Genomic DNA, 1,153,433 nt, shown 5'->3' with positions numbered 1-1,153,433 from the left:
CAGATCAATATCACCGCACCACTACACAGTAAATTGTTCACAGCTATGCTTATATTATATTATAATCCGCTCGGTTTTCCACGCGAAAAAATAATATCAAATACTTTACAGGTATTATAAAAGTATAAAATAATATAATGTATATATACCTGTAGGTACCTATACCGCGATGGATTCTTTTAAACACTTGTTTTATCGAAAAATATTTACGTTTTTAGAATTTTTTTTTCCTTTCACACCGACAATTTGAATTCATTACAAAACGAAATTGATCGGAAAACGTGATGTTAATATATTATAATAGTGGACCGACATTTTGTGCAGCGATACACCACCGTCATTCAATATTCAATTGGCTAATGGCTTACTATAATATCAATTAATATCACGTAAACTAAAAGATAAAAATACATTATAATTACTCGTTATGGAAATATATAGTTTTATGTAAAGAAATTGTCAGAAGAAGACATACCGTTTTGGAATATGAAATGTGTCCATGATTAAAATCACTCTTTCAAAATGTCGTCTTGTATAATAACTTATAATTAATTAAAAACGTTAATATCATCAATATTCATAATTTTCAATTAACGAGTGTTAGGTTATAGGTTATGTCCTATATTTAGGTACGAATCACACCTATATAGTGTTATTGTATAATGTTAGTACCCGCAAAATTGTAACTTGTTAAGTATTTAAGATTTGAGCATTAAAATAATTTTCTTGGTATCAAATATTTTTTTCGGTACTTCAATAGATATACTTTAGGTACTTGAACTTTTCTTTAATTTAAAACTTTCAATGAAATATTATTTAAATACAACTTTACTGTTGAACTGTCTATAAATAGTTTTGAGCTAATTTGTTTCTTATTCCTGACAAAGAATAATATTTTTACAACTATTACCATTGCTTTCTATAAATTACAGACCGTTGTTGTGACGTTGTCAAATGCCAATGTGGTGAAACTGTTTGATTATTACGAACGTTTTGAACACGTCACGTTTATAAAGAATTACCATTACGTTAAAATGTGTAAATTACTACATCGGCTGTAATATTAATATAGTAGACTAACTAAAATATCCTCATATTATTATCGCGAGCCACGGGACATTGTACATAGATATTAATATACAGAAGGTATATATATTTTTTTATTTATCTGAAAGTTGTAAAGCATTGAATTTATATATACTCGTAGGTCAGACGAATTAGCAACTATAATTTCTATGATGGGGGTCCGTTTTGAAACTTACCAAAGTTTTCCACGGTCCAAAACAAATATTTTTATCCATCATTATAATATTATACAAATATTAAATGCAAAATTCAAATATGTATCTACCTAATGTAAAAACCATATTATGCGATCCACCGATTGATTACCCCTGCAGCTATAGGCAATCAAATCATCGTATTTGAAATTTATTCAAATATGTAATTTATATTTTGTTTTTGAGTAGTGTTTAAAATCGCTTCTCTTCCGGTGTATCTGACTTATATTTAGAATGTTTTTTAAAAGTTTAGGTACAGACACTTTACCTTAAACATCCAAACACCGTTATTCTATAACAGTAAGATAAATAAAGGGACTATATAATATTATATAGGTAAGCATAACGCGGGTTATTGAATTGACCTATAATATTTGATTTCTAAACATAAATTTATAACATCACAAGCTTAGGTAATACTGCCGTTGTATTCGTTCGTCTACCAGTCAGTGACCACTTATTAGGTATAGTACATTGTTACGATTGTTGATATTAGGATAAGTAGGTATATTTTATTGATTGTTCGTAGTTACTGTACATGGTTACGATTGTTTGGATTAAAATCTATTTAATAACTACTGTTGATATCACAGAGTAAGAATATATAGAGATATAGAGATATTTTTTTTTAATTGTAAATCAAATATTATAGTTATTACCTAATACCTATGTCCTATATAATAGTAGTGTATTGCGTTTAACACGCTTAGAAACCGGGAATTTAACACCCTCGTGGCCTCGCAGAAATACTAAAAATAGTTTGTTTTAAATAACCCTGGTGATTATATCGATGATTTTCTGTACAATAATTATCAAATACATTTTTTTTTTTAAATAAATATCATACCAAATATCAACGTTTATATAGTATAGGTATATCAATTTTATGGGTTGATGATGATGATTCCTTTATAATGTAATACAATACACTCATTATTTCGGAAAACACAAGTGTTTTTGAAACATATTTCTTATTTCTTAAACACAATGTTATTTTGTTACAAAACAGTGAAACCTTAACATTTTTTATAAAAGCGTAGAATTTTAACTACATAAAATTATCTAAAAAATCAATTAACAAGCATCTTACGTTAAATAGATTACCCGATATATTTTACGGATCCATGTTAATAGCGTAGGTATAGTCCGATAGTGTGAAAATGTATATAGGTAGGTACTGTTCTGTACGAAAATAATTGATAGAATACGGCTTCTAGTTTTTCCAGTATCGTCATTATGAATAATAAATACTTTATTAATTAATATAAAAAAAAAAAAATCATAGATTACAGATACATTTGTAGTTAAAAAGTATAATACTTAGATTTTCAGAAATAAAATTAAACTAATTGAATTACATAGATAGTCAATAATTAAAATAATAATAATGATCATCATATTTTATTAATTTACTCATACAAATATATTGATTAAATTTTAATTAAAGTATTAGAAATTATAAGTATTGCTACAGGGAAATCAAAAAACGTTACATTTTTTTCGTTACACAATTTTATTTTCTCAATCATGAGATATATTAATGTCGAAAAATCAAAGGTCTTTTCTAACCATGTCAAATAGCATATACTCCTGGTTTTTTTTTTATCTCAATCATTCTGAGTTGAATTCCAACTTTTTAAACATCGCAAGAACGTAATTATGATAGTCTATATGTATAAAAAAAATGAAGAGGGTGAGTTTATGTCTCTAATGGTGAAAAAGTTAACTACATGTATTTACCATTAGAGACCTTATTATTCGGCTTCTATACATATATTTTTTAAATGTATACACATAACACACCACCTAATGTTTTTTTCGGCCTTTCGAGTAACTCTGGTATTCTCATAATATCATGTACTCGCCATTGACTATAAACATGTCGCTGTCTTTTTTGTTTTTTTAAAAAAATTGTAACGTTATGTTTTTAATAAAGTTGATTACAATTATAAATAATAAATTAATTAAAAATAATTATACTTTATAGGTACCTAATGGCTAATTGTCCTAATTTAATAAAAATAAAATATGACCGATTTAAAAATATCGCATCTCATATAATTTGTCGCACAATTCATTTACCTCTACGCCTATAGCTATATCATACTTTACATTTCTAAAATCAGATTAAAATCCTAAGAATAAAAATTATATTTATTTTTCTCATTCAAACTCATTAATAATTGCATTAATAATATTGCTACGTACGTTTATTATATAGTGTTTATAATATATATATATTTAGATGATTCAGAGATTGTTAAAGTATAGGTAAGTAATTTTTGGTATAAGTGTCGTGTTTACAGCAAGGTAGGTTGACTAAGGTCATCGTAACTACCAATTTATATTTGACAGGTTTGTTTTTCCTTTTATCGCATGTAAAAAAAATATCTATACAATATATCAAATATAGTTAATGTTTAACCTTTATGGTTAAGATAACATTATACATAGTAAACAACGAAAATTGAAAAATTAGATGAATAATATATTTATATTATGTAATATTTTATCATTTTTTAAAAAAAAATTGTGTAGATGTTTATAATCATAAATAATAAAGGCTAAAGCTACATTTTATGTTTACGATTATTTTTTTAAATATTTAACTTCAGTCTGCTACACATTTTAAATAAACTGTATAATATATTTTAATTAATCAATATTGGATGTTCTCGTGTCATTGTCATACATCACTAAATATAATACTTTCAAATCGCCTCTGTGCGTATAATTTATTATTTTATTTAGCAACTGACCAGCTGACGTATTATGTAAAATCATACCTAATAAGTTAACACCGCCATCATTGCGCTGCTCACTACGAATTAAATGACTCATATATTATTTTCTACTATAACTTATGAGTTGGCACATATATAAAATATAACAAGGAAAACAATATATATTTTACGCATCATAATATTATACGTATAAATTAAAATTCGTTTATACACGCGTGGGTACATGTATATAAATATATAATGACATTATAGAATGACTTTGTAATTATTTAGGTACCAAGTTCCTACAAAAATATTCGTAAATACCATTAGTGGTAAAAATATTTTTTCATGGGTGGGGGTATATGATACTGATTTTCTTAACATACGCTTTGGTCGTTATAAACATAATTTAAAGATACATAGGTAACATTAATTTATTAATTTAAAACATAAGCTTATATTAGTTATATTTAATATTAATAGCAATAGTTATTATAATTCAATTACTACTTTTGAAATAAAGATTATATATGTTATATTATTAAAAATATTGAAAATATCGAAAATACAGTTAGGTCTAGGTTATGTTAGGTGTATATCCCCCCTCTGTTTGACCTCTCGTGCTACATATATTATACGCTTTACAACTTTACAAACTTAATTAGTTATTTATATTTGTTTTACTATACATTGTAATGTGTAGATACTTGATAGTTTATGTTATTTAAAACATCTAAGTTTATAGTTAAAATGTATTAATTTAAATATGTAGGTACTATGAAAAATTAAATAATATTCTATACAAAAGTTAGGTATGTATATTATATATACCAGTGGTTCCCAATCGAGGTATTTCCCCTCCAAGTTCGAATTTAGATACCACAAGGGAGGAATATAGTAATAATGAAATAACGAGGATTTTGTTGTTAAAATAATTATTAGATATGCTATTTTATAATTGGTAACTAATTATTAAATTGATTTATATTTTATTTTTAAAACGATGAAGAAAATAAATAAGTCATTAATTGTATAATATAAAGTTATTTCGTATTATTAAAACAAAAGAAGGTTTTTTAAGATTTCATTTAGGAAGGGGACATGAGATTTTTGAAATTTAAAAGTGGGTGTAGGATAAAAATAAAGGTTGGGAACCACTGATATAATATGTACCATCATTGGAATAAAAAAGTACCTACTTATACATTTATACTTGTACATAATTTTATACTTTATTTTTTTAATAATTTTGAATGTTATTTGAGTTATAGTCGTGTAATAAGAATGTCATGGTCATTGTTTATAATATAATTTGGATATAATATGTCTATATTAAATACTAACCGCTAACCATTTTATTGTTTCGGTAATCATAAAAAACAAGGTGTACGGAAAATTGTTTTAAATTCTACGTAGACAGCGCGAGAACACATAATTACAAGTTTCACCTTCAATTCGTGAGCCATATTATAAATCAATAATCATAAATAGATTCATTCAAATATGCTTATGTGTCTTATTTATTATCTATAGCTTATAGGTAAATAATTGAGATATATATATATATATATATATGTGCACTAAACGGACCTATTACCTTTTACCTATTATTAACCTAGGCCATAGCCTAAATATGTATATGATAATTTTTAAGTAAAAAAGTATATAAAAAAAATTATAAATAGGTAGGTACTACCTAAAAGTAGATTTTGTGATACAACTGTCAACTATAGGTATATCATTTACCTAATATTATTTAATATAATAGGTATATAATCTATGAGTACGAGCCACGAATGCCTGATTTAATAAAATAGAGGTCCTGTGGTCCGTGCAATAATTACTTTGAGGTCCTTTTCAACTAAAATTAAAAACTAATAAATATTTTTGTAGGCTCCGTGCTCGTACACATACAATATAAATCCAAGATATGTGAGTATCTCAGACCTATTTGCTTTTTGTAATTCATATTTTCGTACCTATCCCACCAAAATTAAATATTATTATAACCAAAGACACATTACATATTGCTATACCATATTAATAATTCGACATGTAATTGATGGATATTTAAAATTATTTAATAATTAGCCTGTGAAGTGCAAGTACTAAAAATATCTATAGGTAAATATATTATAGTTGAGTGTAATTTAATTATGGCAACGTCGTGAACGTGGTTATTTCATACCATTATATATTTATATGTAATGTAAATGGCTTATTTTCAGAGAAGATATTTTGTATTATTTTTAAGCATTATACATCATAATATATTTATTATACAGTACAAGAAGTTCACGTGTATAATAATACCTAGATAAAATAATTTTTAATTTATTTTTAAATGATATTATTGTCAAAATCCCTCCATAAAATATATTATACATCTTTAAGACAATTTAAATCCTGATCTGCAGAGTGTGCTGTGGTACCTATACGCTAAAATATATGCACAATAATTGCACATATACATAATGTGTATATGAATTTTCATATAGGTATACGAAAACAATTTCCATAGTACTAAAAATAATTATCTATTCTATACATGTTCATTTGCAGTATTATGTGCATTGGGTTGGAAATGAAAGGCATACATTTTTAACTACTGTGGAGACTGGAGATATAAACTTCTTTTTTCAAATGATGAACAGATAATTTTTTTTAATATTGATGTATAATATTAGTATATAAATCAAAATTTGAAGGAGCATAAAATATTGTAGTTTCTAACGTTTCTACTTATAAACTTAATAGTTAATGTGATTTGGATGTTAGGATAATGGTTCACATCTATTTGATATAAATCCTTTATTAAGGATTATTATTCTTCGCATACAAAATATATTAAAGTGCAATTACAAGGAAACCGTAATTTGAATATTGATTTAGATATATTATTGTTATAAAAAAAAAAACATTTAATTCGTTCTGTAACTTGTAAATTGTAAGTAGTGAATATTAAGTACACATATTTGATAATATAGTATGTATCGAACTGAAAATAAATAAAACAATTGAAAATACATTACGCATCAGGAAATCACTTGCCTTTATTATTCAATATGTATTGTATATATATTGTAAATGTAGTTTAATAACATATTGTTCATAATTTACATAATACACATTCACAATGATGATATATACACGACAGTAAAGCTATTTGTATTGTTAATCCACTCCCATCCTATATATAATATTGTATATGTATAATATACCTTCATAGTATTTTGTATATTTACAATACTCTATATACTGAATAAAAGAAAGTACAGGACGTTATAATAATAATAATGTTAATATTGAAATGCGTGAATGTCGATTTATTGAACGTAAATATACAGAGCGATTATTTTAAAGTAATTTTATCGTTACATTTGCGGTGATACAGGTTACAAGATGATAAATTATGAGCTGATGACCATATTATATTTATACAAAAAAAAAAAGGACAAACAATTTTGTTGTATAAGAGGATTAGGTATTGTCTTAATCTTATAAATGTACGAGATACCGAATTCGATTTTATATGTTGTTAGCTTTAAAATATTATAGAATATATAATGAATTAGTCTATTATCAAACCTAAAACTTTAGGGTAAGAATAATGTAAAATAGAAGTATTAATTATTAAAAGATTTAATTTGATGACTTTATCCAATAACTAACCAAAAACCAATTTATAATGTAATTATTATTGATAATAAATTAATAATGTGTCAAAAACTAAGTCAGAGGTTGGGAAATACAATATTATCTTAAAATACAAATTGATAGTTACGCGCTTACTTTATAACGAACACAAATAATAATATTGTAGAATTCGCTTTTCAGCCAGAAACTATATGTTGTGGTTTAGTTATTAAATTAATTTCCAAACATTTACTATTCAGCATAAACATATAGTTCTGTACAATAATTAATTTTTATCTTTTAATAAACTAACTACAACATGAATATATTTATTATTTTTGAAACCAATAACTGTAAACATTTTCTGGAAGAATTTCGTCTTGCCATAAACTAAAAAATATAATGCTGACTGCAATTTGGATAATTGTTTATTGGATAATCGATAATCAAACACGGACCACAATTAAGACTGTAATGTAACTTTCAATATTAATATGACCGCAATATTCGTCTTTTGCGATCGCAACTAGGACACAACGCTAGCAAAGGTTTTACTATGCTGTGGTTACTTTTTACTCAGAGGATGTATTTACATCAACCAAAAAGAATATTAATATATTAAATTTACTAAATTATTAGAAATAATATTATACATTTTAGATTTTAAGCGGAGCGTCATCGAATGTTTTAATTCTACAATTATGTGTATATTATATGTGTTACTTATTAACGTCTTAAGACAGCTGAATTTTCACTTCCATTTATTATCTGGAGGAGTGTTTCAAAATGGTACTTCGAAGAAGAAAAATTTCTGAGTGTCTACGATTCTCAATAATTAAGGAAAAAAAAATTCAAGAAAAACAGAAATTTTTAATCAAAAACAGTTTTTGACAAAATCGATTTTCATATTTTATAATTTATTGTAATTCAAAAACAAATAACCATTAACCATAATAGGTACTTACACAGATAATTGCAGTATATTTTATCAAATATTTATATTAGTATTTTCCATACATAAAATAGTTTTAAAAATATTTATACTTTTTTAAACTATACGTAAACATTTAACATTTTCGATTTTTTGTTTTTTTTTTCTATTTTATATCGATAAAAAAATGTTCGATTAACTAAAAACTACCTACTAACTTAGATTAAAAATTTAATGAAAGGTTTTTAATATGTTGTAATTGCAATAATTATAAATATTCGAACTTTTGAAGTTCAAATTTTGTCAAAATCACGAAAGTTTGCTAATTATTTTGTAGTTGAAATTAAGGTACAATAATTTCTATTATTATAGTTTAGGCTTAAAAATAAATTACACTTAGATAAAAAAAAACCTTTATTATAAATGGTTCTTACAGAAGCTATGTACCTGTATTATTACAGGATGAGATTCGTCCCATTAAAAGTTTATCAGTACACGATGCTCATTTAAGGAAAAAAACTTTGTTATTGGAAGCGGTGGTTGTCCCTCTATTTTATTATATATAATAAATATAATTTCTAATTAGGTAACTTCTTTTTTGATTCTATTGAATTGTCAATCTTTATAATATTTAACTTGATATTGTACGTTAAGTTATTATTTAGGTTACACAATAATGCAATACTCCAGAAAAAGAACAAATATAACCTTAAAATTGTAAACTATGCTCTAAGATTTAAGAACTCTATAAAATATGGAAATGTGATTAGAATTACCTATAATAAATTATGGTTAGGTTCTTATTTTTAATCATGCTTTCATAAAACATATTTTGCACTTAAATATTTAGCTTTAGTAAGTATACAAAAGAACTTTACCAAACGGTCTAATTGTTTCCCTGAGGAAGTTTCTCTTAGTGGTGCGTCAATAGTTAGGGTACATTTTCGAGTTTTTAAAATTCGTCAATATCAAAATAAAATTATATAGGTATTTGATTATATTAATAAAAAATTGCTTTAGCGTGTGATATATAATATATAAATTATATAGATCATACACCGTTGTGAGAATCTTAAATTATACGTCTATATGCGTATTTGATTACAAAGTGTAATATAAATAGCGAACATAGGTAATATATAAAAAAAAAAATTATTTCAATTTAGAATTTATGTATTTACCGATGTCGTTATTATTATTTTAACATATAATCAACAATAATATTTAAATAAATAAAAATTATTACATACCTAACCCAGTTGGTCAATTATATTTGTCAGTCTTGCCTGTACCTTCTATATAATTATATGCGGGTTGACTGCATTCCATTGAGACGTGCAATTAATTAATTGTTTTCGATACAATGGTCAACGGCCTTGTAGAGTCCGCGGTTATTTCATTTAAAACACGTGATTCATAGTTTTATTTCTATATACCTATACCTTTGGAACACTCGTTTATTTATTATACATATTCTTCCACAAGTAATTTTTTAATTTTAAAGAAATATGTGTAATATGAGGTGAACTCATACTATTTACTTATTGACAATATTGATTATACAAGGTGATAATCGTCAAGCATGCGCATCCCTATTTTTCCTTTAATAATGAGTTTATTGAAATTTTGATTTTTAGAATTCTTAAGTGCTTACTTCATGACCTAATTTATAATACTTAATAAATGTTATACATCTTTTATGTAAATGTCCAATTAAAATATAAGACTTTTTATATAATTTATTGAAAATGTAATCTTTTTTTTATTTAAAGTAGGCAGCTACATTTTTTTTTATTTTGCTTTTTACGCGTCGTATATTAAATAATTTTTTTTTTCAATAGGTATTTATATAATATATAACTAATTGTAATTCTCTGTTTCCACCACAGAACTGATTTAGAAAACTCAACAATGTTTTATTGAATAAAAAAAAATGCTAACTTATTTTCTTCTTTATTTGTTCTTTATTTTTTTGGAAATATTAATATATGTATCATAATTTAAATTTAAAGTTGAACTAGTAGGTTATTAAAATGTATTCAGTAAGGATAATATTTTTTATAAATGGGTCTTACAAAATAAAAAATAAATTTAATATATTTAATCCAGTACCTACATATTAAATATATTGGACCGTTATTATACAAATTTTAAAATCTTCATAGGACATTGATTAATACCAATTATTACAATTTTAATTCATCATTGATAGTCCCATATTATGGTCTTGCAAACCTATTATCATGGACATTTTTTTACTTACTACAAAAGTCAATGAACTAAACATAAAACAACTATACATATTTCTTCAAATTTCGATTTAGATGTATTAATATTTCAAAAAAATAATCTGCTTATCAATTAACAAAATAAATATGGTTTTTATTTGAATAATTATATAATTATACTGCAGGAAACTTCTCTTAAATTAAATAAAAAAAAAATTAGAGTGAACATGCTTAGAAAAATAACCCTATATGGCTGTATGTGTATAATGTAGTTTATATATTAATAATTTTTAATTATTAATTACTTGAAGTCAAAGAAGTATAATATTATAATTGTATGCATAAATGTTATATAAAATATAAATAAGTATGTATATTATATTAAAATGATGTGAATAATATAACAACTTCTAATGCAAAGTATTTCATTTTATTTCTGAAAAGAAACTTAATAGTTTGTAATTTGTAAACACACCATTGAACTATTAAACATTAGTTTTAGTTAAGAATTTATATTTTAAACTCGATTAGATTAATTTATTTTTTTTGAATAGAAATTAATTTATAAAAGTAAAGAATACCCTTAACCACTGATAATACAGGTAGGCATTTAGAACATTATTATTTACACTTATATGTCCTATTTTTATTATGTTATAGCTTCAACCTATACTTATGATATATGCAATTATGATCAAAATTAAAATCTTCTTATTTCCATTTTGATCGTAAGTTGTAATTTATTGTATATTGTAAGTACTCGCGTATAAAATATAATATAGATCTATATGGCTGTATTATTTAATTATTAGGTATGAGTAGCAGCTACCACGTGTTTTGTGACGTCAATTTGCTAAAGGTATTTACATTAAACGCATGTATCGTGTATGTTCACGTTTTGAGCGAGATTAAATTCCAATAAGTGTTTACCAGTATATAACATAATATAGGATGTACTAATCCGTATTGACTGTGTTAGCGTTATATATGATTAAAAAAGAATTTGGCATGCTTTTAACTAAAAATGTTTATTAACATCGCAATATTTGCAGCTTTTAATAAAATCGATATATTATAATATAATATAATGTGTCAGAATACATTTCTATAGAAAACCTTTTGTAATACAATATATCTGTTCTCTAGATATACATATAATATTAAAATCTGGGCGAAATTTCAATGAAAACTGTCCGTGCTGAGGCCATTTTTCAGTTAATATACCAAAGTTGTTGTCATGGATATTGGATTGTACTTATCTGTATGATGAGAAACTTCACCTCCGATACCACTTTCTCATTCAATAATCAGAGATACGTATTTATAACAATCGATTAGAATTTGTATTTAATTGATTTATTAATATAAAATAAGAATTAATTAATCTCAAACGTTACATGACATAAATTATGTGGGTGCAATTTTTTGATTTCAGAAGAAATCCACAAAGGCCCCTCTTATTATATGTTGCGTTTTTATGCAGGTATATTGTATATTACATATATATATATATATATTGTTTATTTGTATATTATACTGGATTTATACTGAGAAAATTCTATTTATTATAAGTAACAGCAGTAAAATGAGTAGGTACATTATGCATAATGTAAAAATGAAAAATAACATAAATTGATTAATATATTTTTTATTTTTTTTTAAAAAGGATAACTATAGCGAGAGGTCATCGAAAATTAAGCTTCGACGCGGGCGTTATATGGAAAAAGTCAAATGTTTTTTTTTGAGAGTATGCACCCCCCCCCCCCCCAACACACACACAAAACATTAGCACCCGGGTGCCAAATTTCTGAATACGTCTCATTATGAGATAATTATTAGTTATTACAATAGAAATAAATTACAATTATTCTTATTAATCCTATTATGGAATATTTTCGTTGAAACATTTTTTATAATTAATAATTACATACAAATACGAAAAGGAAAAATTTGCTTACCTAGGACGTATAGGCTATGTATTCGTAGATATTGTTACAGCCTTGCTGGTATTGGTACATATTATATAGATTCAACAAGTTATAATATACGATATACATTATTTTTATTGTATAGGTAATACACGATACGCCTACATGTTTATACAGGATTCAACGTTGTACTATATACGGTTCGTCAGAATAAATCGATTTGTAGTCTGAAGGTAATAATAAATAATAATAAAATATTATTGGTATGTTATTTTCAGCAAAATATATCATCTATTATTGGTTTTGCGATGTTTTCCTACAATGTTTGTTTTAGTGTTTGCAGTAGCTGGTAGTAGGTACATTTAAATTTAATATTATGTAGGTATACCTACTCACTTGAACGCCTTTACAAAGTGTTCAATAATAATAATAATAATAATAATAATAATTAACAATCCAATACGTTGAATTAACGTTATATCGTATCAAGAGTTAAATGTTATTTTTATATGAATGACCATAAAATTGTACGTCCTGTATTTGTATACTTTAAAAATATTTTATTGTTTTTATTTATCACAATCGTTTTACAGAAAATATAAGCCTAGGTAGGAAAACGTTCCATAATAAAGCCATACATCATATACATAGGTACATTGGTGATATCTGTGAATAGTGAATTGTAGTTTGATTCTGGCCCGTGGAGGACATTTTTACGCATTTTTCCTATAATATTGCTTTCTATCATATGATAGTTCAATACTTTAGGTCTTTAGCTCAAGCGTACTTACAAAGTAAACCTAATATAATAAATTCTACATAGATATAATAATTGATAAATTATTGGCTTATTGTCATAGGTACCTAACTTTTAAGTTAAAAAACACTGACATAATATAAATTATGGTACACCGTACACATCAGTAGGTTTTTTTTTAACATAATATAAAGGTACTCAAGTACATGAATATATTATATAATATGATATACGTATTATGGTTTTATAGGTAATAGAATTGATTATATATTATACATTATTATGTATATAAATGTAGGTATACATCAATGGTAAATGGTAATAGATATGTTATGACTGTTATTTTTAATAATATTTTTATTTTGTTCCAGAAATTCATAAATTATTAGTTTGATACAGATAATATTTTAATCAATTGTATCATACATTTTGTTTTTAGATGTCGTGATCATTGTCCCAATATTTTATATCATAAACTGTTCACCATTTGTTATTTGTTTATTACATATTTATTATACGTGTAAGAGTGTAACAAAGTCATACTTAACAGTTAAGAGTGTATAAGTCATAAGTTGTACTGCAACATCAATTGTATATTAATATATTATTATTATTATATTTTATTTATTGCAATTTATGCATCTGTACATACCTATCTAGCTGCAGGTTACAGAAAACAGGATCGTATACAAAAAAGTACATTAGTAAAAGTGGGATTATAGGTACTATTATTATATATTAGTTTTTAAATATTTTTGCCATAGCTAGGTATAAAAGAGTATCAAACAATTTATCCCATTCTTAAATTAATATAACATATTTATTCATAATAATTTGAGATTAAGTAAATCTGTCGACGATGACGAGGGGTATTGAAACTTTATTTCCCATTTTTCTCATTTTTCATAACTGTATATTATTATGTATATATCAATTTTTAGTATTGTCAGTATTCACAAGTCCACAAATTTACAGTTATCGATCAAAAAGTAAAACAGATATTTCACAGGGTGCAAACTGCAAATATTGCAAATGCATGTTACTGCAATAGTTTTTAGTAATCATACACTACATCAATACGATTTACAGTATAATAATTAATTGTATAATATATTATTTATAGGTGCTCGACTACATGTCGACAAAAAGAAAAACTCGTCCTTATTGTAAACATTATTTTATTCGTTTAAGTATTAATAAGGTACAGGTAATATAATATACATATACAAATATATTATGTATTAATATTATACAGTGTATATACATACACAGATAAGTATAAGTACGACCTTTGAGTATGCGATCACGTGTATATTATAAGGTCTTGTCGGACGGTTAATTTAACGAATGAGTATAAAAATATGATATAATAATCGCCGATTTAAAAAGAAAAAAAAAGACCAGCTAATATTATATATTAATATTAATCATTATTATTGTGTATAGGCCGCGATAATATCACATATAGCCAGGTATCTGTATATAATTTTATTATTACGACACATTCGAACAAGCATCGGGAGCGCGCCCGTCGGCGGTTGGCCGCGTGCACACAACTACGACCACGCTCGTCGTTCGTCGTCGCCGTCGTCTGTCGGTCGGTCAAAATGGGAAAGGAGAAAAAATGAAAAAAAATCGTTAAAATGCATTTGTAGTCGTCGTACGTCCGCCAGAGAGACGCGCGCGCGCCAGATCCATTATATCGAGTTATTTTTCCATGAGCGTCACGTTGGCGGCCTGACGGGTGCGGCCATATTTCCAGAGAGACCATTCGCAAGTCGGCGACGGGAAACGACGTAACGTCCGCTCACAAACCGCATCCACCGCCGCCGTCGCCGCAATCTAACTGCGCGATCCACGAATACGCTACCGCCGTATCTCCGGATTTTTAATAAATTTTATTATTAAATCTCGTAACCGTAATATTTTACCAGTTACGCATAATAATATTTTTTAATAATTGTTCGTTCGTTCATCGTGCTCAACGCAGCGGCAGAGTGATATCGTACACGCGTTATTGTCGTTCGCCGTCGTCGTCCCGCCAACGGTTTCTCGCGCGTCGGCCGCAGTCGAAGCTCTCGAATCGTATCAGACTTCCGGTGCGTGTTCACACGAGTGCTGTTGTCCGACGATAAACCGTCTACGTTCGCCCGTCGCCGCACTAGCAGCTGTGCAGAAATAACTACCACACAACCTTCGCCATGTCCGAAAGAGAAGAAAACGTATACAAGGCGAAACTCGCCGAACAGGCGGAAAGATACGATGGTGAGTGCACACGGATGAGTTTAAACGTGTGACGTCATTACATTTTAATATTTTATTTAATTGTTGTGCCATCGAAATAATCGATTTTTCGTTTACGTTAACGCGAGTTTTTCCGTCGAAATTTCGCCGTTTTTGGCCTCCCCCCCACCGCCAAAGGCCGCCCCGCGTTACTCGTTCGTTACGACCGCCCGACGCCACCGCCGCCGCCTTCTACGCCTTGCGCCCAAATAATCAATACGTATAATAATCGGGCGGACTATATAATATATAATATTTATTATTACTATTATTACCTACTATTATTATATTTTCATTTTCTAGGTTAGTCACATCGCGCACCTATAACGGTACGTGCGTGTGTGGGCACAGTAGTAAAATATTTTATTATTATTAAAATAATACGTGGTGGCGGTTTTTACCGTTAGTCGTACGAGATTTCTATAGCGTTCAAAAATCATGCATCTATTAGTCATCGTCATCGCTCAAATGTGATTGCGATATGATATCGCTCGCGCGCCGTGGTGACGCCGTCCCGGCCGTCCGTTAATCTTCCCACACGGTGGAATTTCACCCGTCGGTTTATCGCTCGTCCGTCCCGACCATCGCGGCCGGACGCCTTCGCTACCCGTTTCCCCTCAACCCCGCCACCCATATCACCAATCATTGAGATTCGTTGACTTTTACGACCGGCGGCATCTCAATGACAATGGTGGTGGTTTTCAGGGGTTTCCAGTAATTTCTACACATGTACTTGCGTTCACGATTTTTTCCCATTTTATATGGTCTCCCTGTGTTGTGGATATCGGTTTTTGGGCTAATAGTATGTATGTGTTCGTCCTAAATAATATCGTTACTTTGTGTCTTTGTTGTCTTCTGTACTGGAAGCATACAATTTTAGCGATTCTTATTAAGTGTAGTAGAAAAAAAAACTAATGATGTATAATTTAGTTAATTGATACATGCACATTTATGGAACCATAATAATATGGTTTAAGTACATTAGGTAGGTATCAATCTAATAAAATTAATAAAAAGATGGTTTTTAATGTTAAAAAAAAATATTGTCTCGAAATATCCTGAACTAAATAAATTGTAACTGATTCATTTTCTTATATTTAATCATTCATTACTTTTAAAAGAATATTTGTTTATTTGATATTAAAACATCTTTAGTAGGTACAACTTTTTTTTTTTGACTACCTATTCTGTATTTATTGGAAATACCTATGTGAACATGTTATTTATAAAAAATAAAATTCACTTATTTAGCATTGATAATAAAATACTTGTACCAATATGCAATGCCATATTAATTTAAATGTACTTACTTATTTTCAAATCTTCATTAGCCAGATTCTTTATTAAGTATTTTACGAGGTATTTTATAATTTGATGTATCTACCTAATAAAATGATTTAATTATACTTACCTGTCTACCTCCTCACATTTTCTCAATCTAAAAATTAAAATGATTTACTGTTTACCTACTAGCCATCATTTGAAAATTAATGATACCTTATTTAATTAAATTTTTTATAGGTTTAAATATTGGTATAATATTTGGCCAAGATATCTAACTATTAGTATGATTAGAAAGTTTCTAGTAAATTAATGTTGTATTAACGATTTTAATGGTCCATAATACCTACCTAATTAAAAACAAATTTATTTTTTGCTTCTTATTTTTATTGTTATGATAGACTTTTTACCATTTAAAATTAGCAAACTTAAGTAGTTAACATAGAATATCTTAAAACCTATAGTAACCTATAAATATTAGGTATGTGCTAATGTAATCTACTAGTAGTGGTTAAAAATATTTTAATTGTATTGCTATATTAAAGTTCTTTTTATAAAATGTATTACTTAGAGATGTTAATAATTGTAACATAGCTGCTAAACATTTATATTTTACGTATAACTAATTATCTATATACCTAATATGATTTTAAATTAAATACCTAGCTATAGAAAAATAATTATTGTTGTGTGAAGAATTGTGTTATACGATAGTTATATATCTGACTAAGACTAGCTAGTGATTATTTAAAATTACAAAAAAATACCATTATTATTTAATTATTGTATTTGAAAAAGATTATATTCATCTATTTAAATAACTTATTTTTACTGTTAGAAGTATTCATAAAAAAATAATAATAATAATAATACCTCATTAAATTTATATTTTAAATGTGTACCTATAACACTAGAGTCCTGAGTGTATGTTGTATTTGTATAACATATCAAATAATTAAATACATAAGTTGTATAAGGAACAGCAATATAATTTTAAAAGTATAGGTACACAATAAAATATTTAGAATTACCTAATTCCATTAAAATAATTGTTCTAGTTTTTTTTTTTTACTATATAGTACATATAACTAGTTGGTTACATATGACTAAATTGTAAAATACATACAAACATGGGTCCCTTTGTATTTACTTATTTAGGTATCAGTATTATTTTATATAATTAGGTTACCTACCTAAGGTAATGCCTTCAGTTTAGTACTAATATTATCAATCTTAATATTTTCTTGCCTTTTACTTAAGAGGATGCTACCCATTCATTTGTTGTCTCCGTCTTACACACGCCCGACATAGCAAAATTTCATTCACTAGTTTCAATACTGTGCTGTTAATTTTGATATTAGAGTGAATTGACCAATTATACAATTTTTAGATAATAACATTATCTGTGCTAAGCGTTGGCTTCTATTCTATAGCTTAATTTTCAAGAGAGATATGAGCATTGTTAATTTGTGATATTTCACTGCATACCTACTTACTGATAGTATGCTTGAAAAATTTGAAAAATCGCCAACATTTAAGTACAGAATAGATAATGTTCTTATTTAAAAGTTTGATTATGGATCAATTTAATCTAATATAAAAATTAACAGCACACTATTGAAACTAGTGAACGAAATTTTGCTATGTTGGGTGTGTGTAAGACGGAGACAACAAATGCATGGGTAGCGTCCCCTTAAAAACTAAATCATATTTGTAAGGTGGTGTACTTATAATAGTGTTTTGTCATTAATAGCTACTTTTATTTCAAAACTTTGATTAATAACCCTTTTCGTATAGATTTAGTTAATAACTAATAAGTATGAGTTCATAGATATTAACCTGAACAAATTATATTTTAAATGCTTCGCATAAAAAATATTTTACTGCGTTTTAAATAATAGGTACTTATTAATTACATTGTTACATTATACTGCTTATACTTTAAGTAAAGTTTTCTTTTTGTCTTTCAACAATTGTTTTCTAAGTATATAGTATACCTACGTAATTATCATTTTTATGTTTTAAAAAACAAGACACAAAAATCAGTGTGCTGTTTTTTTGTATTGTACATACAAAACGTTTCAATATAATGTATCTACTACCTATATTTAGTTAATTTTTTGCTTAATGTTTTCTCACTACTTTTCTTATCTGATTTTAAGATAAGTTTAAAATAAATATTTAAAAAAATGAATAATAAAATTATAATAACATTTTTAATAGTCATGCCTTTTCAAAGTCGCATATGTGGGACATAAATAAACAAGTGTTTTATAATGCTTATTTATAGTATTTAATTTTTTTTATTTACAGATTATACTTTAATAACTTTCTTTATTTAGGTATCAATAATAGAATTTTATTATTTTGAATAAGGTATCTACTTAGGTAAATATTGTTCTACCTATATTATTAATTGTTTTACCACTAATTTAATAGATGTTAAAATATGATAATATTTATACAAAAGGTTGAGTTAGGTAGGTATAATTTGCATCATATTTTACTTTTTATGTTTGAAAATTTAAGTATGTTAAATTTGTAGGCATTGCTTAATTTTTGCTTTAAATAATTTGAATATTATTTTTTCTAACATCAAGATATGAAAATTTATTAAATAATAGGTACTCATAAAATAAACTCATGTGGATAGTTATTATATAATAGTTTTTTACATATTAAATCTTGCTTCTCTTTAAGATAGATTCTCTACATTAAAAATTATTAATTTTGAAATAGGTAAGTATGTTTGTTAATTTTTTTTTTGTTGACAAGGAAGTTCACAAATGAAAAATTAATACTTAAATAATTAAAAGTCATCTCTTTTACTTTTCATTAGGTATGCTTTTTCTATGTAATATTAAAAAAAAAACAATAAATAATGATATTTTGAACAATAATAATACTCTTAATCTCATTCTATTTTAATACTTAAATGAACTTAGTCATTTTGTTTTTAATTTCAAGAGTAAATTCATAGATTATTGATGGTTGGTGCAATTAAGATATTTTTTATTATAAAATAAAATAAATACATAGCTTATAAATAATGATTTATTTATTGGTTGAAAGATATTTTCAAAACTTTCTAATTATTTTACTTTTAAAATTGTGTATTCAATACTGATTTATTCCTTCAAATTTTAAAAAATCTTCTATAAATCATGTGTTACTTTTATGTACATATTTACTAGGTACCTTTAAATAAAATTAATATTTATGTTTGTCTCTATTGAAATCTTATTTTTTATGATTTAGTGTCTACAATTTTGTTATTTATCTAGATTTTAGAGTAAGATTTTATATTATATTTCTATATATGTATACCCCAATCAAAAGAATGTCTTATGAGTGATCAAAATAAGTTTTATTTATTTGAATACCTACTAATCAATATCAATCTTATTTTAGTATATATTATATAACAACAAATAATAAAATTAATCTTAAATTTTTTTTTGATATTTTTAACACATTATCACATATTACATAATTGTAATTCTCTATCCCAGGTAATGAATAAGTATTTACCCTGTATTGGCTGAATATATTTTAGTTTAATGGCTAGTGATTAAAATCTATGTAATATATTAATTTTATTTTTACATAAAAGTAATAGTCGAGGTAATAGTACATCAGCCAGCCCTACATCAATATGAGTTGACCATTTTTAAACCGGACAAATATTTATTTGTGATATTTGATTTTTGTGAATTGTTAATGGTGGTTCTTCAGCATGTAATATATATTTACTCTATTTAAATACATACTATCGTCTTTTGAAAATAATTTTTCTGTCACTAAGCTAATGTATTTAATTTAGCTATTGCGGGCGTGGTAAATAGGAATGATAGGGTAGGGTGTGGCAGGGCCCGTACCAGTCTACAGCGTATAACGTTGCCATGACAACGGCGGTCTCCCCTTCATGTCAACTTTACTAACGTTCCAATGTTCCATACCCAGACGTCGTCGTGTATACCTCATATACGTCCTGATGGTCTATTGATCTGCAAGTTAAACTTTTAGTCCAGACATAGTCGTTGATAACAAAAATTGTAACCACCTACGAAATCATGTGTGTTACACATTACGTAATAAATATATAACAAATCGATTGTTGCGCTGTTGTTTAACCACGATAACTACGGTGGGCGTGTGTGACTAATACTAAGGGTTGAAACACGATAAACCGTGCCCATGGTTCGTTTAAGCTGGTAAAAAACAACTATATCGCCGTTAATATTATGAATTTCTTCATCCCGTTTTCATGATGTATGATCAAACTAAGCCCTTTGAATTTTGGTATTTTTAACTCCATAAATCTCTAAATTGAGTAAAAAGAAAAACTTATATCCCTAATTACCTAATCCGCATGTTTACGTGTTTTTCCACGTAGGCCACTCTGTAGATTACGATTAATATGAATGTGTGATTTGCATATATATGTGTATCAAAGTGTTAAACCTTGCTACATAATATAGTACTTACATATAAAGTAAAGTAGTTTTAGTTTCATTTTCTTGTAGGTAAATGTGAACAATAGATTTCCATAAATAAATTACCGAATTCTATTGTTTTTAGATTTACTTAAAAACTGTCGTATTTTTTTTATACCTTTTTCTTCTGGCATATTTACAGTATTTTAAGTGTTTTTGCCACCATTATTATAGTTCGTCTCATATCTTTATCTTGGACCCCCTCTCTCTAGCTCTTAACTCCTAGGATTTTATATCTTCTACCATGTCAAGTCACCTTTTCCTAAATCTTTTTCCTTATGATTTCCATTCTAATATTATACTCTCTTTTCTTATTATGTAACCTAACCACTGCTATTGTATTTTTTGGTTTTTAATTTTGGTTTCATCGATTATAAGACTCCATAGAATTTTCCTTTATATTTAACTTTTCTAAAGTTTTCAATTTCCGAGAAAATTTCTGTTAGTTTAATTGTCGTCCAAGCTTAGCAACCATATCTGAGAATCTGTCTTTCATTTTTCTAGATATTACTCGAGATATTACTGGATATTAAATATTTAGTCAGTACATAGCACGATTTATTTTCGCTTAATTTATTCAAATACTTATTTCCTTCGACCAGTGATTCTTTCTGTTTAACTTTCCCAAATATTTAAATTCGTTAACTTTTTTTTATAGTTTAAATCTATTTCTTTACTTTCTCGCTTTCAACGAGTTTTATTATCTTTATCGTTTTCTTAGTATTCATTTTGAGACCTATTATCTTCGTTGCTTCTTCTAACACTGGCCGTGTTAGCTGTGTCTACAAGCGATCCGCTTATTATAGTATAAATCGTCAAAAAAACCTATGACTGTATCTTTTGATTGACAAATAAATTATTTTGATTGTCCTGTAGTATCCTAACTATTTTCTCCAAAGCAAGATTAAAAAGTACTGTGGATGTCGTGTCCCTCTGTTTCAGCGTGGTTTCTGCTGTAAAAGTTCATGGTGTTACATTTAGCGTTCTCAATCTATATTACGTGTTTTTATACATATTTTAGTTACCTAGTGTTGTTTTTGTATGAAAGGAAGGGGCAACTCGTATATAATATTGTAAAGCTGAATACTACGAGTATCAAATGCCTTTTTAAAATCTATGAATAGTTGTCACGTTAGTAGTTAATCTAAAATTTAGTTCGATAATACCTATAGGAAAAATAAGTTTTACGATTATTCATTTATTCTTATTCTTACGAGTAAAACTTTCGTATTAAGTTTCAAGTTTTATTTTTTAACTTTTCCTCTAATTTAACTTAACATTATTACCATACATGATAAATTATTATAGATCATTATAATTTTATATTACCTGCAATCTACAATTAGAATAATATTTATACTTATGTATGCATAACATAATTATTAAAAAAAAAGTAAGTCAGCGCATTTCGGTTAAGTGTTAGGTTCTTGTACAGGATAGTGTAATTTTTACTGTAGGTATTCGATTTGAATGCAATGAATTTCATTCGGCAAATAACGATTCTGAGTGGACGAAGGGATCTTTTTTATTTAATTTTATTCGTTTCTATAGTGATAAACAAAGCGTTTTAAGAACAGCTTAAGAACGATTTATATAATTAGGAAATATCTAAAAATTGAAAAAAAAAATAAAATAATAGAAAAAGCTCAACAGTCACTCAAATATTTTGAAAATTTTACCATGTCTAGATAAGGATAATATAAGTAAACAACCCAAATTTCAAGTTTTTACGAATGTTTTTAACCGAATTACAACAAAAAAAAAAACTCCCAAAATTAAAAGTCTATAAATAGCTCAAAAATGGCTAAAATGTTCCGAACTTAAAACCGTATAGAACAAATCCAAAATACAACAAAAAAAGTCTCTTGTCATTTTTCATTTGAAGCATTATTTCTGGTAGAAAACGTCGTCCGTAATTATTTAATATTACAAAATCGTGATATCGTACGTTTTTTCTCCTTTAACCGCTTTTATTTCAAGTACTGTTTCGAATATCCAAAAATGACCTCTCTAAAGTACCAGCTCAAGAACATAACTTTTCACAAAATATGCTACACTTGTACTTTTGAACAAGTTTAGGAGGAGAAAAAGTGTTTACGGAATAAAAAAGAAAAAGAAATAAACATCATTGTAAAACCAATACATTCCTCGCTCAGCTCAGAATCTAAAAATATTAGACTAACAAGAATTCATTTTATTTTTTTTCTAAATACAGTGAATTGTCCTATATACATAAATTAAGATGGATATCCATTAGTTTTTTTTTATAATTTGATTTTGGAGAAAATTTTAATAGATTGTTTCGAAATACAAATATCAAAAAAAACATCATGGTGGATCTCTAGATAATAATATGCTCTTGCCATTAAATTGTATGAATATATAAAGCTGCTATAGGTAGTAAAAAAGTTATATACTTATTAATAGGCTAAAAGTAAAAGTTTTGTTGAGATTATATTCCTTTCAAATTTAATCATAAATAATATGTAATTTTTTTATTTCTTTCATCAATAATATTTCTAATTAAAAATCATTTTTTTAATTTTTAGAAATGGTAGAATCCATGAAAAAAGTAGCATCATTAGATGTTGAATTATCTGTAGAAGAACGAAACCTGTTATCTGTAGCATATAAAAATGTAATTGGAGCTCGACGTGCAAGTTGGCGCATTATTTCAAGTATTGAACAGAAAGAAGAGAACAAAGGTGCTGAAGAAAAGTTAGAGATGATCCGCCAATATAGATCGCAAGTATGTACCACATAAATTACAATTTTAATATTTATCAGTAAATTAAAATGTGATAGTAAAAGTAATTTAAATTTATTTACAGGTTGAGAAAGAATTACGGGATATTTGTTCAGACATTCTAAATGTACTTGATAAACATTTAATAGCATGTGCTGCTTCAGGCGAATCTAAAGTTTTCTATTATAAGATGTAAGTTATCTAGTTGATCTATGTTAAAACTGTATAGTTACTGAACTGTGCTGTTATAGATATTAATGGTTTATAAATAATTTCATAGGAAAGGTGACTACCATAGATATCTGGCTGAATTCGCTACTGGAGATGATAGAAAAGAAGCCGCTGAACATTCTCTGGTTGCCTATAAAGCCGCTAGCGATATTGCTAATCAAGACTTACCTCCTACTCACCCAATAAGGTATTATCCATATGTTCATATTATTAATATTAAAAATTATACACCTGAAAATAATTAAAAAAATTTTTATTTCTAACAGGTTGGGTTTGGCATTGAATTTTTCCGTATTCTACTATGAGATTCTCAACACCCCTGATAGAGCTTGTCATTTAGCTAAAAAAGCTTTTGACGAAGCAATTGCTGAATTGGACACGTTATCCGAAGAGAGCTATAAAGATTCCACACTTATAATGCAGTTGTTAAGGGACAACCTAACCTTGTGGACTTCAGATATGCAAGGAGATGGTATGAAAGAATACAAAATTAATTATATATTTTGTTCTATTTTATTCAACTTAAAATTATTATCTTAGGTACAGAAGCTGAACCTAAAGAACAGCTTCAAGATGTTGAAGATCAAGATGTCTCATAAATGCCTTCTGTGACTGCTCTATAATAAAATAACTATATTGTCATCGAAAAAAACAGTGTCTGTGTACAAATAATATCAAATATGAAAACATAAAAAATATGCATTCAATAGTTACAGCCCTATAAGTAAAGTAAAGCGACTCACTCCAAGACTGTCAAATTTTTTTTTTCGTACACTTTGATTTTACTTTTATCTCATTGGCAGGGGAACATTCAACAGCAATTTTAATTTAATCTTATACAATTCCCAAAAAATAATAACTCAATAAAAAAAAAAAAAACAAATTTTATGTCTTTCTGTTCAGTATTATGTGTTAAAAGTTTTATTTTTGTATTTAAATTATAAGGCTTTTTATTATTTTTTTAATTATTTTTTTGTTTTTTTTTTCTAGTAAAAACGATTATGCAAATCGTAGCTTACCTCAATTCTTTGTGTTGATTACCTAAGAGAGTAACATTTTCTTTCTATTTTATACTAAAGAATATATATATTTATACAAAATCATCACTCAAAAATCTCATTTAGAATTCAGAATTAGTAGGTACATTGGGTGTGCCACCACCAGTCAGTTCCTGTAATTTAACCAGTGTTTTTGTTATTCGTTAATTGCATTTACTTTAATATTAGTAGTCAATACAAAACTAAGCATGACCAATTATTATTTATTACTTTTTGGTTATTATTGCACTTTTAATTTTTCGATGATAACAAAAATTTTTTAAAAAAATGTTTACATATAATATTTATGAAAATTGTACAAAGAAAAATGGAATCAAAGTGTACCGTAGTATTCTTATTTAGTATGAATTTTTATTTTATACACTTATTCACTTTTATTTTGATTTTTGCCAAATTTTCACCTTAACTTAATAAATTAAAATACCATACACATTTATATATACTTGTAATATATATAAATATGTATGCTTTTATGTCAATTAGTTTTTACTTTTATAACAAGTATTTGACTTAGAGCATGAAATATTTCGGGATCATTATATAGTGCTAATTTCATTATAAATTTCTAAAGTCTAACCCCTGCCTTTTATGATACCATTATTTAATCAACTAATTCTTAACGAAATAATAGTCTCTTCAACCATAATTTCAGCAATAATTAATTGTAATACTATTAATGATAGTTAATGATTTTTTAACACCTATAACGCAAAGAAAACAAGTGCAACATTTTGAATGTTTTCGTCATTCCGTTTTCTTAGATTAAAAAAAAAAAAAAAAAAAAAAAAATAATAAAAATGTAGGTTATGTGTTTATTATAGAATTATTATAGGGTTTATTACATTATAATATATGATAATTAACTTTATGAAATTTTTGTTAAACGAAGAAAAAAAAATCGTAATGCTTTCTCATCGAGTTTTTTCCAAAAAGTTTGATTTTTTTTTTTTTGGTTCATATACTATAGATATTGTAACTAATAAGATAAAAAAAAAAAAGAAAACCAATGTCAATAGTATACTGTGCGAATAATAACATTTAAAAAATATTAACAATATATTATATCCATTTGTTACGCTCTACTCTGTTTATTTATCGCACGAGTCTTTATTGATAGCATTTCGAGTTTTTTTTTTTTTTGTGATATTTTTTTTTCTTGCGCTGTAATCATTTAACTACATGTACTGACAATACTTGTGTGTATTTTTTTTATCGTGTGTGTTGATCACAACGAATACGGACCAAAATGTTTACAGTTAAAAACTATTGAAAAAAAAAAAATGAAAAATTTACGTAGTTCTTAGCCACCTATCGATTATTTAGTCTTATTTATTGTGTAGATTTTTTTTCTACTTCTCAGTATACGTGATTATTGAAAAATAATAATAAATATTTGAAGAAACTTATTTGACAGTGTTATAGGAGCGCGTTTCCTTTGCTGCTGCCCCGTCAGCTAACCGGAATTAAAATAATCTTTTAATTATATGTATTCAACACTTGAACAACAATACGACTATAGTTTAACTAGTATGTTTGTGTGTGTGTGTGTGTGTGTATGCGTGTGTGTGATCTCGCTCGTATGTATGTTGGACAGGGAATCTCTGTACTCTATACTCCAACGTCCCACCACCCCCTTCTGCATACGACGACGATGACCCGCCTAACATAACTTTTAGTAGACATGTCAGTAACTTTTTTACGTACAATTTTAAGATGTATATTATTATTTATTTGTCTCTTTAAACGATAATAATATTAATATAATTAATAACATTAAAACTATTATAATATAATATGCGCCATTGCATTAAATTTTTACATCTTTCAAATTTTTGTTATTTTTATTGTTTATTTTTCACGGGAATCGGTAGCCGTGGGTAAATAACTGCCAATCATTCATAGACGGAAAACACATCACGAAATCTAATTATAGTCTGGTCTACGGATGTTTATGACCGTTTCAGCAAAAAGACAAATTTATTATTCTTTTGTATAAAAAGAAAAGTGGTTATGCGTAGATTAATACGTATTATTCCAAGATACAATATCTTGTACTGCTGGGTATTGTAAGTTGCCTAGTATATGAAAAATATTTGAACACGAGGTCATTGCTTAGTTCTGCTTAATATTACCTATTTATATTTTGAAGACGGTATTGATATGCGTTCTCAGATCACATTGAGACGCTGACGCATATATTGGGCGAGTGACTGATTGTGAACAACATAATAGATACTTATATATCGTATACTTATTATAAGTAAACAAGTATCGGAAAATATTAAAAATTGCAATCGATATGTGGTGAGAGTAGAAGGTCAATATTGTAATATGTAAATTGAAGATGAACTTGGGTTTATTCCTTAAAAAGTACACTGATTTTTTTTAACCTTAGACATTGTTGTCAGTACTTTTATGTTAAAATTTCAAAAGTATAACTAGTTTGTATTCATGTATTATAAAATATGCAAAATAGTAATTATTTTCATCCATTTGAAGGGAGATGACTTACTAATTAAACAACGAAGGTTGATCCAGGTTAAAGTGATAGGCCTAATTATGTTTTGACTATAATTAAAACTACAAAACACAATTTAAAAACGTATTCCTAAGTAAACTTCTGGCAAAAAGTAATTCTAGACCTGCAAATGTAAATACATAGGACTTGAGACTTGAGTACTCGTAAGGGTTAATAGAATTGGGTAGCTGTATCTTCCGTAACACGTAATTTTGTTGATATTAATGTATAGCTATAGATAAATATTTTTCTGGACCAAGAACCCATAAGCGTTTGAATACAGAGAACATTAAATAAAATTACCAATGGTTAATTTATTAGTATAATTGAGTAAGTATATATGTATTTTAAATTAAAACTAGAAAAAGTAGGTATAACTACTAATGACCCCTGTTAAAAGTTCTCCTTCCTTGTTCGTTTGAACTCGTACAGAATACGATAATTGTAAAAAACTGTATATAGATGCGTGCGTGTTCTTTTCCACTTCCGCCTACTTACACGTCATTTAAGTACCTACGCTTATTATGTGTAAAGTGATGTCTGCTATGTGCCAGTGTAGTATATAATAAAACAAATAAAAAAATTACGCAGTTGCTGTTTCGGCATGTCAAATTCAATTGCACTCAATAGTCCCAATACAGACCACTTCAATACCTCATCACTCTTATAAGTTAGTAAATTGTAAGTGATTGCGTATTAAGCCATGCTTACTAAAGACTGTCTGTAGACAGTACATTTTTAAGTAAATTTTTAAATTTATATAGTGCATTTTTAATGCAGACTTCATGCTTCCGAAATCAATAAAAGAATTAATAGTTATTACTTATTATATTTATTGGTATTTAAAGTGGTCAGTAGATACTTATGAGCTGTGGTCTATATCTAATAATTATCTGTAGGTACACCCGGATTAAGATTTTCGAGGTTACAATATAAAATTATAAAATTGTTTTATTGGTATTTACTTTTACACACATTTAATAAATAATAATTACGTTTATAATATTATACAGTGCAAAATAAGTAAAATAAGTAGGTAGTAAAAATCTTAAGTCTTATTTCTCGGAATTATACCTATATATGTTCTTATAAATACATTTTTATCAAAGTTACACTATAAAGTCACTATAATGATTTACAATCAGTGGCCCGTTTCAAATCGACAATTAAATTTAATATTTTATGTTATAGCTATTTCCTTGAAACTACACATTTTATATCTATAAATACCTAATACTTTAATGATTAAATTGTATTTTATTTATTACATCTTGGTAAGATGTCATATGAAGAGACACAATTTTTTTTGGAAGAAAAGAGAGAAGACGCGTCCGGGCTCAAAAATGAAATTTGGATTTCTTAACTGTGGTTTTTTTTTTTTTTTGATTTGTTGAAGTATAATGTGTTAAATATGCATAATTTTAATATTAAATTATATAATTAAAAAGTCAACTTATGTTGTATTGTTGTTTCATATTAAGTCTTTTGAAGTAATTTTGAAATTTTTACAGTTTTACGGTTTCATCTTGAAAAAAATGAATTAAAACGTTATATGATAATTCTCTACTTGTAAGAATATTTTTTGACACTTGAGCACTTCAAATGGAAATAATAGACTTGCAGTTCTAATATGTTCTTAAAAACGCATTCTAACAATTAACTTAATTATATTATGCTGAACTTACTATATAATTTTCAAAAATTAAAAATATATAGCTATAAAATATTGTACATTTGGATCTAGCCATCTAGGTACATAGTAGGTGTGAAAATGAAGTTTTTTTATACAAAAAAATGGAAATTCTCGCCATTCAAGCTTAACGGATGACCATCTCAACTATGTGCATATAGAGTGTGAATAAATAAATGATGATGAATTCGAAAAAAAATAGTGAACAATATCCAACAACAAAAATCACATTTAGTGCATTTACCAAGTACCTATTCAAACAGTTTTATTATTATTATTTTCTAATTTATAACTGTTAAATTATAGCATTTTGATATAATAATAAAACATTTTTAATTTTTGTTCTATATGGTCCATAAAACTTTAAATTTTTTAATATGGGGCCAGAATTCAAAAAGTTGCAGACTGCTTTAATAAAGTAAAAACAAAATACCAAATGTTAATAGAAAAAACTGGTAAATTCAGTTGGCGATTTGATAGAACTAATTTTGTTTTAAACTAAATATACGAGTAAGTAGTTATAAATATTTTATTTTTTTAAAGAAAAATGTTTTAATTATACACCTCATATGTTGTCCTCGTGCCTTTGACACCTATTTAATATTATTATGATAAGGCGTTAGAAAAAAAATATATATTTATAATTATTGCGAAATTTTTTCCAAGTATATAATTTATATTTGACAAAATCCTTAATTCTCAAGATAAACTTTTTTGGATATCTTATAAATTTTAGTTTCATTAGTGTCAATATTATAGTATTCTATAGGTATGAGTCTCGTTAACATGATACCAATGAATATTCTTAATAAATCAGATATTCGATATATTATTACTAACATTTAATACATACACTGTAAGTATGTGATTTAAGATAAAAATTTTTAGGTATCAAGTAAATAGGTACCTAATAATTATAACATGTAGGTAGGTACACTGTAGTACTGTACAGCAAATATCGTGCAGAAAATATTTTATTTTACATTGCGCTAAGATTACTTTTTTGATATCAGAATCTTGATATCGTGAAGTTATTATACAAATATTTAAATAGATACATAGGTACATTGATTTTCAGTTATCTTTACAATATTGTATGTTTATTACCTAACGATTGTAAAAAAATGATATAAACTAAATTTCAAATATAGGTATCACATTTGCTATATTATGCTGGGTTGATATAAGAGGATTAATAATAGTTATTAAACTACTTCCTTATTCAAATTCAGATTTAAACGCATAAAAATGTTGAAAATAATTTAGATGCCTAGTAAAAAAAGTAAATTTTATTTGACAAATCATCTTTTATATCCGTACATAACGTATACAGTCGCGCAACGACTGTGAACGTTCAATAATTAGTGTGAAACGTCGTCATTATGTACAATCAATATAGGTACCTACGTCATACATATAGAATATAGATGACCTATCTACTAATAAATAATTTAATAATATTTTTGGTTTGTTTTATTTTAACTATTATTGTTTTTAAATAATATACATTACATATATATTTTAATAGGTAATAATATTATCATTATAATCATTTATATTATACACATGGATAGACCTGATAAAAGGAACTATAATAGGAAGTCTACTGATAGTGAGTGGTGACACTTAATATTTTTATTTTTCAGACTTTGTACTTTTATCACATTTATTATAAATTGTAATTCTTTGAACTTAGCAGTGGGAAATCCATTATTCATTCGAGTATCATTTGCACGACCCATTATCTCAAAAAAAAAAAAAATAAAAATAAGAACTTTTTTGAAAATATTTCTATTATGATAATCCGCGTTCCGTATACGTAGTCTTATAGTCTTACAAAAGTTACGAGTATATTACTACAATAATATAAGTTTGTTTAGCAGTTCCAATTTTGTGTAATAACTTTTAACAATTGAATGAATCGGCCTATTATCAAACTATAAGGTAAAAATAGTATCAGTATTTCATATATTTTTACGATTTTTTTATTGGTTAAGGTTATACTTATTAGTGTTATTACTTACGTCTTACACTAAATTGGAACTGATACACATTAGTAATGTTTGCCAGGTGTGGTGTTATCTTAAAGCAAGTATTGTTTAAAAGATATATTTTTTTAAATAATTTACTCGTTTGTTGTCATCTTCTGCTTCATATTTCAATTATAATGCACAATAAATAAACAATAATGATGACAAAAGTACAAAATATACATGTTATTACTTTATTAGGCAATAAATTATTTTTAATGATATAATTTACATCTTAATAGTTGTTAATAATAACATCATTAATATGTTTCTTAATTTCTTAAAAATATCATGTATCAGACGTTTTAATACATCTTTAAAACCAAATTAATCAACTTTCCCCGTAACTGCTTACCTATTACTTATATATATAACCTAACCTAACCTTCCGTAGAGTGATTACGCCATCTCATAGTTCCAGTAGCTCGTAATTTGTAAATATAATATACCTATTTATATTTAATTATCAAATTAACACGAACTAATACATGTTGATTTACAGTAAAACAATAAAAATCAATCGTTTTTTTCCTTCGGCGATATAATTACTTGGACTGTCTTTCATTCACTTTGTGCGTACATCTGTCCAACAATAATATGACGACTTCTCGAGCAGCAACCGCAAAGTGCTGCCGTAACTCAGACCAAATTACTATAATAATAATTTTTATGTTATGATTTTTAGAGCGCAGCGCCGCGCCGTGGTTACTGTGTCGTAGACGTGTGGAACTACTTTAAAGTACTTTACACTAGTCGACATATCGTTCGAATAACGGCGGTGACGATAATGACGACTACTACGGCAAGAAGTGTCAAGTGTTTAATGACGTCTCTTGTTCACCAAAGTAGGTAGGTAGTACTATTTAACAAAACGAAAATAAAACCAAGGTTACAATGTTCATTGAAGTTAAGATGTGTGGGAATTTTTGTTGACTTCTCGTAACCTGTAATATTACATCACGTGATTTTAAAATTTTTTAATCAAACATTTTTACAAAATACCGGTTTTAGTTTTCAGTTTAAACAGCACTTATTTAAAACAAAATATTGTAACTATTTACTCCATACCAATATATTATTTGTGGTCTAACTATTATTATAACTTGTTAGTATGTGATTATGATTTAACGTTGTCAACTCGATATAATTTTATTAACTTACCCACAATTGGATATTTTTACTTTTTCTAGTTTCTACGCTTGGAGAGACTATTACGTTGCATAATTTTATTGAGTTTTGTATTATTATTTATTCTGTGTGTTTGCGGCAATACTCTACTGATGTCTGATCGTGTAATGTCAAATTAGATCTATTGGACTTCTACTCCATTAATTACACTCACTAGTTAGTCACTACTATGTATAATAAGTATCTAATAAAACTACAATTATCCAATGACTTTGGAACCTTTTAACTGTCTGGAGACACGCGCGGTATCTCGTATTTTTACTTGTTATTACTGTTGTTATGTGAAATATTATACATTTATAGGCTAAATATTTATAATTATTATAACATCTTGATCATTTATTGTATAAGCGTGTTTGTGTGCTATACCTATACACATCATATAATTCAGTAAAAAAAATTTAAACCGTGTTCGTGTATGTTGGCTAACTATTTTTTTTTTTTTTGTCAAAAATGAAATCGTCCGAATTCAAAGTGAGATATCATTATTTCGTTATTAACACGATGACTCTATTTTAATTTAACATCGTTCTTTACTATAATGGTTGATTTTTTTGTTTTAGATTTTTATATTTTACGTATCATTCGTAATATTATTGAGTGTCAAGTCAACCATAATTTTGGATTCAAATGATTGGCCCCAAATCAAGTACAACCACAACAATGATGTCGAGTGAGTAGTAAAAAATATAATATGACTTCACCCATCGTCAAATTTTCAAATTGAAATTTTGTGTTTGTATCTGAATTAAACTTTTAAATATATTCTAAAAATTCGAAAACACTTTAATTATTTGAAAAACGAATTTTTAGAATTAGATAGGTAGGTACTTAATGTCTTAATATAAAACAATACACGATGTCACGATAATTATATTCTATTGGTACAAAATAAGAAATGATGTTATCTAAATACATATGACTAACATTTATTAAATAATATAATAATATATTAGCTTATATTATATATATTTATGTTATTGATTTATAGTTAATATTTATGGTTGCAGATCACGTTTCCTGGAACTCTTAATTAATAATTGATTAATGTGTTAATTTAATTTAAAACAAGCTATTTCCGATCTGAACATAACTATAACACACAGTATAAATGATCAAATTAGATCATAAATTAGGGATTATATTATAATAACAATTACATTAAATACAAAAATAGAAGAAAAGTGTTGTTGTTGTGTGAATTTATGAACTCATGAGTCGTTCTTATTGTTATTGTTATTGTTATCACTAAATTTTCTTTTCTCAATAAACTAAACCAGTGGTTTCCAGTCAAAGAGCCGCGGCTCACCTGTGGGTAGCGAACAGTGCGGAACTGACCGAACTGGGCTGTGGATCGTATAATATTAACATTACTAACGTATATATTTAGAAAATAATATTACTTATATATTTTTATTATGTGCTTAATAATATTTGATCGATAATAAAGTTATATGGGAAATTGGGAACAAACTAAATGTTGAGAGTAATTTAAGAATAATATCAAAAATGTAGGAAAATTGATCTCAAATTAACTTCACTGCTATTCAAATTTATTCTCAGAACTTTTATTGCTTCATTATATCAATTGGTACGTCGAAAAACACTTCTATAATTCCATGTTTGGCGTGTGTGTTGAAAAAAAATTACCGCTTCCAATCCCCTTAAAAGTTAAAACTATCTTCGATTTAGTTATGTACCTATATTGCCTACACTTTACGCCGCACTACAGCATTTATATTCATATAATACATATAAAAAAATTAATACAAAATGAGAAGTTCTATGATTGATTCACCAACCATGATTACTGTCATTTTTTCTTTTAGTAATGGATTTATTTTAATTCAAGTTTTTGAAATTTTTAAGTATACTTAGTTATACTTCGAAATACTGACTTAGTTTAAGGCGTATTATAATGTGCAATTGTGGTACAAGTTTCGTATTTTCAGAAAATTACTCTTATTTATTTATTCTAAATTATCAAATAGATAGTTTTTTCTTGAAAATGTTAATATATCTAAATAAAAATTTCAACAAGTTGTTTCAGAGTTATTAAAATTTTATAAAACTATAATACTTTTTGTTAGTTCAACAGCAGATTTTCTAGACGAATTATTTGTAAACGACGCTTTGGTGACGACGACTCCTCCAGAAAAACAGACTATGATGATCGAAACTTCTTCTGAATGGACGAATGACTTTGAAAATTTTGAAGACTATCCATTGAAAAATTCCAAGATCAAGATGGCAAGCACAAGGACAACTATGACGACAACTACATCGAATACAACGACCATGACATCTACATTATCGCCAACGTTTATGTCTTCGTTAACCACATCTGCGTTGACGATTACGTCTGCTACGACAACAGCCGGCACATGTTAATTTTTCAATATTAACGTTCATTAGGTATCAAATAAGTTTGTCATTAAAATATATTATTCAAAAATTGTTTTGATTTCGGTAGTAATTTCAAAAATAGTAGGTACGTGTGTGTAATATATAATATATAATATGTATTTATTCTTTTTTATCATATATCATTTATGTATGTAATTTATTATATATATCTCTCTCTCTCACACACGACGCACACACTCTAGTTTACTACTTTCTTATGTTTAGACGTATTAACGTGTTAACGCATGTAAGTACATGTATATATATATCTATATATTATATATGAGAATTTAGTTATATGGTAAATTTAATTACCCTAATCGGCCTAATCCTACTGGTAGCTTACCATTTTTTAGCTGAATCAAAGGAGTAACATACTTACAATTTTAATTTAAAAAAAAATGTGGTCAAGTGGGTAACGCTCTGCTGTAGGTACAGTAGATACCGAGTGGACCTCGAACATAAAGTAGGTTACTATAATGGATGTGTTAAATCTGAATGCAATGATGGGTATCATTGAATACGAAAACGATTCTGAACGGAAATGATTTATCAGCCTATCGGATATATTTTTCATTGAGTGGAAAAAAAGGTGGTACATGTTTTAATAACCTGAGTATCTAAAATTAAATCATGAGTGGTAAATGTATACTTAAAAAACTGGTGTATGTTTCAAATTTCTACGACTAGTAATTTTTAACTATAACAAAAATCTAAAACTATTTGATAGTAAATCGTTATTTTACTTGATTATTATTTGATATTTTTGATTTGATAAAACATTTAAACTTTAAATACAATTTTTTAATTGGCCAACTCTCGACTTCTTTTATAATTATTGTAACTTGTAAGCCAACCTTATGGAAAATCGTGTATTAAATTTTCATTTCTTAGCTATACTTATACAAAAATTTTCATACATTTTTAACTACAAAATAATTTGCAGATATTCATGATTTTGAGAAATTTTGTCGATATTTTAACTTCAAACCCCAATAAAAAAAAAAAAAAATGCCATCCTAAGTAAATATTTTTTATTATATTATTTATATTATATTATTTTGATAACCAGTATCGTATAGGTAGTCGTTGTATAAATTATAAATTACATATATATATAGTTTTAAATGAGTGTGAAAAGCTTTGATATTAGTTAATTTTTTCTTGAGAGTGAACTAAGATCATTATTGTATAGGTATTATTTATTCTAAGGAAGAAAACATTTAAAAAAAATATCTTAAATCAAAATATTTTCCATAGCAATGGAACAATTTTTATAAAATTTTAATTTTAATTATGAACAATTACGAAAAACAACCATTTTTCGTGTAGGTAAGCTATTTTTTTTTTTATTACTTACGCGGTAGTACTACAGTATTACATTGCCTTAAAATAGTTCACAAAATAAATATCTTATGGATTCATAATTTAAATAGTTTTTCAGGGTTAAAAATTATAGAACGATCAATATATTTATATTAGTTATAATGACACCTATAGTTTTTACCTCATATCACGTGGTTTATGCGGTTTATTTTCCTTAATTTATACATATCATATTTTATTATTTTATATTAATTTAAGTATTCTATTTGAAATTACAGGATAGAATAAGAAATAAATTCATTTGGAATTGCGTATATAGGTGAAATCAATTTTAGTTGAAATGAGGGAGACATTTTTGAGATGATTCGGTAATTTTAGAAAGATGAAGATGAAAACCAATGAAGAATGGAATGTAGAGTGACATAAACATAGTTTACGTCATTAATCACGACCTAATGAAGTCAGAATTCTATAGTGGTGTAGGGCGTAGGTTGTCGATCCCATGTCGGAGCGAAAGGCAAAACGGAAGGAGAAGAAGAAATATTATTTAGTTAACTAAATAAAATATAATTTGAAATCAAATGCATATACGATATACGTATTCTTTCTAAACACGATAATATTGTGTTTATTGGTTACATATCGTCATATTGAATAATAACGATATTGATGGAACATGGAAGGTCGACCATCTAAGTGTCTCTTGGGATTTGGGAAATTGAGCTCTCCGAGTTTCATACTAATAATTCCAGTAATAAAACAGTGTAATAAAGTGGGATGATCCATTTTTAAGAATTAAAAATATTATATTTGATGAATACAGATAAATTGCTTATACATTTGTGAAAACAATTATATTTTTAACATGCCAATTAGTATTTACACAGCGCAAGATGAATAATATTTAGGTGTGTACTGAATAGAGAAAAATCAAATACTTTAGACAAATATTAGTCTATGTGTATCAATAATATTATTTATATTATAAAAATAGTTTATGTATAAAAACGTTAAAAGTAAAGAATACAAATTAAAAAGTAAAATGAAAAATACGCGTTGAAATTCGATATCCATTTATTTTTCTTTCTTTAATAAGAATCTGATAAAAAAATGTTAAGCGATTTTTATTACATAAAAAAATAAAAATTACCTAAATAAAAAACACGAGTTGATTGTGTTTGCTAGTATGGAAAAAAGTATGAAAAATTGTCTGATTATATATCGTATTATTTACGATATTACGTTATAAATAAGTTTTAATACGTGCTTAGTTCATCTAAAAACATATGACTATCACCTATGTGATTTATTAATGACTAATAAATTAAAATAAAAAATTATTTATTTATTTATTGCACTTTAGTATATAATTTATACAAAATTACATACATGAACACATGAACAATGTTAGTAATTATTGTAGCATAATGATATGCTGTTATAGCATCATTTTATAATTTAAAATTAGTATATTTTTACGCATGGTTTGAAATGTTATTAAAATGGCATGTTACTTTAAATTGATTATTACAGAAATTTTTTATAGATTTAACTTCTTAATGCGCATGATTATTTTTTTCAACCCCTCTTAAAAAAATATAATAAAAACAACTAAAATAAGTACGATAAATCTGAGAGATTTTGTAATTATTTGAAAAAAAATGCATGTTAGATCCGGGTTTAAAAACTTAAACTTTAACCTCAAAAGTATGCATATCAACTTCATATTTTTTTATTTCAACAATTGAATATGGAATTTAACTTTTAAATTTTGGATAAAATAGTAAATGAACGAGTAACGTAATCACTAATCACACTAAATACTTTAAAAATGAATACAATTTTTAAACATTATAATATAAATAATATTATAGTATAGAGTATATAGACATATCAGAAATAATAGTAATTTTTTGTTATAAACCAATGTTAAGAACGTTAGTTTTAAGTTGGTAGTTAATAAACAATATAATACATGTACCTAGGTATTTACTTTTAAAAATTATAATTAATACGAAGAAAATCATTTACCATTAACTCTGTTGAAAAGAAGTCATTTTTTTTTATTATTATTTCTAGTTGGGTCATATATAAAGTGATTGTGCAACTTGATAGTTTTTTTTTTTAATTAATAATTAATTAAACATTTTATAAAAAAATACATTCTATATACTATTCCTATAAAAAGATATTTTTGTATATTACGTATATTATTATTTATTTGTTTATATGTGCCTATTTAATATAATTGGATTATGGGCTATTAATAAAATTATTGTAATAGGTACAAAATAAGTAATGACTAAGCAAAAATATTATTAATTAATTAGATTTAATTACAGTTTAAGACGTATTACTTTTCAAATAATCTGGAAAAGGATAATAGTTGATACTGATAATTTTTTATTTTTTAGTTATTTAGAAAATTCATTCACTATAATTAAATATAAGTTTTGAAAGGAAAATTTAAGTTTTGACTAGTTGAACTCGCCTTTGACATTATTATATGTCAGTGAATAACTCAAAAATGTCAAAAACGCATAATATTATAAAATTACATAAATAACAACAATAGTCAACTAAATACTTACTTTAATATATGTATTAAGTTAAGTTAACGATCTGACGAATATTTTGACTATTATAGTCGACTATTTGAGTATAACTATGTAAATACAAAAAAAAAAAATATATGTCATACTGAACTATAGATACAGCCGTGTACGTTTACTCAAGAAACAAATAAAAAGAAAAGAGTTAACAGGATAATAAAGCGGTAAATCGCATGCTTTAATCCAAGCCATAGGTTTAGCCGTTTAGGTATAATATGCAGGTCATTACCATGCAGCGGTTTTCTGTTTCTTATCCTTAGACGTACATCCGTCGTCCTTACCCAACACATAATAATATTATGTAAATGTAAAGGGAGTGTTTCTTTTAAAGATAAACATTTTTTTTTCAAGCATTATAAACTAATAAATATTTATTTTTATAGGTAGTAAAGTTTTTAAAAAATAAATAGTCGATTACAAAGCAAAATTGTTTTATCATTACAATGTTTAAGTTTTTACTTTTTTTAATGAAAATGTACATTCTTAATTACATTTTTCGATAAACGATATATTTTTTTGAAACTTTCAATATAAGTAAATTAAATAAATTTAATTTCGATGTACATTTTGTAAAACATAGTTTAGTAAATTTAACTTATAACTTATAATAATGCAAAATGAAAAGTTCAATAACAACGTTTTGACTTAAGAATTTTTTTAAAAGTCAATAAATTATTATTAAATATATCATTATATCAATATCAACAGACTCTAAGACCACTATGACTGATAAGTACGTTTTCTGATAAAAGTAACATGTTATTTTATGAAATAATTTCAATAAAAACCTTTTTTTTTTTTACTTATTTTAAATAGCGAACTTTTTTTTAAATTGTATTTTTAAATAATTTTGGACATATTATAATTAAATTATTTAAATAAAAGTAGGTACTATAGGTAAATTGTTTGTTTTAAAGTGGACACTTTATTTTCAAGGAACTTGAAAATGTACTTGTGATATATAGATATCGTATCCAATCTACAAGTGATCCGTGGTTATTTTCGATGTATTATCTAGACCAACATTTCAAGATTTATCTATAATATTATTCAGATAAAATTTTAATGAATTATCCGTTTTCTTAGTTAGGTATTTTTTGAATTATCTTTGTACCTACGATCCTGAATTACGAAATATGTGTTATATGTATTAACGTAGTAACGTGTTAAACATATTATTTAAACAAATATAATATAATCAGATGTTTTTTACTTCTGTTGACCTTATACTGCACATGATCCTATATTGATTGTTTCTTTTTTTTTTACAGCAAGCACGTGGTAAAATAATGTGTGGGGTGAATAAGACTGGAAAAAAATTTTATTTGTTTAATTTATTATTATTATTATGTTTTTTTTTTTTTTGTAGCTTATTTTTTTAAAACCGTAATAGACGGAATATTGTACACAAGAATACGCGTCATTAATCATCATACCGTTCGTTTGTCGATTTGAACGTTATAACGAGGACTAAAGTATATAACAAATTATTCATAGTAATATACTTATATACATTTATATTGGTACCTAGAGTTCAATACACCGGAGCTAAAACGCGTATATTTATTCTATTCTATTCCCCCTATTTTTGAGCGGAACGGTATAACGTATAATAATATTATATTATACAGTAATCAGTATTTTAATATTCGAAGAAATAATATATCCCTATACGTATCGTTATAATGAATTTATTGTTTTTTTTTCGTCTTATGACGCACTGCGGTAATACGATATTATTTGAGATTTATTCTTTTCGCTGTGAATGAACAGAATAAGAAATTTTGTTATAATTTCGTATAAAAACCATGTGATTTATCAAACTCGTTTTTAAGCTGTACTTGATCTACCCGAATACAGTATAATTAATGTAACGTATGTATATCTATTTATTATAACCACTGGTACGAGTATAATTATTGATGAATTCATATGATTTTTTTTTATTAAAAATATAAGTCAATAGCTAGGTCATTAGTCTACAATTTTATAATTCATACGTTATTGTTAATTTTTCCCTTAAATAACTAAAAATGCCATATTCAAGCTTGTAAGAAAATCGTCAAATATTGTATCCATGAATGGACCAATTATATGAACTGATCGCTACCACTCTTTTAGAATCTGAACGGAGTGATGAATATATTGATTTTACAATGATGTGTTTGTTTTGTGTCTGTGTACAACATAATTAGTTGAAATAATGCTTCAATTTCAAACTTTGGGGGTGGTTACCGATGGCAAAGTGAATATCCTTGGTCATGGCCGCTCATTGAAGAGGGCAAGATAAGGAACTTGCCCCTCCCTGGACAAAAAATATTATGAACCTGTAACTCAATAAATATTAGCATAATGTCATTAGTATCTTCATTATCTTACATTTCAAAATTTTTTTATTTTGACCCCCCCCCCCCTAAATTGTTACCTATGGGCGCCCATGTATAGTTTCCATGTATTCCAAATATCCAAACCCATTAAATCATCGATTATTGTCTTATAAACATTAACTAATACAAAATCTTAGAAAATGCTCGTTTTTAATTAACTTAACGAATAAATTACATACATTTTGTCTTCATTTAACGGTTCTGAGAAAAATGTTTTGACTTATCCTGACTTGCAGATTTTTCGAATTCTCAATATTGGTAACAAAACCAGTTATAAATTAAATATCTATGTATAATATAACATATAACTTGAATATACTTCAGCTCTAACTTTACGCGCGATAGAGTGTCATATAATAATATAGACCCCCTAACAAATATAATATGCTTTATAGGTATACTGTGGTGGAATAAATTAATTTGATAAATATTTATTTGATATCACTATACTAATATTAATCTTCAGACTACGACTACCTCGGTATTGACGGCATCATACTATATGACCTAGTACCGACTATTTACAGGTGTATACCTACATAATATTATTTAAAACGCATATTAGGCGGGACACCTGATGCGCGTTTTCACAGGTGGTTTATGTTTTACGGTACCTATATACTATATAGACATATATACCTAGTGTTATGTCGAGTAAGTACACATAAACTTGAAAAAACCATACACGGTACACATGTTATTCAAACAATGCATATTAGTTATGTACAATATTACAATGTAAGTTGTATACTGCTTCTATTATTATATATTATATATAATATATATCTGTCCTACCTGCCACGACGGGTCCCACGTGTTTGCCCACATTTACTTCTGAATATCGTAACAAGGGTCGATAAACCAGAGTTTTTTTTTTTTTTAATTATAACCACCATTATAAGCAAAACAAACTGGAATTATAAATGTCATAGTATAGGTAGGTACATATTTTATTCAAAAATACTAATCAAATTATTGTTTTTTTTTTTAATTCGAAAACTAACGATGTGGTCGATTTTGGAAACATAAAGTATTATATTGTGCAGTATGTGTAAACCATCGGCAAGTGTTTACATCGGAATTTCTATAAATGTAAAAATGTCTAAGTACTCTAAATCAGTTTTATTTCCAAATCATTAGGTACCTACTATTCATTATAGGTAATAGCCAATAGGTGTATATACGTATATTTTTATATAACAAAAAATAGCTCTCTTAATAAAAAGCAGATCGTACAATACATTTACATTTTTAAAAATGACAAAAATATTTACCTTGATGTTAACATATAATAATATATGTATCATATAAGAATAATTGTGTATAATATATTGTCTGATTATTAATAAAAATAAAATTTTTAATATTTTATCGATGCATGCCATTGATTATAATTTATAAACAGAGAACATGCTCACTCCTATTTTGTACATTAATAATGCAATCTCAAATATTTTAAATGTATACAAAAACTATATATTTTCCAATTTTAGAACTATTTTCTACTCTTAACTTAAGGGGTGTTCTATGATAATACTTTTGTTTTGCAAATTAGAAGCCTTCTGTTTTGCTATAAATTACTTAGTGGATAATTATATTTTTAAATGTTGATATGCTTTTCTATAAATTTTACTAAAATGTAGAAGAGTAGTTTTTGAGTAATAACATTTTTATACTAAGAATAATAATCCTTAAAAATGGTTTTACAAAAACATAAAATAGATATTGAATCTAGTATTATGCTTCGATACATTTTAAAAATGATAAAATATATTAATACGTTAACATTAACTCATTATCATAGTCCTGGTTCTTAGTGCACAAAGTTAATTAACTTTCAAAACAATTTTTCATATTTTAATTTTAACACTAAAATTACCGAAAAAAAAATAATTTACAAAAGAAAATTCAAAATGGGAGGTTTGAAAAACAGACTTTTGTACCTCCACAGGATACTTTATAGGTGGTAAAAAAGTATTGATAATTTAAAAATATGATTTTTATATAAAGATATACATTTATATGAATATATTTAAAAATTCAAAAAAAAAAAAAAATAGAATTTAAATAACTGTATTATTGAAGAAAAAAATAAGGAGTGAGCATGCTTAGTTAATCACTCTGTATAGTAACAAGCGCGTATGGGAAGCGATGTTTACGCATATTGCACTTTACATATTTTTAAGTACCTATGTAGGTATCTACAATACTGGAGCATATCGCTGGCCATAACACAATATGTCCTTAAGTCAAATATTTGTCGACACATCATATATTTACGCACATATATTATAAAATGACGTGTCCTCGGCTTTCCTATAACTAAAAAATAAAAATACTATATACATAGGTAGCAGGTTATTTTATTATGCACGAATAAGTTTATACATCATTTTTAAATGTGAAAACATTAAACAATTTTAAATTTATAAAATAGATAATTTATTCTGGGCGTTATTCATTTTTATAACAATCTTTCGAAGTCATAAGTCATATTAAATGTTAAAGGTAATAAATGTAACATAATTTTATATAGAAATTATTTCCAAGGTGATAGAATTCAGTGTCTTTATGAGATTTAAGTTTCATATAATTCCATAATTCAAGGCAAATTTGGAAACTTATGGTTTATATATTTTCACGATCATTAAATTTCCTTTAATAGAATTTAAAATGTTTTTATGTTATTGTTTTCAAATTTAATAGTTTTGATATAAGTAGTTGTCAATTTTTAATATAAATATATATAAAATAAAAAATATTGGAAAATTTTATAGATTTTGTGTATATTTATGTATCTAATCATTACAATCAGACGGTTGGATAAATTAATAAAAATAAGATGTTATAAATAATGGAATAGTCCAAAAAAAACGATTATCAATATTTATTAATGTAAGAGAAATAAATAAATAACTCATATATGTTTAAAAAAATAAAAAAAAGAGGATGGGGGGATTAAGTCTTGATTTATAAACTAATAAAATTATTTGATGTATTTTTTTTTTAAATTAATGAGTTTTTAATACTTTTTATGTACAATGTACATATATGAAAATTTTTACAATTATGATTGTATATAGGTACCAATAAACCTGTTATTTAACCTTTTATTTTAGTTGATAAACTTACAGTCTGCTTATAAATTAATTTACTTATTAATATTATTGTGCGTATAGTATGGTACCTACAGTTACTAATTTATTTATTTAATCTGAAATATTTGCTATTATATTTTTGTGGATAAAACAATGAAATCATAATATCAATTTATAAAAAAAACAATGACGTTAGCCCAAATTGGCCACATTATACCTACATATTTTATTTTTTAAACTTAAATAATATATTAACTGTCTGTATATATTATAGATTAAAATATATTTACAAACTGGTGACAGCTAAATGCGCGTGGTAAATAATAAAGTATATATTCGTTTCATTGTTTCAAATAATTCAAGTGCAATATTAAAATAAATTGTATTGTGAGAGAAAAAACAATTAATATTATTGTTTTCGTAGCAATAATAATAATAATAATATATCGAAAATAATAATAATAGACCACCGTGCGATTACGATCTATACACATTATTCATATTATATGCACATCACGATATACCATCATATCATTATATTTTGTCGACGAAACAATAATAATAACACAATTATCGTATATTTTATATTTTTTATATATATTCGCAGTAATTAAGTGTGAAATACGTGTGTAGCGTATATTATAATAATATAATATATTATGTATGCGTTCGAATGACGACTATATTATAATGTAATAAGTAATATAAGGTTAGGTTTGGTATAATATAAGGTTTACTATTATGAAAATATTATTAGAGTTCACGTGCAAAAAATTATACAAAACGTGCACATATTGATATTTATACATAAAAATACTAAAAATGTGCACAGTATAAACACATTTATTTATGTACACAAAATTTCAAAAATAAGGTACTCTAAGAAAATATTAATTTAATAAATACAATTTATTAATTAGTATTTTTTTTTTTTAAAAAGAGCTCATAGTGCAAAATAGGTGATTCTCTATAACATTTAAATTTATTATTAATGTTTATTTAAAAAAAAGTAAGATTTAATCGATCGATGGTTCCATTTAGATAGATAGTTAAAATTACAAGAAACTAATAAATTTCTATATTATTAAACATATTTGCTTACTTTTTTACAACATGATAAAAAATGATTTTAACCTTGAAATGTATATAGATGTATTATAATAACCAACATAATGAAGTTTTTTAAAATGATGAGTCTTTGAATCTTCAGTGGATGTCACATCACGGTCAGGTATATACGAGATAAATAAATTGTAATATACCTAATAAAATTAGTTACTTTAAGTACTTTTAAAAACTCCTTAAAATTTTAATGAGTTTTGTTAAAATTTTATTTATGGTGTATAATAATATTATGTAACTTTATTACCTATATTATTATGCAACAACACATTTTTTTTGATATTTTAAACATTATAATCTACATGTAAAGAAGTATACAATAGTCAATAATACAAGTCATAACATAATAAGTTATAGGTAATAATAGTATATACATTATATTAAATTATGAAACAAATAGATTTTTTTATAAGAACTTTTCCTTTCAAATAAATTTTAAAAAAAATTAGTTTTCATACATTATATCAATGATGCAAATATAAGTTATGATTTTTTATAGTTACGAGTGCAAAAACTTAAGCAGGATAACTTTTTTATGGTCGATCAGGTCTCTTTTTTTTTCATTGAAATAAGTACGCATATTTTAAAATATTACATTATATAATATATATTTATTATTTGAGTGAATTAAAAAAATTGGAAAGTTGAAAGTTAGACATAAACTTTGTACCTATTGCATACTAATAATAATACCTATACTATATATTATATACATTATGGTTTTCATGATATATTTTAACTTAAATTCACATTGACCCGTTGACATGTTTGTAAAATTTGAAGACAAAAAAAGCAAAACAAAATATTTACCAAAATTACCCACCCATCCTTTAATTAGCGATCCTAGAATTATATAGGAAATGGAATAATTAAAATATATTTATTCCACAGTTCAATTTCTAAAGTTAACACTAGTTAACCGTATATTTTTGTTAACAATGAGTACTCTGTTAAGTAATAAATATGCTTATACTTGTTTTTTACAATATTTTAATCTTTATGAGTTAGCTATGAACATTTTTAAATTCTAAAATTTTGCATAAATATAATAAAATAAAATACTATTAAATACTCATAACTTACATACAAATTAAAATGTCGTAAAAATCAAACAAAAGAAAACATAGATTATGTTTTTAATAGATACATTTTAATATTTAAGTTAATCATATAAAATTAGAACTAAACGTAAATTGTAGTATGGCATGACAGAATCAACACATACAGGTACGACGTTTTCTTAAACAATTATTATACTAAACATGAAATTAATTTTTAAAGTTTTAGTATTATTATATTAAATAGTAATGATATAAATTAATTATTAAACATATCATCTTCATGTATACCTATCCTATTTATATTATTAAACTTATAATAATCTATTAATATACCTATGCTATTTTCAACTATAAGCTTATTATATGTTATTATAACTTGTTGCACGTTTTGTAATTGGATTTTAATTCCTCAATGAGAATTATTATAAATGCCCTTAATAAGTGTCTAGTGCATACAGTGAAAATCACGAGTGCCTATTATATTATGAATGTATCGAATGAAAATTTCAAGTTTTCAGTACTGTTAAATAGTATTAATATAATTACAATGATATACTAAAATTTCAATCTAACTATGATAGGAATATTTCAGAAAAAAATTGTTAAATTTATGGGCAATTAAGTAAATTAAATTTTTTTGGTCTATGTGGTATATTTAGTTTTTACACATAATTGTACCTAGTGTAAACGTATTCAATAATCCATAAACGTTTCAATATTATTTATTATTGTATTCCTAGTATCCAAATAGTCTTAATAATAATAATATGCTACACGTCCACCTGTTGTACTACTGTACTAGTGAAGAAAATATTATTTAACTATAGCTGTCACCAACGTATTCCACCCCCTTTGATAGTTGTTTGCAAATGCCAAATTGTTGGGCTGTTTTTTGTCTTATAGTTATTTTGATAATAAAATGCTATAAAGTGTACCTTATACCTTAATACCCCGCACAAAATAATAATAATTTAAGGTGTTTATAAATTCTCATAAATATATTTATAGATATAAAAATTTCTCACATTAATATCATTATTATTACACCCGAAAAATATATTATACAATAATATTATAATTTATAACGTTAATGAATGAATAACAAATAATGATTATTAAATAACAACATTGAACATGGCATTATGTCGAGGGTTTTCTCATCATTCAGCCAATCAGCGAGCTACTGATTTACTATACTAGGTACTTTTCTATTGGTTATTATTATTATTGGATGCGTTTTTATCTATCTTAACTACTCGAGTCTCAAGATTAAATACGTCAGTCATAGTTGTTAGAATGCAGTGATCTATACTTCAAACCCCACGGGACCGTTCAAAGCCCCGAGCCGTTGTCACATCTCATATACGTCGACAATAATAATTGATTTATCGTCGATTCTATATACACATTCTGAGGTGGGTTGTGGGTGATTGCTTATAACTATAGGTACGCTTTATAAACAATTATTTTAGTATATTATAATACATAATACATGTAGGTCGAAATTCAAATTTTTCTGGAGAGACACAAAACTTATTTTGTGTAATTTATTATGTTTCCCTTTTGAAATAAATGAAATAAAGATACATATAACCACATATGTACTGTTACTATATATAGTAACACGTAGATAAGTTTCGTTTTCATACCCGATAGTGTGTTCAGCTACAAATCTGAAAATGTCGAAATAGTGGACATGTTCCCTAACAATAGTATAAAAGTGATAGGTACTAAAACTTCCGGCAAACTGTTAGGTATAACAGTAAAAGATTACGGTGTGATATTTGTATGCTTGACAAAAAATCGGGACTTTCTTTTTTAGTATATAGATAAGAAATATCGGCGATTGTAAACTGCCCCCAAGGTACAAGTGAACAAAAATCATGCATATAAACTACGCCCAAGTTTTTATTAAGTTTAAAAAGGTGATATCTAAAGTCAATTTCAAGTGGATACTGAGCTTCTTCACTTTTTTTCTAAATAATTCTAAGATAATTTTCTAAATAATTTTTCTTAATAATCCTCAAATCGTGTCACTCTTTTTTCGCCAAGCTCTGATTTCATTGAATTATTTACCAAACGCTCGGTTATACTTTAATCTGGGCTTAAAAATGGTATTACCGTAGCATCCGTAGCATATTGAACTAACCATCTTCTAATATCGTTGTCCTTATCTTTATAATCAATACTCAAACCATTTTGTTGGATACCATATTAATTCTATTTCGTGATTTTGTTAGATGAAAGCGACATCCGTATAACATTATCTTTGGCCAAACAGTTATAAATGCAAAATAAATACAGCTTTGTCGAAATCTATTACATCAGATGGTGACATCGTAATATTGTTTTGAAAACTAATATAGGTATGCATAAATATGCATGTAATTTTTGTATTTAAACTCGTCATTGTGTATAAAATGGATTTTCAGCTTGGTCTGCTACAAATCAAGGGCAAATATGTAACTTTTACAACTTCTGAGCCATATTAATAACTATAAATTGTCGTATTCAAATAATAAATATAAATAGATAGTTAAAAAAATAAAAAATCGTAAAGATTTTGATAAATAAATATAAAAACAAATTTTGCTTTTGTGTCTTTTAACTCAAAAGCTTAAAGTTTTATATTTGTAAACGGGACACAGTTTATATTATACTTGTTTAACATAGTTAGAAATTCGGCCACAGTTTGCGTATGCCTAACGATAAGGTATGAACACAAAAATAATTAAAATGGTTATCACTGGAGTTTATAAAAGGCAAAAAATTTACCCAGTAAAAATAACATCTTTAAAATTTACTAGGTACTAGCGCACATCTAAATATAATATAAATGTATCGTCTGCGCCGCGTTATGTGTACATACAGTACTATAATAATTAGACATACTCGTATAGTTTACAGAGAGGTCGCGATATAATCCGCACATAATTTATGTTTGTATGGACGTATGGTACACATCAGTGGACATGTTAAGTTAGATGTTTGATAGTATTTTTCATAACTTATGTATTTATGACGACAATATGTTCAAATTAGAAATAAGTAAAAAATATTTAAAAAAAAATAAATGAATTGAGGAATTGATTAAAATAGTGTGTGGATAAAAGGTCCTTTAATATCTAGAGTTGTATTAAGCTATTTAAATATTCTCCTTCCTCGTCAAGATATATATCGTCACAGATAGGTTATTGATATATAGGCATATAAGTACGTTAAACTATGTAAAAAATAATACTATAGCTATTACCAATGCAATAGTGTATTATATTTCAACAGTGATTTTTGTGTAATAATAAATTATGGAAGAGTGTATAAAGGAACAAGGACCCTATAAATATTATATTTGTTATTATAATAAGTGCTTGGAAGTTGGTGATCTAAAAAAAAACAATGAATAATGACTAAATAACGTTATACCAACTTAAAAAGTACAAATATTTAATTAGTTTTGAAATTATTAAAATTTGTTAAAAAAATGCAAAATAAAAATAAGTTATTTAGATCCTTTGTTATTGGAATACATTTTCAAAATCCAAGTAAAGCATCGCTTAAGGATAAAAAAAAGAAAAAGAAAAAGTCATCAACGGTTCAAGTCTTAAATTGGTTAGTAATTATACAAAATTTATCACTATTATAACTTTATTTTAACAACCATTATTTAAGCCTGGTTGTCAAGTTTTTATAATATTATATTAATTTATTCTCAGATTGAATATGGAACTTAATCGAGAGTTTGAACAGTATTTTCAAATAGTTCATACACACGATTTTATGACACTATACCTACCTAGGGTTATATAGTAGTTTTAAAATAGGTAATTCTTAATCGGAACTGGGCCAGAGAATAATTGCTCCGCGTTTCTGCTAAATTCGCATTTTAACTAAAATATTTTTATACTAGAATCTAGCAGCTAGAGTAATTACTTAATTTTTAAATGAATTTATATATTGTTGTATGAAATGCATTCACTGTTAACACGATACCTCAGATATCTGTTATACATATAAAATTAACATAAATGTGTCAATATGTATTATAAAACTGATTATAATATGTATCGTCATGTGATTTACACAAATAATTCATACTAATTCAACTTATAGAAAAAAAAAATGAATTAAACTAAATTTTAATAATTCTAAATATTTTTAAAATGTTGATTACCTATATTATTTATACTTCACTAGCGTCCACTTGCTTTTTACGTACAATAACTGCAAGCGATATTAAATATTAAGTATTTTGATGCAATTATAATGTTAAGTATAATGTATATTTGTCAGTAAAAATTGATTTACTTACAATACGATTGAAAGAATTGCATTATATAATGAAAAAAAAAATACTTTACTTTTGATTTTATAAATGAATCTAACATTAGGTATGAATAAATTTAGTTTTAATTTATTGGTCAAATGTTTCTTGTCATAAACCTATCTATATTAATCAGTCATTGTTAATAATATTTAGGAGTGGCTGAATCCTTAAATCACCTTATGTCCTTGGTAGTAGATATCGTATATTTGATATCGCGTAGTTTTATGTGTTTCACATTAGTCCACGAATATACTAAATTATTGAACGTAGTTCATTTTTGACAATATCCTTTTAGGCGTATTCTAAAACCTCGCATCTCTATGCTCATAAGTTACATATCACATGGCGTAATAATCACAGCTGCCGATAGTCATTATATACCGGAATGGTTGTTTTATTTTAACACTAACAGCAATGCAGCATACAAATCCATAATATAATAATAATAATGTTATAATATTACGATTTATAGTGTGTAGTTTATAGTGTTCATACTTTTAAAGATTACAACAAGTATTGCAGTTTTAAAATTTAAACGTTTTGTAAATCATTTTTAAACATTTTTTTTTTTTACTTCCCCTGACTTGAGCATCTTTTTTTAAACGATCAGAGGTGAATAAAAATATTTATAAATAGAATAATACGTTATAATCGATAAATAATATGCTTACAATATATACTAAAAAATAAATTAATATAATATTAATATAGACTAAATATTTAGCCTTAAATCACTTAAACTAAATCCTACGATACGGCTTCAAAGTTTAATATACCTATAATGTTCTGCGAGTTGTTTAACAGTCGGGTTAGTAACTGGTGAGTAATTCTAGTTTTTTCTCATATTTTTTGGTAAGCTTATTGATATCGACTTGGATGAATAAATAAAATAAAAATAAATGATGAATTCAAATATTGATTGATGATATCATTTACATTTCTCAAGGGCAATATTTTAATGGCAATTATACTGTTGAGTTCTATGGCCTAAAGATAATTTTTTTTTTTTTTGACAGTTGAGTCATCGAATAATTCGTATATTTGAACTCAAAACGTGTATATAAAATAGTATAATTTTACAGACTTGGAACTGTCAATTACTACTTTTTTTATTCGAAATAGTAATTATTGGTATTATTCAAAATACGTTGTCTATTATTAATTTAAATGTAAACATTAAGTATGAAATTATTCTTTAATTATTTATTAACAATTAATTTATTGCCAAAAATGTATAAGAAACTCCCTGGAAATATTGATATCGTGTAAATTTATTATTATCATAGTTATATAGTTTTTCTAAAATATAAATCAAAAATTCGTCTACCAATTTGTTTTATAACAAATTAAAAATTAATTCTAACAGAAAACAATTTACAACCATGTCGAAATTTAAAATTGGGAGTACAAAAACCCTTTAAATTACTTTCATAATTTTTATAAAAAATATACGATTACGTTAACTGATTAGATTATACTGTTATAAAAAACGAGCTATTATGTATAGCAAAAATATACCTACTACTACTTAAACATATAGCCTGGCTCATTTCGACTATAGAATTAGAGACTCAACTATACGGGTTTTAGGATGTAGCCATTTTGATAACATTAAATGATTTCGATGATGAATCTACTGAGAAATATCCATAATTGTATGCTAATGTTATTATAATGTCCGAATAAGTTTGATGATAATATTATACATATATTGAAGCAATATTTATTATGGAATATTTTATGACTAGCCATTATAACTTGAACGTTTATATAAATCATTCGTGTTTTTTATCGGAATTTTCAATACTTAAAACCATTTTGTTCAAGGGTATTGACGGCGTTCTGCATTTTCAGAAAAAGAAGCCCGCGCTCGTATCTGCAGTATATAATATTATATGACAGCAACGCACCACTATACTGTATGGATCAAAACTATCTGACATCAAATATACAAATTAAACACATACCATACATATTATATATTTGCTGAGAAGAACTCATAATATTTGATAAGATAAGTAGGTATCTTTTACATTAAAATTAATTAAGGACTAATATACATAAATGTGTTTTATTATCAAGTTTACGTATCTTATATACGATTTTGGAAAATCGAGTTATATTTTATAGGATTTAATGCAAATTTTCCTTAAACTACCCAAATCAGAAGAAATCGGATGACATTTTACTACCATAAAAATAGATTTACACGAATATTAAATACAACGTCGTGGAATTATATAATAGGTACATTTTACATACAACAACGACACATTCTAATTAACGAACTAAATTAAGTAGTTTGAAAAATTCATTGAATATTCGTATTATTGTCTGCAGCTATCTAGTCGTCTATAAATCTATAATAATATATTACATTTTGTATCGTGTGATTCCGATTTCGGCCTTGATATATACATCGTAGCGCAGTCCAAAGCCCCCGCTGGCTAGTTTTTTTTTTAACAAAAATTTATATATTTACTTCGAATGTAAAACATATATTATATATGCATTATACATTTATACATATTGTTATTATTATATACATATAGGTAGGTAGTATAGGTGAATATAATGTATATTGTACGGTATATATATTAAAATTGATATTATGATAAATAAGATAAGTATATATTCAAAACAGACGTGAATAGTACGCATATTATATTGTATACGCATGTAAAGGAGAACGATGACAGCGGGATGTAATATTTTTGATAAATTCACATATGTAGGTACATATAACGCAGAAACCCCCTCCCGGACCACTATACCTCACCAGAAAAAGGTAGAAAAAACGCATACGTATATTATGCATGGGTTTCATATTTGGTAGCTAGCAGCAACCTACCAACATAATATATATGTGATATATAAATATACTGGACGATCCATATTTATGTAAGACACTCATAACTTCAGAAAATGGTAAAATTTTTGAAAATATTTTTTTAGCATATTTTTAAATCATAAAACAACGTTTTTAGAAAAAATGTTCTCTATTTTTATTATTATAATTTTTTAAGGTTTTCACTTTTTAAATTGACTTCATACATTTTAAGAATATTATTTGGAGTTTGTCGGTCTATATAAAAATCAAATGTCGGACAATAGTAGTTTATTAATTATTAATATTTCATAGTATTTAAAATTTAGATGAACTGATGAATAATAGAATAACTTGTATTCGGGTTATTTGACTCATCTAAAATTTAAATAATTATAATTTATAAACATAGAAATTAAAAATGCATGTTTTCGCTGAAATAGTTTTTTTTTTTTTTTGAAAAATATTACTTTTTAATGAGTTAAAATAATATAAGAAAAATATTTTTTAAAACATTAATAGTTTTTGAAATAATGAGTGTGTTACGTTAAATGGATCATCCCATATATTATGTTTATAATATATTAATATATTATGTACGCGTAGAATGTTTCTCCGATAGATATTAAAAAAATATCAGTGTCATTAGACACGTAAAAGGCAATTTAGACTTAGATTTTTATATAGGTGCATATTACGAATGTATATTATATTTTCACCCTCTTATCTAAGTCAAAATTAGTCAAATTTTTTTCTAAAAAAATTTTTTTTATCCATTATTCGAAAAAAATATTATTCAGATAATTTTCATAAGTAATTTTTCATAAAAAAATAAAATAAAAAATAAAAAAAATATTCGAAATATTATTTGAGCAATTGTTTTATTAAAATTATTTGAATATTTTTTTATCACATTAATTATATTTCACCCTATATATTTGAAGTGGTGTCCGGTGTATGCAAATATCACTAAACACAATATATATAATATAAAATGTATATATATTTAAACCATAATCACAATGTAGACTTCCGCGTTGAATAACCTATTATTGTAATACATACATTTCTAATTGAGGAGAAAAAATGCATTTTATTTACTGAAGTTTACTTTATGTTTATAGTTGTCAATTTATTTTACATTATTAGGAAGATAAGTTATCGTAAAAATTATAATAACTTTTCAATATAACACTATTATTGTATAATTGAATAGCGTCATAATGTCATGGACAATTATTTCAAAATACATATTTGATATTATATATTATTAAAGGTGAATATAACAAAGTTGTATAGAATTTTTCAATTAAAATTCTCATATTTTTATGTACATTGTATGGTAAATAAAATTTACTATAACGTAGTATTCAATTAAAATTGACATATCTTTACGATTGAAGACACTTTATATATCATATTATAATATGCTAAATACTAAAAATAGTAATTGAATTTTACAATGATATAGCCCATAATATACAGTACCTATTTTTCATCGGTATATACAAAATGCTTTATATTTCATGTGATAGGTATAAGTAAAATGTCATGTTTATATAAAATAATGTATAATATCCACATAGTAATATATTAAGTTTATGAATAAATATATATAAATTACGTGAAGAGTTTTTAACGATATTTATACTTTTGTTTTACTTGTCAATTTTCGTGTTTTGAAAAATTATATTTATATTTTCAAAATAACTGAGCAGTCTAAGTTACAGAACCTTAAATATTTATTAAGAGAATTTCACTTAAGCTTTTTTTAGAGAATAATGATAATATATATATATATATATGCGTTTCAACTTACTGATTTTACTACGATAATAATTTTGAAAATACATATATTTAAATGTATGTATGTACCTATACGTGTCAAAAAACTCCTAAATTCGGAATTATTTAAAAATATCATAAATCGTAGATCTAAATGCCTACCTATGTAATTGTTACTTATTTGACTAAGACTTAAATCAACTAAATTAATAGACAAAACATATAGGTAGGTATTACCGTGATATGATTCGGTGATTTTTGAGAGAGCATGGATTGTGTTAATAATAACTTTATTGAAATATATACACGTTTGTAATCAAATTCAAATATGCTAAAACTAATAACAGTCAATTAACAGACAAACAAAAATTAAAGTAAATAACAATGAAAATAGTAAAACTAATAATTAATTAAAACTTGAAACTAATTAAAATAATATAGTGGCATAGACGGGCGTCTGGTAATTGGGTCATAATAAATCTTTTATTTGAATTGGATTACTAAATTTTTATGTTTATGAAAAAAAAAAGTCGGCAAGTGGGTACCGCTCTGCTGTACATTAGAGGGTGGGGTTGACCTTGGACTAGGGTAGGTTAAATTTGAATGCAATGATAGGTATCATTGTATACGAAAAACGATTCTGAACGAAGATGATTTGTCAGCCTAGGATATAATTTCCAGTGGTTGGTGAAAAAGGTGATATATGTTTAAATGGCCTGAATACACCAAAATTTAAGTTCTTTTATAATTATTGTAAGCTAAACTTATGAAAAATCTTGTATTAAATTTTCAACTCTTAGCTACTTATACAAACATTTTTATGAATTATATCTACAAAATAATTTGCAAATATTCATAATTTTGACGAATTTTCGTCAAAATTTGAACTTCAAATGCTAATAAAAAAAAATTGTGCCTATGTATTCTAATAATTTTTTAATCACTATAAGAATAACATATGAGGAACTTTGTATAACATTTTCAAGCATTTTGATAGGGCCAAAAAAATTGTATCGACCCTTCAAAAAAAATTTTTCAGAAAAATTGAAAATTTCAGTTGTCTATAAATAGCTCAAAAAAATTCAAAATATTTTGAAAATTAAATCAAGTAAATAAAATGCCAATCTAAATAACTGGTAAAATTTTCAAGTATCTACGACTTATACTTTTTGAATTATAACAAATATCAAAAATCGTTTGAGGCTAAACCGTTATTTAACGCGGTTTTGTAAAAATTTAAATTTCAAACACTCATAAAAATTTTTTAAACTCTTATAAAAAAAAATTGTGACTAACGATTTTTAATTTTTTTTAACTACAATAAAAACAAATCATAAGGAACCTTGTATTAAATTTTCAAAACTTTAAAAAAAATTTCTCAAAAAAATAGAAAATTTTTGAAAATTTAACTATATACAGATAGCACTGACATTAACATTTGGTGAAAATTTCAAGTATTTTCAGTGATTAGTTTTCGAATTACAACCATAAAAAAAATCGATTTGGTCGAAAACTGGTTTTGCGTAAAAATTGCCGTTTTTCCGTCATTTTTTTTTTTTGTTTTTCTCGATTTTTTTGAAAACTGTTGGAAAATGTTAACTTTATACCTTTATAATGCACCAAGGATATTCACTTTTACATCGGAAACCACCCCCATAGTTTGAAATTGGAGCATTATTTCGACTAGTTATGCTGTACACAGACACAAAAACAAAAAAAAAACACACATCATTGTAAAATCAATACATTCATCACTTCGTTCAGAATCTAAAATAGGTATGGAAGGTAGAACCAGTGATCGGGTCAGTATTTTAAATGATTATTTTTATCGAATCCTCAATAGTTGATTAATATATTTTAATACAATTATATATAATTTATAATTTTCTATATCACTACAGCGCATACATATCATTACTTCAATAAATATTGCACGTATAATCAAAAGGTAATAAATTAGCCAATATTCAACGATATAGAATATTATCAGCTTTAACCATGACCACTGGCACAGCTACATGATGGCAAGATACGGTTGTGCTCCGGGACATGACTAGACTTTTAAGAGCCCTCGACATTGTAAATATAATTTCAAATTTGTATTTACAAAAATTAAATTTTTTTTTTAAATTTACGTCATACAAAAGTGCAAAACATCGTATTTCATATAAGGGTATGGGCTGGGTTGAATTTTTATATTAATAGGAAGAAATGTAGATAACGCAAAATGAATCTAAAAGTTACATCAAACTTTATTTTACTAGTATGGGTGTATGACTGTAATGTAAGACATAGTACGTATATATAATATAAAATTTCATAAATTAAATACACCATAGTACCGAATGAAGAAAAGTATTTATTTTTTTTTTGTTAATTGAAAAAGTAAACAATTTTGGTAATATAAATAGATGTATTTTATAATATTTCAAAATAAAGTTTTAGGTTATAATTATTTTGAAAATAAGTTTTTTTTGAAAAATAATATTTCAAAATTAACTTTTTTCGAAAAATAATATTTAAAAATGAGCTTTTTTGAAAAATAATGTTTCAAAATAATGTTTTTTCGAAAAATAATATTTCAAAATGAAGTTTTTTGGAAAAATATATTTCAAAAATGAGTTTTTCGAAAAATAATATTTCAAAATTAACTTTTTTCGAAAAATAATATTTCAAAAAGAAGTTTTTTGGAAATTTAATATTTAAAAATGAGCTTTTTTGAAAAATAATGTTTCAAAATAATGTTTTTTCGAAAAATAATATTTCAAAAAGAAGTTTTTCGAAAAATAATATTTCAAAAAGAATTTTTTTAGAAAAATAATATTTAAAAAAGTTTTTTGAAAAATAATGTTTCAAAATAATTTTTTCGAAAAATTATATTTCAAAATGAAGTTTTTTGGAAAAATATATTTCAAAATGAGTTTTTCGAAAAATAATATTTCAAAAAGAAGTTTTTTGGAAATTTAATAATTAAAAATGAGCTTTTTTGAAAAATAATGTTTCAAAATAATGTTTTTTCGAAAAATAATATTTCAAAATGAAGTTTTTTGGAAAAATAATATTTAAAAATGAGCTTTTTTGAAAAATAATATTTCAAAAAGAAGTTTTTTGGAAATTTAATATTTAAAAATGAGTTTTTCGAAAAATAATATTTCAAAATTAACTTTTTTGAAAAATAATATTTCAAAAAGAAGTTTTTTGAAAATTTAATATTTAAAAATGAGCTTTTTTGAAAAATATGTTTCAAAATAATGTTTTTTCGAAAAATAATATTTCAAAAATGAGTTTTTCGAAAAATATATTTCAAAATTAACTTTTTTGGAAAAATAATATTTAAAAATGAGCTTTTTTGAAAAATAATGTTCAAAAAAATAATATTTTTTCGAAAATAATATTTCAAAAAGAAGTTTTTTTGGAAATTTAATATTTAAAAATGAGCTTTTTTGAAAAATAATGTTTCAAAATAAAGTTTTTTCGAAAAATAATATTTCAAAAAGAAGTTTTTTGGAAAAATATATTTCAAAATAATGTTTTTCGAAATAATAATATTCAAAAATGAGTTTTTCGAAAAATAATATTTCAAAATTAACGTTTTTCGAAAAATAATATTTCAAAAAGAATTTTTTTAGAAAAATAATATTTAAAAATGAGCTTTTTTGAAAAAAATGTTTCAAAAATATTTTTTCGAAAAATTATATTTCAAAATGAAGTTTTTTGGAAAAATATATTTCAAAAATGAGTTTTTCGAAAAATATATTTCAAAAAGAAGTTTTTTGGAAAAATAATATTTCAAAAAGAAGTTTTTTGGAAATTTAATATTTAAAAATGAGTTTTTGAAAAATAATATTTCAAATTAACTTTTTTGGAAAAATATATTTCAAAAATGAGTTTTTCGAAAAATAATATTTCAAAAGAAGTTTTTTGAAAAATAATATTTCAAAAAGAAGTTTTTTCGAAAAATAATATTTCAAAAAGAAGTTTTTTGGAAATTTAATATTTCAAAATGAGCTTTTTTGAAAAATAATATTTCAAAAAGAAGTTTTTGGAAATTTAATATTTCAAAATTAACTTTTTTCGAAAATTAATTATTCAAAAAGAAGTTTTTTGGAAATTTAATATTTAAAAATGAGCTTTTTCGAAAAATAATATTTCAAAATTAACTTTTTTGAAAAATAATATTTCAAAAAGAAGTTTTTTGAAAATTTAATATTTAAAAATGAGCTTTTTTGAAAAATAATGTTTCAAAATAATGTTTTTTCGAAAAATAATATTTCAAAAATGAGTTTTTCGAAAAATAATATTTCAAAATTAACTTTTTTGGAAAAATAATATTTAAAAATGAGCTTTTTTGAAAAATAATGTTTCAAAATAAAGTTTTTTCGAAAAATAATATTTCAAAAAGAAGTTTTTTGGAAAAATATATTCAAAATAATGTTTTTTCGAAAAATAATATTCAAAAATGAGTTTTTCGAAAAATAATATTTCAAAATTAAGTTTTTTCGAAAAAAATATTTCAAAAAGAAGTTTTTCGAAAAATAATATTTCAAAAAGAATTTTTTTAGAAAAATAATATTTAAAAATGAGCTTTTTTGAAAAATAATGTTTCAAAATAATATTTTTTCGAAAAATTATATTTCAAAATGAAGTTTTTTGGAAAAATATATTTCAAAAATGAGTTTTTCGAAAAATAATATTTCAAAAAGAAGTTTTTTGGAAAAATAATATTTAAAAATGAGCTTTTTCGAAAAATAATATTTCAAAAAAAAGTTTTTTGGAAATTTAATATTTAAAATGAGCTTTTTTGAAAAATAATATTTCAAAATTAACTTTTTTCGAAAAAAATATTTCAAAAATGAATTTTTTGGAAATTTAATATTTCAAAATGAGTTTTTCGAAAAATAATATTTCAAAAAGAAGTTTTTTCGAAAAATAATATTTCAAAAAGAAGTTTTTTGGAAAAATAATATTTCAAAAATGAATTTTTTGGAAATTTAATATTTCAAAATTAACTTTTTTCGAAAAATAATATTTCAAAAAGAAGTTTTTTGGAAATTTAATATTTAAAAATGAGCTTTTTTGAAAAATAATGTTTCAAAATAATGTTTTTTCGAAAAATAATATTTCAAAAAGAAGTTTTTTCGAAAAATAATATTTCAAAAAGAATTTTTTTAGAAAAATAATTTAAAAATGAGCTTTTTGAAAAATTATGTTTCAAAATAATATTTTTTCGAAAAATTATATTTCAAAATGAAGTTTTTTGGAAAAATATATTTCAAAAATGAGTTTTTCGAAAAATAATATTTCAAAAAGAAGTTTTTTGGAAATTTAATAATTAAAAATGAGCTTTTTTGAAAAATAATGTTTCAAAATAATGTTTTTTCGAAAAATAATATTTCAAAAAGAAGTTTTTTGAAAATTTAATATTTAAAAATGAGCTTTTTTGAAAAATAATGTTTCAAAATAATGTTTTTTCGAAAAATAATATTTCAAAATGAGTTTTTCGAAAAATAATATTTCAAAATTAACTTTTTTGGAAAAATAATATTTAAAAATGAGCTTTTTTGAAAAATAATGTTTCAAAATAATATTTTTTCGAAAAATAATATTTCAAAAAGAAGTTTTTTGGAAATTTAATATTTAAAAATGAGCTTTTTTGAAAAATAATGTTTCAAAATAAAGTTTTTTCGAAAAATAATATTTCAAAAAGAAGTTTTTTGGAAAAATATATTTCAAAATAATGTTTTTTCGAAAAATAATATTTCAAAAATGAGTTTTTCGAAAAATAATATTTCAAAATTAACGTTTTTCGAAAAATAATATTTCAAAAAGAAGTTTTTCGAAAAATAATATTTCAAAAAGAATTTTTTTAGAAAAATAATATTTAAAAATGAGCTTTTTTGAAAAATAATGTTTCAAAATAATATTTTTTCGAAAAATTATATTTCAAAATGAAGTTTTTTGGAAAAATATATTTCAAAAATGAGTTTTTCGAAAAATAATATTTCAAAAAGAAGTTTTTTGGAAAAATAATATTTCAAAAAGAAGTTTTTTGGAAATTTAATATTTAAAAATGAGCTTTTTGAAAAATAATATTTCAAAATTAACTTTTTGGAAAAAATATTTCCAAAATGAGTTTTTCGAAAAATAATATTTCAAAAAGAAGTTTTTTGGAAAAATAATATTTAAAAATGAGCTTTTTCGAAAAATAATATTTCAAAAAGAAGTTTTTTGGAAATTTAATATTTAAAAATGAGCTTTTTTGAAAAATAATATTTCAAAATTAACTTTTTTCGAAAAAAAATATTTCAAAAATGAATTTTTTGGAAATTTAATATTTCAAAATGAGCTTTTTTGAAAAATAATGTTTCAAAATAATGTTTTTTCGAAAAATAATATTTCAAAATGAAGTTTTTTGGAAAAATATATTTCAAAAATGAGTTTTTCGAAAAATAATATTTCAAAATTAACTTTTTTCGAAAAATAATATTTCAAAAAGAAGTTTTTTGGAAATTTAATATTTAAAAATGAGCTTTTTTGAAAAATAATGTTTCAAAATAATGTTTTTTCGAAAAATAATATTTCAAAAAGAAGTTTTTCGAAAAATAATATTTCAAAAAGAATTTTTTTAGAAAAATAATATTTAAAAATGAGCTTTTTTGAAAAATAATGTTTCAAAATAATATTTTTTCGAAAAATTATATTTCAAAATGAAGTTTTTTGGAAAAATATATTTCAAAAATGAGTTTTTCGAAAAATAATATTTCAAAAAGAAGTTTTTTGGAAATTTAATAATTAAAAATGAGCTTTTTTGAAAAATAATGTTTCAAAATAATGTTTTTTCGAAAAATAATATTTCAAAAAGAAGTTTTTTGAAAATTTAATATTTAAAAATGAGCTTTTTTGAAAAATAATGTTTCAAAATAATGTTTTTTCGAAAAATAATATTTCAAAAATGAGTTTTTCGAAAAATAATATTTCAAAATTAACTTTTTTGGAAAAATAATATTTAAAAATGAGCTTTTTTGAAAAATAATGTTTCAAAATAATATTTTTTCGAAAAATAATATTTCAAAAGAAGTTTTTTGGAAATTAATATTTAAAAATGAGCTTTTTGAAAAATAATGTTTCAAAATAAAGTTTTTTCGAAAATAATATTTCAAAAAGAAGTTTTTTGGAAAAATATATTTCAAAATAATGTTTTTTCGAAAAATAATATTTCAAAAATGAGTTTTTCGAAAAATAATATTTCAAAATTAACGTTTTTCGAAAAATAATATTTCAAAAAGAAGTTTTTGGAAAAATAATATTTCAAAAAGAAGTTTTTTGGAAATTTAATATTTAAAAATGAGCTTTTTTGAAAAATAATATTTCAAAATTAACTTTTTTGGAAAAATATATTTCAAAAATGAGTTTTTCGAAAAATAATATTTCAAAAAGAAGTTTTTTGGAAAAATAATATTTAAAAATGAGCTTTTTCGAAAAATAATATTTCAAAAATGAATTTTTTGGAAATTTAATATTTCAAAATGAGCTTTTTTGAAAAATAATGTTTCAAAATAATGTTTTTTCGAAAAATAATATTTCAAAAAGAAGTTTTTGGAAATTTAATATTTCAAAATTAACTTTTTTGAAAAATAATATTTCAAAAAGAAGTTTTTTGAAAATTTAATATTTAAAAATGAGCTTTTTTGAAAAATAATGTTTCAAAATAATGTTTTTTGGAAAAATAATATTTCAAAAAGAAGTTTTTTGGAAATTTAATATTTAAAAATGAGCTTTTTTGAAAAATAATATTTCAAAATTAACTTTTTTGGAAAAATATATTTCAAAAATGAGTTTTTCGAAAAATAATATTTCAAAAAGAAGTTTTTTGGAAAAATAATATTTAAAAATGAGCTTTTTCGAAAAATAATATTTCAAAAAGAAGTTTTTTGGAAATTTAATATTTAAAAATGAGCTTTTTTGAAAAATAATATTTCAAAATTAACTTTTTTCGAAAAAAATATTTCAAAAATGAATTTTTTGGAAATTAATATTTCAAAATGAGCTTTTTTGAAAAATAATGTTTCAAAATAATGTTTTTTCGAAAAATATTTCAAAATGAAGTTTTTTGGAAAAATATATTTCAAAAATGAGTTTTTTCGAAAAATAATATTTCAAAATAACTTTTTTCGAAAAATAATATTTCAAAAAGAAGTTTTTGGAAATTTAATATTTAAAATGAGCTTTTTTGAAAAATAATGTTTCAAAATAATGTTTTTCGAAAAATAATATTTCAAAAAGAAGTTTTTCGAAAAATAATATTTCAAAAAGAAGTTTTTAGAAAAATAATATTTAAAAATGAGCTTTTTTGAAAAATAATGTTTCAAAATAATATTTTTTCGAAAAATTATATTTCAAAATGAAGTTTTTTGGAAAAATATATTTCAAAAATGAGTTTTTCGAAAAATAATATTTCAAAAAGAAGTTTTTTGGAAATTTAATAATTAAAAATGAGCTTTTTTGAAAAATAATATTTCAAAATTAACTTTTTTGGAAAAATAATATTTAAAAATGAGCTTTTTTGAAAAATAATGTTTCAAAATAATATTTTTTCGAAAAATAATATTTCAAAAAGAAGTTTTTTGGAAATTTAATATTTAAAAATGAGCTTTTTTGAAAAATAATGTTTCAATATAATGTTTTTTCGAAAAATAATATTTCAAAAAGAAGTTTTTTGGAAAAATATATTTCAAAATAATGTTTTTTCGAAAAATAATATTTCAAAAATGAGTTTTTCGAAAAATAATATTTCAAAATTAACTTTTTTCGAAAAATAATATTTCAAAATGAAGTTTTTTGGAAAAATATATTTCAAAAAGAAGTTTTTTGGAAATTTAATATTTAAAAATGAGCTTTTTTGAAAAATAATATTTCAAAATTAACTTTTTGGAAAAATATATTTCAAAAATGAGTTTTTTCGAAAAATAATATTTCAAAAAGAAGTTTTTTGGAAAAATAATATTTAAAAATGAGCTTTTTCGAAAAATAATATTTCAAAAATGAATTTTTTGGAAATTTAATATTTCAAAATGAGCTTTTTTGAAAAATAATGTTTCAAAATAATTTTTTTCGAAAAATAATATTTCAAAAAGAAGTTTTTGGAAATTTAATATTTCAAAATTAACTTTTTTGAAAATAATATTTCAAAAAGAAGTTTTTTGAAAATTTAATATTTAAAAATGAGCTTTTTTGAAAAATAATGTTTCAAAATAAGTTTTTTCGAAAAATAATATTTCAAAAATGAGTTTTTCGAAAAATAATATTTCAAATTAACTTTTTGGAAAAATAATATTTAAAAATGAGCTTTTGTGAAAAATAATGTTTCAAAATAATATTTTTTCGAAAAATAATATTTCAAAAAGAAGTTTTTTGGAAATTTAATATTTAAAAATGAGCTTTTTTGAAAAAATAATTTCAAAATAAAGTTTTTTCGAAAAATAATATTTCAAAAGAAGTTTTTTGGAAAAATATATTTCAAAAATGTTTTTTTCGAAAAATAATATTTCAAAAATGAGTTTTTCGAAAAATAATATTTCAAAATTAAGTTTTTTCGAAAAATAATATTTCAAAAAGAAGTTTTTCGAAAAATAATATTTCAAAAAGAATTTTTTTAGAAAAATAATATTTAAAATGAGCTTTTTTGAAAAATAATGTTCAAAATAATATTTTTTCGAAAAATTATATTTCAAAATGAAGTTTTTTGGAAAAATATATTTCAAAAATGAGTTTTTCGAAAAATAATATTTCAAAAAGAAGTTTTTTGGAAAAATAATATTTCAAAAGAAGTTTTTTGGAAATTAATATTTAAAAATGAGCTTTTTTGAAAAATAATATTTCAAAATTAACTTTTTGGAAAAATTATTTCAAAAATGATTTTTCGAAAAATAATATTTCAAAAAGAAGTTTTTTGGAAAAATAATATTTAAAAATGAGCTTTTTCGAAAAATAATATTTCAAAAAGAAGTTTTTGGAAATTTAATATTTAAAAATGAGCTTTTTGAAAAATAATATTTCAAAATAACTTTTTTCGAAAAAAATATTCAAAAATGAAAAAATTTTTTGGAAATTTAATATTTCAAAATGAGCTTTTTTGAAAAATAATGTTTCAAAATAATGTTTTTTCGAAAAATAATATTTCAAAAAGAAGTTTTTTGGAAATTTAATATTTCAAAATTAACTTTTTTCGAAAATTAATTATTCAAAAAGAAGTTTTTTTGAAAAATAATATTTCAAAAAGAAGTTTTTCGAAAAATAATATTTCAAAATTAACTTTTTTGAAAAATAATATTTCAAAAAGAAGTTTTTTGAAAATTTAATATTTAAAAATGAGCTTTTTTGAAAAATAATGTTTCAAAATAATGTTTTTTCGAAAAATAATATTTCAAAAATGAGTTTTTCGAAAAATAATATTTCAAAATTAACTTTTTTGGAAAAATAATATTTAAAAATGAGCTTTTTTGAAAAATAATGTTTCAAAATAATATTTTTTCGAAAAATAATATTTCAAAAAGAAGTTTTTTTGGAAATTTAATATTTAAAAATGAGCTTTTTTGAAAAATAATGTTTCAAAATAAAGTTTTTTCGAAAAATAATATTTCAAAAAGAAGTTTTTTGGAAAAATATATTTCAAAATAATGTTTTTTCGAAAAATAATATTTCAAAAATGAGTTTTTCGAAAAATAATATTTCAAAATTAACGTTTTTCGAAAAATAATATTTCAAAAGAAGTTTTTCGAAAATAATATTTCAAAAAGAATTTTTTTAGAAAAATAATATTTAAAAATGAGCTTTTTTGAAAAATAATGTTTCAAAAATATTTTTTTTTCGAAAAATTATATTTCAAAATGAAGTTTTTTGGAAAAATATATTTCAAAAATGAGTTTTTCGAAAAATAATATTTCAAAAAGAAGTTTTTTGGAAAAATAATATTTCAAAAAGAAGTTTTTTGGAAATTTAATATTTAAAAATGAGCTTTTTTGAAAAATAATATTTCAAAATTAACTTTTTTGGAAAAATATATTTCAAAAATGAGTTTTTCGAAAAATAATATTTCAAAAAGAAGTTTTTTGGAAAAATAATATTTAAAAATGAGCTTTTTCGAAAAATAATATTTCAAAATAATGTTTTTTCGAAAAATAATATTTCAAAATTAACTTTTTTGGAAAAATATATTTCAAAAATGAGTTTTTCGAAAAATAATATTTCAAAAAGAAGTTTTTTGGAAAATTAATATTTAAAAATGAGCTTTTTTGAAAAATAATGTTTCAAAATAATGTTTTTTCGAAAAATAATATTTCAAAATTAACTTTTTTCGAAAAATAATATTTCAAAATTAACTTTTTTCGAAAATTAATTATTCAAAAAGAAGTTTTTTGGAAAATTAATATTTAAAAATGAGCTTTTTTGAAAAATAATGTTTCAAAATAATGTTTTTTCGAAAAATAATATTTCAAAAAGAAGTTTTTTGGAAAAATATATTTCAAAATAATGTTTTTTCGAAAAATAATATTTCAAAAATGAGTTTTTCGAAAAATAATATTTCAAAATTAACTTTTTTGGAAAAATAATATTTAAAAATGAGCTTTTTTGAAAAATAATGTTTCAAAATAATATTTTTTCGAAAAATAATATTTCAAAATGAAGTTTTTTGGAAAAATATATTTCAAAAAGAAGTTTTTCGAAAAATAATATTTCAAAAAGAAGTTTTTTGGAAATTTAATATTTAAAAATGAGCTTTTTGAAAAATAATGTTTCAATATATGTTTTTTTCGAAAAATAATATTTCAAAAAGAAGTTTTTTGGAAAAATATATTTCAAAATATGTTTTTTCGAAAAATAATATTTCAAAAATGACTTTTTCGAAAAATAATATTTCAAAATGAAGTTTTTTGGAAAAATATATTTCAAAAAGAAGTTTTTCGAAAAATAATATTTCAAAAAGAAGTTTTTTGGAAATTTAATATTTAAAAATGAGCTTTTTTGAAAAATTATGTTTCAAAATAATGTTTTTTCGAAAAATAATATTTCAAAAATGATTATTTTGGAAATTTAATATTTCAAAATTAACTTTTTTCGAAAATTAATTATTCAAAAAGAAGTTTTTTTGAAAAATAATATTTCAAAATTAACTTTTTTGGAAAAATAATATTTCAAAAAGAAGTTTTTTCGAAAAATAATATTTCAAAAAGAAGTTTTTTGGAAATTTAATATTTCAAAATAAAGTTTTAGGTTATAATTATTTTGAAAATAATTTTTTTTTTGAAAAATAATATTTCAAAATTAACTTTTCGAAAAATAATATTTCAAAAAGAAGTTTTTTGGAAATTTAATATTTAAAAATGAGCTTTTTTGAAAAATAATGTTTCAAAAATGAATTTTTTGGAAATTTAATATTTCAAAATTAACTTTTTTCGAAAATTAATTATTCAAAAATAAGTTTTTTGGAAAAATAATATTTAAAAATGAGCTTTTTTGAAAAATAATATTTCAAAAAGAAGTTTTTTGGAAATTTAATATTTCAAAATTAACTTTTTTCGAAAAATAATATTTAAAAATGAATTTTTTGGAAATTTAATATTTCAAAATTAACTTTTTTCGAAAAATAATATTTCAAAAATGAATTTTTTCAAAAAATAATATTTCAAAAATGAATTTTTTGGAAATTTAATATTTCAAAATTAACTTTTTTCGAAAAATAATATTTCAAAAATGAATTTTTTGGAAATTTAATATTTCAAAATTAACTTTTATCGAAAATTAATTATTCAAAAATGAGTTTTTCGAAAAATAATATTTCAAAATTAACTTTTTTCGAAAAATAATATTTAAAAATGAGCTTTTTTGAAAAATAATGTTTCAAAATAATATTTTTTCGAAAAATAATATTTCAAAATGAAGTTTTTTGGAAAAATAATATTTAAAAATAATGTTTTTTCGAAAAATAATATTTAAAAATGAGTTTTTTGGAAAAATAATATTTCAAAATTAACTTTTTTCGAAAAATAATATTTCAAAAATGAATTTTTTGGAAATTTAATATTTCAAAATTAACTTTTTTCGAAAATTAATTATTCAAAAATGAGTTTTTTGGAAAAATAATATTTCAAAAATGAGTTTTTTCGAAAAATAATATTTCAAAAATGAGTTTTTTGGAAAAATAATATTTCAAAATAATGTTATTTCGAAAAATAATATTTAAAAATGAGTTTTTTGGAAAAATAATATTTCAAAATAATGTTTTTTCATAAATAATATTTCAAAAATGAGTTTTTTCAAAAAACTTATTTTTGAAATATTATTTTTGAAAAAAGTTAATTTTGAAATATTATTTTTCGAAAAACTCATTTTTGAAACATTATTTTTCCAAAAAACTCATTTTTAAATATTATTTTTCGAAATAACATTATTTTGAAATATTATTTTTCCAAAAAACTCATTTTTGAAATATTATTTTTCGAAAACTCATTTTTGAAATATTATTTTTCCAAAAAACTCATTTTTGAAATAATATTTTTCCAAAAAACTTCTTTTGGAAATAATTTTACTTTAAAATTCAACTTTAAAATTTATTTCATACAATTTTAACTATAAATTATTGCAACTTAACAATTATTTGAACACTTGACTACCAGAAAAAAAATAATAACAAAGAATATAGTTATAACTTATAACTAGTGTTAGGATGTTCATGACTTTTGCATTTTATTTCCTTTAATTCTATATAATGCTATCTTAGCTAAAAATTTGTTTCATGTTCCCCTGATGCAGAATATTCTAATATTATTTTGCATTATTTTGCATATTTGGGAATTGTTAGCTAAAAATGCATTTTTGGTGTTTTTTAACGTCATTTTTCAACATTTTTAAGTCATTTTTTCATAATTTTGGTCTTTTTTGTAGTTTTTGTACAATGTGGAGTTATTTTTCTCAAATTTTAAATTTTAAAGAAAATTTGTATAACATCAAAAAAAAATAATTTTAATTTTTTTATTGTGGGGTTTTTGGTGTTATATATTGATAAAATAAGACACACGCCGATCATAGATGCTTATCGAACGTTACGCTTATCGAATATTGAGAATATTTTTAATATATTTTTTTTTATTTATTTTATTATATTATATTATTTTACTTTTTAATTTATTTTTAGTAATTTTATGCTTAAAATCTAAATGTACATACTATTGTCTATTGTTTATTTATATTATTTTATTAATATTAGAATTCATATTATTTTAAATTACTATAATTACACCCATATCAATAATAAAAATTATTATTTATAAATACATTTTTTTTACTTATTTTATTAGACTTATTAGATAATTTTTAAGTGTACTTTTTTTTGAAGTTTTTAGTGCACTATTGCATTTTTTTTAGGGCATTTTTGTGTGTTTTTTAGGTCATCAACTCTAGTTATAACACTTAAAATAAAGTTGAAGATGACTTTTATTATGATGGTGTTATTAGAGAAATGAGTATTTAAGTCGAAAATACTAAATTTTGCATACCTATTTTTTAAGAAGTATCCTGTGGTAATATAATTTTTTTTTCTTAAAAATTGTTTTTCAATTAACTTTTTTGAAAATGTGATCAGAATAAAATTCAAATGATTATTTTTCAATTTACTTAATTTAGTGTACTTAAGATCCGTTATAAGAAATTTTGAAGATACACTGGATTGCGGATGGTTATGGTGATTTAGAAATTTTAGTAATCAATATTAATTTATCAACATTAATTTATTGTTTGTAAATATATATATTTGTAAAACTATTTTATGGACTTAAATCTTTAGTGCGAGACGGATATGCCATCGGAAATAACATAAATAATCTTTAATATTCTCGTCTTATTATTTTCATATTTAAGTCGTCACTCATAAAAACCAACGATGGATTATTTTTTTTGTACTCCTTTAATATGTACCTACTTAAATAATTCCACATTTTTTGGTCTGATATAATATATGATATACAATTCGTCCACGATTGAAAACGGATTGTTTTTTTTTAACGAATAAAACAAGAATTATACAGCAGATAAAATGTTGATGTACTCGTATACGGTATACCAATGAACAATAAATAGACATCGCACCCATTAAAAATTAAAAGGCATATATCTATGTATAAGATAATATAAAGAGTAGCTACCTACAACCTACTACAGTACTACCTTTATAATATTTAATATTACAATTTACAGTGATTCGGATACAACTGCAACGAAATACAGTTATGATAGAATAAATAGATTATATTACGTATTATTATAATCCCTCTCGTATTGTCATTAGTGTTTACGGGACTTACAAACGTAATTAATATTGAGTTAAATTTAAATCGGTTGAAACAGAGGGGGAAACTCAAACTAGATCGTTGACGACCTACAATCGGTGCTGATTCCGGTTATATATTTATATTAATAAAGTTGCTTATATATGGTCACAACTATATAGGTATAAAACAATAATATGTTTTAATGTTATTAATTGTGGGGTGTTATATATAGGCCGCGGTTGCACTGATCGTATTACCATTGATTATAAATAGTTCTATTCATACGATCAACGATGAAATTATTCAAAATATTATGTGAACATATTAATATACCTACAGACTACAGAGCAATTAACCAAACATTTACGTTCATCAATTCATCATATTAAGCCCCAATTTTTTCTTTAATAATGAATTCAATCAAATTCTGAATTTTTTAAATTTCTTAGACTATACCTATTCAGTGTCTCAGTACTCAAGGTCCATACTTTTAACCAATTAGATTTTTTATACTATTTAAGTAGTGTACTGTAGCGATTTCTTTTTTCAAACGATAAGTTGATAACTAATATTTCTCACTGTAATAAGTAATCAGATCACTTTTTGAAAATGTTGATGTATCTAAAATGAAATTCAAACACGTAGTTTTTAAGTCACCTAATAAAGAAAAAGGACTCATCATATAATGATGAGTTATGAGTTTAAAATGAGTTATATAGATATAATACATCTACAATTCTAGATATAATACAATTGAGAATATTATAATCAAGAAAACTTAAAAATTCTAAAAACCAGATTTTTAATGAATTTATTATAGGAAAGAAAAAAATTGAGTGAGCGTGCTCGATGAATCATCCTGTATATTTATGTAGATAATGCAAATATAAATTGTACACTTATCGAGAATTATCCGTGAATAATTTGTTTTCAATTTCATAGCAGATTATATATTATTGTCAAATTAGCTGCAGTTGAAGTGTCGACTGAATTCAATTTTTAATTTCTGTAGCTTATACTGTTTTTTTTTTTTTTTATAAAAATGATTTATAGCCAATTAGATACAATTTATTATTATCATTTAACGTGTATATTATTATACAGACAGCTATGCCGACCGATTTGTAAAAAAACTAATGTTTCGTTTGCAATATAGGTACTCGTGTATATTTAGATCAAGTCGCATTGGTTAGCACGCGTCACATGACGTATTCATTTCATAAAACTTTATCGCAAATTTGTAAAAAAAAAATCAAATTTTATATCATTTACGCTTCGAAAAAATAATCAAAATGTACTTGTTTACGCGACAGTGTCATTAAAAATAATGGCCAAGACAATGTAGTCTGAATTTGCACACATGTATTATGTTGATATATTGCGCATAATATTATAATACACCGAAGTCAACAGAAAAATAATAATAATAACCACATATTATTATTATATTACATATTATACGGTTTATGCGGTTGCGGGATTGGCAAAATATTTCCATTGACTCGGCGGCACTGTGTATTAAGGGATTTTTAGTACTATCGACTTCCAGCCAAAGCTTAGCATAATACATATAAACAATTTACATCACCAAGCCCATATACACATTTAGATTTCTTGTATCTTCGGTCATACTTCAAAATTATTCATAATATGACCCCGTGAAAAAAAACATCAATATACATATATATTATATTTTATCCTTTGATTTTTAAACATTTTCTTTCATTTTCAACTTTAATATTTCAATCTAAAAAATAAGAAAGAGGAAAGGAAAATAATTCTGAACGGAGACGGTCTATTAGCCTATACTACTAAATATATTTTATGATAAATTAGAATGGTTTAAGTCAAATACGCCCTTGATATACCATATTATATTATGTTCTCAACTCACTTAGAAATTCTACGATTCAGTGTTTAAATAACGTCATAAATCATAATAATATAACATTTATTATAATTTATAAATAATATTTCCAATTATTTATTATATTATTTCGTAACTATAAAGTAACTATGTAGGTAGGTAGTTAAAGTATAAATGAACTTTAACTTTTTAATTTTTAACCCGTTGATAAGGCGTAATGTTTTGAAAATTGTTGTGGCTAACCGTTAAGACGTACCTGTCGTACCTATTGAATATTAACGAAATGTTAAAATGTCCTCCCATTTATTTTGTGAACCACTTCGACTGAAATTAATATATTATAATATATTGCCATAGGTACACTATAATGGCGACCGCTGCGTGGGTACACATATTTTCGAGAAGCACGCTGTACACATATTATACGCGTTCACTGTGTAAGTCTGCAATAATATGGGTACCTACTCACTATTGTAATTTATAATTAAAACTATTCACATATATCACATATTATAATAGACCCATAAAGTGCTACCCACCTACCTATTATATATCTGAAAGTTGTATTTTTTTTTTTTTTTTTATTCACCACTTACAACCACAAGCACGCGTAATAATATTAATATTATATTATATTATATACATAGGGACTGCATTTACGGTAGAATGACCACCATCGCACGAATTCAAATCCTATATTATAATATTATAAATATATAATATAACCGGCATGTAAAGGTTATTGTTCAGATTCGTATTATATAAGTACACACGTGCGTAAAATTGATATAATAGATATGTACTTCTGGTAATTGTGCCACCTGATTGACTCCGCGCGAGCGTGGTGAATTATATTAATACTAATTACTATAATATTAAAGTTTTTATTAGGTATATATTATATTTTTATACACCCTTATAGTTATAATTATGCATATCTATCTATCATTTTAATTATAGAACGACAGGCACGGCACTAGAATTTTTTTCCAGGGGAGGCAGAGTGGGGCAAATATTTTTTTTACGTGGGCTAAAATTTTTCAACAAATACTGAGGTTATTTTAATGAAATATAAATATTTTCGTATCATATAACATAATATAGCTATTATCTATATAGTACATACGTTTTATATTGTATGCTCTAAGAGTCTAAACAGATAATATATACAAACTTTTGAATAGTTAAAAATGTTTTAAGAATAATGTCAAATATTTTTTTTTGTACCTTATGTATTAAAATGTCTAATCACAGACCTTCAACAACTATATTCATAATGATTACATGATACACAAAAATGATAAGTTCTTTATGACTTTAATACTACATACCTTTGTGAATGAATAATTATGTTTCTTTTACTTACCTACATTTCATAAATATAAATTAAAGTAATTGTGTTTAGTAATGAACAATTTGTTTCAATCATCTTTAATGCAATGATTTGGGATACGTTTATTTGTTCATTTTCATCTAGTAATTAGTACTCAATAAAGGTAATAAAAAATAAATAAAAGATTTTTTCTTATTTTACAAATTTCAAAACACATTTTATTGAAATTGTAGTAAATTTTTTCCTTATTAGACAAATAATAAATTTAATTTATTCCTCAATTTTTTTAGTTGTGACAAATATATTATATAAGCCAAATATTGATATTTTACACAATATCTATCGTACATATTTTTTAGTGGGGGGGCTGGCGAAGGGGCTGATCTGTTTTCTGGGGGGGCTAGAGCCCCACTTTGCCCCCCCTTGGCGCCGTGCCTGTTTTAAACTTAAAATCTGAAGAGATTTGATGTTAAGATATAGAAACAAGAAGTAGAAAGTAGCATAACTTTAATCATTAAATTCTGGGTAAATGTATTGGTGTTTACATACTACAATGTTGCTTTTTTTTATACGTATTTCAGTATTTGCATGTGTCTCATCCCTCTTTATTGTAGTAAAAATGCTACAATCTTCAAATAAGAGAGATCCCTAGTATCAAAATGTATCTATTTGATACTGAAGTCAAAAGTATAAAATTCTCTTCAAAATAACTGTGGATTTAATTTGAGTTTAGAACTTTAACATAAAGTGAATTATTAAAATAAATAATTGAAACAAATTCATAACATTGTTTATAGTTTAAATAAAAAGTACGATAAAAATTATTTGAATTGATTATTTGATATTATCAACTATCATTATTTTAATACCTACTCATTATTATAATGTTGCAGTTGTGAGGCAAAACCCTTACGGCTTATTATGTACATAAGTACATAACTATTTTTTTCATCCCCCTCCAAGGCACCATTGAAATATCCTGAGAACGCCTCTGAACGGTAGTTTGCCTCAGGTCTGAAAATTGTTCAGCACGTTATCGGTGTCAAATTTCAATATAAATTAAAATAGTAAAATGGTATTGTGAGATAAAAAATTGTATTTGTTTCCTTAAGAAATAAAAAAAACACGAAGTACCTACCTTCACCTGCAGCTTCAAAAAAATATCCAATTTAAAAAGACTATAATATTATATCTCAATAATTAAGTATCATGTTCATAGAATATGATTAATATATTATACTGTAACGATTGTTACATAGTTATTTATATTTTATAAACATAATAATATGCACAATAGGTACATATTATATAGTATATATATTATATATCTCATAAACCAAACATAACGCTGAATAGATATTAAGCCCCTCCTGTGATGTCTCATGTTTTATTATTGTAAAGCTACGGCTAAATACGAATATGTAAGAGACAGGCAGTTTCCCGCGATTACCATCACGCGCACACGAACTCCAAGACTGCCCCACAGTTTTGTACACGTTGTTAAAAAATAATTAGCAAATATTCATCACCAATACAACCATAATATAAAAAAATCGACTTTTTTGAAAACTGTTGGAAAATGTTTACTTTTGACCTCTATTATGCATTAAGGATATTATATTCACTTTACCATCGGAAACGACCCCTGAATTTTGTATTGAAGCATTATTTCGACAAGTTATGCTGTACACAGACATAAAAAAAAACACACAAATCATTGTAAAATCAATACATTCATCACTTCGTTCAGAATTTAAAATGATAATATTATATAAAACACCATAATTCATAAAATAAGATTCAATTTTCTGGGTTTTTTTAGGTAACTCATTATTTATTTCCTTCGTGTCAATGTGTAAGTTTTTGTGACAATAAGGCTTAATAATGACAATAATTATTATTGATTAATTATTATGAACTATGAAGATGTAATAAGTCAAGATAGATATAATTTGAGAGCCAAGATAAGGACGTGGTGGATTATATCCGTGATAATAATTTATAAGTGATAACATAATATGGATAATTTTATAAAGTTATATCAAGTATAAGTCATTAAGTCAATGCATTAAACATTTTAAAAAAGGCTCTGGGGGAATCTATCCCCATATCCCCCCTCCCCATAACTACGTCACTGATGGAGACGCCGGGCAAATATTAGTTTCTTATGAATATAAGTTTCCTTAAGAAATAAAAAAAACACGAAATACCTTCACCTGCAGCTTCAAAAAATATCCAATTTAAAAAGACTATAATATTATATTACAATAATTACGTATCATGTTCATATAATATGATTTATATATTATATATAAAAATGTAATAATTCAATGAGTGAAACTGTGAAAGTCAAAATATGTTGATGGAAATAAAAAAAGATATATCTTATATCTATGATTATATTATAACTTTATAAGAATAATTATTAGCATTGATTATAAATACTAGTATATCTTATTATTATCTTATAATACAGGTATTAGGTACCTGTATTATTATTTATTAACTATGGCTGCTGCCTAGTCGAAGTTGATAGAAACAAAATATATTAATATAATATTATCAATTAATTTTATAGAAAATAAAATAACTAGGTACATAATTGCATATCAAATATTGTTACTTAACAGTACGTATTATTATTTATGAGTTGGTTTTTTTTTTTGAACGTCTTAGAGTCTAAGACTTAGACAATGCTTTCTTATCTAAATATTTGTTTCAAAAAACATACGAACCTATAAAATTCATTTTCACTTTTTCACATTTAAAGATGAATTTTTTTCGAAGTATTTTCTCACATTTAAAGAAAAATAAATTACCACCTTTTATATATGAATTATGAATTATTTAAAATGTATTATGATTAAACTCAGTTTTAAAATGATTCATTTAATAAAACAGTTGTATTTTTAATAACAAATAAAATGAATACTACCTACTTTTTCATAAAAATATAATTAATAAAATGGTGTCACTGGACACTTTCTTCGTTCAAGACAACATGTATTTGAAACTACTTATAACTTTTTCATTTTTGCTTATTACGAGTACATTACACAGATTTTAATATTATCTACATTGTTTTGATGAAAAAGTATATACCTACCTACATAAATCGTTTAATAATATTATCATTTTTTATACCATTAGTTTTGTTAAATTTTATTATTTAATGTAAATGTTTGATTTATAAAGTTAAATGTTTTACAATTGATTAAAAAGTATTTTTACATATATTTATGTAAAAAATAAAAATTATATAAATTATTTATATTATAAATTTATACTTATTTATTTTTATATTTTTAATATATTTTTTTTTTTTTGACATTCATTATTTGATTACACATTATGCATAAAATATTTTTACAATAAGTGTAAATGTTGTAGATATTTAATGGCTTTAGTACATTCTTGAATAAAGAGACGTTCAAACGAAGGCACTTGGCACATTGTTTTTTAAAAAAAAAAACTTCTTTCGTCAACTTTCGAGCCTTATCCGTAAGTAGGTAGGTGGGCTCGAGGATTCAGTTTTCGCGGCCGGCGTAGGACGCGCCATCTGCCGACGATTGGGTTTTCGAACGAAGCCCGATGCATAATAATAATATTATGATAACATCGTCATCAAAACGCATGCGCATTCCTGCGACTCCCCCGCACCACCGTCGCGGGCGGCGAAGAGGCCGACACGGACCACGGACGGTGCCGATGGCGAGTCTACCGAGTACCGAGTACCGTCGACCGCTCCACACCTCCCGGCTAGGACTATTACCGCGGTCTTCAACCATTCCGCCGCAGTACCGACTACCACCACCGCTTACCATTCATCGACATCCCCCTGCCCGTTCCCACTCGCCGACTACCAACACCTCCACCACTCGACAGTCACCACTACCGCTGTTCGCTCTAGTTGCGTACGTCCGACTTCGTACGGTACTATACTTATATATCGTTTTACATTTTTTTACATTGTTCCAGCTGCAGTGGTAGTCGTGGTGTCCGCGGCCGCGTTCCAAATTTATCTCCGTACGCACGCACGCACGCACGCCGCTCGGCATCTTGCGCTAGAACAATAACAACAAAAGACCGACCGACCATTTATTCGCTAATCGCTAATTACATATTTTAATTTTAATAACATGCCGCGGAGCCCTCATTGAGTGTATAATATAATATAATAAATTACGATGTCCGGTGTAGTCGGTGGTTCGTGACGCAAATATTTTTCGCCGACCCGCCTGTGGTTTTCGCATTACGATTTGTTCGGTTTCCTCAAAAAATATAAACGAAATAACAAATAAACGGCCCGCTCGCTCGATGACCGGTACGACAACGGTTATTCGGTATTCGGACGACTTCTCCGTCGTCGAGTCTTCGTCGTGACGACAGGTGGACGCGAATACCGAGTGCCGAGTGTCATCGGTCGGATTGTTCAGAGTGACACGGAGCGACGAGAGATTGTGACGGTTCGCATTTGTCTTGCGTGTAGTTTTTTCAAAGTCCGGGTTCGTTCACCGACGCCGAAGACTCGTGACGGGATGGAAATCGATGAGCAGCTGACGCCGACCGACGACGTCTTAGCTTCCGCAAATCACATCGACTATTCCGCGATCATAATTTAGCCCGACCCTAAAACCCTTCGCACGTAAGTGTTTCGCGTTTGATAAATAATCAATTATAAATAGGTAATAACGATTGTAGGTGATGCAATAGTGACGAGATTTAACTAATGGCTATACATTTTCTGGGGATAGCAGAAGTTCCAGTTTAAAAAAAATTTTTTTTTTCACTGTTCACAATAAATTACAATCTTCCGTCCTTTAAGTCTTGACAGTCTACCAGTAGTCGGTGACTCTTCTATCCATAGTTTTTGAAAGTAGTCCACTAGATTTTTACAGGAAATGGTCATCAACCGCTTTGGTACATATTGTATAGGTTCATTTTGTTTTTGAATCCAAAGGCTCAATATAGGTAACTAATGAAATAATCACTGATTATATGTTTATGTTGTCTCCCTTAAGCATGTTTATAAATGTAGATTACGATTTAAGATATCTTAAATTGTGATGTAATTACGAAATATAATACTGAACTACCTACCTACCCAATTATTGTTTTCTGCATGATTGATAAACAAATTGGTCTCTTTCTATTATATTTTTTTACTTACCAATTATGGTTATTCATTCACGGTTATACCATTAAAAAAAAATAATAACAATCATACCCGTGGTGAGATAATTATTCTCTCAATTATTTGTAGTCTACTTCTTAGGATAAAAATTGTAATAGCTACTTACTTATTGGTAATATTTAATTTTAAAAGCTTTTATCGTGTTTTCTCTTTCGGTTATAAAGTGAATTTAAAATTATTGAATTTAAAGATTCATATTACTGAAAATCTATCTGAAAACCCCCAGAAAAAACATTAATTACTTACCTATTTAATTTCCTAACCCATTGGTTTCTTTAAGTAATTTGTTTATTTTTTAGAAATTATTGTTCCCACGGCGTCTCTTCAACTATCAGTTAAATAGAAAAAATATGATAAATAAGTAAAACTTAATTACCTAAGAAATACAATTCATACATAATATCTGTTAGTCGTTAGGTAATATTTCTATAAATTATTTACCTATCTAATTAATTTCAGATATATTATACCTAACCATTTAGATACCTTTATTTTTAAAATTTACCTACATTTATTTAGTTTTATTTTTTTTATTTTAAAGAAGACGGTATACTTGCATCACATCTTTGTCTTAAGAATGTAAAAAATACCAAATTTTCAAAATCAATATTAATATTAGAGCAAATTTGCTATGTTTTATATTCATATGATAAAAAATAACATAACCCCCCTTATGTGGATACAATGTCATCTTAATAGGTATACATTAATTACTCTGAAAACTAATGTTAAAACATAATATTATTAAGAACAATACATCCAATCATTTAAACATTTTACTTTTTAGGTATGCAAAATAAAAATAATAATTGATTAGTTTGCCCTTACCAAGTTAATAAGTTTTTGTATCTATTTATTTTCTAATAAGCTCTATTTATATATACTTTTAAATATTTTGAGATAGTTTATCTTAAATAACTTACCGCTCTCATTTTACTATATCTACAACAGCCTATAAAATCTGAATTAGGTAGTTGCTATCTATTATTGTCAAGCCTCAAACTATTATTTAACCAATCAATTTTTTTTTTAAATGCATTCTTTTCAACTTTTATCAAAATGTACTTTTGTAATTGTTTATCTATAACCTACACAATTATCTGTATTGATTATATGGTTTACAAATTTATTTTTAGTATGTATTTATTTATCTAGTACCTAATACTGCTATTGGTATATTTATTGTTTAGTGTTAGTAATATTGTAAAAATTTAAAATGTTTTTATATATTTGCTTTAGTGTACAAATCACTTTGTAGATTATATTGTTATGCTCTTGATAAATTTTTTATAATGTTAATAATATTAATTTGAACAGTACCTATTAATTAATTAAATAAAAAGGGAAATAATAAAAATCATTATAATTTTCAATCAAAGTGTGCAACAGTAAACAAAAATGACTTATGACAACAACCAGGTTTTTTTTAGTGGCAGTCAATATCTGGTTGTCACCACGGTCTGGTTGACCGTCAACCATATACACACCACTTGTGTGCATTTAGTATGGTTCTTAAGTTCATCAAAGGTACTAAGTTTATTAATGGTTCAAATAAGTAAGATATTTACTGCATAAAATTGTAAATTGCAAGTTTCAGCTATAAGTTCTAACAGGTTTTATAGGTTTAAAATTTGTTTTTTTTTCAACCCATAAAGTACACACAAATAATAATATTGGAATCTTTTAGTTAGAATAAATAAATATTTTTGTAGTAAATTTTTATTGCGATAAACAACCTATCTTGCGATCCATTTTCATGAGTTAAATTATTTATAACTAATTTAGGTATAGGCTACTTATATATTAATTTTATTCATTATTTTATAATATAAGGTAAATAATTATTAAAATTTAAATTTAAAAGAATCTTATATATTTGAATAATAGTTATATTTATTAATACCAATTATAAAAACGAGATAACTTAAAAAAAATAAAAAACATTTAAAAATATATCTACTTTGCATGCCCCTTGGTATACGTTAGTTGTTTAATAAATTTTTCCTAGATAATACATGTTATCTATTTTTATTTGTATTGAAACAATTTCTATTCAACTGTTGTTATGTGAACATTTATCATATTTCTTGATATCGGTTGAAGACTTGTTATATAACGATATTATAACACCAAATAAGAAATAAACTCTATTAAAATTGATTAAATAGGTTTAGAACTAGTGTAAAACTGACACACCTACCTGTCCTACCTAATAAAGTACAATTTATTAGATAATTCTTATTTTAGTTGTAAGTCTATGGTGTATGTATATTTTTAACTATTATTTTAGAGATAGATACTATACAGTATACAGTATACATATTATATTGCAGTTGGTACATGGTACATATGGTTTATATTTCTTAGTTGTTGATAAGTATTAAATTCATAAAAATTAAATAAAATTTGTTTTATAATAATTGAATCTTCTGTGTTAATTTTCACTATGTATTCACTATTCAGTTTGTGTTTATAAATTATAAACGCGTGGGATTTAGAAATTTTATTACAAATAAACATTAATCTATTTAACATGGTTTTAATTTTAAAGTAAGTGCCTACCTGTAGTAAACTATAACTATTAATTAAATCCTTAATTATGATTGTTAATCTTGATTATTATATGGAGTTGCACAAAATTATTATATTTATGTATTCTAATTTTAAGTGAGTTATTTATATTTTGAATACTTGTTCATTTTTAATAAATTAATAACAATGAAGTATTACTTCTATAATAATTTTTTTTTCTATAAACAAATTTGAAAGTACCTACTACCTACTCACTTAAAAAAATGTAAATTTTAAAAATCTTAAAATGTAGCTCATTAAGCTTTCCTCTTTCCATTTTCTATTATCTTATTAACATAATATACAAAAAAGAAAAATAATAAATAAATTTATACCTACCCGTTTAATAATGTATTACGTTAACTATCAAGAAACTAACTATATGGCTTAGATTTTTATTATTAGGCATGACTTAAATATTATATTAACTGTCTTGTTTCTATAGAATAAAAAATTACTTTTTTTTTATTTTATTTAAATTTATTCTATTTGTTAGATTTGTAATTAATTACTCATAAGTTATACATTTTATAAAAACTAAAATTATTAATTTAATCAAAATTAAGGTTATGTAGTATAGTAGGTATATATTTTTTAACAAAAATTATAAAAGGGAAATTTATTTAAAATACATAACCTATATTTGTTCCCAAATTTTAATTCTTAGATGTAAAAACATTACCCACTCCTCTTTTAATACCAATATCTTAATTAGGCTGGTCAAAACAAAAAAATTCTTATTTTATCTACTGAACAAATTATATACATTTTAAACATGATAATGTAAATAATTTAATGTTATTGAATCAGGACTTATTTGTGTGTCACAGACCACAATTTGGAAATGGCTTATTTGTTTTTTTTTTATTATTCATATTTAATTTATAATTATAAAAGTTATGAGTTTATATTTTAAAATTTGTGTTTGTGTTTACAGAAGAAGATTTCACTGCTTATTCCAAAATGTCTTCCCAAGTAGATTACCAATGGTAGGATATATTATTATTTATCATTTTGTCATAAATAAATAAATACCTATTTAATAAAATCAAATTAAACAATTTTTTTCAGGGCATATACAATAATGGATTCATCTCGGGTCTCCACATTTTTGATATCTATTCTGTTAATTGTTTATGGCAGTTTCAGGTTAATACACCTACATTTTCATCCCAATTTTTTTTTACAGTATATTATTATTATTATCATCATTGAATTTTATACATTTTAGATCTTTAAATATGGAACAGGAAGCTAGAGAAAGAGAAAAAGAAAAATCTAAGAGCTCTAATGGAAGCTCTGTGTGCTTAACAGATATTAGTAAGCGAAAACAAGGTTAACATGCTTTAAAATAATTTCATTTCAGTATTTTACAACATTAAGTGTCCATAAAATATACACAAATATTTCATATACTATTGTATCTGTTAAAATAAGAATTAGGTTATATTTTTTTATTTCTTATTTTATCGTTTGAATAAAATAATTTTAATGTCTTATGAATAATTTTCTGGACTCTATGCAAAGAAACTGATGGTATTGTTTTGTAAATTGATTATTACATCATTGTAAAATACTGAAATATACTGATGATTAATAAATATATTTTTTATTTCTTAGATGTTCAAACATTGGATACTATGCAAGCTTTGTGTTTGCCTCTGGGAGCTTCAATATCATTGTTAGTCATGTTTTTCTTCTTTGATTCTATGCAAATGTTATTTGCAATATGCACTGCAAGTAAGCTGATATTTTTTTGCATATTATGTTCAATTTCACTTTTTTAGTGCATTATGTTATATTATATCCCTTATGTAATAACTCGATTTTTCTATATTTTCTAAATTTTAATTATTAATTTATTGTTTAACTTATTTTTAATCATAATAATATATTAAAAATAAAAAAATAGAAAGTATAGAAATCATGTGTTATTTAATGTTATGTCATACATACTCAATTGCAACTGGTACATATCAGGTTTTCTTAGTATTTTTATTTTATCTACCTATTTATTAAGCATTAATTTGCTGTATTGTTTTATCTGATATACACTTACACATAGTATACCATATAATATAGAAAACAAAAAAATATTTATTTCCAATGTTCTAATTTGAAAAATGATATTATGATTAGAATTCTAAAAACCTATTTGAATTTGCTGTGAAGTTGATAGATGATTGCATTTTGACAATGATTTTTCTATTCTTTACTTTTAAGTTTATCTTCATAGTTTGGTATATGATGGCTGTTTTTTATGTTCCAATTATTCTAATTTAGTTTAGTGTAACTTAAAGAAATTTAAATTTTGTATCTATAAAATTGATCACATCATATGATTAAATTTTACCTTAGGAGAAAATAAATCATAAAAATTTTAATTTATATTCTTATTATGCTGATGTTACAAAAATACAACAAATCATCGCTCCCAATCCTCACAACATATTTATTTGTCCTTGGACAATAAAACAAATTATATTTGAACTACAACAAAAAAAAATCAAATTAGTATATAACTAAACACTCTTAAAAAATGTCTTATTATCTCTTATTTTATGTTGTTGTAAAAAAGCATATTTTAAACACATAATTATTATTTTATTTTTGTTCCAGTTATTGCTACCGTTGCATTGGCATTTCTCCTGCTGCCTATGTGTCAGTACATTATTAATCCTTGCTCAGATGGAAATAAGTAAATTTACATTTCAAAACACACTCTTATTTTATTTCATTGTAACTAACATTATTTTTAGGATCTCTTTTGGTATATGTGGTCGTTTTACAACTGCTGAGCTGCTGTCTTTTTCAATGGCATTGTTTATAGTGTGTATCTGGGTATTGACTGGACATTGGCTGTTAATGGATGGTAAGTGCTGAATAATATACAATAATTAATTTAAAACAATTTTTTTTTAGATTTTAATTTCTTCTAACTTTAATGATAATTATTTGAAATAAAAATCAAGAGCATAAATTTGCTTTAATAATGTTAAATGACACTTTTTCTTTTTTAAAATTCTTATTTTTTTATTAATGTACTTGTAAAATCATTTCCAAATGTTAATTCGATATAGTAAGTACTAAATAAATTATTTTTAAATTTTTGTAGCAATGGGAATGGGACTTTGTGTAGCATTTATTGCTTTTGTCCGACTTCCTAGTCTTAAAGTGTCCACTCTTCTGTTGACTGGTCTTTTGATCTATGATGTTTTCTGGGTGTTTTTCTCGTCATACATATTTAACACCAACGTTATGGTCAAAGTGAGCATCACTTATGCAGTTGTTAAAAGTTGTTAAAATACTTATTGTGTTCATTATGTTATATTAAAATAGGTGGCAACACGGTCAGCAGAAAATCCTGTCGGAGTAGTGGCCCGAAAGTTACATATTGGCGGAGTTGCCAAAGAAGCACCAAGGTTATCTCTTCCTGGAAAATTAGTATTTCCCAGTATTCATAACGGTCGGTTTTCAATGCTTGGGCTTGGAGATATAGTGAGTTATTTTTTAATATTTTATTTGTTGTTAAGTATTCTGGTAAATAATTTTTCAATATTGTTTACTATTTCAGGTTATGCCTGGCCTATTACTGTGTTTCGTGATGCGGTATGATGCGTATAAGAAATCTCAGCTTCTACATTTTGGAGAAACTGGTGTTCCACCTCCAAGGCATCTAGGCAGAATAAGGCAAGAAATTATTTTACTATTAAATCCTAATGTTTGTGAAAAACAATAGGATAACATTAATAATTCTTTTTATTCTCCATAGTTATTTCCACTGTTCGCTAATTGGATACTTTCTGGGCCTAGTTACTGCTACTGTGTCTTCAGAGATTTTTAAAGCAGCCCAGCCAGCTCTACTCTATCTAGTTCCATTTACACTTTTACCTCTTTTGACCATGGCCTATTTAAAGGTAATATTTATATTCCATTAAGAGTAAACTGTTTTTGACTAATAACAATAAATTAATTAAAATTGTTTTAATGATCTTTAGGGTGATTTAAGAAGAATGTGGAGTGAACCATTTATAATACAACAGCCTTCCAAACATATGGACGTATAGTCTGCGGTAGCATTTACTATTATAATGTATGTTTATTTTTAGAACCATTTTTGTACAATTTTCTCTTTTAATTATTTTGTGTAATAGATCTGCATACGGTTTGCTCTTTTTACTTAAAGGGATATATGTATAAAAAAAATACTATGATAGGTCTTATGTTTTCTGAAAATCAAGTTATATTTTTACAAGTTATTTCTTCTCCAACAATAATTTGTCTTTTTATCAATTAAAATATTGTGATGTTCATTTAATTCCATTTCAATGAGTTTCCATTTATATTACACATGATATACATAATATAATATTTATAGGTATATTTAAATTTTTTCATACTTTATAAACTTTTCGTTAGGATGGGCTTGTCTTGTTAGTTTTTTTTGATAATAGAGGTGGCCAAGTATCAAAATATTTAAATAAATCACTTATTATTTTAATTCAAAGTATTCAGTACTTAAAATATAAAAATTTACATATTTTGATTTTACAGTTAATGCAGAGATCTATTTATTATATTTCATCATTGAGAATAATACTTAAAAATTCTAACAGATGTTTTTAAGCATAATTTTTTTTATCTAGTTTTATTGTATACTATTTTTTATTGTGAAAAAAAACTGAATTTAATGAATTTTTAATCATAATATTTAATTTAAATTTAAATTGCGTAACCATTTAAGCATTACATTTGCACATTATATGCAGCTATTATCATTTTGAGTTTTCTGGAATCTATGTAAGTAGAAAATCTTTTTAGATTTGAGATTTATTTATATATGAATTCGATTTTTGACAAGTGTTAGTTATCAAACTAAATGATTGACGAGAAGTTTACCTAAGACTGATTTATTTTCTTTTTTCTTTAGTATTATTATTATTTTTTATAATTGAGCAAAATACCCAACTTGTATTATCTGAAATGTGTTTTATAACTACTAATCATTGTATTGTATCATATTTGTTTTAAGGTTTATAGTATAATGTCTCACTAAATATATTTGATTTTAAGAAGTTAAATTCATATATGTAGTTTCTAACAGAATAATATTTACCAATTTTATAATCTCATCATCCCAGAAAACATTATACATATATATATATATATTTGATTTATCTTCTGTTTGTAATTACAGTAAGTATTGTATGTATTATGTATTTTAATCTATCTCTCATCTTTATGACCACCTGGTTTTAAGTTAAATAGTATTTATATTATGTTATTAATTGGCCTACTGTATTAAGTTTAATATACATAAATTACTCATAAATATGAACATATTGTATTCATCATATTATTATTGTTATTATATGAAAACAAAAATTGAACAAAAGCATTTGATTAAAAAAAAATAGGTATTGTAATTATTTTGAAGATAAATTATAGCGCTTTAATAAGTTGTGATGTTTTTAATATCAGAGGAATACCTTTTTATAAAATTTAATCACCTCACTATAATAGGCTCTTGGAATACGTTAAGTAACTTATGCCACAGTTTTATCATGTACCCTTTTTTTTGTGACTGTGAATTGTGATGTTAAAATAATAACAATAACTCACTTTTGAAACAAAAAAACAAAAGTAGTGTACATGTTGACTATTTTTTTTTTCTATAATAATATATTCCTAGTATAATTGTAACATAATATTATTACTAATGTTAATCAACATTTAATAATATTATTGCTCGTCAAACAAAGATACTTAACTTAATACTGGGTTATAATTTTGTGTTATGTTTTTGTATTTGATAATTAATATTATGTTCATCAGACTTAGGCCAAAATAATTAATGATAAATAAGAAAAATACATGTGATAATATTGTTTTATTCTAGAAATAGTTTATAATTTTTTTACCCGTTCATGAGGATTACTAAACGCTCTTGTGACCTGCAATTACTTCGAATTTGTAAGTTATTATAGTAATCTTATTGTTTTTTTTTTTTTTTTTTTGTTACACTGATACATTATATTATATTATATTATATTAATAAAACTTACGTGATGTTTTACTGAAAACAAGTATTTTTTTCCCGTCATTAATGAAATTAACATTAACGACAACCTAGGATAAACCTGATTACATCTAGCTCATATTGATATAATACTTTAAAGGGCATTATAGAAGTGAGAGAGTATTAAATAATGACTAAAAAGTAAAGGTGATGTAGATAGAAATGTTTATACTTTGTAAACATTGGATTTTTTTGGATACCATAAGTCAGGTATGCCCAATCAGCAGCCTGCAGAGTATTCCAACCAGGTCGTGACCATTTTATAAAAATAAGATTTGTATAGCTAAATATAAAAAAAAAATTAATTTAAAAATGTTTTAAGAATTACAAAATATTGTATAATTTATAATTTAAATTATTAAAATTAAATATAGATAAATGTATTGGATTTTAGAATATATATTATATGACCCGCAGTATATACATTTTGAATGTGACCCACAAGTTCAAAAAGGTTGGGCACACCTGCCATGGGTCATAATAGGCTTCAGAAGGGTGTTTTAAAATAGCAATAATTACTATTCAGATAATGTGTGGAATGTTTACTAAGTATAGAAACTCTACAAAATATGTTGTAAAAAGCTCAAGAAACAGTCAATTGTTTTAAAACCTAGTAACGCAATCAAAGTCTGTGATATTCAATTTATTTACAACATTAAATAGTAATCTTTAACAATATTCTTAAAATAATTAATATAATATGATAAATATAATAGGTATATACAAACAATTTCAATATAGGATATCATCATGACGTTATGCATTCATTGAACATGCTGGGGAACCAGTATGAGAATTCACCATCATTTTGACTATCTACCCAGCACAGACCTTCAATCACCATTTGACTGATGACGTTGACGGCCCTCGTTTCTTCCCATTTGAGTTGCTGTTTAAGGGATGAAAGACTGACACAAGGGCTGCCAGAAGATGACAGAAGTTTGAGCACAGCCGTCTGGTCCATGCTTAGTTCTCCAGGCACAGATTGAACCATGTACTGACCTTTGCCAACAGGTATAATGCAAAAACCATTGCCGAATATTTTTAGCTTCTTAGCGGCACTCAGCAGATCATCGACTGTAATATCTTGGTGCTGTATGTTGCGACCCCTGGCTTTTATCTGGAAAACAGACAATACAGGTTAAGGACAAGTCATGTGATTTAGAAAGGTAGGTACTAATAGATGAATTTATGTAGAACGACAACGGAATAAAAATGTAACATAGGTACATAAAATTGCTAAATACTCACCAGACGATCCCTAAGTTCGTCCAACCCAATGATGCCACCGTTCTTGTAACTGGTTGCCATGCACACTTCAACAATTTGAACGGCCAATTCGTAATAAAAATCACCGATGCCCAGAACGGACCAAAAACCCTTGCCCGAAGCCAACGGATCGACACCGATAGATGCGCACATCTCTTGAAACTGTCTCCTGAACTGAGAGTTTTTCTTGATTTCGTTTTTGTACTTGGTGGCGAATTCCTCCAGATTCCCGCGGAACACTTCCATTTGTTTGGTCATCTGTTCAAACTGATTCTCTTGAATCACAGTCCCTTTGTCCTTGTACTTTTCTTGTTCTAATTTTTGTTTTTGAATGGCACCGACGCCGGCTCGCCGCCTCATTTTCAAAAAATAACACCTTAAAAATATGTGTAAAATATCAAACTTTAAAGTTGGACGTTTACGGGTTACTATCGATATGAACTATTTGTACCACTCGTCGCTTGGGTCTGAAACTACGTCTTTAACTCACGACAAGTAGTACGACTGTACTTTTAGTCTTTGGCCGCCCGGACGGCTAGACAGAATACGATATTCCGAAAGTACGAACTTGGACGAAAATACGAGATTTCGATAATAATAATATTATTAAAATCGTCATCGTCATGTCACCGATAACAGATTTTCTGTGTAGTCGTTATCAACGCGGCTGAAAATAATCATTATTATCAAATCGCTTCGCGTCGCTGCCCGCGAGTCGAGCACGGACGACGGACCTTATCACACGACACACACTCGCACAGTCGCACATCGCCGGGCGCCGGCTCATCAAGTGTTTTTCTTGTTCTTTTTCGTTACACAACATTGCATGATCGTCAGTCGTAAAATAATTAATAAATAAACAATGTTCTGCTTTACGGCGGTTCGTGCGTGTAGACCGTGTAGTAGTCTATGGCCGTCAGTCGTTTTACCAGCCGTGATCAGACGTCAAAGCCTGAACACTCGAAGTTCGCCCGCCACAGCCGCGACGCAATCCCAAAGCGGCATTAAAAAACGCGTCCAACGCCGGAAGCTGCCGGTCATCGCTGAAAACGCGGGTCAGCAACATGGCGTGAGTTATTTACCGTTTTATTCGTATCTAGTGGTTGACATGCCCTGCACTTGCAGTCGGTCTTAACTCTTAATGCCAAGTCCCGCAACCCCGGGTTAGGTTGACAAACAAGCAAGTCCAACCGATTCCGAGCTTTACACTCGCCGACTCGGTGCTGTGGTTTACACCTGCAACTAGAATGTATATTAGATAGTAATTTTCTCGCCGAACTCACTTTGGCGTGATCGATGCAGTTTATGGAAAATACGTGATTGTTTTGTTTTGTTTTTTTTTTTTTGAAAGCTAAACCATTCTTGCTTTATGTAAGTAGTGTCCATGAAGTATAAAGAATAGTACATACATAATACATATATATTACTTAAGATGCACTCTTGACAAAACATTTAGCTATTATACAGAGTTGCTTAACCCCCCTCCTTCTCCACTTGGATAATACGGTTATGGATAAATTATAAAAACCGATTTTTAAGTAGGTAAATAATGTCCTATCCCTATAGTTGTACAAACTTCTGTTAATCAAATGAGAACTCCTTTTTCTAGTTGCATTATTTAGCAGATAAGTTTTCTGAAATTTTTGATACATCAAAATCAAAATTGAAACGAGTAGTTTTTAAGTTATTAAACATAAAGTACTTGTTAAAGATATTATGTTAGGAAGATGTATAGGGGTGGGGCAATGGGTATTTAAAAATTGTATTAATTAACATTAATAAATAAATTCATTGTTAAAGTAAAAATGGAGTTGAGAGTGGTTGGGCGTTCTGTGTTAAAATTAAATTAAAATTCATCAATAATCACTTTGTGACCTCTAGCTGGTAGTTATAAAAAATTAACTGACTTGTAACTTGTTTTTAGCCTAGTTGAATTAATAATTTTCTTCATCACGATTCACGACTTTAAATTTTTAGAATTAAATATAACTACTATAACTATTGTTTGTCAAACATCATTGACTTAACTCATCTCTGGTTAATGTTGCTCATTAAATCGTTGCGCTTTTGTGACAATTAATGTAGGTACAATATAATAATATATCATACAATTTACACGTACCTAACGTGTCCGCAGTTTTGGTGCGTATCGGCGTTCTCGACTGCCGAAGAGTTTCGCCTAGAACAACTGTCGGCGGCGTTGTCCAAGACAAACATGTACGAGCCCACGTGCCTGTACAGTGGTTCCGATGACGGCGCAGGTGAGCTAGACCTCGTTTTGAAACAATCATTGACAGCATAATAAATTTGTATTAGTTTTCGATAAAATTTTAACTGCCGTAGCTGGCGTATCTACGTGAAAAATACCATAATTACAATATAACTTATCATATGACTTATAGTTTTCTTAACTTTACCCGTCCAGTTATCATGTATATGCTAATATGCTATTGAAAATACTATAAATATGGTTCTGTGTGGGGAAGATTTTTTTTTAAGATCTTCGATATCAGACAAAATAGTATTAAGTATTATTATTTATTATTTTATTTATTCTAGCGTAGTGATATTATGAATGAACAATGAACCATGCAGTATATACATTATCGCAGTACAAATTATAGTTACATTTACATAGCCACTGTCGTAATAGTATAATTTATAATAATTATTATAATATTGTATAGTTTTGGTAAGAGGCAATTTTATTGTACATTTACAGTCAATGGTTGAGCTATTATTGACTTGTATAGTTATTAGTTGTATGTATAATGTACATACACTACATAGACACATACTGATACTATTGATTTGCTCGCAATAGTGTATTTATTATAATTTATAACTATCGGAGGTTTTTTTTTAAAAAAAAAAAATCTTAAAATCTATATTATTTAAACATAATATACAATAATAGTCATTAGGAAGACTATAGTGACTATATACACTTATAATTGATGAATTACATAACTGAAACACATAATGAGAGAGAAGTTATTCAGTGATCAAACCCTTTAGAACCGCGAATTTGTTCCATGACAGAGCCAAGGCTGGACCTGTACCTAAACAAATATTAAATAATTTCCAACAATAACGGTGTATATAATTTACCTACTCTACCTATTGATCTACCTATTTCTTACTTAATTTTTAGAATCTACACCGGCCGACGTCGTTCACGCCGTGTCCAAATTTCACGTAACCAACGAGCCCAGACATTTGTATTTTTTCCGCGAAGGCTCGGTTGTAGGATGGAACGTGTCAGATCTCGAAGTCAGCAGCCTCATTAATTTCGTCGCCGAACACGAGATCGGGTCCTATGACGAACACATTGTCATGAATGAGAGAGAAAGCATGTATTATGCATACACAAACGACAAGTAATGTGCATTGTTAAATAAGTTATAGAATAATAAGAATATGAAATAAAAATATTAAAATTAAAATTAAAAGAAGAAGCTATTGGTGTCGGATGTCAGAGTCGAAGTATACGCACGAGTAGGTAGTATTTCTATAATAGATTTTATAGATTTAGTATTTATCTATATAATTATAATATAATATACTGTATATCATGTACGTATATTAAATCAAAAGAAAATTCAATTTGAACGTATAATGTGAGTAGGACTCGAATCCTCTAGAAAAATACAAAAACATTATATTTTTCTCTCTTGCCGTAAGTCAAAAGGGTTACTGATAAAATTACAATTATTATTCGTATAGACATAATGTTAAACTATATCCTATCGTTTGCATTTTTCTAGAAAAAGTTCGATTCAAAAAGGTAATGTGTATTTGATCGGCGATGACGTGACGGCATCCGACTTGGACCGGTACACGTTCTCCAACGCAATGGCGCACAGCGTGAAGCTGGGCACATGGGAAGCGCTGCTCGAGGAGTACATAGATTCCGTCGAGGTCGTCACACAAGTGAGTTTTTATGGAAATATCAATTTTTTGTATCAGCTTTTCAAAACGTGGAATATTGGTACAGTCATTAGAAATCGGGTTTCTTAAAAAGTCCTAAAGTAAATATAAGATAACGGACGGCTCTGGTATTTTTAATATTTTTAATAATAGTGCTTGCATATTTTGTATTTTTATAGGCCAATATGCGTTATTATCTCAGATAAACGCATATTAATATAGGACAGATATAAGTTATCTGCCCTATATTCGTAATATTATACCATAATGTGAAGGTTTAAAAACAAATGATCTTTCACATCTAACTCGTTTATATCTTTTGCCGAAAACCAAATCCTCACAAATAACCGCTTGTGATTGAATCTTTTTCGTACAAAATAATAAACCCTGTTTTTACTCATCATATGGGGTTGAAGTGACTTGTGATCTGCCGTCTAAGGGGCAGCGGCGTAGCCAGGGGAGGGACTGCAGCCCTCCCCGAAATTTTAAGAAAATTGAAAATTTATTTTAATGGTCTATGAAACATGTTACAAAAGTCTTAAATTGTATTTACTGATTTTAAATTGTCATAGCTTTTTTTATTTGTTATATATATATATATATTAATAATATTTTGGCATCTGTACCTATTTTACACTTATGGAAGAAACTAGGTAAACCATTGCTGTGAAAAAATTTAGACTCCCCCGAAAGAAAAACCTGGCTACACCACTGCTGAGGGAAATTGTTTTTGCCGCTGACATTTTGATCTCTGTGCCTACGTTAACTTTCAACGTATAATGTTTTTTTTCTTCTTTAGGACCTACAAAATGGACTGCCCATCCGGATCACCAGAAAAGAAGTCATGAAGAAAACCGGTGAACTGTTTGGACTGAGACACAGGATCAATTTAAGTTCTGATCTCCTTGATTTGCCAGATTTTTATTGGGAACGAGAACACTTGGAAACGTTTTATCGTTCAACGTGTAACTATTTCAGCATATCTACGCGGCTCAAGGTAAGTCCGCGATTACAATAATATTCGTTGTTCCTTCTCAGCATAACAATTTATTTTGTCATGTTTTCTAGACAATGAACATGAAAATAAACCATTGCCTAGAACTCGTCGAGCTCCTGTCACACCATTTGAGCGACAAACATCACATTAGACTGGAATGGATGATCATCGTGTTGATCATGGTCGAGGTTGGCTTCGAAATCATTCACTATGCTCAGTTGTTCATCAAATGAGATGCTTTCGTAACGGGTTTCTTCTCAATCTTTAAAAATATTATTATTTTATGCCAAAATTCTACAGACATTTGTCTTAGGTTAAGCACAATATAGAATTAAGTTAAATTAATTATTATGCCTTGTAAAATAAATCGATGAGTAATAAATTGACCATTTGTTTTTCTACAGTGTAAACAAATAAACCTTTTGAAAGAACATAATGATCTCTAATCTGCAGCTGTAATCAACTAGTTGAGCAATATTATCATTAACGGCATTAATAACAGGTTGTATTCCAATTCAGTGTTCATTCAATCAAACACACAACTGTTTATTTTATAAAAATACATTACATAATCTTTTAAAATAAAATAAAAAAAAACAATTACAAAGTAAAAATCACTTAAGACAAAAAGATGTTTACATTTATATTTAAAGAACATACACACATAAAATACATACTCATTATTTCCCAAATAACAAAATTTAAAATGTTTACAATAAATCTTATACATTAATAAAAGTTTAACAATGAAGTTCAAAAAATTAAAACATATTGCACAGAATTAAAATATTTTCTGTTGTTATCAAAATCTTAAATCATTAACTATTCGACTGTGATAAAACAACAAAATAATTCAATTAAAAAAAAAAAACCTATAAATTGTTAATTTTTCTTTTAGAACTATTTAAAAACTAAATGATCGTTATTTTGTCAGTGAAAAATATAAAAATTAAATAAAGCTAAGAAACATTAGTTGCTCAACAAGTCATATAACATTTAAGAGTGAAATCAAAAGTATGGTAAATTTACCAAACTGATTTCTTTCTTCTATGATCCTGAAACAAACAAATAATCATAATTTATTACAATAATTTCTTCAAATATTTTTTTTTTTAGGTAGAATACAAATTATGATTTTTCTTGAAATATTGATATTAAAATTAAAAAAAAAAAAAAAAACAAGCCAAGTAAAACTGTTGTTTCTGTACATTTTTTGAAATAGTAACTTTATTTAAATATTTGAACTTATTTATAGATATTATTACATTATATTTGTTATTGTTTTTATTGGTTCATGATCAATGATTAAAGTACAAACTGACAATTTTATTGTAAAGTTAAATTTATACGAGAAACCACAAAACATAAAAATAAAAATATAATTCATGCCATTCATTTCCTATAATTGTAATAATATTGAAAATATTTATCAAATTATTAATCATTTTAATTACCTACACATAACTATATTCTAAATTAAAAATATATTCATAATATAAACAAGAACTTCAATTAAACAAATTAATCATTTCAAATATTTGGAGTTTTTATATTGATAATTGACATTTTATTAATACTTTTTAAGACAATAAGTTGATTTAATTTCTATAGTATAGGAACTAAAACAATATGTTAAAACTCAATAATTTAATTTCTTTTTTTACTTATGTAAATAATAAATAAAACAGTTTTAAATATCTAATTATCATATAATTAAACTTTTAAAAGTCGAAAATAAAACAAATATTGTATTAAATTAACATGAACTTATGTTAATGATGATGTTTTAAAAATATTTTCTCAAATAATTATGATTCATACAAATAACATTAGACAAAAATTGTAAAAAAAAAAAGTAGTATAACCAACATAATAAATATAATATATTTTATCTTATATAAATTAAATGAGTAACTCATTTATTCATGTATGATGGTAAATCTATAATCTATGTAGGCCAAAATATATAATAATACTTATAACTCACTGTTAATTTGGAATCATCCAACAAATTCATTCGAGCCATTTCTGCCAACAATTTTTGTTCGCGATCCATTACCTTCAAAGCAGTCTTTTCAAATTTTCTATAGTCCGTAGAATCCTGTAAAAGAAAATAAAAAATACAATTTATTGAGATAATATTATAAGCTATTGTCTAACATTGCGATTCTCAAACTATGCACCGCAAGCACTTTCTAATGGTACCGTGTTCTACAGCTCATAATAAATAATTTATAATGACGTATAGAATTTTTTTTTTTTGTACTATCTTTCATGGTAGATACTTATAGCAGGAAACCTTGACTGAATTTGGTTCAAAAAAGTGCACTACAGAATGCAAAGTTTGGAAATCGCTGATCTAACAATTAGACAATTCTTAAAAATGTGTTTACCGATGATTGTATTTCATCATTGTTATTATTGTCACTGCTGCAATAGTCTGGATACTGTTCATAAAACTCAGCTGACTCTGCTTCCAACCGTTTCAATTCGTCATTGCCTTTTTCAATGATACTGATCAACTCTTCTCGTTCACTGATCAAGATACGTTGTTCATCCAAACATTTGTCTATATTTTCTTCCAACTAGTAAAAGAATGATGATGAAGATACATATTATAATATAGTTAACCTTCAGAACATCTCAAAAATTAATAATCTTATCATGACAACCTGAATGTAAGGTAATGCATACATACTTGGGTTTTTATTGCAGAAAATAAGTTATCTATTCCAGTCTTGCGTAACGCATGTTCTCTCCGCCACCGTTCCTCTTGTGACCGCCACATGTTTCGAGCTTCTTCTCTGCAGACAACAACAAACAAAAGAATGAATTTGTAAATGTGTGGTGATAACTTAATGGTATGAAGAACAGCATCCCCCCACATTTTTTTTAATCAATTTTATTTGAGACTATTCTTCCAAATAAATTGGTCAATTTTAGACCTATGCCTTTGCTGTGGACATGATTTTATACATCACACTCACTCAAACATAAAGTCCATCAAGTACAGTCGCTGGCTCTCATCATCTTCGTACTGATTGTACAAATCTTTCAGCTCATTTACCATACCACCTAGATTAATGGACCCTGAGGCGTTCGAGCTGCGCACTGTTGAAACCAAGTCATCTAAAAGCTTACGGTCTTCTCGTAAAAACTCAACCACTTCCTTGGACCTTTGCTTTAGTGTAGTCAGGTATTGGCGAAGCGCTTTTGCCCTGCAAAATATAACATGACATTATTAAAATCAATAAACAACTCTAATATGAGAAAGGAAGGAGTATGATGGTTCTAAAACAACCACACTCCTTGACATTTAACTCTTATTTCATAGTATATTGCTGATTTCCTTTAATTTTATAAATACCTGGATAAACTTTGAATCTTTTTTCGATCCAACTTTTCATTACTACGCTCCACGTCTTCCACCTGGCCTTGCAATGTCAAGTATGCAGACTCCAATCTCTTGAGCTCATCGCATCGGTCTGAACGATTTCTATACACAAATGCAAAAATTATTATCTATAATGTAGTATATTATTATTTATAACGTAGTATGATATATAATGGTACTAAGTATACTAATCCAATACAATTATTTTAACATTTTTCATAGATCATTTTTTTTTATGCATATATATATATATATTTGGTATATATTTAAGCATTTGTATAAATATTTTTTAAAATAAACCATTAAGCTTAAAATGTATTTTTATAATTTAGTAAGTACAAGTCCCGACTACAAGCTTTGTTTAACATAGCACTTGTTGCAGAGTATAAAATAGTAAAGACCATCCTAAAGTAATGGATCAATATCATTTATTTGTTTCCAAACACGCATTGAAATATCAATCAAGACTTAAGACTAGTGGTGGATTTAAGATGGGCGCCCCCCTCACAGTTTTATTTTAATAATGTTATCAATAACAATATGGATATTTGAGGTTAAAATGTATAAAAACATGTTTAAAAGTACTTACAATGGGCGAAAATTATCAAAGAAATAAAATATGTAATACAAAAAGTTAAGAAGATGTTTTGATCAATTTTCTAAACAACAGTTTAGGTGTTTATTCCAAACTTTTTTAGAAAATATATAAATTATAAATGAAATTACACTTATACATTTTTCATATTGGAAAGCTTTCGATTAAAAAAATATGTTGGGCCCTTGCCCCAACCCCATCAAAAAATTTTTAGATCGGCCACTATTCAAAACTATCACAATTTTTATAAGCTATTACTTACTTTAATTCCGCCACACGACCGACAAGTTCGTCTTTTAATTGAGACGATCGAGTCTGTCGTGTCCTATGTTTTTCCTCTTCGGCCAATCTATTGGCTGCAGATTGTTCCTCGTTCAACCGCTGCTCGTGTTCTGATTGTTCTCGCCGTTTTAGATCCGCTGACTTTTTCTCCTTCATCCGGTCGTCCCACGAAGACTCTGACGACCGTTCACGTTCTCGCATTACATACTAGCAAAGTAAATAATAATATACGTAAATTGATTTAAATAATGAGAAATTATGAACTAAATTATACTTATACATTTTTCATGTTAGAAAAATTTTATTAATACTTAATTTGAGGGCGTCACGTAAAATTCTAAGTATTAAGTTTACATAGTTATTAAGAAAAATGTTTGTACTCAAAATATTTTAAAGTTGTTAAGTAGGTACTATAGTTTAGATCTACTTTATCACCTAAAAATGATCAGAGTTTGAATTATAATACCTAATGTATACGTTTAAAATTTTGAGACGTGACTACGTATCTACGTATACATAAACTATGTAACCTGAATGTACGTTGCAAGAAAAGTAACACGAGTATGATAACTTTTATAATATTGACAACCTATTATTTCAGTCGATAATCATTTAAAAAATGTTCAAAACCAATATCTACAAATAACACTGATTATCCATTGATTTGAAAAAGTTAGTTGTTCGAGTGTCCTAAGTAGGTATCTACAAATGTTAAGGTGAAATGTATATAAGATATGTCAGGTATCCACGAAGGTATCCATATAACTTTCAACCGAACGAAAAAACGATACGTATACATTCGCCCAGACGAAATGTGATTTTGGGTCATTCGCCCTAAAGAAAACCACTCGCGAATATTTAAATGTAAAATTATTAAAACTAATATAAACCGTTGCTATAAGAAAAATTGCAGTCATTTACTGTGTATAGTTATATTGTACAGGTTTAAGTAAGGATGAAAATTGTGAAATAGTTATTTTGTATATTATTGATTTAATAATTATAACATTTTAATAACAGATTGCAAAATAATATTTATTATTCAGTTTATTTGGTCTATTTGGTTTAGTTCAAAAATTTGAAAACTGAAAAAATTCGAGAAAATCAAAATACATAAGTAGTTATGGAATTTAATGAAGAACGAAAAAAAATTAAATCATTGTTTGGGTAATAAATCATAAATATAATATATTTTTCGTATTTTCTGTCATCAATATATCGACATTATATAACCTTTTTTAAAAGTAATAGAATTTTTTGTTATTCTGATTCAAGTTTGATAAAATTTGAATAAAAAATTATGAAAATTCAGTTCTGATTTATTATTTGATATCTGCAGGGTTTGTAACATACCTAACCTAACCTTGTAACACATATCTATATGGCTATATTATGTATCTATAATATAAAGAATATTCAATAAGCTTGGAATGGCCATTAGACTAACTGCCAACTGGGGACTGATAAACAATAAAATGACATAATTATTGAGGTTTAAAATATTTAAGATTATAAAAGTACAGCAGTGTTCTATTACTGCCGAATGAAGGTACAGATACAGAAATTTAGAGTTTTCAAAATCATTTAACACCTGGTATATAATACGTATATTATATACGTAACCAAACTGTAATATGTTTTTTAAACCAAGTAATTAATACACTTTTTTGTTGCTGTTTAAATGAATAATGGAATCGTTTCTATTATACAATAGGTGCTCGCTTAAAATATATTATTGTCCATGTCACACCACCGACAGATTACTTATATGCATGCAAAAATACAAGACATCATCATGATGAGAAGAATAGAATAATTACTGTATGGTATATAATTAATGACTAATAAGTAATGTATTCACTTGTTTGGCCTGTTTAGGATCGCACGATTTGGATCGCACGTGAAGTCTCAACTCGATCTCCCTGTCCGTGACGGCGTCGTGTTTGCGTTTTAATTCCATTGCCATTTCTTCGCAAGGTGTTTTTTGTCCGGCTGAATTCGGCCTCGACAGTGGTACGGGTTTTTTTTTCATTTGCCCTTTCTTTGGATGGGTAAAAAGAAAATCGAATTCCAGTTAATATTATAAATTATCAATTATAATGTATTCGATATCGCCAGATAAATTACGTATAGGTATTATAATTTATATAAAAACCTTAAATTCTTCGTCTTCGAGCTGTCTGTCCCGTAATTTTTTGCGCCACTTTTCCAATTCTTCTTGTTCTTCCTCGAGTTTTCGTTGCTCCCGTCTTCGCATTTCCAATTGAAGCTCAGAACTGAACAAAAATAGAAACATAAAATTTATTATCATGGACTCCATAGGTTTCCATAAATAGTTCCTGGTTGCATCTAGATACCTACTAACCTTTTTTTGTAATACTGCGGCGAAGTCCAATTGGTGAACTTATTCGAGTTGTTTTCCCATGTCTTGAAGTACTGCGTCACGCCGGCCCACTGTTCTCTGGCTTCGCACTCGGCCGCACGCTTCTTGTGCAATGCCTCGTACATTTTTGCGGGATTCGACCGACGGTTGTTATTGCAGCTCTTTTGACTCATTGTGTGTTGTTTAATGATTATTTTTTTGGGTTTCGCTTTTACTCGTATCTGCAGTCAATAACGCCACACTGTGTACATGAAAATAGCAAATCTGCAGTTTAAGCAAGGTCAAACGAAACGATTTGTTATCCAATACATTAATTAAGTACATAGGTACGATAATGATTATGGCAATTAAAGTTAGCTATACGCCCTTGCAATACACGACAATAGCGTCATGTATAGTTGTAGAAAAAATAATATTACACAGCTAATACAATTTTACCTAACTACTACCTACAATAATATATACATAAATATAAAGTGGTGCCGTTGCTAAGGTCTAACACCCTTATTAGTAAATAGTATAGGTATATATAATAATATGTCCCAACCAAAAAAAAAAAAAAAAATGTTTTCACCTATCAATAATAGGTATGTATTGATTAAAATAATAATAATAATAATTTAGATTTCTTTCTTTCAGATCAAACATAATTTGATTTCACAGTGGACATTTACACACTAACAATATATTATGAAGGGTGTTAACAAAATGAGCGACAAGTGGTGTGTATTTAATAGTAAATGTCCATTGTTATCCCAAATCCACATTCATAAAATATATAAATTTATATTAATTATCAACTATAATATGTTAAGTGATAACCTAATTTTTCACTTCCTTCCTAGTTTAGGTACTTTTAAAAAACTATGTTTGTTTTCAGTACTGTAATCCGTTTCCATGGTACCTATTCAAAATAAAATGTCTGTTCCTTTACTTGAGTACTTGAACACTATCTATCATTAAACCATTGACTGAACAAATAATACATTTAAAACACTACATCAGTGATCTTAATATTAGTAAACTGGACATACAAACATTTAATAGTTTAATGTCAATATAAAAAAAATAATATTAAATGAATGAGAATTATCTTACTATCAAATTTTTACTTACTAGAATGATCAATATTTATTACAGCTGTACTCAGTAATAATTTTACGAATATATGAATATACCATCTTAATGGTCAACATATAGAAAATTATGATGTTCAAAAATGTTAAATATTTAATTAGCAGGTGTAACTTAACTTAAAAACATTAATACAAAATGCATAATCAAGTTAATAGACCATCTATTAAATAACACAGGAAAACACTAAACACTGGAGAATCTAAATAAATTAATATGGATAAGTTTCAAATTAAAACAGAAAAGTTTATGTAAAAAAAGTCAAAAATTCAAGTTAAATCCGGTAGTTGAGTCGTTAAAAACAACATTATCAACCTTTTGAAAATAACAATAAACTTCTTATCTACAACATAGATAACGCATAGACCTATGAGATAACGTCAAAACAAACCTAACCTACAAAAAATGTTACTCGATATTATAGAATATAGATAATAACAAAATTAATTTAAATAATATTTTAAACCTTAGATCATAATACTATATTTAATATTATTCATATTAATATATTATAATAATTATATAAATACAGCCGTTATAGCCAGTTATAGGTACTTTACTTTATTATATAATTTAAGGTCTATGATTTAAATTTATATTTTAAACTTCATGTTCGTTTACAGTGACTATAGGCAACTTTACTGTGCTACTATACATCTACATACCTATTATAGTGGGCCAGTTTTTTCATATTATTATTACATCATCGGATCATCCAGACAGGTAGATTAGCTACAAAATAATCCAACGAGTATTGTATTGTTAAAATATTTTTTTTTTTTTTACTATATATAATAGACACAATTACTAATTACTAAATATTAATATATTAGTACCCATGGCTAAATATATTTAGCAATGTTAGTACCTAAATTAGAATTAATTTTATATACCTAAGTTTAATTCTCTGCATAGTGCATATTATATACTTGTTAGTCGTTATACCTAATTGGTAAATTCACTATTATTTTAGGTACTTATGTAGGAAATATTATTTAATACTTTAAACACGACAATACTAAAGTACTATATATTATGTGTTTTCGTTAGAACAAACGCTGTGCCAACCCTTCCCCCATATTTTTAGGCCTTTTATTTATAATGATAATAATAATGTTTGTCGACATTATCGTCTGTCGATGATTTATGTAGAATTAAATCCAAGCTTTTTCTTCGATGGTAATAGATATTTTTAATAACTAACTTCAATAAATTTTTTTTCACTCAAAAAAATTGGTACCTATACATTTGGAGGTTGGTTCCAATTTTGTTATAATTATTACCTTATTGTTTTTTATGAATTATATTTTTATTTTTATATTATTTAATTATTAAATAGTTATTTGAAAACTTTTGTTATGAATTATTTCTAGAAGCATAAGTAAAAAGAAAATCTTATACCTTACAATAAATAAATAATGCAGCAATTTAAGAGGAGTTAAACTTAAATGACGCAATAAAAAAATCAAACTACCTACGTATTATTACTTAAATTATAAATTTTAAAATTAAAAATTAAAAAGTAAAATGGTTTTGTATTACGCTAGGTGCGTAGGATATTTTGTACGTAAGAGGCAGTTTTTTTTAAAACAGCGAACTGATTGGGTTTTAGTCCACCTTTGACAGATCCAAGGATCTCTGCAGAGACCTTAAACACGGTATTATGAAACATCACGACATTACCTATTATAATAGTCATAGGTGAATAATAAATAAATAGATAGAAAATTGACATAATATCATTTTATGTTATTGTATGAAAAAACTCTAAAACATCATTATAATATTTGATATTTATATGACCTTAGACCTTAGTATTCAATGTCACATAGGTAGGTATATAAAAATAACTATAATCTTAAACTATCAATAAAATTCAAAATAATTTTCAATAGTATTAATTATTGTAAAGTTTTTGCACTTTGTTATACCTTATACTTATAATTGCATATTTTATTAGCTATCTACCTGATACTTTTACAGTTTATGATATTTATAATATTATGTATTTATGTAAGTAGTTAGTCTGTTTTCTTTGTTATTTTATTAATATTTAATTCTAAATTGTTTTAGATTTATTTCTAAAATGTATAATTATGTAAATTAGCTTTAACTGTAGTCGTCAAACAAAAATGGTACATAAACACTAGACATGTGGAAAGACAGATATAAATCTGTAGGAATTAGATTTAATAATATTTTAATAAGTGTTTAAATGCATTAATTTGAGACGTTTTAAAACTTTTTGGAAAAGACTGATTTTAAAGGAAAATATATTTCTATTGGATAATAAATAATAATTATGATAATTTTCGAGAACACATTATTGTAATATTATTAGAAAATTCAAAACACACATTTAATGTTAACATAGACATCTTCATGTACCTATTAAGTTATATAATATAATCGAAAAAATCTAATCGATGAATATAAAATAACATTTTAATATTATTAATTATTATTTTCATAAAATTATTTACCCAAAAATAGATACGCAGTGGCCAATCCAATTGTGCACGCAGTTCAGACGATTTGTTTATGTGAAAATATGATTTTTCAGTTAGATTTCTTCCAAGTAAATAAATGAATAGAAGAGTTGGTGTTATGAACCGTCAGGCCGCCGAGCACAATCTGCAACGCTCTTCTGTCTGCGAGTCTGCAGAAAAGGCCGACAGACTGTATAGAAGTAGACTGGTTCTTTCTGACCATTTTTAGCGAATCAACTCCTATAAAACGGGTACACGCGGGATAACTTGACTAGCGAGAAAGTGAAGTTAATCAACGACCTATTCCATCGTTTTTTCCCCTCCGGTGGCATAATAATAAAAATTTGTTCGACGTTCGTGTGATTTTACCTATTATTTACAAAAACAAAATACCCATTGGAAATTTTACAATTTTAATGATGCTTTAGAGTTATAGACAATCATAGTGGTGTGCTGGTTTAGATAGAATATTTTACATAACCATAACTTTTCAACCGTTGTTCGACAATGATTTAATAATGTCATATAATATAATATTATTATGATGTTTTATAATAATTATTAGTGTTTTAACATTTTGTTTATGTTTTTTTTGTGTATTTGAATTTAAATCAAGACTTCTTTATTTTGTATAATGTAAAATACCAAGCATGAGTATATTTTCCATTATATAGAGATAGTTACTAGAAAGATATTTGGATTACATGTATCTACAGTAGGTGTAAAATGGGGCTTCTGGAACCTGAGCTCCATTTTACACCTACTATCTACTTCAGACTTTGATTTATATAATCCGCACCCATAAAGTTTTTAGCTAAAATTATTAAATTAATTTTAAATAGTTAACCCCAGTATTACACAGATGTCATGTCGTCATCACTTATTATATATTTATCGTATTTTGTACTTATATATAGGTAATAGGTGGATATAAAAGTAGAAATATTAAATGTGTTTAGCTTATAAATAGATGATTTATTGTTGATTAATATAAATGGAATAAACATAATATTTATTAGGCATCTAAGAAGCTATAGGAAAAAGAGTAGGTATACGATAATAAAATATTGCGTTACAGTGTTCAGTTTAATTTTTTAAATATTATTACTTTATATCAGATCGTAAGTTTCTAATACCATTGATTATAAATAATAATCAATGCTAATACCTACCTACCCAATTCCACTTCCACGTACATGACTATACATATCAATATAAAACTGTCTTAATTTACTATACATATAAGTAAACTATAGTGTCAATCAAATATTTTACGTATATTTAGATCGATATTTCAATCATATAATCTACTTCAATATATTGTTTAATTTTGAATTATATATAAATTATACAAATATTTCGATTGTAATAGTCACAACTGCTGTCTACAATATGTATAGGGTATGAGCCTATATGGCTATAAATAAGTTATATATACATATTATATATATATTATATAGTGGTTATAGTGGTATGTTAATGTGCTATTTTCAAATAGCATTATCCGACGTATGTATATAAACATGTCAACGGTCAACACCACTTTGGTTTCTACTGGCGTGTAAGTGTATCTTAGAAGGGAGGATCTAAGGTCTATCCGAAATTCGCAATATTAAACATATTTTATGAATTATATAGGTAATAGTGCAGGTAATATACGCAAGCGTCTCATACTACACAAATAAGCATCTACTATGATGTGCGAGTTCATTAATAAATATTAGGTAACAGATTTATACGAAAATCCTATTTTTAATCTGATTAAAAATATATAAGTATCTTAAAATTTAGTTAGAACTCTGAAAAGATTATTATAATTAGTCAAAACTTAAAATATATACGTCAGTATTGTATATTTTTGAATAATTACATTATTATATTAAGTAGTAGAATATTTTATGTACCTACCTACATATTTTAGTAGATTATAAAGTTTTTATAAATACAAGACCATATTTCGTATAAAACTATTAACAATTTAATATTTAGATTAAAAATCAATTTTATGATTTCATGTCGTTACTGATTAGTGATTACTCCATTATTTATTCCTAAATTAAAATATTGTTAAATTTTAATTAAAACTATTAGTCTTAAAGTATATAAAATAATTTAAGAAAGAGTTAATTATAAAAATATTGTTTTTATAATCATATCCATTTTTTAAAAGATTATAAAATTAAATACTAAATTATACTTTTTATTAATTAAATTGTAAATCTATAAAATATATTTTTAAATTTATTTTTCATAAACAATAAACATATGTGCAATATACATCACTTATATTATTAAATAATTATGCATATAAACGCAGGTTCTATTAATTACTAACAACTTATACAGTAATACGCGACATTACTCTTAAGTCATAAGTGTTGAAATAACATAATATTGTATAAAAATTACAATACCTACAGTTAGGACAACAAGTATCTGCAGAAGTATTCACATTACTACATTAGTTATTCATTTATATATTATTATTTTGAATACTCCATCAATACACCATATTAATTATAAAATAGTGTAAAATATAGTGTCGGTAGTTTACACAAATAACGTTTATTATTTGATATTATGAGCTCTGTCGACTGTATTATGTAGGTACTTTTTTTTTTACGATTTTCAGTTCTGTACACTTTCCTAAACACAAAAAAATATGTTATTTTCTATGTGCGCATTAAAGAAACTTTTCCATTTTACTAAATTTCGATCAAATGCAATTTTCGTTGAAATTTTTCGTTTGAAATTCGAAACTCGAAAACCACGTTGGCGAAACGAAACTGATATTATGCGATGTTTATAGTATAGGTATAAGCATTATCTTTATTATTTCACGCGTTATAAGGGATAGGGGATGATATATATGTATTTAGTGCTAAATAATAAGCAAAAAGTGGCGTACGTCGGTTTATATATAGCTATACATATACATTAAGTACTAACCATCATATTCGTCAGTCAGCAGCCGTGAGTTTTAATTCCGCAAAAAGCCAACGCGGAATCATAAAAATAAACGTACCGTGAACACCGGCGGCGATGGTGCGCCCTCCGAACGATCCACCGCGCGGACTTTAAATCAAATTATACGGCCCCATGACGTTCGCCAGACTATTAAATGTATTATGCGCACAAGGCTGGGCCGCGGTCGGGTATTGTCATGTTATTCTGCACACTTCTGCTGCAGCCTCGGCGATCTCTATCGTCTCGGTTGTAGCATCGGTTTATCAACCCCGACAACTGCAGCTGTAATGACCATATATTATTAGTATAATATATCAATTTTAAATTTTAAATATTGCCCATCAATTTTAAGGCAATTCTTTCGTTTAAGCCGGGGTGTAAATACAAGAATTTTTCGAAACTATTGTTTAGACTGTTTAGAGTATAAAGGAGTAATAACATACTATTTTGAATGTATATAATATGATTATTTACAATATTTGCTTAAAAAATAATAATTAAAATTCAATAAATTTCCGAGAATAATATCTACCTATATATGTTTGAGATAAAAAAAGACATCTTGTCAAAAACTAAAATAGACATATTTTCGTCCGCTATCACTTACAAGAGTGTTAACAGATAGAATATTATGAATGTATAAGACCGAAATCAAACCTATATGAATTATCAAAACATTCATAAGTGACTGCGCATGATGTGATGACTAATAACGCTGTGAATAACTAAAATCATAATATTATATTATATTATTTCGATTTCAACATTTTTTTAGTATCATAAAAACAATTATCAAATATCAAAAAAAAAAAAAAAACAAAAGAATATTATTTATAAAAAATATTTTTATTACCTATTTAAAATCACATTTACTACCCCAGTCTTCAGCCATTTTAGTATATCATATCATATAGTATATCAGTAATATATATATTATCTATATTTTATATTTATGGTATTAATATATCTTATATAGATGGAGTTAAGGCATGATTTTAAATTATGTATAAATAGAAATGTATATAAAAATTAAAAACTAATAAAAAATACCTGAATACTGTATAATTCGGACATGTTGTGTAGGTATATATGATTAGTGAATACACTATGTAAAAGAACAATGATTATAAAGAATATTATTATTATTAATCATAAATTATAATCGCATGTGTATAACTCATAAATGATAAATTAAAATTGTAGCTTTGGTTAAAATTTTTTGGTTTTTGTTATTAATATTAATTGTGATTTGACAATAAATATATTTGAATAATCCTATTTTATTCATTTATTAAAATTAATTGCTTATTTCGAGTAAAAATTAAATTCAAAATATATACTTATAATTTGTGTTTTTGTCATAAGTACATTTCAAAAAATGCTTAATTAAATAGCTATAAAATGCAGTGATACATATTTTTCTCTAAAATAATATTTATGATGGAAGGGTTCGTGTAATATAACAAATAACAAAGGGTAAAGTGTGTTAGTTAAAAAATTAAAAAATATATTTGGCGATAAACTGACGCTACTACTAATAATTATAAGTTTTTTAATTTGTTTATAAAATTATAAATAAGTACTCGGGCGGCTATTACTTATTTAAAAATTTGATAAAAGATTAAAAATTATAAATTATAAATGTAAAGTTGTGTATTGTAGTCTACCACCTTACACTCCTTACCTACCACCTTACCTTACCTTTAACATGTATAATGATTGTTTTAATTTAAAGTGTTTTAAGAAGAGTAATAAAGATATTGAATTTCTGAAAATACAAATTTATAAGTAATTATTAATACTCTTAAATGCTCTTGTAACAAGTTTTGGTTAAAGTGCGCCTTTAAAAAATATATTTTTAAAAAAAATGTTCAATAAATTCAGTTCCTAGCCGATTTCATTTCTAATATTAAATGACAGTAACTTAAAACTTAAGAAAAATCAAAATCATGATATACTTAAAATGTTAACCTATAAAATATTATCGATGCACTAACCTTACAATATAATCTATTTTTATAGAATAAACTTATCAGCAATGGAATCTAAACCCTATCCTAAAATGCGGAAAAATGATACCATAATTTTACTACTATCTTAAAATATGTATATAGCATAATTACTGTTCCCAAAAATTGTTAAAAAACAGTGGTTACAACAGTGGCGTGTTTACAGGGTAAGCCGACTAAGCTTGGGCTTGCCCAATTTTTGTTTGACTATTTGATTTTTTTTTATCACAAGTAAAAATATTGTTTACTTTATAAATTAATATTACTTTAGATTCTTTGAACAAAGTAATAAATTTATTGATTTTACCGTGATGTGTGTCGGGTGTCTGTACAGCATAACTTGTCGAAATAATGCTTCAATTTCAAACTTCGGGGGGTGGTTTCCGAAGGCAAAGGCTAACCTATCCTTGGTGCAATTATAGAGGTCAAAACTAAAAATGTTCCAGTAGTTTTCAAAAAAATGTGACAGAAAACCAGTTAAAACAACAAAATCGATTTTTTTATATAGTTGTAAAAACTTATCACTGTAAATACTTGAAATTTTCATCAAATGTTTATATTAGTGTTATCTATATACAGTTAAATAAAAAAATAATAAAAATAAACAATTTTCAAAATATTTCGGCTTTTTTTGAGTTATTTATAGACAACTGAAATTTTCAATTTTTCTAATTTCCATTTTTTTTCGAAGTGTCGATAAAAAATTTTGTGTCACCAAAAAAACTTGAAACTTTAATACAAGGTTTCTTATAATTTATTCTTATTGTAGTTAAAACAAATCAAAAATTGTTAGTTACAATTTTTTTTAAAAGCGTTTAAAGTTCAAATTTTTACGAAACATGTCAAAATTGCGAAAATTTACATGTAACTTTGTAGTTGAAAATTCATAAGATTTTTTGTATTTATTATATCTAAGATTAAAAAAATTAATACCAACTTATCCACAAGTTTTCCTTCAAATGGCTATAGTGAAAAATAGAAGCCTCATTATAGGAAAAATGTTATGAGGGTTTGAATTTTAAATTTTTACGAAATCACGTAACGATAACGATTTGTCCTCAAACGACTCAATATTTGTTATTATTCAAAAAGTATAAGTCCTAATAGTTACTACACAATAGAACAAAACGAGCCTACCCAATTATTTTGTGCTGGACACGTCACTGGGTTACAAGAGAGCAGGGTGGCTGCAGGGTGTGACGCCTCTGCGCGCAACTATATATATTATACTATGTCATCTACTCTGTCGTCAATCCCATAGGTTCTAATCAAAGGTCTCGATAATGAACAAATTATAGTGTATACATTTATATAGCATACACGACGTCGACGTGTTTATACAATTTAATAGTGACATAATGATGACGTGTTACGTGTTAAAATAATAATATATTATATTTGCCTTTTGCATCATACATATATATAATACATGCGTATTGCGTACATATTAATTATTATTATATATTAACGACTTAATACGCTTGATTTACTACGTCTATAAGGTAAACAGACTTTGTTTTTTTCCGATTCGAAGGCGACGATCGGAAAAAACATAAATAAATAACGAAAAAATAAAGGCAAACTACCTACCTCCATATAACGCTTCACGTATATACTATACGTATAGCGTATATATTATTGTTATTTGTATTTATATTTTTTTTTACGTCCGACGACGGACATGACGGGGGACTGGTTTCTATCGTTTCGTACTCGACACAAACCAACGAAATATATAATGTACACGACCATTGAAATGTATGATATAATTATTCGTGTATGTGTTTGTACGTGAGTGTTTGCCAACTTTGATATTATATAGTTCCAAAAGACTCGTAAACGGAGTTTTATCGTAATTAGTGTGTGTGTGTGTGAGCGTATATATACATATATATATATATATTATAGAATCGTTTCATATATTATAATAATATGTGTTTATTTACGCGGCCGCGGTCCGTACCGTTTCCACTATATTATAATATAGATCTCATGATCGTTTAAAAGCTGGCTGCCATCATCCGACTAGCGAACGGACATTGACCAGATATTATGATATATTATAATCTAGAAATACGCGTAACGGATGACGACTACGTGTCGTTTTCACAATTATTATTATTTTTTTTTTTGGTATTTTGTTTAATTTTTTGTTTTTGTACGATTATATACGTGTCTATATTGCGTTTGGTTATTGCACGTGAATTCCGCTATACACCGATATTCACCTCTCTTTAACATGCGCTTGGTGATCGTATATTTTTTTATTATTATTATAAACCAAAGTTCCTGTTTACGCCACGCGCGACTTACACGTCCGTCCGTCGGCGTTTGAATTTTTTTATTGTTTTATTATTAATAATAACAAGTAACAACACGCATAGCCCCACGTGCGCGCCGAATCATAATTATCGTGTATTTATATATATATATATATATATATATATATATATATATTAGACGAACACACGTATATACACATAGTATTTATAGTGAATAAGGAACTACTGTTTGTGTATGTGTATATATATTATATATACATATTTATTATTTATACTCAGTCGCCAGTCGGTTCTTTTGAACTATATAACGCGGCCGACTAGCACACGCGCTCGTGGTATCATAGAAAACGCAATAATATAATAATAAAAGTAGTTACTAACAGGATATGGAATATGGCTTGATCGTTATTTTAAATTTGAAAGCTATATTTATAGTAATTTTGTTGCATAGAAAATCGATTTAGAGCTTAAAAATGTGTATAAAAGTTGCCCGTTTTAAATCACAGTGAAATTTAATAAGTATTAAGTACTTATCTATAATATTTTTATATAAAAGCATAAATGTGTATTAGGTATATAATAATTCTCTAGTCGACAAAATACAACTTTTTACTCGTTGAGAATGTAATTTTATAATAAAACGACAAAAATGTAAAAAGTGAGAAAGTACTCTATAGTCTATGGAAAGTATAAGTAACCGTTATGTTTTATTTAGCCATTAAGTAGGTAGGTAGTGTAATGGATGTGTTAAATTTGAATTTAACGATAAATCACTGATAGTCAAAAACTGTCGAATAATTTAATAGGTGTAATTATATGATTTTAGATGTAGGTACGAAATACCGCAGAATAAATGAAAATAAATTAAATTTATTCTGTGGAAATACTTTATTAATAGGGCTCAGATTTCAAAGAAAAATAAACAACGGAAAGCACACGAATGTTTTAAAAAAGCAAAAAAGATGAAACTTTATTTTTTAAAAAAGCAAAAAAAGCATGACAAAAAATTAACATGAACTAGATAGTTATATAAATGAATAAAAAAAAAAATTGAAAAATTAATTTAAATTTTAAATTAAATAAAAGAAATTACCATGTATTTTCCTAGATTTGCAGAAGTAAAACTGACTCTATAGACCGAAAGTATGTTTTTGTAAATGAAAAACGAACGCTCTATGCAGTATGCTCTATATCCACTGTATTGATTGGTATGCATACTTCATACAAGAGGTTTCAAATTACAACACTAAATCTTAAATTTTGAAACGGTCGATATCGATGTTGAAGTTGTACTGAGCAGTGAGCACAGATACCTACAACAGGTTATAAATATATATTTCGATAATCTATATGTTTAATATAATATATAATAATCAAGCCGATAACGAAAACAATAATAATCTAATATTTACATTTAGTAAGTATTCCGGGTTTTTGCATTTTTCATTAATTAAATGTTTTATTATTATTATTATTATTATTATTATTACTACCTATAGTATAATAAACACATAAAAAATCCACAGCTAGAATAACTGAAAAAAGCAATATAGCATTTGCATAAAAAAAGTCACAGTATAAAAATAAATTGGTTTATCACAGTAGTTCTAAACCTTTTTTTATTTATGTCACCTTTAACCACTAGAATCATACGCTGCGTCACCCTAACATCAAAATAAAAAACAATCTTAGCTGTATATCTAAAAATTATTCTATAATTAAAAAAAAAAAAAATACAGAACACAGAAAAAAACGTTAAAAACGTTGATATTAATTTGAATATAATAATATGATTTTTTTCGCAAAAATGTATTTATTTTTATTTTTTCGTTGACTTTTTGTGTCACTCCGGTTGAAAACTACTGGTTTATCAGAATGTCGTGAAACGAATTTATGTATATGTATTAGATTTCTGTCTCATATTTAAAAAAAAGCTTATGCTATAAAATTCGAGCCTTATACTAATTAAGCTTTTAAGAAACTATGATTTTAAATATTTGTATTTCATAGATAATATGTATTATTAGATAATACAATAATATTTTATGTGGATGATACCGTATAGGTAATACAGGTAAAAGGTAATATGACTATTAAACATAGCTAGGTACTGCAGTTGCAACTGCTGTTGCATTTCGTAACGAAATTCTTGATTCTTTAATAAATAACTGCATGTTCGAATAGAAAGCTGTCTTTATATAATTATAGCCGTGATTTATCTTGCCGGTTTTTCAATAAAAGCTAGTAATGGGCGTTACTTGTACTTTTATATTGTATAAAATATATATCCATTGTAATATTATACATATTTCTAGATATATTATGTTATGTTGATTCGAAACTACGATACTATGTATAATATGTACGTAATAAATATCTTATTCTGTTGGTGGACGAGTCAACGTACGTAATGTAGGTACTAGGTACCGACTTAGTAGGTATAACATGCCGATTATAGAAATCGTAAGTGAATCCAGAATTGCACGATTAAAAAATATATGTAAGTAACTATCCATACAATTACTATATATACGTGGGGATTAAGGTATTTACTATTAGTATGAAAAATAAATATTAAAATAAAAAATATATAATCATAATATGTTTGGCACTTATCTAGTTACCTTTGCGCAAATAAAGTTCAGATGTCTTATAATATTATTATCGCTCTTAAAAACGATTTTGATAGAAAGTTAAAATAGTACTTGCGAAAATCCTTAAAAACGCTATTGATGCGATATGTTGTTATTATTAAAGTTTTAAGGTAGGTACCTAGCTTAAAAATAGAACCACAGGAATTGTAAAAAATTATCAATTTAAGGTAAAAACTATACAGCTTACTATGTAATTCTATTGAATTTCAAAAAAACGAGCTAATATAGATAAAACTTGTTGAGAAAATTTTCTCGAGAAAAAAAATAGAAACTATGAAATGTACACTAAAAGTATAAAACTAACAATCTTTTGATTAGATAAATCAAAAGCATTCGAATGTATACAATGTTATTGTTATAACAATAAACAATATTTATTTTATATAAATTTTTTAAATAGAAAAATTACTCTTTATCCGTAAATCAATTTATTCTCCTCTGATATTTTACTTTGTAAAAGCAGGATATTCTCGTCAAGTGATACGAGTGTCCTTGTGATTGCTCCGCTCTGCAGAATCTAAAAATATAAACGAGATTAATATTACATATGTACAACTGATTGTGGGTTGGATGCCATATTTAAACAAACCTAAGTAGGGATAGTGTAAAATATGCAAATTTGAAAATAGTTATGAGATGACACCTCCCCTCCCGCTTTCCTGCAGTATTCACATTCCACATAACCACCCGCACAATACTAGGTATATGAGCGTGATGGCATTGACCGCGAAACGGTTATTGTTTTCGCGACCCAGTGCACTACTCTCAATATTGTACACCGTATTGAATACGCCGCTCCGGCCTCGTGCTGATTTCGATTCGACCGTGTGCCTTTTTCGCGAGTTCTGACCCCGTTTAAACGCACGCGCGGGCGTTCGACTGTGCACCTACTCCAATAATCTCAATTTTTTTGTTAAGTGTTTCAATGGGTTATGCGGTCACGTAACGTTTAAAACCAATGACATCCGCCACTCCGTCGGACTCTGACACTCTGTTTACACTTAATATTAATATAATACATACCTCCGAGTCTAGTATACAAACGATTCAAATATAAAAACGAATTCTCTTAAAAATACAATATAATGAACCTATATTATATATGATTATACGATATAAACATATTAGTTAAATAATATACACTTACACGTGTAATATTAGTAATTCTGTCATAATATTAGTTTATACCGTTATGCATGTTGTGATGTTTTAGTGTTTTACCTTTTTCTTGAAATGCAATTTTAAACAATAAATTATTATTATTACCAATTATAGACCATAGGTAATTAGTTAGGTATATATTTTAGTATTCTACGCAAATGAGTTACTTTTTATTCTCCTCTTTTCTCTCCTTTATACATTTTAATATAAGTCGAGCTCATTAATACTGTTGTTTATTGCTGATTAATGATTATTGTATCTAATATATATTTATTTATAGTTGGATATATTACCTAGAAATTAATAAAGAAATAACTTACTAATAACTAAATAACTATATATTGTAATATTATAATTATACCGTCTAGGCTACATTATGTGATATTAATACGTGATTATGGCGGTTGCATAATATAATACTTTTTTATACAGGAACGGTATATAGTAATATTGTTATAATAAAGTCAACAATTTTCACACGGACCGAAAGCACTCGAAATTCCACGCCTTACTCACCAATTCAGCCACTTGAAAGCGATTTTTAAAATAATAATAATCGACCGCAGTATGTATGTATATATTATAGTATATATTATAATATACATTATATTGTATACGGTTTATTGGTTTATATGATATTAAAACTGCCGTCGCCGCCGTATATAATCGTCTGTAAAAGTCGATCGACGTTGGCAGTCACAATAATATATCGAGACACACTACAAGATTTAATTTACAAAACAAAATATACATTGTATGAACACTACGAATAGTCTTTCATTTATTATAGTGTTAATATTATACAACCCACTTTATTTTAAAATGTATTTATTGAGTATTTTTTTCTATAACTTGTATACAAATATGTATCACTAAACTTAAAAATAAAAGAGCATAATATTATATAATAAAATGAGTTTTGTACTATAAGCACAATGTTAATCCTTTTTCATATTTTATTTAATAAATTATGATAATCAAAATCTTAGTTCATGTTTTAATTAAAGTTTGTTTTTTCATAAAATAAAAATCATGAAATACATATAGTTACATGTAAATAAAATAAAATATTATAAAAAATATAAAGCATATTATCAATAAAGTAAAAATAAAATAATTCATAACATTATAGACACGATACACATACCGTCATCGCAGTATATATAATATCCAATATTTTAGTTTTGTAAAAGATTAAGGTATACTTGTGGGTACTAACCAAGAGTCTTACATGTTATCATATCAGACCTTGCCAATTAAATATAAATCTAACGCACTACATAATATACATGGCACAAATAGCACATTTTGCTATTTTAATGTTAGCGTTTACTTATAATTGTTAACGTTATTTGATTTCCGTCAAATTCATAAGAATTTATTTTACGATTTACGATGACGATAATATGTCATTTAATTGTTTCCGCTTCGGGATTATATATACTGCAATGTATAAAATATGTACCAATGCTTGTTTTTGGGTCTAGATACATACTAATTTTTGTAAAATACATATAATATATTATATTATATACTTTGAGATTACTGAACAGTATTGTAATATATTATGTTGTTGTATTTTTACAGCGGCACTTTGTGTCTTTCGAAACACGTGTTTTGTGGTAATGGGTAAAAAAATTACAGCGGCTCCAAAAAAAACAACAACATAGCTAATAAATCAGGGTTGATTGGAACGATTTCGATACACATATAGTCTCGCGCCACCGTGGTGTACAATATGTATAGATATATAGTACATACGGCGTACGCCATACATCATTAGACTATATTATGTATATATATATTACAATAATTATAATATTATTTACATATGTATATGTGGTAGAGACGTGCAGGCTCACGGGATTCGTGTTTCCCTCGTCTCGACGTTACGTAAATAAAAAAATGATAACGGACACGCCGACAAAGTACACAATTTATACATATTGTATATTGATATAATAGTGTACACGCGATGGGTGCCGACCGGACCCAAATAGGGATCACGCGTACACGTGTGTATATGACTGGAAGAAAGCAAAAAGGGAAAGAAATAATTTAGAAAAAACTCAAGTCTACTTTATGTATCATTTACGATATATACCTACCTAATCTATATGACTATACAGACCGCCGTCTCACGGATTTCTACTGCCTCATGTCAGACGACTGCGATAATTATGAATAATTTCACGTCACATAATTTCTGTCGTTTTTTGTCTTAAAAAATCGTCATCAGAGTTAATATTTAAACCCATTTGTTATATATTATTATAACCATTAACCGCATTTCGTATCTACTATACTATATTAGGTATCTTATACATTAGTTAGTGTATATAATGTGTGTGATGCGTTTATGCAAGTGTGCAGTATATTTACTCGGCGGGATCTTAAAACGAATACAAGTCTCTCGCGCCCGCACCCACACTTGTTAACCTTAAAAAAAACAAATTAAGGGTTTTTCGTTTCTTTTTAAACGCAACACATACGCGCAGCCTGTGACATTGGACGTCTACATGATACCCTGTAATAATAAAATATATTTTTTCATTGAATAGAATCACAACACTATAAACACGATGCTATGTCACTGCTAAATTTTCTCACCGATATCAAATATTTTAACCAACATCTGAATTAAATGATATTATATACAGAGATTATTTTAACTACTACTTAAAAAATATATTCTATTACATAGTTTAAAAACATATCAAAACAATAAAAAAAAAAGTATTGTTAAATATTATTTTCATTTTTTGAAAGACATTCATTTCAAATTTCATATTCTATAGCAATATATTGTACATACCAAATCTTAACCTAACTTTTCAAAAACCAAAAAAAAATATTTTAAATTTTTGATTGTTCGGGAATTGTGCAACCTTTTTTCTAAGAAGCATATGGTAATTGGGCCAATATTTTAAAGAAGTGTAGAAACATTAAAATCGAGGAACTTTAAATCAAAAGAATTTTATTTTTAATGAAATAAAAAAATACACACGAAGTAGAAAAAAAATCAGATTTGAATTTGTGAATAGTATTACTTATTTAAAAAAAATTATTATTATTTAACTAAATTTGTACACCCAGATTGGCTAGATTTATATTGTATATTTATTAAAAAATAAAATGTTAAAATTATATAAATACTAAAATTAATATATTTTATATACTCGTATTTGTGGCCCAATCTCGTGATAATTTAAAATAAAAAAAAAATATTGTTACAAATAAGTAGCGAAATAGATAAAATGTGGCTTAATAACTGACCTATAATGTAGGCTGTTAGGACTAGGTATATACTTATTATGTGGTGTGGAGTAGGTTAGGTATCTACATATAAATGTAATAAAAGATAAATTATTATGAATACAATAGTAGGTAGGTATTATTATATTCATAATAAATGCGTATTAAATATTAATACAGTCAATAGATATATAACATATTATGTATGTGGTATTTGAGATTTTTATAAGTAGCGTTATAAGTAAAACTAATATTTGTATGCACAGATTTATTATTTTTTTTTGGAATATTACTTTACAAGCTAATAGTTTGTAATATTATATACTTTTATATAAAAAACAATTTCACAAATTAGCTCATATATTAACATACGCTGTGATATATTTTTTATTTTTTATATTTGCAAAAGTATTTGGAGTAAACATATTTTAACTGTATATGAACACAAAAAGGCATGTCTTATACAAGAACAAAATGTTTCTCGTGAATGACATTATATCGCTACATATGGTATATAAACTATGTTCTTTAAGTTTGTAAATACGGTATATTATAGTGGTAGTGTTTTTATTAGATAAGTATACCTATTGCCTGTGTATTTTTATATACTACTGCTGCAACGACAAAATTGAAGACCAGAAGGCAAAAGGTGTTATGTGACGTGTTTATTGAAACAAAAATATTTTATTATAGTAATAACTAAATCGTAAAAATAATATTACATATACAAAATTAATACACATGAATATAATCGTAATAACCGTTTTCCGTCAAAAAAAAAAAAAATAAAATACCCCAGTCAATTGCAGTCAACGGGATACATCGAAGCGATTATATGTTTACAACTTAAAATAATAATATATTATAATATAGATACTCGTACCTTTATTGTTTAGTTTATCACGCCTGCAGGCAGTGACATTGACGCTTACGTTGAAAATAAAGATTTTAGAACTTAAAAACTGACAGAAAATGTTGGATAATAAAAATATATTTTACGCACACATACACACAGCTGAGTTCATATTATATACCTGTACAACACTGCAGTCAGTAGTGTGGAAAGTGGAAACCACCATTGGTGTGTGAGAACCGTGGCCGTAAAATTTTGTCACATTTTACCGGGTTTCCCAGAAAAAACAACAAAAATAATAGTGCACATTAAAATATAATATACACAATATACCTACATTCGCGCATATGCATAATATATATTTAAGTCATATGTATACACATAACACATACATACACAGACATCGAGGTTGTCGTGCGTACCTACATATTATTATATATAATATAATATTTAAGACGCCAGTCGTACATTATAATACGATATATTATATGACGTGTATAAATATTATATGCGCCTGTACGAGTTGACATTTCGGCGAGCAACCCCACACAGATGGAAAATATTAAAATCCGAAATTAATCAACACGCTGTTATTGCAGTAGTGCCGCAGAGAGGTTTTCGACACTGCACACCAGCGTGGTATACCTATACACACCTTATATACACTACACGTCTGTATATATATATATTACATAATAGTGGCGCCTGAAATTAGGGTCCGACCCAATTTTTATAATATTTATTCGTTATTTTTTTTTCATATGTTTACACACACGCACATATATTATATATTATACAGTACGAGCATTAAGATTTCTGTGGGTCATCGAGACGTATACTTGTCGTCGTCGACCGTCGTCCTCGTATGTGAGGATTTATATTTTATATGTATAGCGTATATATATAGTATTACGCGAACATATAATTCACAATTCACTAAGTAGGTATACAAGCGGTGTGGTAATACGAAACGGTCAATGATCCTGCGAACAGCCCTTTTGAAGGCCTTCTGAAAAGCAGTAACATTTACTGAGATAGAAGGCACCTTGATTTATCGCGGTAAAACTTAAGTATAATATTGTATACACTCGATGTCAGTCTGCGGGTTCGTTCTCGTAAACGCTTTAACACCCCGCGAATTTACTACGCGGGACTACGTCTATACGAAAACTATTTTATCAGCATATTTTACGTATAGACCTGCTGCAGGATATTTGCCGTTGAGCCGTTCTGTCGTTTTACACGACATATTATTAAATTAAATGTTATTTAATGAATAATATTTTAAGAATGCATAAGATTGCTTATAATTAAATTGTTGTACTACTTCTGAGAGCACTAAATAATAATGTGAAAAAAATTAAACGTAAATACGTGATTGATTGTATACAAAATGTGCAGTATTTGCGTTATACTTAACAAATGTTCGCGCCTCAAACGCTCATTTAATATGTGTGATGGTATTGTGAGTGCCAATTTTAAAAAAACATATGTATACAATATTATGATATGATCATCAAACGAAAACCGCGAGGAAACGTGCAGAATATGTTAAAATGGCATTAGGCATTGCATATATTATAGGAATAATAAACGACATATGGCTTAAATAAAGGATATATATTATAATGGGAATAAATGTGAAAAAAGAAGAACAAACCCGGAGACTAATGGCTGAAAGATGATAAATTAATGGAGTTAGCGAGAGAGCCAGCAGTTGTGTGTGTGTTGTGTATGTATATAATACATATATATATATATATATATATAGAAGTATAGAAAATCATTTGAAGTGAATGCATGTAATATATCATATAAATATAATAGAACGTGCGGGTCTTATCATTTTTAACATTTTAACAATATGTCATCCCTAGGCAGTGTAGAATATTATAAAACATAATATTATTACGTGTACTATGTGTCTGTGTAGAAGCAGGATACAACAGTGACTACTATACTGACTAATGTGAGTAAAACCTCCACTTAAATAGAGATTCGAAAGAGTTGAGACTATTGAGATGATCTTTTTGATGAAACTTTTTAAGAGGTTTTTTACGTAAATTATAATAATGTATAGGTACAGCTACTATGTAAAGAAAAAATCTCTATCTATATGTGACGTGTTCAAAGATTCGTATGATAATGTTTTACATATTTTTTTTAGATGCCACTTTCTTCAGAGTTCATAATATTATAAAATACGTCATGTACTTAGGTGTTAAATTTATGTCAAAAAAAATATGACCATACATCAATTATTATTATACATACCTATTTATAATATATTTAAACGGGTTTCTAATTATTAATAACTAAGTATAATACATTGACTTTTTAATTATGATCGATATCTACCTAAAAATAGATATGGAAATATGACTTGATAGTAATCAAGGTTTATAAGGGAACGTCCAATACTTTGATATTTTCAGATTTTTACAGAAATATGTTATTTGAATCTAAACACACTATTTGGTGTGAAAACGATACACATCTATCTGTTCCTATAATAAAAGTATGAGTGTATCTTTATTTCATTTATTTCGAAAAGGGAACATAATAAGTTACACAAAATACGTTTTGTGTCTCTCCTGTAAAATTTGAATTTCGACGTACCTATAATATGTATTATATATTAAAATAATTGTTTAAAGCGTGCCTATAGTTAAGTAATCGCCAAGGACCCACGTCAGAATGTGTAGGTATATAGAATCGATGATGGATCAATTATAATTGTCGACGGACAACGATGTGATAACGGCTCGGTGCTTTGAACGGTCTTGTGGGGTTTGAAGTATAGATCACTGCATTCTAACTACGACTGTCGTATTTAATACTGAGATTCGAGTAGTTAAGATAGGTTAAAAGTTTAAAACGCATCCAATTAAAATAATAACCAATAAAAAAGTAGTATAATATAGTAAATCAGTAGCGCGCTGATTGACTGTATGATGCGAAAACTCACATAACGCCATGCCCAATGTTGTTGTTTAATAATCATTATTATTTGTTATTCATTTATCAACGTTATAAATTATAATATTATTATAATATAATATATATTTCTCGGCCCCCGGGTGTAAGAATAATGGACACCGGTATTAATGTGAGAAAAAATTGTTTTTATTAACAACTATAAGTAAATTTATGAAAATTTTTAAACACCTTAAATTATTATTATTTTGCGTATGTATCTACGACGACTAGTTAAGATTTTAAACAACCATACAATTTACAAACTATCCATGAGGGTGGAGCGCGCGGGTGTCAGCTAGTACCAATATAATTCTATAATAAATAATTTCCATAAAAATAAGTTTCTCAACAAAAAACGATTTTGAATGAAATGCGCAAATTATTGTTCAGTGTAACATGTTAATTTTATACCTAGTTTCAACTACATAATGTAGTGTTTCCGTTTCCCACATATTATTTTTTATATGAGCGAATTCATTTTAAATTTATTATTATACCTACCTATACTCGTATTTCAAACGAGTTTTGAATTTTAAGTAATTGTATTCGATTCAATAAAAATTCAAATCCAACAGAATATTTTTCAACGAAAATATAGTTTCCAATTAATAGGTTATTTTCAAAATTTTTATGAACTCCCTTAATATTGCAGTGGTACAAGAAAATATGTAAATTGTACTATATAATCCCTTATTGATACTAACAAAAGTCATACTTTACTTATACATATATCTAATTATTCGTTAAGAAATATACTTTTCTATCTATCCTATAATATAGATACATATCTATCTAATATAGTATAGAAATTCTCTCAAGTAGTCTCAACCATTCCAACATCTTATTTTTTCTCAAAAAATCAGTCATCCTAGTTTATTTTAATATAATTGAATTTATAATTTTCAATGAATATACCTTACAACAATCCTTGTAATTATACATAATACAATATCATGCATTATGATAATAATATATAAATAAGGACACACTCATTTTTGATGTAATCATTTATTCAAAAACTTTAAATTTTCTTTTTTCTTTTATTTTTTTTTCATGTATAACTCTTTAAAAAATTACGATCATATTTTTCTCTAATACTCGCCTACCAGATCCGTCCGCTCGTCCGCACATATTATTATATTATAATAATAATAAATATGGCATGCAATACCCGTAATATGTAATAAAGACGTATAATTTCGTATAATAATAATATAATTATGGGTCGGACTCGAGATAATATAAAATATAATCAAATTTGAAATTACATTAATAAAGGAATACGAGAGCGTTCGCTTTAAACAACTGCAAAGTCTTCGTCGTTAATCTAATAATATGAACAATGCTTTAACTAGCGCATGCGTATTTATTTATGCTTGTTATATACTTAAATGTGTGAGAGCAATATAACTTTCATGTAGGCGGAACCCGAACACCCGGGCGGCTGATATGGACGTGCCGGAAACTCGAGGGGAAATGCGTTGCCGGCCAATGGATTTGATCGGAATAATAGCCGCACGATTCTGCGCACAGAACCGGCGCACCGGAAATCATTTTTATACAACCAACGCCCTTACCAATTTTTATAATGTTACTATATTATAATTATTATTTTTTTTTTTTACAAAGTGATTTCTATATTAATATAACTAACTATACTATCGTTTTAGAAAAAATGTTTTTTAAGTATTTAAAGTTAAAATTCGAGAGTAGGTATTTTAACATTTTACGCGAGTAACCGCTATGCCACTGTATTATTCTGTTCATCTAAAATTTAATTCAATAAAAAAAAAAATATATTTGACTGTATATTATATTAGTATATATATATATATAATATTATTTGTTATTAGATATAATGATAATACGCATAAATGTATGTAGGTATACCTAATTTATACAATAATAGATTTATATTATTTTTCTTGAGGGAACTCATCTTTATTTTATGTACTTATTTCATCCATTAATGTAATAAAATTTAGACCCTTGAACACTTGAAATAATAAATACTTCAACTGTTTTGAGAAGAATTATAAAAAAAATGTTGATTTATTTATAATAACTAATAAGGCTTTTATGTCATTACAATTTATTATAATAATAACATAATGTATTTATTGTAATTATAAATATATATATTATATATACATAAAACAATTTATTAACTATAATAATTAATATTAGGTTTCTACTAATATAAGAATATATTATTTATAATATTAATATATTTATTTTAATTATTCATAATTATTCAAAATTCAAAATCAATTCAAAGCTTATCTGAAAAATTACTCGATGTTTTAATTAAAAAAAAAAAAAAAACATTCCTATATCTTTGTATAGTACTATATAGATCTTATTGTACACGCAAAATATGTTTATTGTCAGTTGTCATACAGTAACAGACCTTAATGTAATATATTATATATATATGTATACTGTTGAAGAATTAAAAAAAAAATGATAAAACATAACTACCTATGGTGTTGTTAAATATTATTATAAAAATTATTTTTATATTTCATCTTGCTGCAGTTTAACAATAGTTTTTCTTAGTTATATTATATTTAACAAACTACAATCATCATAATAATATGTATATACCTATTGAACATAAAAATATAAGATCTGAACTTGTTTTTAAACAATCGGCAGAGTATAAATAGTATAACTATCTAGCTTTTTTCCATGTGCATATGCACTCCTAGAATAAGATTGCCACAACTCTAAATTCATTAATTTTGAGTTGTGACTGCTGTTTAATAGAAAAAAATAAGCTCTATAAAATGCAAGAATGGCACATTTAATATCATTTTTCTTTTAGCCACTATATAGAGATGAGTCAGTATTGAATTATTTCAATTTTAGCTAATTTTCAATGCAAAAGAGCTATATATTTACTTTATCACAGTATACTTATTTTAATTTATCCAAATTATCACTGAAATCAAAATCTAAGACTGCCTTATTTCGACTTGTGGCGTTCTTGCACTAAATAAAACTAATTATTGCGTGGAATGTTCAGTGTAAAACAGCAATATTTAAGTTCTGGCAGTATTGCATTTTATAATTTGTGATAGTAAATTTTCATGGCTTAAATTCAATAATGCTATATTTTAATAAGTGGCCAGTGGCCATTGGCCATCTAAAAATCAATTCCTATATGCAATACAGTCACATCTCAAAATATGGCAGTCTTGCATTTATTTAAAAAATTGTAAATGGCCATTCTAAATTTTAGGGTTTAAGAGTAAATTTTATAATACGCGATATTATAGTTGAAAAATTAATATTATAAAGTATGATTTCAAGTATTTAAGTGTTTAATTTCAAACGTATAAGTAAAAAACTCATTAAAATATCTTAGGTCTAAACTTGAAATCAATTTTTCTCAAAACTATACATTTTGAGTTATGACAGCAGTCTTGTTCAAGGGGTGCATTATTATTATGTAATATGTAAGGAATAAGATGGGGTTAATACTGTATAGATAACCTAAAGATACAAAATTAATTTACTATTACGTCCATATACTGCGGTTTTCAAGTATGAAAAACATTTTTTGTATATACGTAGTTACATTTCTTCACTATAATATGTAATACATATAATAATAATATATATATGCATATAAAGCTTATTTTATAAGCTGAAGTATTTTACTGTACATATTAGTGCACTAAAACTATATATTATATAAAATCGTAATTCGTAGCTATATATAGTTATATGATTATAATATTATGATAAAAATTGTGTAATATATATAAATTTATAGTAGTAAACAAAAAAAGTATAATTTTAGTTTTTAAAATGCTGCTACGACGATCATATTTAAAACTAATATTATGAATTACCTATTACTTGTATTATAAGTATAAAATTACACAACCCGACATCGATGATATTTCAATATCATACAGTATATACCAGCGGTTCTCAAACTTTTTTTTTGTGGAGTCCTTGAGATGCTAAAAAAACTTAAAAACTTCACGGAGCCCCAAAAACTTGAAATACCAATTTTACAACTCATAAAAAATTATAGATCAATAAATTGCTATTATACAATATAAGTATAACTTATGTAACTTGTAACGATTTAACGAATAATAATATATGAACTTAATTCAGATGTGGCCGCAGAGCCCCTAGATTAGTTTCGCACAGTTTGAGAATTACTGGTATATACTATATAATAATCAATTACTTTTATTATTTGAAAAATTGTTTGATAGTTGATAGTTAAGATTTTGTTTCTAACCTTATTAGGACACATTCATAAATTTATAAATCGTATATATTATATATATATATAATATAGATACGATATAAACGACGTAATATAGTATATATTATCCAATGTTTAAAATTATCGTTATATAGATAATAGACTTAAGTTTACGAGAATTTCATATGGTATACGTGTCTATAAACATATAAGTTTTATAATAGCATGTGAGTTTACCCATTATATATGGAATATTGCAGCTCATCTAAAACGTATACTCGCGTATATTAATACTATACATATATTTAAGTATATCAGCACGATTAACTTATTTTATTATAGACTTATTTCAGTGATTAATTCTCCGCAGCAGCCAACTAATTTATATAACAAAATGTAAATATTATAAAAATGTGTATTATGCACGTTTATGCACCTATTTGTTTATTATTAAGTAGAATATAATATAAAGATTACATCAATCAAGTGCAGGTTTCCGGCCAATCGGTTAAGATATATTTATATTGTATAATGTACATTCATAGAGTAACATAAGAATCTATATATAGGTATAGGTCACCGTATATAGCCGTATCATATGTAATAATCTATCATACACAGATACACTGTATCTAGGTACTATATAAGTATATTGTACATGTATATATACAGAGTGATTCAAATTAGGTATATGCTTATCACGTTCTTTCATCGTTTAAAATTAATTTTAATTGTAAATATTGTGGAATATTTAAATATAAGTATACTACTTAATAGTTATACTTAAAGAGTATAAAGTAAAGACCTATTTTCATATTCATACATTTTTGTGCTATTTATGAAGTAGCTTCCTTTTAGAAAAACAAAATTCTTATTTTTCGAATGATAGCAATTATTTTTATTTGTACATGTTTATGTATATAGGATATAGGTAGGTACCTATATGGACTTTTTTAATGTTAATGCATTTGAATCAAAAATTGAAATTTTCTAAATTATTAAAAACTTAATGTAGTTATTAAAGATAAAAATCCTGCGTGTAATGGTTATACATAAAATGTAAAATACCTATATTATATCCAGTATTTAATATAGGCATTCTCAAACATTTTTTTACAAATTATAGAATATTGTTATTTTAATAAAATTATAGATTAATACAATTATTATTTATTAGTAGGTACACATAATTTTCAAATCATCATAGGACATAGTCTCATTATTTTGTAATACCTAAATAATCTAAACTATTACCATAGGTCCATAAAGTTTAATAACTCATGAACTATTTGATTATAAATTAAAAAGAATTAAATAAATTTAAAAAAATTATTCTTACTTCTAACAATTTACAGTAAAACATATGGTTATTCTCATTTGAAAAAGAAGTTTTTATCGCACAGTACCTATACTTCTTAAATAGGATTTATATCTACATGATTGAAAATATATAGTGTTTAAATATGCTTAAGTTTCTAAGCATTTGATTAAATTCATAATTAAAGGAAAAAATGGGGAAAAGCATCCTTAGTGAATCACCCTGTATATTGTTATATTTACTGGACTACAGAGTACCCACGAATCGAATATAAAAATATATAGACACACACTTTATATATATAGCCGATGACTCAAAAAGAAGCAAAAAAAACTTGCATAAGAATATTCAGTATACTACAGCATACAGCTATCACTTATTAATTTATTATACATTATATCCTATAATATCTATACATCTCTAGATGCATTAGGCAGTCATAAAATTACTAATTAGTCATCCCTGTCTAATATTTTTCATTATTTTGACACGACGTTTAAGTCAACCATAGTAGACTTGTATTTGTATACTATAATATTATAATGTACGTATAAACGCACGTCTGTATGAGTGTGGCATCATATATATATTATATACATATATAATAAAGATATCGACGAACGCCCCTTGGAAACGGATGGGCGGGACTTGTACGAGCTGAAACAAGTGTCCCGTGTTTAGCCAGGGATCGACTGGATTATTCGTTACAGTTGCAGAAACATTCGGGTACGACTATAAGACGAGTGTACATTACGATCGCAGCAAAAAACTTAAAGTAGTTACACAAAAAACATTTTTTCCCATTTTTTTTTTTTTTTTGAGAATTTTAATGTTATTGACATCCAATGCGGTAGAAAAGTTTTTCGCGTATTTTTTATATTATTAACCCACGTCTTCGTGTAAAAAACAGTACTCATCGTCGCCTATGTGCAATGACGAGCGATATAATCAACTATTCTTCGCGACATAATTATCAGTCGAATTATTCAGGTAAGCAATTACATTTTTTTTTTTTATTATTATTAATTATAAAATGTACGCGCGTTTGAACAAACAAAAAATGCATTAGGTACCTACATTTTTGTCAATTATTTAAAAGTTTATAACTGGAATTAATTTTTAAAAATATATATGTATTATTTTAAAGATTTAATATTTAATAACATACCGTTTTTACTAATTTTAAGATCGTTAATTTTAGCGTAGTTATCAATATTTAAAACAAATGCCTATGCCTAACAGAAATATTATTATATGGTTATGTTATTTAGTAAATTATTAAGTATATTATAGGTTTATAACATTATAATTTTAAATAAATTCAAATAATCAATCCTATATAATCTACAGTAATACAATTTGTTGTATCTTTTAATATTATATAGTAAATTCAATATTGATATATATTTTGTTAAACTTAAATGTAGATACCTATAATTACCTATAATACCTATAATTTTTCATATCATGGTAATTTATTCTAATATAATTATAAAAAAACATTATTTGAACTAACGAATTAGATGACTAAACAATTTGATATATATTAAATTTATAATATATAAATAATATTTGTGTTAAATTTTTAAAATTACTGTTGTAAGTACATATAAACTAAAAACGATTAAAATTATAAGCGTGCACGAGGGGGACCGGATATGCTTGAGCACTACGAAATTTTGTAATTGGGGGGTCTAAAATGTTCTAGAGTATAGGGTCCTGTGATTTTTCTAAAATATGTGGTAAAATATAAACCATAAAATAATTTAAATTTGATTAGAATAACTTATGATTATAACAGCTTTAGATATTATTGACTACTAAATTACAAATATAAATGAACATGACAATATTTGTTTCAAGAGAATATAATATAAATTTGTACTAACAAATATATTATACCACTTATTAATATGTATGTATATGTTTTATTAAGAAAAGTCTCAAAAATATTATAGCCGCCTCCTGAAATTCAGATCTGCGCACTCCTATGATTAAAATAAGTCTTACTTAGAAAATTTAAAGCATCCAAACATTTTTTATATAAATCCAATGTATATGTATGTGTATAATATATTATACAAATTGTAATTAAGTATCACCTCTATACTGGACTCATTTAATTTAATTCGGCCCTATAGAGACGTTGTATATGTCGGGTGTGTATTATTATATACAGGGGCGGTCAAACAGTCAATCGCGGACAAGTTCAAAGTCGATCATGTTAGAATTTATTTTTAGGGTCACGGCGTCATCCGCCCTATATGTTTATTAATAATTATATTTATTCAATAATAAAAAAAAAATTTAAGGAAGTCGATCTTCTAAGACGAAGTATATTTTTAGTAAATCATGTATAAAAAAAGTTTGGCCATCCCTGTTATATATACTATAAAGTTATATTACATTACATTTACATTATTGAGAAGATTCAATAAAAAAATTTAGGCATGTGTTACATGTATCAAATACAATTAAAGCATAATTAAATTCATAGCAAAAAACAACTATAATAATACGAAAAATATTATCTTATATATAATTTAATTCTATATAGCATAATATATTCAATATTGCGGTCACACTTCATAATTAATATCATGGATATACTTAATTATTATGCGTGCATAGTAAAAATTATTATCTAAAACTGGTAATTCAAATGATATAGAGTAGTATTTATAGAAAAATCAAAAATTCAGAGAATATATAACTACCGAATGTAGTGTATATAATATTATCACCACTGTTAATGTCAGGGTTTTGTACCAAGTTATTTATTATGGTTTCGATTTTCATATTCTAAATTTTCAAGTTTCAAAATCAAAAAATTTAAAAAAATTGAGCGTTAATAGTCGTTTAGTTAAGAAAAACCTAAAAAACTAATTAAAAGAGATATAGATGCAGTACATGACGTAAATATAGGTATACCACATTAAATATTAATTAATAATTATCATCATCAAATAAACCTAGCCCGATAAAATGTTAAGCATATTAATTGTTCTTATATGTTATTATAGTGATATTAGAGTTATACTTATTTATTATACATTTGTTTATTTAAAATTATTTCTTTGATAATAAATACAAAACCAATCCCATATTCAAGCGAAATTTACAAAATAAAAATGTATGCGGATTGTGGGTGTTATAAGATTTTTTTTTTAGAGAGATTTTAAGGGCTTGAGTTAATTTTGGTGGAAGTCCCTGATTATTATGATAGTTTATGGTCGGTTCATAATGGTCTCTCTGTAGTCTGTGTAATGAGTACCTAAACGAACTACATACGAACTGAACGCTTATTCCAATCCTTACCGTAAATAAAAAACAATTAAATACACTATAATAGTATGATCCAGTAGTTCATAATTCATCCCATAAAAAATTAAGCTTACAGTAATATAATATTACATGATAATGATGAACGAAACGATATTTTCGCGTTACAGTTAAACAAGAATGCATGACGACCATCAGTGCGGCAGCCGCACCGTCATCGTCGTCAGCAGTGGCCGGCGACGGACGTTACGTCGTCCAGGACCTGTCGCCGTCGGCATCGTCCTACTGGATGCCGGCCGCGGAACAGCAACAGCTAGTGACGTGTGTCGTAGGTCACCCGATCGGTAGCACAGCGTCGTCTTCATCGTCGTTCGTGGACGACGAATCCACGTCGTACGAGGATATTACGTACAACAATTACGGGCCGTCGTCGGTGGCCGCGCTGCAGGCCACCGCCGCCTCCGCGGCCAACTGTGATTACGGTGGCCTTTACGGTCATCATCTGCAGCAGCAACAGCAACAGCAACAGCTGCAGCTGCAACAGCCGTTGCTACAGTACGGTAACGTCGGTTACTACGACGGAGGCAGCGGCGTCGGCGGTGGCGGTTACCATCAGCTCGGTCACTTGCAGGGCTACGACGAAAAGCCGGTGGCGTACGACAACAACAATGCTGCCGACGTTTGCGACATGAATTCCGCCGTAGCGGTCGCCTCAGTGGCCGTCGCTTACGACGACCCTTACGCCGCGCCCGTCGTGCCACAGCTCGATCGACAGCCGCTCACGCCTCAGGTACGCGCCCACACCTAATTTTATATCATCATTATACGCGGGGTTACAATATTCCTTTAATGGTCGCCGAATCTAAAAATTAATATTGAACTTAAGGTATTGAGGATTTCAAATTTTCCTTTTTTTTTCTCTTCTAAAAATACTGGTTAGGTTAGGTTACAAACCAAAAGCAAATATACCTAAATGTACCTATTATAGGTATATAAGCTTTTGGTTCTGACTGTTCTAAGTCCGCGATTCATAAAATATGAATTATTTTATATTTACTCTATAATTAAAATATTAAGAACCACAATAACTATTCTGCTATAGTGCTATAGATTATAATAGTTTTATTTTAAACTTATACATTGCTGCAACCTATACAGCTATATTATATTATACGTGCAAATGTTAATACTATCAATGAAAATTATAATATTTACATTTTATGATTGACTATGATACTATAATATAGTATTGTAACTATATGATATTTTATAACTATCTACTTATTCTACTTATATAATTTATACCGCACTATTTATTTTAATACATATAAATATTTTTTTTATTGCGTAGTATTATTGACTCATTTATTTAAAATACCCTAGTGCGTTATTGTGGAGTTATTTGGGTTACCAGGTTACGCAAATACAATAAATTCTAAATTCTAAATAACAGACTTATAGATATTATAGCTATACGTAAATAAATCAAATATAATTATATCCTTACAAAGAACTTATAAATAATATTTAAATGGTACTATAAGATTTGTGTATCTACCTTAACGTATTATCTTCGAGAAATGGGCGCGGCAAATGTTTTCGTCGGGTCAGAACAGTAGTAAACTTATAAACTTAGAAGTCTTGTTTATAGCTATTGCTATATGTGTACAATTAATTCTCGTCGGAAATTGCCAATCGGTGATGCAAAAACGGTTTTATAGAAATTCACTACTGAAATGTACTGTCGCACTGCACCACTATATAATTCTCTGCACAATAATATATATATATATATGCAAACGTGCTAAAAGAAAATTTAAAACTAAAAAAAAGGTGTGATTGAATATTCAATAGTGTATGGCGATGGTCGTAGAAAAAACGGAAAATTATACCATGGTTGATTTTAGCTACCTATACCTCCGCGAATACAATTAACAACATGGTCGACAAGGTAGTGCAGAGCAACTTACCGTGGTCCAACTAAGTGTCCGTTTTACAATCATAGTTTAAACCTAGGTTACTGATTTTACCGGCCGAATTCGGCGGTTTAACCTTGGTTTAACCAATTGTAATACGCGCACTAAGACCTCGCAAGTTTAGAATCTCACTGGATTTTACGGACTAATTTTTCGATTTTGCTATCACTTTTTGAACTGAAAATATACAAAACAATATTTACGATAATCGGTTTAGTAGAAACACGAATTGAAATCAATTTCACATCTCTTTCATGTGTCGCGTGTCGTGGGTTTGTACGGTATTTTAAGTTTTATAATTTTGTAGAACTATTTATATACTTTTATGTTTAAATACAATAATATAAGGTATCAACTATAAAAATCGTACGATTTTTGCCAAATTAATTTTAACTCAAAGATGAAATATCTCAAGTTTCACGTCACGAGCGTCTAAATATTTGATAATATGATAATTTGATGAATAAATATTAAAATTAAAAACCGTAAAAACACTATATAGGTACAACACAAATCAGTGACAAAACACAAAGATGAGTAAGTTGTGGAGTCGTCATTTTTGAGATTCGACTTATTATATACTATCGTACAATTTTATGTTCAAATCGTTCAACCACGGTAAGCTGGACCAAGGTGCGACTGGTATTAAAATAGCATTCTATATGGCATATACTCGTAAAAAACTGGTAATCGTATCATTTTTCATTGATATCTGTCAGTAGTCATCAGTCGTCGCTGACCGTTTTCTGCTAGTCCATCTCGCCACCGATCTCCGATTCACGACAATTATTGGTCGAACCTTATAACAGTATGTATGGTGATACATCAGCCACAAAATTTGACCTATAAACAATAATTAAGAACTGTGCAACAGTTTCTATTAGGTATATTTGATAATGTTTAGCTAAAAAAAAAACACATAAACAATTATTATTATAAACATCATTTTTCAGTAAAAAAATTTGATTCAAGCTGGTTGCAATTTTTCCAACCGGTCCAAACGCAACTACACTAGTCTTGCCGGTTTATAAATAATATATGGTTATCAGACCCTTTTTACGCTACCGGAACTCTCGTGCAACAAAATAAATCGCGAAATCCTCATACCTATATAATATCCTTATATAATACATATAGGTATATATTATATTATAACGACCCGTTTCAATTTACTGGCCCTTTTTTTTTTACTTTCCGGGTTAGTTAGAGCACTTGGGTCTTTATTAATGGGTTTGGATTTATGGCTACACATTATACCTACTCCAACACGTGTAGTGTATCCTACACCGCTGCAATGTTAAACTATACTATATCTGTGTATAATAATACAATATACATATACATATTATGTAAATGGTACCCGACCCCGAAAAGGTGCAAACCAACTCAGAAAAACGCACTATTTTTGGTTAGTTGTATAGTTTTAATTATTATTTATGCATAAAGGTAATAGTATACTTACTCGCACATGCACTAGATGCATCACGCATGCAGTTTTAATGTCACTAATATTAATTAAAATAGAGGAATGCTCTTTTTGCATCGAAAATTATGAGCAATAATGAATACAATTTTAGAGCTCGTTGTAAGTGGATTACGGATAATTCATTATTTAGTTTTCGTGAAAAAGGTATTTTTTAATATTCACGCTTCTTGAAATGCAATTTTCTGAGGATATAATTGTATGGTTTCTATTTATATTAAACACGCAGACTCACAGTTTATATTCATCTTTTGTCTCATACGTACGTTTTAAAATTTTCATTACAGTTTTAACGATTAATTTAACCAACTCTCAAATTATTGGAAGGGGGCCAATATGAATACCACGTCCTTGAGCCCAGTTGTATCAATCTATATACTTTACAATAATTATTATTTCAATATTGAGAAAACGACATAAAATTATATTAACAGTACATAATAATAAACGTCTTTCAATATTGTTCAATATGAATTATTTTAACATTAACGAAAGCAAAACGGATAAAGTACCTAATTTTTATACGATAAATGTACTTTATAAGACATAAATTATATTGATATTTTATACAGGTAGTCAGTAATAGATTATTGTACTCAAAACCGATATTATAGGCTTAAAAAATTGATCGGCTAAACTTAAATAGCAATTTTTAAACACAAAAATCGATGCGGTTATTAGTACATGAACTGCAAAAATCATAACTTCGACAATTAGGTATATACTATATGCAAAATATACTAAGTATATAAATCGATAAAAAATTAAACTTTAAACAGCCTATCTGTCTTCAGTCGATTGTTGAAATAAAGATAAATTATTAAACAACCCACCAAAAAATGGTGCAAATATCGAAAATAATATTATATTAAACCCGTTTTTTATTTTTGAACAGTATCGTCCTACGCAACCAAACAGCAATAACAACAACCACAACAACAACGCCGCCGCCGCCGCCGCTGTCGCCGACAACGACGATGAAGACGACGACGACGATGCAATAAGCAACGAAGATAGCAATAAACGACGGCAATTGCAACGGCGACAACAGCTGCAACAGCAACATCATATGTTGCAGCAACAGTGCAAATCTTCAGAGTCTACGCCGGCGGCGATGCCCGTGGTGCGCGTTGTTAAACGTAGGAACACGGCCAACAAGAAGGAACGGCGACGGACGCAGAGCATCAACAACGCGTTCTCCGACCTCCGGGATTGCATACCCAACGTACCGTCCGACACCAAACTGTCGAAGATCAAAACGCTTCGGTTGGCCACATCCTACATTGGTTACCTGATGACCGTGCTGGACAGCGACGATCCGGACACGGACGGTTTCAAGGCTGACCTATCCGCGCACACGTCCAAGCGGTCGTTGCAGGCGCCACACGTGCAAGCCGATAAGGCCCAACAACAGCAGGTTTGTACATCACAATAAACGTCATAATAATAAGGGTTAATTTATGGTGCACGAAAATTAATAAAATATAAATATAAATTAATATATTATGTATGTATGTATATTGATAATATACAACGTAACGAAGAATAAATACAATTTTTATCTTGCCCGATAATTGGATAATAAATCCAATAAATAAGGTAAATGTATTAGTCGTCGTGCTCGTTGATGAATTTTCTTTGATGGATTTACTTTGATCGGAAAATGTACCCGTTATAATACATAGGATATAGCAATAAGAAGATATTGAAATGTGTATAATTGTTTTAGTAGGTAAGGTTTTCAAATTACAAATTTTGTTTTGGATTATTAAAATTACAGACAAAAACGTACCTACACCAATAAAATAAAATATTATATTTCCGTGAATTTTCCAGTTTAACGATTTTTTAAAGCATAGTATGACAATCGTATGAAACGAATTTATAACTTCTGTAAATGTATAGTTACCCCTAAATCAATAAAATATATATTATATGTATTTTGAATTTATGTTTAACTAAATTATAAATATCAATGATCATTAATATTTATAGCATTTATTGATTTATCGACATGAATTGGAATAAAAACAAAATGTTAGCTTGAATTAGGTTAACTATATTGATAAGTGATATTAAATTATTGTAGTAGAAATAATTATTATGTAAACAAAAACTAAATATTTCTAACTTCTTTAAATTATTCAAATAGGTACCTATGTCCTATATTATGTGTAAGTTTGAAGTTAGGGTTACTACAGTATTCGCCGTTTTGTACTTTTGTAAGTATATACAATACCGTATTTTTTAGTGTGAAAATAATAATAAAAAAACCATAAATCCTACACAATACTATCAGAAACCATTTATGCATAATATATATAATATATATACGTAAGTGGACAACGGGCATATAAAATCTGTTTGAGGCATAATATTATGTTCAATTTACAGTATGGCTAAAGCATATTTACTCGAAATTTGTGTAACGTTAAACGATCTATGGTTACTTATATAGGTGCATTTAAAACATAATTTATTTTTTAACCTTATTTGTTATAAAAACCTCATTTTAATCCATATGAAATATGTTTTGTCTAGCGGTTCTCATTTTGACACAGGGGAAAAACCTAAAAATCAAATTTAAAACATGGACATTCTTTAAATGACGAAAAAATCTCAAAATAAATCGCCTATTTTGTGCACGAATTTTTATTTTGATATCTACTAAGCTATAATAGATTTTCAACAACGCAGTATCACTAAACACTATATAATAATATAATATATTATATGTACTACCTAGTGACTTCGTTTATACAATAAAAGATAAAATAATAATGAAATACAATATATTAATACACCACTGTTATTATTGGGCTTGTCACATTACAGCCAAATTCGATTGCCATTTGCCATTTTTAATGTAGTCGACCGACGTTTGTTGCGCCCTACCCGGCTGCGGTATAATTAAATAATATAATATTGGCGCGCGCCTGCAATATCGTGGAACCCTAAATTATGATTACCGAGTGATATAAGTATTTATTATGTGATTACCCACGATCAACTATAAACCATAACTGTGTTCAAACGTTAAAATACACTTATAATAATATAATATACCATCATTATATTATAATATAATAGAACCGTCTGGTATGGCATCGTATGATATTGTGTAATGTGTGTATAATATTTACACGTCAGACACGTGATACATTGACACTTTGAAGGCGATATCTATTTATTATTATAATGACGACGGCTATTATATACATTATACGTATTATATATAGTATAATGTGTGCATACTACGGCAGCAAGTTATTAAATAATATATATTAATTCATATAATTTTGAATAAGTATTCATAAAGTAATGTACTATAATGTTACATTGTTATAAACTGGTCGAGGTTACCCAATCGAACTGTATTCTTTGACTTAGGTGTTTAGTTGGAAAATCGAACTGATGAAAAAAAATTTAAACCGAGTTTGTTGACTTATTAATCGTTATTAATACTTAAAAACAATAATAACTATAAAAGAAAGTTATGCATAAGCACAACAATATCAATATTTCTAAATTATTAAAAATGTATTGATATTATATTAGTATGTTACTTACCCACATTGTAATAATATTAAAACATACAATTTATTTTTTGTCACATAGATGATGATCGTCCGAAACCCTCTGAATCCTACCAATGACCACCAACATCAAGAACATCAACATCACCACAAACGGAGCAAAGGCAGGACAGGGTGGCCACAAGATGTTTGGGCATTAGAACTTAAACAAGAACAAGTGTAACAAAGCGCCTGGTACACACCTTTTAGCTACCTTTTTTGTTAAAGAGCGATCAAATCATATAGGAACAGAAAATTAAAATCTTATGCTCACATGTTAAGGATCACCACCGCCGATCCTGAGTATATAAAGTTATAAGTAATATAATATTATCAGTCATATAGGTACTTTGGTATTTACACCATAGTACACTAATTACTAACTATTTGTATAACAATATAACGAAACTATATATAGAGATTACAATGTGAGACATAAGTGTATTATATATTTATTTCTGCAACGATTTGGTGCGTTAAACAAACCATGTTATTAATATGTTATTATTTATACATTATACCTAAGATTACAGTTAAACATATTTTTTCTTTTTTCTTTTTTTGTACAATACATTTAAACCACAGAATTTCCACGAAAATGTCTAGTTTATTGTGTACAGAACAAAATATATAAATATATAGGAGTAGTAAAGAACAAAAAATCGGTGGATCAATTTTCGCGACAGAACATGATATATGAGTATTGTATACATTTTGTAGAACACTGTTGCAACTGAGTCCTGTAAATATTTATCACGCGGATTTCGCTTCCCGTCGTTTCGCTTTAAAATCGAGAGAAATAAGATTGGACATGTTATTATGATAGGTATATTATATTATATATTTATATGTATATTTATTATTTGTTTTTTTTTTTATTTTAATAAATCTTTTGAGTATTTTGTAATTATTTCTATACCATACGATGTCATTATATATTATATTATATTAAATATTTAACGAAATGCATATTATTATTATATTTATATAAAATGTATATAATATATGTATACATTTTATTATACTTCGACGTATATTCGGAAGGTTATATTGCCCTTTATACGTATTATATTATTAAATAAGATAATATACATTTTCTACGCGTTTTACATATTGTAGCGTGTAACAATGTTTTACATTACGATTTGTCGATTTCCAATTTTGTATTTAACATACCTACCTGAAAATGTAAATAGCTGAATGTTGTTTATTAATAACAATAAATGCGCTTTTGTTTTAAACATTTTGAGCATATGTATATATTATAATATCATTAATATCATATAATAATATATTACTATTTTTCCTCGCAGCCGATAATATTGCTCAAAATACGATCACGATCACCCTACATATCATATCTTAATCGGTTCGGTCATTGATGTGTGTAACTCTGAAAATAATTATTCTAGGATTGTTTAGACTTGACATTTTCACCCCTATTTATTAAGATGATTTATACATTATTATAATCTTATAACTACTTTATAATTTTTACTTTAATTAGTGTATGAATTATACTTATAGCAGAAAAATGTAAATAATTACGTTTATTCCGTTCATTTAATGAATCCATTAGAAAGTATTAATTAATAACAAATTAATTCTTATTTAAGTTATCGATGACCGTAAAATATTTATATTCACTATGACTTCTTTAATAAAATAAAATTAACCGATGATCCTTATTAATTATTTATTTGTTTTTTATAAATTACGTGTTTTCTGATAAATATTGTTTCAATTCAAAATGTTCGTCTAACGCTTGTATGTGTAAGGTACATAATTTATGGAAACAATAAATTCTATCCGATGTGACGTATAAATACTATTAATCGCTGCGACCGTCATTATCGTGACTCGCATGGTACCCTTAATATTGAGGGATAGCTAGTTGTACTTATTAAAGACGAGAGATGATAATAATAACGACCATATACACGCGTATACAGAGTGATTTTTTTTACTGATTTTTACATTTTTGAAAAAATAAATGTTTATATAATTATAGTTCAATATTTTAAACCTAATAATTTTAACCTTATAATAGGTATATTAAAGCTCTTCGGAATGAGACTCGATTATGCATTAACCTGTTTCTGGAAACTGATATAAAATATAAAATATATTTTTACACGCCTTTCTCATACACATCATGCAAACATAGAATAATTTTTTTTTTAAATATATTGCATTCTATATACTGTTAATATGTAAACTTATTTTTTATCTTTACTTCTGCATCGTAACTTTATTCCAACCTACTTTCCTATTCCATCTATTATAGTCAATTGTAATTTAATATGAATAAAAATATGGAATTTTTAGTTTGGGGTTGAGTTTTTTAAAACATATATAACTTTACAATATACATGCATACATACTTTAATACTATTAAAGGTATTAAATTACCTATGTATTAATGTGTTATATGCATAATACAATATTATATACTTGTATTACTGATTTACCTATAATTACATAAAAATTATATTATATTAATAAAATTATTTAGAAACATGTTGATGTAAAAAAAATCATCATAGTAAAAGCGACACGTTATTAAAACAATTCATTTTTTAAATTTAATAAAATTAGATAGTAATTAATAAATAATAACATAATGGAAGATGTGAAAAACTGCTTTTAAAATATATGAAGGAATGTCATTCTGCTCTCGTTACTATCAATAATCGCTGTATATAACGGTACTTTTTAGATTCTGAACGGAGTAATGAATGTATTGAATTTACAATGAATTCGTGTTTTTTTTTCAACTTAAAAAGAAAGTTTTTAATAGAAAATTAAATCTAGTAGGTACTTCCAAAATTAGAAATTCTCAGTACTCATAACATAATTAGTGAAAAAAAATAACATTCATTAAAATGTTGGTATTATATTACTCATTGGATATTAAAATATGTGTTATTTTGGTTACCAAAAAGGGCTTTTTTATAATGTTTGACTACTTTTTTTTAAATTTAATATAAGAACATTAAGTCCTGAGCCCTAAATTTATACAACACTAATTATTTGGAAAAATATAGCTTATTTAAAAATTAGTAAAACTTGCAGTGAAATAGACCTCTCTGTATACATAAATATTATGATGCTATTATAATGCTAAATAATATTGTCTTGACGGGTTCTGCACGTACACGGTACTGTATAATATGTATTATACAGACGTAGACCGTTTTGTAAACAACATCTCATTAGAAAATAATATACGGATCACTACTTGCCTAGACAATATTTTATGAGTCTATGTACAATTACATGATAATCTATATATAATACGAGAATATAAAAAACAATGTGTATAATGCTTGGAAGTTGTTGCTTTTGAATTTTTTTTATAGGCTATTAGATTTATTACCGAATGAGATAGAAATTAGTTTTAAGACACTATGAAAAAGTATTAAAAGCTTATATACAGAGCATTTTTTGTGATGTTTCCTAGTATAATTCTTGAATCATTTTTAGCGCATACTTTATGAATTTATGACTATTAATAATATGTTTAAAAAATGTTTGGATTAATATGTATTGTATACAATAATTTTGATGGATTTTATAGTTTTCACTTTAAAATTGTAACGTGTTTTTCATAATTATTTTCTTTATATTATGGTTTTAATTTTTAAATATATTTATAGTCGATTTTCGGTATTTAATTTAACACTTAAACTGTAAGAACGCTTATTTTACTAATGATCGAGTATACAATTAATGATTTATATATTTATATTAAAATAATAATCATACGCTATTACGCTTTAATTATTTTATATCGTTAAAAATAAATGACGATGACGTGTATATAAATAACTGCAGTAAAAAAATCCGATATAAACTATATAGCTATTTTATCGGACTTAATATGTTGGAGTTACAATTCAGAAATTAATATAATTCCAGATCTGAACTGAAAAAAATCTTGAATTTCATTGTACAACTTTCCCTTAATTTGCTTTTTGGAGGCAAGGTTAATGGTATCGTTCATACTAATATATTATATAATAGCTGACTACCTATATGTTGGTGTAATTCATACATTATACGTTATATATTATTATATTCTACTCCTACGTATACCGAACGAGACGGTCAGTAATTCTAAAGTCAAATATAAATCAATTAATGTATTATATATTTATATGAAAAATTAAAAACTTGAGAGTAGTTAGGCGTCACCGACATTTTTGCACTCGTCCTCGCAAATTTTTCTAAGGACAGCCTCAAATTTATTGTAATAAAAATAACTATTAAAACGGATTCAAATTAAAAAAACATCTGTATAATAATAATAATCGTTATCGTTATCGTTTTTATTATAGACTACCAAAAATACCGACTACACTAAATCATAATATTATATTATAATATAACATATATAATGAACGTGTGAACATCGATCTTGTCCCATCGTTCGGTTCAATAAGCACGTTATGAAGCCCGCGGAAGTCGTCTACACTACGGCCTGCCGTCGCGCCGCCGCCGATTCGGTGGCCGCTTGCAGCGACGAGGCCTGCTGCAGCTGTTGCTGTTGCTGTCGCTGTTGTCTGAGCAGCGTCGCGTTCGATTGCTGGTACAACGCGTTTCTGGCGTCCCGCCGGTACAGCAACGTTTCGCGGCCAAGCCGAGGGACCTGAGGCTGGTTCATGATTGCCTGTCGACCGAGACGCGGCGAGAAAGGTGGCGAGTAAGGCGGCGACCTGGCCGTATGCCGCGACCGCGACGCCGCGTCGTCATCATCGTCCTCCTCCGACGATCTACCGTTCCTCGCGTTCTGCTTCATCTGAATCTGATTGTACACTGCCGGGCGATAAAGCGAAAATGTAAGTACATTTATTTTGTTTTTTTTTTTAATAGAAAATAAGAACTTCATCATATCATTTTAGCTCACCAACCCCCCGAGGCGATCCCTGTTATTGTCTTACTACAATTTACACAATCGAAAAATAGCCAAATCTAGTAATCAATGCGTTTGGTGTTGAGTCCACGCTAGAATTGTAATTTTATTATACATATAAATGCATATTTTATTGATAATATGTTTTTTGTTGCTTTTGAGGCAGATTTTTTTTTTTTTTTTTAATGTTTGGTCGTATGTGAACTATTTTGTATGAGTATTTTTATAATCAATAATTATTTTAATCACCTATTTATCTATTATTTAATAACACATATTGTTGGTATATTTACTCAAAACAGAGATGAATATGATATTACAAATATTTTATTGTTCTAACGAATTATTATTATATTTTACAAACGTTTTTCGATATACGTACACAACAGTCTTTAATCTAATAAAAAATATTTAAATTATGTTTTTGCATATGAATACTATTCTATATACTTAAGTATATATTTATATTCATAAACCTATTTAGAATACGTTTTTTTGTTATAATATTTTTGTATTTACATAATTTTTTTGAAAAAATAATGTATTTAATATTTGCGATAGTGAAAGACTGATTTTTCTTTTCTAGTCACCGACATTATAAATAAAGTATAGGAATTTTGAAAACCCCCGATTATAGATTTTTGTAAAGAAATGTAAAATATAATTAAAAACATAAATTATTAATGTATTGATGAACTCATTACATCGTTGTATTTAAAAATTGGTAAAAATGTTCAAGTATGACATATTCTGAACATAGATTATACTTCTTTTAAAATATTCTAATATGACGTACACTTCGAATTCAAATAAACCTTATTCTTTGTGAGACTGACACGCGTAAATAATTTTTCTACTGCCAAACAAGATTTAGTACAAAAACACGCCTCCGATACCAAAAGAAAAAATTACTCGGGTGATTATCACCACATATTATACATAAATAACACTTCGCAGATCTACACTGCGGCTAGTGGTACAGCTGCACAGACGATCATATAACGCGTTATTTACATTTAAGATAACGATTTGTTATTTCTACAGTTTAGGGCGGTGAAACAATTATTATTATTATTATTTTTGCAGAGTTTGGCGCTGTCGCACTTGCCAGACCACGCTTATGGTGCGGTTTCCAGGAGGTTTCCAGCGTCACGCCCCCTCGCAGCGAAATCGGGTCGGCAATTTATCATGACCGTTTTAACGATATTGTGATATAATTACTCTGCAATGCCCAATGTATTATGTCATGTATACGATGTGTGGTCTGCCGAGAGCGATTGTATATCAGTTATTATTCCGTGAAAAAAAAATGTGATAATAACGACGCTGCGACGCAATTCCAGACGAAATATATAGCGGCTGCCAAAGACGTACACAAGGGGGTGTTTTGGATGATCAAACACTACCCGAAATATTTATTTTTTTAATAAAAATTGAATACTAACAAATTAAAAAAATTAATATAATTTGAATACAAATAAAAATACTTAAACAGAATTTATAAATAAAATAAAATAATATTTATTGTATATTGACGTGATGGATACAAAATAATTTGAAAAAAAAATGGTTCAACTTTTCAAAAACTGATTTTTAAAAACAAGTTACCGTTAAAAAAAATTAATTGGGACATATTCGCTGTCCTTTAGATCTCACGTTTTCTATTTGATAATAGATATAAGGTAAAAACACGATGTGTTCGATTCTTCTGAAGTTTGCTAGGTATTATCCAGTGAAATGAATTGGGGTAAAATAATAACCTCATGAATTTTGTTTTCATCGTTTTTCATAGCAGAACGTGTAGATAATAATGAGTAATGACTAATTGAAAACCTAAGCTAACGTCCAGATGGATATTTCCTGGTATTATACTAATGCGAGTATACGATAAACAGAAACACTACGGATACTGTACACTCGTGCGTACCAGGACCATCCTCTTAAGTCGAACAACGATAATATAATTTAGTTACTGGTGGGCGGACAGCCGGTCTTCTTAAGTACACATGTAATAAGTAAATGTGGCACTATATGCTTGTATCATATATAATATGATACAGCGGTAGCCAGAGACTAGAAAGTAGAAAGTCATTATGGGGTGTGTTCATAACGTATATAATAACAAAACATAATATATGATATGTGAGATCAATCAAGCTGGGGTGTGAAACAAAAACAAAGTAAAAAGGCGTAATAAGTATGTTATATTTAGGTCACACTGTCGTTATATTTACCACAAAGACTTATAATTGTACGTCCGCATTATCATTCTATTGGTATATATATATATATAATATATGATCAAAACACATTAAATAAAATATAATATTTAATCAATGACCATATATATATATATATATGTATAATGTATATACATAATGATATTAAAAAACTTAATAGACGATTTAAAAATGTAAATAGATTTGATTATTATTGTCTCTATTATATAATGGTTAAATCAATAATTATGTCAAAATGAGATTCAAATTTTATATAAGATACAACCCGTTATTTAATATTTGATATAGAATTAAAAATAAAACGAACGTTTTACTATTTTCTTACTATCTTTTTACTACTTTCATTGCACATTTCATAGATAAAGTTAATCGAATAATGACAAAAATTAAGCTTTTTTCAAAAATGTATTAGGTACAAAAACAAACGCCAGACAACGCTAATAATATTATAACAATATATACAAATATGCAGATCAACCGAAAGTTGATTTACGCATCACATGCCCTATCACTAAAACCCCACCCATACATGAAACATTTTATAGTTGGATAGTGAATGATTAAAAAAAAGTGTTACATATGATATGGTAGAATACTAGAGTATCCTGTATAATATAACCTATAACATATACACTTCACCTATACATTACAAGACTGAAGACACTTTAACTTTGAGTTTTATAATTTTTATTAAAAAATATTGTTTTATGTCTTGTCGATTTATAGGATCATAATATAATATAATAGCTAACTAACTTCTAAGATCTCTATTGACACTCTGTGCACCACTGCTATCGTCTGTTGATCGGGAAGTATTATTATACACTATACAGTATCATACCGATATAAAAAAAAATTAAAAATTAAGGAAATTATTGGAAAATGTCATCTTGTGGCGCGATGTAAATTTGTCTCCCCCCCCCCCCCCCCAATTATTACCATTATTTTGTATACTTACAGGAATTATCGATGATCGGTACCAGCACCCACGGCACATTGTTGATCAAATTTGAGACAGCGGCCTGTCCTGCCGCCACCGACGTCGAACCCGCGGCCAACGAATCCTGCAGCGACGAAGCGGCCGGCGCGATCGCGTTCCCGTCCACTGACTGCGCGACGCCGCCGCCGCCAAACGGCGATCCACCGCGACGTTTCCTGCGGCCCAACCGCGGCCCAAACCATATGCCGCCGTTGCTCGCTTGGGTAGTGCCGCCCCGCTTGTCGGCCCCAAACAACGCGGCCGTGGCCACACCGGTGGCCGGAGATCCGGTGCCGTAATAGCTGGCGCCGCTTGTTCCGCCGCCGCTTTCTCCCCGCCCGACGCTACCGCCATAATCGTACCACAGCAGGTCGGAGATAGGCCTCTGTTGCGCCGCCGCCGCTGCAGCGTCGGCAACCACTGCCGAATAATCGTAGTCCAACTGTTCCATAAACTTTTGTGCTTCTTGTAAGTCTATATAATAATAATCATGACGTATAAGACTTTATTTGTACAACCACAAACATATTATGCGTAATGAAAAATTGATTTCAGTCATCACTCATTATAGATAATATTACATATAAGCAACAACACTCCCTTAAAACTATCGGCTTGTGTGGGAAGAGTATTTTATTCTAAACAGAATCGTGATTTATGTGTAAATTATACGTAGTTTAAAATGTATACATTGTTTAAATATAGGTACTCTATAATTACTTTTATATCTATTTTATTAATAAAACCAACTCAATAAGTAATTATATTACAAGGATTATAGACACTTTATCAAAATCGGAATTGTATACGGTTAACACGTGAAATAAATAATTACAAGTTATATAAACTTATTATTAATAATAATTTTCTAGGTAGGTACATACAATTTTTTTGGGTCATAGCATCACTTATATATATATATATATGTGTGTGTTAAACTTGAATTCAATGATATATTATTATTATACACTTTGTTCAAGTTAAGAAACGTAATCAAAGCCGACTAAGGCATAACTGTACACGATAAGGTTCTACAGATGGTTAACTCCGTGAGATTATACAAACGGATGTTGTTTGATCATTGCCTTACGAAAATTGGTCGCCGCCAACTAAGTTTTTAATTTGAAATTTAGCAGAGTATAATATAATATGAAAAACGATTCTGAGCGAAGATGGTCTTTCAGACTAATCACTATAAGTATATATTTTCATAATATTAGTTTTTTTTATTTTTAATACCTATTATGGTAGTTAAGTATATTTTCCGAAAATATTGCATTTATTTAATTATTGAAATAATTTGTATTGATGTACCTATTTATTTTATCAACTTATATAACTTAAAATGTAATAACAATTTTTGTAAATGCCGTAAAATAGATAAAATAGATTTATATATCCATAGTATTAATAGATAATATAAAATATATTTTAAAATTTATCATGCATATAAATAATTTTAAAAAGTCAACATTTTTAAAATATTATTTCGTGTTTAGAAATTAAAATATGAACATTTTCTAAAAATTTAAATCATTCATAGTTATATAGTTATGATAATAAAATAAAGAAATCAGTTTGGTCAAAAACTAGTTTAGCGTAAAAATTTTCCATTTCTCCTTAATTCTTTCTATGTTTTTCCTGATTACAAAAAAGGTTATGTCAAATTTTTAATTTTGACCATCAAATCAACATCAAAGTTGAAAATCAAAGCATTTTATTTTCTACTTATCGGGTATATATTATATAACATACATAATTGTAAAACTAATATATTGGAGTATCGCCGAATTTAAAGTGAAGAACCACGAAAAACCATTTTTTTTTTTAAAAAAAAAAAATACATTATGTACAGTACTTGACGAAGGTGTAAGTTTTCACATTCAACATTTCTCATATATGATCGAATGTGACGACTGATATGAATATGCATTCATTAAAACGTAAAAAATGTCAAATTTATTTTTCTATTATTGAGTTATTATAAATGTTAAATATGGTATCTTGACACGCTTTAGTAATGAGAGCAGAGAACAATTCTTATAAATGATGTTATTTATTGGAGTAATTTAAGAAACAATAGCGTGACTTCAATAAAATAAATAGTAAAAAATTATCAATTCATGGTCATTAATTAACGTTGGTTATCAATGGTTTGGATTGGATTAACTGGTTATTGTATTTTGTTATTAACATATTATTAATAAATAATAGCTACTTCTAACTTAAATTTTACTATTAAAAAATGTTGTACCTACATTTTATAAAATGCAGTCTCATATGTAATTCTTAGTTATAATGAAAATATAGTATGTAATGTCTACAAGACTACAATACAAATTGTATTTTATTTAGTGAATTTAGTAAATTCCATAATCGATGGTATCTAATACCATTGAATATATTGCTTATTAATTATTAATTATTATAATATACACAAGGTGGATATATCCACCTTGATTATACATTTATATTGGATTCATTTTTCAATTAGACTAGACAAATAAAATTATTGGGATAAGTAGTTGGTAGCACTGGAACGAGATATAATGATAATAGCCCGGCACGCTATCATTTTATCAATTCCACAATTTATATTTTCAATATTTTTTTATATGTGCTCGCACGTGAATTTATAATTTTTTATTTGACTATAATCTATTGAGAACTTAATCGTAGAATATTTAAACAATAATGGGAGATTTTTTTAATAATAGCAGTGAAAATTTTGACTTGGGTTCTTCGTCAGGTGGTGGTACTGACAAATTTAAAGCCGATGAAATACAAAAAGTTATAATGATGGAACAACAGAAAGCTCAACTAAATGCACAAGTAATATAGCTATTCACACGCTCTGTCCTTTTCATTTCTATTATTAGTTAATTAATTTTTTTAGATTCAAGAGATCAGTGAAATGTGTTGGGAAAAGTGTGTGGATAAACCATCAGCAAAGCTTGGTTCAAAAACCGAAGCGTGCCTTTCAAATTGTGTTAAAAGATTTTTCGATTCTTCAGTTATCATTGCACACAGATTCAATCAGTTGATTCAAAGGTCCAACACTGGTTAACCAAATACCTACATTTTTGTGTCCCATTCTTTATTATAATGTTAATTCTGTAGTAATTGAGCGAGCAACTTTTCAATATAAATCAAGTAATATAAATTGTTTTTAATGGTTCTGTATTGTACATACCTATAGTTTGAGTGGAAATTGCTTGTTATATTATTAATGTTCGATATTGTTCAATATAAAATAAAATATAGTTTATAATATGTTCACTATTTTTTTCTATCTATGTTTTTATTCCCAAAATTTTTTATAAAAAATCTACTAGATATTATTAAAAAAAAGAATTAAAAATAATCATTTAATTGTCTGAATATTTATTTATGATATAAATTTCTAAGCTTGCTTGAAATTTAATTTATTTATCATAGATATATAAATAATAATAATTTCCACTGCCATAACATAATAATAAACTTAAAAATATTCATCTTTAAAATAACACATTATAAAATGTTGACTTTATCTTATGTCGATATTATATAATAATGTATTAGATGGTTTTCAATAGAATACTTAGAGTATTTCTGATTTATAGTATTTAACATGTTACATAATAGTTTGAAACTTTAATTCAAAATCTAAAAATAATGTTTAATGTATTATAACAGTTATAAAATAGTCTTAAAACTAAAATATTTATTTGTATTCTTTTTGATATAACTATAAATGTATATGTACGATATATTATATAAAATAAGTTGTATATATAACTAAATATATACTATACAAATTTTAAAGTTTGACAATCGCTGAACAATACTTATATTACGGTATGCGTTTAAAAAAATATATGTGTATAAATTTAATGCTCAAATTTTGTTTAAGAATGAAAAATGAACTATTAAATTTTATTGAAATGAAAAATAAATTAAAATATTATTAATAAATAACTCATAAGATGAGATAATACTCACATTTTAATCTTTATCTTTTAAATCTATTTAATACTATTGATTTGATTTTATGTATATTGTTATTTATTGAGTATTAACATAACAATATACCAACATAAATATATTGATATCACAAAATCTTTCTTTTTTTTTTAATTCGTTATTTGTCATTACATAAATTTGATTCATGGAATAAAATTTAATGCTATAATTTTAAGTTTACATAATATAGTTTATTTAATTGATTTATGAAATTAGTATCATAAAACAATGTTTATCATTAATATTTTTTACAGTAAATTATAAATTTTTAATAAATTTTTTTTAACATTTTATGTAAATCCATCCATTTTTTCAAGCATATTATATATATATATTTTTAGATTATAAAGTTTTGGTCCCTACTGATAAGTTATAATTTTATAAATAAATTACCTATGGTAAAAAATAATTATACAACTAGAAAGATTAGGAATATAATATTAGTTTATTATTTTCTAACAAGGAAAGCAACATTATATTGGCTGTTTTAAATATTTAAATTTCCTTTAATTATTTGTGTGAAACCCAAAACTAAAACTAATAGTGGACTTATGACATATTATTACTTAAAATTAAAATATAAAATAAAGTTCAAAGTGGCCTTAATAATAAATGTTATCAATAATAACTCATTATTAATTTAAACAAAAAATCAAATATAGGTATTAGTTGTAATAAATTATTTTATATTTTTTTAATATTATTATTTATTATTTATTTATTTATTTTTTTTTTTAATTATATTTATCCAATGAAATACATTTTTAGTTATGAAAGATTATTCTTTTAAAAATAATTTTTTATTTTAAAATACTATTGAATTTGGCTGGCTTATTATAAAAACACTTACCTATTATGTGTAGAAAATGGCTTAGTTTACAGTTGGAGCTGCCTTTAGATTTTAAAACTATGGATAATGATAGAGTAACTCATTGCATTCGAAACTGAACATAGTGCTTATATTAATAAATAATCAATATTATATTAAATTTAAAAGGGTACAATATATGTCCAATACCCAACTGATGATAGTGTAAAATTCTTTTTACTATTGTTACAAACCTCATTCAGTCCAAAATCTAAAATATTATATTATACAATAAATTGTACAAGGAACCTATCTACAACAATAAATATGTAAGTAATAATCCATTATCAAATCAAATGATTTACAAGTGAGATAAAGATTTTTAAATTTTTAACAGAATAAAATCTATACACTTAAATAGGTATCCTATTATTAAAAAAAATGAAATGTAAATAAAGACATTTATATTATGTCATTTTTCAGTAAAAATATTAAAATGTTCAATGTAATAGGTACTCACCATTTAAAATACTGGCATTTGTCATCAGAAGAGAACACGCAATAAACCACAAAAAGCAGACGGTGCACATTGTGTTTACTATGCCTGTAGTTATTTTGAATGCGTTGAGATGAATAAACCGTTGTGGACAGCGACTCAGACTTTTATACAACAGTTCGTGAGTGAATTAAACTGAAGAAATGCGCTTTGGATTCTCAAATCTTTTTATATATATATATATATATAGGTTCGCAAATACGCAAGGTGTATCACATCTCTGGCAAAAAAAACAATCAATTCCAATTTATTCGCGAAAAAAACAACAGTTGAAATACTAGAACACAATAAATTTTTATTTGTTCGGATTATTACTCTTCGGATTGACTTAATTGTATCATTTGTCTGCCGATGTTCATTTTAAAAAATGTCTTTTAGTTTTATTTATCGCACATTTTCGTAATTTGAGTTATAGATCAATTCTAAGTTAATATTTTCAGAAAAATTTCAACGCATTAAAAATTTAAAATATAATAAGGAGGTTCTCCTTTAAAAAAAAAGTTTGTATCTCCACAGGACACTCAGAATCTCAATAATTTTAAAATATTGTCTAAGTATATCTGAAAATCACATTTTGAATAACTGTATTGTTGAAGAAAAATGAGGTTAGCGAATCAGCCTGTATATAAGAATATTAAATGCAGTAGCGTAGCCATTGTCTGAACTTGGGTTTAGGTACCTACATTTTCCTAACTATTTTAAGCTACCGAAGTAGTCTAATCTATTCGAACCATACCCAATAATTATATTCTACTCAAGAGTAATCACCATCATTTCTTTTGGATGTGTTAATTTTTTTTAAATTCCTATTTTTTATTAGTTAAGGTCATTCAATTTCTAGATTTTGGTTTTAGCGTATACGTCACTATTATATAGACCAGTAGTTATCAACCTTTTTTGATTCATGTCACCTTTAACCACTAGAACCAAACACTACGTCACCTTAACATTAAAATAATAAAGAATTTTAGCTTTATATTTAAAAATTATTCTATTCATAAAAAAAAAAAAATATAGTACACAGAAAAAAACGTTCAAAACGTTGATATAAATATGAATTATACCTAATATGAATAATTATTAATATGAATTTTAATAATATGATTTTTTACCGCAATTTTTTTTTCCTTTTCTCGTTGATATTTCATGTCACCCCTAAGCTGGGTCCATATCACCTCTGTTGAGAACTACCTATATAGATAAAATGGCTATACAAATCACGTATTCTGTTATTCGCACCAGTGGCGTACGCATAATTCGTTTATGGGGGGGTTACCATTTATGTATATTCACTATATTGTATATGTATAAAATGTTATTAGTACAATATTCCAAAAAAGAATTATACCTACATGTTTCACTTCTGGAAGGGGTTAAACCCCTAACTTCCCCCCTCCGTCGGTACACCACTGATTCGCATCCATGTTATATTTTGGAAAAATATAAAGCATCGACATTTTAATGATTAATTTTTAAAACTCCTCGCATCTTTGATTAAAATTTGAAAAATTGTTTATCGGTAAATCCTGTTAATCATTTCCTACGCATCTTATTATACCACGATTTTATGTGACATACGATTGAAGTATCGATAACACGATGCGGCGACGAAAAACACGAGAATAATGTCAATAACGCTAGTTTATGAATATATAAAATATATAGGTACCTATATACACGACTATACCTAAATAAATCAAGTTCTCATTTTTCAATCACCGACTGCAGTGGTGCATGTACAGACATAAATCCTAAGACGGAATACGTTCTGTATTATTTTTCATGACAAATAACCGCGTTATTATAAGTTTGAAAACATATATTATTTTTATAAAATATATTTGTGTAAAATAACGACATTGCACATTGGCAATAACAACGCATCAATATAACGACACCATGACCACGTTCTATTATACGATGTTTCGGCTATACATAGTACTACGCACTTCAATGACGAATGTGTTTATAACTATAAGTAAAATAAATTAATAACCTACGCGGTATATATGATGATATGATTGTATGCCTGTTATAATAATACAGTTATGCCAATTATAATATTATATTGACCATAATATAGTAAACAACATAATAATATAGCAATAATACTATATCTTATTATGCATCATCGGAAAAAAAAACGTTTAAGTAAACTGCGTGTACAGTAAATAATATATCCAAGAGGAAATTAAATTAAATTATTATACATTAGTAATAATATAATATTTTATACAAACAGCTGTGAATAAACGCGACTGCCGTGATTTTACAATTAATTTCACATCGTTTACTAGGTGATTAATTTGATGTAAAACATTTATTGTTTTAAAAACTATTGACGATTTTGAAAATCGTAAAATGAATAATAATAAAAAAAACTTTATGATGTAGGTACCTATATTACGATATATTATTACGAAATATCGGTGCGACATTGACGTAGCTAAATTGCCTATCTAACACGCCGTATGGATATGTCCCCATAGGTATATTAATATGACGTACTAAACAATATTATTATCTTATGGTAAAATTGAAAGATTAAATTTTTTCCAAATTAAATGTAAGTAATTATCTTTATGTAAGTGTGCATATGCCACAAATACGTCTTAAAATTATACAATCCTATCCAAACAGCAAATACTAACGTAGTATTCATTTCAAGTGATCCTCTCGGCAATCTACCGCAATGCCAATTTTAAAATAAAATTTCAAACAATTGTCACTTATTATTACTAATTAGTAATTAGTGACTAATTTTCTAGTTTACTGTCTTGAATGAATACAACATAATATAATTGTATTATATTAAATGCCTTTATTTAATGTATTATTATTATTATTGTAATAGTTAAATAGTAATATATAACAAATACCAATGATTATAGAATAATCTATTATACTACATCAACATATGACAAAAATAATAATTACATGAAAGACGCAGCATTTCTAAACTTACATGACTGAATAATATAAAAATAAACACCCCTACAATAACCAGATAACCTCAATTAATAACTTAGGCACATTCTGATAAACAGCAGCCATTGAAAAATAATACGAAATAATATCAAAAAAATACTAAAGTATGATTGTTTAACATCATTGACTAGTATTAATGATGTCAAAAAAACTATCTAAAGTCCCAAAGCTTTCTATTAGCATATAATATATACTATAAAATATTAAGATATAACCAATTATTTAGTCTACATTCGGTACATTCTACGGTGGCGTTTTCAAAGATGTGCTATGGTACATTGGTGTGACGTTAGGCATCCCTCCAATATAGGTGTACCGAAAAACATTATGATTATCAAAATATAATAATATTACATTTTTGGTAAAATGTTGATAGAAAAAATATCTTTAACGATTATCTTATCGGCGATTACCACTTATCTCGTATTATCTAGAATTTTTGATAAATACAGTGAAACAAAAAAATTACCATGAAAGCAATAAGGGAGTATACCTAAATATGTAGTCTATTCGTGGACCTATAGGCAAATTATTAAAAAATATTCAATTACTTATATGTATTTTAATTTAACGATAATTTCATCTGGTAAAAAAAAAAATAAAAAAAAGAGTATTTTAATTATAAGTTGGTGGTAGTGGTATAGGTGTTCTATAGTCCAAACACACACTACTCTAACAAATTGGATTTGCATTGCAAGAAAACTGTGAAAAATAATATTTTTTCAGAGGTATATTATATTTACAAATATGTTTCAAAATATTTATATAATTATGATGGTATTTCTCATATTTCAGCAAAAATGTGCATTGAGTGTTGCAGCAATGTTATTTTTAGAAGCATGAGGTATACTGTAAATTCCAATACGCATTTCGATGTTACATGTAGGTACCAATAAAATAATATTGTTAAAACGTTGGTGCAACATTTTTATTCACTGGCTCACTGCACAGTGGAATAATACTAATTACATTTTAATATTATTATTATTTTAATATTAATATTTGAAAAAAAAAAACAATATTAAACTATTATATATTAAAATTGAAAAATATAAAAATATTTATTTATTGAAATTTTTTTGGGGGTGTATGGCGCATACGGATCTTCTGAAAACGGCCTTAAGTGTTCGTTAGTATTTTTATTTGTACCTATAATATTCTATTATAGGTATCTAGAAACGGCGGCTAGACGAAAATAATGGGTATGTAGTGTGTACATTATTTTAAAACGATATAATAAAACACAATTTGCAAATTTATATTGGCGTCTGGTTGGAAAAATATCACCATCGTGACGCTATACCGTACGTGATTAGTCATGATTAAATCTGGGGACTGTGACACTTTTATTCATCTATTATTATACCTATCGTGTGTTAATATATTTTATACACACACACGTCTGACACATTTAACAGTCATATACATATAGTAGACACACGCGTGTTCCACGGAATTATATATATATATATATATAAGTAAATGCGGTATCACTGTTATATACGTAACCATTAACCTATTAATAATAATATATATCAATATGGCTGTGTCCAAAGGTCTAAAGATAATGACGACGTGAGATCCGATCGTGCGTAAATTGAAATCCTGTGCAGTAGAAGTCATCGTGAATCGCGGAGACAGATAAATCGCTTTAAAATCAAATTGAGATTAATTATGTATATATACTCGGCTGAGTATAAGATACATGATATTCGATACATGGGCGATACAGTACCTAATACATAATATCATATTATCATTATTGACTATTTATAGATAGTACTAAATATTATAATCAATGATAATAATATATTAATACTATGTATATTGTATATGGTATATCGCCATAATACGAATGAGACATTTCTCTTGAATACAACAAAAATTAACTGATGATTTTCATCTGCCATTAAATCATGAAAAATATTGTGTACATGTTATAAATAGTAAAAAAAAATTAACAATTGAAATGTTCATTTATTGTATTTGTTTAGTAAATAAACAAGACATTTACCTAATAAAAATTAATATTATCTGAGCTCCATCATAACCTAGCCATGTCTTTTTGTACGTCTGATTCCAATTCATTTATATTAGTGATTTTTAATATTTGTAACTTTTGAATTTAATAAAAAATATTAAATTAATATCTATAAAAGTTATCTCTAATAAAAACAAGACAAATTTAATTTTTATGCATTTTTTATTCCTATCCCCCATGGAAATTGTAGCTATGCTACTGATAAGAGTGATAAATATTCGGGGAGGAAGCAATGCGAAAGAGGTCCCCTCCCGGTCGTCAATTTAACCCCCCCCCCTCCTCAAAAAAAAAAAAAGAGTGATAAATATTATATATAGAATACATTCAAATTGCACTAAACTAATAAAAAAATTAAAGACTATTATTTATTACAAACATCAATTCTAATTATAAATATAGATGTTTTACGTGTGATAGTTTTTTCGGGATATTCACTTTTACATCGGAAACCACCCCCATAGTTTGAAATTGGAGCATTATTTCGACTAGTTATGCTGTACACAGACACAAAAACAAAAAAAAAAACACATCATTGTAAAATCAATACATTCATCACTTCGTTCAGAATCTAAAAAAATAGTTGAATTATTAGTAGGTGATAACATGAACTTTAACATGCCCCAAAAATCAACTTTTTTAATTCACCTGTTAATTATAAATTTATAAATACCAAATTAATAATTATAAATTACCTATAATCTCTTCAGGTGCCCGGTGAGGATTTGCCCATTGCTATGTATCCTGAAATAATAATGGAGATATCATAATTCCGTATTTTTAATAAGATTCGTAGAGACTATACATGACTACAATTATTTTGTATTTTAATTTAATATAACATTTTTTTTTTAGTTATTTTCAAAAAAAAAATAAAGATAGCCATTTTGTAAAATTTATTTTTCTGACAATTTTGAAGTTTCAATATTTTATTTTCATTTATTTTCATGATTTTTAATATCTTCTCTAGTTTCCAGAAAAATTGTATTAAATTTTCTAGTACCAGTAAAACATCAAAATTAAAAAAATATATACTCTTCAAAATGGCTATCTTTGATTGTTTTGTAAATAATTAAATAAAAAATTATTATTTAAACTTTTTAACATACGAAATAGGTACTTGTAGTTTTTGCTCTGTGAGTTTTACGAAAAAATAATAGAATTATGATATTTCCATTGTATGCATGGCATATATGTGTTTTATTGATAATTTCTTACTATTAATTGATTATTATCTAGTAATTTATATGCAATTAATTATATTCTAATAATGAACTTAATTATTATAATTACAAAAAATTTCAAAAATTTGTTCTATCACTTAAAATAATGATTAGACAAGAAAATACATATTTTATTTCATTATTTTATTGGATTTCATGATCGATTGAAGTATGAAAGTGCCTGCAGAAATTAATTTGAATATATACATTTTTTTTAAGGATACAATCAATTATTGTATTAGTAAACTATTTGTTAAACTTTAAAAAAAGTATACCTAATTTAAATTTTTTTTAATTAACTATAGTTACTTTTAAAAGTTAAAAAAATAAAAATAATTTTTAACTTTAAGCTTAATTTATTGCTGCTCAAACGGTGTTTTATATAGCTGCATCAGGTAGAATAACATTTTCGATCATGTTTCGTTGATTTTCTTCCACGGGTTCATCTGCCCACGGTTGGAGTTTTGCCGAAGCGTATTTGGCATAGAACAATGCCACCGCTAAGTATTTTACCGCCACCAGGATATCATAATCTTTGTTCTAATATATTTATAGCGATTAATTTCGTTTCATAACGTTTAAGAATTTAAAATGTATATTTTATTACTTTACAACCGGATAATGTGACCAAGACAGGGTCCAAAAACTTTAAGGACATGTAATTTACGGTATATATAATTCCAAAAATTACACTGGCATATTTAGGTGCAATATCCAAATGGTTGACATAAAATCCTATAAAAAAATTCATTTTATTACGAATGTCGAATTTATGACACTATAAAAATCGTTTTCAATATTTTATGTTTCTTAAGTGTTTAAACTTACCAAAAAGACTAAAATATTTCATTACTTTAAACGTCATTAACAACAGTTTATTGTTTTCTGTAATTATTATGAACCAAAAACCTCTGAGATAAAAGTGTATGCCGATTAAAACGAAATATGTGCAACTCCAAAACTTTCTGACGTTGGTGGTGGAAAATGATACAGTTATTTCTGGAATTAATTCGGTCAGAAAGGTAAAAAGTATTAACCAAATAATTGTATGTTTCCTTAGAGTCAAATCCAATTCAAACTGTATTGTTAAAAATTTGTTTTAACATCATATATATTAATTTTCTTAAAACAAAAATATAAACACTTCGTAGTGTATTAAAATAAACCACTTACTTTACTATCAATGGAACTATCAATACAGGTAAATGATAAGACAATCGCGATAACGGGCATTGAAGTACAAAATGATTTCCATGGAATTTCCAACACGTTTGGCAGGGTTGGTAAAACACCAGAGATTTCAGTTGAACATCTTGAGTAGTTCACACCTCCAATCGAATTCGAGCCACGATACAGAATCTGAGAACGATTTCCATTATTGGTCACGTACGTCCACAGAAGATACCACGGCAACACGATCACACCTAATAAAACTTTAAATGGTACATAAAATATTGTTACCTATTATCTTAATAGTAAAATATCGCAATATAAGTATTATAGGTATACTTGTAAACAGAAATGATGAACTAGAGACATGTACATGGAAATTTGAAATGTATATTCTTCTGTATTCGTCTATCAAAACGCACAATATTATTGGAACGTGACGTACTGATTGTTTATTCAGTGGAACCCAATATGTCCAAATTCTATGTATTGCCACAAAAACCGTGGCCTAGGACAATAATACATTGATATAGGTACTATTATAACTCTATCCAACGAAAATTTCACAATAAATAATTATATTTTTACCATTGTTGTACCTATACAAAATCCTAAGAAAATTTGTGAGCCAGCGTTTAAGTAACCTATACTCATGATCAAAATTATATGACAAATCGACGATATGATGACGGAAATCCCTAAAATACTAAACACATCATTATGACACCACGCTTTATTATAATAATAACTTTAAAATTAGGTAGGGTTAGGATTTATATACACTAATTTAATATAGTTTGCATAATTGGAATTCAATTGGTGGAGGTTTTAAGAAATAGCATAATACAAATACTAGAGAAATTACAATTTTAGATTCTGAACGAAGTGATGAATGAATTGATTTTACAATAATGTGTATTTTTTTTTGTTTGTGTACAACATAACTTGTCGAAATAATGCTTCAATTTTAAACTTCGGGGGTAGTTTTTAATTGCTAAGTGAATATCCTTGGTGCATTATAGAGGTAAAAAGTTGAAAAGTAAGAATTTTCCAACAGTTTTCAAAAAACAAAAGGTTTTTTATATGGTTGTAACTCAAAAATTAATCACTGTAAATACTTGAAATTTTCACCAAACGTTTGTATTAACATTACCTATACACGGTTAAATTTTTAAAATATTCCGATTTTTTTTAGATATTTATAGACATCTTAAATTTTCAATTTTTCTGAGTATTTTTATTTATGAAGTGTCGATAAAAAAATTTCAGGTGCCCAAAAAAACTTGAAAATGTAGTACAAGATTTCTCATAAGTCGTTCTTATTGTAGTTAAAAAAAATCAAAAATCGTTAGTCGCAATTTTTTTTTATAAGCTTTCAAAGTTCAAATTTTAACAAAGTATGTCAAAATCGTGAAAATTTGGGAGTCATTTTGTAGGTGAAAATTCATAAAATTTTTTGTAATGTATAACTTATAGGTTAAAAAATTCAACATTAAGTTTTTCATAAGTTTTCCTTCAAACAGCTATAGTTAAAACTCGAAGCGTCATTATAGGAAAAATGTTATGAGCGTTTGAATTTTAAATGTTCACAAAATTACATAACAATAACGATTTATCCTCAAACGATTTCAAATATTTGTTACTATTCAAAAATTATAAGTTGTAAATACTTGAAAATTTTACCAGTCATTTAGAAACCCCCTTTTTCATCTTTCACTGGAAATTATATCCTAGGCTGACAAATCATCTCCGTTCAGAATCATTTTTTGTATACAATGATACCTATCATTGGATTCAAATTTAATACATCCATTAAAGTGACCTTCTATACAGCAGAGCGTTACTCACTTGACCACTTTATTTTCATGCTGCCTATATTCTGTAATAATTTTGTTTTAAGACTCAGAAGTAAAATCAAATTTATTTTCATAATTTTTTATTTAAAATTAATATATACAATGTAAATATTTTATTTTGAATATATATTACTATATTAACATATTGGATCAAATTTGAATTCTCATATTATACTTTTTATTGCATATAAATCCTAACCTGGTTAAGCTAACCATATACCTATATTATAATTGTATCATATGAGTATCAGTCAATTACTTGTGAACTGGATAAACCGTGACTAAAACACCACCAGGTATTAAACCGATTTCAAATCCAGATTTATAGTAGTACTCGTAATTATAAATGATAAAATCTATCTGTAATTTTAATAAAATAACATTGTGGATAAATTTAAAATTAAGTATTGTCAGCGATATATTATCAAAAGTAATTACAAAATTCAAAATCAATTATATTTGGTAAAATAGACACTTACTTTATTTTTTTCTTTCATAGACTCAAAAATCTTTAAACAAAATTGCAATTGGTTACCTTGAATAGTAAAACCTATATAAAAGAATCATTGTAAATTAAATTTAGTGTCTTTGTCTCTAAGGTTAAATTCAAAATAGACATACGTATGTGACATACAAAGTAATACTTATTAAATAATCATTATTGAAACGACTATAAAATATAAATACATGGTTATATTTAGGTATTTATAAATAATTATTACAGATAAATATGTGTTTTGTTATTATTATTACAACATATTATTTCAAAATTTGGTTATAAAGCACCATGTTCAGATTTTGTAGGAATTTATTTTTTTTTTAAAACCTTTCCCCCCAAACTAAAGAATCAATTTTTGAATACTTAATAATCATTGAAGACCGCTAAATCATCAGAATATTGTCAAGTATCAAATGTTAAAAATGAAACTACATTTAATGAAATAATTTAATGTAGTTGCATATGAGCCCCATTATTGTTAGTGAAATACATTCTTATTAAAATCGTATTACAATTTACCTATAAATGCGAGCAAAAATATTGCATATCCTCTATTCCAATATATAGTTTTCAAACGACTAAATCGATCAATAAACTTGTACGACGGTGGTCCTCGTGCTTGGATTGGTGGAAGAGAATTCCATCTACTGGTCGCGGTTTGTCCGAGTTCCATCCTCCACTTCTTACAACAAATTTCCAACTGACGAATTTAGCTATGCATTTTTTTTTATTACGATAACTGTTAAATATAAAAATATGCTTTTAAAATCATTACTATTAATAAGTTATTATATTTGCTTATTTTAGATTCTTGGCGAAGCAATGATATATTGGTTTTCAAATAATAATGGTGTTTTTATTTATATATGATTGTGTCTGTAATTATCCATTTAAGCAATAAAAATACTTCAGTTTCAATTTTAGAAAATAGTTTATGAATCAAATTGATCTAGTTAATGTTTTGAAGAGTCAAAACTAACAATTTTCAAACATTTTTCATTCATAATAATTGGAAAAATTAAAGCATAACAAACTTATGGGAAAACGAGACTATTTTTGCATAAATAATCAAATTTCAGGTTTCCTTTACTTTTGTTATTCACAAACGAATAACTGAAACTTGGATTTTTCATCAAATTTTTATTATCACATTTTTCATATAATATGATTATCTTTTATTGCTATTTAAATACATACAATTTTTGACTTTTTTAAGTATAAGTTTATTTTCATTATAATTATATTATGATATCATAATAATTTAAAAATTTAAGAAAAGGTTCCTCATAAATGTATACAATTTATTTTTGTATAGCAGAGGTTCACGAACAAACAATCGAGTGTGAAAACATGAAGTAGCTTATGGTATAAAATAATTTATGTCTCAAAATATTTTAGTATATTTTATTATTGAACATTTTTTTAAGTGTCTAATTAATTTAAGTTATTTCTGATATTGGTACTCGCTCTAACTCTTTTAAATCACTTCTGAAAAAGACTTATCTCGAGCTCTCCTCTATAGGTCCTTTTAGGTTCGAATGGTTCGATAATGCATACCGCGGCGTTTTCATATTTAAACGAGCATGTATCAATATATATAATTTTTAATTCATATTTTTATGAAATTAGATATTTAAATAAGATAATGATTTCAGTTATATTTAATTTCAAACGTATATAGTTTATCTACAAGCGCAACTAAAATCAATTTTTTGGCAGGGAGGGGCTGAAGACTATAGCCCTTATGTTTTCTGTGTAGGAATTTTCTCTATCCCTTCTATACTAAGTTGAAATATTTGCAAATGGCTATTTATTGAAATAAATACAAATTTACATCAATATTTATTCAGTAAGTTAATAATATTAATATAGTAAGTATACCTGTATACCACCCCAATTTTTTTTTCTTTAAAGTATTTATTAAACTATTCTAATAATTTAAAATCTTTAAAACACTTTAAGACCATACTTTCAATTATTTAGATTTACAAGTAGGTACTAAATTAGTTTAATAATTTACAGAAAAAAAAAGTTAGTTCTCATTTGAAAAAAAAAATAAGTTAGTATCGTTGTATCATCTGAAATTAATAATGTTATTATACAATATTATTTACAGTTATAATAATAATAATAATAATAATATTTGTTTTTCAAAAAGATGAATGGGATAACTGGAAATAAAAATAGGCAAAAATAAAAGCTAAAAACCAAGTGTAGATAGGTACACACAGAATATAAAATTATCATATATTACATTCTAAAAAAAAAAAAAAAATATTTTCCATATTAATAAGATTGCGCACATTTTTCATTAGATTTCAATATATCTTATTATAATAAAAATATGCATTTAAATATTAATTTTATAAATCCGTTCTCTAATGACTCAAATTCTGCAAACTGTATTATCTTTCGAGATTTCTATCTATATAATAATACCACATTATACCGTGATAATGTGAAACTTGCATATTATATTTTATCGTTTCCTAAATGGTTTGTAAACACGTTTTAAATGTGGAAACGCCGCTTCGTAATAATAATGTGTATCTTACGGTCACAGTGGTGTAATCGGTTATATTATACGTGTAGTATGTATACACATATACTGAAATCATTTCAATATAACGTGAATAAATCATAGATAATCCATGTTCAGTATGACTAATTTAATTTAATATCATATTGATATATTATGTTCAATGAATCGTTTCAGGTGACGTGCCTATCACATTTAGCAATTATTGTAAAAACGTTTTGGTGCGTGCGAATGTGCGATAGTGGGTATAGCATTATCTAGGTGTAACATAATATTTAATAATGTACATAATATATCATTTACCTAAGGTGGGCAAGTGTATATCGCTGAACCGTGCAATGGTCAAGTAGGTATATAGGTAATAAAGTGTGTCACTATAATTATTATGGATTTATAAAATTTGATTTAAGTGATAAATACATCATTGTATACACAAAAGACAATTCTGACCGGAGACGCTATATCAGATTTTATTATAAAATCACTACGTATATTAATGATGTTATATTTTTTTTACTGCTATTTAAGTATAGGTATTAATTTGATTATTTAACTATTCGTATATTATAATATAGTGGGTTGATAAAATTGTGGTCGAAAACATTTGATTTAAAAATGTCATTGTGTCAATAAAATATAAAAACATAAAAGTTCTATGTCCCCACGAATGTTTTTGAACTATAACAAAATAATTAATATCGTTATTCATTTTTAAATATTCAATTTCATACAAATTATTGAGCATAAAATGATTAAAAAAAAAAAAATTATACTTATATAATTTTTAGATTTTTTGATTTCAATATGAATTATTTATGATGAGAAACTTTATCAATTTTCAAGCTTTATCTATAAAAATTGTACATTTTAAAAATATTTACTACAAGGTACTAATAGTTTGTACGTTTTAACAAATTCTCTAAAAGTTTGAAATTAAAATACATATAAAAAAGTTATGCCTATGCATTTTTAATATATTTATAAAGGTTTAAGAACAACTTAAATCTTAGTATAAAATTTTCAAGAATATTTACCAAAGCGAATAATTTTTTATCATTTAAAAAGAAATTAAATAAAAATAATTTCAAATTTCAAATACTAATAAGTATCTAAACAGTAAAAATATTTAGAAAATTATACTGTATAATTATGTAAAAAATACAAACTTAAATATTTTGTGAACATTTCAAGTTCTACAGTTATTTGATTTTTATCAACAAAATATCAAAAAATATTTAAGATAAATAGTTATTTTACGGAGGAATATGCAATGTTTTAAAAATTTAAACGCTTATAAAAGATTCATTTGACTGTCGAACAGATTTTTTTTTTAATATATTGGTTTTTGAATTTCTAATCACATAATAATATTTAGAAATTTTCGAGATTTTATGAATTTTGTCGAAATTCTAAATTTAAACTCTTATTTAAATATATTGTTGATATCTTTTAATTTATAAACAGACAACTTATAAAGAACCTTATATCATTTTCAAGTTTTGTTATCTAATAAATAAACATTTATTTACATTTATAAAAACAAAATTTTAAAAATGGAAAATTTTAAATATCCATAACTAGCTCAAAAAAAATTAAAATATGTTGAAAATTATGCTTTATACAGGAAATAATCTTAAAATATTGTAAAAATTCAAAGTATCTACGGTAATTCGTTTTTAACTTAAGCCAAAATAACAAAATCGATATTGTCAAAAACTTGATTTATGTAAAAATTCTTTAACTTTTTTATTTTAAAAATACTGGCAATTTTTATTCTTGGCCATATTAAAGTACTAACTACATACAATTTACTCTATGAGCAATAATACTCAAAGTTAAGAATCGATCCAATTTTTTTGACATATAAACACAAAAAAATACACACGCACATCATTGTAAATTAATACATTGATCACTCCGTTAAAAATCTAAAATAAGTAAAATTTAAAAGTAGGTTGTTGATAACATTATTTTCTAACTAACCAAAACATATAAAACACATAAATACATAGGTATTGAAGCGTTGACTTAAATTCTCGAAACAATATACTTACATGGCAGATGTATAAAATGTATAAGAAATAAAACAATTCATCCACTAAGACAACAATTATAAGACTATACACTTGGAATTTGATTATGATTCTCGGCGTAAAAAATTGGGCGTGACGTTTTTCGCAAGTCGCTAAAAAACTAAAAACTACACTATACAGATTAGAAAAAAACGCGCACACTGCAGTGCATTCAAATATTCGATATTATAAGCATCGTCGTCATAAATCCTGATTATATTTATTATTAAGTATGATACCTATAAGAAATAACGTTAAAAATTCAGCACAATTGAAAAAAAATTTAGATAATTGTAAAACAATATTTTTAATTAAAAAGTATATTATTTATAGATTATATAGATACACAAGTAATATTAATAACAAGTAATAACTATATAATAACTAATAAGGTGTATTTAATAATTCTTATATGTACAACCTTAAACTATTTATGTGCAGATCCGAATTGTTAGCACTTCCTTTGCATAGAAAAGTACATTATTTTAGATATTACATTATAATATTGAAAATATTATGAAATTGTACACTGTATATGCAACGTACGAGGCTCAATAATTACATAATATTAAATATAGACAAGGAAAAAATATAAATAATAAATAATATACAGTATTTACTAATACTATATAATATTTAATCAGTTAATCTTCAATCTATGCTAACAGTAACTATACTGTTTTGTGTTTTGCAGTGTACTATTATAAAAATGGCGGTTTTTTAATTATTTTTTTTTCTGAAGGAGATCCTTCAATATTGTCTTATAATATATTAAGAAATTAATATATTTATAGAAATATATAATCACCAGATTTATGTAAAAACGTATATGCGCTTATAAAAATCGTAACAGCTTGTCAAAACTCGAGACCTGTGTATGGGTCCAAACTTCCTTTTCATTCCCCCATAAAACCACCACTAATTTTAAACACACACGGAATACTGTAAAATATTATAAAGATAATTCGTATCTGACTGATAACGAGTAGGTAGTAATGTTTTTCATCGTTCGGTACGCCGACGCTACAGTGTGTTACATTCAACCCAATACATACCTATACACCTCATCTATTTGTATAATAATAAAAAATTATTGACTATTGGAGTAAATAAACCGATTCCAAGGCCGAATTTAAGGGGGCTAAGTGAACCACAGCCAGGGGCCCCGAAAATTTTTTGATCCCAGTTTTGTAATTACAGTAGAAACCACTTATTAAGAATACTTACTGTATTTTCTCGGTCTTACAACCATTGAGTATTTATAATCAATGATAACATTTGTAATGGTAAAATCTGTTCAATTGTTTCATTTTTGAACCGTGTAACAATGTTATTTCCAATGTTCTAAGTTGATTAGAAAAACTGAAATATTTGTTATTTGTTTGTTTCGAAAAATTATTTTATTAATAGTGAGTAATACTACTAATACTAAAACCCGTGACGAGACGGTACTATTACTTTGGCAGTAATATAATAAAATATATTATTTAAAACATAATTTATATACTTAAAATATATCAATCCCTAATAATCTGTACCAAAATTAGCGAAAAGTTTGTATTATTGTCAAACCGATATACGATTCCAATGCTGTAGTAGCTGGAATATGGCCCATGCGTCGGACGGAATATCGTAGTTGTTTGTATAATTGTATGGATATTAAATGGTATAAGTAGTTATTTATAGACCACTGAAATTTTCGATTTTTATAAGAATTTTTTTTTGAAGTGTCGATAAAAAGATTTCGGATAACCAAAAAAACTTGAAAATGTAATACAAAGTTCCTTATGAATTGTTTAATTGTAGCTAAAAAAAATTAAAAATCGTTAGTCACAATTTTTTTTATAGGCGTTTATAGTTCAAATTTTTACGAAATCTGTCGAAAACGCGAAAATTTGTAAGTAATATTATGAAGTTGACAAATCATAAAATTTTTGTATTTTATAAGTATCTAAGAATACAAAATTCAACACTAAGTTTTCCATAAGTTTTCCTTCAAGTAGCTATAGAGAAAACTCGAAGCATCATTATAGCAAAAATTTTAAGTGCATTTGAATTTTACATTTTTACGAAATAGCGTAACGATAACAATTTATCCTCAAACGATTTTAAATATTTGTTATTATTCAAAAAGTATAAGTCATAGATACTTGAAAACTTCACCAGTTATTTAGATTGGCATTTTCTTTACATGATTTAATTTTAAAAATATTTTGACTTTTTTTGAGCTATTTAAAGACAACTGAAATTTTCAATTTTTCTGAAAAAATTTTTTTGAAGTGTTGATAAAATTATTTTGGCCGAGTCAAAATACTTGAAAATGTAATACAAAGTTTCTCATAAGTTATTCTTATAGTGATTAAAAAATTATAAGAATACATAGGCAAATTTTAAGTTCAAATATTGACAAAAATTAGTCAAAATCATGAATATTTGTAAATTATTTTGTAGGTTTAATTCATAAAAAATTTGCATAAGTAGCTAAGAGTTGAAAATTTAACACAAGATTTTTCATAAAGTTTAGCTTACAATAATTATAAAAGAACTTAAATTTTGAAGTATTCAGGCCATTAAAACATAAACCACCTTTTTCACCAACCACTAAAAATTATATCCTAGGCTGATAAATCATCTTCATTCAGAATTGTTTTTTGTATACAATGATACCTAATTGGATTCAAATTTAATTCTCCTATAATATATAATAGTGATCCCGCGGCACCTAATGTACAGCAGAACGGTATACCCACTTACCCACATTTTTTTAATTTTAAATTACTATGAGACTATAACTGATCTAGTTAGTCATAATTTAATTTTAATTTAACTATGTGGAACCTTGTTTTACATTTTCAAGAATTTTGACCCAGCATTTTTAATCAATATTTATATAAAAAAAAAAAAAAACTAAAAACATCTTAATTAGCAAAATATTTTGAATTTTATTTTTGGGCATTTTCTTATAAATAACTTATTATAGGTACATCATTTAATAACCATATTTTTTGTTTATTGATTTATAATTTTTTTCTACGTCTAATTATCTCCATATTTAAACGATCACATGTGTTTGGGACTTAGCTACAAACCGTCCCGTCTACATTTTGCACTAGATTTGGCTACTATGACTTTGGAATTGCGTACCGTTTTGACAATAATGAATATATATTGTTTATTCTAGTGAAAGTCAATAGGGTATAACCTATATTAATTTTTTGTATACCGTTCATAAGTTTTAATCATTCGGTACTTAGATGTAGACAGTCCCGTCCGACGCGTGGGCCATATTCCTGCTATCATGGTATTATGGAACCTTGTCCCGGTTTGACAATAATACATATTTTCCCCTAATTTTGTAACAGATTATTAGTGATTATAATACTTAAGTATTTTATGCATATAATATATAAATAATATTTATTAAAAAATCCTTTCTGTTAAGTGTAAACGCATGGGCATGGGTAACGCTGACGGATAAAATTCCGTTCCGTAGTAACGTGAATAGTCCACTGAATACTGAATGGTACAGAATACAGAATAGATCTATTAGTAGGTATTACAAAATACTATATACGACAAAACAACGGGACAGCTGTAACAACTATGGTCAAAATTGGAGACCAGAACCCAATCAAGACTCACCTAAATAGTAGTTGTGGTTGCCGTTATTTTACCCCTCAGAAAATAGAATTAATAGGTAAATATTATAATATTATGAAAAAATGATGAGGCTATAAGACTTTATTAATAATAAAATAAAAAGTAAGTTCAATAGGTAATTTCTGTAACTTTTTAACTTTTACATTATGTTTAATGTGTTATTTTTTTTAAACTTTTTATCATTTAAATATTTATAGGGTACAGAAGTCACTACTCTTTTTTATAAAACTATTTTTACAGACATTTAAATACCTACTTCTCAATAAATTTATATTCACAGTTTTCACAGATATTTAACATAAATCATTTACAAATAGTGTTGATTAACTTTTTTAGTTCATTTTTAATAGCTGGGAGGAAGTAATGCGAAAGCAATCCCCTCCCGGTCGTCGGTTCCAAACTGCAAAAAAAAAAAAAAGTTCATTTTTAATAATTTTTTTTTTTTGTTGTTTATTTTTAATAGAAGACATTAGTTAATTGAGAACAAACCCATCTCACAGGATGATCATGTTATATATGTGCATAGAATTAATGTATTATAATTTATAATAATTCTACTCTGGGCTCACCATATCCTTACCAATAGAATCACTTAATTAAAATTATTGTTATTTGTTATCTACATATTTGTTAACAATAGACCATCAATGGGTAACATTATTAAAGTAATCGTATACTAATAAAGTTATGCATTGTTACTTACAGATGAAATTTGAAGTTTTACTGTAGTAAATTTGTAATAATAATATAGGTAGTAACTAGTAATTATATTTTTTATTTAGAAATTTAGCATATTATATTCAAAACATTTTAAACAATACTTTCCTGAAACTATGGTATAAACAAATTAATGAGTGATGGAGTAGAAGTAAGCATTACATAAATGACCCACCAGAAAAAAATTTGGCCCAGTATCGCTGCCACTAGGTACTTTAATATCAATTCTTACAAAATAAATGTACCTAGCCACCTTACCTATACTAGTATACTGAGTGCGCCGAAAGAGTGCAAATCGGCTATCAAGTTCTGCGCATCCTCCGGTATCTCCATGCTGTCAAAACTGGTTTCCCTATGGCAGAGTGACGTTTAGGGGTGCGCAGTAAAACCGAATTTGGTCGCCGCTGACTTGCGCTCTCTCAGCGCACTCAGTAAAGATAATTAATAAAAAATATACTTGAATTAACATAATATAATGATACATAATGGTAAAACAATTATCTGTAATGTATGCTTGTGTGTAAGGTTTTATACAATAATTCAATTTTTAGACGAGTTATTAATATTTAAAAATTTGCCCTATTTTACAGATGCAAAACTCGCTTAAAAAGTGAATTATCGTTAACGTTAACTGCTGAACGTTCATTTATTACGTAGGTACTTGTTGTAGCCTTGTAGGACGGAAACAACAAATACTCGTATTACATCCTTTTAATACAATATACATTATAACTTATAAGTATTAAAATATATAACAGTTTTAGGGAAACAAATTGGTTTTGAATAGTGCCTGCGCGATCGCCAATTCCATGAGTGAATTGAATGTCGCAGAGTGCGTAGCATAGACAAATATACTTCTACGCGTAGCGTAGTTCCGCTCTCGAATGTTCGTAACATTTAAAAAATTTTAAAACGGGATTTTTACGTAAAAAAATTACACTTAATAAAAGAAAAAAAATTAATGCATATTATTCAAAAAATATCTGAAAATTTACAAAATTAGGTTCATTTGGTGTTCTGCTAAACGATAGAAAATTAGCAACACTGCTGCTCGTACATCGGGGATCCAGATTCCAGGCTCTGTAAGCCGTAGGTTCTGTGTGTACCGTGTAGGACGTAGGCCACAGGAGACCAGATCACCAGAAGGATTGTGTTAGACATTAAACCTTAGACATCCTTAAGACATTCACCAATCTCCAGCGTTTTAACTGGGCAGCAGGCGATCAATTCGTGGAATAATAGTAATAATACATAATGAAAATGTTTACCCTATTACGTATAATTTACAATATACATCGCATTACATAACTACATAACTGGAGAGGATTCCAAACAACTGTTTTAGATTACCTATCATAAAATGAAGTTAAATAGGTATTAATTATTTGATAACCAGTATTATATTAATATCTATATACTATATATAACCCGATAACAGAGGGAAAGTACAGAGTTTTTGGTAAAACTGATGACTATTTTATTTAAGATACATAAACACAACCGAACAACTTGATCTGACCTATGTGGTTAGGTTAGTATTGCATATTTTCCACTTTTATATTTATATTTTTGTTATTTCATTTGATCTTTATTAATGAGCGATTTAATTCTCTATTTATGTATTAGCACTTTGAACGGAAATTCGGTATCTATGCGGAATGACGTATGTGATATAAAAAGATTTCTACTGATATACGCTAAGGTATATAATTAATGAAGGTAAGTAGGTACATGTTAATGTCAGTTGTACACTTCCACAGTTCCACAATAATATTCAAGAATCAAGTCATTTTAATACAATACCTTTGTCCATCATTACTGATACAGTCTTTTAAAAAGGATACAACAATAATAGGTAAGAAAAATATTTCTTATAGTAAACTCAATAATATTTTATTTATATTTATTTACAATATATCATATTTTTGATTTATTTCTATTGCGATGATCAATGATATACAAAATATGAGAAAACATTCCAATATTTCTTGATCAATCTTTGATCAGCATAATATTTAAAAAGTTTTAATAAATATTGATTTTCAATGCCTGGACGAAAAATTTATTATTATAATTAAGTAAAACAATTTTAAAAATAGATACTTATTAAAAAGAATGTAATCAATAATAAATTAAAAAACCTACTAATTTTTTATGCGGTGTTGATCTAGGTATACATTTGTATTTTTATCTAGGTATTTATTTAATTCTATATAATATTTAAAAGTGTGAAACACAATTTATCAATAAAATTGCATGTACCTACCTTGAAGTACATTATAAGTTGCTTTTATTTTATATAATTTGTAATAATTTATATTATATTATTATACTAAACTATAGGTAGTAATTTCAACCAATACTTTAAACTTGTAACAAATTGAAAATTTCTTAAAAATAAGGTAAGTATTTTACTAATTCTTCTTACTTAAACAGTTATAAAAACTAATCACATATTCTTGAAAAGTATATTCATCCAAAAAAAGAGATGGAAAATTCAACATGGGAATCATATGATCTAAATGCGCAGATGGCACTAGAGACATTTGAGATGGATAAAACTGTAATGGATAAATTAACAAGTGAATCATATGATCAAAAGGACATTATGACATTTAAAAAGTGTGAACAAAAAAGTTATAAAAATAGTTCACACATGGTTGGAGTGTTAGAAGTCCTTCAATCTTTACGCGAGTATGTTCAGAGAAATTTAATTTTTAGCTTCTAACAAATTAAAATTTAACAACAAATTTCTGTTTTCAGAGAAAAAGTTTTATGTGATATTAGAATAGAAACAGATGATGGTACAATAATATTTGGACATAAAGTTGTTTTAATATCAGTTAGTACCTATTTCCGTGAAATTTTCTATGGTTTGAATGAAAGAAATATAGATCATATTAATATAAAAGAATTAGATTCAACAGTTTTACAACTCTTGATAAATTATATTTATACTGGTGAAATCATAATAACTGAAAGCAATGTGAAGGTATAAAATAAATAAATATTTGATTTTAATGATATTTTTATTTTACCTTAAAGATTTATATGCATTATTGTTATTTTCTCAAGGTCTTGTTAGCAGCTGCAAATCTTTTACAGTTGGACTATGTAAAAAATGTTTGTGCTGAATTCTTACAAACACGACTAGATGCTTCAAACTGTCTTGGTATCAAAGAATTTGCTGACTCATATGACTGTATGGAATTGTCGACAAGCTCTCAAACATACATTAAAAATCAGTTTTTGTATGTAAAATAATAATATGATATGATTAAAATTTTTGGTTACATCATTAAATTGTATAAATTAAAAAAAAAATCTATTTCAGAGAAGTGGTTGACAATGATGAGTTTTTATCTTTATCTTCTTTAGAAGTAATTAAATTAATTTCCTGTAACGATCTTTTAGTTTCACAAGAAGAAAAAGTAAGCAAACAAAATTAATAATAATAATATATTAGTATTTTAAACACTTTCTTAAAAAATATGTTAACTATAAATATAATTTGTATGTCTATTGCCAATACAGACCCTTTCCTTTCTATTTCATAACCTGTAACCAAGTATTTATGTATCTTTATATTTTCACTGTTATCACATTATTGTAATCTGTATATTATACTATATGAAATTGGGCTCACGCCCGTATTGTAAGCTAAATAAATAAATAATTTTGTACTATGGTAGTTTGAAAGGTTTATAATGGAATCACACTTACCACAAACAAAAATAATAGCTGTGATGTTGTCCAAGATTTAAAAAGAAGATTTAGCCAAATATATTTTTAATGTATTTAAAAAAATTAAATATACTTGATGACAAATTAACTTAGAACTTAATTTAATATAAATTAATATAATTTTACATACTCATAACTAGCTTAAAAATTAAAAAAAAAAACAGATAATGTTTTTTACCTTTAAGTTTGATAATATATTATTGTATTCTTATATTTAAGCTAAACACACTAAATAAAAATGTGCCATATTGTACATTTGTAAGATGGACACAACACATGCAGATTGCAGATTTCTTCTTAATTACAAAACTATAAACTACATGATGTATAAAATGTTTGTGTTTCTTAAAATCATAATGAACTATGGTCTGATGATAGAATTACAAGAAACAATATTAAATATACTTAAAATACTGATAACAGTTATTTACAATATTTAATACTTAAAAATTGGATTATTTACTTAAATTTTGTTTTTAAAGTTGAGTGACAACTGGAAACCATTGAACAATGTGTCCAAATAAATTTTGAGTGGAAACTTCTTGCCTAGATTTTATAAACCGTTATTTTTAAAGTATACATTGTCCTATTTAAAGCTTAAAAAAATATTTTCAATAACTTTTCACTTAACACTTAATACCTTTGGCTATTTCTATTTATAATATAAGAGACCATGTGATTTATAATGATAATAACTTTGAATTCCTTTAAAAATATTCTTAAACTTAATCTAACCTTTGGTGAGGGGTTTAACAAATTTATGACATGTTAATCTTATATGAGTACATATTGACAATTCATCATATATTTTATTATAATATTAAGCAATATAACATTATATTGATTTGTTGCAGGTATTTGAATGTGTAATTCATTGGGTAAAATATGAATTGGATAGTAGAAAAGATTTTTTGCCTGAATTAATGGAACATGTGCGTTTGCCATTAATCTCAAAACAGTATTTATTAGAAAAAGTAGTTGATGAACCTCTGCTTAAATTTAGTCCTAAATGTATGTTTTGCTTATTTTAAATGTGGCTTTTATTTTAAATTTATGTACGTCATTGTTTATAATAAATTTAGGTTATGGCTATATTATTGAAGCATTGCAATTTCATCTACAGCCCTTCAAAATCTCACAAACGATTCGAAGTACACCTAGAAAGTCTATTAGTTTTCCAAAAGTATGATTCTTTTGTGATTAATTGAATAATTTCTCTTTATACAATTATTTTATTCATTTATTTTTTTAGGTTATTCTTATGTTATATTGGTTTCAAAAAAAGTCTAGTGTTATTTACTGGTATGACAACATTTGGCAGCCTGCCCCAACAATGAGTAGACGCTTTAAAAACGGTTGCCTAACTGTAATCAAAGATCAATTTGTATTAGCCCTGGGTGGTTTTCTTTTTGGATCAGAACGTCAACTTGTTGAAATGCTTGATGTTTCTTCACAATCACCCTGTTGGATGCCTATGATGAACATGTTAGTTAGTCGCAAATATTTTGGAGTTGGTTCATTAGATAATTGTGTATATGCCGTAAGTCACACTAATATATTATATATTTTATCCTATATAATATATAGGTACATATATGTTATAATAATTGATAGATTGGAGGACGTGATGGATCAAATCGATTAAATAGTGTAGAGATGTTTGACACTAATACTAATAGATGGCAAATGGTTTCAAGTATGTCTACTAAGAGGAGTTCTCATGGTGTTGGAGTACTCAATAACCTCTTGTATGTGGTAAGTAAATGTTTTAGATTCTGAACGAAGTGATGAATGTATTGATTTTACAATGATGTGTGTTTTTTTTATTGTGTATCTGCTGTACAGCATAACTAGTCAAAATAATGCTTCAATTTCAAACTTGGGGGGTGGTTTCCAATGGAAAAATGAATATCCTTGGTACATTATAAAGGTCAAAAGTAACCTTTACCAATAGTTTTCAAAAAAATCGAGAAAAACAAAAAAAAAGTGATGGAAAATCGGGAATTTTTACGCAAAACCAGTTTTCGACTAAATCGATTTTTTTATATAGTTATAATTCAAAAACTAATCACTGTAAATAGTGTAAATACTTGAAATTTTCACCAAATATTTATGTTATCTATACACAGTTAAATTTTTGGATGACCAAAAAACCTTAAAAATGTAATGCAAGGTTCCTTACGAGTTGTTCTTATTGTAGCTAAAAAAAATTAAAAATCGTTAGTCGCAGTTTTTTTTTTTATAAGCGTTTATAGTTCAAATTTTTTACGAAATATGTCAAAATCGCGAAAATTTGCAAGTAAATTTGAAGTTGAAAAATCATAAAAAAATTTGCTTATATCTAAAAATAAAAAATTCAACACTAAGTTTTCCTTCAAGTAGCTATAGAGAAAACTCGAAGCATCGTTATAGCAAAAATTTTAAGTGTGTTTGAATTTTAAATTTTTACGAAATAGCATAACGATAACGATTTATCCTAAAACAATTTTAAATATTTGGTATTATTCAAAAAGTATAAGTCATAGATAGTTTAAAACTTCACTAGTTATTTAGATTGGCATTTTCTTTACATGATTTAATTTTAAAAATATTTTGACTTTTTTTGAGCTATTTAAAGACAACTGAAATTTTCAATTTTTCTGAAAAAATTTTTTTGAAGTGTTGATAAAATTAATTTGGCCGAGTCAAAATACTTGAAAATTTAATACAAAGTTTCTCATAAGTTATTCTTATAGTTATTAAAAAATTATAAGAATACATAGGCACAATTTTTTTTTTTATTACCATTTGAAGTTCAAATATTGACAAAAATTCGTTAAAATCATGAATATTTGTAAATTATTTTATAGGTTTAATTCATAAAAATATTTGCATAAGTAGCTAAGAGTTGAAAATTTAATACAAGATTTTTTATAAGTTTAGCTTACAATAATTATAAAAGAACTTAAATTTTGGAGTATTTAGGCCATTAAAACATAAACTACCTTTTTCACCAACCACTGGAAATTGTATCCCACGTTGACAAATTATCTTTTTTTCAGAATCGTTTTTCATATACAATTATACCTATTATTGGATTCAAATTTATCACTTCTATAATATATAATAGTGATCCACATGGCACCTAATGTACAGCAGAGTGTTACCCACTTACCCGCTTTGTTTTTTTTATTTTATATAATATGCAATTAATTAATTTGTATAGGTTGGAGGTTTTGATGGTGAAGAGGTTTTAAAATCTGTCGAATGTTATGATCCCTGCCTTGATACATGGACACTAGTAGCAACTATGTCAGATTATCGCTGTAGGTGTGGTGTAGGAGTCTTGGATGGTATTTTATATGTTATTGGTGGTTATAATATATCAGGATGTCTCAAAAGTGTTGAAACCTATACACCAAGTTCCGGAGTTTGGACTACAATTGCTGACATGCATTTCTACAGAAAGTGTTTTGGTGATTTATTTTTAAAGAAATTTATGATTATAATGTTAAAAAATTATTCTTTTTATTATAGGAGTAGTTGTATTAGATGGTTTATTACATGTTATTGGAGGATGTAACAATGAAGGTGTTGTTTTGAATTCTATTGAGATTTATAATCCCAAAACCAATACCTGGTCATTGAAAACATTGTCAAAAAATGTTGGTCAAATTTATAGTGGAGTTGTTGTTAATAGGCCTCCACATTTTAAAACTTATGATGATTAATTGTTTACCTATCTTTTATATTATATTTGTATTTATGTTTAATTTTTGACAGTGAATAATTTAGTATTTTATACATTTTACATTTCCTGTGTATAAAATTTATGATTAAAATGTTTTCATGAAGTTTAAATATTCTATAGTGAAATTAAATAAACAGGGTTAATAATTAATGAAATTATTTTTGACAATCTGAATTTTAACTTTATATTTTATATCTGACAATTGATAAATTTTGCTGGATTGCTGTTGCTTGATAATGTTATAATTTACATAGTGTTTTATTTATTCATTATTATTATTTTTTTTATTGTAATTTATTTTATTTAGTTGAGTTATAATAATATAAGTAGATTGTATAATATAATTGATTTATTTTTTTTTTAATACCAAAATCATCTAACACAGCTAAAACTAACACTTAGCTGTTTGAAGCTCATATAGCAAATTAAAATATAGAAATGAAACAAATTAGCTTAATTTCTAACAGTACACTCATTCCCTGAGGGTTAAAAGGGCAATAGCCTAAGTACCTGCTAAAAGCTTAATATTAAGAACTTAATTTTGACTGGTTGCAATGCTAACCTTCCTATTCCTATCAAAAATGTCATTGTCAAATTTGCCATAGGACTTATTCATTATACAAAGTGGGTATAATAGATTTATGTATTATTTTAATTAAAAAAAAGATTCATTCCTTCGTGTTTTATTTAATAATAAGTCATTAAAAAATGACAACCTATCTAAAATAAGTTTAATTTAAAAATAGGTTGTAGATTATAATTTTAGTAATTAACTAAGTATATATATATATATTAAACGTATATTATACGTTTAATAACTATTAATCTAATTAAGTTTATACGTTTATTAATCGTAAATGACATAAATCATACGTATGAATTCAAACGAAACATGATGCTCAATACGTTTGCCATATATCTTTTATCATGGCATACTAATCGCGTCATAATTGCTATCCTGAGAGAACGTTATTTTTTGATCTGATCAATTTATTGAATCAATACAAATCAGTTAAATGATTCATTTTTCCAATTCCGTCTGTAGGTATAGGTTCTGTGTGGCCATTACAGACCAAAAGGATTGTGCTAGCACATTCACCGTTTTCTCCAGTCATCACTGGACAGTAGGTAACGGCTATCTCGAAAAATTATACAGGTGCTCACTTAAAAAAACCTAGTACAGAGTACAGACAGACAGTACCCCTACCAATATTTAAAGTTTATTTTAATGTGGTTTTTGATTTTTTTAAAATTGGCTATTTAAAAACTTGATTTTTAAAATGTATATTCACTTCACACATAGATACCTACTGTAATATGTACCTATGACCTATCTAGTGGCATAGACATGATTTCTGAAAATAGGGGATCAAAAATAAAAAACGACATAGCTAAATTGGAAAATCCCCCACCCTTTCAAAACTTTTAACTTAGGTAGTAAAATATTTAACAATAAAAAACAATAAATATAATTTTAATTGATTCAAAATTCACACTGAATACAATAATAAGATAAGCTATAAATTATAAGAAAGTATAAATATTAAATAATCACAGTCGTCATCGACCATTTCGATCAAATAAACATTATTCTGCCATAAATAAACCAAAATAAAATTATAATGGTATTCAGTTTTGACAAAATTGTTAAAATTCAATAGCTCGATTGATAATTCATAATATAACAAAATATTACATTGTAGTGCATAGTGCTAGTGCATACTAAATATTCTAAGCAAAAACAAAAAATAATGATGCCGATGGGGGGGATCTGACCTCCACTTTCCCCCTTGTACCTATACGCCACTGTATGTATCATAATATATATATATATATATATATATATATAATATATATATTATATATGTATACATAATGTATGTAAGTATATGTGAATATCTACACATTTAATTATCCATGGACGGGGTGCTTAAGCAACGTTTTAGATATGACGTGATAGTCGCAACTGTCACTGGACACTAGGCAATCAGATCGAGGAATTGTATATTATAATGAAAATGTTTATATTGCATTACGTATTTACATCATATTTAATTACTTGTGAAGTAAATTGTGTATTGAAGGAGATTCCTATAAAGTGTTTGAACTTTTAGATTATCTATACATATAAAATGTATATACATTATACAGCCAAGGGAAAATACTGATTATTTGGTAAAATAAGTGCTAATACATATTAGGCCTTACAATATAATATTACTATTTTAGGTATTTATTTTATAGATTACCAAACGTCGTATTATCATGGTTAATAATAGGCGGGGATGATACATCCGTGGCTGATGACGACGTCGATCGCGGATTGACGGTGACGAAGCGACGAACCAAAACGGCCGTTTTTTATCCTGTATTAAACTTATTAAAGATTCATAACGAGTAACGACATAACATAGTTCGATCTGACCACGCTGTTTAGGTTAATATTGTAAATTGGATATTTTCTGCTTCTATATATTTAATTTTGTGTTTTAGTTATTTCGTGCGATCTTCACTAGTACACGGAAGACACGACTTCATTTTTTATTTATGCATTAGTATTTAGCTCATTGAATGTAAATGCGAAAATTCGGAATTATATATGTAGTATAACAAGATTTCATGTGGTAAATGTTTATGACACTTATTAGGTAGGTACCTATATATAGAATTATTAATTAGTATACGAACTAACACTGCTAACAGCTAACATATTAAGTTATATTCTTTTAGTTTCTACCATAACATTCACTATTCAGGAATCTGGTCATTTCATTACCTTTGTCCATTATACTGACACAACAACAGGTACAATAATGTAAGAAAAAATTCTTTTATTAAAATCAATAGTATTTTATTTATAATTTATATTATGATTGCATTTCTATTGTGATGGTATGGTACCTATCATACCTACCTACTTAATATGAAAAAACATTGATAACTTTCTTACTCAATCTTTGATCAGCATAATTTTAGTATTAATAAATATCAATTTTAAAATCCTTGGACAAAAAATAATTATAATACCTACCTATTAAGAAAAACAATTTTAAAAATAGATAAATAGGTATTAAAAGGAATGTAATCAACAACACACAAAACAACTAATATTTACCTATTTTTTGAAGTGTTCAGCACTTCAGCTAGTTATATATATTTTATAGTTTTAATCTGTTTATTATCTAATAATTATTTTTCCTATCTTAAACTTGTAAATGTGAAACACAATTTATCAATAACATTACACATACAATGAAGTATATTATAAGATTCATTATATTTAATTTATAAAAATTTTTATTATATTTTACTGTAGTAGTTTCAACCAATATTTATACTTGTAATAACTAATAAATTCAAAATTTCTTAAGTATAAAGTAGGTATTTATAGACTTATAGTAATTATTTTAATAGTTTTACTTACTAAAACTTAACCTTAGGATGTACTAAACAATTATAAAAACTTGTCAGTTGTCACGCATTATTGTAAAGTATTTTCATCCAAAAAAAAGAGATGGATGACATTGTAATGAAAAATTCAACATGTGAATTAAATGATCATGAAGGAGTTATGACATTTAAAAGGTGTGAACAAAAAACATATAAAAATAGCTCACATATGGTTGGAGTATTTGAAGTCCTTCAATCTTTACGCAAGTATGTTGTAAGAAATTTAATTTTTAGCTGCTGACAAAATAACATATAACAACAAATTTCTGTTTTCAGAGATAAAGTTTTATGTGATATTAAAATAGAAACAGATGATGGTACAATAATATTTGGACATAAAATTGTTTTGATATCAGTCAGTAAATATTTTCATGAAATTTTCACTGATTTCAATGAAAGCAATATAGATCATATAAATATAAAAGAATTAGATTCAACTGCTTTACAACTCTTGATAAATTATATTTATACTGGCGAAATTATAATCACTAAAGACAATGTAAAGGTATAAAATAAACAAATATTTGATTTTTATGAACAACCATAATGATTTACATGCATTATTGTTGCTTTCTCAAGGTTTTGTTAGCAGCTGCAAATTTCTTACAGTTGGATTATGTAAAAAGCGTTTGTGCTGAGTTCCTAATAACTCAACTAGATGCTTCAAATTGTCTTGGTATCAAAGCGTTTGCTGACTTATATGGCTGTATGGTATTGTCGACATGTTCTCAAACATATATAAAACATCGGTTTTTGTATGTATATAAATATATACGATCAAATTTTTTAGTTACCTCAATAAACTATAAATTTAAAAAAAATCTATTTCAGAGAAGTGGTTGACAATGATGAGTTTTTATCTTTATCTTCTGTGGAAGTAATTAAGTTAATTTCCTGTAATGACATTTTTGTTCCACTAGAAGAAAAAGTAAGCAAACCTAATAAATAATAATAGTATATTAGTATTTTAAACACTTACATAAAAAATGTGTCAAGTATCAATATATATTTTCATACCATGATAGTTTGAAAGGATTTTTAATTGAATCACATTTACTACAATCATAAATAATTGCTGTGATGTCTTGGATTTGAAAAGGAGATTTAGCCAAATATATTTTTGGTTGTGTTTAAAATAATTATAAATATTCAATGACAAATTAACTTAGAACTTATTTCTTAAGTGTTAAACATTTTTAAATGTAATTTTACGTTCTCATAACTTGCTTAAAAATTAAAATACTATAAAAAATTGAAGAAAAAACACAAATAATGTTCTTACCTTTAAGTTTGAAAATAGATCATTTTACTATAATATTTAAACTTAACACTAAATAAATATTAGTCGAATTGTATATTTGTAAGATGGACACAAGACATGTAGGTGTGGACTGTATGGAGTCTTTTTAATTACAAAACTCTATAAACTCTAGAATAATAATTATATAAAATATTTATGTTTCTTAAGAATCATGATAAACAATGGTCTGATGATAGAATTACAACTAACTAAACTAAGTATAATTAAAATACTGATAACTATTATTTACAACGTTTAACATTTAAAAATTAGATCATTATACTTAAAATTTGTTTTAAAGTAAAGTGACAGCTGGAAGCTCCTGAACATTGTGTTCAAATAAACTTTGAGTGGCAACTACTTGATCAGTTTTTATTCTTTATTCTTAAATTATAAATTGTCCTATTTTAAAGATTAAAAAAATATTTTAAATTATTTTTGACTTAGCACTGAAAATTCTTGACTATTTCTATTTAAAATAGAAGAAATATTCTTAAATTTAATCTAACCTTTGGTGGCTGGTATAACAAGTATACAACTTGAAACTTTATAAAATGCTGATATCATTTCAGAGTATATAGTGACAATTCCTTATATATTATATTATAATAACTAATAAGCAATGATATTTTATTGATTTGCTATAGGTGTTTGAATGTGTAATTCATTGGTTAAAACATGAATTGGAAAGTAGAAAAGATTTTTTGCCTGAACTAATGGAACATGTACGTTTGCCATTAATCTCAAAACAGTATTTATTAGAAAAAGTTGTTAATGAACCTCTTCTTAAAATGAATCCTAAATGTATGTTATTCTGAACATAAATGTAGTCTTTATTTTTAATTCATATTATGTTATTACTGTAATAAATTTAGGTGTTGGTTATATATTTGAAGCATTACAATTTCATCTACTAAAGTATCTACAACCCTTCACAGTCTCACAAACGATTCAGAGTACACCTAGACAGTCTATTAGTTTTCAAAAAGTATGATTCTGTTGTGATTAATTGAATAATTTCTCTTTGTACAATTATTTTATTTATTTATTTCTATCAGGTTATTCTTATGTTATATTGGTATGAAGATAAGTCTAGTGTTATATATTGGTTTGACAATATTTGGTATCCTGCTCCAACAATGAGTAAATGTTATTCAGCAGGTTGCCTAACTGTAATCAAAGATCAATTTGTATTAGCTGTGGGTGGTGTTCAATTTGAATCAAATAGGCAATTTGTTGAAATGCTTGATGTTTCTTCACAATCGCCCTGTTGGCTACCTATGATGGGCTTGTTAGTTAGTAGAGAAAATTTTGGTGTTGGTACATTAGATAATTGTGTATTTGCCGTAAGTCACACTAATACATTACATATTTTATGTTATAAATATATATGTTAAAATAATTGATAGATTGGTGGACATGATGGAAAAAATCGTTTAAATAGTGTAGAATTTTTTGACATCAATACCAATAAATGGCAAATGGCTGCAAGTATGTCTACTAAGAGGAGTCATCATGGTATTGGAGTACTCAATAACCTCTTGTATGCGGTAAGTATATGTTGTATTTTTTAGTTTATATGTGTAGTTTAATTAATTTGTATAGGTACTAGGTAGGAGGTTTTGATGGTCACACATATTTAAACTCTGTTGAATGTTATGATCCCAGCCTTGATACATGGACACCAGTAACAGCTATGTCTGAAGGTCGCCGTGGGTGTGGTATAGGAGTCATGAAAGGTGTTTTATATGCTATTGGTGGTGAAAACAATTCAAATTGTCTCAAAAGTGTTGAAACCTATACACCAAGTTCTGGAGTTTGGATTACAATTGCTGACATGCATTTCTTCAGAAAGTGTTTTGGTGATTTATTTTTAAAGAAATTTATGATTATAATGTTAAAAAATTACTCTTTTTATTATAGGAGTAGTTGTATTAGATGGTTTATTACATGTTATTGGAGGAAGTAACAATGGAAGTGTTGTGAATTCTGTTGAGATTTACAATCCCAAAACCAATAACTGGTCATTGAAAACATTGTCAAAAGATGTTGGTGAAGTTTATAGTGGAGTTGTTGTTAATAAGCCTCCACATTTTAAAATTTATAATGATTAATTTGTGTACCTGTAATATTATATTTCTATTTTTGTTTTTGTTTACTTTGTATTAATACATTTTAGATTTCCTGTATTTATATTAAATTTATTATAAAAATTTTTTCATAAAGTTTAAATATTCTATTGTGAAGTAAAATAAACAAGTTTAAAAATTTATTAAATTATACCTATAGAAACTCCCATAGCAAATTAAAATTATGAATTGATTTTAATAAACTAAAATTCTAACAGAAAACACATTTATCAAAACTTCACTCGCATTCCATACTTTAACTAATAGACTCTGTCATACTCATTCCCACAATGTTAAAAGGACAATAGCCTAGTGATCAGACAACTTTCCCTCAAAAAATGTTTCGATGCGGACATTTTCCCCCTATTTTTTTTTAATTAATATATAAAATTATAATTGGAAATGTAATTTTATATATTTACATAAAATATAATAAATAACTAATTAAAATGGCAAAAACATAATTATACCTAAATCTAATAAAATTTGTATGATAATAAAATGTAAACAAATTTTATGTTAAATAATATGGCAAAGACATATATATATAATACAATATATACATAATATATTAATATAGCATATTGCATATTATACAATATTATAATTTAATAGTTATGTCATATGTGTACACAAGGTTATGTATTTTTGTCGTGTACCGTATACGCCTTTTCGTAGTTAATGATGTGCCACGTTGCTCACAAGTCACAACCACGACTAAAGATATCTTTAATATACCATGCCACCATGGTGATTAGAAAAATCATGAATTTATTATCATCTTCCGGTTTTCGATACTTGTCCACAAATCGCAGTATAAAAATACGTCGTCCAGCTTATTATCATTAATTATTATCACAATCAGTTATCTGCATATTATACATAGTAAGATTATTTTATTATTATGTCTATGGTTATCTGTCTACAATTGTTTCGTAGCGGCTTCCGTTGAACTATAGAACGAAACTGGGTCTCAGATTAATAAAATTAATGAGCTCAGCATCTGCAGTTCGGTTGGTTCAATGGTTTATTAATACTGTACATCGAAAAACATGACGTGTAATGACAATTATTTAAATTAAACAGTGTATTATTGTGCTATCAGTATTTTCAAGATTTATTTTCACTTTTCCAGTTTTCCATCATAAATACAAAAATCAATCATGGTGAGTTAACAATATGTTTAAACTAATAATAATTTTATAATTACCTTAGATGTACTACTTATTAACAATAATATTTTACATGCAATAAACTTTACAAAATTAATTCTATTTAATTTTACTTGTAGAAGGTAATAATATCGAAGTGCATGATGTTTCTCTTAATGTTTTCCATTTGTTCAATGTCTGTGAATGGAGTACCAAACACTAAAGAACCGGTTTTAGAAAAAGTAAGAGTGTGCCATGTTAATTTTTATTTTGTTTCAATAAATGATAAATGCTTAAATTCACAAGTCATAACATTATATTATATTCTATATGTGTAGTTACAAGCGCAACAGCAACATTTTAGGGGTGAAGAACATAATCCAGATTATGACCATGAAGCTTTTCTTGGACAAGAAGCTGAAGAATTTGATAATTTGACGCAAGAAGAAAGTCAGAGGAGGCTTAGGTAATTTTGATTTTTCAATTCTAAAATAAGTTTTCGTTTAAATATTACTATTTATTTATCAGTACCTACTATTTTGATTGTGGTTTATAGTGTAATTGTCGATAAAATTGATAAGAACAATGATGGATACGTAACGCAAGAAGAACTTAAAGATTGGATTAAATTCACTCAAACTCGTTACATAATGAATGATGTCCACAGCCAATGGGATAACCACAAAAACTTGGAAAATGATAAGTTATCGTGGGCAATATATAGAAAAGATACATATGGATTTATGTCTGGTAAGATATATTTGTTATAATTTTATAAATTTTATAATCATCTCCCATTAACTATTAGTTATTACAAGCAGTGCTTGAATTGGAAAAAAATAAAAGGAGGATGCAAAAGTGTAATAAAAATGTGTATATCTGATTGTTTAAATCCTTAATAGTTATTGATTAATATATCACTTAGGATACATTTAAATATTTTTTTTTAAACAAGAGGGACTCTGTCTTCCTTCAATTCATGCACTGGTTATAAGTATATAACCTATTCAGGTCATTTTGAACTTAGTGAAGGTTAGATTTCATGAATTAGTTGCAATATTTTATAACTTAATAAGTTTGTCTTTAAAGATGATGAAGCAAAAGAAGCACATAAATCTGATGATTCCTATACGTATGCCAAAATGATATTAAGAGACAAGAGAAGGTGGGCAGCAGCTGACGTAGATGGTGATGGTCTATTGTCTAAAGAGGAATTTATCTCATTCTTGCATCCTGAAGAAAGTGTTCACATGAAAGATATTGTTGTCTATGAAACTATGGATGATATGGATAAAGATAAAGACAATAAAATATCAATGGATGAATATATTGGTAATTTTTTTTTTTATATATAAATTTACAACAAAATTAAAGTTGGTTCCCATGACTGGTATACTTAACAAATATTTGTCATTTGCCAGTTGCTACACCTTAGAAATGGTCTTAAATTGCACAATCAGTTAATCCTTGGTACATTTAACAAAGATAGTTTATGAATGTATCACAAATCAAGTCACGGTAAATATATTAATGAACAGGATTTATAAGTTCATGTATTTTCATAGGTATCAATTTTATCAAATCATATTAAATAAATTTTCTTCAAGTTGACAGAATTCAATGTACTGTGAAATTTTATTTTGTATGTAATTATTGTAATTGCATATTAAAGCATAATCAATAATCATGCATTTATTTTTACATTTAAAGAACATTCAAAAATTTATTTTTAACATATTATTAATAGTTTTAATGTAAGTTGGTATCTACCAATTTTTTTTATGTCTAATAAAAACAATATTTGTTAATATTTGATTATTATCTAAATTTATAAAATCAAGTATTATAGTAAAATAAAAATAAATGTAAGTGCATATTTGAGCGTTTTTAGGGTCATGGTTACATTCATATTCAAGTGATTTTTATTGCATGAACTTAAGAACCCTATAAATGAATATATTTGTCAAATTTGCCAATTATTGGGACACTTCATACACAAATAACTTGAAAATTTGATTATTGGTGTACTTGTAATTTAAAAGTACGCTGGCCTCAACAACTCGATTTAAAAATAAACTTTACTATTTATCTTTACTAGCTGATTTGTTTCCCGGTGTGGAGCCAAATGAAGAACCAAATTTCATCAAAAGTGAAATAGAACAGTTTAAGACATACAGAGATAAAGATGGTGATGGGTTTTTGGACATTGGAGAGGTTTGGAAGCATTAATTTTATTTCAGCTCATAATTTTGATAATTTATTATAATAGATTTTAATTTTAGATCAAAGATTGGATATTACCTGACAATTTTGATCATGCTGAAGCAGAGAGCAGACATCTTGTTTATGAATCCGATTCAGATGCTGATGGCAAATTAACTAAAGAAGAAATATTAGCAAAATATGATTTGTTTGTTGGATCCCAGGCAACTGATTTTGGAGAGGCCATTATGAAACACGATGAATTATAAAAAAATAAATAAATTTTTGAATATTATTTATAATTTATTTTCATATAATGAGTCAATATATTTAATATTTATATACATTATATTAGTGTAGTAACCTTAAAATATAATTTTTGTTTGTATACGACATTTACTTAAATATTTAATAATTATTATTAAATATTAAAAATTAAGATCTGACTGAATCCTTATGCCAAAACTGTTTTTTCTTATATATGATACTATTTTATTTTTACATATTTATATCTGTTTGATAATTTTAGATTTTTTATACTTTAAAAATATAAAACTGTTATATTCTATTCTTTTTTTGTAGATCATTTAATCATATTTTTTTAAAACAAGTTTGTGTACTTATATCAATGTATTTTGTAGTACTTCAATGTAATATCAGATTTTTTAAATAAGTTTTTCATTATGAATATTATCATCTTTTCATCAATAGTAAATTTCATTTAAAAGCCAGTTGTACTTGTTTTAAACCAAGTATCTATTAGTCAAGTGTATTAATTTTAAAAACTATTTGTCTATACAGTATATTTACTGTAAAACCAATTATTTCTATCTGCATATATATATATTATTATTATATCCATCACATTATTGACTGTTGACAAATAAAAATATTTTTTTTTTAATAATTTACAAAAAGATTTCTGTTTTTATGATGAGCGATTAATCATCTCCAAGCAGTGTACAGTGTATCCGTGCTTGTGGAAATGCTGTTGATTTTAATTACCTTATTAGTTATTTGTTTTAAAAATCTTGGATCTTAATAAAAATTTCAAAAAAAATATTTAATATCTAGGTTGCAATAAGTGTATAAAAATGTATCATCAGTATAATAACAATGTACTTTTATTTACAAATAAATTACAATTTTCTAAAAAAATAAAAACCTTGGTTGAAGGTTAATTATTCCAATGCATCAATATAAAAAAACTTTAACATCCTAATTTTTTTATTAGTTCCTTTTTGTGTAGTATCTAATATTAAAATAAAAACGACATACCTCTCTCTGAAACACCCACGATTCAGTGTATCAACAAACATTTAGAAAAAAAAAAATAGGAAAATTGAGCATGACTATTGCAATAACATGTTAATAAAATATTGTGAAAATCATTGATAGGATAAGAGGTTAACTGGTTAACACATTTTTAAAAATAAAACGTTACCTATTTTTTAGTTATGCTACTTGACTTGAACGCTTGTCGGTGTGATTAAAAAATGAGAGCATAGTCGAATTTAGTACGAGTATTTTCCCTAAAATAAACGCGAAATACATTATTGATATTAGTTAATACAAATCCAAAAATCAACCAGCTCGTTTTCGACAATTTGGCACAGGGCCAACTTGAGTAGAAACATAATGTTTAACATAAAAAAAGAAATAATTGTTGTGACTTATAAGCAGTGAGCTTAAAAAATTATTTTTGTCTATTTTAATATTTTTTCATGCTTACAAGTATAAAGTTGTGAATATGACAAGTGAATATTGGCGGCTAAACGATTAATTTGAATTTTGAATCGGTGTTTTTGTTACTGATAGAGCGATACCCTTATCACTGTTGAAAATTTGAAAACTATTAATATTGTGATACAAATGCTTACAATTTTGGTTTTCGATCGTAATAAATCGCAGAAAATCCACAGACTAGAAATGTCTTCTTTAGTGAAATGAACAATCAAACCGAATAATCATCATGTCAGCATTTAATTCTAGTGGGCCCGCGGAGATATTGAGAGCGGAACAAAAAGACGAGGAACTTTACGAACGAATTAATCAACAGCTATGTGGATTTCTTCTAAAATTCAAAGGTAATTAATTTACTTCGGTCTAGTATATAAGTATGGTGCTACCTAATTGTCGTCATAGACATTAGCTGTTAATAATTCAACGTTTTTAGGACATGTGTTTATAAACAAAAATAAACAGAACATCTTTTGCACGTCTCAATTGCTGTACTACGCACTTACAACATTGTCCAAGCTCCAAACACTGGGCGAAGAATATACAAAAATTGTTCAAGTTGGAAAAACTGGAAAACATGTTCCAGGACTTATGGTAATTATAATGCAAAACATTGTGGGATAGACAATTTGTGTTCACTTATAATGTGGTTGTTTACAGCAAAGCACTGGTATGATATTAGCTCACGTATTTGGTGACAGACTTATCATCCTAGCTTTGGATCGTTTGGTCGATAATGTTCGACATAACAAATCAATAACGAGGCAGGCCAAAGATCAAATCATACAAGTCGCAACAACAGTCAAATCTCTGGTTCCACTGTTACAAAGCCTAAACAGAGTGCTATTTTACTGGAATGGTTCCTTTTATACATGGGCCAAACGTTTTTTCCTCATTAAATATGTAAGCATAGGCTTAAACTTTAAATTTAAACAGCTCAAAATTATAATATTATTATTATTATTTTTTTTTTTTAAGATTTATGCAGTCCCATGGTACCACCCTAAACGGCCTTTACACGTGTTTAAAATTCTTAGTGTTTTGACTGCCATCCATTTGAGTGTGCTCATGATCATGGCTCTGTTTAAAACGCCAAAAGTACAAATAAACGAGGAAGAACATTCCAGTCAGTCGATTCAATTGGACAGTAGCTGTAAATGTTCCCTTTGTTTAGAACAAAGAAAAAACACCTCACTTTCATTTTGTGGACATCTGTTTTGTTGGTATTGTATTCATGAATGGTTACAAACTAATGATTTTTGTCCAATATGCCGCAAAGCATTAAATCCTAGAATGGTGGTGCCTTTACAAAATTTTAATTAAGTAAGCTGCGGGCAAATTTATAGTACAATTGACCGTTTAATTAGGAAAAAGGGAAACATTATTGTGATAATATTTTAGGTGATTAGTAATTTTTATTGTATTTGATAAGATATTTTTTGTATGATCTAAAAAGAGTAACTTATTGTCCAATTATTTTGATTACTCGGTGAATAATTAAATTGTTTTGTTATTGGTATTTTTGTTGATGGTTTAATTTTATAAAAAACAAATTACAACAGATTAATGTGTTAATTTATTTATTTTTATTGTATATGTCATCTACTCATATACTTAAAAATTAAAGGATTTGTTAATCTAAGTTTAAAATAATTATTATTTTTATTACCACTGCCAATTAGTTTTTGTTAAGAAATTTCTTGTTTACTAATTGTAGGAATTATTTGTCAATTACCATTCTTGCATCAGCCTTAATATATTTTATAATTGTCTTAAAATATTAAACTCATTAATTGATTTTTATTAGAAGTATAATAAAAAGATTATATTAATACATTATACGTTCTAATTAGTCTAGATTAAAGAAAATGTACATATAATAATTAATTGTTTAAAGAATTTTAATATTTGACATATAATGCAATTAATTTTATTATGATAACTATTTAATTATATGTTTTACACAAATATTGGTTAACATTTTATGAAACCTAAACTAAAACAATTAAATTATTTATTTAAACACTGAATATTTTAAATAAAACATAAATATAAAGCAAAGGTTAAAATGTAGTATCGTCAAAAAAAAGAAAAAAGGAAATTTTTAATAGGTATTCAATACTCATATAGTCATATGAATAGCCAAATAGTTAAATTAATACATCATAGATGAGTATGAATATTATTTTTACTAAACAGTACCTAATAAAATAGATCGGTTATCAATGTTTTTAGGGGCGGTTGCTTGATTTTTTTATTGATTAATTAAGAAATTTGGGCCAGTGCTTTTTGATACTTAATTACGTTTAGTCACTAAATATATACATACAGTTTAAAAAAAAAAAATGTTACAACATGGTAAAATCAATAAAAATATAATGTATACATGTAAACAATAAATTAAAATGTATACGTATAACTATTAGCTAAATTTAAATATGGATGGATAGGCGAATATTTCTGGAAATAATTTCTCCTTAATATTTAAATACAGATGTATATCCAAATAATTATGCAATTATTTAAATCAACTCACTATATATAAATTATTATGTACCTATTTTATATTTTAATCTTATTATATTGCATTGATTCTCATTCAGTGGTAACATAAGATCGATATAGGATCTGGAAAACATTAAAATTAAAATAATATGTTTTAACATTGATAGTACGTTATTTTTTTCTTATGCAGTTTAATTATTAAACAACTAATAAGTTCATTGTTTGTATTTTTACAATAATAATTCTCCATTACTGATTACTACATTTAAAAATAATAACTAATTTTTATCTATAGGCTAATGCATATTATTACCAATTACTTAATCACTTAATAGTATTATTGTATTAATGTAAAGTATAACTAGTTAAATTTATTAAAGGCCATATAAATTAATATAGCTACTAAACCGATGCTAAAAAAATGTTAAATCACTCTTATTTCCCAAAAATGTCTTTCTGCGTTATTAAAATAAAATGTCTTAATAAATTAAAACGAAAAAAAAATATAAATTAATTGAAAAATCTAATAATAACAGAGGGAACAAAACCCTTCTATAAATCTAAATAAAATATGTTAAGCTCGAAACAGTCGATAAATTTAACGGCACAGTATTTTCTAAGAGCATAAATATAATATTGTATAAATGCATAGTACCTATGTAAAATTTAAATTAATTAATATTTATACATATTATATACCTATTTTATTTATGTACGTACCTATATATATGAACAATACATTTATGTTTATATAAAATATATATAAACGAATGTCTTCAAAAGTGCTCAGTTTACCGTATGTATAATTTATAAAACATTCATCTTTATACAATTTTATTATATTTATAAGTAATATAAATTTCACAATATAGTTATCGCGCAGATACGACGGTTCCAGTTCATAGCATACGACGTGTATATAGGTATAATACATAACAATATTACCACATTAAAATTAATAATGCATTATTATCATGATTTAGCTTTAAACATACTAAAAAATTGAGCACAGTGTTACCTGTTTGAGTTTATACAGAATTTGAAAATATTACTTTCGGTTACCTATATAATTTCAAATACATGATTTGGCAGCTTTCCAATAATTAAAAACCTATATGATGGGTTCAAAAATAATATCTATAGATATCTTACTGTAACTACCTACATAAGAGTAATTTCGAAAAAAAAAATTCGTTTGAGAATTTTAGTGTACCCAACTATGGTTAAATAGATTATTTCGTACACATATAATATAATATTATGGCAGTTATATAAGTAACTATGTCCTATAGTAGTATAGTCTATACCGACAAACGGGATTTTTTTTATTATTCCAATTTAGCGCCCATACGTTTTAACGCTAAAATTGTATTAGACGCCCGAATCCACTGTTTTTTTATTACATATCGTTTCAATTTGGTCTTGCTCAGCGCTTTTCGACGTTCTGCAGTCTTCAACCAATTGTGTTTGAGAGCTTCAGCAGCTGTCATCCTGTTCCTGTACACAGAGATTATATTAAATTGCAAGTAATATTTTTACATTAAAGTGGTAAATATGTATTTTAATACAAAAATGTACTGAGAAGAGACACTGCATAATATAATATGCTGTGTTCAGCTGGTCTTGCACTTTGCGTGAAACAATAATAATTATTGTAGAGACCGTCTGCAAATATTATGTTGGACTCGTAGTTTGACCGTACAAACTTAAATTCTTCTCCGATCAAGCAAAAACAAACGCAAAACGAAATAGAAAAAAAAGCTCATTCATTAGTCAAATAGATAAACGACGACAATGATTTAATTGGTATTATTATATATATGTATGAATTATATGTTATGATGCATGTAAATTATTGCAAAGCTTTAGATGTTTTCGTATTTTTTTTTCGCTTATTAGGTATGGCGTGCGTCGTTCATTTGCGTATACATCCGATAGATAAGTGGTATATAAAAACATTATATTATATAGTGATTTGGAGACTTCGGCTAAATTATATAGAAGACAAGTAAAAACTAAATCAAATACATAGGTATACGGTAAATAACTGATTTCCCGATTCATTACATACTATTATGATATCGGTATAATATGCATGGTACCTACATATCATTATATACGGAATATGATGACGTTATACAATGGAAGAATGAAAAATACCTAATATTTGCGAATACGAACCATTTTTTACACTAAAGTCTAAAATAATAAAAGATATATAATATATATTACAATTTCTTGAAAATACACGTTTTGACAGATATTAAAACAATATATAGGTAAGTTTGTTAAATATACATTTTTAATAGGTACTTAAGTATAGTTATAGAAAATTGTAGGTATACATCAAACGATTAAAACTATTAACAATTTAGGTAATTAATTCTATATTGAGCCAACGTTTATTTTCATAATCATTATTGTGTATAATATTATGAGGTAATTAGTAATCAACACATTTTTTTTTTTATACTACGAACTTTCGAAGTCATTTGTATAACAAAATCTAGGCATGATTAAAAATTAAAACATGATCACTACTTTAGTATAATAATAATGATATATAAATCAAAACGCAACTATAGTAAAAATAAACAACAAAACTGGTGTTTTTACAATAATGTATAGATAAATAATATAAATAATAAAAAACGAGTTTCTTTTAAAAATTGGCGAATCAAAAAATAAAACACATTATAATATACCTATAGTTAAGTGTACATATTGTGTCTCGGCAATAAAAACAACTTTTTGCACAGGTAATTAAATTACAAGTAAGTACTGCAGCAGTCTGTATCACGGAGAGCACCGTATATTATATTATTATACATTAAAAACACGGCATTAAAAAAGAATTGGTAACTATAAATTTTGAGTTAATAACGTGGTGTGAGCGTGTGTGTACCACTGTACCTATTTATGACAAAATCCACCAGTCGAAAGTAGCCAGTGCTTTAAAGTTCAAACGAGAAAGTACGTATATACTTAACATAAAACGTTGAACAGGTATATTATAAAAATATAATTGAACGCGAGTATGTACATTTTGCATATATTTATGTAAAAAATTCATAAAATAAAATATTCCCATGATGGTTGATAACGCGTAGAATCGTTGGTTTTCAGAATTATTTTATAAGGGCTTATAGAGGGTGGTGTTAAGGATGCAGAGCAAGAACTCGTACTTACGCCCTCGGTAATATTATATAGTATAATACATTTCGAAAATTTATCTATAAACATTCATATATTATTAATTTATGCGGTAAAGGTACAAAATAAATTACACGCCCACACACATATTATATAGAATATGTATACAATATATTATACACACATATTTATATAATTTACGTTTAAATGTATATATTATATGGTATATACTTGAGGGAGTGGTGGTACGTATCAAGTGGATAAATTGGGTTCGGCCACAGTGTCGCTACCACCGTAGAACAATTTGAGTAACATTTCTCTGGCTGAGGTCAACTCGTGTTCGGGGGATGCGCGCTTGCTGTGTGGAGCGGACCGGCACGACGAAGATGCCGATGACGACGACGACGCTGCCGCTGCCGCCGCGGTCATATAATACAACAAGTTGCTGACAGGTGGCGGGGATCCAGCCGGCACGTCGCGGTTCATCGACGAGAACTTAAATTTGGGCTTCCGGTCCGCGACTGCTGCAGTCAGGTGCTGCCTATTCAGCAACAGCTTATGCAAACTGCTCCCGGAGCCCCCCGCGCTGTCATTTTGAAGTGATGCTTCGGGCTGGTCTCCCAACATCATTGTCTGCAAGTCTCGTAGCCCCTGTCCCAGAAAATTGGACGACGTCGCCGCCGCCGAAGACGTCCGGAAGTTCGAAAACGTATACGACACGTCCGACGCTCGTCGGTAATTATTACTGCAGTCCGTTATCGTCCGGAAAGTCGTCTGAGACCAGGTAGTCGTTGACGTTCGCTGTCTTTCTACACCGCCTTGCACGATATCCATCGCCGGTGTTATGTCAATGGTCGTTGATGAAGACATTCTAGAAGTCGTGTTAGCCGTGTTTTGTGGTACTTCGGAAGTTGTAGCAGCTGTATTTTGTGATACGCCGGAAGTTGTAACGGCTGTGTGCTGTGGTACGCTGGAGGTGGCTTCCGTGTCCTGCGGTATAGGCGCCGGCACAATAGATTTTCCCGCGGCGATTCCGTTGGTTGTTGACGTGTCACCATCGTTTTCACTCGTCTTTGACGATTTACTGTCCTTTTGTAAGACAAAATCCGGTGACGCGACAGTAATCTCTAACGGAGATTGGCTACGTGACCTGCTGCACAATTCTTTTAAGTTTTCTTTACTCGTGTCCAAAGGCAACAGTAACGAGTCTAGTCCGGTGCATGTTGTAGTTTCTACCATCGCCACCGCCGGTGTCTGTATTGCATTCTCTTCGGTTTGTTTCACCAGTTTTTTACTCGAACTTTTTCGTACCATTTTTTTCGGTTTCTTCTTTTGCATCCATCGGTGCGATAAACACTCGGTGGCAGTCAGACGGCTCCTACAACCAACCAACATACACACACAATAAAAATTCGTAGCGAAAATCAAACATATTTATTTTGAAGGACAGGATATATAGATTATTATACCTATCACTGGAAAATATGTATTAAAATAAAAATGCACACACAAACACATATTATATAATACCGACATAAAATTGTATTCAGATTATTGATACTTTTAGTAGGTAGGTACATAATTATACATATAAAGTATAAATATTATGTATAGGTATCTGTACAATTGTAGTCAAGTCTATAAATTAGAATATATACTTTACAGTAAAATGTAAATAACAACTAAATACATTATAAAGTAATAGGTTTATAACAACGGTTTACTGAAAACATTAATACACCAATATAAAAACAGAAATCTCATTAAGATTTTCATTTCTACATAGGTAGGTAGGTACCATGAAGTTGTACTTATAGGAAAATACACTGCTTTTATTAAAAAGTTAAATAAATACACTAATTTTTAAAATAAGTTTAAAATCAAACAATATCTTGAAAAAATTATAAACTTTTAATTAAATCTAAAAAAACCTAAAAATCCTAGAAACATTTTTCTTTGTATTCAATTAAAATTAATAATAATTGTACTTGAAAACTATTTAACTATGTATACAACTATAAACAGAACGCATCAATCAAACGTATTATTACTATAATTAGGCAGGACGCAGGTAATACCTGCCAGGTATCTATTTTTTTTTTTTTTGAAATAAATATATTGGTTAGAAATTAAAGATAAAAATAACAAAACTTAAAATAAATGTAAATGCATTAGCTAGATAATTAAAAACTAATTAACTTCTACAACATATAGTTAATAGTTAATAACAAAGTAAATAATTTTTAAATACATATCAATTATGATTGAGGATAGACATTTAAATCGTTCAATAAATTAAACTGCAATGCAAAATAAAAATATATTTTTGTTTGCAGAGTACCTATAATATCGCATTACGCAATAAAAAAAATGATACGGTATAGGTACCTACATAAAAATGAATTAAAAATATTTCTATCCAAACTTTTGAAGACTATTAAATCAAATTTGTGATCTAATAAAAGTGATATAAAATACGTTTGTTTATAAATTAAATCATAATTATGTTATAATTAAAAGTTTATGACTCACGAATTGTCCTTATTAATCTTGTATACCTAATGTATAATAGTGTTAGACTACATGGTATGTAAGTATTAAAATAAATATCAAGTGCAATATGTAGAATGTAGATAATATAGATAGTCAAGCCAGCGATAGTGCCTTTTTAAACACATGTAAGTAAGCAATATTTAATTTTCCCACCCCTTTAATAATATCAGTTTACATACACTGAACTGGCCTTGATAAATTCTGTTCTATAGTTAGTAATTAGTACTTAGTAGGTACAGCTGCAGTATAGAGTGATGTATTCTTTGAATTAGAAATAAAATATGATTAAAAAATTGTTAAATATGATATTATGTGAAAAATCGTAAAACAATTATCAGTGAGTATCAATTAGTACAATATTATTCATTACATAATACCACGATTCAATAAAAACTTTACTTGTGATCTTTGACAAGAAGCTTTTTGATAAAATCTTTTGCGTCATTAGAGATGGAATCGAATGCTTCATCATCAAAATCATATTGAGCAATTGTAACGTTAGCCATAGTTTCCACGTCGGTTTCTCCCATAAAAGGCGACAGACCTGATAACCTATATTAAACATACCGATTCAGGATTTAATTTCATAAAGATACCGAATTAAACTTTGTTAAAATAAAAATTGTAAATGTATGACTTACAAAACATAACATATTACTCCAACAGACCACATATCTGTTCCAAATCCGATAGCATCGAAGTTTACTACCTCAGGGGCTACAAATTCTGGTGTACCAAATAATACTTGAAGTTTATTTTCTGGATTGAATTTTCTGGCCAAACCGAAATCAATGATTTTAATACGATTTCCAGTTTTAGTTAAACACAGTATGTTTTCTGGCTAAAATCCGATTAACACAATAATGTTTAGATTTAGGCATAGGGTTATATATACAATATACATATACATTTATAAAATAAACAATTTATGTAAATATGATGCAATGTATAAATACCTTGAGATCAAGATGGAGTATATTTTTCGAATGAATAAACTGCACCCCCTCGCAGATCTGTCGCATAAATATCGTTACAGCTTTTTCGGTCAATACAAAATCATCACCAATTACTCGTTCAAATAATTCACCTCCCTCGACTCTGAAAGAAATAATAATTATTTGTGTATACATATAGGTACACAATTTTAAAAATAGAGTCGTAAGTTTAAATTTACTTAGTGGATTATTATAGAATAATCCACTAAGTAAATTTTTACGTCCTAAAACCGCGCCTGACAAATTCTAGGTATATATTCTTAGTAAACAAAATTGAAAAACTAAAAATTCACTTATTTGAATTTTGGTATCAAAATATTTTAAGAAAAATTATCAATTAAATATTTTACAGTAGAAAAGGAGGGTCTCACTTGAAAAATAGAAGTTTATATTTCCGCAGGATTGGATACTATGTAAATAAAATAAAAAATGCCAAGAATTTTAAAATACGATAATAAATATTATTTAAGATTTTAAAAATTAAATTCAATAATAATCAAATACTCCAATTACAGTTCTAAAATGAAGCACATTGCATTATTTGATTCAAAAGCGTCGTAGAGTTGTATCAATCTGGGATGTTGAAGTTCACACATTATTTCTACTTCTCTTTCCACGTTTCGACGATCTTGTTTGTGAACAATGCCAACGAATTTAGCAGCTAACATAAGACTCGTAGCTTTTTCTCGACATTTGAACACTGTACCAAATTTCCCCCTTTAAAAAAAAAAAAAACAAATGCATATGTTATAATATAAAATAGTTATTATAAATGTATTATATAGGTATTTAGTAGGTACTACATTCTTACTAGTTTTTAGTTACTACCTATATTATATTATCATGATTATTGTTATTTGTTAACAATTAACATCGTTAAGTCTTCTCATTATTATTTGTTTTATAATCGCATATATGAATGTGGTATTATCTAAAAGGCTTGTACCAATAATAGGGTCTATTGAATAGATTATAGTACGACTAGCTAAATATTTACATTAGTTAGGTATATAGGCGCATTATAATTTTATTGTTGGATGCTGAATGACTAATAATAAGCTAGAGCCCTATAAATCGCACTACATACTACATAGCCGTGTGGCGTGTGCCCGTGTTTAAATTTATTTTACGAACAAGAACGTTTGACAGTACAATATTTGAAATAATGTTCGACAACAGTTGGTACCACTGCAATAGTCTCCTCCTCTAATGACGAAAATAATGCCGGAATCGTGAATTGTATATTTTGTTATCAATGTTTTGTTTCGTGAATGGTGATTCGTGATATTATTTCGTATTAATTTAAAGCATTACTGCTCAACAAACCGAGATCAATTTTCATCTTCGAACACTTTCGTGTCAATTTATTGGAATTACAATGTAAGTATTGTGCATTTTTATTTCACTATTATTTAATAACATTAAGTTCGTTTGAAAATATATTTTTAAAGCTGTATCTAAGTAATTCGTGAGCACAAATTATTCGTTCATTATTAGGACACAATGACTCGACAGAAATGTATACTTTTAGTTGTTTTTCTATTGTTTTAAAACTAAAAGTTGAAAATTCGAACATTTTTCTATCAACAAAATTGAAAATTGAACTATTTTGAAAAATAATTATCATTTTTATGCATATTGTAGGAAAATTCATTTTGATAGCATCTATCTATGTATATTAACACATATTCGAGTAGTATATTGTTGACAATGATTTTCAATATATGCAATTTTTATTAAGTTATTTATTTCAAAATATGTCAAACTATATATGAGCATAGTATAAATAATTAGTACTTATAATACTTATAACAGTGTTTTAAGAGAAATGAAAATCATTCAATTATTAATTTAATAATTTTAAATTATAAATCATTATATTTTAAGAAAATGTAGGTATATACTTAGTAGGGATATAATATATTAATTTATTTATTTTACTAAGTAAATAACTCATACTGTTAAAGACATTTTTATAAATAACAATGTACTTAATTACTTTGGATTGATTTTTTATTAAAAAAATTTATTTTATAAAATAAAATAAAACAATTTAAACACAATAGCTATATTTTTTTTTAAATTATAATCTTTAACTATGTTCATCATCATTCAATGCCTATTTACTACCATTAATGTTTATATAAAAAATTAACTACAGATGTAGCCGAGAAGGTAAATATTTCTTCTATCATGAAATAGCCAATAGGTACTATTAATTTACGATTAATTTTCATTCAGAATTTTTTAATTTAACTTTATTAATAACATAACATTGATATTTTTATAATATAAATCTTTTGTAAACAAATTCATTAAAATATTTTCTTACCCAAAAAATGTATTATAAGCTATATAGGTACTATTAAAAGAATATAATTTATTTGGCGATGAACTTTTTAATTGTTATAAACTTAAATCAGAAGTATTAACAAGAATATTTTTAACATATTATATCCAATAAGGCCTTTATATTATATTTAAATTATTTGTATGCTCACAATAAAAATATAATTTATTAATTTGTTTACAATATGGATGTTTATTTATAAACGGCTAATGCCAAAATATTTTTGTTATTATCATACTTTTTAAATGTTTACAATACTTAGCAATGTGTTTGTATTAAAAATGAATACCTAATGTTTAAAATAAACTTGTTTTTAAAAATTTTAAATTTTTTTTAGATAATTTGTTTGATCTACTAAAATTTTTTATAATTCTTAAAGTAATTAAATCCAAAAATATTAGTGCTAAATGTTCGTTTTAAATAAAATTGTTTTTATAATTTTGAATGAAATAATAAGGTATGAAATCAGAAGAAATTATTTTTTGAAAGGATTTTCACAACAGTATTACCATAGAGTTTAAGTTGTTTTTAGACAGTTGGCATTAAAAGCTTTGTATATTTTATAAATAGCTTAAAGCCAGCTAACATGGTCGTGATGGTCATTATCACATAGTTGGAATATTTGGTCAAACTCTGCTAGTGCCAGTAAATAATAATTTACTTTGTGCACAACCTACGGTTTAATAATTTATCTTTTTAGCACTATTTGTATGCATAATTTATAATTAATATTACAGGTATTTATTTGAAATATTAATTATAGTTTTAGATTAAGTTAGAGATTTGGCAGAAGTACTGTATGCATATAATGTACATTAATGTTTCAAGTTTTTATTATTTTTTGAATAAGTTATTATCATAACTATAGTAATGAATTATATGTGACATATTATGCATTATTTTTTAGAGCAAATATTAAAATTAGTATTATTTAATGGTCTGGCTCTTAAATGAAAAAAGTTAATAGTTAAAGTTTTGTGCATAATGTATAGAAATTCTTACCGTCCAATTTCAGATTGTAGTTCATAGTGTTCTTTCATATCTACTCCTCTGCGGATTGTAATATCTTTGTATGGAAAACTAGGTTCTAGTTCTAAAAAAATAATCACAATAATTTAATTCTTATTGACGTATTGTACTTAGAAATAAAAATTATTTAATCTAGGTATAATTTTTTGTTTTAGTACAAACATGGCACAACCTGAAGTTGAAATGTCTGAATTGGAAGAATTACAAACTAAAAAATTATGGCATCAATTGACTTTAAAACTCTTGGCTTATGTTAAGGATACTAACGTTCAAAAAAAAGTTGACCTATTGAGTTTCTATAATACATTTATCCAACCAATAGAAGGCAAAATGAATTCTTTTGCTTTGGTTGAAATTGTTTCATATGTGATTCCATTTATTAAGGATCCAAAGGAAGCAGTTACATTTTTAGAAACTCTGGAACCCAAAGTTAAAGACAAAGTCGAAGCTTTAATTTTTGCTAAAGTTTTAAAAGGTGAAATACTTTTGGATAAATTGAAAAATCAACAAGACTGTTTGATTGTTATTACTGATGTTGATAAATTGTTGAGTGATTTGGATGAAATATCTCCTGTGCACAGCCGATATTATTTATTGGCCAGTCATCTATATCGTATTCAAGGAAAGCACACTGAATACTACCGTACTTGTTTGAAGTATTTGGGTGCAATCGATTTGTCTACTATTAGCCAACCAGATCAAATAAGAAACGCATTTTTATTGGGACTTGCTGCATTACTTAGTGATGATATCTATAATTTGGGTGAACTGCTCATGCATCCCATTTTAGATTCATTAACAAACACAACAAATTATTGGTTAGTTGAACTATTAAATGCGTTCAACACTGGAGACATCACAAAATTCGCCAAAATGAAACCACAGTGGGCTTCTATACCTGATATAGCAGTTCAAGAACATAAACTCAGACAAAAAATATCACTACTTTGTTTAATGGAAATGACATTCAAACGCCAAGCTAAAAACAGGTGTTTATCGTTCCAAGAGATTGCACTTGAGACACAATTATCATTAGAACAGATTGAAATGTTGGTAATGAAAGCATTATCATTAGGCCTAGTAAAGGGTAAAATCGATCAAGTCAGTGAAGGTGTATACTTGGAATGGGTTCAACCTAGAGTGATGAATAAAACACCAATATCAGGTATGATTGGTAGACTGGATACATGGTGTTCAGAAGTCAAGAACATGCAGTACAGGATGCAAGACGAAGCCCAAGATTTTTTGAAAGTTTAAATATAGTGTATTTATTATTATTACGATTTGTTTATAAAATGTTCTTTTCAATAATTACAACGTACCTAACACAAAAATGTATTTAATCTGATGTATTTTATAAGATTTGTTGTAAAACTTACAATAAAATTGTGTGTATTACATATTAACAATTGTGTATTATGTTTTTAATTTTCTCATATCTATTGTTATTTATATTAATTCCTTGTGGAAGTACTGTGAATGATTTTTTTTCTTTTTTTTTTTTAAATAGTATTGAAATACTTTCTTTTAGGCATCTAATTTTTATGGGTACCTACTCATATCTCTAATTAAAGTTCATACTATCATAATGTGCTAAAAGGCCAATTATTTATCTCCCATCAGTATCTATTAAGTTTATGAAACATGTTTACGAGATTTTTTGGTTGTTTCCTCAACGAAGGAGTAAGACGAAATAGTAAAAAAAACTATGCCAGAGAATGGTACGGAAATTCGGTTGGCAAACGTTCAAAAGCTATAGGTATGCACTCGCAACGCACACTTGGTACATTATACGGTGATCGCGGCGTCATTCATTACACACCGTTAAGGCGGTTTAGAGGAGTAATAGAGTCAGTGGCGTGTGCGTAGTTGGTGGACTCGGCTTGCGGGGCTTTTATAAATAGGTGAATTTTTCGTACACTCGGACGGAAAACAAAAAAAAAAAATATGTGGTCATTGTTGCCAAAAAAAAAAAAATTACTTTTATGCCGTGGTACGATGTACGTTTATAATAATATATTTTAATATTATTAATATTATATATATACAAATACACGCGTGTAATAGTAATAATAATAATAATATTACTACGCTAACGCGGTAGCAGAAAAGAAAGACAGCGTCCGGTCAGCGGTCGGAGATACGCGTCGGACTGTCTAATTTTAGCACGGCCGGCGTATTATTATTATGTTATAGACTATTATAGTGTCGCCGCTGCTGATCTCGCAAATACTTTACGCTCACCGGACCGAAGAGCTCGGACAACGGCAGCCGTGTTCTTCATGTATTGTGATGGTTTTTTTCCACCTCGTCACCGCCCACGTACGAGTCTCGCGAAATCCGTACCGCGTATTATAGCTTGCAGTTATATACCATTATATTCATTCTTCTATACGCGCGCGCGCGCGTCCCGAGTAATGTTTAAAAATTTAAAATTTTTTTAGGTAATAACTATTAAATGTACTTTACCGTCTCTACACACTTCGTTTTTGTCTATCAAATGCCCGGTACTGTTATAACTGCTCACTCACTAATAATAATATAAACAGATTTCAAAAGTTTCATACACAAAAGTGGATTTAAGGAGAGGGGTCTGTGTTGGTTTCGTCATGTATATTATTATGTCAAATACTTTTAGTACGAAAATCATGGATAATTTCTATCATTTTGTTGTTATTTAAAACGCTTAGATAAGTATAGATACTCAAATCTACGTGCTTATCGCCCTCAAGGGTCAAGACCCCTCCTAAAATTATGCATAGAATTAAAATCTTATGTTCTGACTTCATCCCTAAACTCACGTTTTATAAAAAACATGACATTTAAATGATTAAAATAATCTATCCTCATTTAGTTATTTATAGGTATAAATTTATTTATTCCCCAACAATCACATTCCAGCCCATGTTTCATAACCTAAATCTCACTAAGAAATATATAAGTAATCTCCTAACCCTTTAAATTGTAAATAATGTTGTAAATGTATGTAGGTATTGTTAATTTGTAATTGTCGAGCTTAATAGTTTATCCTAAAAGCCAGAGGTGTATTTAGGATTTTTCAGCCCTGGGTTAAATTTTTTTTTTTACTATTGTTTAAATCAGTTTAAAAATAAGACCTTCCAGTTAAATTTACTGCCCCCCAAAAAAGTGTTTATGCCCAGTGCTATTGCCCCCCCCCCTAAATATGCCACTGCTAAAAGCTATAAATAAAAAAAATACTCTCGTCACCGACTAGGCCACACGTCCTAACTTCCCTCTCATTCATTTAAAGTCCCATTGAATACCTCCCCCCCCACGCGTATGCCACAACTAATTTGCGATCTTGGATTTGTTCAATTTCTTATCTCATCTCATTTTAAAATGTCCTAAATTATCATTGCATTGGCGCCATCTCATGATTCATTAATAAATCTTACAACATTCAAAATATATTCTCTATACAACAAAATTAATACATTCCTCACACTATCATTTAATTTTAATTTTTATAATATCTATATATTATATAAGTGTGAAATGAAAATCTTTGTCACGCATCACGCATGTTCTCGGAAACCATTCATCCGACTATCTTCATTTTTTTTTTTTTAACGAAAGAGTATATTGTGGAGCAGGTTTTAAGCTTAATTTCAATGATGTAAGTTAATTGAGTTATTATTTATTTATAAATGTTTATTTTTCATTATCATAATACGGCGCAGCGCGGAAAAATAACACATAACCTAATGTTGACCATGTTACATCCCATCGCGATGAAACTTTGGGAAGTTGTACCGACAAATACCGAGATTCAACGATACAAGTTACAACGCTGTATTTTGTAATAATTGATAATTTTTCCCCGGTGAATTTAGATTGTTATATCAGCAATATCAAAAACCACCAGATAGCACATTATTGTATCTAATCCACCGTAGATTGGATCAAGTAAAATAACAAACTTGATATAACTTTGAAACTTAAGAATTAGAAATTATAAACTTACGTACCTCGTAGGGTCCGTAAACCACCTGTGGTGGATTGCTTACCTGATAATCTACTGCTCACATAATAAGCGAGTCTCACGGGCAACGCAAAGCAATAAAATGGCTATAATATACCTAATATAAATATTAAATATTATAATCGAATGTATCCTAACTCACAGACTGATGGACGTAGTCACATAGAGCGCTAGAGCCTGAACAATGATAGCTCGATGCTTGCAATTTTCATGGTACCTTCGTACCACCAAGTTAGTGTGTAATTACAAAGCATTTTACTAAATTTACATTTTAAAGTGCTGCTTACATAAGCTTTTTGAAATTCAAGAAGGTCGATAAATTTTTTTAAGTTTTGAATACCATTACACATTTACACCGAATAGTAAATAATAAATTTAATTCCAAAGTTTAAATAATATTGTATAGTTAACATTTTTGACGGACAACGAAGTGCACGGGGTCAGGACCTATAATTTATATTTTCCAAATTAACATTTTGATTATGTAAATTTAAATCCAATATTTTAACTGACGAAAATATTGATAAACAAAGTAAAACTATTTCTTATAATTTAAATTCATTAAATTGAGTTAGTAACTACTTTAAATTTTAGTACAATTCATACTTTGAAGTGACATTTATTTTATTTTTAACAAAAGTTAATAACAGTAACGGCAATAGCCGTGGCTAGTTATAATAGCTAATTACTTAATTCTAAGCCAATGTTACCTAGTTCAAATTTTTGATAAAGAATAAGACAGCAATAGTTTATTATTTTGATTGTTATAAAATTTATATAATACAATATCCTTATATATATCTAAAAAATAGGGCTTTTTTATGTACCTGCCTTTTTTGTGACGACGCTATTTAACTTTTTTTATTTTTTTTTTCCACAGATTTGTTTCAAATACCTTCATAAGTGTCACCACGTCACCCGATTTTAATTTTAAAGGATTTAAATTATAGTAAAAATAAGTTAAAAAAAAAACTAAAAAAAATAAGCAAGGTTGTTATACCAACAATATAAAAACTACAAGATGACACATCATAGTATCTTATCCACCGTAGTAACAAAAAAAAATTGATATAACTTTGAAACTTAAGGGTTAGAAATTATAAACTTACGTACATATCTCGTGGGGTTTGCAAATCCTCCACAGGTGAATTGCCTACCTGATAATATACTGCTCGCATAATCATAAGAGTCTCACGGGTAACGCCAAGCTTAATGGCGTTAACCTGACTAATTCACTGGCTAATAAACGTAGAGTCTGAACAATAATATAGATCGAAGCTTGCAATTTATACAGTACATTCGTACGATAAGTTTAGTGTGCAATAAGAGAGTATTTTACAAAATTCGCATTTTAAAGTGGTGCTTGCACAAGTTTTTTGAGATTGAAAATAGTTTATGTAAATGTCTAAGTTTTGAAACATATTATAGAATTGGAATTTTTGACGAACAACGAAGTGCACGGGGTCAACTATAGTATAATATATTTAGTGCTTATCCATAAAGGACTTAATCCAAACTTACACATATACAACAGTCATACTAGATACTGAGATACCTATTGCAGGATTTACAGACCAAGAGCATATAATTTGTATAGGACAATGAAATTTAAGGACTCCACAAATAAAACTTTTTTTTACTCTAAGTTTCTAAATCAATTTTACAATAGGACTTAAAAAAATATAAATCGAGATTTAGATATATTTCCTAAATAATGAGGGAATTTAAGACTTATTATTGAGAAACATGGTTCCAAAGATGTCCTCCATATATTGTACTACGACATGTATGTTTTTGTTTTTTGTGTATTATACGAAATACTTAAATTAATGTTACAGTAAATTAGAAGTAAAACGATCGAAAAGAACACTTTTACCTCCTATTGGATCCGATTCGTCCACTTTAATCATGATTGCTTCAGGAGTCTTAGCACCCTAGAGATTGAAGATAACCGTTTGTTGACGTCCTCTAAAAATATAACAAAACACAAACTATATTAATGGAGGAAAACATACGCGCAATAGGTAAATTTTAAATTCACGTTTTGGCGCCATTTCTAAGTCGCCACGTTAAGGATGCTACTATAATATTAAATTGTGCATATAGTTTTATAAGCATACTGCACGAATGCAAACATGATGATTTATGTAAGGAGTTAGTTTTAGGGAAATTAAAAATTGTACCGAGATATTTGAACATTAATCATAGATAATTATATAAACTAAATTTAACCTATCTGAATTGGTATAATGAACAATAATAAACGATCATACGAATTTGATTCCTTTAGGAAAGTTGTAATCTTTCATAAATAGACGATTCATATACCTATAAATGTAAAGTTAAGGAGTGACGAGTGTTGAAATAATATTTCCTTAACTTTGTTTGCGTATATCGTAGGTACATTGATATCTTGGAACTTGGAAGCTTTTCGATTGAGTCTGACGGGGATACAAAAACCGTTATCGAATTAAGATTTTGAGAGAGATCGCGGTTTTCGAAAAATCTCCAGGCGAAGCGATTGGCAATAAAATATTACTTGCTCACATAGTTATAAATAGACAACCATACACTATCATGCATATATAATAAGGCGTGTTCTGTGCATACGATAGAATACAGTATCCATAAACAAAATCAAGACCCCGTCGCAAACTACGTATCTACCTATGACTATGGCTTATAATATTATGTCACATTAATAGGTAGATATATATTTTTGTTTCACGCGAAAAAATTGACAATATAAAATTTATGAATATTATTATCCATAGGGTTTTTGAAAGAAAAAACCGTTTATTTTTATGTTCATTATATTTTAATAATTATTAGGTAGGTATTTACTATTGATTATGAGTTATGACAATAGTAATTATTATATTATAGTCGCAACGACCCAACGAATATCACCCATATCGGCCATATCACAGATTCATCAGAAACGAGCAAACACCTACATAATAATATGTAACCAGCATTTTATATTATAGGCAATAGTTTCTACCCACTACGATAGGTACCATTTTTTAAAATAATATTATAAATCAACTTTTCAAAAATCTCACGGTACTAAATATGACGATAAGTGGATTTAAACGTTATATTTTGAATTTTAATTTACCTATAAGGGACACGCACAAAACACATAATACGCGAATTAAATTATTATATAGAATTTGTGATTGTATTTTATAAATACCTGAGTATAAAAAACCGGGCCGACGAACTGTGTTTTATTTTAAAAACGTTTCTCACTACAGGTAGATTCGATTTTAAAACCCGTAAATCACCAACACCGTCAAACGGATTCGAACTCGTCGATCGGTTAAAAAACAAAAACAAAAAATCAAAAAAAATCTAGCCGACAACGTGAACGGTCGCCACGGACGAAAACTTTAAGACTGTTGCTCGGATCGATCAGAGTGCTGCTATGAGGCGATTGCAGATTATTATTGTTGCAATAATTACATAAATCGCGAATGCAAAAACATAGACTATATGGAACGGACCACCGCGATAAGACCGACGACAAGAGGACGAGAATAACAAGTGTCACGCCGACACGGGACGCGCGCTAACTGCCGTTTCCCTCACTAATGCGGCGGTCGGTAGACGATGAATTATATTTTGTGTTTTCTTTTCGTTATCGAGAATAAGCCGACGGACGACGAGTAGCGACGGCCGTCGACCGGTACGCGTACGACAATAATACAATTGACGTGCGGCATGCGCGCGATTAAACTATAGCGAAATCGAATCAACGGGACCGCAGTAATTATAATATTACTGAAATTTGGCTACCGAGCGGTTTTTGCAATTTATTTTTTTCGAAACCTAGGGAATAATCGTCGTTTCAAAGACGATCGTGCCAAACATAATAAAAACCGTACAAATCATGGTTTTGAAATGATTATGACATTTCGTAAATCCGTATTCCGTATATTGATTGTTTTATTCATTAAATCCATATTAACGTCAATGAATATTTTTTCTCAGTTTTGTACATTGGATGATTTTTCAGAGGATGTTCAAAACTCCGAAATATATCCCTTAATGACCCGATATCTAAATCTCGAATACTTCTTGTAAGTTGTAGATATTCCAGATAAACTGTAAACTTAGCTTAAAAATATTATTACCTCGAAACGTGTCGCCGGATCTATAATAAAATTAATTTTATTTTTGCGGTTTGGATATAAATATATGGTCAACATGAGTAAAATGCTAAGGCGTCGGGTATTTTTTTTTTTTTTTTGTAATCGAGAATTGTCCATGTCTGAATAAAGTGGACAAGGAGGACACTCCTGCGGCTATTTTCAAAATATACGCTACTGGTTAGTGGGTATCCTTTTGAGTAGACACTAGACGCGGGTACCAAACGGGTGTAAACATGCAAGAAAAAAATATATGACGAGTATATTTATTGTACCTATATTATAAGATATACCTAACCATATTTAGTTACATAACTTCTTTAAAAATTGTTTTTTTCGTAAACAATTATTTTAAACAAGTTTTACTCAGTTTTTCATGTTTATAAGTAATAGTTATCAATAATTTATTATTGTAAGTAACACATTAAAATTATATCAATTTCAGTTTTTCTACAATAAGCATTTTCCAATAATTAGTAGAATAATAACAATATACCTAATGATTTTTGTCCTGTACAAAAAGTAAATGACCGCAGACTGCTTGGCACTTGACACATAATATAAACCTAAGCCCCTTCCATTTTAATGCGGGGTTGACAACAACACTCAGCCTCAAACTTATCCTATTTTAGTGGACATGCACGACAACAACAACAAAAACAACAAAAACAATAAACATCTACAAGTATGCTACTGTATATACATCAAGTGACTCTATTTATGCTGTTTATAGCTACAATAATAATATGTACTGCAACAGAGGAGCGACAGGGTAAAAGTTTGAAAAACAAGACCTAGTAAAACAGTCGTGTTAAATTTCGCTCGCAAAAAAAAAATCTCGAGAAAATAGCCAATAGGTAATGTCGATGGCATTGACTCGATGCTATTATTGTATTTTGTATATATGTTTTTAAGAATTAAAAGGTGATCCGTTTAAATGGCACCACACAAATCATTTTCCCGAAAAAAATGTTTATTTTTGAAAAAAAACTTTCTATGTATTATAATTATGAAGTAGTATTATTTTTTTTAAATAATACCATATTTTTAATATCAGCTTTTACATATTTTAACACATAAATACGACCATTTCAATTAATTACAGTATATTGTATATTGTAGTTTTGTAGTGAACCAGGGGCTGAAAATTTTTTAAGAAAAACAATAGGTACATAGACAATCTAATATGATGGACCTTAAGGGATCACGAAACAAAATATTTTGAATTTTTTTTAATGAGGAATAATTTATTGTTTGATTTTTTTATTGTAAAACTATGAAAAATAAACATTTACGAAATACTGTACATGAAATAGATTATTAAGTAAAATTATGAATGATTCGTAACATCACACGAATATAATAATCCACAATCACGACGGCGCGGTGATGGTGACGATGACTCGCGCGATTCATCATCATGGAAAGTTTAGATGTGGTTTATGATTGTGGATTCTGAGCGGCGCGAAGAGCGTATTGGTATTTTAGCATTCGACATAGTATTAATTTTACAAAAATGATTTGATTTTCACTAAAGTAAAAATTTGTACTTTTCCTTGTGAAAAAAAAAATATTTTAAAGAAACAGAAATTGTATGTAAAACTATTTTTCATCATCCTGTATAAAAACGCTTTTGTGGGTACTATCCCTGATTTTCATATCCAACCAAACCCTGTTACATTATTTTTATTTGTAGTACCGGTATCATAATAAAATTATACGAATATATATTATATATCTATATTGAGTTCAAGTAGTTTGGATAATCTGATATTTAAATCAAATCGGAGCTGTTTATAAAAAAATAAATGCGCGCAGTGCATGTTGCATGCGTATAGGAATAAGGAATACCTCTTTTAACTGGGTGTATATTTATATAGGTACATATAAAATTGGAGTAATAGTTTTTTTTTTTTTTGAATAAGCGTGTATACATGATTCTTGCGTGAATGGCACATATTACAAAAAGCTACAAGACATATTATATTTATACATAATAATAAAATTTGCGTCACGTGCACATAACTGTCCGTATATTACCATTTAGTCATGACTTGCAAGTAGGTATACAAGTCGTCCGCAGGATTTAAATTTTAAGTGTATACAATAAAAATTTCATATTTGTTTTTTCAAACGAAATAGTTTATAACAATATAATGTTATGTTAATATTAACATATAATCTAACCTAACTAGTAGTGTATATGATATTTACGGATTGATCCAGTTTGTACTTAAACAATTTTGTCAAAACATAATATATATTCAAGTAATTTTCAATGCCATGTTAATAATTACTATTATAATTTATATGCGAATTGAGTAAGTGATCGGGTGTAACTACAATAGGTGATAATTTCGTTTAAGACACAGTACACACTACACACGTATTTTAATCAAATAATAAATATCCACCCATAATATACAACTCCTGACACACAGCACGTTTAAAGATCGCGATTTATTCAAAGGAAGGTAAGAAAACTAAATTTTACTTAAGAGTTTAGACACTAAATGGGATAGTTTAAATAACATAAATAACTAAATGAGGGAATGGTGTGAGTGCCCACAATCCCTCATCTGGAGAAAGTTTATGAACATTGTCTTATTACAATAACTCTTTTTATTCCTCTACTACAGACGCTAGACAAAACACATTTACGTAAAATCATTTTTTTTAAGTTATCTTATAATAAAATAACGTATTATACAAAAACTATAAAGAATATTTTTGATCGTATTGGTTTTATATTTTATTATTTGACTTTAAAAATACAAAAGAGCATTTTTTATGAATTTAAATAGATATAGTAAATAGCAAATTGCTTTAAATAATACTTGGATACATTTGTCAAACCCTTATAAATACTTTATTATAAGATTAGGTATTCAACAACACGAACAAAATTATACTACATAAACGTATATTGCTTATAGTGTGTGCGGGCTTGAGGAAGATTAAATAATAGACGATACGCAGATATCTTCTATAAGGTAATTAAAATCTAAAGTTCTATTTAAGTATCTCTACAGATATAGCTAGATAGCATTTTATATTACAAAAACAACAAACTACGATTATAATTTAAAAAATAATATGCGGCGTAGATATTAGTAGGTTCTTATAGATAGATATATAAAAATAAAATATAAATGCATGATGTTTTTTATTATGTCCAAGTTCTACTATAATTAGACTTTAAAATAGGTGTAAATACCACGTTGCCGTTATGTTATAGTATTTAAAAGTATACTAGGATTAATATATTAATCCGTGCTGACTGCTTTTAAATAACAGCAGTATTATAATACTAAATCGGTTGTAGATATAATGTATTAAGAGGACGCTGTACCCGCATGTGTTCTCTGTCTTATACACGTGTAACATAGTTAAAAACTGTTTTGCGCGGGAGAACTTTACTCCCTCGATATTTTAATCAAAACAACCAAAATTATAAATCCTATAGGGAAGAATTTTACCTGTGTCGTAGCGTTTTAATTTTTTTGATAACGTGAATACAATTAAAGTTATCGGTTTGAGAACTTTAGGTTTTCTTCATCTAATTATTAAAAATTATTAGTTACCACTACTAAAAAAATTAAAACGCTACAACACAGGTAAAATTCTTCTCAATGCGATTTAAAATTTTGGTAATTTTGATATAAATATCGAGGGAGTAAAGCTGTCCAGCGCAAAACAGTTTTTAATTACCTATGTTACGCGTGTATAAGACAGAGACAACACATGCGGATATAGTGTCCTAACCCCAAAACTTTTCGTCTGAATTGAGTCCGGAAAGTAACAATGGGACTATAATACATAGTATATACTACATATACTTATACTTTATAGCAAATTTAATTAACTTGAACATATTGATTGTGGTTTATAAGTTGAGGTATAGGTTTACCGTTTACAACAGAAATAGTCGTTAGCCGACAAGACAAATAGCGATCATTAAAGGAATTAGAAAAAGATGTGATTGATTGTTGTTTTGCGTAGAGAATACAATATACAACTATGGTAGCGAAGGCGACTATAATTACCATTTTATTTAATTTTGTGTTAGTTACTTTATAACAAAATTATTTATGATTTTATAAAGAAAAAAATTGTTCTATTTTTTAGTTACACGAAACACACATAATGTATGACTACACTCTTTTGGTTGAACTGTACAAAAAAGAAAAAAAATTTCAGAAAGTTTACACTACGTTTCGACCAAACTTAAAAGGTTAGTTATACGATAGACACGAAGTTCTATCAGTAAATCTTTCGCTTTAGCTTTTTTTTAAATATTATTTTATTTAAACCCTAAATCATTTGTGCATATTAAAAAATGCTTCATTTATAGATTGTACAATAAATATTAATTATAAATAAAAAAAAAAAAAAATTAGTTGTTGTGATTATGTAATCAAAGAGTTATGTAGACATTTTTCAATCAGGTTCAGAACAAACCTCTATATAATAACTCTCCTTATTGGAAGTAATTATTATTTGATTTTAGATATACTTAATAAAAGTACTTAACTTTTAACATAAGTTTAAACTCTATACTCTGTTCAGCACACAAAACGCACTTGATGGTTAACTTGAGTGCAGGTATATGACTTAGAAACATAGTAGGATTAGAGAAATATAGTGGTATGGGTGACAAGTGAGAATTTTTTTGACCACATACCGGAAAAAATTGGTCGCTGACGAGTATTTTTTAGGTTGAACAAAAGTCAACAAATAGCAGCCTATGGACAAATATTATCTGGCCAGCAGACAATAAATGTGGTTTTTCTTTTGCATTTACTTTCTTTTAATGGATAAATAATATTATATATGTACATTGAATTTTTAAAAAACCCAATAATTTTTTGAATTTTTTAAGTGGCCCTCCAAAAAAAATTTAATAGTTGACCACTGCTTTAGAACATCATCAAAATATAAGTGTATCATAATGGCTAAACTTGATGAACACAATACGTAATTTATAGCATCACCTGTAACGGGGAAATTTTATGCTTGCCATGAAGCAAATGTCAATCAAGGTGAACCAAATGACCACTACATAAAACTTTTGGCACAAGCTAAATCTTTAGGACCAAAGAACAAATTTCCTTCTCCAAAAACTGAAAATCAAAGGTGAATATTGAATTGTTCATAAAAAATAAAATGTCAATGAAAAATAATAATATATTAAACTAATAAATCTAATATATTAAAAATTTAAAGTAGCATGACACTAAACTTTTTTTTTTGTAGGTATGGGTGGTACGATAAAACTTTAATTCCACGAAAAGAAGATATTTTGATATTCCCACACGTAGAAGCTCCCGAAATTAAATTAGACATTATACTAAAACAGAATTATAAAAATGAAGTGCCATTTAGTGGAATACCTTTTAAATTGTAATAAAAGAAATTATAAAATCATAAAATAAAACTGTATTTTTTTCCGATTTGAATCATTTAGAGTTTAGACAAGACATATTTAGATTTTAGATATATAACAAAACACAATACCTATCAAAAATTATTTTTCAACATTTTTTTTTAAACAACAGAATAAACAATATTAATTTCTTTTAAAAATAAAAAATATTATACTTATAATTAATGTTTTATTAACAATTTATTTCCATTCTTACATTTCAATTTATAATAACGTATAAAATATATTTATAATATTTTTTTTTATTCAATTACTTTCTAATAATTGTCATCAAATGTTTACAACACGACAACACCTTTGATGGTTCCGAATTTGATGCCATCAGTTCAATGTAATCTTTAATTTGTTCCGACAAAGTCGGAGGATATTTTAAACATAATAAGGTACCAATAGCTACAAAACAACGGAACATTGCTTCGGGTTCAGTTAGTTTTGGACATACCATATTTATGGTGTTATTCACGGTTTGCACAGCTATTTCATCATCAGATTGTTTAATCATAACACTGAAATTCAGCATCAATGTGGCTACAGCAATCTATTAAGAATTAATGAACATTAAAATGTAAAAATTCAATTTAAAAATGAAAAGATCAATAAATATAACTCACTTGAAGTTGTTTTTGAGAAAGATTTTGATTAGATAAATTTTGAATAAGTCTTAAGAACTCTTCATAGTATTTCACTACGAGAAGTTCTCCTTTTTCATGATGCATAAGATTGCATAGACATCTAAATGCCAACATTTGATTAGTAGGCTTTTCAATATTATAAATGTGCGGTAATAATTTATCCATGATTAAATTGTTTGAACACAATAAATCATTTACATGCTTATTACGTACAGCCAGTCTTGTAATATCCAATATAGGAAATAAAATATCTTAAATGAAACATTATTTAGTACAACAATATAAACATATGTTATATTATAATGTATAAACTAATTATTTACCATTGGGCCAATCAAGTAAGCTAATTAGTATCTTTATAGTACCATCGTCAGGATCAATATTTTCATCACAAAGTTTCACAAGAGAATTAAGTTGACTTTGGTTGAGCTTATTAAATGAGTCGCCTGCTTTTTTATTAAATTCTTCAATCTTACCTAAAATAGATAACAATTAAATAAATTAAATATTATAAAAAAAAAATATTTTAAATATTTATATCTTTACTTACTTAAAATGGTTGTAGTATTAGCTTGATCGAATTTTAAATAATTAGTTTGAGGGAAAAACTTGTTGTAACCTGAAGATACTTGACCTAACTGTTCAGTAAAATGGTTTTGACCATTCGTTCCAGATGAAGAAGTATCGTTACTTGGCGGTACATACCTAGCAGCTCCAGTATAAGGATCTACATAACCTTGGCTAGCAGGTAGTGGCTGAGGATTAACTTTTGAATTTGAAATTATAAAGTTTGCCACAGTTTCTAAATAAGATTGTGGTAAATTGTGTTTATGTATAAATGCTTGAGCTACCACCCAAGGATCTTCATTTTTGTTAAAAGGTAATTTAAGAGGGGGTTTACCATCTTCTATATCAACGTTCCATACAAAATCATACTCCTATAAATTATAATAAAATTTAAAAACTTAAAATAATTATGAAAAATACATGGTTATTCAAAATGATTTGTACAATTTCAAATGCTTATATTTTTTTTCATTTTTAGGTTTAGAGACTTAGAGTAATATATAATACATAAAATAAAAGAATAATATTTAAAATGGATTTAATGATACCAATAAATGTTTTACATGGTTTCCCTTTGTCACATCAACAACCTCAAGTCAAAACGTTAATTAATTACATACATATTATACATCTGTCAAAATTGACTGTGTTCATTTTTAGCTCCTTTTTGATTGTTGATAATATAAGTACATAATATACAGTATCATTTACATATCTCCAAATATGTAAGATCAGGTGACCCAGGAAGCCAGGTGTAAAGTATCGGATGATTCATTTCCAATAGCACTATATTAATAGTTTAACGTACCTTTCCTTCATGCATGTTTTTATCTGGATCAGATGCACTTAAAACATCTCCAACTTTATCCCATTTACATTCATTTGATAACCACTTATAACAAATAGGTTTTCCATTTTCATTAACCATTATTATTTGGCCATCACTCTTTCCAGGTTTATACAGTATTTCTGGTCCAGGTAAACTATTAAATACATAAATGAAATAAAATTGATTGTTTAATAATTTAATAATACAATTAATATAAAACATACCAATCAACTTTAATACCACCAACTTCTTTTTGTGCCTCTTGGTTAACATTATCAACTTGTTCTTGGAATGCTGCTTGGACTTCATTTGTAGCTTGTCGGTTTGAATCTGCACTGAATATTCTTATTAAACCATCACTAACAAACAAGAAATATAAGACAATATATTTTTAATTTTTTTTATTACAATAATTAAATTATTTAGAACATATTATTACATTTATTGTTTTAAGAAGTTATTTGAACTGAAATATTTTAAATGTACTAATGTGTTTGCTCATCAAAAGAAGAAAATATTTATTAATTATGGAGCAAGACATATTAATTGTTAATATTAACAACACTTTACTATAATTCAATTTAGCTAAATGATAGTTAATTATTTTAAGATGCAACACTAAAAATGTAATTAAAACATATATACCTAGAGCCAATAACAATATCTGTATTTGGAAGAATAGCTACAGCCCATATACTTTGTGCTGGTTGTAGTATAACTTGTTGTTCAGAACTTTGCCAAACATTTAGGTATCTATCTTCTCCACCAGTTACAACTAATGAATTAGTCATATCGGTTCCACAGAAAACACTTAAACTATATAAGAATTTATTAAATATATAAAAACATATATAACAAGAAACAAATTTTAATAACTATTACAAAACACTATTATTAAGATTAAAAAACTTATTATTATGCCACTGTGAAAATATTAGTTTACAGAAATCAAAACTTATTTTCTATCAACATTAACATCTGAATGGATTCAGATTAGTAAGTGCAAAGAAACCATGTTCTTTCAATGTATAAAATATTTACGTCATCTATACTCTATTCCAAATAAGGGTAAAAGAAGTGTGGCGTGCAATTGCAAAAATAACGTGATCTACTGGTACGTTCAGCACTGTGATACAAGCAGAAGAGTGTGATGTTATTCTTAGATCACATGTCAATGATAAAAATTAATATTACTCTAAACTTACACATTAGACAGTGAGCAAAGCTGCTGAATAAATAAGTGATAGTGATAGATTTTTTAAAGTAGGAATACAATACGGTAACCAGTTTTGATAGTTGCAGTTGTCCCTCTTATTGGAATAGAGAATAGTAAGAATAGATAATATGATATTTTAACCACAAATAATAAAATATTTAAGTTTCTAATTATTTACCTATAAATATAGCTAGGATGACCATAAAATGTTTCTAAACATTCACCAGTTACTGCACTCCAACGTTTTACCGTAGCATCATTTGAACATGACAGAAATTCATTATCCAATAAAACTGCTAAATCTCTAACACAGTCAGTATGACCTAAAATAAAATAATATATTCATAATTTACAATTAACAATTAACAAAATCTGAATATATGACAATAATAGTAATATATATTACCAGTTAATTTTTTTATAGCAACAGATGAATTTTCTGGATCACCATTTAAAATATTATGTATAAGTAAAGTTTTATCTGCTGAACAAGTTATGACTTGATTTGTAGGTAGTTGTATTGAAGACCAAACAGCTGCTGTATGTCCTTTAAAAATTGTTAGCAATACTGGCTGATAAGTATGATCAGAATTGACTCTTATTTTCCATAGGCGTGCTTTCATATCCCATGAAGAGGTTATAAATGTATTAGGTAATATACCAGGAATAATTTTACACACTAAAATATACGAAGGAAAACAAATAAGATTTTGTTTAATATATAATTTATACATAAATATTTTAATCAATAACTTCTGTTGATCAGAAATTAAATTTAAAAATTGTTTCATAATCCCACTTTTAGATGGATTTTCATTGGTTAACATAAGAACTAAATTTTAATGTTTGGGATTCTATAAAAATCCTAGTTTGATGTTATGTATATATAATCTGTTCAGAATGAGATCATACCTCGGCAGCAAGCAACCAGTTTTCATCACCGACGATCAGACGTTTCCCCCACCTATAGTGAGACAATAATTCTGATAAAGCTCATGAGTCATGAGGCTAGCGCTGCAGAATGAAGCCACGCCAATGCGCACAAGTTGACCATCGAAATACGATCTCATTCTGAACAGAGTATAAATATTATGTTGACTTTTCCAGTCCTTAAAATCATTGGTATTCTTGTCGTATGAGGTCTACCATGTACAGGAGAGAATCCAGAAATTTATCAAGGGGGGGGGGGGAATACAATACTTAATGGTGAATATAACTAGTATTTCTCACAAGTAACAATGTAATAAATCTGTATATAATAAGCTCAAGGGGCTATTTATTCTATTACCCCCCTTTGGATCCACCACTGATCATGCACTTATATTTAATTAAAATACTCGTATCATTACAGCTAAGTATATAGAATATAATAAATACCTAAAAAAATAATTATCAGAAATTATGTATTATGTATTATGTATTATGTATTTTAATTTATAATATGATTGATATCTCTTAAAAAACATTCAAATTAGCCGTTGCTCATCTTTATCATTTTTCTACCATGGTTTTGCTAAAAAACTTTGAGTACAAATTTAAATAAATCAGATTTCCTTTAAAAACGTATAAAAGTATTTTTATCAGACTGAACAATTAAATTGAAATTTATAACAAATAATTAACATAATTATAAAAACTTTGATTAGGATGAAGTTTAATCGTCACTGGTGTCGACTTGATGGAGATGATTCATATGAGTATATTATACGTAGTAGAAGACAAGTGTATGGTAGACCGCATACAACACAAATAATAAAATATTTTTAATTTGTTCGAAGCAGTATAACTTTTAAAATAATTTTTCTTAATTTCTATTTGGCATTTAAAAATCAGCAACATTACAAAGCTTGAAAAGTTGTTATTACAATTACATTATCTATAATAATTAATTTAATAAAATTAATATTATGATAAATGTCTAATTAAAATATATTTATACATTCATAATACATTCCTCGCTATGCTATACATTTAAAAGATAAGATGCTTCAATTTTTAAATTTATCTCACCAGTATTTGTATGACTAGTATTCAAAAAAACTGGTGCTGATGATTCAGGAAAAAATCCACACATAAATGTGTCGTTACCGCCAGTTAAAATAAGACCATTTGGTAAAATATCAGATTTTTTTAATATTGCGACTGATACTACATAGTTAGTATGGCCTTTGAATGTTTGAACTTCAGTGAATCCAGCATTTTCACTGAAATTAAAAAACACAACACAAATAAATATTATGCATTGAATTTATTTATCTAGATACATCGGATATTTTTATAAAAATAAAATAATACCCTCAATAATCGTGTGTATAGTACATAACCAATATAATATTTAGTTAAAATGTTGCTGATTCCGCAAAACAAGGGTATACAAAAGGTAATATTATTCAGCTTGTATAAAAAAAAAGAAATATACTTTTCTAATGAAGAAAATTCTATTTAGATGAATATATTATAAAAATGTTATGATAAATTTAGAATTGAATAATAAAGAGTAGTTCATATTTAAATAAAAAAAAAAAAACTAAAGTGTATCTACACTACATGCAGATACATTGGTACATGTATATGTCTTGTTTCTACTGAATATAGTTGACATAAGAATGTCAATGTCAATTTGGTATTAGAATAAAAAAAAAAATAGTAAAGATAAAAATAGTTAGATTAAACTAATAATATAATATATTTTTTTTTTTTGTTATTATTTTTTTTATACATTTTTACATAGCAACCGGTTGCTATAAACAATCGCCGTCTCAAATGGTAACATTCTTAGTGTCGGACAAATTAACAGAATGACCCCCTGCCATAAGACATATACATGTCAATAAATGTTTAAAGGTGAATAACTTAAAATATAAATCTATAATTTCAGCTTTATATAATATGTCATATGGTTTAGAAAAATTTCTAACTATAATCTTAATGTTAATTTAGTTTGATTTTGAATTTTTAACAACTATTAACTATACTTACCTATATGCTATTGTTTACCTTCAATAATAATTAAAAATAATAGTAAAATATTCAAGTATAATAAAATGTATTTAATTGTATGGATAAAATTAGATTCATCCACTGTGAATGGAATATAAATACATGAAAAATTACTAAATTGATATAATATTAAATGTAGTGTTTGAATTGGGAAATATTAGAAGAGGTATACAAACATAATATTATAACACATATATATGCATACCCGAATAGGTACTTTTTCTTTTTTGTGTTTGAACCGACAACCGCGTATTACTTCCGCGGACCGGAATAAGTACCAAAATTGTTTAATAATTACTTAGAAATTAGAATATAATTTGAAGAGGCACGTCTAAATACTTATCCATCCTTCTCCAATTAAAAATATAGTACTTATTGTAACAGTTAAGAGAGAATTAATAGCTGATATTCGGCTAATAGCTAAACATCTTACTCAACTTAGGTATACTCTTATCGTAGGTAAGAGACAACCAGAGAAAACAAAGAAATCAAAATAACTGTTAACTAGGCTCATTTAGAAGACGAATCGAATATTTCAAGGGGTATAGAATTCGAACCGGTAAATTATTAACACGACGAGGGGGTGATCCAAAAACTTAAAAAATAGCATTTATTGAAATATTACCTGTTCGGTTTCCAAAGTCTGGCAGTCTTGTCTCTAGATGCGGATACAATGTAACCGTCAGATCCGGTGGCCAGTCCGCGGACATCCAATACGTGTCCATAGAGGACGGAACTAAGTTTGTACGCCATAAAGCCGACAAGAATTCGGAAAACCAACGATATTGATCAACGTCGGGGTTTTGTGAAAAGCCGACGACGACGACGACGATGACGACAATAATAACGATTTTCAAAATGTAATAAATGTTTGATGTGCCCCGGTACCGGTACCGTATCAATAATATTAAAAAAAAATTAATAATATCCCATCTAAGTATTGTATTAAAACAATAATAATAATAATAATAATAATAAATGTGAATCATTTACCGATACAAAGTGAAAAACGTTTGTTTTTGTTATCATTAAACATCGTTCAGGAGTTCTCAAAACGCTACAAATTACATTTTACAGATTTTAAATTGCATCTACAGCATAATCAGCACATTGCACACTGCACAGTGCACTACAACTGCACTATAATCCGCGACATGAAAACTGGCCCCTGTGTACCGCGACCCGTTACTGCTTCCCTACCCGTTAGCCATGGGTTCTCAACCTATAACGCATACTGTTTTGGCTGTCGCAGTGCTGCTCGTAATGTCATATTACGGACCCCTGCGGCGAAACAGCCGCTTGGTTCGTGACGGTCAGGGGCCACTTTTCGTGTCGCCGACTATAGTGCAGTACAAATGCACTATGCACACCACATAATACTTATGTATATATGGCCTATCGCCTATGCATTATGCAAAACAATGAAACCGTCCATTATAAATTGCCGTCAAATGCCCGATGAGCATTTGATAAAGAGTTTCGCTTTTAAGATGGAGATAGTTCAATTCAATTAATGATTGAAGTAACTCTCACTGGTGAACTTGAATGAGCACTAGGCACTATAAATTATAAAAAAAAAACTTTGTCAGTTGCCATTACAAGAGTCGAATATGGTACCTACATCACAGAATATAATAATAATATAAAAATTATAAATGGCGATTGATATTTATAGTTTATAGTCTTTTCAACGGTTACGGTCAGCGACCGATATATTCCATAATCAACGAAATTTATTTAGAGTGCTGCCGCGACCACTTCGAGTTCCGACGTTAATATATTATATACAAATATTACAAATAATATTAGACGTTGAAAAATTTAAAAATAATCCGCTCGAGTAGTGGGATGTGGTATGATATCTAAAATTAGATTAAAAATAAACCGAAAAGTTCCAATCCAATTATTGTATTCAATTTTCATCTTTTATTAATTATTTCTATTTTATTGAACAGGGGAGTGAGGACAGTAAACTAAGTTAACACATGCATTTTTGAATTTGTTGGTGAAATCACAGAAAATTCTGTGGTGAAATAATATTGTAGTAGATAGTGATTACTGATTACATACAGAATAAAAATCGTGTAAATTTATTAGCTGTCGATGATTGTTACCTATTCGATACCAATAAATTTAATATTTATATTCGAAATTTCAAGGTGGATATTATATACCTATTTGGCCACTTATTTTATAGGTATAGAATTGCATAAATCGCATTGCGTTTTTACTATCGTGCTTGATTCACTGATTCTGACGAGTCACGACTCATAAACAGTATTAAATTTAACATTTTAACGTGTTTTATTTAAGATTAATTATTAATAATACTTAAGGTTTAGGTAAGAATTTGAATACTATCTATAGAAGAGATTTAATGACAATTTTTTAAATAATTTCATCTTAATAAATGGCGAAGAAATAAAACTATTATTGGCTTTAGAAAGGAATTTGACTCACACGAAGAAGATTTTAATAATATCAAAATTATTATTATTTATATCTTTTGTTAAATAACAAAAGTAAATAATTTATATTTCCCACAGATATATAAGCATACATATTGTATGTTTATATATCTGTGATATTTCCTATTAAAACCACCATAGAAAATCACGGCTTTAGACATAACCACGGACTAAGATATACTATATAAAGTATATCTTAGTCCGTGGACATAACATAGATATATTATAAATAAATTATATAGCCGTGATTAAAGCTGGTTTCACGGGGGCACGAGGCGGTTTATTTTGTCCATGTTTAATTTTTAATCACGCAGTGACACACATGAATAGATTCAAACATAATATATGTAGGCTCTCTAGATTTCTTTATTGTCAATAAATAAATTGCTAGTTTTTTCATAGAAATAGAAGTAAATACATTTTGAAGGAAGACTTTTCCATTTAACATTGTTACCATTTTTACAATGATTGTTTTTCGGCTTATTATTCAATTAAATTTTCAATAAATTTATTTATCCTAATATTACTTCTCTGAAATTCAATTGTTTTCTATTGCCTTGTCTGCGACTCGACCTCTTTCAATAATTTAGAAAACTGTCAATTGTTTAAGGCACGAGATGTTATGAAATTTATGGTTTTTGTTTCTATAATTTCCATTAATTTTTAAGTTTTATACACACTTCTTGCTTCTTTGTATATAATACAATGGAAGTTGATTATAGAATGCAAAATTTCATTAGAAAAAAATTTAATAACTCCGTTATCATATTTGAAGCCTCATCAGTAGTTATTGAAACAATATTTTGAATATTTATTTTTAAATTTATAAACTTTATGTATCTTATTTATAATATCAAGACCAGTTTTTTTTTTAAACTGTTGAGTGTGTTACTAAAAGAGTGACATATATATCAAAAGTTCACCATCTTTGGATTATAAATTATAATGTTTCAAAAATACATAGTACACACTGTATTGGTAAACAATACAAACACATTTATTGGAAACGGTCATATGCACATCATACACAATAGGTCTACAGTTTTGAATATTTCTTAGTTCTTTAAGTTTATGAAATGTGCTCCAATACCGCAGTGACATAAATATACTCTTGAAGTAACAAAGATTTTCAGACAAAACATTCCTATCATCCATAGCATTCTACGGATTAAGTAGGAATTTAAATAAATCAGTAAAATGATATATTATAATACATATTTTTGGTAGTTAAATAAATAATACAGTAATACAATATTCTTATGAATTTTAAAAACAAAAACTTTAATTACAATTAGGTATTCAAACTATATACAATGGTCAATTTAAAGACTGAGATAGATATTGCTACCTCTCACTACTCTATGGATAAACTTTTCAGACAAAAAAATCAACCTGGATGTTTATTGTTGAAGTAGAGGCAAGAGAAAAATACTATTTTTAAAATTGAACATTTTGTTAGATATCTAAAAATTATATTTTTGCACAATGTTCAAATATTAAAGAATAAAAATTATTTGATTTATTTATTTTAGTAAATAAATAAAAGTAAACTACTGGATATCCCTTGTACTTTACTCAATAATAAACATTTCACACAAAAGGTAAGTGAAAAATGTTCAACCAATGATCATTTATTTATACACAATAATTAGTTAGTATATTAACTATACTGCAATTAATAGTGATTTAAAATTGACCATAAACTTACGTTTTTTTTCACAACTATAAGCACAATCAAATGGGGTGAATTATTACAAATTCAAAACAAAATGATTTAAATAGCAAGGTCAAAAACTGAATAACATTAAAACATTTTAATATATATTAATTAAAGTCAACACTACCGAAAATACCGCGAAAATTCCCGTAATGAACGACATAGCTCTCCATCATTTTCATAACTAAAAGAAGGCATATTTAAATTATTTTTACATTAAGTAAACCTATAAAAAATTATATATTTGTATTTAGTCTTTTATATATTTTGGAATATTTACCTATGAAAAGAGTTTAAAAATTGCAAACACTGTTCATTTGTTGCAGTAACTAAACCAGCAGAGTTTTGTTTTGGTAATTTTTCAACAGCTCCACTTAACCAACTTAATGTTTGCTATATAAATATAATAGGATTTAGAAAAAAATCATCTATTTATAAAGTTCATACAAAAATAAATTCTTACAACTTTATCATAAGCCATCAGTTCAATAATCACATCTATCACATCAGGTAACATGTATGATTGAAGTGAGAAAACACTCGCTTGAATTAAATTGTCAATCAATTGTTCACCAATTGAATTTATTATTGAGGTAACATATTGTCTACATTCTTCATTGTTTACATTGTCCTATAAACATCATATTATTTTTCAAATATCAAATATGCTTCTTAAAAATAATATTAGAAATAAATCATTTACTTTTCTTGATTTTCCACATAATAATAAGTCTAATAGAAATTTCATAACAGATGCATTAGCTTCTTTATGGTCCAATGAAACAGCAGTTATACTGCATCTTATGATCACTTCAAGTACCGGGGATTGAAGAAAAGGCATAGGGAGTTTTTGAATAAATCTAAAAAAAAAGTTATTATTTTTTTAAATATTAAAATCTTGATTTCCTTTTTACCTGCACGCTAATCGAAAGAAATCATCAACGGTATCTGGATAGTTTCTGAGCCCATCTTTTTCACTAAATAATCGGAATGCCGGTTCAATAAACGCATCTATCATTTCTAATAGGAGTGAGTGACATTGTGTCATAACAAGTGGGTTGTCGTATTTGGAACCATATTCGTCAACCAAAATTGAACCGATATAAAGATAACAACTGTGATGATGCTCTTTATATAAATATGCCATCTACATAATATAATAATTGTATAAAAAATAAATATATTTTATTTCCTAATAAAATATACTTACTTGTTGAGCAACTGGTGCTAAAAGTGCAGTTGTTGATCGACTAACCAATCTAATCATAAATCGAAGACACCGACAAAAATGTTCCGTGATACGTGAGTCGGTTTTATATCTAGTGCATATTTTAGACATAGATGGCCACATCTAACCAAAATATTATCATATACCATTAAATAAAATAGGTAATAAAAAGAAAATTTAGAACTTATATTAAAACATACTTCAACAATAGCAACTACACAAGGGTCTTTTTCATTATTTGATTTGGTAGCTAAATGTCTTAAAATTGCTGACAAACGATCCAACCAATATATTGGGTCTGAAGAAGTATTAGTCTCAGGAACAGTTTTTTCTGATGTAGACTATATAGATGTATAAAATGACACAATTAAATAATTATATTATTTAATAAAATATTTATATTAGATAAACAAAAAATTTACCTCAACTAGAGCTAATAATGGACTTAGTTGTCTCCCACAAATTTCTTTAATTGCTTTGTAAACATGTTCTTCAGGCACTTCAGCAACAATCACAGCAACACCTTTAATAGTTAACGAAAATAAAAATTAACCAACAGAAATTATTAATTAATAGATAATTTATTACAGACCTTTTAATAAGCCAATCGCGACATCATTGGGTAAATTCAGCATATCAACCACTTTTAGGATTTCAATTAGTCCGCTGAGATGTTTAACCATGTGATGTCGACAAGTAGTACAAATACTATGTAAAGATTTTGCTGTGACTGCAGCAAGATTAGGTTGGCGTAAACAATACTGTAGATAATTCAATATTGGTTCTGAAAATACAAAATATATTAAAATGATAAAATAATTTAAGTTCAATATTATTTTTTAGATAATGTAATTTATTTATCATTAATTTTTCATTATTAGTTTATAGATAATTTTCTAAATATGTAATTGTTAACTATTAAATACCTAATGTTTCTGAATGTTGTTCATGTGATATCCATTCGCATAATTCTCCTAACAGCATCACTGAAGTGTATCTCATGTTTATGTGAGCAGTTTCTGGCATATTTAGTATAGCCTCAACCACTTTAGGAACAACTTCATTCTCATGACTATATGAGTTATAAACAATAAAAATTACATTGTTTGAAATGAGTAATTAATAGTGACTTACGGCAATATATTCCTAGCAATGGCTTGCATAATAAACAGTGCTGCTTCCATTTGATCCCAAGTAACATTAGACACGGAAGCTGTTTGTAAGAGCATATACATTTGTTGAAATACAGCTGATGAACTGACTATAAATACTACATCTTTAATCAAATCAGAACATTTCATTCTGAAATCTGCAAAGTCTTCTGTGCTCTCATCTAATAGACCTTCCTGAAATGTAATAATTTGCATAGAAGTAACAAATTACCAAATTAAATTAAAATCAATCAAAACTCACATGATCTGTGTCAATCATACAGTGTTTATATAAGGCACCAATTAGTTGCTCAAAATATGGTTTAAACATTTCAGTTAAAACAACATTATTTATTTTATATAATTCTTCGGATAATCTAAACCATAGATTGAATGTTATTAATAAAACCTGAAAAAAGTGATAAATTTAAATGTTTTAAACATGTCATAAAATATAAAATTGATGATTCATCAGATTTAAAACTGAGAAAACTTTTAAAAAAAATAATGTTATTAAAAGTAACTATTAGTAAGAAATATTAATATTTGACTAAAACCATAATTTATAATGAATTTGACCAAGAATAAAATTGATTTAATAGCCAATTATAAGTATAAAACATTTCGTTAATAACACATAATTCTATTAATAGTTACATTTTAAACATTATCCATTTACCTCATAATCATGATGGTTTGCACATAAAATAACCAATTCTAATGCTTTAATAGAGAAATGTGGAAGACCATTAGATCCTAAGCTTTTGTTTACCATAGTCATTACTAGAGATTCTGCTAATTCAGTGAATATTCTACAGTAATTAACAGTTCTGTAATCAAATTAACATGATATTAAATATAAATTTACATTTATCAGATTGATCATGCAAATATGCAATATACCGATCCAAGTCTTCACTAGTAACTGACATCATGTAAGCCTGCTCTAATCTACTAACTGAATTTATAATTTCTATCTGTATTTCATCTTGATTGTTATTATCTTCTAGATTCTGAAGGAATGCAATCACTGCATCTGCAGCTGCTTCTTGAATCATATTACATCCCTATAATGAAAATAAATATATTTACATACTTTTCTTAATCAAAACATTAAATCATTACATCAAAACTACACAACACATTAAACGCATTTGATAGCACATTGCTATGCCACACTTGTGATAATGACACACTTCTGATGTTCAACCATGATGCAAAACACTTGTAAGATCGAATTTTGATGCGATTATTATTTGCTTCAGATGTCAAGCACAGCTCTAATAGTTGATTAACAGCTGGCAAGTTATCACTAAATTCAGCATAAATTTCAGATCTACGATTAGCACCCAAACGCAATGTTCGAGAATTGACTTCTTCTGGTAACACAGTTAACAACTCTAATATGAAACATGTTTTCAGTGAATTATATCGTGAAGCAATATCTACAGCAGCGTTTTTCCACGAACCCATTTGAAGAGCTAAGTGTGCCAATGCAACACACAACTAAAACACAAACAATAAACATGTTTCATTTGAGTACACAAAAATGTTAAGAAATAAATCAAAATATAATACTATGTATTTAAAGCTTAGGAGATACCTGTGTAGCAATTACACCGTCAGTGGTATCATCTAATTTAGACAAATGATTCAATAGGGCATCTCGTAATGATGCATGTGAATCTTGAGGTAGTTCATGGAAGGAATTTTGTAATTTAGAGCGCATAGTTTGTGCCGCTAAATAACACGAGTTCAGGTCCACTTTCCTGGCCAACAGTTCGTCAGCAATTTTCCAAGCGTATACCTGATGCGGTGAATAAAATATGATGAATTATAATTTCAGTCATACTGCAGTATCTGCGAGTATCTGGTCGACGGGTCACATACCGATTTCTGCATTTCGTTAAGCCAGTTCGAAGCTCGCTGCTTTTCGGCGGGGTTGGTGTTTTGGTTGTAGAGCGCGTAAATAGCTTCATACACAGTTTCTATCGAAGGCGAGTCTTCCATTTTCAGCGGGTAAATATTATGGGCGTGAAAGAGTAAGCTGTGTTTTTTTTTTAAATTTATTATTATATTTAAAAATCACATAATAAAATTGAGTGCTAATCTAAATAAAAAGACTATGAATGAACAGTATGAATTTAGTTGCTATTAGTATTAGGTACAAAGTTGTTGTAGTACCTAAGTAAAAAATATAATTCATAACATTTGTTTGATGTTTATAATATCGAAAAATGATAAACCGAAACGTGTGATAGCGGTATTGGCATGGAAGAGACAAAATGCAGGTGCCCCCGGGACGGGACCGCGATCGGTCGAATTCGGTTAACGGACGCCTAGATCCCCTACATTGTAGATCCTCTATTGCCAATTAGATCCCCAATGTCCATTTGATCCCCGTGTCAAATAGATCACAAAATTAAATTAATATTAACACAAAATTATGGCCATCGTTTCTTAGCCCTGCGACCTACCTTAGGTGGTACTGTTGCATAGCAAATCGAAGGATATTTTCGATTTGAATGTCACTCTCGAGCGCAGCGAGCGAGTGGCCACTCTGGCCCTTAATTCCCTTTGAAAATTTTATGTTGGCAATAGATTTTATGCCTATATTATTATCCTTAACATTTTTGGACTACCGATCCCCCGACTACTAAGCATAAAGTAATTACTCTATGCTATACTAGAGTCTAGAATTACCAGATACACTGACAAATGACAATATCTAGATACCCTGGCGTCATTTTGATCACAGGGATCTATGTGATACGTCACCGTCGAATTCGGCCACCTATAATTTAAGAAAAAAATAATAATTAAATGAAATGGTCGACACTGCGCGGAAAAAACCATATACTAAAATTCGTAAAAGTAAAAGTCGACTTATGATTTATTATCTAATATACACAGAGATGCTGTATTTTTTTGTAGTATACTTGCACTTCTTCATAGTGTATACCTATGAACGATCGTCGCGATCCGGTGGATGTCCCGGGGATGACTGCAGCGACTGCGGTTCGAATTCGCAACTCGCTAAGAAAATTAGATGGATCCAAAAACCTGTAGTGTACCCATACTCCATATTTCGGAGAGTGATCAAATGCCCGTCTAGAGGCGTCTAGAAAACGGTCGATTTCACATTTTACCTGCAGCTACACGGCTACACAACTTCAGTCTTCAATAATACACTTAATTAGTGTTTTCATAATTTTAACCGCCCAAGTTAAAGTGTTCCTTAAACTTTTAAATTTTCTTTTAGAATTACTAAAACTATAAGCTATACTTCCAAGCTATAGGATAAATTCTAAAACTCATAAGTAGCTTGCTTGCTGAATACCTGCAGTGGTGTACGCAGAATTCGTTTATGGGGGGTGTTACCATTTATGTATATGTATAGAATGTTATTAATGTAATATTTCAAAAAACAATTATTCCTACATGTTTCAATTCCGGAGAGGGTTAAACCCAATAAACCCCCTTCCTCCGTCGGTACGCCACTGCTGAATACCTATAGTAGTACACTAATATAGTATGACACCGACCATTCAATATAGTCAAATTATCTAAGGGGTTGTATGGGTTGAGCAAATATGTGTGCATTAACTAGTAAGTGATTATTAATCATTAGTCATTATTTATTAGTGTATCAGTGTGTTTGTAAATTAAATAGCGGAGTGTTTTCGCCCACATGTGTTTGCGCAGTAGATATGTCAATAGACAATAACTATAACACACTACATAAATATTAATTATTTTGTGTTTTTATTTTTCATGATCAAAAGTATCAATCTTTTGCTAAACATATAATACATAATATTATACTGTATACCTACTTACCACAATTTAAGATACTACTCGTATCTTAACTATTATACCTACGCCATCAGATATTCAGATATTAATATATTTGTTTATTTTTATATAAAAATTAAGCATTACAATTATTATAAATATTAAATATAACAAATTTCTGATTATAATCAGCATGAAGCAATCACATACAATGTTACAAAAAAATCGAATTCTGGTCACAAAAATAATTAAAGAAGGTTTTGAAATATTATAAATTTTATACCCTATCCTAATAGTTTTCCTCTCACAAAAATATATATGTCATTCATATTCATAGGCGGAGATTTGATTGAATTTTAGGGGGCTTAAATCATTCTTTACAAAATAATCCGTGGGGCCTTTGCCCTCACACCCCCTCACAAATAACAATATTACCTTCAATAGTTATTAACTACTATTAATTACCAATTAAAAAATTAAGCTACTAAACAACAACACATAACTACATAATATACACTTTGAAAAAATAAATTTATAATAATATTTATACATTGTAATAATAAATTATTTATAATGACAATATTTTGGGAAAAACCAATGTTTTGTGAGGTTCCATTATTTTGGCAATTGTTGTAAAATAAGTCGACGTTCGGCCCGCCACGTATCTTTGAAAAATGTTCAATTATTATTTTGAGGGGCTAAGCCCCCCCCCAAGCACCCCCCAATCACAACCTATGTTCCTATTTACTTTTTCACACTCCAAACACTAAAAATACGTAATACAACTAGTAATATATAATTTTTTGTTTTTAAATTTAACATTATAATTGTATAGGTACATTAGTACATACTACATTGTACCTATACACTTATACACTTTTAATAAAGTTTTTAAATTAATAAATATATAATAATTATACTATTTATTAATTTTTGATGTATCTATTTTATATTTTTTTTTCAAACCCCCCAACTCCCGTAATTAAATCCTGTGCACATAATACATAAAATATACACACGTAAATATACATAATAGTGTACTAGTGTTAGTATATATAATATGTATTTAATACATTTAGCGACCATTTCAAACAGCACAATCCAGCCGGCCTCACATTGAAAAACCTATCGGTCTAATTGGTGTAAACAGATCCTGCCATATGTTAAAAAAAAATGAATATAACGGTACAATTTTCAAAATTAGTCCATAGTAGTGTGAAATAGTGTAAAAATGATCTATAAATCAAAAATTACTTTTTTGTTTTTTTACACATAGTAGGTATATCAATTATGTAGGTAATATAATAAAATATAGGTAACTATATGGTAACTAATCCAACCTACCAAAAGTAAGGTTAGGGTCTGCATTTCTTCACCTACCTTCTTCGACATCTACAGTGAAGCAGTGTTAAGACAGGCAATCGAAGAATGGAATGGTGGAGTAGTTATTGATAACTAATTATTATAAAGTTGCCCACACACTGCTGCGGTAGAGGTGGCGGTGGCGGTAGCCTTAAAATGAGTCCGGACACAATTTTACCGCCACCGCTGCAGTGTGTGGGGACCTTAAAAAATTGAATTTTATACTATTCAATCAGAATTTCCATACTTGGTATTATAAAAAACCGCGTTAAAATATATTGATTTCCCATGGAAATATTAAGGGTGATACAGGACTCGTAAATCCCATAGGGCATACTGTATATTTAGATTTACTTATATGTACAAGCTAATGGTGGATCATCAAGAGAGACGCTAAATATCGGTTAGGTATAAAAGTATTATATTATTATATTATTTATTTATAAAGGTATTAATAATACCGTATTATGACTTATGAGTAATTAGGTCAGATTACCTACCTGCCAAAAATAAAATTATTTTGTTAGGAACGGAACTCTGCAGGTGCGTTACTGCGTTATGCCTGGGTAGATAAGTTAGTTATAAATTATAATAGGTACTTATTTAATTATTTAGTTACATAATACGTCAACAATTATTGCATTAATATTGTTATTATAGTTGTAAAACAATAAACATATTATATAGTTATACCAATTTGTGTATAATGAACCTAAAAAAAAACCTTAAACCTTAAAAAAAATATTGTACAACATGATATATAGGTAGCCAGGTAGGTATTAGGGACTAACTAGTAAGTAGGTATACTCGCAACCTACAGATGAATATATTAATTGTTAATGGTAGGCAGACTGATTTCATATTTGTAAACAAATTTTTGAACGGTAATTTGTAATTTGTTTTTCAATTTAGTTACTATCTAAGTACCATTTAATAATAAACACTTATGTAGGTAATACATATGTGTAATTAAATAATATACGACATATTTAACAAAATGAATACAATTATCATAACATATTCAATCTGAGGAAAGAGCACATAATATTATCACAGAATAGAACAATATTATGATATTTTTAATGAAATTATTCAGTATGTAAATATGTAACGTAATATCATATAAACTACGTGGTTATATCCACATATTTTACATATTTAAATGAAAACTAATAATCTGCTAAATTGGCTGAATTTTAAAAATTAAACTAATTCTTTGTTTTTTATTTTTGGTCGTAAATTTGCAGGTTAATGAACTATAATCTAATGGGTACTATTTACTCAGGACTGGATTTAGAATGGGCCTCTCATATAAATCATGAACCATTCATTATCGGTCATTAGATCGAACTGTGTACTTAACTATTTTTTATAATATTTAATACAGTTAACTTAAATGGCTATAACTATATAAGTAGCTACTATAGTTCTATCGCATTACGTCAATTTTAAGTAGCCAATAGGTAGGTAGGTGGGTAGATGGTGTATTTTCGAATATAGTACATGGCTCCCGCCTCCCCCCTCGCACGAGTACATAATTTTTTTAAGGAATTTAAATTAATAATTATAATTTATAGCCTATATATACGATTTGAATAATTTAAAATATGTAATTAAAAAATTGCATTTTTAAGAGCATCCCTAAGCAACATCCTGGCAGAACTGGTCTTGATGGTAGAATGTATAGAGTGCATAATTGGTAAGTGCTCTCTCGTTGGACAGGGAATAGTAGAAAATTAAATTTAACAATTTAACAAAACTAATGACTAAACATCTATTTTTATATACTTAATTATTATTAATAATTATATATTTTTCTATTTTTTTATTTGATTATTATGTGATTTTTTTAAAATTATTAATTTTGAGACAGTGGTTTCCAAAATTTAAAATGTGAAACCGTGGGCGAAAAAAATGCAATTATTTTTAGGCGAAAAGAGGAAACTGTTTTTTCATTTTTGGTCGAAAAGAGGACGTGGGCAAAAAGAGGAAGGTCAATTTTGGGCGAAAGGAGTTCCGCCCGAGATATTATTTTATATTTTTGCACATAAATCATTGAATTTTGTAAATAAAAAAGTAACAAGGTTGATTCATAACACATTTTTATCTTAAAACTTAAATGTAATTTTTTCAAAATCTCAAGTGTAGATAAGGAACGAAGAACCTTCTTTCTTTTAATCGGGCGGAACTCCTTTCGCCCAAAATTGACCCCAAAATGTGTTATGAATCAACCTTGTTACTTTTTTATTTACAAAATTCAATGATTTATGTGCAAAAATATAAAATAATATCTCAATCGACTGTCACTGTTATCGAGAACTGAAACATCAATGTCATGATAATTTGATGTTTATAGTTATGACTTGAATTATGAGTTTATGATTTATGAAATAAAATGTTAGTTTTCAGACATGAAACTCTATAATGGTTATTATCATGGAATTATAATTTATATATTACAGGTAATGGTAATAATCGGTTTATATCTATTTTACAAACATAAAAAAAATTATAAAGTTATTTTTGAAAAAGCTCTCGAATTCTTTTCAGGGTATAAATATATTCAAAGTTCAGTAAAAAATGTATAATTATATTTTAAATATAATACAAGTTAAACATAACAATAATTTTTTTTTTTTTATAACAATTTATCATTATATAAGTCTTATAGAATAATTATTTATTATTTTATCACAGAGGCATATTTATGGAGACATTGCAGGTATGTCAAAGGGTAATGTTTCCTAAGAACAAAAATATAAATATGTTATTAATATTATTATTGTGTATAGAAAAACTTTTGATAACATAACAATGGTATAGCAACACCATACAGGTTTTCTAGTTTTCTTTTTTAAATATGGTACTAAAAATGGTTCTTATACAATTAAATTCATTATGTGGTAACAATATAAATATACAATGTTTATGTAAAAAAATAAAATGATTTTCTTAATGCTTTGTTTTATAAACCATTACACAAGAAATTATAAATTTATAAATAATAATAGATACATAAATACTTAATTTATCACAATAGTTTGGGATCTAATCCTTCATTGACCATTTTTAATTCAACAGCACCTCTAGGTACACCAAATTGGATCATTTTACGATATTTTAATATAGTTGGATCCACAGTAGGCTCATTAGTAGTCTCAATAACAGTTGGTTCTGATATATTTTCTTCAGTTTTACTGTGTTTGTCAGTTGTTTCGGTTTTAATAAGTTCATTGGTTGCCTCAGCTTTATTATGTTCATTGGATACTTCAGTATTAAGTGAATTATCTTTTAATTGACGTCCAGGAGGTTCACTTGTTTGAATTTGAGGTGCCTGGAGTTCTCGAAGTTCAGGAATAGAATTTAACTAAAATACATATTATATTTAAGTTAAATGTGTTGTGTAATATTTAGTTAAGTTATACCTTAGTTTCTAATATACACAGAGATGCTGAAATTTTTTGTAAGCGTTGTTCGGATTTCATCATTTTTGCTTCACAGTGTGTCATGAAATTGTTTAAGAATGTTACAGTAGACGTGATAAAATGATTAATATATGTAACTAATTGACGTTGTTCCATTGGAGGAATCTAAACAACCAGGGCAAATATAGGATGTAATAAGTTGATCAAAAATATTTAATGAGATGCTTACTTTTTTAAGTTCTTCCATTTTTATTTGTTTGAAGAAATACTATTAATGCTAAAGCAAATTTGAAAACTAAGAAAAATGTGTTAAAATATTCTTAAAGACAACCACCTAAATAGTAAATTTAAAGTTTAGAATTATTTAATTTGGATGTGGTCAATGTTCAAACACTTCAAACTCCTAATAATTTATATACTATTTAGTTTTGTGATAAGAGATTTGATTTTAATCACTGATAATAATATGTATCGTTTATCTCAGTGTTTCTCAACCTTTTTAGTGTCGCGGCCCTCAAAATAAATATAAAATATGGTAAATCACTTCTCGACCCCCCTATTTATATTAAGTACAAATTTGAACCACAAAAATATCATGTAATATTATTAACTAAAAGAAATATACCATTTATAAATACCATATTGTGTAATACCTAATTTTTAACTTGTTACAGGTACCTATAAGTATTTTTTTATTCAATAAAAAATTTTAAATAAAAATATTCATTTTGTAAATTAGCGTTTTATTATTTTTAGTCCTTACGGGACACCTAGTTAAAGCGATTGCGACACCCAGGTTGAGAAACGCTGATCTATTTTACACTTTTTTTTTTTAATTTTAAGTATGGGTTAAATTAAAAAGATTATAAAAAGGCTAAAATATAGTATTATGTATTAACTAAATTTACTTACATAATAGTAAAATAATAGAAAAGGATTAACAGTGAACATAATACGAAATTATAAATAGTAGTCAGTATTTATAATTATTTATTTAAATTAATTAGTTTGAATTTGAAATCTTGACTGTATTTTCTCGATTAAGGGCTTCTTGGAGTGATGCTATCTTATAATGTGTACTTTTTAATTTTATTGAAGAAATAGAAAAATATAGTATTATTTATAAATTTATAGTGTATCAACTATCATATTTTGACTGAAAAAGAAAAATTACTAGGTCAGTGTTCATATTCATTATTAATTAATTATCGTTAATAGTTCAATATGTAAAAATTTAATATTATTCTTTCATTTGAATTAAAGAATTTTTCGACAATATAATTTATTGAACATGTAAATTGCTCTGCTAGTAATCTTTGTTTCAAATTAATTAAAATTAATGCATTCTAATAAACAGGATATTAGTATTAATAATCCAGTTTAAATATTTCTATCTTCAGACAATCATAAGTATATTGATTAACAGAGCTCAGATTTTGTAGCACTAAAAATTACTAAAATAAGAACTATAGTAGGCCCTAAAAACACAATAAATAGCAAAAATGAAAATTTATTTTGTGCACAACTTACTACTTGAATTTGTCGACTCATTTAACTATAAAAATTTATAGCTTACTGTATTTTTTTTTCTATATCCAATAAATATTAGCAAATGCTATAAAATCTGAGCCCCGATTATAAATATAAAAATAATAATATTTGTTTTATTACTATTAAAAACATTTAAATAATTGTTTTTAGAATATTGTCAGTTTTTAAAATAAGATATTGTTCTATGATTAAAACAGTGTGTAGGTACTATATAGTGTAAAATATTCACTCATAAAAAAAAAAAAAAAAAATTGTAGACAGTTTCTTAAGTCAAACCATTATATATTGAAAGGGAATGTCACAGGAAAAATAATAGTAAGGAAAATTATAAGAAATATCAACGAAAAATAAAAAAAGCAATTTGCAGTATGCACTTATATATTGGTCTTAAAAGTAACAAAAATTTGTTTAAACTTAAAACTGGATCATTTGTCCCTGAAAAATAAAATTAATAAAATGAATTAATAAGAAACACATATTTATTTTGACAAATGTTCTAACCTTTCGTTTCTTGTCACCTCCCAATTCAAAATGCTTGCAACGTTTCAATGGGATTTGTTTACGGTATTTGCATTCGGAACATTCCATCCTCAATACAATTTTCTTGGTTGTTTTAGCCTAGTAAACATTAATTTATATTTAATTAAGCTAATTGGTTGTTATTTAATCATTATTATATATACCTTCTTTCTGAAAATAGGCTTAGTCTGACCACCAAATCCACTCTGTTTTCGGTCGTAACGACGACGACCTTGGGAAGCTTGACGTTCCTTGGATTTTTTGTACTGTGTTACCTTGTGTACCTTATGTACTTTGCATTTCTTGCAGTAAGTACGTCTCTGTTTAGGTACATTCACCTGGAATCAAACATCATGGTAAAATAAGATATTAAAATACAAATTGTGTTTAAAAAATGATAAATTATACTTTTATTGGTTATTGTCATTAACTGGCAACTATGTTGAAAAATAATTTAATATTTGTAGGTACCTATGTTCCATCTTAAATATATATATCTATTACTAATTTTTAATTCTTAACGGAACTTACTTTCTGGACATATCTCATAGAATAAAATTAGGTTAATAAGGCATTGTTATAATTTAACAGATGAGCGTAAAATAAAATGTCATAATTTGAACTATATCCAACTTTTCTGAATAATTACATTGACATATGAAGCTAAAATCAATTGTTCAGTTTAACTATTAAATATTTTTGTACTTAGAAAGAAAAATTAGAAATTTCCTATAGGGGTATTCGTTAATATGATAGAATATGAGATCAGCGAATACCAAAACGAGACGGGTTTAAAATTCAAATAAAAATGTTTTTTCATATGCGTTAGGTTAAAATTAACTAAGAGTAATAGACTTTTAAAATTCATGGTTGTAGACTAAAGCTTACAGAAAGGCGATTTGAAAATGTCACAAGACGTACCATACACTTAAAAGATTAGAAATATATCGAACTACATAAGTATAAGACGCCATAAATCAAATAAATAGTGCGTTTTAATATTAATATATTAAGATTGAAACGGATAAAATTTTACTTACCATTTTTTCAATTTGTATGTAAACGTTTTAATAACACGACGAATGAACTACAAGAGAATGATGTTCGTCGAGAAGAACAACAAATATCGAATTTATCAGTGATAACGTCAATGTATGGACCAAAGACGTTCTAAAACCTATGAGAGAAAAGGTACATTTTATTTATGGTAGACAAATATTACATTACGGACCGCGGTTATGTTGAGGTTATACCATTGCAGTGATACCGACAAAAATATGTAATGATAAGTGTTGTCAATGTTAGTAATTTATTTTTTGAAATATTCCGGTCTTTTGCATTATTTTAAATATTTTTGAGTTCCATTTAATTTGAGTGAAAAAATGGACCAGAATTTGTTGAATTTTTGGAAAAACTACGAGGACATAATCGATTGGGGTTACCGAGTTTCAGGGGTTCGAGGAACGGATGGCAGTAGATCATCGGCACCAATCAATACTGAAACTTTAGTATGTGTTAATTGATGTTGTCTTAAAATATAATTACATATTATGTCTTACACCTGTCATCTAATTTATTGGATGCCATTCGTTTTACTTGTGTCCAATAATAATGCTCTTTTTAATTCCATGATAACTGATACTCTTATGATTGAGAATTTAAAATTATTTTTGTAATTACATGTATTGTATTTTTTATTTGTTTCATAGGAAATTAATAATTGTAGAAATTTTAACTCTAATGAAAATGAGTATGATGCTTGTGTTTACTCTTCTGATAGCAGCGTTGATATTGACTTAGAATATTTAAAGTTTTCTAAAAAAACATTGGAACATCAAGAAAAAGTTGGTTAGTATAGGTATATCTATTAGTTTACTGATTATTATATTTTAATTAGTAATTTATAACATTATTTTATTATAGATTGAAATGTAATAGATGGATATTGTTCATTGTTTGTAGAGTTTGAAAAGAGAAAAGTTGACAAAGAGTATGGATTGTGCAATTCACCAAGTTTTGAAAATGGTAATTTTTTGTTTTTTTTTTTTTTAATAGTTCCGCAATTAAATGTTAAATTTGTATGGCGATGTAAATAATTATAATATTGGTAAACCTTAAGGTGGATAAAATATTATAAATTTAAATGTATAGTTCTCTATATAAGTATGGATAAGTTACTTGGAATTTGATTGCTATTAATTTGTAAGTTATTTACACTCAAGTTGAAATGCTTTAATAATATCATTAGACCATTAGATAATTTCAAGTATATAAATTATTATGATGACACACATTTTTTTCTTTTTTAACTAGTTTTTTTAGGTATTAAATCTTGTTCCTACCTATAACATAACTATATTAAATTTATATACATTCAATTTGAGTATTTATCATTAAGAGCCTAGGCCTGAGAGCAATAAACTGTTTTTATGCTGCCATCTATGAGACACCTATCTTTTGGTTCAATAACATAGTGATTAAATTATAAACAATTTTATTAGGTAGTTGTAATTTTTTTTTTAGATAAAAATAATCATTCAATAATTTGTTTTTACAGAATATACCAGTACAATTGAGGTAAATGAGATTAATCCAATAGAACTGTATGGCTCAAAGAGAAATGAGATTGAATGTTTAGAAAATAAACTGCAGTCTAAGTTTGATGAATTTTGTTCTATGAAGAAACCAGTATTATGGCCTGGTATGGCATTCAATTGGGATGTACCAGGTTGTTATGATAACTAATTCATTTGATATACCTTTAGTTACCTTCATATTTGTATAGAAATATAATTATATAATAAATTCAAAACAATTATTTACATATTATGAAGGATGTAGCACTCACATTTTTTTCTTACAAGTGTTTAATATAGCAAATTCATTTTTAGTTTCATTAGTCAAAATATTAGAATATATTTGCCTAATATAAAACTTAAGATATCAACATTTTCCATATTTGTTTCATGAGTTATTTTTGTTTTAATATTAAAGTAATTGATGAACATATTTTGACTAACATATTATAACTAACGAAGTTAACTCTAATTTACCATGGTTATGCAGTATTGAAATATAGATAACAAATACAGGCTGAAAGAATTCTTTTTAATACTTAAGTACATTGTACTTTTAATGTATGTTGTACACAGTATAACACTATAAAAACAACTCATTAACTTAACTAAACAACTTTTAAAATCAAGTATACTAATTTTCAAACTATTACTTATTATGAAAATGTATTAGGTTCAATCTTGAAAATTCAGTCATGCATATCTGATATCATTTTTTATGTTCAATAATATTCTTGTTATTCGATAGAAGGGTTGATATTTGTTGTTTTATAGTTTTATGAATTGCAAATAGCTGATAAGGGGTATCAAAGACTTTTTACCCAATTTTTTCAAGTTAAATAAAAGTGTATTAGAACTATTTGTTTCTTATTGTATATATTATATATATATATTTTTGTGATAAATTTAATATCTAATTAACTTTTTCTAAACAACAGCCACTATCTTTGATCATATTATTCAATGGGTTATTATACTTTATTTTTTCCTATTTTATGTTTGTTCTTTTGAATTAATTAACAAAATACAAATTTGTGTTTTCTCTCAAGTTATTGTTTTTCATAATAATGAGTAGTAATAAACTAATATCAAGTAGATTGAATGTTATTATTTTCATATTTATTCTGGTAATAATATGATTTTGATAATTAATATTTATAAAAATTAGTCTATTTGGTTAGATTATTCTAAGAGATTTAAATAAATGTAGATATTTAAAAACTTTACTAAATGAGACCTCACTTCTATATATTTAACTTAAGATCTCATAATAAAACTATTATCACTCAAATGTATTATGTTGAATACGACACAAGTTTCAAATACATTATAGATATTGATTGGTAACTTAATTTGGTATAAGACTTAAACGTGGGTATTTTGCAAACATTTTGTCCACAATTACTTCACCAATTGGTAATGACGATGTAGCTGAAGGTGATGGAGCACTTCGACAATGCATTATTCTATGCTTCACTAAATCTGAAGGATCATTTGATGCAATGTCGAGCACCAAATCCTCTGCCATTGTTCCATCTGCCCACAGTGGTTGAGCACGAACACCCGTGGGACCTCTATTAATTTATGTAACAGTAAACAATCAAATAAATAATATTACATTCATATATATATATATTTTTTTTGATTTTACTTATTAATATCATTTTGTTTGATATCTGGAATGTAATTTTGTATTTCTTTTAGCTGCATGGCAGGAAATAATGACTTGATTGTTTCATTAATACCAAATTTCATATGTTTAGCCATTAGCTTTTGTACTCCATCCAGTTTTAAAAGCCTTATTGTATTGGAAAAACTTACATCGCCCCAACTAAAGACATGAATAATATATTAACATTACATATTATTTAATATTTTTATTTTCTAATAAAAACCTGTATCCTTCTTGTTTTAGAGCCAGAACTGCATTTGGACCCAAAAAAACAGAGCCATCCATTCTTGGAGTAAAATGTACTCCAAGAAATGGTAAACTAGGATCAGGCACCTAAGAAGAAAAAAAAAATTAATAATTAATTTCTGTTATGATATAATATAGTGTATAATAATAATATAGGTATTGAATGTAAGAATAAATTTGCTCTATTTGTATTTAAATTAAAATGATCATTACTGGATAAATATTGCCTTTAACGAGGTGTGCTTTTTCTTTGCCAAGTAAAAGATATTCTCCACGTATTGGTAAAATGTATGGATCAGGTTGACATCCAGTCATCAATGATAATTCATCTGATTGTAGTCCACCACACGTGATGATATAATCTGCTAATATTTCTTTCTGTAATTTTTTTTAAATATTTTTAATATTATGATTGCAATTTGTTTTTTGAAAACTTTATTAACATGGCATGTTGTATTGTTTGAATTTTTAGGCAATCACTCATTCAAAAAAGTGTCAGAAAGGTTGGAATACAAGCCAAGCCATATCCTTTTGTATTTTTATGTATTACTTTATAATAAAAGTACATTTTTTTCAGAAATTATTCTGACTGCTCTGTTATGTTTACATTCTTCAAATGATTTCACTTTAAAATTGTAAGTTATTTGACCTCCTAAATTTATAAAGTCTGCTGCATAATGTTTTGTCACTACTGCCCAATCCACAATTCCTGTGTGTGGTGAATGAATTGCCCGTACACCCTACAAATACACAATAAAAAAAAATTAATCTGTAAGTTCTTTTATGACTTAATATACTGACTTACATTACAATATGGTTCAATGGTCTTAATATCATTTCCGTTTATCAATTTTATGTCAGGAGTACCATTTTCTAATCCTCGCTCATATAAGTCATTTAAACTTTTTATTTGAGACTCGTTAGTGGCAACAATGAGTTTTCCACATTTTTTATGCGGTATATTGTTTTTAGCACAGTATTCATAAGTTTTATATAGACCTTCAATGCACATTTTTGCTCTCATTGTGCCTGGTTTATAATAAATACCTGCATGTATAACTCCGCTGTTGTGTCCACTTTGATGAACTGAAGGCCTATTTTCTTTTTCTACAAGACCTACATGTAAATGTTTATTGCGTGATAATAATGCTCGTGCAGTAGCAAATCCAACAATACCTCCTCCCACAACAAGTACATCATAACTGTTTGTCTTGCATTTACTATATAAACGTTTATTTGAATTTGAAAATAATTTAAAATTTTTCATTTTTATTGTAGTTATTTGGACTGGTTTCATTTTAGTTGAGGTAAACTATGTGTTTCCTAAACAAACAAATAACATAATAATTATTTTAAAATTTGATATTATTGTTAACATTATATGTTAATACCTGATATATTCAAATGATACAATAAACAATAATTGATGATGTAAAATGTTTTAATGATTTTATATTGTCATATACTTTACAAAAACATACAATTAAAATTTTAAATTACAAAATAATCAATAAAAGCAATCAAAAAACATTTTTAATCTTTTATACTTATGCTAAAGATTATTGTTGTGCTTATAATCAATGTTCACACTTAATTTTATTGATTTTTTTTATCTGCATTATTTCATCAATTTAAATAAACACTTCACTACTTCAGCACTTGAAAAAAAAAAAAAAAATAAAATAAAATACTAACAAGTTTTTAAATGTGGAAGTATAACATATTTTAATACCTTCTTTTTTGAAGGGTAAATGAACTATTAAATTGTTTTAATTAAGGTGGATATATAGCTACTATTTTAGTATCTTAGATTGTATTATACAAAATAATAAAATGAAGGCCACCAAATCCACCTCAGTGCTAAATACATAATGTAACAGAAAGATCTGACAAATGGAATAACTTTTGTTCTAATCAATATTTTTTTTCATGTAATTTACACATTTGAGCACAAGTATAAAAATTAATTTTATTTATTTTTTAATAGGTACAGGAAAAAATAAAATAAAATTTGTTCACATATTTTTGGGAAAGATTTAAAATAATCAATTTGTAAATTTCATTTTTAGAATTTTTTTTTTTTTTAACAGTAATAAGTAAAAACATTTTTTCAAGTTAAGTAGTTAATTTTTTAAAACATCAATATATTTTGGAATAAAATAATTTGAAAAATAATAATTAATAACTATACAGAACATTATTTTTGAGAATTTTTAGACAAGTAAATTATAAATTATTTATTATCTATACAATTTTAATTTATGTTTTTTTATACATTTACCTTAATAATCATTTTGAATATATCATAGGTACACCTTATATAATAATAAAACAATTACAGTTTTATCATGACACAATTAAGTCTATTATATCATAAGTTAATTGTCTATGCAATATACTTAATAGGCTTTAGTGTATTAACACAGAATAGATTAAATTGAAAATTATTAGTTACTTGTTTTGTGGTCATACAATTATTTATAAATAAATTTATGCTTTGTTTCTTTTTGCGAATTTTCTGTTGGTTTAATTAGATTCTAAACAAGGGACTAGACACATATACTTTGTGTTTACTTACCAAGTCGTAAAGTTCCAACTTGGCCAACCACTATATATATATTAATTTCAAATACGGCTATAAGCCTATAACTAAAATATATTACGAAACATATTTTTATATTGATATTATTTTATTATCTAATATTATACATGAATTATAACAAACAATAATAATATTAAATAGTAATTGATAAGGATAAAAAAAAATATTCTAATTTATACTATGATTTGTCGGCCGCGAGGCTTATTGTTTATCTCCACGATGTAAAGAAGATATTCTCTAATTCTCTACATCGTTTTATTCTCATAATACAGAATTTAAGTATATTCAATCCACCTTGATTATAATATTATCATGTGACATGTAATAATGTAATATTATATGTATATATTTTATAAATCTTCCAACAGGCTGTTATCTTAAAGTGCTCGGTTATCTTTATATTTTTATCATTGGATGTCCGTGACCCGCATTCCAGCTCAGTGTGACAAACGTTAACCGACCATTAGGCTCCGAGTGAAAACAATTGCCTATTATCATAACAATATGTCAATATAATATTATATACTAAAAACGACTATATATGTACTTAAAAAACACGAAATGTATTTCATTACTGTTTTCTAGTGAATATTATACATTAATATTATTCGAGATCGACCAAGTCGTTCCTACTTCTAAGTTCTAACTCGAACGCCCGACGAGATAGATCCATTTTCTCATACTCGTTTTTGCTTTCGGGTAAAATAATTGCCGAGTTTGCTGGCGACACTGTACTCGGCGACGATATTGTAGTCGCTCGCCGCCAGAGTTCATTAGCGTCGTGTAAACAAACGTCGCGTTTTCCTCCGGCTAACACAACAACAATAATACACCAAGACGTATCAACTAACACAACTGTGACCACTTAGTATTTGTCTAGCGTGTGTTTCGTCGTGTCGTGCGTTTCTGCTCCGTGCCGGGCGTATATATAATTCACACAGAATAATATTGTAAAACGCTGCTGCGGTGTGTCATAGTGTTTGTTTTATTAAATATAGTTGTGTTTTCTCCGATTTTTCTCGCGCGATCGTCTGGCCAGTCGGAGGAATTTTTCCGCGATGTGAACTATTTCGATCGACACCGCGACGACGACGACGACGACGATCATCTAACCGTTCCCGATATCGAATTCGATCGAGACTAGGCCTTTTATCTGTGATTATATAGTTTTGGTGCCGCGATGGAAGACGAACTGCACTGTATCGCTTGTAAGCAGCTGTTCAACAATCCGGTGCTGTTGCCGTGCTACCATGCGTTGTGCCTTAACTGTGCGGTGCACGCACAGCGACCGCTGGAGCCGACCGCACCGCAAGAGAACAGCGGAAACTCGACTACCAGCGGTAGTAGCACAACCGAGTCGCACGCTTCCGACTGCCATCCGGAGTCGGACAAGCTGTCCATACTTAGCGAGACGGACAGCGGCGTGGTGTGCAATAGTCGGCCAAACAGCTACCTGGGCACGTCCAACCACATCGGTGGCGGCATCATCGCTTTCCCGCCGGTCATGGCTGGTTCGTATTCTCTGTCGTGCCCGGCCTGCAGGAAGACCGTGTACTTCGACGACAATGGCGCGCACAACCTGCCAAAGTACAGGACGATGAGAAACATTGTTGACCGTTACGGTGAGCTCAGGCACATTGTGCCCAAGTGTCAGCTTTGCGAATGCGAACCAGCCGCAGATGCTACCGTGCTGTGCGAGCAATGTGAAGTGTTGTACTGTGACTCTTGCCGTGACAACTGTCATCCGGCCAGGGGCCCATTGGCCAAGCACAACCTGCTGGAACCGTCCGCTGGCAAGGTGGCGCTCAGGAACAAGATCAGAAACAGGGACATCATCTGCAACGAACACGAAGAAGAGTGCCTGTCTATGTACTGTATGGTCTGCAAGACACCAGTGTGTGCCGTATGTATGCATGAATCAAGGCATTCGAGTCATGACGTCCAAGCCATCAACACAATGTGCAAAGCTCAAAAGGTAACATTGTTAATGACCATTTTATAATAGAGAGAGGTACCTAGTTACCTAGTTATATAGTAATAACACTTTGTTTATCATTAGTTTTAAATGGAATTTATCATTGATTGTTGATCGTTGACCATAAAGTAATAATCAATAGGTATCTTTTAAAAAAAAGTATCTACTTATACTTAGGTTGATATGATTTATGATATATGTTAGCAATGTAATTTTTCTTGTCTAGTCTGTGCTACAATCAAAACATCCCTCTTCTTTCTAATCACCAATCCGAGATACATTTACAAGCCTTGTAGTTTCTTGTTATATATATCTATCATATTTAAATACACTTTATAAATAATTAAGTCACTTTGTAACAAAAGAATTGAAAACACAAATTAATAAGATAATTATTGTAATTAAAAAGTATAATCTACCTACTAAATTATTCTATTTCATATCATTGAATAGTGAAGACTGTGTTCTTCTAAATCTATATGAATACAAACTGTGATAATAACTACCTAATTAGTTTTGTTACTTAATATGTGACAAGAAATTACATTGTAGTAATCTAACACTCATGTGTTTTGTTGATTCATAATATCTTTTGTAATACCAAGAGTATAATACTATAATGTGATGAGATAATTTGTATTATGTTTACTTACAAAAGACTATTAAACAGAAGGTAAGTATATATGAAATTTGTTGGAAGGAATGGTTAAGTATCAAATGTCTGAAGACTGAATATTTTTTAATTTAATTTTAAAACTCATAAGCCAGTAGTTGAAACCGAAACGATTTATTTTCTTATAGCAGTAACAAACTAATAACTAACTATTATGTATATTATACTATGTATTATATTTTTAAATTTTTTTAGGGCTAAAATCTATCGCCTTTCTTGTATACGTGTACGAAAAATAATGTTTTTTTTTTGCTAAAAGTATAATGCCGACTTTAAAATTGAATAACTATTTATTGATTGACTAAAATATATATTATTATGAAATTGCAACGTAAAATGTTTTAAAGGTAATCGGAAATTCGTAAATATTTTTAAAAATATGTATATATATTTATAATTGGATTTATACGAGAGTGTTTTTATTGATTTAATGGTTACAGTTCTTCGGCTATTCCAATCATTTTATAAGTAAATAAATTTAAAAGTAAAAACATAATTTTTGACAGTTTTTTCCATAAAACCTGTTAAGATGGATTGGAAAATTAGAATTGAGGTTCATTTTACATGATACATCGTGTTAATACATATAACGTGCGTATAACTTGAGGTTCGTCTTAGTTTGAATATTAATTGTATATTTTTTACAATTAATAATATTAAAACAAAAATATAATACTTCATACTTATTAAAAATAATAGATAGTTATTTTTATATTTAAGTATGAAATTGAAGTGTATTATTATATAAAATGTAAGTTTTCATTACTGTTGCCTATATAAAGAAGGTTAGGAATTCGTAAACTAAATTTGTTCACATTTATTATTTAAGTATATGATCTGTATCTACTATGTAGGATAAAAAAACATTATTAGCATTTACATAAAAATACACGTGCGCTATTGCTTTATTATTTAGGGTAATCAGGTCGAGTTAGATTACGATTTAAACATAAGTGTAGATAATTTATACAATGACTGAGTAAATTAAAAACGTAAACAAGAAAGAATCGAAATGCGACCAGATATCTGATACTTTTAAATGTCTTATTTTTAAACTGCCAATAAAACTGGGGATATTGTTTAGACTTTGGTTTTAACAGAAGTTAATATTGTATAATAATAAAATAAATTATAGTATATAAATGAGTCTAATAACTAATAAGTTATAAATCTTATTTACTTTTACGTTTTAAAAACAGTTTTATAAATTGACAGGTGGTAGAATTGGTTTTTAGGGTATTATTTTTGTGATTAAAATTTTTTGTTAAGACTTTAGGTAGTTTCAATAACTAGGTATCGTACTTAATTAAAGTAATTTGAGAAATAAATGTACTTGCACGTTTTTCGTAAATTGCAACAACACTGATAAATCATTTAAATATAGTTATATATATGTAGTAGCTATTAAGGTTTTTAATTGTCATTTACGCTATGCATTTATTATGATGGGGTTAGGATTTCCACAATAATATTTTAAATATTAGTTGAAATTTTAGTACTCCTAAACTGTTGACAAAAGTAAATCATTACTCACAACGTTCACGGATACTACTATTATAGTAGCCAGTAGGTATAAAATATTAACAATTTATGGGTTGTATACGTTAATTGCGTTTAAAATTAAATTATTTTTAAGATTGTATTTGATATAATATATTAGATTTGTATTTTTGTTAACGAAAATTAATGTGCTTATGTATTATTATTAAGATATATTAAGATATGTATCTTGGTATCTATGTATACATATATATGTTGCATGTTGTGCTTGTTCTATGTATAATGTATTTAATTTGTTTTAGAACTATTTATACATATTCTTTAGTTAAAATAAAACTTTCAGAGTTTTAGTTATGGCTTGTCTACTGTTAGGTTCGCCAAAGTTAATTTTAATTTACGTTTTGAACTTTTAAATTCAACATTAATCTTAATATCTATAATATTCTTAATATTTTTAGACAATCAATTGAAAGAGTATATTTAATTTATAATTAAATAATTTTATAAATTATAAAATTCTTAAATTCTTAGCTTATAAAATTAACTAAATAAATGTAATGCATAATAATAAATAATATTGTACGTGTTAGGTTGGATTAAATTAAGTTTCATTTTACAATATTTAAAGTATAAAAACTGAAATGATTACAATATTATATTGTATTTAAACTTTAAAGTTATATTTTATTTCTTTATGGATGTCTCTGTCATATACACATGGAAATCACATACCAATTTTGGCTACTAAAGTAGTTTATTTATAGTTAATATTAGTGCAAATTGAAATATTATCGAATATAGGAGAATAAGTTAATAATCGAGTCGGAGCAGTTGAATTTTCATATTCGTATTTATTTTAAAACGAGTTTCTTATATTCATTTGAAGAAATGAAATATTTAAGTACTTTTATTACCTATTTTAAAATAAAAATACGGACAATAAATTATATGCTTTATATTCTTATCTTAGAATTTTATAATGTTTTGATTTGCTTAGTACAAATAAACTGAAGTAAATATACGGCTCGCAGATTTGCTATGAGTTGAAGCATATGTACAACATTGCAGCGTCCTGTTGAAGTTAATATAGTATAATTAATAGGTAGATACCTAAGTAATTACTATACGTTGAACATTTCGGTTTTGGGATTTATAGTTGTATTAAAAAATAAATATCCATGTTTTTCGAGTGGCTGCGCAATGTCTTCATTATTATTTTACAAGTGTATTTTCGCTCCTAGTGATATCAATTATTCAAGTCAATAACGCAGGGAAAGAAAAATTTACTCCGTCAAACTTAATGGGTTTTGATGGGTATATTTTACGAGTAGCTATACCTACAGTCAACCGGAAGCATGGGGGAGATTGAAGGCTGGCGGAAAAGCAATATTCGCGTAAAGTCTGTGTCCCTTAGGGGATATTTGATTTCATTTTCAATATTATCTCCCGACAAAAGTTAAACACTGTAAAGGCGAACGAAGTCATGTTAGGCGGAAGTCATTTCTCTGACATTTACTTTAAACTTTAAGCATTGTTTATAAGAATTCAGATCGATATTGAAATGCGTTGTATTATTATGACCATGCATAAAACTATAGAAGATATAAAATAAAACTTTTGAGTTTTTTGTTTATTCCAGTTTCTATTGTCTTATTGTGTTTACATAGTTAAAATTATGTTCGTGGTACGTAAAAAATGATAAATCCGTAGAATTAAATATGTATTTTATCAACAAATTTACTGTTATTTCTTTAAATTGTAAAATTTAAAATATCAAAAGTAATGTAATATTTTAACATATAATATGTATACATCTACGTTTATTTTAGATTTATTCGAATTAAAATTAAATATATATATATATATATGTATACTACCTTCAAAAAAGACAAATTAAATTATAGTTTTAAATTTTAATATTTGGTGTTTGGAATAAATCTGCAATTATTTGGCAATTATTGAGCTTTGTTACATACGTGCTCAACATACGCGTTTTTGTGTCTATAATACACTAGTTTGTTGACATCCAAGTTTGAATCTCGAAGAAGTTTTCCATTACAAACTTTTGTAGTGGCATTGGAAACTTATTGTACCTATGTATTATGGTACATTTTGTCATTTTGTAAAAACTTTTTCCCTTGGTTAAAATTTGAAGTTTCATATTGTATTCGTCCTCATATGATGATTAGTGATTTATTTTTAAATTTTATTAAAAGGTTAAAACATATTATTCAAAGTCAGTATTTGTAGTACAATAAAATACGTTTTATCGAAAATATTACTATTAGTAGTTACGTTTTTAGAAAAATAATTATGTTGGATACATTTCTAAATTTCTTGTGTATTTAACTGCAATTGATAAAAAATAATGTATAGTTAATTCAATAATACTATTCTTTTATATTATTTTTTGGAGTCCTATACTATACCGAGTAATTTGTATGTGTTTTACAATTTATTTTAGTTAATTGTTTTCATAATATATACATATATGACATTTATAGAACGTTGAATATATTTTATCTATAGATATGGGCGTTTAAGTGTGAACGAAATGCCGTCTTTTCACGTAGTAAAACAATAGCCAAATCTGCGAGAGACTGAATTAAATTTCATTAATTTGAAAAGGACTTGTACGAGGCTTGTTAAGTTATACAAAGCACTAATTTACGGACCGATGTAGCTTGTACATCGAAGAAGTTAATATTGACGAATAATTAATAAGGATCTATTGACGAGAAAGTTTTCTTCTTCGATTTTGGAAATAGGTCACTGAGCATTGTAATTTAATATTATAGTGTTTGATTGACTATTCAAATAAAATACTTCAACATAATTGGCTTTTGGAGTTTTCTGTATTGGCAATAGTTTATATATTTGGTATAAAATGCTCATATTATTATAATAGGATGCATTTGTTCTTAGTATTTTATTTATTTAAATCGCATATTCGCATATAACACCAGATATATTATAATGTACATTGTTTCACCTCTAATCTAAAATGTAAGTCTTGTGCACGTGCACGCCCCTATACTGTGTATTATATTATTGTGCTAAATAACAATGTTATATAGTAATGATAACAAAGCCTCATTTTAATTTATTCTATGTAGAAATAAATTAAGTTGTATAACTTCGTGTTTATTAAGCCCATATTGTATATTATATTATGTTGTTTTTCTTTTTACATAATATTGTATAAAGAATAGGTTATAAATATTGTTATATAACAAATTGTACAATTGTTTTGATTGATTTGTTGTTCTTCAGAAACTATACTGTATATATTGTTATTTTTATTCTGATAATATTATTCTAATGTATGATGGTTTTTAAGTTTTGTGGATTATTTTAATGAAATTGTATGTGCTTATTTATAACAGTTTTAAAATTTTTTCTTGATATCATTTGAAAGTGTAGTGATAAATACTTTTTGTAGGATCTACAAAATATTTTTTATTCTGCTCTTTATAGTATAAATAATTATGTTATTGTTATTTTAGGAACTTAATTTTTATTTTCTTAATCATACGGCAAAGATATTTTTGACATAAGTAATGGTAGTTAACAAGTAAATGGTTTTTTTTTTTAATTATCTACTATGTATTTTTTTAATCTACCTTAAATTTACATTGAAATGGCTGAAAGCCAAAGTGCAGTTGTTTTACAACTGTAGGTACGAGAAATATCTGAGGATAAATGAATAAACAAACATACATGAAAAATGAAGATCGATGGTTCTATATTTTTTTCTAAGCTGTGAAGCATAATAAAATATTTTTGAAAAGTAGCCTTGAAATAACATTATTTTCTATTCAAATCGTTTCTAATTATATGATTGATATGATTAATATAATTAATGGTATACCGTATGGAGTATAGTTTATTTTTTATTTTAAATATATATATATATATTGGTTTTATATGTTTTACGCAATCAAGGCATTTTCTCGAATTTCTCGAATTTTTTTGTGTTTCAATACTATTATTTTTCATGAATAAAATATTCAGAGCTCAAAGTTGTCTTATAGATAAATAATATAATATAATATAATATTATATACGTGATATACAAATACATTGCTCAGTTATCAATCATGCATAGTTATTACAATATGTCATTTTATTGTTTTATATCATTTACTACCGACCTGTTGTATCTGTTACGGTAATATTATTCAAATTTTAAGGTACATTCAAGTTTGATATTTAATGTATTTTGTAATGGTTGCTGTAGTAGTTTAATGATTTATGTATGTCGTTAGATCATTGTACGAATTCGATTTATTATTGGATATGTAAAGTAGTTTATTTTTCTTCTATATTCATCATAATATAACTTCTAAAATTCTATATATTTATATAAGTTTTGAAATTGCTATTGGCTATGTAACATGATTTAAAAATCAAAAAATGTTGTTTTAGTGTACGTATATAATATAATATAGTTACGATGGAATCGTAACGAGCAGGAAACGATGTATTTTTACAACGGATTTGCTAATATTTGATCAACGATAAGATGAGCGAGGGAAATGTTACGATTTCAACGTTTCGGAAATTAATTGCTCCTCAGAACCTCGCTGGTTAGATGTTTGTACAAAGTGAGTTTGCTCAAGATATTAAAAGAAAACGGGCGCGCCGTAAACCCAATTGCAAAACTGTTGCTATTCTATATATTTCTTGGTGATAGCAGCGCATGGTGTATATTCTTCCAGTACCCCGTTTATATTCTTAAAATGCTCCGATTCGAGGCATCTTGGTTTTAATTTTTCTTCCGTGCAATGCGCGATGTGAGGAAGGGTTAATGGAACATCCAGCGGAATAAAAAACTAAACGTATACTTAGCCCATAGCTGTACTTACAGTCTTTAAAAGTCGTCGTATCTATATTATAGGTATAATATATATATAAACATTACATATTTTGTAAATATATATCTAGATATTAATGGGATACATGTGATCCATTAAATTGGATACACTGATTTTCTATGTCAATTTTTTTGTAAACTTTGAAGTTTAGACCACCGTGGTAAAATGGCGATGGCTATGATTTTGTTATTGATGTATAATATATGTATGATATATTGAATATATTGATGTTTACTATATTTGTAATCATCTATGAAGATTAAAACTTATTAATTATCTATAAATAAAATTATTTGATGAACACCATCGATATTTTAGTAAAGCGTTTCGTTTCTGTTTATAAAATTAATATAATAGTATACGGATTGTATTAAATTTTTTTGTAAAAAACTTAAAAAACCGATGTACAAATAAATTTACATAAATAAATGATAAATACTATTACTTGAAACTGTTTAAAAGTATTAGTTTTCTTTCGAAATCACAATAAATTGACTTTGAAAAAGCATAGTGTCTCGCAGTTATAAACAGATAACCTCATGTATAAGTATCGCACATAAAACATAATATAGAGTAATAGACGGAGATGGAAAACCAGGGGCAGAGATGGTGAGAATAAATCCGACCCGGAGATGAAGGAAAACTCTTACCCTCACTCACACACACACACACATGTATATATATATATATTATATATGTAGATACACACACGTTGTTATACCTACAATTTTCTTTACCCACGTATCCATGCTACACTGTAGTATAAGATATTTGGGAGGGGTGTATGTATAAAAAAGAGATTTACTCTTAGAAGAGGGGTACGTAGAAGGCTACAGCATTGAAGGCGGCCTCAGATTTTGGATTGCTTTTGAGCAATTTCCGCCCTGCGGTTCCATCATCGCGTGGTTAAGTGCTAATACATCGTCCGAACCGACATGGTCGTATATACTGCATCAGTCTCGCGACCGATCGGCTGAAAACATATCGGCGGCCGTTTGCGGAACGTGAAAACGGATTGTTGTGTATTCAACCATATTATGATGCGGCGGCGGGTGTTTCGATCAAAGTGCCGCCGCCGAAGCGGATGACGGATGTGAGCACGATCTCGTGTATGTATATTATGATGTACCATATATATAGGTACTTCCTATATTTATACATGATGTTTGTAATGTGTATGCTTATATACAGAGTGATTTTTCGACTTAAGTATGAAACGTTTAATTTTAAATTGTATAAGTTCTTATATTATAATAAATGCGTTATTCTGAATTCGCTATATTATATGTTATAGCTTAATTTAATCGGAGTCATATTATATTTAAATACCGTTTGTAACTTTTGTTTTTGTGGTGTAGAATTTGTATATATAGTTGGCACTAATTAAAAGAAATGTACAACCTATCTTGAGTAATTTTGAGTAACTGCGAGTCTAGTTAAGACTATATAAATAATATTAGGTATTGTACACTGTACTTATTATGACCCTTTTGGATTAGTATTTTCCTGAACCTAACCATAAGTAGTTCTCTTCAGTAAATATATCAAGTAGGTGGTTCTACTGCGATGATAGAAGTGTATACAGAAATTTGTATTTATTGATTTTTAAAATATAAGTTATTTCCGTAACTCGAAAATCAATTGATATTGAATTCTGTAGATTAAATCTATCACCAACGTATAGGTGATGCTGTAGACTGTAGAAAGGCAATTAGTGTGTAACTAATTACTATACCATTCAAAATAAAGATACAATTTGTTTAACAATTCATTTTTACGAGTTAATGATTTTTATTGAGACGATTATCTTTCTTTTTAAACAATTAGCTTGAATAAAAGTTACAATTCTTAAATATTATTTTTTTAGACTGGTTCAAACGTACTTTAAGTTACCCTTTTAGCATTATGAAAGTGTTTTATAAAATCGTTATAATAATCTTGTATTTAAAATAGATAATATCTAATGTCGGATAAAGTATCGAAATCGACTAATACATTGTTATAATAAACTGCTTGAATGCGCATAGAGCGGGAAGTGTTTCTTTTGTTTTGTTATTAAAATAAAAGTGTTTACTGGCCGTATCTTTTCACTGAGCCATAATATCGAATCGGATTCGGAAATTTTTCTGCCGAAAGCGAAAATCGTGTAATTTGATTTAATCGTATTGCCCTGCTGCCTGCTGTAGAGAATTGCTATAGTCGTATCGACCCCTGCCTCTCGTAAGGTCGTGATTTCCGCGAGATGCTGCTCGTTCAATATTTATATTTTAGTAAAATATAAGAATAGAATACAGATGTACGTTATAATTACTTGGTATCTGTGAATTTTTTAGAAAGTCAAGTTTTAAAATCTGGCCTAGTCGCAAAATAATAATATTTAAGAAAATATCTGTTAGAAATTATTAGAATATAGGTTACACACACACACACTCATATTTAATTAAAACAATAATATTTCAGATTTCCTATAAATTAATTTCTCCAATTTGTATCGTTATAGGATTTTCAACTATTCATTTATAAATATTAACTAATTATCTAATATTATTTGCATCTTATACACAATGGGTATACCAATCTAATGTTTTTTACTACCTTTTTGATATAAACGTTCTTAGGCTTGTATATTATAGCTTTTATTTCAAATTTTTGTTATTGTATTTTTGTAATACATTGATATACCTATATAGTTGTTTTTATTTACTGTATAGTGTATATATTAATAACAAATGATTTATTTTGCTATAGAATATAGACATATCTGTAATATATAAGTTTTCTATTATTTTTTCCATTACTAAAACATACCTACATTTTCTTAAACTATTGTCTTCTAAAATATACTTTTTTCTGCAAGACTTAAGTAATAAAAAAAATAACTGTTATAAAAAACAGACTTTTAATTTTATTAAAACATGCATTCAAATCAATTTATAATGTTATAATGTTGTGTATACCGTATAGGTTGGCGATGTTTTATATATTTCGTTGACGACGAAACATGTGTAATTAATGTATAATATTTATAATATGCACAAATACGTACGCTCGTGCGCTGTTCGTATACACACCTATATAATATATATATTTTAAAAATATAAACTAACAGTAAATCGTTTAAAAAACTTTTTTTCCACTATTGTCGAGCGTTTGCTCTGTATATTATATTTGTTTTATGCGTTCAGGCGTAAATATTATAGTGATTTCGTGCTGTAGTTTCTGTAAAATGGCCTGCAATCATATTGACTCCTGTTGTATATAAGTTTGTTGCAGTACCTGCAGCTTACGTATTAATTTGATAAAATCGTCGTGCTTTCGCACTGTAATAATTACACTTCCAAGGATCGCTACATGTAGAGCAGTTGTATTGGCGGGCAAGCTAGTTTCTCGGAGGTATTTGCTTCTTTAACAAAAATTAATTGCAACGAATAACACTGTTTTTACACCAATAAACAGCGAGTGAATTTATTTTTGTCGCGAAACCCTATTTAAAATGTTTTATATTTTGTTTGTTTCTGCAGTTATATTTCTACTGCAGTGTAGACGATTTTATTCCTCTTTGTTCATATTTATATATATATAATAATAATAATAATAATGATAATACGAAAACCAATAAATTTTTTTTTAATTATACACCTATACATCAGCTTTTGATCACGCTTTGATCTTTTATTGCGGTTAAATTGGAATAAGTTTTATTTAGGTTGCAACGTCGCTTAAAAGAATAAAATAATATTTTTTCTCATGGTAGGTATAGATGCATGGCGGTTAAAGTGAACGTTCATTAATTAGTAAATTATAATCAAAAAACGGGATTCTAAGCAAATATCGTGGAAACCAAGGGAAAAATAATTATCAAAAATGTATTGTTGAATACGGTCTGTGTAGGTATAAACAGCGAATTTTATTTATTTTCAAATATATTTTAACATTCAGTCGAAAAATTATTCAAATACTTTTTAAAATTATATTTAGTGTTGGCAAAGTTTTAAACATTATAAGTTTTCCCTTATTATAATAATAAATGAGAATATAATCTATTATTCTAAGATTAATTGAATTTATGACGAATAAAAAGGCTAGGATTACTTATAAAATATTGAATTAAATGTTCTTCCCACGTCTGTGTTCATGACGTATATTGGTATTATTTTCCATTGTCGTTTCCATTTAAGTATGCTGCAGCAATTTAAACTTTTTTCTTTCCATGTATATATAAAATTAATTCGATGTTTTTATGATATTTTTGTGAATTTATTAAAAACTATCATGCCCGTTGAATATTATATGTAGATATGTAGTAAATTATTATTTGAGTATATTAGTTTAAATTTTTAAATTAATTATACCACTATTTTTTGCAATGGAATGAAAAAATTACATTAATATTGTATATATTATTATGTCAGACGAAAGTACTTTTGTGTTCTAGTCCGTTTATTATTGTACGTTTATAGTTACAGGGTTAGCTCGTTATCTATTTAATATTGATAAGAGAATCTAAATACCTATCTATTTTTATAGACGTCTTTAATTTATAAATGTTTGACAGCTGCTTGATAATTATATACATAGTTTTATTGTGGCCATCACTAATATATAATTCGAAATCGCGTATATTTATAATAATTATCATATTGATAAGTATACAAAATATACCTTCATACAAATAATATTTAACTAATAGTTTTTAATTAATTTACATTTTAACATGTAAAGTTTTTATAGAAAAACCTGTTAATTTTCCTGGCGCTTACAAGCAACCTTTTTATATTTACAGCCAATGTAGGTCTTGCATACATATACGATTGATTAGCATCACTAATTATCTATATAAGCTATATAACCAAATAAATATGAGACTTTGAACGCGTCGTTCTCACGGTCGTCTCCTCTTATATTTTAGTTTGGAAAAACAATACGTTCTAAACGTGTTCGTCATAACATGTACCTTTATAGTACATAATATTTATTATACATACCAATTGTGTGGTTTGGATTTCGTTTAGAAAATCGTCTTTGGTTAGCTGTTGCAGTGCGGCTGTCGATGCATTATATTTATAAAATATAGTCAGGTTACGTAGGTTTTTTCTGTATATTATATGCCCTAAATCCAGTCTAGCGGTCGTTCGGGTCCGATGGACACGACTTAATACCCGTACAAAAATATACCTATACTTCGGGGCGAAATCCGCGCTCGTTTCTGTTCGCGACGATGTGTATAGCTAAACAGGTTATAACGTGTATGATACAATATTATGATAAATAATAATATATAATATCGGTGGACATCGTCGCGTAGGTTGTAGAAAAAAAACGCTTCTCCGATGGGCGCGATAAGAGTCTCATCGTTACGCGGTCCAGTGTTGATGTACGGCGTGTATAGTTTGTGGGGGAGGCGATCCGTCATTCGTGATCGTGCATCATTTTTATTCATTATATAATATTGCATGTAGCATGTGCTTGTCTATCTGAAGACGTGAGTGTCTACTTTGTATATAAATATTAATAGCTAGTCTTGTAAAATAAAATTTTAAGATGAATTTGAATATAATTACTGATACCATTTTTGTTTATATAATCAATGCTTATAAATACTTATATCAATACTTTAAAAAAATAATTATAGGCACTTGACATTTTTTAAAATCGATGGTTTTCGTTATTTTGTAAGGCGTTTTACACCGTTCCATTTAGTGTTTTTTATAAATTATTCATCTGTTTTCTTTGTTAAAATATATACATTTTTGGAATAATGGATTAAAATAATCTTTTAAAAAAATATTTTATTACCTATGTATTATATTCAGTTTTTTTGTTTTTATTCTACATTATTGAATTTAAAATAGAAAATTTATAAATTAAAAACAAAAATCAATGGAAAATCGGTATTAGTACAGGTACTATAATAAAGCCTAACAAATATTTAAAATACGTATTTAAGTACATAACACATTTTTACTCAAGTGTTTTAAAATACTGTATCTGCAGCATAATAATAATATGGGTAAACGGCTGAACGAAAAATGTATTAAAAAATCGTCGAAATAATAATATAGGCGTCCCTATATATAGGTTTTATCGTAGGTACAATATTATTATGATATATATATGTATAATATAGTGTTATATAGCATACAATAATATGTGTTATAATAATATGGACATTGCGTATTCGCCCCTTGGCGGCGGATCTAATATTATACTGGACGTGTCCATAACGGACGAAAAACAATATAACAATAATAACATAATATTATGCGTTGACGACACCCTTTTTTCCGACAGCAAACATTACACCGCATACAGGTGAACATAATATGTAATATACTGCTAAGGTATAATATTATATAGGTAAAGTGTGGTACACATTAATATAAGTACTTACTCGGACGAGCCGGACTGCAGGCCACATTGCACCACACCGCGGTGTACACATGCGTTATTATGCAGACCTAACCGGTTTCACGTGTGGTTTTTTTTTTTTTTTTTTACGAGTTCATCGACAACACTTTTCACGGTTTGTATATGCAACGCACCTCGCGCGTATATGCACCGTTTTATTTATCGTTAACGATAATTTTTTTCCTCCGTTTTTAAACGGTCTTTCTTTGTGCAAACACTTTTAAGATTATTCGTATTAATATATTATATACAGTGCTCGTGCGCGGGGCACCTATATCGTCATACGGGCAGCACAACTTATATTATAATTTACTAAAAAATAATAGACCCGTGAACTGTACACGCGCAGTCGTATAACTTGCACTAATATTGTTTAGTAAAATACTACCTATACATGTAATATTACAAGCTGCAAAAAGGGAATTCTCTTATGACGCGAGGCGAATCGGTCGAGACATTTTTGAACATATTCATAATATCATATTATAGTTTGTATAGTAGAGGTACGGAGCTATTCAACACCGTAGACGTAATATTAATACAATGTGTTCATCCTCTTCACTCGTTATTGTTATTATTATTATTATTATTATTGTAGTGGAGGTGATTTTAACTTCCAATTTTCGAGTGATGATATGGGCTGGTGCCCGAGGCCCTATCTACCTTAGATGATCCTATTATAATATATGTTATCTCCCCTATACTTCAATATCTTATAACAAAAGTAAACATCTTAATCTCTGTAGGTAAATCGAATAGCCCGGCATTGTATGATTGTGAATTGCGCGTATCGACAATTAAAAAAATAGACAGTGTGTTGGCAGTCAAAATTTAAATTATTTCTTTAGGTGGTGGCTAGGAGGATCTAAAAATGAAATAAAGGACTAGGTACAAATAATTGTTTGTACAAGTCATTTAAATATAAATTAAATGCTTATAGTTCTAACTGATAATAACCACAAGGCACAAACGTACATAATGTATATTGTAGGTTGCACTGTTTGCCTGTTGGTGCGTATATAGTCTTGAATATTAATTATTAGTATTATTACCATAGTTTTGTAAATTAACTGATGTAAACGAGTAATAATCTTTAAAATAGTATCTAAGGAAAGGACTTCAACTCCTCACTATTCCGTGTGTAGTTAACTTTTTAGGTAGGTAGTTATTTTAAAATGTTAATTTTTACTTGTTTTAGTAATACGATTAGATCTAATCTAAAGTTATAGGTTATATAAAATATGCTGGTAAAATGTATAATACTATTATTCAAAAAATATTCATTATGCGGTTTAAATGGCTCAATGTTTCTAAAAAGTAAAACCATTATCTACGCCAAAAATATCATTGTGTAAAATACATTTTATAAATATATGTACCTGTAAATGTGACGGTTGCATACTGCACACGTCGCGGATATCACACGACGTGATGAGTCGACTTGTTTACCCGTTTTACCGTACAGCTAAAACGAGAACAAGGTAAAAACAAATAAACAAAATAACAAAATATATCATACCTACTATATTAATATAGTATAAGGTGCTTTGACTGGCTCATAATTATTATTGGTATAAGACGTCTACTGCGTTCGACAGTTTATATGTGTTCATGCGCTCTAGTTTGGCTATATAATCATTTTTATAATAATAAAGTAATAATTATGTAATTATCGCTGTTCTTAGTCGTTTACTGCGCTAATCGTAGCGTAGAGTGGGGCAAGTTGGGCAGTTGATTAATTTGACTTAAAAAATGTTAAAATATCTAAGTGGTAGTTTTCGAAAACATTAAGGAATATACTGATGTTAAGACATAAATTAGGCACATTAATAACTATTATTATGTAATAACACATAATATATTGTACTTATGTTATAGTATGTTTATTTATTGCATCACAATTAAAATGTGAAGGCCGTAAACAATATAAGGCTTACCTATATCGTACGATTCTCCAAAATATTAAGTAAAAAAATATTATACTGTAATATACTAAACAGTTATTTAAAAAAATTTATTTTATTATTTTTAATTATTTATTCTTAGTATATTCGATATTGTAGATTGTATAGAAAAAATTAAGTTGTAGCAGCAAAATGATCTAAATCTTTTAATGGTACTTATAACTTGTTTGCTCCGTTTTCCCGATCATAATTTCGGAAATTCTAATGATTTGCAGCAGTGGGAACTGACGATCCTATATGTGCACCTATCATTGATTATTATTATACGTACGTTTGTATTTATTACAAATTGCAAACCAAACAGAAACGAGTATAATATATTCTGTATTAAGTGCTTGGCAATTGAGGAAGTTTATATTGACTAGTTTGGTTTGCGCAAATATTGTATTCCGATATCTCAAATGTCCACTGTTGGTTTTCTCCTATATACTTGCTTACCACTCGTTCTGTTATCACTATAATCGTGTGAACACGTCGTTTTTTCGTTATTATTATTATTATTATTATTATCGTTATCATCATTGTTGTTGATGTCACGATATTGTTGATAATGTCTTGCAGTGAAAACAAATTTCTCGCATAGTTTTATACTTATACGTATCACAATATACTTTATACATATTTTATAAATTATTATGTGTTCATGTGATGTTAACTTCACTAGAAAGATGAGAATTATATTTTTTGACAACACTATTATATTTGATCAGGAAGTCATGCAATTAAGAAATTATATATATCTGCCTTTTATTTTATTATTATATTTCTTAATCGATTGTCAGGCTCTGATAGTGGTTTTGTCTCATATTTATAAATTGTGAAAAAATAAAATTCATTAAAATATTAAAAATGTCTTGAGTTGTTTTTAAAACGTATAAAAAATTGATTTTAAAATTTTAATGTAAAATATTATACGCTATGCATTCTGTAGAAATACTAAACAAATATATTATATCAATTATCATTACTTAAAAAAAAACATATTATAATTTATTGTGTATAAATAAAACTAGCAAGAACATTACCATTACTTTCCGAAATATGCCTGGGATATTTCATTTCACGCGCGTTTCCATTTCAAACGAAACACAAGATGTTTATGCGGCACTTGGGTGGTAAAAAATTGCTGACATTTCGTATTGTATACTAACATTATATGTATTGTATATACCTTTGGTTGGTTTTCGTTTTGAAGTGGCGTACAAAATAATAATAATAATAATAAACAAAATAAGTAAAAGAAATATTGAGCCAAAAATATTATAAAAAATTATTCTTGGACAAATAATGATCATGCCCATTATGTAATGGAGTTGCACTGCGTTTTTATCGGAACGGTTTTTATTTTGTTGTTTATGTTTTAAAATATTATATACTCACTTAATTGTATATTATATGCACTGTAGGAAGTTTGCTTATGAATATATTATTACGATTTCATTAATAGGTGTTTAAATATTTCGTGGGTTAAGAATGCGTGCTATTGTTTGCGTAGTCTGTATGGTATACAGTATACACCTATTAAATTACTACTATAATGTGCGTGTTTGTCTTCTTCATCTGTCCCGGTGACAACGTCGACGTAGATTATGTACTATTTCGTAGTCGTGATATAAAACGAAATTACAGCTCTGTAAATGTAATAAACAGTACACCGGTGCTGGGTGAGAGGAGAGAGAACAAAACGAGGTGCCAGAAACGTTGTCGTCGGAGTTTGCCAATTTATATTTTACGAATTCTGCCATTCCTATGGATACAAAATGTCAAAACGTGCCAAGTGCCAGCAAGATGATCACTAACGGTGATGGTTTTTCGATCCGGACTGTAATATAACTTTTTACAGTATATACTACTGAAGATACGTCATTTGGAGCCTGAAAATGTTTGTACTTTTATGTATATAATATATACAGAGTGATTCACCAAGTATGCTTACCCCGTTTTTCTTTTATAATGCAGTTATTTAAAATTTTATTTTTGAATCTTTAAGTACATTGGTACTTTACTGAAAAACTATTCGTATGCATTAATTTTGAATTATGTTTATCCATATTAAAAAAAAAAAAAATACATAAATATCCACTCTTGGGTTCTTCTCATTTGAAAAATAGAAGTTAGTATCGCTTTGAGATGCTTATTAAAGTTAGTATAGTTTAAAAATCTTAAAAATATGATTTTTAATTATATTTAAAAATGCCAAAAATCTGAATTTGAATAAATTCATTATTAAAGGCAATAAAAGGAGTGAGTATGCTTGTTAAATATATATTGTGTATTATGCTATAGTAGTCTAGTGTTCTCTTTTAATTACCACCCCGACCCGGGCCGTAATTATTTATTCTGGTAATCAAATCCTCTATAGAGTCCTTGACGCGTATTATAATTCTACGTTTCTAACAAGATTAATTTCGCTGCTTCAAAACCCAAGAATAATGTGCTACGGGCCTACAGCTCAAACTATTATAATATTTATTATATTGTTACCTACCTGCTGTACAGCGTATTGTTTTGGTTTCGATTTTTTTCTGTGTATTATAGTTCTATGTCAGCGTTTTAAAACAGTTTCTTTCGACTCAACATATTTCTTAAAACGTTATCGAGTTCGTTATTGAGTATATTCCATTATTGATCGGACCGTAGTATTAAGTACTAACAATCGAATAACTTAATCTTATATTATAATATGTCACTTATCGGGTTTGTTGTAGTTTAGTGCGTTCGAGTTGCTTTCTGTAATTTGGTTAAACGCGACAACACATTATTGAATTTAATATTCAGTGAATATTATTGTAGCATTAACAACGAGTATACAGAATCGATTGTGTGTCATAAAAGAGGAGAACTCTAAAGTGTTTTCATACGATAACGTGGCCGTGGTCTATGATCGCGATTTTACTGCGTTTTTATATGGGACGCCTAAAAGCTGCAGCTTATCTTTTACGACAAGAGCTCCCCTAGTCGTATATATTCCCGGATCGTGAGTGGCTCGTGTATCTATATAAGACACTGTCCGAACACCGGCGGAGTTGTTAAGAAACTTTTTGAGAACTATAAAAATGGCTAAACGTTTTCCGTCGTCGTGTTTATTATTACGCACGCTATTCAGTTTTATCCATTTTTTTGCCTTTTATTCGAAATCTTGCTGTAACTGCGAGTTCCTCCGAACCGATATTCAAAAAACAAGTGTTCGCGAACCAATCTAGTAATATATAGGATAGTATAACTACGCACTAGAATTGGGCAACTAGGATAATAGCGGTAGGTACTTGAAGTTTATTTAGTAACAACAGATAAAACGCAGACCTTTGGCTAGGGGCTTAACTTTTGGGGCTTCGAAAACAAAATTTCAAGAAGTATATCGCGTACGTCTTCGGGTAAAAGATACAAATGTATAATATATCTATATGAGAGATTGCCCATCACTGGTATACATCTACACGTCTCGTTTTAAATAGAAATTGCGTATACTTTTAATAGAAAACGTGGTACTATGTGACGAGTGAACGATTTTAATTCCGCAGGCACTCTCGTCGAGCTTTTATCGGGCGTGGTGACACGGCCTCGTAAGCTTCCTTTCTTGTATAATATAATATATATTTACATATGTATGTAACTTTTTATCGGACATGATGTGCGAGGCGTCCCTTATGATCCACACGTCATAACATTAGGAGGGGGTCGTCGATTAAAATTTTTTTATCTATATTTATATTATACCAAGTATTAAGTATAAGACAAAGTTAAATTTATAATATTTATAAAATTTCAGAATTCAAACGTTCGAACATAATTTGAATTATCATTTTTTCGTCGAAACGGGAAGTATAGTAGTTATAATGCATTTTTAGTTTCTATAAATAGAATTAAAATAATAGCATTTTTCTTGTTTTGTTTTTTTTATTAAATTGTTTAAGTATTGAAAATTAAAATTCTACCTATTGGTTTTTTATTAAGCTGTACGCTTACAATCCACAAGTGCTTTAAATATAATAGAATTTAATATTATAAAAGATCTTATATTAATATAATAATATATATAAACTATATATTTTGTATTTTTTTATAATATAGGTTATATAATAACTGATACCTGGTTAGGTACTTATATTTGAAGTTATCGTTTTCAAGTTTATATAGAACTACTCCAAATTGTAATTAAAAAGCGTACACACATTGTGTTGGTAAATTTTGTATCATTTCTCGTTTTTGTATAGAATCAGCCCCATCTTAATTATAATATTATTATAAATCAGAGGGAAACGTCGACTTTGAATAATAATAGCGTATAAATGAGATTAACGTTTCGACACAGCGGAATATCTCGCATCGTCGTGATTGTACATCATAATAATATTATAATAAGACATGATTCCTGCATATGTTATTTCCAAGTCTATAAACGCAATACAATTAAGTAAATTTGCGTTAAGTAGAATATATTATATATAGTTAGTTTTAATATTACTTTAGTTAAGAATAATACTATCCGTAGAGATTTTTCGTTTACTTTTTAACAATATTTTAATTTTAAAGTGAGTATTACGATGTTAAATTATCGACGTATGTAAGATATTAAACATAAAAATATAAAAATGTTTATAGATTACTTACTTCAAATTATAAAATAGAAAATAATTGAGAGAAATAACTGACTGCAGTGCCCCGCATGCTCGGATAATATTTTTTAAATTTTATATTAATTGTTAAGTTTATTTACTGTTGTAATATTAAAACTATCACAAAACTCCTCTTAGCTAAACCTAAATTTGTTGCTTTATGTTATGCGTTTGTAAGACGAATATAGGTGTATATATTATATACAAAATTTCTTGAATTATAATCGAATAATGGTTTCGGTCGACGACGTATGTTTCTGACAGCAGCGAGTCGATCTCATGCGTAAGTGCGAGGGCGTGCCGTCATCTTCGCATCACACGCATTTTATTAATATATGTATAATGTAAATAATGTATCTCTATTCTCTTTATTATTTAAAAACAAGTTTTGTATGTTTAAATCTTCCGCACAATTATAATTGTTACAAGAACCAAATAAATAAATAAATAAATAATAATAAAGGTTCCTATTGACGGTCTTAGTATTACAATAATATTTCATTTAGAGTATCAAATAATAGTATCCCCTACATTATAGGCCGGTTGCTCTAGCGTTTGTTTTTTATATTTTTTAGTATACATCCGATCTATCGTCGCTCGTGCGCGTATTTGTGACCAGCCGAATTTGTGTCTCGTCGCGGCTGCCATGGCAGCTGTTTCTCTCTCTCCCTTTGATCCCCCCCCCTCAACACTATCATATCCCTCCGACAATCTTCCCGCGAAAAAAATAAAATACTGAGTTGTATTATATAGAATGTATGAATTTTAAAAACCGAAACAGCCACTCGTCCGCATTTTGCGATTTGCCGTTGAATCTGTGAAATCCAACGAGGGTCGTTTTGTGCGACTCGAAAAATGCATTGTGACACCGGAGCGCTATCGAGTAAAATATTTTGTTATGCGTCGTACACATCATAATGCGGTGTGGGGTGGACCGGTAATGGTGGCGGTGGTTCTGCAGCAGTGCTGTGTACAGTGTACACTGTACACATACGATAAACTCGCTAACCAGCTGTTTTTGGTTTTTTTTTGTCTTTGTTTTTGTGCTTGTGTTTCGAGAGGGAAGCGAAAGAAAAAACCCAGTACCCTAGTGTAATTACGATAATGGTGCTTACGTATATGATGTACATATTAAGGAAAAAAAAGGAAAACTGGCGTCAAGTTTCTTATACACTGTTTAACTCGCATCACTATGCCCGCACGCGGTACACATATATTATAATATTATAAAATATACGTCATATACTATAATATGCGTGTGCAGCCGATACGCGTTAGTGACGACGACCCTTATTGTTGTGTTAATTAGTTGTGTGCTGTGCACGTGTGAAATTATAATATATACATTATAGGGAGAGAGGGAGGCTTATCCACCGAGCCAGTTACCCCGACGATGACTTTTTGAAGTTCTTTTGTAGTTATTAAAAAGTGCAGATATAGTTATGGCAGTTTTGGTTTATTATTACCTGAATTTGGATAAAAACCTATAAATATTTAGGTTTTGAGCTTATATTTTTATGTGTCATGATTATCATTCAAACACGAAGAGTATTATAGGTACATTTTAAAGTTTGTGCAGAAAAGAAAAATATTTATACGATATAATACAGTAATGTAGTCAGGATTTTGTCTTAGGAGGGCTAATAGTTTGTTATAAAGCGAAAACTTAATTAGGATTCGTCGTAGGTTCGGTTTTCTGATGCAGTGGCTATATTTTTAATTTTTGTCTGTACAGTGTACATATACTTTTTGTGGTGGAAACGAGTGACAGTGATACATTATTGCCATGAATGATTCGTAACGGTGCAGCAGCACACTTGATCTAATATTCTGTATCTAATTCTTTTAATATAATATAATAATATAATATAGTATTTTATTAAAAACTTAGAAACTAATAAGATAAAAAAATAGAAATTAAATTAAAATTAGTAAACTAATATATTATTTTAGGCTTTTTTTATTATAGTATAAATTACAACTTTAATAGTATACAATATATCTACATATGTCTTAAATTTTCCCGATTTTTGTGTTTTTTTTTGGGGGGGGGGGAGGAGGGCACTGGTTATTAAGTATAAATAACTGTTGTTTACTGTCTTGTAGTATAACATTTTGTGTGAAGTGTGATAATATATTGTTATAATGTGTATACTTTTATTCTCGTACACGTACGAAACAAAACACATATAGGCGGTGTATATAAATAATAAATACATAATATATTAATATATTTCACAATTTTTGACGCGGTTGGTGAAAAACTCGTATAGAATATTATGATGTTATATGAAATCGATGTCACCCGGAATGGTTGAATGAAAAACACATTATTTCCTACGGTATATTATAATTTCGGAGTGCTCAAATTAAATTTCTCTCGATTTCGTACATTTATTACACATAAAATGTATAAATCAACAAAATCATCGTCACTAGGTCTTTTCGCCAACTGATCAATTCCGTTCGAAAACTCTACTATACTTATATTTTGTTATTATTGTATGTAGGTGCAATATAGATATATTGAAAAATGAATAAACACAAAAATGAGCACGCCGTTTTACATTCGAATCGTCGTTATTCTAGAAGACCATAACGGTGCAGCAAAGAGTATATAATAAATTGTTCGCGCGTGACTTAAACGCCAATTTTACTGTAGCGTTTGAAGAACGAACACTTTTACGAGGGCATGATAAAAACAATATTATATTTACCAAATCTATTAGTCGATTCATCAAGCTTGTTTTCTCCGTTTTTTTTTCGTACTAAATTAAGGATCATATTTTCAAATATTTAGAGTTTTATACCGTTTAAGAAGTGACCTGTGTCGATACAGACGTATCTTTTTAACAAATGAGCATCAACTTTTTTCTATAAAGTAGTTGATTTTTTATGAAAATGTTGATGTAATTTAATCAAAGTTCAAACGAGTAGAGTCTCAGTTATTAAAATGTAGGTAGTGTATTAAATATAATAGTTCTTACAATTGGTTTTACAAAAATATAAAATAGATATATATATATGTTGGATCTAATATTTATTATATTCATATAATATTTATAAATTATAAAATATTAATTAATTACTACATTTTCATACTTTATAGTCGCTATAATATCATCCAAAACTATTATCATGGATCTATTATCTCTAGTTCACAAACTACTCGTTTAAATTTCGTTTTACATCAAGATTTTTTAAAAAATTGTCTATTTAACGATTTAAACGAAACAGGGTGATTTTTTTTCGAAAAAATAAATTTATTGCTATTGGACACTTTTTAAATAGCATAAAAATTTAATTATTTGAAGATATTTTCCATAAATATACTTTACTTGAGTATGTGGCTAGTGGCTAAAAATGCTTACAATGTATTACATTGTTTTATATTTTAATATAATATTTCTTATAGAATTTTTTCGACTGCGTGTTTGTTATTGGAGTATTTACTGTCATGTAATTTAAATTAATGAAAACTGCAGTCTACAATGATGCACATCGAATGGTCGTTAAATCTTAAGTCGTTGTACAAACATAATTTTAATAACAACAATAATTATATTATAAACTGTATCACATGCCGCTCTCATTCTTGCTACAATATTAAATAATTGTTAAAACACATATTGTGCCGGTGTTCGACTAATTATTCAAATTAAATCGTGATACTTCAACACACGAGTGCAATATAATGATATTTAAACTCTGTAACTCATATAATATTATTATTTGTACAATCATTTATGTATTATGTAGGTTCCTACCTACTAATTATAAATTATCTACATTTTCTTTTTGTTTTTCTCTATCGTTAAGATTTCGTCGTGTTTTTTTTTGTTATGTAGTAGTCTATTATTATACAAAAACCAGATATCAATTTATAAAGATTATTTGTTTTTTCTCGAAACGATAATATTTGTCAGAAGGGTTTTTAAAACGTAAAATGTGCCGAGAAAACCTTTTAATTTTTTTAAACGTTAAACAACAATGTATTTTGTCTAATGTATTCCTGATGTAATTATTACTAATTATTTTTTATAAAACATTTTAGATTCTCGATCGACTAAATTACTATTTTATAGTTTTTTTTAAGTGTTAATTAAAGTTGGTATTTGTAATTTTTTACGAATAAATCTTTTAGCCGGCATATTATTTTTAAACTCTAATGTTTTTTACATTATTATTATTTTTTTTCAAAGTGACTAATCGATATTTATTTTTGTTTTAATTTGTTTATTTGATGATAAATATTGTTTATGTTTATGTTCAAGTTAATATTTTGTTCTATCGTTTATAATTTTGGATTGTTCTTATTCACATGCATTTTATGTTTTTATATTATACAGCTGCTTATGTAATCGAACAAACATTAAAGGTTAATCAATTCATAAAGGTAGTTTCAAATCAAATAAATTGGAAAGATTGTGTTAGATGGGTTAGTTTGCTTCCTGTATTTGAGTTATTCTGAGAGTACCCATATACTGCAGGCTATGATTTAATATTAATATCATGATTTAAATTATTGATACCTATATACCTTGAAATTATTGTAATATTGATAACAACCGCGATAATATTCTTGGTTGTTTTATGTAAATAAAAGGGAAATCGAATAAAACTTTTACCACACTGTTAGTTTGAAATCTGTATACATAATAAATAAGAATATTATATTATTTTGAACGTATCAACATTTTGTCAAACATTTTTGAAATGAATCACTTCAAATGTATGGTATTTCCGTACATAAAAAAGTCATCGCTGTTCTAAAGTAATACTCCTATGCTATTCAGAGAACACGTTTCATAAGACTTGGTAATTAGATACGCAGATTTAAATTTAAAAGTTGATGTTTATAATTTACAGATAAATATTAAATAAGCATCTACTGCAGCAGTCATATAGGGACCTGTAATCTGTAGTGTTGTAATGCATAATGTATAGGTCGTTATAATTTAAAAATCTGGAATGACGTTTTTTAAAGTGTTCCGTTAACCGTTTGGTCGTAATATTACACGGCGATGACTGTAGATGACTCGTATTGAGTAATGAGTATGTATAGGTTAGGTTAATAATTTATTAATAAATTCGAAAATTCGAAAATTCTGACGTAGTCTTCATTCGTTTGTTTAATAATATTATAATATACATTATGCTTGTCTGTATTATTTCGTGATGTATATCGTGTTCGATATTTACAATTTATATTTCAATCTACACATAATATTAAATACTATATAGGCGCCATTTTAAATAGGTAGTTAGTAATAAGGCAGTTTAAAATAAATAAAGTTGTAAGATTTATATGGTAATATATTATGTGTGTGAGTGATTAATAAATTTAATTAGTTTGAATAGGTACCTAATATATTATAATGTTTTGATGATATCATTCTATTCAAATTCTGTATAATTATTGTTATAACACGTTTTACGCACATATATATTATAATATACCGTTTTCACGTTACTACCGTATTGAAATCATAGAGAATTATTGAATTTCATGTGATTAAAACGATAAAAGCGTAGGTACAATAATAATACTAAAATATCAATAAAAAATAAATAGTTCAAAGGTCTTTGATCGGTTTATGTCGAATTAATTATGATTTTCACCAGTGCCAGTTCTTAATAACACTACTTCAAATCGATCACGTGGAATAAAATGTACTGCTCTATATAGGTACTTGGTAGTAGGTATACGTACTCAATTATACGTTATTATTTTTTTTTTCTAAACCGTAAAAGCAACAATATTAATAAAATGTTCGATTGTGTATCTGTATAGGTATATATTATATAATTTTTTTTCTTTTGTGAAACCATTAAAATAATAATAAATTACTATATACCCATTTATTTGTAGGTATATTATTCTTATAATGTTATAAAATTAATGGTGAAATGATTTTCAATTAGAAATGGCGTGTACATAACTATTGTATAGTTAAGGGGGGATTGTTAGTTAAAAACACCTAACCATAATGTACGAAAAATAAGTTTTTAAAATTCAAATTCTCTAAAATCCAGGAGTTTTGTCAGTTGGTGACTTTTCTTATCAAGTTTTCCAGACAAACTTTCTTTTATTACTGTCTAAGTTTATTGCACAAAATATGTATAGATTGTTTATTTAAAATAGAGATATTTTTTTTTTAATTGAGTAAAGCTCCGAAGCCTTCGAAATTCAAAGGCTTATAGGTACGATAGTTACGGTTATGTGTGTGCACGATTACGTACATATTTTTTACGATATGGATTGTTGTATTTATCAAAATAACTATACATCTATACACTATAATAATTAATAATAAAAAGTTAAAATGTATCATCTATCCTTGGCTCTTTCCGACAACATAATAAGAAAACACGAGACTTCCATCAACCACCTAAGAAATGAACATACGCGTCTCACTCTAACAATTAATGAAAAGAAAAAGAGGATCTAATATAATATATTAACGTACCAACTGTGACAACCATTTTATAGTTAAAACGCACCTTAAGCGAATGCAGAACATTTAAGTAGGAGATGAAAGCGAATCCGAAAATGTTCAATAACCTTTCAAAAGCGTTGAATCAGGAACCAAGTCGCAATATTTCCGCAGAAACTACTCGAATTTTTATTAACATTAAACTTCATCAATCATCAAATATATCATAAGTGGGAATATATACGTATCTAATTGATATAAGTTATTTATTTATTTTTTTTTTGTAGATAGATACTTTAATAATGTAACTTAATCTGAATCTAAAATCAGTATTACTGCATCCAATGGCCTTAGATGCCTAAAATAGGTTCTAAGAAAAAAAAATAATAAATTAAACATGTTTAACACTATATGTGTGAATTGTGACAGCAACTGTACAATTGCTTTCACAATGATAGTATCTTTAAATTATCTCTATCAGGTGATGGATTTGCATGAAGTAAAAAAAAAAAAATCCATTTTATTTAATACAAACCATGCATTATTATTATTGATTATTAATTATTAATTATTATGTATAGCACAAAAGCCTGAAATATACATAGATAATGTTAAAATGAGCATCAACGATGAAATGAAAAAATAAACAATTTGATAATTTGGTCATGATTTATGTATTTACTTACCAACAATAGTTATTAATGAAATAAAATAAAAGTTTTGTAGTAAATAAAATATATAAAAGAAATAAAATTGCTATAATAATAAGTCCAGCTCATAGAAATGTATATTATCCGGTGTATAAAAGAAGTAACATTACAATATAAGTTCTCTAGTTCTTTGAGAAATATATTATTTGTGGGAGGTTGCTATTACTATGTATCAGTCCGAATGCTTCTATGGTATTATTTTGATTAAAATAAACTCGAATGAAAAAACAAACACTTGCCACTAAAGGACAGTATTTAAATTTTAACTTAGAAGACATGTAATTGTTTATTGTGTGTGCACTGACAACTACTTAAATTGTGTCATTAAAAACTTGATATTGTAATATGTTTTGTTTAAATGTATATACGATGACGACTTATGACTTGAAACTAGTGGTTGTATAAAAATAAATTATATGCCATATGCAATGCAAACCTCTATGCAAAATACATTTCTTGTAGAAAAAGACGATTATGTGTATTTGCATAAAATGTTGATTTCTGAATGTATGTAATGTTGTTATACGCAATGTTTTATTAGCTGTTGCAATTTTTGTAACCAATGCAGTTTACTATAATCGTTTTTAGAGTATGATAAGTTATGCCATTATATTATCAAACTTGTATATTCTCGCTATACATTATTATAATTAACTAAAGTTAAGTTGAATGAACACAATATTGTTAAGTTAAAAGTTTATAGTCAACAAATAATTCAGTTAAATCGTTGAGTTTAATGTTAATATGGGAAAATATATTTATTTGATTTGTTTAAGAAACGTAATATAAAGAAAACTTTTTGCTTATTAATATATAAATATATTAGATTAACAAGAAACATATTAATAGAAATTATAGATTATTTTTTATTTAAAACCATGTATAAAGTCACTTATTAATATATAAAATTATTAAAAAAAATGACAACAATTTTTTGAATTTTCACTTGATAGAATATTTTTAAATCAACTGACAACACTTAGCTATTTAAAAAGTAAAAAAAGAATGAGTTGAGTTCTTTAGAAACTAATAAGAAAACAAATCAAATTTTTACGTTAAAAAGTTTTAAAAAATTATCTCTTAAACTAGTATCTCTGGTTATAACACGTGAAATATAATTGTATATTATATAATAACTATCTACATTGTGTTATGAACTACAATATCATATTTTTAAGATTTTTCTAGAAGTTTATTATATCGTATAATTTTTATAAGAAAAAATACACAAAAATAACGACTACCTACCTTTGTTTTGCATACGCAATACGTTCCCATTTTTGACGCGTCTTCATCTGTGGACTGTGGTACGCGAGTTGTGCCTGTACCTTATAGTCTATACCTATATACCTATTGAGGGAGAAAATAATATTATAATTTAAAACACTGCTACACATTATATAATAATATACACGTTGAAAATTCCGACGTTGCCGCGGCGGAGAGACGATCGAAGTGTGAAGTGTTTCGTCTTTTCATGTTTATTTTCGGAGGGCGTATATTATTATACGAGTTGTCTTGAACAAAATACCTATACCGGCTGTTCTCCTTCGCCCGTGTGATTTGTGCATGAAATTCGATATTGTACACACTACCTATATAAAGACGGTCGTCGAGTCGAGTAAGATGTTAATAATGATAATAATCAGTGCTCGTAATGGAATCGTATGCAGCGGAGGGGTGGGGCTGAAGAGTGAGAAGCAGGTGGACTGAAAACAAACACGAATTTCGTGAAATTGTATTACAAAAGATTTTCGTGACGATCATGAAAATAATATATACGTCTTAATAATTTTTAATAATAACGAGACCAAATTACCAGAATAATATTTTTCGTGTAATTTTTCACTCATCGATATTTATATTATTATATTATCTATATACTATATTTTCTTTAAAATATAATTTACCTGTTTCGAAAATATATGTAATAAGTACATTATTTTAGATGAAACAAAATTATTGTTATGACTGAATTTATGTATTCAATATAAAAAAAAATATTTATTTTAATGTTTTGTTTGAAGTAGGTACATGTAGCATATAATTATATTACCAGCGCGTATTGGAATTATCTGTATTATGACTATATAGGGTGAGCGCATAAAAATTACTTAACATTTTTAACGCAGTTTTTAAACGGTTAGTTGAGTTCCTTTACTTATAATTATTTTTAACTAGAACACTGCGATGGTGATAATAATAATAACAACAATAAAATTATATACGCCGGAGGCGTGGAAGTTATTAAATAAGCAAGTAAGTAATTATAAAAGGAAAGAAGGAGGAAGGAAGGAAGGAAGAAATAAAGGAAGAAAGAAAGGAGAAGGCTCATGAAGAAATTTCGTATCGCTAAAAACGACATAATCGTTGTCTTTTCCCCTTTGTTTCTCCATACGGTTTTGTTTATTTCTGGTACTATTACGCGTTCGGCCAGTTTTATTATAAATTATAATATATAGTAATATACTGATGACTGAACGCGACAATATAATTGAAGGGTTGTTTCATGCGACCGACCGACCGTGTCGTTTTCTGTGGTATACGATTTCTATTTTCGGTTTCGGCTGCAGTATAATAATAATAATCACATGATGATGATGATGGGTGGTATAAGTGGTAACATACGGTGGTGACGAGTCGATCGCATTCGTGTATATAATTATAATATATTATTTGTGTCTACATAACACGACGACAATTGCTTCAACCCCAAATATCTCTCTACTGTTTTTTTCTTCGGGATTTCGAGCCTCGCCTTGAAGCGGAAACCCGGAAACCCGGAAACGGCGGGAGAAAATTGTACAGATAGGTAGATATATCACGCGTTGTATAAGGTGATTGATTATTTCCTCGCAAACTAGGAAACAGTTTATAAGATATTCGTATTTTTTGATTTCATCAAGTGTACCCATTGGTGGCTTATAATGGAAAAAAGTAAAATAGTAGGTGCGTACTCGTATACTATCTATTATAATATGTTGTCGTGTGTTTTAAACAAAAATAATTTTAACGGCAGGGGCGTATAGTCAGGATTTTGTTCTCTGTGTATATGTGCATGGTGTGTAGTGGGGACAAGGTGAGGGTTGATGATTTGCAGTTATACACTTACAATGGATCCTTCGGTCTACAGCACTTTTGGGAATTTATCTTAAAACTCCGACACGTCTAAGCACCGTTTTTTTCTGATACATAACTCGTTTGGCCGCGTGAGTGTTAATTAATCTATAATAAAAATATATGTAGGTTTTAATGTACATAAAGTATATATAACTTACATTAAAAAGTTATATGTATAAGTTAGAAATTATAACTTATGAACATAAATTAAAACTAAAAAGCTGTAAGTGCATCATGCCGACAGCGGGCGCGTAACTCGAAGTTAAACAACGTAAATAGAAAAACGCCGAAAACTTACCATACGTCGCACGTGTGGTTGTGAAAGAAACTTACTGCAATAATAATTATAGTGAACTGCTGTGGTAAAGTGCAGTATCAATAAAGTCCATCCGTAATTTCTAAACATTTTTTAAATTATTATTTTATCAATTATTATATGTATATAATAAACGAATTTAAGTAGAAAACACATTTGTCATGTATTTTATTTATTGTAAATATTATTAGTACTTATTTTATTATTACATAATAGCCAATAGGTATAATATAATTATAATATGACATACATATATTTTGTTTTTACTTCTTTAAAAAACGGTCTTTCGTTTTGTTGAAACGAAAAATACCCAAACATGGTAGGTATCTTTTTAGGGATATAGTGTAAAAACGTTGTGTGAATTTTAAAAACTGAAAAGCTGATGAAAACGCTTAATCGTGCTATACTAGATCACTCATGAATTAATTTGGTCCAATGCAGAACACCCAAAGAGTTTTTAAATAATTTTCCTGTAGAAATTTCGGGGAGGCTGTAGCCTCCTCAGTCCCATTCATTACGCCCTACTAAAAGTTCTAATAAAAGAATTGTCTTGTAATCTTGTGTACTATCATCAAAATAATAATCATGACAACGTCTATTGCGACAACAATATTAGTGTCGTGTTTTCGTTTGGACGGATGCGTCGTCAAGCACGTTTTTCGTGGCGAAACCGGAAAAAGAATATAATAATATTAATTTACGGACGACGAGGACCGCGTACAATACGATTGCATTTTATAAGTATATATATCATGGTAAAAAAAAAAAATAAAAAAAAAAAAACCACGGGCCCAACGAATTGTTTTTCCGGTTTTTCGTTTTATATATTATTATTTTTTTTAACATTATTATTATGCGTTATTATTATAATACGCGTGGCGCTTTCTCTCGGTCACTTATCTCTACTCTGCTGCTGTAGCGCAGACTTTTTGTTTCACCCCCTCTCCGTCATGGGTTCCGATTTCCTATTTTACCTGTAAATAGTGTTGCCCGCCGTATGTACATCGAATATTATATATTTCTCCGGGGAAAACGCGTGAAAAACGATTGCGATCATTGATTTCACCTGCAGTGTACATCACGCACGATCGCAAACCTCCGCATAAATCGTCGTCCGCAGTGCCTCGCCGTCTGCCAAATAGTCGTCCTTATAATATAATATAGTATAACGTATTATGAATTTATGATATATCTTACACATTCGAGTTCGATTTTCATCCGAGAAAGCGTTTCCGTAACGGATCCGCACGTCGATGACGTTGTCTTTGCCGTATCGTTCGTTTGCGATTCGTAGCACATTTACGCTTTATATAATACCTTTATATTATATTATATTGCACTCGTCATGTGAACAGTGACTATAGTAAGTTATTGTGTGGAGGCTATTTACTTTTAATTATAATGAATGGCAAGATGGGCGTAGGTACACGAGTTAAAATGGGATTTAGGATACTTTATCGTAAAGTAAATTCGACGATTTTTAATAAAAAAAAAAAATAGCGATATATTTGTAATATTAGTTGATATCAAGGCCATATCTAGAGGGGAGTTGAGGGGGTTCAAACCCCTATTTATTTTTTTTTGAAAGTTTCAGTAGATCAGTCATAACTTCTAACTTATGTCATAATTAAAGTTTAGACTAGTCGTATGGAATGACAGTACAACCCAAAATTTTGGAGCATCATTTCGATTTTAATGAATCAAAATTAACAGAAAAATATTTTGCTTAGGAATATGAAATGAAACATGTGCGCCGTCATTTGAAAATGTAAAAAAAAACCATTACAAAAACGGTGTATTATTTTGAAATAACGTTACAACACGGTAAAAAATGTATATTTATAAATATTCTTTCCAAAATGTTAATACTTTTTGAATATGTAGGAGGTTTTACCTTTAAATGAACCGTCTTGTTGTTTATTATAAATAATATACATAATGTATAAAATATAATACTTTGGCACTTGGTCGTGTATATAGGAGATACCTTCTAGCTATTATTATTATTATGTATGATGCGCGCGCGTGCAGTGTACGCGACGGAGTGTTTAAAACGGCCCTGAGAATTTTCCCGTGACTGCGTTTTATTGTCGTAAGTTTAGGACGTTTTGTGTGTCTGAGAAGGAGGGTGGCTGGGCCGTGTATATATGTATATACCCCAATACAGTTATAACCGTTCCCGGGGAACGTTCGGACGAGAAAAGATGCGCTTTAATTTCGTAAAGAGCAGTGAGCACGGTATAATAATATTATACAATACATAATAAACGCAGCCGGTTTATATCGTACGATATTATTTATAAAGCCGTGGTTATATCGTCGTTTGTGTTTCGTACTCGGAGGTACCTATATATAACATAATATCATAAATTATTTTGTTGTGCAGTACCTATGCATAAAAAGGAGTGTCCAAAATCGACATTATGTACACGTGTTGTTGATGATACTGTAGAAAAAAGAAATACCTCACATTTTCATGCTTACGATTTACGGTCACTGAACAATATCCAATTCGTAATCGGACATTCGAATTATTCCGTATAGTATACGTGTCGTGATGCGCGCGTAACTGCATTATGCGTTTTTATCAATATTGAATCGTTCAAATATAATATTATATTTCGGCGCCGATATGATACATATAGCGCGTGCACACAACTGCAACTGCACGTGTATTATGTGTGTGTTTGTGTGTGTGTGATGTTATTGGTCGGGAAAACGATTTATTGTGTCGAAAACGCGACTTCGAGCACGTACCTATATATATCTGTGTACGAATTCGACGTCGAGCGCCTATAATATTATTATTGTAATCGAAAGCGGAACTCGCCTGCTAAATTACGTTGTGTAATAAACTATACAAAACACCCGATGTGTGCGACGTCCATAATAACGATTTAATTCACACGTTCGATGTACTAGTATAAAAAGTTTGTTTACGATTCGTATTATAACTACAACGTATAATATTATTATGTACGAATTTAGGAAAAAAAGGCACTGGAAAAAAAAGCCGCTCAGCAAATAATTATTTAGTTAATTAAGCTATGTTATTGTATTATGTAATACAAGTTTAACTGCAATCTGAATAAATACATAAAATTATCATTTAGTTTTTGCATTAAATGCATTACATAATACTTAAAGTTAAAATCTCGAAAAATGCAACAAATATTCCGAAAATCCTTATAAATGTCCAAAAAGTGTCAGTCAATAATGAATCTACCTATATAAGTATGTATAAGTATAGCATATAAATAATAAATAATAATTACTCAAAAAATATAAAATATCTCAAATGTAAAATATTTTACATTATTTTAAAATTTTTTTTTTTTACAAATTAATAGTTCTATCACATACTGTCAGTTGTTATATAGATAAATTTAATTATTATTTAAATAAATTAATAAAAAATCCGTTAAAGGATTATTGGATTATAATTTAATAAATGTGGACAAATTAAAAATAATTCATTATAATTTTTTACCTGAAATAGGGGTTTTTACCATATTTTTATTTCCGTGATTTTTTATGGACTTTTTCCAACTTTCGGGAACAATTATTGTATTTTAATTATTGAATTCGTCATTTTACGGAAATTCAATCAATTGATTGTATTATACAGCTGTCCTACATCATCTCGAATTCTCGACTACTATTTATTATAGAACTATCCCCTTTTTGTACGAGAGAAAAACATTTAACCCAATTCGGCCGAAAAGTGACATTTGTCTTTTTAGACCCAACTCAAGTCACAGATTTATGCGTAACCTGCAGTGGCATGTTTAGGATTTCGTTGCTCTAGGTAAATATTATTTGTTGTTCCTCTCAAAGAGGGATCTATAGTGAAGATAATATCTGTTGTTAGGTGGATGGTTAAGTTAGGGGTGGTATCTGACATTTAATTTTAATGTACGCCATACAAATATATTTGTTTTGTTCAATTTTACAATCTGATTACATCTAAAAATGTATTATTTCCAACATCAACAATTCCCAATTTTATTATGATGCGTTTACTCGATCATTTTATATAGAAAAATATGTGTAATATTTTCATTTTATTTTTCTTTATACATCATCATTATTAACTACACTGCAATTTTTATCGAATGAATGTAATGGATTTTATTATTTTGTTTTTTACTTACGTATTAAATCAATTTGATTACCTGCAGTATTACAATTAAATAATTTGGTTCTAAATTACTTATAACAAAAATAAATAAACAATGCGTGTTATGTATAATTGTGGTGTGTTTTTGTGCACGCGTATAAATGCTCAGCTTTCAAGCAATTTCTAATAAATGTCATCTGCGACAATCCTTCAATAACACGCCTTCTTATAGTTGTTTCTATTACTTCTACTGTAAATTGTAATCTACAGCACTCGATTCGAACTTTTTATCCTAAAGTCAGTTTGATTTGTCGAATTTTACGGTGAAGTAGCGGTATACCATAATGTTTATAACTTTATAAGTATTAATCACATATTGCTGCGTGTACGCCTGAAAGTAGAATCTAATCGTACTCAAGCCATGTTTATGTTAAATCAGTTATCACTTATTATAGTTATTACTTATTATTACTCGGTTCATCAACACAATCATACTGAATTACTTCATCAAGTTAAAGTATTACCATAAATTAATTGTCGGAAATCATTTTTCTCATCATGACACGGGATGGAGTGTAACATTACTATAGCTGCCTTTAGCCGTGTTTGTGTGACAGTGTTTCTGTTCTCGTTGTCCGACACAATTAACGCGCGTAGAAGTATAATTATAGGCTTTTTTCATTTTAAAATTGGTAGTTATCAGACTTCGTTGCCCGTTGTTGTTCTATTATATACATATATACACGCGTGTATCTTCCTATGTACGTTTATTACCGTATAGATCGATGTTGAGCTCAAACTAAACATTCTCGGCACGGAACGGTGAAAAAAGTGAAAAATAAACAGGCGCCACATGTGAACTGAATTCGTTAAAAGTTGATTCAAAGTAAAAAAAAAGTAGAGAACCAATATAGAGAAACGTTTTTGTACCTTCCACATTATATTTATATATACCTATATATGTGTGTGTGTGAGGGTGGGGAGAAAACCTAGGACATAATATCGCGCTACGGTAAATTGCATTTTTTTTTTGGACGCATTTTCGATTTATTTCTGTCTTACAATATATATATGGTATATATTGCTTTATATATCGCGTTTTAATACTATACTTTTATATCTATTGATGTCGCATCCGTTTAGTGAAATCGTTTTTTTTTGTATAATACTATTTTATTTGTACAATTTCAGTATAATATTGCCTGCAGTATACAAAGTGATGATTAATTTAAAAAGTAAACACTCATTATCACGAAGAATATAAATTTTTTTGAAAATAAACTTTATTCACATTATTTTAAATAAAATGTTAAAAGATTTTTATTTTCTTGTATGATAGCATACCTACGTTGATATTCAATGTTTATAAATCGAATTTCGAACGAGTGTTTAATTGGTTATAGGCAAATGTTTAAAGTTTAGCTGAGTGGAGTATAGAATGGACTAAAGTTTTTATGGACACCTACGATGTGTCACTCCACTTCACTCATATGATATTAATGTAAACGTTTACCTAATTATAAACATATTATGATAAATTGTTTGAAATTCGACTTTTAAATATATGTATATTAAAATTCTTTAAATAATATTGTGCTTGGTAATTTTAAATTTAAAAATGTATGTTTTCATTAAAAAAAGTGAAAAACTTGTAAAAAAATATATTTTTGTTTTGTAATTATGTGAAAAAAAATTATTTTCCAAAACGTTAAAACTTTTCTTGAAAATAAGTGTAACATGACTTAATGTATCAGTACTTATCCGTGTTAAGTGTAATGGTATTTTTTTGATAAACTGTTAAGTGTACCTATAATGTACAACGTTCCCACCTACCTATATAATATATAGTCGGCGCGTGTTATACTTATTTTCACGTGACACAGCAACTATATGTAAATCACGAATGTTCATTACGGGGCACTGACTTCCGGTTACTCGCAGTAAATTAAATACGTTCTCGTAGGTACTATTCACGTTTTTCCAAACCACGTTTTAGAGCCTATAAACTTATAAAGTCTGAACGTTTATAGACGCTTCAATATATATATATCATACGTTATAGTGTATAAGATAATATGCGCATCAGAAATCATCGGAAAAACGATTTAAATATTTTCGTATACTGGAATGTGTATACCCTCGATTATCATCATCGACGACCATAACCCACCGTATTTAACGATAATGCCGATTTTTGTATTTATATATTACTACCTATAGGTGAAAGCAGTGGCCTTACCGTTTTTGATTTATATTACTGCGTTTATAGTCAACTGCGTACCGTCAGAGGGTTATTATTGTTATTATAATATTCATGGCGCGCGCCTATACCCATGTTGGCAATGTTGGTATAAACGGTCAAAATCTGAAATTGGATAAATAATAATATATAATAAGAAAAATAATAACAACAATAATTGGTAATAAAATAATATAATGCTTTTGGTTTTTCCACGGGGCTTGCCAACACCTAAATTGATTTTTTTCGTTTAGTTTTCGTATAATAAGTGTGGCACCAAGCGTAGGTCTTATACGCGCTCATCCAATGCGATGACTAAAGAAAACTTGTAATTGGACACGCACTCTCGTTTACTTTTTAACGTGTTTTTGTAGAAGAGCGTAAAAGGAAAACAACTCGGTTAGTTTTATCGCGTGTAATGCAATTCTAAAACAGCGAATTCCATTTTTCGCCTTTCGTTTTTGTAGTGTTCCTATATATTTACGTATATACAAAGGGTCGAGGGTATTATATCATATACATAAGCCTTCCTGGCAATAAAATATATATATTTTACTCTCCGGATAAGTGTGTTGTTGTCGAGTTACATTCGCGCGCGTCAAGGCGACGACGAGAAAGCTATATATATATTATGGAATTTATTCATCCACCGCGCCGGGTGGCGATCCCCTAGTGTGTCTTCCACGCTGCCGAATCGTAAGTCGTTTGAGCATCACAACCAATTTTTACCCAAAAAAAATAATAACATGTTTGTGCAGTGTGCACCGATTTCTTTATCCCTATAGCACCCCAACACACGGGGAATATTTGTGTTAATATTTTAAACTATTCAGTAAATTTGCGAATCTGACGTTCAGAAGTCTACTTTAGATAGGTATCTACCATGCCGACCGCAGTTATCAAAAGCCATATAAACTACTAATTGATATTTATCTAAAAATATTTTGTTTAAACTTGACTTAATATTTTCGGTGCCCAATGTTTGTGTTGTACAAAAGTGTCGAGTATATACTTTTGATCTCGTCGAAGTTTTTTATATAAATAATATTATATTATGATACCTATGTAGTTTAAAAATTAAAAACGACTGATCATCGAGGTTTGTCCGCTTAGCGCGATATCGAAAATGTATACGTCGCGCTCCGGCGGGACACTTTGGTGATGAATTCACAACCACTCCGTATAGCGTGAAAATGTATTTAGTTGTGAGCGCGTGCAAGGCCGTGTACCCGTAAGTCCCATAAGTCCCGTTTACATATTACATTATTAATATATATATATATAATACGCGCACAAGGCGTTGCGTGCGCTGTGCAGTTCTTATCGCGTTGTGCGTCGGTAATTGTCGACCGTCCCCCACACGCGTATTATATAAGCGTATACCGAAAGGGGGTGAATTTTAAGCGCACGTTTTGTATTTTAAAGTCTCTCTCAGCCGACTATCGGGTGGCGGTGCCGCGGAGTTGATGTATAAAAATACTAAATAGATTTCATTCGTATATAATAGGTACGTTTTTTTTCTCCTCCTCTCCGTCCGCGCACACTAATCCTTTTATATATCCCGCGGTTGACTCTCTTGTACACGAACGTCGATGCAAGTTCGTCACTCTTCTTTCGGATGTGTATAGCTTTTTTTTTGTACTGCTGCAGCTGCTGCCTATTCAATCCGTCTTCTTGTACTCAACGTCGCATAATAAAATATAATAATATATATACAATTCGTCGTCGTTGCCGACGGTGCAGTGTTGCATGGCGGGACTATAATGAGTAATGACTAATGATGACGACGCGTGTCCCTACGTATATATATATGTATATTTATGTATATATGTAATATGTATGTATGTATGTATGTATATATATATATATTGTTTGTGAATACAGAATATAATAATAATAATCTTCGTGTCCGAAATGTCGCGGCTGTCGGACTTGTTCACGCGGGCTGTCCCGAAAAACGAAAATCATACTGTCGCGTTGTTTATCGAAGGGCCTTAGAAGAGAGGAAGCTAATAATGTTAAAATTTATATTTTATTACCGAGAATGTTGATTTTATTTGTTTGTTATTGGAAAAATCAAAATTCATATTTTATGACTTATGATGGATTACCATCTCAATACTAGCGTTTTTTGAAATATTATTTAAAATTTTAAAACATATAGGTAGGTAATAAATAAATTTTAGGTCTTAATTGTAATAAGTGCATTTTTCTAGAGAAAAAAATTACGTAATGCTTAGATTTCAATGAAAGAATGGTGTCTTCTATTTAGAATCTATATAGGTTCACGCTAGACTATTACAACGTATAGCCAGCGAGGAGTGATATGTAAATAACACTAAATAAAATTATATTTTGGGAACCATATGTGGTCCACAAGTATAACTCGTTCCTCGGAAACTGTGTATGTATCGTGTCTTGAAAACTTTCAGAGTTTAATCGTGTATAATAATACTTATTATGCGTAATGCTAAGAAGGGCTCTTTATACGACGCTGTAGTTTTTAATGTTATAATATATGCTTTTACCACGACTGGGATACGTATTTTATACTCGTATATTATATGTATGCACGTACGTACTTGTAAGTTGTAAGTAATAATAATGTATTATGATGTTATTACGCCGATGAGACAATCTGCAATCGTACCGTTGCGGCGCTGCGTGCTCGGTTTTTAAATTAAATAATGATTGATAGACTTCTAGTCGATTTCTTATCTGAAATACGTGTGTATACATTGTACAGTGTACACTTATGCCATACGTTTAATAAAACTTATGGCTATACAGAGTGATTTGTCAAACATATTCAACCCCGCTTTTTCCTTTCATAATAATTAATTTATACAAATCCTGATCATTGAAATTGTATAGGTATGCTGTAAATTAGGTGTTGAGTGGATTAATATTGTAGGTAGGTGTGTTAAATTTAAATTAAGTGATAAATCATTGTATATACGAAAAAATCATTCTGCGCGTAGACGGCCGGTTAGAGTATCAGCCCATATCACTAAGTAAATTCTTAATCTATTTTTGATATACTATATTGTTATCTATTTTACTTTTAGTATTACTGTATAGGTTGATATCATTTTTTCTGAAAATATTGAATTTATTATAGTATTATTAGTATTTAATTATATTATAATAATAAATATTATTTAAACCATATACTTACATAACTTAAAATTTAATAATTCCTGTTTTCCTAAATTTTTTTTTTGTTTTTACCGACTATAACGTTTATTAAAAATAAAAACTTTTAACTTTTGACCCCTCTCAATTTTTGGAAGCATTTTTACTGACCCAAAAAGTGTTAACAAACAATAAGTAGGTTGTACGCATTTACAATACAAACAATATCGTTTCCAATAGCTTCGTGCGCGGTCCTTATTAGAGGTACATTCATCATTAAAATATTATAGATGACCTTGGTTTATTATACATTTGACACCTGCTGCAGCAGGATGAATCGGCAGTTATTAAACGTTTTTACGGTCTCCCCGCAGAGATGCCGGAGAAGTCGTTATGTTGTATTATATTAATATTATTATTTATTGGTGTTATTGCGATTAATCGATCATTCGCTGCCGCTGTGTATACGTTCTGAATGTGTTTGGTTCCTACTTCGTTTTAGTATGGTATAATATGATGTACTACGCTATTATATAATAATTCACATCAGAATAGTTTCCGTTGTATATTTGTATGCATTGATTGTGTGTACATTCTAATGAGTTCAAACGATTATTATCTGTGCGGGCATTGTGTTTTTATGTTGTTGAAAAAATCGAAAAATACGCGATTCGCGTGCGCGTAGTAAATAATATGTCGTGTGTTAGTTGCGAACGGTAATATGATTGTATGTTATCGTAAATATTATAATAATATAGTTTACTACCTAAGCGAGGACAAAGTTTTACCGTAAAGTTCGTGTTTGAATTTTCAAACAGTCGTATTCATTATTTACGCATATACCTAATGAATTGATCCGTTTCCATGTCAAGTTTCGACAGAGTATATACGATGTGTGACGGTTGTGACCTCGTTCACAATTTTGGTTCTGTTCCAAAACGTCTGGGAAACATCGTGTACCCGCCTTTGTAGATTTTGTGTTTTTTTTAAAAAAAAATGTATGAGTAATAAATATGCAAGCAGTGTTCCCGACCATTGTAAATAAATCTTATTGTCTTCTATGTCGAACTAGAGAGTTCTAACTGATAGTATTTATCATAATATATATTATTGGTATGTACGACAATATGATAAACTAATAAAATGTAAATAAGAAACAAAAATAAAGTAATATAATTAAAAAAAAACCAAAACAATCATCTATACCAAAAATAAGCGAGGAAAAATTAGTATTTTTAATTTTTTAATTTTACCTAATTTATGTAACCATTTATCGGCTTTGTATCCTCAATCCGAATTCTTTTTTCCGGTCATGCGTATTTTTTAATATACTTAGGTGATTTCGAAAATACATAAAACCATGCCTCGTGCAATGTATACACATAGAAACACGTATTTAAAAAGACGATAAAACGATTGTATGGGGTTATTGCAACGATACGAGTATAATATGTATAATGTAGATTATATACGGAATAATTCAATCATTCCAAAAATCAGAATTTGAATAAATATTCATTATTAAAGGAAAAAATGGGGGTGCGCATGCTCGATAAATCACCTTGTTTAGGTATACATTTATAGGAATGTGAAGAGCATATTATTATAAATAATAATAAAAAATAATACTTAATAATAATGTGCGTATACGGTGTACTCATATATATATTATTCCCTACTGTTAGTAGTAATAATAATAGTGATATTAACGATAAAGTGAGGCGTAAAATATTTTTAATTTCGAATATAGATTTCGAACATTTTTAGTTTTTTTACTATATACTAAGCTTTTTGGAATGCGACCGTTAAGCTTGTAATAATAATAATAATAATAATAATAGTAATACACAACCGCGATGCACATACACGCACATACACAAGCGCGCGCGCATATGTTGTACTCTTTATACGATTATAGTATTATGTATATTATGGTAATGCACACACGAAAATGTCGATATAGAGCTGTTTTACGCGTTGGACGACCGTATAATAATAATAATAATACGAGGGAAGTCTGCGAGTATTTTTACTACAAAAATATGTGGGCTAGCGCTATACTTACTACGGCGATGTCGCTCGGCTGCTATCTGGATGGTTGTCAAACTGTCCAGAACCGAAGAGCTTATACCGCGGGGACTCGCGACGAGAAAAATCTATTTACGACTCGCCAAATCTGTTCGGTATATAATATATTATTATATTATATGAAAATCTATGTCGCACTAGTCTTTCTAAATTTAACGCAAAGTATATACGGGTTGCTGCACTCGCTCATAAGTCCCAGTAGCGCGAAGTGATCTTCATCCCCTATAAGCAGTGACTTTTATTTACGGGAGAGGGGAGGCTGACCGGGGCGATAAATCAGCCCCTAAAGCTTTTTTTAATAATTCTATTAAAATTTGTTTAAAAAAATGTATCTACTTGTATTTATATGTTTTCTAGAACTTGAACGTATATAGTTAGATAAAATAATTTCAATACAGGTTGATGCGTAAATAAAATGAATTTTGATTTTGGAAAGCAAATGTTTTTTTTTACTCATCGATTCGATCATCTTGTTTAATATATGCATCGAAATATATTGTCTGTTAGGTGATTTGCATCCGTGCTGTTTCATATATCTATGAATCATTTTGGTGAATCCAGATGATACCGAGAATGGTACGAGTGGTTTATTATATGCCATTATGGATTATCGTAATATCGATAGAAGCAGTGGTGGGAAGTGTTACAAAAAAAAAAAAAAAATGGTTTATGTGGCTCGTGCGGGAAGGTAATTTCCGTCCTGAACAAAATGCAGCCCTCGTCAGCACCTGCCGCACTGTGCATCATTTGCGGCTGAAATAGCTTATTTCACACCCTCGGTGTAAAATATATACTATTATAGAAATGTATTATTTGTCCACATTGTGTTTATTTGATTTTAGATGCGACAGTTTAGATTTATAGAGAAAATATGCAATTTTAGTCGAATCTTAAATGATACAAAGCAAAGGGAGTTTTTTTGTATTTGTTCATCGTCCGCCCCAAAATCGTATATAAATACACCACTGACACCACCCCTCCTCACTACATGTATACCAACTCGCGCTTTTGACGTCTATCGTGATGTTCCGTATAAATGCATATTATAATGTACAGGGAGGTCCACTGCGTTTTTCGCTCTTTTGCGTTAGCTTTATTCATACGTGCTGATAAACACTGTGTTCCATATACCCTGTAGAACGCTCACGCATCCGTTGTCGTTTTCGAGGCAATAAGCACAGAATAAAAAAAAAAACGGAACCGAGTTTCTTATTCTATATATTTTCCCGTCGTTCGGAGCACTCGTTCCGAATTCGCGTCACGTTGACGAACGAGTGAGTTTTTTCCTTAAGATTTCCCATTTATCGTCGTCGGGTTCAAAGCCACACGCCGCCGTTGACAACCATTGTTCACCGTAAACCTTTATTTGCATGAATAGTATATTATACGATTATATAATATAGGACCGAGAAGGTTTTTTTCGTTTTGACGTGGTCGTCGCGCAATGACTGCTGCGTAGTGTGTGCATGACATATATAATAAGGCGATTCATCAAGTATGTTCATTCCCATTTTTACTTTTAATTATAAAATATGTATTGGAATTTTGAGTTTTTGAATTTTTAAATATACTTAAAGAACATTTTATCAAATTATTGAGATTAGTGTATTTAGATAATTATTTATTTTGATCTATTTTAATAATTTTAAATGTCGATAAAGATAATAGATGATTCATTAATCTCCATAGTTCTCACTTCTTCCAAATTCATTATTATCGTGGACCTTATTAGTACACATAATCATTAGTAAGTTAAATAAAAAAAAATAACTACTAGTTAAAATTTTAATTTTGATGTGTGAAATTGTGAAAATTGTCAGAAACGTTATCCATAATATTAAAAATAGAAGTTATTATCTAATGTAAGCACTTCTTAAATAGTACACAATTTTTTTTATAGAATTTCAAAATGTGTTTTTCGGTATATTATTTAAATTCCAAAAATAAGATTTTGAACAACTGAATGGCTGAAGCAAATGGGCGTAAACAGGTGAACATATTCGATGAATTGTACTATTTATATATGAATATATGACGTATGCTTTCATATATTATAATATATTGTACGCGCGATGACATATGATATTATGTTTTCCCCGTTTGTCATTATATGTTGCGCCCAGTTATGCGATGGTAAATGTATACGAGTACAAAATATCATTGGTGCTTAAATATTTTTTGATGTTTTCCTCCCTCGTGTTCGATAACGATTGATTTTGAATCCTAACGAATATTTTTAAAGAAATGGATTGAATATTATAGTATAAACCCACTTAACCAATTATTTAATACATAACGCAGAAGGTAAATTTCACAACGAAAACCTATATAAAGTTTATAATGTGGATACGCAATACTGTAGAATATTCAACAAGAGAAAATCGAAAATCTGGTAGTTTTAAAAATGTGTAATTGGTCGCAAGAATAGAATAATGGTCCGATCACCATGGCGTACGACATGATGATGTACGACACGAAACTCGGCGATGTATTCATTATATATATATATATAAGGTCGATGATTCCGTAGGGGGGAGACAGAAAGCTGAAAATCCTTACGGTTCTGCCGTTGTAGGGTAGCGCGCGGGATAAAATAACGCGTGTGCCTCGATCACCCCTCCGACGTACAATAAATAATAACGATTGCGATTTGCTTGTAAAGTCAACGGTTGTTCTTTTACGTATATAATACGGTATTATACAGGATGTTTCGACGTGTTTTTCCTGTTGGTACACATCACACATGTAACACACGACAAGATTTTAAAACGAACATATTACTCGTTGTAAATCTTATATTAGTTAATGTGTACTTTTAAAATACATCAGATTTTTAATAATTCCATAGGAGCTTTATAATAGCAATAAGAATTTTCAAAATTGTATTTCAAATATATTTAAGATAGTTATTCATTGCTCGGACAGGTCCATATTTACAGGATCCTAAAGATTATTTGGTTCGAGATGCACAATTTGAAGAACTTCGGGTATCCTTTATCCAACATTGTATTTTTTTTCACTATAAATATGAAATTACTACCGAGCTTTTTATTTTTTTTTTTTACCTTTTACTGTTTAACGTTACAATTTACTATAGTATGAATTAGACCTACGAATATGAATTTCAGTATCAAATTTTCAGATCTTATAATAATTTATAATATTATAGTCCGTGAAAAACCCCATTAAACGCCACTATAACAAAATATCATTGAATTAAATAATCATTAAGATTGTTATTATTTATTTTAAATATATTTTATATTTTAATTAATTTACCAAATTAAGTTATTTTTTAAATTCTTATTAACTGTGCATTTTAAACGAGTGTCTGTTTCAGTAATTGCAAATCGTGTGTGTATGTATTTAATATTTATATACAATATACATATAATAATATACATGAACAATGCTTGTATCTTATAGTAGTATATGAATTAATCACAAACTATTTATTATTTTAAACGCGCTGGTTTCATATTTAATGAGTTTGTCTTGTGAATATATGTACCTATATTATTAAAGAGTCTGTGGTCTCAGGGTTGCTGCGCTGGATTTCGTATATTATTATTATCATCATACCTGGTCCTGCGTGACGGGTACGACACAATCGCGGCGGAGCACCCTGTATATAATAATATATTGCGGGTGTGTATACGCGTGGGCGTGGAGAACGGTAAGAATAGGGGAAAAAAAGGTAATTTCACCCGGTTTTTGGGGGGTTTTTAACGGGCAGCGCGCAGACTTTTCCGATCCGCGGCGGGAGGGCTGTGTCCTGTGCGCTCGGCCGTCATGTCTTTTTCAGCTATATATAATAATATGTACCCAAGCAATTCATCCCGTATCCTCGGCATATGCGTTTTCGGTCACGACGACCGTCATCTGCATTGTTATTCTTATAACATATGTATCGTGTTCGTGTTTTGTGTAATACGCTGTGTCGGTCTGGCACACCAAAGGCCCCTGGAACATTTATTGTAAGTGGCGCTATATCCCCGTATTTACCCTAAATAAGTACTTTTTAAATTAATTTGACATATTGCCTATTAGTTTTTGAACGTCAATGATTAAATATTTTTTTAGATACATTACCATTAATGGATCTTGAAAGTCTTGTAAAAGTTACTTACTACGAGTAAATGCACAAATACAGATACTTATTTTAAAAATTATTTAAAGGACGTATTTGAATACTCAATAAGAAAAGCATTCGAGTACAAATATAGATACACAATCTAGTATTTATAGACACTTGTAAATATTTTCAACAATTTTAAATAACAAGTACTTTTTCCTTAAAAATAAAATAAACCGATATTTTATTAAATTTTTTTTGTTAGTAGAATAGAAATGTGAAAATATATGAACTAAAAAGTACAAAAAAGTGTATGGAAATTATTATTTTATTTTAAATAGGTACAGATACTTTGAGAACGTATTAAAATACTTTTCCCAATTACTTTGTTCAAAAGTATTTAAAACACGTAATTGAGTAGTTACTTGAAAAGTATTTGAATACTTTTACTAAGGTACTTTATATAAGACAATCTTTAGATGACATTGGTGAAACGTTGAACGAAGTTTGTTTTTAGAGATATATTTAATTTTAGAAAATACTCGTCTGCTCGTGGTTTTTATTGACGGCAACAATTGTTATACAAACTTATAAAGAAGAAATAGGTACATGAAAATAAATTTAATTAGTATGAACTTACGCATATAAAGTTTTTATTATATATTTACCCATTCGCGTAAAGAACGGATGATTACAATATTATATTTTATTGTTTTACTGCAACTTGCAATAGTCAACTAAAAAAATTATTATTTACATTTTTTAATCTGTAAATAACTAGTATATAGGTACAAAAGCACTAAAGAAAGTAAATACATGACGATATTTTAAAAAACTCCCAATGACATGGCCACAATAATTATAGGCCTAGGTCGCGTTTTCGATCTACCGGTCATGGCCAGATTAACACTGGAAACACTGCGTGCATTTCGTTTTAATAATATAATTAATATACCTAATTTATTATATTATTACAGCTGGCGCACGTCACTCTTACGGAGATATGAAATCACGAGGTGACAGAATGCTCATTACCATATTTACAAATTATTGAAATTTTTTACACTACTTAAGGAGTGTCCTGTGGTAATTAAAATTTCTGTTTATAAAATGATATCCCCCTTTTTAACTCTTAGTGGATTTTTTTTTTGAAAATATTGATGTGCCCCAAAATTAGAAATTCAAACGATTAGTTTTTTATAGTCTATTTAAAAGTTCTGAAAATCAGATTTTGAGTTATTGGATTATCGAAAAAAGGTGAAACATCCGATTTTTAGCTGGATTATATGTACGTGTATTATTTATGCGTACCTATTGGCTATTATAGTTGGGTTGTAAAATATTTGCTCGAAATTGCGCATTAAAACGCAACCACGAATGTCGGATGCACACTTTATGCGTGTGTACATTGTACATATTATGATAGTGACCGTGTTTAATGTGTGTGTACACATTAATCTATAAATGTCCTTATTATTGTATACTCTAGCCTGTTGTAAATGTATTCGAATCCTCGGCGTGCCGCTTTTAATATACGCATATACGTGGTGTGTACACTCGCGTTCCTCTGAACGCATCGAGTCATGGTTTTCGAACTTTTGTTTTAAAATCGACCATTCGGCTAAAATATGTACTTAGTATATTATGCTCGTATAGATGGTTACAAACAATTATTATTTGATTATGATGTAATATGTTAACGAATAACGAGAACTAGCTTTCGTGTTCGGATTCACGTCATCGCTACTCGTTCATATTTTCTTCGAAAAATTACGCATTGTATAAACGCGCGTATACCTTACCTAATACTCGTATGTATTAAAACAGTAGTAGCGGCTTATTGACATCACTTGGCTCATTTTGGGACTAGATATATTCGAATCCATTAACGGAATAAGTCGCAACACGAACACAAAACGTCCAAAAATAAAACGATAGTATATAATACATACATTTTTCTCTTCAAAGTAGGTATTGTTTCGTTATGATTTCAAATTGTGTAAAAAAAACTTCAATACGTATAAATGTGACGAGTCGAGAACGGAAAATAAATGTAATCAAAATTGGGAAAATTAACTGAAAATTTTGAAAATATGCCCTTAAAAATACACACTGATCATATTGAATTCAACTGGTATAATATACTACTGATATACTCTTGTAAAATTATATATTTTGAACATATTATGCATTGTTTGTATGATGTTTGCCGCACCGCGTGTGTGTTGCAAACCGACTATGTGTGCAATTGTTAACGTTTGCAGCATAATTTATTAAAAAAAAGTCAAAACTCGTCTTTATTTTCTTCTTTATGTTCAAAAATTAAGCGTGTTTATAATAATATTATGTACGCTCATCTATTATATTAATTGCATAGATTTACATGGCGTGCGTATTGTGTGTAGTGTCGCATGCGGCAAAGGAAATGTCGTTCACGCCTCTCTCATAACGACCGTGTTTGAGTGTCATATTTTTGTTAAAAAAAAAAACAACGCTGCAGTATACCGTTGACTTGAGTTTACACGCCGTAGTTCTGTGTAATATGTCCTGCAGCGTATTATGCAAATGTCGCACCGCGCCCCGCATATTATATTTACACTGCGATGGAACGAAGCATACCATATAACACGTTAAAAATCGATATTTTTATTGAAACTTTTTTAATGGACGAGTGTGCTGCATGTATATATATTTGTAAATTTAATTACGTTATGACTTATCAGTGTATAGTTATCATTCGATAAAACCGTATTTCGCTGGACGTGAGGTGACCTGCTGCTTAGCAAGCAGGATTCCCATCGATCCGTGTATTTATTTTAATGCATAGTATGTGCAAGTAGGTACTTGAATATTTTTCAAAATATACACGAGTCGTGAGAGTCTGGCTGTATACTCAATAATCCTGCGCCCAGCGTAAAAAACTAAAACATTCGCAAATTATGAATTAAATTTCATTAGCCATTGCCGCGCACGTTTGCGCCCGTGTGTCTATCCTGCAGGTGATGATGATTATTAGGTACTCAATGTAAATATATACATTTGCAGATCGATAATGTATAAACGCAGTGCCTCGTATGTATAGTGAGGATAATTAGGTTATTGTGAATGAGACATCAAACTTCCGGAGTAAGTATATATATGGTCGTCAGATGCCTCGGGGTCGTTCAAAACGTGTAGTGTAGTGCATATATATTTACCATCGCACTCTATGTGGGGTCTTGCCCGCCGGGGTGTACGCTGTAGTACAGAGGATGTATATAGGTACTATATAATAGACCTCTCCTGGGCGTACGTTCTATGCCTCACGCGTATTATATATGAATGTATGTGAACTTGGGCAGTATATTTGATGAAGTTCTACGCATAGTTTAATAGAACGTATTTTAATAAAAACAAAGGTTTATAAATTATTATATAATAATGGAAGGGTTAGGTGTAACTATAATGGCTATACATATATTATATATATAATATATATTGTATAATTTGTAAATTACACTATGATGCAAAGTCTTCGTTTGAGACATAAACGCTCAGAGTGAGTGTTATTAAGTCGTGTGTACATTTAATTTTGTTTAGACAGCAATTTTAATTGTAATTTTAAATTTTTTCAGACGGAACTATCTCAGAATCTTCAACAATTGTCTGAAAAAGCTCGAACTACTACAGAGTTCATTCAGAGGTTAAAACAAATGTCTGAAAAACTTAATGTAAGTAACCGGTTACTTTATTAATACATATTAGTTAGAAGATTATAATATGACAGAGTATCACGCCATTATAGAAAATTATACAAATTTAATGATAATTGTGCAGCGTTGTACTTCAGTATATTGCAAGTAATTAGATGCGATTGAAGACGATGGGAGTGCATATTTTAATGACGCATGACGTGTTTTCATTGTTTGGCGATTTCGATTTTTGTTCGTGTTTTCTTCGGTTTATTATATTTTAATGAAAGTTAATTGGAATACAAATATAAGTTCGCGGAATCAAGAACAATCAATAATTGCGCTCGTTGTTGATGTCACAATTAATTGTTTTATAACACAATCGATGGGCGCGTATAATATAGTATATGATATGTATGATAAATGCGTATGTACAGTAGTTTGCACACTGATAAACCAACCAAGTATATTAATATATTTTAGCAGTGTAGTTGCGAGTATAAAAATTTCTTTCTTATGTTCTGTACGTTCCGCATTATTCAACGGGTTCAATTGAGGCACATTTGTCAGGATAAAAAAAAAATCGATGTTTAACTTCACATATCATATTATAAAGTCTTCGTTGTGGTGGTAGAGGTCGTAAAATATAAAAATGGAATAAAGCCCAAACTAGATGAATGTGCGCCATGTCGCCCACGTCCCGCTATATATATTATACATGAATAGTGTATACATAGATTAATATATATATTCGGCGGAGTACGCGACTTGGTGTTGCTGGGCACGTATAACAACACTCCTACGCATAAATATATAATAATATAAGTTGGCTCCAGGATACAATTTGCCTGAGAGTCGGCGAGTTGTTCAACCGCGGTATATCTCCTTAGTAAGGTTATTATAATAAAGTAGCATCTTAGTGATGAAATAATGGGAGTGTTGTCGGTGCTTGAGAGAAGACGAAAAAAGCTTATAACGACTGTTGTCGGGTTTGTGTTCATGCTTGTAGGGCGAGTGCGAAGAACTAGAGCGACAAGTGGACGCCAGGTGTGATGCGCTGATCCGGTCCATCGAGAGGCGGAGACAGTGGCTGATCGACGCGGTGCGACAAGACAAGGAGATCAAACAGCGGTCGTTGAAGGACCATGTGACCAGCTGTACGTGCAAGCTGCAGAAAACAACGTCCCTGTTGCAGTTTTGCATCGAAGCCCTCAAAGAAAACGATCCCGTTTCGTTTTTACAAGTAAGCGATCGCGCGTTTTCAATTTTTTTCACGCTCTGTGGGGCTAGACATTTTCAAACTAAACAGACCCGTCAATTTCTAGAACCCGATGCTTTCTTTTCCCCTCCACAGAACTCTAATAACTATACGCAATTCGTTGCAATCATACATAATTTTCGGAGGGCTTGATTTTAGCTTTTGATGGGGGCTTAACTCTTCCTAGTCCCTCAAATTCTGTCATGGTGGATCATGTTACTCCATCAATGTTCTCCATCAAACAATATAATATTATGGGGGTTTTACAAGCCCACACGTTGCACACACTCTGTATAATATAATATAACCTATACTCACGTGTCAGCTGTCGTTTTCCGTGATAACCCGTATGCGTACAATATACCTAAAACATTATATTATAATATAGTATATAAATATTATATATGAAAACTTATCGTGTCGTGTTTTTGTTGTTCTCCTCTCCATTCCGCAGGTCGGGTCCATGTTGATAGCCAGAGTTTCGAACACGGACATGACCTGGCACAAGGACGTGTTGCCGTCTCCTCGTTCGTATCACCAACTGGATTTGACCCTGGACGATAACACTGTGTTGAAAGCTATTGAGCACATGAACTTTATACAAATGAAAAGTATGTATAATACACACTTATCATGTGCGCGTGCGATAACTTAAAATAATAACGATGTTAACTGTTAACTACACGTAATACACATTCACACATTAATAGTATAACAATATCATATATATAATATATTATGCGTCATTTATCGTGTGCGTTGTATTTAAAGCCTCCGAGCTACCTTGTCTTTTAATTTTACTATTAGTGCGTATTTGTATACGCATGCCAAGGATTTATTTTCATCAATAATTTTCAGTTAAAAAAAAAAAAAAAAAAAAAACAAAATAACAAGTACGATAAAACACATTTAAGTTTATGATAATAATCATTATTGTTGTTTCTAGTCTCGTACCTGACTAATTAGTGTTTGAATCATATAATGTTTAGTACCTTAGCCTAATTTAATATATCATGACTTATATGCATCTGGTGTGCACTAAAGGTGACAAACTATTTTTAAACTTAAATTTTCAATTAATTTAAGTGTGTAAAATACATAAAAAAAATATTTATAAATCAATCAATACCGACTCTCGCGAACGGGTTTTTAATTTTTTTTAATTAACGTAAAACCACCGCAAAAACGATGCCGTATTTCACGTTTTATACAGTAAAATCAAACTTAAATTCGAAAAAATAAGTTTATTGAACAAGATTGATTTTTTTAGACCCGCGACATGATGCGTCATATATGTATCCAATACAGTAAACTAATTATTCAACAGCACTTGTACCTATTATATTAAACACATATAATATTATGCAATCTCGTGAAATAATGATAATTCAATAAAATAAATACAGTCATTTAAAAAGTATTTAAGATTTATTCAAATACAGTACTTTAAAAATACCCGAGAATTCAATTAAAAATGTAATTTATTTTTTAATTTTAAAGTTAAATTATTGATTCTATCACTATAAAGTACACACTATTAACTTACGCATGTACCAATTTAAATATTTTATTTTAAAATGTATTAAACATTAGCTTTACGAGATTGTTAATATATTGTATATGTGTGTAGTATTTTACACCGCTATATTATTATAATATATACTAAACAAATTAACCATTGTTTTTTTGCTGCTTGCACTAATCTTGTAAAGCTATCGGGGACGGAGAAGACATGAAGGAAACAGGTATAATCATAATAAATAATATATTTATATATATTAGGCGATCCATTTAACATTCGTAATCTTAGAAAACACTAATGGTCTTGAAAATATTTCTTTTACTTAATTTTAAGTGAATTTGATACCAAACGTTTCTGTTTTTGTCTTTATCTATAACATGTGAAATAAAGACATGTAGACGTGTTTTTGACAATTGTATCGATTAATCTAGTAAAATAATAAGAATTCTGTAAAGAGATTTGAATTTTTAGTTAAATTTTCTTAAGATTAACTTTCTTACATTTTAACTTTTTGATAATGATTTCTTCAAGAATTGTAACATGTCAGTTTTTTAATTTAACTTTTTTAAGATTTAAGGTGATATGATCAAAAATGTAGGAAAATCCAACTCAAATAGATTTAATGATAAATTCAAATATATTTTGAGAATTATAACCGTCTTTCTAGATCAATCGATTTATTTATCAAAGTAAACGTATAAAGTCCTATGGTCCACGCGTGTTAGACAAAAACAAAGAAACCTTTTGTATCAAATCCCTTTAACTGGTATTTCGTAACAAAACAACATTATTAATGATGACTTACTTTTTTAGCTTATAGGTACTTCGAATTAAAATATTATTCAGTTTTTTTTAATCTTTAAAAATCGAGGTTACCTAGTTTTTAATTATATTTATTTAAAAAGTAAGTGAGTAGAATAGTGAACCAACATTTTGCGAGGTATACCTTGTACCACTAAAATTGCTTCGTTCATCTGTACTTTAAATATGTAGGTACCTCATAAATATCTTGTTCAAAATTCGATGTTTATTATCGAAAAAAATATTCTATATGTTATCAGCCAATCAAAAGAACATAAAATTTAAAAATGATAGCGATAAAAAATAGTAAAATTATAATTTATATTAAAAAAAATGTTGTTTAACGATTTGATACCATGTTAAAGAAATATTTTCTGAAATAATAAGTGTATTACGTTAAATGTATCACTCGGTATATAATATCCGTGTCGAAGTAAATATGGTGTTTATAATGGCTAATATACATACCTATAATATACCGTTGTACGATTTTACCGAAAAACATAGTTTTATAGTAAGACTTATAAATGCATGCGACGATTTTTTGTTTTTATAATATATATATATGTATACGTACTCAGCTGCTCTGTAGTTATTTGTAGTGCGATGTTTTCGGCCGTCTTGCCATTAATAATATAATATTAGGTATATTATATACTTATCGTCGGTATACGTGTGTCGTCTGAACAATATACGTTTTTTGTGTTTAGCTCCGAGCGCGGCGCTGATCATCGCCGAAGAGTGCAGCGCAGAGAACAATAGCGTTACGATCGCGTGGCAACCACCAGCTTCTTCGTACGTCGAAGGTTACGTGTTGGAACTGGACGACGGAAACGGCGGAGACTTCAGGGTTTGTACAACAACTATAATAATAATTCTATCCTCTAGGCGTATCGATTTTTCGCGTAAAACTATATTGTACAATCTACCTATCCGATGTACGGAATCATTAGAAAATTGATTACCCCCGCGGCGTCGGCCGACCGATACTCAAGCTTCGCAAATTAAGATTAACGATCGGTCGTCGTCCTCTATGTTATTGCTGTCAGGCGAGATTATTACGATTTTATACACAGTGTGATCCTTTCGCAGGTCTCTAGATTAATGTTCCACAAATAAATTTTTATATACAGCCTGAAGTATTTATTTTTAATACTACATGTACGTAAAATTGTTCTACAATGGTGGTATTCCGCTTTTGATTACAAAATTAAAAATAATATAGGTTCATTAAAAAAGAAAATCAATAACCGCATTAGTGTAAAATATTTTATATTTCTTTGTAAAAGCGAAGTGTTATAAATATTTAAAACTACAAGTATAATCATCTACATCAGATGATTTATTCAACATAAAACATTCAATCTCTTTAAATATATTAACGTTTTTGAAAATATTTTTCGTTTGACATAATTTGTCAAAACTCATATTTTTTACCGTTATCATTTTTTAAATTAAAATTGTTTTTTTATTTTTAGTGAAAACGTGCATTTTTATTCCTTATTCCTTAGTAGAATATTTTTAAAGTATTTGAATTTATAAAAATTTAATGTCGGACGAGTAGTTTATGGTAAATGGAGTGGAGTGACTACCTACCTACCCTAAAAAATGTTGCTTCAATTCTCCACTCATTTTACTTTAAATATTTTTAACTAATATAAAATACTTATTCGAAATTTGATTTTTGTAAACTGCAATAAACCAAAAATTATTTTGTTTTAGAATAAGCAAGCATTAAAAATGTCTTTTAAATATAAAACAATAGTAAGGTATAATTTTTTTTCAACTAAATTTTGTAAAACAATATTTCCAAAGACGTTAGTGTTTTCCGAAACAATAAGTGTTACTTTAAATAAATTGTTTTGTATATTTTGTTAAAACATATTTTTTGAATACATAAAAGACTGACTTAATAAATTAACGTAACCAGTTATAAAACGTACCACCCCGTATATTGTGCTCGCGGAGAAAATAAAGTTTTATTCTTTCGTTGTAAAACAATTATTTTTTCAAAAATGATAGATTGCCGTTGAAAATATAAAACATTGTATACTAAACGACGGTACAAAGTTTCGATTTACGGACTGTGTTTTGCAATAAAAATGAAGTCGTTGACAGAGAAGAGTGGTAGTTGATTTTTCAGCGTTTAATTCCAACTGTACACTGCTGTACAGTGTACATTACGTTTGAAAGCCGTATAGTAGAATGCCTGAAGAAACGTTTATCGTGACGTCTGGACGCAGTAAAGACAGCATTTTTGTAAACAATGTCATTGGTTGTTGATGGATTTTAAATTACAGAACGACATCCAATTTCCAATAACAACACCTCGACTCACAATATGTAAACTATTAGGATTTGTTGTCGTGACATGGAGATTTTTTGTTGTTGTTTCGTATACCAAAATACCATTGGATTTTAATAACATATATATGTATAATATTAATACGTATTTCAGTATTTGGTTCTACGAAATAGCGATAAAAAATTATAATAATACACGCTGAGAAAACAATAGATTTTTTTCATGTCAGTTTTTCTTACAGTGTATACAATATAATTGGTAATACTTCGGGATAGTAATATATTGATTTTTGATTTTCGTAAAATCACAAACAGTATGATATTGCAAAAAAAAAGTAGTTGATTATATATGCGCATAACCTTAACGTGACCGGCAGATCAAATATCTATTATTTCGCTTTTTATGACCCGTTATATACATGCAAGTCAACATAAACTCGATGCCATTAATAAACGTATACTAAAAAAACCAAAATAACTTCAATTTATTTTTATATTTTATCTAAATTTAAATTAATATTATTTGTGACGAAACTATATACTCGCTAAATTACTTTTTATGAAACTATAAATCGTTTTTAAATGTCGATAAAATATTTAAACATGCACAGATATAACGAACGAATTTAAACTGCACAAAATGAAAGCTGTGCTTAAACGAACTATTTATTTGTTTACTATGTTTTTACAGAGTTGTTTTTTCATTGTATAATGTATATACTCGTATTTTAACAATATTCCTACTTTGCATATAGCATATTGGACAACGCACTAAGGCGTAGTCTATTACACCTTAAATTATAATTACACCGAATTTTTAACTATTAGTAAAATAATATTTTATTTTAATAATACTAAACTCTCTAATTTAAAATAATTCTGAGTTTTCACTTTATTTTTTTTTAAAAAAGAAGAAAGAATTATACTTATCTAATTTATATATATATATAATATATATATACACTTGAGAAAAATTAATACTTACCTACTATCGTTAAGAGTTTAAATAAATGTAGAGGATACCTATTAAATTTATTTTATATTTAAGCTTGTAAAACGTAATTCGATATGATTATTATATTATGCAAGTAAATTAACTTAACAAGCTTAGGGAAATAAAGCCGTAAATACGAAATGGACATCTATAGTTATTTATACACGAATACTTGGCATATTTTGGAGTTTGGGGACTGTCCTCCGTTATTAATGATCGCTATAAAATATTTTTCTGAAATAACCACAATCATAACCATTCTATAAAATAAAACTTTTAAACGGCCATAATTTATCATGGAAAGGCACTAATATGTTCCAGGCGATAATAATACCTACTTATATTCTTGCAATGATTTAGAAACGCAATTAAATATTTTATAATTTTTATTTGTCAATTATAATTTACATATTGAGTGTTAATATCTCTTAATAAGTATGTAACCTTTAAAAATACGACCTTTCGTTATAAAAACATTACGTTGGAAAAAGATCAAAGTTCCATTAAATTGGTTTAATTCCATTAAACTTATCTTTGAAGATATAAATAAATACTTGTTTAGTTATTATTGACATAAAAATCTAGTGGAAAAATAGTAATTTTTGTATACTACAGTTTGTTTGTTTGTTTGTTTATTTATTTATTTTTATTGAAATTTTAAGTTATCTCGTAACTACGTACTAGGTATATAACTATCGTTGTACTGCAGTTAATCCCAGCACAAACATATTATATGCTATAATGACGATTGACGAATGAGTATTAATGACTTACTGACTTCGTATATCAGTAATTGATAGTACCTATATAATATATTACATTGTAATATTATATAATTTAAAATTGTATTGTTTTCCTATTTCATGACTCATAAACCATAAAATATTTCTCATAATTTCTACCACCATTTTGCTTTGATTTGTATGTTTATATACTTTTCAAAATAAATAGGAAATTGGTAATAATTTATACTTAAAAGTTTTAACTAATTTAATATTTTACAAAAGAATGTATACTTTCTGTATAAAAATGTACGATTTCTTTTAAATCAATATTTTATTGATTTATTTGAGTATTTTATTCCGACATTTAACTTTTGCATGAAAATTTAAGAAAACTCGTGTGATATTTAATCTATGAACATTTATAATAACCTTAAATGATCTATACATTCATATATATCTCCGCTTAGAATCTAAAAACGGATATTTGCTAAATATTTGCACTGCATAAGTGAACCCGAACCACGTTATTATATCATCTCAATTCCATTTGGCCATTTTACTACCTAATTAAACTCGCTTTAAAAATAGAAATCCTTAAAGAAAATGTTAGTATCTACCTATTTTTTAATTTTATTGTTCCCTATAAAATAATATTACTACCTATGATGAATGTATTACAATAATTTTACGTTGAAACATTAAAGTGATGACCAAAATATCTTAGCATATATATAATATTTAGGTAATGACTAATGGTATTTATAGAAATATAAAAATAGTGTTATAAAGACGATAAAAAGTATAAAGAAATAAGTTTATACAATTATAAGAAACCAAATACCTATTGTAATAATATGTTTTGTAATAAATTAATAATTGTAATACTTCCATCATAAGATTCCGAAGAATAGTAGACTTTCCTAACTTTTTCGTTTTTTAGAGTATATAGATGTTTAGATGTATAAGCGTTCTACTAAAATCTTAATTTAAATTATTTTGTCATAAAAAATATTATTTTTATCATTATAAGATGTTTTCTTACAATAACTATAGGTACACATATAATACCTACTGTAAAAATTAAATTCCTAACTATATGTTTCAATTCAATTCGATTTTGGATAGTTTTAGATAATTTTTTCTTTTAGTTTTTCAAAAGCTATAGATAAATTTTATATTCCTGTTATATTATTTATCATATACCTATATACATTTTTAAAATTTGAAATATTCTATGATGTAATACAGTACAAAAATAAAATATATGTAGATAATACTTAAGGCATACGTGTATAATGTGTATATTTTTTCAATTAAAATTAAATTATTATTCGTCTGAAAAGCTTCCCTTTGTAATATTCTATGTTGTTGAATTAATTCGACCATATATTTGTTTTTGCGCATACAGGAGGTGTATTGCGGCACAGAAACCATCTGCACCGTTGACGGGTTACACTTCAATTGCACGTACAACGCCCGAGTAAAAGCGTTCAACAGCGCGGGCGAAGGCGAATACAGCGAAGTAATAGGATTGCAAACTTCTGAAGGTAATATATATATATGGGTACCTATATAATATATAAGTTACACAATCGATCTACTGTCGAGAATATGTTAATATATATATTATATATAGCTAGTATTGGATTAAAAGGAATTGCGTCTCTAGACAGAATTTTTTTTATAATTCTTAATAAAATAAGAAAAGCGTTATTGGTTGTAGGTATATGCCTGCATTCTGCACAGTAGTAAGAAGATAGGTTGTGTTTAAATTTTAAAGTGACATTGAAGAATCGCATTCAGAAAACGATCTTGATTGGTGTTCAGTTTATTACTAAGGCTATTGAATTAAAGGTGTAAAATATAATATATGTATAGTATATTAGTGATGTTAGAAGTACATTTTATAGTAACAATCTTTTAATGGTCGTTTTTTATTTACATTTAATATTTTGTTACTTTTTGATTAATTAAAGAATAAAGTCAAATTATTGAAGTATATTTCTAAACTTAATTAAAAAATATTTCACTTTTATTATACCAAAGAACAAACTTAAATTGAAGTTATATTTAAAATGAAAAGTACATTTTTAAAATCATATACATTTCAAAAGCGTATTCTTTGATATTTCTCAAATATAAGATTTTTGAAATTTAATATATCTATAATTTATATATTATAATATAATACGATTGAAAGTATGTTGTATTAAATAACGAGTAATGATAAATGAATTTTATTGACTATTCAGATTATTAGAAAGTTATTGGATTATAGATCAGCATAATTCAAATATTAAATTTAGTAACTTACAATGATTAGGCTATGTTTTTGAAGATGATGTGGGTATAGTCGAAGAATGTGATACCGATAATCTTATTCTAACATTTCAAAAGTGTTCATAACTGATAAGTACTTCTAAATTAATTTAATAAAGTTTTTTAATTTTAGTTGAAATAATATATGAATGAGATTATACTTATATTACATCATTTTATTATATATTTTATAATTTTTCAATATATTTTTATGATTTTCTTAAAATATATGGGTGAAAATTTCAAAAACAATCTCTCAGCTTGTACCATCTGCGTTTGATTTTTAATTTAATTTTGCAAAACTTTGGAAGTTCAGAATCCAAAGAACAATCGCAATTAAAACGAGATTAATGTACCGTCACTCGCGGGGCATTCTATTAAGACTTGAAAATACCGTGAAACTTTTTCTAAATTTTACTGACGAACAAAAACGAAATTATAATGTAATCTCCTATACTTTTTCACGGACGAAAGTACTGTATTTATGAGTACAAATGGAAAATGCTCAACTAACATTTAAAAAAAATTAACTAAATTTTGTTGATTTTATGAGTACCTAACTATATTAGTTATAAAAATATTTTTGATTGTTCCACAGTTTTGAAGTTATTAATTTATTCGGTTTTAATACTAAAATATTATAAGTTTAAAAAGATTTTTGAAATGTTGTAAAACCTCTATGGCTCTATCCTACTCCTTTGCTATGAATGTAATTAGTATAATATTTCATTGACGTTTGTAATTGTCATAAATGCCCCGGTAAGAGGGAAAGGGTGAAAATATTTAATACTGTAGATACTTCACTCCTGCATTACTTATATTATGATTAATGACCGTTGAATGTATTTATTTTTTTTTTCAGTGGCTTGGTTCACGTTCGACCCGTGCTTGAGCTCGCCCGAGCTGTGCTTTACACCCGATAACATGACGGTGACTTGTGAGGGATTCGAGCACCGTGTGGCCCTCGGAAGTGTTGGGTTCTCTAGAGGTGTTCATTACTGGGAATTTACGATCGACCGGTACGACGCCGATACTGATCCAAGTTTCGGCGTGGCTAGGCTTGACGTATCCAAAGAGGAAATGCTAGGTAGTTACAAATTATAAGTTGTATTTGAATAACAGCGTACGATTTTCGCCAAATTATTTTGTTTGTTTATCAAATCCAATTGTGCAGCCTCACTAATTGGCCTTATTGCTCAATTTATAATGTTTCATTCTACATATTGTATGTATTATATTGTACAATATAATAATATATAATGTATGTATACATTGCGTATAATACACATCATAACAAAACACAATTGTATATTTTATGATATATCTAATCATAAAAGCAAGGTATAGGATTAGTGTCGGTCTGGCTCATGATCGGGCAAACCTCCTCAAGTAATTATAGTGGCCTCTGACACCATTTAAAAACTTAAAAAAGAAAATTAACTTCCTTTTAATACATTGCAATATAAAATTATTTTATGTATTGTTAAAAATCAATTAATTAGGTACTTAGTTTGTTATTATAATTATATATATATTATATAAAAAAAATTGGAATCATCAATGATTTTATAACTTGTTTTTTACAATAAAATTTATGTATACATAAAATAAAAAAAAAACTAGTATAAATAACATCAATTACCTATATAAATTATAAAATTAGCAGTTTTTTAATTTATCAATGAAAGCTTCTAACATATTAATAATTTCATCTTTGTTCATAAGTTTAATTTTTGAGACAAAACTAAGATAATAAAAGGTCCAAAGATATTATTGGATAATCAAACATTTAAGTTTTATTTAGGAAATTTTAGTTTTAAAATACTTGTTCACACATAACTTGCGTGTACAGAGTATAAGAACTTATTGTATGTTAAATAAGCCAACACTATGTGGGACTTATGCAAATATTGTATTGTTGAATTCTTATGTTGTACAATATTTCAGATAATTACCATATGATTTAAAGTATATTCAAAGAATTTAAGTTGAAAATTTTATTGATAGATTTTTGCATATTTTTTGGGTTCTTATTTTTGTAGCATTTTTGAAGGATTTTTAATAAAATTTTAACTATTAACGTTTAATATTTATAAAACAATACCTTAAATTTTTTAGTTAAAAAGATAAACAATCAATGTATGCATGTACAATATACATGTTTATATACATAATATATACATATTTTTTAGTGGTGGCATGTAGGATAAGGTTTTTGTTTTAATTTTTAAGATTTCTAAAATCTCCTCATAGAACAGTAGGCATTCACTAACTCTAATCCATAGCTCATGGCTGGACTTGGATGTTGTTAATAAAATTTGAATTCAATTTTGTTTCAGGCAAAGATGAATCTGGTTGGAGCATGTACATTGATAAACAGAGGTCTTGGTTTATGCACTGTCGTAGTCATGAGCAGAGGTGTGATGGCGGCATTCAGGTGGGATCTACAGTGGGTGTGCTTCTGGATCTAAACAAACACCAATTGTCATTTTTTGTGAACGATGAACCACAAGTAAGGATTTATGTTGGAAATTTGCTTGATTTTTACTTTTGGATCCTGCACATCAATATCTGGTTCATTACAGTAGTAATTGTTTGTATTTTTTGATTAGGGTCCAGTGGCTTTCAATGGTCTGTATGGTGTTTTCTATCCAGCGGTCAGTGTTAACAGAGGTGTTGCTGTCACGCTACATACAGCTCTCGACGCTCCCAGTGACTTAGAAGACTGTTAAGACTTTTTTACTTCACTATTGTATTTTTCGAGTAAGGTATCCACCGTACTGCATAATATAAAGGTTGTAATGTTATGCAGGTACTAGGTCGATAAGATTTTTTTTTTAATCATAAGAGTATTTTTTATTTTAAATTTCTATCAAAAGTTATACGAGTCCAATATTTTATATTTGTACGTATGTGAATGTATATGTATTATTATTGTGTATTTTTTCTTCAATTTATCATTATCTCAAGAATAAACTTAACTTGAACAGGGTGGGAAATTTGATTTTTAGATCACTACAATATACATGTACACTGCATATTTTTCCCTTCCAATTTGCTTAAAAGAACTAATGTATTTTTTTAGTTACTCAATAATATTATTGTAATTATAATATTATGTTATTATGTACTTATACTGTTCGGCTGTTTAAATATTTATGGTGTGTTTTGGATGCACAAAAATGGGATAATATGCAAATGAAACGATTATGATGATGACACCGTTATTGTGATTATTTGATTTTACTTTTAACTATATTAATTTATGAGTCCTTAATTTAGCTTATATTTATATATTTTAACTAGTAGACATATCAATTAAATATTTTTCTTTTTTTTGCATTCTATATTACCTACTAGTAGTTGTTTAAGTTGTATAATAGTATAACAATGTATTTATGAAGTAAATATTGTATCTATTTTTTGTTTTATTTTAATTATGTAATGTGTACAACAGTTCATTATTCAATAGATCCATTCAAAGTATTGTTCAAAACTTGCTCAGGTACTAAACAAACAAACAAACAAAAAAAAAAAAAAAAAACTCCCAAAGCTATTTGAAGCGTTATTATGTTATTATTTAGAATGTCCTATACATGCTGTAGTAACTTAACTGAAACATGTTAGATTACAATATTAGGTTTAGTTGTTTTTAATTTTATACATCTAGTCAAATAGATTTAGATTTCATATGATTTTTTATCATAAAGACTGATGGATATGCGACAAAAAAAATCTAAAATATGACTCAATGTTATTATTTTCTTTTTTAACGCATCTATAATAGAGGAGAATGAATTCTCATCTATAATAACTATCCAACCAACTATGTTATTATTTTTAAATCTCACATAGTGATCATCAGTGTCCATCACAATTCTTTCAGCTTTTTTTCAATTTTGATCTTTGAAACAAGCAAAATATATTTTAGTGTTTAAGGTTTAAGAACAATAATCAATCTTAGGATTTTATATAATCGTTGGATAAAGCATTTTTTTTTTTTTAACTCTCAGTCCAACATAATGTGTCTTACATTAAATAATATCTTATTGTATACCCAAATTGAAGGTTCTTTTTTTATATATTCAAAAAATTCCAATTAATACTATTGAATAAAAAAGTAGTAGTAAATAAAACGCACATACATGATATTATGTATTGTTGAATTGTGTCAATTAACTTTACTATAGCATCCATTGAATTCCTCTGATTAAATCTTTTTAAAATAGCTAACTTTGCATACATATACTGGAATTTATATTATGTACATTTATATACTATACCATATTATGTTTATATACAATATATTTATATTATACTTGTACACGTTTTATGTCAACAGTATGCATAATTATTAATTGTTATGTAATATGATTTATTTGTAAATTTGTAATACTTAACATTTAAGTTTGGAAGTGGAAATCAATAATAATTAATATTATTATTGTTTTTGATTCTTATACTCTACTATAAATAGTATAAACTGTAAATGACAGAATATATGGTATTTTGAATCATTAAGTTATAATTTTGTGAATATTATCCATTGCTTTCCTTTAATAATACTGTAAAATGTCGTAAATCATTCACAGGGTAAAAAACGTGTAAAACATGTGTTTAACAAATTTAACATATTTCTTTGTAATTTTTGTGTTGAACCAACGACTGGTAGGGCTTTGTTTAACTATTATTATTTCCCATATAATATACACATTATAAATTATAACAGGAAATTGATTTTAAATAAATTAATGTTTTAAATATCTAATAGAAGCTATGTGTTAGGTTTATTGCAACGACAAAAACAACCAATGGTTGTATAACAGTCATTGCTCTATAATATGCTGAGAAAATTATTTATTTATTCTTAAGAAGACGTCTTACCCCCAGGTGATCTCCATCTTACGGATGCATATACCAATATTAAGCAGTTTTAATTTTGAATCTATGCGTTACATATATGATATAGGAATGAATTATTGTCTTTTTACCTATAAAACTTAAAGTTAAGAACATCTAAACATTATGATATGTGTTTTTAGTTAACATTTAGTTATTTTAATTTTTAAGCAAATTATTAGTACTTATGTAAATTATTAAAATGTAATAATGCCTATAACTCGCTTAAAAATATAAATATTGTAAAACTCATGAGATAACTCTGACAAGTTTGATAATCTGTCAATTTACTATAATATTAAAGATAAAAAACACAAAACTGGAATTGTTGAACTTAAATATTGGTATGCAAGTATGTTATGAGTTAATTATTAAAATGTTGTTTAGTTATAACGTCGTATAAAAAGTCTTGTTGATAATATCTTATTTACATTAATTGAATTGACACACGTTTTTTATATAAATATAAGTATGATGTACAATTATCACTACACTATTTTTAAAATTTTATTTGATAGTAAAATCTTTCTTTAATAAAATAATAAGCATTAGATTCTATAACAAAATTATAAAATAAAACTACAAATTTCTTTATTTAATTTTTAAAAATAATATATCTAAACTAAAATACATTGTATCATGATACAATAAAAAATATTTATAAATATTATAATTAATAAAATATTTTAAAAAAATGCATTTATTTAATATTTATATATATTTTATAGAGTTATTTGTGTGAAGGGTAAATATGGTAGATAGATTTACTGGCCTTATGTGCTGACAAGAAAAAATTAGTCTACCTTCCTGCCTGTATCATAAATCCTAGTCCGAATAATGATTATTATGAATAGTAGTATGTTGGATGGTGGTTGCTCCGCAGCACTAGTTTTGGTGTTTTAAGTAATGAGCTTTCACTGACCTCCAGAATTAGGACCGACCCGTCCTATTCTAATGTTTTAAAAAAAGATAGTTTTTTTTTAAATCCATCCTCTCTTTTATGTTCTGTTTCCGTTACTTATTATTTATACAACTTTCCTTCAAAAATGATGTGATATATTATATATACTATAAATACCTCTTAATTATTGTATCATTTGTTCTATTTAAGAGCAGCTCTGTTTTTTCATTATTTTATCTAACTTAATACCTATGCTTATTTAATATTATTCAATGATTTAATTATAATTCTGTAACAGACTTTTAGCTATTGTAATAAGCAGCCAAATAGGTTCAATAGATTTGTTGAAAAAAATATAATTATTTTAATGGTTTTGAGGAAATTGAATACATAATAATAATTATTACCTAGTATGTATAGATGATTTGGCATTTGGTAATGTATGGCTTGGTGTAAGTGGAGCAATTTAACACAAATAATGAAATAAATATAGTATAGGTACCTATACGGCCATATCTAATTCACGAATATTGTTATTATTATTATTATCTGTCGAACATTCGAACTCAAAAGTCAAAAGTAAACTTTTATTAAGATTGTATTATTGTAACAATAATTAATATGTACGAGTACTTATCACTTACTAGGTATACCATACATAACAGTCAACTACAACCATATAAAAATTATAAATAATTTTATTTCTAAACTTATTTTTTTTATGTTGGTACTATGTATGTATCAACTGACAAAATAAGAATTCTAAAAACAAAATAATCACTCTTAAATTTATCCATGATTTCTAAGAAATCTCTGTTGATTTTATTTTTCATTTTTTCAAAATCATTTTAGTAGTAATGTGTAATAACTAATATTTTAATTATATTTGTTCGACCTTTCCTGTACAGAAAAATCGTAATGACGCCTATGAGGTAGGTAGAATATTAAATAAATACATTTTATTTAGCTTATAAGGTATTTTTTAAATAATACAGTTAGCCTGCTTTTGTATATAATAATATATAAAAAAATATGTATCTAATAATTATGTAAAATGGAATCTTATTGAGATCAAAAAAGTGTAATAAAAAAACTAAGTTGAAATTAATTACCTACTGAGCGAAACGATTTAATTTTTTCTGTTAATCGCTACTATGGGCTATTTAGACAAAACTTTTGCCTTCCTCTATTGAAAACTGAAATGTAGGTACCTACTGGCACAATTTATATTCATGTGGTGATTTAACGAGAGAAAAAAAGTAAAAAGATACCTTCAATTTATTTAATATTTATCGATGTTGTATGTGCAAACAAGTTATTAATGAAATTATTAATAATGCTTTACAAATAATAAGTTATTTTGTTATGGAATAATTAATTTTAAAACCAGTAATTAGTAATTACTATATTATTTTTGCTTCTATTATTATTGTATGTATTATTATTTAATAGGTAATCACTAATTGGGATCTGAATTTATCGTATTTACGTGGTGTTTAGTTATCATAAATTATTCTAGGTAAAATAAAAATATGTATGTGAAATGGTGAAATTAAATAGGTTCAAAGTTTGACTTAGCATATTTTTGCACGTTTTTAAGAAAGGTGGATGTTTGAAAATTTGTTAGCATTTTAGTATTATTATAAATGTACTATTGTCGGCCAATAACGTTTTTGGAAAAAAAAATACTTCTTAGATCTTTACTTAAAATTTAAGAAGCCGGTCCATTAATATGCAATATTGTTATCGAAAATCATGTAATATAAAAAATTAATAACATATATTGTACATTCTATATTATACAAAAAATGAAAAAATCAGTACGTTTTTGTACTCGACTATCCGAGTTAAAAGAACAACGAATTACCTACTTATTTGTTTTTCTTACTGCGTCGTTGACCGTTGTATTATTATATTTTGCCTAAAATAACAAATAGTATAGTAATATTAATCAATACGCATCTGAAAGTTAAGTTTAGTTAAGCAATTATTAATTGATAAATTATCAATTAAGTACATAAGCTATTATTTATTTTAAAATTTTTATTATTTCGTTCACTTGAATATTTTTAAATTTATTATGAGTTTTTACAGATAAAAACAATTTTAGTTGCATATTTCATTACTTTAATTGCATATTTTAAATATTTTCAGCGATAATAAGTTTCGAACTCTATTTATTATATCTAAATTACTTGAGATACAGTTATAATATATTATTTGAAAATTTATTCCTTTTAAAAGTGCAACAAAATACAAAATTCGCTATGTTTTGGGTAACACGTCCATTAGATTTTTGGCCGTTTATACGATTGATTTATATTGGGACTTACAAATATTCAATTTTTTGTGCTTATGATAATTTTATAAAGGTTTTTTTAGTGGTTAACCGATATCAATGGATTATACCAAAGATTTGAGAAAAAGCTAATGTCGCGTAACACACATTTTTTCGAAAATTGTTATTTTTTCTGTCAATGAACCATAATGAATTACTTTTAGACTTTTATCAACACGATGTGCACGTGTGACTTTCCGTAGACTAGTACATAGTAGTACTACACTATACAATATACATACCTAATACCTACTATAATACTACCTACTACATGCGGTCTCTAATTTATAGAAATCACAAGTTTCACTCGTTTAGTCGTTTATTGAAAATAAATCAACATACATAATATGTGATAACTTCATAATTCATAAAATACAATATCATAGTATAATATCTTATGGTATCGTATGGTATCGTATGATATAGTACGATTTTATAAATTCTTGCATCTCATCACCAATAATTGAAACATTTCATTAATAGTTTTCAGAACATTGGTAATTGGTATCCATATTTTTTAAATTCTCTTGAAATTAAATAACTTCATTAACAAAATGTTATATTTAAGTCAACAAATGTAAAAAATATTAAAAAAAAAAAAATAATGATATACTTAAAATCTCCATAAATAACTTTTTTATTATTAAATACACAAGTGGTCTATATAATGATATGATTCAACGATTGTAATGCCTATATGTTATGTATATATAAAAAAAATGATATGTAATTTACTATTATGGTCTAGTAAAAATATTTTTCACTGTTTTCTGCTAATGGCAATACTGTGCCCCCCCTTAAGTTTGTATTGATTGGCCATACTTTATATACCTACTTAGTTACCTGTATGCTATACTAAAATATATTCTACACTAAGCACAAACACATACTGCAGTAGGTACTTTAAACACACGATTAATTCATTTATATCTAATACTCGACATTATGTTAACCGTATAATTTTATCACGGTCGAATAGAGGGGTGAAAAAAAAGAATAGATTTTCGTGTATAAAAGCCGTTTAATTATTATTCGCCATTGTCTTCGTGGCGGATGCGCATACACTATACCACTACCTCCTCCAACACCCTAAGCATCATCGCCACGAACACTGTAGCACACGTGACCGCGTTTTTTAATAAAGTCTTTACTCATCCACCCCCTCACACTATATCTGCAACGACCTCGTAGTTCCCCACGATGTTCCGCCCCGGCAGCGAAGTAGTAGACTGCAATACCGCTGACTCGTCGGCAACGGAGAAGAGCACTTAATCTACACGTGAATGACGCATTATTATAATATGTACTATGTACATACATTATACATACTATGTAAAATGTATACACACACATATAAACATAATATAGCACCTATATATGTATGATGCGCACGATCTTTATCCTTTTTCCAAACACCATCGTGTGTCCGGTCAAAAATTCATCTCTGTATGATATATTATTATGTTATATATTATATAATATTCAGCTGATAGCAGTTATTGATATACATATGTTGTAGATGGACAAGCGATTGTATTGAATCGATTATAAAATGACCACTTGTAAAATATTCGGATGAGTACTAAATATTCAAATACTTACGGGATAATCCATTTAATATTTCAATGTATAATTATTTGGGTATTATTTCAGAAATTCTAATGTTTTTGAAAGTATCAGCTATTTCTTTTATACAATTATAATTCGTACAAAACAACATTTTTGTAAAAAAATGATACTTTGTGCTATTTTTTTTTTTCATTATCATTTTTAAATTTTATATTTTTTTGAACGATAATATTATATATTTTTAATTTCATATTATTTCAAAGTAGAATATTATTAGGAGTATTTCGATGTAGCTACGTACTATAAAAATCAAATTTATGAAAAAAAAAACGAAAAAAACGACTTAAATTTTTAAACTATATAATATATTATATTTTATTATTATCATTAATACTATTTATATTATTATTATTGTTTATTATTCCATAAAGTAGTGTTATAGAAACGTCTGTAGTATATTATACTTAACAAAAGCTTTAAAGCATTATGTTTTGTTTTACATTGGCGTTTACAAAAATAAGTTAAACTCAACAAGAATAACTTCGACCATTTTTTACATCACAGCTAACGGAAATAATTGTTCTCAGTCAAAACAGTATTGCACAACGAGTAATTCTTTATTGATCACAATTTCTTTTGTGGGACGCGGCGGTCAATTTATAAAAGTAATCATTGTAATTATTATGATGTTTGTAAAGGTTTGGTATTTTCACCAAGACAAAATTTAAAACAATAGACACTTAGGTTAATTGGACGATGTCGGGTTATAAAGCTTAATGTATTACATTTATGTATAACTAAAGTTCTTTTTTACGAGGAACCAATGAATGATAATATTTACGAGTAGAATGGATGACGAGTGTGGTGTTGTGAATAGGTATCTATATGTAGCATACTAAAAAACGTTTAAAATGAATTTAAAATCTCAAATAAAGTACAAATACTACATTCAGAGCTTTAATATTATATTATACCTACTTATAAAAACCTCGATGGATTATATATACGACCTAGTGGTAGTGACGTTTTTATCTGCATTTCGAATATTTTATCGTTTCTTCTGTCGTTTTTCTCTGCGGACCTTACTCCTCTTCTCCCGTTTCATCGTCATCGTCGAAGGTCCGAATCTCGATTGAACTTTCCGAAGACAGCTTTGAACCAAGGCTCTGACGACTGATGTCGAAAGTTCCCATCGACTCGCTTGACGAAGAGAGTAAGACGTCGAAACTTCGCGAACACTGCAGCTCCTCATACGTGGACTCGAATGGTATTATGGCTGCCATTATGTTCAACGGACCCATCGCGTCCGAGTGTCCTACCGAAGTGCTGCCGTCGCGTTTTTCGTTTTCTGCTTCGTTTTTGCTGGTTTCGATAGACGATTCGTCTGTTGGTGAGTTAGGCTTGGACCAATATGAACACCGTTGGTCGTTGCATGGCTTTACTTCAACCTCGGTTACCGCTGCCGCAGCAGTCGATCGGTCCAAGTGTTGCAAGTATTGGCAGCGCAACATTTCATCGCCGACTTGACAGCGGTCTCCGAAGTAAACGGGAAATGAGTAATCTGCTTTCTTATCACTCATATCGCCACACGTTTGGACGATGGTGCTTATTTTGCTTGAGCAGCGTTTCTAAAAAAGTTCAGATATTATTTTTATTGGGGTTAACTTGATTCATGGCGTTACGGCGTTACATTACATTGTATATTGTACATCGGGTTGCTTTTATATGATCATTATATTGATTTATTTCTTTAATTGTGATATTAATATTGTATTGTAATAATATTATAATTTATTGTAGTATGCAGTAGGTACGCGCGAACATCGATGGTATCATATCAAACCATAAATCTCAAATAAGAAGGTCGCTCCCCCAATCGTATTTTTTAACAAGTTTCCTCAAATTATTTGAGGTATACATAAAAATATTTATAAATTAATGTGGTAAAAATTGAAGAATAGATAAAATAGATAAGATTTATTCAGAAAAATGTTCCCTATAACGATCCAATCGTTTCTCTTCTATGATTCACAAACTAATAAGTCAAACCAACTACATAAGTAATGACGCCATTAAAGTTTAATTTATGATGCCAATCCAAATCTAACCTTTAATTTTTAATTGTTTTTATGTTCTTCATTCGTATTAAAAAATTGTATTTACATTTATTTATGTAGTATGTTTTTCATTGTTAATAATAATTTGTAAAAAAGGGCTCAGTTCGTTTATCTCATAATAAATAAATAATATTTTAATAGTCTTAAAACTATAGTATAATTTAATTCAACTAAACTACTAAAGACTATAATATATTATAAACCCAACACCACACACACGAGTTATTCTCAAGCTTTTACTTTTACTTTTACTTTTACTCTTTACTTTTTAGATTGTACCGTCTGTACCTACTATTATAAGAAATTAAAACGCATGAACGATATTTTTCTACTTACCTACTATAAAAATACGATATCATTTTGATGGTGTAACATATTTAAGTATTTTATAATATTTTTAATGATAATAAATTAATTTTTATACTTACAATATTTACCATCAATAAGAAAGATGATGACGACACTGATAAAGTGAAAATCGCAAATGGTTAACAATAAATGTTAGCTATTTTTTTTTTACCGTTTTTTCGATTTGAGACCATAGAGCCGTAGCCAGTGATGCACGTTATAAGTAAATGCTCAGCAGACATAGCACGTTTATGATGACTATATTTTTTGGTGTGTATATTACCCTGATATTATACGAATATAATGAGTATATATTATTATCTAGTTAATATACGTATAACAACGGTGGTATAATATATACGTTTAAATAGGTTTATTTTAAGTCTATTCATAACTCTTTTGTGATCTTATCATTTATTTTAGACTTTTTGAGTCTTTTTTTATTTTCAATTAATAAGAAGCAATATTTAGGCGATATGCAATCTCGTAACAGGCGTAGGCACGTCATGTCTCAAAAGCATAATATATCATTAAACTAATTTTATGGGGGAGTTAAATCTGTCTAAAAATTGGTTTATTTGCATTTAAGGATTATACTAAGCAACTGTTAAGTGTGCAATTTTAAATCATTATATTTTGTATGAAGAATAGCAAATAAATATTTTATTATAATATACCGTATCAATAACAAATCGCAAACACTTAATGAATGTTACTTTGTTGACACATTTATATTATTTTTATGCTCCAACTATATTAGATATTGTAATTATATTATAATAAATAATTTTTTTAAACCTTAATTTTGAAACATGTAGGTACCTATTCACTTCGAGTAAAATAGTCAAGTGAAAAAAAATGTATTATTACGATATGTTTACATAATTTTCACTTAAAATGTTGAATTTTATTAGTATTTAATTATTATAATAATACACATTTAAACATCTTAAACTATATTATATCAACATATGTAACTCAAAATGTAATAACATCTTTCTCTAAATACTGTAAAATAGCAGGTAGGTTTATTAAATATAGATTTATAATTTGAATAAATAATGTATTGAAATGGATTAAAAATTTAAAAAATAATAGTAATATAATAATATACGTAAAAGTTGTAAGTTTTAACGAATAATGTTTTTAATTTATAACAAAATTGTTATTTATCGTTAAAAATTGATAGATATTTTAAGTTATAACTTATAATAATTTTTTTTTTCTAAAATCATTTATAAACGTTTGAACAGAATCACTTTAGTCACTAATCAATATTATTAAAAACATCATAATATTATACGGTTTGTGCACAAACGTAGTATAAAATTACAACTTGTGATTGCATAACAATTATAATTTATAAATAATCAATAAAACATTTTATTTATTTATTGAATTTAATAAGATCAATTTTTCGTTGTGAAAAATCAATATTATACTTAGGTATATGTAGTTTACAGATATCACAATTTCAAAATGTGGTACATAATATATGATTGTAATAGAAAGATAAAATGTATCTGTTTACATTATTTTATTCATATATATTACGTGGATTGAGGACAATTTATTATTATTTAAAACGAAAATATATTTTATTTTATTCAGAATGATTGTAACTTATTGTGATATACATATTATATAGTATTATTATCTTTACGTACTTCCGGGCAATAATAAATTGTTTCATTTTCGGAAGTGGGCGAGGAGAAGTGTACAAGAGCATCTACATTATACTCTGTATTGATTTTTGTAAAGGATGCCAAGTAAAGTTTTTTTTTTAACCCGGTTACCCCGGCCGTTTAGGGGAGCAGTTCTGCTTCCCCTCATTCATATATAGGTGATACCCTGCGTTTGCAGGTGATTATTTTATCACGAACCTCTCATTATTCTAAAAACTATTAATGTTTTTGAATAAATATTATTTTAACATAATTTTAAATCATTGATAAATGGTATATGCATATCAATAAATAAATATTAGATATCTTTTATTATTTTTTAAAGTTTTTTTTTCATTGTTTTATTATTTCAGAGCAAAATATTTTTTGGAGTCTATAATGAGTGCATAAAATATTCAAAAAATAAAAATCGAATTTTTTACGAGTAATTGATAAATTGTTTTAACTATAAATTATATTATATAGGAAGTAAAATTTTGATAAGCTGAATGAATAGTACACTTGGTGCACTAGGGTATCCCACAAATTATTAGTCAATAATTTCTCCTTTCGTCAAAACTTTAAATTCTTATTGCTAATTATTTACTCATTCGAAGCTTGATTTTTACACATCAAAATACTTCACATAATATCTTGCCATGAAATATGAAATTTAAAAATTTGTTTTACTATAGAAAATATAATTTTTTTAGAAAATGTCTGTATTTTAACAGTTGTAATAATATAAAAAATAAAAATATTTCCCAAATATCGAATAGTGATTAAATAATAAGTGATTCATATAAAAAAATATGATTATTTTTATATTATATACACCCATAACTTCTTAAATCTTTCTTCGTGGTTGACCAGCTTGAGAACTTATAATTTTTCTTTCTATTATACCTACTGCTCTGGACGCTCTGGTATTACTATATTAGATATAAGTTAGTAACTGCTAAAACATCAAAAATGAGTATTTTATGTAATATTGTTAATTCAATTATTTTGCATATTATTGAACTAAAGAAAAATACAGAAAAATGACACTTACTGTCTTTAAATTAAATTATAAAAAATCGTAACTATATAGCACATTTACACAAAATCATATAAAAAAATTATACATTACTATAAATAACAAACAATTAAAATTCAGTGACGTCCATGTAGTGCATAAGTAGTGCATTTGCATTTGTTTTATGCGGGTCTAAGGGCCTCATACATTTGGGGGGCTCACTATGGAGTAAGCACCATAAATACACAACTTTAGCAATCTGAATCTTTAGATAGTTGAATGAAACGTCAAGTGTTGACAATGTCAAATATGTAAACAAACATAATATAATGACTAATATAACTATATGTAAGTGAGTTGGTCGTGTTTGTAGTTTGTATCATGGACCAGAGCTCAAGGACCCTTAATATTTATGTTATTAACTACTGACTGACTTTTGTGACGTGTAGGTATTTAGTCACATTAATTCATTACATACTATTCTATTATTTGGTTGTCTATTTTAGATTGTACATTTATTTTTAAATTTAAGGAAAATATGGAAAACGAGAAGCGTTATAAATTAGATATTAGAGCATTATAATTAGTTATATATTATTTAAATCTAGTGAATATGAATATTATATAGACGACCAAAATACATTTGGGGGTCCTATAATATTATAACTGTATTGGTTCAAGGAAAATCTGTGGGTGCCACAAATATAGTTTGTTATGTTTATCATTTTTTTTCGTAGGCATTTATTAAAAAATTGATTACAGTTTGAATGTGTGGATCATTAGATTAGTGATTGAATAGCGTGTAAAAAGATATCGAATAGCATTAAAAGATAATTACAAAAAATTATTTAGTTTGTAGAAAATGAAAATTATTCCAATTTTATTATATTATTTAAAACTATTAATGAATTCACTACATTTTAGAGGTTCATAAGTAATTAACTAGACAATAATGCATTATCATGATAATTATTTACTATGGTTGATAATTCAACCATCAACATTTTTAGAAACATAAGCTATATCAGGATACATTAAAAATATAGTTGTTATATTTATAAAAATAAAGTAGATTTTGCTGTTCAGAAATCACAAAAAGAAAGTATATTGCCATTTAAAAATAAAAAAATGCCTTTTTTGTTTTTTAAATTTCATATTATCAATGCGTATATAATTATTAAATATCACGTGTACAAACGTCTACATCATTCTTATATAATATTAAATATAACCTAACTATGATACCTCATATTATACAGATTTTTCGGACTTATACGGATTTATTCTTTTATACATACCTACAAATAAATTTCATTCTTAAAATACGTGGCATACCTATCCATTATAATACTCGTATATTTATACATAATATATATATATACGCGCATTACGCATCCTGTATATGTATTTACTACAATCTACGTATATTTCAATTTGCATATTGGTACACTAAATATTATGTGCATATATGTACCTACGATATATACATGTGTAATGTGTCATATTTTGTGGTGTATGTAAATATGTAATATTATGTATGTTATGTAAAACGGCAACGCGTGTCGCTGGTTGAGTATTCTGCAGATCGATGCTTTTTCCATGGAGACGACAACGAATAGGCAATACTATATATAGTTCACAGTTGCACAGACATCGTTTTGCGCAAGCACCATATAGCCTCGGAGATACCAGTTATATGTATATTATACGCCAGTTGTATTATATAATAGTGTATTGTTTATGGTCTACAGGAAATGGATAAGAGATTATTATTATGAATATTATTATAAAAATATTGCATTATTTAATGCATAAATTATAGCAGTATACAAATCTAGGACTCGTGATGTATTTTTAACTAATGCCAGTTTTCTCTTCCGATAGTTGTATTTGTATCAAATTAAAACTTCTAATTAATAATAATAGTTATTTTGTTTAATAACTATTGTTACCCATATATTCCTAGATAGATATACTTATTTTCAAAATATATATCCTATCTAGTATACCTATACCTATAATTATATAATAATTCAATGTGTTATTTTGTATGAGGTAACAATACTAGGTATAGTATATATGTTATAACTTATAAATGATTCATAGGTATATATTTGTTTAAAAATTATCTACACCAATGATTTATAAACTAGTGTATTATTATTACCTATTCGTTTTTGAATGTTTAATACTATCGAAATTATTTAATAGGTAAGCCATATTCTGATTCTGAATGACCTAAGATTGGTTTTAAGTACCTAATTATTATGTATTATTATTATATTATATTATAATTTCGTATTCTAGCAGAAATGAACTGAAAGAGTATAGGGTATTTTTTTAAATAAATTATGTTTTAAAATGTAGAAATGATTTAAAAAAAATGTATCACTCGCTAACCGTATATCACTCATGTTAGTTTATTTTTATGCGTAGATTACAGCGATAATCTACAAATCGATGTGAATTTTTTAAAAATTATTTTTACATTTTATATACTATTTTAATTTTTAAACTTGGTTAGTTTAATATTTTGTTATAAATAAAAAATAAAAAATACAATATATTATTAAATAACTAAAATAACAGGTCAACTAATTCGAATACAATAAATATTATAAATATAACGATTGTAGAGGTATAGTGATGTTTAATTATATGTATTTTTTAATTTTAGTAAATTTATACATGCTATATGGACGTTGTTATGCATAATATATTGTTTAATGTTATAATATAATATAATATGGTATTTAACTCAGCATATTATATTATGTTGTATTTATTTATATGTTGTTTATATCTATATATAATACTAAATTTAACCCATTGGAGTGATAACTGTAGTAGAATTATAATAATAATCGGTTGATGTGTACGTTTATACATATTATAGAGCAATACAATTCTACTGAGTGATTTATTAAATAAGCTCATGTTCGTTTTTTCCTTTTAATAATTAAATTTGTATAAATTCTGATTTTTAGATTTTTTATACACACTAAAAGACCAAAAGACCATATTTTCATATATTTTTGAGATTTTTGGAATATTATAAGGAGTGTCCTGTAGCGATATCAACTTCTGTTCTTCAAATAAAAACCGCTGTTTTTATTGAAAATTATTAAGTTTTATGAATATTTTAATACATCTAATTAAAATCTGAACTATATATTATAGCCTTTTGAGTTATTTGAATGTTTAGGTATACTAAAAGTATATAAATTATCCTTAAAACTGGTTAAAAAAAAAAAATTAATATAGATGTTATGTTTGATCTTAGTAGATATTAATTAATATATCTATAGGCTTGAACTATATTGTTATAAATTGTACATTTTGATGGATTATTGTAAATCGTTAAAATGTTCAAATCATTATGCTTCCATATATTTCAAATTCATTTTTATTACACAAAGTTTAAAACTCGAAAACTATTTATTTGAATAGAAAACAAATTTGTAAGCCAGTCAATCAGTTTATAGCCTGGCCGAGTTTTTTCCTAGTCCTCCACTGCGCGGATAGTTATACACTAAGTACTATTATTGCATTACGTATAACTATTATAATATATTATGTATTATGCCACGAGATGCGATATTTTTAGTGGAATCATTTGAAAAATAAAATTAAATGTATCGGCGGCGGCACGACCCGTAGTTTTCCGCACGAACTACGTTTTTCCTGGCAGCCAGCCCGACCGCCCCCCCGCCGTCCCAGTCCGACGTGTGTAGCCATTTTCCGCGGCGCACCTGCCAGGTGCGTGCGTCGCAACGACCCGGCCGGCGGACGACTCCCGCCGCGGGGGGACCTCCGTGCGTGGGCGAACTTTGGCCCGCGCCATTGGCCGACCACCCGGTCCGCCTGCCAACCGCGAGCGACCCAACCGGCGCCGGCGCAATGCCGAGACCGCCCGTCCGACCCGGCTCATCGGCTTTCCCGGGGATTTTCCGCGTCCGCCCGGTTGTCCGCCGCTCGGCTGACGTTTCACCAATCGAACGGGCATACGCGCGCTTTTCCGCTGCCGCCGCCGCCGTCGTCGTCGTCGTCGCCGTCGCCGTCGTCGCTGCCGGGCCGCAGACATGGTACGTATACATATTATTTTGCAATACATAATTATGTGAACCGAATAATATGATAATATTATTCTGTCAAATTTAGTCTTTTTAATGCATGTATCGCGGTATAATATTTTGCATCCCTCGCGTAACCTAATATATAGAATATAGATAATATAGGTTATGTTTTATTTTATAGAGTTTGTACATTTTCCAAAAAACAAAAAAAGTTCACCACTGAAATCGGTTAAAATTACAAATCGTTGTAAATTATTTATATTAATAGTACAAATATTATTCATTCTATATTCACTATTACGTATCGTGTATAGATAGGTCAGCTAGTTTTGAGCACGTTATTACTTTTGTGAAGTAGTTAATTTACTTTATTCGTTATTATTAAATTATTTTTCTTTTCTCGCTTTAAAAAAAGAAATACACACGGGTTTTTCCAATTTCTTATCAAAAATAAATCGACAATCAATGTTTTTAAAAGTAGAGAATATAGGTATATACTTTGAACAAATTATCAAAAAAAAAAAAAAAAAAATGTAGGTATAAAAATAAATTTAAAGAATAAGATAAAAAAAAAACTTGTATAAAACTTAATATAAAATAGGTGTCTATAATATGTACATGACACGTAAAATATATGCGTTGCCTAAAATATTAAAACTGAATTGATGAATTAAATTTTAAAATAATACTTAGGTATATACCTATATCATATGTCTACCGCTATAAATAGATTATTTTTAATAATATAATTTTTCCCGATGAATTCATTTCTTTTTAATTCTTGATGATTGTACTCAATACGGTAACATGATATCTATATTTTATTTCTTTTTGTAATTGACAAAGGATAATATAATAAAAAAAAAAACAAAATTAGAAATGTGAATTAAAAACGAAAAAAAAAATCAGAATCAAATCAATGTTTAATGTAATTTGAGTTATATGTATGAAAGGTGTTATAAACGTAATAGTCTATGAATGGGATGATTGTGTCCATAAATGTTGCGTGGGTAAGTTCGGTGAATAGCTGGTTTCTGGTATTTTAGCAAGAAACCTGGTAAGAAATTATAGGGGAAAATAGATCAGATGTATATTTATGAAACCATTTTAAAAATAAATTACAAAAATTATTTCCAGTTTAATTTTTTTTTCGAGATTTGTAAAAATTTCTATAATATTATGTAATAATGCATTACTTTTGTTGTGAATAGTAACTTTTGTTATTATACAACACTAGTAAAGGCTCACTATATTTACTTATATTCAAGTTTATTCATAATATTATGTTACATAAATGTTTATGTTCAATTAATTATAAAATAATATTGTACCTATATATTGTATAATAGTATATACACCAGTTAAACGGTCGTAGATGAATGAATATTTTATCTTTATAATATCACATAACTTACATTTTATTTTGTGAAATAAATTACTCAGAGTAATTAAAATTAATTATGATTATTTATTTGAAAGATGGGGTGCTATGCGTCCCCAGTAAACTTCTCCCCGCAAAGTAGGTACACATTATACGTATAACACTTATTAAAATAGTGATTGATTATACAGAATGTTTTAAATATGATCGGTTATAATATATATAACGTAAAGATGCCATGTAAATTCCTTTATAATTTATACGCACCACTTAAACAATTTTCGAAAATATATCCTGTATATTATATACTATATAGTTATATACAAATTATTTATATCATCTAAACTTATTATTGGTTATATTACATTTTTGACATTACAAACATTGACATGATATATAATATTTTTGTAGGTCATGCGCAGTGTATATATAGGTGCATACCTACATATTATATAATATTATATATTATATATTATATAGAATATAATAGTTGATTTTGCATGACGTTGCCTACAGATTTACCTCTTCTTTAACTCGGTTAAACGTACATGGATTTTCAGCACACATATTTGGACGGTTTCGACTAAAATCATATAATTTTTGTAACTATTTTATTTTATGTGATTAATGGCAATACCTTATTATAGATAAGAAAAAACGATTCGTTTTTTGTGAGCTAATAAATCCCTGTGGGAGCTCCTCTTTAAATTGTAAAATTCAAAAATTGGCTTCAAAGTATGTATTATCATTGGGTATAATTGGGTATATAAGTTATTTGTATACCAAATTTAAGAACTAAAAGTGCGATAAACTAGGCTTTTGATCTCTCACACAGTTATACTAACACATAAGCACACAAACATGACTTTAATTTAATATAGATTTTATAATATTGTTGAGGTAATTCTAAAGTTTAAAGTTTGATAAATTATTTTATCTATTTATGTACAATATATTATGTTTATAATGTAGTTTTTATGTTTTAACACAATCATATTACAACTTACTAGAGATAAGTAATAGTGCATTATAAGTTTATACTCTGCCAATCGTCTTAAATATTATGTAGTTTAAAATATAAAATATTTTATTTGATTTGTGCTGTATACTGTATACCTATAGGTATAAGGTATATAAATAGTATATACGATTGTAACTTATAAGTAATTTATAAACACTCATTATACATCACAAGACTTATTACCATGATTCAAAAAATATAATTTGAGAATATTTAATTAGAAATTGAATTTACTTTCAAATATTTAACTAATTTTAAAGCTTTAATTTTTAAACTTTGCAATATTATATTCGTATTAATCATATTATTAACTCGATTATTTGAAGGTTATTATTATTATAATAATCATATTTAGTTAAATTTCAACTCACTATAGACACCAAGTGGGATCATTGGAGTTTTTGCAATATAGATATAGCTGGTATTTAAATAACAACTACCATATTTTGTTTTGTATAAATTTTCTATTTAAATCAAAATATGTTATACTATGTTATACAAATAAATATGGTATACTATAGTAAGTTAACTATAATAAACTATAGTTTATTTGTTTTTTTTACATGAAATTAATACAAAATTTAAAACTATGACTCAAAATCAAAAAAAAAAGACTACTAATGAAGACGTGCGACAGTTTATTAGCTTATAATTTTTTTAGGGGTAAATTTATTCAGTTGAGAACTATTATGTTAAAACGTCTTAAATAAAAATGAGGAAGTCTTGATTTCTTATGTTTGGATGGCAATTTATTCTCTATACAACACAACTTACTATATATTGTTTCAAAATATGGTAGTATTATATTTTTTAACCGAAGTATTAAATTAATAATTAAATTGATATCGATACAAATATATTGTGTAGTGATTAAATTATTTTTACACATTCTTCAATTATAATGGTTATTTTATGGTTTGTATTTGAGTGTGGTCCAATAAATGCCAATCCATTATATTATTTACCCGATGTCGTTCTTTATTTATCCGCTGTTTTTACTTGATAAACAATATAACTATACCATCGGTCAATTGCAGCAAGATGGACTTTGGCGTTATCTTATCTCCAAACCTTATAGTTACCATTTTCAAATTTTTTCAATAAGTTGCAAGGACTATAAGACTGGGATTCATAAAACGAGTGTCGTTTGACTTCAAGCTTACCTCTCCAATACAGGACCTTTATTGCTCGTTAGTTTGATCTCTGTTTGAGTACGGGTTAGTCCTGTGGGGCCCGCACATAGCTCCAGGCTCTGCTAACATAGAGAAGGTCCAAAGGCGTTTTTTATCCTACTTTAGTTATATATTTTATATTCCCCGCTCCTTATACAGCTATTATTCAATCCTCCACGAGCTAGGTTTGTTTACTCTGGCTGATATTAAACAATAAACAGCAACATAAAGTTCCTTCAAAATCTCATTGACAGTTTCGCTGATGTCCTATCGCTCCTTTCCCTTATAAGCTTCCGCAAAAAATAAACGAATAAACTGCTATATTGCTCCAATTTCTATTTTCAAATGCTCTACCTAATTATAGTCCAATTGACTGATTAATACGTCTAGCCAACACCCACTATTTATTTTTGTTGTAATCTAGTCACCTAGTTCCGTCTCACTTCTACTGCAGTATTGCACCCACACTATTAGCAAATACCTATAACTAAACTTTGGGTCAAGTCCGTATTTGGTTAAAATAAATAAAAAATATTATTTTAATTAATGCATCTCATATTTACTCGTATTTATGCATAATATATTAAACATCAACAGTATATCTATAAAATCATTTATGTTTTATTATTTTTTTTATATAATATGAGTAGATAGTAGGTATTCAGAAAATATATAAAAGTTAGTTTGAATTATTTGTTGAAAATAATAAATGATATAAATATTATTTTCTAGTTATAATTTATTTGTTTTTGTTGAAAACAGAATATATATTATATTGTTGTAGTTATTGTTTAGGAATGTATAATATATAATATTATAATCACTTGAATTGAATCTGTGCCAAGTATGGTTAATATCTTAATGGAAGGGCCGAAGAAGTTATTTTTCTTACTTGAGGTTCATACAATTTGTACGTAGAGTGTAGACGATATAGATGGTATATTTCCGTTGTATATAGAATTTTATTTAGTAAAAAAACTTAATATACTTAAACTTTGAGAAACTTGCATAAAATATAAAAATGTGTGTTTTATTTATTTGATGGTGACTTATATTTTTTGCTTACAATACTTGAACAAAATTATAACGAAATACTCAGTTAATTTTGTTTTTATTAGTATATAAAGGCTACAAGGATTTAATATTAACATTCTAATTTGAATAATTACATTCTATAATAGCTATTTTCTAAGAGCATATTATTATAAAGCAAAAAATTTATTTTTTAACATGATATGTTATGTATTATTTTGATTAATAAAAAATATCTATCAGAAAGTTTGATAAACCTATACTGAACATTAATCATTACATTTTTAAAAATTATTTTAATTAAAAATCATTTTTCCATTAAAGTATTTAAATATTGAAAACACATTGTATTAAAGTAAATATTTTAAATAAATAATAACTTGACTAATAAATTAAAATTATAAAATTATAATATTATTCAGTGAAACCTATTTAGGTAATTATTAATAAACTGTAAAATTCAGTTATACAATATAGTATATTATTACTTTGATATCATTATTATTTAGCTAATATTTTTTCCCATGTTTATTTTTATTTAAATTAATACAATAATGTTTTTGCAGATTTAATTTAAAATAATTAAATTACTCTAAAAGTATGATAATATTATAAAAAATAACTATATTAAGTATTAAATTATGTTATAATAATTGGAATATTTTCATAAAATTGTATTGTATAAAATATATAATAGGTACCTACTAAACTAGTGGTTAATTATTTTTTATCTATAAATACTTAAATATTAGAAAAGGAGTAGAGGAACCATTATATTATATTGATGAGAATATTATCATCATGAATTTATGACTTACTTATTTTTGTATTGAATTTAGTTTAAAGAGGTTTAAATATATTTCAAATATATTTTTAGATGAATGCAAATAAAATTATGTGACCATTGTATAAGTATTAATTTTGAACCTTGCATTATTATTTGAAAAATAATGACGGTTAAATAAAAATAATATATATATATATTATATATGTTTAATTTAAAAAATTGTGTCATCCTTAACGTTTATTTTATTGTAGATATATAATTATACATTATTAAAATTATTAAAATTATAGAGCCTATTATACAAAATGATATTTTAAAAATAATTATGTTCTTTTATAATTGTATGTAATGTGTGTATTAAAAAGTGTATAAAAAATGTTTTAATTTTTATGAAAATTTAATTGTTGCAGTATGGATAACATCATAATACCTACACAAGGTATAGCCCAGAAAACATCACTATGGCACCAACGCTGCCAGAGTGGGCTTCCATTGTCAAGAACAAAGTTCTACGATTATTTCAGGAGTAAGTTTATTACTGTTTCAATTTATTAACGAAAAGTTTTCGTGTTAGCAATAAAACGTAGATACAATATATTATAATATAGGTATAAGGAAATTTAATGTAATGAGTATCATATGTGTAAGTTCCTATGAATTGAATTATTTAAGTAGGTATAATAAACTTACAACATAGATCTAGAATAATGTAACGTATTTTTTACAAGTAATAAGGGTAGTTGTCGTATGTCAAAAGTGTTTTCACTTTAAATTTCCTTCAGTTTAAGTATTTTACTCAAGGTGCTTTAGTGATTAAATTATCAGTGACAATGGTAATCTAAAAGTATAGCAAAAATAATAAGAATTTTTTGTATTTTAATTATATGTATAGAGTGAGCTGATGGTAAACTATAATGTTTTAGATTGATATTGGTGATTACTAATTACTATAATACATTAATTACTAGTTTTCTGGAACATTGAAAGTTTTAAAACAGATTATGAAAAATAAAGAGTAGATATTTAAATTGTATTACATTATTGCAGTTTAGTTTATTTATAAATCAGGTAATAATCGAACAGGTTTCTAAATGTTGACTGTTGAGCTTATATAAATGTACTCTAAGTGTTATTTGATTTAGAAATTTGAAACAATTAAACTCTTAAAATTATATTATTTATCGCTATTATATTGAAATTAAAATTTACTTACTAAAAATGATATTAACCTTAAGATATTATCCTAAGGGATATTAGCCCTAGAAAAAGGCTAGATATTTTCAATTGGGTCAATAACTCAAAAAAAGCCATGATATTTTGAAAATTTAATTGTATACAGATAACATTAATACAAACATTTGGTGAAAACTTCAAGTATTTACAGTGATCCGTTTTTGAGTTACAAATATATATATAAAAATAAAAATATTTTTCGTAAAAATTCACGTTTTTCCTTCACATTTTTGTGGTTTTTCTCGATTTTTTTGAAAACTTCTGGAAATTTCTAACTTATGACATCTATAATGCACCAAGGATATTCATTTTGCCACCAGAAACCACCCCTAAAGTTTTAAATTGAAGTATTATTTTAACAAGTTATGGTGTACACAGACACATAAACAAGACACATCATTGTAAAATCAATACATTCCTCATTCTCTTTAGAATTTAAAATTAAAAATATGATAATTGCTATTATCTATTGATAATGAAGACTATATAATATTCTTGTTAGGTATATAAAGCAATAATATTACATTTCGTTATAAAATAATAGAATAAAAATATAATTATGTACATTGTACAAATTAATACAAATTAATATCACTTTAAAAGTTAAAATTAAATTGAAGCATTAAGTTATTATTTAGATAGATAAAATTATATTTATTGTAATCTTAGCGTTTTATTATAATTCATTTAGAATATGATCTCATTAATACTATTTAAGACTAGAAAATAATGTAGAAAATTCAATAAAAAAAATAATTTTAAACGTTTTAATGTTGATGTCATAATAAATGATATTAAAATTAAGAAAATGATATTATGCTTCTAAAATTCTTTATCCATTTATTTATTTAAACGTATTTTGTTTTTGGTATGTTTGTAAATTTTTGGAAATGTTTTTTTATTGTAGAGCCTCTTATTTAACTATATCGTTAATGGTCAATGAACTTTAAATGCAAACTAGCTATTACATTTGTAAAGCAATTCGTAAAAAACAATTTGAATTTTAAAAACTCCCGTTTATTGATTGTATATAAAGTGTAATATTTTATTTCCACTATAATCCACCGGAACAGTAAACCAAGGAAAATTGCATTATCAGCGGAATGCAGCCGTGTTCTCCCCTTAAGGCTTATTGCAATAAAACGAGGATTTCATATACGATTGTCCTGCTCCCAAAAGTCAAGTAGTCATGTTATCAACACGCGCGAATACTGGGTATCGTCCGTGTGATTGATTTTATGGTATAGTTTTTGCAATAAAATAGGTGTTAGTTTAATAGAAATATCTTTAGAATATCGTTTTAAATGGATGGTAACAGACCATTAAATTATTGACCGAATAATTTTTCATTTCAATTTACAAATTTGTAATAGTGTAGGGTATTATATTTTAAAGCATCTATAATATAGCTTATTTATTACATTGTAGGTTAGCTATAATACATACAATATACATTCTTTTTTTTATATTTAAACTATTTTTGACATAATATAAGACAAAACAATTTAGTTTTTGAATCATAAAATGTAGTTATATAATAAATATAATCGACACGCATTTTATAATAGTTAAAATGTATATCGATTTAATAATAATACAGGTTTATAGATGCCTAATAATAATATCTCTATCTACGAATGATATAGTAAAGTATTCTAGAAGGCGACTTATTTGAACAAAAATAATTAAATGAAATTTATAAAAATGAAATGAATGTCATATAAAATAATGCTGTCCCCATAAATATACCATGCACACTTGCACCCCATTTATTACAACCCTAACACACACACTATACAAACCCTATTCTATTATATTATGATGCAATAGGTATATTGAAAATGATTTTTTTTTTTAAAAAATGACTATAAATATTATACAATATTTGGCCTTTTTCAAATTCGTTACTGTTTCACTCTTTTCTGTTGTAAATGCATTTTTAACAGAATAAGTATTTTATTAAAAATATTCAGTATGTTATTTTTATCATATGATTATGTTGTATAATAAATCTTAAAATCAAGAAATCAACAAAATGCAAAATTAATTGTACGTGTCGTTTTCCGCTCTTTCCTATATGAATTGTTTTTAAATCAATCAGTTTTTGACTGGTATCGTTTAATTTTTTAATGAACATAATATGGTGTATTTTGGAACGATTAATTTTATAAATTATTTAATACAATACTTTAGAGTTTTATTATTTAGCGTTGAAAAAAAAATAAGATTTTTTTCACAAGAAAATCGTTTATTATTACTGCTGCGTGGTGTTTATAGAATAACAGTTCTTATTTCATTGTATTAATGAAAGATTCAATAAGACGTATATATTTTCAGAAACTCATATTTATTATACGGACCGTTATATTGTTAAAGCAATGTCCTTTAGCAGTCATTTATATAGCTGTGGCGGTGGAAAAGTCGTCTAGAAAAACGGCCCAATCGTACATATACACATTATTTGGAAAAAAGCTTTTATTTTTATCTTTGTAATCCGAGCCGGTCCCTTTTCTTTTCAAGACAGTATCACTTATTTTTAGACAACGAAAACGGCGACAAAGACGTTATAGTTTAAACACATTAACTTTAATCGGTTTTACTTTAGTCACTTTTATATTCGATGTTCTAAATTCGAATTTAATCAAAAATGAAAACCTCCGTAAAAATATTATATCTTGTCCTGAACGATCTACCTGTATTAATATGTGTACATAATATATATGTAAGTAACTTCAATAGTAGTGTAAATAATGATATATTTGTCTGATAATATAATTAATTTATCATAAATCAGTATTTCAAGAGCTTCTATTTTAAATTTACTTAATAATATAATCATAATATAATATCGGTTTAAAGATAAAAATTAAAATAAATATGCAAATTGATTTGGTACTTTACAATTTTTTATGATGGATATTTTTGATCATTTATCCCGGATGTTGGCAAAAAAATAGATTACAAATTATAATAAGAACGACGAATTTGCAAGTTGCGCTTTGATGATAACTATTCACCGAGTATGCATATCTCCATATTTTCCCTTAAATAATACATTTATTCAAATTCTGTTCTTGATATTTTTAAATGCATTTAAAAATTATACTTTAAAATCCTTGGTATTATTTTGTATATAGCAAAATGAGTATTTTGTGTTGATAAAAACGTCTAATTATCAAACAAAAACCCACTTTTTTACTTTAACTTATCATGTAAATAATTTATTTTGAAAATGTTGATGTAGGTACCTTATTCAAAATTAAAATTAGTAGTTTCTCAGTTATTAAAATGTTTTATTAAATGATCTGGAAACATATTTTAACAAAAATATAAAATAGATGTAATATTGGTTCAAGTAATACTTGAACGATTTTTACAAATTCTCATTTGAGAAGGACAAAAAAGTTTATATCTTCACAGTACACATTTTAAATAGTTTGAAAAATCCATGAATTTAAAAACATGATAGGTACCTAATAAAGTAATTATATTTAAAAACTCCAAAGTCACATTTTGCTTAACAATATGATATTGAAGTATTTGAAGCAAAAAATTGGCGATCATGCTTAATGATTCATTTTGTACATGAATATACATAAATGACATAATACGATAGGTACATAGCTTTGATGAATTCATTATATTGTGTGATGTATAAAAGATTTGTTGTTGTTGTTATTTTAAGCTTTTATTTTATTTTTTTTAAATTGACACGTTTTCACTAAAATAACTGCGCTACACCATAGGACTTATTGTACATTCGCGTGACAACACGCACGATTTAACCACGACACACTCGTAGCGACGATATCCTTCCCCATCGCTACCGCGTAATCATTAATATAATATGAAAAAAAACCCTTTACAATCGTCAATTACGTTTATTGCTTTTCCGTGGATGCTTTTAGCTGACGTCCATTAGTGTCTCAACAAACTTTTCATATCCACGCCATTAATGTCATTCCGTATAACTTTTATGCCATTTGACGTCGACATAAAAATCAAATGATATATTTATAATAATAACTGGAAAACACCGTTTAAGACAATGGAAATCGACTCTAAAGGCGCCACACTAAACACACGATTCGCTTATGTAGTTCTGTCAAAATGGTTACATTCACGCGTAGTTCGGATATGGTATAATAATGCGTTATATGTATGTATATAGTTAGTTTTGAAAATATATAGAGTATATTATGTATTAATAAATACAGAGTGATTATTAACCAAAAATGCGATAACCATTCATTTTATCTTTATTCAACTATACATTTATTAGAATACTTCTAAATATCATATTTTTAATTTTTTCCGTGCCGTTTAAAGAGTGTCAGCTAGTTGTATTGGTAAGCGCGATTACCACAATTTAAAAATGTCTAGCTTAATGAATAAACCGTCGATGGTATTCGCCTATATAAATTTGAAATTTACAAACATCACTACAGTGTGCCGACACTCTTATTGATTGTGATATACGTGTAAGGACGTATTGATACATCGTAAACAAGGCACATTGTATTACAACGTCTATAATTATACGGTCGTCGGTCGCATTAAATAGGAGGTATGTAAAAACGCGCGTCGAACGCTTTATAGTTGAAAACATGAAAAAGTTTCACACCGTCAAACATATTTGAAGGTCTTCTTTTTATACTTGCAGCGTAACAATATATACGTATAGGTATATGTATAATATGGAACGCGCATAATGAAAAATATATACATATATGTATAATACAATTTAACTCGCTTTTGTCGGGCGGCAAACTTCATTTAATTTATATGACGGTAAAAGGAGAAAGAGAATATAAAAAAAGTACAAATCGGTGCGAAAAATAAGCGTAGGTATATTTATATATAGACCTATCACGGGCGGCGGAGACTTTTAATATCGGTCCGTGAAATATAGGGTGTTAACTCATCTAGAAATTCGAGATAACGTCCGTACAAAAGGTACAGTAGTGGGGCGGTGCGCACAGTATTATATGATATTATATTATATTTATAGCAGTTACGGCGCAGTTGTATAGGTAAATACTCTCCCTTTTTGGATGTCTGCATGTTGTACATAATAGTACCATACTATTACACGTATAGGTACACGACCTAATGGCCATGTGTCAACGACGAACGCATATAGGTACTACCTATAGGCTATAGTTCAGTTTGATAATAATTTTTAATAATAAAAAATAATAATAATAGTTACTATATTATTATTTTTGTCATTATTGTAATGATATAATTTGATATCGACTACACTCTATCACTATACAATTATACATAGTTTATTACTATCGCAACACGAATAATATTTTTTGACGCTTTACGCCGTTTAACCAACACATATACACCTTAATCGCTATTATACACCGTATACTATTTCCTATGCACGTGCATGTTGGTCAGCTTTTCCGTTCACGTGATAATTGTAATAATAGTCATATCATCGTCGTCGTTCTAATGGATTTTAAAAATATCGATTTCGTACATGAAACACAAATTGCATAGTATATAATACGTGGTCTGAAAACTACCCTGTAAACTAAATCGGCGCGAGTAAAGTAACATTAATGACAATTGATAATATACAAAGAAAATAAAAGTCACAAAATATATTGTACTCGTACGTGCATGTTTGCGGTGAAAATCTTTAGGTGTATTAAGTTAAACATTACGTATTTACACGTTTTAATTATTAGAAACAACTCTTGACGCTGCATATCACGCAATCAATGTGAATATGATTATTTTAGGAAAATTAAAAAAAGCTATATGTAATAATACATTATAGAATTTTATTAATAATAATAGACTAAAATAAAATTACGATTCACCGGTGTGTGGATTAGGAGTTAGGCTAGAATTGTGAATTTGTGATGTATATCTAGTCAAGCATTTCGGTATAGGTACAATACCGATATATTAGGTAGTAAATATAATAAATATAATCCTATATATATATACATATAGTTTTAAATAAGATTTGTTCGTCACGTTCTACTTTAAACTTTTGAAACATAAATAATAAAATAACGCATTGTATTGCCATAATAAACTGTAGGTGAATCAAAAAAAAAAAAAAAATCTATGATAAAAATTATTTTAGCAAAATTAGATTAATTAAATGACGTTCTATAATCTATTACAGAGAAAACACGACGGTTTGTGCCTTGTATAACGTATATATATATATATATATTATTATTATGAATTCGAATGCGTTGAACATTTTTTGAGAACAACAGCTCGAGATTATCGTAATGATTCGAATACGAAAAAAAAAAACAACTACTGTAGACTCGTTTTATACCTCCGTTGTCGGCACTGTCGAGGTTAATCTCGATAAGTGTGGAGCCCAAGTGCTCGTATTGAAAGTAAAAACAATATAAATCGCCGTTACACGCAAATCCCCGGTATTAGGACCCGTCGTTTGTATGGAGCGTATACTCACGGGGATTCGATCGCCTTTATTGTCATTTATTTTCGCTGTTGCTCCGAGTAATTAAACGTTCCTAAAAGATTCCACCTCTTCTGTCGTCACCGTCGCTATTTCCAAACCCTCTTTCGCGCCATTTAATAATATATACTTATACCACTCAACTTATCGGTACAATCTGTGAAATAGATTTCTGTAGTGTGGACGGATAAAAAGAAAAGGACAGAAGGAAAACCCTTTTAGTTGACACAACCTTTGTCCCGATGCCGCAGACGCAAACCTTTGCCCACTTTTCTTCGCCACCGTTGGTAAAAACTAACAAAAGCCAATAAACTTCCACTAGTTCACAATATAATGTCATAAAGCGAGCAGATATCAAAGATTTGATGACGTAATTATATCGTTATTATTTTAGTACCATTTTCTGATAATAATAATAAAGTTATTGGAAACTTCCAACAATTTACATTTTTTTGTCTGGTTTTGAAAATTAATTTTATGGTTTTTGCAAAATTATTCATATTTTTATTAAGACTGTTGAGTATAATATTAAAACAAGACCTTCAGTTTTTGGTAACTAGTTTAGAATTCAAGTAGTTGTGTAATGAATACAGTACTCAGTTATTCATATGGTGTATTACTTTTAACTTTGTTCAGCGTCCATGCCAATGCCCTAAATATATTATCTTTGAAACATTACTCCGCAGACTAAACGGACTTTAAATCATATTTAACTGTCGTCGCAGTAGGCTAGAACACAATCGACCGAGAAATTACTAAAGTTGAACATCAAAATGAGAGAATATTTCTAGGAAACGTAAAGAAAACTTTCTAAGAAATGTAAACGCATAATTATAATTAAACTACATGTATTCACATTTTGTTTTATCAACGTTTTAATAAAAGTTTAATAATGAATTTTAGTATAGATAGATATATCTATATGAATAATGTATATATAATGGTATTAGTCTGATATGGTTATAACTGTTGTAAATCATCAAAGTAGAATATTTCAAAGATATATAAAATCATTTGTAGGAAACAGGAATATGAAAATAGAAATTGATTGTGTTTTGATCATTATTTGTATTTACTTACTCATACGGTTTGAGTAAATATCGATTATATTATTTACTCGGTTAGAACTGCACGAGGTAGAAATGAAATAGAAACGACAATACGATTTAATATTTTGTTATTGAAACAGTGGTCTTTGCAAATATTTACAATTTTTATCTGATATGCGATATTCACTCTGAAGTGTGTATAATAGTATAGCACTACAAAAAATACGATTGAGCGTCGTGTTCAACAAAAAGAAGAGCTTATATAATATTTAAAACAAATATTGTTGTAGCCTTATTTTAGATACCTTTTGTATGTAAGCGCTTATACCTTTATTGTATAAAATACTATAATATTTTAAGTATGAATTAAATCTATTTCTCAAACTGTCTGATGTTTGCTATAACTATTTTTCATGTTATTATAATTTAAGAAGGTTTCATGATATTTTTGTGTAGTTTATTTGATCGTGTCATCGTCGTAGGTCGAAAAACAATTCGACTCTGTATCGTGATTTAAAAAAATGCTGTGAAATCGTAAGACGCTGCTGGGTGTGTATCGTTTTAATACGTTATTATTATTTTTTTCTGCCCTTCGTTATCCGCAAATATTCTCCGGTTTCGTTTAATATTCAAGTCATCACTGCCGAGGCTATAACTCATTGTCACCGAAGGAGGAGTTTTGATTAAGAGATACAGGCGTTTAATGGACTGCCGCCGTTGTCGCCGTTCCACTGGAACGCACCCTAAAAAAAATATATCCAAAGCACTGATGACGACAATAACATCAACGGGACCCTCTCCGATGCCACATATATACACTATACATATATTAGACGTACTATATTACTTAATATATTACATAAGCCATATAAATAAGGAAATTGCTATATTATATATACACAGCACGCCGAATTATCTGATCTCGGCGCTTAAATTCTTCTATGTAATTAATTATTATTATAAAGTCGACCGAACTAAAATGAAATACGCCGCGTTTGTTGTGTTTCGTCGTAATCCGTTTCTCAACGAAAGACAGTGGTATTAATTAATTATTTTGCAGTTTTTCATCAAACTCGACGTGTAGCCTGCAGTGTTCAAGCATATTCGTGTTCATATAAATTGTATTATCACTTTTTTATTTTGTATCGTGGACATTTTTGACCCATTGTTCAGTAAAAAAAACCGAAATATTCGTCAAGTTAGCACATATCTTTATAGAATTATTTATGCAAAATAGACTTCAAGCTTATCGAGAATATGAGCGATTAATATATGGTAACTTACTAACTCGTATTATAGTACCTATAGTTCGTAATTTTCGTTCGTACCGAGGATTGTACAAGCTGAAGTTGTGTGCTGCAGCAAGTTTTTAGTTGTTGCCTATTAAGTTATACCGATATATGTGTGTACCGCTTATATTGCCGTACTAAACGTACAAACGTTATAAGATTTATATTGCGTGTTATGGTCTCCGGACGAGTTTTCCGGATAACTATATTGTTATTATATCCGTCTCGTCGCAGACCGAGATTCGCGTAACGATCTCGTGGTGGTCGCCAGCGAGGGAACAGCGCGTATAAAGACGTCGACCCGATTTTCGCGTTTTTGTACATAAAAATGCGTTCGCGCAAAGGCGCTGCTTCGAGGATGTAATAATATAGACGCCGTGGTACGGACGAGTGGCAGAGTCAGCGGCAATGACGGCGGCGGCGGCGGACGTTTGGCGCCAGACAGATATTCGGACCGGGCGCCAAGAAAAAGGTCCGTATAAAAGCGGACGACCCTTCTACCCTTCGGTTTCACCACCAATGCCGCTTTTGCACGCATTCGGCATCGAATAAAATATTATATCTATATGTGTTATATACATTTACATTCGAGTCGTAGTGCGCAATATACTCGCTTAATACATATATATATACATACACGTGTGTGTATGTGTGTGTGTGTGCGTGCCACTGTGTCTGTGTATATATGGGAAAATAATATTATGCCCTACAAGAAATATTGTCTGCTGTCGGAGTTTTTTTGTCGGAAGTTATTTATATACATATATACGCGGGGTGAACCATTTAAACTCGGCTACACTAATTTTTCGAGATCGATTTTTCCAGTGTTTTAAAATAAAAATGTTTTTATTGTTTATAACCATTAACCATTATTGTACAATTATTTATAACAAGCTCTTCGTTTTAATTTTTTAAATTATTTTATAATGGAGATATGAATAATATTTTTATTCCATAATTGGAAGGAATAGGTAGGTACTTTTCTAAGCATGTTCATATCATACAAATATTTTCAGTAACAAATATTGATAATAATAAGATAATTTACTTTTTTTTTTTTAATAACAATTTATAGTTTAGATGAGCTATGTTAAATAATTGCAAAAACGTATTTTCCAAAAGAAAAGTATATACTTATTCAATAGCTAGTGTAATAAATGCACAAACACTTTTATTTATTTTATTTTTGATCAAAAATTAAAATAGCTCGGGCAAATGTAGTTATTATTATTTTAAATACATCAACATAAAACATATTATTTTTTTAAAACATTATTGGTTTAGATACTAAGCGTAGCCAGTTAAATGACTTATTATGTGTAATGTGTATAGCGTTTTTACCGTGCCTTACCGTTTGTAGTTATTCTTGCAGATTTATTGATTATAAATACAGGATGTGAATTTGATTTTTTTTTTTTTTTGTTGTTTGGCTTTTATTAATATTTTTTTCATTGACATTTTTATTATTTTGCATACGTAGGCACGTAGCTTTTAATATTTTACACCCTTCTTGTTATGCCTTGTATACCGAATCTATATCGACTAATGGTTTTCTTCGCAATATGTATATACGCTAAGCATTGTGATTTTAAAATATATACTTAAAGTCTATATATTTTAATTCTTGAGATTTCTTGTACTACTTAAAGAGTACTTTATGGTGATATTAGCTTGATACGTTGATAAACTAATATTAATTACTAAGTTAAGCATCACATATATCTATCAAATCTATTTTTTTTTTTGAGTTATTTAACCATTATATATAAAGAAGTAACTCAAAAATTACTCTTTTGAATTTTGATTTTATACATTAGAATTTTTAAAAACATTATACGCTTAATAATTTGTAGTAGAAAAAAGGGTTCTTATTTGAAAACAGAAGGAAAAAAAGTCTTATTATCGTCTTTAAAGATATCTATTTTTAAAAATTCTAAAAATCAGATTTTGATAACTGCATAATTGAAGAAAAATCTCCTTTGCATGCTTGGTGAGTTATGCTGTATATTATTATAATAGTTTTGGATTTAAATCAAAATTTAAAATACTTCTGACAACATTTAGATTGTAATCGATACATAAACATATTCGTTTATCAGTGAAAAATACATTATATTATTATAGTTTAAACTTTCAAAGTTTAGACGAGCATATCGGCCGGAGAATGGCGTTCGCGTATACAATTATCATATCATACTATGAATTTATACAGATTTATTAGTGAAGTTTAATATTTCTGTATAATATTACTTGGAAATGAAATACTTCTACATGATATAAAAAACAAATCTCGTAGTTATAATAACTGCTTTATAAAACGAAATCTGCAGTGTTTTTAAGTCTACAATTTAGGGCTTTCCGTCGGACCATTCTTTATATTATAAACGTAATAACAGAATGTACGCGTGTTCGTTCGCGATAACATAATAATGCGCTCTGCAGTACATATTATATACTATGCTCGCATCCGTTCAATTTTTAAAATTGTTTTAATAATATTTTTGCGATGTATTCCATTTTATAAAAATATAGTTTTTTTTTTGCTCCAAATTGTGTATCTGTGTATATAATGATGACACAGTAATTGTATCCGGATGTCTTTATTAACGTCCGCTTCGATGTCTAACCGTCATCTAATTTTTTTGACAACTGACGATTTTGTGACAGTTACTTTTTCTTATTGTTGCAGTGTAAGCTCTTTTCATCATTCGTTAAAATAAAACATTTTAAACATTTTTTAATAAAAAAAGTTTTTATTTCTTTAATTTAACGTTAATATTATTTTAATAAGGTTTTAACATATTTTAAACTTGTTTTATTAAGTTGATAATCAAAATAAATTGGAATACCTCTATGTACATTGTACACACTATAATATAATAATATATATAACATCGTAACTATAAATGCTATTTTTGGACATACCATTATATCTATATATCAGTTAATAATTATTAACAATAGATTATTCGGGAAGTAAAAATAAATATTTATAAATCTTTTTACAAATATTTATCCACCATGTAGATTTTAGGTGCATTAAATTGTTATTTAATCATCTTAAATCCATTAAGTTTAATAAATAATTTATTTACATTGTACATAGGCTTAAGTGATTTTAAGTAGAATTTATGGTACACAATTTTATACAATAAGCTGAATTTCTTTTTTTTTTTATTAAACAATTTAATCGTTAAATGTGATGAGCGCATAATTTATTATATATATTGTAATATTATGTTTACGAGATAACTTAATTAAATTGTTATTAATTCTTATATGTTTATATTATAGTAATATAATAATGTGCTTAGTCATAAAAATAAGTTTTATAAACATTAATTTATACAACGAGAATATTATAAGTTTAATATTACAAAATAAGTATAGCTGCATGCCACGGCTATATACTATGATGTAATTGGAAACAAGACGACTTTCGTTGCTTTTATTTCTCGTATACGTATTGACGACATCAAAAATCCAATTTAAACTTATGTGAGTACTGTCTATACTATTATACTAAGAATTTTCTCCTTCAAACGTGTGTCAGGATGTGATATAGATCTGTTTGATAATAATAAAATAATGATAAATCAAATTGATATACCTTGATATCTGTTTCAAAATCGGCTTATTTATATTAATAAAGATTCCGTATTCTTATGATTTAAATATTGATTGAAAGCTTGAATATTAAATTCTAATTTTTAATTTTTATTATTGGTATAATATCGCAAAAAATATTCTATGCTAAATCGTGTTGCTAAAATGATATATTATGCTCAATCGTGCAAATTCGTGCTTTACCGATTATTTTAATGTTATATTAGTTTATCATGTATGATTTCCGGTTGGTAAGTTACCACAGAGCCTTGTCATATACTAATATTCAGCTTTTTACGGTCAATAGACGAAAAGAATGTTTATAGAGCACTATTACTCTGATTGAACTTATGATACACGTTCATTTCTATAAGTATGGTTGTATAGATATAACAACAAATAGAAACAACTCACGGATGTATTTAACTAATTATATAATATCAATATAATAGGTAACTGTTAAGTAAAATAACTTTTATTATTTAAATTAAATAATTATTATACTATGATAATTAATAATTAAAAATATGATTTACTAGAGCTAAATTTATTACATATACCTAGTTAGTTAATTTATCGTTAACCTTTATTGTATACAGCTCGACTGAAATCAAAATTTCTAAAGTGAAAAATCTGTGCAAAAAACAATGAACAATATGTTCGATTGGTTTTGGTTTTTTCGAACGTTTTTCGCAGAGCAATAATAATAAAAAAAAAAAACCCACGATGATAATTTAATACGTACCTTCCATACAATATATATATATACGTATGAACATTCGATTCGACCGGCAATAAACGCTTTGCATATACTCGATAAAATAATAGGGACGGTGGTCGTTCAGTACTACCGTCGACGTTAATATATACATGGTCGTGTTATATGAAAACACGTTGAACAGCCACCCAAGTCTTTAGGGATTGCGCATATAATAATATATATAGTAGCGATTTCAATCGGAACTCAAGTGCTTAAGCACTGCTGTTATATACGGCCACCATCATATATAAATGCGTAAATTATAATATATATACACTGTATGTAGATCGCACTACTCTCTCTCTCTCTCTTTCTCTCTCACCCACTCCCCCTATCTCTCTCTCTCTCACTCTCTATGTATATATAATATATATATATATAAAAGGTATTGGCCAATGTTTAATCAACAAGTTGATGGCCGCGGGCCCACCACTCCACCCACGTTGTTTGTTCATGCAAATGTTCGTCTGCACCCGAAATAGATCTCGCTCGATCTCTCTCACCCTTTCACCGAATACGCAAATATATATAATATATATATATAGTGTGGTACCCGTCGTCGTATAACATTAACAAAACACACAACAAAATGTATAATATACACGCGGCGCTTATAATATATGTATATACAGGGTGATTTGCCAAGTATACTTAGCCCCTTATTTTTTTTTCAATAGTACCTACAGTTATTAAAAATCTGATTTTTCGAAATTTTAATAAAGATAATATTTTCGTATTATTGAGATGTTTTTGTACTACTTAGGGATAAACAACCAGGGTTTTCATACGACGATCCTTCTCCATCCACATCTTTTCTACTCTAAAAATGTAGTAATCTATAATAATTAATATTTATAAAAATTAAATGGTCCAAGTATAATAAAAATTACACCGGACATTAAATATTCTATTTAATACTATTGTAAAACCATTTTTAAGGATTATTGTTTTTAATAACTGAAAAGCTACTCGTTTAAATTTTTTATTAGATGTATCAAAATATTTATAAAAGTTAACCATTTACAGTAAATAACGAGGGGTCATTGTTTAAAAACTAGAAGTTTGTTTCATAACAGGACACTATTTATATAGAGCAACAAATATTTAGAATTTTTAAATATGGTCTTTGAGTATGTATAGTAATTTAAAAAATCAGAGTTTGAATAAATTCATTATTAAATGTAAAAATGTAGGAATTTTATTTATGTTTGGTGAATCACCCTGTATGTGCACGTACCTATTTATTTTGTGTACGATTGTTTCTACTCCAGAATATTCACCTCCGGCATTATCGCTTTAATATATACATATTCATTGCCATCTCGATCTCCCTGTTTTAAACGGCCAAATCCCGAATCAGTATTCCAGCGTGTACTGCAGCATGAGCATGTTTATAGATATAGGTACAATATAATTGAGCTTTGACGTGTTTGCACAAGCAAATGAACCCATCGGCCGCCACCACCCAAGACGCGATCGAAAGTGTTTATTTATATACCTAGATATAGATATATAAATACATATAAAAAATATTCTTTTCGGCTCGTTTTTTGGAATTGTTTTTCAAAATATAAAAAGTGGCATGCGTTGAAAAAATTAACCGGATCGTGAGTTTTTTCGACTATCATGATCTATGCGTGGTAACCGACAAAGAAAACATATAACCCACCTATTAGTTACCTCAGTATATATTAATTATGTATGATATAATATTAAATTAATTTTTATTAAACATAAAAACGTTAGTCTAACATCATTGCGTATTTATTTATGTTTAACTGTAAATTATATACATTGATTTGATTATTTGTGTTAATTTTTTTGTTTCTAAAAAAAATTATTTTTAAAAAATATTTGCATAAAATAATTTAGAAATTTCGTGTAGCTCTAGTACTATTTATTGTTTAATCTAATTTGTCATCTAATGAGCGTCGTAGCGATAGAGAATATAAATATTATACTTAGTGGCACACAATATTCAAAATTAATCGTTTATAACTCATATAATAGTATAATAAATACGTGTATATAGTGTATTTATGACGATGCATACAAAAACATTAGATAATTCTATGCGGAGTATACATATTATGCTATATTATAATATCACCGTATAATTTCAACAAAAAATATCCGTTCGAGTCCTTTTGAAGGATTTCAACCTTATCCCCCTTTCCACATTACCATTCCACTTCTTAGTATTTTAATTTCCCCCTTTATTGAGTATGTATATTTAAAGCGTTTACGTCATTACACCACGCTGTCCGGCCGTATTTAGTATATATTACTAAACATATATACTATATAATATATAATAAAGTCGTCATCGTTCAGTTTCTTGCGCAAAGAGGATATGCGCATATTATAATCTGTTGAGCGTGAAATGGGAAAACTGATCGGATCAGATTTTGCGTGTGCACCTGATAAGGACGTCGTCAGTCGATTGCGGGGCGGTGGAGAAGCAGTACAAAAGGGGTATTAGCATTGACTCGTACACGGGCAGCGGCGGCGTATGTAGTCACGCTAATACGGAGCAAATCTCTTTGTAATTGTTTTAAGTCAGCTCTTTTGCTTTCTCTCTCTCTCTCTCTCTCTCTCTCTCTCTCTCAAAGAGCTTTTAGTCCTATTGTCTCAGTTTGTTCGATAGAAGCAGCGGAGAAAATTTAATGACCGTCGGGGACCACCGAACTACTGCCGTTCATTGTATATAATATATATATATATATATATATATATATATATGTATATACATAAAGCCGCCCTTAACCGTTGTATTCTCTCTCACTCACCGGTTCTCGATGTGCATATATATACGTGTGTATTGATCGATCAGTCGCGGCACTTGATTGCGACGTATTGTATTAGACAGGAAATGGAGAAAAGCTGATGGAGAGGAGTATAAAAAAATCTCTTGTTTGATTTTATTCGATTTCTCTTATTTTTGAACGGGAAATTTGTATATACATGTGTGTGTATGTATATTTTCAAACTTTTACTACCCTTTTCAATAGTGATTTATGCACACGTGAAAAGTGTATCTCGACTGGAAGTATGCATTGAGGGGGAACCGTGTTTTTGGGGAAATTTACATAAATACCGTCGAGATCGAAATAATTCGTCTATTTATACTGGTGACATGGTAAAGGCGGATACACCACCCTTGGTTGTACTGCTACCGCATATCTAGAGAAATCGGGGTAAAAAAATAAAGACCTCGGTAATGTTTTTGGCGAATTATTTTATTGGGCAGTGGTTTCCAACAACGGCCGTGACGATATGGCTTTGCGATTTCATGTCTGCAGACTAAATTTATATATTACTATCATTATGGAAAAAAATGTTTCATTACCTAAAACTCGATTTATCTAGTAATTTTATTATTATACATATTACATGCGATTCGAGACTGCAGGTCTCATATAAAACAAAGTGCGCGTATAATAATAATCTGCAGTCGTTAACCCCTCACTCAGTTAAAATTCAAAGTGTACTTGCGATGAATCATGTTTTGGAGTTATCTCTGGTCGATTGAATACAAAATCGTATAAACCTATAATACCACAAACGTGGAGCTGAATTAATTAAAAAACGGTTAACGTACAGTCATAATATATTTAGTCAGATAATTAACGATTATATTTCATTTTATAAGTATAATATATGATTTAAAGTAGGTGTATTCGTACGACGTACATATTATGTATTTCATTTATTACATTAATATAAATATTATCAAATACAATTATGTACGTAATATGATGTAATAGTATGAAATATATAGGTTTAACTGTATTTGAATTCGAATAAGCAAAAAATAATTAAAAATGTTACAATTTTATCATGATCTACATTATATTAATTAAAAGTATATAACAAAAATCTCTTTTTAAAATGAAATATTAGCTTAATATTTCATTTAACAATGTTATATATTTTTTCGTTGTCTATTATATTTCTAAAATATAAAATGTTCAAAGTATTTTTGATACAGTAGGTACTATAATACTAAAATCAAGATTAAAAATAAAAATTTAATTTAAGAAGTTTTTGTAGGTACCATCATTAAAAAGTATGCCAATCCAATCAGAGTATCGTGTTGTTTAATCAATCTTATAAAAAATGGTCACTGTCACCAAAAATGTAAAAAAGTCAATAAAAAAAAAACTATTGAAAAACAATATCACTAAAATACTCAACAAGATTGATGAAAATAATTATCACCTAAAATATATAATGGGAATAATACACTTGTATATACTCTATTATTATTATTATTATACTATTTTATTTAACTACTATTGCAAATTCCAAACTTAATAATCCGATCACTTATAACTTTATATAACTTGTATAGATTGATTATTTTCATTAACTTTCCTTAGAAACATTATTATAAATAAAGAACTACCTACAAATTCGTATCACTTTATGCGATAATTAGTATAGTGCAGTAAAGTATAGAATTATTATTCAACGTTTTGTAATATTATTATGGAATATAACCATATATTATATGGTTAGGTTAATATCATATTAATACGTACTCGTCGTGCAACGATATCGGGTGTTAGACGTGGATGTGGTCGTTGCAATATAATATAATATTATAATAACGGAAAGGCCCAAAAGTCGCTCTCATTAGAGCCCAGCAAACCTCGTGTTCGTCATCGTCGTGGTCCAAAGTTGTCGCAATGTCATCGCCGCGCGCGTGTCATTCGGATTGCTTGCGGCTCTCGCCCTTTTCTCGGGACGCGGTGAATCAGCGTTTAATGTAAAATAATAACACAAATCGACGCTGCTCTCTTGTTTCGACGACGCGTAATTCGACCCGTCGTCACTGCAGCAACGTGTCAAGGTGATGTGGCTCAATTTCTGTTTTGGTTTTTTATTTTTCCCGTCGACATTTTTTTCGGACGTAAATCACATTTTATAATTGGCCGGGCTTATAATAGTATATTATTATACACAATGCGAGTTCCACAATCGTGATAGAGAACCGCAAAACGGCAGGCAATGTTATTTTAGATTTGAGAAGGGTAAAATTGTAATTGGCCCTGAAAAAAATCCAAGTTTTTTATAGGTACTAATGATTTTCTCGACACTGATTTGAAGGGCTAAGAAAGTGTTGTTAGCCAAAATTTTTGCCAGTAAGCAATAAGCTTGTTAGTATAATGTAAAAAAAATACTCTAATAAAAACATATACTATTATATGAATATATTATATATTCGCGTATATGGAATTTGGATTTTTTTAAATAAACTTTTACGATAGATGACGAAGATAAAGTAGGTAGGTATCAGTTGTTGCGAGTTAAAATTGGCGATTGATACGAATATATGAAAATAATATTATTTTCCATATCGACTTATACGTTTATAATTAAGCCCGTCGTCGGTATAGTAGTTTTGATCGTATTTTTGTTATAGCGTTTTGTTTTTTTAAAATCGCCACTCCAGAACCACAAATTAAAATGCAACGAGTTTCGATTACAAAACGCTGTCGGTCGTGCGACATAATATAGTGTGTTTACTTTGATAAAATATCATTGTTGTTTTATCCGGAACCCGATTTTGAGGGTAGCGTTAAAAGCAAATATAATCATATATATTGCAAGTACGTAATCATTGCATATTATTAGTATGTTTATTGTGCATATAATGCAATCGGAATGATTTTAGAAGCTAATAACGGTACATGGCGTAATAGACAGAGGTGGAAAAGTTATTGAGGATAATTAATAGGATACCACATCCATATGTGTTTTCTCCATCTTACATATTATAAACAACATACAAAATTTTCGTTTAGCAGATTTAATACTATGTTTTTCGCTTTAATATTATACCTACTATCAAAATTTAATGTAAAAATAGTATCTAAGTTATCACATAGGCTTATAATTGATATTGTCATTTTAAATTTAAATGTAAAATATAACAACTTTAAATGCTTATAACTCACTTTAAACTTATAATATCAATAAAAGTTTACGGAATGGCCTAGATAATTATATTCTTAACTTTAAGTTTAATAATAGATACATTTACTCTAATATTAAAGCTAGCAAATTAAATGGATTTTATTGAACGCAGTTTTTCTAATATCATTAATTTAGAAACTAATAGTTAAAAAAAACAATAAGTTATAAACTCTCCAAGTTTAAAGTTAATATGGATAAAACGTTAAAAATTTATTAACTTAAATCAGGTTTAAAAAGGTTGATAAAAATTGAAAATTGATACGTGGATCACATAAAGAGTATTTTGTTCCTATTTATGTAGGTAATATAATGCTATTTTATACATAAAACATATTATAAATTATATATTATTGTTATATTATATTATTTTATTTTAACTGTTTAGGAGTATATTATAATCTATAACAAATGTACAATAACATTGAAACTAAAAATTCTAAAATCATTTTTTTTATATGTTAAATATGGGCGTTTTAAAATTTAACGTGATGGATTATTTTTAATTCGATAGAAAAAATCTAAGTTACTTTAATAGAAAACTGAGGTAGTGTATGTTTTCAAGTTAATTAGAAAACTACCAATTAGTTAAAATAAAAAGTTTTACAAAAACCTGTATATTTTTTCGTGTGCATAAAATAATACTGAATTATAATATACCATCCTAACGAAAAAATTCAATCAGAAATTGTCAAAAAAAAATTTGCTTAAAAAAATGTATTATACAGCCTAAAAACATATATATATGTTAAAATTAACTTTTTAACTAGTTAATACCAATATTTAATAATAGTATAGGTACGTTATAAGGGTATAATATTGTGATGAATAAAAAAAGAAAATCGCGCTAGACTATATATATGATCGGACAGTTTTGGTGTATTATATTATACATCACAGAATAACAGAAAATATTTTTTTGCTCTTGAAAAGAATCGGCGTCTGCTCTTCCGGACGTAAATTATAATAGGCGCGTCGTTGTCGTCGTCGTAATAAACACGGCCAGAGTGTACGCGCGCGTATAGGGGAAGTCGCCGTCGCTGTTGAATCGAATTAAACCGGAATTAGATATAATCTGACGGGATGAATGGGATTACGCGTGCATCGCTAATGGTCAGGCCCCGCAGCACCGTGGTAGTGGTATACAATGGTATAGCCTGTATGGTAGTAGTAGTAGTATTACCAGCGAGTATTCGAAAACGTTGTGTATGTGTGTGTGTGTGTAGCGTGGAACCCTTTTCATTTTTATTTTTTTATTTTCACTACGACAAACTATATACACATTTACGCACACGCACACTACAATATAACTACTGACGTTTTTCCCTTTGCTCGGAATTTTTATTTTTACCCTCCCACGTGACAAGACGTCGTACAAGAAACATAAACGACATATTACTGCGTATTCGTGTTTCTATACCACAGTCATTATGGAGTGTATCTATATATATAGTGTTATAAAACTATGTATTTATTACATTTTTATCACTGTAGATCGAAATTATTGTATATATAAACTATCGACATGTATTAAAAACGATGCAAATATCTATGAAAAAATAGAAAGACATACTGGCACAACGATATTCTATTGTAGTTATAATATTATTATTTTTATAAATCCATCAAAGAATTCGATTCATTAACTTAATGCTTACTAATAATTATTGATAGATAATAGTATAAAATAAATATTATACTAGATTAATTGTTGTATTTAATAGTTTCAAGATAAAATGTCGTATATGAAATTAATTTTATTCTAAGTGCTGACAAATTAAACCCTTGGCGTTATGTTATAGGTACTATAACAGACTAAGTCTCTATCAACAAGATGAAAATGTATATTCTTGTCTTTATTACTATAAAGTACCAAAATATGCGGTAAATAGCTATTGAATATTATTTAGATGATAAACTATTTAAGTTAGTTATAAGTAAAGTTATTATAAAATCCAATGAAATGAGAGTGAAGTATTGCAATATATGTGCCTGTTAAAAGTTCATATTGTATTTTGTTGTTATTAAATATTATTTCTTAATATAGTGGTGAAACTTGGTTTTTCTGTGGGGTATTGTCAACCATGTTGCTATTCTTCTTACTGATCTATAATATTTGCGGTTATGTCCTAATATTTTGTTAAATTACTTTCCATTTGTCTGATTAGATCGTAACCTTTTTTATTAGGTGCACCGAATTATTAATAATTATTCAATTAATTCCTTATTAAACTATATTGATATTAATTTAAATTGTGTTATTAATTTGCTATAAACTAATACAATTGTATAAACTTGAGCTAAATGAATACGAGATTGATTGACTGATGCCAGTCTGCAATATGTAGGTAATAACAACAACAATAATATAATGATATATAGTACATACGCCCCCATAAGAAATAAGGCTTATTGAAAAGGGAAACGCGTAGATATAGTTTATTTGTCTAACGGGCGTTTAATTGGAAATCAGAGAAACTTCTAACCTTTAAAACACAAGTAGGTAGTATAACTTCTTTTCAAAAACGTGAGCGTTGTGTGGTATAGGTTATACATGATGTATTAGACTTTTATAACGCAGTAGACCAATCGATCCGCTTCCACAAAGGTTGTGCTGTATACAGTTGTAGAGAAGTCATATATATGTATATATTGTATTATATCCATTGATGATTGTAATCGCGGGAGAAGAAGCTATATAAAATCCGTTCATTGGTGAACTATATATACAATTCCTGGGATGGTATATATATATATATTACTATATAGCAACATGAACTGAAGGATAAAAAGAATGGTAGAGAAAGAAAGAGAGAGAGAGAGAGAGAGAGAGAGAGATTGAAAAAAAGAGTATGTATCATATTATACACGTGGTAGGTATTGCAGCGTCACAGGGCAAGCGCGTGCGCGATGGAACGATATCCCTTTACAGTCGGTCGGTTTATGATGGATTCTGTGTGTTGATCGACAGGACAATTACATAGCCGTCGGGTAGGAGTAGCGGTGGAGTGCCGAGCGGCGTTGGCGTTGGCGGTGCAGATCGGGAGAGGAACACCGCCGCCGTCCTAAGTAGTCCGATATTAAAGATCGGAGAGGCCATGTTTACCCGAAAAAGGGGTATAGATTATTAGGGTAGGAAAATCGTGTTTACACACCGTTTGTCGCCCCACCACACCCCACGCCGACAAACAACTTTTCGACGAACCGATTCGCAGATATTGCTTGTGTGTTTAAAGCATAGCGTGTGTACATATATATATATGGACTTCCTGTGCGGGTTTGTGGATGGGTGGGTGTGTGGGGGTGCGTGGTGTGCAGAACGGTAAATACGGCGTATCGTCACCATCGCATATAGATCGAATTTCTAAACATAATTGCTTTCGTATACGTATTTTATTATATACAATACATCATACTCATTGAGTCCGTTCGAAGCGTATTTTCTATAGAAACCGTCCTTAAAGCAATATAATCATACGAGGTGGTATGTATATATATACCACTAACCATTTTTTTAGATTTCGAGCGAATCAATTGAGTCGCGTATCAGTTTGTAACTATAATAATATATTGCGTTTTGTTTTTGCGAATTACACGTGGTTTAATATGTGATAACTTTTTTTCGGCTCGTAGTCGTGAATGATGATAAAATGATCTGATCATCTCAATTCCTGAACGTTATTTCCAGTACTATAAAAAATTGATGAAAACCCGTATTATACTGAAAACACGATTTGATTTTATAAAACGATATAAAGAGATATAACCTTCTAAGGAAATGAAATATCTTAAAAAGCTATAATATGTTCCAACATGATTATATATACATTATATATATATTGTATATTTTTTTTATCGATTATTTAAATATTTGAATTTACTATAATTGCTAGTATATATTATATATATACCTATGTAACATTGAAATACACTTTATACATTTATTTGTAACAATATATTATAATATGGCGAGTAAGAGCATGTAGGTACATAATTAGGAGATGTCGTTTGATTCTCTCTGTGATAGTTTATCCTAATGATATTATAGTTTGAAAACCATTTGGCATTTTTGATGGCCTTAGGCATGATCTTTTTAAACCATCGAAATTATTTGTATGCTTATAAGCGTCTTTGACCGTGTTTTGCGGATCGGAATGATTTTCTTCATCGATAATTTTTTTCTTTTTACCGTCGTCGTTTATTTTCGAAAACCGCAACGGTATGTTATAAATATAATAGTACATAATATATAGTACGTATATACGATGAATTACTATACTAAAAACGTTTTACTCTTGTCTACTTAATATGATTAATACGATATATAGAAAGTATATAGTATACGCCATAATAATGTTGTATCGTGTCACAGCCCGTGTTTACAGCACGTAATAATAATAATAATAATAATATACGTATATAATAACAATGATATTATATGTCCCGGTTCGGCAGTCGGTCGCCCGGACCGGCCGTGAAACAGTCCGACGCGTCGCATTTAATCCGAAACGATAACGCCGTCAAAACGGGCACCGCACCAGCATCACAGCAGTCGGCGGGCGACCGTGCGCGATTCGTCCGCATCATAAACCCCGTGACAAACACGTAATAATAATAATAATAATAATGCTGTACACTATACTCGTACATTACATCACGACGATATAATATATTATGGTCGGAGACCGAGCTTTATGGCGGGCGACTTTAAAACCGACGGCGGTGCAGGAGGTAGCGGTGACGCGAAGCGCCGAGCGGGTGAAAGTCCCCGTCGCCGTATCCATTTAATCTTGCAAATCGGTTTACAGGGGTGTGAAGTGGATCATGACGACGATTTCCACCGACCACCCTCTTTGTCGCCGACGCCGCCACCGCCTCGGGGTACACGGCGCGTGCATTATACATAATATAATATATTATTATTATTATTATTATTATTATTATCATCATCGTAGTGTAATGGAACTATATCGTTCCGTGCGACGAAACGATTCCGCCGTGGTTCGAAGTACGCGGGATAATAAGTAGTCGTCGTCTCGCGCACGGCGAAAAAACTGTTCACGACCGCTATGCCGAAATGATAACAATAATATAATATAAATGATTAAAAACTTTAAAGGCGAATTTCCATCACGAACAGTCGAAAAACGTTATTTACCGAACGAACGCGACCATCGATTTTCGATTGACGACTGCGTACGATCGTATAGTCGTATATCGTGCGTGCAGTCGTTCGCGTTTGTCCGGGGTGAGCGACGGATGAATAATATTTCGATTTATTTTTCACGGTTTGACGCGCGCGCGACAACGCGCTCCCGCGACATAGTAATATATTTCAAAAATATTATAATAACGTTATGCCGCCGTAAATAAAGTTTATGTTTTGTACGCGAGGATAATCGGCCGAATGCGTGGTTTGTCCGTCATTCATAAACATCATCGTTTTGACGTGTCCTATAATAATAATATTATTTAAAACATTATTTTGTCCTAATGTTATCGAAGACCACATTTTCAAATTGTTGAGATTTTTCGTACTGCCTTTTGGCAATACGAACTTTTTAGATACCTATCAACTGATTTAAAATTGTATTATTATTGTTTAATATAATATGCGTATTATTTATTCTATGCGGTGTACCTACATTTCAATCACTCTGCGGCGTCTGCGCATAGCTAAGCAATTGAAAACTCATCACGCCATTTCAATTCGTAGTATTGATAATATATTATGTATAGCGCCGTTAAAATAATTATGAGGTTTTTATTTTACCGGTTTTTTTTTAATATTTTAATATTATCTACACGTTAATAGTGATATAAGCGATTTTTTAATTTGTCATGCTGTTAATTTTTATTCCAATTATTAGAACTTATTATATTTCATTTGTATAACTATATAATAAGTATACTTAATGTAAAGTGTTTTTAGTCTTCCAGAAGATTTTCAGTTAATAAATACTGCAATAATATAAAGGGATTTATTAATAGATTAATAATTAATTATGGGAAACAATTTACGTATAATATATACATATATATATATATATACACACCAAAAAAAAAAAAAAATAATAAAATACCAATATACATCTCGGTACAGTATACAATATATATATAGTATGTAAATGTGCATGTTAAATTATATACCGTTTGGTTTCCACCCTCGCGCGCGACTGCCGCCGACGACGTGAAAACCATAGACGTCAGCGAAAAACACGATGCAGTGGCGGCGGCAGTGGTTGATGCAAATTGAGTTAAAAATACCGCTTTGTTCAATAAGCAGGCGGCCGCTTAAACAGTGGGCGGCAAACCCGAATGCAAATGAGGTTATGAAACATTTTAAGAGTAGACTAAGGGGGACTGGAAGGGGTGCGGACCCGAATGGGCGGTAATGGAATATATATATACATGTATACAAAAATATACATATTATCATGTGGCACAGATACCTACTACAGCAATATAATTTAATAATACTCTGGTCTCTAATGAAATTGAATGATTGCGTGCGCGTGTATACCATGAATAATATTTTAAATCTCTATATAGTGTGTTTATAAGATATGGCGATTTATATGATTCAGTGGAAATCATGCTGTATATAAGTATACCTGTGTATAATAATATAATGAGTGCATCACCATATAATAATATAACTAAATATTGTATAATTAACGGGATAATTATTTCAAAGATAGACTTTAATACACGATTTAAAGTCACAGCAAACGGTTTTTTCTGTTGGTTTATTGTATTCGAAGTTGTTTTTGATTTTTTTTTTTTGAATGACAGCATATATATATTTCTTAATTCGTCTTGCGGAGCACAATATTTTTCCAAGTATTGCATAACATAAAAATATAAATCTGCATTCGTCATTAAGATCAATGTAATTTACTCCTGCATCGTTTGGGATTGTATAACCAATTATGAAACTTCAATCTCGATATTTTGAATTTTGAGCGGAGCGATGAATGTATTGATTTTACAACAATCTATCTTTTTATTTATTTATTTATGTCTGAAGATATACTTTTTCAAGTAGAGTAAATGTTCCAAGGGAAGTTTCTGGTAGAAAATTAGATCTAATAAGAACTTTTGGGCTGTTAAATTCGATCATTTTCAATATTGATCATGGTGACCAAATAACTATTTTAATAATAATATTGAAATGTTAACATAATTAGATACATTTATAAGCCCCCCTTAATTATTTTAAAAACTGAATTTTCAGTTTTGATCTCTCAAAATTACCAACTATATTAATTTTCTCTCAAAAACCTCTATCAATATTGATAAGCACAGCAGTTTTTTAGTAGAAAAAGTTTCTTTAAGCACATAAATAAAAACAAATATCTTTACTGTGATATCAAAACATTTTTTGCTTCACTCAGAAATCTAAAACGAACATTTATTAACACGTTAAAATTATTATTAAAATAATGGTTTGGTAACCTTAGTAATTACAAATTTGGTACGTATACCAGCAAAAATAGTATAAAAATATTTAAAATGAAAAATGTCTATTTTAACTTTTAAGCGTTATTAATAATGGTTGATGATAATATAGTAAAAAAATATATTTTAATCGAATGTCGATAGGATAGATAATATAATTGTTTTTAAATTATGTAATTCAAACGGTATAATTTTAATGATGATACTTTAGCGTTCATTTAAATTATTATGTACTATATTATAATATTACATTGGCGCATCTGTTAGTTTTAAAATTATTCTCGTTCATGGAGACTGTAATCAAAAAAAACCTTTTCGGTATAATTAAGTGTGTGCGTGAGCTCACGAGTATGTTAACGAACAGATAGACCCTCGCGTGTTATGTGCAACTTTAAAATTAGGAACGACGGATATCCTATAGGACGCAATACCCAAACGCTGCGCATTTGCTGACGCATTAATGGTAAAATCGACTTAACAATAACGCGATTATAAAATGAGGATTATAAGACCGAAGAGCACTAAACGTCACGGTTACTGATTGTCTAAAAATGTTACAAAGTCGTTATTTATAAATAATAATCACTAATCAGAGTATATAGCCTTGGCCATCGCATTCGATTAGTCTCAGAGGCCCATATTCGTCGCGAACTCAATTATAAATCTATTTCACGTGGTTCACAATAATATGATTATAATTAAAGAACAAGTATGTGATGCATGAATACATGATAGGTTATACATTATTTTACTCTATTCTTCAAAGTAAATCGAGAAACATGATCAATGGAATTTTTTTCGTTTAATCGTCAGTTTATTCAAACCATGATTTTCGGAAGTATTGTGTTCACTCAAATATCATATTTAACAATATTTTGATTTTTATATTGCTACTGCAGGACATTCATTGTCTTTAAATTCAGGTCCTCAGAATTTATTCAAATTAGGTAAACACTTAAAAAGTGCGCATGGTTAGTGAACTACTCTACAATATAATGTTATAGCTCATTTTGATTATTATACCACATCCTATCGAGGAGTATTTGCGATCCGAGAATACGTTCCACGGCTTAAACGACTGTGATTTATACTTAAACATGGGTGCCATTAGTAACTTCTTCCGTTTATTTTTTTCGATCGTCGTATAGCAATGCACCGTTTCAAATTCAGCTGCTGGACCCGAAGCCATTCTGTTTCAACGGTTCGGCGAGCACGATGGTCTTATTATATGATATATTTTTTTACCGTAAAGAGAAATACAAAAAATCTTTAGAAGAAAAAACCGGGTGGTGCGTTGGTTCCGGTCTTAAAAATATAAGGGGTTCGATATTATTAATAGCCTTTATTGGGTGGTTCGCGTCCCCTGTGGGAAATAAAAATAAAGGGATAATACTCTATATTCTTGCAGTATCTCTTTGGGCATATTACAATATTTTGTTACCATTATATACCATCATGCGTATATCAATACTCTACCGAGATACAATTTAAAAAATATAATATTTAAATTTATAAAAATGAATACTTAAGTTAGTGTCTAAATGTACAATTATACAATTAACAATTTTCATTTTATTCATTTCAATTTTATAATAATATTATAATATTATATTGTATCTCAATGTATAGTGCTATTTCTAATGAACATAAAAGTTACTGCAATACCCCTTTCAATATTCAGAAGTTTTAATTTTGTAAAACAAAACAAATAAAATTATTTGTTTGGTTGAAAAGAAAAAATGTCTTCAAAGGTCGATACTCACTTACTCATGATGTATTGATTTACTATTAAAAAGTCTATACAACGTTTGGACGTTAGTAGAACTGAGCGCGGTAAATCACGTCAACGAGTACACGAATAAAATATCGTCACCGATGTAAATCGTTTTGTATAGTGTGTGTATCAAGAGTACGGTAGTTCTGCGGGAACACTGTCCCGAGGGAACTGCGCTCCGATTGGCGTTATTTTCATTTCCCGTGCATTAAGCAATCCGGAAACTGTATCGTCCGGACCCACGTTACACTTCTATCGGATGTATGATAAATACAGCCAAATATATTTTGCTATGTGTGTACCGAAGACTCTTAAAACAACACCGACTTTCGATTAAATAGGACACCTCGTGCTAGTCGTCGTTTCGTCGATTTAAAAAATAAACATAATAATATAGACTGCTATTTACCATAACCTAAAAGATAAAATGATATAGCTACATGACTACTATACATCTTGTTAATAGTTGACTAAAAAATAACTGTATTACAATTTACAGTTATACAAAAATATGATCTATAAAATACTAGTGTTGTTCGTAAATATTTTTTTGCAATTAAAAAGTGTTTTTGTACTTTTGAAGCATATATTTTCAGAATTTTCTTCATTTAAAATGTTTAAAAATTAATAGTACCTACCTAAGAGAAAAAAATATCAAAATTATTTACATCTTAAAATTTTTAAATAATTTGTTCGATTTTTAGCTTGAAAAATCCTTAGTTTTTAGCGCAACGCTAATCAATGAAATATATATATTTTTGAATTCTGTTAAACATATACATTCATAACCTAACATTTTTCATTAAAATATTATATATAATATATAGTGCATCATGTTTTAAATATAAAATCACCTGAAATCTAAAAAAATAAAATACCCTAGCCATCTAAAAGTAAATCATTTAATACTAAACTCACGGTTTAAGATATATTATTATAATTTGACTTTATTTATTTTAACATATTTACTTGGTATCTAGAGAATTTAATTCTTTATTTTAAAAAAGTATAAGCATATTTAATATAGTATCAAGATTATAATATTTCGAATATTTTGAGATGATGATAGTTTGAAAACTTATTATCGGAGCCGATCGTGCGAGTCTAAAATGCGTCCTAGGTTTTGACGGTAACTCTGTAAACGGCTTTCGAGTGCAGCCGAGTGGAATGGAAATCGGCCTTTTATAAGATTATACTTTCGCGTGGTAGCTTACCTTTATATAGAAACGCGCGTATGAAGATATAATCACACAGAATTTAAATTGTATCTCAAAATCGATTTTACCACCAAAATTGGCTTCGCGATATTTTTGATTTCCTGCGCTTCACATTCACTATAAGCACAAATTTAAGGCTTACGGTAAATCTTGCTACCATGTGGTGTGGTTCCTTGAAACATCAATAAATTATTTTTATTTTAAACAAAATATTAATGTAGGTAAATCGATGATTATTATAACCGTATAGGTATGTAGATACTAAAACTATGGCACATGATGTTCAGCCTACTTGCCTATATATTGTATTAAATTAAATTATTTCACGTAACACAGTTTATAAGTAAGATCACAGTTTTAGTTTAGTCAAAAATATGAAATTTCTAGATAAGAATGATTCAGCGTAACGCAGCGTCATAACTCGTCACAAACAGATTCCTGTTTATTACTTATTTATTAATTCATCTCGACATATTTCAGTGAATTAATAATATTAATAATAAAAATGTCCAGTGCCTGGTGTCACTGGACAGACCGATACTGTACTCTTATAGACAAACTCTGTGCATAATAACTATTTTCTGCATCATTATACTTTGATGGGTGTGGGTGGAACGTAAGACAGATGGAACACCGAGGGTGGGTTAAGGGCTAACAGGACGTATCGCGATATCGTTTCGGCGTCGTTCAAAAGGCGAATTCCTGCATGTTGTATAATTATCGGACCTCGCCAGTCGTCAACGAGCTATCCGCTGACCACCTACCAGAGACTTTAATCATGCCGCAGTTACCGCGTGGTCATAGCGACTGAACCCACGTGGGTGCTTTGTGCCTTTGATATATACACGTCTTCTCTCACCCCCACGCCAAAAATATCCTTGGCGAGACCACCCGTCGACGTTTTCCGCGCAGCGTCTGCACACGCATCCGACCGCGTAATTAAACCAGCTCGCAACGATATCGAATTGCCGAGAAATATCTCCAGACAGGCTCGCATCACGTTCGTTTTCGCTACTATATAATATCCTATCATCGCATCTAGTCGCTGCCTTGAAACCGTCTCGTATCGCCCCCACCCAACCTAATTAGGTTATCCTAGTCCGTTCGTTTAGACGTCACGGTTAGTGAGCGTAAATTTTTATAATTTTTTTTTTTAATCTTAAAATTGTCGTTTATTTTTACGATATTTTAGTCGTCTCGTAATAATTAATATAGGGTATTACGCTGGTGCCAAATAACATAATCGAATTACGCGTGTGGACAATGATTGATACGCGCCGACGACGACTTGACGACTTTTCCGCGAACGATTTTTATGAATATTAAACGCATTAATCACCGCCACTACCGCCGCCGCGAGTGTACACGGCTATAATTATATATATAGGACGGCAGTGGCGCGGGGCCCGACTGAGTGGCGACGCAATTAGCCTGATGAAAATCGGTCTTGTACGCGACACTGCTATACCAAATATGTATATTATTATTACTATTATAATAATACGAGTGTATATATATATACCTACCGATGTCATAATGAAGAACGATGCCGTACTTGAAATACATAATATAAGTACATAATATTATATATACTTATATTTTGTACAGCTATCTCGCCTTTGCGTGTATATATTTATAATATTATGTACAGCGTATTTACGATACGATTATTATAACGAGCTCGTTTTGTCAACTGCGTCTGCGTCCGCGCGCCACGACTGCTGTGCGATAGTTCACAGCGCGTTTTCTGTCATGGGGACAAGCAGTGGACCACTTTGCCATAAATATTACTATATTATCGACGTCATGTCTTCTGAGACAGGACCAACACGAATAATTGCTCTCAATACATTATTTCAGTTATGAATTGCGCCAAATCGTGTAAAATATTATTTTTATATAATGACGGCCGTTTGGCATTACTCAAACCACACCATCACAATACTATATCAGTCTATATCGCTATATCTTAGTAAAACCTTATTTTTAGCTTAGTTAAAAGTCTTAAGACATTTTTTTTTAAATTAAATAATCTAGATGTACGAGTACATAGGTATTTTGTTTGGTATGTATTTAAAATATAAATTGATAAAATAATTGAAAGTCACTTGGCTTGTGTACAATTTACAGTCACTATATAAGGTTTCCGCCAAAATAATAATTAATATGAAAAAAAAAATAAAATTTTTGATTTTTGTTTCTGCCAAATCTAGTTTTTCATAAATTATCATTTAAAATAACGTATGGTCCACCACAGGTGGCTCTTGTTATCAGCCAAAAATTGTTTTACTTGACTTTATTTATTGATTTTATTTCATCTTATATGTACATCTATATTTGTCTAGTATTAACAGAGTTATTATTAAGATTATAATTTACAATATTTTTTACATTGGTTAATACAGTTTTAAAAATTCTATACTAATTTTATATTTTGTTATTACATTCTACGTATTAATACAATCTGTTTTGAATAATTTATTTTTTAGATTTTTGGATATTTAATTTTAAGTAGTTTATTGTAAATTGTAGTTACAATTTATTAGGTGATTGGATGCGGTTTTTAAAACTGTTCGTTGATATTTGCTTTGAATGATTCATAACACTATTTTGGTTATGCATAATTTATCTTTGAAATTGGATTACATTGTGCTTAAAACCATAATACTTTCTAAAATATAATTTTTAGAATAGATACCATGCATTAATAACTAAATAAAACTGGACACTTTTGGTTCTCACTTTTTCAGATGATATTAACCCAATTCTATTTATTCAGATACGATTCACGACCCCATTTAATATTACAGCCGCGATTAATATTTTTACTAAATACTCAAGACACGATCGACAGACTATTACTATCAGAGATCAAATTAAGCTTGTATAAACCACGAGATAAGATATTCTATTTCCTGATCGGAAGGGAGCAAAAAAAAAAATACAAATTATTGTTATGACATAATACCGTTTTGAAAACGACTTTAATTTTAATAATTTTTATCTAAATAATTCAACGATTTGCAAAACGTTTTCGCCCTCAGCGAAGTTTCGCTGTACAGCGACTGGATCATACACTTGCCGGGCACGTGGTCGACCAAGCAGTCACCTATTTGTTCACATCTCACTACTCCCTTTTCCAGTCGATACCAGTGTTGGTTGTCACACACGATTTGTACCGTGTGCACGAATTTACCTGTGAAAGTATGATAATTAGTCGTTAAGTATTAAATTAGCATTTCATCTTAACTATGCATTTTACAATGCGCATCACAAGAGTACCTATTCTTATTAAAAAACACAGTTCTTCGATCACTCTGCCGTTTTCACCGAATTGATATATATTCAAATCAGTCCAATCGATGTTGGAGTTGGTACCGTCATCGTTGCTGATAAATCCAAAAAACAACCTATTGTAATAAAAATAACTTTTAAATCTATTAACACGTTTTGATCTTGCTATCGTTTATATACAATTTAAATTTTTTACGCTTTAATAAATTGTATTAAATACAGGTAACTTTCTGTAATTTTATATACCAACATATAAATAAAATTTTTTAGTATATGCTATCTAAATATATGTCTTACGTACTCGTATACCGATAAAAAAATTCATTTAGAAGACAATAATAAAAAAACATCAATAATTTGTAAACATATAATACATTTGGCCTATTTAGTATGATTGAATTTAATACTTGTCATTGCATTTGTACTTATTTTAGTTCGAGAAATATGTAGGTGATGAAAATAAGTTTTCGGATATTTTATTTGTTAGTCTATTTCTTATCTTTCATAAATTAATATTTTTTAAGTATTTTGTGTGATAAAATCCAAGCCCTATAATATTAATATATAATACGTGACTCACCGCGAAAACGTCTTTTTATGACAAACCACTGTTATCACCAATGACCGGCCGTTTTCCATGAACATAGTTATGTAATAATATCTGTGTATTGCTGTAAAATCTCGAATTTTACCTGTAAAAAACCTCGTTTGAATGAACTTTATTAATTATTAGAGCTTTACAATATCATAAGCGATTCAAAAAGCGCAAATTGCACGATTTTTTAAAGGATCTAAAATAACTAAATCTTATTTTATTATCTAAAATTATAAAATAATTTATTGTAACATATTATTATTTATTATAAAAATGTTACGTTTTACGTTCGTTTTATTAAATTTTCAAGTAACTTGTACCTACAACTATTTCTTTGTAAAGAATTAAAAAAAAAAAAGTTCATTATAATTAAATTTAATGTATAAATAATGGTTTGTTTAATTCTTATAAAAGTACAATTAACTATTACTTTGATTTTAATAAAATAAAATTAATTTCTATTTTAGTGAAATATTTTATTTGCACTTATTAAAAAGGTAATTACTTATTTATTGCACTTTTAAGGTTGTTTTATGTCTGAGTTTCTGCGGTTAATTCTAGATTATATTCTGAACTTATAGGTGATAGGTTATTATAGATATTAAATATACCGAAGCTCCTGTCCCTGACGGTCGCCGCGTTGCGAATTTCGATCCCGATCCTGTCTATTTCGACGTTTGCATCCACTCGACCGAACTGCTCCCAGTGCACCACGTTGTCTTTGGAACTTTAACGAATAATATGCATACGCGTATTATAATATAGTAGTTTATAATTTTTATTCTGCATGCATTTACCGATCGAAAAAGGCCGAGGAGAACTTGCTCCAATTTTCCAGCGCGAATGAGTCTGCAAACGACTCGCTGCTCAAATCTCGATTTAGTAACCACACGTCATGATGGCTCGTCCATTCGGCCGTAATCTTTACGTGGGCCGAAACTTCTGGTCCGTTTACAAACCTATATATACATTTTCGGGGAAAATTATATCTATAACACGTGGCTACAAGGTCAAATTTACGCATTTTAATACTGAATAAAAACACTTACATCATTTTACCTTCGAAATTTAATTTCCATTTTCGAAGAGGTTCGATCACCGACAAAGTGAATTTGTCTAAAGCAAAACTGTTCAACTGTTTCCCAACGCGTTATCCATGGAATTGGGATACATCGGAGTTGATAGGTGCCCGATCCCTGGAATCTGCAGAAGCCGTACAAATCATAGGTGTGATGGTAGAATTGTTAATTCGTAGAGCCCAATTTTTAAGTGATTGCTATTTGGATTTTGGAATTTGTAAGCTTTTCAGAGCTAAGTTGTAACCGAAGTAAACTTAAAGTAGCGATCAAATTACAATTACTTTCAAACATTAAGCTCTACAACTTACAATTTTTTTGGTGACATTTTGACAACGTGGTTGGGAGGGGTCTAGTGTGAATGTTGCCCTCTCCACGATTAATTTTGGCCATATCTTCGATTTGATGGACTTAGAAATACCGAAAATCGACTTTAATTGGTGTATTTTGGTGTAATGAAAATAAAATTATGGAGAGAGCTGGTTCATACACTTGTATATAAACGTAACTTCACTGTTTAATTCATCATTATATATATATATAATATATCATGTAATTAAATGTTTACCTTTAAACACACATATCCTATGGACATTTTATTATCATTTCGCCTATCGAGCGCGAATATGATCCATTTACCATCAGGCGTGGTACCTCCAATCCAAGTAGCATCATAACCCTGAGAAAATAATGTAACATTTTTTTGAAAATGACAACATTATAAGCAATGCCAACAATATGCTTACAATAATTTCATTGAGTTTGTGTGGCCCGTCGTTGTCCTCCGGTTTACCATGTTTAGTATGGATGTTGAATAAATGCAAAATCGTCTAAAAATTAAAAAATGATGTTCTATTATTATATAATGAAATAAATCACAAAAATTCAGTATCACCTTACATGGATATGGAAAATCAATATATATATATATTTATTATACTATATTATTATTTATAGTTAATTCGGTTTTTTTTACAGTTATTAGAAAGACAATTTTAATCTAATGGCATAAATTTCACTAGTTTTTCTTACACTAAAAATTACAAATAAATTTTTATGCAATTAAGTTTTTTAAATTTTAAAGATAGACATTTTTTATCATATTTTTAAAACATATAGCAACAAATTGTTAAAAAAAATCAACGTTCTAATCAAGATTGATTATAGCATTGCGATTCGTAACGCTAACACATAAACTATTATTCTAACAAAATAAAAAATAGTAATGAATACTTAATTTATTTAAAGTTGGACAATTTTATTTAATTTTAATAAATTATTCAAAACTTTTTCAAAAAGTATAATCAAAAAAATAGCTAACTTGAAAATTAAAAAAACTAAATTGTATAGGTAAACATTTTTTTATTAAGTACTATTATAGTAAAAATTATGAAAGAATTTCATTAAAATGTTCTTATAATATAGTTACTGTAAAAAAAAAATATATTATATCGATATACTTCTCATTTTTACCTTAATCACGGTGAAAACCCAGTAATAAATTGTATATTTGACATTGTACCAAGGTCCCGGTAGTTTATAGTAGTCGAAAAAAGTCCCCGACCGATTAGGCATTTTTGACCAACAAATACGTTACAAAGATTGTACAAATTTCACTCAACTATATTATGATAACAATGATAAATTAATAGTATTATTTTATACGTATTACTACAACTTACTAGCGCGTTTATCGACATAACGTGACCGAACCGTCATAGTTGCCACTCACCACTGTACAAATTCCTCTCTGCGCGGTAAATATAGGTAACATTAAGTATTAAGTATATTTAGTATAATATTATCGCACAACCTTCTCCTCCACCGCACACTTGAGTCGATTATTATAAAATCGCGTTGTCGCTAGATAACAGTTAAAGTGCACAATAGGTATATGATGGATTTAACAGTGATATAAGGAGTAGGGATTTAGATTCTTCATCTGTCCTGTAAATGAGAATATAAACAATAAACACTAGCTGTATTACTTGTATTCACCAAGAAAAAATTTGTTAAATTATGAAAATATATTGCATCACTCGGTGTATTCTAATGTAAGTACTTCATTCACTGGCATGTCAGTGTCGGTGTACTCGCACTTCACTTTATCTGATAAAATCTGACCTAGCGTGAGGTGGACTATCCTACAGCGTTTGGTGTATTTCGGTATGATTACGTCGTGCGAGTTAATCGGTTTATGTGTACTTAAATATATTTTAGTATTATACTATTATTGTTAATATAATATACTTTATATAGTAGCTAGTATATATTATGGCATAAAATCTACAAAAATATAAAAAGAGTTTTTTCAATGCCACCTATCGGATGCGAATGATGCGATTCAAATTAATACTCTCTAAACTTTTCCGGTATCTCTTAAAATAATCATTAATGTTTTCGTCAAAAAATCTGTTGAGTAGTTTTTAAGCCTATCAATCACAAACGCATACGATTTGTTATGTACATTAGAGACGTATAAATAATGTACATGAATTTATGCTTTATCTGTTTACGTTGGTGCTTTTAATATTAATTAATATAATATCAATAAGTCTCGAAGGTTAAGAGCTTTAATATAAATATTACAATTTAAGGTCAAGAGAACAAATCCGCGAGAGTGCGTGTTGAACTGCATTTTATTTTCTCATTAAAGTCCATCGATATAAATAATTGTTTCACTCGAGATTGAAACCTCATGTCCGGCACTGTGACGAATAAATGGCATGTACTTGATATAATATTATATTCTTCAGTAGACATCCGTAAAGTCAATCATTCGGCGTCATCGGCCAACAACAATATTTGTGTTTATATTATATCGTTTGCTGCGCGGCGAGCTGCGTATTTTTTACTTATATATAATATATATATATATATTATTTTTTTTTTTGAGTATACACAATGTGCATAAAAGAAAAACCGATTTCGACAAAACGCGGCGATTTCGAAATAAAGAATGAGAAATAGTATTTTCCGTCCGTGCGTGGCTTAAGTGGCTTATTTCTGAAAAAGAAACGTGATCGCGATGCGCCGGCGAGGATGAAGGCGCGGCAGTATATACTTTTTTTTCCTTCCCAACCTCCTCACGTCACCGCATTCGTTGGTCTAATTCAATATTTTCTTTATTTCCCTACTCCGCCACCGCCACTACCACTTTGTACAAATAAAAACAAAATCGTTTGATAAACAATCGAATGAAACCAGTCTTGCAGTAAATATATTCTTGTCTGTCTTCCACGCAGTCCAATGGGCCGCATTTACATTTTTATACACAGGCGGCAATAAAGTATAATACTCTTTTTCGATAGTTGTGTGTGTATGTTTGCGTACGCATAAACAAATCGATAAGAAGCGTACGGAAAAAATAATTCCTACTAATGAATTATAGTAAGTCGTCATAAAGAAAATTTTTATCCAAAACTCGGAAAAACAAAAACACATATTATGCGCGCATTTAAAGAATGACATGTATGAGGGTCGTCCGAAAAGTAAAGGTTGCAGTTTTTAAAAAAAAATTTAAAAATGCACATTATAATTTTATAAAATTTGCATATATTAATAATAATTTTATTAGTTATTTTTCTACACAATTGACGTGTCAAAAAACTCACATTCCGCATATCTTAGCTATTTTGAAACTATTTCATTCATCATTTCGGCACCAGAAAAAAAATGTTTTCAACTTCAAAACTTTCCAAGCTTAGTGAAAAGATGATTATTTCCCAATGAAAAATTTACAGGATTGTAGTCGTGGGCGGATAGTAGTATATCAGTGATATACTATTACACTCAAAGGAGAGGAGATATAATTAAAAAGTTGTAATCTTACTTTCTGGTTGACTTTCGTACTTTGCCCCACATGTAGTATAAATATATATACAGTGAAAACCGCTTATTGTGAACACTTTTAAAGTGAGATGAAACGTGTCAATAATTAACCGATTTTATTATTAATAATAATGTTGTTTCTAACAAACGACTGATTTAAATTACCTACTTAAAAAAATAAATTATTATTTATAAAAATATCTTCTTTAAAAAAAAAAATGAATTTATTTATATGCTATCTAAAATATGTATTAAAATCAATATTTGGTTTTTTGTATTGAATAACATGCAGATTACTATGCTTTCATGAAAATAATACTAATCAAAGACGAAACACTAACCACCTTAACGTACGCATGCCGAAGTTGAACTTAAATAATAACCTTAAAGAGTATAGTAGGTACTGTTATACTTGTGATAAAAAACAGTAAAAATAAACGAAATTAATTGGACAAGTGTAATTCAGTATCGATTCGTTATAAAAGCGTAGATAAGATTATGTTGTACCAAAGTAGTATGTACTAGTACCTTGGGTCAAATTGTAAAATAATACATATCTAAAATATGTTATAATAGAGTAAAAATGGTAAATTGTTAATCGAAAAATAAAAAACATAACTATTTGTACCTATAATTTAGATATATATAAATAATAATTATCTAGCGGGCCTACTATCAAATTCCAAATGCGGTTAAGTGTAAGGTTAGATTGATCGATGAGAAATAATAATTCACAATAAAATCCGTCGGGAAGACATGATGATAGTTGCCCCTGGTGGTCATTGCGGGCGCCCTTGTATGCAAGAGGTTTATGAGAGGGAACTATATTAAATTTTGTTAAAAAGTCAACCCCCTCATCACTCTCACTTTGACCAGTACGCATTATTATTACATGTACCATGTCTTGCCTTGGTAGTCGGAGTAGGACGCAATTTCTAATCGATAAACGACCATAATATATATGTATATGTGCATGATTGTACGTGTGCGCCTGCAGTCCTCACGCCACCACTGCTACTATGCGTAACGTAAGGAACGACCGGAATTAATCACGCTAATGGGTCCGACGTCATTATATACATACACGCGAATGTGGAACCCTCATCGCAGCCGATGAGTTGGAAAACAATTCCTCGTCACGATGACAATAAAACGGTATGTAGAAGGGTTGTTTCTCGTGGACCTGCTGCTGCTGCTGCTGCTGCTGTGGCGGCGGCGGGGTCCTTGACAATGGTCCACGTGACGTAAAAGTCAAGATTTTCGATTCGGTTTCGAAAGAGTCGATTATAATATATATGTCTGTGTGTGGGTGTATTGGTGTGCGTATAGGTCTGTGTGTACATAGAGACAAGCATATATACTGCATAATAGGAGCAAAAATATTTGAATCGTGGTGTCGTGTATCGCACGCCGTCAAGAGGGTTGTATTTGTATACGGAGTGTGGTTTTTGTTCTAATACCGTGCGCCCGCTGCATCGTTTGTAGGTAAAATATAAATATATTAAACATTTGGGTTTTGAATCTTCTATATAGCGTTTGCACGGTTTTTTATTGTCCAGAGTTTCGTAATATATATTTTTAGATACATTAAAGTAGTTCTAGTTAACTAGAATAAATTTACGCATTGTCTAGTTGTTCAAGGATTTTTTTAGTACACCTCAATAATTAATAATAATAATAATAATAAAATGTTTTCATTAAAATTAAAACACCGAATTTCACCAAACAAAGTGTATAAATACCTATTATATTGTGCTTTCCCCGTAATAGGTAAGAATAAACTTTGCTTTCCTCGGCGACGATGATAATCTATATCTAAATTAGAATATTATCTTATGATCTTGTTTTTAACAAATTAACAGATAACGTTGATATTAATAAGTGATACAATAATTCGAATAAAACAAATAATACAATGTTCAGAAATAAAAAAAATCGTACAATATGCCGCACATTTTATATTAAATAAATTATCATAAATATTATTTTTTCACTGTACCTATATAACTTCAGATTTTTATCCTCCTACCTCCCACACAAATACCATTACGATTGAAAACTTTGGCGTGGAGAATAAATCGAATTTTTCGATACGGACAATACGGTTTATAGATATTCATATACTCATAATAGTCATTTTTCATTTATAAATGAACGTAGCAAAATACATTCAATTCGTGTACCTGTACTCGCCTTTTATACTTATAGTATATTTAAGTTTTATCACCATTTTATTTCTTATTCACGACGACGGCTCACTTCGTTCGTAGCGTTTTACGAAGCAAAACGAAAAACAAATGTATTTATTATCTCGCAAAAAAACGAGTAGGTCCGCGCGGAAAAAAATAAGATAATATAAAATGTATAATATGTTAATTAAATCCGGTCGGAGAACAAAATGTCTTGTGAAGTAATTAACTGCGACGATATATCAAACGGATTTAAATGGAAATGAGAAAAGAACGCGGATAACGACTTTTATATATTATTATTATCTCTTAGCCAACGCTTATACATATATATATAATATTATAACATAGCGCGATTGGAGGTGTAGGGTCGGGCGATTGCGGCGGCGAGCGCAGGGTAGGGGACAAGTTGGCTGCAGAAGCACGAGAAAGTTTTCGCGGATAAATGAGCTGAAATACTACGAAATCAATTATCATCCGCCTCGGTCCCGGGGGAAATCATTGACATACATAATCTTTCGGTGACGAAAAAAAAGAAGGAAAAAAAGGAGCAGAAGGGTATTATTATTACCCTACGCTTGTAATCCCCAAACATTGAAAAGACCGAGCACTGAGCGTCTTGTCAACGCATCGGCACAACAAATAGGATTTCGCGCGTGGTAAAAACTCGGTCCGCGCGATTTCGTCATCGTTCGTTCGTACGTTCACATATATATTTATTATTTTTTTTTTTTGCTCTATCAAACATGTTCAAAGACAAATCTCTTTGAAAATGTATTTATATTATACCTATTATACCTATACGTTTTACGCACGTTTATACCGAGGTAATTTTGCCACCGACTTAGTCCGCATTGAAGTCGCCCTTGTACGACGTCGAAAGAAAATATTATTTATATATAAAAATAGGCGCATAATAATATTATTATATGTATTAAGCTCTGCGTGCGGTGGAGTTTTTCTGGATATAATATCATTTTCAAACTTCCGAGATTACAGCGATGAGATATATTATCGTACAAAAGGGTGGATCGTATTTTATAAACGATAATAATCTCCTGTATAAAGTCGTTCAACCAGCGCGGCGTAGCATTAAAAAAAGTTTAAGGTCGAATAAACATAAAACAATAGCGTTATTAAGATTTATTTCTTCGAATCGTGCAGTAACGATTTCATTTCAATAAGTACACAGAAAGGAACATGCCGAGTCTCGTACGCAGCCGCCGCCGCTGTCCGGCGGTCATAATAATAATAATATAATAATTTATATTTTACGTTTTATTATTTTATATACTTTTCCTACCTCATTACAACTGTTATAATTCAATTACCACAGTAATTTATTCGTATACATAAGTATTATCTGTGCATTAAGCTTGGACTAAGGAAGATCTAACCGAGAAATTGTTAAAAATCTTTCATTTTGATAGTTAATATGAATAATTTTTTATATATTTGTCAAGCACTTTAGCTAGTAACTGATAACAATTCTTAAAGAATAAAATAGTTCTACTATGCGAAAATGTATTTGTATTTTATACTATACCTACCAACAATTTATCAGACGCAAAAAACATATTTGTGATTCTTTCGTTTTTATCACAATGCACAAATATTACAATAATATATGGTTTCGTAGTTATTCATTATATTAATTATAGAATAGATCTAACTAGATAAAAATATTTTGATTAAATGAAACATTTTATTCTTTCGACTTTCAATAACTATTATTGATTAATATTAGTTATTTACTCGTATGTCTAAAAAAACGGTTAGAAACGTTTTTTTATTTATTTTTGTTAATTTTAGATAAATAATTTTAGAATCTTGATATTTAAATAGGATTGAATTAAATATTGTCCTGTACATAGTACACAACACAACTAATGTGTATGTAATTTTATAAAGTCGTTGTGAGTGTTATTGAGAAAATAAATATCATTGTGTGTCTGAAAACCTCTTTCCTGAAAAGTGAGAAAAAGTGTGATGACACTTATTTTATTTTTCGTCCATTACGTGGTTTATAAAAAATAGTTGTTCTCTTAGGTTTTACGGTTTAAATTGTCCGTTCTTTATTGTACTTACTTTTTTCTATTCATCTCCATTTGTAAAATATATTAATCGTAATTTATAATACGTTGGAGTTTTCATGAAAACTTATTATGGAGTGCTCAGATTTTCAAAACAAAATTAATACAGGACAAATATTGACAAATTCTTATACACCAGCCACCAATATACAATATTAAACATATACGTATACACTTATCCCTCTGTCTCAGCAAAATAGTGCATACTAAAAACAAGTATGTGTATGTATAAGTCTTACGAAATTGTGATTTTACAACGGATAACGCGTGCGCCGAGGAGCTAATCAAATAATGGAAAAGCGACCGGAACCGGACGAGCGGGATGAACTACGTCTTTGCGGATGTGATTTTCGAAAGAATGAGACGCCTGCAAGCATTGCGCCTACACACATACACCCACACAATATATATATACAAACCGATGGGCGACTGACAATGGACGATGATGGTCCTTATAGCCGCGGTCGCGGAGGGGTGAATAAAAACCACGCAAAGCCTCCATGGGAACCGTCCTGTGTATACATAGACTTCATAAAAGGATTTGTACATCCACATCTACCGTCTTAGTTCAGCACACACACTCGCACACCCATGAATTTTAGTGACGCTTGTATGTGTACAAACGCTTTTGTACCGATTTTGTAACCGCAGCGAGTACGCGCGTAGTGCTCCGCTACGGCGGTCTTTAGTGGCTAGAAACGTTTGTGCGGAACTGAGTTAAAATAGTTACGGGTTCGAAAGCCTATGTACCACTAATATACTACTAGTAATATAGGTATTGTTACGGTCGTCAGTTGTACAATACGCGTAAATATCTTATTTAGTAGTCTGAGTGATTAAAAGTAAGTTTGCGGGTGGAGTTTTAAAATATCGAGTAAAGGTTTTTGAAAGTAATTGAAAATTTGTTTCGATGATCATTATTACGTTTCGTATTGTACGATCGTGATGTATCTTGTATTATAGTATTAACTAAATATTTTAGAAATATACATATATTATTATACGATGGACCGATAGGCAGTTAATAAAATATGAAGTAAATACCTTTATCGGATTTTTAGTGATGACGTAATATTTTATAATTATTTTCTATTTTTGAATACTACATTAAAAATGTATTGCACTATAAAATATAAATATTACTATATTACCGTAATTTTCAATATCCCTAGTTTATACTGTAGTTTAATATGATATACTATATATATATATATATATGCAGTTTTCGTAAAAATTATCAATTTGTTTTCGAAATATCGAATAATATTGAACAGCAATATCGTGATATTTTCAGTTAGTTCGATATTCATAGCGATTGCGTTCACATTTCACATTTCAGAAATGAATTAAAATATCGGTAAAATTATTAGAAATACCTGCAGAGTCTAAAATGTGTTATTATTTTCAAATGTTACGTGTTAAAAAAAATTCATGAATCTAAAAACTGTTCAATACGACAGCGTTGTACTGTCAGAATTTGCACTGCAAAAGTGTATACATATCTTAATATAAATATAATAAACACAAGTAATAAAATTGGAAAATCGGAGTAAAATACCATCTGTCAATAAACTCTAAAAATTTATCGTATGTATCTGATAGTAAACGCATACATTTATTGTATACATGTTATGCCTATGCAAAAAATATATAATATTATGTCGTCTATTTATTTCAGTATGCGTTTAACATGATATCTTTTCGTTGTCTGGTCGAAAAGTTTCGTCCTATTATATTACGCGTATATATTTTAAGTTACACGCACAGCATTAAAACACTATATCTATGTCTACATATATATATATACACATTATACACTGTTATTATACGTGTATTTGGGGACCCGAAACCAATATAAACCGCACGCAGTCGTCGCAGCCCACGAGTGTATTGCGCGCGGCTTCCTTTTGTGCCGTTTTAATATTCGGCAACATTCTCTGAACGGCGGCTGTTCGCTCGCTCAGTCAATAGACTCGGCAAAGATTTAATAAACTTCACCGCGCGCCGCACTCGGCAAAGGGACACGTCGAGCTTCAATATATAATAAACATATATATATATATATATGCCACACCGTTCAGCGCGTACACCGCCTCCGCACCGTCCTGTATGTATATAATAATATGTATTGCGGGACCGCCGCCGTCATCGCTTCGCGTGTATATTTGCCTTTCACAAATTGCCGGGTAAAATTGATATCGTTTGAAGTGCGAGTTTGCCGCCGCGGATACTGCAAGTGGCGGGTCTACAGTTTTGCTGAGTTGCGGTGGAAGTAGGGTGGAGGTTTATTATGTCGTTTTCATTTTTTTTCCTCTTTCTTTTCGTCGTGATTTATGACGAGGGAAATGATGAGCGCGCGTCCTTCTTAATAAAGGCGATCGCAAAAACGGCGGGTACGTTGATCAGGTATACATAATAATGATAATAATAATATCATACCCCGCGGAAAGTTTGTTGATAAAACAAACCGTCTAGTTCACACAGAAGCATATAACACGAGGTATAAGCATTTATAGTCTTATATTTTTTAATAAATACATAAATTATTATGTTACACGTAATTTAAATACTTCAAAATACTCTCTTCCTGCAAACAAAATTTAGCGGTACCAGTGATCTTACCATTTTTCATATATTATACGGTAATTTCATACTTAAGTTTACAGTATAGAACTAAGTTTTCACCTAATAATACGTGGAAAATATATATGTTTATAGTTTAAAGTGATACCATGTCTAGATTAACCGTTAAAACATTTATTCCAGTTTTCTTTTTTTTTAACATGCCTCATGAATTATAGTTATTCTACGATGATTCAATGAAGTGTCACTCTCTTTAATATTATGAATTATGATATACCCAACGGTAGTCAATGTTAATTACTACGTCTAAACAGTTTTTAGTGGTTTATCTGTAAACAATATGGAATTTTACGTACCTACCTATTTAAAAATAAAAGACCGATTAAATGAAAAAATATGTATTACTTACATAGTTACGTATACTTAGTGATGCGAAAAATATATAATATTAGTTGGAAAAGGACATTATCGGTGCAAATTATCTACTTATACATTAATGACTAATATGAGTGTTTTTGTAAAAAAGTGTAAAGGACACATCCACAATCGCAATAAATGCCACCGTTATCATTTTATGTGCATTGTCGTAAATCAAAATCAATATATTAATTTGTTTTAATTAATTGTTGAACTAGCAACAATCGTTATTTTAAAGTGCACTTGGCTAATAGCTGTGCGATCTAAAGTCTAGCTATAGGATTCAGGGCGCCAAGCACTCTTTAGGACCACTCACGATTTGTGCTTGTGCAGACGTTAAAGCACAATTATAATTTTTTTTTTTTTGTACACATTATATAGGTGATCATGTGCATATATAGGTTAAGAACAATACTTTAATAGTTCTTGTAACGTATAACGTCTCGTTTTACTTAATTTAAATTTATTATAAATTATAATATTATCATATTCAATACTCACTTAATTTAACTAAATAGATTGATGCGATTGTACAGTTATCGTTCAATTTTACAAACAATTTAACTTTAAAATACATAGATTTAGCTTATAATAACTTAATTCTAAATAATATAATACAGTAATTATAGATGTTTTTTCTTTTTTTTTATCTGATATAATATAATATTATACGTTGATGATAGAATATACTCAAATCATCGGAAATCGGCCTGTCGATATGAATTTAGTATGTATAACAAAAGAGTTCACAGCACTATAATAATTGTTTCAAAATTTCATAACGTAAATAATATATTGTATGAATCCGTTAGGATCCGTTTAAGTGTCATCACTTATTATTTAAAATAGCTTAACTTTCTTAAAATATTTTTTTTCGTGTAATTTGATGACATTGCAAAAATACTTTTTGATAAAAATAATATTTAAGTATACAATTTATTTTAATTTTAATTTTTTTTTTTTAATTTAATGTAATTGAAGATATATTCTTCTATGATATACGGAATCACAATGCATATGATTGCCGTTAAAAAAAAATATTTTTTTTTAAATATTATTTTTTAATGACTTTAAAATATATATTTTCAAAAATGTTTGTATCTTTTAAAATGATAATGAGAGTCTTGCGTTAAATGGACCACCCGGTATTATTTTATTATTTATTTATTTATGATGAAAATTCTAACGGTGAAACACATAATATACTGCCGTAGTGTATAAAATATTGATCGATGAAGTAATCATAATAATATATCGAAAATCCTTTGCCGGCGTACACAATAGGCAACGCGTGTACGGCGATGGATATTTGAAGCTTTAACAAACAAAACTGCCCTCGCTGCAGCATATAATATTTTGTATACCACGCCCGAAGATCCTCTTAATCCTATATTATATACTCTCTGCGGCGATATAAAATATTATATAACAAGGACTTCCTACGCGGCAAGTAGACTATAAATGTGTATAATAATATACTATTATAATACACTAACGTCCCGTTTTTTCGCTTATATTGTATACAATATAATATAACAGTGCGTTATTATTGTACTCTTGGTGTGTGTACATAACATTGATGGACCATTTTATTTAACTTTATTATTATTATTTTAATTTTGATCATTCTGTATTATATTTATGATGGCTCAGGAGTCAGGACTGGAATTTATTACTTGTTAATTGTTATTATATTCATATTTCATAGACCGTCGAAAAATGAAATATAGGTGTTTAGGAAATGCCAATAATAGTAGATGATCTATATATTATTATATTATTATAGTATTATCAGAGGTGAACAAGTTAATGAACGTAATTAACTCAAATTAAAGAACTAAGAACGTTAAGTCAGAAGTTAATAGTTATTGATAATATATTTTTAGGAATGTTAATTTTCGTTTAATTAGTAATTATTCTTTATCCATATGTAACAAAAATTGTACTACTATAATAATATCTACTAATGTATTAGCAAATATTACTAGTGTTAGAATTTCTATGTATTAGAGTATTTTTTTTTTATACTTCAAATATATTAGCATGTACAATATTATATCCACGATTTAGTTCATATAATTTTTACTGAAAGGCATATAATTACATACTTATAAAGTTGTTGATTATTATTTTAAAAAAAACTAATGTAAAATCATATTTATCTGCAATGATTATTTCATTTGCCATAAATATATTATTTATAAACTGACAATGTCGATTATCAAATAAAGAATACAATTTTATCTTATTGATAGATATATGAACGCGAATTGATGATCGAGTACGTAGATACAACATTATTTGTTTGTGTGTGACATTTTAATTTAACATTTACATACGAATTTCGAAGAATTCCAAAAATTCAAAGTAATAATGACAATTTGTAACAAATGATTTACAATTGATAATAAAATATTTAATTATATTATTTGCGATAATTTTTATTGCATATAAATTCTAACACTAGTAATTACTATTATTATTGTTAGTGGAAGGTATTAGATCATTTTTATTTAAAACCGTAAAAAAAAATTGTAAAAATATTTTTGATTTTAATTTGAGTGATTGTTTTTAAATCGACCAAAAAACCTAAGTATTTCAGCAATCATTTTAACTAGTAACATAAATAGTATTAAAAAAAAAAACTTTTTAACTACTTAGTTCTTACACTTGACTTGATTATTATTTTATGTATCTGCACGAAACACGCTTTATCATATTAATTATTATTTATTATTATACTGGGTATACTAATAATTCATTGAATATAGTTTAACTGTTGGTGATTTTCGACGGAGTACACGTAATAATATTAATAAATACATAGACACAAACGTCATAGGTATTATATAATATACTACGTATACGTATAATATAATTTCATTCATCTGCTGCAGCGATGTATTCCATCATATATAATAATATAATATACCTACTATATTATGCTGTGGAGTATATTATTATTATTATCGTCGTTAAACATCGAACGATTTACGCTAATTTTGAACGGGACTCGATATTATATTGTATCGGATATCAAATCATGAGTGGCTCGCGTGGCAGGTACTCGAAAGGTAATAAAGAAGCAGTCAGCGTAAGGGGATACTCGCCCCCGAACAATATAATATATATATATACACTTTTAGAGAGATTTTTATACAAATATGTGTGAGTGTGTGGGTGTGTGTGTGTGTAAGTGTGTATACCGTACCCTCAGCTGCGTGTAGAAATTCCCGAGGGTGATTTAGTCGGCCGCCGGGGACAGACGCGTGCTGAAGCCGGACGCCGCACAGATTGTTAGCGGTTATTATTATCTTTATTATTATTTTATTTTTACTCGAAACCTGCGACGAGATGACGCGATGAATTTTTCATGTCTGCACATTTTATACCGTCCGTTTCGTCGTTATTTTCGGCAGTGCCATCCACCATAATACAATACGCTGTATACGACGTAATATAATCAGTAACACGACCTATAACTATACCTACGTCTAATAAATATTATATTATTATACTGTCGTACCGACTTGTTTACGAGATCGTCGTCGAATTATAGTCGAACGTCTGATTTTACGATTTTCTCTCATAACGAACGTATAATATTATAGGTTTGATGAATGTCCAATGTGATAAATTATTACTACACATTTACATGACGTTATGAATCATTAGACACTTTCAATAGATTGATATCGATAGAGACACTCTTCGATTAGACTTCTGAAGTTTATTTGAATGTGACAAATATTTTTATGTAAATTAATTCATAAATTTCCGCAAACATTTACCGAGAATCGTAGGAGAGATTTATCCATCAAGCCAGGTTCATCTTACCAATATTGATCCCTATCCTAACGCTGTCATGGTTCACGGGATAGTAATTGTAACGTTTGGGAAATCACATAGATTTCCTTTTGGTGAAACTTGGTCGTTGGACTAAATAACAAACTAATTTTTTACAACTATAAAGTATTTTTGAATGTGAGTTTCAATTTTTCAAAATTTTACATTTTGTGATCTTATTGTTTCAACAATTTTTTTTTTACAGTAAAGCGAGATTTAACAATAAAATAAAAATATTATTATGTAAATTGTATTTTTTGTTTAAAATGCATCATATTTGGAACTTATGCTATTACTAGGTTTGGTTATCACTCTTGGATTTTGTACTATAATTCATTAGACCATTTGTAGATCTTTAAGTACAGCGCTATTACATATTATAGCTTTTACGTTATAGACTATGTTTGCAACTCGAATACCAACTAATTTATTCGTGTCACTGCAGAAGTGTGTACCTAACTTCCGCAACTTCTATATACATAGAACTCAATTTCAAACCAGAAATTAATTAGTAAGCTAACTTATAAGTATATCGATTAGTGGTTATTGAGGATAGAGGCATTACAGGCAAAACGTTGGTAATCTACTCCAAAAACGTTCGAGAAAATTAGTGTTTACCTCACCGTATGTACATAATACCTCTATATTATACACAATTATATACGTATAATGTATATAATATCACTAAAAAAAAAAAAAAATGTCTCCGCTCTACACCCCATGAATATGATTTATATTATACAGTGCAGTAATGTAAATACACTTAAACACAATCAATATTAATCGCACGTACCGTGGTGTGCTTTAGCGTATGTACGGTACAATGTGCTTTTCTCTAACGAGGCTTTCGGTTCTCGGGGATCCGTGGTCAGGTTAGTCGACTCGTACCGTTCACTGTCGTCGGTAGATTGGGGTAGGGGCTGGTGTGTTGGTGGTAGATTATGTTAAGGACGTGAAGGGGCGTCCCGGAAGAGTGGCACGTTCGCGTATTATACACGTAGGTGTATAACGTATAGGGGTTTGTTTATAAAAGCCATTTACGAGTTGGACGTCGTCGCTCTATCGTGGTGATATATTCGTCGTAATAAACACATCGCCGTCGAGTAGCAAACGGATGGATCGCGAGGTGCCGGCGGGCGTGCTGCAATTTTCGCTCCGTCCAAAACGTCTCGACCATAACCACGGTATATATATATACACACACACACACCACACACACACACATAATGTGTGTGTGTAGGATAACAAAGAGAAATCGGCGACAAGTCGGGGGATTAATAGAGTAGCGTTTGACAGACGTCATCGGTTCTCTCTTTCTCCGAGACGGCGGTGACCGCGGGCGTGAGTTTTTGTTTTGCTTTCTGATGGCGAATCGGACCACGCACGCGATTTATTATATTTATAAGTCCGAAGTCCGTACGGTCGTCATCAATCAAACTGTCGTTATCGCGAACGACTTTGGACAAGGCCGAGAGGGAACAGTATATATATGCTGCTGCAGAGTCGTGTCCCTTCCGGCCGCGGGATTGAATTTCGATTATAGACGACGACGACAACGGTTTATATATAGGTACCTCGTTTATATAATATAACGTTGCACTCTACACTCGGCCTATATAAAATCTTTCGTGCGGCAATGCGTTATCGATATTAAAAGTCATCGTGATTTTTCTCTTTCCCTAAAAAAAAATTACAAGAAAAAACCACTAAATGTAGTACACGGTGAATGATAAATCGAATGAATATTCTGTTTTATTTTCTTTTATTGGGTAAAATAAAACTTTAGAACCATGGATTGTATTTGAAAAAAATTATTTTGTTTTACGTTATGTATAATTAAAACTGGATTCAACATTTTGTAATATACGTTGTTTGTTTTTTCATCACGAAGACACACATCAAATATATTAAATTTATATTAAAACTTTGGAAATATACATAGTTTTTCCTTGTGGATAGTGTGTCGAGGGTAAATTTTCAAATATTTTTTAGAGGAGCGCTTAAACTATTTTATATATTTATTTGTCAAAAAATACTCCCACGTAGGCTCCAGGATATTACATAATATGTAAATATATTCATATATTTGTGTGTTATGGTACATAATAAATACAATTTAAATTTGAAAAAAATTTAATTGACTATATTACAACTAGGGATAAAAAGAAAATTTCAAAGTCCCATATGGATATAGACAAAGGGAAATGTAAACAGGTAAATCACTTTAGAAACGGGCGTTTCATATATTGAATAGATCAATGTCGTTTAATTTGTTGTATTCTCAAAAGATACAATCTATTGTAACCATAATGTGAAGTGTTGTGGGTTTTAATTGGAAATGTATGAAACAAGAACGAGACAAGTATTGAGGGACATAAAATGTATAGGTCTCATTAATTCAGGACAAGAAATCATTTAATTTAAAAGTTTACGTATGAAATAAATGTCTAAGTCTGTGACCATAGTTTTAAAATTTATACTTTTATCTGCGGGTTTTTATATCACTAGTAGAATAATATCATTATAATATCAGTATAGGTATGTTTACAACAATAAAATATTTTGACCTAAGTATTGACGGACAAATTATCATCTCGAATGTCAATGCTCCTACACAGTAGTTCCATATCTATATACAGTAGCGTCACCCTAGAACCGCTTTTTTCGTAGGAAATCTGAACGAAACTACTTAACAATCATTAAGTAATGATTTATTATTAAAATGTTAATGCCTTCTAAAAATTGTTTATATTTTGCACCATACTCTGGCTTATATTCACCGTCGATTATTTATATGTTAATACTTTAATAAGTTAAAAAGTAGTGTATTCCTGTTAGTTGAACGTAGTGTCGGCGCACTAAAGCGCAGAGAGAAACTGCAGAGGAAAAAGTTTCCGGGCAAAGAATGCAAAGCATAAGAATGCAACTACGCGCGTATATATAACACAATAATAATAGTATATATATATATAGTGTAAGTCGGTTTGGCGTTTGCGGAAATTAATTGAATTGCCGTATACCATTGTGCAGCCGCCGACGCGCCCCATTCGGTTTTAATCACTCGTGGTGCGAATACACGGGGGACGCGATTCCGTAACGGCGGCGACGTTCGTATCTGGTCCCGACGTCGAGTGGGCTCTCTTCTCGTACTCTTTCTCCCACTCGTCCCGACGGTAGAATAGCACGTCTTGTAAGTACGTGTAATATTATCGTGACACCTAGTGAAACTGAGTCACACGTGCATTCCACCTAACTATATATTATTATGCACCAAACGGTTATTTTGACCGTAATGCGCTCGTTTTCTTGAAAATTATTATTGTTTTTTAAAAGTATAATATAATATTTACTTTTTTGCGTATTTTATGTTTTCCTGTGATTTTTTTCCTACTTTTTAATTCCTGTATATATATATATATATTATATATATTTTAATCTTTTAATTAATATTTTCCTTAATTTTATATTTCTGGGAATAATTTTCCTATAAATGTTATCCTAAAATATTCATTAATTTTCAATTTGATTATTCTGTGAATTATTTTGCGGATAATATTATCTGCTATTTCCACCATAAAAGCATTCCTGACAAACGTTTTTGGAATATAATAAAATATTTGTGACAGAAAATGTTATTGAAAACTACTCATCACGATATTAGTAATTTTCTGAGATTTTCAATGTACAAAAATTGAATTTAAATAAATTCTTTAGTTACACAACTTATAGTATTAATTAAGAGTGGAATGGTACAGGGGTAAAAATATTAGTTCCTACTTCGCTAATTTATATTGTAGGAATTAAATACTTATAGGTAAGTGATAATTGGTGATAATTAACTATACTCGTTCGAAACTCAATTTTTATGTATATATAATATTATACTATATAAAAATATCATCTTATACACACTTTATTATTTGAATTTCTATAATAATGTAATGTTTTATCAATGATTCAGATTATTTTCAATACCGATGTATCAAACTAATTAAATGTTGAAAAAATTATAGTCCTTTAATCATATTTTTCTAGTAGTACTTTATACATACTTATTTCAATGTCCATTCATTGCATTGAATCTGCTTTCGATTTAATTTATTTTATCTCTCTGCAATCCACTGCACTCTCTTTGTATCTTGAAATTTAATATCTGTTTTTTAAATATTTAAAAGTACATTTTGTGGATTTTAAATGTATAAAAAAATATTAATTTTAAGTAATAGAGAGCTTTAAGTAGTTAATTAACAATTTTTCCATGGAAATTATATTATGTGGATTGTGGATGCTAAAACATACAAAATTGTTTTATATAATAGAGAAAAGTAGCTATATTTAAAATAAAATATGTACGATTAAATTGTATATTAAATAGAATGATTGTCTGATAATGATTTCAATCAAAAGTTTATCGGAACACACGGCCATATTATATTACAAACGGAAATGATTGATTTTTGTTTTTTATTTTATTTTTTTCAGCCCAAATCAACAACAGTACGATGAATTCGAATTTGCAAACAAATCACATTTAGAAAAGTCTTCCATTCCGTAAATATCAATTTATATATTTTATTATTGTTGTATTTGTTATTACTATTATTATTATCAATGTTGCATTATGCTTTCGATAAAATTCATAAAATATTGTAATATGGACAACGATGTTATACTTCTTATAGTTAACATGTTGAATAGAAATGTTATTTGTTTTTAGCTACACTGAAGATTATTCAGGTAGTGGTGAATTCGGTCTACAAAGTCCTACCGAGTCGTTGGCTTCGCCCGTTCGTCCGCCACTTAGACACATCGATAAATACATCAAACCGGAAATACCGAATATCAGCAAAAGATATACAATAGCTATACTAACATGCGTCGGTAAATATTATGCTTTTTTATGTGAAATTTATAATGATATTGATGACACCGTCTGAAAATAGTATGTAATTGTAATATATCATGTAATATTAATATTAATAATAAAATATGATCAATTTAACTGCTTGTATATAATAACTAGAGACAATATATTGATGACCAACAAAACAAAAGTATATCCCCCTCCACTTTTAGTTACCATTAAAACTCTATAAATTTACCGTGAAATCTCAAATTATAATTTTTACATTATAAATATCATTAGTGGACAAAATTAATAAAATAAAATATGTGTAAAAAAATACGTAAAAAATTCAAAATTCCATTACATGTTATTCTTAATTGTACAATTATAACCTATATTAGCCGGTATTAGCTTATAAACTAACCTAGGTCACACCGTAAATCGCGTATATAAAAAAAAACAATTGCAAAAGTCATCAAATTTCTATCTTTAATCGGACGTTTTCCTTTATATAGGTTTCATGATCTCATTTGGAATGCGGTGCAATATGTCAATGGCCAAACTGAAATTTCACATAGGATCCGATGTAAGTAAAACGCTTCAATGATAAAAGTTTTTAATTTTAAGATAATTTATAGTCTAAATGTTCTAAAATTACAAATAAAACAATAATAAATACAAATATTAAAAATATACAGCATCAATATTCATAATTTGGTATATTATGCTCAAATATTATTTAATATTATAATAATAAAAAAAAAAAAAAACATTCAAGTTTTACTATTGCTATAATTATTAATTATTATACTTGAATTATATTATTTAGAAATGCATAGGAACATAATATATATATTTGACATATATTTATGGTATTTTATTTACAAAAATGATTGATTTTCATTACTATTTGTAAAAATTTTCATTTATTATTGTTCCATTATAAGACCATTACATTTGCATTTATTAAATATTTTAGTCTGTAGATATTCGACATTATAATATATTCATATGCATAAAAATGTGTATACACTGTAGAAAGGTAGACTGACAAACAGTACATGAGTACATCGTTTATAAAAACCCATTGGGTCTCAATTATTTACAAAAAAATAAATGCACACGCATATGTGTATATAATACGTTAATAATAAATTAAGATAATAATATATTTGGTAAATGGTGGATAATTTTGAAGTTCGAATGGTAGACGGTTCGTAACCGTAGTTAGTGTAATTGAAGCTCTACTGTATATTCAAGAACTAATTAGAGCTTACGAGTTAAAATAGTTATATAAAAATATCCTTTGATACTCTAAATAAGAGTTTAGGTAAACACTAAATATAATTCATAAAAGAAAAACCAATAGAAAAGGTAGACCCTACTGTTTACAAGTAGAAGTTGTTATTTTTTGGTAGGTAAATTAGGTAATTTTTTGAAAAATTATGGCACCAATAGTGTGTTATCGTTGATTTGATTGTAATTGTGTTTGGCTGAGATAATGTTTTATACTTTAATTGTATTGTTATCATTATTTTTTTTTAATTAGGTACATTTATATATACGTATTTTAATCTTTATTTAAATCAAAAAATAATGAATTCAACTCTTCGACAGTTTAAAATTTGGTATTTCTTTTACATATAACATCATAATTTTATTTTAAGATAATTGTTTTTTATAAAAATAATATAATTTGTACAAAATATATTTTCTATATAGAAGGTTCGTATAAGTAAAAAAAAAAAAAAAAAACTTAATGTAACTATACAACTAATGAACAAATTTAACTATGATTTATTGTTATTATATTATTATTGTCAAATTGTATCTCGTTAAGTTAATAGTTCCCAACAAAAAAAGTATCTCATTCTTTAAGTAACTCAACTTTAACTTTTTTACTTGCCCAATTTTGATTATAATATGATTCGTAGTTATGTGATTATTTTCGTCGCCGATCGAGTTTTCAGTCGATTATCGCCCGAACCGCACCCCGAGGCGAGCTCAGAATTTTCACGGTTGCGCCCTCAGTTGCAACGCGCTTAATGTACCGTAAATCCGGTTGAAACGCGCTGCACATATAACGTTTATATATATATTATATGTGAACAGTTCCCCTAGTTCGGGTTGAGGCTACTGCATCGTTTGACGACGACGCGGAGGCAAAAGCAATCGCATTTCGTTTGTCCGTTGCCGCCATATAATAATATATATCGCAGCCTTTTCTCCAAATACCCGCCAAAAACATTCCTCGCCACAAACTCGTCCTTTGCTCGAATATCGACTTCTGCTGTCATAACGCGGCGGGGTGGCTGCTCACCAAACGGAATTCGTATTGAATATAATATTATATTATTGGCACGACAATCGTGATGATGTATACCATATAATATTCTAATATTATGCATCGCTATCGGGTTATGATGTCATAGAGTATAGTATCGCCGCATGGTCAAGACGACGACGACGATAATAATAGTAATAATAATAATATCCTTACGTTGAGACATTGTGCTTATAGGTATACTAAACTATATAATATTATATTTACGAGTAGGATTGCCGTCGAGAAGATCCTTTGCAGCTCACGCGGTTTCCGAGCCACTTATAGTTGAAAACGTCACGCTAGACTATACCCTCGCTTCAGCGAGACTACACTCTCTAACCAACGATCGGTCTGGATATGACAACATTTTTTTAGAGCGTCTCACCAAATTTCCTTGGACGTCTTAAAGATAGTTACCGAGCTATTTATTATTAATAATGTGCCGTCCAGACTTCATGCACATGATAATAATATAGACCTTTTTTCAACTGTATCCATAAATAACAATATTTGATGGCAATTCTTAAAAGTTTAATCTCTTAAACTTGTTAATGCCGTTTTGTTTTTATTTTTCAAAATTATTTTAACCTAACCTAACCCGGCATATGGCGTATTTATCACAGAGAACTTCACTGGTCGTTTCACTCAGATATTATTGTATTTAAAAAATTTAAAATCTCGTCTAATACTCGTCTATTACTATATAGGGTAATAATCTTATCACTAAACTGAGATTTTCTCAGTAAATTATTTTTTTTGAAAATATTTTTCATGTATAAAGTCGTTAATGGACTCTTTAGTTTGGAGCAGTAACTAGACGTGTACAAAAATTGTATCTAGAATTTAAAATATGTATATAGCATATTTAAATTTAACTTGTTTAAGACGGCGTATAATCCTCCTAAAAACACCCCGTATAATATGGTATGTTCAGTTTGGAGAATGATGTTGATGATGCCATCGCAGTCGGAAACTATACGAAACTTTGTTCTTCGACTCGACTTGAAATGTGTGTCTGTTCTAACAACCGCTGTGTTCGTACATGCGACAACGTGATTTCATATAATTGTTCACAGTTGTACGTTTTTGATAAGAAACTACGATTTAACTTTCCACACTCGTACGGTCGAATCAAAATTGATCGTCAACCCGATATTATGATGTTATGAATCATAATATCATATTATACTATGTTACTTTCGGTAGATTGACGCTCAAACATTTCTAAAGTTAATCGTGTACTATTAATGTATTTACAAAATATCATATTGTAAATGTGATTTTTTAATACTTGATAATATAAGCAAATGTGAATAAGTTGATAAAAATAAATTAATTGAGTTTGGTAAGTCAGCGTTACAATGTTAATCCATAGTCTATAAGTTATTCAGTTATTGATTAACAAAATATATATTTTACTCTTAAAGTTTAAAATAATTAAGGAAAATATTAACTTAACTCACTTAAAGAATAGTTTGTACATTTTTTAAAAATAAATTACCATCTACATGTGACCCCCATAAGTATAAAAGCGATTGTTTAATTTTTTTAAAATAGAATTTACAATCATTTTACCTGCTTAAGCTACGCAAATATATAAATATATTATATATACTTGCTGTACATTTTATCAACAATATTTTTATGTAGATGTATTTTTGTGATAAAATTAATATTTTTAAAGAAAATTAATAAAAAATTGAAAAATTGCTCATAAAATCTAAGATGGCGAACACAGTGGATGGCGACTTTTTTGGTAATCAAGAACCCACAACTAAACTTTTTGCAAAGTCTTTAAACTTTTTGATTTAATTCCGGAATAATTCGTTAAATGACAGAACTATAATAATAATAAATTGCTATTATTATTAATTATTATAATAATATTAAATATACACAGTGAATAAATAAAAAATAAGAATTAAGTAATTAGGTATAGCTGGTAATCGATCATAAAATGCTTAATACGATTTCAATTTAGCGTATTATTTAACTGGAAAAAGTTTATTTGTTATAACGAACACTTATAGTTAAGTTAGAAGATTAAAAAAATGGTTGACTAAGTTAATAGATTTTTTTTAAAAATATGATACATTTTTAAAATTCTTAAATCTTTTGCATAGGACGATAACGATGCTCAGAACAATATCACCACGACTACAGCGCACACGCCTTTGGGTAACACGCCGATTCACGAACGGCCGGTAAGTTAATGTTAACATTTTGAAACGTTATGCACATATTATGTTATAATAAAATTATAAATAACGACGTTGTGCCGCATACTTGCAGTAAATCGACCAATGTCAACGGTGAGCATAAACGATAATCACATTTTTTTTGTAGATCAACTGGTCCCTTGGGTCGTTTGTCGCCATCGAGATGTCATTCTTTTGCGGATATCTGATCACCCAAGTGCCCGGCGGTTTTCTGGCGTCCATGTATCCGGCAAACAGGTATTCAATATTTCAATCATATTATCTTCAGGCGGTTGATGGTCGATAATAATAATTAATAATACTATATAGGCTTATCAAACTACAATATTATATATTGCATTTAAAATTTTTATTTTCGGACTATTTCTTCAATCGTAATAATATCATGACAAGCAGTATTGTGAGTAAACATAATATTATTTTTTAATTATAATTCATTTAATATATTATGTCGTATTCTACGTATTTGAACATTGTAATTAGTAATTATTATTATTATTTATTACAAACCATCATGGCCGTCATAATTTTCAAATATGTGCATTATCCAAAACTAGCCATAAATCTCGAAAATATTTTTAAAATATCAAAAATATCAATTTTTGAAGGTATTTTCTTAGAGGTCATCTACAATAATTCGTTTCTTTTATTAGAAAATATTGTGATTACTTCATTATACTATTTCACGTTATTTACCTATAAGTACAGTGAAACTTTTAAATGCCAGATACTCCCGGTTGCTAAAATATTTTTCCGTTATTCAAAAGTTTTTGACATTTCGAGAGCTCAGTTAGACATAAATTGTAATTTTTTCCAAAAAAAAATGTCAGTTATTTATAGGTAGTCGTAATGAGTGATTTTACATTTTAACATATGAATCTATTTTTCAGAGTGTTCGGGATCGCTATTGCCATGTCGTCCTGTTTGAATCTATTGGTGCCTTCGGCGACGGAGATCGAGAAATCTTTCTACGTAATAGTCATCAGGATGTTTCAAGGACTGGTAGAGGTAATACTAAGAATACATATCGTTGACTTTAATACAAAGATGTATCGGGGCGTTGCTCGAGCAATATTTTAGGACAAGTTTTCATTCGTGGTATTTATTAGTACAATTTAAAATTTTCTGGCACCATTGTCGAAATGATGAACTACTGAAAACTCTAATATTTCCAAATAATGTTTTTAACCACCGTGTCGAAAAAATTTATTGGCAAATCTATGAACACGTCAAATGTAGGAAAAATAATATTTTATCAGTTTGTATTGATAATAACTAATAACTAAAGCTCGGATTTAGTAGAAAATACATTTTTGTAAAGAGTGTGATAAAAAGTAATTCTTAAAAATTGCTTTCTATCATTTTTATTATAATGGAGTAAACTTTATTTTGGTTTTTCCATTTCATTGTACTTTTCCCCGTAAATTTATTTTTTATATAATATTATTGATTATATAAGCCGGGTTACCTTATACTATTTTTTAGTGTTTCACCGTCAAAATTATTTTGTTTGTTATCGTGATTTTATTAATTTATGTCTGATTAAATATTATTATACATTATTGGAGTACAAATTATCACAATTATAATATCAAAGTAACTGTATTGAATTATGAAAAGGGAAAGAATATAATATAATTCTTTTTGTTTATATTTTTCAAACTTGAATACGAATTTATTTTGTTCTCTTAGCAATTATACCTAAATGTTTTTTACTATTTATTTTGCTGCAAGGTCTTAGTCCTAATGACAAAAATGTAAACTTGGGAAATCAGAGTAAATTTTTTCCAGTAATTTTTTTTTTTAATATGAAATCACATTGTTTTTAGTTCAAACGATACTCAGAAACAAAATTGCATAAAAAATAGTAAAAATAGTACATTTAATGGAACAATTTATATAATTTATACCTATAATAATGTATAAAATAAAAATAAAATATATATATGAACAAAAATTTGGGTATTTTCAATAAAAATATCGGTAGATTCAACAAAATCATTATTGATATTTTTAATTATAGCTTTTTTTCTAAAGATTATTAATATTTTATTAAAACCGAATTGGTTTTTCATACAAATAAATATATATTTTTTAAGCTTTCTTTTTTTTAATAAAAGTGTTTCTATACAGAAAATAGAAACTTTTTGTTAGCAAATTATATAATTTACTTTATTGATTTAACCTTATATAATTGTATATGTATAGAAGATTAGATTACCTATTTTGGTAGGTATTTCCCTTTTTTTTCATTGACTCGCCCCCCCCCTTCCCCCACAAATACAAAATGTCCAAATCTTTTAGCTGGTTCACTATGAAATAATTCAATACATTTTGTGTAATGATCGCAGGGTGTTACGTATCCAGCTTGTCACGGGATTTGGAGACATTGGGCGCCGCCGTTGGAAAGATCGCGTCTCGCCACAATAGCCCTTTGCGGTTCGTACGCGGGCGTGGTGGTCGGCATGCCGCTGTCCGGTACTCTAATCGACTGGTTCAGTTGGGAGGCACCGTTTTACGTATACGGTAATCCTATATTTTTATAATAAAAGTTGTAAATTTAATAAGTGAACATAATTAGATTATAGTTGCTTGAAAAGTATTAATAAACAATAAACTTATCTATTCAAGCTATCATAGAATAGTTGATGAGTTTGTGAGATGATAGCTGTTTTGGCGATATTTTTTTTGTATAAAATATTACTATGCACTTCAGGAGTGTTGGGGTTGATATGGTATGTGTTCTGGCTGTGGCTGTGCTTCGAGAAGCCGAGCCTCCACCCCACCATATCGGCCAGAGAGTTGAACTACATCGAATCGTCGTTGGGCGCCGCCAAACAGTCTGCCGCGCCGACAATTCTCAACACGCCTTGGAAAGAATTTTTCACCTCCATGCCTGTGTACGCCATTATAGTCGCTAACTTTTGTCGGTCCTGGAACTTTTACCTCCTCGTGCTGTTCCAAGCGTCGTACCTGCACTCATTCAACTTTGAAGTGTCTGCAGTGAGTTTTGCATATTATTATACACTGAGTGATTCACCAAGCATGCCACTGCCTTATTTTTTTAATAATAAAATATTATTCGAAATCCGAATACATAATTTTTATAATTGCTAAACATTTAGTCCTTGTCTGCTAAAAAATACTTATCGGTAATTTGTTTGACCTATTTCAAACTTTCTCAGCTTATGTACGTATAAATTTACTTCTTTTCAAATGCTTAAGTTATACAGACATATGTTTAAGCATTTTTTTGATTTACGAATTTTCGTTGTTTTTTATTTTTGTGGTATAACGTGTTTTTATGAGTTTTTTTTCTTTAAAACAAAGACACAAGATTGTCATTACGTATTGAACTGTGAGTAGACATTATAACTATAATACGTAACGACGTTGGAGAACATTTTAGAATTTCAATATTAATTATTATTTGGTGTGAATTGTGAAAAAAATATTTATGTATATATAAATACTAACCTTTACTGTATACTGTATATATAATCGCAAATTCATTTTGGGTCATTTTGATTAAAATTAACTAGTATTTTTATTTTATTTTTATTTCTCTCCCACTTAACGTGGTTTTTTCTAAATATACTTTCTTGCTTATTATTAGATTATTTAATAATTGAACTAGATAGTTAAATCAAAAGATGATTACATTTTTGTGTTTCATTCTGAGATACCTAATATCATCAATACATGGTTGTTAATAATTATCTAAATACTGGTTATTACAGTGCTATAATAAAAGTGACTATTATTTACTTTAGGGAGGATTTTTTGTGTTTTATGAATTTTTATCATCATTTTTTAACGATTGTTTTTGCTACAAAACCCGAGACGTAGACTAATACTTTCCGTATAATTACTATCGCAGACTGGTTATATCGGCGCTCTACCTCATCTGCTGATGACCATAGTGGTGCCCCTTGGAGGTCTGCTGGCCGATCACTTACGGAAAAACGGTATTCTGTCCACAACTGCTGTCAGGAAGATTTTCAACTGCGGTGGTTTCGGCATGGAAGCCACGTTTTTCCTGGTGTTGGCGAACGCTCGCACGCCACTTATGGCCACGATTGCCTTGACATGCGGCGTGGCGTTCAGCGGGTTCGCCATTTCCGGTAAGCACGCACAGCCTATCCATTTCTTTCCATTTCCAGAAAACTCAACCCAAACTATAAAAGTAAGCGAGTAAAGCACGATTGGACCAAATTACATTTATATAAGTCCTATTATAAATACGGAAGGACATCTTACATTTTTAGGTATTGGTTCCGGTTCACAATATTTCAAGAGTTATTTCATTATTTTAAAGATTAGTTCAATCCGTTCAATTTTAGACTCAAATTCTTGATTTAATATTAAATTCAACAATTATTTCAAGCCAATTAAAACCAAAAAAAAGCATAGCGTGATTGCTAAAATCTGATCTGTAGGATTTGAGCTTGACATATTACTTTAATTTTTAAAATGGTTTTTGATTCATTAACAAATTCATTACATTTTAACAGAAACTAATTTTAGTTACTCATTTATTAAACAGAAATATAAATTGTATTTTACATTAATTGATATGTTTAGTATAATAAAAACAGTTTTTTGAATGTCAAAAATCAGTTAGATAAAAAAAAATATAAATTTTTCAATGTATAAACATTTGTCAGACAAAATATCAATTGGTTTATTTTTGACTGATTAAGTTTATATATAAATACCACTTTTTTGTTGTTTAATAAGTAATTACTAATAACAAGTACTAGTATTATGAAGTCATTTTTATGATAAATGAACATTCAATATTAACCCATACTAAAAAATGTTTCAATACGATGAAAATCTGGCTAACTACGTTTCACTTATAATGTATATTATTATTATTTTAACGTACAGGGTTCAACGTTAATCATTTGGACATTGCGCCGAGATATGCCAGTATATTGATGGGCATATCGAACGGAATCGGAACGATAGCCGGACTCCTGTGTCCAATTGCGATCAACATCATCATCAGACACAAGGCAAGTATTATATTATACATACTTGTCAGAATTTGAGTTTTGTAGAATTCTTAAAATCATTATCCATACCACCAAACAGTAGCAAAACATAACAGTGATTAACAAATATACACATGAGATTTATAAATGTATATAAATAATAATTATTTTTACAAAATGTAATTTTTCATTCAAATTTCTTAGTGCATATTTTTACGTTATTAATATCATACGTAAATAGTCGTACTTGAATGTTTTGAATTTTTTAGTAATTTAATTACTAAACCTTGATTATATTGGCGCAGTTACCTCGGTAAAATGTTTTTATTTTATGTAATGTATATTATAACATCAATGATTTTCTCACCGCGATTGGTTTTCCAGACAAGGCAGAGCTGGAGTGAGGTCTTCATACTGGCAGCAGTGATTCACTACATTGGAGTGATATTCTATGGCATATTCGCTTCGGGAGAATTGCAACCATGGGCCGAGCCAAAGGTTGAAGAAGATCAACAAATGGATGAGGTAAGTTTGACCTTAGCATATATTTATAATTCATATAATATAATTCAGGTTGGTATCGTCAAAGTCACTTATCCTATAAACATTTAGGTATTATTTTTAAAAATAACAAATAATATTGTTCGCATAATTTTAAGATTCTTGAATTAAAATTTCTGTGAAATAATAGTACGAAACTACAAAGCTATAATATCGTTAAAATAAAATGTTATGATGCAACATGACATTATGTAATTATATCATGGTTAGATTGATATTATCAATGCACTTATATATTAGATATAACTATTTCGTACGTATAGTAAATCAAAATAACGTACACAATTTTTATAGATTTTGATTACTTTGGGTATTAAATAAATAATTTAAATAGATGTTATTGTAAAATAAAATAAATTTTGCCATCTAGTGGACATTTTTTCCTTATAGCCAGTATGATTAATTAAAAATAAATATTATATTATTTTAAAATGTTTTTTAATCTTTAGAAAATCGTATGAAATTAATTCACCCCCCACCCCTTATATTTAACCACTAAAAAAACTAATCAAATTAACCAATTTGACAAATTAACCTTATTTTTTATGTTAACTCTAAAAGTTTAGCCGATGATATTGAAAAAAAAACATTTTAATTGTGTTCAAATTCGATTTTTTATCAAGAAAAAAAATACATGTATTCAAATAATAAGATTTAAAAACCAATAATATGTAACGATGACATAATTAGGACATTGTCATATCTCACGACGAATCAACACTTAGATCAACTAGGTGTGTACATTAGAAATATTATATTAATACGAAAATGCACAACAGGTGAACGTCGACAAGAAGAGTAAGCTATCGTCGTACGGTTCGGTCGAACAGTCGTCGGGCAAGGGGTTCGTGAACGCTGGTCTGAACACCAAGAGCAGCGCCGGCGATGCCGAACCAGCGCCGCCGACCGACAACCCGACAAATCCGTTTCTGGCCAAGCCCGCCGTCGCCGCCACCAATCCGTTCGTTACGTCCGAATGATAACTTAATACCTATAATATTATGTTATATTATTAATTAATAATAATAATTGATGGAACGGATAATTCGAGTTCGGATCGCACTGTAACGACGTCGATTATTCTTATTACACGGATATTATATCATAACAATATTATATCGTATAGGCCGGTACTTCGCGAGCAATAATAGCCGTTAATTGCGTAGTCTCGATTGTGTTTTCTCTCGTGTAGTTGTTTTGTAGGTATTAAAATGATAATTTTTAGGTAGACAATAATATTACAATCGATTTTGTCTCAATCATACGATTTCAGTAATAATTATTAGTAATAATCATAATAGTATTAACGTACGTACTCACTCGTCGTTGCATCTATATTATATTGAATCATAATACAATAGAACCTAGAACATGAATTTCGCGTTTATCGATAAACTGTAGTGCAAGTCGTAATAAATGTGCATTTATCGATGGTCCCTTATTTATTATCCTTATATTATAATATACTGTCAATTTCTTTTTATACAATATCGAATAATAGATACGGTCTTGTAATGGTTGTTATAAATATATTATTATACATATATTTATGATATTTTATAGTTCTGTTGTGCAGATAGGCATTTTAAATTGTATCCGAAATTATGATACTTACGTATAATCCGGTACCAGATTTAACACTAAATTCGAAAAAATTTTATAAAATGTAATATTCAGAGTACGTAAATAAAATATAATAATAATTATGAGCTAAAACTGGCACAATATTATGTCAGTTGAATAATAAAAAATAAAATAAATTTGGTTTTGAAGAAAAAATTGCTACATGCCAATTAAAGTTTAATTAGTAAAAAGGTGCTCTTACACATTATTATGCCAACGGTCATTTGTTTATTTGTTCACAAAATTTTTTTGAAAAATTATTTGTATCCTAGTTAGGTACATCGGTAACATTTGAATGCTCTGAACATTTTACCGGTAGTGTAATTGATAATTAATTGACCACTATAACTGTACGTCAACAAAATATTTCTTAACTTTGGTAATACCTATCCGGCTACATGATCATAAACAAAATTATTGAGTGTAAAGAACTTTAAGCAAATTATCAACTATGTTAATGGTGTACAACATAATTCGTTTTAACATAAAACACTCATTATTAAAAAACTATTTATGTTTTTAAACATAATTTATATAACAACTATTAAAAAATAACATTTTTCTAAAAATAATATATTTTTTAAAACTTTTTTTAATGACACCGTGCATTTTATCATCATTTACTCCAAAACAAAATATCTTTTGGAATACTTCAAAAAAATTATATTTTGAACAAATAAATTATGAATTATACGAATTAGAATTTAAATGAGCGAAGCAGAGTGGTAAAAGGAGGGTACTGTGTGTAAGTACTTATCAAAGTGTTATAGTCTACTATAATACTACTTAAAGTATTTATAACTAATAAATTACTTGCCTGAAATAAGATTTTTATACATTGAAATGATCAATTGAAAAGGTGTATGTTGTCATTCAGAAGAGTAAAAAAAAAAAAAAAAAATAAAAAATATTTAACACCTTTTTAATCTGTAGATAATACGTAAGTATCATAATAAGTCCATAAATTACGATGACGATTATAACATACTATTGTATACTGTCAATTTCTATTTATAGCATATAATAATAGATACTATTCCATAATAAATGTTAAATAATAATAGGTATTATGTGTTAATATTTGAACTCAATAATAATAAGATAGACAAACATAATAAGCTTCGTCGGCTCAAATTCGCTGGACCGCGTTTTATATTTAATAATTTTATAGGTAGGTACTAGGTGTTAGGTTATAGGTTAAGGTTAAGTTAGACTTACTCAAACGGTTGTTGTAATGCACGATTTTTCTTTTAACGCAAAATTGTATTAATATTGTTTATTCTCGGTCAGAATCGAACGCACTTTGAAAATATGTGATCAGTAATAACGATCTAGGTGCACATACATAATACGTGTTAGGTGGGTAATATTTCGAACCGTCATTTTCGATTTATGAGCTGAGATTTTTGTCCACCCACACATCGTGATAATCGTACGGCACGATGTGTAACTGACACTCATCGTGTGATTCGTAATAAATAGTTACATAATATCATTAAAAGATTATGTATAAGTAAAACGGTTGTGTAGGTTATAGAAGACGGCTGAGATACCTAATAATATAACTCCCTCATCTATTGCTGACCAATGGTTAGTGTGGCATTAGATTATAAGTGTTATGTTTTTTTAACGCTTAACTTATTAAACTATTTAAATAAAAACTATTTTAATTTATGGTATTTATAGGTACTATAATATAGTTGTATTATTACGTCCATTGCATATTTCGTATGCGATGAAAGCCTTTTCGAAATTCGTCCTACTGTGATACAATATATTAACATATTGTTATATTATTATGCATGACCCGCGCAATCCATAGATATATAATGGGGAGGGCTAGTGCGCTATATATTTTCGTCGTTTCAATAAAACTGAGATATCAGATTTAGAGAATACGACAATAATATAATACCCCTTTATATACGACGGATAATAGAATTAAAATTTTATGTCCTACTGATCCCTCCCCCAATCGATTCGATAACCCACCATGTCAAGATGAAATCAAACTTCCCAATAATTTCTTTTTTTCAAGTATTAAACGTTATTTTTTTTTTATTTGCTCGCACAATTTCTTTTAGTTCTATTAGTTTGATTTAAAATCCTGTAAATTATAAGATATTTTTATGAAGTTTTTTGTTTATATAATGTCAATTAAAACGTCATACTATAAAATACGATTCTGTTGATTTCTTCGCTGAATATTAATTATTGTATTATTTCATAAACAACATCAATAATATAATATATTTGAATAAAATTCCCTCAAACGAGTGTTTAATTATTAAAAAAAAAAAACAATTTACGTCCGTTATACTCAACACAAATAGGTACATCAATAATTCTCCAGATTTCGTGTTCTCTATTGGTTCAAACTATAAGAAAAACGATCTATCACACAAAACAATACTATAACATAAGTAAATATTATTATTGTTCATTCTCGTACAAAATTCGCACGCCTTGGAAAAATAATTTTCGTAAAAATTAACAAATGTTAAAACTTAAAAAAAAAAAATATAATATTGAAAACGAAATTTTATACACCGAACAGACATTGTAAATTTCAAACGATTTTCTTTTAAATTGCCCATATATGAATACTACAACATTACTATAATACTCTATTATAAATCATGTTTTTGTGCTTGATTAATTCACCAGCATACGTGTATAATGTATATTTTACCGTAATAATATACGTTTAATACTAAACACTTACCGCGTCCATAGTCATGGTGTAATAATATTATATAGAAATAGCTGGTAAAAGAACCGTCAAACATTTCAAACGTCTCTTTGGCCGTTAGCTTTTAAATACATAAAGTTAAAAAAATATAATATCATCAGTTTTGTTCTATAAATACATAATCTTCATTCATATTCCGTATTGTACATTTTTATGCATAATCAATTACGAGTAGTTATAAAGTTCTGAAATACAATTTAATACTTATCTACTAGTGAAAACGTTTAGACGCAGTTGTCACTCGATTTAACCAACTTTTACCATTTATTATTGTAAATTTATCGGTCTTTAATAACTACATTTCACTCTATTGTTATATTTTTAGTTTAAAATATTACCAATATTATTATGCTTGTTATAGGTATGCGTATTAATATTTCTTATTAAATATATTATTGATATGAAATTAATTGTTTATTAAATGAATATTTGTAATTATTTTATGATGTACCTATTAATAATATTATAATATTATGTATTTATAAATTATATAATTATTTAAAACGGTTAAGAATTAATATTAATAATATACGATTAAGACATGAGATAACTATTTCTGTAGTTATCTCAAGGCTGACACGACAATAAATTAGAATTAAGTTAGGTGTTAAGGAATTTGTTTTTGTTTGTTATTTTAATTTTAATGTTTTTAGTTTTTAGACTAGTCAATTTTATTAATTATTATTCTTCGTTAATTGATTAGGTATTGTATTTTATTTTGTTATGCTTTTCGGTTCAAACAGTGTTCGGTTACATATTATATATTTCTCTAATAACTTTAAATACGACGATATGCCTTAATTCTGACAATAATAAGTCGATAATAAAATGATAATAATTAAACGATAAGGACGAATTTAAATAGCACTCGTTATATACACAAAAATGACATCAAAGTCACCCACGAAAGACAGAAAACAATTATTATTATAATACATTACCTCAATAAATATTAATACGCACTAAAAGAAAAACTAATAATATTTTCACACTGCACTAGTTACACGAAAAGCACATACGAATAAGGTACGTGGACAATAACAATGAACGAAAAAAAAATTATTATAATTTGTTATGTAATATAATAATATGATACCTAGACGTATTTTTTTGTTATATATTTAATATAGATACTTATTTAAGTGTAAATAATTTTATATTATGTTTTATGATTTTTAAGTCGATTGTTCTACATTGTATGAAGAACACTATTCGAGTTTAGACAAAAACGTAAGTTAACTTGTAAGTATAATAATATAATAATTATATTTGTATTTTAGGCTAATCACAATAATAATTCTCATTATCGCTTTAAGTAAACTTTGAAGTAGATGATCCATGACATAATTGTTTGTTTTCTTTTAATTGTTTCGCGACAACGGTTTTTACCTAATAGTTGTTACAATTCAAAATATATTGTATTTATTGCATCAATAGTCTCATAATGAAGTATAAAATTATGAGTAACAACTTATTTTTCGTTCTAAGCTAAATGCTAACAAATTATACTAATATTTTAAAACAACGATGTTATTTTAATAATAAATATATATAACAGTACGATAATCTTAGAAGAACTCGTTTTCATAAAATTTCCACAGCAGTTAAACATATTATACATATTATATAATACTAGGTATATTTAGATTTGTTAATCACTGAAATCTTACTCAAATTCGTAGCACAAAATAAGCTTACACTGTAAACCGTTTTTTATTCTCCAACTTCGGAAATAATAATATTTTATATCTTACAGTGGCACTGGGCGATTACACTTCATTGTCCGTCACTCGTTCTGACCCTATTGCAGCAGACTACCATTTTAGATAATAGCATCTCCAGTTGATTACGATTGCAGTTTTTAATTTTCCAAATTTCACCTACTTACTTATCAAATTTTAAATTACATGGTCATTGTCATTGTACAACGGGAATCTTTACTCTCCATACCTCACCCCATCCGAAATTAAATCCCCGAGTATACAAAACGTTATAATATTTATCATCGAACTATATTACGACGAAAAAAATAATATTACTTACCTAATATTACCTAGTTACTTTATGATATTGTGTTCTTATGATTGTAATCCTGCGTTGACGCAATAATTATCACGGATATTGCGATAAAAAAACTGATCGGCAAAATAAGCAAATACATTTTACTATAATCATTAAAGACAATATTATTCATAAATTCGACTCGGATAAGTTTTGTTTTACTTATCGTCCTATTATATATATTATCGTTATCGGTATAAGTATAACATGTTACCCATAGGTAATATAATATAATATCATAATCCGTTCTGTTTCCAGCTGTTTGTAACGGTATGATCATGTTGTTTACGAGTCGAATATATTTGTATACGTTTTAAGATATTAAGACGTTTCATTTTACCATTATATTATTATTGTATTTAAAAAAAAAACAAAAAACAAAAAACAAAAAAAAACAATAATTATTATATTACACACACATATACAAATACAACTATTTAATATGTATGATGTATCTACATAAATGTTTCGTTATATATACTTAGTACCTACCTAAAATATTTTACCATTCTTACCACTTAGCCAAACATTCGTTCAATATAACTTTTAAATGTATTTTAGTGTTTTACGAATATTATGTACTAATTCATTGTTCTTTGATCATAATAATAAAATGTGGTCTCTATATTATATCGTTGTTAACTTCTGTCCCCTTTCGTTTACGACTATTACCTGTTTACACACCATTATATTGTAATAGTTTATTATAGATTCCATTATTATTAGCTATATAAATTATAAAATACTTACAATATTTTATCCAACATAATATTGTACGTGTTATTATTGATTTTATAATTCGATCGATTTATTCTAGTGTTATATTATATACGTTTTCAGTCATATTTATAAAATTTAAAATATATATTTAAGAATTGCCATTAACAATGTATCATTCATTTACATTTTTAGTCATGTGTAACATTTTAAATATTTTGTTCCAACACATAAAACATTAAACAATTTCGATTTTAAATTTTTATGTTTTTTTTTTTTTGTCTCCACGCCAATATAATATTTCAGGTGTCTAAGCACATTAGTCATTATATTTCATCAGTAACGGTTTTTATCAAAAGATTATGCACAGCCAAATCGTCGAGGAGTGCAGCGCCAGTATACCTGATTGCGTGTAGCATACTAAAAAGGGTAAAGTCGCATTGCATACGAGACGGAAAAATTTAATGTTAGAATTACACTCAGGTGTTTTCTTCTTTTTTTAAAAAAAAGGTAATATTTTAATTACATCGTTCCAATCATAACATAAAACCTATTTATTAATAAATACTGATCAACAGTCAGAAGGATAATTTGTATTTTTAATACATAAAGTGTAGGTATGTTGTTTTTATTATAATAATTACACATTATACGATTAGCCTATACATTTTAAAAATGTAATACAAAAACATTTGTTTATTTTTTCAATGTGAATTCGTTCCTTCTTAAGTAATTATTTTATGACACCGATAAACACCAATCTATTTAAATGTATAATTGAAAATGTTTAGTTGACAAATATCTGATTAACAATGGATTGCTATTGATTTTGTAAACTGAGTGATTTTTTTTATACTTATTGCTATTGTTTGTTTGAGTAATAAAAATAAGGTTTGTTACTTACAGAATGAAAAGTTCGCGAATAACTAAACGTCAAAAAATTAACACGTTTATATCATAACACTCAATATATATAAATACATCTAAAACAAAACGTTACAAAATGTATATTAGGTATATTAAGATATCTTAATAAAAAGTTTTCTATGAATAAAATAAAATACAACCGAATTCGAAAAAATAACACAATCGAATTATATCAATAAGAATTTACTATAAAATATTTAAATAACTACAGTGTTGGTAAGTTAGATTATCAAAATCCATTTAGTTCGTATAAACTGTCTAACAGTGAATATAATATGAATATTGTTTTTTAATTTTTTTTTTCATCCGTTGCTCATAGTTCATCATTTGGTCTATGTACTCTTATCCGTACAACTTAAACATGGTTGATAATTATTTTAATAATTACACAGTATTTAATCATCATATTCATTACAAATGCATTTTAGACTTTAAACTGAGAGTGATGAATATATTGATTTAATAATGATATATGTTTTATTTTGTATGTCTGTAAGTACGATTTGGAGTAAAAAAAAAAATACTTTAATCTTTAACCTAAATGATGATTAAGCAAATTTGACCTAATTGATACTTTGTGGTAAAGTCGATGGTAGCAGAGAAGAGGTCAAAAATAGAAAATGTCTAAGAAGGAACATTTTGAAATTATTTAGAAAAACTGAGAAAAAAACAGTGGGAAATTCATAAATTATATTTAAGGTAAATAAAAAGGTGGTAAAGTGAATAAAGCTCTACTGTACAGTAGGTCACTATTATTTATGTGTTGAATTTGAACGCAATGATTATAGGCATTATTGTATCCAAAAAAAACTCTAAACGTAGATGATTTGTCATCCTAGGATATATATTTTTCAGTGAGTGGTGAAAAAGGTGGTTTATATTTTAATCACCTGAATACCTCAAAATTAAACCGTGTACACAAAATGCCAATTTAAACAACTAGAGTATATGTTTCAAGTTTCTATGACTTGTAATTTTTAACCATAAAAAAATCTAAAACAATGTATTTGATAGTAAATCGTTATTTTACGAGTGAATTTTGGATTTTGTAAACTTCAGATATTTTTTTTTAATTGGCCAACACTTAAATTCTTTTATAATTCATGTAAGTCAAACTTATGATGGGAAATCTTGTAATAAAATTTCATTTCTTAGCTACTTATACAATTTTTTTTATAAATTTGAACTACAAATAATTTTAAAATATTCATGACAAATTTCGTAAAAATTTGAACTTTAAATGCTTTTAAAAAAAAATATGACTGTATTTTTATAATTTTTTAATCACCATAAGACATAATGAACGTTGTATTCAATTTTAAAGCAATTTTCAATTTTTAATTTTGACTCAGCCAAAAAATGTAATTATTTAAATTCATATTAATATAAAATAGGTAACACATTGTTATTATTATTTTTATAAATAGTATTATTTATAATATATTTATTGGTCACTTATTAACTGACCTCCACTATTAAATTCTTTTTTAGATTCTGAACGAAGTGATGAATATATTGATTTTACAATGATGTGTGTTTTTTTGTTTTGTTTTTTGTTTTTGTGTCTCTGTCGAAATAATGCTTCGATTTCAAACTTCGGGAGTGGTTTTTGATAGCAAAAAGAATATCCTTGATGCATTATAGAAGTCAAAAGTAAACATTTTCCAACAGTTTTCAAAGAAATCGAGGAAAACAAAAAAAGTCACGGAAAAATATGAATTTTTACTCGAACCCAATTTCGATCAAATCGATTTTTTTATGCGGTTGTAACTCAAAAAATGATCACTGTAAATACTTTAAATTTTCATTAAATGTTATCGTAAATCGTTAGTCGCAATTTTTTTTACTAGCATTTGAAGTTTGAATATTCACAAAAATTTCTTCAAAGTCATGAATATTTTCAAGTTATTTTGTAAGTATAATTCATAAAAATGTTTGTATAAGTAGCTAAAAATTGAAAATTTAATACAAGATTTTCTATAAGTTTGGATTATAATAATTATAAAAGAACTTAAATTTTGTTGTAGGTATTCAGGCCATTTTAAAATATAAGCTACCATTTTCAGTTTTTATATAAACTCATAAATGAAGCATCCTTAGCGTTGGCAGAATTTTTTTGTTTTTATTTAAATTTATTTTTAATACCTCATAATTTGAAATGACTAAATCTTTGAAATGATTATATAATAAAAATTACTGTTTTGGTTTGACTACGAGTGTCATTAATTATTGAAAAAAAAATGGAATGTTCAATAATTCAAAAATAAAATGACTTAAACGAACTCTCTCTATATATATTTATAAATATTTATATGCTTATAAATAAAAAAAATTATTATTAAAATACAGCATTAAATATCTCACTTTTTTGTAGATAAATGTGTTCACTATACGTCGACGTTCACTAACTCGAGTTCACGAAAACAGATCATTGTAATACTGTATACTGTATTGCTGTAATGCGCTACGAAATTTACAGTTTAACAAACAGCTGCCTACATAATAGAATTATATTCATTGAACGCAATACGCTACATCCGAAATAATTAGAGAATGATTCTTATTCTGGCCCACAATACGATCCCGCGACCTAAAAAGAAACAACAATACTGAGATCACTAATTTTGCCAATATTTGAACTCCACCCATTGGCCATCATAGCTCACTTCTTGTGAGCCAGACTAGGTGTATACAATTTCAGTAAATAATATTAATATCCATACGAAGGTATTTTAGTCAATGCATGTGTTACACTTTGGTCATAGATATACATACCGGATTCTATTCTCTACACATTTCGATTAATGTAAGTATCATAAATATTATTACATTGACAGATGATTATATAATTTAATAAAAAGATATTTAGTTAAATATTGTATAAGCTTTAGAGAACAGGTTTATTCTGAAAATGCACATTCAATTATAATAACTAATAAGTTAATTTTATAATTTACATCAATAAAAGCTTATCTTATTAAAACAATGTTCAACAGTAATAGTGTATTTTAAAATAATTTAAACATGTAATTAAATTTTAGATTTATGGTATTCTTATTCCGTTTATACGTATTCTAAAAAACAACAACAGGTAGCTTAAATAAGCACCACCATAATTAAATAATTAGCAATTCTATGTTTATTCTAAAAATAAAAAAAAAAAACATTACTTAAAAAACGACAACACATTTATTTATCACGTATTCTGTTTTAATAAAATGTTTGCACATTTTATTTTTAAAAATGGTTTTATATTGATAAAATTATCTGATTTTATATACCTATGATATAAATCATAAATTATACAAAAAAATTATTAATGAAAAAAAATAAGTAAATTATAGCTTTTTTATAATAATTATTTTAATGGAACATTATTGTGTTTTGGTTTATATAAATACAAATCAGTTAAATTCAGTTCTTTATAGACTTTTATCACAAATTTGAACATTGCTTTATCAAAAAAATTAAATTAAATTAACAGCCAAATTCATCAACCAACCAATTTATCCCAAATAGTGAAAAATGAATATCGGGCAAAACGATACCAATCGATGGGATTTTTCCCCACAATTTCAACAACCATCATACAGACTTCACGACAGGTTTATCCGATTGAAAAGAACATATTGGAACAGACAATATGCAATCATTTTGCTCGCGTATACAGGTAACTTATTATATTTTTTGATAAAAACTTATCCCACAAGTCAAATTAAATATTTAATGAAATATAACCTTTTATTTATCAGCTGTTGATATTCTATTAATGTTCAGCTGTCTTCATCTGCGCATACTAACATTCAAACATTATTAATATTTTAATTTAAATAGGAATGTATCGAAGTTTTGAAAAAGAAAATAAGCAAAATCCCACAAAATATATATTCCAAGTTTTATAAATAAATATTTATGTGTATATACATTCAAGGCATTCAAGCATTCTAATAGTAATAGTATAACGTAATTCTAATAATTAATTTGTTAGAAGATAAATTAGAATTTAAATAATCCCTTTTAAATTTAGTTGAATTTTCGTTGATCAATGATTGTAATTTATTGGGTATGAATGTATGATTCTGATTATTGTATTCTATTTTGAATTAAACTTTTTAAGCAAAAAAACATAATGTAAAATATATGTTTATGATTTATTATACATTATGAGTGTATATTAAAATTGTATATTTTATACAGGTTTAACAATTGTGTTGAATCAATTCACTTTTCATTATATGTTTTTTGAGTTTTTGTCAGATCAAAATAAAGTAAGTGCGAGTGTCATACCAAATAGTAGTTTTCAATGGTTTTATAATACCTAATTTTACATTTACCCATTTAATCAATATTTATTTTATAGTTTCAGATTAACTCTTCCTACGATGATTACATACGTTACTACATATATGGATACATTATGTGTTTTATACCTGGTGGAGTTTTATCCACCATTTATCCAGCTCACAAGTAATTGACCAATACATTAAATAGATATATAAGACTATGATTTATAAAATATATATATTATGCAAATTTAAATTTGATAAAATTGTCTAATATAAGAACAAGTGAAAAGTTATATAATCAACTCTCGTAAAATAATTTTATTTTAAGTGATATAATAAAAATTCACTGTTTTTCTCGAGTTCTGATATACGTACTACACTATTACAGAACATGTATTAATGATGTAAAAATCCTACTAACTATTGATAACTTCTGTATTGACTGTATTACATGATTCCTTTAATTATATACAACTAAATACTATTTTTCATATAAATCCTAGCCATGCCCAATACCTCACTTACAAATGTATTAAGAGTGTAGTTTTATAATATTGTGTTTTTAGTATTTTAGGAATCTCTGTCACCATATCATCGATTCTCTATTTAATTATAGTCATGAGTATACGTTACATAGATGCTCACACTCACTGTTTCTTACAATTTTTCATGGGAATGATATCGGTAAAAATAACATAATTTATTGTAAAGTGTATAGCATACATTTTTAATGATAGTGATGTGTATTTTAATTTTTAATATCCTAGGCCGTAGCGTATTCAGCAATTTTCAGGGTTTGGACATATTGGATTCCACTGAACACACAGTCAATACGTCACGTCCCAATAATACTGTACGAAGTGACACACAAAGGCGGATTTATCTATGAGAATATTATTGCACTCCACCGTTCATATTCATCTTATACGTTAACGCTATCTATTGGTATACTTACATTTAACTCACGATGCTCAACACATTTGAATATAAGGCTAATAGTAGTATACAGTGTAATGTACTTCTTCAGGAGTGATCGGTTTAGCGTGGTACGTTTTATGGTTTTACGTGATCAATGACAATCAATTTCGGAGGCTGAACTGCGATATTATTTTATTTGGAGGTTCAAACAACTCACGATATCCTTTGGAAAAATCTGAAGTGTCGTTCACCCGTTCAATCGTATCGGGCATACCATGGAAATCGTTATTTACTTCGGTGCCTGTCCTTATAATAGTTTTATTATACATCTGTATTGATCGAATATTTTATAAAAGAGTTGAAAGTGATTTCTATATTGATGTATGTTATAGTTTATTTGATACATTTAAAAATCATTATATTTTGCTCTTGACGAAATCATTATTAAACACATTGTTATGTCTACACAGGAAATGCTTGAACGACAAACTAGAACATTTACGATCGTTATATTGATTCTCATCGTCATCCTGGTCGAATTAGCTCCAGAAATCACTATATCCACATCCACTACCAACATTAGAAAATTTTGGAGTTGCTTATACCTAGGTTCTATGAGCATATATTTTATTCTGGAAGCCATTATCGGCAACACGTTAAAAAACAATACATTTTACCATTTTATTCTTCTAGAAGTAGAACATTTTCGTTTTTTTGGTAAATATAAAGTCATGTGAAAAATACAATGTTGAAAACTACAGTTTATAATGTTATAATTCCTAATTACGTCGTTTTCTTATAGGGTACCAATTAAACTATTTAGATATTGCGCCAAATTATGCTAGCTTAATTTATAGTTCTCTGATGACGATTGCATATACTTCCAATAAATTGTTTGAAACAGTTTTAAATAAAATATTCAATTTTGGGGTAATAAAACAAAAGATTTGAAATTTTCTAATGATTATCAAATGAAGTTAACTGTCGGAATTACATTTAAACATAGATACTTAACGATACCGAAACTCATATCTTAATGGCGGTGTTATGCTTAACGATGGGAACGTTATATGCTGTTTTCGGTTCTGCGGAAATACAACCCTGGTCAGCGGACAAACCAGTAGAAGAAATTCAACAAAATCTAGTCGAAAATGAAAATCTGCCGTCCGTGTAAAAGGTTAATTTAATACATTTACTTTTATACACAATACACATTACATTTAAATACTAAATGTACATTATATAGATAATAAAATTAATTATAATGAGTATTTTTATTGTTATTCGATTCTGAACGAAGTGATGAATGTATTGATTTTACAATGATGTGTGTTTTTTTTTTTGTTTGTTTGTTTTTGTGTCTGTGTACAGCATAACTAGTCGAAATAATACCTCAATTTCAAACTTTGGGGGTGGTTTCCGATGGAAAAGTGAATATCCTTGGTGCATTATACAGATCAAAAGTAAACATTTTCCAACAGTTTTCAAAAAAATCGAGAAAAACAAAAAAACGGAAAAACGAGAATTTTTACGCAAAACCAGTTTTCGACTAAATCGATTTTTTTATATAGTTGTAATTCAAAAACTAATCACTGTAAATACTTGAAATTTTCACCAAATGTTAATGTCAGTGTTATCTATATACAGTTAAATTTTCAAAAATTTTCGATTTTTTTGAGTTTTATAGGCCACTCAAATTTTCGATTTTTATGAGTATTTTTTTTTGAAGTGTCGATAAAAAAATGTTGGATGACTAAAAAAACTTGAAAATTTAATACAAGATTCCTTATGAGTTGTTATTATCATAGCTAAAAAAAATAAAAATCGTTAGTCACAATTTTTTTATAAACGTTTATAGTTCAAATTTTTACAAAATCTGTCGAAAACGCGAAAATTTGCAAGTAATTTTGAAGTTGTAAAATCATAAAAATTTTTGTGTTCATAACTAAAGATTAAAAATACAACACTAGGTTTCACATAAGTTTTCCTTCAAGTATCTATAGAGAAAAATCGAAGAATCATTATAGGAAAAATTAAAGTGCGTTTAAATTTTCAATTTTAAGAAATATCATAACGATATCGATTTATCCTCAACGATTTTAAAAATTTGTTATTATTCAAAAAATATAAGTCGTAAATACTTGAAAATTTCACCAGTTATTTAGATTGGCATTTTCTTTACATGATTTAATTTTCAAAATATTTTGACTTTTTTTTAGCTATTTATAGACAACTAAAATTTTCAATTTTTCTGAAAAATTTTTTTTGAAGTGTCGATAAAAATTTTTTGGCCCAATAAAAACACTTGAAAATTTAATACAAAGTTTCTCATAAGTTACTCATATAATGATTTAAAAATTATAAGAATACATAGGTACAATTTTTTTTTATTAGCATTTGAAATTCAAATATTGACATAAATTCGTTAAAATCATGAATATTTGCAAACTATTGTGTAGGTATAATTCATAAAAAATTTTGCATAAGTAGCTAAGAGTTGAAAATTTAATATAAGATTTTTTATAAGTTTAGCTTACAATAATTATTATAAAAGAACTTAAATTTTGGTGTATTCAAGCCATTAAAACATATACCACCTTTTTCACCAACCACAAATTATATCCTTGGCTGACAAATCATCTTCGTTCAGAATCGTTTTTCGTATACAATGATAACTATCATTGGATTCAAAATTAACACTCCTATAATATATAATAGTAATCCACACGGTACCTAATGTACAGCAGAGCGGTACCCACTAACCTGCTTTTTTTGTTATTTATTATTATCTGTATTATGTTAAACGGTTAATGTTATCAGTAATAACCACGGTCGCAAATATTGGAGTTAAAATATTTTTATTATGAATAATATAGTTGTTAAATATAATAAAAAACTACATTTTATATTCTTATATACTATTATAGTATTATAATATTTATTTCTTTATGTGAAGACAAATTCTGTCGGAGTTTTTTATATCTTCAATCATAATCATATATTTTGGTTGACGATAACTACCTCACTTAATTTATCTAACAGAACTGTCCACATTGCGTCCTGTTTATCCCCGAAATATGGTACAGAACTTTCTATAAATACATTAATATCAATATTATTGTTAATGTTATATTTTCCTTTAACTTACATTGGACAACAAGTTATTGATTATCGTGTTCATGGCGCTAGTAACATACGAACATATTCTAAGTTTCTACCGAATTTATGTAAACCTTATTATTATCAAAAATTAATTTTATCTGAAATTCTCCATCTACTAATATATTAATTTTATTATATATTTTAAAGATAATTTCAACATATCAGAATAATTTTAATAAGAAATATTTAAATAATACAATTTGAAAATTATACCACGTGATATTATAATAAAAAATTTGGATACATACTTATATAATATTATTCAAACAATTGATTTTTACATTATCATAATATTTTCAGAATACTAAATTAATATTAGTTCATAATAATAGCTTTGTAATTAAAATTTGACAACAATAAAACATTAACATTGCGAAAATGATATCTGGTTACTATTATTTGTCAAATAGCTATTCAACCACTAAATTATAGACCATATCACATGTCAAAAATAATTATTGATACGTATCTTAGTATAATGACAGAAACCACTAACTGCTTCTGTATATTCTCTAATTTACACTACTTACCAGATATGTTACGGTATACAAATTCATAAAATAATGTTAGAATAAAATTAACTTATATAAAACACTCAATAGTTAATTGAATTTATTGAATTTAATTACAATATCTTAAAGTAGATTCCATTGCCATTTCTAAACAAAATAAAACCACTTCCAGATCGAGTAAAGACTTAACTTAACGTTACAAATTTATAAGCTATCAGAATAATAATAATATTATACTTTAGTTACTAACACCGCTTATCCATATTACCATACGGCATTCAGCGTAAAAATATAATTTTTATAAAATGTAACTGAAAATGTTTATTATGTTTTATACTGATTTTGTAATGTTATTTCTATTGTATATTATTGAGGATAAAACAGGTAATCATTATCATAAAGGCTTCTCTTTAATGTAATACAGATATATTAGTAATTAATATTTTGGTGGAAAATATGAAACAGGACGATAAGTATCTTAATTAATAATTTTCAATCAACTTCATGAAATAAAAATTCCAAATTAACACAATGCATACTATTTCGAAATTTCTGATTTGATGTTTAAATTTTAAATTATTATTATATTATGTTAGACCCACATTGGCCATTTCATTGAGACAAATAATATAATAACATATTAGAAGGACGTTATACCCGTATGTGTTGTCTCCATCTTACACACGTACGACAAAACGCGTTTACGCAGTCTGATTTGAACTTGCAGAATTTTGTTTTTCGAGTAAATATTCCTATTATAAAATTGAATTGTAACAATATAGTAAAACGCTGAGTTTTTCCATTATATCCAATATGACGTTGATTATATCGTTTAGAAATATCAGAAATATCAACGTTTTTAAAATACCTATAAAATTTCAAAATTTTAATTTGAAAAAAAAAACGAAGCGTCTTAGCCTCAGAAATATTGTCACCATTCAATTTTATAATATGTATTTATTTTACTCTTGAAAAATTGAGCGAGTTGTATTATTCGGACTGCGTAAACGTGTTTTGTCTATGGCTTAAGTGTGTATGACGGCGACAACACATGTGGGTATGACGTCGTTTTAACAAATTCAACCAACATAATATGAAATGTATAAGGTAATATTAATATTGTCATATAATACATTATACAATGTAATCATAGAATTAGTTATCTAAACACTGCGCATGGTGCACATGGACTATGTATAATTTGTATACTACACTTTGGTCGTAGATAAAATATACACCGAATCATCTTCTCCAGACATTTTGACTAATGTAAGTATCATATTATATTATTATATTGATAGATGAGACTATGTATAATAAAAAATATTTACCTATATATTGAATAGGTAAACTATAGAGAACAACTTAATTATTTGAATATACATTTAATTATACAAAGTTGAATTTATAACTTACATCAATAATACCCTTCATATTAAAACGATATCAATAATAATTTTATGTTTTTAACAGGTAGGTAACTAAAATTTTTTTTTATTTAATAATTATATGTTGTGTTCATAATTTTTATTTTTGGTATTCTTATTCTGTTCGTAACGTATTCAAAAAAAAAAAAAAAGTAGGTAATTTAAATAAAAAAATAAACAATTTCTAAATTTATGTTAATTGATAAAATACTGAAAAGATTATTTGAAAAGCACAATACAGTACTTTATAATGTTATATTTTAATGTTTGCTTCTTTTATTTTTAACAATATTTTTATATTATACAGATTTTACAGAACAATTACGAGTAGTAATAATAATAAAAAAATTAAATAACAGCTTTTTTATAATAATTTATTTAAAGGAGTACTATAATATATTTTTGTTTTTTAAAAATAAAAATCAGTTCTCTATAGACTGTTATATCAACTTTAAACATTCACTATCGAAAATGAATTTCGAAGAAAACGAGACTAATCGATGGGATTCTACCCCTCACTATCAACAGTCGTCACACAATCTCATCAACAGGCTTATTCGTTTAAAAACCACATATTGGAATAGACAATATGCGATCATTTTGCTCGCGTATATAGGTAAATTTTAGTAATTTTTCGATAATAATTAATAATTTATGTCGCATGTTAAATTTAATAGTTCTTAAATTATTTAATTTCTTTTGTTTATCAGCAGTCGATATTCCGATAATATTCAAATGTCTCAACTCTCTATCATACTAACATTTAAACATTCAAATTTTAATTTACTCAGAAATCTATCATCATTTTTTATGAAAAAAGCAAATTAGTTAAATCCCACAAAATATAAACTCTGTTTTACAACATAACCATTATATATATTCTAATAATACTAGTATAATAATTTATTATAGCTATATTGTCATTGATCATTGGTTGTCATTCCTTGGATTCTGATTATGTTAACCTATATTAAATTAGATCTCTTAAATTAAATGTAAAATACATGTATGATATATTATAATATAATATGTGTGTATGGTAAAATGATATATTTTTATAGGTTTATCAATTGTGTCGTATCAATTTACTTTTCATTATAAGTTTTTTGAGTTTTTGTCAGATCAAAATAAAGTAAGTGAGCGTGTCATACAGAATAGTGGTTACACTAGACCACATATACCACTGGACATGAAAAAAATATTTGATAATACATATTTTTACATTTATCCATTTAGTTAATGTTATATTATATAGTTACAGATAAACTCGTCCCATTATAATTACATTATTTACTATGAATATGGATATATTATAGGTTTTATACCTACAGGAGTTTTGGCCACCATTTATCCAGCTCACAAGTAATCGACCAATACATTTAATATAGATAAATAAGATTAAAATTTATAAATAATTATATTATGCAAATTGAAATTTGATGAAATTATCTTGTATGAGTACAAGCAATAAGCCGCTCAAACAAATATCTAATTTACGTAAAATAATTTTACTTTAAGTTATTAAATAAAAATTCAAAAATTCAATGTTTTTCATGAATTGTGATAATATTATGTAGGTACCTACTGCAGAACATGTATATTAATGTTGTAAAAATATGTAAGATAAAATTAATATACTCTAAGGCCTAAGTCACTAACTAATGATCATTTCTGTATGGACTGCAGTATTACGTGATTTCTATAAAAACATACAACCAAATTCTAATTTGCATAAAAATCTTAGCTTAGCACTACGTCTCGCCTTAAAATTTTTCAGTGTAGTTTCATAATTGTGTTTTTAGTATTTTAGGAATTTCCGTCACAATATCATCGATTGTTTATTTAATTATAGTCATGAGTATACATTACATAGACGCTCACACGCATTTTTTCTTACAATTTTGTATGGGAATTACAATGGTAAAAATGATCGTTGTAAAGTGCGATCTCCTAACATATATTTATAACGATATTAATTTGTGTTATAATATTCTAGGCCGGGGTGTTTGGAGCGATTGACAGGGTTTGGACATATTGGGTTCCACTGAATACGCAGTCAATACGTCACGTTCCAATAATACTGTACGACATGACACACAAAGGCGAATATATCTATGAGAATATTATTGCACTCCACCATACATATTCATCTTATACGTTAACGCTATCTATTGGTATACTTACATTTAACTCACGATGCTCAACACATTTGAATATAAGGCTAATAATCGCTTACGGTAAAATGTATTTCATTAGGAGTGTTCGGGTTGGCGTGGTACGTTTTGTGGTTGTACGTGATCAATGAAAATCAATTTCGGAGGCTGAACCGCGATATTATATTATTTGGAGGTTCGAACAACCCACGATATCCTTTGGAAAAACCCGAATTGTCATTAACCCGTTCAATCGTAACGGACATACCATGGAAATCGTTGTTTACTTCTATGCCTATCCTTGTTATCTTTTTATCATATGTGTTTGATGGTCAATTATATATTAAAAAAGCTGATGGTGATTTAGACATTCAGGTACAAGGTATTTTCTTTAATACATTTCAAAGTAATTATATTTTTCAATTATAGAAATCAATATTAATCACATATATAATGTATGTAAAATAATATTGTTTTGACTACATAGGAAAATTTTAAACAGCAAACGAGAACATTTAATATCATTTTATTGATTATAATTGTCATCCTGGTCGAATTAGCTCCAGAAATCATTGTATCCATTACCACCACCAATATTAGAAAGTTTTGGAATTGGTTATATTTTGGTTTAATGTTCATATATTTTATTCTGGAAGCCATTGTCGACAACACTTTAGAAACCAATCAAATTTACTTTTTTATTCTTATAGAAATAGAATATCTTAGTTATTTCGGTAAATATAAAGTCATATGAAACATACAATATTTAAAACTATTTTTCGTATTGTTTTAAATCAAAATTACGTCGGTTCTTTACAGGATACTTCTTAAACTATTTAGATATTGCACCAAAATACGCTAGCTTAATTTCTAGTCTTCTGATGGTAGTTTATTATACTTCCACTATATTGTGGGATGAGGCCACACGGAACATATTCAATCCTAAGGTTATAGAATAAAAAAAAATTGATATATTCTTAATAGTATTAACTTAACTGTTAAAAGTTAACTGTCGTAATTACGTTTGAATATAGATACTTAACGATGTCGAAACTAACATCTTGAAAGCGGTAATATGTTTATTGATGGGAACGTTATATTCTATTTACGGTTCTGCGGAAATACAACTATGGGCAGCGGACAAACCAGTAGAAGACACTCAACGAAATCTAGTCGAAAATGAAGATTTGCAGTCTGTTTAACAAATCAATTAAATATATTTACTATTGTCTACACATTACACTTAAATACTAAACGTAAATAATATAGATAATACAATTAGTAATTACTAGCTGACATCATGCACTTCGTTGCCCGTTAAAAATGTTAATTCTATAATATGATTCAAACTTTGTTTAATTTGTTATTTAATACTCGATTTAACGGTGTTCAAAACTCAGACATTTTCATTGGCCATTTTGAATCTCAACCTCAAAAAACTTTTGCAAGCAGCACTTTAAAATGCGAATTTTGTAAAATACTTTCTCACTGCACCCTAAATTTATGGTACCAATGAACTATGTAAATTGCAAGCTTCGATCTATCATTGTACATTTATCAGTCAGTGAGTTATTCAGGTTAAATTATAGGTATAAAACTTGGCGTTGCCCGTGAACCCTTTACGGATAATGCGAATAGTATAAGTATTATCAAGTACCTGTAGTGGATTTCGGACCTCACGAGATTTGTATGTAAGTTTGTAAATCTAACCCTTAATTTTCAGTTATATCATTTTTTTTTTTACTACGGTAGATAAGATTCAATAATGCGCCATCTCGTAGTTTTTATGTTGTTGGTATAACAACCTGACTTATTTTATTTTTTTTTTGTATGTAACAATACGGCAAACTTTATACTTCTTATAACTATTTAAGTAATAAACTTTTTGGACTTTTCTCTTTTGATGGCTCATTTGCACACCAAATACTTGTGTAAGAAAAAAAATCATGAAAATCTACTTTACCACTTTTCTCTTATTTGTTTTATTCATACAACAAAATATGTCTCACACACTAAATAATTAAACTATATTATATTTTTAACGATTTATTTAACATGAGTGGGTATTTATATACTTGTTCAAATTAACTACTATGTAATATTAAAAATGTATGTATAAATATATATACTTTATACTAAAGTAGTATTTTTATTTATATTATAATATTATATCGATACTATTTTTAAATCATTATATTAATATTACTGTAATAATAATTACAAATATAACTATTTTTTTTTGTAATATGAGTAATATGATTTTAAAAAAAAAATCGTTTTTAATACTTCTATGACAATAATTTATTGAAAATTTGAAAGTACCTATTATACTACTTACTATATTGCTATAATTTTAATAAAAACTATTTAAATGATGCAAATCGAAACTTATAGGTATACACGTGATATTATAATAAAAAATTTGGATACCTACTAATATAATATTATTTAAATAATTCATTTTTATATAATAATATTTTCAGAATATTAGTTAATAATAATAGCTTTGTAATGAAAATTTGACAACTATCAGGTTATCCGTCATGTGTATCATTTTTGGTACATGGTTGATTTACCATTCGAGCTTACTAAAAAAGTAGTGAACATACCTTATTTGCTTATATATTGCTTAAATTTATAATGGTTCTTTTCCTAAAAAATAAATGTATAAGATTTCAATGGGCTGGTCAAAAATTTGTTTGCCTGGTGGTCTACGAAGTATTTTCCTGTGTTTAAATCGTATTTAGGTGTACCACTGCAGCTACTATAGGTACACATAACACTTTTTGACACAGACTTCCGTGTACCAATAATGGTTCACCGAAGCTTATTGACAAAACAACAAGTGTACCAAAAATGGTACACCTACCACTTTTGGCAATGTACTGAAAAATGACGTTGCAGTTAACCTGCTATAATAAAACATTAACATTGCGAAAATGGTATCTGGTTACTATTATTTGTCAAATAGTTATTCAACCACCAAATAAATTACAGTCCACATCACATGTCAAAAATAATTATTGATACGTATCTTAGTAGTAACAGTAACCACTTACTACTTCTGTGAGTTCTCTGATCTACACTATTAGATGTGTTACAAATTCATAAAATGCTATTAGAATAATTGCACCAACTTATGTAAAACACTCAATAGTTAATTGAATTTATTGAATTTAATTATATACACAATAAAAATAGGTTCTGTTGTCATTCCTGAACAAAATAAAACCGCTTCCAGATCGAGTAAAGACTGCTTAATTTAACATTACAGATTTGTAAGTATTAGAAAAATAATATTACTATAGTTACTAATACCGCTTATCCATATTACCATACCTCGTAAAAATAATTTTTATAAAATTTAACTGAAAATGTTTATTACTTTTTTATAGTAATTTTGTAATGGTATTTCTATTATATAACATTGACGATAAAACAGGTGATCGTGATCATAAAGTCCTCACTTTATTCATTGTTATAATAAAAATATAGTATGAATTAATATTTTTGTGAAAAATATGAAGCAGGACGATAAGTAACTATTTTCAATTTTCATGAAAAAAAATTCCAAATTAATACAATGCATACTTTTTCGAAATTTCAGATTTGATGTTTAAATTTTAAATTATTATTATATTATGTTAGACCCACATTGGCCATTTTATTGCAGACAAATAATATATTAAGAGGACGTTATACTCGCATGTGTTGTCTCCGTCTTACACACGTACCTAAAAGAAAACGCGTTTACGCAGTCTGAATAGAACTCGCTCAAATTTGGTTTAGAGTTAATATACTTATTATAAAATTGAATTGAAACAATATGATTAAGAGCAAAACTCTGCGTTTTTCCATTATTTCTAATACAACTTTCATTATATCGTGTAAATATTGTATAAATATTGTCACATAATATATTATAAAATGTAATCATATATTCAGTTACCTTACTAAATACTGTACATGGAATACGTATAATTTATACACTCAGGCCTGGCTTAAGGAGTAGGCGACAACGTGACATAACCCCACACCCAGAGTGGTATTTAATATTTTTTTATTATAAATTAAAAATAAAAAGGTATTTAATGTAGTATTTACATGTAAGGGGCGGAAAAACTCAAGTTTGCCTATGTGTGTTTTAACACTCGAGCCGTGCCTAATTACACTACACGATTTCAGAACATATCTAACCTTCAGTATTCATTGCATATACTACACTTTGGTCGTTGATACACATTACACATATCGAATTATCTTCTCCACACATTTCAAATAATGTAAGTATCATATTATATAATGTTATTGGTAGATGATTATGTACCTATAATAAAAAATATTTACATATATATGTCGAATAAGCTATAGAAAATAAGTTAATTATTTAAATGTACATTTAATTATACAAAGTTAAGTTTATAATCTACATCAATAAAACCTTTCTTATTAAAATAATATCAATAATAATTTGTATATTTTAAACAAGTAACTAAAACATTTGGAATTGTTATTGTATGATCTGTTTATAATATTTTTATTTTTGGTATTTTTATTCTGTTCATACGTATTCCAAAAAAACACAGATTAAGTAGGTAGTTTAAATAAAAAAAATTAAACTATCAACAAATCTATGTTTATTGATAAAATACTGAAAACATTATTTGAAAAACACAATACAGTACTTTATAAATTATAATGTTATAATTTAATGATATTGCTTCTTTTATTTTTAACAATATTTTTATATTATACAGATTTTTTATAATAATTATTCTAAAAGAGAAATAATTTACTTTTTGTTTTTTAAATAAAAATCAGATCTCTATAGACTATTAATATCAACTTTAAACGTTCATTATCGAAAATGAATTTTGGGGAAAACGAGACCAATCGATGGGATTCTACCCCTCACGTTCACCAATCATCACACAGTCTCATCAACAGGCTTATCCGTTTGAGAACTACATATTGGAATAGACAATATGCGATCATTTTGCTCGCGTATATAGGTAAATTTTAGTATATTTCGATAGTAATTTATCCTGCATGTCAAATTTAATGTATATTTATAAATGGATTTCTGTTTGTCTGCTATACTTTATACATTCCTAAACGGCTGGACCGACGAATCGCGACGAAATTGGCCACAGAGATTTGTATTAGACCAATTGTCTGAAGATAGTCAAAGTTAAAAAGTGATATGCCCAACCCCGGAAAGTGTGTAAACAGAAATTTTGAGATTTACGATGGAAATTTTTGTTTATAGATGGTTGCTATTAGCTTTAATAATAATTTCTGTCTGTTTGTCTGTCCTTTGTTTGTTGCCATGGTGACAACTATGTCATAGCAACCATCTATAAATAAAAATTTTCATCGTAAATCTCAAAATTTCTGTTTGAGAACCTCTCGGGGTTAGGCATATCACTTTTTCATCTTTTGGCACAGGTATGATTTCCTAACCTAACTTATGGACGGTTATAACGGCGTGACGGAGATTGTTTATAGCAACCGGTTGTTATAATTTTGTTATTATGTATACATAGTTACATAATTTCGAATGACAGTAATCGAAATTAAATATAAGTGACCATGAAAGAAACAGTGAAAGTGAAAATGAAAATTCACAGCATCTGGAAAAGAAAACTAAATTTAATTATGGACATATCTTGGTTGTTATAGCAACCGGTTTTTACTATCGCACTGTTGCCAGGTTGGGTGATTTATCACCAATTGTGCTATATTTGAAGCGCTATTTAATATGATGCTCGTTTGTTTTAGTTTCTATCTTACAATATGAATCGACTTTGATGTTTCACATCTCCTGCCCGTTCCGTGATTTACTCGATTTTTCATATTTAACTTAGCCCATAGATCTAATATATCTTAGTATCAAATTTCATCGCAATTGATGCAGCTGTTTAGAAATGCATAAAGGACAATTAGACAGACAGAAATCCATTTCAAAGGTAACAAATTTAACACAGTTTGGGACATATAAGAAGTAGTATTTTTAACAGGCTACGAAGCGCATCGAGGGTTCAGCTAGTATTTTCTAAATTATAGTTTCTTGTTTATCAGCTGATATCCCGGTAATATTCAAATGGCTTCAACTATTTATACTAACATTTAATTATTCATATATTAATTTACCTGAAAATGTATCAACATTCTACATGAAAAAAACAAATTAGCTTAACCCCACATAATAAATAATCAATGTTTTACAACCAAATCATTATGTACGTATATACATTGAAGCATTCTAATTATTATTATAGTACAATAATTTGTAATGACTAATTTCTTTGAAGATAAATTATAGTTATAATAATGCTTTATTTATTTTAGCTAAATTCTCAACGATCAATGATTATCATTGATTGGGTACCGCTATGATAATGATACTCTATATTGAATTTTATCTGTTAAATATAATGTAAAATAAATGCATAAAAAAGTATGATATATAGTATAATACGTGTGTATGTTAAAATGATATATTTGTTATAGGTTATATAATTGTGGCGTATCAATTTAATTTTCATTATGAGTTTTTTGAGTTTTTATCAGATCAAAACAAAGTAAGTGGGTGTGTCATATTGAATAGTAATTTTCAATTTCCCTTCACCACAGATATACATATAACACTAGACATGTAAAAAATACTTGATAATTCCTATTTTTTTATTAATACTTTTAATTAATGTTATATTATTTAGTTACATATTAACTCGTCCCATTATGATTACATACATTACTACCAATATGGACGTGTCATAGGTTTAATACCTACAGGAATTTTGGCCACCATTTATCCAGCTCACAAGTAACCGATCAATACATTTAATACATATATAAGACTAGGATTTATATAATTATTATATTATGCAATTTGGAATTTGATGAATTTTTCTAATATTAGTATATGCAACAAGTTACACAATCAAATCTCTAATTCACGTAAAATAATTTTATTTTAAGCGATGAAATACAAATTCACTGATTTTTTTGAGTTTTGATAAATGTACTGCTGAACATGTATTAATGATGTAAAAATACTACTAACTACTGGTAATTTGAAATTTCTGTATTGATTGCGATTTCTATAATAACGTAGATACAACCAAATTATATTTTTCATATAAATCCTAGCCATGCCCAATACCTCACTTAAAAATGTATAATCATAATGCAATGTTGTTCTATAATTGTTTTTTTAGTATTTTAGGAATCTCTGTCACCATATCATCGATTCTCTATTTAATTATAGTCATGAGTATACGTTACATAGACGCTCACACGCATTCTTTCTTACAATTTTGTATGGGAATTACATTGGTAAAAATAAAATAATTCGTTGGGAAGTGCATTTCCTAACATACATACATTTATAACGATATTAATGTGAATTATGATATCCTAGAGCGGGATGACTGGATCGATTGACAGGGTTTGGACGTATTGGGTACCACTAAATACGCAATCAATACGTCACATTCCAATAATACTATTTGAAATTATATACAATGGCGAATATCTCGATAAAAATATTGCTGCACTCCACCATACATATTCATCTTATACGTTAACGCTATCTTTCGGTATACGTTCAATTAAGTCACGAAGCTCAACACACTTAAATATTAAGAAAATAATTGCTTACAGCATAATGTATTTCATTAGGAGTGATCGGGCTGGCGTGGTACATTTTGTGGTTGTACGTGATCAATGACAATCAATTTCGGAGGCTGAACTGCAATATTATTTTATTTGGAGGTTCGAACGACTCACAATACCCTTTACAAAAATCTGAAAGGTCGTTAATCCATTCAATCGTATCGGACATACCATGGAAATCGTTGTTTACTTCTATGCCTGTCCTTGTGATCTTTTTATTAGCCGTGTGTGATGGTCAATTATATATTGAAAAAGCTGATGCTGATTTTGACATTCATGTATGTGGTCTTTTCTTTAAGACATATAAAAAAAATTATATTTCTAACTTAAAAAATCAATATTAAACTCAAATGTGGTATAATAAATGTAAAACAACATTATTTTGTCTATACAGGTAACGTTTGATCGGCAAACGAGAACATTTAATATCATTTTATTGATTCTTATCGTCATCTTGGTCGAATTAGTTCCAGAAATCATTGTATCCATTTCCACCACCAAAATTAGAAAGTTTTGGAATTGGTTGTATTTTGGTTCACTGATCATACATTATAATCTGGAAGCCATCGTTGACAACACTTTAGAAACCAATCGAATTTACCATTTTATTCTTCAAGAAATAGAATATCTTAATTATTTCGGTAAATATTAAGTCATATGAAACATACAATATTGAAAACTATTTTTCGTATTGTTATAAATCAAAATTACGTCGGTTCTTTACAGGATACTTCTTTAACTATTTAGATATTGCACCAAAATACTCTAGCTTAATTTCTAGTCTTCTGATGGTAGTTTATTATACTTTCAATAAATTGTGTGCAACGGTCCTACAGAACATATTCAATTCTAAGGTTATAGAATAAAAAAACTTGATATATTCTTAATATTATTAATTTAACTGTTAAAAGTTAACTGTCGTAATTACGTTTGAATATAGATACTTAACGATGCCGAAACTAACATCTTGAAGGCGGTAATATGTTTATTGATTGGAACGTTGTATTCTATTTTCGGATCTGCGGAAATACAACCATGGGCAGCGGACAAGCCAGTAAAAGAAATTCAACAAAATCTAGTCGAAAATGAAAATCTGCAGTCTGTATAACAGATTAATTAAATATATTTACTATTGTCTACACATTATACTTAAATACTAAACATACATAATATAGATAATACAATTAGTAATTATTAGCATTCTTTATTTTTTTTTTTTTTGTTTATGATCGCCTATATTATTATGTACGACCAACAATATTATCAGCATTATCCATATGGTCATATTTGGAGTTCAATCAACCGCAATTACAGTTTTTATAGATGATAAGTTTTATTTATGAAACCCAATTCACTGCTGTAATAATGTTTTATGTACACAGTTATATTATGATTACTAGTGACTATACTTTTCAAAACTGTCCCCAAAATATGACACAGAACTTTCCACCGGTATATTAATACCAATAATATTTTTAATTTAATTTTTTCCTTTTACTTACATTAATCAACTGGTTACTGGGTAGTGTAATTGTAGTGCCAAAGATGTTCGAACAAAATTACTATAAATTACCTAGATTTGTGAATATAACATACGTTATATTATATTATTTAGATATACACAGACATATTTGGATATAACTACCTTCTCTAATACATTGTAATATGTACCTATTACAATATTTTATCAATGAAGTTGTGGTAAATAAATAATTTACAATTTACAATTATCTAGTCACTTTATATATCAATTAAATAATTTGTTGAATATTCCACTAAATTTCGTTTTTAAAAATGTCTATAATAGATAAAGTATTTATTAACTGAAATTCCTTTACACAATTTGAATTCCATAACGTTTTACTATAGTTTTTAAAATATTATTAATTATTAAAAAATACATTTTAAAGTTTAATAATTCAAAAATAAAACGAATTAAACGAATTATATATTATATAAATATATAATATATATATCGGCTGAAATATTTTTCGGCTTACGGATCGGTTGATATGTTTTCGGATTTTATACACTTTCCCCTTAATTTTACCAATGTTTGAACTCCGCCCATTGGCCGTCAGCGTTAACTTTTCGTGATACAGTCCATGTAAAATGTTAGTAAATAATATTAATAACTATACAAAGATATTGTAGTCATTAGTCATTACTTGTACTGCACTTTGGCAATAGATACACATACCAGAACATCTTCTCCACACAATTCGATGAATGTAACTATGTAAGTATCATAATACATTATTATACTGATAGATGATTATTTATAATATAAAATATTATCTATATATTATATAAGCAATGGAAAATAGAATCATTATATAAATGCACATTTTTTATAATCAGCAAATTTTGTAATTTACATCTATAAAACCGATCTTATTAAATTGATGTAAATAATAATTGTATGTTTTAAAAATGTAACTAAATAATTGGAATTTAAATTATATAATAATATATTCGTCATTTTTAGTATCCTTCTTCCGTTCATACCTGTATCAAAAATACACACAATAAGCAGATAATTTAATTAAATATTATTGTAGTTTAATAATTAACAACACTATGTTTATTGATAAAATACTGAATACAATTTTTAAAAGGACAATACAGGCCTTTTATCTATCCTCTATTTTTTAAATTTATAAAATTGCACACATTATTTTCAACATTATTTTTATATTATATAAATAACACAAACAAATTATTTATTGAAAAAATAAGTAAGTGATAACTTTTTAATAATAATGATTTTTTAATAAATATTATTGAATATTTGTTGCTTAAAATAAAAAATCAGTTCTCTAAAGACTATTATAATAAATTTTAACATTCACTATCAAAAAATGCATAGTTAAATCCGTCAACCAAACAAATTTATTACAAAAAGTGGAAAATGAAGTTTGGGGATAACGAGACCAATCCATCGGATTCTTCCTATCACTTTCAACAAACATCATACATCGACAGGTTTGTCCGTTTGAAAACCACATATTGGAATAGACAATATGCAATCATTTTTCTCGCGTATACAGGTAAATTTTAGAGCTTTTCGATAAGAATTTATCCCACATGTCAAATTGAATATTTAATAAATTATAGCCTCTTGTTTATCAGCTGTAGATATTCCAGTAATTTTCAGCTGTCTTCAACCTTCTATACTAACATTTAAACGTAAATATTTTAAACTAGATAGAAATGTATCAACGTTCTATATTATGAAAAAAAAGGAAATTAGCATTATCCCTTCAAATATACATTCTATATTTTATAACCAAATCGTTATTGCGTATGCACTATACATATATATATATATATATTTATTTAAGCATTCTAATTATAATAGTATAATCCATTGTAATATCTAATTGTAAGAAAATAAGTTATAATTATAATAATTCTTTATTCATAAAAGCTGAGTAGGTTATCGATGATCAATGATTGTATCTTATTGGGTATCACTTATATAGAGGTATTCTATTTTGAATTAAACTAATCAGGCAAAAAAACATAATGTAAAATATATGTATATGATTTATTATTAGATAAATGTTAATAGTAAAATGATATACTTTTTATAGGTTTCATAATTACGTCATTTCAATATTTGATTCATTTATTTTATTTTGCGATTTAATATTATATAATATATATTATTTAATATAATATTTAATATTTGCGATCAAAATAAAGTTAATACTGTCATACTAAATTACTATTCCGTAAGTATTCAGTTTTAAATTTTTTTATATTCCGCAGATATACCATTGGACGTATTAAAAAGCTTTTATAATACCTATTTTTACATTTATTCATTTCATTTATGTTAAATTATATAGTTACAGATGAATTATTACTTATACAGCTACGAGTATGGATTTTATATCAGTTTAATACCTGCTGGAGTTTTGGCCACCATTTATCCAGCCCACAAGTAATCGACCTGTATATTAAATTGATACATAAGGCTAAGATTTATAAAATATATAATATTAAGTTAACTACTTTCAAAATGTTTAGAATACTTCTGTAATAGCTTTGTGAGTTGATTTTAATACTTACCTAATCATGTCAACCACGCTCTAATCAAATTAATGAGTTTGGTCACAAATGTTTTTGGTTTTATTTTAATAAAAATAGATGTTTATCTTATCATAATATGATTTTTACGATTTTCTGAATCGATTGTGTTTAAAATAGATAGGATTTTTTATGAGAGTTAAATTTGATGCTCATAGCCAATAAGTGTATTTTCACAATATTTTTGTATGCATCATTATATACAAATTACATGAAAATGAAAGTTGCTCCCGCTTTTTATAACCTATGCTCAAAGCACATAATAACAACCACAGTGTGTATCAAATTTAACTCTCAAAGCTAATACAGACGGATTTTAAATTTCTTATCAAACGAAATTGCAAGGTAAGATGAGAGTTAAATAAAACGCTCGAGGCAGTCAATTCGATAACTTATATACCTACCTATATTATGCAAATTTAAATATCATGACTTTTCATAATATAAGTACAAGTCAGAAGTTATGCAATCAAATCCGTATTTCAAGTATGATAATTTTATTTTAAGTGATTAAATAAAAATTAACTGTGTTTTTTTAGCTCCTATATACGTATAGAACATGTATATATGATGCGAAAAAATGCAAAATAAAAATATTATACAACTATTGGTAATCTGTATATGGCAGCAGTATTACATGATTTCTATAATCACAAATAATCAAATTATAATTTACATTTAAATCCTAACCAAGCTCTATGCCACTCCTAAAAATATATAATGATAATGCAGTGTAGTTTTATATTTATATAATTGTGTTTTTAGTATTTTAGGAATTTCCATCGCCCTAACGTTGATTATCTATTTAATTATAGTCCTGAGTATATGTTACATAGATGCTCTCTCTCATATTTTTTTACAATTTTGTATGGGAATTTCAAAGGTAAAAATAAGATAATTCGCTGAGAATTCAATCTCATAATTTACATTTATAACGATAGTGGTGTGTATTAAAATATTCTAAGCCGGAGTGTTAGTGGCGAATTTCAGGGTTTGGACATATTGGGTTCCACTGAATACGCAGTCAATACGTCATGTTCCAATAATACTGAGTTACATGCTACATGAAAACACTTATATTTATGGGGATATTAATACACTCCACCATCTCTCTTCATAGTATACGCTAAGGCTATCTATTGGTATACTTACATTTAACTCACGATGCTCAACACATTTGAATATACAGTGTAATGTACTTCTTTAGGAGTGATCGGTTTGGCGTGGTACGTTTTATGGTTGTACGTGATCAATGACAATCAATTTCAGAGGCTGAACCGCGATATTATTTTATTTGGAGGTTCGAACAACCCACGATATCCTTTGGAAAAATCCAAAGTTTCATTAACCCGTTCAATCGTTTCAGACATACCATGGAAATCTTTCTTACTTCTGTGCCTATCCTAGTGATTGTTTTTTTATTAGTGTGTGATACACGAATACATTATTATAAAAAAGCTGATGGTGAATTCTACACTGATGTATGTGGTCTTTTATTTAATACATTTCAAAATAATTATTTTTTTCTATTAAAAAATCAATATTAAATTTTTAAACACATTATTTTGGCTACACAGGCAATTTTTGTACAGCAAACTAGAACATTTACTATCATTTTATTAATTCTCATCGTCATCCTGGTCGAATTAGCACCAGAAATCATTGTATCCATTTCCACCACCAAAATTAGAAAGTTTTGGAATTGGTTGTATTTTGGTTCACTGATCATACATTATAATCTGGAAGCCATCGTTGACAACACTTTAGAAACCAATCGAATTTACCATTTTATTCTTCAAGAAATAGAATATCTTAATTATTTCGGTAAATATTAAGTCATATGAAACATACAATATTGAAAACTATTTTTCGTATTGTTATAAATCAAAATTACGTCGGTTCTTTACAGGATACTTCTTTAACTATTTAGATATTGCACCAAAATACTCTAGCTTAATTTCTAGTCTTCGGATGGTAGTTTATTATACTTTCAATATATATTATATTATATATTGAATATAATATAATATAATATACTATAATATTATATATATATTATATATTAATATTATATTATATATATTTTTTGGTTCAATGATCATATATTTTATTATAAAAGCCATTATCGGCAACACATTAGAGACCAATAAAATTTACCATTTTATACTTTTAGAATTGCAACATCTTCGTTATTTCGGTAAATATTCAAGTCATGTTATTAATACAATATTAAATACTATAAATCCAAATTACGTCGGTTTTTTATAGGATACTGCTTAAGCTATTTAGATTTCGCGCCAAACTATGCCAGCTTAACTTTTAATTTTCTAAAGTTGATACCGTACTTTTTCAATATATTGTGGGAAACGGTTCTAAGTAAAATATTAATTTTCAGGGTAATAAGCTAATAAAATAAAAATTTGAAAATGTTCTTAATATTATCAAACAAAGTTAACTATCGTAATTACATTTGAACACAGATACTTGATGATACCGAAACTAACATCTTTATGGCGGTAATGTGTTTAACGATGGCAACGGTCTATACTACTTTTGGTTTGGCAGAAATACAACCATGGGCAGCAGACAACCCGGTAGAACTAAATCAACAAAATACAGGTAAAAATAAAGATTTTTCGTCTGTGTAACAGATTAATCAAATACATTTAGCTAGAGAGCCTATATATAATATTATATAGGCTCTCTACATTTAGCATTGTACACTATACACGTTACACTTAAATAGGTAATGTTGATAATATAGATAATACAATTATTTATTATTAGTATTTTTTATTTTTTGTTTATTATCAATTTTCATTTACGAGTATAATATGGAGGACGAACAATATTATCAGCTATAACTGCGTAGATATTTTTAGTTCAATAATTATTTATGAATAGAATAATATCATTATTATTTGTTACTAAATTGTTAAAAACTTAATTTTATATTCTTATATTTTTATGTACTATAAAATAATATAATAATCATTTATTGATGTGATTACGAATTCTGTTGTTATATTTTATATCTACAACCATAATCATACATTTAGTTAACGTTAATTACCTACTTAAGTTACCTATCTAACAGTACCATCAACAATACGTTTTATTTATTCCCGTTATATGCAGACATTTTGGTATGTTAACATTATTAATATTTTTATTTTATATTTAATAAATTACTTTAATTTCTTATTTTTACGGACAACTGGTTACTAGTCAATAAGCTGGTTAGTGTGTTTGTGGCGTTAGTTATGCGTGAACTTAATTACTATATACAATTATTATCTTTTAACAAAATAGAATTAAAATGTCTTAGACTTATGCCGGGTACCTAACTTGAAGAATTGATTGATTTAGTGCTGTAATAGAATTTACTAGATCAATTATTCGCCACTAAATCATAATTAGAGGACATTGGTTCGATATTGATTCATTTAGGTACCAACTTTTCATTCAATCCGGAAATTATGTTATGTAATTTTTATAATTTTTAAAAATTATATTTTAAGTAATACATAAACAAAAATTACTGAGATGTGTAGCTAATAGATACATCATAAATACTACTTTTATATGATCAAAGTAATGCAATACTTGACATAATGATAGAAGGATTCACAGTAGAAATTAGTAAATACCTAAGTTAGTATAATCAATTTGCATCAACTTTTTTTAAAATGCTTTTATTATTTGCATCATATCACATAGTAAATAATAGGAAATGTCATTTGCACTAAAATTAAAATCGATTATTATAAGGTAGGTACTACAGAAAAAATAATCGTACAATTACGATTTTAAAGTATAATATTATATTGAGATATGAAAAGCTTAAAACACAGAATATTCTACTTACAGATTCTAAATATTAATTTCACTTATCAGTTATTATGTATTTACATCTATCAGAATTTAATTAAAATATATACCAAAAAAAAAAAAAAAAACGGAGAAACTAAAGGTTAAGTTAGTAATTATTTGGTCGTTATAAGAAATTGATATAATTGCCTGCATTCAACCCGCTCAACTTCAACACGATTGAGTAGAAAAAAAACAAAAAGCATAGTATTTTATTTCCTGGTTTATTACGTCAATATGCTGTTTAAAATATTTTGTTACGTCATTTCTCATATTTGTCAAGGCCATATCCTTATAAAAATATCATGGACATTTTAATTAACCAGCATTTACCTTTCATACTCTGTAATAGACGGACTATCAAAAGAGTTATTGGTCCTTAGGTTTTTTTCATCTAATACTGACGCCAGTCTGACTGTAATAGAAACCATTGTCGTTAACGTTCTGGCAGACATAATATCAAGCGGAAAAAAAATGAAGTGGTGAATAAATAAAAATGGAAAACAGTTAAATATAATATACATTACACAATAACTGAAATTGAAAATTTAATAAACTCCTAGGATTTTCCTAAAATAAATCTCGTATTTATTGATGGATTACTAGAAATTAATGCTTTGATTGGTTTGTGTTTCGATTAATATTTATCCAGTTGTTTAGGTTTTGATTTTATACTGTAGATTTTATAAAAGATACAATCCCTATAAATAGTTTATGGCCTAACTCAAACGAAATATCACTTGAAAAGAATGTACAGATGTTTTTATAAAATAGAGTTAAATGGAAATTATTCAATCGAACAATTAGATAATTTATTACCTTCAAGTATAAAAAAAAAATTATAGTAATTATATCAAAATGTTATCACAAGATTTTTATTTATTTAATCAATATTTTAAATTAAGTTTAAGATTTTACAATAATATTAATAACGAAATGTTATACTTATACTATTCAATTACACATTTTTCAAGAGGAAGTAAATGATAGAGCTGGTACTGGCGAATCTGAGACATCCATGGAAAATCTTTCTAAGCAAACTTGCCTTACTTCCATAAGTTATGACTTATAATTGAGACACCAATAGCGTTAAGTAGTAAGTAATTTTTTGTATTTTTTGAAAATATGTTTTTAAGACCTCATAATTCGATTTTTTAATTTAGATTTAAATAATTATACACATTAAAAATTACTTTTTTGGTTTGACTACCTGCATGTCATTAATTATTAAAAAAGACATTTTAAAGTTCAATAATTCAAAAATAAAATGAATTAAACGAACTAGGTACATATAAATATATAAATATAATATATGCCCTATGCATATAAATTAAAAAATGTATGATCAAAACACACCATTAAATATCTCACTGTTCACTTAACAAATATGGAGAAACAACTTATACGTGCCCGCTTATATTGTTATAATTTTATAATAATATATAAATTTTATTATATTTTAAAGATAATTTAAACATATCGGAATAATTTTAGTTAGAAATATTTAAATAATACAAATTGAAACTTCTACGTGATATAATAAAAATTTGAATACTTACTACTATAATATTATTTAAACAATTCATTTTTATGTAATAATATTTTCCGATTATTAGTTAATAATAATAGTTTTGTGATAGATATTTGACATATATTATAAAACATTAACATTGTGAAAATTCTATCCGGTTACTATTATTTGTCAAATAGTTATTCGACCACCAAATTATAGTCCGCATCAAATGTCAAAAATAATTATTGATACGTATCGTTATAGTAACAGGAACCACTTATTACTTCTGTGAGTTCTCTGATCTATACTATCATCACTATCATCAGATATGTTACGAATTCATGATATACTGTTAGAATAGTAATAACTTACATAAAATACTCAATAGTTAATTAAATTTATTGAATTTAATTATATAGGTACATAATAAAATTAGGTCCTGTTATCATTCCTGATCGAGTTAAGACTTAATTTAACGTTGCAGATTTAAAAGTATCAGAATAATAATATTACTTCAGTTACTAACACCGCCTATTCCATACACCATAAAAATAATTTTTATAAAATTTAACTGAAAATATTTATTATGTTTTTATATTGATTTTGTAATGTTATTTCTATTGTATAATATTGAGGATAAAACAGGTAATCATTAAAATAAAGTCTTCACTTTATTGAAATACAGGTATATTAGGAATTAATATTTTGGTGAAAAATATGAAACAGGACAATAAGTAACTTAATTTCAATCAAATATATGTAATGAAAATTCTAAATTTATACAGTGTATACTGTATACTTTTACGAAATTCCAGGTACAATATAATAAGATAATTATGTATTAATATACTTAACATTTTTAATTATTACTATAACATTGTGTCAGATCCATATAATTGCAGACAAATGTTATTATAATAACATACTAAAGAATTCAACAAATATTTGAAGTGAAAAAGATAAATATTGTCATTTAATATATTATAAAATGTAATCATAAATTCAGTTATCTAAATACTGCACATGGACATTGTATAATTTATACACTACCCAATTTCAGTATATACAATCAGTAGTCATTGCATATACTACACTTTGGTCGTATCATCTTCTCCACACATTTCGAAAAACGTAAGTTTCATATTATACTATTATACTATTATATTGATAAATGATTATGTATTTACCTATATATCAAATAAGGTATTGAGAACAAGTAAATGCAAAATGTATTATAATAATTAACATCAATAAAAAGTATTTTAATAAAGCAGGATCAACAATAATTAATATGTTTTAATCGTGTTATTATAAAATTTTCGAATATTATTGTATAATCTATTCGTCATTTTTATTTTTGGAATTCATATTCTATTCATACATATCCCAAAAAAGCACCCCTTAAATAGGTAACTTAAATAAATATTACTATAATTAAACAATATTAACAACTACTCTAAGTTTATTAATAAAATACTAAAAATATTATTTGAAAAGGACAATACAGTCCTTTTATTTATCCCCTATATTATGTAAAATTTAAATGTGAACATATATTATTTTTAACAATACTTTTATTATACAGGTTATACAAAAAAAAAAATAAGAATTAATGAAAAAAAAAATGTATATTATAGTGACTTTATAGTAATTTTATTGTATTTTTTTAATTGAAAGTCAGTTCTATGTACACAAATATATAACAATTTTATACATTCACTATCAAAAAATTCATAGTTGAATCCGCTAACCAACCAATTTATTACAAATAGTGGAAATGAATTTCGGGGAAAATGAGACCAATCGATGGAATTCTTCCCCTCATTTTCAACAATCATCATACAGGCTCATCGACAGGTTTATCCGTTTGAAAACTACATATTGGAACAGAGAATATGCAATCATTTTGCTCGCATACACAGGTACCTAAATTGTAGTATTTTTGATAAGAATTTAAATCACATGTCAAATTTAATATTTTATAAAACATAATTTCTGGTTAATTAGGAGTTGATATTCCGGTAATATTGAAATGTCTTCAACTGTTTATACTATCATTTAAACATTCATATTTTAATTTATTTGAAAAGGTATCAACATTCTATAAGAAAAAAAGAAAATGAGCAAAATCCCACCAAATATATATTCTATGTTTTACAACCAAATCTTTATGTATATATATATTTAATCATTTTAATTATAATAGTATAATACTTTTAATAACTATTTTCTTAGGAAGTAAATTAAAATTACAACCTGTTAAATGTAATGTAAAATATATGTATTTTATATTATATAATGTGTGTATGGTAAAATGTAATATTTTTTACAGGTTTATCAATTGTGTCGCATCAATTTATTTTTCATTATAAGTTTTTTGAGTTTTTGTCAGATCAAAATAAAGTAAGTTCGAGTGTCATACCGAATAGTAGTTTTCAATTTTTCTTACCGCAGATTTACTACTGAACACATTAAAACGATTTTATATCACCTATTTTTTCATTAATGTTATATTTTATAGTTACAGATAAACTCGTCCCATTATAATTACATAAGTTACTATGAATATGGATGTATTATAGGTTTTTTACCTACGGGAGTTTTGGCCACCATTTATCCAGCTCACAAGTAATCGACTAGTATATTTAATATATATGGCTAGTGTTCATAAAATAAATATATTATGCAAATTGAAATTTGATGAAATTTTCTAATATTATTAGTACATGCAACCTGCAGTTAAACATTTAAATCTCTAATTCTCTAATATTAATGATGTAGGAATATGCAAGAAAAAAATATACACAAACTATTGGTAATTTCTGTATGGACTGCAGTAATATGCAATTAATATACTCAAATACAACCAAATTCTAATTTGCATATAAACTATAGCTAAGGTCTACATCTCGCCTTAAAATGTATTAACATAATGCAGTGTAGTTTTATAATTGTGTTTTCAGTATTTTAGGAATTATTGTCATCATATCATCTATTCTCTATTTAATTATAGTCATGAGTATATATTATATAGACGGTATCACGCATTCTGTTTTACAATTTTGTATGGGAATGACAATGGTAAGAATAAGATAATTCGTTGGGATGTGAAATATCCTAACATACATACTTTATAGCGATATTAATGTGTATCATGATATCCTAGGGTGGAGCGTACTCGGCGATTTTAAGGGTTTGGACGTATTGGGTTCCACTGAATTCGCAGTCAATACGTCACATTCCAATAATACTGTATGATATGATACACGATGGTGGATATATCTATGAGCATATTATTGCACTCCACCATACATATTCATCTTATACGTTAACGCTATCTATTGGTATACTTACATTTAACTCACGATGCTCAACACATTTGAATATAAGGCTAATAATCGCTTACGGTAAAATGTATTTCATTAGGAGTGTTCGGGTTGGCGTGGTACGTTTTGTGGTTGTACGTGATCAATGACAATCAATTTCGGAGGCTGAACCGCGATATTATATTATTTGGAGGTTCGAACAACCCACGATATCCTTTGGAAAAACCCGAATTGTCATTTACCCGTTCAATCGTAACGGACATACCATGGAAATCGTTGTTTACTTCTATGCCTGTCCTTGTGATATTTTTATTATACGTGTGTGATGGTCAAATATCTTTTAAAAAACCTGATGGTGATTCAGACATTCAGGTACAAGGTATTTTCTTTAATACATTTCAAAATAATTATATTTCTCTATTAATGAAATCAAAATTGATCATACTATTATGACTACACAGGACAATTATTATAAATCGCAAGCCAGAATATTTACAATCATTTTATTGATTATCATTGTCATTCTGGTTGAATTAGCTCCAGAAATCACTGTATCCATTTCTACCACCAACATTAGAAAATTTTGGAATTGCTTTTATTTTGGTTCAATGAGCATATATTTTATTCTGGAAGCCATTGTCGGCAACCCTTTAGAAATCAATCGAATTTACTATATTATACTTATAGAATTAGAATATCTCAGTTATTTCGGTAAATATAAAATCACGTAAAATATACAATATTGAAAACTATTTTTTTGTATTTGTTATAATTATAAGTTACGTCGGTTTTTCTATAGGATACTTCTTAAACTATTTAGATATTGCGCCAAACTACGCTAGCTTAATTTTTAGTTTTCTGATGGTGATATATTATACTTCCAATATATTGTGTGAAGCTATCCTATGGAACATATTCAATTCTAAGGTTATATAATAAAAATTTGAAAATTTTCTTAATATTATCATACAAAGTTGACTGTTGTAATTACATTTGATCATAGATACTTAGTGATGCCGAAACTAACATCTTGAAAGCGGCAATATGTTTAACGTTGGGAAAGTTATATCTTATTTTTGGTTCAGCAGAAATACAACCATGGGCAGCAAACATACCAGGGGAAGAAAATCAACAAAATCTAGTTGAAAATGAAAATCTGCCGTCTGTGTAGCAAATTAGGTATATAAATACATTTATTATTTTACACTATACAGATTACACCTTAGTACGTAATATTGATAATATTATAGATAAGACAATTATTTATTATTAGTTTTTTTTTATGTTATTTTTTTTGTTTATGTACGACCAACAATATTTTTAACTATCTCGATCATTTATGGAGTTCAATCAACCCCATTTTTGTTAATGTTGATAAAATTAATTTGTAAAGGTCAATAACTGCTATAATAAATTTTCGTGTACAGAATAATATTATTATTACTTGTTACTAAATTGTTAAAAACTTAATTTTATATTCTTTTATTTTTATGAACTATAAAATAATATAATAATCATTTATTGGTGTGATAGCGAATTTTGTTGTTATATTTTGTATCTATTCTACAATCATAATCATACACACTAGTTGACGTTAATTAGCTATACTTAAGTTATCTAACAGCACCATCCACATTGCGTTCTATATATTCCCGATACATAGCACAGACATTTTGGAGCATTTATTTTATTTATATTTTTAATTTTATATTTAATTAATTACTTTAATTTTTTACTTTTACGGACAGCTGGTTATTTTTTATTTTTGAACATTACTGTTCAATAAACTAGTTAGTGTGTTTGTGACGTTGGATATTCTCGAACTTAATTATTATACAATTATATTTAAACAAAACAGAACTAAAATATGCTAGACTTATGCCGGATAACTTGAAGAATTGATTGATTAAGTGTTGTTATAAAATTTACTGGATCAATCAAGGGCCACTAAATCATATTTAAAGAGATATTGATTCAATATTGATTCATTTAGATACTAAAATATATAATAGTATATCTTTTTTTTTTTGGCCCAGCATTACTATGTTAAATAAACTTATTAGTTATTAGTTATTAATGTACTTAAGGTTTAAATACAAGTGTAGTATACATTTTTTTTGATAAAAACGTGGTTATATTATGTAGATCTTATTTGGTGAAAATGGATGTTGGTGAAAAAATGAAAGGTACACTTTTGGTGGAAATGGGCATCGTCTTAAGTTACTCCCCTTGTTTTTTTGTTATTGGATAGTTTTTTAACTACATACAACTAATATAAACATTCTAATTTGCATAGTAAAATACCTTGTAATAATAACTAATTTGTTAGAAGGTAAAATATAATCATAATAATCATGTATTTATCATAACTAAACTAACGTTGATCAATAATTATAATGTATTGGTTATCAAAAAATAATGTGAAATACATGTGTATTATTATATATAATATTGTGATGTAAATGTATTATTATTATACAATATGTGTAATAGTAAAATTAAATATTTTTATAAATATAACAATTGTGATGTTTCAAAGTATGTTTCAATATATTATGTTTTTTAAGTTTTTTTGAGATCAAAATAAAGTAAGTAAGCATGTCATACCAAATAATGATTTTTTAATTTTATCATTTACTATTGTCAATACCAGACACACTTCCCGTCACTATAAGAAGTAATTGGTTATAATATTTTAGATCATACTTTTATATTGGATCATTTGGATCAAAATTACTATCTTTACTGTAAATTCTCTTACATTTACGTATATACCTAACTATATTTATGCACGACGTGTACAGTCTAAAGCTATTTACTATCAGCTGAGATCGTGTTTCAGCTGTCTCAGTCTGCGTATTATTTTCGCAGTGTTAACATTTTATAATATTTTTTAAAATAGAAAATTAAATTGTCCATAGAAGTTTGGAAAGGCCGAGTGATTTGTTAGTATCGAACGCATACACATTTCGATGTATCAGACATCGGGTGGATGGATATTTTCTATGGAGGTTCTGTAAAAAACAGTTTATGTCTGCAGTATCAACTGATAATACCATTCTAGAAAATGATAGTGAGTATAACCACTCTGTAGATTCAATTAAATGTAATTTGTTCAATTTTTTTTAAGTATGTACATTTGAGTAAATGCATTTTTATGTGTTTTTAAATATTAAAAATAATTATAAAGTAATTGAGATTTCTAATAAGCGATTTGGTAACGGCACATCCAATATCACAAGTGCAATCCTATGCCTTTGAATAGTCAAAATCATGTTCTTTGTTATTCCAGCACTACGCGCGATCGTATACCCAAAAGGTAAAGCGCGAATTTCAATTTTCGTCATTGTTTATTTTATTTATATTGTCTATTAATATTTATAATATTATAATATGGCTAACTATATGCGTAATGGTCTAATTTCACACTGTTCATAGAAATGTGGTATAGAAACGCTATACACTACTAAACTATCCCGGTGAAATACAATGACTTCAACCAATAATAGTCATGATCAAGTCAATGACTTGATCGATTTGTTAGTTTTAGTGTTGACACTCATAATAATATAAACTAGAACATAAATATAATTTATTTTATTTAAAAAAAAAAAATAGATATTTATTTTTTTGCAGTCAATGTAAATTACAAAATATAATTGTTTTAGAAATAAAAAAACATAATAAGACGTTAATTTATGTTAAATTTAAACATGAAAAATATGAATTTTTAGGACATACTATTGTTAAAAAAAATATGGAGTTTTCGTTGTCTTATTAGAATTTTATACGAAACTTGCGTACGCGATATTCCAATATAATTAACAATTGCATTTTATTTATTTATTTGATATTGATACAGACGCATACATGTACAGATACAGATACAATCCAGCTATAATACTTTTTTTAGAGTTAAACTGCTAAGTTATGATTAGTTAAGTTTTTGGAACCTGGATGACTTCAATGAAGAAACCACTTATGTATACCTAACCCACTTATATTGTTATAATTTTGTAACATATTAATTTTATTATATTTCAAAGATAATTCAAACATATCGAAATAATTTTAGTAAGAAATATTTAAATAATGCGAATTTAAACTTAGGTAGGTATACGTGGTATTATAATCAAATATTTAGACAGCTATTAATATAATATTATTTAAAATATTCATTTTTATATTATAATAATATTTTCAGAATAAAAAAATGAATATAGGTTAATAATAATAGTTTTGTAATTAAATTTTGACATCTATCAAACATTAACATTACGAAAACGCTATCCGGAATTATTCAACCACCAAATTACAGTCTACAGAACATGTCAAAAATAATTATTGATACGTATCGTTGTAGTGACAAAAACCACTTACTACTTATGTGAATTCTCTGAGCTACAATATCAGATGTGTTACGAATTCATAAAATACTGTTAGAATAGCATTAATTTATATAAAATATTAAATAGATAGTTATTTGTGGATTTATTAATATACATAATTACAATATCTAAAAGTAGGTTCCATTGTCATTTCTGAACAAAATAAAACCACCACTTCCAGATCGAGTAAAGAGTTAATTTAACGTTACACGATTTGTAAGTATCAGAATAATAATATTACTATTGTAGTATTAAGGTTCCTAACACCGCTTATCCATAAACAATGCAACATAAAAATAATTTTAAAAAAAAATTAACTGAAAATGTTTATTAAGTTTTATACTGATTTTGTAATATTATTTCTATTGTATAATATTGACGATAAAACAGGTAATTATAGTCAAAAAGGCTTCACTTTATTGTAATACAGGTATATTATGAATTAATATCTTGGCGAAATACAAGACGATAAGTAAATTTATTTTCAATTATAATATAATAACATAAGTATGAATTAACGAATTCAACCAATATATGAAATGTAAAAGATAAATATTGCCACACTATATAATATAAAATATATATTATATTATAAAATGTAATCATACAGTTATTTATCGAAACACTGCACAAGAATTATTTAAAATGTATACACTACACAATTTCAGTACATACTATCAGTATTCATTGACATCACTTTGGTCGTAGATACACATACCGGATCATCTTCTCCACACATTTCGATTAATGTAAGTATCATAAATATTATTATATTTATAGGTGAATAGATGATTATGTATAATATAAAATATTAACCTTTATATTCTGTAAGCTTTAGAGAAAAGGTTCATTATATAAATTTTTATTTCATTATGACAAGATAATTTTATAATTTACATCAATAAAACCATTCATATTAAAACGATGTCAATAATTATTGTCTGTTGTAAACATGTAACTACAATAACTCTTTATTTGTTGTTTTAATATTAAAAACATTATTTGAAAAAGACAATAGAGTCCTTTTTTTTTTCCTCTATTATATTATGTTAAATTTAAATAATTTAATTGTTTACACATTTTATTTTTAACAATATTTATATGTTATACAGGTTATACAAAATATAAAAATAATAATAAATGAAAAAAAATAAGTAAATAATAATGATTTTAAAGTAAATTTAAAGTAAATTTATTGTATGTTTGTTTGTTGCTTAAAAGAAAAAATCTGTTCATTATAGACTTTTCTAGCAAATTCAAACATTCACTATCAAAAATTGTTAAAAACTACATTTTATATTCGTATATACTATTAAATAATATTATAATCATGTATTTATGTGAATACGAATAGTGTTGGCATTTTTTGTGTCCACAATCATAATATTCATACATTTTAGTTGACAATAACTGCCTGCTTTACGTTATTTAACAGCACTATACTCATCGCGTTTTGTTTATCTCCGAAATATGGCACAGAACATTAATTGATACATTAATATGATTAATATTTTTAATTTTATATTTAATTAATTATTTTAATTTTTTACTTACATTTGGCACCCGGTTACTTATCAATAGTGGTTACTGGTTTGGGCGTTTGTGGCACTAACAAAATAAAAAAAATGCTTGACTTATACCAGGTTACATGAATAATTGATTGATTTAATACTATAATAAAATTTACTGGATTAACCACAGGTCACTGAATCATATTAAGGGGTCATTGGTTCAATACTGATTCATTTAGGGTACTAATTTTTCATGCAATCAGAAATTTGTGTTGTACAAAAGTATTTTATTTTTTTTTTTTAACTGTTACATTTATAATATTTTAAGTAATACATTCTACGAATATTACTTACATGTATGAATATAACATAAAATATTAAATACTTCAGCTTTTACGATCAATGTAAACGACGCAAAGCTTGACTTAATGAACAATGATAGAACGGGGAGGGAGGTCACACGAGGAATTTGTACCTAAATGGATGTAGTCAATTTACACCAACATTTTTAAACTGCGTTTTTAATTTGCATCATCTCACCTAGGTTAGGTATTTACTATCGAATGAATAATCGCACAAGCTTCGATAGTAAAGTATAATGTTATATTGAGTTATGAGAAACTAAAGACACAGGATATTTTACTTACAGATCCTTAATGGTTATTTCACATAATATCATTTATTAAGTATATTCACAGTTCTACGGTAAGTCTATCAGTATATTTAATTAAAAGCTATACTGGATAGTAAACGAAAAGACTAAAGCTTAGGTTAGTAATTTAGTATACCTATTATAATATTATACCAGGCCCGGCTCAGGGGGTAGGCGACATAGACCCACGCCTAGGGCGGCATTTAACATTTTTATATTATAGATAAAAAGAAAAAAAAATAGATGTACCTAGTATGTAAAAGGTGACAAAACTTAAGTTTGTCTAGGTGTGTTTAAAAACTTGAACCGCGGTCCTGCTTAGACTCATGTATAAAAATATTAAAACATCAAAAATCGTTACCTAGTCAATATTTTTTTTATTAACGTTTTTTTTTTTTTTATATAAGCGTTTTAGGTACGTCAGAGTCTTTATACCTAAAAATATACCCTAGTATATAGGTTAGGTTATCAGTTAGTGGTATTTTTATTAATGAAAGGCTGAATTTTTTTACTATTTTCAATTTTTGCAAGCGCATTTTTGTGTTTATCTCTTCCGATATGTTGCTGAATATGGAATTTTTTCTCACTTGACACTTTGAAGTCACAAATTTTACAATATAAAATTATTCCATCGGTTGAAAAAATATTTTCATCGAATTCTGAAGCATACTTTTTCAACTTAGAATTGTGATTTTGTTTAACTTTTGGCATAATTAAAAAACAGAATAAAATAAACGCGTGGAAAAATTATTGAACAACAATTATTGCGATCGACAAAATGTGGGCGGACTGACGAACAGTCTTGAATCCACGCATTACGAACATATCTAAGTCTTTAAATAGGTGTACGGGTAATTTTATGGCCATACTAAATACTGGATAAGACGATATCGATAAATATTGCGAAGAATAAAACCCATTTTTAGCGATAATACGTAAGCTGTGTATAAAATTATAAAATCAACTGAAAAATTAAACAAACAAAAAAGGCATTTATAACTTTATAAGTAAAAAGGCAGAAAAAAAAGATCCATCGTCTAAGAAATTAAATGAAACACATTTTTGTATACAAATTATTTTTCTATTATGATTAATAAAAGAAAGTCATTTGCCTTCAAATCCGAACCCTACTTATTAGTATTTATTATTTAATATTGTTATTTTTACACTACCTATGCCCGTATGCCGAGGTATACCTAAACATAATTAATTAAGTTATTTTTATTAAACAATTCTGATTAATGGAACGAGAATTAAATTTAATATAATTTAATTTCCTATTCTACTATTCTAATAAATGTATATACAATATGCATCAGATTTCAATAATAATTTTATTTATAATTTAATTATTTATAAAATAACGTAACTTGGATTTTATTAAAAATAACTCGTTATTTATTAAGTTAATATCAATAAACATCAATTAAGTTAAAAATTAAGTTAATGAAAATTAAATTCAAAAAAGTTAAGTTAAAAAGTTAAAATTAACTTAACTTTAACTTTTTAACTCGTTTATGCCCAGGCTTGGTCTATAGAATCATCTTAAGTGGTCCATAAATTTAAAAATTAGAAGAAATTGAAGAATAAATACCAGAGATTAAATTTTAAATTATATGTATGTACATTTATAGATGATTTGAAGCAGTGGTTCCCAACCTTTTTCATTCTACGCCCCCCTTATAAATTTACTAAAATCTCATCTCCCCCCCCCCCCTTTAAATGTATAGTCGATTTTTTTTTTTTGTGAGGTGTATAAAATATAAATCATATAAAATTACTATATATTATACAAATATACAATATACAACTATTTACTTTTATTATTTTCATAATTTTAAAAATGTATTATAAATCACTTACGAAGTAATAATATTAAGTACCCATAAGAAAAAATTATTGAATATAAAAACAAACATTTTAATATAACATATTATTATACAAAACGACGGTATTAAAATCCTTGCAAAATTTCATATTGATATAATAACAATAAATGCTTTATTAAAAATTATACATAATCATTTATCTATTTATTATAATATAAAATGTATGCACTAACAATAAGCACACATATACTAATTATGTAGTTATAAAATATGGTGACTTATCAACAACTAATCCACAAACAAGTCGGCTGACGTTTTCAGGTAATGTTTCCAAGGACCAGGTATTTGTGTCGGGGTTGTATATTTCAACAGAATCCAAATCCAAACATTGTTCGTTACTTCCGCCCATAACATACAACAAACCATCTAACGTAATTACTACTGTATTAAAAATGTAATTTTAATTCAACACTTCATATTTAAAAAAATTTTCTTTAATAAAAAAAAATCATTATAATTACTAGGATTGTTTCGTGGAAAATGCATGTCGGCAATAAAAGACCAAACTCTGGAACAAGGTCTATAGACCTCTACACTTTTTAAACTTTCCTGTTCATGATCATAATTATCAATATTATGACCACCAACTGCATACATTACACCGTCTAACACTCCTACACCAACACCAGCGCGACATATAGACATTTCAGCAACTGGTGACCATGTATCAAGACTGGGATCATAAGATTCGACAGATTTCAAAACTGTTAAGGTATTCACATTTGTTTCAAAACCTCCTATCTATACAATTGTATTACACCTATAAAATTTATAACTAATCTAAAAGTAATAAAATAATAATTTACTGCATATAAAAGATTATTGAGTACTCCAACACCCAATTCCATTCTCGTAGTATTCATATTAGATATCATCCGCCATTTTTGAATACTTATATCAAAAACTTCTGCACTATTTAAAATATTATAAGATTCGCCGAGTCCGCCAACCTAACATTTAATATAATCTTATTAAAATGTAAAATATTAAATATGTTAAATACTTTAAATGTTGTGTGTGCATATTGATACACAATATTTTATATTTTATTAATAAATTAATGTAAGACCTAGACTAAGACTATAAGTGTATAAAATAAGAAATATTTGGTTAAAGTGTTATTTAGCATTTAGGTATTGTTAATTTTATTATAATAATAGTTAATTTATTTAATTTAATGTTTATCAAATGACTAATAAATAATGGGTTTATTACCTATAACTGTTATAGTATAGACAGTATAGTGTATACAAAACAGAAAAACTTACAGCATATAAACAATCATCTAATACACCAAATCCAGCCCAGGCTCTTGTAGTTAACATTCTAGCCATTGATACCCAACAAGGTGGTTGTAAAAATATATCAAGCATTTTAACAGATTTTGATTCAGATAATGTATTGTTTATAGCAAACACAAAACGTTCTTTTACTAAAGCTAGAACAACAAAAAAACCCCTCATACTTATTACTGGTGAAATCTGCCACAACTTAGTTACTGGGTCATACCAGTGGGATTTTGAATTACTGAACACTAAAATAACCTGATAAGATTTAATCAATAAAATAATTACAAAAATAAATTAATATAAATAGAACAATATTGTTGATACTTTATGTCCAGACTGTCTAGGTGTATTCCGAATGTTTTGCGGAATAGTGATATGCTGTTTTGTCTTGAGAATATTCAATTGAAAAGCTTCAATTATATAGTCTTTACCTAAAATAAATAATAGATAATTAATAATTATTATACATTAATTTAGGTTTATCATAAAAACTTATTTTTAAAAAAAAACATACATTTAGAGTTATTTTTTAGAAGAGGTTCCTGAAATACATTAACTGATATGTACTCTAAGGATAACAGTGGTAAACGTACATGTTCTATTAACTCAGACAAACTTTCATACCTATCGTCTATTTTATGTCTTGCCCAATTAATAACACATTCATATACCTATAAAAAACGAACACAACTAAATTAAAATAACATAAAATATTATTATATGATACTAGCGGCTCAAACTTTTTTTGCCTCCCTTAACATTCCATGACTGCTGTCCGTAACCAACAATATTATTTATAAAGAATTAAGAAAGACTTAAATATAAGTATTATAAGTAATAACATAATATGTAAGTTAATTAATCTTCGCTTAATTAATAATTAATAAATAATATACACTTAAATACATTATAAATACAATAAATACATTTTAATATAGGTACATACTTTTTCTTCAGATGAAATATTAAGTACGTTACTGGAAATTAGCTTAATCATTTCTTTTGAACTTAAAGATAGGAACTCATTATTTTTAATCACGTCTCTAAAAATAATGAACATTAATCTTAATACATTATACGTTTTATACTTTAATAACAAAACTATAAAATTAAATTAATTCATCATACTGAAAATGTTTTTTAATGTATGTTTCAGAACTTGATATTAATTCAGAACAGTGATGCAAATCAGCAAATGCTCTAATACTAAGACAATTTATAGGATCCAGTTGTAATTGTAAAAATTCAACACATGCATCTTTTACAAATTGTAACTGTAAAAAATTTGCAGCCGGTAATAAAACCTTGAAAGATTAGAAATAATGAATTTAAATTATTTTAATAAAAAGTCATTTAAAATCAAATATTATTTTTACCTTTACATTTTGTTCAGTAATTATGATTTTTCCAGTATAAATAAAGTCAACCAAGAGTTTTAAAGCAGTGGAATCTAACTCTTTTAAAGGAAATAGATTTGTCTTTATTTCATTAAATCTGTGGCTGAAATATGGACAAGCAGATACTAATATCAATTTATGTCCAGATACCAGTGTACCATCATCTGTTTGCAACCATATATCACATAAAACATCATCTCTAAAATCAAAATGTAGGTATTGCAATTTTTTATTTTAATAAAATTTACACCTCATATCTATCAACATACCGGCGTAAAGAATGTAGAACTTCAAATACGCTGACCATGTGAGAGCCATTCCTAAATGTCTTAGATTCATATTTGTTACTTGTGAGTGCACTATTTACACTCATGTTTTAACTTATAGAATAGGTACCTTAAATACATTAAACATTTGTAATATTATTGTATTTAATATATGAGAATAAATGGGTGATACATTTTAGTATATAAGTAGTAAAGACTACCACTTAGTTATAATAGTTGAAAGATTCCTATAAATATTAAACTGTAAAGAAATTATTGCATGTAAGTGCTAAATGCTTATATTATAATTGTATATGATAATTGATAAGTATTAATTTATTATTAAAAACTCCTAAATATAAGCTAGATTTGTATCACTAATGTTACGGACCACGTACTGTCCGTATACTGATATTACATATATGGTGTGATGACACATTTTAACATATAATATTTAATACAGGCATTAAATCTAGGAGACTGTTGTACAATACAAAATTATTATAACGCAATAAGTACTATTTTATTTTATCGATAATCTATTTTATGGTTTCTTCCTATCTTTAGTATAGCTAATGACTGGGCGTCAAGTGGGTTACTCAGTTAATCATAATATTATTATATATCAATATTGTACTATTGTATTATACTACAATAAAGGTATATTAATAAAATACTAGTAATAGGTACTTATAACTTATATATTGCTTCACCCGTATGGCCGTATGTGTTATCTCCGTCTTACAAATGTAAGACATAGCAAAAACTGTATAGCGCGGTAAAGAACCGAGAAGGCTACTGTCATAACTAAGATAGAAATATTCACCACTAATAAAGAAGAACTTTGGCTGTGAAATTTAATTTTTATTTTTTCGTTATCGGAACTACAATAAAATTTATTTGAGTTTAAAGATAATCGATTTTGAAACAATAATTACTTTTTTAGTATAAGTAGTAATAATGACTTATAAGTTATTATTAAGAAAAAAACCTTTAGAACGAGCTTAAATTTAATGTGTCAATTAACCGATTGTTTCAAACGAAAAATTGATTTTGATTATTATGAAAAAAAATATATTTACTATGAACAAAAAAATGAATTGTTTTAAATGTTATGTAAAATATGTATTTATCGATGTCTATTTTTTTGCATCGATTAACTTGATTACTATGCTCTCGTGACTCGTAAAAAATAATATTTCTCAAACCTCAAAATTGAAACACTAACTGCCACACCGAAATTGAACTGAAAATATAACAGTAGCGTCTGTAGCGAGCGTAGTAGGTATAGGTACTGCTATACTTATAATAAAAAAACAGTAAAAATAAACAAAATTAGATAGATTAATATAATTCATTGTCGATACGCAACGACAATAAAGATAAAATTATTAAGTACCGTAGTAATATAGTAGTACCATCAACCTTGGCTATAAATATTTTAATAATCCGATTGATTTTCAATGTTTTAAATTTTAATATTATATTATAATATATAATATACAAGTCCATTCCTAGTTATTTTATTTCAATAACGCGATTATATCAATTTTATTATTCGTGTTCCTAATAAGTAACTTCTCTGTACTGATTTAAATGTTAGATTCTGAATGAAATTAATGTGATAAATGTATTGATTTTACAATGATGTGTTTTTTTTTTTTTGCTTTTTTTTGTGTTTGTGTACACCATAACTTGTCAAAATGATACTTCAATCTCAAACTTCGGGGGTGGTTTCCGGTGGCAAAGTGAATATCCTTGGTGCATTATATAAGTTCAAATTAAGAATTTTCCAACAGTTTTAAAAAAAATCTTTTTATATGGTTATAGGTTTTAACTCAAAAACAAATCACTGTAAGTATTTGAAATTTTCATCAAATGTTTGTATAAGTGTTGTCTATTTACTGCTAAATTTTCAAAATATAACCTAACCTAACCCAAACTACTAGGTTTGAATTTTTAAAAGCCAAGAAATATCACCAAATGCTATAAACCTGCAATGGCACTTCCATGTATTTTAACACAATATGTTTAGAGTTTAAATCACTTTTTCCATATCCTATCTTTTTACTTTACTTTTTTTTGTTTTAACTGACTACTTCTTTATCTATACAAATGTTAAAGTTTTATTTTTATACCTACGATTATCATGAATACGATGGCGTAATGCCGTAATGGCATTATTTGTTTTATTCGTCGAGAAAGGGGGCTCAAATTGTTATATAAGTTCGAGATAGATGTATGTAAGATACTATCCTTACCAATTTACCAACTGGTTCTTATTGTTTAGTAAATTAGTTTAAATGTATTGTTCTTATTGTATAATTATTATTTAATTATATATTAATATAATTTACTTACTGATTTCATACAGAGTTGTCTGTGATAAGTTAAATAATGCCAGTAGATTTACTCTGTATCATGAGCGTCCCCATGGGGGAGGCAAGATGAGGCACTTGCCCCACTCCTGGAATAAAGTTATTTCCACAGCAATTGGTAAAATTCTCAATGAAAAATGAGCTAAAAAGTTTATAATAAACATTTGGTTCAATATATATTTTTGACTTAATGTGTACTTAGTTCTTAGTAAATATACACAATATATGAATATTTTGTGTCATACAAGCGCCTGATTTAGGTTAATACCTAACGACGTTTGGCCTCATATTATTTGTTGATTATTCTAAAATTTTTAAAGACCACATTTTGTAAAGATTTTAACACAATTTAAAACATTTTTTAAAGAATTAAAAAATTTTAATTTTAAAGTTTTTGTACAGGGACAAGGATTTTTTCAAAAAGTGTAGTGATTACCTACTTTTAAAATAATTTTATTTCATTTTACGTTACATAGTTACATCTATAGCACACGTTTATCTTAGTCGTTTTTATAGACTAAATTTTAAATACATTGATAATATGTATGCATTTTTTCATAATTATCAATTATTATATTTATTTTACATAGACCCTTTTTTAACAATTTGATTTACATATGTTGTTTGCTGGACCGATTTTGCACGAGTAGAAATTTTTTTTTGATATTTTACAAATCTTTTTCCCCACCGCATTGTTGATCTACACTCCATTGACCGGTAATACTGAAACGCGGCTGTTGTTTTGAATGATTTTGTCTATGATTTCTTTTGTTAATACACTGATTTTCGCGCCCGTATCCACTATAGTAACTGCACAGATTCGTCCTCGATTCTGCATTGTAAGTACGAACTGACCGTTTTACCGTTTACAGGTATGCTATTTACTGCGTGCGTTATTTTATCATTACTACCTTCATTTGTTTCTGCTCGTGTTTCTTCAACTACCTCCACATTGACTTGATTAATTTGTTGGTTGCTTTTTTGTGGTGAGTATTGATTATTCTGTTTATTATTCCATTTATTGTTTTGTGATCAATATTCTATAGTTATGCTACCATTTTGACGGTTATTTTCTTGCATGCAAGTTTTAAAATATAGAAATAACATACATTGGGCAATTTTTTTAAGAATAATTTTGTTATATAATTCTTACGTGTTGTTTCACTCGATGAAAATTTGTCGATGAAGTTCCCAATGAACTCTTGTTTTTATTTTTTAATAATTTAATTTTTTCTACGGGAGCCGTTTAGGAATTAACCTGTTTGTTAGACCTTTTTTAACGAAAGCCGCCGTTTGAGATCCGACGGTTAATGGGCCTCTTTCCTCAATCATGTCACTAGTGTTAATTTTTTATTAATTATTTTCATATTTACTAATTGTTCTTTATACTGTACAGATTAAAGGTAAAGGCAATGATATCAAAGAATTCAAAATATTTATATTATATAATTTGTATATATATTTGTATTTAATTATACAAGTAGATAGGTACCTGCATGGTTAGCCGGTTAGGTATATATATAAACTTATAACAAAATATAATTTTAATATGTATACAATATATATATATGTATGTATATAGTTAGATAATACATATACATGAATCATTATTTATTGTTTATTAGTTTATTACATACTAAGGGCTGGTAAAACTCGATCGTTGGTGTTTGGAAACCGAATCCGGCGTCTTCGAGTTGGCCGAGTAAAAATCCTTTCGCTTAGTTGGTGAGTTTTGGGTGTCTGTAAATCGGTCACTGTAATAATAAAGATACTTAGGTATACAAAACTATGAAATTGGAAATCTATACGACTTGCTTCTAAATTCTAATCTCTATATAACCAAGTAGAAAGAGTCTTGTTTTTCCCAAGGTATCCTTTAAAATATCTCTGTAAATCGTCGTTACAAATTATTTTTGTAAGGTAGGTTAGATACAAATGCAATTTGAAACATCTAAACCAACGTCAGAAGAAATATAGTTAGGAATAATGAATCTTGGAACAAAAATACCTATGATATTCTTGAAATTTAAAAGTTTTGGTTAGTGATTAGTGATTGGTATAAATAGATTGTGGAACAATTGGTTATTGGAATAAAAAAGTGTCGGAACAAATATTGGTATAATTAGAATTTAGCCACCACCTGATTTTTTCTATTTTTTTTTTTTTTTGATACATGTATTTCAACGAGTTAAGAACGATGGTGTAAAAAAAAATATATTTCTCAAAACAAAAATATATGTAGGTATTGTTACGAGCGGACCGTCCGTTTCTAATGTCGAGAAATTTTATTAGATTTGCTTAGGTTAATTCAAGTCAAATGAGTTGTTTATTTTAGTACAACACAGGTTAGTACAATAGTACCTATTTAAAAAGTGCAATAGTGAGACTTGATAGGCTTGAAAGTGTTGTGGGCAGTGGGCCAGTGGCGTAACGGAGGGCCCGCCGACCCCGCGTTGTGACTTGCGGGGAGACCCACGGTAATTAAGGACCTTCGGTTATAGCAAAGAACAAACGTTATAGAGTTATATTTGATATAATAATATACTAGGGGCCCATTTTTAACAATTTTTTATTTTTGCGGGGGAGCCAAATTTTTTTGTTACGCCACTGTTGTGGGCGCTGTGGAAGTGTGGACTATGGTACCTACATATTCTGCAAACGCTATACTGACTACGAACTTCTTCATAATAATTATCGTATACGAGGTAGGTATATCCGTTCCTCTTCTCCTATAGACAATAAGTCCCACGATTTAAACGCGCCGCCGCCATAGTCTCGCAGTTGCGTCTTAAAGGTCAATCCGCTGTGTATTAGTTTATAGTCAATAGGACCTTTTAAAATTGCGAGCTATTGATTTGTGTATGTTGGAGAGGTAGAACCCTGTTAGTAGGTACTTTTATAAATCACACATCATAAAATTATCGATAATGAATAATGATAAAACATTTGAAAAGCCTGTAGTGTTCGAGTACTATAATAGCGCTTATTATTGTAAAATAAAGATATCCTATTGTGCGATTTTTGAAAAATTATTGAGCCTGTTATAATCATAGACCTTGTACTATAATATTATACCGAGTATAAGGTCTATGGTTACAATACATTTTGGTTTTGGATAAATTTGAACAAATTGATTTTGGAACAACTCGACTGTGGAATAAAAGGTAGATTCCTAACCACCATCACTATGTAATATAATCAGTGATCACTCAATCATGTTCTTTAGATCAAAGTGGACTGATGATTTTGATAACGCGTTTAGTGCGTTACGCGTTGCTTTTGATATTTCAATTTTCTTTTTGAGAAAATCGTTGTTAATCTTTTAGTTAAAAAATCGTTCATCATCAACCCATTAATTAACCAGTAAATTTATAACCTCGAGTCACGTCAGTCATCTATACATTATGCCCAAAAATAAAGGTAAGTAATTCGTTCAGGCTTTCAATATTCAATTAATCAATCCAATGTTTTTAGCATACCTATATAATTATTTAACCACCTTATTTCATTTTAATTTTGTTTTTTTTTTTTTGTCTTTAGGAAAGGGAGGTAAAAATCGTAGGCGTGGTAAAAACGAAAATGAAACCGAAAAGCGTGAATTGGTATTCAAAGAAGACGGCCAAGGTAATAATATTTTATCAAATATTCATTATAATATGATGCATGTACTGATTTTAAAATAATTTTTCATTATGAATAATTCAGGGTAAATAGTGTAATAAAAATGTAGGATATAGGTAGTATTTAGACATTTTTTTGTATGTATTTAAAGAAATATAAAAGTACATAAACAGATTGATAAATATTATAACCTTGGAATTGTTTATACACACACATTGAACAATAAGACAAATAACTCAGATTTATGAAATATATTAAATATTAATTAAAAATAAATTATAACTTTACTGAATTAAAGAAATATTTTAAACGCTTTAATATTATATTATATGTATCAATTCAAATTTAAATAGTAGTTTTCCATTTAAATTACAATTAATAATTTTGCATTCACTCTTTTATAGTGAAATAATAGCCCCTCAAATTAAGGAATCATACATTTATATTTAATTTTATAACTGTGGTTACTTATTCAACGAAAATCAAAAGATAATATGTTCTATTACTTTTAATTTATTTAATACTTCTCAATTAATACAATTACTTTTTATTCTATTATTGATGATGTGTACAATAGCTATACTTTTTTTTTTTTTTGTATAGAATATGCTCAAGTTACCAAAATGTTGGGAAATGGTCGTTTAGAAGCCATGTGCTTTGATGGTGTCAAACGACTTTGTCACATACGAGGAAAACTTAGGAAAAAGGTATTTAAATTTAATAACTATTGTAAATATTTATATTGTTTGTATCTAAATGATTAAGTCTCTTTCAATTTATTTTTAAAAGCGCTCATAACTCACAAATTTAAAAATTTAAGAAAAAACTGTCATTCAAACACAGATAATGTTTTTACCTTTTAAATTTATAATTGATGAATTCTCTCTCTAATATTAAAACTAACAGCATACAATTGGTATATTGATTGCAACATGCCAACATTTTCTATTTAATTATTTATAGGATGGAAACAAGATAATTAAATGAAAAACATATACTTAATTTTTTTATTATTATTATTATTATTATTTAATTTTGAAATAAATTTATTTTGTTCAATTTGTTGATTTTAGGTGTGGATTAATCAAGCTGATATAGTATTAATAGGTTTACGTGAATATCAAGACACAAAAGCTGATGTAATTTTGAAGTATACACCAGATGAAGCTCGTAACTTGAAAACATATGGAGAATTTCCTGAAACTGGTAAAAATGATTTCATTACTTTGTTTATAAAGATGTTTAAAATATAATTGACGTACAAATGTATTTTCTTTAGTTCGCATCAATGATACAGTCACATTTGTTGATGATGGATTGGATGAAGATATTGAATTCGGAGATGATATTAGCGATGACGAAGAAGCAGACAATGCTGTTGATAATGTAAGATCAATAAAATTATATTAACATAATTAATTATTCTGGTTAAAAAGAACAATTTTTTAATTTTCAGATTTAAATTTATTTCAAATAGTATGTTAGCTGTACGGTGATGTCATTTGTCTAAGAATCAGATTATAATCAACAACAAATTTAAATAAATATATACTTACATGATGATTAATTTGTGTGTGTCTATACTCTGTATGTGTTTTGATCTTATGATATTATTTCTTCAAAATTTGATACAAATAGAATTTATTTAATTGTACCTAATAATTCTTTAGAAAAAATATTTAATTTATCAGATACAGGTTCCTTTAAATTATAATTATTAATTAATAATTGCTATTTTTTTATACATATATTATATCAGTGTAATAAATAAGATAACAAATTAATATTTTCTTTTATTCAGATATAAATTTAATTGTTAGTGTCAACAAATTATTTGGGGTAAAAACTGGAGTATATTTTATATTACATGTTGCGTGATGTATATTAATATAAAATATTAAAGTAATTAAGAAATACAACAAAAATTTCACAAGAAATTTGTTTTGATAAAAACAGTGAACAAAAATATGATCAGTTGTATTCTAACATTAGTTACTCTGTTGAATTAAAATTATAAAATGTAAACAAATTAGGTTCATTCTGTTCATTGTGAAAATATTTTCATATATATAATAATTTTTCCATTTATTATGTACTCTGTCCTTGGGTGTTTATAATTAAAAAGAAAATTACAATTTAACTTGTGTATAAATGTATAATAGATAATGAAGGCTATTGCTTAATGCTTAGTATACAGTAACCTATTCTTTACTCAATGGTATCAACACATTGTATATTCAAAATCAATGACAATATAGATGATAGTTTTGAAATGCTAAAACACGAATGCCAGTACTATAGCACGCTGCTAAAGTTTAGTACTTAAATAACTAAACCCATAACCATTTTCCTAAACTACAATTTTTTTTTTATCTAGATATTTTTGTAATTAAAAAAAATTAAAAATGTTTCTCTTTCTCATAAATAATGTTTTTGAATATGACATACTGATAAACATTGTACAGCAAAAACTAAATTGATTTTGTTAAAATTATTGAAGTCTGAACTTTGAAACTGAAGGACTAAACTAATGTGGTTTAAAAAACCCACAAAAACAAATTATTCTGTGAGTCTGTGATAGCCTAGAATAATATAATCATGACAAAATAAACTAAAAATAAAAATAAAATAATTTTGTCATGAATATAATAATATAATTATAGTAATAGTGTGATAGTGATAGTGGAATTCAACCAATTTTTAAACATTTTTAGGTTGTAGCAGCCACCACTGTATATCTTTTTTCCTCCATGACTTGCGGTAGTTTTAACCTTAAAAAATAACGGGTGTTGAATACACTTCCCAGTTTTTATATTATTCAATGTGTTGTTTGAAAACCAAAGTCTAACACGTGCGTGTATCATGTCTGTTTTACTAGTTGAGTATCGTGTTTATTGATTCAAATTTTTACTTTAATACAACTTATTTGTTGTGTATGGTTTACAACAGTTGACGGTCCAATTCAACATTAAATATGTTGGTTCTATTCGAAACTTCAGCCGGATACGCTATATTTAAGGTATATTGACGTTTTTATGTGCAGTACTATTCATCACCACGTTTATGTCTTCTAAAACTTCGATTATAATACTTTTCAGTTACTTGACGAAAACAAATTAAAAAATGTCAGCGATCTGTACAGCCACTTCGAGTCACCAGAAGCAACTACAAAAATGTAATTATGTGTTCTTATTTATTTTTTGTTTTCATTTAAATGTTTCTAGACTTGGTATTAGTATATTAAAAAGTTAAAATATTAATATTAATGCTAAAATAAATGTTGTTAACCTGATTAGTTTTAAATCAATTTTTAAGTATACCTATTATGCCTAAATTAGAACTGAAACTAGGAATTGTTTGTTTAGGTAGAAGTTTCAACTGTTTGATTACTTTATGTACCTGTTAACACTAATTATTGGTCAACTATTCACTTTAATTACCAGTTTTAATCCCCAATCTGATCTGTTTGTAAATTTGATAAATTATTTTTGAAGTTAGGTCAACTCTCAAGAACTAGGTAAATGAAACCCACATGTCTCCATCATTCACTTTACTGATGCAATTTTGTACATCAGACATGGAATGTCAATTAATAAAACTTGAAAAATTTGGTGATTGTAAGCAGTGTTGTACATTTAATTTTATTTTGAAGGGAGGAAAGAGATTAAATTATAAATTTAAAAACATGAATATTTTGATAATGGCATGTAGCTTATAAACACTAGTATCCTTCAGGCCACACCACAATGCTTATTTTCTAACATATTTTAGACACTATCTAATAATTAAATAATTTTATAAAAAATGGAAGATTTCAATTATGAATATTATGAACGATAGTTATTTCATCATAGTCAAATACTAAACTTTAAACATGCTAACATTTAAAGTCTAAATGTTAATATTGAAATTTTTTATCAAGAAAATATATACAATACATTATGTCTACTTACTTGAAATACTTGGTACAAGTATTATTTTTAGTTCTTTTTATTAATGTACATTTTTAATCTTAATTATTTATATAATTAAATATTAGAAAATTATTATTTAAATTACAGTATAAAGCTAAAACATTTTCAAAAATTTGATGACACCACAGAAGCTTTAGCGTCAGCTGCTTCCTTAATTGAAGGAAAATTATGCAAATCCCTAAAGAAAGTAAGTCTAAATCAAATTTTAAATCTTAAGATTATTATATATATTGTTTCAATTTTCAGGTTATTAAATCACATGTCAACAGTAGTGATTCATTAATGGTTGCTGACCCAAAACTTGGTGCAGCTATTAAAGAAAAATTTAATATCAGTTGTGTTTCAAGTTCTTCTGCAGCAGATTTATTACGATGCATTCGGTCTCAGTTTGAAAATTTATTGGTTGGTCTTCCTAAAAAAGACTTAACTGCTATGTCCTTAGGTCTTGCTCATAGGTAATATATATATTTTAATAATTTATTTGCATTTCGGTTTAAAAATGTATTTATTTTTTATAGTTTGTCACGATATAAGCTAAAATTTAGCCCAGATAAAATTGATACAATGATTGTTCAAGCAATTGGACTATTGGATGAACTTGATAAAGAAGTAAATAATTACATTATGCGATGTAGAGAATGGTATGGTTGGCATTTCCCAGAGCTTGGAAAGATTCTTACAGACAATTTAGAATATGTTAAAACAATCAAAACACTTGGTAAGCTATGATAAACTGGTATTCTATGATCTACTAAATTCTTTTTTGTACTTTTTTATTAATTACATAATTCAGTCATATATAAATATTTTACTTTGATTAGGTATGAGAGAAAATGCCAAATCAATAGATTTATCTTCAATTTTAAGTCCTGCTTTAGAGGACCAAGTTAAGACTGCTGCAGAAATATCTATGGGAACTGAGATTGCTGAAGATGATATACAGCATATAGTACAAATGTGTGATGAGGTAGTTTTCATTATTCTGCGATACATATCTATTTATTTTATATAAATTATTATAAAAACATTTTTTGTTAAAGAATTTATTTAAAAAAAATTTTTTTAATTTTTGATTTTCTTAAACTAATTAAATGTTTTAGATATTAGATATATCCACTTACCGAGCATCGCTATCTGATTATTTAAAATCTCGAATGATGGCTGTAGCACCCAATGTAACTGTACTTCTTGGTGATCTAGTTGGAGCTAGAATGTTGGCTCAAGGAGGTGATTATTTTTCTTCAATTTTATAATATCCGCATTTATAATTTGTGGTTTTGATTTACAGGATCTTTAGTAAATGTTGCTAAAATGCCTGCATCCACGATTCAACTTTGTGGTGCTGAAAAAGCATTATTTAGAGCTTTGAAAAAGAAACACGATACACCTAAATATGGTCTTATTTATCATTCCAGCTTGGTTGGTCGAGCAACTGCTAAAGTTAAAGGAAGGGTACATATGATTACTAAAAAACAGAAGACAAATTTTAATGTTAGCCCAATAGTATTTATTAATTCTTTTTTTTACATGTTTTATATCTAGATGTCTCGTATGTTAGCAGCAAAAGTGGCTCTTGCTGCACGGTTTGATGCATTTGGCGAATCTGAAACAATTAATTTAGATTTGGGTACTAATCATTTGGCTAATTTAGAATATAAACTTCGTCTTATGGAAGAAGGTTCTATGACAAGAATAAGTGGAACTGCTAAAGCAAAAGCTAAATTTGAAAAATATCAAGTTAAAAGGTAAATGAATTATTGTTGTTTTTTTTTTTTTTTTAATAACTTATTGAATTTATATTCTATTTGTAGAGAAATAGTACAGTATTCGGCTGCAGCTGATTCTACTATTCCTAGTAATAAACGTAAAATAGAAGACGCCGATATAAAAGAAGAATATTCAGAGGCTGCGATTAAAAAAGATATCAAACAAGAACCAGAAGGTAAAGTTTTATAAAACTTAATTTTCTTTTCTTTTTTTTAACAATTTGTATGTAAACTATAGCCCAACAACCTCCAAAAAAGAAGAAGAAGAAAAATAAGGATCAAACTAATGGTGAAGATAAATCCATTAATAATGGTGCGGATATTTCTGTTAAAAGTGAACAAGAATCGATATTAACTGAGGGTATGTACAACAATTTGTAATACTTTTGAAATTATTTTGAATATTGGTTACTTAATAGTCATTAACTAAATCACTTGAGTTATGAGTTATGATAAACTATAAAAATCAATAAATTCATAATTTACTAAATGTAAAATTAATTGTTTATAATTTTATTTTTATTTTTTAAAGAGCAAACACCAAAATCTAAAAAGAAGAAGAAGAAGAGAGAACTTCAAGAAGAGTCGGTAACAGAAGAGAATGTAGTTGGTATGTATGGTTTATTCAATGTTATTAGTTATTACTATAGTCGAGGACACGAAAAGTGGCGTGTGACCGACGCGATCCAAGCGGTTAAATCGTCTAATGAGTTCTTAAATGGCCAAAACCAATTGCTGCGCTTTTTCAAAAATATTTATAATAATAAAAACCAAAACAACAAAGTCGTACTATAAATTTAAAAAATATTATTTAAAAACATCTTAACAACATTATATACACAATTTTCATTTAATTTCGTAATTAGTCACAAAATATGTCTTCATCGTCACTCGAGTCACTATCACCTGGTGATATAGTCAATATAATTGGTTCTAATATGGCATCCCTGTGAACTTCTCTTTCGTAGTCTTGGGATTGAATCGTTTCTGCATGTCGTACACATTTCTCCCAGTCTTGCACAGTCACTGAATCTAACGCTTCATGAGTCAAGGGTTCAATGTCTACCATCTTAAAAGTGTTGTTTTTTTTGGCAACTTTGTTTTTAACTTGAGCCCAAATCAACTCAATAGGGTTGTACTGGCAGTGGTAGGGAGGAAGTCGTATAACCTCATGACCTTTTTCTAATGCTAACTCATCAAGTAGATACGACTTTTCACGTAGTATTATATTTTTTACTTTCATTTTGAGTTCGGCCAATGTTTTTAAATTACTGTAAGGAATATTTTTATCTTTAAGCCATTTTTGTACATACGATTTTCTAGAATTACTCTTAGGATAATTCTCAGCCAAGGTCGAATGATATAATGCGTTATCCATTACAATAATAGAGGGCTCTTCAAGATGATTGAGTAATTGAAGAAACCATTTATTGTACACCTTGGCATTCATTTGGTTATGATTGTCTATAGTATTACCAGTGTTACTACGAAAAACTAATTTAGAATCTTTAATGAAACTGTAGCGGGGGCATCCTGCGTGACATACAATCAGTTGACCACTCTTGCCAAGTGGAACCTTTAACCCTTCTGTACCTTGATTGCTCTGCCAAACAATGTATCATGAGTGATTTTGATTAACCCAAGTCTCATCAACATATACAACAGGGCGACTATCGTTATTTTTACGCAGTGTTTTTCTGAGAAATGTGCATCATAGAGCAACTATGTCTAAACGCTCCATTATAAATTTGCGCCGTCATTACACTTCTTAAATAAAAAATTCAAATTTTTAAGAAATCATCGTATTGACCTAACACTTCCGGTGTAATCATTTTTTTTCACGGTAAGCATTAAGGATTGATAAGGTAGTCGGGTACTCACCTTTATCATAAAAGTCGTAAATAATTCTCCTGACTTATATCTCCATCAAAATAAAATCGTCTAATTCGGTTTGAATTTTCACGCATTTATATGTCTTACGCGGAGATTTAAAAGTATGGAACAACTTGTTGTTCATCTTGGGTATGAGCACATTTAAAAAAGTCAGGCGTCAAATTAGGTTTTTTAGATAGATTTTTTAAAAACATATACATGCTATATATAATTTTTTTAGATTGACTATGTATATCTTTATCATTAAAAGACATTTTATAAAATTATAAAATAGTAGCACAGTAAATAAACCGCTGAAACGCACACGCAAAATACACTAACCACGAATGTAACTACTCGTCAACCACTTTCGAGCTACTAAAGGTACATAGGTTAAGGTATTTCATTGTACATTTTGTATGAATACAACCCCTAGTTCCCCACACCATGCAAGGTATAATAACAGCTGCAACAAACAACCTTAAAGCCGTAGAATCAAAATAAGAAACCGTATTTTGTTTATGATGTGTACAATGCACAAAATGTTATGCTGCTCACGTGAAATACGCCGCATGTTGAGCACCACAGGCCGGGTACGGGTCGGGGTACAATGAAGGTCACACACCACTTTTCGTGTCCCCGACTACAAGTATTTTAATCTACATGATAAATTATGGTTTTAAAAATTTTTGTTATTTTATGATTTTATCCAGTTTAAATTTCAAATTATGTATGTTTTATTGGTTTTTATTTAATATTTATATGAAGTTTATAATTTTTTGGTCTATTACTTAAAGTTTAAGTCCTTTATACGGACACGAAAGATAAATGAAATATTTTATGAAAAAAAATAACCAATGTATATATAATTCTTGACCTGAACAGTTGAGTGCAATATAGCAATATTTTGTATTCAGCCTAGTTAAGCTTGTGGGTAACTTAATAATTATATTTCAAATTTTAAAGCGTAATATGTTTGTTTATTGGTTTTATAAGGTTTTTAAAATACATTTTGTAATTATAACTTAAAATTTGTAGAGATGGAAAGATATTCTAAATCCTAAAAAAATGATGAACAATTACAGATAATGTTCTTAACTAAAAGTTTGATAGTTTGTTAATTCTTTAACCCAAGATTGGTTCTACTGAATGTTTTTGTGTGTAAATTAAAGAGAAAATAAGTGGGGTACTTTCATCATTCTAATATTGGTTATTAATCAATAATCTGTCTTTTCTTTAGAAAATGTACCTAAAAAGAAGAAGAAATCACTTGTCGTTGATACTTCAGTTACTGAAGTAGTTAGTAAGTAACACTGTGCAATTATAATTTGAACTTACATTCATCATTAATTATCATTTTATTTCTAGCTGAATCAGGAAAAAAGAAAAAGAAAAATAAGAGTCAAATAGAAGAAACTGAAGCTATTGGTATGATGAATTACTTGTTTTTTGTTGTTGGTTATTATTAATTAATGTTTTTTTTTTTCATTAGAAAATTCTCCCAAAAAAAAAAAGAAATCCATTGTTGCTGATACTTCAGTCGATGAAGTAGTTAGTAAGTAGATTCAGATTTAAATATTTTTATTTTGTGTTTTTAAATATGACAATTTTTTTTACAGCTGAATCAGGTAAAAAGAAGAAGAAGAAGAAGAAAGATCAATAGTCTATTTAATTTTTACTATTGAATATTATTTTATCGATTCCATCAATATTCATTTTGTACAATTTTTAAAATATTATATTGTGACAAATATATACTTAACAAAATTGATACACAATTTAAATATATATGTTGTTTTTTTTTTTACTGGAACATAAATACATTTGTACTCTATTTGTGAGATCTAATTTTATGGTCTTGTGCCATCTATAGATAAATGAAAATTATTTTAACTTAAATACTGTTATTTTAACTTAAATACTGCAGTATACTGTAATACATTCATGGTGATTGGTCCAAATGTAGTGTGTACAAATAGTTCTAAATTTCTTAAATATATTTTTACATTATTTGATGTCGATACACATACATATTTAATTAATTTAATTTCTTAAGCAAAATATATTTTAGAGTACTTTAATAAGTGAAGTGATGTGAAAACATCATTCACCAATGATAATATTTATGCAATAAATATGATATACCTTGTGATTCAAAATCCTAAAAAAAATGTATGATATAGTTCTATTTCCAATTTATTAGTATGCTGTTGCAGGATAACAACATATTTGTTATCGGACAATTTTTGATATTTTATTATTTTTTTTTTAATTGAAAAACAAATAACCATAGATAACTGAAATTTTCATCAGATATGTATAATATCATTTCCTTTAAATGGTGGGATTTTGAAAATATTTCATCTCTTCGAGTTATAGAGTTATCTAATCGAGATTATCTTTTTTTATTGTTAATTTCTTGTTGGATTATTTCTTCAACAGTAGATATTTTTTGTTTCTCAGATTTACGACTGCTTGATTTGGATATCAAGAGCCGGCTGTACTTAAAACAATTTTAATTGAAGCAACAATTGGTTTTTTAATAATATTAAATTTTAAATTTAAAGACAATTTTTTCATCTTCTTCCCTGATAAGCTCTTTTGTATTTCCATCTACGGGTTGTTTCTCTGTAGATTCTTTTTTTTGGCCTTCTCGAATTTGACGTTGTAAAAAGTCCATTTCACGTTCTTTATCATCTTTTTCTGCTTTTTCTTTTCTTCAAGTTCGATTGTAGCTGGATCACGGTCAATGTATGTTATAAACCATCCTTCATCTGTCTCATCAACCACACACTTACCTAAAAATAAAATTAGAACACAATTAATGTAAGTAAATAATATACCTATTTATATTTTGAATAATTTTGAAAATGGTTTTTAAATCATCAAACTTGGACATCATATAGCAGAGGTGGCAAAACGGTTAATCACGGACAATTTCTTAGTCGATCATGTTAGAATTTAATTTCAGGGCCACGCACCTTTTTATATGTTTCTTAATAATTATAGTTATTCATTAATAAAAATAAATTCCTATAGAAGCCGATCCTCAAAGGTGAAGTATATTTTTAGTAGATCATGACAAAATTAATGACCGGCCAGGACACCGGTACATGCTGTTAAAATAGGGACGAATGGCAATCCTAACTATAATGAACTAAATTCAATAATAATTGCTGATATTTATATAAACAATGATAAATCAAAATTATTTAAAATCATATCTATATGAGACATGTAACTAAGTACTATTTATTTTGTAACATATCAGATCATGAAGTACCTGTTTTCCCAAGCCATTTAACAAATCCAGTTAGAGTTGTCCACTGAGTGGCGTTCATATGCAGATGGTTTCGATCCGAAATGTATTCTTGATAAACTTTATTCGCTTTTACTCTTTTAGTACCAAACTGCCGTTTCAATAGGAATAAAAACCCCTTAGAGAATTCATAACTGAAATCACTCAGGTAACGCCCCGCGTTGTCTGCAAATAATAACAGTTGCCGTTGATGTGATTCAGACATTGTGTGACATTTGAAGCCATTTTCGTCCCGGCACTGTTTGTTGCACATCTGACAAAACCATCTTAGTTTTTGTAATCCTTTAGACTTGATCTTGTTCGCTATGTACTTTGGGGTTCCTGGCTCTGCTCGACCCTTACCCATTGTTTATTAGCAGTAGCTATTAACACGTCCAAAATAAAACAATTAACTACAATACTATAATAACTACTGAAAAGTAATATTTTATTAATAAGTAAAACGATATTGCGAGTGGATGATAACCACGATTTAGACATATATTTTTAATTTTTTTATATTATATCTTTATAATCGTGGTCATAACACAGATTTCTATATGAGATATAATATTCGAAACTTCAGCCGGATACGCTATATTTAAGGTATATTGACGTTTTTATGTGCAGTATTATTCATCACCACGTTTATGTTATCTAAAACTTCGATTATAATACTTTTCAGTTACTTGACGAAAACAAATTAAAAAATGTCAGCGATCTGTACAGCCACTTCGAGTCACCAGAAGCAACTACAAAAATGTAATTATGTGTTCTTATTTATTTTTTGTTTTCATTTAAATGTTTCTAGACTTGGTATTAGTATATTAAAAAGTTAAAATATTAATATTAATGCTAAAATAAATGTTGTTAACCTGATAAGTTTTAAATCAATTTTTAAGTATAGGTACCTATTATGTCTTAATTAGAACTGAAATTATGAATTGTTTGTTTAGGTAGAAGTTTCAACTGTTTGATTACTTTATGCACCTGTTAACACTGATTATTGGTCAACTATTCACTTTAATTACCATTTTTAATCCCCAATCTGATCTGTTTGTAAATTAGATAAATTGTTTTTGAAGTTAGGTCAACTCTCAAGAACTAGGTAAATGAAACCCACATGTCTCCATCATTCACTTAACTGATGCAATTTTGTACATCAGACATGGAATGTCAATTAATAAAACTTGAAAAATTTGGTGATTGTAAGCAGTGTTGTACATTTAATTTTATTTTGAAGGGAGGAAAGAGATTAAATTATAAATTTAAAAACATGAATAGGTATTTTGATGTTGGAATGTAGCTTATAAACACTAGCATCCTTCAGGCCACACCACAATGCTTATTTTCTAACATATTTTAGACACTATCCAATAATTAAATAATTTTACAAAAAAAAGAAGAATTTTCAATTATGAATATTATGAACGATAGTTATTTCATCATAGTCAAATACTAAACTTTAAACATGCTAACATTTAAAGTCTAAATGTTAATATTGAAATTTTTTATCAAGAAAATAGTTAAAAGAGTTATTTATCACGAACATTAGAAATTTTTGAATTTTTTTTACCAATAAGGTATTGTCAATAAATAAATTTTAACTTGATCAAGAAGTTTAAAAATATATCAATACAATGCTTTTTATAAATTGTTATAGCTTTTTTAAAATGGTAAAAATACATATTATATACAATATTGTTTTGTAAACATTTGAAGTTAAAATGTTGAACATTATGAAAATGTACTTAGTTATATATAATATGGCCATGGTAAAATAAGTAACATATCATTTAGCTATTACCTAACAGGCATACGTGCAACTTGACTTCTAAAATACGGAGTGCTAAAACTATTAATGCCTCAAAGAAATTGGTTAACTTTATAATTTTATAGTCATAGTAAGTAATAGTATATTACACATTTTAAATCAAAATAATTTTTCTGGGTTTCATGTAATATTAAGATATTTCGTTAAAGCAATAATAGTTATAACAAAATTAAAGGTGCTAACGACTTGCACCTCCCTAGTTGTGCCACTGTAATGATAGGACGGTAAACAGACTAACGTTTATCAAAATTATTTATTATTAAATTAAAAATGTATTAAGTATTTTGTAGTTAACAATTTGAAAGTTCAATTTTTATAGCTAAGGCTTACAAGTTTAATACAAGGTTTATACTGAAACTAAATAATCTAAAAGTACGCAAACATAATATTTAGATTAAATTTCATAATATCTCGAAGAATAACAGTAATTAATGATGTCAGTTATTTTAAAAAATGTAAAAAATATATATTCAAGACGACATAAGACTTAAGTCCGTAAGTACATATTGTTGTGTAACTATTAAATTTAAAAAAAGTAATAAGTAACAATTTGAAACAACTATTCAAGATATGACGAAATCCTTAAAGATAATAAAACAGTTAAAATACCTAGTGGCTAGTTAGTTACATTTTTAAAGATTATTATTATCGGAGGACAGTCATATCATTGCTGAGACTTTGATTAAGCACATGAGTTGAGTAGAAGCTGAGAGCAATCAATTGAGCTGTTCAGTTGTTAACTAAAGCTACAACTGTTTAAAATCAAAACATTAAAACATCAGAAAACATGAAGAATGACTGGCATAGCCCAGAAAGAGATTGCCTAAATTAAATCTAATATTCCCTAACTTCCAAATATTGTATTTGTTAAAAAAATTTAAAGGCTTGTAGGTGCAATGTTAATACTTTTTAGTTGTAGATGTTGCTAATCAATGTAATTATAACAAATGGTAAAGCATCATCAATAATCACACAGGCATCCAACATTGGCCATTTAGTACATAAAAAATCTATATTTAAGAAACAGAAGATGCAAGATACAAGATCCTAAACCTGAAGAATTCTCAAATGTTAAACAATTATTTGGAACATGTTGCATTTTTTAAAAAAAAACCTAAATTAGATTATTTTTATATTATTTTAGTTAAGTAGGTTATTTATATTTTTTTTTCCTTAAATTAAATATTTATAAATAAAAATCGAGGCTATCTTTTTATATTTTTATTTTATTGAACATTATTTACAAATTTTTTTTAATACTACACTTCAAAAACTACAATTCCGCTATATGTTGTTTACAAATATCTTCAAATGGTAAACGTGTTATGATTTTACCAATAGCTGGTCCACTTTTGATCTTGATATCAACACAAAAATTATCTGAATCAATTTTTATTATTTCTGCTTCTCGTCCAACATGCATACCATTCACTACTATTACTCTGCCACCAACATTTGGTATAACAGTTTCAACATGATTTTGATCTAATTTTAATTTCACTTTTGGATCAAATAATTTTACCATACAACCATATTTGTCTATTACTTTAAGAACAACGCCTTTTTTCCCTAAATATTCAAGACCTAAGGTTTTAGTAGTTACTTTTACTACAATATTTTCTAATAGCCAATAATCTTTTTTCATGTAATTCTTTTTTTTAGTTTCTTGTTGGATTATTTCTTCAAGAGCAGATATTTTTCGTTTCTCAGATTTACGACTGCTTGATTTAGATATCATAGACATACGGTCAGAGCCGGCTGTACTTAAAACATTTTTAATTGGAGCAACAGCTGGTTTTTTAAAAGTATCAATTTTTAAATTTAAAGACAATTTTTCATCTTCTTCCCTGATAAGCTCTTTCGTATTGCCATCTTCGGGTTGTTTCTCTGTAGATTCTTTTTTTTGGCCTTCTCGAATTTGACGTTGTAAAAAGTCCATTTCACGTTCTTTATCATCTTTTTCTGCTTTTTCTTTTCTTCTCATTTTTTCTTCAAGTTCGATTGTAGCTGGATCACGGTCAATGTATGTTATAAACCATCCTTCATCTGTCTCATCAACCACACACTTACCTAAAAATAAAATTAGAACACAATTAATGTAAGTAAATAATATACCTATTTATATTTTGAATAAAAAATTGAAAAATAGGGGTATTGTTTGATAAGTGATAAGTATTATAAGACGGGATCGATGATTAATGATACAATTATTATTACTATTTACTTGTCAACTTTAATATTTTGCTTTTAAAAATGTCAAAAATGAGTGTTATATAAAAAAAAATTGACAAGCAATAAGGTAAGGTAGCTAATTTAATTATTATTTTAATGAAAATTAATACTTAATTTTTATTTTGTATAGATTCACTCATTCATTCTAAAATATTACATTAAACATGATTTGTTTAAACTTTCAGTATGATAAATTAAACTAAAATAGTCATTAGGTATTCACATAGGTAGGTACTATAATTAAGGTTGCCAGATTTTTAAATCATCAAACTTGGACATCATATAGCAGAGGTGGCCAAACGGTTTATCACGGACAATTTCTTAGTCGATCGTGTTAGAATTTAATTTCAGGGCCACGCACCTTATTATATGTTTCTTAATAATTATAGATATTCATTAATAAAAATAAATTCCTATAGAAGCCGATCCTCAAAGGTGAAGTATATTTTTAGTAGATCATGACAAAATTAATGACAGGCTAGGACACCGGTACATGCTGTTAAAATAGGGACGAATAGCAATCCTAACTATAATAAACTACATTCAATAATAATTGCTGATATTCATATAAACAATGATAAATCAAAATTATTTAAAATCATATCTATATGAGACATATAACTAAGTACTATTTATTTTGTAACATATCAGATCATGAAGTACCTGTTTTCCCAAGCCATTTGACAAATCCAGTTAGAGTTGTCCACTGAGTGGCGTTCATATGCAGATGGTTTCGATCTGAAATGTATTCCTGATAAACTTTATTCGCTTTTACTCTTTTAGTACCAAACTGCCGTTTCAATAGGAATAAAAACCCCTTAGAGAATTCATAACTGAAATCACTCAGGTAACGCCCCGCGTTGTCTGCAAATAATAACAGTTGCCGTTGATGTGATTCAGACATTGTGTGACATTTGAAGCCATTTTCGTCCCGGCACTGTTTGTTGCACATCTGACAAAACCATCTTAGTTTTTGTAATCCTTTAGACTTGATCTTGTTCGCTATGTACTTTGGGGTTCCTGGCTCTGCTCGACCCTTACCCATTGTTTATTAGCAGTAGCTATTAACACGTCCAAAATAAAACAATTAACTACAATACTATAATAACTACTGAAAAGTGAAAAATCTATTACCTATATTTTCATGTACTAATACTTAACACTCTTTGATTCGTATTTCGTACTTCCTATTAAATACTAAATAGTAATCGTACTATTAAAAATTATAACACTTAAATCATTTATTTACATATTTTCTATCATAATATTGATAAGTAAAACAATATCGCGAGTGGATGATAACCACGATTTAGACATATATTTTTAATTTTTTTATATTATATCCATGAAGATTAGAGATTATATCTTTATAATCGTGGTGATAACCATAGATTTCTATATTAGTTATATTATTCTATTATTAGTATATCTGTGATATAGAATTAGAATAGAAATCTGTAGAATAAATTATAATTATAACTAATTTTAAGTCTTTAGTAATGATAACTGATAAGTGCTTAACAACATTTCCCGCATAAATTTAAATAATATTATTTTATAATAAAATAAAATAATTATGATAAGATATTGATAAATGCATAAAAATTAATAATGCTTGAATTTTCTTTCTATTTATTCAGTTTTTTTTTTTAATATTAAAACTACATATAACTGTGTCATATAAATAAATATAAAATATACAGAATCTACATATTGCGTGCTTATTTATTGACTTTTATAAGTATCACTAGATCAGTAAACAGTAAGCAATGAACTCATTGAAACTGAAAAGTCTAAATGGCAAATGCTATTTATAATTTTAGCTTAAAAATATTCAATAACATCCATTTATATAATATATCGGTAGACGAAAAAAAGACACTGAAATAAAATCTAAATAATGTTTATATTTTGCTATATTGTATCATATTTCATTAGACATAGCTACATATTACATTTTAAATTTTTAATTATAAATTAAAAATAATATACTTGTACTTAAACTATGTAATTAATAAATAAATAATAGGATATAAATTAAATACAAGTAAAATTGTACAAATCAAAACAATTTAAAACTATTGTATATAACATAAAACATTATATTATATTAATTAAAATGAATTAAATTAGAAAAGAAGCTTACGTGCGATCAAATATAATTTTTTGTTTTTCGGTAAATAATAAATTTACCATCTAGGCACCTAGCAATTGGGTTCTATTAATATAGATGTTTTATTCTTATAACGTTTTCCACCACACCGCACTATTGCACCAAGCCACCAAGGGGGAACTAGTACAGTTCACTGATAATCGTCCTAACACAGGCTGGTGCAAGTGTAGATGAAACATAAAATCTATACTTATTACTAATATATAAAGATAATAAAATATTTAATGGGTATTGTAGTACTTATCATTGCACCGGGTGCAAAAAACTGGTGTAGTACATTTAGGCGAAACATAAAAAAGTCCACTCAGTGCACATTAATCTTACAGATAGAACATAAAAATATGCACTGGTGCAGTCAGTGCAGTGTAGTAGAAAACGCTATTATACATAGTCCATTTTAAAAAATTGAAAATTTGGTTAATTCAATCGAGAAACTAATTTTCTATGAGTATGAAAACATAAAGTTATAGCTAAAAGCTAAATATGTATTTTCAAAATTGAGTGTATTGTTATCATTTGTTTAACGATAAATAGAAACTCTGGCTTTAATATTATGTATTGTTAAATTGGAGGAGACTGGTAACAAGCATACAAATATACAATAGAAAACTATGGAAGGAATTAGTTTTAGCGGCCAAGTGTCTATACGGCTCGTGAAAAGCCCCAAAAAAAAATTGTTAAATTTAATACAGATTAGAAAACTATCACTTTGGTATTTGGCATACTATTGTTTATTTTACATTCGCCATTTCGTCAATATATAAATACATACATACTCGACACTCATAATACAAAATTAAAATAATACTCATGAAAACTATAATACCTAATAGATATCGAAATAAATACAATGACATTAACATCATGGCTAATGTTATTTAGCCATGATTAACATAATTTGTTCATATTCATATAATTTATTTATTTTACAATTATCAGCAGTAGGACGTATTGAATTAAAAATAAATCGTGTAATTTGAAAATTTGAAGTTTGAACACAATAAATAACATAAATATTAAATAGGTAGGTACTCAATAATATTATTATTAACGATATTTTGACTATAGCACCCTAGTGACGTCAATATTTCTTGGCATAAATAACGAATCTGATTGTACTCCATGGATATTCGTAAATGGTCTATCTTTTAAAATCATTCACGTAACTGCAATACTGCAATGCTGTGTGACGCCTGCCCCTGCATACTGCAATACTGCATAGACATTAGACACTATATAGTATATAGACAGTGGCACAGTGGCGGTGCATTATGCAGCTGGCGTCGGTCATGGTGACATTGTGCATTGTTATTTGTGATAGCGGTATAATCACTATGTCTTCTCTACGTCGTGGGTATAACCATTAACGGCATTAACCGCATAAGTGCATAACTCTGTCACCGTGACGATTGTCCACGAAGCGTGTCGCATGACGTGTTGACTTTGTTCTTTGTCAGTAGTTTGGCATTAGCCACAGCACTGGTTGTTTGTTGTTTGTTCTATAGTAACATTTCGATACCACCCTTGACAACTAGACGTTTTTTGAAAACATTATCTAAGACTGATTTCACGTCCACTGGGTCGTGTAGTTACACGTATTTTATTAATCGACTCGTCTGTCGGAAAGTGGACCGCCGCGGAAACCGGAGACACCCGGTTTTACGATACATCGACGCGTATCGGAGTCCTCGGCCTTCGACGAGATCGATCGATCCCCCCCCCCTCCCTCCTAATCGCGACGGACCAATTTTTAGTTTAGACCGGATTAAGTACGAACCCTCCCGTCAATCTTTGGGAAAAACAGTGCAGTAAAAGAGCGCAACGTCGCCGAACTACCCGACTAACGATAATGCGAATGCCCTACGGTCGGCACACGCAACGGAACATCACGGTCGCTCGATCGCTCCTGCCGTAGTGCACAGTGTAGAGTGCCGCCGATGTGCCGTGTGTGTGCGCGCCCGACGCGCTGACGGTGCGTGCGTGTGACGGTGCCAGTGCGCGCCGGCGCGAGTGTGCGTATGTGCGCGTCCGCGTACGAGGTGCGCGCGCGGTGTGTCCATCCGTCCGCACTGTACGATTATATCCACCGACTGTACGTACACGGTGCTCGCCGCCGACCGAGTGTTGTTATATACTTATATCGGTCTGCCCACCGGTTATCGCGTATTACCCGCCGCGCGCAGACGGGTCGACTTTACGCGATCGCCGCCGTCGCACCGAGTAAAAGTTTTGCCGGTCGCGGACGGGCCACCGTGTGTGACATTAGAATGACCGGTTCGTCACCACCCGCCACCACCGCAGCAACCGCCGTAGTAACGTCGCCGTCCCGCCGCTGTTCGCCGTCGCCGTGTCCGCCGTTCTTTGCCGCCGTGGAGATGACGCGCACCGTAGCGTAAAAGCCGCCGCCGCCGCCGCCTCGCCGGTCGCCCCGACATCCGTCGTCGTCGTCGTTGTCGCCGTCGTGTAAATACATAAATGGCATCGTTGCCGCAACCCAAGTTCGAACCAAAAGCCCCCGACAAAAGCTCGTCGGCGGTCGCGTGCGACGTTAACAAGAAAATCCTAGAATCCGCCGACTGTTCGAACGTGAGTAACACAATTTTCGTATACCGCGTCACCGGTAACGTGTACAGCAGACGGTCCTCGGGACCAGCGGTTTGCCGCACACTCTTCGCTTATAAAATAATATATAATAATATTAATAATATTATGTACTCATGCTATCGTCACCATCGTCCGCGCCTCCCCAAGTCCTGATAATAATATTGCACGCAGTAGGGCGCGCACCAGCTCTTGTGATTATTTTTCCGTTTTTCCCCGTTCACTGTAATAATTATCCCCCAGGTAGTATTATTTCTATACGATCGAAGCGATATCGTTTTGGGTATGACATTATTATATTATTAATATTATTATTATTTTATTATCATCGTGTTATAGTTGTAGTCCTATTGTTATTGGTCGTATTCGCGTGTACGGGTCGGTTTGCGTTTGCTTGAGCGTTTTTATTTTTGTGATTTTTTCCTCTGTGTCGTGTTATTTATCGAATGTTCAAAAATAGGTACCTACCCATTACATTTCCAGAATTCCTACCTAACCTATTCCGGATTTTTGCGTCCTACGACGACCATGATAATGACGACGACGACGACGACGACAGCGATGATAATGATAATGATAATAATAATAATGATAATAATAACGCATATTACTGCAAAGCCTCAACACCACCCGACTGATATACTTTAGCTTTATGTTTATATATATATATGCATGTATTTATATATACGAAATAATGAGTAATCAATTTTCTGTATCAAAAGCACAGCAGTGTGTGCGTCGGTGCGTTTATGCGTGTTAGTGCGCGAACGTACAGTGGCGATTGGCGAGGTATGTCCATCGTGTGTTCTCCGGTACGTTTTTGCATTGCCTTTGATTTTTTTTTTCTATATCTTAATTGCCCTTTAAATCGAAAGTAATACTTCAGTATAGTACCTTTGTGTGGACACACATACTAATCATGATGTTACTTAACGGTAGTATACTTATATATATAGATATATATATGTGTATGTGTGTGTATGTGTGTGTGTGTGTATAATTATAATATTATACTCGTTTAATGCCCTTTTTTAAAATTATAAGGTCATGCATTTCTTATCTGCATCTATCCGTCTACGTATAATAATAATAATGCCTTATAATACTGTATTATTGTGTACCTTTATTTGTGAATTGTATCCAATTTATTTGTTTATGTGTGTTATATATCTATATATCTTAGTTTTTTTTTTTTTTTTTTAGAACAACAAGTCCAAATCATTATCGCTGGATTTATCGAATTTGAACACTGCTAGTTTTAAGTCCTTATTAGAAGAAGTGGTCGCATATGATACGGCTAAACAGACTAAAAGCGAATTGTATAATGTATGTATTATTTCACATATCAATTTTGGTAACCTATTGTTTCAATATTATTACTGTTTTGTTAGTACTGTTAATGCATGTGTTTCAATAAAATTTGTTTTTAATAATAAATTTATGATAGGTAGGTATAATATTTTTTTTAAATATTCACGAATGCCTTATTAGTAAAATACTTTAAATTAGCAAATTATAAAATTATTTAATAGTTATACCTAAATAGATTATAAGAAATAAAAAAATACCTTTAATGAGTACCTACTTATAATTGCCTTATATAAACTATCTACCATTTTGTTGTTTAATCTACTGATTTTATAAATAATACCTACCTATCTAAATAATTTTGTTTGAAATTTCCATTTCAATTTTTGTATTTCATAGTTTTGTATTATAAAATATTAAATGAAAGTAGGTATACATTTATGAAAAGGTTATGCAAGTGCGATCATTACACATATAGGTAGGTAGCTTGCCTTAATTTTATTACAATTTAAAAGTTGTAGTTCTATTAATACTTAACAGTTAACAGAAATTAATAATGAAACTTTAAATTTTCTTAGAAAAAAATAAACCCATAAATAGGTTATGTATAATATATTTTTTTTAAAAACACATGAAAAATAAATTTAACTTAGATTTTAAAAAAAATCGTCAATCAATCTTTTACATTGTTCAAATAAACAAGTTATAGGAATAGTTATGGATTTACGGGTATTTAGGTATGCAACTCTATTTATAAAAGTATGTTTTTTTATTCAAATTATTATTTTCTATTAGACACTTAATAAGTGAATTTCTATTACCTAGATAGGTATCTTGTTTCTAAATTACATACGTATTTGTACGTGTAGTTTATATTATCCCTTTATGATGTAAATCATTTTTTTTTTGTAATGATATCTGATTAATTTTAAGTAATTATTACCTACTTATATAAAATTATAGAATAAAGATAAATTAAATATAGGCTATTTATAGGAAATCAATAACTAGTAAGTACTGACTTGTATATGAATTTATTTAAGACTTCGATAAAATTATATTAACTTGATTTTGATAACTATTTTATAAATACCAAATACCGAATCATTTTTACAACTCAATGTTATTTTCAATTATAACTTGAATTTATGTCTTGTAACAACACCATTGTTGAATGTTTATGATTCATCTGTGAATTATATTCCATATCATAAACTAACTCTATATTGTGATCTGTTTTGATTAATTTTAACTTTAAAAAAAATAAACTAGTAGAATTACCTTATATAAACCATTATTTTAATCGTGTTAGGTACTACTTAATGTAATTCACAACAATTAATGCTACTTAAGTTGATAAAAAAAAGTAATTATTTAACAGAGTACCAATAATTTTTTTATAATATTATCATAAATCATGATACGATACTTGATAAATGATAAATGTATGTGGTTTATAATAAAAGTAAATCATCTATTTATAAATTATGACTAATAGTAACGTTTATATATATATATATTTTTCTTTAATTATTTACCTATATTTATATTTTATTATTGAAAAATAAGTTTAGTATTAAGTAAAGTTTAAGTTGGTAAATATTTGTAGGACATTGTGATAACACTTACATGTATATTTAATAACAGTAGATTTATATTTTTTGGTCTTTTTAATTGTATACATTATCATCTTAATAGGACTACAAAATCTTCTTTAAATTGGATTAAATATTGCATAATTTATGTTTCAGAATCTGCTAGAAGATGTGACTCAAAATGGAGAAGATGATGTAAAGCGACCATTACATAATCAACGATTAGTTGATAGCCAGACTGATCTTGATAAGTTATCATCTAAAGACCAACACATTAAGGAAAATTCTTCTCTTGAAGCTTTCGATTTAGCACCTGACTTCAAAAAACGGCTGTCTGGTGTCACTACCAAAGTGAGCGCCCGTCAACTAGAGGGAGGTTCTTTGCCAAGTCATGTCAATCATGCACAAGCTATATCTGTGTTGATAAATAAAAAAAATACCCAAAATACTCGTAAGAGAATTGCAGAGTCATCAAAAATGGCTAAAAATGTAGATAAAGTTGTTGATCTTGGAGATTTTGGGTATGAAGAAATTCAGGTAAAAGATATGTCAAATTATACTAGTCATGCAAGTTTGGAAATCTGTCCTGCTAAAGATGAGACTAAAATAGATGAACGATTTACTACACCATTACTGTGCAAGGTAAATATGTGTTAATAGTAAATGTTAATCTAATATGTACTAATATCACAAAATAGATTTAATTATTCAATAACATGCACAATTTTCACTACATAAGTTAATATTTCAATATGTTATTTAATCATAATATTGAATGCAAGGGTTATAAGTTATGTTTTGTATATAAAAATAAATGTACTCATTAAAAGGCTGCCAGTTTCTTATCTTGGCCAAATATTGTTGAAAAAATAAATTTTAAATAAAATAAAATATTTTGATGGAAAGAAGTATATAAAATATTGGAATAGAAATTAAAGATTTATTAAATTTTATGGTTTTGGTCAATCAAAAATCTTGCAATGAAATTCATCTAATTGAAATTTTTATAAAAAAAAAAATTTTACAATAACACTTTTTTTGAATTTCTGAATTATTGAGTAATATTTATCTTAATGTGTTATATATTTTTAAAATTCATACAATGTTTGAACTTTCAAATATATTTATTATACTTAAATATTGTATATTTAAAATAAATACAAATTGTTATTAAATTTATGATTACTTTTAAACATTGACTGTCTTAACTCGAAATGAGTTGTAGTAGTTATTAATTTAAAGATTAAAATTTGGTGAACATTTAACATTTGACAAACAAGTTTGATTGATAAAATCCAGAGAAATCTCATTAGGATGATTGAGTAGACTATCTATTGCAAAGTCGAGAAATAGTATAATATTATATTCTCTCTAGATAATAGACTAATTTAAATAATTGTTCATTTTCATAGAAGTTATTAAATGCAAACATTAACTGCCCTTAGTTTTTGAGTCTTATTTGGCATTGGAGCCTAACCTAAATATTTTGTATTACACCTAGTTGATGTATTTTTATTATTCATAGTCCCATTAATATAATTTTATATTACAGTAACAAGCATTTATTATACTTTGAATTTTTTTTTCTTATCATTGTTTTATACTATAATATGTTATAAGTATCTTCTATACTCTTTGTCCTAGTGGGTGTTGCTATATAGGTATTAATAAATGAAATCTAAAAACATAATGTTACATTTAAAGTAGGTTTAACAAATTTATATGATGACAAACACAAAAGATTATTATTACTGTACTAAAATTAATTCATAGAATACTTCTACATAATTTATCTTTATTATCGTACACCACAATTTGTTTCAAACCACAATATGCTTGATATTCCAATTTTAAATATTTTAATGCAACCCACATTAAATTCCAGATAGTTATATTAAATTATTTGTTCTAATATCTATTGTCATAACTTAGTAGCAGTTGTAATAGTAACAAATTTAGTTAGGTAATTTATATTTAATAATACATGGAAAAATTTTTTATTTTCAAGTTACTTTTTAATGAAAAAGTGGTATCTTATTAATACTATGCTAATGGTCATACAATATCTGCTAACAGATAATTGTTCATTACACATAAATTTATCTATGTTTTTCATTTATTGAAAATAAAAATAACATTATTTTAGAATTTTAATATGCAATTTACATACCTATTTATATCTAGTAAAAAACATTTTTTATGATTTTAAATTAATTACCTAATAACTAATATATTACCTATATGATGTTATATAGCTAAAAAATAATAATTTATGCTTATATATACATATTTAATTTTAATTAATAATATATGTGGAAAAAGTCTCATAATGATAAACAGGAAAAACTATTATATGTCTGACAGTGTCAAATCACAGTTTGACGAACTCTTTCATACCACAACTTCTTATACACCAGGAAAATGTGAAACAAATTTGTATCTAACTTTTGATGTTCTATGACTTACCAAAAAAGATATGCATTTACTAGAACTTTTGAGCCCTAGATATAACTTAATTAATTTGTATTTGGATGCTTTCCTCTGACAAAAGTTTAACATATATTTTATCAATTTAAAAAAATCTTTATTAGATATATTCAGTAGATACAATTCTCTGAATATTTTCATCAAACATAAAAAAGTATCAGTAAAAATGTATTAGACGTAAGAAATGATGGCCACCATTTTAATTAAATGGATGTGTTTTCATGGGCGCTCATAGATAACATTTTAGGGGGTTAAAATAAAAAAATTCTCAAATGTAAGATAATAAAGATAATAATAATATTATGGTAGTATTTGTTGAGTTACAAGTTCATAATATTTTTTGCCCAGGAGGGGGGCAAGTGCCCTATCTTGCCCTTCCAATGGGCGCCCATGTCTGTTTTATTTTTATTATCTAAAACTTAACATTTTAAAATATCTTTCTATAATAAACTAAGTTAGACTTAGGATGTTATCATTGAATTCATATTTCTAATAATAATCAACCATTATACTGCTCTTAGATAAGCAAAGCAAGACAAGTGTTTGTACCTTGTTTTTCATAAAGTATTATTTGTCAGTCAAGTGTCTTTGATGTATCCCAATACTATCTCCAAGTTGTTATAATTAATATTCCTACCAACTTAATTTAGGTTTAATTTTTCATTAAATTCTATATCTATTTGAAGTTATCAATTATTTTTTAATAAATAATTGTTTTAAAAAAAATATTAACTAAAATGTATTTCTTATATTAATCATAATTGGATTTAAATGTACCACATTAGTTACCTAAATATTATATAATTTCTATAGATACTAACATACTACTAAAAAAAATTCTTTACTTACATTTTTTTTTTTTTTTACCTTCAATAGTAGTTTTAATAATAATAATAATTTTTTTTTTTTTTTGAAGCAACCAAGTCAAAATTATGAAGACCATGATTCATACATGGAAATAGATGCTTCGCCGTACACTAAAGATTCTAAAGACGGAATGACTAAAGGTAATATATTTTTAATTGTTTGAAGGATAAAGTATATACCTTCAAATTTATTTTGCTTTAAAAAGTTCAAGCTGGAAATTATAGTTCCCGCGTTTATGCTTAAGTAGCTTTTTAAAAGTTTTAATAGATTTTCCACAGCAATTATAAAAATATACACATTTTTTGTTCAATATGTAATTAATTGTGCTTTTCTTTTGTGATCTGTGACTAGAAAAATAATATACATTTGTAAATGGTTTTGTAATATATTGTTTTAATAATTAATATTGAGTAGTCAATACATTTTAAAGAAATTTTTATCTTATATATTTATTGTATATTAAATGAAATATTTATTTTATACTTTTTTCTATTCAACTTTCTTTACTTTATAAATCGTACGTGCAATGGTTTTTATAATAAATTTGTATTGAATATTAATTTAATTTATATAAACTGCATGAAATATGTATTTAAATTAATTATTTAGATTTGTTTTCATCTGTTTGGGTAAGTTATTGCCAATTCAATTAGTTTATCGCTTTTTTTCCTGCAACACATTAATATTGAAAAGCCTCGTTTATTCTCTTAATTGAATATAAAATTTGATTTTAAAGTATTACTTCAGCTGTATTATTATACAATAGTATACTTTGACATAGAAATCTAGAATACCTACTTAAAAGCATAAGATATTTTTTTACAGTAGGTATTTTTAATTTTTAGGCTTGCTAAAATAACTACTTTTTGATTAACTTGATTGCTTAAAGTTGAAAAAAGATGTTTTATAACTATATTTTATATTAACAAATAATTTAAATTTTACTTTTATTGAATACCTAGCTATTAAAACTTACAATTGATAATATATTTTTAAAACTTACCAAACTTAACTGTAACCTTTTATTTTAAATACTAAAATAAATTTAATTAACTTCAAAGGCAGAGGCACAATTAATTATAATTAAATTAATCTAAAACTAATGAATTATATATTAATATGAATGGTTGACACTATTATTATTATAAAAAATATTTCTAACAATCAATTCCAATAAAAAAAAAAATAATTGTTTTAAAATTTACTGGAGTGTGTGGTGTTTTTCTTTGTTTAATTATCTAACTTTTTTCAAAAATGCAGAATATTTCTTGTTTTGTTTTTGTTTTTCATTTTTAATTGGCATGCTTTTTATATTCTATTTGGAAGTACTGCCACGGACTTCAGGTGAGGGCGATCAAGACGTGAAAAACTGTTTACATCAGCCAGCTACAGTGGTAACGGATTTTAATAAAGATGCACAAATGATAGACCATCGTTTGTTACACCTATTTGGAGGCCAAATTAATTGCTATCAAAATCCTTATAACGGATTTTCACAACCAATGAGTTTGCATTTTTTAACACCAAATGGTAACTTGTTATTTACTATAATTACATTCATTCTAAGTATACTAATATTGCTAAACTCATTTATTTTTCTGTAAAATTTGTTGTAGGTAGTTGATGATAGGCATACTTTCAAAAAGTTAATTAGAATCAAAACTTATCATAATTATAATTAAAAAACATATTACATTTTTAAATCAAATCACAGTAACACACAATATTATAGACAAAAAACTTAACTTAGGTACATAAAAAGTCAATCTTAAATATTTTTTTTTTTGTTTTTTTTTTTTATGTTTGATGAAAATATCAGAATTATAGATTTTAATAGGTGTTTGTTTCATTTAATTTAACATGAAAATGAAACACAGATTTTATTTTTTTTTTTCCGTGTGGTTCATTTAGATTTCACATTTTAGGCTTCTTATTCTTCTTATGTAAAATAATAAAAATATTGATTTTTAACTTTTAAGAACCCCCTTCTCCTAAGCCATGATGACATGTTATACTTCATTTTAAATTTTAAGCTATTATGATGACATGCTATTCATAACAGCAATTATACAAATTTCAACACACATTTAGTGTTTATATCAATTCTTATTAATATTTAAATTTTAGAAACATTTAATATAAATGTTTTTACTTATGAGTTGTTCTTGAAAATGTCACATTTTAATTGTGTCTGATTATCTTAGATAAAAAAATGTTTCTATTTGTGTTATACATTTATAAGTAAAATAAGAAAATTATAATTTATTAGTACATAGTATTATAATAATATCTTGTATCAATCAATTAGATATGAAATTGATAGTGGTTTTCAAACTTTTCTACTTGTAACACTATTTATAAACTTAAAATCATAAAACAAATATTTGTATACTTATTAAATAGTATTATACTGTATGTTTATAAAAACAAGAAATGCTCTATAAAGACTTACACACTGTTCTAATAATGGTAGAATATTACTGTATAAAAGTTTTCGATAACATTGTTCTGTCTAGACAAACATTTTATCCCAATCATAGCGGTGTGCAGCAGAGCTAAATTCAAAACTTATGCATATTTTCTATTTGCAGAATATGAAACTAGATTACCTACTGATTACTGGATCATCATTTTTTTTTAACTTTGGTATTTAGTATACGCACAATAACACTTAAATTTTTTTAGATGAGAATCTTTATTTTTAATATTACATTCCAAATGCATGTAGTATAATTTAAAAATATGCATAATATACTGAGTTACAAGATTTCTGTTTCCATGGACACACAATACATCAAAATTAAAATTAGACAACATAATATTTACAGAAAAAAAAAACAATAAAATTATATTTTCTTTAGTTGCAATTTAAGTTTACTTTTACTTGAACCAACACTTAATCACAAAGCATACTTTGAAATCTACTGACATGACAGTTAACAAATTCTTACTTACATTAAACAGTATTTAGTGTGCATTGTTAATATATATTGTTTTCGCTTTAATTCTATTGTACAATTTAAAAAAAGCTATCATTTGGTTTATAAAAATCCAAGTAAAAAGTAATAACACTTATTAGTTACAACTTATTTAATTGATTTTGTCGATTGTTAAAAAGTATTAATAAATCATGTAATGTTTTTCGTTATAAAATATACATTTTAGCTGACTTGATGTCAACATTGCTGTGCACATATTTGTAGGATTAACAAATCACATATTCAAAAATTAAAACTATTAATTAATTTTTTTGGCTTTAATTTTTTAATTGCTTAAAGTGGTTTTTGTTGGTTTTTTTTTATAAGATGCAAGCAAGAACTGAAATTATTTATTATTTTATTAATCAATTGTTTTATGCTGTGGTGTATGGTAAGGATTAAAATTAAATAATTTCAATTTATTTTAGAGGAAAACTATATTTTATAAACTTTTAAAATAATGAAATTGTTTCTAATACAATATTTAGATTTCCTATTAATTTAATAAAAATAGATAATATTTTTTTTTACTCCTATTTAATTTTTGATTTTTGTTCAATTTTACAAAGATTTTTTTGTGCCCTCAAATTATTTTTTTTGAAAATTTGATAATTATTTTATTTTATTTTAAATAATACTATGTATTAAATACTTTTTTTGAGTAAAAAATTAAGCAATCGATATAAAAAAAAAAGTTTAAAAAGTGTCTATACTATTTTTGTTAATTTTGAAAATGTTTAAATAACTTAAAAAAATATATATCTAGGATTTTGACATTTGATTTAGGAATATTTTTTTATAATTTGATTTTCCTTTGCTTGTTTCATTTTGTATTTATTATTTTTTTCATATAGTAATATGTATTATTTTACAATGTTTCAGATAACCTAGGATTACAGACTGCATATAATATTAATAATAATAATAATAATAATAGGGTATGTTTAATTTAAAGTACTTAATTTTTTTAGTTTTAGTTTTACATATGTTTTAAATAAATGTTATTGTTCTTCCTTCCAGATAAAATATATGTATTTTAACTTACATTTAAGAAAACAATAATTTTTTTTTATTACTTGATCTTAATAAAAATATAATTGCAAGAACTTTTATAACCTAATTATAATGTTTTAGAATGAGTAATGATTAATAGTTAATTAAACTAATATTTCTGTCAAAATCTAATCCTTTTTGTTGTTTTATTTTTTCTAGAGAAACAATACTGAAGATACTAGTAATACTGCACTTAAAAGAAATAAACAAAAAAAGGAATTAAAGAAGGTTTGCCTAATTACTAATTTTATATTAAAACGTTTTATAACATTTAATTTTTTAATTTTTAGAAAGATGAAGTTGTTCGCTCTGAAGATATTCAAGGGTATCGAGGGGACAAAAATATTGATGAAATCTTAAAATTCATTGGAGATAAAAGTAGTGATAGTAAAAAAAATAAAGGTAGCAAGACTAAAAATAAAATTAAAAGTCGAAATGGAAAAGGTTCTGATGACGATTGTGGTAGGCCAAAAAATGGTAAAATGAAAATGACCAAGTATAATAGTGTTGAAGAAGTATCTACAACAGTCTTTCAACCAATAGATAGTTCAGACGATGAGTCAAAATCAATTAAAAGTAGTAAAAAAAGTAAAAAAAAAGTACCAAAACAAAACCAATCTTCTAAGAAATTTGCATCTACTGAACAGAGACTTGATGTCTTATCATCAGAATCACAAGATACTGATTCTGCTGATTTTTTGTTGGTTACCAATAAACAAAGGAGAAAAAAACAAAAATCACAAAATAAATTAAATGCGACCACTAGTAATTTTCCTCCCCATGACTCATATTTATTGTCACAGTATACACAACCTAAAAGTGTAAAAAATAAAAAAAGAAGAAAATCCACATCTTCAATGCCTCATTCTGATAAATCTGAAGATAACTCTGATCTAGATTCTGTGCATTCTTTGCCTGCCTCATCTACACCTTCTAAACAGCCATCATATAAAGAAGCTCCTAAAACTGATTTGACTAAACCAGCCTGTGTAGTTACCACTTCTGAAGAGTCAATACCAACAGTTACTGTTGCATTACCACAACGAAATGCTGACAGTATAGTGAGTAATGTAAATTACGATAATGAATGTATCAATGGGGATGTACATGTCACCTATATAGTGCATGAATCCCAGAAAGCGGATGTAGAGACCGCTAAAAAGACTGCCGTTTTAAACAAAGTTCCTGCAGCGATCCCCCCACAGAGCGCCTCGCTTACTGTGCGTGTACCGTCAAAGAAAAAACAAAGCCCAATTATGTATAATAAGTATGAGGTGGATACAAGCCTGTCTTTTGGATTTGAAATTGACCAAAATTTACTGTGTGATAGCGGTAATGATTATTCACCCCCAGTATCAATTCCTATGCCTATAGAGTACAACTATAAAGAAGTGATATTGTTCATCAAACAAGGTAATTAAATTGAATAGCATTTTTAATTTATAATTATACATAATTTTTAATAAATAATGCATATTATAGTGTATTACTAGTTGTTTTTTTTAAATAAATAATTAATATAATAACTAAACAATGTCCTGTTTTGATTTCTACGATTAGTTATTATTTTTGTTATTATTATCAAATTTAAAATTGATTTGTTACATATAATATAAATCTTCTTTTTGGACTATTATACAGGTTTTAAAAATGTGTATCATTTTTCTCCTAAAGATTATGTTGAATGGCTTTTATTTAAAAACTATAAATTAAAAGAAAATTACATTTTGTTTAAATGCTTGAATGTTAAATATTTTTTTTTATACCAAATAACAGTTTATAATATTATACAATAATATGATCTAATATTTTTGTTTTATATTATTCAGCTTGGCAAGATGTTGAAAAAGAGAAAATCAATGGTAGATCAAATATTTTGGAATACAAACGAGATAACAGCGGTGTTGTTGGGGACATATGAAATTTTTGCCAAATAATGTTATGATTAAACATAATTTGTGTTTGACAACTTATCATATTTTGTAATAAATGATGAATTTTTTTCATTCCACAGAAAAAAATTCTACAGAATTCGTTAATATTCTTCGATAAATTTTTATATATCATAGTAATTATTTATGTATGTAATTTGTATATATATTTATATTAAGAAACAATGTTAAAATTACTCTTCTCGAAAAAAACAAAACAAAAAACTTTAATTTAAAATGGTGATTATATCACTTGAAATATTTCTTTTTCGGTAAATATTGTGTAAATGATTGTTAATTTAAAAGGTCATTACATTTTTTTCTTTTGTTAAGTTTGTACGTTCAAGTTTGTTTCGCTTATTTAAAAATGATAATTATATTTTGAGGGCAACTAAAAACCTGGCCACAAAGTTAAATTTGTGAGTTATTCAAGTTGGTGGTTAACGCGTCAATATTAACATTTTTTTTTGATGTACTTACAATACTTATTTGTTTCAAAACTTAAAAATTGTATTTGTTTACCTTACAAAATATTTTGTACATCATGTGTTAGGTTTTTGTTTCAGTTATATTTATGTGTAACTCATCTGTAATAAACTGATTTGATAACAGATAATTTCAGGAAACTATATAACTTAAATTGTTTATTTTATTATGTTTACTTCATGTTCATTATGACAAAACAGTTGAAACAAAAATAATATTTTGTATTATTTTGCTAATTTGGTTATAAGAAATTAAAAGGTGAGGTATAATTTACCGATATTATTAAAAAAAAATATATATATTGTTGACTAAAATTTTCAAAAAAGTAAATTTTTTCCAAAATAAATGCTTCATATTTTTGAGTATTTAAATTATAGCGTTTGGTACGCTTGGGTTGGGATTTGTTTTTTTTAACCCACAGGATAACTTTGAAATGTAATATTATAAAAAAAATCGTGTATTAACTAACGTCCCGCTTTATTAATAAGCGGGATTCGGAACACTAGAAAAAAAAAAGGAAAGTTAATGTTCAATGTTAGATGTTCCAAATATTTTGCTCCAAGTGATTGTAAAAAAATCGGGACGTATCCCAACCCTATGGCGTTTTCCGATGGATTCAATAGTATTCCTTGATTTTTATTTAAGCGGCTGTCATAGGAAATGCGGTCTGTTGAGTTTTTATTCCTGAACACATTCAGTTTCAGACACTGGTCGCTTCAATCCGATTGATAATACCTATGAAGCGTATCGGAAAAAGTCGTTTAGTTACTATCACAGAATACAATAATGGTACTATTTAGTGCCAACGTTTGGATATTGACATATTGTCCGTGTAATTTGTTCGGTAAGAGGTAGTAAACGTGTGTGTGGTATGTCTTAATTTTTTGTTCTTAATGTTCAAATTTGTACGAAACGGTAAAGCACGATTCCGTAGTACGATTAAGTACAATTTTCTGGGCGATGTTGACATTTATTACCTATTTATTTCTGTCAATCCATTTAATTTTCTTAAATAATAACATCATAACAAAGTTGATGAACATGAAAAATTCAAAAGTTAAAAATGTATGAAATGATTTGAATAGGTAGGTACTAGGTAGTACAAACTACAAATTGTATAAACATTTTTTTTGCCAACTACAAGCTATTATATAAAATTTAAAAAAAAAAAATATTATTTGATACCATGGTACTTGTTATAAAAACTTAATACCTACAAATATTTTATTCCCTATTTTAATGAATCAAAATCAAGTATTCGTTATATTCGTATGTCTAAATGTTCGATTGAAACGGTCGTAAGATGCTGATCTTATTTTTTTGTTGTGTGCACATGCAATATAATTAAATCAAATAGTCAAATACCTACGTAACCTTATGGAAACACGGCAACATTGCAGTAAAGCCATTTTAGGTACAAAACGTACAAAATTGTGTGCCTTAAAATGTGTTCGTTGCCTTTCGCTGATAAGAATAAATTATGAAATAGTGTTCTACCCGTATGAAGATTGCTGTATCACGTAAGTTTTTGAAGTATATTGTAGTTGAAAATTCATAACACGTTTAGTTTTAATACCTTAAGGCGATATTTATTTATTACCGACCTATAGGTCCAATTACAAAATGAAATGCAGTATTAGATTTACAAAACGCATAATTAAGTGACATTGGTAGCCAAAACTCTGTATAAACGATTCCATTCAAATCTCTTCAACCACCGCAATCCTCTAATTTCAAACTTATCTACTCTCAGCATCCCAGGTGACCCTGGAAGACGTTTAAAACGCAAATGGTGTCGGGACCTCCTGACTGAATAAAACCCATTCACAATTTTAAGAAGTTCCATCGCTGGATGGATTCTTCGCTCAAGTCATCAGTCCCTTTTATTTTATTTTATTCTTATTCTTATTCTATCAACACTTATGCTCATTGTAAAAATAATATATTTACAGATTGTATAATAAAACAAATAAAAAACAAAAAAAAAAAAAAAAAAAGTGACATTGAGACAAGTATGATAAAAAAAATTACAATCTATTGATAGCGTTATTATTACTTAAGTAATATATTAAGATATTTCGAATAATTAATTGTTGGAGAAAAATTAATCGTAAAAAGCGGGTAAGTGGGTACCGCTCTGCTGTATGGATCATTATTATATTATATTATAGGAGTGTTAAATTTGAATCCAATGATAGGTATCATTGTATACGAAAAACGATTCTGAACGAAGATGATTTGTCAGCCTAGGATATAATTTCCAGTGGTAGGTGAAAAAGATGGTTTATGATTTAATGGCCTGAATACACCAAAAATTAAGTTCTTTTATAATTATTGTAAGCTAAACTTATGAAAAATCTCGTATTAAATTTTCAACTCTTAGCTACTTATACAAACATTTTTATGAATTATACCTACAAAATAATTTGCAAATATTCATGGTTTTGAGTTTTTGACGAATTTTCGTCAATATTTGAACTTCAAATGCTAATAAAAAAAAATTGTGCCTATGTATTCTAATAATTTTATAATCACTTTAAGAATAACTTATGAGGAACTATGTATTAAATTTTCAAGTATTTTGATTGGGCCAAAAAAATTTTATCGACACTTCAAAAAAAAATTCTCATAAAAATCGAAAATTTCAGTGGTCTATAAATAACTCAAAAATGTCAAAATTTTTTGAAAATTTAACTGTATATAAATAACACTAACATAAATATTTGGTGAAAATTTCAAGTATTAACATTGATTAGTTTTTGAATTACAACCATATAAAAAATCGATTTGGTTGAAAACTGGTTTTGTGTAAAAATTCCCGTTTTCCGTCACTTTTTTTTTGTTTTTCTCGATTTTTTTGAAAACTGTTTACTTTTGACCTCTATAATGCACCAAGGATATTCACTTTGCCATCGGAAACCACCCCCAAAGTTTGAAATTGAAGTATTATTTTGACTAGTTATGCTGTACACAGACATAAAAAAACACACATTGTAAAATCAATATACATTTAATACTCCGTTCAGAGTCTAAAATCTAGTACTATGAACATTAACTTTTAAAGTTTATTAGATAGGTAGTATAGGTACCTTATTAGGCGAAGGAGTAAGTTTTCAGACTCAAAATTCCACATACATGATTTAATGCGTTGCCAAATTTATATAGGTACCTGGTACATGCATAAAAACGTAAAAGATGTCAAATTTATATTTCTTTTTCGGTCCACAGCCACTTATCAGTTTTTTCTAAAAAACTAGTTTTTCGTATTTTTCGGTGTAAAATTCATGTAATCATTTCAAAAATATACTATACACATTATTCATTAAAGGAACGTCGCAATATCGTATAGAACAATAATATGGAATACCTCCGAATTTAATGTCAAAAAATACGAAATACTGTTTTTTTTTTTTTGAAAAAATCGCATTATGTACAATATTTGGTCAGTGGCGTCACGAGCTTATTTTTTTTCAATTGTCCCAAACATATTGAGTGGATGGGTATTTTTGTTAGATCGTAACAATATTTTTGTATTTAACTATCATTATAATTTACTTATATTTATACCTATATAAATGTCATAAATATTATAATGTGTTATTTTCAATATTTAATATATAGGTATATCGGCAGGGCTTTTATGGGTGTGTGGGTGGGTAACTTCAATGTTTGCCCCTGTGAAGAAAATGTTCGTGATGCCACTGGGTACCTATCATAAATAAGAATCATCTACCTATGTTATTATTCAATAATTAAAAAAAATAACAAATTAAGAATTTCTCATACGAGTTTTAAAAATGTACTTTTGTTATCGTAATCAAAATAATGTGTTGCACATTATTAAATTTAAAATCAATAGATATAATGCAAAAAAAATTGTTTTGGACCACATTGATATAATTGTAAATACTAATAGCATTGGTGTCCTATATTATAATTGTAGTATATTCTAATCAAGACCTGGGTCAATGGAGTTGACAGGATCGAAGAAAAACAATTACTAAAGACCAAACATAGGTAAATAATGCTTTTTTTTATATAGAAATACTTAATAGTTTAGTTTTAAAATATATAATATATATATTGGTATTTACTAGATTTATACAAGTGAGTATAATGTCATTTAGGTTATGGTTAAATAGGTATTAGATTAGTTTATAGAATAAATAATATTTTGATGTTGATTTCTGAATTTCCGATATAAATTAGAAAATTGAATTTAGTTGTTATTTTTGAGTTTTGAGAGGTAAAAAATAAATGTTATAACATTATTTTTCAAAAAATAAGAAAGTAAATTTACACAGTCACAGAGCTTGAAAATTTAATATAAGATACTTAATTTATATGAAATAAAAAGGAAAGAACAATGCACACTTGAGATCTGAGACTTCACTGTAGGTACAGCTAGGTGGTTATCTAGTTTTTATTTTTTTTCCACCAGTGTAGCCGGGTTTAGCTATAATATCTAAGTAATACTTTATCAAAAGTATATACGATGTTTACGAAAAAAATGTGTTCAACATACCATACCAACTTTATATTTTTTATGTGCTATGATAAATCATTGAATTCTTATACATCTATAATTCTCTACAGTAAGGTTGTCCCCAGTTTCCATTTGTAAGGGAGAAGCAGAAACTTAAGATATAAATATAATTTATTTGAGTATTAATATTTAAATTTGTAGTATAGTATTTTTATTTTATATAGCTATTAAGTAGGTACAATTTTAAATTTCTTAGGTGTGCAGCATTTAGTGTTAATTATTTATATTTAGATACAATAAGGAACCCAATTATCTAATACAATATCTTTATCTATTATATTTATAGCCGATCATCTATTTATTATTAATGTTTTTCTCCGATTGATATATTCTTTTTTTTTTTTGTCAAAATCAGTAGAGTATTTTTCAATACCTTTATAAAATTCAACAATACCTTCAGTTTAACTATATTTCATTATTTGTAACCAATGGCAATCCTATTAATTTTACAAATAAAAGAGTATTCAATTTTTGTGAGTCAAAATAGAATTTTTATGTAAGCCATTACCTATAAAGGTTGAAATATGAGTTACCAAGTCTCAAAAAAATCATTGATATAATTTTTATTTAAAATGGTTCAGTATCATTTATAAGTCTATAATGAATAAAAATTAAAAAGAAACATTTATTATTTATATATATCTTAAATAGATAACAATAATACATTAGTATATATATATATATATATATATTATGTATGTATAGAGCCAGCTCGCAAATAGACAATCGTTTAGGGCTTCAAATTTCAAATGAAAATCATGAAGCATGAAATACTAAATATATAATAACTCGTTTGTTGTATCACTGGTGGTACACCGTAATCGTAATATTTTAGTTATCAATAATTTTGTACCAAACGCAGCTGTAACCCTTCGTGTTATTTTAAAAATGACTCAAAGGTGGGCAAGTTAGTGAAAATTATTAACTCAAGTTAAGTTAAGAGAATACAATATTGATAAGTTAAAAGTTAACAAATTTCAAATTTAATTTGATAAGTTAAAAGTTAATATGGAAAAAAATATTAACTTAACTCAGTTTAAAAAAAGTTAATCTATTTTTTTAAATTAGTATGTAAATAACATAAAGAGTGAATGTTATCTAAATTCATAATATTGTCTATAAGTAAAGAACGGAATAATATTATCATGTATGTATTACACACGTCACACAACTATAACTATATAATTTATACATTAGTTTGTGTTATTCTAGTATTGGATATTTTTATTTTTACTAATATAGTAATATTATGTATAAACAAAAAATTTCAAAATGTTTTTAACTTTATGGATTTTTTTAAATCAACTGCGAAAAGCTAAGTTATTTCAACTATAAATTAAACTAGTTAAGTTCATAAGTTTATTAGAAAATTAACCAACTACCTAGTTAAGTTAAAAAGTTAAAAAAAATTAACTTTTTTACTAGTTAATGACCACCTTTACAATGACTGGTATGGTTGCAACAGGCAAACGGAACTTTTCCAAATTAAAAACAATTAAAAGTTATTTGAGGTCTTCTATGACTGATAAGAAAGGTTGAGTGATATTTTTATAATTTAAATTGAAGTAGAAGTGACGTAAAATCTTGAGTTCAAAAGTGAATTGATTGCTTTTGCACACAAAAAGGCTCACAAAATAAATTTAATTTAATATATTTTTCATTTTGTAGTTGTATCTTTTAAATTTATAATTAAATACTTATTTGTTAATGTATGATACTGTTTAATACTGTATAATGACTAGTTCTATTTTAAAAGCATTTATTATTAGGCTCGTATTATTATATTTTGTAAAAAAAACTGGTCACATAAAAAATTTTAAGTTAAAAATAAATTAAAATAAGGGTTAATCCATAATTGTTAAAAACGAATGTGTTTATTTTATATACATAGGTACTCTCGTACTCCCCAAAAAATGAACTACTGAATAGGCGCAACGTAAAATAGATTATGTCAGAGTAGCAAAAAACCTACGGCAGGCCTTGTATATATAATATTATAATATGATAGGTACAGAGAAAATCATTAAAAAAGATCTTAACTCAAGGCGGGAAAACACTTTTATTAGTTTAAACGCGTGGTTGTTTCATTGGTACAGTATTTTATGTAAAAAAATTATTCGGAGCAAACGATATTAAATCTGTTGATCTACTACTCTATAGGGCAGTCTATGTAGCGCTTTGCAAACGTTGCACTTATAATACTGTAGTACTATATACCTATAAACCACAGGATGTACCGCAGACGGTATAGGTACTCGGAAATAAAAGTTCACGCAAGTGCTACCCATTTTTATTATGGGTACAACTATTGATAACAGTTTTAAAATTTCGACCGACTTGAGTAAAGTTTATATCATTTATATCGCTGGAAATATATACCTCTTTCTAATCATATAAATTAGATTACAAATGTTAAATTTGAACAGCACTAAAGAAACAAAAAGCTCGTAGGTATAATTAAATTTTTGAAGCCTGAAATGTGGAGGATCAAATGGGGAATTGTATTTTATTACTGTAATACCAATTTGTTTATGCGATTTGTATAAATCGGTAGCTGTTTTTTCTGTGGGTTATTTTTCCGAAGTGAACTATTTTTGCCGGTTTTTTCGGCGATCAGCCGAGGACAGCTGCTGCGAGTCTATACAGTGTTTCAGCTGTGCGATTATGTAAACTGTATAAATATATACCTACACGTCCTATAGCAGCCGCGGTTAAGTGATGTCTATAATTCGATTTTCCGGGTATCCGGGAAGACGCACACACCGCGATTACCTGACCGCCGCCGCAATCGCGTATTATTATAGTTGCACTTTCCGCCGCACGGCGCCAGGCCAACGCGCCTTGACGTCACGGACGCGCGCCGGCGGGGACGGAGGACGGGCATACGCGAAAGCGGTACCGGCGCGCGCGTCAGCCGGCCACCGCAGAGCACTGCCGGTGATCCGCGCCACAGCGCATTCATAATATCATTACGGTCCCGTCCCGCCGCTGCTGCCGCCGCCGCCGACGCTATATCGGCCGCTCATGCCGGGCGACATTGCCGTGACCGTCGTATAGGATAATATTAATAATATATTATATTGTTACGATATTGTGTATAATATTATAATATAGCGACTGCCGTCATGCGGACCGCGCCGGGCTGTCGCCGTAGCATCGGCGGTAGCAGTAGCGCCGCGTCGTCCGCGTCGCGTATTCCCGCGGCCACCGGACGTTCAATCGCCGTACCCCGCAACAGGGCGGCGTAACTGCTGCACTGCGGATCCACGCCACCGGCCACCGGCTACACGCGACCATGGACTGCAAACCGGACACTATCGGGTTCTATACCATCGACCGGCGCATCGGCAAAGGCAACTTTGCCGAGGTCCGGTTGGCCACGCACCGACTGGTCAGAAGCGAGGCAAGTGGACAATATAAAAGCACATCACTTATATGCACGCGCGTTTGTCCCGTATTCGTGCGATATGTACGCCTACCGTTTAGATACCTAACAGTAATAATAACGATACTTAAATGTCACGATTATATAGGAGTCGATATATGGTATAGGTAGGTACCTAAGGTTTCGACGGTAATCCGTATACCATCGCGATAATATGGGTACATTTTTAAATTTTAAGTTTTTTTTGTTTTGTTTTGAGGGGGGAGAGCTGGGGGTCTTTATGTCGCTCTGTATCATACATATTTAGCTAATTCAAAAATATACATCGTATGATAGCATACTAAAATTCTATACACCATGTCTCTGATATTTTTCAAAACGTTTCACTGTTTACTATACGTCTTAACACCTATAAGAATGAAAAAACGCAGAACTTAAAAGATTAAATATATTTGTATATACGTTTAAACCTTGAGGGATATTATGCGTTATTGATAAAATCCTCCAGTCGTTAACAATAACACAATAATAATTAAGCATATATATTTTTTTTGCCACATGCGTAAAAATGTATAGTACTGTATAAAAAGTATATTAATACTAATTGCATGTTAACAACATGTGTTGTGAATAAAAAGTGCTGGAATTAAGAAAAATGTTATTGAATGCATATAATAATTATATAATATAATTTATATAGAGTGATTCACCAAGCATGTACACCCCCTTTTTCTTCAGTAATATAGTTTTATTCATAAGTCTGATCTTTGAAATATTATGTAGGTACACTTTAAAACTATACTTTCTAGTTTTTAAGTTTTTGTACTATTTAAGCTATTTAAAGAGTATCCAGTGAATTTACAAACTTTGGTTTTTCAAATGAGAACTTCTTTTTTCTATTGTAAATTATTTAGCCGGCATATTTTTTTAAACTTAAACGAGTAGTTTTTGAGTTATTTAAGATTGTACATTAAGATTTAGTTGGACACATCAACATTTTCAAAATATTATCCACTAAATAATGCATAGGTAATAAAATAGGAGAGTTCTCATATGAAAAACAGGAGTTTGTACTGGCATAGGAGTATAGGACACCTAATTATCTACAGTATAAATAATTATAAAATATGGTCCTTAAGTACATTTAAGAATCCAAAAATCAAAATCTGAATAAATATATTATTAAATAAAATAATAGGGGTGAGCCTGCTTGGTAATCATTCAGTATACAAAAAATTATAATTTATACACCTACTAGAATATTTAATAGTCAGGATGATGTAGGAGTAGAGGAGAAACTCACTAGTGAAATTTAAATTGCGCTTATATATCAAGTACATCACCTAATATGTTATGTTACATATATTGCACGTGTGAATGAGCGATGATAGTCCTATTATTGTTTTATTCGATATATAATATATTTTTTACCATCATTAAACGGTTCATTTCCGTCATTATTATCATATGACACGCATATAGGTAGGTTATGTGTACCACCTATTTAGTCTATAGAATATAGTATAGAGTATATTATTATATTCAGTGCTTACGTTTATTGTTCCTATTGTAGGTAGGGATTTAAATGTGTGGGTGGTTACTAAAGGTGCTTTAAAATAAAATCAGAGCATTATGTCGTAGACACTCTGTGTTTATTATGTATATAATATAATATGTCTATTACAGTTCAATTCTAAAATTTTTATTATGCTCTTGTATGTATAATTTAATTACATGCATATATTATGATATATGTTACACTCTTAACAATAATATTTATGAATGAATAATACTATAATAATATAGATAAAATATTATAATAAATAATATCAATAATAGAGTTGTCGTTTTAAAAATAAATATGTTTTATTGGAACTAAACAAATCAATTTAATTTTTTTAATGTGTTTAATCTTAAAAATAAATAAATAAATATCCTATTATTATATTCATACATAATATAGCTACGAGTTATACTACTAAAGACATCTATTTATCGGATTTAAGTGCAACATATTTAAAAGTGTATATAGGTACATATATTATACATAATGAAACAAAAATTGAACAATTGTTTTTTTTTTGTTTTTCACTACTTTTTCTCAAAAAACACTAATAAATTATTTAAAACAGTAGGTATGTGTAGTTACAAATAATTTATAGCTAAAATTTAAATATATTCAAATTTTGCAATACTCTCTGCTACTAATTTATAATAATTACAATAATTAAATTTATTAATTGATCACACATTCACATATAATTACATTTTTTAAACACTATAAAAAAAAGTGCAGTAAAAAAAAACCATATTTTATTGTACAACCAATAATTATATTCGCTATCGCATATAAGTAGTATACAATGTATAATTTGTTTGTTAGTTGTTATTATAGAAGAAAATAAAGATGGATAATATAAACTCAATTATAATAGGTAGGTACTAGGTATACATATGAATTAAATACAACATCCAATACAATTTACATTTAAAAAATAATATTTAGTGAATAATGTACAACTTGTTCTTTAAACTTTGGTATTATTATGTTTTTAACGGTAATATATGTTGGCTTTATGCCTATATTAATATCTACTTGAGAAAATATAATTTAAACCTGCACCAGTTAATTAAAACATATTTTAACTAACTTAACTCTGTACTTTGTGGTTTACGAATTTATATAATATCTATGTATTTTTTATAATAATATAATAATACATGACTTTTATTGTAAAAGTTAATCATTATGATGTTTTTAGTGCATTATTATGGAATTTGTTTTTCATTTAGAATGTATGCAGGTTTTAAAAAGTTAATTATAAAATTAATTTCTTCTCTTTTCTTTTCTTTTAATTTAACAAGAGCCCATATTTCCTTTTCTTTATATGGTTAAAGTAAATTTTTAACTAACCTAATCAATTTCGTAGGTAGGTATAAATATGAATTGGAATGTTTGATACCTACTAAATTTTATAAAATAACATTGGTTGAATTTTATTGACGATACTATTCTATTCTCACGAGTATTCAGTATTTGACCATATTAAAAAATAATTTATTATAACTTATAAGAGTAGGTATATGTAACATACTTTTACGGTCACGTTACAAAATTGTCCCTAGAGGAAAATATTATTCATCACCGTTAATACATATCTACACACCTGTGTAATACTATAATAGTATAAAATAAATGAGTTAAGAGTTAAGATATAAGAGAAGCTGTATGAGGCAGCCACTATAGTGAAGAATGTGAATAATGCTACTTAGAATTTCGCTGTTGTATAAACGATGAAAATTTTTTTTAAAATATCGTGATATACTACAGTAAATACCTACTGTAAATTAAATAAAAAAGAAGAAAGTATTTTGAGAGTAATAAACTAGGGTATGGTAGGTACTTAGTGTATTTTTTTTAATATCTTTTTGTTGCACCCAAAAAAACATTGAACGTATAATTTATTAATTATTTACTTTTAATAATTGAAAATTGTTAAATTTAATTTTCTTTCTTATTAAATGTATTTACCTACATGGTTATATAAATACGTTTAAAACCAATAAAATATATAAAAAATGGGATTATTTATCATGACCCAGGCAATAATGCGATATCATAAAAAATTAAGTCATTTTTAAATTTTAAAAATAAATACTGATAATAAACAATTATTTTAGCTTCTTTATTTTAAGTCTCAATAATTATTCAACATAATAATAATAATATTTTTAAAAAATTATATTTTCCCTAAGATACTAAATACTTGATTTGTGACAAAAAAATCATCCTGTATAATATAGAGTATAATACTTCAGTCTATAGACTATAATAAAACTGTAGTAAATATAATTTTTTCCTAACGTATTTTAGACTTTAGTCTTATACGTTTTATTGCGTTTTATATTGTTATTATTTTTTGTTTAAATGTGGAAATAATATTTTTGCTTACATTTTAAAATTAATATTTACATAGCTACACACAGGTTTGTCTAACTCTAAATTATTTAAGATAAGGGAAAATATCAAAGCATTATTTTGCTTTAAAAGCTCATGACAATTGTTTTTATATTTTATAGTTTCCTCAAAAAATCATTTATGTTAATCTTAAATTTATATTTTGCTTGGAGATTTACAAAATTGTGATAAATGTATTAAGTGAGTGGGCGTGGATTTATGTCACTTCTTAGCAACATAAATATATTTTTTAGTAATATGTAAACATGAGTTCCCCAGTGTTATAACTAAAAGCATAAAAGCATACCTTCGATGTTACTAGTCTAGTCAAACAGTATTAAACAGTAGAGATAAAGCACGGAATTAAAAACGAGTTTTTTCATCTTTTTAAACCAAATATTTTGTTTTAGAATTTTTTTTTTTACGGAACTTATTTATATTATTTACTAACACTTAGGACTTAGAACTTAGGATTTTTATAAATCAAAATATTTGAACATATTCAAAAAAAAATTGTTATTCTCGTTTATCGGACTAAATAGGTCATTATACATTATTTGGATTTATAGAAAGAACTATTTTTTTTTTATATAATACCAGTATTTGAATACATAATATGACATAGGTCATAGACCATACATTGGCGTAAATACGGTTTTTTTTCTGGGGGGAAACCCCTTACACTACCCTCGTAAATAGCCACTGGACCATATAATATAATAATGCATTAAGTAAAAATCGTAATAGGCACCTATATAATGTAAGATCTATAGTCGGGTTTATTACAATTAATTATTTTAATATAGGTATATTGTATAGTAATATCTATTTTTTAGTAATAAGTGGCTTAGTTTTGTAATAACTATAGATATATATTTTAAGATTTATGTATTATGTGGACAATAAATGAAAAATAAATGAAATTTCAATTATTCTCAAGTTTCATTTAACATATTTAGTAAGAAATTTGATATTTTATTTTTAATTCACATCATATAATTTGAATTAATAATTAATGATTTTATTCAATATTTTATTGTAGACACTCTAAAATACTAGTAGAATGTTCAAAATGTGTTGATTACTAGAAATAAAAATAAACAATAGTTATGATAAAAACGTGTATTGTAGATAATAGCACATGCTGGCAAGGGCAGCAGCCAGAAGTCAGAATAGTTTGTTTGGGATAAGGGGTCGGATAAAACAAAAGTCCATAAATTGGGATTACCTATTTTTGTTGTAAATAATAATATTTAATTTAAAAACATCATTTTACTTTGACATTCGGTGGTACAATATTTAATTATCATATTTTAGTGAAATACTGCATTATTTTTTATAATTTATGATAATTTATATTATTTATGGTTGGTAAAACTCACGTGACCAATAAATCGAATCCACGTCATTGGTCGTTTTGAATGTGAGACATTTGATCGAGTGACGTAAAAGCTACGATTTTGTACGTACGAGCGTGTATGCTCGTGGTACGCGTGGCATAAAGACGTTTCTAAATATATAATAACATTATGTAAATCGCCAAATCGCCACTATTTGTTTGTGAATATAGAACTTATGCGTGTGTATCGTTTAAGCTTTCCACATTCCACAGAATATGAGAGTTTTTAGTTAAGGGTTGTGTGCACGAATAATTTTGTTAATGTTTTCGGTTTGTAAATAGGTACCTTTACGCCATCTAATAGAACTTTACATTTACATTTAGATACCTATAAAAGTTTTTTTTTGAGTATTTAACTATAATTACTTTGTAATACCTATTAAGTGATTTAATCGACAAATGTATGAAAGTAATAACTTATAATTTAGAGATGCATCATGCATAACATTTTTTCATTGTAGGGTTAGAATGACATACTATTATTAGGAACCTATATAATTTATTAATTAAACAAAAAAATAATATTTGAGTAAAATTATTTAGTTTTACCGTATTTTAGACAGTTTGGTATCATTATAGCTCAGTGGCTTTCAAAGTTTTTTTTTAAATACTGCATATTGTACTCTTTATAAAAAATATTACGATGCCTGCACACTAATTAATTTTACTACCTTTTTTTCTTATTATTTATTTTTTTGAACAAAATTTCTCGGCATACCTACTACATTGAAACAACTAGTTTGAAAATCATTGCCATAAATATTGAAATTACTCGTAAAAAAGAAAAAATAATAATAATATAGCCAATATAGGTTTATTAGGTACATATTACCTAATATATTCTTTAAGCTTGTTTATAACGTTGTTTAAATTAAATCATAAGATAATTAAATGTTATCTCAAATGTCTTATTTGTGATATAAATAATAAATCGAAAAGATATATGCCTACTACAAGTATATTCTAAATGTATAATTTTAATTGTTTTAACTTAAGTAATAATCATTACAAATGTACAACTATAAATTTATAACTGTAAGCCGTTATAATATTGTAGTTTTAACTGTACAACTGTGGTAGTGTAGTGTATGAATAAATCAAATTTGTTTTTTAATTATAAAAATATAAAATTGAGTGTTGCCAATTTTAAATTTTGGCGATAAATTAATAATTGTATTTTTAGATTTGATTTGTTTTTAAATGTATTGAATATTACTTAAATTACATGTCATTTAAACATCGTGATTTGTACAGTAACATTTTTATTTTTTAAAATTAAAAATATACATATAATTTTTTTTTGTAAGTATTTTATTTTGGTAATGTTGCCAGAGTTTTCTTAACGTAGCATATTTATTTGGAATGTTGACGTACACTAACCGGGACCATAGTGCATTATATATTCATATGTATATAGGTATGTGGGGATATTATTTCAACCCACACTAGGTATTTATTTATGAGGTTTGAACTACATTGAATCTAAAATTATCTATTATTATATTGTTCATATTTGTGTATATAGTGTGACCAGTGGATAGTATACTTGTTAAGATTTTTAAGTAAATTATTAAGTAAATATTCAGTTTAAAACCGAATAAGATTTTTTTAATTTGTTAAAAAATTAAATATGTAGGTATATTTATTTGTTATATATACTAGATTACAATAAATATTAAAATGTATGCTATTTTTCTATGTATGCTATTGTTGTTGCACACGTATTGTCATTTAAAATATATAAAGTATCCAAACAGAATTGAATATCATTTCATTTTTATTTTGTATTATAATATTGTATATTATCATATTCAGTTATAGATAGTTTATATTGATAGAAGCGTAGGTAGGTTACAATGGTATAAAATAATATAAATAACTATGTACATACAAAAAAAAAAATTGAATACATCATAAAGAAAATAAAGTTTAAAATTTAATTAAAGTTTATGATAAAATAATGAGTACATTCTAAATTGGTTTAAATGTATTGTTAGCATTTTAACAATGATAAACTGTAATATATATTTTGAAAAATATAATATAATTAGATATGACTGATATAAGTGTATACTGTATAAGGCACAATAAACAGTATATCAACAAATGTATAACATTATTAAATAGATAGTTAAATTTATTAGAAGTAGAAAAGTAAAAAAAAAAAAAAATATATATATATATATATATATATTTTAATGGTGAGTGATATAAAAAATAATTTGGTATATTCATTGTTTAATTTTAAATACATAGTACTAAATGTCCTTTATTACGTCTTATTTTGTGAACATTAATAAAAAATATCACTTATTTAAAATTAAGATTGGAAATTTTATAAACTATGACACTATGTGCATGATAATTGTTTCGTTTAAAAAATGTTCGGGTATATATAATTCCGATGACTTATTTTATTTGGTTTTTTCAGGTTGCTATAAAAATGATCGATAAAAGGAAATTGGATGCAGTTAATCTGGAAAAGGTTCATCGTGAAGTAGACATTATGAAACAACTGGACCATCCTCACATCATTAAACTATATCAAGTGGGTAAAACAAAATGGAAATATATTTCTTAAAATAATGGGAGTTTTTTAAATAAACGTCCTTGTTTTAGATTTTGTGCTGAGCAATGTATGTATTGATTTTACAATGATGTGTGTTGGGTGTGTGTGTGATTTTTTTGTTTGAGTATACACTATAAGTTGTCGATAAATGTTTATCTTCGATTTTCAACTTTGATAGTGGTTTTGGATATCACATTAGATCTAGTTTGTACTAGAGGTCAAAATTAAAAAATTGAAAGTTTTTTTTATAATCGTGAAAACATACAAAAAAATAAAGAAAAACTTGAAATTTCACGCTATAATATAAAATTATATATTATAATATAATATAAATTTATTTCTATTTTGTTTTAATTCAAAAACAATTAATCATAGAATCTTGAAATTTAAAAAAATATAATCTTTCAAGGCGTATTTATGGATTATAAAAAAAATTAATAACTCGATTTTTCATTAATTTATATAGAATCAAAAATAAGCTTAAAGTCTGTTCCGCGATGTACTCTTTCATTAAAAAAAACCAAGATAATCGGTTGAGTACCTACTTGTGTAGTTTCAGAGAAAATGCAGAAAATGCGTTAAATGATTTCCAATTTTTACATTTATATATGTATATAAATTTTGATATAGATATGTAGAGTCGCGGATTTTTGTACATAGAATGACTGAAGAAAAATATTTTTGAATATTCACCTATAGTCAGCCGCATGTCGATAAATCAACGTATCACAGCCCGCTTGTCTCGGAATTAATTGACAAATATTGATATTTCACATTAAACTAATATAATTAATTACAATTAAATTAAGCATATAGGTATCACTCAGTAATAATGTGATTTTCTATTGTTGAAAGAATTTTCAAAATCGGTTGAGTAGTTTCAGAGTATATCACTGACACATTTGTCGGACTCTAAATGTTTATATATGTATATAAAGATATATTTTATCTCAACCTGTGGATCATTGCAGATTTAATGATGTTCAGATAATCTTAAATAAACACTCACGTAAAAATATATATTTTCATTCTATATTGCATGTCTTCATATACATGTATGGTTTTAGTATTTAAAATCTGCATACGTAGTTAATTTCCAAGAATAAAATAACTGATGATTTTCAACCACATAAAGTGTGTATTAATGATATTTTTCTAAAAAATTAATGTATGCATTGTAGTAATTTAACTATCGTGATAGGTAATATACATTTTAATAAAGCTTTAAGTAGGTAGTGATTAATATTTTAATTTACACTTTCCAGGTAACATATTATATTATAGATACTTATGAAAATCCAGAAAATCATTATAACATATTTTTTAAAATCAAATTGATTAGGTACTAAAATGACTAAAACAGATTATAATTTTACTTCTTTGAACACAGAAAAAACACTATATTATGTACATATAATTATAGGTTAATAATTAAGCTCGTTACGATTGAAAAATGTTTTCAGTGAAAATCACAATAACTGATTTTTTAGTATGAGTAGAATGGATTATTATACGTATTTTTTATTTTTCTTAAATATAATTTAAAATATTAAATATTATTTGGCAAATAAGTTATGAGATCATTAAGTTGTTGAAAATTTAAAATGCATAGTAATTAAAAATTATTATTACATATTACATAATATCATATACATTATTTACAAATTAGAAACTACTATATATACCTAATTATTTTGAAATTACAATGAATCTAACTATAATAGTATAATATAATCATCTATGTAATCATTTAAATGTATTATTTTAAATGTTAGTAGTTAGTAACCCCTATAGTAGTATAGTACCTTTACCTATATAGTATATACAGAGGACTATACATTTACGTAAAAGGAAGTTATATAGGTATAATTAAATAGGCAATCAAGACAGAACTGTAAAGTTTAAACAACTAATTATTATTACTAAGAAAAGTATAAATTGAAATAATTTTTGTTATAAATAGGTTATGGAATCAAAAGATATGATATATATTATTTCGGAATATGCCAGTCAAGGAGAAATATTTGGTAAGTAATTACAATTGACATAATAAGACAGTGTACACAAATATGCTATACATTTCAATGAATAGTTCATTACTATTTATTAATTTAAAAATTTAAGAATAATAGGGATAAATATCTATACATTTTTTAACCGTTTCCTGGAATTCAAGGATTAAAATCAATTGAAGTTACTTAATATTTGTCTAAGCATTTTATAACATACCTATATAAACAATACATTATAATAATATTTACAAATATCTTTGACCTCATAAATAATTTATTTTTAGTTTGATAAAAGTAGGTACTCGTATAGAGATTTTTATTTTTTAGTACTATTTTTCTTTATTAGGTCATACTTTTTATGTTAATGATAATAATAAAAAGGTATGCGTTTACACATTGATAAACAACAGGTGTATTTAACCACCCTGGTCAAATATGGGTATTGTATTTTCTATATGCTATGACTCAAGTATTCATTATAGTGATCCATAATTAGCATACTGTTTTCAAATAACACTAATTCAAATTTATACGAAAAAATAAAGTCTTTATTGTTAATTGGTATTTGAAACACAACCGTGAATGGCGAAAGCTTAAATAAGAACTATAAGTTGTTATTGAACAAAACCTTGAATATGAAAAGTTTATTTTTAATTTCTTATTATTTACTGTACCTACTCTATTACGGCATGTAAATAACGACTATTGTTTGATATTATAATTATGCTATAATTTAATAATTGTTACATTATTTTAGTTTAAATGCAAATCATGTTTAAAATGTAAATTTTATTTTATGGAAATAATGTACTTTCGAATTTTCTTGTATCTATAATGGATAACCCAGCGACGTTGAAAACATATGATTTTCCCTGCGGCATTAATAGTTTCTTGAGCTTAAGATTTCATTTTAAATATACTTCACGTAAAATATATAATATTGTTTTTTAAATTGCTACTCTTTTAACATTTATATGCACTTTATAACTTCCCTGTTTGAAACTTTTGAATTTTAAGTTTAACCTATTGTATGATGTATACATTTGCAGTATTATGCTATTCAGATATGAAACAGTACGTACTAATACCTAATATACATAGTATATAATTAATAATTATGTTTGGGTTTTAAATAAGGTTAAATAACATTTTAGTATACATTTTCAAAACTCTTTTTTTCATACAACAAATAAAAACATAGTTTTTAAATTCTAAATAATTAAATCAAACATTTTTTTTCTTTAAAGAGCAGGTAGATATCTTTACTTACCCATTTATACACTCGATTTTCTATCGCAATTCAAATAATATATTATATAACTTATGACGTTTTTTCATAGACTGAAAAAGTATTAATAGAAAATAAAAAAAACATTGGTACTAATTTTTAAAGGTATTTTATGCATTTAAACTTAATAAAAATGCTATAATCAAATATATAAAATAGTATGTATATTTTTAAATAATGTTACTTAGTAAAAAAATATAAAATGTTTACTATACCATAAAACACGAACCCAATGATTTTGTGGCTTCAATCATATCAACATTTAAAAATAAATTGCTAAAGCTATTGCTGAGAAATTGGTTTATTGTGGTTTCCCGTTGATTCTAATGGAAAAACTATATTATATACACTAAAAAATATGGTATTATTTGGTCTATACTCTATATATTACATAATATTGGAAAAATTCGTTATCGAAAAAACATAAAAGTCAACGGTTTATATCGTGTTGAAATATAGCGTAAACTAAACTGTATATATATATATTTCGACGTCGGGAAAGAAACTAACTCATTTTGCACTATGGATAAAAAAAAACTTATATATATATATATATATTATATTTATATATTCACCGCATCTCTAATAGTAGGTACACATATTGTGCGTATGTTGCATGGTTTAACAGCATACACAGGTTGATCTTTCAAACTACGTTCGTTTTCTCAAAGTATTGTGTTTTAAAACACATTTTTTCTCACGGTTTAGAGTAATCACAAGGTCTCAAATCTATTATTATTATAATTTTTTTATTTTTCGATAATCGCGCTTTTAAATATTATATTTTTTAATTACTGCAGGCATTACAGCCTATAAATATTTATTGTTATGACGGTGAATAATTATATTGACACGTATTGAATATGTGCATGATGCTTATGCGCGAATCACAATTATCGAATTTACATAATAATAAGATCGCGTAGTAATGTTTATAGATGAGCGCGTGTGGTATATATAATAGTGCTCCACCGATTTCGAAGTCCGTAACCGCGCTTCGCGCCTGCACCCTATTTCTTTTGCATAATAATATATCATATTATTATTATTATCGTGGACCTTTTAAACGATTAAGAAACAAAAAAAAGTCTACTGCTCAAACGACTAATAAAATTTAAATAATCGTTCTGCATATAATAATATAATATTATATAGGTAACGTTATTATAATAATATGCATTAGGCGTACATTACAAATTGCATCACGGCGATAGTGTAAAATCGCGCACTCGCCGCGGCGGTGGCAGTGACGCGGCGGTGTATAAGACGGGAGCTTTTGGTGCGGATAACGCTGTGGTGGTCGCGCTAGGCGGTGTGCGGGAGGGTCGGGCAGCGAGCCAGCCGGCGAGCGAGCGATCGAGCGATCTAGCGACAATCGTACACACGCACACGTCACACACGTACAACTTGGTCGCGCAAGCGCCCCGCCCGCCCGCTTATTATTTGTACAATAATGATAATACGAAACAGCGACTAAAGAGAGAGACAGAGACAGAGAGCGAACGCGGCACACAGAGAGCGTACTATAGAGAGCTTATTGATCGAGCGCGAGCGGCGGCGGCGACCGGCTTGAACGCACCGCCGCCGGTCGTTCTGCACGCCCTCGCCACACAATGCGTCGACCCCGAAAGTGTAACGTACAACAGCCGTCGGCGTGTTGCGTTTTTCCCGTCCCGCGCGCAACGTTGGCCGTATACGAAATGCATCGCGGCGATCGTACTATGTATAATAATATGCCTTGTCTGCTGTATGTGTACGCGTGTAGGGCTGTCGGTATTTTAAATTTTGATACCCGATATCCGGTATTTGTTTATTACCTGCAGTATATACTGCCGGCGATAGAGGCGTTACAATATTATAACGTAACATTATATGGGTAGTCATCCTGCACCGGTGAATCTAGAACGGCGTTATTCCAACTTATATACCTACTATGCTTGATAAGTGCATTATTGTTTTAAAAATGTAATGTTTTCGACAATATATTGTTGAAAAAAAAGTAATTACAAAACGTTGTTTTTTAATACCACTGGAGGCGGGTGGGAACTCTTACTAAAATAAAAAGGGGCATTGAATAAAAAGGGTTCTACTACGTATATATAGTTCTATAAACTGTTCTCGATCAGAGTTTCATACCTAACCTTTTTGCAATCACGGCGCAAATAGATACACCATTATTATTGCATTTTATAAAGTAGTATACTATACGCGGACCGTTTATGTCCGTAAGTGGTTTAAACACTACACCAAAAATAGATTTTCCGAATATAATACGGATGCGTACGCTACTTTATATCGATGACAGACTACATGAATTCGTTATTTTCGGCAATTACTTTAGCGTGGCATACCATAAAATATGGTCGGCAACAATGCCAATTACCGAATTACGGTATACCAGTATTCTCAAACATCGAAAATACCGGATACCAATAATACCACCTGTCCTAAATAAATATTTTACGGGTACATATCAAATGAATATTTATATAGAGAAAGTACAACTAAAAAAGTATATTCTGCGTAAAAAAAATTTATTGATCCACGAAAAACAGTACAAAAATACAAAAATTTAAAATATTAAAATCACAATAAATTACTCTTTAATTCTCCTGAAAACCTTGAAAAATATAACCAAGCCGCTTTTGCCATACTACCCTGATATTATACCTTTTATTATTAGTAACGTCTGTTTAAATATACATTATATACTATTATATACTATACTCGATACTCCCGAAGACGTACGAGTTAACAAGTAACGTGATAGCATAATTTAATTACTTTTTGACTTTTGTCCAAACTAACATTAATCACTATTTACACTGCGAGTTATTCGATGCACTATATTATCTAAACAGTTTTTTTAAATACTAATTATATCAAACCTATATAATATAAAAATTATACTCATGCGAGATAAGTTATACCCATCGTTGCTTGCATTATATATGCACCTAATCAGTAATCACATACATCATTAGTATTATATAGGTATGAAGGGGTGGAGAAGAAGATTAATATATATTATGTATAATGTATATACATTTTTCGAATTACTTACGTCTGAATAAGAAATTATTTTTTTATTTTTACACGGTTTATCGATTTTTTTGACTAAGTTCAGCAGGCCAATACAGGAATGTTTTTGGCACTATAATGCAGTAAGTAGGTGACGGAAAATTGTGACACACCGCACCAATTAAATAACTACGCTGTTTAATTGTATGTATGTTATACATATATGCGAGCTTCTAAATATACCTATAAAGATTGTTTTATAATGTTTATCTCCATCAACATTCATTTTTTAAATAGGTACTAACATTTAAAATGCGACTTTGGATAATACTTTTTTTTAATTTTTAATTTTTTGTATACTTTTGATTATTACTCTTTAGTTAGGATAACACAACTTTTAAACTTCACATACAGTAGTTTTTGGTTTACTTAAACTTAAAATAAGAAATTTAAAATATTTGTTTTTTAAAAACCTAAGATAGACAATTTATACAGCTAATTTATGTAAATATTTTAAAAGTTTACTAATTTTCATTAAGTATTCAAATAGTTTCAAGAGTCAAATGACGGATAAATATGAATACCTATATAAAGTTGAACAAACACATGAGACAACCTGCAGTATATAATACTTCCTTGTTTAATTTCATGTATTTTACTTAAAATTTAGTATACCTTCTTTAAACATTTTTGAAAAAAATGATAATTGTCGTCTATGAACAAGAAAACGTCCATCTACGTATAATATATATATATAATTGTCAATAGGTTCACTGTTAAAATTCGTTCACCATATAATAGGTACTTATTACTTTCATGTTTCTTGTTAATTGTTACTAAAACGTGCATTATTAACAGTAAATATATTATATTATGTATTAAGTTATACATTTTTCAACTGAATGACAAACTCGTTAAAACAAGTTTTCTCTGACACTTTCGTAAAAAAAAATATACTCATGCAGCACAACATAATATATTTCTACATACGATAGTTAGTTACCTACTCTAGGTTATTTTGGATCAATGTAGTTGGAAGCAAAAATAAAAATATTATATTATGTTATAAAGTTTTGAACTGTAGAAATGAAATAATATTCAAATTATTATAAATAACCATCGATATTACAATAGTCAATTGTGTTGAAGACTGCATCTTTCTATTTGTTCGTTCATACTTTTTTTTTGTGTGTGTGTAATCGTGAATAAAAAAATAATAATATTTCTATAGCCGTTTTATAGAGTGCAAAAACCGTAACATTTCGTTTTGTAAGATTTTTTATACAATCTATGAGTGAAACGACTGGAACGAGGGATCATCTTGTTTGATATTAATGTACAATTGTACCTACCTATTTATATGAAGTTATTTAAAAAAAAAATATATATATATATATATATTAGGGCAAAACGTGTTACAATTTGTTTTGTTAATTAGGTCGTAGTCATGAGAAATAATTGCATATCAGTATTGCATTTATAATTTGAACTCAACATTTTTTCTTGTGTTGTTGTGTAATTTTGATAAAAAAAAATAATAATAATAATAAAAAAACCACGTTAATTTAACTAAAATAATTTAAAACTACATTTTTATTTTACATATTGATAAATCTCATTTCAACATTGAAAAAATACATTATTATTATTTTTTTTAATTTTAACCTAAATATTTGTATAGTTAATAATTATGATTAGGTATTTTATGTAATTTGGCTTAATTTAATGTTATAATCATATTAATTATTTTTCATAATATTTTAAGTTATAACTATAGTTTATGTATACTATTCAATACATTAATACATTTCGAAAATCTTAACATATAATATCAATTATGTATTTTTATATACAATTATATTTGAAAAGTTCTACAAATAGTTAACTTTGGTATAATGCTAATAATGTGGTAAATCAAATTAGGTTCAAGAGTTAATATATATTTAACGCGATAAGTTATCATTGTTTTTTTTTAATTTATTGCCACAGCACACCAAAAGCGTTTTCAAAAAAAAAAAATTAAAATTAAATATAGAGAGAACAAATAAATTTGTTATCTATTTATTTCTATTGATCGGGAATAGTCTGGCAAAGTTCTAAGCTTAATATTAATGACAAGTAGACGATAAAACTTTTTTATACTTTAGCTGTCAATCTCCTGTGGTTGCTCGTGGCCTCACGCTACACAGCACTATAAACTAAAATAATACATTCACTTTGATAGTCAAATGTAATATTCATATTTATGTGTGTATGTATATAAATATATACACAATACTAAGTATCATATAATCACAATAGATAAATGTATTGTTTGTAAAACAATAGTTACTACATCTAGTGATAAAAGTACTATAAAATATAATACTAAAATTCCATTTTTTTTTATGCGAAAATGTGCTCGACACTTAGTCTCCATAATATCTTTATTGACATAGCTGTTATAACAATGATTTTTTTCATCATAAAATGTAAATAATAAAGAAATAAGCTTATAAGTGAAATTTGTCAGCTGGATTAATAAGTGATCTTTAATTTAAATATACCAGCTTAACTTTTATTACGTGTATAGACATTGTTACTGGAGCCAGTAGGTAGCTTTATCTTAACAATATATAGATAGTAGATACCATTATAAATTCATTGCATTATCGTGGTATACTTAATATCTATACTCATGACTCATGTGTAATATTTTGTGTGAATGTATTTTATAGATAATATAAATAAAATTATTCATCAAACAGCATTCTACAAAGGCACAATAAGCTATACCGAAGTTGTCTTCTTCGCGTGACGCGTGAGATTACTTACCCCATATTGATAAATCAATACAAACATATTATTGTATATATTATAAATAAATATGGTTTTGTAATTATGAAAATACTTTTTTTTATGCTATAAAATGTTTGTATAGGTATTTAGTTTGGTTTAAAAACAACATTTTCTAACTATTTTAATGTATTTTTTCGTAATACTCAGTTAAAAAAACAATTGAATATATTTAGTTATTTCTATTTTCGATTCCCATAGATTTGTACTTATAAAGACTCATAACATAAATTGTAACCTAAAATATAGGTACTATTGATACTAAGAAGTATGGGTCCTATACTATTTTTAGTCATTCGATTATATTACAAATTAAATTAATATGGATATTTAATATTAGATGATTTTTATACTTATTCAAATAGTTTATAGAAATATAAAATGTTGATAGTTTTACTATAAATCAATCTCAAATTAATTCAATTTGTTCTTTAGTACATAATATATTTGTATTTGTATAGATTACATTGCCAAGTACGGTCGAATGACTGAAGCAGCTGCAAGAAAAAAGTTTTGGCAAATACTCTCGGCGGTTGAGTATTGTCATAACAGACACGTTGTACACAGAGATTTAAAAGTACTAAATTATTTGATAAAAAAAATAATAATTTATCGGACAATATTGACTAATACATTTTTGTATAGGCGGAAAATTTGCTACTTGATGCTAATATGAATATAAAAATAGCTGATTTTGGATTTAGTAATTATTTTACACCTGGCGAACAGTTGGCTACTTGGTGTGGATCACCCCCTTATGCTGCTCCTGAAGTTTTCGAAGGAAAAAAATATTATGGTCCCGAGATTGATGTTTGGGTAAATGTTTCGAATTATTTACAATTATAATTTATAATATATTAGACATGAGTAGCAAAAAAATCGTGGTGAATTAAAAATGGATTACAATGCTTTTATTACTGTTAATACTGCAGAATTTTGTATAATAATTAAGCAACTAATTAATTAGATTAAAATAACTTATTAGATTAATAATCGTTAATACCTGTATATTTTTAAAACTATTATTTATTTATTTATTTATTTTTATTATATTTGTAATTTCATTTTTGCTAAACATTATTTTTCAGAGTATGGGAGTAGTTTTGTACGTATTAGTTTGTGGAGCATTACCATTCGATGGAAGCACGTTGCACTCGCTCAGAGATAGAGTTTTGTCTGGACGATTTCGTATACCATACTTTATGAGCACTGGTAAGTTACATACAATTTATCAACGTTATATAATACGTTATGCTTAACATCTTGTAATTTTTTTCCGGAGAAATCTTTGGTTTTTTTTTTATTTTGATTCGTTCAGATTCGTTTATGATTACAATCGTGGCGTGAGTGCGTGACGAAAATTTCAACTGGCACTGTTGAGTTAAACTTGATTTAAAAAATTCACGAGTAAGAAATCAATGGAGCAAATATAATAAATATATCATCAAAATTGAATCATAAAACACTGTACATAACATCTACATAATTTTTCACAGTTCATTTCCAAATAGCTGTATAACGTTGCTTATTTTCACAGTTTGGTATATATTTTTTTTTACCTACCCGTTGAATACAAACTATAGATATTTAAATTATCTACTCATATTTTGTATCATAACTTGTTAGCTATTAACTCTCATTGAGTAATACCTAATAGGCATTGTACGTATTAATGTATGTATTTATTATTTTATATATAATTTGATCTTTATAACCATATAGGAGCAAATAAAATAAATTATTTTAATTTACTATTTAGCTAAAATGTTCATCATAATTTTACCATTAATGATTAATTTTATAAAATGTTTGAGTTTGTCTTTATATAATATAATTAATAATATTTAGACGTAGAATAATCTAAATCAAATTCATAATCTTAAAGAAGTATGCGTACATTGTACTCGCAATTTAAGTTAACATATCACTATACTTAGCCTTAATTTAGAGCAAAAATGCGTCCCGTTTTTAGTTTTTACCTTTTTCATAACCCGAGTGCCCACAGTCTTATCGACAAATTATATTCAAGTGCCCCTGTAATGTTATAGAAAAATTATATTGAATAAACTGAATTCATTTCTGTTCTGCAACTGTAAGTATCAATTTATTAAGAATATTAAAATAAATTAATCAGCTAAACATTTTTAAGATGAAAGTTCAACGATTGAATATGATAGTTCAAATTTAAAACTAAGTATAATATTATAAAAATAATTATTTCAATAAGGACTGTGGTATTGTGGGAAAATTGCATTTTCTTATTTAACGGTCAATAAGTGTAACTGAAGTAGTTTCATTATAGACAATTCGTATTTTTAATTAAAAAATAAATATATTATTGCTAAATAATATATACGGTAAGCAAGATACTAAAATAAATATAACGTTTTTCTAACTAAAAAAAAAATATATGTATAAAAATTAGTACCTAAACACACCTAAAATTTTAAGAATGAATATAAGCCTAAATAACTAAATATATATGCATAATTCGGACTACGGGAAATGTATGATTTTTTTGTGACTCGGTTGATACTTTATCCCATACGCACTCAAGACATTAAAATAAAGAGTCATTTCGGACGCACTCATGGAATAACTCCCTTAATTTTACTATTTTCATAGATAAGGTTATTAAATTTGTTTTTATTTTTTTATTAAATTTGTAGTCCTATGTATTTTATTATCTATATTCTATACATTTATAAAGAATATATGTTTTTTTATTAATAATTAATATTAAATTTGATTGATAATTTTGTTACACATATAAATTTATAAGACAGTATGAAAACTTTTCATATATTTATTATATTCAAGTGTATAAAAAAACGACCATTATGTATATATAATATATATATATATACATACACACAAGTATGCATAACAAAAATCACACTAAGCTTTATATAAATATTTGTTTATTTGCTCTTTTATGTAAGTATTGTATATGTATATTATAATAACAGAGATAATATATCATAAATGCTGTATAGTGTTTACGGAGGATAGTTGAAAGATAAACCCACATTTTTATTTACAGTTCTTGAACGTTTTTTTCTATTCACGAAATTTATCCGAATCAAAATTCTCATCTGTTGAACATATTCATAGGTAGTAAAAGTGATGGATTTTTTTAAAGATTTAAATAATTAAATTATAATGTGAACGACGTGATAAATTGAAGGCGGTGGTCTTATAGGGGAATCCATAAAAGTGGACTGTACGTCAAATTTAACGATTGTAATGACGTAACTGCGCGTTGGTTTGTCGTAAATTTTTAAACATAAGAATCCAGTGGTTCCGCCAGGTTTTATTTTCACTCCGCGCCGGGTCTGCCCGCGTGGTATGACGCACATGCAATGACGTCACTGTCATCAGCGGTAGAGCGATCAATTTTACACTATACTGCTGAACCGCTTGGCCGGAATAAAAACGAACACTAAATATGTCAACACGTGAAATGCGAATATATAGTAATACTATTAAATATTAATATATTTTACAGGTTGTGAATCATTGATACGTAAAATGCTCATATTAGACCCAAATAAAAGGTATACAGTCGAACAGATAAAAAGGCATCCTTGGATGTTAGAAGAAGCGCCGAGACTTCTACCGGGCACGATTGCAGAAATGCCAGCAGAACCTAATGATCAAGTGTTACGGTTCATGAGCAGTTTAGATATAAACACGACGAGAACTAGACAGGTTAGATTCTTTTAGTTACATAACTACCTATTATAAAGAACATATTAAGTTAAGGATATTTTTTTTCATCTATTAAAATATAATATTTATTTATCATGTTTGCTAAAAACCTATAGCATAAAAATGATTTTGAAATAGCAAGGGACATGAAATAAAACAACATAACTTTATTGTATTAAAAGGTTTTCTATAGTATTTGGCAATATTTTTTTCTGTTAAAAATTAACAAGTCTAGCGTTAATGGAAGCATTCAGCTTCATGAATTTTATTATAATATTTCTATGAACTACCTATATATTGATTAAATCACTACCTATTCAACATTTTGGCGATTTCAAGATCAATGGGTTTGGTAGTAACAACAATCGATATTGACACATCGCGATATAAACTTCATAGTACATAATATCTATTTACATATACTTATATTTTCGATGAATATAATAGTAATAATATTTTTTATATCATCGAGTTATAATTTATAGCAAAACAAAAGTATACTTCTACGTCTATTTACGTAATATATTATATTTATATATATGTATTATGTATTCTTTTAGAATATTTCTACAACTATTCAAATGATGACTGACTGACAAAGTGTCAACATATCAAGTGTAATTTATTTATTTTTTACTTGATTAATTTTAGCTGATATGTGTACAATATTTTCCATTTGGCTCAGTGTAGTTGAAAACATTTTTTGAAATTATATAGATAGAAATCATCATAGAAATTTATAATGACAACGACGATAGTTACACGGAATATTATTAAAAACATTTCAGTCGTTGCGGAATCGGACGTACGATCATTACGCGGCCATTTACTATCTGCTGCTGGAGAAACTCAAGCAACAACAGTCGCAAGAGAACAGCGGCCACTATCTGCAGGACCGGCGGCTGTCGGATAAACTGTTCTCGTACGAACAGCCGCAGCTGTTCACCGGACACTCGAGCCCCAACAAGCGGGCGTCGATCGACTGCCCGGCGGCCGGCCACCAGTACATGCAGCCCGACCTGTGGAAACAGCCCAAAACCAGCGCGGCCGTGCACCTGAACAGCGGGCACACGCCGTCCAACCGGCCGCGGTCGTACAGCCAGGGCCGGGCCGTGCAGCATTCCGTCAACCTGGCCGACCTGTGCAAGTCGCCGCAACAACAACACCCGCCGTTCAGAGAGCTGCCCCAGCTGCCCAAGTTCAAGGGCTGCAAACCGGACAACAAGATCGACATGGCGCCGCACGACGACGGCCCGAAAATGTGCTACCACAACCGGTTGGATCACATGACCATGATGGCGCCGCAGTATTCCACGTCGACGGACGAGGGCATCGAGACGGACCTGGAGGACGCTGCCGCGTCGTCCAGCCCCACGCAACTGCACCAGTCGCACCGGGCCGGGGCTTACGGGCCCGTGGCCGGCGTCGGCGGCGGCCCGGTGATCAAGAGCCACAGCCAGAACCTGGCGGATCACCTGCAGTGCGCGGCCAACCTGCAGCAGTACGAGTCGGACCTGCAGGTGTCCAGCCTGCCGTCGTGCGCAAACGAAATGAAGTATGCGGCCGACTGCACGGCCATCTGCTCGGCCGCGGCCGCGGCGGCGGCGGTGGCTGCGGCCAACAGCTGTCCGCCGGCGTCGTGGGACAGACGCGCCTCGTTCTTGGCGCACAACCACAGCTCGGCCGGCGACGGCGTCCGACCGCGCACCGCAGACAACATGTCGCCGGTCAGCTTCCGGGAGGGCAGACGGGCGTCCGACGGGCTGATGAACCAGATCGACACGGCGGTCATGGCCGCGGCCGCCGCGGCCGTCGCGATGGTGGCCAACGCCAACGGGGTGCAGTCGTCGTCGCCCAGGTCGCCTCTGCTGCAGCAGCAGCAGCAGCAGTACAACGGCGGTCGCTTGCCGATCGGCGGTGGCGGCGGCGGCAGCGGCAAACTGTTTCAGCTGCAGCAGGAATGCGGCGGCGGCGTGCAAAAGGAACACGAGACGCTCAAGATGCTGTACCAGAGCTGTCTGCCCAACGACGAACAGGTGGCGTCCAACCGGAAACAGTCGGCCGGCTCCGAGTACCGGTGCGGCAAGGACGTGCCGCCCAGGTCGCCGTCGGCGGCCATGGCCAAGCGGTTCAACTACACGGACGGCTATGCGCTGGACAAGTCCGGGCTCCAGCAACAGCTGTTCCAGCAGCGGTTGCTCCAGCACAAGCGGACCGCGTTGCACAAACAAGGGGCCGCCGCGTCGGCCGCGGCGTTCGGACAGTGCGGCGTGACGGCCGCCGACTTGGCCGCGGCCAACAAACGGCAGCACCACGCGCACCGGCAGCCCTCGCTTCAGTACAACAACAAAACCGTACAACTGTCGTCGCCCCAACACGGCGGCGGCGGCGGCGGCGGTGACGGCCACGGCCACGGCGGCGCGATGCAATTCCAATCGGACGGCAGCTGGCAATCGTTGCCGCACACCATGGCCACGTGCCAGATCAACGACTTCGACGGTCAGGCCAATTGGCTGTCGGTGCCCGATCCGCAACACCACTGGTACTGCACGTCCGGGCAGCAGTACAACTTCTCCAAGAATTATTCACAGGTGACCGCTCATATTATACCTATACTTAGTTTTTTTTATACATCATACGACTATACGATGATATTATATACCCAACATAACGTCATATTATATTATGTGATTATTAAGTCACCCTACAATATTTCGACCTATATCTACCTATAAGGTTGTGACCGGTAACCTGCGCATTAATTGAGATTCGAGTGGCCCGAAAGTTTGCGGGGGACGATTTTTGTAGGAATACACTATAATTATTATAATTTATTATAATATAATATATTGTTACACCTGATTATTTTTCGTCAGATAAGTATAAGATACCTACATAGGTAGTCATCTAACTGTTATTACCGTGCAGACGGTATTATATCCTAAAAAATGTGTATGTATTACTCAGAATTTATTTATACGCCTCCGACTTGTATCTGTATAGATAATATCTATTTTTGGCCTTAAATAATACAAGTAGGTACTTATATATCATATACAAAAAACTTGACCATTTACTTCTGGATTTTTTTTTCTTTATAAAAATTGATGTGATCATTAAATTTAATTGTCCGCGGCCATTCATTTTAATTGTGTATTTGCTGTAGCTAAAGCAGCACGCTTGAACCGTATATAGGTTGTTTGCCATTGACTAATGAGTAATGAGTATAATAATCCTTTAACAAGAATATGATCTGACAAACCGTTTATTTAGTCGTTTTGCATAACATTCGAATGGATTAATTAGGCTTTAAATATTTTAAGCATTCATTTTATTAATATATTATTAGTTTTAAAAAGTTATCTGAAATAAAATCAGGTCATTCTACATTAAACAATATGATAAAATATATTATACATTGACTCTCCAGAGGTCATGACGCGTGTGCAGTGGGATTAATCCTTATATGTTGTCGACAATTTCAGGGAATAGGTACCTATATTATTCACTCATCTTATCCGCTGAGTATGATTTTAGAAAATATTTATTTCTTACTCAATACTTAATGAGGCTGCTAGACTGCGTATCTGACATTTATATTTAAAATTATTGAAGTAGACGCGGAAATGGATAATTTTTTATAACTCTCAATGTTATGCATATATTATAACAATTTGAAATGATTTTATAAAAATTGCGCTATAAATAAATAACACTTCCGTATGTATTATTAATAGACTTATGGTGTACATATTTGGTACCAAGATATAACATTCTATAAACTTATAAAAGATATAGCTATCATTTACATAATAAAAAAGATAAATTTTAATTACTTTTGAAAATATTAAAGCATATTATTTTATAGTAAAATGTTAAAAGCTATGTATTTTGGTTAGTTTTATTTGAAAGCTCCTAATTGTCTAAATAGTAAATTGCATTCCTACATAGATCAAAGTAGTAAATAAACTTACTTATTAGAGTTAGGAGGTTAACGGACTATGTCATGTGAACTCAGATAACGAATCACGTGATTATAACATATATTGATTCGTTTGTTTTTCATTTTATTATATATTACATAAAAAAAAAATAATTAAAGACACTTAAAAATTAAATAATGTTTGTGATAAGTACATAATGATTGACCGATGGTCATTACAATTAAATTATCAACTATTATTAACAGACTAAGATTTTATTAAAATATATTCAGTATTCTAAAAATTGAGTAATATTTTTTTAAATTTGATATTTTTTATTAGCTGTATAAATAATACCTATCTACTTTTTACAAACTTTTAATTATTGAAAAATATATTATACATTTAAATATATTAAATAAAGAAAAAAATGAGGAACCTTGACCGAAATTTTGTTCCGACTGTACCATAATTAGGTATTATTCCAATATATGTGTTGAACCTATCTTTAAATATTAACGGTATTTAAAAAGCTAACATTTATAGCTAATTAACCATTTAATTGTACATTAACACACAATGATACTAATACAAAAATGCTTGATTGTTTACGTTTACAATAATAAATGTTTCAATTTCTAGGTAATGTCTAGAGGTCTAGACATTTAAATTGAAAAAGTGGAATAGTAACTTTTTAACGAGTTAATTAAAATATATCCTTATTGTAAATATTTTTTTTACTAATAAATATTTTAAAATTTCATACACGTGTATTTTTCACTAAATATACACATTACACATTGAACATTGATAGGTGAATATCATTATCCATCCATATCATTTTCAAGATTAGCAAATCAAGAAAACTACTAAAAAATGTTTTTTTTTTTTTAATAGTTGATTTCATGCAAAACATTATAGGTGACCTTTTAATGTTGAAATTGGAAAATTGATCTAACTCATCGCCATGGCTCATGACTCATGACTTATGTTTAATCCAATAATCTAAAACAAAAATGTAGGTATAATTTTAAAAAACAAACAACGCTTTTATAGTGAGATTAAATGTTTAAAATAGATAAGTTTTTACTCGTATATATTTACATTACACAGCTAGGGTTTCGTTTATTTAAAGTGGTGGGGTAAAATTTTGTAGATAATACTTTTATAACTAATAGAATATATTCATGCGAAGGTATTTAAAGTAATTTATTTATTTTTATTTATATTTTAAATTAAACTCTTAGGTGGCAATATATAGTTTGTAAATAATTGTGTTATGACTGTTATGACTAAAAATAATTGTTTTAATTAAATCAACAACCACATAATATTAAACTCTATTTCTTCTCGCAACAATATTAAACAATAATAATTTCAAATTACTGCACTTTTAATAAATTACATTCATGCATGTATTATTATATTTTATATTATCTTTACAAAATATACCTTAAAGACATTAAGCCTTTAGTAATTTAATAGACTAAAATTATAACTCGTTGTATTTATTTATTTTGTATGATTGTATTCATCATCTAAACTTGTAAATTATTAAATACCTAGTACAACTTATACAACTATAAAAGCATAATGACCAAGTAAATTATAAAAATAGGCTTTCCTTGTAATAAATTATTTTATTATTTAAATGTTATAAGACATAAAATAATTTATTACACCCTATTTTTATAATTTACAAGTTTATACGTATTTGTCATTTCTTTATTGGTAGGTAATTACTTACTATTAGGTAAATTAAGTTTTAAAAAAAAGATAAATATTTGAACATTCATATAATTATATTATTTACAATATCTAATAATTATAGACAAATTGCTTGTACAATATTTGTCATTACTGTTTATAATATGATATTTAGGGTCAAAGTATTTAGTATTTGATTTAGTATAAGTGTGTTGGTATTGAGCAAGGTCGTTGAATATTATAGAAAACTGTAGTAATGTAGTATAGGTAATAGGTAGATATGGTCCTGTGGGTTATATTTGAAAACTTATAAGGTTGATTTTTCAACGGATAGATGGAAAAAATCAAAAATAAAGGACGCATCTTAATTACCTATTATTACCTATTCATTATAAAAATAAAAATATAAATAAAGTTAATTAATTTTAGGTACTTGAATAACTTTTGTTGTAGGTATTTACCTATAATTATAATAATAGGTAGTTGTTTTATCCAATTAGGTATTATAATATTGTTACCTAATTTTTGCAGAAATAATGTCCAATACTATAATGCCTAATCTTTAAAGTTGAGAGTTTTAATTTATTTTAGTATAGTATATAATACTATATAAGTAAATACTGTATCAGCAGGTTATATAATATTATTATATAAACATTTAACATTAACATATACATTTTGTTAGCATTTTCCATGCGGAAATCGCTTTTTTACATTACCTATATAGTATATTGGTACGGCAACACACATTCAACTGCAGTTTGGACTCTAATTTGGAAATTAGATTGGACTGTAGGTACTGGTCGTATATGCTGATGCGGCTAAGTTATCTCATTATAGGTAATGGCAATTGCAATGAAAACGACAAAAAACTATTTTCAAATATTACAAAACGAATAAAAAATAAGAACTATGTTACGATTATTCGTAATAATAGAACACGTAATGTTAAAAACTTTTCAACTGCAATTTCATGTTGTAAAATTAAGGTAGTTGGTGATATTATGATATAGTATAGTTAGTAATAATTTAATGATATAAATTTATATTTGTTTCATATGGATATCACTATTGATAAATTAATAATAAATTAAAATTTGGTTTTCTTGTTTTTAATAATATCATTTTTCGTTTATAATCTTCAATATATTTATTATATTTTATCGCAAAATCAAACCATAGACATAACAATTTTATTATTGTGTACATGGATCAAATCAACACTTCTGCATATTATTAATTATGATTTATGAATTATGTGTGCTCGCCATACCGATGACTAGCTACACCTCGCATGCGGTATCTATTATGTTAAATTAAATATTTTGTTAATTATCAACACATTATAATAATAATTCTTTATAATTTAAAATAAACAGTAGTACGTTATTACTAGTAAGTACTAGTAAATAAGTTTAGTCTAGTATAGCTAATTATAATACAAAGCATATAGGTAGGAAGTAGCCTTTTTAGTTGATTGTATATTATTGATCGGACATTGAAGTATGATTTACTTGACGGCTGACACAATGGCAGATTTAGGAATATGGAGACAGTGCGAATGGTCCCATTTTCCATCGCATATATGTATATTTACAAATTTGATTTATATAATATAATTAAAATAATTAATATCCTGTATTAAATCCTGATTACTTTGAAATACAGTTAGGTATTTAATATTTACAAGCTAAATTAATAATATAGTATATGTTTTATAGTAGATACATTATGTACATAAACCTAACTTAAAAAATAACCCATTTTGTGACCTTCTCCCCACCCCGCTATAAATATAGTCCTGTACTCACACACAAGTAGATAATATTATTTTGGACACTGGATGTCACGCGCGACAATAATAATAATCATAATGATAAACAATAATGATTGAGGCGTATACACAAATGCACAATAAAGGCGATAGTAGGTACCTATGACATATATTTTATCACTCGAGTAGGTTTTATTCAGACCGTATAATAAATTATATTATGAATCATGATTATTGCGAATAAACTTTTGACAGTCTAATACCTACGATGCTTTTTCGACGTAGTATACCTACGTTCTTATTCCACGTCATTAAAACAATGATATAAGTTTCAAATTATACATTTATATAATTATATAATATATAACATAATAATCATTGTTTATTTTTTGGCAATTTATTTTAAATTCATACAAATTATTATATTTGTACATAATATACGTACAGTAGGCTATATTTCAGAAGTAAAACGTGATCAAATTTTGATTAGCAAGATTAGTTTTAAAATGAAATTAAAAATTATTGGGAGAAATAATATACCTACCTAGGTAGCTAAATAATATTATTAATTTACAAAAAAAAAATTGTATTTTAATTATTCGGCTATATCAAAATGAAATAATATAATATATATATATGTGTATATTGTATACATATATACATGCAAAGCTGGACAAGTTAACAATTTTTTTTAACTCGTTAAGTTAAGTTATTTTAAAATAATAAAGTTAAGTTAAGTTAAAAGTTACTCATATTTTTTTTCGTTAACTCGTTGAGTTAAACGTTAACTTTGAAAAATAAGTAACTTAATTTAATTTAAAGTTAAAATTTTCTAATTTGCAACATAAAAAATTCCAGACACATAATAATATTTATTACATAGTTTTTCTTTACGCTCAAGAAAATTACTGGAGAAATTTAAAATGATATATCAAAATATTAATTAGCTATCAAAAACACCTACTTTCCTAAAAATATCATTCAAAAATTTGCATTATTCTTTGGACGAAAATTAACTTATTTTAAATATTTTTGAATATAATTAACTTTAAGTTAACACGTTTATATTAAAAAAAAAGTAACTTATTAAGTTAAAAGTTAATTTCAAAAAAAAGTAACTAGTTAATTAGCTTAACGTTTTAACTTAATTTTAACTTTTAATTCGTTAATGCCCAGCCTTGCATAGGTATATGTATATAGGACATAGGTACCTATCATAAAACTTTCATACTTTTATTTTTAATTTTATGAATGATCTACATAGTAGTTTAAATAATACATACTTTGGTAGTGTCAACAAGAAGCATTCACAATGTAATGTATATTACATAAAACCGAATTATCCAATACCGGTGCACATTATATACTATATTACTATATATAATAATGTAATACTAATATATTGTAGAAGTTATGTTATAAGTTTAAATTTGTAATTTCCAATGTGTTTTATAGCTCAGCAGTACGGTAAACGTGCCAATGGGCAGTTCTTTGTTGGCGGCTAACGACGTGATGTGGACATCGCCAAGATTACAATCGCTGTCGGAAAACACTATTTCGGAACTTGGAGAACAAATGGAATCCGGTTAAGTTCACGTTCTGTCAAGTTTGGTAGGTGCGTATAATATGTATTGATACAGGAATTTAATATTTGCTGTTTCTATTCTCTATATACCTACATCGAATTGTAAATACTATGCACTGTGCAGTAGGTACGACTTAAAATCAAAAATTAAATCAATGATTTTTGAGTCTTATTAATATTAGACGACTGACTAGTATTTATATTATTATCTAGCGATTCTATAATATTTTAGTCTTTTTTATAAATTTGTATTTACGATTTATGCAGTGTGTTTGATGACAAAGGAAACACGAAATATTCAAAATGATTAACTCTAAATTTTATTTGGAGTTTTTTTACCGCATTAAGGACTATTAATACTAAAAAAGTTTATTTTTAAAATAAATTCAACGAATGAGTGACATATTTTTTTTTTTATTGCATTTCACATTTTTAAGTTAAAATGTAAATTAGATAACATTTTTAAATAGCTTTTGATTCATTGAGACTTATTTAAGAGTTAAAATGTTGATTTATGCATGATGAATTTATCGTAATTTTTTTTTAACAGTCTAATCTACTATTTTAAATTTTGTGTGATTTCGTATATTTTTTTCACTAAGGCAATGTCGTAATAAATACGAAATCTCATAAGAAACTTTGTAAAATTGTAGAAAAACTGTTATAAAATACGATAAAATAAATGTACAACATGTATAAAATATAAATTGAAACTTCTTCAATAAGTCAACTTTTAAAATAAAAATAAAACTTTAAGTCAAAGTTTTCTAAAAAAATGTATAAGACTCAAACCTGAAGTCATAAAGGGGGGTAAAAATCAATAATTAAATTCAGGGTCATGCATGATCCACTCATGCATTCAAAATTGTTACCTTTATATTATTTAACATGCTGGATATTATTTTGTGTATTATTGTATACCCACTCGCTACTTAATTATGAGTTATGAGTGTTATGAGTTATGACTATTTGCGTATATTGCGGTTTCCTTGCCGTAGTGTTTTAGATATACTGCAGGATATTTATGTATATGTTATATTTTTTTTTCAGATCCCAAATACGTACGCGAACAAAATAATTATCACACAGATATTAAGTTTAAGTATATTTTATACAACACACACTCAAGTACTCAACATTCATTAGACGAGACATCAAGTTTTTATTACTATATTAGACATATTTGTGTTGGTTATTGTTTTTATTTTTTTTTTTATATATAAATATGTTTTTGTTTTAAGTACATTTTAGACTTCACCGACGAGTATATTTGTAATCGAAACAATCCCAAATTTGTGAAATAAATGGTTTTTAATCGTACCTATCAATTTATGACGTTTTAAAGTACCTTGTAAGTCATATAGTTCACTCGGGCATGTGAATCACATACTTAGGTATATTACCTATATTTGATTAGAATATTATATTATTTTTTTAGACATGGGTTTGGGTAACTTAACTACCTACTGTGTAGCGCATTCGATTTGACGAATCATATGGTCAACACCTAGTGAATATTTTCCTATAGGAAATTTGAATTGTGATACACGTACGCATAAATAATACTTAAATTTTAAATTTTAGTGATGGTTTCCGGTGGGAAATTGAATACCCTAAGTGCATTATAGAGGTCCAACGACAAAAATGTCTAGGAGTTTTCAAAAGCATCTGGAAAAATAGACATTTTTACGCAAAACCAATTTTTGACAAAATCGATTTTTTATTTTGTTGTAACTCAAAAACAAATCACTGTAGAAACTTGAAATGTTCACCAAATGTTTAAATTAGTGTTATCTATATATGGTTAAATTTTCAAAATATTCTGGCTTTTTTTGAGATATTTATAGACAACTGAAATTTTTAATTTTTTTTGAAATATCGATAAGAAAATGTTAAAATCTTTAAAATTTAATATAAAGGTTCTTATGAGTTGTTCTTATTGTAGTTAAAAAAAATCAAAAATCGTTAGGTAGTCATAATTTTTTTTATTATCGTTTTAATTTCAAATTGTTATAAAATTTGTCAAAATCGGAAAAATTTACAAATAATTTTTTAGTATTTATATCATTATATCTATAAGGTTAAAAAATTCAACACAATGTTTTCTTTCAAGTAACTATAAAGAAAACTCGAACATCATTATAGGAAAAAATGTTATGGCTTATGAGCATCTAAATTTTAAATTTTTACGAAATCGCAAAACGATAACGATTTTAAATAGGTATTTGTTATTATTCAGAAAGTGTAACTCGTTGATATACTTGAAACTTTCATCGGTTAATTTTAGACTTCCGTTTTCTGTGTATGATTTAATTTTGAAGTTTTCAGGTCATTAAAACAAAAAAACACTTTTTCACCATCAACTGGAAAATATATCCTAGGTTGACAAATAATCTGCGTTCAGAACCGTTTTTCGTATACAATTATGATATATATCATTTTATTAAAATTTAAGACATCTATTATAATGATCTACTCTATGTCTGAGGTCCACTCAATATCTACTGTAAAGCAAATCGTTACCCACTTGACCACCTTTTTTAATTTTTACTGTTTTTGTTTTAAATTAAATTAAATTGTACCTATGCAACTTAAGGTTGGTATAAAAGTACCTACCTATTTACAGTGGCATTCTCAGGACTTTTCAATGGGGAGGAATTTCAAAATTTACTAAAATACAAAAGTGGGGGGCTCTATCCCCCTAATCTTAATGTTTAGTGTAATTAAATATTAGTTATAACAATTATAAATGCCTATAAATAGCATTAAAATAAGCGAAATATTTTGAAAATTAAATCATGTAAAGAAAATGCCAATCTTAATAATTAATGAAATTTTCAAGTATCTACGATTTATACTATTCGGATAATAATAAATATTTAAAATCGTTATCGTTGCACGATTTCGTAAAAATATAAAATTCAAATGTTCATAACATTTTTCCTATAATGATGATTCGAGTTTTCTCTAGTTATTTGAAGGAAACTTATGAAAAACATAGTGTTGAATTTTTTAACCTTAGAAATGAACACGAAAAATTTTATGATTTTTCAACTACAAAATTACTTGCAAATGTTCACAATTATGACATATATCATAACATTTTAAACTATAAGCGCTTATAAAAAAAAATTATGACCAACGATTTTTGATTTTTTTTTATATGATTTACTAGAAATGTAAATACTTATACGGTATACCTAAGACATTTAGAGAACTAGTCAGCAGCCATACTGCACTCGAATAATGGAGAAGAATTATTTAATAAAAGCTATTATAAATAAGCTTCTCGTTATAATATGTGAAGTGATGTGAGTATGTGACCTTAATCATGAACTAAATATACAATTAGTTAATCAATGTCTTAACATAGTCAGAGTTAGTGAGTTTAAAATAGACATAACATATAAAAAAAAATCAATTTGATAATTAATAATATACAATGACTTTATGTTAAGTCAAAATGGTATCATTTTCAATTTTTTAAAAAAAAAAAAAAAAAAAATCATTATAACTATAAAAAAATTAAAATATTTACCAGTTTTTACACAAAACTGAGTATTTCAAAGACATAAGATTCCTTTAAATTTTAGTTTAAGACCAAGTATAATAATCATTGAACATTTTTTAATAAAAACATTTAAATCTACACAAATATTTAAGCGATTTAAACGTTTACGTGTTGAATAAAATAAAGTTTTCTTTTGATAAGTATCCTTCAACCAATGTATTCATACAAAGCAAATTTAAAAACTGTGAGTCAATTCATCGATCAAGATATTTGAAAAAAAATTTAGTTCAACAATTGATCATTATTGGTATATATAGTATAAAACTATATTACAACTAAACTTTTAATAAATAGAAAACAACATGTGTACAAAAATCTACCAATAAACAAAGGATTTTAATTTATCTGCCTTGTGAGAACATATCACTGCCTGTTTGCCTCGCTTTTAGTTTAGCTTGTTCAGGTGTTAATGATTCTTCCTCATTGGGTTCAATGGGGTCAAAGTTTTCTTTCAGCTTATTGTTCTTAAAGTCGTCAACAATCTTTTTGCGATAAACAGCATTGAATAAATCTTTTGCTGTAAATTCAGATTGAGTAATTTCAGGAGCTCTATAGGATACATATGGTTTCAACTGAAATCAAAATCATAACATGTATTATAGTATTATTCTCCATCAACTCTAACCCATGACCATATTCAAATACTTACATTGAAATCATCCAAATCCGGAACAATAATATCTGGAATTTTTTCTTGGATAGTTATAAATTTGCGACCAACTCTGACAGTGGTATCTCGTATTCCATAATCTGATTTTTAGACAACAACATCAGTTACTTAAATTATGGCGAATATAATTCAAACGTATATAAAACAATTAATTTGATTTGATTAAATACCAGTAATTTGAAAATCTTTATTTGGGTTTTCTTCTTGTTGTTTTCTAAACTGATTTGTTCCTCGATTATACAGTATAAAATTTTTGAAATTTCTCTTTCCGTATCGTATATTGCATGTGGAAAATGATCTAAAAAAAGTTTTCGCCGGGAGAGACATTTTGAAAAGTACTTCTGAAAAATGAAAGTTCTATGTTTAATGCCGAATAGTTTTAAATATTTAAGACAATAGTCATAGACAAGAATATTTTAAATATTTTAATTTTTTCTACTTACAACAGTCAAAAATAATAACTAATTGAGTATATTAAAATTTAACACTTACTTAGTTATTATCAATTATCAGTAAACATTATCAGGAACCGGCTTATCTTCATCGGTTTTCAAGGATGTAATATAAATAATATTATATAACCTTTTGTATAGTCCCCGGTAAAAACTAAAAGTACGAATACCGGTAAACCTATGAATTATGATTTACAAATAAATTTTAGATTTTTCCGACTGCAATCTGAGAATGTTTGACATTTTTTAACAATTATGATATATTTTTTCCCTTAACTTCATTCAATAATACACCATATTTTTCAACAATTATGTTAAAAGAGTTTTTCTCACTTTTCGTGCGATATAACACCATTTTAAATAAAGTTCTCAAGTTCTAAAGTGACTTAGTGGTTCATACAGTCTAGAAATGAAAATTACCGTAATAGTGCAGTATACAGAGCGTACCTAATAATTTTAATAATGAAATTCACTACATAACTATAAATAATAATATAAATGTGTGTTTTTAAACTATTAGGTATAGAAGTTAATATTGGGTTGTTCAATGATTTTTTTACCACTCGATTATAAATTTCACGTTTTAATCTCAAAAATGAATATTCAAACCTAAAATCAATTTTTTTTTATTGCTAATTATCCGATTAATCGATTTTTTTTATTATGGATAAATTAATTCGTATGTACTAAAAATAGAATTTCATTCAAACATCCAAAACAACGATTAATCGGCTTGAATACTTGATTATTTGAAAAATTCGATTACTTGATTAATAACTAATAATAATAGAAAATTTGAATATTTCATAAATAAGAAATTCAATTAATATATTAATCGAATTTTATAAAAACTGTAAAATAATTTATGAAAAGTAGGTAATAATAATTGTAATAATCAAACAGTCCTAAGCTAATATACTATAATAATATTTTTTTTTTTGTATACGAGTATGGAGCTGGAGCAAGGGAAAAAATATTACATTATAAATAAAAAATTTCCAATTTTTACCACGCTAGTTATTTATCCTAAGATTTACCAAATTTCGTTTGCAAATGTTTGAGCTACAAAAATTATTTGTGGTTTGATCCAACTATTTTGTGTATCTTAGATTTTACTGGTACCTATTCGTACTTATACCATAACATACATCATAATATACAAATACAATACTAATACAGCCAATATAGGTAACAGATCCGGGATCCCGATAATCCCACATGGCATTGCCCGTGACAAATTAATTAATGTCAGTTGGAGTGTTGAAAACTACACATATTTTTAACAGTCATCTGAGTGGTTTTTACCAAATATAAACTATTATAGAGTATACATTATGCAAAGCTTCAAAAAAGCCTGATCAAGAAATAATATTTTTTTATTTTAATCTCTTTTGAGTTTTGACTATCTTAGGGGTTGAATTAAAAAAAAAATGTTAATAGTGTTCTTTACATTATAAGACGAAACTATTACCTAAATATCATACTTGTAACTTTATAAATATAATTATTAATTATAAAAATTAAAAATGGAAATTACAACTTCAACGGTATGCATACAAAGTTAATAATAAATCATATTAAAATATAATGGTTATTTGTGTTTAAATTTAGTTTAACTTTGCATTTAAAATATATTATCATAATATTATAGTACAATAAATTGTATACCTATTTGAATATTTCTATGCTACTTACTTGAGGTTTTTTTCTTGTTTAATTTGGCATTCTTATATACCAATTACCTTAAAAACTGCAACAAAATAAAAACAATGATTTACCTACATTATCTAGAGAGAGGTGTAAACTATGGCAGTATCTCTAGTTATGTAATTTGATGGACATGATTTTAAAAAATAATTCAGTTAATTATGCATTTGATATTTATTCATTTTAAGGACAAGAGTTTTAACATAAATTTCAGCTTTATATTTATTAAAATATAAATTTATTAATGTTATTCTAAATAGAATAAAATACATAATTGAGTTGTTATGAAACATTAAGCAATTACTTTTGCTTTTATGTATAGTATATCATCATCTACGAGGAGCTTGTTGTATATACTTTAAAAGAATTTCTTTTGTAACAGGTGTTTCAATGCTATGGCAAATAGCTGTAAACAAAATTGGTTAATAATTTTGAGAAATTAATTAATTAATATGTTAATAATTGCATACCTATTGCAGTTTTGAGAGCATTTGGAAACGATTTGTCAGTTCGCTCTCGCATAAATTTCCAATTTCCATTTTCAAATTTGCATTCAATTATTTTACCATCCATGTTTTTAAGTTCTTTATTATATTTTATTCTGGCAAAAGGATCAGATTTACCACCTACATACAAATATCCAACTTTCGATTCTAATATTCTAAAACGTATAAAATCTGTTAGTATATTTTCAATTTATTTTAATATAAATTACAGAAAATATTAATACCCAGTTCCGCCTTCTGTAACAATTTTAAGTTTAAAATCAACAGAATTCAGTTCCAATGGTTTCCATTTCAAAACTTCAGGGCACGTACCAGCTACATAAGGCTGTGTAAAATTAAACATAAGTTATTGGCAATTTATGTATTGCTACCAAATGTGATAAATATAATAGTACGTCAGTTGATGGTTGGAATATGAGACCATCAGGTTCATGAGATAAATTTTTACTAAAATTTCCCAGCAATTTATCAGAAGCATTAATGTCATAGAATTGTTTCAAACGAATACTAAATGGTTCTTGAGTTTTGTCTAAACGACCACACATGATAGCCTGATGTCTAGGTTTAATTATATCAACCTAAAAATAAACAGTATTATTTAATAACTATTTCTTATGAATTAATTCATACTTCTTTAATAATTTTAAAATGGAAGTTGACTAATATTTTATTATACAAAATTGTATAATTATTACTTACTTCAATTAGCATACATCTATTAGGATAAAATGGTTGTTTACCAACGTCAAAACCTTCAAATGCTACTACATCATATACTAAATAGCGAGGTATATTTTGGCCATCAACTTTATCAATAATCATCTCCTAAAACATTAAGATTTTGAGGATATAGATTTAAATCATACAAGTATAATATTAATATTTTGATTAAGATTTATTTACGCCATCTAATAAAGTGTCTTTTAAATGATGATCTAGATTTTTTCGGTGTAAAAATTTCAAGCCCTCCACTTCAAATACACTGTTGTCTCTATCAATAAAATATATCTCATTTTCACCTTGGATAAACATTAAGTACCTATAAAATATAACACATTTCAAACAATTATAAATTATGATACAAGTTATCTTATTTTTTATTATTTAATAAGGTATTAATAAATAAAAAAAAAAAAATTGGATATAATATTACCTAGTACCATCAGCTTTCCATGTAACACGGTAAGGTTTTGTATGTAATAATTTCATATTATGAATATCCATGGACACTGGCTGCGATCCAGGAAATCCAGATCTAAACAATTTTCAAAATAAAACACTGAGTATAACACAACAACATAATTTGATAAAATTACATATATTATAATCAAAAATTTCAATAAAATATAATATTTTATAAATTCAATTATAAAATAAATTGTTGGACATAATATGATTATGCAAGTATTGTGCAAGATATTGGTTAAGTATACATAAACATAAAATAACAGAAATATTTGACATAGTTTTCAATTTCTCAAAAACTCATAAAATAATATTAAAACATGAATTATTTTATTTCAATTATATTTTTTGTTTAAACTTATTAATCACTATACTTGGATTATACAGTACTATTTATTTATGCATAATCAAATATAATAGAAAAATATTCTATTTATATTAAACATTTCTATCTCTTATTAGTATTTAATATTATCATTTGTATGCATTTTTACCTTTTCCATTTACACAAGTCTTGAGTTCTTCTTTGAATGTTGCTTAATCTGGGTTGATCAAAAATAGCAGTAACACCAGATACACCTTCCATAAATACAGGATTACGATTATTCATCTCATTTCTTGACCGTTTACTAGGACTATAAATAAATAAATAAATAAATGAGTATGACTGCTATATATATTAAGATTCTCGAAGCATGTTCACTTTCATCATAACTTCACTAATTTTGTCAAAATCTATGTTTAAAAGCAAAGATGAACAACTTGTATAAGTACAATAAACGATAAAAACAAGATTAATTTAAAATATTCTTTATATTAATGTAGATCATATTTTATTAGGTTATGTTTTTGAAGTCAACATAATTCTCAACAGAAGATTTGTAAAATGATGACTGGCGAAGATAAAGTATGCCTTTATTATATTGCATTGTAATTATTAAAATTATGAATTTTAAAGTATCCTCATTACAGCATGTTTGATAACTCATGAGCAACTAATTATAATTTGTGTTAGAAACAAAGAAGTCTGTATTCTTATAGTATATTTTTTTTTAATTATTAGAAGTATTAAAAGTATGTAAAAATATGATTTTTAAGTAAATTTAAATTTCTAAAAATTAGAATTTGAATGAAGGCAAGTAATTAAAGGGAAAACTGGAGTATGCTTGGTGAATTGTTAATTTTTTATAAATTATTCAAATAAATATTACGGTTCATGTTCTCTTCTATCTTTAGAGTCTTGATCCCTGAATTCACGTTTATTTCGCGAAGATGATTCATGCTTATTTGAATTATAATTATCTTCTTCTGATTCTGAAACAATAAATTATTTCCATAATATATTTACAACTTGAACAAATAAAATTAATAAAGTCAAAATTTTCTATATAATATCAGAAATATGCACCTAAACACCAATCTGGAAGTTCTGGAGCTAGTATAGGTTCTTCATCTGAATATCGTTGAAATAATTCAACTATATAATCTTGTTTGTAAATTCCAGGAGGTCTAAAATAAACATAATTTAAAATTATGAAAAAAAACATTTATGATTATCATCTAACTCTCATTAGGTATTATATTATTTGGGAATAAGAAAAAATTTACTTAAATATAAAATTTTTATATTTAAAAATATAATTATAATATATGTTTAGACTTTATTTTTAAATTATAAAGATGTTTGGTACTATTAAAGGAGTGTCCTGTGGAAATACAAACTTATAATTTCAAATGAGAACCAACCTTTTGATATTATAAAATATTTAGTAGGACATTTTTTTAACAAACAAAAATCTTTATTTGATCAGTTGGTTTTTGAATTATTTATCTTTATATGTATGTATGTTTTTTTTTTATTATTAAGGAAATTTAAAATTTGTAATTAATTACATACAATAAGTAAAATCAATGACAATTCATTATAATATACATAGCATAAAATAATATAAAAAGCACAAGATGAGAGAAGTAATCCAGTAATAGAATCTACCAGAAGTATTTAATTAACAAACCTAATAGAAATTATTGAGTCCAATAATAATCATTAAGTCTAGTATATTAAAAAATGATTGTTACATTTCCAAAAAAAAAATACATAATATATACATTATACGAATAATATTTTTCTATTTCCAGGTATTAATTTTTCTACTGTTCACTATATGTTAATTTAGTAATTTCAGAAATAAGTAGTATAAATTATATTTTACCTAGCTGCTGCAAATTGAGCTAAGGCACTAGTTACATCAAAATCTAATGTTTCTATTAAATAAGTAGCTATCATAAATCCTGTTCGATTAAAACCATGAGTGCAATGAACACCTAAAAATAAATAATGATTATTATAGGTAAAAGAAAAATAATTTAATAAATTACAACTAACCAATGGATAACAATGGATTTTTTGCGATAAATTTTGAACAAATATCTACAAATAATTGTGCTTGCTCTCGTGTAGGTGGTTGTTCATGACCAGCGCATGGAATTTTTACATAAGTACAACCAGAATCTTCAATTTCAGATTTATCATAGAAACGACTAGTTTTTGTCAGATCAATCCATAAACCTATACTCACCTAAAAACAATTTAATAGGTATACTATTATTTATTTATAATACTTATACATAAAATAAGCAATTATAGTAATATAATATATGTTGTAATATTATTGCATTATTGGAAAAATTCAATCATTCTTAAATTCTATATTTTATATTCTTAGCAAATCTAATGGCTATCAATTCAATAGATAATATGTATTATTGTAACATAAAACATAAGAAGGGACAGAAAAGGTTTTTTTAAATTAATATTTAAAAATTAAACAAAAACTTTTCTCCTTTTTAGTATCTCAAAAAATATTTTGAAAAAATTGTACACAAGTTGAGATTTAATCAAAATAGTTTTAGAATTAGAAATTAACTTTTTAATCAATAATAATGATATAATACTTGGTATATTATATTATATTATTAAAAAAATAATAAATAAATTACAGAATCAACTGTTTTTAAATAGTTGAATTACTATTAAAGTTATTACTCATATATAATATACATGGTAATAATAAAATATGTGAGTTAATGAAATAATTCTTATACATATCAATGCTACTTTATAATTTAAGACGTGGTCTGAGTTTCTTATTAATTTTTTTATAAAAATTAAACAATATTAAGCAATACCTTCATATTACTCATTGATGATAACAACATTTCTGTATTGAACCTATTCTGGATGGGTATTTGATCATCATATTTGTTATCCAATGGTGTTTTGAAGGCCACAAATTTATCAGATATAGTTGTGTAAGATTTACGAGGACATTTAAGCCAACGTTCAGGAACAGGGGGACTGTGTGACGAATATGAAGAGCTAGATCCATAACGTTTTGAACCTGCAAATTGTTTGTTTACAATAAATTTGGTTAACAAACAATAATTTTTTGGTGTTAGATATTTTAAGCTATTCTACTAATGTTATATTTTCATATGTATTTACTATATTACCTACCCGACATAATTATTGTTTTTTTCACAAATTCTTAATGGTCAGTTTAATGCAAATTAAATGTGATCCGTCGACATGAATCATAGTATTTGGTTTTATTTAAAATGATAAATTAATAAATAATGCACGAAATCGTTTTATAGTCATTGAGCGTAATAATAACAGAATAGCAATATGATGGTAATTCGTAATAATGATAAAAAACACAAAATAATTTTCACATTTAACAGTAAAGAACGTCAAAGAAGATTCATCACAAAAATGTCGAAAATAGTTGTTTATTCATTGACTCTTAAGAAAGTCTTAAGTCTTTACTCTTTAATCGTTTCGTATATCAAGTATCAATAATGATAAATATTGATAACGTTGGTCGCTGACGTTTGTTTACTTCTTCGAAGATACAAACAGTTTTTTACTGTTCCATGACGTTTCGAGTACCGACTGTTTTTTTCTCATACGGACGTTAATTTTTTCGGTTCTAACTTCTGTACCAACAAACTTGTTAAAATCAAACTTCTTTCCCAATCGGCAAATGGCAATCTACAATTCAGCAAATCGGCTATCCAGTGTCCGGCAACCGGCGTGCGTTTTGACCTGTTAATGATTTATGATTTTTTAACATTTTCTTAGTTTGGAGTGTTTGGACACCGAACTATCAATATGGCCGAGTATCTGGCATCTATATTTGGTACCGAAAAGGATAAGTAAGCAAAACAATACCAACTGGCTTGTTCAGTTGTCGTTACATTTATTGTTGCTATACGATTTAAGAATTAATTTTAAAAATTAGAGCGATTTGTTTTTGTATGCAGTTATTGTGAAATTAAATCATCAAGTTACTCATGGTTATAATTATAACCTTTTTTTCCTTCTAGGGTCAACTGTTCATTTTATTTTAAAATCGGTGCTTGCCGTCATGGTGATCGCTGTTCAAGAATACACAATAAACCTACTTTCAGTCAGGTGAGTTTTCATTTGAATATTTTCTCAACTATATTTAAGATAGAATCTAAATTATTTCAGAATAAAATAAAAGTACTTAGATATTATAATTATCAAGTTCCCATTTAAAAATATAAATATTGCTTTTTAAGTACATAGTTTATACCTAATTGGTATTGAAAATTATTTATTTTATGTGAATTTTATATATTAAAAATTATTTAAACATATTTTTGTTGAAAAATGTTAACCTTGTTGTTATATTAAAAATCCAAATGAAAATTTTCAATTGGATTACATCAACTAAAAGAAGAGTTCCTTCATCAAACATGCCTCTATATGTTTCCATTCATATATTTATCTATTTTATATAATAAGTATGTAAACCTTTGTGTTGACTGCTATGTGTTAAATTAATTCAGCAATATTGTAGATCAGGTCTTTAGTTTTATAAATGCAAATTTAAATCTTAAGCACCTGAAGATGTATTGGTTAGGTCTTTCAAGTAAACATCTTAAAGGGACTTCTAAAAAATTACTTCTAACTCTTAAAAACTAAAATGTTTTAGTGATTTGGTTATAATTATAAGTATCTAACTATTGTTAACATAACTTATGATTTTATTGTTAATACTTTTTAAATGAATATTTGTTTTTTAGACTGTACTATTGCAAAATCTTTACGTTAATCCACAAAATTCTGCAAAGTCTGCTGATGGTTCACATTGTAAGTAATAATTAACTGAAATGCCATAGGTTTATTAAGTGAAATATTAATATATTACTTTTTTAAGTAAATTAATATAGTATAATATTCTTTAAATGATAACATTTTAAAACAATATGTTTTTATAAATTCAGATTGAGTAAATTGATAATATAATTTAGTTATAGTATATATCTTTGAATAATATTAATATATTATCATGTTATTGATTGGTTGTGTTTCAAAAATCAGTTTTGATTTAAAAACATAATTATTTGGGTAGACAAATTAAAAAAAAATTTAAATAGTTTTTCTCTTGAACGAATAATACAAATACATACTTAACTATTAATAATAAGATAATTAACATTTATTTATTTTTAATTTTTAAAAAATATAAAATCAAGTGATGGAAAATGTTTTTGTTATTATTTTAATTATAATTTATAAAGTACCATTATTATAAATAGATAATCCATTTTCAATAAATATTAATTAAATTGTCTAGCTATACTAAATAATTATTAGGTTTAATTTTTTACTTTTATGTTTACAGTCGTTGTCAAATATCTTGAAAGAGTGTACTCTTTGTAGCTTGAAGACTCTGCTCTAGCTTGAAGACTACGACTCGTCAGTGTTTTTAAAATTTAAATTAGTTTTTTAAAAGTCATTTTCGTTCATTATTTATATAAAATAAGAATAGAAAAATTAATGAATTTTACTAAATCAATTCAGGTTGTCTGTTATAGGAGTGAATATGGATGTTTGCATCAATATGGAATTTTGTCCAGTATAAACAAAATATGTTGTTTTACTATTCCTTCAAGATATTTGATAGATGTTATCTTTATTTTTTAAATACCTATGGAGTTATACTATGGTAAATTATTTGTTTCAATTTAGATCTGCCCCAAAATTTGATCACCTTTAACATACCTTAATATTAAAAAAAAAAAAATATATATATTTTTATAATTTTTAAATCTTTTTAATTTTATTACTGAGAATATTAGTTTTTGATAGTTGATCGTTTTATTATATCATTTAACAACTCTTGTTTAATTTTAGATAGTGATTATTAGGGCCCGGATTTATATGTTCTAAAAACTTAAGAAATATGCTCTCAAAAATATGCATTTATGCTCTTATTTTGTAGGAATATGCCCTTTAAAATAAAAAGTATGCAAAAATAAATCGATAAAAAAAGTATTTTATTTACATTATATTTTATATAGGTATTTACATAAAATGATATTTTTTTATATTATATTTTTTGAAGTTTTTTGAACATATTTTAATTTCAATCTGAAAAATTAATATTAAAAATATTTGTATTAAATAAATGATGTGACTAAACATAAATAAATACATACCCAAAGCATTCGCATTACATTGTACTACGAATGTTTTTTTCAGATTTTCGAATGATAAAAGAAAACGACTTCATCAAATTATACAGACTAAAAATATAACTGTAAATCCTACGTTATTTTAACTAAAATTAGCAAAATATTGCATATTATGTATTAAAAACCATATATATGCATTTAAAACCCGTATAAATACAATACAAAATCGTAAGTATGCAATAAAAAATTTTAAAATACAGAAATATGCAGTACATGTTAAAAAATGACGAAATATGCAAAATAAAATTTTACATTTCAGATCTACTGACTTAAATTCAAACTTGTAGCTTACCTAGCAATGTTTTGGACTATTAAAAAAACATGCAAATGCATAAAAATCTGGGCCCTAGTGATTATCCATCACAAATAAAATCTGTTTCATGTATTTTGTAACCATCAACATAAATGATTACAGCCACTGTTTAATTGAGGATTTCTATTAATATAATCATCGAATATCTGGACATTAATAAATGGTAGCTGGTAGGTTTACCATGCGACCAAAATTAAAATGTTTAGAGAATTTAAAATTATCATTACATTTTCAATTTTACTCATCAGTGAGCTTACCAAAGCTTCCTGATTAATAGGGTTAGGTATGAACTTCTGTATCTTGAGCATGATTATTATCCTTCTATAGATTAAAGCAACTTCCATAATTTTTCTTTTTACATAAGTATTTAGTAAAAGTCAATTATATTATCATAATTGTGATAAATGTCTTACCTATACAAATATTAGATTATAATTAAATAAATTCATTTGGCAGCTAAATATTTTATAATGCACTTAAATATTTAAGATGAAGATGGGGTATAATACTTTTAGTATAATTATTAAATTATATTATATTTGCTTTATCAATGAATGAAATACACTATAGTTATAACTTAAATTTAAAAAATAAAATAGATGTTAATATATTAATATTGTCATACTGAATTAATTATCATGTTTTACATGATAATATTAATGATAATTTTGTTTAGAACCGCATTTCTATTTATTCAATTATATGTTTATATTTTTTTAAATCAATTTAAATTAAAAGAAAATTGCCTACAATTAAAAAAGTAATATTTAATTTTATGTTTTCAGCTAATTTATAATAATTTTATAATAAGAGTTTTGAAATTTAAAATGTGTGTAAAATACAGTAGTTACTAGTCGGATATGTAATTTAAATAAGAAAATATCAAAAATCTGGTTTCTTATAACTTGGTGTTTTTACTATAAACCCCTCCTGTAAGCCATATTGAATGTACAATAACATATTTTTAAAATTTTTAAAATATGATTTTATCATGGAAATATTTTGTTTCAATATAATATATTAGTATATAGTTATTGTATATTTATCTATAATAATAATATCTGTTGTAAAAATATTACTATTCACTTAAAATAATACCTATTATTAAAACAATTTTCAATATCTAGTTATGAAGGTTTTATATAAGTAATTTAGTGGGATTTTTAAAGAAATATTTGTTTTGATATTATAAACAAATAAATTATGTAAAAACAATTTAAAATATAGAGAATTGTATATAGATTTCTGCATGCGACATTATATATATTATAACTAGTATTTATTTTTTGTATTTTAGTGGTTTCAAATGTAACTGATGAAGAAATGCAAGAACATTATGATAATTTCTTTGAAGATGTTTTTGTAGAATGTGAAGACAAGGTATAAATATTAGGTTTTAAACTTTTTTAGATTTAAACTCGATATAAGGATAGCTATATCATAGAGTTCAAGTTAAAATTAATATTCTTGTTATTGTTCATATATAGTTTTAGACGTTTTATTTTTTACTTGAAATAACTGTATAATCTCAGACAACGATTTTAAATTATTGTTCCTATTTTATTAATAGGTATGCATTATTATATTAAATTTAATTGTTTGTATATTTAGTATGGTGAAATTGAAGAAATGAATGTTTGTGACAACTTAGGAGATCATCTTGTTGGCAATGTTTATATTAAGGTAAATTATATTTATGTATATACCTATTATACCTATTCATTTTTATTCCTATATCAATTATTTTTTTGATGAAACTATTTTGTTTTTTTTTTTCTAAATTACAAGATTAAACTATGACATAGTTAATAGTTTATCGCATTCATTAATCTTGTATAAAAATATATATATTTTTTTAACAATATTAGTTTCGTCGAGAAGAACATGCAGAAGCAGCTGTTAATGATTTAAATAACCGATGGTTTGGTGGACGTCCGGTTTATGCTGAATTGAGCCCTGTCACAGATTTCAGAGAGGCTTGTTGTCGTCAGTATGAAATGGGGTGAGGATAGATACCATAAATAAAATAGTCTAAGAAGTTCATAATGATAACTGACATTCAAATATAACTTAATACTTTGGAATTCATAAAAACTATTTAGAATTTAATAAAGATAGAGCAGACTTTCAACATTTATTATTTTTAAAAATTAGTTTTAATATTTATTGTACATGTTTGTTTTGTATTAAATTTTAATAAAATATTTTTGATTTTTGATTTCTAGAGAGTGTACACGTAGTGGATTTTGCAATTTCATGCACTTGAAGCCAATATCACGAGAATTGCGTAAATATCTTTATAGTCGTCGGTCACGCAGACATCGTTCACGTAGTCGTTCACGTGATCATGTTGGAACTCGTAGAACCAGATCACCTTCTCCTAGACATGGTCATCATCGTGGAGGTGGAGGTGGTGGTGGTGGTGGTGGTGGTGGTGGAGGAGGCCGTAGAGATCGTAGATATTAATCATTATGTTTTTATTGCAGCAAATTATTTTTTTTTTGACGTTGAATGGTTCACCTTAAAACAATAACTGATATTTTCATATAATTTGTGTTTTAATTTTATAAATAAGGTGAAGTAAAAAATTAAGAACTTAATAACCTAAGTAGTTTATTTTCACCTATTAATTATAATAGCTGATAATAGTGCATTAATTTTTTTCCCTGTTTTTATGTGTTACAATTTAATACAATATATCATACATTATTTATTTTAATTAGTCATAAATGCCTAGTGGTTTATTATTTTTTTTTCTGAAAATAATTAAATGCTATATGAATTGTAATTTTATAATACTGACAATAAGGAAAAATCTATATCATTTCTACATTTTTTAATTACGTTTATATACATGCCAAGTTATTATTTAATATTTGCGTTTAAATAAAAATGCACTTTCAAAATCTTATAATTATGAAAAAAATCATGATTTAAACATTTACGTTTTTGATTTTTTCCTACTTCTCAGTAAGACATGTGGTATTTATGTTAATACAATTTATTCAGCTGTTTTACATATTCTACTTCCTATTATTGGTAATTTAAGTACTAAAAATTAAACTCGGTTTATTTATTTGTAAAAATAATAGTGTTTAATCTATCAACCTACTGTCATATAAATATATGATATAAATCAGTGGTTCTTAACCTTTTGTAGATCACGTACAGACCCCTAATTTTTAGATACCGCGGACCCCCTACCAATTTTTTTCGAATACAAATTACGATGTATTAAGGCTGTCGCGGACCACGGGTTAAGAACTGCTGATATAAACCATTGTTTTGATTATTTAAGTCTTAAATTTTAAAGGATGATATACAGCTTTTAGAATAGCTAGTAAAATATTTGAATTTCAAAGTTTATAATATGATAAACATTCTAGAACATTAACTGTTACCTTCAAAATTATTATACATTTTTAAAGTAGATATTTTTTTTAGTACTTAATCTGACTGCTCTAACCTTTAAGTGTTAGGTCGTTATATTCAATCAGCATTGTGCTGTGAAGTGCAGATTATACTACAACTGTCGTCTAACACCATGTGACGTTATAGGATGGAGATCCATCGTGTTCCAAAAACCTAACGTAATATACTTTTTACTACAGATTATGACCATAGGTTTCGGTACTCAATAAGTCTCGGTAGTTAAAATAAAAAAAGATTATTTTTGACTGACATAAAAAAATTATAATTATGCTAAAATGCAATCTTGATAAGTTTTAGGTATGCATGAGCATACCTTGAAATACTTCAATTGACACCCTACTCTGCTCCAAGTATAATAGGCAATGAATAATAACCTTATTTTTAAGTTATTATCGCGAATTACCCATTATCCTAATTCTTTAGTATACTGTATACACTATACATAAAGTTTAAAAATTATACTCTTTTAATTTTGATTTAGAGATTTTTTTTGAAAAAAATTCGGTCATAACAAAAAAAAATTCCTTTTTGAAATATGATACAATAATAATGTATGTAATATAATACTATTAAAAATGTTCATACTATCATACTTGCTTTATAATATAATTGAAGTATCATAAAAAAGTCAACACTTAATGTTCTTAACTTTAAGTTTTATAATTAGTCAATTCACTGTAATAATAATGCTAGCATAAGATAGATAACATCTTTTTTTTACATATATCATATTGGTACTTGGTAGATATTTGATTATGCCAGGAACTAGAATTTGAATTATATAAAAAGGTGTATAGAATACCTATAGGTAAATAAATCCAACACAATCTTATCATAATCATACATATATATTTTTTTTAACTTAAATAACAATAAAATTTTAATCAACTCTTTTTTTTTCAAATTAATAATATTTATAACAACTTTCCACTTTTTTACCATTTTAGTAGGTATAATTAAATTTTAGGTAAAAAAAAAAAAAAAATATATAGGATGATAACAATTTTATAACCAAATATAGTTATAAGTTTATTTACACAAATAATATTTAGAAATGAAGTATAGGTATTAAATCAATATTACATAGGTACATATTTATTTATAATATTTTTGTGTGAACTGTATACACCTTGAATAAATAAATTATTATTATAAATGAATAGTTTCCTTGAATTTACTGACAAGCATGTCTGTCCGTTCATGTTCTTTCTATTGTATATGTACTATTTAATTGTTATTTTATTTAGTTTCAACCAACTATTTTAATTTTTTATTCACAAAAGAGACAACCAAGATTATTAACATTCAAGTCGACAGCACTTAATGTAAGAAAAAAAAATAAAAAAATGATGAAAAATGTCTCCTAAAGGGCATTTTTAATTGTATTTATATACATATCGAATAATTTTATAAAACTAATGTGAAAATAAAACATACAGTTATAAATAAATAGGTATTAACTTTTTTACCTACCTAAATAACATTAAATTAACTGTATAGATGTTAATAATTTAAGTTTATTCGAACATATTAATTTTCTCAGAACAACTGGAATAAAATAATGTTTTAAATGTATTGTGAATTAAAACGAATTTTGAATATTAAATAGCAATATACATAAATACATAGGGTAAGATTTATACATATTTAATTGAATGTAAATAATATTTACAATGTTTTTACAACCAATTGTGTTCAAAATATTCAATATATTTATAGAATTATAAAAAAAACCTCATGAAAATTTTCAATACGATTATAGTTAAATAGGTATATACCTAATATATAATAATTATGTCGAATCGTTAATATGATTTGTATCATACTCTTATAGTTTATAATATTTTTTGTTTTTTTCAGCGTTTAATATATTATTATACCTAAATGAATATTATGAAATATGGTTATTATTAATGTATTACAATTATAATGACACAATAATACAGGTAGAATATTTATTTTAACATCGAATTATTATAGTGGTAGTGACGGATATTTATTTGATATTTATTAAGTAAACTTTGTTGAAGACAATAAGTATAGATGTCCTTGTTAGAAATTGTTAAATCGTATAAACTATAGAGGATACTGTTACACATTGCAACATATGCTAGATACTTAAGATGGATATTATTAAAAGAGCATTCTGAGTGTATCTAGGTACATCGAACTTAAGTATTTCACCATTAGCCATTAGGATATAATAACGATGGAGTAGATCAATAACAAACATATCAAAATCATGCCCATACTTTCTACCTTTTGATAACTGTTAGCTGCATATTTTTTTGATGTCTATGTAATGATAAAAATATGAGGTAGGAGTGTCATGGTCTTTTCAATTTTGGCCCAAAATGATACGAAAATCGTGAGACAATTATTATTTCGCGGGATGATTTTGTAAGAAATACCGTCAAATATTATTTAATCTTAAAGTTTAGCCGTTGTAAAAGAATAAAAATGTCAAGTACCTACTTGTTTTTTGAGATATAAAAAAGTTTTTAAAATTTTGTTTTCGACCCATACAACTGCAGAGTATGCATTATTTTAATGAAAATAAATATCGATGACAACATTCATGGTAGAAACACCCGAGTTCTATAGTCAAGACTCAAGAATGCTATTTCTTACATGATGATAATCATTAGATGCAAAACAAATTTTAACATCATGTGCTTGAGATTCTTCTAGGAGGTCTACATTCAGGGCCGAATTTAGGACTTCGGGGCCCTAGGATTCATACAAAATAGAGGCCTTTTATTGCAACTTAAGAGTTTTTTAGTTGAATTATGTGCTTGAAAACTTAGATTTTAAAATTATGTTTTACGATGTATATGGTTTTACACTTAAACATAAGTTTTTAAAAATGTATTATTGTACTAACGATAAGCTTGATGGAAGTAACATATCTGCAGGTTTATATAAATCATTGATACAAAAAAGGAAGAAAAAAAATAGATAGCAACAAACAAAATATTGTTTTTAGACACTGGAAAATATTTTTACTGGTAAATAAAAACTATGTTTTTAACGTAGTGACCTAATGATTAAAACAACGCACACTGAATAATACTACTAGTTTTAAAATAAAAAACTATTACGATTTACGACGCATCACCCGACAGTGTTCTCAATCTAATGATTCGTTTACTCACACACTTAAGACGCCACTTGTAAAACTTATAAAAAAATAAAATATATTTTTGGCAAATAATTAGAGAAATTAATAAAAAAAACACAACGAGACCTACTAGTTACTGATAAAGGTATTTTGTGTGGCCTCTTATTAATTGAATCTTTTGGGGTGCCGCGCCTTTTCCCTAAATTAGGCCTTGACTATATACCGTATTATCAGTTACATATATAATATATCGAGTGTATATAGTATATAGCTACGCAAAAACTGAAACTTTGACATATGCGGTGAACTGCACGTGATGAGTAAGTTGTAAGTTGTAAATTTTAGATAAATCGTCGTATTATTACGAATCGAGATAAAATATATCGTTAACGTCGCCTTTTAATGTGTACTATCTAGATAGATGTAGGTAGTACATCAGTAAGTTTTATTATAATGTCGTCGGAAATTTCACGCGTGAAATGTTTTTGGTAACGAGAGAGATTAATATTTTGATAAAACACGATAAGTACTAGATACGACGAATATTATCCTTTAATAATTTATTATTCACATTTTGTAGGTGTCGAAACGTACATCGTTCGATAATTTTATTGGGCCATTGAATATTTTAGTTGTTCAAAGATATTACATTTTGATATCTTTTTTTTTTCGAACACAACACCTACGAACACTCGTTTGGCGTGTAGGTAATCATATTACAGATTATAGAATGACTGCAGGGTTGATATCATGTCATACAAATATAAGTAAAAACAATTGTAATATTATAGTCACCGACGTGTAACGACGTAAAACAAAGTTAATAAATTTACCCCGCAATCCCCCATTTCTATAAGTATATAGTCGTCATCTGATCGCTACATTATTACTCACAAACAGTCATAATATATATATATATATGCAGTACTTATATAATATACCTATCGGCGGGACATTCTTAACATATTATTATTTTTTTTATGTACACAACGATACTAAAATATTTCGAAATTCCGCGTCTTTTAGCGAATTGGCAAAAACGGTCCAGTTGTGCAAGTTGTCAGCATCCCGAACGATTCGTCAAAAAGTCATCATCTATATTATTATGTATTAGGTAATGATGATTGTTGTTCGGCGATCGACGAGCACATTTTTTTATGTACACATATTATCATCATGTTGAGGCGGCGTTGATCGCTTTGCAGTCGTCTTGGACGACGACCCGTCTATTGTACGGTACCGGGGAATCAACTGGACAGCACCAGACAGCAGAGAGTCAGCAGCCACCAGCCGGCTACGCAGCACACCAGAGGACCCGAATTTCCGTCGTGTACAGCCGCCGGTTGTTCACCTGTGAACACGAGAGAAACCGTGAGTAAACGAGTGATTATATATAATATTCATCATTATTGTACATAAGTAATAATATTATTTATTTATGGGCGAGGTCCTTTTTTTATATAATATAATATGATGTGTATTGTGTATATAGGTACACTAAAATTATAAAGGTAATTAAATACACGCATAATCAAATATAATATAATACGACAATTATTAAATAGACGAAAAAACAAATAAAACGTTTTTAAACTAAAAGATTAGGTCTACACTGGCGTTCGCCGTCAACCTTCTCGTCGGTTCGTTAGCTAAATAGTTTGTGGGTGGCACGACCAACGTAAAAAAGAGCGGTAGATCTAGCGAAACCCTGAGGTACCTTAAAGCATATTAGCGAAACGAGATCAGTGGGTTCAACTTTGCCGTTTAACAGACTTTCCATAAATCTAATACCAGCAGTTCGTCTTCGCTCAGCCATCGAGGAAAGCCCAAACAGATTAGTTACTGGTGAGTAGTCATGAGACGGACAGTGAATTTTTAAAACAACTAAAGTACAACGGAACAATTTTATCTGGATTCGTTCGACTTGTCTTACGTCACTAAAGTGGTATGAGGATCCCAAATAATACATCTACACTCAAGAATTTACGTATACATCACTGATCCGCGGGTAACCGTCTATTTATAATGGGTAATATTGCCGTAATATTCCACTGAGAAAGCGGCAGCATCTATGTTATACATAGATAATACGTTAATATTGGAGTTAAAACACTAACATTTGAAGAGAAGAATATATTTTTTGAAATAAAGTCGCATAATATTCTTTTTGTGAAATAATGTTAAGGAAGAACTTATAGTAACGTACTACTTATAATAAAACGTCAAACGCTGTAATTTCTTTGTTAAAAATATTTTATACGAGTTGTAAAAATGTACCTACATTATTTTGAAAATATTTTTTTCTTTAAATTTAGAAATTGGTATGAAACTCTAATATTCTATAATATTATAAATAGACGTTACAATTACGATTTTACGTGGTTTTTATTCCGCTAAATTATTTATTAGATGATTTGATAGACGAACATGGTAAATCGTATAAACACACTGTTCTTTCAAAATAAAATTTAAATAATATTTAAACGCTGCAGCGGCAGATAGATACATATGAAAATATATACGAATACATATTGTTATCAACCACATTCTAGTTGACACAATAAAACAATGTTTATTCTATAAATCACATACGTTATCGGTAGGTACGTGCATGTTTTTTTGAACGGTATAGGTACTTATATTGTCAAAGCTATCTATTTAAAAAAGTTTTGGACTCAAGTCCACACAAAAGTAACTGATGTTATAATAATAAACGACAGTTGCAAATCGGTGTCAACAATAGTAACAAGTTTATGCCAAATAAGTGTCATCATTATTTTTGCTTAATATTAAAATAAGTACATTGTACATATATTGTACTTGAATTTGCCGGTAGATATCTGAATAATCTAAACAAGTAGATGAGTTTATATTTATTATATTAGTATTTAGGTTTATATTTGTATTTATACTTGTATACTTTTTCAGAAAATATAATATTATTAACTGAATTTATCCCAATTAGGGAAATATTAAACGTGTCAGTGTATTATATACATATTACTACATGTGCGTGGTTTTTAATTCGAAATCAATGTATTGCTAAAAATTAATTCTACCTTTATCAGACGGATAAAAAAAATTTAATTTTGTTTTCCAATTAATTTTAGAGAAAAAAGGTTTTACACGCTTGTACGATTAATTTTAAAAACCTGTAAAAAAAAAACCATCAGCTTATATTATATTAATTTTGCATGGTTCAAACGATTAAACTTTTTTCGGATATTTAATGTAAAAAATAATAATGAATTACGATGAATTTTTTTTTCATGGAAATACATATATATGTCAAAGTTTTAAATAAAATTTTTACGTTATAAAATATATCTAATTATTATTGAATATTAATTTACTATTATATAATTTAAATTTGATTTATAGAGGGTATAAATACTTGGTTAGAATTTTAAAAAAGTAATTTTAATTCTTTATTGGTTATTCATTAATTTACTATAAGTCTATATTGCTGTTTAATAATTACTGATTTGATTCAAATAATATATGTGTCTGCTATAACTCAACGGTAAAGTTTTTGGTTTTAGGTTTTACTATAATGTGATATCAAAAAAAAAAAAAACCGAATTTTTGAAGGAATAAAAGTATTATTTATTGGAAATTGAACTTAAGTCGTATGGTTTTATTCGATTATTAGTTATAAATTTAAATATGGATAATACTACGAACAGCATTAAGCTCATAAATATAATAACATTTAGATATGTCATGTGCATGATATACCAATTGCTCACATAATACATACAACGCTAAAAATAAATAAATAAATACGTTAAGCCAACAGTAGATAATAAAATCATCGATTTTGTTATTGCCTAATACTGGATGACATGGAATTGAAATTGTCTGGGTGGCTACATATTTTTTTTATCTATAAAGGGATCATATTATATGATAAGCATATTTATGTTAAGGGACATGGTTGAAATTTAACAAATCTGATCATCAAGACTCGATTAAATATTTAATCTTCAAAATAGTTTAAAATTAATTATCTGAACTCTACAAACGACATAGAAATATATAATTATGTTGAAAAATGCTAGGAATGTATATATTAAAATAATTTTATGAAATAAAACAGATTTAGAATTAATAGATAGATACGTGCTGTGTTTTAACTTTTAATCATGCTTCATACATCTAAGGAGTTTATTTGATTACAAAATGAATCACTGAGTCGGAAGTAAATAATTCTCTCGTGTTCATTAAAACATTAAAAAAAAAAAATAATTTTAAAAATATTAGTTTTCAAAATGAATAATTAATTAAAATCATTTACACATTTAATTGTGTAATTAAATAAAACTCAACTCGCAGGAATATTTTTTTATTTAGTGATTTTATTGTGGTTTTTTTTTATAATTTTCAACTGTTCCTAATTTTTTATGTAGGCATTTTTTTAAAATCATGTACAATCTATACGAATATAAATAACATAATAATTACAATTTTATTTCATAGTTTCTTTTAAAGTAAACCTTATTAGGTACATTATTTTTATGACCTCGATGTATTGACTATTAAGACTGAACATTTGAAAATCGATCACATGAATACATAATACCATTTGGGTATTGGATAATAAATGCACGTAACGGTATGTAGGTGATAGATATATTAACTTTCAACTTCCGTGTTTATTTTCAGATATTTCAAGAAAATATAGTGTGAAGAATGAAAGGTGCTGGTTGGCGGTCGATGCGAGATGATAATGTAGGTGTGGGTACATCCTATATTAAGTGCCAGAAGTTTTTCCAAGAACCGTAGCTGTTAGTTCGCTCGCAGAAATCATAAAGTGATACCTAAATTTATTATAGTTAATAATGTAGCATACTAGTTGTTACTCGAGATGACTTTCTACAAACGAACGTACGGAACGTTTGAATTATATTAAGTTAAAAATATCTTACCTACCTATAACTATAGCCTATGGACGTGTGAACAAAATGTCTATGGTTATAACTTCGAATAATGAACTAATTTAAATGATCTACGTACGACATACACGACAGTTGTAGGTATTACATAGGTAATAGTTTTGCTGAATATGATTTATTTATTCCATGAAATTCACTCGGCTTACATATGCAAATATAATTAATTAATAATTAACAGTAATGAAAAACGATTTTTAAAATATTTTCTCTTGTTATTAATTTTGACAAACCTACAATTTTACATATAAAATAATGTAATACAATATAGTCAAAACCGATTATTAACAGCCAAAATGCATTTGAATATTTTATTAGGTGTTATGCTTTTCTTGACTATAAAAGTACGAAGGTACTAAGTAGTAAGGTACTCAGCTTGAAATAAACAAGTGCACAAGTGTGTTTAAAGTAGTATAATACATTGTTACCTAATCAAAAATTGAAAATGTCATAGTTTCAGCCATTTAAAGTGTAATTAAGTTTATAAAATATCTACAACATTTACCTAAATTAAAGTAATTGTTTTGAATTGTTAGGACTTTAGTTTAATGAATGTAGAAATATGTTTTTAATTGTTGTATGTTGCACTAAAATACTTTTAAGACGTAACTGCGTAAGCCAAAGTTTTCCGTGATCAGTAAAGTACGAAAACCATTTAATATTTTAAATAAAATACCACGTTATTTTGTGACAATAACTGTCAGACCAGTAGGTAGTTAACGTGACCGTGTAAGTAATTAACATACAAATAATACATTGGTATAGTATTTTTTTTTAAGATGAAAAAATATTTAAATAGGTATCAAGTATTGTGTAGTGCAGTTAAGTCTTATAGTAGGTCTTGTGCGTAGAATACTCAATAACTCTGAACTCTTAATGGTTTTTTATTGTCAATAATAGTGAAATTATTCGTATTTATTTTTATTTTCTGTATTCATTTTTTTTTAACTTAAAAAAAAACCATTTGAACGACATTTTTTAACTGAAATTACTTGAGACTATTCAAAGGTATTCGGATGACATTTTGCGTACCGAAAATAAAAGTACTGATATAAAATGAATTCTAAGGAAATATTGTGTTCTTTATACAATATTACATTGTTACGAAAAGTAAAATATAACATCTTATTAATTTTACGACAAAATGGAAAAATATGAACGTGTATAATATCGAGGGAAAATAATATGAAAGTTATATATTGTTAATTGGAAAAAATTACGAAAAAATTATTATTATAAATTATAATACCCTTTTATTGTTGTTTTTATTTCGAAACCATTTACATAGTATATAGTTCCGTCATAAGATTCGATTGGAAACGAAACGCATTTTATTAATCAGCAACGTGAAAAGAACGAACCGATATTATAAAGTTATTATTACATAGAAGTATCGAGAGAGAAATTTCAGTGAGGAACTAAAGGTTTTGTTTTTCACTTTGACCTGGTTTGAAAACAATAATTAGTACACCGATCCACCGGGAATCGCGATGTTCGCATATGTTATAATATTATAATATATACATTATAAAAATAAAATCAATCAGTAAAGAGGTTTTGTTTTAATTTGTTGTCAGTTTTATTGTTTTTCATACAGATAAAAATCCCGTCCAGTTATAATATTATCGTCGCCGTCCGAAGACATGGTAAATAAACTGCAGTGTAAACATTTTATTATTATACATTGACATTTCGCATATATTATTGGTTTAGCCGGGACCGACCGATGGGAACGCGGACAAATAATATTATACTGTAGCAGTGCGGCGACAGGCTTCGTTGTTAAAATATGACGCGCAAACCTCTGCAGCTATTGTATATCATATGCGTATTATATATATAGTATAATTGTGAGTCTAAGGGCGAAAAACAAATGCGGAAAATGTGAAAACAGTTGACGTCCACGTGAATATTATTATTTGAAAAAAAAAAATCAATGATCAGAGCACTGCGGTTCGTAAGATATGATATTATTGTACCGTTGCGATTTTGCCACGTTTGACGTTCGGCGGGCAGCTTTTTATAAATTTTATTTTATTTCCGACTGGTCTGCAAAAACGGTACGATAATAATAATAATAATACCATAGCTAAACAGTCCAACGACTTCCCACTTTTCGGAAGTGTAATAAATTTTATTGTATTTCGACGAAGTAGACAGCAATCCATATAAATATATAATAATATAGTTATCATAATAATATATTTAGTTATCGTCTTGTCGGGAGTCTAGACGTCTCCGCGGTGACAAACGATCTGCTCCCCCGATTTTACTGTTCACACGATAACTCCGATCATTCTTTTAACAATAAACACTTCTCATAAGTTCTAAAAGAATTAATACCTACTTTTAAAAATATTTTTCTTTCAATATAAAACAATATTTTGAAGAAAAAAAAACAATCTAAGTTTTACTATTTCTTTTATTAGAAATCTTTTTTAATTGAGTTTGATTTTGTGCGAAGTGATGTATCACAGCTATTCACGGGTTAAATTGGGTTGTATCACGTAAAATGTTTGACCACTTTTCTATCCATCTATAATCTATACTTACTTTAAATATTTGTAAATAATTAATTAGGTATTCGTTTGAAATTCGAATTTTACACAACAATATTCTTAGAAAAATGCTGTGCAAGACATGATACTAAAAAGTTGTCGTTAAAAAAATTAAAACTTAAAAAATCGTAAACAACGGTTTTAATGTTAAGTAGTAATTAAATAATCAACTATAACAATTAATTGTCTAATCGGTCGTAGCGGTCAGTAAATAATACGATTTATGTAGCGGAAAAGTGGTGCGATGGCGGTGTTGGTGATCCTCCTTCGATAAGGAAAACGAAATGTTTGATACGAAACCTGAGTTAAGAACCGCAGCTATTATAATTTATAATTATTGAAACGTAAAAATTAAACCGAAATGTTGTATAATATTATGTAAATTTAGCTTCTTGGCATTTGTAAACATTAATGATATTTATTTATTTATTATCTACCCATATACTTATGCATATTATTATCTGAGATTGTACGCGGTGCGTAGTAATTAATTAATTTTTTGTACTTCTCAATGACTAAATATACTTTTGGAAAACTAAACCGAACAAAACGATACGACTGGGTTTCAGTTGGTATAGTTGTTTCAAGATTATCTCATATTTTATTGCATGTATATCCACGTCGAAATGGCTTCATGCCAAAATTTCTTAGATCAAATACCAAGCATATCTCAGGGATATTATTCCTATAATATAGAGTGGACAATCGTATCAGGTTTATGCGGATGAACTGCAGTGGTTCATCCTGTACAGTGTACGTCGACTGCTACAATAGCAATGACATCCAATTGGTACACTGATATTATTATAGTAAAATATTTACGCATTAGTCGAAAGTGATAATGTTATACTTTTTCATTTGGCAATCGGCAACTTGTTAATAAAAATATTATATAATAATATAATCGTTATTCATTGCTGTTATTGTTGTGTCTGTTGAGTATCGACGGATAATCGTGGATTTCGTTCTAAATTGGTGTAATATTCGACGGTCGCAAATAGTTTTTACTCTTAAATCGCCATCGGAAAATGTCTCGCGTGCAAAAGCCTACTGGTGGCTTTGCGATGCATTTCGTAGATACTTGGAAAAATTCCAGAGATAATAATTTACTACGAGCCTTTTCGACTGAAAGGATGACGGGGCAAGAGGCGATAGATATATTATTTAGGTCATAATAACATTAGTAGGTAATTAAAAATCGAATGTGTGCGCAAATCGATAAATTAATCATCTGTTACTATTTATTATACCATCTGTGTGTTTTGATCTGTTAAAAGTTGTCAATAATTTAAACCTAACCTAACTAAACATAATTTAATATCGTATCGTTTTATTTTAATATTTAATATTTAATATTTAATTATAATTTATAATTATACGTTTAATAACGACCTCGTAGTTCGTTGAAAAGCTGTAGTACAAAATATACGTCATCTAAAATAACAATTAGGTACGCTACGATGTTGTTTTTGTATCAAACTCGTTTTGAAGTGTATATTTTTTAATTAGAAAAACAAAATATTCTCGGTCTTCGAACGTAAAATCGACGATACCTATTGCTTTCCAACGAAACTCGTAATTAGATTTGAGGAACTCAATTTCCATCCGAACTGCATACGTGATGTACATCACGTTTGAACTATTTAAAACCCGAATGCATAGTGAATACGGTTCCCAAAAGTGTGATCATCAAGTATATTAAGCGAGTCTTATCATTAATAGAATTAATGCTTTCTATATAATTAAAAGTTTGTTATTGTGTTGTTCGTACACACATTCATAACAATGCATAACAATGGTATTGCTCATAATACGGTTTATTATAATTGTACCGACCGATTGTTCAAGTGGTAATAATAAACTTACAGTCGTTTTGCCGAAGACTAATTTTTGTTGCAACATTATATTATTATTATTCATACTGGTACTAATCGTGTATATCGTTACTGAAAACCCATTGCCGTTTATAGTGCACCGCGTTAGTTGTATGGTATTGTACAACATTGTTTCACCATACCGATGGTAGTTAAGCGCATACACGTTTTATGTAATACACGTAATTTTATTGTATTTAGTTTACAAGAAGTTAAACTATTTTTGAAATATTGTTTTGAATATTTAATATTACTTTCTTGTAAGTCTTAACTCATAACTATTTACCCATGTGCGGTTCGGTTCCTGAAAAAATCATACGTGTGCGCTTAACCGCAGGTCTCGATTGTCACTCGTCGGTGCGTACGGGATCAACAAAATTTTCACTTTCGAGTTTGAAATTGGTTTCAATTTTTTTTCTAGTTTTTTCTATCGGGTTTTCAAACGCACCGTTTCTAACTCGATTTTAACATTTAGAAGTCTTTAAGTATACCTTTAATTGGTTAGGAGTTCAAAATCGATCGTAGTAGTGTCGTTTTTTCTGCTTACGACTGCACGCGGTGGTCCGATCTGCACTGCGTGATGTTTAACGATTATAATATAATACTATTATACGTTGTAGTATAACGCATACTATTATTGTCTACGGGTGTTTGTCGGTCGATCGGCTGAGGCTATTATTTGTGACAGGTCGTCGTCGTCGACGTCCCTTCCACAATCCCGTCATCTTTCAATAGTATAATAACGTATTTCTGAGTTGGAGTTGGCGTGTCCGATTAATGGCTGACGTGTGCAATAATAATAATAATAATAATAATAATATTTTCAGTAATCGTGGCGTATCAATTTTCTCTGTTGATGCAGTTGACGTGGAGACTGGAGAGGCGTCGCAGTCGCAACGGATCCAATAATCGGAAATGCACTGGCGTTGTACGAATTTACCACGAAATCCATGATGCACTATGGATCCTGTACAGGATATAGGCATTATTATAGTATAAAATATATTATGCACAATATTGTATGTATAGCGTAACATACATACGTCATACGCACGGTTCTTCCATTAATAACAGTATCGATCGTCGTACAGGTTAGGTTTTATAGAATAAAATATAATAAAATATACACCGGCACCTTGTAATCCGAAAGTTGGCCTACAATAATAACGCAACGGTTTCGTCAACGAGTCTGCAGGTCGCGAAAACGGCTTACGCCGTTTTATAATTAATTTCGTTTTTACCTCTGCGGCTATATATCTCTGGGGAAAAACAATAATGTGTGGGTAAGTTTGCCATGAAACGGAAACGTCGTCTTCGTCTTCGTCGAACTGCAAATATTTAGAATATCTACTTATATAATATTATACATTATATAGTATATACTATACGCGGTAGGTATATAATGAAAATTTTGAAACAACCGGAAACACAGTCATACAAACAATCGTCATACTCTCATATGTACATGATAAATAATATAATATACATCGCTGTGATGTATAATACAATATTATATTATGTTTTATTAACGTGATTTGACGCTCGCTCGTTCACGCGTAAACGTACGACGATAAAAATATTTTTCATTTTTTTTTATAACATCACAAACATACTACGCCGAATTATATGCTGCAGCGTCGTACATAAAATATGTAATTATATGTATAATATGTTATTAATAAATAAAAGTATAAGAAAATAAATATATGTACACAACACGCCTAACCACCGCATTTGAATATCTTTTTCGACGTCCCCGCGACGACATACTTATAATATTATCACGATTTCCCTCACATTGCAATCGCTATATTTATTATTATTCGCATATAGTTCGTCAAAAAATCCGATAGAATTTCACAAAATCGGTTCCGCCGACAGAAATAGTTGGGTATCATACTATAATTATATTATATAAGATATCATCATCAGGCTGCAGCCACGGATTCATTATTCGTATTTTTACCTATATACAGCCACCGGTCCAAATTATAATAATTTTATGTATGAATTAAAATAATAGGCTTCGCGATCCTTTTGTCTCCGGTCCATCTCATTTAATCACGCCCGTTCCTCTCGTTCGTCTCGCGTGAATTCCCATCACAACAATGTACGCCTCTGGCGTACGGCGGTCGCGGTATGTATAATAGGTATATAATATATCATATTATATATATGTCTGCACCTTTCCTTCTCGTTTCATTGTGCACTGCGGTGCGTATATATTGGTACGTTTATTTTCCCAAACGCATACATAGATATAATAATAAAATAAAATTGTACATATAATATACCTATATACACACGTAGTGTAAGTCTCGTTCGCACACCCCACGGCTGTATAGTGGTCCAACACAAATATTTGAGTTGCGCAGCTAAGTCATCGCCGCAGCCTCCGCCGATTATATTATAATATATATAATAAGCAGCCTATCGGTGCTCTGCGAGTGTCGACGAGTTTGGAATTTGGATATATAAAATTATTGCGCATATACATTACAAACAACCCCCGTACGGTGGTGGAGGGCACAAGTGTCTCGGGTAGGTACGCCCCTATATACACGTATATACATAGGTATGACAATATAATATATATCTTTTGTACACGCCCATGAATTTAACAGCGGCAGTGTTAGCGGTGCAGCAGCAGAAGATATCTATGTGACCTAACCTAACACGCGAAAACAAATCAAATCGAACCATCGTTTCACACGTATATAATATTATACATAATATATCATACACGCGGATGCGGCGATGAATAATTTGTCGGCAGCAGAGGCCCAGATCGTGTTTTATTCGCGATAACAATAATAATAGTAATAATAATAATAATACCTATTGTCGGGGAGCGTGCGTATTATCCACCCTCGAAACTTTTCGACTGCTGCAGGTCGCCATGGCGCTGTCCTTACGCCTGGACTTCAAACAACGCAAGCCCCCTCGGGTAACACCGGTCCTTGGCCCACAGTCATTACGTTTGTCGGATTTTACATGTCCGGTCGGGGTTGAGGACCACGATAAGGAGGGGGGCGAAGACGACCAGACGTCTCCGAGACGTTCCGGGGTAATATAATATTATGCTATTATATTGTAGACGCCCGCAAAGTTTACCGCCATCGCCGGGGAGTCTCAACTGCAGCGACCGCTCCGAATTACTATCAAACGCCGTTCAACACGCTATATACTCTGGTTTACGGAAATACTGCGATTTCGTTTTTTTTTCGTTTGTTCTGTAAACAACATTATGTTTGCACGCTACGTCGCTATATACCTGTATTGTTATATCAGATTGTTTAAAACACTCGGAGACTAGGTTTTCTCGACAATTCGGAACGAGTACACAATAAAGCAGACCGCGCGTGTCAATAAAGTATTTTGCACCAAGCGGAAGGATAATAATAATTAATTAATTGTCAAAGCGAATATAATAATCGTAAGTTTTGAGCCAAAAAATAAATAAATAAAAACACAGCTAGGACTATACAGCGATTCTGGATAATAACTGTTTCTCTTTCACTGGTAATTTATTACTACACTAGAATTATAGTATCGAAGCTTGGACGAACCAGACGAGTAAACAAAAAAACATCACGATTACTTCTTATGTTAATACCTCAGTAAGGTATATTGTTATGATTGTTTATATTGATATAGCTATTAATGTACCAATAATTATCAAAACTTAATATTTCCATTAAAAATATAAAAGAAACATTAAACTGTTTTGGTATAGATGAAATACTGTTACATTATACAGTAGACAATGTGAAAGTTAGTGCCATTTAATTATACCGAACCACGGGCACTCGATACGTGAGAGTCACTGTATGTCATATTATTTTTTTAATTTTAAAATAATTTTTTTTTCGAACGAATAGAAATGTATTACGCAGCAGCAGATATAGCTATAAACTGTATACGGTACGACATGATATATATGATATAGCTTTAAAAATAAAATCGGTATTTTTAATAAAATTTCCATTTATACAATTTTACTGTTTTTTTCACATTTAAACGTGAGTAGACGTTGCAGACTAGTTGTCTCCTATGACACTCCGTAGACAGACGTAGGGTCGTTTTCGTTGGAATAACGGTTGTTCTACTTTTTATAAGGGATATTACTCGTTTTGTTTAAATAAAAAAAAATCTAAGGACCGAAAATTCAGTGTGTTGCGTTTTCATCCTGATGCGTAATCGGTTTTGTGATTTTTTTTCTTTCCAACGCTGGAAGATTTATTTGCACGATAATCGAATTTTTACAATTTCAACACGGTATATTCTATACTTACAATATTTCCATTCGATTGCATACTATTATTTTATACTCCAATCCTTGAGATAATTTTATACTACATCTAGAAAGGGTTTTAAAAAAACTACAGGAAATAATAAATCGGTGTATATACATATATAGGTACGTCGTAAGCATAACGTTGCAGTGTAAAGCCGAACTGATCTCTCGACCGACCAGATCTGAATCTAAAACTACTTGTAAATATCAAATCAGATTTTTCCATTGCTTTAGACGATATCGCATCTTGATATTATAACACTATATACAAATAACGCTTAAATAATATATAACGCGCCCGGTTTGATAATCCTTTTGAGCATACATTTACCTACGTTCTGTAATATTATAACGCACAGACGAATATTTATCCACACTTGTGTACGGTCTGTGGACGACTAATACACCCAACGCTCCTCGGCGGCGTAAGACATAGTTCGCAAACTACATTATTATTATTTATATTCTCGGTTACCGATTTAAATAATCCTACTTATTAAGTACTTGGGGACACACGCGGCGGAAACTGAAGTACTCAATTTGCGTGCCGCGCGCGTACAACCCTTTACAAACCGTATTTTCAAATTGTTCAACCGGTGCGGTTGACAGTTACATTGTGTACGCACAATAATTAATCCTCAGCATTTGAGTAGTAAAAGTAATTCTCCGACTATTGTTTAAAACATAACGCACGCGTAGCCATATTATGTATATGTATATGAAAAATAAAAATAAAAATAATGATAAGTTCACAATGGAATACATCTGTTATCTGTATGATGTGTATATATATAATTTATATTATGTACATTATAATAAACATTAATAGTTATATACAAGTATATACAATATGTATACGGTTAAAACGGATGTTTAGTCACGTAACAAAACGATTTTACTTTAAACCAATTTTGGCGCTTAGTGGTAATCATACATTTAATATATAAGCATGTTAGATCAGCAAAGAAACGGGAGTTTTGCTTTTATGATGCGATCGTTATACGCATTATGTTACATTAGTGAAAAGCGTAAGTTTTACGTTCAATAACCCGTACGTAACGATCGGATCGGTAGGTAATCCGGGTATATTCAAATAATATTATACATAATATACAGAATGGCTCGCTTAAAATGATCACCCACCAAAATTTCATCTTTTAGTCATGACGTGTTTGCTTAAATTTTAATATTAGTAATTTTGAAGTATACCTACCTCATATTTATATGATTTAAGAAAACACTTTCAAGTACTTTGCATTATAAGAATAATGCTCTGTCGTTGCGTTTTAATTTTTATTTTCAAAGGAGAATCATCATGATTTTTTATTGTTAATCGACGAGCAGATAATTTAAATAATAAAAAAAAAACAACAAAATTTCAAACGATGAGTAGTTTCTGGGTTATAAAAACGTATGTACCTATGCTAAGAATAATATTTCAATACAATAGCAGCAATGTTCATGTTATCATCATTATTATCTATTGGTTTTTTATAATTCATACGTCTATATGTCATATGTCTAAGAAAATACGTGTTAAATTTACCACTTACCATAGACAAAATCATAAAATCCCATCTGTTGAATCAGTGGTGTAGCCAGAAAAATATTTTTATTTAATTTATTTTTTTTGATGGGCGGGGGGAGTATAAATAATTACGTATTTAATTAGGTACCTTAAATTCACGGTTATACGTTATATCTATACTACTCACATGTTGCTGTTATGCTTCTATATTACTAAATCGGGCGACGTGAAACATATATTAATTATAATTATATTATTAAACTGTTGAATTTTCGCCTATTGTTTTCGGTTTATTGGAATCTTCACCGTTTCACGACCGTCAGTCGTTCATTTTGTACTTATTATTTTTCAGCCAGCGATATACGTACCTATATAGATAATAATTTATGTTGTAGCAATGCGTATATATTTTTCAGGAACTTGTACAGCAATACTAGTCTGCAATTACTTTATATTCCATTTCATCAGTGGAATAACTGTTACTCGAGACCAGGTCGCGACGCAGAGTTTCAAAGTCATAAATAGGGCTTATTAGGACATTATTCATGGGCAAATATACGCTATATAATAAATGTAGCTATGTATATTGTATATGTGTTCGTGAGCCGTATGTGCATGTTTTACACGGAGATTATTAATTTGGGTTTCTTTTTCTCCGAGAGTTTTGTCGATTTTCGCTCTCGTCCCGTCGGATTTGGTTGATTTATAGCATCCGAAGCAGTTCTCCAGTATCTACTGAATATAATAATACGAGTACGTATGTACTCTTCACCCTGTTTATATTAACGAATTCGCAGTTCATCGTCGATTCAAGAATCCAAAAAAAAAAAAGGTTTTTTCTACCCACCATTTATAATAGATATGCTGCACCACTAGTTTATTGGTGTTTTGCACGAGTCTATAGTAAATCGGTTTGAATTGAAGAATAGACATCTTTATATTTTATTGAATTCCTTAATAATAACCAAAAAGCTTATTTTTAAACATTATTAAGTATTTATAAAAAAGTGTTATTATATAAACTGATCAAAATCACATTATATTTAACCTTTTAAATTTCCATTTTTTTTTATATTTATATAACCTAAAATATATTATGCAAATGTTGCTCGGCTTTATGTTTGGAATATTATTAGCATTTATAAATGCATTTTCTACGAGTTGGGGTCATAATTTTGTACTATTATTCACGTGAAAAATAAAAAATAATATTTATAACAAAGTTTTTAAAAACCATTTAACCAATTAAAGAACTATTAAAACAATTTATTCAATGGCAAATATATTTAATTCGACGGAATAAATAAAATTAGCTATTTAGTAAATTAAATTAAATTTTTCATGAATTTATGAATTTAGTTTTATATGGAATTTCAAAATGAATACCTATTGGTAATTTATGTTATAAAAAATGAATAATATATAATACATGATATAATATTAATTTATCAAAATTATTATTATTTATTTATTTTTATAATTATTCTAAATTATAAACTAAAATGGATATAAAATATTGAAAACATTCGATTATACAATATACAGTGCTTTTGATTTTTTTGTAATATCAAAAACATTTAATAACTTTTTTTTTCAAATAAGCTTATGTTTAATAAATAAAATCAATTTCTTCCTATGGCAGAAACAACCCTCCCCACATATGTGAATCACATGGAATAGACAATACAATCAAACATAATATGAAGTGAATGTTTCAATTAGAAGAATCAAGAATCAACCACCATAATATATCTCATCCTCTATAGGAGAAGCCCTTCAACCCGATCTCCAATCCAATATCTATATCATCAACTTCTTAAAAGAAATTGAATTATATAACCTAATATAAGCGTACATTTATCCTAACTTAAATTTAAATGTAAATTAATATCAACTTATAATTATAAATATGGCTTAGTAGCTGATGTAATAATGTTCAATAATATATATATATATATATATATATATTTCCTGTTCTTTAAAGGGTCAGAATTCGTTGTACATAAATGTTATAAGCTATACAGTGGCGTAGACAATATTTCTGAAAGGGGGGGAGATCTAAAATAGAAAACGACATAGCTAAATAGGAGAAGGGAAATTAGAAAGTCTTCCATTCCTCAATCTCAAAACTTTTTACTTAAGTAGTAAAATATTTAACAAGAAGAAATAATAAATATAATTTTAATTGATTCAAAATTCACATCAAATAGGTACAATAAGATAAAATATAAATTATAATAAAGTATAGTTATAATAATCATTGTTGTCATCGACCATTTCGACTAAATAAACATTACTTTGCAATAAATAAACCAAAATAAAATTATAATGGTATTCAGTTTTGACAAAATTGTTAAAATTCAATAGCTCAATTGATCACAATCCATAATATAACAAAATATTACATTATAGTTCATTGCGCATACTAATTATTCTAAGCAAAAATAAAAAATAAAAATGTCAATGAGGGGGGATCTGATTCCCACTTCCCCCTTCTATACGCCACTGAAGCTATATCATAATTTAAAATGACTAAACCGTGCAAATGACATTAGCAATAGTGATAAGAGAATTCGATAATATTATCCTCATACATATTAGATAAAACCATTTGACACGTGAAATATGTTAACAATTCTGTGTGCGATGCCAGACTACATGATCAACTGATGTGTTAAAGAGAAACGGAAAAAACCTCGAAACAAAGTTGTTGTCCTTCTGTTATTACAAAAACTCACTATTCAAATAATGGAAAACGAAGTTCATACTAGTACTGCATGCACTGTACTCGTAGGCCATTTTGATATAATATTTACAGAAATTTTACCTAATCTAACCGTATAGGCAATGGAAAATTCCAAGCTATTAATATGTACAAAATAGAGATCAAAAAAAAAAATACTTATAGATTCCCCAGCAACGAAGACGTATACTACAACAATGTTCAATATAATTGGAAAGTATTTTATATTGAGTTTATATGCATTCGTACGGAAGAATTGCCTTTGAAGTTTGCCGATTTATTCGATTGAATCAAACTGTTTTGGCTAATGCGTTGAAGCAACTGATCCGAATTCTGAAACGGACCGTACCGACGCACTACAGTATACTCGTACCACTTTTATACAGGACGCATAGATGAACTTGTGTCACCGAAATTTAATTTTACTAGTACGTTAATAAGTTTTTCATTGCGACACACTAGCGCTGGTAGTTTTTGTGTAGGTAATCATCGAAAAATAGAATAGAAGCTAAAATGAAATCTCGCAGATAATTAACTTCATCAAAAACCATAAATGAACATAATTATTATTTCAAGATAGAGTTATTATACAGAACATCTACACTTCACCGAGTCTAAAATATTTAAGTGTAATATACCAATATCAAAAATCTGCCAAACATGTTTACCTATTACTATTATACCTATAAACATAATTAATAAATAGTTATGTAAACATATATTATGATATATTGTAATCCAGATGGTTTGAATAATTAATTAAAACAATTTAAAAACTATAATCCGTATTTTTCAATTTTTGTAACTTTATTTTATTTCTTCAACAATATTAATATAGCTGTAGTATCTGTGCTATCTGTACTTCAATATATTACACTTACACGTGAACTTAATATAAATTATACTTCTATATTTAGACTTAAAGTAAGCGAGTATAGTCTTTAAAACCAAAATATTATTCTTTTTCAAAGTTTAAAGCAATATTTTTTTTTAATTTAATTATAATATCGCAAGTAAAAAACTATAATGCATTTATATAGTGTAACGAAAATGGTTTCAAATTAGAGGATTATAATAATAATAATAATAATAATAAATATAATGTCTACCGAAACATTAACATAAAATAAAATAAACGTTTTTGAACTTAAACAACGCGGATGGGTGTACAAATTTGAGTGCAAACACTTTACCGTATTAATTGAGCGCTAAGGTTGGAATGTTATTTGAACGTGGGCAATTTAAGTAAGTACGTATAATTTGAATACGAGTGAAATGAAACGTGATAAAATAATTTTCATCTCTTACATTTATTCTTAATAACTATTTTTTTAACGTTCACCTAATAACTGTGCCATATTATTATTATTTATTCGTTTTAAATAAAGCAATGATCAATGATAATACCATTAACATTGCCGTTTTTAATATCAAAAGCTATTTCTCTATTGAATAACCTTATGATATATAGTTGAATATTTGTTAATGATTAATTTTATTTTTATTTTTATTACGCGTCGGTCAATAAGTACATCTTTAAATGGTACAACTGCAGTAATAATTGCAGTACATATAGAATACAGCTAAAATTTTAATTATTATTTAATCAGTAGAATACGAATAGAAAATTTTCTATTCTTTCAATAAAACTTGAAATTTGAATGTATTTACTACATAGATATATTGGATTATGATATTACAAAGTCTTATAAATTATAATACCTATCATAAAATTAAAATTTAATGTGTTTTTCATTGGCTTGTGGAAATAATAATTTGAACCGAAATTCACGAGCTCGGAGGAAACTAAATAGTGAATAATGTAATAGTAAGTTGGGGGATAAAATGTATCTTGAATAATTCATTGCCGGTATTAACGACTGGACGTCACCACGTGAGAAGGACACCAAATGACGTTTCCAAAGATAGAGGTAAATATTAAAGACTATCTATAAGCTATAGCGGAAAACCGTAATTAAGTGTTAAGTACAAAAGCAGAACTTACATAGTATTTGATATGTTAGATTGGACGGGAACGAAAAAAAAATTACCCAATAATTTAAGTAATTATAAATAATGGATAATTTAAATACATAATTTTAAAACATCAATACTTTGTTGCATTAGAGATAGAAACTGAATGGAAATATTAAAAATGATGTTGTTTTTAAATTATTTTTATTGTTTACGAATTTAATCAAACGTATATTATATACTAGTTATCTATCGAGTGCTCCGCCCCATGAATAGATTTTGAAAATTGTGAGGCTATTTTAAATCTTGTCTAGTCATCTGATAGTTATTTCGAACATCAAATGATTTAAGGTGTTTATAAATTCTCATAAACATGCTTATAAATAATAAAAAAAAATTTTCTAACATTAATATCGATTTTTACACCTGATAAATACATTATATTATAATGAATAATAATAGGTAATAATGATTATTAAGCAACAACATATTGGGCATGGCATTCTGTGGGTTTTCACATCACACAGCCAATCAGCAGGCTACTGACTACTATAATACTACTTTTCTATTGGTTATTGAATGCGTTTTAACCTATCTTAACTACTCAAGTCTCAAGATTAAGTACGCCAGTCGTAGTTAGAACGCAGTGATCTATACTTCAAACCCTGCAGGACTGTTCAAAGCACCGAGTCATTGTCACATCTCATATACCTACGTCGACAATAATAATTGATTCGTTGTCGATTCTATACACATATTCTGAGATAAATCGTGGACGATTGCTTAAGTATACGCTTTAAACAATTATTTGTATGTATTATAAATTATAATGTATAATACATATACATGTACGCCCAAATTCAAACTGTACAGGAGTGACACAAAACTTATTTTGTGTAACTTATTATGTTCCCTTTTCGAAATAAATGAAATAAAGATACACATACTGTTAGTATAGAAAAACGTAGATATGTTTCTTTTTCACACCAAATAGTGTGTTTAGATACAAATAACATATTTTTGTAAAAATCTGAAAATGTCAAAATATTGGATATGTTCCTTAACAAAAGTGGTACTAAAACCTCCAGAAAACTGTCAGGTATAACAGTAAAAAATTGGTAACGATATATGTGAATTTGTATATGTAACTAAAAATTGGGACTTATTTTTATAGTATAGATTGTATGTTTAATAATATTTATAATAAACAGTCATCCAATATGAAATCTGTTATAATTCATTAAAATGTTTGAACATCTCTGAATTTTAATACAACATTTTTTTCAAAATATAATTAGCTTTTTTATACATTTTGTAAACATTTGTTTTAGAAGTGGAAATATAGACATTTTTCTTTTAATTTTACGGATTTATTAGGTAAATATACGAGTGTTATAAAATACGCAAAAAAATTTAGTTATATTAAAATTTTACCACAGTAGATTTAAAAAATGAAAACAACTGAGCTTACGTGTACCTATAAGAATACGTGTAGCGCACACGCAATATGTTAGAAGTCTATAAATTAGATTGTTGTTCAAAAATAAAACTTTGATCTGAGCGTACTGGATTGGAAAAATAACGTGGTCTCGACAACGTAGACAGTACCAAACCTGCAAACTAATTGAAACGAACCGAAAAACGCTTTTAAGGCACTACAAAGAAAATAGCACTAGAAACTTTTTGTAAAAACGTCCAACAATATAATGTATTTTGCCGTATCGCATTTTGTACATGTGTATATAATAATTAGCCAGACGGAAAGACCGCTTCCGGTGTTAATCGTACCGAGAACATTTAATTAAGAATTTTTTACCCCCTGGCGAGGAGTTTATATCTATATACTTTTTTTTCTCCATTTCTGCGTAAAAGAAGTGGCAACAGCGGTTGATTAATAATGCATTATTAATAAACCGCATGCATATTGTATATTATACAGCATGGTAATTTAACATATTCACCATTATTTGTTTAATCTAGCCAAATTTTGTCTTTTTTTAGAACTTGAAGTATTAAATTAAAATATGCTTTAGAAAAAAATAAATTGTTTTCCCTTTAAGACTTTAATAGTTGGAATAGTTTTTAAACCAACTGAATTAGTTGTTATACGTATTTAAACAAATTATAAAATTAAGGTTAAGGTGCGTATTTTTATTTTATTAGAGTAACACTATTTTATCTTATTTTTAAAATTATTTATTTTAATGCTTATTAAATATAAAAAAAGGGTAGACAAGTGGGTAACGTTCTGCTGTAGAGTAGATATCGAGTGCACCTTGGACATAGAATATAGGTTACTATCATGGATGTGCTAAATTTGAATGGAATGGTAGGTATCTTTGTATACGAAAAACGATTCTGAACGAAGATGATTTGTCAGCCTAGGATATATTTTCCGGTGGGTGGTGAAAAAGATGGTTTTTGTTTTAATGACCTGAATATCCCAAATTTAAATTATATACAGAAAATACCAATTTAAATAACTGATGTATGTTTCAAGTTTCTATGATCTAAAATTATTCGATAGTAATAAATGCTTGTTTAAAGCGTGAATTTTTGATTTCATAACAATTTGAACTTTAGATAACATTTTTTTAGTTGGCTAACGCTCAACTTCTTTTAGAATTTCGGTAAACTAAATTTATTGAAAATCTTTTATTCAATTTTAAACTTATAAAATTTTTTTTATTAATTTTTAACTACAAAATAATTTGAAAATATTCATGTTTTTGACGAATTTTGTCAAAAGTTCATAACTTCAAAAGTTAATAAAAAAAATTGTGCCTTTGTATTCTTATAATTTTTGAATCAATATAAGAATAACTAATGGCATAATATTAAATTTTCAAGTATTTTGACTCAGCCAAAAAAAATTGATCGACATTTCTAAAAAACAACTTAACAGAATGAATATTTCAAATCCCTATAAATAGCTTTAAAATATGTTTTTTTTTTTTTAAATTAACTTTAGTAAAGAAAATTCCAATCTTAATAACTGGTGCAATTTTCGAGTATCTACGACTTAAAATTTTGGAATAGTAACAAATATTGAAAATCGTTTGAGGATAAATCGTTATCCGTTGCACGATTTCGTAAATATTTAAAAATCAGATGCTAATACAATTTTTCCTATAATGACGTTTTGAGTTTTTTCTATAGCTATTTGAAGGAGAATTTATGGAAAACTTAGTGTTAAACTTATTAGCCTTAGGTAAAAACACAAACATTTTTGAATTATTGACTACATAATTTTTGCTATTTTGATGTATTTCGTTAGAGTTTGAACTTTAAACGATTATAAAAAAAATTGTGACTAATGATTTTTGATTTTTTTTTTAACTATAATAAGAACTACTTATAACTTTATAAGAACCCTTGTATTAAATTTTAAAGATTTTAAAATTTTTTTATCGACATTTTAAAGAAAAATTGAAAATTTCAGTTGTCTATAAATAGCTCAAAAAAGCCAAAATATTTTAAAAATTAAACCGTATATATATGTATAACTCCAATATAAAAATTTGGTAAAAATTTCAAGTATTTACAGTGATAAGTTTACGAGTTACAACAATATAAAAAAATCAATTTTTTTGAAAACTGTTGGAAAGTTTTTACTTTGGGCCTCTTTAATGCACTATGTATATTCAATTTTCCATCGGAAACCACCCTTGAAATTTTAAATTGAAGCATTATTTCGACAAGTTATGGTGTACATAGACAGACATACAAAAAAAAAAAAAACACATAATTGTAAAATCAATACATTCATCACTTCGTTCAGTATCTAAAATGAAGACATATTTTCAAAAATCCCTATAGGTACTTACTATTATATAATATATAATATTAACTTAAAATTGTACGTATACATATCAATCGTTTTAGTTAATAATATTATGACACATTCATGTGTCATAAAAATATTACCCTATACACGTGCAAAATACCCATATCGCAATAGTGCTTATAGTATAGTTTAAAATAAATATAATGATAGAGATACTTCAATGTTCAATATCTATAATTCTATCGGTGTGTTCACTCATATTTTTATACATGAAAAAATCCCCTGCATTAGTTTTACAACAAATCAGACTTAGTTTGGTTAAGAGAAGGTTCGCGTCTTGTGGGATATTATAATCTATTATAATACTTAGGTATATCTTTTCCACTGTTGGTAAATTCGTTTTGCGATGATGGTGGTTAGTCTGGAGGAAGGGGGAATACACGAGGCTGAGGCTTTTAATTTTTTCAGAGGTTGGTAGGAAATAATTTTGTATATTGTCATATAAAATTACATGTAGATCACGTTTCCAATACGATATCACTATTCGATGGCGCAGTTAAAACAAACCTCTCATTGTTTGTTAAATATAAATTAAAATTACACATCATGATTTTAAAATACGAATTTTATTGTGAAATGTGTTTATCTACCAACTATGTTCCTATAATAGAATGATAAAACTAAAAAAGTATTAATTTTGATTGCATCGGATTATACATTTTTAGATTATTATACTCGTACTATAATATTACATTATATAGGTCATAGATCAATCAAAAGAAACAACATATTATGCATACTACATAGGATAATATAGAAGCTGATGTTAGTTGACTGAATTGAAGAGCCAAAAAAAAAAAAAAAAACACTAAATAAAAAATAGGACCAAACAAAAATTAGAATTTTTTATGCTACCTCAATTTAAACTGAATTATTTAAATTGTATTTTGAAATCGAACTTAACTTTTAAAATTATTCTACAGATTTAATATATATATTATATTATTTAAAAGAAAATCCACTGTCAGTTATTAAAAAATAATAATAATAACAAAATAATTTCTTATCGAATTTCAATAAACTGAGTTAGAATTTCGATTTAATTACTTTGATTTTTGATTTATTAGTATGATATAATATTAATAAAATGTTATACTGTTTTATTATAAAATCAATATTACTTTACAATTTTGGTTTTGAGGTTTTATTTTCAGTTAGCTAATCCTCAGTTTTGCTAAAATCGATAAATTATGTGTTTATTTTAGTTGAAAGTTATTGAAAATAACCAAAATGCTCATTGTAAGAATTGCCAAACATGCGTCTCAAACAATGCATTATCGACCCTCTATTAGTTAGAATCGCTTTTGTGTTTGTGTTTACCGCGTATGTGTATATTATTTTATCGCAGCGACTGTAAATGGAGATGGCGACGACAACATTGCCAAGTGAATAATAATAATAATAATAATAATAATAATAATGTTGTAAATTGTAATAAGCAACAATTCCGACGGAATCGTTGGAATAATTACTGCGTTTTAGTCGCGAAAGCGATTAGTCGCAAAACAACAGGAGTGGAAACTAATATATTATACGACGTAGTTTGAAATAATATTGTGTTGTTTAAAGATTTTTATTTATATATACATTTTTTTCACTAGGTTTTGACTTCTCTTGAGTGGAAAATAAACAAGATTAATCTAGTAAACCGTTTCAAGAGTTTTCGCTTTTGCGATTTTCGTACTTTCATAGTAAAGCAATATGGTCAAAGCGTTCAGGACTATTTTCGTTTATATCCGAACGATATAAATACAAGATACACGGTTTTTCATCATTACAGCAAAATGAAAAACTCAATACATCACAAATTTAATGTGAAGAGTAAATGTACGAGTATAAAGTGAACTATTTCAAACATCAAACACTATTTATGTGTTGATTCAATGAATATGCTCAACTATATTTTTTTTATTTAATAATAAATCTATTCTAATTTCTAATTATTCTGATTTTTAAAATATTTAAATAAACTCAAAGACCGCATTTTTAAATTCTTAAGATATTTGTACTATCTAAGAATCTAGCTTGTATTTTTTTATAAATATTATATAATTGCTATTAATAATAAATTTGATACAAAATATTGAACAAAAAATATTTAATTTGTACTATTAGAGATTTAAATTTCCCGGTCAACGTACACAGTCATAATGCCTGGTATTAGACATCGCCCGTTACATATATTATATATACTCAACTATATAATATATATATTTATGTTTTTGTCGCTACTATACGAAGAATATGTTATAGTCTCTATTATTTATTTTTAGATTTAGTCGTATAATACTATTGCAAAGAATGTAATCAAATTTTATTATCGATGGCTCAACCGAGCGACAGCACGTGATGACTGATGAGCTATATGTAATAATATGTATAGTGTATACATATACACACGCATATACATATTATTATATGCGGATTGTAGGGTGACTCTATCATACGCATTAGAGCCAGAAACCCAAATTTATTTTGTAAAATATTTTTTACTACTGTTTGCGTATACATAATAGGTATATATTATTTGTGTTCGTATATATAGTATTATATTATGTTCAACAATTTACCAGTGAAATGTAAATCGCCACCACGTTAAACAATAGGGAGATATATATTTTCTGGTTTCCGTATATCAGTATTATTTGTTGGGTATGTACGTATCGGTCGATTTCCATACAGTCCTATTTCTATTATTTTTCTCTCGCATTGGTTTAGAAAGTTATGAGTGATTTTCCGTTATTGATTATTTCGTTAAGAAAAATTTAAATCAGACACAGTGGCGGATTTAAAGAGCTAGGGGCAACGTCTCACCCTCAGGTCATTTAACTTCAATTTATTATATAAAATACTAAAATATAGTGGTTTTTAACCTGTTATTAATTATTAGTTGTTATAAATTAAAATAAAACCTTATAAATTAGAATACTCAAAGCTATCGGTAGTATTGTTATTTATTAGTAATTGTTTTAATATTTTTCGAGGCATACTTTTCAACCTATATTTATTATAACGTAGTTTTATTTATTAATATTATGTTAAACAGTATAATGTGTCTTAAAGATAATATTAAGTAATGTAAAATATGTTTAAAATTAAAAATGTTGTTTGTCTATGTCTACGTTTTCAATTACATAATAATATTTTTTTGTCAAGATCCCTATAATATATAAGGCTATAATTCAAATCTAGATCTCTAGATCTGACACCGAACAGAAATAAAGTATTAATAGTGTTCTTTGATATAATTTAAATTTAATCTTACTCAGATACTTGCACGTCTTATTATGTATCATGTGTATACCATAAAAATATAGTTTTTAATTTTTACCTACTATATACCTAATAAATCTTGCACACCAGTTATCAGTATTTTGTATACCGTTAATAGGATACATTATTCGAATTACATAACTGTCAGACATTAAAGTTTACCTAAGTTTATTAGATATTTCGAAATAATGATAATGTTATTTGATTGCCTAGTGGAGGTATAGCAATGTCCATCCAATTATTATGGTTTGATTGGTTTTCGGAAATTTAGTTAATATAATAATAATTCGGTTAATAATTGATTTCAATAATTTCGTTGTAGCTACCAGTGCGCATTCTAAAGTTTCTATAGAAACTTAAATATATTTGTATCAACAAGTTTATCTGTGCGTTATAATATGAATATTACGTTTTGTTCAACTTCTACAGAAGCGATTAATAGAGAGCCTACAATATTATAATATACATAACATGATATAATAATATATTAATATAAACCTATCGATAGTTGAAATTTGAATTGACAGCTTACGACCACCGTATAATAATACTATAGGTAGTTAGTATTATCCATATTGTTATTTTTTGGCTTAAAAAATAGATTTATAGCTGTGATAGATTTTAAGTATTTCATTCTACCTATCTATTATAATGTTATACAAGTATATTATTTTTTGATTTTATTCTATAATATTAACAATTGAATATTCTGTGTGTACAAATCATAAAAATAACATATGTGTCTTGTATTTTAATCGCAAATCGATAAAATAAAATAAAAAAATATTAATAGACAGATAAGTCAGCGTTGATTTTTTTCGTTCTGTTTGACAAATAAATATTATAAAAACATATTTCAAAACAATAGTATTCGTTTTACGTAAGCAATTTAAACCTTTGAAAAACAATACATTATTTTCTCGTAGTTAACATATTATTATTATTATATTATTATGTATGCGATATGCGTACAAGCTTAAAATATAGCTAATAGGTATTTTGGTATGTTCTATATTAAGCTAAAGTAATAATTGTATTAATTAATTAATACAATTGTAGAAGTTGTTAACATACTGAAACATGCTCATGTGAATAATTAAGGTGCGCGTTATAAATATTTACAATAATACAGTTTGTTTCTATGTATTATTAGGTGAATAACATTTCTAAAACTCTGTATATAATTAAACAAAACTTAAATTTTAAAACCAGTAAACAGCTTAATATATTATTTTTAATTCATTACTTTATGTTAGTGTTGACATGGTATTTATCCATATATATATAAATAAATAATATATTCATAATACAGTAACAGTTTAAAAATATCACGTGGTCTGTCGTGTTTGGTGTTTGAACAGCACTTATACCTAAACATTATGAATTATATGCACAAATATCTAAAATATAACACTGAACACTAAAATATGTCACACTTGTAAGACATAAAAAACATTTACTTAATTAAAGGAGACGAATGATAAAATATTACAATATTATCATGTATGGTATGGTTGATGTATTATATAAAATTATCAACTTGACTTAATCTCAGTCTAAAGCTGTAGTGATTAATCTAAAGCTTCTGGCTGTTATCATTCTTTAGAATTTTAAGCTTAACAGATACTGTTCATAATCCATTACACTAAAATACTAAATACGAATATATATTTATAAACGTACGGTTATTATTAAAAAAAAAAAAACAAATTGTAGCATAGAATTTGTATAGATAAAGATCGCCTCATCCAAAATATATCTCCAGAGTCTGTATTGGTACCTATGTAAAAAGTAGTTTTATCCATATTCATTTTTAAACGAAGAAAAATGTAATAGACTGTATACGAAAAAAAAATATATTTTTTTTTATATCCGAACAGGCAACGGTGTCGGAGGTGGTCGGGTTTCCGACGGACTCGGGACTATCGTATAGAAATTGTGCAATGTTGGCTGATCAATTATATCAGAAAGAATGTCATTTAAAGTTTAAGTATAGGTAAACGATTACGCATTTATAAAATTATTCTTTATGAGAATTAATATTTTGTCGTTTATTATATTATCGTGACCACCTTTTTCAATAATTACATATGTGTTGTAGTTTAAGACCTACAAAAATAATAAGGGTGTGTTTGTAATATAAAACTGACTTTGGGGTAGCACATCCTCTAGCAATTATTTGGATCTAAATCGGAAAACGGATACGAAAATGTCACTCACGTACTTATGTATGCTATATCATCATAGCAAATAATTTGATTCCCTGCGTAAAGTAGCAACCGCGTGGCTAAATGGTTCATTTTATTTATAGTATATTAAGGCGCGCTAAATAAACTACAACAATATCCAAAAGGCACACACGATACCTTATACACCGAGCACAGTCGTCATCGTTGTCGTTAATTTGCTATTACCGGCCGGTAATTTTGTTATAAATTGCGTTTTTTGCCTTCGTGGGGTCTCAGGGGGGTGGTTTGAGATAAACGTCGTGTGTATCGCGCGTGTGCGGCAAAATCGTTATACGTAGTGACGGTGGCAGCGGGGGCTATAGTGGCAAACGGGCTAGGGGGATGAAAAATCGTACCGATTTATCAGCCGACTATATGAGCGGTCAAATCGACCGTGCAGATATGGAGCGCGGCAATGGAAGGCCGGAAGTCCGAAAGTCGTTGTTTCGCCGTTTATATCGCATTATATACGGCCGCCGCCGGGCTGAATCGAATGATATAATGACAGTTTTCTATACTATATATATTGGTGTTTATTCGTATATATACATTCCGTGGCGTGTGGATGTGCGTACGCGTCAGTTTATATACGTACTTTTCGCCGCCCCGTACACTATCCCTCGTCCTTGCCGATGACGACTGCTATGTACGTTGTCGGCTACCAAACGTGTTCAGAGTTAAAAAAAAAAATCGAATTCACGCCAATATAACATAAAATTGTGTCAACGCGCATCAAACGGAATAGTATTGCTGTGTACAGTTCAGTTACCTGAACAAATTAATACTATATGGTGTTTGATATTATTATTAATATTGGATTTAGCCCATTCGCATCGTCGAGATCTATGTCGGTTCCGTATACACACGCACACCCATTTTATACCGTTCCCAGAAGTCATTTTAAGGTTATTTCAGACTCAATAAACAATCCTCTGAAAGTATTCTATATATATATATATATATATTATACGACATACGTGTAAGTCTATACACCCACTCAAGTAAACAAATATGTTTTTTTAATGATATTGTTTATGATTTTTTTCCTTATATTTTGCTTATATATATATATATTTATATATATACTGAACAAAAATGCTACGATTTTTCTTTCGCCAAGCGTATATTTTACTAAAGCCATGATTTTTAGAATCTTATTGATCAGTAAGTCTATGCTATAAATACTTAATCACATCGCGAAATGCAATGCAGATATCCTACATTTTTTAAAACATCCGAGTTCAAACAAACAACGATTTTATCTATTTTTTTTCCTTAACCCTATTTTATCTAAAAAAATTGTTCGTAATCCAATAAAGATATAGTGTAGTCCAATCCGTCATCGTTGCGATTTTTCCAAGTATACATCTTTTAAGAAAAAAGAATACATTTTAATTTGAAAGTAATATAGTATAATAAATTATATTAAATTATAATCTGTACAATACGATTAAGGATCACAATGGCAAAAAATTCTGTTAAGTATGAAAAAACGCGTTAAAGATTTTGTGTACTGTTAGTCGTCTACGCGATCGCGTAGTATGTACGTACTATTTTTTGTGTTATTTTATTAATGAATTCGATATAGGTATACTTTTTGATCGTAAATTATGATCAAGTAGTGATATAAAATTTAGTACCTATACCATAAATTAGTAAAAAAATTTGAGTTTTAAAATATCTTGTACGCGACTATAACGTTACTTTACCACTAGTTAAAATGTTCGCTTCAAGGAAACCTACTGTATAGTTATATATAATATTATACACTTATACAGGCAGATTTATTTCTGATCAGAAAATTAACATAAAATTTATCTTCTGTTTGGAAACGATAGAATGGTAGCAATTTCCTCGCATAATACGGGAGACAAAAGAAGTACGCTTACAATTATTATTATTGCATACATAATCCACGCGCCCTCAACCACAGCGCCTAGTTATAATATTATTATTTATTACTATACAATTATTGGATTAAATTATCACCACGCGCTGTCTCGTTAGTTTCTCGACGACAAATGCGACGGTACATAAGACTGGCCAATTAATATTATTATTTTTGTAATTAAATAAAAAAATATACGCTGTAAACTTTTGAGTGTATTTTCAGATATTGTTGTCCACCCGATCTTTGAATCTCTGTACACAACGACGATAATATGAAAAGAAGAAAAGCACTCCAGTGAACGAGGCAATTAAAATTGAATAAAACACGTACTTATTAAAAAAAAAAAAAACAAAATAATATGCTAAATAAAATAATTCAATTTTCACTCGTTAGCGTATAATAATATATAATAACTCATATCATCGAATTATTGAAACTGGTTAAGTGGTTTTTCGTTTCATCTAAATAATTTTTCCACACAACTGTGTGATTGCGTTATATTTTCGAATCGATGATCAAACATACGCATAATTAAATTTAAATATTAATTGATTGTGTATGTAGGAGGTATACACGATATGCATGTTGCATTGTATTATTAGTTATTACGTATCGTTATACAGACTTGATTTCGATGAATTGGTTTATTTTTATTTTCACGAATTTTTAGTTCGCAAAGTAATACATATTTTTCAGTAAAACTATTATTTTATTAGTATTATGATTTCATTTAGTACATGTGTACCTTTCGCGGTAAAATGATTAATTATAATATAATAAAAGTGGATTTGTATTCTTCGTAATTGACGTGTATAAAAATAATATTATGATTATATTATATTGTTTTATAGAAAGTAGTATGCGTCTGCTGTACTGTAAGTTACATGTATTTATTAATATTTTAATAATTCACAATAGTTGAATTTGAAAAAGAAATCAATACATATATACATATTTAAAATGCGATTAAAAGTTATACGCAGGTTTTAGGATTATGTGGTAGAATGTGAAACGCACGACTGCGGGTAGTGAACCAAATAGCCGGACTACAGACCGGTGGTTGTAGCGGAGAGTGTCGAGATGGGGACGAAGGAGACACACACCATATTAAGTTTTTTTCTTTCGTTGTATGTAATATTATGTATATACTATACATATTACATATATTGGTGACTAATAACCATAGCTGTACAACAGATCTCGCTCCTTGTTCCACGTTGACGATACATTTCACGTAAATCTATTTAGGCGGAAGCAACAATAATAATGGTTATTGTTGTAAGTGGAATCAAGAAATTATTACGCTTAACCGGCTGTATAATACGAAATAATAATAACTGTTATATATTTTATACAGTATAAATGTTTGTTAATTTGCGTACAGCATGCGCAGAGTGGCAGCTTTGTAATGCAGGCGTAGGTATATAGGAACTGAACGCGCTGAATAAATTAATCACGATTAATGTTTGAAATTTTAGAAGTAAATTTTAACCTTACGACATATTGTGATCAAGTATCAGTTATTAAACTGTATGTGTTGAAAATTAATCGAAAAACATTAGTGATGGTTAGAAGACATGGGTTTAATATACGAGTATATTGGCGGTGGTTTAAAGTTGATAGCACAACGTGGGAATGCACCGTAAATTTTCCGCCTCAAGAAAAAATCAGGTTTCGCGGTAGGGATTGAGATACAAATTCTAAAATATCTATGCAAATTTTTGCAAACGCAATATTTTAGGTTGAGATGCAATGAAAATTTGATACTTTCTGTATAAAATTGGGTTTTTTTTAGAGAAGTAGAGAGGTATTGAGCATTTTAAAAGTGTTGTTGCAAACTTGCAGTAGAGTTTAAAGTTGAAGTACATTGGAAGTAATGTAAAATCTATATACTTGTACTTTAAAGTGAAGTACGAAATTCATGGCTGTCAAAATAGGAATGTAATTTATGTTTTATTTTAATTTTAATAATATATTATATGTATGTATGCTTTCGATTCGACATTGTAATATGATCGATTACTATAGATTTATTATGTAAGAAAATCGTGTTTGATTTCTTTAACTTAGAAAAATATAAAGTTACCAAATAGTAATTTAATCAATTAATCAATTAAATTAAAATATGATTATAATATTTATAATTGACAACGGTCAACGATACGGGGTTTCATGGAATAAACAAAATTCAGAGATGAAAATAAAATTGAAATTGAATTTAATTTTCATATACCTATTAACGCGAGTAAATGGTTTTTTTTTTTTTTTTAAATAATTTCACAGAATAAATTAAATATAAGTGCAGAAAACCCATTAATGATAAGCTGCAAATCAAAATTGTTAATTTATTAAATCTTTAGAAATAAATAATTAATAAGTACTACTTATTAACTTTTAGTTAGTTAACGTAATTACGAAACGTCAATAAAAACAGAGCAGTTTTGAATTTTGAAATTTAATTTTTATTATATTTAATTATAATACTAGATAAGTCACAATATAATATTACGTCTCAGTTGAATTTTGGTTTTAAAAGTTATAATATCATTTGCTTATCTTAAATATTATGTATTTTAATTTCGAGACGTCAGACGAACGATAGATCATCGTTTCTTGTAATACTTCGCAAGATATTTTTAATTTATTTTTATTAAATAAAGTCATCACCATCGCAGGTAATTAACCTATAGACTATTTAATATATAAAAAAGTAAATAAAAATACAGTTTTTGTAGAGGTTTTTAAAATTTAGGCTATTAGATTTATACCTACTATGTTAGGAATTGTTTATACGATGTATTTTAGTTAAGAATTTGATGATTTTAGTAGCGTTGTTATATAAAGTGAATATTTGATATGCCCGAGTATTTTGCGTGATCTTGAATTATATGTTGAACAGAAAAAGCAGTTTGGTATTATCACATATGGGTGGAGGATTTTTGCTGATGAGAAAAGAGTGAGTTACGAGGAATTTCCGATTCTAGTTCTTGAAATGACTACTTCCTGTCGTCTGCTGCGGTGGTGAGGAAAGAACCATTTTTTTTGTATTTTTCTTAATCGTCTTAAGTTTATTATTGGGAGGAATGCTGTCTCAAAAATGTTAAAATTATTTAATTTTAAAATTTATTTATTTATTATGAATTTATTAAATAAAACAGTTAATGTAATACAATAAGAAAAAAACAGTATAATGTGGAAACGCCACATGAACAGATGGGGTTGACTCTGGACGTCGAACATATTTAAGTATATTTTACATTTTTTTCGACCACGACATATTATTTAACTTGATACATACAAATTAACTGTACATGGTTAATACAACAAAATAATTTATATATATATATATATTAAATAAATGGTTATCCTAATGGAGTTATTGGTTAAGTATCGCGTTTCAATTATTAGGACGTTATGTGAGGCGGAAGTTTAATTCGCGGGAAATGGCCCGGAGTTAAATCCGGACCAAGGTCGACCGGATATGAAAGAAAATCGCGCACACGTCATATACTACAGCAAATACCGTCATATCATCAGCGCTTCAACGAGCTCGCGACGATGTTATCACGAAGAGGCTGTAATCTCCGCTGATAACTTGATAGGATAATATAGTATATACTATACAGGGCGACTGTCTAAGCTTCCAGCTGCTGTAGGTTATTTGTCTTAGTTTTTGTTCACGTATTTTTCCTGTTTTTATTTCGTAGCAGTGATTTTTCATAAAAGCACAATAACTCAAAAGCAAGACGTTTACAGTTAGTGCATCTAATTGATTATCACAATATCGACCATATTTCGTATGTACAAATATTAAATGCATTTACTTTTTTAGAATTACATCAGATTAACGCTTAAAACGAGTGTATTGCTGTGTGTGGTACTAAATAGTTAAAATAAATCATTCGTTCGAATGAGTAGCTATGATATTTTTTCGTCCATAGTATTTAAAAAAAAATAAATATGTTTTCTTTATGTTTTTGTTTTAGACCAGTAGCGACCGTACAACAACGCACATGAGTTATTACGAAAAACAATAGACCATAATATTATACTATAGTAATAACATTGTAAAGCTACAACAGTATTATTATTATTATTTCATATTTTATAGTACCCGGCGATATTGTTATCGCTTCGGTGGCGGTGTGTTTCAGTGTTTGGTAGATGGCTGACAACAAATCGATTCGTGTAGTAAATTTGCCTATGCGTTGGTTGGAAAACTATAAAAATATTACATCGTTCGGAGTTAATATTATATTATTCACCAACCGACAACCACGAAGACTTGTTATCTGACGGTTATGCGCCTGGTGTTAAGTTTATAATAGTAATAATAATACGAAATATTCAAACAAGGTACCTACATGTTAGTATATAAATGCGTAAACGTGTGTCGATTATCGTTTTCATATTATTATATTGATTTTTTTTTAAAAAATTTCAAAGACAGTGTATTCGTTGTGATTGATCCGCCATGTCTCGTGTAACGATATACGCCCATTTTTTTTTATATATGTAATTTCGAGTTCCATCAAAAAAGTCGTTCAACAGGCCTTATATTTAGGACAGACCACGTAAAACATATCAAACGACGAAATGTACAAATTTATTTGAAACATTGCACGTGATACGAATGAAACATTGCAGGATAGGTGTTGTCACTAGGTCTCGTGAATTATTTATTGCCAATTGACGTTTTTCTAAAACTTTGTTCATCTCACAATTTTAGCTTAGCATAAATAAGTTGTAAGAATTTCGAAACTCATATTTATATTCATCAACGTTTATTAAATTTATCAAATATTCGAGATATGATAAGATGTTTAAATCGTTATGTATATGACATCAATAATTGATTTTATTAAACCATGTAGGCTCCATTTTAAATTTTATAGACGATTTTCCTTGTATTTCACGATAAATTTGATGTTTTGATATTAATGGGATTATCGCGGGGGTATTTATCTTAGAATAGTGTAAGAATCAGTACTTAAGATTGAAATTATTAAACTGCTTATTACGCTATACAGCACATTAACCGGTATCTTACTGTGTATATAGTACTTAACATTATGTTTAAAATATTGAAAGCAAAAATAAAACTAAAATACGTTTCTAAGTATATAATGAAATATATTTGAACTATCAATAATTTATTTATGAATACACTTTATTAAAATCTAAAATATATTTAACAGCAATTCTACATAATTATTTCCATTATTATTAAGCTATGCACGTTTGTATTATAAAAACGTTAATTTATCACGAAAGCTTCATTTTTAGTGTAGTATTAATCATATAAATATTGACTAAAATTTTAACCTCATCAATAGCATTATCATATATTATATATATTAACAAATAATAATTATAAGCATATGAGTTTATTGAATCAATCGAAATATTTGGAGACGTTAGCTTATATTACGTCTTTTTTGAAAGTTTACTGTAATATACACTTTCCTTATCTGACAATAACTCGCTTATCTTTATTCTCGTTTTATTATTGTTATACTTCCTGTTCGAAGAAGTTTTTTTTTCATTTTCTTCTCTCAGGTCCCACACCGCACATAAATTTTGGTGGCAAAGTTGGGTCTCTCGCTCGTTCGACTATATGCAGACCAGATAAGTTTTATATTTAAAAGCGTATCCGCTAGTGGTATATAGAAGGGCTCACATTTTTTTTACCACCACTCTTTTTCCTTATAACATTTGGCTATGATCCCAAAAATAAAATACATCAATTTACGTTGTATTCTTCATCTATACACTTTTTAAAACATACCACCGTTACCACTCTATCGTGACATGTCATGTTTTGCACGGTGTTATCATTATAATGTGTATTATTATAATATCGTCGTAGTTATTGCTGTTATTTTGGCGTTTGTATACAAGATATTACATTATTTGGGTTATGATTTATATGGGTATATTATACTATACATAGTTGCAGGACAAAAATATAGGTAAAAAATTACAATATAATTAATATTTCATTAAGTTCTATGTTGTTACAGAATATTTTTGAAAACAGTTTAAAACTTTTGGTAAACAAATTATGATCTAACGAAGGTATTCTTATAATTTTATCTCCTAATTCTATAAATTGATAGTCTGTTGTAAAAAAAATATTATTTTTGAAGTAATTTAATAGTAAAAAATATCATTAATAATCTGTAAATAAGTGGGATCCGATTTGTAAATGTGTATAAATGTATAATATTGTTAATTTGTAAAAATTGATATTAACATTTTTGTTGCATCACAAATAGCATAACAATCACATTTTTAATTAGTTGAATAGTTTACATTTATTTTTGTTTTCAAAATAGATATAAATATTTTTAAGATACTTAGAAGTTGTTGTAAAACAAGATTTTCGAGAAAAAAAATGATAATTTTTCCTTTTTTTTATCGCCGTTATTTTTTAAGTTAAATGGCAGTTCATAGTTTTATTTATATATTTTGAAATAGAATTATAAAATCCTTTTGAAATATTATAAAAATCAAATTTTTGAACCAGTAAATATAAGTTAAGTGGAATTTTATAGTAGACTATTATTTTGTGGGGTACTGGTTAAAGAATTGTACTAATTAATTATTCGTTTGAAATTAATTAATGTAAATATACTTATATTTAAAATTAAAAATACTAAGAAAAATGTAAACACAGTTTAATAATATGCAATTTTAAATTTTAAAAAAGTAAAATGAACAATTTTTTCGAAAAGTATTGTTTTGTAATGGCATCAAATTTTGAAAAATACATATTTTCAATTACAAAATACTTTATTATGTAGGTTTTAATGAAGGCTTGCCATTAAAATGATCAACCCACGTACTTTAGATTAGTTTCAAACTCTTCTGTATGCATTTTGAATTTTTATGTATTAATGTATAGTGAAATATTAGTTTTTATTTTTAATTCAATGTCTAAAGTTTTAAATTTTAATTGGTACTTTCTTTGTCTTTGTCATTATATTATACTAATAAATTAATAAGTCAATAATGCTATTTACAAAATTTTGTAGAATTATTCATTATTTTAATTAGTACTGTACAAATTAATATAAAATATACCACATTGTGGTTGACTTTGAAAATTATTTTAATAAAAATAATATATTCAATTTTTTAAGATCAGAATATCATGTGTTGCATAAACGAGTATACCTATAGCAGAATGCAAAAATGTTTATAAGTAAAAATGACAGGTATTTAAGTTAAGTATATATTATATTAAAGAAATAATCCTAATCTATTTTATTAAAAATTAACATTATTTCAAGGTGGTAATTAAAAAATGCTAATTTTTTTTTTTTTAAAAATGATGAAAAACATATTTTAAGATTTAATAACATTTTTTTTTAATTTGATGTCTTCTATTAAATATTTAAAATGTTTATTTATTTTTGTTGATCGTTGGTATTGTTAAAAACCCAAAATAAATTATGATTCAATAACTTATGAGATATCGAATTCTTCAATTATTATTTTGAGATTAAACATACATACTTTTATTTCATGCAAAACAAAAATAATAATAATAATAACAAAAAAAATACATTTCTGAAGGTTGGGAATTAGTTTTAATTTAATTTTAAAGTAATATCATATTAAATTTGGAACCATCGTATACATTTTGTTTTGTTTGAACTATAAGTACAAATAGAATTTCTTTTGCGATCTAAACTTGATATACATAATAATAATATATCAAAAATATAAAATCTGAAAACCAATTTATACAAAGTGTTTTATGTTTTTTAAAGAACTTATTTTCGTGGTTTACAGTGGTAAGATTTCTAAAAGTATAGTATTTACCTTGTTAATCGTTATTGACTGCACAAATTTTAAATTGAATATGTGTAGAAAAAAAAACATTTTTGCTTATTTTGTTTTAGTATTACACATATTAAAAACAGGTTATTAAATGTTATTATATTTATTTTAAAACTTGAAATTGTCCGTAGCTATAGATTATATAATGTAGAGTATTGTATTATTAAGCATATTTAATTGAAAATTTAATACATTTATACCTAATATTATTAATACTGTAAAATAAGTACTTAATAGAAAACAATGGTTAAAATGCGTATTGTAATTATTTAATTTTAATAATTTTTGTATAATCTGTATTCATTACATTAAAAACAGAGTTACATAATATGTATTATAATCTGGAGATAGGTTTAAGCTATAAAAAGTGTATCACAATGATTTAATACCTACATGTTATTAAAAATTTAGGTAATCAAATTGTCAAATCTTTCTGACAAACCTTGCTTAAAATTATTATAATTTATTATAATGTGTAGTTAAATATTAGTGCCAAATTTTCAATACAATTTTATATAGTGTATAAAATATGACTAATGAATGGACAACAGTGGAAATTTATTTATTTAAACACCTATAAAATGACTTACCGTTAAGTATATGAATATTCACAGCCGCCGACGCTGACGGCGATCCAACCAAGCACGTGTAGTTTCCCGAATGCGTTTTCTGTACATGTTTGATTTTCAGAATGGACACGATTGTCGTATAACTAGAATCATTGCTGGTCCTACGTGGCACATGAAACAAATAAAACATTATACAGGTGTACAATGAAATTGTAAAAAAACAACGCAAAATTAATTTGCTTGTAATAGAATATATATTTTCAAATTGCTTAATACGTGAGCATAATATTAGTATCGTGACCGGATATAATCATATTTATTCTGAATGATAGTGGTTTCTGTATATTATTTAAATAACAAATTACAAATAAAACAGTACCTATATTATGTTTTATTTTTAAGAGGACGTCAAAGCACTGATTGTTTCTCTCCCTCACCTATGCGAAATATAGACAAAACGCATTTATGCAGAATCATTATTTTTATGTTTTTGAGTAATCTTAGAGTAAAATAACCTATAATAAAAATGTTAAAAAATAATATGTTTGAGGGTATGATATGATATCGATTTATTTAAATATTGTCTTTTAAACATCATTTAAATAAAATTTTTTTTTTTGAAAATCGAATCAAAAATTAAATAACAATAAAATATAAAACCAATATGTTTACCCTCAAAAATATTATTCTCTATAGTTCTTTTAATAGAAAATTTTATTCTAAGATTACCTAAAAGCATAAAAAATGTTTTTTGGTGAAAGAGTTTTATCTATGTTGCACGTGGATTTGAGAGAAAAAACAAATATTGGGCTGACATCCTTTTAAGTTATCGGTATTATTTTTAGATATTGTTTTTATAATCTTCAGTTAATCGTTAAGAGTAAGATGTTCTTAAAGCGGATTGTACATAGGAATTTTTTGAAAATTATTATGTTAAAAAATAACAATAATTTTTCAAGATTAAAAAAATTATTCTTTAAGGTGTAGTTGATGTTATTATAAAACAATTTTCAATTTTTATCGTAATGTTATTTTATTATGCAAGTACGCTGAAAACCACATGGACTTTAATAGTAATACATATGTGAATTTTAGCAAACTTGTCTACGATGTATTATGTATTCAGGTATATTAAAGGTTAAAACAAAAGTCAACTGCTTATAGTACTCAATATAGAACATAAGAATATAAAGAGGTGGTACCAAAGAAGAAATAGTCCATTTAGAAAATTGGATTTGCCGGAAGTGGATGGTTTTCTTGTATTATCTTAGTCGTATTATTTTTTTCATTTACATTGCACACAGAGCGAGATAAAGAGTATGTATGTATTATAGAAAAACCGGAAATAACCGTGAGATCTCATACGGGCGTTTTACCGGAAGTCAGCCGTTTGCACAGACTCTTGTCATCCGTAGTAAGCGTTCTTAAAGTATTTGATTAACGCCGTTCCGGCAGTCAACGAGTTTTAGCTTTGTTTTTACTACCACCTAGGACGCCAATTTAAACTCAATAGTTTAGGACTACCACTTAATTAAAGGAACTTTTTTTCTTTTTTTTTTAAATAAGATAGGTAATTATTTATAACTACAAACAATAATTTTAAAGCAATTACGAGTATATGATATAACGATATAACGATATATTTTTAATTTTTAATTATTTGTAAGTGTTGCCAAACCTGTCACAAAGAATTAACACATATTGTATTATATTCCCAACGTCTGCTTCGTATAACAGTTTATAAATTTATTAGTAAATCGTTTATATATTATATATAACTTAATAATTATTTGTTTTTACTAAACACATTTTAGTTTATTTATGTTTATTTTGCTCTTGCTTCGCATAAACAAACAATTTTATTCGGTATAATTAATTGATTTCAAGTCATTCTAAATTATAATTGTTACGTAAATTAATAAAATGTATAGAAAGCGTGTTTATAAGATTGTATAGTGCGCCTGTTAAAGTTTTATAATGTGCGTTTAACCTTATAAATAACTTTGATCACAATTTGAGTGAATCGTTGAATGTGTTATTTATTATGTGAAAATTTCGTAACTCGGATAAATGTCTACGTTTATTATGATTAAATATATTTTATACCACAATACAAATAATGAATTAAAATTCAATTTTGTAAAGATTAATGCTGACTGCTTTTTAACTGCTATTACTTAGGTGTGTACTATACAGTAATAATTTAAATATAAAAATTAATTTTTTGTAAATATACAATACTTAAAACTTTAAAATGTATGCATGTTTTATGTAAATAACAAAAAGTTAAACTTAAAGAATAAAATAAATATATTTATATAAACTTCACAAAGCGGTGGTATAATAAATGTAACTATGCACAAAAATATGAAAAATATAAAATAGTAAAACCTTTAATATCGGTTGTATCAAATAGTATTTTCAAAATATATTTTTTATTATATTTTATTTTACTTTAAGTTCTTATAAGTAAACTTCAATTACACATTAATACCTTAATCAATACCTAACTATCCATGAACACACGAACAGACTACTCGATAACCCACGATGTAAACTAATAAGAAAGTGATGTAAGGGCCTTCTGCTTTAGCATCTCTCTTCAACAATAACCATAGGTACGTGCTTAGTGTTGGCACTGGGTAATTTCCCATTCATATTATTCACCATTTATACTGTATTTACTGCTTTTTAAACCTGATTATTGTACAAAAATGTTGTATAGATTTAATTTAGTTATAATGATGATAATAATAATAATAAAAGTCCAATGAAAATTAGGAATATTTAATTTTAATTATAATAAATATGTTTACCTAATAAGTATAATAAAATGTATATATTGCCTAGTAATAAAAATATCGAATAACTAATACGGAACGGATTTACCTTTCAGTTATACCGGTCAAAATCGTTTGAGGTCCCCTGTACCATGACACTTTGGACCCGTTGTTGCTACCAGCATGAACAACTTTGCACACTATTTCTAGAGTGCTGCCGGTCTTGTAGAAAACGTCAATACCGCCTCTTGTCACATCACCGGTACCAGTTACAGACATACGTACCGTGGGCACTGTGAACAAATATAATAATATTAATGATACAGATAGGTAGATATGATGTATACTGTATAGTCGATAAGGATTTGTAATATTGTTATCAATGGAACTTTCGTAGTGGAATAGTGTGGAAGAGACGCTGAAGTTAGTTGCTAAGACGACAGATGCAATGCGATTCGTTGAAGAATTACCCGTATACAACTTCCGAAATCACAGTTTTTCTTTTTTATACTATTAATATAACCTGTGCGAGGACTCAATCGAGTCGTCAAGCCATTGCAAGTAACCGAGGATAAACTCTATAGTGATACGTATCCTGGTAACTGGAAAATCGTGTTTGCCGAAACGCTTTAAGCGCGTACAGCATATGTTAACCAAAAAGGGTACATATCGGTCCGACAGTATGCATATGTATATACGTATATGGTTTGTAGAGAATAAGCCTTTATTGGATCTCGGTGGAGGCGGCGGCTGACGCCGTTTCCAAACGACTGGTTTGGGAATATCCTAGGAGGTCACTCGTTTCCCGCACAAACGAGACCCTGGGGGAAACGAAAGGACCAAATTTAATACGCGCCTCTGGAATTATGTGTATACATATTATGTACATATATATATTATATTGTTTCAATTGGCGGCACCATAACCTTTTGTCATAACCTTGAAATATGCGACCATCGTTTTAACTATTCCGAGTTTAAAGAAATACGTTTTAATTAAAAAAAAAAGTGAAAACAAATCGTACTTCTTTATGAGGTTTTGAGCTGGTAAATAAAGTACAGTACACCTGCTTATTATAATATTTTATAGAATTCAGCCCTAGTATTTCTGTTAATTTTTTTTTATAATGAATGGATTAATATTTATGACAAAAACGTATTATAATAACGTTTAAACAATTTTTTTCCAATTTTAGGAACTTTTTTTCTATAATCGAAAATATTATTAAATAATAGATTTTGAAATTTAATAAAAATTATATACTATATTTTTCTATATACTTTGGAGTAAAAATATGAATCGTAAAAATTAATTTTGCTAATTATTTTATGATTTTTCTTTAGACAGTTAAAGTTTGGACCGGTAGAGTATGTTAAAAATTATGTTTAATTTACCGTTGAAAAATACTGTTGAATTGAACGTTCTTACTATCACTAAATATTATTTTGAATAAATTCCTTATGTTATTCATTAATAAGGAAATCTCAATTATTCTAAGTATTTTGTATATAAACAATTCTTGATAGTTAAAAGTTAAGGATAGCAGAAAAAATTTCTATTTGTGTGACATGAAGTAAGAAAATAAATCTAGTTTAGAAAGTTAAAACATGTTATTGACATATAAAGACTTAAAATAGTTTAGTCCATTACTCCTTATTTAAAGAAAAAAAATAAATATCAATTAGAATCTCGTGAGTAAAGGGTAATAAAAGATCAAATATATTCATGTTGAAATATTTTCAAAATTATTTGACGTACAAGATTTTAGTTTTTAAAAAAACAATTTTATTTTTAATATGATCAAAAGATATGATAGTTTATATTTAGTTTTATGAATAATTCGTATTATATTAAGTAACCAGCTATATATTATATATCTATATCTGAAGTTTTCAAGATTTAGTAAACGGTAAAAATAATAATAATTTTCTTCATCAGTTAAACTCAGCAGCCACACCTCTTGTATTAATATTTAAACGGTAGCAGCTCGTGAACCACTGGTTTAATAATACGATTTGATATTCAAAAAGTTTTGTATAAAAATATATAATGGTTATTTTTTATCAATAAATAAAATAATTAATTTAAGAAAAAAAAGATCTTTTTCGTAATAATATTTTCTCTTTCCTTATCATAACTTTAAAAGAAAATTAAATATGTTAATATAATTTATAAATAATTTCATGTATATAATATATTGCATTTAATATTAAGTGCTTGACTTTTTTTTGTGCATCACTTTACTATATGAATGTAAGCAGGAAATTAAATATGGTTAAAATACTAACCACGTTGTCGTTTTTAATAATGAAAACCTTAGTCATACTATCCTACAATATTACGCGTTTTTAATTGGTTTTACTTTTATGTATGGAAAATGGTTTTAATTTATTATTATTATGATTTTTTTTTTTTTTGATATTGTTTATTATTAAGTTTATAAAGTTTTTATTCGTTATATAAACGAAACTAAAATACAGTACCATATTTGATAGACTTAAAGGAGAACGAAATCATGAAGTTCGGTATAATAATGCAATTTAGTCAATCAGAGAGTAAAGGCTAAAGTATATATACAGAGTGGTGCAATATGAATAATTCATCATTGAACATTTTGAACAAAATTATAGAAGTTAAATAATACTTGATAAGAAACATTCCATGCAATTTATTTACAGTAAGTTGATTTCTTCCTTTTATCAAGAAATATATTACTGTAGAAGAATTTATTTATTAGTGTAAATAGACCTATCTAAATTTTTGATTTTTGAAGATTATTTATTCCATATTTTTAATGACTTGCTAGTATTTAACGTTTATGAAACAAACAGAAACACTTAACTGTTACAATTATTAAAGGATTAGAATTATTGAAAAATCGAATTATTTATTTTGAAAACATTATTAAACTTGAATATTTGATAAACATTTATTAAGAACTCTTACAAGGATCTTACATAAATTATATAAACACATAATATAGACCACTTCAATGGATATAAAAACAAAATTGTATAAGCATGAATTAAATCATAACTCATAATATACAAACGTGATCATTTATTAAAATATTAATTTCTATATTTAAATTTAGTTTGACATGTACTCACTAGAATCTGATTGTACTATTTGTAGAGACCATTGATTTTGAACTTTTATTAAATGACAATCTCTCAAATTATATATCTACTCAGTTTCTGATAACACTTAAAATTAATGATTTTTAAGTTAACATGCAAAGCTAATTTTATGTATTAGCGACCTTCAACAATTGGTTGTTAGTTTCCTAGGTTGAGAGTTGCTAATATAGATAGAAAAAGTTGGGTCTATAATAAAAGGTAACATATCTACATTTACAATAATATTATAGATATTAATAAACAAAATGTATACAATAATTATTGATAAATACTAATTTATATATTTGCAAATACAACACGATATTTATATAAATCGCTTGCATAGGGTTTTCATATACACATTATTACTGAGAACGACCCACAGTCAAGTAAAAACAGAGTAAAATCGATAAGACGAAATAATACGTCAACATGACAATAGTAGGTAGGTAATACTAATAATCATAACGATAATAAATGCGCAATTGCTAACGTCAAAGAAACAATGAATATAATATGATGGGTCTCGAGTTCCCCTGCACTCTGCCTTGCCTTTGCGTTCATTAGCTTTGTAAATAAACGTCCTGTGAAGAAGAGTACTTTGCAGTGGCAGTGATCGGTAAAGCTGGGTACCGGACACACTACAATATTGTCTGGAGTCTAGACTTCTTTTGTGCGCATACTGGATCAATTATGTAATCCAGTGAAATCAATTTTTTTTCGAGAAAGAGATCAATGAAAGTATAATATAAAATAATAACAAAAATAATATATATAGGTATATTGATTTAGTTAATTTTCAACCTGTAAAATATTTATTACTGCAATGTTCAGGAATTTGTCAATATAATATAGTGACATGAATAATTAAGTACGTCCCAAACAACAAATCACTTAGTAGTAATGACATGTTTTTAGTTTACTAATTTTGTCTTTAGGTATGTTTAAGTTTTAAATCTTCCGTGCACAAGAAAAAAGGTCAATGAAAATGTTTGAATATAGTATAAAAAAAAAAAAAAATAAAAAAATAAATTTTTTTAAAAAACATTTATATTTTCAATTGTCGTTATTTTAATTGTCTTGAATTATGTATAAATTATAACGAAATAAGAAACAGAAGAGCAGTAATACATATTGCTAGTGATTAAAATAATAATAAAATAATGATTATAATAATTGGTTCCTTTTAAACAGTACATAATACATATTGAAATATTAAGTGTGAGAAAGATGGGAAAAATGATTATTTCGCAGAGACTTGTGTGTTACACGCGTAAAAAATATCCACACTTACAACTTATTGTGCATTTATAATAATAATACGTGTTATGATATTGACGTTAGGTGTGTAAAACATTTAGCCGGCGCTCACCAAATGGACTTGCCCACCACATTAATTATCTGAGCGCATATCTTATGCATTGATTGTGCTTTCAAAGGTGTCATTAAAATCTGTGTCTTACGAAGACGACGACGGCGTTACTAAGATTAAAAACCGTTTTCCGGCGGAGTGAAGGACGTTTTGTTTATGGCTGCTAGCAGTGGTCTAGTACGTACGAGAGTTCACATTAATTGTTTTATTGTGGTTTTCGGTCCCCTCGTACTTCGCGATATTATATATATATATATATTATACTAGCTATTACGCCGTCACCGGGACCATATTGAAAAACACGATGCTGCGCGCTTTCGAGTCTACCGAATATACATTTTATATTCCGAAACGATGCGATGGTCGGTTTTTATATCATAGTATTTTATATTTTTATCACATAAACTGAATTCGGAAACGGACGCGTGACCGCTAATAATATTAACACGTAGGTACTTATCATAATATTTAATATAATATTATAATAATATAATAGTATTATCGACGAGACAGGTCGAATCACATCATAACTACAATGAGTCCTATTCAAACGATCTCGAAACGCTATAAATATAAAATATATTTTATAGCTGATAACCGCGTGGCGTTATAATAAATAATAATACGTTTTTATGGTTTATTGTTCTCGTTTTTAGATACATTTAATAACGGTCTGATAATAAAATACGTTTCGACGTTTCGATTTGCCACTGTTGGTATTTTTAATATTAATGAACAAATCGAGTATTAGTTTACGAATTTACGATCAACTTGCTTCCTATTCCTATATATTTATGAACTGTACTATATTATGTCTATGCGTATGGGTGAATTGGAAAATGTTATAAAAACTTAAGAATTATTTTCAAATATAAATAATAACTACATTATAAATAACAACTAAAAATTTAAATCAAGAAAAAAATATTATATTAGTTAGTATACTATCGTTATTTTGTTAGCAGATAAATAAATATTATTATTCTTTAAAACGTGAAATAAATAGAGTTATGAGAATGTGTGTTTTTTAGACAAGGTCATAGATAATAAAGTTCCATAACAATAAGCCAGTTTGTGATTCGGAAATAAAGTAAAATACAATATTTTCCATCTACAATTTTTATATTTAATTATTGTTCTATTATCAAATTTGTATTTACATTATTTTTTAAGATTTTTGTACGAACAATAATCCTAGAAAATAAGTGCTATTATATATAAATATTTTCTTTGTAAAAATGAATAAATATTTAATACAAGGTAAAATTCGTGTATGATAAATTATAATTGACATCCTATTCAATACCAAAATTAATAAAGTAACATAATAGATTATGGCTATTTCTTGGACTGCATTCAAGATGAAATTTTATCAAACTCGTACATGAGTACGCGCTTGGAATTGGGATAAATAATTGCGGAACACAGACTCTGACCTGGAACGATTGAACGCTTTGCACGGACACACTAATGGAAAAATAATATTGGAAATATTTGATTGCTGTCGATAAACTATAGGTACGTACTATGTAAGGTACATGACGGTAATATTTTTTACGATAACTTCGGTGCCGTTATAAAAACCCGTTTCCATGTAATTATTTAACCCGATTGCGTGGTTAAAGGTCAAAAACATTATATAATAATTATATTTCTATTAAAATAAAATAAATATTGTAATAACTATTAATTCATTAGCTCATAGTTTGTATGCAATACAAAACTATCGATGCTTTTGAATACTATTAAATGTGTAAGCACCAATAGTTGTTAGTGAACTCATAATATAAAAATATATTTACCTAACCTACAAACTTATTACTGACTCTCAATACCAACACGAAATCACAAAATTAATAAGTAATGGGAAATTCTCAAAGACTAAATATTTGTTTTCCTTCAAATAAAATATAGATAACCAATCATTTAGTTAAAACAAACACTATACTACATATTTCTAAGCAAACGGTTATCTTTAGTATGATAAAAAAAAAACTTTGCATTCCGAGATAACTTTGAAATATTGTATACTATTTGTATTGAAACATAAAACATGGAAAGATCATTTGTTGTAGATATGCAAAGATTATTAGATTAGATATGTCTAATAGGTGTCATGGTTTTCGTAATATTGAAGTTGATAGTACAATAAAATATTACCCGGAACTTACGGTAGACGATGATTATAATGATTGCGGACTTGGTGAAATCAAGTTTGGGGTTAATTAAGTACGGAGATAATCTATAAAATATATAAAATAATCCTTAAGTAGTAGATAAATCTAAAGTTTTAAAATATGAAAATGAAGTATATAAATTCTAAGACACTAAACTAAAATTCATAATATAACTTTCTACTACGATAAAATAAACGGGGGTTTTTTTTTTTTGAAGCGAGAATGTAAATGACAAAGAAATGTTGTTTAAACAAAAGAATAGTACCTATAGCATAATTTTATTTCCAGTAAAAAGATGTATATATATACATAAACAGATGTCTATATAATTTCTTGTTGGTACACTTGAACGTTATTTTTTTATGAAATGCGCATCACGTTTGACATAATAATAACTGTCAATATAATGTGTCATGCTCGTCGATATGGATTTGCTATGTTTCATTTATAATAATATACTTTATGTATTTGGATATTATGCAATTTACTTATTATTTTTTTTTTTTTTGACAATATTTTTCAATTGTTTATTTGGTATTGTTCACCGAAAATAGTTCACGCGATAATTATTTGCAGAAAAATTATTTGAACACTACCTACAAAAATTGTTAACTCATAAACTGTTCGTAAAAAAATTTTAATTTGAAAATATTAAAATAATAAGACTTTTGATTATTACGATGTATGTAATATACTTTGTAATCTATATTTTGTCTATGTTTTATACGTCAGTGATGATATTATGTGGCTTATTGCAAACACGTTTTAAAATCTTATCAATAACTTATCGTTATCGAACTTGATATGAATTTTCTAATAGACACAAAAATCGCATTTTTAATGGGTTATGTAATAGTATTAATTATAATACTAACATTAGCCTATTACAAAAATTAAAAAAATATATATGTACAGATTTTAATAACAGTATAATATTTGATTATCTTTGTGATCTTGTATATAGTTTTTATTTGACAATTTAAAAACTATGTACCTTCTTATTGACTTATATGACATCCACAAATGTTCTTCATAAAAAGTATACGTGTATAAATATTAATAAAAAAACTAATTTATTAATATTTGAAATTATTTTTAGCTATATTATGTAAACCTATTCACAATTAATATATATTAGGAAATAAAATTATTTTAATGTCATGTGAACCTATTTTGAGCTAATAATATATCGAACTCTAGAATAATTTATGCACGAATAATTGTCGTATTCGAACAATTTTCACGTGTAGGTTAAACGCGTGAATTATTTTTGGCGAATAATTGACGCATATCTGTTTATTTTTGGGTCTTCTACTAAGAAATGTATTTTTTTTTTTTATAAGAAATCGCTTATTTATTACTTTTATAATGAAATAATGTATTGACGATTTTTTACTGTGAAATTGCTCGAACGTATTTTAATTGTATATAATATAGGTAATACTAATATGTATATTATACTTAATAGGTACTTATACTTAAAGAGAATTCAAATTTGAACGCTTAATTGAAAAAAAAATTACTATGAAATACATTTTAATATAATATAAATTATTTCATGAATATAATTTTTAAAGTTTTTATGTATTACATTTTATATTTCAAATATTGTTTCAAAAATATAACATATGTTGTAATAAGGACTGAATTCGAATAGATTATTCAATATGCAGTTAAGTGGACTAAATAAATATTTTATTTAAGTTGTACTACATTTTAATAACCATTAAATTAATTTAAAATATAATATTTGCTATAATATTGATTTTTATTATACTGTTAATATAATTATATTACACGTAGAAGAATCAAACTTAATTTTTTTTTTATGGTCAAAAAATATTTAGTTTTTAGAAATAAATTATCCTTCAATCACGAACTTTGTTTTGATAATATAACATTATTTAAGAAAGGCGATTTAGTTTGAACTCGTTAAATATCCTATAAAAAGATATTAATTTTTTTTATAGGTATTAAAAGAAATAATTATTTAAAAATATGACATTTGAAAGAAAGATAAATATTTTTATCAATTTTATCAAAATAATGTTTAGTCTTAATAGATAATTGTATAAAAAATTAAAATGCCAAGTAATAATATTTATTATGTTTGTTATAACTTATTTCCTTGAAGTTCTAGGTTATGATTAAAATCATTTAAAACAATTAGTTTAATTTGTATTTATATAGTACTGATGTTTATTGTGTACAGTTTTTAGATTTATTTTTCTATCATAATGGATAATAATCATACTCATTTTCGAGATAAAAATTAAAAAATATAAAGTTTTATATATTTTCACCTATATGATGAGTTTAAATTATATAAAATAATAAGTTATTAAGTATAAAAAAATAATTTTTAATTTTGTATAGCAATAAATCACATAAAATAATGATTAGATCAACCCTATTTTAGATAACTTAACAAAGGTGTTTTGATTAACTAAACTATAGCATTTGATAGTGTATCTTGTGAAGTATAATTTTAAAAACGAACATGTTGATATACATTTTTTGGATTTTATTTTAAAAATTATTTTAACAGGAATCTACATTTATATATTAAAATTTAAAAATGACATAAATGCTCTAGTGGAGCTATATCGATAACTTTTTTTGCGTTCCTGTGAAACGCTAATACTTCCGACGGTATTTAATAACGTTTATAAGGCATACGTCGAATAAAAGAGTAAATTGCTTAGGGGAAATAATATGATGAACAATTTGGAAAGACACTTATATTAAATAATACTGTAATGTCTAAAAGTTCTTGGATTTCTTACCAACTTATTTATTGCATATTCCTTAAATTATTTTAATTGTACATTTTTTTCATGATGTAAAAAAATATTTAAAAACTAATTAATTTATTTTATTATAATGTACATACCATCGACTCTAAGGTACGTTTTCATAGTGGTCGGCGGGTGTGTTGATACTTGACACTCGTACACTCCATCGTCTCTGTCTGTTATATAAACGATTTTAAGTCTCCAATTATTAGGATATCTGAAGCTCAACGATATCCTCTGGTCTGAACTATGCACCTGACGGCCCACGGTGAGCAGTTGTATATCGTCTGATTTCCGATGGACCCATGTCACCTATATAAACGCGTAATCAATAACATGAACAAAATTGTAGGATGTATTTTTTTAATAAGAAAAAAATTATACATGGTTGTAAAATCTAAAAAAGTACGTAATTTGTTTCTAATGAAGTTTGAATTTATTTATACTTATACTAAAAAGTTGATGAATTTGGTTTTTTCTTAATACTTGCTAAAGTTACGTATCATAGGTTATTAGATCAAAATACATTTATATTTAATTATATGAATGATTTATATTAAAAATCTAATATTAAATATATTAAGTAGATTCTTGTTATTTAAATGGTTAAATCGAACCTATTCGAAATATTGAAATAAAAATAATAAATAGGGAAAGTTGGTAATCATACTATGCTATTTAGTAGTAATCGATGTATCTCGTAATTAACTAAGTCACTGTAATGTATGTGTTGAATATGATAATGATATAAATTATAAATTGGCAACGCCTCAAAAGTAATCTAATATGATGTATAGAAAATGTTAATATTTAAAAAGAATAAAAATCTTTTTTTAGAAAAAATTGTTTTAATCTGATTTAAATATAACGAATTTGTGCTATACGTTATTCATACGAACTTATAATTAATACTTATAGTAAATGCAAAATTTTATAGTGATAAAAAAATATAAAATAAACTAATATTGATATTTAATTATCATAATATTAATGTTAAGTAAAATTATATTTCTATTAAATTTGATAAATATAAAAAGTTATATTTAGATATATTAGTTAGATAGTTAGTTTTTGTTATGTAATAATTAATCTAAAATTAAATTCTAGAAATATATAATAGTTTATTGAATTAGGTATGTAAATAATTTTACCTCTTAAGTAGCCATTATGTTTCTATACGTATGATTAGTGCTAGGTAATTTTTATTATTTATCTTCTAAATATACACATAAAAAATAATGAACAATTTTCAAAATATTGAATTACCCTTTTAATTATTCTTTTTGGTATATTTCAATTATTTGATATTTTATTTTATTTGTTTTTATAATAATTAATTATTAATTCTTTTTATAAAATTTCAAAATAACACAGTATACTATATAAAAACCACCTACACGCCAATGTACCAAAATTGCCTACACATTGCGCCGGCCAATTGATAAAAAATAGTCAAAGAAGTATAGAATAATATTATAAATACTAACAAATAAAATATTTTCATAACGGTTGCAACTTAATATACTATTAATTTACATAATTGTGTATTGTAGTGCAAATAAGCAACTTTTTTATCTTTCTAGCTTACAATATAAATTAAAATGATTCATTTTATGAAATTATTAGATGTTTGAACTAGTTGAGTTGACATACATAATTTTTTTTCGCAGAATACATAATATTAATTTATTAAAAATATAGATAATATTAGGATTGAATTTTGAATGTTTACTACTAGGTACTAATAAAGTAACCAATAGAATGCAACAATTCATCTAGTTTATATTTTTTATTTATTTTACATAACTCAATTTTTGCTTGTATCCTCAATAACGAATATGATTTAATTTATAACAAACGTTTTTAAGAAAATCAATTAAATCTCTTTTAAATGTATATCAGAAAGTTTTTTACCACTGGTCATTTTTAACGTTTTCAATGTCTCCTATGGGCTTAATTTATCTAATTTTACTTTTTTTTTAGTATCCGGGTTACATCTGACTAAACCGGAATATAAGAAAATTTATCATTTCACAGTTTTTCTGGTTAAGCCATAGACCATAGTTATTATTTTTTCCAGCTTGACATAAAACTGTAATTCTTTGCAATAGTATTCTCAAAATATTTAATTATTTAAAAAAACCTGCACTTAGAATATAGAAAAAAACTTTCAACGGTGCAATATAATGTATAGCAGCGTATACGTTATTGTAAATTTAACAGCAGTAAGGAATTTTCGCACTAGAAAAATGGCAAGACTAAGTATTCCTATGATATTTGTTAAATTTTAATTTGTTTGCAGAATGAATTAATGGACGAGTGTTTAAAAATTTATAAATTCATGTTTTTAAATAATTAAAAGGTATCTACATCCATAATATTATATAAATTCAAAAATTATAACATTTTTATTCACGTGATCATATCATCATAAACACAAATTCATAGTAATAATAAGTATAAAACTATTTATTGAATTTCAATAATTAATTGTAAACACGTATAATCATGATCATAAATGGTTGTTATATGATCTTCATTATATTTCACCAGTATTGAGTAATTAAGAGATAATACAAATTTAACATTAGATAGTGGATATGGTATTGCTTGAAATATATATATATATATATTTGGGCTTTACATGGTGTGAAATCAATAACCTTTAATAATGTAGAGAAGCATAATTACAAAGGTCGTAAATAAAAGCTGCTTGTCTGTAAGGTCGGTCTGTATTTTTGTAACGCTAAAATCTATGTATTACTGTTGACGTTTTAAATATAGGATGATATAAATTACACGAAAAACAGATGTCGAAATAGTTTCGAACACATTTTAGTAAAAATGTACTACACAGATGGTACTATTTATGAGAATAATGATATAATACTATTATAATAGTAATATTAACGGTTTCAGAATTTTAAGGTCATCTGACGTCAAACAAAAATCTTTAATTCATGAAAAATAATTAAGTTTCGTTTTTATAATAGTTTAACTATAATACTGGTATATACTTCTATATCAGCTTTAGTGTAATATAATGATCAGCATTAAGTCAACTACACAACAAGTTTAAGTGTATGCGTAGTGCGTACTACGTACAATGTGCATAATATTTTATATTATAAGGAAGTACATATTTTAGAAACTATATGTCCGTGTCCATGTAAAATAAACTATGTACATTTGATTAACCCTTTCCTAAAATTTTGTTGATATTTTAGTGAAACAGTGTTCGATATATTCTTAGTGAATTTCTGTACAGATAGGTGGTCTGACAAAATATATTCACGGACGGCCAGTCAAAGAGTTAATGGTCGTGATAATATAACACTATCTATTACAGTAAGTTAGATCGAATGATGATCATCAATGGTTCAAGGGGTCGACTTATCGTGAACGACGCAATAAGCGTGCGACGGATTTGAGAACATTTTCGTGGGCGTTGTATCGTTATGGTGGAATTATGGGGGGGGGGGGGGCGAGAATAGTGAATGGCGTAGAAGGAAAATTGAATAAGGCGTGACTCCACGTTTACGGATGAATTTCTCAAATCCATCCCGTTAAGGTGGTTGCAATATTCATAGTATTATAGTAATAGCCTAAAACAATACTAAAATAACCCGAAAAAGGTAGAACGCGTTATCGGCGATGGTTGGAGGTCACGCGGTGGCGAAGTCGTCTCGTCGACAGTGGTCGGTGGTGGCATGCCGGAATCAATGATGAGCGGAGATTGCGGGGAAAGATTGATTTTGGCGTCGTCGTGACGGTTCTCGACAACACTCCCCCGCCGATGACCTTCTCACACACATACACATACTAAAACCCACCGCCCAACACATATTCGATGAATGACTTTTGTGCAGCTTGTGTACGAGAAAGTTTATGTGATTACGGCAGAACTGATCACAACAAATACACGTCAAAATAAAAATAATAATAATATGTAACCTACCTAACCTACAGCAGGATTTCGATACTGACACGCAACGTTTTAGGACATCGGTTTTTGACGTCTACGAAAATCCAGTAAAAATTATATTTTCCTCGCAAGAGTACTCCGATGCGTCATAAATACGTAACCAATAACATAATATATATTTGTTTTTGAAACCGCAAAATTTGACTCTGAAAACGAGTGTCATCCTTACTATATATTATAACAATATATGATACATACATAAATAAAATACAACGCTGTTGCAGCCTCGGCACACGCTGAGCTGTCGGATTGATGAATTGCACTGCCTCGTCAAAACGCCACCGGAGGGAGGGCACACGCACACTGTCTTTGGATGTGGTGTGATGGGGGGGGGAGGGGGGCACCGTTCGCCGATGAATTGATGGCGTTTTCGGAAAATAATCCACGTGACGCACACACATATAATAATATACATAATATGTATATACACATCTGAACGCCTCGCGGCCATGCAACGAGCGAGTGATGTATGCGCGAATCGGCCATAAATCGCGGCGACCGACCGACCGACCCGGCTCACCAATTTTCCAGATTTCGGCCGTTTTTACGGGTAACGCCCCCTCTCTCCCCCTAACATTATCCCGTCACACTGCCGAATGTCGACTGTGAGTGTGTAGGTACTGTGTGAGCGAGGAAGGTTTTCGGACGGCGATTGTAAAAAAAAAAAAAACAAAAAATCGTGTGCTACAAATAATGTGGCATGCACGCACGCGTATCGCGTAAAAGAGAAAAGGACGATTCGTATAATTAAAATAGTAAAAAATAAATGATATCACCAAAAAACGAAAAAATACCATATACGTTGAACACAAAACGGGCGGATGAGACTGCAAGAGGTTTTTAATAGCGTTTTTTTTTTTCATACAATCTCGTATATATTGTATTAATATTGCATGTCATTGTTTCGTTTATCATCTAGAAAATACGTGTATCAATCGACCGAATACCGCGGTGGTCATTATATATTAATATTATACTAATGTATGTATATTATACAATTAGGTACATATAATAAGGCCGCCGACGCGTGACGTTGAGGGTCGGATTGTTCCGGTAAAACCAAATCAAACTTCCCGAAGTTGTCATAGATTTAATATTACCTGCGGACGTACTTCGGGAACTGAATAATTTCAATATTATAGTTATTGTATAAATAATAGTATTTCAACCCACGTGCAGTTTGGAGTTTCGCCGTTTTATTGTTAACGACCATAAACAGTATTATTTTCAATTTTTTTTTTTAACTTATTTTGTTTACATTTTTAAATAGTTTAAATATAATTTTATATCATTTGATAAATTTGATAAACATTTTCAGAACTTGAGGTATCAAGCAAAAGTCTATGGTAATTGACAGATCAATGCTACATTGCTACGACCATAGGAAAATAATATAAAAACTTATTAAATATTATACTTTATGTTATGAAATTAAGAATTTTTTTTCATCAATAATTATAATTTTGTATTATATATAAAAAAAAAACCAAACCACCATATTTTATATTAGGTATGAGATTTTTATATCTTATTTCTACTGCGCAAAATATAAGGAATTTTCATGATAGCAAAAGCAATAGCATTTTTTTTTTTAAATATACTAGTGCGATGTTTGAATATAAAAAAATTGAAATACAACGACAGTATAAAATTTCATCAAACAGTTTTTAAAGGAATACGATTTTCTTATAAAAATTTATACCTGTTTGTATAATATAATAATAAAAAATAATATTAAAATATTAATGTAATCGTACTGAAGTTGTTCAATTAATATTATTTTTATTGGTTTGATTTATGATTCAAAATACTGGGAACAATAATATTGTTCTTATTTATTTATTTTTATTTTCTTAAAAAAAGGAAAGTTGTATCCAAGTTATACGATTTCATAATAATAATATGCTTAATAAGATTGTTCAGAAACAAAATAATTTTATTTTCATATTAGTTTTAGTGTGTCATAAAAATAATTCTTATTTTATAATTTTTAATTTAGCTCTTGGGCATTATTAACTTTAAAATTAAAAAATAAGCAATTCGTAGAAATAATTAGATATTTAATAGATATTTAAAAGACAATTTAAAATATGGACTCAAATATTACAATATAATATTTTTCAATAATAATTAAACTATAAGGAAATACCTAGCTGAATGGTATATTCCAATTTTTTCAAATTATAACGTGTTTATTGTTTATTTCGATATATTTTCTCGTTTGATATATTATATTTTTATTCAAAATTGCAATAACTGTATTGCGTCTTATGTAGATATTTTTAAGTTAATATTCATGAGAGCATATAGTAAAATGTCATGGAAACTTAAATAGAATCGATTAAATTAAATAGAAAATAAAATTTACTGAATTTTCCAAAGCTCAAATTCGCACGATGTTAAGAAAAAAACGATTTAATTCATTTTTATAGTAATCGAAATCATAATTTAATATAAAACTATACGCGTGTACCTATAATTATTATATTTGGGCAATTTACGAACATGGTTTTTCGATAATGTTTACTACGTATAATGAATAAGCTTTTAAAAAATACAATAAATGGTTATTATTCACACATTGTATACGTTAGTACGTACGTTGAAAATGTGGAATGCATTTTTTCGAAAACGTTTGTCTTCTTCCGGCAATCATCATTTAACATATTACACGCATTGTGCAGTTACAACACTTTGAGATGAGCTAACGCGTCTAAGATTTTGGAAATAGTGTTTTTTTTTAATTTTAGTGACGTTTGTACTGGGTGACTAAGTTAGCGTCGTCAATATTATATAGCGCTTTCGCGTAGGTCAGATAGACAACCAGTTGCTTCTAGTCTCGTTGCTCAGTAATTAAGAGAGATTATGTCTCTATCATCGTGCTTAATTTTTCGGTAAGAAATGGTCACCACATTGATGGTTTCGGGGTAATGTATTTGACTCTGAGCACGTCCGTTCGTCAGTATTCTACATCATCCTTCAGAAAGTTTATTGTTGTATAGAAGTGGTGTATTAGTATTAATATTTCTGAAAGGTTCAATGGATGTACCAGTCTTACAGTGTTGTGTTTTGTTTTTAAAATTATTTTTTTGCTCTTAGGAGCCATAATTCAATACGCGTCGGATGTGAACATTTTTGTGACGTTATGCGAATAGTCCGTTTATCAACGAATTAGTATTTAATTTCTGATCTTAATAAAAACTTTCACTAACTATATACGTTATGTACACCGTTGTTGATTATATTATACTATTATTTCCGAGTTTCCGGTGTTCATTTTACAATATTGACAGACGCGTGCGTCATACAGACCGTAAGAGATAGTTGTATAGGTTATGTGTTATTAATGCGTTTACAATTATTATTACGAGCAATAAAACGTTGATATAGTTACTTGTAGTTCAACAGAACTAAATACAATGAAATGCTTCTATAGAAATGCAGTTAGGAACACGATAGTAAACAATAGGGCCATCAGGAAACCGAAAAACCCCACGGGCGTGTTTTTCAAGTAATTTCGAATCGAAAACATTGTTTGTCACTCTCCTCCTCAGTATAGAAAGTGTCCCCTTTGGGTCGTCAAACACTAACGCCGCTCTTTGATCGTAATATTATTAATACCGTATCTAAGATCAAGGATATTCGTAATATTTGTTAAACACACCTTCCACCCACATACCATTAATTAACATTTAACAAGAATCGTGACTGTTTCAGAAAAAAAATGTAATTTTCATTTGACAAAAAAAAATAAAATGTTAAATTATAAAGTGTACCCTTGTCAAAAATAAATAAATACTATTTTCACGCAAAATCAAATAACTAAAACCAATATTATGAATTGACAAAATAATATGATGCTGCGTATATAATGCTCATAATATTATATACTACTTGTTTAGTAAAGTGTTGTTATAACTATAATAATATTCATCAGTTGTAATTTTCTTTTTAACTATTTGAAACCCTTGTAATATTTTTAAGCACAAATTTAATTGATACTATGTCATATTAATTATCAATTGCAAAATGCATAGTAATACTTAATTATTATTTAAATTACATAACAAACTTTGCTTTATTTAAAATTTATTTGTTTTATTTTAATAAGATAATATGCAAAATAAGAAGATTTAACTAATAATATGAAAAAAAATATTAAATGTACGTTGGCGTCAACAATTGATTAAGTTAATGACGAAAAAAATTTGAACGATGAAAGTAAACACACTGAAAACTGAAACAATAGTTACGAAAAATAGTTTCTCAATAATATTTTTTTAAATAATTTTGAACGAAGACTTAAAAACTATATAGATTTGTCAGCCATTAATGTGTTCTTATTTTCTATACAGTTTTAATACTTTTATAAAAGTTAAGGAATAAAAAAAAAAAATAATAATACTTTAAATAAAGAATTATGAAATTATTCAAACAGTAATTTTTAGCCTATGATAGCCTTGCTTCACTTATACTAGCATGAATTTTTTGTATTTTATTGTTTTTAATTTAAATATGTCAATATATTTGAAAATAGCCAAGATATAATCAAAAATAGGCACTTTCTTTAAATTTTATTTGTACAGTTTTTATGATTATATTTTTTGCAATATTCTTCAAAACTACTTTTAAATTCGAAAATATATCTCTTTATGTAAAACTTTGTTACAGTTACTTTCTGATAAAATGCTGCATAACACTTACTGTAATAGTTTTATCCGAAAAATGTCTCGTAAAAAAGCACATTTTTTGTTACATTGGCCGTTAAACCAATAACCGTTTATTAGTTTACTAGAGTAAAAGTAAATTAGTTTATTAGAGCAATACTAAATTAGTTTATGCATGCAAATATACGATTTTATAACGGTTAAAAGCAACCCTATACTTACCAGGTTTTTTTTTATAAGCAAATAATATTCTACCACGAGCAGATAATCATTACTTGAATTAATTAAGTGGGCACAATATCCTATTCCCCTACGTTGTGGACTCTGACTTTTAAATATATACCATAGTGATGTAGCATTTAGTATAACCAATTGTAGGTTTTAGCTTAAATATTTAAGTAAATTAACCTATCATCAAAGTTAAAGGTTATGGCATTATAATAATATGTAAGTACACTAGTTTTTAATGGTGTATCAATTTTTGATTGAGCTATGATCATTTTTATACTATGATTATGTAAGTACATACATACTTTTAACTCATTAAAAATTAAAAATTCATAAAAATCAACTCAAAAATACAAATAAAATATCCTTAACTTTCATTTTGGTTATAATATGTTGATTCACTCTAATAACTAAAAACTCAGTAAAAATTTCTGATAAATTTAAATTTGTAATGTTGCAACATTTTTAAGGGGGAAATAACACATGCAGGTGTCGTGTATTACTTTCACTGATCGATAAAAATATTCTAAGTATGCATTCTGCCTCATATTATTACTGTTAGCTGATTATATTATTGATATATTTATTTATATTTTTTTTATTTATTAGAAATTGTTAATATGTAAAGTATAAAAGTAAATAGAATTCATATGCGTAAGCCGTATAGAAAGTTAAAGATATAGTAGGTAGATATTGCTTCTTTTAAATTGTTATAGTGTAAGAACTTTTAAATCCAAGTGAAGTATATAGTTTAAGACATAAAATGGTTCATTTGAAATCATGCATATTGTAAAGTTTGTATTTTACGTACAATTGGTTAATATTAGATTTCTTTGCAGTATCCACAATCGAAGGTCTAAGATAATATTATTATCTTCATATTGGCTTTATACGAAGAGTTACGTATAGGCAGCAATATGTTATTTTAGTATAAGTTTGGAGAGCTTTCCAAAATTTTGGTAAAAGGACTTACTAAAGAATCATTTTTTGTTAATGTTTTTCATTGCAGTTAGATGTTTATTTAATGTCAAACCTAAGTGTAAAAATTCTTGAGGTTCATTATTATAATTTCGTCACTTAGAGTAATCGGAGAACTATGAATAACACGAACTGATCCAAATACAAAAATACATTTTGTTTCATGACTTTATAAAACGAAAACCTATGTTATATAAATAAATTACCACTTATATTATTTTTATTAATATTATTTTTTGTCAAAATTGCTAATATTGTTTATCCTAGCACATATTAACGTGCTTACTTTGTTTTCAGATGAAGTGAAACCATCTGACAGAATCAAATCATTAAGTGATTGTGGTCATTTCCAAAACGATTGAACAGATTTGTCAATTGGGGTCAAAAACTCGTTATAGCTGCAATTAATATATCTAAATGTCACTCAATGTCATTTACTATAGAGGTCACGTTTCTCTATTCTTTCTTATTCTGTTATATATTTCTTATTTACGCTGATCACAATTTCGACTATTTAATTCCCTTCAATCGAATTTCCTATCGAAGTCAATCTCATAATATATTATTTAATATCGCTAATATTCTTATTAAGTTGTTATGAAGTTAATCAATTAATTACTATTCAAGTATATTTCGACTATACTTTAATTTATTACAACCAATGAGAAGCAATAACCAACTTTGAATATTGGTCAATTTATGTCAATGTTAAGACAATACAACCACTAATGACCTAAACTAAAATATTATAAAAAAAATTAACAAAATGAGTATTATTTTGTACCAACACTGTATTTCAATATTTAAGTCTTACATTCACAAATATTTTGTTGTTGTTTATTATTATAGTTCTATTCATTCATATAAATATTTGAATGTGAAAATAAAATAATAGCTTACTTGCAATATTTAACATACGCAGCTGATTTTAAATAATCTTACGAATACCATTTATTTATACATTTCCTGGAGGGCTAACACAATAAAATATATAATGATGAAGATTTCTAATCTCGTAAACTGTCGAGCACATAGTAGTTAGTCATCAGAAGAATTATCATCGTATTCAATCAATTATGGTAAAAAACTAATGAATTAATAACCAAAGTAACTGGGATTTTTCGAAAGAAAAATCATTCACAATACGATACTTCATATTCATATAAACGTATACACACATCATATTATAATATAGATACACCAAACACATTACGCCGACTGTGTAAATTACATGCGTTTATTTTCTCATAAGTATGTCCATTAACTATATTGCGTTTGCGTTATCGAATTAAATTATCTACAAAATAATATCAGTGGAACGTTTTCCGATAGTTTTCGAACATTTAATCGCAAATGTCACACATGTTAATGTGACGTTTCACGCCCTTTCGTTAATGAAAAATACATTTTATGAATAGGAAGATAATTAATATTTAGTAGTTTTTGACTTTTTTTTTTTACTTTTATCCACACTGGCATTGCAGGGAATCGTAAGAATTATTTTGTTAAATCGTATCAAATTTGAAGTTATTCATGGGCGATCTTCGTAATAAACGGTTTATGCAGATTAAACCGATTGACTAGAAACAATATTAAAGTATTTGGATTTAAATGGAAAACAGTATCACATCTTAAAATGTGTCTAATAATAATCGAATAAAATAATAAAGTTTTTAATAATATTTCTAAATTATTTAACTGAGTATTTTATAGGATTTCAATGACCTGATAAGCTCACTTCATATTATGGCTATATTTTCTTTTCATACTATATAAAGTTTATATTAATGTGATTATTCGTTGAATAAAATTTTTTTCGTAGAACAGTAAAAATGGTTTATTAAACAATTAACATAAAAGATGGACAATTTTACTTAGGATTTTCCCAAATAACGTTCGTTCAGTTTATTAAGAATTTAATATTTTCTCTGCTCTACCCATTTTTACGACATAATGTAAATTATTGTGTATGGTAAAAAATAAAATTTTGTTAAATAAAGTACTATATTAAATGTAAAATGTATTTTATTAATAAAATTTTTAGTAATACATTTGAAATGTTTTAGTAACAATATATCACATGTAAGTTAAACCGAAGTTCGAAAACAAACCACAAAAGTTTTCAAATTAATGAAACTTAGATCGAATATTTCATCATGAGATCATATATTTTAGTTTGCGTGCAAAACGAAAAAATGATGAAAAATAATATTTAAAGATTCAAATTTTCTCAATCCACAGGTATAAACAGTTTTTTGTTTTTATTTACTTCACGTGTTATGATTTATATATTAATATATGTATACTTTCAATATCATTTTAAAATAATATGTAAATGATCAGAAGATAATTTTATAAATTTTTCTTCAATATAAATGGTAAATTCACTTAAGATTTTTAACAGTATTACATCTAAATACAACATAATTGTTTATCAATTGATTCTTTAAAATTGTACTTTCATAATTTCGAAAAGTATATCAACTTAATTTTATAAATAATCTAAAAAATGTGAATAATGAAAAAACACATAAATTGTATAATTTGAGAAATTACTTTTGCTGCATAATATACTCGTATGATACCTTTTTAGTGTACCTATATCACCAGTTATCATTATCAGTATGTATTAAATTTGAATAATTAGTATAATCGGAATTAAAAACAATATGATTGTATGTAAAAAAAAAAAAAATTAATATTTTATGTTGATGAAACGGGTGAATCTAATCTTATTTTAAATGTTAACAATATAATATTAAGAATTTAAAAAAAATATCAAAAAACAAAAATTTCTAAAAGACTTATCGCTATTTAAAATTACAATAAATACAATTTGTCTAAAAAATCTTTTAAAAAATACATATTTACAAATATCTAAACTGCAGACAAATCATTATAACAAACATATAACGAAGATATATTGTGACATTTTCAGGCTTGCTGTAGTAAGTAGAATGGGTAATCATTCTAATACTCCAATAGCTTTTAAACTAACTATCGTGGTTTATGATGTCTATGTATGAAAACTATTCTTAAACTACTAAATTACGTGGAATGTGAAATTATGCATACATTGATATTTATGCACAATGCGGTGCATCGAAAGACATAAATTTTGGTCAGTCTAGTGTGATGAATAGCATGGGAAATTATGTTCGACCTGTGGTTGTGTACCATCAATTGGGCGGGCTAGAAAGTGTCTATGCGTCAATTTAAGTTGAACGACGTGAACCTTAAATATTAGTACATTAATTGTGGAGGAATATTATGCATTATAGATGATAATTTAGAAAAAAAAAATGCTGGGGTCCTTGAAAATTGAAAACAAATGTTTGTTAAGGTAATTCAAATTTAATTAATCTTGAAGTTTCGAATTTAACCTACCTAATGAAACCTTTTTCTAGATGATAATATGACGTATTGTGTTTAAACGTTTTGTAATTTTTAATTTAATAATATTTTCAAATACTCATTTAAGTAACAACTGTATTTAAACTATACAGTACATAAACTACACATATTATTACTTTAAAGAATCAAACATGTATAAAAATAGGGAAATTCCTTTATAATTACTGAGATTTCAATAGATATACTATTTGATTCGAATATATTTTTCAGAATAGGATATAAATGTAGGTTTTTCTAATAAGAGATGAAATTAACTTTGAATTCATTGATAAGTGGGTACTCTATTTTGAACGATGCAAAAGCTAATTTGTTTTCAGGAAGGCCTAATGATAATTTGGCGCACCGTCTCTATTATATTTATTATTGTAAATAATAGAATATTGCTGAACGAACATTCATTATTTTTGTTAATTCAAGAATGTAGAGATAATGTGGTGTATTTAGTACCCAATTTGCTTGGGTTATTAATGTTTCTTCGTCCGTTTTATGCATTTATGGTAATTATTTTAAACATTTCAAATTTCTACGATAAAATTGTGAGTTAAAATTTATTTTGGATAGTTACAAATATGTTATTTACTTAAAATATTATATTCAATTTTTAAATACAACTCGAATATTTAATGTAGTTTTTTGGTTATTTTCAAATATGATAGTAATTAAAACAAATTATAAAGTTTTTAAATAGAGTTTGAGCAAAATTTAACCTGTGATTTAAAATAAATAATAACAATAAAAAAAAACACTGTGCTAAGCTTAATTGCATGTATTTTTAAATATTTTTTAGAAAAATGCACGAAAGGTACTAACCTTTTTAAAATTAAAAGTAATTTATTATTAGTAGATTATACAAATAATGAAACTAAGAACGTTTATTAAGTAGAACGATTTCAAAACAAAATAGTCGTTAGTCGAAATATTTATGTTTTTATAGATTCATTACAATTATGGACTGACCATATAATTGTATTGTTATTTGTTAGCCAATAACATAACAACTAAAAGAAGAACAAGTAGATTATTAATATCGTCTCTTTTTTGATTCTAATACTGCACACATATTAAAACCGTAACAAGTTCACAAAACAATGATGTTTATGTCTTACAATAATATAAATATAATACAACTTATCCACTGTGTGTATTTTATCTATAATATTGAATTGCAAACGATCAATAGTATAAAGTACTAATAATGTTTTTAAAAGTTTGTTTTATCGAATGGATTTATTTTTTGAATTCTTCTTAAGCTTCGATGCGTTCATATAGCAGTGTATTATATAAAATACGATTTATTACCAGTAATACGTTGTTTGAATCAAACATTTTAAATATGAATGTTTTATTATTTTTGATTTCGTTATGTATAGTTTTTTGAGAATATCACAAATATTGTGAAATTATGAATAGTGGTTATTTTATAATACATTTTTATATTATGTATCAGGCTAATAAAACTTTTACTATTGGATAGTAAATGAGAATATTATCGTCATAAACCGGGATATAATCGTTCGTAAAATATGATTTGTTTACAAATAATTTCTTTCTTATAAAATGTAAATACTGAAATTTTTAAAATCAGTGTAATATTATTATTTTAGTTATTATCGCATTAAGTTGATCATTTAAATTTTAAATAATAAATAATACAATAAGAGCATACTTGTTTTTAAATTTTTTGAAAAACATTAAAACACTATTACCAGAAATTTTTAGGAATAACAAATACTTTATTAAGAGCATGGAAATACTTTTCTGTATATTTTTTATACAGTAGTATTTTAATATAAATAAAATTATCACGCATAATTAATAAAACAAAAAAAAAAAAAAAAATCATGACAATTTAAAAACGCTTTAATAAAAATTACAATTGTTATTACTATGGGCATTTTGATGTAATTCAAAGAAAATAATAATATGGCTATTGCTATAATATTACAATGACGTGAGAAACTGTAAATAAATTACATACATTTACAGTAGCAATTGAATAACTATCGGTGCTTGGATTGTTAGACAGAATTACCGGAAGGTTTGACTAACCAATAGCTTTTATGAGCAAACCGCCGAACGAGTATAATTGACATCTGAGAGAATACCGGCAAAGTGGTTTACGTTACAATGAATGGTGAGTCGGCGTTCATTAAAGGTCACTAATGAGAGAACCACTGAATCGGGGTCGGTAACCAATTTTGACGTTCAAACACCGCACAAGAGTGTCATTTATTTCGTTTGGCGAACTAACCTCCCCAACACCGTTTGCGAGTCAAGTGTATTCAAATCTAAACCGCTATAATATAATTATACTGTCAAACTTCCGAAATGATGTTTGTCTAATAACGAAAGATGAATTATTTACAACTGTGTTGTTAAAACAAAAAAAAAAATACCATATCGTTATAATTTCGACTGTATATTTAATAAATTAAAAAAAATACTTACAAAATGAATAAATAATTATTGGGTTAAGACGATAAAAATAATTTTCAATCATTATTTTCATCGTTTTAAATAAATATTATGTTTATTAATTTTACGGAATTAATTTATTCATAAATTAATGGTTTACCAATAATTATAGAAAAAAAATTCTCATACTAAACGATTAAATACATTTGAAACACTTATAAGCACTATGGCCAATTTTATTACTTAAAGATATGTTTATGAGTGTTTTTAAAGTAGGTACAAAATGTGTTTATTTATCAATGATAATAACTTATCTCAAGGTATTAAATAATAAAGTAAAAAAAATATATATGTATTATTGAAACTATAGGCTATTTCTGTAAGCATCTTATTTGTTAATTTATTTTACTTTCAGTTTAATTATTTGTATCCGATACATAATAATATCAGCATAGATAGAAAAACATTGATGATTAATCTAATTAATCCTCTATAACAGCAAAATATGTTACACGTGTATCAAACATCGATATTCAAATGATTTTAATTTTTAAATTACTAATTATTGGAAATAATTTTATAGATGAATTGTAAATTATGCCAATATCTAATGAAAATTCAATATTTGACATAACTTCCTGATTATATATTAACATAATCAAATATCATACAATAGTAGCCTTTTCTGGGTCGAGGTTAAGTTAAACTTATCTTCAAAAAATAATGAAATTGATGTTCTTTCCTTGAGCAATTCTATTGTTCTGAGCTTCACATTTAGTAGCAACCTTGAGTAACTACTAATTCGCATATAAATACAATATGCATTAAAAATCACTAAAAATGTTGTGTTTTATCAAAAAGACGGTCGTTGAATTACATATATCTTCTTTTATCAAGCTATTATAACTCATAACTTATATTGCTCTCTTGTCCTTTTTTTTCTAGAATACAGCACAATTGTTTGAGGTCCATATACTGTGACCTAAAGTACTAAAGTTTTTAGTCCATAAAGTTTCTTAGTTTCGATTAATTTATTCTGATCCTCGCTCAGTCTTTGATCATTTTGTTTCCTAGTTGTCGATCGATCGTAAGAAACAGAGAATTCTGCATTTCCTAAACAATTTAATCAGTGATTCTATAATGACTCACTACTCACTAGCTATACATTTTGAAATAAATATTTATGTCCCATCACGATCAACTAGTTACAATGTCCCTTTTTACAATCCTAAATTCACTATTAACCATATTTGTTACGTTTCTCCTCACCCTTACTACATAATTATGCTATTCGTCAATAAGAAACCATCATATTTTGTATAATTATTATATTATTGAATAGTTTTTACTTTTATTCTAATTGTTTTATGTTTACTATACTATTGAGAATAATTATATTAATTTTATAATATGCATGTTTTTATCATTTTTGGATTAAACTGTGATTAATTAAACAAATAAAATATAATAAGCAACATTTTATGTGTAATTGAGTGAAATAATAGACTAACTATATTATTATTATTTATTAGAATACAACAAGTATCAAAAAATAAAATGCAACTTTTTTACAATTCTTGTGTTATTAGTAATAATAATATGTAATCCACTTACTTTCAAACTTTAGTTTTTTACAAATATTTATTCATGAGCTTTTCATTGATTGATGTTGATTTCAAAAAGTTCAAGAAAAAATTCTGTTATGGTATAAAAGAATAATTATTGCTTAATATAAGAAATAAGGATAATATTGTTAGTATGAGCATCCATAACCAAAAATGTTACGTAAACTTTGATAATGACCATTATTAAAATTTTTAATAATACAAATTGTAAAATGACTTCTAAGTTCTAAGTTTAAATAAATTTTCTTCAACAATATATAAAGTTTATTAGGTTTTCATAATTATTTAATTGAGTTGTTAAATAACTATTTTAGAATTATTAAATGAAAGTATAAAATATGAATAAAAATATACAAATATAAACTCAAAAGTACTTTTGAGTCGATTTTCCTGTTATTAATTAGTTGAAAGTTGCATACTGATAAATTAAAACCTGATACTTAAACGGGTTCTGAATATAATTTAATAAGTTACGTATCTAAAAATAAGCGTATGTAACATTATATTACTGGGAACATTATTTAATTTGAAATTTATTTTAACATTTATGTATTACCAAGAAAAAACAACTTGGTTATAGTTGTTATTCAAATATCTAGTGTAATTCACGTGGATTGGTATTATGGCAGTTTCAGGAAACTGAGATCGTTTGGAAATATAAATTTGTGAGATTTTAATAAGATTTACTCGTCACGTTGCTTTATGACTTTTTTTTGTGATATGAATTTCTCAGGCCGAGCTGAATTAATTTCAAGTATAACAGTAATATTAAACAAAGCTATAATAAAATATTAATAATAATTTTAAATCGTAAAAAATAAAATACATTTTATGGGTCAAAACTGCGTAGATTTATTTTTATGATTTTTACTACCAATGGGCCGCTTATCATAATAAGGTATTATTATCTGCATTTGTTTTACCAGCCAACATATTATTAAACCGTACATAATAATATTAAACACACTATTATGTTTGTATTATACTTTGGTGTTCGGATAACCTAAAATTACACCATAAAAATGTGTGTCATTTTAACGATACCAACAATGTTTTATTTTATCCGAGACGATTTAATATTACGAAAGATGGGCATGTGCTGCAGCTTGTATCAAATACCTAACGTGAATTCGATTAGTTTATATTGTTATCAGGCGTGAACGTTCCCGGGCCGGAAACGGTGAAAGTCACGACTGGCCCCTGCACCGTTATCGCAATCGCCTGACAAATTTTGCGAATTAAAAAGTTTACACAGTTTGTAATTTCACGCAGAAAACCACAATCGACACGTGTATTTGACGTGTATGACTCAGTGGTACAACAAAACGCAAAAGGTTCGATGTTATTTTGTATATGTAGTATTGCGTATTTTGTTATTGTATAGTCAGAGTTTGAAAAGCAAAAAAAAAAAAAAAGAAAAAAAGTAGTAAACTAAAACGAAAAACGTTTACGTGTACCATCGATTCGATTATAATATCATTGTGTATAATAATCTCGTGTGCGCAGATTAAACCGCTCACGCTCGGAGCATACAAAGAAGGCAAGGAAAGTTTCGGCTTAACTTCGAAAGTAGGTATCTATGTGTTTTCGTCCTTCAAGTGGGTTAGGCTGGGTAGAATTGCTATGCAGTACTGATTAAATTGCACTAGGGACCGAAGAGGCGCGTGGGTTCGGCGAATTCCGAGGAATTGCTCAGGACTTTTAAGACAAACTGAACGGTGAGTGTAGTGTCCATAGGATGATTTTTTTTTCACTTATCGGGAAGTTTTTAAGTAAATTAATGTTTTTTTCTTTTGCATAATTGACGATGGTAGGTCTCAGATGAGGAAAGCGAGACACATAGCTTTACATTTATATTATAGAGGAAAGGAAAGAAAAACATACATTTTTAAATTTATTATATTTATCATTTTATAATATATCTATTTTATTTCTTAATTGGATTCACCGAAATTATTGAATCAATGATTGTTACAAAGCGGCAATAATTCTTAATATAATTCTGGTTATGCGTAATTTAGATTTGATTCAGTAGACCCAATCGGCCTGCCTTTTGCCGCACATTTATGATCACCTCACGTATCGTTACTGCGACTAGATAGGAATTTGTTTTCAAACGATTATTTATTCGTCGCGAATCGCTGACTAGGTTTTTAGCTTACCGGACGTGTTTTATTATCGCTCTTTTGAAATTGTGAACAACAAAATGGAAGGTCGAACGGAAACTCATTGTATTTACACATGTTCATTGTTCACATATCCAAGCAAATTCTTATGGTTAATAGATCACTGCACACTTCCACACTCGTATATCACACAAGCAAAAGACCCGACTCACGATTTATCGTCGAGCTCCAAGTCTAGGTCATGCATTTTTATTATGATTTGAATTCTCTTTAATATTGACTCAGTTGTTCATTCAATATAGTGATAATGTTGGAATGATTGAATAACAATCAAAAATAAAATAAAACAAATAACAACAACAACAGTTTATGTATTTAATAATAAAGCGAGTATTGTTATGGTTTTCAATGGTTTGAGTATATTATGATATGTTTAGTGGTGTATTTTTTTCACATTCGATTAGAAGTAAAATTCGATTAAAATTAATAAAATAAATTGAAAACAATATCACAAATAAATAATAATATATTATATTTTAGAATTAGTTCAAACGTTCCAAAAAACAACACCGATTATGATCGCTATTCTGTACTAACCGTGACAATAGGAAAATCAAGGCAAATGAATTTTCGAACCACAAATTTTAAAAAGATAAAATCAATCTTAAAAATGAAAGTAAAACTAGGACTTTAATATTTTTTGGTTCCAACATAGATTATTAAATATTTTGTGTAGTAAAATTAATTATACTGATTTAGATTCCTTTAACAATTACTATTGCTCTTTTGATTAATTCACAAGATCAAGATAAGAATTCTTTTAAAATGTTTTGAAACATATTACTTAACGTTGAAAATTAAATAAAATAACAGATAAGTACATTTGTTATTGTTTACTACAAAATTTACTCCTATATTAGATAATTTAATTAATAATTATTTTGAAAAACTAACTAATTAAATATAATGAAAAGTCGGCAATCCGATCACTTCCAGCATTTAATTTAAAAAAAAAAAAAATTAATTAAAAAGTTTTATTATTCATATTATTTGATTTAAAAATAAATAAACTAATAATTGCATTTGATAATTATAAAGCTTGTTTGAATATATTTAATATTAATGTAATATCGCATGTGTATTATTATGCGTTTTAAATTTATCAAAATCGAATTCCAGAGTCCATATTATAACAATGTAAATATTTAATTTAACAACTGTTATTTATATACTTCTAAAACATAGATAACAGTACAATAAAATAGGAACTTGTCATATATTTATAAAATATTGAGTATAAAACGAAATAAATAATAATTGATTAATTTTTTTAACAAAAACTATATAACTAACTACTTATAACTTGAATTCTCAAACATTTTTATAATTAAGATTTTATTTTATGATAATAGTCAATTATGATAAATTGAAAAATATAAAATTAGTATTGATAACTCCAATGTTATTAGTACTTATTATATTATTAGTTAAATACATTTATCAGAAACGTATGTTACATTCTGTATTTAAGTACATATTTTATTCGCATTATATATACATTAGATTAGTATAAAATTGAAAACGAAAACGGTTGTTTTGCCATTCAAATCGGTATTTACCTTAGAATTCCCCATAGTTTGATTACATTTTCTATTCGTATGCATACCATTATTTATGAATTGACATTGAAGAAATTATAATCCATTTATATATTATATATATACAGGGAAATTCCTTTATCAGATAAAATTGATTATTTCAAAATCTATAAATGTCTATAAATGGTTTAACATAATTTCCAGTAAAAATAAAATAATATTTTATAATTATTTTAAATTTTTTTACTTTGCTGAATAACAACAAACATTTTTTTTTAATTTTATAATTTTAAACAGAATATTTTTCTGAGTATTTAAAGTTTAGGTAAACGGAGTAGTAGATAAACATTTTGCGGGGTATTCCCGTACCTCACCACTCTTATAATAATTTTAAATACTTATAACTCAAAACTTATTTTTCTTAATTTTTATTTTTATTTTTATTAATCGAAATACTTTAAAAAATATTCTGCTTGTAAAAAATAAACGGTAAAAAATGTTTTTTTTTATTTTACTGGAAATTTTGTAAAAAAATACTTTAAAAAAACATTCAAATTGATTTTGAATTAATGAGTGATATTCGATAAATCAATCATCTATTATAGTAAAAGAATATTTTAAGACTTTTACTATCGGAAACTAACTGATAATTAACATTATATAGTAATATGATATCCTATAAATAGATATTAAACATCCTTAATGTAATTCCTGTTTAAATTAATATACTCGCATGTTATCATGTTATCGATCAACAGTAATATATTATAATACATAATATCGTATATCAGCTATGTCTGGTAATATGCATAACGTTAAACACTCATTGTATGAATTATAACCTAACAATATCACGTTGACAAACTCTATAATATCGTCTTATTTAAATATTCAATCGCTAATTTTTTTTCACTTAAAAAACCGAAAAAAATACTTACAACAACAATAAGTCATACGAAAAGCACGATAGAATAACACTGCGTGAGCTATAAAAAGTTATCCTCGTCTAACATTCCAAAGGTGATTATCGGGTCACGCGTAATTTGATACGAGCTTTTATCGTCTGGTGTACGAGGGTCGGGAGAAAAAAATTGGTTCACCAACGAAAATGGTTGAGGCGTGACGTTAAAATAAAAAAATAATGATAATGAAATATATATATATATATATATAAAAAAACGAGGGTAGAGTGCGGAGCGAAAAAAACAACAATTATTCGTCCGGGATGCTTTGTACGGAAACAATAAAGGAAATAAAAGTTAAAAGTTCTAACAGAAAGTTTCTGGCACACTTTCTTTTGTATAATGCTCGAACCAACGGGTAAGAATAGAAGTGGGAATGTTTGGGTGTGCGAAAAAAGTTTTTTTTTTTTAATTTCATCGCGGTCGTTATCACAACCGGGTTGTGTCACCTCAACGGAATCGTTAAGAACCCTTATTCGTCTCTCTTCTCGATATGGCTTGTTTAACAATATCTTATGATATTTATGATATTAATACCGACCATTTTCCATGCCGTAATTGTAAAAATTTTGTCTAAATACAGTTGTAGCTACTAATAATAACTGTATAATAGATACTTATATAATATATATATATATAATTTTTATTTTTAATAAAAAACCTCGGTGACATAGGCCATTTGTTTTTTGAGTTTGATTTGTGGTATCACGTTTTGTTACATTGCTAGTTGAACTTCTGCAGATAAAGGGTAAGCTATTGCATATTTTGCTGTTTTATCAGCCACCTATTTTTTTTTTTATATTATAACGATCTGGTGTTCAATATAACTGAATAATGTTTCATGTTTTTTCTTCTATATTGTAATATATTTTGCACCTGTATGTTTATCCCGTTAGTGTTTTACGGATTTTTGATGATTTTATCAAACTAAAAAAATCTGCGAAGATTATTGCTTTCGAAATATTTGAATTTATAACTTATTATGTACCTTTAGGATTACGTATGATTATGCAGTAAAAATTGAACTTGTAATTGGTAGCTTGTATAAGAGTTTTATATTATTATAGATTATTGAAGGTCCGACTCCCGCTTGGATTTTTGACGCATTACTGTACATTTTTTCTCCAGATAAACTGTATACAATTTAAATATAGAGTAGTTTATAGGTTTTACTGTTAGTGGAATCTTTTTTTAATTAATAGATTCATTATGGTGACTATTGAGTTGATCCAAGAGGGAGTTGTTGGGAAACAAGAAGTGCTGATAACAGTGATCTTCACATTGTAATGATTCAATAGAGAAACTAATTTTTGTAAATTAAGAGTGTAATTTAACATTGGACGTATGATTAGGTATATGACGGTATAATATAACGTAGTAGTGCTTCTAAATCTTTTTATTGAATAGTAACTTATATTATTACATACATTTATAAATTGTTGACCCTCGACATAACTAATAATATTATTTTTAAAAAAACATCGGATAATTCGTTAAAAATAGTTATTTGTGTAGACAAAGTTTATCTGTATTAGAACTTAAATATAACATAAAATACGAGTATATCATAAATATCATATTTATTTATTTTCGTTATATTTATATAAAAGTATTTGTTTTAAATACATGATGTAAAATTCGACGTTAGTCTAGAAATAAATCAACTACATTTCGTGAATGTTACTTTAAAACACAGTTTAATAAATATTGGTACACTATTTTAGTAAATAGTGCAAGGGTCATAGAGAACTACTATATTATACTGATTGAAAAAAATAAACTCCAAACGCTATGTTAGAGTTTCACCGACGATATCCGGATTTGTCGTATTTTTATAACTCGTATGGTATTACCTGTTTGCACGTGTGTATGTATAAGAGTATATTATATATACTATTTCGTACACAGATTACACGGAATTGTAAAAGGAAAATTGTTGATAATGACCAAGAGACATCTGCTGGGTTGTTTAAAATAGAAAGCGGCACGCATGCAGTCTAATAGTGAAACAGTAGAACAAATAAAACCAAATTGATTTCGTAAGAAGAACAAAACGGAACGGCGGCCAAATGGAAATAACCTGTGTGAAACAGTGCAAGTAGGTTTAAACAAATAGAATAAAATAAAAACTAAAAAAAGAGTCATTCACATAATAGTGTATTATGCATATAATATACATATATATGGAGAGATTAAACAAATGAAAATAAAAATTGCTTACTGTTATTATTGTGATCATCACTTTAAGTGCTAAATGAGGTGATATAATATAGTCACACTGAAAATATGCAGTGCAATGAGCGTTTGCCAAGTATAGGTAGTATATGTAGTTAACGAATAATGAAATGATAGCCTTAAAGTTCTAGCCACCAACATTGTGATTGATAAAGTTTTGGTCTTTAGAAAACTTTACTGTTTTTATTTAACTTCAACAACGCTGAGGAAAAACCCTATAGCAACAGCTCGCTATATGTCCAAATCAAACGTCAAGTAGTTTTGCAATAGCATAGCAAAATATTTAATGAGAGTGGGAAAAAAAATATTGAAGTGGTTAAACTGTAGTTTCAACAGTAAAATAAACGTTTATTATTGTAAAATATATGTTTATGAGTTGTTTTTTTTATACATTCCCATGCCAGTACTTTGTTTAATTTCACTAACTTACTGCTTATAAATTACTATCTGGTTATAGAATTTAATTTTGTCATGTTATATTCATACAGTTTTTATATTTCATGCCAATGAAAAACATATAAATGTGGTATCTACCGATTTTGTTATACATTAAACCCTATGCATTTAACAATATTTAATGTATTTCCATTTGTACAATTATCTTATATAATATACAATATATTGTTTACAGTGATTTAGATATTGGTTTTTAGCTATTCATTGAATTGCAAAAAAAAAAAAAATAATTTTACTAAAAAAAAACATCGTAGTTAACCGAGTAAATTAAAAATTTGTATTTTAATTAAAAGTTACATTGTATACACCAATTTAGTAACACTTGAAGTTATGTAAAATCAATTGAGTTAAAAATCCATGCCACCCAAATATGATATACGACTCGAAATGATTTAATAGTTTAAGAGCTTATGCACGATTTTACTATGGGTGTTAAGTGATTTATGCATGGGATTTACATACCGTTTTGTCGTAAAGTAGTTGGATTTTACAGTTTAATTCCACTGTAGACCCGATACGAGCGGTGACGTTGATAGGTCCTGGACCATCCTCAAACAACGGTGACCATTTCGATCCAGCTTCGTGTTGATGATGATTTTCATCGATAAAATTTACGTCTATCGTAGTTTCTGTTGTCGTAATGTTTTCTGCAATTATTCGTGAAAGAAAAATGTTAATTTTTTAGTTTAAAACTATTAACGTGAATACACATACATACAGAATACAACACTAGACTTCTAAAATCATTAATTTTAGCTATTTTATTACAACCATAATGTTATAACTTTTAATATTATGATCTAGGTCAGGATATTCGTTAGTAAAAGCGAATCATATCAGTAAACATTTATTATAACGCATTCACCACGATGAAGTACGTAATAATATTATAACACACCGTATATTATACATGTTATATTTATATTACATTTATAAGTGTCTACTGTGGTTTTGCTCTCCGTTCGCATGGGTGAATGTTGAGTGTTTATGCACGCGTTTCTACAACGGTGCACAGTGATAAACAAAATTCTGAACAATAAAAATGAAAAAAAAAATCCCTAGCTCATAGTAGCATAACAAAAACTAAAAATTAATCGACATATAGCGGGTAAGCATAGACACAAAAAGGGACAGTGTCTAAGATAAACAATTTATAGTCTAACTTCCCTCCCACCTCAAATACACCAAACCACAAGGTGGCTCTATGTATTAGGTACCTACTCTATGTCATAAATTCTGTCAATCATTGTAATATTATAATGATTTATAAAGTATTTTTTTTTTTATTTGTTATGAAATGCATTACAATATTAAATTATTTTAACTAGATAATTTAAGGATATTAAGACATTTGAAATTTTCAGGAACACAACAGGTTTGTAGTAGGTATTATCTATAGTTTTATTTAATTACATTTTTATTTTTTTGAATGTATAGGTGTATAAATATTTTGTAAGAGATGATTATTGTAGTAGTAATAAAGTCATTTTGGCATTTGTTGCAACCGTCTCTACTATAACACGTTCGTGAATTCAACAACGAAGCAACGTCTTTAAAACCTCTACTATTCCTGTTATTTTAAATTATGGAATGGATATTATTATATTTTAGTTTTGGCGTATGTTATTTGCAGTTTCAGTTTCATGTGTGAGAGATTTTGGTTAGACGGATTTGAGTTTTGGAACCACCCGGGAATATAAATATTTACTTTTCCACTACCAGGCTAGTATTTTAGGTAAATAATCCTATACGGGGTGATCTTTTCAATGTAACATGCTCATTATTTCAAAAAATTAATATTTTTGAAAATATCTCTTTTATATAACTTTAAGTCGTTACAAATAGATTATTAACCCTTAAATACATTTGGCGTGTATGGATTTTTTGTTCTAATTATTATTTAGAATACAGATTTTTCTTTATAATATGCTATAAACTAAAATTATGAGAATTTTTACTGACCAAAATAAATAAGTAAAGAATCTTACTGACAGTTTTCTTGATTGGAACTAAAAATATTTGAGATAAATAAACAATACTCAATTATATTACATAAATAAAAATAACGACATATTATGACGTTTTATTTTTATGTCTATTGTTCAATGAAAAAAAAAATCAGTTCTTTTTACCTCAATATGTATCAAAATATTATATGAAATAGTATTACGGACGAATCGTAGAAATTAGTTATAACACTATATACATTCAGTGATTTACACAAATATAAAATGTATAGCCACCACTGTCATGATGTACATTGTACCTAGTATGCAATAATTTTCATTTAGAGTGATTATCAATATTGATTTAGTTAGTTACGTATATTTGGCTTAACAATGGAATTGCAGTTTTAAACAAATATTATGCAGATCTATACGCACAAGCTGTTCACTGGGTAGTTATTCTCTTTAAATAATTATAAGATCGATATGAATCAATAATAAGATACATATCCACGATGATGGAATGTATAATTACAAGTCAACTATTCGATCAAAATTGTGTAAATAATGCAATATAATATTCATGGAAAGTATAAATATTTTAGTATACTTAGAACTTTTTACGGGGGGTGGGGGAGGGGTACGTGGTGATTTTGGTACGAATAGGTAACATGAGTTAAACATTATACGGGCACGCTCAAAAACACAAGGGAAGTCAGTTTGCTGTATTATTGGTAGGTATCAAGTCCACATCGTCATTGAGTAGTTCACTGTAATGGATGTGTTAAATTTAAATTTAACGATAAATTTTCACATTTGAAAAATGATTCCCGAATGGAGACGGTTTCTGCTTGGGCTATATTATTACAAAGTATATTATATTATTAAATATTTATATTGTTGATACTTGACATATTTATTATATATTGTTACTATAAAATATATGTGTTACAGTAAATTTATCATATTTTTATCACCATTGTAATATTATATATTAATTATAATATCATACTATATAATTATTATTGTTATTAACTTTTAAATCACTACAGCTGCTAATTTTTGATTTACAAATAAAAATACATTATTATAATATACAACTAGTTATTCGTAGAAAGTTCCCATTTCTCTATTCTTCTTCTCCCATAATTATTTTCAGAAATTATTAATTGAGTCCCATATAATACCAACTAGATTGATTTGCTTCCAAGACCACCTTTTAAGTTAAGGACCAAAACTTTTTTTTTACCATAAAAAGTATCCATAAGCAAAAAAAAAATACATACGTCTCTCTTTCTCTCTCTCACACACTCACACCGATAAATTTATCGTTTTCTTCAGAATGACAACACCAATAACGTCGGTAAGAAAATAAAATTTAAAATTAAACAATATTATCATAATAATATTATATTATACTTGGTACCATAACGATATTTACATGACATTTATTGATCGTTGAATATATGAATGGCAGGTAGGTTTCGAATAAAATTCGATTGTGCAGGTACGCGTCGTGGCTTTAGAATCGAATCGACGAAAAACTAAATACATTCGCTGCTAGTAAATTATTTTCAGCTGTCAAGTGCACAATTTATAAAAATGTACAATTTTTATATTCCGACCTTCGTGTACCAACTTACAATGTTTCCCAAACGGTGTCATTGATTTATTATATATTTTACTAATTTTTGTCTCGACGACCAAAATCTTATGGAAATGTGTAGAGGGCAATTTGACATATAATTTTATCAGATGTAGTCAAATGACAATAAGATGTATTTTTTGTGGTCGCATAATTCTTAGTGATGGTTTTTATAATCTGAGCACAGCACATTATAGACATTACTATGGATTGGTTAAAGTCAAGGACGATTAAATAGTGTAAATTTCGTATCGGCTTTCAATTTATGAGTATATAATATAATACTTTTCTAATCAAAAATATATTTTAATTATTGTCATATTATAATGTTCACTTTTAATGATTCGTGCTCGGTCGAGTGATATAATTCTTTTAAATATGTGGTCAGTTAAAACAATTTTGATTCTCTGTACAGTTTTAATAACACTAGTCAGCGTACTGGTGACTGCGTTCGGAAAATATATTGTTATGTGTATTCCATGCTATTTTGTCTGTGGATGTCCACCCAATCATAATAAATTATTTGACAGATAAAAAAGAGGTTTAAAACCGAACAATTTGTTGCTTGAATTATACTATAGCTAGTAATTACATTAAAAATCGTACGCGGGAGACGTTCTCTCACCGATATTTCCCGGCGAAACGGTCGATGCTAGTGAATAAACTAAATTACAAGATAAAGTTTAGTTTTCACACACAAACACACGCATCTATCATTAACGCCAAGATAATACGATCCTTTGTACTAGTTTGGTCGGATATTGAATTAAAACCGTTCTCATTCAACGACGACGGTAATGAAAGTGGCGACGAGCTTCACAGCTTAATATATATATATTAATATATTATACTAACCAAAGCTCAGTGTCTCTTTAACTACCGATATTGTAAATTAGTTATCCGTGAGAAAGAAAAAAAAATGATTGATTTTCCATTACAAGGACATGGATAGATTATAGACGAATATTAGCTTACACGTTCCTGACGATCATTCGACTATAAGCTATCACATTGGCCAAATAAAATCCGCAACCACGCGATTAAAATCTAACTGTCAACGATTACACACCAAATTACGTTTAATGTAATGATAATATAATCTCTAGTCAACAAGACTAAGCAAATTATTATCGAACATTTAAGATTACGAATATGATATCTTGTAAATTTAAATTTTTTTTTATCATGTATATATGAAAAAAAATCAAATGTTTAAGAAACTTATAACATAATCATTTCATACTTCGATGCATTGAGAATGACAATAAAAAGACCATTGTGGCCATCATTCACGTAGCGTCTGCTGTACACTGAATCACTTATTTCAACTATACTAAATTGCATTATATTCCTGCAGTGGTTAATTTTTGTTCTATATCGAATCCTTTACTCTGCTATAGTTAGAAGAAAACATCGATTTTAAACAAAACAAAACAAAATCAAATTATTTTTATATTTTTATTAAATTATTATTATTATTATTATTATTATTATGTATTGACCATTTCGCGAGTTATAATAATTTAGGTTCTAAAAAAAAAAAATAAATACCATTTTCTATTGTTCAACTGCAATTACTACTCGTCTTGAACTCAAGTCCTTTTCAAGAGGATTTTGTTATAAATGTATAACATACGTTCAAAAACTTCAAAAATATCTACGTCTTTACTTTTGACTTTCTGACAACTTAATCTCGAAAAAAACAGTTTTTAATAAAAATATTTTTTTATCGACATTTCTAACCGACATAAAAAACCATAATTAAGACAGTACAATACGTTTTGACAAAACTCACCATTATTATAAGTATTGTTTTCTTATTTTTTCGTTACTACAAGTATTATACCATAATGTAGGCTTACAAATATAATTAATAGTGGCTGTTTTATTTAAATTATCCACAAAAAATATGATAAGTTTATTTGTGATGTACGTAAATTACATAATAGTTATTTTGCTAACTGTGAAACTCGACTTGAAATAAAAAACAACGTTTTTCGGCAAAGTTTCGCCGTGGAATTATAATACTTTATAGTATAGTAATTGCCTTAAGGCCCGTGTGCAGGAGACACCTTCATTTGCCGCCCCTACTGTTATTTCGCCACTCGGCTGTGAAAACAAGATTACACGACAAATTTCCGTTGTCTCAGATACACACACACGTGCATTTGTCATCAACACGGAGATAATAAGAGCCTTTAGTAAGTTGGCAATCGAATTAAAAACGGCCTCTGTCGTCTTCTGACAATACGAGACAGTCGGCAATGGATGCAACAACGATAGAGCAGTGTATCCCAACTTTTTTATTCTATATAATAGAGAATGTATTACTTATTACTCTCCTTAAAGTTGTAATTATTTTTACGTAATTAACCTATTGCAAGTATACTTCGTGGTGGTTCATAGACACGTTTTTTTGATCAGCTGTGAATATCATAGTCATGGATTGTATGTTATTACGCATAATAGTGTGATGTTTAATAATCAAAACAGGCAATGTTAAAATCGATTATACAAACGCATTTTATACTTAAAGGTTTTTTTCTTTTTTTGATGTTGATTGGTAATTTTTTTTTTTTTTTGATCAAGTAAAGGTATAATTAATAAAACGCCGTAAGTATTGGTTCTATAATGAGCTTTCTTTTAAATTTTTTTCTAATACATTTTTTTAAACTATATGCATAATTAAAATATTTTTAAGTAAAAAATATAAACATACCTAGTCTAACTTCTATCTAACAAAGTCTCACGGGCAACAAAAAAATAATTTAAATATAAAGAAAATTGTTAAACAAAATATTAAAATTACATATTTTAGATTCTGAACGAAGTGATGAATGTATTGATTTTACAATGATGCGTGTGTGTTTTTTTTTTTAATTATAACGTAAATATATAGGTACGTATAGATGAAAGAACTGTAAAATTTGAAATAGTATCTATATGATGACGACTTGGAGCTTCAGCCCCAAAGCCTCTACCGGTCCTTCCCATCATACTCGCCCGTGAGTAGACGTATAATATGCAACTATAACGACAATAATATTATTAATAATATTATACGTGGTGTACATCCTGTTGATATCGGTAAATTATATCAATATTATAATATCATCGTTGTAGCAAGGACATTTCTATGTACTCAAAATGTACACGATACATATTGCTCACATACTATATAGGAGTTGTGAGAAGTATACGACTTTTGTAGTTTCGCACACAATTGTCAGAAGAAATGATTACGTGTTGTGGGAACGTGGTACGGCGAATATCAAATATGCGCTGGCCTGTGATCTATCCGTATAAGACATTTAAACAAGCTCCAATAATAATATAATATTATATTGTGCAAAAACGTGTAAAATAAAAATAGAACTTTTTTCATCGGGATAATATTATTCCATTTGGACGTAGCAAAAAAAGCATTCTGTTGCATACAAATTTTAGCCCCACGGTGATGACGGGAACACTGAATTATAATTATTTTAGTGCATATACTCGAATGTTACCAGCGTTTATAGAATAAAAGATACCGTAGATTATCTATAAAACTTTAGTTTGTTCTTTACTTCAAACCGGATACCTACACAGTCTATGCCTTAAACCAATGGTTCTCAACCGCCAGTCCGCGGACCGGAATCGGTCCGCGAAAAAACAGTACCGGTCCGTATAATATAATTATATTATATTTTCAGTACAGTAGTTAAACGAACCAAAACCTTAAGTGGTCCGTAGTCCTACTTAAATGTAGATTTTAGATTCTAGGTGGTTCGCGAAACCAAAAAGATTAAGAACCACTGCCTTGTACATCATTCTAAACTACCTAATAATACTTTTTGCTTATTATTTTTAGATTTGTGTTTCTATTGACTATACTACTATAGATAATAACGGCAAGCAAATTTAACGAATTCCATACATAATATAGTCAACGATAAACAGACTATGTCGGCATCAAGCTCTGCGGTAAAAGTTTCAGAACTTTGTGATTTTTTGGGCTCGCTGACAAAACGTTTGTATTCTTCTGCTCCCGATATTATGATGACAACAACATCTAACGACAATACAATCGCGGACCGGGAGAAAATATAGATCCAGATGCCATCTGTGTTAACTGATGATTAGATTTTTGGAGAAAACAACCCTTTTTAGCCGGTCGGCCGTGGCGTTCGATGCCCAACTTGTCAAATTATTACGTCGCGATGAAATTAAACGATGTGCCAAGAATAGAGTGCATCGCCACTCCGACGCAAGTTCCGTACGACTTGTCGGGGATAATGCCCGCTAAACGTCGGTCATTATGGAAACGGACGAAGAGATTCGTCCGTCGAATGTTTTGTTGTGGTTTGTAATATGATCAGATTCTGTTTTTTAGAGATAATATTATACTATTATAGTAGTTTACAATTTCCGTGACTGCTTTCGAAATATATTTAATTAATAATATAAGTAAGTACCTGATTTTTTCTTTTTCTCTAAATTTAGTTTAATTTGTGCAGTTGCAACGACGAGTGCTTATACTTGGACAGATACCGAAAATCGTATTTGTTTGCATAAAATATTTTTCATGTTTTTGTTATGTTATTTAATAAATTGGTTTTTGGTTATGATATATTATATTTATTAATGAACGGCAACACGTAATAATCGTACAATTAATCCGTGTGCGGCTTGTGAAAATTGTGACTTTATTGTATATAGATACTTCCGTTTTACGAATTAATTGTGTCAATATAAAGGTTAGGGAGAAATTAATTTTGCTATAATATACAGAACAGAATAATGAGGACGTAGTATGACCATGACGTATGTTTGGCCACAGCAACTGATTAGTACTATTGTTATGCAGTCAGTCGTTGCTATAGTTCTCAAATGGCCACTGACTTATACTTAGAATAGCCCGTAAAATGATGTGCGGCATAAAACTGGACTAACCAGGTATCCAGTTGTACAGGTTGGGACCTTAAATTCGGATTCAATAAAGTATCTTTGGAGCTCTAAAGTATTTTAAAGAGAGCGCTTAAAAAATGATTTTTATACGACGTGAAGGACGAGAAAGTATTTTAAACATATTATACGACATAGGGCGTATTCGCAATAAGACACGTCATCATGTTCTATTGATTTAGGTCCAGAAATAATTGCATACACTTTTAATTCATTCAAGTAGGTATAATTTATTTTGTCTAGTAAATTATATAAAATAAAAAAATAATAAAACGTAAAATTATACAAATTATAATTATCTCATAAAGATTGCTTACATATTATTGTTATATTTTAATAGTATTACTTACGATCGTATAAACGAAAACGACGATGACGTTTTTTTATTATATACATTTCTCTTCAATTGTATACTCTATACCTTTTAATCGGGTTAATATTAACGTATATATAGTGTTTACGAACCAAATAGCGAATATATATTTTATATTATATTATGACCATATAACTATAAAAATATTAAATTATTTTCCGTATGCTGTGTACGTGTACGTTAATGCGTAATAATTTAATGATATTGTATTACATTTTGAGCAACATCGATCAAAGACAGCAAAAATAATTTTTTACAGGTAATACCTGCGTATATAAAAATGTTAATATTTACCCAAATTAACATAGGTATATAAGTACCAGCTTTTTATTTATCCGTTTTCGTTTTTATTTTAAGCTATAATACAATAAGTAATATTATAAAATAATTATATAATATATTATAATTGATTAAATATGATCATAATTGTATTATAACTTCATTAATTACTCAATGCATATTACAATAGTGAACCAGAAAATCGTCATTTTAACCTAGTCAAACACCACTGTCTTACAATATATTTCGTGTTTTTATTATTGTTATTTTTTTTTTTCTATATTAACATAATATACAATTTTATATTTAACCGTAAAAATTAGTGTTTGCAGTCTAGGCGAATACTAACGCTTATTCTTAAGCAAATCTCTAATATGCATGTGTGTTACAATATTATACTTACATAGTTATTGATTATTAAATAAAAATACATTAAATACATTTAATTTCCATGTATTACAGTCCTTTTCTGGAACATTAGCACTCTTGCCACAAATAACTTTAAACGTCATGTTATGTCTTAATTTCAATTTATATAAATACCTACACAAAAATATACAAAATCAAGTTTCTGAGCAAAATAAACTGCTATTTTTTTTATAAACGTATCTGATATTGACAGATTATTATTTTGTATACAAGTTATCCATTTTAAGAACAGCACTTTGTCAACTTTTTCATAAATACACACTTTTATTCGTTTTCTTTCGAATATTTACTTCAATGTGTTTTCACGATTTTTCAATATGGCTGAAGGAAATTATTCAAAAATATCTTTTTTTTTAACACCTTTATTGATTAAATTTAAAATTTAAAATGTATCGACAATTGATAAACATTTACTTACGTTTTGATAATTTTGTACATATAGAAAAAAAGACAAAAACAATTGAGAGTACAAGTATGTTTACTTCAATATTGAAACTACAGCACATAGCACTGCAGTAAAAAAATAACCAGCTTGCCTACCAATATCTTATTTTAATCGGTTAAAATAAAATTAAAATTATTTTAGAACTATATTTTATATTTATTTTGTTAGCGACAACACATACAAAAACAGTTTTGCTATCAAATAGTTTATTAGTTATAGAAATAATAAATTCGTCATACAAGAGATAAATTTATGCAGATTAACAATGAAATTCATGGTTCTCAAAAATAATACGTTAAACAGAAAATGTCGTTAATGGAAGTTTTACTGTACATCGTCAAGTCTAGTAAGAATAAATCATGATCAACCAGAGTGTTATTGGTTTATGTTTATAATATAATACTACATGTCCTCATGATAGCATATGATGAGAAATTATCTTTTTAATCACTGATTTTTGTATTACATTTTATTTAAGATTTTATCTTCATATTCTGTACACTTTTATAATTCTTTTTGGCTTCAAGAAAATTATTAAACTATCATAATATCTGAAAATGTTGTCAATAATACATTAGTATATACATTTTAAATCGAAATAATTGACCTTAATTTATATTCAAAAACAAGTACTCAACTTTGGTTGCTATTTGGAAAATTATTATGGTAACTAACTTTTGAAAAGTCTCCAAATGAGTCCATTAAAGATTCTCATGAACGCAACTTTTATCAAGATTTATGTTAAATATCTCAACGATTTATTATTTCTCATAAATTTCCAATGATATATACTTTGATTGTATTCGATAGTGTTACAGTTCTTGTTGCAAAAATAATACTATCAACGATTTATTTTTAATTTATAATATTTTGAAATATTATAAAAATGTATTAAAGATTAGCCAACAAGTAAATTTATCTCATTATAGAAGTTTTAAAAAAAATTAACGTTAAAACGCATACTTAATGTACTGGACCAAAACTATCTGTATTATATATTTTTATCACGCCGTTTATATCAAATATGATTATACATTAATATGTTAAATCATGAACTTAAGTTTATTTATCACAATAAATTACGAGACAGATATTTTAAAAAAATATTGAGGAAAAATAAATTTTGTTTATGCTATTTTAATTTTATTATAGATACGATTATAAAAAATACAATAATCCATACGATTAAATATTATATTGTTGATTTAAAACATATAATTATAATACTGAGATTTCAAAATGATAGATTTACCTATCATAAAGATTGATGAAATTAGAATATTCAAATATTTGTTCATTCAGTAGATACTTTGCCATAAATTATCTAATATTTTAGTTGTAATTCGTAAGACGCGTTCATATACGAAAATAGTATAATATAATAAATCATCCAAATAATCAAAAAATGGTTTAGCAATTGTATGTTAACGTTAGTATTATAATACGTATTCATTCAAATAGATAATTAAAAACAGAATAATACCATAGTATATGGCACAACATATCACGTGAAACATACACACTCCACTTATAAACGTATCGGATGATAGTTTAACCGAATATCACTAATATGGGCGTATATTGTGGCGTATGAAGCAAAACCGACGACGACAAACACCACTAAAGTTTGCACACCAGCTAATTTATAATTTGTGTTGATTGTTCCGAACTTGTTGAGCACACAACAGCTAAACCTTGGCCATTTACGATAAAGTCTATGCCAGTTATTTCCACATGCAATGAGAGTCACGGGCTTCGTCTGACCTTTTTATATGTATTACACCTATTATAACTACAACTATACCTGTGTCACTGCATAATACTAATCGGAAATTTATGATATAAATATAGTAACTCACCCGTCGACAAATTTAAACACCTGATATAAAGCTCAGTTTGAGCAGGGTCTCCATATTTTTTTATTATTTATAAAATATAAAAAATGGATTAACCCTGAAAAAAACTCTGAAAGTTATTTAATAATTTTTATACTTAAATAACATTTTTGAAATGTCCTGTAATCTAGACAAAGTATATTTTTGGAATAGATAATAGCTGATACGGGCTCATAATTAAATTATGCGTCTTTTGCTTATTACTGACAAATTATTGTTCGTAGCATTTAATAACGAAAACTGTTGTTTTTATAAATATGATTTTAGTATAAAACTGTAAAAATGTATTGTTTAGTTAGTTTCGTGTATTGTTTTTTTTTACTTTTGCGCACACATAATAATAGTAATAGCAATAATACAAGATCGATTTATAAAAATCATATAAATAGCATCCAATTAGAAGCATGCCGAGGAAGTGGGACAAGAGACAATTTCGTTTTAAACAAGACGTATGGTCACCCTAAGTTAAAGGGTATTGGAAGGAGTTCTTACTTTTCTTCCTTAGTTTTGACATGTAAGTATAGATGTATTCCCTAGAGTCACCAAATCGTTTTTCATAAAAATGTATATACAAGACACGGATACATATCGATGTTGATTTTATAAAATATGAGACAATTACTTTTGCTTTGTTGAAAAGTTTTAACATTTAGTATAATCATCATTTTTAATGTTTTTACTGTTGAGAACAACAGGATACATTTTTAATTTCTTATTTTGAAGTAAAACATTTATCTATTTACAAATTTCAATTTATAAATTTAAAAAATAGATTTTCAAATTAGTGGTTAATTAAATAATATAGTAGAATATTTAAATTTTTTGAATTTTAGTTTCAACGAATAGAATAACATTTTCTTGGCTACTTTTTATGTCATTTCACTCATTTAAATTTTAATAACTTGTATCAAATTAACTATTAGATAGAAATAAGATTTTTATCTATTAGGTATAATTGTTTGATATATAATCTATTTAGAAATATTTTATTATAAATTTACAATAATTACAATAATTACTATAAGGAAACATTATTTTTTCAAAAATTGTATTTTTTAGTAATTTCAAACTATCAAATAAAAAAATATTTCCATAACCGTTAAGCCTCTCCTTAGAGTAAATATATATAAGTGGTTGCTTCTACAAGAATAATCTTTTATAACAATGTTTAACGATTAACAATATTATATAAGTAATATGAGATTTTAGTTTATATCATCGGTTCAACAATATCCAATAATGATAACGTAAATAAAAGTTACATAGAGGTTAAAAATATTAATAAATTAAAATTTATTTAATAGTGTAATAATCAGTACACTCAATATAAAGTTTGTCATGGTGATTTGAGGTTGTTAATAATGTTTAAAAAAATAAAAAATATTGTTGTTTGCTTCATTTAATGTAGAACAATTTTCATTTAAGATAACACTTATGTTTTGGAAAATATTTCTGTTTCATAATTTTCAAAAAAACAAAATTTTTTTTGAAAAAAAATATATTTCTCCTATTTAAAAAAAAATATTTTACTCATTTTTTACACAACGAACATTTTTAATTATATATTCTAATGCAATATATTATTTGGAGGACTTTGATTTATACAAATCAAATTTCATAAGAGTAGTTTATTTAACAATTATAAGTACCTATTTAAAGTTTAGATGAGCAGAATAATCGTTCGACATTTTGAGTGGTACGTCTGTCCCATCTACTTCTCTCATCTTATACTTATAACTCGGGAACTACTTGTCCAACATTAAATTTTTATATAACGAAGTGCTCCATAAAATATTCTACTTGGGAACAAGGATTTAAATGTTGTCATTAAAAAAAATATATAACAATACAAATAGTTAAATACATATTATATATATATATATATATATATCTTGTTACAACTTCAAACTATGTAAAAAAAATATTTTTAAAAATGATAATAGTTTTGAAATAATAAGCACCTTATGTCAAATGGATCATTTAGTATATAGTATCATTTATTATACACAATGAATATATAATTTTTTATTAGTAGTTATGTATACCAGTGTTGGTTAAAAATATTTTATGAATATCCAATGATTATATTTTATAAATATAATGTCTATAACTTATAATTTTTATGTAAGTATTCATAAATTATATATATGATATATGTTATATATTTATTATTTATATTCACTAAAAGATTAAAACTTATATAAAACTAGCGTATTATTAATGTTAAAAAAAATAATAACATTTTATCATAAATACAATTGTAATTTAAATTTACGAATTTAAAATCATAATACTATATTCATTGTCTATCGATTATTCGAAGTTAATTTTTCCCGGTAAACTTCAAGATGGTATACAAACATAATATATTATCTCACAGTCTCGCAGAAATTCAACGTTATCGATTTGTGTTTTAAAATAAACTTTTCGGAATAAATAATATATTAATATAATAATTATATTAAAATGTCGATATGGTTTTAAATCTTTGTCTGTTGAATGTAATATATTTTTATTCGACAAAACACATTGCGGTAAATTATTATTTCTAATTGACGTGTACTTGTTATATTGTCAAAGTCTCGTTTTAAAAATATACCAGATTACGGTCTGTCCATTTCGATGACTGTGCTTCTAACTATCAACTTTATTACCGTGTTTATTTAAAACAAAGTGATAAATTTGACTTGTCGCAGTGTTATCTGTCGGTGGATGAAAGGTTTAGATGGGAGAAGGTCGAAAAGACAAGTGTCTCATCCCTCTCAAGATCTCATAAATCTAAAGAGTGTCTTGAGATTTTAGTGGCTTACTATAAAAATGATATACTGCAGTCATTATTATTATTATATACGTGGGCGATTTTTGTGAGTCCGTTATGACGTCATTTCGGGAAAACGGACCGAAATCTCGATTTTGCATTCATGCGTGTTAGTGATTTTTTTTTTGTTTTCTTGGCGATTCAAAACGTATTTTTTCTCTGTTAACTGACAAAAATAAAGTGATGTGTTAATAAAAACATGTTAATAAAAGCAATGCGAACTACTTCATTATCATAATTTATATTAACAAAGTAAACGTCTAGTATTCATTTTTCTTTTTAAAGTGTTATGTTTATAAAGTATACATTACCTATATAGATTTAGTGGAATGTTCATTAGATATTCTGTGATTTTTGATTTTGAATGTGTCACGAATCACCGAAATATATCAAACTTTAAACTGCATTGCGTTCTTACGCATTATTATTGCCCCCAAGAGTTCTATTTGTACAAACCGTGTTAAATATTCCCCGCGAGATCTGAGAAGAAATTTCTGAATATTTTTCATTTTTTTTCCATCTCAAGATATTTTAATTCTCACGTATACTCCAAATAATAAAAATATATGTCAAAGTACTCGTATCGTGTTCGTAAACCGTTTTTGAATCACGTCCGAGTCGTTTGTACACGCACTGTGTACGCACTTTGGTCGCAGTCATCCGGGAAAGTTTTCACTCGACGACGTCGGATTATTCGCGCAATGGTGAATATATTTCAATACGTCGAAGATGTAATTCTTTTAAAAAGCACAGACTCACATTTTCTAAATTTCAGAGACGATAAAAATGGAATTTTTTTTGATTTCACGTGGTTTCTCATATAATATTATACAGTTGCGTACATTACCATTTGGTGTATTTCTGGCGAATACTGAGTTTTATTTTTATCGATGACATGAAATCATAGAAATCGTTATATAAAGATAATGACACTCAATAGGAAAAAAAGCATTCGATATGGAAGAAAAATTAACTCTCCCTATTGATGCGTTACAGTTGATATTGGTTTTTAGTTGTACTATGCATATAAGACGATGCATTTGTTTGATGGAATGTATTAGATAACAAAGTAATTTAGTGTAATTTGCAAATTTGTGCCATGTAAAGTTAAGAGTTAAACTTAAGAGTTCTTTTTACATTATGACGATCAAAAAGTAAAATAAAATGTAAGCTAAATTTGCTTTTTGTTCTTTAATATTTAGATATCAAACAACAGTAATGTTGTGGTAGTAGGTAATCGTTTTACGACTCGGAATATATTCAATAAAGATAAAACAAACTCTCCATATGAAAAACTATTTAAAGTATTCATCAAGCACTTAAATATAAGTAATGAAGTTCTCTTGTCAATATAAACATTATTAAACTGTTCAATATCAATTAACTTTCCTATGTGATAAACAAAAACGAATACATAACTAGTAAAACGAAAATTAGTTCCAACCAAAAAGATAAAACGTTCAATCTGCGCCTTCGTTGTCTTCATAAAAAGGTCATTTTGTGCTTGAAATATAAGTAAAAAATAAAACAAGCTAACAAATAAACAAATAAAACACAGCACGAACGTGGTAGTTTTAACTCGTTCTTTTCTTCGAACACCGTCTGTTATGATTAGAATATTAAATCGTAGACAACCGTCTTTTTACCGTTTAATTAACATAACACGTTGTTCCACACATCACGTATAAAATGGTTTTCTACCCGAAACGATGACGATAAAGATTATTATTATCGTCGTCAGCATAATTATTATCGTTATTATTGTATCTGTTGTGCAACGACGCGTGCGGTCATCAAACGAACGGAATATCAACCCTAAAGGAGAGTTACCAGAAAGCTATCGCGTATGTAGTAATAATACATTCTACAGATCCTTTGACTTTTTCAAACGTTTGAGTCGTAGGCACTTGACTATTCAAACAAGTCTTTCACCGCCCCTAAGAACATCGAACGGAATGCGTTCGTAGACTACCTACGAAAACGTTAAACCGAATTGCGCATACATTGTTATCTTTATGTTATACGTTTCGAATTTGATGATGTTATCAAAATTATCTGTTAGTTGATCTTACTACTGAGTAATGACGCACTTGTTTTAAGCAATTACATTACGATCAAAGCTAGAGGGTTAAAAAAAGTATATTTTTTTTATATATTCATAAGCACTTATATATATATATTTTTTTTTTTTTTGAGGGGAGAGTCTAATATTTCTGTTATTAATTACGTATTTAAATATGTGATATATTATATGTTTACAATATATGTATATATATATATACAAAACATTAGTGAAATAAGTCTGTTAAATTAAATTTTATGATAACCAAACAAAGTAAATGTATTTTAAAAATGTATTAAAACCTAGAAGAACAGTACGCTTGGTTAATGGACTTTTTTTACACTGTTTTTTTGTTGCTTATATTAACATATTATTACACTATTTTTATTACACAAATTATGTTTTTTTATCGTTTTTATGTTTATGTTAGGAATAAATATTTAGCTCTAATATATGTACAGGCAAGTCATTAAAATAATGCCAAATGATTGATTCCCCCGAAATATTTTTATTTTTGTTCTGTTTGTGCGTAAGTTAGCACAGGGAAATAATTAATATATCATACAATTAAATACAAGCTAAAGGTTAAATTAATTCAAATACTACACTCTACAATATTCTAGGTACTCACGATGTGAATAGACATAAAAATTTAACCGTATACCGACAACAAAAACAACAAAGGAAAATCGTGAATAGTTAATATGTTAAGAGAGAAAGGGAGAGGAGCGTGCTTTGAAAATGAAATTTCGAGTACCTATCTATGTATATTATTATAACAAATAATTTATTTATTTTATAAAATTATAATCAAATAATTTATTGGTTTTTAAAAATATTAATTTATGCGACATTTAATTGATAAATCACCATTATTTATGAATATAAAAACGATTTTAGTGTTTTACTCGTACAATAATAATATAGTATTTACGAGCTTCAGTTATTTGTACCTGAATCAGGTTAATATAGATTAATATTCATACGTATCTCGTACTTAATATAATATATGGAAAAAGTATGAGGGATCAAAAGTAAAAAGTTTATGATTTGTTCAAGTTATAAATCATCAGCAGATAAAGTATAAAATTAATTCAATCATTGTAATTAAAAATGTTAACATTATATTTTGTAAAATTATTCTTAAACTATAGTTAGGATTGTAGTTATATTTCATTTTATAAGCATTAACTGTTTATAATACCTTAAGTCTTATTGAATTTGATTATGAACAAACGTGTTTTATAATAAAACCATAGTGTTGTACCTTGTTATTTCAAATTCCAATATAAAAATAAAATTTAGACGTTCCATTAAGTTGTTTTTTGAGTGAGTTTTATATTTATTCTCCAAACTTTCTTGGATATGAATACCTTTACTGTTTCCAACCAAATCGAGTATAGTATGAACATTGAACATTAGTCAAGTTTAATCACCAAAAGGCATAATACCTACTCTACAATATCCACTAAATAATTTCGATAGTAATTATACACATTTAACGACATTAATTATATAAATTTACGCATAACATACGTAACATGTTTACATTATAGATGTTTCCGAGGGTTATTGAATTGTGTGTAATATATCAAATTCATTGTCATTGTCCATTGTATCCTTTCACGGTTATTGGCCGATAACTGTGCCAACAGAGGATCCTCCGTCCGTTTAAAAGGATTAGGAATACAGGATACATGAACCGATATTAAATTTCGATGTATTATTCGTGGAATCTACAGTATAAACATATCGATACATCATATACATTTAAATTTACTGTTTTAAATTCCGTACAGTCAATGTGTTTTTTTTTTCAGTTTTAGTGTAGGTATAGTAAACGGTAATGCATTGAAAACCTCTAAATGCATTTTATTTTATTATTATTATTATTATTATTTTTTTTTTTTTTGATACCAAATATTTCAATGGAAAATTATCAGTTAACAAAAACAATAAAACAATTAAGAACTAAGTTGTCTTGACAATACTATGCGATCCCTCACTTTTAACAAACTTATAAGTGTTACGGAATAATATGTGTACCTACATATAAATTTATAATGTGCGAGTATATTATTTGTAAATACTTAAATTCAAAACTGTTATTGTTGTGTGATTCTACTGGGTCGAGTCCAAATATCTAAAACTTTTTGATTGTGATCGGTGTATCGAGTACTTGAATTTGGATTGGTTTTTGGTTTTATTAGAAACGTAAAGATGTGGTACGTGAAAACTTCTTTGGTGGTGGGCCAAATTGAACATTTTTAACTTTGTTGTACACCGGGAATCGGTTGAAAGGAAGACAATTAAAACGATTACGGCTCTAAGTATATTATATTACTTTGCCTTAAACATTTGATCTTTGAATAAGAACAAAAAGCCCGCCAGCGTTCTACTTACGGATACATATTAGATTAATATAATATTTATGTATTCATATACTGATAAATATAATAAATAAGTCATATATTATTATTTAATTAATTTTTAATTTTTTTTTAATACTATTATCAAAATTATAGGTTTAATGATATAACGTTATATGGTTTGTTAATATTATGAATAAAAATATAATGAAGTTATCCTGAATATTATTTTATTTATCTTATTTGAATTACAATTAAATAATAAAATATGCGTATTGTATCGTTTAACTGTTCGTTGATATATTTTTGGTACTTTTAATAACTAAAACCATAAATTACTCATTTAGACGTGTAAATTATTTAGTTAATACTATGGTAATGTACTTTTTAAACTTTATTTTCTAGACATTGTTTGAGATAAATCTTCGCCGTGATCGTATACCTCCTTATAAAAGCTATCCATAAATTATTATCATTCATTATATTAGCTAAGTTTCTATAGTTTATATCGATATTTTACATCCGATTATTTGTATGTATAGCACAATAAAATACAAAAAATACAATAAAATAGTGGTTTTTCGTGTATGATGAGAATATCGATTAAATTTAGGATCGACAAAACAGTGTATTATATGATATTATAACAATTTAATTCATATATTATATTCAAAGTTAATAATTATTGTCCTATCAAAAAGATTTGAAAAGTCAAGTAAAAACTTGAAGATACAGAAATAAAAATTATTGATAATTAATTATTAATTTTTCTAATGATGATTTTTTTTACATAATGTGTTGGTTATATTAATTGTAAAAAAGTTAAACATATAGGTAGTTACAATATATAATAGTAAATTAAGGCATTTATTTGTGTCATAAAATATCAACATTATAATATGTATATCATGTCTTTTAAATATAAATCGCGATATTTTTAACTATCATAGGTAATTTAAACGATTTCAATTATTAAAAACTTTTCATACATCATATGTATTTACATAATTATAGATTACAAAATAGGTATTTTGAAGTTATTATTATTTAATTTAATTTTCTTAGAATATTTCAACATATTTTATTATATGTACATAAAATATGTACAATGTATACATATTTATTTTATAATATATTATGAACTTAATGCATAAAATTGCATTTGAAATAATATATTTTTAAGGATCTTAATAGGAATAGAAAAGAGAAAATAATTAAAATTTCTGTTATTTAAAAATAAGAAAAATATTTAGGATGTATTTTTTCATTATTTACGTAGAACAAAGGTGTTTAAGTAAAGTGAAATTTCAATTCACTTTCAGTACCTATAGAGTTGACGCTCAGATTTTCTACGAAGAAGGATTGGATTTCCAATTTCAAAGGAAACTTTAGTTTAATTAGATTTTGTTTTCTTCGGTAGTTTACTACCTACTCATTTACCGTACTATAGAAGTGAGCAGTTTATATGTGTTATAGGTCAAATATAATATATAATTATCCAGATGGCCTCTCTCCCAAAAAAAATAATGTATTTGGTTCAAAGTGTTAATATATTAATATAAAATGTGTAACAGCATGTTTATGATGTGAGTTTTAAAATTTTTAATTGTTGATCTATTTGTGACTGAAGCAACAATGGTAAATCTATGTTGTTTGTAGATAAAATGTTTTGCATCAGGCTGAAATTCAATAATATTGATTGTTATTTAAAAACAGTATGTTTTCAGCTATTTCACCACAAATAAATGGATAAAAAGAACGATATAAATGTAAAAATTTAGGACAACACGTATATTAAATTTTCCGAATAGAAAAATTTCGAATGATGTAAACGCTAGATGTTAAAAAGATCAATCGATTTAACACAAATATATGGTGGTTTTATTGGACAAACGGGGACGTATGTACACTACTTTTAGGTGGTAATCTCTGTCGTAAATCTGTAGTGGACACCGGAAGGATGTGAAATTACTTGGTCAGTGGGGAATGCACGTCCGGACAGGAACACAATCGCGTTCTCGTGACTACGCTATTCGAACAGCCACCGCTTACACCACCTCCGGCAACGACAATATTTGAGTACACCTACTCGCAGCTCTCTCTCACTTAACATCACGAAGCCACTATAGTCTATTGAACATCCCATAAAAAGTCATAACAACAATAATAATACCTAGTGATCCTGGTTGTTAAGATATATTAAAAATTCAAATATATTTATATATAATAAATAAGACGAATACCTGGAGATAGACTTCATCACAGAGACGATTCAATCACCAGAATTCCTGGATGTTAAGGTCCATAATCTTATCTGCGTGATTCGTACAGTATAACGCTATAATACCACTGTTGATGAGTGTGTTTTATACGGTAACGTTCAACCGAAAAACAACATTTCAATTTAAAGAATATTATCTTTGTCTGTTAACCATGTTATTACATAAATAATAATATGTATTTACCTAATTATGCATACTTTTTATTTTATTTTTATCAAGACAAACGAACACTACTTGTTTATATAAATCTAGACAACGGTTTTACAATATTAACGAACGTATCGGCAGGCTACGGGAGAGCAGCGTGTTGCCAGGTGCGTGTTTCCCGTTGTATCTCTGAACATTAGAATCTAATCACTTAAATTAGAAACAACATATACTGTGCGTGGAAAACATTCAAAGCCTACAACAGTTCTAAGCCATCGAACGTTTTCTCCGGTGAGATACAGCTACTCAGTGTTTAAAGTTTATGAAGATCGTGACAATATTCTCGTGCGACCGAACGCGAACGTGTTGATGTAGTGTTTAATACAAAATAAATGTGCAGTACCCGAGAAGATACATGATATAAGACTCGGTGTCATAATAATACGCTTTTCGGTTCATCGGGCAAATAAACATTGTGCTTGATGTGTAGGTAGGTACTCATAATCGAAAATAGTTTTGCAGTTAACTCATGCGCAAAAATGCATCGTCGCGGTCGATGGATTTAAGTATAAATAAATTTCGATGCGACGTTTGAAAAATAAGTATTTTATCTGACTGTGACGATTCTGTTGAAATTTTGGTGGATAGGTGTCATTTTATTGGCTTGAGTATTTTATACACTTCTTAACCACAGAATAATAATTATAATTTGTAAATGTTCTTGAACTCGCTGAATTTCATCAACATTTTAATATAAAACACTTGAAAAAAAATCATGTGTTTAAAGTTTTTTTTTAAATAGCTATATTCTTCATCGAAAATACATATTATAAAATTTTATATGAACCCTTTTTTTTTGAGGCTAAAAATTTGAAAAAAAAAAAAAACTTGAAAAAAGTTCAAAATTTCAAATCTTTATAAGTATTTTTTATTGAGTACAAATATTTTGAAAATTTCATTGAGCATAGATAATAATGATTTAAAAAATAGTAGTATGACTCTAATTTATATGATTTATAATTTTTGAATTAATCGAGAATCTAATATTATATAAAACTAAAATATTTTACTCTTGAATATTTAATTTTGTTAAAATTTAATTTCATACGCTTATATAAAATATTTTTGAAGTAAATTACATATATGAATAATTGATTACAATAACAACTACTTAAGGGAAATTTCGTATCATATTTTCAAGCATAGTGAATATAATTATATCAACATAAAAAAAAATGTGAATGATCATAAAAAATTCAAAAAAATGTTAAGATATTTAAAAAAAATAAGCTATAATATGTTATGATGCATGATGTATATAAAATTTAAATATGCTACTATAAACACTCGATGAAAATATTTCAATAATAATAATTTTTGAATTACAGCAAAATAAGAAAATCGATATTGTTCAAAACTCGTTCAAAATGCTTGTTTTTCTCCAGTTTTTTTTCTTATTTTTAACCTTGCCAAACACCAAGTACATTAATTTTTGTCCAGAAAAGATATTTAACTTGGAAATTAAAGTCTTATTTCTTTTATAAAAAGTGTTTCTAGACACACACACACACCACCATAAAATCAATACATGCATCGTTCTGATCAAAATATTTAAATTGTGGAAAACCTCTATTATAGAAAAGGGTAAATTATGGGTCTCTACAGTACAAAACGATTAACAAATGTATAAAAAAAAAGGTAATGGCAAAATGAAGAATTTGCATTTTGACCATTATAAAATATTACCTATGTTATATAAGTGGTCGATAGGAATCGAAATATAAGAGTGTAAGTGACTATTTGATAACTAGACGTAGGAGAAAAAATGATGAAATAATTTAAAACATAAATAATGTAAACGAAATTTGATTTAATGTCAAAAAAATATTGGACATATTAATATTATTTCATTAACGATGCACTTGCAAAACTAATACCTGTGAATAGCTTTATAAAGTATGAATAGTATGATTATAAATTTATAAATAGGTAATATTATATTCAACTCTAGTTCATAGTAGGTAGGGATCATGTATAATTACGATACCGGAGAACTAAGTACATTTTATTCCAATGGTTATTAACAACGTATTAAATTATATTAATTGGTTTACAAGTATTGCTTGATGATAAAAAAAAAAAAAAATAAATAAATATATATAACAGCTGAAAATATTATATTAGACTAAAATAAACTGAATAATAGTAACTTGTTCTTTATACACAAACGAAAAAACCAGAAAAATACCGTTTAAAGTTTATCACAATTAGTTATATTTGGATAAACTCGAAATTATGCATTTTCAAATAAATTTCAAAAAAAAAAAAAAAAATTGTATGTACAGTCGAGGTATTTACCTTATTATAGCATTATGCTTGTATGGATGTAAACATAAAGCATAATATTAGAATGATATTATTTCCAATTCAATTACTGGTTGGGATTTGGATCAGCTGATCAGAGTACTAGGTATCTACGGAATTTGAATTTAACGTCAAAATCACTGATATGTTGCAACCAGGTCATTAAATAACCTCAAACAATTTATAGATATTAATACATATTATTATAAAAACTAAGCATAGCAAGAACTGTAATAATAATTTATAATTCACAGTATATTATTCCAGTATGTTTTAAATTATTCATTCCCTTATTCAACCATAGATTTTCACTATACAGGTTCAAATATTTATTGTTCTGTTGAATTTTAGAAAAGAAAAACTGTAATCTTCAATTGATTTAAAACACTAACTATAAGAGATCAAATGAGTTATCATAATAATTTAACCTAACCTGATTATAGCTACTATTAAAGTGTATGTTTTTAATGCATTTTTTTCATTAAAAATAAAAATAAAACATAAATCTAAAAGAAACATCATATGGGACGTTCTACACTTCTAATGATTGATGAGTTTTGAAACTCACACTTTAAATTTATGTTTACTGAGAAATATTTTTGGTACGTAATTTATTAAACGAGAAGTTTGGAAACCATTTTCGCTCAAGTCTAATTGATTGGTTTGATTAATCAGATAGGTATAAACACTTTGAACGATATTTAACATGATGATGCATTTCTCTCGATAATTATTTAAATATATCGTAAGGTATGATTATCAAAAAATATGGTATTTATGTACTCAATCAATCAATATAATTACGATTGCAAATGGAAAATTGAATATTTAGAGTAGGACTTACTAGTTGAATAGCATTAAAAGTAGCCACATTTACCATTAACCTCTTTTTCTCCCATCTTAACTTCGAAAATATCCCATGTATTTCTCCAAGGAAGCTAAATAAATAGTCAACGTATAAAAGAAAAAAACATGTCAATTTTTACATTTTTACTGTATTACTTTTATTTTACGAACCCTATGATATATATTATATATATATAATTATATAAATAAAATGATATAACACAAACATATCAAATGGTGTGACAACACGTTTTTATCAGATAATTAATAATACAGGCATTTTACTGGACGAACAGCGTGAACATAGTATTATTTTAATTTAACTATTAAAGTATAGTCACGTGCGTCCCTTCTTGGAAAAGTCGAAAGTCGATGTCCCACGGATAAGGATACGAGTCGACAAGCATACTAAATCCCGTCACGAGACCCTTTGTGATAGTAGAATCGCCACCACTATGACCAATACTCTTTATGATTTGATATATAAGAGAGACCGATGTTAGAGCTCGGTAGGCGGTTAGGGATATTTGAGTCATTCGGAGGTAGGTCTAACATCAGCACACCTTTCACGGTCTTGTTTATCATTATTAAAAGTCAAGTTGTAATACCGCTCATCATCTTATATCTTATATATTATTATATTTTTTTAATCTAAGTTAACGTTAAATAAAAGGTTTTTTACGCTCAATAAGTAACAGTTAGATAAACCTTTATTACTTTAAATTCATCAAAATTAACTTATATTTGAATACAAAATATACATACCTAATGTTAAAATGATGTGCGGTCAAAATATTATGTTTAGAGTTAGGTATATTTAAAACTTGAGTCATACTGTAAAAAAATAATGGAATATGGAAATAACTAATGACTGTAACGAATAATAAAAAAAGGTGAAGTTCAGAGTATATGCATAGTAGCAGTAGGTACAGTGACTCACAACAATACGAGCGTTATTTACTCACTAAAATCCACTAATATAATATCAAAAAAAAAAAAACAAACAATAATTATAAACAATTTAACTACATTTAATATACAAATTTGAATAAAATCATCTTCATATTAAGTGATTTAAATACTTTGTAAAGGTATATTCCTGACAAAAAAGATGAAAAATTATAGGTAAATATGAGAACCACTGCAGACGTTGATCTTAATATAACGACAATTATAATATTTTTACTATAAAGTACTACTTCAGGGTTGTTCTATAACGCGTTATGATAATAATATGTGTTCGGTTACTCATACACCGACCCTGCTTTAAAAAATGATCGAGGTTAGCACTACAAATTCTAAGTAATCCAAACAATGTACTAAACATGGATATAACTTAAGTCATGAAACGGCCTCATACGACTATTACAACTATGGTTTTTTTTGTGATATAAATACCATTTAGGTAAAATTTTTAAATAAAAACTCAAACTATCGAGGCGTTAATTGTACTGGGCAGCGTCCCTCCACCAAATCACGTTTATTAAACATTGAATACTAAGATTTTGTAATTATTTTAATTATTAACCACAATCGCTGTGTGTGGCTTTAGATAATTATTATTTATTAAATTATATTAAACCTAGTATCTATATCATATTATTTACTACCTTAAATAGTGATATTAACATATTAATATGTTATCATATTTTATACTATGTAATCTTAACTTATACGAACTTGTTAAGTGGGGCCCATTATCTTCTTGAAGGATAAATAAAAAAAATTAAAAACTCCTATTATTTATTGGCATCACATATTTTCAACACATATTTGTTATTCACAGATTATGCATTTTAAATTAACTTTCGAACTTAAAAAAATATATTATCAATTATACATATGATTTATTGAATTTATATATGTATATAATAAAGTAAAAATTGTTGAATAAGATAATTTATAATTTATAAAAGCCATAAGGCCCCTTTTTTTATCACAGACATTGACCCCCCCCCCCTCTCAGAATTTGTAAATCAGGCTCTGGATGCATACCACTTATGTTTTCAACCTCTTAAAAAGTTGATTTATATTCGTAACAACTGACACATAAATAATATTAATCGTGAGCATAGAGTTTCCGAAAAACAGACATTTATGTTGATTAAACCTAATAATATTTTAATTATCGGTTTGGTGTATTATAAGTTAAGTTCACACACGTCAACTACGTAAACACTTTAACATTATGAATATTTTGGACATAATAAAAATATAAGTACGACATAAATTGTACACGAGAATGACGTTAATAGTTTTAGAGGATTATAGTACCTATGTTCACTTATTTATTTTAAGACTTAATCTGGTAAATTTAAGGCACAAAAGCACCACGTGTATAAAAATTGCAATAACTTTATCGAAACACGTGAGAGCTGTCAGACGCAAAATTTTTAAACAATATATATGTGGTTTTTTTATTTTACATTTTCGAGAAACTGTCCGTGGACGTTTCCATATCGCTACACGATAGAGAAGTGTATTATACAGCCTGTATACTTTCGTGTAAACTTCTGAGAAGTCCTAAAACTTTTTTTTTATTCGCAATTGGGACACTGCTCGCATAATGGGGGTCTAATGAGTTTTGAATTATTCGTTTATTATGAAAATGATTTTCCCTAAACTATCCTTTTGAACTCGTTTTGTTTGCACATGAAAAATTACGAATTTATAATAGATTATTGTACATAATCCACTATAAAAATATATATTATATAATATATGCGTAACTACTACAAAAGTCTTCCCGCATGAGATGATTGACGAAAAAATAAAGTCAGTTCAAAGCAGCGTGAAGAATTAAAAACGTGTTCCGGAACGAAGCGTTTTAAAATTATTATTATAATAATATTGTAAAATAATTTTTTGTTCTAAAGAACATCATAGGTAGCTAAAGATCATACACGACTTTAAATTGATGAAAACGTATGCATATTACATTATTACGTGAGGTTTTTTAATAATAACAATGTATATAATATCATAATTTATTAAACATATAAAATAAATCGTTAACCAATTTCTTCGTATACTCGTTATCCACTCATATCTGTAAGTCACCATTTGACCAAGTATGATTTAATAAATATAAAGCTTTTCTTATTTGAACAATTTATGGAATAGATTAAAATTGATTTTTGTAGTACATTTTCCAGTATTCTAATCAAAACAACAAATCAAAACGTTTCACAGTGAAATGATAACGGCTCACAAAATAAAACAGATTGCATCAATAAATTACTATACTTAAAAAATACTTATGAACACATTAAAATAAAATGCAATCTTCTGGACCACATATTTTTAGCTCTAAACTGTTACAAAATTCAATTAATTTCATCATCACCTCTAAACTCAGACGGACATTAAACAGCTAGCTGTAGTGTGCCTATAACATGCAATCGTATTATTTTATTTATCAATCAACTTAACTGTTTACTTTTATTAATTAATTAACTAATTATTATAAACACTACTATAATAGAACACTTGTTGATATATTTTTTTATTTTATTTTATTGTTTCGCATAATATTACCGCGCCAATTACAATGCATGGCGTAATTAATTCGAAACTTGTGACATTTTCTAACAAACCGATCCCTTTGACGGGCACTACACTTTTGTGCAAATACCCACCCTATACTTAAATGGTATTGGTACTACACAATACAAAATCATTTCGTTATTAATTAATTAAATACTGGAACGAGGCGTATTATAATGTAATCCGTTGCCGTCGTTGTACTTAATATGTCTTGATATTGTACAGGGTGATTTACTAAGAATACTTATATATAATTACTCTTTAATATTATCTATGCATTTATTTAATATACTGTTTTTTTTTTTTAAATCGTAATTATATATTTATAAAGACCATATTTTATATTTTTTTTAATATGTTTAAGCTGCTTAAGGAGTATAGTATGTATTATAAAATCTTGTTTTTCGAACGATAAAAAGTATCAATTTTATTTTAGATAATATAATATATTTTATATATATGTATATATAATATAATAATTAATTGTTAATTATTATATACTTTGCATATATAAATTCAAACAAAAAAGAGAGATATTGAACACAATTTTTAACGATAATTGGTTTAAAAAATATTGGCAGCTATGATGATTTGAACTTTTGAAGACAATTATTATCAGATATCACTAATTAATAATATGTAATTGTGTTTGGTTTTTTGCTAGTATAATAGCAACTACCATTGAAGGTTTTTTTTTTTTTTTAATATTTTGTTATTATCTCATATTATCATAGATTGTAGCCACTACGTCTTCTAAACTTATTAGCATGTACTATTATTTCTAGTTCATTATATATAATAACTAAAAACATTATTGTTAAAAATTAAATTTAAATACATTAATAACTTCAAAGAAATCATAATTTAATGAAGAGGTAGATATAATATTATCTTTCATAGATATAATATTCATGAGTTTGAAAATGTGGTTTTTTAAGAATAAAAAAAAAAAAAATGGTGATCATAGTTGATGAATCGCTCTGTATAATGAATACGACTTTGTAGAACCAGGCTCGCATATTACAGCGAGAGTCATTTTCATGGATATATATAATAATAGTAATAATTCGTTTGAGTGGAAAATATGTTTACCCTTGTTGTATATACTTTATCTACACCGATAGCGTATTATAATAAGCCGTTAATAGTGCCTATTATATAGTCCATAATCTTTTTTACGCAAAACTTTCAAAACTCGTTTAATTTTTTCACGTTTTACCAATTAACTAAAAAGTTTTTATTTTAATAAAGAGGTAATCTTCATCAACTTAAAAAAAGACTTGAAACTTAGCCACAGGTACAAACAAATACAATTTATATGTACGCAAATATGTATCGTTTGATTATTATTAATAATAATGGTTTAATAACTAAAAATTATTCTTGCAAAACAAAAAAAAAAAAAAAAATAAGAAAAGTTTCAGTTAATTAATAGTTAAAAAATTTGTTTGACTTTGCAATGATATTTAACGATATAATATTTATAGTAGTTAAAAATAAAAGCATCACGTGCTTGACATAAATCATAAGTTATGTATATTTTGAGGGTTTTTCCATATCACACTATCACAGGATTAAAAGTGAATAGCAATCTAATTAAAATGTTATCCTTCATTACTATGGCTCTAAACGTTAAAAGAAAATTACTATACACAAATACGCATTATTTTCTTCGTATAATTGGTGAAAAAAATTGTAGTGTATATAGTGTCAGATATTGTCTTTATGTTAATTTATATTTATCTTAATATTGATAATTTATTTTATTATTGTTATTTTTTTATTTCAATAAAAATATCTTTAAAAATGCATCTTAATTTATAATTTGCAAGTATTAGGTGTTTAAATTGGAAATTTTATGAATTTTCAACTACAAAATAATTTGCTAAGTTCTACGATTTAAAATACCTACCTATTAAAAAATAAAAGGACATTTTTTTAGATTTCTTATGACACAACTAGAATAGTGTTAGAGAATTGATAGAGAATTGATTAGATCTTTGTTTTTGCATTTTAAGCTATTGGCTCAATTATTCTTTTTTCTTGTTCTTCATTCAATAATCGTATCAATTTTCCGATCATGGTGAACAAAACAACAATAATATATAGGTACGTAATGTAATCTCGATAATGACAATTATTACGGTCGAAACAAATCGAGCGTAAAACGTTTAACTACCATCGAAAAGGATTTTTCATTTTTTATCCTTAAACTATATAGAATATCGATATCACGAGCACGATAATAGTATATCTACCGATTTTTGGAAATCATTCTCACATCGGTCAGGCGAATAATGACAACAAGCCGGCTAACACGTCGTTGGCATGGATTCAGATAAGTGTCGGACAAACGATTTTTCAACAGCGGACTTTGCAGTGCCGCTTATTCTTTCCATTAGCTATATGAGGCTGCAGTAGCACTCTGGTCATTAATTTATTACGCCGGGCCTTGCTCCCTTTATCGGTCAACTCGGACGCTCTTAGATATTATATACGTAGCTTCTTCCCGGCCACAGCTTCTGTGTACATGTCGGGATAGCTTTTCTTGTCCGTTACCACAATTAGTCCCCGAAACGTCTGCGTGGGAATATAATAGATCATTCAGGGTAATAGAACACTGCCTTAGAGGTACCTATGGCGTTTTTGGCAAACCGCACACACCCATTGGGCACTTCTTATCTTCGAGTCCTCGAAAAGGTCGACCGGAGGTATAATATAATATTATCATTATTGTACATAATACTTACACGCTGACCGTAAGTCACCGTTGTATGCATTTCGAGACAGATTGATACTAATATTACCAAGATAGGAAATGTGAATGTCGATCGACTTGAAATTTCGACACCAAAATATTATTATTTAACAGGCTCATTTCATCATACGTTTAGGACCTAACCAATTTAATAACACATTTATAATGTTATTAAGTATACAATGATGTTTTGTGTACACAATATAATCGTTTGCCAGATTACTTTGAAATCTAAGGTGATGTTAAATATTAGCTCAACGAAAAAAAAGGCCATGAATATAAAGAAGACAAGTTGAATGCTTGTAGGTACAATAAATAAAGAGTTTGGAGATATTACAGTACACATAATATATTAATATTCTTTATTACCTATTAATTTTAATTATTACTGTCAATATATTTTTATGTACTGTATAAATCGAAAATAAACAATATACCTATAGTATACACATATATATATATATAATGTAGTTACAATAGAAGTAATGATTAAAAATATTTTGTTTTTATTTGAACTTCAATTATAATGTGTATCAATACAGTTTTAAGGCTTATTATAGTGGACACAAACTATATACATTTTGCGAAATAAAATCAATTAATTAACACTAATTGTGAATTTTTTTTTTTTTAATTTACACCACCAAGAATTGTTTTTTAAAATTTAAACCACCCGAAAGATTTTTTTCGTGATAATCAATGATCTTTAATAATACTTCACTAAGATTTAATTGATATTATTACAGTAAATTAGTCGCTGTTTGAAAGTCTCCATTAGTTTAAAATATTGCTGTGTTATAAAAAAAAACGTGGCTTTCATTGAATAGTTGTTATTGGTTGGAATATCAGCTGTGTAGAGTAAGTATACAAAGTAGGTTTAAGGACAGTACTTAATGGCATTTCAGCTGATAAGTTTTTCCTGAGCTTTAAATCCAACAGGTAGGGTTTAAAAAGTATACACCAAGTGTGCATATCGGTCTGTATAAAGTTAATTTTTCGGGTGGTTAACCTAACTTAAACTTCACGATAACTTGAGCTCATTGCCATTGTTTTGGAATGTATTCTGTACTTAGTATAGCATTATAGGTTTGAGTTAGATGAATCATAACCTTTTAGGTAATTCTTACAATATTTTTTGATTAATTTGATCTGAGCCTACATATGCTTTTCTTTTTGGTTTATGTTCGTATCGATTGCTTTTGCAATTTTATTTGGAATAAAGTATATACTTTTTTTGTGTATTTCATTTAATGGTTGACACAGTACTATATCAAGTTCAAAAGCTTGTTGTTGATGCTGGTCGGCTAGAAAACAAGTTCCAGATGACATATATACGTTTTAGCTTAATCCTGGTTACAGCACACCCATAATACATTTTCCTCATGAATTGGTGAGGCGCATGGAATCTAGGCCTTTTCATTCGTCTCATAGGCTTCTATAACGAATGATCGGTGTCATTTGTTGCAGAAAGACCCTTCAAATAAAACCGCCTAGATAAGGTAACATTTTGTGAAGTGGCCATCGGGAATGAACGTAATATTTCCATTATTTTTATTTATTCAATGCGTACTGTATTACATAGTTACATCTTAATATTAGCAAAACATTTTATTTTACACACGCAGAAGATGCTAAAAATTAAATAGATTTAAATTGTATTGAAAATTTAAATTACACTATGTGAGTTTAATGCGTGTGCTTATTAATAATAATAATAAAATATTGCTCAGGTGAGTTATTTTGTTTTTAAACTTAGACTTTTCAGCCATTTTTAAATTTTATATTACATTTATATTATTCTATATACATATACGAGTATATGATGTATTTCGAGAAAAAAAAATGCGAAATAAATTTTAATAAAACAGTTTAATAACTGTAATGATATGCTCGATTCTACATATCATGATTTTTGTAAAGTCGTTATTTTCATTTAATAAAATATATAACGGTCGAGTTGTCGCACGCATGTAATAAAATCTAAAATAACCCCAATAAATCAAGTCACTGGTGATTGGAACGATTCCTATTATCTAGTCTCGTACAGGACACTGTACGGGATTATAACGGTACAGCGCAACACATGCAACTTCTTTCATGTGCCGCCGGAGACGGGGGATGGTCCGGTCAGGGTCGCTTTCACCAGGGAAAAAGACAATTTTCTTTGGGGACACCGACACCTTTGATCGGGCCGCCGATGACTCTGGCGGACCTGGCCTAAATCGTCTCCTCTCATCAGTGCATGAGCACCCTCCATAGCGAGAAGTGCATGAGCACCACCCAGACAGACAAGTGCAGGAGCACAGCTGAATTTCTCACAACCACTCAAAGGACATTGCCTGCGATAACTTTGCTGTTTCTTTTTCATATAACGAAATTTGTCAAAGTGTTAATTATTTCTTTCTTGAGTGATAAAAAAATTAATAAACTACATCCTTGTCACGTCGACTACAATCAGAGACAGCTGCGGACAAGGTAAGGTGCATGCGCACCCACATTTAAATAATAATAGCATTGTAGAGTTTACTTGATCGTTCTCGAAGCTCGACCTCGAGAACCCTCCGACCATCAGGAGGAAGGTAATTCCACAAATTTAGAGTAATAAAATATAGGCTAAAATAATCAATAGACTTCTAACAACTTACAAATATATTTGAGGCAATCATTCAAGGCTTGTGTCCCTTGTGGTTGCCGATACAATTTATTCTAATTACTTCAATTAAAACAAAACTATTACTTTCATAAAAATAAAAATATTAATTAACATATTAATATTTTTACTTTTACTAATATAAGTATTTTTAATTACTATATTTTTAGTTACTTTATTTTTGCGTTATTACAAAGTGGCGCCCAACAGAAGTTCAGTTCATTTTTTCAAATAAACTGAGAATTGATCAAGTACACTTTACTAAAATACTTAGTTATCTTATATATCATATTACTAACATAAGTAAAAAAAAAAAAAAAAGTATATATAAATATATAACTAATTAAAAACGGGATATAATCAAATTAAATTTTAAGAAAATCTTATTTCTTTTTATTTTAACCCGTAAATATCATAACAAAAAAAAATAATATATATACTTGTAAATCTTAGAGAATTTACAAGCATTTAATACAAAAAAAAACAGCTATATTTATATATACTTGTGTGCATGAGCGCATGTTATAATTATAATATATATTTGAATGATCATTATATATTATAAGATTAATAGACAATATTTCTAGTATTTAAGTAAAACATTTTATGTTAACCCGTAAATATCATAACAAAAAAAAAATAATATATATACTTGTAAGTCTTAGAGAATTTACAAGCATTTAATACAAAAAAAAAACCGCTTTATTTATATATACTTGTGTGCTTGAGCGCATCTTATAATTATAATATATATTTGAATGGTCATTATATATTATAAAATTAACAGACAATATTTCTAGTATTTATGTAAAACATTTTAATTTAACTATTCTGTTTGCTTTTAATACTTATGAATAATATATTATATATATATATATTTACACAATAAGTTATTTATGCTTATTGTATAATAAATAAACTATACAATCTTAAATGCTTTATAAAAACATTATACTAACACAATAATTAACAACATAAAAATATAAATCAAATATAAAATTAGAAATGGGTGACAATAGAAAACCTTTCTTTAACCTGGAAAATTTTCAGGCAATATATCTGAAAGCATTGATTCTTTCTTAAAAAATTATAAAAGAGCAGCAATAATTAACGATTGGTCGGAAAACGAAAAATTTCAATATATTTCTATATTTTTAGAAGGCACTGCTCTCACGTTCTATGACAATATTTTGGATACTTTTGAAAATATTCAATGGTCTGATTTTGAAAAAAAGTTTAGATTAGAATTTGAACCTATTTTCCAAATTGATATGCTTAGATTAATACTCGAAAAACGTAAACAACTTCCTGATGAACAAAGCGTCTCTTACATTAATGAAGTAGAATCACTGTGTAGGCGAATCGACAAACATATGTCACAGGGAGAAATAGTAAGAAATATTTTTAAAGGTTTAAAGCCCGATATATTAAGATGTATAGGAATATTAGAAAATAAAACACTAGATGAATTAAAAAGAAATATTCGTAAATATGAACTCATAGAATTCATGACCATAGGAAGAATAAATAAAAGCCCATTTGAAATTGAATCAGAAATAATACAAAATAAAACACAAAAAATAAATACAATTGACATAATAAAAGATAATGAAATCAACAAATTACGTGACGAAATCGAAAATTTAAAAACAACTGTAGAGAATTAATCTCATATCAGATAAACAATAACAAACAACAAGAAATTTTTTTTAATAATATACATGAATTCACAAAAAATAATTCAACCCTTAGATATAATAATGATAACGATACCAACAATGATTATAACATTAACTATAAAAATAATAATTCAGCACATATAACATGTCAATTATGCAACAAATTTGGACATTCTGCAATAAATTGTCGCTCAACTAATAATGAGTATAAAACACCAAATGCAGAATTAAATACAACTGATAATTATTCCCCGTTAATTACAACGTCTCAAAAACAAATAATAAATAAAATCAACTTTATACCCAATGCTCCTAACACTAAAACTCGATTTCATTACCAACCTTATAATTACAGTAACTTCATAACCCAAAAAAGGCAATGTTCAATTTGCTTAAAAAACAATCATTCTGAAGATAAATGTTATTTCAAAGATAAACCACGCCTTGTATGCCAAATTTGTAATAAATTCGGACATTTGGCTAATAATTGTAGTTTATACGTAAATAAAACAAAAAAAGTAAAAGATCAGTTAAATCCAGTTGTTAGTATTAAAAACTTTACGGCAGGAGACATAATTCAAAAAGCAAATAAAATAGATAGTATATCAAATACATTGCACATAAATGCCATATTTAATGATAAATTAACACCAATAACAATTGACACGGGAGCAAACATATGCTGTATTAGACAAGAATTACTAACAAACGAATATACAATAATGCCTAGTGCAATGCAGCTATTAGGAGCGGATAATAAACCAATAAGCGCGATCGGTATAACCAAAATAAAAATCAATATTAACAATAAAAACTTCGATGTAGATATCCATGTAGTAAAAAATTTATCCAGTTTAATTATACTTGGAAATGATTTCTTGATCAAAAACAATGCTTTAATTGATTTCAAAAACAATAATATTATCTTAAATAATAATATAAATACTCAATTGAAAATTAATAACACTAATACATTATATTGCACAAATAATACCAATAATATCAAAGAATTAAAAGGTAGCATATTTAACTGCCCAGATAACTTTGCGATAGCTCACTGTATATCTGCAGACCTTAAAATGAATAAGGGAATAACAAATTTAATATGCAAAGTATATGGTGATACTAGTCCACAACTTGCATTACAAGAATTAAATGTAGGAAACACCATACCCATAAACAATAATAATAAAACTATATTTCATTTAATAACAAAAAAATTATATTATCACAAGCCTAAATATGAAGATCTAAAAACTTCAGTTCATAACTTAAAACTTGAAGCTATAAGACTAAATATTTTAAAAATAGCAATACCCACCCTAATTTCAGGACCACACGAATTTAGCTGGTCCATAATAAAACAATTAATATATTCAGAATTTGAAAATACTAACATTGAAATATATATATATATCACAAAGATGAAGAAAATATAACACAAAATTGGAAATCAAAAGAACACACTGAAATAATTAATAACATTCATACTTTTTTTAAAAATAGTAATAATAAAAATAAAATAAAAACAAACGACATGCAGCCTAAAAATAAAGTTTATAACATATTTTCTATGCATAAAACAAAAAAATTTTCTCAGTGATGGAAACTGTCTAACAAATAACTTAAATACCAAAGATACGAAAAACAATGGTAATATTATAAATAATATCAAACCAAAACCATATATAAAAAAAAAATAATAATAATAAAAAATTGACAGAATCCGCTAATACATTATTATATACAAAAAATCACCAGATTCCATTAATTAAATTAGTTTAAGTTATTATAGTTATATAATAAATATTTACAAAAAAAAAACATAATAGCATAGTTCAAAACTAGTATAAGTAAAATTAAAATTAGTAAGTCACAATTGTTTGTACATCAATACAAACAATTGTAAAAAAAAAAAAATAACTTAAGTTAAGTTAAAACATTAAGTCATAATTGTTTGTACCCACATCAAAAAAACAAAAATGTAAAAAAATGTAACATTAACTATTTATAAGTATAAGCTAAACCATGAGTGTTATTGCAATATATAAAAAAAAAAAAAAATGTAAAAAAAAAATATAACATAATCTAAGTTAGTAAAAGAATTAAGTTGATTGTTGTTACATTATTAAAAAAAAAAAAAAAATGTAAAAAATTTTTAACCCCAACTAATCAGTAGTTTAAGTTAAACCACATTTGTTTATACCCAAATCAAGAAAAAAAAAAATGTAAAAAAACATTAACCCTAACTAACCAATAGTATAAGTTAAACCACAATTGTCATTGCAATTAATAAAAAAAAATGTAAAGAACAAACAACCTAATATCAGTTATAAACTAACCTTAGTTAAGTTAATATAAGTATAGAAAGACCATTCCTAAAACAGATATAAATAATACTAAAACAGAAATAAAAATAAATAAACAACAAAGAAACTATAATAAAATACAAAAATTCAAATTAGACAAATTATTATTAAGACACAATCAAGATTTATCATATAAAAAATAAACTTAGATAGAATATAGATAAAAAATAAATATAGGGCCATTTACCATCATTAGACATAAGCTCTAGTTAATAAGTTAAAATACAAAATTAGAAATTAAGCAATAACAAGATAATGTACAATTTTTAATATCATGTCAAACTACAATAAAATTGTAAAGCAATCATTATAATCCACCAGTTAGGAAATTCAAATTCAGAAATAAAAAAATTTTTTTTTCTTCTTTAAAATAAACACAATTAGAGCAATATTGGAATAGGAGTGGAAGAAAACTCAAGCCTAAAAATTGCACTCACACTATTCCGATATTACATGTACAAGCTCTAATCATATCATCATTAACCCTTTAATTTTGTATAAAACAAAAACATGACCCGTTTGCTTTATATTCCAACTTTTAAACTTTTAACTTTTGAATTTTAATTTTTTCTCTTTCTCTAAAAACTCAATTATTGTATCACGCTGACACTCTACTACGAGTGGTGTTGTGAGGGCACAACACAAAAAAGCGTAGGGTGGATGTAATGATATGCTCGATTCTACATATCATGATTTTTGTAAAGTCGTTATTTTCATTTAATAAAATATATAACGGTCGAGTTGTCGCACGCATGTAATAAAATCTAAAATAACCCCAATAAATCAAGTCACTGGTGATTGGAACGATTCCTATTATCTAGTCTCGTACAGGACACTGTACGGGATTATAACGGTACAGCGCAACACATGCAACTTCTTTCATGTGCCGCCGGAGACGGGGGATGGTCCGGTCAGGGTCGCTTTCACCAGGGAAAAAGACAATTTTCTTTGGGGACACCGACACCTTTGATCGGGCCGCCGATGACTCTGGCGGACCTGGCCTAAATCGTCTCCTCTCATCAGTGCATGAGCACCCTCCATAGCGAGAAGTGCATGAGCACCACCCAGACAGACAAGTGCAGGAGCACAGCTGAATTTCTCACAACCACTCAAAGGACATTGCCTGCGATAACTTTGCTGTTTCTTTTTCATATAACGAAATTTGTCAAAGTGTTAAATTATTTCTTTCTTGAGTGATAAAAAAATTAATAAACTACATCCTTGTCACGTCGACTACAATCAGAGACAGCTGCGGACAAGGTAAGGTGCATGCGCACCCACATTTAAATAATAATAGCATTGTAGAGTTTACTTGATCGTTCTCGAAGCTCGACCTCGAGAACCCTCCGACCATCAGGAGGAAGGTAATTCCACAAATTTAGAGTAATAAAATATAGGCTAAAATAATCAATAGACTTCTAACAACTTACAAATATATTTGAGGCAATCATTCAAGGCTTGTGTCCCTTGTGGTTGCCGATACAATTTATTCTAATTACTTCAATTAAAACAAAACTATTACTTTCATAAAAATAAAAATATTAATTAACATATTAATATTTTTACTTTTACTAATATAAGTATTTTTAATTACTATATTTTTAGTTACTTTATTTTTGCGTTATTACATAACTTTTATGTTGTATTGCTTCAACCGTGCAGTAAACGCTCGTAATTGATAGCTTCATATAATATGTTGACAATTCGAGTTAATAATAAATAATAATATATGAACAATTTTTTAAATTCTACAAAATCATATATTGTTGCTATATTTAGAATAGAATATTATTAAAAAATAATATATGTAGGTGCGCAGTATGCATGTCAAAACTTTCAATAATTTTTAAAATGTCTTATTTAAACTATTATGTCGTCATTTAGCTTTGGCACAATGTGATTCCATCATAACTCTATAGTCTATATTAAATAATTTTATAAGAAATACGATGAATGTGATGTTGGTTTCGCGTGTAAAATAGAAATTGAGTAAGTTTTCACACAATTATGTGTGAAATGATAAAGACGCAATATTATTAACTACCGTGTCAGGATAATAATTCATGTATTTTTTGAGTAGGTACATACAGTAATGGATATAAAGTATGGCAAACGATAAGATCTTTATGATAAGTAATTACTATAAAATCGATATTATTAATGAGTTGTATCAATCCCTAAGTATAAAAGAATATGTTTTCTTTTCTTTTGTCTAATAACAATATTTGATAATTTCCTGATGGCATGTGTTGATGAAATATTAATATTTAAAAATAGAATGGATTATTAAAAATTCAATTTCTTCATGACACTTTTTTTTTCATATTTCAAAAATATGAAAATTTAAAATACTGTTCATTATGTACTCATATTTTATTTAATAATAACTACGTAAATTATAAAAATGTGTTTTAAAACGAAAAATTCGAAATTATAGATCTACAAAAAATATATTTATTACTATTTAATGAATAGATTTTTATGCGTGAACCAGGTGGGTATTGTCCATTTTGAAAGTTAATTTCGTTTCTAGTGGGTCATATTTTATTTTAAAGAAATTACATTTTTAGAATCCAACGTAATAAAAATCTTGAAATCTATAGCCTACTATTATAAGACGTTTCTATAATATTTTAGTCAATAATCTTCTTAATAACTTTATGCAATATATAAATATTAGGTATATGTATACACTATAAATAATATGATTCGAGTTTTAATAATAAATACACATGTACATTTTTTTACGTAGGTACATAAAGATTATACCTGTTTGAGTTTATTTTTTTGCATAAGTTTAAACTTGCGCTGAATATGCATTATTGATAATTTCAATGTGTTTAAGTTTTTATTAATTGAGCGAAGAGATTGTTAAAAACAAAATGTATTATAATCAATAAAAATAATATAATATTGTATAATACAGAGGTTCTCAAACTTTTCAGGCCAGGCCCCCCCTTTTAGTTAACCCCAGACCTGAGCCCCCCCCCCCCTCATAAAAATAATTTTAATAGTCATGTTTAGAGTAAAAAAATGTTAAAAACAAACAACAAATATTTATATTAATATTAATATTACAAATTTATTTTAAAATAAAATGTATTTTTTATAAAATATTTTAATTAATAGGCCAATTTTAATGTGATGGGTGGGCTTGTTTTTTTTCATCACAAAGTTTGGTGAAACGAGGATTTTTGGGTCTTGCGCCCCCCCTATAAAGCTTTTGTGCCCCCTTGGAGGGTCGCGCCCCACACTTTGAGAACCTCTGGTATAATATATTAGATTTCCTAACACTTTATTTTAATATAAGTGCTTAGATGTCTATTTTTTAAACGTCTTAAATAGACGTTCAATAAATTATTACAGTTAAAAAATGTTATATTTTTTTAACTTAAAATTTTAAATAATACTCCTATTGAATTATTTACTTACATCTAAAACCATTGTACAAAATTTTCAAAATATCACCGAAACCCATAAATTGAATGCATTATTCATAATTCAATATAAAATCTGATTGGTTTTCTGTTGGTCAATTTATAATAATTCGACATATCAATGTTGCTGGATTACAAGCGTGTAGATCGAAATTCATAGTATTAAATGAAAATAACTAATACTAATAATTTGTTTTAAACAAACATTTCAATAAAATACAACATAAAAGTAAATGCTTAAAAAATAAACAAAATAAAGAGCTTTGTCATTACGAATTGTTTTTAGTAACAACTTGGACATAATAATTAATAAAAAGAAAAAAAAATAATAATAAATAAATACCCATTAAACGTTAAAAATTAAATCTCGTTAGTGATATAATTAAAAACAAATACATGTTTAAAAAGCACCTTCAATTGATTTTAAATGAATGAATTTGATTCAATTGATTCAATTTGCTTTGCTAATAGAATAATAATGAACGTATCTATACCTAATAACTATACCAGTATAATGCGTTTGATAATTTTTGTTATGATTTAATTTGGTAATACTTTTATATACTTATAACGTTCAGCTAAAATTGAATAGCTTATATTGAATACTCATATTATAATAATATATAATATAATTCAATTTTATACTTAAATTTAATATCTTTTTTTCATACAATTAATTATTTACAAAATTATGATGTTAAATGGGAAGTAAAAATAGTTATCAGTTGTAAATGAACAACACCAATATAGTATTATGATACATTGAGCGTAAAATATATAGGTCATATATTTATTTTGAAAATGTTTTAACCAAGTGGGCAAAACCTTTTAATATAATAATCTTCTAAATAAGCTGTACCACGTGATGTTATTTAGTTTTGGTTACAGTTTTATGTAAAATAGATATTTACTATTCAGTGAACTCATTGAAGTTTTGTGAAGACGTTGATAGTATTCTGGTTACGACCACTCTTTAGAAAGTTTGTCGGATTGTGCATCGCATGGATTGTTGTTGAGACACGTCATATTTATTCAGAACATGTCTTAGCTGAGTACGGTTTAAACGAAATTAGGTATTACCGGAACTCAAATTTAAAACTTAAAAAGGCGGAAACAAATATTATTTATTTTTTCCAACGTATAGGTGACGTTGACGTACTTCCGAGTTGAGATGATGTTTTTATTTTTTTTTCACACTAATCAGTAGTTATTGATTAATGGTATTTCGATTTTCTTGCAATCGTCAAAAATAAATTATTTCGATTTAAGATGGCCCTATGCATTGTTAATAGACATCGGCACATTTTCTATACCTAATAATAATTGTACACATATAAATAGTAATAGTAGTTGAGTATAACATACGACATTTCGATAATAAATCATTACTGCGTTATTTATGATTAATTGCGTACATGTGTTTTTAGTCAAATTTAATATATTCATACGTTTTACTTACATACAGTATCATATTATGTATAGAACATAATGTAAAATCGTATGGTTTCTGCTAACAACATCGCTGTCAAGACTTACGTTGATAGTCTATTTGATAAATTATTTATATCTCGAGGGTATAGAAAACTGAATGGTAACAAAAAAAAAAGGCAAACGTGTTAATCAAAATACTTAAATTATTTAGTAAAAATATTCAGAAAGCGTTTTAATATTAATTTAAAATATGTATTATGTATATTTACAATATTTTAGCACATACAATTGAATACTAATACAACTGTATAACGTAATATAATTTTTTAGATAATTTAATGTAAGAATATATTTTATATAGTTCTTAGTCAAAACTAAGGATTTGATGTCGACCTTATTTAAAGGGTTTAATGTTAACAGTTATCCATAGTGTATGTGTGTGTTTTTCTTTAATAATGTAAAAGAGTTTGTAGACTACAACCGCATGCGTATGCATCATAAATTTGTAGTTAAAGAGTGATGTTTTTCTCTAAAATTCATGTACAACTTGTACAACAACCATGTCACCGTAAAGTGACTAAACTATAGTAATTCGATAAGCAATCTGAAAATATATTTAAATTTTCTTTAAATCTTACTTTAAAAGTTTAAACAGTTCATCAAAATGTTTTATTTTTTTTTTAATTCTGGTTAGTTATGTACTGTTTTAAACTTTAAAATTTAAGTTTTAGAAGATAATTTTGGTCTCAAATTGAAATAAAAGAATGATATTTTCGAGTACATTGTATAAATTAACGAATCCAAACGTGTTTTCAGATCTTTATTTATAGATATAATATTATATTATTATAATATATTATATTGTTTTATTGGTACAATGGACAAAATATGAATTCGTTTTCGTCAATAATGTGGTAAGCATCGATGTGAATAATGCAACGATTAAGTATAAAAACGTTTTGTTTGAATATTGATTATTGATGTACACTGTTCCTGCACCGAATGTAGGTAAGCGTATTGTATCGGTCGTATAGAACATAATGTTTTAAAATCTGCGACGCGTAGACTGTGATGGAACATGGATTTCATTTTAAGACACAGGAAAATAATAAATTATTATTATAAAATTTAATATCATAAATAATTTCTTATGCAAAATATTATGAATTATTACTCTATATTAATATTCTATGTTAAACTTTTTACAAATGCATTAATAGATTTAAGATTAGAATCTTATTTTTAACACGTTCTTTATCAGATTTTTTTCTCTGAAATATTATATTATTTTTACTTAAAACATATTTTGAATAAAATATTTAATTTTATACTTCTAAAAATGACAACGAATATCACAGTAATACGTTATTATACAATCATATAGGTACATTTTTCTTTATCAAATGTACGTACATTTCATTTAAATAAATTTTCTATATAACTATATAGATAAACTAAATCTATACGGAACCTTAAATTCATAGAATTAAAATATTTAAAAAAATATTTTATGTCTAGAAAGCTCTATTATGAATATTCAAATGAAATGTCAAGTGTCTACTGTTATTCATTTAAAATTACAGCGAAAAACAAAATACATTTTTCCAAAACCCGTGTTACATTTATAGCTATCATTATTATCTATTTACTTAGAGTGGCTCTCATGTGTATTTTAGGATTATAATTAAAGTTCTTGTATGCATATATACCTATATATATTATATATTTATGTTCATAAAATCCCCCTACATTATATTTGAATATGTACTTGAATGTGCAGTATCCGAGTAGAATATTATTTAAATAGGAATGTATATCGAGACAATTATATTATAAATAAAATATTATTCAGATAATGCTCTTCTCCAGATACAATACAGTAAGTATATTGATGTTATTTTTATTCAAAAAAATATAATAATATACAGTTGTTATAACAAATACCTAGCTTGTTTTCCTTTATTCTTTTGTCATGTATATAATATGAACATATTAACATAAATATTATCTAAACATTTTTGGTTTTCAGATCCGGTAAGGATGAATGCGCGATGTCTTCATACTATTGTATTATCTGCTTGTAAGGGAAATCAATATATATTTTCATGCTGCTAAATTTATCTTTTATTAATAATTTATTGAAAAATATGTTTGTAATAATAAAATGTTCACAGAATATAAATAATATGAATTTTACAAATATTTTTTATTTCGTGCGCACCAGGTTTGTGTTTGTTTTCAGGTTTGGTTGTCTGACGATTCAGATTTTTTTTTTGTCATAACATTTTTTTTTTGTATAGTGGAAAAAGTACATACAGTAACACACATACTTAAGCATGATCAATATACTTTAAAATAAGTAATTACTAATTAAACTGCATAATACGTCAATATTCACCTCTAAATTCAATACATTAAACTCAAGATTTTTGAACAAAAATTTGGTTTTAGATACTTTGTTTTATACCTATGTGTATTTGTTTTAGAATAAATCAATTTAAACAATAATTTAACGTAATTAAAATTGTTAAAATATAAGTTACTTCAATAGTATCTCATTGGCTAGGTATTATAGTTATATAACTAATAAGTCTACAATGAGACAAATGACGATGATAAATCGATGTCAAAAATCTAAATAGGATTATATATACACCATTGTCTGCGTTCAACGATAATATGGTTTTTTATTTTATATTTTAGTTAAAAATTCGAATATAATTCACAATTATATTATACTCTAAAGCCTAAATTATGATCTTATTAAACTTCTTGATGTTTATCAATACGATTAATTTTATGATTCCTTCTATCAGAAATGAAATAAATTTTAACATGTTTGAATAAATTATTAATGTTGTTTGTTAAGTAAAAATAAATGTATCTTAGTTTTGTACATTCATTATGGTTTCTTGACACAAACAAAAATAATATACAACTATTCAAGATGCTATCATTGATTATTGATTTTATTACTATAAATAGTATTATATTATGACTATATTATATACATAACATCATATATTTTTTTTTTCATTACTTTATATAACCAGTGGTGATGTGTACAATATTAATGTATTTAAATTAAATATCTAAAATGTATTTATGATACTGTTCATCCTATATGCAGTTTTTATACATAGTTAATATCAAATTACCAATATTGTTTCAATGTAAATAACAATAAACCACGACGTGAATTATCAAAAAAATTAAAAAAAAACGTGTGAAACGAGTTTGGTATAAAATCATTTTTTGAATTATGTCATTAAATGAACACAATATAATAAAACATAAATATTGAAAACAGACTTATGCCTCTTCTCTTTTCAATGCTAAATTTAAAACTAGACAACAACCACTTATAAATTCAACGAATACAATTTAAATATAAATAACATATAATTCAATAGTTCAAAATATACATTTGAAAAAAACAAATTGTATAAACCCAAAAACTTTAATAGTTTATTGAAAATGTCATGATTATAATAAAATTTGTTAATTTGGTATTGACAGTTTATCATATAAAGACGGAACTAAATGAAAGTAAATTTCCTTAGAAATGTTAAATATCTCAGTATGGTGAAGTTGGTGAAATGAACTTATGCTTAATGTATTTTTATATATTATATAAATGATTACTTATACGAGTATATTACTCCCTAACACATAATTATATTTGTTTTTGTTTGCTATAACATATCGTAGAGTTACGATAACTGATGGTCTTCTGTTTCGCACGGTTAAGATAGTAAGATCGATTATTATCATAACGAGTCTCAGAGAGACTGAACGGAAAAGTTAAGTAATTTGTTACTATTTTAGATGGTATACAATACGTGGTTTGACTTTTCAAGGTATCGATAAAGCCTTATTGTACCTACGTTTTTCAACAGAGGATAATAATTAACATATCATTATATAAAAAAAAAGTTATAATTTTAGAGTTTCAATGAAGAAATAATTATATTTCTAGTAAAATCCTCTGGAAATAATAACTTTAAAAAAAAAACTTATTTATTTATAAAATATAATAATTATATAGTTTAATATTTTGCTCTTGAAATTTAAGAATTAGGTAAATAAAAAAATTAAAGAACATTTTTAAATTAAAGTATTTGATAATGATCAACGATTTTGTTATGATCGATCTGATTTTGTTATATTATATTTATAGGTACACGATTTAAATCATCTGTTTTCCAGAGTTAAAGTTTGTTACACAAAACACGGATGTTTTTGCCATTACGGAACTTTTAAAAAACGAAAACCTAATTAATATTATTTTTAGAAACACAAGTTATGGCTGTAAAAAAAAATTAAAAAAAAAACGGTGAAAAAAAATACAATTAAAATATTTTTTCTTCGTCTTGGTCATAAAACATTTTAAATTTTAGAATGCATAATTAGATTTAGGCTTTTATATTTTATTTTTGTAAAACGTGAATTTTGTGACTATATTTATTACAGGGAAATTAAAATAAAAGTGTTAAAATACAACGAATAAATAATATGAATGATATTTTCTATTATTAAAACTTTGTTTGAGAAAAAACTAAGAATACGTCATGTTTTGTATAATATGTTTACATGAATAAAATGTATGTAAAAATAAAGTTTGTTAAGTACAATTATATGAAACATATAAATTAATTAATTTTAATAAAATTATAAATAAAATGAAAGATTTAATAGTAGATTTATTAAAAAAAAAATGTTCCATATTTTTTAATTATTTAAAAATTAAAAGTTGAATGAAAATAGTCCAATTGTTTTATAGAGATTTTCTGTAATCTGGAATTCATTTCTGGTGTAGCTATTATTAGGAGAGTGGACAAAAATGTGCTCAATTGTATTTTATAATTTGTTTGTTAACACAATGGAAGCTTAGTCTTGGTCGTCATTCAATGGATATCCATGTACCACGTAAGATCCTCGTGTGCCTAATTCTGAGCTTATATTTTTTTTTGTGAGAACCAAAAAGTGTTTTATTTATCATAATTTGTTTACCATAACCTTATGTCATATGTGTTCATTTACATTTCTGTAATGTCAACAAATGATAAAAAAAAAATGGCAGTTAATTGGATAACTCTCTGCTGTACAGTTGTTGGTATGAGTGGACCTAAGATATAGAGTACCTCACTATAATAAGTGTGTTAAATTTGAATGCAATGATAGGTCTCATTGACCATTGTATACGAAAAACGATTCTGAATGGAGACGATTTGCTAGCCTAGTATATATTTTCCACTGGATGGTGAAAAAAGTGGTGTATAGTTCAATGACTGGAATACCTCAAAATTAAATCTTGTACAGAAAATGGAAATTTAAACAATTGGCGTATGTTTCAAGTTTCTACGACTAGTGATAGTTTTTAACTATAACAAAATTCTAAAATTATTTAACTGTAAGTAATCGTTGTTTTACACGTGAATATTTGATATCGTAAAAATTTAAAATTAGTAACATTTGTTTCTATAATGACGCTTCGTGTTTTCTCTATAGCTATTCGAAGGAAAATTTATAGTAAAATTGGTGTTGAATTTTTTAGGTTTAAATGTATTTACAAACAGTTTTATGAATTGTAAAATTACAAAATTACTTGCAAATGTTCGTGACTTTGACATATTTCGTAAAAATGTGATTATTAAAATCTTATAAAAAAAAAAACTGTGACTATTTTTAACTACAAAAAGAAAACAACTTAAAAAAACCTTGTACCTATTCAATTTTCAAGTTTTTTTTGGGTACAACATTTTTATATCAACATTTAAAAAGTTACTTTGTTACTTTGAAATATTAAAAAATTTAGTTGTCTGTAAATAACCAAAAAAAAACCATAGCTACTATTTTGAAAATTTAATTGTGAATTAAAAATAACACTTATACAAAAGTATGGTAAAAAATATAAAGTATTTACTGTAATTCATTTTTGAGTTACAACTGTAAAAAAAATCAATTTTGTCAAAAACTAGTTTTGCGCAAAATTTCCCATTTTCCGTTACTTTTTTTTTGTGGTTTTTCCTGACTAATTAAATTAAATTAAAATTTTAAACTACTGCAAACTTTTTACTTTTTACCTTTATAATGTACCAAGGATATTTACTTTGCCATCTGAAACCACCTCTAAAATTTTAAATTGAAGCATTATTTCGATAAGTTATGGTGTATACAGAAAAAAAATAGGTACACATCATTGTAAAATCAATACATTCATCACTTCGTTCAGAATCTAAAAGATAATATTCACTATTTGTGTTGTTTATTTGGTTATTGAGCTGTTTTGTCAGGCGTATCGTTACATTTTATATTGCAATAAGTAATAACAAAGGTTCATATAAAACTACATCAATATAGGATTTATAGATAAGGTCTTTGTGGTGTGGTGTGACCAGTGGTTAGGTTAAAAATCAAAGGATCTGTTTATATATTATTCTTAAAATCAGATATGGCACTATAAGTGAGTTGAAACATGCATATTTTTGTTTTATCTATCTTAAGGGATCTTGTAATTATTTTAACGAACAAGATGCTATTGCCTCTGAATATTTCATTAAAACTAGTTGAATCTTCTCATTACTTAAAAATAATTAATTTCTATAACTAAAGAAAATTAATCAAACCAAATCTCTTTTAGGTATTATGAACAGCATTTTTTTTTTTTGATAATATTACAATTCTTGTTCTCACTTTTATTATAATAGTTGTTTTGGTGTCATCATATAGTACACAGTGAAAATCAATCATTGATAGTAAATATATTATATATATGCATAATTATTAAAATATTTATAAAATATATTTTAAATAGAATTTATACTTTACTAGGAATATATGAAATAGATGCAATTAATTAATACATTTAAACAATATGTCAAATACTTATTAATAAGTACTTGTCTAAGATAACTTAGATAACTATATTAAATAATAATTAATTAATTTATAAAATTAAAAAAATTCATTTAAAATGTATAAAATTAATATATAGTATTTATAACATATAATTAAAATAAATATATGAGTGTGATATAAACTAGAAAAATAATAAAACGAGGATATAACAGATATGAAATAACTAGCAATAGAATTCATAAATAATAATACTACGACAAATTTAAATTTAAGGTAAAAATTTCGCGAGTGTGACGAATTAAAATTAAAATAATAATCAAATGCTAGTTCGTATATTCCATTACTTAAATTATTATCTATAATATATTATGCTTAAATCTCGATATCATATTATTATCTTATCATTGTAAAGTGGACGTGATTGTATTATGGTATATATGTTTTTACTGCAAGTTGAGAAATATTGCACCGTACTCTTAAAAATATTTGGAAGTAACTTAATTTGTGGATTGAATATTGTTTAAAAATATGTATGATCCATGAATAGCGATGTAATTTAACTTTAGTTCATATTATTACCGTATATATTTGATAAAAATATATACATACACGTCGTACGTACATTGTATTATACGAATGTGAAAATTCATCAAACGTGAAAAAGATGTGATTTATTATTTCATTGATGGAAATTTAGCATAGATACATCAACAGATTCCAAAATCGATAGTTTTATTTATATCGATAAAAAATCATAAAATATTAACTAGGTATGAAATATAAAACTATATCGAAATCAAACATTTTTATGATAATATTCAACATTCATTTTGAAATTTAAAACAATTTAAATCAATAATTTATATCAAACCAATAAAGATTGTATTATTCTTAATATAAAAATTGAATAAAAAAAAAAAAATGATAAATTGAAACTTAGAATTCAATACTATTGCTTATCGATCTTAACCTAACCTAGCTGCACTTAACTTATATCTACGTATATATAGAACTCGCCAACGATAAACGATCATTGTAAATATGTAGCTCGTAAGATAGACTTCAAACTTATAATTATAAAAATGTAAAAATTAATTAATTGAACTGAAAAAAAATCTAATTGTAAATCAGAAAATGATAAAATTGATAAAATGGAACTATAAAATTATCGCAACATTTAAAAACCAATAAACATTATTTCAAACTGATATCGATTATCGAAATAGAAATTAAAATAGACAATATTTCATTCCGATTTCAAGTCCTGATTTACGGGTTTGGATGTAAAATAAAAATGATAAAGACGTACCTGCAACGAACGACAAACTGCAAACGACGTGGAAACACAAGATCCATAGCGCCTGACGGTGCACCGTGCAGTGCGCTCTTTCCATCCCTCAATTTCAGTTTTGTTTCGGCACCGTCATTGTTCTGAAACAAAACAATTCACCCCGTCAAACAAATCGTAGAATGATTGCATTGTATTGCATTATAGTTGGCGCCGTCGCCACGGTGGTCGTAGAAAAACAACATCATTGTTGTGGATAAAATGTTATATTACTATTTGTGTGAGTGTCACGTGTTGTGTATACTTAACTGTCGTTTTATTGTATAAATTTTAGCGCTAACAAAGGTACCGATGGCTAAGCATACACACATTATAAGAGTCAAAAATATTAAATTATAATTACGAAAAACACCAAAAAAGGTTTTTCTTTGATTTTATAAATTCAATAGGTTTCTTATTGTATCAATCGAAATTTGGACACATCAAATTTGATTTAGTTAGAAAATCAATTACGTGCACAATGAATCATCGATAAATCATTGATATTATAATATTAAAATAATTAAAAACTGACTCCATTATACTATGATGATAAACAGTATTTTGTTTTATATATAACAAAAAAAGTATCGTAATATAAGTATAGTATTTTAAATTATATACATAAAACAATTTTAAATAAATTGGAAAAAAAAACATATCATCGTTACACTGCTATAATGCTTGTATAATATTAGATTAAATATTATATAGAGTACTGTGTCAGTAAAAATGATACAATGTTTACCATGATGTGAAAATATTAGTATTGAGCTCTTTTTGATTGTTAAATTTTAATAATACTCAAGTCTGCTCAAAAACCGAACGAAATTGTTATGTGGTACATATTTCAGCGGATTTCGATCGTAAACAGAAATGCTTTAAAACGCGATAGGGAAAAATGAACAACATTTTGAAATAAAAATAAAAAATTTTATGTTTATCATTTTTTTTTTCAGAGTAAGTGACTGTTTTCATTTTTTAGTGTATCATAATTTTTTGTTTAAAATTATCGCACTTTCATTTTTGTTATCAATTTATGTACGGACACGATTTCCTGGGTTTTTATATTTTCAACAAATCGATAACATATATTTTTTCAGAGCATGACACATAGTATTTAATATCTAAATTTTTTAGATAATATAATATAATAGTAACATTATTTTATTTGTTTGACTTCGCAACAAAAGAAATATGAGAAGAATACGATCCCAACGCATATCGTACGATATGACATGTCAGATCTGCCGATTCAGTTATGATGATTACATCTATGTATTACATTACACAGATGTGTTCATCGCCATCAACAAAATAGTATAAATTGTTATTTGTTTTTAAACTGCACTAAATAAAATAAACGGTAGTCATATCTAACCCGAGTAACACGACACACTGTGAAATAAGTAAAATCATAATTGTTTGTATCGAAAACATAGTTTATCATTAATAGAACTCAAAACTCATTCATCTTGGAAACATAGTTTTTTGCCATAAAATTTAAATATGAATTGAAAATAAAGAAGTTGCTTAGCTTTTTTATGCAGTAATTTATTTATATATATTATTTTTATAAATTATAATCACATATATTATAAACCATTAGAAAAATAAATATTTCGAATAAAGCTACGCTTTATTTTATTAGAAGATGTCAAGATTATTTTGTGAAAAATATGGCGTTCCTACGAACAAAGTAACCCGAGTATCTACTTTTGGAAGAAGAAAGCATAATTTTACGGTTGGATTTTAGATATTGTAACGGCCTCTTAAAGATCATTAAAACGAAAAAAAATACTTGTGTAATCAAAAACTCACTTTTAGTACTTGTAGGTATACTTTTTGTTATGAACTCATGGTCCATTCTGTAATTATAATAGTTATTATTGTACAGCAGTGGCTAAATAAACACGATTCTCTAGTTTCAAACGTGATCGCGGTTTATTATAAAGGAACGCTAATTTGATTTGTAAAAATACGATAATTGCAGAACACGCGAATTTAAATTAGGTAACTTTAATATAATTAAAACTATATACCACGAAACATTACACCAGTGGTGTGTGTTTGAGAATCACGATTTTAGCTATCAATATGTTAGTAACACCTGGAAAAAGGTTTATCCAGAAATTCAATAACTTGAAATCGCCAGAAATTCAGGACGAACGGTTTGACCACGTACTCACAATGATACAATAATATTAATTATTATACTTTATGATTCTTTCAATTGAAGGCTATCAATTTTAAACTTAATCAAATAGTTTTTGAAATAATTTTGTAGTTAAACCTAAATTCAAAAAAAAATAGTTATGACTTGTGAGTCATTATACTTTACAATCAATAATTATAATAATAGTTTTCAACTAAAATAATCTAAGTATATGCACATTGAACATGAAAATAAATATGTACAAAAATAGTATGTACACTCATAAAAATTTCACAAAATTAAAATTTTAATGAATTAATTTTATTATTAAAGATAAAAAGTAGAGTTGAGTATGTTTGTTAAACTAACCTGTAGAACGTAGATCAAAAGTCGTAACATTATCGAAACTTTGTACTGATCTATATACAAAGGCAAGGTTCACAACCTATGTTGTAACATTTTTAAAAAAATTTATAAATCGATTTTAAAGATTTCAAAACTAAAAAAACTTAAAATATATTAATTCTATAACCCACATTACTATATTTGAATACCAGTATGTATAATAATCATGATGAAGTCTTGTGATCATGTTATCAAGTTATGCATATATTGGATTAACCACCGTTGTTTGGCGTAGTTATTTACCCAATAGGTATTATTAAAAGATATTAAAATTTTTATGTGTTTGTGTATTTATATTGTTTTACTAAAATTATTATAACAGGATCGACAAATATATTTCGTTATTACAACAAAAAGTTCAGATCCATATGCAATATTTATGTGATATTATAATTTATAAATACGTATTATTTAAATAGTTTAATATTTGTTTTCAATTCTAAACCTTCGAATAAGACTAATTTTAATAATACCCGTAATTTATTGTTTCAAGATTTTAATATCGTAACCTAATACGGGTTGAATCTAAATACAACCACAATCGCATACGTAAAATGTTTCGAGAAGTTTATACCCAAAAGTTGAGCACTAAAAGTAGTCTTGCGAGTAGAGAAATGTAAACCGATTAAAACTGGTAGGTATAAGTACTTACAAATTTTACCTCTGTCAGTTTATGATAAAATTGGAAATTGGAATTTGACTTCAATATCAAAGGCTATTAAACAAATTAAAAAAAATGTTTTTTTAATATGCTTTATTTTTTGTAACAAGAAGTCTTTAATAGAAATGTGCACTCAAATGAATTAAAAGTCTCTTATATTAACATAATATATTCTGTGTAAAACCTAAGATATTTTGTAACCATTTTTAATAGTCATATTTCAATAACAATGATTTACAACTAATAACGTAAGGCAAAATGTTGAAAAAAAATGAAACTATAATCCAAGTTATGTTTAAGCTATTATAATACATAAACAAAATGTATAAAAACTAAATTATTCAAGAAATACTTATATGAATAATAATTGGATACACACATTTTTACACATTAAACAAATATTATTATTATTTTATAACAGCAAAAATTTAACATTTTTAAGTACAACGGAAATCGTGATTTTAATTTTAAAAAAATCTAGGAATTTCCTTTACAGTGAACGTTATTTTTATATCATCATTAATAAGTAATTGTAATGGATGTGTATTATATATTATTGCAATTCAATAATAAATCATTGCATACCTATAGCTTATACATTTTTTCCACTAAACAATGTTGTCAAAATGAAAATATAATTGCTTGTGTCAAAACAAATTGTGATTACGAATTTCCAACACAAATTTTTATAAGAACAATTTATTTGGGAAGATCTTGTATTAAAGTTTCTAGGTCAATAATTACAGTTCTAAAAATTATTTACTAAACATTTTTGGATGTGGAATAAACAAAAATGTAATAATATTATAGTTTTAAAGATATATTTTAAATTTGAAATAGGTATGACATAATCAAATTTAAAGTTAGGAGGAGTTATGTTATCGTATATAATAAGAGAGGAGGTTATAGCAGAGAAGGGAATTCATCAATTTTTTGGAGCTTAGAATTTAGAATTTTCTATTTTATGTTAGTGTTTTAAATTGTTTTTAAACTTTGAAACATAAATTTATTTTTAAGTCCAGCTGCTTCAGATTTGAGAATTACTAAAATAACACCATATTAGTGCTTGTTAAACAAACAATGTATTAGGTACAATAATATGTACAGCAAATATAAGGAAATATATTATTATCCATATTATTACGACAGTATGTAATTAATTTTCAGATGTTAGGTAGGTATACGTAATGTCGTACTCCACTAACTTACGCTTTCACTACATTATTTATCAGTCCTTTGATTGTAGTTGTGTCACAACAACTGTATAGGTTTGTAAAGATACATGGTGATTTTGAACCATTTTCGAATACACATAAATTACCAGGAAATATTGGAGAAAATTTATATGAATCTCAGACGAAGAGTTTAAGGTTCCACATGAGCTCTCGGGAAAAACACGATAAAGCCAATCGTCAGTGCTTTATGGAATCAACATAAAAACTTATCTCCTGCTATCAAAAAATATACATTTATGTCAATTCCACTATAAAACCTAAAAAATATATTTTTTATCACATAAAATATAATTTTTTTTATAAATAAATATTTATACGGTTTCGTTTTAACACATTTTTGGTTGAATCTTGTGTAAATATAATCTAGTTATTGGAAGATCCAAATAGTTATAAACATTTTTGAAAAGTACTTTTAAGCTTCAAACGTCTTACCTATGTTTTATTAAAATATAATTCTAGGTAAAAATTAACTTATTTGTTTTATGTACATAATTTATCAGTTTATTCGTCTTAATTTATTGTAATTATTTTTTGTTTTAAACGTTTTAAATGTTATAAAATAGATTTCGGCTCTATTTAATATTATAGACCAAGCTTTAAACTTATATAAATATATATATATATATATATATATTGGGATCCACCTTCAGATTATAGCCGACAACACAGTAAGCTCGAGTATATTGAATCATTCGAATACTAGTCAGTTTTTCACATCATCGTAATCGATATGGATGTAAGGTTATATCATATATGTTTATAGAATGGTATTTTTAATACAAAAGTGTCATCAAAAGATTCACAAAAGATTATAAATCCAATCACTCACCTCAAAATCAGGCATATTATACCAGATCATTTTCAACTCGACTTATTCCTAATTATTCAAAACTTCTTCTACGATAATTTGTCACAGGCAGTCTATCCCATTTACCACTCGTCATAATATAAATATAGGCCTGTACACAAACAATGGTATGCACATCTTACGGAACCATCGCTTTTGCCCGTGTTAACCTTGTGTTGGATAATGAACCATTGTGATAAACAATGGTTTTTGTTAGAAGTTTCGACTGTAAATAAAACGACAATTATCATCTCATTCCCGGGTAGGTATATTGATAAACTTTCAATCGGTAGGAACATCAAAACGATACATTGCTTATGTACCATGACAAGAAATCAATTATTTAGTTTATACCGGGTGATCTTTTTACAGTAAGACACATATTATTAAAAAAAAAAAAAAACTAAAATTGTTGAATACGAGTATATTAAATTGGTTTAAACAATTTTAAATCGGTCAAAAAGCAATTGTTTATAAAAATTAAAAACATAAATATATTTTTAACTTTTTAAATTAATTTTAATTCAATATTTTAAATCAGAATATTATTTGAGGTATGTATACAAAAATCAAACTTAGGACGAGTTGTTGATGGTAATAGTTAATAACTTATAATTAGTTATAAGTATTTAAATTTTGTATAATTTATTTATCACGATTTAAAATATGTATAAGTAATAATAAACTAATTTTCTGAAATTTGTTTTTTTTTTCAAATTAAAATACATCGAATTATATACAAAAGTGAAAAGAATAAAAACTTAAAAACTTAAACCCATATATTTTTTTCAAAAACATTGTTTATTAACGACTAATATGTTGTAAAAGAAGTATTTTCAAAAATGTCAATTGTTTTAGAAATAATATGTGTCTTACGTTAAATGAATCACCCCATATAAACGTTATTAGATTACATTTCTAGACCACGCGAGCACCGACAATCAAAATTAATTTAATTGTTACGTCAAACAAAAGATAAATTACAAATGTTTCTATTGTTATACGTTATTTTTCTCTGAAACTGGGTTATCGTAAAAGAATCTCGAATTTTTTTAAAAAAAAACTATATCGACTGTTAATTAGTATCACAATTCATTTAGACATATCAATCATTAAATCTATGAATTTATTCTTTGTCGAACAACTAAGCGATTCATCTTAAACATAAAAAAATATACATACATAATATGTAGGTACATTATATAGGTACATTTTATTCTTCTGCACAATTAATATTTTGCATAATTTTTTTAAACAAATAATCTAATTTCATCTCCCTTAACTAAAGTTTTTAAACGCCTTGCAATCTGTAGGGCCACCTGTTTTCCGTTGGCTTTTTAACGTAACCTCGTATTTACGTAATCATTGCGAACAGCATTCTTTTTTTAAGTCAATTACAATGTAGATAGGATGTGAATTTAGGATTCGCTCAAAATTTGTATACACGAGTTTTAATATTATACGTACAGTCAAACGTTTAATAATAACTTAACCAATAGGTATATATTATTACACAAAGATATTTATGATGTCCTTATGTGAAGACTAACATTTAAACAACGGGATAAACATCACGGGAGACATCTGCTGGGCGTGAGTGGCGTAGAGGTGGTTTTTAGTTGTAGAGGGTTAAGTATGAAGTCGTGTTTTGTGTCTACTGCAGTAAACCACCCAAACGGAAATTGAAAAATAAAATAAAATAATACACGCCCACAAACATTAAATCGCGACGACGATTCAATACATTTACGTGAAATATATAAACGTGCGTACGACAATAATGTACTGGTCTATTATTGGTAGGTTATGTGGTGAGGCGTGATTCATCTAATTTTTTTTCTTAATAGTTTTGTTGATTAATCGTGTGCGTCTCTTGAATCGTGGTAGTACGTTTATGAGCTGAAACGTTCTACGAATCGACATAATTGGTTTTGGAATGGCCGTCACGATAATTGTTTTTCAAAATCGATTGTAATAATTGAAAACGTTACCTGGATTTAGCTATATCACTACAAATTGCGTTTTTAATGGGTATAAAAGATGCATGAATTGTTCTTACGTCCTTTCGGTTTTTTTGTTGTCGATAATTTAGTTAGAATAGAAAAAAATGTGAAGGACCCAGGCGAAACTGCGACAACGATGTATTGTCTTTGTAACGATGGCCGAGGACTTTTCTTAAACCACAACGACAATGCGCGACATCTTCAATATTATTGTAATAACATTATTGCAGTGCATACCTACTGCCTAAACAAATGCTAGTGTTAAATCGTTTTTCCCAAAAGAGACGTTCCACCATTGCGTCAGTGATCGACGACGATATTGTTGACGGGTCCGATTGTTGAGTCTCTTATGGTTTTCGGTCACTGCTATAGTGAGTGTACGTAAAATATCTTAAGGCTATATATATTCCTTACAGTGAAAGCTATTTTTTAAGATGTATTGTAATCATGCTACCGAAAATCAATAAAAAACTTGAACATCGCGTGAATTCGTGAAAATATAGTAAATGAAAAATACTATTTTTTTTATTTTTTTTTTGTTCAATAACTTTATAATAATGGATTGATAACACAAACGGTAACCACCTTCACCAGGAAGTAATCCCAACAACAAATATGTAATATCTAATAACAACAAATTAATCAAAAACATTTTTTGTCAAATTAATTTACATTACAAATAAAAATATATTTTGCACTCAATTATGAATACTTTTGTTTTTTAATTGCACCAAAATTAAATTAAATTTATACAGTCATAAAAAAATAGATATTTACTTTAAAATCATAGACGTTAAGAATGTTTTCATACAAGTATAGAGAGCTATTTTTTTTTATCAAATGACTCTCGTTATTTTGAAATATATTAAAAATATATAATATATAATTATAATACATGATTTTCAATCAAAATTATAATTTTTAATTTTTTACTTTTTCGGATGACAACATACATTTTTAATTTCATATTCTGAAGCAGAATAGTTTTTGGAGTATTTAAAAACGTATAAATCGAAATATGTACGAGTAGTTAATGAGTTATAAGTATTTGAAGTCTAGGGGAACAGGGAATAACAATCGTATCCTACTATTCTATTATACATAATGATAAAAAATATTAAAACATATTAATATATATATTTTATGTTTTTTATTTTACCAGACTACGCCTACTCAGAAGCCCTACAGAATATGAAACGTATTAATATGAATATTACATAACACGCCGGACTTGAAAAAATATAATATATGATATTATCATAACAACACCAGCGCCGGCACACTCGCGAACTGTGACACACGCACAAGCGCTTCAGAAACATGACACAAGTGTGATGAATATCAGGTTACAAATCAAGATGATTAAAGTGTGAATACACATTTAAAATATTTGCGACAAAGGTTCGTAAAACGAGAGCGGAGACCAAAATGCGGTGAAGATCATGTATTAGACATTCAAAAGTTGTGGCCAGAGCAGAAAACTCTGAAAAAGTAACCTGCGGCGAAACAGCTGCAACGGCCGGGGGAAAGAAAACGATAGATAAGTCTGCAAGGCCATATCCCCGTTTTGTTATAGTGATGACCGGTCGTTAACTTGGAAAGCGTAAAACAGTGTTCGTGTTCGAATAACATAATATATAATGTGGACACTAGATTTGGAATTTCATAACAAATAAAAAGTAAGAATTATTTTTCTACCAACAGTGTTTTTTACGATTTATGGATTGAATCCAATCGATTTCATCAATATATTTTTTTGAGAATTGTATTTTTTGACAAAATTTCCGGATATCAGCTGGCATAGATGACATGTAATGTAATGTTATTTAAATAAATGATCATTATTATATTTTTGAGTAAACATAGACATTAGATCACTTATCGTATTTTAATCTTGTTTTAGGAGTTGAGAGGTTTCCAGATTTTAAGCAGAAACCATACTAATTTGACGAGAGATTCTAGAATTAATTCTTCCGTCCATTAATCGTAAACAAATGGTACACCAGTAAACGAACGTCTTGCTCCATGGACAGAGTAGAGAGACTAATAAGACTACACAAGCTAAACTATATACGACAGAAAGATAAGACCCCGTTAATCGTAGTCGTTTTATAGCGTAACTTTAATTCGTAATACGAGTTTGAAGTTTTCCGATTTTAAAATTTACCACGACCGTGACAGATTCCAAACCAATGAGCAGGGTGTCAAAATTGAACGAAAAAAAGAGTGCAATATATAGCATCACCAGACAAGTCTTATCAAATTGTGAGATCACTGATGGTTTCCATCCAAGTATAGAATTTACTATATTTATGAACTCAAAATACAGGATCTAAAGTTTAGACATTTAAATATTAATACATATAAATGCATATGTCTTGTATACATTTTGTAATGATAGATTTCTAAACTGGATAATCGTTAAGGTTATGTATAATATATTCTATCTTCTATAGTTATTCTTGATATCGTGAAAGCAAAAAATGTGTTGACTTGAACACTATACAATGAATTCAATGTGAGATCGAGTTGTAAAAAGTTAAAAGTTATAACTAAAACATAATATTTTATATCTTAATTAGGAATCACAAGTTTCATAATTTTATTTATTACTCTGTTCAAACAAAAAAAAAAATAATGTTGAATTTTCGAAAAGTAAAATAATAGTCGAATCTTTGAGTTGGTTATGACGTATATTACTTAAATCTCAAAACCCATACGTATTTTTGTTATTATAAAATTGTACCTCACTTATCATCTAAAATTTTAATTTTTGAAATCATAGACACAATGATATTATATTCGTATACAAATCAAAACTTATGTAAATTATAAAGAATATTTTAACTAACGAATTTTTAATTTTTTAACAAACACTTAATTATTTATCACAAACAATTTGAAGTTCACTGGAGATAAGTGAGCTGGAATAAACATTTTCACTTTGGTTTATAACCTTAAACTTTGAAATGGTTATGAATAATAAGTTTCCGTTTGAATGATATTATATTTTGTGTATGTACCACAAAGTATTTTAAATTTGAATATAATATATACCAGTGGCTGCATCTACTATATTATATATTTTTTCTTTAAAAATCTAAAATCAATATCTATACAATTTTGGTGTACACAAGTGGAAATACATTTTGGAATATCTATCAAAAGAAGGTAGATATATTAATATTTATTGATAAGCAATAACGGAGAAACTTATTATGTTTTGAAATAACTTGTTCATTGATGTTTTGTGCATTCAGACAACCTGGTATGTCAACATGAATACGAAGAAAAGTTGATTTCATTACAATAAAATCTATTTTAATTATATTGTTTTAAATTAAATAACTTTAATTTTGTAGTTGCAATTTTAATATATTGACGGGATCTTATAATTAAAATCAATTTTCTTCGTCCCGTTCTGATTTTAATCAACAATATTATGATTTACCGATGGAATATTTTTAAAAATGTAAGTATTTTTACATTTTGTGCTATTTAATTTTCTGCATTAAAAGTTAAATACAATAAGAAAAATAAAATATAGGTATAGGTAAAATAAGTAGTTGATGTAAATAATAATTAAATTGAAATATTCATAAAGATTTTTAATTTTTTTTACTATTAATACTGAGAAATTGTAGTTATTTTTAAGCAATTAAGTTTACATATTAATTTAAAAATAGTAAATATTATATGTATAACAAAACAAATTGGAATATTTATTATTATTATTTTTTTTTAATTAGGAAAAACAAACATTTTATCAATATTAAATCTAAGCATTATATTATGTAGATGCAAAAAAGATGAAAGGTGAATTTTTTAATTTTTTTTTATATAATTAATAATAAAAAATTTAATTAATATTAATTTTAAATAATTATAAATATTAGTTGTAAAATACATTTTAAAATTAATATTACAACTAAGTATCATTTTTTTTTTTCATTGAATTCTAAAGAAAGTTCAAATATTACTAATTTTTTTATTAGTGTTTATTAGTATTTTTATTTTTTGACCATAGTAAAATATAAACATATATATTGTATGGGATCATGAATTTATGATAATACTAATATTATTATAACTATTTGACAAATAAAAGTATATCAAATTCACAATAGTTTTGATTTAACAGAAATCAGCATTTATATAATATTATCCAAAATATTTACATGATTTTTAATGTATTCTATTATTATTATATTACTCGTGGACATTATTATAATAAGGCTGAGTATATAATTTGACAATATTATATCATAATATATTACTGTAGTATACAGTGATTTATTTAAATAATTAAACACTTATTTTATCAAAAACTAAAAATGATTATTTGGTTTTTTTTTTGGATAATTTGAAGTCATAGCAAAATCAATCTTTTTCTAATTTTTATTTTGTCCTTTATATCATTTATTTGAAAACATTTTGTTTCATAATAACATCAAATTATTCAATTAAAATATATTCCTAAAAACATAAATAGCTTTCTAGAAAATGTTTAAATACTTAGAAATTAATTTTATACGTTATATTACACTGTGCGGACTGCAGGGAAGGATTTTTTTTAGTAGTTTGCAATTTTCGTTCTAAGAACGAATTGTACAACTACGGTTTATTGTCTCGTCGTGTTTCTTTAGCCCCAGAATTCGTTTCCGGAGGCGTTTCGAGTTTGAGTACATATATATATATATTATATATATTTATTTTTTTCACCAGAAGACGGTTTGCGTGGGCCAAGCTGGTTTTATTGCAGGCCAACGTTTCCTGTCCTGATAGTTCGGATCGTCAGGAATTATGGGGTTCGCGTGTGGCACTGCCGTTTGCGAGTTACTTAATTTTTTGCAGTCTTCTTCCATCGTATACTTCCGTACAACTAAACAATTTCTTATAAAATCCAAAAAAACTATTCGATTTTGGAGTTCACTCCTCTTCCTCTTCCTCCCATAAACCATTGTCAATCGTTGACTCCCCTCGATCGCCGCGTTCAATCGACTTAATCCAAATTGAATAATTATGCTGAACGTCTCACGAAAGTATGTACATTGAAGTTATTATATATTATATTATATCGTTATTATTCACTACTATTATGCTAGCATATTATTATTCACACTTTTTTCCGTATACCGTATGTATCTCATTGAAATACACTTTTACAACGTTTCGTTGTATAGACTAAAACGTATGTAATATTAAAAAATACTACATGTGTTTTTCGCATCGTCGAACATCGTATTTATCGGTGTACAGTCGTAACGTTGCAGTGCAGAAACTACTGTAAAGTTTTTCAAGGATTATAAGCAGTGCATAAACTCTGTTGTATAGTTAAAAAAAAAAAAAAATGGCAATGTGTTGTAAATTTTAAATTAAATTTCCTACCGGTTGCTTAATGCAATTATGCTGCGTATAATAATATTAAAATGCAATTAGTTTTTCGATAGACACGGTCGCGATAAAACTTAAACGCGATTACCGTCGATTGATCAGCGTATAGGATAGCTGCCACGCGCCGTTTTCGGAAGAAATTTAGACTGCACAAATACTTAAAGATATTATGATATAATATATCAACTGGGATTTCGACGGGAATCCGCAGAAGACTTAGTTGTGGTTCGTCTTGATTTTCAGACGTACAAATTACCATATCGTTTTATCGAAACGTCGACGGTTAGTTCAATTTAATATAATGTAGGTATTTTAATAATCTGTTAAAATCATACCCAATTCAATATATCGCACAGGCCTGCTTGTAAACTCTACCTTTAAAGTTTTATAAGTTTTAAAACATCATTACGATTAGCAGCTTCAACTTTAGTGATGTCACACCCATGGTACGTGCATGATATATATTATATACCTCAAACCGCTTGTTTCCTCGTCGATGATGTTGTTTCCATGAAATATTTTTCTTACGCAGTTTTGAGATACGCGTAGACGTATACAGCCTTGGACAGAATTTTCCATTACCCGCTCAATCCTCGTAGAAAAATAAATAAATCCGTTTGCGCGCGCCCATAGTAAACATTAGTCTCTCGAAGCCAGCCACCGCGCCGCCAATTCTCGGTTTCTGGCGCCACGGACGCTGCGGAACTACACATAAACGGAAAATCTACGACGGCCAGGCAGTATTTATTTACTCGTTAAGATTAAATTTTAGTACCGAACGTATAGTAGTAACATTACACAGTGTTGTTATTACATCACTATATCGTGAAATACGTGTATTATAATATTATATACTTAATCGCGAGCTCCACAATATATCCCAAGAATATACAATATGTGATTTTCGCGACACACGAATGTGTTTTGATAAAAATAATGATATTATTAATTCAATCAGTGTTTGCTTAATGTTATTTATTTTACAATAATTAAATTACGACCATTAAAATCTTTAAAAAAACAATTGACCAGGCATGCGTTATTATTGTATACCTTTAATAACTATATGAGTATAGTGTCAGAAACGCACGAATTGATATGCAATTTATGTTGAGTCGTTATAAAAATCTAATTATAATGTTTGGATTTCAGTTTTTATAATCCATATTGTTTTGTATATTCATTATTATGTTGTATATAGTTTAAATATTTATTTTATAACCCATTTACTCGTTTTAATAGTACATTGAACATTTATGAATCTCTAGCAGATTACTACCGATTGTAATAAAAACAAGTTATATAATATCATAGGACTAATTTTTTGTTTCAAATTCTATAGTATCCATTAATCATAAACAAGTTCGTTTATTTTTTAAGTACAAAATAAATTATTTTTATAATTTTAAAAGAGAGTAATATACGGAGTAAATTTAAGTACATTGCATGTTATGTGGATACGTATGTTAAAACGAAAATTATTTTGTTTAAATTAAAATATTGTGACATTTATGCCTCGAAAAGACCTCAAATATATATACAGTGCATATATATAAAAAAATAAATGATTTACGACGGATGTTAACGGGTCAAGAGGCATCACGTTTCACAAAAATTATGGCTTCAACATTACCCTGTACATTAGATACAATAACGTTTGTAATTTATGCACGCCAGTAACAAATTTTCAAACGAGTCTAAAACATAATTATTCTGGGTATAATCAATACGAACGTTCAGTCCAAGCCTTTACACAATAGAGGTTTAAAAAAAACATTATGGAATTATTTATTATATTTTATTATGATTATTGTTTACCCATGATGCTCGTATATAAAAAACACACACAACACATGCATATTAAATGCGTGTATATGTTACGAGTTCAACTTCGTCAACAGTTAAGTAGAAAGATGTGTATACTAGTTGGGGAAATGTTATTTTCTACGGGACATTTAATTTCAGTAAAATGTGTAATTGTGCACATACCTTAAATGTATACTTGATTATGTAACTACTAACTGACCATTCAAAGATAATGATTATTGCATATTTTACACACATTTTATGGTTCAATTTATGAACTGTCATTGATTCAGGACAAATTACAATAGTACACTAATGGTATAATAATATTATGTTAATCAATCACATTTGCTGCCAAATTAAACTTAAATCATGGGTTATAAAATATTATCGATGGAATTTTAAAAATGAATTAAAAGGTTTTCTGTGTTTGAATACTAAACTGTATACTCATGTGTATTAATAAAGGAACGTAAGACAATGTTCAATGATAATAATATAGCCATAGTAATGTATTAATGATATAATTCTAATTTAGCGTTTATATTTTACTTGAATTATCATGATTTTTATTATCCTTAAATATATAAATATATAATATGGTGTATATGTTATGAACAATTTTAAAAATAAATTCAAGATACAAAAAGTTTTCACAGATAGAATAGTTAATAGTTATAATAATATTAATAAAAACATTATTGGAAATCCAATGTTTTTTGCCCTCTGATGTTAAAAATAGATATTTATATATTATATACTATATAGATACTATTTTTTTGTAAGACTATTAAAAATAAATATTTTTTTGTATTACCAGTAAAACGGAATTAAAAAAAAAATAATAATATATCATAATTAAGTATTGCCTTGTTCTAATATATACATAACTGTGTCATAATCGTAAAAAAAGATACTTCCCAATTCTTGGAATCAAACAATAAATATTGTCTGTTAGTTATTATACAGATAATTTTCATTTTGAATTCAGGAGTGTAAGTAACTTTAGGGACCACATTACCATTCGAGTTGAGAACTAAAAGTATGAACATAAATCGTATTTGGCATTGTATTACATAAAACCCGCGGTTACTGGTAAAGCTCATTTTATCCAATATACTTAAGACGTCAAATTTCTCATTTATGAGTAGGTATCCGCCAGTAGCCTCAACATATTTTTGAATAGAATCCATTTGATATTTTCCGCGTATAGGATAATATTATAAAACGAATAACATAATAATTGTCGCGTGTCGTTGACTCGAAGAAAGTGAATAGAGACGAAAAAAAAACTCCCGTATGTAAAATGTATTCATACTCTTATTGAACGTGGCGTATGCATAAGTATTATATTAAATAGTATTTCACGACAACGAAATAAAAAATGATATTAACTTGGCGAATATAATAATAATAATAATAATACAGTTAGTATACCTACGTATATATACGAGGCGAGGAAAACCGCCAATAGACGTTAGCGTCGTAAAATAAACATAAACGCGTACACCTATATAGCATAATAAAACCTCGTGAAATTAACATTACGTTTAACGAGTGATTTTACATTATTCTCGTTGTCGTCGATACAGGTATGGAGGTGGCTGTGTGCATGAACAAACTTTGTCTCGCATTGTAATAATAATACGTCGAATGTCGAATAGCATTCGTAATAATAGTAATAGTATATCGTATTATTGGAATTTCCGACACGAACGGTAAACCCAAGCTGCAGTCGCGCAGTCGTATGAACGTAGATAGGTATAATATTATTATTATAGTTATTAATATTTGCGTTGCAGGACGGCGCATCGTGTAGGCAATTTCGCTACGTCAGCGCGTGTAGAGACCGACGTTCATCGCTCGGGATTAAAACACAATCAATTGCGATAATATTATAATATTATTTTGCAGTTAATACTTCGATCGCGACGGCGGCAGTCGCCCAACCACGCACATAATAATAATATAATAACACCGTCGATATATTAATTAAACAACGACTGAAGAGGCGGACGCTTAGGCTCGGGCGTGGGGGACGCGTTGTCGTTTGAATCCGAATGTGCGCGATGTGTGATTTGACGTTTTTCAGCCGTCACGTCCGTAAACTACATTATTATTGTGTTCTTAATTAGCTCTCGTACTCGCGATAACGTTCGAAAATTGATGGGTGGGCTACGGATATTATAACATTTTAGCGATCGTAAACTGCAGACCACAAAACGAAATCATCAGTGGCTGTTGAGTCATGTGTTGATCGCGTACATCTAATATTGTTATTATTATTATAAAACACGAAGTCTGCTTGAAACGTATTTCCAAACGTATTATTTTACAGTAAAACGTAATTTTATTATCAATATCGGTTTACACACACACACACACATATATATATATATTAATAATTTCAATTCGTAAACACATTGTTTTTGTAAAAAATACGTTTTTTTTTAATATTCTTATTTTTATAATTTTATGTTGTTTACGTTTCTGAATGATAGCATACATTTTTTATTTCATTTTATAAAGTGTAATAATACATTTCTCGGATTTTCAATTTATTAAAGCACACAGACAATAACAAGACATATTTACGTGAAGGGTTAATAGATCGTTATTTCGTAATAATGAGTACCTATTTAAAGAAATAAAAACACTGTTTGTATTTTTTTAATTTTAAAGTAGACAACAGACATTATGGTGACAAATACTTGAAGGAATAACGCTGTAAAATCGTAATAAAAAATAACAGTGAAAATTAAATTTACATTTCATTTTTTTTTTTTTTTAATTGTATATTTAGTGTTTATAATAAGTACGCGATAGGGCACAATTATAAATGAATATTGTTTTACTTTTAAATTAAAAAAAAAAAAAAAACAAATTTAGTAACGAAGTATACATTCAAGACGTAATTATATAATTACAGTAGTGATTATTAATGTTTACTTTTTGAATGTCTGACGCATCACGCAACGACGTAATAATTGGTAATGATATTAATTTATGTACCTACACCATGTTTAATTAATAACACGATGTGTGTTTACTATTGGATAAGGGTTGTAATATACCTACGTTAAATAAAATACATACTATGAAATATTTGATTTTTTTTTTTTTTAAATGTAGAAAGCATACGTACCTAGGTCACGCGATACCCTCGGAAAGTGAAGGAAAAAATAAATAAATATCAAATTGCGTTCGTTAAAAAAAAAAAAAATATGTTAATATACTTTTGAAATTGAAGTTTGGACGATACAAGGAGTTTTGAAGTCCTTTTATGGTTTATATATCACGATAACGTTACACTGGGAATTGCTCCACTGGGATAATACATCAAATCAAGATTCGAATTTAAAGTATGAATTCGAGGCAGATATAGCGTAAAAACATAATGGAATTTATAATTTCCGTTTATATAGCTATATTATTATATGCACAACCTATGTGCCGAGCTCAATATTTTTTTTTTTTTAAAACGCATCATGTTGCGAATTCATATACGTATATACATATATATTGTAAATAGGTGTGTATTTGCTTTGGTTGATAAGATATCAGATCGATTTCGGATGCAACGTAGAATCGTGAGTGCCGAAAAGGTTTTGTTTTGATACTCACACGTTGATAATATATTAAAATGAAAATGAATTATGACTTTTAATACTCACACGGTTTGATTAATGCTTCCTCTTATATTATTGTATTTTTCAATTATTACGGTTACGACCCATGTATGTATTAAAACTTTTATTCTGACAATACCACCACGTACGGTTTATACAATTTATTAGAGACGCGGTATAAAATAAAAACAAAAAATACCTAAACGTATATGTAGTTATATTATACGTATATATTATTATTGTATTTTATCGTCTCATCGTTTTCATTTTATGGCGTAGTGGTTTAACATAATATTTCCCCGGTCGTTGGTGTAAATAACATTGGTTGTTTTGGCATTAAAATATTTTCGGAAACTGAATTTTATAAACATTTATGTCCCGGCATTAAATATCGGTCTGTACGAGGTATTTTAAAAATTTAAAATACTTTAGTACCTAAGTAATGGTTTTCAATTAGTTGAGTTAATAACACTTTGATAATATAAGAATACATTTAAATTGTTGTTTTTTTTTTTTATTATTCACTGTGTAGTTAAATTAAGCATTTAAATGAAATTCAGTATACTACATATAGATACCAATTACGATAAGAAAAAATATTTAAATTAACGATAAGTGAATTTTTCTTATACCAGTATAATATGTATAAATGTAAGTACATCTAGATTTTCAATGCAATATCAATCATTTTATTATAAGTTAAACAAGATTTATAAGTATTGCTTAAAACGTGTTTATACGTTTTTGATTAATTAAATACCTTATTTTGTTGGTGTTTTTTTAACGTTCTAAGAAAATAAAACATGTTCAGTTTTCGTTTATTTTATATTTATTGAGTTAAAGCAATTTAAATAAAAAACAACATATACATTATACAGTAAACACTGTTTATTCATTTATATTGTTCTTAACTATATCTTGTAATGATTACAATTTTATAATTAAGTTTTTTGATTTGAATTTATATTCAAATCTATGTTAATTGTTTGAGTTCGACTTCGATATTTATTATACTTTAACACATTTGAAATAAACAGTTTATGACTTATATATTTATAAGATACTCTCCATATACTAGATAATAAGACGATACGTAACTGTAGCATAATTATTAGTTTTCATGTTCTACAACTATCATAGAATATAATGACCAAATTTTAATTATAAAACTTTAATGACACGTTTAATAAATTATAAATTATAATACTTGCATTATTAATTTACAAAAGCAATAATGCTTTCAAATTTATATTTAATTTGAATATTATTTACAGGCAAGAATAGAAAAAAATTAATATTTCCAAGTATCTAGTAAATTTATTTTAACAGTTCTTCAAATATAAAAATAAAACTTAATATGAACCAAACATTTAGCTTTTAATTGTCTTTTACACACCAATTAAAACAAAAATGTATATGTGTTATATATCCGGTTATATTTTAATTATCTACCTTGTATTATTTTTTTTTTTTGAAACCATTACCTACAGTTTTAAAAAAGGCTCATATATTTCATAATTAATAAATATTTTCATTTTATAATATTCATTGTGTAATATAGGTACAATAATAATTTAATATTTATATTACATTTTTGATCATGACTATTTTATGCATGGTTTAAGTTTCTAAAATAAATAAAAAAGGTAAATATTATATGTAATATGTATACTATTATGTATCAATCTATTATTTAATATTGTATTTTTATAGTATATATAAACAATGTTTTATCATGGTAATGCATTACATATTGAAATATTTTGTCATTTGGACATACATATCATTAATTAATAACATTTTACTATAAAAAAAATATATTTAAAATTATGCTGAATAATTATAATACTGATAGTTAATTATTTTTCGTGGTTAGTGTATTATGTTTGAGTATACCAAAATAACATAGTATAAATTATATAAAAAAAATAGTTTACGATTTTAAATAAAATGCATAGTTTATATTATTATGATTTTAAATCTTAATTATATTAGTATTTATTTATTTTTGCTGTTATGTTACTGTCTGTGTTATATGATCAGGAATAATTTTCGAAAATTAATATTATTTTTGTTATGTGTAAATTGTACTAAATTGGTTATTTTATTAATCGTTTATTCGACTATAAAATTATGCATTGTACATTTATTCTTAGTTATTCATTAATAATGTTAAACTTTCTACACTGTGTAAACCTTACATAGAAATAATAACTAACCTAATCTTAATTTTGTTTAAAATTTACTACAAATCTAACTATTTCCAATAACAAAAAATTAAAAGTTGGTCATGCATTCTTGTACAGAGTAATGAGCTTGGGTTCATTGGGACTTGTTAAATATATTTTTAATAAATAAAAACACTCAAGGTCTTGCCAAATATTGTATTACAAATAATACGAACCTAACAAGCTTCGATCAATATACATATATAATAGAAAGCCTCAACTATAATGGCACGTGTACGAACTATGACTATTCACGCTGGTTGACAATAAAAACTTTCAAAGACCGCAACAGCAAGACCGTGGCTGATTTATGGACCTCAGGTATAGGATCGTATGATCAGTGTTGCAACATATAAGGAAGCACTCAGCACAGCATATTCAAATGTGCCAGAGCTGTTGACTACATAGCACCTTACACTTTTGTACACTTTATAAAATCAACTTGTTTTAATTAAATAAACAAACTATTTCCAATTACAATATTGACTAAAACAAACATTTCGAACCCACAAGCTGAAAATACGGGAAGTAGATACGCTACAACAATTCGAAGATAAGAAAACAATCATTATAACATATTAAAAGTAATCTATAAATAGCCAATATGGAGTCAATATTTTATAGAAAAATTAAGAATTTATGAATAAGAACTCTATTTTGAAATAACACGTCACACTACTTAAAATTTCATAAATTTTGATTAGAAATGTATTAAATGTATTCTAACTGAAAGTTATAGGAAATAGCTTTTTCGATATCTATATAATACTTTAATATTAAAACTGTGGACAAAGTAAATAAACCAATTAAAACCAAGTTGCATGCAAAACATTTAAAAGTGAATTGTATTTAAATTTATTATATTATATCTATAAGAATTTTCAAATATACAAATAATAATTTAAATATTATTTTATTTGTATATATTTTGAGTAGTTTTGTTGGACTATATTATATTAAATATAATTATATACTCAATGAAATATTTGTAACTGGAAAAGTACATAAGTCAAATTAATTTTTACCTTTCTTGAAATTTGAATTATCGAAACTCGACTGTAATACAAATTTTGTATTACATACATCTAAGCATACATATTTAAATGTGCGTAAACAATTTATTGTGAACACTATATTATATAATATTATTAAATAAATACGCATTCGTAAATATAAAATTAGTTGTATATTACTAGTATTTAACTAAGCGGTTTACCCGTTTAACCAACTAAACGGAACGACAATATTCATAAAAATAAAAAATTGTATCGTACTAAAATCAGATACATCATAATATAATGCGACGCTGTTATAACATTAAATTATTAAAAATCTCACAGAATTTATAAAATATAATATATTGGATTATAATGGTTCTTAATAATGAATTGGTTTTTATTAATGGTAATAATTATTATTTTTAATCGTTATTTTAAATATTTCCTTAGATATTTAATAAATTGATTAACTGATAAATAAATTTAAACTATTAAAACATTGATTACAATATTTAATTAAATATTATATACATTGTATACTATTAATGAAGGTTGTGTCATTTAGGGTTAAGTGACTTTCCGTTGCTCTCTAATTCTCGTCAAATGTGAAAATTTAAAAATTACTGGGTCATTTAAGACAACACACTGTATACGGAATCGTGTTGGAATCTTTCGACAAATAAAATTATCAAATAACAACTATTGATATATTTTTAATTTTTGATGACAAACTTAAATATAATTCAACAATAATAATCAATTTCTTGTAACGTTACACTATTCTTATCTAAATAGAGTTCAATTAGGGAGAAATAACTAACGATTTTTCCTCAAATTTTCAAATGTTTTTACAATCAAGACTTCTAGCCATATCGATTAACACAGATGGTACATAAACAAAATCTAAGTAAAATAACTATGTACAGTGTACTCTAGATTTTCCATAGAACAATTATCCGTAGTCTTTCGAGGAATCATCAACATTATATTTATACATGTACAAAAGTTATAAAATTTAAAATATTTTCATAATATTATATAAATGTCTAAACAAAAATAAAACATACTATAATTTTATTTTTCTTAAATACTATTTAAAATTACATGGTTTAATTTTGCTAATAATACATCTATGTAATTATATAACATTTTCGTTCGAGTTTTAATTTTGCATATTATCCGTGGATTTTAAGCCACCTTATTCCGCGGATAATCGAGAGTAAACTGTAGCTTTATTATAACATATAATATAGGTATATAATAATATGATGATTAACGTCGAGTTTTTTTTTAACTAGTTTACGTAGCAAGGTTTATTATCTTGTTATCATTATTTCTGCAAAAATTAAATGACATTTTGAAAAAAAAACTGGTTTAAAGAATTGTTCAGTTTCCAATATGCACCAAGTTGCCACATAAAAAATAATTTTGAGTAGGTATCTTATTTTAATATTAAAAATTATACATGTATAATACAAAAACACAATACAAAAACACGCTATAATAAATATCAATAACTCATACAATTTTTTAAGTAGCAAATGGAGTCATGTACTTCTTTTCATTTTAAACGATTACCTTACCAGGCTTACTGTACAATTTATTATTCGTTCGATACTTGCTGATCTGTTATAACAAATAAATATTTTAGTTTTATACATTTTATTGCGGCCCTCAACTCGGGAGATTTTTATATTGTTTTATTGTATAATATTATAAATACTCAAAAGAGAGAGTGTAGAAGGGATAGCGATGGTATGCACGAGAGGATAAAAAAAATAACGAATCAAATTCTTGTATCTTTTTTGGAAAATAAGTGGAAAATCATAACATTTATTTTAAGTATCGTATATTTTTTAAATATTTAAGCTATCTAATAATATATAAACCAACTACGAGACACGTTTTTAACAATCTTTTACTAATCAATACACTATACAGTCATATAGATTCATGTATAAATAACTATAAAAAAACTTTTATAAAGCGCATCATGTGAAAAATGTGCAAATAATAATCATTAATGACTTTTCAATACTAACTTATTACATATATTCTAATTAATTACAATGAACCAATGAAATACATAATATCCAAATGACTACAGATACGAGTCAAACACTATGACTATTATATTATTATTATTATTTAGGTATCTTTTTAAAACGTACAAAGACTATAAAAGATAATTACGAAGGTAAAGTATCTTATTAAATAATCGCCATAAAAACACTTATCGTCAGAGATATGTTTAAGATTGTGAAAAGTAATTTTTCTGTTTATTTATTATAGTTCTTTATTGCACCTCTCTAACTCAGCGACAAAATTCCACTTCGACTACAACACTCTACTTTGTTTCTATCTCTCTCTCCATCTCTCTTTTTGATCCCATCACCTTCTCACCACAACGAATCTCCCGTTCGCAACGTAAAGCACAAGCAGAAGCACATTGCAATGACGACGATATGGTGCATATTTTAGTCATGTATAGTACTTATATATATAATACATATAAAGCGAACAGCACATCAGTTGTTTTTGTGTTGGGACTTTTGTATTCCGTTCCTGTACGTTATGTATACACCCTGATATTATATCACGCATGCATATATATACACACACACATATATATATATATATATATGCATGTATAGAGAGAGGGAGAGAGAGAGACATGTTTATATTTTCGACGAATTCCAGTGCAGCGGTCTTTATTTTATTTTCCGAACCATTAAGTCACGGGGCGGTTTTAGCGACGATGACAACGACGACGATGACTATACTGTACTTGCACCCCGCATGTCTCAGCCGTTTTTCGACCAGGCCCCGAAAAAACAAAAGACGGAAAACCGTTTTCCTTCGCATTATGTTTTTGCTGAAAACATCTTGAACCGGCGATAATATTCATAAGCGACTGCCGGGCGCTTTGTCTTTGTGATTTGAATTACGAGCCTTCAACGTTGCTTCCTCCGCCACCTCCGCTCCCGGTGGATAACAACATTTATATTATATATTTTATTATATTTACTATTATTGTTATTATAATAATATGCGTGAGCCGGTGGTTGTTCGTGGACTGACGCAAGATGCGCGCACTGTCTACGCGTATACGCCGTGACCGTCGCTGTAAGACCAAACAATATTTTAATGACACTATGGCAGTACAATAAATAATTTGAGATGTAACAGTGACAGAAAGTACCCACTCTGAGTGGTCGTGTGAAAATATTGTGTATACGATATGAAATACTAAATTTAAAATATGTTATATAGATATAATATAATATTTGACTTGGAAATTTTACAAATAATAGGGGGTTGCTACAAAATGCTCAAAATAAAATTAGAAATTGGAAATTGTTGACAAACAGAATGTTTGCTTTTGAGTATAAATATATACATTATACCACATATAGTTGCGTTCAAGTACCTACTTATTTTTCTAAGAACATTATTCACGCGCAAAGCAAATAAAATGCAAATTTATTGGTCACAGAAAATATAAATAATGTTTTATTTTTTTTGAAACTTCTTCAATTTATAATGGTTGACATCATATATGTAAATAACTTATAAGTACCTTAATAAAAAAATATACAAAATATGTATTATAAAGTGGTATTTAATTTTTTTTCATATGTGAACGAAAAAAAACTTGAATTTAAAATAAATTATAGTAGGAATGCATAATACATAATAACATCGCTCGTGATATAAATTAATATATTATCACCTAAAACATATTATCTTTTATATAATAGTGGTTAGGATCTCAAAAATCTTTACGTGACTAAGCCACAGCCCTAAATATTTACCTTTATACCATGGGGTAGCGATTGCGTGTTTCGTGTGGTCATCTACTTACACAATGGGTTTATTTTTGTTTTTATAACTTAATAATAATATTATTGTATCTATACAGTAATGTTAAGTCATGGTTTGTTAAACATTTTTTATTGTGTTCAACAATACTATATAATTATATATTTTTTTCTTTTACTAATGGTTGTTATAATTTTTAAGAATATTATTCGAATAATATATACATTTCATACTATATTATATTGTAGTAAGTTAACAAAATCATCAAGTCAAAAATGGCCGCTTATTTTATGCATGTGAAAGTTACTTGCTTCACACGATAAATTTATTCTAACACTGTACAATATTATATTGTTTACGTTTTGTAATGTGTATTGCGTAATGTGATTTTAATTTTGTGCTAAAGAAATTAGTCGATTCAACTAGAATTATATTACAGAATTAAGATTTATGTGTAATTTTCATTTATTATATGTTAGCAATAATAATACATCGTGACGCATATTTGACGTCAATTTTTCTCTAAAAAAAAAACTAAAAGTAAAATTAATTAATAAAATATGTGGCTATAAAAAAATAATAACTTCAAAAATGTTTTCATCTGAACTGCAATGCACCTATATCGTTGTTTTCTCAAGTGTGTGAACAGCAGACTTTATCAAAACAACTATATAGATAATTATATATTCTAATAATGAATTCATAGTTAAATTTAAAAGTCAAAAACATCAATATAACATAATTGATTTTAAGTTCTGTTTTTTATAATAGTTAGACCAGCTGCAGTTAAGATTACGAATCATTGCAACACTTCTATGCAGAATCGAAATGCAGATAATATTATATATTTACAATAAATGTATATATATATATGCATCAATATCTCACACTTCAATATTAGTAATTTCAAAATACGTTTTGTCGTTTTAGAGTCTATCAAAATGTATTCAAGCCAACTATAATATTATGCGTACATTACAGTAAGTTATCTTGTAGTTGTCGTGTAGATAATATAGTTTCTTGTCTTAATTTGCATGCATATGAATGACTAATGGATTTTTAATGTTTTATTCAATATGTTAAGACGTTTATTGTCGAAAGAAATGTGTATGATACCGGATGATCGTTTAGCTAGTACCTATAAAGGCGTCGGTTGAACTAATAACTACTAATGATGTCCCACAAAAAAAAAAAAATTATATCTACATATTATGTATATATCGGTTTATCAGTGTCGTACTATTACACAGAAGGCATATAACTATATAACTTTCATAGTTAAATATTTTGTACTTAAGCCACTCGACAGCAAAGTAAAAGACAACTGAATAGGAAGACCCACAAAAAATATAGTTTGTATTGAATCTACTTAAGAATTATTATTTTACTTCTTTAATATACCTACGTATTGTAATTTATCATCGATTATTTGTTTCAATATGTGCTTATTATTAGTTACTTAATTTATGTTTATTAATTACACCGTTAAAAACGACTTCTCTGCTAGCAATATAACCATTATAATAATGAAAATCATACAAAGATTTTGTATAATAGAGCTTAAAAATGATTTGTTATATTCTAAAAACATTAAATACCATGAACTAGGGTTATACAATTATTCTCGGGCGTAAAGAACAGCTTTGAACAGTCACTTGTAAAAACTAAAACTATAACCATTAACAAAAAAAAAAAAAATAATATATTTTTAAATAAACTGTTTGAATTATATAAAACAATAATTTTAAACAGATAAAAAATTACAAGTTTATATTTACTTTCGTAGATTTAGTTGTCATTGTTTTATATCATTAAATAAAAAGAAAGTTATCTTTAATTTTTACGAAAAAAAAGTAAATTAGTACACATTACATTTTATTCATCGCTAAATAATGTTACGACTAACGTATTGTTTCATTATAAATTCATTAACTACATTTTAAAGCTAGAACAAATGTTTTCATCATGATGTACTGAATAAATGTTTAAATGAGCTTATACAAATATTATCATAATTTATTATGTCTGTTACACGTTTTTATTATAACTGTCTTGTGATTATTTTTCTAATTTATCTAACATCATAAATATTTTTTATAAAGATTCTCCATTTTTATAGAGTTATACAAAAATTATATACTTATAAAATAAGCACAATAAGAATATTATATACCACTATCCTTTTAAAGTATTATTGCAAATAGAATAAATATTAGTTATATAAAATAAACATATACATAAGGTAATGTTAGGTTTATTTATTTAATTTTAATTTTATAGTACAACTGTAATAGAAATATTTATTCAACAATTCACTGATGTAGTCCTGTTGAAAAATATACATGTAATTGAAAGTACACCGCACTTTAAGAAGAAAAATAATTAAATCGTAGAAAACATGAAAAATCAAGAACAAAAGATAGTTTTGATATTGATTAGTATAATTTTTCCGTATATTTTCTGCAGTCCTTTAAAATTATTATAAGAGCTTACTTTTACCGCTATATCGTCAGAGGTTCAAAGGCAAATATATACAATACACCTCGATAGAGAAATGACAAATATTTATATATTTAATATAATGAATATGTGAAAGTAATATTAGGTATTTAGTCAAGCGCGTAAGTAAGTGAATGGTTATTTAATAAGGTATGTCAGTATGTCCAACCAGATGGAAACATAAATTAAATTAGAAAATTTGTACCATGCAATGTTACATTGGTTTTTACATATCCTTTGAGATAACTCTTGTTTATAATATTAATTATTTTGTACTTGAATAATTCAAATCAACTGCAGTGATTAGTATAAGTATTAAGTATTTTATTTTTTAACAATCATCTCACAAATATATCATCCAGTAGGTATTTACGGTAAGATTATTGTATGGTTATTTTGATTTATTGTAGTAGGAAGTACCTACTTGTCCTGACTAAAGTCGTTATTATTTTTGTTTATTTGTATTAATATATTTTTAAGTTACTGTTCGAAAACAATCCTCAATGCTATCAGCAAAAAATTACCTAGGTCACACTAACTAAAATCTTTTTTGTTATGATGATAGACACTTTATATTAACAATACGACGTATGATTACAAGACGAATGTCTATATATTGTGGTCAATAATGTTATTTGGTTTTGTTTTTTGTAAGACTTATAAACACGAGTCTTATAAGTCATGTAATATACCACAGATAAATTAAGATGCAATAAATGTTATAATTAAATATTTACTATTATCCTAAATGCATTAGATTTAGTTAAGTTAGATAAAATCAATAGTTGTTTTTGTGTGCATACCATGTTTAGTTTCTAATGACAATAATAGTAACTTTCAAAGTAGGCACATGACTTTTCATTCCATGTTATTTCTAAAAATAGAGAGTATATTCTATTTAATATATATAATGTTTATATATATTTAATTTAAATCGATATACATTTTTAATTCAATGAAGATTTAAAAATTTAAACACAAACACAATTAGATTATAATAGGTGACCAAATTACCAAATATGAAATATTGACTTAAAATGAATAGTAATCACAATGAGCAGAGAGGTTATCGTACTGAGATGACACAATTTTTTTAATTCCTTATTTGGTAAATCAGTAATTCATGTGAAATTAGAATTTTGAAGTTTTCTGCGGTTTTGTATTTGTATTTTATGTTCATATAGAAACCTAAGACCTTATAATTAAATTTAGCTATTTTTTAAATGATAGGTATAATTTGTTTCATTTATGGTAATAGTTATAATATTTGTAAAACAAATACGCATTTTTTTTTTTTTTTTTTGAAATTAATGAATTAAATAATAAAAATATAATTTAGCACGAAAAACCTTTTTAATGTGGCCATAAAATGTTTGTCATAATATACATGTTGTACACACATTATGGAAAATAATATTATATTCTACAGTGTTAGATTAGGTCATGAAGCGCGCGTCAGACTTTGCGTAATTTATATCTTTTCTACTATACACGCTCGTCACATGATATATATATATATAGAATATAGAATATATATTTTAAACCGACCACAGTACAGAGAGTAAAAAAAAAAAATAAAATAAAACACGATATTAATAATATGTACACGTTTTTGGCACAACATTGCGGTATCGTATTCGGTGACAAAAAATATTATTGGACAATGAGTATTAAATAATAATAATTCAATCTTATCTCGACAACCGAGGTTCGAGTTTATATAATGCATTATTACTCTACACGATGCGATCGTAATAATATTTAGGAAAAAATAGCATGACATAAATATTGAGGGTTTATGCGGTCAAAACGTCAGTGCGTGCGAGCGCCGTTACTGTTATTGTTATTTTTGTCTAACGCGCTATCATAATGATACGTTTAACGTATTTCATTTATAATTGGTTTTAAAACGATACTCGAAATGTTCCCGCCTCAGCAACCCTCCGGACAGGGGTGAAATGTAGATTAGAGGCGAACCGCAGTGATTTCAATCGACGTGAATAATGCTCCGGGAAAACCCGCTCGCGCGTCGCCCCCTCCCCAATCCCATTCCCATACCCGTCAACCGTTCGCCGTGTTTCTACTATACGCGGGTCCGGACAGCAGCAACAACAACAACAACAACGCAAAGCGCTGTTTGATTGATAACAAACTCGCGCGCCGCCACTGCCGGTCGATCCCCGCCGCCACTAACGCCACTGCCGACTCCGCCGCCGCCCCTACACCACCGCCGACACCTTCGGGAGTACATCACATGACGTTTTCGGTCAGACGTTATTAATCATCTAGGAGCCGCCAACAACGCCGCGCCGCCGTCAGCTACCTCTCGCACCTCCCGAACCGTCTGCGTTGGTTTATGCTTTTACGGTCTTACAATTACCGCGTGACGGGTCCTTTGACGACGACGACGACGACGACCTCCGCGCAACCATCTGATAATAATATAATGACTCGCGGCAAACGGACTTGCCGCACACGTCACTGTATACGTCACGTATAGTAAACTCGTGAGTGAGTAAATGCTAAGTATATGTGAGGAGCATTTGCGCGAGAAGAAAAAGCCGAGTAACCCGCACGCGAATGACGGGGGAGGGGGCAATATATTTTTTTCGCGAGCAACTACGTCTCTTGGTAGATTTGCGTGGGAACTAACCAAATGTCGCAATGTCCCAGTGCGTTGTATAAACTTTCAGGTTAATTACTGTACGAATTATTATTTCGCAGTGCCATCATCGATTACACAAGACGTGCCGCCGCGCATAAAGTAGGCATTCGCAGCTATGTACCGTAGGTATATCACGGTGTATAGGCACGTGATAAGAGAATATTATATTTAATTGTTTTTTATGGCGATACAATTATTGTTATTGGAAAAAATATTTCTAGATTTCACATACTATTATTAGTAGCTGCTGAATAGTATATTTAGTTAAAAAAAAAATCGTATTTTTCAATCCTTTATTTTCTCAACGTCAAAAAACTACAGTTACAATAAAAAATTATGTTGGTGAAAACCCTTTACATAGTTTTTTCTTTCTTTTTTAAATCGATAAAGCAGTTGAAATTTGATTATTAATATGTTTCATGTAGAATTGCAATTGAAAAACAATACCGGAAATTATATAAAGATCAGGTGTTAGGTTCTTGACTCTCTTTACACAATTCTGCGCATATGCTTATGTTACTGAAATTTATTGTGTTTTGATATTGAATATTTGAATACAACCGTTACGGTCAGCAATAAATCAAATAGCATAAGAAATACGTATTTGATTCGTAACGGTGCTTGGTAGAAATTACAGTTGTTGGCGTTACTTAAAAGTGTTTGTACGGATGTCTGTAGTGTTTCCTTATACTTAAACAGGAAATCAGAATATAAACTGCTCAAAATATGTATAGTATAAGACAACTACTATTCCGATATATCTTGTTGATACGTGTAAATTTTTGTAAACTTTTTAAAGATGAACAATATTATTAATAAAAACATTAAATTTAAACATATTATAGTTGAGTATTATTGTATTGAAAACACTTAGACCTAGTTTATTGTATATTTGTACAAACGTTTATAGTTACTGACCAAATCAAGATACGGATATCAGATTTTCGTAAACAGAATAACTCTATATTTTTATTACTACTCGTATATTGCTCATATTTTAGTCTCAAAAGGCTTGAGAGTTAAGTCTTAGGCCATCTATGGCATAAGAAAAAAAACGATACTCGTTTATTTGTTTTATATTTTAATATGTTGTTTTATATAGTAGAACAATTTTTAAAAATAGTTGATGTATTATGTCACTTATACTAATGTTTGAGTATTTTTTATCTTTCATCTTCAAAACTATCGATAAAAACTTATCCTATCGACCATTATACATACATATATATATAAATTTAAATATATAAACCCAGAAAACACTTAATATTAATAAATTGTTCTATTAAAAAGTCAATAATTTATTATATTTGATACGCTTATAAACAATAAACATAAAATATAGTATTAAATACTACAGATATTTAAATCACATCCGTTACTCAACGATTATATTTGTTATAAAATACAAGTAGTGTATTTACATTACTAATATATATTAAAAATAATTATTTACATACAATAATACTATCCATACGAATTTTTGTTTGTTTAGTAATAAAAAATCTAGATAGAATTATTATTAGATTTTAAATCATTCAATTTTGTGTTAAGTATAATAATATTATTTCAAACAAAAATACAATTAATCTTAAACAATAAAAGTTTTAATTCTTAATAATAATAATAGGCTAATTTAACATATTATATAAATATTCTTAAGTAATTGAAACATTATATTAGAAATAACTAATCGAATATTAAAGTGCGTTATATTCTTGATTACACTTTCCATACATATGATGGTGTTTTGAAAATGCAATTAATATTAATTAGCTACACTATTGTAAATATATATCAAGTTTGAGCTATGTTACATAAATCAAATACAATTTGTGTAATCAACCAGCATTAATAATTGCAGGAAAATGAACATTCACTAATCAGATATGTGTTTAGATATTTGATTTCCTATTACAACGTTTTGATTTATGTAGGTATCAGTAATTTATGTGTTTAAACGTCTCTTATGGTTTACTAGAACATGACTAATTTGATATATTTTATTGAACTAATTCAATTGTTTTTTAAAAACATATTATGTGAACAACGATTTATATAACTAATATAATATATACAGAGCTATAATTTTAGAAACAATATCCCATTAAACTAATGATTAAGGTAAAATCTCAACGAGAGTAATACAAAAAGATTATATAAGCGATTTGTTGGGTTTTCCAGATTTTTTTAAGGGGTTAAATAGTTTTTATTTTCTCAAAATAAAGTTTGATTAATTATATTAAATTTGATTAACGAACATAAAATATTATGGTAGAGGTAGGTGTTCATAACTAGTCATCTATAGAACCTAGTGGTCTGAAGAGTGTCCCTTGATAGGTCAGGTTTGGTCTCTCGGGCATCTACAAGTTGCTTTATTTTTATTCAAATAACCCAAAAGCATTTTTTTTTTAATAATTATAATTATTGATCAATCCCTGAATAAAGTATAAATTGTTGTAATTAAATCTAACTTTTTAATGTAATTATACCTAGCAAATAGAATTTTTTTATTTAAAATGTACATATTAAAATGCAAAAATATAGATGCGCGCATATCCTTTTTCTATTGACTTCAATACATAAATTAATGATTTAAACCTCATTAAAGATGATTTAAAATCAAAATAAATAGTAAATCAAAATTTTCAATCAAAAAATATTATTAATTTTGTATGTACATTAACAATAATAATATCTAAAATGCAATTATTGTTTGATATTATACAAGTATCTTTACCAGTCTGTAATTTCTACATATTCATTATGCCAATAATTACTAAGTTTATTAAAATATTTTAATCAAAATAATTTTTTTATGTAAAAGGAGTTTGTTGATATACTTTATGACTTGAAGGCTCATGTTTTAGAATGGACTAAAAACTCCCGATAGGATAACAAACGTTTGCGTATATTTTAGAAATATTTGCAGAAAATTTGATAAATCAGCTTATGTACGATATGCCACTTGTACGCGTAACTATATGGTTAAATACAACAAATCTTTTGTATGTTTACATAAAAAAGTATTTTTCAAAACATCAGTGGATAATATATTATTTTCAAGACGCATAATATATATATATTTGATTTGTTGATCGTTTCTGAGAATAATATGACAATGGTCAGATCAGCTGCACTGAGAACCAAACGGGTGAGGTATACTATATAGTATACATTTGTACATATTTCAGTAATAATACGAAAGTAACATAATACCTAATCGATAATAATACTTAAGATAGTATTTATTATTTATATGTTATATCCATTATAAAATTAAAAACCAGGATACAGAACGCGTTACTCAAATATATTATCAAAGCTGTTCCTCGCATATTCCAAACCTATACCCGTATTAAAAAATAAAAATACAATAAATTCTAATTTATAAATAAAGGCCGTAAAGGCGTATGAAAGTTTTTATTTATTCAAAGAACTTGTAAATAATATAGTTGACGTTGTGCATCCATTTAACAACTGACAATCCTCTGAAAACATTGGTAACCTATGGTCGAGGATCACTCGACTTTTCGATTACGTCTATCCGTGACTTTTACAATAAGATTCTATACGCCTACAGAGATGTGATTCTTCAGATCTCTGTAAGCTAGCAACCATGGTTCGTTAGTCAACACCAAGTGTTATACGTCAAAGATCGTCGCTGATGTATTTTTTTTCACTTTCCTATCGTAAACTTCCGGTTCGCGACGATTTTCGATCAAAACGATTTCGTATCGATGTCTCGAATGCGTGTCGCAGTTATGAGTAGTGTAAAAAGGTTTCGGTAAAACGATTATAAGCGAGCCTCCACATGACAAGCAGCTAGAATAGCTAGATGAAAAGCTACGTTAATTTAACTATTGTACTGGGTGACACATAAGAACAACATGAATTTATTACTCACCTTTATGATTTATAAGTCACTAGTAGAAGTAGTAAACACTGTATATTTATATATATGTATATATAAAGAAATATTAAAACACGATTCTAATTTAGAATTTATTGTATTTACATGAGTTAATATTGTAGGTTTAGAAAATCTGAATAAAATGGTCATTTAAATATTAAGAACATTTTATTATGTTAGACTTAAAAGTAAGTCTAAAGTTATAACGGAACATGCACGTTGATATTATAGTGATTAGGAAAGTATGCAGATCGATATGCATGTATTATCAATGGTTATTTTCATTAGTAAACATATTATATGATACAATAATATTCAAAGTTTGCGTTTTACATTGATTCATAAAATACAAATAATTATTTTATAAAAATTATAATTTCTCTGCATAAACAATTAGCCCAAACGTGTTACAACTTTGAAGTATGATTTTTTTTCCAACTGGTCCATATTTGCTTTGATCAGATTTTAACATATTGTGTAAAACCATGCAATGATATTTTTAAAATTTATATGTACCAACGAAAGATTTCTTATTTCAGACAAGATAATATCGAATATGTGCACAAATGGTTAACTTATTAGTCAATATGTCATCAATCATTATTATTGGTGTAGGTATATTAAATTAAATTACGCTTTCAACTGTAAATAATTATCTTCGCTATACTATACGCCTTTACATTATATGAAAGTTCAATGAAAATGAATTCCAAGGATATTATTATTATTATATTTTTAAAAATATACTTCATAATAATATGCGTTACAACGTATAACTTATTATTATGGTCCGCTTATTGTACGACATGATATTAAATCAGAGCTAAGCGTTTATTGCACTAAAAAAATAAGAAAGTTGAAAATATGTGAAGTTTAATATAGGTAATAAATAATATACTCGTAAAATCAATTCCATTGTTATGAATTACATTTACTAGTTATAATATTAAATAATATAAGTTATTATCAACTGTATCTTAAGACTTAAAGTGTGATATGGAAATTCTGATATTTTTTTTTGTCACAATTTTTCATTATAATATAAAAATATATTGTTATCACATACGTAAAAAAAATATATATTAGCGAACAAATTGATAATAATTAATTAATTTCTAAAACAAGCCCTGCTTTCTTGCTCTTGCAATTCATATCAATAGTATTATATTGTTATTTCATTTTCAAATATATAGAGTATGTTTCATTTTTTGGATCTTGATCTTTTTTGTATTAAAAGTACAAATAAAATATTACATTGTAGGTATCTAATATATGTATGCCACAACATTTGACCTACCTAGTAATTGGGATTAGCTAAAATTATTATAAATATCGTTATGGAAATATAATTTTACGAAGAAATTATGCAAATTAGTTACAGAGAAACTTCGTAATAATATATAATAGTAATAACCATGTATTATAATATTACTATGAAATAGGAACATATTGTTATATTAAAATATACTATAATGCAAAAATGTATTCATAAAATAGTAAGTTTTAAGTCTATACGTGTACATAAAAAATGAATAGTAACAATATCTTTAAATATCCAACATAATGCATGTAGTAGAATTGTTATATAAATATAAAGTATAATTTAACGTTGGGTGAGGAAACAATAATATACATTTTATCAATAAATTCTTCAAGACTCGGTGAAGGTTTGTAGTTGCGTATTCCAACATGTATATGTCACCATAAGGTGTCTCACACATGAAGTTTTTTTCAGATCACAAAAATCTATTATATATATTGAAGGATTGCCATTGGTTGTAGATAATAGTATTTTTTATATTGTATTATTATTTTTTTTAAATTTTTTTTAGGCTAATATATTATCTATAAAAAATAATAAAAGTAAAGTTGTGTTTTAAATAACAACTATTAACGTATATTAGAGTGAAAATCGATGGTTGAGGTTTGTATAATAAAATAGGTTCCGATTTTACTAAACGATAAAACGACGCATATGTAAACACACCATAGTTCGACCAATTGGCAACAAATTTCGCACGAATTTTATTTAGAAAACGGATGATAAGATTATTAAAATATAAGCAACGGGTAACGGCTATTATATTTATAAGGCAAAGAGTTTAGCTAAAGTTTATTGAATCAAAAATTGTTCGATAGAGTTTGGTTGTTCAAGGTAGGTTTACGCAGATAACTGATTAAACAATAGTTAACTAAGGTTAGCTTATTACCTGTTGGAATATTATTGAAACCATAAACTCGTATTCGTTTATTTCTGCTTAAACAAGTAAGAAAAAAAAGTTACTCATTTATTATTACCATTCATTGTAAGTGGATTTTCATTTTGGTTATCCAATTCCTTTAACCCAGGACAACGCCGGGCAATACAGCTAGTTTATTACAAAAAAAAAAAAAAAAAACGTGACAGACTCTACAGGTATTATACGCCTACCTCGTACGAACTGGACGTTTTAACCACGGGTCACTGACTGGCAGGGAGGGTATGACATATCCTAACGGATGTGTATAGACAGCGGCGCGGCGTAGATGATAGTTTTTATCTGTCTGCGACAGCAGCTCATTACGGATTCGAATGCTTTTCGGTGCGGTGGAGTATAACGTGAAAAAGCAGACGAGAGAGAGGCAAGTATTTCTGGATACGGTGATCACATAATATTATACTTTCGGTTCCGCGTATCGGTCGCTAGCAGAGTGTTTATAATCCCAAAACTTTGGAGATTTCTGTTCCGGAGAGACGACAGCGTGGTATGGGTGAAAGTGTAGGGAAAACCACCGTCTCTTGCCACCACCGTAGGGGAAAGGATTCAAATCGCTAAATACATGTATGCATATAATATATTATTATATAACGATATATGTATTATATATACACATCATAACACTAATAAGTAATAACACATATTATTATACATAATATAATAACGCGTAAAGCGCCGTACGTGTATATTAATCGTATTACCATAACACTAGGTACATAATACTATATTATATTATATGTATATATTTTGAACTCATACACCAATGGAGTGTTACTGATGGGTCATAATATTATTATTATTTTGTACCACTACCGGGGTTACAGTTATCGCGCGGGTCGTTGCAGGACTTGTAATTTGCCGTGCATAATGGCCCGGTCGCATATATCATATATATGTATGTATTTGTGTGTGTGGGTAATTCCGCGGGGCGTCCTTTTCGAAACGCTCGCACGGAATACCAGCCCCGGTCGAACTCACTATACAATATAAGCCTTTATATGTGTACGTAGGTACTTTACCCCTCTGCAAAAGACCCGAATACGGTGGCAGTAGCAACGTAGGTCCAGGCCGCTTATACTTTATAATAATAATATATAAACACACATATACATACCCACACCAATATAATATATGAATTTAGGATCGGCGTTCGCGGGGCCCCGCCAATATTAATTACACACTCGCCGCGACGACAATTATTATTCTATTAATGTAAATATATTATTATTATTATTATTATTATTATTTCTATTATGTGTGCAGCACTCGCGTATTGTTGTCTGGTTAAAGTATTATGGTCCGAGTGTAATTGTTTTTGTTACCATTGCGTTGCAAAACTTATATATACTATATAACTTTCTCATTCTCTCTCTCTCTCTCTCTCTCTCTGTTTCTGTCTCCACAATATTTGCAGCTGGGTCCGAGAGCATTCATTAGGACTCGGAGCATTTCCGTGATGTTCTCTCTCTTGCACACCGACACACTCAGTCTTCTGTATCACTCTCTCTCACTCTATCTCCTTCACACACACACATTTTCTCGACGACATAGACAGCGACGAAAATATCAGTCGAATTGCCAAGTCGACCAACCGTTGTTTTACGCAATGCTCAGAAAGTTCTTTCTTTTGAAAAATCCATTTGTTCACGTTCACGTTCTGTGAGTTTAAAAAGTATATTTTACTGTTCGTGTTCATCACTCGAGGAATATGAAACTATTGTCTATACATATAATGTACGTTTTCTCAACCATTATTATTATGATTATTATTTTTATATTATTATGTTTTTACAAATAAAAACAACTGATTTTTATTTTTTAAATCACAAACGACAAAAATAACATTACAAAATATTTTAGTTTCATTTTTTTTTGTTTTCTTGAACAATATAATTATTTCATCATTACTTTGTTATTATTTCAAAATTGAAAATGTGCTTAGGATAAACTAAAATCTTTTCATTTAAAAGTACAAATGTATCTTAAAATTGTTATGATTAAATAAATGTCAATAAATTTAAAAAAAAACCGTAGGTAATATTAATGCATAAAAATAGATACAATAAATTTGTGCTCATAATATGAATGTTGCAGGAATAACATAACGAATTTATATTTATATAGTTTTTTGACTAAAAATTTTATCAATTTATTCTAAAATAATTTAATTCAATTAAAATAATAAATTTGAAATTTACTAATATAGTACAACGGTACTTTGATAATAATAATTGCTGGTTTACTTTTTTACAAAGATTTTTATCGTATACATTATTTTGGGAATCAACGCGTTCTTTTCTGCAGTTCTCTTGAGACTGCGTCGAAAATATCAGTCGGAACGCCAATTATTCTGCTACTCGATAGTTATTCCGCACATTCATCGCGTAACGTTTTGATAAATCACACGCGTTCGGGATTTTACCACCTGCTGTCACATGGGTAATCTAACGCCGATCACGCAACAGTGATTTTACATGGTTGATTTTATACATATATAAACATAAAGCATATATTTATATTATTTTACGCGGTGGAAACAACTACACTATTCGATTATATTTTTTCGTTGTATTCTTTTCAAAATGTTTAATTGTACTGTTCGACGGTAGGTACAATATTCACTGTGAAGAACACAACGATATAACAATATAGTCATATGCATTTATATAATAGTATAGAACAACCACGTAAATTGGTAAATTGAAAATGTGTGTTAAACGAAGGTAAAATGCGTAAACATTAATCGACTTATTAAATCATCTGCGTGGATCGTTTTAAGTAAACGTACGGCGTACAGGTAGACTGCAGAGTACACAATAGTTATATTTTAAATCCCCCAGACTAGAGAAATTTAATAATATAGTAATATTGTTGTAGCTGGTTAAAATAATAAACTGTATACAGCATCTCGACGTGTACTCGGGGATGTACGTGGTTGTTCGTAGCCAGTTCCCCTTCATCCATGGTCCCGTTTAAAATGTATATATTGTGAAATCGTCTGATATGTTATTTTCTAATCGGATTAATGCAATTTATGGTCGATATTATGTTAGTAAATGCGTAATTGCGTTTTCTCAAAACAAAATTATTCTAATTTGCAACTAATAATATTACGTATTTTGAATTTCGTTTATTCGATTTTATAATGAAGTAATATTCGATAAAAGATGTTTAAAACTTCATGAAAATTTGGTTAAATTAAGTAATCAAAAATAATGATATTATACATAAATATGTATATATATATATATATATATTATATATATACAATATATATATAAAATTTTGTATGATTTAGAATATCGATGCTGTCGATAAGGTTGAGATTATTTGAAACATAGCGATGTTCGTCGTACATTGGTAAGTCCTATAATAAGCACTGCTCTCATTTTAGATTAATCGTAGTTTCCATTTGTGTAAAATTGTCATCTATACAACCTATACACTTACAAATGTCTTGGTAGTGAACTAATAAATATAGAAAGGAAAAAATTATCTTGTATTTAGGCACGTGTAACTCATGTAATTTCAATTATTAAGTTTTAAATATTGTTTTGTTTTATTTTTTACGTGCACGTTTAGTGGTAAGCTTAATTTGTCATTAATAATATCATTATCACGTATTAAGTTAAACTAATGGTTGATCTAATCAAAAATTAGAATGATGTATATTGATTTATATTTGAATACAATAAATCATACAAAAATATAATATAAAATACAATATTATTTTTGCCGTTTGTAAAATATTTCATAATAATATTTCGAAGACACTGGTTATATTGTAACAATACATAATATATAATAATATAAAATTATATTTTATAGTTATATAATAATAAATTTAATTTTAAAGAGAATCAATGCTTCAAAATTACTTAAATTAGTGAACGGATTTACCGTGAATATGATCATATTATAGTTATATTTTCAATAATTATAATGATAATAATAATAACATTTTCCATAGTCCACTGGATAACAACGGTTTTAGTTGGACAGATATTTCATTAAAATGAAAAATTCACGTCAGAAAAGCGAGTTATAAATCTTGCATGTTATGTTCCATGCAATTCTAAATTATGTTATCTTATTCAAAATGTATTGGGTTTGTTATATTAAAAAAAAAAAATTTAAAAAAAACAGGATGAATCACAATAGTTGATTAGGGGAATTTCCATTTTATTGTGGCATATACAATAGCAAATACCACTTCACTTTGTTGTATTATTGTTTAAACAAAATTAATTCGAGTACAACTACTTTACTATCCAGCAAACGGACAAAATGAAACATGATTTGAAAAATGTGAATTATCAAGTATCGTAATCATGTTTATTGTGTGTGTTATATTAAGTGGTTAGCTATATTATTATTTAATTTAAATTTAACCATATATTTCTATTTACTATAAATGTATAATAGGTATTTATTTTTTAGGAGAAAATATTTCACTTTTCTACAGAGACAAATTAGTTACAATATGTTAGAAAACAATGAACATCAAATTGTCCCAATTCCAAATCAATACACGTATAACATAGCAGTGGCGTGACGAACTGGATATTTTCCAGAGATGAAGAAAATATACCAAGGACCAGTTCATCACTATTATAGATGAAAAAAATAGGTTGGAAGGAGGTTAACACAAATTGATAAAATTAATATTTATTAATATAAAAAAAAAAAATAATTATATTTTAGATCAGTATTGATTACCTATTGAGTATAAATACATTTAAAATTTAGAAACCTAATGACTATCACCATTCACCAACTCCATATTACAAAATTTAGAGGTGATTAAATGTTATAATAAATTATTATAGCGTAATATTGTATTAATAAACTTAATTACATCAATATTATTCATGAGCTTTCTTTATATCAATGACGATATAAATACGAAAATATGTATGTCAAATATTAATATTAAAATATATCTATGTCCAAATGTTCAATATTAAAGTAATGTAAATACTATAATCACGTGAGTTTGAATAAAACCAAAAATTATTATGCTTTTTTCATAAAAAATGGGGAGTAGTATAATATATAATATATTATAATATAACAAATAGATTACTATAATTTATAATAATATAAACATTATATGTATTCATAAATTGGATATATATATATTTTAACATATATAGATTAGAAAAATAGATTAAGTAATTGGCTCAGACAAACGCAATGAGACTCTATTGAAATGTATAGGATGTATCAGAAAATGTATTTTCTGCTTTTCAGTACTAGTGGATTACTATTGAGAAATTGGTTGTAGGATTTAGTGGGTATTGCAAGACTCGTTTTTTTATTTTTTTTCTGTTTAGTTGCTCAATAGTATTATTTTTTGTCAAAAGTATTTTTTTTTTCAGAAAAATATCGAATCGTTTTTCAAAAGAAAGTAAAAATTCTTTACAACATAAATCCAGTTAGAGTAAATAATTAAGTTTTCCTTCGATTACTTCGTGTATTTTGATTGAGTCAGAAAAATATAATTTCATGTAAGCAATAGAAAGGTAATATATCATAAACAAAAAATATAATAATAATAAAGTATTCATTTCAGACATCAGGAAAAAAAAAATTGAACTATTGTGTATTGCAGAATTCAGCTCTTAGTCTATAATTTAAAATATTGATAAATAATTTGCTAAATTTTTGAAACTGAACATCGGAAAGTTTTAACAAAATGTTCGATCAATACATTTATTAGCTAAAGAGGGTAGTTATTAGTTTTTAAACACATAATAATCTATATGTATTGTATATACTTATACAAGTATATATAGTATATACATAAAAAGATTACAATTGTATATATTATATTATATTAAATTATTTTAGAGTAAACTAATTTATTTCATATTAATTATCATCATATTCATATGCATACTTAAATTGTGATTGTGATAATTTTCTCAATAGGATTGATAAATAAAAATATAGGTTTTTTCAAATTTGTAAAATTTGTTTGAAACCTTTGATTGGTATTTTTCAAGAATATATTAAAACTTTTTATGTTTATTTATGACCTTTGATCTCTCTGAAATGAATCAAAATCCAATTCAATATATTTCTGTAGTTTATTAAACTTAATAGTAATAATAAAATATAAAAATAATTTTTTAATTTGTTTACATAAATAAATAAGTATATTTTATATTTTATTTATTTTTCTATTGCTTATAATATTGTATGTTGAAAACATGATGTTCCCCAAAAAGACAAACAATATTTACGGTTGTTTATTTACAAAACTGAATACACGCAGAAAAAATATGTGCCGATAAGAGAGCTACTATTTTATTTCCGGAGTATGTTTATGACGGGGATAATAAATATATTTTTTTCCAAAAAAGTGATTTACTCATTTGATAATAATTTATATGCTTCGGAACTAGGAAACAAAATGGAAGCTCAAAGAGAGGCAACATTTCGCTTATATTATACAAACAATACACAATTCATACGTATTCGGTTAATCGGTTTAGTTATATAGGGTATAAATTTAAAAAAAAAAATTCAAATGTTCAATAACAATAAATATAAGATATAGTCGTAACCCATGGGCCCGAGGATTTAAATGAGTATGGAAAAATAACTAGCTTTCAAAATTGGTGATAAAAAGAAGACTGAGCTTACTCATATATTATGAGGAATGGAGTCATAATGCATCGAGTCCGGATTTTCTGCGATCAGAATGGTTATAACAATAAAATTGTCCATTTGATGGACTGGCGAGAGTAGTCAGAAAGACGGTTATATCCTTGGATTGCACGTAATACAAGAATTGACGCTACCTCCTTTACGTAGGATGGCAAAGTAAAGGGTCCCACCGGGCCGATCCGTACTTTGAGACCACATGGACAAAAGGACAGAAGAAGCTTTTTAATGGTTTTCGCAGCTTAAACTCTTGGGATACCCTTTGAACGAAGCAATATATATGGCCCCGAAGGTCTTACAAAAAATCTACCTGATGTGTGACCCTAGACATATCATCGGTATGAGTAAATACAGAAATCACGAACATAATATCACTGCTTTATCGTGGCTGTGGATACATGAAAATGGTTCAAATTATGCGGTTGAAATATGTCATAATACATATACGTCGCAACTATAATATCATCGAGACCAGAAAAATGTTGAGGAAAAGTCAGTTCAGTTTTTGTCTAAAACTGTATTTTAAGAAAAACAATAAAAAAAATTTGTATATAATATATTTTAGTAAATTGTTAACAGTATAATATGGCAGACAAATGAATATCATTGTATATAATTCGAAATATTGGCAAGTGTTATCATGATCTGATGGAATGATGAGTTTTTTTTTAATCAGTGCAAATAAAAATTTGCATATGACGCGAGATTTAAGTATAATAATATGATAATGATAAAATCATTCAATCCTTTCAAAACAATATTTAAGTATTATGTCAGTTGACAAACACGTGGGTTTGGACATGATGGATTTTGATTATTTTGATAATTGAAAGCAATAGTATGTTATGCTTTTACTTATGTAAATTTTCATTATTGTATTTTTGTTTTAAATATAATATAAAAAAAAAAAAAAGTAAACATAGTATTTTTATTCAGATATTTTATTATAATTAACATCCCGAACAGTTTTTGAAGTATTAAAAACTCTTCAATCATAAACTAATGCACACACTAATGAATCAAAGCTCATTGTAATATGTATAATAGTACATGTCTAAAAATGACATTGTTTTATCAGGCAATCAGGTGTATATACTATTTTTCGTTCAATGATGAAAGTGTTGTTTAAATGGGTATCGGTATCAAGGGAATTCGATAACGACTCGTTTTTAAAAAGTTCAGTTCAGGTAATTTTCTAAATTTGTACTTGCATGGAGTAATTACGTGTACGTAGTAAGTCATTATTAATTTGTGTAAGTGTGTAACTATATAGTATAAAAGAGATTGAGAATTGTTCTCTACTCGCAAGCAAACATTACCAATCTATGGTCAACGAATTATATCTGGCATATATATTAGTCTATTGTACAAACAAAAGGAATAATTTAATAAAAAATCAATAACCTATTTAAACTCATAATGATGTAGTTAACTTGAACTGAATCATTCAACTTTTTCTTTGTTTGTTAAATTTCTTATTATCACTTTGTCACTTGAAACAATTGTCAACGTTTACATTTTAAAATAAAATTTAAGATTAAGATGAGAGTCAACATTTGAAAAAACTCAGATAATCGATCTCAAGTAACATTATAAATAGGAATAGGATTTATATAAAAAAAATTAGGATTTTTAATAAACAATTTGAAAAGATGCATTTGGATTTTGGATTATTAAAAACATGCAAAAATATGCAATCCACCAAAAATATGAAATAATTAAAAAAATAAACATGTTTTAAAATTAATAATAGATTATTCTTAACTATTAACACTATTCAAATATATTACACAAAACAATTAAATGCTGTGTTAAATTTTCAAAACTGAACTATCTTCTGTTAAACCTTATTATTTTCTTATATTTGCTAAATTCCGTTCAACATCACTTGATGTACAAACATCTAATAACTTAAACCTTACCTTACGTTTGTATAGTCAAAATATGCAATAATATAGATTTTTTTTCCAAAATATTTAAAATATAAACACCACCATTTACATTATTATGATGTGATTCGTGGATATTACTGTCAAAAACAATAATAAATTAAAGTAGGAAAAAGAAAACGCATTGTTGTATATAGATATTAGCTCTAATTATAACAAAATAAAATAATAGTTCAGATTTTGTTACCTCATAACTATATAATATAGTTGTATCCATTATGTAACGGACAAAAGATTGCTATAATTTCGACAACAATTTGTTTTATCGAATCCCCTAAGTATTATTATAATTGCATCTGTTGTTTTATCATTGTTATGTCATAAAATTACTACACGTTTTTCGAAACGAATATTATAATATTAACACGATCACAGAAAGCACGCCAATCGTATTTTTAGTGATAAATAATATTATTGTTTTGTCGTACTGTATAATATCTATACCCACACAAGTAAATACACACAATTTTGGAGTAATCGTGTGAACACCGCGGTGCAGTTCTTTACAACAAAATATATCGGTAAGACACCGTAAAGTCTCATATTGTTACTATATGTGCATTATAATAATATGGTATATAGTGTTTTTCAGCATACGTTTGATGAACGATGAATGATTGAATTCGCGCTGTCACACATCACGCACGAACCCGGCAGGATGTACTATAACCCGAGGTCGGGTTTACCGCGGGTGGTGTTCGCAGCCGGCCTCGCGTAACAAGCATTTCCACTCACACTTTTACGGATAACAGACCAGGAGGGTCGATCATAGTAAAATAATAGTAATAATAATATAATATGAGGGGGCTGATGGGGCGGTGGTGGTTATAGGTTCGACTCCATTACGCGCGCACCGCCTTGTCCTCCGATCGGCCACGCGAAGAGTATATACGTCTTAAACGAGATTCGTGTGTGGTTATTGTTTACGGTCCATTTGTTTTTCATATAATGTGATCTATTATTTTTCTTTTATTACACGTGAAATTAGGTGAGCTACACGTGAGCTTTCATCGAAAGTGCACTTTTGAATTCTGTGGTTGGAGATACAGTAAGTAGGTAGGTAGTATGGGTTACTGGCATGACGACCACAAACGAACAGATAGTGGGAAAAACGGGGGTCAGGTGCAAGTGGGCAGGGTGTTATACCTTTTAAAAGAAATCGACCGAAGCCGCAAAACTTTAAAGGCGGCAACTCGTCCGCTGTAATGATGGATCTTCAGACGACTCGTTTGTCGGGAATAATATTACCTATACAAAAACGTGATTACCGCAGCAATACGAACTATTGAAACATCCAAAAGCCGCTGTTCGATGTAATATTATATAATCACTGGAAATATTAGTCAGATAATGAATGGCTTTTGTTTTTCACTAAACAGTCAATAAGTAGGTATATTAAAAACGTACTAAATGTGTGTGTACCAGTCTCGTTCGAACTCGATTTCTAAAAGCCTTAGTCCATTCTTGGTCATCGCTGTAAGTCGTTCGCCCGCAATGATAGGAGTGGTTTTTTTCCAACAGTCACAACAGTTGCAATTTTTGTTTTTGTCATCTCGCGTGTGTTAGATGGTCTAAGCTACCGAAGTATAACAACCAACATAGTTATATAATATATGTGTGGTACTATTTTAATAAATAAATGACACATATATATATAATTTATATAATAAATGTGTTTGTATACGTGTATACGAGTGTGGCACATAATAATAATGCTAATTAATTATTTTTTAATCGATCCCCGCGCACCCCCAGCCAAGGATGTCTGGGTCCGGAGTCTCACACTCGAGCCAAAAATGATTTATCATGCATCTCCCGGGTGTAATTAATAAAATAACGCCACCACTGCCGCAGGACCGTGCAGAACATTTTTAACGTCCAACCGCGAGCTTTGCTGAAAATATTGTCAACGAATAATTTATACGTGCACGCCCGTTATTAAACTTTTGGACACGCTGTTCTATTATTATTACTATCATCGTCATCCGGACGAAATATTAATAAGTTATTAAATTAAAAATAAGTATCCTGGACCTACGCGCACAACAGAATACTGCACAATATAACAACGTACTTCACGTGAGAGATAAACCGAAACCGTCAGCTGCGTAGGCGAAACAATGACCGTAGTACAATTTCGCTAAACTGTAGGTACTCTTATAAGAGCCATAATATCCATGGAAATTTACAAATCGTATTTCTCGCTATAATTTTATTTTCATTCATTTATTCAAATTCTAATTTTTGGAATTTTTAACTATAATATAAGTAAACTTGTAAACTTGTGTTTGACTTTATTTTTTCAGATGATAATCACACTTTTACTATAAATTTGGTATTTATTATTTTTAAATTGATTAAAATCTACGTACAAATTCTTTTGAATATTTTTTGAGTTATTTAGCTTTATATAGTAAGGATAATTAGTCAGATATACTAGGTTTAGAACATATAGACAATAGTAATTTGAAAATAATACTGATCAATATAAATCTATCAACATTTTATAATTTTTAAAGATTATCTGAAAAAATAAGTACTTTCCAGTTGACTCAAAAGTCGGGAAAATTATCTTTAATCAAAAATGATTATAAATGAAATATCCCCGATAAAAATTATTTAAAAAAAATCGGAATTGCTTTGCACTATACTGTACATAATATATTATAACATAAAACTATACAATATTATATAAGTTTACATATTAGTTATAATACATTAAATCAGTGACAGAAATAATCTTAAAATGAATTATTTACTGTGGTAGGTGACGTTTGGTTATTAATTGGGTTCTCGTCGGAATTCAATATTTATAGTCTTGTTGACTATGAATATTTTTTTATTCTTATTAAATTTATAAAATAGTAATATTGATAATACAGAACAATAATTGTATTTGTCCTATATTATATTTCGTTATTTGTGCATTAATAGTAACAGTTTTTTTTCTAAGTAACATATTATAATAATTTAATGACTAATGTTATTTATATCATTATATCTAATTTTATTTTAAACTGTCTAAAATATATAAATATTTTTGATAAGATATATATTTTATAATACATATTTTTTTTCCTGGAGGCGCACGAAGGTATTTTTGATAACTAATATTGTTATCCAGAAATATGTTTTCTTGGAATATTTTTACTGAAGTATTTCGACCAAATAAATTGTCTTCAGGGATATTTTTACCTATCAATATTACGCATTATATTTTATTTTGATGTTAACAGTTTGTTTTCACTATGATAATTCTTAGAACAATATTTTATGCATTTTGTTTTTATCATAAACGATGATAACACCCGTAGGACAAATAGTATAGATAATAGAATAGCAAAAATGCACAGTAAAAATAACTTAGTAATAAAATGATTGTATAAATTAAACGGTAATAATATAAGAAAGTTTTAAGTATGTGTATAATATACACACTATATTACTATAGTGTAGATTTAAAAAATCTGAATTAATGTTTATTGTTTACAAAACTTTGAGTCAATAGGTACATAATAATTGTTGACTCTAATAATTTTTCAAATACTTTAGGTACTATGCTTAATCTCAATATTGGCTTATAATTACGGATATTTAATCTAGACCCCAATGAATACACTGAATTAAAATAAATACCTGATGATAATGATAACGAAAATTAAAATTAATTTGGCACCTAAAAAAGTAACAACAGTTCCTAAAAAAATCTCAGGGACTATATCAAGACCAGTTGTAGTATTTACACGTTCCTTCAAAGGCCATCAAAAACTTCAAATCTCTTGAGGGTACACTTACTTAGATCGATATTTTCTGATACTATGTTATTTAAGGACCCATTTGTAGTATTATCAGAAGATAAATAAACTGATCCAAAATATTGACGAAAGATATTTATTATATGTCTATATCATTCATATTACCAGACTGAAAATTATCTAAATATAATATTAAAATATTTATTCCCACTGAAGTTGAAGTACTGTCGCTGGATGACTTCTTCAAAATTCAATCATTAGGTGTCCATCATGTAAAATAATATTAGAGACATGTATTATATAAGTAAAAACGATTTGTGAATACTTATATTTAATTGTTACTGATATAGTGATACTATTGTTTTTTTATCACTATCTTACTTATGCATATTGTATCATACGTACACAGAGTGTATAATTTTAAATATTAAAAAAAATATGTGTATTATATATAGTAGTTAAATAATTTAGCTTTTTACAATTTTTTATAAATTACCAAAAGTATTTAGGATTATATAATATAATATTAGACTATTTTGTACATTTTATAAATAATTAGACTAACAATATTTTGTTAAGGCTTTATACACAAAACTCACGTTTCTGTAAATGTATTTTAAAGAATAAGTGATATTCTTTTAACAAACAATATAGGAATGACGATTTTAGTAAAATAACTATTTAAATATCCTTATCTTATAACTAAATAAATACATTTCATAAACAAGAAACTACTGGTTGGTTCTAATTTTAATTCAAATACATTGATATTTTCAGAAAATAATTCTCTGTTTAATAACTTATAATAAGAAAGAATAGTTTTTGTTTGAATAATGAAGTACTTTTACTGTTCAGAAATATAATGACAGACATACAAATTCAATTAAAACGAAGAAACATAGTTTTAAAATCAATACGTTCGTAGTTCTACTTATAATTTAAAAATTATACACTCAAAACGTATGTAACGTAGGTATAGATTTTTGGAAAGCAATGATGGCAATAGAAGTTTTTTTAAAAAAAAATCTGCTTCCGTATTGTAAAAATATGTTTTTATTTAATGGTTTACGACGATATTATTCCAACACGTATCGATAGATTACATACCTGTTAAATTATATAAATGATTGAGACTAGGAGTTTTTATGATTTACAAAGGTTAGCTAACGTATCTTTTTAACATTTATATGTCAAATTTTACGAGTTAATGCGGTTGAAACTTTTCATATGAAATGTTATAGATATGCAATCGACTGAAAACTGGATGTGCTGTATTAAAAATATAACATATAATAGGTATGTAATATGAATGGCACTTCTGATTCATCAAAGTCGGAACATTCTGGATACGCTTTGAAAAAAACCTCAAAAAAAAAAAAATAATAATAAATGTATGATAAAATTATTATACGGACGAAGTTCATATAATATTTCGATTTCCAATAAAATATTATGTTTTATAAATCAAAAGCTGATCAAAACCTTGAAATGTATGTGGAGAATATTATTATTATTTACATTCACGGAAAGTTTTGCAGGTAATTTTATATTACATTACTTCCTCATAAATATTTTTGTTTTTATTTATGAATAACAAAATATGCTGATAGACTGTCTTTGCTCAGAATCGTTTTTCGTACTCAATGATATATCATTGAATTCAAATTCAACACATACTTTACATCGACTTAATGACTAAGTACAATCGAAACCTACAATACTGCAGAACGGTTATTCCCCGCTTATTATTATTATTTTTTTTAATTGATATTTTCAATCGTTTTCAATGGTTGTCGAATTCAATTTATTTATGCTAAGTATTGATTTTGAGAGCCAGACTTGTAAGCTATAATAACCCTTTTAACATAATAATTTATTCATTAGTTCGTTCATTTTTTTGTGAATAAATTGAATTTAAAATTCTAAGCTACATCTCTACAAACCATAAAAGTATATACTACAAATTAGCTTCATTAATATTTATTCTTAAATTTTAAAAATCTGCTTATTTATGGTTACTTATTGGATAGTATGATGATTGGATTTTGTTAATGTGTATTAAGTGTATAACACTCACTCAAATAAACATTTATGAAATATTATATGTTTGAACAAATTAGCTTATAAATGTTATGTGTATTTTTTGGTAATAGAGAATTAGTAATATAGTTATGTCTTATTTAATATTCATTCTTAATCAGTTAATACAAAATTCGTTAAATAAATTTTCAGTTCCACATCATGATACAGATTTCAACGTATTTTTAACACAGTTAATATTCATCTTTTTTATTTTGTAACATTTACAATATATTATATATAATGGCATTAATATCATAATTATTATTAGATATATTATAATATAAAATGATTTAAAATAATAATATTAGCTACCTTTATTATTTTGATCAGATGTTGAGAAAATATTACAAAGTAACTTGCTATTTTAGAGTTTTCTCGTACGCAAAACAAACGAACGGGTGTGTATATAAGAATTTTTGAATAAATTATAATTTGTTTAGAAAATAAGCTATACAATAATATGTATGTATATTATACATTGTATAGTGCCTTTATAAATGTTTATAAGTGAGGTGCCTTATCTATACGGTTACTTTAAATAGATAATTTTTCGATCTCATCAATATCTATTATTTTATGACACGGGTCATAATATTATTATCATTTTAAATATACAATGGGCATTTAAATCAATATAGTCTACTATTAATACAAAGACATTAGACTTAAATTGTGAGCCAAAATCAGTTCAGAATCTTCTTCTAAGGACAATCGCAAACAAAGAAATTTACTATATTGAATTAAAATATGTATAAAAATATTTACTAATTATTATAATCACCGTATCATACCATTTTAAATCGTGTGCGAAATGTTTTTATATTTACAAATCCAATTTTTGTTGCGTGTAAAATCCAACTATGAAGAGAAAAAAATCTAAAACCATGCGTTAAATTATATTTAAAAATCATATACGCAATGTTTATACAATTTGAAATTGAATTTATTATGTTATAATTTTGTTTATTGTCGACACGTAATAATTAATTTATAAGTTATTTTACAGCCATAATCGCTGTTACTGCATATTTTTTTAGATTTCTAAGCTACACTTTTTCGTTGTATATGATTAAGTAATAATATTAACTCAGTGAATGTTAGTGTAATAAATATTACAACTATATCTTTTAATTTCATTTTTATGATACGATATTCATGATTATTATTAGATTTTATTTAATTTATTTAATTTGGAATTTCTCTCAAAAAATAAATATAAATATTTAAATATTTATATGAATGGGTAGTTACAAAAAAAAAAAAAAATTCAGTAACCAAATTAAGTTGAGTAATATTATTTGTAATATGTGACCTTTTGTGATTTATTTTTAGGATTAATTCTGTTCTGCGTGTATCATTGTAATTATTATATATTTTTGTCGTGAAAAATATTCATAATAATATACCATTGGAAAAAATATGTACATATTAAATATATTATATTAATTATACAGACTATTTTATTTTATCTGAAGAAAGTTTAAAAAGTTTGCCTATCTTTCATGAATCAAGTCTTGCTGTAGAGTATTGTCTCCGTGATTATAACCTACCTTTATTATATCTGAGAGTGTGGGTAATTTAATTTTGTCTTTTAATGTGTGGAAATCTTCTCGTTGAAAATCTCATACACTAATCTCGTTTATAGAGTTTATAATATTTTCATCATGAATTAATGCAATATAATTAATTAATATTACTTTATGTATAGAAAGTTTAAATTATGCAATATATTATATAATAGACATGTGCTCATAACAGTCATAACAATATCGTAATATTATAAATATTTATATAAAGATATCAAGTATTTAAGGTTCACTGTTTAATTTGTGAAGTTAATTAAATAAAGATTATTAAACTATTGATTTAGCAACAAAATTAATTTGAACAACTATTTTATAAATTGCAAACTCTTTAAGAGTTATTATTAGGTAATTTATTTTAAATTGTGTAGAGATAAATAATAAACAGCAATTAAATATCGTGGTATTAGAAATAATATATTCTACACATCAAATAAGGGTGAATTTAGTAATGAAAAAAGTGGATGGGTGGACACAAAGTATGATTCACTTATAAAAGTATTATAAATATAAGTTAAATAATCGTAGCTTTAAAAAGTGATAAGCCATAAACTTAAAATACATTGTTGGTACTTTTAAATACCTACCATAAAGTGTTGAATATTTTTATAAATTAAATTAATATAAACGAGCAAAAATCTTTAAAATAATATTTGAGAAGAGGGATTTAGGCTCCATAGCTTCTCCTTATTGTATCTACCACTGAAACCAACTAACTATAAAAGAGAAATGACTCTAATCAATAATAATATTATGTTCGATTCTTGCAGCATTTTATGATCGCATCCTTTCTGCCTTTCGTTGTATTGTCGTTATAGAGATCACCTAAGAACGTCTCTCAAACTCAATCTCTAACCGTTCTATACATTATTATTCTTATTATGTAATAAAATTAAAATAAATGCAAAAACAAAATAACTGTCTACGATGACCAATAATCGCATTCAAATGGTTATATTGATTGATTTTCTTAAAATTAACACTATTATTGTGTAATTAAGAGTATAAACGTTTTTAAAAATAGTTTAATAATATACTTTAAATTTTTTACAAAAGATAAATATTAAAATAAAAATGACATAACAATTATTGATAACAAAAACTTTTAATTTATGCATAATTCTAAGCAATCTAAATAAAAAACGTCAAAGTTTCGATGAAGAAAAATCTTATTTAAAATTAAGTATATAGGGTAGTGTGGTGCAATAGTCACACAGTTGGCCGTGATATTAGTTCGAAACTCGTTGCAGTGCAAAAAAATTCCACTTTGAAAATCTTACTGTTTTTTAGTTCTACCCTAACGTCTTCAGGTCCACTCCCCTGAGTTTATCACACCTAGTGGAGTCCAAACACGTAAAAATCATCTTCTTAGAGAAAGGAGTAATAGTAAGTCAAACATTTCTAAAAATTTTACCTCTCGTAAGTGATAAGACATTGTTACGTTGATAAAAATCGATGAATTAGTTTAAATAAAAAATAAATTAAGTATTTAAAGTATAAACGAGCAGAAAAATGGAAAAAATATTTGAAGGTACTTTTGATTTGTGATACATTCTTTTTTGTTTATTTAAATTAAAAATACTTATTAAAATATTTATCGTTAAAACAATCATTTTTGTATTGAGATATTCAATATCGATATGATAAATTAAAATTAATCACATTCTTCAATGATATAACGCGTATAGATAATAATACATGAACTTTGTAAAATTACTAGGTCAATTTCACGGATAAAGTACAACGTATATATATCATAACAGGTATTGTTTGTTTCTTACTGTTATTTCGAGTCATTTTAAATGATCCTACTATTGAATTCACGTTTATAAGGAATAAGGATACAGATGTATAATTTTAGCCTATACAACTATTATATGGTACGCAATAAAGGATATTATACACCCAAATTTGACGATTTTTTGAATTTTGAGTACATCAATTAACGAACGCGTTTAAAAGAAAAGTTCCACATATCTAATTACTTGGAGGTGTATATCGCATAATATAGCAGGTAGAATAATATATCATTGTATTGCATACATTGCGTCCAGCTAAAAATCTGGATGAAATATAGTCGCGGAGAAAATAAATTAAAACAACCAAAGTTCGTTGGCCAAAACGAGCGGAAACGATATATTATTATACACGTATACACGACAATTTCGGCACAAACCGTTCGTCGATCCAACGAAACGGAAAATCCCGAGCTCGGGGCCTGGGATGTTTCACTTGTCCTCTAAATGCGCTCACGCAAACACGCACACACACGGGGCGGGCATTTTACTTTCATCGACCGACAAAAAGCTCTCATACACAAGGACGCGCGCATACACACACACACACACAGGCATACAATGTATAACAGATACATTTACACGCACACACTCACGTGTCTTAAATAATAATATGTATTATTACCGCGGTTGCTCACTGGTCACCTAACCGTAACACTCGTGTCTTGTACGGATATTGTAAAATGCTATTCCGATTATTATCGTTTTTATGTGGATTGACGACGATCAAAATCTGATTGACCATAAAATATTATTGTTATTGCGTACGCGTATATTATACAACGGCTTGAAAAGTTTGAAGGTAATAGTATCTTATTAATTTTACATTCTGATAGCATGTGTGTTCGTCTCCGGATTTTTTTTCAGATCGATAAATACTTTTGGTACGGTCGAAAGTTGGGTCGACAATTTTACTGCATTCGTGATTAGATCAATCAATGACTGACATTGCTTAAATCCGTTGAACTGAAAAGTCGGAAACGGCATTCACTGCATTACTGCGAAGACGACTCATTTGTGCAGCAAAAAAACACAACTTGTATTGACTCAGATGATTTGGTACCAAACGTTGCAAGTATGATCATTAGTGTAATGTGAATTGTACAATATGTCACCAAATCTGTGGTCAACGAATAATATAATAACACTCCGTTTCTAAGAAGCGTTATATTATACTGTATCCAACAAAAGCTAGAAATGTCACTACATTTTTTATGATTACTTTATAAAGTTAACTAATGACCAAATAACTCGGTTTAGAAAATAATTTTAAGTAGGTATAAAAGAATTTAAGTAATTGATATACTTAATTTTAGTTTTATTATTGAAATTTAAATTTACTCTTCAATACAAAACTACGAAAAATAAGTAAATTTTCGTTAAAATAATCATTGACATAAAATACCTTTCGTAAAAAATCAAAAAAAATCAGTATACTGTATTATAGAATAAATATTACAGTTATGGTAATTTTAGATAAATAATATTTAAAAATACTAATTTAATTATCATTAGGAAATACAATTTTCATTTAGAGAGATGTGATAAAACATCAAAAGCTTACTCTTAAATAAATAATAAAACAAATAATATAATTTACTTATTTATTTATTTGTAATTTATTCTATTTATTTATTATTTATTTATTTATTGACAAAAGAAACTATTTTACCACTTGTTTATGTCCTACTTCCGGCTAAAAATGGGAAGTGATTAATTTATACTTCAGACACATTTAATAGCTTCTGTGAATTTGAAACGAGTAGTATCTATCTATGGATTTAAAAATTTTCCAATTGGTCACTTTATCAACACGAATGGCTCGCTGAACTTGATGCTTTAGAGCGTAATTCCGATAAAATTCAAAATCCACCAGTATGAAATTTTATATGTATAAATATAAAACCACAAAACTAAAGGATATACGTAGCAATCATATAATACGGGTATATTATACTTATACAGTATACACTTGCTGTTAACGAAAAAATAATTGAATATAACTGTCGCAATAGACTAGCCTTAGTTTACTAAAGTAGGCTATACGTCTTATCCCTTGGTCAACAAAGCTTTTTTTGTGAATCAAAAAAAAAAAAAAAATCAATATAAAAAGTTACACAAATAAAAAAAATATATTTAACTATTATACGACACGGTGTAAAATGATTTTATTAATATTATATCATATTATATAATAATAATAATAAAATCTATTAAGTAAATGTTACTTAAATAAATTATAATATTTTATTATAATATCTTTGTCGTAAATCATACGGTGTGGCGGTTCTAGTGGTAAGCGAGTGAAATGAGACACAATATTTCATATTAAATAGTTATTAATATACTATAAGTCTCTATTTTTAATGGTTAATCATAATATTATTTTATTGTAACATGGGTAAAACATGTGCATACTCATTTATACTCAATTATCATTAAAGAGTAAAACAAATTATATTTATACACAATTTAGCATGAAAAGTTATATACAGAGTCAATAAGCAATAAGTGACTTACAAGACTCATCTGGTGCGGATCGGTGAATTCTGTATTACGGTGACTACTTTTCTACAGTTGTACAGGGATCGATGCGTAAAGTATCAAATCGATATTGGTTCCCTAAGACTGTAGATTAGGTAAGAATACATAATAATATTAATCGGTTGGCGGTAAGCGTTTGATAACGAATGCCTAAAAACCGGAACCACCTTCTCCATAACCTATGTATTTTAATTGTTATATATTGAAACCCAAGAAACTCAACAAAAATTTATTTCAATGTGCGGTTCAAATAAAAAAAAAGGTTTCATACATTTTCAGTAGAGGATATTAAATTGAACACGTGCCCTCGAGCGATCAAAAATATTTGTTTGTCGACTTTAATTCAAAAAAAAAATAATAATAATAATGAAATATGTTTTCGTAGGTCCGATTCGAATTCAACGCTAAAATAAAAGTCTTGACCGATTGCGTTCTAGAACCGACTAGTATACGCACCATAATTCAATTAGATGGACGACTTGAAAAATACGTGCGCTGAATAATGAAATCACATGTCGCCCGACTTCAGGTGTTTTTTCGTCGTGTAATAATAAATATTTCGGTAGCGAAAAAAAATGAAATACATAACACGAAAAAATACTTAAAATATATCCACATTCATATAGTTTATACTTCCTAATCACCTGATAAACGCATGCAACGCATAACGAGTACATTATTATTTTACAATACTGAATCATTAATTGTGATATTATACTAATTAAGCTTAGTGGACGTTCTTGCTGAATCACTTATCTGTCCAACGGACAGATGTATTATAAATTATTAGCAATCGATATTATAGTTTAGTGATAGTAGTGCAATACTACTATCACGTACATCGTATGCAGAATGAATCACAAAATCCCTAATAATGCACTATATTAAGTATACAATATACATATATTTAAATTCTAATGTTTTAAGGAATTTTTTAAGTATCTTAACACTAAGATCATATTTTCAAATACCCAAACATGTTATGGAATTCAAAGAATGACATTAAAGGTACAAACGCATTTTTTAAAAAGAAAATCTAACATGCTACTAGGTAGCTTTAAAATGTATTGATATATACATACATTTTGTTTGAACATCACATTCTTACGTGGTGCTCTTTTGGTGGTATAACTCTCTTCGTGTTGGTGAATTTTAATTTTACGTATAAACTCTATTAGTGTACGATCAAAACCCAAATGAAAACACTATAAAATAATATCTTTGGCATTTTGCATAACGTTATTTTTTTAATCCTACTGAAATGTATTAATACAAAATAATATTATTGAGCAAAAAGTTACAAACAACATGAAATATATAACAGCTTTTTCTTGATTCTCGGAAACTAAAACAACGATAAATGCACATTAAATTCCCATCAGAAATTAACAGAGAAAAAATAATTATTTGGTTATTACAAAAAATATGCATTATTATAAAATTTGATTAATTCATACCCAAAAATATAAGAAAACTTTGTTTTGCTTTTAATTATATAATATGATTATTTTATATTTCCTTTTTTTCCTACTGGAAGAATTTCCACAGTTTCAAAGACTCCCTTGGTAAAATGGCATTGCAAATGAGTGATTTACTGTCCCAGTGAAATCGTAATTTGTAATACTTGAAACACTGTGGCCTAAAACCGATTATTGAATGACCAAAATGAATTAACATCAAAGCTATCCTAAATTTATTTTTGGAACTTTTTACTTCAGTTTGTAAAGATATATCGTAAAAACAAAAAAACAGGAAAATAATAATAATATTCTTGTCAAATTCAAAAATCCCAGTAGTGCTTATTATTGTATGCCCATGGGATTCAAAGTTCTGCATTGAAATGTTTCTCCATCTTTCTACAAAATGTTGATGGTTCCCAAATCATGAGTAAAATATATATATATATATATCATTTATAATTTATATATACAAGTAAATTTATTAATTTTTTTTTTAATGATTTAAGAAAGTATAATATAAAGTATCAGACTACAAACGTAGTTATTCTTCCTGGATAAACACGCATGATGCATCTTGAAAAAGGCGATGCTTAGTTTAAATATCTCTTGATGAAGCATCGAGGCCCATTAATATTATTTAATCAATAAAGTGTATTTTATTTTATTATTATGTTTATATTTTTTTATATAAAAAATAGATTTTAAATTATTGTAATGACTATGGGAAAATCAATCATTGTTTTTAAAATACATTTTTTGTGATGAATAAAAAAGTTTTACACAACAATTGAGTTTAATTTTTAGTTTTACTTACAGAATTTTAATAAAAATGGAAATTGTACATTTGACTCGTTGTAAGTTACCGTTGAATTTGCATTTTTGGGTTTCACATCATACACCACAATACTTAAAATATATTTATTTTCTCGGAAATGTACAAACAAATATGTTATACAATTCCATAATATATTACCATTGGATATTAAATGTTATTAGCTATTACATAATAGTATACTTCAAACTATTATAATGTCCAATAATTGTAACTTACGTATATATTTGATATTTTAGATTCTAACCGGAGCAATAAATATATTGATTTTACAATGTAGCGTGCTTTTTTGTGTCTTTCACCGCCTCTCAGAGTATTAAAAATACTATTGATAATGAATATGATTATCAAATGTCTTACAGTAATTATTAAAAAGTCTGAAAAATACTTAGACACAATTTTTTTTTTATAAGCTTTTAAAGTTCAAATATTTAGGATAAAATCACTAAAATATTTAAATAATTTTGAAGTCAAAATAGATCCAGTACATCGTCGTTTGTCGTTTAGTACATACCGTAGTAGTCTAGTGCACGTCCAACCTCTGTAATTTTACCCACTTCGTCATATTATTTGATCTAGTTTTAGCTACACTGGTTTTATTTCACCAAAATGGTTTTTAGATATTTCTGTGGAGATTTCCCATGAGGTTATCTCTGTTTGAGCGTACAAAATACGTCTTATTCGTCCGGCGTGTTTAAGGTTCAGGTTTTCTAAGCCGAAATTCATATTAACACATTCGCTGGACATTAAATATAAAGGTAACACATACTTTAAAAAATAAGCTGTTAAATATATATAATTGGGTTTATTTTTGTATTTTTGTGTAAACATCGAAGGTTTTTAATACTTGTTTTACCTTTTACCTTAGTCATTCACGTGATATTCAAACGATCAAATGAGTAATTTAATATAATAAGACATCTAAAAACAACAACAAAAAAAAAAAAAACACATTGAACTTATTTAGTTTGTCAAAGGTGATTTAAAAATATTTTTAAAGTATGAAACCATATTTTTAAGCATTTATCAGATTTTTTTTTAAATGACATTTAAGTAGTGTTCTGTTTTAAGAATACATTTTTAAATAAGAGAAAATTGTCACTGATACAGCAATAACTCCTATTTCATATTATGAAGGTTTACAGGAACACCAAAATACATGTTTCTAATGATTTATACAAATCAAAAATAAAATCCTTATAATTATTTGAGCCGTTACTTCTTAAAAATGTATATTTTGTACATCTTATTTGTATTAATTACTTTTAAAGGTAATTAAATAAAAAGTATATAATATGAGATATATTTATTTCCAATTTGATATGGATGAGATAGGTGGTTTTGTTAGGTAATTAACATTTCATCGCTGATACATATACAAATATATAATATTATAAATATAATAAAATATTTCCGTACGGTTTTTATTCACCAATATCTACAAAAACCTAATTTTGTCAAATTTTGAGATAGATTGTGTTGCAGTATCAGCGACGAACAATTAGTTTTACTTTATATACTGTTTAAAGATGAATGATTTTGATGTTTATGAGTATAAATTAGAATTCTGTAAAGTCTATATTTGATCCTAAATTTTCAATATATTATATTATTTATTACTGTAACATTTATAATTTAATTTATCTCGTACCTAGTTGTAAAACAAAACGATACTTTTTTACCACTATAATATTATATCATTTTAAAAATGACATTATTCACTTGAAAATATTACTATTTAGCAATAATATATACAAAGTGATACGATGTCTGTACGTCATATATTTTGACAAATATATAAATTGAATTTTCTAAGTAAAAAAAAAAAAATCGTGTTTGACTCATGGAACTTTTTAGTAAATTTTTACCATAGCAAAACACCAAATGTATTGTCAACATAATACAAAATCAAATCTTAAACCGCTACAAACAAAATATATAATAATAGTACCTTATTAGTTATACATTTATATATAACGTTTTGGTGTTTTCAAAAGATACGCAGTAGACGATCAAGACACCATAATCAACCGATAAAATGACTGAACGCAGATGTTGTACACATTGAGGTTAATGACAACGTGGCAAGTCCCTTAGCGCCTTGTCACGTAAAACGGAGGGGAGGATTATGCTCGTTAAGAGTGTAGCACTTGCTTCCAACAATTCGGATAGGATAAACTCTTTAAACCAGAGGACAGTCCACATCCCTACAAACATCCTACATATATAACCTTTGTTGCAATGGTAAGTCCGATAATCACTATGTAAACCACATTCGACAACAAGTAAAATAAAGCAATTGATATACTTAACTAACTAACAATGCATTTAACAAGCTTATGTTAAGCATTTAAAATGGCAGTTCCTACCGCATTGAACAACTAACGTAACCCGTAACGGTTTGATGGGAAGTCCTTTGAGATTTATCGTATTCCATTTATTTTTACTGAAACAATTCACAATGTTTCCAGCAGCTTTAATACTAGGTTATGATATACAACGTAACATTATATTATGTTTTTCCTTATTTTTCTTATCGCGATCCCACTGGATTTCTCGGTTAAATAATATTTTTCATTTGTCATTTTACCTGTGTCAAATAATTTTTGTTATCGTTAAAGGGTACGTTTTTAATAGGATCCTATATAGTATCCTATATATGTTTATTAAGTTGGAAATGTCACGTCCAATCAGTTATTGGTTACAAAAGCTATTAATTTAATATTAAAATGAAATAATAATACATTTTGTATACTTTTGAGAATATATTAAAATCATATTTTATTATTACATTCGAAAAATCTTATTATAATGTTAACTGAAAAATATATATTTTTAATAATATAGATATATACACAGTGTAAATTTATTTACAAGTTGTTCATATTTTTAGGAGCATTAAGGTAAAATATTCATTTTTTATTTAAAAAAATATTTTATTTTTTAGACGACGTGTTTAGTTGTTGTTAATAACCCTCTGAAAAAAAAAGTTTAATAATAATATTTATTTTTTCAGTTAATACAGGATTTCAACGGATAACATTAAATGTATGTACAGACGTGGTAGTACGCAGTTATATTACATGGTCAATAATTAAGTATTAAGTTTGATTAATCTGAAACACAATTTTATGGAACATTTGCTGTTTTGAGGTAGATAATAGTAGTAATAAAATGGGCCTAATTAAAAATACGTGTTATTTTAATTATTACACAACAAAATTATCTTACTAAAAAAGATAATAACAACTATTATTACTGGATACTTAAATAATAACTTAGAAAGAATTATATTTTTAATATATTTGTATATTATAGTTGTTTACTATCGGTTGATCGATAATAATGTGGTAATACAACATATACCATCTTCAAATCAAATCTTTGATTAAAAATAAGCGAGTATTTTAAAATTATAACATATTGAAAAATATATAAAAAAAAAAAAAAACCTTTTATCATATAATGAACAATTTCAAAAATCTAATTATATTTTCTATTATTATTTTTAACAAAGTGAAGTTAGACACATTAGTGCTCAATGCATTATGACTTTATGAGTAATCATAACAATAAATTATAAGGATATAGGACGTAGCTATACGTCGTACGTGCGTTGAAGGGTTTTTATTCACAGTATAGAAACTCTGCTAAAACTAATAATTAATTTAGCACGCGTAGATTTGAGTAGGTATATGTCATATAAAATGATATCATGTAATAATAAAATCTATACTATTATACCACTCAAATAAACTTTAAAATTATATTTGCTGTAAGTTTAATTTCGTTTTTGTTGTTCTTGTTCTTGCATGAGATATTGTATAATATGGCCATATTGTGTTTTGTCAAGACGGCAAAAAACGATTTTCCTATCTCGCTACAGTATGGTTTGCAAAACAATCGTAAAACATAAACAGCGAGCCATTTAAGTATTATAATGCGTACAATATATAATATTGCATAACACCTACATAGGAAATCATCAGAAAGATAATGTTTAATTTGTCACGGACGACGGGTTATCGGTACCTGCGAATAGCACTCAAAGTCCAAAAGTTTCGCGTACTCGCGAGCCACAGCGCGTCCGTATTGTCTACGTTCGTACACGTTTGTTTGATTTTAAACCCGTCCCGCACCCCATGATGAATGCGCAAAGCGTGCCATACAGCGTTATACCTTGGCCGAAATTCAATCCGCTCTTCTAGTCGGCGAGCACGTGTAATAATAATAATAATAATAATATAAAGCAGCAGTCGTTTTTACGACCGTCGTAAATCGCGTCATTTATTGTCTGAAACATCGCGAACTTCACTAAAACGCACACGTGGGCCGGACATATAACTGCGTTGCCACACATACACAGGGCATCATCCCAGTACATTTGTATGCCGGCCGGATACGGATATCCGATATAGGTATTGTACGTCATGTATAATAATATTATGTGGGTATGGGATCGCCCAACGTTACCGGACTTAACCTCCGCACAATAAACGCAGAATTTAGTGAGTTTTTCGTCTAAGATGTAAACAATGTTTACGAAAATCCACCTCGTGCCACCGATATAACGCGGTAAGTTTTTTTGTAGCTTTTCGAATGTTTTTTATGATATAAGTTAACACAACGATAATATAATATAATATTGTATAGGCATAATATATAAATACAGGGTTATTCGCATTAAGAATGATCGCCTTCTTTTTTCTTCAATGATTCAATAATTAAAAAAATCTGATATTTGAAATTTTTAACACGTATGTCTAAAAAGACAATATCTGCAAATTATCTTGTATATAGATCCTTAACACTTATATTTATAATTAATATAATAATAATTAGTTCATACTTGTACGTATCATTTAATAAAATAATAATAATAAGTATATTTGAAAATCATAAAAATTGAATAACTATACTTTGAACAACCGCATCATTTAATAAAAAAAAATAAAAAAATGAGTGAAGCTAACTGGTGAATCGTCCTAAATAACATATATCTCACATAAATACTTTATTCTGCTATTTTTTACCTAGTGAATGAGCTTATGTTTAAATTTTTCTCGCCACCGGTCTACACACGAGCCTGTCGACTCGACTGTCCTCTTTTGCTTTTTTTTTTTAATATTCTAGGCATGTCCTCTCGAAGTATCGTTCGTGCCCTATAACCTCCGTGTGCTGAAGCAGTGGATATATATATATATATATTTAAGAATACGTGTGTGTGTACACGTATATAAAACATATAAAAGCCACAACGTCGAAAAACAAAAATAAAAACAGGAGAGACCGACAACAATTTGTTATGCTGATAAAATATATACACCCCCGTCCCGTGTCGACTGCTATATTATATGATTTGTATAGTTGGCGTTGTGCTCTTATTTGCCATTTTTCCTTTTTACATAATATCATGTACATACACTTACCTATATCTGAGGAAAAGAACAACAAAAACGAACGCGTAACGTTTCCCACATTTATTCGAATTCGGTCGCTCGTGACCTAGATCAAAATGTTGATACTTCACCACTTTCACACGTCATAATGCCGTCAGATGAATAATATGTCTTGGTTATCGCCAAGTCACAAGTTCCGCCGCTCCTTGATTTGCCGGGAATGGAATAAAAGTGCCAAAAATATTGAAAAATCAGTGATACGTTGCGCGACATGACACGTGATAACAGTATTATTACCTATGTAATTTTGATGCATCGCGACGACCCATTGCATCCGTCAGCTGTGGTTAACAATTTTTTTTAGAGATACACAAATAGAATATAATATAACACCGACATACACACATTATTATTTATTTATTTTTCTGTATAATAATAGATGTGGCTTAAGTATTTTCTTCAACAGTTTAAAGTCGCTTATGATAGGTAATACTATAAATGTATTTTAAGTTTCCCAAAACCAACACAAATGCGTGTTTGAAAAATTCCAGATTGATACTAAAACGTTGTTCACAAGAGAACACAACAAGAGTTGAGGATAATATGCATATGGTAGGTAAGTAAATATAAATTATACAAAAAAATGTGTGTCAAAACATTACTATATTAAAATGAATAACAATAAATTAAACACTTAAGTGTTAAAATGTCATAAAATAAAATGCATTGAAATAATAAACAAGAGCGTTTTGCATTTAAAATAAAAACAATTCAATTTATTTGACAGTATTATCAATTGTTTTGATATCTTAACATAAAAATAACAATAAATAATTGCATATATTTTGCGAGTAGACGATAGATTGAATTATTTTTTTATTATTTATTTTTTTTTTTTTTGATAGCTATTTTATTTTTTTTAATATGGAATTAAATTTACCATTAAATATATATAAAGAATAAATAAAAAAAAAATTAAGTTCGGTTAATCAGTTGTTAAAGCCATTAAAATACAAGACTGAGACATTAACTTTTTACCTCGAAGAGTTAATATATTTTTTTGATTTTATAAACTTGACTTAATTATCATGTATATAAATGACTCATAAGTTAAACATTCTAACGACTTGTTTCAAACAAAATATATTGCTAATAAATTTTTTTAAACGTTCGACTTTATTGTGAGCTATATTCATATAGGTACATTATACATGGACTTTCCCAGTATTAATAAACTTCATGACATGGAACGGAAAATGAGGGAGGGAATAAAAATATTCTGCGCTTTGCATTTTATTGATTTTATGGATCTGTGCCAATGAGCCTACGCCCGCCCTGACCACGGACTAATTAAATCACTCAAACCGTAACTTGCCTCGCCACGGTCGTATCTGATTGTAAAATCGTATTAAATCCACCGCTCCCGCAAATGTAACCACAGAGCCCCGGAAACGTAGTTATTTTGATTTACTGCAAGCTTCGTGTTATACAGTGGTGAATACGACTGGTAAGTAGAAGAACTATAAGAAGACTTTTCAAAAACGAAACTCGCGAAAAGATATTGTCACGATTTTTAATGAACAAACTTTGTCTAGAAAGAAAAAAATGTATCATTTGTGTTATGTATTGAACGACTTAAGAATAATATTGTAATAAATTATAAAATTTCTGTGATTAATGAGAGTTTATATCAAATTACGTTGCATTATAACAACACTGCTGCCGATAACTCCAGAAAGTTAACATACTTTTTAAAATACTGCATTTCATAGTTAATATAATACTATAGCGTGTATGATCTGATATGACATTTTCAAATAGCCGATAAACTATTAGGTTTAGGAAGTCGATACTATTATCCAATATTTAAAAATCCCACGTTATCTAGTAATATACAAAACTGACCGTATGACTTATATTGTTATATAATATTATAAAAATTACATTATCTTAGATTTTAAATTTAACAACTTTAGCGTCATAGTGAGTTATTGCTTATTTTTTTCATATTATGAGCTATAACTGTGGATAATGTCCACTGGACATATATATTTGAAATGTATGTATTAATGTATTGAACATCTAAATAATAATTAAGTTAGCAAAAAAAAATGAAGAAAAAAAAGGTTTTAATAATAAATTATAACATTTTTAAATTATTGATATCAATTAACATAACTAACATTTTTAGTTCGATGAATCATGAATGCATGTACCTACAAAAAATTATTAAAGAAAAAATATTTTTAAATTCTAAACGGTTGGAATTTCAATCAGTCGTTATTTGAAATAATGTGAAAAAATTATAATCGAATTGACACTCGCCATTTCGCTTACCTTTAAAATTATACAAGTATTATTCTTAACAAAAATAAAACGTATAATAACGTTAAGGATCGTTTGTTTCTGCTTTGATTTCCCTTGCGTAAATACCAAAAAAAAAAAAAAATAATAATATTACGGTGGTAGAATGATACATTTTATACATAGGTAGTGAAAAACCAAATAAATAAATAGGAACCTTCAAGTTCTTAATACTATTTAAATTAAAAATATTATAATTTTTTAACTATAAAATCTTACGCAATTTTGACGATGTTTTCGAAATTATAATTGTAAATCTTATAAATTAAATATTGATTTACATTACTTTATTAATAAAATATATTAAATCATTTAATAGTTTTACTCAATAATTGTCTTAATTGTTTTTTATTAGAGTATTAAAATCTTAAGAAATATTAAATGTGTATGATGATAAAATATGTTTCGTTAGTAAAATATCTTATATTTTTTTTTAGCACTATGTATTTTATTTTTCGAAATAAAACGATTTTAGAATTTTCATAACTACCTCAATAATATTGTCGAATTGATTTACAGTACAATATTTCAATAGTGGATCGTTAATTTAATCACCACGTTCAGATGTGTAAAGCCATTCTTATTATCAAAGGAAAAATATGGACACAGGAGGTCCTGAACGATGATTTTTGATTGGTGATATTTACGTGAAATCTTTACAAAACACTCATCACCGCAGTAGTTTGTACTTCAGGTATTTTCAAGTAATCATATTTACATTTACCGAATCTGATTAAGTATCACCTAGAATTATAGATAATTAAATATTATTAACTCATTGGGTGATAAGTCTCCACCGGTTGTCCTCTCGAATACTTCTCTACTTATTATTTTGGAAATAATAAGCCTTATAATAATCTAACCTAACCTAACCTAACTTAGTCTAACGCCGAAAAAATCATCATAACATTTTTTTTATAATATTTAAATATTCGATAAAAATGTTACATTTAATTAATCAGCGTGAAAAATCATATAAAAATAAATACAGAAATAATAGTAAAAAATGCGATACCAGATACAAAAATGGGTTGGAAAATAGTTGCTCGACGAAGAGCAAAGAAGGGGTGACTTCATATTATCGTATATATTACAAGAGAATAATATACAATACATATTTTATAGTTACGGGTAGTGCGTTCATAATATATGCATTTCTTTTTAAAGTAAAAAAGTGTGTTACACACCGTACACGCTTGACGACGTCCGACGACAACTGTTTCGAGCTCTATTCGATTATAACTTGACACGGGCGTGGAACGATATACATATGTACTTATTGTACTTATATATAATATAAACCTACGACGTTTTTTTTTTTTTTTGTTGCAAAAAAGCAAAATAGGTAGTATTTTACTTGTAATAATAATGCACATAAAAATGTGTAATAATAATAATAGTAATAATCTTATATTCGTCTTGACTTGCCGTTATATATAAACTTGGTTTGAAAGTACATTTGAATAATAAATTATGATAATATAATATTATTATCGTGTCACCAATGCATAACAATTGGGTCAATTATGTTTTAGGTATATAATATATAAAACCAGCTTTTATTTTTAAAAACAATTTCGTATTGCACACATTTGCTGTAGGTATATATTAGTCAAACACTATAATACTATAGTGTTAGCGAAGGCTAAGTTCTAAAAGCTTTTTTGGAAATTTGAGTTCAACGTTTATAATATAAGCTAAGTACACGCGTTTTTTTTTAAAATTCATAATACATACCAACGTAATAATATAGAGGCTGTTTCCTTTACGAATGATTTATAGCAATATAATGCGTGTTATTTATTATATATAATATATTGTTCGGTGTAAAGCCGATCTAGAAGAGTGGATGGTTTTATCTGATAAGGCTTTTGGTCTTTGCCGGACTAGCAAAACAAACGAAAGGGACTCTGCTTTTGGAACAAAGAACCGTTTTTAATAGGGGATCTGGAGTTCCGGTCGGGAAACGTATACAATAGACAACTACGAGAATATGACATGCAGAGTGCGGGGAAATTCGTAAATAGACCATTCTTTGGAACAAATATAAGAAAAGGCCATCCTCCACACTAAACCAGAATTTTATGTTGACATTTAATTATTATAGTTTTAATGATGCGAATGACTTTCACACAATGACTATACATAATAACTACGTACAAAGGTCATCGGAGAGATCGTGGTAACTTGACTCAACAAGTAAAACAATAACTTTAAGACTCAAAATACAAATTATATTATTATTATCAAAACATATTATACCAGTATGTACCCCATGATGTTCGAAAAATGCTTTTAAGTACGTAAACAATTGTAAATTGTATTTATTTTTTTTTTATTTACACTTTAAGTACGTATATATACTTTAATGTTTTATTAAAAATTATTTTTTGTTTTACCTATATAATGAATTTGAAACTTTTGTAGGTTTCATCTTCCAAGGTTTTAAAGTATGAAAATTTGGCCTTTTAATTTTTTTGTATATCAGAAATATAAGATTCTGAGAAAAACTCTAATGGTGTTTTCTTTTGTTTAAAAAAAAATAAATAAATACTTTTTGAGCATTGGAAGTTATATCCATTGAACATTAAGTTTATATTTATAATTTCCCAGTGGCTTATTGGTAGTATTTATGGGGAGAAAAAATAACTACCGAAAAACAACTACCTTATAATATACACTCTGTGTTAATTTTCTACTGAGGATCAGAATTTTTGATTTTTTTTTTTTTAGACTACGAGTAAGCCATTCTTAAAAATACAAATAGTTATTTTGTTTTTGAAAGAATTAAAAAAAAAAGTGTAGAAAACTAATAAAATTTTTTATAATAATGACATTTCAGATGAAATTAAATCTAGTTATTTCATATTATTATAGTAATTTAGTTACTTATACAATATTTATATTTCAATTTTTCAAATTGATTTGTTTTTTTAGATTTAAGACTAGACTGATGAATAAAATTATGTTTTCAGTGTTCTCACTTTATATTTTCGTTTTGATTAACAAATATGTATGCCTGATTATTGGAATTCATCGATTTGGAATACTCTTCTGCTCTAATCAATCATTAAACAGTTAAATTTTCATCAGAAGCCGGTATACTAATCAAAAAGTCCTCAGCAGTTGTTTAGAAACGATAACGATGAATGGGTCATTATTTTCGGATTGGAGGTACCCATAGTACGGTTCAAATAGGAATTTCCAAAGGCATAAAATAACTGCGGAAAATTAATATTACGTTGTAATGCAATTACAATTATTCGCCATAAACGAACCATAAACATACGTAAATGGTCGATTTCACTTCCATGAAAATAAATTAAATCAATAATAGAATATATCCATTATCCATATCCTCCCATTAATGTAGTTCGGTTGGTAGTGGTCGATAACTGTTATTTGAGTGAGGGTGAAATCCATTACGACTGGACATTTATATTATTATTAACATAATAATATAATATTTAAAATACAATTATGATAAAAATAGATTAATATTATGTGAAACTTAATTACGTTAAAATTATGATAAATATATGTCCATTTTAAATGAATTTCGTCCTAAAGACATATTTGCAACTAGCATATTATGAAATATATCAGAAAATCAAATATGATTCCAAAACTTATACATTGTGATATTTCTCAAAAGTCAAAATTACATTATTTAAAGAAGTGACAAAAATCCTAATAAGGGCTGAAGCAGTAGGAATACCGTAAATTATCAAAACTTGATATTTCTAAATTTAGTTATATAATAGTTACCTACGAACAGTAAATTACGAAGAAATGGTTTTCAAACCGAACAAAATTCAAATACAATTAAAATAACCTAAAATTTAAGTTAACACCAAAATGTTTTTCTCTAGAAACACATTTGAATTTAAAATAATTCAAAATACCGATACTTTCCTGCACTAAAGTTAGGTTGAAGAAAAGTGTCAAATAAATGTGGTTAAAGGCTATTTTTATTTTACGTTTTTATATTTTATGAGCATATTATGAAATTAAATATTTAAAACAATCGTAAGAATAATATAAACATTTTATATATATATAAAGTCTTAGTCAAATATTTAAAAAGCCACTACATTTAAAGGGACTTATATATAATAATTAAAAATTATTTTCGGAATGAGTAGTACATATTATAATTATATGTGATTATAATGACAAAATAAGAAAAATTCAAAAATTCAAAATTGAATATAACTTTTTCTTATATATCCAATAAATATTTACTAAAAAATTAATTGCAAAGAAAAATCTGATCTTCGTGAAGATTATGTTTAAAATAGTCCATAGCCAGATGTCATAAGAGTTTGATGTGTTATGTAATTTACAAAACCATGAATATTATAAAGATCTGATAAATAATCGAGAATATCTATAACTATATCTATAACTTTTATATAAAATATTATGTTATAATAATATTATATAGTTTTTTAGTGATACTAAATAGTATAAGTCATTAGCGAATTTGCATCAAATGATAGTATAGTAACAATTATTCAAACAATTAATTAAACATGGACTTTTTTTTTTGGATGATGATTTTTAGAGACATTGTTCCCAACCATTATATCTTATCCGTCTTTATTTTTATTTTGCGTTTGCCATATACTAACACACACAGATACGTTATTATATATATATTATGATATGGCAGCACTACTAAACAAAGATTACGTTGACGGAAAGGAAGGTAAGTCTGGTTACTAAAAATCCCATGCGATCGTCTACCCAAAATGAAGCAACATTTGGCGAGGATTTACTTGTCAGTGGTGAAGTAGAATAAGTTGACCACATTGCTATGTTTTTTTTTTCTAAGTATACAACTGAGAGAATTCCAAAGGTCTCTTAGGACAAAAATACTTTAAAAACTGCATTCAAAAAGCCCGGAAAATATTTTCGAAAGCTTTAAAGGTAGTTTTAATAGAAAGTATTCAGTCCCGTATAACTCCTTAAGTCTCTAGTGCTTATAGATGATATTTTGATCACTTTTGCTTATATGTTTAATTAAATATAAAATTAATTTAATTAAAAAATGAATACATACATTTTCAGTACACACTTTTCTTATAATTTTTAATCATCATTATAATATCAATATAAGTAGTGAGTATTTACTATTTACTATTTAATTATGTCAATTTAGGTATTAAGGTACCATAAATTTATATCAGTAAAGTGAATTTTTTGAAAAATAATTTTTCATATTGAAATATACTTTGCAAATATGATTTTCTTAATCTTTGGTTTTATTATTAATAATTATATTAGCCAATCTTGGAATATGATTTCAAAAATAATAAAATCATCACGCTTATGAATAATCTGTGATATCTGCTAATAATTGAGATTTTCTAAAATAATTAGGAATCATTAATACAGTGATTAAGGTCGTCTTTATATTATACCTAAGTATTGTCCGTTGTTAGTCAATCCAACAAACATTGATATAGATTATTTTTTTCAAACTATCTAGATATATAACCTAAATTTTTACCAATACCATTTATTTTCATTATTTTTGCAAAAAAAGTCACCCTGATTAGTAAGTAAATAATGTATTTTTGTCATATTTTGTATACATTTATTTCCATTATGTATAAAATATATAATTTTAATTCGTAAAATGTACAAACGTTAATGAATTTAATATTTTAAAATTGTTTTGATTGCAGTTATTTTTGTTTATTGCTTACAGCTTACAATACGTTTAATATGTTCACACATTTATAAATTACACAAAAAATAATCTTTTGAAAATGAAAACTCTATTTTAAAATTCAACGAAAGAAAAAAAAAAGTCTTGGGAGGTGATGAATTTATCCACGAAATAGGAAAATATTTTGTTGTTCTTAAACCATTTGTCATCGTCACTTTTGAATGTTATAGTACCGACTGAAATTAAATTTAACTAAAAAATAAAGAACGAATACGAAACATCTTAAACTGGTGATAGAATGACGTATACGAAATTAGTAATGACTATGAACCAACAACCCAACAAATCTTTTCTAAGGAATAATAATAATTATTAAGCCAAAATAAAACGACAAATTTAAATTAGTCATTTTCAATTGTTGTCAAACTCATGCATGAATATAGGAACGTGTTTTCATTGAAACGTACTGATTAAACCAGCAAATTGATCAGAATTAAAAAAAAAAAAACTAATAGAAAATGACTTTTCAATTTTTTTGATTTTATCTTTCTTAAAAATAAAAATATTTGAATTCATAAATAAGAAATTGGACATTCCCAAAAGTGCCATATTTCAATTTTTAGAAAGGAAAAATCAAAAATTTGAGGTAATTTATCCAAAACATAATTTGTAAAGCGTTTTAATTAGTTTTCAGAATTTTTACTACTCTACTAAATCAATGTATTCAAATGTTGGAATGAAAACACATATAAATTCCTATATAACGGGTGGGTTAAATAAATACGACAAACTAACAAACACATCTTTTTCATTTAATTTTGTCTGTATTATTATTATTTTTAAATTATCCATATGCATTTCAGTTCTTAAATGTCCGAAAAAATCGTTTTTATTTTAAAATACAAAGTATATTTATATAATATATTTATATGCTTGGAAGCCAGTACACAAATTAGCATATTATCTCTATTTTATGTTTTAAAATTGTACGTAAATAAAATGATTTAAATATTAATCATGTTATTCTGTTTCTATGATTGAATTTTGTTTAATATCATTTATATCTACGTTATTAATAGTTTAACTTTCAAATACTATAATATTATTACTAATATTCTACATATTTTCGAGTGACAACTGATATTAAAAAAAAAAAATGAATTGGTAATCGCAACGAAATCTGAGTGTAAAATATTGATGGAATAAATGTTAAAAATAAACTATAAATTACAACGACTGCATAAAGTTATTTATAAAAATAAAATTAAACATTTTATGTCACTCGGCAAAACTTAATATTATTTTTGTAAATAAGAATTTAAATTAACTTTTTGAATTTTTGGAGAATAGTTTGAAAAAAAGAGAAGATTTTCAGAAGAATTACTATTTTAACAAAGTTATTGGTCATAAATTATGTTGCAGAAATATGTGTCAAATTAATACACGAGAAAAAAATAATGGTACTAACGAAAAGGGAAATTTAAATACTATTTTTATTATGAGATGTGAAGGATTATAAAACAAATTATCCAAATAGCTGTAAGGTAAGTTATCAATCAATTAATAAAATACAATTTATTGCTTTTATTTATTTGAATTACTAAATTTGTATAATAAGATACTTAGTAAAATATAACAATATTGTAATAGGTAGTTAATATAATATTATTTATTATTAAAATAATATTACAACTAAAAATATGCGTGAGTTAACTTAAATTTAAAATTGGATTTATTTTTTTTTTTGTATACCTAGTTAAATAGTTACGTTTAAATCTGAATAAGTAAATAGTTCTCGCAAATTATTTTTATTTATTTGTTAATTGTTACAATATTATATTATTTCATATAATAGAATCCAAAATAATAACCAAATTTATTTTACACAAAATACCGAATGACATACTATTATATGAGATTTTCATTAATCTTTTTTAACAGAAAAATGCTATTCTAACGATGTTCTATTTCAGTGTTAGTGTTGTAAAATATTCACGTTTAATACATTTGAAATATCTATTATAATTTATAGAACATTATGTATTTTTATTTTAAAAACTAGATTTTTTCTATAGTTTATTTAAGAAGTACCAACAGCAATTTACCATTCAATATTTTAAATTGATATACATACATAATATATATTATTATACAAGCACTAATGTAACTTTTAGGAGTAAATAAAATCAAAATAATTGACAATCAGCAAATTATACATATGTAAATGTATTTTTCAAATGGCAACGCTCAAATACACAATACATAAGTAAAATAATATGTAATTTAAAGTTTGAGCTTTGTAAATGTATTATAAAAAAAAATATAAATGCAACGTTGATTTGATATTTTATTATAATTTACTTAAAACAATTATCAGTATTGTAAAATAACTGTATAATAAATACATATTATATCATACTATATCAATGTGCAAATAATCTGAATTGTAATATAAATCAAATTTAAAGTAAAATGATTTAACTAATTTGTATCAACAAATAAATATAAATAGATCATTACTGAAAAATATGATTTATTTTCAATAAGTAAATACCTACTTGCAGAAATGATTGTTTTTTTTTTATAATATTTAAAATCATAATATAATAATAAAAGTAGAAGATTTAAAGTATTTAAATTGATTTTTTGAATATAAAAACTAAGTAGATACATTTTCAATTGCTATAATTCAGAGGCAGATTAAATTATATTTTTATTTAATTCAAATTATAATATTGTACATTTGTACAATGAATTAAATGTTTAAACACTTTAAACCATACAATTTATTATAAATTTATAAAATTCAGAATAAATTTGTATAAATACAGCGTATTAATATTCATAAAAAACATTCTAATAAATTATAAAAATGATCAAAAAAAAAAAAAAAATTCTTGAGAAAATGTTTACGTTTTACGGTTTATTTTTATAATACACTATTCATAATGATTTAAGTATACTATCATTCATTTGGATTAAAATTAGATCATCTTTTTTTTTAAAAAAAAAAGATTTTTATACAATGGTATTTAGAATCTTATGTCAAAATAGCAAATATAACAGCATTACTTATTATTATACCTTATCTCAAACTATTTGATAGTAAATGGCATGGAAGTTTTCAATTGTTTTCCATCAATATCTACACTCCTCAGTATATTTTCATAACTGTATTTCGTTTAACAAGAATTTGAAAAAAATCATATTTAAAAAAATATTATATTAACATTGGAACCCCATTTTTTCACAAATTTGATGTATTTCTCGGAGCGTATTGATGACATATTATAATCGAGCCATTGATTATATTAAGAATAATTTAATATATTTTTAAAGGCTGGATGTATTTTATTTTTATAAGTTAATTTATTATTTCATTCCTTTTAATAATTGTAGCAATTCATCCAACTTTTACTGGCATAGTTAATAAATTAATAAATGACTGAATTAAATTAAATTTATTACAATATTTAAATACATTGAAAATATTTTTAGACGGTAAATTTTGGATAATAGTTCTAGACAAGATACTTACATAATATTATACATCACATGAAAGTTATCTCAATCATAACTCTCTAAAATTATTATAGCATTCATCGTATAAACATATTTTGACATAACGTAAAAATGGATTCTCAGTGTTTAAAAATGTTTTGTTTTACAATAAATTCACAAATACAACTAATAAAATAAAAACTGAATGACGTATATAACATTATCTTTGTATTGTACAAAGTGAACTGAATTAGTATCTGTATAGCTACTATTGTGTAGTTTTCGACTGACAGAAATAAAAAAAATATTGTTTCTACTCTAAAACGGATGCAATTTTATTCAATTGATAATATTTTTTTGGAGTCTGTTTATGTATTAACAATTAAATTATGGTTCGTGTATTGTAATTTAGAAATGGGAATATATCAACATTTTTATTTGAAACAAGAACTTATGTTACAAAAGTGCATACAATTGAATTTTAATTCAGAAAATATAAACAATTAAAATTAAAATAAAATAAACATATACAAATCAAAATCATTTTATTTAGACGGATACCAATAAATAAATTATTGTAATGAATTAATTATAACTTAAAACCATGAAATCTTGAAAAAAAAAATGAAACGATTGATTTTACGAATTCAACTAATAGAATTACTAAAAATAAATTAATTATTAAGTAAAAATATTTTTAATTTAGAGATGATTTTTTAACGAGCATCATTTCTACTCTCCAATGATTTTAAAATGTTTCAATTTTATTTGATTCATAATTAATAAGAAACCTAAAATCAGTGATGTTGAAATAAACTAAAACCATCATAGTATAGAGGATTGTATTATAAACATAATATGCATGATATAATATAATGTGAATTTTACATAAGGAAAAAAAATAGATTAAAATATTTTTTTATACCAAGTGTATTATGAAAATATCCCTAACCGTACTATTAAAAAAATATAAAATAAAAACAATACTTAAACAATGTAGGTAGATAGGAAGGTAGGTAGTTAGGTATACTTAATAAATGTTTAATATTTTTATTACGGTATTTTAGTCGGTTATCTGAAAACATATTAACGAGCATATACGTTATAATTACATTCATAAATCCTTAAAATAACCCAATTTTTCTGTTCGGTCAATTAATCATATTATTTATATACAAAAAAAAAAATAATAATAATAAAACATAAAAAACCAATTAGTTCCTTCAAAACTATGTTGATTTTTGTGATTCTAATTCCTATAGATATGTTGTAGTTTAATGTTTTTTGCTGTTGATTTATTAGCTAGAGTAATATTTAAAAGACTATTAAAGAAGACTTTACACTTTTATTTAGTCTTTTTCTTACAAATAGATAAAATAGTAAATTTTTGTTCAGCATTTATAATTATAATAACTAAGTTGTTAGCATTAGTCATTTAACCAAAAATTAAATATGAATGAAAAAAACATTATGTGTATAACTTCGTCAGCATTTTTAAAATCTTTTAATTTTCAATTATGTTATGAAGATATTTAAACTGAAATATTTTACATACATACTTTTTACTTGCTTAAAAAATAAAATATTTTAAAACCCCTATGAGAGAAAATGGATTTGTTATTCTTACCTTAAAGTTTCATAACAAGTCAATACACTCTGATGCTAAAACTAACAACACTATATTGGGATTGCTATACAAGTATTTTGATACGTTATACATACGTTAGGACATAGACTACACATATAGGTATGATATTATTATCCTTTTCTAAATATATACCTAACCTACCATAGTATACCATCCTAACGGATGTAGATGTGAATTTATTGGTATAAATCACGAGAAAGTACATATTATGATTAAAATAAACGAATTTTAAATAATTTCAAAATAATATCTATGTCATTTTAAGTCTCATCGACGAAAAACAACTATTATAACAATAAATAAAACGTTTATTAATAATTAAGTTTCTAAAATTATAATTTAATAAAATAAAATTATTATAATAAGTTTGATTATCTTTCGTAAATTGTAAAAACGTATATCATATAATAATACATTCAAACCAATATATCTCCTAACACGTTTAGCAATATACAGTATAAAATTTAGAGCTGTTAAGTTATATAAATAAGTAAAAAGTTATGATGTGTCTAACTGTCGAAGTAGGTACTTAAATATTTTACCGAAATAGGTTTTGATATAAGCTAAAAGCATAAAGGAGAGATGACGAGTATTGTGTATTGTATTCTGTAGTGCATTCCTAAACGTAATTTTAATGTAAAAATCCAAAGTGTACCAACCATATAATCATAAATAGAAGAAAACTCTTATTGTTTTTATAATGTGAATACTTAACCATGATAGTATTATATATTATTAAAATATGTCTTTAAACTTTAAACAACGAATATGTTGATTTCTTATATTTTCTTCTGAATGCATAAGTACAATTATATAAGTAAAAATCGATACAAGCAAATTAGAAAAAAATAAAATACTCCTATAAAATGAATAGCTTTCTTACACAAAATTAGCATTAAAAATATATTGTACAATTTAAATAGTAATCGACGATTTGATAGTTTGAGTAAATTAGTTTTTTTAAATAATATGTATTATTTTAAGTACAATATATTTTAATTGTTCATAAAATATTGTTAAAATTGTATTGTAAAACTTTTTAAAAATTGTATTCATGAAGGAGAGAATTGGTTAAGCAAATGATTTTTAAAAATAATTTAACTAAATGTTGCTTTTATGAAACGTATTTGACTTTTATGGCTTACCTTTTTATTTTTTTCTTATAGCAGTATGACTCACTCAGTACTAAATGGGATTACCTATAGAAACAACTTCTTTCTAAGGCTTTTTAGGCTTTAATTGGACAAAATCCATTTGCTATTTTATCGAATAACCAAATTTAATTTAAAAAAATAGAATTTCCTCCAAGTATACCAGAGCATATAGCGTAGATAGTTATAGTTTTATAAGAAAACATACACTAGTTTTAAGACGACATTTAAGCTTGTGTCACATGTGACATATACCTATAAGAGCATAACTGAGAGCTTTTAACCCCTCCCCTCTCCGCTATCTGGTGGAAATTATGTCAAGGGCCCATCTGTTAAATATTGCCATTTTGGGTAGGTACATTAATAATAGTTATTAACATTAAGTCGTATCCGAGAACGAGTATTAATATTATGTAAGCATAATAAGCATTTCGAGGTAGCACCGTCAAACGCCAAACGATCTTCTTTTTTACCTTTTTAGTGATACAAATTGTAAACGATATTCTATTATAAATATGACTAATTTTTTAACCATTAGATATAGGTAAACATATACGTTTTAAGTTACCTTTACTATAATGCGTCTGTATTGTTCAAATTACTTTTGTATTTTTAGATATTTTCCAGTAGCACCCTTATTATTAATATTATTAATTATTAAATGACTCACTTTTATTAACTTTTAATATTTTACCCTATAAAATATAATCAGGCGGATATTATCAAAACAAAAAAAAAAAAAAACAAATATAACATAAATCGAATACCATTTTAATATTAGGATTATTAAATAACTAATTAAGCAACCATTGAAAAAAGTCTTTAGGTGCAAGAAAAAACAGCTTAGTTCATCAAATATTTTGTAATATAGGTAATTTTTTAATTTTATTATTATATTATAACAGCATTGTGTACAGTATACGATCATCGATTCACGACAAAATCCGTTTTCCATAATATTATGTGTTTACAAAATTACATTTAAAAAAAATAATAAATAATAATAATAATTTGCTCAAGGGTATGCAATAGCGTCAGTTTCTAAGGAATTAACTAAATGCAATTTCCTAAAAGCGAACGAAAGTTTCATATAAATGTGTGCGTAGTAAGTGAACCTTAGTGCATGTGACTGTAGTTGTAGTGTAAAAAGAGATAGAGTAGAATTCCCGTGCGCGCACGGTCATGTCAGCAATTTGTACATAGCCAACAAGATATGTTTTCAGTTTTTTTATCACACTACTAAGTACTAGTTACGTTAAACGTACTACATTTACTTTTTTTAAAAAAAAAAGTTATCTTAAAGGTCATAATATACGAAACCGCGAATTTTTGAAACCACGACCACGACAAGGAAAGTAATCAGTACGGTTTTAAGTGCGCTCCTGGATCAGCGACGTGTTTCTATTAGTGTGTAATTAAAAAAAAAAAAAACATGAGGTGTAGTTTTAACGATAATACGTATTATATCACAAAAGTTCAAACTCTGAGACGATGGGCCAAACCCATCTGTTAATGCGTGTCCAACGTCCGTGCACATTAATTATCGTTAAACCGTTGTCGAGGACGGATCGCTTAAATTTACGATAACACCGAACTGAGAGATGAATGAACGATGAGAATGGCTAAATAAAAAATCACTTCACCTCGGGAAAGTCAAAAATTTCGAAGAAATTCCCAGAATGCAACAATGAGACTACGCCTCCGCGATCGTACATAATAACTCTTAAACGGATGTTTATCATTTATACAATAAACAAATAAATAAATAAACACCATTTTTGAAACTGCAAATGTATTTTTACGACGTTTGGAGCTGTGAAGAAATTATGAATATATTATTTTTTACTTTTGACGCACTTTAAAAAATAAACAACAAAACTACAATTTCAGGTGAGATTACAAACACATTCATAATATTTTTCATATTTACGCAGTGAACCAACAAATATTAGCTTCATATTATATTATGCTTTGCAAGTGCAATTTACCTACAAACTATTGGTAATTAATCGAATCAAAACAGTTTTTGTTGTTATTTCAAAAATATTTTTACTAACTTAAACTAGTATTTATAAATATTAGTAAAAAATATAAGTGTTTAATGTTTTTACTATTAAAACAATCTGGTAGATGTTTTAAAATATATATATGTAATATGTATTAATGTTTAGATGAATAGCTTAAATATTACATAATTTAATGGAAAAACTATTAAATTTCAAAAGTGAAATTACTTCATTAATTAGTATCTATATTAGTTATTAAGCATTCATTAGGAATACTTTATAGACGATACATATTATACGAGTATTATGGCATACAAGATTTTTGATTATTTGAAATCTGATTATTAATAGTTTTGACTTTTGTCTCATTGGACATTTGTGTTTGTAATTTATTATTTCCGTAGGTCTTGTAGGATATAATATTATTTCCAAACATGTTTGTAGTTTTGTTTGTTGAGATAGAATATCTGATTTTCTAGTATTCTAGTGTTCTAGACATATCTACATAAATAAACTCGTCTTCTATTATTGTAATTGTTACAATATAATATTAAAGAAAAAAAAATTAATTAAAAGTTGTAGGTATCTTTAATAAAAATAACTCTGTTTCAGTTGTCGATGTCTTACTTAACACATTGTAACACATTCAAACATAGACACATAATGTATGTTCAAAATTACATCAAAAATTATGTTGAAAAATACTACGTCCTCGAATTTCAGCGAAAAAACATTTGTAAATTTATTGTAATCATAAATTGTTCAATGATTAGTGAAATGTTTCCAAAAAAAAACAACACGTTGACTAGTAGCAGAGAATTTTAGATGTCAAGTATTTATTCCACCAATCCTTCTACGAAATAATTGTACGGGTAATGTAATATTATAAATTTATATAATGTATAATGTACAATATATATATAATATCTGTCGAGGGTTTTTGTTTGTTTCTGAATACAAAAATGAATTATTATAACAAATGAGTTAAAGCGAGGTATTTTATGTAATCTAGTTTTGGACCTTAATGTTCGCAAATGTGCTAATGTGTACAGTGACTTCGTATTTTTTCCTGCTAAATGTTTCAACAAATCAACAAAATAAAATACAGACATAAAGTACACGACTATTTTGAAATAACCATATTTCACAAACAATTTTCGTTTTCTTTTGTTTTGTTTTTAAACAAACGTGAGTATGATACTTCATTAAACACTCGAAAAAATAACAAATTCGTGACGATATTTTTAAATTAGATTATTATTTTTTTTTTTTTTGGAACTTGTCTCAAATAATTGGATTTTCCCCTTTAAATGGTCGTATTTTTTCTACTTCGTCAAACGATACGTGCTTGAATTTAAAATCGTTTATGAAATAAAAAGTATTGGTTTTTACTCTTGTCATAAATCATAATATATGAATGATCACAAAACAAATGGCTAACTTGCCGGATCATAATTTTATGCATTAATTTAATACAAATGTGTTTCTATATCGTGCAGTATATTTCATAAATTTAGTTAGTTCACAGAGTTGGGAAAAATGGATAATTGCACATTTTAAACATATACTTATAACATTTTGTGTTTTGTATTATTTGTGTATTTTGAAATGATGTTTCTTATTTAAATTAATAATCTACTATAATTAATTGAGAATATTCAGTAGTAGAACATTTAAAATTTTATAATTTATAGTTATTTATAGAACTTTATTTACTTTTTAAATATTCAATACTGATATGAACTATAATAAATAGCCAATATAGTAACATTGAATATTAAATTATTAACTATTATAATTATTATTAATTTTAATTATTTATATATTTTAGATTATATATTTATGTAAGACTTACTTTTTTTATATCTATAAATAAAATACTGATCAAAATCACTGATAAGAAAAGAAACCTTAGTATTATATTTCAATGAAATAAATGGGTAATATAAACAATTTTAATAATAATTTCTAAATCAATATTAGGTACCTACCAATAAATTTTTAGATTATTTTACGACAATATAGTATATCTTGTTAATAGATTTGTAGGTAAACGGTACATGGATTTTTCAAGCACAGAAAATACTGGTTTTTAAAGAAAAAATTCTATTGCCAGCTGCACCTTACATAACAATTTAATATTTACCTGCTTAGTATTTTCTTTTGATGAATGAATATTTTAAAACATCTTACCTGAAAAAAAAAACAGTACAATCAATTATTTAAATTTTATTAAAATATTTCAACTTTTATTAAGTTTGTATACACAAATATTTGAAGTTAATTGTGTATGAAATAATCTACAAAACATTGTGTTATGTCATGTCATTGATGTTTATGTATAATATAACAAATTTTAAATTGTTATCGGATGTATAGTGTATCTATATTCTATATACATATATAAGTAATAGCTTTATCAAATGTATAAGAACTTTCTATATTTCAATAATACATCGATTAATATTCAATACTAAATCAATCTCATTATTTTGCATATTTTAAATGACAACGTACCAATGATACATTTAAAATACAATATTATAATCATCGTATAATTATTAATTATATTTTTTCCCAAGTTATAAAACAATCACAGAGTATTAAATTATTTCATTTTAATTTGTGTAAATTAATTATTTACAAATAACTAAACTATACGAGTTTCACATTGTATATCGTAACTTAGATTTAAAATAATATTTTTATTAAATGTATTAATTCAGAATTTTTAAAGCAACTATAGTGCAATAAAATAAATATAAGATTATCTGTAGTTTTACAAATCCATCGTCATACATTTATGATGAATAAAAAAACTAATTAAAAATATATACATATACATATAAAACTGCATAAAATTCTTCTTCTTTTTAAAACAAACCAGGTAATGTGTTAATAGACAATATTGTCTTGCTTTACTATATAAAAATTTAATTATTTAATGACTTGAACAAATGTTATAGATTAATTATTGGACCATTGCCTCACTATTGATTCATTAAAATATATAAGTGATTGTTTATGCAACTGGAAATTAATTTAGTATGATAAAATAAACTATTTTTTTTCTTGTTTGTTGGGAATGATTTATACTAGCAAATACTTTAACGATTAATATTATTTTTTCTCTAAATTCTGAATAAATTATATTATGAAAAATGTTTCATTTTATTTGAGATCCTTCGAAATGATTACAAAATAAAACAATATTAGATTTAATAATATTTATGTCTTTATAGTAATCAATATTCAGCACTTTTGTGATATTCTCCTACTTTCTTCTTCTTTTTTTTACCTTCAAGGTTAATTCTTCTTTAACCCCTATGTAATATGTGTTTCCCATGAGTATAAAAAAATCTAAGTGTTAATCTACATAGAGGGTATAAAAAGTTTCGGGATTGATCGCTCAAAAAAAAAAGTAATTGGTTATGGGTCGAAACTTTCTCTCAACGTATCGTTCAACATTATATCCCTGCATAGTGACCTATCACGATTTTTTCAACTATTTTATTTTGAAAAAAACCGGTCATATTTTTTTTTACCATAATACTGTAACGTTTTAACGAATTGTAATTTAATGATTTCTTGAGTCAGATTTTTTATAAAATGTATTGTGTATATCTCCGTTATTGAAAGATTGAAATAAAGAAAAATGAGTACATAAATAAAATATCGATTTTGATAGTACTGTTGTCTATTATATATTGAATAAATCATATAGTTAGATAATTGGAGAAGTAGCTTGTTCCAAATTTGTTCCCAAGCCCAAAACCCAAATATTGCATACTGAATTGGTTTTCGTTTAAAAAAAAACTTGAGCCGAATTGGTTCCCGTTTAATATGCATATTTATCTTCTCAATTTCACATAATTTATACATAAAATAATATATACGTTCAATCCATTACCCATACAGAAATATCTTAATGTATCAAGGTATCAGCAATAATTGTGGAACTGTTCAACAATCTATTGCAATACAACAATTATAACTATAGAGTGTACGCATATTTATACTTATATTAATTATAAATATTTTATACTTCATATTAGGTATCTAATTTATATTTATTCCTCAACTTTGTACAAATTATTAAAAATAAAAATTGTAACTATCTGACCTGAACTCTAACGAGAACCAGTTCGGCTCAACCTAATAAAATACCTTTTTAGAATGGGACCTAATTTGGTTACTCTCGGTATAGTAACTATTAGATCACATGATCTGAGTGTTACCATTGCAATACTCTACTCCCCTAATAATATTATAATATAGTCAAAACTTTTAAAACTCTTTTGATATTAAATATATACATAAAATAATAAAATATAAAAAAATGCTTTACAATCCAATATAAATATATGCATAATAACTAAATATATGTTGTAATTCAAAAAAGTAAAATATAACGTTGTTTTTTTTAAAATTGTTTTTAATACTTAAATTATTTTTCGGATACTAAGTATGTAAAATAATACAAATATTAATTTTATAATATAATTAGTAGCATAATACATAATAAGTATTATCTAATTGATAATGTTATATAATATTTTATATCAATTAGAGACAACTATATCACAACTTCATCGAAAAAAAAAATCACTATAGAAAAAACACTGACATTATTGAGTAGTAAGACACAATTTTAGATAATCATTATATATATATATATATATTATACAAGTATTACATTTGTTCTTGATTAGTTTCAATCATGTTCAATAAACCCAAGGGATTTTAAGGAACAATATTTCTCAAAATATAACAGCAATATAATTTATTGTGTCAAATTATTTTTGTTGAATCGAGTTTTATATGTGTTTTACGCTTGTTTAACCCAATAAAATAAGCAGACATTTAGCTTAAAAATACGATGTTATTTTTTCATATATAATAATATAATATATAGGTACCGATGTTTATGCATTTTAGATTTTGAGGGGAGAAATTATTTTATTGATTCTACAAAAGTGTGTTGTTTTTTTGTGTGTGTAGGTACACGATAAGTGTTCAAATAGAGTTAGGTTATGCTTTTATTTTTATCTTTTCCACTTTGAGTGTAGTTTTGAATAGCGAATTGTATCTAGTTTTTACACTAGAGAGATCATAATTAAAAATGTCTTTCATTTTTTTTATAACCAGAAAAACAAACAAAACGGAAAAGAAGGCATATTTTAGCAAATTCAATAGGTATTAATATTAAAATAATTATTTTGAAACCATGGTTACCTTAAACTGTACGTACATTATTAATTACCTATTATTATTATTATACATAGATTAATTTTAAGATATTATCTATCTATTAAGATACATCATGAACCTATTCACACTGGTATACAGTAATATGGTATTGAAACAAAATAACAATATGTGGTTTATATTTTAATATAATAATTAAATGGGTTTTATGTAATTTTTTTCGCAACAATAAAATCAATTTAGTATAATAATACTATTGATGAAATTAATTACTTTATTTACTTTCAAAAATTGTACTAAGTCAATAATCAAAGACTTAAATAGCTGCATTAAAACAACATATATAATGAAATATATACTAAGTGATATAGGCTGACAGAATTTTTCAACCCATGATGTATCAATAAATTCAAATTTAACACACCTATAATAGTAACCCACTCGACATTTAATTTACAACAGAATGGTACTCACTTTACTACCTTTTTAAATTACCAAATCAAGTCTATAGTGATTACATTAAAACAGAAAGGTAACAGAAGTAAAATATTTTAAAGACTCTTTTGGGTTAAAGTCGACCTTATGAATTTATAAGATACTGAAATATTTTTTTCTTCGTAAATATTATGGATAATTATTCATTTAGATTGTGTTTTAGTATATCTATATGACTGCAAAAGTTTTTAATAAATAATTTTATTATTTAAGTAAACAAACACAATTAAATATAAGAAACTACAACTGGATTTGATTTCCTAAGTCCTAATACTAATTTTAAAATAGGTTTCATTGCAACCCAATACATTATATAATAGTTTAACATACATTATGGTGTTTCATTATTGACTTAATTAAAAAATATTAAGAAAAATTGAAAATTTCTGTTGTCTATAAATAACTAAAATAAATCAGAATATTTTAAAAACTTCATTGTGGATAGATAACGTTAATATAAACATTTTGTGAAAATGTCGAATATTTTCAGTGATTTGTTTTTAGGTAACAACAATGTAAAAAAATCGATTTGGTCAAAAACTGGTTTTGCATAAAATTCCAGTGTGTCCGTCAATTTTTTTTCGTTTTTGGATAATATTACTATTTACCTCTATAAAAACAATATTTATTCAATTTGTCACTGAAAACCATCCATGAAGTTTTAAATTGAAACATTTTTTTGATAAATTGTGGTGTATACAGACACAAAAACCAAAACACATCATTGTAGAATCACTAGAATCTATACATTCATCACTCCGTTCAGAATATAAAGAATTTAAATGTATAAAAATACAGAAAAGTGAATGATAATAATTTTAATAAACGATATTATAATATAATTTTGCTTTTAAAAATAGCACATTGATGGACTGCAACCAACCATATAATTGTAAAATTCCTGAAAATTTTGAATTTATAAAATAATATGTTTTCTAGTAATAATATTGTAGAAACTAATTAGTTTTCTACGAAAGAATAATACCCAGAACTAACATAATGTTCTAACTGTACATCAAACTATAAATCTCCATTACTCTCATTGTACTGTCGTACTGATAATATTAAGGCAATATTAATAATGATGGAACTATATTATTTAAAATACAAAATGTTGTTGATTTAATTTGTTTAATGTTTGACCTAATTATTATATGACTATTAACCATTAAAACTAAATTATTTTTCTGAATCGTAGAAAAGAGGAAAAACAATGATTGATTATATATCACTGAAATAACAAATAATACATGTTAATTAAAATATATTTATCATCATTTTTATGAAATTCCCAAATAGATAGAAGTAATAAATTAGAAATTGTTCATTTTTAATTGTCCTTCATCAAGAGGAATATTATGATAGTTATTGTCATTTAGTATCGACCCAACCCATTCGAACTTCTATAAATGTTTTCCGAAACTTAAACTTGGTTTATCCATATCTTCGAACAGTAGAAATATTTGAACTGTCAACAAGTTTTCTCGTAAATCACTATTCAACGTAGTTTATGTTTGAACGCAAAACATTGTTTTTACCTCGTGGTGGTAGTTAGTTGCGATGGCATATAATTAAAACTGTGTTAATAAAAATACAATATCGACGAGTATTGTGTCATTGAATGACATACTAATAGAAATTATTGCAAATTATTGAACGTTTTGTATTATTATAATATTGCATAATATAAAGATCTTATCACCGTTTCTAAATTTTACGCCTGGTATTATATGCGGAAAAATATTAAATATTAAATACAATTGAAAAGGCTGAGAAATAAAATTGAAGTTACGACTGAAAATCAAAAGTTGTTTTTGAATTTTAGATCAGTAAAATGCAAGATCGTGAATCAAGCCTTAAAGAAAATGTAGAATTGAAGTACTTTAAAAACTTCTGAAAACGTTATAAAATCTCTAGATATTATAAAAAAATATTATATAATGGTTCCCTTAGAAATAATTCAATAAAATATCAGTTCGTATTATCCCTATAAAAGCTTGTGTCTATTTTAACACAATATTTAATATAATTATTATAATATACCTACCAATTATTATTTTAATAAAAATTAAATTAGTTGAAATAAAAGTGTAGATACTGCTACGAGTACGTATCAATAATGATGATGTTAAATTAAAAAGATTTGTACTTTATAAATATGATTTGTATTCTAAGTTTAAAATACATTTTAATAAGACAATAGTTCAAAAAGTTAATTCACGTGAAGGTGCGTATATCCCATGACGTATTACTGGGTATTAGTAGAGCTTAGTGAAGAAATTTCCTCGAGTACTAAATGCTGAATCCCATAAAGGGTTGCTTCAATTTCAAAGTACCTTATACCAATGATCTATTTTTATTTTTACTGTGTATTAATTTAACTGTTTTTAAATTCAATATAATATATTAAAAACAAATCCTGAAATGAAAATAAAATATACAAAGCAAGTTTCTAAAGTAAAATTTGACTTTGTATAAGTTACATCTAATAAATAATTACTCAAAAAATCTAATCCAATACCAACTTCAGATTTTTGCGTTATATTAGGTATTAAAAATATAAATCACAAATTAATTAAAAATCATAATCTTATAACTTTCTGTTTCGATTTTTTATAAATATGTTGGCCATAAATAACAATTTATAATATTATAAACATATCATTATAAATGTAATCAACTGAACATTGTTGTTGTTGTTTTTTTTTTGAAAACATTATATTAAGTATAGAAATCTTATATGAACTATATGAACGTTTATGTATTGATTTATAGCTTAAGACTCTTAAAAGTATTACTTTTTTATTTTGTTAAAATACCATTTTATTATGTAAACAACAACAATACATTTATAGAAAAAACTTATCATCATAAATTGATGCTGACATGTATAAATAAATCCACCGGTGTGTTTTAAATGTATGTAAGCTATCAGGAAAGATTACAAACCTGTGAACATTTAATATATGTCATGACACACGATTTATTTTTAAAGTAATAATTTTAGTAATACTTTAATATGTTTGTTAAAGTATTTATATTGGTAGTCATCGTTATAATATTTTATTTCTTACATAAAATGTGATTTATATGATACTACCTATCCTATAATTATTCCTTTGTAGTTTTTAAAATATTTTATTTATTTATAGACTAGTGTATAATAGGTAGGTATGTTGCATTATATAAGTAGGTACTTGCATATATTTAAACATTTAATTGGACAATTAAATAATTTTAATTACCAATCATTTCCCATATAAATGTAGAAAACGTGTAAATTGATATGATAAATAGTAGCTATTAATATTGTACTACATTATTTAATAGGTCAATGTAGGTAATGGATGTATTAAATTTAAATTAATAATATAAAATAATATAATTATATTTAAAATACGATTCTGACTGCAACGGACAAAGGTACTATTAAGTCACATGCAAATAAACCGTTCGATTCTCTGAAGTACTTTCACGTTTTTTTATTCATAAATTAAAATACGGTAGGTAAGTATCAACTTGATAGTTATAGATCTTATAGATTTTAAGCGAAACGAAATATTATGTATTGATTTTACAAAGATATCTATGTTTGAACTATTTTAATAAATTAATTAATAAAATTCAATTTATCACTAGGAAAAGTATAATGGATTTTTTTTACGTTTAACCCCCAAAGTTCAAACTAGATTCACTATTTTACTAGAAAAAATATTGAAGTTGAAAATCACTTTAACTGCTTTAAAATGTGGTGGTAGACAACAAAACACAAAAAATACACATATCATTGTAAAATCAATATATTCATCCTTTTTTTCAGAATCTAAAATGTGTTTATGCCAATTTATCATTTTTTGGATTTTTTCTTAAAAGTACAATATTTGCATACTATTTATCGACGTTATATATTTTTTAAGTCGTAACACATTTAGATAATATTGAAAACTTAGCAAATATGTTAAAGTAAACAAAACAAAAAAGTTTATCATTGTAAAAATGATATTCATTTTTGCTTGGGTGAATATTTACTTATTTAAAATATAAAAAGTTACATAAAAGAACTATTAAATATTTGTTTTTATTTATATTGAACATAAAAAAAATAATAAATAGCTTTGTAAAACTCATATGTTATATAATATTATCGTAGACGTACATAGTTTAAGTATTTAATGTCAATACATAATTAATGATAAATAAATGTAAATATAAATATTATATAAAAAAGAGATATTTAATCAAAATAATATCTTCATATTAGTTGAAAATATTTCATTGTTTATATAATATTATAAATAAAATATTCAAAATTGTTTGAGAAAAGTAAGTTATTTTTAATTTAGTGAATTTCGTGTAGTAGTTTTACAAGTGTTCCACTATTTATTTAGTTACTTGAAAATTAAATTATTGTTTGTTTGCTATGCAAAAGTGTTCGCTTATATGTAGCTTTTATGATCTGGAATGCAATTAGATTAATTCGAATCAATAAAATAACATCGTAATATTTTTCCAAATTTCATTGTACCTTTGATCTAACTAATATCCTAAATGTTCAAAAACCAAAATCTATCAAATATGTAGTTATAACATATGTATACGCCGATTTAGGTATTTGGTGTACAATGAATATACAAATTAAATTTATATTTAAGAAACTTACTGAATTTAAACTAATACAAGAAATACCCACCTAGTACGTTGGGTATAACTCTTTACAACAAAGAAAATAATAATATGGCAATAACTAATGATATTATATACAACGTAGATCTAGTCGCATAGATACGATATTTGGATATTAATCATAAATAAATTTAAATTAAAACTAAACATTGTTTTGTATAAGGTGTTCTAATATTCATTTAAAATTGTTTAATTCTCAGAAAAGGTAAATCACCTGAAACACGAATTGAAAAAGATAGAAAAACAACGGTTAAATCTATTGTGTTACAAATCACAAAACAGACCTCTTTGACTAGATATTTTTTTTTTTTTTAATTTGATAACTTTTGATGATTGGTAACAAAAACGTAATAAACTTTCTATGATAAGTGTTCTCACTTTACATTAGGTACCTATATTCAAACATAATATGTACCATGTATGATTCAATGAATATGCGGTTCTAATTATTAAGCATCCGATGCTAGTCACAGCGACGCAATAATTATCATTAGTTTAATTAGCACTTTAGTAATAAGTACTTTGTAGACTCCAATAATTTCAAAAAGCATTAACTACTATAATATATTAATATTTTTAAAATGATTAATTTTATGTAGGTAGTAGTTTATAAACAATAATTTTATATTTATTATGACTTTCACACTATCATATTATTAATCAATATCTTATCACGAGAATTTTAAAAAATAAATTTTTGATAAATTAAATATTTATTTCTCATATACCACATTTATATTCATCGACATTTAAAAAACCAAACAATTTTCTTAATAATTTAAAATATAAAGTAAAAAAATTAAAAAGTGGGCAAGTGAGTACCGCTCTGCTGTACATTAGGTACCGTATGGATCATTATTATATATTATAGGAGTGTTAAATTTGAATCCAATGATAGTTATTATTGTATACGAAAAACGATTCTGAACGAAGATGATTTGTCAGCCTAGGATATAATTTCTAGTGGTTGGTGAAAAAGGTGGTTTAAAAAAACCAGCTTATATTAAAAAATATTTTGAAAATTAAATCACGTAAATAAAACGCGAATCTTAATAACTGGTAAAATTTTCAAGTATCTACGACTTATACTTTTTGAATAATAACAAATATTTAAAATCGTTTGAAGATAAATCGTTATCGTTACGCTATTTCGTTAAAATTTAAAATTCAAACGCACTTAAAATTTTTCCTATAGTGATGCTTCGAGTTTTCTCTATAGATACTTGAAGGTAAACTTATGGAAAACTTAGTGTTGTATTTTTAATCCTTAGTTATAAACACAAAAAATTTTATGATTTTTCAACCTCAAATATTTCGCAAATATTCATAATTTTGACGAATTTTCGTCAAAATTTGAACTTCAAATGCTAATAAAAAAAAATTGTGCCTATGTATTCTTATAATTTTTTAATCACTATAAGAATAACATATGAGGAACTTTGTATTAAATTTTCAAGTATTTTGATAGGGCCAAAAAAATTTTATCGACACTTCAAAAATATTTTTTTAGAAAAATTGAAAATTTCAGTTGTCTATAAATAGCTCAAAAAAAGTCAAAATATTTTGAAATTTAAATCACGTAAAGAAAACGCGAATCTTAATAACTGGTAAAATTTTCAAGTATCTACGACTTATACTTTTTGAATAATAACAAATATCAAAAATCGTTTGAGGCTAAACCGTTATTTAACGCGGTTTTTGTAAAAATTTAAATTTCAAACACTCATACAATTTTTTTGTCTGAATCCGGTAGAGTTTTTTTTACAGATATTTGAAGAAAAATGTATGGAGAACCTTGTACCAAATTTTCAAAACTTAGTTATAAAAGAAAAAAATTTTATGATTTTTCAACTTCAAAATTACTTGCAAATTTTCGCGTTTTCGACAGATTTCGTAAAAATTTGAACTAAAAACGCTTATAAAAAAAAATTGTGACTAACGATTTTTAATTTTTTTTAGCTACATTAAAAACAACTCATAAGGAACCTTGTATTAAATTTTCAAAACTTTTTGGTCATCCAAAAATTTTTTTATCGACACTTTAAAAAAAATTTCTCAAAAAAATCGAAAATTTCAGTGGTCTATAAATAACTCAAAAAAAGTCAAAATTTTTTGAAAATTTAACTATATACGGATACTACTGACATTAACATTTGGTGAAAATTTCAAGTATTTTCAGTGATTAGTTTTTGAATTACAACCATAAAAAAAATCGATTTGGTCGAAAACTGGTTTTGCGTAAAAATTGCCGTTTTTCCGTCATTTTTTTTTTGTTTTTCTCGATTTTTTTGAAAACTATTGGAAATTTTTTACTTTTGACCCCCCAAAGTACAAACTACATTCACTTTCCTATCCGAAACAGGGTCCACTTTTTAAAATCGGAGCACTTTTACTGCTCCAAAACGTGGTGACAGACACAAAAAAAAAAAAAAAAAAAAAAAAAAAAAAAAAAAAAAAAAAAACACACACATCATTGTAAAATCAATACATTCATCACTTCGTTCAGAATCTAAAATCTAAAAGCATTTTAATATATTTAAAATTTAAAAATCATATTATATTTAAATTAAAATGTATAAATATTATTCACATACTAATAATCAGAGTACAAAAATAGAAAGACATAAAATTACATTACTCATATTTTTACCTTTAACAATTGAATAACTTTAAAAATAAAGATATAGTGCGTCTCATGTGAAGTATAAACAATACAACTGAACTCGTGTGTCTTCAGTAAAGTGTAATATTGTAATAATTAGTATATTGTTATTAGTTATTATGTATTATCTATATAGATATCAGTATTATGAAATTATTTAATTCAAGTACAGAACCCTAATAACGATTTTAAGAGCACCAAAGTCTTACCGAAACGATTTTCGCTCATTTACAGTGATGATATAAATTTTTATCGTGGTGGATTTAGTATTAATATGTGTTCTGTGCACTCGGTTTTCATTAAAACTAGTCTATTTCAGACCTTCATGTGGTCTATCATATTTTCTACAAACGTACAATATGCGTAAGATAGCAATCAATTCTACGTGTACGTATTTCGAAAATCTATACTCTAATTGGTTGATTACGTAGAAATTCAGTGCAAGTCCGATAAAAAATAAACCACTCATGTACTTAAATGAAATTTATAAAATCATTTACTTGACCCAATCTCCTAATATTGTGCTTATTTAACATTAGTACAATCTACGTTTGAGTATAATAGAATTTGCTCATACACCTGTAAGTTGTCAGTTTAACATGGTATTTCGGCCAAATATTGATTATTATTATTGAAATATTTTACTAAGTGGGGTGGATATTGCTAAAAAACAGAAATTGATAAATCTATAGAAACATGTACTACTTTAATAACTAGAAAGTAACTTAATTTTTGTAAATCTTGATTATATATACATAAAATAAACTCAATATAAAAAATAATTAGCTTCAAATTATTTAATACCCTATACATACCTATACACCTACGCGTTTTAAATGAAATCACTTCGTGAGGACATTTTTTAATTTATTATAGTGACTTATTTACAATATAAAAGATTTTTATTTTGAGTTTTTGCATCAATAATAACCTTCCCTGTTCATCACATCCTTTAAAAATAAAGGATACCAAAGACCTCTTATTGTATGACATCGAAAACTTAACTTTTGAAATTTTGGCAATGAATGGTTTATAATGGCTATGTATGAACATGGTATAGATGATCAATCACGGTAACCATAATTTTAAATTTGTCTAAAAAAATAATAACTATACATCCGAACCATGAAGTTTAAGATTACTATTATAATATTATATTATTATTATTTATAATAATATAGCATTTATATTTCAGCTAGTGAAACACTAGTGGTATGTTCTGTTACTCAAGCATGCACTTGGTGGAAAAATTGAAGTTTTTCGATTAAATGGTTGTTGATAATAATATATTAGGTATATACAAATAAACGTTCTTAGTAAATAGTAGAAACTGATTTGAAGAACGCCCAATCTAGACTGACGGTTATAGTTGTGTTTTACAACAATAATACTGTTTACACCCAATGTGTAATATAACAACAGCCTTGTGCTGTCACAAGTTGGGAAATATACATTTTTTCAAACCTATAGGTTACTTTAGGTTACTAAATTATAATTTTGTAAAATCTTATAATACATAATATTATAGTTGTAATTTATTATTTTGTACCTATATTTAATAAAAGCAAAATTAACAACACAGTACTAACAGCAATTAAAAGTTATTAAATCTTAAAATTAATTAGATCAACTGAAACTCTGTTTGAGAACCACATCACATTTCAAATCTGAAAACTGGTTTATATTTTACAAACTTTTATGAGAAAAGTAGAGTAAGTTTAAACACATTTAAGAAGTTTTGACTTGAAGTGTATACAAAAAAAAAGACACGTTAACTCAAAACAAGTTATTTTAATTAAAAACAATGATAGAATGAAAATTGGATTGTTCGTATATTTATGCAAAATATCAAATAAACAACTATATTTTTATTTTTATTTATGAAAAATACATAAATTAATAAATTGCGCACTTTAATACACAATCAATGAATAAAATGATAATATTTACAAGTCAATGGTATAAACAATTCCATTAATTGGATGCTATTACTTTTATTAAAAATATAGTTAAAAAACGACTCACCAATTGCATATAATTTTATAAATTAAAATTTTAATTAAACCAATTGTGTGTATACCTTAAATTATGTACTGTGTATACTATTTATTATTACCGGAAAAAAAAAATGCATTTCCTCACGTATATGATCTTAAAAATCAAATTATTCATTATTGTTTTTTTCACTTAGCAAACCAATAGCTCATGATTTTTTTGTTCATTTCATCAATTTTGTTGTTATTTAAAATGGTAAGAGTTCAAATATTTAATTCTTATTGTTGAAACAAAATTATGTCCCATATTCAAGGATAACTATGAAAAACAAGGAGAATATCGTTCGTATTTGACTGTTTAATATGTATGGGATTATACAGTCTATACCAAAAATACCAACATATTTATGGCGATCAAAATATAAACGTTCCAAATCCCGATCAGTATAATATTTAAATAACTTGGCTGCCGAGTACCTAAATCATTACACAGATGATGAATAATTGTGTAATAATACAATTTAAAACAAAAGTACTTCAACAAATAATAAATTTTAATTTTAAGTTATTAAATTATTGATTGAAGTTTGTAACGAACATAGTTTGCTAATACTGAGGGAAGGTCTTTAATACTGATGTAGACTTCAGTTTAAAATTAAAATAATTATTTATAGCTTAAAGAGAAAAAATATTATAGATAAATTAAAATTAATAGTTCTTACCTGATCAGTAGTTGTAAATTATTTAATATTAATTCTAAGATATATTAACAGAATTTTATTCCAAAATGTAGTAATTACTATATTATTAATCACAAAATACTTATCTAACATAATATTACATTCTATATTAATTATTAGGTACATTTTTTCTTAAAACAAACAATACTTATCTATAAATTCATAAATTATATTATTAAATACACATGTATTATTAAAACACTAGGCAATACAGTTAAACGAACCAACGTTAATGCGATTCTAGAATCATCGATGTACATGATTTGCGGAATAATTACACATAATGTTTTCTATTGATAAAACATGTTCAGTGCAGAACATTTTGGAAGTCTGACCTAATTACATTTCTTATATTTTAAATAAATTAGATAGTTACACAGTTCGATTTTGATTATACAAACCTATAATCTTCATGCCTATAATAATATTATGGCTGTATTATATTTTATATTACTTTGACTAGTGTCGTATTTTTATAAAAACCTAAGGAAAAAAATAATTTATTCATCAAAATATTAGTATACAAGTCTTGTGTTTTAATAAACAAATTATAGGTAGCTGATATTGTTAAAAACTATTAAGTTCATCATTTATTAATAAAAGATACTGTTTATAATTTATATTTATAAAATAATTTGTCATATAAACATGAGATCGTTGCCATTTAAGTAATTGGATGTATAAGAAAGCTTTAATCTTGTATTTTAGTATTCAAATTAATTACTCAATGTTATATTTTATATATAAATTGTGCATAGGAACATGCGCGCAACTAGGGTCAAATTTTTGGTGGGAGGAAGGCTAGAATTATATAAGTTACACAGACTTAACATTGATATTATATTTATAAATTATTGATATCGAACTAGAAAAATTAATTATAATTATAATCAAGACAATTTATTAATGAATTCATAAATCATAATAATACTGAGTAGGTAGTTTGGCGTATTGAATATTTACATACTTGGATTACAAAAACTATATCGACCCTTTCTCCTTTTGTGTCTACTCTCTACAGTTCGAGTAGTTTCTACGATAGAGCCTGTATTATTTTTTACTAACAATATATTTTACTTATATGACATCCCAAGACATATCAAATGACGCGAACGGGATACAATCGTATCTGGATCATAAAGGCAATAACATTTTATCGACTTATTCTTTGTAACAATATAAGTGTCATGATCTATAGTTTTGTATATTATACTTAGTATATATGCTTCGGGGGTAAACTTCACACAGATAGTTTGTATCCGCCATTAAAGGTCGTTTGGCCTAATGTATAGACCACGATAATTTATTGTCGATAAATTTAAGGTTTTCTTTAAAGCTCGTTGTACAAACACAAAATAATTTAAATCCTAGTGTGATTTAAATTGATTAAATTATCGTAACTATTCAAGTCAGAAACTATTGAAATGGTAAATATATCATCGATCGTACTGACGATGAAAAAATAATAATTGAAGCATAAATATTAAGTACTTATGGTGGGTAATAATTTTCACCATTATAGCAATGACGGCATAAAACAGAAAAAAAGTTAATCATAAAATATAATAGCTTATGCATTCTCGCCTTGGTCAAAGAAGCGGGTGGAGAAACTTTTGGGTGACGACGTCACCGGGTAAAACAGATAGGCATACCGAAAACGATATCGGAACAGTCATGATAAATACTCCAACCTATTCCGTGACTTATTATAAAACCTCGTTTAATATCGGAGAAACTTCAGGGCGTTAGTAAAGTGTTATTAATATAATAATGTCGGTGTGGACTAAGACTTGGCGACAATGAAGGGAGTGAGATGGTTAAGACTTAAGTAGGGTGGAATAGTGAGATGCAAAAATAATGGAAAGAAGTGACGGTCAGGTTTGAATTGCGAATAGGAAAAAAAGAACACGTCTCGTAGAAGGAGACCCGTAGCAGAAAATGCTTTTAGACTCGATGACATGAATTTTTTTCCAACCACATCCCTTAGGCTCGGGTTATAATTTCGGATGGTGCTTCGAGTTCCTAGCTGTTTGAAAAAATCTCTCCTTATCCTACCTTACCATCACCAAGGGAGGCGTGAGTAACTTTATTAAAAAAAAACAGACTGACGGCAGAACGTTTTTTTTCATACTGTAGCGTTAGGGTCGTGACCAGGCGAGGAGACTATATCTGAATATATAATATATACGTATTATTTTACAGGTAAAATAAACTCAAAGAAAATTAAATAATTTGTCCGATATTCAATTTCCATGGAGCATGAGGGGATCGTGGTAAAAGTTGAAAAACTACTGTGGTACGCGGGGAAAAACAATAATATAATAACGAGAAAATGACGAGTAAATTTATTATTACCATTATTATTATTGCGACATCCCTGCAGTGCGGTTGAATTATGATTGTGTTTGTATTAATTAAATATAACGCCACTATACCTGCTGCAGGAGTTTTTTACGGTAAAAATTTGAACGACAAAATAAAAATAATATTTTTTATCGAATTATGTACGGTGTGGTAGTGTGGTATAGGTAGTTGATCAAACCAGCAGTATTATAAACCGGATAAAAAATATATATAAAATAAAGATAAATTACTTTTTTTTATTATGTTAATTTATTGTTTTAAAATTATAACAAAATATAATAAAATGTCAATATTTCAAATAAATTTATGGACACATATCTGAACTTATTTAATAAATTTAAATAAATCTGTCAGTAAAATTGAACATTGTCACGGTTATATTATTATTTTAAATATCTTTGAAGATAATAATTATTCACAAATCCAATATTTTTATAACTAAACACTATAAAAACAATAATGAATAATTTTATTGATGATAAAAATCATTGTTAATAGTAATATGTGATCTATAACAAAAAAACAGCATTTTATTTTCAAAAAGAGCATAATAAGACGTAATGAACATTCATTACTATTTAATAATATTTTATTTGAGAATAAAACCTTAAGTAGGTATACAAAATTATGTTTAATCTAATAAATCGTAAAACAATAATAAAATTATTAAACAAATGATAGTTAGAGGGTAACTTAGATAGATTATATCTTATAATTTAAATAACAAATTGGTTTTGTCGTACAGTAGTGAACATAGAATGGTATTATTAAAGATAAAAATATTATAAGGAGAGCTGTGAATTTTATGCAATAATAGTGACAACATATTAGGTATATACCCAAATAAACCAAATAATAAAAATAAATAGGTTCATAATTATTTATACAACATGAAAGATACCAAAAAAATATTTTGTGAAAAGTATTAAAACTGTATACAAAAAAAAAAAAAAAAACGTATAACATTGAACAAAAAATTACTTATTAGGTATATTATTAAAATAATTTCATATTTTAATAAAAAAATACTACGAATATAAGAAATACAAATTGCAATATCCATATTTTCCTCTCAAACATGCAATAAACATATGAAAATACAGTTTTACTCAATTATATTATGCACTAATGACTAAACTATAAAAAAATATTAAATATAAAATGTTATATTTAGAATGCTTATAATATACGTAAAACTGTGTATTTAATTTATTTTTGAATTTGGAACGAAATTTATCAATGTGAAATTCACAGTGCTGACTAGATTATAATCATAATATTTATGGTATTATTATTAAAACGTAACTGTTTAAAAATCGAGGCGCAAGTGTGCATAGACATTTTTAAGAAATTTTCTATATTTTATCATTAACAATGAATATAATATATAATAATACAATGTATAATATGCATTGTATAAATCTATTATAACAGTATTAACAGTATTCGTTAAAAGGTGGGTTTATGAGAGTGAACCTTGAATTTGTCATAGTTTAACGCTTATGACGCAGCACCTTAATAACCGTCGTACAACATGAATTTTGATAGACAATTCGGATCAATCGGCGAACAAAAATAAAGTGAATATTTACTCGGATTGAATAAACCGCACCGTCGGGTCGTTGGTTAATCTGAACCTAACCTAACGCGAATTTGTCCAACCAGAGACGTGACGCGATCTCGGTCTAAATCGGGATCCCCGACGCCCAGACTCGGGTTAAATAATGAACAAACCATTTAGCAGACCACTGACCCCGAAATAAAGGTCCTGCCGCCACCGTGGCTTTTCGGCGCATCGACGACGACAGCACCGACCGGAGTGAGCGAGACGGTTGTTTCATATACGTACCTACTTTACTTAATAATGCAATGGCGCGGAGGCGGCCTTTGGACGGGCAGTCTGTAATATACATCATTATAGCGGACACGCTTCAGCGGACAATGTCATCTCGTCCATCACGAACGACTCATACATTCTATATAACGTTATGTAAAGATATTGTTTTTATCTCAGTCGCACTCCACGCAACCATGATGACGATGGTTGACAACGATAATATATTGTTATTATTATTATTATATAGTAATAATATTATGTTAATGCGCTTGAACGGAAATTAAGCTTAAGCAATAATTTATTATTCACCTATCTAGTGTCCATTTACTGCGTGACTATGACGCGATATATTGGCCAATGTGGTGACTAAAGCGTTGTCTGTAAAAATAATACAATATAATATATCGCGTATGTACGATATACGTGTTAAATGTAACTATATGCTACTTAAAAATAAAGTTCTAAAATCATAGAAAAGTACAAAATTATTTTTCAAAACGTCCTATAATTGTGTGTTATTCTTTCAGCTTAATAAATATCAACTGCTAATATTAAGCAGGCTATAGTTAGAAAAAATTTTAAAATTATAGATTTACCTATATAGTTTGTTGTTTTCATTCAAACATTTAAAAAAAAAAAACATTGTGTACCACAAAGTATGATACAAAAAATTATAAATTGCAATTACGTATTTATGTATCTTATTATTAAAAAGTAATATAATATAATATAATAAAATAATAATAAATAATAATAAAAAAAAAGTAATATAATATAATACCAAAAATAATTTTACAATCATTTTTAGTCTTTCAAACAGATTATAAATTATAAATCAAATTAAGAAAAAAGTTATGAAAATCAAATTATTTAACATAAAAGCAAAACATATTAATTAAACTAGCTGAAAATCAAAATGTAATATTGTTTATTCTACTCAGGAGCGAATTAATAATTTCCCGAGAGGTATGTCTACGTGATACATAACTTTATTTTATACCTTTTTATTATTAATTTATTACGATGATTAAAATTTACATTAATACCGATTAAATTTATCACTTGATTTGAATACTCAAACTCAGTTCATTGGAATGATGAAGGTTCGAACTCAGAAGGTCCAGTCCAAATCAGCTCCATAAATTTTGCACCGTCGGAATAGTTGTAGCTTTGTATTACATCAGTAGAAAAATAGGTGAATACTTAAAAAATCTGACGTTTAATGAACTTATAATCCCTTGATAGTTTAATAAAAAAATATATTCTAAATAAATAAAAATACTTTGTATATAGTAATTATTATATTATGTTTGAACATATCACAATGTAGTAACATAAAATGAATTGAATGGTAACTACTCATAACTTTATGATAGAACATACCAGTAACAAAAACACGTGATAAATTTTAATTAAAAATATTTATTAAATCAAAACTTTGAAAATGGTTAATTTGTATGGAAGTAAAATAATTTAAAGCATTGACATAATAGTCAAACGAGTAATCATCGAGTTCAATTATTCTGAAATCGATTTAAACGAATTTCTAAGTAACTTGTTTCCTGGGATTTTTTTTTTTGTTTTTGTTAAATGTATGGTGTTTATTTTAATTTAAAAACTTTTGTGATTTTTATTTTAAATTTTTGATAATTTTCAAGATATTCAAGTAGTTTTATAATGATTTACTTAATCGAAAATCGTAGTAAATAAACAGAAAATAAGTGTACATTATGACTGTACTCCACTCGACGCAGGTAAGACATTTAGAGTTATAAAATAATAAAATATACTCATAAATGGTATTGTTGTTAAATGGAATTTACTTAAGGTGATTGAGTATATACGAAATTACTTCGGTTGTAAATTCTACATAATATGTAATAAAATGCCATGTAAACGAAAAATTTAAATATAGGTTTTTTTAAAAAAATATTCAAATGATAAATTTTATATGATTAAGAACAGAAAAATAAGCCAATAATTAATAGAATATAATGATAATGGTACTTAATGACTTTAAGGGATGTATTATTTTTTGGAGCCATGATTTGTCATTTCTAATAGGTATCTGTACATATTAACACAAAACGTGAGATACATAGTGCCAATTATTCCTTTTAGTTTAAGTTTAAACTTATTATATCCAGGTTTTAAAATATAATTAAAAAAATAATAATTTTCTAACCATTAAAATAATATTTTGCTATACATATACAATAAGAAAATTAAAGTAAACTTATATAATAAATAAACGGGAATTCAAATTGACTATTCAAGAAAACTTTGTCGACAGAAAGAAAAAAAACCGTTTGAGACAACACGCTTGTTATTATGTGTAGGTGCACAGTACACTAGTTCGGACCACAAACATATAAGAACGAATGTGATTGTTGCGATGTGATTACTTTGTTAAACTTAGGATTTCCTAAGAAATTCGAAAAAGTTTTATCTCAAAACCGAGACAATATTATCGAAGTGTGTGCGCGTGCTGGTAACCGGAAGTTATTTTTAGCCAATCGAGGGCTGACCTGTAATTATGACAAGTTCGAGATTCTATCCAAAATACGTGTGAGTATATTTTCCTTCATATATTTCTTACTCCGGTGCACTTCCGGTGTTATTAGACAATTATATGGCGTATTACTATTATATGTATTATATATTAGCCAATAGAGCGGTGGCAGACGATATTTTTGTTGTATTACCTACTATTGTTGTCCAGTGAACAATGCCCATTGTATCTTGGTCATACGATCGATGCGTTTATTAGAGATTTACGGATAATAAAAAAAAAAAAAATCGCAATTTACGCCCGATATGTACTCTGTGCACTCTCCCGCGTATATTATACTTATCAATAAAATATTTCACCATAGATCATATACGTCGATAAATAACTATATTCTTTTATATTTAGAATTTGACCCGACCAGAAGAGCCAATGCTTAAAAAACCATCCATGGGCCATGACGTTTATTTAAAATATATCTATTAAAAAAATCACAATACAAACTCCACTCTCCGAATAGTACCTACGCATAATATTTTAAACTATACGAGAGATATGTAGTCTCATTATGTATTTTTAATAGTATATATTTAAGAAATATTTTGCAATTAACTCTTACTTTCTCGGGACCCAATGGGGCTAAATTGACACCACCATCCACCAAGTGGTGTATCTACATAAAACTTGATTAAAAATGCAGATGAGAATGAATACTAATGTCAATAGTGAGGTCTTCTATTAGGCATTCTGTATTGTTTTTTACAACAATAATAGTATTAATTTATTACTTTATTAAACACCGTTAATTTAACAACTTTTCCTATGTTATAAGCACATAGAAATACCAAGTCACCAACCCTAGATATTAGCATATCGATTCGAATATGCAAATACATATATTCCTCAAAACGTCTATATATTATAAAACAGTATTGATTGTTTAATTTTCCAAAATCTTTGTTTTACCTTATGCATTGTTTGTGAGCTTTAAATGGATAACAATATAAAATATACATATTTCGGGGTTTTTTTGTTGTGAATAATATTAAACGATTTTGTTAAACTTTAGTGTAAATTAAATATCATAAACACAAGATTATATATAAAGAGACCAACGTTAAAGCATTTTAACCAAGCTGTTTCGAAAAATTATGAAAATTATTCTCCTCTCGTTTTAATTTTTTTCCTCGGGCTTTCAAAGCTACGGTTTTTATTTACTGTAATTAACTACTATATTAAGAAACAAACTAACTAAATTATGATAATATCAACCTGCATTGCTCGTATAATAATTTCTTGTTTTTACATCAAGTTTTATAATTATATTATATTGAAAATAATATTTTATATATTTAAGCATCGTGAATGGTGTTGATATTAGTAAGCAGTAAATTATTAATAATTTATTATACAAGTGAGCAACTACAAAAGTAAACAGAACTAATCAACAAAACAATTATTTCCAAGTATGTAATGTAAAAATAAAATAAATATGAATGTTTCTTATATTTTTATTTTATAAGTCATTTTATCGAACCCATACAACCTCACAAAAACTGGCAAGACTTCATAAAAATATTTAAAATATTAACTTTATGTTTATGTTATTAATTCCAGGATAACACGTGTTTGCGTTGGTCTTATCTTGTTCCAACAGTGGCATAATCTCGAAAGATATTTCGTAACATTTTTTCGAGAGAATACAATAATTTTAATATTTGATATTTCATGTTCAGAATGTTATTAATCTTTAACCTACAGATATGAAAAAAATTAAATAGGCTTTTGTATTTTTCAAAGTACCTGAAGTACATTTTTTTTTTTTTGTTCTTTATTGAACAATGATATTATAATATAAACATAAAATATTAACTAGCTATGTCGTTTTTAATTTAATTTGATAATTCAAAAGACACAAAAACTAAAGATATAAGACTATTAGGTAGGTACGTCATATTAAATATTTTAACTTTAATGTCGATGTAATTTCAATAAATACATTTAATTGTTACAAATAACTGTAAATTCATTTTAGCTAAATGACAAAATACATTTGATAAGATTGCTGATAGTTTTTTCATAGGTAACATCAGTAACTTAAAATTGTTGCACATTAAATTATTATTTGTTTTAAATATCTAACGTTATAAAATGAATTAATTTATATATAAAAAAAAAAAAAAAATTAAGAATGGACAATACATTACAATTTATAGAGATCACAGTTTCTGAGAACATCTATCTTTGTATTAAAAAAAAAAAAAAAAAATATGTTATCCATCAGCACTTTTGATACTAATTATATTCATCCCGAGGCAATAACGAAACATTTAATTTGCATAACGTCTAGTGTAACAATTATTCTAAAACATGTTTTGATAGATAAGTGAAGGTATAAAGATAAAAAGTCATGAGATACATTTAGTAAATTACATTTTATTTGTTTGATTATGCACAGTCATTAATATATGTGTAATAAAATTACGCAGTCGAGCTCCCAATAATAATAATGATGGTGTGTACCGTTTAATACGCACAAGTTAAAAACGTTAAAACGCGTGGCACTGTTTTAACAATGGATTTTATTTTTTTAAGTCGTCCTTTAAGTTTTCGGGTGTGTAATGAATTCAGAAATTAATAAAGATTAAAAACGTGTAATATTTTATCCAAACATTCACTGAATCTCCTGACCTTTTGTTCCAGCGTCCACACGGGCATTGAATGTCTGTGCGGCTGCACTGGCAGGATCGTCGGCGTTATACCGACGTACTCGGCACCGTTATTATCTGCCGACTTAACTAGATTACGCCGCGAGAACCGTCTGTTTTTACGCATTCCCGACATCCCTTTTAACTCGATTGCTCGTTACCCACTACCGGATAACCTACTCAGAACGATATCCGACTGTTTTATCAAATAAAGCGGCAATGAACCTACCATACAATAATACAGGGCCGATACAATCCTCCGTGGTATAACCTATATTATATTAAAATTGAATTCCATCCAAGTAAACACGATAGATGGGACCTCCAGATTCAGGTATCTGGTATACATCTTTTGGAGTTTAGTGGTACAATAACATATAATACGCGTAGATACAATAACTAATTGTTGGCGACTGTCTGATATCCGAGTAAACCGAAAAAACGTAAAAAAAATTAAGCTAACTACACTAACGATATCTAATGTGTGCTTACCAGATTCAAAATCAATATTGATCATTTATAACACTGCAAGGATAGGGATCAAAGTTGTTTCTTTTTCACTTAAAAGTCTTACGGTTCTGTCATAAAAAAGTTCCATTCGGATAATGTCTGAACGATGATCAGTCATTGTTGTATTACAACTAAAAGTGTGGAAAAATAAATGTGCCAAACGTTGTTTATAAATAATAGAAACTTGATATTGCTTAAGATATAAAAACATACAATATCAAGCTGTCATAATTAATATCAGCTCACACTAAAAAGAAATAATATACCCTAACCTGTAATAGTTGTAATAAATAATAATATTATCATAAGTTTCATTTAAAAATTAACATAAATAATTTTAATTTACAACTTTCGTTTTTCTGAAACTATTGTTTCATTGACTCTGTTTTAGAAATTAAATTAATTTCAGAACGCTTTTTATTTTAACACATAACAATAATACAAATTGTAGGTCGTTTATTGCAACAAAAATAAATAAATAAATATATAATTGACATTTTTTTTTAAACTAAATGTTTTCTATTGTTTGGTTTTCAGAGTCTTATAAAAACCATAAATTAAATTGAATCTGATTTCAAAATATATAGTACAATGTTTTACATGACACGTTTTTTAATATTGGCAACTGTAAGCTCCAAAAGCATTTCAAATATGTATGCTAAAAAGGATTTACTGGTTAATATTTTTATACAGTGAATTCTACCGTGAGAACTCGTCCGCCTGTTGTAACAATGACAATTATTATTCGTATTAGAATTCGCGAATTCACGGGTATTTGGTCATCAAAGATACTTATCAAACTTAGTTCAAATTATATAACAAAAAAAAAAAAAAAAAAATCGCTGATAGGTTTTTTTGTTCTTGATACGAAGCTTAAAAATCATCAAGTCATGATGGATTCACGCCTAAATATAATCTCGATCTCACGTCGAATAAGGATAATTAATAACATTAATATCGATAGGTAAAAATATAAAAAGAAAATTTCTTTTAAAAGTTATGTATGACCTCACACAGATTATTTTAAAATGATTATATTAAACAACAAATGCAGAAATAATATGTAATAATAGCTCAGTTTAATTATTTCATTTAAATTATAGTTATTGTTTTTGTTATTACAAATGTGTAGATAATTATTCTACTATAAGTCTACGAAAGTTTGGAAATTATTTAAGAATACGACATATTATAATATTCACTGAACGAGTTTGATGTACCACCACAAAAGATAAACGCGAATATTCGGTTGACTGAATATTTGCAGTGTGTAGTTTGAGTTTTTTGTTTTAAACCCATACCACGATATGGGAATAAAATATGTTAATATTCGCCATTCTTTACTATGGTTAGTTTCTAAGAGAGATGTTTCAGTGGTTTTATTTTGATGGTTATTGGTTACAAAATATAACCAAAATTAACCTCATTTCAAATTTAAAACAATGGTATCGTCCAAGTAAGAAAAAAATATGTATATAATATAATCTTAATAAGATTGAACTGTTATTTAAAATAAAAAAGTCATAAAACATATTAACATAATATACACTTATTGAATTGTATGTAAATGTTAAGGATTGTATACTTAAAAAAGTAATTTTAAAATAACTTTATAGATTTATGAATTTATCACACGATAATGATATAAATAAGATTTATGTTTGTGAAAGGTAAATAAAATATTAAAATAATTACTATTCGGTGTGTGGATTGTTAAAAAAAATCTTAAATTTAAATTTGAATTCTTAATTGTTACCCAGTCCAATCAATATTATTATTACTTTATTATATTACTTAGTGTACAAGTATTCAATTCATTGAGATAAATTTTAATTTTATATTTAAAGTGATCGTATATTAATTTATTTTAATCAACAAATTAATTTTTCAACAATCGGATATGCAGCTAACGATAATATTTATAACATGTATCAAATTTTAACCATTGAGTGTATATTTAAATTTTTTTATCTCTACTACATTTAGAAATTTATTTACAGTTTAATTTTAATTTTCAGTGAAATGTCAACGGTTAGTTCAATCGAAAAGTATTTATTAACACATTCGGTCTGGTTCAAATCATAAAACAACATGTAAGTATTAAGTACGCTAGCTAAGATATAATTAAACAAGCTGTATATATTTTATTGTTTAAATCTAATATATTATTTTGCTAGAAAAATAAACTAATAAATAAAAATATAGATGAATAAAAATAAATATTTTCCCATTTATTGTAGTCCATAGTCCTCTAAAATAAAAAATAAAAAATATGTTATTTTCTATTAATTAATCCTTGTATAGTTTTATAAAACTAATATATCTATAATAATTTCACCGTAATTATTAGAACATTAATTAAAATTTCGGCAAAATTTGTTTTATTTCTAATTTTTATTTTACATTCTTATTAAACAAAAGGTTATAATAATTTATGGCTGAATAACAAGATATATTTTATTTATAAATCAAATTACTAATTAGAAATAACACATTCGACTATAGAAAATGTCAATATATATATTATATATTTCACTATATTTTTAAAATTAAATATCAACCTTTGGAAAAATCCCGAACTTAAGAGAAAAGAAGAAACTATAATCAAACGACTCCAATTTGGACACACTCAACTAACTCACAGGTGTCTTTATGAGTCAAGACGAACCTCTATTATGCGCCACAATGACATTCTATTCACTGTCAACCATACCATCACCAAATGACAAAAATCCCAACATTTTTTCAACCAATTCTACATTTCTAAAATCTGCTAATCTCTAGGACTGAACCATAAGATAAAAGAAACATAATTTCATTTTAAAATAATCAGAACTGTATAATTTAGATATAAATTATTTTGTTTAAACTCATTTTAATATTGAAAAAATATCATTAGATGTCACTGATAATCATGAATTTCTTTCGTAATCCATGTTTATTTTATCTAGTAAGAGTAAACAAATGTGAGATTAATTGATAACGATTTTATACCAGCCAATAAGTGTTTGTATCTATAAATGTTTAAATGAAAAGTTGTAAGTGTTTAAAATAAAAGTAAGGTTAATGAAAAAATTAATAAGTTACCAAAATATATTATTATATTATCAGCTTTACAACATTTTTTTCGAATATTTATGTACAATATGTTGTATTTTATGTTTTGTGTACCTATACAAACATATTGTTTAATTGTTTTAAAAATGTTTATGTAGATTATACATTTTGTATGTGTATGTATTATTATTTTTTATTTTTTTTTGTGTGTGCTTATAGAAATTGAATAATATTTATTTAATAAAAGTGACCCGTCATAGTATGGCACATTTTTTTTTAGATGTTTGTTTTTTTTTTTTTTTTGAACGAGTAACATCCGCAATAATTAAGCTAATTTGTTGTTGTCTTTGAATATGTTTACTTTTTTGTTCGAGATGACACCTTATAAAAATAATGTATATTTTTGTAACTTAAATGCACACAAATATTTTATTTAAAAGCCAACAATACTGACATTAATATTGTAAACTATAATGCAAATTACAAAGCGTAGTTTCGTAGAAATGTAATAGGCAAAAATACCAGGAAACTCTGTATATTCGTATAATGTGTAAGTTGAAAACTAAACCAAAATTCATGTACCGGACACGTGACATAACATAAAATTAACTTATGCAAACACAAAAAATAAAAATTATATTGTTATAAATTTCGATAATTATAAAGATATAGTATTTCTGTTTTTAGATAATTAAAAATAGATTTGTGGCATAGTTTTAAATTTAGGAAGGTTTACTTCTGGTGCATGTCCTTAGCCTTCATCGAATATTATATTTTACCTAACTCACCCGTGTGAATGAATATTATTTATTATTAATTTGGATGAAATACTGTGGTAAACGATCTGGACAGGTCAGGTTAACCTTTTTGAACGTTATCATACATTTATTCAAATTATGCTTTCAGGAATTCTTTGCATACCTACTGATAAAAATATATTAAAATACTTAGAATTTTCACTTCATAATATTATAAGAACTGTCATATTGTGACAATAGAAATGTTAATTTTTCAAATTATGACCTCAATTTTTAATCAAAAATGAGTAAGCTGATAATTTTTTTGAAAATATTGATGTTTATAAATTGAAATTAATACAAATGCACATAATTTATACCAACCAAGGATAATTTTTTTTTTTAATTTAGTCTCCTGAATATTTAAATACAATAATTAGGTTTAGGTGTAAAATATTATTATAATATCGATACATAAGTATAATATATAACACTCATATTATCAATAGTTACTTATAACTTAATATTTGTATGATACTGTGTCCTTATGTCCTAATAATTCAAAAATGTTTATATTATTTTATAAACCTCTTGTAAATTTCAAATTATTCAAAGTTCATCACATGTTATATCACATAATTTCTGATTTATTTAATCCAGTATATTATTATTAGCTCATAAAATTAAATAACTTTTATAGAACTAAAAAATACAATTTCAATACATCAGAGTTTCTAAAAAAATCCTCGGCTTAACGATTCGCCATAAAATAAAAGTCTGTATTGCCACAAATCAGTGTTCAAATATCGTAAAAATTACAAGTATTTGAAAACATGTGGTATTTCAATAAAATTTCAAAAATCATAATTTGAACAACTGCAGCATCATTTGAGCACAAAAAATAGGGCGAGTGTTGTCATAAAAACACAATGTTTGTCTGATTCAACTTTCTCGGACTTGCTTATATACATAGGTATATTTTGTCAAAATAACATTTGAACATTTCTATTTCGGCCTTTGTCAGTTTTCACAACGTACCACATCATCTATTTGATGTAATATACTCATAACCTATATTAACTCTAGCTTCTCGCATAGTAATTAAAATCATCTGTATGCGCACAGCTTGATGTACATGTCAACTTTGGACTCTTGTCATAAACTTTAACAGCTATCATAACATGACTCGGTTGTCAGGCATGTATGGTGTATATGTGGACATACAGTGCACTTATTGTTAAGTTGTTAAAGTTGGTCTCCATGAATCAAATGCAACTTCACAGACGGAAAATCGAACCGCAGACGACATCTAAAATCAATAGATGTGTATTGTCGTGCCTAGTTCGCTTGGCCGTTCGAAAGCAGACTGAAATTTGAAAGATATCCAAACGTGCAAAATTGTGATCATTGAATAACGGTTTATATAATAATATAATATGCACTTAAACTCGAGTGTCTTATACACTTCGAAACTCGACACATTTAATCCGATTCTATACCGAGCCGCGACATTAAGGTAAACTTACTTTGTTGTTGTTAAATAATCTTATTCTCCTAAAAGTCTTAATAACGACTTACAAACAATGAAATATACTTTCCTTAATTCCATCAATAACTATTTAATTTCATTATACCACATCTCTACAGTGTTATCACTTCAGTCATTAATTCACAGAAAAAATGAACATGCTTTCTTTGATAACAACGAGATATTTTGTATTGATTTTTTTAACTGTTACAATTTTTTTTTTTTTTTTAAAAGCTGTTATTAGTAATGTTTTATTCTTACCAATCCTGACCTTCAAAATTTTATAAAAATAATATGGCATTAGTTACACGTAAAAACGGTAGTCTGCTATATTCCTTAAATACTGTTTAAAATTGTTTTGTTTGTTAAACTAAAAAAAAATTAAATAATTAGTTAATATTTTTCGAATTCCGTTTTAGTAAACATCAATTTCACGTTTCATTTAAGTTTGGAAAATTTACTAAAACTTTAAAAGGAGGTCGGTGATTAATGAACATGAATTTAGCGGTGTTTGAAATTACACTGAGTGGTAGAAATGGTCGTAAAGTAACTTTGTTATTTGTTGTTAGTGTGTATGTGTATTTTTTTCGAGTTGAAAATGTATACTCGTTGACTACAAGCCTCGCGGGGCATTAAAGGTGAGTTTTTGTTTGCGATCATGTCGATCTCACTTGTGTGTCTTCATTTGAAATGTTAAGATTACACAGATCAACCTTTACACTAAATTTAATGCTACAACGTAGGCACTTTTTTCGAACGACGACAGCTCAAAGTATAAAAGTACAAAAATGTAATGAGTTTATTTATTTATTTTTTTGTTTTTTATTAAATGTACATTACCTCATTAAAAATATAAGAACCTGTAAGTCCATGGTCGTCGACACGAAAGGGGTATGTGGGATGGATCTCCCCGTGGTATTTTTTATATAATTTATAGTATATACTTTATACATCATACCGATAATAGGAAAAATAAAATAATAATTTTTACGAAAATTAGTTAGTTTTTTGGGGCATATATATCGCTTTCCCCCAATGAAAATTCTTCTCTACGTCATTCAGTAAACCGTTATAGTAAATTACGATTATTTTTTAACTCTATTGAAGTACACATTTTGAGTGAGGTTATAGTTTATTAGACGATTAAAACGATGAAAAATGTGATTCATAAACGGAGAAGAATAAGACATAACAAGTAACAACGAGAACAAATGAACGTTCTTGTTTAAACTTTTTCTGTCAAGTTTTATTTAATATTATCACATTGAACGAATTGATTTTGATTATATTATCTGATAAATTCGATAGAAAACACACACACACACACTTTTTTTATAAATTATTATATAATTAGTAACAATACATTTCACATTAAATTTACGGCTTACAAGGCATGTAAATATGTAATTGGTCAGTTTTTGCGAAATCAGTGTCGAGTCATTTTTCGGTAATTTTGATACTATTATACATACGTTGAATACAGTACCACTGTTTTTGATACATAATGTAATCACGTAATGATGATCCATTATAATAGTTTAATCTACTCGTATGTGCTGTGACTGTCGAATCGAAAACACAAAATTATACTTATTTTAATTCTTAGAAAAGTAATCAAATTAGGTTTTATCATAAATAATTAATAATATTGATTACTATTTACTATAATACATATTACTATGCACAAATTTGTATAGTTAAAAAGTTTGTTGCTATATTTTTATATTCAATTAATCACAGATTTTAATTTTCACAAATAATAATACCCAATGACAAGAATTAAACAGTTATTGATTCATTGAATATGGAAAATGTAGATAGTAAGTTTTTTTATGATATATAATAAAAATATTAATTAGTACCTATTAAGTTTGGCGGATTAGTAATTTTTTCTTTATAATCTATTAAAGCAAAATTGCAATGTTTAAATCCATCTGTTCACCAATTTGTTTAAAATGATTATGAAAACAATAATTATTTAAAAACATTTTTAAAGTTTTATATAAAACTATATAAAAATAAAAGGATTTATTTTACAAATTTTAAAATAGTATAGATAATATGGATTAATTAATGTGCAACAGTCAGCATTTATAAAATATAATAAATATTAAGTTATTGTTGTTTTAATTTGTTATATTTTATAGAATAACTGAAAAAATTAAAAATTCTTGTATGAATATTATAATATTATGATAAAGTAAACTAAAAATGTATCATGTAAACGAATGTTAAGTTTTTTTGGTTTTTTAGATTATTCAGAGTTTTTTTTTAAAATTTAGTATTCATCAGCTAATTAAAATAACCTATAGACCGTTTTCTTAAATACATATAATTTTAAAAAGCTAAGTGTCAATAAGATATTTTTTTATAAGTACAGATGACTAAAAAAAAAAAAAAAAAAAAATATGATCTCAACGCCATGATAATATACAATACCTAAACATAGTATAGGTATAGTTAATTTAAGTCATAATAATAATAATAAACTTATAAGAAAAATTGTAGCAAACGGGCAACATTAAAATATATTGTCAATGTATGTACGATTATTATTTATTATTGTATTCAATGACATATTCATGATGGGGGAGCAAAACTCGAAACTAACTATATACACCAGAGTAACTTCCCGTTATTTTTCATTATTGTTATTGTGATTTAAAATGTTTCAGTTCACAATATTCACATAGGTACTATGATAAAATAAGTAGTCTATGCGTATTCTATATAATATGCATACATCATAACGTGAAACAGAGCTATTTGAAAACAGCTACGCTTAAGCGAAACAATTGTTTATTAAACTTTATTTGGAGAATACGGTACATAACATTAACCTCGTATTTCATATTTAAGTGGTCGATCGGTACACATAAACGTTGAAAAAAAAACCAATACTCATTCGAGTTTACTTAATTTATCGTTCACTCGTTGTTGCAGTATTTGAGTTTAAAAACGTGGTTAAGATATTTCAAGGAGAAGGCAAATAACTAAAAATAAAAATAAAACAAAAACAAATAAGCAAATAAAAACCTTTTCTTCCGGTGAACAATCTTTTACCAACGGCTAACCTATACATACGCGTATACAACATGACGGTATATTGTTGGCTGTTATACCTAGGTCTCTCTGCCTCAAAGTAGCGTCGTTGTAAAGTTTAGTGTGTTTATCTTCGTACACGCCTGCCCATAAATTTATAGTGAAGACTTCCATGCATTTTCGTATATTTTTTTGTTCGATTTATTCTATTATATGTAAATAAAAATACAACTTAACATTTTTAGGACGTGTTAGAAATATATTTTAATATGTTTTGTTTTGCTTTTTTTAATTTTTAGAGAACATTTTTGATTTTAAAGACATGCTATGATGTTATAGTACACATTTTGATAAATATAATATATTATAAATTATAATAAATTATTATCTGTTAGTGTGAACAAAATCTAATGTCTGGTTAAAATTCATTTAATTGACCTACCTACATCGAAAAGTCCTGTTTGTACGTCATTCATTAATATGACTAAAAGTATGTACTCATAATGGTTTTAAATTTGGTGAAGTTATAATATGGAGTCTGTTTGTTTTAGGTAAAATATTTAATAAATTAATACCTAATGTAAATACATTTTCGACAAGTTCAGTTGCAACGTGTTATTATAATGATATAAGTTGTGTTGGTATCTAGAGTATTATATATATTAGGTATACATAATATCATTGTTTAGTGTATTTTATTTTTGAAACTAAGTATGATGAAAGTAAAATATTTTCACATTTCATAATGTTAATATTATAAATAATGCAATACGTAAACCAAGGTCACGAGACAAAATTCAATGTTATCTATACGATTTTAATGGTTAATAATGCGTTAGGTTATTACCAATAAATAACTCACAAGAAAAAAAATGTTCAAACTTATATTATTTTATAAATTATTATGAATAACTTTTAATACAATTATTTTTATTTTTAATTATTATTGTACATATCTACATATTTTTTTTAAACATGCAACTATTAAAATTGAACATGTAGTTACTATATATTCAATATGCTCATTAAACTTTGTATTTTTTACTCATTTAACATTGATTAGAATGACATAATTTGACAAGATGACTTATATGATATGTTTTGTATGCCATTATAAACTTTATTAAATGTTTTCACATATTTAGATTGTGTAGACATTTTCCGTGACTGTCGGTATTCATCATACCTAAGTTATGTATTCAAAGTAATGTAGTAATAATATTATACTTATAAACTCAATTTTTTTTCAACCTATATTGGGTTGGTTTACAATATTTTTAACTTCGTTCTCCATTTATCACGATCTTCGGCAAGTTTTTTTAATCCGGCGTAAATATTAATCCCTGCGTCATTTTTCAGTTGAGATATGTACGAGTTTCTTGGTCTTCCTGATAGTTTCCGTCCTTCAATTGCACCTTCTATTATGGTATGATGCAATTCTTCGCCATGACGTAAAAAGTGTCCCATCATGTCCCATCGTCGTCGCTTTATGGCTTTAATTATGGATCTTGTTTCTTCAACTTGGGTCAGTACATCTTCATTTGTTACTCTCTCTGTCCAGTTTATTATTTAACTGGAAACTCAAAATAATCTTTATTTATTTATCCAATGATACTGATAATTTAAATATATAATGGTGATATATTTAATTATCTCCAAAGCCACGATAGGGCCTAAAGTGTACGGTATTTTAAAAAAATGATATTATGTTTGTTGTTTCACTCATCCACGACGTTGTTTTAGGTTAAAAATTCTTATGAATAAAAAATTGAAAGCTTTTTCAAAAATTGAGTTTTTTGTTTGACTTTAGTTGTATAATATTTTTCTTCTAACAATATTACCGCTGAACCGTTCTATCTATCTTACATCAGTCCATTTTTTATATTATTTCCTTTACCTCAATGACCTGTTATAGCTATTATTCATAAAGTATTTTATTTTTATGTGTGATGCGTATTATAATACGATATCATCAAGCAAATAGAACCATATGTTGGCCTAAAATTATAAGCATAATACGTTATACTTACCGTATTAAAATGTATCCCAAGTGTTGTGTTTAATTTACTATTGGAATTTTGTGAATAATCGTGGATATGCACCTAAGAGTTAAGTACAACTTTACTGTGTAGAGTTTTTTAGTTGTACATTAACTACTGTTATCGTTACAATAAATAAATATATATATATATTTATTTATATATATTTCATTATTTATATTATTATTTTATTTATATTTATATAGTTTATATTTGAAAAAAAAATTTAAACAGTAAATTAATGAATAAGGTACACTATTACAAATATGCGTATTTACAATTTGTGAACATTTGTCGTTTATTTTTATTTAAAAAATTCAAACACCTCAGTAAGTTATGCTCATCGGTATTTTATAGCGTGGGAACAAAAACGTATAGCCAAACACGTCGAAGATGTCGTTGATGTAATGCATTAATATAATATCACATTTTAGGGTATTCTTTGAGTGATATACTGATCGATACACATTCTTAAGAATATGAGTTACTGGTAGAAATGTTACATGGCGAATGCGTTCAGTTTTGTACATTAGTTACTAATATTTTCATTTTATATTTTTATTTTTTCATTCAATTTTCCGATCATGAAAAACAGTTTTCGTCCGTATACGTCCAAACAATAGAGTCGTTATCGCATACAATACTACGCATTGGCGTCGTATTACATTGACGTTTCCGACGTATTATATCATTTTCAATTTACCGTTCATTTGTTTTTATTTTTCAACCAAAAAATCGACTGAGTAATGACAGGTCGTTTGTACCACACACGTTTGTATCGAGAATTTGAGGAACTTGCTGAAACTACATAAACAATGTATACAAATAGAAAAATAAATACAATCTAAAGACGTCACGATCCATTTCATTTTCATTTTACAACTTCAATCTAAAATTAAAAAAGAAATATTATAAACATGAGTTACCGAATCACAAATCATTTAGATTTTTCAAATGTATGAACGACTATACTTGACAATTTCTAAGAAATTTGTTTATCGATATCGATATTTATTCTCAGTAATATTATATATGAGATACCTAATATTATTCTGACGTATAATTAGGTATGTGAAAATTGTGCTAGATTTGGATCTCAACAAAAAATAACATTAACTGTAACGCCGGCAATTGGGATTCACCATTTTTACGCTTACTTCGTCGATATTAAAAATAAAAAAAAAATAAAAACTTAGGGATATTATATACCGAATAGATACCAAACATGTTCAATGCTCATTTTATTTTATCCTTAAATAATTAATTAATTTTTATTAAGTTTTTAAAGCGTTAACAATACTCTAAGAACATATTTACAAGTGTTTAGATTTATTTATTTTAAATTTTCAACAGAGTAATAAATATACTTATTTTGTAGTGATGACTTATGGGTGTTTAAGTGCGTCTGGAGAAATTTATTGGAACAGTAGATTTTCAACTTCAATATATTTTGTGGTAAGAAAATAATTCTAGTTGATACTTTGAGTAGTCAAGATATAAAGGATTCCTAGTGCCCTTTTTAATAACTAGGAAAAACACAATATTGTTTTTTATGCAAAACCCGTATAGTTAAAAAAAAAAAAAAAAAACATTTTCTTATTTTATTGTAATTAAAAACAGTCGATAGTAGATATTTAAAATGTTTACTAAATGTCACATATTGTATATCCTTCTGAGACATGAAACATAATATTATAACTGCAAAATAAATTATCTACAGTTCTATTCATATTCTACAGTATATTTTTCTATTTCATAAACATATCACGTTTATATCGTTACCTGTCGTTGTAATATCATTGTCAATCGTGTGAAATTAGTAAAATCATCTCAAATTATATTATTATTTATAACAATGATGGTTTGTATATTGTGCGAGTAAGTTTTGTTATATTATTGGTTTGACAATATTCGGAATTCAATAGCATTAATAACAATATTATATACTGAGGAAACAATTTAGGTATAGATTGAGTTTACCTGCACTTGTCTATTAGTGAAATAATTATAATATATGCATTATAATATTATAATTTAATTGTGATCCACACGATCGCCTTTAGATGCATTAGGAGGTATATGAAATTGGATTTAACCATATCGCATGCTATTGTATGAAAATAATATGAGATTAACATAACGATTGTCAACATAATAATAATATTATTATTATTAAAGTTAATACATCATAAAAGTATACATTTTGATCAAAATAAATCCATATCCTCAAATATTAATATAAATACTGGAAAATCCCAAGATATGTCAAAAAATTGTTACTTGGTTTGTTATATTAAAAAAGTTTTCAAATGTGGTATAAGAAAATGTTTAAAGTTCATCAACTTCATATGTTTTTCTGTAATTTTTTTTCGAGGTTTTAACTTTTACCATTCAACTTGGAATCCAATGAACAGTATTGAGAAGTCCAAGAAAATATAAGACAGAACTTCTATAAGTCCAAACGCTGTCCTTGTCGGATTTTATTTCAAAAGTTATTTTGAAATAACAACTGGAGATTATATAAATCGGATTGAGTGTTAAAACGAAAATTGTATTAATTCTTTAAGATTTTTAAAGTAGCAAATGAATTAAAACACTATTTTTTAATAACATAACGCATTTATAGACATATATTATATAATTTAACGTACAAGTAACAAATATAATGCAATATAATATTAGGTCTCAAACTTTATTGCGTATGTATGGTGTTTTTCTCATAAGATTTATTGTTATGAAAGTAATAACAACTCTCCAGATTGAACTGCATGATTGGAGATCTTTCTTAATAATTCATGGACGAGTTTCTTGATATTTTTGATTTGTAAAGGCATAATGCATATTTAATAATCATGCGTGTTTCACTGGTAATTTAATAATATTTGCGTATTAAAAATATTGTTGGTTTAAAATTATGACATTGTGAAATCATAGCTAAGGGAAATTATTATACTTCAAAGTATTATTATTTTATCACTGTTACTATAAATACATATTAAATGTAAATACAAGTAGATGATCATACTAATGATAACCATTGACTACAGCTGTACGTCAATATTTCTCGTACGAAGGCGAAATCAATGGGACGCGGGGAAATTCGGAAAGAAATTGTATTGAACTAAACGGGGCTCACATTAGGGGCTTACGGATCTACATGCGATTTCGGTTGAAGGGCTTATGTATATGGGGGAGTTATTAGATCTGAACGCTCTGCTATCAGATTTTTGCGCGTATCAAATTTTGTTTTCATCGTCGGTAGATTATCGTTCCGATATTTTCCCCCAGGTAATATCCCATGGATTTATTGGATTTCAAATACACTAACATAAATGTATAAGCATGATAGGCACTGAGGTCTGAATAATAAAAGTGAAACAGCCACTTAAATGTTTTTGTCTGTATACAGTAACCAATGGCATTTATTTTGTCATTAGTAAATTACATTATGCCGTTATGGTGCGTTGTGGGTATTATTATTTTATTTTAAAGCAAAACGACGTATCGTAAAAATGTATAATATACTTTTATCTGAGTCAGATATGTCAACAAATGATTCTTGAATCTAACGTGATTCTTCATTCTAAATTGTTTTATACTATTCTTAATATTAGTAGTCGTACATTATAATACCTATAACATCGAAATATGTGAATGATTTATAAAGTCATGTATTTTTTTTTTTTTATTTATTAAATATTACAAATGCACAAACTATTATACGGTAAACCTATATTTACTCCAACAAACAATTGTACAATCACCACCCTTAATCTTTCAACACTCATAATTGCACTGGTGCTTGAAACGCTTGAATCATAATAGCTGTTTATTAACGAGCCCTTGGAGACTCGGCTCAGTAATTTAATGTCTTTATTAATCGAACTGTTAACCTTAAAAATATAATTCATTAAGTTATACCTACCTTTATATATTACGTATTTATTTTGAACGCCTTTTTTTATAAACTTAAACTTTATAAAATTAATATTGTCACACTATGTGTTTCGATTTATTCTTCCTGCACTGTCAAGTGCAGGTTTACCAATCATATTTATTCTACTTTTGCAAAATTCAGGTATTCCCGATGACTATAGGTGTATAACCGATTTGATATACATTTTACTCAGATTCCGAGACTAGTTAAGTTTTATAAACCCTATACTATTACAGAAAATTCACCATGGTAAATATTATAATATTTATTTATAGTATTGACCATAATAGTGAAAACCTATGAAACTTTGCTAGTTATTAAATTTTATCAATTAGTTACGATTTTGTCCCAAATTCATTACATTTTAGGAATATGCGATAAATTTTCTATAATTGAAACTAGTGGACAAATCCCTATGTTGTCATATTAATATCTATCTACTACAGCTATTACATGTTTTTTTATATTATACATACAAAAATACACACGAACACACGCGCTTCACAGCAAATATACATTATAAATCGTTACTCATAATGTTCGTAAAGCCGTAAGCCGTTATATTATAAGTATATGAAACGTAACTGTCGTAACTCAATATTCGTTTATTGTAGTCCTTAAACAAGCACATTAAATTACATACAGTTCTTTAAAGTATTTTTATTTACACTGTATTAATACCCTTTTAACCTGATTTTCTTTGACAGTAAAGGAGATAGTTAGATTATATTTTAATTTTTTGATAACAAAATCGATACGGTAATTATTTTGTTCTCATAATAGTATATTGTATAATATAGTATATAGTATATACAATATACATAATCGACTCTACCTGGTTGTTGTATAAATTGCACTGATTTTTGAATAGTGTAGGGTTTTAGAGTAGGATTATAAGAAAGGTTTTAACTCGGTGGTATGAAAATTTGACCCGTTCAACATCATCAACACCACCAAGCCACCTACATCATATTGTTCTTATCTAGTAATATGCTTTCCTTAACATTCCAAATTGTTTTAGGTTTATCATTATTAGATTATATTGCAGTTGTTTTGCAACATGTTTTGATGAAAATGTCCAAACTGACGTTAGAGCAAGCAAATCGGATCTAATAGTTAGAAATAACTGAATTATTTTTGATCAGTGATATATGAAATATAAATTTTAAATATCACATTGTATTATAAGCATTGTGAAAAAATATATTGAATAATAATTGGTCAAAAATAATCTATAGATGATATAACGTCCAATTTATATTTTTAGTTATACCAACATTATTAAAAGTATGTACCAGCCATTAAATATCATACGATTTTGGATTAAACAAATATATCTGAACCGATAGAATTTATTAATCGTATACAATAAACAAAAAACTGAAATATTTAACACTTTGTGTATATTTTTTTCATTGATATAACTACCATCGTGGAATTTAAACGTAAAACGACGTGCTGGCAAGTTGCGGAATTAACACAGAATATTGATTATTATTTTTTTTTTTTTGATTGTTATATTTTTCTATTTCAACTTCAAATAATTGCATTACTTTTTTTTTTATTTCGTGCGCGTTTTTGAAGATGTGATCAGACCTATTGGTCTGCAACTCATCGCTGTCACCGCTCGAGGCTCTTGTAAATCTATTGCATGGTCCGTACAAAATGTATTCCACAAAGCGTCGAAAGCATCACGTAGAGATGGAATTTATTTGCTTGCAATACCAAAAATGGTTAAGTTGTTTGATAAAAATTATAAAATACAACAACGTTGAAAAAAATATAAATGAATTGAAATTTTCAATCGTATTACTAAGAACTTCATTTTCTATTGTATTTTACTAACTTCTATTACGTGAATTTTTAAATAAACATATTTTAGTTCATGAAATGTGTAAATACGATATGTGTATAATATGCTAAACATGATCACGTTATCTGATTATTCACGCTCAGCGTCAAGATTTATTCAACTTCCGTAAATTTGAAATAAACCGATTCTCCAACATAAAATACTTCAAAATTTAATATAGAAAACTCAACTTGATTTTATCATAAATAAATAACAGAGCTATAATATTATGAGTTATTTTTAACGCTATTTTACAAACTATACTACTAACTACTAACTATTACTTTAGAATTTGCCTTACCGTAACTGTCTCTTATATAATACCTTCAATTCAGTTATGTTTAAAAACCTTGTCAAATAAAGCTTTAATGGATTATAATTTTTATAAATCAAATTTAATAAATTTAATTAAATACCTACATATACCAACTACGAATACCTTTATCAAATTGGTTTTTATCTTTATGAGCGGATATAATATATTAGTAAGTTAAAATAATGTATAACTAATAAAAATAAATTTAAACAAAATAATAAAATTAATCAAAAATAATTATCGAATTATTACCTACTTGTTAATCGTGGATTATAATTAATATCTTACAATATTGTTTTTATAGTATTGTGCAATTCGTATCATTTTGAGATCTATACAATATCATCTCTTGATACTTAATAACGTTATAATTTTACAATTTTAATCTATACAATTAAATTATTTGTTATTTATATTTTTTTCTGATACTAAACGACCTATAGTACTATAACTATAAATTATACCCCTCTACTGTTTATATTGAAAAAATCTTGTATACTTAAATATCTATAATTGATGTGTGGATAATAGTAATCTATTGAAATCTGATATTACCAATACGAATCTGTAGTTGAAAACAAAATTTAGAAACTCTACCGTAGTAATCAAAACAATAATAACTTTTCTATAATACCCCATTCGTGTCACAACGTGACATGCATGCATATCATAAATCCCATGTTAATTAAATTCCATCTTTACACCATAATTTAGTATAAACTAAAGCTCTTTCTTGATAATAGACTAATGCATATAATAAATTATAAATATTATTTTCTATTTGATTAAAATATACAGAATATATCCATCAAATACATCATGTAAGTACATGGTAATATATAAATTTTTTTCAATATTTAGTGTTATAAAATTTATATTATATGTGTGGAAAACAATTATCAAATTATTTAAACTTTCTGGTATTGTATACGATTATGGTAAAAGAGATACGATAAAATCTTAAAACATACAATCAGACTTTTGGAAATGTACTTATTTGTATCATTAATGAACACCGAAACAAAAAAATAAAATAAATGTTAACTTTCTTAAGTTATTGACATCCTTGGAAATTAAACTGAATTAGAGCTCAAATAAAAGTTGTTTAGTGTTTCTTTAAGATTAAAATCAATTAAAAACAAACGACGAAAAAATATAAGCTAATCAATTTCAAAGATCAAAAATAAGTGATATACTATAAGTATATAGTATATAATTTTTATATAACATATAATTATTTAAAATGGAATACATTTTAGATAAATTGAATTTTTTTTTTCCACTGTGTAATTGGAACAAACTTAATACAAAATATGTCTAATTTGTAAATATTAGTTTAAATAAACAACAACAAAAACTACTATGAACAATTATATTATAATATAACATCTTAGGTTTACATTAATTGTATCCAGGTGAAATTAAATATAATACAAATTTACCATTTTGAAATTATCATAAATCAAAACTTTGAGAAAATTATTATTTAACAGCAAAAAATAAATTTCCTAATACCATACTTATAGTATTCGAGGTTTATAGTATAAATTATTATATAATATTTTATAAAATAGTTTTGAGTTTAATAATCTTCTATTTCATAATATAAAAAGAGGCTTATTTTGTTATTATATTATACACACAAGAGGTAGCATAAAGTAAAATGTATAATCTTAGATTCAACTTTGTACATAAGTCAAAAAGAAATATGTCTGTAGACATAAAATAAATACCTAGCTATAATGAATGAAATTAGTTAAGCATTGTATTCAAAATTGTAGGAAAAACTGTCTTAGCGTATTTCTCTCTCTTTTATTGAAATTTAAAATAATTCAATTATTATTAATTTTGATTTTTTTCATATGTATATAAAATGTGTAGGTATAAAAACCAACACCTAGTTATATTATGCGATCGGTTTCAAACTGTTTTTTTTTTTTATTTAATATGTTGATCGTCTGCAATTCTTATTTTTAATTATTATAATTACTTTTATATGGAGTAATCGAAACACATACTGTATTCTATTACACTTAATTTCAAATCTTAAACTGTTCTCTCAAATAAAGATAAATTCAATCACTCCAATGGCTTATGTTGGTGGTTGAGTAATATACTAAGAAATAATGTTTCGAAAGCTTTCAAATTTCATTTGATCAACAGATAGACATAGATTGCAACTATTCATTTGCAATTAAAATGTATTTTACAGGTAATAAGTAAATCAAATTAATATATATTATATATTGCTTTAAATATTGATTTTCATAAAACGATAATATACATTAAACTAACAATACTAACAATAGCTCAAGAATAGTTTTAGGATAGAGGATTGTTTTAGGAAATATATTTATTTTTCATATAACTATTATTAATTATTTTTTATTATTAATTCGTAATAATTACAATTAATGGAAACTTAGGATTGAAATTTATTTATTTACTTAATAAAATATACTATAATTATAAGTAAACTGTTCTTTATGATTTTTTTTGTAGGGTAAATAAAAATACGTCAAAGTGTTTTTGGAATCAAAATATTATATAATTCATATAAATTCTAGTTAATAGATATAATTTATTAATTTTTCTTCGTATAAAAAATCAAATTAAAGTACACAAGAATTAATTAAAAAGCAGAAAAAATACTTTTAATATAAAAATTGTAATACCTATCCCTTGTAAAATAAGAAAAACGTCTAAATATTATTTTTTTAAAAGCTCTTTTGCAATGAAATTCATATAAATAAGTGTCACTGGATTAACATATATACAACTTTGTAACCTGCGTTATAATTACAATTGTATACTTCAATATTTATTGTATTTTACATTACTTAAATTATATTATAAAGAAAAATATTAAAGAAAAACAACAATGTTTAGTGAGCAACAGATTTTAAGCTTTTTGACTCATATAATACTTGACACATATCTTATAATATTATGTACAAAAGACATTTAATATTCACAGTCGGTATACTACTGTTAAATTATCCGAATAACTTTATGATGAGAATATATGTAATATTTTGTACAAAATATAAGAGTAACAAACCATTCGTCTTTAGGCTGGACAAAAAAAAACTTAATACTTGTGTGATAAACATAGAAATTTAAACCTCGTGTAATGAATATTTATATAGTCTGATTAATGTGACGTTATTACGAATATCGACAAACATATAGATGCAACTGTCATTATACAAAGAAGAGTCCACACACGGACCTCGGTTAAAATTATACACATCCAAAACACTTGTGAATCATTTATAGTTAAACCAGAGTGAATATAATCGTTCAGAAATGTGATTTTAAGCATAAAATAAGTAAAAGTGTAAATTCAAAAAAATATTAAATTCAATGGTATTAATTTATCACCATGTATATTATGCACATAATCTTATGACTTATGAGTAATAACTTTGTCATATGAGCTTAAATTTATTAATTTCTACAAAGAACACATGTTTAACGATTAGTATTGAGCTAATTTAGTTTCTTTTTAATACGTGTTGGTTGTATTATTATTTTTGAGTGGCGTTATTAAACACGTAATCTTAAGATGATGTTGTAGACTACTTGAATATGAATTTAAAGGTCCTTATTTATTGTTTGGAAAACTATTATCAATTGCATGCATTTATAAATTAAAATTTGTAATACATGTTTAACGATCACAGAAATTGACAAATGAGTAGCGTGATTTGATTATTATTTAATATTCTATATTTATCTATGAACGTTTATGACTTGGAAGTTATTAAGAGATCGGTTTTTGACATTTCTCAACCCAAAAACACAATAAATTAAGACAAGTACGGACGTGAAGTTTAATAAATATTGTTTTTAACATAAATTCTAATGTTTGAGTCTGACTTGTACATTGTAAATGTATTGTATATTCCATTTGTAACATGAATTTGGTGTGCTTGTGGGAGAACCAACCAGCTTTACTACAAAAAGTAAACTCGATATGTTTAGCCTAGGACGTAAAAAAAATTTATTTTTACCCTACGAGCTAACACTGTTGCTTTGATTTCTTTTTTTTTGGAATCGTCGTAAGTGTTTTTGAGTCATAGAATTAAGTCAGAGTGCTCGAAAAAATGCTGAGTATCTATATTATACACGCATTTAAGGCTAGTGTTTAATAAATTAAACGCAATTATAAAATGTTGAAATATTTTAAAAAAACCGTTTTCATAAAATAGTTCAATTTAATATTTTTTGTTGAAAAAGGTATTAATTTAGTTACTAAGGAAGCTTATATGGTTCTTTTAGTAGATTACAAGAAACCTTTTTAGATACAACTATATATTATACATTTTCCGATTGACCTTCTCGTTGTGATAGTAGAAAATATTATCATTAATGAGTATATTACACTCATATATATATATATGCCAATAATAATATATTCTGTGACTAAAAACACTATTTTTTTTTCTCTCAAATATTTTGCATTTAAGTAAAATAGTAAATATAATGATTATACAACGATGTGTTTATTTTTTCTACTTATCATCACTTTTTGAAGCAGTAAAAATACTTAAATTTTTAACTTCAATATATTTCATTGGCAGGTAAATAAATATTGATTTAAAAGTAAAACGTTCTTAGTACTTTTTAAATAAAATAGAAAAAAAAACGACGGATGACAGTTATTTTCTCGCAAAACTAATGATTTTCTGATTAGTTAAAAATCAAAAACAGATTAATTCACCAAATATTTATTAAAATTTTGTATAATAGTTTTCAGAATATAATGATTTTTTTTTTTGAGCTATACCTATATTATAAAGTATAGACATTTGAAATTTTCGATTATTTTTAATTTTGTTACTAAATTACAATGAATTCTAATAATAACTGTACCATACTTCAAAGCGGTTACCTAATTTCCTTTTTTTTTTACTTAGTAATTATTTAGTGATTAATATTATAATATTAAGTACAAAATGTTGTTCATGGTATTTTACTATTCTTTTTTCTGACATGTCAATTGTTCTTAGCTATCAGTTATTCCAAAACACCAATTTATTTAAAATTAAAAAAACAAATCCATGTTTACGATAACATTTTGAAATAATCACAACCTAAAGAAATATTACATACAGGCTTCAAACTCTAATATTGTTACGTAATCGGTTAAGAGAACTAAAATTACATGCCTTACGTGTCTCGCTGATTACTGTATTATTTTGTCCGGACTTCAGTTCAGACTTTATAATTTATATTGACACATGTTCCCCTACGAACAAGAAGACGAAAATGTTTAGCTTTCTGGAGAGTCGTTAAAAGGACGAAAGAGTTTATCGGTAATATCTTTAAGAAATTCAATTCATTAGTTGACAGACAAAAAAAAAAAAAAAAACTAAGTGATTTTCTTTATCTATATCACCACCTCGTCATGTTATATCATCGCCTTTTCAACTAATTTACGGTCAATGGACTTGACAATAGATCACCAACGTTGTAAATTTACCTCGGAATTATTACAACTACACGATATAATATTATCATACCTACTACAGTTATTTGTATTACTATTTTATATAAAGTTATCTGCCAAACTATATTGTTACAGCTTAAAAATCACAAATATTATGTAGCTACGATATCGGAGTAGGTAGATAATAAAATAACAATAATAATAATAATAATAAAGATATATCTACTTAACAAGTAATAATATAATGACAAATGGCTTAGAAGAGTGCAATCAAAACGAATGAAAACATTCAAGATGTTATTAATTTATTATGATAATATTACGGCACAGCCATAGTTGATTGTAAAGGTTTTCTAAGAAAGATTTTAATACGATTATTAATGGATAATGGATTTATGATATTGCTTTAAGTTTAAAATGAAAAACTGAAATGTTATTACTTAGGGCTTTATAAATATTTAATGTTAAACAGTTATTATTATTACATATTATAAGATTTGTTACGATAAAATAAAATATACACTCAGTATCACCTTCGAAAACTCGAGAAATTGGAATACAAATTAATTATTTAGTGAAAGCATTAACATTTTTTTTTTTAACATTTTTTATTGCGTCAGTGTCGAATCTAATACAAACAAAAATCAAGTAATAGAATTAATGTTTAAAAATATACACTATTACAACATTCTTATTTTTAACTCCATTCATAATACTGTAAAAAAAAAAACTATTAAATTGCACAAAACATACAAAAAATTTAATCGTTTAACTGGATTTTTGTTAGAATGAAAAAAAATATATGCTTAAGTTGATCGTTGGTATAATGAAACGCGTCTGTAGCTAATTTATAGCAATAAATCCAAAGAAACGGAACGATAATAGTTAACCTTTTAGATTCCCTGTCTGACTTAATCGTGTTGTTATGCCCAAAATGCTCATTTAATACTTAGATATGATAGAATATGTATCATAAAAGGTTATTATTTTTATTTTCTCTGTCATTCACTATTACGTGTACGCTTTTAAATCGATATGGATTCAGTTATTATTAAACACACCATTATAGCAGTATGATTCAAGAGGATGAAAGACTATCACCTCCTACCTAAAAACGTTTATACATTTTATCAATGTTACAATAATAAGTATGTTTTTGAATTATACCTAACAATTTTGAAATGATAGTGAACTCTGATACTTTGCAGCATAAAACTATTATAGTGTATCTAATTGATAGTAATCGTATTCATCATAATCGTAAGCCTATATATAATATATATATTATTTCCAAAAAAGCTCATATACCACTTATAAGTTGTCGATCACTCACAGTACTTAAGGCACACCACTCAGTGTGTAAACAAATAGGATGGTATAATTTACACCGTTCATATAATACAGGCCCCGTAACGGATCAATTCTAAATATTAAAAATGACAGTTATTAAACATAACAACTATATTTTTGCTATTTTTCTTATACACACCAGATATTATTTTTTTATAATTTATGAAGTAGGTAACATTCATGATTACAATTCAATGGATAATCGACGTCTAAAATTATATTGCTTATTTTAAATTAATTCAAGCATAAATTACAGTTATTTTAAATAAATATTGAAATATCAGTTCCTTCATCTTATTAAATGAATAATAAAAGAATATCGTGAAGATAAAATCGTGCATATTTGCAAATGATTTCGTTGATCGATATTTTCTGGGTAGTTTGAAAACTTACGGCCTTCATTTTTTAGTATTACTGCTGCTAAGATTTAACAAAATATGACGAAAGTTCTCATACATATAATATAATTTATTTTATAAATGTTAGTGCATTATTCATTCCACCGTATGACATAACTTACGTGTCTTATTACATAAAATATAAACATTATAAATTCAAAGATTTTTTCAGGATAGGGGAACAGTTAGGTAGGTCAAGAGAGTGAAAATGTCATCTTTGTCCTGTCGCTGACAATATGGTCCTGGAATAATACCAAGCTTTCGTCACATCTGGTACAATTGTTATGAGTATCGTTAAGTAAAAGACAGTCCATCTTCAGTTTTTGAACATATTGTATAGGTAATGTTTTTCATAGTGGATAATGCGCTTTGTATTCCAGTCCATTTATCTTTTAACAATTTGTTTAAATCTAATTAATGTCACTCAAAAACAAATAGTATAAATAAAACTAATTATTTTAGAATAATACAGTTTAATAAGTGCATTATCATAATAAAATCAAAGTGACCAGAAAGCATTGATGCATCACCTTGTACCTATATAACGATGTATTGCAGTTAACGTTGTTTCACGGTCTATAGGATTCAATTATATTGAATGAAATGTGTCTAAACAGAGAGTATACGTTGATATGCAATTGTTTTTGTTTTGTAAACGAAAAACCGATGAATTGTCGTCAAGTTGTAAACAAAATTTATTCTGATAACAATTTATACTATTATGTCTGTTTAAGGAGTTAATAGCGTTTACTGAGTAGTGAGTTGGGTGAAATGTCGACCTATATCATTCCAAAATAAACATTGTTTGAAAAATTATCCTAATAGTCTCAGTCATACATCACTGATCATGACATATGGAACGTGACTCCAGGGATAACTGATTTAATTAGATTCGTTTGAATTGATATTCATATTGCGCATAGCAATAATACTTAATACAGGTTAGTTTAATAGCTACTAAGGATACGATACTAGTTACATCATATTATGAAATTTTGACTTAAATTGACTTTATCTTGATATTGTGTTTCTGAATTTTAAAATGCTAATAATTTGTTTTAAAATAAAAATATATGTATTCAACCTTTCATAGTGCCTTAGAAAATATTATATTTAGCTTTAAATTTGATAATGGTTAAATGTATTTTAATATTAAAAATAACAGAGTGAAACAAATCTTTCTAAACATAGACTGATATTCCATGTTAAAAGTTCGATGGATACAAAAATACATGTAGGTATACTGCCTTTTAAAGAACTACAAATGCATGTTTAAAGAAAAAATCAAAAGTAAAAATACGCTCATAGATATAACATGTTATTTAGCTACCGAGTGAAATCGTTGACCCACTAAATGATAGAAATTCATATGATATGATATGATATGATAATTTCAATACATTGGTATTTCTTTGATGAATTAAGAACTTTGGGAAGAAGGAGAGATTATCAAAATTACTACTTAAAACAATGGGTTTATCTATGTATATTACAATATATTATGTAATTTTAAACAACAAAGAACTTCGGGTTCTTTGGTGAAATATATATATGACTTAAGACATGTTATTTAAATGAAATTCAAGTTCAAAAATTAACTCACTGTTAACAAGAATATTATCATTTATAATTCGGTTTAAATAAGTTGTTAAACAAATTAAATTATTAATGAGATATTGTATTATTTTTTTCAATAATACTGTAACAGAATTTTCAATTCAAAGAATGACTAGTGGGTAACACTATGTTGTCAAGTAGGTATCGAGTAGACATCAAACATCGAATGGATCATTAAAATTGATGTTAAATTTGAATGAAATGATCGATATCATTGTATACGAAAAACGACTTTAAACGGAGATGATTTGTCAAGATTTGCAAATATTTACGATAAAAAAAATTTTGCCTTTGTATTTTTATAATTTTTGTATCATTACAAAACTAGCTTATGAGAATGTTTGTAATATATTTTCAAGTATTTTAAAAAAATGTATCTACATTTATGCAAATACTAGTAAAAACTAAAAGAAAACTAATATATAAAATGTCTAAAATAAGTAAATAAATAAATAAAATTAATTAATTAATAAATAAGCTTTAAAATAAGTTAAATATCATGAAAATTAAATTATGTAAATAAAATTCCAACCTAAATAACCAGAAAGAGTTGCATGTATTTAGGACTTCTACTTTTTGAACAATAACAAATATTTAAAATTGTTATCATTACGCAATTTCGTAAAAATTTCAAATTCAGACGCTCATAACATTTTTTTCTATAATGATAGTCGAGTTTTCTTTATATCTATTTGAAGGAAAAAAAAATGGAAAACTTTGTGTTGAATTTTTTATTCTTAGCAATAAATACTAAAAAATATTCAACTACAAAATGTCTTTAAATTTTCGCTATTTTGACATTCTTCGTAAAAATTTAACTTTTAACTCTTGTGAAAAAATTGTGACTAACAATTTTTGAATTTTTTTTACAACTTATAAGAAAATTTGTTTTAAATTTACAATTTGTTTTGGCTATTTAACATTTGTTTTATAGACATTAAAAAAAAAATACTTAGAAAAATCAAAAATTTCAGTTGTCTATAAATATAGCTCAAAAAAGCCAGAGTATTTTGAAATTTTAATTATATATAAACGTATATAGAAATTCCCGTTTTTCGTAATTTTTTTGCTGTTTTCCTCGATATTTTTTAAAACTAATGGAAAATTCTTGCTTTTAACCTCAATAACGCACTAAGAATATTTAATTTAATTTTCCACCGGAAACCAAACCTGAACTTTTGAATTGAAGCATTATTTCAACAAGTTATACACAGGCACAAAACCAAAAAAAAACACACGTCATCACTCATCATTGTAGAATCAATTTATTCTTCATTTCATTCAGAATCTAAAATCTTAACTCACTGATTAAAATTAATAATGCATGTGATATTAGTACAACACGTCTTATTCTATATCATATTATACGTTTATTATAGTTATACCTTATGAAAATACACAGACTTTCAAAATATGACCCTGTCGCGATCTCATCATAAAGCTATAGTTAATTTCTAATCGTATTGTTTATGATGCAACGCGTGCATTGGAACACGATCCAAAATCTAATCTTTATCGAAAAATGTAACCCCTGATAACTATTTATATACATATACATTTTATAAACGTTTAGATGTCCGTATTAAGTTTACCAAAATTACTTTTATTTCAGGTCGGGCTTGAAGCCAACTTGGGCTGTTAGAAAACCTACACTATTTGTGAGTGTTGTATTTTTTTCCGCTTTTCATTTTTACGGCTCATAAGAGATTAGTTGAGTTTACTTTCCGAAATATAAGGAACACGGTTTTTTCCACATCGTTTTTCTAACGACGATTTAAGAGTCTACACAGTCTCCAATTTTCCCGTACTCATATATATGTGTATAGTACACCAACGAAACCAATCATTAAGTGTATTTAGAGTCGCGTACAAGTTCCACAAATATATTTTCCTATTTTTTTTTTTTCAATCTATATTCAGTCCACATTCCAAGTGCAGCAATCGCAATGCAGATCGTGTGTAGTACGTTAGCAAATCTTGTCTAAAATACTATCGATTGTACCAGATAGTATCATAAAGCTACAAAAAACTTATTTTCACAAGTGTTGTTTTATTTTTATGAAATCACCCATACGTGCACACGTACTATTCTGGGTTTGTATTTAAATACCTCAATTCATTATACAGACACTGCACAAATGTAAGTGTTTTATAATTGATAAAAAAAAAAAATCATTAATTTATTACAATTCCTGATGAAGAGAACTTGAGTTTTCTATCCAAAGTGGTCAGGAGGTAAGACAAGTTAAACGAAATGTAGACTAAATAAGAAAAAAAAGAAGAAAATATTATAACTACATAATTTTGTTGAAAACTATCAAAAATTCGATAAAACTGTCGAAGCCGTAAAAATTATAGATATATCTATTTAAACATAAAAAAAAAATCAATTATCGAAAATATTTCCAAGTGTAAATCGTTTGTTATTTATTAATCATAAATCATAATATTATATTTTAATATAATTACCAAAACATAAATCAATCTTTGGTAAATGTATGTGTTTCTCATTTTTTTTTTTTTAATTTTTTTTATGTTATTACATTCAATGTATTTTTGAAAATCAGTTTAAGGTTTTAAAAAATGTTTATTATAAAAAACAAACAAAATGTTAATATTTTATACCTGTGATCGATGAATCTACATATCAAGATTCGATGAGTAGACGAAAATTAAATTTTAAAACAAATAATTAAGGAAACAATAGTCCATGGTTTACACAATATTTATAAGAATGATAAAAACAACTCAAACCACTTGATATCTAAGTGATAATATGAATAATAATTACATCAAACTATAAAACATACTTCAAAATCATTCATAATTAATTATCTTAATGTTTTCCAAGTCGTTCGGATACCACCTACATTTTTATGTACCAAATTGCCTATTCAACGCGCCGATCAACGGATATACACACAGAAGCGATTGCATAGTAAAACCTTCTACGATATACATAATATTATATACTTACTATTATGTCGTTTGACGTTTATATCGTTTATGACTCTATATAATATAAGTTTCAAGCATATATTGTAAAGTTTTACTATGATTTAAGTGATATAATATTATCATAAAATGTATTTAATTTGTTATATAGATGGGCAGACCATTTTTTAACATTAAAGATTTCAAGGCGCTTGTAGTGTTTAAATTGTTTCATATGAGTTTATTTCACATTATATATTTTCTTATTAAAGTGTTATCTATTTAATTATTTTATAGTTTATAATATATTAAAGAACATTATTCATATACTGGCACACTTTCAATAACACTTAAAAACAAAATACTTTCTTTTCAATAGTATATTATTACATTAATGTTCACATTTAAAATATATTTTAATATTTTATACTCAATTTTATACATAGAAATTTATGCATATTCTATCAAAAATGAATTAATGAATATTGTATCTTGCGCTCGTAAATTTAAAATGGTTTACTATGTAGTATGTTGACATTTCTATAAATTAAAAATACACATTTGGTACCTCCTCCAAATTTTAGACGAAACGCCTCTCTTATGAATCAGAAAATGGCATCAAATAAATTCAAGTTTGATAGTAGTTATACTTCCTTTCCTCCATTTCTTTAGATAAAAGTTTTAATATTGCACCTCACATAAGTTTCCGTGTAGCTTATGTATGATTATCATTATTACGAAAATACTTATCATTTATATAGGTACATAATTTATACAATCTTGAGGCATTTACAAAGCTTTAACCTAAAGATATGATCAATATCAAATGTTTTTAAGGAGTTCAATATAAGCCACTTCCTTTAATGAGCGAGAGCGTGTATCATGTACACGTGTGTGAAATATGATGCACAAGTAATTAATTCACAAAAACAAAACATTTGTCGATCATATTAACAAAACAAGTTATGCGGTATAAATCTTAAATATAAGTAAAAACGTAATGAAGTTTGTAGTATATCTATATCACTGTTATTATTGTTTTTAATGATGTATAATCACTTTGGGTAATACATAAGTTATTACATTCTAAAATGAAATTAAATGAAATTGTATGAAGTGAAATTTGAAAGAGTATAGTGGTCAACCTCATGTTAACTTAATAAACATAACAAATATTTTTTCAAATTTCTTATCATCCTTATTTTATTAGTACAATGAACAAAGTATGATAAATGGACATTTTATACTACATATTGTTTGATTTGTATAATGACACTTTGTACTATGCAAATAAACCAGGAAATATTATATTTTCCAAGATGAGAAAAAATTTAATTGTTCAAATTTAATCCAAAAAAAAAAAAAAAATTCATGTTATACGAAGGTGCTCTAATATAGTAATATATCTATCAATGAATATTTATTTAAATCTAGAAAAATTTTTTTTAAGAAATTAATATATTTCATTTTTTATTATTAAGTATTTAGCAATATTTCTCATAAAACACTAATACTTATTAAAATATATTGGGATAGTTATTAATCACCTTCGTTTTTAATCATACTTAACTAATCTGAAACAACAATTGAGAATATAAATAAACTAAGTGATAAAATTATCATCACCTCAGGGGTTCCCTAAGGAACAGTTTTATCATCCATTTTATATTGAATTTATGTAGCTTCATTCAGAATCCTTAAATTATATGGTAAACTTTTTTATACAGACAATACTACCATACTAATAACTTTAACCAATTGAAAGAAGTCCATCAAAATGTCGTAACAGATCCGTGTTAATTTAAATGATTTTTAAAATACAATTTTAAAAATATTTATGTTAAATCAAAATGTTTAACCTTAACGAAGAATAAAATAATTCAACCTAATTTTAATAAAATACGATTTATTTTTTATTGTAATAATAAAACAGAATATAGTATGAAATATTTAAGAATAATTATTGACCAAAGCTTAAAATGGGACTCACACATACGTACCATAATCATTAAATTACGAAAATTACTAAATATACAAACACTTCGATATGATATATTTTGCTATGACCTAGTAGATTTTTCAATATAGTATAACTGCATAGAACGGATTAGGTACTGTGGTACTGTTGCAAGCACTAAAATATTTAAAGCATAAAAAACTATATTAAAAATAATACTAAGCCAACATAAAACAAAACTTTTTACATAATTATTTGAAGAATTCTATGTACTCTCTATACAAGCATTATTTCAAAGAAACGTTCATTATTTCTTATATAAACTGAATCTAATCAAATTAAAACAAAAATACTACAATACACGACAGGACAATAATATAAAAATCCCTACTATCCAAACGCTCAAATCAATACTATATTTTTTCCATGTATATATTAAGCTATTAAATAAAATCCCATCTTATGTCTTAAATATTGCAAATCTTCTATACGTAATACAAAAATTTTGTTAAAATATGGTCAAACCATATAACCTAAATATTCAAGAGCACTGTGTACATGATGTGAACATAATCAAATTGAATTTGATTTTTACTTAAGCTATAATAATAACAATCTTTTTGATTATTTTTATTTTTTTTATCTTCAATTTTTTAAATTTATTTTTGTGTTTATATTACCTATTGTCTTAATTTTTATTATTATTATTAGTTCTACAATTTTACTAATAAGAGGTTATCCTCAGTGTTGAGTCGGACTATTATCCTTGTTATTAATTCATTGTAACTATACTTAAATAGATAAATACAAATTCCCAATAAAAAAATGTTATTATTATTTAAGTATACATAAAATAAAAATAAATAGAAAAATTACAAGCTAAAAAAAAATAAAATTGATTTCATTTTTTTAGTTTATACTTTATATTATAAATATATTACTCATAATTGTAAAAACTAATAATTTTAAGTATTTATAAAAATATATATTAATATGGCATCCATGGTTAAGTTTTTATTTCTGTTAGAAATGTATAATACAATTATAGAATTACTTATACCTATCTATTTCAATTTGTAATTTTAAATAAGTATATACAATGTATACATTTTTTTTCTATTTGAAATAATACAAACTGTCTACCATATTTACTATAATTGTTACTATTATATATTTATAATAGTACCAATTTTCCATGGATCTTATTTATTCTACGTAATTGTTCAATGTATTCTATTATTACTACAAGGAACAGGTATGATCTCGTTAAAAAAAAAAAAAATTGTCAATAGGTATCGAGTTAAGTGTTTTTGATGCATTTTTTTTTTTAATAATCATCCGTTATTACCTATCATTGTCAACAAAGTATTTTATATATGCGGTTATTTTCTTACTTATATGGATAAAATTGATCTAATTTAAGTTGTGTAATGATTCATTGGTTTGTAGGTTTAACACACAACAAATAATCGATCATGTTATTATTAAGTAGTTACTCAAACAATATATGTAGCTTAGGTAGATATTATAATCTAAGGCATGTGGAAACTTTTAGATCACCAAATATAATGCACAAGAGTAATGTCTTAATACAGCAAATATATATTGTGTATGTTATTATGTAGTTTACAGACACTCCCAATGGAATAACATGAGATAATCACAACTCGATGTTCGATAATATATATTTGAATTAGGTGCATTAACTACACATAACGAATCACTCGGTATAGTAAGAACTTGAGTTTTTTTTTTATCATTTTTTTCACATTTCATGGCATGAATATATTATTATAAAACTTATTTTTTTTTATTATAGTTTTACGTATTTATTTAGCATATTTGACATTGTTATGTACGCTATTTCAATGTCCAATTTAGCACTTAAATTTTATTTTTTTCAAAATTATGTTCATACAATTGTGAAACAAGCAAAATAGTATGTTGTCCTATCATAATTCGATTTTATTATGTGCAAAAATAACTCACAAAACGCATCATAGATTTTCGAGATTTTCTTAAGAGTTCAGTATTATTTTTAATCTTAGTTTTAACTTTAATCCAACTCTTTAAATATTTTATTCATATCGGATTCAATATTGTTCAAGAACATAATAATATAATCATAATCAATATTTATATCGATTGCATAAACCGTATTGTTGAACCGTAGCAACTTGCAGTCAATCATTTCGAATATAGTCATATCACTATTTTCATTTTCATTTATTATTCGATATATTTTTGAAATTAACATTATTTTGTTACATAATATGAATTTTGCATTTAGGAATTGAGTAATATAAATTATGTATGTACTTATTTATATATTTTATCAGATTTACATTAACCCCTATCTTGTTCCCTTGAGCTCCGATTACCACAAGTAGCTCAAGATGCATTTTTTTACCCCTAACGCTGTATATAGTTGTATGTCAACTCATACATCCCTTAATCCTACATGACTGTGCAACGTGTGTGCCCCACCCGCCACTTATTTAAATCTCGTAAATACAAAGACTTTTGCGTATCACAGTGAGTGAGCAAATATGACGTTTTAAAAATCTTGAAAAAGTTATAAATGAACAAAAAAAAAAAAATCACAAAACTATGTCTTGTGAATATGTATTCTATGCGTCCAGCACCGGTTGACATACTTTTTCTTTGTGATGATGAATACTTATTTACGAGATAAAAAGAATCCAATAAATTGAGTTTTAGTTATAACTTTTAACTATCAACTATACAATATTACTTAAAATGTATAAATATATTTCGTAATATCGGGAAAATCATATAATTTAAAGTATTTTACCAACATACGTTTATTTTATTTTTATGATTAGCTATAACTATTTGTTTATTGTATATTATAATTTTTGATTATTCTAATTATTGTTTTTTTTATGTTTATAATACCAATTGTGATGTGTTTCTTATAATTCAAGTTTTCTTATTAAATTTGATTCTTCAGATAATCGTCAATAATTTATATTCATTAGTCAATTATTATACGATTTAAAAATTATTTCTATTCCATAAAAAATACTATTAGACACATCAGCCAAGTCAATATAAAAAACGAGTATTTTTCTAAACGTGTTCAGTAAAAAGTTAATTTTCTAATCAAATAGATAATATTGTTTATAATAATAAATAATATTTGGTCGGAGATTTTAGTAGTTGAAATTTGATAATTTTCAAGCTTTTTCTAGGTGTTTGGAAAGAGTTTTTGAATTTTTATAATTTATTTCCAATTTTAAAACCTAAAATAAATAAGCGCGGTTATCCGTTAATTTTAAATTATAATTATAGTGTTCATTTGTACTTTAATGTATTAAAAGGTACACATCATTCCATTGTTATTTAAGTTCCTGTGCATTTTTATCCAAAATGTTTAATACTTAATATAAGGTTTTAAAACTTTCAATGTATTACGTTAGAATGCAAATAAAAATAATTTATTTCTCTTTTTTAATTAATTTAACATAGTGAATACATGTTTTAACATTTACTAGTCATATACCGTTGACACCACCGAATTAAAAAATAGGTTTTAATATTTAAATTTAAAATATATTTAAAGAATTTTAAAAATATTATATTCTTCTAATGGTTTTTATTGAAAAAAAAATAATAATAAATTAATCTATTTCATCCACACAAAACAAAATATATACAAAAAGCTGTATAAATCAAAAATATTTGTATGATAGTGCCTACTAAACAAATATTTTAAAACAAACACCGTTACATTTGTTATACAACAGCAGCCACCCAATTCATTCAAAATTATAAATAATAATAATAATAATAATTTAAAAGTATCTATTTTTGGAGATTTGAGTTTGAGAGGCTGAAATATCGCGACAATGACAAGGAAAAAGTAACCAGGCTAATTTTCTAGTTTATTTGATACCATTTACAAAAAAATAATTATAAAAAAGTATTTGCATGGATAACTGTTAGGGTAGTTTAGGGTGTTTAGTATTGCCGACAGTCACGGCGAGCAAGTATTATTTTTAAACCAAAATTGCTTACCACTTACAATAATAATAATCGTTATTGTTAAGTGGTCGGCCGGTATACATTTATTATTATCACTCCTACGTTTTAAATCTATGACTTAACATCTGGTTAAATATCAGATTAACAAATCACTCTTGAATACAATAAGCAATTTATAATTGTAATATTTTTATTTTCTATAGTAAATATTATACAAATATATTCAACATGAATCTACCAGCCGAGGATACTATGGGATAATTTAGCTAACTAGTTTATAAGTCAGTTTGTTATCTGACGGATCATTATTATTGAATTGTTTATATTACTTTTGCAATAAATATCATTAAGTATTATTCATTATAATAAGCTTTTATCTAACAATTTAATCAAAAATAAATAAATAATATTTACTTTAAGTTTTAATGTTATATTATGTATCTAGAATATCTGCTGTGATTAAATTAAAAAAAAAAATTCCATTGTTTTTATTAATAAGAATGAATAATAGACTTTATTTTTAACAGTTGGGAATTGAAATAAGCAATTGAAAAAATTGAAAGTTTCACAATTATTACTAAGGTGTTCGTTAAAATTATTTATTAACTTGTATTAATTGCAATCACTAAGTTTTTGTCTCCAGTCAGTTATTAATTATAATTTAGGACTTTGAAAGCTAAATATATTGTTAATTGAAACAACTTAATTAGTTCAAAATATTTTTTTTTTTTTTTCTAAACTTAGCCATTTTAGTCGGTTATATAATCAACTAGTGGACCATAAATCGTCAATTAATTTATTCAGTTAGTTTATAATTTTATAAATTAAGAATTGTGTGAATGATATCAATTTAAAATTATAGTTAATTAGACTATATTATACAATATTGAAGAATCTTGACTTCTTTGATTATAAGTGATATTTTGTTTAATACATATAGTTTTCTATATTTTAAAAATATTAATTCAATTTTTTTTTCTATTAAATTAATATTTTACAGTTAACTATATTAAAATATATCTGTAGTAATTTGGAACGCAAATAGTTCATTTTTTTTTTTTTTTGTATTAAATCGTTATAACAGTTATAATAGCTGTTTTCTTCAAAAAATATTTATACATTTAGTATGTACAGCGCGGATTACTTTTTGGATCAATAAATAGTTACGAATATGTACTTAGCTCTACGGATTTGTTTTTTTTTTTTTTTTTGTTGCATAAATTCAATCCACTGAATCGCTATTTTTATTTCTTAGGTAAGTATACGAATTAATAAATATAGTACTACGCACGTGCTCCGATAAGTACAACAAAAATTCTAAATATAATGTCAGAATTTCATTCGAACGACAAAAAAGAAAAATATAACAAATATCTTTGATCAATGGTTTAAAATTGTACGTTTTAAAATAAATTTGAATAAACAGTAGTTTGAATAAAATATCAATATTTTTTTCCTTATTAATATTTTTCAATTATAATTCTGAAAAATATTATAGATTCTCAAAATATATTGTATTTTATGGTTTGCTGGTAATCAGAATATTTATGTACTCTACATAGTAGATGTTATTATTTCAATTAAGTATTGAAACAGTTGTATAAAATTTAGATTTGAGGTATGCACTAAATGAGGCATGGACATGGTAGATGTTACTCCTACCATTTAACCATTAATAATGCATTAGTTTAAATTCTGCTTTCGAGAATTTTTATGTATACTATAGTATAATATTTTTAAATACTTACCATACAAACTTTTTTCGAAGGCAAAAAACCCTTTTTTTACTATAAGTAAATTATTGAACATTATTTTTGCTATTGAAAAATTATACACTTTAATTATAACTCGAATAAGTATTTCTTAAATTATAATAATCTAATATGTATTATTGATAAAATGTAAAATAAATTTATTAATTAGTCTATTATTAATGAATAATTATTACACTCTGGAAAACTTTAAAAAATTATTTTTTAAATACCAGAATATTTAAATGTAATTAATTCTAATATTTTTGAAATAATCAAATACCTCATATTTTATTTCTAAATTTTAATCATAGAACTATAGTAATATCTTCATGCGGTGGGTATGAAAAAGTATTTGTACAAATTTCGATTTCAATGTAATATGGTGAGTGTTCGATGAACCTAACCGAGGATTTTAATTGGAAAATTAAGCTAAATATTATTATGAAAATCAGAAAATCTAAATATTTCAAAATACGAACTTAAAACTTAAAAGTAACAGATACTCCCTTAAAATAAAAATGTAAGACTTAAATAAATCCATTATTATGGAAAAAAAATGTGGCATGGCGTGTTTGTTGCATATAATTCTGTTATTCTGTATATTATAATACAACAATAATGCTATACACCTGCTATATCCACACGAGTAGTAGAAACGCAATAGTTAGACACCACGTGTACCGCATATAGGTATTATGGTTATTATGGTAAACAAAATTTGTTCGACCTCGACCGGGTGGACTTATAACGCAGAGATTATACTAATATATAAGTACTTTATACATGGGTTCAATCCCACCTGTATAATAATATCTGTATAGATCGGACTGACGACTCTTGCACGCAATAACACCTACGCGCACGCTCTGGAGGTCGCTATAGTCATATCCTCATCGCCCAAGAGCCTGAATATAATATATATAAAAATATCGTTTTCTACAATAGCTTATCCATATGGTATTTAATGTACAATTTTTTTTTTTTTAGAGCTAACAACGATTTGATATGTTGAAACCAGACAGTGCCACACATCGCAGACGTCTTGTGTCACTCGTATAGATTACGATAAAAGAGCTTTCAGCTGGACTATAGTAGACTTACACGACAATCCCAGTTAAGATTTTAAGTGCAATCTAAAAATTTGTAACTTACAATTTGTCTGTGAATTGGGTGGATAAACTGCCTCCTTAAATCTAATTCCATAAATAACTTCAAAATAGTAAACTTAAAAAAAAAAAATAGAGACGAACTTACAATTTCTTAAACATAAAGAAATACAACTTGCGATTTGCTTAGGACAATTATTCATGGGACAGAGAAAAATTTACACTTAACATCATGTAAGTTAAAATTATATATATTATATGCAAGGAAGACTGAAGAGTGTATATTTATTTGTTAATTACTTCTTAGTAAATTCATAATACCACGAACCTATAACTACTATCGAAATCGAGTACTAGAAGAGCGACAAAGGACGTTTCACCAAGACCATATAATAGGATTTTAATTATTTAAGTATTTTCATCAATTTATTTTTATTGCTACTATGTATCATCATTGTTATGTAGATAAAAAAATAGATCTCTATTTGAAATTCACGTGAGTCTATGAAATTATTTTACGAGAATTTTTTTTTTATTAATATCTAAACTCATTTAATATTACACGTGGAACATTATTTCCAATAAATATATTATACTGGTATTCTAATGGTATCTAGTTTTTACATAGCGGTGATCGTCAATATGCAGTTTTTTTGTTTTAAATACGAACAATTCGCTTCATTCATCCTGTTTTTTAACGATAACACTGCTTATAAAAGATTTTTTTTTTTTACAGTATAGGTACAAATATTTTTAGTTTTTTTAAATCGATTATTAACATAGGTATATGCATTTTTTAATTTAATACGTTTAATAAATATTATGTTTTAAACACTCGTAAAATAAATATCTATGATTTATTCATTTATTACGAGTGAACAGAACAACACGTGATTACGTGAATCTTAATTCACGTTCAAATCCAACATCTTTAATAAAAACAACCTATCGTATTACTGTATTAAATCTCGTTATAATACTTTTTATTTAATATATATGTAATATAAATACGACGGGAAATGTAAAGGTTTTTTTTTTTTACTTTGTCTTAGAGAATTTCCATACACCCTCGTCCCTCATGACTTTTATCCGTTTTTGAAGCATTTATATTGCAGACTGTCAATTAACGTAGGAACTCACTTAGCACAAAGTTTCAAAATGGAATTTGCAGAGCCAAATTGATTTTCCCACTTTAATTGTTTTTAGTTATTTTCGAAATTTCATTCCATTCTGTGTATTCCCACACTTAAACTACGTTAAAATATATCCGTTAAAAATTACTTATAAAATGAGCCATCAAGGTGTCTAAATATGTATTATAATAATTTAAAATCCTGCTTTATGATAAAGTAAATTTATAATGTTATAAAACTCAAATTGTTTTTCTAAACAAATATTATGTACTGTCTAAAAGTTTTATTTTATTTTGTATGTGCGAACTATTATTTAATTGAATTTTATTGCATAATTTAACTGATAGGTAATTCTAAACAACAAAATAATTAGGTAATATAAATCAAAAAATAGTTAAACAATTATTATTAGGTATGTTATGTTTTAATGAAATTACATATTTCTATTACCATTTTTACCGTTAATGGTAAATTATCTTTTTCGTCTTCTCGGAAGTTTATGCATTATATTTATTATGATCGTTGTGACAACGCTAAACGGTTAATCGTCGATCATCGATCTCTGCAGCGGAAAATGAACACAGGAACACCATGATACGATTCAATTACAAGTATCTAGAAATGTTTGCAATAACTATGTTATACGGTAAAACCTTTTACATTATTACAATTTTACTCGGCGTAATTTTGTCTTATGAAAACACGAGAGCGCAGTTTATCAGTGTGATTGAACAAATATTGTAAAATTACAAAATAAATATTTAGGTTAGACTATACAGTAAATTAAATCTAAATCCAATCACACATCGGCACAGGGTAAATTGGTGCGGGTACAAAAATAAATGTATAATAAGCTTATACTTATTACAGTGTACTCCGATTTATCGGGACACATAGGTCGTGCTTGTTAGTTTGGGCCAATTAAGCGGCTGTCCTAATAATTAACCTGTTTCTTTTGTTTAAAATGTGCACGCACAGTTTTATATTTGTTTTATAAAACTGTATAACATTGTTTATAATTGTATATAGCCGTATATCAACAAACATATAAATAATATAAAATTCTCTTATAAATCAAAACAAAAATATAAGGAAAGCACTTTCTACAATCTATAATACTTTTTTTAAATATTAACGATTGCTATTCTAATTTTTGTATTCCTTTACAAAAATATAGTGATTGAATTTTTGACTACAAAAGATGGAAAGTTATTGAAAACAACTAGCATTAGTTTTTTTTTAAGTTATGTCAACAGTATAAACTGTTAATTATTTGTTTGGTAGTATTTATGTAGGAAAGTAGATTACGCAATCTTAATCTACATAAATATTGTTCAATCCCCTTAAAAATAATATGTCTAAGTTAGTTTTAATTATGCGTATAATTATTAATATTTGTTATAACAAAATATTAATATTTATAAAATAAATGTTGTAATTGTTAATCTTGTACTCGGAACTATGGATATATTAGAAGCATATTACTGTATATATTATTTATTTACTAATAAAACCATTCATTAAATAACTATCAAAGAAAATCAGAAAAGAAAATTTATTGATAAAATAATAACCTTTTCACCAACAAAATTAATATTTTAATATATAATAACTATAATGTTATGTTAAAAATATTTGTCTTGATTTTTTTTCTGTGCCCCCCCCCCCACACATACACACACCTAATCGAGGTTATTTGATGGTATCTATGATATTTAACTTAACTGTATCAAGCTAAAGATAACAAATGTGACTATTATATATTGAACATTAACAAATTGAGTTAAAAATTAAAGAATTTAAATAATTGCATTTTGTGTAATTATATGGTGTATTAGTTATGTTTGCTTTTATCAACAACAGTTAGTTTTAATTTACCTATAAAATATATTATTATGTGCAACTAAACACGTTACACTATACGCTTTGAAGATTTTAAATATCTATTTCGTCTAAAAGTATCCAGTTCAAGGAAACATCAAACCTGTATTGTGTTTCCAAGTCGTGAACACGTGGTGTCTTCCGGAAACCAGAACTTAAAAATGGATTTCATAATATCACAATATTATACAGATAGTGTTCCCGAACTCGGAACAACAAATATCTATTTCAGTAAAATATTGATTTTGCCAGACGAAAGGTTAAAAACGTCGCAGCCACGCATGAATCGAATTCCGTGGTGTGAGTGAAGTTTTTCAGCAGTTTGTAAAGTATATTTTAAATTTCCAGGCAGTGCCAATAGAAGGGTGGTAGAGAAATAAATTGAACAATAGCTTCGGGTAGTTGGTGAATTTTTTCGAATTGTTTTTTTCCAGTAGGGAGTGCTTTCTTATGTTGTACCCAAGTTTTAAAAAACTGTAAGATTTATAAATAAAAACAGTATTTAGTTTTCAAATTTATTTATTTTATTTTTAAAGAAAAATGAATATTAAAAATAAATTATTATTAATATTAATTTTTTCAGCTTTTAACTATGACTGGCATATTTAAATAAATTGGTATCCTATCCCTAATGAAAATTTTTTGTATTATCGATAACAGGGGATGCAACGTGTTCGAAGTTATCTTCTCCTTAACTAAAATTATATGTATCTTCTAAAACAACTTCTAAAAATAATTTATTTCACTCTGTTCAAGTGCCAATCGATTTTTTGATATTTTACCATCATCGAAAAGTCCAAGTCTGCAATCTTGTCAATGGATCTTAGGATTTCTGTTTATTACTTGGTCACGTTAAAGAAATTATGTGATGAGAAGAAAACGCATAGTTAATGTAAATAAATAGGTACTTTTAAAATAATATAAAATATTATATAAATTATAGCTTATAAGACGTTATGTTACAGTTGGTAAATATCAATAAACTATAATTATAAACATTAGGTAGTTGTCGCAATAATTGTTTTTATAATATCTATAAAATGTAGTCTGTGGCGTGAATACTATTTCTATTTCTATATAAATAAATTAACGTAGCCTTTTGATGGTTCCATATGCTACATAGGAAACTTTTTCTCGATATTTAGTTACATAAGTTGCTATTAAATGAATATTCGATGATATTGGTCGTTAGTTTTTTCCATTAATTAATAGTTTGCAGGTGTGTACGGTGATTTTTCAACCATATTGTGAAGAAACTTGCATCTTCTATTTTAATTGTGCTTATATATTACCGACTATATGAATTGACAACTACTTGTCTTTCAGACAAACATTTTCTCAGTAACAATAGAAACAATGGCAATAAGATCCGAACTGACACTAATTGTTATTTTGACGAATACAGATCATAATTTGAATAAAATTATTTTATTTTCAAAATGCGTCCATGGTCAAGTTAATCCATGCTAGATTATTACACAGTACGCCTAAAATTATATGGAATTAATTATTTCTTGGAAAATGCATCTTACGACATCACGATAATATATTAAACAGTGAAGTACGTTTGAACCACTTTACCACAAGTCCTATAACGGCAAACTGCCGAGAGGACAAATTATGAATACAGCATAGCACTATTATTTTCTTCGAGACTCTCAAAGAATTTCCCATGTGAACAGAAAATTTTAAAAGACTTCTGGGAATATGTTATTAATTTTATTCTAGCGGCGCACACCGGTACAACATTAATGTATTATATAGTACACGCCACCTTTACTCGCACAATACGTGCAAATGAAATTTCACGAATTCACATACGGCACACATAATATAATCGCAAAGCGTGTTAGACTATAATATCATTATCACAAAGAATAACCAGCGGAAACAAAATTACAATTTATTTTTAGGTCATCGTCATATCATTATTTTTTCAAAGACCCGTCTTTAAACTCGGATACAAATAAGTTGAAAAATTATACTTTTACACGTTTTACATGGTCTTTTATACGATTTCACACTTGAAGAAAATTATTTAACTAACACTTTGGAATTGTTTAAAATTAAGCAAAATACCGCATAATATTATGCTTAAAGTAAATATCGTTTGGTTATAATTGTAAGTCATTCTATACCTACACTTTGTGGGATCATTTAATACCAAATTATAAAACAAAATATGTTGTTTCAAGAGTTTATAACATATTTTTTCATAGATGAATCAAATTATTATTATTATTTTTTATTTATTTTTAAGTCAACCACTTTTATTATTGATTTAAATTAAATTACAAAAAAAAAAACTAAGCTCTTAACCGATTTGAAAAATTCCCGAAGTGAAAAATCCAACAATTTTATGACAGTCATTTTATGTTGAACCTATGGGATGCTGATTTTTAACATTTTTAGGGGGGAGGGATAGGGGTTTTGAAAATAAAATGTATTTAAAAAGCATTGTGTTTAAAAAAAAATGTGTTTAGTTTTAAACAAATGATTTCAGTATATTTAAATTGTATAACATTGTATAAGCATCTGGGAGACTTCATAGACTCTACCCCTCCATAAATCCGCCATTAAATAATATATTTAACACTTGTCCAACTTCATTTTTTATTTCTTGAATAACTTATTTCAACTAGTCTTGTAGTGTCCACTGCAATATTAAGACTGCATACCCACCTATATTTTTTTAATACGACGTCATTCCAGATAAATGTTCTTAGCAATCTTATATAATTATGTTATCTCATATTGTCGTAATAAAACATAATCTAATATGCTGGACGTCTGTCGACTCTGTTCTATGATTTTCTGCAGAGTCCTTAGATAAAACCGATCCTACACACATCATACATCATGCATCTTAACTATAACGGACTTGAAGGCGTTCTACTCGACTACGCAACCTATCTGATACCACCGAACAAGACTTTTGAAAACTGCTGCTGGTAACTATTTCGAATCTTTAATTGATTTATACACACATCACATCCTGTCTTAAGACGTGACTGAGCATCCACCATATTATTGTTTATGCCTGACACGTATTGTATGTCGGCATGTGAGGAGTAAAATAGGTTTGTTGTTTGCTTCTATTGAACTAACCACCTTCTATCACACAAGTCGGAGTGAGTGAATTTATATTATAATTAAAACTAGAGGCTATAATATAATATAACAGACGCATATCGTACAGCGATAACTGTGATGAGGAGAACTGAACATTATTTTCGGGACCTTCTTTATTCGATGTATGGGTAGGTACAATAAATTTTTAACATTTTGGGACGCGATCGAAAGCTGAACCCTGAGATATCATGACGAATAATACCGGCTATATGCGTGACACGCCACGAACACTCGAACAACGAGTAGTAATATTATTATATAATCATAAATTTGGGAAAATTGTATTAACGAATATAAACGTAGAGGTATACATATACCTAATGAATTGATCAGCACGGTACATGGCGTCCATTACTGCTAATAACACAATACCATCTAAATTATAGCAACTGTATTTACGAAATTATAATTGTGGTGGTTTGAGTTCGGCAGCATTGAATTTATATCATTAAATCTTGAGGTAAACCTACAATACTGTTAAAAACGTCATCGTGAAAATAAAATAATATGTAGTCGGTGGTGCACTTTTACCCACTATGGTTCGAGTTACAGTTTCGTTTTTTAAAAAAAACATACCATATAGTATTTACTTATCCATAATAATAATTTATTGAAGGTCATTTGACTTTCGTGTTTTATATGAATAATATAGTTTGCATGTTTTGTTGAAGAAAATAATTAGACAATTCATATTGTTATAGTACAAATGCATTATGAATGCATCATAATATATTTTTAACGATGATTTACATAAAGAAAGAAATAATAGTTAACCTAAACCTTTTTAAAAATGAATTTATTCATTACGTATTATCATATTACCTTAAATGCCATAATAAAACAAACCTAAATATCCTAGTTTCAAGTAGGTATACTAAATGGCATTCAGATATTAAAATAATATTTAATTTTTCACCACGGCAATAGATAATTTATTAAATTTGTAAAAATATTAAGAATTTTAATTAATGTATTATTTTTAATATTTATGAGAAAAATACTAAATTTCTTCATTAATATGAGTCACTATAGTTCCTAAAGTTGTTAAGATTATGAGAAACAATTAATGCATTCATATTATAGATGCAGAGATGTTACGGTACGTAGATATTCGCCGAAATTCAAAATGACTTTTCGATATAATAAGTATTTAAAATACTGTAAGGAACTAGTAATTATTATTATTATTATTATTATCATTATTATTATTGTTGTTGTTGTTGTTGTTGTTATTTTAATGGGACAACCGTAGGGTTCTGCAAACTAAAAACAAGCATACTGGCTGCTATGTTTGCAGGTTGTGGTACTGGTGGTGGCATAACTCCAAAGGCCGGTTCTCCGGGGAAACGGCCGCGCATAGCATCTAACGGTCGTGCTAGGGCGAGCAAGTCTCGATATTATAATATATATACACAGTATAATGATCAATACGTTGACAGGGGCAGTGCATTCGATGACTTTGGCTATATATTATGTAATAACATAATCGAAGGACATCGAAATCATGAGCCTAAAAACGAACACACGCGGCGACTTATCAAATGTACGTACATATGTCGTACATAATATTATCATTGATTATTGAACAGAGTCTATTCCATAATATACAATAACACGAATATTCCACACGCTTTGCTAATCGTATAGATGGAAATTAAACAATAAATTAAACTATTCTACGACATGTTAAATGCACTTTATTAGGTACAGTTCCGTGTATGCATTAATTGAAGTCAAATACATTTTCAGTTACTGTGGTGCTTAGGTACTTAACATGTTATATACTACTACAATATAAATACATAGCAAAGTAAAATTTTAGCTTCAATCAGTTTCGGAATTATACAACGAATATAATAATGAATAAATATAAATATTATAATATTATCATTTCTTTTTTTGTTCCCGAAATTCATATTCTACTAAACTTTGAAGACACGCAATCCTGTGAACGATTTCATTCGGAAGACGTTATGCTAATATATTGATGTACATTACTCCGAGACAAACATATTTTTGTTTCAATAATATTGTTATTTAACAGCGAATGTCAAAAAATATTTACCTTTTATTCAGCCGTTAAAAGATTTTATACTGGTTTTTTTGCTCAATCATTCATTCTGTAACACATAAAAACATAATATATTATAAGCATACAATGATCTAGTTTTAATCAGATAATGATCATAATATTATTATTGTGACTAGTAGGTAATATAATACGACTGCATCAAATCACAGCTAAAGAGTTAAAAAAAAACAAAGACAGATGGCAATGGACAATGACACTGAGTTAAAAAGCATATTATCCTGCAAACTTACTCATACATACACACTCGGGGAACAAATTAACTGTAAATTAAAGTTGACGTTTTTTGTATTTTTTTCAGAAATGTAATGCTTTTATTCACTCAATTTTATTAAAACGAACTCTTTTTTTTTGTCCACAGAAAACAATAAACATTGTATTATATATATATACTTATACGTTTGTTTACGTTTGGATTTTTGAACTGCATTCAACCTTTTAACGTCAAGTAAATTCTAATGTATATTGTTGATAATCTATAATAAATGGCACGATGGAATCATTATAATAGTCGAAACAAAAATTAATGTATTTCACATCATGTACATAAGATTTTCATCCTCGAGATTACGGTTTCGGCTCATTTAAAAATAATATAATACAATATAATAACGATTAAAAATTGAAAATTATTTTATTTATTAATAAACGTTTTTAAACTAACGAAAACTTTTCAAAATTTTTAAAATGTATCGACAAATTATTTAAAAATGAACCTCTTTTATAGTAATTGTAATTAGAGCATAAAAGCGTGCACGGTTAAATTATATTATAGTGTGTAATATGTATGTATAATTTCGAGCCCGATTAATTACTACATTGCATTATTATTATCTCGTTCATAAAATGCAATAGACCGGAGTATGAATTGGCATGTACATTTAGCTGTTATTGTAATATATACGGTCCATGCGTAATAATCGACTAGTCAAATCTTGACCTTTATGCAATTCGCATATTGTACGATTATAAGCCTTTGTCGACCGGTATCAGACAAAACGATCCATTATAGTATTGTTAAAACATCACATATACGTGATGAATAATATATAGGTAATATGCACTGCCGACGTTCGATCAATAATAACAAAAGATGAACTCGATTCACTTTAGTAATCTACGTAATGAGTATTGTTATTGTAATTTTGTATTTTGTGTTTTGTGTTCTCTACTTTTTTTTTTTTTTGTTAAACAAAATGAAACTAATATTGAACCAAATGCGTTTCGTATTTCAATTTACTTTATATTGTTCAATTAGCCTGCGTTTGGATGAGTGCACGCGACAATAATAATAAAAAAGAATATAGATATTATACTTATACAAACATTACGAACGTTAAATGAACACGAAACAGAATCGAGTATCAAATTTTATATGGGAGAACAAATAACGATAAAATATGCATCTCAAAGACAGAAACCGGTACAATATTATCGGGTAGCTGCGGTTAACAGCTTTATTGAACCTATATATAATAATATATAAATAAAATATATCTGTATACATTATTTATTTATAATAATTATTATATATGATATATTTCCAAAGTACCACCAATTTATAGCTTCTTCATTCAAAATCTATCTAACAGCCAACACCAATGCATATATCACTTACTCTTATTGTAAAAAAAAAAAATAATTATCTCATAGATTGTTTTAAAAATATTAATATCGAAAAAAAAATTTAAAATTATATACTTTAAACTCAAGGAAAATGCATTTTTTTTTTGACTCGCCAATGTTTTAGGGAAAAAATAAGAGAATTCAAAATGTATTCACGTATTATAATTTTTAATTAGTATATAATATAGTAAAATAATACATATAATTATATTACAGTTTGTATTGTTTTTGTTTTAAACTCTTACCAAAAATTACTATAAAAAATTTCAATTAAATAATTAATAATTTTTACATTCAATAAGTACCTACACTAGTAACCGATCGATCGCAACTGACAATAATCTAAAATATTATATAGTGACGATAATCGAATGAAAATACGATAATAAACACAATAGACATTAAACATACTTAAGTTTAATTATCGGAACACACGAACAGATTAAGTAAATGCCAAATTGTTCTACAATTATCCATCAATAACCATATATATTTTGAACACAGAGTTTTCAAGTTATCTATAATTTTTCTTTTGAGAAATTGAGGGTTTTTGCTTGGAAGCAACATTTTTTTTTTGACTCAATATCAAGGTTCCACTGTACATATATTATCATTATTTAATCTATGTTCGATCGTAATAATTAATTATGTGGATATTAATTATAAGTGTGAATTAAACTGTAGAAAAAATTGTTATATTTAACTATTTAAGATAAATAGTTAACTTAAATGTTAGAATAACCAACAAAACAATACGTGCATACTACTGAATATATAATTTTGCTACTTGTTATGACGTGCGCTTATCATACGTAGTCATCGATTAATGCGAGGTGTACTATAATTAAAAAAAAAAAACTGTTTAAATGTTCCATGAAAAAATAAATGATAATTCTTAGTTTCTTTACTATAATCACGTTAATCGTTAATATAATATTATATCCTTGCTTGATGTAAACATTAACGCTACAACCGAGATAAGACCACTCTCAGTGAGATAAAAACAATTATGCTATATCAGCTACATCTGGTATTATTTCATGGAATAATATTATGCAAATTATAAAAATGAAAAATAGACGTTCCTACCTACCTGCACAGGAAAAGGAAATCTCACTAAAATAACAACAATAATAACAATAATAATAATAACAACAATAATTTATAATACTATTATACAAATACGATTAAGACGAATACACAGATTGAATGTTATACGTTTCCACGAATGGCAATTGGTTGTCATTTAGTTGGGTACGGTACTACGGTATCTTAGCTTCCTAAAATAATTCGCTATAGCAACAAAATATTATAAACAATAAAACCCCATACTGTTAGAGCTATTTTTATTATTTTAATCATCATGAAATTGGATTGTATTTATGTATACCTTTGGGGTCGACGGTTAGAAAAAAGTATAGAAAGGAAAGAAAAAAAAATTAAAAATGAATAGATTTTTATTTTTTGCTATCAACTTAGTTGAACCTCTGGTTAGGTAAGATGATTAATACCATTATATACTTTAAAATATCGTAAAATCACTGCAACTCAAAAAGGTCCAAAAAATGAAAGTGCTTAATATTTTATTTTATTTATAGCTTTTAAAAATAAATTTAAAAGACAAGCCATTTGTATCGTTAAAATTTATTTCAAAAGTGAGTCGAATTCGATGCAGTCCAATAATTTTACTCTTCTGCTATCTAATTCACTATTATCTCTCAATTTAGAACAATAATCGTCACTCGAAAATTTCAAAGTTTTTCTCGAACTTTTAACTTTTCGAAAAACATAGTGACATTTAAAACGGTCAACCACAATTGTATCCTAATAGTTAACAATTCGATTAGGTACATAAAAGAGGTATTAGGTGTTTCAAAATATCGTTTTGTCCCAAGACACTAAAACAGTGATTACAAAAACTCCCAAGGATTGATAGTATAGTGATTTTATTGGTTTTAGTTGATCGTAATATAAAATATAACCAACGTTGCACAGTTTTAAATTTGATCAATTAGTATCAAATTATCAACTGAAATCCCGATTAATTTAGATCTTGTAGTCGATTCAAAATTTGATTTTAAAACTCAATAAGAATCGTTAATAATATTCTAAGAAATCAAAAGTAAAATCATAATTGAAATAATTGTTTTTATTTATAGTTTAAATAATATATACTGAAATCAAAATAAATTATAATCGACAATTTATAATACAATGATAATTGTAATATTAGGTATAATATTTAGAATAATAATAATAAAGAAAATATGAATTTGAAACGCAACAATAATTAAAAGGTCAAAAGTAGTTCATTGTTAAGTAATAACACTTCTACCTAATGTTCAATGTCCTTACTCTACTATATATCGTACGGATAATGGTTTAAGTTTTTTTTTTTTTTTGTAATTATTATTTAAATTAAACAATTTAATTTTGATTTCAAACTCTGAACTAAACAATTTAAAGACTTGTAAAATATTACATTACATAGTAAATAATAATGCCAGTAAAACGGTGACGTGATAGATACCTACGTATAATAAAATATTATAAAATCAATTATGCTAAGTTACGCTTTCAAAGAACTAGATGTATTCAAAAAATAATAATAATAATAATAATTTATTGAAACTTAACAGTCATTAACCCATTCACCGATGTCGACGTGTTTATTACATTATTATTTATTTATATTATAAAATTATTGGTGTCGTGTAATGTTCGGAGTTCAGACGACAGTATCACACAAAAAGATAATAATATTATCATTGCTGGAGTAACTCATTTTCTTTAAAGTTTCGCCATCGCCGGAGGAAACACAATAAAACTGCTATTATTGTGCACATGTTAATTTATTAGACCGTTAACGTCAGTTTTATAGCGTTTAATAATAGGTTAGTGAATTTCTACTGAAACAAAAACAATGAAGCGTGTTTTGTATTTGTTTGTGATTATTCAATTGCTTACATTAGATCTATATGATTTGTACAAATCGAGATATTTTCTGAATTATTTATGACTCAGAACAAACGGCACATTAAAATGTAGAGACATCGCGATTGGCGCGTGAGTGTAAAATCAAATAGCTATAGGTTTTATACCTATAATAGTCATTTAAACTCGTTGAGATTGAGTAATTTATTATTATTAAATTATTACCATTAGGTACCTGCCCATTCGTTTATGTGACACGAAAATAAATGAGTGATGATAAATATTAATAATATGCGTTTTAGTGAATAAAGTATTTTTGTCGGTTGTTATACATTTCGTGTACTGCGATCATTTACGTTTTTATCAACTATACTATTGATAATATTAGGTTGGTGTATAAAAATCGTCGGGGTAATAGATCAAATTTAACTGAACAAGTTATATTTATTATTTACATATCTAAAACGATTTTTATACTTTATGACCCTATTCAATAAATTATTGAAAAGAGAAACAACCAATGACGACTATCAATATCGTTATTATATTTTCATACGTTGAATAAACATATTACAACTACGAATATATTATTACAATGAGTCACAATGTGTAAAATTAATTTCGTAAAAAACAAAATTGTGCCTTTATGATATGTAATATTTTAAAATTGATTCAATAACAACATAGTGCACAGTTTATATTTTTTTCCAATAATCTACAGAATTTTATCCAACCCTAATTTTTACTCTAACACATCCCATATCGTTGTAAATAAATAACTTATAATAATATGTACAGTTTTCGAAAAATTCAGATCATTATAATAAATGAGTGTACATCACATTTGTAAAATTAATGAAAAACATCCAAACTTAGATAAAAACCACGTCTCGAGATATAATATAATATTATCTTTTTAGAAAAATTAAGTAAGTAACAAAGAAGATAATATTTCCCTTTATGTGTAATGTTTTTATTGTAACATTGTAAAAACATTGATTATTAAACGTATGTATATGTTGAGTGTTTACAAAATTATAGAAATAATAATAAAAAGTCAATAATGAAATTATCAATTTTATCTCTTCATGACTAATTAAAAATACTAAAAAAATAATGTTTTTTTCTTAAAGCAATTTTCCATTATTCATGCAAAAAAAATATTGGCTCCTAAGAATAGTGATATATAAATAAATGAAAACGGTTTGGAATGTCACCAAAACGATTATTATGGATGCACGCTATATTATGCGTGCTTCGATTTTCGGTTTAAATTTTAAATTGATAAACTTTCGTTAAAAAGAGAGGTTAAAAAAATAGTGCGCTTGTTTAAAAAAACAAATGGTGTTGGATTATTTACTGTACTTTTCGGTAGTATCTTTCTCATAGTTAATTTTTTTCTCCAAATATAGGTAATATTAAGCCCCAACCACTTCTCGTAACTTTACAGGATAAATAATTTACTACCACACAAATGTATAACAAAAGCTACATTGAAATTATTGTTATAGTGAATTTGTTTTGTGTGAAATTAACTATAAATGCATAGTTATTACGTTTCATCTGTTATGTATAAAGCGTAAGTATTCAAAAACGATTATTAAAATAATCTGACCATCATAAGCAAAAATGTATGTCAACAATAACCTTCTTTTTGGTTCACAATTAATTATAAATTATAATTAACATAATATAAAGATTATAAAAATAAAATATGTAAATATAATATGTTGTTATCATTGTGATTCGATGTTTTTGATTTTTTTCTTAAAAAATCATCAGTTTAACATTATTTTTGTCGATTCCAAAATTTAATGTCCATTCTCGGTGAAATATCTTGACAAGGTAATCCAAATGGGAATTAATTTTAGGGATTTCAAGATTTTGTCAATGACGTTTTGATATTTGTAAATAACGAGTATGCACTATGAGAATATAAAAATCAAATTCAGTTTTGAAACATGTGATTATTGTAATATTATGATAATAACTTTTCATAACCATTACGTTTATAAAGGTTTTCTATAAGTGTTAATTCTAATATTATAGGCTCAATAATATTTTCATTCAAAAACATTTTTCGAAACCTCATAAGATAAAATAAATGTTTTGATTTAAGTTGAATTTACGACCAACTTTTTATTGTTCAAATAGTTTATACATATAGTCAATTTCTATTTTAAATTATCTTTAAATCTCCACTTTATATATAAATAAAAAAATAACAACATAACTTGTCAAAAAACAGTTGAGCTGATAGTTTGAAACTTTATGAGCATTATAAAGAAAACCAAGATTTATCTAAGTGCTGTATCTTACCAAAAAAATACACATTAATCCGATGAAGATGGAAAAAAAAATTAAGAATATAAATTGAATTGCATTATTTTATATTCATCTTAACTAAAACACTTTTTAACTCTTTGTGTTCGCGCCACACGTCGACGTATTCTCCGATTATTATTATGTTTTGTCCACAAATAAAAAGGTATATTTTCTGTTAACATTTATCTTATTTGTACGGGGCCGTTGGCCAAATACGTTGCACAACAGCATGAGATTCGGTATACAGTCGGTCGGCACACTGTGGTCGATCGTCTCGAATAAACGCTGCAACGGGCACGTTTGACGTCGGGAGGCGTACAGGTGAGCTACTAACCTCCCGCCGACTGTAAAGGGCCGAATCTATGTACTGTGTCATAAATGTTCATTACACCAGTAACGGCATAAGGGCTCATGGGCGAGCAAGGACAAAGCGTTCGGCGACCCGCGCGCTCTGCGCCGGAGGAGCCCGGGTCTGCACGCTGGCTACGATGCCACACGTTACAAAACGGCCGGTCCCGCGTTCTATGATAGAACGGGGACGCGCCCACGCGCTTTAACCAATCACAAGCCAGAATACGCGTATCTCACGCGCTTTAGCCAATCACAGACCAGAGTACGCATATCTCACGCGCTTTAGCCAATCACAGGCCAGGGATTGCGTATCTTCAGACGTCAACGAATCACAGGCCACGGAGACCGTAGTTACGACCACAATCGAAGACAAGCTCGGGTGGCTTCGGCAGTTTCAGCGATTACACAGCGCCGCCGTCTATAAATACCAGTGCGGAGCACAAAATCAGTCAGTATTCAGACTACCTCAACCGTAGCAAGACCTACCCAGGCAGACTTGCGCGGTTTTGGGAACTCTGAACGTCCACGGCACCTGGCTGTAGCAAGACCCACCCGGGCAGACTTGCGCAGCTAAGGGACCATTGCCTACGTGACGACTGCAGTAAGACCCACCAAGGGCAGACTTGCGCAGTCGGACCGTAGGCAATAACACAGCCAAACCAACAAGAACGAACGCACGGCAACCAATCGGATACAGTCCACTCAACGAAGGCACGGTACACAACACTTTGAAAAACATCGGTAAATAAAATAAAACAAACCAATCAAATTATAAAAGTTAGTTATCTGTTCCACTCATCCCGCCGCTTTATGTACACGCCATATAATAAATATATAAACATATACAATATACATTTTAAAGAGCATATAATAATATAACCCTCATAATATTACTGTGATGTTTCAAAAAAATAAATACAATATTTACAATTTATTTTTCTTCTTATTTGCACTTGATCCTAATTCTCCTAATGAATTTTATATCTTAAAACTGCAACGTTAAATTGACCACATGTAAACATAATAACATGATAAAATTTAAAAAATAATCCAACTTTCTCAGTTTTGATATATTTCATAGAGATTTAATATATTTAATATATCGTTACATTTCACTATTTTAAAACAATACATTATTGCTTCTTTATTGTCATAATCATAAATATTCCTTTATTATACCTAATTTGGTTTAACATATGATGATAATCTTTTTGTGTAGCCTTTAAAATAAATTAGCCAACTCTTTAATGAACCAATATCGCTATTAGAAATCACATCAGTATTCTAAATATTAAAAAGGCGAATGTAATCAAATTGTTATAAGCTCTGAGATTTTGTCTAAAATTTGTATTTATTTAATTACAGCTGTACGATGAATCTTTCCATTTTTGTGAGTTGAGGATAAGCATCATGTTCAGTGAGATACAATTTTCAGCGACTACAACATGTGTTTACAGATCTCTTTTTTTATCATTAAAAACAAAATATTACATTATTGACAATTTTCTTTCATATCAGCAATATCTAAAAATGCAGGTTCATCTCTTTATTCTTGTTCTAATTTTTTGTTTTTTTTTTTATTTCTTATCATTATACTTTTTATAATTTCGTTTACTCTTCTCATTGATATTTTCTATGTATATATATTTTATAAATTTTTTTCTTTTGTACAGCGTGTGCTCTTCTTATGATAATCTGAAGCTTCTTTCTATCCATCTTAAAATATATAGAAATAATAATATTGGTTGCCATGGTAATTATTCAATCAAAATATTTTTAAATCTTTTTTGTATAATAGAGAAATATTTGCTTTTTTATTTAATTTGTCAACTAAATATTATTACTCAGAAATTTCAGATGGTGTGTTAGGTGAAGTTATAGCTATAAGATTATTATAAATACAGGAATAAACACTACCAATATGTGTTACTGGCCTCTTATGTTTTATAAATTATTTATATACCTTATAATATATTATTTTCTTGTAAAATATGTTTAAAATATTAACATAAACATTTAATTGACATTTTTGATTTATGCTGGTAAAATAAAAATTAAAAAAAAATTCCATATCTGTGCTATATAGGTCGCGCGTCTATATGAAGATAACAACAAGTCCCCGTATTGGTGTATCGTAGGGATGTACGATGTTTACATATAACGCAGAACTTTAGCTCTTGCTAAAATATTTTGAAACGTTGCGGCGGTCGTACACGCACCCTTCCCGAGTCAGTCATCCGATTATGAAATCGGACTTTTGGCTGCGGAAACCGCGTGCACGCGATGCCCCCTGGCGCACGTCCAAAATCCCGAACATCCCCCACTTTTCAACCATCACCACTGACCTCCCTCACGAGTGAAGGTATTCATAGAAGTCTTCTTTAATACATTTAAGTTTTTGAACCGCACCCCAACCTAATCCCCCCTACCGATCTTTTCCAACGAAATAAGTATAAAATATATACACGAGCCTATAAACCTAGGTATACTAGATCGAGATCTAGACTTCCAAAAGTATTGCGGTGCGTACGAATAGTTTGTTATCAGCATGGTGTGGTAACTACATATATCTATATAAAATGTATGTATATATATATATATATCTGTGTGTGTGTATACGTGCTGATTTTATTATACGCGGACGGGTGGGTGAGGCAAAGACGTGATCCGCGGCGACGAGCTATATATACGCGCGGGGAGAGATGAAACACGCCGATTTTATCGGACTACCGCAACCGTTATACCGCACCTATACACAAGTCACTGTATATTATAGGCATATATACGTCTACGCGTACCTATATAAAGACCGTGCAAAAATATATATGTGGTTTGCCGTCGCTCGGACGACATTCGTTCGATTTATGGTCAACTCTCACTGTCTCTCATTTTCTCTCTATCTCTCTTGTTCTCTTCCTCTCTCCTTGTATCTATGTCTCTCTCGTCTCTGATGCAGCAGTCGTTTGCTCGTTATTTTTAGAGTTTTTTCTCCCCTGTCTTCTTTTCACCAGCTCCTTTTATTATGCGTTCGTGAAGTCTCGTTTTTATTTACGTCCTCGGTGCCGTCGCCAAATAACCATCGAGACTTTGTACGTTCTTCGTCAGCTGCTCTAAAGTTGCCTCTTTGTGCGCGCGAGAAATATGTAATATCAAACGAACAGAGGTCTTGTATCTCTCGATTTATATTCTAAAAAAAAAAACCCGTTATTATGACACTAACGACGTAAAACTCAAATTTTAAATTGTGAAAACCAGTGTTGGACAAAACAGCTTGCCGATAATTAAAATTTACAAGAAATACACCAGCCATAATTTCGAATTTATATGTTTCATATATATTTTATTATAGATTTATTAGTATTACCTATAGATTTATATATTTTAATAACTATATAAATTTATTAAATATTACATGAAATTAAAAATAAAATGTAGTATATTTAAAAAAAAAAAAAAAAATTATTAATGTATAATACTAAATGTAATTAATCACATTTTACCAACATTTCTATGATATACTAACATATTAGTTATAATATTTTTAGTATTTTCTAAGTATTTAGGTGCTATATTTTACACTCAATCTACCTAAACAGGTAAAATTTATTTACATTCACTGTTTATAATATGGTAAATGAATTTAAATTTAATTTTAAGAGTCATTAAAAAAAATATATATTGTATTCTGTGTGTCTGAAATAACTTAAGGGGCCTTAATATAGATAGAATTATATTTTAAAACGATTTTTTATTCATTATCAAGCTTTTATATTTTTACTGAATTAATTTTTTATATTCAAAATATGTTCATGTTCAAAAAAAAAAAAAAATAAGAAAAACCATAAAGATTTATGATTTGTACGATAATTTATATCTTATTTGAAAAAAAACAATAATGATTGAAATACAATGAACTTGATAGTGAATCAAAAATCTCACGTGTGTCAGCCAAAATCATACTTTTATATTGTAGCAAATGGGTCAAAAATAGTCAGTTACCATAACTCATTCTAGATATTATTAAATTACCGTCACATTTATTTCTGTATATTCTTCTTTCTGTGATGTCGCTTACTTTAATAATCTTAACTAGGTCATACATATATATATATATATTTATGATATTTTTTACAATATCAATTTAATAATATAATTAAAATCGATTTTAAATAATAATTATTCAGTACGCCACATTATTAAGTATACTATAATAATTAATAATTATAATTACGTTCGTTTTTTCTGAATATTTTGAGAAAAACTTTAAATTAATATTAGAAATATATGAGTAGGTATGCAATCACATCAGTGTTTTGTATGCTTGTACTCAGAAATTGGAAACCAAGATAAGACAGCACTTGTGTGAAAAGCCATCGCGACCGTCGAAATGACGGAAAACAGCGACTTTCGTTGAAAGTGGGACATCATAATATAATACGGACACACTCACAAGCACGTTCCCGGAGGGGATCTGAGAAATTTTCCCGAAATGTTTCGTCTTTGAATACCTAACTCCATACGACCAGGCGCCATCTTTTTCCGGATTACTATGGTTGGCCATTATCGGCATTAACTTATTTCGGTCGACTGAATGACTACAAAAGTGACGTATCCACGAAGGGCTACTATAAATACCTATACTATTACTGTGCTAGCCGCGGAATGATCCAATTTCGGTGCGCCGAAAGTTCGAAGACAAAATCCGATAAACTCAGCGCATATATATATATATATTGTATGGCAGCGCATAATAGCTGCCGAACTATTACGATATCGTGTTTTGGCGGCGTAAGAAAAACCGATCAAGTACCTAGGCCGGAGATCATTCGGATCACATAAGATTAGAGTATACAAATAAATACATAATATAATGATCCATGATAACATATTGTGTAAATACGTCGTCTGCTGCTGATTACTTTTACGGTTGTTTTTTTTCCACTTCTCCGTAGATCGAATAACATATTATACTTACCATAACAATAAAAATGATCGCATTTAATGGGCCATAATATAAAACACAAACGTTTATAAAATAAAAACAATAACGATTTCAAGACCGGCTTTGCACGGATATCGTCAGAAATCGTGCAAAAACGTTGCGGCCATTTCCCAGCACTACCTATTATATAATGTATATTATCACTTCAATAGTTCAGACCACCGCATGCTATCCAAAGTACTCCTAAGTAAATCCAAAAAATGCCTCTTTGAAGTACATACGTAAGTGTTTGATTTTCAATCTTCCGGAGAAGTACGGTGGGGAAACTTTTGAGTTTTTTTTTACGTCAACCGAATAACGCGTTTTCCCATGATACGACTAGTAAAATAGACAATAAATATACCCAAGAAAATAAATGAGTACTACAGAGGTTTTGTTATATCATATTTTTCCTCAAATATTAAACATGCTTTTAATTAACGCAGCAAACTGATAGTTCTCATTAAACATACATATCATTATTATTTATTTATGGTTTCATAGAAATATTGTGTTAATCGATATAATCGCATTTTTTTATTGCACATAATTGAGTTTTAAAGTGATGTTAAGTGATTTCCATCAAGTTATTGTTATTATATTATGTATAATCGTTGTTTCGAGAAATCAAAAAGGTGAATATTAAGGGTGTACAGTAACTATATATTCGTATATAGATTTATTTTATAGTAAAATTAAAAATAAAAATCAGTTGTGTTTAGTCATACCTAAGTATTATGTTATTTAAACTGTTTTCTTTAAAGTTTATCAGTATAAGTTATCAAATAATATGACACATATCGTGCTACTTTTAAACTTTTTTTACGGTCGTATTTAATCAAAGTATAAAATGTAGTGTAGGTAACGCAAAATAAATTGAAAAAAAATGTGTGTTTGTAATATTATGCATAAAGGTAGTAACATGTATGAGAATAGTTACCGAAATTCTCAATAAAAGTATTCGAAACTTTATTATTATTATTATAGTTCCCGTAGTATAGTGTATGCACCAGAGTGGAAAACGAAACCTTAAAAAATATGATTTTGAACGAAGAGAACGTTTTGATTTAAAAACTTTATATGTGTACAGCATAAACAGCTGCATGCGAATCGAGGAGGTATTATTTAGGCACGAGTATGCATAAATCGTAATAATATGTATGTATTACTTTATGTCGACAAACATGGTTTTTTTTATCTTAGATACCAAACCAAACCTGTACTCGAGTATAAATTTGTTTTTATAAATGTTTTTTTAAGGAATCAGCTAAAAAAATATACAAATTAACGAAAATATTTAAATTCTGGATCTAAGAACTACATTTTATATCATATTATGCTTCATTTTTATTTATTAATATCGAAATAATACAAACTTTATAAAATCACTTAATAATATTATCTAGACATAGATAAAGTTGACGGTCATTCAAAAGATTTACTTTTTTATTATTATTAAAAATATTTATTTGTAACATAAAAATATTATATAATACACATACATATATAGCCATATTAATATAGTATGTTCGGGTAATTAGCTCAAGCTCAATAAATATAATATAAAATATCACATTTTAATATTTTTGGAATAAAATAGTTATATATAACTAAACTGTTATTAATATTGTGGATTTTAAACCATAAAATTAGTCATTTATCTGACTACCTCAAAGTAAGTTAGACTGAGGGAATTAGGTACATTAAAAAAAAAAAAAAAAAAAAAATGAATAATAAAGGTACTTTTATGTACACACACGTATGTTCTTTACCTACATTTTATTTAATATAAAATAAACTGATAAAAAATAGTTTAAAAACAAAATTTTATTTTGTATTTTTTTTTAGAACTGATGCTAATATAGATTAAAAAGAAAAACTAAAATGAAATATGCTTTAGTGTTGCACAGTAATGGCTGTATTATGATGATTGATATGTAAAGTTTATTATGAGGAGAAATTATAAATTATAGGTAGTGAAATAAATATACATAGTTGCATTAAATTATTACACTACCTATAATATAACTGATAATTATATCACTAAAAATTGAACTTAGGTAGTTAAGTAACTATATAGATATAACAAGTTGGAATTTTTAATATAATTAATTTTAAACCGTAAATAATGTTTATAGGAAAGAAAAACTATTATGTATTTCTATTTTTAGGTATTTTATTTGTACCACACAATATATTTGAATACATAAAATTATTTATATCAAACAATTTTAAATATGCAGTAAGATAGTGTAACATTTATTAATATGTGCCATATTTATATGTACATAATGAATATTTTTAGACATGTAGAAGTATGTTCAATATGTTCATTATAGTAAGCTGAAAATTCAGTTTTAAATTAATTATTATACCAGAATCAAAATATTCTCAGAAAATGTTTAGTGTAGTATTAAAATATGTAAAAACTATTTAACAATACAAAATAGTTTATATATTTTTTTTATATAAGTCATACTTATAGTTTTTTTCTTTATTTTTTTGAAAAACATTAAACAATAATATTCTTTGAGATAAACACAAACATAAAATCGACCTCCACACTATATTGCACATACTAATCTATCCTTTTAGATGAACTTCACGTCTGCAGGAAAACTTAACCGAAACACCGTGACGCCAACCACATAGTAGCGATTAATGCTTACGGTGCGAATCAGTTTTCACCGACGCTCGATCTCAACATGCATACCACGAATACTTGTCGATAAAATAAATTAGCGTTCATTAAACTATTTGATTTCGCTTCGCCGTCTTTAAGCCTGTTAATTGTTACCTATACGATATGTTCATGTGTTTGATAACACTATAATTAGATAAGCGATAACAATGCAAACAATGAAATTCGTCTTAAAATTATTAAAAGAATGAATCAATACTATTATGATTTGTTCAAAAGTATTATTATTATTTTAATAACGGATTAAATCGTTTAATATTTTAAATTAATACTATTGAGTATGCATTATAATATATTAAGCTAAATGCTAACAGTATATAATACTATAATAGTTTAACAATAAATTAAAAAGAAAAGAAAAATAAGAGTTAGTGGATTGGAGTTGAGGTATGCGCTCGAGTAATATTTATATTCCTTATTTCTTACAACTGTTTAGAGTATTGTTCGTTTAAGTACATATAAGTGAGTTCGATAATACTACTTTTGTACCTGTGTTATCTAAATAGCATTATTAATTGCATGTAGATGTATTAATTTTATTATGGAAGTGTATTAAGAGATGTATCAAATAAATAGAAACACTAACACGAAAAAGAACAAATCACTGATAAGATGGGCGAGAGTACCTATAATTGTTGTATTCTGGAGGGATAATTATAATATTTTTTATACTCACAAGGGTAAATTATGTTTTCTAAGCGTTTGATAAAAAATTTGGAAGAATAATATTCTTATTTTTTTATTTTAATTCTTATAATTAATGAATTTATAATAATAAAGAGTAAGACAGAAGAAAATAACTGTATGGAAATAAAATATTATGTAACTGCGAGTGAGTATATATATATATGATATACATAAACTTATATACGTGTGTTATTATTATAAATTAATGCGCATGGAAAACGTTATGGATAGAAAGATAGACAGTCTTGACAGATTGACACACTGAGTGACTGAGGGATTTTTTTTTATCTTATGGAGCCTTTTTATAGGGAAGTGAAGTTCATGGACTACTTTTTATTATTATTGTGTTATTTTGTTACCAATAAACTACAGATATTGTTATGATTTAATAAATATGTGATTATAAGTATTTTTGATAACTTTTTTAACTTATTTACTTTAATATAAGTACCTAATACGATTTAGTAATCGAATAAGTTATAATATATGAGATATTCTGTCTTAATATAACCAATTATTTATATTTCAATGTACAGTATATCCATGTCCGTATACAAAAGAGGGACGTAGATAATTATATAACAATATTACAGTAATTTAATGAAAAAATTGTACTTTTGATTTTTTTATAAGATATTTATTGTTTTTATAATTTATTATCATATCATTATTATTACATTATTACATTAATATAGGCATCGTCAATAATATTTATTAATAATAGTTCTATTGGTATAATATCACGTTATTGCTCCAACTATTACAGTAATTTGGTTAATTTTAACAGTCAATCGAAACTACGGCTTCAGTAATAACCGAAATAACTGTCTTTACACGTGACAGTATACTACAGACATTTTCTTACCTAACGGGGCGAACACTAACAAGTAACTATTTCGATCAATATTAATGATATTTTTAGTATGGTTTGTTATCCTGAAGAAAATTTCATTCTGTATAGTGTATACAAGCACAGCCATATATACTTTTGAAATGTTAAAGGTTGTTCAATATTACATTAAGGCATATCAAAACAATTTATCACCATGATTTCTCTTGAATATTTTGTACCCTTTTAAAAATTTAATTTTTTAAACTCTATTTTAAACTGTAGTTATAAGTGATGGAGTTGAAGACTTTTTCCATGAACATATATTTATACATTATAATAATGTATTATATTTACATACATTGGTCATTTTCTTGTAAATTATGATTATTTTTGATTAAATTTGATGAATTACAATTTGTTGTTCAAACAAATATTATTGATGCCTCTTTGATTTATTTTAGGTATGTATTGTTTAAAATAAAATTATTATACACCATCTTTGATAATAGGTTAAAATAAACTTAACAGTTTATACCTAGATAATTATAATATAAATTGTAAGCATTTATATATATATATATATATATATATATATATATTAATTTATTCGTTTGTAGCATATATTGCATACTTAGATTTATCTAAATTATGCCAAAACTTCTAAAGGACCTAAACAAAAATTCTGGAACAAGAAAGGCCATTATTGAATCTATGCATATTTAAAGACTATCTTGATTATTTATTTGAAGTTTTAATTAGCTTATAATAAAATGGCATTAATAAATTGACGTTCAAATTGTGGATAAAAGGGTTTCACTTCGCTCCACCCCAATTATTTTAGATTAAACTTCACAAGAATGTTTTTGTGCAATGTTTTAAAAACTTATTGATGTAAGTTCATAGGAAAATATAATGTTACAAAGTAGTATACTATGAAATTATTAATTTTGTGGCCTAATAACTTTGTCAGAATATTGTAAGAGTATTAAACAATTTTATTGATAAGAGCATGAAATATCTTCATAAAAATTATTATTATTATTTTATTTATTCAAAATAATCCTATAATATTTTATTAACATGGGACTGTTCAACAATCTTTGTTGTATGGGATATAATATAATGTGTGCACTGCGCAATGCATAATTCTATAATATATGGTTTAAAATAGTATCGCAACATGGTAACACCTTCTTCGTGACTTACGAAAATGAGATGATGCATATTTTGTATTTAAATTGTATTCATCATATTATTTACACATTTCGTTAGGGGTGCCATAGATTTTCAAAATTTGATTTTATAGTATGTCTTTATAGTTTATAAATATATGTATAATGGTGTCGAGCAGTATTTAAAATATTTTAAATGCCTATCAATTGAGTTGTGCTTTTCAACCAGTATACCATGGAAAATAAGTGCAGTGATGACAGTTGATAATAATACTCGTGTGTGATATGAAAAATCTAACCTATACGTACACGCCTAAGTGAAAAACTTTGTATTCTGCTACAAAGTTTTTTTTTTCATTAAGCAACCGTGTTTAGTAATTAAAATATAAACGGGTACGTAGATATGGTACACCTAAATAAATTTGGTTGATTGTTGAACACGTTAAAGTCCTCACTGTATAAATTCACTACAGTGATTCGGGATCTCAAAAGTACATGCCACGCGTAAAATATTTTCGTTGTAACACTATGCATAAAGAATAAAGATAGTTTAAAGTCTACGGCTGCGTACCTACAAATTATTCTATTCTTGTTTGCAATTTTACGCATAAATTCACAAAAAAAAAAATATATATATTTTTTGTGCATTTTTTATCATCTAATAGTAATATTAAAAATCTCAGTTATTCTATTACCGATTAGTGCAATTAGATAAAATTTTCAAAAAAAAACTACTCACTCGCCGTACGTGATATTTTTCAGGATTTTGCAAATTGTGATTTCATTTAACTGTTTTTAAAATTGTACCACACTATGCACTAATAAAATGTATATTATAGTCACTAATATTATATGGATTTTTTTTCACAGGCAAAGTAGCTCATAATTTGTATTAATAAGAAAAATAAAAAATATAAATTAGATTTTTTAATATTAAATAATAAACATTTTTATGTATCTTCACTTTTAATTTTGAACGATATAATTTATTATGTAGAATTAACATTATAACAATAAAAATTAAACATTTTGAAAATAAAAATAATACCATCACTAAAATAATAATAATAATAATAATAATAATAAGAAGAAGAAATTTAATATTTGCAAGGTGGACAGACAAATCAACAAAACAGGCGCAGCTATAAAATAATGTTTGTTTCCAAACAGTTAAAATATCAGAATATCGGTTGGTAACTTTATTATGTTGTAAAATCACGATTTTCGAAGAAATTATTATTATTGTACTATGTGTCTATGTGTAATACTCGTGGTTCTTAGATATTGTTGGTTTCCATCGTTCGTTGTATTATTGAGCGTACGTCGTCTTAACAGCAAAGATAAATATATAATAAGGTATTGTTTATTACTCTGACGAACTTGGCACGATCGATGGAAAAAGTTTTGACGTATGTTGATGTTTCGTTATTGAAAAGTATAATATATCGATATGTTATGTACGTGTAATAACAAAATAATAATTATGATGGTGCTTATAGTGTCATTATTGTTGTCACTAGTACGGAGATGAACATATCCTCCCTACCATATTACAATAATATCACGATAGGTGATGTCAGAGTGCGTATTTTGGATAGAGGTTTTTGTATAACAAAATTGAAAAATATCACAAAGTTTTGGTTGATTTCAACCGTCATTGTCATAAAAGCAAGTATTTTGGCAATTTCTATTCAAATAAATGCATATGTTTCGTCTACACATAAGTACTTAAATTTGTGTAGACAACATAATATTATATCATACGGCCGACCAATGTTTAAAACTCTTAGGCTACCGTACATGCCGTACATTTTGATTCGTTTGGCAACAAAAAGAAAACTTTCAAGTTAATTACATTCAAGCAAATCAGAGGTAAATTCGGGACGTTATAATTGTTGTTATTTTTTTTTTTTAATTTCGCTGACATTGAGCGAACAACTATAATACTTACTTATATTGTATAATTAATCAATTAATTATTATATAAAAGGGGTCGAGAAACCTTTTTTTGGTCACGATCTACTAAAAAAATTCTTCGACTTTCATAGAAATTTTTTTTATTATTGAATATCTATAATAATGATTAAGAAACATATAGAGCGCGTGACCCTAAAAATAAATTCTAACATGATCGACTTTGAAATTGTCCATGATTGACTATTTGGCCGCCCCTGGTCTATAACAACAAAAACGTTAGCACATGTATCATAAAATATTTCATCTAGGGCAAGTTATACAAACTTGTTTGAGAGTGTTTGTAATCAATCAAATTAAAGGGAATTGATGATGATGTATTGTATATATATTATATTTAATATAGCGTATTAGTTTGTTATAATCTGCACTATTAGATAAATATATACATTTAGTTAAAATAACATAATTATTACATATATATATACATATATTTTTTTGAAATTTGAATTTTCGTACGAATACACAATCGTAACGTTATATAGTTATATATTTTTCCCTGCTTACAAACTATTGCGGTCGTGTTTCGTAGTGCATAATGATATTTGGTACTTTTTATTCCCCTCTAACCGAATATCGTGGTGACTTGGGGCCGCGAGAAATAACCATATGTTCGTTTGTTGTCGGCTCTACCACCCCGGGTCTCAGCGAACAAATGAATGGTGTACCGCGCAAACCTAAGGGGTAGGCTGATGGTGTCACGAGGGCACGTTCCGGTCGCGACAATCGAGTCGCTCATCTCGTGTGTCCATACACGTGTGAATCCGCTCCTTTTGTAATATATGAGGGGTGGGACGGGTGGTTGGTAGGGTTCCACGCAAAAAGGCATACTTGGCGGATCGGATCGGCGAAACTGCGTGTATTTGTTCTCAGTATGTGTGTGCGTTCCCGAGTTATTTATTACACAAGACGTCCGTTCGAATCCGGATGACACTCGTTGTCGGAAAAGTAATTCACCGTACGCACGGCACACACCCAAGAGAGTACAAACTGTTTACAGTGTCTGTTGCTCGCGGTGTTCATAAATGAAAAAAAAAAAAATAGAGGTAGATAAAAAAAATAAAACATTTAGTCCGAAGAGTTTCCGGTGGAATATTAAACCGTCGAATGGCACCGCATGGAAAATTGTTGAGTATTCGATGAAAACGTTGTAATAATTATCATGCCATTGATTGTTCGTTTATGAAGAAAATATAATAACAATTTCGGACTAACCATTTTTTTAGTGAACGCATTAGCACACTGTCACGCGACGGTCGCGAGTTGTGTTGTCGGATGTCGATATGTAACACTATCGCTTTCATATTTTAACGTTTTTGCGTGAAACCAGTATTAAATAGTACTTCCGATTTTACTTTTTGATATTTTTAAAAAAAAACTTAGTATAAACCATGACTACAATTGAATATCACTTTATTTACATTTCTTAAATTAAAATATATGATTTAAACATTCATACTCTATAGTATGATACTTTATTTTGGTTTAAACGTAAGTTCTACTGTACGTTATTGTTATTTGTTTAGGTTGAAATGTTATAAACTATAATAAGGTTACAAAATACACATACATAATACATTTCATTTCAAATAAGCAAAAAAGGTATTGAGAGAGGAGACTTTATAAGGTTATTTTTCAAGCAATAACAATAAAAAGAAGCAAAAAAAATAAAAATAAAAAAACATTTTTAGATTTATTTAAGCCAAAAGAAATCTGTGAGAACTAGGAAATTTTTGGTTCATACTATCAGTCACGATATTTGATTCAGTTTCGATTTCTGTTAGTTCTATAGCAAATTTTAGTTGTTTGAAAATGTATTACTACACACCACAAACAATTATTGTCGTAGAATATATGTTTTATTTACAAGTGTATTCCTGTTTGCAGTAATTTAAATTTTTAAAACATGAATGCAATTTTGGACTACATCCAGTACATAAATAAGTGTATTATGTAAAACGTTGCCAACCAGATCTACCAGACTTTCATGAACGTAGTTTACCGCGGATAAGTATTGTAATAATTTTAGAAATTACCTATATTTGGTTGGAAAACGGCCAAATAATAGTTTTGAATAAATAACTACTACCGGTTATTATGATTTTGTATTCTACATGAACTGGTTTACTATTATGTGCAAATTATCTAATTGTTTCAAGGCATAAGCTAAATTTCAAAATTCTGTTATAATAATTATTGTGCATCATTCTGTGTTTCCATAAGTGGTCTAATTACCTTAAAACAGTAAACTAAAATTTAATAATACTTTTATTTGGGTAATATAGGTATTGCTAATTTTAATTGTATATGGTTTTTATACTTAATAATTTTATTACAATCTGTATGACATATAATTAATGTACTAAGTTATTAAATTTATTTGTTTATGATACGATGACAGACAATTTATATAAGATAAAAATTGTTTATGAAATAAAAATTAACCATAATATAACAAAAATGTATTGAAAATACAATAACATGAAATAAGCATAAGCTACTTAAAACTTATTTTAAAAATTAAAATTCAAAATACGATTACTTTAATATTTTCATAGTATTGATTTTGATTTGTTGTCACCAGTTCGGTAACAGTTCGTTCCATTTCGATGCTTCAGATTAAACTTTCAGTAGATCTATGATTGATTATGAGTTTTTATTTTTTATCATGGTTCATAATTTGTGTTTGTTAATTACTTTGACCAACAAACAGTGAAGATAGTATGCTCTATAAAGTAAATAATATAGTAAAAAATAAATACGCTAATAGACAGTTAGGTTACCTAACCTAACCTATTATTGGTTATCTAATGAACTACATATTGTTCGTACTGGAACTTGCAAGTTATAACAATCTTGTCGACTTCTTGGAAACAAAATAAAAATCATTTCATGTGCTTATTGATGCACAAATATTGATAAACTGAATTTTTATAATTTTAACATATGTTTAACTATAGAAAAACGTATACCTACAAATCTAAAAGCTTAGATCATAGTATAGTAAAATATTATGTCCATAAAATGAAACATTCAAAATTATTCAATCGATTAAAAAATATTTCAACATTTTGGAAATTATTTTAATGGACCAATTTTATTCAGTCCCTTCTCATCTTCCAAAAAAAATTTGGACGATGTATTTGTACAATAGAACAATATTTTGAAAATCAATTTTTTTGTAAATTTTGCGAATTTTCTTTGTACAAGAAAACAAGAAAATAAAAAATTATTTGAATACATTTTTTTGATTATTAATTTAAAGTTTTATGATAAGAGGGGTAGTATGAGAGAGATAGTTAAATTTACGTGCATAGTTACATTTTTATACAGTCTTTTTTTTCGTTAAATTACGTATATGGTACATGCAGTATTTTTACACTTCAGAGTAATGGTATAAAATCAATAAATTTGCTTAGAGACCCGATATAATGTTTATGACGGGTTTCATAAAATTTATGACTACAGTTTACAATATAAAAATTACTATACATTTGATTAATTTACCAACTTAACTAAACGTAACTCAATAATTTCACAACGGTTTAATGTCCATCATAATGATATAGGTACGTATGCAATTATTTTTATAATAATAATATTAATTGTTTTTCACTTCATTTTAAGATTTTAAGATACTAATATAGAAAATTTTAAAAATATATCACATTATATGATTAAAATAAATTACAATATCCTCAGGAATTTATTTTGAAGACGAATAAATCGGAAATTACATTCTTCCCATTAACTTGAATACCTTGTTTAATATTTGTATAGTATGTTTTTCCTTAACGCATAATATTTTGCTTTATTTTATTTATTTATTTTTTTTCTTTGTGAGATAAATGAAAGATGAAATAAAAATAAAATGTACACAGATAATGTTTTTTTAAACATTTGAACAGTAAACTTTACGTCGAACTAATTTTCGTTGACATTTCATTAAAGGAAATGGAACGAGAATGTACGAATCATTCAGTCTATCTACCTACTGTATTGTTAGAAAATAAAAAACTAAATCAAAAGACGAGACATCGTTTATTATTATTATTATTATTGTTGATAATCCTAGTCAATTTTCTATCAGATACTGAAAAATAAAAATAATTCTCTCAAACTAACTTAGCAAACAATATGATAATATCAGTAACATAATATAAACATTTTAGTTGTTAATTTAACGATACATTTTAGTAGTTTTAATGCTATTGTAAAATAAATAATTTTGAAATTGTATAGGTATTCTGAATATTTTAAGTATTTCAGTAGTAATAAGACGTCATATTTTAATATTTTTTTCCAATCATATTACTACTAACTAGTAAATTGAAACATTTTTATGAGCGACATCGTTAGAAAAATTAAAAATATTATTATTATTATTATTACTTTTTTTTTTGATAACTGTTGTACATCATTACTATAATATTATGGTAGTTTGCATTCGTTGTTATAAATAAATAAATCCAATTTAAACTAAAAATGTAAAAACTTTTTAACGGATTAAATTAAAAAAAAAATTCAATAATTACGAATCAAAGTATTATATTATTTCGTATCGTCATCAAATATGATTATACAATTAAAATTAGTATTTAAATTTAATTTAGTCATTCAATTGTTTTAAAAAAACAAACATTTAACGTTAGCAGTTTAATATTTTGCGTTGCAAAGATCATACTTCGATAATTCATTTTATTTTATTGAAACTGAAAATTGATAACATTTCTGCCGACGTGTCCGAAAATATGTTTTTTATTTTATTTTATATGAACAGGGTTTTATCACTGATATCGGCTGATAGTAATATTTTTTATGACTGGTAAGGGAACCATTATAGCTGCATACACTAACATAATATAGTGGTTATAATACAAGGTGACATTGCTTATAGTTTGATTCTAAACGATCAGTAAACATAAAATTTCAAAAACTTTTTACGTTTATTTAAGTATTATTTTTTTTTACTCATTTTGAAGTGACCATATATTTTTTAATATAATATTTTTATGGACATTGTGATGTATAAAATTTAAATTGGAACGGTTAGTAAATTTATAATAAATAAATACATTTTTAAGTTTATATGAGTGGTTTGGATTGGTAAATGGATATACTAACACCACAAATCATTGATCGAAAACTTATCTCGTCGAAACATTACGTGTATTTTATCATAGTTAGAATTAAATACTCATTTGAGATTCTATTCTAATTTAACAAAATTCTCACAAAAATATTCTGCTATATTAAAAAAGTACTTTATTATCGTCATTCAAAAAACCAAAACTTGAAAAAATATAATGATGAAAAATTATAACGTACTTTTTCAATGATTTTAAAGTTTAACTGTATCCAAAAAAAATTAAAAACCATTAATATTTTTTGATATAATGAGTGTTTTCTGTTAAATTAATCACCCTTAGTAAATTGTTTTTGGTCATTGGTGCGACGAAGCGGATCGTCTTGTCCATCAACAAAACCAATACGATTCGCAGTGACTGCGTCGTCCAAATTTCATAATTTATTTTGTAATTATACTTCACTATGTGATGACAGTATATTGCATAAATTATGCGTGTGTTAGAGCTTACAGTAAAATAAATAAATTACAACATTTAAACTGTTATAGCAGACTTTCGATTACTCATTACTTTGCAAATTATATTTTTATTTTTATGACCTATATAATAAAATATTATAGGTAAATTTTTTTCATTTTTTACTCGTGTAATAAAATGACTACTAACTATACCTTCTATTTAACATTAGTGAAACACATACGTCAAACTAAAGTTTGTTTATTGGATGTATTTGGATTTTTAATCCTAAGTTGACAATGATGATAATAATAATAATTAGTGCCATTCAACAGATGATATTATGTTATTAAATAAAATAATTTTTATTAATGTTACATTATTTTTCTTTCTTTATTTATTGTGCACATTTAGAATATTTCTTGCTTTTAGTTATCATATGATCAATATAGATTAAAAAGTAATAAAATAGTTGTTGCAATGATATTATATGGTAACAGACAATAGTTAACAATTAACTGCATAATACTTATAGAGAAAATAAATGGTATTTTTCGATTTAAAAAATATTGTTATATATTGTTAATTTTTCGATGCTTGAACCGTAGGATTTCAATTGTTTTGCTTCCTTTTTAATCCATCCTTGTACGTGCTGTAATTTTAGTCTAAAAATAATATCAGAGTATTATTTGCCCAATTTCCAAATATTTACATTATCCGTCGAAAATAATTTTGTGGCATTAAAAAAGCCTTGTATGTACCATAGTATTATAATATCATATAATACCCATATCCTACTATTTACTGCAATACAAATATTAATCGATTCAATCAGCTGAAACAATACTAGAAATTTTGCTATATTCATTTATAGTATATAGTTATGAGTTATGGCTGTATTTACCATTATAACTTATAAACATTTTTGCACATATATAGAAGTCCCTTAAATATCTTTGACTCCTTACAGTAGTTTCTAAATATTAGTTTGATATATATTTTTAAGATGGATAGATATATTAGATAGTCATAGTTGGTTTGAAAATTCTATATTGAAAATTTGTTAGATATATCAATTTTAATTTGCTGAAACCTCCAATTACCACCGGACGTTTTCGGCCATCGCTGATAATATTTTTGAGAGCTATTTAAAGAATTCGTTTAAAAAAATTTTACTGTAATTATTACAATGTAAAATTAAATAGAACTTGCTATTCAAATACAAATAGTCAAAAATCAATACTCACACATCATTGCTCACATAGGTACCTATTCCACTGAGGACGCAGCAATATCGTGTGTTGGTAAAACTCTAAAATTGTATGAAAGTCATTTTATATAACCGTTTAACGTTTGATGTTATCGTGAAAGACTATTAATAACAGTATGTTTTAGTATTATGCTTTTTCAATTAAAAATAATATACCTATATTTGATTTTGTCTGATATATTTTATATGAAATGCTTGTGCGGTACGAATTGTTAATAACTTCAATATGATATTATTCTGTGCAGTTATCAAACATCAGGCTCATACATAATATTGTGGTCTTCACGAGCGATTAACTTTGGTCTTGACTCGAGGAAAAGGAGTTCCGTATGAAAAATACATATACCATATCTGTTGTTATATAATATTATGTGACCAGCAGTTAAAATAGGTGTTTTTGGTTTGGCGACCGTGCTGCGAGTTCATTTTTTTATGGACCCGAAACAAATGCGCAACCGGAAACACTCTTCGGAGACCATACGAGTGAAACGCTGTCGAGAGTTTTCGGACGTATATACATATATATTTACGGTTGAAAGGCAATTCAAAAGTTTGGCAATAACTTTATATACTAAACAATCCATGCACATGTCATGTTAAAAACATTATATAGCACGTTTCTCAGTCGGACGTTCAAGCATTATGCGGTTTCCGTTTTGCACGTGATTCAGTACATTTGTGCCGTGTGAATTTTAATATTGAATATAATAATATTATATTATATTATCTTTATGAGATTTGGTCGTGTTCTGCTTCCAGTAAACCAAAAGTTACGATATACATCGTAAGTTAACACAATTATATAAACCAACACTGGTTGTTTAACGTAGATTTTCAAGAATTTAAGCTTTGGTAGGTGAACAGCTTCAAAGGCTGTAGATCAATAGACTCACCTACATACCATAACAGAATTATAATTTTTTGACAAGAACATATTATTATCTTACGGTGCATTCGAATCATATGCCATCATAAAAATAATTGTTTCAATTTCATATAATTTCCACTTTTTAAAGTGATTTGTAAAAATTGAAAGTATTATTAATACCACAAACTCAACAAAGGTCTATATTTTATATTATTACATATATTTTTATTTTTATTTATACTTAGAATTAACGAAATTTTATTTATTTCATGTAAAACTATTAAACTCAAATTCAAATTAAAAATCTTTAATTTTTGTTAACTTGATTAGTGTTACTGGTTGTAATATGTATTTATTTTGCACATGCAAAATTTGAAATTATGAAATTCAAAAATATCTTATCATTATTTGTTATACAAATTTGGTGGATACATTATTATCATAATACTTGATTTTTAAAACCAACACAAAATTATAATGAAGGAATCAACATTTAAAAAAAAATTCTTTAATCATTACTGTCTATGCACTAATGCAATAATTTTTCGAAAATTCGTTTTTCTATGAACTGTTTGTTTTGTTGCAAAAATTAAAAAAAAAAAACCCGCTTCCTTAAATGTTTAATCCAAAAACATTTTGCATGATGCATCTCTTGTGTTATATTGAGAGATGTCGGTCGGTACGATAACGCGCGTGGCGCAAAAATCGTTTTTCTTCTCTCGTGTATATAATATAAATAATCCAGAAAAAGTGCAAAATTCCGATTAGTTTTCACGTTCAATTTAATAATCGGAGCACCGAAGCCCTGTCTGCGCCACATAAAAGCCCGTTTTCGTCCGACCAAGATAAATGCGTTTACGCAAAAGGAGACCACTCTCGTAAAACGACGGACGGCGGTGTCGGCACTCGACGGTCCGGGCTATGGCAAACGGAGGATGGTTGAAGCGGGCCTACCTGTAAATATTTTCCACCAGCGTCACACAATATTTCCAAGTACACTCGCACCGATAAACCATTGTGATAAGTGTTCTGAAGGGGTTTTCCTACGATTAATTTTTACCACATCGACTCACGTCCACTTTTTTCCACGCGAAATTCTAAATAATACCAACCACCGTGGTTATCGTGGCTAACACGTCTGCAAATACAAATCCGTTTCATCGTCAAAAATGTAAAAGCCAAATGGTTTTTGAAATATTATTGAGCCGATGATTGCTGTTGTTTAAAAACATATAGGTATGATGTATTTTAGGTGAAATGATATCGATAGTTTATTTGTTTTATATAATACATTGGTGGATCAGAATATAATATTTAAATATTTATAATTTATTATTTGCGAATGGTCTATTGGGAATTCCATGCATTATTTATTATTACATTGGGATTCTTTTTTAATATTTAATTGTATTTGGCTTTGAATGTTTGGCATCGCCCACGTGTATTTACCGTGTATATCATATACATGTAATTGTGAATTAATTCATAATTTATAATAATTAGTTTAAAATATTTTAAATTAAAATTAGTTTCTAAGTACATTGTAATATGACAACTGGATAGTAGATATTTATACATTTGAATTTGAAATCCTTTTTCGTTAAGACATTTTATAATCTAAATATTTATTCAAAAATATACAAATATGTATTTTTACAATGTGCATTTATATAAACATTTACAGTAATGAGTCGTTATTGTTCAGAAAAAAAAAAATACAATTAAATAACGATGAATATTAATAAATACAGATACGCATTATCTATTTTTTCTGTTTTATTTGTATATTTTATTATATTATGATTATTTGAGTTTATTTGATCATTAACAGTGTTTCTTTTATCGTTATCATATTATATTATCATATTGGAAATAAAAAAAAAACATATATACATATATTTAATAACCTAACCTAACCTAATCGAATTTGAATGGGAAAAGCTGGGACAATGATAATTCAAACCAAATCAGATTAACTCTAATTAGTGAATACAGTAGATACGAATTAAAATTGTATTTACTGTCCAACAATTAATATTATTGTGACTGAATGTGATGAAAATGTAATTATATTATTTATCGAAAAAATTACAACCGGAAAATTATTATTGGTCATAATTTTTGAATTTGGAATATATAATGCGTTTTATGATGTATATACACTATATAACAGCGGCGTCAATACATTCACAACGATTCGAATTTCTTTTACTATTATTGTAAAAATATTGTGCTGATATTTTGTAGTAGAGGATAAAATGCTTTTATTCGCAAAATATTGATTGTCGGCTTAAAATTAAGTATATTTTTGGAATGATCTTTTTCTCAGTTTAAGATTTTCCACGTACAGCCAGGAGTGTATTAGTTTTACAATGACTCTTTTTATCCCTTTTCTTTTATTTATTACATTTTTCCACGAACACATTTTTGAGTAAAATGAACGACCAAATGTTTCAAGTAGTACTTTGGTTTTAAAGACATATTCTTATCTAAACGAATTGCCGTGGAGGATGTTTATTGATTTTCTATTTGTTCATACGGAGAAATCAAACTGTGTACATGCACTATCGGAAAACCAAAATAATTCTAAAGAAACAGCAGATCATGAACTACAGAATATCGATTTAAAATTATTTATTTTAATAATATACAGATTTAATTTACGCAGTTATGCTCTTCGATAACAGTATTTTTATATTTGTATATACTACTTTATTGGCGAAACACTAAATGTTAGAAAGAATCCAACTATATATTTATGTAATAGGTTCGAAATTAATTTTAATCATATTTATAAAGCGTAAATAATTGTCAAGATGATTTGAAAGTTTGACGAACGATAAATGGAAATATTTCGAGCTGTGCATTCAAATCACTCAAACTGTTAAATAATTATGCCACACGTACACTAAAAATTAAATTTAAAAATTTAAATAAACTATCATTATAAAAATATATCAAGTTAAAATATCATATTATATATTAAATATATTTATTAGGCATAAAAAAAAAAAATTGTAAGCATACGACTTTTACAATCAAATAGCATGAGGCTCGTTAATTATTCTATGTCGTGTGCAAATGATAATCTGATAATCAAGTCTGATCGATGTTAAATTCTCGTTGTGTTAGTGTATATTTTATTTGATACTTTGAGAATACAACACAATAATTATTATAAATATAATATTTTTATAATTTTTAAAAGTATGTACAAATTGTGTCTTAGGGTATAATTAGAATATGTGCTAATAAGTAATAGAATAACACGAATATTTGACGTAAGAAGTTATTCGGCGTATGACACTATTTTTATATTTTAAGTTTTAGAGAATATTTACACCATTTTCTATTGTAGACATCAAATGTAAAATTACAGTGAGATTTATGTAACCCTGTCTTGAAAACAATACATCTGGTTTTTGGTAATATTTTGAACTCTATGGTTTATTCTGAATATTATCTTGTTAACGACCATTTTTCACGTGTAAATTACATGAAATTCATCAGACATTTTCAATATTAGGCCTATAACAGTTATAATTTATATTAATACGATAGTAATATATACATACATATTACATACATATTATATTATATTATATATACTGCGCCAATATAATTATTTAATATTGTTATTATTAATAACAATTATCATATTATTATGTTACAAGTGGATTTAAAGCATGGTGCACAATACTCTATAGCATTTCATTAACCGGCACATAAATATTTTACTTATCAAATGATAGTCACTACACCCGCAAACCCTAACCAGCTGATAATTTGGTGTTATCGTCGTAGGTATAGGTATATTGTGGCGTGACGTAAGTACGGGTACATATTTTACGGAGAACAAAACATTTATTACTCAGCGTGGTATTTTGAGTGTGTAAGTGTATATATATGTATAGTCGCAGACTGCAAAGAGAGAAAGAGACGGAGCAAGGGACAGCGATTCTACAGCATCTGGTATGTATAATGTGTTGACATTCTGCAAGTAGCTCCGTAATACGCCAAAATCAAAGAGTCTTAACGCTTAGGTACGTACAAATTCCAACGATATATAATACTTATATATATATTATAAAGTGTGTATGTTTATACTGTTCGACTATTACGTGCACTTTAGCAAGCGAAAGTTAGTTATTTGGCGACACACTATTTAGTACTTACTCATATAATATATAATATAATAATATAATATATTAAGTGATATATGAGCGCAATTGTTTTATCTAACTATAACGAGTAGGTATAAGGGTGATATCACGGGTCGCGCAAGTTGTGATGATATTTAATGCAAACCATTATATCTACTGGTAATCGTTACAAAACTAGGAAACAAAATTATATTATATATTATTATGATCGTTACCTATATTATTCGAGGATGGGTTAATGTTTACGATATATAACACGCGACAAAATATGCGATCTGGGAGGCACGATGAGATGATACGTGAAATATCATAATATATCATTATATTTCTGGTAGAACAAAAATTCTGGTTAACGCTTTGGCAAATGAAAAAGTAAAAAATGATCAAATATTTTTTTTTTTATAATTGGGAATAATAATAAACAAATTTATATATATATTATAAAAATTGCCAATTATTTGTAGTTATAAGTTTATAAAATGTTCAAATGGTATAGCATAGCCATGACGAAACAAAACAAAGCAAAGTTATGACATTATAAAGTTCCAATATAATAAACAAAGATTCAAAATGTTATTATTTTATTATAATGTAATGACATTATTCGTGAGAACTTGAAACTTTTACGTGTAATATTAAATTCTATAGTACATATTATAATACCTATGCACAATTATATTTTCAAAACATTTAGATTAATTTTAAGCTATTTCCCATTTATACCACAAGTCTATTCACACCGTTCGATTAAATAATAAATTGTATAAATATGCATAATAGTTAAATAATCAATAGTCAATTGTTGAATAATTATTTTACTTTAATACATATTTATAAAAAAGGTAGGCAAATGGGTACTGCTCTGCTGTACATATAACTTCAAATGTATCATTATTATGAATGTGTTAAATTTTAATTCATTGATACCTATACAATATTGCATATTATTATAAAAAAAACGATTATAAACTGAGACGGTCTTTCAGCTTATATTATTATTTATATTTCTTATATATTGTAGAAATGTATTATAAAAGTTTTAGTTAGTGTATGTTGTTATAATATTTATAAACTACAATATGAAAATATCTTATCTACTAATATCTTGTCTGTGGCATCCTGTTGAGCTAAAATAGTATATAATTGTGTGAAATGATACTGCGAGTAATATTTATTTTTATAAAACTAAAAAATTTGCTTTCCATGTTAAAAATAATAAAAAATCGTGTTTTTACATTCGTACGAGAAACAGATATCTTGATTGACATGAAGTTACTGCAGTCAGTTACTGAACGATCGACTTTACTTCTTTTTACTGATAAAAACATTAAATCGAATTTCCATGCAAATGCGGATAATATCTTAACTCGTATTAAACTAAAAACGAATGGAAAATTTTAGGACGGAAGTGTTCCAACAGTATGAGAAATGACTCTATTTTTTTCTCCCTTACCTAACCTAACAAACAAACAAATAAAAAAAATACTTTTCAAATCTAAAATTGAGTCTTCGAGAACCTACTTCAAATGTTTAGATTTCTACATTCAGAAAACACAATTATTATATTATTTTTTCAATATACAATATAAATATAAACAATTGTTTAATAATACCTACTGATATTTTATAAAAACCCATACAAGTATCATATCTGATTAAATTCAGTTATTTATTATCGTATTATATATATTATGAGTTTATTGTATTAAGGTTGACGATAATTTATGATAGTTTGTTTTCTTCAAATAAGTACTAGCAGAGTACACCGTAGAGTTACAGATTCTAACGTAATTTCTTTTTCCGTATAAATTTAACAATTAAAAATATTATTTTTGGTTTATACAGCATCTTTTTCATTCAAAAAAAAAAAACCCCTTTTTATCCAAATAATTTCATTTACAACGAACATTTACTGCACTTATGTGTCTCATAATGATTTATACTTATTTGTATTATGTAGATACCGATAGTGTATGTATCAGATGCATAAAAATATTTCTTTCTAAATTTGTTCTAATCTCTTAATTAATTTTAATTTATAATTTTGTTCGATACCAGTTGAGACATCTTGTGTAAGCACAAAATATTAGTCAACAATTTTTATGATATCCACAAAACGTCCGTCTTTAATTGGACAGTATTGTTTAATTTCTCGTGGTTGAGTAATAAATTTGTATGTCAAAGCCGTTATTTCATTTTAAACTTATAAACTATTTTACTTTTATAGTTTATTCTATTACATAATTTTGTGTCATATCATAAAAGATATATCTTAAATCTCGTTCATTTATATTGGTATTTTTAGTTCGTTGCTACGAAAAATTCATCTTTCGACAGGTACGCTCCAAATAATGTCGTTTGTTATATGTGGTGAGAATTAATGTTTTATACTGATATCGAATATTTATTGTTATTATTTTGCTATTTTCTTTGATTTTTCCTACTTCCTACTAACTTGTTAATATAATGTTATATTATAACCATTCGATGTCAGGGACTAACTATTAATTATTATTTAGGAACACATTTTCATTATAAAAATTCAACATGGATTATACCAATAACTCTAATGACAGTATAAATATGACATTTATTCATTTATGGTATAGTTACATTTTTTAAATTGGTCAACCTTATTGAAATTAAACTTAGACTTCACAATCAATTCAGTCAGCGTTTTCTACGGAGTACCTATACAGTCAAAAGTGTCAGACCAACTTAAAATTCATTGTCACAATGATGTCTTGAAGACGTGACAAGACCTTTTATAGGTCCGAAAATGACAGAAAATCATTTTCGATATTTTATTCAAAACTGGTGTCCTTATAAAAAAAATGACAAGAATTTCAACAAAAACAGTAGGTTTTCAAAACTTTTTAATTAATTTCGAGTATGATATTGCAGGTGGTATGTTTTTGTCAAATTTATATTATGTTTAGTTGCTGCGTTTGATTTTTGAAAAGTTACAATGACGACTGCAGCTTTTGAAACGAAATCGTATGATATTACTGTATTATAGAACCACTTTTGATTAAAAAACTTGGGACTTGGGCATTGTTGCGTGGCTTTATATGTTCAAAGTTTAAAGTGTGAATATTCTGGGTATAATAAATAATAATCAACATATTCGTGGAATATTCTGATAAATTATAGCTTGGCAAACAAATAAAAAGTACGGTTGTCAGTAAACCGTCGACAGATCACAGCAGTATATTATTTTATTGGCTATATATTTAAATAGATATGAGTGTGTGAATTAAAATAAACAATACTAATACATGAAGTTAAGTTGCTTTATATACAATATACATGTTAGATTATAATATGAAGGACTGTGAGTGACTATAATATACACATCGATTATATTTTAATATTATTTATGACTATAGCGTGTAGTAATAAGAAATATGAGTAATATGGCCAGCGATTTAGTTGAAAAAACCAAATCGTTATTTGTTTGCATTTAAGTACAGCGTAATGGACGGTGAATGGTGATATATCTGTTGTTTGCAAAAAACGTCCAAAAACGTTATTCATTTAAATGTGGGTTGTAAATAAATTATATAATATTATAATACAGTGCACAAACACCAAAAAATCACTTAAAAAATACAAACCATTTCTGAACTTTTTTTTATTACGTAGGCCACACAGAACAAACGTCAGTCTCAGTGATTACTTATAAACATAATTTAATATTTTTTTTCTGTACTTGCAAAACTTTATAACAGAAAAAAAAGCATGTACATCAATTTTAAAACAGTAGCTACCCATTTTTAAAGTGTTTTGTTTTTAATTCAACCTATGAATACACACAAATTATTTTAATTTTATGAATTTTATATAATATATTAGCGTGAAATAGTACTACTTCAGTGGAGTACTCAAAAATAAAAACTATAGACGAGGGTCGAAACACTTTAAGCGCCTCCATTAAAATATCGAGGGTTCATAACATGGTATCATAAATAATAAAAAACTATTAAGTCATATCGTAAAAAAATATTGATATAAATACAGTTCTCAGCCATATCGTACCATTACATTATTTTATACTCGAGCTTTTACCGGAGAAATAACAAGAAACAAAGTTGAAAGTCATAACACTAAAATGTCAAGTTGATCATCATGATATTGGATTCATTTGATAAATCAACATACACTGTCCAACTAGCTATCAGTACATATTGCTAATATATGATACTATTTGTCTTTTACTGTTACTTAACATAATACTATAAAATATTGTTTATTCAAAACTTATAAAAAAAAAATAGATAAAAACAAGTGACAAAAGACTCGATCATGGAAATTATTTTGACATAATAGTTAATATTAAGTTGTGCATAAATTATGTATATATATATTAATTAATCAATTAATGTTCATTTCCTCTTACTAATTAACAAACTTGAACTAAACTACTCGTGGTTTTGGGTCATGGAGACACGTTTTTTTGCAACGACGATTATAATCATAATAATTATAATAATAATAATTGCCTTAAATTCCGGTGGTTTAATTGATACACTTCCGAGTAAAAAAAAATGTTCACTTCCTGTGGCGACGGAGGGTATATACAGTACGTATAATATAATAATAATATATAATATGGCTACGGTCCAAACAGTTACCGTCCCGCGTTAGTGGTCGACGGTGAATAGTCGACGACTGAGCCGGCGCAATGCTACGATGCCAAAAAAAAAAAAAAAAATTAAATAAATTTCAAGTTAATAAAATGAAATGTAACAGAAAGAATGGTCGAGTGAAATCAACCAATTACGTAATGAAATTTGTTCTGATCAATATTTATATAAACAAATATTGATAAGAAAAAAAAATCGTTATTAATTATTTACAATTATTATTTGAATATGTATAGTTTGATTAATTATAAGTGTCATTTATAATTTCTCTTACACCCCGTATAACGTCAAGTCCACGCTAATGATGCTGGTTTCGGACAAGACGGGATATTTTTTTATTATTATTATTCCGCCCGCACAAAGTTAACATTGACGTCATAATATTGTTATATTTCATGATATTATTAATATTCTAAACAGGACGCAGGCGTGTACCTATTTTGCCTATCCATGACGCCGTGTTACGAGATCCTATAATTAAAAATGTAGAATAACAAAATTCACAAAATAAACTTAGCTTTAAAACATAGGTTTGTGAAAAAAAATAAATACGAATTCCAGTGAGATTTTAGTTCTCACCCATGTGATTTTTGACGAAAATTGAGAACAATATTGACAACATCAACATACCTAACAATATATAACAATCATTATTATCTATTTGTAAAATATGTATTCGTGACAATGTATAGTATGTTGTATAGTTTGGGTACATCTATTACACGCTATACTGGTTTTATAAGATACTGACTCGATTGAATTCCATTCGGAAGTGTTGCGGTGTTTGTTATAGTATGATAGGAGTAGAACACTGTCGGTCGGCAGTGTACGATAGCACGTAATACAGAACCGCGAAACTTTTTAATTAGGTTTCGGGCCCTTAAATCTTGAAGTGGTCTCTCAGGACTTTAGACCCCATCGGGGAACTATTTGTCAACCCCGAGGGACCGGAATTGTTTCCGGGCGACGTGCGACGATTCGCAGGCCACTTTCTCTGGTCTAAAAAGAGCGAAAACCTCGTTTGACGGGTGCGGCGCGTTGGCTTGCCGGTCATTAGTCCAATTCGTCAGGGTCCGGACGTCCGTTCCCGTCACCGTCGTACCACCCTCGCGTGACTAATATGCAAAATACGTAAAACTAGCCAAAAATTTGTGAACTGCAATTTTTTTCCCGTGTAGGACTGACTCGTTGGCCCCAAGCTGGCAGTTATGCGAACACAGTTTAATCACCCTTCCACCGTCGCCACAGACTCCGCACTCACAGTAGATACACGTTATTCGCATTAGATAGTATTATAATATATAGACTTTATGCGCATAAGTGTGCGCAGTATTTACGCTTCATATTGCCACAGCGGCATGGTTAAAACCACAAAATGTATGGTATAAATAATACTAATAATAATGTATTCTATCAACTGTATGCTGCCGGTAAATTTTCAGTGCCACAAATAACGGTAACACGCCGAAACGATTGCAGAGTGTAATATGTTGTATTGTTATATATCTTTTAATCATTGCGTACAGTCACAATTAAAACTATAGTTTTAACTATTATTATTATTATAACAATCGTTATAACTGCGGTAGTTATCTACGCACTGAAACGAAACTTAACAACGAACTATCGGCGGTTTTATCTGCAAATGTGCGTTTGGTTTCATAATCCGTGAGCTACCATAACGCGAAAGGTACACAACTTGTGTGATTATTCTGCTTCACGTTTTCGCTGAAAGGGGCCATGAAAAGTTTAGCAGATCAACTATGATAAAATATTTATTTATATTTAAACAACACAATAATATTAGATTATTTTAAAAAAAGAACCGAGGATAATTTAATATTTAATATTTACTGTTTTGACTAATTAGAATATTATAACTAGAACGTAACCTTTTATATAAATGCCATAATTAGTGGGATCACCTTAACACTGGATAGTTTGTTTATATACATTATACATATTTCTTTTTTGTCTAAATAATATAAGTACTCAGCTGCTATAGGTTAACATTCTGTTGTGAAATAGGTTTTGAGTTACCTCATTATTGAATATTCAGTATTAAGTTATTCATATGATTTAGTTTTTCCTTAGTATTTTGATAAGTACTGAATATTTTGAATTTTGATCTTGAATTTCTAAGTGACTAAGTAGATCTAGTTTTAAACTCTTTAAGTTAAAGATCAAAGTATTTAATACTTTTCTTACTATAAATTGTGTAAATACATTTATCGCTCCACTCTCGAAATCTGAATTATATAAATAATTATTTATATAATAGATTGATGTCTCTGTGGAACACTAAAAATAATAATGATTTTTTTTCCAATTTATCTTTTAATAATACAAGTACACTTTTTGTTACAATTATGTCTTGTAGACAATACTTCAATTTTTTTTTTTTTGATATATTAATGTAGGTATTAACTATTAAGACTACTATTAAAAGTAGGTATATTGTATTACTAAGACATCGCATTATGTCTTATATTATTATATTATACATTTCAATTGATTTCCATTAATGAAGATAATTATTATTATTCTACTTTATATTTATATACATATTTTTTTTTACTTTTGTTCATTATTTTTTTTCTATGTAAATTTTATTTATTTTCAATCGTCTAATAATATTTCCAGAAACAATGGTTTGCAATAAAACAACATAAATAATTCACTATTTGGGTTTGTTATCTCTGATATTAATTTGTTTGCAATAAACATTTAAAATAGAAATTTATGATTTTTATTTATAATTATTTATAACTGTAGAAGAAACTTTTCTAGAAGATTCTTAAATTAGATACCGATGTTTGTTTAATTAATAACAACACTGTGTTGTAAAATAAAATCGAATTTGATTTTTTTTTTTTTAATTTTTTTTTATATCACGCACAACAATATAATACAATGTATAAATATAATAATTTATACTCCTTTAAGTCGTAACTTGTGTTGAAGGAAATAATTATCTTTTAAATAATTTTGATTATGAAATATGAAAAGAATAACTTAACAGCAATAAAAGATTTACAGTTAGAGGGTTAGATGAAAGACAAGTTATAGTGGAAAATATAGAAAATATATAGATAAAATATTCAGACAAACAAAACATAATTTCATAGTTGATTATTTTCTTAAGTTTCTTAGAAAGAAAAGTTTGTTAACTTAGATAAAGGTCTATAGTAAGTCATATTTTTTTCATCTCATCCCTAGTATAGGGGTTTGATAATAGTTAGTTTAAAATTACTCAGAAAATATGTACAAGAGATTTAACAATTAATTCAGAGATACTTTTTAAGATTTTCACTGCTATCCGATCATATCCCGCAGTGGTATTATTTTCTTGAAAGTTATAATCACAAAAAACCATATAATGAAGTTACTTAACAAAGATTATCACTCCATTTTTTAGGTTTCTTTTTGTAGAAAAGAAAAATAGATTATATTCAGCTATCATTTAGGATTTAGCAACACAAAACCATGTAATGCCAAGTTTCAGCTCCGACTAAAATATCAATTTGATTACTTTTAACGCAATTTTCAATAAATAATAGAAGTTCATCAAAATTAACATTGATACTTTTTATAATAAAACATATAATGTTTAGACAATTTCTATTTTTATAATTTATACATGTCTTGTATTAAGTACTTGACATTAATTTATTATACATTTTTAATTAACAATAAGATTATATTTTAAATGTGATTGAGAAATTAAAACAAAAATCAAGATTTGTTTCCAATTAAAATGTATTTAACATTTTCTAATTTTTTTAGTAAATAATTTTTAAACCATATGCATTTTAAACCAGTTTTGAGACACTAATTTCGATAAAATTATCAATCACTTTTTGTTCTATGATACTGATGTAGTGACTTAAAATTATAATTTCACCTTTAAATTTTATATTTTACTCTCTCAGCATTTTATTTTCTTCTTTATTTTTTTTTAAATATCCTAATACGTTTCTAATTTGTTCATCAAAGTTATCAAACTTGTTGCTCATAAAGTTAACGGAATCCGATAGATCCTTAAAGTTGTTATTAGAGGAAGTATTTGTAACAAGGTTCTTAGTTTGAATAATGTTATCTGGATACTGAGATGCTGACTTTGAATCAAGTTTACATTTGAAACAAGATCATTTTTGTTTAGTGGCTTTTGACATTTGGCGAAAGGTAGCTTCTCTTAACGCAGTACGTATAGTGGTAAAACTCATTGAATACTAAATATTTTCATGCATCATATTCGATACTATCTTCAATATACAAATTACGATTCAATATTTAATATAGAAACAAAAACGCGTTGAGAGATAATCGACTGTAATTAACACAAAGACTGGATACGTCCGAATCCGTCAATATACGAAAAAAATTGAATACTAGCATCATATTATTATATTCATTATATTTACAGTAGTAATGCGCTTTTCTATAATAGAAAATAATTGTTTTCGTTTACATATTAGAAACAGAAATCCAGAAATGCGATTTGTAGATTTATTGGATTATCGTTATTGATTATAATAAAAACCTATTTCAGATACTGTTTTAGCAAAATAATAATAATTATCTATCATCTAATTATTTAGACTGTACGGGAAAATTTTTACGATCTATTATTAATATCGCTATATATTTCATATTAATAAGACTGGTGCTACGCGAAAATTAAAATGTAAAACGCTGCAACGTACCAATTTCGCGGCGTTCGTAAAATTCAATTTGATATTTCACCAACTGTCGCGATGATATAATACGCTCGATTCAAATTTTTATACTCGACCAGTGCAAAGTTTCACGCTTTGTTATATTTTACGCCATTTGGAAAACATATCATTAGCCGACGTATTTTAATAATGTTTGGCTTTTTGTTATCCCGTCCGCGAGCGAAAATAAAACGTAATAATAACATAACTTACCGGCCAAAGTTTCCACGGCGCGACAAAATATGGAGTCGAATAAAATATGTCTCTTTGTTAATAATAAAAACAGACCGGCGAAGAACGTTATTTGTGCCGTTGTGTCGCTGCTGTTATTGTTGTTCTTGTTGTTGTCGTTGCTGTTGTTGTTATCTGTTGTTAATTATCTCATTTTTCACCGTTCGCATCACGAGCGTCGCGGCGTACGACTATAACGCATTTCGCTCCGTCGGTGCGCCACCAAGTGCTTTCTGCAGAACGCCACAAATGCTCTCCACTTAACCCTCACACTCGACTGGTTTTGAAGTCAATTGGCGGTGTAGTAATATCGGAGATTTGTGTTAGTCACCCGGTCTCGGGAACGCGTCCATTGCTATATTATAATGTATTATTATATACTTATTATTACTATTATAATATACGATTTCCGAGGTGGCCGCCATACGAAAGATTGTTCCAGACCGAGTTTTTTCTCTTCGGTTTCCTTATTTCCGCGTTCATTCCCTCCGCCGCCAGTCGACCGCCAGCAGTCGTAGTTTGACGATCCGAGACTGACGATAAAACTTCGCGCGTGATACCCAACTGAACACCAAACTATGGTGTACAAACATAATATAAAATATATATATAGGTATAATGTCACAATGGTGTCGTTATAATAATAAACACCACACCGAGTTTAGAACAGTTCTGCCAACAGCAGCTAAACCTACTCGGTATTAATACCATCTGCAGACGAACAGACGAAGAACCGTAACATTGTGTGCACGTATGCGTAATTACTTCAACAACGTTAACGTCTCCCAAAAATCAGATACAAATAATAATGGTAAAAGTTGCAACCACCATGACCCACGTTTGTAATTAAAATTATATACCTTCGATACAACCCCTGTAATAACAGTAGGTACTTCTGTTTGCTGTTGAAAAATATGCTTTAATGATTTTAACTCTCTTTTCCGTCGACTTTCCCAGAAATGTTAAGCGTCTTACCTATATACAATATCATAGTAAACGAGAATTGCATATTGTGTCTACTTCGTAGGTATGGTTGGGATTTAAATTTATTTTTTTATAACATTAAATTACATAATATACTTATAGCGAAACGCTAGTACTGCTTAACTTTAAAATTTCAATACCAAAAATACTTGGTTTTTTTCCAAAAAAGCTTGCTCATATTTTTGGTTTTCAGCTCGAATTGTGAAGATTTAGATTAAATAAGATTATACATTTTATAGTTTCACTGAAAAAAATAAATTCCAAAACATTTTACTCTACACAAATAAAATGTGAGAAATAGTTAAACAGGAGAAGGCCATGAAAACTCATATTTTTAGTTCGATTCTTAGTCGGTGAAATGATCATCGATTTTATTTCTTAGATTTTTTGGTAAGATTATTATTAACTCGAAAATATTGAAAATAAAAATATTTTTAGGTATTTGCTATAGTCGTTAGGATGAAAAAAATTAAGAAAAGTCGTTTTTCAACATCTGCCTGTTGTGTTTCTGATTTTACTGACGTTTCGTGACTACTTTTTTAAGCCAAAACTAAACGCCAACCGAAATCTTTAAAAATAAAAGAAATTCACTGTTGGTTAACCATACAGCTATATGCCAAAGTTTTACTTCTGTGAATTTGACATTTTATTTTTTTTTGTATTTTCATTATTTCTTATCGTGCTCTACATCTGCGGCAGATGTGTAATTTATTGGAAATAATAAAGGCAGTCATAAAAATAACCGAAAAAACAATCACAATAATATTGTTTGTTTTTCCATCGGTTTATTATTATTATGACTAGTTTTCGAACTGAAAGTATAACCTCCAGAGCAGATTTAATACTATATAAATATATAATATACATAATATAGAATAAAGCTTTAAAGATAACTCGACACTGGCGACACTCTTTTCATCAAAAACGTAATTTAGGAAAACGCGTGTGTGAGAACGATAAAATCGAATTACAACTGTTAAATGTATAATGCTTCAGTAGTGCAGTGACTGTCATTCAACGCATTTAGTTACACTCGAGAATTATTCTAGATCGGAACAATAATATACGAAAGTTTTGGCTTAAATTATATTATTGATTTATCGCTGTTAAAAACATAAGCATTAAACATGATATAAGTTTATATTATTATATTGTTTGACTATGAGTTAAATTTTATAATATTTTTCTGTTTCTACCATGGTTACATTGATGTTTCACTTACTATATACATAAAAACCATTTTGGCAATTTTATATTTTTGAATGTTGTAGAAAATCACTTATATAATAAAATTATTATCTTATCGAATAATTGTATTAGTTGTATACAATAATTATTAGTTAAAAACTTGCAATGGATTTTAATAAAATGATGTTGAAAATATATCAATAAATAAAAAAACACTTTATCAAGATCTTTTGGTTAAATTTCTCATAATTATTTGTACTACTGACTTCATAAATCCTTCATATATATTTTATATATATATTATGTGTGTGTATTCTTAATTTTTATTTCAGAAATTTTTTTATGTACAAAAACGACCAAAATATAAATATTAATAAAATATATATTTTGGTTTAGATTTTACAATTAGATACGACTTTTTACATTTAAAGATATAATTTGGAATCGATTTCCTAAAAACAATTTTAATGTTTTATTGACCAAAACTTTATATCAATATTAAATATCGTTTATGGTATTGAAAATAAGAACATTTAGAATAACTTATTATACGATTTATACGTACAATAAAAATGAATTGACAAACGATTAGAACAATAGAGCGAAAAATTACTATACCATATTGCCATTCTGACCTATATTAGTCTATAGTACATTAGTACTATACTACTTTTAACGACCGACTACCATTATTGCTTCGAATATATATTATTAAGTATTCAAACATTAATAAATTGATTTTACATTTAAAGTAAATGTCGGCGAAGAAAAATAAAAGCCAGCAATTATAGGTAACTATACTATGCTGTATAGTGTTGTAGGCGTCGAGTGTATATCGTCATTCAGTAAGTCCCTGTAATGGAAGTGTTAAATTTGCATTCAATGATTAATCATTGTATATGAAAAACGATTTAGAGCGAAGACGGTCTGTCAGCTTACATTACAATAAGTTATTTTATGATATTTTTATATTACTTTTATATTAAATTGATTTTACTATTAGTAATATGGTAGGTTAAATTAATATCTACTGATAACAATGCATTTATTATATTTTTGATATTTAATTATTATAATAATAATGGTAAATGTTTATATATTTTAATATCAATAATTGTTATGAATGTTAAAATTAATATTTCCATTTCATAGAATGGTGGGAATGAGTTTGTGATATAAATAGAAATGGCTTGATATTAATATAAATGTCATGAAGTACAATAAAATACATAACAGTTCTCAATTAATGACGTAAATAATACAATTATTATTTTTATTTATAACAATAGTGACCTTATGATTTACAAAATGTAATAATCCACATTAGTAATAAGTAAAAAAAAATTAGAAAAAGTAAATAACCCTTAGTGTACAGCACAAGTCAAGTGTATCTTAGCATCAAGTAAATATACCACTTTAATAATAGGTATAGTGTATGTATTAAATTTAAATTCAATGATAAATCATTTTGCATGGAAAACGATTCAGAGTGACTTATTTCAACGTTTAAGTTGAAAGAACTCTTATCACTTCAGTAGGCGATGACACTGATCACTGATGACATGGATAAAACAAAAAATAAACAAATAAAAATACGCATATCGTTGTAAAATCAATATACCAATAGTTCCGTTAAGAATCTACAATAATAATATAATTATAATAATAATAACTAAGTAAAATTGTAGTACAAATTGTACAACGGGCTTACTAGCCGAGATCTCCACTTATACACTGTGTAAACGATTATTAGTTTTACATTACTATCTCATCGACATTATTTCATACTTGAGCAATACTTTGTACATTATAATTTAGAGTGTACTGAGACAAGATTAGGTTAGTATGTAACAAGTATGTTTTGTGGGTTATAAAATAAAATTCCAAGTCTTATTTTTTTTTTTTTTTTAAGATAAAAACACGAGATAACAGTAAATCGTGTAGGTGTTCCAAATGCTTTTAACGATATATATATATATGGAAACATTATTATTGTTATTATTAAATATATTATATATATATATATTTTTTTTCAATAACGCAAAATTTGGCTGACAATGATTAATTAGCGCATCCGGTTAAATGGATCATCCCGGGTATATGCACGACGTCATGTTCGGTATTACGGCCTACACACGTACACGTGTGGTGCAGAAGCAACCAACCACACGGCGGCGCGCGGGGACGACCAATATTGTCGAGTTCACCGCACACGCTAACAAGCTCTTGTCAAAACATTTAGAGCCTCGTCAAAACGGGCGAGGTATAGTCGTCGGTAATAGGTGTACACATCCATACACCGCCGTCGTGCGCGACACGCGTCATCTCCGTGACAGTACATAATATGTTATGATGTTGTAGAACGTCAATTATTGTTATATAAATGTGTTCACGCGCCCCCGTCCGTGTTCCTCCAAAACGTTTGACGGTCGGCTGTACATTACCATAATAATTTCCAAAGCGCGCGAGTGTGTCCCCGCCGTGCACGGGTCCGTGTTGTAGTATACCGCGGTATAGTTATATATTATAAACGGCGATCATCAGAGGAGTGTGTGTGGGAGTGTGTCTGTGACTGCGGAGCAAAACGGGCGGAGGGTGTACGAGAGTCACCTGCGGACAGAGTTTTTCCCCCGTGGGTCCGACGTATATAGTACCGATAAAACCTATGACTGTTGCGAGTAAAACACTAATGATATGAGAAACCTTAGGAAAACAGTCGTTTAACGAGACTCGCCCGAGATCGTGCCTACCAATTTTGATTGTTGTTTTTATTTTTTTTTGTTTTCAATTTTATATTGTAATTGTCGTTTGAAATTGTATGTTCTTCGATTTTTCACATTTTAAAATCACATCTAACGGTAGGTTAGGTTAGGTCGAAGCTTAATAAATAGTAATAGGGTTAAAATATGAATTTTTTAAATTTAAATTTAATATTTTAACTGCCAAAAGTAATTGTTAAACTAAATAATAGAAATTAAAAAAAAAAAGAAATATGCATTATATGCATTATTAAAATATATATTATCTAACTATTTTTTTTCACTTGATATTTTTCACTTTCTAAATGAACACAACTGTATTCATATTTTAGCATGGTATCTATTAAAAATTGCATACCTATAATATATATATATATTAGTTTTAGATATTAATTGATAAAATAAAATTGGTTTTAATAAGTATTTATTTATATCTGGAAATATATTTTTCTCCTAAAACAAAAAATTGTAAAATTGTAAATAATATCGAATGTTTAATTGTATTTTTATAATTATATTGCCTATTACGAAAACAGTTTCATTCCATTTGAATAATATTTACAATTCAGAAACTTGTATAAATATTTTCTTAAACGTTGTTTTTCAATGATGTTAAAATAATAAGAGTTCTCATTGCCTTGTCCAAATAAAGTCATCAGTAATTAATAAAATGCATGTTTGTAGAAATGCATCATTTAATAAGGGTTTATTACACACTTTGTATAAAACGGTTAGTGACAAAACACTGAAACCGTAATTGTATTTTCTGACAATGATTATAACCCAAACAACATTTGGAGGATTCAACTTTGTTTGACACTCATTTGTTTTTTAAAACCGAATTGTTTTTGGACTCTAAGGTTATTTTCAACACAATTCTGCAAGTTTATGTTATTCAAATGACAAGATATATTCTGTTAACGACTAATTAAATGTTTTTGAGCGAGTTGTAACACAAGTTGACAGTTGTTTAGTATACGTTTAATACTATATAAATATTGTATATTCACGTTGGTGAAATAATACAATGGTATTTTTTAATTGTATCATGTGTTCATATACTTACTATAAAATAAATTTTTTATTATGATTAATCATGTTCAGAGTTATAAATGAATACAATATGTACGAGATGAATTGAATATAATATTATAATTACTTTAATAACTAACAAAATACCATCATTTTAAAACGATTAATTTTATACATATTCTATATATATATAAAAAATATATAAATGTTACACTACTGTAGCTGGTATGAGCTGTAAACTTATTATAATTAGCGATTGGTGTGTTTATAATACAATATACACTACGAGAATGAAAACAAACTTAGACTAATTATCTATAAAAAAAACTTCGTCTTTAAACTTACCAACTCGACAAGTTGGTTATTAATTTAAAGGCCAAATTACATTGAACTAAATTATATGTACCTACCTATAATGTAAACGCATAGCGCATTAAACAATATTTCCCCTTAACAAGACACAAACTATGAACTTGACTGAAACTTTTCAAACAAGATTGAACCACTAGAGTATTTTTTTCGTTCTATCAAAACTAAAATGAGCGTTATACCTAGTTAAAATCAACAGAGCATATTATTAATGTTTTTTTTTTCAATGTAAAAAACAGTCAACACATTAAAATGGTAGTAGTTATTATTTTTCTCAAGTCAACATTAATATAATATTATAGAAATACATATTACGTACTTGGCTTTGGAAAAAAAAACATAAGAAATTAATATATATATAATATCACTACTTATCGTTTTTATGTAAGATATTTAGTACTTTCTTAATTTATTTTCCTTAATATTAAAAACAAAAAAAAAAAAAAAAAAAAATGCAATGAAACCTAACGCGTATAGAATGTAAGTTATTCAATCACGCTTTTCGTGGAAGACAGAGTCGACTGTTTTTCAGTCTCCTATAGCTTAGTCTAAATCTGTAAAAAATACGAAAAAAAACTCACCGTAGTTTTATTGTTGGAGTGGTATGTGCATAATTCAAAACGAAAGCAGAGTTATATAGTAATAATAATTTATATTGGATGGGATTTCGACAGAGAAACGTCTGGTAGCAGTATTTTACATTTCAACGACGACGGCTCGTCGTATCGGAGACACAAATAATATGTTTGTCCGTTTGATGCGGTAACGACATTGTAGCTGTAAAGACGGACGTGTAATAGAGCAGATGGGCCGGAGGATTCGGTACAGTAACGGAAAACGATTTACGATTGAGGTATTTTTTATACGCGTATGCCATATATATACATACATAGATATTATGTTATATTATGCTTCAAGGTGGGAGAGTAACAGAGAGTTCGGTGGTAAAGTAAATTTCGGTGGATGTAAAAAAAACGTGAAAAGCAAACTCGATTGTTATTGATTCGTTCGAATTGATCGAATGTGTGCCTTTGAGTTATTTTAGGACGTTTGAACGTCTAAAAAGGGCACCCTCGTGGTGGACGATGGCGTTTACGCGTTCGTCGGGGATTTATAACCAACGAAACAACTGAAAATTCGCCGGTATGACGTCTGAACTAAATATTTTACGATGTAAATAATGCATTTCATACTCATAATATTATACACTACCTATAATAATCGTCATCATAATATTGTTGTACCATGCAATTCCCCGAGCTTTTTTTATAACGGCCACCCTCTATAATTAACAATACTATTATCGTTAATTCTCTTGTAGTTTTAAAATTGGTTTTTTTTTTTTAATATCTTAAAACATATGACTTAAAATGATTCGACTTTTCTTTTATAGTTGTATGTATATAAATTATTGATATTATATAATAATTATTTAATTTTTTTAATAATTCCAAGTGTTACGAGGACACCGATTTGTTCATAAAAAAAAAAAAAAATAATAGTAACAATAATAAATTATTTTACCAACATAAGAACCTATTTATAATATAATAAAATGAAATTTTATCAATATAAATGAAATATTACTATTTATTTAAATATTAATAAGCAAATTAACCATTATTCGTATTATTCGTGTGTACAATAGAAGTTTTATATATTTTTTTCAATGAATAATCCAAACTAAATTTAAATTTTCTATAAAAAAAAAACTCACATTGTAGTGGTAGAAGTCACATTCATAGTGTAGAATCCATATTTCCGATTTCCTAGAAATAAAAAATAAAAAATATTCAATTTATTATTTAATAACATAGTATAACTCATAATACACACATTTATAAAAACATATTATAATTGATTGGCAACAACTATATGTATTTGAATAATATAATTTATGAATTATTTAATGAGTTCGACTTATTAAAAATTACAAAAAAAAAATATTTAGACTAGTTTACAAGTCTTACATTGTTTATTGTTTTAAAAATAAATTTACATAGTTTATATTATTATATTTTATATTCTATATATATATAATAAGCATATATTATGCACATCTTATATATTATACATATCATATGTTGATATTATATTGTTTTTCATCATATTAGTGTATGTCTGCACTTATTTTTTGTGGAATTTTATAATAAAATAACAATATCATACTATAATGGTTTCTTTTCTACAGTACAGCCTCGAATATAAACAAATTAGAAAGATAATTTTAAGTTATTTTTAAAAAATAATTTGATCATGATTCCTTTTTACCGGAATTCCAAATTAAAACATTCCAGAATATACACTTACACGCCGTAAATTGTAATGTTAAATAATTTCTACTGGTTAAATTAATTGTATAACAATTTAAAAATAAACCTGCAGTTATTCAAAAAATTGTGCCAACATGGATATTATTGTTTATTGTGCAGCATCATAGATATTACCTACCTATTACACATACATAACCATATTACCAGTCATTTTTATTTACATAATAACCACAAGGTATTGTAATACGTGTTATTATCTCAGTAATAAATTAATAGTAATAAATAATAATATACTATTGTAAATAAAGTAAGGTAAAGTAGCAAAATTGTTCTCTTATATTAAAGTAAAAATATTTCTAAGATAACTAAAATATATAAAATACTATAACAGTAAATTTAAGCTAAAGTAAAAATAAATTTGTTATTTTGTTAGTATTTAGTAGATTTACATTCATATATTGTATTCTTATATGTAACTAATGTTTTGCCATAATACATAAAAAAATATACATATATAATAAATAAATGTTTAAAATATCGTTATGTATTGTCTTCATTGAAGCAGTAAAAATATATTTCAGTAAAACAAATTATTGTATAGATACTAAATACTAAATACGCTATATTTTACTTTAATATTACGTTGATAATTAATAGAGACAACTTTAATAATAGTCTATACTCTATAGGCAATAATGAAACACCGACATTTTGAACAAACGCAAAAGTTAAAAGGTTGGATTGTTTATAGTATAACATACAAAGACCTATACAGTTTTTTAGAATTATTTAAAAATAACATCAAATAATCTACTTGTTCAGCCATACAGCATGATAAAAAATTTTAAGTTTGTAACTCAAATAGGAAACATAATATGTATTATATTATAAGGTATATAAATTCTAAAAACTCCAGCTCATTATTTTTTAACTATTAGAAGTATTTCTCCTTCGTTTTAGTAGTATTAATTAACACAAATTTAAAAATTGTTCCAAAACTATAACCATACTTTTTCCAAAACGTATCATTTTCAGAAATCACACGTTATGTAGCAAATCAAATAAACAAGCAAAAAAAAAAACTTTAAAATATTATTAAATAATTTATTATTTTTGACTTCTCAAACCTTTTTCTAATGATAAATATTTTATTTCAAAAAGTTACGCATATTTCCTAAATCGTTTAGATTGTTTACAACATGAAATCATTATTTTTGAAAAAAAAAATAATGGATATCTAAAATAAAACAATTTGCATAAAAACACTTTAAATTAATTTATTTTTCGATTGGCTACTTAATTTACACTTGAAAAATAGTGTACCTATCAATTGCTAATTTATGAGTATTTTTTTTATATATTTTCTATTAAATTAAATTTTATTGTGATAAAATTTATTTTTAAAAATATAAAAATCAATAATATTATGACAATTGACTAGATATGTAGTTAATAATAATATAAATTATATAACAATAACAATCGTTTCAAACAAATTCGAGTACTGTATAGATTTGCTATACTTGTTTGTTTCCAAGAAAGCTTTATAAATTAATTTTTAAGTTTATTAAAAAATATACATAACTTTATTTTTGTGCAGCGACTTATATAGTTCTTGTGTTTTTCTGTGGGGACTTAAATATATATATATATGTTTAGTTATGTCGGAACTTACTTATTATCTCTTTTAATTTTCGTGTAGGTACTTACATAATATATTGCATTGGAACTTATGTTGAAACCAAGTGTTTTAAGTTTGTATTTTTTTCAGTTTATATAATATATTATTTTTATTGACGAGAAATTTATGAATATAATATGTAATATTTAAAAAAAACAACTGTTACAATAGTATTATTTCATTTATTAAGTAGAGAACTTTATGAAACATTTTTCTTGTTAAATAACCATTTGCAAATAATGAAATATAGTATTTAGTATACTAGTAATACACAAGATGCAAGAGCATTAAGAATTCTAAGAGTTACTTATTAAAACAAATTAAAAAAAAAAAACGTCCAACAAACATTTCTGAATAAAAAATTCAAGAATACGTTGAATTTGTGTTATTAAAAGACAACTGTGAGTGATAATATGATTAATAAAATAATAAATAAGTCTTCGTTATATGTTTTTGTGTTTTCAGCGCTCCTTTCATATGATGTATTATTATCTTAAAAACTACAATACAGATTAAAAAAATGTTGTTTTTTGTATTAAAAAGTTATTGGACGGATAAAACAATTTGATAATTTTTCATCATTTCAATAAAAAATAAAAATGAATACTCAACATAAAACTCAAATTTACTTTGTCACATTTTATTTTGTTTTTTTTTTTGTTTTACTGCAGAAGTGTTTAGATTTTTAAATTCTAAATTTATATTCAGTATTCATACGTTTAACTGTTCATAATATTAGATCTCAAATTTGACCTACCAAAACTCTACACATTGTTCAGTATGCAAAAATAAATAAGAATTTGTAGGAAAACAGACTATGGACGTTATATTGTAAATAATATAACATCGGAAGTCTTATCGGGCTTTAACAAGTCAATATAAAGGGCGTTATAATAAATACGATATAAAAAACAGTTTTAACTAAAATGTCAAAGAGTTTGTTATTTGTGTTGTTAATGGCAGTTATTATTACATCTCGTTGAAATAATATGCATATTATAATATATACATCACTGTTATTTTTTTCGCGATGAAAAACCTTTTAACACAAAACAGTTTTTATTTTACGTGTATTTTTTTTTAAATAAAACATTACAGAAAAGAAACAATATAATATGTATGAATGAATAACGTATTTCTTTTGCCTATTGAATAGAAAACAATGATCAATGATCATTATATATAAATATTGAAAATAAGATGAAATTGACATTTAGCATGATATATATATATTTTTTTTGTAATTGTGTATTTTATTATATTTTTTATTCATTTGAACAGTTGAATAATAACTATAATAACATATGTTCCTAATTATTTTAGTAAATACCTATTCATATTTTTAAGCATTGTGTTAGATTAATATAACAAAAAAACTATTAATATTAATTACATATAATTAATTATAACTCAAATTACTATAAAAATACAGTACAATTTCAAATTTAACATTATTTTTCATATGTTTATGCTACTGTTGTTTCATATTCGTTAAACGCATTTTTATAACATAATAACCCTTGTCTTTTAAGTCCAATCAGGGATAAATAATTCAAAACCTACAGTCTGGTAAAACAATAGCAAAATAGTCATTTTAACTGTTTGAAATGTTATATAAAAATGAACTGAACTTTGTAAATATAGTTTCGTAATCAAGATCATCAATTATACATGAAGTCTACGCTCAATTGATTAAGTTAGGAAAAACATTTTTTTTCCAACTGTTAATAATGTAAAAACCTAAATAATTTCGCACAGTAGTTTAACATAACGTAATTGTTTAAATCGACCGTATGCTATTAATATTATTATCATTATTACAAAACATTTTAAGAATTTTAAATAAAAGTAATATTATAGAAAATAATATTAAATTATACGTATTATAGTATATTATTATTGTTATACGGTTCAACTATTGCAAATACTATCTAATTTGTAGGTCATTGTATAATGATGAATATTTATAATTATTATGTATTACTAGCCTTTGGAATTTGAAGGCGATAAAATAAAAACAAATTGTTAAATATGCATGCAGTAAAGTTATTCATAATTTAAAATAAGTTAAATCAATAACTATTGTCGACAATAAGATAAATTTTCGTTATATGAAAGCAATCAAAATTAAAGTATGTAAATCGCATCGTTGTCGTCAAATTAATGTTCAACTGCAAGGATGGTGATACATACTATAATACCTATGTAAAATAATATTGAGTTTTATATTAAATATCATTTAAAATATATAGGCTAAGGAAAAAAATCATTTTTTTAGAAATTTTAAGTACTATGCTTAATATGCGTACAAAAATCAATGAAATGTGTACTTTTCCCTAAAATTAAAAAATATGCAAAATATATGAATTTTTAATTTGGTGTGTTAAAAATCGAGAGTTTATAAAAAAATATGAAACTCCTACAACTTCCAAGTCCTAGTTAGTTGCAACACTGAGTTTAACCATAAAAATTGTGTATTAAACAAATATAGTAGGTAATAGTATAATATTGTGAATTAAGTGATTTTAAAATTATGTCATTAGCAAATTATAAAAATTCACATAAATTATTAATTATTTAATCATTTTTTTGTTTTAATTTTACTTCTAACTAATAAATTATATTTTTATTTTTATTATTTTTTTTTGTTTGGTGTTCACAGTATTACTGTTCGTCTTTTCTCAGTCATCATAATAATATCACAGTCGCTACAATGTTACCGTGACATATTATTACCTTAGTAAAAAGTAACTAATTTATTTAATTTTCTAATTCATATAATTATAAATTATCTTAAGAATGAAATAACGACCTCTAACTTTCCTTTCTATATAGTTATATTTCCCACCTAAGCAATTATTACTTGAGCGAGCATCTTTAACACAAACATAATTTAGATCTCAAAATTAACCAACAGACAGAGTAATCCACAAAACTTCAAATGTGATCCCGTAAAACAAAATTTTAATGCAGAGTTCAAGTAACCAATTATACAGATTGGCATCAACAAATTAACAGATGGGTATTATAATTATATGTTTTTTTGAAAATTTGTATTAAGTGTTTTTTGTTTTTTTTTTTTTAAATTCCAAGCAAAATACTACGTATATGTTTATAATTGTCTTTCTTACAAATTTTTAAATGTTGAAAGTGTTCCAAACATTAAAAATGTGTACACAATAGATTGAGTATTTGAATACTGAAATAAATATTTCGCAGGGAATAATTTTCAAATATTTTATTATTTTAATAATAAATACAAAAAACCTATCGACTTTCAACAAATTGTTAAAAATAGTAAATTATTTTTGAAAAAATTCGAGATAAATATAATACAATTTATTTAAAATACATAAACAAGAAAACTTGAAATATTATCCTAATATAATAAACTTAGCGTTACAATCCATAGTTATAAGTGTTATTATTTTTTTTTTTTGTTGTTCAAATATTTGATACGATATGCAATCAAAATTAGTATAATATGATACGGGATAAACACAAATTATTTAAAACTTTATTTAATATTTTAAAATAATACTGTAATAAAAATGTATATAGGTTATGTAGGTTAGGTTAAAAAGACGATTTATTTTGTTCAACGTCAAAAAAACGTTAAAATATAGAACTAGTTAACTGCGTAGTAAATAATCAAATTTAACTAGCTTTAATTTCGTAAAATCAATAGTTCCACATTGATAATGTTTAATTTCTAAATTTAATATAAAGTAAATATTAGTATAAAGTAACTATTATACGAGTTAATATTATTTAGACGTTAATTAAAAAATTGTGTCCTCTCTTTATATTACGAGATATTTTTCTAGGTTAGTACGAGTTTTCTAAAAATATAGAGTAATGTTAAATATAATCGATTTACTATGCTAAATTTATCTTATCCTATGTATTTATACTAAATGTATGCTTAAGACAAAAATGTGAAAACAAAAAGGTCTAAAATCTAAATTAATATCGAAATTAATTTTGTCAATGCAACCTAGTAGTGTTCAAACTAATATTAATAACAGATCAAACTATAATATTGTAACAAAATAAAACTAACGGACTCTAAAAATATCGATACAATATTCTTTAATAGTTAAAAAATAATAGATAGAATTGTCGATTTTCAGTGTAGGTTCAAAATTTAAATGACTATTTATTATTCCAGGACACGGATGAAACGAAGAGCCAGAACCTATATAATATTCTGCTAAACTCATGAAAAGGATTAAAAGCCTATAATATAATTTGTATTTTTTAGTTAAAGTTTTATCAGAAAATCAGCTATAATTATTATGCATAACGTTTTTAAGATATTCGATAGCCGAAAACTACATTATTTTACTACGGACGGGTGAGTGCTTATACACTTTAAAAAACTTTCGCTTTTAAACTTTCTCTTATATCATATAAATGTAAAACTGTCGAAAAGTTAACTCATGAAAAAAAATATTATATTAAACATGAAGTTTTTTCTTCACTTTAATGGTTTTCACTAAAAAAATATCAAAATTATAGTTGTATAATAATCATATTTACCAATAATACCAATAAATCTATTTCCTTGTTGTTACTCGTTAAGATATAGATAACGTACCTATTAATGATATTGTTAAACATGCTATTAAAGTGAGTTTTGTTTGTTAATTTATAGTTCAATAATATTATCTAAGTAGTTACTTATTAAAATTATAATAATATTATGGTTATAATAGATTATATTATAAGCAAGCGAGTAGGTAATCAAATTATCATTCTTAAAAATAGGAGTTTTGTATGAGCCTGATAATTAAAATAAAAGTTGTTACACTCGATTATTAAAACCAACTTAATAATATTTTGTACCTATATTGCTGCTGTACATAGAAAATAATAGTACCGACTCGATGAAAATGGCATGCGATTTAAGTGAATAATATATTATATAATATTTATAATTTATATGTATATATATTTTTAAATTAAATTAAATGTTAAAATGAATCGTCAGTTTGAAGCACGTAATAAGGACATTAGTCATCTGGGTGGACTTTTATTTAATTTTTTCATATTTTCATTATAATACACAGAAGAAACGATGTAGTTAAGTGCGAGGGACATCGACGCAAACGTGACTAGCATTTTCTGTGCAAAACCATTTTCTATTTTTATTTTTTTTTTTACCCAGTATTTACTAATAATATAGAATAAAAAAACCAAATTCTAAGTAGATAAAAACTAATTAATATAATAGATAAATAATATTTTGAGACTGAACTTTTCATCGAACTTTTTACTATTATGTTGCATTATAGGTGATTTTAATAATTATTTTTATTATTCGTTTCGGTTTTAATATGTTATAGGGAATACAACTTTATAAATGCTCTTAAGACGAGGTGTCATGACTAATGGTTGTCCGTGTACTTTATTATTATTTAATTTTTAGAATATTTAGTACAACTATGATATTTCAACAATTATAATAATAACAAAATGTATACAGATTATATAATTTATGAACACACTAAGTTAATAATTAAAGTAATATAAAGTAATTTAAATAATAATATATCAATAAAGACGATAAATATCAGGTAAGAAAATGAACACAATTATGGAGTGTTAAGTACAAAAATACTTGGTTAATGCCTTAGTTATTAGTTTATTAATATAACAGAAAGAAATTAATTTATAATGGAGGTTAGGTCGGAGAGGAATTTCGAGGGAGCTAAATTTAAACTTGAAATTTATGGATTAATTCTGTTTTAGGACCAGAAGTAACAGAAGCATATGATGGGATTGATCGAGAAGGGACGTTGAAGAGGTACCTACCTACTTGGGAATTGGATTTCCCTGTGCTTATGTTTTTAACTACTATTACTATGGATTATACGCAGGTCGTTCACAAAATAAAAAAAATGATTCTAAAAATATAAATGCATGTACAATGTATTTACTAATATGGAAGCGGTTAATAAAATAACCGCATTCATAAGGGTCTTTTATAGAGTTAAAGTTTCAGCAACCCAGTATTGGAGAAGAAATTATTATTCTTGTGTTATTATTAATTTGCCTATTCCTCATGAACTATTTGCAGTTCTCAAAAAATTTTTTGGATGATTTGTTATTTTTTTATTTATTATTATTTATTTTTTATTTGTTATTTGTTATTTTTTGTTAATTTTAGTTGAAGATGTTGCTACTCATATTGGGCAGACGTAAGTTATTGTTGTTCGGATTATTTTGGTGTACAGTAAAATGGTTGATTTTATTTAGAAGGTTGATTTATAGTTTACTAGAGGATGAAGTGTATTCATGTCTGTATATATTTATATAACTTAAATAAATTCATCCTTGAGTAAGATGTTTATTCAAATAAATCTACACGTCAGTTTTTCGTCTAACACCAAAGTATTTGACTGAGTCATCATTATTATTCCATTCTATTGCTTGGTTTATATAATATGATATATGATAATGAACTGGGTATCTTTATATTTTTTTTTATAGATTACAGCTGTAATTTTTGTTGAATTCAGGAACAGTTCCTATTTTTGGAACCAGGTGGTTACTGTGTTTAGATATGTTTGGAGACTTTGAACTAGAGATTTCAGGATGTTACGTTGGGCTATTGTTGTTATATCGTCCTCAAACATAGCTAGTTGAGTGTTTAATTTGAATTCAATTATACGCCATTGCATACAAAATAACGTTTATCTTATCACTCTGTGTATATTATCAATACGAATTTGCATAGTTAATGCAGTAATCTATTTTATTGTAGTAACACAGTGGTTTAAATTGTTTTTTTCTCGAATAGATTAAAAAAATTGTTACTGTAGGTATATGTTTTAAATTTTGTGGGTTTTAGTAAGAATAAACTATGAGGTATCCTGTAATAAGTTAAATAATTTGTCATAATCGTGAACAATTTCAAATTTATTTGTTTTGTTGTTAAAAAATTATAAAAACTTTTAAATTTTTATTATAAAAGCTTGATAACAAATCAGCTCTATGAAAATCTCAGATTTCTTTGTTGTAAATTCAAAAAAGTAAAATATTAGAAAATAATAACAGTTAAATATAGTGAAGTATGTATACATTGCTTTTTAATGACTGAATTGTTAAAGAATAATAATAATATTATTATATAATACATTTATTTTCAAATACATTGAGATAACGTTTTTCTGTTATCAAAACCATCATTTATTAAATAAATATCCTCGAAATAAAACTTTCTCAATTATTAATATAACTTGATGCTATAACATACCGTCCATCTTATCGTCCGAAATGCATACGTTCAATATATAAAAATAGCATAGTTTGCGAAAACAATAAACGTCCGTTTTTCTCCTCGGTTTGTAAAACGGATTTTATTTTAATTGATATTTTTCCGGGAGACACGAGACTATTTTCTTTTTGAAAATAACAACAATATGATGGCTAATTTCCCAAGATTGAATTACGGGCGGAAACACATCGTTTCGGAACTTTGGCAAATGCGAATTCAATTAATTTCGAATCAGCGTTAAACCCATTAATCAATGTCGGTTTTCGTACGTCCGCATAAAAATGAAAAATAAAAAAAAAAAAAAAATAGGACACACGTAATATTATTATTACGGAGCGTCTTGTGGGCGCGATTTTTAGACTCTTATGTTTTAGCTATGTCGCTGATAAATATTTTTCGCCCTTTATCGTCGTTACACCGAACTATTTCGCCACCAACAAAAAACGCTATCAATTGCTGTATATAATCACGGGCAATATATTTATCTACATTCATAATATAGTTGTTGCGTTGGTCGAAACCAAAACAACAAATGTAAAAACAAAAAAAAACTGTTAACCTATAAGTGGGTATATTATAATTTAAAATGTGCGAAAATAAATCGAATACCCTCCTTCCCACAACCACCGATCACCGACCACAACGCGTGAACGGCGGCACTGTACAAAACGAAATCCGACTAGCTGAACGAATATTTTTATTATTGTCGTGTGTTTTTAATCCCAGAAATGACGCTGCAGTGATGGAAATACGTGCGTGTGCTGCCAGAGAGCAGACAATAACGGACTCATATATGTATACAACTATTTCAACTTACTGTCATTGGTGTAGCGAACAAAGTCGTGTGCGTTTGTTTTATGACCAGAAACCTAGCCGGGTACGCCCGAGACCCGATTTTATTGTATTATACGGTTATTATTACTATTACTATTATTATCATCATTTTCGGATCCGAATCGTAATGCGTTTTTCTACTCACACTGTTCTATATATTGTATACGTGTATATAATACTGTGTATTAGTGTTTGTATTATAGTGCGTGTACAACGATTAAATTGCATGTCGTACGAATTCGCGTCCGATCGTAAGACGTAGACATTAATAAATTGTACGGGTCCGTATACGACCATACTATAACTGCACCGTTACCGGGAACCTGGTCAACATAGCCTACACACACAGAAATCATAAAGCAGAGTTAACCGGATCGTTTACGATTTATATTAAAAACGGTTGTCGGAGTTCATCCAACGAGTTGATACTCCTCATCAAGCCATCATTCTCAACATAAAACGACACCTCATAAAGTTAAAAAAAAAAAAAAACCTATAGTGGGAATAAAACTGTTTGTTATTAGCCCTTTTTTTATTATACAATACAATAGTGAGTACATTATGTTTTTATTATCTATAAATTTATTTTTACTTGGTCTCGGACTTCAACTATAAGGTTCATTAGTTTTATTTAAATTAGTACATTATTAAAGGTACTGGTTCATTATAATGTTATTACCTATCTAGTACAAGTAGCACTTGATCCTTAATATTATTTTTTATATTGGTGCTTATTCAGATCCTTTTATCGAAAAATTATAATTCAGTATGAAAAAAAAATGAAAGTTCAATTTTTACAAGTTTGAAATTTATTACCAACACAAAATAATAATAATCGTTGTACCGAAGCTCAAAATAATGAAAAAATGGTATATTAAAACAATGTAAAAGAAGAGTAAAAACTTAACTCAGATGAAAGTTTTAAAAACAATATTAATTTTAGTGTTTGAATGCCTATGAAAAATTTTAAAATACTAATATTAAAATAAGAGTAACAGTGCGTCTACTTTATTATCAAGGGCCCCAATAGAAGACGTATTCAAATTCTTTTTACGCAAATATCCAAGCTATATATAGTTTGATAAATTCTTAACAGGCATTAAGGATATTGACAACATTAAAATTACACGCATTTTAATTTTATATCTTAGATTATGCCTGATAAAATGTTGTGTTAAAGGGTTCACTTTAAAGAATTAAGTGTAAGTAAATTAGCCAAGTGAATTTCGCAGGATGGACCAATAATGTATGCGTAGATCGTGTGGTATTGGATCTTTATCAATTATTAACACAAGATTTACGTTATATTAATTTACTAACCACTTTAAAATAGGTACTTAATGATTTTGTTAATTGTTAACGATTTAAATCAATTCGATAATAATTTGAGCAAAATATCAATAAATCGTTATGATCGAATCCATGTAAAAATAACATTATTAGGTAGTATGAATATTTACTTATAGTTTTTAAAATATTTAAATACAGGTTTCGATTCAAGATTATTTAATAAATAATTGCATTTTAAGTACCCATTCCGGCCATACTGTTCAACATTTTCCTGTTTAATACACAATTGAACAATTTCGTCTGATTTTTTTTTTTTTTTTTAAAAAAAGCTAATAACTCTCTCTTTTGTTCTTTTTACTTTCTGCATTGACGGCACTCAGTGAGCACATTTTTCACACTTGATTAAATATATCGCAAGTGATTCACGTTATAACTACTTAAAAGGGGAGCTTCCTTTATCATTAAATGTCCAACGTAAGTTATATTTGAGAGTTAAGTACTATGCTAAAGCCGATTATCACAACTTTATATCATACTTTATTTTAGTGTTGATTAAAGCCATCAAAATTCAGTGGTAATGAGAAACACGTTATACCTATTTTTGGAAATATTATGATCATTTAAAATGTTATTTACGAATAAAACACAATACGTGAATGAACGGTTTTACGTATTATATTTTATTGAGATAGCTGTAATAATCGCACCAAATGAAATTTCTTCTTTGTGATTAACGGGTTTTATTTATCATGCATTTTGAATTGATTACTACAGAAATCGGCAATCTTTGGATAAATTTAAGATCAGGAAATAGGTTTTTTTTAGTTATTTTTTATGTGAAATATGCTTGAACGTATTATGTTGTATTATATCTTAGATTGCAGGAAAAAAAAACATTTTTGCTGTTCTTTACATCAAAGCATTTTTACTTTTTGCACAAAAACTTGCATATCATGCATTTTGGTTCCATAATCAATATAGAAGTTTCACATTGCCATGGTAGGCGGTTATTTTTGGATTCAAAATTGAGATACGAGTACTTCATTATCACGTGTGATGCAAAACATCCAGGAAAAAAAATCGATACGGTGTCGATGCTCGTAGGCTTTGTTGTTATAAGCTCTACACTTACGACCTAAGCTGATTTTCAATACATTATTAGAACATAATAATAAAAATTAAAACGGTAAAGCATTTCTTTATCTGCTGATAAACGTCACAAAATGTGAAACCACTAAACTTATTGTTCGGTTTTTCGTAATTATAGCGTAAGTTATTATATATGGCCTAAAACTTTAACTTTTAAGCGATATCTGTTTGTAAGTCAATCGCATATCAAATGTCATTAACCATTAGTAAGAAAATTTCGAATTAAACCACAACTTCCATAGTATTGTATATTGATTATTGGTAAGGTTATTCTTTCTCTTATTCATTTCCTAGTTTTTTTGGTTCATCTGTCAATAATATGGATAATAACTTAAAACAAGTTATCTATGTCTAACCAAGTCATTGCTTTTTTGCTCATTCATACAGTTCAATTCTATAGATGATTTAAATAGCAATACTCATCACCATTAAACATTGTTAAATGCGTATACTTCATAATGTACCAAAATATGTTTTGAATTCAAGAAACAATAAACAATTTTATGATTAAACAGTATTCGTAGAGGAAATTTAGTGGAGGAGCTTGAGGGGCTTAGCTCTCCCAAACTGAGCCATCAAAAAAAAAAAAAAATCCAGGACATTCAATTTCTAAAAAGTGTAAAACTTGTTATTTTTGTCTTATATTAATATATATTAAACGACCATGATAGTTATAAAATATAAACTATCGACGAAAATATAATAATAAACGGATAAAATTATTAATATTGAATCTGAATTATTAGGAATTATTATTACTTTATTTATTATTGCTATTTAACGATTGACGATGGTATTTTTTGTTTTCATTAAAACACTGTGTTTTAACGTTTATTATAATAGTATTTGATTATTACATTCAAACTTATTTAAAATATTTAAAAACTAATCAATAGAAAGTAAAAAGTTATTTTATTTTGCAATATCAAAAATAAATCTACAATTCCTTCTACAAGTTCTGCAGTTTCTCAAAGAGTAGTTGTTGATAAAAGTATATTGGTTTCTATCATCACTACTACTAACACCAATAATGTCAACGGCAATGATGAATCTATTATAATACCTCAAGTAGATATTTAGATCTCGGTGATTTAAATTTCAGATCTATGTGGCCTCCAATTTTAAAAGCAATTACTTATTGCAATTTTTTTTCTCATTACATTTATATAATTTTTTATTATAACAATTTGGAATTTGAAGCTGTTATTATTAATTGTGTAATTAATTATTTGAATCTTTTGAGATTTTTTCAAAAACTAAATTTGAATAACAAAACAGATCATTGTCGAGTACCTATTATAATAAGTTTCCATGGCTTAAATATAACATTAAAAATAATGTCATTTATTATTACGCTTGTCACTTACTTTAAAATGACTCTGGTAATGTTGAGCAAAAAACATTTATTAGTCTCGGATTTAATAATTAGAAATACCAGTTTTTTATTAACCAATGGTACCTACTTATTTTTTAGTGGTCAATTTGAAAATATTTTTTTTATTTAGTTATCTATGTTTAATGATTTATAATCTAACAAAGTTAAGAACATTTGAATCAATTAATTATTTTTGTCTATTAATCGCATGAATGGGAAATCGATTTAAAATTAAAATCTAAAAGCTACGATAAAATAACAGTAATAATGTATTCATACGAGTACATGTTTTTATTAAGTTTAGGGTAGATGAATATATTAAAATATTGTATACCTACTTGCCATGTACATTATTTCATATACAAGATAGACATTTTTACGACGTTTATTCTATAATTTGATTGAAAATACTAACATTTTAAACTTACGTTGACACATAAAGAGTTGTTCTCAATTATAATAAATTTTAATTAATTAAACTAATCGATATTAGGTACATCAAGGTTTTATGTTCAATAGAGTTTTCCGCAAATAATCTATAAGTTGTCTGTGTTAACAAAATGTATATAAAAAAAATTCTTAACATCACTAATTTTAACAAAATTAATTTTTCTTGGAATATAATATAATATTTCATTTTTTTTTTTTTTTTTTTCTTATTAAATTTGTATTATATTATAAACATAATAAATTTATATAACGCTGCAGTATTAAAATGATTAAACTATTTCACTACAATTTATCGTTATATATATTATAATTCATTATAACTTGGTCAAAAGTTAATTAGTCTTAAGTTGTTAATCAAGTTAATCAGAACTAAAATATAAAATGTAAATATAGTATTATCTTATAATTATATAATCTGTTCTTATACATGTAAAGTAATATAAATTAATTAATGAATTATATCTCATAATATTTTACTGTTGACATATTATGCTTTTCAAATAAAAATGTACTACTTCGCATTTAAAGACAAACCAAACTCTTTTCTTAAGTCATTTTTTTTTTTTTTAAACAAATTAATATAACACTATGTAATCAGATTTTTATAAGAGATATGATGTAAGCTTTTTCAGAATCTGGCTGATTTGAAAATCTCCAACGACGCATTTTTACGATTTATAAGTCTTTAAGAAAATAAAAAGATAAAGAGAAAAAATACATTAATAAATTAAATGTTAAATTATGAAAATTCGTTATCTCGAAGAAAAAAATAGTTTCATCATATGCAATGAAAACATTTCATGCATATAGAAAATAATTGTCTTCGGTAGTACCTATGGTCCACGATAATCTCGTTAAAGAAATACAGATAAAGTGCAGCAAATTATCTGGTCGATACCAATAGGTACTGATGCACTTCTTTTCATATTGGTATTATTAGCGGCTGGTAATCATGAATAATAACTACAAATAATCCTATTTTTTCTCAGTAAAGTATAACGTATTAATGAGAATAATAAGAGTCGGATATGATAAAAAATAAAAATAAAAAATAAAAACAAACTCTGGCAACGTAATTACTGGACCTGCGAAATTATCAAAAATTAAAATTAAATGTACTAAAACACAGAAGAAAAAGTTCAATCATCCCAGCGTCCAAACATTTAACCGTTGTGATCTACGTAACTTATTAAATTGCTTTTACTAAACTCTATATTATTTATGATTTTTACTTTATTTTTGTGGATGATTAAAACGAACGACCATTGTCGTTTATGCATGTACAATGTAGTATGTATAATGTATATAATACGATACGCTTATATCTACGATGTTGTTTTATAAACAACCATAATACATTTATGAAACACATCAAAATATAATTATCTCGTTTGAATATTTTTCTATACAACAAAAACACTTATGGTTGTATATAATTCGGTCATCTAATACGATTTTATTGATATGAAATCACAAGTAATGTTTATAAGAGTTTCTATATATTATGGTACTTAACTATGAATGTCTATTACAGAAATACTATTGGACTTGGATTTTCTCAGGGGTGAAAAAAATTACCATTAACTTAATATGAGTTCGTAATAATTCTGATTCCTATACTTGACATTTTTTTTAAGTTAATTTATTCAAGATTTTTATGCCAAATACTTATACCATTTTTTTGTACGTTTTTGAACAAATAATAACAGAGAAATTGAAAAAAAATTTCATTTTTAACGTAATATTTGTCCAGTTTTTATTTTTAACCTTTTTAATATAATATGCATGCATAATATATTATAATACATTTTAAATATTTAAGTATTATTTTGCTTTTTTAATTTTACATTGAGAGGAAAATAAGATATAATAATGTTGGAATTTCGTTTTTAGAATTAAGAAATATTTGAAAAGTCAGAAATTTGGTTACTATTTCAAAACCTTCAATAAGTTTTCAATAAAAATAAATTCGTCCAAATATTCAATTTTGTTATTCAGCTATATTTTTTCAAAATGTTTAAACTGTTAAAAAATGTATTATGTATATACTATATACTCATACATTACGTAGAGCGAAAAAAAATATTGCTGTCAGATAATATTATTTTCCAGCTAATAATGTGAAGGCATTTCTCAATTTAAAAGTGCAGTAATTGTGATATCAATAGATGGTTTGTCATACGGCTATACCATTATTTATATTTTTTTAAAGATTGACCGTTCATGTCAAATTTGAGGAAAATAATAGTTTCATAATTTAATTTACATCGTATTAATATTGATAGCTGTTGATTTAAACTGTTTAAAAACATAGTAGATTAAGTGGTAAATAATAATATCATATCTATCATTAAATTACATCATTTCACTGAAAAAATGGATTACATAAACAGATGCTTGACCCTGATGTTGACAAACCAGCGAGTTATTGCTGACTAGCTATAGGGATCTGGTAAAACAATTAGCGATGAGATATTATAAAACCACGACACTCCACAATAATAGTATTAAATATTTTGCGCATCGCAGGTATAATAATAATATTATAATAGTTCCGGTTCGTGACCTTATTTTCGTGGGATTATTAAAATTAAATTTTCTCATCTGGGCGTTTAAAATAATGACAATAATAATAATAAAAAATCCCCTTATCAATAGGGAGGTGTTTGCGAATTATATTAATTGCCACTTGTTTGGGACCTACCAAAAAATCTGCGCAATTTGTTTGACCCTTGGTGCGAGATATAACCTATTAATTATGTTAATAATGACAGTGGGTGTTAAAAAAAAAAAATTAAATATATCGACATTGCCTTTATTCATGAGTTATATATATATATATATATATATATATATATATTGTGAACGCATTTTTCATTTACAGAAACTATCAAATTAATAATTGGAAAAAAAACCATAAACAAAATATATTTTTAACAGTTCGCGTTGTGAAAATAAAAAAAAGCTAAATCATTTTCACCTAATTACTTTTTGAAATCAGAAATAAGAGAATATTATATAATATTAGAGACAGATAATATATAATTTTACGAGTACATAATACGCAATTCTTTTGAAATATACAGAGTGAATTCCCAAATATGTCAATCCTCTTTAACCTGCAATAAATTTAAATTCTGATTTTTAGAATATATAAGTATACTTACTAAAAATGTAATACTTACAAACACTGCGTCCGTTGTTTTTAAAATATAATAAATATTTTAATGTAAAAATTGTTTTAATCTTAAATAAGAATAATATGTTTTCTGTAAATTATAACCTATTTGTATACGTTTTTTTTTTAATATTGATATTGATATAATATTATTATCTAACATTTAAATTTAAATTGTATCATTATTTTTTGAGTTAACTACTACATGTATATACTATGTACTAAGGATAATAATTGTTCTTAGTAATGGTTATACATAATTTTTATTCATATGTAATATTAAATTTATTAGTATTCTAGTACTTTTTATATTTATACAATTTTAATAATTTATTCAAATTATTATTTATATTGTTTATTAAACGGCAATTTTACATAAATTAATAAATATGGTATAGGTACAGTATAAACTAGTACACAAAAATAATTAAATACAGAAATAATTTAGATAGCAATAATTCAGTGAATATATATTATAATATAGTGAATAGTATTTTAATAAAAGTAAAGTAGAAATAACTGCCTAAATACTATTGGTTGTTTGCAGGTCTGTCCTCTGAACATGCGATGTATAGTATGATCATCAGAAGTATTGTAAGTTGGGACATAACATTGGGATTGGTTTCTGGAAGAATAAGAAGGAACTCTGAAAGGAATTATCAGTGCAATGGGTAATATCATAACCTTTCATTTAATATCATAGACCATATTGTTCTTATTACTTGCTTAAAGTCGAATTACTCAAAAACGCCTCATCCAAATTTTGTTTCATAAATATAAACAATGCATTCCAAAATAATCGTTTTTTTAGTCTTTTTATATTAACAGGCGTTTTTAATTTATACTTCATTGTCATGCCAAGCATTTTTTTTTAAATATTGATATATTTTCAACCCATTCAATGAATTCCTATTAGTGACAAATATTTGTAAAGAAAAAAAATAGTTAATCAATTCTGCTATAAATTTTAAATTTTTTTAAAATATTCATACATAGTTACATACATAGCTTACAAAATGTGTAAAATTTGTTTATAAATAGGTCTAATAAACAACACGTGCACTATAAATAGTTGAAATGAACTATTTTGTTTTTTATAATTCAACACGTTGTAAAAAAATTAACATGGTTGCAAATACGGAATAACTAATATGTATAATAATAATAGTAATAAAAAAATATTACGATCATCATAACGATAGCGACTAATAAAAATATTCTGGTGTACCTGTATAAAAGAAAATATTAACTTATGTTTACGGAAAAGATCAAACCATATTTTTCATCTTTAGAAATACTATAAATATTTTTTTTTTTTGTCAAGTTATCAGATTTTACTATAAACAAGTAAGCACACATAATATTATCGATAACCTGTTAATATAATTTGTCGTTGACGCATATTATATACAATATTCATCAAATAGAAATGATTGTCATTGATGAAAAAAAATTATGTCACTTTTTAGTATTTTAAAATATTTTCCTTATTTTCAAAAAAAAGAACTTAATAAATTCATTATCGAAGAAAACAATAGAGATAGTTGTACTTGGTGAATCACACTATGTGTACAATGTTACAATGTGTATATATATATTTATATTAAATAAGTGTTCACAGAAAAACTTTGTGAGAACAAAACACTTTATATTTACGATGTATCGTCAATGCTTGTCAAACTTTGTAACGACGTTGATTCGTGTTTTCTTAATACTAATGTTACCAACTAAAAACAATATAATAATACACACATCTTTACTACTAATGTTTGGACCTAACTTGAATATATTTTGAATAATGTTTAATATAATTATATGGAGTTGGAGTATGGAGTTTAACATTTGTATAGGTACATATTTTTTATTAACTAATGTTTTACAACGATGCTTACAATATTTATAATTATTAATATATTTTATTTAACACTAGTTCAGAAAATAAAAACAATACTAGATGACAAAATAAAAAATATTTTGAAAAAGTTTGTTTTTACAATTTGTATTTTCATAATCTTCAAAAATAATTTAAGAGAATTTTGAACTAACAGTAGAAAATTAAAATATAGGTTAATATATGCAATTTAGAAAAGTATATGACTAAAAGTGTTTGCTTAACTCGTAAACGTTTTAAATTCTAATAAATAAGTCATTACTAATTTAATACTTGATAGTTTTGTAAATATTTTGTCAACAACAATATATTCTGTTTCAACTTTTAAAATTAAAATTATATTTTGTAATTTAAAAAAAAAATTGTGTTATTAGGTATGTTGTATTTTAATGACCTCAAATTATGCAAATAAATAAATAAATGTATTTTCAATAAAACATGCATTTATTAAGAAATAATCAGTTTGGTGATAATGTTATAAGCACCTTTTGTATTTAGGTATTAGCATTTTTCGATAACGAAAAATATAATCAGAATAATGCGTCGTTATAAATTAATAATTTCTATATCTGAACTTTAGCGCTGTTGCAACTAAATGATAGTTTTACGAATCTGAAATGCTTTAACTTCGAAGTAATAGCAGAACATGGATCAAATTATATCGGAAGAAAAAATACCACACGGAAGTAAGAAAATGTAGACGGATAATGAAATATTTTCAAAAAAAGTTTTTAGAACAAGTGAATCCAAAACTTTGTGAATACTCGTCCCAATTGCACTATGCGCGTGGTATCAAAACGTTTATAAAATTCTAAAGTTTTATGAATACATTATTTGTGTGATTTATAATAAAATCATTTATAAAACTGTATGTTATAATATAATCGATATAAATTCTAGTATTTTAAATTATTGTAACGAACAAATCAAAATGTAACTCATACGTTTGTACTGAATATATTATATATAAAATATTTACAGTAATACTTCGATGTTGAGATAGTTTTTTATATTAATGATATGAAATATTAAACAATCAATTTAATAATGGTATGTATATGCAAACAGTAAAATATTGTAGCTACTTGTATTATTGTGTAAATAATAAAAGTATATTATTAGTATAATATTATAAAATATTTAAGAACCTGTGATATTACTATTAACACATCCAATTTTTTTTTTTTTTATCACATGTAGATAGGATACTGTTTTATGCTAAAATATACATATTTAGATACGGAAGGAAAATGTATTTGAAAATCGTATCATGCAATTTTTTTTTATTATTATAGAAAAAAAAATAGTAAAAAGCATAGTTCTACAACTTATGATGGTTTTATTATTCTTGAAGTTTAGATTTTATAAACATGAGTAAGTATGGAAATTGCAAAAATGTATAATTTCATACGACTAAAAACTAAAAACTTTTTTATGAATATTTTATAGCCCACAGTCTTTTGGTTAATATTAGAATATCTTTGGCTAAATCACAATATTACAAAATTCAATAAACACAGTTAACCACCCCTGAAACATTAAAACATTTTAATATAAACTATACGATTTTCTTTCATAATAAGCATAATAACATAAATATAAACGTATTCACAGCCCAAACTAAAAGTTACATAGGTATATTATTATTGTTATGTAAATACGAGTTGATACCGCATAACGTCAGTTTTGTGCATATATTTTATATTGAAGATGACTGTGGTCGATAAATGAGCTGTTATTTTTTATTTTTTGTTTTATCTATTTATTACAATGGTTTTTGAGCATATCAATACAATATCATATATCTAAATCTTTCTAAACTTCACAAAAAAAAACTTTCCATCACAGTTTATTTCTCTAAAATATTCTTGTAAATTTTAATATATGTCATTCTAAGTTTTAGAAACTTAGAACATTTTTACTAGTTTCGTATTGATAATAATATCATACAATATGTTTGTGTCTTAAATTATAATGTTATACTTTAAATGACCTTTTCTTAAAATTAATAAATTTTAGATTACTTTGTGTCTCTCGTTTCGCATTTCATCAGGTCTAATATTACGATAGACGAAATAATTATTACTTTTATTGTATAGTGTTGGTTTTATCTATTTTACACATTTAAATCGACTATTGTGTTTTTAAAATTTTGTTACGTTCAAAATAGACAAATTTTGGCAAATTTTACCGGTTACTTTCGGTAATAATAAATTAATTGGAACGATTGTATAACATATTCTAAAAAATCAGTTATCGTTATTAAATTATTATATCTTTGTATCACATATAAAATCCCATTTTAGATCGTGTACCTACCAATAAAAAATAACAATAACAATAACATTTTAATACATTTGTGGTATCAGATAAGGTATTATTTTTCCAATTTATTTCACCTCCTATAAAGTAATTGTATATTCCAAAATAATGTTAGTACTTTGCTCAACTTTGCTTTAAAATACGTGTTTCAAATTACTTACATCGTTTTCGAAATGCAAGTTATTCATTCCATTAAAGAATTAGATAATATTGTAAACTTGCTCTCATATATAATATATGTGTTAATATATATTATCGAGATGTACATTTAAACAAAAAAGAAAATTAGTTAACTTAGTAATTCACATATTTTGACTATTGATCAAATTATTAAAATAAAACAATATTAAACATTGCTTTTTCATTACGTGTGGATGTTATTTAGTTCACGACTCGGTGAACTTAAACTTATTATAATAAGGTAAAAAAAAAAAAGTCTTATCTATTAAAACACTAAACAATAATAATATTGTGTTGTCAAAAAATAATAACACACGCGTACATTTTGACGATGTGAGACCACATCAGCTATTTATGTGTTCGTAATGGCCATTTTAAGCAAAGAGCTTATCACAATAACGTCATGATCGCGCAAAAGTGCGTGGCTTTATATCCACGTATTACATACAATTTAATAATTTTGGTTTTATGTGTAAAGTTTGCACGATACGTGTCGCTATAATATGGGTGAGCGTCTTGTTCGGAGCAAGACTACGGTATACGTATAACGCGTAGAACACGAGTTTTCTACATACTATTATGTAACGTGGCTAAGTGGCTAATGGACTCCATATACCTACTCTATTTTTATACCGTTGCAGTAGAGACGTGGCATAGATATGAGGGTGTCAAAGAGATCACCCGAACAGTAGGTATCTCTCTGTATACCGCATGGAATATAATATAATACACCCAACTATGTCTAAATACATTATGCATTTATTGAACAGGTACACGTTTATTAACAGGGCGGTTCATATAAATCCTTAGAAGTATAGAAGAATTTTAAAATTTCACGCCGATCAGTCGCTGAATATTGTTGACCAATAATTTCAGGTGATGTTCCAACTTCCGAGTTTGAAACCGTAAATGCATTAATTTATTGTCCAATTAAAAATATCCAAACTGATTAAAACGACGACAAGTAAAACGATTTATGCATAATAATTATTATATTTTATATAATATTATGTACACAACATCAAAAACATTCGTCCTGTAAAAAATTCTCGTTGCGAGTACGATATAAAATGTTACTTAGAAAAGAACACCCCTACTAAAATAATTATTTATTTTAATAGCATATTCAGTTAATGAGCTCTTAGAGTTCGACATTAAAGATTTAACCACGGTAACCGTTCCCTAACAACAGTATCTGTAGGGTAGGTTTAAGTGGTGAGATCCAGCAACATTGCCAATCCTTTTATCGTTAGTATAGTATAATAATACTATATAATATTCTAGTGCGATGTTACCGATAGAATTTGTATATTATTATCGTTTCATACGAAACAGTATGGCCGTAATTTATTTTGTAAGAACACATTTTGCTAAAATAAATGATTAGATTAATTAATCCAATGTGAAATATACTGTAATGACTATACCTAATACCATTGATTTAAACGTATACGTAGTAAATAGTAAATACACAAATAATATATACATTATTTTAGGTACATATATACAATATATTATGTAGTTTTGATAGTGAAATTTGCTAAAAGAGTTAATTTACATAACACTATAAAAAAATATTCAGAAATATTTGAATTTAATATCATACTGTATATAAAATTATAATATAAGAAACATTTTCAAAATTACGCCAGTTTTTATAATTTTTGTATACGCTTCGGTTTAAATTAATAAAAAAAACAAATTATAATTTAATTTCTAATTTAATTGTTAGCTTAATAGTTTATAAACATAATACATAACAAAATTAAATTTCTAACAGTTTATGCACGCCATTAATCTCTATGAAACGCAAGTGAATAGTCAATAATAAAAAATAAAAATTACTTCTTAAATTAGGTTAAAATAATATTATAGAATAGTTTTTACTGTAAATGTAGGTTAATGACTTAAAAAAACTTGAAGTATTGTTTTCTAATGAAAGTAATAACTTCGAACATTATTACATTGTTGTGATTTTGCACAATATTGCTTATGGATTCGTTGGATTTTTAAAAGGAAAATATCAATCTCGTCACACAAAACTTCAATACACAACTATATACTAATCCTATAAAAATGCTATTACAATATAGTACGACTAAAAAATGCCATTGGATATCGATTTTCTTTTTATATCCATCCCTCGTGGGTACTATTGTAATTTGTATTTTGCAGTATTTAATGTACTATACTGCCAACGTGCATAATATATTATGTATATTTTTAAACCTGGTACTTACCAATAATACATTTGCATTTACGTACAACAAGTTATGAATAATATGTTTACAAACGTAAATGGTTCATTATAATAATATACATAATCTTTGATTTTTAAATTATTTTATAATATCCATTATAGTAATATGGTTATTATTATATTTATGACATACAGTGTTTAATAGGTATATTATATTACAACATTGAAAATAATATTAATAGTTAAGCTTTGTTTTTCTGATGGTGTATTGATTTCAACAACGAAACGTCGGTCGCAAATAATAGTGGACGAAAAATCGAAAATTTAATAAACTCGAATTGTCGTAAACGACTTAAACCATTTTTTTCTTTATTACAGAACCGACGAGCGCGTAATTGGCGGACGAAGAGATTGGACTATCGATTATACGAGTAAGAAAACCTCAAGTACGGGCGTGGTAGTTAGGATGGATAATAATATTATAATAATACGTCCAGTCGGAATCACACACAACTTACTATCAACCCTTAAAGCGATTCGGAGAATTCGAACTACAGAAATGACCATCAAGTCGTTGTTACCGTTATACTGTAAACATGTGTATTATATTTACAAACGTTGGAACCATATGATCCAAATACATTTAATCAATCAAAATAGGCTAACAAACCTATACAATTTTGTAATAAGAAAAAAAAAATTGAAAATCAAACTATTTAAAAGCACACTCGGTGATTTACTCTTACTCGAGTGGTCAAGTCAATACTGTTCAAGAATATAAAACAATTGTTTAATATTAAGGTATATGTGAAATGTATAATATAATATAATTTTTAGAACAAGGGTTTAAACTTTAAAGTTTAAACACTACATTAATATTTAATCGTACTCAAAATGTGTTGCAATATAGTTAGATAATATAATAGATTTTGAAATTATTTGTCCAAATAATATCAAATCTTATGGTGTAATATAATTATTAAATTATTAAGTCTACGCATTGTTAAATAATTTTATTTTATTTAAGAATTTTTTACGACAAACATTAAATTACCGTACAATGGAATTAAAGTCGGTCTTCTTGCGTTCTCGAACAAAATCTGGTGTTTATTTGTACTGACACGAAAATACTTTTTACTCAGCGGTGGCAAAACTTTAAGGCTTTAGATGTATTAATAATAAACATGCCGAAAGAAGTTTAAGTACTGTGGGAAATACGAATATCATATTTTGTTCATTTTCAACTATTATTGATATAAAAGGTAAATAATTATGAGACATTAAATGATAAAATATTATCGTGATGCGTAAGACTTAAAGCATAAACCATGGAAGTATTATAACAATATTTGGATTTCGATTATGTCTCAAAAAAAAAAAATATATATTTATAATATATTATATATATAACATAAATTATGTTTGTTGGGCGTGGTCCATAACAGGTCTTCTACGGATGCCTGTCAGCGATGTACTGAGAAATTCACATACAATGATCTTTTTTTTTTTTCGATAATGCAATTATTCAAAATCTGGTTTTTAGATATTTTTAAAAACCATAGTATTTTTAAACTTTTATGATATTTTATACTACTTAAGAAGTGTCTTGTGGGGATATACATTTTTTTTTTCAAATTATAACCTCCTTTTTCTACTGTAAATTATTTAATCGATTATTTTAAATGCGGTGTATACAAATCAAAATTTGAACAATAATTGCCCTGAATTATTAAACTTTGAATATTAAAAATAATAGGTCTATTAACACGGGTTTGGAAATATAGATACTATAGTAGTTTGAATATGTTTGTTATTTACAATTTTTAAAAACTGTCCAGGTATAATAAATACCAAATACGATATATATTTTATATTTTTGTAAAACCATTTTTGAAGACAATTATTCTCAATAAAAACTGAAATACTACTCTCAATTTTCGAATTAGGTAGGTTATCCTATATCAAAGTTTTCAAAAAAATAAAATAAAACAAAGTAACCCACTAACAAATGTACAGTACATAAGAAGGGTTTTAGTTTGAAATCACAAGTTTGTATCACCTCTAGTACCTTAGTAATACAAAAAAAAAAAAAAAACAAGAATTTTAAAATGGTACGATCTTTGAATAAATGCATTGTTAAATCAAGATACGGGAGAGAGTATGCTTGGCGAATCACCTTGTATATTATTATTGTGTAGAAACATTTCAGAAGTGCACTTTTCGTGTGCATGAACAACAACTAGATAATATTAGGCATTATTGTGAATTTTCAAGCGTAAAATATCCAGTACAAATCGACAATATACATCAGAAACGCGTTCCGGTCATATGACACGTGTGCCGCTAAAGTCATTTTTGCCCGAAACCCTCTTTACCATGACAAATAAGAGATGCAATACATTCATATATGCGCTTGTTGAGAAAAGCAAGAACAAAAAAGAAAAAACACCTATAAAATACAATTACCTTTTTCGATACGTTTATTGTTGCGACTGGGAAAATTTTCGGTAGCGTTTATTGGAATTGTCGGCGATCAATGACCATTATATTCTCTCGATAGCGTTTTCATTAACGGCAATACCGCGCAGCCTGTCGGGACGAAATACACACACACGCGCGCACGACATAAAATCAAAGTAAAGGCAATCAACAACTGGCGAGTTTCAATTTAAACGTACTCCCACTATTGTTTTCGACTTGTTGAAATTATTTTTTGAACCTTTCAACGTCGAGTTTTCGGGTGCTTATATTGGAAACTTTTGATTTTATAGTATCTATAATGAAACCAACATAGATGTCGATGAACATATTATACTGGACGTACGTCTCATTTAGGATGAACACTGTAACGGCAATAATGATCGGTGAATTTCTACTGTTACTTATAATTTATTATGACACGTATACAATTTCTTATTTGAAATTATTTATATATTTTCTCGTATTATCTAGATCCTAGACGATATAATAACATCTTGGCATTGAAAATTGATGGATTTAAGTCACACTACCATTTTGCGTGTCCCAAAATCGTTTGTTGACTTAACTATATGTAATCATTTAATAAAAATGTATTACAATTTCATATTTTTATTGCACTGTTAGTCTGTAAACTTAATAAAATAATTATTATCATCATTAAAAACCCGGTGACATAAAACTTTAAATCGATTAAATTTTTGTAAATGTCAAAGTAGTTCACAATGATCATCAATTTTACTGTCTGTCGTACGTATGGTACCATTGTGGTAAGACATTCGAGCATATTTTTTATCTATCTATAAAATACATTTTAAATTATTATTAATTCATATTATAGTACACTTGGTATTATAATCAACTATATAATATTATAAAAGATTTGTTATATTTTGAATTGCTAACAGTAATCGTATGACTTCATTCCAATTTACTTTCAATTATTTAATCTTTTAGGTTAATTCTCACAGTAAATTTACTTATAAAACTGCCATAGATATTTTAACGAAAACAAAACAAGGCTAGTACCTCGTTTGCCATATTTTGCTATACCGTGCAACGTTATTCAATTTTGTAATATGCGGCTGTACAAATACTTCTCGTACCTATATATTATTAATTATTATTATAGTATGATTTACAATTAAACGAAAGTGTAAGCAACCCTTTGTTCAATTACTCGGAGTTAAATTTAAGTCTTAATTATTTTCTAATTAAATTTGATACTGAGGTCACAAACTAGTTTTATATTATGAGAGGACCGATAAATGTATTGATTTTACAATAATCAGTGCAAAATTGTGTTGTCTGTTATAGCCTTTTGACTTTTTGTGGAATAAAATTGCATTGATTTTTTACTTTGGAGATCAGATTTACTTGGTACTCCGAGAGATTGGTTAAATATAAAATATTCTCAGTTTTTTTTTTTTTTTTTTAAATAACTGAAATGTACAACATTTAAAAATCTAATATGTACAAACTTAAGTATTAATTCTGTTTCACCTATCCTTTCATATAATTCGTATTTAAAACAGTATAAGCTAGGAAGATTGGTTCCTACATTATTTAAAAAATAACTTACTAAAAGTATCATTTTAATATTATCATTTCAGGTTTTGGAAGTTAAGTTGAATAAATAGGTTTAAAATCAGTTTTCATAATAATATATAAATGCACACTAAAAATATCACAATAATACCTACACATTTGTGAGGTTCTTTTACGTACAAAATAATATATTATGTATACAAATATCATTACACCAAGTCATAGTTAATCAGTGTTGCGTACTCACATTTTAATTATTGTAGAGTAATGTCAAAATTAATTGTCCACAAAATCGAGTGTCATCTCTTAAAATAATAATATTATTTTATGTGCGGAAAGGAAGATAAAAAAAAAAGAAAATTAGTTTCTATATAACTTTGCCTCACAAACATTTATATTGACAATATGTACACTGACTTACATTTCTTCAATATCATGAAGTAAGTCTCGTAACACAAAAACAAACTGGAAAGTTTTGTTGTTTCGTGTGTTTATTCAAAATATATTGTTTATATCGAACTAAGAAACTAATTTATATTATGAAAAACATTATGTTTTTGAGTTGTAAAGAATCAACGAATCACATCATAGAATTTAGAAGAACCTTGTGAAATGTAATTTAATAATAATACTAATAATAATATTAAAGCTTTAGTATTATATTTTAAATGCAACGAAAATGAACTAATTTGTTTATATATTTTTTTTATCGATTCAAATAAATCGATTTATTTATTATAGTGGACTCATTATTGATGAAATTTCAACTTTTCTTATCACAGCAAACGTTTAAATTCTGAGTACTTGTAGTCGGTTATGTTTTGTATAGAATTATATAATAATATTATTGATTTGAATAGAGATAAAATAACAATATTGTATATAAAATATATATATTTATACAAGTATGTTTCGGACAAAAAACTAGTTTTTTCACACCAAAGTACACTCTTTGTCTCAACCAATAGACCGTATTAATTAACCTTAAGTAACCTAAACTAACCTAACCTATATATCAATACTTTACAATATCTACTTATACCCATAATATTTTCCCACTCATCATGGGTGTATAATCATATTATAATCTGATTTATTAACAAAAAACAATATCCGTAACATATGCTCTTGCGCTTTTAGGTGGATAAAAGTATAAGAAAAATGAACAATCTTGGTCCACCAAAAATCTATATACTTGCAGAGAACGATATTATTTAGTACATTTTATAAAATGGTATATATTATACTAACAGTCCTGCAGGATGGATGGTGACATTGTATTTAAATATATCGTTTTTACAAAAAAGGTCGTTTTCAAAATTTAGCTTTCATTGAGGCGAAGATCCTGTTGACTCGTTCCGTCGTCTATTCCTGCATACCATATACCGCGTACGTGCGGTTATCATGCAGCGTGATCGTCGTACAAACGCGCACAGAGCTCGGCGGCGCCGTCCGTAATGAATTTCCATTACTTATAATTGAAACAATAAAAACGCCTGCCGCCAGGACAATGGCGGTCAGAGGACGTGTGGGCGTGAGGACGACTGGCGCCACGATTGTCGTCCTTATTTTTGCAGACTGGCGTGTGGCCAACGTCGACAACGACAACGACGATGGCACACTGTGGCAAAAGTCTAAAGGTTTTCGCGAAGTGCGAAGTACGTATAATTATTGTTATTATGATTATGATTATCATAGTGGTTATCGTTATCACCATAGTTATAGTTATCATCAAACTAAACGCTATCCTTATCTGTGTGGTTAAAGATTGTACCGAAATTTAGGAACAACAACTGTATCGTTGGTACTGTTTTAATTTTTGTAGAAGGATTATTGTTGTCATATTATGACCAATAAAATAAAGTTTTAAATATAGTATAAAGGTAAAATTTTTAATACGAATGAATTTTAATATTGAGATTAATATATAGATTGTGTGAACTTGTAAATGGATAATTTCTCCCCCAATGTTTTTGGTGTAGTAGGATATTTCCCCTCCAATATATTTTCAATGCGGATATTTTTACCCCATTTTTTTTTTAAAAGTTCACTATTTAATAGTATAATATTGTTACATTATTTATTATTGAATATGAATTTATTTTTTTGTTTTTAAATTATAATTATAAATGTAATTGTATATACTTATAATAGAGGTAGCTAAAAGATGATCCATATAAAGTACAATTAATAACTAATAAAAATGGATTTACATTTCGTAAAAAAACATTTGGTCTCTGATTCTTTTGTTATTTCTAAACTATTTTTTGTCTTTGATTAAAACAAAAAATTCTAATGATCCAAATTAGAAGAGGAAACATCTCTCTTAAAATATAGATTTTGTTTTCATATTTTAAAACCCTTTTCTTTTTTTAATTTGTTATTGTTATCAGTTTACTTTGAGTAAAATTGTATGTCACTACCGACGTTTATACTTAGCTTAATGTATTACTAAGCGTATTCGTGATCAAATATCTATACTTTCTTCGTCTGTTTAAGTCACCACCATGTATAACACTAATAAATCCTTTGGCCGTCTCACCACATTAAAGTGGAGTATACATACTGTTAAAATTACGAACATATTTTATATGTATTTATAATCGATAAATATATAAGACCAACAATACTGAATTGATTAAACAATCGAGGGGACTGTAATTTTTCGATAAAAACCTTCAGCCAACATTTAAATCGGTACCACGAAAGATTAAGTGCACATTTCTTATGGCATTCGTAAACCTCATAAATTCTATAAACAATTGGTTAAATTGGTAATTTTTGTATCTTATAGTTTTTGACAATGAAAATGTCACAAAAATCGTTGTATTGTTTAATTCAAGACTTTCCATTGACACGCCTCTAAGTTTTGGTTGAAAACGTTTACGTGTCTGTGAAACGAAATGCAAAATGAACACAACTCATTTGGTCTAATATTTTTGAACTAACTTGACAATACCTGTAAACCAAACGCGATTCTCACCTCAAAATTTACGATCTCTAAGTAATATTTTTTTAATTTTAAGAAATTTCTATTGAACAAAAAAAGTTTTTTATTTTTTTTTATTTTTTTTTGTAATCAATATTTAAAATAATAATTTAAAAACCGATTTCAAACATGTAATTTTTTGATACAAACTAAATTAATCCCTTTGATTGTCATACACGGTGTAGTCAGTGTGTATTTAACCTATTTTTGTTAGGATTTATAAAAAAAATAGTTGTTTATAAATTGAAATTTCCTGCTAAAACCGTAACAGAATAGATAGCGCACAAAATGTACCTACTCAACGAAAATAACGGGTGGAAAATACTATAAATACGTATTTGAGAGATACTACTACATCAGTGGGTGTGTGCAAAAGGATGATGACGGAAGTATAATATTATTTTTTCTTAGACCGAGTGAAAGATTTCCCAACGGTTATTATAGACGTAACACAGCTCAGTGTGGTATAATTAGGCATTTATTTTTCTTTTAATTTTATTCACATAACACATAATTTACGATAGATATAAATACAACGTTATAACTGCTTATTATGACGTTTGTTTGTTTTTATAATAATTATATTAGTGAGAAAATGTTAGAAAACAATTAAGATTAACAGACGATTATAGTTTATAAAGATTGACAAATATAAAACTAATATATTTCAAAAAATAAACATTTATTAGTTATTTTTTCGATATGTTTAATAACTTAGATAATGTAATATTAATGTTAATTAATTATAACTAAACCATGAAAAAAAATGTCATAAAATAAAAAATGCTGTATTAATATACTATATCTAAAATATTACAAGTGAATATTTTTTGTTAACTCTATGTTGAACGAATCGTCTACAATTTTTACTCTTAAAAACTGTATATGTATGTTTAATAATAATAATAAATAATATTATGTTATACCTATTACCTAAAAATCAAAATCCTCATTAAAATTTTATTTTATCGACTTATATGACCTACAAATATAATATATATATATATATATATATACTTACCTGAATACTGTAATTATTATGTATGCCATTTATCAATTTCAAGTCATAAATATGATCTTAATAAGTTGTAATTACTGATTAGTCATAAATTTCTGTTTTTACCAAGCCAGGTATAAAAGATACGTAAAGCAATAATAAAAATGAATCCTTGGACCTTAGACCCTTAAAATAATAATATTATATCCATTGTATCACAAGAGTATCCATAATCACAGTTGATACCCCGATAGTCCTTTCTTAACTTAGTGCTTGAGCGTTTACAACATTTAATGGCTCAAAATGTGTTTATGACACTCCGCGAATTCCCGACGGACTGTACGCACTATCAAAGATTAACATCGGCTATTTACGATAAGGCGTTTAAATAAAATACGTTTTGCGTTTAGCTTAATTTAGCGATTAAATATATTATACGAGTATAATCTATTTAATGATGTTATAATACTTTTTCTTAAATAATTCTTGTATATTTGATTCAATATAATATTATTGTCTTCCTTTAACTTTTTAATATTCACAATAATGTTATAAATTATAACTGTTATAGGTTTATTATTGAAATTTATGGGAATCAATATTTTACATTTTTTTTTATTATTATTTACCTCATAATAATATGATATGACTGGAATATTATTATACTACATTATTCTCAAACGATTCAACCGTAAATAAAGTAACTGTAAAACAAGTTGAAAACACAATGTTATATTTTACATATAATATTATACATGCCGGTTGGGATTCATCATTTTACTATTTCCTACTGAAACCATAACAATAAATCTTCAACATATTCCGAAGAAGGTTTTATCATTTACCTATAACATAAATATAAACGCTACATTTAGTATAGTAATATTTTTGAATTGGGACAGCATACCGTGTACATCGTTACCTTATAGATAATGTATATTGTTCGATGTTATTACATTACAAAGAAGTTACATTATATTATATAAAAGTCGTTAGAACGTGTAGAACGAGAAAAACTTACTACCACCTTGAAATATCGTTTCAATTTTTCATTTAGATTTTGGTTTTGATTTCGATTTTATGGTTTTTGAAAAGCATGCAGGCATGACATAAAAATTTTACCATTTTTTTTAAGATAGATCAATAATCGTCTAAGTAACATTATTCCAGTGTTGCACTTTCTATTAAGTTATAGATTATTAATGACTGACAACTTTACATATTATTATAATGTTTGTGAGAACTTGCATGATGCGCAAACATGCGCATATTTATATGTTAAGTATATTTATGATATCATACTTAAAAAAGTCTAATTTTGGCTTTACGGATACGACTCTAAAATATAAATAACTAAAAATTAACCAATATTCATAATTAATTTGTTATTCAAATGTCGGTTAAAATTTTTAATATCATCAGTTTAAATTATAATTTGATCATAAAAAAAACATTAAAAAAAAAAAAAAAAAATGAAAACATACAAAATATTAAATATTTTAATAAATCAAATAATTAAATTGTATTTATGGTAAATATTAAATGTTTCTCACTCATTCAATTATGATTTTTGATAGTAATGAAATAACTTAAACAAAAATAGCAATAATAGATTTATTATGCATGAGCATTTTAGGAGAGTTAACAGTCTTAAATATATAGCTTGAAAATATGACCATACTGTATATGATAATATAGTACATACAAAGCGATCTTTTTACTGTAAATGTAAGCTGGTTTGGAAACATTATTTTGTGATATTTGTCGGAAGGAATAACTTATATATCTACAATATAATATTATTATAATATAGTTTTGACGAATCGACGTAGATGTAATAATATATATATATATTATTAAAATTAAAATAATAAAAAATTCAAATTTAAAGGATAAAAATAAATATCCTGATACTGGGATGCACTTCACACAAGGATGGACGATAGTAGTCAGTGGTCATGCATTATTGTTGTAGTCGTCCGGCTTTCAGTTTGAAAGCTATGATAAATAATATCAACGCATTCAAATGCCGGTTTTGAACGGAACTCAGGTTTCGAGATCTTCAATCGCTTGCGTTTTTGCACTTCAATAGCTTTTCTTAATACTGCCGGGAAAAACCTATTGAGGAAATAGAAAATCGACCTATTCGAAGTGTATACCAAGCGTATATGCGTATGGCGTTTAAGAAATGTATTTAGAAAAATATCTATCACATTTCACTACTAAAACATTAATCACTCAAGTATATCAAACGAAAAACTTCGATCAACTACGATTGAAAATATTACTATATCGTATCGTATACTAGTGACGAACGAAGAAAAAAAAAGTAATAATAATTATGAAATCAATTTTTGTTATTATATTAATGTACTATTTATGTCTGCCAACACGTAGTAACTGTATATAAGTAGTAATATTAATAATACAAAAATAATATATTAATACGCTTTTTGCCCCTCATGAGGGTCATATCGTTTAATTTATCTTTATAGAACCAAATAATCATAAACGAATTATACCGGTATTATAATAGCATGCGGTAGTTGGGTCTGCTTTTATTATTATTTATTTTTTTTTTTTTTGAAAAGAATTCGTTTTCGTATTTTAACATTCACGACTATAATGTACGTTGCGGTCGAAGTACATGAAATGATAAATGAGAACCCGGGACGTCAAAGTTTATGCAATACGTGCGTACATTAGCATGTATAAAATCCACATTATATAAACGCTACTGCTGCGGCGGCGAAGTTATTTTTCGGAATTAACTGTCCGCAAAACAAAAACGCAAAAACAACAATAATGGTACGCGTACATAATTTTATTTCCATTTTTTTTCATTCGTTCTGCGACCGAGTGACAGTTATTCTCGGCAAGAACAGATTGAACTCGGACCGACCAGACGAATGCTTATGTTTTTGAACTTTCCACATTACAGTAGGTAGTTGAATGTTCAAGTCGTATATTCGTTATATTTGACTATAGTATTATAGCATATGGCTTACAAGACGGTATTCAAGGTGGGTTCTCTCGGGAGCGGTGGACAGTTATCCGATTGTGCAACTTTTAAAGGATCCCATTTTTTTTTTGCACATAATATAATACTTGCTATTTCACCATATATTATTTATTAGCTTCAAAATTAACACATTTTTGTCAATTGTGGTATTTTCTATTATAGATGAAAACTAAAAAAAACCTTGTTATGACTAGTCAACCTTTAAAAGTTTTATTAATAAGACAATTTATATGAACTCTTACCTTCAGAATTATAAGTAAAGGTGCAAACTTATTAATACTATTTTTTTTTTTTTTTTTTGTAATTTAGCGTAAAACTGTTAAACAAAAAGACATTTTTCCACATTTTTAAAAATAAAATATAATCTTGTAGATCCATAATTTTAAAAAGAATCAACATTTTGTTATTTCTTTGTATACGAATTTCAGTATGATTTTGGATAAAAAAAAATTGATTGTAAGATATTATAATGATTGGGTAATTTTTTCGCTACTTTATAGTCCTAACGATTAGTACACATATTGCGAACTGCTGCAACGGAGTACTTATATCTTGTAATCATCTACAATCACAGTTTTTCTAGGGTAAAGAAAATAAACCGTCAGGAATTTAAATTCAATTCGATAGCTTTGGGTTTTTGGAATACTTTCAGAATTCACAGTGATGCGCATTCATCCAACAAACTTTCGTACACCTACCTCATGTATACAGCAAAAACGCGAACTGTGTTCGTTTGAAAAATCCGTTCAGGGTTTTACTATTTAACTACCTATATACTTAGTGGATGTTTTAATAAATGGTTTTACGATATTTCAGCTATAGAAGCTATAAAAATTAAACTGCTTTTTTTCCCTTTTTTTCTACTTACCAAATGCACATTGGACATTTTTAAACGTAAAGCCGTTGCATTCCATTTGATGTGACGCTAGTCGTTCCGGTAAAACGTGATGTACATTAATGTGATAACATTTTTTTTCTCTCCTAATACTTTTGATAACTACTCATTAAATCTATAAAGTTGGTCATAAACGAATAATTTCGTGGTTTTTATTACATCCGTTTTTATACGTTATTATTGAATTATAAAGATAATATTATTTTGGTTAAATAGCTATTTGCGTCTTCATTTATTCTTTTGGTATATTGTCACAAAATTGTCATAATTGTTTTATTAAAAGTTAAATGTAATCCTAAGAACCGTTATGGATTTTTTTTTTTAGATGATAAAAAAATATATTTTTTGATTTCACATAATTTATTATGATTAGTTAGATAAGTTATGTTGATATGTATAAGACTGATCGTCGTGATAAAATATCAAAACGTTTAACGAATTAAATATGATTAAAACAATTAAATTAAATTAAAAATTAATAAGATATTATCGGTATACCGGTGGGCTAATTTAATTTAAGAAATATTACAGAATAATAGTACCAGGCTCCAACAGGTAAATTTTAACTATTTAGTTTTTACATTTTTTTTATTTGGTAAGTATAAAAATATTGTCATTTACAAATTAGGTATACGTATAAAACACAAGACAAAACGATTTTGTGGAAATCCGATTTAAGGTTGTTGATCGGGTTCCAGTTTCACGATTTTCTGAATGTATAAGGACGAGATAGAATAATCTGTTGACTCAAATGTGTTCTAGTGATAATAATATTCTTATACTATAAAATTTCTTGTACATGTGATGATCATGTAATACAATTAAATGCGTAAAATATGTAGTATTTAGATACAGAAAACAGCTTGTTCCTGGTTATTGGTCGTACTAAGATTTTATTATTAATTTATTCCCACCATACATTGGTCGGTTGAAACGTGTTCAAAGTCTAATATCTGGCAACCATTATTGATGACAGGCAATATAATATCTTGTCAAATATATCCCCGCGTGCGTTTCATTCAAAAACGTGTTGACGTAGTCCTAAAAATGTTACTCGTCCGATCGCACATTCGCACGTGACATCATCTCAAACGTCCAGCTTTATGTTAGGTAATCAGTCGGATAGATATGTACGACCGCTTTCCACAGTAAAATTAGTAGCAATAAGTCTGAAAGTTTTTCTGCACATACAATTTTTTTTCACGTTATTGCGAAGTGGATAGTTTGACATTTTACGGTATTTTTATGTAATAATTTTACTACGCAAGTGTAATAATATTAAAAGAAATTCGTCGTGTCTCCCCACCGTCTTTATTAAGATAAATATCCCAAACTTTATTCTTTCCGTTATGTAGATAATGTTAGATAATTGAAATTTGTTTGAATATTTTTGTACGCTTAACATGCAAACAATCTATTTATCATAATTTTGCTAGTGTTTTTTTTTTCTCTGGTCTTAGCTATGTAAATAAAAATATAACTCACGAAACGCAAACAATTTGCTGTAATAGCCAATAAAGAATTACGTGAAAATATGTCAACTTAATTAAATTCAAGAACATAATTCAAACGTACTATTTAAAAACAATAACGGCCATTTGACGGTCAGTGATTTGTATACATTAGAGACCACGCGATCATGCCTCCGTGGAATCTATTGTTACTTAAAATCCAACAACAACAATAGATTGAAAAAACACGTGATTGAGAACAATATAAAATTAACTATGTGATACCAGATCAATATAATGTTGCTCCATTTTCACTACTTTACGTTCATAATTGTAATTTCGAAGACAATCGGGAATTTCTAGATAATTATATTGTACAATAAATGGCACATAATAAATGCACAGGTCGTCACAAGTTAGGTCATATTAAATGCATAGGTATAAAGTAAACGCGCCGTTTGTAATTAAACACCTCGACCACATAACGAGGTGAACTTTAAGTCTACAATGAACGTAACATATACATCACGAGGGACGTATATACGAAGTAATACATTTAATTGGTTGCACTAATTTTTTATAAGTACGTCTTGTTGTTTTAAGAGAATAGATACATATTATTATATGCATAAATGTACCATTATTTTTTTGTCTCCAGAATAGTTTATTGTATTTTTGAGATAATGTATATGTTTAATTTTATGGTTATGAACAGAACACTTTTTTTAAAAATATATTTTTATAAAATGGAAAAGAATCTACCTCTACATTACGCATATAAAATGTTAATTCTTATTAGATAAACGACATAATATTATTTATCCAATGTTCAAAAAATTAAAAATGTAATCATATTACATCAGCAAAAATGAATCATTTTTAAAATTACAAATTCCAAAATATTGGATCTCAATAAATTACAGGCAAGGAGAAGATCATAGTTAATAAATTAATCTATGTATCAATATATTTATGTTAAGAATTCCAAATTCGAGGTGGTATAATATTGTACTGCGATGATATACATGGAACATCCCCCATATAATAATATATCCTTGTACAATCTATATTATGCAAGTAGTTCGAAGTAACTACAACACAACGCATGTGATTATATTATATTGTCGGTTTTTCTTCTTCTGTGTTGAAAAATCTATATCCACTATGTGTATGGTAAACGTGCAATAATAAAATACGATATACGTATTGTTTTTAAATTGTATTTTCACTATAGCTACGCGCGCTCCGCCGCTGTCTTCGTTACTTTTTATTTTTCGTGCTGACAATGCTGAGTTAATATTTCTAAGAATTTCCAAATTATTGATTTCGCATCAAATCTTATTACTATTTTGACAATGCGATGATCAAGCTTTGTACGTTCGCGATTTGAACACATACATTTATCCTTCCGTGTCTGGAATTCAAACGAATCGGAAATACACAGCTGCACGCAACGGCATGCAGTGACACGTTTGTTTGGAAAAATTTCGGATACGGAATGATAAATACCCATTGCAGTGTTAGCCAGTTTTATTTATGTATTCCTAACTACACATAGTATCACTGCTGGACCTTAGATGAAAATATTAAAGTGTATGAAATATGGAGTATGAGACGGAGGTTGGAGGTTGTGAAATTTATACGTTTTACCCACGAAATGTTTTGGATGTATTATATTATTATGATCCATATACCGTGTTCGGAACAGCAGTAACCGTTTTACTATAAAATGTATTGTTTCCGCCAATCTCGGTAAAATAGTTTTTCCCTTGTTTACACAAATCAGTATATAACTGTTATAGGCTATGTGACGGCATTTTGGTGACTTGTCAGTGTATGAAATATAAATACGATACTAAATTAACTGTGCATGTCTGTAAATCTTATCGATTACATCAAATTGAACGAACTGTTTATATTTAATCAGTGAAAGATAACGTCATTATACTTTTCCATATATTTCTACATTAAACGATCACTATTTTCAAGCCACTTTATCAAAACGATAATATAAATATGATGAGAGGTAGTAGCGAAACGGTTAGATTTTATAGATTTTAATTACTTGACAAGTTTGGTCAATATTTTATTTTTAAGCTGGAATATCAATCAACGTATCTATGATATTTGAATATTACGAATATTGTTTATGAAAAATAGTTTTCTGAAAATGAATACAACGGTTAGGTATATTACGATTTTCATTCAAAATATAGAAATAAATATTTAGCAATTTAGTTAACAAAAACGATTTTGATCGGAGCGATAGATGTATTGATTTTACAATGTTATGTTTTTTAATTGTGTGAATGATTACACTGTAAGATATCGATAAAATGCTTTTATTTTCATAAATGAGGGAGATTTTGGATATACAATTGGATCTAGTCTGTACTACGAAAAGGTCAAACTTTCTAGGCCTTTTTTTATAATTGAGAAAAACAAACGAAAAATTAATTATAAACGGGAATTTTCACCCAAATTCAATTTCCGACAAAATCGATTTCGTTTTTTTTTATGTACCTGAAAAATCAATAACCATTGATAATTGAAATTTCCACCAAATATTTATACATTCATTTTCATTATACGATCAAATTTTCAAATTTTAATTTAAATACATTTAAAGTTAGGATTTTAATAAAATTCGTCAAAATTGCTAACTATTTTGAAGTTCATAAAAGCTTTTTTTTGTATTTAAGTTTTGGAAATGTTACTCAATATTCTTCATAAGTAGTTCATACTGACGTTTTAAAGTCGTAAAATCTAAAAAAAATTATAATATAAAAACAGTTTTTTTTTCATAAACATTTTAAGTTCAAATTTAGACAAAATTACTTATTTAAACAATAAAATAAATAATGATTAAATATGTTATTAAATGTTGAGTTATAAGTTGATATAACATGCTAAAAATATAAACTATTATAATATAATAATTAAATACTGTTAATTTAAATACATGTAATACATTAGAAAAATACTATATACATTTACATTAATACTAAAAGTAAAATAAATTACTTTAATATCTATATATATTTCTAAAACATATCTTCAATTATATTTAGATATATAAGCTGACAAACCGTTTCCACTTAGAATCGTTTTTCGTATACAATGATATATGACTTAATTCAAATTTAACACCCCCTCTCGACACCTTATGAACAGAATAACGGTACCCACTTGTACACCTTATTTTTAAAGTTTGAGCTCTAAACCATTGCGCTACACAAAGTGATCTATTTCTAACAGAAGAAATGATATGGTTAAAGCCTAAAAAATAATTACACACTTGAGTATTTTACTATTATAGTTGGTAATTAAAAAATAATAAATTATTAAATAATTTATAGAACAAATTTTGTTCTAACAACTTTTAACATACCTACCTATAACTTTATGAATGCTGATTTAATAATTTCGTTACTTATTTAAAGTGATTTTTTTTTTTTATTACTTGATCAGTGAGAAATGTCCTCTTTTTACTTTTGGTAGTTCAAATTAAAGTCAATTTTACTTCATATATTTCGGTTGTCAGTAAAATATGGCTGCTGGCGCAATACTATAATTTCTTAATAATATTGCGTAATCATTAATCATAATATGATTTAAATAACATTTTTTGTCTGTAAAATATTATTTTTTTTTTTTTGTTGAAGTTTAAACGTTAAAAAGGATTATCTACTTTAAAAACAACCTCTATTACGCAAGTGTCTTATTTAAATTTTTATTTATTTATATTTGAAGAAATAAAAAACTTTATTTTTATGACAATTTAGCTTCCAAGAAATAACGTTCTCGGAAATCGCGATAAAACATGTTAATTGAGTAACGCACAGTGAAGACGTTAACGTTTCACGTAAGTTCGTATAATCATATAATTCTAGTTCAACAACTCGTTTTAAAAACCTTTCTATCTGACGATGATCGACTATATTATAATAGTGGAACACTAAATACAAAATGTATAACAATTAAAATATACTATACGCATGATTAGTTTTTTTTTTTTTTTTTGTAAATACCGTCAGCGCCGTTCATCGCATCTCCTGTTTCCGAGGCGCAATGGTGGAGAGAGAAATATAAAAATCGTTTTACCTTTTTCAATTTTTCTTTATTCGCTCCACCACTTTGTTTTTTTTCGCTCTCCGTTGAAAAGTCACCAATCTAGATAAGTAAAGAAACGTCCTCAGGATCAGGTCATTTATTTACGTTACGGGTTGTTCGTCTATTGTTCAAAAAACCTTTATTTTTTTCGATTCATTAGTACCGTTGGTGCCTGTGCCAAAAGATTTTTCTGAATATTTTAAGATGGGACCCGGTTCTGAACACCTTTCCTCTCCTTCAGTTGTACGATCCTTTTCGTCCTGTTGGCCTTCTTTGTATTTTACTTTTTCTTCACTCACAAGCTTCTACTACGCATACACACGCCTAGACAGACACATTTGTACGGACCGACGTGACATCAAACAAATTACTATTGAAAAATAACATTGAATGTAAAAAAAAAAAAACATTGCTTCGCTGTACGAAACAAAGTAGGTAACCAAAATATAAGGTGGCCCAACGTAAAATAATAAAATTATATTATGTTATATTATGTACCAACTCTCTTGATAAAACAAACCTGACGCATATCATACAGACTAACGTTAAACTTAACATTCAGGACACATATTACATGTTTGTTGTTATGTGCTGCTGCTGTTACTTCAACAGAGGCGTAATTTAAGGGTGAGTGAGTCTATAATTTTGTTTGAGAGACAAAAACGAATTCAACTTCTAGTAGGTACATGATTCGTTCATTAAAATAGCTGAACATCTAGAAATACTGTAATACACATCACAGTCCACCAAAAAAATAAAAACAAAACACCTATTAAACATAATAGGTACAATAAGGTACATGTTATGAGTTATGAGCGATAACTGAGTTCACCATATGAATTATTTTACAAAATACACGGGATAAAACCACACACAAAATTGAATTGCTATTTGTAATACTGCAACTTCACAGATTTTAGTAAGGTTTAATAACAATACAATTATTTTAAATTGTTCGAAATGTAAACAAATCCAATAAATAATAATACTTATTACCTTTTATTGTTCGTTATACGCAATATTTCTTATAGCAATGGATTTATGTTACTTATAAAAAATAATACGGGAACTCAAGGCATTCAGTATTTTATGATTACAGCTATTGGTCTTTAAGAAATTATTTAAGTTTTAGCAAACACTATTTAAATTATATACCTAGATCATTTGAAAAAAATAAATATTTATTTAATATATTTTTACACCGTGTTAGAAACACGAATATTCACATGCATTGCAAATGATTTGGTTGTAGGTAATAATTGGCGATGTATTAAAGATCTCAACAAATATATGCGGTATTGAACAATTTCTATATGATACCGACAACGATATGGTTAATTTCATGAGATACTTATCGAAACATGTCAGTGTATAAATTTTGTGAGGTAATTGAAAGCGCCGAACTAACTCACTAGATACGCCATCTCTTAAGGGTTATTATACAATGCATTATTATATTTTCGATGCGTTTTGAAACGAAACAGTTTCGAAGTATCACTAAAGGTATTTTGATGGGAACCAGCAACCAATTAAAATAAAATATTTTGTTTTTTTGATTATGAATTATTATTACTATTTTTTTTTTTTTAATAACGTAATGGGTGAAGTATAAAAAATATGATTTAAAAATAACTTAATTCGTTCAAAACTCACAATATTCAACCATATGGTCAGTTAGGTTTTGGAAGTTCATTCCGGTATTAAATTAAAAACAACCTTCAACTTGTTGTGGAGCAACCCTATGCGATTTACCTGGATGGTTTTATAAATTTATATAATGAATAAAGTTATCAATACGATATTTCAATAGATATAATTATTAATAATGCGATGTAGTATTACCTTCTCCGGAATGCATATTAATTTACCTACGTTAAATACTATCGAATCGCCGTAAAACGTTATTTCTGGAAAACGTGGATAAACGTAGGAGTAGAATTATTTATGGAAATTTAAATACTTGCTCACAATCGGCACGTTGATTAAATGTTAAATAATATGAATAAAATCAGAAAACAATAATATTTGTTAATATTTACCCGCATAATGGTATAACGCGTTTTCAGATCGTACGATTTTTAGGAGATCACATCGTTACACTGTTTATTCGTATTTGTATGTCCGAATGGTCCATACAAAAATTGCATAACACTGTCTGGTCAGATGCTATATTTATAAATAAATTAATGTGTGTGTTTATTTTATAACGTATTTCCTCGCATTGTATACGCATATATACGTATTACACATGACATATACATCGCATAGCGTGTTGACACTGGAGCGTGTGTATCGTTTAAGCACACCAAATAAATCCTGTAAATTACTTCAAACTAAGTTTTTATTAGACATATAAACTTTTCGTATATAACTCTATAACTTAATTATACGTTTGTGTATTATAAAATAAATCAAAAGCGCATGCGAGATAAAAATTATTACCCAAGTAAAACCTTATTTTTCACGCAGTGTCGTATTATATTTTATATGCCTGTCGTTATAATCATATTCAGGGCCTCAAAGTTTCCAACAAATAAAGTTAGAATAACAACGATGACCTGTACGACGGGTTACACGACCTTCTATGGTCACATCCCTTGAAGGACTTTGATTTTTCAGATTAAGCACTTGATAAATTACATCCATCACTAATACAATTTCTCATCAAACTATATGGACGGAAGAGCAGTCTGCAACAGCGCAAGAAACTAGTGTAGCCGAGTCATTTACTCTGCATTATAATAATTACCAATGTTATACTCCATATATTATTTTATTGAAAAATATAGGTAAAAATAGTCATACCTAGTTATATCATGTGCTATAATTTTCTGGTGCTGTAATATGTGTTGCAAAATATTTAGTAGTTTTATAAAATTGAAATATGATTTTTTTTTTCAAATTATTTTTATTGTTTACCCAAATTAATATTATAAGACATAAGAGGAATTTTAGGCTTACGTACATTAATTAATAAGGTAAAAATTACCATCACTTTTTTTTTCTGTGTGAAGAACTCGAAATATCAAAAGATCAGTGCTGGTTATTTTTGTTCATAAGTAACTATGTACGTATAATACTATATCGACGATACTTTTCAATTATTATTACATTATTACAATGTATAGTAGTCAATTTTTGTAAAAACTCGTATTTTACTTTTCAAGGTTTATGTTCGAAAAACGATAGACATTAAGTATTATAATATTACGGGATATTCTCGAGAAGATTACCACACTAAACATAGATTTTAATCACTAATTGCCATGAATTAATAATAATAATCCTTTAAAAAAAAAAAAATTGTTAGTTTGAAATTTTAATTTTTTAGTTATAATTGTAATGTATATTTATTTTATAACAAAACACAATTTTTGAATTCTTCTACACATGTTATTTATTCATGGAAACCACAATTTATTGTGTACACTGTACAGGACAATAATATAATAATAAAATACATCAGCTATATGCTTAATACAATACATATTACTTTTTTTTATTTAGGGCCAATTTACATGAAATGTTTTGACTTTGAATGTGATTTTTATTTTTATAAAACTTAATTTAAAAATATTTTTTATACAATTTCAGCAAAAGTATGTATTTTTAATACAACAATATTTGACCCATGATAATTACTACACTTATATTATATTTTCAAACAAATAGCATATCTCACGTTAAAACGTGCCTGTTTAGTGCGCAAACAGCAAGTTTGTGTCAAATCTATGCTTTTGGTTTTTAATCAACTCGAATTTATCGACAAACTATTTTTCGTTCGCATCTCTACTGAGCTTTACAATGAAATAATACTATAGTAGTCCCAGTAGACAGTACACGGACTTTAATTTATTATTCTGGTACTTAAATATTTATTTCGTTCGTAGCAAACCACAGAATATGTTGGTACTTATAATATTCAATAATAAATAATAACGATGTGGTCACAGATATATTATTATCAAATAATGAATAGAAATTACACGAGATGTAATTATTTTTACTTATTTTATATGTTACGACATAGGGGTCTCCAAACTTTTTTATTCAAGGGCCACAAAAAATATCATCATCTCTTAGCGGGCCAAAAGTTTATACACATACATTTTTAATTTTTAAATGTTAGATATATCATCTTGTATATTTATTATCCTATGAGGGCCACGGGCCGGTTAAAATGTGTTCGAGGGCCGTTTCCGGCCCGCGGGCCGTAGTTTGGAGATCCCTGTGTTACGTTATTGATTATAGAATAAAATCAACAATTATTCATAAAGTTTCACAAATGTAAGAGTTCATATTATATCTGAAGCAATCGAAGCGCATGCCATGCCACGCACAATACTAGATGATATTTAAAAAAGCAGATAAGTAGCTATTTCTTTCAAACAATATAAACATATTTTTTGTAAACATTGAATTAGATATTTTAATATTAATATGAAATCACTAAACCTACATCTAATTTGCTTGTTACAGGAAATAATATCACAGAACTAATAAAAACATGTTAAAAATAAAAAAACTTTTCATAGAAATCAAAACAAAAAATTCATATAATATTCCGACGTTTAGCGTTAGGTTTTTGTAGAAAGTTTATTTTTATTTAAAAAAAAAAAAAAAAACATTTCTATTAAAAACCATAAATAAATATAAACCAAATAGTTCAAATATAAATAAACACACTCATTGTTGTTCAGTCACTACACATCTCGGTAGAGCAAAAAATGAACGCGTGTTAAACACATTATTATTTTTACAATAATATAAAATATAAATTAAAACATTTTTAACTTGTGGGTTTTGGTTTTATTAAATTTTTATATTCACATCGAAATATTGTACAGAACACTATGATAATAAGGTGTTTGGTGGTCTTGCAATTAAATAATAATATTATAATAAAAAAAAAAAAAGTGTTGGTTCAAAGTAAAAAGCTATAAAGTATTAAAGTCGCATCATACGTTTTATTAATTATCTCCCACCCCCCTCAAACGAAAGCGGTTGACAATTACTCATAGATTTTATAACTGCAATTATTAATTATCACTCGTGTTTTCGTATTTTCGTCGAATTATATTAAAAAAAAAGAAAAAAAGAATAGATTGAATCTTTTTAACAATAAATTATGTTATTTAAACAAATTATTTATTTAAATCTCAAAGACCGTCAAAATCTTCACATACGACATTTTAGCATTTAGAATAATATTTTGAGATTCCAGACATACCGTTATTAAGGAGTTCTGTAATGTGTCTATGCTATATACTATACTTCAGCTAAATATTATAATACATAATAATGTGTTTTAATTAAATCGTATACCTTATTATTAGTAAGTTTCCACTCCGACATTTTAAATGATTACGATTTAGACATAGAACACAGATTCTAATTAGTTATTAATAATATGATTATACATTTTCTTTTATTTACCTGAATCCTAAAATGTAGTATAATAATTTTCTATTGAACGTATACATTTAAAAAATCAAATGTTGATGACTGTGATTACAAACTTTTCAATATATCATAAATTGTTAGAGTGAAAACATTAAGTTGTTTTTGGAGGAAAAGCTGTGGGTTCTCTCATTAAATTATTTCGTTTTATTTTTTTTTAATTTAATTTAAATATATTGTTTTTAATCAAAAAAATATGCAATGACAATAATAATTACCTTATCGAAATTCTATATATAGTTATAGGCCATATGGGGGTTATGGAAATTATAAAATAATGCGATATTTTGATTAATCATACGTAATATATACTTTAGAGTGAGTTAGCAATATTTTACAATATTATTCGTTAGTGTAATGTAATTATACACATATAATATGTTTTTTTCAACTATTTCCATAAAAATAAAAAAACAAAACAAAATAGCACCTACAAAGTTATAGATTCAATTGTATGTGTATCAGAGTTAAGACGGAATTGAATTAGGTGAATCTCTTTCTATTAACGTTTGTCAGTGTTCTGCTAATATCTATGGACGGTATCTCACAGTGATTTAAATCGAATTCAACTGTTTGCACGGTTAAACAATTTAAAGGATTAGTGTAAGAATTGCTATGGATTTTCAGTCGTTGGTATTCGGCGAAATAGCAATGCATTGTTATTAATGTATATACATACATATATATGTGTGTGTGTATTATACTATTATATTACAGTTACAAATCACAACCCGTGTCATCGGCGCCCATTCGTCTCGTATATTATTTTTATTATTAGCGGTACTAATATAATATCAGCAAGTGCTCGTGATGGGTTTATATTAAGACTAAATTAACATAAAATCGTATGATCTTCCGTAACTGTTATCAAAATTTTAGTTTAGGGTGGTATTTTTTTTAAATTAAAAACACCTTTGGTAGCACCCGAAAACCATGCGTTTCTCCTCCTTTTTTCTTTCTATCTATTTAAAATAAACGATTTTAACTACTAGATAATAAATTGTTTTTAATTTTCTCAGACGTTTTTTTTTTTTTTTTGGGTAGTTGACCCCTCGTAAACCTCATGCACGCTTAAATACGCACTCGCATCAATTGTCCGTAACGCGCGAAATGCTCTAAACGAAAGACACCTGCTCCCGACTATTTTAAACGTGTATGCGTTTTAGTCGGACCACGCACGACCGTAAAGGTCTAAGCACGACTTTTATTAGCCGTAAACGCCTCCATAATAATACTCTCGCCGTGGGTTCTTCATAAACGATTTTACCGTAAAAGCGGTTATACCACGTGTCCTGTGCCGTCCCTCACGTTCCCGTTTAATGTTCGCTTCACGGCGCGCGTGTGTGGCGTAGGTCCGCACGTTTACATATTCCGGTCCATTTAAAAAATTGAATTGTCCGGCAGAACCCATCGGTAGTATACCTAAATATGCGTGTGGACCTCGAGACGCACATATTATTCGAACGGTCCTAGTATATATCAATATATCATGTATATGTATAATGTATATATATATATATATATATATATATATGTTGGAATTCGCGTACAACATTTCAATGCAAATTCGAAGCTATTATGTATAGAACTATATAATATACGCCTTTTAATAATTCGACAATGCACATAAAATTATTATATATTATAAGCCAGAAATTGTCATTCGACTCAGGTTTTCGACGATAACCTAACGACGAGTCTCGTATGTACCAACTCCTTTATTTAGGGAACAGAATAAATAATGTACTCGATATGATGTCGCTTAACGCATAGTCGACATGAATAATATTTATTTTTGTAACAGAACTTTGTTATAAAATAACATCATGTTTAGTCTAAATTCCTTATAGTGCAATGTAAAGAGGTATGGTGGTAAACGTAATCCTGTACGAAAAACTGTATACCAAGCTTTGTGTTACACTTTTCTATACTATTAAAACAGACGTACATCTACAACACTAACACAAGAAGTGGTTCGTACACGTATTCAAGAAATATTTATATTATTTCAGATTCAACTAACCGATAATTGATTTATCAATTAATTGATCATTGTCAAAAAATGAGAGGTCGTCACAGAAATATAAGGTTTATATATAAGTTACAAAATAGTATATCAAAATTAACATTTGGTTATTACACACGTTTACTTAGAAATTAATGTACTCGATTATTCATCATACCATTAAATATATTATATATTTATCACTAGAGGATTTTAATAAACATAAACTAAATATTTTATTTTAAGAAAAAATAAGTCCAAAATATATTTCCTTATTTCTGTAAGTGCATCTGTACGATATTTCTCAAATATTATTCAAACATTTTTAATATTATTTTAATAGCGAGTTTGTAAATTAATACATTATTCAAATTGAATTTATTTGACAGCAGATGATGAATGAGGATTATCCAAACATGATTTGAATTATCAATATAATTATTATAAACATGTTGTTATGCATTTAGAATAAAAATATTTTTAACGTTTAGAGGTTTCGGTACAGTTTCAATCGTTAAAAATTAAATTGGAATAATCAATTATATGCAAACACAGTATACCGTAAAAATAATTTAATTTTGCAGTATTTCATTGGTTTACTGCATGTTTTGTGATTTGAATAATATAGAATTTAAAATTACAATTTTTGAATAAATTATTGCAAATGATTAATAAATATAATTTAAAATTCTTCTAAAACGTCTTTTATGTATCAAGTTAATTATTTTGAACATACTTCAATATATATATATATATATATCAATTAGATAGAATTTTTATTTGACAAACAAAAAATTTTGTCATCTTATAAATATTTTAAATTATTTGCATATCATATTTGATGAATATTGAGGGTACTTATTTATTTTTTTTTCAATCGATTTGTAGTTGTTTTAAATTAAAATTATTATTATATTTTAATACATAGGTACTTATAAATATTTAAATTGCAATCGATAATATTTAAAAATATCATAAAGTGACATCGACCCCTAAAGTATTTATATCTTAGAGCAGTTGTAATTTTAGTTATTATTTCCATAACATTTACTAAAAACTAATATAATTAGATCATATATTATAATATTATATATGGCATATTGAACGAGTCGTCTCTGCTGTACTTCATTTACAGATTATACATTTTTCGGAAAAGTATTAAATAACGACTGCCGTTCTAAAATTGAATGGTTTGTGTTTGAATTAAAAAATAATTGTGTTTCTCTCTTGTATAGAACAACTATACAAAACAGAATTTTATAAAGTTATTAATACAGTACACAATGTTATATGGTTATTGGTGGCTAAAACGTGGCTCAGTTCCAATACGTTGTCGCTGGCATATTAAGCGTAGTACATTATTCCGATTAAAATACATATATTTTTTTAACTAAAAAAAAAAAAACTTTTATACGACTGAGAATACGATTAAATGATAAATATTAATTACCTACGATTAGTTCAATAATTGTATAATGGTACATATAAGTAGCTGCCAGCTGTTGGTATGAATTTATTGTTTTCATCTATTTTCATTTTTTTCTCGTTATAATAAATCACAGTGTTTGATTTTTAAAATCTTTTTTTTTCTTTTTATTAATTAAAATAATTTTTCAAGTTATGTTAAAACATTATTGGACTATGTAAAAAAAAAAAAAAATGGTTAACAATAATTTTGGTCAATAATAAACTTGTCAAAAGCTGTAATTTCTTTTGAATTTTCTGTGGTGAATTTTGATTTGTTGAATGGAATCTTGCTGATTTAACATGGTGTAGTTTTTAGGGAAGAAATTAAAACAAAAGCAGAAGAAAAAAATACATACTACGTAATTACACATTATAAATACCTAGAGATAATTTTTTCACGTTTTTGTAATTAATTTTATATTTGCGTAACCGTTATTATTATGAATTATTGTATTGACTTTTATAAGACACTAAATTAGACAGTGTTCAAGCAGAAATCTGATAGAGCAATATTATTATGTACCCACTATTGGCACTACTTGTTTTTAACAAATATAATTTCTAATATACTCCAAAATATTGAATTATCATGGATTTATTCTATAACATAAACTACAGGATTGGTAAATTTGCTAAGCAGATCTATGTATCTAATCATTCAAAGTCAAAATGTCACTCTCATATTTATCAGATAATTCGATTTATGCTCGCCAGTAGCATAGTAAATGGGATTTATCCAGTGAGTTCGTTCTTTGAATACGAATTTCTCAACATTTCACGTAACAAAGAGTTATTATTATTATTAAAAAAAAAAAGGCTTTGGAGTTCCTTTGAAGATCGTTTAGTATTTGAATGCAGAGTTCCTTGTAATACCTTGTGAAGACTAGAATGATTTCAAAATGATAGCTAAAACAAAACTATTCCTATTATTATTGTACTGTACCTATGGTGGTGACGTATACCTAAAATATAGTTTTATATATATACCGCTTAAATAAATGAATTATATTAAATCTACTATGCAAATAACATCTTAGTTGAAGAAACGTCAAAGATCACAGTACAGGGATTTTGTGATTAATTAGAATGCCCGTGAGCTTAATACAATTTTAAAGTAATAACGTCTGTAGTGTATCTGACATAACTTTTTATGATTATCATAATGGAAATTTAAGTTTTTATAGTTCTTATAAATATTAAATATACTTGAAAATCGCAATTAAAACATTAATATCGGCGTATGAAATAAAATATACATCTATTCTGTACAGTATTATTTATCACATTTTAAATTATATATACAATTGTGTTCAGTTTAATAATTATTAATGCGTGTCTCGATGACTTTAAGATATTCAGATTAATTTCGAATAAATATAAACCGTTTAACTGAATGTTTAATTTAAGACTATCATTAAAATATAACCTTAGAATACTTAAGTGTTTATTTTTAGATTTGCATATTTTTTCCTTTTTAATGAATGACTCATAAATCTATTAAAGTATTAATTCTTTGATCAATGTAATTCAATAATTTGGATATTACCTTTTGTCACCCATTTTAAATTGTATTAATAACTATAAAATTCACTTTAAAAAGTAATTAGTGATATAATGGTATTTTATAATTTAATACTTTTAATCATTTTCGTGTAACCTATTTTTTTTTTTTTTTTTTAATTGTAAGATAATATCTAAAGGTATTTTTCATTGCTTTTTGAAAATATATAAACAAATTATTACACAGAGATGACAAATAATATAATGTAATATGTTATACCTACATGATATTTTAAAGCAAATATTATGTACAATAATATATCTACAAAAATACATCATTGCCACTACCCTAAAACAATTAATGTAGAATTTTAAGCTATTTCATGTGTATAAAAAGTAATGTCAAAAATATGTATTTATAAATATAATTAAGAAAATAATTAAATGTTTTAAGTTTCCTCGATTTAAATTTCTTAAATAATAACCAAGTAACAGAAATTATTTGATACTACATTTTTTTTATACATCTTAACATCTTAATCTTAAAATGCAAAAAATGTAATCAACGTTTAAGATATATTTTTTTAATTTTAGAGAAAACGATGTATGAGTTATGTTGTATTATATTTTTAAGCTTTTAGTATTAGAACAATGATGCTTATAAATTTTTTACTACAAAATAATTTTCAATATTTTTTTTTCAATTTTGACAATAATCTTCAATCTAATAAGTTCATAAAAAAATTATTTAAAATATATCTTAATATTCTAGTAATAACGAATTAAGAAATCAATCTTGTATTAAATTAATAAGCTTTTTTGATGGATGTAAAATAATTATTTAAATGCATAGAAAACAAAATCAAATACTTTGAAAATTTTATATTTCACAATAAATTATTCATTTTTAAATTACAACAAAATAATGAAATCAATTTTGTTGAAAATGTGTGTTGTGTAAATATTCGAGCATTACTGTATTTTATTCATTTTCCAAACTAATAATGATGACGATACTGGGAATTCTTTTACTTTTGATCCTCTAATGTACCAAGTATATCCAATTTGCTACAAGAAACATTGATCGTAGAATATGTTCTACTACTAAAAGACAAATATAACGGACTGATATAATATATATATATATATATATATATAGAGAGAGAGAGAGGTTTTCATTGGAATAATCTAATAGTATACGTCATAAATATAGTATATATAGTTTTCAACATATCTGTACTTGTTCATTTTCTTTATGTTTAGTTTTAAATTCAAACGCGAATCGCTTATTTAATAGCCAGGTAAGAAGTGGTTATCCCGAGCAAACATAACTGACATAATATGCAGTGTGCACAGTTTTAACCGTTTAGAAATACTGAAACAAGTCAATATAAAATTCGCAGTAGTGTAAAGTCACTACGTTTGTTACTAAAAACAAATATGCGCGTTATCAAAATATTCTATAAACCTACGACCTTTTGATGTAATATATACTCGGTACTCGAAATCAGTTGCGATTTAATTAATAGTAGTATTTGATTTTATTTTATGGTAGGTGTATACCGGCTGTATCTAAAGTATTTCAAATAAAAACGAACTAATATATTTGCACGGTACGTGTGCACGTAATTTGTTTTAAATTAGTAAATAGTGTATGGTCGATGCACATACACATACACACACATAAGCAAATACTCGTATTCTAGCCGTGCAGTTAAAATCAAAGGACCCAGCCCCGTGTATTATTTCCAGTCAATGATAAATGATTAGTATAACCTTATATAATTTACACATTCTTGAACGTATGCGATGCAAAGTACCCACTCGTCCGAACCGAGTGGTGGTGATTATCAGGAAAACTTGTTTGTGGTATACAAACATATTATAATAATAATTGCGGTATATTGTTAGATTTTTTTTATCGATTTCCCTCTGCCAGACAGAGACGCCGTCAATGATTTAACACGTTTTACACAGACGCGCACAATTTTGTGCGAGCTTTATTGGAACGCTGAGAATTACCAGAACACAGAAAGGCGGATATAATGTTTGGCTCGATGGTATATAACCGCTAAGAGAAAAATGAAATGAATACTATACGCGTACGGACGTATAGTAAAGGAGGAAAAACACAATACAAATAATGGACGATAAACAATACGACTCGTAAACGAAATCGTTATTGACAATCGGTGCATCTTCCGACTTGCGATGTTTATTTATAATAATTAACAATAAAAATGTTTTATATATAATATACGTGTTTGGCGACCGCGATGACTGCAGATGACAGAATAATATTTATAGTGTACCTTTAACGGAGATTGTTATTCTCGCAATACAATGGTTGGTTTTTCTTGGCATAATTTCTTTCGTGTTTTTGGAATTTGCGCAAGAATATGAATATTTCCTACTGGAGTTAAATATACAATATAGATTTATGCGTTTTCTCATTTAGATTTTCATATCGATAAACTATTTAAAATACATGCGTTCGGCGATTACTATAATTGTACATAATTACGAGTTATGTGTGTCTCAACAAAATGTAAACTATTTAATCGGACAATGAAATAATATTATGGAGATAAAATTTAAAAAAAAATCAATTCAGTAAATTATATTTGATTTTAGGAATTAAAAAGTCAATTTGCATGAAATCGAAAAGATTTTTTTCCATATAATATTGTAGTCAATTTAGCGATGTCTGAAACTCTGAAGTGTGAACAGTAACAATTTAACGAGGCATCAAGTGACCACTCGCATCAAAGTTCTCGAAAAATAAAATGTTTAGACAGAATATTCTACAACGAGATAAGACATATAAGCTCTCAACGCCGCAATGCCTGTCGAGACAATGTATTCGACGCGACAAGTATTTATTTTGTTTTATTGTTATCATTATTTATTTTTTGTTCCAGCGCGATTTTCACCCATGGCAGCCAATGTAAAGTGATCTTTTCCGCTACTTGTTGGCTATTGTGGGGATAATATCTTGACAGGTCAATGATCGAACGAAAGTGGTTAATATTCTTAACATATGAATATATACATATAAGTTCTTTCCTAAAGGATATGGGAATACTGACAACCGGACTTCCTCGAGTATAATAATTGTATGGCTACTTCCGAAAGTAGGTGTATAATATATTGGTTTCTCTTAAATGTATTTTTACGTTGATCGGACGAGTGAACTTTGGAATTTATTTGATCGCAGTGAATCGAATTAATACACTCGTGCTAATGGCCTTACGTTAAATATATGAAAATACTCTAAGCTTAAAAATTAATGCTTTAAATGAAAAATAATTATATTTGGGTACAAAATATGCATGTAAATTCCGATTATTAATTCGACATGACCTATTCCATGAAGCATATCCAAATACTCTGGAGTAAGATAAAAAGTCACGCTGGCATTAATCATTAATATTAAGAATTTAAATGTTAATCACCAAAAATAAAACAAATAAATATATTATATTATGTAAAATGTTTTTTTTTTTAAGGAACGTCGGACTCACGCGGTTTTTTCCGTTTTACTAAAGTATACCATACTAAAATATACGTACAGCGGTTTCAGCCTCGTCATTGTTTTACGATACTTAAATAATTTTTAGTGAATTTTGATAATTTTTAAATATTTTAACTTTTTAACGTATATTCTAATCACTTGCTTAAAATTTAAGTAACAGTTAAACTATAATAGGTCATATTTCACTCAATTATTGAAGCTAAATACACAATATTATTAAAACAGCTGAACACATATTTTAGTATGATATGCGTTAAATAGACGAAGTCGATACAAATGAGTAAGACATCTTCTCAACAGCAATAACAATAAAAGTAAATTATTTTTATATTTTATCATAATAATACTATGATAAATATCATTAAACACTTTTATAAATTAACATAATATTATAGGTATAATATTATATTTTTATATACGACATATTGAAAAAAACAACTATTTGTGTAAAGGTGTCAAATGTGCACTTCATAATTCGGTAGTGGATGTGTTAAACAATTTAAATTCTTTAATACAATGATAAGTTATTGTATAATAGAACTAAAAAAAAAAAAAATCAATTTTAAAGAATTTTATCCATATCAAGTTTTTACGGTTATTCGTTTTTCGAATAATAATAATAAAAATAATAGATTAATATTCCCGTTTGTTCGTATTACTTTTTTTTCTAAGATATTTTTAGTTTTAGAATTCCGAAGCACAAACTAGATTAAATTTTCTACCAGAAACCTACTTTTTCCGAAGTTGAATATATAAGTATTTTTTTTATGCTAAAAAAGTGTCTTCAGACTAAAAAAAAAAACCATAAATAAAACAACACATATCATTGTAAAACCAAAACTAACACATTATCTTTCGTCACATTAGTTGCAGTTTAGTTTTTTTGTAACTATATATGTACCATTATGTGTGTAAGGTTTGTGCTCTGGTTGCAGTATTGTTTGCTAAGGAAGATAATATATTAGTGACGGTATAACGCCATTTATTTATATTTGTTTTTATTTTCTTGAGTTTGTTTGTATTTGATAGTTATTTAAAAGTCTCTTATCATATATTTTAGTAGTATATATTTATAACTTCTATGGAGTTTGGATCTCTCTCTCTATATTAATATCCAATACTACCAAAATATTTCATTATTATGCGATTACAGAGAAAATATTTATATACAGTATTATACATGAAATTTATAATACAAAAGTTGCATTATAGGTAGATATAATAAGTAAATTGAAAAGGTTTAATACGTAGTATAGTCGTAATAGAGGTAAGTATTGCATCCGGCTACATTTTACTACAAATACCAGAGTAAATTATAACATTATTACCATTATTATATTAAGATGATGTAAGATGTAACATGTTTTGATCATTTGTGGTCTATGTGATTTATCAGGTACTAAAATTTCAAATTCTTGATTTATTTTTGTTATTGACTTCCAATTATTGTGTATCTTTTTTTTAGGGGGGGGGAAGAAGGCTATAAAATTCATATTTTTTATATCTTTCTACTATGTTTGTTTATTTTAAATGTTTTAAAATAAATATAAATTTATATTAGTAAGCATTAATATATAATATTTTATATTATAATATATTTTAATCAACAAATTGTCGTCTTTATTATCATTTATTATTATCACTTTTTATGTATTTCTAATTTATCGTAATTTTTTAGTAAATTGATAACATGTCTTTGAATATTTAGAATATATATTGTATTAGGGAAAGTCATATTTTAGCATACTTATATTTTTCTTATTCTATTGTTTACGTTATTAAAAAAAAAATATTTTTCATTATTTAGGTACAACTATTCAATTTATATCTTGGGATTTATGAAAATTATTTGGGGACTTTGCCGTCTACACTTAATAGTTACTAGCTAGTAATGATATGTCCACCCAGGCAACTAGGACAATAAAATTATTCAAACATATCTGTGCCACCATAAAAATTCCTAAAATGCTACTACTGGGAGTAAAATTTGACTAAATAAAAATTCAATTTGAAAATTAAAAACGTTTTTATCTTATAATTCCTGCTAGGATTTATCTTTTGTTTAAAATATTATTCAGTTCTTTCTTCATTTTTGATATAATATTATTGACGCATTATTGTCATAAATTGTATGCTTAAATGTTTGTTTTATGCGTAGTTTAAAAAATATTTTTTATGTCTGATGATGAAATTCGTTTATTTTTCGATAAGCACTATGCGAAATTAGTTGTAAACGATTTTTAACATCGATTAACTAAAAGCCTATAAACAATTATAGTATATTTTTTTTTCATTATAATAATGGTAAATTGGTTTTTATTTAAGCACCCGTAGTCATATCATCAAAAAAGAATCTGCAAAATGTCATACAATGTTAAAAATAATTTAAGCAGTGTGCTTATAAATTAAATGATATACTATAAAGTATTCATTTATTCATCATTAACTGGTTAATTAAACCGTATTCGGTTATTCCTGGTAGTAACACAACAATTAAAATTTATTATTCGTAATCAAGTAAAAATCTTGCCACCGATATTGGTAAAAAAAACCCAACTTAATTTTAAAAGTCTTACATGATATTATTCAGATCACCTTATTATAACATCAAATTTTAATAAAAAATGAAGTATTAATAACTGTAATATACATAGAGAAAAAATTGGTTATAGACGAATATTTTTCTTACAATAGATAATCATACGAGCATCTATTTCAGTAAAAGTCATGGCTGTTCGGCGGTCATTGTTAGCTTCGATATGAAATCTCCGAGTTAACAGTTCCAATAGTTAGTCACCGTTCATGTATAATTTTATAATTTTACTTTTTTTTTAAACACCAAAATTAATGTAAAAGTAAAAATCAATAGACACAGTGTTTTTTCTTATTGTTTTATTTATCACGCGTGATCATCAAACGATAAAAAATCGTCGTTGTTTTAATCAGAATCATCAGACAATTTCACGTCGAAAAAATGGACAAGTAAACTTGTCGTGTAATAAATCCAATTGAGCTGTGATTATAATGGTCGTGTGATAATAATAATAATTTAGTCATTGTATAGGATTTCCATAAATTTAATACTGTCATCGTATAGTGGATAATAACGGGAGTGTTGCAGTGTTAAAACGTTAACTAGACAGAAAAAAATACGTAGGCGATGCCTGGGAATTTACAACTCTAAAATTTTAATGTGGAAAATGACGATTAACATTCAGTAGTTCATCACAACAATTTAAATAAATTATAGTGTTTTCATGCGTGAAAGGGATAAAAAAACGACTTGGAAAATTTGAAATAAATCGCACCCCATCCAGTACAATTATTTTTTGTAATATTTTTTTTCGATCTTAAACAACTATTGTATATCACTGTTTTAACGAGAAACCAATTTTCCGGGAACTACGATCACAGTCATTTTATAAAATTACACAAACAAAAGATGATTATAAAAAAAAGTAATAATAAAATAAATGAAAAAACGTTATTCGTTTTACTTTTAGAAACATAAAAAAAAATCAAAGTCGGACGGGATACACGGACCTCGCAAACAATTATGAGTGAAATTCTATTAAGCCAAAGCTTACGGACATTTCCCTTCAACACGCGTCTCGATATTTTACGGTGGTTTTTCTTTGTGCTTACGCAATTCGTCGAAACAATCGAGTAAGAAACACCTTTTTTGACGTATCTCAAGACACACATTGATTGTCGATTGTCGACTTTCAAAAATGTGAACCTTCAAGCCAAAAAAATGATACTAGAAAATTTAATTTAACATAAAAATGATATGCAAAACGAATACACATCATACGCTTTGTATTATAGCTTGTGACTTATAATCAGCATCCAAAATAAGCGATTTAATTGAATTTTTTTTTAAAAACAATTAAATCATATTATTAAACTAAACGCTTAGAATAGTTTCATTAATGGTGCGAACAGTTTTTTCACATTTCACGATATATTTTAATCACTTGTTTTTTGAAATAAAAACTTCATCCGTGTACCACCTTATGTCGCTTTGAGAAATTATTTTTGCTACAGCGGACCGATCAAATAAACTATGACATATTCCAATAGTCACGTTTATAATAGCGTGGGTGATTTGGAATTATTTAATCACCGTTGGTACATTCATAAAACGGTTACGCTAAAAGGGAGTTACGGCGAAATATAAAGCGACGCGTAATCCATTAATTATACATTTTAATTATACTCGCGTGTAGTTGATCAATTTGTTTTGATTGCGCATCAACAATACTTCGCGTGAAAACCGTTTGAATTTAATTTTTTTGTTTCATTCGAAATAAAGATAAAGTTCCGGGGAATATAATATAATATTTAATTCGTTCACACAAATTCATAATATCAAAAGTTCATTTAGTACAATTTTAAGAGAAACGCGCGATTATTAGTATTATCTATGTTAAATGTTCTTATTTTTGTTGTGAAACGATTCAGAAAACATTGCGTAGTTGTGCAGATTTTTTTTTTCGTGCAACAATAACAATACGTACAACACTATTATATATAAACTCACTAATAACAATAACGCACGCGCCGCCGCCAACGTTTCAGCCGAAACCGAATCGTTGTTTTAATGAAATAATAGTTTCGGATTTAGCGCTTCGTAAACAATAATAATTGTTGATAAATGGTATTCTCGGCGTTTTGAGCTGGCCGGTCACATACAACAACGAACGCAATTCATATATCACATTGTCCTAGCTAGTAACAGCTAATAAAATCGAACGTTTGTGTGGGGTTCCGTCGTAATAACACTGTTAAAGCCGTGTATGACTATTGGAGTGGTGTTTGACACGAAGTATTAAAGGAAAAAATTTGGAGATGAGCACGTCTTGATCTATAAATCACAATTACAGGTGAAATTCAGGTGAAATGAAAAAAATCGGATGGCCCGAGTTACGCTGTGGCGTATCCAGTACACGTTTATAACCATCAAAATAATGAATAAATCATAATATTATATGGTTATATTTCATAAAACAACGTGCATATTTTTATAGCTGATGGAAATTAGAATAATTCTATGAAATTTTTTAATCTAAATGTTTAATTTCAGAACTTTATTAATAATACAATACAAAAATTAATTTCGTTGTTAAAATTTCCATTCAACTCGAAAAACTGAGTAAAGTTACACATTGGTTATACAAAATCATTTAAATAAATGAAAATAAGTAATTTTGCGTTGTTTACTTACCATGACTAGTATATAAATAGCAATTAAGATAATTCTTTACATATTGTGACCATACGATTTCTTTATTTACTTTTAAATTGTTCTAAGTAAAAAATTTAGAAAATTTATTTTTATTATTGATATAATTTTACACGGACTTTTTATTTTTTTTTATGATTATTCATATAATAAGCTGGTGACTGATGATATTGTTTAAAAGATTAAACGATAAAATGAGTATAACATTTTTATCTTTCAAAAAAAGTTCAGACTTAAAATAATATAATAAATTGTTTTTACTTTCGACAATTTATAGGCTTATAATAATTTTAAAGTCGGTACTTTTCACTAAAGCTTATGATGACATTTTGTTTGATTATAAGTTCTCACGTATTTTAATATATGTATATAATATTTACTCAAAACATATAATAACTAGGCCCGTCGTCTATGAACATAAATTGATATATACCGCTTGTTGTCGTCATTGGCATTGTACAAAATATGTATTTTTTTTTTTAAGTTATATTATTACAGCACGCGAGTTTTGTCAAAGCAGTTTTTTACGCGACTATGTCTGGTTGAATAAAATTGACTTATTTTTTTTTATTCATTTAGCGTGAACCGTACACAGCAAACGGAGCGATACGAAACGCGTGCGATCAAAGTCAACGATGACTTCATGAACACTAAGAGCAACCGTTCACGTCACGAATCCATTCCGATCACCCCGCGTACATAATAGTATCAGTGACAGTACGAAATACCATGGCGTTTTGCGATTAAATCTAACAGCTAACCTGATGGAACTATTTCGTCGGCAGTTTAAATGTTTATAGGTAGATATGTATACAGCGATCGTGAACATTGTTTCTTCTCGATCGCTTCGACGGCGACCCACATCAAAACTATATCGACGAAAGACGTGATAATAACAATAATAAAAAAAAATACGACCAGACGATTTGAATCGATTTCCGGTTTATTATCCGCTTTTCAAGCCAGGGTATCGTTGTCGTATGCGATAAATAATAACATTAATGACGATACAGTGAGCGGGATACATTATTATATCTTATCGAAGATCTATAAATCGGAATAAGCATCACTACTTCAGCCGTAAAAATGCGTCATCGAGGAAAATATACCGAAACGATTTTTTTTTTTTTTTTATAACATTATTTATTGTATACGTCATCGAATACTTACTGACTGGTACAGTTAAATAGATTACGTGGTACACGGCGTACACTCGTGTCAACACTATAGATCGGTGGCAGGAGTGGAGTATGGTTTGTGAATGCGATTAGTAGCGTGTTGAAACGACGGCCGGATAAATATAATAATATTATTATGTCATACGACGACGAGAGAACCGAATTCGCGGTTAGGCTCGACGTGGAGATTTCAACGCGGACCACTGTTTATCGGTATAGTCTACGGATCTTGCGGGTGCAAGAGTGCACGTATTTTCGGTTTCACTTGTCGAACCACCACGATTCGACAAACTCCGAACACTGTTAGACGCAAATCAAGAGAGACAACCCCCCTAGGAGTGATCCTGGCCGAGGACTCGGCAAAGACGAAAATGTGATCGCGAGAAAATATACAGACGAGATCGCGATCGAGGGCGTGAGAGGGATGAGTGGGAGCGTGACGACGACGGGCACGACCGAGCTGCGTACGGTCCCGATGAAACTGATGTACCGCCACCGGCGGAGCGGTAGTCGTCGGCGTCGTAGTCAGCGTCGGGCGGCGGCAAACGACGCGACGAGCTTAACGAAATCTGCACGCGGTTTCGCGTGTCGTCGACGCCACCATGGATTTTCGGCCGGCCTACATAATGTGATATTGTTGTGTAGGACCGAGACGACCTACCCCACTGCAAATAAAAAGCGCGTAAGTACGTGCCGCGTGTACGAGGCATCGTCGTTGACATGAACGAACACCTTCCGTGTGTCGAAACCCGATGATTTTTCAGTACTCGCGTTTTGAGAAGGATACAAAAACAAAAAAAAAAAAAAAAATTTAATGATCTACGGAAACGAATTTCGAAATATTATTAGTTACATTGAATTTATTTTGAAAAGACGCTCAGCCAAATTAAATATTATATATTTTGTTGGAAACGCGAACGCATTGCCTTACTGCAGGTTCTATAAGTCGATGGTTTTAACAAAGCTTATATAAGAGGTTTTTAATTTCAGGTTGTAGGTTTTTTTTTTTAACAGGAGTGATTTTATATCATACTATTTTAATGATATTACAAGTGTTTAATAAACAGTTTATAAAATTGTTAAAATTATTTTTTATTAATTTAACGATGGAAGAGTGTGGATAAGCTATTATGTTATCTAATGACAGACTGTTGTTATTTTCTTTTTCTTTTTTTAATTCAGAGACACCATTAATTTAAAATCATAAATTCGGCATATAGAATGTTTTTTTTTTTTTTTATGTGAGGTATAATATTCTATCGTATTCGATTGTTTAATTGTTTATGATTTATAATAATTGTTTGATCGAAAAATTATAATTAGCATTTACTTCAGATGCGATATTTTTTTTTTGTTAGATTTTGTTTTATTTTTTAACTCACCTTATTGCATACTAGTAGGTATAATAAATAAATATATATATATATATATATATATTAGTATTTATTTCAGCCCACGGAGATTAAAATATAATATGTTTCGGCCCAGTCGTTGTGAGACACGATATAGTAGGCCAATATATTGATATCACGATATGCGATGGCAGTAACGTTATCGTCACAGTTGTGATTTAATATATTATTTTATAATTATCTGGATTAATTTACAAGCTCAAAATAACGAAAACTGAAAATCTAACTACAAAATATAATAATTATAAAACATTATAAATATAAAAAATATTTGTCGAGTTTGAATAAATATTAAATTGAGAAATGCGTATTTTATTTTTATTACCTTCCCTCTTATTACATCAGTGAGGCTTTATCTTACTTGCCCTCACTTATCGTGCTTCTACTTTTGATTTGAGAAAAATCTTATTCACTTTTTTTTTACAATTCCATCTCTGAAAATAAAAATAAAATTCTCATATAATACTTACTTTTTTTTTCGTATTTTATTAAAATACTGTAGTTACTTTTCGTTGGTTTTGTTGATATGACGAGCGATTGTGACCTCGAAAAATCCGTTTACTCCTTGTAACATTATCCCCAGTTGATGGTTACGACACGTTTTGTGTTTTTCATGCTACGATCTTACATAGATTAGAATCAGTTTGAGCTTCTCAGATTTATGATTAAATATTATTTTAAAATTTCACGGAAATCGAGAAAACTGCCAGAAATCTTAGGACCGTGCGTGACTTGTTTTACGAAACATTTTTTATATTTGAGGGAGATGAATGCGTCAATCCGACCGATCTATAAAATAAACGAATTTGTATTTTGTACTAGTGATAATAATATTATAACATAACATAATATTTTATACGAATCCCGCGACGGTCATTAAAAAAATAAAAAAAAATGAGAACAAAACAGTAGTGGTGCTGAAATGTAATTGCGTTAAAAAGTTTTTCGTGATAATTTTCTAACTGGACACAATTTTTAACCCTACCGTGAACGTATTATATTACTGTGTAAATAATTAATATCTAAACCACAGCGTAAGACTAATGTTTTTTTCGCACTATTAAAACTATTACTGCGAGTTTGAATATAAATCGTTAACTGTGGCGTAAAACTCATTAGTATGACATGGTGAAATTTCTACCAAAGTTAATGTTTTATTTGTGCGACGAAAACTGTAGAAAATCAGTAAAGCATTAATTTGTACTGCAGTTATTTAATTACACGATTGTCAAGCAAATTGTTGAAGATTAAAATAAGAATATTAAAAACTCTATAAAAGTCTAACATTATGTATTTATGACCAACTCGAATGATAAATATATCATTATTGCGTACCACTAACAAAAAAAAAAAAAAGAATAAACAAAATATATTTAAATTTGTTGATAATAGTCGTCTAATCATTAATATTATAATTTATAATAATTATCAAATATCAATACTCATCAGTTGTTTGTAATATTATATTGCATCAACATAGTAACTTGAAATGTTTACCAAATAATTGTTATTATAATCACTATGAAATATTTCAAGATTTTTATTTTTTGAAGTATACAAGCAAAATGTTCAAAATGTTTAGATCTTTTTTCTATACATTTTGATTGAAAATTACTCGTTTAGTAGAAATGCTTGAACATAATAATATGATACATACAAGTTGTTAATTTTTGAATTAAAAAATATTGAAAGTCTATAGTTACAAATTTACAATATTTTTATTAATTATTAACTATTAAGCTAGAATTCTAATCAAATTTGTCAAGATTTCAAAAATTCACTATCATTTTATAGCTAGAAATAGAAAAAAAAAACTTTTTTTTTATATTATTATCAGTATTTAAAATTTAATACAAATTCCTCATAAGTAGTTTATACTAAAAACATAAAATACAAAAATATTTAGACGATTAATTTATATTATATAAGATAGATATTTTATATTTATTTTTATTTTCAGAAAGATGTTATTAAATTTTGAGCTATATAAGTTGATATAATAATATGCTATAAATACATATTATTACTCGTATATAACAATTAAATACTAATAGTATAATAAGAATAACAACTTTCGAAAAATATAATATCATCTAACAAATTGCTTTAAGACAATGCTACAACCACGTGTGTTGTCTCTGTCTTACATTTATACTACATAGCAATTTTTTTTTTAATCCATTTTATGCTGTTAGTTTTAATATTAGAGTATATTTAAATGTAATCAAACATATTACATATACATATCATAAAATTCAAATTTAACTTTTATAGATAAATTTTAGCCTTTTATTGATGTTTTATTAATTTTAAATTGAGCTATAATAGTTTTGTAAAATATAAAAACTTTTGAATGTTTGTAACTCATTTAAAAATTAAAATATCAATAAAATCCTATGAGATGCGAATACCTTTATATTAATAAATATTATCACCTCTATGCTTGTTACTAGGTATATTAACTTTAATATAAAAGTTAATACTACAAAGATTATTCTGCTAAATGAACATTTCCTATTGTATGCATGTAAAACGGAAATAATTCCTTTAAGTATGGAGTTCTCTTAATAGCTACATCAAAAAACATATCTTGAAATATACCTACCTATTAAGTTATAGGCTGACAAACCGTTTTTGCTTAAAATCGTTTTTCGTATAGAATGATACATCATATAATTACAATTTAACACGCCCATAATAGTGATCCACTCGACATAATATAATGCGCAGCAAAACGGTATACACCAGCCTAATTTTTTATTGTTATTTTGTATATTGCATTGTTTCAAACTTTGTTAATTTAGAAAACGTTTGAAAACAATATTAATTATATTTACTTTAGTTTTTTATAGCTAGGGTTTTATTAATATATTTTGATGTATAATATATTATTATTTTATATGATGCTGTTTACTTTAAATAAATAAAATAAAGAGGTAGGAAAATCGGTTCATTCTGCTGTATAGTCAAGTAAGTTGCTTAAATGAATGTATTAAATTTGAATTTAACGATATATTATTATTTTTTTTTCATTTTTTGTACATAAAATCGATATAGAGTGAGATGGAATATCGACTTATATCACCAAGTACTTTATTTTGCATTTTGTGTTTAGATGTCTATTGATATAAAGTAAAATAGCTTATTTTACTATACGTAAGTACTAAGTTATAATGTAGTAGATTGAATTACTTTTAATGGAAGACATTACATTTTTAAATATCAATGTGTATATAAAATATATACATTAATAACTACTGACTCCGTGAATCATGTAAAAATTATAAATAATAAATAGAATTATTTATAATTTTAATATGTAATTTTGTTTAAATTTGAACAAATATTCATGAAGAAATGTCGTTTTTTTTTGCATTTTATAGTTCAATTTTAAATGGCTAATGAGGACATTTTTATTTGATTACCCAACTTTATATCCTATAAAAATTTTACATTTCATAGATGTTCATCGGCAAAATATTTTTAATTTTTTTTGACTTTTGATAAATATTGTTAAGCTTTATAAAAATAAATTGTGCTTATATTATTTAAATATGTTTATTGTTTACATTTTAATGAATAACTTTATATTTTATTATTTTTAACTTACATATTTTTTTTCATCGATATTTAAAAAAATGTTTTGTGTTTTTAAATAGCTCAAAAAAATTGTAATACATTTAAAGTTAGACTATAAAATGATCAAATAAATATTAACGGGTTTTGTTTTCAAGTTACGCAAAAAAAAAATTAAATCGAAATGATCAAAAACTGTAGTTGTATAATAATTCCTATTTTTTCTTAATTTTTTCCAGTTTTTTTTTTTTTTTTTTTAAATATTTTGAATTTTGACGTTTTTTAAAATGCAAACTGGATTCAAATTAATATCTAAAAGCACACTTAAAGTTGAAAATCGAAACATTTTTTGACTACTTATTGGGTATGCATACATAAAAATAAAAACATACAGATCATTGTAAAATCAATATATTTAGTATCATTGTTTAGAATCTAAAAAATAAATAAAAATTTATATTTCTAGAGCTCAATTATAAGTAAGTGTATTATACTATAATACATATTCACGTAATAATCAAACAACATAGAAATTGAATTTATATATTCAGGTCAAATTATTATCAAACGTAGTTTTTTATTATGAATTATTTACTGATGAATAAGTTAAATATAGTATATTCAAGGTGAGAAATCACTTAGATAAATAATAATAGATATTATTTTTATTTATTCAAGTATGTAGTTATATATGGGATAAAATCTAAATTCTTTACTTAAAATTTTGATAAAAATTAGTATAATTTTAATATTAACATAAATATATGTATATTTTATAGTATGAAAAAGTGAAAAACTTTATAAACTTACAATTTACAAAGTAATGATAATGTCAAACAAATAATCAATTATTTAAATGATTTTTTTTAGTAAAAAGAAAATTATCTGAGTAAATAAGTTTAAGTTACACGTTATTTGTAAAATTGGTGAATTGATAGTAAAATGTGTCTTAATACATTGAATATAAAAGGTTTTAGTAGACTATGTAACTTAAACCGATACCAGGAAAAAAGTTTTTAAAGTAAGTTTGGACATTCGGTTAAATTAAATAATACTTTATGTAAAAATATATAAATAAATTAAATATAATTTTTGTCTTCTCCTTTTAAAAAATATAAAACTTAAAGAACGAAGTTATGGCTCATAAGAAAAGGGGTGGCTGTCCAAAAATATTACATTTAATAAATAATAAAAACGCACGAAATGATTTTGAACACCTATAAGTATAATATTATGATCTTTGAGATGAAGAAAATAAAATATTGATGTATATTCTAAAATGTATCTTATATATTCATGCAGTAAAAAAAAAAAAAACAGTAAAGCACCAGTTTTTTAAAAATTCATTACAAAACTGTCTAATAAAACTTATCAATCACATTTTTTTTTTTACTCTTAGTACCTAAAAGATATAATATTTGTTTTAATAGGTAATTTTTTGTTTTAAATTGTTTTAAATTTTTACGTTGGATATAATTTGTTATAAATAGATTCACGAGTACATTTTAAATTACATTGTTTTATATTTATTTTAATTTTAAGACAGAATGTCAGAGAATTTATATTGCAACAATTCGATATCATATTTATATCAGAAGTGCAATCGCGCTTTCAAAAGACATTTTGATCTATAAAATATATAAATTATTGTTTTTTTTTTTATTTGTTACCTGGTTACTAATATAAATTAATGTATTGAGCCTTAATAATCTGTGATTTATGAATTGTTTATTATAATATTTCATTTTACTTTACGTTTAGAATGAAAATGAGTGTAACACGGCGTTTTGTATAGGCAAATTCAGTACATTCATGTGTAGGTGTAAGATAATATATTATTATTAGTCACCAATGCTATATCATTACATATTACACAGTAAAGTTGAACCTCGATAAGTCAAAATTTTCGACTTATCGAAGTTTTAAACTTATCGAGATTCCAATCTCCACTGTATACTTTTCTTATAATAAATCATATTACACTTACACGATAAGTTTAGTATATAAATGCATTAGTACTTTGAAAATTATTCAAATAAAATGCATGTGTTGTACGATTTCTATACTTATAGTTATGTAATTTATAATTGTATACATTATTTTCTTGGCGTTTTTAAACAAAATAATATTATTTTTATTGTTATTTAATTTTTATTTCTTATTAAAATGTATTGTCAGGTCAATCATGGTTTGAATAATTTCAAAATTAAAAATGAATAATTTTTTACTTATTATTTTATGATTTTACAATATTCTCATATTGTATTTTATTAAACGTAAAAAACAAAACTAACTTAATTCTTCGCCAAAATAAACATTAAAAAAAAAAAAAAAAAATGGTATACAAGGAAAGTAAATGCATTTTGAAAAACAAACATTATGTACAAATTTCAATAAAACAATCAATCAGTTACCCATATTCTTAAATAATATAATATATAATACGATCAATATAAATTATTTTAATATTCACAGTTAGTAACGAGTTTTGAATATTTTTATATGTAGTCAATAAATACCTCCTTTTATGTTAAATGATTCTTCCAGTCTTAGGGTGAAGCATTTTCTAATGTAAATAATTGAATAATTGAATTTAAGATAATTCAAATATGAAAAAGTGATAATTAATTGCTTTTTTAAAAAAAAAATACTTAAATTTTACTATTTATTTTATTAATATATCAATAATTGACCAAATAATAAATATAACAAGTCTATACAACAATATTAAACAAGTGATAACGATGTGTAGGATATAATAAAAAATAAAATATTCTTATGTTCATGTAAATCTTTCATTAAAATAGATAAAATATGTAAGATAATATTATTATATATATAACTATATTATATAAATATGACATTATGCTTAATGGAATATTCGTTCAATAAAACATGTAACAGCTATATTTAAAAAAATATTGTATGCTTTCCAAAATCTATTTAAAATTCTATTTTTTTTTTTTTATGGTCATTGATTTGTTTTACATTGTTAATAAATACCTTTGCGTTAAATTATCAACTGGCATCAGCATGAAAAAATTCACTGTAAACTCGGTACAGTTTTATAAAAGGCAGAAATTCATTTGTCTGTCAGATTATTGTCTGAATAAACCAAATTTGAGAAAAACGAAATGTTAATATGGTTAAATTTAATACAAATCATATTTTATTTTATTATTAAAAAAAAAAAGAAATCGAGAAAAGAAATTTATTGTAATGTCATGATAATATTTATAAATGGTTAAATTTAAAATAGTTTATATTGTACACGACTTAAATAATAAACGTTTAAAAATTAATTACAATTAATAAATCATATTATTTATTATGTAAATTAGGAAGTTAAAATAGACACATTAACAAATGTAAATTGTATGCAATAGTTTGTATTGGTTCAAGGGTTTTCCTTTTTTTCTTATAATTATAAAGAGTTTGAATTTGTTTTTGACATTTACTATATTTTAAAATATAGCTTATCCTGATGGAATAATATTAATTTATCTTAGATCAAAATTAGGCATTTTAACAAAGAACAAACACTTTTTTGCTACTAAAATAAGTCTTATTTTTACTAATTTCAACTCTTACTTATGTCGATTATTATATATTTTATGCTCACAGTGACACTTTTACGTGAAAAGTTTTTGGCAAAAATATATTTAACCTAGGTACCATATTACTAATAATAATATAAATTAAAATAATAGAGGCCATCTTTGCTCAATTATTTTTTCCGTATTAAATAATTTATTAATTTTTAATTTCATATTTCCAAGCAAATTATATTTCAAAATATGTTAAAGTATACAAATTTGATTTGAATTTGAAACTTATAATTTGTTAATAATTATGAGTACCTATATAATAATTTGATAAGTTATAATATAACACAAAACAAAAATAAAATGTTCTACACACTATATTATAGTTTTTTTGTTTAGTTTTAGGATGTATATTTTGATGTTTTTGTGTATATATTTTTATAATTTTTATACTCAGTTGGAAATTACGTATTTTGGTAAATAATTTTATATCGTGATTTATACTAAAAAAAAAAAAAAAAAATAATTATCTAGTTGTATTATCAGATCCTTATTTTTATGATCACCTAGTAACTTAGTAACTTAAATTAAACGGGATAATAGACCAATGAGAATCCTAATATTACAAATCGTTTAATCTAAATAATACGAGATAACTGTTATAGATTTTATTTTTTTACTATATCATAATGTTATCTGTATATCCTAATAACACTGCTAACGTATAATAAAATACGATATACGGTTGGTGTTAATACCAGTATTAACCGGAACGGTGACAGAAACTCTAATTTTTATTTTTACGATCTAAGCCGTAGCATTAGCTATGAAGTATTAAACTATACACACATTATCGGTATTACGTTATTTTATTATTTTATATAACAACACGAATTCAACATATATAAGGTCATATTTTTATATATCATATAGACAATTGTATAACCATTAAAATTATTTAAGTTGAACCAATATTGAGATTATACGAGAAATTTATAATAGCGGTTTTACAGATGATCACTCGAATTCTTTATATGTCACGATCACTTAATACATTAAATTCCGTTTAATAGATTTGTTTGCCGAATTATTAGCTCGGGTTACGGGATGTCTGGTACTAATTTATAAAAATAAACGTAGTTTTCACACTTATAAAAAAAGGACACATAATACAGTACTCTACATGTATACAATAAACATATATTACTATAATAACATCATATAGGTACATGTTGTGTTGTGTATAAAGGTAAGCACTACAGTCGAATAATACAGTGTTTACACATAACACTAATAACGATAGAGTGATATTACGCTATGCGAATAATTATTTCATCAAAACTTATACATACGCCTCGTTTTATAATATTTACTGTAAAATCGTTCTCGACACACTCACTTGTGCTCGTCTATACCACAAATGGTTACTATGTTTTTAACTAGAATTTAGTGCGAACGCTCCGATGTCACTTGAAAGCTTGCTGAACACCGACACCTTTTGTGTAATCTATACGATCACTGTTGGCGTTATCAAATCATCAAATTTCCGTTTAATAACAAACCGTTCATTATTACCACGTCATAATGTTATATGCACGTTGATTTTTCGCTACGTTTACGGACCCGTAGACACGTTCCTGGCCGAACACACTCTTCATTAAACATCACTGCACATTGGGCCAAAATGCGTTAAACTCAAAATCATATCACATTTAAAATTCGTTAGGGTATCCTTTGACAGCACGTTAATCAACTGCAGCTGTCGAGTAGTATGCGCGATACGATTATCGAAATTGAACAACTTAGACCGGATAATGATATTTTGTTTGTTAAAACTGAATTAGCTATAATAGTAGGTAATATGCTCTAGGTATAATAATATATTGTATGTATTTGGCAGAAACGCGTATCCACGGTAGTAATAAAGCTACTGTCTGTCTGAATAAAAAAACAAACTACAACAGTTTTATTCTATTATATTAGACGCGGTTTTCTCGGAAAAAAAGAAAATATATATATCGTTGTAATTTGATAAAATTGTATTGTCCATAAACCGTATTGCACAATGTCCTGACTGGATCGATATTAAACCCAAAGCTTATGGCTGCTTTCGTGACCAATCGAATTCGATCGTTGCCGTTTCGTAACGAAGAAATCGCGCACACCCTTTGCAAGCGCACCGTATAATATAATTCCAAAATTGAAACAAAGTAGAGAATCAGTTTGTACAGTTGAGTGGACTATTATTCATGGACACAATAGAAGCTGAAATAAAATATTATTTTTACGTACGGACTGTACCGTACGCTGTCTATACAATGAAAATTGACGATGATCGACACGCAGTGTGAAATCAAAACAGGACTATTATATTAGTCCAAACGTGTCTGTTATCGCTAATTTGAAACTATATGCTATATAAGAATATACTATATCCTAACCTTTATTACCTAAGGTTATATAAGATTATATGCCTCGATCATATAATATAGTATACGATTGTGTAGATAATATGGTAGTCAAACCTTCTTCTTGATACCTAAAAATGCTATAAGACATTGGTTTTCGTGTATATAGAATCGACTAAATACCAAATTGTGAAATTTTATTCCATACTCCAAATCTTATATATATAAAAAAAAAAAATATTAGTGGTAAAAAAAAATAAAACTTAAAAGTGTACGCCATTATAATACACTTAAATTTTATAAATTTGATTAAATTTTATGCGCTTTATATGTCTACTGTACACAAAAAATATTATAATAAAAAATAAACAGCACAGGCTAAGACATGAATTTCTATACATTAACACGTTTTTTTACGATTTGCATCATAATAAATTAAATACTAAAATATTTATTTTGAATATTTTAATAAAAATACATATTATAATTCCATATTTATGGTTTTTGATATACGTTTAAAACAAACTAATTTGAAATCACATTTATCTAATGAATTTTTTTTGGAATCATCGTTTTATTTTCTATAATTGATAATATACTATTGATGAACTTACATGGTGTAATATATCGAATAAATTTTACGATTTTATATTCTTAATAGACTCATCTTTTTTTCACGCGTCCATTGAATAATTTTTAATATAATAAGTGCATATCGTTAAGTGGAAAATATAAGTATATAACTTGTATATTTATACGAATAATTTCGAAGAATTTATAAAGTTTAAAGTGGAGGTGCTAAATTATAACAAGTTTTGAATAATTTTCTAGCGAAAGTTTCAAAACCGATGGTAAAATAATGAATTGTATTATTGATCAATATTTATAAAAAAAACTATTAAATGTTTGATAGAAAAAAATTTAAAAATAAAAAAAATATTTTTCAAGAGTTATATTTACGTTTTTCAGATATTTGCTGCACAAAAATTCAATCTTAAATTATAATTTTTAATTTTTAATGCATATTATGTTTGTAAATAACTCTCGCCCTAAAATATATTTAGTATCTAGTATCTACACTTAAATACTTTACAAAAATATAACGTTATATCATAGTATTTCTCCAGAGTGTACTATACCTCTATTATGGACGACACTTAACTAAGATAAGGTAGTCCATTATGTTAAAAAACGGGAGGGGTATCATTCTATCATGTTTTCAAAATCTTAATATTATATACATGTTCAAACAATGACTATTATGACCATTATCCAAAAACACGGGATAAATGTTAATACATATGCATTATGCATATGTTATAACAGATTTAGTATACATTATATAACATTTCTTGAATGAAATAATATAAAATATAATTTAAATAATGTGACAACATTTGTTAACCAAAACTTATTTAAAATATATGTGAACTTATAATATACTGATATAAATATTAAAATATTTAAAATTTAAATGCTAATACTAAAATTCTTGGATTTCATCGAACCAAATTTGTATTCAGTATATTACTGTTATAAAATTTTAATAATACAATATATTTTCATATTTATTGTGGGATTTAAATTTGAGCTACATATGGCACTATTTTTTTTTCAAATAATTATTAATAAATATTTATACATAATAACTATTATTTAAAAATATATAATATATTACTCGTTAGTCAAATAAATGATAAGTGAATAAATTTAAAGTAAATCGAAAAAATACACAACACATAGTACACAGTTATGTAAAATATATTTTTCAACTATTACGCAATGCTTATTATCTTGGCATGAAATGTAATTGAGTTTTTCAACGATACAATTTAGTGAATAAATTACTAATATTAAATTTTACCATCTTTCTATATTGTTGTGTCGGTAAATTACATTTTTTTTAATTTTTGAACACTTTCGTATCGTTATGATCTACGTGAACGAGTTGTGTATTGAGTAACGTGCCATCAAACATTTTGATACATTTATTGTGTTATTTATGGTCACATTAAACTGTGAACAACGTTATAAATGAGCTACATGTAGGTATAGAGACATAAAAACGAACTAGATTACAATCATTGTCCAGATAATGAAGCTACTGTTTTACTCGTAAATCGTATATAATTTGGAAACATGACAATGAATCTATTAATCCGTGATAAGATTTATAGAGATTTTCAAAGTTTTTTTTTTTATTATTCTTGTAAATATTATTTAAATTAATAACATTATAACTTTTATAATATTTACAGACATTTTTTTTTTTAACTTTTGTATTTCATTTGGTCAAACCGACAAATGAGATGATAATGATTCATTTGACACAAAAATGTTTTTAAACAAACCTTATACGATTAAATTACATTATTGATTATATGATGTTAGAACTTATAAATTCGCTTGTCTTATATTACTTTATTATAATCAAACACAGTAATATTTTGTCGATGAGAAAATATAAATTATAACTTGGTTGATGATTAAAAAAAAATGACGAATTTTTAAGAAAAAAAACTGGATGGGATGCATGCAGAAATCAGTACACATTTTTTTTTCAGAAACAATGTTAATTAATTTGATTTGCACAGCGAAAATTTGAATCACATTTTATACACGAGCACTAAATTTACAATACATTTGTTTTTTTCATTTCTAATCCGTGCCTATTATTTACAAAGTGAAATAAAATCGTATAGAAAATAAATTTAATCAAATAGAATAAATCACTTGCTACTACGCTATAATTAAAGATGAAACGAAAAAAAACGACATAAAACAGGAAAAAAAATCAATGGCTTACGTACTATTTAAACATAATATTACTATATAATATCATACATTGTATTGTGGAAGTCACAAAATATCTTTATAAACATAATCAAGAAGAAAAAAAAACAGTCTACAACATTATAATCATCGTTATTAATATCACAATAATAATATAACAAAACACTCCAATAAAAGGCAGCGATATTCGATTTGGAATAGAAATTAATCATCTAATCTTGAGCACGATATAGTGCAGGAATGTAAAAAAAAAAAATGAAAATAAATTACTATGTGTATAAAATATAATATAGTGACCATATTAATAATTAAATCAAACAAAGGACAATAAACATTCAATTTTGAGCTATTATATTATTATGTATTGTAATTTTTTTTTGGAAGATGACTAAATAATCAATAAATAAATAATAATAATAAAAAAAAACTATAAATCTGACGACACTATATTATATACATGTATGTGAAATGCATAGTATTACTCGTACAAGTGATAATCGTAAATAAATCAAATTTAACAATAATCTATTCGCGAAAAAATAAACAATATGAATCGAGAAGAACAAAATGTTAATAATAACGTGTTGAAATTATCAAACTTAACTTATTGCTTATATAAAAAATTAAAGAAAAATTAATAAAGAAGAAAAAACAACAATAACAATAACAACAAAAGGCAATATTCAAATAAAATTTTAAAAACATTTGTAAATTTATGGATTTAATTAATTTTTTTTTTTTGATTTTTTTTTTTGATTTTTTACTAAAATAAAAGTGCATTATTAAAATGTTACACGTGCGTTGAATTTACCTATAAGAAAATTGTTTACAATAATTATTGTTGTATATTTATAATAAAAAGTCACATTTTACAGACGAAAGAATTTATTGTGCCAAAAATCGATAGAAAATTAGGTTCAAAATATAAACAATTAAAATATTATTAAAACCCTACAAAATTGTAAGGTATACAAGTCACAAAAGTCTTAAAGAAAACATTTATTTGTACTTCTAAAATAAATTTATCATTATTATTATACACCGCCTACTAGATATACATTAGAATATATTAGGTAATTGTATGTTTCGATTTTTTTTTTCATTTTTTACCCGCGACGGGATACATGCGGAAGGCACTTTTTCAAATTATCCCTACACGACAGTGTGATTTTGTGAGTTAATGTTATTTTACATCTAAAAATTCGGTGCGTATAACAGACCTAAATTTGCACAGCCCACAAAGTAATAATCAATTAGTCAATTACCGTTGTATGTGTACGCGGTTCATCGCCAATCTAAGTGCACAGTTATTGTCTGTAGTTAAGAACACAATATTACCGTCGTTTTTATTTGTTTTCGATTTACAAACGATCTATTTTCGGTGTGGAATACCAATCGCAAATAGTCGTTTGTTTTGTTTAAGTTTGTACACCGCAAAAAAGACATCCCGTTAGATAGTCTGAGCGCGAAAAAAATAAAAATCATAACATTTCATTTAAGATCCCAGTACAAGCCCATGCGAATATGATTATTAAAAATGCATTTGAAATTGTTTACGCTGATTAGTGTTTTCATAGAAAAGACATTGCGAGCAATTGGTTTTATCATTTTTGTTTAAATTAAATACTATTATATTGTCGATATTTTTGTTTCCGATTTTTAAACATTGTGCATTATAGAACGTTTTGGTGTATTTGACTATAAAATTGCAAATATTAATAGTTGATTTTTATCTTTAACGGTTAATTTATAAATAACACACTCTGTTTAATTATTATTGGATATAGAAACTCATTATGATGTTCACTATTGAATTTAAAAATTTAAAGTATACAATCAAAAACGTAATTCATTTCGCTATATTATATTACCGACATTACACGATACCTTAAGTTCAGAAGTTTATCAAATTACTTATAAAATATTTATATAATATCTGATCTTATACTGAAGAAGGCACTAAATTAAGATAAAAGTCATTAAATTAAATTAGATGGTAGTAAACGTTTGGTAAAAGGTTATAACATTTCATTATAACTATAATAATAATAATTAGGTTAAACAAAATAATTGTAATGCACCACATTTAAAAACGAAACCCCCCAATTACTCTAGTCCGAAATAAGTTATGATTTACAACAATAAATCGAATTATTATCGTAAGTGATCGCATTATTCTTAATATTGTTCGAAATAATATGTGTTACTATAAAATGGATTAAATCAAATTGATGAAAAGAATTATCCAAAGTATTAGAGATATTTTAGGTATTTTCATCAATGAATAAAACATTATTTTATTTTTTTTTTTTTAATCCATTTTTGGAAAATTTTGATGGTAATTTATAAAAACAACGTAAATCGTTTAGTAACTTAATGATATTGTTAATGGTTTGTAGTTTAATTTTAGTTTGTTCGATTTTTTTGATTTTTTTTATTGAACTAGAGTTACAATGACCGCATAGGGAACTTCAGGGAGGAGAGACAACGGTCACGGGAGTATATTCTTAAATGAGAAAAAAAAAATCCGAGATATTCAAAAAGAAAGCGGTACGTTGGGCGATAATAATAATAATAATAATAATATTATAATTGTAACAGACGCCGTCTATCAGAGAAAAAATTCGACAGACGTGTAACAAAGATGTGACATAGAACATAAGATAATGTTCAATCGTACGACATTTGTTTGTCTTTTAGAGGATTAAAAATCAGGTAATACATAAAACACCGCGCTCCCTATCAATACTTTCGTAATCCAGCTCTCTCCCCCGCGAATGTTCATATTCCTAATTGTATTATTATTTATTAATCAGTTATTTGGGTACGTAAAATATTACAAGACAAAAAACAAAACGTAAAAATATACCAAAATACACACGCATAACAATTACAAAAAAAAAAAAAAACATCTTACGTCGTACACGATTTTAATACACTATAATGTTATATATATATAATATGTATATATATATATATATGTGTATATATCTATACATACATATTTATAATTTTATCATCATTGTACATACGCAATTGATTTTTTGTAATAATAATAATAATAATCATAATAATATCGTTATCACATAATAGTATAATAGTATTATTGTGATGAAGATAATATATTTTTATTTTTTTTTGCAGTGATCGGTATTATTCTGCTTGTGCAGCGTGCTTACAGGAAGTCGTTGGGCCGAGGCGGGCACGGCTTTTTGAGCGAATCAGTCCGGGGAAACGGCGGCGGCGACGTATCTCTGGGGCTGAACGGACGCATGGGTGGCAGTGCAGACGACGAAGACCGCGTCCTGGACTTGCTGCGTCGCCGCCGAACCATCGGTGGAAGTTTGGGTGTAGCTGGCGAACTTAGGTCGTCTGTGCTTTTAGTTCTGCACCCGGGCTTTCGTCCTGCTTCCGGTGTGTCTGGTGGCCGCAGTGACGAGATTGGAGAAGGTGATGGGGCAGGTGAGGCAATGGTTAATGCATCTAACTTTCCGACGATCCGCACCATCATGTCTTCGATTGCCGTTAGTCGCTGATTTATAGTCCGCACCTCATCTCGGAGATCAGACCGAAGGTCCTCGATTTTAGCCAAAACGTCCAGATCCGGCGGTGGCGGCAGAACCATTCCAGAGCACGGTGGCGGTGGTGGTGACGGTGCTTCCGATGCTGAGACCTGGTTCTGTTGTAACTGGAACTGGTGAGGTGGTGCCGGAGTCGTGGATTCTTCTTCCGGTTCTTGTACACCACTACCACCTAAGTTAACACTACCACCGACCCTTTCATCAGTCTCATCTATCGTTTCCTGTCGCTGGCTCCCAACGGCAACAAACGGCTCGGCAGCGGTGGTTGGCACTTTTTGCAGCTTCGGGAATACCTTGTGACCATTTCCGACCGACCGGCCGGGTGAGTCACGGACCTTGGCAGGAGCACTCTGGGCACTCACTACCGATGCGTCTGCTGAGTCTGAACTTCCACCGCCACCCAAGACTTTACCCCATTTAGATACCTTTTTGGGCGCCGTCACTGACGCTGTTGTTCTTAAACCCGTTGACGAAGTAGATGCTTGTTGCGGGTCTTCACTCTGTTGCCTGAGCACAAGAGGTAAGACTTTTGGACGACCACCGCCGACGCCGTCCGAAGCGTCACCGGTAGGGACTTCAGACTTGCTGTCATCGGAACCTGCCGTTACCGTAGATGCTCCCGGCACCGTTGCTGCACCCTGTTGCATCCCGAGGACCTGACTAGGAGCTCGATCCTTCCGAAACTTGGTGAATATTTTTCTGACCAGTTGATCACGCTGTTCGTCCAGTTGTGGTTCGTTTTTTCGCTTTTCAGCCAGTTCCTTTTCTCGGCGAACATCCGCAACTTTCCGAAATATTAACTTAAATGACAAAATCAAAAAAGTAAATTAATATTTAAAATAGATTGTCAATAACATAGCAGTAAGTTTCATCACAACCAAGCACTTACCCTATGCCGTAGGTTGTAAGTCAAAATGAGGTTCCGCGAAAATGAATTCGCAAACGCCTGATAGAAATCCAACACTTCTAATAACCGGTCACGCTTGATGGTGTGTAAGTCGCAATAGGTAAGAGCACGGACGTTCGCTGCGGATTGTCCTAGTGCAGTATCCTTCCAAAACGAATCACCAAACACATCACCCTTACCTTAATCAAAGTATAATTATATAAATATATTAGATCTACTTATTTATGATTTACTGTAAAACTAACCTAAAATTGCGACTACTTCGTCGTCTTGTATGACTTCTAGCGAACCAGTTACAATGAAGCACAGTGAGTCGATGGACTCGCCCGTGTGGAAGAGCAGGTCACCGGGGGCCGAGTGGCTCATTGTGAAGTGCATAGCCAGAGCGCGTAAGCACCCGTCGCTGGCCAACCGGAACGCCGGGTGCTCATTGAACACTTTTCGGTTTAGATGAACACATATGTCCGCCTTCATGTCTTTCGGACAATAATTTAACACCTAGCAAAAAACGACAATAAAAATTTTGTTTTAAAAACAAAAAACAACAATAATAAGAAGAAGAAGATAAAATGTGATCGCGTCGATTACATTTTATAATAATCACTACTGTTTTCTATCTGGGGATAAACGACCACGATGTCATTAGGGAGCCAAATTATTTGGGCGTCGGGCCATTTGGACTCCACTTCGTGTCAGTAATAAAATACTACGATAATCCTATCCACTTTGTTCGACCACAATGGAAATATTCATCCTATCCACCTACAGGTATATATATATGATTATTTAGAGGTTGATTTGTAAATTAAATTTTTGTATTGTAGAATTATTAAGTAAATAGTATTACTTTTACTAAAATATTCGACTGTAAAACATGAATATTGTGTTATAAGAACATCCCAGTGTGAAAAATTCATATATTGTAGATTTTTAAATAGCATAAGTACATCATGTTTTTATTATAAATACCAATAATTTCAATAGTTATAAATTGTGTTTGTATTAATCTATAGAAAAAAAAAATCTTTGAGTGGGATTAATATTTGTAATAAGCGTATTTTGAGTGTAAGAAATAACTATGATCATTTAATATTATACTAATACGCTTTGCTCTTTGGTTGCTACAATCACCCCTGAATTATATCAATTCCTTAGGATGTTTTATCAAAAATTATTTTTTATATTTAAATACTTATGAGTCATTTAATTCTTTACTTATTATTATTATTTTTATTATATTTTATTTCTCTGTAACCATAGTGGGAATTATACAATTCTGGAAAATAAAAATTTCCACACTTTTTATATAATACAGATATTATTGATTAATTTCCTATCGTATCTAGTTATTGATATTTATACCATAGTACCTGATAACATCATCAAATATGGTTGAATAATATCTTACAAATTTCAAATCGATTTCAAACTAAAAAATATATTCATATGAAAAAAGTAATAAACATAAAATATTAAGTGAATTTAAAGTGATTATTGGCCATCAAATCTAAATACTTATACGTCGTTTATTTTAAACACTTCAATGCGATAAAAATTACAATAACTGATTTATAGTATATTTTAAAATAATATCAAATATTCTGTAAACGGTTTAATGTGTTTAGTTTATTTAAACGTATGTTCAAAGTTAATTTGAACAAATGTAAATTAATTTATAATAAACAATTATACTCGATCTAAAAGTAATATTAATCTATAAGTAAATATGCCTATTTCTTATAAAAATTTCAGATCAAAATATTGTATAGGTTTTGAATTATATATAAATCCAAATATTTTTTTCAATACATTATTGTTTATTTAAGTATGTTAAAATCAAATTATGTACTATATCCTTTATATTGATTAACTTTCGAAATTAAACTAAATTTAATTTAATTTATTTATATTTTGAATTTAAGTTGATATTTAAGAACTTAACTAGTTATATAATATAAATTATATCTTATATCTTATTGTAAAAAACTCAAGTTTTTGTTCCACAACATTATTATTTTGATTTTAAACATTGGTTTTATGTTTAATACTGATTTTGAATAAGAATAAAGATATTATATTCATTGTTATTATTACTTAAATAATTTGTGAAGCTTTTTAGATCGTTTTCACCACATCTTCAATTCCTTTTTTTTTAAATTTCACCATAGTGAGTTATAAAAAATAATAATTTTAAACCTTGGTTATAGTCAATTGTTTGATAAGCAGTATATAAAAGTTAATGCAATTTAAACTAATATGATTTAGATTGAATTCGATGAAAATCGTTTTTAAAATACAATTATTTGTCATTTATTTTGTTTTAAATAGTATCGCAACACTAAAATATCATATCCTATTATAGTGAACCACTCTGCAATACCTTAGGTAGGTAATCAACGAGTTTACAATGTAATATAGCCTGCGGGTAGTCCTAAAATATAATAATGTAGTTAAAAGTTTTAAAATTAAATTTTCCAATTACGACCAGTATAATATTTTGACGATCATAATAATATTATCATATATTATCAATACCACGTATACGTTGGAGTGATTTAACTAGGGTTGGTTATTAATTCTATTTAATCCTTTGAGTATCCAAAACAAAGTATGGCTCCGTCCATTACCCAAAAGGGAACGCGCATAAGTAATAATTTACGTAAGCCGTACTTTATCCGTGTCCAAGCCCCGGGTCATTGCCCACGTGGACACCACATAGTCCATGACCCTCTCGGACAGCGCTTTCGGCACTTCGTGCAGCTTCATGAACTCTCTGACATTGTTTAGCATGTCGTGGTACTTAGCCGTGGCCGAAGTCATTTGCTGTATGATAGTGGTGACGTGACCGAAAATCGTAGCGTACAACAGCGCTGCAAGTATGATTTATTAAGTACACATCAATATCATAATATTATATTATATTATAAGGTATAAAAAATATTATAGTCTTGTGTTTTCATTAAAATTGATATCAGACTATAATAATTCAACTTGATCCTGTCAAAAAAACATTTTCTATTCGTTGTCGAATTCAGTGTGTGCTTTTGAAGTTGATAAGTGACATTAATTTGACAGACAATAGTTGCTCGTGTTTTAAATACTAATTAACCATAGAAATCAACCACACTATATCTATATAATAAACGGTATTTCTCTTATTAATATTTAAACAAACTAAATTAATGCAATATAATATACTCATGGAAATTACGTTTAAAAACGGATTTTTTTGAACGGTTCTTCGTTTATTATTTTGCACAATTCATCAAACTTTTTTGTTGTTTTGTGTGCATGGAGTTTATCAACAATGAACTTAAAAGCGAGTTTTTTTATTCATTTAATCTATAATTGTTTCATAAATATTTTATATTGTTTAGAAACAAAACGAAACGAGACGAGTAACGTCAAATATTGAAATCGTAAAATATTAAACACGTATATTTGAACAACAAGCTATCCATTATATAAATAAACGTATTGAACTATTTTGAAGTGTTTAAAACATATTTGTGTAAAAGCAGTTATTAAACATATTATAGTATTCGTATATACCTAATTAAACTGTCTTTAACCGTAAGGCGCGGATCGTCACAAGTCGCAGTTATCGTACGATATATTTTTTTTTTACGATCGCGATTTTATGATAGTATTTTAACCGTTCAAGAACAGTCTAAATAGCTGATAATGTTGGAGGGAGGGGGTGGAATTTATAACACTTACACGCAATGACCATCATGCATATGGTGAAGATCTTCTCGTTGTCGGTCTCTGAGGCAACGTTTCCGAAACCGACGCTGGTCATACACGACATGGTGAAATACAACGCGGTCACGTACATGGTCTTTCGAGGAGGGCCGTGCACTAGCTCCGTGGCGTTGGCGTGTTCCGACATTACGTACGAGTACGGATACTGCGTGATGTTTGCCAGCTTCCACAGCCACGAGTATTGATATCCATTCTCGGCATCGGACCGTCCTGGTTACATATTATTAAATTAATTAGGGTGTGTGTTTGTGTGTGAGTATGTATGTGTGAGAGAGAGATAGCGTATAACAAACATATGATTTTTTCAAAACAATATTTGATATACGTGTTTATAAATAGGTACCTACTATTTAAAAACAATATAATATTTTAATATCCTTTTTAGTAGTGATTTTTAATTTATGGAATTATACATAATATATTTGCATAATTTTAAACATAATAGATTATATTATACATATTACGTGTATGTACATTGCACATATTGTACAAAATATCGCGTGAAAGTCATTTCAAACGTCAATACACGATAAGACATTATATAAACCGTGTTCGATGGCTTTCGATACTCACCTATAGAATACCAAATACAGGCCAGCCAATGCGCCACCAGCATATAAAAGCACAGCAGCAGTATCAACATCGCAGCTCCGTATTCCAAGTACCTGTCCAGTTTTCGAACGACCCTGCCCAATCGTAATAACCGGACAACCTTCAAAGCACTGAATAGGCTTCCAATACCCTGCGGAATGAAAACGTTTCGTTTAGAAAAATTCACAATAGTTCACAATAGTTATTAAATTCTAAACTCATATTATGAAAAAAATATATATTGAATAACCATTATTAAGTAATTTTATTTTTATGAATATAAATACAAGAAAACAATCAATTAACTAATAATTTCTAAACAAGTTTGGTACCATTATGTATGTAGAATGGTATCATTAAAAGATATTTTATAATTCGTATATTTCTCATTTAAATCTGACGGTAGTAATTAGTTTAAAGATAATATCCACAATATTATATTAGTTTTTCTGTATTTTAATTGAATTATATCAAAGGTATAGCTAATGCGTCGATTGTTTACCGACATGAATTTTATTTTAAATGACATAAGATAATAATCATAATAATTCTATATTTATTTTATATAATATCATACTAATATATATATTTATAATAACTTAATACATATTACACACGTAATATGCATTATTACATCCAGCATTTCACTCGTCAGACAGGTGTGCTAAAATAGAATTTCCAGTATGTTAAATAGTGAAATGGCAGTGGAATGCATTATACGTTATCATATTATAATAACTATAATAATAATATAATATAGTATAATATTAATTTTTTAAAACCGTGATACTTGTATACCTATGCAATAATAACAGGTATAAAATAATTCGAATATTGTATTGTTGTCGGTGGCGGATGCACTGGTAAACGACAATATTATAATATCAGTAAACGCGTATTTTTTTTATCAAAAAAGTTTGTAACAATAAACGTATGCTTCGTGGTTAAAAAAACGACGTAATTCATAATATACATATATATGTGGTTAAATAGATGAAACAGATATTGATAAACAAATGGTGGAATGAAATCGTAATCGGGAAAATTTATGTAAATCTCTAGTAATTAGAGAATAAGAATAGTCAGCCTAAGTAGGTGAGGGTAGTTGTATTCATTATCTAATATTACTATTTTATTGTGTGTTTCTGATTTCATCATCAATTTGGGACGATATCACACGGTTTATGGGTAAGCAGCGTACCGATTCGCAGTAACTGATACTGATACATTTGTATACAGTTCTACAGATAAATTCTTTCAACTATCTACAACTTATAATAAAAAATATTACAGTTTTAAACTTATTATTATTTTTATCATCTTTAGAGTTCAAAGTGTAAGATCATACAGTAGTATAAATTATAATATGTACGTTTAAAATTAATCAAAGAGCTGAATTCAAAGTATATTGATAAGAAAGTACTTTTAAATTTTATTATTCACAGTTTTTTATTCTCATAATTTTGTAAGGATATTTTTTTTTTGTCTGAAAAAAATATTAACTTTGTGAAATTGATAAAATAGGTTTTTTCATAATTTACAAAATGAAAATATATAACATTAAACTCGAAGTCTACTATGTAAATAAATGTTAGTTATTAATTTAAAAATAACAATTTAAGAGTTTTATGAATCACTCTGTATATAATATAAACAACAATTTGGTAAGTATATCCAGGAAATTCAATATATCTACAATCATTTCATCATATCAAATGTAATCATGTAAAGTGCACTCCATATTAAAATCGATAAATATTTTATGCATTATTTATAATACAAAAAAAAATCGAATTCTGAGTATAATATGACTATAACTATAATAATATGGCGTAGTTACAATAATTATGAAATTTTATTTATGTTAAATTTTCTAAGAGTCAAAATCGTAGCACTCTTCAAATCAATAACTTTGTGAAAAATAACGAAAACACATTACAAACCTCGAGATTTTAAACGATAAAGTCGTGTCGCTTGTGCGACGTTTTGATTATGTATTTTATGCGTTTCAAAACATAACTTTTTTAATCAAAAATATCATGGCTTTGTAAATCATTCGCACGACGTCGTCTAAGATCAACACAGCGAGTAGAACGGCGTAGATAACAATAATACCACGAATGGAATCGGGATTTGCGCCATAACGTCTCGCAAATACTGCAGCAATAGGACTCGTCAAATCGTAAAGTACAGGAAGAAAAAAATTATTTCGTGAAAATATACGTGATATTACGATTTATTATAATATTGTCGTGCGTTGTCATAATAATATAACTCTGAAAAACATTATGTGCGCGCTGCGTGAAATCCTTTATCCTTCATATTACTCTATCCTGGCTGCAAATATTGTCAGTCGTAACTCGTAATCTGGAAACGTATCGCATTGTGCTTCATGTCCTACAAACGTGGAGAATTATAATAATATTATGAGGTACATACATGTGTAATGCGCGCTTGTCATATGCAATCGTAAGTCTTAGTAGAGAAAGTAGAGATATATTAAAAATATAGACTTGGACCATAAAAAAAAAAAAAAAAATATAATGTATAAACGTATTGTAACCATAAGAACTCGATTTTTTTCTACGACCATATATAACAAGTTTTAAATGTATCCTTCGCCAAAAGTAAAAGATTAATTGCAGAAGCCAGAAAGTTGTGTATTGTACTAAACACCGTATGCGTATTTTATTATATTAGTTTTAATAGTGAAACGCAAAGAGTCAAAATTTGTTCGAAAAATTTAGTATTTATACAGTTTTGATATTAGTTATGCAATTATAAAATCGTTATTTATAAAACTGTGCAATGATAATATTAATATCTACTTTATAAAATATATTAACGATCGTAAGGATTAACCATTGTTTAAGTATTGATATTTTTCTAGACAAGATAAAAATAGTAAATAAATCTTATCTGAGGATAGGTTTCAATTATTCTCAACAATTATATGTTAGAACCTCATACCGTGGAAAAGGATTTAATAATTCAGTAATAATATCATTAAACTAGGTACCGTTGCCACTGAACGTTTATAATATTGTTATTATTTACGCTGTAGCGTCGGTGATGATCGAGAGATTTCACATGCTTAAAAAAAAAAAACGCACAAAATGAATATATTATACTAATACGCTTGTAATAACACGCACGTTATACAATTCTATTTTTTTTTTTTAAAATCATTAAGTTGTTTTTATCTCGTTCTCTTAGCGGTTCTTCTTTAAGTCTTCGGAGCATAGTTTTACGTGTCTACGACACGATTTTTATCGAAATGAGAGGTCGTACGGCGGCCATTTCATCCCCAACACCGAAAACTACAGGATTTCATTATTTATTTTTATTCTATTTTTATAATAAGGACATTATACTGTATACATAAAAGAGCATTGCATAATGAAGGAAACCAGATCCAATTATTTTCGCTGCGCGACCTCACCCGCGATAGCGTCCCCCTCGATTGTTCCGTGTCTGCGGGTTCCAAATGAATCTGCAGACAAACAGCACAAACGCGAAACGTTAATAAAATAAATTGTACGACGGCAACAATAAAAAAAAAAAAGAAAAGAAAAAGGATTTCGGAGACGACAATAATATTGCTGCAGTCGAGCAAATACGGTTTGTTGTCTTTCATTGATCATAGACCGAGCAAACTAATTCGAATTCCCTCGGCAATGAATTTTTTTCCTGTCCACTCGCGTTCTTTGATAAAAAAATAAAACATTTTTTTTTCTCGTTTTGTTGCTGAAAAGAAAGTTATTTTTCTACGTGCTGCTGCACGTCATAGTAATATAATATTACTAATATTGTTACACGTTACCTACCGTCGTTTTAGAATTTTATGTCACACGCACTACACGTCGGTTGGAAAATTAATTAACCCAGGAGCAGTTATTTGAGGTGTATATATATATATGTGTGTGTATTCATAAAAAAAGTTTGGACAAATTTAATTAACAGGACACGTTAGTGTAGTAATGATATTTATACCGTATGCTGAAAGTTTATGTAAGTACCGTGTTTCAGGTCAAAAAATATATTTTTACGAATTCCATTTTGGAAACAAATTTACAAGTAACAGTGCAAAAATAGCGAACAATAATCAGGTCCTCAAAAAATAACCTTTACAAAGATATATCTTTGTTGATACTGCCAAAACACCTATCTCAAAATTTGACAAAATGAGTTTTTTGTCGATATTGGTAAATTAACACCGTATGGATATATTTTATTTAAGACTTTTTTTTGCGTAGACAACTGATTAGATTGTAAATAACATAAATGATAACACAATGTATATCAAACTTTGGGCGTAACAAAACGTATCTCATAAAAATTATATTGAAAAGCGCTGTTGCTTTCAGGACTCTTAAAAAAGTAGGTTTATTTTTTGATTTGTCTTAAATATTACTATAAAATTGCATATTTTATCAATTTCTTTATTATATTATGATAATTTAAAACGAATTTATGTTATAAACATGTATAATATCATTATACATAATTAGGTTTTATGTAAAAGTGTAACAAATCATAGTATTATAAAAAATGATGACTTCAATAAGTCATTATAATTTACAAAATATTAATGATATAAAAGTAAGTTTTGAAGAAATTGATACCATTTCCCAAAACATTGGAAGAAAACTTAGGGAAAAAGCCAATAAGGACACCTGGACTAGAAATTATGCAAAGTATAAAATAATGCGAGGAGAGGCCTATAATTTAGGATATAGAATGAAGGAAAAACAAAGCACCATCAGTAATGTTATCATTCGCATTTTAATTTATCTCCTGACGAATCTAAAAAAAACATATTATGATGTTCAAATAATAGTATTATATTATTATTTATTATTATTGTTTATTACCTCTACTAGGAATATCAGAAATTTTACTTACATCGTGGCTCTAAGAAATCTTCACTGAAATTATGTGTAGCGATAACGATCGCGTCGTTTGTGAGGGATTCGACTGGAATATAAATTCGATGAATTTGTCTCAACAGAATTGTTTGAAAAATACGATAGAAAACGCCGCAATCAAATTTGTCACATCATACAAACATAAATTCGCATTTACCGAGTAACTCAGAAATAAAATCGGTAGCGGTATTTGTGAGTATATTTGATATTATATAATATTATTGATATGAAGTGTTGTGAGATCTTCTAATACGGGAATCATATTTATTTTTTTTTTGATATTTATATTGTTCGCTAAGTCAATGAATCACAGTTTTTCGCCCGAGTTTTGATTGATATACATATACATCAAAATAACTGATAGGTTTTAAGGCCACATCAGGTACAAAATTATATTCAATTAAAAAAAAAAAGTAAAGTTATAATAAAAAAATGAAAATCACTTCTAGTTTACAACGATGATACACATGGCGTAGTATGGAATATTATACATGAACATGTAAGAGGTAGGACTAGCAAAATCTTATCAAAACCATTTCCGGTTTGAGTGAACATAAAGATCATCTAACCTAAAAAAAAATAAACGGGCTTCATTTGGACCTCGTGTGGATCATAATAAATATAGAGTTTAATGTTGTTCAGATTCCGATTGTGTACTTTTCGTGGTTAAAGTACTTTGCATAATAATATTATTGTTGTTAATGATATTATTACAATATTATCATCAGCATCACGCATGCCGATGAAACTACAAAGTTCTTGGTAAGCCATTGTTCAAAGTTTAGAAAACAGGATGTTTGGTCTGCATCGCAAAACTGCGCTCGGACAATCGTGGATATAATATACAATAACAAAAGCGAGAGCACGTGAAACACTTAAAGAAATTAGTCGAATGGCCTGGAGGCAACACGCTTATATTTTTAGTCGAAAACGTTTACACGCCACCACCGTCGTGTAACATACTAGACACTGGTGCGCGCACTTTTATGTATAATATCATATAGGTATATGGTAAAGTATGATTTCCCCCGAGACCGGCAGCCTTACGCTATTACCCGGGATTAACCAGCCGAATACCCGTTCTGATAATATCGGATTAACCCGTGTGTACAGTAGTCGGCTGGCGGATTAATCGCCTCGACCTACGGTGGTTATTAAATCGTTGATATTTCCGGTGAAACGGCGTTTGGCGTCCGGTTCGCCGCGAAGACGTCATCCGTTCCGAGTGTCGGGTCGGTGAAGATTTCGCTAGTAGTCATCCACCGTTCTCATTTACCAGAGAAACGATATCGGCGTTGTTGTAAACCGTAATACGTATATTAAAAATTGTGTTTTGGTCAAATTTTATACAATATGATTGTAAAATAAATGGTATTTTCATTCGGGTCCTTGTTTTGAAACAGTGACCGATGACCGCAGAACAAAAGAAAAAAACAAACATTGAGTAGGTATGGGTACACTATACATAATATAATATAATATATATACATATTGTTATACATTATCCACTTTGCGCTTTATATTTTTGTCGACACTGAAGTATAGTCATTAAATTAATTTGTTTTTATAGACAACGCAACTGTGGTAAATAATAATAAGGGTGAAAACGAGAACTCTCATTAAAACAATACCTCCTTGTGTGGTGTATGCATGCGAGGTAACGTGAAAATGTCTCGTGTTTCCTCCTCGGATTGTCCTCACTACCGTCATACGTATAACGTACCGCAGTCATACGCATGCGAACGAGACTATACATAATTCATTATAATAATAATATATGATATGACACAACAAGTGCGTATACAATATTAATAATCCAGCGCGACGGTAGTGGCGCGAAGCTAAGTAAAAAAAAAAAAAAGCGTAGTAGCCGCGAACGTATAAAAACAGGAGCCAGAGTTTTGAAAAACCGTCTTAATTTATGTTAATCCATTGTCCAGCCCTACAGGGCAAACGACTGAACATATAAAGTCGTATAAGGTATCGATCGATCAGAAATATTGTGCAGATGGGAACAGAAGAACTCGCAAACGGATTGGTTAGAGAGTTTATAGGTTAAAACCAAAAATGTTCAAGCACTTTTAAAATTGATTTTGCGTAGGTATACAACGAAATATGTTTGTCCCCCGATCCATCACCTTATCAATCCTCACTACTCTCATCGCAACAGTGGCGACGGCGACAATGACGGTCTCTCGGATGCCGGTGAATATAATACTAACATAATATATTATATTAAATATATGATATAATAATATAATAATATTATGATGTAACGATAGCTGGATTATTATTAGGTACTAATATATACACTATAGTCCATAGTACTATACAGTCAAAATCGCGACTTATTTAAAAAAAAAAAAAATAGCTGATATCACATCAAAAACACTTTTTTATAACTCCGTGTAAAAGCCAAGTTAAAAAAATAAATAAATTTAGTTATGATTAAATCTTTAAAAGACGTGATACAATATGGAAACGAAGTAAAATGCCATTTTAGAACATTACAAATACCTATGACGACAAATAAGATCAATTGTTATGTAAAATACTTAGTCAACATAATATTGTTTATACATTATTAATTATGAAAAAAACTATAGTGGTTACTTATTTATATTTATTTAAGTATACTTCTACGTTTACCAAATAGTTAAACAATATGTTGACTAAATATTTAACATTACAATTTACAATTTATCTGATTCGTCGTCATAGGTATTTGTAATATTATAAAATGATATTTTACTTCGTTTCCATATTATATTACGCCTTTTAAAGATTTAATCATTACTGAGTTTATTTTTTTTAACTTTGCTTTTTTTTACATGGAGTTGTAACGAAGTGTTTTTGATGTTATTATACACACTCGACGTGGTGTCAATATTCATAATATATTCCGCTATTCACACCACCTACGACCACAGATATTGTGTGTGGCACGAAATACGTATAGAAATTGTTAAAATAAGTGTATAAATATTTTTTAAACAAAACATTTTTTTTTTCAAAACGTGGTAAAAATTTAACAATTTTTTAAAATATATAAACTATTTTAATACATCGTATATACATGAACACAGTTTATCCTCATCATTTAATCCATTATTAGATAAGTATATTATGCTGTCTTAAAATTCAAGGAAGTCTATTAAGTTCTGTACCAGAAAATTGTATGTTTAGATTTAATTTTTAAAATCATTGCATTTTGGAAATCTTCGTAAATTATCAAAAATGAAACTTCTGAAATTTACCAACACTAGCAATGCGTTTATCACATTATTATTTTGATGAGTAACATGGCAATTTATAATAAAACTTATATAATATCTGCAATGCGGTGTAAAATAATTGGGAATAGTATAAGTTTGTACACGAAACATGGTAGTTAGAAATATACATAAACGTTTGTTCCTAGAGTTTCTACACAGCGTTAAAATTTAAATATTTCATCTTCTACAAATGTGCAAAACTAATTTCGTACCCATCTCTATTTAGACTTACGTATAATACTGTTATTCATTTAATTGTTATGAACATAATTAATATCTGTTTGTTTTATATGAACAATTAGGTATATAGCAATATAAACCAAAAAATCAAGTATATGTACATTCATTTTTTTAAATTTAAAAAAAAAATATGTTTTTAATAATATTAAATATTACTCACGACGAAAACGTGGTTATTTTTGTGGTTAAAAACAAGTGATTATTCTTGAATACAATAACAAGCTATTTTTTAAGTATTTTCAATCATTTTCTTTGGTACGTTTTAATTTACAGTTCCTTTTTGTGTGAACGTACTTATATACATTTGTAGAATAAAGTATTATTTTTTCTACGGTTTCTATGATATGGGTTATAATATTTTCGATAAAAATTAGAATTTAAATGTACGTGAAAACGTTCGCTGTTAAACAGCTAAAAACACAAAAAAATTGATTTAATTGTTACCCCAATATCTTAAAATAATCATTAAAAACATAAATAGTTATATACTAGTGTAAAGTAAAATTATCTCATATACTCATATATTATATTTTATTGTGTTTACCCGCTACGGAACTCTCTCCGAAAATAATACTCTTATTAATATGAACTCAGATTGATTCACAAGTGATTGATGACTGCGGTTCATCGTTCAAAGTTGTTGAATAATATACGCACTACAAATGTCACACATCCGATCCTTAATATGGCTAACTTTTATTCGATTTTTATTTAACACTTCACCAATCCATCATTTATATTGTATAAAAATACACGATACGTAACTCATAGTGTTATATGATGACAACGTGTTTTTGTGATCTTGGTAAGAAGTTCTCTGTCTAAATTTTTATATCTTATACAATAATAAAATCAAAAGTCCACCTAATAATAGTAATATCCACCTAAAAAATATTTCTTGCATTAAAATCGTTTAAGTCATATTTTTTGGTTTCAAATATATTCAAAACACGCTTTGAAAGAAAAGTATTTGAAATATTTATGTTTTGATTTAATTTAAAACAAATACTAATATCAAGTTTCCATCCAAGATTATATTTTTAACATTTAAACACGAGTAAAATACATAGGTATTTAATCATCATATCTTAAAAGTATCATGTAAAAATACATAAAATATTATAAATTTACAAAAAAAGTATTTCAAATGTATATTATGTTGAAATAAAACCAAAACATAAATCAATTATTTAGCTAAGTGCCAATAATATAATATGAATTTTTTTGTATCTGGAAATATTTGTTATTTGGATTAAATAGAATATGAATTTGTACATGAGATTTTTATAATAGAGATTTATAGCGCATTAGATATTTCGATATTAATTTGACTAGATTTTAATTCATCTATATTAGAATATATTTTTAACAGACACCTAGTCACCGTGCGTGAGTAATGGGTAAGAGTATCTTTTATTTTTTTCGAAATACTAAGAAGCACAATGTTCTTTAGACTTGAAGTAGATTCAGCATAGATTTAATTTTATCTTTATTATACTATATGACGGGCTTGAGTTGAAATAATGGCGGGACTTTACGAAACAATATAGCAGCCACTAGTAATAACCGCGATATCGTATTATTATGCAGTCGCGGTGGGCGTTATATTGTGAGAAACACCGATTACGGGTCGCAAACAGTGTTTTGAATATAGTCGATCATGATTATCACGCCTACAACGTGTACATATCAATGCGGTTGGTGGTTAGAATTTGACAACACCGTATTTTGAACTTTCAAGTTTCAGTAAAAGATATAATGTATTGGAATTAATCGGTAAACGTTTTTACCCATAATGACACTTTTAAAAAGTTTGTTATACAATTTCGAAAACTTTTTTTTGTGTTCAGTAGACTGTTCGATTGAATCTCGAGAGGGCTTAAGACTTGAAAAATACATCTCAGTTGGAGTACTCGCATACAGTAATAATAATAGGACTTTTAACATTATTAAAATATTTTTATATCAATATTATACTGGTCGGACGTGTTTGGAGGAGATTTTCACGAGATTTCAAGAGCAATCTTGGCCATTGGCAACGATTTTAATTTTGAAGCGTTTTAAGCTCGTTCAACGCAGAGAATAAAGTGTCTACTTTGGATTTCTGAGGAGTGACTGATAATTGCTAAATTGATTGACAACAAAGTTTTGAGGGGTGGTGCAGAAACCATCTCTGAGATTGTGTTACATAGATACCTCACGTAATTTATCTCCTTAATTTCGATTAAGAATTTTGAGTTGAAGTATTTAGATTTTTATGTCAAGTTGATAAGTTATGATCAATCATTTTATTTATTATTATTATGAAGTACGAGCTTATAAAAATTATTAATTATTGTTATGGCCTTGAAGTGTGATGGTAAATTTGTAAAAGACAATGATTAATATGTGATACGAAACGGTAAGATACGCACAAAAAAATAATTAATATTTTTAATAATATCATTAATAAAAATAAAGAGTACAGGTATAAACCACTATAGAAAATCGGTGTAAAAGTCCTTGGAAATCATCGGAAATGTTTTAAAAAATGTTAAAATATAATATATTCAAGTATGCTCATATCTTTTTTTTTATACATATATATATAAAATAATTTAATTAAACACAATTGTATTCAACAATATTTACATAACTAGAAAAAAAGACTTTTGATGCATAATAATTATTCTAAGAACCGTATAAAATGTCCATTAGCTGTGATTAATATTTTCTATTTTAATAATACCTATCAGTTTGAATGAATTAATTTCAGTTTTATGAATCAAAAATTTAAGAAAAACAATTTTTTATCATTTAAATTGTCACAGTATAATGTATCCATCATCAATCTATATTAATTATCCTACCTATATGTTTCATTTTTCAATTTCCTTAAACTTGGATCAAAATTATAAAATAAAGTAATATTGTGTACCGTTACACTCAGGAGCTATAGTTCGCACTAAGAAACAATCGGAAACAATCTATGAACCAATTTTCATTTTATAGTAATTCATAATAATAAGTTAGAATCTCATAAAAAATTAAAAAAATATTTCACGAACTATTAATTGTAAATTAGTAACCCGGAGAGTAACATATTATAAGACCACGTTAATTTATTACACATATTTTTTGAAGGCATAAATATATAAAAATTTGCATTCCGATCTTAATTTTGCAATGAAAAAAAGCAAAAGACTAAATGTATATCAAAACATTGATTTATTATTTTATTTATTGTTAAATTGTGGGTGTTATCCAATTAGAACAAAAATATTATTTAAAAATACATCGATATTTTGATATTTAGGTGATAAGTTTATAATATATATAATATATATATATAAAAGATGGCATTAGACAATTATACACAAACATATACGGAGGCCAATCAGTGAAAACATCCGTTAATATGAAAATAATTATCAAAATATATAGTTCTAAAATAAATCGATTTTATTATTCTTACTTATTATTATTAATATTATTTTGTTATCTACCTAATATTAAAAAAAAAAAAATTAAAAAATCATTATTTATTACTAAAATAATACAAGATAGTTACTTTGATATTCACCTTCAACACGATCAAACAAAAATATACGGTTATTAACATTCATCCTCCAATGTATATTAAAGTAATAGTTAACAATGTAATTATAATTTTGGAGTTGTGAACCAAACATGTTTTCTTATTGATAAAAACCCACTTCAAAAGTTTTCCAATCTACAGCTACGGAAATATTTCATAAGAAATAATAATATTGTTTATGTAATAGGAAGCTCTTCAACTATATTACCCACGATGCATAAATTCCTAGTGGAATATTTACAAAATTAAACCGTTAAAGGTCGACAAATTAATTATGCATATTCAATATTTTTGTTTTATATTACTTTTTAAATAGTTAACTATTAAATACGTGTATAATGACACAAAAAATGTTTTATTTAATCAAAAAAAGAATCCATGAATTATACAACGATACGTTATGGTACGCGTAACACGTAGCTACGTGATATTTAAAACGCGTTCACTTAAAATTTGGTAACAATCGTCAAATAAAATCGGTGATTACTGATTAATATTGATTTGCATATCACTCGAAATCATTGCTCTATATAAAATTGATCCATACGTAAATACTTTTTCACGAGCTTCTTTCATTAAAACTCATGAACTATGAATTATACTATAAATGTTGACCTTTAGTAATTACTTAAATTATCGATTATTTATAGTATGATATAATACAACACGTCTTTATTCTCGATAAGCGATATTGGTAAATATGCTATAACTCACCTCTTCGTCGTGGTCGAATGCATTGAACACGTCGTACGGCAGACAGGACAGCAGGTCGATAACGAACCACGACCGGAGGTAGTTCATCCGAATGACTTTTGGGTCGGACACGACCTCGCCGCCGGGCCCGACGAACGTGGTGTGGAAGTTGAGCACGATGTCGATGAAGAATATCACGTCCACAATGGAGTCGACCACCAACAGGGACACGTCCTCGCTGGTCTTGTTCTTGAACGCCACGTTGTACGGTACCATGATGGCCGTGTAGAACGTCAGGCACAGTATGACCCAGTCCCAGATCGCCTTGAACGCGCAGTAGTGCAGCAGGATGTGCGGCGGTGTCTTCGGCGCCTCTTGCCTGTACTGGGGCATTACGTCCGCGTTCAGGCTCATCATCTGCACAAGACCAAAGTATACACACACGCACGCACAGACACCCCGTCGGCTCAGTCAAGAGCCGCGTGTGTCTGGGAGGAGATGACCGCAATTTCGGAGTTTTACCCCCCTCCCCCCCACACTTCTTCGAAAATCGCCTAACAATTTCAACCGCAGGAAAAGTCAATTTATAATAAATTTTCCATTTTGGTTTTCAATAATTTTATCGGTATACAAAATTTCGTGGAAAATATTATTATTTACTAGCAGAGAGATAATTAATGAGATCGTGATCATTATATTTTTTTCGTTAAAGTTGTAGAGGTGTATCATGGTATTATAATCATTAATCTATGATCTATATACTTTATCGACTATGTATGCATGAAAAACAAATGGGAAGAATAAAATAAAATTTGATATTTCAATACATCATAAACTTATACTTACTGTTGTAGTTATTCAAATGAATATATATTTTATATTTATTTTTGATTTATCAATAATCATAATAATATTATATTATGAGTACTACCTGGGATAGTGGCCAACATAAGTTCAGTATTTTTTTCTTTTGTATGAGCGTAAATATCATAAATTTTAATCCCAAAACTGATAAAAGTTAATTTGACCTCATTTATGTTTGGTAAAAGTAGTGTACAACGATGTGTTATCTTGTAAGTGAAAAAAATATACAACAATTGTTTAAAAAATACCATTGATATTAAAACAAAAATTAATAAAAGGAATAACATTTTCTCAACATTAAACCACGTTACCTATACCTTTAAAAACATATTTGAATTTTGTCCTTTTAGTTCTCGGTTTATTTATATTTACCATTTTATAATAATGAGTTGGACTTGATTAATTGTCATAAACAAAGATGAAACTGAAAATTATTATTATTATTATTATTTTTTTTGTGTTACTTGGCTCGTTAAGCTTTTATATTTTTGTTAATCAGCTCGCTTTGATTCGTGACGGTGACGTAATTTTCCGGTCTACACATAACGTTTCAAATATATTAGTTTTCGACTCATCGTTCTCGGCAACGTGAAGTTTCAAAAAGGTCATTCCTCAAAGGTCTTTCGTGATGGTCACGTTCTTGTCATAAAAAAAAAATGTCTCGTATGTGTTTAAGGAACGTGCTCCGGTAAAAGAAGGGTGGGAGATACAAAATTGAACACTGAATGGACAATAACGACCAACATAGTTCGATTAGCGAGGATGTTATATATTATTGTAGTTTTTTGCGCGCATAGGGATTTTACGGGATCGAGTATATAATAATATCGTCAAGGAAAGAAAAAGCAAATTGATATCGAAACGTCCGACTCAGCACTAAATGAAATGTCTACAATAATACATAATAGTATATACTGTATACGAATTTATACGTTTACAGTGATAAAATACGATTGCAATTTTTCTTCAAATGCATAAACATGGTAATAGATCAATATTATACTGTATCTTTAAGTCGTGTACGAATGTTTTTTTTAATGAATACAGGTCAACTTTACACAACAATTACTAAATATACTAAATTTATACTAAAAAAAAATTACAAAAGAGTTGTTCTTACTGTTCATTAAAATGAAATATAACCCAATAATCATTAATACTTATTAATTTAATAAAATATTATAAAATATTAAAGGAATGTAGTTAAACATTTTTTTTTTCATACAAAAAGTTGATAAAACGATAAGTGTGTAAATTTTTCTGTTAAAAATTAATTTTCTCTAACTTTTAAGAATAGATTTTTTTATAAACAATAATTTATAATTTATTTGAATTTAACACATGTATTAAATTTCCCTATTCAATGATTAGCTACACGACATTTTTATACATACCATATCTATTTCAAGGGTATATTTGTAAATTTGTACGTTCAATCATATTTTAATGTTCATAGATCATATTTTATAAAATAATAAAAATTGAATACTTGTAAGGTTTTTTTTTTAAAATATGTTAGCTTCATTATATTTTGCCTTAAAACACGGACTAAAGTTATAATATAATATTATTATACTAGAATGCTGGAATTTCACAAAAACATATGAAATCGATATCGTTATAGCAGGCGGGGAGGTAATATTATTATAATTTATAACATTCACGTTGTCCAGTGGGCGGCTAATTCACGTAATATTTCTTAATTAATAAGCTACAGCGTGTTATACGCTTAAGGGTTACGTAAAGTCGTTAAGCAAAACGTGGTGTCTAGACCTGATATAATTAAAGGAAACGGGACATTTATTTTACACATTTTCATTAGTTAAAATACGCATTATTTTTTAACAAATTTGAGTAGAAAATAGCATTTTTTTTTTCTTTTAATTATAATTTAAGTTTAAAAAATACGACTGAAATATTTGATATAATAATAAGATATTAAGATGTCTAAACTTTTTAATTATGTAATCAAAATTCATTTTCAAAATCAAAAACCCGCTGTACACAATTCCCACAAAACTTGTCAAGCCAGCATCAGTTTTTAATTGTTTTAAGTGTCTCGTAAACAGAGTTTGAAATATAGACTTTGAAACGTTACGTCTTGTGCTATCACGTATAGGAAAGTGTATTGTCATGTGTCACCGATAAACCATTAATTTGACCTGTTGGAAATTGGTCTCCCAAGATACTCCCCCACACAAGTAGACCTATGTTCATTTTGTCGCTTGTTAAAATTTTATAAAATACGATTTTATCGATTATACATCTCTGTAAGAGGGCATTCGTAGGCCAATCGTGTAGGGTTAAATCAAATTATTTTATCGAAGTTAATGGGAAGGGTTGTTAACATGCAATTTTCAACACGTGTTGTTCAGGACGATTTTAATTTAATCTTTAACCCACAATTTAAATATATACTAAATCCGATGGTTTAAGTTCTAATTTTTACTTAACAGTTTCAAAATAAAGGATGAACATTGTAGTTATCGTATCTAATGTTCTATGAAATAATCTAAACATGTTTAATGATATCTCCCAACAAATAAATATAAGATTTCTGATTACTATATTATTTATAGAAACGTACCTATACTGTGCTTTATACCTAATATTTGATTACCTAATTTAAAAATCATCGAAAACAATGAAATTACTGATTTCTAAAAATCAACTAGTACTTCACGATTTTGTTGGAAATAGCACAACACCCTTAGGGAGAGACCTATCGAGTTTTCTTTGTGCATCGTTCTCCACGGTAATATATATACGCTCAATCGCCCTCCACCGTGTCCGGATATAATAGCCGTTTCTGCTGGTCACGGTGTGGTGGTTCAACAATAGGCGATATAATAATTAATGATCGTCGAGTGTGAACACCTCTCTATTCGACACACACGAAACAGCAATAATGATCACGACAAGACGTTTATCGAGTACCTGCGTGAAAAAAATGGTACAATCCATCGCCACCATAGAAAAATCCCAAACCTACCTACAGATCTAACTTATTGTGGTTGTGACGTCTATTTCCGTTAATATATATTTATATATGCCCATGCAGTTGAACTGCTAATAATTACGTTTTAACCTGGTATGATTGGTGTTAATAACTTTCAATCGTTATAAAAAATTATGTTTATTAAAAAAAATTACTATATTAAATTAGAATCATTGAAAATATAAATATTCATAGTTTTATATCCTTCATATAGATCAAATATAAAGTAAGTTGTCAGTTCTAATATAATATGTTGTTAATTCCGATGGAGAAGATGCGTCGTTGAATTTTATGAAAGAACATAATTATTTATTTTAATATTACGTTCTACAACTGTTAAACTAAATTAAAAACAGTGAATGATAAATATTTAATATAAATGTATATATAGATATCATTTAAATGAACAATGAATTATTCGTTTGACTTATTTTTATCTCGAAAATAAATAATCTGTAGTAAATGTCATCTTATTATAATTATATCATAAATTGACATGAATATTTATTTAGTGTTTGAATTTTATTATATAACCCAATAATGATTTTACATCAATATCTTTAGGGCATATTAAAGTGATTAAACGTAAGCGAGATGATTGAGGGTGAATTTAAGAAAATGTTAAATATGTCACTAAAATAAAAAAAAATGTAGATATAATGGACTAGTCGAGACATAAAGCGAGGAAAAGTTAAAGACAATATTTAGTGTTTTGAACCTATATAATAATTTATGAAATAAAGAAAAAAAACGTCAAATCTTTGGTGATATTATCTAGTACACAAAATTATATTATTATGTTGAAGCCGCTTTCGATTGTAATTGAACGTGAATTAATAAGTTTTTTGTATACTCATTGATACAACCGAGTAAAAAAAAGTTATCTTCAGATTTCTAATTAGTCCGGTTCATTTTGAATTAGATAACATGCTGATAACAATAATGAACTGTATTTTGCAAGGTTCGAAAATGTTTCTTTTGCAAATGAGAATAAAAAAAAATCATGATTTTTAATTTCCTATTTTCGGAGGATTTTTGTTTTAACTCGGCAATAATTATCCCTAAATTCAGCATGGTAATAGGAGATTTTTTCGTGCATTTCTAGATTGACGATCAAGTTTTAAAATATTAATCCAAATGTGAAAAATATAAGATTTTAGAATTTATGAGCTTTTCGTTAAGTTGACAATCGTTATTATTTTTAATCGAGTACGGTACAATAAACACAAAATTTCAATATTTTAATAATAATATAACATTGTTATTAACTTTTCTCGTTTCTCTATATTGTTATTGTTTCAAAAAGCTTATCTTTATCAGAGTTGACATTGTATTGTTATTCAAAAATAAATACACTACAACTAACACTGGTATTACAAATAGTTTCATTGTTGATATTTGATGAACTTCCTACGGTTTTCTTTGTTACCTACATATATATTATAAATATGATGCTAAACAAAATTGAATATCAAAACCTGTCGCGTTATTAATAATGTTTTTTGCGTTAGTTATTGTTGTTATTATTATTACCTATTATTATTTTTTAAATCAAATAAAATAATAATTTCATTGAAATAATAATGAAATATTTTACAATTTATTTTGTATTAACGTGACCAGACCATAATAACATAATTTGATATTTGTGCCGAAAGACCTGAAGGTCGTTTTTATCGTGTTGTATCATATTATTATAGTTATTATTCTTGTATAGGTACTCAAGTATAGTCTTCGTTGTCTAATTATTATATTATATAATATAGATGTCAACGATGCAAACTAACAGGCATTTTTAAATTGTATAACTATAAACATTTGTTTACCCTATATATTATAATTTTACGAATAGGTTCCTAAGGTGTTTTAAATATATTTGGGGAAAGGTATTTAGATAAAAGATCTAATACATCTAATTAACTCTGGTAACTATTACAATGCAATAACTTTTGTTTGGATCCATATTTAAAAGTAGGTATTTTATATTCAATATATAATAATAAATAATATTGTGATAATAATAACAATAATAATAATAATATATATTATATAATCTATGTTTATATTTTAAATAATTAAGTTTAAAACAAAAGTAATTGACCGTGGAGTCGGACAATTGCATTCGTAATTTGTTTTTGCTATACTCTGTGTAAACCATGTGCCATGGTACAAAATAAACGAATAAAAATATTTGTGTGACATTGCACATACATATGATATTTCTGACGAAAAGTACCTACACGGGTCATATAGCAGTCGTCTCCTCCACCGTGCGTTGTGTTTACCCCACTAACCTTCCCAGTCCAAAACAAACGATAAGTCGTTTGAATATGGACTATTATATACGTATATTTGTATAATACAACTAAATATCAGTGGCATAGATATAACAGGATAGTAAGAGGGAAAATTGGTGGAAGCAGATACGTATAAAATACGTTTAGAAGTTAAGAACACGTCTTATCACATAACTATACCACTGATTTAGACATATAAAATTCAGGGACTAGAACCTTTTATTTTTCGGTTTCAGTACTTGAAATTATTTCATTGAACGACTCTGGTTCTGATTTTTAAAATAATATTAATTTATTCAGCGTTACGATTAGAGCTCAGGTTATTTAAAAATATTTAATTTCAGTACCGGTTCTCAAATTGTTAATGGTATTTGGTTTTCTTTTCGGTTAGGTTTCCAGTCCCTGAATAATGCCGATGATTCTATATACACGAGTAGGTAATGATAAAAATCAAATAAATGGTTAAATTTTGTAGTACTCACGTGCGCTAAATGGGACTGGACATGTCTGGTGGAGTCCTTGATGGAAACGGGGTGCGACGAGAACTGCGACACCAGTGTCTTGCTCCTGGTCACGGACCGGGCCAGCTTGGCAAACTTGCTCAGGCCTGCTAACAGATCTCCTGGTGTTGGGCAAGGCAATGGAAAAACGAAAACAAACGGAAAAACACACTCAACATGCACGTCGACAATGTAAAAATATGAACGAAGGACAAACGTAAACAAAAAAAATCATAAGCAAGGCATTAAATAACAAATAATACAAATAGTAATAATGATGATATAATGTACCTAATAAAGAATCCAGTTTTAATAATCATATAAAAGATGGGTTGAATCGGATTGTCGTTTATTTAACAACTTAAAATCTCACTTGATATTTTTCTTTTACAATAATCCTAGAGTTAAATGGGCTGCATAGTACTTGCATCGTCAAAAACAGTAATAGTAATAGTAAAATAGTTAGGTAGTAAATTAAAAAAAATGTTGTATAAAAGTACATAGCGTATAACCTACTCATATTGTTTACGACAATATTATATTTAATTTATAATGATTATTTTTGCTTGTTATTTTTGTGAAAATATAATTATTATCAAAACTCTTTAAATACACAAACCCATCCTAGATATCAATATTGATAGATATAAGGACGTAACTAGGTTTAAAAGTGATTGGAGGCGGCAAATCATTTATAATCAATTCTAAACCTTCTGTATTTCAATTTGCCTATAATTTTGGATACAAGTTGTAGTATGCAATGATTTGAAGGTACCTACTTTAAGGATATTATATTCGATATCGATTCTATAATCGTTATTGTTATTGTCACTGCTTGGGAATGCCAGTGATCCTACACAAATTGAACCCGAATTATGGTTTGATAAATATGTATTTACCTACCATTTAAATGTACGTTATTTGATTTTAACTTCGATAAATAGCGGATTTTAGAAACAAATAATCAAATTGACCATTTTAAATGCCAACAAAATAACATTGCAACTTCTTAAGTGTGTTATATAATTATCGGACAATATCGATGCCCATAATGTTCACAGTATATTTAAATAGGATACATATTATATAAATATAAACTCATTCTGTTTATTTAGAAAACAAAATAATGTTTATATAATATATGTGTAAATTATGTATTTAGCTTGTATTTTGTATGTATGGACAATCATGGTGAATCGCTTCAAATGGATTTTCGACCGGAAAACGCCTTCGATGCGATTGTTTATTTTGACACGACATCTAACGTTGTAACGCTCTGTTTCGAAATCGATATTCTGGTTTAATATATATATATTAAGTTGTTTTTTATTTTCAATTTTTTTTTACAATCGTTTCGTATCCGACCAAAAACGAACATTTCAAAATGTCCCGACACCTGTCCCGAAACGACTGTATAGTTGGAACACTGAAATAATAATATTAGTGTATCGATTTTACACACCTACAGGATATTACTATAATGGAATTATTGCAATGGTACAATTCAAATAAATTTATCCATATACGCAAAGATGGGATTTTAGTCGTGTTTTATAACATTGAAAGTACAAAACAATAAGTCACAAATTATGGGATAGCAGTACATAATACTGTTATACTACCGGGTTTGGTACAACACGCCGAAATGTTTGATCTCAAAAGCGTATACCACGACTAATTATTTATGTTCATAATTTATTCTTGTTAATCCTACCGATTTATACTGGTGATTTTCAAGTACGTGAAGGTAAGGACATCACCTTAAATGTTCTCTCGCCATCAGTAGTGTTTTCGGTGTTTTTTCTGATGACGAGTGCTACCACGAGATAATGTTCATACATACTTTTAAATTTTGATAGACAGCATAATGATGTGTATAGGCAGATTATCATCGTTAATATTGGAAGAAATACGCGGGCGTTTCTAATAACTTGTCGTTTCTGAACTTGCTATAATTGTTAAACATTAGAACGGACTCGGACGCATAGTAGCGAAGCCGTTTTAATATCTCATCGTAGACAAATTACGTTTATCGGCGATCGGTGTCGAGCGTACGTGAGTTTATGATACTTCGGGTCATATCGAATCATAAGTTCTTGCACACACGTACGCGCACGCACACGCGAATGTATGTTGTTGTAAGGGTTCGAATTTTCGATGAAAAGTGTTTTTGTAGACCAACGTCGTCGGTTTTCGCTTGCTTCGAAATATAAGTTACGACGACACATCATCGGGTTTGTATATAAATGGTTGTAGTATACGTGCGCACAATAACCGCCAATAATATGGGCAAAACGACACGGAAACTGTTCAATCGGCGCGTATTGCAATATATACGGCACGAACGACTACGTGCTAAACATATACGGTCGCAGCGACGAGTCACAACAAAGTCCACAGCTATATCTAGAGAGCGTATCCAGTTTTCAGGACAAACTTTGAAAATGATCTCGTTTAATTTAGTGGAATCATAAAACTTGCTAAACTGCGAGAATCGTTTTCATCCGAAGCCCATGTTTTTATATTTCACACAACATTTGAGATTTTCACGTGGTACTACGTTCACCGTATAAATGTATAATCATTGAAATGGAAATTACTATGAGGACTTACCTATTAAGCTAATTAAAGTTACAACAACAGTGGTTAACAGTAGCCGTCTCATACAAAACACGAGCAGCAGTACAAATGGTCGGTGAAGAATGAATACATTGTGACTAGTAAGTAAAAAATCCAATTATTCAGTAGATACATAAATATAAATAGACAAAACATATCATTTTAATAACCCAATTAAAAATTATTAATAATTATAACGTGATGTGTGTATCAAAACACTAATAAATTATTTACGCAGTATTCGATAGAATGGCGATGTTCATCTTGGAAATTATTTTTAGTGTATCTTTGGAAATAATTAGCTATATGTATGCAATATATGTATTATGATTATTACAAATCCAGATTTTTTTCTGAAAATTTCGATGAATAGAAATATAAATCTCAAAATATTTGAATGGATTTGAAACGCACCATTTCTAAGGAATCATATTATATATACACACACACCCAATAATAAGATCCCTTGCATGTGAGTTGCGATAGTGTGTGAGCGAAGTTAATGCTCATATTTTATAGCTTATGTGAAGATATACCACACCACATAACCAATGAACAATGTCGTAGGCTAGAGACACTTGATCGCATTAACACACGCATATGTCACAAATTGAATATAAAATATTATTTTATTACTAAATTGATCTTAAATTTTATCGAATATAAATTTGAACATTTTAATATGTTTAGTTTGAGTCCTAATAACAATTTATTTTCGTTTAATTATCTGAAGATTTTTTTTTAATAAAAAAAAAAAATGCATAGAATAATGTAAATATTTAAAAAAAATATTGATAATTAAATAAGTACGTCCAAGTTTAAATTAAAGTTGTTTTTAATAACTAAATAAGAAGACAAGACAGGAAATAAAAACTGTTTTCAAGATCCATATCAACCATAATATCTCGTAATTAGTAAAATCAGTTACGTAGGAATGAAAAATAGGTTTTCTTAGTATGAAATAAGTTGTTTTGAAACTAACGAAATGAGTTATATTGAATTTCTTCTACGGGGTTTTACTAAGCTTATACAAAAAATATTAGGAGCATATTGTATGTGTATTGTATGTTTTCTTAAAATTCAGTATTCACAAAACACAAATATAATACTAATTCCACTCAAGCTCTCATAGATTGGGAAATACAAAGAAAAATATAAAACACCATGTATAAAGACCGATAAAGAAATTATTGGTCGTTAATGTTTTCGCAAGTAAAAGAAAAATAATGATTCCGACATTACAATTTTTAATTACGTGTATAATATGGTTATTATTGTTGTTGCATATTTCAAGGTTAATATTTATTTGTATTTTTAAACAATATTGATTGCTAGCTCATACTTTAATATTCAATTAACAAAATAATAATATTATAGAATGTCTTGTAAATTGTATTTTTAATTAAACAACTACATCTCCTTTTTCCATTAAATGGTAATTAAGATTAGTTATTCGTTTACCCGAGTGAGAAATTATTAAAATAGAGTAGGTCAACGTGCTACATATTATTCGTGAACTATAATTATGTGATATAACCAAATAATAATAATAATAATAAAAAAATGTAACTTGTAAGAACCATTTCATGGATAACGATACCTAATATTAAATTTAGGTTTAACACTTTAACCCAATTACAATAGTATACGTTATCGTCGATTGAAAAATCTAATAAGCAAAAGTCAATAACGTATCATCCTATATTATACTTTTATTTATTTTTATATATCATAACACTCGTCAATGAGTGCAATTTAACTACATACGGATATTTTATGAAGAGGCCCATAATTGATTTCTTTATTAATTTTAATTATAAAAGTTTACTAGGAAACTATATCGACGAGTTGTATCGAGTATAATTATTGAGAGGATAACATGATATATAATAAAATATTATTATAACGCATACGGTATAAATGGGAATATAGTGGGATTCACGAACAATAATTTTTTTGATATTTAAATTTTTCGATTTCAAATTATGTTACAGTAGAATTGAGCAAAAAAGGGTATCGAAAATGACAAAAAATTCAAAAAAGTCTTTGTTGTAAAGACTTTTTCCAATAGAACTGAAGAGCCGTATAAAATATATCACGAAGAAATAGATGGATTTGTGTATATATCTCCACACATTCTATAAAACATCATAACGGTTTTTTCCTTTTTTCCACGTAAAAAAACTGAAAAGAACGCGTTATAATGGTATTGTTTTCTAACACTTACATAACAGTGATAGAGATTTCAATTATTTTATATACCATCGTCGCATCGGTATTATTACAATAATTGTTGTAATAAAATTATCGTCCACCCCGATGTTTGAGGGAATAATACTATGGGTGGCTTTAATTATTATATACATGGGCGTCCACGAGGCGTTCATGCCAAAAACTCGACAGAACGAACACATAAGTCCGCTCAAAAACGTAGTGCGCACTGAACATTACGATTTTGTCATTGTGGTCGTGGTAAATTCATTTCAGTATTTTAACACGATACGACAACAGCCCGTCTAACACACCATAAACTCGAAAACGTCGTAAAACAAAACACGCATTGTTTTTTAGTCCCTGAAGGTTGTTTTTTGTCGTCCTCCCTGCGGCGTTATGTCATAGACCCGTCACACGGATGCACATGTTTGTCCAGTTCAAACGTACTTAGTCGAGCGCGACGACGGTTTTAATGTTTAAAAAATATTTCACACTTACGAATTAAAACCGACCGTGTACACTGAACGACAATAAACGTAGAAACGAAAAAAAAATAGAGTTCGTCTGTGCAGGTACACACTGCAGTACTGCGAGTGACGGGGATATAGATATCTAAACGACCCGACCCAGTGATGCGAATCGGGAGTGTCAAGAACACAAAACACGAAAAGGGTCGCGGATTCGACCGCTGTTTACAACGAGCTGTAACAACAACAACGACGATGACATTAATGACATTGTAATATTATATTATTATAATATCGTATGTGCGAAGGGATCGTGACATGCGTATAACACGTGACCGCGAAGAGCCGGAAAGAAGACGATCCTTTAAGCCATGAAATAAAAGCCGAGATCATCTTAACCCCTAATCGGGGTGGTAATATATGCTCACAGTGCGTATTTTAAAAATATAGGTAGTTTTTATTACGTTTACCCTCTCAAATTACGAACGACACTCCGGGAATACATCTAGATAAAAGTGTCGGACTCGGGATTTTGTACGAAGGACGACGATCGAACGACGAAAATACGATTTTTGTGGTGCGTGAACTTATATGATAGTGAATTATTGGAGCTTTTTACACTTTATCATAAATTTGGTACAAATATTTTTTGAAATACTTAATTTTATCAATTTTACGTTTAGTTATATTTGATAAATGAAAAAAAAAATTGAGGCCAACATAAAAAATATTGACTTTTTTTTGTTACTAGAAAATTGACGATTTTTTTCCTGTATTATATCCACACCCTTACAATGCAACAACAACAATAATAATATTAATTATTAAACGTATACAATTACTCTTTAAGCGATCATCATTTATAGCAACGGTGACAAAGATTTTGGAGATGGTAGAAATAAAAATTATCGAAGTAGATATAATGATTTTTTTATAAAAATTAGCTTGGCAGTAAAATCATTATCGCGTCCGGCATAACCAATTGTAATTAGATATCGTTTAGGGTACTCGAATTTTTAAATATAAATACCATACAAATTTCTGAAGTTATCTGTGGATGACATATAGATCTTATGGATCTAGTCCTCGTCTAATAAGAAAAAATGATTTTAACATTATGTACAACACATCAAATTAACCAAAACATATTCTATACTATAGTATCTTACAGTTATTATCTTATTCTAAAGTTCTAGCTAATCTGTTGCTAACCTCAAACTAATTATTTTACTGAATACGTATATACAGTATAATAATATATAATAATTCCATACATACCAATTTAACTATAATGTATTTACATGTCATAGATAACTATTGGGTTTTAATATTAGTTGATAAGCATTTACTTCTGGTGGAAAAATAAAACAATATTAAAGTCTATAACGAAATAAACAATTTATCATCACTGCTGTTTTATAGTAAACCTAAGTATAAGAAGAAATTACAAAAATGTAATGAATTATACTGGATGTTTTAAAATACCGGAGATTCTGTAGCTGTTTATTTAATTGTTGCAAGAAAACTGGCAGGACTCTAAAAAAAGGAGAATTTCTGTATTATACGGGACATTTGAACACACAATTATAATTGCTGTATGCAAATGCAAATTATTGTAGACCTATTATAATTCTAATTCAATATAATATTATATTTAATTATATTTTTCTCATACTTTGCACATTTGAGTAAATATCAAATATGCTTTTCATATTTTCTAAATAAGTGTGTAGGTAAGCAATATTTATTTGAATAAATATTATATAAAAAATAAATTACATTTTGCTGAGTTAAATTAAACTTTTGGTTATAATGGACTGTTAGTTTGATCCTAAGATAAATTAACGTTCACCCGAATAAGTGTGTAATTTTCTGAATATTCAATACTATCTTATATTTATAAAAAAATTTACAATTAATTTAATGTAAATTGTTTAGTTACAAATCAATACAAATAATTGTGAATACCTTACGATTTTTACATTTTAGAAATTGTATTCTATATTTTAATGTATATTTAAATATTTTTGAAAATGTATATTCATAATTATTATGTGTATATTCTACAGTATTATTTGCATAAACAATTGGGACCGATATATTAATCACTATGTATAGCTATGATATAGTGAATGATATATATAGTGAATGTAAACAATCTGAGTAATCTTAACATTATGAATAGTCGGTTTTTCGGCATTTAGGGCCCAGGTTTGATAATTTTTAAATGTATACGATGTATAAAGTATAATATAAAAGTCAATACAGACAGACAGGTAGATAAATATATAGCTAAATAGGTATGTAGATAGATAGGTAAGTAGGTATGATTGTATTTTTATGTGTAGAAAGATGTAAGTGTAACAGAAAGAAAGTCATATTAGTATATTATTATGTAATTAGCTCATCATGTAACTGAGTTTCGTTCCAATTGATATATATTTTTTATTTAAAATTTTTAAAAACCCTAAATATATATATATATATTAATAATAATATGTTTATACCTAGTATGTTAAACATATTATTATTATTGATAGGAATAAAATTTATCACATGACAAGAGATAATAAAAAAATGCATGTTCTTTCTGTTGAACTTTGTGTATATTGATCGCACTATATGTGTATCATAGTGATACCTAATATGTATATAGTCTTATAGGTATACAATTTACGACATATGCTAATATTTTAACATATTTGATGTATAACGATTGTCCATGCAACTCAAACACACATAAAACATAATGTTTTAAAAACTTGCACAATTCAATAATATTTTAATATTATCTCGTACTGAATATAAATCCATCGAAAACAGTCAATATGGTTTTAATAATTATTACTCTACGACCTACGTAACACACACTGTAGTTGTATTTTATATGCATAACATGTATAGAATAACAATTATAATGACAATATGACAGTAATGATAACAATAATTAAAATAAACAAAACAAAACAAAGACAAGAATGCAATAGCTGTGGATGTCCGTTTGGTTCGTTGAAGTCAAACGTCCGTTTGACTAAAACGAATCACACGGCTGTGTTAGTAATGGAGTGAAAGTGAGTGATAAGACAAATAATATACGTCAAATCGTATATTATTATTAATTTGGTGATGTTTGTAATGATCGGCGTACGAAGGTCGGAAAAGCGCTGTTGGGATAAACCGTTTGGGTTTGGCGTTAACACGGTCTCGACGGCGCGGCGGCGTTCGCTAGTAAATTAATATCGCGCTCGAAAACGAAGTAATCGAATGACGAGCGAAGTGTGTTGCTACAGTTATGCGACAATATTTTTACGGTGTACTTTCATAGGCGCAAAAAGTGTTTAGAATTTAGGAATGGGACGGAAGTGACCGAACTCTAATAAGGCTTTTCTGTAATCACAAAACCATAAAAAAAAATGTTATCGCTACACTCGAATGAATAATACATAATATAGTTAATATTCAAACATCATATAATATTGATTTCTTTTAATCTTAAAAAAAAAAAATACGAATTCAAATAATATATCAATAATACTAACAAGCGATTTTTAAGTCGTCGGGTCTATAACAGTAATATAGGCGAAATATATTTAACCTTTAGTGTAGACATGTAAATATTTTAATATACGTGGTACAACATCTTTTCTTTTTTTAGGGGGTGAGGTGGAGTGGAGGAAATTGAAGGAAATTATTTAGATATATTATGTATAAATTAAGAACACTTATTTACATAGCTTCTCACTATTTATGCCTATATGTACGTACTTAGAGCATCTATGCACAATACCGTTAAACTCGAAATGACCAGGCTACAACACTTATAGTGTACACATTTTCAGTGTACGAATCATTTTACTATTGTATTATTGAAAATTTTGTCAGACCTACTCGATACACGACGGGGGTAACGTCTCACAAGTTAATTTGTTAGGACCAAGCGACCGAGTAGACGATGTGGATCGAGGGTGTGCGCGGGCTCGTGTTTAACAAGTCGGCTTTTATTTTTTGCTCCTGAGCTGACCACTACAATACAACCCCTCGGCACCCTTCTCGGAATAATGATTGTCGTCATTTCGGTTTTTTATTTATTTATTTATTTTTTGATTGATCCTAAGTAAACTAAGGCCGTTCTAACGCCACCGCCGAGCCTCGGCGAAAAGTCAATACTATTGGTAATTTAATTCCGACCGGTTGAATTACGGACGAACGGTTCACACGTACGCGCATCGATTGTCTCCCGACCGACATTTCGCTATGATATTGTGTACATCTATCGATACGTACACACACGCGCGCTTAGAAACAGAAGCAAACGTTTTCGTATTTTCCCGACCACGCGTTCATTCCGATCATCGTTCGTTCATCAAGTGTAAATGTGTAATATTGTATAAAAAACGATGTTACAATAATATGTGTAATGTGTGTTTGTGTGTGTGTGGTTAGGTAACCTGACCTGTGCGTGAGTCGTTATGTTGATTGAACAAAATTATTATTATTTTTTTTTTAACTTACCGCCTTTGGAGTCCTCCGATTCGATGGGCTGTTTCAGTGCCGTGATGTCCCTGAACGTGAGCAGGAACAACACGACGAGATCCCTCTCGTTCTTGATCGGAGCTATTTGCATCAGCAGCCATAACGGTGTCTCTAACAAATATCATTTAAAAACGGTTATATGTGATCGCAGGCAGGACGTGGTTTTCGTGCCGTTCGACGCAGTCAAAAGTGTGTTCGTCGTCTCCCGCAACAACAATATCATAATACCACAATCTATCTATTATAATATTATCAAATCGTTGACGCGCTATGCTTATGATATTAATAATATTGTCTCGTTTGTTGTACGATTAAAATCAGTTGAAACTGTCGAAACTCTATCGGAAACGGCGAATACTTTTGACCACGTTGACGTGTTTTTTTTTCTTTATACAACATGTTTTTGCAGATATTGTAACAAGTATTTTCAACTGGAAAAAAATCTACCAAATAAATGTCGGATACTGTGTATCTGACCGACGCAAATTTAAGTGTCTACTTTTTGGCAAAGTTAATTATTATATTGGTTATTTCAACTTATATCTAATTATACCCAGCCTCAATCAGGCCGTCTGAAGGCTGTTTCATATAACGGCCAATCGTTACGCGTTCAATAATATTTATAACAATATAACAACATTACACAAGTGTCCGAACAATTTCCATAAATTTGTCACAATATCGTTATCCATCATAATATTAATATTACTGTAGTTTGGTTCTCTCTTTTTAACGACATCGCATAACTATTTATGTTAATAAATAATATGGCGTGGCCACAGTTATATCTAACGAGTTGATAGACGAGTGATGACTCGATTCATAAACATGTTGAAAACGATCAAAACTGTTTTCGCAATTAGACGGGATATAGTCATTTATTCGTCATAATCTCTGACAAATCCATGGAAATTTTTCAGACGACTCTTAGTAATGATAATATTATACATACGTATAAGCATTTCTAATATAAAATATTATGTTACTCCATACACTTGTACTTGTATATAACGGTCGAGGTGTAAGAAGCGGTTTAAAAGCTCTATATATGTATATATATATAATAAGTAGTCTGCTTCGTATATAATATATAATAATAACAATAATGGAATAACTACGGTCTTCACGTGAAAAATAATCCATTCACCAAGCGATAATTTATAACAGTGATTGGTTTTTAATCAAGAACAATAACAATAATATCGAAATAATAAGAGATATCGTCAAGCTATTATTTAATTATAACATTATCATTGTTGTTATTCGTACGTCCGGCCAATGGCGGCTGCGCACGGATTAAATACAAGCGGTTAATAGTTAAATTTTCTAAAAAATATAACGAAAAAAAAATTAATACATTTGGAATGATAGTTATATAAACAATAAAATAATATGCAATGTACATTTTAAGATAAACAAAGTAATCAAACAAACATGCTCAACCCCATATTATACTTTATTGATGACTTTCTTAAATTTTAAATTGAAAAATTAATTATGCTAATAATTCTAATTTGTATACCACTTATGTATTCGTAGTTTCCATTGGTGTTTAAATTGATTTTTTTTTTTCAAACGTAAATAGCACGTAAGTACATAAATCATTAAACAGATGAGTTTTTCGAAAATATTGATGAATCTTAATCGAAATTCGAACGAGTAGTTTCTGAGTTATTACATTTTATGTACCTATTAAAAGATAACAGTCCTTAATAATGGTCCTACATAAAATATAAGATTTATTACGTAATATTTATTCTTGTATTTAATATACTTGGAAAATATCAGCAAATTTTAGTAAATATAAAATAAATATTAATTTAGTACCATAATTCTAAAATCTTCATTGTCTTTATTTGTCAAAACTACTGTTTTAATATCTTTATACCCAAAGTTTAATAACTCAAAATCTAATTATCGTCGTTTTCAAAAAATATCGTATATTCTCAACAATTTTCAGTTAATAATAGTGTTTATCATTTGAAATAAAATAAGTTTGTATCGCCACATATCACTCTGTAAATTGCATACAATATGTAAGTATTCAAAAATATAATGTTAAAGTAAACTTAAAAATTCGACATCATCAGTGACTATAAATATAATAATTATGTAAGGAAAAAATGGGGTGAACATACTTGGTAAATCACTCTGTGTATATATATTTATGATTTAAATATCCTAATCAAAATAATAATAATAATAATAATACACGATATTAGACCCTAGGCTACTATAGCTTTTTGAACATAATATATACGGACCTACGTATAATAGTTATAATATAATATACATTTATTATATGTACAATTGCGTTGTTCGACCGCATTGTACGTTGTCATTACATTTGTTGGCGTGCTTGGCTTTACAGGTACGCATGAACGTTAAAAATAATAATAGTAAGAAAAAAAAATAATAATCATAATAATAATAATATAATGACAATATAATATATAAACCATAACCATAACCATAACTTCATAAATTATATAAGCATAGTGTGATTATTTTTACAAATAGAAGTTAATATCTTTTTATAAAATTCCCAGACTAGATTGAATTGAATAAATAGTGTTTTATGACGCTAGGGCGTAATAGGAAATAATCCATTTATAGAAACATGAAAAATGGTTAAATCTTTCGGAACACGCATATGCTGTTAAACCTATTTTAAACTTCATGATATAGGTATTATAATTTCAAGTCACTTTTGATTTAACAGAAATGGCTTGAAATGGATTGAATGAAAGTAATTTAAAATTTAATTATTAAAAACGTTTTTTGTGCTATTTTAATTTATTAAAATGTTTTTAAAAAAATAGACTTACTTAAATATTTTTTTCCAATAGTAGATACCTATTGATATTTATAATGTTATATGTATAATTTCGCGTGCTCATTCTGGGATTATTTTAAAATAAAGGTTTTCTTGAGTGTATACAATTAACCTATCGTTTGGCAAAAAAATATAAATCCAACCGAAAAATTTAGTTAACTGGAAAAAATGATCACACTGCATATTTTTATATAACAATAGAAAGTAATAATAAATACAAAAATATGGAATATATAATATATATTGTCATTGTGCATATATAATGTTGTTAAAACAATCGGCTACAAGGTGTAGTTCAAAATGGCATCCGCCTGTGGCTTCTGAGGGTGTTTTTAAATTAAAAGCGAATAAATATATTATTTTCGCGGGTTTCTATATATATGTACCTACATATATATAATGACAAATGCCTAATTAATTACGCCGGGGACTTATCGCAAATACTGAGCAAGAAAATAGTATGTATAGGAATTTTGTATATACATAAAAAAAAATAATAATAATAACAATAAATTAAAATAATAATAAAAAAAAATATATATAATATAGTAAATTAAAAAAATGATTAAACCGTTCATTCTACGGTACCTGCTTGGTCTTAAAGCCAACATACCTTCTGGCAGATCTGGGTTGGTACATATTTAAAACAAATAATAACTTCTGTTAATTTATTGCAGACACTGGAAAATCGTTGCGTATCATATTGTAATATAATGCAACGATAATGATACAAAAAATAATACATAATATTATAATATTATTATATAGATACAACACGTAACACACACATATATAACACATTTAACAGCGTATGATATTTAAATTTATTTTCCATTAAATGTAACATACAATATTGCATGCATGGATATTATTCTAGTATTTATTATTCTTTTCGATGTGCAGGACGCAGGTATGTTATGATTAATAAATAATAAAATATTTTTATATAAATGGTAGACGGCGAGGAATCCGACGAAAATTTAGCAAGCATTCACGTATAATATTATACCCACTACATACCGGTGGCATAGGTATTTTGGATTTTCGAAAAGGTGAATGTGTAGTGAAATATCACTTGATTGCAATAGGTAAATCAGTATACGAAATATTTAATTGTACCTATTATAATATAATATTATCTTGTCATGATAAAAAGTGAAAATAAAATACATGAACTGGTGACCCGTTACGTTATTTACCAACCAAGAACTAAAATTTAAAAATTGCATTATATTTTATAAATCGGCATGCTAATTTATTTTGTAATGTAGCATCCAAGAGTTCACTAAAGAAATGTCGTTTTCAAATATGCCACCAGACCCAACTTGTCCGTTCGTTTTTTTTTTTTTTATGATACAGCTAATTAAATACACATTCAAAATGGTTTAATATATAACACACGTAGATAATAATAATTAATTATTATTAATCGACGATCTGTAATTACAATAATATTGTATTATTCAATGGACGAATAATATTCTTCTCAGAATATTGTAGCTATAGTATTCGATGCTGGTAATGGCCTCGGGGTCATCGTGTAACGAATACGAACGACCGGCGTATACACATAATAATATAATGCATAAAATATAGTACAATAATATACATATAGGTAGATATGCGATATATGTGGTGAATATTGATTTGGGGTGCAATGGAAAAAAAAATTATACGAAACTACGTAGCTGTAGTCTCTGGGAAACATCCCTGTTTATTATAATACGTGTTCATGTACAATAATGTGTATTAATTTTTCGGTGGGAAATATGGGTGGAATGATACCTTAGAGTTACATAAACGATAAGTAACTACACACGATGATTTAATTATCGGTCAAGTGCAATTTTCACGCTCCACGCACAAGTTTTATCTAATCTACATTGGTCAGAAAATATTATGGCGAGGAATAATTTTAACTTAAAATGTCTACGGTCTTAGTAGGTTATAAAAAATGCGATCTGTATCCAGCCATTGATTTATCAACGATGTTTGAGTTACAAACAGCACTCTATTAGAAACCGTCTTGCATAAAAATAATAAAGGTCCTGTTTTTCATCTACACAAAATTGTTTGAAAATTGTTTTTACATTTTGAGTCATGTTTAATATGAATTTTTTTATAAGAAATCATGTATCACGCATGGCTTTGCAAAGGTTGACATATCAATTTTAATCAGGTGGAATGTCTACGAATTTAATTAATACGATGAAAAAGTTATGAACTTTGCGCGTTGAACTTCAATCAAAACGAACTCAGACATTATATTATGTTCCTTGAACTATTCTTAATTTTAAAAATATCTGTCGAAACAAATACATTTACAATACAACTTTAATATCATTAATTAATCCATGATTGCATATGTCATTTGAAATTAATTAAGAGCGATAAAAAAATTTAGGTACGATTAGAAATAAAATTATCAAATTTAATCAATCGGCATCGTTCTCGTGTGTTAAAATATGAATATGTTGAACTCATTGTCATTTTGAATATGGTTTCGTTTGAACTATTTGAGTTGTTCAGAATTTGTTAAACCACAAGTAGAAGGTTATTGGGAGTTCCACTCACTCCTAAGTTAAACACCATGTGCACTTACGCACACTACGTACTACTATATAGTATTTTCGGTGTACTCGTACGAAGAAAGACTTACACTAATGTTTACGGAAAACGTGTATAAATTAAAGTTTAGTATAGGCTTTAATTGTCTGACGGCATAAAATAAACAAAGTGTGAAGGCGGAGACGAAGAAATAGAGGTAGACAAGGTGGTGTGGAGAGACAAGGTCCTGGTACGAGAAAGGCACGAATTTAGTTTGAAATCCTTTTGAACACGCATGCACGCACATAGATTTGTTGTGTAGGTAAAAGGGAAGGCAGAGGTACGTCATTTATGTCTATTCGTTTTCTGGAGGACCATTTGGACGTAATAATTATTACATTCAAAACTGAAACGAGTACCGTACTAGTGAATATTTTAATATTTTTACGATTAAAATCATTGAAAACTCACTAAATGATAGTAGAAAAGTATAAACGCAAGTATAACATTTACATATAATAATAATAAAATTATATAAATATTCATCTCTGTCTATTCAGTGTTGTACGCATTGTGCATACGAATAGTTTTTTTTGTAACTAATATTCCCAAAAAATTCGTATTACTAGGAACATATACAAATTATAAATATAATGCATTTTGTGAAGTTATTAATAAGATATGTTAATAATTTCAAACTGAAATAAAAGTTAAACATTTATTGAATATTTTTTTTATGTTATAATTAATTATTCAAGGAAATAATTTTTAATTTAAAACTTTAAAATTGATATTAAAAACGTATTTAACATATTATGTCGAGTCTTAAACTTCAGAGAAATATATTATAATTATAAATATTACATATTATCATTAATTCTAACATACACCTCTATAGCTTATAAATGCATTCAAAAAGAAACACACACGTACTACATATACATAATATGTACATCAATAAATATGTAAAAAACATAGTTTACAATTAATACAACGAGTTCCTATTCAAAAATATTTAAAATTAAAGTTACAAATATAGAACATTTATCAAAGGATTAACTTCAAATAATAAACTTTAACTCTTTGGATAAGACATTGAATCATGAACATGTCTTATAAATTGTAAGTAATTCAAAAAGAATTTTGTTTAGCATAATAATAGATAATACATATTTTTATGTTCATTACAGCAATGGATAATGTCACTATAGAAACTGATAAAAAGTATAATAAAAAAGCGTCGTATGAATATTTTAGAAAATCCCTAGTTCGAAAAATAAGTTTTTCAAAAGAACACTTACTTTTTAAAATCCAGAAAATATTTAAGTATTTGAAAATACGATTTTCGAGTATGAGTACTTAAGAATTTCAAAATTTAGAATTGTTATGAATCCAATACTGAAGTATATTAAAATGGGGATTGCCAAGCGTACTAGACTTCTGTGCATATAAAATATATTTTATAATAAATTAATGTATGAAGCATTGCAATGTCATGTCTTTTATTCATTCTCAAAACCATACACCAAAGTTCTAGGAATATAATATACCTATCATCACGATAGTGACTAATAACAATGATACGCGCAAAAACTTTATTAAAAATCGATTATTTTTGATTATTGATCTCAATACGCCACACATCAATAATTACATTGTGCAAACACTGGGGTGCTTTTTTTTTTTACTCCGGTTTATGTTAATAAATGTATAGATTACGAATAAATGATAAACGATTGGTGTGAATTTATTTTGAAAAAAACTACGACTAGTAGTATATAATAGCACAGTATACCTACTATACCTATTATGGTATAATATGCATACTATAAATTATCTATATATCGTATGAAAACCGTTTACCCAGTTAATAATATTGCTACTAATGCGATAATTCACATGACTGATTCACGGACGTAGCTCGGTCTTTTGAAACCCCTAAGAAATTAATTAATATTGACACACAAGATGTAGATAACGGTAACCGAATGAAAAGAAAAAAATCGTTTCGACGGTGACGACATTTATTTTTCGTTAGATTTCGGTCTGAGGCGGTAATACCGCTATACGCGAGCGTGACCGGAAGAGGATATCCGTTTCGACAATGGGACGCCGCTCGCATTGTGCCCGGGAAATTAGGTCCGCGGAGTGCGAACGAATAGGGTCACCGGGGTGTGATTTAAGAATCGAATCTTTTCAAAATCGCCTCCTTTTCCTTTTCTTTTTTTTGGCATCGTCACAAAGAGGTCCACTTGACAACAACAGCGACGGTGTTCGTGAACAAAAAAATGTATATATATATAGTATATGTATATATATTATATATGTGTATGTATGACTTTTGCACACACATACGCACGAGCGCTCGCACTGTCCCATAGTTGTCGTCACCGTCGCCGACTAAGTTTGGAAACTTTTCAATTTGGTTAAGTGACTTGTACCGAACCCTTTGGTGAAAACTTCGCTCCGTTATTCCATCACCTGTTTCAGGTCTGCCACCACTTCGACCTCTTTGGGGTGGCAACCCCCAACGACTTCTACCCACTCTCTATTCACCGACTCAACTGACAATGCCGGGAGCTTCCGTGGACATATCGATGTTGAAAATAGTTGCCGAAGCCTACTGCTGTTCGTGAAACCACTCAACGTTTCTATATACATGACACAATATCAAGTGTGTGCTAATGACGAGATAATATTTAATTTAACGAAAATGAGCATTAATACCCGCCAAACACATTATATATCTCATACAAATATATCTGACCTCCTCTGCCAACCCTATGCGTGAAGCCAAAAATAATTTTAATTTTCGTTTTATTGAACACTGTAAATTGTTTTTATTACTATGCAAACGAGGTTTTCAAAAACGAAATAAAATGTTTTTTTTTTTTTTTATTATTAACCGGGACGTTGTAAACACCATTGTCTTACTGGATAATAAAACAGACAAAAGTTAATAGGTATGCGGTGGTTACAGGATGTATTTCGTGTATAATAATATTATTATAATATAATGTTTGTTATGTACGCCATGAACACGCAAATATAAAAAATTAATGTTATTTGTCTTTCGTTTTCCTTATACTATGTTCAAGAATTAAAACGATAAAAACAACTATTAGCCATCATATTATGCGCGTAGTAATAGTTTGTATTTATTTTATTTTATTGGACTATAAGATACGCGTATATACATACATAATATATATAACGTATTTCAAGGTAACATGAATTCCGACGATATACTGCGATAAGATGAAAAATGTTTTTATTTTATATTATGTGATGATGACCTTGTTTCGGGGTTTTGGCAAGATATTAAATTTTCGTTGATTTACGGTTCATCAGTGCAGAAAGTCGGTCCCATTGGGACTTGGTATGAAAATATATTTTTGTGTGGCAGACGTAACAATATTAGTTGTTAACGGAGTAGACGTATACATATATACTATATTTATATAGCGTTTTCAGAAAATTCTCCAAAAGTTTGAGGAATACGAATACAGCTAGTTTATATTATATATATATATATGTATTTGTATACATATATGCTTTTAAAATGGCGGAAAAAAAATAAACCCCACTGGTTTTGAAAATCATTAATGGTATTAACATGTATTTGTGTGTTTTTATTAAACAGAATAACCAAAAGAAATAATTGTAGCAATATTATTCGAATTGAGTGATGAAACTGCGTCTGTCGCTTATTTGATATTAAAGAATAATTATTATTGTTTCCAAGAGCGACGCAACCACACATCGAAAATCCTTTAAATAAATAACTCGTTTGCAATAAATGCTGGAAAAGGGAGAAAGGCCATAGAATAACGTCAAACTGAAATACCCGGATTTACAAAGTTTTTGATCGTATTATATAATAAATTATACATACGAATACGAGTTTATAGCGTACTATGATGATTGAGAGGAATGTACGATGCTTTGTGTTGACATTAACAGATCAGCGATTGTCGTGTAGATCAAACGTAATAAACTCGCAGAAAATTAACGATATAAAATCAGGAAACGCGACTGTGAATCCATACACGGAGAAATAAAACAAAATGTTATTCTATTATATTTAACCGTCAGTTTATTTTCAGTTATGAATATTATTGCGCCTTAATAAAAAATGATTGGTGTTGCGTACTGTTTAAGTACTGTTCAATATGATGTAGGACAATCCAAAGTACTGCGACAGCAGAGTGGATATAGTTACCGTCTACGTATACTCAAAGCCTTACACACACTAATATAATCATTGATTCGTTTCGTTTTGCTGACATATTATCACATCGAACGGCAAATATTTTTCTTTTTCCGGATCATGTACAAAACATAATAATAATAATTATTTATTAAAAATAATTTCTATTTATTCATCGACTGATTTCGATATTTTAATTATTTTTTAAAACTTTAACCTGTAAGTGACTCTTAAAGCATGTTCAAGACTAATTTTCTTAAACAATAAACTTATTCAAATTTTGATTATTGGTACTTTTAAGTATGCTTAATATAATTATCTTATAAGTATACTTATATATTTATATAAAACGATATACTATATTTTTTTTGTCATTAAAAGAAGTGATTTTTATGATTAAAATCATAATAGTCATTAGCCATACCTCTTCTTTTCAAATAAGTGTCCTTTTTAATTTAATTTTTTTTTTAAGGAGATGATGTATTAAAATTGTTGATGTACCTACGTATAAATCGAAGTCTAAACTAATTTTTTTTTAGTAATTTAATTATATTAAGTACTATCATTATGATGATAAAGGGCTGTGGTGACTTCGAAGTAGTAATTATAAAATGCATTAACTAAATATTAATTGTTTTTTTCTACGAATAATACTATTTACGTCTATACGTCAAAATATTCAAAAATTTGTTGATTAACAAAGATATTAACAAAAAAATTAAAAAAATATAATTCTCTTTAGAAAATATGACAAGTTTTCTAAGTTGGCATAAAAAACTTAGTGTTTAAGAATATGTTCTTTGTGTGCACCCACTGCAAAAACTCAAAAATAAAAATTTTAATTAATTTACGATATAAGATTTAAATTAGTATAAGTGAATGTTCATGATTCACGAATCACTCTGTATATAACCAATGTTTGTATAATACCGTCATGAAACCTGAATGAAAATATGAAGATGTGATGGGAACAATTCATTCAAATCTATGTGACGGCTTATATTCATACCTATATGTTGGTAATAACCATTAACTTGCCTAAAAAGTGATAATTTATTAACTCGCATAAATTATTATGAATTGTACGACATGCGTTTCGTTAAAAACAGTAATTGTAAAATCCTGAAAATAAAATTTATATGTGTATCACTATTATTATACAAAACGAGGTATTTTGAATTAGTTGCCATTGCTCTTGGTAGGGAAACACGGTTTGGATGGTCAACAAACGCGTATAAACTGCGTCTGTGCTTTTTGGTCATAATGCACATTTGAATAATAATGCAATTTATTTTTTGTGTTTATGTAAAATAATATGCGTGTATACGTTGTACCTATATACGTTATATTAATCAGCCCGGGTTCAATTTCGCAAGCCAAAAATATAATATGGCATCACAAAACAAACACCACTGCGATCACGGACCACCGACTACGAGAGTTTTATACCGTAAAATGTCGATGCTCGAAAATAAGTTGACTGATTAACATTGTGTCGTTAAAATAACGTACATTTTTTTTTTTTTTTTTGGTTTAAATTAAAATCCGGTTGCAAAGACAGTGGTCGTGGTCGGGTCTATGGTAATCGTGGATACCCGGCATATACTGCACGTTATTATAACATTATTATGATACCAGCTCGTGCCGGTTTTATTGGATCTAAAAATATAACACGTCGGCGTAGACACTCACTGTTCTTTTTGTAGAGCAAGATTTCGAACTGGTCGTTGTAATGGCTTTCCAACACTTCGTCTATTCTGCATATCGTCTCCTTGTCCGTGAGATCGCCATACATGAACGAGCATCGGCATGATTTTTGCATCACCTATATGAGGTAACGGGGAACAAAAAACAAAATCCAACGAGTCGTTAGGTTAGTATTTGAAAGATAAATATCAATTTATCGTTGTAAGTATATACACCGCATGTGAAAAAAATGAAAAATGAAAATCATTTATGATAATTAAATTGTCAACGGTGGGTAAAAGTAAATAGTGGTTATAATATACTCACCTCCGCCCGATTATATCCAGAAATCTTGCAGAACGATTCGTTGCAGTAGACAATCGGAAAGTCGACAATCTGAGCATTGGCCAAAAGGAAACTGCTGTCTGCTGTAATCGAAAAAAAAAGGTATTTTAAAAATTATAAATATCTGAATTGAAAATGTATAATTAAATTACAGAAATTTGTGTTAATTTTTTTCAATAAACATTAGCGCCATTATTAACACATACATGTTATTTTATGTTATTAAAATAAAATACGATAATAGGTTTTAGAAAATTATATAGATTTAAACACTTTTCGTGAAAACTACGGATAAATCTGAAAGTATTTAACAACTACCAATACAAATATATAAATTTATACCGTAATTCGCTTCGTGCAGCGTGTATAACTAGATGGGTATATTTTATGTATTTTTTTCTTGAGAGGTGTACCAAAAAAAAAAAAAAAATATTCAAACCCATTTTAATTTTAGAGGTATTAAAAAAAATAAACTCCTTGAAATTGTATAAATTCTTCTAAAACTACGGCTGAGCACAAAATATAACAGGAATATTAACATGAAAAGTACAAACCGTCTCGGCGAGTATAACTATTATGAATCTGTAATATATAGTTATGACACAAAATTACGTCAAAGTGCGTTGTACATTCAACTTTCTTTGCTCCAAAAACTTTTATTGGGTGTTCACAATATTATGTAAATTTATAATGCGTGCCAAAGAAGTCACAGAAATACTTTATTCTTAGGTAGCGGATGGTGTTTATATTTTAATACAGTGCCCCAAATTATTTTAATTTTTATTTGCAAAAAACCAAAAAAATGCTTTTGTTTTTAAATATAATATAAGTAAGCGACGGATAGATAACATGAAGTTTATTTCTAATATTTATTAATTAATTATAGTCGAATAATCATCAACAAAGATCTTACTCCCTATGTAATATAGAATGAAAATATATAAAAAAAAATCCTCCCCTCCCACAAGTTGGACGTCAAGCTCGAAGTATGACCGTTAATTCATTATGCGTAAATCGTATTACACATTCGTGAAAATATCAAAATACGATGTTAAAATTCTTCGTCATATATATTATTATAACGAGAAACATATTTGAGCGCATTTTAAATGGTATTTTTTTTATATTTAGTTTTGTATAATATTGAATAAATAACTAGTAACTAAACTTTTGATACGCAATATCGGTTTAGAAACGTGAGTTGAACACTCGTATTAAACGAATAAAGTACCAATATGCGTATTTATTTTATGTTAAGGTAATACGTGTATTATGTCATGTAAAATATAAATATTATGTATAGTGTATATTGTATAGAAATATTAATTTATTTAAACATATCATCATATTGTGTTTTGTGTAGAAATTTGAACACTCAACGTAAACACAAAAGTCCAATACATCCCTTATGGTGTATAATATCTCGTGTGATATATGTTTCGTATCAAGTTCATGTGTTTCTACGAAATGCTTCAACGTCAAGAAACACGCAAACAATGTATCACACAATATAAGTGTATCTTTGTTGTGTTATATTTTATTCTCCCAACTATTATAGTCTTATACTATTATGAGGTTAAGGATAATGACCACCCACCACTGAATTATTAATCGAGGTTGAAGCTCTCCATGATTTCGTAATTTCGATCTTTGGGTAGATTTAATACCAACGAATTATGTACATGTTAAACCATCCGTTTATTTGCTGCAACAAGCAGGCTAGGTGTATAGAGATTGCCTATACGAAGCGCCAGCCAACGGATATAACAACTATTAGTAGTTTAAGAGGATCCGTTTTTAAAGAATTAAATATGGGTAATTTTCTAAGTTTGCTCGTGCGTATCATGAGAACGTGTGCCCAGAATTATAGTAGTTTCTACAAGTTACTAATCTGTAGTTACTAAAAATCGTATTTTTTGGTCCAATACATTTATAAAAAAAAAAACATAATACACGAGTTTAGATACTTAAAGTTTAGTAAACGGTCATTCTGTTTATTATATTAGCTGTTAAAAATATCTTGATTTTTAAATTTTTAAATTTAATTTAAGAAATATTATAGCAGATAAAATATTATTTTAAAAACTTTACTTTGCAGGTACGAAGGACAAAAAAAAATGTAACGAAAAACGGTAACCATTGAGTCTCCATAAGACTTTGGATTTTATTTAGAACCAAACTCGTCGACCACAATCACATCGATTAAAAACGTGAAATCATCGAAACGTAATATTATTATAAAATACGATGTCAGACGTTGGAATTCGAAAACGCAGAAGGAAAAATAATACTATAACAATATTCGTTAATGGGGTCACGACCGACTAAAATATATTATTTTAAAGTGAAAAAATAAACTGAGTTTTATAATAATATTCAACTTCAGTGGTGCTCAGATGTAGTGTGTTCGCGTTGGGCCGAGCGTCATGTATATTAATAATTTGATAATCTTTCCGGAGTGGCTTATGAGCGCGTCGTCGAGGAGCATTTGTTTTCATTAGTACAACAATATATATGCGCTTCTCTTGTCGCCGATCGATGGACCGAAAGAACAACAAGGCGGCGTGCGCGAGTGTGTTGGACATACAAATAAACTCGTAATTGGGGTCAACAGTGGAATATTATCTCAACAAACGCCACCCAATAACAGTGTAAGATAATGCCGACACGATACTCGTCCGCGAGTAAGACGGTTTCGGCGAGGGGAAGGGCCGCAAAGGCGACGGACGGTCGGTTTCTCGATGTCGGGCCCATCTCCATTCCCACCCGAACCGCACGTAGAAACCATTGGTCTCGATCGTCAGCGACACGACATGTGGAGTGTGGGGGGGTTGAATTTCGGGTAAAAATCGAAATCGGCGTCTCCGGTCGTCGAGTGCTGTAAGCCCCGCCGTTAACCTTCGCGTTAAACGTTTGTGGCACATCGGGCGAGTCACGACTGTACCGGGATACGAGGCGACCGACTTTCGGCATACCCCGTATACCGGTTGGTGTAGGCGGTGTCGGGGTAGTTAGGGGGGTTGAGCGAGCAATCCGGGTGCGAGACGGATGGCGGTGAACACGGGGATGGAGCGTGTGTACAGTCCGTGACGTCGTATAGAATCCGAATGACGTCACACGGAGGCACGCGCGCGGGTCAATAACCGTCGTCGTGGACCGCCGTTGCCGCCGCCGCTACGCTTCTGTACACCGGTGTGTGCGAGCATTGGCGCTCCTATGTACAAAGGTCACGGCAGTGGCGCGACCCCCGAGAAACGAAACGAAAGAACGGGAAAATTAAAGAGAAAAAAATAATCGCAGAAAAACGTTTTGGACGGAACGAGATAAATAAAAAAATTCCGTCTCCGCGTGCAAAGCACGCGTGAACGGTGCCCGCGAAAGACCCGCATATACATGTATATATATATATATTATATACGCGCGCGAAAAATTCCTGTGCGTGTGCGCGCACTCTACGGAACGGATTAAACGACTTTACGGAAACTCTCTCACCGCCCGGCCGAGTGTTGCCTTCCCCGCCATCGCACCGACCCCCTCCAAGTGTAACGGGTGCTATTGATCTGTGTGAGACTCGCTCGCCCCACCACCACCACCACCATCGACCGTCTACACCCATTCCCCCACCGACCGAATACTCTCCCGTCTCCTCCGATATCACCACCACCTCCCCTATCACCCCTTAACGTCCTGCCACCACTTAATAGGTTGTTTCCAACGAACGGCATAGAGACGATACGGCCACCGCGGCAGTAAGTGACAGTGCGTGCCTGCTCATATGTATATATATATATATATATATATATAAAGTGGCCGACGATCAATTTTCACGCGAAACCCATGAATGGGAAAACCACCTCGCCAGCGTCATATTATAATATTGGTCGTGAGAAAGGATTTTTTTTTTTTTAAATATTAATTTTCAATTTTTGAGTTAACTTCCACCGCCGCCCCGTCGATCGCAATCCATAATGATACATATTATTATTATAGCGATATCGTAGGGACCGTGGAATGGATTGTGTTTAATATTATGTATATAGTGTTTTAGAGTACGCGGCGTGGCACAGGTGGCCGTCGAAGCTACCGCGTAGGTGCATGATATATTATTAATATGGGCGGATGATGCCGATCCATATTGTGTGACGCGTATATCATTATGATGTGCAGCTGCGGTATATCCGTGCCTGGGTTTAGCTATGGGGTGAAAAAATGTTTGGGGTGAACTTGGTTTGAGAAACGCATAATATTATAATTAAAAAAAGTGAAATACGATATTTTTTAATTGTTTTTTTTTCAACATTTAATCGGTTAAATGTCATAATATTAATAATAATAATAATAATAATAATATAATGGTTTTTTCCGTAATATTCAAGTGTAAAAAATGATTTAAAAAATTATCGAAAGAACTTTTTGTCAATAATTAATTTATATGCTTATAATCGTGTAATGGTTTAGATTAATTCATTTAAATTAAACATTACCATTTGATAAGAATTCAAGTAATTCAACTATAAAATGTTTAACATATTATAGATAAATAAACATATTATTTTATAGTAATACGTTCATTTAAAAACAACAGAATATAACTTTTGTCGTTATATTATCGCTGTCGATGTCCAATCGATTATTTTACGGCCGTTACTTCATAACACAACGTTATTGATATTATTAATGTTGTTATAGGTTCGTTTTATTAGATTATGCGTTACCAATAATTGTTAAGAAATTATATGTGATACATAGGTATCTACGTAATGAAGCTCGTTAGTAAACAAAATACGGGATGGTGAAACCAATACGTTATAGTATACTGTTTATATCGAAAGATAATATTATGATTAGCATTTTGCAGTTAATATTATTTTAATAGTAAATGCGTAATCTTTTGCAAAGCGAACATACTACGGTACACATTATACGATCGTTACACGGTGGCCCTTCGATTATTCAAAATATAGATATACTAATATATATATATATGTTAGGGTCAGGCGAAAACTTTTCTTTTCGCTAATCGGAAAATAATAGTAGCGTTTTCGTGAACGTCAACAATACTTCCTATTATTTAGATTAATTTGATCGGTCAAGTACCCATTGTGATGAGTTCCGTTAGTCGACGAGTCTGTTTGACTTTTTTTTTATTAATATACCAGTTGTGAGTACATAGAATTTATTATAACCACGGAAATGAATTATTCAAACTTACGTAAATCAAATATTTATTCAACGGTTTAATATGTACATAAGCGTGTTAATTATATTTTGCACAAGTGTTTCTGTTATGTCTGTATTATTATAATATTATAGTGTTGTATCGAAAGAGAAAAATTCAACTGCATTCACTATAATAATAAACAGACGAGTGGCGTTTGATTAAAAGCAAATTAATTTTCACTTAAGAATTGTTTATGTTGAGTATATATACTTTTAAAACGTTTTCAACATCCACATATTTTACGCAACCGAATGCTCACAATATAAGTAGGTAATACTATCTTTAAAATACCATATTAATCGTTTACAAAATAAAATAATATTATAACCTGTTCATTAATTTCTATTCTTAATCATTAAATTATTATTATGGGTATATTCTAATAACGAATATTATATCAATCAAACCGTTTTGATTTCGATCAACGTATAGCTTTACGAAGTACTAAAATATGGGTATTCGTATTTGTAATTCCTCAATTAGCCGTATACCGAAAAATAATAAAAACAACAAAAATGAAACTGGTGAAAAATTAAAATCTACTTCTTAAAACTGTTCATTTTATCAGCGATAGTTGTTTGGGACTGCAATCCGTCTGGATGATTTACGAGCACCGGTGTAGTCTTCCGAATTACTCTTCGTTTAGCGGCATCTCTCAAAGCACTTATTAAAGCTACAACTTTTTTTTTTCCAATACGGTGTTTTTCAAGTGACAAAACTCGAATAACAATTGTTATTTTCCAAGTACCGTATGAACGGAAAGTATATCGATCGTTAGCCAGCAGTCACAATCCGCCACTTAAGTGGATTAATCAATTCCAGGTGGGTTACAGGTGACGCTCATCAACTACTTCTTCCTTTCTGTAGTATTAGAAAGACCCGCGTCAAAGTAATTCACAACTCGGTCGATACGCGCCTCGCTATCAAGAACAATCGTCAAGTTTTCAACGAAAAAATGACTGCTACAGTAATACTAACCAACGATAAACCGTCAAATAAAATAATTTTAACAACGCGTTGAAGATCATTGAAAAGTTTAATCGTTCGTTTATTTTGTATTAATTTTCTTATATTATGTAAAAATATTATAATATAATGTATTGATCTATTACAGATTGTATAATGAATTATCTATTAGCCCCGTTGAATTTTAATACAGTTTGTATTATTTTTAAAGTCAAACTCGCAAATTATCACAAAACAATGGTATGTATACAATTATTTTATTGTTTAATGCAATTCTATTCGGTGGCGATTTCCTTACATACACGAAATGGATCCTCCATTATTTATTTCAGTGACGATGACGGCCAAAGCTTAATGGGCTCTGCGTATATATTATTATTATTATTATTATACCACTCCATTGTGTGTTTGGCGTGGGTGGCAAATGAAGAGGATATCATTTCCATAGTCCAAAATCCGTTGCGATCAATCATTCTTATAATTATTTCGGAGTCAGCCACCGCCGCCGGGCTGTCCCGGAATCGTCTCGTTTTTGTGTAGGACCCGTGAACGCGATTGCTGCACGAGTGCTGACATCCGGCGATTTGGAATGACAATATTATTATGTTCACACGTATGTATATATTAATATAATATAGTTATCTCGGTTAGTACGACCAATATCGGTTAGCATGACTGAAATTTATGACCAATAATGTACATTGGACAAAGTGATGGTTCAACGTATATTATACATAACATTATTATGATTAAATTGACTATAATATAATATATTAATTCGATAGACGATTTGACAAAGTAAAAGATTAATGTTCTGGTATGCTCGAAAAAAACAATACAAATTATTATTTAAAAATCAAGAACATATTTTGTTTTTATCATCAAATAGGTAACTATTTAATATTAAGAATAAAAATGTATTTATCATTTTTATATAATTGTACATTTTTAAATTACTTAAAACACATTTTGTTGAATATCTAAAAAGTAAAGTTAAAAGTCTAAATAAACAAACTAATGTTTAACATAAGTACTTGTTACAGTTTTTCGAAATCATAATCTAAAATTGTACTCTGGTAGCATATGGGATTTCAGTTCACTGTACAGACCACCTCATCAAGTGTGCATTTTATAGAAAAAACATAAAAAAATTGTAAATTTATAGAAAACATATTTTACCAACTCAAGCAATAATAATATTACATAATACGAATATATATAAGTTAAATAAATTGTACTCAGTCCATCTAGACATACTATTATAAAAACTAAAATTTGAAAGCGGTACTGAAATAACTCTATGGCTTCGTATAAAAAAGACAAAGTAACAGTGTTTCAAAATCAATATTTTTAAATCGTGATGTAATTACCAAAACAGAGAATCGATTAGTCTTATTATTGTATCGATAAATGAATTTTACGATTTTATAAGATTCTGAAGTGGACGACATCAATCAAGAGGTGTGCTCTTTATATAAGGATTATGAAATATGAATAAAAATAGACTTTCAGCGTCATAACATATAAATTTTTTTTTTTTGTTATGTTGTTAGTGGCTGCATAACCACTTACATAATTCATTCTACATTCATCACAATATGGTTTTCTTATTATACTTAAAATAAATTCTGAAATTGATTTTCATAACATGGCGTATTTAGTCACACAAACATCACGCGTCTGTTAAAAATATCTCAACACTATTACTTTTAAGTCATTATTATATTATTATGTTAGTAAATATCACATTATAATTTATTTTTTTGTCCATGATTGGGTAACCATGCTAAAACCGGCTGAAATTTCGTTAATGAATTCAGAAGTAGACTTTGCAAAACTGTTTTTGACCAAACAACAACGTTTTTATATTATTATTCTAGTCGAAAATTATTCATACATTACAATATTTTAATATTGTTGTCGTAGGTATTGTAATGTTCATTGCATACTATCGCTGTGTTTGTAATTTATTATCTATTATTCGTTTCTGAGTGTTTTCGGTATCATCTATCTGTCATTATATTATTATTAAATAATAATTTATTCTATTAATGTATTAAATACTACGATAGACTGCAGGTAACTCCACACAGATGAGTCAGTATCCTAAGCATTCTATCTTCATTATAATCCTCTCAAAATCTGTGTTACTGATTAAGTACCGCCAGCTGATATATATATATATAGAGAAATATGGTATTAAACTGCGGTCGTATTACAAAAATTTCACTCGAACAGTTGACGTCGATATTGTTGAATTACTGATAATAATATTAGTTATATATTAAAAGACTGCATTGCATAAAATAACACATTTACATTAACTTTGTATGCATTTTATACTATGTTATATATATGTGTAAAATCGAGTGCAAAACTATTATATAATTTAAACTCTCACGCCATTCCAAACTTTTCGTCCGAAACAGAACGATATTTTTTTGTGATGTTCATGTTGTTGTTGTTGTTGTTGATATTCGTACCCACATGTTTTTTCAAACTTGTTTGTTTTTTCCTTTGTCTTTAGTAATCTTTTCTATGTATTACGTCAAAAGTAGGTTTACTAGAATTCTAAAAGTGTACAGACTTATACAAGTCCCGCTATACAATGATTTTTACACATTAATATTATGACGTAGTTCTCATTTTTTGTATTATGATGTCAGAGGAACTTTTAATATCAAACATTCAGAAAATATGTTTAGAAATTCATATCTCTATTTTTTGGGTCAATATACTTTTAATCATAATTAATAAAATACAACTTATATTCGATAAAAATATTATTTTTTTTTCTAAAGAATACATTAAAAATTATTTTTTTAGTTACTGAATGATTCTTGTTATATTCTTATACCTCTTAAATTTTCTGGAAATTTAAGCGAATTTTGTAGATTTTCTCAATAAGCTACTGACGGGTAAATAGATTTTCCTTCTCTCTTTTTCCTTGTTTAAATCAGCTATTTTAAAATTCCTTCTTTTATTCATAGAATACACATCTTTTTTTCAATACCACTATATGCATTATTAATTATCACACAAGTTAACTAGTTTCTAGACATTAAATTCTAGAGTAAAGATAACTTGGATACTCAACATGGTTTTTATGAACAAATATCACTTAAGTTTTGATTAATTCCGAGATAAATATTAAAATATAGTGATTTTAATACCATTTTTAAATGCGTTACAATTTTTATAAATTGAGTGTTAGCAATATGGAACATAACGTATTAGTAGTTAGAACAGCCAATCTTAGCCTAATTAGGTTATATAATTTCTCATAAATTAAATAAGTTTCTGTTTAAATTACATATAATCTGAAATGTTTAATATTGATAGAAAAATGTATGATAATAATATGTTTGAAATCGTTATCAAATAATAAAAAACTGTTATAAAGATACGTATTTATGATACGATGTTTTAGAAGTATGAATATTTCATACTGGTGATCGAGAATTTATGCCACATGGTGTTTTGATTCAATATCTCATATCAACACATGTATTATCTAATTGCATGTAATTTTAAATCATATTACAGTAATTCACTATCTAGTATAAATCGTTTTAAAAAACGAGTACCTATATGAAAAATGCATTGATATTCAACTTTTAAAGCTACGAATGAGTTTATAGTTTTTTCACTTAGAAAATAGTCTAATAACCCAGAATACCAAACGGTTCTAATACAAAACAGTTCTATCCCTACATATGTAAAGCATAGAATTATACAATAAAACTTTTGAAGACATTTTAAATAATATAATACATACTATGCTTTTTAACCGTATGTACACATTCACACGTAGTAAATTTACACATTCATGTCGGCGGTTTTCATGAATTTATCACATGATAATATCGTTATTAACAATGCGGTGCCTTGTATCACTATTACAAGTGGCTGTATACTAAACACTCGAAACCGCATCGCGTATAGTCTCTAACACATTGAAATATACGTTGAAAACAAATTCCCCGTGATGGTACATTTGTATATTTTATCGCTTTGCTAAAACATAACTGTAACAACTCAAATGTTGTCATTCTTAACCCAGGTGTGTATTTTAAATTAATATTATTGTCGAAAATGTGTTATAACAATAAAACGTTTTAAGTAATGGTTAGTAGAAAAAAGGAGTTGTATCGTTGAATTTCCCATGTAATATTCAAAGTTATTTGGCCAATGCACATGGGACTAGTGCAACACATATAGCGTACTTGTTTCAAATATCTTAAATAAGACTTATTTTTATCACTTATCAAACAATATGTGTCTTGTTTAACCCATATATTGAGCTTACTCCACCGCAGCTACACATTGAAACTCAATGTTCCAGAAAACGCTTTTTAAGAACTATTTGGAACTTATTAGAGTTTACTAAATACTATTTGTCCAGTTAAACTTAAAAAGTTATAAATTAAACAATATAAACCACAAAAAAGCTTCATATTACTTAAAAAAAGCCCTACAGTATTACTTAGTTCTTGTTAGACATAATTCGAAAGTTATTAGGACTTCCGTTGACGCTATTTATCTAGTTAAATTCACGTGGTACCATATTACTTGTAGTGCATACCATAATACGGAAACCTGTTAAATCAACTTTAATAATTATCAAAACTATAAAACTATGTAAACCAACAAATTAATTCAAATTATTTTTATGAATAAAAACGGAGTATGAATCAAATATTGCGATCACGATTAACGTTTTGTTATAAGTATTGAAGTCAAAAATGTATGACTAGCAACTACACAAAACATATCTTATGCGCTTAAAATATTTATCAATTTGATACAAAAGTACATTAATTACCTATTAGAGCCGTGGATGTTTTACTTTAAATTCACGTCACGCACAAGATTGGTCAAACGCACTAGCGAATTAAGCAATCGACTTTTCCCCGAGGGACATCCACCAAAGTTATAACGTTTATCCGTTTAATTATTTTTTTTTCAATACCGTATTACTTGTTTTTGCATTTCAAACTCATTAGTTTTTTTAAAAAATTTAATTTACGAGTCTCAAACGAATATAATATTTTTAATTTATAGAAGTATTCCGAGAGAGCTAGAAGAGATGCATTATACTTAGGTGTTATTGTTGACGTTGTCGTTTTTGTTATTGTCGTCATTACTAAATTATAGGTATATAATAATGATTTACGTTGCGTGCTTATTATTACTGTTTGAGTGTGGGTAATGTGTATTCATTTAACTCATTTGACTCGGAGTGGTAAATCTCTCATGTTATTATAACCACTACCGTTATTTCATCAATCATGAGTCGTTACGAAAATATATTATGTATACGAATTTTTAAAATCGAAAATTTAAACGTGGGTGTTATAATCAGTAATTTTATTTATATTTATACATTTGTATATTACATATAAAGTGTAAATAAAAAATGTGTGTTTAATAAAGTAATATGTTACAGTGTTACATCACTAAATAATATATTCGTTTGTATAACCATGTCCAAGGCAGTCTAAAATGAATAAAGTGCAGTCTATGTGATTCGACCATAATATTAAGAGTCGTTAAAAATCTCAAAATTATGTAAATTGTTATTGGTCTTAATAATATTAAATTATTCGTGGATTCGAAGAGGTTTTATGTTTGATTGCATCTGATTACTGAGAAGTTAGGTCTTCATTTTTTTTTTTTTACATTTATTTAATATTTTCATCGTAAAGTTAGCAATTAATAAAATACATTGTATTTAAACCTACAGATGTATTAACATTATAAGGTATCGAACATTTTTAACATGAAATAGTTTTTATTTTTATTTATACTATATTATTGTTTAATTTTACAGTACACGTTAATACTAAAATATTTAAAGCACATCATTATATTTGGTCTTTCTAAAATCATGTCCAAATATTGAATTGCTTAAACGATAGAACCACAAAAATATTTATGTATTGTATAACGTTGAAATTTAAACCCTGGTAAATGTTGTTTGTGTAAACTCGATCACAAAATCCTAGCAAAATGTAATAATCGCAATGGTGGTGGGCTCGACGTTAAATTATAATTCCTGAGTGCAGAGCTCGAAACGCAATGATTAGCATTTTTGTATTGCTCGAATAAGATGAGATATCGAACCGTGGTGGTATATATATATTATATTAAAATCGCCGAGACCGCGGCGGCGCATAATTATTATAATTGCTTTTCATTTGCTATTGATTCGACTTGTGAAACGTGCAATAATTACGGATTCCGTTCGTTGTTATTTCGTTTTTTTTTTTTTTTTTGTTCCTTTTAATCATTAAAAGAAAAATGTTTATTAAACGGGATTTTTTCGACACGGCCGCCCGTATTGTTTTTAATTAAATGAAATTAATCAAAAGTTAAATGAAAGTAATGCGATTATGGGGAAAATATCCGTTAAACTTTTATAATCTCGTCAATGGCGTTTGATGAAAAACACGCGACTCCGCACCGACTGTGTACTACAAGTGAATGGTGACGTTATCGCGAGAAAAGAAAAACGACCACCTCAAACGATAGCATTATAATAAAATGTAATATATTATTAAATCACGTGAAATGAACAAGATGTAGTGAGTTGTTAAAGAGCCAAACACACGAGAAAACGTTATCGTACGATAATTTGTTTTTTTTTTTTTTAACTTTTATTTAATTCATACCATAAGATCGTATAGTAATATATTGAGTGAGTAATGTGTGATATAAAAATAATAATTGCGTCCATAGTGATAGAAATATAAAATATTATACTTGGCAATGTACTCTTAAAAATCGTTTATTTTGCGTAAATTCTATTGTCATAAATTTTATTAAAATATTATAATATTTGCAAACATTTTTCTAGAGTACCTAGTCATGTGTCATTATTAAACAACTGTATGATGTTTAATTCTAATATTTACAATAATGTTGTACGTATATTTTCATAGTTATGTATATATTCCATACATGGAAAAAAACCGTCATCCAAAGGCGATACATAAAATTGTACAAGTGCAGATATTATGATTTGCATGACGAGTCCAGTATTAATATTTAAATAACAAATATTTAAAAAAATAAAATAATTTATACTACAATATATTAGCGACTAAATATTTTAGAATTGTATGTCAATACGAATATTACGCAATTTAATTAATCGAAGCATATTTTTAGATCTATGCATAGTGTACTTGGAGCATTTAACTATTTATATATTTTTAAATGACCAATCGTCAAATCTGCTAGCAATCGTAGTGAAAATTCAATAAATCACATTAATTTAAGCACAGACCACGAATGTCGATTTATCGTCACCCGTCGAAAGCCAACCGAGCATGTCGAGCACGAAACGATCGTTTACCGCAGCAATATTATAAGAATCGTTCACTTGGCCACGAATCTAAAACCATAGTGTAATTTTGATGTCTAGCGCGTCTAGTGATTGGTGAAATTCATTCGTTTAAAATAATACGATTGCGGTATGTTGTGTATATTATATTATTGAGACATGGTTATATATTATTATAGACGATTTTCAAACGGCATGAGAAATAATGATCTATTACTTTATAGTTTATACATTACACGGGATAATGCGCTCAACCGATCAGATGGTCATGAATACTCGGGCTAGTGATTATGTTTTATAGACCCGACAATGACTCAGAAAACACAACGATAGAAATGGTCTGTTTTACATGCTATAAAGACCCTTTTGCATCGCTGTCTGGCAAAATAACCAACCGCCCTCTCTGTATTCTCTATTTTATACATAATAACTAATTTTACTGGATTTCTTTTTCACACGTCTCTCTCGCTTTTCCTCTGAAATATTTTGAACGACTAGTCAGCTGTAAAAGTACCGTTTTGGAAACGGAGCGGCCGCATGCATATGAAGATATAAGATTAGATCGGAACGGGGTGGACGGCTGTCCCTAGAGATGACTTCCATGTGAACACAAACTCGCCTATTATAATGTATGTGTGCGCATAAGTGCGTATGCGCGGTAAACGCGTAATAATTCAGTTTTGACCTACATATAATGTTATTACATACCTATACAATATGATCTCCGTGGCCGACGATGATGGGGTCGAATGTACGATGAGGTAGTCGAACCTCGTCTCGACTGCCATCGGTTACTGAGCTCTGATTATCCTCATAAAGGTGAAAACATAAATTCATTTTTCGTCTTCTTATAGAATAAACTTTACTTGGGAGACAAGTCGTTTGATACCTTCGTCGCGAATTATATTTTTCCATATTTTACCTTATGTTCGTTAGACTCCTCTCGCCTCAAAACTTAATAACACGCAACGTATGAATTATTAATATAATTCGTGTGTACGTTTGAATATAATATCGATGTAATCTCGAGGCTTGTGAGCACTACATGAGTGTATTTTCACATTAAACGGCTGAATTATCATTGGGAGAAAACTCTTACACGTCAAATCGTAATTAAATTCTCCGCTACATAGATAAGAACCTCGCGCAAAATATCACCAGTACACATTTATACAATATATAATACATTTAAGTGTGTGTGTGTGTGTGTGTGTGTGTTCTAAGTGTACTGAAATAATTATATTTTGATAATATTTCGTTAACGGAACACAAATACAATAAATATTACACACGCGCACGCTGCAGTTATAATGATAATAGTGCAGTGCTATTATGTCATGTCATACGACATCATTATAATAGGTACGTTTATATACTAACAGTATGTACATTTTTACGTTATGTAGCATCGACTATTTTAGTCGTAAATAATCTTAAATTAGATTTAAATTGATTTTTATAGCTATAAATAAAACAAAATAATATCATTTTGGTAAGTATTATATAGTAGTAAACTATGCATAAAAGTAAAAATTTAATGACCATGGTATTAGTAAGATAAAGAATATAATAAACGTAGGTATACTAGAAAGTTAAACAATTATCAAAACACCGATGAAAAAATGTTTGTAGTAATTAATAATATTTGCATTTATTTTTATTAACTGATGTAATAATATAAAATGTATAAACGTAGCTTCGTATTTCTAATATATCACCTTTTTCGTATAATTTTAAAGAGTATGAATTGAATTATAATTATAGTCGTATTAAAAAAATAAAATGTAGATATAATTTGATGAAGAAACACGGTCACATATAATTTTATGAAAAGAGCATTTTATTTTATAAACAGGGTAATTAAAATAGCACGCGTAAAACACGCATATAGAATAATATTTGTGTAATCAATCCAAACAGACGTTCAAATAAATTTAATATACTCTCGGTAATGATAAATAAACTCATACCTACGATAAACAATGATGTTTTATTAATCTACCACAACAGTATTATATTATCATATTCTATATGTATAATAATGCGTTCAAAGGTATATAATAATAGCTCGTTTGAATCTCAATTGATGGTATACACTTATCCTTTGTAAAAGGTTTCAAGTTATGATGCTTATGAAAGCACTTGGCCAATAAGCGATAGCGGAAAATCATGAATACTATATAAGCACAAAATGGACGTCAAACAACTAAAACAATAATCAACGATTATAGGTATTTTAATATTATTATTTTATTTTAAAGAAAATATAAACTAAGAATTTCAATTTTTTGATGATAGTTGTATTAAAATATCAAAGAAAATTATGGCCAAATATTTATTTTAATCTTGGAAAACTTTTATTTAATTTTTGTTTTAGGTGACTATCATAGCCAAAAATTTAAATTATACGTATTTTTTTCATATAAAATCAATATATTATTATATATATATATATTTATCATAAGTCGTGTAGTATAATATAGGTAATTTTAAAACGAAATAATATAGTATTATGTACTGTAAAGTAGATAGGTAAATGTTACCTGTACTCATTACAAATCTTCAGTATTGATACTTCTTAGAAGTGGCGTAGATAAGTATAAGAAAGTTTTCCATTTGTATTTATATCAAAATGTATTGTAAAGGCATCGATGAAGATTTAAGATTAAAATAAAATAAAATAAGAAAAACATACAGAATGGAAGTTAAAAAAAAAAAACAAAAATTAAAAAAACGTATCGATCATTAACAGAATATTTACATTAAGTGTAGGCTTAAACATTTAAACCGTTCTATACGAATAATAAGCGCAATTAACTATACAAAAAATGTACTATTCTAGTGGTAGAAATTTCAACAAGTGCACTTGTCGTTGTATTTTAATACTCATAAATCCGTTTTTAAATGCACCGCCCTACAAAATATTAAATACACACTTATATGTATATATTTTTAAGATTTCGATTGTATCGGTGATTTTTAAAGGTCATAAGGGTTAAACACATGTTTTATCTTTAAATATTCCTAGTAAAACATGTCTTTTCATACATTGTTGAAATCATTATAAAGTTACATTTTCGAAAACAAAATATTATTGTTAATTTTTCATCATTATAATTCATGAAATTTTTTTTACCTTTCTAAATTAAAAAATAAACTAATAACTAAATATTTTGATATAGGATAGTTTTCCAAGAAAATATATTAAACATATAAAAATCGAATTCTAAACGACTAGGTAGTTAATTAGTCATAAGTATTTGAAGAACTGATGAGTGAATTAATGGACGAACGTTTTAGAGATTCTCTGTGTTGTTCTATTCCACTCATTTGATCTTTAAATATTTATAAAATTTTACTTTTAGTTTGAGATTGGTTTTTTAAATGTTAAAACTTTCAAAAAATAGTCCACTTTGGAATATGAAATTAAAAATACATGATATCATTTAAAAACTTTAAGTAAATTATAAAATTATTATTTCACTAAGTAAATTAATGTTTCCTTTTAAAAATCGCATTATTTGATTATAAAAAAAAAGTGCCAAGTTTAAAGATCTTAATAAAATTGTCTGATTTTTCAGTGTACTGATAGTTTTAAACTATTGTGTGCTATACAACCAAACTATATCCGTGGTAGTAATAGTACCTCAATTTTTATGAATATAGTTTATAAATAACGCGTTAATTAACTTGATTAAACGTTAAACATATTGAAAAATCAGCTTTGTGATGGATTTTTTCTTATGTTATACGCAATAGGCACATGCAAAATTCGTTAATGGGAGGGGGGGGGGTAAATGTATATAATATGTATAAAAATGTTATTAATGTAATATTCTGTATAAGAAATCATTTTCCTTTTTTCCTAATGGGGGGATGTTAAGATCTTAATCACCTCCTACCATCAGTACGTCTCTAGTTAGTAGTTATACATATACAATTGTCATACTAACATAGTTGTGACATAAAAGACAAGCCAAGACATGAGTATAATAATAAAAATAAATATTAAATTTTGGTTTACTATTTGTATAATATTGGCAACATAATAATAACAACCCTAAGTTATTCAATTGTCTCGTACTTCTTATATTTTAAGAAGAAGAAGCACTAATCAAATTTCTAGGATAAAAGAATTCAAGAATATGGTTTTTATTAAAAGGTTATTCCTAAAATAGTTGTAACGTTGCAAATATTACAAATGTACGACTATACCAAAAAAACTGAAATCGTATCACCGCCCCACCGGTCTAGGCCGCTAACCGTTTAGTCTGAGTAAATGACTTTTTCAAAAGTCAGAATATTTTTATTTAATTTTTTAGAACGACTTTTTCACTTGTTATCGTCAACAGGCTACGTGTTTGAAATCATAATGCGATATTTCAATTTACAATATTATGTCGTACAATAAAATCGCATTATACATTTACTTAAGTACTATATTATATTACATAATATATGAACACTGTTTTGTATTATAACCTAATTTCAATTCGGTTCGCTTTTTTTCACGTGTTCTCTTCTTATAGACGTATATGCAATATAATAATGCAGATCAATACAATAATGCACTGCTAACATCAGACTTTGCGTTTTAAAGAAGTTGTACCTCTTCTTCGTGTTAATCGTACCGCAAATAATATAGCATTATATCTATTATATCATGAGGCACGCTTGACATGCACAATACATATTAAAATAATATAATAGTAAGAATACCAAAAAAAAAAAACAATGTCTCGTAATAATAACTGTAATAATTATTATTCCGATACGTTTCGTTTAAAGAAATATAATTGGTAACGCGGCGCATTATATAGGCAATTTAGGTACATCCGTACCACACGGTCTAGCAAAATGTATGCAGGTAATTATACTATAACAAGTAATAAAAGTGAAAAAGTATAGCCAATGAAAGATTTTATAATACAAGTTAACCTTCTAATAACTCATAAGAAACACTCATTTCAATAAAAAAAAATATTAATAATATAAAAGATAGGTAGGTATTTATTTAAATTTTATGTAAGTGAAATGGATTGGGAGTGAGAGGTTACCTCATAATTCTTAAAATTGTATTATGACGTTTGATAATTATTTATAGTTTAATGTAATGTATTGAAATCATTAGGGACATATAAAAATTTAAATCTAATGAATAATCTTAAAGTTGAATTTCTTCGTTTTTATAATAAAATCCAACGAAAGATCAAGTTCATTTTCGAGTAAAGCCTTGCATTCTCATACGAATTAAATGTAATACGCGATGCATTGTTATTTCGTGCAAATATTTTGCGTAGGTTCCTCCACTCATTGTCATATTGCTGTAATAATAGTTTTTTTATTATTATTATTATTATTATTATTACTATCATAAACGACTTTAAACTGCGAGGTTCTTATTACTACACTCTTCTGGATTGTTTAAAACGAAACCACCAACATCATCGACGCCATCGTCATCGTCGTCGTATTATATAGTTACGTGTACTAAAGCGCTCGCGGTTTAATTAAAATCGTCTACCGTAAGCAAAGATTAAACCAGTCACGCGCGTTTATGACAAATTTAACAATGTAATGGACGGCATTGTTATGCTAGGTTGGAGCGAGTGTATAAAGTGGTTATAATCTATGATATGTTTGCTATTATTGCTGTCTTAAAACAGATATTTATTCGGCTTTTCGTATGTATTTATTACTTTTCGTATATTAATGGAAATTATTACAATTTCATTATTTTTTGATGCGTAATTTAGATTTTTTAAATGAAGAATGAACAAATAATACAATTTAAAATATGAATATTTTTACATTTAAAAATAGAAAAGTAAAATTTATTGCTATGCAAAAAATATTTTTATAACTTTTTATCACACAATTTATTTCATATTTAGGTTTTGAATAATTTTAAGATATTTTTGTAAGTTCAATATCATAATATGACTTACTTTTTATTAAAATTCTTTAAATAATAAAAATAATATTTTAGAATTTATTTAATTATATTATTATATTATCTTAAAAACATACCAATGTGCATATTAGGTTTGGAAAATTTAATTTCCTCTAAAATACTGTGAATTCTCAAAAAATATTTTGCTACTATATTAAAACTTATGTTAATTTTCCTAAAAGAGATAATAGAGATTATTTAAATTGCATTTATATTTATTATTTATTTATATTTTATATTTTAAGATTTATACACTTACTTAATCATCGATAAATAATAATAATCATACAGTTACACTACATGTAATTATTACATTTCATTATATAAAATCTGTTTTTTATATTATTATTAAAAAAAAAATAATATAATTTCAATTCAAATATTATACTGGTGGTAAATATAATTTTATTAAATATAAAATATAAAAAATTGGATGATAACAATAACTGCTTTACCCTCTCAATGGTATCCTCTGAGTAATGCTAAATGTTTTTATTTTGTTAGTAGAATTAGTAAAATATTTGTTATATTCTCCTATCATAAGGGGACTAGTGGGTATGGAATGTGGATAGTACATATGGTTCATAAAATACAAATTGCATTAGTATATTAAGATATCGAAATTCATGTATTTTAAAACACGACAGAAGTTAAAGATAAGAAAAAATATTTATGAAAAGAACAAAATATGAGCTTGGAGTTTTTATTTTTATCCTATCCATGGAGGAAAAAAACAGCCACTCGTGAATCCACAGGGTGACAAAGTTTGGGAGCTAAAATAGGAAGATCGGAATCGGAGAAACGGCGAAACGGATAGCGTTAAACAGAGATGGAAATTTCCGGTGGAATATCAGCACGCGTAGCTCGAGGCTTAACCGTGTCAGATATTGAACCCGTTCGAAATCCTTCAATTTATTTACATCCCCTTCAACAAACGTGCACAATAAAATATAGTATAATAAGATAAACTACTGTACTACTACTACTTCTAAACTTCCTACATCCTCCTTCAACTACCTGCACTAGGGACTAGATTAACACTGGAACAAACAAAACTCTTTTTACACCCATAACGAATACCTAAGATTTAAGAAAATATAATTTTTCAGCTTCGAATGAAAAATCGATCGTATTTTCACCAGAAATTACACAATAGTGTATCTCGACACAATTTTATCGTCGTAATTCAACTGCTAATTTTATCAAACTCTTGAAACTCTAAATATATTATCCAAGTCTATATTTAATGCCTGTTATAGTTAAATACACCAAGCAGCTCTTTGTATGAGTACTTCTACACGTGATGAGAAATAATAAAACGATTTTCTGACGAATTTCATGAGACAATTTAAAGCTATCTTATTTCCCTTCTCAACATATGAATGTCAATCTTTAAATCTGTATAGGTATTACATTAAAGTACTAAGTTCTACATTAACTGAATTTTCACAGCTGATATTATTATGATATTAATTTTTGGCAAGCCTGATCGAAATGACAAATTATATACAACTAATTTACTGAATAAATAAAACATAAAATAATAAATAAATAAAACGCTTAATTTCAATAATTTCATTGTAATATTGATCTCGTATACCTACATGTACGTCAATGTAATTAACATTGTTTAGGTACATGACTCGAGTGAAGTTCATGGCAAAATAATTAAATTATAATATGTAATAAACAAAGTTATGGTAATAAAAAATACATACATTAATATTATTGTTAATATTATAAAGTAATCATATAATTATACCATTTATCGGGTCATCTAAAAAAATAGTGTTGTATGAATAATTAATATTGTGGACGGTAACGTAATGTGAATAAATGAAGAAGGGGTGTCCTAATTTTGATATTTCTATTGTTTTTTCTCGTGAAGTACTATTTTCTGGATATCAAAAAGCAGTTGTTACACAAATGATAACAACAATTATGTAATTATAAATAATCATGCACTTTAAATTCGATGTGTGAATTAAAAATATAACTTCAAAAATGTGTTTTTTTTTTTTTTCAGAGCTCGTTATTAGATGACATGAGATTTATCATGGTAAGGCCGTAAGCTTTATACTTGTAATTAAAGTGATTAAAATCTATTACGTATAAATGTATAATTGTTATATTTAATGATATATCATTATAAATATTATCTGTAGTTAGAATTAAACAGAGTAGGCAATAACGATAATAGTTAGAACTCGTGTCGTACATAATTTATGCTGAATATGAATCATTCAAATGTTATAATAAAACTTCGTTAGTGTATAGGTAATACTTTTCATTTTTTTGCATCATAATAAATTCAATTAATATTCTTTTATAACTTTGATATAATAATATTCCATAGTAATTATCACATTGCATAATTTAAACGATTTTTCAGCTTATATAATTCACAAATACATTTCATGTGGAGCCTGGGAACTAAAACACAACTAATTTTTTTTTCAAAAAGTTAGGTATACGGTTATATAATGGGTCACTAAAATTTCTCATTATATCATATGCAGATCTGGTGATTTTTCCATTATTTTAAAGTAGCATAGAAAAAAGAAGTCAGAGAGCGAACTTTAATTTGAAATAATTATATTTAAGGGGAAAAGCACACTTGAATTTATGAAATCAGTATCACATTATTAAAAATGATATTATACCTATATTGTTATCTTTTAATAGTTAAAAAAATTAATATTTAATTAATTAATTTTATATTATATTATATTTATTAAAAAGAAAAAAAAATGTTTTTTTATGTATAGTCATATGTGTACTAAGATTAATAAGACGTGTTACATAATTATTAGTATATTTTTATGTAATATATTTGTGGATCAATATTTGGTTAATAAAATATAAAAAATAATGTTACAAACCATCTAAATAAAACGTGACTCAATTTGGCTCATTTCAAGATATGTTTTTAATACTGCTATCAAAGTAATTTATTTAATTATTAGTATTACGGTAGTTTTTTTTTCCCGAAAACATGGAATTTATATTATTATTAATATTTAATTATTATCATAAAAATACATATCATTCATACCCTATAGTATTATTTTAATTAACTTTTGAGTCAATAAAATGTTTGGATTTACGGCATTTCAGCTTATGAAGTTGCCCTAGTTGTCGTTTTATTAGTATGTTCAATTATTACTTTAATTTGTTTAAAGTTTGATCGTAAAATTTCATCTTAACTCAAGTCCAATTTATATTTATGACGTTATCTTGGAAATCTTAACATGTCGTCATGTTAATGTTTTAACGATGGCAACATACCTACCATTCGTTAATTTTAGTGGAAAATTGTTCCTTCTTTTAGATGTGGTGTAAATTAATAAAACAATATTATGTTGAAAAAATATAAATTTTTGATAAAAATTACTTAAATATTATATTTTTATATTTGCTATTCGAAATACCTATTTTCATAATTTTTTGTAATGTTTTTTTCGAATTTTTTTTAATTTTATAACAAATAAAATATTATTGCAGATACCCGAGGTTACTTGTAACTTATTTTGGAATTATTGATAATAGATTAAAATAATTAACTATAATAATTATGTCAAAATCGCTTTAACAGGTTTTATACCCAAATAAGATCCGCTTGTCCTTTAATAAATATAAAATAATTGACCATGCATAAAATCGGATTTCTGTTCAATTTTCGGATGTATTGTATAATATTGTAAACGTATTAAAATCCATACTCTTTTCAGTAACTAAAACGACACTTTTTATAATACATGCTAAATACGCAGTGTAAAATCAATACATTTAAACGGGATTACAATGATCTGATAAGGAACTTATAATTTAATGGTATTAATTTTAATAAAATAAATAAAAAAACCCAACAAATATATTTTTGAATAATTTAAATTCAAATTTGCTTTAAATGATATTATTATAAATAATAATACAAATAAAGCAAAATATTTATCGGGTCTTACGTTAAATCTTGATTTTAGAAAAAATAATATTATTAGCAAACGACTAATAATTAGGGAGTGATATTATAATTATCTGATTTAAATAGGTTATAATTTAATAAATTTTAAATTGTAGAGACATTTAATAGGTGCCCAGTTACATTTTAGTAGATAATCTTTTAAAATTAAAATTTTTTTGTAGTTTGTAATTAAAATTGACTTTAAAATGTTACCAATTTTGTTTTGAATTTGTAGAAACTGACGACCATTAATTGCATTTTTATGTATTACTATTGAATTAAATATGTTTGTTTGCTTTTAAATTTAGGTTATTTATTACCTGAGTAGGTAATCAGTTTATAAAATTGTTGGTACATACTAATTATTATATATGATTTATATAATATCAAAGTGAATATTCTCTTGTATTTAGTTTTTAAAAAACGTTTTAAAATATTTACTAATAGTAGTTGTAGTAGTTTGTAGTAGTGCGTACGTCTATATTTAAATGTTTAACTACTGAATAAAGTGATGTAAGGTATTTGAATATATTATATTTTTTTTTTATTCTATAAACGGTAATTTATGCATAAATATATTCAAACAATAGGTTACAATCCGTTCACTATTATCATACCGTAGTTTTTATAAACAGTATGGACGTTAATAAAATAACTTAGAATTGTTTATTTGTTAATTATATTATTGTTATATTTTATTAGTAAAAATTACTATTATTATAGAAGCTGTAGTTGAAATTGAATTATTATACTACATATCCAAGTTATTCATGAAAAGTGTGTTCTTAGATAAAATATATCTATCCAGACAAAACTCTATATTTACATAATGATAGATAACGTAAAAAAAATAACAACAAGTTATTAAAAAATCTTTAGATTTATAAATTAAGACTTTATCGATAAGAAATGTGAAGGTTTTGTTTAATTAATTATTATAAAAAATAATATTGCATCATTTAAGTGTTTAATGTAATAAAATACAATAATTTAGTATGAATTATTTATAAAGCATATTTGTATTCGGGTTTAAGTTTAACTTATTTATCTGTATCTGTATCTATATAAAAATAGTTAGAATACTTTTTCAACACTTTAACCTGTATGTACAATTATATTAATTGAATAAAGATAACTGTTCTAATATAGTTCGAGGAATTAACCAGCAATGATGACATTGCATTTTTCGTATTTAACTATTATGATATCATAATCAGGTAAGCGATAGAAACGTACCCCGACACATAACATACAGTTATTGTTACAATCGTACAATAGTCAATTGAAAATTTGTTAAAAACTGTGACGAAGTTTCAGGTAATAAATGAAGACATTTTCCTTCCCTACGCGCTTCCCGATCTTAATCCTTCAACATTGTAATACGTGAGATTTACTTAAGTGTAATGTATAAAGATTGAACTGAAACCATCGTGACGGAATGAACAAATCGATTGTTTTCGATGATACCACCAAATTAATACTGGGTTCAACCACGGTTATCTATATTGTATTATCAAATTTAGTCATCGGACAGTTAAAAAGTTATTTTTTTTTAACTTTGCTACCTACGGTATATTGTAATAACTTTGCTTTTTTTTCAATTAATATGAAAAATGATCAGTTTTATTCAGTTTTTATTTTGTTGAAATTTTGTTGTAAAAAATGATTGTATAATACAAATTAACTGATACAAATATTTTTTAGTTTATTAGCTTGCACAAACGCGTGATTTTTGTTCAAATATATATAAAATATCGAAATGCTGCATAACCACTATAACATGTACGTATGACGACTAAGGGAATAATTAAAAATAAAAGTTTTGACAGATTCAGTTTATATTATATTATTTTTACAATTTTAGGCTCAAATAATAATATATTATTTGTTATAACTTTTAGCTCAACGTTTATTAAATTTAAAAACTTTAAAAAAATAGTTTTGATGAACCTACCAAACTTTACGAACTACAATGATACATTCATTATGAACACAATTTATCCCTAGTCAATGTTATATACTATTTTTAATACACATGACTTATGATAATTATTTCTAATATTAGTAATGAATGGTGTGTGTACTTACGTTGAGAGCTCGATCTTCGGATGATGTTTTCCAAGAACGTGTTTTGAGGGGCGACCAGACCTCGTCGGCCCCCTGGCATAATGGGTGCACCTTTGTTACCCAGGAGTAGGCTGTTAGCTATGTTTGCTCAAGTGTGTCATTTCGGCCATATTGGCGGAGAAAATAAAACTCGCGCACGATGACGCGGACGATTAAGACAACGACGGTGACCGCGGTATCGCTTTGTGTTATATTTTTACAATTTTCGCGTCGCGGTCTCGAGCGAAAACATATTTATCACATCGATCGTATATTATAATATAATATCTACAAAATCGCGTATCGAAAACACGACGACGTGAGCAGTTCAAAAAACGAATGGAGTGGACGAGGGGCGAGAGGCGCGATGACGAGTGATTGTTATCACACAAAAATATTACGTATGTTTCGTACAGCTGCCAGTCATGTAGTGATGCCGTTTGCGGTATCCTTGGTGGGCGAGTGTCATGGGTTTGTGTTTGTGTGTATTTGGGTGGATTGGGTATGTGTATGTGTGTATGTGTGTATATGGGTATGTGTGTGTGTTTATGGTTTGTGTGGTGTGTGTGGTAAGTGATCGTGTGTGTGTCCCCCGGGACCGCAGTTCAGTTATCGTCGTCAGCCGCAATCCAAGTGTTCGCGTTTGTGTTTCTTCATAATCGACGCCGGTCGTCAGTGCGGTCAGTGGCGGTGGTAGTGGCGACTGCTGCTGTGGTAGTGGTGGATCGCGCGTACATCGAAGAGCCCTCCACCCCCCCGTCGAGAGGTCGACGCGAACTAGGACGGCGACGACTCCCTGTGTTTTTGAACGAAGTGTTGCCCGAGCCGGTCGCGTTCGACGGCTGTCGATGGCGACGGTGGAGACGACGATTGAGACGACGATGATGGTTTCATCTGTGCCCGGCTACCTGGTCCGGTCGGATCGTCGTTAGACGACGGCAGTGGTGAGCGGTGTTGGCTGCTGTGGCAGTGAAGGAAGAATGAAAACCAAGGTGGCGTTGACGACGGTTAGTATCGTCCAATTGCTCTCGAGGACCACAGCTGTCGTCGACAGTCACAGCAACTATGGCGGAGATGGAGGACAGCATGGACTCGGGAGCGGTCAAAAGCCTTTTTGGGCGAGGTCACACTCACGAGTTTCTGAAAAAAAAAAACATTCTGATTAGACTTCAACGACGATAAAAATAATATAAACTGTATAGTACGTATATATCGAAATACATTAAGTCAGATTAATGATGTAGAGCGTATGAAAGATACGCTAAGTGAACCAAAATAATTGGTATAGATTTTACGGAGATAAAAAGGACAAATTTATAATATATTTTTCTGCATTTTATGTTCTTAAGTTATTCGTTTAATATTTAGACATCGTTTTATCACTTGATGAGTATCACATTATGTAGGGTCAGAAAAAATAGTCAAATCGTATGACGAGCTTTAAAGTAAGTATTTTAAGTGTCTCATACATCTCTTCAAATGTAACTATATATTTCAAGTTTGAACAAACAAATAATTTGAAATGTATATTACATTTATATACAATTATTATTTATAGCAATAATGACTCAAAATTAACATAAACAAACAGTCATGATGTTATATATGAAAGTATTGTTAAGCTATTTTTCATGTAGGTATTATGAAAAAAGCATTGACAATTTTTAGATGACCTTTTTTGCCGCAATATCATACACGCAATGCATATTTTTTTTCTAATTTGGACCGTCGATGAATAAAAGCTGGTTTTCACTGTATGAAATATATATATATATATATATATATATGGTTTACATCTATATAGCCTTAATACGGTTTTCTGGATTCAAATAACACCCTTTTAATTTGTTTTTTTAATTTCCATGCGCTGTATGCGTTTGCTCGTCGATTGTAAAAATGCAAAGGGGGATGTACCACCCCTCTTTTGAATTATGCCAAACATGTTACGTCGTGTGAGTATAATATACAAGATTAATAGTACATAACATATGCCCAAACCCGTATTGTATAAAATATATATTATAATAATACTTATTCTTTAAAATAAATAATAAGTGTACTAAATTAATTCATCTGTTTATACTCAATCTAGAATCCGTATTTTATTTTATTTGACATAGTCTTTTATATTACTTTATTTGAATTAGTTTAAGTAAACTGTTATATTTTATTCGCACGTTGATACGTGGATATGATGTACCTGCAAATCAAGTACATCAAAACCGAGATAAGAAAAAAATTAACACTACCTACCGCAAAAAAAGGCCAAAGCGTAGGTATGCATAAGATCTTTAAGTTTAATTTCAGATATTCTATTATTTAGTCGCAATCAACAAACTATTTAAACTTAAAATTAAAAAAAAAAAAGAAAATATTACTTCTCATAATATATTTATTATTAACGAGTTATAGTAGGTAGGTACTTAGTAAAACGTTTTTTTTTTAAATATCTATATAATATTAATATAATATAATAAATGAATAATAATTTCATTTTTATTTATAATTATATTACTATAATTCATTTAATATAAGTACTTAGAATTGTATTATAAAAGATTAATATTGGTGTTATTTTTGCTTATTTATATACCTTTGAAGTGTGCGTATAATTGTTGATATAATTTTATTTTGGCGATTTTTACTAATTTTGACGAAAATGACGTATAATTTGTTTATCAAACATCAACCAATCGCTCAAGAGCAGGTTGCATCTAAACTATTTTTCGGGCGTATTATTATTTTATTATAATATCAAACAAGTCTTTTGGATTCAACGTCAAAACACCACGCGTTCGAGTGTTCATTTTACGTTTTTAACTAAATCAAACGGAACAGAATTTAAGCATAATAATATTATGTATTTACTATCCGGCCCGGTGGGTGGTGCAATTCAAGCGGCGTTTATGAGTAGGGTCCACGACAAGTGCGGATGAGAAGAGTGTGTTTAACGCTGATAAAAGGTATATAAATGCGTACGCACATAATATCGCTGTTGTGCGTGTGCTCTATTCGAGGCGGGAAAAACAATGTAGGTAGGTATAACAATATACATATACCGAGTCTATCCGCATTCTGCTGATAGTGGAAAACGTAGTAGAATCTACCGCGAATGAACGACTGTTGAACTTTTTGTTTATAGTATAATTTTTATCACACAATGCTAAACCAGCCCGCAGCTCCAGGTTTGAAACACCAAGGTATATCTCCCTCATTAGTTGTATTATTTTATATCGTAATCTTTCAGATATTTAATTTTTAATTTTATATGTTTTTCACTCTAAAAACGTATCCGATTAATTATTTTACGTATTAGATAGATAACGATAAAACTTAAAAAAAAAAACCACTTTGCGAGTAAAGTGATCGGTTTTTGTGACCGTATTGAACATTATAAGTTCGTTTACATAATACATATTACTATATAAATAATACCACTTTATAGTGAAAATAGAAATTCCACATTCGATATACCCACGCAGACGTGAAAATGTCGGTCAATCTTTACTTATAAATTAAAATTATTAGGTATTATTGTTTTATGGTTAAATTGCATTTCACAGTCAAACGATTTTACTTATACCTATACAATTTATGGTTAAACGGTTTATTAATACTCGTTCATTTGAAAAATACAGTTTATAACTACAGTTAATAATAATTAAACAAACCTTTTATAAAATACCACGTAATGATAAAACTGTTATGCAAATATAATATAACACAATACAAAGCAGCTTTGATTTCTTATCGAAAATTACATTTTTGTTTTACGTTATTCGTCACATTATTTCTTACAAATAATAGGCGTACGTAATAAAAACTCATCGCTATGAATTTAAACTCGTATTTTTTTTTATAATATTAATTCATGTTTTTCGACTTTTCATCTCGTACGAAACGTTTTGTAGTCCCGCGAGACGTCCTCTCGCGGTTCACGCATTTCTCGTTAATTCGTTTGGTGGCAATGACGGACACGACAACTTACTGTGATAATAATAATGTTATACGCGTCGTCGTGTGTGCTGCGATACGTATCACGACACGTAATCACCGGAGACGACCGCCCAGTGGTTTTGTCATGTTTTGACAACCAGCAAACGGCGAGATTCGGGAGAGACGTTTTGTAATTTCGTGACCCAAAACACACATACGTACGTATATAATATCTAGAAATATAATAATATGTGGTTAGAGATATGCGACCGGAACGATCTAGCCCGACGCAGGAGTATATGGATATAATTTTGACGAGTCGACCGCGAAAATGAACCACTGGAAATCTAAAGCTAATATGCATGCGTTGTGTTATATTTTATGATTACCGTCCATACTCGTCTAGCGTAAGCGTAGGTCACAAAAATGTCAGAAATTCCTAATAATATTATGTTCAAAAGTCGAATAATGTCCGAAAATGTTTTCAAAAAATTTCCATAAACCGTTTAAAATTGTTTCCTTCTTTATATATTTTGATTGCAAAAGTGTGGTCAAAATTATACTTGATCTATATTTTTATTAAAATTACTGCTATTTTTAGTTCAGTAAATACAGTTGACAAGATATGTGGGATATCTGAAAACACAGAATGGAGAATTAAGAGTAGAGTCATTAAAGTACCTATCATAAAAGTAGCCTAGTTTCCTGGGTTCGTTACAAAATAGTATATTGTTATCATTATTGTGAATAACATGTTCGATTTCCACGCAGTTCAATTTAAGACTACAATGATACTGAGATTCGACTTCCCCTATTTGAGTCAGATCCAATGAATTGCCAAATAACTCGTTAGAACCCACTCGGTTAGATTAGGTTATGCTACCAAACCATAACTGGTCAACAGACTAGATACTGTATTTTGAAATTGGGTATAGATAAAGAATTTGTTTTAATATTGTCAATGTGGTTCACGTATACCACGGAGAAAATCGCTTTAAAAATCAATCCCGTAATATGAATTTTCGTACTACACCTCACATAGTATGCCTGCAGCACAGCAGATAGATTCATACAATGCTATTTCTCTAGAGCGATATAACAAATATTATTATTATACTCGGTGTAGCCGTATATAAAAATAATAATAATAATAACAAAAATATGTACAAACACAATCACGTTCGAGTCCAGCACTATAAAATACAATATTCAAAATATACAATACATTGTATAAGTGCTATACTTATATTGAAACGCAATATTTTCAAAATATCGCAAACAGCAACGATTGAATTGAAGTTCATTCGCGCTACTTACAGCTCGAAATATCATATCATCTGAACTTCTAGATATTATTATACGTTCAGTACAGGACTACGAATAACGTATACTTTATACCAATGAAATATACTACTATAGTGCATAGTTTTGTACACTACTACACGTACCTACAGGCGAATATAGTCGGAGAAATTCTAAAAATATAAAAAAAAATTTTTTATAGGAAATAACACCCTGATAAATTTTAAAACTTATAACTACTCGTAACTTTAATGACCATATTTATTTTTATTTTAAATATTTCTTACGTATGTATATTTTAGATTCTTTACTTATTCACACTCATTATTCAAAAGAGTTGCTTAAAATTCAATTGCTGAAATAGTTTTTACGTGTACTAATGTAAATATTATTAATCGCGTATATATTATGGTGTACTTACAACAAATATAGTAACTTTCCTAATTTGCTTTGAGTTATTAAACCAATATTTGCTTATGTTTTCGAACATACACACAAAGTTTATTTATTTCAATATTTTTTTCAATAAGATAATTTGATAGAACATCAAATAAATATTTAACCAAAAATAGTTTAGATAATAAATACTTATAAAACACATGTTTTTCACATGATTAAGATAAAAAAAAATCAACGCCAATAATTTCTAGAACAAGAATTTTAAAAGAACAATAATATGAATATTTAATACGATCAAAATAATAGTTATGCTTCTGTAAAGTAAATTCATTCAGCACCTGTCGAAAAAAATTTTCTCGTCGAAATAAAGCTCAATGTTACAGAATAATAGATCTAAATTCTAAAAAACAATTTTAAAATTTAAAAATATTTCGAATCGCACCGGAATGACCTCATGTGAGGTAACTCATCGCGTGAAACCAAAAAAAATTATATAAATAAAACTCGTAAAAGAAATAATTTTCTGGATGCAACTTACTGTGGTACAAAATATAGTATTGTATTGCACGGCATAATATGTTTATTTGCGAGCGTAATATTTAGCGTCCCCCGGTGGTATAAACCATGTACACGGCCGTGGACATTACATCAATTCCGTCGAGTGAGTGTGCTTACGAATAATTTCGATGCGTACGGCACAACATGTAATATTCATATATTGATTAGTCCGGAATAACCAGCGCACTCTCGATATCACCGAAACGCGCGCATATACGATCATAATAATAATAATAATAATATAATATATTATTATTATTATTATTTCTGTCGTCGTCGTTGAGTCGCGTCACGTCGTCGTTGTCGTTTTTCTGCTCTGCGGGGACATGGGACCCGACATGGGAATAGCACGCGCATTGCCTGTGGCGTAACAGGCGATATCAGCTGTACATTATACTTACCCTCAGAACATAGCATTATATTTACCCGGCCCGCGATCCAGACCCCCCGTCAATCTCTCGGCTTCACCGTCCGCCGACCCGGTAAATCACCCGAGGAAACGCGTATGGGGTAAAATTAACCTGGAATTCGTTGTCTTCGTGTTCGCCGAGAAATTCTAGAAACTATACTACCCCTGGCCAAATCACGTCGAGCGAACCGAAATATTTCGAAATTTTATATTTTGAAATAACTTCGATGTGTAGAAACTTTGATAGTCAAATATCGAATATGGAACGAATAGTTTAAAGCACTAAACCGATTTTGTGGCATACCTACATATTTTCCCAATTCACTCTTCTTGTCTATGTAATAATTTAATCTCTCGTACATTACGAAAACTATCGATTCACGTTTTGTGAATTCTGCTTCTGTTGAAAGAATCGATAACGAAGTTATTTGAAAATAAAAATTTGATTGTGTAGATTTTAACAGAACGTGAATACTAGATAACGATAAGTGCAATACAAAAAACGTAAAAATTTCGTAATTACAATATTGTAAAGTAAGTGTCGATATAAAGTCTGACTACTTAATATAAGGTATATACGCGCTACCGGAAAGAAAAATAGGTTTCAAGTGATTATTACGAGTATAATAATTAATAGACTCAATTTGTGTAAAACAATTAATACACTTTTAATGATTGATAATAAATAATAATTTTTATCACAGCATAAACTGAAAATCCGATATCCTATCGATAACCGTTCTTATATTTTTCAACATTTGCAAATTGTGCTGATATCTCTCGACCAGAGAACGATAATTTATAGTTTGTCACAAACAAACAAATGAAGTCAATGATGTTCAAACCAAAAATTACCGATATTGTTTTCTATAAGTACGATAGTATAGGTAATATAAAATAAATATCGGTTAAAAACTAAATAGTGTTAAGTTTGAACATTTTGATAATGAGTGGTTTGATGAATGATATGGTTTATATACATAATATTATACAAGAACAAGACATGATATGATTTTAAGAAGTCGAAATAATAAATATACCGCTAGTTCAAACATAAAAATAAAGCCATATCAAAATAACTATAGATGTATTACCCTGGTAGTAACGTTAATCAACCCGATTGCCTTCATCAGTTTTCCCGACAAAAATATTTTAAGAACAAAACGAATTGGTATTTTACGAAAATACGAATATGGTGGTTACCATTATATAATGTAATATTTCGGTTCCACCTGTTTTTAAATGCGTATCGTTTCGTGTTTGGTGTAACACAACACCTTGAATCGTATTATTAAAAATATCTAGACCATTGCAGAAGTTCGGAACTGCGGTCGTAGTCGTAACCGCGTTGGCAACGGATCTGTTGCGTGGTCGACGCCAAATAGTCACCAAGAGCAATACAAAAGGCGAGCGTACAGGTTGCGGTGGTGGCAATGATGTTTGTAGTGAAAAACGATTCCATTATTTTATTGGCAAGTGCAGCAGTTGTACGTGTTAGTGATAATAGTAATTGTATCTCATCGATTACCGTTCGTGTGCAATTGTATGAAATAATATATGGAAGAGGAATAGATCAAAATGAATACTTTTCTTCGATGAAAAAAAATCCCATGATACTAAAAATAGAAAAAAACATTTTCAAAACCAAATAGAAACGTTTATATATTATTGTATCAAAAATAAAAATATTTTAAGACATTTCAAAAGATATGATGTGGATAAAATTATGACAAAAACACGAACAAATATTATATTATAATTTATATTCAACAACGCTCATTTTATTTCATTTTTTTTTTCGATTTTTATCAAATGCAGATATTTTTTTGTGTCAAATCGAATCAAAATATCTAATAATTTGGATCAAATATTTAGAAATATTCAGCCTAATAACTAATACTAGCTTAATATCCACTAAATACATTTAATTTAAATTTCAACACATTAATAAATGTATGTCCAATGGCCACACAATATAATAATATTATAATTACGAAAATTTGTTGATTAATCGCGTGCGTGAATAAATAGATCGGCTTTAAACAGTTAAAAACCTACATACATTTTTTTTTTATACTTATATGGCAATGTATGCATGAAAAGTGTCTATAATATAAAAACTATTGCTAAAATTTTCTTTTTGCATTTACCAATATATTTATAATATTATAATGGGCTACAAAAATGGACAATATGTATAATATCGAGAAAAATGACAGCGTTTTTGTTCTGATTCAAAATTGAATTTTCAACTTATTTGACATCAGTAGAGAGGGGATAAAAGGGTCTGTTAAAAGTTCATCTATCGTTTTGCTCTTTAGTTACCCACTAAAGCCCGAATAACCAACGTCTACAGCAACTGTAAAATAAAAGAAAAACTAAATAAATGCCATTCACGTGTTCAATTACTACATAATGGTTCATCGACATTACAATTATAGGATAGTTCAGGTTGATTCATAAAGTATGGTTAAATTGTAATTATTATATAGTAATGGATTTTTTTTTTCAAAATTTTGAGTAAGCTAACTTAGCCATATTTAACCCCTTATAGGGCAGCGGGATATATATTTCCCACCAACACAAATAAAATCTTGAAGGTTCTGTTTCAGTAATTCACCGTTAGAGCGCGTCAAAGGAAATGTCAATATATCACTAAACTCAGAATTTTGTATACTATATATTCCTTTTTTTTTTAATTTTTTTCTCTATTTAGCTTTTTTTCTACGATTTAAAATATTATTATTTTTTTTTTTTTCATATTTTTGCTTTGCCCTATAAAGGGTTAAAAATGAAAAATGTTGTAATACTATAAACGACTAGCATGAGTTGAACGGAGATCAAAAAAGACTATTTTTCTATAAATTGTTAAGCAGATGAGTTTTTTTTTTCAAAACATTAATCATCTTAATCAAAATTTGGACGAATACAGTTTTTGATAGTTTTAAGTCAAATATTTATGATTTTTCTTTAGCCTAATTTTAATAGTACATTAATAAAACAATTTAAAAAGTCACAATATAGACGTGAAAAAAATTCAACACTCAGTGATACTTTTTAAATGATATAAAATATCCAAGTTTTTAAACAAATATTCTTTAGTAAATGGCCTTAACAATTTCAAAAATCATAATTTTTAGACATTTATAACTAAAATTAATAATAAGGGCGATCGCTCTTAATAAAAAAAAACCCTTTATACTCGTATTATTCGGTGCAATTGGCATTTTATTCAAATTCAACAACGTTGAACAAATGAATCATGCACTTAACATATTAAATTCAAACAATAAATCACCCGAACAATATAAATTATAATATTATATTGAAAAACTTTTCATGTTATAAGTATACAAGTTATAAGTATAAATTAATAAACGTGTCCAAATACATTTTAATAACGCATGTAAGTTGAAAATATTAGTAAAACGTATTTTTAAGGTACCAATAATATGGCAATTTCATTTTTTATTTTACTTAGTATGTGCATTCATTCTGAGTCTGTAAATGGACAATCATATGACACTTAGAAATTTTAAGGATTTTAACTTAACAAATTGTAAATTGATTACATAAACATTTTGTAAGGGATTTCTGTACCCAAAGTTACTAGCAATGATAGCCATTTATTCCGTTATCATAGTTAATATTATTTAATACGATTTAGTATGATTTGATATACTTAATCGAGTTTTATCAAAATACGCTGTGTATTGGTTATGAGAACACAACTTTCATTTGAGCTACTTGAAGTTAACTTAAGAAATGTTATGATACAATTATATAGATTATGGTACTGATCAAGTTATTATGAATGACATCTAAAATTTATTTATGACGTATTTAGTATAATACAATTTTAATAACTATGACCATTTATATTAACTATATGATTAATAAAATCGCTGTATTACGCTGTATCAGAAGTATTTGAACAACATTAATAGGTACTTGAAATTTTTCAGTTAACCATATCTATATAATATATTTTAGTTACCATTTAAAGTTACCACCGCTATAGTACTAATGATTGTTAAATTAGGCAGTCGAAGATACTATTAACTACAGTTCAAAATGTATTAAAAATTAAATATCAACATGTCAATAAATATGTTAAACAAATTAATCTCTGTTAGTATTGTTATGAAAAAAATGACAGAAAATTACATAATGACCATTTCATCGCAACCACCACCGTTCGATAATAATAGTGCATATTATTATATCAGACAAATAGTATATTCTTGGTAATATACAGTTATTAGTTTTTATTTATTTTTAGCAGTAAATACCACGTTATTTAAAATTATAATTGCTTGATATTTACGTAGTTAGTTGAAAAATCAAAGGCTTGGACACACAATTTTTACCCTGATAATCAAGACTCAATTTATAAATTTAGGAAACCTATGAACGTACGAGATTCTTTTGAATAAATATAGTTTTTAAAAATGTCAACAAATTGTAAATAACAGCATTACAATATTTAAAGTAAATTTTAAAATATAATTGTATGATTATTAATACCTAAAATAACATGACATATTGATCAACTATATATTATATTTATATAACATTAATCTTCACAACAACTACTGTCACTGGTTTAATTCAGTCAATAAGAATTTATAAAATAACAATCTTGGTCAATATTCTATCAATATTACCCATAAGATAGTGATGTATTCTTAAATCGATGGTTTATAAATTAATATCTTATTTTTATAATTTAATTTTACGTGTTGTTACCTAGGTATATTTAGAAATATAATAATGAATATCATTAATGTATAAGACTAAATTAATATTAGAACAGATTTTCATATTAATCTAACTGATAAAATTAATCAATCAAAACTAAAAAAAAAAAATAAGAATAGTTTTAAGTAGAATGTTTTGCTTGTTTTGATGATCAATTAATAATGATACAATTTTGGATACATAATTGTACATAAAAAATTCTTTAACTTTGATTGTCTATATAAAAAAAAAATCGTAGGATTATGCGTAAAATTAGGTGTCCTAACTATATTATTATAAAGTAAAAAACAAAAAATGCCGTCAACCTGTTATATTATATTATATATAATATTATTATTTTGTACATTTGTATTCATATCAAAATATTGAAATCATTGTTTTGTTGTTATAATAATTTAAGCTTATAAAAATGAGTAAGTGACAAGGGTCTTAGTAGTTCACTTTTAAAGTACTCTTACATTTTTATTAAAAATTAAAACAAAAAAGCTGTATTTATATTTTTAGAAAAATATTCGGTTTTTAATTAAATGTATAAATGTCATTAAAGAACAATTAAAAATGCTATATGATAAAAAGTTTTAAAACTATTTTTTTTTTTCAAAGGTAAAGTGATTACAATAAAATTATGGGGTATTTTAAAGCTGTATATACCATTGTGTTTATACAACTTTTGCAAAAATAATAACTGCACATACTGTTTTTAAGTTTGAACGTATAAGTCTAATAAAAACATACTTTTATTTTCAGAGAATAATACATGTATTAATGATAAATCATAATAATATAATATATAAATTTATATTATATAATACGATAATTAACAGGTATACACCTCCACCAATATTTGAATTAGCAAGTTAAAGCCCCCACTAACATTTAAGAAAAGAAATCTTTTCATACTTTTTGATTTAAAAAACGTATAAAATGTCAACAAATCGTTTTATTTTTCTGCATGATAACATAATATACATTACATATATTGACAAACATAATTTTCACATGACGTGTCATGAAAACATTATTCTGATAATTGCACTGTATTAATTACGTAAATTTTATATTAAAAAAATGTTTAAAATTTCAATGAAGTGTAGGGATGCATCGCCTAGTGCACTGCATTACCATTATGCGAATTCATATATTTTAGATACTTAAACTGTATCTCACTTTAGAAGATGTTATTAAAATTATCAGTTTCTGATTTTGAGAAAAAAATAAGTATGAACAAATCTGTTAACAAAAGTAAATATAGAAAAAAGTTTGTGCGTCAAAATCAAAAATATCGCCCGAGTAACCAAGTTAAATGGGCCACCCTTCAGAATAATAATATATATATAATATGCAGTGTATTAATAATAATAATAATAATAATATTATTAAAATGCGCAGAGACGGTGGCGGCGGCGTCAGCAGCAGATGACGACGACGAGCGAGCCTAACCTCCGGTTATTTCCGGTGCGAAACTGCCAAGGGCCGGAAACTGGCTCGCGATTCCCGCCAAGTGCGCGACTTTGAATATTTTATTGTTATTTACTCTCCCACTCTTTTCTTCATTTACCAACCCATCCGACAGCTCTGCCACCATGGCCTCGGGAGTCGTAATATTATTGCGTTTCGCTTGCGCCTCGACAACGAAATGTAAATAAATGCGTGCCCGCTACAGAGAGTCGACTTCAGTCCAGTTAAAGCCCTGTGGTGGAAAATTAAAATTTAAAACGTCTCTCGTCCTATTATAATATTTTGTTTATTCTCGTCATATATGCATATGCCACACAAACACACACGTTTACAGTACATCATACGATATAGTATAATAATACAATAATTTATGCACATGATTTACAATATTATACATATACGATATAATAATGTGTAGGTTGCAAATACTAATACAATAATAAATATATTATATCAGCTGAGTGAAATTTGAAAAATAAATGTAGTCGACAAAAAATAAAAACGAAAAAATGTCAACCATTATCGTAATGTCGTTAAAATATTTTATTCTTTGGTCTTATTTGGGTCTCAAAAATGAAAATTTAGATAGAAAACGTACGATTGTAGGTTTTTTTTTCTAATACAATAATACAAACTATTGTAACCCGATTACTATATTATTGAAAGATTAATATAAATGGAGCTCAAAAATTGTCAATAATAACTTGAAAATATTTTTAGTCTTACTTTCAAATCCCTAGCTATGAAACAGAAGACTGATGTCTGTTTTACTAATGATTAGGGCTGTGAATTTAATGCACAAAAAACCCTTAAAATGCATTAAAAATTTCAAAAAACTAAATACAATAAAATATGCACTTAAAATGTATAAAATGCAATATAAAATGCCAAATATCTGAGTATAACATGCACTTAAAATGGTTTTTAATTTAATTTTTATATTAATTGATATTATATGATATTATACATTAGTATATTACATTTTATATTTTTTATAAAAATATGTTTATTTAATAAAAAAATAATAATAATAGTATGGACTGAACTTGAATTTTGTTTAATGTTATTCACCTGAAACATTTTTAAATTTTTTTTAAATTGTGCAAAACAAAAAGGATTTCAAAGATGTTAACAGACGGAATTTAATTAAAAATACCAAAAAATTAACTAAAAAGGAAAATATAACCTACAAATGCAAAAAAGACCTAAAAAATAAAAACTTCAAGAACTGCAAAAAAATTTAAAATAAAAGTTTCATAAATGGATTCGTTGTAACATAATTCAAATGGTATACTTTCAAAGCTATGTTTTACAATAAATTACTAAAAAATAAAATAATGCACTTTCTAACAAACTCACAGCTCTACTAATGATTTACTATAAATTTCACAAAGAATGAAAATTTAAAGAACTATTGAGTTAATTTTTTAAATACATAGTATATAGGATATGGCATGGTGCAGTGTAAGCAGCACAGCCTAACGACGGTGATGTTCGGCAAGCGGGCTCCGTTGCCAGTTTCCAAACGGATGACCTGACCATCTAAACATTTTATTAACATACACAACATATTTTAAACTAACCAAAATTTATTGTCGTGGTAAATAGTATATAATTGTATCCCCCCTGACATAAAAAAATACATAACATACATTTCTGTAGCTCTTCGATTAAGTTTTTTTTTCTCCTTCTTTAATAGTATATAGCCTGACCTAATAAAAACATTCAAAATTTTAATGAGACAACTCAAAAACATGCCAACAATAATATAAATTTAGATAGTTTTAGAGAAAAGTGTGTATTTATCTTTTATTATAATCAGCCTAAAATGTTACCTATTAATTTCAAATTTTCAAATGTACATAATGGCTACTTTATATTATAATATTATAATATTAAGTTGTTTCAAAAAATGTAGTTGCCAAGAATTCTATACATTTAACTTGAAGAGTGTTCAACCAATAAAATAAAATACGTGCTTTAATAAGTGATTATCAAATTATTTGTATCGTTAATATTATGAATTATATTTCTCTGAGTGATACAACCTCTTTTTAGAGTTTGAACACATTGAGCTACATTTCAGAAACGCCATCCATCATTTTATACCGTAAACCACGATATTTATTGTTGCTTGGAATTTCACAGTTATAAATCGAAAGCAACAATTTATTATACCAAGGAACTCTTTATTTGTTAAGTTTATACCATTGATACAGAATATTATTTTTAAAAAAAATATGGGTATTTTTTTTTTTTATAAGCCAAATTACGTATTATAATTCTGAGTTCAAATTGATTATCTTAGGTATATACATGTGAATATGTGTGTGTGTGTGTGTGTACGTATATCTATATTATATTATATCGATGTCCATCAAAATAATTTAAGAGATAATCAGTTATGGTTTTTTAATTATTTTTAAGAACTGGTTCTTTAGAAAATGTATAATCAATATTAACTCACATTTCATTAAATAATGTAAATTTAAAAAACCACTAATAATCCAAAGTGTGAACAAATAGTGAGGATTTCGTTAATTTTTTTTTTTTTTTTTGGTTGATATTTTTAAATATTTTTATATTTATTTTAGACAAAAGATTTTGGCATTTTTCTATAATATTGCAGAATTTAGGTGAAGATTGTTTTTAAAACAGGTTTGTGCACGAGTAGCTTAATGTTTAAATTAGTGTGTTTGTTATTAATAAGTACCTATATAGTATTGTTTTAATTACACATTCAAAAATAACAATGTATAATATCTCATCGCAGCGTGAATCACACTACATAAACCATATCATAACACTGTATTCTGTACGTTTACGAAACGTATATAACTTTTCAGGACGGTTATAAATAATTATATGCACAGACATGCGGTGGCTACACTATAGACTCGTTTACCTCAATTTAATATGACACAACAGTCGTATTGTGATACAGCGACGGATAATAATAATCGTCTTTTGGCTGAGACGAAACTACATAATAGTTTCGTAACAGAAGAATAGTTTAGTGTAAAGATTTGGAATGATTTCGAAATACGTTGAAAACTAAAACACAATATATTACAATAAATCTTAGTTATTAATTACAACACTCGCAATAATCACTTATTTTATATTAATCGTTTCTTCAAATTTATATGTTAAATCGCCTCAATAATATTTTAATTTATACTCAAGAATTTTTTTTCCCTCCTTAGTTCTACTTAAATTTTCAATTTTCTTATTAATGTTATTACTTAACTATACAAATATAATTTATTAATTATCAATAGTCATTGACTATAAATTTTTGTGTACCTATATTGTTTTTCATCTATATTATGTTATTTCGTTTAACTACTTTTATTCACTATGTTTTTTCTTGTAATACTGTTTTTTTTTTAAATTATAAAATGTTTTCACAAAATAAATAAATAATAATATTAAATTCATTTAGTATACATCACTAGACGACGAGTAGCGACCTGTTTGCAGTGCACATCACACCATTATTTGACTCGTATTATTTTGTTTGTTTTATTAAATAAAGTTAAAAATCTGACTGAATCAAAAATATTTTCTGGCCTATGGATTATTTATATTACACTTAAATTTAGAAAAAAACTTTCACGCTGCACTTCTTTGATTTTTTTCAAGTTACATGACCTCTTCCTCCTAACTTTATATCCAGCTTCCAACATCGATATTCCGCAATCGCGGTGGATCTTAATACATCATACACCGAGGTAACCGATGGCCATCGTAATATATAAAAATAATATAATACCTATGTATAATATTATCGATTGAGCATTAACCACTCACCACCACATAATATAGTAATATTATAGCGCACTGCCCAGGGTGGCCCGTGAGTAGATCGACGATAGGTTTTCACAGTCAGATTTCGTGGAATATAATCCTGGTTACCATAACATTACCTAGGTATGATAGTGTGTGTACAAATTGCGTTGCTATGGTTTTAAATAAAATCCGAAACGTCAGTTACAGTTTAACGGCTTCATCCGATCCTGTTGTTGATGCAATCGAAACGCGCACGCGCACGATCAATGCATACATATTACGCATAGTACCTACATATGAGTATATGACGTTAATGCAACATATTTTTACGCCAAAAATACAATGCACCCAATGTTAAATTATTGTTTTATTCCGAAAAAGTGTGTTAATGTAGTCGGTTCGTTGCAAAAATGCAGTGTACAATGGCAAAACTTTAACTTAAAGTTTAGAATACAAAATAGTAAACAACTTAAGTGAAATCTAGGTACTTTCCAGTTCTATTAATGATAATAATATATTTAATAGGATAAAATGATTGAATACCGTTATAAATAGGCTCAACTTAAGAATCAGTTAAAAATTATTCAAACAATGCTCTTATCGACGGCCAATATAGTTTACGATTTAATCATGGTTCTAACGTATAAAAGACACATTCGATGTCCATGCGATAAAAAAAATCAAAAAAAAATTATCAAAACATCGAAAACAGACGCTTAAAAAATCATTAAATGCATACGTTTAAAATTTCGCTCATTTGTCTTGTTTTGCTAATATTGTAATGTTTCTCGAGAGTAATTTTATTTCAACGCAGTTAAATGCTATTAAATCCGTTTATCCGTCGGTATTAGTGATAATGAACCACGAGAAAACCCGTAAATTCTCGTCTACAGAAAATGAATACCTACTATTATAACCGTCAATCACACGCGCGTGTGTACCTAGATCTGTTTATGATCATAGATATAATCGACATAAAATTCGTTAAGATTTTCGTATGATATTCATTAATATTGTACTTAGAATTTGTGTGTTGTATCTATGTCAATATTAATTGTCCGAAAAAAATATCGATGGGCAAAATATCACAAGTGATTCGAAAACACTATTACACTACTGTTATATATTTTCAGTTGATAAGATATTGTATTATAGTTTATGGGGTGAAACAAGTCTGTAAACGCCCATAGGCTCGTGTAACGTGTCATTATACGACGTTATCTACGACCGAATTTACGCTCCAACGACGATTTTATTATTATTATTATAATTATTTTATTATTATAAGTTCGCGCGTTTCATTTTTTAATCCATCACGCCGAGTTGACGTGCGCGTATCACGTCGGCATATACGCGTATTATAATCTTACCTATATATATACTTCTACCTTGATAATATAAATACATAGGACGGACGGATCATCCTCGTAAATGATATATAACTATGATACTGTACGCGCGTGTTACAACCTCAATTAGCGTTGCGACATGACCATTTATCACTCGTCGGCCAAACGGACCATTTATAATATCATCATCGCAACACGTACATACACACATTATTATATTACAATAAGAATAATAATATTATATTATATTATCTTAGCAACCATTTCTAAAAAGTGAAAACTATACCACAGAAAACCGTATTGTTAAAAACGATGATCAATAATAACTTATAAATCCCACGTTATATACTGTATACTGACTAAATACTTTATTTACAAGTATTATGACTTCGGCAGTCTCGCGCACTCATACTCTCGTGACTACGATACGCGTTACCGAACACAACATCATAATAATTGTAATAGGTATGTTATGTTATGTTTTGTAATCACTTTAAAAAAATAGGTATTTGAAATTGCTTTTCATATCGATACTGTATTTAAGTACCTATAGTTAAAAGTAACTACAGAAAATAGCCCGAATACATACAATTGTACAATGAAAAAATAAAGCTTAAAAAGCTTAACACGGAAAATAGCCAATCCTAAACAATATATATTTAAAAGTCTTTGGAATATTTCTTAAATGTAATTAAATATTAAATTTATTGAAGTACTTAAAAACACTTAACCTTTTTCTAATCAAAAAATAAAATACCAACATATGTGTTTATCCCGTTCAAAAAACTTTTAGTAGAAAGTAGTAACACATATATGTCTGGATTTTATTTATAGTTATTTAAATCACACACGAATAAATAACGTAAATTTCGCAACAAAAAATAACTAGATTCTATAAAAAAAATAATAAAAAATGTCAATTAAGGATTTCAAAATAAAAATTGACTTGTCCCAGTCCTTATTTTGTATCTTAATATGCATCAAAGTACCTAACGGAATTTAAAATGATTCCACAGTCTAAAATGTAGGTTAGGTATATATACCAATATCTAAAAATTACAATTAAAGTAGTATAATATTGTAGTAATTGAGGTCGTAGCATCTACTTAGAACGAAACATAACAAGATTTTTTAAGTGACCGTAAACTATAAATATTAATACATATATTATATTTTACACAGGGTGATTCTTTTATCAAACAACACTCATTATTTCAAAAAGTGTAGGTTTTTTTTCAATTTTTTTTTCTTCAAGTTCTTATATATATATTTTTCTACAACTGTATAAAATGTAAATTTCTTTCATTTTTATATTTAATAGTAAAAAACTATTAACTTTTGATTATAAATAACTGCATCAATTTATTAAGTCATTTTTTTCATGAATTTTCACGTTAAAATTTGTTACTTTCGTTGATCCGTAAGCGGGTTTAGCTGCTCAAAGTTAGCTGGCTTTAGAAAGTTTTTGGTTGTTATATATCAGTACTAATTAGTACCGTCAGAACTGGGATTTTTATTTGTAAAGTCCATTAGCTATAGTAGTAATGAATTCGATATCGTCGACCCCACGGTGTAACAGAGATTGGTGATAATATTAAATTATTTTGTACCTGTTCCTACCTGCCATATCTTATTGTCATATAATTGTAATTAATTGGACTAATATTACTATTATATAAATACTAATGAGTTATAACACATTTACACTCATAACTTCTCAATGCTACCTAACTTTAAAGAGCTATATCAATGGATTAACGAAAAATGAAAATTTTAATGTGATAATTCATAAAAAAAAATAGCCTTGTTAATTTATGAAATTTTAAGTATAGGTTTTCATTTGAAAATCAAAAGTTGATAGTGGTTTACTTAATAAATTTAAGGGTGAACACATGGAATAGTTCTACAATTTTAGAACAGAATGGGTTTTACATTTTGAAAAAATCAATACTTTGAAATAATGAGTGTTGTTTGATAAAAGAATCACCCTGTATAACAACCAATGTTGCGAGTGAAATGATAATTTAACACGATTGGAATTAAAATATTCAATCCATAACAGCATATTATAAAATAAATTATGTCAGTATACCACTTTTGATAGTTGCGTAATCACAACAAGATTCGAAAACTCGTTTTCGCGGCGTTTCATCGACGTGTGCAGATCATATGCATTTTTAAGAAACATAATAAAGTAAAATGTTATACGATTATTTCATCTGTGGATTATTTAAATTTGAAAGTTGCATGTGTGACAAATTTATAGACTCGATTTAGTTTCAAGAAAGTTAGGTATATGATGGTTAATAATAATAAATAATGCATTCGCTTTTACTTCACAAAGCTGTAACGAAAAATGTTCTTTTATCATTTTTGTTATTTCCCTATAATAAAAACCTGATTATATAAGAAATAGACCTAATGATTACGAGGCTCTAAGACTTGTAGTATCCAAATCCTAAACAACTATAAAAATATATCATTTTGACCAAGACGAAAATTAAAACATAATACCTTATTAGAATATTAAAATAATTATTTGTAGGTAGGTATGTGATAGTATGAAATCAGTTGACCTATGTAGAGCCTCTCGGTGTCGTATTTACAGGTGTATGGACATAAAGCCACCCAATACTATTTTATAATATATTTAATATTTATAACATATATTATACCATTATAACCATACACAAAAAACATTTTTTGAACCGAAGAAGCAAGAGGTTTTTATTGAAATATTTACTAGAGATTTACTAAGAATGCGTTTGTTTGACATGTGAAATTCTAGAAGTATGCAGTTTCAAGTCGGACCCAAAGTGCAGAGTAAAAAGAGATTTATATTTTTTTGGTCATCACCCCCAGAGAGAACGTCGTAAATATACGCTACCAAGTCATACCCATATATCGTGCTCCATACTGCGGTTATATTGTACGTAGGATTATTTATTTTCGTGTCTCACTCGAGGTATAGTACGACCGACCTAGGCCATAGTATACACTCTTGGACATATTTGACGGAATGACGGAGAAGACACGCAGTCGGTATACTTATCGTTGTACCTACACCACGACGGTTATTCGAATTTCAATCCTAACAACGCGTTATTATTGAGAAAACACTAAGAAATATATTATATCGTTTGCACTCAGTCGATTATAGCAAGTGGTATAGATAGAGCAAAAGAGAAAGACAGAGAGAAAGTGAGAATGGCAGAGCAGTAAAGGTAATCCGCGACCATCAAGATAATTACGCATCGGTTTTTACGATAATAACGGCCGACCAACCGAGTCGAACAATTTGGACGTTAGGCTATGGCTACGAGTGGATGGTGTATAATAATATACTATAAGGTGCAACTTTAAATAGTCTGGGAGTACGAGATGCGCATTATGGTCGCTATAATATAATACCTAGGTTTCGTTCGGGGTATCGAGTAACATCATTCAACGAAATAACCTTATAGAATACAGGTAGTAAATTAATTAACTATCCAGTGGCCAGTGTACGGTTAATGCGTAATTAATTATGTGAAAATACTATATTTACTAACATGCATACTCATTAAGCATATTTGTAAATAGATACATAGTTTAAGCCGATCGACAGTAATATTAGTATAGGGTCTAGATTTCGATATTCTAATCAAAATAAATTATCGAAAATTCATCATTGAAAATAATGCACTAAAACCGTGTATAGGTTTTATGGGTATACTGTATAGGTACAGTATAATGCTTAATATCGTTACATAATTTATGACATTTGATGATGGCAATAACGATCGGTGTTGTTTTTAATAGCAGAAAATACCAACATAAATATGAATAAGAGATTATTGAACAGCTGTACACCTCATCTTAGATTGTTATTAAACCCAGTTCCTAAATGTCATATACGTATAAGTTGTATGTGTTACCGGAAAAGGAAAATATCGTAAAAATATAATGAAAAACGACAAAAACTACAAATCCGCTACAAAACCCAATAAAATAATAATATCATAATAGTCACACTCGTCTGGATTTTTATTATTATGTTATGTTTGAAAATAAGAAGCGGAATTGGGGAGGGTCTGTTATACGTACATATTAATTATGTGCCAACGGGTGACGGATTAATATGTACTATATTATACGATATCGTCAATACCTCCTAATGTCATTAAACGCGACGTGCAATATATATATATATTTATATTATAATATAATATAATATAGACGTGCATTTACACTTAACGATGTTACGTCGTTACACAGTCGCGATCGACAATATCATTATAATATAGTTTTGTGTGCACGCACTCCCGTGTCGCCGAATCCTGTAGGACGGGAATAAAATAGGGTTTCGGTCTAGCAAAACGACCACCCTCGAACGCCGCTACATAATATCTTATTTGATAAAATAACAAATTGTTTATTATATTATATTATAATAATAGTATTATTGCAACACGCGACGATTTTTTTTTAAATAGCCGCAGACATCGAAGAGAAAACGACCGCTACGTATCGTTTGTAGTTTTGTACAACGTTACCACGTTGCGGATATAATATCGAGTACACGAATCTACGAAATACTATTTTTCTCGGGATAATATTACGTACATCTACGACTAAAAATCTAAAAATTATCCAATCTCGGTTAATTGTTCTACGATTCTCGACCCGTGTAATGAAGTTTGACTTTTTTCAAATTATGTGAAAAATATAAAACCATTATTTTACTAATTTTTTAACTACAGACTATTAATTAATTTATGATTAAAATAAACTGAGAATAAAAATAAATTACAATATAACCATAATTATTTTATTTTTATAAATAACTATGAAAATCTAATTAAATTATTCAAATTTAAAATGTTTAAAAAAAAACTGTCAACTGATTGACAAGATTTTCAAGTACTAATAACAAAAATTAAAAATCCGAAATAATAATAATAAAAATATTCATATCATAATACCAATAGGGATTTAAATTTCATAAAATAATATTATTGTATTATGTATTATGTATTATTATAAATATTTTAACAACCATACTTAAAAAAATTAATAATCTTATTATAATAATTTATGTGAAAAATAACAAACTTAATGTGTTATTAATAAGACAACATATTTGTAAGACTTGAAGACATTCAGTAATCATTAGCATCAATGTCAAGGAGACTGCATTTTAAAAAGAAAATATAAGGTCTAATTAAAAGTTTTTGATTAACAGTTAATTACAATTACTTAGTTAATAGTTCTGTTGTGCATGCTGTATTTGAATGTCCAAGTATATTGTAAAATATTATAATAAGTTTGAAATAGGCTAAAGTCACTAATATTAATACTTGTAAAATATTAACCTATGCTATATGTCACTTTATACAAGTATACAACTACGTATTTAGAATCAAGTTAAAGTGTATACATATTATGTATTTTTATATTTGAATGTCAATAGGTATACTATATATATATCTAACGTTTCAATATACAGTTTTTATATATGGTAATTATGTCTTCTTTGAAATGTCATGCTTAAAAATCCGTATGACACATGAAGTTATTCTCAGTTTAGTTACACATATTATTAATACGACGTATCGTCCGGTTCGGGCCCATTTTGCCACCGCGGACGACAGGCCGATTATTGGTCTGTTATGGACGGGGGGTGGTGTATAGGGTTGGTGGCGCCGGTCAGTCCGTCCACGATTGAAAGCGAGTACCATGCTAGCTGACCGGCGCCGCTAACCGACGACGAGACGGCTCCGTTTTCGGGATATAATGATAAAATATTTTCATTGGTTTTCCTGCACAGAGTGATTCACCTATAGTATTCTCATTCCCTATATTTTCAATTAATAATGAAGCTATTCAAATTCTTTTAATTTTAATTTTTTTTAAATATTTTATTTAAAGACGATATTTTCAAATTCTTAAGTTTTCACGCTGTACTTAAAGACAAAAGAGTGTCCTATGGAGACAAAATCTTCCGTTTTTAAATGAAAACCACTGTTTTTTCTTCTGTAAATTATAAGTGCATTTTTCTTTTTTTATGGAATTCAAATTATTTTGAACATTTTGATATGCCTTGTTCAAAATTTTAATTAGTAGTTCCTCAGTTATTAAAATTTTAAAAATTCCAAAAAAATATATTGTAAATTTGTGGAACAACTGCTTTATTTAGGAAAAAAGGTAATACGCATGTTCGATATTAATAACCCTATATTTATATATATTATATATATAATGTATATATATATTGCCAGAGGACACAAAAATTGTTTCAAAATTAAATAGCCCAAAAAAAAAAAAAAAATGCACTTCACAACTTTGTATTAAAATTATATTAGTGTGAATTGTATTATTAATAACTACTAAAATCATAGAGAAGGAAGGAAATCGGATTTTATCAGTCTGCGTTAACTCCTTTCCTGCTGCGCTGTTCAAATATAATGCAAGTTTGAGAACGTATTCCGGTATTTGTAAGTATACGTGCAGAAATTATTTTCCAGGAAGGTTTCAGAAATGCACAGAACCGGAACGACATACACAAATATATATAAATATAAATTCTCGTCCTTTGCAGGTCTGAAGAGGAATAGTTCTTTTTTTCATTGTTTTTATTACCATTCCCATTATCATGCTGTTGATGTTTCTTTTATACGCACGAGTTAAGTGAATAAAATCTGTTCATATTGTTATAAGCTATGTAATAATATAAAATAATATGATAATAATAATAAACTATAAAATATAGTATATTGCTAGCGCCACTTCAATTTTTAGTGGTTGGCCGTAAAATGAGTGTTATAGAAAAACAATTGTTTAGTCTATTTTTACATACGAGTACATAATATGTCACTTATGCGATTTATTGTATAAAAAGGTTGTATTTCATCTCAATTTTGAAATAATTCTCAATAACCACGGCCGCAGTAAACAATACAACTTCCAATATTGTTCCACAACAAACGATATTATATAAAACAAATCTTGCGACTCACCACTTCGGAATTATATTATACTGACTATTATTTTTATTGATTTTTAGTATCATGTAAAATCATGTGTTTACAATAATTTTTTTTCGTTCAAATAATAACAAAAATAAAAATAATATTGAAAAACGACAATGTCGTTTGAACTGCGGACTACACTTCCGTTTCTCAAACCAACCGGAAATTCTATTTTTTTTTTTTTAATTTTTTTTTTTATTATTGACTTTCCGGGGCGCCAAGTCTGCATAATAACAAAAGACTTAATAATGACAATATTTATGTTTTGTACACATGCATAAAGAAAAATATATGAGTACTATGGTGCCATAATGTTAATTACAACAATACATCCGTCTTCATCACATCCGATTAATATACGAGTCAAGCTGTGCCAGAACAGATCATCAAAAACAAACAAACAAATAATTAATGTTTGTAGGGTATATAAAAAAAAACCTTATAAAGTAATATACTATTTTAAAACCAATTGATTGGGCAATTTTCTAAAAAAAAATTGTAAGAAAATTATTTCGTTACAGCTAGCATTTTATATTATAATAATATCTATTTCAATACGTAATCAAAGTAAAATAAAAATATTTTTTAGTACTATTTTCTGCCACGTGCATAATTTAATTATATTATATTATAATTATATTATACCTGCATAATGTTATATATTTTTTTCCCAGCCGTTTTTATACTTCTGAATACTTATGCATTATTTTACTCGATATTTTTACCCGTAACCATAGCTGCAGTAGCAACCACACACTCGACTCCCACCCCGTAATTTATTAGCGTTTGTATTTTCGTATACATACAACGATACATTCTAGGTATATAATTATTATGGTACACTTTTTACACTAATATACTAATGAAGGAAGAATGTGATGGAAGTTTTATGAATTTTCGGATTCGTCTCAGAAACATTTCAGTATATACTTATACTTCGCACACTTCAGAGTGCAGATGATTCAAGAAAATTGATTGCACCCTTCGAAGAAAACATTAACATATTTAAGACTAATAAATTATTTAAATTGGATTTTATAAGAAAAAATAACATTTATATCAGTCTATTAAAAAATAAGTAGTTATATTGCCTATAACCTTTATAACTTACTACTTACTTTTTATTTTTAATAATATTAAAAATAAAAATAAGTTAAACAGTATAAAGATTTAGTATACTCCTTAAATTTAATACTGTTCGATGCAAGTTAAAATATTTTTATGGTGTAATAAGCTAGATTATCTCCGTGTGGTATACCTTGGGTATTTCTATACAAACTTAAACGCATTAAGACAATGTTAAAGTTGTTTTTTCTCAGAACCCATTCAGTCGATATCTTATTCAAGACGCACTATAGAGACATTATAAAGGTTATTTTGGGATGCACTCGAAAACTCTCGTCTAAGTGCATTCATCATTTTCCCAAATATAGTCCATTAAAAGTGGTCACGACAAATACGATGACATTTTATTAACGATCTTAGGCCATGGACAGGTATAATAATCATGACACAGGTTATATTATTATATAATATTACTATTTCAGCACCTCAAGGTAACAATATTATGTTGTCACTCATTGGACTGCCCTCTTGTTTTCGTCTTGTTTCAATTTCGTTTAAAATCATAATGCATCTCAACCGTTACACTAAGTCTACATAAAATAACATTAACGTCTTTTTTAAGGATCCGAATCGTGTTTCATCATTTTCAGCTTACCCACATAAGTTATTATGGTTTATGGCTTACCTTTACAAGAACCGCATCAGAAATCAATTTGTTACCAATGCATTTCTTAGGGCTACGATGTTTGACAGATTTAAAGCATTTTTAATTTTAAAAGTCAAAAAAGAATAGCTAATTATATTTAATTATTTTTCAGGGGGGGGGGGGTATTATTTATCGATATTTTTAGGATATGGAAATTAAATTGTATAATGTCAATTTGAAAATGGGTGAAATGGGCGCAATAAACAATTCAAGAAATTCAAATATTTTCATCTACGATGATAATATTATTGTTATCTATTATTATTAATATTATTTATTATTTATTATTATTACATATTATTATATATATTATATTTTTATATATATCTCAGTGTTTTCAAATAATCGTAATCATTTAATAGATTAAATAATTCAACAAATTCAGTTAATTTTATTAGTTAAGAATCTTATTTGGCAACCTTGCAAGAATACTTGAAAATGTCAAGATACTATAAACTGTAATTATACAACTATTACTATATATAATTATATAATCCATAATATATTATCACGAACAGCGTGTTATGTATATTGGATGAAATGCACGAGTAAATATTAAACTATATGAATTTAAATTTGTAGGGTATATGTTACAATAATTTGCATATTACCTACATAATATACCGTGTTGAACTGTTGTCGAAAAATGTAAATAATAATAAAAATAATAATATCAATTCAATTATTACATCATCATTTATGCATTGTATGATAGAGCAGGTACCATCTATCAAATATGCAGTATTTTAAATGTATAATAATAACGAAAAATAAGATTTTATAGGTATAATGCTGTACTTAATTGTTTTATAGTCGACTCGAACAAAAAGTGAAAAACGATATATGCGAATAAATTCTTTGAATTGAATTAAAATTGTTAAAAAGTAAATGTACTTTTGCAATCTTTTATAATATGCAACGATCATTCTAAATGAATAAAGCGATATGATCGGCACAAATAATAATATAGTTGTCAAAATTATTATTTTTATATTATCAATACATATATTTTATATATTATATAGGCCATAATAAAGACAATGTATATAATTATACGTCATTTAGACACTATGTTTACGCAACAAATCACATTATAATATTATGAATTATTATCTATGTTAAATCTTATTACTTATTATTAGTATAATCGCTATAGTCATTTAGAAAACGAATAATTTCAAAAGTTGATCAATGCACGAAACCCAGTTGAGAACATATTATAGTATCCACATGCGTTGATCATGTCTTCCATACGCAAAACATAGTAAAAAACTTCAGCGGGATGACTTTTTGTTTGCTATTTTTTTTTATTTTTTTATTTTTTTTTACTATTTGTTTTAGAATTACGAAAATATAATTCGCATTGAAAAGAATTTAATCTGTGTCGTAGTGTTTTAATTTTTTCATGGTAGTAACCATGCATTATCAATAATTAAATAATAAAAACCTAAAGTTTTCAAACTGATAATTTTAATTGTATTCATGATAACAAAAATATTAAGACACTAAAACATAGATAAAGTTCTTTCTAATCCTAATGCGATTCAAAATTTTAACAATTCTAATGTAAATATCGAGGGAGTAAAGTCAAAAGTCATCCAATGCCACGCAAAACAATGTTTAACTATGTTATTCATGTATACATAAGACAAAACATACGGGTACGATGTTCACTTAATGTAAAACAGTGTACTAATACAAAGCGTTGTAATACAAAAATAACCAAGAAATGAGGAAAATACACCAATACATTTGACATTTTATTTTACATGTCTGACCATCATTAAATCTTAGTGGCATAATTTATCAGGTGTACAAATGTTATTTAGATCATTAAAAAATTAAAATATTTTGAAAAAATATTTCAAATCATCAAATATCAGTGTGAATAAATACGAATTATTTAGGAAATTTACGATTGAATTTCATTGTTATTTTTAAAGTTCTAGTATTTTACACAGCAAAATAATTGTAAAAACAACAAAACAGCTGAATACAAAGAGTTGGTGTCGAAAATAAAAAAGAATTTTTTTTTTTACTAATGAAAGTCTACTGCGTAAAGTTTTTATGATCCATTTTGAGAATATCTTCTCGTTTTTACCACTAAAATAATAATTTTAATTCTAGTAACATCACAGAAATATGTAAACTATTATGTAGTAAATAAAAATAAATATTTAATTTAGGTAGGGCGACACTAGTCGTAATAGTATTAAACAATAACATGAGCTGCGTTATGTACGACAATAATGTGTCTTAAAGAGTTGTTAGATAATCTTGAAAAAAATCCAACAATGTAGTACATTTATAGCGGGAGAAAATATACGAGAATCGAAATGTTTGCTGACTTCAGCTAAACTTCTATATAATAATAATAATACATAAAGCGTCTGAATAAATCAAAAACAACGTACAATACATTTACATACTGAGTTCTGGCAGTGACAATAGTATAAAAAACGGATCGTGAGAGTAGCGTATACGCGCACCAATCGAATATCTACCACATTTTTATTTTATTTTTACACATACCACTAAACGATTGATTTTTAAAAAACCTCTTGAGTCGTAACTAATATAGATTCGAAGTTATACTTTATGGTCTATTTATGTTGCTGTGTTACTGATAAATGATCATTAGTGTGGGTATAGTAAACGTCAGTGACATACCGAGAAGGGCGGATTCCGTGTCTTTACCACTTCATTACCACACAAGAAAGTGCTTTATTAATCAAAGAATGTAAATGAAGATTTGTTTTATTTTAAAAAGATATTAATAATAACAAAAAAAAATGTATATCAGTTGTGCCTTTAGTAAATACGAGTGTGGACAATATATTTTGTGATCGCGAAAAAATGTTTTAATTTTTCGCTCAATTAAGCAATTCTAATTAATTATTACACGAAAAGTACTTTACTAAAATTGCCATTCTGTAGAAATTGTAAAAATTATGTGAGTTATTTTTAATTTTTACAAAGCAACGACTGAAGAATATATTTTTTTCAATTATTTTTAAACAATCAAATATTTTTTATTTAACATTTTTTAAAGGTTTTAATTTTTGAATCATATTATATTTTATATATATATTCAAAAAGATAAATAAAAAAAAACTTCTCAGTCACTGACTTGTGCACGTTATGAAGAGTTTGCATTTTTTTTTTATTAAAAATAGCAGTGTGTTATTTCATATGGTTAGAATTAGAATGAATAGTTTTTGACCAAAACCGCTGCAACGGAAGTTCCTTAAACGACATTTATTTGCATTTGACGTGACATGTATATGCAAAAAGTGTATTGATCAGAACTGCTACTCGATCGTTTCACATCAAAAAGAAGTTAAAATAATACATTTTTTAAATTTTATTTTTTAATACGACTGCGACGATTTGAAATAATAAATATTATAAAAACGCAACGAATTGCGAACTCTAAAATCTTGAGATGTTCACAGCGCAATTATATGATGCAGTCGTGTGATGTGTGTAATGGGGAGTGTGCATAAAAAGCCAACGACTCTTAAAAGTCAAAGACAAAATCATTCGTAGAACTGTGTTCGTATTAAAATTGCAGCCCAACAACAAATGGGTAAGTGAATACACCAAGACACGATCAATGGTAGGTGTAATTATTATGTGTATGATGTTAAACACAACATTAAACGTATTTTATTTTTAAGCAATACGAAATATTATATTATTATTGTAATATCATATTGCAATTCGAAAAACGATTTAGTATCTACTTAAAAACATTTTCTGTTCAAAACATGGACAAGAATCATTTAAAATATTAAATACGAAAACAATTGAAAAATGAATTTCTTTAAAATGTCTACATGTACCTAGTTATTCAAAATATAACTTTAATTATTGATGCAGTATATTCATTTATAAAAATGTGATATGAAGTCTAAAATAATTAGGACGATAATTATTATTATGTCAAATATGTCAAATAAGTTATCAGACAATATTATATAGAACTCTCCTGTAAATTAACGAAGGATAACCACAAAAACATACAATTTAGTTAAGTAAAAAGAAAAATTATAATAATGAAAAAAATGATTGACAATCTAGTCTATGCAATAGGCACATACGAGTGTAAAAAACTGTACAGTCCATCGATATTTTAATTAATACCATTCGATTTATGTAATATGATTATAATAAAGTCGTAGAATGTTCGGATGTCAAGGAAAGTAGACGGGATTGAAAAGCGAAACTTACAGTACGATGACGTGTCGGACTATGCAACAACTCAAGAGACATAACCGAATTAAAATAGTGCTAAAAACCGGTTTTTGGAAACTCATCTCATGAACTGACAAAATAAAAAAACATGAATTACATAAACGAGGCGAAATAATCGTAATACTATTTTTAACAAAATAACAGATCCATTGTATTTGTATTTTTTATTGTTGTTTTATAGCTTCATATTTAATCAGAAAAAAATATCGTTATGCGGTACCTATTGATAATACATATTACGTTATAAATAAACTGGTTACTTTATTATAAAATTTTACAATACTTAAAAATGTTTTAAATTCCATAAACCTATGCAAAGTAATTTTCTTAGATTTTTGATACACAGATATATTAAAATTGGATTTCCAACCTTATAATTAGTTTTAGTTGTTATAAGCAAGAAATTAAAGTTTACATATTATGTTGGGGTACTTTTATCTGCTCAACTCAACATAATAAAGTACTTTTATGACAATAGAGATAATAATTAATATTGTATTCGAGTTGATACATAGAAAACCTTCAAAAAAAGTTTTTAAACCGAAAAACTAAAAACACATAATTTTTTTATGTTTGTATAGTTATGATTAATGAATTCAAACCATTTTAAAATATAGTTTAAAAAACAACTAAAAACCAATAAAAAAATGAATAGTGATAAAAGTGTATCTTGTGTACTTATACATAATATTCTTCTTCTTATTATTATTATTATTACTATAACCTATAACAAGATTCGTAAAGGATTAAAAAAAAAAATTACATTCTCCCATCTTGAATTACTGGTTTTTGGGAGACAATATGAAAAGATGCGCTAGAACCACTTAAGATATTATAAATACAGTAAAACTCGATAATCGTCAGAGCACAGTGCACTATATCGTTGTCCTGCAGCAGTTGTAGTTGGTAACTGCAGTGACTTGATCGACGAACGAATACGTCGACAGCCAATTTCACAATGGCTACCACGACTGTGGTGAGTACTATAATATAACTATACTGTTTACCTATATATACTTATTATTTTGATTGTAATATTTACTTACTCAATTATTGGAACTTTGCTCAACGTCGAGTTCTGTTTCTGAAGACTCTTGAGAGATGATACCCCGACTAAATTTACGGCAACGACCAAAAACTATTTTGTTTCCCTTTTATCTAAACAGAAAAAAATAAAATAAAATTAGACGTTTGAAATATAATTATTATCATTTCGGTATACATTTTGATTATAACGTTATTAAAACGGATTACTTTTAAATACAACATGATAATACATAATATATAAGGTTGGGATTTTAATGCATTTTGTAGTGTTTGTCGAAGCTAAACGATGCTCGATTTATATAAAATAATATTCGTTTCATATATTTTTTAATTAGAATAAGACTTTTTAGTTTTGAAATTTTTGAAAACTTGTATTTTGTTGATTTTTTGAACGTAGAGATTTTAAGACATTCTAATACTGATATAAAGTTGTTTTAAATTTTTACACCAAAAAGTTAATTTGTAAAGTTAATACAATTTCTATCTAATAAAATATTAATTATTAATCGTTATTTTTAAGCAGACTATTGTAGGTATGACTTGAAAATCAAAATCATGATGAGTAGCAATAAAAATTACATTTTTCAAATTAAAATTTATTGAAATTCTATATTCTTGCAATTTTTTTTTAAATTTAATTAAATACATTTTATTTTTTTTTGTTAAAAAAATTTTTATAAAAAAAATATAAGAAAATTAAACAGGTGCCATGTTTAAAATCTTAAGGACATAAAATAAATATTAGGTTATTTTAGGGTGTTTTATTTCCAGCCCTGGTTTCTAAGTTAATAATAATATAATTATTACTTAGTTCGGTAATTATTTAAAATAATTAATAATAAGTACACTTAAGGAGCAAATGTACACGATTGTTTTACAGAGGTCTGTTTTTCATATAAATATTTTCATGTCTTACTGTCTTAGTGATAAATATACACAATATTATACAATATTAATATTAGCCGTATTCGTAAATATTATAATTAATTCGTCTTTAATCTAATGTAAAGCAGATTATTATTAACATTATTTATTTAACTATGAATTAATTTCAATATTCTATAGGTTTCTATTATTTACGTTTGTCATAAATAACAGGTCATAGGTATATGACATTTTGAGAGTTTAATAATTTTTAAATAAAAATTTTAAAATAATTTTTTTTTTTTAATTTTTTAAAATATATTTAGAAACTTCTCATTTCAAAAATATAACTGTTGAAAACTTGAAAATATACTTATAAATAGTTATAATGTTTCGTTTTTATCTAATTAAACTGTTTACATTTATTTTATTAAAATAATATGACTTATTAAATCATACATACAGTCATTCTAAATCTTAAAATAATTCAATATTAAATTAAATTAAATTTTGAAAAATTAAAATAATAACAATAGAAAAAAGGTTCTTTAATTATTCAAAAATCAAAATAAGTATAACTTTTTTTAATTATTCGTTTGGATAGATGAAAATCATAAATATGTTTAGTTACAAATAATTTCATAAATATAATATGATTATGAATTATGGTTATTATTTTAGTTAAATAAAAAATAGTAAAAATAGTACCCAGTTTAATAAAATTAGGGGTCAAAAGTAGTCATAATATAGTAGGAATATATTTAAAAAAATTGAACTAAAAATACAGAAAAACCCTAAACACCATTAATAATAATTAAGAGGTCTTCAGACAAAATCAAAATGTATTTATAAAATGAATAAATTACATTTAATAATACGCTTGTTGCTCAACAATCGACGTAATTGAGACTATTGTTTACATAATAAAATTAATGCAAGATAACCTAACATTTTTTTCAGATCCAAGCAGCTATCTTAGGGCTTATTGTTATATCTGGTGCGTTTGCAGACGTCATACATTTAAAAAATGTCAAGTCATGCCATAAAACAGAATCCCAGAAGCAGAAAGACTTTGGCGATCTTGCGTCTGCGACCGATGATCATGCTAATTCTTACTCCCATCATCCTTCCGCGTTCTCTTTAGGAGACAAGTCCATTGGTCTTCCATCTACTCCGGCTTCATTTAAATACGGAACTCAACCAACACCGGCTCCGTTCGTGTTCAGTTCGCTGCAGTCCACCCCTGCACCATTCGCATACAGCAGTTCGTCGTCTGTGCCAGCGTTGTTCTCGGACAGTACTCAGCCCACTCCTGCACCGTTCGAGTTCAGATCATTACAATCTACGGCTACCCCTTTAGCATATAACGGTCAATCATCAACACCAGAGGACTCTTTCAAGTCCATTGCCACGTTCTACTCTCAATCTACTCCTTCCACATTCGCGATTGAATCTCAATCTACTCCTGCGCCATTTGCGTTTAGTGATTCGTCCTCTTCCCCAGAAGTTTCAGTCAAGCCCTTTGCCACGTCTGGAATTCACCCCACTCCTGCTCCGTTAGAATACAGCGCTTCTTCATCTACACCAGAAAATTCATTCAATTCCATCGCCACCTCCTACTCACAGTCTACTTCTGCTCCATTCACGATCGAATCTCAGTCCACCCCTTTGCCATTTGTGTTTAGTGGCTTATCTTCTGGTCCAGCAGTTTCAGTTAAATCCTTTGGCACGATTGGATCTCAGTCCGTTCCTTCTCAATTCACGTACTCGCAGGGAAGCGCCTTTGCTCAGTCTGGAGGATACTCTGCACCATCTCCGTCTCACGAAATCACTATCAACCGAGAAGTACCCGTACCGTACTACGTTCAAATCGAGAAGCGCATACCGTATCCAGTGCTGGTGCGCGTACCACATCCATACCAGGTAACTGTCGAGAAACATGTTCCGTATGCAGTTCGCGTACACGTTGACCGACCTGTGCCCGTTCCGAGTCCATATCCAGTTGAAGTAGAGAAACGTGTCCCATATCCCGTAGACAAACCAGTGCCGTACGAAGTTCGCGTACCAGTAGACCGGCCATATCCAGTAAGCGTACCATATGAAAAACCAGTGCCATACGCGGTGGAGAAGCCGGTACCTTATCCAGTTCGCGTTAACGTCGACCGTCCATATCCTGTCGAAAAACCTGTGCCATACCCTGTTGCCGTCGAACGCCCAGTTCCATATGCTGTCGAAAAGCCTGTACCATATCCAGTTGAAAAGCCAGTCCCATATCCTGTCGAAAAGCGGATCCCGTATCCGGTTAAGTACGAGGTGCCAGTCAATGTGCCGGTCCCCGTCCAGGTCAGGGTGCCCGTGAACGTCGACAGGCCAGTACCTTATCCAGTTGAAAAAAAGGTCCCGTATCCTGTAGCCGTACCGTACGAGGTCAAGGTCCCGGTACCTGTCCAAACGCCAGCTCAACGTTTTGCAACTGTCCACTATTATCAACAATCACCGATCGTCGTACAGCAAGGATCGTATAAGTCATATGCTTCGGGATCGACAGCAGCTCCAGCCACCGACAATCTCCTCATTCAATCTTCCTTAGTGTCTGGATCTGGACAGATTAAATCTGATTTCACTGGATCTAACTATATCAGATCTGAATATGCCGGATCAGGCCTAGCTCAGGAGAGTGGCTCGTATGATTTTGGGCAACAGTCATTCTACGGTTCCTCAACTCCCGCTCCGTCTTCGACAGCTAGTTATATAGCATCATCGTCTTCACCCCAGTACGAATCGTCGGACTTCGAAGCATTAGCCAGACAAGTTTCTGTCGGAGGGTCGGCCATCACTGAGTCTCAACAGACCGATAATCTTGATGTCGGGAAGAAATAAATCTTCGGAATATTTTTCGAATTATGACAATACCATATTTACTTTTCATAAAAGCCATACTATATCATAATATCATATAATTATATTTTAATAAACACGTTACCTGTATTATAAGTATACATATTGTAATAATATAGTGGTTCTCGATTTGGTAATTATATACAGCCTTTACTAAAAAAAAAAACACCACAGTATCGAGTAAATACCACCCAACGTCTGACGTTTATTTATGAAAACCAATTTCTACGGTGTTTACTTTTTCGAGGTCTTCTGCGTGTGTTTACTGGTGTGAACAGAAATGCAAACGGAAGTATATTTACAGTGCCAATTACTTCCACAACAGCCAAACTGTGTGTTTGTTTTAAAAATAAAATAGGTGGTTCCGTGACAAAAAAAAAAAAAAATATCCGTTAACCACGTTCTAAGAAAAGACGATATTGTTTTCCTATTCTTGGTTCAATAATAAAAATAATAAACGAATTGTACACGTATTTAGAGAAAGGGGAAAGGCCTATCAATCATCATCTCGAAAATTCATTGCTAATTTTTGAGAAATTTTGAATAAAAGAAATAATATTCAATTGCAATATCAATTTTCTATAATTATTCGTCTATCTGCAAGTGATATGAATATCGTTTTTAAAATGATCGTAATTTAATGTAAGCAAATCAAGATTATTTTTACATTTTTATATATAATTAGTTATAAAAATATACAATTTTATTCTTACGTTTAAAAAAATGTTATTGATTAAGTCACAACTCACTGAAAATATAAAATTATTTTCAAAAACTTGTGATGTGGTCAACAAAGCAGTATAATTTTATTTTAAAATGACTGGAAAAATATTTTAAGAAAATAATACAGCATTGAAAAATACGCAATTTTTACTATTCACTTTACTTTTAGTAAGTTTCTTTAATTAGATCATATTGTTTTATGAAAAATAAACCTGAAGATTTGACAAATATATATTAAAATACTAAAATATGTTGAATTTTCTTAAGTTCGTGAACGCGTTTTGTATAAAGATATTTGTCAGTGACACATTTAGTTAATGATAGATATAGTGGTGAATCAAATTGTTTACAATGTACCCTATGAGTGTATTCATATTCACGACTCATCGTAATATTGTATTTTCGTTTTCACATGTAAAAAAAAATATATATGTGTATATTAATTCTAAATTCCACCGATCGATAACTTACGCACCACGGCCGCTGATGGTATTAATGCTATGCACGTTTATTGCACACGACGACGACTTGCGTCAAATATTGTATAATATACCTATTATGATGTTCAAGATAGACATATTTTAACGGTATGAACAGCAATAAAGATAAACGTGATGAATTTAAAATGTTAAGTATTTCACTTTCATATTGTAATAATATTTTAATATCTGGTTGAACAAAAATGCGTTGAAATTTCGATATTGTCTTATGGCGAACCCATAATATCAGTTGACACAACATTATGGTGTACCGTAATTACTGTTAAACGTTCCGCGATCCAACTAGTGTAGTCTGTGACCCAAGTCGAGTTAATCAATATAATTATTAAATGTTGTCGAACAAACAACACGTGTTTATAAATGAGCAGTGACGATGAGACGCTTTTATCATCTACTTATTGCGTGCATCAATTTACGTCGTAAAATATTCTACTTTGATTCGTGTCGGCAGACTGTACATATTATATTGTTATATTATACCTCTGGTATGATATCATTTCCAAAACGAAGTGAAATAATACAATTCGCGTGGGTTCCACGAGATAATATTTTCATTTTTCTTTTATAACAAATGAATATAGCAACCTTTTAGTCTCCTGGATACAATTCTCCGTACGTATATTATATACGTCTACATCCCCGGGGATGGATTTTAAACGTATGAGGAATTCAGAATTTGGTGGCAACGACGGCGCACTTTTACCCCTCAAGGAAAACCGTCGTAATACATCGATATCTGAATTTAAATTTTACGGTCATTTTGACTTTTCATCCGTTAGACGAGGGTCGAAGCTTTCCGCAATCATTTATATTTCAAACAACCTCTTCGATAATGCATTGACCCATACACCTCTCTCTTCACCACCCCGATGCATACATGTATATATACCAATAAAAGTACCATTCTTGCTGTTTCGGTTCGTATAATAATATATTATTTTTAAGAGAAAACAAGGATTGAGTGCCCCTACAATGTTTGGCATTTTTAGGACTTTATATATCTTATAATGTGATGAATTATGCAGTGGGATGGTCAAAAATATTGTTTTCCTTGTGGCCATTTTAACTAGACGTATAAGATACAAAGTAATATTATACAATATTAACACAATAATTATTTATAGTATAATATTATGACTTTATTACCCTATCATGTGATTGTAATATAATTATAACAGATATATTTCTTATAATAATCGATGAAAAATATCGAAAAAAAAACATCAATGCATAAGTAATTTTACTAAAATATTTTATTTCAGATCTAAATTGAATCTTAAAAGTCATTATACGCTAATGTTTGTTTTTACTAAATTTGAAAAAAAAATGAATTAAATGTTTTATACTAAATACTGAATAATTTAAAAAAGTATACAAGCATTTATGTATTAATTCCATTGTTATTAGTGTTGTGTGCGTTAGAATATATAGACACAACCATTTGAGCAATAAAAAGATATTCGACTTTTTAAAAAATAAAATAACACTAAGTGAATTTTCCCCAAAAAACTTGAACTGAACAAATCCATGGTGGTTAGGTACGAGTTTGTAAACTTGGTTTAAATGTATACTTATAAGAACTATTTCATACTTAAAATGTACTTTCAGCAAGGTTTTATGCATTTTTCTCCTAAGGGTGTTGTACAATACATTCAATTATAACATTATTAAGTTACAAACATAGGGGTAGTTCTTATTCTAAATCCCCGCGGACATAATCGATCTCCACGTTGTTGTATTTCAGTCTGCACATATAAATACGATTTTCACCGGGTGTTTCAACGTCTTGTTTTTGTACGAACCATTCCGCGAAATCCCGTAGTTGACCATCCCACCAGAACCCATATAATATGTATTATAATGAGACGCAATACTCTGTAGTGGATTGCCAACGGGTCGCACCTGGTTTGAGAGGGATTGCTGATTTTTTTTTTCTTCTCATCTCTCAAAACCTATCTGACTGTTTCTTTCACGACCCTCGGGACGCCACAAAGTTTATCTACCACCACCTCATCCGTTTCCTAATCGACACACCGCCACGACATCGTCGTCGTCGTTCCATCATATTATTATTATACGTACACAGTGCACACAAACACAACATCTGCGTGAACAACCTCCCTCGCGATCGCGGTTGCGATACTGCATTAAAATCGTATGCATTATTCATTCCCGTTGTATTCACCCGTGTTTTCATGTCCGTCTGACGTTATAAATAATAATATGTACATAATAATATTAATAACAACACGCCAATAATAATAATATTAAATCAGATGTATAATAATACCATCACACTATGGTCGAAAACAAAACGAAAGCATCAACGTTATAACCAAAGGCGATATATTTACAATTTGTAATTTGTAATTGATGTATTTTTCAATTCTCTTTAACCTAGGTATATTGCATATTATAAGTAATTAAAAAAAAAAAAATGTTTCTCATCTTCCACACCAATTATAATAATTCTAAAAAATTACGGAAAAATTAAGCATTTTATATTAATCACAAAAAAAAAAATAATTTATACATGTATATTATTTTTATTTAAGAAAATAACATGTTAATTTTTCTCTTAGATATTATTATGAAGTGCCGAAGTGCTCAAATTGAATATATAGTGTGGATGACATACAAAGTTGATTAAATTTAAGAATTTTAATGTTTAAATTATATACTTATTAACATTATTTTTTCGGGATAGCCAATGAAAACGCATTATCGATTTATTTAATTCCAGATTAAGTCCTACAGCTATATGTTACTATTTTAATTTGATACTTTAATTACAGTATTATTTTAATCATAACCAATCAAAACCGTTTATTATTGATACAAAAGACCTAGTTATTAAATCTAGCGAAGTACTCAAAAAATCTCAAACAGATTATCATTTCACAAATGATATATGCAGAAGAGGATTGAAGCATTCGAACTATTAACGTATAACGCACATACATACAAACACACACACATAAATATGTATATATATAGATATAGACATACCCTTATTGTAGCGCGAACAATGGCTACGAGAACATGGTTTAACGTTAAGCTACCGCTATCAATTAAGCTCAATTTTCGCTCAGCAATTCACACAAAGACGTCTTAGTACGGTTTTCTTTAAAAATTTCAGGCTGTTTTCAATAGTATACTTCGATTTATCATTTTATCGGAAAGACAACATCTCCATCTTACTGTCATGCTCACTTATAAAACTCGAGCTCAGTTTTACACAAATTTAGTTCCGTTAATTTTGATATTAGAAAAAATAAATATTATTTAATAATAATAGTAATAATTGTATGTACCAATTTTATGTTAACAATATTATGTCGGTGATGTATACGTTGTTTCAATATTTTAATTTAAAGTGAGTCATTTCTACCTAAGAAGTAGCATTTTCAAGTTAAATAAAATTATCGTAATAGGTATTGTATAAATGATTCACAATAGTCAATAGTATAAAGTTTACTCAACAGGTACCTAATAGGTATAGTCAGCGAGAACGATCGTCCAGAACGGTCTGGAAAACTTTTTAGATTTTCTCCCGAGCTTAATGAATTTCCAACAGAAATAACATTTTTTCGCAGCGAGACGTGCGATTCTGTATGGTTTATGTTTTTATTTTAATAATATTGTCCACGACGATGACAATACAAATAACGATAATAAATTAGGTAACCAACATCATATCGTAATATTAATATAACTCTATGACCAGCACGCTCAAGTTTGTATGATAAAAAATAATATTCTCCACCTGCAAACATAAAGCTGTAAACATGGGTGTATGTATTTCTTATGTTTATGTCTCAACCACGGAAACTTTTTTAAAGATAACGTTTAAATGAGTAACTATGTGCGGTAAACTTTTTGCTGCGCACGTTTACCTAACGAAACTAGCTCAACGTATACACCACGACGGCGTTTGTTTGTACAATATAGGTATTATTATTACATTCGAAAAATCCAAACACCCACGACACGTCAAGTTTAAGGTATACACATTTTTCTAAATCATTATCCATGTGAAAACTTCGAACAACATCGGCCCGAATCACGAAACCGAAAACTTGGATATGCGCTTGACAGCATAGTAGAAATATATTATACTTCCATCAAATATATAGGCACCCCGTCAAAATATTAAACGTTGAAAAATCATGATCCGTTTAACATTTAATTTAGTCAATCAAAATTACACAGTTTCTTATTATTCAATAATATTATATTATAAATACCTATCAGTCAAAAATATTGACAAATATTAAACCAGTGATAAGGTGTTTTGTATTCGTTTTCATCTAGCCTTCGGTTCTAGTAAAATAACATTTTCAACGGACTTCATTCCAACGGGCCAACGACGCATTTACACTGTTTCTAGATGTTAGAAACGTATACGTTTGAATATGCTATAATTCAGTTATTATTATTTTAATAATCTTAGTAGAAATATGTGTCTTATAGGCTTTATACTCTTTATCCATACATATTATATAGTATAATATAATATTATATAATATTTTAATATTTATTAGACATAGATTTTAACTGAAAAAAAAACAATCAAATCCTTCAAATGGTTATATTTTTAAAAAAACTAAGGTCTTAAATCATAAAGAGAAAATAATTTTATTTGAATAGATTTGTTTATCGTCAACTATTTTACTTAGAATTCTATACTTTTTCAACTATCAACCTAAGTCATCGTTCGCATTGCCTATTTGTTATTATTCCCAGCCAATTTCTACATAACCAAATTGTCAGTCGTCACGGCATCGTAGATGAGTTTTTTACAAACGTTATTCTAGCTAGTGAACTGTATGATAATAATTGTATAATAAATTACAAAGGATGTTTAAATATATTTTGTAAGAGGAACAATAATCGTATAAAATATAGAATTTTTTTTCTATGCATCATGACGTGTATTGATTATACGCGATACTATATATTATTATCAATATCGTTCGTTTCTATTCACGGACAGCGGCTATATAAAAATAATAAGAGCCCACCCACTTCCTTCGGCTAACATCGCAATATCGTTTGTCTCTTTGACATGCCTCGGAAGTCATAAATGAACCTCTAAAGGAATTGTTTAGATATGTATATCCTATGAAAAAAACACATTAATTTTGTATTAATGTCTAACACTTTTAACAAGTAATTGTAGTTTTTATTATTCTTTTTTTCGTATTATTCAACGCGTATGTTTCTTACATTTAACTACCAAGACATAAATTATGATTATAATAACAACAACCACATAAGCTGTTTCTTTGACACGATACATGAATAATAATTATTACAAATATCTCGCGTTAATATCGAAGAAGTTTTAGCTCATAAAAATTAAAAAAAAATCATATTGTTTCTACAGATCCACAAAAATATAATCTATGACTAATAGAACATTTACGTTAGTTCGATTTTATCTATCGAAAAGTATTTGATTGTTACAATAAATAATATACTCAAAGATTTTTTAGCAATTTAGAAGCGTATTATGTTGATTACAATTTGTTATTTACTTATTTATATAATACAATTATTAATATCTATTTAATTATTTAAAAATGATTTACTGTGTAAATATATTTTTTATAATTTTAAGTCACTGCCAAACTACATTTTTGAAAAAAATAATTAATTATACTTCTTAATAAATTGTATATACAGTATAACATTGAATATATTCTATTTCTAAATATGAAATTACAAACGTATTCTGTCATCTGTAAAAATAATACACTAAAAAACGATAACAATAATTAATAATAAAAGTTGATTAGTTATGCTTTATCGACTTTAAAGTATATATAAAAATATATTTTTTAAGAATTTAATATTTTAACTATTTTTCTGATAAAATAAATTAGACGAAATAACTATCAATAAGTCAGTGAAGTATTATAATGTAATAATAATATGTATCATATAATCAATCGTTTATGTACTTTATGTATTTACAAGCTGCAGCTGGTTGAACAAGAAGAATAGAATATTATATATTATTAAAATTTATATTTTCTTGATAGAACAATTGTACAACTGTATAAGTGATGCACTTAGTTTTCATACTCGTGACGATATTCTGAAAACGTCAGCTGTCATTTTAGCGTCACTATTTATAAACGTTTAAAGCGCTTATATACGTATTTTCATTTTTGTTTATACTTTGTACGTTATTATATTGTAGAACAGTGTGGAATGTACACCGCAATTTATTTCACAGAATATAATGCATACAAATGTAGCCACTCCGATCCGATTATTAAGTCTTTAATATTATAGACTTTAATCTCTACTTTATAATATATTATATTTTATTGAAAAACGATTTTGGAATGTGTGTATTTTTGTCTAGTTTAGCAATATGACAAAAATATATAAACATGATTGTGGTTACCATTTATATACTAAGCGAAACAATCAAATAGCATACCATTAAAAATCGTCGACAAATTCACTGTACAAATTCGATTTAAACATGGTTGATGATATGATATACGTAAAATGTGTTTTCTTTTTTAAACTGAAGTTATTTATTAGTTGAGTATCGAAGCTTAAAATTATCAATAGGCTGGGACTATACAGGGAGAATTCAATCATCAGTATAGATCATCTAAATTTAAAACAATATAAAATAAGGAGTTTTCGATTTCATTACTTCGGAATTCAAAAGCCGAATCGAATGGCGTTTACCACCACGGACCGCGGATGAAAAGGCAACATATTACATCCATCGTGTATAGCTACTTTCATATATAAATCAATGCATTTTTATTCGACGAAAAACCTCGTGGAATACGCTGTGTTCGAAACTCGAAGGAATACACCGTGTATAACCCCGGCCTTATTGTTTATTCTAGATCACAGATACACGGTAACCAGCTATACAGCCGGTAAAAACTATATATATGACTGTAGTCTATAGCTATAATATAATGATGTATATGTTTATACAATTTCAGACATAATAATATATTAACTTCAAAATAATAATTTAAAAAAGAGAGGCAAGTGGATACCGCTATTCTGTACATCATGCTATAGAGTAAATCATTATAATATATTTTATAACATTTGTTAATATATTTAAGATTCCGAACGAAGTGAGGAATGTATTGATTTTTACAATACTTGTTATTTTTTTACTTCTGTATACACCATAACTTGTCAAAATAATGATTCTATTTAAAAATGCAGTGGCAATTTCCAATGGAAAATAGAATATCTTTGGAACGTTATAGAGGTAAAAAATAAGAAGTTTCAAAACCAGTTTTTGACAAAATCGATTTTTTTAATACAATTTTAATTCAAATTAAAGCACGTAAATACTTACTTAAAATTTTCAGCTAATGATTTAATTTTTTTTTCTATGCTCCGTTTAATTTTTAAAATATTCTGGCTTTTTTGAGCTATTTATAGACTACTGAAGTTTTCGATTTTTTTAAGTATTTATTTTTGAAATATCGATAAAGAAACTTGAAAATGTAGTATATGTTTTTGTAGTTAAAAAAATATAAAATCGTTGGTCACAATTTTTTAATAAGCGTTTAAAGTTAAAATTTTTATAAAATATGTGAAAATTGCAAAAATTTGAAAGTAATGTTTTGGTAGGAAATTCATAAATTTTTAGTATTTATATCTAAATTCTAAGGTTAAAATATTTTACACAAAGTCAAAATACTTGGAAATTTAAAATACAAAGTTCTTAGTGAGTTAATATTATAGTGATTTAAAAACTTTTATTCGCATTTGAAGTTCAAATACTGATAAAATTTCATCAAAATCATTAATATTTCCACGTTATTTTGTAGTTAAAAATTTATAAAAATGTTCGTACAAGTAGCTAAGCATTGAAAACTTAATACAAGGTTAGGTTTGGTTATGTTAAGCTTACAATAATTATAAAATAAGTTGAGAGTTGGTCAATTACACAATTTTATCTTGAGTTTAAATGTTTATGAAATCAAAAACTCACCCTTAAAATAACGATTTATAATCATAATAATTTTAGATTTTTATTATAGTTAAAAATTACCAATTTTAGATACTTGAAACATATACCAGTCATTTAAATTAACATTTTTCTGTACACAATGACAATTTAATGTTAGGATATTCAGGTCATCAAACATAAACTACCTTTTTCACCACCCAGTGGAAAATGCATTTCATATCATCAAATCATCAATAATTTTTAATTTTACCTGTTTTCCTGTAAGTACAAACAAGATTAAGTTTTCTATCCAAAACCACCTTCAAAATGAAAATTGAAACATTTTATCGAATACTTATTGTGTACACAGACACAAAAAAATATACATCATTGTAAAATAAATGTATTCATCGCCCCGCTCAGAATCTAAAATGAGCTTTAAACATAATAATATGTTGGTTTTTGACACAAAACATATGTATATAGTAAATAAACGTATTTACTGTAGCGTATGTCCCACGCTGCAAAATATGTTCAAAATAAATTTAAAACACCATATAGTCAATTAATATATGTACCATGTACCAGTAATAGAATAATTTCGATTGTTAAAAAAATATATATTTATTTTGAAAATTGAAAATTGAAAATTTTTAATGACATCAATATTATATTTAAGATATCACTAGAAGCTCGCCCGATCGATCGATTAACGGCACAATCCTTCGGCTGAAATAGGAACCAAAATATATGTAATAATAGTAGAAACAAGGAAAACGGTTGAAAAATAATTTTGAAAACAAAAAATATAATAATATACATATTATTACAAATGCAAGGAGGAAAACAAGTCGAAAAAATATTGTCGTGTCGTATATTATTATAACAACGCCTCCGGCGACTGATCGACTGATGTACTATAAAAATAACATACGAGTGTACGATGTTACAAGCGCCATTATTTCGAGAAACGGCGCGACCTTTATCCGCCATCGGTCTTATGTGCGCACAAATATTATTAATATTTTGTTTACTCTTCCGTCAAATGCCACGCGTCCTGCGTTACAATGTACATAATAATTCAAAGCGTATAAATATATATATATATATAATATATATATATATGTACAATATACATACACCCAGGCCGATTTACAAAGTTTGCTCACTCCTATTTTATAGGGTATTTATTGAAGTATTTGAATTTTGATTTTCCAAAATTTTTAAAGCATATCTACACATTTTAAAATAATAATATAATACATTGTGAATATCGTTGTATGAGTGTTTTATTGTAAACCATGTTTATTATATATTTTTCAAATAAGAACCTTTCTTGTTCTACTGTACATAAACTATTTTTAAACTATTTTGAAAATGCATTTTGATGAACATGTTGATGAATCAATCTTAATTTATATTTTTAAAAATAGTTTTTGAATCATTAAACTTATTATAATATTATACTCATTAAATCTTAAAATGATTGTGTCATTAAGTATTTTTTCAAATAGTTTTTAATTTAGATTTCCAAAAAACAGAAATAAACTTTAAGCCTCAAATATAGTTCCATTACAGTAATTTAGGTTTTGTAGATTAATATTTGTTTTCAACGAATCCAAAACTTTGATTTGTGAAAAAAATTGAATTCAAACTATGATCTAGAACAACCTCCCTATAGAGTCTAAAAATTATATAGTACTGACTAAAATAATATAAATAGATGATGTAAGAAACTTATAAATTCGGAAACATATTTTTTTTTAATCCTATATCATATCTATTAATACATTTTCTGTAAGTGTATGATTTATACAATTTACAAAATTTTAAATTATTTCGTTGTTCATCACTTAAATAATAGTACTATATATCAGTAAGTAATTAGGCGTTCGAACCCATCAAATTTTCTTAACTGCTTACCGACTTAATTTTGCGTCATCAGTTTATCAGTGAAACCCAAGTATAAACATAGCTTATAATAGGCGATGGCAGGCAATCACGTGGAAATGAGATAGGAATATTTGTGTCAAAAGCTGCTGCAAGAGTTTCTAATACCAATCTTAATGATATTTTTTTAGGAATTAAATGTTTGCCAATATTGAAAATCATCACGAGATCAATAATAATAATATAATTACACAAATATACGATGATGGTCTATTTGAAAGTGAAAAAAAAATAATCCTGGAAAACGCATTATGTGGTGTAGTAGGTATATTGGTTGTAGTTAAAAATTGTTGAGTTAGGTACTCACTGTAATTGATGTTAGAATTTTCGTTCAAAATTACAATCCTTTTTTTTATATATAATAAAGTATCAAACTTCATCAAAATTAAAAAATTACAGATGAAACATTTTTATTTTATATATTATATATTTCAAAATGTTGCTTGTAAGAAAATTATGTGATAAAGAATCTCATTTTAAGTTTTCAGAATTATATTAGGTATGATAATTAAGAATAATTATTTGTGAAGACGAAAGATTTTCAGACTTAATCACAGGAAACGACGACGACGACAACAAATACTAGAGCGGTGATGAGATCAGACGATATACAAATCGAATAGACAATGAACATGGAAATAACGACATTACGTTTAAATAATTAGATAAAGATAAAAACAGTTTTCACTTGAATGAATTTCAAATTATAATGGTGTCACTTGCAGTGAAAAAACATGCCCATCTACAACTATTCAAACGTTAATGCAAGACTTCTATGACATATACCATAATTGCTTATGCAAAACCCCGTCTTATAAATATTTCTGTAGATATTCCAACAAAATATGAAATTAATATTAAATTGTGTGTACTTATCTTGTACAAAAACACATAATGCCTAACTATAACACAAAGTATTTAATTAAATAAAATCAAAGTAATAAAACGTAAAAAAAATGAGTTCGACAAATAATAAACAATTGTATGATTATTTAACTATTATTTTAAAGCTATAACTGAAAATATATAATTATTCACTCTGCTATTTTCGTTAAAAAAAAAAAAAAAAAAATGAAAATAATAACCTGTACAACGAATAACGATATACAATATTTTTAAGTACATAGGTATATTTAAATATTATTTTTAATTTAATGGATTTTTGGATAATAATATTCAAAAATACGTAATTTTATTGTTTTCGGTTGCTTAAATTTTTTATATGTTATAAATTTAATAATGCTATTCGATTTGTAGTTTTATATTAATATACAATAATGTACGGTCTAAACATTTTGTTATAGTTAGGTTGTTATTGTGCACTGTATTGGTTATTTGTAAAAAATGTTTAGTGCGAAAATGTTTACTGTCGACTCATTCGAACCCACATAATATTAAGTATCATGAATTATGACATCAAATAAACTTAAGTTTATTAATTGATTTATGCAATCAAACTTGATATGTGATTCAGTCGCGTTTAAGTTACTATATTATGATAAAATAGTTATCAGATGGAATTACATGTTTACCTGTAAGGTTAGTATGACTTGTTTTATATAGATTTATTTTACGGAATTCTACTCGCTCACAAAAATATTTAAATATATAATACAAAACGAGTGTTGATAGATTAACGACAATAAAACGTTACAACTAAAATATAATATAATTCTAAAGTCGATAATATTATTTTCCTAGCTCTGTACTGTGGTTGTACAACAAATAATAATAATACATACATAAAGTCAGAGTGAAAAACTTTCTAGACGATGGTCATTCATGTACAATAATTATCCGTGTTCAAATATAACCCTTTTGATTGCTCAGTTGTGTACCAACCAAACATTCCCGTATAGTATGTATACAGTACTGTGCTGCAGGTATACTTTATGTGAAAAACAGATAGAAAAAAACCAATAAAAAAAATCCGCATTGAATTGTGGGCAGTGTAGCAGTATCATTTAATTATAAATTGAATTGCGATCTCACGAGGTAGGTATAGGTATACACTAGGTATTCGACGGCTATACGCTCATTAACGAGGTCATCTCGAGCACAATATTACGTAGGTACGCCTAATAATAATCAAGACTAATGAATTTAATATAATTGTAACATCGATGAATTTCATTAAAAATTTAAATTTATTGAAATTATATATATTGTATTCAAACTATTACTACTCTAAAAATATTATTTTATTTGGGATATTTTTGGCGTTAGTGCATATAATAGGTCACATTTTATACTTATAATGTATGTTACTTCATTATGAAAAGTTTAAATTATACGTATATATAAAAAAAAATCCTATTTATATTTATATATTTATTTGTATAACAAACATTTTTGTTTACTATTAGTACTGATATAATAATTATTAATTTTATTGATTTTCCAAAATGTTATATATTTTGAAACTTTTAGCTTATATTTTCATATTTTGTGTGCTTACGTACGTGTGTTGTATTTCATGATTTTATGGTGCATTAAATTCACAGCCCTGATAACAATATGTGTGTGACGATTGTAAACAATTGCACTCCATTTTAACAACCACCAAACGGTTATTATTATTATAAAAATAAATGTTGCAGTTATGATGGAAGAAGAAACTTATACATTATCTGATTTATAAAGTATGGCCAACTCACTTAAGTCACATTCGTAACTCATAGAAACTTTACTTAGACTACACTAATTGCTCTAACCGAAAACTTTAGTTTAGAAAAGTGCCTGTGGTTGTAACTTAACTGTCCGATATAGTATAATATAATAAGTTTATAAAAATAAAAATACTTTCCATAGCCAAGTTTGAATTTTCACTCGTGGAAACTTTACAAAGTCAAGTATTATGGTCAACTTTTATCGCGTACTCATTATAAGAGCGTCAAAATAGAACAATGCTGTTATGATATACAACAAACTGAGTATAATATATTTCCGATAGTCTGTTAGCGTTTACAATTTAATTTAAGAAAAAAAAATACAAAATGCTATATTTAATATATAAATTTAAATCATTTTTCAACAAATCGTTTTCGAAACAGTAAGCCTCCAGAGTATAAATAGTTAATGAATAATTGATTTCAAGATGGTCGAGTTGGCTGAATTGATACTTGATAACAGTACAAACATAATATTAATTTATTAATTTATAAGATAAATTTATTTGTTGTGAAAAATGATCCTTCGAGTTTAATTTAATTATAATTATCATTTTTAACTTTGTGAAATAACATTAATTGTAATTATTTAAAACAAAAAATATATATGTATACCATAAAATTAAAAGTTTAGTTTTTAATCTAATATTGTATGGTAACCAGATAATAGTGCCATTATTTAATACTGAATGCACTAAAGAAGAAAACATTGAAATAAAAGTATTTTTATCATTGAAGTCAAAGCAGTTTCCGAAAACTGTTGAGTATTCTTCACATCAGATTAAATCGAAACAATTGAACTGCATACATTTAGTTTTAGTGTGTAAGAGATATTAACGATTGGTATTTAAGTATTACATTACAAAAAGTTAGACGAGGAGTATATGGGAGAAAAGTGCCTTACAGACATTCTGACAGTAGGTATAATTGAAAAAAAAACCGTCATACTATAATGTTCTGTATTTAATTTGTATGTTCTGAAATTTTTCCTAAGGTGATTAAAAAATTGAAATATTTTTAAAATTATTAAGTAAATTTACATTTTTATTTCTACGAAAAAGTTTGTTTATTAACTTTCATCTATTAAAAATTATACAGTGTAAAATGTGTGAATGATATTTTATTATGTAGACATACATAATGATTATTATTATATCACTTAGATTACTGCAATTTATTATTTTATTTGAATTATTTAATAGGTTGTACTATTTGAAGTGATATATCTATTATATATCACTAAAAATTATTAATTAAGTATTAATATAATGATATATTATAATAGTATTAATAAAATATTATATAGTACATTATTAAAATAGAAGGAAATTAGATGCTTAATGCTCTAACTTTGAATAAGTTTGAATACATAGTATAGATCCATATAACTTTTGAGTACAATGACATTCAAAAGACCAAAAAAACAACTTCGTAATAATGAAAAATTAAAAACGAAATATTATCTATAATACAAATAAAAATAAAAAAACAACTTTTCCACAGCGCTATAAATATTATAATCTATGTATGATTTTCGTTATGTTTTACCATCTCTTCAAGCAAATGTTATATTATTACCAGTAAAAATTATAATAATTTCGTATGTGGTAGGTACTATGCTAACGAAATTCGAATAATAATATTAGAACAGTATACGGGTTATGTTTATTTATTTTTTTTTTTTGTTTGATAAGTCACAAGCAAATCAGAAGACTAAATTATGAAACACTAAACGAGAACCTATTTGAGAAGAACATAGTAAAAATAGCCAACTAGCGTTTTTTTTTTTTTTTTTTTTTATATATGGATCATCTGTCAAAAGAAAGGTTTAATAGCGGGTCAGCATATCAAAAAAGTGACACTTTCAGCTACAGCACAAGAAATGTATTTTATATAGAATAACATTCGATTAGTTTTCGTAAAGCCGTAGGCGTGTAACAGACGTTATTTGAAGGTTATGATGTAATATAATTTCGTACTTACAATTTCCAACTTGCAGCACTGAAAAATTCGCTGTTTTATCAATACGCAAAATCATTAGTTTACGATGATACACAATAATGACACTGTAAACGCGTATAATTCGATCGGATTGACGATTAATTTAATGCGTGCCTGCTGCAGCCGTGTTTAGCCTTATCGGTATTGTACAACGATGTTACAACGTCGACGACGTTAATCGTCGCGCGTGTTATCGCCACGGAGCGTGATCCCCTCGCGCGCTAAGGATTTAGGTTTCTCAGAACAGAAAATATATTAATCACAGCAACTGCATCTCGGCTCTATGCATAATATAATAAGTAATTATTACATCACGTGACACCTCTGGAGACCATATTATTATTGTGCCATCGAGCACGGGGATTATCCCTTAGCGTTTCTGCTCGGATTCGATAAAACGAGATGGTATAAGAGCATTTTATTAGTCGTAATAATTAAAGCAAACCAATTAATTATCGATGTATCATAAAAATTTCGAGTCATACGGTATTTCATTTGGATAATAATATAAATAATAATATTATTATTTATAAAATCATATCACAATAATCAGTGGTGTGCAGTATACTTGAAAAAAAAAAGGTATCTATATACTCTAGGTAGGAACTGTATCTCTATGATACAATACACGTGTTTCTTAAATACTTATTTTAATAAATACAGTTGCTGAAAAATGACGATTAATTGTATTATTCCTTCAATCAGTTATAGAGGAAAATTAAACAACGTATTTAAATAAATAATAATTATTTTTTTTAAATTATATTTTGAAAATAATTTATCATCGTTTGAATGATACACTAAGTACCTTAATACATAAAATTAAAAAAAAAATACAAGAATACGCAAAAGAAAACTGTATCTACATCAAATGTAAACTACGTATAAATTAAAAAATATAAAAAGATAGAAGATACAAAATATGTATTGAAAATATTACCCATCACTGATTATAAATATTGTTTTTTTATTGTCTGCAGTTGGTAGTACATTTTTACGTAGGTACCTATAATTAATTAGGTACGTTAAATTATAGGGCATAAACATTTCAACAATAATATATTGCTTTTTTTCAAACAATTTCGTTTATACTTAACCGTAGCTTAAAAAACAAAAAAGTACGTGAATTAAAATTTCTAATATTCATTATTAAAATATATTTTGACTTTCGCTAACATTTATGATAAAACTACCAAATCACATTTTTTGTTTTTATCCTTTAAATTGTAATAAATATGGTTTAAAAATCTCATGAATTTCTAGCTAAAATATTTAATCAACTCAAAATAGTTTAAAAAAGTACCCAGGTTCTTTCCTCGTAAACGTTACATAGAATTTCAAACAATGTTAATATTATTCTCAGAATTCAAAACTGAGTAGTCATATTATGACGTAGGTACTGTTGAAATTAGAATCTCCCAACAAGGTTTTAAGAGTAGGCTTAACTTCAATATATACACGATGATTATTTTTAATCCTTTTGACTACATACTTTCAGTCATGTTGCTTAAACAAGTAATTAACATAATACATAACTAGTTAAATTTATTTTAAAAATGTGTTCCTGAAAATCTTTCAAAAATGTTAAATGCAACTTCTTATTTGAATTGTTAATATATTTAAATCACCTCAATAGTAAAGCACAGTAAGTTTAAATAAAATAAAATTATATAAAAGTAACTAGTCAATAATAAATTAAATAGACTAATGATAAATATTATATTATAATATTATTTTCAAATGTTGCATTGCTTACTTAATATCAAATATATTAAGTACAATATAGATCGCAATTTCAGTAATGAAGTATGTAATTGACAAGCATAGTTCACAGCTTTAGTATAAGTGCAAAACAATTTGATATGCAGCTCTCACATTCATTTGTCCTAATTGCCATATGTAAACAGAGAAGCGTACATTTAATAATTTACAGATTACTTAAATATAATATAATTTCCAAAAATAAAAACTAATTCAACCCTGATGGGCTGTGTTCCACAATGTTTATTTTCTTTATTCGATAAATTGATATTATATCAAAAATTGTTTAGTACTATATTATTATGTAAAATGATTATTATTACAGTTATTATAGCATTTTTTTATTATTTTGTAGAATTACCGTTTTCTGCCTTGCATCAATATTAGCAGCTGCAATATTGTTCCCCCATGATCACTTAATCCATCTTCAACCCTCATTAGTAAAATGTATAAATTTTTATATTTTTGGAGAATATTAATAGTTATATCTAAGTCACACTGCCATTTTCGGTCCACCTTTAACGATTTTCTGTTTGTTTGCCACCACATAGAGCCTGTTTTTATAAATCTTATGTTGTTCATATTATTATTATTATTATCTTGCCGTATACCATCATAATAATTATATATGCACACTACGAACAATTGTCTTGGGACGATTGTTAATGAATAATTCCAACTCAATTGTATTAATAAAGAAAGGAAAACATTTTAAATAGGGGTAATTATAATAATATAAAAATTGATAAAAATTACATTTTCCAATTAGCTTATTAACTCAAGTTCATTTTTTTGTTATGGGTACGATTTTTCTCAATAACGTCTTTTGGCTGACAAAAACTTGTCGACCTACACCGATGGCAATATTAAAAATTAAAATGATTAATCAATACATAGACAATATATTATTATGGTATTAAAAAAATGTGGTTTTAAAACGCGTGAAAAATTTCCTAATATTATGTTGGTAACAATCATAATTAAATGGCAAATAACTGGTATAATTTATACTATAATATTATGTAATATCTCATTTAATAAGCTATGAATATTTAAGATGTCATATGTTTATATACCATATAACTCAAATTATGTGATGATTTGTAGTAAAAAATTTGTTACCATCATAACGGACAACGCAATAGCATTGCTACGTTGCACAGAAAATGATAATAAAAAAATAAATAATAATATTTCTGAACAGTTACTCTTGAGTTCATTTTTGTTGGTGACTGCATCATATAGGATTAAAATTTACTGCGGTTTTCTATAATTTATCGTCAAAACGTTTAATATTTTTCATTTGATGTTGAACGCACGGTTACTGTGGTCTGTGGGGGTGGTCAAACTTTTTTTATCGATTTATCCGTTAGTTTATAGTAAAAGTTTTGTTTTGTCCTTAATACAAATATCACTCTCCGCGTTACGGATAAAACAAAACGTGTCTTTCTTAAGATCACAAACGTCGTATAAGTTTTTCTTTAGCTCGTCAAACGTGGCCAACTTAATCCAAACGTTTTGGTTTTAAAAACAATCTGATAATTGACATATTTTATAAGCATTTTTGACTATTGTTTTTACGCTTCTCGTATTCTCCACTTTGATTTTAAATAAATCTATGAATATTCCGCAAAACACTTTTCTTTTAATAATAAGTAAGTTTTCTTTATGTTTCTATTTTTTAGATTATATTTTATGTATTCAGTTACAGACAGCAAGTATACAGTTTCTATTTTGTATGCTTGGAAACTGAACCTTCTGTTTAAGGAAAATACAGGTTTTTATTCCAATACTTTCTCATTCTAAAATAAATTTTGAATTATTTATGAAAATATTAATAATAGGAGAAAAACATTGTAATAAAAATGAATATAAATATATATAATATTCAATTTTTAAAATTTTTCAAAAATTTCTGTATCCTTCTCAACTTCTAAAAATACATTCCTAGCAGGTATCATGTCGGCACCTGCAGCTGCTACATCGAATTGGTAATGGATTTTCTTTTCTTCTCGCGATAATAACGACTCGATTTCACCCCTATTATTGTATTGATTTCTGTCATGCATTTTCTGTTTTAAATTTTTTTTCTCAACCCCACTATATACATACAGTATATTGCATTTATATTATTCGATACGAATCTGATGTCGAAACAACGTTACGCGTACCCATTACACAAAACACACACACGCCCATTTACACACACCCATATATGCACACATTTATAAATTGACCTGGCACTATCCGGGAAGGCTTTTGCGATCTAGTGTTTCGTACTTAAAAATCGTCGCTCAATGACTGTAGAAAAGTCTCAATGTAACGTATGTATGTCAAGAGTATTTGTTTCTATATTATGTATTATATGAAAATGTATAAAATCAAAAAGAAGTATAAATTACAATTTGTTTTGCACATCTATGTAAGCTGTTGGTTGTGTTGAAGGAATTGTTTTTAATAATTAATGCATAACTACGTTAAAATAAGTATTTTTATGATAGAAAATTCAAAAAAAAGATCATTGTATTACAGCAGAGTATATAGTTAAAGAATTGTTCAACAGATCACCGTTCATCTTTAATTCAAAACACATTATTAATAATAGCATATGACACATGTTACTTATATACACGTTTTGGTAAGAATGCACATTATTTTTGACGAAATAGTTGGTAACTTCGATGGTGGCTTCAATCTCTTTCTCGGAAAAGGACCGACTATTTTCACAGATATTATACTCAGTTTAGAGAGTTTTATGAAACTTGAGAAACCTCAACATTATACTGCTGTAAACTATTTACTATATTTTACTCCAAACAGGTTGTTACTATACTTATTTATTTTATTCAGGAAGCTAATATAATATAATTTCGTATAAGTCAAAGCATTTTTATTAAAACCAACAGATAAAGGTAATAAAGCATTAGATATATTTTTAGACTTAGATTTTTGTATGCAGATGATACATGTATGTTATTATCTAGTACGAATTGACAAAATTTAAGACAAAAAACTTAATTAAATTTTAATAAAATCAGTAAAAAACTATCTTCGAATTTCGAAAAAACAAAGTTCATAATTTTTTCAATAAATAATATTTTATCATTGTGTGAAAAACACTTAAAATAAATGTTAAACGTATCAAGACTTTACGGTCCAAAAATTGCTATAATCTAAAATATTAAATATTTGAAGCTAATATTTGGTTGTAGTCTTAAGTAAAACATTCGATTTAATAGTTTAATAATTAAATTGTGCTCTACATTGTGTAAATTTCATAAACTAAAATATATTACGTCACCTTTTACTCTGAGGATAGTTTATTTTTCTTTATATAATTTTTTAATGTAGTATTATATAGTGATTTAGGGTGATGCTTCGAAATATTATGTTCTTAAGTCATTTAGGGTAGAACGAAATAGATTGATTAGTTAAAGAAGAACAATCTCACTAGTTCCATCTATTCAAATTACAAAGAATTTAACGTGATTCAATTTAAATAAAATCAAGCTTTTTTCTTATTAATCAGAATGATTAGCTCATGTAGAAAAAAAGATTACTTAATATCAAAGTGATATATACTAATACATATTTTAGTCAAAAGGTGATAAATTATTTAGTTTCTGTTAATTGTAACTCTTTGTCAATTAATGTAAACAAAATATTATTAATAATTATAATATTAACATCAAGGATTGTATCAATGATATATTTTTTTTTAATTAGATAAAGTCTTTTCTTATAATTTAATTATATTTATTATGTTATGTAATTTAAATTAATCATATATGTATAAAATAACTCTCTACAACTCCACAAGGTTAACTTAAAGGTGTAGGTATTTTTTTTATTTCTTTTAATACTTTGTACTTCTATATAATATATTATATTGTATTAATCTAATAATAATAAAATAAAATTCTTTATTCTTAAGGTAATATTATGTGTTAGACACGTGACATTTGTTTTGAATGTTGATAAAAATTAGAAGTAGAATTATGATAATTTTTTTCAAAAATATTTGATTAAAACTTAGACAATAATTCTCAATAATGTTTAGAATGATTAGGTCTCTCGATTTTATTTTTATTTCTTTTATTAGTATAGTATAATAGCACTGTAAAAATATTTATCTTATGGATTGTGTTATATTGAGACTTGAAATGATTTTAAATAGAACTAAACCATTATTGGTAAAGATATAAAACACAAGCTAAAGGTTTGATATTCTTGAAATCGAAGTGATTAAAAAAAAATGACCCAAGAGACGATAAGATCCCCAGGGTGTCTATCACAGCTCGAAGCTCTATCATATGGGGTAGTGAAAATATCGCATAAACTTGGACGTTTATTTCATAGCCCCAGTGGTGTAATTTAATAACGCAAACAAATGCACCGTTAGCCAACTCATCAAAATTGCTAGTGAAATAAATATATTTTCATATTTAAAAATTATAATTATACACGGCGAATCGTTAATTCATTAATCACATTATTTATTTATTTATTACTTTTTTTTTTTTTTAATGAAAATAATGTTAAAATATTATAAATATATTATTTTCAATTAATGAAACAAAATTAAATTAAGGAGACAGTTTAAAATAGTTAATATTAATGTACTTAAAATGTTAAGTAAATACGAGTATATATACATATAGCTGAAAATGGTTTAAATTAAGAGTATTAATAAGTTTAAAATTCATAGCGTGGAAAATTATTAAAACTGTATTATTTGTGTGAAAAAAAGAGTCCTTCTATAACAAATCTAAAAAATAAAAGGAGCATCTGCATTGTGGTGCTTAAAGTACTAAGCCCCAACATCCCCACACATGACGCACTGTATTATACCTGAAGTTAACAATATAAGCAAATAAATATACGGGGGATACGGGGGCACATAACACAAACATATTTTTTTTTTGTTTTTAAATCCACTCTTGATTCTTAATCAGGCCACACCGTTGTTATTGTGAAACGTTTAAAATCGTGACGGCTCTGCGATAAAAATCGACAATCGCTCATATTATGCATGCGCACGTTAAACGCATGTGCTCTACTCGATACAATAATAATGTGACATAATAATATTATTATCGTTTTAGAAAATATTATATGACGTGAATTTACGGACAGTTCAAAGCGAATGAAATGGGACAGTGCCATCGCGAGAGTAATATTATGACAGATAAAGATCTCCAGACAGGCGTTATACCCATCGATTGGGTCCGGCGGGACTTCAAATTTACTTTATTCGTATATAGTATAAACGTACAACAATAATAATAAACTTATAAGTACCTATAGCAATGCCCGCCTACATGTCACCGCTGAGACCGAACTCAGAGTTGGCTTTTCCGTAGCGAATGGAACACTCAGAAAATATTTGCAGAACAGACTTTCGCCCACTCCTCACATCAGACCCTGTCCGTCACTTGTAATAATATACGAGAAGATCCATTTTACTATTTATAACTATCTCCTCGAACATTTTTTCATAACAAAAAATGTTTTTATAATATTATTTGTTTACCGTTATGGCATTTAATTTGTCTAATGCAAATGTCTTTACTTTATTTCATAATATTAAAAAATTGTTTACAAAAACATTATTGAATGAATTGTTTTTATTTATTAAACAAATACAAATCGTATGCTTTTTGATCGAAGAAGCCAATCAGTTATTTTTCAGAAAACCTCTTGCCATTTAAATATGGTCACTATCTACTTATCTACAAATAATATACCTACATGCATTTTTTTTTCTCAAAAACTTGAACATTGAATTAGATAAATAATCATATTAATGTACCAGTTAAATTAATTGCCCTATAAATATTGATGTTTTTTGTTGCTATGGACGCCACAAAAGTAATTTTTATAAACATGAAACCTTATTTTATCGTTATTTGAGATAGTAAAAACAGTTTTTATATTATCAGCTATACGTCATAACAACATTATACTTGTAAGCATAAACGTTTAATCCAAGAGAAGTTTAATAGTTATATTATTCTATTCCATCAATAGCATCGGGTATGTACCAAGATGTACCTGACCTATTTTAGTAGGTATAATATACGATGCAGTGAACACTTTAACCGACAGAAATTCATTTTTAAAACAATATCTCCCGCCACAAATAATATTATAATACATAGTATAATACTGTGAATTGTTCACGAATAGTAAACTATATCTCTCTGTGATGACATGAGCAATGTTTCTTGGAACAGAAGATCACATTCAGTACTCGCTCGAACAATATAAAAATACTGAAGTAGTCTATTATTTTGTTGTACACGAAAAATGTTACTATATTTAGTGAATGAAATAAGCGATACATTATGCAGTGATCCAGAATAACTGGAGTAATAATGTATGCGTCGTATGGTATTATCGCGGGGTTCTCGAGTAAATAATAAATACAAAACAGACAGCGATAGGCATTATAAAAATAAATGGGAATTGTTTTATTTATTTATTTATTGGTACACAAATAAAAAATCAGATACACTATAATATAATTACTTGTAACATTTAATTTTTAATTTTCTTTAACTCGTTGAACCTAAAGGGTGAGCTTCAGAAAAAATAATGAGAAGGCATATAGCATCAGTGAAGCTGCTGCAAAGAAAGAAGGGTAGCAAGGATACGTACAAGTTTGATTTAATTCAAACTTTGCGGGGTAATAATAATAATAAGACAGCACTCTTTATAAGAGGATCTAATTAAATTAACGAGCTATTCGTTGTTTTTACGTTCAAATACTAGAATAAAAATGATTATACGCATAAACAAACGTATAAATATGACAATGATTATTCTCTGTAAATATTTTAAATATAATATTACAACCAGTATCGACTTTATATAATTAGCTTAACTTTAGTTTAAATAGTTATAGATAAGATACAAGGGTATTGTAACATAACGTAATGTTTTAATATCACACGGATCTCAAACTCCTTTGTGCAGAATATTAAATCCCAATTTTGTCAATAAAAAAATTTGTATTACTATTTTTTTTTTTTAATTTTATCATTTTTTAACTTGGGTTATAAATAATAATTAATAGGTAATTTTATTAGTGCATTTTTACAAAAATATAATTTTTATCTTGTGTAAGACGTCATAGATTTTGTAGCACACACTTTGAATTATATGACAATGAATTCAATTTTTTAACTTTTAATTGGTATTTTTAAACTAAATTAAATTAAATTAATTTTGATTTTTTTGGTAACTATTTTGCTTGTTTTTTTTACGAATAAACATATTTATTGTTGTGCATGGTGTATTAAGGTACTTTAAAAATATCCATCAATTAACAATGTTTAATACCTTGAATTTATTTTTATTTTTCATAAACTGTAAGTATAAGTATATAACTATGTTTTTTCATTTGTAATTTTTAAGTAATATATTACATTTTTACGTCATGTTGTGATTCGTTGTATTTGAACAAAGACTATATTATTGTCACTACATTACAAGAAACTGTTTTTTGTAAGAATACATTCAACTGAGTTTTGTGTGTTTTATACTGAATTTGAGTGTTTCTCTCATCAAATAATATATAGTGGTAAAGTTTTTTTTTTTTTTTTTTAAAAAATAACTATGTATAAAAATCCTTAAACACAAAAGTAAATGTAACCATATGACCACCATATTATAAAACACTACCACAGTGACATGCCTATCGGCTCGTCAACGTGTTGCACAACGATGACATTACACAACTATGTGTGTTGTTAAGTATTCATTTTTAAAGGATTATTACATATTATGCAGATTCCCAGGAGGACATATAAGGACCTCTTTTTTGTGTTTTTGTGTATAGACTATAGATACAACGGAAATAACTATTAATTATACTTTTTTTATTTCACCATCTCTTTATGAGGTATTTTATGAATAGATTTTCTTATTTCACAGTTTAAAATTTATCATATTATTATCGTATAAGGTTTTAAATCTGATAAAAATATTTTACTCGTAGTTGTGATGATAGTGTTAGAAAATGAAAAACCAAGGTATTAACCAGATTTTCTGAACCTCTTTTTACGTACCACGTTTATACGCAGTTATAATTTCAATATTCAAAATGACTGGAAAAATATTATTTAATCTTAGTTCTAGCTTGATAGCTTGATGGGATTGTATCCATGGACTTATTGAAATAATGTTTAATAAGAAGTAATATAGTAATTTCGGAGGGGGTACGAGGTTAAAATATATTATTTTAATAGTATAAAAAGGTACAAATAAATCAACTTCTTATGTACCGCATATCTATTATTTTCTGATTTGTTAGTATTTTTATACATTTTTTAGAGTAAATAATTATACTTACATTGCAGTTTGTTAAATATTTTAATTATATATATTTTTTTAATTTATATTCTTAAAGTTTACAATACTCGATTAACTTTAATAATTACTTTTGCAATTAACTAATCTGTCCACCTTAGATTATTATTATCACCACTTCATCTACATTCGTTTCGCTACTAATTATACCGCCGCCGCCATAAAAACGTATTCCAGTGTTTAAATGCTTGGACATTCCATGAGTATATAAGATATGTATACAACTGCTAGCAGGTAGGTACGCGTGAACAACGGGTCCGAAGAGACGGAGACGGATAGCACGGAGATCGCAGACTCCACACGGACAATATATCTTAGCGGTGTGCAGTTACGATAATAAATCTTCGTGTTGAATGCGCACAGATCGATCGATCGTGGCACCGAAAGCGCACCCGTCGAACCCAAAACAGTAGCCGTATATTATTATACCGCTGTTCGCGCGTACGTGTACAAATGCCTTCGTCCACCCGGAAAGGCGCAGAGTCCGGTAGTAAATTTCCGATTTCACGCGCACCCAACCGTATATTTATATATAATAGTTCTCAAGATACAACATCCTTCCCACAACTACTCATTTATCCCTAATTCACTCAAAATTTTTACTATCTCTCCTCCCGACGCTACGAAGCCGATTCAAACTTGTTTTGACCTCCCCCGCCTCGATCTGCTTCCGTGTTCATTCTTTTAACGCCAAAAGCCACTAGTTATTTACCTACACGACTTATCATGGCCGTAACCACTCCATGCATAGAATACTACGCAACTCGATTTTATGATTTTTTTAAATTTGTATTTAACTTAAGTTCATATCTTAAACTAATTTTTTACACATACTTATTTAAAAAATATATTATACAATTTTTTAAGCACTATTTAAAAAGCGACTATTGAGAATACAATATAAACAATATAAACGTAAATAAATATAATAATATAGTCTTTTACATCTATATTATAAACGCATTTAATTAAATGTTTACGTGTGAATTTGTATCATCCTAAATTAAATATAAATCGATATTGCATCTTCAGTTAAAATATTATATATTTTTAAGTAACAAAATAAATTTAAATAATAATTTAAATTCAACTTAACATATATTTATATATACATTTAATATATAATTTATTAATATATCAGGAATTCAATCATTAATGTTAAAATTTAGATGGTATATATTAGATAAAATAATTAAATATATCATCGACTTAACAATATTTTAAAGTAAAAATATACTTCAAGTTTGAAAAACTTGAAAAAAAAATAAAGGGTAGAGAGAATTGGACACGATTTATGAATATGCACTTTTATAATAAATACTTGTATATGAAACTCGAAAATGCAGGACTGCAGGATACGGAAATGATCACAGTTGTCATCAGAGTGAAAATTCATCTCATCACTCTCCGGTTGTTTCATCAAGCAAGTATGTTGTCTCGTAATAAATGGAAATTTAACGATTATAGACTATAAACCATCGTCTATCGTTATTTGGGATGAAATCCTATACTATTTCGATCTGTGAGGGTTGAAAAGTTATACAGTTTTGGTTCTTATGGCGCTTAGGAAACCATAATTCTGGGAAAAATCGCTGTTTTAAAGTGAACCAGATGACGATTATTTTATACGAATTATTATCACATACGTATAATATTATACATTGATTTCCAATCGTTAGAAATTATATAAAAATGTTCATAGGTCGCATCAAAATTTTGGAGTTTTTTTTTTCGATAAAAAATAAAGGAAATATACAATAATAACGAATAACGATACCTATTAAATATAAATATACTATAACAATTGATTTAAAAAACGATAACTCAAATGATTTTTTTTATGATTGAATCGCTAAATTACCGATAAAACGTCCAGATAAACGTAGAGAAAATTTTATAAATATGCATGAATAATGACGAGTTAAAAGTTAATATTAAATTTATTTTAACTATTTTAGTTGACTTTATATATTGTTTTTTTTTTTTTAGAAGATAAAGCTATAATTTAATAAGTAATGAATTAAATTTTGGATTATTGATCAATAGAATTGCATGGGTTTAATCGTTTTATGAACGAATTTTATAAATCTATTATAACAATTATCTAAGTAAATTGTTCATCAATAGGTAGGTACGTATCATAATATAATTGATAGCTCAAGGAAACCGAATTGAATTTAAATCATTGAATTTTAATTTACACCATTAATAATATATTTCAAAATTTGTGAATACATATATTATAAACAAAATTAATAATGAACAACAATAAATTATCCTCACTTTTTTTTATTATTATTATAATAGAATGCTAACTTATTTCTAAATAAGTTAAGTATATGTATATGTTATACCATGTACCTATATTTAATTTTTAATTACTTAATCGTATAAAAATAGGTCTATGATGGTCATTAAACCATGTCGGTTTGTGTATAAAAAAGACTAATAAAGAATTAACGTACTTGCAGATGATAAAATGAATGTATGAAATTCAGAAAAACTCAGCTAGTATTACGTATGAACTAAAAGAATTTATAAAGAATTATAAATCTGAAATATTCTCAAAATGAGTATTTTATTATCCCCCAAGCTATCACAAACAGTCATATTTATTCAATTTAAGATCGTAAAGTGAAATGTTTAGTAGTACATATTCCATGATACTCGTATTTTAATATTAGATTGTCATAGATATAACCTATTTTAGTATTGCTTATTTTTATATAATATAATAATAATAATAATAATAATAATACTTTTTAGACCAACTATAGTATGCATACCATTTTATAATTGAGTGACAATGCCGCCCACCGATCGTCAGCGTTCGATATGCAGCGGAATTATTATTGTTTGACTTTACAAATTATTGTATACTATTAAGTTATACACGTGATATGCGTAATATAATGTGCACAAGGTGATTTTTCTGCGAAGCGTGTTTTCTCGAAAAACTTTTTTTCAAGTTTATGTTTTAAGATATGTATAAGAAAAGTATATTATATATTAGTATTTTGAAACTAACCTATATATAATATTTTAACAAACAAAAAACGCATTTTTTTTTTGTGTATTTTCTCTTACTATAATATCATACACATAATATTTTTAGCGGAAAATACTATATTATAATTTTGAACTACTACCTAGTATAGAATCATTTATTTTATGTACAAGTATTTGAAATTTAATTCCATGAGTTGAACCTCTGTCACATGATCTAATCATATCTAAACTTATAACGCATATAGGTATAATATATACCATTATATTACAAAGAGTACCTACTTAATTATAATAAGCCAATACTAAAAATATTATTTAAAAATTTAAATTAGTCCAAAAACCAAAATAAATACCTATTATAAATATGGAAAGATATGATTTCTTGAGAATTCCAAATTTATAAAAAAAAAAATCTTCCTGTACTTCACATTTCAAAATTATAATAATATAATATTACAGCATATATTTTAATATAACCCCGTTGTGACCTTACGCGTTTTCAGTGTTTTCCAGTCGTTCACATCACAGTACAACAATTTTTTATATACTTTTTGCTGTTGAAAAACTTTCAACAAACACATACAACTATAATTATTCCCTGAGACTCCAAAGAATTAACAAACAAAGTTTAGGTTAAGTTAATTTTAACTTTTTTACATAGGAAATTAGTTATTAACGTATTTGATATTTTTTTCAAACTATACAAGACTCTTGTTTTTAAATTAATTCAATTGTTACTCAAATCGAGTTTGTCCAACCTCCTACCTACCACCCGTTGTTTAAACAACAACTTTTTTATTTAGGAAATTATTTTCAACCCCTTTTTACAACCACCTTACTCCATATACGTGGGTACGTTATATTATTATCCTTATATTATATAAATCCCCCATCCCACACAAAATATAAATTATACATAGCCATATTATAATTGGATTATTAATCCAGTACGCAGTCGTAAGTATGTCTGAGTTAATTATGTAATATTAAAACAAATATAGGTATACAATCCAGGACATGCAATTATTTTAAATAATGTATTATGTATAATAATGAGAATCAATTCAAAATAGGTTATAGTTTTAAAATATCAGCAAATTTGGAGACTATTGGTAAATATAACATTCTTCGTTTACTAAATGTATCCATTTTAATCAAAAACCTTATTCAAAATATTGATAGGTTTGATTAAATTTTATACCCTTAAAATAAGGCCCACATGTATACTATTTAATCTCTAGATTTATTGACGACCTTATTTTATAATTTTTAAATAAACACGAATTACTAAGTACACTATATACATATTATACTTACATATTCTATAAATACATACAATAATTAATTAAGAGAAAGATAATAATAATATGTTTAGATACCTACTATATTTGGTATTGGTATTTAGTACTTAAGTAGGTAAAATTAATCACTATTAAACAACATAATAATATGTGCTACAAAAAAAAAAAAAAAATACTATTCACACTTATTTTTTCTTTCTTAAAAACGTTCGTAAAGGCGATTTCATTGTTATTTTCTTATGAAGAGAATAAAATTAAAAATATACATATTTATCAAAAATACCAAAAAAAAAAATGTTTTATTATTTATATGAAACGTACGTACCTATATTTATTTGGTAGTGGTTCAGGTAGCATCCTTAATTTCTGAAAAAAAAAAAAATGTAAATAAATATAACAAAAATAATATTATACAAAAAATGTTGAGAAAAAAATTGTTACAAATAATTTAATGATTGTATTCTCACGTTTATAAATATTAAAAAACAAAAACAAAATGCTGAATGTGTATTAAAAATATTTTATTATATTTTATAATATTATGATGCAGCTGAGTGCCAGCAGTTTGTACTATAGCAGTTCCAATCGAACGATTCTTATCAACTCAACTGGCAAAGACGAAAGGACGAAAATAAATGCAAAACTTATTGTATTTTCACTTACAAATGTACATATACAATAAAAATGTGCATAGCATTCATATAAATATTTTGATTGTATACTACCCTGCTATAATTCAAACGCGTGATTTATTTGAATAATCTGCTTTGAATTTACTGCATTTGCTGTTTTTAAAAGATTATAGCCTAGAGGCATTACATTTTATTTTTGTTTTATAAAATATATAATCATGATGACAAAATTTAAATATATACATTATGTGAAGTATACGTAATACATATATTTTTTATAATTGATGACAATTTGTGTGAGATTATCCACCTCCCCTCTACTCACAGCCAAATAATTTCGATAAAATGTTAATTTATACTGATTTATTGTAAATACACGATTTTAAGTTATTTTCTAAAATATAAACTTTTTTTTATATAGTTTTTTTGTTGAAGAAACATTATAAATTCAATCGACGTATGTGAAGTGTGGTTGTTAACGTATAATACTATAATAGTTATATTTTGTAATAGAGACAAGGTGTTTATTGACAATCCAAGAATATTATAAACGGAAAAACCTGGACTTTTTGAATTACCGTCGCGTTAAGCTAAAATCATAAACTACTGTTCACATGTTAATTATACGGAAGGAATGTAGTACCGCCGTGTCCATGTCGTTATATAATCTGACTTTTAGTTAGGTCAGTAATTTATAACAGTGACCAATAACTTGGAGAGAAATTTCTAAGTTATTTTAAGTGATATTATGTAATCAATGAATCATACTATACATGTACTCCATATATACATATGTTTCTATATTGAGTTTAGTGATGTGAATTGTGTGTATAGGAATAATGCATTTGTCTGTCAGTTTAATTTTCTTTTTTGGTTAAAAAAGTAAAATTGATCATCATTAGCCGTGTTATTTGAGCCGGAAACAGAACGTTAAGTCTATCTATACCTATCTCAATATAATAATATAATATAATTATCTATAATATATTATACGACACGCTACCAATTTCCACATTGAAGCGGACGTCGTACGTCGGTCGGTCGTATCACGGTCGGCGTAAAATCCAATAACTATTGGTTATATTACCCACCTGCAACTGTACCATAAAGTGATGCTGGTGGGTGAGATCGATGCCACGGTCAGATCGCAATAATAATTTATGTGAGTTTCGCGTATATCACCAGTACTGGAATCGAAAAACACACACAACACTACCATAATAATAATGTAATATATTATTCGCTTTTGGAAAATAACAAATTTTTATCGTACGTTATATACACCCGCTACTGTTACCACCGCTGCCTACATAGCACCTCTGCTTCTATATAATAATATATACGTATACATTATTATATTATACGACGGGCGCAATAAAATTGTAATCGAAAAAAATAACTAAAGCCGCCTCGATGGGTACTCCTCCACTCCCTTAACAACCTCCACCATACTCGTGGTCCGCTCCGGTGATAACCATAGACGGTGGCTCCGGGTGACTGCGAGAGGGATGTTTTTCGACCATCCCAGTCCCACTATTCCACTTATCCACCTTTCCAAATGTCCCCCGACATTTCGCTCGACTCGTTTTCAATTTAACAATGCGACAGCAGCCGCTTTTAAATTAAACGGTGAACCAGATACCACAATAGAATCTATCTATATAATATATACATAACGTAACGTAATGAACGCTTAATAATAATAATACGGCCATTACGAGTATGACAATAATAATAATAACTATATTAATTTTATAATGCGTGAAACAGTAGTCGACAAAGGTATCCTTCTTCAATGAAATATTACTTAATCGATCGAGAACTATTCAGACGATAGGCGGACATGAAATGATTTTACCTCTCAAGCAGGAGATGATCAAGGACGATGTCACTGTTATGGCAATATTGTAATAACGATGCCAATAAGACAATATTATTGTACTCTGGTGAATTCAGACATTTTTAATTTCATTATTATCTTTTTGTATTTTACTAAAAAACAACAAGGCCTGGACTATAAAGGTCATTGGTCTCATTATTATTTTATATCAGCTGGTTTTTCTGCCAGCCTCATCCTGGGGTAGAATCCCTACAGGCAAAAAAATCCACCCACAAAAGCAAAACAAAATTTATTAATGACGCTTTGAATTAAAAAAAAAAAAACAAAAACAAAAACAAAAACAAAATAACAATTATTGATTGACAACGAAAAAGTTTGTCTGCTGTATAATAAGTGGTTGAATGCAATTGTAGCTCATTAATATTATAGCTATTATTTTTTTTATATGATTTTATAAAAGCTATATATTTTACCATCCCAAAATGTTTCCAACTTATATTAATGTCATTAATTGCATCAATATTCTTCTATGTGCATATACGAGTACAATATACATTATACACTTATAAAATGTGTGCACTATAAAATATATGTATTATATATTTCTCTTTTTACCACTCCACTTTCAAATATAATATTTCAATCCACCGATTCTCAATTTTTTTCTTGTGTGCTCACATTGATTGTTTTCCATAGATTTCACGGAAGAGTCTATCCTCTGTATTATTATTATATTGGTTATACGGTGTAGACATTGTTATCTCTGCTTACCAGCATCATAATTCATATTTAACCATAGTGGTTTTTTTATTTTCTGTTGACTTCTGGTACCTATTACTTTTCTTGTTTTCAATAAACTAATCCTTGATTATTTCTTTTGTCATGTTATCGACTCAGTTCCATAAATTAAGTATCTTTTTCAGTTTCCATACTCGTTTTTCCTGTCACAGACGCTACATAATAATACAATTATTCTGTTCACAACCATTTATGAACTTAAATCATCAATACATATTTTTTTTTTTTTTTTAAGAATAGTTTACAGAGATAAAAAATAAAAATGGTATATAGAGTAGACCAAGATAAGGTACTTTCACATTGGATGAAACTATGATAGTATTGTATGTATAATATTTTAACATAATATTATTTCTAGAAACACATATACTCGCATACGTCTTAAAAACAATATAACATATTAATTATTAAATAATACAATGAAAATAAGATAAACTAAACTAACAGCAGGGAATTATATCCATGATAATAATATAATATACCTTTTTTGTGAAACTTGTATAGGTATTAATATGTTAAGCGGTTGTCGCCTCTCATATTAAATTATGTATACAAGCTAGGTACATGCAGCAACCGTGACCACAACTATCATTACATGATACGATAATAATAATACCTACTTAATGTGCGTATATAATTGGATGGTGGAAAACAATAATAATGATGTGTTATTAAATAGTGTTGATTTTAAGCCTCTTCAAAAGTCTAGGAATAACATAGATACTTTGAGTAATTGAACTTTAAGGTAGTATATTTTTGTAAAAAAAGTTATAACAAAATATAGACTGTAAAATATTATTAATAATTGATATTATATTGATCTACAATTTTAAATAAAACTTAAATTTGGTTAACTATGTTATTATGATTAAAGTCAATAAGTTTTATTTAAATGATCCATCAAGTATTGTAACACTGTGATTATCATATTATTTTTTTAGTACAACACAACACGTCCAATCCGTTTCTGCCCGAAATATTGATTATCGCTAGCCGGATCGTTTAGCGTTAGGTTTTAAACGACTTTGATAATATAAATATTATAACCGCGATCAGTATCTTTGATAATATAAATATTATAATCACGATCAGTATCTATGATGCAATATATTTCAGGATCCACTGAGTTATTTAATTATATTATCTTATTGTTCGTGTGTTTTTTACTGACTATTTGTGATTATTATAATTCTGCAATAAATTTTGTCTTACTATATAACATAATGAATTTATGACGAATTAAAGGGCGTGAACTCCCCCCTCTCCCCTAGGATGAGTAAAGTTACTACTTAAACTAATAATGTACTTTAGTTAAGTCTTTAAAAATTATTTTTTAAACCCAAATACCAAATCTTTCTGTTGTAATGTGTATAATGTGATGACAGAAAATATTTTTCATTTAGATGAGAGGATACTGTTAACATTTCACCAAACGCAACTGATTGTTTTAATATAATATTATATTGGCAAGATAAAAAATAATAAATGTCCATATTTTATAATAATCGACTCTAAGTTCCCTTCCTCAAAATTTTGCACTGGATCAACCACTGCTGAGTTGAAGTCATAGTGTAAGTCTATAGTTAAGTTATATTATTACGTTAAACAAAGTACATTTTAGCCTTGGCCGACACTCATACGACTCAGCTAAACGGGGTTTTATCGATTCTGCCGGACATTTGTAGATTTTGATTTCGCCGCTTTATTATATATAATATAATACATAAACAAATATAAAATGATTTAACTCAAATATTTAATATATTTTTTAAATTGAAATAATTTTCAAACGTCATATATAAAACAATAAAATACACAATATAAGATTTGTTAAATAACTATATTAAATTGTTATTTTGAGATTTTATGTCCGTTTAAAATAGGTGAATTTTATAATATTTTTATTTAAATACTTAATCGTAAATATTTTTTTGATTTAAAGTAATTAATATATAGGTAATATCTATGTTACAATATGTTATAATGTTTAAAAACGTTGTTTTGTTATAAATCTTTACTACAAATATCAGCTTCAATGTTTAATGCTTTTAAAATAATATAATATAAGCCAATGGAGTCAATATATTGTATTAAAATTCAGTGATATTGATAGCGTAATCGATATGTTTGTTATAGATAAAAAGATAATTTCGGTAAAATCGATAATATATGCCGATCCAAACTACACAGTTTATAGTACTTGCATAAGTCATACTCATATAAGCGACTCACAATTACCTATTACGCGATTATTTTAGATAGAAAAAATATTGATTGATTTAGTCCTAAATAAATTCTATTCATAATCTAAAAAAAAGTCTAGATAATAAGATATTTTCTAGATAAATTATTAAAAAACAATTTTTTTTTTTTTTGATACCTATTAATTTTGTTATCTGCAGGACTAAACACTTCTGCCTCAGCCACCGCTGGCGTTAGATATCTATTTAACATGACATCGCGCCCACTGTAGACTTGAATCGTATTTCGATGAAACAATTATTATAAATAGATACGGTCGAACTGATGGCGGCGGCGTGCTGTGCGCTTTATTTTTTTTTCATTTCGTTTATATTTTTTTACATATCGACATGCTACGCTTAGTGGTAGTACTTGTAGTAGTGGTAGTAGTAGGTCAGCGGTGGCTGAAATACCGTATATAGCGTGCACCTGCCAAGTGACTAGGACGCCGCCTTATATCATTTCACTACCACTGTTCTGCACACGCGCAAGCCCGGACATGCGTGTACATTCACTGCAGAGATTTATAGCACTACATAACACCAGGCATACTTATTACATATAAGCGGTAAGCATATAGATACCAAACCATTGTAGGTGTAGAATACGAGATTACCACGACCGGGGTTATTGAGCCTTAATACACACAAGCCGTTTGCGTGATAACAGAACTTAGGCAAAAACGAAAAATAACCGAAAAAATTTAACACACCTACTTATAATAAAAGAGGTGTATTGATCTATTTATTAAATTTACTCAAAATTTGTTTGATATTATAATGAATTACGAGAATAAAAGATAGGTATTGCAAAAGGTATTCTAAAGGTATAATAAACATCATTAATTTTATAAAACAAATGAAAAGAAATTCCACTCCAGCAGGTAGATACTAGAATAACACAAAACAAAACTTATTGACTTTTAAGTACCTATTAAATACATGATAAAGTATCCATTTATTCATATTGCAATCACCGTTACCTTAAAGTTTCAAACGTAATAACTTTTAAAGTAATCATTCCAGAAAATTGTAAAAATGAATTTTATGACTTATTATATGTACATTATACTCGTATTAAATATAAAGCCATGTAAAATAACCTTCAATAGATACCTATGTAAAAAAATGTAGTTTTATACTTTAACATATCTTTTTAAATTTTCGTCGTTACAAAAATAGGAAAAAAACCAGTCGAGTACAATATTATTGCAGTGATTATAATAGCACCTACTTCAATGTAATATTTACTGAAATAGTATACCATAGCTGATTACAGTTGAACTCATAGTTCAAAATAATTATGACGTTATACACGAAATATAGCTTATCATATACATATCTAGAAAATATCCCATATTCGACGCACCTCTTCTACTTTTATATTGAATAGAGGTATCTAATGTGACTTGACCGGACGAAATAAAACGAAATTAATTCGAGCGCTGCAGCAGTACGTTAAAGGTCGTGGACACAATTGCGAAACGGGCTTACGTTTGTATGCGTTAGGTCGTTACCTATATAGCTGGTATATACGTAGTTAAGCCGCTTATACAGGTAGGTTTATGCGCTTTTCTAGCGTCCTCATCAAGGACAGCGGTGCAAGTTCTATAGTCCTCTCGTCGTCCGCCACTTCACTGCACATCAACGAATCCTTCCCTACCTCACCCCATTAGCTGCTACATTGTAGGGTCATTACTTGTTATTATATATAAGTAGGTATATGTATACAATGTTATTAGGTCGTGTACGTGAGAGAATGTTTTCCACTTCGACGTCAACTTTGGTAAGATGATGATTTGGGATGACTGTGGTATTTCGCACATTTTTTTCATAGTACAGATTAAGTATGGGTTCAATGATTGTAATTGGTACCTAATTAATCAACTCGTTTAACACTAATATTTGATAACAATGCACTGCAAGTCTGCAACCTGTGCATGTGTATTATACAAGTATAATGCGTAGTATATGGTCGTATTATATTATACTTTTCATTAGTCATACCACTCATACCACTAAGCAGTCTGTATTATTGTATATAATTAATTTAGTTAAGTGTTATATCCATAACACTATAATGTTATAGTTAAGTCACTATTAAATGTAAACCAAATTCTTTATGTTAGGTACCTTTATGGTATTAACTAAGTGTAATTTGTGAAATTATTTTTCATGAAAACTTTCATAAAGTATATCATATTATGTCATTAATAATGTCAAATGAAATTATGCAGAGGAAATGAAATTAAATTAAACCAGTGTAAACGTGTACATGTAAAATTAAGTAAAAAAGTTCCATTTCATTAATTCCGGAAACGAAGAAATCTTGGTTCTAACAATCTAACTTCTAACTTGTGATTTATATTACTAAAAAATAAATATTAAAAAAATATTACATAGTTACTATTAACAATGTAATGGTTATGTAGAATATAGATATAACAATAAGTCGTGCATGTATATATTAATATATTTAAGCGTTGAAAATCATCGTTATACTATCTGTTGTCTAGTTGATCTCAGATTATCCTATCAATATAGGTACACAAAATTGCAAAATAAATCGTATCCAGACAAAATTATTATACCAAACTATATATTATTATTTATCATCAAAATTTATAAAGTTATTAATCACGACCAAAAGTTTTGATTATATTAAACATATTATATTATAATATGTGTAAAATATTAAATTTAATACAGTTCAGTTGTCAAATAAGTTTATGTTATAATAATAATATACCTATCATTGATGCTAATACAACATACAACATTAGGGTGAACATATACATGTACCGGGATCCGTCAGGATTGTTTCTTTTTTATCATCATCTTTAGTTGTCTTGATAAACTTTTAATGGGACGAAATATGAACAGTTTTTAGAATATGGTCCCGTTTAAATACCATTTTAATAGATATTATAAAATGTGCATAAAAGAAACACCTATACATTGTTACATGAAAAGAATACAAAAACATTTTCGTTGAAAGAGCGCTTACGAACAATATACGTATTTATCAACTAGTAATTTAGTATAAATACATATTGCAATATTTTGAACCCTTGCGGCCATCTCCTTCCTATTCAACAACACACTTCGTCTATATACCGTATGTCGTTACCATCGAAATACACTTAAAATATAAATATTTATAAATAATTTATATAGTATTTTAAATTAGTGCTAAGTCAAAAGTATTTGTTCTTATTTTATTTTTTACTTTTAAAAGATTTTTTTGATATTGTAAAGACAATGAATTTAACAATGCAGTGTTCTTATATCGTTCAAACAATATAGCAGACGATTAACATTATTAAAATGTATTTTACAACAAACATGTTATTAAGGTTATTATTATTATTAGTAAAGTACTCGCGCTTGAGCTTTGTTTTAAAAAAAAAAAAAATATATATATATATATATAAATTTCAAGTCTAAAATAGAATGATTAAATTGTAAATTTGATGCATAGGTATAACACTTGATGTTTTGGTAGAAAGTTAATTTGACATGCATTATACTTAGTATATTAAAATATTTTGCATACTCTTTTTTCAGAAGTAAAGCTTGATTATTAATTTATTTTTATACTATATAGTTTAAATAATTTACTTTTTTTTTTTATGATTTTGTAACGCTGCAGAGTTTTACTTATTTTGGAATTCTTATGGTATATTTTCCTATTTATAAATGCAAACTAATTTCATAATTTTTAGTAAATTAAATTTATAGTCTTGCTTTAAATAGTGTATTAGTTTATTAGTAATTTAATTTAGTTTTAATAATCTTAAATTAATTACAATGAACGCATTATTGAAGTCTTATGTGATGGATCATATTTGCAGAATTACCACCTTAACATTTTTTGAACGTCATAATATTATAAAAAAAAAATTATATTATTAAAAATTATCAACAAACCATAAATTAATGAAATACAATGAAATATCATACCATAACAATTTGACCGACATATATAGTATTTTAGTATTAAAATTACAAAATTATAGTTGCAGTCATTGGGCGTTCGTATTAATTATTATAAATTATAATTATGTCAAGTGTGAAAATATTACGATAAAATAAATATGCTAAAATCATGTGCGAATAAAATAAAGAAAATATGTTTTTTTTTAATATGTAGTATTGTCTATTGGTCCGGCATTAAGAGATTGAAATTAAAAGATAAAAACGTATTTAAACTTAACTGACATTATTTTATTTTTAATAATTATTGTCCCCATGATAATTCGTTTGGCATATTTATGAATTTTTCTCAAATATATGAATACGATTAGGGTATTATAAAATTCTTAATAATAATTTTATTTTCATAAAATTATTTATGGATAAAAATAAAAGAAATATCGTCAAAAAATGTTTGATGATAATACTTTGATAACATTTGTTCGACGAGTATATTTAACAAATTTTCATTTATAAATACAAAATTTAATTCATATAAGAACATTGTTGTTTACATTAATATATTATTTTAATTTCAGACCTAACGATAAAAAGATAAAAATGTAGAATTGTATTTGTTTTTAGACCTAATGAAATGTATGATTTTTTCCGTTAAAGTTCAATATACATTTCTACATTATTTTAAATCAGCTTGAAATTACTTTGCATATGAGTACTAAAATATTTTTTTCTGCTAAGTAAAAACCTAAAATATGACATTATTTTACAATGGTCAAGAGAGATTTCACATTTATTTTGCTGCGAGATAATTCATACTAATAGAGATTTAAAAAATTATATTAGTAGTAAAGATATTTTTAATTTATTTCGGTTGATATAAATTTCGGATTTCCGATAAAAAAAAACTAATTACACAATTCTGCATACATTCTTATAATCGGCTAATTGGATAATATTTATTATAACCACCGCAAGCTCAACAATTTTAACAAAAAATATTTGACTTTTAAAAACAGTACAGTAAAGTTGGTTTTGTTTTACATTATTTTGTTTTTGATAATGAAATCAAAATTGTTTTTTAAAACATTATAATATCTCAATGAAATAAAATACATACTATAATTATAATATACAACCATATTATTTTGGTGTACACATTCCTTATTTGCTTTAAATATCTAGTGAAAAACCAAGAAACCAAATATAATAACATCTCCAAGTAAGTTAATTTCACAACAACTACAACAGATATATTATACGCAAACACACAATAATACGTTTTTATAATATTATTTACTGCAGAACGGAAATTATTAGTCGTTGACCTCCAGCCCGAATCGCCGTCTTATTCTATGATATTATTACAGTGATATCCAATCATATTTCACATATTTATCTTTTGAATTATTTTATTTTATAACGCGTTGTGTAAATTCAACTAACAATTATTTATGATCCATGCGTATGTTTCACCATATAGTCTAAATATATTATTAAATATGTTGAAATTTTATTAATTAAAAAAAAAATGACTTAAAGTTTAAATGTTTACGAAATTAAAAATGCACGCTTAAATAACAATTTATCATCAAATAGTTTTTAAATTTTCTTTATAGTTAAAAATGACAAGTCTTTGAAACTTGAAACATACACCAGTTGTTAAAATTGGAATTTTCTGTACTTGATTTAATTTTGGAGTATTCAGGTAATTAAAACATAAAACCTCCATCTTTTTCACCACCCAATAAGAAATATAATATCCTAGGCTGACAAATTATGTCCGTTCAGAATCTTTCTTCATATATAATGATACTTACATTGCATTCAAATTTAAAATATCTATTATAGTGACCTACTCTATGTCCAAAATTCACTCGATATTTCTTGTATAGCAGAGCGTTACTCATATGACCACCCTATTTTTATTGTTTTGTTTTTCAAAATTTTAATTTTAATATAGTATAAATACAGTTGTAATAATTATTTTATAAGTAAAAAAATTGTTAATTTATTTAACTATATTAGGCATCTATGTTCTTAACTACCGCCTTGACTTCAACATATAACTGTGATGAACGTAAAAATTCATGATACCTATTAGTACATAATACGTTACAATATGATAAAATATTCTGAAACTATTTTTGTTCGAATTTCGACTAAAACGCATAATGTTGACATTATCAAAAAAAAAAAAAAAAAACGAGCCACACGAACCGCAACATTTTCTTTAGATTTCACGATAACATTTTAATATGCATGTTGTTGTACGAGAAACAAATAACCGAGGCTTTGACGGAAAATAAACGGAGGCCCCACTTCCAGTGCGATTGGCCATGGGCAACACCGAAAACGTATAAGCTCACAACCTACCACACACACGCACCAGAATCCGTCAATCGTTGGTCGCGTGTAGAGTGAGAGTAGTACAATGTGTTATAGTAACGCGAAAATGCAACCGTAAATTCACACGCGACGCCACAATAAATAGGCATCGCGTGTGCGCGAGCGTTAGATGTTTTTAATGAAATTCTGATAGTGTAATTTAAACTGCAGCGCACCAAAAAAAAATTGTACGAGTAAGACACGGTAATATATTATACACCATACTGGCAAATTAATAATATCGCGCACCTAGGACCAAAGTATATGGTATATACAATTTATCTGGCGAAAAGAACAATAAGTGAATGCACTAAATTGTAACCATTAAAAACAGTGATGAGGTGACAAGAGGAAGGATGGTGGGTTTAAGCACTCACAATCAACAGAAATGGTAAGGTTTAAGACTATGCTGTAATAATTTTAAAGTAACCTCTCCAAAAACTTATTTTATGTACACATAAAACTACAAATTAAGTATGTTAGAGCCATATTTATATCCATTCAACATAATATGTTAAACTAAAATAATTTTGATTTCAAATTAATTTCATATTTAAATATTTTTAGAATCACTTATAGATAGCTACTTATTGAAATTAATTAATTACATTTGTAAAACAAATTGTAGTAATCATTTACATAAATAAATCTTTGATAAGACAATAAAATAATAGGTTTATAGAACAATATCAAGATAGATACACAATAGAGTGTAGGTGATACAATTAATGAACATGACGTGCACTAACTAATGACTTTTATATTCACATATTATAATATTTAATACAATGATAATGATAGTTGTAGGTTTTTTATAAGAAAAAAAAATAGAAAATTAACATGAATAAAAGTTATTCCGTAGTTACATATTATATTAATTATTTTTGTTACACTCTGTATACAATGAATATATTCGTCTGTTCACCGGACGAGAAAAATATCTGACTGAAAAATATTTTGGTTTTTTCGTCGGCCGTTTTTCAGGCTCGTCGTGTAAGACGCCAACGACAGGTGGACGGACGTAGTCGCAATAAAAAAAAATTGGAACCGAGCCTAAAACACAGACGGGACTATTATTACATCTATAGTACGAATTTGCCTGTCGATATGTTACGAACACCGTGTCACGCGGCCGAGGACGATTTTAAACACATATTGTCGAACTCGCCGAAACGCTTACTATGACGGTTGACGGCGCACGGCGGCAGACATAAGATAGTCAAGCTCAAGTGTATAAATAACCAATATAATATAGTATTTAAAAACGATTATTAATTTATAATTAATTTTATATTACTCATAATTTTGAATATTTTGGACGTTTTGATGCATTAAATGTGCAATCTTGATTATAATAATATTAGCTGTAAGTAAATCAGTGGTATATTTTATAGAAAAGAACGAAAGATTTGAGAATTAGTTTTATAATATTATTATAGATATCTAAGATCACAATCTTATTTCCAAATGAGTATTAAATAAAAAATAAATATTACTTTTGAACAAAAAAAAAAAAAAAACAAGTTGATGTGGGGACTCAAACTGTCACAAATGACAGATGCACAATTAAAAACTATAATTTTAAAATAATATCAATTATTATGATTGCTTTTCATAATATTAGCTAAGTTTAAAAATGGAAATTCGAATATTTTAAAATTAAACATATCAGTGCAAAAATTGTTTTAAGAAAAATAAAATGAAACTTTTTTTGATTGAAAATTGATAGTAGAGGAAAATTGAATCTTAATTTTGGAGGGAAATGTTCTTTTCCTAAACATTAGCCAATTTTTTATGATGACGAGGTAATCTAGTTTTGTTAAAAATAAATGACGAACTTTCTACGGAGATTTATAAAAAAAACAAGAAAATCCGTTTTGATCCGAATACCTTAATAATGAAAACATTGTTTAAATATTAATACATAATATACAAAATTATATTCCACGAATTGATATTATATAAGATCGTGAAAATATTGATATTGTTATTCGTTTTAGCATTGGTGAAAGGGTAATGGAATAAATAACACGTTAACCCGGATAATCCAGTAACTCCGTCAAATCCACGAGTATCTGGAAAATTCAGATAATCGGATTCATTCCATTCTCCACAATATTATACTTATAATTTTATAGGTATAACTACCTAATTGTATTATGTACATTGAATTTTTTTCGAATATGTTCTTGGTCAGATTTGATATTTTTTTAACGTTTATTTCTGACGTGGAAAATATAATATACGCAGTGTATGAATCCAATCTTTCATATTTTTATATTTATTTAATTATATTCATTATAATTATTTTATAACTTAAAATTATTTTATCATGTCCCCAATTCAACGTAACATAACCGATCACAATATTTACCGATTCGTCATATTAATTAATTGTTAATTGAAAAAGAAGACGCACTTGACATAAACTGCAATATTTAATTTCAAAACTTTACGTAGAGGGACCAAATATATAAATAGTATTTGCATCTAGAAACTATAAGCAAATTTAATATTTTTAATTAAAAATATTGCGGGTTTACAATCATTATTAATTTTGTTTTAATTTACTTAATATGATATAATCATAAACATTTCTGGTATAAGAACTAAAATAAATTATACCTATTTTTTTTTTAAATCATTTATTTCTATCAAAATCTCAAAATTTAAATATCTGTTTATATGTTTTATAAATAATAATATTATAAATATATACCTATAATTAATAATATATATTATTATTTAATATAGAGATATGTGTTTACAACACTAAATAATTAAACAGATAACGAATTTTAACCAGAACAGGAACAAGAACCTTAACTGAGAAAAAAAATTTAAAGTACCAGCTCTGACTTATACAATATAAGTATAATAATACTATAATATATAATAATATATATGCGAGAATAAATATTATAATCATATTATTATATAAAAAAGTGGTTATTAGGATTGAATATCACATCAGATGCAAGTAAGCCATGACGTGTATGTATAAAGTGTAGGTTATATGGAAATGGGAGTTTTCCCATCCGTTCATCCGAAAGTGTCGATCGGGGTCGTTCTACCTTCGACAACGGTTATCCATTGGTCGATCCTTGGTCATCGGAAAGGGTGGTCAAAGTTGTTAGAGGAAAACGAATGATTGATGGCAAGATCTTTTTTAATACACGCACATAATATAACGATACACGTCAACGACGTGGAGAGGTATATTATATTATTATATTGACGCCCGCTCGGAAATCGTTTCTCCTATATTATAATAATATTATCAGGAGAGTGTTACAAAATCATACGTTATTATTACTATAATACGGGTTATACAACTATATAAGGATTTGAAATATCGTTGATCATCATCCTCTCGATCAGCTCAATTTCAGATTTTTTACGTTTTTGAACAAATCTGTACAACAGCTATATTCTCTATCATAATATACATAGAATCTCCACGGAAACTCAACACTATCTACATCATCCGTCGTTATACGCATACAGTTATCTGTTTTTAAAAGGTCAAAAGTTTTTTTTTTTTAATAAACTATAACTATCAAGTGTAGTTGAAAACCTCTTTACTGTTAAACTATTTACCCTTAAATATTTAAGAGGTATACCTTTTCACCTAAACATACTCAATTAAGTGTTTCATTTAATATTTAATTAGTCACAAAAACGATTTTATCGCCGATCCTTAAGATATCAAAGACTAAACATCTGATGGTATTTGATTGGGGGGATTGTTTGATTTTTGAAAGCATTTGGCACTCAGTGATGTTTATAAGAAAAAAAATCCTTGTGTTAAAAATATATACAATATGAAGGTAGTTACACAATTTAATTGCTCTTAATATAAAAGAGTACAGAAAACGTTAAAGAAGTATTCACATCTCCAGCTGACAACTGGATATCGATGGAAAAAAGTTTGGACATTTAAGAGAAAATTTCTTTAAGCGAATTTATAAAATAAAGTGTAAACAATAAAACATTGAATACTCAAATAAGTTAAGTTACACTATACAATATTCAACTTCCAATTTAATTATATATATCGCCATTAAATATAAGCATCTGATATTACAAATTTATTTATTGATTTTTTGTGCGTCTAATAGCTATTTAGTTTCAACTGTTCAAGTCAATTAACAGTTTATCAAAAAATGCTTTTAATTTTTAACTTAAAAAGTGAATCGTTGATTTGCTGTTCATCGGATAACTGCATACAATATTAATATGAAACTTTTTAGTTTTTAAAACTCAGTTAAGTGAAAAAAAGTATTCGAAAATAAAAACCTCCAACGGTAATAATCGTTAACGATAATTACCGAAACAAAAATACGCGTACAATAAATTATATTCTTTTCACTTCTTAGGAACAAAAAAAAATCGCTACACTTACCTACTTATTGTTTTTAATACGTAGCGATACGCGATGATTATTATATTTTTTGTTTAATTTTCTTGATTAAAAAAGAAATAATAATAACAAAAACGTTAAATTTTCGGTTGGTTTTACAGTCCTATAATAAAAAACTATACAATAATATAATTATGCTACTCTACATGGCTGGGCATTTACTCGAACATAAATTAATAATATAATAATTATTATATATTGCCGTACTGTATAATAAACTTAAAAATACAATGATCTGTATTCTGCATCACGGCTACAGCGTTTTGTATTAGTTAACGGGAGTATTCGTGTTTATGTATTTATAATGGCATTATGTTTTGGACGTATACCTACATATAGTCTACGGTGAGACCAGAGTTGATACATGTATTTTATATTATTATATTCGGTTTGTTTGGACGAATGTCGATCACGTTGCAGGGTGGATGTCCGGTCAATAAATACGCGTATTTCCGTTTCATCCGATGAAAACGACGACGTATCCGCTTTGTCGGACATGTAGACGGGAGTTTTGTCCATTGACTTTCCAATAGGAAGTACGGCCTTCCTCGTTTCGATTCATTTGTGGTGGTATAGATGTGCAAAGCAAACGTATACAATACAAACAAAATAAACCTGTGTTGAGGATTCTGCGGAAAATGATCAATACAAAGCGTATTTCCCCAACAATATATTATTGGTACAATATAAATAAAATTGGTTTAAATCATTTAACTAATATTACAAACTTATTCAAGTAGCTAAATACTTTTTATTAGAAATATAAGTAGGTGTATAGATTATTAGTGGTCTTAAGATGGGAACACCATACCAACGAGTCACTCTTTAATTTTAAATCTAATGGTTTTTTTTGTAATTTTATATTATTTACATTCGATAATATCATATAATTATAACCAATTTATAAGAAAAGTATTATTTATTTGATTTTAATAAGATTATCAAATATGAATAATGTTGCAAGTATCAGTAGGCGGTGCCATTTATTTTATACTATTCAATTACTGCTTTTTTTTAATTTTTAAAGTGATATTCATGAAATTGAATATAATTTATTATTCATTAGGGCAGTGTTTATTCATTTTTAGTTATATTTAAAAATTAATGACAATAATTAAAATAATAAAACAAATTAAATATTTGTTTTTGTTAGACTACAGGGAATAAACTATTAAATTGAAAAAATGAGTTATGCACAGTAGAGTTGGTAAATTTAAACACCAATTATATTGTTTTTCAAAGTTTGTAAAAAATATATCTATACATATAGATTCAATTAAATCTTAAAATACATAATATATTTTTCTTTTTTATCGAGAACATTAATAAATTCATTTAAAACAATATTATCACGTTAATTATTTTATATTTCATTCAAATCACTTGAAATTATAAATAAATGCATAAGGCTACTTATATTTAATAAAATAAATTTAAAACCTAAATACACAATCCAAATTTACAGTATCCAGCTGATTATATAACTTATAACACATATAAATAAGGATAATTAAAGTATCTAATATTGTATAGCCTTGTTATGAACTCAGTGATCAATGTGAATATCATGATATTATTTTCGAATCAATATATATATATATATATATATATATATAAGTAATTTTTAGTTATAAAGAGGCTTAAAAAATAATTTTAAATGTTTTTGTAAAATAAAAATGGAAGCATATTATTAAAAGTACCCCTTTTTTATACACTAAGATAAGATATTATTATTTAATTTTTTATTTGCTGTACCCTGTTTAGTTAAAAAAAAATTAATATATGTATCAAATAGTATTTTTTTTTTTTATTACAATAAGTCAACTCTAATTATTCTAAATCTATGTTTATTTTAATTTTAATATTATTGTATAAAACAATAAGTTTAATACCTAATTTATTTGAAACTATTTATAAAATATTTAATTAAGTAAAATGTTTCTTGATAAAAAAATTAATGCATCTTTAAAATATGGTTTTAAATTTAAATTATGATAAGAATAATTCTAAAAACATCAGGAAAATAAATTACCTATGTAAATGAAAGCAGTTCTGAAACCTTAACATAATAAATAAAATAAAACTAAAATTATAAACAAATACCACCATATAGACTTAGACACGAAATCATCTTGCAGTATTTTTCAATAACGATGAATGTCAAGACGATTTTAAAATGTTAAGTCAAGACCATAGCATTCGGTATATTCAATCAATAGATTACTTTTTGAGTCCTCGTCCTTCTAAAATGGATGCGCATAAAACTCAAATCAAAACCATTGTAATAACAATTAATACACATTCCTCTCTCCGTTCGGTGTCCGAAGAAACAATAGCGTAATACCATAATAAAGAACAATTCAACATTTCAGATACCATTGTGATATTATAAACGTCTGACAGAGTATTCCTATAGCAATTTTTATTGGCTTTCGAAACCTGTCATAATAAGTTTGGACACGTTGTTTAAACAATTTAATAACTCCAAATAGTGAGTTTTGTGTAAAACCACGCATTTAGAAATTGTCAAAAAGCTACGATGTCAAAATATATCGGTTGGTTGTTATTGTTTTTAAACGGTCCTCGTAGAACAATAAATATTAATCCGATTCCGTATCGACCTCGTCACGGACTTGTTTAAATAATGATCGTCTCCGCCGATGTTACGAGTAAAATATTGAATTACTGTCATCAATTTTAATAAACATAGTTTTAATTAGAGATAATATATTGGATTTTAGTTGAAATAATGACCACGAATATATTATAGTAATAAGTAATAACTCGTAGTTTTCTTTAATCATCAGAAAATTATGGTTTTCTATATATGTATACATAAATATTTACGAGTTTTTTATAGGTCTCTTTTATCAAAGAAAATAATATTAAGAAAACCTTATATTTTCGGGTCTGATACGTACACAAGTTTTATTTATTTATTATTTGGTTCAATTCTGTAATCACTTTAACAATACAAAGAGTCACTAGTTGTTAAGCTTCAACCTATGTACCTAGTTAAAAATGTTACTGAATATAAGATGAACAAGTACTTTTATTTAAATTCGATGAAAATTGAGTACGATATTTATGATTTATAATTTCCAATAGTCAATTAAACTCGAATTGAAATATTTTTACGTTTGTTTATCTTATTACATATTTAATTTCGTTTTAACTAAGAACAACTGTTTTGACCAAAGACCCATCAACCATATACCATGCATAGATATTGTCATTATCTTATGGTCAACTATGGGACTGAGAAAACAATGCATATCGTTTATAAATTTGCACGAGTTGTGAATACTAAGAAACTAAAATATCAATACCAATGTTTATTGTATACCTAAAATTTATGTATCTACCATTAATCAAACTCGTTCACTATTTATTGTGTGATATTGTACTAAAGTTGCGTGAATATTTATATTATTGTTGGGTGAATTAGTAATCGTAAACGCACATTTATTCCTTACATTAAAATGTTTAAATAGAGAACATTTCGTTGAAAATAATGTCCCATTTCATAATTTTCTAAGAAAAACATAATATTACTTAATAAATATAAAAAGTAAACTGACTAAGGACTTAGAATTCAGTTTGACATTATATTTTTCACCGAATTAAATAATTATAAAACATCCCGCGGCCAATTCTAAAAAGAAAAACACAAATGTGAGTAAAGTACCTGTATAGGTATAGATGGGAAGCTGTTCAACCCTTTTGCATTAATTTTAATTTTAAATTAATAATAATTATAATATTAAACTACCTAAATATTTAACTATTATATTATTATTTATGAATAGTTTATATAAAATAATACCTAATATTAATAATATCTTTTGCAGTTTATTTAAATTTCTTAATCTATCATTAAATTGTATTGTTTTTTCTTTCTTTTCTTCTTCTTATTATTATTATTTTTTTTTAACATATAATTCCATTTATATTAGACGAATACAATAGACATAAAAAAATGAGATACTAAAATTGTGTCTTTGTTCAGTTTAACATTAAATTGTCTTTTTTTTTTTGTATACACGAGTTGATTTTAACTAAGTTCACTAAAAAAAAAAAAAAAATCTTCAAAAAGTGTCAGAATTATTAAGTAAAAGCCATTACAATCCAACCACAAGATATAATTCCTAATATCGAAGATTCTAATCGTTATAATGTTAAGCTCGCATAATTCCGTTATTTACGTAATTCCGAGAAAATATACACTGACACAATAAAAATATAAAAATACTGTTAATAATTTACATTTTTGAAAATATTATTTTATAATTATTGGAATAACTAATAAAAATGTTTAAGTAATTTTAGTACTAAATATCTAAAAATAATAAATAAATATCATACATGCAGCGTATCGTATGTACCTACTATTCTTTTCTTTATTATCTAACTTCGGGAAATATTTTTGTATACGTCAAAATGTAGGTATTTAGATACCTTTATTATTATATACAATATATTATGTATAAATCGTTATTAAATTAGTTTAAAGTATAATTTAAGTCGACTATTGATAAATATTATTTGTTGTATATAGCTATAAATCTGTAGGTATCTAGTGAGTGTTTGACTAATAAAATGGATTTTTTTCTTCATGAACTCAATAATCAATATAATATAATTAAATTATTCATCACATAAGCTGCTGTCGAAAATAACAGTTATTAAATAGCTTGCTCACAAAGGAAACTCGTGTTTTGAAAAACATACATTTTTTGATGTAACGGATCCTTTGAAAAAGATTTTATAATGTGTTTAGAAAATGCCAAGTCGTATATAAATATTATTATATGATACAAAGGCTGGTGATTTAACTTCACAGATTTTAGTAATATTTCCTAGATCAGCAAATATATGGATCTATTATGTATATTTTCACTCATATTTTTTTTCTGCGGACCGCTTCGATTTTGTTTATTGATTACTAGCTGACACCCCGTAAACTTTGTTGCCCGTTAAAAATGCCAACTTTACAATATGATTCAAACTTTGTTTAATTTGTTATTTAGTTTCGGTTTAATAGTGTTTAAAACTTAAACATTTCCATTGACCGTTTTAATCTCTGAACTATATTGCTTTTTAAATGGCATTATATACTATCAACATTTCGAGAAAATATATTTTCTTGTACCTATTAACATATTTAAATATTTTACTCATGTTATGTAATGTACAAACTATGATAACTATGATGATATCCCGCTAAACAACTTAATCATATTTCACACACACACACACACTACAGTTATAAAAATGAAATAAATTGTATTCAAATTATTTGGCGTCACATGGGACAAAAATACATACGGATTTTATAATACTGGACATCACATTGCCACATACAAATTTAACTATTTATTTTCCACAATTATATCGTCGCTTATCGATAAAATAAATATATTTTAATTAAGATTGTACAACATTATTAAGCTTTATAATATGTACAATATTGTATCCATAGTGTACATTTTGTATTAATTGTTAAGTCGGCTCTAAGTCTTCGAACCATCACACGTGACATTAAAAATAAAATAAATAAAATGATTAAACTTTTTACAAATAATCTTGGAAATAGTTCCATTAATTAAGATAACTATAACTGTCGCTCTTTAAAAAATAATAATAGTTGGAGTGATATTAATTGGTAATGTATGCAAAATAAAAGTTCAGTGAAACTATTATCACCAACAATAAAAAACGGTTTTACTTCGTGAAAATATGAAAGATCACCAACACATTGAAGACAACAATATTATGAACGAAATATTTGTAGTTATCAAACGTTAAGTTAGGTATTGAAAATATATAATAAGAAAAGCCAATACAAATAATTAGAAAATATTTGTCAAGTATCGAAAACTCCCAGGTATGTTACAAGTTTAAATTTTTAACCAATATAACTTTATTTAGGTATACAAATATTTTTAATCCGGATGGTAGTATATTTTGATTTTATAGAATTTGGATTTAATTTTATGTAATACTTTTAAGTATTTTAATCTGTATTGCTATTGATATTAATAGCGTAAAGCGCTGAAATAATATTATATTATAATGAATATATTATTATAACACAATAATATGAATATTATAACATTGTACAGTATTGGTTGTCTTGGGATTCGATGGAAAAGAATAGTTTCTACCATAATTTAATAACGATAAATAAACAGTCGGCGAATAGGCTATACAGTCGACGAAAGTGGCGGACACTCGAGACGAACAGACCCATGCACGCTATATATCCGTCAACGGTGGGCTCATGACAAATGAACCCTGCACGGCCAGGTGACCCGACCCTTGCGATATTAATGATTACGCATTTTACGCCACTACATTATATCGTGTGCTGTTAAGGGGGGTGAGCAAAAAAAAAAAAATCAGTAAAACTGCCACCCGACAGACTTGTATACGGACGTCTCCTCGATAAATTCTGTTACATCATTTCTATGTAGGTACCTATACATTTAATATAATATATATAATACATTTCAATACACATTCAGGTCAATTTCAATTTTTACGCGATGAACGGGATAGATAATATGTAAAAATGTCCATGCTTGGTATAAAGCTATCACATATTTACTATATGCATAATAATAATATATTATGCATACTTAAAATGTATTTAGAATAAGTATTTGAATTTATATTTTGATAATTGTAATCAAATATAATATGAACATTTAAAAATTATTTCACAACTGACAACACTTTTTAAATATAAAAAATTGCTTAAATACTTAACGAGAATAAAAATGACTGGTTACTGTATCCACTACTGGAGGTACTTTTTTTATGATAGTAAACGTAATAAATATGTCATGAAACATATCTCAAAAATAATAAAATCAAGCAGATACTACAACGGTGTATTAATATGTTAGAGGACAGTATAAATTAGAAGTATATATGCAAGTCGCGCTGATACTTAAAATTGGTTCAAATTATTATAATAGTCAATTTACATAAACTTCTAAAGTTCTAACTAATAGTACCTCCACAATGCAATTATATATCAATTATAAATTTGTATGCAAAGTTCTTCTGGCTGCGCTCATCATTACATAATTCATATAATATATTTAATGTATTAGGCAATTACTGAGATAATTTTATTAGTTAATATATATATATATATATATATCAATATTAGTCTTTATAGTCGTATAATATATTTATTTAAAAATTGTATGCTAAATAGTAATTCAGTAATAATTAACATTTGATTGAGGAATTATTGATGTAATATGTGCATAAAGTGACGAGTCAGAATTAATTTATTTCATTCAAATACGATAATATAACATAATTTGTTAATAAAAATAAATTAAAATTACTTTTGAATAAAAATGTTTTAAAAATTAAATCATTCAATATCTATTGAAAAAAAAATCCAGAATAATCTATGATACATTAATATAAATCTATATATTATAGTTTATAATGCATACTATAGGTAACATATTATTCTTTCGTACCTAAATGGATTAATCATTTCGTTAGAAGCTTGTATACTACGAGAAAACGTTAGTTATAGACTTTTGTTCGAATAAAAATGCGTTTAGACGTTAGCAAAAATAAAATATGTTTTCGAGCCAATGAGGTTTTCCTTCACCACCTTGTTATTCCACGTGAGATAACAAAAAATGGTTTTTTTGCTAAGCCGTCATTTTTTTTTTTCATTTGAGATGAATCCAAAACAAAATTACGTCGTCTTTTAAATATTTTTCTTGCAATCCGAAATATTTATTATTTATTACATGAATATGGAATGAGAAATGAAAACTTATTTGCTGCCGATACTCTAACTAGTACCTATAACTATTAACTATATTATACAACTCAGCTAATATCATTATTATTACAGTGATATATATAGGTTTAAGTACGCAGAATTAATACTACGAAATCACATTAAGTTGATCGTAAGAATTTTACGAAATATTTTTTTATCAAATTCATTGTGTTGTTAACGCAAAGCGTTCTTATAAATACGGATTAAAAATAATAAACGGTGTAAAAATGCACTCTATTAATCCATATAAATTCTAAAGTTTTACATATCTACATGTTTTTGATAATTCTGAATTCTAATGTAAATAAAATTATTTTAAGCATATAGAAATAACGCGAAATAAATGATATCGTATTTCCAACCAATGTTGAATTGGGGATAAAAAATAAAAATCGGTATGCATAAAAAACCTCTTGTTTTTCTCGATTTGAATAATATTATATAATTGTATATATTATATTAATATTAAAAGGGTAAATATTAATTATGATTGCAAGTTAAAACATAAACAAATAATATTTTATTAAACTAAATATGAAGTAATTTCATTAATTACGTAACTGTACCTATTTGCTATGAAGAAATGATTTTAATAATATTATTTGAAATATAATAAATACAGGTTAGGTTAGGCTTGCATTTTTTTAAGCATAAATATATACCTACATACAATTGAAAAATTGATAAAATATTTTACTATTTATACATATTATAATAATTATGAATCTAAACTAAAAAACATCAAGCAATACTACTTTAATTTATTACATTTATAGTATGTAATTGTAATATCAAAGGTAAATATTAAGATTGAATGATTTAGAAAATGCATAAATATATATATAAAAGAACCTAATTGCTAAAATATAAAGATTGCATTTCATACAAAAACGAAATAAATTATTATTTCAATATTTTTGATATTACAATATTATGATTTATGAGTTAGTAAAATTAATTAAAACTGTTTTAATGCCCAACTCACTCAGAAAGTTATGATTCAGATAGTCAACTGTTTGATATTATATTAATACTTTAATTTTTAGTAATGATTGCAATAGGTATTTTAATTTTAAAACGATATAGTTAAATACAACTCAAGATTGTATAGTATATTTTTAATGTTATTGAAATAGCTTCCAATGCAATAATTAATTAAAAACTTATTTAAATACATTCTATAGGAAAAATTTTAATTAATTTAGGAAAAAAAATATATCTTTCAGAAATAGTGCCAGAATATTTAAATGTAAATTGTAATAATTTATTCTATATACCTAATAATAAACATTTAAAGATTTGTATTTTTATCAACAAGAAAAACCTTAAATTTATTCAAATCAAATATAATTTATATTATGTACGTGATGATATTCAAAAAATGTTTATTCATATTCATTAGATTTGCAAGTATCTATAAACAATTTTAGTTGACTAATTATTTTATTTTAATAAAATAAGAAATATTGAAGTTAGTATAAATGTTTACAAATTATAAAAATAATTCAAACTATACTCACCTAAATACAATAGACAAGAAAATGTTTTTCTTAAATTAATTTATTTGGAATTGAACTACACCATTTTATACTTTACTCAAGATTAATAAGGAATATAACTAAATTAAATATTTGAACGCCTTTTCTATACATTCTCTTTTCAAAATGACAAAATAATATGAAGCTCCAATATTTTATGAAATTTGTGAATAAAAATAAAAAAATATTGTTGAACATTACTCGCTTTATAATTCAAAACAAATTCCATAAGAGACGACTTCCTGCTGAAAAGGTTTAGTGAATTTTAACGATCTCAAAATTGTTGGAATCTGCAATAATAACGGTACTTTCAAGTATACAGAAAAATGAATCGAATGACAGCGTGGAAAATGGATGGAAGAAAATTATCATAAAGTCTAGTTGTAAAATACAGTAGGTGCAAATATTATATTATTATACTGAGCCTTCCAGGAGTGAAAAAATAAATATTAAAGGGATTAAAAGACTGAAATAGTAGTTAAATAAAATTATCTATACAATTTGACTCAAAAAAGGTTATCTAGTGACATTCTTAAAAAATATTTCTTTTTATTTTATTTATATTTCGTTTTTTTTATTGTATAACTAACTTTTTTAATAATAATTTAACACTACACTTCTATTATTATTTTTTTTCACTACACTTTTTGATCTTCTAACACTCCTAAAATTAAATTTGAAATATATTAATTCTAATAATATTACAAACAACAGTTTTAAAGACTTAATCGTATCAATTTATTATTTACGTTCAAAAACTATATCATAGAAAAAACATAAACATGTATTAAATTAATCTTATGTATATTTGTATAAACAGAAAAAACGTTCTACTGTAAATTATAAATAAATAAAGATATAACAGTAAATATAACAGTAGATATCTTTTAAATATTATTAATATAATGAAAATCAATTAATGAGAAATATTTTTTACATTTGAACATTCGTAAATAAATTGAAAAAACATTGATTTCGTGTATATATTCCTATTCTTTAAACTTGTAGTTTCTTACACTAATTTTTAAATAACACTATTTCTGAAATTGTTGAAAAAAGACCAATTAAAGACGCAATTTTATTTAAGAAACCACCTACCAAATGAAAAACAAACAATTTAAAAATCAACACATTTACGTCGTTCCACTCAGAATCTAAAAAAAAAATATACTAAAAAAATTGCATTTCAAATGTATTTTGTTAGTATACTTACACTATTCTTGAATTTAACTTTTCTCATTCATAAAACTAAAATCAATAATCAACATTATATTCAGTTGGACGTCTATTTTAATGAAGTGTTTTAAAAAACTTTTTAATTTATTTTTAATATACATATATACAATATAAAATATACATTATATCTATATATTGTATATTACAAAGAATTAAAAATTTAGAGATTCTACTATATTATCACAAAAATATTTAGCAATTGTAAAATTTAATAATTTTAACGAATTTCAGCTTGAATTAACTTGAACTGATTTAATATGTTTATTTATTTAAACAGGAGATTCTTTGAAATTACTACAGTCACAAGTTTTATACTTTTAAGTGGAGATATTAATAAGAACTTAAAACCAAAGACTCAAAGTGGCATTTCGAAGAGTAATAGCGATTTTCACTCGACCACACTGCTCCTATTTCTTACATATTTTATTTGTTATCTTGAAAATGCTAACGTTTTTTTGAATGTGAGAAATCAGTCATCTCATGTACATCCAATAATCTGGTATGCAGTTTAGCGGTTATTTAAGTTTTCAAACGAAATATAATTAAGCAGTAAGCTTATTAACCATTTATAAATAAGGTATCATATTATGTATAATTGTCTGCATATTCAAGAAAAACAGCTATTTAAATTGTATTATACAGTAAATTACCATTGAAAGTCTTATCATGTACAATCTGTGATAATATGATACACATTATTTTTCTATACGTAAGTATTAAATTAATCCTCTAAAATAATCGCCCACTTTCATTTGATATATAATTATAGTTCTTACAGGAAACATTTAAAACTTTGAACTTCCTGCACTTAATCAAAACATGTCACATATCCCATACAGTTGAGAAGTAAGTTAGCCAGATTAAATGGAATTAGTTATCGTTAAAAATTCGTAGGTATATAAAACCTATGTGTGTGTTTGAATCATATACGGATAACCCGGATAATATTATTCTCTGTGGGATAACCCGTGAACAAGAAATCATAAACGACGATTAGTTAGTTTGAAATACCTCCCATTTAATTTATCCATGAATCTTTTCATAATATAAACAACAATGACAAAAATATGGTAATAATTAAAGAGTGATAAGTAAATTGAACCAGAGTAAATTAATCATGGTATAATACCTATATTCAAATTCGATAGAAGTGTATGTCTGCATCGTTTTATGTTGTTGTTTTGATCAAACATGGTAATAACATATTATTAGAAATAAGCTTATCAGTAATCACATAGTTGTAGTAACAGAACTCATAAATAACATTATATCAATACATTTGTAATAACTAATAATAATATTACTATCTAATTCAAAACATTCACCTTATCATTAATCATTATATAATATATTATGATATAATTGCACTTAATTAGTTATTAACATTTCATTCAATTAAGCTGAACCAAATAATTAAATAAAACTATTCAATTGTTTGATAAGCATCACTTCATTGATTTTAAAAATAGGAAAAAGTTTAACTTCATAATTTATTGTAAATTCACAAAATAGAAAATACATTTAAGGTTAATATAAAATGTTTATCACAGTAGCAGTTAAAATTAGTTTTCCTGTCTACCTTTTAATAACTAAATTGAATTACGATATACTTTAGATAATTAATTATTAGTTATTAGTTATTACATTATTATTATCGATAATGAAAAGACTTTATTTACGGTGTATCAAGATTATTAACTTATAATGCAATTATCTATAAACGATGATCATAACAAATACTTCAAAATAATACTACATCTTAATTAATTTACTTTTGAGCAACGACTTGACTGTTCAGTTAGGATTAGAATTAAGCCCAAGTTCAGTTCATTGATTGAAATTAAAAAGATTACAATATATTTAAAAATAAAATAAAATAAAAATTACAATAAATAAAAAAATATATTTTGCTTACTTACAAAAGTTAATATTCATAACATATCATAAAATAAAACAAAGGTATGAATTATTAAATAAATATCAAGTTTATTTTTAATTTCCAGTGTATACCTATTGTAATATTATTAACGTTAATTTTGTAATACAAGAATCAATTTTGAGAATGTCATACCAATGAGTAGTAATTTTAGTTTTTAATTTAAATATATATATTAGCCATTAAACTAGTGAAATTAACCAAAATAAAATACTAAAAAGTAGGCGTGAAGAATGTTTCGATAATTTTTTTAAGAAAAAAATATCGTATATAGGCGATTTTAATAAATAAACATTTATGGCAAATGAGGAGTGAAAAGAACACTTTATGGTTATTACTTATTATCGCTGTACTTAAAAAGAAGAAGACACGAGTGGAAAGCTATTGTAACAAAAGAGAAGATAGATTAACATCAACTGTGTTTGTAGCAATGGAATTTATGTTGACATTTTGAATTAAACACACTCTCTGTCAATCCATATCCAACTGGAATTTCACTCCAAGTAGATTTAGTAACCCTATCCTACAAACAAACATTCAACAATAGAATGGCATGACATGTATGTTAGGACACACGAGTGATGAATATGCATAAAAATATTAAATCAAAATAAAAATTAATAAAATACTTGCAGTCTTTATAAAATTACCAATATAAATTTAGTGTTTCTGTGTCAAAAGGTAATAGTAAATTATAAGTTTTATCAAAAATAATTCTATGAAATATTGACAAGTCATATTATATATTTCAACTTTGAAAGACTTCCGTGAGTATTTATATTATTTTCAATCTTACTGTCGATAAACAACAACTAAAAATATACTTACCTTTTTAATTAAATATTTAATATAATATGATATATCTTAATATATCTTTACTTTATAGGTACTATACATTTTAAGGAAATTAATTTACTAAAAAAAAAACCTGATAATATTTTATACAATTTTTATACAAATAAACACATCGGAGCGTTATCAATTATTATTTTTTTCAAATCACATCATGAATAAGATTGTATATGATTTATTTTCTTTATTCTGTTTGGTCCGAATAGTAGGTACTAAATGTCCACATAGATAAGAAAAAAGGCTTAAAGTGAAAGTGGATAATGGTAAATTAAACATGCAAAAATGTATGTGTTACAGACCTTGCGTGGATAAATAATATTTAAAAATATATTTATGGTCTATTTAGCAGCATAATGGCGTGTATTATTAAGTGACGCGGAAACCACTGACGATGATTTTCTATACGTCAGGCATCGAAAAATCAAGTGTTGATATTTACGAGTGAGTGGTTATAAATTTTTTTTTTTGAAATACTAAAATATTATGATCAGTCAACGAAAAGGTATACTTTCAAAAATGCATCAATACCAAAAACGTCAACGACGAAAGATTTATCACTGTATTTTTCAACCAAACCGTAAATAACAGTAAAATACGAAACAACTATTAATTATTTTTTATTTTACTAATCTAAAATATGATAATAATTTAGAACATTTTGCAAAACGAATAATTAATTATTTTAGATACAAAAAAATAAATGAACAAATAACACAATAAGTCGTAATCTTGATTATAACCATCCAATGAATTGCAGTATAATAATATATGCGCAGTGTTTATCATGTTATATATAAATACTAATAATATGTAAATTTAAAAAAAAAACAATTTACATGACGGTTTTGGATATTTTTATTTTTGGAATATTATACATAAAGTATAAAATAATAAATATTTTTAAAGGGGGTATTTTTTTTTCACATACACATAATATTATACAATTGCCTATTATACATAATACGTAAAATTAATTTTTTTTTTCATGAGTCTGTTGTGTACGCTTTACCGCGGCGGTTTTGTTAATGAATAATGCGTTTCAATGGTACGCCAATATAATGTGTATACCTATATGGTTTTGGTGGTACATTTGTCACTTATGACATTTTCGCATATGTGAACATATTATAATGATACAACACTCCACTGTGCATATCACACAAAATGTGTGGCCAAAATAACAACGCGGTTGTTATTAAAACAAAGCTCCGATGTAAAATTGAGCAAAATGCGTAAATGCAAAAATTCCATTTGCACGATGGCAAAGACCAAATTACTAGTACCAATCTGACTGAAACAAAACCAATTTAAGCACGAAAAATGTTCGTCATTTCCATTTTGTAACAATATCAGAATATACTATCTAAACGTAATTCGATATTTATGTCATGTTAAAGGTATGAGACGGCGAGGAAGGAAATGGCTATGTTAGGTAACGTAGGACGAGAATGGTGGCTGATAAAAAATAAATATATTTCAATGAATAAAAAATGGAAAATCTGTTGCAAGAAAAAATATATTCAGGCTAATGTATATAATGTAGCCAGTAAGGTTAAGAAAGGTTGACAAAGTCACTTACATGGTATTTAGTTCTTATTGAAATAATAATGGAAAATAAATGTTTAACATTGAATTGAAAAGTTAGTCCAGAACAGAAAATATTAAATATGTAAATCTTTATTTGTTAGCTATTTTGACTCAACAAATATCCTTGTAAGTTAATAACATTATATTTCTAAGATATATATTACATAATATTCCTTTTAATTTATAACAGTCATATAATTCCAGTATATTTATATGTGAAGTACATAATAAGTAAATTGAATAAGGCATTCATTATTCAATTTGAAAAAAAATTAAATAAATTTGAAATGAAAAATTAAGAAACTGTAATATTATTTGAAATTATTCGATCTTTACAAACTTATTAGAAAATTATTAGAAATTTAAAATAATATTCTAAGGTAAAAATCATGTGTTATTAGATAATATTATCGTACAATTAATAATTTTTCAAATATTTTTACATTATATTAGTAATTTTGGATATAAGAATATCAAATTTAACGAATAAGGGCTGAAATATTATTTTAATTATTTAACATTAACACAACATAATTATTATGTACGAGTAACCGCACAATTATAGAAAATTAGATTATGTTTGAAGTAAAAACATAACGAGATAAAATCATTTTAAATTATTATATCCAACAAATCACGAGCAAACCCGATTTGTAAATTTGGGGCTCTCGAGGCTTTGTTAGGTCATAAATAACGAACGACCAAATAATGTTGTAAGAGTAAAATTAATAACAACGGTGAATTTACTATAAATGTTTGTTGAGTATAAAAAAAAATGTATTCCTCTCTCGTTCTGGTTCGTGAGTCTCGGAGAAACAAAGCAGCCACTTAATACTCTGTCCTCAAAATTTTACATTTACACTTTACAGCAATATTCTTCATGAAACCACGACACGATATGTCCAAGAGACAACTTACTGTCTACAATTCCTAATTTTAAGCTTAAATTATTTTTACAATAATTAAAAAAATACGCCTAACGACAGAGGTTACTGAAAACAATAATAGTATACATTGTTAAGATGTTCAATTTAATACAGATCTCTGAATAAAGTTTAAAAATAAATACCTAACTAAAATTATTTGACCATCTATACAAAAAAGGTACACCAAGTCCTAATACATTAGAATGTAATATTGATTAACACCAATATTATTCATATTTTAATCAATAACGCAATTGTTGTAATTTAAAAGTACTAAAAAAATAATATTTTTCAATTGTTTGATTCAACAATTTTTTTTTTATTTAATACATGACAAAGGTCATAAGTTTTAAATGTTGTAACTTATAACTTATAATTAATATATAGTTTTACAATTGTATAATGAAATAGTTACCAGTTACCATTCTTGTTTTTAATAATATAAATGTCTACACTATTTGTAACGCATCACTAGCTAATATCGAAAATTTAAAAATATATATTTTCTCCACCATTTTTTATTTATTAATTAATTAATTTGAATTTTTGTGACTTATCAAATTAAATTATATTTAAAACTGCCTAATAAAGCAATAGTTATAGTTAGTAAAAAACAGAGAACACACTATATCTATGTATTAAAATAAATATCTATAATATTAAGATTAACGTGAAATTATATTTTATCTAAATAAAACACTACTTAAGTATTATTTTAATTATTATATTTAAAACTTACCAAAATTCACTCATTTTTCGATTTATTCTGTTGTTCTTAATGCAATCTAAAACGAAATTAGAATGTTTATTAGAATAATTCTGTATTATTAAAATAATTAATTACAACATAATATTATTTTATTTTAAAATGAATATAACTAATTTAGGTTTATGATCTTAATGGCTGGCCATATACAAGTAGATATCTATAATGTTAGCAAGTCTTATAAGTATGATAATTAATATTGAACAAATTAACATAAAACTTAAATAATTAATTAAATTCATAATGATAAATAATAAGTTATCGCAAAACTATAAATGGCATATCAATTTTAAATAATTATTTTTTTACACGTTTCTTGCATACAATATTATGTAATACTTAATAGTATACTTAATACATTTTAAATCTTAACAAACAAAATTTCAGTTGGTCTTTTTGAAATGAAACAAATAGAAGAATTTTAAAATAGAATAGAATATGTAAAAGCTGAGACCTTTTGTATATTAAACGTAAGAATAACATGTACATAATATATATTATATAATATGTATATATATATATATAGGTATATAATTTACAATAAATAAATAAATAATAATAATATGAAATTATTCAAAACAAATACCTATATAAATTACAGAACATTATAGTATAAATGAAAAAATAAAATAAAAATGTTTACTAAATAGGTGGTTAAAAAAGAAAAGTGGGGTCCGTATTAGCATTATACAACATACGTCAAATAAGCTCATTTGACAAGTACCTAGTTGGTTAGTTGATGGAACACAGATGGACATGGAATGCCGTAATAAAAAGAAAGGGGTGGTGAGGAACTTAAAAATTAATCAAGGAAAGTTGAATCGTGGAATCTACTCTAATATCTAACGGTCCTTTTAAGAAGCTAGTGACCAAAATGTACCTGTGCTTCGTCAATGAAGCTAAACCAAGTTGAGTGGCAACTGGAGTGTAGTCAGGCGGTTTACATTTAAATATCAAGAACCTACGCTGTAATTTATAACATAAACTAACATATAAATAGGCTGTAGTATGGGAATTCCAAATTATAGCACCATATTCAATAACTGATCTGACCAATGAACAATATAAAACTTAATATGAATAAGTTAGTTTAAGACCATTTGACAATCTCATGATAATGCACATAACTCTAAAATATTTACATCGAACCATCTCAATATCTCAATACGTAGACTTGGCTCAAGGTTACTTGAAAAATTAAAACCATAATCTATCATGAATCCATCACAGCTAGAAATTTTAGAACCATGAAGATGATTAGAGAATATTAGGGGGCATTGGCCTAACTCCTATCGAGTGGCATAGCTTTACAGTTTACACTTATATACCTAAATTCAGAAATAAACTTAATTTTTCTAAAAAAAGCTATCTAAATCTCTTCGCAGTTTTAGAATCTTCCAAAATGTTACCTAATATGCATACAAATCTTAATATCGTCCGCAAAACATAGACATTGTCAATGATGTAACGCTTTACTAAAACTGTTCATGAAAATAAAAAATAATAGAGAGGAAATACACCGCAGGGGATAAAGAACACATTAGATTTAACATTAATTAATTTCACCCATTGGTATCTGTTTTCTTGGTAGGATTTTAAAAATTGTATGGATATTATTTTTATTGTTAATCAGTATATTAACTAGAAACCCAATAATTTATTTAATAATATATTTTATATTTACTGTATAATTATTTATATGGGATTGTTTCTTAAAAATAAAATGTCATAACTACAACAATTGTAATCATTTGTCTACGTATTTTTTGACGTGCGTCAAAGTTTGAAAAGTGTGTTTTCATAGTATTTGAGTAATTGGCACATGACACTGTAGCCGTTACGTTCTGAAAATCGTAAATACTCCTCAAAACATGTCGTAGCTTATTAGATGCGTTGCCAGATAAGTAACGATAGTTTTAAATATACAATAATATGGCGTATTTGGTATAGTTTTAACCCTTTTTTTAACTGTGTTGTCAAACTGTTAATTTTCAAGAGTTAATTGGATATAATAACGATTGCAGCAGCTGCCGACATCTAGACGTCACAATACTTAGGAAGTTATACTCATTCAAGTACTGGTATATTCGAGATATCCATATCAATATAAACGATAATATTATGAAACATATTTACATTCACTTAAATGAAACAACGTTCCATCTACAATACAATGTAGAATATAGTATAAATAATTAACTTGAGTAAAATTATAATATGACTATTGGCTACATTCCAATAAGAGAGAATTCACAATATGGAAATAAGTAAATTGTGCCCGCTTAACCGATTTACGTACGCGACACAACGACGCGTAATAAATCTCGGTTTTCGTTAGCATTTTATACTTGTAGACTGTAGTTTGTACCAATGCACTTGACAGTAAATTTGTGAAGACTGGTATCACAGAACAGATGCTCACCCTTAAACATCAAGGATATGGTAATACATAAAATATAAAAAAGGATGGGCAAGTTGGACACGCTCGGTAGCTTGGTTGTACAATAGGTATCAAGTGGATCTCGGACATAAAGTAGGTAGGTCACTATAATAGGCGTATACAATTTAATATATTTTTCACTAGGCGATGTAAAAGGTGGTTTATGTTTTAACGACCTGAATATTCCAAAATTAAACTATGTACAGAAATTGTCAATTTAAACAACTGGTGTTTCAAAGAATAGTTGAATTTAACTATAACAAAAATCTCAAATTTTTTGATAGTAAATCATTATTTTACGAATAAACTTTGGATTTCACAAAAATTAAGCTTAAGATATTTTTTTTTTAATTGGCCAACGTTCAACTTCTTTTATAATTGTAAGCCAAACTTATGGACAATTCTATATAAAATTTTCAATTCTTAGCTATGAGTATTTATACAAACATTTTTATACATTTTTAGCTAGGTACAAAATAATTTACTAATATTCATGATTTTAATGAATTTTGTCAATGTTTGAACTTCAAAAGCTAATTGTGCCTATGTATTTTTATAATTTTTTTAATGACAGTAAGAATAACGTATGAGGAACTTTGTATTCAATTTTCAGATATTTTAACTTGGCCAAAAAAATTTTATGGACGTTTATAAAAAAAAAAAAAACCACATTTCCAATTCTCATGAATAGCCCTTAAAATAAAATAACTATTTTAAAAATTTAATTATGTAAAGAAAATTCCAATTTACATAACAGTTAAAATTTTCGAGTACGAAAATCTACAACTTCTACATTTAGAATAATAACAAATATTTAAAATCGTTTGAGGATGAATCGTTTCGTTATACCATATCGTAAAAATTTAAAATTCAGACGCTCATAATATTTTTTTCTATTATAATGCTCCGATTTTCTCCATAGCTATTTAAAGGAAAACATATAATGGAAAACTTGGTGTTGAATTTTTAACCTTAGATATAAATAGAACATTTTTTATGAATTTTCAACTACAAAATTACTTATACATTTTTGCAATTTTTATATATTTCGTAAAAAAATTGAACTTAAAACATTTTTTTTTTGTTAAATGGTCTTTAAGTATAATTTAAAATTCTGAAAATACAAATATAATTAATGTGACTATGCATTCTTGGTGCATTATAACTGCAGTATTAAAAAATTTATAAAAACTTGTTATAACAACATCATATGTATGAATATAATTATTAAACCGTAAGATTTTGAATACGTTTTAAGGATTATGTGCAGGTGCTGCATTGTCTCCGGAGTCAACTGAGAAATAAACACAATCGCTTTTTGTTTTCTCCCTCATACTCTCTTTTCTCAAGGCACAAGGTATTAAGCTAATAAAAATATAGTCACCATTAATTTCAACCAAAAGCCATCCATAACAACTTCTATATTATATATAATATATATATATAAATAGTCGGCATTTTTTTTCGCTACTGTATTATACGACCATCGGTGGTTTATTTTAAGAAATTTATTTTTTGTCCTATGCTTATTTTTTTACTTTACTACAATCATTATTTATTATTATTTGTACTATTATTACTATTATTACTTTATATTTTTTTCCAACTTAGTCCTGCAGACAATGCCCCGCAAGCCAGTACCAAAGACCATATTACGTAGACTATACATTATATTTTATATACATGCTCACTGCTCAGTACAGGTATTATGTAATGCTTTGGTGTAGTTTTATAAAAAATGTATGATGAACTCCGTTTCTTCCCGTTGACTTACCGCCAACGGTGAACGTTTTGACAAGCCAGTTCCGTCACCGCCTTAACCGTCTGTAGTTGGTGTGCAACTTTTGTTAAGCACTGTCATGAGAAAGACGCTTTTTGATGCACGCTTAAAATGTATATATAGCTAGGCTTTAAAAACAATGAAGTCAAGTAAAATGTATAAACAACAACTCAAGAAAAATCTAATTTAAATCCAACAAAAGCTTCGGCACCGAGGCCTGTGTGATTCGATTGGTGTCGTACACATTTTCACCCTATCTAAAGCCACATAATATGCACTACCTAACTATTTTGATTATTATCAATTTATATTATTTTGATATAGTGCATGATAGGGAGCACATTATTTGATTAATAAACGAAATTTCTGCACAAAAACGGCAGAAGAACATATTATTGTGTTTCAATTTATCAATAATCGACGATCAATCAATATTATCATACACATTAAAAACAATAGGTAAAATTACCTATAAGCTATGATTTGTGTCGAGTTTAAAATGAACAGTTTAATTATTTAGTTGATAAATATGATGACATTTCGATAAAAGAAATCTAAATACTAAATACTAAAAGAAAAAAATTGTTCATACTTATATAAATAGCTCAAAAAGAATCGAAATATTTTAATTGTCATTTAATCGTAATAAGGAAATTGTATTAAAAATATATTTTGTGAAAAAATTGAAGTATGTACGATTTTTTGTTTATAAGTTACACCAAAAAAACATAATTTTTTGATTTTGTCAAAAATGGGATTTGCGTGAAAATTCATATTTTCTTCAATTTATTCACTTTTTATTCCCCTACCTAGCAATCAAAAGAATAAAAAAATATTAACTAAATTCACATATAACTATCAAGAACCATCCATTTTTTTGAAAATGTAACTTCTTTAGCAACTAATTCACTATTTCTAAAGGTGATAACTATTAGAAAAAACAAATCTTTGTAATAAAATCGTATTAATTTAAATTTTTAAATTATTGAAATTAATGGCAATTTCAAATTAAATTTATTCATAAAAATATTTAAATTTTATTGAATCATTTACATTATATTATAAAACGTATATAGCTTACATCCAAATATTATATAATATATATTATTAATTAATCAAAGAATAATACGAGCATACATAATTATTCAGCTTGATTTCTATGCTCCCAGTAAAAAGTTGTAATTACATATAAAATGATACAAATAGTATATATTTTAAATACCTATTATATAGAAAAGTGTACATGAGTTATTTAAAAATGTTAATGGACGTTAGCGCATTAAAAGAAACTTGTTTTACTAAAAAGTTTTATGGGTTATGATAAAATGTAATTACATTGTTGTTGTTTATTGATAAAATTATGAAAATAAGAACCAACCAAACGCAAAAAAGTTTGGTTTTTTTTTTATATATATATATAGAAAAATATCAACTATTATCCGATTTCATACATAGTAGAATAATAAGATGAATATAGGTATATAGACGATATTTTACTGTAAAAATGTTGTCCCATATTAATAATATTGATGTAGCATGTATATCAGTATTTCATTAACTAATTTTATAGTTAGCTAATAACATTATTAACTTACTACCATTATTATTAATTAACGTAAGGTAAATAGTTTAATAATATAATATCCAATTAAATAAAGTATGGTTGATGTTTATTAGCTATAAAGAAATTAACTAGAAAAATTTCGAAAATAAAAGAATAAAAGACGCATGAATAGTGATGCACTGAACCCTTTTACTTTCATATTCTAATAAAATAGTATACTTATACATTTAATAATTAATATATAACCTAAGGATTTTAATTTGTAGTAGTAAATTTTTGATGAATATTTTTATGATTACATCGATTTTATTCTTATATGCCAAAATGTATAATATATAGGAAGTTGAACCTTCTGGTTTCTCAAAATAAGGATTTTGCTAACGAATTTTATTGATCTAAGGTGGAAACATTTCTGTTTACCGTAATATTTCTTTGATATAAAAAAATAATGAATTATATGAATGTCGATTCACTAATAGTATGTAAATCTATAAAAGTTTTGTCATTATATAGTTAGAAGTTAACATTGTAAATCAAATTTATGATTAAACATTTTAACGATATATTATTCTTTAAATTTGAAATACAGTGTGGTAGATATTGATAATACGTACTATACCTACGATTAAATTAAATGTACAAACAACTAAAATTGTCTACTGTGCATTCAATCTGCATGTCATGCCCTAAATGTATTGCTTGCCAGTGACCATATTAATAATCTTAAACATCTCAATAAATACAATTTCAAAATAGATAGGTATATGCTAACATTTTAGTTTTAAGAACAACTAATCTTTCTTCGATATTCATTCTTTAAAATAGTATATAACAGCATAATACTTTTGCACGTTAATAACATAAACTTGAATAGATACATATTAACAATTAACAGTGAACTGAATCATTTTGAAACCATATAAACTAATGAATTTTAACTAATAATTAATTAAGCTCTTGTATATTCAAAATTTAAAAATCTATTATATATTTAGTTTAAATGAAAACAAAAACGTTTAATCTGATAGCTAATGACAAATATATTGAGTTTATTGAACGAATTTTCTGAAAATATTATCGTTCAAAGATTAGACAAAATCCTATAAAAGATCAAATACTAAAATTATACTTTTTTTAATCTTAATAAAACAGAAAAACCAATAAAAAAAAAAGTTTTAAAACCAATAAAACTTTTTAGATTATGTTTATGATCTATCATTATTTATAGATAAAATGCTTAATGTAATTTTTAAACTTAAGAATAAAACAACTATACTACATTCCATTTTATTGTGTTACACTTTACACAGTATTATACAATTATTAGGTAGGTATACAGACATATTCTTAATTTTTTGAACTACCTATAATATAATCTATTTCATATTATACATTTAAATTATTATTTATGTAATAAAAAAGAATCTATGTTATATATTTCTTCAAAATTATGTATATAAATACTACCATACATGTATAATGAATTTAATGAATTAGAGTATTAAACATTAAGATATTCAATGTCTTAAATATTATCTTAACTAAATCTTACGAGTTATGGGAAGTTATAAAAAAAAGTTTTATGACATTTAATAAAGAAATTTAAAAATAATAATATTAAAATTATGTTAATTTGTTATTTTATAAGCATTTTTATATATTATACAAAAAAATATATTGACGTTTTGTTATAATTTAATTTAATTAATAATTCAAAAAATGTGATTGAATTAAAATTTTTATTTGTCAAGTTATAATATTTTTAAATAAGTGATGATATAATACTATATGGTATGCATTATTATAGATTCAACAAACTATGATAACACACATAAAATGTAATATATAATAACAAATTAGATGGCATAAAAAAAAAATAACAGCTAAACTAATACTGGAATAAAATAACATTAGATTTTGAATATTCAATATTTTGATAATACCAAACATTTTTGCTATTGATTATTAAAATATGTTCATTTAATAAAAATGTTTAAATTTTAATACAATTGTAGAATATAAACTATAGGTACAATTAATTTTCTTATAGTGCATTTTTATATAATTCATATTAAACTGTAAAATATTGCAAATCCCATCTGAGTTATATTTAATATAACTAATTATATTTTTATCACTTTGGATATAAATACGAGTATATTATTGTATAAGAGTACTTAATCCAAAATCTTACGATGGTCAACTTTCATATGACAAACGCTTACAATTTTTTTTTATTTGATTAATTGTATAAAATAAGTACTATCTACTTTAAACTTTTGAATTTTCAATTAAAACTGAAATGAAACTCATAGTCTTTCAATAATTAAATAAAAATCATAGATTAAAATTCATATGAATCATGCATTGAAAAAAAAAAAAAAAATTAGAATACCTACGTTATATTATTTAATTTGGTTCGTTTCGTTATTAACTATTATAATGATAAAATCAGTTCGTGAAAATTAATTAAAATGATAGAAGAAGTAAGAACTAATGAGACCCGACTAATTTTGGTTCAGAGATAAACATAGTTAGTTCTAGTGAATAATAATACCCAAAATTCTTGCATTTTGGGTGTATGAACTTGTTTAATGTGACGGATACACTAATGACAGCATATAAAACCATTTGTCATTCTGCCGTTAGATCATACTTTAAATGAGAAAATATTCATTTTCAGCTTTATGATTTGTAGTCTATCTAACTAAAACAATCTACTAACTACTAAGCTCAAAAAATTTTAAATCAAAATATACATGAATAAAATAAAATAAATGTGTATATAAAAAAATATATGTTTATTAATTTTACACTGAATATGAGAATTTTTATTATTTACATATTCACTATTAAATTATAATATTAAACAATTAGTTTCTTTATGTATTACAAAAAATATTTTATCTTATTTATTTTATAATGATTTTTAATATTATTTTAATTAAATATCGTAGAAACAAAGAATATAATATATTATAAAGATGTTTTAAAATAAAATACGTACTAAATACGTATTATAGATGGATAAGTATAATCTGTGAAGTAACCCACCACATTCTATGGATTTTTTTAATGAAAAAAAATATAATAACATTAACTGTGATATAAATTATATATAGATATATATAATATAATAAATACCTATCTATATATATATTTTTATTATCAATGAATAAATCAATTAAGTTGATCAAGGATTTTGTCAAAATAGCTTAATTAAGACAAGTGTTCAAACATATTTTTATTGAAATGTTCAATGGTAAAAACCCGGTAAGAACGGTTACAGCAAAATAAAACACCTCTCCATTTTAAATGTACCTAGTGGATACTCGCACTAAGGGATACACGATCAATATTCAAAATTCAAGCCAAAAAAAAGGTACCTACAACTATAAGTAGGTACTATCCAACTTTAAAATAACCTAATAATTACACAATATCAAATGAAAAAACAATACAACCAACTATGACCAACTCTTTGTATGGAGGGGGCAGACTATTTACAAAACCACAAAAATACAAAATAAATATTTACAAAGTAATGGAAAAGAACAGACTTAAAATTAAATATGCATAATGCGTATGTAATATCATAACATAATTTTTTTATAACATATACAAGGTTCAGACAAAAGGTTAAAAATGATTCGAAATAAGAAATTCAAAATTTTAAAAATTACTTTTTAAACGTACTTGTGAATAAGCTAATGAAAACAAAGTATTGATTTATTAGCTGTAGTTATAAGAAGATTTCGAATTCAAAATACCGTTATTTGTGGAAAAATATAAATAACATAAACATAGATATTATAAATTTAAACAAATTTAAACAAGCAAGGATTGCCATTAAATTATACAACAACAATCATATGACTTGTATTAACATACCTTATTACAGTCGGGTACATTAAATACAAAAATAATACAATAAAAAAGTATTACTTAGTGTGAACAATATTATGACATGCAATTGTAAATAATGTAATAAACTCACATTTTAAACAAGAATTTTAAAATATATATAATTTATTTTTAATATTTTTTTTCTGATGAGCGAAGGGATAATATTTTTATCCTTTCATTTCAAGGACATCATATCATATCCATTGAACCGGAATAGTTTCATTTGGATCCATCAATATCCTATATGGCAGACTGCTTCCCACATAACCCTCATCACTTTATATTGAGTCGTTTACGGCAGGTGTTAAGTTTTAGAGGTTCACATAGAAAATTGTGAACATTTTTCAAAAATAAATAGCAGTTGACATAAAAATACCATTATATAGAATTTCAGTGAAACTTCTTAAGCAAAAATGCAGAAGTTATATAATTAGAATAATATTAAGTATCTTGTAATCAATGATCACTTTTGAAAGGAATTGACAAAATAAATGGAATATTTGTTTATTTCGATAGTAAGTCCATAAGTAATAAATAAGTATACACAATCTAAACTACATCTATTCTAATTGATTTGTACGAGAATACAAAGTATTGGGAAACTAACGAATTGTTATTATAAATATGATCTAAGATAATATACATATAGTAATAGTAAATGAAGCGTAGATAAACACTAGATAATACTAGGAATCGCTCGGTGGCCGTTAATGTCTTATTAAAGAAATGTAAAGATTACGCGGAACAGAAATACCTACAAAACGTTGAATAAATATGCTTGATAAAAGAGTATAAATAGAAAATAAGTTGTGTGAAAAACCAGAGAAACAAAATCAAATTTAATTTTATACTTATAATAGCTATAATATTTGGTTAAACCCAATCGATTAAGTGACGGTAGTATTACTTTCATATATTTGAATTCGTCGAAATATACATGAATATTCAACTTTTCTCCAAAATCAAACAGAACGTTATGTCTACCACGTAAACAACTACTATTACGATTATAGCGATCAAATAATATACATATACATTATGCATGTGATTTATTTGATTAGAGATATTGTTTTTCTACGTTTTAATGTTTTATCAAGAAGATACGTATACATGGTAGATACATCATACGTATACGACAGTAAACGCGTGATACTTGACGTTCGATCGAATTCCAAAATGAGTTCTATTCATCGTTGTCAAATACAATTGGTGTAATCTACAGGTGAACCCTGTACATGGTACATTGATTAATGAATTCAAATTGTTGCATAACGAGAAACGAACGAAAAAAAATAACAGAATGATCGATATTTACTAGTTGCTACATAAAATGTATATATTATATTTTAAATATAAAAATGTATAATTATAACAAAGTAATTGACGTTGTTAAAGATTTCCAAGTACAAACGATGAAACAACGCTTAAAATATTTTCAATTTCAAATAATAATTTATGTACAAACAAATGAAAACTTCAAAAACACGGCATACTACACACACGATGGATACAGTATAAAATTAGTCAGATATCTCAATTTACATTCTTGATTGAAGATTGTTGGACAAATGTTTCAGCCAGTATTTAAATAATTTATCAAACTAAAATATTGATCTACAAATGTTTAATATTTTTATCGTTAAGATGAAGTAATTTAACAAATCATTATAAAAATATATATATTAACAAAAATGAGAAATAGTATTTTTAATCAAGCCAAAGAGAATCATGATCGAAAAACTCCAAACTTTATAAAATTCAATTTTGTTAGCCAAAATAGATCTTAAAAATTGGTCTAAACAAGTCCTTTACATATTATACGTTATATATATTTATATACGATGCGTTATATGTTATATGTTAAAGACAAATGGACGTTATTGACCCAAAGTATTATAGTTGTTAATTATACGCATTACTCATTCATCGAGGGTAGGTACACAATGTTATTAACTAATATCAACTATCTATATTATAATTGGTTATAACTGTATAACGACTTAGTAAATTGCAGAGCAGATGAAAAATTTAACAGTATAATATGACATAGATACTCACTTTTGTTTAACTATGTATTGCGAGATAGAATATATTTTTTACAACAATTGTCTTCTAAATCGATAAGAAATGTATAACAATTAAACAATATAAACTATAGACTGAAATTCATTTCGTAATAACTATTATAAAAACATACTAATGTACGGCTCAAAAATAATATATTAATTATGAGTAGTAAACGCAGTCATAGGTCTGAAAACGATATAGCTATTAGTCACTAATAAAAATATAGTAAATAGGAAGAATGCAATATAGATTATACCTAACCTCGGGTTGTTAGTTTTAAAACGACATTTTTATGTATAACATTTCATTAAAAACTATACCATCCCATCCCTTTTTTGCATATGAATAAAATAATATGTTTTTCACCCACCACTTCTTTTGAATTATTTGCATGAGAGTATAATATTGTCTAAAGTACAAAATATCTAACACTATCAATACATTTAATATACACTATTGGAAAATCAATGAGTAAAAAGTAATTTTAAAGTATAACTTTGTATACCTAACTGCAATACGAAATACGGGATAACTTTAAATTGATAATAACTTAAAAACTAAAGCCAAGTACCAAATTCTGATTGTATTTGTTTACAGTTGTCAACATGAAAAAATACTAAGTTAGGAAAAAAGGGTGTTTTGTGAAGTAATACATATGTACAAACAAATATTATAATATATTATAAGTACCTACCTACTTTTTTTTCATCAACCGAGTGGATTTACTAAGGATTATTAATATTATAAGTTTGACACGGACGTTTAAATTTGTACGAATGTACGAGTTTTTTCTGAATCAAAAATTGCTGAGTGTCGTGGGTCCGATAAACGATTATACTATTTTTGTTTTGTATTTTAAGTCATCGACAAAAGTGTAACTATAATAAATTATTGACTTTACTGTTACAATTGAATGTGACCCGGCTTCCTGACTTTCGTTTAGTTAGATACATTAAAAATACAAATAATACAATATTAATACAAATCATTCCAAAATGCTTTTGATAAAATATCATATTTATGAAACGAAAAACAGGTAATCTTTTCTAGTAAGTGAATAAATTATAAAAACGATATTCTTAAGTACATTTTTATATAATATTATAATTATTGCAATCTGTGTCAATCGATGTGTGTCATATATTATATAATATATACAATGGTATTTAAACTATCATCAAAGCATTCCGATTTAATATATAGATAACTAAAATAAAATAAATTTGGTATAAGTACTATTTGAGAAATAATATTAAAAACCATTACATTGTTACAGGTACCGCCATAATAAAATATTACCATTGATTAAAAATATCAGTATTCATATCAACGGTATTACGTATAATATAATACATAGTATATATTACCATATTGTATGACGTTCAGTAAATTAGTAAATTATTAGCTCGTGATAATAATATAAATGTGATGGTGTGATTCAAATAGATCAATTAAATGTAAAAATTGTCCAGTCAAACGATAGATGTTTATAGACCACATTTTATAAAAACGCGACAACAATTAATAGCAATAAAAGACTGACTTGAAGTCGACGCAGACAAAATATTATGAAAAAGTCAGTAGCGGCGTTTCGACGGGTCTTCTTCGAAGCGTACATTATAATAATATATGTACTTTCGCGCGGAGTGTCGCCCCTGCGGACCACATAGGGCTTCTTGCGCGGCGGAGGGAAAAGTTTTCACCGTCGGTCGATCACGCCTATATATATCATGCACACATACGAACACACGAATACTAAATATTATATATACAGGGTGATTCTTTTACAGTGAACCAGTCGATATATTGAAAACCGGAGACATTTTTCAATACATACTTAAAGTTCGTACTTTTCAATTCATATTTTTTTACCATTATAAATATTTCTTTTTAAATTCTATAGATTAGGTACGTTTCATTTCCGAAAAATTGCCTATTTTACGATATAAGAACCAATATGTATGTGTATACAATAGTGCATACTAATTGAGACCCATACCTTAATATGATAAAAAATAATAAAATAATTGAATTGAGTCCCAGTATAAATGAAAAATATACCAATTGAGTCCCAACATAAGGAAATGAAAAATATAAATTTATTAAGACCATACATAGTAAAATTAAAATAAATCAATATTATTCAACTTGTATATTTTTTATGATATGTTATACTGTGAATTTCTATAGTTTTGATTTAAATAGGAATATCAATATATTAAACACTGAATAAGTATATTATTGTTTATACCTAATCAATAGAAATGATATCATAATATTCATAACAAAAGAAAAAGAAATTGGAGAATAAAATGCATATTTTACAAAAAAAAACAAAAGAATAAATCAAAATTTGATTACAAACATATCGCTAAGTTTTTACTAATAACTGATAACCTGTGCGGCATAGGTGCAATACATTACACATTTAACATTTATCAAATAATACCAAACAAACTTAAAAAAAAAAACATTTTTTATTCATATATTATGCAAAAATTATCTTTAAAAGAGTATTAAGCTTTAAAAATAAAATGATTTTCATCAAAGTTTATTAGACTGAGTAGTATTAAGACATGAACTAAATTAATATTATATTTTAAATTTAACGGGACTCAATTCGTTCTAAAATATTTTATTGGGACTCAATTCGTATGCAGCCAATAATATATTGGCAGCCAGTCTATCTAACTTGGTTTACCCACCAAAACTCTCACGATGTCATTACACTGAAATCGACTGAAACGTATATTGTTGTTGAAACGATTTAAACACTCAAACAATTTTTATTTTTTAGAACTATCGCTATAATGGTATTATATAATATTATCCGCAACCATATTATATCAAATTGTTTTGGTATATTGTATCATAGCTGTTCATAACTGACTTGTTACAAAAAAAAAACACTGATATTATTTTTCATTTAAAAAAAGTTGAAAAATACGTTGAAGTAATTAAAATAGTTACAGTATTCACTGAATTTATTATTAACCGAACAAATTAATAATATACCTAGTTACGAAAATATTATCACGATTTGTAAACACAGGTTCCTAGTTATCACCGTAATATTATTATTGTCTTGTCACATAATCAAAAAATATTATTATTAATATTTATTCAAACATACCTATTCATTTATTGAATAAATTTAACTTGAAGTTAATTTCTTATCAATGTTTTATTTTCCATGTACTTAAACTTAAATATTTCATATTTCATTATTCCAATTTTAAGGAAAATTTTCACTACTTAATCGTTTCGTGTAAATTACGAGGTTACTAATCAGTAATTAACTAATTGCTAAACTATCTAAATATAATATCTATATAATGCTAAATATACTGAACAGTATTAAAAATATTAAGATGGATTTCCAGTATTTCTACTACACTCATTCACGTGTATGTGTGTAATGAATTTTTACGTCCACCTTAAATGCGCGTTTCATATCGGTTGACATTGATAACATGGGTTTGGGATTAAATGGTTAAAAACTATATATTATTAACTGATTTTATTCATTATATTAAATCCTTTGTTGCAGATTATATACAACCGTACATTTTAAATTGTTGAACTAGATCCAACAACAAGGTAGTGGTTTAACGTTTAGTAAGAATGTATAAATACACTGGTATATCAAAAGCTTATTATGGATATCAACCAATTACAGCAAAGGGATGGTATGCATGTACACGTGAGCGTGCATAGTGGAAATCAACCTTCAAACTCCAATGTTTAATTAGTTATTAAATGTGATCATCGATGCCTAGAGAAATTGGTTTTACCTAATCAATTTGATTTAATTTGGTGAATTAAAATAAAATCATTTACACAAATCATACAGCACACGATGGTAGTGAAATACTGGCACCTTAAAAACGTAATTTTATTATTGTACCTATATAGCTCGATATAGATAGGAATAGCCGTAGATAGGCACTTACCGGTTTGGCTTAACCCTGTTACGGCTCTGTGGAGTTTTCCGGTATCCACCGGAACGGGTCAGGGAAAGATCGACTGTAACGCAATTATTGTATCTTTATGCGTTATCGGTTTGATGTCGATCTCTCTGCTATAATAAATAGATCGTCTCTTCGACAACGCTGTCGAAAATAACACAACGATACCGCGCAAACCACGAAACGCACGGGGATAATTAAATTATTATTATAACGATATTATTACGATATTGCACTGTCCGTGTTATTTATTTACACGTAATAACAATATTATTTTCGCGAAATGTGCGAGAAAAAATTTCGCACGGTCACTAACGATATCGCGTGGACTTCCGAACGGGACCGTGACGGGAATTGTGACGACTACGGTAGCGACCGCGGTATGAGCGGTACGACAACCACAGTGGTGCTCGACTACACGACTGCGGTAACCTACGTAAGTACGACTCTGGTACCTCCTCCTAAACCGGCGGATAACGACAACGCCGCGGTGTACGTGTGTGCGCGCGGACGCCGGTCGTGTGTGCGCTGCGGCGCTGGGCCCTTGCGTTGCGGTGGCGGCGGCGGCGACATGCGCGAGCGGTTCGGGCGCGTGCGCACTGTCCGTCACTCGGCCACCCGATCACCCGTCCCTCGCCGTACCCCGCGCACTGCGTAACACCGCGGTATGTGATCCCTGCACCACCCATGGCCACCCACCAATTCTTCGCGGCCAGTGCCTGCAACGACGGCGACTTCTCCTACCCACCCGCACGTCGACCACCGCTCACCACCGCCACTGACTCTACGGCGGGTCGACGACGTCTGCGGTGTTCCGTGGACGGAACGGCGGTCGAGGAGAGAGTCGGCGGCGGAGAAGCGTGAGCGCAACAGACTCGCGCGCGAAAAACCTTATTCAAAAACCAAAAAAAAAAAAAAAAATAACGTAAAACGCCTCCTCCTCTATCACTTTCGGCTTTTCCTGATTTTTTCACTTGCCCCTGCTGATATCACCGCCGACACCGGAGTCCTTCGTGTTTTATGGTTATTGGATACACGTGTGTGCATATCACGAAACAAACCTCGACGAACTCTTTCTGTTTTTTGCCTTCTCAAAGCACAATAGTCAATAGATATAGCAATTTTTGGTTTCCATCGTGCATGTGTGTATGTATTTGGATGGGGGATTGAGGTGGGAGTTAACCCCCCCCCAATCCACCGATAAATATAAGAGAAGCTCGGGGTTGGCTAGTGTACGGGAATATTGCCTTAACTTACAATTTATTTATAAACATAAGCTATGCGATGCTATACCAGCTACTGTATTGTGATTACTATATTATACGCTATAGTATAGTGTACGAATATTGGAATATGCGAGTTTTGTACAATATCAGCACAGTGGTTGTATATTGGGGTGATTAGTAACAACCTAAGATAAGAAATATTTTTACCGCGTAGGTACTTTTGTTTTTAAAAAAATTTCATTTTTTATTTGATTTTATGATGTGCGAGCGTATTACAACTTAAAAATGTTTATAGCTCGTTTGAAAATTTAAGTATCATAATTTATCAACGCACAAATAGAAATAAAATTCTCAAATTTAAGTTTAATATCTTAAATTCAATATTGTAATAATATAATACTGTTTAATATCAATATTAAATTACCACATATTATCAACTTTCTCAGCGTATCTACTTTTGTAATACAAATAATATAAATACAATTTAAGCTCTTCTAAAAATATTTTATACTCATATAAGTTTACAACAATATTTATATAACGAAAAATATCCAACGGTTTTTAGTTTTCTTAGCAACTTATAATATATTTATAATATTATAATATTATTTATATATTATATATAAAACGTTGCATTTTTTTCGTTACATATTTTTTTTTGACCTCCAGATATAAGACATATTAATGTCGAAATAAGAAGTTAATTTTTTGTTATAATTTTAAAGTAAAAAAATTAGTATTTAATAACATAAAAATGTAAAATATTTTTTAATATTATGTAAAATAAAACAATTTACGTTTTATATAATTGTGTAACTACTAATTATATTTATTTTGATTTCAATGTTTATTATTTTACAACATTAAGTTATTTGTTTTTCTATTCCAGTTATTCCTTTGATTAAAAATATTAATTTATTTATTTTTTGATATTATATTAAGTATTCGTATATTTTAGATTTTAAATGCTGCATGTTGATATTATATACTTCTTCTTTCTTTAATTCATAAATTATTTTTTCCTAAATGTACCTTATAGTTGTATCTTGTATGTTAGGTACGTTCAAAATTGTCTTTTGGCTGTAATGTATATTATGCTGGTGTTTGTTGATTAATTATAGTAATATGTTTGTTTCTTCCAAGGAGGTATAATACCTTCGATTTTAGGTATATGAAATTATTTTTTTTCATTTTTATATTTATTGCCCTTTTCTATAGACCACTATAACAAAGTTCGATTTTTAATTAAAATAAATTTAATAAGTATCTACTCGTTTTCATGGAATAAAATGCCAATTTAATTTTATTCAATGTATTAATTTTTAAATTTATCCTAAAACATTGAAAATGTATAAAAATTGTACGCATTTATATTTTATCTTGTTTATTATTGTATATAATAGTATTTTTTAAATGGCAATAATTATAAAAATGAATTGTTAAAACCAATTGAATAATAAATTATATACCTTCATACTTTCATACTGTATGTATAGGTACAATAAGGTTACATAACCACCATCTCTATCAACATCTCTGGTAATCATTGCATTAGCCACAGGTCTATAATAAAAATCAAATTTCCGTGGTTATTAAGGTTTAGGGTGTATATTATGTTAAAACTTTTGACCTACACTATAGAACAAATCTTAGTTTAAAAAAAAAAACTAATATATATTGGCAATCATTGCTTACCTTTTTTCGAACTATATTCTAGATATTTATTCGTTCATAATAGCATTTTTAATAAATATAATAACATTCCAATGTATACAAAACAAATTTAAAATATACAATAGTTTGAAATTTAAATGTAGGCATAAATAAATTAAATTATTGATAAGAATCTATATTAGATTCTGAATAGAGTGAGGAATGTATTGATTTTACAATGATGTGTGTTTTTGTGTGTGTGTGTTCACTGTACACCATTATTCGTCGAAATAATGCTTCAATTTAAAACTTCAAGGGTGGTTTCTGGTCACAAATTGAATATCTTTGGTGCATTATACAGGTCAAAAGTAAGAAATTTCCAGCAAATTTCAAAAATATTCAGAAAACCACAATAAAGTGACAGAAAACGTGATTTTTTACGCAAACCCACTTTTCGAAAAATCAATTTTTTTATATTGTTATTCAAAAACGAATCACTCCAAATACTTGAAAGTTTCACAAAATGTTTATTTTAGCGTTATCTATAAACGGCTAAATTTTAAAAAATGTTTGAGCTATTTATAGACAACTGAAATTTTCAATTTTTCTAAGTATTTTTTTTGTTTATAAATGTCGATAAAATTTTTTTGGCTGAATCAAAATATTTGAAAATTGAATACAAAGTTCCTCATTAGTTATTCTTATAGATATTTAAAAATTATAATAACACATAGGCATAACTTTTTTTCATTATCTTTTAAAGTTCAAACATTACAAAAATACTTCAAAATCATGAATATTTGTAAGTTATTTTGTACCTAGTTAAAAATGTATAAAAATGTTTGTATAAATACTCGTAGCTAAAAATTTAAAATTGTATACAGGGTTTTCATAATTTTGGCTTGTAATTATAAAAGAAGCTGAATGTTGGTCAATTAAAAAAAATTTATCTCAAATTTAATTTTTATGAATTCCAAGTTCACTCGTAAAATAATGATTTACTATCAAATAATTTTTAATTTTTGTTATAGTTAAAAATCACTAGTCTTTAAAACTTGGAACATACACCAGTTGTTTAAATTGACATTTTCTGTACATAATTTAAATTTTGAAGTATTCAGGTCTTAAAATATAAACCACTGGGAAAAATATGTTCTAGGCTGACAAATCATTTTCATTCAGAATCGTTTTTCCCATAGAATGATACCTTTCTTTGCATTTATATTTAACACGTCATCCATTAAAGTGATCTTCTCTACATCCAAAATCTATTCGATACCTAATATTTGTAGATTTTTACCCACTTGACCATTTTTTTTTTTATTACCTTAAAATTAATAATATTATTCATTGAATTGAATATAATCTAAGACAATAATTGCCGTATTATGTAGTTGTTCTTATATAAATAAAGAATAGTTACTGCGAATCTCACAAAAGTTAACTTTTTGTTTGAGCTTAAAGGTTTTAAAGATAATAAAATAAATGTAAATATACAGTATTATTATACAGCCACATTAAGTCATATTTACAATGAAAAGATATTATAACTTTTGGTAAAAACTGGTTGAGAAACAAGAGCATATTTAAATATTTTATAATAAATAAATTATGAATGCTATTTATTTAATTTAATGCATTTAAATTATAATATTATGGTTATAACACGGCGATATGGTTAGGCTTTTTAGGTACACCGTGATTGGAATGTGTTAACCTTTTAGGTAGCCTGAGAATGACTATCTATTATTATAATATTATGATAATTATTATTTACAATAGTTTTATTTTTAATTTGAAAAATAATTATTTATTGAACTGTATATAATATAAGTACTGTACAATAATTTTTACTAAATAATCGTATTTATAATATTTACTAGTGTATTTATCTGGACTTCGATTTTCACTGATTTTGACTTAATTATGTTTACAAAATATTATATTGATATGTATGTTCATAATTGGTAAATTATATAATATATTAATACATTATGTTAGATATTAAAAATGCGAAGTAAAGTGGGTACTGTTTCACTGTACTACATCGTGAACAGAGATCACACAGTGATACGTGTGGATCACTATTATATATAGAAGCGTTAAATTTGAATCCAATGATTGGTATCATTGTATACAAAAAAAGATTCTGAATAGAGATGATTTGTCAGCCTAGGATAATATAATATATTTTAAATTGGGTGGTGAAAAAGGTGGTTTATGTTTTAATGGCCTGAACAGCCCAAAATTAAATCATGGTATAGAAAATATTAATTTTAAGATTAAATAACTGGTGTTTGTTTCAAGTTTCTACGACTAGCAATTTTTAACTGTAACAATAGTCTAAAATTATTTGATAGTACATATTTTCACGTATAAATTTTGAATTTCGTAAATATTTAAACTTAAGATATTTTTTTTTTTTTTTTAATTGGCTAACGTTCAAATTCTTTTATAATTATTGTAAACCAAACTTATGGAAAACCTCGTATTAAATTTTTAATTCTTAGCTATTTATATAAACATTTTTATACATATTTAACTAGGTACAAAATAACTTACAAATATTCATGATTTCATGGTTTTGACGAATTTTATCAATGTTTGAACTTTAATAACTAATGAAAAAAAATTGCAATAAGCGTACTCATTACCAGCTTCATTCATGTTAGATATTTTTTTTTTTATATTACCTATAGTATATTTCACGAAAACTGATCCGTAAATGTGCTGTGAAATTATTTGTTTAATTACCATTAGTATTAGACCAGCCGACGGCTAGAGATATTATATATTTATTATTTATTATTCATTTGTTTACAAACTTAACAAGAAATTGATTATGTTATTTTAATATTTTATGCATTTGTTATTTCGATTACTCGAGTATTGCCGTTTTTACTATTGGGTAGGTATTGAATATGTATTTTTCAAATTATATTGTTAAGATAATTTTTAATTTATTATTATCAAAAGTTTGAGGCATATAGCCATATAATAGGCATATAACTATATGTAAATTTTTATTATTATTAAAAGCGAAATTATTGCATTAACTTAATCATTATAACTATAAACAAAATTATTGTAATATTATATTAGTAAAGTATTTCATTGGCACTTAGTCTGCAACTTTTATCAGGATATAATTATATTTATAATTGTTATAATTATGTAAAAAAAAGAAACACATTAACCTATTCCTAAAAAAACAAATATAATAATATTAATTATTAGAAGACATTATTATTTTTAGTATTGAGTGTATTCTTCATATTCAATGTCGAACGCTTTACTCGACAACATATTTTAATGGTATAACTGAAATTAATTATTATATAGTACAGTAAAACCTCTCTAAAACGAAATTGCTTGGAACCAACAATTTTTTCCGATATAAAGAGTTCTTCGTTATATGGAGGTTGAACTATATAATATTATTTGAAAAAGGACTACTGACATTTTCCGTTGTAAGGAGGATTCCGTCTAATAAAAGGTCCGTTGTAGAGAGGTTTTACTGTATTATTACAAAATATTTTTTTCTTTTGCTAATTCAGAATATTATGGAAGATGTCATGTTATTATATCACCTTGGAATATAAGCAACATTATTATTATTATTATTATCATCTTTGTTACCGTCGTTGGAAGACACAATATTGTGTATCGTATAATAATAATATGTGTTGTAGGTCGTACAACGGTGATGTGAAAGGATTTTTCGAGTGGAGTGTTTGTGTACGTTTTTACGCTACTGAGTCCTCTCAAGAGCTTGTCGTGTGATGCTGACTATAGAATTGAAGGAGAAAACCGAATCTTTTCTAGTCCATTATAATATAATCGTATGTATTTATATATGTATGATACGTTATATTTTATATTATTAAGCGTGTTGGTACATTTTCATCATTAGACACGTCCTCTGTAGACGAGTGTCGCAGTATATAAAGTGGATGTATTTGTATTTACTTTGTTATTATTTTTGTAATTACTATTATTATTACATTAATTAAAAACCATTGTCTCCTTTTCGATTCATTTTTTTCTGTCTTCATCTGTGGACATTTATTACGTGGTATTATTATTGTTTATCTGAACGATGAAATGCTTACAAAAATTAGTGTCTAGAATCTACATAAAGACACCTACGTCTTTATTCCATCTACTCGTATATGAAAAAAAAGTTATTATATATAATTCGTTTTTAAAATTGTTAATGAATTTTATATAATATAAACGAAAATATTGAAAAAAAAACTATTAAATGTTACGAAAAACGTGAATTTGAACTATAAATTTGTTCAAACATACTTGAACATATTAAACAGGGTTTCCTTTAAATTTATCCTTATGCAGTTAAAAAATATCAAAAATCGTTATTCACAATTTTTTTATAAGCGTTTAAATTTCAAATTTTTACAAAATATGTAATAATCGCAAAAATTTGCGAATAATTTAGCTGTTTATTGTAAGTATTTATATTTAAGGTTAAAAAATCCAATATTAAGTTTTCCATAACTTTTTCTTCGAATAACTATAAGAAAAAAACACGAGCGTCTTTATAAGAAAAAATGTTACGAGCTTCTGAATTTTAACTTTTTACGAAATCGCATACCGACAACGATTTGTCTTCAAACGATTTTTAATATTCGTTATTATTTATAATTTATAAGTCGCAGATACTTGAAACTTTCAACAGTTATTTCGATTGGCATTTCCTTTATGTAATTTAATTTTCAAAATACTTCACTTATTTTAAATCTATTTATAGGCATTTAAAATATTTAATTTAGTTTTTTTTAAACAGTGATAAATTTTTTTGGCTAAGTCAAAATACTTTAAAATTTAATACAAAATTTATCATGAGTTATTTTTATAGCGATTAAAAAATTTTAAAAATACATATTATGCTCATTTTTTTAACGTTTGTAGTTCAAATATTGACAAAAAATTCTTCAAAATCATGAATATTTGCAAATCATTTCGTTAATAAAGATTTTAATATACAACTGTATTATGAATAATATATTTATTAATTATGCTGGTATCCTGTACTTAATTAATTTAATAGTTAACATTCATAATCTCAATAAGTATATTAATGTTTTTTAAAATAGTTTTACTTGTAGAATTACTTCCATTACAAAATAGTATTTTAGGCATTAATTTATCATTGTTATCTTTTAAGTTTTTGCTTTTTTAATTAAGTATATTTCTGAAGCAAAATATTTAGAACTTCAATACATACAAGTTTTTAAAATAAAATTTAATTAATTATAATTTAAAAGTAATTAAAGTATTAATGAGTGAATCACTTGAGTGATTAATTTTAACTATATAAATACTTAAATATTTTCAAATAAGTTATAAATAATTAAATGATAGTTCAAAATTCAATTTTTAAATAACCAATATTTCAGAAAAATATGTCGCTTCAGAATATGAAATTTAAAATAATGATTATCATTCAAAAAAAAAAAAAATAATAATAACTTAAAGAAATAGTAAAAGAAAGTATAACATATATTATATAACCATGTAGTATGTTTGATTTTGAATTTTATTTTTCCTTTAAACAAATTTTGACGTAAAATATAACACTTTTCTAATGTACTCAAATTATGCAAGGTTAGAGCAAATTATACATGAACTCTAGTACTTATATTTAAAAAACTGACTAACTTTAACCATAAATTAAAATCCTAAAAAAGTGAACAATACACTCAAAACATCATTCACACAATCACATCACAAATAAATAAAACGCAATGTATAATATTATTTACAATCGTTAATATTACAATTTTAGAATTGACTAATTTAGTTATCGGACTAAATTATTGTTATATCTGTAACGCGTTTCAATTTAATAAAATACATATTTTAATGGTTTTTGAGTGGAAAATTATTAATTTAGAAAAGACTTCGTTGCTTCTAGATCACGAGTGACTATAATCCTTGCAGGTAACTAATAATGTACAATACCCTTATAATATTATAGCGTGACTTTGTTTCCGTATAAATAATATGTGTTTACACATAAAGTATAATATTATACAGAACCTCTTCTGTAAGCCTCTTGGCTTGAAGGTATACATTTGATGTTTTAATACTTTATGGGTTTTCAACTGTATAAATTATAAATAAATCAATTTTATAGTCAAATTAATACCTACGTTACATCAATACAAATTCCATGAGATTTGTTTTATTATTATTCAAAAAATGTCCTTACAGCTGAATAGGAAAATAAGTTTTCTCAAGTATAAACATGAATATTAAAATATATATTTTATTGTTTAATATAATATCTTATAATATTTAATTTAGTGTTCGTTAATGTTTGATATAAATGAATGAATAATTATTTGAACCGTGTTTATTCTTAATTAAATTTTACTGTAAACACACGTAAATTATAACATAACATACTTATCAGTTAGGTATCACATAAGCCAATAAGATCTTAAAAAAAAAGTAAATAGTTGGAAACATTTTGCTGTATATAATTAGTTGTTGAGGGGTCACTGTATAATGAATGTGTTAAATTTGGATTCAATAATATATCTTTATATGCAAAAATCGATTGTGATCAGAGACGGTCAATCAATCTACATTACTAAATTTGTTAAGATAAGTTAAGGTGTTTTATTTTACTTTTAGTGTTATCGTAGGTTAATTTAGTTTTTTGAGAAAACACTTCGATTATTAATTATCATTAGTATTTAATTTTTATAACAATATTGTTCGAGCCCGTTTCGAATTGAGCATCGCTCAATCACGGTTTGACAAGCACGCGTGAAACGAGTAGCAGCACTGCGTTTATCTTCTTGGTTAAAACAATAGCTTTCCGCCATCCGTTATTTTTATGTACAAGCTGTGTACCTAATCTTTCTTTTTATGGTATA

At 27.2% G+C, this 1,153,433-nt stretch overlaps 40 protein-coding genes and 2 long non-coding RNA genes across 79 annotated transcripts; 23 read left to right on the top strand and 19 right to left on the bottom strand.

Annotated features, from left to right (window-relative positions):
* Positions 1 to 15,137: 15,137 nt before the first annotated feature.
* LOC114128969 (14-3-3 protein epsilon) lies at positions 15,138 to 26,987 on the top strand. The gene is made up of 6 exons (XM_027993586.2): positions 15,138 to 15,751; positions 24,096 to 24,295; positions 24,378 to 24,484; positions 24,573 to 24,710; positions 24,790 to 24,995; positions 25,064 to 26,987. The coding sequence occupies exons 1-6, from the start codon at positions 15,688 to 15,690 to the stop codon at positions 25,120 to 25,122; spliced, it is 774 nt and encodes a 257-aa protein (XP_027849387.1). The 5' UTR covers positions 15,138 to 15,687; the 3' UTR covers positions 25,123 to 26,987.
* Positions 26,988 to 31,756: 4,769 nt separating this feature from the next.
* Positions 31,757 to 35,706, top strand: LOC114128966 (uncharacterized). 3 transcript variants are annotated; one of them, XR_007603546.1, is made up of 4 exons: positions 31,757 to 32,391; positions 32,505 to 32,668; positions 33,571 to 33,680; positions 35,098 to 35,706. XR_007603546.1 is itself a non-coding variant. In XM_050198520.1 (3 exons), the coding sequence occupies exons 1-3, from the start codon at positions 33,461 to 33,463 to the stop codon at positions 35,396 to 35,398; spliced, it is 432 nt and encodes a 143-aa protein (XP_050054477.1). In that variant the 5' UTR covers positions 32,685 to 33,460; the 3' UTR covers positions 35,399 to 35,706. The 3 variants fall into 3 exon arrangements, 1 of the variants encoding a protein (XP_050054477.1); XR_007603536.1 differs by having other exon boundaries at positions 31,770 to 32,668; XM_050198520.1 differs by lacking the exons at positions 31,757 to 32,391; positions 32,505 to 32,668 and adding an exon at positions 32,685 to 33,481.
* A 42,570-nt stretch (positions 35,707 to 78,276) lies between these two features.
* On the top strand, positions 78,277 to 88,292 carry LOC114128967 (signal peptide peptidase-like 3). 3 transcript variants are annotated; one of them, XM_027993582.2, is made up of 12 exons: positions 78,277 to 79,123; positions 83,181 to 83,232; positions 83,315 to 83,392; positions 83,475 to 83,578; positions 83,864 to 83,983; positions 84,863 to 84,941; positions 85,003 to 85,115; positions 85,359 to 85,510; positions 85,583 to 85,741; positions 85,818 to 85,933; positions 86,016 to 86,160; positions 86,242 to 88,292. In XM_027993582.2, the coding sequence occupies exons 2-12, from the start codon at positions 83,207 to 83,209 to the stop codon at positions 86,308 to 86,310; spliced, it is 1,161 nt and encodes a 386-aa protein (XP_027849383.1). In that variant the 5' UTR covers positions 78,277 to 79,123; positions 83,181 to 83,206; the 3' UTR covers positions 86,311 to 88,292. The 3 variants fall into 3 exon arrangements, with proteins under 3 accessions (XP_027849383.1, XP_050053207.1, XP_050053204.1); XM_050197250.1 differs by lacking the exon at positions 78,277 to 79,123 and adding an exon at positions 81,163 to 81,199 and having other exon boundaries at positions 83,475 to 83,563; XM_050197247.1 differs by lacking the exon at positions 78,277 to 79,123 and adding an exon at positions 81,163 to 81,199.
* Positions 88,293 to 88,950: 658 nt separating this feature from the next.
* Positions 88,951 to 90,214, bottom strand: LOC114128963 (vacuolar-sorting protein SNF8). 2 transcript variants are annotated; one of them, XM_050197266.1, is made up of 3 exons: positions 90,043 to 90,189; positions 89,574 to 89,967; positions 88,951 to 89,442 (listed from the first exon to the last, which is right to left on the bottom strand). In XM_050197266.1, the coding sequence occupies exons 2-3, from the start codon at positions 89,949 to 89,951 to the stop codon at positions 89,071 to 89,073; spliced, it is 750 nt and encodes a 249-aa protein (XP_050053223.1). In that variant the 5' UTR covers positions 89,952 to 89,967; positions 90,043 to 90,189; the 3' UTR covers positions 88,951 to 89,070. The 2 variants fall into 2 exon arrangements, with proteins under 2 accessions (XP_050053223.1, XP_027849380.2); XM_027993579.2 differs by having other exon boundaries at positions 89,574 to 90,214.
* A 111-nt stretch (positions 90,215 to 90,325) lies between these two features.
* On the top strand, positions 90,326 to 94,917 carry LOC114128962 (required for meiotic nuclear division protein 1 homolog). Its single transcript, XM_027993578.2, has 6 exons — positions 90,326 to 90,660; positions 91,729 to 91,852; positions 92,746 to 92,971; positions 93,359 to 93,524; positions 94,321 to 94,518; positions 94,590 to 94,917. The coding sequence occupies exons 1-6, from the start codon at positions 90,454 to 90,456 to the stop codon at positions 94,749 to 94,751; spliced, it is 1,083 nt and encodes a 360-aa protein (XP_027849379.1). The 5' UTR covers positions 90,326 to 90,453; the 3' UTR covers positions 94,752 to 94,917.
* A 219-nt stretch (positions 94,918 to 95,136) lies between these two features.
* Positions 95,137 to 104,955, bottom strand: LOC114128964 (trichoplein keratin filament-binding protein-like). Of its 2 annotated transcripts, none has more exons than XM_050197241.1 (11): positions 104,790 to 104,955; positions 101,155 to 101,413; positions 100,945 to 101,065; positions 100,651 to 100,830; positions 98,770 to 98,996; positions 97,886 to 98,014; positions 97,506 to 97,736; positions 97,217 to 97,322; positions 96,912 to 97,103; positions 96,506 to 96,619; positions 95,137 to 95,573 (listed from the first exon to the last, which is right to left on the bottom strand). In XM_050197241.1, exons 2-11 carry the CDS (start codon positions 101,343 to 101,345, stop codon positions 95,544 to 95,546), a joined length of 1,521 nt encoding a protein of 506 aa, XP_050053198.1. In that variant the 5' UTR covers positions 101,346 to 101,413; positions 104,790 to 104,955; the 3' UTR covers positions 95,137 to 95,543. The 2 variants fall into 2 exon arrangements, with proteins under 2 accessions (XP_050053198.1, XP_050053202.1); XM_050197245.1 differs by lacking the exon at positions 104,790 to 104,955 and adding an exon at positions 102,289 to 102,578.
* A 24,261-nt stretch (positions 104,956 to 129,216) lies between these two features.
* Positions 129,217 to 139,727, top strand: LOC114128968 (uncharacterized). The gene is made up of 4 exons (XM_050197427.1): positions 129,217 to 129,494; positions 131,957 to 132,576; positions 136,141 to 136,662; positions 138,864 to 139,727. The coding sequence occupies exons 1-4, from the start codon at positions 129,437 to 129,439 to the stop codon at positions 139,002 to 139,004; spliced, it is 1,341 nt and encodes a 446-aa protein (XP_050053384.1). The 5' UTR covers positions 129,217 to 129,436; the 3' UTR covers positions 139,005 to 139,727.
* Positions 139,728 to 143,121: 3,394 nt separating this feature from the next.
* On the bottom strand, positions 143,122 to 152,472 carry LOC114122013 (uncharacterized). The gene is made up of 3 exons (XM_027984555.2): positions 152,288 to 152,472; positions 146,934 to 147,428; positions 143,122 to 143,638 (listed from the first exon to the last, which is right to left on the bottom strand). The coding sequence occupies exons 1-3, from the start codon at positions 152,355 to 152,357 to the stop codon at positions 143,292 to 143,294; spliced, it is 912 nt and encodes a 303-aa protein (XP_027840356.1). The 5' UTR covers positions 152,358 to 152,472; the 3' UTR covers positions 143,122 to 143,291.
* On the top strand, positions 149,553 to 150,227 carry LOC114122014 (mitochondrial import inner membrane translocase subunit Tim8). Its single transcript, XM_027984556.2, has 2 exons — positions 149,553 to 149,786; positions 149,851 to 150,227. The coding sequence occupies exons 1-2, from the start codon at positions 149,649 to 149,651 to the stop codon at positions 150,019 to 150,021; spliced, it is 309 nt and encodes a 102-aa protein (XP_027840357.1). The 5' UTR covers positions 149,553 to 149,648; the 3' UTR covers positions 150,022 to 150,227.
* Positions 152,473 to 158,376: 5,904 nt separating the features above from the next.
* Positions 158,377 to 166,830, bottom strand: LOC114122026 (probable vesicular glutamate transporter eat-4). 2 transcript variants are annotated; one of them, XM_050197696.1, is made up of 10 exons: positions 166,691 to 166,830; positions 162,617 to 162,836; positions 162,078 to 162,148; positions 161,858 to 161,958; positions 160,331 to 160,448; positions 160,082 to 160,250; positions 159,746 to 159,996; positions 159,401 to 159,650; positions 159,180 to 159,307; positions 158,377 to 159,112 (listed from the first exon to the last, which is right to left on the bottom strand). In XM_050197696.1, the coding sequence occupies exons 2-10, from the start codon at positions 162,768 to 162,770 to the stop codon at positions 158,951 to 158,953; spliced, it is 1,404 nt and encodes a 467-aa protein (XP_050053653.1). In that variant the 5' UTR covers positions 162,771 to 162,836; positions 166,691 to 166,830; the 3' UTR covers positions 158,377 to 158,950. The 2 variants fall into 2 exon arrangements, with proteins under 2 accessions (XP_050053653.1, XP_027840369.2); XM_027984568.2 differs by having other exon boundaries at positions 158,604 to 159,112; positions 159,746 to 160,005.
* Positions 166,831 to 172,649: 5,819 nt separating this feature from the next.
* Positions 172,650 to 186,323, top strand: LOC114121994 (uncharacterized). The gene is made up of 21 exons (XM_050204537.1): positions 172,650 to 172,940; positions 173,522 to 173,779; positions 173,849 to 174,077; positions 174,161 to 174,336; positions 174,420 to 174,516; positions 175,684 to 175,840; positions 175,912 to 176,012; positions 176,082 to 176,369; positions 176,444 to 176,584; positions 178,035 to 178,284; positions 178,346 to 178,538; positions 182,052 to 182,216; positions 182,286 to 182,514; positions 182,589 to 182,764; positions 182,841 to 182,937; positions 183,957 to 184,113; positions 184,185 to 184,297; positions 184,368 to 184,655; positions 184,719 to 184,859; positions 184,922 to 185,171; positions 185,233 to 186,323. The coding sequence occupies exons 2-21, from the start codon at positions 173,574 to 173,576 to the stop codon at positions 185,421 to 185,423; spliced, it is 3,645 nt and encodes a 1,214-aa protein (XP_050060494.1). The 5' UTR covers positions 172,650 to 172,940; positions 173,522 to 173,573; the 3' UTR covers positions 185,424 to 186,323.
* Positions 186,324 to 186,335: 12 nt separating this feature from the next.
* On the top strand, positions 186,336 to 189,359 carry LOC114121996 (calumenin). Its single transcript, XM_050205816.1, has 8 exons — positions 186,336 to 186,497; positions 186,574 to 186,604; positions 186,730 to 186,831; positions 186,928 to 187,055; positions 187,146 to 187,339; positions 187,679 to 187,921; positions 188,688 to 188,803; positions 188,872 to 189,359. The coding sequence occupies exons 2-8, from the start codon at positions 186,602 to 186,604 to the stop codon at positions 189,058 to 189,060; spliced, it is 975 nt and encodes a 324-aa protein (XP_050061773.1). The 5' UTR covers positions 186,336 to 186,497; positions 186,574 to 186,601; the 3' UTR covers positions 189,061 to 189,359.
* Positions 189,360 to 190,627: 1,268 nt separating this feature from the next.
* On the top strand, positions 190,628 to 192,106 carry LOC114122002 (peroxisome biogenesis factor 10-like). The gene is made up of 4 exons (XM_027984537.2): positions 190,628 to 190,878; positions 190,968 to 191,125; positions 191,192 to 191,434; positions 191,510 to 192,106. Exons 1-4 carry the CDS (start codon positions 190,764 to 190,766, stop codon positions 191,852 to 191,854), a joined length of 861 nt encoding a protein of 286 aa, XP_027840338.1. The 5' UTR covers positions 190,628 to 190,763; the 3' UTR covers positions 191,855 to 192,106.
* Positions 192,107 to 195,241: 3,135 nt separating this feature from the next.
* On the bottom strand, positions 195,242 to 210,853 carry LOC114121990 (uncharacterized). Its single transcript, XM_027984520.2, has 8 exons — positions 210,319 to 210,853; positions 208,996 to 209,087; positions 203,090 to 203,180; positions 200,251 to 200,454; positions 199,699 to 199,840; positions 199,384 to 199,583; positions 199,142 to 199,294; positions 195,242 to 197,567 (listed from the first exon to the last, which is right to left on the bottom strand). The coding sequence occupies exons 2-8, from the start codon at positions 209,027 to 209,029 to the stop codon at positions 196,442 to 196,444; spliced, it is 1,950 nt and encodes a 649-aa protein (XP_027840321.2). The 5' UTR covers positions 209,030 to 209,087; positions 210,319 to 210,853; the 3' UTR covers positions 195,242 to 196,441.
* Positions 200,991 to 204,525, top strand: LOC114121991 (26S proteasome non-ATPase regulatory subunit 13). Its single transcript, XM_027984521.2, has 2 exons — positions 200,991 to 201,117; positions 203,272 to 204,525. The coding sequence occupies exon 2, from the start codon at positions 203,279 to 203,281 to the stop codon at positions 204,371 to 204,373; it is 1,095 nt and encodes a 364-aa protein (XP_027840322.1). The 5' UTR covers positions 200,991 to 201,117; positions 203,272 to 203,278; the 3' UTR covers positions 204,374 to 204,525.
* A 4,559-nt stretch (positions 210,854 to 215,412) lies between the features above and the next one.
* On the top strand, positions 215,413 to 216,710 carry LOC114122004 (protein FAM183A-like). Its single transcript, XM_027984539.2, has 3 exons — positions 215,413 to 215,507; positions 216,262 to 216,409; positions 216,530 to 216,710. Exons 1-3 carry the CDS (start codon positions 215,420 to 215,422, stop codon positions 216,678 to 216,680), a joined length of 387 nt encoding a protein of 128 aa, XP_027840340.1. The 5' UTR covers positions 215,413 to 215,419; the 3' UTR covers positions 216,681 to 216,710.
* On the top strand, positions 215,516 to 216,082 carry LOC126550492 (uncharacterized). The gene is made up of 3 exons (XR_007604608.1): positions 215,516 to 215,762; positions 215,843 to 215,933; positions 215,992 to 216,082. It is a non-coding gene; the product is annotated as an uncharacterized LOC126550492 (long non-coding RNA).
* Positions 216,711 to 216,880: 170 nt separating the features above from the next.
* On the bottom strand, positions 216,881 to 224,069 carry LOC114122003 (phospholipase A-2-activating protein). The gene is made up of 11 exons (XM_027984538.2): positions 223,589 to 224,069; positions 221,974 to 222,167; positions 220,370 to 220,642; positions 220,142 to 220,286; positions 219,393 to 219,563; positions 218,972 to 219,106; positions 218,727 to 218,901; positions 217,902 to 218,289; positions 217,675 to 217,827; positions 217,331 to 217,602; positions 216,881 to 217,257 (listed from the first exon to the last, which is right to left on the bottom strand). The coding sequence occupies exons 1-11, from the start codon at positions 223,714 to 223,716 to the stop codon at positions 216,970 to 216,972; spliced, it is 2,322 nt and encodes a 773-aa protein (XP_027840339.1). The 5' UTR covers positions 223,717 to 224,069; the 3' UTR covers positions 216,881 to 216,969.
* A 2,335-nt stretch (positions 224,070 to 226,404) lies between these two features.
* LOC114122005 (transportin-3) lies at positions 226,405 to 231,753 on the bottom strand. Its single transcript, XM_027984540.2, has 17 exons — positions 231,418 to 231,753; positions 231,131 to 231,334; positions 230,653 to 231,033; positions 230,431 to 230,594; positions 230,207 to 230,357; positions 229,790 to 229,936; positions 229,511 to 229,722; positions 229,303 to 229,448; positions 228,969 to 229,160; positions 228,799 to 228,899; positions 228,577 to 228,717; positions 228,359 to 228,499; positions 228,063 to 228,295; positions 227,852 to 228,008; positions 227,612 to 227,779; positions 227,429 to 227,541; positions 226,405 to 227,332 (listed from the first exon to the last, which is right to left on the bottom strand). The coding sequence occupies exons 1-17, from the start codon at positions 231,535 to 231,537 to the stop codon at positions 227,272 to 227,274; spliced, it is 2,832 nt and encodes a 943-aa protein (XP_027840341.2). The 5' UTR covers positions 231,538 to 231,753; the 3' UTR covers positions 226,405 to 227,271.
* Positions 231,754 to 237,253: 5,500 nt separating this feature from the next.
* Positions 237,254 to 238,537, bottom strand: LOC114122008 (WASH complex subunit 3). The gene is made up of 3 exons (XM_027984550.2): positions 238,339 to 238,537; positions 238,110 to 238,274; positions 237,254 to 238,051 (listed from the first exon to the last, which is right to left on the bottom strand). The coding sequence occupies exons 1-3, from the start codon at positions 238,354 to 238,356 to the stop codon at positions 237,716 to 237,718; spliced, it is 519 nt and encodes a 172-aa protein (XP_027840351.2). The 5' UTR covers positions 238,357 to 238,537; the 3' UTR covers positions 237,254 to 237,715.
* Positions 238,538 to 240,008: 1,471 nt separating this feature from the next.
* On the bottom strand, positions 240,009 to 241,381 carry LOC114122023 (60S ribosomal protein L44). Its single transcript, XM_027984566.2, has 4 exons — positions 241,220 to 241,381; positions 240,344 to 240,517; positions 240,162 to 240,278; positions 240,009 to 240,095 (listed from the first exon to the last, which is right to left on the bottom strand). The coding sequence occupies exons 1-4, from the start codon at positions 241,220 to 241,222 to the stop codon at positions 240,075 to 240,077; spliced, it is 315 nt and encodes a 104-aa protein (XP_027840367.1). The 5' UTR covers positions 241,223 to 241,381; the 3' UTR covers positions 240,009 to 240,074.
* Positions 241,382 to 243,852: 2,471 nt separating this feature from the next.
* Positions 243,853 to 247,570, bottom strand: LOC114122022 (L-2-hydroxyglutarate dehydrogenase, mitochondrial). 3 transcript variants are annotated; one of them, XM_027984563.2, is made up of 7 exons: positions 247,252 to 247,570; positions 245,479 to 245,996; positions 245,240 to 245,413; positions 244,887 to 245,051; positions 244,651 to 244,760; positions 244,407 to 244,586; positions 243,853 to 244,329 (listed from the first exon to the last, which is right to left on the bottom strand). In XM_027984563.2, exons 2-7 carry the CDS (start codon positions 245,968 to 245,970, stop codon positions 244,104 to 244,106), a joined length of 1,347 nt encoding a protein of 448 aa, XP_027840364.2. In that variant the 5' UTR covers positions 245,971 to 245,996; positions 247,252 to 247,570; the 3' UTR covers positions 243,853 to 244,103. The 3 variants fall into 3 exon arrangements, with proteins under 3 accessions (XP_027840364.2, XP_050054466.1, XP_027840366.2); XM_050198509.1 differs by lacking the exon at positions 247,252 to 247,570 and adding an exon at positions 247,129 to 247,148; XM_027984565.2 differs by lacking the exon at positions 247,252 to 247,570 and adding an exon at positions 246,065 to 246,226.
* A 475-nt stretch (positions 247,571 to 248,045) lies between these two features.
* Positions 248,046 to 313,643, top strand: LOC114122021 (E3 ubiquitin-protein ligase TRIM9). 2 transcript variants are annotated; one of them, XM_027984561.2, is made up of 10 exons: positions 248,046 to 249,250; positions 299,143 to 299,238; positions 300,209 to 300,442; positions 300,912 to 301,068; positions 302,170 to 302,202; positions 303,491 to 303,630; positions 308,212 to 308,350; positions 309,985 to 310,209; positions 311,462 to 311,634; positions 311,735 to 313,643. In XM_027984561.2, exons 1-10 carry the CDS (start codon positions 248,456 to 248,458, stop codon positions 311,852 to 311,854), a joined length of 2,112 nt encoding a protein of 703 aa, XP_027840362.2. In that variant the 5' UTR covers positions 248,046 to 248,455; the 3' UTR covers positions 311,855 to 313,643. The 2 variants fall into 2 exon arrangements, with proteins under 2 accessions (XP_027840362.2, XP_027840363.1); XM_027984562.2 differs by lacking the exon at positions 302,170 to 302,202 and having other exon boundaries at positions 248,053 to 249,250.
* On the bottom strand, positions 277,688 to 279,979 carry LOC126549403 (uncharacterized). Of its 2 annotated transcripts, none has more exons than XR_007603521.1 (3): positions 279,854 to 279,979; positions 279,548 to 279,660; positions 277,688 to 277,785 (listed from the first exon to the last, which is right to left on the bottom strand). It is a non-coding gene; the product is annotated as an uncharacterized LOC126549403 (long non-coding RNA). The 2 variants fall into 2 exon arrangements; XR_007603522.1 differs by having other exon boundaries at positions 279,889 to 279,978.
* Positions 313,644 to 319,427: 5,784 nt separating the features above from the next.
* LOC114122018 (uncharacterized) lies at positions 319,428 to 321,486 on the bottom strand. 2 transcript variants are annotated; one of them, XM_027984560.2, is made up of 2 exons: positions 321,375 to 321,486; positions 319,428 to 320,457 (listed from the first exon to the last, which is right to left on the bottom strand). In XM_027984560.2, the coding sequence occupies exons 1-2, from the start codon at positions 321,384 to 321,386 to the stop codon at positions 319,912 to 319,914; spliced, it is 558 nt and encodes a 185-aa protein (XP_027840361.2). In that variant the 5' UTR covers positions 321,387 to 321,486; the 3' UTR covers positions 319,428 to 319,911. The 2 variants fall into 2 exon arrangements, with proteins under 2 accessions (XP_027840361.2, XP_050065570.1); XM_050209613.1 differs by having other exon boundaries at positions 321,283 to 321,381.
* A 6,412-nt stretch (positions 321,487 to 327,898) lies between these two features.
* Positions 327,899 to 406,564, top strand: LOC114122000 (vesicular glutamate transporter 1-like). Its single transcript, XM_050198666.1, has 14 exons — positions 327,899 to 328,061; positions 333,856 to 333,971; positions 388,683 to 388,751; positions 388,918 to 389,081; positions 389,562 to 389,632; positions 393,496 to 393,576; positions 393,719 to 393,828; positions 394,482 to 394,599; positions 395,943 to 396,117; positions 396,308 to 396,594; positions 397,472 to 397,715; positions 398,485 to 398,612; positions 398,976 to 399,116; positions 399,932 to 406,564. Exons 2-14 carry the CDS (start codon positions 333,907 to 333,909, stop codon positions 400,130 to 400,132), a joined length of 1,854 nt encoding a protein of 617 aa, XP_050054623.1. The 5' UTR covers positions 327,899 to 328,061; positions 333,856 to 333,906; the 3' UTR covers positions 400,133 to 406,564.
* LOC114122001 (uncharacterized) lies at positions 367,225 to 371,008 on the bottom strand. Its single transcript, XM_050198667.1, is given in 11 exon segments — positions 367,225 to 367,472; positions 367,559 to 367,686; positions 368,151 to 368,262; positions 368,777 to 368,892; positions 368,963 to 369,124; positions 369,215 to 369,299; positions 369,302 to 369,368; positions 369,810 to 369,920; positions 369,988 to 370,071; positions 370,715 to 370,862; positions 370,924 to 371,008. Coding segments are annotated over 10 exon segments (1,173 nt in total). The 5' UTR covers positions 370,817 to 370,862; positions 370,924 to 371,008; the 3' UTR covers positions 367,225 to 367,266.
* Positions 406,565 to 409,686: 3,122 nt separating the features above from the next.
* Positions 409,687 to 421,773, top strand: LOC114122012 (probable vesicular glutamate transporter eat-4). Of its 5 annotated transcripts, none has more exons than XM_050196919.1 (10): positions 409,687 to 410,038; positions 410,717 to 410,902; positions 411,430 to 411,500; positions 418,793 to 418,899; positions 419,340 to 419,457; positions 419,534 to 419,711; positions 419,794 to 420,065; positions 420,178 to 420,424; positions 420,510 to 420,637; positions 420,725 to 421,773. In XM_050196919.1, exons 2-10 carry the CDS (start codon positions 410,758 to 410,760, stop codon positions 420,890 to 420,892), a joined length of 1,434 nt encoding a protein of 477 aa, XP_050052876.1. In that variant the 5' UTR covers positions 409,687 to 410,038; positions 410,717 to 410,757; the 3' UTR covers positions 420,893 to 421,773. The 5 variants fall into 5 exon arrangements, with proteins under 5 accessions (XP_050052876.1, XP_050052874.1, XP_050052873.1 ...); XM_050196917.1 differs by lacking the exon at positions 418,793 to 418,899 and adding an exon at positions 411,593 to 411,699 and having other exon boundaries at positions 409,689 to 410,038; XM_050196916.1 differs by lacking the exons at positions 418,793 to 418,899; positions 419,340 to 419,457; positions 419,534 to 419,711 and adding exons at positions 411,593 to 411,699; positions 412,085 to 412,202; positions 412,286 to 412,463 and having other exon boundaries at positions 409,690 to 410,038.
* Positions 421,774 to 422,731: 958 nt separating this feature from the next.
* On the top strand, positions 422,732 to 433,504 carry LOC114119463 (probable vesicular glutamate transporter eat-4). 2 transcript variants are annotated; one of them, XM_050196914.1, is made up of 11 exons: positions 422,735 to 422,968; positions 423,876 to 423,973; positions 424,512 to 424,702; positions 426,204 to 426,274; positions 426,413 to 426,519; positions 426,914 to 427,031; positions 427,117 to 427,294; positions 427,377 to 427,648; positions 427,765 to 428,011; positions 428,097 to 428,224; positions 428,311 to 428,561. In XM_050196914.1, exons 3-11 carry the CDS (start codon positions 424,558 to 424,560, stop codon positions 428,476 to 428,478), a joined length of 1,434 nt encoding a protein of 477 aa, XP_050052871.1. In that variant the 5' UTR covers positions 422,735 to 422,968; positions 423,876 to 423,973; positions 424,512 to 424,557; the 3' UTR covers positions 428,479 to 428,561. The 2 variants fall into 2 exon arrangements, with proteins under 2 accessions (XP_050052872.1, XP_050052871.1); XM_050196915.1 differs by lacking the exons at positions 428,097 to 428,224; positions 428,311 to 428,561 and adding an exon at positions 433,375 to 433,504 and having other exon boundaries at positions 422,732 to 422,968.
* Positions 433,505 to 433,637: 133 nt separating this feature from the next.
* LOC114122010 (vesicular glutamate transporter 2-like) lies at positions 433,638 to 442,576 on the top strand. 3 transcript variants are annotated; one of them, XM_050196911.1, is made up of 13 exons: positions 433,638 to 433,861; positions 433,946 to 434,084; positions 436,310 to 436,431; positions 437,909 to 437,979; positions 438,621 to 438,770; positions 439,181 to 439,251; positions 439,370 to 439,476; positions 439,812 to 439,929; positions 440,015 to 440,192; positions 440,275 to 440,546; positions 440,636 to 440,885; positions 440,974 to 441,101; positions 441,178 to 442,576. In XM_050196911.1, exons 5-13 carry the CDS (start codon positions 438,626 to 438,628, stop codon positions 441,343 to 441,345), a joined length of 1,437 nt encoding a protein of 478 aa, XP_050052868.1. In that variant the 5' UTR covers positions 433,638 to 433,861; positions 433,946 to 434,084; positions 436,310 to 436,431; positions 437,909 to 437,979; positions 438,621 to 438,625; the 3' UTR covers positions 441,346 to 442,576. The 3 variants fall into 3 exon arrangements, with proteins under 3 accessions (XP_050052868.1, XP_050052869.1, XP_027840352.2); XM_050196912.1 differs by lacking the exons at positions 433,638 to 433,861; positions 433,946 to 434,084; positions 436,310 to 436,431 and having other exon boundaries at positions 437,777 to 437,979; XM_027984551.2 differs by lacking the exons at positions 433,638 to 433,861; positions 433,946 to 434,084; positions 436,310 to 436,431; positions 437,909 to 437,979 and having other exon boundaries at positions 438,541 to 438,770.
* A 5,916-nt stretch (positions 442,577 to 448,492) lies between these two features.
* Positions 448,493 to 452,862, bottom strand: LOC114122006 (kelch-like protein 2). Of its 6 annotated transcripts, XM_027984543.2 has the most exons (11): positions 452,775 to 452,862; positions 451,570 to 451,696; positions 451,280 to 451,499; positions 451,032 to 451,207; positions 450,850 to 450,946; positions 450,418 to 450,574; positions 450,228 to 450,334; positions 449,883 to 450,158; positions 449,421 to 449,564; positions 449,076 to 449,355; positions 448,493 to 448,995 (listed from the first exon to the last, which is right to left on the bottom strand). In XM_027984543.2, exons 2-11 carry the CDS (start codon positions 451,671 to 451,673, stop codon positions 448,808 to 448,810), a joined length of 1,749 nt encoding a protein of 582 aa, XP_027840344.1. In that variant the 5' UTR covers positions 451,674 to 451,696; positions 452,775 to 452,862; the 3' UTR covers positions 448,493 to 448,807. The 6 variants fall into 6 exon arrangements, with proteins under 6 accessions (XP_027840344.1, XP_027840345.1, XP_027840349.1 ...); XM_027984544.2 differs by lacking the exon at positions 452,775 to 452,862 and having other exon boundaries at positions 448,493 to 448,992; positions 451,570 to 452,315; XM_027984548.2 differs by lacking the exon at positions 452,775 to 452,862 and having other exon boundaries at positions 448,493 to 448,952; positions 451,570 to 452,315.
* Positions 452,863 to 456,675: 3,813 nt separating this feature from the next.
* On the top strand, positions 456,676 to 459,132 carry LOC114122007 (eukaryotic translation initiation factor 1A, X-chromosomal-like). The gene is made up of 7 exons (XM_027984549.1): positions 456,676 to 457,108; positions 457,171 to 457,364; positions 457,485 to 457,568; positions 458,169 to 458,272; positions 458,639 to 458,771; positions 458,845 to 458,951; positions 459,022 to 459,132. The coding sequence occupies exons 2-7, from the start codon at positions 457,349 to 457,351 to the stop codon at positions 459,025 to 459,027; spliced, it is 450 nt and encodes a 149-aa protein (XP_027840350.1). The 5' UTR covers positions 456,676 to 457,108; positions 457,171 to 457,348; the 3' UTR covers positions 459,028 to 459,132.
* Positions 459,133 to 460,367: 1,235 nt separating this feature from the next.
* On the top strand, positions 460,368 to 466,961 carry LOC114121997 (nucleolar protein 58). 2 transcript variants are annotated; one of them, XM_027984530.2, is made up of 16 exons: positions 460,368 to 460,584; positions 460,664 to 460,740; positions 461,627 to 461,726; positions 461,786 to 461,994; positions 462,058 to 462,257; positions 462,361 to 462,506; positions 462,640 to 462,766; positions 462,828 to 462,991; positions 463,082 to 463,284; positions 463,351 to 463,481; positions 463,544 to 463,666; positions 463,838 to 463,915; positions 466,418 to 466,480; positions 466,546 to 466,605; positions 466,670 to 466,732; positions 466,797 to 466,961. In XM_027984530.2, exons 1-16 carry the CDS (start codon positions 460,540 to 460,542, stop codon positions 466,838 to 466,840), a joined length of 1,833 nt encoding a protein of 610 aa, XP_027840331.2. In that variant the 5' UTR covers positions 460,368 to 460,539; the 3' UTR covers positions 466,841 to 466,961. The 2 variants fall into 2 exon arrangements, with proteins under 2 accessions (XP_027840331.2, XP_050056118.1); XM_050200161.1 differs by lacking the exons at positions 466,546 to 466,605; positions 466,670 to 466,732.
* Positions 466,962 to 471,515: 4,554 nt separating this feature from the next.
* On the bottom strand, positions 471,516 to 473,863 carry LOC114121998 (DNA/RNA-binding protein KIN17). Its single transcript, XM_050200170.1, has 3 exons — positions 473,676 to 473,863; positions 473,205 to 473,602; positions 471,516 to 472,379 (listed from the first exon to the last, which is right to left on the bottom strand). Exons 2-3 carry the CDS (start codon positions 473,584 to 473,586, stop codon positions 471,583 to 471,585), a joined length of 1,179 nt encoding a protein of 392 aa, XP_050056127.1. The 5' UTR covers positions 473,587 to 473,602; positions 473,676 to 473,863; the 3' UTR covers positions 471,516 to 471,582.
* Positions 473,864 to 476,665: 2,802 nt separating this feature from the next.
* LOC114121993 (rhoGEF domain-containing protein gxcJ-like) lies at positions 476,666 to 490,150 on the top strand. 3 transcript variants are annotated; one of them, XM_027984522.2, is made up of 9 exons: positions 476,666 to 477,300; positions 478,519 to 478,641; positions 480,375 to 480,860; positions 483,622 to 483,712; positions 484,899 to 485,102; positions 487,433 to 487,488; positions 487,763 to 487,831; positions 487,894 to 489,016; positions 489,433 to 490,150. In XM_027984522.2, exons 1-9 carry the CDS (start codon positions 477,190 to 477,192, stop codon positions 489,522 to 489,524), a joined length of 2,355 nt encoding a protein of 784 aa, XP_027840323.1. In that variant the 5' UTR covers positions 476,666 to 477,189; the 3' UTR covers positions 489,525 to 490,150. The 3 variants fall into 3 exon arrangements, with proteins under 3 accessions (XP_027840323.1, XP_027840325.1, XP_027840324.1); XM_027984523.2 differs by lacking the exon at positions 476,666 to 477,300 and adding an exon at positions 477,671 to 478,127; XM_027984524.2 differs by lacking the exon at positions 484,899 to 485,102 and having other exon boundaries at positions 476,669 to 477,300.
* Positions 490,151 to 497,452: 7,302 nt separating this feature from the next.
* Positions 497,453 to 529,061, top strand: LOC114122016 (serine/threonine-protein kinase SIK2-like). Of its 2 annotated transcripts, none has more exons than XM_050210831.1 (10): positions 497,453 to 497,969; positions 505,740 to 505,856; positions 507,841 to 507,904; positions 515,495 to 515,610; positions 515,679 to 515,849; positions 516,122 to 516,245; positions 518,542 to 518,744; positions 519,533 to 521,335; positions 527,604 to 527,759; positions 528,784 to 529,061. In XM_050210831.1, exons 1-9 carry the CDS (start codon positions 497,862 to 497,864, stop codon positions 527,736 to 527,738), a joined length of 2,841 nt encoding a protein of 946 aa, XP_050066788.1. In that variant the 5' UTR covers positions 497,453 to 497,861; the 3' UTR covers positions 527,739 to 527,759; positions 528,784 to 529,061. The 2 variants fall into 2 exon arrangements, with proteins under 2 accessions (XP_050066788.1, XP_050066787.1); XM_050210830.1 differs by having other exon boundaries at positions 527,604 to 527,763.
* A 2,477-nt stretch (positions 529,062 to 531,538) lies between these two features.
* LOC114122738 (39S ribosomal protein L41, mitochondrial) lies at positions 531,539 to 532,586 on the bottom strand. 2 transcript variants are annotated; one of them, XM_027985491.2, is made up of 4 exons: positions 532,467 to 532,586; positions 532,145 to 532,315; positions 531,954 to 532,054; positions 531,539 to 531,876 (listed from the first exon to the last, which is right to left on the bottom strand). In XM_027985491.2, exons 2-4 carry the CDS (start codon positions 532,299 to 532,301, stop codon positions 531,646 to 531,648), a joined length of 489 nt encoding a protein of 162 aa, XP_027841292.2. In that variant the 5' UTR covers positions 532,302 to 532,315; positions 532,467 to 532,586; the 3' UTR covers positions 531,539 to 531,645. The 2 variants fall into 2 exon arrangements, with proteins under 2 accessions (XP_027841292.2, XP_027841291.2); XM_027985490.2 differs by having other exon boundaries at positions 532,418 to 532,498.
* Positions 532,587 to 534,288: 1,702 nt separating this feature from the next.
* On the bottom strand, positions 534,289 to 539,672 carry LOC114122735 (mRNA-capping enzyme). Its single transcript, XM_027985484.2, has 14 exons — positions 539,342 to 539,672; positions 539,014 to 539,225; positions 538,211 to 538,403; positions 538,038 to 538,149; positions 537,233 to 537,333; positions 537,036 to 537,138; positions 536,319 to 536,459; positions 535,793 to 535,894; positions 535,543 to 535,678; positions 535,339 to 535,464; positions 535,035 to 535,217; positions 534,864 to 534,964; positions 534,604 to 534,794; positions 534,289 to 534,539 (listed from the first exon to the last, which is right to left on the bottom strand). The coding sequence occupies exons 1-14, from the start codon at positions 539,346 to 539,348 to the stop codon at positions 534,463 to 534,465; spliced, it is 1,785 nt and encodes a 594-aa protein (XP_027841285.2). The 5' UTR covers positions 539,349 to 539,672; the 3' UTR covers positions 534,289 to 534,462.
* A 135-nt stretch (positions 539,673 to 539,807) lies between these two features.
* LOC114122737 (splicing factor U2af 38 kDa subunit) lies at positions 539,808 to 545,426 on the top strand. Its single transcript, XM_027985489.2, has 7 exons — positions 539,808 to 540,042; positions 540,214 to 540,301; positions 540,940 to 541,006; positions 544,005 to 544,087; positions 544,319 to 544,390; positions 544,576 to 544,709; positions 544,933 to 545,426. Exons 1-7 carry the CDS (start codon positions 539,999 to 540,001, stop codon positions 545,171 to 545,173), a joined length of 729 nt encoding a protein of 242 aa, XP_027841290.2. The 5' UTR covers positions 539,808 to 539,998; the 3' UTR covers positions 545,174 to 545,426.
* A 1,542-nt stretch (positions 545,427 to 546,968) lies between these two features.
* LOC114122736 (cell adhesion molecule 3-like) lies at positions 546,969 to 940,481 on the bottom strand. 2 transcript variants are annotated; one of them, XM_050210832.1, is made up of 9 exons: positions 939,980 to 940,481; positions 877,717 to 877,768; positions 828,622 to 828,676; positions 676,662 to 676,783; positions 626,237 to 626,421; positions 601,184 to 601,397; positions 591,732 to 591,915; positions 588,864 to 589,003; positions 546,969 to 550,611 (listed from the first exon to the last, which is right to left on the bottom strand). In XM_050210832.1, the coding sequence occupies exons 4-9, from the start codon at positions 676,744 to 676,746 to the stop codon at positions 550,508 to 550,510; spliced, it is 912 nt and encodes a 303-aa protein (XP_050066789.1). In that variant the 5' UTR covers positions 676,747 to 676,783; positions 828,622 to 828,676; positions 877,717 to 877,768; positions 939,980 to 940,481; the 3' UTR covers positions 546,969 to 550,507. The 2 variants fall into 2 exon arrangements, with proteins under 2 accessions (XP_050066789.1, XP_050066790.1); XM_050210833.1 differs by lacking the exons at positions 828,622 to 828,676; positions 877,717 to 877,768; positions 939,980 to 940,481 and adding an exon at positions 805,011 to 805,030.
* A 13,176-nt stretch (positions 940,482 to 953,657) lies between these two features.
* LOC114123373 (potassium voltage-gated channel protein eag) lies at positions 953,658 to 1,144,174 on the bottom strand. 8 transcript variants are annotated; one of them, XM_027986313.2, is made up of 16 exons: positions 1,143,632 to 1,144,174; positions 1,127,895 to 1,127,940; positions 1,095,330 to 1,095,370; positions 1,061,001 to 1,061,112; positions 1,028,935 to 1,030,092; positions 1,003,377 to 1,003,477; positions 1,003,056 to 1,003,188; positions 991,750 to 991,881; positions 981,920 to 982,059; positions 975,300 to 975,695; positions 962,548 to 962,716; positions 961,930 to 962,184; positions 960,880 to 961,079; positions 958,455 to 958,707; positions 958,192 to 958,388; positions 953,658 to 958,102 (listed from the first exon to the last, which is right to left on the bottom strand). In XM_027986313.2, exons 5-16 carry the CDS (start codon positions 1,029,011 to 1,029,013, stop codon positions 956,897 to 956,899), a joined length of 3,261 nt encoding a protein of 1,086 aa, XP_027842114.2. In that variant the 5' UTR covers positions 1,029,014 to 1,030,092; positions 1,061,001 to 1,061,112; positions 1,095,330 to 1,095,370; positions 1,127,895 to 1,127,940; positions 1,143,632 to 1,144,174; the 3' UTR covers positions 953,658 to 956,896. The 8 variants fall into 8 exon arrangements, with proteins under 8 accessions (XP_027842114.2, XP_050053089.1, XP_027842117.2 ...); XM_050197132.1 differs by having other exon boundaries at positions 975,300 to 975,662; XM_027986316.2 differs by having other exon boundaries at positions 981,920 to 982,044.
* Positions 1,060,798 to 1,064,903, top strand: LOC114123375 (skin secretory protein xP2-like). Its single transcript, XM_027986318.2, has 2 exons — positions 1,060,798 to 1,060,930; positions 1,062,826 to 1,064,903. The coding sequence occupies exons 1-2, from the start codon at positions 1,060,913 to 1,060,915 to the stop codon at positions 1,064,743 to 1,064,745; spliced, it is 1,938 nt and encodes a 645-aa protein (XP_027842119.2). The 5' UTR covers positions 1,060,798 to 1,060,912; the 3' UTR covers positions 1,064,746 to 1,064,903.
* Positions 1,144,175 to 1,153,433: the final 9,259 nt, after the last annotated feature.

This window comes from Aphis gossypii, chromosome 1 (assembly GCF_020184175.1).
Source record: "Aphis gossypii isolate Hap1 chromosome 1, ASM2018417v2, whole genome shotgun sequence".
In the NCBI taxonomy this organism is placed as follows: Eukaryota; Metazoa; Arthropoda; class Insecta; order Hemiptera; family Aphididae; genus Aphis; species Aphis gossypii.
Note: the sequence above shows the minus strand (reverse complement) of the source record. Positions and strands in the feature narration are given on the sequence as shown.

Bases quoted from the DNA above. Each gene is read 5' to 3' on its own strand.
- LOC114128969 (XM_027993586.2), top strand. From the start codon at position 15,688: ATGTCCGAAAGAGAAGAAAACGTATACAAGGCGAAACTCGCCGAACAG. The intron at 15,752-24,095 runs GTGAGTGCACAC...TTTAATTTTTAG, and splicing joins ACAGGCGGAAAGATACGATG to AAATGGTAGAATCCATGAAA. The intron at 24,996-25,063 runs GTATGAAAGAAT...TTATTATCTTAG, and splicing joins TTCAGATATGCAAGGAGATG to GTACAGAAGCTGAACCTAAA.
- LOC114128966 (XM_050198520.1), top strand. From the start codon at position 33,461: ATGAAATCGTCCGAATTCAAA. The intron at 33,482-33,570 runs GTGAGATATCAT...TTTTTGTTTTAG, and splicing joins TGAAATCGTCCGAATTCAAA to ATTTTTATATTTTACGTATC. The intron at 33,681-35,097 runs GTGAGTAGTAAA...ACTTTTTGTTAG, and splicing joins AACCACAACAATGATGTCGA to TTCAACAGCAGATTTTCTAG.
- LOC114128967 (XM_050197247.1), top strand. From the start codon at position 81,178: ATGGTTCTTAAGTTCATCAAAG. The intron at 81,200-83,180 runs GTACTAAGTTTA...TTGTGTTTACAG, and splicing joins GGTTCTTAAGTTCATCAAAG to AAGAAGATTTCACTGCTTAT. The intron at 85,934-86,015 runs GCAAGAAATTAT...TATTCTCCATAG, and splicing joins AGGCATCTAGGCAGAATAAG to TTATTTCCACTGTTCGCTAA.
- LOC114128963 (XM_027993579.2), bottom strand. From the start codon at position 89,951: ATGAGGCGGCGAGCCGGCGTCGGTGCCATTCAAAAACAAAAATTAGAA. The intron at 89,443-89,573 runs GTGAGTATTTAG...TCTGTTTTCCAG, and splicing joins ACGAACTTAGGGATCGTCTG to ATAAAAGCCAGGGGTCGCAA.
- LOC114128962 (XM_027993578.2), top strand. From the start codon at position 90,454: ATGTTCTGCTTTACGGCGGTTCGTGCGTGTAGACCGTGTAGTAGTCTA. The intron at 92,972-93,358 runs GTAATGTGCATT...GCATTTTTCTAG, and splicing joins TATGCATACACAAACGACAA to AAAAAGTTCGATTCAAAAAG. The intron at 93,525-94,320 runs GTGAGTTTTTAT...TTTCTTCTTTAG, and splicing joins CCGTCGAGGTCGTCACACAA to GACCTACAAAATGGACTGCC.
- LOC114128964 (XM_050197241.1), bottom strand. From the start codon at position 101,345: ATGAGTCAAAAGAGCTGCAATAACAACCGTCGGTCGAATCCCGCAAAA. The intron at 100,831-100,944 runs GTTTTTATATAA...ACCCATCCAAAG, and splicing joins TCGAAGACGAAGAATTTAAG to AAAGGGCAAATGAAAAAAAA. The intron at 97,737-97,885 runs GTATTTATAAAA...TATATTTTGCAG, and splicing joins AAGATTCAAAGTTTATCCAG to GGCAAAAGCGCTTCGCCAAT.
- LOC114128968 (XM_050197427.1), top strand. From the start codon at position 129,437: ATGACGAGCGATATAATCAACTATTCTTCGCGACATAATTATCAGTCG. The intron at 132,577-136,140 runs GTACGCGCCCAC...ATTTTTGAACAG, and splicing joins GACAGCCGCTCACGCCTCAG to TATCGTCCTACGCAACCAAA. The intron at 136,663-138,863 runs GTTTGTACATCA...TTTGTCACATAG, and splicing joins ATAAGGCCCAACAACAGCAG to ATGATGATCGTCCGAAACCC.
- LOC114122014 (XM_027984556.2), top strand. From the start codon at position 149,649: ATGGGAGATTTTTTTAATAATAGCAGTGAAAATTTTGACTTGGGTTCT. The intron at 149,787-149,850 runs GTAATATAGCTA...TAATTTTTTTAG, and splicing joins AAGCTCAACTAAATGCACAA to ATTCAAGAGATCAGTGAAAT.
- LOC114122013 (XM_027984555.2), bottom strand. From the start codon at position 152,357: ATGTGCACCGTCTGCTTTTTGTGGTTTATTGCGTGTTCTCTTCTGATG. The intron at 147,429-152,287 runs GTGAGTACCTAT...ATTATTATATAG, and splicing joins AAATGCCAGTATTTTAAATG to ACTTACAAGAAGCACAAAAG. The intron at 143,639-146,933 runs GTAAGTATACAA...ATCGCCCGGCAG, and splicing joins ACCGATCATCGATAATTCCT to TGTACAATCAGATTCAGATG.
- LOC114122026 (XM_027984568.2), bottom strand. From the start codon at position 162,770: ATGGAACTCGGACAAACCGCGACCAGTAGATGGAATTCTCTTCCACCA. The intron at 160,006-160,081 runs GTATACCTATAA...TACCATTTAAAG, and splicing joins TTCATCATTTCTGTTTACAA to TTTTATTAGGTGTGATCGTG. The intron at 159,113-159,179 runs GTAATAAAATAT...TAAATATATTAG, and splicing joins TCACATTATCCGGTTGTAAA to AACAAAGATTATGATATCCT.
- LOC114121994 (XM_050204537.1), top strand. From the start codon at position 173,574: ATGGAAAATTCAACATGGGAATCATATGATCTAAATGCGCAGATGGCA. The intron at 175,841-175,911 runs GTATGTTTTGCT...TAATAAATTTAG, and splicing joins GCTTAAATTTAGTCCTAAAT to GTTATGGCTATATTATTGAA. The intron at 176,585-178,034 runs GTAAGTAAATGT...TAATTTGTATAG, and splicing joins TCAATAACCTCTTGTATGTG to GTTGGAGGTTTTGATGGTGA.
- LOC114121996 (XM_050205816.1), top strand. The intron at 186,832-186,927 runs GTAAGAGTGTGC...CTATATGTGTAG, and splicing joins AAGAACCGGTTTTAGAAAAA to TTACAAGCGCAACAGCAACA. The intron at 188,804-188,871 runs GTTTGGAAGCAT...TTTTAATTTTAG, and splicing joins GGTTTTTGGACATTGGAGAG to ATCAAAGATTGGATATTACC.
- LOC114122002 (XM_027984537.2), top strand. From the start codon at position 190,764: ATGTCAGCATTTAATTCTAGTGGGCCCGCGGAGATATTGAGAGCGGAA. The intron at 191,126-191,191 runs GTAATTATAATG...GGTTGTTTACAG, and splicing joins AACATGTTCCAGGACTTATG to CAAAGCACTGGTATGATATT. The intron at 191,435-191,509 runs GTAAGCATAGGC...TTTTTTTTTAAG, and splicing joins GTTTTTTCCTCATTAAATAT to ATTTATGCAGTCCCATGGTA.
- LOC114121991 (XM_027984521.2), top strand. From the start codon at position 203,279: ATGGCACAACCTGAAGTTGAAATGTCTGAATTGGAAGAATTACAAACT.
- LOC114121990 (XM_027984520.2), bottom strand. From the start codon at position 209,029: ATGATTAAAGTGGACGAATCGGATCCAATAGGAG. The intron at 199,841-200,250 runs GTAATTGGAGTA...TATTTCTTTCAG, and splicing joins ATGTGCTTCATTTTAGAACT to AGTCGAGGGAGGTGAATTAT. The intron at 199,295-199,383 runs GTAAGTCATACA...TGTTTAATATAG, and splicing joins GGAGTAATATGTTATGTTTT to GTTATCAGGTCTGTCGCCTT.
- LOC114122004 (XM_027984539.2), top strand. From the start codon at position 215,420: ATGTATGACTACACTCTTTTGGTTGAACTGTACAAAAAAGAAAAAAAA. The intron at 215,508-216,261 runs GTTAGTTATACG...CGTAATTTATAG, and splicing joins GTTTCGACCAAACTTAAAAG to CATCACCTGTAACGGGGAAA. The intron at 216,410-216,529 runs GTGAATATTGAA...TTTTTTTTGTAG, and splicing joins CCAAAAACTGAAAATCAAAG to GTATGGGTGGTACGATAAAA.
- LOC114122003 (XM_027984538.2), bottom strand. From the start codon at position 223,716: ATGGCGTACAAACTTAGTTCCGTCCTCTATGGACACGTATTGGATGTC. The intron at 220,643-221,973 runs GTGAGATAAATT...CGTATATTTTAG, and splicing joins TACTAGTCATACAAATACTG to TGTGTAAAATTATTCCTGGT. The intron at 218,290-218,726 runs GTACGTTAAACT...TATAATTTATAG, and splicing joins AAAACATGCATGAAGGAAAG to GAGTATGATTTTGTATGGAA.
- LOC114122005 (XM_027984540.2), bottom strand. From the start codon at position 231,537: ATGGAAGACTCGCCTTCGATAGAAACTGTGTATGAAGCTATTTACGCG. The intron at 229,723-229,789 runs GTGAGTTTTGAT...ATTACATTTCAG, and splicing joins GTATGATTGACACAGATCAT to GAAGGTCTATTAGATGAGAG. The intron at 227,333-227,428 runs GTAAATATTCCA...GCCTTCTTTTAG, and splicing joins TTTTTAAACTCTTTTCATAG to TTATGAAAATGATGGAGAGC.
- LOC114122008 (XM_027984550.2), bottom strand. The intron at 238,052-238,109 runs GTATAACTTAAC...TATGTATTTTAG, and splicing joins TGTGTATATTAGAAACTAAG to TTAAATTCTATTCCTGAACT.
- LOC114122023 (XM_027984566.2), bottom strand. The intron at 240,279-240,343 runs GTATATATAATA...AATGTTTACTAG, and splicing joins AGCCTATTTTCAGAAAGAAG to GCTAAAACAACCAAGAAAAT. The intron at 240,096-240,161 runs GTTAGAACATTT...TTTATTTTTCAG, and splicing joins GAGGTGACAAGAAACGAAAG to GGACAAATGATCCAGTTTTA.
- LOC114122022 (XM_027984563.2), bottom strand. From the start codon at position 245,970: ATGAAACCAGTCCAAATAACTACAATAAAAATGAAAAATTTTAAATTA. The intron at 245,052-245,239 runs GTACTTTTATTA...AAAAAATTACAG, and splicing joins GAATAATTTCTGAAAAAAAT to AAAGAAATATTAGCAGATTA. The intron at 244,330-244,406 runs GTAAAATCAAAA...ATAAATTAATAG, and splicing joins AAACAAAATGATATTAATAA to AGGTCCCACGGGTGTTCGTG.
- LOC114122021 (XM_027984561.2), top strand. From the start codon at position 248,456: ATGGAAGACGAACTGCACTGTATCGCTTGTAAGCAGCTGTTCAACAAT. The intron at 308,351-309,984 runs GTAATATATATA...TTTTTTTTTCAG, and splicing joins AGGATTGCAAACTTCTGAAG to TGGCTTGGTTCACGTTCGAC. The intron at 310,210-311,461 runs GTAGTTACAAAT...ATTTTGTTTCAG, and splicing joins ATCCAAAGAGGAAATGCTAG to GCAAAGATGAATCTGGTTGG.
- LOC114122000 (XM_050198666.1), top strand. From the start codon at position 333,907: ATGGCACCAACGCTGCCAGAGTGGGCTTCCATTGTCAAGAACAAAGTT. The intron at 393,577-393,718 runs GTAAGTTAATGT...TTTTTTTTGTAG, and splicing joins CGCCGATTCACGAACGGCCG to ATCAACTGGTCCCTTGGGTC. The intron at 393,829-394,481 runs GTATTCAATATT...TCTATTTTTCAG, and splicing joins TCCATGTATCCGGCAAACAG to AGTGTTCGGGATCGCTATTG.
- LOC114122012 (XM_050196919.1), top strand. From the start codon at position 410,758: ATGAATATCGGGCAAAACGATACCAATCGATGGGATTTTTCCCCACAA. The intron at 418,900-419,339 runs GTAATCGACCAA...TTGTGTTTTTAG, and splicing joins ACCATTTATCCAGCTCACAA to TATTTTAGGAATTTCCGTCA. The intron at 420,638-420,724 runs GTTATAGAATAA...GTTTGAATATAG, and splicing joins GGAACATATTCAATCCTAAG to ATACTTAACGATGTCGAAAC.
- LOC114119463 (XM_050196914.1), top strand. From the start codon at position 424,558: ATGAATTTTGGGGAAAACGAGACCAATCGATGGGATTCTACCCCTCAC. The intron at 424,703-426,203 runs GTAAATTTTAGT...TATTTGTTATAG, and splicing joins CATTTTGCTCGCGTATATAG to GTTATATAATTGTGGCGTAT. The intron at 427,295-427,376 runs GTATACGTTCAA...GTATTTCATTAG, and splicing joins TACGTTAACGCTATCTTTCG to GAGTGATCGGGCTGGCGTGG.
- LOC114122010 (XM_050196911.1), top strand. From the start codon at position 438,626: ATGAATTTCGGGGAAAATGAGACCAATCGATGGAATTCTTCCCCTCAT. The intron at 439,930-440,014 runs GTAAGAATAAGA...ATGATATCCTAG, and splicing joins TTTGTATGGGAATGACAATG to GGTGGAGCGTACTCGGCGAT. The intron at 440,547-440,635 runs GTACAAGGTATT...ATGACTACACAG, and splicing joins ATGGTGATTCAGACATTCAG to GACAATTATTATAAATCGCA.
- LOC114122006 (XM_027984543.2), bottom strand. From the start codon at position 451,673: ATGAGTGTAAATAGTGCACTCACAAGTAACAAATATGAATCTAAGACA. The intron at 451,500-451,569 runs GTATGTTGATAG...TTTTGATTTTAG, and splicing joins GTTCTACATTCTTTACGCCG to AGATGATGTTTTATGTGATA. The intron at 450,159-450,227 runs GTATCAACAATA...AAATCTTATCAG, and splicing joins CTAGACAGTCTGGACATAAA to GTTATTTTAGTGTTCAGTAA.
- LOC114122007 (XM_027984549.1), top strand. The intron at 458,273-458,638 runs GTATTTAAATTT...TGTTGATTTTAG, and splicing joins GAGGAAAACTTAGGAAAAAG to GTGTGGATTAATCAAGCTGA. The intron at 458,772-458,844 runs GTAAAAATGATT...TATTTTCTTTAG, and splicing joins TGGAGAATTTCCTGAAACTG to TTCGCATCAATGATACAGTC.
- LOC114121997 (XM_027984530.2), top strand. From the start codon at position 460,540: ATGTTGGTTCTATTCGAAACTTCAGCCGGATACGCTATATTTAAG. The intron at 462,767-462,827 runs GTGATTATTTTT...TTTGATTTACAG, and splicing joins TAGAATGTTGGCTCAAGGAG to GATCTTTAGTAAATGTTGCT. The intron at 462,992-463,081 runs GTACATATGATT...TTTTATATCTAG, and splicing joins CTGCTAAAGTTAAAGGAAGG to ATGTCTCGTATGTTAGCAGC.
- LOC114121998 (XM_050200170.1), bottom strand. From the start codon at position 473,586: ATGGGTAAGGGTCGAGCAGAGCCAGGAACCCCAAAGTACATAGCGAAC. The intron at 472,380-473,204 runs GTACTTCATGAT...TTTTATTTTTAG, and splicing joins CAAATGGCTTGGGAAAACAG to GTAAGTGTGTGGTTGATGAG.
- LOC114121993 (XM_027984522.2), top strand. From the start codon at position 477,190: ATGGCATCGTTGCCGCAACCCAAGTTCGAACCAAAAGCCCCCGACAAA. The intron at 487,489-487,762 runs GTATGTTTAATT...TATTTTTTCTAG, and splicing joins ATAATAATAATAATAATAGG to AGAAACAATACTGAAGATAC. The intron at 489,017-489,432 runs GTAATTAAATTG...TATATTATTCAG, and splicing joins GATATTGTTCATCAAACAAG to CTTGGCAAGATGTTGAAAAA.
- LOC114122016 (XM_050210831.1), top strand. From the start codon at position 497,862: ATGGACTGCAAACCGGACACTATCGGGTTCTATACCATCGACCGGCGC. The intron at 516,246-518,541 runs GTAAGTTACATA...TATATTTTACAG, and splicing joins ACCATACTTTATGAGCACTG to GTTGTGAATCATTGATACGT. The intron at 521,336-527,603 runs GTGACCGCTCAT...TGTGTTTTATAG, and splicing joins TCTCCAAGAATTATTCACAG to CTCAGCAGTACGGTAAACGT.
- LOC114122738 (XM_027985491.2), bottom strand. From the start codon at position 532,301: ATGTCTCTCCCGGCGAAAACTTTTTTTAGATCATTTTCCACATGCAAT. The intron at 532,055-532,144 runs GTATTTAATCAA...TCTAAAAATCAG, and splicing joins TAAAGATTTTCAAATTACTG to ATTATGGAATACGAGATACC. The intron at 531,877-531,953 runs GTAAGTATTTGA...TTTTGATTTCAG, and splicing joins CGGATTTGGATGATTTCAAT to TTGAAACCATATGTATCCTA.
- LOC114122735 (XM_027985484.2), bottom strand. The intron at 537,334-538,037 runs GTAAAATATAAT...TGTTTATTTTAG, and splicing joins GCTCAATTTGCAGCAGCTAG to ACCTCCTGGAATTTACAAAC. The intron at 536,460-537,035 runs GTAATATTTATT...ATTTATTTATAG, and splicing joins GATAGAAGAGAACATGAACC to TCCTAGTAAACGGTCAAGAA.
- LOC114122737 (XM_027985489.2), top strand. From the start codon at position 539,999: ATGGCCGAGTATCTGGCATCTATATTTGGTACCGAAAAGGATAA. The intron at 540,043-540,213 runs GTAAGCAAAACA...TTTTCCTTCTAG, and splicing joins TTTGGTACCGAAAAGGATAA to GGTCAACTGTTCATTTTATT. The intron at 544,088-544,318 runs GTATAAATATTA...TTGTATATTTAG, and splicing joins TTGTAGAATGTGAAGACAAG to TATGGTGAAATTGAAGAAAT.
- LOC114122736 (XM_050210832.1), bottom strand. From the start codon at position 676,746: ATGGAAAGAGCGCACTGCACGGTGCACCGTCAGGCGCTATGGATCTTG. The intron at 601,398-626,236 runs GTATGTAAATCC...GCGTTTATATAG, and splicing joins AACTACTTTACGACAAAACG to GTGACATGGGTCCATCGGAA. The intron at 589,004-591,731 runs GTAAATCCGTTC...TGTGCCACGTAG, and splicing joins TTGACCGGTATAACTGAAAG to GACCAGCAATGATTCTAGTT.
- LOC114123373 (XM_027986313.2), bottom strand. From the start codon at position 1,029,013: ATGCCAGGGGGCCGACGAGGTCTGGTCGCCCCTCAAAACACGTTCTTG. The intron at 958,708-960,879 runs GTACGGCTTACG...GTTTTTTGCTAG, and splicing joins GGGGCTTGGACACGGATAAA to GTGTTAAATTATTGTCCGAA. The intron at 958,389-958,454 runs GTTAGTTTTACA...ACTTTGATTAAG, and splicing joins CGAAGTAGTCGCAATTTTAG to GTAAGGGTGATGTGTTTGGT.